Here is a 1044929-nt window from a genome sequence, read left to right as displayed (position 1 = left end):
CCTCCACAATTGGGCCCACACTGAGGCCCTTTGGCCGGCCTTGAGAATGAATATGGTATCTTAGGATGGAGTAGTGGTTACAAAAAACTGAGGCAGAGGGTACAGCAGGGAGGGAATACAAATAAAGCATCTCTCACCTGGGTTAAGTGCTTTGGTACAAAGTGAAGGCTGACTCCCTACATATTCATGGTTGGGTAATAATCACTTTACTCTCTCTCTGGAAAGAAACTGTACCTGCACACCCCTCCAGATTCTACAGGCGCAAATAATGGGGGAAAGGTAAGAATAATGTTTTAGAATTATAAGCAATAGGGAAAGAATTCCTGTTTGTTTCCCTGGTTAATGAACGAGATGCTACTACGTTGAGTCTATCATCACAACGAGGAAACAGGACTGAGTCTGAGAGGTGGTGCTGTGTAATAAAGCATCTGACTCCAGTTTTGATGCTGACCACTGACAATTTTCAAGCCTCATCTCCACTTTCCGCTTCTGGCCCACATGTGGGTGAGCTGATAGGAAAGTCCAAGTGGCACCGGGGTGGGGGTGGGGAGTTCAAATTACACAAAGTCTTGGGCTGTGTGTGGGGCTGAACACTCACCCCGTTTCACCCCCTAAACACAATAAAACCCAGGGCCAGTCACCTTACTTTTGCTGAAGTCATTTTTGGACTAGCTTAGGTGTCTGAACTGCTCTTCCAGAAAGTATCAATATGTGAATAACAAATTTCTTCCTACTTTCTTGATGCATTTGTGGCATCATCAGTCTTGACAGTGAACCAGTTTTGGGTGGATGGGGGTCCATCAGGCCTTTGTGAAGTGACTGCAACACCCTGCATATCACACTGGGTTAATGACCACGAAAATTCTGTCTGGTGTCAAAATACACAAAGAACCCAGACTCGCATTGAGAGAAGGATCAAAAGATTTTCACTGCTTTATAAGTTCTAACATGTTAATCATCAAACAGAGATGCCTAGAATGCAGACTAGGAGGTGGTATTGGGAGAGGCTGTCAGATTACCGAACTGTACATCTGCTATTTTTCCCTGTCCAGAATCCCTTTCCACTCCGTCTCTCTCTGTCTCTCTCTCTCTCTCTCTCTCTCTCTCTCTCTCTCTCTCTGTCTCTCTCTCCCTTGTTAACAGAACCTTGATTTCACTTTGAGGAACTGTCCTTCCCAGTCTGTTAATCCTGCCCCTGTGAATTAAGGTGGGTGTATGATACTGGTTTGGCCAGAGTACTACATCTCCTTGATCACAGTGACCGTTTCCATGACAACTACATAATCCTTACCAAGCCAATGAGTATAATACACGGATGTCTTATTGGAACTGAGAAAGTTTCTTTCATCTGGGGCTGCTAAGTTAGTGGTCATCTTTGCCCCCACAGCGAGAGAAACAACATGAAATTGAAGCAATACAAAAGAAAAGTGAAGAGAGAGAAGCTGTTAATGATATTTCAGCCCTTACATGCAGCCATTCCTGAAGTTCAACCCCATGACATTTGACATATATGACTCAATAAATTCCTTCATTTTTTTTCCCCTGAAACAGTTTGATTTGGATTTTGATCTGTTGGTATTTTCCAAAGAGTCTTGATTGATACTTGCTAAAGTGGCACACTATCAACCCCTGGATCTTCTTGTATCCATCTCCCCTAGTACCACCTTACAGGGAGAGATCAAATCATTGGGTTAAGCAAATATTTGAATCGGTCGTGATTCCTTCGATTGCAAGTGACAGAAACCCAACCCAATTGGTTTCTGCCTAGAAGTATATCCCAAGGTATTCAGATTATTTGCTGGATTGCTATAAGATCACCGGTTATGTTTGGAGAACATTTGATGTCTTTTATTTTTATCTTTTCCTTCTTCCTTCTTCTTCCTTTTTTTTTTTTTTTTTTTTTTTTTTTTTTTTTTTGTTTAATTTAGGAGCATAGCTTGGCCATCAACAAGGCTTCTTGAGGAGGGGAGGAACAATTCTGCTTCAGCTTTGTTGGTGTGAGACGCTTGGATTTACTCTGCTATGTACCATGGACTCATCTGACTAGGGTTTCAGGGTGGTTAGGCCACTGGGATGTGGCCTAGCATTCCTCTGTTTATTGAGTCTCAAGATCACTTCATGTGATCTCTCCTCTTGAGTTAACTTGGGCTTCAGCACAGTATGGTGGCTTCAGGGCAGTTGAACAGCTTACATTTCTTAAGGCTTTAGGAGCACGTATTCAACGAGAACCAAGTGGAAACAATCGGATCTTTTCTGACCTAATCTTTACAATGATGAGGCATCACTTCCACTACTTTCTACTGGTTACAATCAAATCACTAAGGTTGGTCTAGATTCAAGGAAAGGGGCATAGACCCCACCTCTCCATGGGAAGAGTATCAAGGTCATTTGTAGAAAACAAGTGACATGGGAGAGATTATTGTAGGTGACTTGAATAATACCATTTGCCACAATAACTATAGTCATAAGATATTAAATTACAAATTGCAATGTCAAGTTATTGATCTACAGTAGGAGAACTACCTTTCTACTCACCCCAGTACTCAAATCTGACAAAAACACCTTTCTCCTCATATTAGGATCTGGTATAATATACTGTCAGGATGTTGTTGGGTGGGAATGGAATCAGAGCAGAGGAGCTTAGCTAGTCTTGAAAGGTATTTGCCTAAGATAGGGCCAACTTTTGCAGCATTATTTACAACAACCAAGATATGGAAACACCTGTGTCTATCCATAGATGAATGGATAAAGAAGATGTGTTACATACATACAGTGAAATCACTCAACCATAGAAAGGAATGAAATCTTGCCATTTTCGACAACATGGATGGACTTAGAGGTATTATGCTAAGTGAAATAAGTGAGAGAGAAAAAGACAATACCATGATTTCTCAAACATGTGGAATCTAGAACACAAAAACCTAACAAACAAACAGTGTAATAGGGAACAGATTGGCAGTTGCTCGAGGGGAGTGATGGGGGGATGGGTGAGATAGGTGAAGGGGATTAAAAGGCACAAACTTCCAGCTATAAGATAAGTCACAGGGATGAAAAGTGCAGCACACGGAATATTGTCAATAATATTGCCATAACTTTGCATGGTGACAGATGGTAACAACAAGTATCAAGATACACATTTTTTTTTAAATTTTTTAGTGTTTATTTTTGACAGAGAGAGAGAGAGACAGAGCATGAGCGGGGGAGGGAGAGAGAGAGACACACACACAGAATCTGAAGCAGGCTCCAGGCTCCCAGCTGTCAGCCCAGAGCCCAACGAGGGGCTTGAACTCACCAACTGTGAGATCATGACCTGAGCCAAGGTCAGACGCTCAACCGACTGAGCCACCCAGGTGCCCCTAAACATTTCTTTTTTTTTTTTCTACATTTATTTATTTTTGACAGAGACAGAGCACAAGTCGGGGAGGGGCAGAGTGAGAAGGAGGCACAGAATCCAAAGCAGGCTCCAGGCTGTGTCAGCACAGAGCCTGACACGGGGCTCGAACTCCCAACTGCGAGATCATGACCTGAGGTGAAGTCGGACACCCAACCGACTGAGCCACCCAGGTGCCCCTAAACACTTCTTAATGTACATAAATGTTGAGTCAATATGTTGTACTCCTGAAACTAATATAATATTGTATGTCGACTACACTTCAACTAAAAAAAGAGATGAGGCCACGTTTGGTCAATTTCATGCCTTATTCCACATGGTGGGTATTTCTCCAGTTATCAGAACATTCATGTGTGTTTATATAATTTGTGTCTTTAGTGGACAATACTGGATAAACACTACCTGATTATTTTACCTTGGTTCTCTTTTCCTAGGTTCTAGAGACCATCTTTCTTCTGTAACACGATTAAGTTACACTTTCTTTGTTTCTCAGTCACATCTCTTCCTTAGACAATATTCTTGACTAGATGAAGATGTCTTGCAAGGTATTTACAGGGTACTTATTGGGCCAGGTAGCTTACATCAACAGCTGGACTGGTATATGTACCAGTTTTTCCCTCTCAAGGGAAACCTGATTTCCAAGTTATGGGACAAATGGACAAATCAGTGTAACATGTGTTTGTGTTCATAGCCTTTGTTTATTTGGATTTTCTCTAATAAATATGGAGGCACTCTTCATATATTTTCAGTATTAACTATATTGAACACCACATTTGAGGGATATATCCCCTATGCTGTTACTTTTACTTCCGTTGTGGTTTCTTCCATTATGTTAAAGCTAAAACAATTACCGTAACTTCACGTATCAGACACATTTTCAAAATGCAACCTAGTTAAGCACTTAACACTTTGCATCCTGGCTCCACGACTTATTGCCTGTGCATGTTATTTAACCCCCTGGGCTCCTTCCTATCTACAAGGGTAATAACAGCAATTGGTTTTTAAAGATTAAATCACCCGTTTTTAAGGGTTTAGCTCAATGACCAACACATAAAAAGCGCTCAGTATATACAGCTTTTCGCCCAGCACCCAAACGTCTAAACACACTGTACGCTATGTTTCAACCATGCTCCGGAAAATTCGAGAATTTCTATGGAGAGTCTTGCTTTCTTCAAAGCTGTCTGAATCCCAGCACCACGTAGCAGCAGCGCTCATAGTCTAATCCCACCCGGGACTGCAAAGTCACTTCGCACCCGCACCCAGGGTCCCAGGGGCGGGGCTTTCCGGCTGCCCCGCCGGCCTCCTCCGCTCGCCTGGCCGCCACCGCCAGGGGTCGCGCGCCGAACTCCGGCATCGGCCGGCCAGGCAGGGGGCTCACGGAGCTCCGAGCGCCGACTTGGGGCCGCGGCCCGGGGAGGTGGCCGGCGGGCTGGCGGGAGGCGGGGACCGGGAGGCCTCGGCGGAGACGGAGGGCGCTGCCCGGGCGGACGGCGGGAGGGGGCGCTGCGGGGCCGGCCCGGGCGCGGCGCGGCGCGGCGCGGAGGAAGTGCCGTCTTCGCTGCCTCGGCCGCCTCAGGCGCCTCAGGCGCGCCGCGGGTCGCCTCAGCCGCGCGGGCCGCGATGTCTTCCCGGCCCGGGCGTGACGACGCGCGAGTCGGAGGCGCGCGGCGGCCGCGGGAGTCGGCCGAGCAGGAGCTGCAGCGGCGCCGAGAGCAGAAGCGGCGGCGGCACGACGCGCAGCAGCTGCAGCAGCTCAAGCACCTGGAGTCCTTGTGAGTGCGCGCCGCCCGCGCTCCTCCGCGAGGCGTGCGGTCGGGGTGGCGCGGGGGCGCGTGAGGCTGGGTCCCCGGGGGACCCCGGCGCGGGCAGCGGGACCCCGGCCAAGCCGGCCGCCAGTTCCGGCCCCGCGCGGCGCGGCCACCCGACTTCCAGTGGCGCCTCCGCGGGGAAGGAAGGGCCGTTCCCCCCGCGCGCCGAGCGGCCGGGACCGGCAGGGGAAGCGCGGGCTCTAATCCCCCGCGCGAGGTCGGCGTGCGGCCGGGGCTCTGCGGGGCGGGTGCGGCGGATCCGGCGGCACTTAGTAAGCGCTCGGGCGCGATTTGGGGACTGAACGCGCGGCCAAGTGCAGTGAGCGCTGCGGTCGTGCCCTTTCACGGTGTCGGTTCAGAGGGCCCCCGGTGGACCGGGTCAAATCCGCATTCTCTTCATCTGCTGCGAAGGAGGGACGAGAACCAGCCGTCCTGTACCGTTCGTGCGGCCCGGAGGGGAGGGCCGGAGAATGGGGTGACGGACTGTCCCTGAAGATTCCGAAGGTGGCTGTCAGGTGGAAGGAAGAGCGTGGAGACTTGTTCTCTTTAGTCCTGAGGATTTTGAGCAGCATGAAGGGTGGGGGCTACGAAGAGGCCCGTTCCAGCTGAGCAGAAAGAATGAGGACCCGGGTCTCCCGTTCCTGCTGGTCAGCGTGGCCTGACTTCAAGAGGCCCCGTGCAAGGCCAGCTCCAGCGGGTTCGAGGAGAGTGCCCATGGCTGTGGGAGAGCGGCAGGTTGTAGAGGAGATGGAAACATCAGGCGGGAGGTGCATTTATGGCCTCTCGGTGCTTTTCTGTGATTGTCACTCTGTAATGAGCTCCAGAAGGCAAACGCAAGTTTGCTGTTCCCTGAGTTATTCAATAAATGACACGTTTTTCTTTCAGGCACTTCTGTTACCTGCACTAAGATGATCATGTAAAGAAAAGTCTTCAAAGGAGTCAAATCCTTTGTAATTAATCCTTTGACGCAAAATGCATTGCGTTGTTGGAGGCTGGCCTGCTCTTTTCAATGGGACCCTTCAGCCATCAACTACCTTCCTTTGAATTTGTGAAAACAGTTGTAAATTGACTTTTTTTAGGGAATGTCATTGCTAATAATAGATTTCACAATGTGTAGTTCCATCACACTCCTTTTCATCTTGGCAATAACAATTACATATTTTTCAGGAATTTGGATTTGCGTTTGGCCATCTGTTGTTTTTGTACAATTCTTGTGGCTCAAAGGAGGTGTTACTGGATTATTGGGTTCATAGACTGTACCACCAAACTCCCTTTGGTCTCTTTTTTTTTTTTTTTTAACGTTTATTTATTTTTGGGGCAGAGAGAGACAGAGCATGAATGGGGAAGGGTCAGAGAGAGAGGGAGGCACAGAATCTGAAACAGGCTCCAGGCTCTGAGCGGCCAGCACAGAGCCAGACGCGGGGTTCGAACTCACAGACTGCGAGATCACGACCTGAGCCAAAGTCGGACGCTCAACCACTGAGCCACCCAGGCGCCCCTGGTCTCTTTGCATCAATATTTCTAATGAATGACTGCAGATGAACTGTATCATTTCCCCAGTTTGTGCAGATTTACATTGTTCTTGCTAGGTTATGCCACCACTTTATGTTTGAAAATATATATATTTTTTAAATTTTTTTTTCAACGTTTATTTATTTTTGGGACAGAGAGAGACAGAGCATGAACGGGGGAGGGGCAGAGAGAGAGGGAGACACAGAATTGGAAATAGGCTCCAGGCTCTGAGCCATCAGCCCAGAGCCCGACGCGGGGCTCAAACTCACGGACCGCGAGATCGTGACCTGGCTGAAGTCGGACGCTTAACCGACTGTGCCACCCAGGCGCCCCTGTGTTTGAAAATATTTTAAGCATTTGCTTCGGAAAATAACTGTAGCACACCTAAAAAGCTAAGTCTATTCATGCCTACTTGTTTACTATGTAATCTTCATGGGCAGATCCTCCTCTGTCTGCTCAGAAAAGCTCTAGAAAAGTTTTCTGGCATTTGTCATTTACCACCTGGCACATTGTTTTCTTCTACCTCTGCTGGTCGAGATCTCGGCCTCTGTGATGCTAATGCTCCCTCCAGTCTTGAGGTGCCTCATGAAGCTCTTGAGAGCATGGACTTGTCTTCAACAGAAGGGACAAAAGCCAGCATTGTGAAGTGTATGGTGTGATATGTTCACCCATGTGGAAGTTGAGGCTCCGGGGGTTAAGTAACGTGCCCCAAGTACACAGTGAGAATGAATCATAATTCAAAGGTTTTTACCTCCAAAGCCCGTGAAGTTTCTGCTCTGCCTTGCTTCACTTCTACAGGATTCTCATTCAACTGATTTGGAACTGAAAAATACTTCTACTAGAATTTGGGGTCTTACACTCCAAAAAGATAGACCATCTCCTTTTATCAGGGCAGTTATAAAGAGCTATTGATACTTATGAGAGGACTTTTCATTTTATATGTTTTTTTGGATGTAACTAGTTATATCGTTATGCTTTTAGTTCTCCCTTCTAGTACCTAGCAACATGCCTGGGACAATAATTGATTGGTTACTTCGACAGGGAGCAAGTTTTTATGTTGAACACTTAATATTACCTGAATATCAAATTTAGTTTTGCCTATTGTACCTGCTCCCTTTTTGTGGGAGGAAACTATCAAGTTGGTTAGGGCTAGGGTGGGGATTATGTTCCTGAAACAATTACAGAAACAGCATTGTTAAAAGAGAAATGCAGCCTATATAACTCTATAGCTGATATGAACTCCTAATAGCATATTTTTGGCGCCATTTTTCTTTCTTAGTCCCAACTTATCTTTGGTTTTTCTCTCAGAGATACGTTAACCTGGGCTAATACCAACATTGCTGTAGATACCACTGATACCACTTTTCTTTTGCAGTTAAAAAGCATTTTGTAGGTTGGTACATGTAGGTGTGAATACAGTGAAACACAGGTCTCTGCCATTAATGAACGTTAGTTCCTTTCCCTGGTTACAGGCAGGCATGTAACCAATTTCTTAGATATCCTTGTAGAGGTAACTTGGTGTGTGTGCGTGTGTGCGCAGGCACATCGCATGCACGTGGCCACATATAGTCTCCTTTTTCCCATACACACAAATAGAAGCTTACCAAATACACTGTTTTGTTCCCTCTGCCCTCCCCCTACCTTTTTTTTTTACTTAAAACTATAATGGAAATTGTTCCATATCAGTATCTAATTCACTCTTCTAAGATTTATCAGTGTTTATCGGTTGATAAAAGTAATACATATTCATTATAGAAAATTTAATTAGTCACCCTTGCTTCACCATTTGGGTGCAGCAATGTTAAAGCATTCACATTTACAACTTTTTGGAGTCTTCACAGTTTTAAACTAGCTAGCTGCTATGGCCAGATATCTTCAGTAAAATGTGCTTTGCAGGCGTTGAATAGACCCAGGATATTTGGTTATAATGTTTCGTTTCTTCATTCTTATTTTTGCTTTTGGTCCTATCAACATTCACAGCTAAAAGCCAAATAAATACCCACGCAGTGTGTGTTATAGCTAGTAGTGTGTCAGTACTTAAAAATGAACATGAGCATTTGGTGTTGATTTTCCAGATTTGGAATCCAGAACCCTTTTAGGGCACTTCAGCAGAGTGATAGGAAGTGAAAATGAGTTGGGAGCATAGACATGATGCGTATGTACCTTAAGACCCTTGGGAGTCTGTGAGCTCCAAGGGAACGTACATTCCCACACATCATACATCTGCTTGCTCTAGCAGCATTGAGTAAAGAATGTCGTCCAGGCACCATGCAGGGGTCCTACACCCCGAGTCCAGTGAGGTCAGTACGGGCACAGAGGGCTGTCAGAACTGAGGAATGGATGGCTCACTCTGCGGGCAGGGTGAGTGGGCAGGATTTGAACTGAGAGCTGCAGGGATATGGGAAAGGAAGCCTCTAGGACAGATCACCATCGCCTCCATCCCCTGCAACAGGCCCTTCCCTCCAGTTTTGTTCCTGCCCCCCTGCACTGCCTCCATCCAGGTTAGAACAGATTCCTCAGCCTTCCCCACATGAGCCTCCATGCTGAGTAAGTGGAAGTTATGGTAGGTAAATAACCTGACAACCGTGACAGTCTGGAAGCATGATTAGCTCTTGGGTCTTCCCACACATTTCGCCTGCAATCTCTTGCTTTCTCTTCTTCGAAAATAAATTCATTGTGCTCAGACACCAAGTTACCATTTCAGTGAATTTTAGTTCTAGATCTCTGCAGGATGTGGTGTAGCATCAGTTTACTTATAAGATCTCTGACTGTTGGGCATATTTTACTAACTGCTTTAGATCTAATGCAGTTTTAAGGTTTTACTAAAGATATTCTTTTCATTTTGACCTCTAGTTGCTTTTTGCTCATTAAAACGTATTGTGTTCCTGTTAACATGATTGACGGCAGTTTTTCTTTTCCTTTCTAGTTATGAAAAACCTCCTCCTGGGCTTATCAAGGTCAGTGTGAAGTTTGTACCTTTGGTTATTCTCTCAGACATATTTGACTCAGTGCTCAGACTCAGTAACTTGTTATGAAAAACTGTTATATAAGGTTTGGAACATCTTTTTTCATAACCCTGCTTCTCCCTGCCAGTCAGTCCATACACTTTGTGTCTCCAGCCTGTGTCTTTGTAGAAATGTAATCAACCGTGTGACTGTTCCCTAAGAAACGGTGGCAGGCCCATGTGTTCCTCAGCGATCGGTCCCCTTCTCTGTCTCCTGCTGTGGCTGCATCTTCTCACCGCTCTGCTCCATCTCTGACTCACTCAGTGCTGGTTTCCTGAGTGTCAGCTCAGAGAACAATAGTCTGTGTGGAGACTGGAAGCTCCTCTAGTCCAGCCCCTGGTGCAGGACACCCCCTACCACCTCCTGCTAACCTGGCCATGTTGTCCAGTGTCTGTGAGAGTGAGACTTACAGGGCTCTTTAGAGGCCAGAGCAACCTTATGCATGCTCACTTTCAAATAAAAGAAAAGATTTTTAGGGGCACCTGGCTGGCTCAGTCAGTAGAGCATGAGACTCTTGATCTCAGGGTCATGAGTTGAAGCCCCACGTTAGGGGTGGGGCCTACCTAAAATAAAAAATATATATTAAAAAATTTTAAATTAAAAGAGTTTTAGAAAATGTTCTTCTGTTATAGATTAAATATTCATGGAAACTGAAAAAAACCCCTCTTTAATTGTAAATGCATATATTCAGTGGTGAATATGCAACTCACAGATATAGATAGCATGTGTGTGACTAGAAAACATGACAATGGTCTTCAAGTTATAATCTATTTTAACATAACATTTTTATTCTAGATAATCCTGTTTTAATTCTTGAAATATATATGTGTATACACATATACATATATATACGTATATGTGTATATACATATGTTAAGTTTATTTATTTTCAGAGAGAGAGAGAGAGAGAGCACGCACACAAGAACAGGGGAGGGACAAGGAGAGGGAGGATCCGAAGCAGGCTCCATGCTGTCAGCCCAGATCCCGATGCAGGGCTTGAACCCACAAACCATTAGATCATGACCTGAGCCAAAACAAAGAGTCACATGCTTAAGCAAGTGAAACAGCCAGGCAAATTTATATTTTTTAATTTAATTTTTTTCTTTTTAACATTTATTTATTTTTGAGAGGCGGCGGGGGGCAGAGAGAGGGGAGACAGAGGATCCGAGGCAGGCCCTGTGCTGACAGCAGAGAGCTGAAACAGGGCTCAAACTCACAAACCGTGAGATCATGACCTGAACTGAAGTCGGATGCTTAAGTGACTGACTGAGCCACCTAGATGCCCCTTAAATTTTGTTTTTAAGTAATCTCTACACTCAATGTGGGGCTCAAACCTCAACCCCAAGATCAAGAGTTGCATGTTCCATCTCCTGAGCCAGCCAGGTGCCCCTACTTTAATTGTTACACCTTGCCTCATTCCACTAAGATTTTGTGGTCATGGAACCTTTTTTTGATCTTTAAATCTGATTTACGTTAGAATTTGGAGCTCACAGATCATTCCCAAATGAAGGGCAGATTTCTGCTTTACTAGTAACCTTTCTCTAAGAACAACTACTTTGTTTTCATGATATAGTCCTTCTGGTATGTTTATTTCTGGTTTTTCTGTCAGGTATAATTTGTCTTTCTAGTACTGGAGAGGGTAACAGGATGACGTGGGCATGTCCAGCCCATGTGAAAGCCAGGCAGTGCTGTGTTCTGAAGCAGGTAGGAGAGAATTCCAGTGCTCTTTTGCCACGTCGTGTACATGTTGTTTCCTTTTTTAGGAAGATGAGACTAAGCCGGAAGACTGTATACCAGATGTACCAGGCAACGAACATGCCAGGGAATTTCTGGCTCACGCACCAACTAAAGGACTTTGGATGCCACTCGGGAAAGAAGTCAAAGTTATGCAGTGTGAGTATGGGAGAGTTTCAGGTAACACTCCTCAGTACACACAAGTTATATATTACGACTCACAGAGCGTGTTTACCTCTTTTTTTTTCCCTCACCAAGACCTGTTAAGCCAAGGCGTGATGTCTGTTTCATAGTTAAGGAAGCTGAGCTGTGTATGTTAGTGAGTGTCTAAGAGGCAGAGCAGGGCTTTGACTTCAGGGCTTCTGACTCCCAAGGGCAGTGGTTGCCCACAGGACCGTAGCTGCCTTTGGAGTACACTCCTTGGTAATATTCAAGTAACAGAAAGGATACTCTGTTGTAGAAATGCTAGGAGGGACAAGGAGGTACATTGGGATACATTGGAGGGGGCAGATCCCTTTGTGTCTTGCCTCAGTCCTTTGCACCTCCCCCCCCCCCATCCGTGGTGTTAAGGTTTCATCCATGTGACCTGAGGGGGGGGGGGTCCAGAGCAGGAGTGCTGTGTGTGCACGCCCCCACCCCACCAGAGCTGCAACACCTTCATCCAGCTTAAGTGGTATTTGGTATTTGAAGAAAGGGTACTGCTGCCATTTAAAGACGTTTGTTTGTACAAAGATTCTTCATGCACATAATTAAAATAGTTCCCAGTCTCTTTTTCTCCATTCCCACTTTTAGCTCTTTTAGTTGGTTATTTTGATATTTATCTTCATATGCCTAAGATCACATTTACATTGCATTGATTTTTCAGGTTTAGGTGGTATCTGTTAACATCATACAATGGAAGATGAGAATTTAGCTCTTACTACACATATGTACCCTTACTATATCACATCTTCCCCAAAATAGTTTTTTCATAATTTTGGTTAGATAATCCTGGGTACTTACTTTATTATAATTATGTTCAGAGCTGAGTCATGTAGTAAAGTGATTACTTTTCCTTTATGCATCCTGAATAATTCCCTCTCCCTCCCGCCCCAGATTAACAGTTATCTTGTTTTTGGTGTGTGTTATGTGCATGTGTTTTATTATTATTGTTTTTGGTTTCCATGTACTGATTTCTTTTTACTCAGTCTCAAATTGTTCTAAAGATTGAATCTTAAGACCTCTAAATGCCTGAGACATTGTATTAATTACATTCTTCTGAAAATGGTTGCTCCCATGCTTATCATCCAGGAATCTCCCTTCACTTTGTGTTGTTTGTTTGAGAGAGAGCGAACAGGGGAGAGGGAGAGAGAGAATCTTAAGCAGGGTCCACGCCCAGTATGGAAGCTGACAAGGGCTCAATCTTAGGACCACGAGATCATGACCTGAGCTGAAATCAAGAGTCGTACACTTAACCAACTGAGGCACTTAGGCACGCCTCACTTTGTGTTATGAATTGAATGTTTGTGTCCCTCCATAAATTCTTACGTTGAAGCCCTAATCCCCAATAGGATGGTATTTGGAGATAGGACCTTTGGGTGGTAATTAGGATTGGATAAAGTATTGAGGGTGCCTCCGATGATATGATTAGTTCCTTTTTTTTTTTTTTTGATGTTTATTTATCTTTGAAGGTGAGAGGGACACAGCGTGAGGGGGAAGGGGCAGAGAGAGAGGGAGACACAGAATCCAATGCAGGCTCCAGGCTCTGAGCTGTCAGCACAGAGCCCGACGCGGGGCTCAAACCCACAAACCACAAGATCATGACCTGAGTTGAAGTCGGAGGCTTAACTGATTGAGTCACCCAGGCGCCCCTGATGAGTTCCTTTTAAGAAGAGACCAAAGAGCTTGCTCTCTTTCTACTGTGTAAGGACACACCATGAGAGGATACAGCTGTCTGCAAGCCAGGAGGACAGTAATCATCAGAAACCAACTCTTTTGGCACCCAGATTTTAGATCTCCAGTCCCTAGCCTATGAGAAAACAAATTCCTATTGTGTAAGTGACCCACTCTATATTATGGGAGCCGGAACTAAGACACTCATTCTGCAGTTTCCCTTAGCTGCTTTCTTGTCTTGAATTTCCTGTTTTCCTATATGTTGATTCGTCTTTGTTGTTTTAATTTCTTGTTTTGGTGGAGCCAAGACCATTAAATGGGGAAAGAGCAGTCTTTTAAAAAAAACTGGACATCCTCTTGCAAAAGAATGAAGTTGGGTCCTTATCTAATATCATACATAAAATTTAACTCTAAGTGGATCAAAGACTTAAATATAATACCTAAAACTATAAAATCTCTTAGAAGAAAACAGGGCAAAGCTGCACAAAATTGGATTTGGTAATGATTTTTTGGATGAAACACCAAAGGTACAGCCAACAAAAGAAAAAACAGACAAATTTGACTTCATGAAAACCACAAAATTTTGTGAATAAAAGACATTAACAAAAGAGTAAAAAGCCAACTAACAGAATGGGAGAAAATATTTGTAAATCATATATCTAATAAGGGATTATATCTGTAATATATAGAGAACTCCTAAAAACAACAAAGAAACAACCTGATTAAAATTTGGCAAAGGACTTGAATAGACATTTCTCCAAAGAAGATATACAGGTATCCAGTAAGCCCATGAAAAGATTCTCAGCATCAGTAATTAGTGAAATACAACCTCATACCTGTTAGGATGGCTACTATCAAAAAAACGGGCACCTGGGTGGTTCAGTCAGCTAAGCATCCAGGTTTGGCTCAGGTCATGATCTCCCGGTTTGTGCATTCAAGCCCTGCATCAGGCTCTGTGCTGACAGCTCAAAGCGTGGAGCCTGCTTACGATTCTGTGTCTCTTTCGCTCTCTGCCCCTCCCCCATTCATGCACTGTCTCTCTTTCTCTCTCTCAAGAATAAATAAAACATTTAAAAAACTTGAAAAAAAACAAAATAAATGTTGGCACATGTGCACAGCCTTCTAGCTTCCCAAGATTGTGTCAGAATTTTTAAAAGCCCTCTGTGGACATCTCATTACCTGGATCATTAAAATTTTTAGCTCGGCTCTTATTTATCCATATCACAGCTGTTGGGAGCTGTGATATTAAACAATTGCAGGTAATTGTTTTCAACAAATATCCTAAGGGATTGGGCTTTTACTGTAGAGTAAACTACATGACTGGTTAAATAGCAACAACACCCTGCCAGTGTGGCTCTGTGCTTTGGGGTTAGGGATTTTTGAGAGACTCAAAACCTGGCCTTACCCCATTGAGAGTGCAGGATTGCTGCTTTTCATAGTTGTCATGGTTGCAAGGCTGCTAGTTTTCAAGATTATTCTGGCAATCAGGAGAGAGGGTTGGGAGTAGGCCTGGTTAAAATGCCAGAAACCCTTCTGTTCTTACCAAACTTCATTAGCGTTTCTTGAATTAATGGTCCTCAGATTGTGGCAAACCTTTGATTAATTTACAGGGTTTCAAGTAAATTGATGTGGGCAAATTTGCAACTATTTTCAGTGCTTTTATGGAGGCTGTCACTTGGCCATTCTTGAAGTGCTTCTTGGCTTATTCCCCTTGGAAAGAATTCTCTTCATTTTCATTTTTATGACTTGTCAGGAAGGGAGTGAAAACAGGTAAATGTATTTAGTCTGTCATCTTTACCCAGAAGTCTACAGCTGTTTTTTTTTTTTTTTTTTAAGTTTGAAAACCACTGCTCTCTTTTATGAGGTAGTTACTTACATTTCAATTACCATTTTATGGCTATGTACATTGACTTGGAAAATAAGTGTCAGAGTTGGGACCAGAGCCAGTTTTACTCACTTGTGATTTTCAAGGACCTGCAGAAGTTCCAGTGATGTGTTGATACGGTCATATGATTTTGCAAAATTTGCCAAGGCAAGGTATTTTTCTTTCTAAAGAGCCCCCTTCCACAAACCCATAATTTAAGCTCAGGCCCCACAAAATTTGGACTCCTCCCAGACAGGATGAAAGACACATGTACATGTACATATTTTCATTGATTTTGTTGATTGTAGTGTTATCTAGAACAGTGGTTTTCAAACTTTAACATGTCTATAAATCACCAGTTAATCCTTTAAAATTCTAATATGTGTCAGTATTTCTGGGGTGGAGCTAACAGTATACATTTCTAACAATCTCCCACGTGTTGCTGATTTGGCTTGTCCATGACCGCATTTTGAATAGCAAGAATCACCTTTCGTTTAATGATACGACAATTTTGAACACAAAAAAAGACTTTGGTTTGAAGGAGTATAGTCCTTTTTTCCTGAATTTTAAATTAATTAGGAGAGTTAATGAAAGACAGGGACAGCTTGGAGGCAATCAATAAAGAATCTTCAAACTTCACTTTTTTTCAATGGTTTCCTGCCTCCAGCCCTCAAAATTAAAAAGGAAAAACTTCCCTTCTCATTCACTTCACGCTTTTAGTAGCTGTCAGCATGAAGAAAACCTGGCTGATCTTAGCTGTAATCCCTTTACCTGCTTCCTGACTTCCTTGGTTGGAGTTGCTTAATGTCCAAACATTTAACTCACTGTTCTCATATGACTTCCTGATCTACCTCAAATCTAGATGGTTCTAAGAGGACCAGGTGAGAGAAATAATAAGCATCTCACCCATTCCTGCTTTGTTCACCACTTCATTTTCCCTATATCTCAATGCCTGATGCCATGTCCATAGTCACTAAAATTCCACAAAGTTGTGTACTTCCCTCTGTTGTCCTGGAACATGTGTATGTATTTTCTTACTGTGTTTCTTCCCCATTCCTCATCACAGCTGTCTGCTTCTAAATAATATACTTTTTTTTTTTTAATTTTTTTTTCAACGTTTATTTATTTTTGGGACAGAGAGAGACAGAGCATGAACGGGGGAGGGGCAGAGAGAGAGGGAGACACAGAATCGGAAACAGGCTCCAGGCTCTGAGCCATCAGCCCAGAGCCTGACGCGGGGCTCGAACTCATGGACCACGAGATCGTGACCTGGCTGAAGTCGGACGCTTAACCAACTGCGCCACCCAGGCGCCCCTAAATAATATACTTTTTACAAAGGACAATTTCCCTGTTCAGCAGGTGAAGCCATATTAGAGTGCTAATGAAATTAACATTTTAAGATAATTTGTGATTTGGTTTAATTAAAGGGGAGGGATTGTGCAGTTTTTGATTCAGTCAGAGAAAGAAGCTAGTTGCTCTAGTGTCTGAAATTGTAAATGAGGATCAGAGTCACTTGATGAATAGAAAAGACCTTCTCTTTGAAAAATACAGTAAGCTACAGACAAAAAAAAATTCACTCTTCACAATACTTTTACACTGGATTGCTTAATACTTATCTGGTGAAGTAATATTTACTCCCAAAGCTACACGATTAAAGGATGCTTGGGAAGTAATCAGTTTCCCTTTATTTTCTAGGATTGTACATGGTTCATCCAGTCATTGCATTTGCTTTTAGAATTGGAGTTTAATGAATAAAAACTTTAATATGATGTACTGATTCTTCATCTTCATTAAATGAAACTGTTACTTACAGAAATACTTCCTTTTTTCTTTGTTTTTAGGCTGGCGTTGTAAGCGGTATGGTCACCGAACAGGCGACAAAGAATGCCCTTTTTTTATCAAAGGCAACCAAAAATTAGAACAGTTCAGAGTAGTAAGTAGAACCCCACCTTGTCAATTTACATTTTTCAGAAGTAGTGAATATTAACGAACCAGGGAGTAATCGGCGAACTGGAAATTCACATAGAACACATTCTGAGAGATTTTTGGCCAGAATATCCGGTATTGACTACATCTCTTGTTAAATTACATTTGTGTGACAGATTAGTTAACAAAAAACTAACTTTTTATTAAAGTGTTACTTGTTTATACCTTGGGAATAGTGATTCTTTTTCTAAAGCAGACATTTTTATTTATTCAATCACTTGTTTTCAGTTATATAAAACATAACTATAATTAGGGTTTTAGTTTCCCATTTTTTTTTAATGTTTATTTATTTTTGAGACAGACAGAGTGTGAGCAGGGGAGGGGCAGAGAGAGAGGGAGACACAGAATCCAAAGCAGGTTCCAGGCTCTGAGCTGTCAGCACAGAGCCCAATGCGGGGCTCAAACTCATGAACCTTGAGATCATGACCTGAGCTGAAGTCAGATGCTTAACCAACTGAGCCACCCAGGCACCCCTCCCAGTTTTTAAAGAGTAGATGTCTTTATAAGCTATAAGTGTGTATATAAATTATATATGCTCTTTAGACAGTAAAATAGACTTATCATTTCCTCACTTTATTTTAATAGAGTCATCTTCTAAAGGTGTTAATTTACCATTCAGTAACTGCTTCTGCCAAGTGAAATATGCTACTGTCTGGATGTACTGAGGTTATCAGTATATGTCAAACTGGGGTCAACATTATTTAAGGTTTTAAGGAGTTTAAGATGTTGTGTTTTAATTTTAATAATCTGAAATAATTTCTTTTTGATCAATCATTCCACTTAAGTGGAATGTCGGTTTTTACAGATAGTATAGAACATAGTTTGATGATAAATCTCAAAAACTTTGAACATATTCTTTTTCCTTTTTTTTGACCAGAAACCCCATTTCCAAGAATTTATTTTAAGGATATAAGAGAACATCAACATATACACACTGTTTATGACTAAGGATATGTATGCATAATGATAACTCTCATATCATTGAAACGATGGAAACTGAAGAAAAATTGGAAACTTAATAGTCTAATATATCAACATAAATTTCTGTAACATACAAATGATTCAGTCATTAGGAATTATTATTTTAAGACTTTATTTTTAGAAAAAAAAAAAAGGTTTTATTTTTAGGGGCACCTGGGTGGCTCAGTTGGTTAAGTATCTGACTCTTGATTTTGGCTCAGGTCATGATCTCACAGTCCGTGGGTTTGAGCCTTGTGATGGGCTGTGTTCTGACAGCAGGAGCCTGCTTGGGATTCTCCATCTCCTTCTCTCTCTGCCCCTCCCCACTCATATGTGCATGCTTGCTCACTTGCTCTCTCTCTCAAAAATGAATAAAACATTAAAAAAAAAGATTTCATTTTTAAGTCATTTCTGCACCCAGTGTGGGCTTGAACTCACAACCTCCCCAGATCGTGAGTCACATGTTCTACCCACTGAGCTAGCCAGGTACTCCAGAAATTATGTTTTAGAAGACATGAAAAATGTTCATGAAGACACAAGTAAAAAACAATAGAGTTGTACATGTAATATGATTAATAATTTTTCATAATGATATTGATTGAAAGAAAGAGACAAATATTAATAGTAATTATCCCCAGGTAAGAAGGTAATAGGTTTTTTTAACATAATTTTTTTTTAATATGAAATTTACTGTCAAATTGGTTTCCATACAACACCCAGTGCTCATCCCAACAGGTGCCCTCCTCAGTGCCCATCACCCACCCCCCCCATCAACCCTCAGTTTATTCTGTTTTTTTTTTTTTTTAATTTTTTTTTTTTTAACGTTTATTTATTTTTGAGACAGAGAGAGACAGAGCATGAACGGGGAAGGGGCAGAGAGAGAGGGAGACACAGAATCGGAAGCAGGCTCCAGGCTCTGAGCCATCAGCCCAGGGCCTGACGCGGGGCTCGAACTCACGGACCGCGAGATCGTGACCTGGCTGAAGTCGGACGCTTAACTGACTGAGCCACCCAGGCGCCCCTATTCTCAGTTTTTAAGAGTCTTTTATGGTTTGGCTCTCTCCCTCTCTTTTTTTTTTCCTTCCCCTCCCCCAACATCTTCTGTTAAGTTTCTCAGGATCCACATAAGAGTGAAAACATATGGTATCTGTCTTTCTCTTTATGACTTATTTCACTTAGCATCACACTCTCCAGTTCCATCCACATTGCTACAAAAGGCCAGATTTCATTCTTTCTCACTGCCAAGTAGTCTTCCATTGTGTTTATAAACCACAATTTCTTTATCCATTCATCAGTTGAAGGACATTTAGGCTCTTTCCATAATTTGGCTATTGTTGAAAGTGCTGCTATAAACATTGGGGTACAAGTGCCCCTATGCATCAGCACTCCTGTATCCTTTGGGTAAATTCCTAGCAGTGCTATTGCTGGGTCATAGGGTAGATCTATTTTTAATTTTTTGAGGAACCTCCACACTGTTTTCCAGAGGGGCTGCACCAGTTTGCATTCCCACCGACAGTCCAAGAGGGTTGCTGTTTCTCCACATCCTCTCCAGCATCTATAGTCTCCTAATTTGTTCATTTTAGCCACTCTGACTGGCGAGAGGTGGTATCTCAGTGTGGTTTTGATTTGTATTTCCCTGATGAGGAGTGATGTTGAGCATCTTTTCATGTGCCTGTTGGCCATCTGGATGTCTTCTTTAGAGAAGTTTCTATTTGTGTTTTCTGCCCATTTCTTCACTGGATTATTTGTTTTTCAGGTGTGGAGTTTGGTGAGTTCCTTATAGATTTTGGATACTAGCCTTTTGTCTGATATGTCATTTGCAAGTATCTTCTCCCATTCCGTCGGTTGCCTTTTAGTTTTGTTGACTGTTTCCTTTGCGGTGCAGAAGCTTTTTATCTTCATGAGGGCCCAATAGTTCATTTTTGCTTTTAATTCCCTTGCCTTTGGAGATGTGGCAAGTCGGAAATTGCTGCGGCTGAGGTCAGAGAGGTTTTTTCCTGCTTTCTACTCTAGGGTTTTGATGGTTTCTTTTCTCACATTCAGGTCCTTTATCCATTTTGAGTTTATTTTTGTGAATGGTGTAAGAAAGTGGTCTAGCTTCATTCTTCTGCATGTTGCTGTCCAGTTCTCCCAGCACCATTTGTTAAAGAGACGGTCTTTTTTCCATTGGATATTCTTTCCTGCTTTGTCAAAGATTAGTTGGCCATACTTTTGTGGGTCCAGTTCTGGAGTTTCTATTCTATTCCATTGGTCTGTGTGTCTGTTTTTGTGCCAATGCCATGCTGTCTTGATGATTACAGCTTTGTAGTAGAGGCTAAAGTCTGGGATTGTGATGCCTCCCGCTTTGGTCTTCTTCTTCAATATTACTTTGGCTATTCGGGGTCTTTTGTGGTGCCATACAAATTTTAGGATTGCTTGTTCTTGCTTCAAGAAGAATGCTGGTGCAATTTTGATTGAGATTGCATTGAATGTGTAGATAGCTTTGGATAGTATTGACATTTTAACAATATTTATTCTTCCAATCCATGAGCATGGAATGTTTTTCCATTTCTTCATATCTTCTTCAATTTCCTTCATAAGTTTTCTATAGTTTTCAGTATATAGGTCTTTTACATTTTTGGTTAGGTTTATTCCTAGGTATTTTATGACTCTTGGTGCAATTGTGAATGGGATCAGTTTATTTTGTCTTTCTATTGCTTCATTATTAGTGTATAAGAATGCAACTGATTTCTGTACATTAATTTTGTATCCTGCGACTTTGCTGAATTCATGTATCAGTTCTAGCAGACTTTTGGTGGAGTCTGTCGGGTTTTCCTTGTATAATATGTTATCTGCAAAAAGTGGTAGCTTGACTTCATCTTTGCCAATTTTGATGCCTTTGATTTCCTTTTGTTGTCTGATTGCTGATGCTAGCACCTCTAACACTATGTTAAATAACAGCGGTGAGAGTGAACATGGCTGTTGTGTTCCTGATCTCAGGGGGAAAGCTCTCAGTTTTTCCCCATTGAGGATGATATTAGCTGTGGGCTTTTCATAAATGGCTTTTATGATGTTTAAGTATGTTCCTTCTATCCTGACTTTCTCAAGGGTTTTTATTAAGAAAGCATGCTGAATTTTGTCAAATGCTTTTTCTCCATCGATTGGCAGGATCATATGATTCTTTTCTTTTTTTTTCTTAATGTGATGTATCACATTGATTGATTTGCAAATGTTGAACCAGCCCTGCAGCCCAGGAATGAATCCCACTTGATCATGGTGAATAATTCTTTTTATATGCTGTTGAATTCGATTTGCTAGTATCTTATTGAGAATTTTTGCATCCATATTCATCAGGGATATGGGCCTGTAGTTTTCTTTTTTTGCTGGGTCTCTGTCTGGTTTAGGAATCAAAGTAACACTGGCTTCATAGAATGAGTCTGGAAGTTTTCCTTCCCTTTCTGTTTTTTGGAACAGCTTGAGAAGGATAGGTATTATCTCTGCTTTAAATGTCTGGTAGAATTCCCCAGGGAAGCCATCTGGTCCTGGACTCTTATTTGTTGGGAGATTTTTGATAACTGATTCAATTTCTTCACTGGTTATGGGTCTGTTCAAGTTTTCTATTTCTTCCTGTTTGAGTTTTGGAAGTGTGTGGGTGCTTAGGAATTTGTCCATTTCTTCCAGGTTGTCCACTTGGTTGGTATATAATTTTTCATAGTATTCCCTGATAATTGCTTGTATTTCTGAGGGATTGGTTGTAATAATTCCATTTTCATTCATGATTTTATCTATTTGGGTCATCTCCCTTTTCTTTTTGAGAAGCCTGGCTAGAGGTTTATCAATTTTGTTTATGTTTTCAAAAAACCAACTCTTGGTTTCATTGATCTGCTCTACAGTTTTTTTAGATTCTGTATTGTTTATTTCTGCTCTGATATTTATTATTTCTCTTCTTCTTCTGGGTTTGGGGTGTCTTTGCTGTTCTGCTTCTATTTCCTTTAGGTGTGCTGTTAGATTTTGTATTTGGGATTTTTCTTGTTTCTTGAGATAGTCCTGGATTGCAATGTGTTTTCCTCTCAGGACTGCCTTCGTTGCATCCCAAAGCGTTTGAATTGTTGTATTTTCATTTTCATTTATTTCCATATATTTTTAAATTTCTTCTCTAATTGCCTGGTTGACCCATTCATTCTTTAGTAGGGTGTTCTTTAACCTTCATGCTTTTGGAGGTTTTCCAGACTAACCCAGAAAACTGCCAGAAGACTAGCAGAATGGACTCTCCAGAGCCAAGCTTAACATAATTTTTTGGTAACATTTAAAATTTCTACAAATTAGATTTATTCTTTTTAAAAATTGAGATAGTTTACCTACTGTAACATTCCTCCTACATGTATTCTTATTTTTAAGTAATTCAAGTCACTTTAAATTATCTGGACTTCTGGGGCACCTGGGTGGCTCAGTCGGTTAAGTGTCTAAGTCAGGTCATGATTTCATGGTTCGTGGGTTTGAGTCCTACGCCGGGTTCTGTGCTGACAGCTCAGAGCCTGCTTCAGATTCTGTCTCCGGCTCTCTCTGCCCTTCCCCCACTTGTGCTCTGTCTCTCTGTCTCTAAAATAAATAAACATTAAAAAAAATTATCTGTACTTCTGGTATACTTGCAGACTTTGTTTGAGGTACTTAACATATATTTTTGTGTACCTATAAATGTTCCATTCTTATGTATCATTTTGTAATTCACTTGCTTTTCTTAATACCATCTTAATCACCTTTCCAAACAGAACAAAGCAAATTACCTCAATATTTCTACCTTGAGTAGTAGTATTACATGATTCTGCCGTGGTTTATATTCTTGTAAAGGATATTTAAATTACAATCCGTATTTTCTAATTAGAAAATTCTTTGTTAAAGCCTCAATAGGGGGGCGCCTGGGTGGCTCAGTCAATTAAGCATCAGACTTTGGCTCAGGTCATGATCTCGCGATTTGTGAGTTTGAGCCCTGCGTCAGGCTGTGTGCTGACAGCCCAGAGCCTGGAACCTGCTTCAGATTCTGTGTCTCCCTCTCCCTCTGCCCTTCCTCTGTTTGCTCTGTCTCTCTCTGTTTGTCAATAATAAATAAACGTTTAAAAAAAATTTTTTTTTTAAAAAGCCTCAATAGGTTTTCAGTGATGGTAACCCTTAAGGATTAGAACTTTTTTTTTCATTTTTATTTTAGAGAGAGAGAATGTGCAAGCAGGGAGAGGGGCAAAGGGTGAGAGAGAGAACCCCAAGTAGCCTCCATGCTCAGTGCTCAGCACAGAGCCCAGCTTGAGGCTCGATCCCATGATCTCTGGACCATGACCTGAGCCGAAATCGAGTTGGATGCTCAACTGACTGAGCCACCCAGGTGCCCCTAGAACATATTAAATGTTACACCAAACAGGAAAAAAACCTGGTTTCAGTGAAATAGAGATTTAATTTTAATTTAACTAAACACTCCATGAAGCCCTAATCCAACCTTACCCTTCTCTAACCCTCAAGGCACATGAAGATCCCATGTATGACATCATACGAGAGAATAAAAGACATGAAAAGGATGTAAGGTGAGGTGGTCCTGGTGATAACAATACCCTCTTATATAAAGTTGGAAACATCCATTCCAGTATTAGATGAGTGGTTTGGTAAATATGGTACTTTAATTTACTTGTGAAATGTGTGGAAGGCAGGAGTAATCACTGGAAAGGCCAGTATGTGGGGAATGAGCAGGCCAGCCTTGTTCTATCTGGGTTGGCTTAAAGCAGTGGGTTTGGCCCAGCCTGCTCATACCACTGATAGTTGATGTTGGCAACCAACCATAGCTTAGTTTATCTTCTCCAGTGTCTTTAAGGGTCTGAGCTATTGTGAAAAATGATCCTTAGACATGAACAAAGATAGAGTGAAGAAACGGGAGAGTTTGTTTTTCCCAAAACTGGTGACGCCGAGTAATAATTGTTTTGAGGAGGTAGATTACTTGAGCAGCTGGGGGCGGTGAGTAGGGAAAGTAGGCATCTGTTAGAAGTTCTGTGGTAAGGACTCGAGAAACATGCAGAAATATTTAGGACAATGGAAAGAACACAGAATGGCTCATATACTGGTTACAGTCCTGTCAAACAGGCACGGACGTGGACAAGAACGGGGAAGACCTGCACAAATAAAAATAAGTACCATCTTTCTCAAGGTGGTTATTCATGACATTTTTTACCCTCACTGCTGCTCTCACATCATTTTTATCTACAATTTTTTTAAAATATGGTTCTTTGGTCAAACTTCTGTTTAGGATACAGCAGTTAAAACAGTTACTGGAGGATTCCACCTCCGATGAAGATGGGAGCAGCTCCAGCTCCTCAGAATGTAAAGAGAAACACAAGAAAAAGAAGAAGAAAGAAAAGCATAAGAAAAGGAAAAAAGAAAAGAAGAAGAAGAAAAAACAAAAGCATAAGTCTTCCAAGTTGAATGAGAGTTCAGACTCGGACTGACAAGGACTTGACCTATTCCATGTTCTCCTCTCAAAAATCAGACACTGTGGCCCCAGACCAGAGGGTGTGGAATCGGGGAGGACTTGGAGACCCCAAGAGAGCAGGGCATTCGGTGTCACGCGTGTGAATTCTCACCTGCCTTCCAGCAAAGACGTGACCCCCGGAGGGTGAGTTGTGTCTTCCCTGATGCTGGCTCTGGACAGCGGCTGATTTCAGGCAGGAAAGCGTTGTTCATTGTCTTCCTCCCACTGATCCTTGCAGTTTGTGATTCCTTCCAGCTGCCTCTGCCAGTAGGGTGAGACTGAGGGAATGAGTCTCTGAGGAAGCTCCAGGTGCTACTTGCAGCCTTCCCCTCCCCCTGGGAGCGTTCCCAGAATTCCCAGAGACTCCAGGCATGGCTTTTCTCTGTTGTCGAGGATAATAAAAGCTCATTATTTATTAAGTGTGGTAATTTTTTATTTCTTAATAATGCATGCATGTGCTCCAAATTTAAAAGGTACATAAGGTTTTTAATCATGACAATTCTTCCTTTTCTCCCCCAGCCACTCAGTTCCCTTCCCCAGTGTCTAATGTTACCAATTTATTGTGAAGTCATCAGGAAATATTTATGTATCATAGAAAAAGTTTTTTCTCTTTTTAGCATGGTATGAACATTTGTCGACACTGATTTTTCATTTTTGAAAAAATGTTTGAGAGAGAACAGGAGCAGGGGAGGGGCACAGAGAGGAGGAGACAGAGAATCCTAAGCAGCCTCTGCACTGTCAGTGAAGCGCCCCACTCGGGCCTCTAACTCATGAATCATGAGATCATGACCAGAGCCAAAAACCAAGAGTCAGATTCTTAACCGACTGAGCCCACCAGGTGCTCCCATTTTTTCATTTTTTAACTCAACAGTATAAAGCATGTTGGGCTTTGCTGCACTCAAAAGACCTATGCTCATAAACCCTGGCATGATTGCTTGAGGGTTTTTTGGAGGGGTGGGATACCCTGTAATAACATTGAAAAATTATGTATTTAACTTGCTTAGTTCTTACTGCTATTTTCCCACAACTATTATTATTTCTAGAGTAGTAGATTCAGAAAAATTATAAGGTGATCCAGATTACTGTACTGGGTCAGCTACCCACATCCTCAAATACATCCTCATCCTGTTGGCTAAGCACAGCCCACCTATGAACAGCTGCAGCTGAGGCAGCTCAGCTGGTTGGGGTGGTGCCTGCAGCTAGGGGAGAGTGTCTGTTCTTTGCTGAGCCAAAGTGGAGCCAGATCTTGGTCATAAGCAGGTGTCCCTCCCTCTCCACTAGCATCTGTTGCTGCTATCATCATTCAGGGTCCCTGGAACACATTATTCCTACTTTTTGCCACTTTCTCTGAGGTTTCTCCTCTCTAAAGAGTGGCTGATGCAGTCCAGTCTGGCTCCTTCTCTAGCTCCCTTCAGTAACTGTTCCTAGCCTTGGTCTTAGAAAGTTTATCTCAGTAACACAATTGGCCCAGATTAGAATGACCAGGATTTGTTATTTCTGAAAACTGTAAGGCCAGTTCATTCAGCCGTGTCTTACATTTACCCTAGGGATCCTAGCTGAGCATGCAATGAAAAAATTCTCCTTCCAGGAATTTTCTTTCTCCTGCTGGAAACCCATTCCTGATAAACATATTCTGTTACAATATGGGAGAATAATATCGATGATTCTTAAACTACGGAGCAGCAAAATCACCTGGAGTGGCTGTTGAAATAGATTCCTCTGTCCTGTTCCTAGAGTTTTAGAATTTCTGATTTACTAGGTCTGGAGTGGACTGGAGAGTTTGCAATTCTGACAAATGCCCGAAGGATGCTGACGCTATTGGTTTGGGGGCCAGACTTGGAGAAACACTGCTCCAAATGTTAAACCTCTTCTTGAAGCCTTCTTCCACTTCCTGCTTTAACTGGAATCTTGCCATCCGCTGCAGACTTTGCAAGTTAATTCCTTCTCTCTCACTCCAGGTTTCTCTGTCTTCTGTTTCTGGCCTAGATTCTGTGGTTCTTTCCTTCAGTCTGTCATATCCCTTGACCTGTCTTTTTGTCCGGTTTACCCAGAAGAACCTCAAACTAACCTCTTCCTCCTCTGTTCCAATTCCCAGACCGCTGAGCCCATAAAGCTCATCAATCAAAAGTTCTTCATCCTGAAATCTCTCCCTTCAGACTCAGTACTCTCCAGTCCTATTTAGAAAATTAAGAGAAGTCACCAGAACTCCTTCTACCAAGGTATATATCAACCTGTCATCATGGTTGTGGTAGGCATGTAGTAGTATTATAGTAGTAGGCAGTAGAATTATAAAGTAACCTCCAAGATTTTTTGCCCAAATCTGTAGAACTTGTTACTATAATGGATTTTATTCCCATGATTAGATTATAATACACAATTGATCTTTTCGTAACTATGTGGATGGTCAGAACCAAATCACATGGTGTTTTTAAAACCAGAAGTTTTTAAATTTTCTGACAGGTAGCAAAGAGGAAGTCACATTCTGAGTTTGAGAAAGACATGATGTGCTGTTGGTGGATTTATTTTAAAATGAAGGGGTCCAGGCATCTGGCTGGCTCAGTCAGTAAAGCATGCAACTCTTGATCTTGGGGTTGTAAACTGAAACCCCACATTGGGTGTAGAGATTATTTAAAATCTTAAAAAAAAAAAAAGTTAAAAGAAAGGAAGGGGCCATATAGCAAGGAAATGGGGCAGCTTCCAAGAGGTAAAAGCAATCGTAGTCAACAGCCAGCAAGGAAATGGTCACCTCAGTCCTACAGTACTTGCAGGGAACTCACTTCTGCTAATAGTCAAAATGACCTTGGGCACTATTCTTCTCCACAGCCTTCAGGTAATAGCCTAGCCCTGCCCACACCTCATTTTGGCATTACAAAGTGCTAAGCTGAGAATCTATTCTACCCAGATTTCTGACCTACAGACCTATGAGATGATAAATGGGTGATGCTTTTATTTTTCATTTTTTAAAAAATTCAGACTTACTGTTTTCAGAGCCATTTTAGGTTCACAATGGAAGTGAGCAGAAACTACAGAGATTACCCATATATTCTGTGTCCTCACATACCCACAACCCCACCTCTCACTTCAACACCAGAATGGTCCACTTGTTACATTCGATATCCTACCCTAGTGCACCTATCTCCCACAGAGGCTTCTGCCATGGGAAGTTGTGATTTTCCGTGTCTGCCTCTCTCTCCAATTTTTGGATCAGTAGTTTTGTCATGACCTCCATTCTTTGATGAATTTAGGGAGATTTGGTAATTTTTTAGTTCTTTTTACTTCTCAGGACAGAGTGAAGACTCCCTTCTACTCCTGAAACCAATACTATCCTATATATTAACTAACTTGAATCTAAATAAAAAGACTTCTTATCTCCTCATATGCTAGTCCAGAAACCGGAAGTCAGCGGTTATTGTTTTAAGCCACTACGTTTGTTGAAATTAGTGACGTGTCTGGAAGCTTCTTTTGGGCAGAGACCATCTTGTTTCATGTTCTAGTCTCAACTTTGTTTATTTTGAGAGAGAGTTGCATGTGCACATTCGTGTGCAAGCAGGGCAGGGGCAGAGAGGGAGGGAGGGAGAGAGAGAGAGAGAGAGAGAGAGAGAGAGAGAGGGAGAGAGAATCTCAAGAAGGCTCCATGCTGAGCATGGAACCCAACATGGGGCTCAATCTCATGACCATGGGATCATAACCTAAGCCAAAATCAAGAGTCAGACACTAAACTGACTGAGCCACCCAGGTGCACCTCTAGATTCAACTTCTTTTATTTCTTTTGAGAGAGAGAAAGCACAAGTTGGGGAGGGTCAGAGAGAGAGGAGAGAGAGAGAATTCCCAGCAGTCTCCACACTGCCAGCACAGAGCCCAATGTTCAAACTTCTGAGCCATGAGATCATGACCCGAGCTGGTCAGATTCTCAACCGACTGAGCCACCCAGGTGCCCCTAGACTTCTAACAGAATGTGAATTTATTAGAAGTACGGTTACATGCTCCAGTTGGAACCTGATTTGGAAGTTGTAGTGGATGCTTTGTTGTGCTACTGGTATCTGCCTAGTTCCCACTGCTGACTTTCGGACTAAAATATTTACCCTCCCACTTGCTGGGATGGCTAACAACTGACAACTTACAACTGACTTCCCCTATCCAGGGATTTGATCTTTCTTGAAGAAAGCCACAGTACCCAAGGTCATGCTTCCTTTCTAAGGGTCATCCTGTATCAGTGACTGGTCAGTGCACGGGTATAGGGGTGTCCTCTTACCCCAGTTGAGAAAATTCTGCAGGATTATTGCAGCTCAGGAGCTCCCAATTGGATTGGCTGAGGTCTTTGTTGTTGCTGCATCATATCCAAACTTCTTCCCTATGCTTAATCATCCTTTCTTTGCCCCTTCAGAGATTTTACTCCCCAAAGCACTCTCCATTAAAGCACTCCCTGCACACAAATCTTCATGTCAGAGTCTGACCCTAAGGAACTCAATGTGCCATGGGGTATAATAACTGCTTGGGAAAATGAAACGGAAGGTGGCATCAGGATATACCCTTCATTTTGGACTCCAGTTTCCAAACCTATGCTTGACTTCTCATCTGGCCTCTAGAATAAAGACTTTGGGAAGGATTACAAAGCAGGGAAGTGTTCATTGGAGTTGTCCTCTTTTTCTGTTTCCTCTTCCATATACCGGCATTACCATCTTTCCTAACTTCTAGGGTCCAATATCTTCCTACTAGCCAGAGAGCCCCAGTTATGGTCCATTTAAATGCCTTGAATTAGTTTACCCACACTTCAAACTCCTATTTCACAGGTGTCAAAAAAGCAATCAGATTCAACTCCTATTAACACATTAATGAAAAACCATACTCTTTAATCTTCTCATGGGGATTTATAGGTGAATGAATCAGACTGTTGGAATTTGAATGAATCAGAACTGTTGGTAGGGAGTTAGAGTAGTGGAATGCCTTCCTGTAGTTCCCAAATAAGCTCAGAAGTTGGATTATCTGGACTCAAGTATTCCTTATTGTTCAGTTATTCCAGCCTTCCCATTTCAGTTATGTTCTGGGCTTGAAATGTTGGTGGGAACAGTGCCAAGGACAAAACTGTTCATTTAAATTGACACTAAGCCATTCATTCACAAATACTTGAGTGCATATGATGTTCCAGGCTCTATACTAACTATTCCATGGAGATAATTTACTGGAGACAATAATCTACAGCCCTAAGGAATACATGGTCTCAAGGTTGAAAACGTTGTAACTCTCCTGTGATATGTCACATAATGGGCTATGAAAGTGAAAATGCAGGTGTTACTAGAAGACACATAGGAGAGTCACATAATCCAGCCATGGTGGGGATAGGGGTCACAGATATTCTCCTAGAATATCTACTCCATCTTTTAAATAGGAGTTAGGCAGGAAATAAGTCAGATCTTCTCATAAGACCAGCTTTAGAAACCGTATCATCTTTTGCTTGCCTTTTTGCATCTCATCTGAAAACATGCAGTGCCATCACTTTTTACCATCTCCTTAGTCCATCTTGAGAGATACTTTGTTACCATATGGAGTTAAAAATATAAAAATATAGTAAAAAAAAAATATATATATATATAGTTAAAATTACTGGACAACTTAGAGGCAATATTGAGTGGATCCATCCATATGTATCAAAATATTGTTGATACGATCACTCAGAGAGCCCTTCCAAGAGGTTACCCTAGCCTCTCCATATCTGCCAAATACCTATATCTTATAATTACTCGTAGGACAGCCTTCATCCACATATAAACATTTTGGCACCTAGCCACAGACTTAACCTGTATCTTTTATTGGGAGAAGACTGGTGCCACAAATTTACCATCTAGGTCATAGGTTCCGAGTATAAGGAACTCTTGTTTGCCTAAAGTTTCCCTTGTTTCTACAAGTGTATACTGGAAGTAAGTAACATACTACAAACCACCATGGGACACACCCATCAGTGGACCTACTATATGCCTGGTTTCCATTTATAAAAAATGAAAAAGGTACTGTCTCTCTCTTCAGGGTAGTTCCTGTTCATGCGGAATCCATCTATTTAGTCTGTCCTCAACTCTGCCATCCTTTTCCCCATATTTAAAGGTCCCTGAGATTATAAGACAGTAATAGACATGGCAGAAGTATTCAGGAATGACCCAACTCTGTTGGTGTTACCAGTGATGTGGCCATTTTGAGACGGGAACAAAATGCTTGAGAATCACACATACACAATTCAATTTATTTGCTGTTTTATATCTTTTAATTGCAAAGGCTTTACAATGTCATATTTTCTTGTTTGTTGGTGTAACAGCTTTATTAGATTAAATCAATGGATGATCACATGTTCTAAACCACCATAATGATGCAATATTTCTTTTATGTAGCTGGAACTCAGTATTTGTTTCCTGTAAAATAATAGAATAATACAGTTCCTTAAATCAGCTGTAAAACTCAAGATATCTTATACAAAGAATCATTACTAATATCTTTAATTTTCATCTTTAGGATAAAGTTAAAGGTCTCAACATTTTGCTGGAGCATGATTATCAATCTTTACTTTATGACCGCTGCAAGGCAGGAATGGCCCATTTAAAAAGCCAATAAGCACTTTCTCCCTGACACCCCAGGCCTAGGGGTTGAAGGTGTGGCAGGGATACTCAATGCCAAGACCCAGTGTGAAGAGAAGCCTGTCAAACTACTAGACCTTTAAGGGAGATCCTGAACTTTTAAGGGAGATCCTGAACTTCCAGTGCCCAGCTCTACTAGCTCTAACCTGGGACACTTTGAACCAGCAGGATAACTTACAAAATCCCATATAACATACAACACACTACCATAACAGCACTGGTGAATTAAATGTGGAAAACTGACATAAAAATGACACTCCACAGAATGAAAAGGCTTAGGCTCCAATCTGCTCGTGAGCAAGGATCTATATAGATACAGGTCTACTACCCAGTTAGAATGCTGCCATTTTTCATTGCCCACAAGCAGTGTTAGTTTTAGAGGACAGAACATGCACTGAGTAGGAAACCCCAAACAAAGCCCTAAAAGCTAATCATGACATTGAAAACTGGACACAGGATAGATACCAACTCTATACCTGCTGGCTGTTTCCTAAACTTTACAGCATCTGCCTCGAATCTGTTTGAAACTTTGTAAGGTACCTTGCTTTTCCATCTCTCACAGTTACCTGAGGGAAGAAGTGATTCATACAGCAAATAACCCAAATTGCTTTAAAAAAATGGCAAAATAAATAAATAAATAAATAATACATCTTTCAAGAAAACCTATTTTTCAAGATCCTATTCTATATCATTCTACAGTCCTTAGCAATAAAAAAATGTAATAGACATAATCTAGAGGTTCACCCTGAAAATTACCATCTTCACTGCATAACCAAGAGTAAATTGAGGTTATCTTCTTCACAGGGCTGTGATAGGATGGAAAAAATGGATTCCTACACACTGATGAGGAATGACAGCAGAGGCAAATGAGACTTTAAGAAGACTAAAGGTAAGATGGCCAGTGTTCTGGTTTAGAAGCTAAGACTGAGCTTAATTAAATTTCCTGCGGGTCCTTATGCATCCCATTCATCCCTTACCTGCTTCATTTCACTTTTGCACCCCAGATATAATCATCCCCCAGGCTCTACTTTGGACCCTTCCCACTCGTTTGAGCCCCTCCCTAAAAATACGGTGATCCAAACTCCAGCTTCAACCAGGTGTGCATGACCTGCTGGTCCAGTCCTCCCACTGACAGCCACACATAAAGCAAAACAAATTCCCTTCACAAGTTTACTTTACCACAGATGTTACCATTTTTTCTAGGTACTCAAGTTCAAAACCCAGCCTTCTATTCTTAAGGAGTCAATTTCGTTAATGAATTCTCTGAGATGTAAAACTTTTACTCCCATGAGAGTTAAGACCCTCATCATTTTATATCCAAAGTTCACTTAAACTGACTTTATACAGGGGTTTCAGCCACATAGGCAGAGTTTAAATTCCTCCTACACTGTACTGCCAGCTGAAGATTCCTAGAGCATACTTCTTCCTGTCCTTTATTCAATTTGCTTTGGCACCTCCTTATTGCCTAGAGGAAAAACATCTAGAAAGGAAAATATCTACTACTTTAGCCCATTCTGCTTACACCTACCTTCTCAACTCAACATAGGTCTCCCCTCTGGCCAGCTGGTCTCAAGCTCAATCCCTGAAACACACTTGACCTGCCCTGGCTGCCCATTTGATAAGCTCATGCTGCTGTCTCCATTCCCTCTTCAAACCACAGTCCCCAAATTTGTATCACAATTCACTGCCTCCACATGGCCTGCCCATTCTCAGCAACCACCTACCTCAATGTCCATCTCTCCTTTGCTCTCTCAACCCCACTGTCCTTTAAGACCAACCAGCTCTCCATCATCTGCTACAGCTCTTTATTTCAAATTACATTACAATTTCCTGGAATGCAGGACCTCAGACTTGGGATCTCTGCCAATCCTGCACACATGGGCATCTATAATTGTTTAAGAACATACTTTCAAAATGGAGAAATACTATTGATGTACGGCTGCCTTTGCCTCCAGGATGCAGTATGGAACCACCACAGACAACCAAATAGGATCAGCCCATTAGTCACTTACATTCCCATGACTTGTGAGAGGCTGTCTTAGACTCCAGTCCCTTCTGCATGGCCATCATACGTTCCCTTTGGATCCTGCCATCCTGTCCTGTCACTTCATACACCATAGGGATGCTCTCATATTCAACATGCTTTAAACCTGTCCTTATTTCTGGTGGGCCAGACGATAAGTTGAGGAGAGAGAGACCACTCAGGTGGCATCCTGATTATCCTGCTGGCCTTGCAAAAAATCCTTCTTTTTGAGGAATTCACAGGGTCTGGTGGACTAACTTCTTCAAAGAGGCATTCTACCTCATACATTTCACCTTCAACTTCCTCTTCCAACTCACAGTCTTCTGAATCCTCGGGAAGAACAGTGTTCAAGGCAGCATTTTCTTCAACAAATACACTATGTTACCACTTGAGAAGTTGCTCAGGGTTTTCTGCTTTCTGCCTTTCACAGTCTTTTTAATTTTGGCACACTTTTTGAAGTTCTCATGATACTCTTCCTCAATCTCATCATTTATGGTCATTTTTTCTTCATTTGTGTTCAATTTCCTATTCCTGATTGACTTTCTCTGTGATCCCTTAGTTTTGTAGTCTAGTCATGACTCATCTTTGGAAAGCATTTGCTCAGGGGATTGCTCCAGCTCTGCATCCTGCCACTGGCTCATATCACACTGAATGCCTCCATTAGCCTGGTTGAACTTGGCCAGCGAGATAGGAGGAGGGACATAATTCTCAGGGTAGCTGTTGCTCTGTATCACTTCAACTTCATTCATGTTCACAGGGAAGCCATGGCCCCCACTACCATTGTCTAGCACGCTTTCCTCAATGCGAAGGGGACTCTGGGATTGGACTGTAGGCTCAGGTCCTCAATGGCTTTATTGCTGGAGCAGACCGGCCTTTCCTGCTGGAGCTTATTGCCATCTCCAGAAGACAGGCACAGATTTGAGTTCAGGGTATTCTGGATTCTATCTCTGTCTTTTGCTTCATCTGGAGAAGATAGGAATTGGGGAGCAGCTGCATAGCTTTTTTCTTTACCCAAGTTCATATTCATGATGAAGCCCAACTTTACCACATCATCATGTCTTACATCATGACACTGCTCCAACCAGACAGTGCTTTCTTCATCTTTGCATGTAATGCCCTCTGTACCCTCATGAGGGAAAGTTCTATTTTCCCAAGAACTCTGTGAAATCCTATTGTGCTGCACCATCTTCTCTGGCATGGCTTTACCATAAGCTAGGTCATACAAACACATAGTTTCCTTCAAAGTCTTCCAGAACTGCGTTACAAGGGATCCTTTGCTCTGTTCTAGCCTCATTTTCTCTTTCTCACATGCACAGCTTCCATGAGGTGATGTCCTATGCAGGCTGTTATTAGAAGGGCTCTTACCGTGTAGCTCCCTCTTTTGGGCAACAGAAGACAAAACGCCATCTGTTTCTTCAGGAATGTCGTCCATTTCTATGTCAATATTAGAAGTAGGGATACTGGTCACCATATCACCTTCTGAGTGGGTGTCTTGTTTCTGAGTCATGTTCTCAGCCTGCTGAGGTTCAGTCTGAGTCTCTCTCGTTTTCTTTTTCTTTCTATAGCCACTACAGTGCTGGAAATGTGCTGTGTTATAAAACATAGGTCGTCGGTTAAGTGTAGTGGGCAGTGGTGACTGAGGAACAAGGAAGCCAGGATACTCACTGAGTACCACTGAATATGGAAAATACAGACTTCCATTTCTGAAACCTGGAAAGAGAATACAGTAGTCACTCTGTCTCCTGCAGCTGGTCCCAACATTCAGCCAGTACACAGCCAAGTGGCCACACCAAGTGTTAAAATATGGCATTTCTTCCATGCTAGTTGGTAGCTAATGGCCCCCCACTTTCTCCCCTCAGGATTCAACAAGTGAACAGGCAATGACCAGAACAGTGGGCCTCCAGCACCCTCCTTCACTACAAGAGCAGGCATCTGTTCTGACTGGTTGCCAGACCATCAGATAACATATCATGAATCACCCCTACTTAGTAGTGGCGGTTTTTCAAAGAGACCAAGCACCCACTAAGCATAATTCTGGATTGTTGTGGCTGAAGAAAGAATAATTATGTCAGCTCTTATAGAGCAAAGGAGAACAAAAGTCCTTTGTATGTACAAGCCTTTCTAAACCTGTTCATTCAGCACTATTCATTCACACATACACACATCTTCCCCCATTTTCCACTCTTTAGGGGTAAACAGTGCAGTGGTGCCAGGAATGACAGACACATTTCTCTCATACAAATTCATTTAAGGAAAGGCATTTGCTTTTGCAAAACAGATGTATACGATTAACAAAGTTAAGATAAAACCTCTACTTAGTATATAAAAGCAGTAATTATACTCAGATCAGTGTTTATGAGGGCAGTTTACTCAATATAGTGAGGTTGATCTTATGAACTCAATTTCACTGTTTAAGACTGCATCAAAATGCCTGTCGGACCTGGCCTGATGTATTTATACATACAAGCTCATGGGTTTCTTCCTGTATTGAAAGTAAACAGATAAGTCTCACATTGGGAGTTCAACACTGTCTATAGAGGTTAGAAGCCAACAGAATGAAGTTCATGACTCAGATAACTTCCTACCATATGTTGTACCATATCATACAGTGGAACAAAATACCATAATAGCAGATCTCTGCCAGTAGAATCTACCACAGGACCCTATTCAGCCACTTACTGCAAAAACATAGGTGTTAAAGTTTTGTCACTCACTAATCAAAATCCATGGCTACTCTTTGTAATACCTTCCCTCTTCTACCATGCGAAGGACTTTGAAGTCCTCTCCTATGTTTTTATCTCAGTAACTACTAGTAACTTCCTTTACCCATCCCCCTGACATTCACAAGTCTGTAGTCCATACTACCTCCAGAATTATCTTTTTCTTTTCTTAAGTAATCTCTACACCCAACTGTAGAGATTACCCAACTGTGGGGCATGGGGCTCAAACTCATGACCCTGAGCATCAAGAGTCAGATGCTCCACCAACTGAGCCAGCCAGGTGCCCCCAGAATTTTATTTCTGACTCAACTGTGACCCCTCCTCACTCCAGACACAGTATTTGAAGGGCTTATCACTGCCATTCAGGAAATGAGGAACAATGACCCCATTCTTTAGGGTACCATAAAGGCCCTTATTATCTGATTTGTATCTGTATCATCTCACTGTCCCACTAAGCCTGTAGGCTCTAGCCATATGTGGATTCCCCACAGGCCAACTTCTCTTCACTTTTCTGGAAATCCCTCCTTCCCTACTTCTTCCAACTGCTACCAAAATCTTGTGTGTGTGTGTGTGTGTGTGTGTGTGTGTGTGTGTGTGTACAGATACATCTGTATCTGTATACAGCTGTATGTGTGTGTATAATATATATGTGTGTATATATATATTATACACACATATGTATCTGTATACATATATATACACACACACATTTTAAGTAGGCTTCACACCCAGTACAAAGCCCAGTGCAGGACCTGAACTCACATCCTTGAGATTAAGACCTGAACTGAAATCAAGAGTCGATGTTTAACTGACTGAGCCACCCAGGTGCCCTAAAACATTTTTTTTTTAACTTTTTAAATGTTTATTTATTTTTGAGAGAGAGAGATGAGTGGGAGAGGGGGCAGAGAGAGAGAGATAGAGAGAGAGAGAGGGAGACACAGAATCCTTAGCAGGCTCCAGGCTCTGAGATGTCAGCACAGAGCCCGATGCAGGGCTCGAACCCACAAACCGTGAGATCATGACCTGAGCCAAAGTCAGACACTTAACCGACTGAGCCACCCATGCCCCCTTGCTTTTTTTTTCTTAAAACTTTTTTAATGTTTATTTATTTTTGAGAGAGAGAGACAGAAAGAGAGGGCGCACGCGTGAGCTGGGGAGGGGCAGAGAAAGATACACACACACACAGAATCCAAAGCAGGATCCAGGCTCTGAGCTGTCAGCACAGAGCCTGATGTGGGACTTGAACTCATGAACCATGAGATCATGACCTGAGCCAAAGTCAGATGCTTAACCTGCTGAGCCACCCAGGTGCCCCAACCTTTTGTTTTTTAAATGGAAATCTTGCCACTTGTGATAACAGATGGACCTTGAGGGCTTTTCCTAATAGAAGTCAGTTCAATAAAGGAAGTCAGATGCCATATCATCTCACCTATATGTAAAATCTAGAAAAGATGAACTCAGAAACAGTAGAATGGTGGTTGCCAGGGGCTGGGTGGTGGGAGAAATGGGGAGATGTTGGCCAATGTCAAAAGAAAACTAATTCATCTTGTTATACAAAGGAGGGAATGGATGCAAAGAGAACTTAATATTGAATCAAAATCAGCCTATTTATAAAAGCATGAATTTGTCCCTCTATTTCAATTGCACACCTATGAGTACTGCATGTCTAATTAATATTAAAAGCTGGTAGAGTTTGATTCTGGATATGTAAGAAGTTTGGAAGTCATTTACTCCAAACGAAGTAAAAAGGTGAACTGAAAAAATCAAGAATTCTTCCCAGACCCTTCATAGCAGTAGGTTACAGGCAAAGTGCTACCCCAGTGTTGGAGAGATATGTGAATGCAGATAAGTGCAACTTAGAGGGGTATAAACCTAAGAGATAAAAATTCCATGGGAATTAGTAGTGGGACAGGGAAGCCTGAACTATTGTTACTGACAAATTGCAGGCTCAAGGAGAACTAATCTGATTGTTAAAAACTTCAAGGGGATCCATTCATAGGGAATCCTCCCCCATCCCCTGCTGCCCTTTGCTTTTTTTCGAATTTTATCTACAGTAGCTCAACCAGTTTCTTACATTAAATCTAGGAGAAAGATCCCACAGGAAGAGGAGAGAAGAGGAACCACTGTGACATATACAAGGAGAACTCCAGCCAACACTAACACCAGACCTCAGGACAAGCTAGTTGACCAGAGCCTAACTGATCAGGGTGTAAGCAAATACTTATCTCAAACCACCCTAACCACCCTTCCCTGCCCAATGGGAGAAGGCATAGTTCATAGTCCAAAGGCACAATCTCACTAAAAGACTGAGACCTAAAATCACAGTCCTTCTATAACCATGGCACTATGGTCCCTGTCCTACCTCCACAACTTACCATGTCACTAAAAGCCTATTTAGAGCACTTCCTTTTATGCAATACAGAATGTCTGGCAATTAATAAAACATTACAAGACACCCTAAAAGGCAAAAACTGTATTGTCTACAAAAAAAAATTTCACTTTAAATATGAAGACAGGAATGGAAAAAGATGTACCATGTTAATACTAATCAAAAGAAAGGGGACAAGCTGTATTTCTTTCAGACAGAGCAGACTTCAGACCAAGGAAAGTGATCAGGGATAAAGAGTGGCATTACATGAAACATCAGTTCTTCACTGAAACGTAACAATCCCTCCCTAAAGTGCATGCCCTTAACAGAGGGTGAAACTATGTGAGGCCAAAAGTGATAGAAATACATGGAGAAATACATGGAGAAATAGAATGACCCACTATTACCACTGAGATTTTAATACTCCTGTATCAGAATAGGACAGATGTGGCAGGTGTACAAAATCAGTAAGGACAGCTGAACTCAACAGTACCCTTAACCAACTGGAAATAATGGACATCCACAGACTTCTTTATTCAACAGAATATACATCTCACACCCACATGGAGCACTCACCAAGACAGTACATACTGTGGGCCATAAAAAAACACTTTTACAAATTAAAAAGTATATTAATCATACAGTGTCTGCTCTTAGCCTACAACTGAATATAGAATACAAGGATAGCTGTAAAATCACCTAATACTTTGAGATTAAATACTAAGTAACACTGAGTGAATGAAGAAATCTCAGGAGAAATTTAAAGATTTTGAGCTAGGGGTGCCGGGTGAGTCAGTCAGTTAAGCGTCCAACTCTTGGTCTCACCTCAGGGTCTTGATCTCAGGGTCATGAGTGGCACTGGCACTGGGCTCTGTGATAAGCACAAAGCCTACTCAAAAAAAAAAAAAGAAAAGAAAAGATTTTTGAACTAAATGAAATAGAACTTGTCGAAATTTGTTGGATGACATGGAAGTAATGATTAGAGGGAAATTTACAAAATTGAAAAGATTTGAAAATCAATTATATAGTCTCTATCTCGGAAACTAGAAAATAAAGAGCAAATTAAATTCAAAGAATAAGAAAATAAAAAGTTAAAGCAGAATTAATGAAATTGACAACAGAATCAATAAAAAAATAAAATAAAAAAGCTGGTTCATTGAAAAGATCAATAAAGTTGATAAACCACCAGCCAGCTTACTGAGTGAAAAAGGGGAAGACACAAATGACTAGTATCAGAAATGAAAGAGGGTGCCACTTCAGATCCCATGGACATTAAAAAGATGGAAGGAATACTATGAACTCTATTACCACAGCTTTCATAACCTACACAAAATGGACCAATTCCTTGAAAGACAGAGTTTGCTAGACTCATACAAGTAGAAATGGACATCTGCATAGACCTATATCTATTAAAGAAAAAAATCAACTGATAACCTTCTAGAACAAAAAGTACAGGCCCAGAAGGGCCCATTGAAGACTACCAAACACTTAAGAAGTTACCAACAGATCAATAGGATAGACTGGAGAGCCCACACCCAGGCCTGTGTAATTAACCGATGTTTGACAAAGGAGCAAAGACAAAACAATGGAGCAAAGATGGTCTTTTCAACGAACCATCCTGGAACAACTGAACATACACGTGCAAAAAGTGATTCTAGAAAAAGACCTTAAACACCCTTCACAAAAATTAACTCAAAATGGACCACAAACCTCAATGCAAAATGCAGAAACTATAAGACCTAGAAGATAACAGAAAACCTGTATGTCCTTAAGTATAGTGATGACTTCTTATACAAAATACTAGTGGCATATATGATGCATGCAAGAAAGAACTGAAAGCTGACTTCATTAAAATTTAAAACTGCAAAAGATACTGATACTGTCAACTGAGTGAAAAGTCACAGACTGGGAGAAAATACTGATAAAGAACAGTTACCCAAAATATACAAAGAACCCTTAAAACATTAAGAAAATAACCCAATTAGGGGGTGCCTGGGTGGCTCAGCCAGTTAAATATCCATCTGACTCTTGCTTTTGACTCAGCTCATGATCTCGTGGTTCATGAATTCAAGCCCCACATCAGGCTCTGTGCTGACAGTGTGGAGCCTGCTTGGGATTCTCTCTCCCACCCTGTCTGCCCCTCCCCTGCTCATGCTGCCTCTGTCTCTCTCAAAATAAATAAACTTAAAAAAAAAAAAAAAAAGAAAGAAAGAAAAAAGAAAAGAACCTGATTAAAAAAGAGGCTTCAGACCTTAACAGACACCTCACCAAAGAAAATACACAGACAAAACTTGCTAAATATACATATGAAAACATGCTTCACATCATCTGTCATCAAGGAAATGCAAATGTGTTTAATACACAATTTTATCCAGCTATTTGACAAGTTCTAATACATTCCTCTCATTTCCTACTTAACTAACTTTATCCAAAAATGATGTAAATTATCTTCAGTGAATCTATAGTCAACATTTATCTTTCCATACTGGCATCCATTCGTCTCTTGGCAATAGGCCCTTCAAGCTCCTTTGAAAATGGAGAGACCTTCTATGTCCAAATGGAATATGACTGGCTTATACACCTTCAACATGGGGCATATAACCTAGACTGATTAAGGAGACTGGTCCATATTCCTGGCTTGGTAAGTAGAACAAGGAGGGCATGTGACAAAGCCAGACCACTGACAGTGAGCTTTGGAACTCGTTGAATCTACTGGAAGAGCGGGCTTTTCTCTGAGACCCCTAGCCATAAAATCATTACAGGCCTAGGAATGCTGTAGCCATCTTTGCCACTTTGAAATGGCTAAGTATGAGATTAATACAGAGAAAGTCAAAACCTAGAAATAAAGGGAAATAAGTACTAATATGGATTATGTCTTTTTAAATTTTTTTTTTCAACGTTTATTTATTTTTGGGACAGAGAGAGACAGAGCATGAACGGGGGAGGGGCAGAGAGAGAGGGAGACACAGAATCGGAAACAGGCTCCAGGCTCTGAGCCATCAGCCCAGAGCCTGACTCGGGGCTCGAACTCACGGACCGCGAGATCGTGACCTGGCTGAAGTTGGACGCTTAACTGACTGCGCCACCCAGGCGCCCCTGGATTATGTCTTTTGATTCCCTATTTAGCCAACCTGAAGTGGCTTCTTTCTTGCAGTTCTAGGTTACACAAGACAGTAATTCCTAAAATCTCTCAGTTTGATTGCAATTAAAACAAACAAATAAGCAATACAAAGCTGAGTCCTACTTCCAGTACTCACCACTTTAATTCTAAATCACAACTCTTAGGACAAATATTTTAAACCTGAAGGTGCAGGGCGCCTGGGTGACTCAGTTGGTTAGGTGTCTGACTCTTGATTTTGGCTCAGGTCATGATGTCACAGTTTGCCAGATCAAGCCTGCCTCTGGCTCTGCACTGACAGCATGGAGTCTGCTTGGGATTCTCTCTCTGCCGCTCTCCTGCTTGTATAGGCACTCTCTCTCAAACTTTAAATAAATAAACAAACCTGAAAGTGAATCACATGAACAAACTGCACAAGTATGGAATCTCAGCCTTTTAATTCAAAGAAAGTTTAAGGTACAATATGCATTTCTTTTAGGAATTTCCCACCCTCTGACCTCAAAAGTTTTCCTCATATAATTCCTTCATCTACCATTCCAAAATCACATTTCAACATCTGTATTAATTAGGGGATCACCAGAGAAATAGAGCTAACGGAATGCTTATATATAAAAATTTCTTTAAGCTCATGTGGAGGTACAAGTCCAAAATATGTCAAGTAAGCCATCTTGCTGGAGACAGTGAGGAGCTGAAGTCCGTAGACCATATGCTGGCAGAATTCCTTATTGCTCAGACTACAGCTATAAAATGGCTGCCACCAGGAGCTCCTTGGACTAAAAATTCTACTCAGTTGGGATCAGTGACTGATGAACTCAGAAGAAATCCTTATCACACCTAGTTTTCTCCTTGGAAAACAGTTGCATAAGATACACAACATGCTTTATCTACAACAGGGTACACAGAAGAATAGGTTTAACATTATATCTTTGCTACTGGAGGTGTGAGAAGGGAGAATCACCCCATGGATTCTCCTGCACTGCCTAAAGCCCTCTCCCACCCCGTAAAATGCATGAAATCCTAGATGTCCACCTCCCAAACATTTAAGTTTTGCCATACTTCTCCCAGAGTACTTTTTTTTTTTTTTACCTTACCATAATAGCTTTTAGAATCTTTAGGCCTTGTTAAAAAAAAAATTATAGGGACTAGGAGCTCTAGGTCCCTCTACTAGACTAGTTTAATAAAATTTTGGTTTGACTCCTGTGTAACTCTGGGCAAGTCCCAGACTCCGAGCCTCAGTTCCCCCATTTGTGAAACAAAGACAGCAATAATACCTAGTCCATCAGGTTGTTGAGGTCAAATGAGAGAACCTACGTCCAATATTTAGCAGAATAACCGGCATATAGCTAGAAGTCAAATGTTACCTATTAAAATGGTGAACTTCAAACACTGCCCCTATGTGCTGCCATAATCTCTTCTGTGTCAGGACAGAGTGAGGAAAGGGAGACCATGGATTCAAGTATTAGAAAATCTCAGGCGTTGCTTTAGGGGGTAGGGTCTCTAACCGCACTGAACTTCTTGGACTTCTTACCTGCCCCAGGAACAGAGAATGGATTATAGGGGGGACTCTGGCACCACGGACTCAGGTAAGGCTGCTGGCCCATGGCGTGCACATAAAAAAAGGGTCTGGCATTACTGCCCTCGAAATGTGCGTTTTCTGAAGAGGCGTTCATGTCCTAGGCTGAAAGACAGGTGTTCATATTTAGGAAAGGGCAGTCGCACTCAAGTGCCATACACTACAGTTAACGGAGAAGTTCTCCTGTTTCCCTTTCAGAATTCCAAGTCTGGGTGGAAGGGTCCTCACCTCTTCTGGCTGGCCTGGGATCGCGGACACAGGGCTGCGCGGCGTTGGGGACCCGGGCAGTGTTGCCCACAAGCCCGGGCCGCATCTCGCACAAACAAGTCTCGGCTCCCCCACGCAGCAGCAGCAGCACGGAGTGAAGACTGAGGCCAGGAGAGAACTTGCCGCAGCGCCTCGAACGTGACGGGCTGTGCCCAGGAGCTCCACTCCAGGGCCATCACTTAGGCCTGGCCTGCAGCGCCCTCGTCCTCAGCCTCTCGGGCGTGCCCACCGCGCCCCTTCCCCGGTCCAGAGGAGCCCATCCCGGGGGAGCCAGCCTCTCTTTACCCACGACTCACACCCCACTCCCTGTCCTGCAAGTCAGTCGCCTCCACTCCCTCTGCACCCAACCCCACCACTCACCGTGTTCGGTACGCCCACCTGCTCTAAGCCAACCTCCACAACCCGGAACGTCCCTGACACCTGGGCCTTGGCTCCCACTTTTATGGGCTCCGCGCGCTGCGCGGGCCTCCCACAGATGGCTCACGCATGCGCCCTGGGCGAGGATCGGAGCCTGACTGCTCCTCCCAAGGACACCTGGAGAAGCCTTGGAGCAGTTTTCGGCACCATGCTCGCTCCGGCGCCTGGACGCCCTGGTGTTGGCGCTTCCAGAGGACGGGTCGGTTCCCTGTCCCACTCGCTCTCCCGGACTGTCCCTTCCATTTGAGTGTGTTCGGTGAAGACAGCTTGTCTCCCCTGCTCTGAGCCCCTGGTCTCCTTCCTTCTTGGGCCTAACACCGCTGACACGAAGGAAGAGGAGCTGACGGAGGAGAAGGAGAGAGGAAGGAGGAGGCTAGCCTGGACCGTGTGGACCTGAAAGTAGGCGATTCATAAGGGAGGGGCGCTCCAGCCCCTACCGCTGCGGAGAGTAAAAGCAGGGGTGCAGAGGCTCTGGCAGTTAGGGCGCCCTGGGTTGGGAGAGTGAGGAGCAGAGGGCCTGGGGAAGTCGTCTGTGGGCTGGTACATGGGCAGCTGGAGAGAGAAGCTGGCACACACGGACTCCGCTTTTTTTTGCATGGGAAAGAAAGGAAAGGCCTAGGATCGTAGTTAATGGGAGTCGTGGGGTTGCAAGGATTATTGTGAGTTTTTTGTTTTGTTTTTAAAGCGAGAGATTTAGGTATCTGTAAGGCCAGAATGGAGAGACAGGGAGATGTTACCTATAGTGGAGAGAGAAGGGATGTTAGGAGGATGTTCTGAGGAAGCACAAGGTGAGGTTAGCTAAGCCTGGTTACAATGCTTTGCCTCGGACAGAAGAAAGTTACTGAGATAGGTGGGAAATGAAGTCTTTGAAAGCAGGAGTGTCAGTGCTTTAGCATGTGATGAACTTGATGTTTTTCTTTTTCTAAAGTTTTTTATTTTGAGAGAGAGAGAGAGTGTGTGTGTATGAGGGAGCAAGAGAGGAGAGAGGGAAAGAGAGAATCCCAAGCAGGCTCCTTGCTGTCAGCACAGAGCCTGACCTGGGGCTCAGTCTCACAAAACTGTGAGATCATGACCTGAGCTGAAACCAAGAGTCTGGCATTTAACTGACTGAGCTACCCATGCGCCCTACTCTTGATATTTTTCAATGGAGGGCAGAATAAAGACTTTAAGGGAACATTGAAAATTTGGGATGACTGTGCATTACCAGGTAAAGTTGTGTTTGAGCAGAAATACTGGTGCCTGAAACTGGATAAAGTTTTTTTTTCACATAGAGATGGAGATATTCCAGGGCAGGTCTGGAAGCGCCTTGCTGTCACAAAGAACCCAGTCTCCTTTCGTTTTGTTCTGCCATCCTTACAATGGCTTCCATCTTCAAAATGCCACATGTTCCAAGATGCTTGTTCCAGGCAGAAAGCAGGGGGTTGAGAAGGGAAAGGGTAAAAAAGAGCACAACAGGACACAGCAGCTTCTCTTCTGTCATCAGTATTGCTTTTACGGAGCTTTACTAGAAGACCTACCCAATTTCAGCTTATACCACAATTGCTTCCCATGGCTGAAATGAAGTTGTCTTTTAGCTAGGCGTATTGCCACTTGCAATAAATTGAGATGCTATGACTAAGGAAGAGAATGGGTATTAATTGAGCTGACAACTAACAATGTCTGCCATACTGCTGCAGGGAAGGGAAAAAAACAGTCTTCTACAAACATGCAAAAGGATTGCTGGTAGAGTTGAGGGCTGACCTGGAATGAGGATCAGTACTTTGTATTTTCCCTCATCTGTAGTGGTTTATCACTTGCTCAGTCATATTCAGCTGCTTGGGAGAGACCTTGAATGATTGCATGAATCCAAACCAAGGACTGTGGTTTTACAGAGCTTGTGGACAGAAGAGCAAGGGTTCAAGAAAGTTCAGTGTCATGGTGAGAAATTAATACATCATGACACATAATGTATACCCTGTACTTACATGACCATGAACATGAGTGCCTCCTTAAAGTTTTACCCTAGGTGCCTCACCCCACCCTACTTAGTGGCCTAGTATATAGTCAGGAAGAGTAAAGAAGTAATGTCAGAGGGGAGCTGATCAAATGGAGAAAAAATTAATGGAAATCTTTTACATGACAGGGAGTTGTAGTCAGAGAATGGACAGTTTAAATTTAGGATTTCAGAGTTGGAACTGTTGCTAATTATAACAAGGTCCATCGGGTGATCAAGTAGTGCTTTCCTCAGATGCTGTGTGGTGAGAGTCATTGGCACTGAGGAAGGAAAAGATCTTGGAAGCTGCAGTTTTGGATGACTCACCCCCTCCTTCATATCGTGGTCATGTAGATAGAGGTTTCCTATGTCCTCAATGAATGTGGCACAGTGACCCACAAGGTGAAAGACAGAAGTATCAGAAGATGTTTGTATTTATAATTTTATAATATTTTTCTTGAAGACAACCCCCCAAAACTTATAATAGTCAGTCCCCAGAAAACTGGGATTTTCCACAAGCTAGTGGCCATATCTCAGTGCATGAACAGTGAAAGAAAGAAGAACCTCCTTATGAGGGCAGCTCAGAACAGGAGTGTCCTTGGGAGGAAACAAAGTTCAGCAACTATTCAGAAATAGGTTGAGGGATATAGTGGGTTGTGTTCAGCCAAACAGGGCTTCCAAGTTACATAATCGAGAGGGTTCGTAGGTAGATCAGCAGGGAGCAGGATTGAAATGAGAGTGTTCCAGAAATGCCAGCTAATTGGAAGCTTTGGATTTGAGGCTGTGCTGGAAGATGTCACAGATGAAACTACCCAGTTTTGTACTACTTGGTCTGTAGTGGTACTATCTGGCTCATAGATTCCACTAGACCTCTAATATAAAAATGTTTTTGTGCCAACTGAGGCATTTTGTGTGGGGTGGGGTGTCTGAAGTTAGGTGGTGGTTGCTATTTTTATGTTAAGGTCCAGTTAGTGAACTCTGTGTTCTCTGCTCAGGATTCCAAATGGGTATTATTATCATTGTCTCTATTTTAAGATGACGACACCTGAGATTCAGGGAGGTTAAGTAATCTAACCATATATATGAAGTTTCAATCCTAAATTGGAAGGAGATTGGGCTAAGGTCTTTGGATTCCCAGGCCCAGTGCCTTTTCTGTTGCTTGGGCGGTCCCTGTTACTCTCCTTTTGACAGTCTGACAGTCTCTGTCTCATTAAAGCAGCCTGATTTATACTTTCCCCTCAGTTGACACACTGGATTTTATATTGAAAATTTAAACACCAAGTATAATAATAATAATAGTCTTGTTTTCCATAACTTGAGCTTCCTCTTTAACATATTGGTGAGCTATAAACACATCATGGATGCTCAGCCTTACTAGTGAACCTTCATTCACTCATTTCCTCCACAAATATTTGAGTACGTACAAAGGGACCAGCACAACTGTAACCCTAAGGAAACAGCAGGGAAGAAAAAATTATAATTCCTAGGAAGTCTACATTCTTTTGGGATTTGCAGTGAGATGCCATTTATAACTATCAGATTGGGGGGGGGGGGGAAATGTAACCAGTTTGACAACACGAGAGTTAAGGAGGAAGAAGTGAAGTGGTAGGAACATGTATAGACTGCTGCTGGTGATACTTCAAATCACTTTGGAGAGCAAGTTGACAATATCAAAAAGTTGAAAAATGGTTGGGGTGTCTGGGTGGCTCAGTTGGTTAAGTGTCCACCTTCAGCTTGGGTCATGATCTCATGGTTTGTGGGTTCAAGCCCTGCATCGGGCTCTGTGCTGACAGCTTGGAGCTTGGAGCCTGGAACCTGCTTCGGATTCTGTGTCTCCCACTCTCTCTCTGCCCCTACCCCACTTGTGTTCTGTCTGTCTCTCTCTCAAAAATAAATAAAATGTAAAAAAACCCAACTTTTTCTTAAGTTGAAAAAGGGTCATACTCCATAAACTAGCAATTGTACATCTAGAAATATTCTAGAAAAAAATTCTGCATATGATCCCAAGGAGCCATCTATTAAAACTGTTTGTTGCAAGGGTGCCTGGGTTCTCAGTCAGTTAAGTGTTGGACTGAGGTCATGATCTCACAGTTTATGAGTTCAAGCCCTGCAGTTGGGCTCTGTGCTGACAGTTCAGAGCCTGGACCTACTTCAGATTCTGGGTCTCCCTCTCTCTCTGCCCCTCCTCCCACTCATGCTCGCTCTCTCTCTCTCTCTCTCTCTCTCTCTCTCAAAATAAATAAATATTAAAAAAAAATCTTGTTGCAGTAGCATTGCTTGTAACATAAAAGAATTGAAAACCACCCAAATGTCCATGAAACAAGAGAATACATAAATTATGGTGTAGTACACGGGAGTTAAATAAATGAACTAGGATCACATCTGTCTCCATGGATAAATCTCCTTTTTTTTTTTTGTTTTAAGTTTATTTATTTTGAGAGAGACAGAGACAGCATGAGCAGGGAAGGGGGGGGGAGAGAGAGAGAGAGAGAGGGAGAGAGAGAGAATCCCAAGCAGGCTCCGCACTGTCAGCACAAAGCCTGACTCTGGGCTTGAACTCATGAGACCATGACCTGAGCCCAAACCAAGAGTCAGACGCTTAACTGACTGAACCACCCAGGCACTCATCCATGGCTAAACCTTAAGTACAAGTTTCTAATTTATAATTTCCTTTATAAATATCTTTTAGAGTTATAAATTTCTTTTCTATTGAAAGTTAGTTCTTTCATTTAAATTACATTTTTTAACTGTATTGGTGGTATATAGGAATACTATTGACTTTTTTTTTTTAATTGAGTATAGTTGACACACAGTGTTAGTTTCAGGTGTAAAACCTAGTGATTTGACAAATTGGTATTTTTTTTTAATGTTTATTTTTGAGAGAGAAAGAGAGTGTGGGAGGGGCAGAGAGAAAGAGTGAGAGAAAGAATCCCAAGTAGGCTCTGCACTGACAGCAACAAGCCCGACATGGGGCTCAATCTGAGCTGAAATCAAGAGTCAGATGCTTAACTGACTGATACACCCAGGTGTCCCTTGACAAGCTTATACGTTCACCACAAGTTCACCACAAGTGTAACTACCATCTGTCCCATTATATTGCTGTACACTACCATTGTATTCCTTATGCTCTGTTTTTATTCCCGTGATTTACTCATTCCATAACTGAAGGGCTGTATTTCCCTCTCCCCTTCACCCATTTTGCCCAACCTCCTGCCCCTTCCTCTCTGGCAACCATCAGTTTGTGTTTATAGTTCTGATTCTGCTCTTTGTTTATTCTTTTTTTCCCTTAACATTCCATTTATTAGTGGAATCAATAGTATTTCTTTCTCAGTCTGACTTAGTCACTTAACATAATACCCGCTAAGCCCATCTACTGATATTTTTATTCCAGCAACTTTGCTGAACTCTCATTAGTTTCAGAGTAATGGTAGATTACTCTGAATCTACCATTCAGATAGATTTTTGGTAGATTTGACCAGATTTTTTATGTGGACACTTGAATCATCTACAAATAATGGCAGTTTTACTTCTTCCTTTTCAATGAATGTATTCTCACATTTGTCTTAATCTTCTAAGAACTTCAGCACAATATTCAATTTTAAAAACTGATAACAGGGGCACTTAGGTAGCTTAGTAAGTTAAGCGTCTGACTCTTGATCTTGGCTCAAGCCATGATCTTACAGTTCATGAGTTCAATCCCCCAGTCAGGCTCTATGCTGACAGTGAGGAGCCTACTTGGGATACTCTATCTCTGTCTCTGTCTCTGTCTCTCTCTCTCTCTCTCTCTCTCTCTGTCTCTCTGCCCTTCTCTCTCTCTCTTTCTCTATCTCAAAGAAAAAATAAATAATTAAATTTAAAAATATTCAAAGGCAAAAAAAAAGACTGATAGCAGACACTTCTTCATTTCTAATTTTTTTTATGTTTATTTATTTCTGAGACAGAGAGAGACAGAGCATGAGAGGGGGAGGGGCAGAGAGAGAGGGAGACCCAGAATCGGAAGCAGCCTCCAGGTTCCAAGCTGTCAGCACAGAGCCTGACACGTGGCTCGAACCCACAAACTATGAGATCATGACCTGAGCCAAAGTTGGTCACTCAACCAACTGAGCCACGCAGGTGCCCCAACACTTCTTCATTTCTAATGATTTGCCATAAAGAATTATTGTAGGTTATTTTCTAGATACCCTTTATTAAGTTAGGAGAGTCTCTTTTATTCCAAATTGGCTGAAAATTTTTAAGTTTTAAAATTTTGAATGAATGTTGAGTTTTAGCAAATGGGTTTTCCTGAATCTATTGAAATAATCATATTTTTTTCTCCTTCCCCTTTCTAACACAGTAGATTCCTTAATAGGTTTTTCTTTCATTAAACAATCTTTGTATTGCTGGGATACACCCAACTTAGGCTTGATATTTAAATATACATTGTAGGATTCCATTTGCTGGTATTTTACTTAGAATTTTTAATCTAAGATTGTAAATGGAATTGTTTTACAATTTTCAATTCTTACATTGTCTTTTATTGGTTTCAAGATATCCCAGCCTCACAAAATAAGTTCGATAACTTATCTTTTTTTGTTGTTTTCTAGAACAGTTCGTGTAAGAGTATTATTTACCTATTCCTTAAAAGTTAGGTAGAACTTCTCTGAAAGAGTGTGTTGTGTATTTTGTTTTGTAGGTACACTTGACTACTGATGCAGTTTATCCAGTGTTCATAAGTTTTTTTGTTTTTTTTTCCATTTCTTGATTTAGTTTTGATAGCTTGATTTTTTCAAGGAAATTGTCCTTTTTGTTTATGTTACCCAATTCTTAGGTATAAAATTTTTCATAATTTTTGATTTTTAATAATGCTTGTGATATCTGTAAATATGTCCTCATTTTGATTTTTTTTTTTTTAAGTATCTTCTACTCACAATGTGGAACTCAAACTCACAACCCCAAGACTGAGAGTGGCATGTTCTACCAAATGAGCCAGCCAGGTGGCTCATCATTTTGATTCTTTTTTTTTTTTAAGTTTTTATCTATCTATCTATCTATCTATCTATCTATCTAAGTAATCTTTATACCCAACATGGGGCTTAAACCCACAACCCTAGATCAAGAGCCATATGCTCCATCAACTGAGCCAGCCAGGCACCCCTCATTTTGATACTTAATATTTCTCCTCTTCTGTATTTTTTCTTGATCATTGTGCTCAAAAATATATCTGTTTAATTAGTCTTTCAAAGAATCAGTCTTTTGTTGTTCCTCTCATATTTTCTGTGTAATAAATTACTATTCTTTTATTCCCGTCCTTAAATATTTTTGTACTTCTCTGTTGTTTGCTTTTCTAACTTCTTGAGTTGTACATTTAACTAATTAATTTTCCATATCCATATCCACATATATGTTTATTTTTATTTTATTTTTATTTGAGAGAGAGAACACACACATGAGTGGGGAGGGGCAGAGAGAAAGGGAGGCAGAGAGAAAGAGAGAGAGAGAATCTCAAGCACCTCTCGCCTGTCATCGCGGAGCCTGATGGGGGGTTCAAATCCACAAATGGCAAGATCATGACCTGAGCCAAAATCAAGAGTTAGAGTTTAGGGGCGCCTGGGTGGCTCAGTCGGTTGAGCCTCCGACTTCGGCTCAGGTCATGATCTCATGGTTCGTGAGTTCGAGCCCCGCGTTGGGCTCTGTGCTGACAGCTCAGAGCCTGGGGCCTGCTTCCGATTCTGTGTCTCCCTCTCTCTCTGACCCTCCCCCATTCATGGTCTGTCTGTCTCTGTCTCAAAGATAAATAAACATTAAAAAAAAAATTAAAAAAAAAGAGTTGGATGTTTAACTGACTGAGACCCCGAGGAGCCCCCCATATATATGTTAAAGCTATAAATGTCCTTTTAAATACTATAGTTGTATTTCACAAGTTTTTCCTTTTTTTTTTTTTTTTTTTTTTTAAGAGAGAAAGCATGAACTGTAGAGAGAGAAAGAATCTTAAGCAGGCTACATGCTCAGCCCAGAGCCAGATGGTGGCCTTGATCTCACGACCCTGAGATCATGACCTGAGCCAAAATCAAGGGTTGGACACTTAACTGACTGAGCCACCCAGGTGCTCCACATTTGACAAATTTATTTGCTAATTACTTTAGATGTTCTTTATTTATAAATACCCTTTAGATCAAATTTTGTTCTGTTCAAATTCTCTATACCCTTATTAATTTTTGGTCTACTTAATTAACTGAGTGACATGTGTTTGAAATCTCCCATTATGAGACAGACTTCTCACTAGCAGGGGAGCGAGTTACAAATATGGAAAGGGAGATTGAACCCAGTGGTGTTAGATTTGAGTTAGAGAGTCTACGGTCATACCACCCTGAACGCACCTGATCTTGTCTGATCTTGGAAGCTAAGCAGGGTCGGGCCTTGTTAGTACTTGGATGGGAGATTTGAGTTAGAGATATTAGTGTGAACTCATGTTTTTCACATATATGTACATGGACAGCTATAGATATAATGTATGTTCATGTATACGTGTGTGTGTGTGGATATAATTACACATGTTTTCTGAGAGAGACTAAAGCAACAATACCTCAGGACCAAAGAGCACAGCCCTCAGATCTTCTTTCCAAATATCATTCTCCACTAAAAGGAATCAGAACTTGGAGAAATGGTTGATTCTAGGACAGGCTAATCCAGAGAATTATAATTTACAGGAGTAGAAACTCAAGAGTAGCAACCTTTGTGGAAACCAGGACCAAGTAAGGAAATCTGAATTGTAACTGACAAATTGCTGGAGGCTCAGGGTTGACACATCTGAGAACGAAGAACTCCAGGGAGACCCAGTCATTGGCAGGGCCCCCAACCTTTAGGCAGTTTTACCTTCTGCAGGTCTACCAGCTTCCAGTAAGTATATATTAGAGAATAATTCCTAGATGCTTTCTGCAAGGGAAAAGGAACGATTTTTATTTTATTTTTTATTTTTTTATTTTTAAAAATGTTATTTAAATTCTAGTTAGTTAACATATAGTGTAATATTGGTTTCAGGAGTAGAATTTAGTGATTCATCACTTACATATGATACTGAGTCCTCAACACAACAAGTGCCTGCCTTAATACCCAGCATCCATTTAGCCCGTCTCCCTCCTACTTCCCCTCCATCAACCCTCAGTTTGTTCTCTACAGTTAAGAGTCTCTTATGGTTTGTTTCCCTCTCTTTTATTTTCCCTTCCCCTATGTTCATCTGTTTTGTTTCTTAAATTCCACGTATGAGTGAAACCATATGGTATTTGTCTTTCTCTGACTGACTTACTTTGCTTAGCATAATAAACTCTAGCTTCATCCATGTCATTGCAAATAACAAGCTTTTATTCTTTTTGATGGTTGAGTAATATTTCATCACACACACTCACCACATCTTAACATTAAAAAATGAAGAATGCCTTTGATGAACTCATTGGTAGACTGGATGGAGCTGAGGAAAGAATCTCTGAGCTTGAGGATGTAACAATAGAGATTTCAAAAAGTGAGAAGCAAAGAGAAGAAAGAATGAAGGGGCGCCTGGGTGGCTCAGTTGGTTAAGCATCCAACTTCGGCTCAGGTCATGATCTCATGGTCCATGAGTTCGAGCCCCATATTGGGCTCTGTGCTGACAGCTCAGAGCCTGGAGCTGCTTCAGATTCTGTGTCTTCCTCTCTCTCTGCCCCTCCCCTGCTTGTGTTCTGTCTTTCTCTCTCTAAAATAGATAAACATTAAAAAAATTAAAAAAAAAAAAGTAAATGGATGGAGAAAGATGTACTGTGCTAACATGAATCAAAAGAAAGCAGGAGTAGCCATATTTATTTCAGATAGAGCAGACTTCAGAGCAAGAAAAAATGATCAGGGATAAAGAGGGGCATTACATAACAATAGAAAACAAACAATCCTTAACATATATGTGTGTAACAGCAAAGTGTCAAACTGTGTAAGGCAAAAACTAATAGAACTGTGAGGAGAAATAGATGAATCCGCTATTATAATTGAAAACTTCAATACCCCTCTAAATATAGCAGGGAGAAAATCATAAGGACATAGATAACAACATTCTCAATCCCTGAATAAAATGTTTAACTATATACTACTTTATTCAACAACAGCAGAATACACAGCCTTTCCAAGCTCACATGGAACATTATATAGATAGTGGTGAGAAACATGAAGCTTTCCCACTAATATCTGCTACAAAGCAAGGATATCCCCTCTCACCACCACTTTTCAATGTCATATTGGAAGTCCTCGCTAAGCAATAAAATGAATAAAGGAAATTAAAAGTATACTAAATTAGAAAGAAGAAACACAACTGTCTTTGCAGATGACGTGATCTGCCATGTAGAAAATATGAAAGAATGGACAAGAGAACTCCTGGAATTAGTAAGTGATTATAGCAAGGTTACAGGATACAAGGTTATTCTGTAAGAGTCAATCACTTTCACATTTACCGGCAATTTAAAAGTTCATTTTGGGGCACCTGGGTGGCTCAGTCAGTTGGATGTCTGACTTTGGTTTAGGTCATGATCTTGCAGTCTATGAATTCAAGCCCCGTGTCGGGCTCTGTGATGACAGCTCGGAGCCTGGAGCCTGCATCAGATTCTGTGTGTGTGTCTCTCTCTGCCCCTCCCCTGCTCTCTCTCTGTCTCAAAAACAAATAAAACATTTAAAATAAAATAAAAGTTCACTTTGAAATTAAACACACATTACTATTTATATGAACATCTTCCCAAAATGAAATACTTAGGTATAAATCTGACAAATTATGTACAAAACTATAAAACTCTAATGAAAAGCATCAAAGAACTAAATTAATGGAGAGATGTTCTATGTTTATGGGTAAGAAGACTCGGGGTGCCTGGGTGGCGCAGTCGGTTAAGCGTCCGACTTCAGCCAGGTCACGATCTCGCGGTCCGTGAGTTCGAGCCCCGCGTCAGGCTCTGGGCTGATGGCTCAGAGCCTGGAGCCTGCTTCCGATTCTGTGTCTCCCTCTCTCTCTGCCCCTCCCCCGTTCATGCTCTGTCTCTCTCTGTCCCCAAAATAAATAAACGTTGAAAAAAAAATTATAAAAAAAAAAGAAGACTCAATACTGTCAAGATGTCAATTTTTTCTCTCAAACTTTATGTATAGAACCAGTGCAAGGCCAGTCAAAATCCCAGCAAATTATTGTATCTACAAACTGGTTCTTAAGTTTATATGGAGAGGCAAAGACCCAGAATAGTCAACCAATGTTGAAGGAGAACAACAAATTTAGAGAAGTGACATTGACTTACTCCAAGATTTACTATAAAGCTACAGCAACCAAGACACTGTGGTATTGACAAATGAATAAACAAAAAGAACAATGGAACAGAGATTCCACAAATATACCTACACAAATATAGTTAACTGATGTTTGACAAAGGAGCAAAGACAATAAAGTGAAGCAAAGATATGGTCCTGGAACAACTGGACATCTATATGCAAAAAAAAAAAAAAAAAAAAAATGAATCTAGACACAGACTTCAGACCCTTCACAAACATTTAGTTAAAATCAATCTCGGGGAGCCTGGGTGGCGCAGTTGGTTAAGCGTCCGACTTCAGCCAGGTCACGATCTCGCGGTCCGTGAGTTCGAGCCCCGCGTCAGGCTCTGGGCTGATGGCTCGGAGCCTGGAGCCTGCTTCCAATTCTGTGTCTCCCTCTCTCTCTGCCCCTCCCCCGTTCATGCTCTGTCTCTCTCTGTCCCAAAAATAAATAAAAAATAAAATAAAATAAATTTTATTGAAATTTGAAAAAAAATAAAATAAAATCAATCTCAGACCTGAATGTAAAATGCAAACACTACAAAACTCCTAGAAGATCAGGGCTCCTGGGAAGCTCAGTTGGTTTAAGTGTCTGACTCTTGATTTGTGGCTCATGTCATGATCTCACAGTTCTTGGTTTCGAGCCCTGAGTCAGCCTCTGTGCTGACATGGAAGAGCCTGCTTGGGATTCTCTTTCCCTCTCTCTGCCCCTCCCACACAGGCTTACTCTCTCTCTCTCTCAAAATAAATAAACAAGAAAAAAAAACCTCCTAGAAGATAACACAAGACGGTATGGTGATGACTTTTTAGATGCCACACCAATGACACAATCCATGTAAGAAAGAATTGATAAGCTTGACTTCATTACAATTAAAAACTCTGTGAAAGACACAATCAAATGAATGAAAAGACAACCACAGACTGGGGGAAACATTTGCAAAAGATATATCTGGTAACAGACTGTTACCAAAAGATACAAAGAACTCTTAATACTAAGAAAACAAACACCCCAATTAAAAAATAGTTTACAGGGGTGCCTGGGTGGCTCAGTTGGTTAAGTGTCTGACTCTTGGTTTAGACTCAGGTCATGATCTCAAAGTTTGCCAGCTCAAGCCCCGCATCAGGCTCCTCGCCGACAGTGCAGATCCTACTTGGGATTCTCTCTCTCCTCTCTCACTACTTCTCCCCTGCTTGTGCTGTCTCTCTCTCTCAATAAATAAAGTCAAAAAAAATAGTCTATAGACCTTAACAAATACCCCACCAAAGAAGATATACAGAAGGCAATTAAATGTAAAAATATGCTATACATCATTATGTCATTAGGGAATTGCAAATTAAAAGAACGAGATACCACTATATACTTATTAGAATGGCTAAAAGCCTGAACACTGATAACACCAAAGCTTGGAGAGGATGTGGAGTAACAGAAACTCTCACTCATTCCTGCTGGGAATGCAAAATGGTATGCCTGCTTTGGAAGAAACTGTGGCAATTTCTTATAAAACTAAACATACTCCTAGCATACGATCCAGTCAAATTAAAAATGCACATTTTTGGGGCGCCTGGGTGGCTCAGTTGATTAAGCATCCGACTTTAGCTCAGGTCATGATCTCACAGTCCGTGAGTTCAAGCCCCACGTTGGGCTCTGCTGACAGCTCAGAGCCTGGAGCCTGCTTCGGATTCTGTGTCTACTTCTCTCTCTGCCCCTCATCTGCTCATGCTCTCTCTCTCTCTCTCTCTCTCTCACACACAAAATAAATAAATATTAAAAAAAATTTTAAATGCACATTTTCTCTCTGCCATAGTTAGTAACAATTTTGCTAAGTAAAGTACTAAGGACTTCCACAAGTTTTAGAATTAGAATATTCTAGAATTAGAATTAGAATAGAATATTAGAATATTCCTTTGAAGCTAGGAAGAATTAAACTTAAGACAAAGTAGTACTTTACCAAGTCATCTCATTTTAATTGCGTGATAAACCTAGGAAGTAGGTACTATTATTTTTCCCATTCTATAGATGAGGAAACTGAGGCTTGAGTAGGTTATATAATTTGCCTCAGGTCACAGATCTAGTAAGTGACAAAGGCCTTTTTTCAATGTTTTCTTTTTGTTTTGTTTTTAACTTTTTTGGGGTAAAAATACATAACATGAAATTTGTCATTTGAACCACGTGAAGCATACAATCCAGTAGCATGAGGTACATTCACAATGTGGCACATCCACTGCCACTCTCCATATCCAGAACTTTTATTAATCAGATCAGAATCTCTGTGTCCATTAAATAAGAACCTCACTCTTTCCTCCCCCCAGCGCTTGACAACCACCATTCTGCTTTTGTGTCTCTAAGAATTTGACTGCTCCATGTAGCTCATGTAAGTGGGGTTATATAATGTTTGCCCTTTTGTGTCTATTATTTCACTGAGCATGATGTCTTCAAGCTTCTCCCATATTGTAGCATGTGTCAGAGTTTCTTTTTCCAGGCTGAATAATATTCTATTCTATTGCAATAATATTCCAGTGGTATATGTATGAATAATATTCTAATGTACACGTGACATTTCATTCATCCATCGATGGACATTTGTTTCTACCTCTTGGCTCTTGTGAATAATTCTGTTATGTATGTACATGAGTGTACAAATATCTGCTTGAGTCCCTGCTTTCAGTTCTTTTGGGTATATACCTGGGAATGGAATTGATGTAATCATATGGTAATTTTATATTTAACATGTGGAAAGTAACATAACTTTAACAACTGTAACTTATTAAATGACAGTGTGCTAGGCACTTTGTATTGTCTTAAATTCTTATACAATCTTAAGGTATAGTATGCACAAGTTTTATATGAAGAAATAGGTTCAGAGAGGCTAAATAAGTTGCCAAGATCATGTAGCTACTGAACAGCAGATTGAGACTAGAATCCAGTCCAGTGCTCTTCCTGAAGTACACTCTCATTGACTGCCTTGGTCTCATGGTTTGATTATGTTTGTGGCAGACATTGTTGGTGGTCTTACCAATGGGCTCATCCACTTATTCCTTGCTAAGAGAACCATCATTTGGTCCAGATAAAGAAAAGCAATGTACTCAGAGAAGGTGGAATTTTGCCCCTTCTGCTTCAACCCATGACTGGAAACCAATTATGGCAATCTGATTTTCCTGCCAAGAAGATGTAAGAGGAACTTTGCTGAACATTTTGGGAAATATTTTTATTGATAACCCAAGAGAAGGGAAAAGAAATATCACCTTTTATTTCCTGTTCATACTACTTAAACCATGCTGCTGACATACTGGTAGTTCCTAATATTTGAAGTGATCAAGGAAGCGATTGGCTAGGAGGAAAGAAAACAGAGTGGTTAATAGCATAGACTCTGGAGCCAGACAGCCTAGATTTTAATCCTAACTCTGTCAATTTATTACTAGTATAATCTAGAGTGAGTTAATTAATCTCTTTGCACCTCAGTCACTTCAACTGTAGAGACAATAACAGCAAATTCATATAGTTGTTGTGACGACTAAATGAGTTAATATATATACAGTGTCTGGCACAAAGTAAGTACTCACCCACCAAGTGTTAGCTATTGTTTTGTCGTTGTTGTCGTTGCTGCTGTTGTTGTTGTTGTTATTGGGGCAAAACAAAATCCTTGGACACCCAGAGGCTGGTAGACATATAATCCCTAGAGTGGGATCTGCAATTATTAACAGCCTATCTTGTTTTCCTCTGGTAACATACAAACTACTCACATTGCATTTTGCCTCTTTGGAACATTGCTACATTTTGTATTGGTTATACTATCCTTTGTATTATCTTTCTATAACCCAAAAGAAATCATCTTCTGCTGATAGTTTTCCATTACCTTTAGGATAGAGTCCAAACGTAATACATAAGACCCTTCATGATCTGTGTCTATCTCTTGATTTCCTCTCTAGATATCCTGTCATTCCCCCACATTTTCTCCCATGGCCAATGATCTCATTCATTCAACAAATAGTTATGAGTGCCTAGACAGGAACTATGTAAAGCACTGAAGAGTCAACAAGATATAAAAGTAGGGACGCCTGAGTGGCTCAGTTGGTTACGCATCCGACTTTTGATTTCGGCTCAGGTCATGATCTCATGGTTTGTGGGTTTGAGCCCTGCATCAGTCTCTGTGCTGACAGTGCGATGCCTGCTTAGGATTCTCTTCCCCGGCCCCCCACTCCCCACCCCTGCTCACACTAGCACCTCTCTCTCTCTCTCTCAAAATAAATACATAAAATTTAAAAAAAGATAGAGAAGTAGTTTCTGCCTTCACAGAGCTTTCATTACAAAACATTTAATTATAATCATTATAAGGGCTATGAGATTAAAAGTGCTCTGTGAAATGAAAACGTATAATAGTGAAACCTACCAGAGCTCATTTAAACCTCTATGCCTTGACCCATGCTGTGTTCCTTTGCTGGATCCCTTCTTTTTCCACCTACCCTGCTCTACTTTTTCTGAGAAGCCTTTCTTGACCTGCTTGTTCTTCTGATAGACTTTCCTAACACATATTGCTCTCAGATACTGAAAGCATATTGCTTTCACAGAATTTATTCCACTCTTGGTTTGCTTGGGTCTTTTCATACAACATTCCTCTTCCTCCATGAATCTTTTATCTCTGTACCCCAGGATACTAAAATAAATCTTTGTTGAACAAATGGTATCCACTTTTAAAGACTTTTTACCTTGAAATAATTATAGACTCAGAAGAAGTTGTAGAAATAATAGAATTCCTTGTGTACTAATCACCCAGCTTCCCCCAGTGGTAACATCTTAGATAACTATAGGACATTATAAAAAATAGGAGATTGACATTGGCACAATGAAATTAACTAGACTACAGACTTTACTCAGATTTTATCACCTTAATAGCTGTTTTATATATAGTTCTAATAAATGTTATCATATAGATTCGTGATTATACCACAATCAAGATACAGAACTGTTCTGTTACCACAAAGAACTCCTTTGTACTCCCCTGTAATAATGATGTCCATTTTAACTAGATTTTCTATTATTACAGGGAAGCAAGATGGAGAGGATATATTGTATATTAGCTCTGGAATGCACTGTCCCCTTCAGAGATGGCCCTGGTAACTTCCTCTCCAAATCCAAGATTTTTAAATAGGTTAAAATGTTAAAATTAACATTAATAATATTTTAGATTACCTTACCATCTTAACTTATTATGATTTATAACATCCAGAAATGGTTGTTATAATAATGGTTTTCCATTATTTGTTTTCTAGAATCATAATGTTTCACATGCAGTCTTAAAAGGATACTGTTTCATGGTTTTTAGCATTTAGTTAGAAGAAAATGCCTTCTTAACTAAAAAGGAGAGCTTAAAACAATGTCATGTGCCTACTTTTGGATATAGATCACATGGGACCTGCTATACATTCCAAAAAAGTTAGTGTAATTGCTAGAAATGCTGATTTATTATCTCCTTAAACTAGACACTGTAACTACCTGTGATTGTTCAGTTTCCAAGCTGAGGGGCAGGATGTGTAAAAAAATGAAGGTGGTGTTGATACTAATAATGTCAAGTATCCTACAGTTGTATAATAGCAGCTGTAGACGGAAAGCTAAACAAGAAGTCAGCCTTCTCTGACTGCAGCAAGTCTCTTCTTGTTCTAATCCCCTCTGAGACTTAAAGGGATGGGCAGCCTTGAGGGAAAAAAAGTGGCAAACAAGTAGAAATAATTTGAGGATAAATGTTCAACCTGTTCTTTTCCTAGCTAAAACACCAAAAAGATTGGACTTTTTTGAAACTCTAGAAACATCAATCCAGCCTGCTATCTCTGGTTAAATGTTAAAACTGATGCTTTAAGTAGTAGCAAACTAGCAGACTGCTATTTGACCCAACATCCATTCCCAATGCTTGTCTGCCTTGTAGCCTCGTATTAGAGCCTGGAAAAACTAAGTCTTCACAGCTGCCGTTGGCCAAATTACAGTTCTGGAAAATGCGATGCATGTGAAGTCTGCTGAGTTGGGGGTATGAGGTATTTATCTTGAGAAGGCCTCTACTTAGAAAAGAAAAGACAAGAAATAAACATAGATGGTTGAGGCCACTCCTTTCCCCATCTTCCTGCCTTCAACAAAGGTGTGAAGCTTACAACTGCTACAGCCAATCCTGCAACCAGAAATGTCAAGAGAATCACAGAAATTATGGCTCTGCTGTTTCTGAGCTGTTGAAATCAGGGTAACTGACGACCTACAGACTTAGGTGACCAAATAGACCCTTACTTAAGCCATTGCAATGGAATACTTTTTTTACTTGCAGCCAAATGTATTCCTAACTGTACAGTTATTAAAACGACAAATTCTTAGTCCTCTTTTTCATCCTCACAATTAGCTACTCTTCCTATAGTTACTGATATTGCTCTCTAATCACCCAGACTAGAAAACTCCGCCCTCTCTCACTTCTTATTTTCCCTCATCCTCTTAGTAAACAAGTGTTATTGACTCTATCTAGCTGGTCTCAAATCTATCTCTGCTCCACTATTCTCACTGCCACTAAATTAGTTTGGACACTCCCCATCTCCTACCTGGATTATTTTAACAGCCTTCTAACCAGTTTCCCCACTTTCCAGCCTGATTATCCACCATCCTTCAGAATTATTTTTCTAAAATCTTATCAAGATATTCTTCTTAAATATCTTAGATGACTCTGTTGTCTGCAGGATGAAACACAAACTCTAACCATAAGTATTGTTTGTGCTTTCTTGTCTGGCACTGAGTAGGTGCTCAAGCCTGCAAAGTGACTGAATCTTTGTTATAGCTTTTTTTTGTTGTTGTTAATATCAAAACAGCATACGTGACACTCAATAAAGATTTGTTGAATGAATCTATTTTCTAAATTCTACTGTAAAATCCTTTACCAGTATTCCCAAATACACACATCTTGGCGTGCATTCAGTTGATCTAACCTAGCCTACAGGAAGAAGCTCTTTGGTAACTTACATGCTTTTAGTTTATAATTAGTCATGTATTTTCCAGATTGGGCTTGTGCCGAGAGTGTAAATTACGAAGGTAGGTGAAGTCTGTGTGGGCATTCCTGACAATTTTGCATCCATGAATAACTTCTATCAAATGAGAGAGCAAATCTACAACTTTCTGCTTGCTAGCAAGCTGTATGTACCAAGTTAACCAAACCAGCGTGGGCCACAGCCATCTGCTGCTACAAAAGCTTCGCTTGTGAGGCTAGAAGGCGCTCCTTTGGAACTTGCGGGGGGCGGGGTAGCAGGTAGCCGCCGCATTGCAGCACAAACCTATCTGAAGTCTTCGTATGCGGCTGCCTCCCCAACCCCGCACCCTGTAAACTGCTTCCTCCCCAGAACTGTGGGCCCTTTCAGGTGTTGCTTTTAGGTTTTCCTTGGCCTTGAAAGACGGACACGAAGCCTCTCTTGATGAGATCGGGAAAACCGAACAAGCTCTGAAAGTGGAAGGCGCGTTTGGAGAGCAGGGTCTGAGACAAAGCCCACTCAGCCAGTCACCCAACGTCGCCCCTTCTCCTATGGTCTGATGTCTAGCCCTCCTCATTCCCAATTCCCGATCCAGCCTACAAATTTCTGTGTTTCAAGGGGGGAAAAACAGCCTCCGGCATAAAACTTGGTGCTTTGGGGTCTGGATTTCCTAGCACTGAATTTCTCGGGCCTCTCCTTTCGAGAGGCTAAGCCTGAGCCCCAAGCTCGCGCTTCTAGGAAGCGACCACCGCCTGGTCGCGCACGCGCCCTCCGCGGGCTATCCGCTGACCTTCTCCGGGAAACCCCTCCAAAAGCACCTCCCCGTCACCTCGCACCGCCCCCTCCCTTCCTCCTCTTTCCGCTTCCTTTTTTGCGCCTGCGCGGACCCAATTGTTTTGGCTTTCCGGTGGGATCCAGCAAAGGAAAAGGGCGGGGGAAGCTAGGGGAAGGGCGCGGGAAAGGGGTGGGGGTCTCAAGAACCCGGGAAACTGCAAAACTGCCGCTTGTGCCGCTAGGCGGGCGCAAGCGGCGGGAGTTAAAACCTGGCGAAGGCTGGCCCGCCGTCCGCTGCCCGCGCGTTCCCGGGCCGCGGAAGGGGCCCGCGAAGGGGGCGAGCGCGCGCCGCAGGGGCGGGGCGGGAGCGGCGAGCCGGGCGTCTCGCGGCCCGGCGGCGCGGCTCCCGGGGGAGGAGTCTGGCGGTGGTCGGGCCCTAAGGAGCGTGCGGCGGCGCCCGCAGAGGACGCTGCTTTCCGCGCAGGACGGACCGACCGAGGGAGGGCGCGAGGGAAAGCCGGAAGGAAGACGAGGCGACGGCGCCAGCCTTCCTCGGGGGAGGCGGAGGCGAGACCCCGGCCCTGGCCGCGGCGGGAGGGCCACGCCCCCGCCGCCGCGCCCGAGGGGCCCAGTGTTTTCGGGGCCGCCGGCCGCACCGGATCCCGATCCCTGGGACCTGGGGACACGGGTGAGCAGGCGTCTTCAACGCCGGGCGGGAGATAGGGGCGGGCGGGGGGAGCCCGCCAAGACCTGTGGAGGAATTGGGGAAGGAGGGCAGCAGTGGGAGGGGGCTCGGCCCTTTGTGGCTCTGCCGGCGGGGGGGGGTGCGGGGGGCGGCGGCGGCGGCATCTTTCAAACCCGAGACGCTTCCGCCGCGGTAGGGGGAGGGGCGCGGGCAGCCGGCGCCGCCCTCCGCACCCCGCGGCGGCCCCTCCGCAGCCGGGCCGGTGTGTGGGGCTGGGGTGTCCGGGTGCGCCGCTCGCGGGGCCGTTTCCGGCCCCGGCCTCGGGGCGCCTCGGGGCCGCGGGGCTCCCAGGCGGCTCCCTGGCCCCGGCTGGCGCCCGCCTTTGCCAAAATAAAACCGTTTCCCTTAATGCCTCGCGACGTGTTCGCGAGGTGGTGGGCCAGAGAAGGGCAAGCCCTTCCTTGCATTTTTTTTCTTCCCAGTATATCTGAAGTAAGCAGGAGATGTGTAAATTAGCAGAGGTCCCATTATGATCTAACGATTTTAAAAAGAAAGCAGAAGCTGCCCTTTGAAACAAAATCGTGTACGTGTTTACTTTAGACTGTGAAATCGTTAACTTACTTGAACTCGACCACCTCCCTCTCCCTATGAATTGACAAACCGTGAAGTAGAAGAATATCCTTTGATTTGATTGGGAGCAGTTATTCCGGAGTTAACGTCTTTTGTATTCTAGTTTAGCAATCTAAGATCTCCTTTTACAGCGACCTTAAAGGGAGAGGAGTACATACTCCATGGGCTACAGATCCCTAGAATTGTCCGCTACCACTATGGTCCTTTCAAGTGAAAATAGAAAAAGAACCCAAATGTAAAATTAACTTTAAAAGGGCACGTTTGTATGCAGTATTTATCTTCTAGATCACTTAGCCTTATAAAAATGTAGGGTACAGGACTGGTCACGTGTTGTTTATACATGAATCTGTACGTCTGGCTCACTGAACATTCAGGCATTCAGAAACAAAACCCTATCAGTAATGTGGTCTGACCAAAATTATATTTTCTTTTATTGAAGCAACTAATTACCGGGGTGGTTTGTTTCTTCTCTTTTTGTTTTTTCCTTCCCTCTGAGTTGTGAATTTTTGCCTGAATTTGAGTATTCAAATCTCTTGCGGTTGTGAGTGACTTAGTTAACCTTTGGTAACGTTTTTTCAGGAGAACTTTTTTTTTCTGACCTGAAATAAATTTAAGAATCAAACTAGGCCGTTATTTTCTAGTTTTGGCCGTGTGATATTTGGTATTCTTCTCATCTGGTTGGTAACTAACGTTAAGCCTATTCTTCACACTTTGATCTTTTGTTGTTCTGCTGCTTGTTGAAAACCCTTTACATTGGGCCCTGAAATTCTCAAGAAGTTGTCTGTTGATCAGCTATACAGGACTGTAGCATTTCTGTTGTGCATGCTTTATCTTCACACTCTGACACCTAGTGCTAATTTCTCTACACGGAGTTTTGTAGGAAGGAGTTTTAAGTACAGTATAACTTCTCCCCTTTTTGTTTGCTCTCATAGGAAGCGTTACCATAAATAAGATCTGTTAGCTTTAGTTATTCATGGGGCCTCTAAGGAGGTGGGTTGGAATAGCAGGTCATAGTGCTTAAGTCCACACAATTCTATAGATTCTCTTTCTCCTGGTTAATGGAAATGATGAACTATTTCGTAAATTTTAAACATTGAACATTGAATTCCTAGAAATTTGAATGCAGTCTGAAAAGCCAAGAGATTTTACACATTTATTTAGACAAGAGTTGTTTTTTTCATTGCCCACTTTCCTAAGGCCAGGAAAAAGGATTTGTCTTACTGTCATAAAATATATGAATGAAAATATCAGAGTTCTTCATTATATATCAGCTTTATCGTTTTCACTTTTGTGCAGTTTGAATACAGCAAGTAACATTTAACTCGGTATAAAAAATGACAGGTTGATTGCAAATAATTTTTTAAATATTTGAAGATTACTCCTGGTTCCTTTGCCCGGACTTTGCAGGACCTAGATTTTCTCAGTGTGGGAGGAGAAGGGATTGTTGTAGAAGATTTGGAGAAAATATAATTTAATGAGAGAAGCTTTTAAAATTCTTCACTTTCTTTGCTCTACTTCCACACCTCTGACAAGTGGTGACATGGCGGTGGCTTCCATGGTAGGCAGAGGATTCTAAGTATCCCTCAGTTTATTTTTTGGGATATAAACTGAGAAACTTCAGTAGTCATAATCATAAACTGGCTGTGCCCTTAATGACCTTATGAGTATGTTTGAATGTCTGGGAAATATTTTCTTCTGTTGTGATTGAAAAGATTTTTGACTTGATGGAAAGTGAAATCCTAGTGAAAAAGTTAAGGTCAGTTTTTCTTTAGCCTGTATTTCTCCAGCTTTCTTAAGTCACTATGTAGAGCTGAGAGGAAAAATCGAAAAATGATATCCAAAATACAAGGACATACTATACTCCTATGATTATTCTATCACAGATAGCATCTCCTTTATGTTCTCATTTAATACTTTGTTGTACTTGTTTAATTTTTAAAAAGTGAAGTAACTTACTAATCGTAATGTAGTATATAGGAGCTTATACTTGTGATCTGAATTTACTTAGGGTGCTGAGCATAATTGACTTGGTGGAGTCCTGTAGTCTTTTCATTGTGGTTGGAAAGGAATAGACCTGAGCTCTTAATTTGGTTAGAATAGGGGAAGCTATACTGAAATTTATCAAACTTTATAAAGTCTTTAAAAGGCAAGGTATTTTTTTTTTAATTGATGTTTGTCACGCCTCCAAAAAATACTGTTTGTGTAGTGGTTGACAGTCAGTCTAAAGACCAAGCGGTCTTCCACATATTCTCAACTGTCAGGATGGTTTTGTTAACTTGAAAGCAAGCTTCTTGGCACCAATCTTTTTTGTCCTCCCTGAGGAGAAATCTGTTGCCTCATTGATACGAACAAAGTTTTGTTTTGTGACTGGTGCTTCCTGGTTCTTCTTTAGTTTTTTTGCACTGGCATCGGCCCTTTCAAGATTAGTCTTTGTTGAGCCAGTTTGTTCTGTGATTTGTACCATCAAAACACTCCCTAAATCTTTGAATGAATGTTTTTTAAGATCCCTTTCACCCCTGGTAAAAAGAGAACCGTGTTTGAGTACTGAGACTTTGTAATTGGGACGCCTGGACCTGTATAGGTGTGGAGATTCAGGAGTTGGGAAAGTGCCACAAAAAGCCTGGCCAGTGACTGCATCAGTAATATAACTGCAGGTTTATGTGGTAGGGTTCTGTGTCAAGCATCATCCGAAGATCTTTATGAAATTAATTTATTCAGCTCACTGAGAAGAGATTTGTTTTTATCTTCCATTTTACCAATTAGCATATTGTGGCACAGAAAGTAAATAACTTACAAAAGGTCACACAACTAGTTGAAGAATTGGGCTTTCACAGCTCTACAGTTCGTGCTCTTAATTTTTTGGCAATACTTGACGTTCAGAATGCCTTGGATCCTTTCCAAGAAGTCTTCAATCTTTTGTATTGGCATTTGTGGCGTTGGAAGATGCAGCACCATCTAAGTTAAAAATATAAAACTGGAAAGTGCTTCATACATGATCTAGAGTTCACTGCCCTTCCTCTTTCATCCTTTATGTATTTTCTGTGTAGTCCTTGTTGGCAACCTCCTTCCATCTTTTAATTTCATTTAACATACACAACTCACTTAATTGCTAATCAATCTCATTTTCACCTGCAGCAGGTATTTAATCCTTTATTCTTTCCTTTATCTTCTCGGTTTTGCCTGGTTAGCGTTGGAAAATGTTCTATTTGTGTTTCTTAGCTACTCAGTGGAAGGGTACTGCAAATGACACACCTGTGGGGTTGAAACCTAGGTTTCAGAGTGAAATTTGAAAGCTCCTCTCCCCCTAATAGAACCCTTTGCCATCAACCTCTGAAATCTTTTGAGTGTTTGGAGTTAACTTTTAAAATTTCAATATTTCAAGCCTTTCTCCAATTAATCTTGGTTTCTGTTCCTTTAAAGTCAATGTTCAGGATCTATACAATATAAATTGCTACTATTTCTTTCCAGTTTATTTATTTTGAGAGCGTGAGCAGGGGAGGAGCAGACAAGCAGGGGAGGGGCAGACGGCGGGGTGGGGGGGCACAGAGGATCCAAAGTGGGCTCTGTGCTGACAGCACATATTGGAGGATGTGTGGCTCAAACTCACTCACTGTGAGATCATGACTTGAGCAGAAGTACTGAGCCACCCAGGAGCCCCTATTGTTACTGTTATCTCTTTAATTGTCATTATTACAGCGTGTACTTTGTGTAGATTTTCTTTATAGATACATGTTGGGGCATATGTTGGCTTTTGGAGCCTCATGACTTAACCATCTTTTTTGTAGTACTGTTATTTTTTTAGGAAAATGAAGTGAGGATTTCAGACAACTAGATTAAACTTCTGGAGTACGAGTAATTTTAAAGTTGGATTTTCTATATTTCTGATATAATGATGAAAGTATAAAACAGGTTGGCTTATGAAGGTTTATTTTATAGTCATGTTGATTATTTGAGGAAAATCTGTTGAAATAATTTCTCATGAGGTGTTTCACATTTTTAAATAGAATTGTGCATATTAATATGGATTGCTGACTGATTTAATCCTGATGATCATGTAATAGCAGTGCTTGTTCCTTTTGAAACTATTTTGTGTGGTGGAATCCACTCAAAGTACCTTGGAAGCTTGGGTAGCCTAGAGAAAAAATGTATTAGAACCAAAACTTTTGCTTTCCTTTTTCTCTCTCAGTCATATAATATAAATTTCCTACTTTTATAGGAAGTCCTTAGATTTAAGAATAAGTTGGACTTTGTCCACTGATTTTTTGCAGAAAGTCCATGGGTAGAGAGTAGAAGAAAAGATCTCCTGTACGTGGCATTCTAACATTATTCATTGTTGTTCTCTGCTGTCAGGTAGATCACTGAAAAACGTTGAAATGAACCCATAAGTTAGGAAAAGAATTTAGAGGGGTGCCTGGGTGGTTCATTCGGTTAAGCGTCTGACTTTGGCTCAGGTCATGATCTTGCAGTTCGTGAGTTCGAGCCCTGCATCGGGTTCTGTGCTGACAGCTTGGAGCCTGGAGCCTCTTCAGATTCTGTGTGTGTGTGTGTGTGTGTGTGTGTGTGTGTGTGTGTGTGTGTGTGTGTGTGTGTGCGTGCGCGCCCTTTCCCTGATTGCACTCTGTGTGTGTCTCTCACAAAAATAGACATTTAGGGGCATCTGGGTGGCTCAGTCGGTTAAGCATCCGACTTCAGCTCAGGTCACGATCTCGCAGTCCTTGAGTTCGAGCCCCGCGTCGGGCTCTGGGCTGATGGCTCAGAGCCTGGAGCCTGCTTCCGGTTCTGTGTCTCCCTCTCTCTCTGCCCCTCCCCCGTTCATGCTCTGCCTCTCTGTCTCAAAAATAAACGTTAAAAAAAAAAATTAAAAAAAAATTGACATTTAAAGAAAATGTTAGAATATCCATAGTTTTTATGTCAAACTACAGTGCACTTTAGTACATTCTGAATTTTTTTATATCGTGTTTGTACAACTCCCATTTCTTACTCTCGTCATTTTTCGCTGTGGAATATTTCTTATGACCAGCTTTCAAATATAGGACTTTAAATTTTTTTTTTTTTTTACATTTATTTATTTTTGAGAGACAGAGGGAGACAGAGCACAAGTGGGGGAGGGGCAGAGAGAAGGAGACACAGAATCCGAAGCAGGCTCCAGGCTCTGAGCTGTCAGCACAGAGCCTGATGCGGGGCTCGAACTCACGGACCGCGAGATCATGACCTGAGCCAAAGTCAGGTGCTCAACCCACTGAGCCACCCAGGTGCCCCTCAAATATAGGACTTTAAAATATGTCTCTTTACACAAAAATTATCTTGTATACATATTCTATTTCTCAACTGCGTGTAGTTATTGTAGTTGATAAAATAGAAAATAAGTGATTTTGACTGTATAGTTCTGTTTTTTTCTTAGCAGATTATCTTGTAGACGAATGTACTTTATTTTTATTTTTTTATTTTTTAAAGTATTTATTTTTGAGAGAGAGCAAGGGAATGAGCAGGAGAGAGAGGGGTACAGAGTACCCAAAGAGGGCTCTATGCTGACAGGAGCACGCCTTATGCAGGGCTGGAACTCTGGAACCATGAGATCGTGACCTGAGCTGAAGTCTCTTGCTTAACCAACTGAGCCACTCAGGTGCCCCTTGTTTGTTTTTAACCTTAATAAAGAGTACTCACACTGCATAAAAGAGAAAGTGTTTCAGAAATCCACTGAACCTGGGGAAAAGCAGGTGGGGAAAGTAGGTGTGTGTTAGGGAACAGATGTTAAAATATTTTTATTGAAGAGAAAGTGGAACATATACAGGTTAGATTAAGAATTACATTTAATTCAACTTTTAAGCATTTAAGGTGTATGTTTTTCCCCTGTTATTGTGATCTAAAGGGAAGACCTTCTAGGAGATAACAACCTGAGTTTTGTATTTTAATCACTGATTCTTAATATTTGATCAAGAAGCAGTCTGAAGCAGCGATTGGTACATGTGGTCTGCAGCCTGTTTTTGGAAATGAGTTTTATTGGAATAAAGTATGCCCATTTGTTTACATGCTGCCTTTTGCCACTTTGCCACTACAAAAACAGAGTTAAGCATTTGGGACAGAGGCTTTATAACTTACAAAGCCTCTGAAATATTTTGTCTTCGTGATAAGAGAAAGTAGTATACCCTTTAAAAGTTTTTTTTTCAAATTAGATAATCATTGCATATGTTAATAAACAGAAGGATTGAAAAAAGTCTTCACTAAGTTTTTTCCTCTTTCTGCAACATGAACCACTGTTAGTAGTGGAATCAAATGCCAACTACCTCCTTTGCTCATTTTACTTGTATTACAGTTTTTCTTATGGTAAAGAATAAAATTTCTTGTATTATCAGAAGTTTTGAAATGAAAGATCAAGACAGGTGGATTTTAAGAAAAGCGTTTCTTATATGCGGCTTACTTTACCCATTTGCACCTTTTTAGCTTTTGTCTACAATAACTCGTCTTTAAAACACCATTTTTTTAAATGATAATCATGGTTTTGGCTGTAATCTATAGTAAGAATAAACGCATATGGTATTTTGGAGCTCTAGTGGTTGGCAACCCTCAGTCTGAGTACTTCTAGTACAATGACCAGCACTTAATAAATACTCAGTAAACATTTGTTGAGTTAAATTTAAGTAGCCATTGATTTGTGATAGAAAAATAATTCCCTGATACCTGGGAATTAGTCTATGGGTAACTAACTGCTAACTTCTGCAGATAACAAGATGTGTGACTTACTTTGAAGCTAATTTTAGGTATGACATAGAATGATACATGACACAATATATTTATTAAAAAGAAAATTCATAAAATATGTTAAATCACTGGTGAAGTTAAGTAATACAATACAGGCTTTGTGAAATATTTTTAGGATATTGATTTCAAGTATTGTTTCTAGGAGAAAAGGATTCTGTAAATATTCATGTTACGGGCGTTTGAAGGTTGTTGGTTGGTCATCTTAAACTTTGCAACTTTTCATGTTTTTACATATTTTCACATATTTAAAGTCTCTGGTCTCAGAGAAGTTTTATTTTGAATTGTACTAGATACAGGTGTTCAAATTATTACACTTATTTAATATGATATCTGAATAACTTTTCCTGCCTACTTTATTTTTTAAAACATTTATTTATTTATTTATTTATTTATTTATTTATTTATTTATTTAGAGCACAAGCGAGCAGGTGAGGGGCAGAGAGTGGGAGGGAGAAAATCCCAAGCAGGCTCCGTGCTGCCAGTGCAGAGCCCAGCTTAGGACCCAAACTCACAAAACCGTGAGATCATGATCTGCGCTACATCAAGAGTTGGGTACTTAACTGATTGAGTCACCTAGGTACCTCTTTTTTCTGCCTATTTTAATATTAAGATATCTTAAATAAAAAATGCCCTATCAGGAAGAAAATGTACTCCAGATTACAAAGTAAGGTGTGGGGACTAGGGGTGTATAATGCAGCCATACTGAGGATTACATAAAGCTGGCTCATGGTGTAATTTTCTAAAAGCATCTTCAGTTGTTTTACTGTGGCATCATGTGTATGATTAAAAAAAAATTAAATCTAGTAAGAGACTTAACAAATCAGGCCTAAAAAAGTCCTTTCAAAAAATCAAGTCACTACAAAAAAATCAAGTCATAATATGAAGTTAAAGAAATGACCAGAGTGAGCCTAGTCTGTACAGCTAGCCTGCAAGGAATTCTGGGGTCTAGCAGTGGGATCCAAATCCATCCTGGCCCAGACTGCCAGTTCTTGTCACCTGATTTAAATATGGATGAGGATGATTTTGGATCTTGCAGCTATGGTTAGGACTTTGTTTATCAATGCATGCATTTCTGTAAGATAAATTTCTAGAGGTAGAATTAATAGATTGGGATAGTCAGCATTTACAATGCCAAATACTATGCTTTCTGTAATAGTTCACTTGCAGTTCTGAAATTCAGAAAGCTCTTAAAATCAAGTTTTAAGAAAAACTAGCAGAACTCAACCTGAAGTAACACGAGGCTATTTATAGTATTATTTTCACACTGTTCATATTTCCCACAGTAAAGATAGTAGTATGTTCAATTATGGAGTGTTGTGCCAGACTCCTTGAGAGAGTCTTGTAATACATGATACATGTACCACGTTATCTCTATAAAACCTGAAAAATTCTAAATTCCAGAACATAACTAGCCCTAAGAGTTTTTTTTTTTTAATTTTTTTTAATGTTTATTTATTTTTGAGAGCAAGAGAATGCATGCAGGAGAGGGGCAAAGAGGGAGACACAGAATCCACAGCAGGCTCCAGGCTCTGAGCTGTCAGCGTAGAGCCCAGTGCAGGGCTTGAACCCAAGAACCCAAGATCATGACCTGAGCTGAAGACAGATGCTTAACCGACTGAGCCACCCAGGTGCCTCTCTAGCCCTAAGAGTTTTGAATAAGAGCTTGTAGGTATGACTTGACCTACACTTCTGTGTAAGAATGCTCATTTTCTCCATACCCTCACTGGGCCTTGCATTATTGATATGTGAAAATAGCCAGTGATTTTAGGTATTACTAGCTTTAGAGGTTATAGTAGTAGAACTTAGATTTATAGTGTAACTTTCAAATCTGGAAGAGCAAAGTCATTACCTTAAATGACCCAAAGTCTCTCTCTGCCTTTGCACCTGTTTTAGTTACGTTCAGAGTTAAGTTGGCTGGAAATTTGACAGTGTATATCAAGTTAGCAGTTCGTGTAATAGTATAGTTTGGCAGGAAGTACAATGTGATCTTCTCTTTGACATATGGGAGATACTTTGTGAGAAAAAGTGTTAGTGGTTCCAATCACGGTATTATTTATAGGTTTCATGTCAATAGTACTTGATTTTTCTCATTATGGGAACTAAGAGTCATCTAATTAGAAAAGAAGTGATAGTTTTAGCTATTTAGTAATTCTGTGTGGGTTTTATCTCTTCTTTTCCTGATTTGTAATTCCTTTGCCAAAGTTAAATTTTAATTCAGTTGGAATTTCTTTTGATGAATGGTATGCAATAGGACTAAAATGTAGAGGTTTTTTTTCCCCCTCTTTCAAGTGGTTAGCCAGTTGTTCCAACATTATTTGTTGAAATAAGCCAGTTTTCCTATTTTAAAATGCCAGTGTTTAGCATATCTAATTTCTTATATTTACTTGGGTTTATTGTAGATTTTTAATACATTTTACTATTGACAAGAGTCACAAAGAAAAACTTGCCTTCCGTTCCCCTCAAATATCTTGGCAACTGCTGTGCATTCTTCAGATGAATTTTCTGCAAATAGGATTTAGGTTGGATTTGTATTAAATTTATACATTTTGGAGAACATTCATATTCGTATAATATAGAGTCTTCCATGTAGGAACATATGTCTCTTTATCATGTTTGGTTTCAAAAAGGGTTTTTTGTACCCCCCCCCCCCCCCCGGAAAATTGTATACTCTTAAAAAGATTTCTAGGAAGGAACCACCACTGGACAAAGAGATATACTCCCTATGCTACCCTTACTGAACTGAACTTCAGATTTAAAAAGTATATAGTTTTGGGGTGCCTGGGTGGCTCAGTCAAGTGTCAGACTCTTGGTTTTGGCTCAGATTATGATCTCACACTTTTGTGAGGTTGAGTCCCATAACGGGCAGCTTGGAGCCCGTTATGGGACTTCTCTTTCTCTCTCTCTCTCTCTGCCTCTCCCCTGCTCATGCTGTCTCTCTCAAAATAAATAAATAAACTTAAAATACACACACACACGTATATATATATATGTATATATATATATAGTTTGGAAATTAACAAATGGAATGTTTACCATATAGTTAATTTATATTAAATATAAAGCGTTTGTAAGTATATTTAGAATATATTTCCCAAAATGAGATTCTCCACGCAAGAGAAAGGGTTTTGTTTTGTTTTCTTTTCTTTTTCTCTTAAATTATGGTCATGTATTGCCACTAAACAAATAACTAGTGTATTTGGCTTTTTTGGTAATTATTTTTAAGTAACTTTAAAATATATGCTTACTGATATGCTGCTTACTTTCTAGGATGTTTGTGTTTTGTAGAGAAGACAAAAAGTTAATTTAAGACTATAAATATTATTTTTTCCCAGTCTTTTTAATTTTAAATGTAATAGACTTTAAATATCCCTTTTCTCAAGGGGGCCCTGGGTGGCTCAGTTGGTTGAGCATCCAACTCTTGATTTTAGCTCAGGTCATAATCCCAGGGTCATGGGATCAAGCCTTGTGTTGGGTGTCGCACTGAGGATGGAACCTGCTTGAAATTCATTCTCTCCCTCTCTCCCTCCCCCTCCCTCTTTCTCACTCTTTCTCTCTCTTTCGCTCTCCCTCTTTCTCTTTTTTGCTTTCTCTCTGCCCCCTCCCTGCTTGTGCTCCTGTGTGCAGTCTCTCGGAAAAAAAAAAAAAAATCAACAAGAAATGTACCTTTTGTCATGTTTCGTTTTTATGGTAATGTTTGAAGTTGAACTTTGAATAAATATGATTTATATTTAAATCTGCTATTTTAAGCATTGTATTCTAAAAATGTACTGGCCTACATACTCTAACTGAACTTTTTTTTTTTTTTTTTTTAGTTTCTCCAGAGGATCCACAAAACATAGGATGTCACCACAAAATCTACCTCGTGTGTTACTCTCTTTAACTCATGAGCTGCACAACAATTGTAAATTTGAGCAAGACGTCTGCAGACTGTTGGGAAACTGAAGAACCTAATTAACACAGGATGACCTAGGAGTGATTCTAAGCCTATAACAAGAAACTATTCATTAGTGAATGTGTCAGTCTTGATTCTGAATGCTACAGATAACAGCAAGCAGAGTTTCTCCTTTCTTTATTTCTGAAGCATTCACTTGACCTTCCATCAGTAAGACTGACTTTTCCAATCTGTTCCGGGAGATATTAATGGAATACAGTCATGTCCACTCAAGACGAGAGGCAGATCAATACTGAATATGCTGTGTCCTTGTTGGAACAGTTAAAACTGTTTTATGAACAGCAGTTGTTTACTGACATAGTGTTAATTGTTGAGGGCACTGAATTCCCTTGTCATAAGATGGTTCTTGCAACATGTAGCTCTTATTTTAGGTAAGTACTTAAATCTTGCTTGGCTTGTAATTTCAAATGTAGAATGTTAGCTTATTTTAATGTTTTAATGGGAATTCTTTTAAACGTTTCAGTTAAAAAAAAAAAATGACATCTTAATGTTTTGCTTAAACTTTTATTCCAATGGCATGGTGCTTGCCAAATCACTTCCTTGCATGTTTAAGTAAAGGACAGGAAAAAGAAGTTTTTGCAAAGGTTTAAATACAAGAAATTTGTTGAAATTAACTCCGGTAAAGTTTTCATTGTGGGGAGGCAAAAAGATTCAGAATGCTGTTTTGCCATTAAAAGACAAAGAAAAATGAGGGGCGCCTGGGTGGCTCAGTCAGTTAAGCGTCCTACTTTAGCTCAGGTCATGATCTCAACAGTCCGTGAGTTCGAGCCCCGGATCGGGCTCTGTGCTGTCAGTTTGGGGCCTGGAGCTTGCTTCAGATTCTGTGTCTCTCTCTGGCCCTCCCCCACTCACGCTCTGTCTCTATCAAAAAATGAATAAACGTTAAAAAAATTTTTTTTAAAGAAATGAATAATTTTTATTTGCTGTTGAGATTTTAAAATATTACATTCAGAAAAGAGTAGTCAGGGGCACCTGGGTGGCTCAGTCAGTTAAGGGTCTGACTTCAGCTCAGGTCACGATCTCACACTCTGGGTTCAAGCCCCACGTCGGGCTCTGTGCTACAGCTCAGAGCCTGGAGACTGCTTCGGATTCTGTGTCTCCCTCTCTGTCCTCTGCTCATGCTCTGTCTCTCTCTCAAAAATGAATAAATGTTAAAAAAAAAAATTAAAAAAAAAAAAAAGAATAGTCATTGATGTAAGAGTTGTAGTAGGCTGAACGATAACTTTTCGAGGATAATTGTTGCTGTTTAGGCGTGTTAAGGACTTTATTTCCTTTGCAAAAATGTGTTTCTTTTTCTCACTCTTAGTTTACTATTATCATTTATGTTATCCTTTTAGCCTTACCAGACTCCTTGCCAGGTTTAAATATTTAGTAATTAATACTATTGTTCTCTATGCATCAAAATTTAGAAGCTGATTTATTTGTAATAGCAAGTAAATCTTAACTTTTCATTTTTATGATCTTCTGCAACTTTTAACCTTTTTAGTAGGTTTCTCTTTATTGTGTGTTTTGTGAGAAGAATGGAAGCAAAGTCATAGAAATTCTTTTATTTGTGTTTTGTCCTTAGGTTGAATTTTTACTTAATATTTGAAAGGGACAGGGTCAATAAAGATGAGTTAAATGTGGACCAGTATAATACCTACCACAAATATTAGTAGTCATAAGTGGGGATCAGCTGTGAAAGTTAATTTCTGCTGTTCTTTAGTGTCAGCTATAGACAGGACAGGTTTAATGTTGACTTTGTAAGGTTAACATACTTGAAGGTGTAGAGACTTCACTTTTTTTTAATGTTTATTTATTTTGAGAGAGAGGGAAAATACCAAGCAGGCTCCACACTGCCAGTGCAAAGCCCAATGCAAGGTTTGATCTCACGAATTGTGAGATCATGACCTGAGCTGAAATCAAGAGTTGGACTTCACTGATAGCCACCCAGGCGCCTCAGAACTTTACATTTCTTAATGTGGCACATCTCCTGATATTCCCGAAGTTAAGGCCCAATGCTATTTATCTTTCCTGTGCCTGCGATTGTTTCACGTTAAGCTGTGGATTTTTCATGCAATTTCAGACATTGATTTTCTTAGAAAGCTTAGCATATTTGCAAACAGTGATTCTAAAACTTGGTTGATCATCAGAATCCTCAAGTGCTTCTACAAATAGGGGTTCTTGGATTTCAAACCTAGAAATTCTGATTCAGTGAGTCAGGGTTAGAGTTCAGGAATTTTTATATATTTAAAAACTTACCAAATGATTGTGATGGTCAGTGTTTTTTTTCAGATCTGTTGGCTTAGTAGATGGTGTTAGAAATTTGAAGTTACAGATTCAGTCAATACCGAGAGTTATTAGCTGTCCCTTTTTAATGGCCATTAATTATAAATTGATTACCCATTATTAGAAAGAGTTTTATGCCTTAGTTGCGGATTTTCAGATTGATATTTTTAATCATAGAACAGAATCTTTTGTAAAGGTAATGACCTTAGGAGTCATCTAGTCTGATTTTTAAATCTGTGCAGAAATTCCATCTCTAATATTCTCTGTATGGTCATCATCTTGATCAGGAAGTAAACTTGCGTTTTTGTAGATGTCTTCCCTTTTTTTTTTTTCCTTTCTCATTAAGTTTATTTGTGATTGTATAGGTAACACACTGTTCTTTAAATTCTCTAGTCATGAGGCTGTTTATCTTTAACTAAGTGGGTTAGAATTGATTTTCCTGAAGACCAGGAGACTTAAATCTTTCAATAATGTTAGTCTTTAATTTTTTTTATATGTTTTTATTTATTTTTGAGATGGGGGGGAGGGGCAGAGAGAGAGGGAGACCCAGAATCCGAAGCAGGCTCCAGGTTCTGAGCTGTCAGCACAGAACCCGACGAGGGGCTCGAATTCACAGACCATGAGATAATGACCTGAGCTGAGGTCGGACACTCAACCGACTGAGCCACCCAGGTGCCCCTCAATAACGTTACAGTCTTAAAGACAACACAGTCTTCTTAAGACTACTGTTATTTCCTTTTCAATGGCTAGTTCCCTTTTTTAGCATCCTTGGTCTTGTGAGAAAATATATTCTCTCTAAAGCAAATCAGATAATAAGAAGTAGAATTAAGTAGAAGTAATTATAAGTAGGAGGAATAGTCTGATACATATTTGTGATTAAAGCCACACATCTTTAAAATCCTGTGTCTGGGCTGCCTTTATAATCCCCAAGATGAAAACAGTCCTTTATATTTCTTCCTCCCATATATACCTTTCCTCTGGAGTGGGTAGATTATCCTGTATTTCCACAATAATAATTTGATCTTTTCCCAAGTGTTCTTCAGTTGGATTCTTTCAGGTTCGTTGATTTTAGTATGTCTTTATGTATAATACTAGTCCGTAGAAATTTACTATTGGAAATTCTTCCTTTTGGGTTACATACATCTTTCCTTGTAGTTTAAGTTACCAGTTACATCCCACCAAGAATCAGTAGAACCTCTGAAACAGTACGTCTTAGTAACATTTACAGTTCATTTTAGACCCCAAATGAGAGATTAACTTGAGAGTTACTCAGCACCTCTTCCACTGTTACTTTTCCATATTTCATATATAATATGTAATTCAGTATTTACTCTTTGTTAAAAACGTTTAAAATTTTCATGTGGCGCCTGGGTAACTCAGTTGGTTAAGCTTACTCTTGGTTTCAGTTCTGGTCATGATCTCACTGTTTGTGAGATTGAGCCCCATGTCCGGCTCTGCAGTGATAGCCTGAGACTGCTTGAGATTCTCCCTGCTTCACGCCTGCTTGAGTGCTGTCTCTCAATCAATCAATAAACAAACTTTAAAAAAGAAAATTTTTATAATCAGTTGGCTAGGCTTCTATCTTTGGTCTTCAGCAAGCTCAGCTCCTTCACAGATGTCCATATTTCTGGTGTTATAAAACCATGATGTAGAAATAGCCAGTCTCAATGTTGTCTGTATAGTCAGCTGTTCTCTTGCCCTTTCTCTTTTCCAAAATTACTGCCTTCTGCTGGAATAGACATATAAACCACCTGATCCCTAGTCTTCCATTTTTACTCAGCTCTTACAGTTCTTTTTCAGGTTTCTTTTGGTTATCTCCCATTCTCATGTCAAACAGGTGAAGCCAGTTATAGGTGTTTTTAGGGGCGCCTGGGTGGCTGAGTCAATTGAACATCCCACTCTTGACTGTGGCTCAGGCTGTGATCTCATGGATCATGGGATTGAGCCACATGTTGGGCTCTGCACCAGCAGTGTAGAGCCTGCTTGTAATTCTCTCCCTCTCTCTGCCTTTCTCTCTCTCTCTCTCAAAATAAGTAAACATTATATATGTGTGTGTGTGTGTGTGTGTGTTTAAAGAGTTTGTTGTCATGTCTTGGATATTTTCTAAGAACACTTCCTCTTCTCCAGTACTCAGGCTTATTTATGGTCATCCTGTATTTTTGAGGAGGATGTCATTAGCTACCATGATTGATTTTGTTTGTGCCACTCTTCCTCTCCTTCACTGCCTGAAGTTTAGCTGCTGTCATTCCTCCTCATTCTGAGCTATACCATGAAAGCAATTAGGTAGTCACCAGTGACTTTGTGGTCCTTGATTCTAGTTTTTGACACCCCACCTCTCTTGTCCTAAGTAGCATGGTACCAGACTGCTTATTTCTCTGATGAATCTTTTCTTGACCTTCTGTCATTCTTTTTTCTTTTTTTATCCTAATTGAACTTTACCTCAGGGTGGTCATTGGGATTCTGGATGCATTTTTCTTTTGAGTTTTTTAGTCACCCTCAGATACCTTATTCATCTTTAACACATGTCACTTTGTAGAGAATTCACAGCCCACCAATTTTTTTGTGTGCATTTTTAGAGAGAGAGCTTGCACAAGCAGGGGAGAGGGGCAGAGAGAGAGAGAGAGAGAGAGAGAGAGAGAGTCTTAAGCAGGCTCCATGCTCCGTGTAGAGCCCAACGTGGGGCTCAGTCTCACGACTTTGAGATCATGACCTGAGCTGAAATCAAGAGTTGGACGCTTAACCGACTGAACCACCATGCACCCCCACTGCTTACTGTATTAATTCCTAATCTTCCCCAGAGTTTCATTAATATTAAATACTTAACCGATTATTGTATTATTTCCATTTGACTCAGTTGCCCTTACCTTAAATCCAAAATTTAACTCCCCCTTTTCCCAGGATTAACTTGACTTACGGTTCTGTGATCTTAAAATTTTTCTCTCAGTGGCTAGCAGTTATTTTTTTAGGCAATGATTTAAAAATAAGTAGCTTTATTTCCCTATCTACTTCCTACTCTATTCCTTTCCCTATGTTCAGAAAATCACCAGATCTTGATTCATTGTGATAGCTTTTGTATCCTTTTCTGCCACCCTGGGTCAGGTTGTTCTTACTCCTCATCTAGATTATTGCAGTAGACTCATAGCCCATTTGCCTGTCTCTACCCTTTGGCCACTTGAGGTCTGTCACTAGAGTATTCATTCTACAATACATTTTATTATGCTGATAAATTCATGCACAAAACCCTTCAGTGTTCTCACTATAAGAAAAATCTCAGACTCCTATGTCTCCATTTTTTATTTTGGAGAAAGAGTGTGAGCCAGGGAGAGGGGTAGGAGAGAGAGAATCTTAAGCAGGTTTCACGCTCAGCACAGAGTCTGATGCAGTCCTAGATCCCACGACCCTAGGATCATGTCTGAGCTGAAATCAAGAGTCAGGAATCTCAACCTACTGAGCCACCCAGGCACGCCCCTCCTAGGCCTCTAAAAGCCCTCTGTGATCTGCCACTCATTTTTCCAGTTTGCTTTCCAGTCTCCTGCATGAACCCTTATGTTCAGCCATGCCCCTGGAAAAAAACAGTTATGTTCTGCCCTCACTGTTTTATCCATTGGTGAAGGCCTTCCTCATCTTGTCCTTCAGGGGCCCAAGCTAGTGCTGTTGTCATACCCACTTTTGATCACCACAGACTTTTCTCTTTTATGCATACGGTAATACTCTTTGCATTATTTTTTCATCTCTCACCTACGTTTGGGTGTTATGTTTTGTATTCTCTACAACACTAATTGCCTTTTGGCATTGTTTCCTGTATATAATAGATTTTTTTTCTTTTTTCTTTTTCTATAATTTATTTATTGTTTATAATTTACATCCAAGTTAGTTAGCACATGGTGCAACAATGATTTCAGGAGTAGATTCCTTAAGCCCCTTACCCATTTAGCCCATCCCCCCTCCCACAACCCCTCTAGCAACCCTCTGTTTGCTCTCTTAAATATAAAGTGTCTCTTATGTTTTGTCTCCCTCCCTGTTTTTATATTATTTTTGCTTTCTTTCCCTTATCTTCATCTGTTTTGTATCTTAAAGTCCTCATATGAGTGAAGTCATATGATACTTGTCTTTCCCTGATTTCACTTAGCATAATACTCTCTAGTTCTATCCATGTAGTTGCAAATGGCAAGATTTCATTCTTTTTGATTGCCGAGTTATACTTCATTGTATATATTGTATATAATAGGTTTTTAGGAAATTGTCCCATATAGTTTTAGGAAATCAATTTGAGTAAATCACATTTTTAACAGCTTTATTGAGATATAATTTACATACCATAAAATCCACCTATTTTAAGGGTATAATTAAATGCATTTTAGTGTATTTATAGAGATGCACAACCATTTCTACAATCTAACTTGAAACATTGCACTCATCTTGTGCCCATTTACAATGACTCACCATTCTTACCCATAGCCCTAGGTAACTACTAATTCCCTTTTGTCTCTGCATTTATTTGGGGGAGGGATATTTCATATAAATGGAATCATACAATATATGGTCTTTTGTATCTGGCTTCTTTCATTGAGCACGTATTTGAGGTTCATCTGTGTTCTAATACATATCAATACTCCCTTTTTATTGCTGAGTAGTATTCCATTGTATGAATATAAAGAATGAGTTTTGATGTTTCCACTCAGATGGTGGAATAGTTACATCTTTGGCACTGAATTATTACGCTTTTTTCTTGTGTCTCTCAAAAGCTTTCCTTATAATGTGTCCATAGGCAAATACCCTAAATAAACATCCCATGTTATCTAGTTGTCCTTCTTAGGTCTACGCTGGTTTTACACTAAACCCATCAGCTTTGTTTCTCATTCTGATGTAGGGCCATGTTCATGAGTGGACTCAGTGAAAGCAAACAGACACACGTGCACCTGAGGAATGTGGATGCAGCCACCTTACAGATAATAATAGCATACGCATACACGGGTAACTTGGCAATAAATGACAGCACTGTCGAACAGCTTTATGAAACCGCTTGCTTCCTGCAGGTAAGCGGTTTTTCCTCTGTTATATACATAAACTGGTTTATTTTGTCAAGAAACATTGTTTCATCAGTGATGTCTTCCATTGATGTAATTTTCTTATTGCAGATTTTAGAAGGTAAGTTTTCTCTTTTTATTTTTATTTAAAAAAAATTTTTTTTTAATGTTTGTTTATTTTTGAGACAGAGTCAGAGCATGAATGGGGGAGGGTCAGAGAAAGAGGGAGACACAGAATCGGAAGCAGGCTCCAGGCTCTGAGCTGTCAGCACAGAGCCCGACGCGGGGCTCGAACTCACGGACCGTGAGATCATGACCCGAGCCGAAGTCAGATGTTCAACCGACCGAGCCACCCAGGCGCCCCAAATTTTCTCTTTTTAAAGCATATAAGGGAGCTCCACCTGGCTGGCTCAGTAGGAAGTGCAGATGGCTCTTGATCCTGGGATTCTGGATTTGGGCCCCATGTTGGGTGTAGAGATTACTTAAATAAAACTTTTAAAAAATGTGTAAGGGGAAAAAAATGCATATGGGAAAAATAATAGGATTTGATTAGCCAATAAACTTCTTTAGTTTTATGATGGGAACTTAAAAAGATGGGTGAAAATTTCATACTGGTTTCATATTTTGCCTGGTTTACCTGAGAATTTAGATTTTAAGTAGAAGTAATTTTTAAAAGTGTTTATTAAATTTAAGTGCCCTTTTTTTATTTTTGTAAAGCCTTAGAAAAGTAGGTACTTCATACGTATGTGCTGAATGAGTATGCGTGACACTGAACATCAACATGGGTGAAATTCTGGGAACCAGAGTATAGTCCATGTCTTATGTAGCTTTCTTCCTTTTTTTATTCTGTACTCTTTTTTTTCCTTAGAAAATTGTGCATTGTCCCACTGTACCTACATCTCTGGGGAAACTGAAGCCATAGTAGCTTCGTGGTGCCTTTTTTTTTTTTTTTTTTTCAAGTTTATTTCTTTTGAAAGAGGGAGAAAGTGTGAGCAAGGGAGGGTCAGAGAGAGAGAGAGAGAGAGGAAAGAGCAAGAATCCCAAGTGGGCTCTGCACCAACAGTGTGGAGCCTGATGTGGGGCTTGAACCCATGAACCGTGAGATCATGACCTGAGCCAAAGTCGGACACTCAACTGACTAAGCCACCCAGGGCGCCCACTGGTGCTTTAGAATCAAGGGCATTCATAACCTAGATCCAAACATGAAAGGGGGAAATGCTACAATATGTGCACTTTCTGTAGTTTGTAAGTTTTCAGTACCTTTTTTAAAGCCAGGAATTTAAAAAATACGAATTTCAGAATACTTTATTACTGGAGGTAGGAACACTGTTCCTAACTTTTTCCCTAACATGTTAGTGAACTCATATGCATACGCTCACGAAATGAAAAACAGGACTCTTGTCTCTTTTACTGGGTTGCCCTGACAGGCCTGGGATGGGGCATTTTGTGACACCAACATGATCTTCATTATTAGGCGCAGGGAGTGGTAGTGTTTTTATATGCCACATACTGTTTTATCTAGGTTATGTATAATGTTTTAGATATATATCCTGCTTTATCTATATAGATGACATATAGATGTCATCTAATCCTTACTGTGATTGTTGGTAAGGATCTCCCCATTGTATACAAGAGAAAGCTGAAGCTTGGAGAAGTAAAGCTCCCTAATACAATACAAGTACTGACCATCCAATCTTAGCAACCTGACTTCTCAGTCTAAGCTGCTTCTAGTTAATGTGCTGTGTGAATAAGTATAGTAGGTAGCAGTTCTGATTCAGGCAAGATCTACTTCTCCTCAAGAAAAAACAAATCTGGGAAACAGAATGGCTATGGTGGGTCATTTAAATGTAGGTAATTTACAACGGCACATGAATGTGTTTATTGTACCTTTGGTTAGGTTACCTCTCTAGATAAGAAAGGCAAATAGGTACGTAGTCATTGTGCATGATTTTCTTGTTTTATAAATGACTATCTTGTCCATGTTGAGAAAACCAGATTCTGGTTCCTCAATAATAACCATTTATGATAAATGATAATCATTTATGTACTATGATATATTTACATTGTTTTCCCTTTGGTTTTCTCAGTCGTATATTTTTTAAAGCCTAAAAAATTATGCAGAAATTTTCTTTTCCTGTAAGGCTATTTTTAAGAGCCTTTTAAATGTTACATTATTAGCTCTTAAATAGGGCACTTAAGTAGGCCACTGGACAAGAAGAAATACGAAACTATGCATAATCTTATAATTTTATTATTACTGGAAGGCATTATCTCTTAGCCCAAACATACATATCTAAAAACAAACCGTAGTATAGGGATCTGATTAATATACTTGTGTTTTACAGTAAAAGTAAAATTTGTCCTGTCTTTATCAACCTTTTGTTTCCTCCCATTTTAGGTAGAAGATGTATTACAGCGTTGTCGAGAATACTTAATTAAGAAAATCAATGCAGAGAATTGTGTGCGATTGTTGAGTTTTGCTGATCTGTTCAGTTGTGAAGAATTAAAGCAAAGTGCTAAAAGAATGGTAGAACACAAGTTCACTGCTGTGTATCACCAGGAAGCATTCATGCAGCTGTCACATGACCTACTGATAGACATCCTCAGTAGTGACAATTTAAATGTTGAAAAGGAGGAGACAGTTCGCGAAGCTGCTATGCTGTGGCTAGAGTACAACACAGAATCACGATCCCAGTATTTGTCTTCAGTTCTTAGCCAAATCAGAATTGATGCACTTTCAGAAGTAACGCAGAGAGCTTGGTTCCAAGGCCTCCCACCCAATGACAAGTCTGTAGTGGTTCAAGGTCTGTATAAGTCTATGCCCAAGTTTTTCAAACCAAGACTTGGAATGACTAAAGAGGAGATGATGATTTTCATTGAGGCATCTTCAGAAAATCCTTGTAGTCTTTACTCTTCTGTCTGTTACAGCCCCCAAGCAGAAAAAGTTTACAAGCTGTGCAGCCCACCAGCTGATTTGCAGAAGGTTGGGACTGTTGTAACTCCTGATAATGACATCTATATAGCAGGTGGTCAAGTTCCTCTGAAAAACACAAAAACAAATCACAGTAAAACAAGCAAACTTCAGACTGCCTTCAGAACTGTGAATTGCTTTTATTGGTTTGATGCACAGCAAAATACCTGGTTTCCAAAGACCCCAATGCTTTTTGTCCGCATAAAGCCATCTTTGGTTTGCTGTGAAGGCTATATCTATGCAATTGGAGGAGACAGTGTAGGTGGAGAACTTAATCGGAGGACCGTGGAACGATATGATACTGAGAAGGATGAGTGGACAATGGTAAGCCCTTTGCCTTGTGCTTGGCAGTGGAGCGCAGCAGTTGTGGTTCATGACTGCATTTATGTGATGACACTGAACCTCATGTACTGTTATTTTCCAAGGTCTGATTCATGGGTGGAAATGGCCATGAGACAGACTACCAGGTCTTTTGCTTCAGCTGCAGCTTTTGGTGATAAAATTTTCTATATTGGAGGGTTGCACATTGCTACCAATTCTGGCATAAGACTCCCCTCTGGCACTGTCGATGGGTCTTCAGTAACTGTGGAAATTTACGATGTGAATAAAAACGAGTGGAAAATGGCAGCCAACATCCCTGCTAAGAGGTACTCAGACCCCTGCGTTAGAGCTGTTGTGATCTCAAATTCTCTTTGTGTGTTCATGCGAGAAACCCACTTAAATGAGAGAGCTAAATACGTCACCTACCAGTATGATCTGGAACTTGACCGGTGGTCTCTGCGGCAGCATATATCTGAACGTGTACTGTGGGACTTAGGGAGAGATTTCCGGTGCACTGTGGGGAAACTTTATCCATCCTGCCTTGAAGAATCTCCATGGAAACCACCAACTTACCTTTTTTCACCGGATGGGACAGAGGAGTTTGAACTGGATGGAGAAATGGTTGCACTACCACCTGTATAGTTGGGGAGTTTAGGGAGTGCACGCCTGATTTATGTGCTTTGTCATTTTCTTTGCTAAACAAGAGAGGCTATGAAAGGACTAAATATGAGTACATAAAAATCTATCTTTGATAAATTTTATTTTTATGCCCTACTTAATATTTGCATCAGTATAATATATATCAGTGAGTCTTACAGAAAGATATGCTTCCATAATATGAAATAGATTATCCAATAATTGAGAAACTTTTACATGTATCATGAGAGCATAAGAATCTGGATTATCTAACATCGTTAGCCCTGTGTTATGTACAGTTCAAAAAGTTCACTTATTAAAGTAGTTTCCTGTTCCTAGTGTGGTATATCACAGATTGTGCTGAGGTTATTTTTAGTATATGTATTTCATTCCCGTGCTTCTGTTCTGAAGTCCTGAAATACAGCTGTTTTTTCAGTGTAATTAATTCAGCTGCACTTAACACTAGTGTCCATGTTGGTATAGAAGTGTTGTCTAAATCCTATACTATAGTTGAGGAAGATCTTCCATTTCATGGTATTGCACAGGGAGAGCTATGACTGCAGGATCAGTCTAACTATACTATTAGGTGCATGTACTCTCTTTTCACTAACTTATACTTGTCTATCTAGAATACAGGTCTTCCAATCAGCTGGTCATTTACCAGGTGTGGACTTAAGTTGCTGGGCTTGCAATAAGAATTGCTAGTCCCTTGTTGTGCGGGTCTGTGTGGAGCTTTAATCAATAAATGCCTCCACTCTCTGTATTACATTAACATTGGCTCATGCGTATAACTACCTGCTGCTGTTGTATTTCTCCATCTTAAAGATTTAGAGTGGGTTAACCAGGTCATTACATCTTAATTTAATAACAAGCATTACTGTAGAGTGATTGTGTATAGATATCCATTAGCTGTCAGGGTGTGTTTTTTTTTAACCTGTCATGTGTGTGGGGGGGGTGGGGTAGGATTAGAAAGGTGAACTGTTCAGGAATTCTCTGCACTAGCTGTGCAGAAGAGCAGATAACTAGTGCTGCTCTGGCATTAATCCCAGGAACCACTAGCAGTAGCGGGGGCGCCGCCAACCTAACATGAGCACAGGTGCTTCATGACGACATCACTAGCATGTTCAACTGCATCATGTTCTGGCACTGTATTTTGAATGACATTAATTTATTAAATAAATTGTATATATACGATATCTCTTGTGATGGCAACGGTGTGCTTTTAATTTTACCGGGGCAGTTTTAACTTGTTACAAGTGGTTTTTTGTTTTTTTCCAGCATTCTGACATACATACACACACACACACACACACACACACACACACTTGGCTTTCCTTTATTGTCTGATTTGAACCTTACTGTATCAACATCAACTTTAGAGACACAGAGACAAGGCTTTAACCCTGGTTCCAGATTAGGATCATCTGGAGTACGTTTAAATTGCTGAGCCTCATCCCAAACAAAACAAACCACAATTTCTGGTGGGTGGACTCAAGGACCCAAGCAACAGTGTCTTTCAAAGCACTACAGGTGATTCTTTTGGGCAGTCACATTGAGAAAGAACCCTTGGTTTAGGCCTTAAATAAGGATCTCATTCTGGATTGCCAGTCTTCCTACAGCACATTGCCAATCATGTTTACGAACTTTAACTGCCTCTCACTGCCTACTGAATAAAGTCCCAAATTCTTTAGCACTTTTAAGGCTCTCTGTAATTTGACTTTAAATTACTTTTACAGCTAACATTGTTTTCCCCTATACTTTAACTCCTAATCGGGCTTTTGCTATTCTTTCCTGCCTTTGCTTATGCTACTTGCTCTACTCACAGTGGTCTTTTTGTCTCTATTCTGCCTGTAGCTGTCTTTCTGTATTTAAGATCTACTTGGGGCAGCGTATTTTTTTTTTTTTTTTTAATTCAAGTTAGTTAACATGTAGTGTAGTATTGGTTTGAGAATTCAGTGATTCATCATTTATGACACCCAATGCTCATCTCAAGTGTCCTCCTTAGTGCCCATCACTCATTTTAGCCCATCCCCCCACCCAACACCCCTCCAGCAACCCTGTTTGTTCTCTGTATTCAAGAGTCTCTTATGGTTTGCCCCCTCTCCGTTTTTATCTTATTTGGCTTGGGGGCAGTTTTTAAATGAATGCTTCCCTGCTAACCACTCTCTTCCCCTGTGCTGGAAAGAGTCCCTTCTCACACGTCCTCAGTACCTTGTACCTTGACCTGTTAATTGTACCACTCTATTGAGTGCTCTTACTGGCACTCTTCTACAAAACGATGTTTTTGAGGGGAGGGGTTTTCTTATGTACAGCTGCGTCCCGTTGCAGTGTAGCATAGTTGGTGATAAAAATGTTGAACAAAAGCTGATACATGTAAAGGGCCTTGAGTTTGAAATAGTCAAACCCAAATTATTCTCATTAGGAGTTCCACTAGTAGTCATCTCTTTTCTTCACTTAGCTCTCCATCCAGTTTAGGTCTGTCATCTTAATGCTCCGGCCACTCTGTTGGCAATATCCTAAACTCCTTTGTTTTCCTGTCATTATTTTGTCACTGGGGCAAAACCTGAATCGTCGATGAGTTCAGCTCTCTGCCTGATTACTGTTGGGCTGCTGAGCACTGCCACAGGAAACCACATGATGGCACAGATTGGTGCCACTGTATCATCTGCGGTCACCATCCACAACCACTAGATCCACCATTTACCACTGAACCATGTGAGCCTGGTTTCTGCCACTATCACTCTACTGAAACTTGAACTTTGTTTTGTTTATTTTCAGAGAGCATGAGCATGCAAGTAAGCGGGAGAGAGGCAGAAGGAAAGGGAGAGAGCATCCCAAGCAGGCTCCATGCTGTCAGAACCCAACACGGGGCTTGAACTCAGGAACTGTGAGATCATGACCTGAGCTGAAATCGAGGGTTGGATACTTAACTGCCTGAGCCACCTAGGTGCCCCTCTTTTTCTTTTTTCTTTAGTTTTCTTTAGTTTTCTTTTCTTTTCTTTTTTTTCTTTTTTTAAGTCCAGACTGGACTCTGCTGGTTTGCTTTGACACATAATAGCACTTTACACTGTTGAACACTTTATTTGAAAGACTCTAAACTGGACTTGTGACGTTACACTCGCCTGGTTTTCTTCCTACCTCTGGGGCCTTTCCTCAGAAGCTGACTTCACCTCTTTTACATCTTGATTTTGTATATTCACACATGCCTTAACCAGTACTGTTTACTTCAGTGACTTCTGTTGATTTCCTTCGGCCTAGACCTTCCTCTGAGAGCCTGACTTGGATATTGTCTTAGCTTGGGCTGCTATAACCAAGTGCCATAGACTAGGTGGCTTAGGAATTTGTTTCTCGCGGTTCTGGAGTCTGGAAGTCTGAGGTCAGAGTCAGATCATGGTCAGATTCTGATGAGGACCCTTTCCTGGGCTAATATAGACTGCTGACTTCTTGTATCCTCACGTGGCAAAAAAAAAAGATGGAGCAAGACCTCTGGCCTCTTATAAGGGTACTAATGAGAGTCACGAAGGCTCCACACTCATAACTTAATTACTTCCCAATGCCATCACACTGAGATTAGGGTTTCAGCAAATGAATTTTGGAGGGACACAAACAGTCCAAAACAAATCTCTAGCTTATCTCAGTTATCTCACACCCAACATGTCTTAACATCTACCCCCACTCACACCTCACACATGCATCTGGTTCAGGTTCTTTCACTAAACAGCACCATCATCCATCCTGCTGTTCAGGCCAGAATCTTGGGAGTTAATTTGACTTTCCTCTCTCCCTCATCTCCATATCCTGTGAGTCACAGGGCCTTCTAGTTTCTCTTAAATATCTCTTGAACTCGTCTTCATTTCTAACACATCAATCTAAAGCCCCTATCATTTCACCTTGAGACCTTAATTTCCTAAATCTTAAAAAACAAAACCGCTTTCTTGAGCTGTAATTCAAATAGCAAACAACACAATTACAAAACATTTCATGACTCCAAAAGCCCATACATACTCTCCATTTCTCCCCAAATGATTGCTGCTGATCCCCTTCTTTGTTCACACTTTTTCCACACCACAATCAACTTATCTTTTTCCAACAATTATGTCATGCCTTTGCTTTGAACTTTTACTGTCTTTGGAATACAGTGCTGCAGGTTCCTTTCTGATTACAAGGACCTTAGAATCTGATCTCTCCTTGCTTTCCTAGCCTAATTTTCTTCCTTACAGTTTATAAACTCACTAAATTGAGATTTGTTAGTTACTTTAATAGGCCTTGTCCTCTTTCACATACAATTTTTTCTCCCTCAAACACTCTTCCCCTTTGGTTAGATCTAAGATAACCATACATCCTGGTTTATACTTGTTCTCCCTTTGACTTTTAAAAATTCCTGTTTGGATGGTAAATGCTATGGTGATCCTGGTTAAATTCAATTCACATGTCAAGTAATTTCCTTTAGGTGGCTTAAAAAAATTCTATCTTGGGTTCCTTTTAAATCTCAATTGTACCCAATATTGTACAGCATTCATCAAGCTATCTTATAACTTGTTTTGACTGTCTTCACCACTGCTGTGAGGGCAAGGGCTTGCATCTGTCTACTCTCTATTTCTGTATCCTCAACATCTAAATGCCTAGCACGTAGTAGACACAAAATAAAAATCTATACAAAGGAGTGCAGAGGTCACAAAGGGAATTTGAATTCAGACCACTAGTTTGGAATTGTAGTAATTAGTCGTGGAGTATCTGACACTATGGAGAAAGGATTTATCAAATAAATTAACATCAAATGATTTGGCATTTAAAAAAGAAAAAAAATAACTCACCAACATATAAAAAGGATTTGGCCAAGGAGGTTTTATCCCAGGAATGAAAGGTTGGTATAACATCTGAAAATCACATAATACACCATATTAGCAGAATAATGGAGAAAAATCATATGATCTCAGTAGGCATAGAAAAAATATTTGACAAAATCTGACATCCTTTTATGACAAAAACAGCAAATTAGGGAAGGAAATTTGCTCAATCTGATACTGAACATCTATGAAAAACATACAGCTAATGTCATGCTTAATAGTGAAAGACTGAAAACTTTCCCCCTAAGATCAGGAACTAGACAAGGATGTCTGCTTTCATCACTTCTATGTGGAATTGTACTAGCCACGGCAATAAGGCAAGAAAAGGAAAAGTCATACAGCTTAGAATTAAAGGGGGAAAAACAGGCAACTAGAATGAATAAACTTAGCAAGTATCCTTAGGCAAGGATACAAGAACAATACATATAAACAAAAATCAGTTGTATTTTATATATTATCAATCATAAAAAATCATTAACAATGACGTAACAAAATTAGGAATAAATTTAGCAAAAGATGTATAAGGCCTGTACACTGATAACTATACAACATTGCTGAGATAGATTAAAGACCTAAAGAAGTGCAGATAGAGCATGTTCATGGATTGAAAGAATATTGTTATGATAGCGATTCTGAGTTGTTCTACACATTTAATGCAATCCCTATCAAAATGCCAGTACACTTTTTTTCTCAGAATTGAGCTGATTTTAACATTTTTACAGAAAAGCAAAGGATCTGCAATAGCCAAAACCATTTTTACAAAAAGAACAAATTTAGAGCCCTTACACAAAAAATTTCAGGGGTGCCTGGCTGGCTTCAGTCGGTAGGGCACGTGACTCTTTGTCTCAGGGTTGTAGGTTTGAGCCCCATGTTGGGTGTAGAGATTAGTTAAAATCTTTTGGGGCACCTGTGTGGCTCAGTTGGTTAAGTGTCTGATTTGGGATCAGGTCATGATCTCCCAGCCTTTGAGTTCGAGCCCCATGTGGGGCTCTATGCTGACAGCTCAGAGCCTAGATCCTACTTTGGATTCTGTGTCTCCCTCACTCTACCCCTCCCCCACTCACGATCTTTCTCTCTCAAAAATAAACATTAAAAAATTTTTTTAATCTCAAAATTATACTATAATGAAGACAGTGTGGTACTGCATGATGATGTAGATAGGCACAATACAGTAGAATCCAGAGACATATTTTCATGTGTTTATGATCAATTTTTTGACCAAAGTGCCAAGGTAATTCAATAGGGAAAGACAGTTTTTTCAACAAATGCTGCTTGAAAAATGTGTTCATGTTTTTATACATATGAATATTCATAGAATTACTAAAAGAAACATGGATGAGTTCCTCTATGTGATATTGTGACACCTGCTGGTATCTGAGAATATTTAAAATTGTAACTATTTCTGATATCTTTAAAGAGCTTTTAAAAATAAAAAGACCAAGGACTCTACAGGAAATCGATTCTGTGAGATAAACAATGAACAGGAAAAGAAATGGCTAACCGAAACATGCTCACCTCATTCATATTAAGTGAAACACACACACAAATAAAACCAACACTGAGATACTATTTCTTATATATTAAATTGGCAAAAAACTAAAAGATTGACATACTGTCAGTGGAGAAACAGGCACATTCGTACATTGTTAATGGTCCTGCAAATTATTATCATAGTTGTTGGGCATTTGGCCATACCGATAAAATTACCAGTCCTTTCAACCAGCCATCTTATATCTAGTGATCTCTCCCCAAAACAAAATGACAAAATGTATTTTTCCACCTGGCAAAAAAAATATTTTTAACTGTAAATATGCACAAGGCTGTTACCCTTAGAACATTAATTGCAATGGCAAAAAAAAAAAAAAAAAAAAAAAAAAAAGGAAGAAAGAAAAAAAAGAAACAACAACAACAACAACAACAACAACAAAAAACCCAACCCAGAAACAACCCAAATGTCCATCAGGAGAGGATTGGTTAAATAATGTCAAACCCACAGAGATCTCCAAATTAATGAGCAAGGTAGAAAGTGTGTGTGTGTGTGTGTGTGTGTGTGTGTGTGTGTGTGGTAAAATATATATTATTTTATCTATAATATTTTCTTATGTGTTTAAAGTAGAAAAAGAAATTATAAACATTTTTAAATGGTTAGAGGGAGAGGGAAGGAACAGAATGAGGGCCAAAAATAAAAGTCTTCTTCGGCTTTGAATATATCTTGTTTGGTAAATCTGACTAGAACTAGGTAAACTTTTACATAATTATAAGGCAAAATTAAATTTTAAAAATTTAGGATGAAGCTAATGAATCTAAATTAAGTATCCAGTGGGTGGCATAACCACACAAAAATTACACACAGTAAATTGTGCATCCCTAATGGAACAAACCGTAATGTCAGTCACATTGTTAGTGGTAGTGTTGGTATCTGTACCCCGAGACATACTGTGTGTTCAAGCAAATGAATAATAATCTAATCTGTTATTACGAGAATCTCTTTAGAACTGGGATTCTCTGCGTGGGGGGAAAGGAGAACCAGACGTAAAACAGAGGAGGGCAAGTAAAATCCCCGTGGTCCTGAGTTTGCAGTGCAAGTATCTGTAGATACTCACCATACATCTTGAACAAAACATATTTTCCTCCTTTCTACTGAAAAGGCCTGGAAACAATTACCAATCATGGCAGGGAGCATCCTAGCCCCTGGACTGTAGTTTTGGAGATAATATTTCCTAATAAAAGGAACCAAAGATTCTTGAAGAAAAGGCTGATTCTAGATATGAGGCAAGAAATGTACAAAGGAAGCTAGAAACACCTTACACCAGCTACCAAGGAAACTATCGAAGGCTGTTACAGTCACGTCAAAAGACTTAGGAACCAACTAGCCAACATGAACCATTGGCCAGGCCTGACCAGGGCTCCGTCGGATGGGAAACATCTAAGATTCAAGATTGCTGGAAAGGCCCGAGGGCCCATAAGGGAAGCAGAGGCATATGGGGTGTGACAGTAATCACCATGCAAACCTTTTCCTCAATGGCTTAGTGCTATGGAACTGCTGGCCACAGGAATATGACCTGGTGGGTGAGGGTAGGCCCCATCCAACAGGCCAGGATGGCCCAATGCTTGAGGGAAGGTGCGGGGAGCAAACTGCACTTGTGAGAGACGGCATGACTCAGCATCCAGGCTCCCTGGGATCAGTCCCCAGTCTGGCTTTGTAGGGACTGACAGCATGCACAGAATTCTCTTAAAAAGAGAAAAAGGGGGGGCGCCTGGGTAGCGCAGTCGGTTAAGCGTCCGACTTCAGCCAGGTCACGATCTCGCGGTCTGTGAGTTCGAGCCCCGCGTCAGGCTCTGGGCTGATGGCTCGGAGCCTGGAGCCTGTTTCCGATTCTGTGTCTCCCTCTCTCTCTGCCCCTCCCCCGTTCATGCTCTGCCTCTCTCTGTCCCAAAAATAAATAAACGTTGAAAAAAAAAAATTTAAAAAAAAAAAGAGAAAAAGGGCACCTGGGTGGTTCAGTCAGTTGAGCTTCTGACTCTTGCTTCTGGCTCAGGTCACAATCCCAGGGTTGTGGGATTGAGCTCTGCTCAGCGCAGAGCCTGCTTGGAATTCTCTCTAAAAAAATAAATAAATAGAATAAAATAAAAAAAGAAAAGAACCATTGCAAAGAGAGGACAATGTGAGCAACAGTAAGAACAACTCCAAGAAGAAGATACACACGTTAATAATTTTTCGCGAATTAAAGCTTCTGAATCATAACACATCTCCCCTTCACTTATTGTGGTTACTTTTTGCTGCCTTTCATCACTGTGCCAGAAGCAGTATTTTGGGCGGGGGACGGGGGTGGGGCAGTAAAATGCAAATATTAATATATGTATTTGAAAGTAGATCTTTTTCCAATACCAACCACATGTTGTGTCACATATCTTCTATGCTGAAAATATTCCTCTCTATGAGGGTGCCAGCTGTTTAATGGTACATAAAGGGACCTTAATTTTACCCTTAATCTACTGAACCTCCTAGTGGATACCACATAAAACAGGTCAATGCCTTTTTTTTCCCCTGGAAATGGTCTATTAAATATTTAACCTTTTTATCTTCTTCAAAAGTAAAAACATTAGCATGAAAAATTTCAAAAACTCTCTTACTTTTATGTGGGAAAAGTGTACCCATTAGAATATTTGATTTATTAAACCCTAAATAAGAGGACTTTATGTCAAAAGAAATGTCATTAATCATCTAACATAATGAATGTCAAAAAATCTACTCATGTGTTCCTGCCAAAATATGGAAACTTACTATTTTTTTAAAAATTTTTAAATGTTTGTTTATTTTTAAGAGAGAGAGTGAGACAGAGCATGAGCGGGGGGAGGGCCAGAGAGAGGCAGACACAGAATCGGAAGCAGGCTCCAGGCTCTGAGCTGTCAGCACAGAGCCCAACGCGGGGCTCAAACCAGGAACCTTGAGAACATGACCTGAGCCGAAGTCAGATACCCAACCGACTAAGCCACCCAGGTGCCCCTGGAAACTTATTTTGAGGGAAAAAAAGAACTATTACAGAAAAACAAAATAACTCCAGTGGGTTAGAATGTATTAAATACATTTAATCCACAAGTTCATTTTTTTTTTTAATTTTTTAAATGTTTGTTTATTTTTGAGACAGACAGAGCATGAACAGGGGAGGGGCAGAGAGAGAGGGAGACACAGAATCCGAAGAAGGCTCCAGGCTCTGAGTTGTCAGCACAGAGCCCGACGCGGGGCTCAAACCCACGAACCCCGTGAGATCATGACCTGAGCCGAAGTCGGATGCTTAACTGACTGAGCCACCCAGGTGCCCCCACAAGTTCATTTTTAAAACCTACAAATAGTTGATCATTATTAGAGGATGAAATAAAGGGAAAGAATCAAGCATTTTATCCTTCCTTTTATATGCAAACTGAATCATGTGATAATAAAAGAGGGGCAAATTTTTTCTTTATACATATTCTAGCTAACAGATAAAGAAGGAATGACAGAATGAGATATCACTACTTTTTTTTTTAATTTTTTTTTTTAACATTTATTTCTTTTTGAGAGACAGAGAGAGGCAGAGCATGAGCAGGGGAGGGGCAGAGAGAGAGGGAGACACAGAATCCGAAGCAGGCTCCAGGCTCCGAGCTGTCAGCACGAGCCCGACACGGGGCCCAAACTCACAAATCGCGAGATCATGACCTGAGCCGAAGTCAGACACTCAACCGACTGAGCCACCCAGGCGCCCCGAGATACCACTACTTCTTATTCCAAAATGGACCTAGGCAATAATCATTAATATCAAAATATCAGGAAAACAACAACAAAAAGAGAGAGAGAATTAGGTTGGTAGGATGACAGCCTACCTATAATCATCTTGCCTCTTCTCTCCATCAAGGAAACCTGATCAAGTCTCTATACCCAAGTACCAATTTATGAAACTATAGAAGTTAGAAGAACGCATTAAATTATGCAATCAACAAAATCCAGATTTTGGAAAACCGCACAGGACAAATGACTCCATTTCTTTAACAAATTGAAAAAATAAAGTTGTAGAAGGAGAAACCTATAATAGAGACTTAAAAGATTTATCCACTCATAGCATTATGTAGACTTTACTTTGGTCCTGATTCAACCAAAAATTAACATGGCTTCACACAGAAACTTGTACACAAATGTTCATAGCAACATTATTTATAATAGCCAAAAAGTGGATAAATAAAAATGTGGTATACCCGTACAATGGAATTCAGCAGTAAAAAAAGATCCATGCTGCACTATAGATCAATCTTGAAAACTTTATGCTACGTGAAAGAAGTCAGACAGAAAACACCACATATGCTATTATTCCATTTATATGAAATGTACAAAATAGGCAAATCCATAGCATGTGTATTAGTGGTTGCCAAGGGATGAGTGGGAAATGGTAAGTGACTGCTATTGGATACAGGGTTTTCTATTTGGGATGATGGAATTAAGATAGTGATCATGACTGTACATCTTTGTGAAAACGCTACAAACCACTGAATTATACACTTTAAATGGATAAATTTTATGGGATGTGAATTGTATGTCAAAAAATATGGCATTCATGAGACAAATGGAAATTTAAATACTGATTTGTTACTTGATAGTATTAAGTTATCAGCTTATAACATTACAACATCTTTGTTTTAGAGATACATCTTAAATATTTACAGATGAAATATACTGCTGGGGTTTGCTTCAAAAACAGTATAGGATATAGTTGGAAAACTGTTATTTTCCAGGTATCAGAGAAAGAACTGTATCAGGCAAGAATTATCAGTGGATGCTGTGATGATCCTAAAATATGTCCACAAATTCTTTGATAGTCTCCCTTCAAGAATTGGAGCTTGGGGAAAAAAAAAGTTTAGAGCTTATTGTTTCTTGTAACGTGGGTTGGACTTAGTCACTTAAAAAAAAAATGTTTATTTATTTAGAGAAAGGGGGGGAGAGAGGGAGACAGAGAATCCCAAGCAGGCTCCATGCTGTCAACACAGAATGTGATGTAGGGCTCGAACCCACAAACTGCGAGATTATGATGTGAGCTGAAACCAAGTCTGACGCTTAACGGGCTGAGCCACCCAGGCGCCCCTGGACTTAGTAACTCCTAATGAGTCCACTGTAGTGGAAGTGACAGTGTATGAGTCCCAAGAGTAGGTCACAAAAGGCATTGCTCTCTCAGGGATCACTTGCTCTAGAGGAAACCAGTCCATGCCACGAGGACACAGAAGCAACTCTAGAGAGAAGTTTGTGAAGCAAGGAACTGACAGTTTCAGCACAACTTGCCAGGTATATGAATGAACTGTCTTGGCAATGGATTCTCCAGCCCCAGGCAAGCCTTCAGATGATGGCAACTTCTGGCCAACACTGAAATGTAATCTCACCAGAGATCCTGAGGCAGAAACATCAAGCTAACCACTACCAATTTCCTGACCCACAGAAACTGAGATCATAAATACTGTTTTAAACAACTAAGTTTTGACATATGTATTATGCAGCAACAGGTAAATACAGACGCTGAATCTAAAGGAAATGTTGATGATAAGCAAGATTATTTGCATGATCCTAAAGCATCTCCGCACAGACTGTTTCTTATTTGCAAGGGGGGAGGCAGTAACTGTAGAGTGATGCAATTGGGCAACAACCTTGACCAGTGATCAAGATCAACATCACCAATAAGGGGCAGATAGACATACGCCTCCACATGTGATATCCTGAGAGGAACACAACATAAACTAGGCAGTATTCTGGGCAAGAATGTGTATTTGGAATCTAATCATAAGAAAATGGTAGACAAATCCCCAGTGAGGACCATCTTATTAAAAAAAAAGGAAGAGGTATTTATTTTGCCAAAATGTCAATGCTATAAAAGAGAAAGTCTCTGGAAATGGAGGCTGAACTGAATACAACACCTAGCCCTGAACTGGAAGGGAAAAAATGCTATAAAGAACATAATCAACAAAATTGGAATACGAAAGGTGGAACAGAGATATAATTGAGTCAGTGTTAAATTTACTGAATTTGGTGACTGTACTATATGTAAGAGAATACCCTCATTTTAAAGAAATACATAATGAAATATTTAAGGGTAAAGGGCTATGATATATGTAACTTGCCCTCAATAGGTGGAAAAAAAGTGTTTGGGGGGGGGGGGTTGTGTGTGTGCGTGACAGCGAGAGAGATGAAGGGATGAATCTGGGTAAAGGGTGATAGGTATTTGATTTTGTCTTACTATTTTCATTTTTTGTTCCTTACATGTATGCTTGAAATTATTTCCAAATAAAAATTTAAAAGATAAAAATTCTGTGGGATTGAGGGGAAAAAGTAACGGTAAAAATGAAATAAAATTGGCTGTAAGCTGACAATTATTGAAGCTGAATGGTATATTGTAAAAGGAGGTTTACTAAACTCTTGTACTTTCGTACATATTTGAAATATTCCATAATAAACGGCGGTGAAGTGTAAGAGAACTGAAGTTAAAGATCCCAAGTATCTCTTCCAGTGCCTAGTTCTATGGTCTTTTTAAATGCATTAAAAAAATTATTTTTAAGGGGGCGCCTGGGTGGCCCAGGTGGTTAAGCGGCCAACTCTTGATTTTGGCTCAGGTCACGATCTCATGGTTCATGAGTACGAGCCCCACGTGAGGCTCTGTGCTGACAGCGTGGAGCCTGCTTCGGATCCTTGGTCTCCCTCGCTCTGCCCCTCCCCTACTTATGCTCTCTCTCTTAAAAATAAGTGTTAAAAAATTAAAAAAAAAATTTTTTTTTAGTGCATTCCCAATGTTACATAACCATCACCACCATCCATCTCCAGAAACTTTTTATCTTGCAAAACTGAAACTCTGTGCCCAGTAAACACTATCTCCCCTCCCCACTCGCCCTCCTTCCAGCCTCTGGCAACCACCCCTCTACTTTCTGTCTCTATGACTAGGACTACTCCAGGTCCCTTATACAAGTGGAGTCACACAGTATTTGTCCTTTTGGGCCTGGCTCATTTCACTTAACAGTGACTTCATGGTTCATCCGTGCTGCAGCAGGTGCCAGAATTTCCTTCCTTTTAAAGGCTGAAAGATACTCCATTGTCTGTACACGGCACATTCTGTTTGTCTGTGCCTCTGTTTGTGGACACTTTGGTTGTTTCCACCCCGACTACTGTGAAAAATGCTGCTGTGACCATGGTGTACATGAGCTTGTTGAATCCCTGCTTTTAATTTCAAGCCTGGATTTTTACAATTTGTTAGGGAAAGAGAGTTATATTTTAAATTCCTCTTACCATCTGGGATCTAGTTTGTTTGATGTTTTTAAGTGATCTTCAAAGGGGCGATGATCATGCTTTTCCAGAGAAAGCACAGACGTGACTGGTCTTGACCGTTGCAGCTGAGCTCCAGTCTCATTTCAAACGAGTTCCTTCACGTGCAGTGCTATTCACGTGCCTATTTGACAGTTATTGCTGTTGGACGGATTGGATAATAGGAACCTTGTTTTAGGTTTTGGACACCGGGTAGGCACAGGGAAAAATGACCAAAGTTGGTCAAGTTCATGAGAAAGGGCTTGTGAGCCTGGTTTCTCTAATAGCACAATCCCCTTCTCTGAGGCCCGAGTACTATTATTTTCTCACGGTTGCTTTTCCCCACGTACCCCAGGATGGTGGCACTTCCTTCCCCTTTCCTAAAGGGTTACATAATTATGCAGACCAGCATCGTGGGCCTTTTTCCACTTGGACAGTACTTTCTGGAACTGCTAGATTTCCAGATGAGAACTGTTTATTCTGGATCAGACTTAATTTGGTCAGCTGAATCCTCCTGGGTATGGAGAGTTTTTCTTACCCTTGGCCTACTTTTTGTGGTACTAAATATCCTTTTACAGTTTCACCAAGCACTTTGTAAAATAGAAATAGTTGAAAGTGCTGCTTTATTTTGCTGCCTTAGCTCCTTTTGCTGTTTCAGTACGTACATCAGTTACCCTGGGTAACTGTAACCAGAGGGCCTTGCGCTGGAAGGGATGTCACAATATTCATCAAGTGCCTACTATGCGCCAGCCCCTCCCCCGCACCATCCATTATAATACTAGATAGTTATTACCCCCAGAACATTAAGAGTGGTGATGGAGATGTGTTCAGGGCCTAATGGGAAAAAAAGAAAGACGCAGGCAAAGTGAGAGGCTTTTACTTACGTGTAATGTCTTCTCTACCCTGATCACTGCTTGGATTGTCCCCTCCAACACATTACCGTTCATTAGCAGAAGAAAATCACCAAAGTGTCATTGATCTCCAAAATCAACTCATTTTTCCATGTTCTCAAACCAGCATGGGAAAAACTGGGAAAAGACAAAGGAAGAAGAAGTGCAGAGGGAAACAAGTTGGGATTTCTGCCCTCCCATGAACCACCTGTATTCGTATAATCTTTTTTCTGTATTTTCCTCTTCTCTACATTACCTCACTTTTCAGTGATTAATAGCTAACATTACAAGTGAGCATCATACTTATTAGTATTAGTTTTTCTAAATGTTTATTTTGTGTATTTTGAGGGGGAGAGGAGCAGAGAGAGGGAGAGAGAGAGAATCCCAAACAATTTCCATGCTACAAGCGCAGAGCCCATTGCAGGTCTTGATCTCACAAACCGTGAGAATGTGACCTGAGCTGAAACCAAGAGTCAGACACTTTACCAAGCCACCCAGGTGCGCATCGTTAGTATTACTCTTAAGTGTCATAGCAATCCTTCTGTCGTTCCCAATTTTTCATTATCCTTTACAGTGACATAGAACTCTATACACGTACCTTTTTCCCCCTTTTGGATGACTTCCTTGATGTAAACCCTTAGGAATGGAATGTTGGCCAGGCTTAGGATGAGATTAAGTCCATTTAAAATGACTTCGATGCTCTCCCCTAATTAAGGTACAGGTCCATAAAATGTTCATTCCTGTGTTAGTGACTGGGATCCTGCTTTTTAAAAGGGCACCTTTTAAAGCAATGAAACAAGTATTAGCTTAACGTTCAAACACACTCGAAAAAACTGTTGGAATGCGTGAGCTTGCTAGACCACGGGAAGCATGGATACCCAACTAAGGAAGGAATAAATGGTCAAGTGCTGGAGGAGGGTGTCCACTTCCATCAGAGTGGCCTTACTCATCATTCATCTGAGACTTTGAGCAGTTTCCCACCTCAGAGAGGAAGTTGGCCCCTGTCAGGTCCACTTATATGTGGGGTTTTTTGATACAGAACTGTAATATATATTTTCTCTTCCTTATGATTTTCTTAATAACATCATCTTCTTCTCCCTAGCTTACTTTATTGTAAGAATATCATACTGAATCCATATAACACACAAAATATACATCAATCGACTGTTTATGTTATTATCAGTAAGGCCAGTGGTCAACAGTAGGCTATTCGTAAAGTTCTGGGGGAGTCCAAAGTTACACACACATTTTTGACTGCAAGGGTGCCCTTAATCCCGTTGTCCAAGGGTCAACTGCACTTCTTTTCCTTCCTGTGTCTGCCGCTCGGGGTTCTCCCTCTCTTCACTCTCTTTTCCTTAAGCCTTGTATTCTCACCAAGAGTAACTCGAGGTGGTTGCTATGCATCTCAGGCTCCTTCTGGCTTTAGCATCTCCAGAGGTTCTTAGTTCTCTTCCATCATCACTCATCCCTTCCTAGAGCTTTACTCACTCTGAGCTTCTCCTTTTCTGCATCACAGGCGATGGGACCCCCTGAGGGTGGGCTAAAAATCTGCTCTCACCTTTACTGTCTCTATTCAGAATCTTACCTTCTTCACTCAAGAAACAGAGCAAATGCCACTTCCTCCGTTGGAGAAGTCAAGGACACCAAAGATGGCCGACGGGGCTAAAACAAACTCTGGTCTCCAGCTTAGAGACCCCTCCTCTGGGTTCTTCTTCCTTTGTTTGCTGTGTGGGCAAAACCCCCCACAGATATGGAAGTTGTCGGCTATAAATTACCCTCCCGACTTGCATTCCAGGCTCAGACCTTTTGAGAAAGTCTCCTCTGAGCCCGCCGGTGTAAAATAAATCTCCAATCCACCAAGATCTCTGAGTGCCGCTTGCTTCTTCCGCCATCGTTCCAGCCTGGTTCCATAACACCTCCAGGAAGCCTTCTCTGATTGTCCCAGCAGAAAGGACTGCCATGGCACTTTAGTGGCCCTCTCAAGACACTCATCACTTTATATCAAATTTTAGAGGTCTCCTCTTGTCTTCTGGACTCCAGACAGGACCCTAGTAAGTCGGTTTGTGACTGAGTGCATCTTTACTTGCTGCTGCTGGGGCTGCAGCCGAGGGGAGCTGTTTTTAGCCGTCAGGTTTGGGGGTCTGCTACCCAGAGCATTTCGGTTCTCTAGCACCTTTATCCTATGTTTTCATATATACGCTGTCTCTCTGACATGCAGGTTTCTATGAATGGAGACAGAGACCCCATAAACAACACTGTCCACAAGGAAACCCATTCCACATTCCCGAGGAATTGTGTTAGAAATTTTGGAAACACTGCCTGCTTTTCAAGGGAGAAAGGTCACAGGATTTAGCCTGATAACTTAGAAGGGAATAAAACACATATCTTCCAACCAGAGAAGTAGTGGAGAGTATCCTTCATTTCCAACAAAGCCCCAGAAGAAAAATGCTAAGGATTCATTAAGCCCAGATGTTCAAAGGAGTGGAATTCATGGCACACAGAATAAACATGTTTTAAACCTTGAGTCTCAAAACGAGGGAGCTATCACTAATACTTCAAAGGTGGGAAAATATGTAAGATGAAAAAATTCCAGTCCTGCTGGCCCTGTGATTTTGAACAACCACACAATGGGTGACACACACACAATATTCATCTTTACCTGTGAAACTTAACCTGGGAATTTCCACTGTAAAAGCATTTAGTGGGAGTGTAAAAGCATTTATTGAGGGCACGGAGGCACTGGTGTCTCATGGATGACCTTGCACAAAGGGCCAGTTCAGGGTCACTTGCAGCTGAGGATGGTGTAGTTTAACTTCAGTCTCAGTGGTTTCTAGGAAGCACTGCTGAGGGACCATCATCTAGGGCACAGCCAGGAGGGGCACGTGGAGAGGCTACTTTTCAAATCCTCTGCTATCTGACTCTGACCTAACCATTCCCCAGAGCAAAGCACTGCCTTCTGGGAAAGTTGATCGGGGGGGGGTAAAAAAAAAAAAAAAAAAAAATCCATGGACTGGATCAAATAGAAACGAAAATCCAGATGACGACTGCAAATGGACTTTCTGAGCATACAAAGTACTCCCTGCCTGTCAAGTGTGTGAAGAAAAAGTGAGTTTTCTACACCACGCTGGTGGGGCAGGTCTCCTGGGTCTTCACTTGGCCAGAAGAGTAACTGAGATGCTGGAGTGGCCCCCATGCTCTCCCCAATCTCTCAGACTTGCTTTTCACTGACACGCGCCGCTAAACTCTGGCAAAATCCACGGAACACACGTTCTCACAGTGACCGCTTTTTGACGGAGAGCGGCAGTCACAGCAGTTTTGTTCTTGGGCCTATTGTTTGGGGCGAATGTGATTTAAAGTCGGCGGAAAGCTGGGAGATTGGACTGCTGAGGAAAGGGCAGGGTGGCTGCTGGGTTCCGATAAACATCACTGAATGTGTGGCCAAGGGCAGGGCGAAAGAGGGTGTGTGTCCCTCTCAACCAACTTTCTAATCCGCAGCACCCGACCCGCCTCGTGCCTGCAGCCAAGCCCTTCCAGGTTTTCCCCTGCCTTTTCCGAGTCTATCCCCCTTCTGCCGGCTGACAGGGCTCTCATCCCGACCTAGCCGTGGAGGGCCCAGCCACACCGAAGAACATTCACTGCTTCCAAGTCTGCCTGTGCTGATCTCCCAGCCCCGGAGTCCTCTACAGCCTCTCCCATCACTGCACCGGACTCCCACCCCACCCCCAACGACTCTCACTTAGCCTTCAGGTCTCATCTTAGGCTCCCAGGGGAAGAGACTTTGAGTCGTCCCTGTTCAGAAAGCAGCTGGCCACCTTGATGGGCTTAAACGCATCCTGGCCTTTGACCTGGCCCTTTTTGCCCTCTGTGATAACTGCTCACCTGTCCCTGCTGAACAGCGGGCTCCAAAGGGCCAGGCACCACGTGGGTACATAGTAGGCCCTTAAATATTTGATGGGGAGCAGCTGGCGTTTAAAATGCAGTATGAGGGACTTGGGTTAATCTTAAGAGGGGCTTCCCAGTGCGAGTAGCTAAAGAGGCACAAATCTTGGGTCCCTGGAGGCCAGTGTGTCCTGAGAGTTTGTGGCTGCCTGGGACAGTTCTGGAAAACACTGGACACTTATGTGATTTTTAGACTTGGGGAATGTCAGCCCTTCAGATTCAAAAAAATAAGGTTCCTTCATCCATCTCCATAAACCAGTGCACAGAACCTGTAACAAAATGAGAAAAATACAGACAAATTAATCAGTACAACTCAATTATTTGGTTTAAAGGATTCTCCTTTACTCTGACCCTATGCTCTTCTCATGTTTGCATATTAAGATGTCTTTGTATGAAGTGAGAGTGAGAAGATGAAGTAGTTTATAGTAGTCCTTACATGGCAAAAGAAGAAATGTTAAAACTTTCTAGCCATGTCCGGGGGCTGGGGTAGTGGGAGGAATTTGACCTCTCTACTCTAGATCACCCTAAAAAGAAGTTCCAGGTGTCCAGGTGAATAAATATGAAAGGCAAAGCTTTAGAAACTCCTAGAAGATCATAGAGAATCTCATGACCTTGAGGTAGAGTAGTCTTATTTACAAATAAGACACAGAAAGATAGGATTTCCTCTAAGCCTAAGAGGAAAGACATATTTAACTACATCAAGAATTCTAATCATAAAACAGATCATAAAGAAGATAAGTCACAAAATGAGGTATTTGCAACACACATAAATGACAAATAGTATCTAGAATACAAACATATACATGCATATAAAAACTCATAAAACGCTCAAGCAAATAAGAAACAGACAACCTAATAGACAAATGAGTGAAAGACTTGGAACAGGCATTTTACAAAAGTAGAAATCTAGGGGCGCCTGGGTGGCTCAGTCAGTTAAGTGTCTGACTTCAGCTCAGGTCATGATCTCGCGGTTCACAGGGGTTCGAGCCCTGCCACCGGGCTCTGTGCTGACACCTCACAGCCTGGAGCCTGATTCAGATTCTGTGTCTCTGCCTCTCCTTCCTGTGCTCTCCCTCAATGGCTAATAAATAAATGAAAAGGCACTCAACCTTATTAGTATTCAGGGAAATACAAATCAAAAGGCACAATCAGATACCATTTCACACCCACCAGATTGGCAAAAATTAAATTCCTTGTGATACCAAAGCATTGGAGACAATGCGGAAAAACATCCAGCAGTTTCACTCTGGCATCTACACCCTGGAGAAACACATGCAGGTGCACTAGAATGGTCAGAGCAGCACCGCCATTCATGTCAGCCCTGAACGGGAACCGGCTAAGTCCACCTTTGGCAGACTGGATAAACTGTGGGATAGCTGTAGAACGGCATTGTATTAATAAAACAATGAAGGAGAATAATCTTCTAAAAACAAGAATTAAGCAGAAAAATACAAATGGTGATTCCACTTATTCAAGTTCAAAAATAGACACAAAATAAACTATGCAATTTGGGATACAAATGTAGGAAGAAGGAGGTAAAATTATAAAGAAATAATTATCTCAAAAATGAGTATAAAATTCTTCTGGAGGAGGAAGAATTAGGACCATGGAGAGATACATGGAGTAGGGTTTTTAGGTGCTGGCTAATATGCTACTTCTTACCTGGGTCGTGGTTACATGAATGGTTGTTTTAGATTTATTTTAACATATATTCCTTGCTCTTTTCTGTAGGTATATTTCACTTAAGTTGCCCATCTTTTTTTATTTTAGAGAGCAAGAGAGAGCATAAGCAAGGCAGGGGGAGGGAGAGAGAGAGGGAGGGAGGGAGGGAGGGAGGGGGGGAGAGAGAGAGAGAGAGAGAGAGAGAGAGAGAGAGAGAGAGAGAGAGAGAGAGAGAGAGAGAGAGAATCTCAAGCAGGTTCCAAGCTCAGGGTGGAGCCTGACTCAGGGCTGGATCCCAAGAACTGTGAGATCATGACCTGAGCCAAAACCACTGACTGAGACACCCAAGTGCTGCCCCACCCATCTTCTTAAAAAAATGTTTTACAAACTGCAAATCTCCAAGCCTAGGAAGCTCCTATTTACGTGGTTCTCACTAAACCCTGAGTCCAATTGTTTTAGAAAGGACTCAAAGTAGCTCCAAGGCGGGGGGCACTTTAAGAAAGGAGAGAGGCTGGCGCTGGGTCTTCGATTGTGGGTTCTCTCAGGAATGCTTCTCTGAACAACCAGGGGGTGGGAAAGTGAGGCACAGCAAAGGCTGCAGTCGGCCCCGGGGCTTGTGGAGGCTAGGGCAGCAGAGGAGAAGCTAATGGGGCATGAGCTCCCGTGTGGTGGACCTTGGGTGCCTGACTTAGGAAACTGGACTTAATTCTATAGACAGTAAGTAGATATGGAGGGTTACCACGTAACAAAAATGCCATAATGTTTTGGGAAGATGTATCTGGGTGTCGGGGGTAGGGCTAGAAACGGAAACCAGTTAAGGGTCAGACGCACTGGGAATGTGGAAGCAGAGCTAGAAAGAGATGGAATGGAGACACATTACTGAGGAACAACAGTGAGAACTTCGTGACAGAGGAACACATTTTCCAAAAACTGATGAGCTGTCTTTTCCAGCCCTTCCACTGTAAAGCTAGCTCTAGGGGCATAAAGAAGAACTAAGAGAAATTGTTTTACAAGGACAGGTGGCTGGAACCACACATGGTCAGAACAGGACTGGCAGACACACTGACTTGATGCTGAGGGCCTGATCTGAATCTTTAAAATTCCCTACAACTTTTGAGAAGAAATTGCCTGGGTGGGAACAAGCGGGAAAAGTAAAGGATGGTGGTCATAAGGCCAAACCAGAACGAGGAGTCTAATGAACCCCAACATCCTCATCACCTGGCTTCAACAACGATCCATATTTCATCATGTGGCTTTCGTCATTTTCCCACAGCTCTAGTCCACATTCATTGTTACCAGATTCAATAATTGCAACTCCCATCTTATCGGAGTAAAAAACAGGCAGTTCTGACCTTGGAGAGGAGGGGTAACCATCACCCCACCACAGCAGAGCCTGACGCCCAGTTGGCAGAGGTCCTTGGAAAAGGGGAGAGGCCGGTGGCGCCGAGCTCTACTGTGGCCAAGTACCTCATCAGCTCCGGGGTGTTAACGGTGCACGTCAGAGAACACTGGTACCTTAAATTAACCCTGCACTCAAGTCAGCGCACGTTCCCATGGGGCAAAGAAATCTGTCTGCTTCTATGAAGCACATCACAAAGCTCATCTTTTGTAGAACAGCTGTAAGAAAATCACCGTACATGGAAATATATATGAAAATACGCCAGGAGCCCTCAGTGGAAATGCCAAGGGCTAGTCCGAAGCTTACCGGTCCAGATGGGAAAATGGGCTGCTTGCGACAATGTTCTATTCCCCTGGGGGTTTCTGTCAGTGAGCGTGTGATATGACTGCACGACCAATCTCTGCTTGGTTATACTTTGTGCACTTAGCCTTCCACAGAAGCTAAGAGGCTCTTCCTGCAGAAGCCACCACCTTAAAAATAGAGGCACCACCATAAACAACATCAACACGAGAGTTTAAAGGAGTAACGAGTCCTTTAGTTGGGTCTGTGTGCTGGTTTCTTACACGAAGTTGGCACTGCTGTCCAACTGTGGAGCGGGCCAGAGACCACACCGACAACATGAAGGGTATTTCTAGAAAGACAGGCCAAGTACAACTGTGTGCAGGACAAACAGGATAATTTTATTCTTATGTTTCCTTAAAATAAAAATACAGAACTTTTACAATTCACTATGATTAGACATGATTTATAATTTTAACATTTTTTTTTTTTAACAAATGACAACGGAAAGAAAGAACTAGTACAAATTATAAACCTACTGGAGCAAAGAGAAACTATCTTTCTGATCAAAACATGTGTCACAGCCAAACCTCCTCAGAAAACTTTCTAAGATTTCTTAGCTAAACTTTCTCAGAGGGTTTGTGGGAAGCCTTTAATCTCAAATATTTAAACTATTTTTGTGACCACTAAATGCCTTCACCAACTTGTTAATCAAACGCTTCCTACATTTAGGAAGCAATGACCAAGTGGTCTGAAACACGTTAAGTCTTGATCCTATTTTTCCAGCTATAAATTATTAATATTTCAAGAAAACAAAGTATTTTCTAAGCACAGAAGCTTTCTAAAAAACTTCAATTACCATTTCTGGCTCAGTACCTGACTGAAATGTTCAAATGTTTATATTGCACACAAAAAAATCTGAGCAGCATACTGTGTGTGTGTGAGAAGCTGATGAAAAAGAAGACTGGGGAAAAAACCCTAAATTGTGTCCCATTTACATGATTTAAATATATAGTTTCTATATCTTTAATTAATAGAAGTAAAAAGGTAAACTTTAGAACAGCACAGAAATACAAATCATTAGAGTTTTACAAAATATACTCAACCCCTATACGTGCACAATCTTTTTAATTCTGGAGTTACCATACAAGGGAGGAGCTAATTTCTTCCCCTTCATACGAAAGCAGGAAGTCACACGTACAAAGTTATTTATATGAAAACAATAAAGATCCACATTCCTCTTCTTTGTCCTTGACAAATATTTATGGAATGTTGGAAATTATGAAAAAACAATTCCAATGTCACGAAGTCCAAAGACCTGGAATGAAATACTCCCAGTGGCACACTGCGTTGCACAGAATGACAATCCTCTTCTAGAAACCAGGGCTGCACTCCCTGTCAGCTTTAATGGCTGCCCACCGACCTGGGTGGAAAGGCCACGAATGCTGGGCCACCTCTGGTGGCATGCAAATGTTGATGCCATCTCGAGTCCCAACCAGCTCCCTGATAAAATAATGGACAATATGTAGCAGCTACCGTCCCAACAGGCTACTCGCCCCAACCGCTGACAAGGATAAAAGTTCATGCGGTTCAAGATCAGTCCACTGCCCCTCCCAGAGCTGAACACTGCCCAACTCGTCACCAGGCCCAGAGGGAAACACGGGCTGTAACTTCCACAAAACAAAGAACAAAACCTGCCTGCCGGGGAGATAAGATTATAGCTTCATTTTCAAACTTGTAACTAGTAGATTAAAATCCTAACTTCTCTGTAAAAGAATTCTTATAACTTTCAGCACATTAACTACTGTGTCCTCAGAATGCCTTCATTCAGATTGTAAGTACCTTGTTCCTAAATTTTGTGACTTCTAACTTCTCTCCCTTCCAAATTTGCCTTCTTCTTACGTTTCTAAAGTAAATTATCATAAAAAAAAAATCCAATGCTTAATATAGAACTGAGAAAGCAAGAGGAGATTGAGGAAATCACGTCATATGCTCTGGTTTGCTGCCTGAGGATATTTCTGCTGTTTCTTAAAGCAAAAAGTAGATAAGGATTGTTTTAGACCTTGGGCACTAACTAGTAAATCACTAGGGGATCTGGAGATAGACTATTCATCCTGGTTATGTGAGTCAAATGCATACGCGAGATAACTCTGAGCCTCACTCTTGACATGCAACTTTTTCTCTTAACGCAGGTCGGTGGTTGGTAGCCTTAACTCTTTTCCTTCCCTATGTCAATTGTCATTACAATGCCTTAGTAGGAACTAAATGCCAGGGACTTTTCCCCAGCAATACTTTTAAGTTACCTAGATAGCAGTGAGGCCACCGCCAAGCTATAGATGCAGTCTGTGTGGCTGGCACACCCTGGAAAGGCCTGGCTGACCCTAGCTCCCTCAGGCCTACTTACCAATACTCAGTTCTTAGACACAAAGGGACTGGAGCAAGTGTGGCCAAAGCAGAACATCTACCTTTACCAGTGCTATGTCTAAAGATGGCCCCATGTTGGCTCCCGTGGCTCACAGAACCAGGAAGGCTACAGCTTCTGGGGCTGACCACTCAGCTGAAGCCTGGAATCTAAGTCACAAGCACGCGGGCTCCCAGGACAAGGGGCCAAGCTTCCTGCCTTCGACTGTGCTGGCCGCCCTGGGGCCCCTGCCAACAACATATTAGCTTACGCTCCCTGAAAACTCCAATGCCTCCCAGAACCTGAAGGAAATATAGTTACAGTCTTTTGACTACTTCTCTGACAAAAGTTCTATCTTTTGAGATACTCACTTTATGCTGAAAGTCAGTTAAATGACCAGCTTAAGAGCTGAACTCTGAACTAGAAAAATAGCAAGTTCATGTAAAGGTATATGTTAAAATGGGGAAAAAGTGATCTTAAAGCAAAGTTAAATTTCACGTAACCATTTTTATTTCAGTGGGATAGCAACGTGTAGATTGGCCTGCTTCTGAACAGTGAGAGATGAGAGTTTACTCCAAGCCCGCAACCCAAACAAACTGGAGGATGGACCAGCGGCGTGCCGGCCGGCCTCGCAGCTGCTCTTGGCGCTGTGAAGCTTGGGCAGCAGAGAGCTAACAACTGCACACTAACACTAGACACCCCGACTAATGATGCGGCCTCATGAAACAGGATGTTAGAATGAATTCTTTACAGTCTCAGTGCGACACTAATTAAAGTTACCTTTTAAGGTGTTGTTTGGTTATTACTTTCTTCTCTTCAAATAGTATTTCCTGAGAAGGCTAACTTCCCCAGCAGAAGTGGAGTTAATAGAGTTCTCACAATAAGCCCTTTCATTGATCATCACCAAATTCTTGAGTTATTGTGCTCAAAAGGAAGTACGCTTTTACGTTTGTCAGACTTGTGTTAAAACACAAATAGGAGATTTTAGAGACATTTAGATTATATCCCTATGTCCACTTCACATGCCCTAGAAGAATTTACTTCTTACATCAACATTTTGTAAGAGATAAATCAAATATAATCACGTGTTCTCCTTAATTAGATCCCTTATTTTCCCAACACCCTATCATATGTAGATCATACTCACAACATATTTGCCAAGTGTCCTTTGTTACTGAAAAAAGTCTGTCCCCTGTAAGTACTCCCTGAGAACACCCATCCAGAGTCCCCTTGAAAAGCAAATGAGAGCTGTGCATGGCAGATACGTGAGGTCCAGTTGTATAAAAATCTTCAGTACGTAGCACACATGTGCATGCGTCTAAGGTGAAACCAGAGGTCCTTTGTGAAACAAGACTGATGTCACAGCTGTAGTTTTCTCCTCTTGCCTCTTGCTTTTCTAAACGTGAGTGAAGATGAGATTTCTATTTAATATTTATGGATCATCTCGTTTTTCTTTTATAAATACTTTTATAATGGGGTAGGGATTGATTACCGAAGGATTTTCCATCAGGGAAGTAGAAAGGCCAAGTGCCTTGAAAAGCTGTATGAAGAATAAGACTAAGAAAAAACCTGTTATGTCTGTAAACAGCCAATGGGAAACGGTTTAAAAGAAGAAATAGAAGGCACAAACTGCGAGTTAAAAAATGCTTGTAGAAGACTGCAAGATAACTAGAGTTGACAGAACTCACACCTAGGGCTTCTAAAGCCTTGCCCTAAATACACATTCTGGTTATACCACTCCAACACCACTGTGACATTCTTGATGCCTCAGAGCAAGTGCTTAGGACTGGGAAAGAATAAACTATAAACATAAAACAAAACACTTCATCCTCAGAACTACTGCCTCTGGCTTTCACGTTTCTGGGAGTCAGTAAATTGATAAGTGTGTTTTGTGGGTAGAGAACCAACAAACAAAAAACCTTCACATAATCAGCAAAATAACAACAAAGGGCTGGACTGTATGGCCCCTTAACTTTATAAGCACATTTTAGGGCCAACTTGAAATTAAAATAGTAAGATAACTTAATTTTACCACATATAAATTACAATGGCCACCTGGATATTCAAACAGCAAGAGAGAACAAAATTTACATAAGTAAAAACTTTTCTAAAGTAAACAAATGTAGAATATCAGGACTGAAAATTCATTAGAAGGTTCACTGTCTGTTTTAATCAGGCTCAGACTGAAATAAAAGTAGTCAATTTAAACCCCAACCTGGAAAGCCATCCCCTCTATGGCTGCGATTTCATCTCTCCAGCATCCTGTGAATTCATTTAGACAGAGGGCAACCATCCATGTAAACAGTTCGACGTACTGGTCCCCTGCCGTGGACCTGTGGCTGATGAAGAGGAACAGTCTGGGAGCAGCAGACAGACAGGGAACACTTAAACTTAAGGAAGCGACCACGGCCTCTGGACACCTTGTCAGGGCTTCCCGTCGGGCGGCTCAGTGAGACTCTGGGGGGCGGGACTGGCGAAAGTGGAAAGCCAGGAAGACATAGCTGTCTTTGCACTGGAAAAAGCTCCTCCAACTGATTGGCCTGGAGGGAGAGGAGAGGAAAAACAAAAGGAAACATGTCTTCACTTTTGTTAGGAGATACCGAAAGACCAACGCTAATAAATGTTTATTTACTGTTACACATCAGTATGTTAATAGTTACTAAAACAGCATTAAAAAATTTTTTTTAACGCTTATTTTTGAAAGAGACAGAGAGAGACACAGAGTGTGAGCAGGGGAGGGGAAGAGAGAGGGAGACACAGAATCCGAAGTAGGGTCCAGGCTCTGAGTGGTCAGCAAAGAGCCTGATGCAGGGCTCTAACTCACGAACTGTGAGACCATGACCTGAGCTGAAGTCGGACGCTTAACTGACTGAGCCACCCAGGCGCCCCACTAAAATACCGTTTAAGTTTCTAGGTTCAAAACAATCCCTTTCCATGGGCATATTTAGTAGGAAACTGGGTAACTTCTGGGTTAAGAGCCTACTCTCCCAAGCGTTCGTTCTGAAGGTGGTCAGCCAGTTCTTTCCTTTATACCCAGCATGCTAGGCCAGCGGTTCTCAGCACTGGCTGTGCATCAGAATCACCTGGGAGAGCTGAAAAAAAACCAAAACAAAAAACAAACTATGTGCTCTCTCGGTGGCTCACATCCAAGTTGATAACTGATAACCACCTCCCCAGGCAAGAGTGGTTAGGCTGCTCTCGGGAAATGTGCTTTTGTCATCTGAGACACTGCTGCCAGGGGCGCCTGGGTGGCTCAGTTGGTTGGGTGTCCGACTTCGGCTCAGGTCATGATCTCACAGTTTGTGAGTTCGAGCCCTGTGTCGGGCTCTGTGCTGACAGCTCAGAGCCTGGAGCCTGCTTTGGATTCTGTGTCTCCATCTCTCTCTGTCCCTAACCCACTCACATTCTGTCTCTGTCTCTCTCAAAAATAAACAAACACTTAAAAAAAAAAAATTGAAACGCTGCTGCCATAAATGAAGATGCCGACTGCTCCATCTGCCTCAGGTCTGTCTGTTTTGTTTTAAAGAAACTTATCTCCAAAGCTGATGTACAAGTGAAATTACTACAGTTAAATCATATACTCCCACTATTCTTAGACAGGGGAGTGGGGAAGAGAGCTGGCCTTAGCAGCAGCATCACTAATAATGAAGTAACAATCGACATCATATACCTATATGAAGTAGAATTTTTCTGTTAAAAAGAATTCAAAATAAGTTAAACGTGTAATATTGTATGGAAATAAATGCTCACATCTTAAATTCCATTCCCTGCCATGAGACAGACCCACTGATGGGCTTTGTGCTCTATGTCTGTCTTTTAAAGGGTCCACACAGTACGTATGTAGCTCACTCACCCTGACTCTAGGTACACAGAATGTTAGAGCTCAGGCCTGCACAGAAATCACCTAATTCCAAGGCTTTTGAACTGTGTACAGGAAGGGTTAGTCAACCTCTCAAGGAAGCTAAGGAAGGAGATGGCACCTATTTTTACATATTGATGTGACAAAGCAAATATGGCAAAATGTAAATAACTGGTGAACCTGAGATAATTGGGAGCATGTACACTGTTGCACCATTCAAGTCTGAAATTATATAAAAAAAGGTTAAAAATATAAAAAAGGAACGAGACTTTTTTTTAGAATGGATATGGAACAAACTGCAAAGTATTTTAAGTGAAGAACATTCTGCACAAGAATGTAAACGACACCATGCTACCATTTGACAGGCTTCAGTTCTCAGGGTAACACTGGCCTCATTAGATGAATTGGAGAGGATCATATCCCATCCACTACATGCTGAAAGAGTTTGTATAAAATTACTATTATTCCTGGGGTGTCTGGCTGGCTCAGTCAGTAGAGCGTCCAACTCTTGGTTTTGACTCAGGTCATGATCTCATGGTTTCATGAGTTTGAGTCCCGCATAGGGCTCTGTGCTTGGAATTCTCTCTCTCAAGCTCTCTCTCTCTGCCCCTCCCCTACTCACGCTGTCTCTCTGTCAAAAATAGATAAAACTTAAAAAAAAAAATTCAGTATTATTTCTTAAACATTTGATAAAATTCACAAGTGAAGCCATCTTTACCTGGATTAAATAAAAAGCCTTATGGCATGGTTTTTATTTTTAATTCAATTTATTTACTAGATACAGGGCTATTCAAATTCCCGACTACTTACTGCATCAATTTTGGAAATTTGAGGGTTTTTTTTTTACTGTTTATTTTTGAGGTGGAGGGGCAGAGAGAGGGGAATAGAAGATCTGAAGCAGGCTCTGAGCTGACAGCAGAGAGCCTGATGCGGGGCCTGAACTCATGAACCACGAGATCATGACCTGAACTGAAGTCAGACATTTAAGTGACTGAGCCACCCAGGCACCGTGGCAATTTGAGTCTTTCAAATAATCTGCATATTTCATCCAAATTGTCAAAAAACTGGCATAAAGTTATTCACAATATTCCCTTATACTTTTTCATTTCTGTAAGATCTATAGTGATGTCCCCTCTTTCATTCCCAATACTGGTAACTTGTATTTTTTCTCTTATTAGCCTATGAAGGTTTTATTGATATTGTTGATCTTTTAAAAATCGCCTGTTCATTTCAGTGATTTTTTTTACTGTATGTTAATACCTTAGAAGACAGCACTCTTAATGTCTGCTTTATTATGGTGTTCTACTACTTATACAAAAATGCAGGCAGCACAGGAAATGGGGACAAAACTCCAGTGAAATTTGAATCCTTGTAAGAGAACAGTGAATTCATCAGAAAATTGGTTTCTTTCCATCAGGTGTGGCAAAATTTGCTGAACTTTGACATTACCTGATGTCACAAGAATTTTAACATTTTGTGAATATTTTCACAAAAACAACTTTTGTATTCAACAATCTTGTATTATAGGATACACAGATTTCTACAACTTTATGATTTTATCAATGACACACTGAGTACAGAGAAGAGATGTGTTATGATTCTAATCTGTTTCTGGCTAAGGGCATGTCTTACCAACAGCTTTTCCTGTTTGTACAACATTTCGGCTGGTTGTGACCATGACGTTTCCAATTTTTTTGCCACGTTCACTGTTTTGAACAGAACTGAGGAAAGCAAAGAAGTTTTAAGTACATTACAAAAATTCACACACAGCACCTTCTATAACCATCCCCCAAATTAGAATTGAGAAAAGAAGCTAAATTATTTGTTGTGCATCAATTAATTTAGTAAACTTTTGAGCATGTACATTTTCAGAAAATACTAAAATAACATGCAGATGAACCAAAAAAAAAGGACATAAGGATGCATGGTTAATTCTCCCTACAGTTATGATTGGCTAAAGTTACTCCACCAGAATAAAAATGGCAACTCTGTTATTAGTTCACACCATTCTCTATGAGACAGCAGTGTTTTCACTCTGAAACATACACACTGCTGAGCTGAAGAATGTTATGCACATATTTGGTTACTATTTGAAGCACAAGTCTATCAAGTGGAGAAAAACAATTCCTAATTAGCAATGAAACACATGGCATAAACTCAGACATAAAAATTTTCCTAGTTTTTTTCTCTAAATACTCACTGTGAGAATCTTAACTTCATGTCTGACACTGAGTACTGGCCTTGAAAAGGATGACTGTAAAACAAAGTTTGAGTCTATTAGATTCTAAGTATTTGACCAATAAAGCTGCAAAACAAAGCTGTCACAAGAAAGTATCAGTAAACCTTGCAGGGATGACTCAGCTGGGTGGTGGTGCTCTGCATGTGACAACAGGTCTTTGATCACAGCTCTCTACTTACAGTCTCGGGAGCCTCTCTGAGCTTAATTCGTCACTTGTAAAAAGGTGTTTTGTTTTGTTTTTTCCTTGGAGTGCGGTGGGAGGTTTGTGTTCATGTTACACTAATGTTCTGATTTATTTGGTCTGGGGTTGGGCTAAGTAACAATGTTTATTTTATTTTTTTAAGTTTAGTTTTGAGAGAGACAGAGACAGCATGATTGGGGGAGAGGCAGAGAGAGGGAAAGAACAATCCCAAGCAGGCTCCACGCAGTCAGCGCAGAGCGTGATGTGGGACTCGAACTCACAAACTGTGAGATCACGCCCTGAGCTGAAACCAAGAGTCAGACACTTAACCAACTGAGCCACCCAGGTGCCCGCCCCTATTTGCACATTTTTAAAACCACTGTCTTAGAATCTTTTAAAGCCCATTCCAGCTAAGCCTCTTATGAACCTGCATTAAAATCTGTAGAGTTGGTTCAGGGCACCTGGGTGGCTCAGTGGTTAAACATCTGACTTCGGCTCAGGTCATGATCTCACAGTATGTGAGTTCGAGCCCCATGTGGGGCTCTGTGCTGACAGCTCGGAGCCTGGAGCCTGCTTCAGAATCTGTGTCTCCTTCTCTCTTTGCCCCTCCCCAACTTGTGCCCTGTCTCTCTATGTCTCTGAAAAAATAAATAAACGTTAAAAAAAAAAAAAAAATCTGTAGAGTTGGTTCAAATTTGAGGCACCACAGCAAATGCAGAGACTGGATAGAGATCTGACCAGCAGGGGAGGAGACCAGATGGCCCTGCATGACACACTGCGGATGGTCGCAGTGGACCCCCCAACCCCCCCACCCCAGCACCACCACAGTGAGGGCCACCAGGCAAATAAACTCACATCTGTTTCCCTTCATCACTCTTTAAAATACAGGCCTTGTGGTTAGTGAGGGAGAATACTTTGAACTCTCAGCTCTTTCATTTAATACTATTAAGCTGTTTTTGCCTTTTAATTCTGTTTTTACCACATTCAAATGGCAACATAGGTTTCTGCTACAGCCCAGCGTGATGATTAAATCCACCAAAATCATTACTGAACCTAGTCATTTTTCTTGATAGATGATATAAAGGCTAACAGACATGTTCTTTACAACCCTGCTATACTTCATCCTTGCAGATGCTTCCCCAAGTTACTACGACATAAATATCTGGATTTTGGGGGGAGGGAGAGGGAATATTCTTCATAGCACCACTTATATCACATTCCCAGTCTAGTTAACTCTGGCTCCCAAATAATACAGTAGTCAGTACAAAGCTGATTTTTGTCAGACTCTTACTGAGAAGTTTAAAATACAAATAAAAACAAATGTTCAGTGTACACCTGATAAACATTCTGTTCATCATTACAAAAACATTTTAATAGTTTAATTTAGAAAAGAAGTTCTCAGGATGTACAGTAGTTCCCCCTTATCTGCGGAGGGTACACTCCAAGATCCCCAGTGGATGCCTGAAACCAGACAGTACTGAATCCTATTTACATTATGTTTTTTCCTGTACATACATACCTGCGATAAAGTTTAATTTATAAATTAGGCACAGCGAGATTAACAAAAATTAATGATAAAACAATTATAACACTACACTGCAATCAAAGTTATGTGAATGTGGTCTTTCTCTTTTCCTCTGAAAATCTCTTCTGGCACTACACTCACCCTTCCTCCTCTGGTGATGGGAGAGGATAAAATGCCTACGCGATGAGAAGAAGTGAGGTGAAGGATGTTAAGTACTGTGATGTAGCGTTAGACTGCTACTGACCTGACGATACATCACAAAAAAGATCATTTGCTTCCAGACTGCAGGTGACCCGGAGTAACTGAAACTGGAAAGTGAAGCCACGGATAAGGGGGTACTACCGCACATGTTCTATCAATGGGTCTCCTCACACTCCTCTGTTCCATTCAAAGATAACCTCATGTCATAATGACCCCACGCCACAGTATATTTAAATGTCTTTTATGCCTACGTGGATAAAGTCTGTCAACATTCAATACTGCGACAGGTATTAAATTTTGTAGGATTTTAGAACCTGTGGTGGAAGCCAGGCTTGACCACACACCTAGGAGTTCAAATATCAGCTTTAGCTTTTTCACACTTCATGTTTTAAAATAACCTCTCAGTGGTATTTCCTTCGAGGTTTCTACCTGGTTTGACCATTCAGCTAAAGTACAGATCCAGGGAAAGGGAGAGAAGAACTATCATGTATCGAGTATCCCCATGTGCCAAGATTTCCTCTTCTGAATTATGCCAAGATCTGGGAGAAATGCAAATCCTTCCAAAAATGTCTGGAGCATTTTGTGTAAGAAGAATAGGGAAGCAGTTTTCAGCTGCTTCTCTGTATCTGGGATTTTATAATTTACTTCAGGAGATTTTTGGAGATATTCACAATGTCATCAAAGTTAAAATACAATCCTTCTTTACATTAGGGCATACTTAGTAAATCCACCATGTTACATACTATCAACCTTCAGAGGACGTGCTTACTTTGGATTTATTTCTGCAAGTGCCGGATGCTTGTTGCTGTTCCACACCCTGTAGTTGTGAGTATTCTTCCATGCTGTAACAAAGGTTGTCCCATAGTCCGATAGTATCTTTTCATTATCTGTCAAGCAAATATTTGAAAGTTGAGCTGGACTGTAGCCAGTCAGGGATGTGAAAATTAACAACCAAAAAGGGTGAAGGAATGGCTTTGTCCCCTCCACCCCCCTGCTTTATAGGGGAGATAGCCTACCAGATATCAGGAAACTTGGGTCTAGTTCCAGAAATCCTGTTAAGAAGCTATGTGGCCTTTGGCAAGTCACTTAATCACTCAGAACTTCATTCTCCTAACCGGAAAATAAGAGGGTTGAGCCAGATATATTCTAAGGTTCCTTATAATTCCAAAATATTTCCACGTTCTCCTTACCAAGGTTTGGAGGCATAGTATTATTTAACAAAAACTGTAGGCTGGACAGTAACTGTATTGATGTATACATATGGAGTAGGCAATCAGAGCATCTTTCTGTCTTTTCAAATTGTTATTTTTCTATTAAAAAATTAGAATGAATACATGAATTGGTTTTTTAGTCACTTTTTTCTTCTTTGGACTTTATCACACTATTTGGTGAAACTCATTCTTTAATTTCCAAGCATTTCACTGTTATTTTACTTAAAATAACAAAGGAATTTTCATATTTAATGTTGAAAACTTTTCAGTTCAAAAAAACATTTTTTTTAATGTTTATTTTTGAGAGAGAGAAAGAGAGACAGACAGACAGACAGACAGACCCTGACCCAGAATCTGAAGCAGGCTCCAGGCTCTAAACTGTCAGCACAGAGCCCAACGCGGGGCTCGAACTCAGTCTGTGAAACCATGACCTGAGCCAAAGTTGGACACTTAATCTTAACTGATGGAGCCACCCCAGGAGCCCCACGGCTTTTTCATTATCATGAGGAAGCTTTAAGAGAGAATTTTTCTGCTTGGAAGAACAGAAAACGTTTGGAGAATGGATTCAAATGGCTTTTTCTTCACATACTAATTATAAGTTGCTTGCTTTGAAGGTGAAACATGACTTTTGTGGCTGGGAAAAAGGAAGAGGATACACATGGCTCTAAATGCAAAATATACGGAACTTTTTTTAAGAACGTATTCCTCAAACAGTTCACTAGGCTGAATCTCCCTTAACAGCAGCATGGGCCTGAGTCAGATTATTTGAGTTTAAATCACAGCTCAGTCTCTACCAGATGGATGAGCAACCTATTTAACCTTTCTGTGTCTCACTGCCTCCCTGTAAAAAGACGACAGGGTATGTACCTCCAGGACTGTTGTGAGGTTGAAATTAGTTAGTAGACACAAGGTGCTCAAAATAAAAACAGGTCCCTGCACGTATGAAATGTTCCAAAAGAAAAAGAAAAAGAAAAAAAAGGCCAGTTACTACTATTATTCAGCACTTACAGCTATCGGGGCAAATATGTTTAAAAAGTAAACTACTCATGAAGCTAACATGACTGGTGGAGACTGGGGTTTTCTTACTAGATTATTGAATGATTCTGAACTTGAGCATTTAGTCTTGGGTGTCTCAGCCGCTAAATCCGTAGAAGAGGCAGATATCTAAAAATATCTCAAATAAGGACAGAGTGTTCCTTTATAAATGAAGCACACACCTGGAGCCTGGGTTCCAAATGTCACACACACTTCATGAACAACTAACCTGAGAGGTGACAGTGGTGGGTTGATTACAACATCTACTGACAGGATGATGTGAATGTACTTAATGTTACCATGGAACTACGTACTTATACATGGCAAAGATGGTAAATTTTAGGTTATGTGTGTTGCACCACATTTTTAAAAACTTCCCCCAGAGGTAGAGGTAATTGGAAAAAAAGGAAAAACAAAAGCTCAACACTCTTTTAACAACAACAAAAATCTACCAAATCTTTGCTACATATCCATGGTGGTAGGTGACCATGTTGCAAAAGCTCGCTGCGGAGCTTCATTTGTTTTTTATAGATTTTCTTCTCTATGGGGAATGAGATGGTTTTAACACAGGAGTGAGTCTTTTACCTGCTCCACCCTAACCATTTAGTAGGAATAGTTCTGAGAATGTGAAATTGGAAGGCTTAATCATTGGGAATGTGATTTCCAGTGATTTCTACCTTTTATATTTCTCTTTTCTTCCTTCACAGATCTTAAAAACATGTAAGCAGTGTTTATAAATAGCCCCCAGATTCTGACATGTCCTTCCTTCCATATGGCAGAGCACAAAGCAGCCACGTAAAAGTGATGAAGACCTGGATTTACCGTCTTGGAAAGCTTTGTTTTTTTTTTTAAATAAAGAAAAGCTAAGTTTCAAAAACTATTTGAAACGTGATCCACTTTTGTAAAAGGATCACCACAAATACCACAAAGCTAAAACCCAAAACATATAAACAGAAAAAGGTCTGGGAGGATATAAAGTACTCAAAATGCTAAGAGAAGTTATCTCTGTATGAGGGAGTAACAGATAAGGTTTCAAAATGAAAATGTATTTCTTATGCAATTCAAAACCTCACAAAGATTACAAAAGGAAAAACTGGCTATGTGCTCCTTACCTAACTGCAGCGTGGCAGCCAGCAGCGCGTGGATGTAGACTGCAAACTGGGCTCGGATCCATTCATCACCTCCCTCCCAGCCTGTGCCATCCAGGAAGACATCATCTCGGTTCTCCGTCACGTGCCTCACTAGGTAATCTGCGAACCTGAGGTCTGCGGTGGTTGGGTTAAGCAGCTTCCTGAGTTCCGGATCGTGGATCTGGATCAGAGCTTCTTCCACCTAGAGGGTACCCGGGTACAAGTCAGAGTCTGGCCATTCACACAGATATCCATGTAACACTTTAAAGAGTCACTACTGGGAAGCTGAAGCTGGAAATAAGAAAATACGAATAACAGCATTCTCAAAAAGTGAGGCTAAGAGGTTTTTACACTGAAGTTTTTTTCTTTACTTCGAAAATCCTCATTTTATGGTTTTAGAAAACAGATACATTAATATTTGATTCTGAGTTACAAAAGTAACACATGTTGATTCTAAATATATTAGAAAATGGAAATGTGTAGTAAAAATCACCTTTGTCACACAACCAGAAATAATTACAATTTGTAAGTACAGTTGCTAAAAATCCTTCGTTGAGTATACAGATACTTTGGAATATTCTTATAATGTAATATTTGAGATACAAAGAGATATATATAACTTACAGGCTAATTTTGAAATATAACAATAAATCACGTAACTATGAACCCACCAACCAACTTCAGAACCAGAACGTAACCAGTAATAATTGAAGCAACTCTGTCCTTCCATCTTTACCCTCTGCCTGGGGAGGTATGGACCTATTTTTTTTTCCCCTCAAAACTGGGACCCCCAAATTTTCATTTATCATACTATAAACATTTTCCCATGAAGCACGTTTTGGTACTTTGTATTAGATATTATATGGGGCACCTGGGTGGCTCAGTCAGTTAAGTGTCTGACTTGATTTCAGCTCAAGTCATAATCTCACAGTCGTGAGATCCAGCCCTGGGTCGGGCTCTGTACTGGGCATAAAGCCTGCTCTCCCACTCTCTGCCCCACCCCACTCCTACTTTCTCTCAGACACAAAATAAACAAATATTTAAAAAAAGTTTTATTTTTGGGATGCCTAGGTGGCTCAGTCGGTTGAACATCTGGCTTTGGCTCATGTCATGATATCGCGGTTCGGTTCGTAAGTTCGAGCCCCATGTCGGGCTCTGTGCTGACAGCTCAGAGCCTGGAGCCTGCTTTGAGTCTGTGTTCCCCTCGCTCATGCTCTGTCTCTCCCTCTCTCAAAAATAAACATTAAAAAAATTTTTTTAAGTTTTATTTTTAAAACAATTTTTAAAGATTTTATGTTTACTTTTGAGAGAGAGAAAGGGAGGGAGGGAGGATGGGGGAGGGGCAGAGGAAGAGAATCCCAAGCAGGCTCTGTACTGCCAGCATAGAGCCCAATGTGGGGGCGCAAACTCACGAACCATGAGATCACGACCTGAGATGAGATCAGGAGTTGGACATCCAACCAACTGAGTCACCCAGGTGTCCCCCCCCCCAAAAAAAAAGTTTTATTAAAAACCAAAACAAACAAAGTATAAAAATCCAGGCTGGGTGAAATTTTAAAAAATTACTTCAATTTCAAAAGTGAACACGTGATTTAAATTTCTCATATGTTGATGTCAAATATTTATCTGTAGCTACTTCCTCTTCATATCAGGAGCCAATTAAACAGGTTAGAAGTATTTAAATTATTTAAACAATAAACACATTTTAATTTTGATATTGTAGTGGGACCAGACTGCCTGGCTTGCAATCCTGGGTCACTCCCACTTACCAGCCATTTAATTTCCCTGCTCCTTATTTCCCAAACGTGTTAAGATCTGGACAGCATCTTATATATCTCACAGATTGTTACGAGACTTAGATCACTTAATACACCCTAAGGTGTGTAGAATGCATGGGACAGCAATTTTTACCTTTATTAGTGTTATTCCCGTGCTGTTAGAATTCCAGTTAACAAAGAAACAGGACCAGCAGCGTCAGGGACATGTACCCATATGCAACCCACCTCCACAATGGCATCACTGAGGTGCTTCTGTTGTCGGAAGAGGATGTTAGTAGCCCCGGCAACAAATCCGCGAACGGTGACGTCAGAAAGAAGGTGGTGCTGCTGCAATGCCATATATGGCAGACACAGATATCCCTACGGGTTACAAGAATAATAGACCACATCAGAAAATAATGCGGCAGCCACCTGTTTTCAAGCTGAGACAGCCAACAGCAGGAAAGGAAACTCCCAAACTTGTCCTTCTGCCATACCATCCCTAGCACAGTTGATCTCCTACTCACTACAGTACTTATTCCAGGGAACCCTCGGGTCTTGACTGCACGGAGCCCAGTTAGTCACTAACCTCTTCCATGTGTGCTGGTCTAACATGAAAATTGTCTTACTTGATCACTTTGTTCTCGGTTCAACTTAAAAGATTTCACGGTAACTAACGAACTGGACTTTTTCAGTTAGGAAATGAAATATTAAACCCATTAAAAAAGTATGTTGTTTAGTAGAAAGCTGTTAGTTCTTCCAGGAAAATTTGAAAACACATAACCAGTGACATACTGTTATGAGAACAGCAAAGCACTGCATATGGCATTTGTTTACTTGCCCTATTGTTAAAAATCATGCAAAAATATTTCAAGATATTTGCTACATGTTTAAAGCAAAGAAAAAAAAGACACTCGCAGTAGTTATATATTTAACTTCTGTTTGAACTGGTATTTGAAAATACTGCCCCGAAAATTATAGTCGAATTGCAAACCACAGCAGGCAGTTAAGTGTACAAAAGGCAGCATATTTCCTGAGAAATAAAGCTGTTAACACTGCAATGATGCAATGAAGGAGGATATGGCATTTCTGTTGGAAGACTATCAATCAAAATAGATATCCAACAAGTGGCACAATTTGTGTAATGAAGCCAGGAGGGCAGAATTGTTGAACCCCTGACCTTGTTTTGAATCTCAAGTCCTGTGACAGTTTTACTTTTTTTTTTTAAACAAACACGGAACTAGAGAGCATTCTCTAGATGATGTCTTATTTTTGAGGGCAAGAGACATCTCTTTTGCTACTTCATGTTCTTCACTGTGTCCTGCGATGTGCTTTGTACCTAACAGGTTGTTGTTAAATATCTTAATGTGGGAGAGAAGACTTCCAAAAGCTGGAATATAGGTCACTAACCTACTTTTATTCTTTTTCTTCACAGTATCTTCCTCCATTTAATAAAATGCTGACCAATAGAAACAGCAGAAATAACCCATTTATGCATTAGAGATACTCAGTACAGCACTTCTCAACCCATGCCCCTCTTGGGACTAAAGGCCAGAAAGACCCCTGTTCCTCATTCAGAATCACTCAGCTGGTAAGGCTCAGGGTTCATGCTTTACTTTGTGAGCTCTGTATTTAAAAACAGACTCCCCCTGATCCCAAGTACCTGTTTCTAAACATAAACATTACAATATTGAACGCTCCCTATGTATTACACCAGCATGAAAACAAAGAAGTAGGTTTTAAAAAATCAATAGTTCAGGGGCGCCTGGGTGGCTCAGTTGGTTGAGTATCCAACTTCGGCTCAGGTCACGATCTCGCAGTTGACGAGTTCGAGCCCCGCATTGGGCTCTGTGCTGACAGCTCAGAGCCTGGAGCCTGCTTTGATTCTGTTTTTCCCTCTCTCTGCCCTCCCCCACTCATGCTGTGTCTCTGTCTTAAAAATAAAATAAACATTAAAAAAATATTTTTAAAAATCAAGAGTTCAAAGCTTTTAGAAATATTAAAAAATTACATTCCTTAAAAAACTACATGTATGCTTCTTTGACCAGCATTCTACTTCTTATATTATCCTACAGATACACCTGCTCATATGTGAGATTTGTAAAGAGTTATTTATTGCAGCCTTGTTTTTTATAGCAGCAAAAGATTCGAATCCTAACCATTCATGGGCAGGGAACTGAATAAACCATTTGTCTATACAATGGAACATCCTGCATTGATAAAGGATGCAAGTCACTTCCAAGGAATAGTTGGTGAAAAAATATAAAAATGGGGTATAGGGGCACGTGGGTGGCTCAGGTGGTTGAGCATCCGACTCAGGTAATGATCCCAGGGTTGTGAGATTAAGCCCTGTGTCAGGGCTCTGAGCTGAATGTGTGGCCTGAGATTCTCTCTCTCTCTCAAATTAAAAAAAAAGGGGGGTACCGTCTGGTACCATTTGTGTAAAAAAGGAAGGGAAAATATCTACACACTTATGTATATATAATATACCCCAAGAGAAAACAGAAGACTAATAATGCTGGTTACCACTGTAACCATGCTTTGGAATCTTCTGAATGCTGAACCATGTGAAAGTATTACATATTTATAAAATTAATTAAAATAGTTCAAAATAGTCTTAAAATTGTGTCACAGTTACTTTTAATAAATGATCTATTTTTCCCTAAATCTTTTAGAGCTCCTTATTGTACGGTGATAACAAGAGCACAAATCCTTTCACATAAAGCAGCCTCCATACCCAAGCCCCCTCCTGGCTTTTCACTTTTCTAGGGTACTTTAATTTCCGTATTTGGAGCTATAGAATAGTAAAAACAAAAATCCAGGGGCACCTGGGTGGCTCAGCCGGTTAAGTGCTGGACTTCAGCTCAGGTCATGATCCCAACAGTTCAGAGCCTGAAACCTGCTTCATATTCTGTCTCCCTCTCTCTCTGCCCCTCCCCCACTCATGCTCTCTCTCAAAAATAAACATTAAAAAAAAATTCAAACAGTATTTGCACACCCATGTTCATAGCAGCATTATTCACAATAGCCAAAGCATGGGAGCAACTCAAATGTCCATTGACAGATGAACAGATAAAGTATGATATATGCATACAAGGGAGTATTATTCAGCCTGAAAGGACAGAAATTGTGACGTATGTTACAGCATGGATGAACCTTGAGAATATTAAGTCAAACAGGCCAGTCACAAAAAGATAAATAATGTATGATTCATTTAGAGTAGTTAAAATCAGGGGCGCCTGGGTGGTTCATTCGGTTGAGCCGCCGACTTCGGCTCAGGTCATGATCTCGCAGTCCATGAGTTTGAGCCCCGCGTCGGGCTCTGTGCTGACAGCTCAGAGCCTGGAGCCTGTTTCAGATTCTGTGTCTCCCTCTCTCTGACCCTCCCCCGTTCATGCTCTGTCTCTGTCTCAAAAATAAATAAACGTTAAAAAAAAAAAATTTAGAGTAGTTAAAATCATAGGAACAGAAAGGGTGGTTGCCCAGGGCCAGGGGTAGGGGTAGGGGTAGGGGTAATGGGAGGTTATGGTTTAATGGGTATACAGTTTCAGTTCAAGATGAGAAAGTTCTGGAGATCAATAGCACAAGGATGTGAATGTAACTTAACATTACTAAACTGTATGCTTAAAAATGCTTAAAAAAACAGATAAATACATATACGTATATACATATACACACATATATATGTATATGTATGTATTATATATTTTAACACAATTAAGAACCAGACAAAACCCCTACATCTCTGCTTGGTAAATCTAGCAGAACTGTCATGAGCTAATAATCCATGAGCTAATAATCTGAGCTGAAAAAGCAGTGTGTCTTCTCTCTTGTGACTTAGAAAGTGCTACAGTATGATCAGGACTGTATGCCATCTTCTCACCTCTCCTTTGGTCAGGGATGATAAACATGTTCATGAATTGGAAGCCTCCCTGGTATAGGGGATGTCCATTCTCTCCACAATTTATCTAGAGTTTGAAGATAATCCTAAAATTGATGTGGAAATACAAAGGACTAAGAAACGCTTGAAAAACAATAAGAGGGGGAGAGCCTTTTCTCTGCCTGATAGGATATACGTACAGTGTGGGACCACCCCGGGGATAAATATACCAATGGAAGAATAAGAGTCCAGAAAGACTCCTTCCTCAAACATACACAAACTAATTCCAGTTAATAATAACCAAATTGTGCAAGGCAAAACTATACAGCCTAAAATTTTTTTTATTATGTTTATTTATTTTGAGAGAGAGAGAGAGCGAGCGAGCGCGAGTTGGGGAGGGACAGAGAGAGAGAGGGAGACACAGAATCTGAAGTAGGCTCCAGGCTCTGACCTATCAGTGCTGAACCCGACACCGGGCTCAAACTCACGAGTGTGAGATCATGACCTGAGCCGAAGTCAGACGCTCAATTCGCTGAGCCACCCAGGTGCCCCAAAACTACACAGCTTTGAAAGATAACCCGGAAACTGTCTTCATGACCTCGAGGTGGGGGTGGGGGGGATGCTTAAATAAGATTCCCAAGGCACTAACCACAAAGTAAAAAAAATGATGAACAGAAAAAGTATTTAGAATACAGTGACAAGGAAAAGTTTTTAGTTTTTTAAAAATGTTTTTATTTATTTTTGAGAGAGAGCGTGAGCATGAAGGTGGGAGGAGCAAAGAGAAAGGGGGACACAGATCTGAAGCAGGCTGCAGGCTCTGAGCTGTCAGCACAGAGCCTGATGCGGGACTTGAACCCATGAACCTCGAGATCACGACCTAAGCCAAAGTTGGACGCTTAACTAACTGAGCCACTCAGGTGCCCCAAGGACAAGTTTTGAACACATACCACAAAGGATATGGAAAGATGCTCAGCCTCAAAAGTAATTACTGAAAAAAAATGCAAACCAAGAGACACAAGATACTATCAGGTTGGCTAAGTGTTAGACTAAATATTAAAAAGGCTGGCAATACCAAGTGTTGGTGAGAATGCAGAGCAATGGGAACTCACACCCTGCCTTGGGAATGGAGGACATTGCCACAACCACTTTAGCAAACAATTTGGAATTCTTCTAGTAAAGCTGAGGGCACCCATTCCACATAATCCAATATTCTTGCTTTTAAGTACTGAATGCTACAGAAACTCTGGCATGTGTCTAGCAAGACTCCTGAGTAAGATTTTCATAGCAGCATTACTTATAGTAACCAGAAACTGGCAACAATGCAGATGTCCATCCACACATCTGATTAGTTGCAGAATAGCTGAAAATGGAAAACTACATAGAAATAACAACATGCAATGTCAGGCAAAAACACGGATGAAACTAAAAACAAGGTCAAGAGGAAAAAAAAGTATGGTTCCACTTACTTAAATAAAAATTCATAAACATGCATCCAGGACTTTTTGGCCAGCCAATCAAGGTATTTGTAGATTCCCTAAATTTGAAAATGACAAGCAGGGTGCCTGGGTGGCTCAGTCGGTTGAGTGTCTGACTCTTAACTTCAGCTCAGGTCAAGATCCCAGAGTCGTGGGATTGAGCCCCATGTTGGGCTCTGCAGCAAGCATGGAGCCTGCTTAAGAGTCTTTCTCTTTCTCCCTCTCCTTCCCTCTGCCCCTCTGCTCTGCTCACACATGCTCTCTAAAATGAATGAATGGGGGCGCCTGGGTGGCGCAGTCGGTTAAGCGTCCGACTTCAGCCAGGTCACGATCTCGCGGTCCGTGAGTTCGAGCCCCGCGTCAGGCTCAGGGCTGATGGCTCAGAGCCTGGAGCCTGTTTCTGATTCTATGTCTCCCTCTCTCTCTGCCCCTCCCCCGTTCATGCTCTGTCTCTCTCTGTCCCAAAAATAAATAAACGTTGAAAAAAAAAATTTTTAAATGAATGAATGAATATATGGATGAATCATGAAAGAAGAAAAGAAAGAAAGAGAAAGAAAAGAAAATGACAAGCTGCAAGCAAGCAAACCAAATATAAGCTCAGAAGCAATAATTAAAGGAGGTTAATACATGTAGCAAAAAAAAAAAATCTAGTTTCCAACTACGTATGTTTTTAACTTTTTCATAAGTTTATCGTTTTACTAAAAAAGTTAAAATAAATTAGGAATTCAAAATCAAGTGATCTTCTGATGGAGGCAATATTTTAAAAACCAAGGGTACCAAATAGATATAATTTAAAAACCTAAGTAACTGATCTTTTAAAAAAGGCACAAAAGTCTCAAAAAGAATTTAGTGGCTGCCTAAAATTATCTTCCCTATCTCTTAGATACTAAAAATAAAAATCCCTTTTATTCAATTAGAGTTGCCTCAATTGAGGGGACTTTTCATCAGAGTTCCATTTATGGAAAGACCTAATTTTTACCAAATAATAAATATTATCTCATACCTGGAAAAGAGGAGGCAGAAGTGGACTCATGACACTAAAACAAGTGGGAACCCTAACTCCCAGGGCCCCAGGCCTTCGGGCTGCCCCTAACCCTAACTGCTTTGTTCCAGTATGTAGACAATTCTAGTACTCTTTGAATAGTAAGGTAGGAAGATTTAAAATCAGGGAACGACATAAAAACCCTTAGGATGGTCTTCCACATCTGAAAATACTACCCCAACTTCTTTAGCTTTTTTCCATTTCTCTCATTCTCCTTCAACTTTTCTCTGGTTCTAAAGTGGTCTAGTCCAGCAGAGTGTATATATGATATAGAGAATGCTCTAATTTTCCTCCTCCTTCTTTGGTTCCCCTCATTCTTTCCCTTCACCTTATGGGTACTGTACCCAAACACTGCCTCTAATCCCATCTTCTCTCCCTCAGCACCCAGGTTTCTTCTCTACACTTCAGAAATCAACTCTCCGGACAGGTTCAAGCATATTTTAGCATCTGGGATAGATGGCAGTGATTCAGTAAGCGTCATTTCTGAGAGTGACATGAAAGACATCATTCTCCAGCAATTTCAAGTACCAGAGAGAAGACTAGAAAGCTGGAGAGCTGAGGAATCTCTTCCAGACATAAATGTTTTATTATGTAGAAATTTGTTTCTATTTATTCATATGCTAACTGAGTCAGGGGACTAGTCAGCTTATTATTCTCTTCAAGGCTCAATATCCTGGGGTGCCTAGGTGGCTCAGTCGGTTAAACTGCCGACTTCGGCTCAGGTCATGATCTCGCGGTCCGTGAGTTCGAGCCCCACGTCGGGCTCTGTGCTGACAGCTCAGAGCCTGAAGCCTGTTTCAGATTCTGTGTCTCCCGCTCTCTGACCCTCCCCCGTTCACGCTCTGTCTCTCTCTGTCTCAAAAATAAATAAACATTAAAAAAAAAAAAAAAAAAAAAGCTCAATATCCTACCTTCAGGAATATTCTGCAAGCTTCTCTCTGGCTATTTTTAAAATCACTTTTAAGAACTTTGGCTAACCTAATTCCTTCTGTAAAATAAATCTTTCATAATCTTCAAGAGAAAAAAAAAGCCTAAACACAATTCACTTTTAAGAATATTTTGTGTCAACTATACTTCAACTAAAAAAAAGAATATTTCACACTCCAAAGTTACTGACATGAAAGAAATCAGCATTTGCATTTACAATTGTGATTAAATGACAAATTAATCAATGCATAATAAAACATAAAACCAAAAAGAAAAATGATTTACCAGCATGATAGCAGTAAGCCCATCATACATTCAGTATTGGTATAATGTACACCAACAGAATATTCTGCCAAACATGGTTTCTTGACAGCCCACAAAATATATGTTTATTTTGCTTTAATTCAGCAACCTCATGGACAAAAACAAAATCCCTCCCCAGTTAATCACCCTCTTGACATCTCCACAATGACAAAAATTGGAGGGTCAGTGGGTAACGCAGCCACGTGAAGGCTTCAAAAATATAGGCAGTTCTCACACCCACATGTGAGTTCAGAAAACCCACAACTGGTGGCTACTGACCTATACCTAGTAGAGTGAGAACCCTGAGTTTTCTCCCCAGGTTCCTAAATCCCAGCTTTAAGAAACTGTGCATTAGTTTGATCATAAAATCAATTAAGGTAACTTCAGAATCCCCTAGCAGGCCACAAAATGAACAAAGCATTTCCCATTATCTATGCAGCAATACCGACACAGGGCAAATACTTATTTGTAAAGTTGGAGAAACCCAGGAAGAATTCATCCTAGAGGAAGAAATACATGTTCAAATCAATGCTACCCATCTTCCTTTTCCACATAAAGTTTTACTTCATGCATAAAGGATGCTATTTGGAGAAAATCATAAAATTTGCTGTAGTTACTAGAAAGGGGTATCTTGCAAGACACATGGATAGAAGAACTTAGAACCTAGTATGGTACCTGGCATATGTGACACTATGGTCAGAGACAACCACAGCACTATACATATGTATCTTACGGTTTTCAAGGAAAGTTTTCAGACCTGAAAATATGTTCAATACTGTAAGTTAAATTCCAAAAGGTTGTCAGTTTCTTTAAGGGCCTCAATAAGGAACACAAGCTTTACCTTTGTGAAGATGGCCAGGGGCATGCCATACTGGTCCTCTTCCAAACCAGAAATTAGCCCTGGTATCAGGACCACCTGGCCTGTATTAGCTTGAGGTTGTACAGTAATGGGAGGACTGTCTGAGGGCACAGACTCCTTTGGAAATGAGTTTGTCTGTTCTGACCCCGCCTGTTCCTTTTCTTTCAAGGTGGGGTCCTCCAAGACACTAGGATCCAAGGTCTCCCAGTCACTTTCTGAAGATTCTGGAGATGGGCGAGAAGGAGGTTTCAAATATTGACTGGTATCATTGGGTTCCTGTCCTTTGCTGCTGTCCTCTTCCGCTTGGAGCAAAGGTTCTTCAGTCTTGATGCCAGCATCTCCTCCATGGTTCCCTGTCATGATTTTCTTAACAGTTCCTGAGTTGGTATTTAAAATTTCAGGAGCGGACATAGAAACCAAATCATCTGCAGGTGGATTACTTTCATGAAGCCCAGCATCTTCAGACATACTCTTTCGGGGTCTGTACTGAGAACAGTCACTGAGACCATGTTCAATCATGCCTACAACACACAATATCGGAGAACATCTAGGCTTACAATAAGGTGGGAGAAAATAAGAGTTGCATATTCCATTTTAATTAGAACTAGAACTCTCCTATAAAAATTTTAATAAGTTATGCTTGCACATATTTTAATTAAAGGAAAAAAAAAAAAGACAAGAAAAATCTCGTACAAAAGAGAGAAACTCAGGGGTGCCCGGGTGGCTCAGTTGGTTGGATGGCCGACTTTTTATTTTAGCTCAGGTAATGATCTCGTAGTTCGTGAGTCTGAGCCCCACACTGGGTTCTGTGCTGACAGGACTGTAGATCCTGCATGGGATGTGTCTCCTCTCTCTGCCCCTCCCCTGCTTGTGCTCCCTCTCTCTTTTAAAAATAAACTTAAAAAACAAAAAAACAAAAGAGAGAAACCCACTGCCAAAAGAAAATCATGTTAAAATAGAAATATTTTCCCTAACAAGTTTATCCTTGAAAAATTTTTATCATTGAAAGTTCCAGTACAAGTTAAATAAAGAGTAGATACTGTATCCTCTTACCTGGAAAAAGGGATAACACAGTCATCAGGGCACCCACCAATTTATTCACTGGAGAAATATAAAAGAGAACCTGAAATGGATTCAATCAAAATTAAATTAGAAAATCCTGGGTCTACAATATCAAAACAAAAAAGGTAGAGGGGAGTACAGAAGGGAAGATTCTTTACAGAAGAGTAACACCTAATAAATAAAACATTAATGAAAGAATCAAAAAAAATCACCAAGCATCCATCATGATTCAGTTAAAAATTACCAGTGGGAGTTAAAACTATTGTGAAAGGTTGTTGGGCAAGGGGCTCTTCACACAACTTCAAATTTATCATCCCACAGATTAGCTATTAGCTGTAAATAGAAACACATGTACCTCACTATGAAGAAATCTGGCAACTACCACCTTAATCAAATGATTAAATTTCACATCACCAGCGATAGTACCAACAATTATGAGCCTCCTGGTGTGATAACTCTGTGGAGGACACACCACCACTTGTATAGTATTCTCGCCCAAAAAAGTTTAAGCTGCAACTAGCCACAAGAAAATAATCAGGCAAATATAATCTTAAACTTTAGCCTGGATTTAAGTGTTTGTTTATTTTTGAGAGAGAGAGAGTGCAAGCAGGGGAGGGGAAAACAGAGAGGGAGAGAATCCCAAGCATACTATGTGCTGTCAGTGCAGAGCCTGACGCAGGGTTTGACCTCATGAACCGTGAGATCAATGACCTGAGCCTAAATCAAGAGTCTGATACTTAACCAACTGAGCCACCCAGGTGCCCCTAGTCTGGATTCTTTGGGGAAAAAAAAAAGCCAATGACACGAAAAACAAAAACAACAGCAAGGTGGTACAGCTGTTTGAGATTAAAGAGGACTACCATGCAGTACATGATTCTTAGTCCCCAAAGTGGAAACAGCAACTAGTTTATAGGACATTATTACAACAACTCAAGAATTTGAAAATGGACTGATTAGATGTCATTTATTGCATCAATGATACAATTTCTTGAACCTGAAAATGGTATCTTATATGGGAATACACTTAGTCTTAAGAAAGAAATATATCCTAACGTATTTAGGGGTAAAGTACCATGATCTTAAAATTAGGATTCAGGGGGAAAAAAATGAACATATATAAAGCAATATAATGCAAAAGTGGCAAAATGTTAACAAATGGTAAATGCAGATCAAGGGTATAAAAGTTCATTATAGGATTCTATCAACTTTTCTGCAGGTTTGACATTTTTCAGAATAAAAACAGAAAAAAAATCACGAACAGGATTAGATATTGCATGAAATGTAACAATGGTCATCATTAAATTGGTTGGGAAAAAAACAAGCAAAGATTTGCTTAGGTGAGTTTTTTTTCCCATTATAAACAAATTATTTAGTGACACTCAAGTGCTATCTGACAGAGCACAGTACCCACAATTATCTATGTTTTCCTTACAGAGTAATCTTGAGTGCTTTGCAAGTATGGAGAAACCAAATGTTGCATTAAAGGGCAGCCTTATTTCATCAAATCAATATGAAAAGAGTGTACCTGTGATTTGCCACATTACATAAAGATATATGATCATAAATGCCACTGCATGTAACTAGTTTAAGTTCTATTTTGCAAGACTGTTGTTTCAGATACGTATGTCTATATGTGCTCTGGGTTGCAACGTAAAGCATTTTTTATTATGAATACCAAAGTTTGAAATCTACAACTTAACAAAAAACCCACAACCTGATCAAAAAATGGGCAAAGGACTTAAACAGACTTCAAGGAAGTCATACAAATGACCAATAAGCACATGAAAAGGTGCTCAACATTACTAACCATTAGGGAATGAAAATTAAACCCAGGAGATACTACCTCATACCTATTAGAATGGCAACTATCAAAAAGTAAAAAATAGCAAATGTTGGTAAAGATGTAGAGACACTGGAACCCCTGTGCATTACTGGCAGGAATGTAAAATGGTGCAGCCACTATGGAAAACAGTATGGTGGTTCATCAAAAGAATTAAAAGTAGAATACCGTCTGGTCCAGCAATACCACTTCTGGGTATATACACAAAAGAACTGGAAGCAAGGTGTTGAAGAGATATACACATACCATTCATGAGAGTCAGAAGGTGGAAGCAACCCAAATGTCCATCAAAGGACGAAGGGACAAACAAAATGTGGTATGTACAACAGATATTATTCAGCCTTAAAAAGGAAGGAAATTCTGACACATGGATCAGCCTTGAGGACATTAGGCTTAGTAAAATAAGCCAGTCGCAAAAAGACATACTGAATGATTTCACTTATATAAGAACTTAGTGTAGCCAAATTCATAGAAACCGTAAGTAGAAGGGTCAGGGTCAGTGGGAATAAGAAAATGGGAAGTTATTTAAGGGATACAGTTCTAGTTTTGCACAATAAAGAGTTTGTGAGTGGATGATGATGATAGCACAACAATGTGAAGGTATGTAACGCCACTCAACTATACACTTAAAAATGGTTAAGATGGTAAATTATATGTTACATGTATTTTTTACAACAATTAAAAATTTGGTTAAGAAGTTAAAAACATTGTTGGGGTACCAAATGAGCCACCCAGGCTCTCCAGGAATAAATACTTCTAAGGTAACAAACCATACTAGACTAAACCATACCAGCCACAAATGGCTGACTTTCAACAACTGTTCCACCCCTACTCCGCTTAGCACAGTAATATGGTGTATAAAACTGGCCCCAGAGGTCCTGAGTGGCTTAGCTGGTTAAGCATCCAACTATTGATTTCGGCTCAGGTAGTGATCTCCCCGTTTTTGAGATCTAGCCCCATGTGGGGCTCTGCACTGACAGCGAGGAGTCTGCTTGGGATTCTCTCTCCTCTCTCTCTCTGCCCCACCCACACTCAGGGTTGTGTGTGCTTGCCTCTCTCAAAATAAATAAGTAAACTTAACACAATAACAAAAAACTGGCCCCAGATCCAAGGGTGGCTCCTGATTAGTCTCAACCAGAGGTGAAGCCAACGCTTTTTTTTTTTTAAATGTTTATTTTTGACACAAAGAGACAGAGCATGAGTGGGGGAGGGGCAGAGAGCGAGGGAGACACAGAATCTGAAGCAGGTTCCAGGCTCCGCGCTGCCAGCACAGAGCCCAACTCGGGGCTGGAACTCACAGACCGTGAGATCTTGACCTGAGCCAAAGTCGGAAGCTCAACCTACTGAGCCACCCAGGCGCCCCGAAGCCAACGTTTTCTATAAAGGGTTATAAATAGTAAGAATTCTTCCTTTGTAGGCAATATATATAGTCTCTGTCACAACAATTCAACTCTGCCACTGTAGTGCAAAAATACCCTTAGTGATAAGTAGATGAATGAGTATAACTGTGTTCCAATAAAACTTTATTTATAAAAACAGGGGTGGGCCAGATTTGGTAGAACCTTGGTTTGTAGAACCTTGGTCTAAAATCATAGCAATCCCATCTCTTTGTACTAGAGAGTGGTGTGGACCCCAAGTTAAAACCAATCAGTATATGTACTTCTTTGGCAACAGTTTTTTATTCATTCTAGGCACATGGCCTCATGGGTCTAAACAAACTGAAAGGAAGATTCTTTTTAATGGTTTGGGAATAGGTATAGACCAGTTTTCTGGCAATTAACTGGCAGTTAACCTACACTACAAGGGAAACCAGGCTCAGGATAAAGCTAGCACTGCAGACTGTAAAGCAAAGAGATGGAAAAAAATCTAGGTACTTAATTATACCGTACAACCATTTAATCAACCAGTCCTGAAGTCTGCCGTAAGCCAATACATATCCGTATTATTTAAGTCAGTTTAAAAAAATTTTTTTTAATGTTTATTTATTTTTGACAGAGAGACATAGCATTAGTGGGGGAGGGGCAGAGAGAGAGGGAGACACAGAATCCAAAGCAGGCTCCAGGCTCTGACCTGTCAGCAGAGCCCGACGCAGGGCTCGATCTCACAAACCTCAAGATCATGACCTGAGCTGAAGTCAAGATGCTTAACTGATTGAGCCACCCAGGTGCCCCTAAGTCAGTTTAAATTGTTTTTTATTTATTTTTTTACATTTATTTATTTTTGAGAGACAGAGTGAGACAAAGTTGACAGTTGGGGAGAGGCAGAGAGGGAGGGAGACACAGGATTGGAAGCAGGCTCCAGGCTCCAAGCTGTCAGCACAGAGCCCGACGTGGGGCTCAAACTCACAAACGGTGAGATCATAACCTGAGCCGAAGTCGGACACTCAACCGACTGAGCCACCCAGGAACCCCTAAATTGGACTTTTATGTTCCCTGTAGTCAAAACTATTCTGATAACTGGATACTGTCAAATTGTCCCCAGAAAAGACTACACAAATTTATACTTCTATGGTAGTGAACAACAACAGGTGCTTCAGTATACCACAATTTGATAGACAAAAAAAGTCTTAATTTATAATTTACAATTAGGTTTTAAGTTTATATAGTATTTAAGAAATGTCAATAATGTCAATGTTAAATATTTCATTCCTTCAAATCTCACCTTTTTTTCAAGAAGAATTAGTTTAAACAGGATTAAGACCTAAAGAAAAAAAAATACTATATTAAAATAAACTCATGCTTTTTATTTCCCTTTTCCCTTCCTCAAACATAACCATAGATCATTTAATCAATAATATTAACTATAATGCTTAAAAATACACTGGAAATTATTAACTTATGCTGAAAAATAAAAAATTATGTGTCTTCTAAAAAATGTGAGAACCCCTTAAATCTCTAACAAATTGTGCTTTTTAGAAAGTTATGCATTTCTGCTTGAAATATTTGCAAGCTCCTTAAAGGGCAGGGACTATTCATTTATTTCTGGATGTCCAGGGCATTCACATAGCAGATACTCAATAAGTGTTTGTTAAATGAATAATCAATGTGTATATGTCCCAGTCAGCATATACTTTAATAATAAAGATAAGTATAGATATTTTAAGGGAAAATGTTTCACTATGAGCAACATATGAAGTGTTCTGTAAGATTCGGTGCGCCTGGGTGGCTCAGTCGGTTAAGTGGCCGACTTCAGCTCAGGTCATGATCTCGCGGTCCGTGAGTTTGAGCCCCACGTCGGGCTCTGTGCTGACCGCTCAGAGCCTGGAGCCTGTTTCAGATTCTGTGTCTCCCTCTCTCTCTGACCCTCCCCCGTTCATGCTCTGTCTCTCCCTGTCTCAAAAATAAATAAACGTTGAAAAAAAAAATTTAAAGTGTTCTGCAAGATTAAAACAGGTTTCTTTCTGCTCTAACTTCATGATATCTGAAATTACAAAGGCAACAGAAAGAAGTATCCTCTCCTGCACAGAAATAGACAGTATTCCTATACAGTACTTTAAAAACTTTCTATCAGATAAGCACTAACACTACCAACACTTTCAACTTTTATCCTTATGAGTACTGTCTTAGAAGAACTAAAACCTAGTATGCCACAATCTCCATTTGACCTTGTAGCACATGGAATTTACTAAGTTAAATGAATACAACTTTAACACATCATAAGTTAAATAAGGTATCATACCTTATGTCGAAAATGAAGCACAAGATCTCGAGGAGACAGACCTACAATGTTAACAAGAAAGCTAATCTGTGATGACAACATATGGGTTTTGTTAAAGAAAGATTTTTCCCCATCAAAAGAAAGGCGGGTAAAAAACAGGAATGGTACGAATATGTAAATATTACAATACTTATGTAATATTTCATTATGTACACATATACTCAGGATTTAATCAAACAACTGGGGCACCTGGGTGGCTCAGTCAGTTAAATGTTGGACTCTTGATTTCAGCTCAGGTTATGATCTCATGGTTCATGAGGCTGAGCCCTGTGTCAGGTTCTGCACTGGAATTCTCACTCTCCCTCTCTGTCCTTCCCCAACACACATGCTCATGTGTGTGCGCTCTCCCCCACCTCAAAATAAAAAACCTCAAAACCAAAAAACAAAGAATTTCTCAAATAACTATTAACAGTCAAACACAGCATGGTCGAATGGAACTTTTTACAATGATGGAAATGTTCTACATCTGTGCTGTCCAATACAGTAGCCACATGTGGCCAATGAACATTTGAAATGTAGCCAAGTTGGGGTGTCTGGGTGGCTCCATCAGTTAAGTGTCCAACTTTTGGTTTCGGCTCAGGTCATGATCTTCAGGTTCATGAGTGCGAGCCTGGCACTGTCATTGCAGAGCTTGCCTGGGATTCTCTCTCCCTCTCTCTGCCCCTCCCCTACTTGCACACAGGTGCGCTCTCTAAAAATAAATTAAAAAAAAAAAGAAATGTATCAAGTGTACTGACAGACTGACTTTTTAACTTTAACTTTTACTAATTCTAATCTAAATGTAAATAGTCACATGAGGCTAATGGCTACTGCTCTGGGCAATGCAGCTCTACAAGCATCTCCCCATTCTACAAGTATCTTACAAATCATACAAGTTTAGATATTACAAAGCTTATACTATAGTGGCAATCATTTAAATATGGTTTTTGTTCGCCACACTCCATGGCTATTATTTCTGCATCACAGTCTTCTCTGAACATCTGTCATAGGACTAGAGAAAATAATTCAGAGAAACATATATTCTTAGGAGTTTTGTGACCAGCTTACATTATACACAGGATTATAAAAGGGAACTACTACAGTTTAGCTACTTCATGCTAAAATAGGAACTGAGTCAGTGAGCATAAATCACTGTGATGCAAATTTTTTTTCTAATCATAAAAAGGATATTTATTGAGTGCCTATTGAGCAACGTGGACACCAATGAATATCCTGGACTGTCAGAACAGTATAAATTAAACAAAACCCCCTACTTGAAAAATCTTAGGATAAAAAACTACTGAGCAGATCTCTCTCTCTCTCTTGCTCTCCCTGTCATGAAAGGGAATTGACTTGGCCAGCGTTACCATAAGGAAAGAAAACACTTCTACTACTACTCTGAAAAGCAGAAATGTGATTTATACAGTAATAGTTCCAAATATCGCTACAATTACATTGTAACTCTTTTCAATACAAATACTAGTGAAGAAGATATTTAAGGAAACATCAAACACTGAAGAATTTAAGTTTAGATCACTTATAGAAAATTAATTTTGATTATGCAGTTTTACATGCAACTTGGTTTACCAAACAAAAAGAAATGAGGGCATTTCTTCTGATCTGTAGAAAAGCTACTTACCAAGATATACTTGGGATCCTTCTAATGAAGTTCCTCCCAAGGAACTATTCATATGTTCATAAAGCTCCTATAAAATATAGACTCAATTGAGAACATTTTACAATCATTTCAGACACTAAATTAGAGGTATGATGACCAGGAAAAACTTGGTTCTTTAACCTAGACAGTTTGTTTGGCCATACCCTAAATTTAGAAATAATCAAGGTCTCTCTGAAACCTTACCAGTTTCCAGCACTCCCTCCTTCTCTTCCTCTTCATTTAAGAGCTTAGTTCATTCACATGGTGGTATGGATTGTAGGCTAAGTTCCCTCTACTTCTTTGGTAAACACCTAATTGTCCTACACTCACTAGGATCCAGGAGAGATCCATGTTCTACACATTCATGGCAGCCCTGAGAAAAACATGTTATCCATCTTTAGTAAAATAGTCACGTAGTCTTTATTTATTTATTTATTTATTTATTTATTTATTTATTTATTTATTTATTGCTTTGGGAGATAGAAACCAGAAGACTAATATATAAACACACTGTGCAGTAAATAAGTAAAATAAGCAAATTTAGAAAAGCAATGCCATAGCAAATGAGCTACTATCCATTAACAGAGGCACTTAATTGCACTTCTTTGTAGTCATTATTTAATAAAAGGCAGCATGATTAAATTTAATAAATATGATCTGTACATTTTGGGCAAATCCCTTGCCATTCTTAAGAAGAATGTCTTTCTTAAGCTAACAAAAGATTATCTTTACAATATTGTTGACAAGATTTACTTGATTCATGAAACAGTCTTCAGCCAAATACAGCTATAAAGGGATATAGTTACCTTTAGAATGGAAATTTGGGAAAAATCCTTCTCTTCAAAATATGCATGTGTAATGAGCTGAAGTTTTGCTTGAAGCAAGCCATAGAGAGGCTTAAAGAAGAAAAAATTGCTATTAGTTTGGTAATAGGAAAAAATCAAACACCTTACAAACTTGTAATTGAAAGAGAACAGGGAGAAAAAGTAACTTCAACTTTAGTATCTTACTATTCACAGCTGAGAGCTGTTAAATAATCTGTTCTAGCTCTATGGCTGCTGTAGAAAAGCACCTGACCCTTGGAGTACAGTGGTTGAGCGTGTGTGGGCAGACATCTTGGGTCTATTGCATCACTCAGCTACATGACCCTGGGCACCAAATTTCCCCACACCTGCTTGCTGATATGAACACCAGCATATGAAAAGACAGTACATCTTATGAGGTTGTTTCCAGAATTAATATAACACAGGGTAAAAGCATTTAAGCGGGGGCACCTGGGTGGCTCAGTTAAGCATCCGACTTGGGCCCAGGTCATGATCTTGTGGTTCGTGGATTCAAGCCCAGCATCAGGCTCTGTGTTGACAGCTCAGAGCCTGGAGCCTGCTTCGGATGCTGTGTCTCCCTCTCTCTCTCTGCCCCTCCCCCGCTCATGTGCTCACATGGGCGCACGCTTTCTCTCTCAAAAATAAACATTGGAGAGATCCAACATGGTGGAGAAGTAGGGGAACCCAAAGTTCCCTTGTCCCTCAAACACAGCAGTGTTGAGGCCAAAGGACTTTGAATTCCAAGAGTCCAGGCTGCAGAGTGACAGAGCCTTCTCCAAGGGCCCACAGGGATAACCTGGAGGGCCATAGGTGCGTGACTGTGAACTGGGAGAGATAAAATGGACAGTGTAGGCAGGGATGGGTGGGATCCCCTTCTGCGGAGAGACAAAGGGAAGAGAAAGGCTGGGGAAGCATATCTGGACAAGAGAAAAACCACGGACTGAGATGGACATAGATACAACCTCTAACTGCTGAGCTTTCCCCGGACTGGGGCCGGCTGCCCTGTTCGGGCACCTGGGGATGAGGGGAGCCAGCCCCAGGCTCAGTAAGTAGTTCAGAGGTGCAGTCCGCAGTGGGAGAAAGCAATCCCTCCCTGGAGTGCAGTGGGAAGAAGGTACATAACCGTTCAAAGGACAAAGACTGCCTGTGCCCGCTAGTCAGAGGCCATATATCAGTGGTGCGGAGAGGCACTTCCCCAGAACTGGGGCATATTTAAGACATCAGGGTTTAAATCCAAGTCCAGCCTCAGGGAGGCGCAGGAGTTGGCAGAGCGGGACAAACTGCCGTAGTCATGCCTGTGCCACTGTGAGGATGGCCTGAATAGACTGGTCTGGGACACCCAGTGCAGGGAAGAGAGACTGGGTTGTCACCATTTTTCTCCCCATCACCAATAAAGTAGGGCCTCAGGGAACAGACAGTGGGCCCACAGTGGAGGCGGGACCCACCTACACCAAACCACGCCCCTCCACACCTGGTAACTGTATCTACAGGAGCGGGGATTGATGCTGATGAACTAGGCAGCCCCTCCTCCAGACCAATGCTGCCACGGGTTCCAAGGCACCCAGTGGTTTTGCATTTTCTGATTTAATTCTTGGACAATTCTTAGTATATATGTGTATATATATATATTTTTTCTTCCTTTTCTGCTTTTTATTTCTTCCCTCCTCTAGTCTGATTATTTTGGTTGTTGGTTTGTTTAAGCAGACATATCTAATCTATTCTCTTTATACCTGTTCTGTATCTCCTTTATTTTCCTCTTTCTCTCTCTGGATTAAGCTGTATAGTTTCTCTGGCCGGTCTATTTTATTTTTCCCCCGCCCCTGTCATTTCTTTCTTTCTTTGTATGGGATAAGGCCTCTCACATCAACACTGCCCCCACCCCGATGTTTTGCTGTTGCTGGTGTTTATTTTTGTTTTGTTTTTTTGGTCTTTGTTTTTTGTTTGTTTTCTCTTCCAGGGCTACTTCAATGAAAAAAATCAAAGCACACCTGGTGGAGGGTCCAAAACATCATTATGAACAGGGAGATGAAGCAACCAGTCACAACAGAGAGCAAGTAATACACTCCAAAAAACACCTCCTGAAGGCCAGGCCCTGGGCAGTGTATGACCCCTCTTTAATACAGTAGTGCTCACAGGTACAGGACACACAACAAGCTTTTTAAAACACATAAGGGACAGAAAACTAGCCAAAATGATGAAACAGAAGAATGCTCAAAAGAAATTCCAGGAAGAAATGATAGCTAAAGAATTGATCAAAACATATATAAAATAATACAACTGAACAAGAATTAAATTTTTTAAAGTGTTTATTTTTGAGAGAGAGAGAGAGAGAGAGAGAGAGAGAGAGAGAGAGAGAGAGAGAGAGAGAGAGAGAGAGAATGCAAGTGGGTTAGGGGCAGAGAGAGAGAGAGAGGGAGACACAGAATCTGAAGCAGGCTTCAGGCTCCGAGCAGAGTCTGATGCAGGGCTCAAACTCACGAGCTGTGAGATCATGACCTGAGCCTAAGTCGGACGCTTAACCAACTGAGCCACCCAGGTGCCCCCGAACAAGAATTTAGAATAATAGTCATAATATTAATCGCTAGGCTTGAAAAAAGCATAGAAGACAGCAGAGAATCTATTGCTGCAGAGATCAAGGAACTAAAAAATAGTCATGATGAATTAAAAAATACTGTAAATGAGGTACAAAATAAACGAGGGGCTGTGATAGCGAGGACTGAAGAGGCAGAGGGGAGAATAAGTGAAATAGAAGATAAAATCATGGAAAAAGATGAAGCTGAGAAAAAGAGAGAGAAAAAAAATTCTAGACCACGAGGGGAGAATTAGAGAACTAAGTGATTCAATGAAACGTATTAATATCTGTATCACAGGAGTTGATAGAAAAGAGAAAGAAGAGAGAGAAAGGGGTGAAAAGTGTCCTTGAACAAATCATAGCTAAGAACTTCCCCAATCTGGAGAAGGAAACAGACACTGAAATCCAGAGAATTCCCTTCAGACGTAATAGGAATTGATCTTCTGCATTGACATAACAGTGAAACTGGCAAAATACAAAGATGAAGAGAGAATTCTGAAAGCAGCTAGGGACAGATGAGCCTCTACAAGGGCAGACACATAAGGGTAATAGCAGACCTATCTACTGAAGCTTCGCAGGCCAGAAGGGAGTGGCAGGAAAAACTCCAATGTACTGAATAGGAAAAATATGCAGCCAAGAATCCTTTATCCAGCAAGCCTGTCATTCAGAATAGGAGGGATAAAGGTTTTCCAAGACAGACAAAAACTGAAGGAGTTCATCGCCACTAAACCAGCCCTACAAGAGCTCCTAAGGGGGACTCTGAATGGAATGTTGCAAAGACCACAAAGGACCAGAGACATCGCTACAAGCATGAAACCTACAGATAACACAATGACTCTAAATCCATATCTTTCAATAACACTGAATGTAAATGGACTAAATGCTCCAATCAAAAGACATAGGGTATCAGAATGGATTAAAAAAAAAAAAACCACAAAAAAACAAAACAAACCCAAGACCCATCTATTTGCTGTCTACAAGAGACCCATTTTAGACCTGAGGACACCTTCAGACTGAAAGTGAGGGGATGGAGAACCACTTATGCTATCAGACAAACTGGAGTTTAAAGGCTGTAACAAGAGATGAAAAAGGGCATTATACCATAATTATGGGGTCTATCCATCAAGTGCTAACAATTATAAATGTTTATGCACCCAATTCAGTAGCATCCAAATATATAAAACAATCACAAATATAAACAATCTTATTGGGAAGAATGTGGTAATTGCAGGGGACTTTAATATACCACTTACAACAATGGACACATCATCTATGCAGAACATCAATAAAGAAACAATGGCCCTGAATCATACACTGGACCAGATGGACTTGACAGATATATTCAGAACTTTTCATCCTAAAGCAGAATACACCTTATATTGAGTGCACATGGAACATTCTCCAAGACAGATCACACAGTGGATCACGCAACAGCCCTCAATAAATATAAAAGAACTGAGATTATATCATGCACATTTTCAGATCACCATGCTATGAAACTTGAAATCAACCACAGGAAAAAGGTTGGAAAATCTCCAAATGCATGGAGGTTAAAGAACATCCTACTAAAGAAAGAATGGGTCAACCAGGCAATTAAAGAAGAAATTTAAAAAAATATGCAAAGAAATGAAAATGAAAACACAACAGTCCAAACCCTTTTGGGATGCAGCAAAGGCAGTCCTAAGAGGAGAGGACATTGCAATCCAGGCCTATCTCAAGAAACAAATCCCAAATGCAAAATCTAAGAGCACTCCTAAAGGAACTAGAAGCAGAACAGCAAAGAAACCCCAAGGCCAGCAGAAGAAGAGAAATAATAAAGATCAGAGCAGAAATCAACAATACAGAATAAAAAAAAACAAAACAAAACCCAGAACAGATCAATGAAACTAAGCTGGTTTTTTGAAAAAATAAATAAAATTAATAAACCCCTAGTCAGACTTCTCAAAAAAAGAGAGGACCCAAACTGATAAGATCACGAATGAAAATGGACTTATCACAACCAATCCCTCAGAAACACAATTATCAGAGAATATTATGAAAAATCACATGCCAACAAATCGGACAACCTGGAAGAAATGGACAAATTCCTAGGTACCCACACAATACCAAAACTCAAACGGGAAGAAATAAAAAATTTAAACAGATCCTTAACTAGTGAAGAAACTGAATCAGTTATCAAAAATCTCCCAAGAAGAGTCCTGTGCCAGATGGCTTCCCAGGGGAATTCTACCAGACATTTAAAGAAGAGTTAATATCTATCCTTCTCAAGCTGTTCCAAAAAACAGAAATGGAAGGAAAGTTTCTGGACTCATTCTATGAAGCCAGCATTACCTTGATTCTAAAACCAGAGACCCCACAAAGAAGGAGAATTACAGGCCAATATCCCTGATGAACATGGATGCAAAAATTCTCAACAAGATACTAGCAAATCGAATTCAACAGCATATAAAAAGAATTATTCACCATGATCAAGTGGGATTCATTCCTGGGCTGCAGGGCTGGTTCAATATTCTCAAATCAATGTATTCGCAAATGCATCACATTAATAGAAGAAAGGATAAGAACCATATGATCCTGTCAATAGATGCAGAAAAAGCACTTGACAAAATACAGCATCCTCTGTTAATAAAAACCCTCAAGAAAGTCAGAACAGAAGGAACATACCTAAACATCATAAAAACCATATACGAAAAGCCCAAAGCTAATATCCTCAGTGGGGAAAAAACTGAGAGCCTTCCCCATGAGATAAGGAACACGACAGGGATGTCCACTTTCACCACTATTGTTTAACATAGTGTTGGAAGTCCTAGTATGAGCAGACAACAAAATGAAATAAAAGGTATCAAAATTGGCAAAGAAGAAGTCAAACTTTCACTTTTTGCAGATGACATGATACTCTACGTGGGAAACCCAAAAGACGCCACCAAAAGGCTGCTAGAACTGATACATAAATTCAGCAAAGTTGCAGGGTATAAAATCAATGTACAGAAATCAGTTGCATTTCTAAACACCAATAATGAAGCAACAGAAAGAGAATTCAAGAAATTGATCCCATTCACAATTGCACCAAGACCCATAAAATACCTAGGAATAAACCTAACCAAAGATGTAAAAGATCTATATGCTGAAAACTACAGAAAACTTATGAAGAAAATTGAAGAAGACACAAACAAATGGAAAAACATTCCATGCTCATGGACTGGAAGAATATTGTGAAAATGTCAATACTACCCAAAGCAATCTCAATCAAAATTGCACCAGCATTCTTCTCAAAGCTAGAACAAATAATCCTAAAATTTGTATGGAACCAGAGAAGACCCCAAATAGCCAAAGTAATATTGAAAAAGAAAACCAAAGAGGGAAGCATCAAAATCCCAGACTTCAGCTTCTGCTACAAAGGTGTAATCATCAAGACAGTATGGTATTGGCACAAAAACAGACACACAGACCAATGGAATAGAGAACCCAGAATTGGACCCACAGAAGTATGGACAACTAATGTTTAACAAAGCAGGAAAGACTATCCAATGGAAAAAAGACAGTCTCTTTAGCAAATGGTGCTGGGACAACTAGATAGCAACATGCAGAAGAATGAAACTAGACCACTTTCTTATACCATTCACAAAAATAAACTCAAAATGGATGAAAGACCTAAATGTGAGACAGCCATCGAAACCCTAGAGGAGAAAGCAGGAAAAAACCTCTCTGACCTCAGCCGCAGCAATTTCTTGCTTGACACATCTCTAAAGGCAAGGGAATTAAAAGCAAAAATGAACCATTGGGACCTCATCAAGATAAAAAGCTTCTGGACTGCAAAGGAAACAATCAACAAAACTAAAAGGCAACCGACGGAATGGGAAAAGATATTTGCAAATGACATATCGGATAAAGGATTAGTATCCAAAATCTATAAAGAACTTACCAAACTCAACACACAAAAAACAAATAATCCAGTGAAGAAATGGGCAAAAGACATGATTCAGACACTTTTCCAAAGAAGACATCCAGTTGGCTAACAGACACATGAAACAATGCTCAACATCACTCATCATCAGGAAAATACAAATCAAAACTACAGTGAGATACCACCTCACATGGGTCACAGTGGCTAAAATTAACAACTTAGGAAACAACAGATGCTGGTGAGGATGTGGAGAAATGGGAACCCTCTTGCACTGTTTGTGGGAATACAAACTGGTACAGCTGCTCTGGAAAACAGAGTGGAGGTTCCTCAAAAATTAAAAATAGAACTACCCCATGACTCAGAAATAGCAATACTAGGAATTTACCCAAAGGATACTGGAGTGCTGATTCATAGGGGCACACGTACTCCAATGTTTATACCAGCACTTTTGACAAAAGCCAAATTATGGAAAGAGCCTAAATGTGCATCAACTGACGAATGGATAAAGATGTGGTTTATATATACAATGAAATACTACTTGGCAATGATAAAGAATGAAATCATGCCATTTGCAGCAATATGGATGGACTGGAAGGTATTATGCTAAATGAAATAAGTCAGAGAAAGACAGCATGTTTTCACTCATATGTGGATCTTGGAAAAACTTAACAGAAGACCATGAGGGAAGGGAAGGGGAAAAAAATAGTTACAGAGAAGGAGGGAGGCAAACCATAAGAGACTCTTAAACACAGAGAACAAACTGAGGGCTGATGGGGGGAGTGGGGGAGAGGAGAAAATGGGTGATGGGCATTGAGGAGGGCACTTGTTGGGATGAGCACTGGGTGTTGTATGTAAGCGATGAACCACAGGAACCTACCCTCAAAACTAAGAGCACACTTTATACACTGTATGTTAACCAATTTGACAATAAATTATATTAAAAAAATCAATAAACATTAAAAAAAAATCTTAAAAAGGCACTTAAACATTAGTCATTATAAAAATTTCCCTTTTATTTTATTTTATACCCAAGTTAGCATATAGTGCAATAATAATTTCAAGGGCAGTGACTCATCCCCCACATATAACCAGTCTTCATCCCAACAAGTGTCTTCCTTAATGCCCCTTGCCCATTTAGCCTATCCCCCAACACTCCACCAGCAACCCTCAGTTTGTTCTCTGTATTTAAGTCTCTTATGGTTTGTCTCCCTCTCTCTTTTTACATTATTTTTGCTTCCCTTCCCTTATGTTCATCTGTTTTGCATCTTAAATTCTGCATGAGTGAAGTCACATATTTGTCTTTCTCTAATTTAGCTTAGCATAATATACTCTATAGAGTTCCATCCATGTTGTTGCAAATAGTCATTATAAAATTTATGACATTTTAATTCTACAGTTACACTGGTTTGTGGTGACATTTAATCATCCTTATAATAGCCGGTTCTTATATCTAATTGAACATTCATGATTAAATTTAAGTTCATTTCCCTTTTTTGTCTTCTTTGGAGGCTTAGAACAACTGGTCTGTGTCCTTTATCAAAATATTCCTTTGTATGCTTCAACAAAACTATTCCTTAATTCTTACTTCTATTTAAGACCCTCTTATACCATTTCCATCCTTTTTATTTTCAATGTTATTTTCTAGATGTTTTCTGATTTCTATGTCCTTCTTAGAATGCAGAGACCAATGCTGTATATAATTATTATACAATTAGTTAATACAAGTAACACTGGAAGAGTCGCCTCCCACCACCAATATCCCTGTTACTATATCATTATTACCATCCAGAATATCTAAGTATAGAGTCACTATATTTTTATATAGAGACTACAATGCACTATGAACCATCAAACCTTTCTGCATAAGCTAGCTCTCCCTATTCCCTATGCTTATTTAAAAACAGATAAAACCCGGATCTTCACCCCAATTTTATCACTTAGTAGTTACATGGTCTATGAGAGTTAGACATTTTTTCTCTATTCTACATGTTTCTTTGTAAAATGAAAGCAACAAATACTTAGATCTGTTTTTACATGAGGATTCAAATCACAATTATATCTAAAAAGTGTCTGGTATTGAATTAATACCTGACATATAGTCATCTGATAAATGACATTTATTGTTATTATAATTGTTCTTTGAAGAAAGATTACTCAGGAAGCCTTTCAACATGTGTTTGCTTTAACATCTGGTACTCCTATGCTTTGGTTATCTGGCCCAGTATAAGAGTAATTCATCGATTAAAAAAAAAAAAAGTAATTCATTGAAGTCTATTTTTCAGGCTACCATTTTAGAAACTGTGTACAATCTATTAATTTTCTGATATCAGGGTCTTTTACATCCATTCCTTTTTTTTTTTTTTTTAAGGAGTCTATTCTTGCCCTCTATTTAAAACTAAGATCTTGGAAGAAATATCTGATCCTCAAAATCTTATTAAGGCTCACAGTATATTATTATTATTATCCAGGATTTTTTTTTAAAGCTTAGTACTAAAAAGTAAAAATAAATCCTATTTTACAAATCTCAACTTATATTAAGCAAACTACATTCAAATTGTCGGTGGATGTAAGAAACTGGACAATGTAGAAGACATAATGAAACAAAACCTACATACATTTGGTGACTAGGCAAATGAAATATTCTCCATTTTGACTGAGGTTAAATGCAGAAATGATTGTATTCAATAATCATATAGCTGTAAGATAATTAACATAATAGAGATCTGGATTTCTCCCCAAAAAAGGGACTTGGGGGATAATATTTTATATGTAGAATTAGTCATTTGATGTTACCAGTAAAGGTGTTAATATCCTATTAGTAATAAAAATGGAATATTACAAACGATTTAATAGGGAACTATGGAAAATAGGAAGTGTTACATATTTCCTACTAAAAATAAAAAGTTAAAATAATTATACATCTGCATCTGATCAACTTGTACATGGATGAAACAACTGTAAAGCATTGCTATTGTACAATTATGTCATTTCCATTCCTCAAAAATCTTAAGTTTTAAAGAGCAAGTTAAGGGGCGCCTGGGTGGCTCAGTCGGTTGAGCATCTGACTTCGGCTCAGGTCATAATCTCACAGTCCGTGAGTTCGAGCCCCATGTCGGGCTCTGTGCTGACAGCTCAGAGCCTGGAGTCTGTTTCAGATTCTATGTCTCCCCCTACCTCTGCCCCTCCCCTGTTCATGCTCTGTCTCTCAAAAATAAATAAACGTTAAAAAAAAAAATTTTAAAAAGCAAGTTAAGGCTACAATTTTTCATAGCAAGAGTCATATACTTTTATATCAATACAATCTGAATGATTATGATATTCTGAGTTTTAGTAAAATATTATCCAAAGTCTTAAAATAAAAAAGGATAAATGAAATATATCAGCTACTTCATTTTGGGCAAGTGTCAACCTCTTTCCCAAAAACCTATCTAGAAGATTTCCTTCCACTTATCTAGTTGTGGGTAATGGTGCAAATGAGAGTAAAACTGCTGAAAGGCAAAGAGAAAAAGCTGATGCACAAGAATAAAAAATGGGCCCCTGATGAATTTTAATCTATTACTGTCCATAAATCTCTCCTTATTCTAATAATGCCTTATTCTCAACTAAAAATCTGCCATGGTTAACGAACACATTAACGAGTTATTTGGTCTCTTACCAACTTGCTTAGAACACAGACACTTTTCTGAACCGTCTCTCTGGTGATATCTGCTTGCCGCACTTTCAATGCCTATTATAAACAAAGAGTCATTATTAATAATATTTCATAGGAATATTTAAAAATCATTCTCTTTCAATGTAAAAATAGCAGTGAGATAGAAAAAAAATTCTAACATTTAGTTAAATTCCAAATGTATTGAGAATCTCTGAAAATATCTATTGAATGAGTCAGCCAGGAAACTATGTGCCAGAATCTGGTAGGCACTGAGAATGTAACAGTGAGAGACAATCCCTACCTACCCTCAAGGAACTTACCGTCTGAGAATACTTTTTGTATAAGTTGCCACACCCATAATTCAAATCAAATGTCCTTGGTTCTGGTTTGAAAATGGGCACTCTGAGACTACTGTTTCTGGTGAGAAGGGCCTAGATTATACTAGAAAACTGGTATTATAGCCCAGCCCTGAGCCATAACTCATGCCTTGATGACTGTGAGAACAACCACGTAAGAGGTCTACATTCTCTGCTAGTAAAGAACAAGCCTTGATTTAATCATCAGGTAACTCTAGGTAACTCTGTGAGCGAACTAAGAACTACTCTTCCCCTTTGTGGTATACAGCCTAACATCTCCTGGCACCTGTCCTGAGGACCAATGGGCCTCAGTGTCTTCAAGTGACTTATGACTGACGACTAGTCATTAAGTCAAGAATACAGCCTTCCCTCAATCTGTTTTCTACCTCTCTGCCTTGACTGGATTCATCTGTCAGGTCTCACCCTCAGTCAAAGGGAATCAGTTTTTCTCCTAGGCTCTAGGTCCTTCTGATATCTGTTATCAGGTGAGGATAGAAATACTTAGAGAAATGGGCAATGCCAATATACTGTGGAGTGGATCAGACCCAATGGCTAAGGGAGACAGATGGTATGAAATGCCATTTAAAGGCTATGTGAAGCATGAGAACTGTTGTTAATGTCGACAGTTTGAGGAAATAATCTTACTTGTGTCTGCACAATCTATAGGTGACTAGAGTAAAAGGAACAGTCTCCAAGAAAGGGGAGCAATTCAGTTCATCTCATGTAAACATAGATTAAGGGTAATAGTATATGAGGCAATCAAATGCACAAAACTACCAAGCTAACTCTTACCCTCAGGTCTACCTTTAAATTCAGTTATTCATTCCATAGGTATTTACTGGGTGTGTCCTATATTTCAGGCCCTGTACATGAAGGACTGTTTCACGTAGTTAACAACTTTGGGTATGGTGGAATTTACACCTGCAATTTATTTCTAAATGGTTCAGGGAAAAAAGCAGACATACACTAAGCAAATGTGGTAGAATGCTGACTACTGTTGACTCTAGATGGTGGGTATACAGGTGATCATTGTACAATTCTTTTCATTTATCTGCATGTTTGAAATGGTCATTATAAAAAGCTAAAGAAAATTTTAGAAGATTTACTAACTTAATTATTCCCTGAGGAAGCCTTTTAAAACTTAGAGTTACCTAGGCTTACTCTCAGAGATTCTAATTTAGTAGAAGGAAAGGCCAGCTGTGTATTTAAAAAAAAAAAAGGGTCTCCAGGTAACTCCAGTTAAAAAACACTGCGATGGTTTGCAATCACCTGATAACCATAACATTAAACTAGAATCTCTGGGGTTGGGACCCAGTCATCTCTAGTATTTAGAGGTCCCCGGTGACTCCAATGTGCAGCCAAAGTTGAGAAACACTAGAGTATTAATGATCTAATGAAAGGCAAGAGATTTTTACTCACAGAGTGTCCTCACCACAAAAAACTGGTGAGACACAAAAAAGTGCTGCTCAGAATCAAACCATGAAAGGGGAAGCTACCCATCTTGGCTTATTTGTATTAATTAGAGCTATTATAGTAATTCAGACATTAAGCTGGCAGGTAATTTAAGAATTAACAAAATCTGAGTTGTACATAATTAAGATAACATGCAAGTATTTCAAAGCTACTACAAGTACTTTCCACTAATTCTAAACAGCTGCTTAAAATACAACACACATTATCACTTAATTTTTCTAAATTACATACCAAACATTAGAAAAAGAAAATTCAAGGACACTGTAAAATTTAAATACAGCATTCTGAAGACATGGGTAATTTAGGTACAAGTATCTAGAGACAATGGATGCCTGGGTGGCTCAGTTGGTTAAGCGCCTGACTTGGGCTCAGATCATGATCTCATGGTTTGTGAGTTCCAGCCCTGCATTGGGCTCTCCACTGTGAGCACAGAGCCCACTATGGATCCTCTGTCCCTCTCTCTCTCTCTCTCTCTCTCTGCCCCTCCTCTGCTCATGCGCTCTCTCTCAAAAATAAACATTAAAAAAAAAAATGGACAAACTATTTTATGGCAATTATACTTACCATGTCAACTTACAAAAACATTCATGTGAATAAACTGGTACTACTGGGAAAACAACTTCAAATTGTTTATAAAAATTTTAAAAACACTCTCAGTGTTTTTGTTGTTGTTCACTGTACTACCATACCTTGGCTTCAATTTGCCGATAGCAGGAGATACCATATACTGTAGCTCCATTTCCATTTCTGGGTGGCAAGTGAAAAAATACAGTATCTAAGAGACACACAGAAAAATGTAAATACCAAAGTGAATTACCCTTATTAATAAATAATGTAAATTGAAGTTATTGTATGCAGTTAATTAAAACAAAAATGATGATGTAACAAGGAACCCATGTCATACTTAACACCTAGCATTGCAACCACTGGTTTCTTAGCATCCCTCTCACTGCCTTATTGTGTACATTCATTCAGGCATTCTCAAAGGACCAGGAGGCTGAATAATAGATTAAGTTGAAACTACAGTCACTTATCCCAGAAAATACTTTATTCCAGATTAAAAGAAAGTAGAGAATCATAAAAATGAAAGGCCACTCATGAATCTTGGATGGATCCAAGAAATTCTTGGAATAACTGGAGAAATTTGAACATGGATTAGATCTTAGATGATATTCTCGAATTACTGTTAAATCTCTTAGCTGTGATAATGGTACTGGAAGTTATCCTGAGGAATGATCTTCACATAAAGAAAACTTGTGGAATATTTGCTATACTATTTTTTCAAACTTTTTTTCTATTTAAAAACTTTCATGATAAAAAGTACACCAAAATATTTGTAACATTAAAAATAATGTATTTTGATTTTATGTTAAACTGCATAGTAACATTTTGTTTCATTTCATATGAAAATTATTAAATATTAGCAAAATAAGTAATTAAACCAAGTTTAATCTGGTGTTTTGGTAGAGCCCCTAATGACAAGATAAAACTTAGTCCTTTGTTAAGCCCGTCAACACATGCATTTATAGGTAGGAGACTCAGTACTAACCTCACAGTGTTGCTTTCTCTGAGGATGTTAACATGCTTCTCTGACACATAAACTTTTATATTTTATTTTTTTTAAGATTTTACTTTTAGGTAATCTCTACACCCGACATGGGGCTCAGATTTACAACCCCAAGATTGAGTCGCAAGCTCTACCAAATGAGCCAGCCAAATGAGCTTAAAGTTACACGCAACTTTAAGCAGAGCACTGCAATAGCAGTGGCTCTAGGGGTGGAGAAGCAATCCCAGGTGGGCACAGGTGTACTAAGCTAGTTAAGTTTGCGGCTAGAGCCCCAAACAGTAGCTAGTATAGGTAAGCCCTGTAGCTTCCCTCTAAGAGGAGTCTCAAGAATAAATGCAGAAAAGTGCTACCAGTAACAGATGTCCTAATCTGGCCAAATACTTAATTTAGCCAGTGCTCCTGGCAAAAGAGTGGCCAATGTTCAACAAGATTACCAACATAAAGCCCAGCACTCCTCTGGAAATCTTCCAGTGCCTAACTAGTCATCTCCAAACAAACACTTACGTGTTTTATAAATAGTTACAAGAAGCCAAAGGCCTTTCATTTACCAAAATATTTAGAATCTAAGATGTCTTAGTAAATTAAAAAGAAAAAAAGGGGGGGCACCTAGTAATTGCTCCATTGTTTACATACCTTCCTGGTAGTTGTGTGCGCCATCTGGTAAGGCAAGGAAGGGCAAATACTTCCATTCTTCAGGTAAAGTGTGGCTGTCATGTCCATCTCCTGGAATCAGGGGTGGGTAAGAGAATTCAACCTAAAATAGTAAGCAATGGTAGCCAAAAGGTTGTTAATCAAAGGGAGCATTTTATCCTGATAGCCAAAAATAGTTTTAAACTCTACATACTTGTTGATGCCATTTGGCATTATCAGCAAACTTATGGTACACAAGAGGAAAAAGAAAAAAGGAGTAAAAGGAGGAAAGATTTTTAAGACCTTTCCCCTTTCTGACTTAAAGGTTTTTGGATTTTAATGTGCATAGGAGGATAGGAGATAGTAGTGGTGGTAACTGGATGTACATTTGGAAACTGTCATCAAGAGATGGTAACTAAAGCCATGAAGCCCTGAGAAAAACCAACATCCTACTGAATTGAGCAGAAGAGGTCCAACAAAGAAGCCGAGAAGTATAAGCCAAGATCTAGGCTTGCTTCCATTCAACTGACTCCCTTGCTCACAATATGTGTAGCTTTGAGCTTTGTTTTTGCTGCGGGGTTGGTAGGAGGAGGAGTGGGCATTAATCAACATTTCAGGTTATTTTCTTTTAAGACTGAGAATTGGTCAGTGAAAAGTTCAATGAAATCTCTCCAACACCATGTCTTGTAGAAGTAACAAAGTTTCTAGTAAACTTTGGTGTTTACTCCAAGTTTATCAGCATTTTCTCTATTTCTTTTTGTTATTTCAACGAGACTTGTGGAGAAGGAAGAATTAAATGCATGAGACCTAGGGGGCACTTGGGTGGCTCAGTTGGTTAAATATTGGACTTTGGTTCAGGTCATGATCTCACAGTTTGTGAGTTCAAGTCCCACATCAGGTGAGCTGGAGCCCCACTTCAGGTAAAACACGAGCCATGCTATGGGTGAGTCCCGCTTCTCTCTCTCTCTCTCTCTCTCTCTTGCTCACTCACTCTGTCCCTCCCCTCATTCATTTGCACCCTCTCTCTCCCTCAAAAAAAAAAAAAAAAAAAAAAAAAAAAAGAGAGAGAGAGTCAAAGATATCTGAAGATGCTAAGGTTCAACATGCTTTGAAGGTTGAGGAACAGGCCAACAGGCAAGGACTGCAGGTGACCTCTAAAAGCTGCAGAATGCCAGAAAATCGATTTTCCCTAAGTGTCCTGAAGAAACACAGCACTCCTTGATTTTAGCCCAGTGAAACCCATTTCTGACCTCCGGGACTTTCTATGTATTAAGTCATTAAGTTTGTGGTAATTTATGATGCAGTAGAAAAGTAATACATCCTGTTAAATATAAGAAACAAGCAGAATATCAGTAAATGTAGTATAATTCTACTTATACTATGATTACATTTATGCAAAAAATTGTACTTCTATACCTTTGTAAATTAATTTTTTAATTCATCGCTTGAAAAGATACAAGCTAACAGTTTACCTCTGTAGAGGTGAATAGGGTTGGGGACTGGAGATAAAGGAATATTCCTGTTAAGTTTTTTTATCCCCATCTTCTTTTGGGAAAAAATTAAACTTACAGAAAAGTTGAAAGAACATAACCTTATAACCATCTATATTCACAAACTACTAATATTTTGGTCCCATGTGCTTTATCTGTATTGCATGTATATTAGCACACACTTTTTCTGCATTACTTGACAATAAACTGAGATTATCGTTGACTTTTAAGTAAATGGGTATTTCTAAATGGATATGCATTACTTTTAGAGTAAAAAATGGAGGGGGGCAAAAGATAACCACGAATAGTGACTGGCTTTCGAAGGAAATCTTATTTCCATTCTATCCTCTTGGACACAAAGAGAGATGTAGAAATCTATCTCCTTCTCTGAAGATTTAGTTAACAAATTACCAATAGTCAGACTTTAATATCTGATGCTTTGCTATGTTCAATCTATTCTCCCAACTCCTCATTCTACTGAATGAAGATCTGTTTTGGACTCTAGTTGGAACTTAAAATGAAGTCAATTCATAAAATTGTTTTAAGTGTAGATGCTGCATATAATCCAAGAATTCCAAGGATAAAATTAAGTTGGCTTTAGGCTGAGCAGGGCCCAGAGTACTTACAATATTGTTTCTTTGAGGTGTTATAAGGAAACCCACAGGTCCAAAATGGAGCCACTTAAGCTAAGTCACCAAACAGGGCTTAATACCTAACCTAAGCAGAGTTCCAACCCCCCTAGGAAATAACTCTTAACTGGTCAGTCAGGAACTTTCTGATTGGCACCAGATGAGGTAATCTGTCATATGGCCCTCTCCATCCCGCAAAGGAAGATGAGGTAACCCATGAACCCCCTTGCCCTTCTCATCACGGAAGAAAAACGAGAAAAAGGGACAGTGCCTTGAACAATCCTTCCTTTTCTTTTGCTAATAACTTCCTCGCCCCACCCTCTTCCTATAAAACCCTTCCAAATTTTTGTACAACTCCTCGGAGCTCCCCACTACTTGCTAGATGGGATGCCACCTGATTCAACAAATCACTTAATAAAGCCAATTAGACCTTCACATTTATTCAGTTGAATTTTTGTTCCTTAACAGGGAGAATATATTCAAAATTTCAAGCAGCTAACTTTTGGAACACAACTTTTTCATAAATTATACACTGCCTGTGCTGTGTTGGCAGCTCTCTAGAATTCTTTTTTATGTTGGTGTTATTTGCTACCAACAAATTCTTGCATTTGGAAACTGAAGATGTTAACCAAGTTCAAAACAGTTTACACAAATTCCTTTCTGTGTCTACATACACACAACAGTTTTAACAGTGATTTGGTATTGTTTCATTATTTAATCAATCTTCTATTGTTGAGCGCTTTTTTTTTCTAACATCTTTACAAACTATTCAGTACTATTCAAGTATGGTATAATAAAAAATATATTTGGTCTTTGTTCTTGGTCCTGGCCTAGAGCTCCTAAAGCCCTGGAAATTCCTGAGTGAAGGGAGTACCTTTTGTTATTTATAAGACAATTTCAACTGTACCTGAGTTTATTTAACAAGGGGACTTGGTAGTGGTGGGGCTACTAAATAGCGTTTGGATGGGGCCTGGTCACCAGAAAGGTGGACCTCCCAGGAAGGGAGAGGGACTGGAGATTGAGTGCAATCACCAATAACTAATGACTTAATCCATCATGCCCATGTAATGAAAGTTCCATGAAATCCCCTAAATGATAGGGTTCAGGGTAATTCTAGGTTACTGAAGACAATGAGGTGCCAGGAGGGCAGCATGTCCACTGAGGACATGGAAGCTCTGTGCCCCTTCACCACATCTGGTCCTACGCATCTCTTTCATTTTCCAGAGTTCTAGTTGTTCTAGCAAATTACAGAACCTGAGACAGGGGTGTGAGAACCCCCAAATTTGTGGCTAAATTGGACAGAACTGCAGGTAGCCTGGGGACCCAGTACTGGCATCTACAGTGAAGGTGTCTTGTGGGACCGAGCCCTTAAACGTGTGGAGTTTGACACTAACTTTGGGTAGTTAGTGCAGAATAGGATTGACATACAGGATACCCAGGTTGGTGTCTGGGGACAAAAAACAAACAAACAAACAAACAAAACTAACAAGACTGTGTTATTTCCCAATCAATGGGATTTTAAAACCTTAAGTCGTATATTCTTCAAATTTTGAATACGGACTACTCTATATACTCCCCTTAGGATAAGTCCAAAACAATCCAGACAGACACAATTCCATGGTACAGAGGCTTAAAAGGAATTCTCATGGAAGTTACCACAGTTTCTCAAATACTACTCAATTGAATCAAAAGGCAATTTGGACAGGAATGCCAATTAAACTAAGCAGTACCACAGAAAGTAAAGGTAGGGACAGCTGGCTGCCCCACTGCACAACTCCAGCAGAACCACCATCACTGCAGTTTACATGAAGGGCTCTTCCTGCAGCTGCGCTGTGCAAAGTCTGTAGAGCTGTACATGGCAACCCTAAGTATATGTGAAAAATCATAAGCAAAAACCAAAGTCAATCTCCAAAGACTAAAAAGAAAAGAAACACTTAGAATGATTATCATCCAGTAGGGTTACTACTAAATAATGAAAGTCCCTACGGGCGCCTGGGTGGCTCAGTCGGTTAAGCGACCAACTTCAGCTCAGGTCATGATCTCACAGTTTGTGGGTTCGAGCCCTGCGTTAGGTTCTGTGCTGACAGCTCAGCCTGCTTTGGATTCTGGGTCTCCCTCTCTCTCTGTCCCTCCCCAGCTCGTACTCTGTCTCTCTCTCAAAAATAAATAAACGTTAAAAAATAAATAAATAAAAACAAAAAAAGAAAGAAAAAAAAAAAGAAATAAAATAATGGAAGTTCACAGCCCAAACTCTAACTTAAATTTGGGGATCAAATAAAGTGTGTGATAGGACATCAGTACATACAATGTACAACAGATATACCAAATGTCTCCCCAAAGGGTAATATTATTAAATCCTGCAGATTTCAAATTTTTTTGTCAACTCATATTCATGTGACTGAATCTATCTTGATCCCAATTAGTAGTAATTCACATACTTATTTTTTAATTTTTATTTGAGAGAGAGAGAGAACATGCAAGCAGGGGAAAGGGGCAGAGGGAAGGAGAGAGAGCGCATCCCAAGCAGGCTCCACACTCAGCGCAGAGTCTCATGTGGGGGCTCGATTCACGACCCTGGGATTGAGACCTGAGCCTAAATCAAGTGTCAAGTGCTCAACCAAATGAGCCACCTAGGCGCCCCATACATACTTACATGATTACAACAGACGCAGAGGGAAAAACAATGGCTGATTTCTAAAATGTGAAAGCAGAATAAAGATGGTCTAATTACAAGGAAATAAAAGGCAACTTTTCTAAAGGCTAAGTGAACTATGTATGAAATGGTGACATGTTTGTTCACCATGAATGGTAAAAATTACCACTCATTTTCAGAGTTTATAAATCAAATTGCAAAGGTGTGCTCTATAGGCGCCCTCTAGAGGTGCCTGGCTGGTTCAGTCCCCAGAGCATGTGACTCTTAATTTCTATGTCATTAGTTCGAGCCCCACATTAAGCCTGGAGCCTACTTTCTAAAACAAAACAAAACAAAAACAAAAGTGTCCCCCCAGTCAGACTGCATTTACGTGGTCCTCAGAAACAAAAAGTTGAAAAAACACAAAATAATAACACAGTACCCTGGTGTAAACTCTGAGTGCTGTTCAAAAGTAGCCTTTGTTCACTTTCTAACAATGAAACATCCATTCCACTGTCAGAGAACAATAAAAGCCACCATGCCAAGCAGCACATAAATTAAACACTAACACAGTGCTCACAGACACTGATGGCATAAGAGGTATGCCTCCTAGAGAAGCTGAGTCAGCTACTCTCTCTGCTCCTTTTCTAGGCCCCTCAGGGATTCCCCTGACCCTTCACTCAGAAGCATGGGTGCCTGTTTTCTTAACAGTCAAAGCATTTTAGGGACCAAAGTCAAGGCTCTGTCATGATGTTTTTCTCTTTGAAGAAAACCCTGGATATAGAAGACAGGTCTTCTCAAAGTTATGTTTACTCGGCCAAATCTCTAGTCAACACTACAAGAGTACTGACACTCTATCTCTTTAGTCTCTTAAAAAGTTGGCAACAAATGACTATATTCATCAGCTGTTTATTTCTGTAATAGATTGTGCTTAATTCTCCTCTATCTCAGCACCATACATTATTTTATAGTTTCACGAGTGCACTGGATGCCCAGAAAAATAAAGTGTGTACTGTAAAGGTGCAATGGTACTATTGAGACTTACCAGTTAAAACCAAGTTTTACTGTTTTTAATAAATGCAAATAAAACAAAAATTAAACAAAAGAAGTATCTTAGTTTAAAACATGTGCTTTTATATATTTAATTGAATAAAAGACCGCCAGTTCTTTTTTTTTCTAGAATTAAATAACCATTTTACTATTCCACATTCCTTTTATTTAAGATGAGGTACTTGGGCCTTTTGGCTGGAACCACCATCTTCCAGTAATTCATCAAAATGATCAACACAAAGGAAAAGAGAAGAGGCACCCCCTATATTCTCTAGACCTCTTAGAAAACATGGAGTTTGTCCTTTGGCCACATACATGCAAATCTACAAGAAAGGTGATATTGCAGGCATCAAAGGAATGGGCATTGTTCAGAACAGAATGCCCAAATGTGGTCCCATGGCAAAACTGGAAGAGTCTACAGTGTTACCCAGGATGCTGTTGGCATTGTTGTAAACAAGTAAGTTAAGGGCAAGATTCTTGCAAGACAGTTCATTTAAGTATTGAGCATATTAAGCACTCCAAGAGTCAAAACAGCTTGCTAAAGTGTGTGAAGGAAAATGATCAGAAAAAGAAGAAAGCCAACGAGAAAGGTAGTTTCTGAAGTGTCAGCCTGTTCCACTCGGGCACATTTTGTGAGAACCAATGGAAAGGAACCTGAAACTGCTGGAACCCGTTCTCTATGAATTCATAGCATGGTAAGTGTAAAAAAAAAAAAAAAAAGACCTCAAGACTGTAAACAAAACAAAAAACAGATGAGGTACTCACATTATGAACAACAAAACAGATGATGTGTATTTTAATTTAAATACAGAATTTTTAGGGATTCCTGGCTGGCTCAGTCAGAAAAAATATGCAACTCTTGATCTCAGGGTGGTGAGTTTGAAACCCATGCTGGGTTGAATTTTAAAAAATTAAATCAGCTCAGGTCATGCATCATCTCATGGTTTGTGTTTGAGTCCCTTGGTCAGGCTTGCGCTGACAGCACAGAGCCTGCTTGGCATTCTCTCCTTCCCCCCCTTCTCTGCCCTTCCTCCACGCTAGCTCTCTCTCTCTCAAAATAAATAAACTTTAAAAAATTAAAAAAAAAAAACTTCATTATCCTGTTTTTCTACTTTAATTTTTTTGTTTTTAATCTTATTTTTGAGAGAGAGGGAGAGAGAGACAGAGTGCAAGCAAGGGAGAGACACAGAGAGAGGAAAACAGAGAATCCAAAGCAGGCTCCAGGGTCTGAGCTGTCAGCACAGAGCCCAACACGGGGCTCAAACTCACAAGCTGTAAGATCATGACCTGAGCCAAAGTCGGACACTTAACTGACTTAGCCATCCAGGTGCCCCATGTTTTTCTACTTTAAAACCACTGAAATTCTCCATAAACATACATGTTCATTAACACACAACTGTATACACACAGCTAACTAAAAGTCTGTAAGAGATTTTATAGAGCCATGCTCTTTTTAAAATTGTTTCTTCCAGGAAGGATAAATCTTTATTACTACATACGAATAGTGAAATTGAGAAACTCTACAAGTATTCATCTCTATACATCTCAAAGATATCTGAGAATAGTCCTATAAGGATTTGGCATTCATTAAGACAGTATTTGCAGATCTACAGCTCACAAATCAGAAATGCCATCAGCTATGGAGTCAATGCAGTTTGATTTGTGTTTCATATAAGAAAATGCCATTTATTTCCAGTAATATCAGATTTGTTTTGTAGCACTACTTTATGTAAAGCTGGGTAAAGATAATTTCAAATGCATTTATTAATTACGAGCGCTTACTTAAAAGCAAAAAATAGTTTTGAAGGATCTTAAATGTATTGGACTTTCTAGGATCTTTAATATTAAAAAAACTAAAACTATTATTTTAGGTCCCAAGTAAAATGAACACTTTGGTCACATAGCACAAATATGTATAAGTACATGGGGGGAAAATCCAACTTTCATAAACTTAATTTTAAAAAACCACTTAAATTTCAAAGTAAAATGCTTTTTGTTATATTTGTAATAACCCAAAACTAGGAACAACTACTCATATGTCTCTTACCAGAAGAATGGGTTAATGATGGCATACAATTATAATACAGAAACTATAATATAATCAACAACATGGATCAATCTCAGACATAACACTGAGTGAAACAAGTCAGACACAAGAGACACAAATATATGGTGGCGTAGGTCAGAACAGTGGTAACCTGGGGCGCCTGGGTGGCGCAGTCGGTTAAAGCGTCCGACTTCAGCCAGGTCACGATCTCGCGGTCTGTGAGTTCGAGCCCCGCGTCGGGCTCTGGGCTGATGGCTCAGAGCCTGGAGCCTGTTTCCGATTCTGTGTCTCCCTCCCTCTCTGCCTCTCGCCCGTTCATGCTCTGTCTCTCTCTGTCCCAAAAATAAATAAACATTGAAAAAAAAAAATTAAAAAAAAAAAAAAAAAAAAAAGAACAGTGGTAACCTTCAGGCAAGTAATGACTAGGAGGGGGCGCCTGCATGGATCTTCTGAAGTGCTGGAATTAATTCTGTATCAGGATGGTGGTTACAGGGATGTACGTGTACGTAAAAATTAAGTCTCTCTCTTAAGTTGTGTGTACTTTATTGGTGATAAATTATACCTTAACTTAATAAAATACTTCTACACCTCAATTTCCTTATCTATAAAAGAGGGCTAATAAAACCTCAGTATGTTCATAGGAATGAGATAAACACACATCTAACAGTGCTCAGTATATAGAAAACATTTAATAAAGGGCAACTACTATTAATGCTAATAGTATCTTCATAGAATAGCAATGATAAATTGCATGGTAACTAAACCTTATATTAGTACCACATAAATATAAATTATATAAATATAAATATTTAGGGCATACTTCATGGAGTTTAGAATATTTGCTGTAACTTGTTTACAAAGTATACAGACAAATCACTGTATTTAATGGAAATTTATGCTTTCAGCACGTAAGTTATATTAGCATCCAAGAGATGCCTGGGTTCTTGTATTAAACTATAGCTTCTATGTCTCCAAAGATACCATGCTTATTTAATACAACACATAAAGACAAAACATAAAAAATGAGCCATTGTTTCTTTGAGTTATTTTTGTCAATTAAATCCTTCTAAGGCTCGAAATTTAAATACAGATGGAGAACTGTTGCTAAGCCCTAGCTATGCACAAGTAGGAGTTTAAACAAAGAAAATCACATGAATAATAGTTTTTGAAACAGCTCTTTCAAAAGTATTGAAGGATAAAGAATTTTGTGATTTGTTACAAGGAGAAAGGTTTAAAAAAAAAAACAACCTAGGATTTTATTTATTTATTTATTTATTTATTTATTTATTTATTTATTTATTTATTTATTTATTTATTTATTTATTTATTTATTTATTTATTTATTTATTTATTTATTTAGTTCGTTAGTTTGAAAATGAGAGAGAGGGAGAGAGAGAATCCCAAGCAGGCTCCGTACCATCAGCAGGAAGCCTGATGTGGGCTTGAAGTCACAAACCATGAGATCATGACCTGAGCTGAAACTGGGCACTTAACCAACTTAGCCACCCAGGTGCCCTGATATTTTTTTATTTTTGAGTAATCTCTATACCCAACAAGGGATTCCAACGCAAATCCTCGAGATCAAGAGTTGCATGCTCTACAGACTGGAGCCAGCCAGGTGCCCCTAAAAAAGCACTTTTAAATTATTTAGACTTGGGGTGTTATTACAAGGTATGAAATGCAAAGATCTTAAATGTACAGAGTTCATAGGTTTTAATGATTTATATACAGCTGTGGGCAACCATTCTATTAAGACAGGATTATCATCATCCTAGAAAGTTTCTCCGTTCAGACTGCTACAACAAACACTATGTTCTGCCTGTTGAATTGAAGGGTATGTATCTGAACGTTGGCTCTGAGGATGGGTATTTAGCAAATGTGTGTTGATTTCATCTTATAATCATGCAAGTGAAGGGTGATCTTAGTAATCACCTATTTTAAAACCCTCATTTTACAGATGAAGAAACCAAAGTTCATGAACATTAGGCAATTTGCCCCAGGTTACACATCTAATAACCATTAGGGTCAAGCTAAAACTCAGATATCTTGATTACCAGATATCCTTTGCTATTATTCAAGCAGACAGTGGTAAAAGAGAATCTATCAGAACTCCAAGTACAAAGGAATATTAGGAATACTGTATACAAAGTTCCTCTACAATGGAAGAGATAGGACAAGAATTTGTATAAAACATGGTAGAATGACGGAGACTGGTCTTTTGGATGAAATGGTACAATTAGAACACTGTTTATCTCTAGGTTATTGAAAATATATACAAAGATGATATCAAAATTTCAAAAACTATTTTCTTGCAGGAAAAAAATTATTTCCTAACAAAAGATTGAAATCTATTTTAATGAACTCTACCTTAGCAATCTTTTATATTTAAATTTGTTTTTAACATTTTTATTTTTTGATTTTTAACATTTTTTTTTTAACGTTTATTTATTTTTGAGACAGAGACAGAGCATGAACGGGGGAGGGGCAGAGAGAGAGAGGGAGACACAGAATCGGAAGCAGGCTCCAGGCTCTGAGCCATCAGCCCAGAGCCTGACGCGGGGCTCGAACTCACGGACCGTGAGATCATGACCTGAGCTGAAGTCGGAGGCTTAACCGACTGAGCCACCCAGGCGCCCCTGATTTTTAACATTTTAAAAAAGATTCCAATTTCTGGTAATGCACTATCTCCATCAGAGTCTAACAAGTTGCTAACATCACCAGCGAAACCCATGGGGGCAGGAACAGATTTCATTAACAGCCCTGTTTGTCATTTCTTCATATACTCAATACACACTGTGACAATGAGCATCAGTTGGGTGAAGAAAAGTAAGTGCAGAGGCCATATATGAAATCGAACCCAAACATGGTTTATTCAGAGATCAGACTTCTGACAATTACCTAGACCACTGCCAAAAACCAGAAATAAGCAAGAAAAGCATCTTTCAGCCTAGCCACCTGTCATAAAGCCCCTGATAATATTCCAAGGAGAAGGCTTTAGGTTTTCTTTTAAAACCTCTAAGTCATTTTATTTCAAACACAGTTCTAATATATTTATAAGATGTGGTCTCCCAGTCTATGGAAGAAAAAGAAAGTAAGAAAGCAGGGAGGAGAAGCCAAAAACTACAACGCTGTGTTTGGGTCAACACCAAGAAGTACCTGCTAATTGCTCTGTCGTCTCTCTTTCTGACTATCAAAAGCCCAACAACTGTCAGAAAGGTATGTGAGAAATAATCTATGTTAAAATAAATTGAGAATGCCACTGTACAAGTGACAGTTCCTATGAAGGCAGAATCATCCAGGCTAACTTGTGTTCAGCATGTTCTGCTTCAAAATCCATTTTAACAAGACCTATGTGAAGAAAAAAGATGGCTTAAATGAAGTCTCCATACATAGGCAAAGAGGTGCAAAGATTTCACTGCAAGGATGTTATTTGTATCACTATTCAAAATAGCAAAAAATTGGGAGTACCAAAATTTTTAAAAAGCAGAGTTAAATATTTCCACAAAGTACTGTTCAGCCATTTTAAAATGTTATAATTCAATATTTATTAATGTGGAAAGATATTAATGGCATAGACAAAAAGGTAGGCCATAAAACTTGATTACAGTATAATATGTTTTTGGGAAAAGGTATCCATATTTGTTAAAAAAAAAAAAAAGTAACTGGAGAACTGGAGAGATATTCATCAAGGTCTTAAGAGCAGATTTCTTTAGGATACAGGATTTTAAGTGATACTTTTTTTCTGTATTTTCTGCTCTTTACTAGTGAATACATATTATCCTGATCATTAAGAAATGTTATTTTTTAAAACAACTAGGGAGTGTCTGGGTGGCTCAGTCCATTGAGCATCTGGCTCTTGATTTTGGCTCAGGTCATGATCTCACGGTTTGTGAGATCCAGCCCTGTGTCAGGCTCTGGGAAAGAGCCTGCTTCGGACTCTCTCTCTCTGCCCCTCTCCCACTCTCCTTCTTTCTCAAAAAATAAACTTAATAAAAATAAAAAATAAAACAACTGGAATGATTTAAAAATTGCCCGAAGTACCAATTTAAATAACATCCTCTAAAAATATCCTAGACACAAACTAAGGTTTTAATCTGATGGCATCTCAACCAAAGAATATAACAGGGCCAGGGGTGCTGGGCTCAGACACTTAAACATGCGACTCTTGATTTTGGCTCAGGTCATGATCTCACAGTTCTGACAGCACAGAGCCTCCTTGGGATTCATTCTCTCTCTCTCTCTCTCTCTCTCTCTCTCTCTCTCAAAAAAAAAAAAAAAAAAGGAATATAATAGGGTCAGTCTTTCTCAAAAGTATTAAGTAGGTAAAAAGTCCTCTCCCTCTATGTTTATCTTCTTCTTGTAGTGCCCATCCCCAGTAGACCAGAGTTCTTCTGCAGTTTTCCCTTATCTAGAAAAATCCATGATCTGCAAAGGATCTGAATTATATTATATCATGAAGGAGAAGGTTAAGAAACATAAGCATTTTACTAGGGAATCAAAGACTTAAGCCAAAGAAATAGGCACAATTAGGTACCTGGGGGGAATTATAGGAGAACAAAAGAATCTTCTAGTTATTTTTAAACTTCCCTTATACAGGTTGACACCCATCTTGCTTGGCTGTGATGCCAAGGCCTAAAAGAAAACTATCCCACTGCTCTGTGAAGGTTCCAGCCTTACAAAGCCAGAGATTTTCATCATTTCAGTATATAAAAAGCATGGCTAACATTAGGAAAAAACCTCCACCAAATAAAAGTGCCAGTAGAGGGCTAGAAAATATAATCTTGTTTCAGGACAGTTTCTCTGAGTAGCTAAAAAGAATCTTTAGACATTATTCTTCCCTAACCTCTAACTCCCCAAAACATTGTTCCTTCTGTTCCAAAAGACTTCTATTCCGACAAGAATCACAAACAATACTCCATAGTCACCACATGATCGCATCAATAGCAGGTGCCAAAACTACATGCTTGCCAGGCAGCCATGTGTCACCAAAACCTGAATGGGTCAGGGCTTAACACTACTACCCTAATATAAACCAACCTCACCTATTTCCTCAGCCCAGCCCTGATTTTGCAATGCAACATTCTGCTACTACTGGAGATTTCCCCATGATCAGCCCACATGGACCAAGAGGAAAATATCCTTTTTCTCTTCAGTGCTTCATTTACTTACCTTGGAACTAGTGTAAACATGAGTTCTAGTTCTTTCATAATTCTACTTTTTAAAGTAGTATAACCTGGTAAAACCAGTTTATTCAAGAACTTAAAACTGTTAGCTATGTACACAAAACTATAAATTCTATTAAAGCAGTAGTAAAAAATCAAGTAATAATTGCAGCTTTTTATGAGGTCACCTTGGAAAATAATGATTCTTTATTACTTTCAGTGTTAAAAAAAAAAAGTCCAGTCTATTTATGAAAGAACCAAAAAGTGTGATATTCACTTGTTTCACTAAAAACCATGCTTATCTGACAGTTTATGTATTTACAGCCACAAATAAGGACAAAAGTCTAGAGAACACATAATCTATAATAAGTAAACCAGGCGTCCATAAATTACATCACAAAGAGTTTTTGTCCTCTTATAATTTCCCCCAGGTATTGTACGTGAGGTTTTAAGGAAGAAGAGTCTTTTGCTAAATGCGAAATTTAAAAAAATTTCAGGGTGCACCTGGCTGGCTCAGTCAGTTAGGTGTCCAACTCTTGATTTCGGCTCAGGTCATGATCTCATGGTTGGTGAATTCAGGCCTCGAGCTGACAGTGCTGCAGAGCCTGCTTGGGATTTTCTCTCTTTCTCTCCCTCTCTCTGCCCCTCTGGCAGGGTGCTCACACTCTCACTCTCTGCCTCAAAATAAATAAATAAACTTTAAAAAATGTTTCAGGAAAAGAGTTGACATGGATAAATATTTCAAAACTACTTTAAATGTCATGGTAGTACTTTCACTTAAAGTGACCTAAATGTTAACTATATCAATAAACTAGAATAATCCATCACTAGAAACTAACCTGTTAACCTACAGAATTCATTACACAAATCAAAGTGAAAAAAATGATCAAGTGATAAAATTAAACTTTCATTTTAATTTAAATGAAGGAGTTTTTCATTTAAGATACATCTGAAGGCTTCAAAGGTGCAAAAATGTAGGAAACAAGATGAATGACCATCTTCTATGTCTAGTTTGGGGATCCTCAACACAGCTGTGTTAGAAGATGGCTTTATGGCACAAAAACAGACACTCAGATCAATGGAACAGAATAGAGAACCCAGAAATGGACCCACAAACATATGGCCAACTCATCTTTGACAAAGCAGGAAAGAATATTCAATGGAATAAAAAGTCTCTTCAGCAAGTGGTGCTGGGAAAACTGGGCAGCGACGTGCAGAAGAATGAATCTGGACTACTTTCTTACACCATATGCAAAAATAAACTCAAAATGGATGAAAGACATAAATGTAAGACAGGAAGCCATCAAAACCCTCGAGAAGAAAGCAGGCAAAAACCTCTTTGATCTCGGCCTCAGTAACTTCTTACTCAACACGTCTCCAGAGGCAAGGGAAACAAAAGCAAAAATGAACTATTGAGACCTCATCAAAATAAAAAGCTTCTGCACAGCGAAGGAAACAATCGGCAAAACTAAAAGGCAACCGACAGGATGGGAGAAGATGTTTGCAAATGACATAACAGATAAAGTGTTAGTATCCAAAATCTATAAAGAACTTATTAAACTCAATACCCCAAAAACAAATAATCCAATGAAGAAATGCGCAAGAGACATGAATAGGCACTTCTCCAAAGATGACATCCAGAGGGCCGACACATGAAAAAATGCTCAACATTACCAGGGAAATACAAATCAAAACCACAATGAGATACCACCTCACCCCTGTCAGAATGGCTAACATTAACAACTCAGGCAACAACAGATGTCGGCGAGTTTGCAGAGAAAGAGGATCTCTTTTGCACTGCTGGCGGGCATGCAAGCTGGTGCAGCCACTCTGGAGAACCGTATGGAGGTTCCTCAAAAAATTAAAAATAGAACTACCCTATGATCCAGCAACTGCACTACTAGGTATTTATCCAAGGGATACAGGTATGCTGTTTCAAAGGGACACATGCACCCCAATGTTTATAGTAGCCCTATCAACAATAGCCAAAGTATGGAAAAAGCCCAAATGTGCATCGATGGATGAATAAAGATGTGGTATGCATAGACACATAGACATAGACACACACACACACACACACACACACACACACACACAGGGGTACTACTCGGCAGTCATAAAGAATGAAACCTTGCCATTTGCAACTACGTGGATGGAACTAGAGGGTATTATGCTAAGCGTAGTCAGAGAAAGACTAAATATCATATGACTGCATTCATATGAGGACTTTAAGACAGAACAGATGAACACAAGGAAGGGAAGCAAAAATGATATAAAAACAGGGAGGGAGGCAAAACCTAAGAGACTCTTAAATATGGAGAACTAACAGAGGGCTACTGGAGGGGTTGTAGGAGGGGGGATGGGCTAAATGGGTAAGGGGCATTAAGGAATCTACTCCTGAAATCATTGTGGCACTATATGCTAACTAACTTGGATGTAAATTAAAAAAAATAAAAGAAATTAAAAAAAAAAAAAGATGGCTTTAACCTGGTGATTCATGTGAAACTACCTGATTCCTCTATCATAGCACTACAGAACACCTTTGTAACAGAAGAGTTTACAAAGATTTAGTATATCCTCCCACATAAAGTCATCATGCTAATTAACCCAGATGACTGCTGAAAGGCGTTACTTTTACACAAAGTTTTACTTTAACTCACTGCAATCTAAAAATTACAAACTACATGGGGCGCCTGGGTGGATCAGTTGATTAAGTCCTCAGGTTATAACCTCGAGGTTCCTGAGTTCAAGACCGGAGTTGGACTCCGTGCTGGAGGTGCAGAGCCTGCTCTCTCTTGCGCTCTCTCTCTCTCTTCAAAATAAATAAACTTAAAAAATAAATAAGTAAAATATAAATTACAAACGACAACCAAACATGGGAATTTTCACTATGCATAACAGAAAGAAGTAATCAACAAGACCAGCAGAATTTTGAATACTTGGAAGAGCAGTTTAACAAAATACCCTCACACAGCCTAAAATAATCTGAAGTCAGAATCACAATTCAATGAGCCATGCACTTTTAATCCTTTACACCTGGAATACAGTGGCTGATTAATCCATCCTGGGGGAAATCTTACATAATTACAGTCTCTGAAACACTCAATATGCTGATTAAAGAAACAGTCTCTAAAACATTCTTAAGAATTAATGCATGTAACAAATTCACTTTCCAAAACAATTGGATTTTTAAACTCTGCTTAAGAAAGCAGAGTTGTAAGACATCTAAAAAGACACTGAGAAGCACCTGGCTGACTTAGTCAGAAGAGCATGCAACTCTTGATCCCAGGTTTGTGAGTTTGAGCCCCACGTTGGGTGTAGAGATTACCAAAAAAAATAAACTTAAAAAACAAAATAAAAAAAGAATTGGACATGTAAAAAAGAAAAAAAATAAAAAGACACTGATTTGTGGAAGTGAGGAACACCCTTAAGAACGAATATAACATTGGAAATTTTAGTACACTTTTTTATAATATTCCTCTCAAGAATTTGGCAAAACCAACATTCTTCTTGAAATTTTATAAAAACTAAGACAAAAAAAAAATAGGGCAGCCAAAAATGAAAAAAATATAGAGTTGAACAAACTATTTTCCTATCTTTTCCAATACTATTACACATCCATTGGGCAAATTACATCTCTGACAAGTTTCATTGTTTTTGACAGAATTAACCTGTCAATTTTATCAGCCAACTTAGTGGGAGAAAATTTTTCATTCATTTGTGCTGTTGTGTGAGTGCACTGGCTGTGTTAGCGTGCCCTACATCCAACCTGGCTAACACCACAGAGGGTTTCCAATGAAGGTTTTTGGGATTATCCACTTATCCAACCATAACTCTCTCAAGTCCAGAAATCATAGTGTCATCTATCCAACCAACCTTCATCAGAGAAATAACAGAAAATTAACAAAAGATTAACAGTAAGCCAAAATTTTTGAGAAATAGAAAAGTTCTACTAAAATGTTTGACTCTTGCAAGAATTAGAAAATACTCTACATAAATCTAAAAATCATTTTGCTCACTGTGCATTTTGATTTTGACTAAATATAGCAGTCTTTTTTTAAAAAAAAAAAAGTTTATTTTGAGAGAGAGAAAGCATCCCTCTGCACTCACAGTGGAGAGCCCAATGTAGGGCTCAAACTCACCAACAGTGAGATCATGACCTGAGCTGAAATCAAGAGTCAACACTTAAGCGACGGAGGCACCTTTAAAAATAGCAAATTCTTGTTTGATTTGCAAAACCAAACAAGGTCTTCATTTTCTGCTATGAGAGGTAAGTGTAATTTTTAAAAGCTGCTTTTAGTCAGCAGTAAGAAAAGAATCCATTGGGAATGCAAACTGGTTCAGCCACTGTGGAAAACACTATGGAGAAAACAGTATGAAACTTCCTCAAAAAATTAAAAATAGAACTACCACACAATCCAGTAATCACATTACTGGGTATTTACTCCAAAAATACAAAAACACTAATTTGAAAGGATATATGCACACCTATGTTTACTGCAACATTATTTACAATAGTCAAATTATGTAAGCAGCATGGATAGATGAATGAAGAATATGTGGTATGTATATAGTTGATATTATTCAGCCATAAAAACGAACGAAATCTTGCCATTTGCAAACATGGAGCTAGAGAGTATAATGCTAGGAGAAATAAGTCAGATTGAGAAAGACAAATACCATATGATTTCACTCATACGGAATTTAAGAACCAAAACAAAGGGGAAAAAAGAGACAAACCAAGAAACAGACTCTTAACTATAGGGAACTGATGCTTACTAGAGCAGAGGTGGATGGGGGGGTGAAATAGGTGATGGGATTTCACTATATCGTGCTATATTTGACTGTATTGAATATTGTATGTTAATTACATTGGAATTAAAATAAAAAAATTAAGAAAAAATAGAAAAGAACCTATACTAGGTTTCTCATCTTTGAATGCACTGTGGCAGAATCCCTTGCATTTTCTTCCATTCTATCAGTAACCCAGACAACAGACACTACTAAACAAGTACATTTATTTGAAAATAATTGCCCTAGTCTGGGGCACCTGGGTGGCTCAGTTGGTTAAGTGTGGGACTTCAGCTCAGGTCATGATCTAGTAATTTGTGGGTCGAGCCCCAAATTGTGCTCTGCACTGACAGTGCGGAGCTTGCCTGCTTGGGATTCTCGCTCTCCCCTCTCTTCCCCTCCCCAGCTCGAACTTTTTCTCTCAAAAAAAAAAAAAAAAGAAAAGAAAAGAAAAAAAAATTGCCCTGGTCTCTGTGAAACATCATGTAGATTAAAAAATAAATAAAAAACAAGGTGTGTAGTTTCCCTTGTGACTAAGAGCCGACAACCTAAAAGTGCTCTTAAAAAAGAGATATGACTGGGGCTCCTGGGTGGCTGAGTTGGTTAAGCTTGGGTCATGATTTTACCATTCTTTGGTTGGGGCCCCAAGTTGGGCTCCACGCCAACAGCTCAGAGCCTGCTCTGGACTCTCTCTCCCTCTCTCTCTCTGCCCCTCCCCAGCTTGCACACACTCTCTCTCAAAAATAAACATTAAAATGGGGCGCCTGGGTGGCTCAGTCGGTTAAGCGTCCGACTTCGGCTCAGGTCATGATCTCATGGTTCGTGGGTTCGAGCCCCGTGCCCCGCGTCAGGCTCTGTGCTGACAGCTCAGAGCCTGGAGCCTGCTTCAAATTCTGTGTCTCGCGCGCTCTCTCTCTCTGCTCCTCCCCTGATCATGCTCGGTCTCCTCTCTCTCCTTCAAAAATAAATAAAAAGATTAAAAAAAAATTAAAAAATAAAATAAACATTAAAAAAAATATATGGTTGATAACAAAGACTAGGGACATATGGGTTTCAATGTTAGTGCTAACAGTCTCTCAATCAAAATTTCATTAGTCTCCTCAGAACTCTCTTTTCAACTAGGGCCTGACTTTTGCGCTTCCTTGTTCTTCTCTGCATTGTCTAATTTTAGCAAGAATCCTGTCAGCTGGGTTAAGCCAGAAACCCCCTTTACTCTTGATGTAGTAATTTTCCATCCATTGACTCCCCTGCCCCCACTCTGCTCCCTGGCTATAAACGTCTGCTTTTCCTTGATGTATTCAGAGTTGAGTCCAGTTCTATACCGAGGTCTGTTTTCCTCTATTGCAATAGTTTTTCTGAATGTTTTTATTGCATTAACTATTGTCCAGCTCTGGGTTTTCTGATATCATACTAAATTTTTTTTAAATGTTTATTTTTGAGAGAGAGAGAGAGAGAGAGAGAGAGAGAGAGAACACGCCAGCACATGAGTGGGGAGGGGCAGAGAGAGAGAGGGGGACAGAGGATCCCAAGCAGGCTCTGTGCTAACGAGAGAGAGCCAGACTAACGAGGGGCTCAAACTCATAAACCGTGAAATCATGACCGGAGCTGAAGCCAGATGCTTAACAAACTGAACCACCCAGGTGCCCTGCTAAGTATTCTTAAGTTGCTTAGCCTTTCCGGGTTTCAGTAAACTTAAGGGAGACGGGAGTAGAATGATCTCCAGGGACCCTTGCCAGGTCTAAAATTCTCATGAAGAAATCTGGTAGAGGAAAAATGTTACAGAAAAATTAAGTGATTTGGAATTGCTGGAGGTCATGAAGCTGTGAGGCCAGGGTGTCATCCAGGTCTCCTGATTTCCAGCACAGTGTTCATTTAACAAAACCAGCTGCCACTACCCTAATACTACAACCAAAAGCCTAACGAATCCAGTGAAATGCCAAGGCACCTAGTGTGCCACTTCAGCCCAAAGTGCCTCCTTCATGTCATAATCTGTTGTCCAGTTTCCTTCAATTTCTAAACAGCATTACATTTGTTTCCTAAAATAAATCATTTTTCCTTTCTGGGAGTACAACTGATATTACTTTTGACAATAAAACTGGTATAAAACATAATCTTGAATTTATAGGACAGCAAAAAATTAAAAGATTCTATTCTTTCTCCTACCAATATTTCCTTTTTATTTTTAAAAGTCCCATTCAGTCTGGCTTGGGGTGCCTGGGTGCCTCAGTCGGTTAAGCATCCAACTTGAGCTCAGGTCATGATCTCACAGTTTGTGAGTTTGAGCCCCGCATCCGGCTCTGTGCTGACAGCTCAGAGCCTGGAACCTGCTTTGGATTCTGTGTCTCCACCTCTCTCTGCCCCTCCCATGCTCATGCCCTGTCTCTCAATAATAAACGTTAAAAAAAATTTTTTTAAATAAATAAAAATAAAATCTTTAAGAAACAAATGAGCAAGGTATAAAAGACACAAACCTTTTAAAAAAAACCACTCTCTTAACTATAGGGAACTGGTGGTTACCAGAGGTAGGTGGGAGGGGACAGGTGAAACAGGTGAAGGGGATTAGGATTATACCTATAGTGATGAGCACTGAGTAGAGAATTGTTGAATCATTGTATTGTACATCTGAAACTAATATAACACTATGTCAAACTGGAATTAAAATTTGAAAAAGCATTAAAAGTCCAATGAACAGTTTGCATGCCATGGTACAATCTCAAAAATCCATCCTTTTACTTGTAAATGCACAGCCACGTTAAAAAAAAAACAAAAACACAAAACTTATGCTGCTGCCTGGAATTTTTTTAACACCACACTAAATAAGGCCACATCCTCGTTGGTATCTTTCTATGCTTTTCCCTGAGAGATAAAGAATACCTTAAAGTCAAGCAGTCGTTAGAACACATACAAACACAACCATCTTTTCACTCCACTTTCATCATCCTCTAACAAATTTAAATTTTGCCAGTAAGTCTTTCAAAATGTTACATTTTCTGTGAAACCCAAGAAACGAAATGCTACATTACCTAGGCGTAGCAGTCAGTAGTTTTAATACTTCAAGCATTTCAATTTCCTGTTCACTAGCACATTATGACATCATTGCCTTCCAGTACTTGGGCTCATTAAATAATTCTGCTTCTATTTTGTTCCCTTGACTCCAAAACATATACTGCAAACGTTCCATTGTTCCTATTCACTATTTCAGTGAAGAAGCTAAAAATAATTTTATATTTGCACATTTCTTTGCTAGATAAATACACTTTCTCTTACTGCAACTGAACTGGAAAGGTCAATCTCTCACCAAAAGGCAAGATTTGGACAAGATCAAATAGCAAAAGCAAGGCCCAATGGGAAGCGGGGGAGGAGTCAATACACCACCCAAACACGACGGATTCTAGGGCTTCCACAGATAAACAAAGAAGTGGATTTTCCCACGCCGCCGCCTGCTTCAAACAACCCGAGGCATTTGCGTGGAAGCCCACCGAGTTCATTACCTTGAAGACGCAGTCCAAGTGCTGAATTTTTCTAAAGCCTCCCATAATGGGTGTACATCCAGAAAGTCAATGGAGGCAGAAATGAATGAGGAACTGAGTGGGGTTGACCTTCGATTCCTTCCTCCCACCAAAGAACCTAAACCAAAGAACCTAAACACCTACCACCCCAACATACCAACACGTAGCTCCTCGACTGCTCAAAACACAATTTTCAGGGCAGGAGAAATAGGCAGTGTGGGGGATGGGCTTCACGTGGGACAAGTGCTAGAGCAGGAATGGTATCAAGATCAGATGGGCCGAGGGCGCTTAAGGCAGCACGGAGGCGGGCTGAGGGAAGTGGGCGCCGGCTGAGCGCGACCGCACGAACCGCGGGGGGGGAGCGGATTCAGGCCCCTTCCTCACCTGGCAGCCCTTCTTGTGATGAAAGCCAACCACCACGATGTGCAGTACAGGCCCCCGGGGGGCGCCATCGCCTCCCCGCCCGGACTTCTCCATGGGCGGCCGCCGCGGGCCCGCAAGACGACGACTTCAACCGCCAAGGGCGGCGGGCCAGGCGACCCTGCGGTCCCGAGGAGGACGGCGAGCGGCGGACTTCAGGTGTCAGCAGGGGCGCCGCATGAGGGCCGCGCAGTGGCCCGGAGGAGGCCGAAGCTCCTGCAGCTGCGCGCCGCCCCCAGGGCCGGGGCCGCGCTTCCCTCATCCGCTTCCGCTGCTTCCGGGCTGTCACCTGACGCGGCCGCCGCCGCCGGCGAGGCAGGGCGGGGCAGGACCCTGAGGGAACCTGACGGGGCGGGGCCTGGTGCGGGGTTGGGGGGGGGGGGGGCCCGAGGTTGGGGGCGGGGCTTGCGGGGTTATCCGGCTCTTCTATCCCCTACTGCTTGCGTTTGATCTTAACCCACTTTCTCCTCCTTTGCCCTCTCTTCTTCTTAAAGTCTCCGCCCTTTCCCTCTTTCCTTGGCTTTCCTCCTTTTTTACTATCTTTTTTTGTTTTCTCTCCATTATCCAATTCCTTCGTTCATTTCCTTCCCCTCTCTGGGATAACAGGGAGGCATATTAGTGGGACTCTATACCTGTGCATTTTACCTTTAAATTACTTGCTCACCCAGGGTTTTTCTTTTGTTTCGTTATATATTTTTTTCCTCTTTATTATGCATGGGAGTTTGGAAGCCTTTTAAAGCCTGAAGAGATCCTCGACAATAAAGGAAGTTTATAGGGAGACCTGTAAATGATTATTCCAGTACCGATATTTTAAAAAATACATATTATTTTCATTCTTTTTCTGGGTTTAGTACTCTGGTCAGTACAAAATATATATCATCTATTGTCACCAGGATTCTTAATTTCCTTACTGACTGTATTGTACTACTTCAATTTTATTTTTAAAAACTAAAGGATAGGTAGGGGCCTACTTCAAATAGAATTTGAGATTACTGCAATAATTGGCTGTGAAGTTTGTCATTATTCGTGCATATCCCTTAGTTTAGACAACGTTGGCAGTTGATATTTTACACTCCTGACCTTGTAATTTAAGAACTTGCATTCTAATTGAAGTAAAGCTGAGAAAAACAGTAGGCTTCCTGTAATTAAGTTATTTTTCTATGATTCAGTACAAGTGTTTTAATGCTAATAAAAATACTATAGAGGGGCGCCTGGGTGGCTCAGTCGGTTGAGCGTCCGGCTTTGGCTCAGGTCATGATCTCACGGTCTGTGGGTTCGGGCCCGCATCGGGCTCTGTGCTGACAGCTCGGAGCCTGGAGCCTGTTTCGGATTCTGTGTCTTCCTCTCTCTCTGCTCCTCCCCTGTTGGTGCTCAGTCTCTGTCTCTCAGAAATAAATAAATAAACATTTAAAAAAAATACTATAGAAAGTTTTCATTTCTTTATTATATTGCAATATTCTTGGTGTTGGTTCAGAACTCTGTGTAAAACTATATTATTCCTTGTATGCAGAATATATTACTGTTTTCTTTCATCTGTCTCAATACTTTCCACAATTGGCATAGCCAAAATTAAACTAGAACAATCTTTTTTATTTTTTTAAAACATTTATTTATTTTTGAGAGAGACAGAGCATGAGTAGGGGAGGGGCAGGGTGAGAGAGAGAGAGAGAGAGAGAGAGAGAGAGAGAGAGAGAGAGAGAGAGAGAGAAACTAAAGCAGGCCCCAGGCTCTGAGCTGTAGCCAACTTTGAGATCATGACGTTAGCCCAAGTCAGACACTTAACCGACTGAACCACCCAGGTGTCCCCAATTGAACAAACTTTTTAAAAAGATTTAAGGGTAGGGCATCTTAAAACTTTACACCTGGGGCGCCTTGGTGGCTCAGTTAAGCATCCGACTTCAGCTCGGTCATGATCTCACTGTCTGTGAGTTTGAGCCCTGGGCTGGGCTCTGTGCTGACAGCTCAGAGCCTGGAGCCTGCTTCAGATTCTGTGTGTCTCTCTCTCTGCCCCTCCCCTGTTCATGCTCTGTCTCTCTCTGTCTCAAAAATAAATAAAAAATATTAAAAAAAAAAAAACAAAAAACTTTACACCTGCAGTGAACACCAATTGTTTAATTCATTGTGCAGGAGACCCAGTAACAGCTTTATAAATATCACTTTGCATCCTAGACAATCCAACTAAGACTACATCATTTATTCATAACTATTTGGTTGCTTAAATGTTTAAAAAGTATGTTACTGGGAAATTCGGGAGAGAAAATGAGCAAGGGAATGTGCAGAATTTTTTTCCAACTCTAAATATACACACTGGTCCATCTGGAATAATAATTTTTAGGGGTGCCTAGGTGCTCAGTTAGTTGAGCGTCAACTTCAGATCAGGTCATGATTTCACAGTTCCAGAGTTTGAGCCCCACATCAGGTTCTGTGTTGATAGCTCCGAGCCTGGAGCCTGCTTCGGATTCTGTATCTCCCTCTCTCTTTGCCCCTCCCCTGCTTGCACTGTCTCTCTCCCCAACAAAACAAAACAAAAACATTAAAAAATTTTAGAATAACTTTTACATTGTGTGTGGGTTTTTTTTTTTTTTTTTTTTTTTTTTTTTTTTTTTTTAAGAATGAGAGAGCAGTAGCTCACACAAACAGGGGAGGGGCAGAAGGAGAGGGAGTGAGAGAATCTTAAGCAGGTTCCACTTCCATCACAGAGCCAGATGTGGGGCTTGGTCTCACAACCATGAGATCATGACCTTAAGATCATGTCCTGAGCTGAAATCAAGAGTCGAATGCTTAACCAACTGAGCCACCCAGGGGCCCCTTATATTGGTTTTTGAATAAGTTGTATTAATATAGAATGAATTCACTAACAAGATACTGTTTTTAAGGACAAATATCTATTGAGAAAAAAAACCCAGAAATTTCTCTTATTTTAAAATTTTGGAAGAATATTATCAAGATTGTGAGTAATTTGAGATAACAATACTTTCTGAACATTATTCTGAAAGGAAACTTTTGTTTGTATTTTTATGATAACATTTATCTAGAGGAGAAAAATTAGAAAAGTTTTTCTGAACACATATTAAGTTGAAGAGCCTCTTTTGGTTATATATATTTTATGATGAATTATAGATTCTATTTTATGTTAGCTCTGTAAGTAAGGGCTAAGGGGGGAAAAACCCTGGAGACACAGAGCTATGACATGTTTTTAAGTTAATTAAAAATGAACTCTCCATCTGGAATTGGACTGTTGTTTCTTTTTGCCTCTTGCCTCAAGAGAGAACATGATAAAATAAAACCACTCTAAAGCAATCCCCATTAACTCTACTGTGTAAATGAACCATATTTCCTTTTTCAGAGTATAAAGAGACTTTCTTTATTCTTTATCAATAGTATTGAAAATTGCTAATGGAAAACTTAAAGTATTGACTTTCTCAAAGCAAATTTTTCCTGAATTGTAAACTTTATCACATAGGGACAATGTCTTGAATTTGGTCCCTATTCTCATTATGGTATCGTGAAAACAAAACAAGGACAGAAATAGAAAAGAAAACCAGGGAAGGAAAAGGGTGTCACAAACAAATTTGGCATTACTTTGTCTTTAGAATCCTATGAAGGTTAAGGAGGATATTGATGGGGATGAATAAATGGAATCAGTTTAAAGAACATTCATTAGACCCTACAGTGTACCTGGAACTGTGGTAGGCACAGTGCATCAAAAGAAATTTAAAAAGAAATTTAAGGGGCACCTGGGTGGTTTGTCCGTTAAGTGTTGAACTCTAGATTTCAGCTCAGGTCATGATCTCATGGTTTGTGGGATCGAGCCCCAAGTGCAGCTGTGCTGACAGCATAGAGCCTGCTTGAGATTCTCTATCCCTCTTCCTCTGCCCACCCCCCCCCCCCATTGTCTATGTCTGGTTATAAAAACAAGATATATGTGAAGCCAGCCAGCAATGCTAGCGTTTGTAGCACTCACTCGAAGCCACCCATCATGTTAATAAGTATTAGGAAATAAAGATAAGCAATAATAGCTCACATTTAATGAATAAGCACTGTGTCCTCAGCTGGTCACTTTTCATGGATCATTTCATTTAATCTTCACAACAATCCTAAAGTAGATACTATCATCCTCATTTTTTTCCAGTGGGTAAATTGACACTTCTGTTAAATAACTTGCTGAAGGTCAAATTAACTAGAAGGAATTGTGGTAGGGAAAGGATTTGAACCAAAGTCATGTAATTTCAGAACCAATGAATTAAAAATATATATACATTTTTTGCATTTTATTTATTTGAGAGACAGAGAGAGAGCAGGGGAGTGAGGCAGAGGGAAAGAGAGAAAGAGAGAGAGAGAGAATCCCAAGCAGGCTCCACAAGGAGCCCGACTTGGGTCTACATCCCAAGACTCTGAAATTATAACCTGAGCCAAAATCAAGAGTCAGACACTCAATGAACCTTGCCACCCAGGCACCCCTCAGAACCAATGAATTTAATTACTGTACTCTATAGCTTCCCAAAATTCTTGACATAGAGGAACTCCAGAGTCTTTGGGGAGGGAGGTAACCCTCTGCAAAGATAATTATAGGAGAATACGTTGAGAGCCTTCTGAGAACTATTGAAGTTGTCATGGGACAATGAAAGAGCCTATCAAGTCTGCAAGTCAGAAAAGCTTCACAGAGGCGGTCACATTTGAGCAAGGTCTTTTTTTTTTTTTTTTAAATGTTTATTTATTTTGAGAGAGAGAGAGCATGAGCTGGGGAAGGGCAGAGAAGGGGGGGTGGGGAGAGAATCCCAAGCAAGCTCCATGCTGTCAGCACAGAGCCCAACACGGGGCTCAAAATCATGAACCATGAGATCATGACCTGAACTGAAATGAAGAGTCAGATGCTTAACCGACTGAACCACCCAGGTAGCTTTGAGCAGGGTTTTGAAGGATGAGCAGCATTTTACCATAATTGGGTAGCAGAACACTGTTAAGTCCAATAAAATAAAATGAAGTAATAGGGAAAACATTTGGGAAGGTAAGAGTTTTACGCCAAACTTAGAGGAAGTATGTTAAGATTTACATAAAAGTGAAGTGAGAGTTTTGGTGGTGGACATATGCCAATTGCACACAGTGTTCCCTCTGTTTGGAATGCTGCTTCTACCCCTTTTCTGCCTACCCAATTCTTATTTATCTCCTAAGACTAGCCTTCCGTCAATTCCTTTGTGAAACTTCCCAAACTATGTGACCAGTGGGCACGTTATTTAACCTCTCTGAGTAGGAGGAACTCCATTCGAACACTTGTCTCACAGGACAGTCATAAAAATTAGGATTAAGTGTATTTGAAAGTTTTCTGGCACATAGTAAGTGCTCAGTATTTATGAAATGCAAAAAAGCCAGAATTGGCTTGGTATTTAGAAGGCTGAACCCAAGGAAGCTTTGAACTGAAGGACCCATCTGCTTCTGAACCCTTCTTGTTGATATTTGCCTTAAACCATACCAAGGATCTCTAGTTCTCTAGGATTTGCTTTATATATTTTTTATATTATATTGCTATAATTTAATTTGTATTAAATTTCTTGTTTCTTGCACACAATGTTTGTTAGTAGTCTTCCTCCCCCATTCATCCTTAAGCTCCTACAAGGGAAGACCTTGTAATTCTGTTTTGTAAATTTTATACTCAGCGAAATGCCAACTAGTGTGTAACTAATGCACACTATTAATGATGGCTGCATCACAACTATCTGTTGTATGAATGAGTGATGTTCTTTCTGCTCTCTCCTGTTTAGACTCCTCGGCTTTAAGTTCCTGGGACACAAACAAAACAGACTTAAGGCAGAGAATTTGTCTGCTTTCTATTCTTTTCAAAACAAGTGCAGGGGTGCCTGGGTGACTTAGGGGGTTAAGTGTCTGACTTAGGTTCAGGTCATGATCTCACCATTAGTGGGTTCGAGACCCGCATCCCGCTCTGTGCTGAATGCTTGCTCAGAGCCTGGAGCCTGCTTTAGACTCTTTTGTCTCCTTCTCTCTCTGCCCCTCCTCCGCTTGCGCTCTCTCTCAAAAATAAATAAATGTAAAAAAATTTTTTTTTCAAAACAAGTTAAAAAGCATTAAGGTTTTCTAGGTGTGATGGCCTTAACAAAGAGTGACATCTGGTGGTTGCTTGTTAGACAAAACAGTAAGTATCTGTTGAAAGTGAATACAAAGTCTAAAATAAATTAGACTCCTATAAATTAAATAAAGTAGCAGAAAGAAAAAGAAAACGTATTTTAAATTTCCACCCTAGAAAAGTTAAAAATAAATGCTGGTTGTGGGTTTTCAATTCACTGGACTTTTAAAAGCGGTTGATTCTTTAGAAAACAGTTTTTACAAAAATTGTAACAGTGAATTGGTGGCGGGAAAAACGAATTGATTTGGTCCGACAAAAGATCCTGACTTGAGATGAGATGCAACTTTATAGGATAAAATAAGACGACTCAAAGGTTTTCCTAATTTGCAAAACCTTTCAGGTTCAGGAAGAATTTATTCACAAGGCAGTACCTTTAAAGTCTGTCGGAAACTGCCTGGGGAATGCAGATATCTGCTGAGGCCGCACCACGTCCCTTGGACAGAAATACTTCCCGAGATCTCAGGACCGCGGAAAGAACTGACTGGGCTCGACTCGCGTGGACTGGCTGGATCGCATGTTCGGCCTCAGATTGGTAGAGCCTGCCCGGACTGCGCGGGTTGGGGGTGAGAGCGGAAGCGCGCTCTTTCAAACTCGCCGTCCTAACGTCGATGCACGCAGGCCACTTCCGGCGTAGCCATGGCGGCGAACGCTACTACTAACCCGTCGCAGCTGCTTCCTCTAGGTAATCGTTGTCCTGTACGGAGGGGGACCCGGAGAGCTCAAGCTAAGCATTGGGGGCCGAGGGTCTGCAGCCGAAGTAGCCCTTAGCCGAGTGTTAGGGAATTGTGTCGGAACAACTGCTTTACTTTTCCCGGGCTGGTTTCTAAGCTCCCAAGTCTCTGCTTTCCCCAACCGCTCATGCCTTTTAAGCGTGGTAGGAGTTCTTGAGGCGGGAACTTGTGACTCCCCAACCAAACCGTCACCCAAAAAGGTCCACGGTTAGTGAATGTGTCCTCGGCCTTCTTTGTTGTGGGCTCGCCTCTACAGTCATGGGTAGCCTACCCACTCCTCAACTTGGTATTTAGGCTCCGGATTAGACCCTGCAGTTAGTCTGGCTAGTTCTTGAGAGAAGCACTGGCGTCTGGAATGAGCCTAAAAGGGAGATCTGGAAACTAGTTTTGTCACTGAGGCTGTGTGCACTAGACGCAACGGCTGGGCACTATTCGGCAAATTTAAATCACATCCATTGGTTTCAGATAGCACATAGCATTGGAAGAGATAGAACACGGGACAAGTAAATAAATATCATGCCAAGTAATGCTAAGTCAGCTAAACGCAACTGCGTTCAGAGCACAGAAATAATGACAGGAAGAAATCTCTGGTAAAGACGGTTGTGCCTCTCTCTTCCAGTATTTTGTAGCTAAAGGGTTCATTTGAGTTATCGGAGGTGGCCATGATTTACAAGTTTTCATTTCTTCCTTCGACAGACTCTTTTTGAATACTTAGTATATGTCAGGCATTGCCCATTGGGGAAATAGACATGCGAAAACGGGGTTTAGGCTCTGAGGGGGAGGAGGTTCATAGGTTAATCAAACAACCTACAATAACATAAAACCACGACTGTGATAAATTTCAACAAAGGAGAGGTAAGTAGTGAATACAGAAAATTTTTCTGTTGATTATGCAACAGAGCTATGTAGTATAAAATGTACAATTTTGAATGAATACTTTTCCCGGTTTATCTTTCACCGCATGCAAGGACCAAGTGCCAGTAGACAGTTAAATATTTGTTGAAGTAATGGTAAAATAATCTTTTTTTCTCTACCCCCTCTTTTTTTCTTTTTTCTTTTTTTCTTTTTTAAATATAGAACTTGTGGACAAATGTATAGGATCAAGAATTCACATTGTGATGAAGAGTGATAAAGAGATTGTTGGCACACTTTTGGGATTTGATGACTTTGTCAGTATCCTTTTAAAAGGTGGTGGTGGTGTGGGTTTTTCTTCAGTATTTAAGAACAGAAGTAAGAGTATCAACAGTCAATTCTTACTGATTATTATAATAAAAATTTATTCTCAGGGAACTTGTGATGGTGTTTTAAGAGGTGCATATACTGAAAGAAGGTAAAGTTCCTACCACTGACATGTATTTTGCATTTGAGCTATTGTGTTAAACATTGTAACTAAAACTGAATAAAGGCAGAAGCCAGAGTAAATTCAACCTGGTATATTTATTTTCTTAACACCAAATTTCAGATATGGTACTGGAGGATGTCACTGAGTTGTGAGTAGTAGTGTTAAAAAATTAAAGAATTGGGGGAAATCTTTCTTTAAAGTAATTTTAGTATTAATGAGTTTAAAATGATTTGTGGGAAAACATTACCTGTTAGAAATACCTTGAAGGTAGAAATTTTATCTACTGATAAAATTGGATGCTAGTAAAATTGGAACACAGTTATAACCATGATGTAATTATTAATGAATTGTTAGGAAGTTAATGGAGACAGAGCTTTAAAGTAAAAAATATTCAAAACTGCCAGGAATCTTTGGGCTCAAGCAAATCAAGGTACTGATAATAAGAGCATTTAACTATGTATAGCATAAAATGTAAATGCTTGTGGGGCGCCTGGGTGGCTCAGTCAGTTAAGTGGCCGACTTCGGCTCAGGTCATGATCTCGTGGTCCGTGAGTTCGAGCCCCGCGTCGGGCTCTGGGCTGATGGCTCAGAGCCTGGAGCCTGCTTCCGATTCTGTGTCTCCCTCTCTCTCTGCCCCTCCCCCGTTCATGCTGTGTCTCTCTCTGTCTCAAAAATAAATAAACGTTAAAAAAAAAATGTAAATGCTTGTTCCATTATATTAGTTACAAAGATCATGACTAGTAACTGCTTTCAAAATTGAATTGATTAAAGATTTGTTTAACAGATAGGGATTAGTGGTAAGTAATAGTAAAAAAGGGAGGCTAGTAAATATTTCATTTCATATTTGATCTCTTTGGCAAGTTTCAGCTTTTATGAAGGTCAGTCCCAGTGAGTGGATCTTAAGCCAGTCAGTTCACTCTGTTGCCTTTGGGGAAGAATGTACATCATTCAGTCAATAACCATTGCCTCTTAAAACTACTGATGTAATTGCTTGACCTCACATTCATTTATATACAGGAAAAACCTTTTTAGGGGTCAAAATGTTGGCTTTGATTATCATTGTTTATCCTGACTCTATTTTATCTCTTCATTTAGTGAAATCACACCAGAAGGAAGAAGGATCACTAAATTAGATCAGATTTTGTTAAATGGAAATAATATAACAATGGTAAGACACAGTAAAGCTGTTTTGTTTAGATGTTAGCGCATTTTTGTGGGGCAAGGATTACAGATTACCTTGCTTGATGAGATGTTCATGTCTCAGTGGCGCTTAAGTTGGGAAGGAGATGCTCTCGTGATCAAGGCTCTAAAGCTGAGCTGCTGGAGATGACTTTAGGCTTAAAAGTTAGTTTGCTTGGGCTATTTAATCTTTTAGTTTGTCGAGAATCATTGTTTAGACTCTGAGTATTAATTGATGATGTTGGGAACTGTAAACAGAAGTGATGACCCGGAGAAAATGGGAATGTGAGGGAGGTGCAGAGAGGCGCAAGTGGCTTGGATTGATGAGGAAGGGTTTTTAGATGGTGCGGGTGGTGGTGTTATTAATAAACTCTTTTTCCTTCTACGCAGCTGGTTCCTGGAGGAGAAGGACCTGAAGTATGAATGGATTTCCTTGACTTAACTCTGTTTAGTTTTATAATGACAACAAAATAGAATTTTTTTTTTAACCTTTTAATGTTTGGATTCTGTAAATCTAAGTTTCCCGTTGAAGGGAAATGTTTTGAAGATGTATTGTAAATGCCCATTTTTGTAAGTTAATCATTATTATCTTGGAAAAAGAAGAACAGTTTGTTCTTTGAAGACGAAAATAAAAATGTTTTTGGTTAATTGTCATTTTATTTTTTGTACTGCAATAGCCAGTGTAACAAGTATTGTAGTTATTTTGTCACTTGCTTTCCTGTCATTTTATGTCCCTTTTCTTAGGTACGTGACCATTTGATTCTCAAAAATTGTTCCGAACAAAATGACACACTTTGATTTTGAACAGTTGTGTTTGAAAAACCTGAAATGATTACTTACAGAATTCCATTTAAACTCTTGATGCTTTGAAATGATTTTTCTATCAAACTTAAGTTCCATTAACTCCTATTAAAAACAAGGAAACTGGGGCAGGCACCTGGGTGGCTCAGTCGGTTAAGGGTCTGACTCTTGATTTCAGCTCAAGTCATGATCTCATAGTTCCTGAGTTTGAGCCCTGCGTCGGGCTCTGCTCTGATAGGGTGGAGCCTGTTTGGGATTCTCTCTCTTGCTCCCTCTCTCTGTCCCTCATGCATGCGCTCACTCTCAAAAAAACAAAAAACAACCCCCCACACCCCCCAAAAACAAGCAAACTTCTAGTTATAAAATAAATAAGTTACAGAGGTGGAAAGTAACAGCATAGGGAATATTGTCAATAATATTATAATAACATGGTGACAGATGGTGTAGTCACTTATAGTGGTGAGCATAGTGTAATGTTTAGAATTGTTGAACCATTATGTTGTACACCTGAAACTAGTATAACTATTGTATATCAACTATACTTCAATAATAAAAAACAAAATATACAGGTAACATATGCACATTGTAGAAATGGAGATAAGTAAAAAGGAAAATATTCATTACACTTTGCTGTATACCTTCTTAGACTTTCTCAGTACACTCTCATACACATTATTTTTACAAAAACGTGCTCATCCTGAATACACCATTCTGTAGCCCCATTTAAGACTTTTTAAAAAAATTTTAAGTGGTGCACATCTTTCCATGTCATTTCAGTAACATTAATGTTTGCATTGTATTTCATTAAATGATTTACTATAATTTAGCTGATTTTTATTATTGGCCATAGTAGTCTATATATATTTTTCTTTTCTATTTTTTTTTTTTTAAATTTAAGTGTTTGTTTTTGAGAGAGAGACAGAGTGAGTGGGGGAGGGGCTGAGAGAGAGGGAGACACAGCAGGCTCCAGGCTCCAAGCCGTCAGCACAGAGCCCGAAGCAGGGCTCAAAATCATGAGCTGTGAGACCATGACCCGAGCCGAAGTCGGAGGCTCAACTGACTGAGCCACCCAGGTGCCCCTACATTTTTATTTTTCTTAGAAATTCATAATGTGAGGTCAAAGGTTATAGTGTTGCCAACAAAAAGTTTGTACCATCCTACACTTTGCCAGCAGTTTTTCATGGTATTTTTTTCCATAGTACTCTACATACTTACCAATGTTGGCTATGCTCTACCATCTCGCTTTGCCACTGTGATAGGCAAAACCTAGTATGTTTAAAGTTTTCATTATTAATTTTGAACTCCTTTGTATTTTGTGAATTACTTCTGAGGCTTTTGCCATTGGGATGCTTGTCTTTTTCTTACTAATTTGTAAGAATTGTTAAAGAGTTTACTCTTAGTCATGTATTTTGCAGGTAATTTCCCCGGTTTATAATTTGTCTATTTTTGGTACTTTTTTTTTTTTTTTTGGTGTAAATGTGTTTTTATGTAGTCATGTGTTGATCTCATCCTTTATGATTTTTATCATTGGTACACATGGATTAGAAAGACCCTCTTTGCTATGATTAGATATAGTTTTGTTGTTTTTGTTTCATTTAAATCTTGCATCCATCTTCAATTTTAGTGTTTCCACAACAAAAAAGGATCCACCTCTCTTTTTTTTCTTAAATTTCTTAACATTTTATTTTTAAGTAATCCTTACACCCAAAGTGGGGCTCGAACTCACAACCCTGAGGTCAAGAGTTGCATGCTCCACTGACTGAACCAGGCAGGTGCCCCTCTTTATTTTTCAATCCAAATTTATTTTCCAAAACAAAGCACTGCTTTGTGCTTCCCCCACCCTCACCCGGTATAAGTACTCCTACTGTGGCTGATTTCAAGCTGCCAAGGGTTTAACCACAAGCTTGCAAACTTGATTTAGCAGTTGGTTCTCAAGAGCTACTAGGAGTCTGTTGCCCCACCTCGCCACTTCTGACCCTTGTTGGGGAATGCTTTTCTCCTGTTATTTTTTCTCTTTGGAGGGGGGTCAAATGTAATAGTGCCCCCTTTTCACCCTTTTATTCACTATCCTATGGGAAATGGGTGGTCATACTCCACTCTTCATTCCCCCCCCCCCCCTAAGAATTAGCCTTCAAGGAGCACATGTTCTTAGTTCCAACATGCTAGGAGTTTTAGAGAAGCCTGACCTCACTTAGAGAGGCATACAATTACTTAGTCGCCAAGGTAGATGAGTCTGTTTCTGGGGTTCAGTAACAGGAAGTTCACTAGCCTACGGGTAAGTGATACCTCTTAATCTAGTCTTAACAGTAATAAAGATGATGATAGGCCTCCGATCTGCTGCTGTTTTTGTCTTAATGCTGCAATTCGTTTAGAATGGGTACTACCCTAAATAAGGGTCTCGACATTTTTGGGTAACTCTTAGTTGTAGGGGCTGTCCTGTGTATTGTAGGATCTTTAGCAGCATCCCTGGCTCTATTCACTAGATCCCAGTAGCATCCTTCCTCTTCTTCCCTTTCCCCAGTTGTGACAAAAATGGCTCCAGATGGTGCCAATTGTCATCTGAGAGCAAAAACCCATAGTTAAGAACCACTGTTCTACAATAGAGATACTATTTATTGGGCCCTTTAAAATTCCCTCATGTTTGATGCATGGGTGAGGAGCACTGTGTCTAGACAATAAAATTGGGGAAGAAAATACTGTGAGTATTCCAGTAGAGTAGAATGGTTGGTTTGAAGCTGAAATGTTCTCGTGTTAGGTGTTGGCCATATAGGATTTTCACTTTGGCAGGTTGCTGGTGAGTGGCTGTTTTTACACAGGTTTTGTTTCCTCTCTGGAGGCAGGGCTTCATGTGCTGGGCCCGAAAGTGATGGTGAGGCCTCAGCAAAAATGAGGGCAGCAAAGGCAGAAGCTATGCTGGCATTGGTGACTTGTGTAAGTTTTTCTCAAATTTTGGTTTGAAAACTGCCATCAGAATCACTTGGAGAGCCAGTAAAGAACACAGAGGTCCAGGCTTATTGAAGTGGGATAGGGCCTTGGGCCTGTGTATTTTTATGGAGTTCCCCAATTCCCCAGCTAATTCTAATCCTCATCAAAGCTTGAGACCCACAGCCTTAGTGTCGTAGACTCTAAAGTTCTCTCTTGTCTAGCAAGAGAGCAAAATGCAAGATGAAAAGCGAGAGATGGCTAATGTCTGGGAACAGACAAGAGCCCCGAATAAGGGTCCTTCCCCCATTTTTATTAGGATCAGAAGGCTTACAAACATGGCGATGGACATGCACAAAGAGACAATGAATCTGTGAACATTAACTTGTGAACGTGAGGGAAAGGGGGTCTTGAAGATATTTGGGGTTAGGGGTTTGGGTTAATACAAAACAAAATCCAGGCACCGGGCAGTTGGGTTGAAGGTTGTTTACAGCAGATATGAGGCAGCACCTCTGTTTATCTTAGCTAGCCTAGTGAATGAGACAGATAGGGGAAATAACCTCAGGGTGAATAAGGCACCTTTTCTTTGGTTAACCATCTCTGCTCTGGGCTGCTTTGCCTGCAGCACAGCGGTACATAGTCCAATTCACCAATTTACCTAACCTGGCCCTATCCTGTGAAAACAGCTTTTCTGTTACAGTACTAACTTGGGGTGCTTCCACCCTGAACATCTAATCTTGTTTATTTCATACACCTATGTATTGGGCACCTTTGCACCTGTTCCTATTTTAGGTCTTTGCCTCTCTCTATTCTGGGGGCTCTGTACCCCCTCACTATTTTGGGGTGCCTTTGCACCGCCTATCCTTGGGGTGCCAATCTGGTTTACCCAAACTCAGGTGTGAGCGTTTCATGAATTTGTATTTCTTTATGCCTTGTCAACCCATTGGTGTAAACCTGGGAGGTTCCTAAGCTTATCCCCACACCTTAGAGTGTAGATTGGTGCAGATACAGCTTTTAAAGCAGGTGTGACTAAAGCAAGGATCTGATGATAGAGAATCTGTATATGTTAGTGGTTGTGTTAGTGGAGAGAACAGTTTTGGCTGCATTTAAACTGCAAGGCAGCTAAGTTCCCTGTGTGCTATGGAGTACTGGTGGAGTTCTAGTTTACATTGTTAGTGCCAAGCCTTGGTAGGCAATGATTCATCTGCTGCCTCAAATGTTGGACTTTGGACCAAGGAAGAATTTGTCTATAGGTTTGGGGGGTCACTTCCCATCCAGGTGGTCTCAATTTCTTTCTTGAGCGTTGATTTGTTGATTACACAAGTTCTAATCATATCTTTAGATTTCAGGGTACAAAACTGCAGCTTCACCCACAGAGGTGTGGTAGATTTCTATCAGTTAAAAAAAAGGGGGGCCCTTATTGTAAAGGAAGTATGAGATCTTCTAGGATTGAACATGAGAAGAATGTTAGTGAAATTATTATAAGTCAAAAGAGGGATGCCTATGCAGGGGGCTTTTTATTTTTCAAATTGTATTTTGTAAAATATACATTGTAAATATACACTTTACAAAACTGTATTCTGTAAAATAAAATCGTATTTTATAAAATATATATATTCAGACTCACTGAAGAAAAGTTGCAGGAATCAGAAACACTCAGACCCGACTCAACTTTCATCAGTTGCCGTAACAGTGTTCATGGCAAAAGGATCTAGGCCTGGATCATGTGCTGTATTCAGTTGCCAGGTTTCTCCAATCTCCTTCAATTTAACAGTTCTTCAGTCTTTCCTTAACTTTTATGAGTCTGACATTTCTGAAGGTTGCAGACTAGCCATTGTAAAAGATTCCTCAAATTGGATTTGTTTGTTGTCTCCTCATGAGTAAGCTCCGAGTGTGCATTTCTGACGTGTGTCACAGGAGGAATGCTATCCTTCCGAGTGCATCTCATTGCACATTACGTCGACTAGTTCCATTTCTAATGTTGTTAATCTTGAGCTTTGATATTTGCCAGCTTTTTCCATTGTAAAGTTACATTTTCCTCCGTTTTTACTAAATATTTTATGTGGTGACTATCCAAGACCTGTTGCAAATATCCTGTTCATCCTTCCACTTTAACCCACAAGTTTTTGTATTCCTCAATGTTTCTTACTGAAATTAATTAAGTAGTAATTGATTACTACTTAATAAGTAAGTCCTGTGTTAGACTAGCAGTCAGACTAATGGGAATAAGACAGAGGAAACTATTTGAAGGTGGTTGTTTCCAAGTATCAAAAACAGAATAAGGGCTAAATATTGAAACATTTTGACAGATTTAATCTACTTTTTTTTTTTTTAATCTTTATTTATTTTTGAGAGAGAGACAGAGTGCGAGTGGAGGAGGAACAGAGAGAGGGAGACACAGAATCTGAAGCAGGCTCCAGGCTCTGAGCTGTCAGCACAGAGCCCGACGCGGGGCTCAAACTCACAGACCATGAGATCATGACCTGAGCCAAAGTCAGATGTTTAACCTACTGAGACACCCAGGCGCCCCAGATTTAATCTACTTTATCCAGGGTTGACCCTGACTGAATCTTTGGTTGTTGACAATCTCATTCTTAAATTTAAAAATAACCATGAATGACACCAACTGGCCACCAGAGTGCATTGTGGAACAGGCAGTTTGTTGCTAAAGTCCAGGCTTTTGTGTTTTTCCCAAATCCAGCTTCAAAGTGAGGTTTCTGGGCTTCCACTCTGCTCTACTTACTGTTGAATCACACCACAAGGGTAGGTAAAGGGTTAAATTGTTATTATTTTACACTGATTTTTGACAAAGAGGAATCTATTTTCATTCACATTTTCTACTTGAGGTGCCCTTTTTTTACTGTAAAAAACTTAAGTACAATGTAGATAAAAACAAGGGCTCCAGAATCAGATTTACCTGGGCTCTAATCCCAATCAATTCTTTATTAGTTGTGTGAATTTAGGTGGCTACTTACTGTCTTTGGCCTCAATTCGCTCATTTGTAATTTGGGAAGAATAACCACCTCTTAGAATTGTAAAAATTAACGAAGATAATATATGTAAAGCATCCAGTATAGTTTCAATCATATAGTAAGTGCTCAATAAATGGCAGTAGTTATCACTACTATTTAAAGAGACTCTGGATCAACTTATTTTTTTTTATCATTTTTCCATCACAGCAATTACATTTCAACAATTTAAGCTACCTGCCACTTAGTCCATAACATTTCCTCTGAGAATTGAGCTCTTATTATCTTTGAACTTTCTATCACAAAGCACAGTGCTTGGGCAAAGGGACTCGAAAGATATTTGTTGAATTAAGTGGTGACAACAGAGTAGGAAGCTTTTTTATTTTTATGATGAGACTGAGAAAGAGGCCTTTATTAATCAGAAAATGGCTGAACTTACAAAGCAATTCGTTTTAAGTTTGGAATGAAAGAAGCAGGGAGATTTCAAATTTTGTTCATAGTTATCATTAATTCATTAATAAAGCTAACATTTGTCGAGCACTTACTTTGTGTCTGCCTTTCAGAATCTCCCTGCTTGGCCAGAAAGATAGGAGGGATCTCCTAAGTGTGATACAGTGTGATGAATACATTAGCTTTTGGAACATGTGGACGGGGGAGGGGGTGGGAGTGGGAAGCAAGGAAGGCATTTTGTCTCCTAATTGCTGCTCCTTGAGCCATGGGCCACATTAATACTTCCTCATGGCAACCCTATTATTTGTCATTAGTTATAGTCAGCCTCACCATCAACATCTCAAGAGGGTAGTAAGAAATGGGAAGGACCTTATTTTTGCCTCTACTGAATTGCCTGGAGAGCATCTCTTGGTGATTGCTGCTGGAAGTGTGACATTTAATTAGTGGAGAAAATTAAGTCAGGCAAGAGGCAACCTGTGCCAGCAAAGGGGTGAGAAAAGGACAGGAAAGAAGTGATATGCTCAGTGGGACGGTTTGGCCCAGGTTTTCTTCTAGATCCAGATTGGGTGCTCACATTACTACAGGTGGAGATTGCAGAATCTTAAGGGATTTTCCATAGCGATGGGGACCACAAATGAGCCCCTATGGACAGCTAGAGGTGGAATGGAAAGAAGGGACTGTAGGTGCACAAAGGGAAGGGGAGAGTGATCACCTCCATTAGGAGGGGGTCAGGAAAGGCTTTCCAGGAAAGGTAATCATTGAGCTGAGTTTCAGTGGTTGTTTGCCCAGGAAGGGCAAAGCATTCCAGGTAGTGGGGACAGACTATGCCAAGGCACTGAAGCTTTCTAAAATGCCACCAAGGTGTTGGGCATAGTGTTTTAAAAGTTGCATGATGGACCCGTGAAAATACTGCCACACACACGTCACCCAGATTCTTTCCACTTAATAGGTGCTGAATTTCTGGGAAATGTCCCCCTAGAGGAAGGTCATGTAGCTTTCTGTCCTGTGGCCTGTTCCACAGCAGTTCCTCCTCATATAAACTCAAAGCAGCAAAAATAGCCTGATATGTAAAGGGCTTTGTGTTGAGTGGATGTGTATTAAGGAGTGGTTTATGTAGTTCAGGGGTCAGGTACAATTTCAGTATTAGTAAAAGATGTTTTGCTGGGCAGTCAGGTTTATTTCACGCTAAGCTCTGGGAGAACTGGAGCTTTCTGAAGTGCTCAGGAATTATTTAAGCGTGGGTCTCTTGATCTAGGGGAAATGTTTTTCCTGAGAGGTGAAGAGACTCTGGTTTCTCTTTATGTGTTAAGAGGAAAAGGCAGGAGGTTTTGGAGTTAAGCACACTTGGTTTGCTTGTTGGCATTGTCACTTTCTAGCCATTCGAGATGGAGTAAGTTACTTGTCTCTCCAGGTCTCAGTTTTCATATGTATATGTGTATGTGTATGGATATGTATACATATATAGAATTGGGAGGATATTATGTATGTCATAGGGCTGTTTTGAGCATCACCCTGGGTCTTTGTATGTATAGAATCTGGCCTATAGTGGGTATTTAACACATGTTAGGTCTTGTCCTTTCCTGAACTACTGCTGGGGGCTAGCCCAATGCACACTATGGGGAAACCACTCCCCACCCCATCACTGTTTCAATCTAGATAAAATCTAGTTAAAATAGACAACAAGAACATCTGAGAGAGGAGATTGTGGTTGAGTTGTGGAAGTTGAGGGGTTGGCCTGTAGAGTGGGTTCTGGGAACTGTAAAAGATGCTGTCAGTGCCCCCTGCAATAGCCCCTTGGACCACCATGGAGGTCACTTTTAACTTGGGTGGTCAGCTTCTGCGTCACATCAATTACCTACTCAAGCACATGATTCTGTTTGAAGGTTTTCTCTGGCCTCATGCACATGCTATGCCTGGAAGTTACTGCCCCCAAGAGTGACTCTTGACTAACAGGGACAGGAGCTGATGGATAAAAATTCCAGCTCTCTTGCTTCTAGGTAGGGGTAATTCTCAGGTGTGTTCTACTCAGTCTCCTGGAGGGATCTCAATGGGGTGGAGCCCTAGCTGTCATGGCAGCATTAACACATCCCGTCACATACTTCTCTGCTCCCCCACTTGCTTCCTGGGATGACCTCCAGAAGTACTATGTTCCCAAATAATTCTGTGCTTCCAGTAGCTGGGGCAGATCACATCACTACCGTGGGCCTACATGCTGCTCATCCGGGACTTCTTTGCCATCCCTGTGAGTGACTCACATGGAGAAACAAGAGAATATTGCCGACCAGAGGATGTGTGTTGTCATTTCTCCCAAAGCAGGAGGCTGCATCATTCATGGACAGACTGAATGTGGTGTTGGCCTTGGCACACGGAGAAAGAAGGAGAGCCATGGAGGTGGGTAGCATGATTCGGACTGGTGCTTAATTAAAGATCAGGTAGCCATCCTTGTGGACAACAAATGCTATATACTGCAGTCAAGCCACGCTACACCAAAGCCACTAAAGTTTATGCCATCTTTACTCATGGGATCTTCTCTGGGCCAGGTATTTCCAGAGTTAATAATGCTGCCTCTGTAGCTATCAACATCACAGAGACCATTCTACAAGAGGACAAAACAGAACATTGCTCTAAGATGCAAGTTACGGGTGTTTCAATGATTTTGGCTGAGGCAATCAGAAGGGCAGACAATGGTGCGTGTCTCCTACTTGTTTAGCCACGGCCCTTCATATCTCCACGATATTATGATTTCATGCGTGATATCTTGAATTAAATTTTTTTTCACTTCAGAATTCAGTAAAATATAGAATGATGACTATTAAAGCATCAGATCTCTGTTTTAAGCCTTGGAACGTATCTTTGTGGTTTTAGGAAACAGTGGCTAGGGATACAGGAATGCTCGTTTGGTTTTTAATTGAACTTGAATGAGAAATGTCAGTGTCGGAGCGCCTGTGTGGCTCAGTTGGTTAAACATCCAACTCTTGATTTCAGCTCAGGTCATGATCTCACAGTGGTGAGATTGAGCCCCACATTGGGCTAAGCACTGATAGAGCGGAGCCTGCTTGGGACTCTTTCTCTCTCTCTCTCGGCCCGTCCCTTACGTGCATGCTCTCTCTCACAAAATAAAAAATAAACATTAAAACAACAACAAAAAGAAGTGTTGGTGCCATTTTGTCTTGTTGTGATGGGGAAATTTTACCTTTGTTCTTATGATAGTCTTAGGCCACAATCATATAATTGGACAATTTTCTTATACAATATAATCCCCTTGAGGAAATTCATATTTTACATACTTCTGAGGTTGTCAAAGATAGTTTCCTATGAAAGCACTTTGTGTACTAGTTTACATGTAATAATAATATTATGAACATTCAAGTAAAGCCCAAATTAGCTCTCTCCTTTCAAGTGTACATTAGAAAATCATGAAATACCCCGAATGTTAACTTTCAGGGTTCAAATAAGCCAGTTAGCTATTTTGCTTAATTTAAACCGAATTTCATTTAGCTAAAAATGCCAGTGAATCATTTATTTTCTCATAGGAGTTAAATAAATCAGGCAATGTAATCATAAATAAATGCAGTTTTATGAATTACCTCTAATCCAACCGGGACATCACCGCAATTTTTAAAACTACCACTTCTAAAAACACGTGGTAAGTACCCACACTTACTTCAACTTCTAAGTCTTAAAATCCCAAAGTTCTGTCCAGCAATAGAGCTACTCTCTTCAAACTTATCATCAAATTGATGAGCAATTTCTGACTGCCTTAGTGGGTTGCAAATTGAAGCTGGAAGCTGTCCAGTATTTCTTAGTTTTTTGAGGTGTGCTCTAATATATGCATCATTTTTTCCTCAATCGTTTTATGTTGTGGATTTTCCTCAAAATAAAGACTACCTTAAACCCATCAACACTTATTCAGTCTGATCTTTTATTTTGGTTTTTGATATAAGAAGTAGATAAATTTGTTATGAGTGCTTCTAAAGGCATATTTAAACACTATCCCCTTTCTGTATTTATTTCATTCATATTAAATACCTATTTGCTTTTTGTATTCTGAAGCAGCAAGTCTGTTAAGCAAATGATTATTTTAACTGCAGATTTTGTCTGAAAGATATAGGTAAGAGAAAGTGAAGAAAAAGTATTAATAAGTAAACCTTAATTGTTCCATTGGGATAATGTTCAAAAATTGCCAAAAGAGAGGACGGAGAAAATCTCACTGAGGATTATGTGACCCACAGGCTGATAATATACAACAGTTCCCTAAGTGAGATGCTCTACTGCCACAGAGAAAAGTTGAACTTTAGATAAATATTGGCTGGAATATGCAACCTGAATAATTCAGATCAAAAAGAAAGGTGGGGATTTGCCTGGCTAGACAAAGCCTGGGAACCTCCCTTCTGCTCTAATTTCATAAGGGAGACAGTATATCCTCTGATCTAAGTTCTGAATTGAAAATCCAAGCTAGTTAGCAAGGAGATTTGAATACCATTTGCAGTTTTATTTATTTATTTATTTATTTATTTATTTATTTATTTATTTATTTATTTTCAATGTTTATTTATTTTTGAGAGACAGAGAAACAGAGTGCAAGTGGAGGGAGGGGCGGAGAGAGAAGGAGACACAGAATCCGAAGCAGGCTCCAGGCTCTGAGCTTTCATCACAGAGCCCGACACGGGGCTCGAAATCATGAACCGTGAGATCATGACCCGAGCTGAAGTTGAATGCTCAACGAACTGAGCCACCCAGGCGCCCCACCATTTGCAGTTTTAAACTCTGATATAGTAAGAGGTCAAAATTAAAGCTAGCAAGTAGCGTTTAGTTGTTATTGAAGACAAGGTGTGGAGCTTTCAAGTGAGAACTTTATTTAAATCTGACAAGCATTACAATGTAACAATGTATATCTGGAAAGAATTGGTTTAGCATGATGAAAGGGCCATGTTTTGAAGCCGTGTAGTATGTATTATTTTTGAGAAATACATGAATTCTGCATTTGAATATCTTTCCTTGGAGAAATGGAAATGTAGTTTTTGACCTGTTTATGAAGACATCTGACATGCCAATACAGACATGTTTTTTTTTAAATATAATTTATTGTCAAGGAGGAGTCAAGATGGCAGAACAGCATGGAAGTTTTTTGTGTGTCTCGTGTCCATGAAATATAGCCAGACCAACACTAAACCATCCTGCACACCTAGAAAACTGATCTGAGGATTCACAGAACAATCTACACAACCTGAACCACAGAATTCAGCATGTACAAGGCGCAGAGAGGTAAACTGAGGGAGAGAGAAGCCGCGGAGGGCAGGGAGCTAATTTTGTGTGCGGAGAGAGGCCGGAGATGGGGGTGGGGGGGGGATACAGGAAAAGCACGCCCCCAAAAAGCAGCTGGAGAGAAAGTGGAAAAGTGGAAACAGCTGCAGGGACTGAACTAAAAAGGGAGAAAGGAGAAAGGAGAGGGTTTAACTTCCATTAAGACTGTAAACAAGGGAGGGCAGAGTCTGAAATGCTGCAGCTCCATACCTGGTGGTGCTCTGGTGGGAAGGGCAAATCCCCAGGAGCAGAGTGGGGACCGGGGTTCTTCAGGCCACATGGGGAGAGGCAGTTCCCCTGCTGGGAGGACACCTGGTAGCGACTGTGTGGGTCCCCCAAAGGCAAGGCCCCAGTGGACCCAGGAGAACAACCACATTCGCTGGTGCTGGAACAAGGTCGTTGTGGGTGAAGCCTGATGCCAGATGTGCGTTGTGGTTTTCCATAATCCCCGAAACGCTGCTGCTACACTGTCTCGCGAACTTTTTCTGGGGCAGGCTGGCACCTGGCCACAGTCTCTGGACATCGGCAACAGCACGGACCTGCAAACGTTCCTGGGTGCGGCTGGCACACAGCCATTGCTTGGTGAGACCCTCTGCAGAAGGGCGGAAAGGGTCAAAACCATAGTCCCTCAGAAGTAAGGGGTCGGGAAAAACAGCCACATCGGAGACAAAACTCAGGAGGGAGGTGCTGCCTGGGGCTTTGTCACGGACTGTGTAAAAGCGGGGAGCAGATGAAGCCAGAGACAAAGCACGGGTGCGTGATTGCGGATCGGTGAAAACAGAGTTCCGATACTAGAGACTGGGTTGCTGGGTGACGCCATTTTCACCACTCACGCGCATGCGTATACGCACCTACAAGCATCACAACAAGCCGCCCCAGTAAGCTAAGCAGCGCCATCTAGTGGAGAACAGAGCTGTTACACTAAGCCCCACCCAAGTGGGCCAACCTCACTTTTCAGCACCCTAAGTCTCTTCTGCCTCCTTTGTTTATGGACTATATAATGCTTCATAGTCTGACTTCTAGGGGAAAATGAAGTAATTTCAGTCATATTTCAGTCTGTTTGCTGGTCCATCTTTTCAATTTTCTTTCTTTCTTTTTTCTTTTTTCCTTTTCATTTATTTTCTTTTTTCTTGAATATGGAAAGAGAAAAAATTCATTTTTATTTTCAATTTTTATTAAAAATATTTTTCTTTAATTTTTTTCTACTATATTTTTTACTTTTGTGTAAATTTTTTCAAATTCTATTTTACTTCCATCATTTCATTTTAGTCTACTTCAGTATATTCATTTTTTCAAATTTTCAAATGATTTATTTCTCATTATTTCTTTTTTCTTTCCTCTTTTTTTTTTCTAATCTATCAAGCCCCTTTCAACACCCAGACCAAAACACACCTAGGATCTAGCATCATTTATTCGATTTTGTGTGTGTGTGTTTGTTTTTAATTTTTTAATTTTAATATTTTTTAAATTTTAATATTTTTAAATTTTAATTTTTTTAATTTTAATTTTTTACCTCATTAATTCCGTTTCTCCCTTCAAAATGGTGAAATGAAGGAATTCACCCCAAAAGAAAGAGCAGGAAGAAACAACAGCCAGGGACTTAACCAACACAGATACAAGCAAGATGTCTGAACCAGAATTTAGAATCATGATGATAAGAATACTAGATGGAGTTGGAAATAGATTAGAATCCCTTTCTGTAGGGATAAAAGAAGTAAAAGCTAGTCAGGATGAAATAAAAAATGCTATAACTGAGCTGCAATCTCAAATGGAGGCCATGGCGGCAAGGATGGATGAGGCAGAACAGAGAATCAGTGATATAGAGGACAAACTTATGGAGAATACTGAAGCAGGAAAAAAAGAGGGAGATTAAGACAAAAGAGCACGATTTAAGAATTAGAGAAATCAGTGACTCATTAAAAAGGAACATCAGAATCATAGAGGTCCCAGAAGAGGAAGAGAGAGAAATAGGGGTAGAAGGTTTATGTGAGCAAATCATAGCAGAAAGCTTTCCTAACCTGGGGAAAGACACAGACATCAAAATCCAGGAAGCAGAGAGGACTCCCATTAGAGTCAACAAAAACCGACCATCAACAAGGCATATCATAGTCAAATTCACAAAATACTCAGGCAAGGAGAGAATCATGAAAGCAGCAAGGGAAAAAAAGTCCTTAACCCACAAGGGAAGACAGATCAGGGTTGCAGCAGACCTATCCACAGAAACCTGGCAGACCAGAAAGGAGTGGCAGGATACATTCAATGTGCTGAATCAGAAAAATATGCAGCCAAGATTTCTTTACATAGCAAGGCTGTCATTCAAAATAGAAGGAGAGATAAAAAGTTTTCCAGACAAACAAAAATGAAAGGAGTTTGTGACCACTAGACCAGCCCTGCAAGAAATTTTAAGGGGAACTCTCTGAGGGGAGAAAAGATGAAAACAACAACAACAACAACAACAACAAATAAATAAAGACCCAAAGCAACAACAAAGGCTAGAAATGACCAGAGAACACCAGCAGAAACTCCAACTCTGCAAGCAACATAATGGCAATAAATATATATCTTTCAGTACTCATTCTATACATCAATGGACTAAATGCTCCAATCAAAAGACATAGGGTAACCAAATAGATAAGAAAACAAGATCCATCTATATGCTGTTTACAAGAGACCCACTTTAGACCTAAAGTCACCTTCAGATTGAAAGTAAGAGGATGGAGAACCATCTATCATGCTAATGGTCAACAAAAGAAAGCTGGAGTAACCATACTTATATCAGACGATCTAGACTCTAAAATAAAGACTGTATCCAGAGATGAAGAAGGACATTATATCATAATTAAGGGGTCTATCCACCAAGAAGACCTAACAATTGTAAACATTTATGCACTAAATGTGAAAGCACCCAAATATATAAATCAATCACAAACATAAAGAATCTCATTGATAGTAATACCATAATAGTAGGAGATTTCAACACCCCAGTCACAGCAATGGACAGATCATCTAATTAAAAAATCAACAAGGAAACAATGGCTTCGAATGACACACTGGACCAGATGGACTTAACAGATATATTCAGAACATTTCATCCTAAAGCAGCAGAATATACATTCTTCTTCAGTGCACATGGAATGTTCTCAAGAATAGACCACATGCTAGAACACAAATCAGCCCTCAACAAGTACAAAAAGATCGAGATCATATCGTGCATATTTTCAGACCACAACACTATGAAACTCGAAATCAACCACAAGAAAAAATTTGGAAAGGTAAAAAATACTTGGAGACTAAAGAACATCCTACTAAAGAATGAATGGGCTAACCAACAAGTTAAAGAGGAAATTAAAAAGTTCATGGAAGCCAATGAAAATGATAACACCACAACCTAAAACCTCTGGGATGCAGGAAAGGTGGTCATAAGAGGAAAGTATATAGCAATCCAGGCCTTCCTAAAGAAGGAAGAAAGATCTCAGATGCACAACCTAACCTTACACCTTAAAGAGCTGGAAAAAGAACGGCAAATTAAACCCAAAACCAGCAGAAGACAGGACATAATAAAGATTAGAGCAGAAATTAATGCTATTGAAACCAAAAAACAGTAGAACAGATCAATGAAACCAGAAGCTGGTTCTTTGAAAGAATTAACAAAATTGATAAACCACTAGCCAGTTTGATCAAAAAGGAAAGGATCCAAATAAATAAAATCAAGAATGAAAGAGGAGAGATCACAACCAACACAGCAGAAATAAAAACAATAAGAAGAGAACATTATGAGCAATTATATGCCAATAAAATGGGCAATCTGGAAGAAATGGACAAATTCCTAGACACATATACATGACCAAAACTGAAACAGGAAGAAATAGAAAATTTGAACAGACCCATAACTAGTAAAGAAATCAAATTAGCAATCAAAAATCTCCCCCCATGGGGCGCCTGGGTGGCGCAGTCGGTTAAGCGTCTGACTTCAGCCAGGTCACGATCTCGCGGTCCGTGAGTTCGAGCCCCGCGTCAGGCTCTGGGCTGATGGCTCGGAGCCTGGAGCCTGTTTCCGATTCTGTGTCTCCCTCTCTCTCTGCCCCTCCCCCGTTCATGCTCTGTCTCTCTCTGTCCCACGTTGAAAAAAAAATTTTTTTTTTAAATAAATAAATAAATAAATATAAAATCTCCCCCCAAACAAGAGTCCAGGGCCAGATGGTTTTCCAGGGGAATTCTACCAAACATTTAAGGAAGTGGTAACACCTATTCTCTTGAAGCTGTTCCAAAAAATAGAAATGGAAGGAAAACTTCCAAACTCTTTCTATGAAGCCAGCATTACCTTGATTCCAAAACCAGACAGAGACCCCACTAAAAAGGAGAACTACAGACCAATTTCCCTGATGAACATGGATGCAAAAATCCTCCACAAGATATTAGTCAACAGGATCCAACAACATATTAAAAAAATTATTCACCACGACCAAGTGGGATTTATACCTGGGACTCAGGGCTGGTTCAATATCCATAAAACAATCAATGTGATTCATCACATCAATAAAAGAAAGGACAAGAACCATATGATCCTCTCAGTAGATGCAGAGAAAGCATTTGACAAAATACAACATCCTTTCTTGGTAAAAACCCTCAAGAAAGTAGGGGTAGAAGGATCATACCTCAAGATCATAAAAGCCATATATGAAAGACCCAATGCTAATATCATCCTCAATGGGGAAAAACTGAGAGCTTTCCCCCTAAGGTCAGGAACAAGACAGGGATGTCCACTCTCACCACTGTTATTCAACACATTATTGGAAGTCTTTGCCTCTGCAATCAGACAACACAAAGAAATAAAATGCATCCAAATCGGCCAGGAAGAGGTCAAACTTTCACTCTTCGCAGCTGACATGATACTCTATATGGAAAACCCAAAAGATTCCACCAAAAAACCTGCTAGAACTGATTCATGAATTCAGCAAAGTTGCAGGATATAAAATCAATGCACAGAAATCGGTTGCATTCCTATGCACCAACAATGAAGCGACAGAAAGAGAAATCAAGGAATCGATCCCATTTACAGTTGCACCAAAGCCCATAAAATACCTAGGAATAAATCTAACCAAAGAGGTGAAAAATCTATACACTGAAAACTGTAGAAAGCTGATGAAAGAAATTGAAAAAGACACAAAGAAATGGAAAAAGATTCCATGTTCCTGCATAGGAAGAACAAATATTGTTAAAATGTCATTACTACCCAAAGCAATCTACGTATTCAATGCGATCCCTATCATAGGAACACCAGCATTCTTTACAGAGCTAGAACAAATAATCCTACAATTTGTATGGAACCAGGAAAGACCCCAAATAGCCAAAGTAATCTTGAAAAAGAAAACCAAAGCAGGAGACATCACAATCCCAGACTTCAAGCTATACTACAAAGCTGTAATCATGAAGACAGTATGGTACTGGCACAAGAACAGACACTCAGATCAGTGGAATAGAATAGAGAACCCAGAATTGGACCCACAAACATATGGCCAACTCACTTTGACAAAGAAGGAAAGAATATCCAATGGAATAAAGACAGTCTCTTCAGCAAGTGGTGCTGGGAAAACTGGACAGCAACATGCAGAAGAATGAACCTGGACCACTTTCTTACACCATACACAAAAATAAACTCAAAATGAATGAAGACCTCAATGTAAGACAGGAAGCCATCAAATCCTCGAGAAGAAAGCAGGCAAAAACCTCTTTGATCTTGGCCGCAGTAACTTCTTACTCAACACGTCTCCAGAGGCAAGGGAAACAAAAGGAAAAATGAACTATTGGGTCCTCATCAAAATAAAAACTTCTGTACAGTGAAGGAAACAATCAGCAAAATAAAAGGCAACCGGCAGAATGGGAGAAGATGTTTGCAAATGACATATCAGATAAAGTGTTAGTATCCAAAATCTATAAAGAACTTATCCAACTCAACACCCAAAAAACAAATAATCCAGTGAAGAAATGGGCAAAAGACATGAATAGACACTTCTCCAAAGAAGACATCCAGATGGCCAAGCGACATGAAAAAATGCTCAACATCACTCATCATCAGGGAAATACAAATCAAAACCACAATGAGATACCATCTCACCCTGTCAGAATGGCTAACATTAACAACTCAGGAAACAACAGATGTTGGCGAGGATGTGGAGAAAGAGGATCTTTTTTGCATTGCTGGTGGGAATGCAAGCTGGTGCAGGCACTCTGGAAAACAGTATGGAGGTTCCTCAAAAAATTGAAAATAGAACTACCCTACGACCCAGCAATTGCACTACTAGGTATTGATCCAAGGGATACAGGGATGCTGTTTCGAAAGGGCACATGCACCCCAATGTTTATAGCAGCACTATCAACAATAGCCAAAGCATGGAAAGAGCCCAAATGTCCATCGATGGATGAATGGATAAAGAAGTGGTATATACATACAATGAAGTATTACTCAGCAATCAAAAAGAATGAAATCTTGTCATTTGCAACTACGTGGATAGAACTGGAGGGTATTATGCTAAGCGAAATTAGTCAGAGAAAGACAAATATCATATGACTTCACTCATATGAGGACTTTAAGACACAGAAAAGATGAACATAAGGGAAGGGGAGCAAAAATAATATAAAAGCAGGGAGGGGGACAAAACATAAGAGACTCTTAAATATGGAGATCAAACAGAGGGCTACTGGAGGGGTTGTGAGAGGGGGGATGGGCTAAATCGGTGAGGGGAATTAAGGAATCTACTCCTGAAATCATTGTTGCACTATATGCGAAGTAACTTGGATGTAAATTTTAAAAAAAAATTAAAAAAAATTGTCAAATTGACTTACATACAACACCCAGTGCTCATCCCAACAAGTGCCCTCTCAATGCCCATCACTCATTTTCCCCTCTCCCCCACGCCCCTATCCACCCTCATTTTGTTCTCAATACAGACATGTTGACATGGCTAAAACCAGTTGATTTAGAGATAAACATTTGACTTTGAGATATTTGGAGTCTAAGAATATACTGAACTAGTTTTACAATAATGATCCTCAGAAAGAAAACATGAGTTAGAAGTTTGCACTGTCTATCCCTGGCTTGAGAATGTATTGTTCTACCATTACTTAACATCACTTCTGTATTTTCAAGTATTTTATATACATTTGTGACTTAATTGGTATGAATTTGGCCATATTCAGGGGCCAAATTTTAAGATTTTCAGATTGCTACCCAACCAAGTTGATAAAGATCCTCTGTAATCAGTTGATCCCAGGCCTTCCCCAGCTCTTGCTCCCCATTGGTCCTAAAGACCAACCACATTTTCTGATCATGTCTAACTCTGTTGAATCTGGAGAGGCTCAGCCTCTATGTCGGCAATTAAAGGAGTCAGGGAAATAAGAACATGCAAAAGTCATTGAATCCCAAACTTAAATTATATAAAAACACTTACAGACATTCATATTAGACCATACTGTATGATGGCAATATCCAGGGATAGTGACGCTCTGGCGTCTGTATGAAACACGATGTTTCTCAATACTATGCTAAACATTTTCAATAAAATCATGCAGTGAACTAAAAATGACAAAAAAGAACATCCCTTTGTCCTTAAGAATATCTTGTTCCTTCTTGCTGAAGGTTTCATGGAAGTTGTTCCAGTCAAGCATTCTTCATGAACTGAAGGAGTGAAGAGGCATATCAAACACATTCTGGGATCCACATAGAAATCTGTACAAGAATGTTCATAGCAGCATTACTCATCATAATCCAAAGGTGAAAACAACCCAGGTGTCCACCAACAGATGAGTGGATAGACAAATCATGGTATATACACACAATGGAATACTATTCAGCCATAAAAAGGAATGAAGTGCTGATACATGCTACAACATGGATAAACCTTGAAAACATCACACTAGGTGAAAGAAGCTAGGCACAAAAGGTCACGTATGATTCCTTTCATATGATGTATCCAGAATGTGCAAATCCACTGAGACAGAAAGCAAATCAGTGGTACCAGGGGATGTGGGTAAGGGCGAGTGAAGAATGCTTCTTAAATGGGTGCAAGGTGTTTTAATGGGGTGATGAGAGAGTTTTGAAACCATAGAGAGCTCATGGTTGTGCAAAACTGTGTGGAAATACTGAATACAACTGATTGTCCACTTTAAAATAGCTAAATCTGGGTGTCTCCGTCAGTAAGCATCTAGCTGCTGAAAGCGCAGAGCCTCCTTGGGATTCTCTCTCTCTCCCTCTCTCTCTCTGCTCCTCCCCTGATCTCTTCTCTCTTTCAAAATAAATAAATTTTAAAAAATAGATAAAAAAATAAAATAGCTAATTGTATGTTATGTGATTTACCTCAATAAAAAAAAAATTTAAAAAAACACGAACAAACACAGCTGAGAAGGCTTTCGAAAAACCTGAGCCTTGACCTTTCCCAGCCCACATTTGCCTCCTAGGGAGCATATTGACATGAAAGCTCACATTGTAAGGGATGTGAAGTGACTACCTAGCTAAGGGTGACTCATCATCATTTATTAAGCAACCTGGAGGCTTGAGAGCAGTGCATTTTGGGCAATTTGATGATTTCTTTAGGCAGTCTTAATGTTGGGCTCCGTGGGTAGCAAGAAATAGCATGTGATTAGAGCAGAAGCAGTTGCTCTTAGAAAAGCATCATTAATTTTAAAAGCTCTTGTCCTGAGCTATGTGGCTAAGTGGAAACAAATTAGGATGCTGTCTAGAGAAAAGAAAGTGAAGTTTTCCCCTCTTGAAGACAGAAGGGAAAACTAAAGTCATCTGTTCAAGTAGTTAATTCTTCCTCGGGGGTGGGAGTGGAAGGTTTGGGGGCTTGAGGGTGATTGGTGGTAGATTAGTCATAGGAGGCCTAGGGTTTGCATCAGTTCTACTTTGAGCTGCTTCAGTCTCCTCAGCGATAAAAAGGAGCTGTTCACATTTCCCACTTGTTCCATCTTAGAGTCTTTCTGGGGTCTAATTAGTAAGGAGGAAAAGGCAGGGTACCATTCTCAAGAGACCTGGTTTCTCGGGTCTGTTCTGCGATCACCTTTGGGGGCCTTACCCTTCAGTAAAGCAAAGCAAAGCAAGATCATCTCCCAGGTTCTTATTTAGGAACGGATCCTGAAATGCAAATTCTTACTACCAAGAATTCAAAGCCCTTGGACAGTGGGTACTTTTACTCTTTACTTCTGGAACCCCAGCCAGATGGGATGTAAAAAACCAAACCTCAGTGAATGGCTCTCTGAGGCTTAAAATAATACATATTGAACAAATGATGTGTCCTAGACTTTATATTATGTTCTTTTATAAAGATTACGTCATTGAATGATATTTTGAGGCATTACCATACCCACCGTACAGATAAGAAAACTAAAGCCCAAAGAGATTGTGTAGCAAACCCCAAATCTCGTAAGGAGGATCTGAATGCAAGGTTTGTGTGTTTTTTGTTTGTTTTGTTTTGCTTGTAGTCCAAATCCAGTGCTCTTTCTACATGATAATATAGCTGGCTTTGCTTTGGGAAATGACTTAGCAGATATACTTACACTTTCTCTTTCCATCCTTCTCCCCTTTCTAGTTCTAAATTGGATTTTTACTCTTTGAAAAGGAAAAAAACCACATCCAGTCTCTACAATTCTCTACCCCTTATTTCATTTTATAGCCCAGAGTAAAATGACTTCTGCCTCTGTCTTTCCATGGAAACACTGCAAAATGTGGTTTCCAAAACATACGGGCATATTTAATTCATATTCTTGCTGGACCTCTCCATGGTGGTTGCATTGTCGGCCAGTCCTTTCTCCTGCTCTGATTGTCTTGTCTTGGTCTCTTCTGGTCCTTTTGCCTCTGACGAATGTTCCTTCTCAGTCTCCTTTGAGGGCTCCTCTTTCATTCAGAATGATCACCAGTGGAAATGTCCTGGCACTCCAAGGGAAGTCCCACTGACACTCATAGTTACACAATGGCTGGACATCTGTGCATTTTCTAAAGTCTCGATGATTCAAGGTAGATAGCACACGTATAGTATAATTCCCAGGCTAGGCTGAGACCTTATCTTTCTTCTTCACCTCTGAATCATTACTTCTTGGCTTATTATTGATGTAGAAGGAAGTATATGCTGAATAAATAGAAAGATGGGTATATTTCCAAATAGAGAGTGGGTCCATTCCATGCAGAGGGTACAGAGAGTGCACCAGAAATGTGAACAGAAGCACATGGGGCTTTCCTAGGCAGCTATGAGGAGCATAGTGTGGCAATAACATAGGGTGAAGGGCTGAGAAAACAGTTGATGATGAGGCTGGAAGGTATAAAAAAATGATCAGACTTTGAAATGGAAAGAAAGGAAAAAGAAAAGATTACTGGGTATCTTACAGAATGCTGGGCATTGTCCAGTGCACTCTTCCATATTATGTGGTTCTATAGTGATCTGTGCCTCTCACTGTCTGAGTTATTTACAACCCTGTAAGTTATACAATTCTAAGAGTAAGGCAAGTGATTCTTGTCTAGAGAAATGAAAATGAATTTTGTCAGGTGGAGGTATAGTTGATTCCCCACCTCCACCAACCCCAAGCCATACAGGTGGAAGGAAGCATTCGGTTTTGCTTCTGTTAAGAAATTAATTTCAGGGGCACATGGGTGGCTCAGTTGGTTAAGCATCCGACTGTTAGTCTCAGCTCAGTACATGATCCAGCAGTTTGTGAGATTGAGCCCTGAGTCAGGCTTCATGCTGACAGCACAGAGCCTGCTTGGGATCCTTTCTCCCTCTCTTTCTCTGCCCCCCTCTCAAAAGAAATAAATAAACATTAAAAAAAATAAATTCATTTCAGTATTCCTGAGTGTCTGTATATGTGTCTGCTCTGCAGATACTCCTTTGAACTTGATCTTAATAACACTTTACCAGGTCCTTACTAATCAGTGGGCTAAATAAAATGTTCACTTCATATCTGTATGAGACAGGTGTTCACTTCATATCTGTATGAGAGTCATGATTTTACTCTTCATAAAAAAGTACTTTTTAGCAGAAAGTAGATGGGAGTTAGGTTCTGAGGGGTCTTGAAAGCCACTCTGGAAGGTTTAGATTTTATACACTGCCAGAAGCTTTTGAAGCTGAAACAAAATGGGTTTAGTTTTGTGTTTTTGGACTTGGGAGCACATGGAGTTGGGATGGAGAGACCAGGTATTGGGCCATTGCTAGAATCCAGGTAGAGACAGTGAGAGATGGACTAGGGCTGAGCACAAATTCCTAGTGTGTAGAGTCATGCCTGATACTTCATGAACACTTACTGAAGGAATAATGAAATGGATGAATTAAGTACTAACTTTAGAAAAGAGGCAGATCAGGGAAGCATATCTGAAGACAAATTTCAATTAGGCACACTCATTACCTTCCAGACTCAATAATTTAAACCATCTGATTAAATTTGGGGGGTTTATGTTTTCACTGACCCTTTCTAATATGATTTTTTTAAGGTAACACCAAATAACAAATCTTCCTAAGACATATTCTGAAATCCTCTTTAACTCAATTCTATATTCACTGTTATTGAATTGTTTCTGGTGACTTAGAGTCTTCAGCCCATAGGGTCTCATAGTTGTCCTCCCTAAAGAGTATTATGTTCCCCAGAGGGGTAAATAAAGAAACTGGCACTTTGAGGTTGTGGTAGACAGTGAACCCAGTGAGCCACTTGTGGAGTCTCCTCCCACATTGGCCCTGTGGGCTTTTTTTTTTTTTGCCAATGTGACATTAGTGAGCTTAAGATAGGCAGAGGCTAGATACACAGTTGTACACTGGGGCTTGTCTTCTGGACCACCCTTGCAACCCAAATACCATGCTGTGATAAAGTCAGGACTACCCTGTTAGAGGCAAGCCACAAGGGGAGATGCTAGAGTTGGAGATGTCACATAGAAAGAAAGACCTTACGAAGGAGAAACAGGATCCCTAACTGAGCTTCCCGCTAAAAGCTGCATGAGTGACCCCAACTAGTCTCCCACAGACTTAGGAGAAATGATACATTGTTATAGTTTTAACCCACTGTGTTTTGGTGTGTGTGTGTGTGTGTGTGTGTGTGTGTGTGTGTGTGTGTGTTTCATCCAGCAATAGAAAACTGAAACAGGGTGAGAGAAGTTTGCCTGGAGTGCAACCAGAAAGAGTACTTCTGAGTGAAGTTTACTGTTTGAAAAAGTCTCAATCAGTGGTCTCAGTGATTCTTTTTAACCACTGTTCCTATCTCCAGTAAGGTAACAAGTGTACCCCCTTTGTGAGCTATTTCAGCTTCAGTTCTCAGCTGGTTAAGGTCAGTGGGTCTTTGAACACCTCACTTACTTGATCCCCAGTCTGTTTGGCCTACATCTCACTGGAGGGAAAGGTAACATGGCAAGCCCTTAGGTCCAGCGGATTCTAGAGGGATCCCAATAATTGGCTGTCTATGTCAGACAGACGCCTGTAAAATTGGTTTCACCACAGCAAGCTCTCAAGGGGCTTGGGGAATTGAGTCCATTTGGCTAATTATTCTTGATCTCTCTCTCTCTCTCTCTCTCTCTCTCTCTCTCTCTCTCATGCACACACAGTTTGAACATAAAATTAGAACTAATGAGAATGAGGTATGGCAGCTTAAAGTCATTTGTCTTGTTCTTGCTTTGGGTATGTATTTCATCTCACAGAGACAGGAATTTGAATTGTAAGCTAGCTACTCTTGGGTGACCTAAAGTGTGAATACCTGTCCCAAGATAAAACAATCAACACCCTGCTTCCAACATTCCCTATTAGAAATTACTCACTTTAATTCCTATGCTTTATTCCTTGCTCTCCTACTCACTCTACTTATCAACATCTATAATAGTGAATGATAATTTTAGTCGCTTTGCTTGAAGAATAATATTTGGTTGCAGATCCAAGAACGGCCGTTGAGCCTTTGGCCGAGTGGAAAAAGCAGGCTGAGGCAAGAGCAGACTACTTAGGGCAGTTTTTGTAGAGGATGTGTGAAGTAAGGGCAAAGAGGGAAAGTGAGGAGCTTCCAAAGTAGGTCTGAAAGTGTTATTCAAGGGAGACTTGTTGGGGTGATGACTCTGTGCTGAGCCTCTCCACTCCTCTGTTTCCATTTCCATGGAATCTTCACTAAAATACCCATGACTAGCAAATTTGTCATGAAATCAGCCTGTTTTGGAGTGTTCCAAAGTGCTGAGGCCCTGAGTGTAGGGTATAGCAGAAACTGCCCTGGGAGATCCACATTATCTGGGTGCCACGGGTAATGTTTGTGGTAAGAACTCCAGCGGTATAATTAGTAGAAATTGGTGCTCACACAATGTGCCTCCACACTCTTTGAGAAGAGCTCTCCTCTTTTCTTCTGTGAGCAGGCCAAAGGGATTGGATTCATCAAGGACCAGGTTCTTGGAGAGTGGAGAATAATGGGAGAGGGAGGGATAATGGGTAGGTTGGGAATAGGAGATGGAGCCACTGTTGCTTGTGTAATCTTTATTTAAAAAAATTTTTTTTTAATTTTTTTTAACGTTTATTTATTTTTGAGACAGAGAGAGACACAGCATGAACGGGGGAGGGGCAGAGAGAGAGGGAGACGCAGAATCGGAAGCAGGCTCCAGGCTCTGAGCCATCAGCCCAGAGCCTGACGCGGGGCTCGAACTCCCGGACCGCGAGATCGTGACCTGAGCTGAAGTCGGACGCCTAACCTACTGAGCCACCCAGGCGCCCCCCAAAATTTTTTTTAACATTTATTTTTGAGAGACAAAGCACGAGCAGAGGAGGGGCAGAGAGAGGGAGACACAGAACCCGAAGCAGGCTCCAGGCTCTGAGCTATCAGCACATAGCCTGATGCAGGGTTCGAACCCATGAACTGGGGAGATCATGACCTGAGCCAAAGTCAGACACTCAACTGACTGAGCCACCCAGGCGCCCCATGTTGCTTGTGTAATCTTTAAAAGAAAGCTGATTTTTTGGGAGGCAACCAGAAGCCCCAAGTTTGGCTTAAGCTAATCATGGAATCTCTCTCTCTCTCTCTCTTTTTTGCTAGTGATGCAGTTTAGGGAACTGGGCATAGGCCCTGGTTCTGGCCAGTGAGATGTAAAGGGGGCTGAGTTCTAGGGTACAGTTTTCCTCCCTAATAAAAGAGAGATCTGTACAGAGAGGGCCCTTTCCCACTGGTTCTCTTCCTTTCTGCTTGGATTGCTATCGTGTGAGGTTGCAATACTTGGAGTTTTGGCAGCCATCTTGTGACCCCAAGAAGAAGGTCAATACAATGGCAGAGAGGCTGAGAAACCTTGGAACCACCAATCTCCAGACATTTTGTTAGGTGAGATGCATAAATATGCTTGTGGTTAAGCTACTGTTGATCAAGTTTTCCATTATGTGCATTGGATACAGAACCCAAGTATTCCCCCCGACTTTTGTCATGGGCTAGATGAAATTGGATGCTTTGGTGTCCTCATCTTGAATGCAGAGTTGGAGCTTCCAAGTTGCAACCAGAGGCAGCTGCGGAATTGAGGTAGTGCCCTGGGGTTGGGAAGGGTTTGCTCTCCTTGCTAGGCAGCATACTGGGGTCAGGTCTCTACAGAGCTGGTGCCAATGTTCACTTTGGCACTTGCTTGCTTCTCTCTCTCTCTGGGCTTCCTTTACCTTCATCTACACCCTTCCTTTCTTTCTGTAAGAACTGCATCTGCCTGTGGGGGCAGCAGCTCCTAGCCTAGAGAGAGAACCCTGAAGCAGCTCATGCTCCGGTGAGACTTGGGTGTGTCCCACTTTGTGTCTGGAATCCTTTCAACCTAGACAAGGCCCCACAATGTCCCCGTAGCTCATGGGCATAGATGCGGTGCACCACAGGCAACTGCCTTGGGTCACTTCAGAGGAATGTTCCATTGTTGTGTCATCTGGCCCCTTCTTCCACTCCATGATGGTACTTAAGCTCCAGTACAAGTTCTAGCTACAGCCTTACTTAAAGGGGAAGTCATTTAACCTATTTATGTTGCAGTTTCCACATTGCCAGATAATTATACCTATATTTAATTGTTATTGTGGAGACCAGGGGAGGTGGAAATGTCCTGATCTCAGCCGGGCATTGCTGCTTCTCCTATTTTGACCCCCTGTACAGGTTAGGTTGCCACTGGACTCCCTGCTGGGACCCAGCCCCCCCTCCTCATACCCTTGACCTGTGACTCATCCCCTGTTTTTCAGGCCATGGCTGGATAGTTTGTTGAGATCCTAGTTCTATTCTGAATGAATGGCTCTTTAGATAAACTGGCAAAAAAGTTCTCTAAAAGTTAAAAAATAGAATAAATGCACACAGATCCAAAACAATTCTGTCATTTTCAAAATGCTGCAGATTTGATAAATGGTGGGAGTTTGGCATAGCACAGTGGTTAAGAACATGCGTGGGTCTGAGTCAGAAAGACCTAGATTTGAACTTGCATAAACTTGGACAGGTAGCTGAGCCTCGCTGAACTTGTTCCTTGACCATAAAATGGGATTAATACTATGCTGACCTTGCTGTGTCGTAGTGATGACGTGAGATGACGTGTGCTAATGTGTTAATATTTGCTGTGGGCACGCACTTTATGCACAGCCAGCATCGTACAAATGAAGAACTTAAAGCATAGTATAGGTGAGATAATCCCCCAGCATTGTGCAGCCGGTGAATCACGGCACTGGGCTTTGAACCTAGGATCTCTGTCACCAGAGGTTCTGCTGTAAACCGTAAGTGAAGTGCCTCATCAACATCACCCAGCATATAGGAAGAGCTGAAGAAAGAATACCTTTGATTATTATTGTTTATAAATGCATGTTAAGTCTGAAGTATCATTAGATGAATTTGTTTAAAATTCCTTAAAATGCTCCAAAGTTGGTAAAAGAAAGAATAATGCAAGCTGCAAGAACACTGAAAAGTGTTAAACATTAGTTTTAGTTTAAAATGTAATTTGTGGGGCACCTGGGTGGCTCAGACAGTTAAGCATCTGGATGACTTCGGCTCAGGTCATGATCTCACGGCGGCTGTGAGTTCAAGCCGTGCCTCGGGCTCTGTGTTGACAGCTCAGAGACTGGAGCCTGCCTTGGGTTCTGCATCCCCTTCTCTCTCTGCCCCTTCCCTGCTTGTGCTCTCTCTCTCTCTTTCGCTCAAAAATAAATAAACATAAAAAAATAAAAAAGTGTAATTTGTAATCATCTGTAAATTATTTTAGACATATTGGGGAGAGTCCCACCTCCTATGGTCAGATGTGGCCTGCCTGCTTGTTGTTGTGTATACCACTTTTTCATAGTCTCCCTATTACCGTGTCACCGTGTCACTGTTTTTGCCTTCCTGCTGGGCCCCACTCATGCCCATGATGGAGGCTTCTAGACAGGCCCTAGGTGATGGGCTCCTCTCCCTGGCTGCTCTCTCCCAGGGCTGGTCACAGGGCCGGGCTCCTACGGGCTGCATGTAACACCCCACCAGGTTTCGTTTGTCCCACTTTTGAGTTTCTGTTCTAATGCACATGTGCATGAATCTTAGTTTGCAGTTTTGAGAGCCAGTCTCTAATAAGCGAGTTTATTACGTGTAATTGTTAACTACTTCCCAGGCAGTGGCCCATTTAATTTGCACAATGAGATAGATACTATTATTAATTCTAATCTTAATATAGACCTTCAAACTCTTTGTTTAAAATAAAAAAAATCTAGCTAGAGTCATAGGTTTTAAATAGCTTATGCATGTGGAAGAAAATGAAAGTGCCATTAACTTTTTCTCCTGGCTTAAAGAAAATTTACAAATATTTATACTTCCCAGAAAACAAAGCTATCAATTTAGGTATCATCACCAAGGCAATACATTATTAGGAAAGACCAAGTAAAATTATAGACTTCAAGAAGTGAAAGCTTACTTTCACAGTCTAGCTGTCTTAGAAGACTCCTTTGTTAGAAAAGCCATTTGCAAGGGCAGTTTTGTGACATAGGCTCTTCGTTGCTTTTCTGAAGCTGGAGGGGTGGCCTATCTTGTGGAGATTTCTTTCATCAGCTGCTGGGAGGGCATTTGGTTTTCACAGCCGCGCCTGGTATTTTTCATTAGTTGGTACTGAGAGACATAAGGGCTGGCCTGAGAAGCCCAGAACCTACACTGAGGACAGGAAAAGGGTACAATAGGATTATTGACACCTTTATAGATGAGACCTTTTATTTAACTCTTGTTACGTTGTCCAGTTTGAGAGTGCCATCTGCTTCCTGCTTTACCCCAACTGATGAAAGACATGTAATGTTATTATCTCTATTTTGCCGATGAAAATAATGAACGTCAGAGAAAGGTTATGTAACTTGCTCAGGGTTTCATCGGTGTACACGATGAGAACTAGGGAACAAACCAACATCTGTCTATTCCAAAGCTCAGCTTACTACTATGCTGTGCTTTATTAATGAGCTTGAGGAGACTCAAAAGCTGGAGCTGTGGGACAAGTTACATGAACTTTATTGTTTATGCTTTTACACGAGTATGCAGAGGCAGAGACAGGTGCTGAGAGGTACGCTATATCATTGGCCCTGATTCTTTCTCCTCCCTGTGCTGGGGGCCTACTTCCCTGCCTTCTTGATTTGGATTTGGCCATCTGACTTGCTCTGGCCAATAGAATGAGTCAGAAGCGATGGATACCGTTGATAAAACTCTGTGAGCACAGCAGGACTTGTAAGATCCAAGAAAGACAGATGAGTGGAGGAACCTGAAGTACAACAGGGAGGGAGAACCAGGCTACAGGTGGAAAATTGGGAGTTCTGCCTAATCGGATTGGGAAAGAGGGATATAATAATTGGGGTATAATAATTGCTACTTGACTGGTGCCATTTAATATTCAAGAATATGTTTCTAAAAAAATCAACAAACTGGTTGTGGGAAGATGTTGCATCCTAGTTTAATCTATTTTTTTATAGAGTTTTCACTCTTCTGGTTTGTAAGAGTATAAGTAACCGTGAATCAAAGAAATCCTATTGTGAGGATTTAAATTTAAAAACACATTAACAGGGGGGCCTGGGTGGCTCAGTTGGTTAGGCGTCCGACTTTGGCTCAGGTCATGATTTTTTTTTTTTAATTTTTTTAATGTTTATTTATTTTTGAGACAGAGAGAGACAGAGCATGAACGGGGGAGGGGCAGAGAGAGAGGGAGACACAGAATCGGAAGCAGGCTCCAGGCTCTAAGCCATCAGCCCAGAGCCCGACGCGGGGCTCAAACTCACGGACTGCGAGATCGTGACCTGAGCTGAAGTCAGACGCCTAACCGACTGAGCCACCCAGGTGCCCCGCTCAGGTCATGATCTATGGTTTGTGAGTTTGAGCCCCGCATTGGGCTCTGTGCTGACAGCTCCGAGCCTGGAGCCTGCTTTGGATTCTGTGTCTCCTTCTCGCTCTGCCCCTCCTCCACCTGTACTCTGTCTCTCGAAAATAAATAAATGTAAAAAAAATTTTTAAAACACATTAAGAAATTCCATGAATTTATCTTTTTGCTGGGTAGGCTTTGAGAACATTGTCTTAAATGTCAGCAGGACATATCTAAAACAATTTCCTAAATCTAAGAGCCTGGCACTGCCTTTGAAGGTGGTGGAGTCTCTTTGGGAAGGTTATGTGTCAACAGCTCTTTGTAGACAAGTTTTAATTCCATCTCTACAAGAGATAAGGGATAGACTGCCTTCCTTATAGATTTTGTATGTGCCTCCTTTCCCACAATGTAAGGCAGTGACGATGTCATCTTTATCTTTTATTCCTGGCATCTGATGTGGTTCCTGGCATATAGCTAGTGGTTGTGCAACGTTTGTGGCATTGAAGAGAACTTTAGCCTTTTGCATTTGAGAGACTAATACACAAACAACGATGAGACCATATATAAAAATACAACTTGGACCAGTTGTCTACAGCAACCAGTCCAGGAAGCCAAACGATAACTCTTGTAGCAATTGGCCCCAAAGTACCCGGACTTGATTAATAGCTGACAGCTTCCTTACTTTTTGTCCCCACTTCTAACTTGGGACCAACTGGAGAAAGCCAAATATGCTGCCCTAGCCAATCACGTGGGATACCCCGTTTCTTGTTAGCCTGCTTACAGCTTGTGCATGCCAACAGCCTCCAGTCAAGGCATGGCCACAACCTTCCCCTTTTTCTACTAGAAAGCTTTACCATTCCTCTGCCTGCCTTTCGTCTCTCCAAGTGGAAGTCATGGTAGAGATGCCTTTGCTATAGCAAAAGCCCTGAATTAATTGCCTTTGTTTTTTCTCATTTGGGTGCTCTCCGTTTATTTTCACACATTTGGAGCAACTGCTTCATTTAATGAATTGAAATAGGAAGAGTTAAATTATTTTAGCTAAATGCAACAAAAACTTATTGCATGACTAGTATATGCCAGGTGCTAGGTGTTTCCTATGTAAAAAGAAAATGGTTATTATAATAATTTTTATTTAATAATTTCTAAAATTTAGAAAATTAAAAATCATAATTAAAAGTTAAGAAATAGTTAACAATTTTAGTACAATAATCAATGTTTTTTGTGACTTTGTGAAAAATTAGACTGATTTATCATTTATTAAGTTATTTTATATTAAGATCTACTATAATAGAAGTACATGGGTAGGAACAAACCCCAAATCACTTGAAATCTTACTTGCTTTTGGGTCCAAAATACAAGTTGCAATGCTAAATCTGTGAAAGAAACTATATCCTGGACATGATGACCACTACCCTTTAGTAAACTTTTTCCAAAAATGGCTAGATAGTGAATATTTTTGGCTTTGTGGGCCATATAGTCTCTGTCAAAAGACTCAACTCTGCTGTTGAATGCAAAAGCAAATATAGATAATATGTAAATGAGTATTGTTCTATTCTGATAAAACTTTATTTGTGGACCCTGAAATTTGAATTTCATGTACTTTTTATATTTTTCAATTTTATTTTTTTCAATATTTATTTATTTTTGAGGAAGAGAGAGAGAGAGAGAGACAGAGTGTGAGGGGAAGAGGGGCAGAGAGAGAGAGGGAGACACAGAATCTGAAGCAGACTCCAGGCTCTGAGCTGTGAGCACAGGGCCCAATGCGGGGCTCGAACTCAACGAACTGCGAGATTGTGATCTGAGCCGAAGTTGGATATCTAATGGACTGAGCCACTCAGGTGCCCCTCATATTTTTATTTTTAAAATTCATTTATTTATTTTGAGAGACAGAGCGAGCAGGGGAGGGGCAGAGAGAGAAGGAGAGAGAGAATCCCTAGCAGGCTCTGCGTTGTCAGCACAGAGGCCAATGTGGGTCTTGATCTCACAAAGTGAGATCATGACCTTAGCTGAAGTTGGACACTTAACTGACTGAAATATCCTTCTTCTTTTAATTTTTTCCCAACCATTTAAAAAATATAAAAAACATTCTTAGCTCACAGGCCACATAAAAACAGATGACAGGCCAGATTTGGGTCTGGGCCATCATTTGCCTTATATCATAAAGATGCACTGAATTTCTTTTAACTTAATAGGATACAGAAGATATTAAGATTAATCATTCCTTTCCCCATGTATTACTACTATGATTTTATATGTCTTTTTTATGGTATATGTTATAAGGTATCTGTCTCTCTTAGTACGGACTGATTTATATGCATACACACATTTCATATAAAATTAAAAAATATTTTCACATACATATGTTTCATGTAATATTAAGTATAATTAAAAATATCATCATAATGTTTTCCTCTATCCTTTGGTTTCCTTTAGAATTGTGTTTCCTGTTTCTGATTTAGACTCTGGCTCAAAGTTGGGTGGGTGGGGATAAAACAGAATTATCAGCCCAGCACATGCAGATGTCCTTTGAAGTCTGAGGGAATTACAGACATTAGGTTTCCTTTTCTAGCTTTATTTCCTACTATAGGGTAGTGACAAATAAGAGCAATTGAAACACTCTTGCTAATAGCCTTTAGATTTTGGTTATATGGCCTTTGGCAAAAATGCAACCACAGAAAAACCCATGTTTTTTTTTTTTTTTTTTTTTTTTTTTTGCAAATTGGTGGCATACTTGCCTCTCTCTCTCTCTCTTTTAATGTTTTTTAAGAGCTCATTTTCTTAATTTTTAAAAAATTTTTTTTCTTTTTTTAAATTTACATCCAAATTAGCATATAGCGCCACAATGATTTCAGGAGTAGATTCCCTAGTGCCCCTGACCCATTTAGCCCATCCCCCCTCCCACAACCCCTCCAGTAACCCTCAGTTTGTTCTCCATATTTATGAGTCTCTTCTATTTTGTCCCCCTCCTTGTTTTTATATTGTTTTTGTTTCCCTTCTCTTATGTTCGTCTGTCTTGTCTCTTAAAGTCCTCATATGAGTGAAGTCATATGATTTTTGTCTTCTCTGACTGACTAATTTCACTTAGCATAATACCCTATAGTTCCATCCACGTCGTTGCAAATGACAAAATTTCATTCTTTTTGATTGCCGAGTAATACTCCATTGTGTGTGTGTGTGTGTGTGTGTGTGTGTGTGTGTGTGTGTACCACATCTTTTTTATCCATTCATCCATGGATGGACATTTGGGCTTTTTCCATACTTTGGCTATTGTTGTTAGTGTTGCTATAAACATTGGGGTGCACGTGCCCCTTAGAAACAGCCTCCCTGTATCCTTTGGATGAATACCTAGGAGTGCAATTGCTGGGTTGTAGGGTAGTTCTATTTTTAGTTTTTTGAAGAACCTCCATACTGTTTTCCAGAGTGGCTGCACCAGCTTCATTCCTAGCCTCTCTCTCTTTACCTCTGTCTTTGAGACACCTTTAATCTTTTACTGCACTCTTGCTCCGCATGGATATGGCTCCATATTCCTGCTAAACACAATGCTGCAGGCAGCCACCATCAGTCAAATGCAGGCATACTAAATGAAACTGTTTTGCCGTGTCTGCTTCATTTTTGTCTCAATCTTAAATTTTTTTTTTTTTAATGATTACTTATTTTTGAGAGAGAGAGAAAGATAGAGCTTGAGCAGGGGAGGGGCAAAGAGAGAGACACACATAGAATCCGAAGCAGGCTCCAGGCTCTGAGCTGTCAGCACAGAGCCCCACACAGGGCTAGGACCCGTGAACCACAAGAGCATGACCTGATCTGAAGTCGGACACTTAGCGGACTGAGGCACCCAGGCGCCCCTATTTTTGTCTCAATCTTGATCTAACAAAAGCTCAGTTGTTACAGTTTATCGTGTGAAGAATAGGGGAAGACTCTGGGAAGGAAGAAGCTGGGAAGGAAGACTCTTGTCACTTTACAGATTTGGTCTTTTACATTCAGATCATGAAATCTAGTGTGTTCTTTTGTTTGTGTTTTGTAGGTTTTTTTTTTTTAATGTTTTATTATTTACTTTTGAGAGAGAGACACACATACACACAGCGCAAGCAGGGAAGGGGCAGAGGGAGAGGGAGACACAGAGTCAGAAGCAGGCTCCAGGCTCTGAGCTGTCAGCACAGATCCTGATGCGGGGCTCAAACTCACAAACCATGAGATCATGACCTGAGCCCAAGTTGGACACTTAATTGACTAAACCACCCAGGTGCCCCTGTAGGGTTTTTTTTTTTTTTTTTTTTAATTCTTGGAAGTAGTTCCTTTCAATTTAATTTAACACAATGGGGGCAAAACATGAAATTAAATAGGAGTAGATTAAAAAGTCTGCATTTAGGTTCAAAGGCCAATGTACCAAATGGGGGAAGCAGATTCTACAAAACGGGCCTGAGGTACGAGATATAACATTCTCAGAGCACGTTGTGGAAGGTCCAGGGTCTGCCATATCATAGGAAGGGACAATTCCAAAGTGTTCTATCCCGAGTAGACCACACCTGGATCACGGTCTTCAGCCTGGGAATTCAATTTTAAGAAAAACATTAAACAAAATAAACCCCAGAACAGCTAGAAGGTATTAGAAGGAGCACAGTGGAGGAAAGCAAAGGGCCTGAACAGCCTGTCATATGGGGAAGAGCTGGTGAAGTGGAAAACGGTTGGCTTGAGTAAGAGAAGCCTGATGGAGCACAACGGCTGTCTTCTATATTTACAATTTTATCACCTAGAAGAAGGCACAGATTTGGTATTGCTCTGAAAGTCTTTGTTTCTTTCTTCTCAATAACTGAATTTAATAAAAACTGTGGTAAAACATGCATCAAATTTACCATCTTAGTCCATTGGAAGTATACAATTCAATGGTATTAAATACATTCACGTGGTTGTGCACCCAATCTCCAGAACTTTTTTATCTGGCCAAACTGAAACACCTCCCCACGTCTCCTTCCTCCCGGGCCTTGGCAACTACCAGTCTACTTTCTGTTCTATGAGTCTGACTATTCTAGGTTCCTCATACAAGTGAAATTATACGGTATTTGTCTTTTTGTAACTGACTTGTTTCCTTTAGCATAGTGTCCTCAAGGTTCACCCATGTTATAGCAAATGTAAGAATTCCCTTCTTTTTCAAGGCTAAGTAATATTCCATTGCCTGCACATACCACATATGTTTTAATCTATTCATCTGTTGATGGACAGTTAGGTTGCTTCCACCTTTTGGCTCTTGTGATTAATGCTATGAACACGGGTGTACAAATATCTCTTTGAGTCCCTGCTTTCAATTTTTTTTGCGCATATACTCAGAAGTGGGATTGCCGGATCAAATGTAATCCTATGTTTAACTGTCTGAGGAGCTGCCATACTGTTTTTTAGAGCAGCTATACCATTTTACTTCCTACCAACAGCGTACAGGGTTCCAATTTTTTCACATCTTTATCAGTACTTATTATTTTCTGTTAGTTTTATTTGTTTTTGTTTTTAATATTTATTTATTTATTTATTTAGAGAGAGAGAGAGAGAGAGAGAGAGAGAGAGAGAGAGAACGGGGGGAGAGGCAGAGAAAGAGGGAGAGAGAGAATCCCAAGCAGACTCAATGCTCAGCCCAGAGCCCAACAAGGGGCTCAGTCTCACTACCGGCTATGGGATCACGACCTGAACTGAAATGCTATTCAAAATAAATTGAATATCTAGTCCCCAAACAAATCTAAGCAATGGTAAATTTTAATGTGCTTTTACCGATCACACAGACTCCTAAAACCTCAGCAGGGTGACCTTCCTCCTTCCCACAATAAACCTTTCCATTAGAAAATCTAGAGCAAAGGACAGGCCAAATCTAGCCTGCCCCCTGCTTTTGTATAGTCCTAGAGCTAAGAATGATTTTTACATTTTTCAATGGTTAGGGGAAAAAAATCAGAAGAAGAATATTTTGTGACAAGTGAAAATTATATGAAACTCAAATTCTAGTATCCATAAATAAGGTTTTGTTGGGACATAGTTGTGCATATACACTTCTGTCTTGTGTATGGTTGCTTTTATGATCCAACTGCAGAGCTGAATAGTGTGACAGCAACTCTATGGCTTACAAAGCCAAAAATATTTACTATTTGGCTCCTTATAGAAAAGTTTGCAGACCTCTGCTCTAGAGAAATGTTTTCCAAAAAATTTGCACTATAATCTGGAGTATGAAATATAACTTATGTCGTGATCTGGGAAATGGACAAATACCACTCATACACACAGAATGAATGAAAAGATTCATGAAACAGTTCTTGACTTTACTTATTGTGATGCCCTCTAATTCTATTCTATTCTATTCTATTCTATTCTATTCTATTCTATTCTATTCTATTCTATTCCATTCCATTCCATATGAAACAAAGGTAGTGGAGACCCACTGAATTCATTTCATGACCCAGTGGAGGATTACAACCACAGCTTGAACAGTTCTGCTCTAGACAACAGAACTAAAGCACAAAATGAAGTGAGACTGATTTCAGCAAAGTGTTAAGACCAGCTTAAAAAAAACCTTTTTGTTATAGAAAATTTAAAACATAAAAAATAGAGAGAATGGGATAAATAACTCCCATGGACCTATTACCATGCTTCAATAATTACCCACTCATGGCCAGTTTTGTTTCACCTCTATTCCCTCCATGCCTTCACCTGGGTTGTTCTGAAGCAAATCCCAGACCTATCGTTTCATCTGTGAATATTTCAGAAGGTGTCCTTAAAAGATAAGGACTGCTCATAAAAACTTAAGCATAAAATTTATTTAATCTAAAAAACTAATAGGGGCATCTGGGTGGGTCAGTTGGTTAAGCGTCTGACTTTGGCTCAGGTCATGATCTCACGGTTTGTGAATTTGAGCCCCGCATCAGGATCTGTGCTGAGAGCTCTGTCTCATTCACTCTCTGCCCCTCCCCTACTTGTGCTCTTTCTGTCTCTCAAAAATAAATAAACATAAAACAAAAAATTTTTTAAACTAATAGTAATTCCTAAACACCATCAAATATCCAGATAGTTTTCATATTTTCCCGGTTGTCACATGAAGTTTTTTGGTAACAGTTTGCTTGAATCAAGATCCAAATAAAGTTCATATATTACAATTGTTTGATATGCTTTTTAAATAGCTTTTATGTATAAGATTCTCCTCCACCTCTACTTCCAATGTACTTGTTGAAGAAATTAGTTGTTTGTCCTGTAAAATTTCAGAGTCTGGACTTTGCTGATTGTAACTGTATGTTGTCATTTACCATGATCCTCTATCCCTTGTATTTCCAATAAATTGGTAGTAGATCTAGAGATCTGGTCAGATTCAGGTTTGATTTTTTGGCAAGACAACTTCTAGGTGGTGCTGTGAACTTACACCAGGAGGCAGTGACTATTTGTTGGTCTTGTCTTTCTTGTGATATTAGGGGCCATAAAGATTATTGCCTAGAAATATTGATAAGAACAACTTTTTTTTTTTAAGGTTTATTTATTTATTTTGAGAGAGACAGAGACAGTGTGAGTGGAGGAGGGGCAGAGAGAGGGAGACAGAGAATCCCAAGCAAGCTCTATACTTTCAGTGAGGAGCCCAGTGCGGGGATTGAACTCATGAAACCGTGAGATCAGGACCTGAGCCGAAACCGAGAGTCGGAGGCTTAACTGACTGAGCCGCCCAGACACCCCAGGAAGAACAGCTTTTTAAAACATTTGTGCTGCTTAATTGGTAAGTAGACTGTCTCAGAAAGCAATAATAAGAGCAAATTTATCAATTCTCCTTTGGCTAATCTGTAACATTGACTGTATTTCAAACAACATCTCATCTTTATAGGAGATGCTGAAAAGGTAAATCTAGAAAAAAATTTGTATAAGAAAATCCAAGAAGATTTTAGAAAGTGTTGTTAAAACTTACTACAAAGTTGCAGTGAATAAACTATTTACATGAGCAGGCTAGTAGATTAATACTTATTCCATGTTATTTTTATGAAAGTGAAAAACGGAAACAATGTAAATGACCAACATTAGAGTAGAGGCCAAATAAGTTATAGTGATGTCAAGGAATGAACAAATATATCGCAGACATTTCAAGTCACATTTTATGACAAATGTAAATTAAATAAGACGATGATGTATTAAGGGAGAAAATCTGGTCCCAGGGTAGTATATAATATATGATCCTAATTTTGTAAAACATGGATATAATGGACTGGGTATTTATGATTAGATGGGTTTTTATGATTGGGAGACACTATTCCAAAAATAATATAGATTATGTCTTAGGTATCATCCTATGTAATACCACTAAAATAATCAACATAAACTTCACTTGTGTTTTAATAGCAAAAGGAAGATAAAGTGTGGTGGGGTTATGAGTGGTTTAAATTTTATTCTTTATGCTTTTTTGTAGTTTCCAAATTTTATCCCATGAAAATGTATCATTTTAATAATCACTGAAAGAATATATTATAAAAAGAAATGAACTCTCTATTACTGAGATATTAATTAGATGCCATAAGTTTTAATTTTACTTTTTTTTTTTTTTTTTTGGCAGAGCCCTATAGAAGGAACTCCTACACTGGGTGGTAAGTTGGAAAAGATAGATGGCCCAAAGATGCAACTTAAATTTTCTTTTTGATTTTTACAGTAGACAGAACATTTGTTGGAGTCAGAAGACATGAAAGCCAGAACTAGACTTGTATCTATTCTTACCCCCACTTAGGTTTGGGCCATCCATTTCAGCTTTTAAATTTTTACTTTGTTTGGATATAGAATAGGGTGGATAATATATTTAACCTTTCTAATTTCCCAGGATACGACAAAGGCAAATGAAACAGTGGAATTAGTGGGAAAACATCCTGTGTGTCATTGTTTTTAAGAACAATACTTGCCATGTTTATTCCTGTATTGTACCCAGAGGCTTAGCAATGCCGTCACAGCGCCAGGGCTCCACATCCCAACCCTTCTCTGGCTCTCAGATTTCCCTGGAGCAGGTCATCCTCTGTGTTTTCAAGGTTGAGTTATAGGAGTTTTTCCTTTTACTTGCCAATGCCTGTGGTACAGCTCAGGTTTCCAGCATTGTATTATATTCCCATAGTCCCCAGCCCTGGGCAGAAGCCATGTTTAATCCTGTGTTTGGCTGACCACAACAAGCTGTTGGTACCCAATCGATGTTAAAGGAGCCTGACTGAATCGCTTCTTTGCTCCTGTGTGTTCTGACTTGACCTGAAATCATTCAGTCTCATGAGTTTGGGGTCTTTTCTGGAGCCCTCTGAAGTTCCTTGGGAATTGTTTAGACCTCCTCAGCAGAGAGCAGTTAAAATAAGGTAGACGACAAGACTTCTGTGAAGCTGGTGAAAATGTTAACTGCGTTGTGTTGGGATGAGACAGTGGTTGGGGTGGAAGATTTGGGCTCTGCTGCCACTAACAAGCCGCCAGCTCTAGTTTCCCCAACATGACCAAGAAGGAGGCTAGACTCGGGGATCTTTAAGGTTCCTTGGGGGCTGTTGTCTGTGTAGAGCTGCTAATTCCAATTTAATGATCTAGGTTCCAGTCTGGCCTCTGCAGGGTATTCAGGAAATCATTTTACATTTCTGAGCCTCAGTGTTCTCATCTGTAAGATGAGGATAATAATACTTGTAAGATTGTGGTAAAGATTAAATGAGACAGGCGCCTGGGTAGCTCAGTTGGTTAAGCGTCTGACTTCAGCTCAGGTCATGGTCTCACAGTTCGTGAGTTCAAGCCCCACGTCAGGCTCTGTGCTGACAGCTCGGAGCCTGGAGCCTGCTTCGGATTCTGTGTCTCCCTCTCTCTGACCCTCCCCTGCTCATGCTCTCTCTGTCCCTCAAAAATAAATAAAACATTTAAAAAAATTTAAAAAAAAGATTAAATGAGACAAACCATATATATTATCTAGGGCTGTGTCTAGTGTCCTGTGGGTTCTCAAAATATTCTTGCCTGTCCTCTTCCTTTACTCAAACAAGGGTAAATGAATCTCAAAAAAAAACCCTTTAGCTAACTAAGGCTTGGAGTATTCTCTAATAGGGATACTTCTATTCTACAAGGGATTCTTAAAGATGGTGTCAACGAAAACAAATCTGAACTTAGTAAGGAGAGGCTTTATTTGAAGGATTGTTGCAAGGGGGGAGAGACTATTTTAATTGGGAGAATGCCCTGACCATGAGATCTGCAAGTGTCTAAAGAGTTAGGCAAAAAGGGGTCTCCTTTCATAGAAAGGAGTAAACAAAGCCAAAAAGAACTGCATGTGATGCAGTGGGATGAAGGGGTTACAGGATCAGATAGCAGATCAGGGAATATTTTACCCTGAGGCCATCCTGTTCTCAGGGGGGGCTTTGTGCTGGCTCAGGCTGAGGTTGGCCAAAGTTCAGGGGCCTGGAGGAAGGAGATAAGCTTAACTAAAGTTTGGTTAACAATCATTATATCCAGTTGATCAATGGGGATGAAATAGTTCAGCTAATCATTTATGAGGCAAAGAATGGAAGTTTGGAGGGAGGGTCAGTGTCCTAGCTTTGTCATAGATAAACAAAGGAGCATCCTTGAGTCTTACCTAAGTCATTTGATGAAGGGTGGTTTTTGTAGTAAGCTGTTTTCCAGAACACCATAGGACAGGGGACTTCTCAACCTTCAAGACTTTCCAGGAGTACAGGGCTCAGGTAAAATTCAACATTGTCAGTGGTAAAACCTTCAGGATCCAAAGGCACCCAGTTGGTGACATCTTTGCAGGATGTTGACGGGTAAGTCAGAAGGTCTTTCCAATGCCCCTCAGTGAACACTTTGCTGAGCACCCACTGGTGGAAATCTGGAGGGAGCTCTCCTGTCCTTGATGGATGAGGTCAGAGGCCTGGAAGAAGAAAGGCAAGGGCCATGAGAATGTCACCAATAGCTAGCACATTCTCTAACATTTTGCTCTAAACTCTAGCTGACCGTACACAGCCGCATTTTTTGAAATGCAAGTGGAAAAGTGAGAGGATTATTTCAGTTTTCCAAGCTCATTTCTTCCCACTGACAAGAGAACTGGGAGATTCTGGCTATCAGCAGAAATGTCAACAACCAAGCCCAGTTGATCTCAACACGTTCCAAGAAAAGGGTGTGCATGTGCATGTGTGTGTGTGTGTGTGTGTGTGTGTGTGTGTGTGTCCTGGGGCAAGGCCTGGATCAGCTAGTATGGAACAGGGGACTCTGGGGGCTTAGGGTAGCAGCTCTTTATCATCCCATTCAGAAATATTATGTTTATGTACTTTCACAATAGGTAGAGCCAAGTGGAATATGTCACACAGTCTAAGTCCAGAACATCTTACCTCTTTCTGTGCCCATCTTTATATTATTCCTAATGATGACTATGTCAGGTTTGCAAAGAAATCAAGTCAAGGTGCAAGAATAGGAAATGTCTACCCGGGGAGCTCCCTTTCTAAAAAGTCCTTTGCCCAGAGTGAGCATTTATACCAGGCCCTATTAATTCATCAGGTGAGCAAGGAAATAATGAAAAGTGATTAAAATTATTTATTTATTAAAAAAATTTTTTTAATGTTTATTTATTTTTGAGAGAGACAGAGACAGAATGAGAGTGGGTTAGGGGCAGAGAGAGAGGGAGACACAGAATCCGAAGCAGGCTCCAGGCTCTGAGCTGGCAGCACAGAGTCCGACGCAGGGCTCGAACTCATGGACCGTGAGATCATGACCTGGGCCGAAGTTGGATGCTCAACCCACTGAGCCACCCAGGCGCCCCAAACTGATTAAAATTATTAAGAAATTAATATAGCCATACAGATACCTGGATAGGTGGACCCTGTTGCTTTCCTTTTGCCTGCTCTGAGAGGATGGGCTCATGATGTTGGCTGAGGTGAGAGGACACGGCATCATCCTTATATGGTAAGTGGATCACAAGTGTGTGTGGTGTGTGTTCCCTTAAATGGTAGAGGGCGGTGTAATGTTAGCTCAGGACCTATGATTTCTGCTTCTGCCCGCCTCACAGGAAACAATGCCAAGGACAGAGGGATGTGTTGGACCTGCAGCTGTCCTACCCAAGTTAATTCTGACTTGTCTTCTCTAAATACCCTTTGAGGATTTTAAGAACTTTTTTTTTTCTCTTTTCATCTTGGGGCTTGTTGATCTGGAAGCCACTTCCATGATAATAGTACTTTACATATACTTATTTGTATGCCCCTTTACAGATGACAATGTCCAGTGTCATGCTGTCATAGAAAGGGCACTGAATGAGGAGGAAGGTAGGTTGGGTCCCAGGACAGCTGAGGAATCACTGATAAAGTCACTCTTTCTTCACAAACTCCAACCTTAGATATGCTGTGTATCACACAGTTGTTTTGCTTCACAATTCAATGCCTGAAAACCTTTGGAATGGGGAGCAGTGTGGTAGGAGGCTGCATCTAGAAAAAAGAGCCCCCCACACAAGACCCAAACCGACCAGTTAACTGACTGTGTAACTTTGGGCAAGGCCTAAAACCTATCTGGGCAACAGGATTTTAGCTGAAGCATAATACCAGGCTGCCCTTCCTGCTTCTAGCTACGTATTAGGCCTCACCACCCTCGCTTTGCAGTCAGAGAAAGGATGGGGCCGGCAGGGTAAGCGTATTAATAGGGCCCCTGGCTGCTCTGGCTTCCCGTCAGGAGAGCCTCCAGAGCTCGCTGGCGCCTGCCTCCCCGCATCCCTGCAGGGAATTAGCAGAGTGGTCTCCCCTTGCACCTCCACCGCCACCTAAGGCCTAACCCTCCCCCCCCCCCCGCCCCCACAGGAAGGGTGGGCGGTAGTGGCTCCCATAGCGGGAGGCGCCCTGGGTGCGGGGCAAGGGCGGAGGCACGCTGGGGAGGAGGATTTACAAGTCTTCTTCAGGGACAGCTTCGAGCCCTACTCCTAGGGAAAACACAACCTAAAAGCGTAGTGATATTGGCTCTAAGAAGAGTAATTGAGAAGGAAACAAATGTAGGCTTCTCTTCCGCTCTTGCTAAATCCTCCATTCTCTCGCGGGACAAAGGAGAACTAGGAGTGTGGAGAGGAGAAGGAAGTACCAGACGCTTGGCCCCAGGCGAACCAAGGGCAGAAAGTAGAGAAAAAAAGTATCCCTCACTTAATGCCACACGTCTTCCTTCCCCCAACTCTCCAGTAGTCGCCAAACAACCTCTGTACGTTGCCCTCCCTCCAAGTGTCTCCATCCACCCAGGACTGTCGGACAGGCGCAGAGACGGCCCGGGTTGTCGTTGGTCCACTTGAGGTGGGCGCGCAGCCCTCTCTTCAGCTTCCTCCTCTTCCTCCACCAGGAGGGGCTGCAACCCGCGGGGTCAGAGGCGGAGCAGAGGCTGGGGGCGCTCCGGTGAGAAGAGGGAGTTAAGTGTTTGGCAGGCAAGGAGTGTGGGTCTCCCGGGGAGACGTGGCCGCTCACCTGAGCCCAGCTCGGCCCGCTGAGATGGGCTCCTTCTCCTCCGCGCTGGCGCGGTCCCGCAGCGCTGTGGTGCAGTTGGGCTCGTCTTCACCGCAGCTCGAGGAGCCACCGGCTGCTCCCGCTGCTCGAAGAGACCCGTTCGCCTTCCCCAAGACCCGGAGGCTAGGACCCGAGCGGGAGGAGACGCCAGACCCGTCGGCAGCCTGGGAGGCTCAGTCCGCCGCAGCGAGCCCGGAAGAGCGCGGGAAGTTAGAGAGTCTGGAGCTGTCCGCGGTGCTGAAGCGTGCAGAGAGTACGTCCCAGCCCTACTTGCCCCGGAGCGGTAGCGCCACGGGTGAGTCTTATCTCGCACAGGGATGTAGGAATCGCAGGGAGCTGCTGCCTGGAGACCTGTGGGGGGCTTCTTACCAGCAGGGGAAGAAATGAAGGCTCTGTTTCTCAACAGGATTTCAATTTCCTTGTTTTCTTGCCCATAACTTTTACAAGTTAAGATTCATTTCTGTCAATAGAGAGTTATTTCAGAAGGACCGTCTTTCACAGGGGTTTAAACAGTAGCAAGCAACGCAGTTTCCGCCATACGGATCCTTTCCCCCAGCTTTGTACTGGCGCTGGCACCAGGCAGCGAGGTCTCCCTTGTTGTCTTGGAAAGATAAGGATAAATGAGGTGCATCTTCCTATCTCCTCCCACGGGAAATGGGAAAAGGGCAGGAGATTCCTGCTTGTCTAAGACCTTAGTTCCATGTGTGAAGAAGGAAACCAGTATTTGAACTAGTCTCTTCTGAAGGGGCTTGGGGTGTGTGTTTGGGAGAAGACATTGTTAAGGGAGGCAGAAAGGGAGAAGTGAAAAGTGCACACAGGATTCAGGACTTAGGTGGACCTAAGTCTCCACCTGCTGTTTTCATTGTGATTTTGGGCAGGATGCTGTCTTTGTGCCTCAATTTTATCATCTGTGACATAGGGATGATAATAACTTGAATCTCACTAGGTAGCTGGAAAATCTAACCAGACACAGTGCATATGGAGCTTTGAGCATATGGAGCATAGAGCTTTGAAACTATAAAGTGCTGTGCAGATATTCAGTATTATGCCTGAACCTGATCTCTGAACCTCTTCAGCTAAAACTGAAGGGAATAGTGAAACTTTTCAATTTTTAGTTTGAAATATTCAAAGGCTCCATTTCATAGGGCAGGTCCTACTTTGTGTAAATGGGAAGAAAAGTCCTTCAGTTGGTACATGTAATTAAAAGAAAAATCTCTCACACTAGAAGTTACTAAATACATCAGCTGGCCTTTTGGTTTCACATGAATCCCCACCTTATCCCAGGCAAGGTTGTGATGGTCACTGCTATTGTCTGTTGAGTTTTCAGAAAGGACTCAATGGATCCAGTGCACAATGTTGGTTCCCCTAAACAGAAAAAGACGAGGTTAGTGGAGAGGGAGATTGGCTTACACTTTGACTCATGAGAGGTAATTATACATGTATTCCTATCCCCTGGAGAATTTTTTTCTAAAAAATATTGTGAGTTTATCCATTAGCTTTTATTTGTTCTTGTGTTATTCAAACAACCTTCCTAAACAAAAATTAAAAGAAGATACATATACATTGCTCTTACAAGAGGGGATTTATCACTGTAAAATATACTAGTTTTTTTCCATTCATAGGACCTGTCTTTGGGGTATTAATGGAAAGAGAATGAGATTTGGAGTCAGGGAACCTGGCTGGGTTCTGCTAAGCTCTACATCCTAGGGCAGAAGACCTATATTTTCTAAGCCTGTACTATTTGCTCTTTAAAAATGAGTCCAAATAGAGTTGTAACATCTCCTATGCCATGAAACTCAAAGGAAGTTATGGTGATAAAAGTGATTTGTAAACTGTAAGTACTCTACAAGGGTAAGGTATTGTCAAAGTATCTGGAAGCTTAATATTTTCTAATGTATAGGATACAAATTTAGTTTTTATATAATCTTATTATGATCTGTCATAGTTACAGTGGATGGAATGTGGACTTCCTTTGTGAAACTCTTTAATATTAATTTGTGTGTGTGTATGTATGTGTGTGATATTAGTTGAAATACAAATCTGTATATCTACCTATGTATGTATGTAGGTATCTATCTCCATGAAAGAATATTACCATATTTTTTTTTCTCACACTTTTGATGATGTGGGCAGAAGATTTGGATGTTGTGATTAATTCACACATTTACAATGCCTGGAGACCAATTCCTAGGAATTTGCATTCAGTTAATTTCTGTTCTGGATTTTATGGACACACTTTTAAATACTATTAACTTTAACTTTTTTAATGTATAAGAATTCATTTTTTCCATTCCTTCCATTTTATTTCATAAAGAAAATCATCAATTGAAAACGACATTCTGAGTTTTATATCACCTAGGATACATATGCAAAGTTATTTGATTTCTATATTTTGCTCTCTAAAAAAGTGGTATTTGAGCTTAAACCTTTGAAGTCTGATGAGTTTAGATACGTGGAATTGCAGATCGGTCTCAGTTTTATCATCTTTAAAAATGAGGTTAGTTTCCTTTATCTGTGAAGCTGGGTGGCTCTTTGTTGGATTCAATTGGATTTCTCCAAATATTGGGTAGAACAGAACAGAACTGGTGAATCTGCGAGCAAAGTAACTGTGATGCACACTAAAACTTGAACTTTACAAGCCAAACTGATTGTGTGTGTGTGTGTGTGTGTGTGTATAAATAAGTGCTATGTGCCAGATGCTATTTTATAAGATGGTAGATGGATACTTTTATTATTGTTTTACAGATGAAGATATTAAGACACAGATGGATTAAGAAACTAGTCACACAGCTAGTAAATGACAGCCAGAATTTAAAGCCAGGTAGTTTAGCTCTAGAACTATGTTCTTATCCACTTCTCTATGCTACTTGTTCTAAGTGCTGTATGTTTATTTCTCATTTGTTAGTCCTTAGTTTATTATTTAGTAATGTCCTTTGAAAGTTTTATTTTGTCCCAACTATGGTCAGTGGAACCAAGAGAAATTGCACTAGTCTTGGGGTGAAATGTGTCAGAGTATTAAGGAAGAAATAGTCATCTTGGATATTGTAGTTAAAGTCAGAGAACTTTATGGGGAAAAGGAGATTCAGGGTGTAGAGTTAGAGCAGTAAGGCCAGCTGTTTCTCCTCATCCAATATTAAATGCTTTAGGCCTCTGAGATTTGTTTTATTATAGATGTTGATGGTTCCCTACTACTCTCATCATACCGTTGTGAAGATTAAATGAGATATGGTGTCAAAACCCAAGTGGAGACCTGGCATGTTATGCATGGGTATTTTTAAAAATTTTTAAAAAATGTTTATTTATTGTTGAGAGAGAGAGAGAGAGAGAGAGAGAGAGAGAGAGAGCAAGCAGGGGAGGGGCAGAGAGATAGGGAGACACAGGATCCAAAGCAGGCTCCAGGCTCTGGGCTGTCAGCACGGAGCCCAACGTGGGGCTCAAAGTCACAAACCATGAGATCAAGACCTGGACCAAAGTCAGACGCTTAACCCACCGAGCCACCCAGATGCCCCTATGAATGGGTATTTTGTATGTTTGTTTCTTTTCAAAGTTTTGGGAACCCACTCATTGTTAGAAAGGAAGGAACAGCTTGGTCCATTTTCAGTAAAAGGGTACCTCAGAATAAATGAATAGTCAAATAAACAAAAAACCTTCCACAGCAATCTGTCTATTGTGTAATAATCTGCAGTAGATTATCTGAGGCTTCTAGCTTTTGTTAGAAATTCCTCTTGGGTGACTGAGTGGCTCTGTTGGTTAAGCATGTGACTCTTGGTTTCAGTTCAGGTCATGATCTCCTGTTCCTAAGATTGAGCCACGCATCAGCCTCTGACCTGCCTAGGATTCTTTCTCTCCCTTTCTCTCTGCCCCTCCCCCCGCCACACTCTCTAAATAAATAAATAAATAAATAAACAAACAAACAAATAGAAATTCCTCCGGATGGGGAGAAACTTTGATATCATTGAGTAAAGTGATTTTTTGGTTAATGATCTGTGTATTAAAATTACTGGGGCTCTTTCAATTTTCAGATACAGTCCTTTTTTTCTTTTGTCTTGCTGTTTTAACATTTGGAAAATGTGTGTCCTGCAAGAGCTAGTTTCAAAGTGCAACCAATATTTTTCAGATGGTGGTCTTGGAACATTGTCTTCCTGAATTTCATTGTTCTTGGTTTCCATCTAAGTCCTCTGTGATTCTTTTTTTTTTTTTTTAACGTTTATTTGTTTTTTGAGACAGAGAGAGCATGAACAGGGAGGGGCAGAGAGAGAGGGAGACACAGAATCTGAAACAGGCTCCAGGCTCTGAGCTGTCAGCACAGAGCCTGACGCGGGGCTCGAACTCACGGACCGTGAGATCATGACCTGGGCTGAAGTCAGACGCATAACCCACCAAGCCACCCAGGCGCCTCGAGTCCTCTGTGATTCTTGATAAGGATATCACTTTTGGGAGGAAAATTTTTCCTCTACCCACTTAGATTCAAGATAAGGTTCCTGCAAATTAACTGACAATAGATTAAGGAGAAAAGAAAAGGTTTATTTACATTTGCATAAGGGAATATTTAGTAATGAGTAACTTGTTGAATAGCCAGAGGTAAAGGTTTATGCACCAACTTAACAACAACAACAACAACAACAACAACAAAGAGGGGTTGTTCAGGGCTGCAGTGGGCAAGTATAGAAGGTTCTATTGTGCTTTCTGGGTGCTAATAGGCAGCTGAATTTTCACAATTCCCAGTGCTAGGATCAGTCTTTTCTCTGGAAACTCCCTCAAAGGAGGAGGGTCGTCTGCAGCTGAACTTTTGGGAGGCTTTGCTTAAGTTTAGGTAATGTTTCTTTCTATTGCTGCCAATCAGATGTTTTTAGTTTAAAGCAAATTTTGTGTAACTTTGGTGGGCTAATAATCTCTTCAGTATTATTGGCCTATGACTCAGTCCTCTCATATGTTAGCACCAGTGATTTTCAAATTTTGGTGTTTATCATAATCACCTGGAGAGCAAATTCCAGAAGCCCAGGCTCGTGGGTATGGGATAAGGCCAGGGGTCTTAGTACTTTCTTTAACCAAATTTCCCAGGTGATTCTGTTACCACCAAAATGTGTATCACACTCACCTGGAGGCTTGTAAAACACAGACTCCTGGGCCGGAGGTTCCTGGGTGGATCAGGGTAAGTGTCTGACTTTGACTCAGGTCATGATCTCATGGTTCATGAATTTGAGCCCCGCGTCAGCAGCACAGAGCCTGCTTCAGATCCTCCTTTTCCTTCTTTCTCTGCCCTTCCCCCACTTGCACATACACTCTCTCTCTTTCTCTCTCTCTCTCTCAAAAATAAGTTAAAAAAAAAAAAAAAGAATCCTGGGTTCCATCTCCAGAGTTTCTGATTAGTGAATCAGTCTAGCAAACAGTATGAGAATTTCCGTTTCTAGCAAGTTCCCAGATGCTGCTAATGCTGGTCAAGGGATCACACTTTGAAAACCACTGGTCAATGCATAGAAGCCACCTAGAAGGGACACTATTCTTAGGTGTATTTTATTAGCCATTATTGAGTTCTTGATTTTAGATCTTGGCAGATGCTACAGAGGAGAGAGACTCTGGATACAAGGTAGCTTTTATTTACTCAATCTTTCTGCTTCATCTGCTTAACTCCGTAGGGCCACTTTCTTACAGTCAATTTCTAAAGTATCAAGATAATTATAATTCTTTAACAGTGATGCTTTTTCCCCCCCAAATTTTTAATGTTTGTTTATTTTTGAGAGAGGAAGACAGAGTGCAAGTTGGGGAGGGACAAAAAAGAGAGGGAGACACAGAATCCAAAGCAGGCTCCAGGCTCTGAGCTGTCAGCATAGAGCTGGATGAGGGGCTTGAACCCACAAACCATGAGATCATGACCTAAGCCGAAGTTGGACACTTAACCTACTGAGCCACCCAGGCACCCCAACAGTGATGCTTCTAATTTGGGATTTTTTTTTTTTGAAAATTTTAGCTGAATTAAAGGGACTGAATTAAATTTTTTCCTTTACCTTCAAGATTCTTCTGGCTAGTCTGAAAATTAGATTGACATGAGACAGATTAACAGGAGAAAATCAAATTTAATTATGTATGTACAGGGAAGCCACATCAACATGAAAGTTTCCAAAGACAGTGGGGCAAAATGTGGTATATATATATGTATATATATTTATGTATATGTATATGTATATGTATATGTATATGTATATGTATATGTATATGTATATGTATATGTTAAGGATTTGGGGCTACAAAGCAAAGGAAGGCAATTCACAGGAAAAATGAAAAGACTAAATGTTTGGTATAAACAAATGTTTACTGGGCCATCTAGAAACAATGGGACATAGAGAGGAATGGTGATGGCTCCATTCCTGGAGCAGGTCCTCTGTGTAAATTCTTTTAGAAAGTAGCAGGGAGGCAAAAAATAAAAACGTCTTGAGTCCTCTGTTTCTAAAAACTAATAGGCCTAAATTAATCCTTATGCCAAAAACGCACATTTTGGGGGTGTCAAATTTTGCTCCCCTACAGACTGATTAATGCAAAAACAAAACAAAACTCTCATCATCTTAAAGATCAGAGGGTGAATGGATGAAGTGGTGATGCCATTAGTGTCTTAATCTTCAACACTCACAGCATCTCTTAGGATATGTCCCTGTTCCAAATTAATTTAAACAGACACAAGCAGCCTTTTAAAAGCTTAGATTAAAGACAGGGAATTGGCGGTGCGCTGGGCAAGTACTGGGCCACTGTGGATTTGGCATTACCTCCAGGAACTGTCCTTTTCTGCCAAACTGTCTTTCTCTTAGAGAGGCAAACTGGAGTCCCAGTATTGTATCAAGGCTGAGAAGTCTCCAAACCACTTTCCTTTCATTTTCTTTACTGATAGTTACAAGAGGCATTGCTTCCAAAGACGGTCTCACCTTAGGGCAGAATTGAGACCTCTTTATCCCTGAGCCACCAGTATTTGCTCTTGCTGGGTGGAAGACTTGGGGAAGGATGCCTTATGTCCGTACAGCACTTTACAACTTAGAAAACCCTGAGAGAGTGTCTTTATCATTTGGTCTTCAGGACAGTTTTTTGAGATAGATGGAACAGATGGCCTTATTGTTCCCCTTTAATAAAGAAAGGGAATTGAAATGAATCAACTTTTTAATTTATTATTGATGACATGCTTTATCCTAGATCACTTGCAGTTAGTTAGATTTTTAGGTAGTCCATTATTTCGTCCAGGAAGCATGGTGCCAGGGAAAGAGCCTCTGGAATCTTAATCCTTGACTCTCATACTTTCTGGCTACCTGAGCTGAACATTCTCAGAGCCCACTTCCTTATGTAGAAATGGAAATAGAAATGGTATTAACCACATCTCTGTAAGGTAATTTATGTAAGGCACTTAGCACATGCCTTGGGACATGATAATCATTTAGTAAATATTGGTTATCTTTATAAACAGATCAGAGATGTAGGTATCTTTCCTGGAGTCCCAAAGTCAATGGACTGGCAGAGCTAGTGTAGAGACCTTTTAATTTCGAGTCCAGTTCTCTTTCCACAGTGCCATGTTGATTCTTCTGTGGAAATAAAACAATTAAGTGTAGTGAGGAAGGTAGGGAAGAGAAGGGTGTAGAACCAGAGAAGGATTGAAGGCAGAGGGGAAGCAAGCAAGAAAACACAAAGCAATTCATTCGATGTTAGGGGATTGGAGCCCTAGCTCACTCATTTCTGGGATAAGGACATAGATCACATATATTTATGTTATCCTTGGTGTTATATTGTCTGTAATTTACTCACCATTCAACCTAGATAGTGGGGTGTGTGTGTGTGTGTGTGTGTGTGTGTGTGTGTGTAAGAGAGAGAGAGAAAGAGAGAGAGAGAGTGTTTTAATCTGCCTTCTAGGGGTGAGCAGTTAACATTAGCACCCTGATCAGAAATACTCAATAAGAAGTATATTCCTACATTCTTCAATGATTCCTCTAACTGCTCCAACTATGTTGTATCTAGTTGCATTAAGGATTTTAAACAACATAAAGGTAATTAGAAATAATTTCTCACTGGTCAAAAAATATTCATTGGTAAGAAATATTGTCAGGCACTTCTGCCCTCTCATGAAGGAGGCATATGAACCTGGAGAGTCCAGAGATGTATACCAGCTCAAGTAGCACCCTACTCCTAGATTTCTGATTTGGTTCTGTACTTCACCTCTTAGCGGAAGATTTGGGGTTTGTTCCTGCTTGGATTGCTATCTGGTCCTCCTGATAGATGGCTCCATCTATGTGCAAGGGGCTGGATATGTAGTTTTCTGCATGTCTAGGAAGAAGAGCAGAACTGGAAATATTGTGAGCACTAGCAACATTAGCACATTTAGAGGTGATCTTCCTTGTTTTACAGCTGAGGAAACTGGCTCATGAAGGTCAAATGACTTGCCAAAGATCTCAGAGCTAGTCAATAGCAAAGCTAGGATTTAAACTTGAAATTGAGTTGGAGAGATGATAAATCTAGTTTAAACAAAGGTGAACAGGGGCGCCTGGGTGGCTCAATCGGTTGCGCATCTGACTTCAGCTCAGGTCATGGTCTCACAGTTCGTGAGTTTGAGCCCCGCTTCCGGCTCTGTGCTAACAAACAGCTCAGAGCCTGGAGCCTGCTTCAGATTCTGTATCTCTCTCTCTCTCTCTCTCTCACCCTCCCCTGCTCATGCTCTGCCTCTCTCTGTCTCTCAAAAATAAATAAATGTTAAAAAAAATTAAAAAAAAATAAAAGGTGAACAGTGCAAAATCGGTTCTAGTTGATTAAATTACATGGTATGCAACATAGCAGTATTTCTCAAAGTACATTTGGAAAACTCCTGACTCAGAATTACTTGGGGTTCTTGTTAAAATGCATTGTCCTGGGCCCCTTCCTAGGCCTACTGAATCAGAATCTGACAGTGGGGCCCAGAAGTCTGCATTTTTACACACATACCTGGAGGATCTTACTTATACTAACTTTGAAAATTGCCTCCCTGCGGTGTTCTTGGCATTCTTTTGGGAGTCTAGGTGACTTGCTTATAGATAGAGGGGGGCCTAACTGGGACCCAATGAGATCTTGGATGTTTAAGGGCTTATGACAGAATATGCATATGTCAGACTTTGATTTGATTTTCATGGAATGGCTGAGACCGGGAAAATGGATGTGCATTTTGGGCCACAATTGGCAGCAATTGGATCTAATGAGCAAATATCACAGGAAACTGATGTGTGCTTTGTTCAGACTTGCCCTTCTCTGATGTCACGTCCACTTTAAAATCCCTGAACCTAAATAAAAGAAATAAAATCATCCTTAACCAGTTAGTGGTTTTAGTTTATAAAGGTTTTTTTTTTTTTTTTTTTTAAGTTTATTTGTTTCTTTTGAGAGAGAGAGAGAAAGCACAAGTTAAGGAGGGGCAGAGAGAGAGGGAGAGAGCGAATCCCAAGCAGGCTCCACACTGTCAGTGCCTGGCCAAATGCAGGGCTCAAACCTCAAACCCACTAACGATGAGATCATGACCTGAGCCAAAGTCAGATGCTCAGCTAACTGAACCATCCAAACACCCTGTTTTGTTTTGTTTTTAATCAAGATTGTACCTCTGAAGGAATGGAAGCTAACCTCCAGAAGATCGTTCCTGAGTAGGAAGGGAACTCTTAAAGGGGCTGGTCTTTTGCTCACTTGCTCTCTGTCATGTTTTCTCTCCATATCTACTATTTTTTGAGTATCCTTTTAACAAGATATATCTTACTAAACATTTGGAGGATACTAGAAAATTGTTGATTTGAACTATATATGAATTAAATTAGAAATCCAAATTCAGTGACAGACTCTTTCCTCCAAGTTCTGCTCCCCAGTACTCTCCACTCCCTAGCTTACAGATTTCAGGAGGATTCCATCATGTTGCCATTTTTCCCTGCCAGTTAGAGTGCTGGGCTCGTTACTGATACCACATCTTCCTAACAGACCTCAATAAAACTAAGACACGATGGGAAGAAAGGAACCATTAAATCAGTATGTGCCCAACGTATTCACTTAACCTTCTTTGTATAACGGTGAGATTTGCCAGTAGCTCAAATGCTCCAAGAGTTGGGTGGACCTCATTTCCATGCTGTTTGAAGATTACGTGGCAGGGCTGTTTGGAAAAGGTTTTTTTTTTTTTTTTTTTTTTTTTTTGTTTTTTTTTTTTTTTACTTCTCAAGCCCTGTCTGGCTATTTATGTTGAATTAGTTTCTGGACTTTGACACGGTAACAATGAGCATTTTCTTTCAGTCCCGGAGGGAAGAAATGTTACTAATCTGAGAGCGCCCCTTCCAGAATAAAGCCTCTATTCTGAAGGAAAAACTGAAGCATAGTCTTTAATTAAATTTTTTTTAAATGTTTACTTACTTTTGAGAGAAAGAGAGAGACACAGTGTGAGCAGGGGAGGGGCAGAGAGAGGGAGACACAGAATCCCAAGCAGGCTCCAGGCTCTGAGCTGTCAGCACACAGCCCAATTTGTGGCTTGAACCCAGTAACCACGAGATCATGACCTGAGCCAAAGTCAGACGCTCAATCGACTGAGCCACCCAGAAACTCCCTGAAGCACAGTCTTAAAATGTAGATGTTGCTGTATCTTCCCATGTCTGAATCTTGTTATGTAATGGTGCTGCTCGGAAAGTAGGCAGTGAGCTGGTTGTTGTTGTTGTTGTTGTTGTTGTTGTTGTTGTTGTTAGTGATCATAAAAGTGTGGAGAAAAAATTAAATCATTATATTATACAGGAACAATAGAACTAACATTTATTGATCATTTACTGTGTGCTAAGTTATGAATGAATTCCATGCATTCTTTGTGTACCAGCATTACACCACGAGGTAAGTACTGTGTTATCTCCTTTTTTACAGATGAGGCACTGAGGCTAGGAGAATTATCCAAGGTCACGTATTTAATGAGTTCATACATCTGGTGAGCTCATACATGTAGTCAGTGCTGGGGATGGGATGTGAACCAAGGTCTTAAGCACTGTGCTAAACTGCCCATGGCACCAGCAGTTTGAGGCTGATGAAAAAATTTGGGCAATTTGTTGCTGCCCAACAACAGCAACTATTTGTGGGGACAAATAGTATGTGAGGAAGGCAATAATGCTGTAAAAGTTTTCAGAAGAACATTTATCATTATCTTTCATTATTGTCAAGTTGTGGTCGAAATATAATGGTAAATATATTGAGAAGTTGACTATAGAATTATTATTTCTGAATCAGATTATCTCTGGTTAAAGTTGAAATAGGAATATATATCTATATATCTTATAGATATATATTTTTGGTTGCAGTATAATAAAATTACAATATCTAGAAAAAGTTGAGATAAAACAACAAGACTCCTAAAATATCATCTCCTTAATGAAACAGCTGTTTTGGCATCTGTGTATACCTTCCCATTTTTTTTTGTTTATGTGCATAATATAATTTTTACCCAGTTGGGATTATAGTATTTTAAAAATTTTCCTCTGAGAGTCAATGTTATTTAGTAGCTAAAAGCCCAGGCCCTGGGGTGAGACAGATGGAGTTAAAATCCTGGTCCCGCCCATTATTAACTGTGTAGTCTTGGGCAAGTTACTTAAACTCTTTGAAACTCAGACTCCTCATCTGTAAAATGGGGATGGAAACAACTGGCTTTACTGGGTTGTTTTGTGGGTGTAAGGACTTAAAGCAAAGCTCCTAGCACGGTGTCAGGCAGAGAGTCTGTGCTCAGTGGGCATTAGCTATTATTTTTATTATTACATGTTGTTAAAAAATTATTCTGATACTTTACTCAGGACTACTGCAATAGGAATATTACAATCGGGGGTGGGCGCCTGGGTGGCTTAGTTGGTTGAGTCCGACTTCGGCTCGGTTCATGATCTCACAGGTAGTGGGTTTGAGCCCCGCATTGAGCTCTGTGCTGACAGCTCGGAGCCTGCTTCAGATTCTGTGTCTCCCCCTCTCTCTGCCCCTCCCCAGCTTGTGCTCTGTCTTTCCAAAAATAAACAAACAAACATAAAAAAAAAAAAAAGGAATATCACAATAGGGGAGAGAGTTCAGGCTCAGTTCTGAATACAGCAAAGATAAATGGGGATTTATAACTAACTAGCAGAGTCAGGGGATCAATGGCTAGAAATGAGTAAATTTTACTAAATTACTAAAAGGGTAAGAGGAGTTTTGTTAAAGTGACCTGACAGGATTCTTGCTGAAGGCAGGAGAAGGACCTAGACATCAAGAAGAACTTGATCAGATATCAAGAGAGATCAGATATTCAGGGTGGGAGGATTCTTGCTACAACTGGGCTGTGTCTGGCAAGGACAAGAGGAACGGGCAAGGCCAAAGTTGAGGCCTAGTTGAGAGACTGAGAGGAGCCTAACCAAAGTTTGGTGAAGGAGAGGGTCTTCGTCAGGGTGTGATTTTATTGGACTACTAATAAAATTACTACTAAGTAATGCATTTTTAGTATAACTTCCTTTTTTTTAAGCCTTCTTTTTTTTTAGTGTTTATTTATTAAAAAAATTTTTTTAAACGTTTTATTTATTTGAGAGACACAGACAGACAGAGCATGAGCAGGGGAGGGGCAGAGAGAGAGGGAGACACAGAATCCGAAGCAGTTCCAGGCTCTGAGCTGTCAGCACAGAGCCCAACGCAGGACTTGAACCCACGGACTGTGAGATCTTAACCTGAGCTGAAGTTGATCGACCGAGCCACCCAGGCACCCCTAGTATAACTTCCTTACAACCAGTACTAAGCAGTTGTCAGTGCTTAAAAAAGTATCATTTTCTAAAGGAAACCAGTCAGAAGTAGGATTAACTCCTGCTCTGTACCAGCTTTGCTGGGTGCCTCCGAGCTTCTCTTCTTGCTGTTGGTGCCTGTGCCACAGAAGTGGTTATTCCGGTTGGGAGCCACTCAGCTCACCCAGAAAGCTTTGAGACTGAGTGGAGCAATAAAAGGCCCTGATGGGCGGGTGTCAGGCTTTACTCCTAATGTGCTTGCTGCTCTTTAGAGGCTGGGTCTTTTGCAGCTTTCAGGCCAGGTCTGCCCTGAGGCGGGGGCAGCAACATCTTCAAACGTTCTTGTCCTCCTGACCTGGGGCAAAGTCTGTCAGCTGGGAGTGGGAGCGGAAGGCATGGATGGGGTGGGTGTTTCAGGCTAGCTCCCCTCTGTGGTTCTTCTCTGGGTCTCTGTAGACTCACACAAAGCCAGTGGTTTCCCCTCCCCCTCCCCGGGTCACTCTCCGCACAGCTCCTCATTGTTGGCAGTTCTTTCTCACTTACCCCCCACTAAACCTGTTATGATTTAGAGGAGTTCTGAGCCTGTCACCCAAAACCAGTTTTACCAAAGAATGCGCGCAGACCCCCACCCCAAGCCTGAGCCTCACCCCATCTCTCACCTTGATCCTGATGCTTGCTCATCCCTGGCAGCCTCCCTGAGCTTCAGCCTGTCATCCCATGCCCACTTTCCCTTACACTTGGAAGAAAATACAGGCTGAGTGAGGGTCAGGAATGGGGTGGGGCGTGGGCAAGGGATGAGGCTAGCTGATTAAATTGTTCATATTTCTTAGTAACCCCAAGTTTCCAAAAACACCAGGCCACATCAATATAGCCGCATCAAAATGTCCAGCAAAGTGTCAGCTGGTTTCTTAGCAGGCAGTAACCACTTGGCCATATCCCTTTCTGGTTACATTTTGAGTTTCCTGGAGGAGCAGGGCAGGGATGTCTCCATATCTCTCTCCACTTCCAGGGAGTGCTCAGAGGCTCTTCTCACCGCTACCCCTGAATATAAATGTCCAAGTCACTCCCAAGCAAACCCTGAGCCTCTGCATTGGAGAAGGAGGGAGAAAGGACAGGAGGAAGGGAGGAGGGTTCTGGGAGGATCTTCTGATCTCAGACCAAAGATGCTCCGTGTGTCTTGCCATCACTGCCCAGGGCTCCTTGTACGTATCATCGACCGTCAGTGTGAGTATCTGTACGCGCCCTGAAGGACTCCAGGCCTCAATCACTGGCAAGGCAGGTCGCCTCACAAGGCTCCTGGAGTGGAGTGGGCGGGCAGACGCCGCATCCGGGCCCTGGGCGCTGCTGTGGGTGGGGCGGGGATGGGTGGGGCCCAGCTCCGCTCTCTGGCCCCCCCCCCCCCGCCCCCTTCTCCCCACCACCATTAAGTCTCGGGTCACTTCCTTAAGGGCGGCCCCTGCCCAACTCAGGGGAAAGCTGCTCAGCGGTGGGTTTTCACCCACCACGTGGCCTTGGAGCTGACTAGCCTGTAAATCAGCCACCAAGACTTTTTGCTTTTCCGCTCTGTCACTTTTTCCACAGCCACACTAATTGTGGGTTCCCCTGGGGGGAAAAGGAAAGGAGGCGCGTCCTCGGTTGCCCTGCCCTGCCCCGGCCTCCAGCCTTTCGCTTTGTTATCATCAGTCCTTGGATTCGGGCTTCACTGGGCCCGGAAAAAGAAGGTAGGAGTACCAGTTAAGTAGGGGCTCTAGACCTCTGCCTGCAGACCCCATACTGCTTCTCAAGCTGTCCTGTAATGAAATGACAAGAGGAGTACTCTTTTTCCTTTTGGAGAAAATGTGAAAAACAATCTTTTTTTAAGTGGCCTCCTTTGAACACACACACTTTGAAGGGAGTAGAAAAAAAGCCACATGTCTACTTTTAATGCATATTTTTTGTTACTTTTGTTACACCTATTAAGAAATATCAAGTTGGGGCACCTGGGTAGCTCGGTCCCTTAAGCATCTGACTCAGGTCATGATCTCATGGTTCCTGAGTTCCAGCTGTGTGGGGCTCTGCTCTGATAGTGCAGAGCCTGCTTGGGATTCTCTCTTTCTCTGCTCCTCCCCTGCTTGTGTGTTTTTTTTTTCTCTCTCTCTCAACAAACAAACAAACAAACCAAACCAAAACAAAAAACCAAACCCACAACCAAAAAAAAAAGCCTTAAAAAATCTCAAGTAGCAGAAAATCATTAACTTAGAATATTACATTTTACACTCTTACATTTCCTAAAGCAAATTTTTAATGTTCATTTATTTATTTTGAGAGGGGAGGAGGGACAGAGAAAGAGGGAGAGGGAGAGAGAATCCCAGGCAGGCTCCCTGCTGTCAGCACAGAGCCCAACCAGGGGTTTGATCTCACCAACCCTGAACTCATGACCTGAGTGGAAATCAAGAGTTGGAGGCTTAACTACTGAGCTATCCAGGCACCCCTCATAAAACAATTTTATTTAATCTTTTTACATGCATTTTTATGACTAGTATCATTGTCTTCACTAAAGCCATTTTGGGGTCATCTGACATTTTCCGCAGCACAGTATCTTCCCCATGTCTAAGTTTGTACAACAGAACTCTTTGAAACTGTGAATAGTGCGGCCACTGGAAATTTTACAAGGAAGGCATTGACTGAGGTATAGGTTTTAGCCATTCAGATTTGTCTCTCCTCTTCTTCTTGTGAAGTCTGAGTTCTAATCCACTGGAAAGGAGAGATTGGAGAATTCAAGTGTAAGTAAGTCTGTCTTTTTTGAGGGCTAATTTTGTACATACACGAACACCCAAACAAAACCCTTGTGTGATATAAAGGCATACACAGCATTAATGAATCTCTGTAGCTGCAAGGGACCAAAAACATCGTCTGATAGTGGCTATTAATTTCTTCTAACGTCTCAGTATGATTTGAAAATGGCTTTATTATTTTTATAAAAATAATGCAATCTTTTGGCAAAAATGTCAAATAATGTAGAACAATACAAAGAATAAATCACCAACAAACTACCAGCCAAAGATAACTACTGTTTACATTTTGGTACACATCCTTCCAAATATCTCTTTAGGCATACACACACACAAAAACACACACATGCAAACATATATACATATTATATAAATGGGACTATATTACACATACTATTTTATAATGTAATGTTTTCCACTCAATATTTTGTGAGCATTTTTTATATCAATATAGTTATGCATCATTATTTTTAATGGGTGTTCTTCTGTGTACATAGTATAATTTACCTCTCACTCTCCAACTGATGGATTTTGGGGCTCCTTCCAGTTTTCTTTGTTATCAATCATGTGTCTTACTGAATTTTCCTGTTGCTTATAGCAGTTTTTTTTTTTTTTTGTCAATTCTCTTATGGTTTCCAGATATATCACATCACAGTAATAGTTTTATGTTGCTATTTCCAGTTTTTATACTTCTCGTTTCTTTCTCTTGTGTAGTTAGGTTTATAATTATATTCATATTACTCCTGGGACCAGGTTAAGTTGTTATAGAGTGAGCCTCTTGTTTCTGACTTTATTAGATTGCTGTCTTCAGAATAAGTGTATGTATGTCTACATATCATATATATGCATATAATATATACATACATATGAAAAATAACATATTAAGGAATATATATCAAGGATATATGTGTATGTGTATATGTATGTATATATGTTACCTATATACATATATGTACACATACCCACAGAATTATTCAAAGCTAGCTATGTTATTTGGCTGTCATCTATTTATGTTTTTTTCTCCAAATTTTAATTTAAATCCAACCTAGTTAACATGCAGTGTAATATTGGTTTCTGGCATAGAATTCAGTGATTCATCACTTACATACAATACCCAGTGTTCATCACAAGTGCCCTCCTTAATACCCATCACCCATTTAAGCCATCCCTCTGCCCACCTCCCCTCTAGTAACCATCAGTTCACTCTCGTTAAGAATCTCTTTTGCTGCTTTTTTCTCCCTATGTTCATTTGTTTTGTTTCTTAAATTCCACATATGAGTGAAATCATATGGTATTTTTCTTTCTCTAACTTATTTCACTTGGCATAGTACTCTATAGCTTCATCCGTGTCATTGCAAATGGCAAGATTTCATTCATTTTGATGGTTGAATAATATTCCATTGTATGTGTGTTTGTATATATTTATATATAACCACATCTTCTTTATCCATTTATCAGTCAGTGGACATTTGGGCTCTTTCCATAATTTGGCTATTGTTGATGCTGCTGCTGTAAACATTAGGGTGTGTCTCTTTGAATCAGTATTTTTGTTTTCTTTGAGTAAATACCTAGTAATGCAACTGCTGGCTCGTAGGGTATTTGGCTTTTTTTTTTTTTTTTTTTTAATCAAGACTAGGGGTAGAAGCTTATCAGATGCCATTTCATCCCCTAAGGAGTCATTATGACTTTTCTCCTTAGATCAATAAATATGAATAATCAATAGATTTCCTAATATGAAACCATCTCTGCCTTCCTAGAATCAACTTTACTTAGATAAGACATATTATTGTTTTGATGTGCTGTTGCTTTCTGTTGGTTAATATTTTATTTAGGATTTTTGCATAGATAGGAAGTGAAATTTGTCTTTAGTTTTTACCATGTGTGAAACATTTACCAGGTTTTGATACCAATGTAATACTTTCTTTACAAAAAGAAGATTTTCTTTCTGTACTCTAGACCAGTTTAAATACCATTGAAATTACCTGCCCTTTGAAACCTTGGGCGTGCTGTTTTTGAGGTGTGTAGGGGGGCAAATTTTTGACAACTTGTTCTCTTTCTTCTCTAGAAACTGGATACCGCTCAAGATTTTTGGTTTCTTCTGAGGAATCTTTAGGCAAATTATATCTTCCTAGTAAATTCTCTCTTTCATTCAGATTTTATAATGTATTTATTTAGGCTTGAGTGTTCTCTTATGTCTCTCTGAATTTTACTGAACGCTTAAGCAGGATGGGCTCGAGTCCCCCTACCAGGTTAACTAGTGGGCCATGCACAGTCCTCCCCACCACCCCAAGTTTCCAGTGTCCAGATTCTGTGGTGCTGTCTCTCCGTTTCTTCCCTCTGCCTGCTGTTGCCTGCACATCACCCCACGGCCTCCCCACTGAACACAGCTCTGATTCCATGGTTGCCCAGAGTACCACTGACCCAAGATTGTGGGTGAAGCAGTTTATGGGCAGAGGAGGTGGGCAACATTGAGCTCAGCACAGCAAACAACTGAAAATCGTACATTAAACTCCTCGGTTGTTTTCTTCACATTGTCTCTTGGCCTACCTCTTGTTGCTTTGCTCTTTTCTCTTTCTGACCTAGTATCACCTTCCCTGCCCCTCAAAAGTTTTCTTACCTTTTATGGAAAGTTTCTAGTTCCCTCAGTCCCACTTCCCCTCCCGCTGACGTGCTGCAGCTTACCTTTTCACAGTTAAATACAATAGAACCTGGTGATAATGGTGCCCTGGGATGATGAAATTCAGATGCAGCACAAAGTGACCATTTTTCCCTCCCTCTGCCCAGCTGGATTTTATTTAAAAAAAAAAAATTTTTTTTTTTAAATGTTTATTTATCTTTGAGAGAGAGCGAGCGAGCATGAGAGGAGCAGAGAGAGGGAGACACAGAATCTAAAGCAGGTTCCAGGCTCTGAGCTGTCAGCACAGAGCCCGACACGGGGCTTGAACTCACAAAGCATGAGATTGTGATCTAAGCCAAGCTGGGACACTTAACTGACTAAGCCACCCTGGCACCTGGTTTTTAAATCCCATCACTTGTGGGGGTGGGGGGAATGTGGTGGAGGAATGTGATGGAGTCAGGGAGTGACTCCTTTGTGATCAGTTTAAAGCATTCCCGACTCCCATCAGGACACTGCCTGTCTTCCAGAGGAAGGAGGCCACGCCACGACCCTGGCTTCACTAGTTGGTCAGTTAGAGTCTGGCCCTTCCGTCTCTTCCCAATCAGCTCACAGGCGTCCTACACAGAGCTTTGACTGGAGGGTGTGTTTCCAGGCCTCCCTGTCTCAGTCAAGAAAACCAAACAGCTCTGAAGAGTGCTTCCACAGTCCCGCATGCATGCGCCTGGTACAGTAACTGGAAATTCTTCTGAAAAGTATTGCTTTTCATTAACCTTGCAATAATGCAACTTCAGCATTCCATGCAATTGGATTTTCTGGATTTCATTTTTTGCATTATGGAGGGGTTTTACTGCAAACATCAATATGTTTTGCTGAACAAGAGGAAGTCTGCACCAGCTTCGAATAGCATTTTTTTTTTCGCCTTCGTATACTAGAAATAGAAGTCATCGATGGCATCTGGGCAAATTTGTGCTCTCCTCATTATTGTTCTCTCTACAGTTTGTACCTGAGTGTGTTGTACTTGAGGGTTTTACTTTATTTTCCCCTGCCAACCTAGGAGCCCCTAGGAAGGGCTTTCTTCAGTTTTTCAATCCCAGTGCCTGACTCTGGATCTGGCTCACAGTAGGAGCTCAAGATGTGGGGTGGAAGAATTCATGAGAGGCCAGGGGATCCGTCTGTGGCTGTGATAGCAGGCTGGTGGTGCAGGGGAAAGGCAGTGGGTGAAGCCAGGATTCTACTCCCAGTTTGCCTCCACTTTGCTTTTTGGCCCCTGTGAGGTAAGACACTTAGCTTCTCTCAACATCTATTCCTTTTCTATAAAATGAAAATAATGATATTGTAGTATCTACCTTATGGACTTGTTGAGTTTACTGAAGAATATAATGGACCTGAAAGGCACTTTGGAAAGTATCCCGAGCTGCATAAGCATGATGACTTAATCATCCAATGCATGGAAGATGGATGTGCATCTAATGGACACAACTATGCTAATAGGCTTCTGACTTCTGTCTGATCTCCAGGGGTAGAGTAGGTATCCTGAAAAACTCATAAATTCCTAGAATAATTGATAAAGCACAGCAAACAGCTCTTTAAATGCAGAGCTGTTATTGCAGGAAATTAAGAGAACCTCTTAGGGGGCCGAAGAAGTGCAGTGGGGCTGCTGATCTCAGTAACCAGGTTTTACTTATTTATTTATTTTTATATATTTTTTTAATGTTTCATTTATTTTTGAGAGAGAGAGAGAGAGAGACAGAGGCAGAGACAGAGTACGAGTTGGGGAGGGACAGAGAGGGAGACACAGAATCCAAAGCAGGCTCCAGGCTCTGAGCTGTCAGCACAGAGCCCGACATGGGGCTTGAACTCGTGAACGGAGAGATCATGAACTGAGCCGAAGTAGGATGCTCAACCAACTGAGCCACCCAGGCGCCCCTCAGTAACTGGGTTTTAAACACTGTGGCGGGGGGAGGTGGCAGGAGACAAGGCCTCAGACTTGGGTTAACTAGGGAATTGGAACTGAAACCCCTGCACAAAGCCAGGACCTTTGTGAATGAATGTGCCAAAGGAAATTTTGTCTACCAGCAAGGAGAAAAAACAAAACAAAATGTTACTGGTTTTATCCTGGGTTCGGGCAGGGAAAAACAGAAATGTGTTTTAAGCTTTCATTTCTGAAGGTCTGCTATTGCTTGTGTTTGAGTTCCCAGTTCACATTACCATCTGCTATGGGACACTATAAAGTGAGCTTATAATAGTCAACATAATATATAAATAGGTACATTTTGCTAATATACAATAGTGTACAAAATAAAGTTGACTTAGGTTGGTAGTTGCCCTGGGTTCCAGGCAAAGGAAATGTAAACGCTTACTGGAGAGAGCTATCCTCAACCCAGGCCCCACAGGGCTCCCATAGATAAAGTCTTGCTGAAGTAAATGCTCCATTTAAAATTGTAAGTCCATCTTATGAAGAAACCCACCTTCAGCTGAGATACTTCAAGTGAGAAAAGCAAGATGGATAGAAATATATTATCATATGATCCCATTTTTAAGAAAGCAAACACTCTTTTGTCACATGTGCACTCACACCCACCCCCTGTTAGTTTACATATGGTTAGATGGACATTAGCAAAGTAAAGAATACATATCAGTTGTTAGCAAGGGTGATCTGGAGGGGGTATATAACGGGAAGAAGGGCAAGCGGCAAGCAAAGATGGAAAAGAGGTCTGCCCAATCCTGGCTCTTTGCTTCTTTCTTTTGCTCAAGTCATACCGCACTACGCAGGGTTTTGACTGGAGGGTGTATCTCCCTACTTCCTTGTCACAGCCAAGAAAAATGAGACAACTCCAAGGAGCACCCCTAGCCCCTCGCATATGGAGCAAATGGGCACGATGAATATGTAGAGTCATCAATGCCAGCGAACAAATAAATAACAGCTATTGGAAATGAAGTTAAACACTAGTGTGGATGCCGTAATTAACAGCACCCGTTTATTGGCCGCTTGCTATGTGGTAGGCACTTTCTAAATCCTTTACATGTATAATTCCTTCAGCCCTCATAACATAAGGACCACCCTTGTTCCCATTTGATCCACAAGAAAAGAGAAGTGCACAGAGTCCAAAGAACTTGTCTGAGGTCTCTGGCCCACCTCCCTGACTGGCGGGGGGTGGGGTCAAGATTCAGCCCCCCACAGTTCACTCCTCAGTGCAGGTGCTTGGTCACTGGGCTAATAATTATGGATGCACACGGAGGGATGGATGCAATAGTGACAATTTTTGTGTTGAGGGTGGTAATGGTAACGTGGGTAGGTTTTGAATTATTGTTGTAATTTAATTTTTCTTAACCTTGCTACTCTTAAAAATAAAAAATAAAAAAAAAAAGAAATGGAAAAAGGGCATCTGTCATCTTTTACAGCCCTCTCCCCATCCCCAGTCCCCAACACTGTGACTGGTACTGAGTAAGAGTACTGGGAGCATTGTTGAACCTGTCGATGTAAAATGTGATTTAGGGAGCTCCCTGCCAAAGCGGAGGAGTAGAAGAAGTGTTTACTGAATGGAATCAAACTGAATCATGGAGTGGTTTCCTGTTGACTGCAAATCAAATCAACAGCAAACAGTGAAGGGCAAACCAACCCAATAATCCTACAAATTTAGAGAGGACAGGGGTTTGGGGGCACCTGGGTGGCTCAGTTGGTTAAGAACCAGCCTGTTGATTTCGGCTCAGCTCATGATCTCATGGTTCTTGAGATCAAGCCCCAAGTGGGGCTCTGTGCTGACAGTGTGGAGCCTGCCTGGGATTCTCTCTCCCTCCCTCTCTTTCTGCCCCTCCCCCCCCCCACTCTCTCTAAATAAATAAACTTAAAAATAAAGAGTGTGATTGTTGCAACCTTTATGTTTCCATACCTCAGGATGCTTTTAATGATTAAAGTAATGAGTGATTTTAGTGCTAGTTTATATTTATGATACGGCTTCTTCCTCCTGAGTATCTTCAAGCCTTAAAATAAACCCTGCTGGCTCTCACTGCTGGGGAGCAACGTTGATTGTTTCATAAGAGGGAAAGCTGTGGAACAGGGGATTTAAGTGCCTCAGCTTTAGAACTTAGAAGAGGAAAAAGGGACCTTAGCAATTTGGGGAAGTGGAAGTCTATGGTAGAGAAATAGGGAAATAGATGATGCCTTGAAATCACACAGCTGTCCAGGCAGCATGGGACCCAGGTCTTTAGGCTTGTGATCTTTCTTCCACGTCTTGGAGTTTCAAAAGTGTCAATTTATTAATTTAGTTGCCCTGTTATAGAACATTAATGGTCAGTGAATTCTCTCCTCCATGGAGAGCTGAAATGCTTTCAGAAATTTGCATATGACCATGGAGTCAGAGAAGAAGTAGCTGATGATGTTAATCTGGAATCAGGTAGCTGGGAAGGTCCTAGGCTCCCACCTGCACTTCAGGTGGGTCTGGCAGACAGCTCTGAAACCCCTGCCTTCAAGGCCACAGGAATAGGCAGGGCAGGGCACATACCCACACATTCTGGCCCTCTACTGGGCTACCTGTGGCTCCCTTCTCCTAGCACCTTCTTTTGTCAGGGCTCAAAGTGATTAACTTTCTACGTATTCTTATTCTGATGACTTACCTTTGGCACCTTTTTGGGGACTTACCTGGGGGGGGGTGGGAGTCTAACAATTACTGCTAACGTTTGTTGAGCCTAGGTGCTGTGCTCACATTATATAAATACTATTTATCTCCTCTTGTAGATAAAACACCAGAGGCTCAGAGAGGGTGAGCATGGGAGGCAGTAGGGTGTGGTGCTCAGGAGTCAGGAATTTGGAGTGAGACAGATAGAGGTTTCATTTTAGGCAAATTCCATAGCATTTTAGGGTCTTATTTTCCCCAAGTTATTAAATGGGGATAATAATATCTTCATTGCATGACAGATATAAGGATAAATAGGTTCTGTGTATCAAAATACTTAGCAGACTGCCTGACACCTAGTAAGTCCCTAAAAAAAAAGAGAGATACTATTAGTACTAAATAGTATGTGCTCAAAGTCACATACCAGCAAGCTGATAAAACCAGAATTTGAAACGAGGTCCACTTCAAGTTAAAGTCCACTCTGTTGAAATGCTTAACTGCTACAGGTTCTCCAACGAAGGCTAGTCACCCCTCTTGGAAGCAGGAATGGTCATGTTAGTAGAGCTCGTCCGCTCAGCTTGGGAGCCTGATGTAACCTCTACTTTTCCTTGTAACCTAAGGGCTGGTCTCCAAAGCAAGGGACATGCACACCGGGGGAGCCCAAGTTAACCTGCTGGGGGTTGTACGAAAACATTAGAACTTCTACTTCTGTTTATTTTGTTTCCTCACTTGATTTATGTTTATATTCTTCTGAGTTTAATAAAAGTCATATTAGAGGGGCGCCTGGGTGGCTCAGTCGGTTAAGCATCCGGCTTTGGCTCAGGTCATGATCTCACAGTTCGTGGGTTTGAGCCCCACGTCGGGCTCTGTGCTGACAGCTCAGGGCCTGAAGCCTGCTTCAGATTCTGTGTCTCCCTCTCTCTCTGCACTTCCCCCACTCATGCTCTGCCTCTCTTTCCTTCAAAAATAAATAAACATAAAAAAATTAATAAAAGCCATATTACATCAGGACAACAGAGCATGCCCATAATTTACAAATAAATGAATACGATAAATTGGGAGTGCACACCAAAATATTTTCCCAGGTTGATATGTACAATCAAAACACTTTGGAGGCCACTAGTTTAGATAATGGTGCAAGCAAGGTTATGACCATCAATTAGGTCAAGTCTATGGCAATTTACAAAAGGTGAGAAAATGGGAAGTGTGTGTATACTGGGACCTCAGATGGAAAAAGTGATACATTTTACCCAGGAACCACTCAGGCAAAGTGAAGGTGGGTTCTGAATCACAGTGGAGAGCACAGGACATCTAGGTGACTCTGGCTTGCAAGGTACATGTTAGGGTGGGAACTTGCTCAGGAGTGACCCTATCAGGGATGTGTAAGGGGGAAGGGGACCTTCTGTATTATGACACTACAAATACAAATGCCAACTAATAGCACATTCATGACCTCACTCTCTTAACATTTGTGATTTAATTTTCTTTCTTTTATTTTTTTTTTAAAGAATTTTTTTTAACGTTTATTTATTTTTGAGACAGAGAGAGACAGAGCATGAATGGGGGAGGGTCAGAGAGAGAGGGAGACACAGAATCTGAAACAGGCTCCGGGCTCTGAGCTGTCAGCACAGAGCCTGTCGCGGGGCTCGAACTCACAGACCACGAAATCGTGACCTGAGCCGAAGTCAGACGCTTAACTGACTGAGCCACCCAGGTGCCGCTGTGATTTAATTTTCAACGTCTAGCTTGAGTTTCAAATTCAGTTGGAGCTATTCTGTGACAAAATCATAAAACATCAGAGCACGAAAGAGCCTTGAACACCTTTCTAGTTCAGTATCCAATACTGAGAGCAGGAAGGTTTCCATGGACAAATGCATGTGGTAAGACAAAGTTAAACTGCTTTACTCTCTGCTGGGCTTCTCAGATGCTTTGTTCTAGAAATGTGGTCTGTGACTCTAAGAGCAGGGTCCAACCTGATTTTTTCAATATTTTCCAACTGTCTTAATCATGCCCCCCCCCCCCCCGCCCCCCAGCCTTTTCTGTATAGAGCATGTCTGTGGGACATACTGGGGAAAAATGAAGGAGGACATTCAGATTTAGAGAAGGAGACTGCTTTGGCAAAGGTCAAGCCTTGAGTGAGAGGCAGATTTGGGGTTAGAACTCAGGTTTCTTCATTTGTTCATTCACGCAATCCAAAAACCATTCTCTGTGATAGATACTTCCGTGTCAGTTACCGTGGTATGAATGCGAGTAAGGCAGAGTCCTTTTCTCTTGAGGGCTCATACTCTTGTTGGAAAGACAATTATAAAACGGTGTCAGTTTAGAGACATACACAGCATGCTGTGTTCCTCAGAGATGGGAACAGCGAACTCTCCAGGTTTAGAGCTCTGTGTATGATATCAGACTTTTCCAGGACTTTATTTTTTTATTTTTTTATTTAAAAAAAAATTTTTTTTTTCAACGTTTATTTATTTTTGGGACAGAGAGAGACAGAGCATGAACGGGGGAGGGGCAGAGAGAGAGGGAGACACAGAATCGGAAACAGACTCCAGGCTCCGAGCCATCAGCCCAGAGCCCGACACAGGGCTCGAACTCACGGACCACGAGATCGTGACCTGGCTGAAGTCAGACGCTTAACCGACTGCGCCACCCAGGTGCCCCTTTTCCAGGACTTTATTTTTTTATTTTTTTTTTTAATTTTTTTTTTCAACGTTTTTATTTATTTTTGGGACAGAGAGAGACAGAGCATGAACGGGGGAGGGGCAGAGAGAGAGGGAGACACAGAATCGGAAACAGGCTCCAGGCTCTGAGCCATCAGCCCAGAGCCTGACGCGGGGCTCGAACTCCCGGACCGCGAGATGGTGACCTGGCTGAAGTCGGACGCTTAACCGACTGCGCCACCCAGGCGCCCCACCAGGACTTTAAAAAAGAGTATCTTGTTCAGTATGTATAAGGATTCCACCAAAGTACTTGTGTTTAGTATTCCAATCATTCCACACCAATGAATTTAAGAATATAATGCAATATGGAGACAAGGCTTTAAGGAGAAGCAGCGGTGTGTTGGGGACGGCTTGTTGGCTTGTGGAAACTAAAATCCCAGTCCCCCATTCGGTGGCTTTATGAAAGTAGCTTGAAAGCACCCATGCCAGAGTATTTATACCAGGGAAAACACTAGAAATCAAGGCCTCTCCCCAGTTGTTAAACATTTGCCAGCATGCCACTGAACAAAGGTGTTCACTGTTTATAATAGTCAAGAATTGGATACAAACTAAATGTCTGGGGAGAGGGCACTGTTAAATGATGTTGTGTTGTTTTATCCGAGGACAAAGGGTGCTTTTCCAGTTGTTCAAGTTAGGAGTGTTTTAAAGTTTTCCTCATATAGATTTTCCTGGGAATCCTTTTTATTATCTCTCTAACAAATTTTATTGTCTCTGTAACACATATCTCTGGCTGCTACTGGTGTTGATCAGTATTCTGCAAAACAACTTCCTGGTTTTGCAGTTCTAGCTAATTAAAATGTTGTTTCTTATATTGACCCAATATTTTTTCCCTATAATTTGTAACTTCACCCCAGGTTTTACTTTAGCTCCACTGAAATAGCATATAAGAACTATAATTTCCCTTCTCTGCTTGCCAATAAGAGTTTAAGCCCATCCTAATTGGCCTCTGTGCACCTGTTCACCTCCTGTTTGACTGCCTCCTACCCTTACTCTGTACCCTCAATATGGAATCACTTATTTCCTCATACATCCCATCCCTTTTCATGCCTTTGTACCTCTTGCTCATGCCTCTTTCTGTAGTCCTTTTCCTCTTCATCTTTCTGGTAAACTTTGATTTCTTTCTCAGCTGAACAGCCACCTCCTCTAAGAAGGCTACCCTGATTTCCCATAGTGTATTTACTCGTACAGCACACTCTTCCCTGTACCTGTTTTGATTGCTGCACTTATTACATTGTGAGGTGATATGCTGTACATGTCTTTTCCTCCTTGATGCTGGTTTCTCCCCGTTCTTGTATTACTAGCATCTAATACAATTCCTGGCACAAATTATATACTCAAATGTTTGTTGAATAACTGAGTAGTTATAGGCCAGGTTTATCACCTTTTCCATATAGCAGCCCTTCATATAGTTGGAAACCTCTATCCTGCCTCTCCTTCAGCCTCTTTTTCGTAGCTTTTTTTTTTTTTTCCAAACAGTTTCTCCTCTGATGTACTTTCTGGATAATCTCTTACTGTTTGAAAAAAGCATTAACCAGAGAGACATTTCATAGTTTTCCACAACCTTTGCATCACTAGCAGACAATACACCTTAATTACCAAAACCCAGGGGTTCCAACGAAGCTTTTTGTGTACTTATTTCTCAACAATTAAAATTTCCACAAATAGCCTTGTATAACGACAGCTCTACACCGCGTCATTTCTGAGTCATTAGTAACCTGCATTTTTCCTTTTATTATTATTAAGCAAATCATAAGTTATACATTTCCCATAAATATTGAATTGTTTGTGGCATTGAGAAAATATCTCATAAAACATTGGTTAAGGGAAGACATAAAATGGGGTGAGTGTTCATGATCTCCTGGCAACAGTAAGACAAAATAAATGATTCGAGTGTTGGCACAGATTCAGGCAAAATTGGCAGGGAATCTGAAGAGGTCTTCAAATAATTCAAGTAGCATAAGGTTATGTTTTTAGATTTTATGTCTAGATGTTCTAACCATTGTTGAGAGTGGTATTGAATTCTCCTTCTACTATTGTTGAATTGTTGGTTTCCTCCTTCAGTTCTGTCAATTTTTGCTTCATGTATTTTAGGGCTTTGTTCTTAGGTGTGTATGGTGTGTATATGTTTATAATGAATATATCTTCTTGATGAATTGATCTTTTTATCATTATAAAATATTCTTTTTTGGCTACGTTAATATATATATTTAAATGTTTATTTTATATTATTTATATATTTATATTATTTATAAATTATATATATTATATATTTATATATATTTATATTTTGTATTTATATAGAAATAACATATATAAATATATATATATTTATATTTATATATTATACTATATATTTATTTTATATTATTTATATATTTATATTATTTATATATATATGCTTATTTATTTATTTTTTATTTTTTATTCTTTTTAACGTGTTATTTATTTTTGAGACAGGGAGAGACAGAGCATGAACAGAGGAGGGTTAGAGAGAGGGAGACACAGAATCTGAAACAGGCTCCAGGCTCTGAGCTGTCAGCACAGAGCCCAACATGGGGCTCAAACTCACGGACCGCAAGATCATGACCTGAGCCGAAGTCGGCTGCTTAACCGACTGAGCCACCCAGGCGCCCCTATAAATGTTTATTTTTGAGAGAGAGGGAGACAGAGAGCATGAGCATGGAAGGGCAGAGAGAGAGGGAGAGAGAGAATCCTAAGCAGCCACATGTTGTCCGGGCAGAGCCTGATGTGGGGCTCAGTCCCACAAACTGTGAGATCAAGACTGAGCTGAAATCAAGAGTTGGAGGCTTAGCCAACTGAGCCACCCAGGAGCCCTCAGCTTTTTTTATGACTACTGTTTGCAAGGTAATTCCTTTTCCTTTTTTATTTTTTTTTCTTACCTTCAACTTATTTGTGTTGAAGGGGAGGAAGAAATTTTATTCCATCCGAGGTTCTTCTAGCTGTACTAAGAATTAAATTTACTTTTCAAGATTTTTTTCTCTTTTAGTGTTTTACAGTTTGAATACAATGCATTTGGTATGATTTTCCTTTTGTTCACTCTGCATAGGATTTACTGGTCAACCTGGAACCACTTTAAACTAGATTTTTGACTTTGGGTTTTTCTGTCCCTACATGTAGTATAGATTCCAGTTCTGAATCCACGTGAGTGAAGTCTTGTGATTAAGAATTCTCTAGGGGGGCTCAGTCAGTAAAGCATCTGACTTCCACTCAGGTCATGATCTCATGGTTGGTTTGTGAGTTCGAACCCTGCATCGGGCTCTGTGCTGACAGCTCAGAGCCTGGAGCATGCTTTGGATTCTGTGTTTCCCCCTCTCTCTGCCCATCCCATGCTCATGCTCTATCTGTCTCTGCCTCTCAATAATAAATAAATGTAAAAAAAAAAAAAAAAAAAGAATTCTCTAGGGAGATTCCCTCCCCCCCCCCCCCATTTTTTTCATACTCTACTCAGAGTCAAGGTCAAAACATTTAATATCTCTGCTGTTTGCCCATGCCATGGGGAAAGTTTTTTTAATTTTTTTATTAAAAAAAATTTTTTTTAACGTTTATTTACTTTTGAGAGACAGAGAGACAGAGTGTGAACTAGGGAGGGGCAGAGAGAGAGGGAGATACAGAATCCAAAGCAGGCTCCAGACTTTGAGCTGTCAGCACAGAGCCTGATGTGGGGCTTGAACTCACAAACTGTGAGATCATGACCTGAGCCAAAGTGAGATGCTCAACCGACTGAGCCACCCAGGTGCCCCATAGGGAAGGTTTTTTTTAAAGATCTAGTTCATATAGTTGAGGATGGCACTTTTTTTTTGGAGATCCTAGTTTTTGGTGAGATCTCTATTTCAGCCTTCTACCTCATTCTGATTCCATGCTTTATTTCCTGTCCTCTTATGCTCATGAGGCCCATTAAAATCAGTCCCTAACCACTGGGGATGGGCAGATGCCTCCAGAGAGAATGTCAGTTTTAGCACTTGCTTATCTCTCTGGATTTATGGTTTCTCATTGTTTCTAACTTCTGAGCATGTCTTTTACTTTTCTGCCAGTTCAGCCATGTAGGTGGATTTAAAAATGTTTTACCAGCATTTAGGTGTCCTGTGCCAGGAGTGTTTTTTCCTTGAGAACCAAGTCAGTCATAGTGATGAAAATGAAAGTCAGTCTATTCATTCAGCAGACTCTGGCCATTACATTTAGATGTGACCTTGCTATCATTCCAGTGCAGTAGCCATCTGGAGCTCACAATCTATTGAAGGAGGCACAGTATATATACACAATAAATTGATGTCGAGGATATGATGGTCTTCTATATCGAGTAAATGGGGACACCAAGGCAGGAGTGGAGGGTCCAGGGGCATCTTCTGGCAAAAGCTGACCTGAGCTAGATTTTGTAAGGAAAGGGTAGAGAGACAAAGGAAAGAATGGAGGGAGCTGTGTCAGTAAAGGTATGGATGTGTGAAATAGCATCTTTACAATTCCAGAACCAGAGCTACTGGGCCATTCTAGTCTCTGGAACAGGTCTCAGGCCTGATTTTGGGGTGTTAAGGGGCTCCAGGCCAGTAGCTTGGTGTGTCAACAAAGCAGCAACCTCATGCCTGGTTCCACAACTTTGTGCTATGATTTCCATAATTAGTCTGATGCACAAGGCCAGTTATCTCCTGGGAACTGGGAATATTTTTTATATTATTTTATTTAAAAAAATTGGCTATAATTGACATATAACGTTGTGTAAGTTTAAGGTATGTAAGGTATTGATTTGATTATATTGCAAATGATTACCATTGTAGCATTAGCTAACGCCTCCAGTATGCCATATAATTTTGTGTATGTGTGTGTGATGAGAACAGTTAAGATCTAGCCTCCTAACTACTTTGAAGTTCATTATACAGTATTGTTTACTATAATCACTAGATATTCTTGACTTATTTATCTGCTAGTTCTCTGTCTGCACCCTTAAGCAACCTCTCCCCAATTTCCTTATTACCCAGCCCCTGGTAACCACCGTTCTACTCCCTGTTTTTACAACTTTAGTTTTATAAGATTCCACATATAGGTGATATCATACAGTACTTATCTGTCTGACTTACCTTTCTTAGCATAATACCCTCAAAGTCCATCCATGTTGTGCAAATGGCAGGATTTCCTTCTTTGTCGTGGCTGAATGATATTACATTGTATAACCACATCTTCTTTATCCATTCATCCTTTGATGGACACTTGGCTATTGTGAATAATGCTGCAATAAACATGGGAGTGTTGATATCTTTTTGATAACCTGTTTTCATTTCCTTTGGCTATATAGCCAGAAGTGGGATTGCTGAATCATATGGTAGTTCTATTTTTAAGTTTTTCAGAAAACTCCATACTGTTTTCCATAGTGGTTGAACCAATTTACATTGCTACCAGTAGTGTACAAGGGTTCCCTTTTCTCCACATCCTTGCCAACACTTGTTATCTCTTGTCTCCTTGATGATAGCATTCTAACTGGTGTAAGGTGATGTGTTGTTGTGCTTTTGATTTGTATTTTGCTAGTGATTAGTAATGTTGAGCATCTTTTCATGCACCTGTTGGCCATTTGGATGTCTTCTTTGGAAAAATGTCTATTTAATTCCCCTACCCATTTTTTTTTAACGTTTATTTATTTTTGAGACAGAGAGAGACAGAGCATGAATGGGGGAGGGTCAGAGAGAGGGAGACACAGAATCTGAAACAGGCTCCAGGCTCTGAGCTGTCAGCACAGAGCCCGACGCGGGGCTCGAACTCACGGACCGTGAAATCATGACCTGAGCCAAAGTTGACCGCTTAACTGACTGAACCATCCAGGCGCCCCCCCCCCCCCATTTTTTAAACAGATTGAGTTTTTCTGCTTACTGTTGTTTTGAGTTGTAGAAGTTCTTTATATATATTGATATTAACTCCTTATCTGATATATGGTTTACAAGAATTTTCCCCCATTCGGTAGGCTGCCTTTTCATTTTGTTGATCGTTTTTTTTTTGCTGTGCAGAAGCTTTTTAGTTTGATATAGTCCTATTTGTTGATTTTTGCTTTTGTTGCTGTGCTTTAGGTGTTTTATTAAAAAAATCATTGCCAAGACCAATGTCAAGGAGCTTCTTCCCTATGTTTTCTTTTAGGAATTTTATGATCAGATCTAATGTTTAAGTCTTTAATCCATTTCACATTAATTTTTGTGAGTCATGTAAGATAAGGGTCCAACTTCATTTTTCTGCATGTGGTTATCCAGTATTTGAAACACCGTTTGTTGAAGAGACTATTCTTTCCTTATTGAATATTTTTGGCTCTTTTGCCAAATGTTATTTAACCATAGATGCAGGAGTTCCTCCTGTATTTCTTGTTTCCCATGCTTGCTCCTCTCTGGAGCTTATCAGACCTCCTGGGATTTAAGTCCTGCCAAGTTCGTGCTGGCCCCTGGGCATGATACTGCATGTGACTATAACCTAGTTCCCTCTTTCCACTCTCTGCCAGGCATTGTGCCAGATATCCTTTGTAATCTTTCATTTCATTTTCTCAAATACTCTGTGAGGGAGATTGAGTTTGGATTTCAGTGGGGAGAAGCAGAGTCCCAAGATGAGCTTCCCACCAGGACTCTGTGAGGGAGCACTCTTCTTCCTGCACACCCATTCATGTTTGCTTGTGGGGGACTGTGGGAGAGCAATGGATAGGCTCAAGAAGGGGAGTGCCATGGAGCTGCCTGCTTCCTGCTCCCTGCCCCTTGCATTGGAAGTACCTCAAAGGCTGTCAGAAGAAAGGAAATTGTATGGGGCGCCTGGGTGGCTCAGTCAGTTGAGTGTCTGACTTCAGCTCAGGTCATGATCTCATGGTGCATGAATTCAAGCCCTGCATCGGGTACTGTGCTGACAGCTCGGAGCCTGGAGTCTGCTTCAGATTCTGGGTCTCCCTCTCTCTCTGCCCCTCCCCTGCTTGTGCTCTGTCTCTCTCTGTCTCTCAACAATAAATAAATGTTAAAAAATTAAAAAAGAAAAAGAAGAAAGGAAATTGTAGCCCTAGCTTCTTTGGCATTATAGAGAAGCAAAACTAAAAATCTACCTACTGATGGCTCCCAGATATATGTCTTCAGTCTAGAATTGTCTTCTGAACTACAGGTCTGTATAGAACTACTCACTTGGTCTTTGTATTTTGCTGACAACTCAAAGCCTGCTTGGGATTCTCTCTCTCCCCCTCTCTCTGCCCCTTCCCTGCTTGTGCTCTCTCTCTCTCTCTCTCTCTCTCTCTCTCTCTCTCTCTCATAAATAAACAAACAAACAAACTTAAAAAAAAAAGATGAATTCATCTTCTTACCCAAATTTGGTTTCTCCTTCTGGGTTCCAGTGTTGGTGAATGCCACCTTGATTCACTCAGATGCCTAAGCCATGGACCAGAGCACCAACCTTGCCTTCTCCCCCAACAAATCCTGTAATATTCCATCTCTGCTCACCTATTTCTGTTCCCTTTGCCACTTCCTCAGCCCACTTCCTCACTATCGCTCATTCAGTTGGTGTATCTGCCTCCTTGGTCCTGCTATCTCCTCATCTGTTTTCCAAAACTGGTTAGAGTGACCACTCTAACATCTTGGTGCTCAAATCGTGGTCCATGGACATCATGTCCAATGACATCATCTGGGAGTTCATTAGAAATGCATGATTCTAGACTCCTAGACTCCTAGGTCCCACCCCAGATCTACTGAATCAGAATCTGCATTTAACAAAACCCTGAGGTAATACCTAAGTACATTAAGATTTAAGAACCATAGCTCTAAAATAAATATCTAATGATGTGTCTGCATTTTAAAAGCCCTTGAAGGCTCCTTACTGCTCTCTGGAAAATCATGCCTCCTTACATGATCTTACAATGCCCTTTAAGAGTTACTCCACGTGTACCTGTTCAGATTTGTCTCTCACTGCTTATGACCTCTGAGCAATAGTCACTGAACTGCTCTCAGTTCTCTGATAGACTGAAATCTGTGCTTTCCCTCTAGATTTGCATGTGATTTTTCCTTTGGAATATTCCTTCTCTGAAATATTTCTTCCTCAAGGAAGCTCTTGCAACCTTCCATGTCTAATTTGGTTTCCCTATTATGTGGTCCCGTGGTACTCTGGATTTCCCTTATCTTGCTATTAATTTTTTTTTCTTTTCAGATAATATTTATACAGCGCCTGTCTGCATTGTGCTGGGATGCAAACTGCTGAGAATACCTTGAATTGTAGATGCTGTTTGTATGTACTTCTTCCCCTCTAGACTTTAGGTTTGGTATGGATGGAAACCATGTTTATTCGCTTGTGAATACTTAGACCTAACACAACAGGATGCTCCATAGAAGCTTGTTAAATGAATGGGGAGCTCCAACTATACTGATGATGAGTATGGGATATAAAACACCTATTTTTTGAGTTAAGAAGCTAATTTTGACTTTCGAGCAGTCCTGTGTGTGTACAAGCTTCTCAGATGTGTACAAGCTTCCTTTGATCTGAGTGTGGTCAAGTGGGTGTGTTCTTAGTCTTTGGCAAATGGGGGAAATAGAGGTAGTAAGAACTATTATCTCATTTTAAAGATGCAGAAACTGAGGTTTGGGAGGTTAAAAAACCTGCCAATGGTTGTAAGAGTTGGAGCTGGGACTCCAACCCAAGAGTGGCTGACTCCAAAGCTTGTGACTCTTTACAGAGTCAGGACTTGAGTAAAGGTTGGGTTGGCCATTTCTGTCCTGAATGAATGAATGAATGAATAAATGCATGCACGCAGGCATTCATCATTCTGATAATTATTTTCACTAAATCAGGTATTTTACATTCAAAGACCAACCATTTCTAACATAGAAGAGTCCTTCCTGGTCTTTCCCATGGACAGCCGACTCCCCAAAGAGACTTTCTTTTGGCCCCTACTGTGTGGGATCTGAAGCCTCTTTGTCTCTCCGTAGAATGCCAAATCTAGAGGAGACCTCTAGAAAGTCCAGTTGGTTCCATTCTCTCTTTTCACCAAGGCTCAGAGACACAGAGTAACTTACCCAAGATCACACAGCAGATAGGTAGCAGAACTGGGGTTCAAACCCCGACCTTTGAGTAGTCAATTCAGAGCTCTAGCCACTGGACTTTGCTACTTGGTGTGCAGTAGGCATCAAAAAAATGTTTGTGTCACAATGCTTGATAGTCTTGTGATTGTTGCTCACTGCTGGCAGTTCTTGCAGTGTATGTAATGACTCAGGCCTCAGTCATAGGCAAGTCCCCTATGATTTTTAGTAAGCAAAAGAGAAGTTCATGTCTTGAGCTGTAATTATCTGTTCAAATTCCTGCCATTAATGTCAAAGATAATAACTTGATAGTTATTATTAAATATAAATGTGGTTAGTCCTGAGATGCCCCAATGCAGCTGTCTATTAATTTTGAGTGGAGACATCAGCTGGCTGAGGCCTTGCCTCATGACTCCGTGCATGTGTATGTGTGTGTGTGTGTGTGTGTGTGTGTGTGTGTGTGTGTGTTTGAACGTAACAATTAGACAGCCAGGGGAATGTGTTTCAGAATTCTCTACCCCCTGTTGTCTTTGAGATGTATGAGGAACGAGCAGACATGTCTGCAGACTGGGAAAGGTCCGCCTGGTAATAACGAGGAAGAGTAGGGAGAACACAGGTGCTGGTGTCAGATGGGCTGGATCATGATCCTACCCTGACCTTGGGCAAATCTCTAAACTTTTAAAATTTGTAAAGTGGGTCTTAGAATACCTATCTCACAGGATTATATAAGGTAATGTGTGGGAAGTGCTATACACAGGGTCTGGCAAATTCTAAGTGACTTAGGAATGGTTAATGAATGGTGTACTAGTAACTAGTAAGGTTACCTGGTAGGGGCTTGCAGACAGGCTTCTTCCCAAAGCAGTTTTAGAGGCAGTTATTGGACTGCCAGCCATGTTCCTGACACGCCTGTGCTGGGCTCTGTCCAGATAGTCTAGAGAGCTCCTGAAGGCTTCTCCATCTGTGACACACCTATAAGCCTACTTGTCTCTGGGGAGGGGTCTGGCAGGACCCACTTCTGGGGACAAGGATTGTGGACAGGCAGGCCAAGTCAGAGACTTAAGACCCTTATCAAAGAGTAAAACAGAGATGAAGCAGAGATGAACCAGGATTAAGGCCCAGCTCTCAGCAGAGCAGAGCTCTGTAAGCAGAACTGGGGCCAAGGTCAGAGGTAAGGTGCTGAATGGTAAGTCCAGGCAGGATGAAGCCTTAAAAATTCCTCCAGATTAGGGGTGTCTGGATAGCTCAGTCAGTTAAACATCCAGCTTCAGCTCAGGTCATGATCCCATGGTTCTTGGGTTCGAGCCCCACATTGGGCTCTGTGCTGACAGCTCAGAGCCTAGAGGCTGCTTCGGATTCTGTGTCTCCCTCTCTCTGCCTTTCCCCTATTCGTGCTCTGTCTCTCTCTCTCAAAAATAAATAAATGTTAAAAAAAAAAAGTTCCTCCAGATTGGACTCTGAGCTCTTTAAGGGAGGTGCATTGTGGTGTTAGAAAGCAGATGCTGGGGCCAGACTGCCTTCATTCAAATCCTGGTTCTGCCTTCTACTAGCTGTGTGATTTTGGGCAAGATATGCCACTTCTCTGTACTTCACTTTCTTCTGTGAAATGGGAGTGATAGTCATATTACTTATCTTGTAGTCTCTTTGGAGGATTAAATGAGTTCATTTATGTAAAGCACTCAAATCAGTGCTTGGCATATGGCAGTGCTCAGTAAAGATTTAGAGGGTCTCCTGTGTGCTAGGCACTGTTCCAGCCTCCAGGAACCAAACCAAGTCTCTTCTTCCAGTGGTGGTGGTGGTGGTAGGAGGGGTCAGACAGATAATAAATACACAAGTAAATTTATGCTGTTAAGGGATAATCTGCAGGGTGGGTAGGCAAGGCGAAAGGGTTGAAGAGGGGAGATATTTTGGATGAAGTGGTCAGGAAAAGCCTCTCTGGCTAGAAGACTTGAAAAGAGGCATTGATGATGGAGAGAATCACATGAATATTAGTGTTATAACACTAATATTCTGAAGAAAGAGTAACCAGGCTGAAGAAAGAGTAACCAGGGCAGCCCTGAGTTGGGAGCATGCTTAGGCATCCAGATAACTGTAAGAAGGCTAGTGTAGCAGGAGTGGAAGGAGCCAGCAAGATGGTGGGGAGTGGGGTTGGAGAAGTAGTTGGGGCGAGTGTGCATAGACTCAGGGTGAGCCCCATTGAGGACATTGGACTTATTATAAGGGAGATGGAATGCCATGGGAGGGCAGGCAGTTGAGCAGAGCAGTGCAAATTTCATGCGGGGTGCATTGATAAGCCATCTCTCTGGTGCTGAGTGGACAGGAGACTGGTGGGGTGGGGAAGTGGGGCAGCCTTTGATGCTATTGCAACAGAACAGGCAGAGAGTGGTGGCTTGGATGAGAAAAGAGTGGTTGGTGGTGAGCAGTAATCATATTCTACGTGTATTTTGAAGGTAGAGTGGATGTGGAGAAAGAGAACGGAGTCAAGGATGACTCCAACACCTATGGTCTGAGCGAAAAGAAAAATGGAGTTGCCATATCCCCTTGGATTTGAAGAAGATGGAGCAGGGGCAACAGAAGGTGTTGAGGGGAAAGCAGTCCTTCTGCTTCGAATGTGCTATGTTTGAGATGCCTATGAGACATCTAATTGAGTTTTCCCAGGAAGCTCATTTAGGGAAGAGTCTGGAACTGGAGATGTAAAACAGGGGATGTCGACATGTATGTGGGCAAGGTCACCTGGGCAGAGAGAATAGAGAGAGAAGAGATTTCCAGGGACTCAGCCCAGGGGCACCCAAAAGTGGGAGGTCAGAAAGATGAGGACAATCCTCAAAGGAGGCTGGGAAGGAATGGACAGAGAGGAAAAGCAGGGGCATGGTGTCTGGAAGGCAGTGGAGTGCATGTTTCCAGAAGGGGGTAGTGATCGAATGTGTCACAGGCTGCCGGAGGCTCAGTGAAATGAGGACTGAGGTTGGCCATTGATTTGGGAATAGAGTCATTGTTGAACTTGATAAGGGCAGTGCCAGTGGAGCAGGGGGGATGAGAGCCCAATCGGGGTAGGTTCAAGGGAGGATGGGAGGAGAGGAGAGGAGGCAATAATTATAGATTCATCTTTCAAGGGGTTTTATTATGAAAGGGAGCAGATAATTGCAGTAATATCAGGAAGAGTATGCAATCAATCAAGAGAATGTTTTCTTTTATGATGGAACAAATAACAAATTTGTGTGCTGATGAGAATGATCCAGGAAAGGGGATGCTGATAATGCAGGAGAGAGAGGGCAATTGGCAGGGGCCAAGTCCTTGAGTAGGCAACAGGGGTGGGCCTGCGTGCCCTGGGGAGGCGCTGGGGGTGGACACCAGCTCATGCCCCCAGCGGAGTCCCTGGCGCTGGCTGGGTGTTTCCTGGGCCAGGAGAGACAGCCGTGGCACAGTGAGTCCTGCAGAGAACGTTGAAAGACTCATTCCAACGCTAAATTCTTTTTATAGCTTCAGATTTCTGGTTTTAGACATACAGTGAATTTGATGAACTTATTACCAGAAACCAGACAAGGCAGCCACTAATAGCAGCTGCAGAAAATTCTTGGCTCTCAAATTATGCAGTTGTCCACCAACAGCTCAATTAATGCTCACAGGAAGCAGTGGTTTGTCAACCGTGTTAGCATTAAAAAGAGGGAGAAACCCTCAGGAAAATGAATGAGATGAAAGTCCACCATGGGGCTGAGTTTTAGTTATTCTGGGTAACTCTTGTAGGGGTGGAATCTCAGGCTGCTTTATTTCATCGTTCCTGGGAACTGACCGTCTGAGAGGGTGGCCCTTCAAATAACAGACAACTTCCTGAAGCTCATGGACAAAGATCCTACTTTTTATATGAAGGCAGTTTATTTATTTATTTTTTTTCAGGAATCTTGAGTTGTAGGAAGTCTCTGTTTGCCAGCCCTAATTATGGTTTGTAACCTCTCAGTCCAGCTGAGATTGCTTGTGGTATTGCCTTCAAACAGGATGTTTGGAGATTTTGCTGTGGGTGAGAGTTTCTCTATGTTTCTGACATTGTTTTTTCTTTCTCATTGAAAGCCCAATCTTCCCTCTTTGTCCTTTTGGCTCGCAGCCCAAGGAATTGCCTTGGTTGGTGCCTCTGATCCTTGGGTCCTTGACTCAAGGGATCTCTACCTGTCATGTTCTCAGCTGTGTCCTATCCTCTGGACTTGGGCTTCTGTCTGTCCTTGGCTCACTGTTTCTCAGTATGGCTGCTGAGTTTCTGGCTGCAAGTCCTATGATCTGATTGGCAACGGGATGGTGCTCCAAGCCCTACCTGCACCCTGAGGAGATCCACCTGACTGTCTGGACCAGCCTCACACCTGTATTGAGACTCTACACTGCTTGACAGAGGGACCCAAAGGTGACTGGGACATTCCCTCAGGGGGCTCACAGGACAGCAGGGAGACCAGCCACAGGGAGGAGTCAGAGGGCAAGATCCTTTTCAGGAATCTGCAAGTCCTGTGGTGGGGCTGGGGCTGAAGAGTGATGGAGCTGAAGCTGGGGAGGTAGTCAGGTAGTCGCTGAGGGCAGTAGAGAGCCCTCAGTTTTAAGTTTTAAGAAGGCGAGTGACATGTCAGATTTGTATTTGAGATTTGCATGCAAGAATCTCTCTGGCTTTTGCTGCCTCCAGGGCTATGGACTGGATGGAGCAGGAAGACTGGTGAGCAGCCTTTGTTCATCCTTGCCTCTGCCTGAGCCAGGGAAGTAGCAGAGGGGATGTGGGGGCTGACATCAAAGAATGTAATTACACTCAACTGGCAGGATCCCCACCTCGGCTTTAGAACACGATGCCCCTGAGGTAACTTGCACAAATCTGATTCATTTCAGCCCCCATACAAACCCCTTACTCTCCCAAACATATGGGCTGAGTAGCGGTATGACTAAATACTGCTTCTTCCTCCCAGAAATATTCTCTTTGTAGAGATTGGGGGAAGGGATTATCTGGTGGACTCTTGTGCACCGGAAATCACAGCCCCTTTTGTGGGCCGTTGAGACGGATCGGAAGATGAAACCCACATGCTGTTTTCCTTGGTAAGTGGCAGTAGATTATAGCGTTGGAGAGCATAAATTTTGTACCTAGACTACCTGGGTAGTGATTAGTGATTCTGGGTCAGTTACTTAACCTCCCTATGCCTCAGTTTCCCCATCTCTAAAAAAAAAGATAATAATAGCAACCTATTTTATGATGCTACTGTGAAGAGTAAATGAAATAGTACCTGTAAAATAGAATAGAGCTTGGCAAGGTAGGGTTTAATATCTCTTAGCTATTGTTAGTGGTGACTTGGAACATTTGAGGATGGGAGGGCAAGCATGAAATGCTCCTCAATGTCAAAACTACTATAAAGAGACCCTCTAAAATTGTCCTTCCCAACTGGGGTACCAAAGAGGTAATGGCAGGGCCCAAAGACTATTTTATTATTTATTATTTATTTTCTATTTTTTTAATATTTATTTTTGAGAGAGAGAGAGAGACAGAGTGCAAGCAGGGGAGGGACAGAGAGAGAGGGAGGGACAGAGAGAGAGAGAGAGAGAGAGAGAGAGAGAGATACAGAATCTGTAGCAGGCTCCAGGTTCTGAGCTGTTAGCACGAACTATGAGATCATGACCTTAGCTGAAGTCCGACACTTAGCCGACTGAGCCACCCAGGTGAACCGCCCCCTGCCCACCCACAGACTATTTTAAAATAGCTAATAGAAAGTGCACATTAGTCTAAGGCAAGTATCACCAGCTAACCGTGATATTGCAGTGCACTGTGCTTATAATGGTGGTAGGAACAATGTGCTTTGGTGGGAGGGATGGGAGCAGGGAAGGAGGTTAATCAGGCTCCCACACTCCTTTCTGGTGATCTGCCTTGCACACTTGTGACTAGATGGGCCACCTCTGGGCAGCTCCTATTTTACTCAGCTATTGAATGTCCTGGGGTCATTATCTAATCCTTTCCATTTCACTCTCTAGATTGACTGGGAAGTGGAAAGGTAGGGGGAGAGATGGCTGCATCAAAGAGCCCAGTAATTTGTATCTGGGCCCATGAAGGGGTGCCCAAACTAGACAAATGCTTATAGGATCTTTGGAAAGGGGAAGTCATCATATTTTTATGTTCATACAAAGAGGCATGGGCTCAGGAAGCTCAAGCAAATGCTGATTTAGTTCATTAGATTAATTGCCATGGGGGATGCCCCATGGAAAGAGATGGCTTGAAAATTAGGGAGAGAGAAAGGACAGAGAAGTCCCTGGCGTGGTGGTTCTACCGAGAGCAGCAACCCTTCTAGGGGTATGGGGCTCGCCTGACCCTCCCAACAGCCCCAGCGGGCAGGGGAGAGTAGATGCAGAGGCATTGCATTTGATGAGAATGTGAAAAGCATGATATAAAATATTAACAAAATCTTACTGTATTCATGAAATTAATGTGATTCTCTCAAGTGTAAAAATCTATCAGGAGTCACGTAATTTCGAAGCCGGCTGGCAGATGAAATTACCAGTGGTGTTTATGCTAATGCCCCATGGCTGCATGGGTTCAGCTGGTAAACAGAACTGTCTGCCACTGTTTGTAAGGATTGGTTTTGAATTATTCAAGGTTTAAATTATATCAAGTCTTCAAGAACACGTCCTTTGCACAAACAAGCAAGGTCCTATGTTATCAAGATCCTAATCTGACAGATGTGAAAGAGGCTCAGGCAGGTTGTGTCACTGGTCCAAGACACAAAACTTCTGACAGCACAGCAGGGGCTGGAAGTCAAGTTGCATGACCCAAATGCCAGGGCTTTTCTGAGGACACTCTATAGCAAGGGTCCTCAGCCTGGGCACTCTTGATGTTTTGGGCTGGATTCTTTGATGTGGGATCTGTCCTGGGCATTACAGGACGTTTAGCAGCATTTCTGGCTTGTATCCACTAGATGCTTGTAGAACACAGACTCTCTCCCCACCTTCCACCGCCCCCTCCATTCCCTTTGAGCCCTCCTTAAATTATCCTTTTTATTATCTATTTCCTGACAAGACTCAGGAGACACAAGGAATCTGATAACCTAGTTCCTGGGAACTCAGTGATGCTTGTCTAGTATCAAGGATGATGTGCGACTCACAGTTTTGCCTTGGCCTGAGTGGCACCACGGACGTGAAATCAGCTGAGAGGTAGGGTAAAACTGAGTTGATGTGAAGATGTGTGTGTGTGTGTGTATGTGTGTGTGTGTGTGTGTGTCTGTGTCTATACATACATACATATATACACACACACATACACACACACACACACACACACACACACTGCGATATTAGCCATAAAAAAGAATAAAATCAGGCTATTTGCAACAACATGGATGGATCTAGGAGGGCATAATGCTGAGGTAAATCAGTCAGAGAAAGACAAATACCATCTGATTTCAGTCATCTGTGAAATTTAAGAAGCAAAACAAATGAACAAAGAAAAAAGACAAACCAAAAAACAGACTCTAAACTGTACAGAACAAGTTTAGATGGTTACCAGAGAGGAAGTGGGTGGGGAGATGGGTGAAATGGGTGAAGGGGATTAAGAGCATAGTTATCATGATGAGCACTGAGTAACGTATAGAATTGTTGAATCACTATATTGTATACCTGAAACTAATATAACTGTACATTAACTATACTGGAATTAAAATGAAAATAAGATAAAAAACAAAGACTTGGTTTACAAAAAAAAATTGAATTCACGGGATGTCAGGGATTCAGGATGTTTTCTATTTTGCTCAAAACCTTAGATCAATAAAGTTTACCTTTTGGCATCTGTTCTGGGGACTAATTGCTGCATAACAAAGCACTCCCAAACTTAGTAGTTTATTATTTAAAAAAAAATTTTTTTTTTAATGCTTATTTATTTTTGAGACAGAGAGAGACAGAGCATGAACGGGGGAGGGTCAGAGAGAGAGGGAGACACAGAATCCGAAGCAGGCTCCAGGCTCTGAGCTGTCAGCACAGAGCCCGACGCAGGGCTTGAACCCACAGACCGTGAGATCATGACCTGAGCTGAAGTCGGACGCTTAACTGACTGAGCCACCCAGGCGCCCCGAAAACTTAGTAGTTTAAAATGACAGCCATTTTATGATTCAGTGGATCAGGAATTAGGGCAGACACAGTGGGTATAGTCTGTCTCTGTCCCATGGTGTCCAAGGGCTGCCTCAGCAGGGAACACATGAAGGCAGGGTGACTCTTGGCCGGGGCTGGAGTCTTCTTGAGGCTCATTCACTCACACGTCTGATGCCTGGAATGACTGGAAGACAGACGACCTCTCCACATGGTTTGGGCTCCAGCATGGTAGCCTCAATGCGGCTGAGCTCTTACACAGTGACTCAGGACACCAAGTGTGCTCCCGCAAACTATCTTGTGCCGGAAGTCACATAATGTCACCCCGGTCACACCCTATTAGCCAAAGGAATCACAAGTCCACCCAAATTCAAAAGGACAGAACATTCTTCTTTTCCACACAAGGAGTGTCAAAGAGTTTTGTGGCCATTATCTGAGATACAATTCACACACTGAATAATTCACTCGCTTAAAATGTTCAATTCAGGGGGTTTTAGTGTATTCAGGAGTTGTGCAGTCACCACCACAGTCAATGTTAGACTGTTTTCATTACCTCAAAAAGAAATCCCTTATCCATTAGCAGTCACTCCCCATTTCATCCCAGTCCTCTCTCTCCTTGACCTAAAGAGCCACTAATTTACTTTCTGTCTTTATAGAGTTGTCTGGTTTGGGCATCTCATATAAATGGAATCATATATGTGGCCCTTTTGTGACTGACTTCTTTCATAGCACAATGTTTTCAGGGCTCTTCTATGCTATAGCATGTATCAGTACTTCATTCCTTTTTATGGCTGAATAACATTCCATTGTATGGATAGACTTCATTTTATTTATCCATTTGGTGCCGGTGAGGGTCTGCTTTCTGGTTCATAGACGGCCAGTTTCTTGCTGTGTCCTCATAGGACAAAAGGAACAAGGGAACGCTCTGGGGTCTCTTTCATAAAAGCATTAATCCCATTCATGGGGGTTCTGCCTTTATGACTTGATCGCTTCCCAAAGGCCCCATCTCCTGCTACTATCACATGGAGAGTTAGGCTTTCAACATACAAATTTTGGGGGGACACAGAGCTTCATCCATAGCAGCATCCATCCATGCCATTCGTTCAGTGAGTGTTGGCTGTGTGTGTGCCATAGTCAGGTACTCCACCAAGTACTGGGAATACAGAGGGCAGCAGAAACAGGCACAGTACCTGACTTCCTGGATATACAAAGCAGGGGGGAGAACAGACATTAGTCAACTAGTGACTTAAATCGTGGTTATTCACCAACTGAGAAGTGCTATGAAGGAAACTCTTGGTTTCTTTCAGGGTGTATAAGAGGGAGGTTCAAGCTGGCTTGGGGGTATCTGGGAAGACTTCCCAGAGGAAGTGATATTTGGAGTTTGGAGGGAGGCACAGGATTTGGGTAGGCAAAAGCAAGGGATATTTTTGGGAGGAGGGAGATAGGGTAGAGGTTAGCGTTCAAGATAGAGGAAGCAGTGTAAATAAAGAATGAGCGACTTCAAGGAGCAGAGTGAGTGTGATGTGACGTAAAGTCCACGTGGGTGGAATGTAGAAATTGTGGGCAGCGTGTGTGATGTGAGACGAGTGGCGGGCAGTGCCTCACGATGCCTCGGGAGCCAAGTTAAAGCGAGCATAGGTTTAAGAGTTCGGACGCCAAGTCCCAGATGTCACTTACGAGCTGTACAAGCTTGAGCAAGTTGCTAACCTTGTCCATGCCTCAGTTTCCTTATTTATAAAAATGAGAATGATACTAGCATGGAGCCAGTAGGGTTGTTATGAGGAATAACTGGGTTAGTACATGTAAAACACATAGAGCAAATCCTGGGACACAGTAAGGATTCAGTACGTGGTGTCTGTTATTGCAGGGACTGTTAATTTTAAGAGAAATAGGTTTTTAGTAGGGAAATGCTGATCTTGTTATTAGCAACTTTTAGGCAGCAGCTAGGTGTGAACAGCATTAGCCAACAGTGAACATACAAGTGTGTGTTCCTTAATGAAAACATGTTTTAGTTCCTTAATGAAACATTTTTAAGCACTTTAGTTTTTATTTTTATTTTTTGCCCTGCCCCAACATTTTAAGCACTGTAGAAGTGTTCACTTAAATAAAATTGATAGGCCACTTATGCATCATGTTGATCCATTTGTTGGAAGAAAAGCCTCAAATACACTTATTTGAGTTAATACTCATAAAGCTCTGATAGTGTTTGTTGCTGCTGCTGTTATTATAGATCACTCTGTGGGTTTCCTATTGCCTTCTGTCTTCACATTTTCCACTCCTGAGCTCTGAGTTCAGAAACACGATTAAAAATTTGTTAAGTGTTACCTATTTTTGAACAAGAGATAGAACACAAGCAGGGGAGGGGCAGAGAGGGAAGGAGACACTGAATCTGAAGCAGGCTCCAGGCTCTGAGCTGTCAGCACAGAGCCCGACGTGGGGCTTGAACCCACGAACTGTGAGATCATGATCTGAGCTGAAGTCGGGTGCTTAGCTGATTGAACCACCCAGGCGCCCCTCAGAAATGGGATTTTATACCTTCAGAGAACAGAAGCCAATGTGCCTTTCTGTCTATGTCCCCAGGGGTTTCCTCAGGACCGGCTTCATAAGCTACAGAACCCAATGCAAAATGAAAATGCAGGGTCCTTTGTTTGAAAATTAGTAAGCATATCAAGAGGAGGACAGTACAGCATTAATTGAAGTGCGGCCCCTTCTGAGGGCAGAGCCCTGTGTGATTGCACATGCTGCACACCCAGGAAGCTGGCCCTGGGTTTCTCCTTCTACAAAGCTCTTAACTTCACAGCATTTGAGTGCACAAGAGTCAGAATAGTGCTGAATTTTCTCCCGCTGCTTCCTGTTGAAGTCAAGTCAGATTACGCTGGTTTTTAAAATGAGAACTGCATGTTTGAGGAAGAGGGGGGGGAAACTGCTATTGAGTTCAGTGTTGTGTTTCGTCCTCTCAGAATCCATTGGATATGTGTTGTTACTGCCTTTGGTAACACCATAGCAACAGATAGGGGTGGGCAGTTTGTTTTGGGCCTCTCATCTTACTGATCATATTCTGTGCCCAGACACCTTATAGATCACAAATAAAATTCACATTTAGTGGAAAACATAGAGGGCCCATTAATTGCTTCTCTTCATTCCAGATAGGTCAGCCCCCACGTTCTAGCACTGCCAGGCCAGGAAGGTGAGCTGAGCAGTCGGTCTTTTCCCTGTAAGTGATGGTCACCGAACACCTAGCGTGTGCCTGGTCCTTGCTACGCTCTGTGTGGGGGTTCAGAGTCAGGAAAGACACCGTCCTTGTCCCCACCAAGAATCTGCCATCAAGTAAGGAGACTCTACTTGATTAAAGAAATTAAATACCTAATTAGGGGCACCTGGGTGGCTCAGTTGGTTGAGTGTTCAATTTTGGCTCAGGTCATGATCTCGCAGTTTGTGAATTCGAGCCCCACATAGGGCTTGCTGCTGTCAGTGCGGAATCCTCTGTGGATCCTCTGTCCCTCTCTCTCTATGCCCCTACCCTGCTCATGCTCTCTCCTTCTCAAAAAAAAAAAATATGTATATATATAATATACATATATATATATATATACATACATATACATATATATATATATAATATACATATATATATATACATACATATACATACATAAATATATATATAATACCAAATTAAGTTCATCTGTAATTATAGGACAATTCAGAGGAGAGATGGACATGTGTGGGCTGGAGGATTGGAGAAGACTTACTGGTGCACATGGGGTTTGAATTGACTTTGAAGTCTGGGTGGGTAGGATTTGGCTGGGTACCAGGGAGGAAAGAAGGCATTGGCCATGAGCAAAGGCTCTGCAATGGGAAAGACACGGTTTTACTGGGGACAGTGAGGAAATGGAGCTGAGTGGAGCAGAATGGAACACAATGGTTTGGGTCAAAAAACATTTAATAACAATCCCTTACATTCGCAGAGTTTACATTTAGATAGCATAGAAAGAACAGCTATTCATAGAGAGGTAGTATAACAGTGGTTAAGAGTGTAAGCTTCGGGCTAGATTCTTTCATTAATTCATTAACTATTACCTGAGCACTTATTTATTACATGCTTCCTGTTATAGGCATTGGAAATAAAAATGCAACACAACAGGCGAAAGTTCCTGTCTTTATGGAATTTAAATCCTAGTGAGAGAGATAGATGGTAAATAAATAGGTATGTAATATATATAATATACATACATGTATGCATACACTTGTGCACAAACCTATGTGTAATATTGGATGATGACATATGCTATGGAGAAAAGTAAAACAAGAGAGAGGGATCTAGTGTGCTCCCTCCTTTGCTACTTACCAACTGCATGATCTTGAGCAAATTACTTAACTTTCCAATACCCAGTTTCATCACCTGTAAAATGGGAGTAGTAATAGCTCTTGCTCCTACTGTGGTGAAGATTACATGAGTTAATGTGTTAGCACAGAGCCCTGCACCTGCTAATGCTCTATGAATGTTGGCTGTGCTATGTGTCTAGCTCTCTTCTTAGGCTCTGAGGGTGCAGAGGTCGTCTACAAGGACCCAAGCCAGTCTCTGTCCCCATGGAATCCTCAGGTCTAGTCTTTTTACAGAGCCTAGCACTTCCTGATTTGATCCTCCCCACCCCCCTGTGAAGGAAGAGTAGTCTGTACTATTAGCTCCCCTAGCTAACGAAGGCACTGCAACCTGAAGAGTAAGCTCGCGCTAGAGCACTAGCTGGTCCGCGATAGGGGCTACGATTTGCAGCCAGTTTTATCATGTGATGACATTGGGCTGCTACTCAGCACGCCAGAATTGTTCCTTTCCAATGTCCACTTTCTCTGGCCTTGGAAGTCAACATTAAATTTCAAAAGACAGAAATGCCTGCTGGGAACGTAGAAGAAAAGATGCTGCTGTATTTGGTTAGCTTGTTCTGGAGGGTGTTGGCAGTCCCTTGATTTGGTTTGGGGACATCTGAAAGACACGTACTTTGGTGGTGGACAGACACTGAGTGGGATGTGAAGGAGGAAGAAAGAAAACAGAACATAGTATGACATAAAATAAGACGGGAGTTGTGTCAGGCAGCTTCTCCTAGGGATGCAGGAGGGCTCTGGTCAAGGGCATAAAGCCAGCTGACTCCTCCTGGGGCCACCGCCTGTTCCATATAAGTGCTTTGGCACAAATTTGAAAACTTTAGAATTGCTAATTAGAGGTAGAGAACCAACCCATAATCACTGGAGGTCCCAGAGGGAGCTGGACACCTCTGACAGCTTGGGCTCTAGATGCGTATCTTCTCCCACGAGCAGAATGAAGAGCCTCTGCAGACAAATGCCAACATCACATCAATCGCACATTGCATGGAGAGGAGCAGTGGAAGTCCAGACTCCCGTGATCTATATTATGACAGCGAAGGCATGTAATCCCCAGATGGCACTATAGATAAAGAAATGCTGGTGTTAGAGCCTTGACGTTCCGTCCGGGCAAGCAAAGGGAAGTAGGAGCTGGTTAAAGTGAATTTGAAGCAAGTAGCTGCGGATCTCAGAACTTCCCCCCCCCAAGCTGGGCACCCAGGATGGTCCACCTAATTCTGTTAGAACACGCCCTTTCTGTTCAAGCGTTTCCCCACACTTTAATTCCCCAGAGTCCACTATGTTGTTTCCTCTTGAAATGTTTCTATACTGAAGCCAGTCTGCAGAGTCAACAACAGAAAGATGATAATGCATATTTTAAAAGATGGCTCAAATTTAAATTCAAGCATATGTTTTATTTTACATTTTCTCTGGATCATATACTGTTAAACTACATCACAGTCTCCTAAGGTTTTTCTACACAAATGATAGGCTCAAAAGTGGAGACAGGCCTTTTTCAGATTAAGGTGTGTGTGTAGATTTTCAGATTAAGGTGTGTGTAGAAAGGAGAGCATGTCCCCTCTAGGACTCTCCATTCTGTGAGTCCTGTACTCTGCCTTGTCTAATCCAGGGAGGATTAGGTATGAAAAGGAGCCTAGATATTTGGTCAAACAAGTTCTCAGGGCTTTTGCCAGTATTCTCCCCATAGAACAGGAGACAGCTGATTGGCACAGCTATACTGAGACTATAGACATTCAGGGCTTACAGCACATCTAGTGTCTTGGCTAATATTCGTCAAAGGTCAGACAGGTAGAAGGCGAAGCTGTGTTAATGATTCTGATCCCAACCTATCTGATGGTTTATCGAGCAGTTTATTAAAGTCTCTCAAAATTCTCTTTCTCTGCCTCAGTCTCCTCATCTATAACATAGGGATAATAACTGTACCTACCTTGTATGCTTGTTGAGACTATTAACAAGGTTATATAAGGTAACCTATATAAACACACAATAAGTGCTCCTCAAGATTTGCTCTTACTATTTTCATTGTCAAAATCAATAAAGCACCATTTTAATCTGCACGTGTGAGTTAAAAAAATTAAGGAAAAATCCTCATCATAAAAAAATGAGCCTAGAATACACTTATTCATCATTTGTTTGTAAAGTCAATAAGTTTTATATGTGAAGTAGCAGGTGTAATGAATTCAATATAAATCTGGAAAAGCAAGGCTAGAATAGCAGAAGTAGATGATTAGGGAACCATGGCACATTAAATAAAGTAATTAACAAGCCATCAGCTAATTCACAGGGTGAGGATTCTCAACAAAGTGTACATGGTACTTCCGTTGTGGATTTCTTTTACATTTTTACAATTTCCATGATGCTTTGTGAGTATACTCCTAGATTGTGCTCATCCAAACAAGATTCTGGATAATTTAAAACACTTAAGCACAAATGACTTCATTTCCCCCAGGGCCTATGTCCTCTGGCTTGTGTCCACTTTTAACAGCTCCCTAGTTAGCAAGGTTTTATTTCATTAAGCACCACTTATCTCTTAATGTCATCAAGGCAAGATCGTTGTCATTAACAAGGGACAGAACATTTTTATTCTTTGCTCTCCCAGTGCATGGGAAACACAAAGTTTCCCAGGGAGACATTCTGGGGTCTTTGGCAGCTCACCAGTGTCTTGGATGAGAATACTCCTGATTTCCTGGAGTTCTAAAGTCTGATGGTTGGGTGAAGCCTTGGTGATCATCTGCTCCAGTGTCCCATCCCTGTCCTCCACAATGTCCCTGACAGACCATCCATCCACTCTGTGATGGAACACATCATTTTTTCCCCATCTGATCTTGGTTCCCCCCTTTGTCCATTCCGTGCATTGGTTACAGATCTTGTCATACAATCATCTTTCAAGATATTATTGATGAAATTCCTCTCAATGAGGAACACATCCCTGTGAAATAAAAAACGGCCATATAAAGTAGATTATACTTAACACTCAAGAGTATCATGGGGGGACTTCGGAAATAAATTTGCATCTTAGCTTAGATTGGACCTTTGAGGAAAACCAGCTCTACTATTTGTAAAACCTTGAAGCTCCTTTAGGAAGTATTTATTTCATAAATTTGCAGTGATGAGAATGGGTGTAATTAAGTTTCGTTTTCATTCAGGTGATGTTTGTTTTTGCCAGACCCTGGGATCAACCAGGAGGCTGCTAAGATAGATAAATCACGGTCCCTCCCCTTGCATCTACTTGGAACGTAGATGAATAAACAAATAACTGTAATACAGCACATTAGGAGATGTCTTAGAGGAACAAAGAGGGAAGGAAATTCTGATGAGGGAGCATTCATTCATCCAGGTGTGGAGAGTCTGGGAAGGCTAAGAGAAGTAGTGCTATTTATGCTGGAACTTGCTGGATCTTGACATGTGGGGAGGCGCTGACCAGATCTGGTGAAGAAGCAGGAACAGAGGAAGAGAATTGGGACAGGGGTTGGGAAGGCAGAGTAGGAAAGAGAACAGTATTTTGATGCTGAATGCTGAGATGCCTTGTCTTTGTTTTCAGCAGAAATCTTTTCGCCTTTTGAGGTGCTGCAGTTACCTGTGGTGAGTAAGAGAGGCTTAGCTTGCTGCAAGACTGAGAAGACCCCAGCCATCTTGCCTTCCCTAGACTCTATTTAGTCAAAAGTTCAGAGCTTGCCTTATTAACTGCAAGTGTAGTTTTTTTTGGTTCAGTCCCTGAACTTTCTGCCGTATCTAGAGATTCCCCCAGGAGGCTACAGGTCACCTTAAGGGCTACCTTTGTTGAGGGTCTTGGGAAAGGTCCTTGACACTTGAAAATAAATTTCAAGTAATCCCCTCTGAGGAGAGGGTTTACTGGTTGTTTCTTTGATCTCATGACGCCCCCTGGTGGTTCTGTTAGAATAGCTTCTACAAGGAGATGTCTTACAAGCTTTGGTTGTGTGGGAGAAAAGGATTTAGAATTCTTTGTCATAAGTTTGAGCTGCAACTGGTAGCTCTTGGTCACTTATTGCCGTTTAATGTAGGAGTGGACAGTACAAATGAGCCCACCTGCATATGACAGGGCCCATTTGGTGGTGTAATAAGAGCTTCAGGGCGTCACGGGCTTATGGTACCTGGCCTCCTAGAGAGCCCTCCTACCCCAGATATGAAAATGAAAATGGATCTATTGTCTGTGGAATGCCAGTGCTAAAATGCATACTCACATTTTGGATTAGGCAGAGGAGGAGTCTTCATATGGGTAAAGAATAAAGTAACATTTATTGAGCACCTATTGTGTGCCAGATACTGTTCAAGGCCCTTTCACAGATCTCATCTTTAGCCACCACCATCTCCCCCTCCCCTCCTCCTCTTCCTTTTTCTTTGCTGTATTTGTGTCCCTTTATTAATGCCTATCCTTTTTTTAAAAAAAATATAATTTATTGTCAAGTTGGCTAACATATAGTGTATACAGTATGCTCTTGGTTTTGGGGGTAGATTCCCATGATTCATTACTACATATAACACTCAGTGCTCATCCCAACAAGTGCCCTCCTCAATGCCCATCACCCATTTCCCCCTCTCCCTGCCACTCCAACCCTCAGTTTGTTCTCTGCATTTAAGAGTCTCTTATGGTTTGCCTCCCTCTCTGTTTGCAACTATTTTTCCCCCTTCCCTTCCCCCATGGTCTTCTGTTAAATTTCTCAAGGTCCACATTTGAGTGAAAACATATGATATCTGTCTTTCTCTGACTGACTTATTTCGCTTAGCATAATACCCTCCAGTTCCATCTGTGTTGTTGCAAAGGCAGGATTTCATTCTTTCTCATTGCCAAGTAATATTCCATTGTATATATAAACCACATCTTCCTTATCTGTTCATCAGTTGATAGACCTTTGGGCTTTTCCATAATTTGGCTATTGTTCAAAGTGCTACTATAAACATTGGAGTACATGTGCCCCTGTGAATCAGCACTCCTGTATCCTTTGGATAAATTCTTAGTATTGCTATTCCTGGGTTGTAGGTTAGTTCTATTTTTAACGTTTTGAGGAACCTCCATACTGTTTTCCAGAGAGGTCGCACCAGTTTGCATCCCCACCAACAGTGCAAGAGGGTTCCCCGTTCTCCACGTCCTCGCCAGCATGTTGTTTCCTGAGTTGTTAATCTTAGCCACTCTGTTTAACCACCAATTCTGTTCTTCATGTGATAAAACTGAGCTCAGACGCAGTCCCATTTTCCTGTAAAGTCATGTGCAGTCATCAGACTATGGATGCTGATTTTTAGCTCAGTAAACACAGTTGCCACACTTACAGTCTACACCAGGAGCACAGCAGCTCAGGTGGTTTTATTAGATGTAATAATCTATCTTAGCTCTGGACAAAATTAGGGATGCCTCTGTTGTGTGGCATCACACAAAGTGTATAGTGTTCAAGTGTATAGTCCAGAGTATAGTTTTCTCTTGTGTAATGAATCACCATAAACAGCACACATTTAGTATTTCCCAGTTTCAGTGAGTCTGGAGGTTGGCACAGCTTAGCTGCATCCTCTGCTGAGGATCTCACGAGGCTGCGGTCAAGATGTTGGCTGGACTGCATTCTCACCTGGAGAAGTGTCTGCTTCTAAGCTCATCTATGTTACTGGCAAAATTAATTTCCTTCCAGCTTTCTGAGGACTCTAGCATTTTGCTGCCTTTCAGCCAAAGGCTGCCCTCAGATCTTAGAGGCCACTCACAGTTCTTTGATATGTAGATTTCCTCAACATGGCAGCGTACTTAATCAAGCCAGCGAGGAGGATCCTTGACCTCAGGGGAGGGTATCACCTGATTAAGTCAGACCCACCCCTAATAACCTCCCTTTTGATTAATTAGCTCAAAACCAATTGATATGGAATGTTAATTACATCTGTAAAATATCTTCATCCTTGTCATATTCTGTTGGCTAGAAGAAAGTCACGGATCCTACTTACACTCAAGGGAAGGAGATTATATAGGGCATGACCATGAAGGAGCAGGGATTCCTGAGGGCCATCTTAGAATTCTGCCTACCACAATGAAATTGTTCTTGATTCTTTCTTATTCCAATATCACAAAAACTGCCAGATCCATTAAGACAGAGACTGGCCTATAGAGTTCCACTCTTCTTCAATTGCTCAAAAAAATTTAATACCATGTGCTACCCGGGTATTAGCTTGGCAGGAGGCTATATTCTCATGAAGCTGGCCCTGATTCCACTCTGTGATGTATCATTTTGCTTATCCATTTGCTAGCTGATGGACATTTAAGTTTCTAGTTTTTGGTTTTATCAACATTTGCTTATGAGAGTCTTTGTGTAGACATATGTTTTCCTTTCTTTTGGGTGGATACCTGGGAGTGTAATTGCTGGGTCATTTGCTAAGTATGTGTTTAACTTTTTAAGAAACTGTCAAATTGTTTTCCAAAGTGGCTGTACCGTTTTACATTTCCATTTCTTCACATCCTCACCAACATATACTCTCTACCTTTTTTAAATTATAGCCTTTATGCTAGGGGATGTGGTGGTATCTCGTTATGGTTTTGATTTGCATTTTCTTTTTTTTTTTTTCCAATATATGAAATTTATTGTCAAATTGGTTTCCATACAACACCCAGTGCTCATCCCAAAAGGTGCCCTCCTCAATACCCATCATCTACCCTCCCCTCCCTCCCACCCCCCCCATCAACCCTTAGTTTGTTCTCAGTTTTTAAGAGTCTCTTATGCTTTGGCTCTCTCCCATTCTAACCTCTTTTTTTTTTTTTTTTTCCTTCCCCTCCCCCATGGGTTTCTGTTAAGTTTCTCAGGATCCACATAAGAGTGAAAACATATGGTATCTGTTTCTCTGTATGGCTTATTTCACTTAGCATCACACTCTCCAGTTCCATCCACGTTGCTACAAAGGGCCATATTTCGTTCTTTCTCATTGCCATGTAGTACTCCATTGTGTATATAAACCACAATTTCTTTATCCATTCATCAGTCGATGGACATTTAGGCTCTTTCCACAATTTGGCTATTGTTGAGAGGGCTATTTGATTTGCATTTTCTTAATGACCAGTGACACTGAATATCTTTTCATGTGTTTATTTGCTATCCATATATTTTCTTTGGTGAAATATCTATTTACATCTTTGTCCACTTGTTTAAAATTTTTTTTTTTCAACGTTTATTTATTTTTGGGACAGAGAGAGACAGAGCATGAACGGGGGAGTGGCAGAGAGAGAGGGAGACACAGAATCGGAAACAGGCTCCAGGCTCTGAGCCATCAGCCCAGAGCCTGATGCGGGGCTCGAACTCAGGGACCGCGAGATCGTGACCTGGCTGAAGTCGGACGCTTAACCGACTGCGCCACCCAGGCGCCCCCACTTGTTTTAATTTTTTAATTTTATTATTTTTTAAAATGTTTATTTTTGAGAGAGAGAGAGAAAGTGAGAGCATGACCGGGGGAGGTGCAGAGAGAGGGGGACAGAGGATCAGAAGTGGGCTCCCTGCTGACAGCAGTGAGCCTGATGTGAGGCTTGAACTCACCAACTGTGAGATCATACAACCTGAGCTGTATGCTCAGCCATTAGCCACCCAGGTGCCCTGCCCATTTGTTTTTAAATGGGGTTGTTTGTCATCTCACTGAGTTGTAAGACTTTAAAAAATATATACTCTGGATACAAATCATTTCAGTTTTATGATTTGCAAATATTTTCTCCTGGTCTGTGACTTGTCTTTATTTACTTAATGGTATCTTTTGAAGAGCAAAAGTTTTTAATTTTAGTGAAGTCTAAGTTGTCAGCTTTTTCATTTATGGTTGGTATTTTCGATGTCATCTGGTTATTTTTTATTACTCTCCTCGGGGAAGAAATTGGGGGCCATGGTGACAGACAGTCACAACTCTTTTACTTCATTTGGGGCATTGAGAGATTTCTCTTGATTGTATTATAGAAACACATAGAGAAAAATGAAAGTGGTTTTTAGATTCATAGGGGCTTTGTGGCCTCTCCACTCCTCCTTTTCATTGTGGACATGCATGTTATCTTGGGAGAGGCTCAGTGGCAGGCTTAGGGACGATGGAGAAAAGTCACAGATCCACTCTATACATGAGAAGGGAAAACATTATGTGGGAATTTCAGGGATCAGGGGATCCTCAGGCTCTGGGTGAGGGATTTTTTCCAGAAGATATGGCTGTATGATCATGTTAGAAGGGGAATGATATGAGGCTGAAGCTCTAGTTATTCTCTGTTTCAAAATCTAAGCACCATTTGGGAAACCTGGGTGGCTCAGTGGATTCAACTCTTGGTTTTCTGCTCCAGGTCATGATTTCATGGCGTTCGTCAGATTGAGGCCCATGGACAGTGCAGATCCTGCTTGGGATTCTCTCTGTGCCCCTCCCCAGTTTGTGTGTGTTCTCTCTCCCTCTCAAAATGAATAAATAAACGAAACTAAGCACCATTTAAGGCTGATGACTAAGCGCAACCTCTGTTGTAGCTAAAAATGCAAATGGGCAATAGATGCAATCCTCACAATTTTATTTATTTTTAAAATTTTCTTTTTAATGTTTATTTATTTTTGAGAGAGAGACAGTGAGAGCCAGGGAGAGGCAGAGAGGGGGGCGGGCGGAGACACAGAATCCAAAACAGGCTCCTGGCTCCGAGCTGTCAGCACACAGCCTGATGCAGGGCTCGAACTCATGAACCATGAGATGATGACCTAAGTTGGACGCTTAAACGACTGAGCCACCCAGGCACCTGCAATCCTCACAATTTTAAATGATGGAGAGATGTGATTCAGGACATTTTAATATTTTGAATACCTTTCTGTTAGTTTAAAAAACACTTATTGAACGTCATACAGACCAGGCACTGTTCTAGGTCCCATGGGTGCCTAATAGGACAAAGCAGACAAAAGTCTTTGCTGTTGTAGAGCTTATATTCCAGGAGGGGGAGACAGACAATACATAAAAAGTAAAGAAAATGACACAATGTGGTCAAGGTGATAAATGTTGTGGGAAAAGATACCAGGGGATGGAGAATCAAGGATGCTGAGGTATTTGATTTCATACAGGGTGGTCGGGGAAGAACACACTGAAGGGGTAGTATTTGAGGTGGGAAGTGATGTCTGGGGGAAAGAGCAAAAAAGGAAGAGACCAGGCACTGTAGAAGCCTCAAGACGGTGGTGTGCCTGGCATGTTCAAGGGCTGGTGCGGAGGTCAGAATAGAATGAGCCAAGAAGACAGGGGACAGTGAAGCAGGAGACAAGCCAGAGAGGAAACGAAGCCATATATGTAGGTCTCATACACTGTTAAGACTTGAGCTCTTACAGAGAGTGAACTAGAACAAATTTTGTGCAACTATAGTGTCTAAATTTCTATTCCATCCAGGTGTATAATAGTTACATTTTCTTCAAATGATTTCCCGAACAATACAAAAAAATTCAATATCATTGAGGAATAGTTGACTTTTTAAAAGGCCAAATGATACTGTGTGGATAATGACATACAACGTGGATCTAAAATGTTATTACAGGGGCGCCTGGGTGGCTCAATCAGCTAAGCGTCTGACTTCGGCTCAGGTCATGATCTCGTGGTTTGAGAGTTCGAGCCCCGCGTTGGGCTCTGTGCTGACAGCTCGGAGCCTGGAGCCTGTTTCAGATTCTGTGTCTCCCTCTCTCCCTCTGACCCTCCCCCGTTCATGCTCTGTCTCTCTCTGTCTCAAAAGTAAATAAACGTTAAAAAAATTAAAAAAAAAATAAAATGTTATTACAGAGTTGCCAAAAAGATAAAAATACTGGCCTATGTACAAATGAATGAAATTTAAAGACAAAAATGCATCGATTTTCTTTGAAATGGGTTTTAAGTGGATTAATTAAAACCAGAGACTTTGGGGGCACCTGGGTGGCTCAGTCCCTTGTGTCCCATCTTCAGCTCAGGTCATGATCTCACGGTTCGTGAGTTGAAGCCCCACATCAGGCTCACTGTTGTCAGCTCAGAGCCCACTTAGGATCCTCTGTCCCCCTCTATCTCTGCCCCTCCCCTGCTCACTCTCTCTCCCCAAAATAAATAAAACATTAAAAAAAAACCCAGAGACTTTGGGAAATTACAAAAGATAATTTATTGCAAAGCAGGCTGTAAATGGGGAACCACAGTGTTACAGTGGAGACAGATTTAAAGAGCAACTCAGCAGAGTATGAAATTATTAGGTACAAGTAAAATGTACACTTGAAGATATTTTTACATATACCTGAGTAATATGGAGTGATGTGGATGGTAATTCAAACACAATATCCTCTCGTGCACTGGGGGAAAAGAGGTACAGCATGAATGCACTAACTTTCCTTACAGAGTTGGTAGGGCCCACTCTTGGTGGCTTGTGAACCCAGCTCACCGTCTATGAGGAAGGAAAAGAGAGTTGGAACAAGCTTGGTGTGGGGTATGTGGCTTAAAACTCAAATATTACCAATCATTTAAATCAGAACGTTCTTTAAACCAGGGGTTCCTAAATTGCCAAAATTGGATCTTTAAATGTAAAGAAAAAAAACATGGGGCACCTGAGCGGCTCAATTGGTTAAGGATCCCACTTCTGCTCAGGTCATGATCTCATGGTTCGTGGGTTCGAGCCCCTCCCCCTGGGTGGGGCTTTGTGCTGATAGCTCAGAACCTGCCCCCTGCTTCAAATTCTGTCTCCCTCTCTGCCCCTTCCCTGCTTGCACTCTGTCTGTCTGTCTCTCTCTCAAAAATGAATGAATGAATGAATGAATGATTAAATGTAAAGAAAATCTTGTTTTAGCCCGGCTGGAGTAGACCCAGAAGTAATTCTGGTGGATATTGATCTGTTTCTGTATTGCCTGACGGTCACTTTTGCACAGCTTTGTCAGAAACGCATTGTTGGCGCCCTCTGGTGGCAGGTTCAAGCTTCAGACTAGTGACCGAATTAACAATTCCTAACAGCCCTTATTTAATGAGAAAGGCCCGTACCAACTTATCTCATGTAAAATCTAGATTGTCCTTTGCTGAGGGTGCATATTACAGAGTTTGTAAAATCACTTGAATGCCAAATTGGGCTTAAAAATAAATAAGCGCAAAATAAGTAAGTACAAAAATTTTGGTGGAACATTTCTCTATGATAATAATAGCTAACACTACAGGTTCTAACTATTCCAAGTGCTTCATGTTTATTAACTCATTTAAGCCACACAACTCTATAAGGTGCTATTATATTCCCATTTTACAAAAGAGAAGCTGAGGCACAAAGAGGACTCATTTGCATAAGGTCCCACAACTAGTGAATAGGAGAGCTGGGATTTAAACTCAGGAAGTCTGTTCCAGACTCTGTGCTCCGAACCACCACACCTCCCCACACCATTGCTTTTGTGGCCGAGCATACAACTGGTTTTATGTGATGCCTGGTTCTCTAGAATTGACCATTGTTCTTCAAATACTTTTGCTTTTTATTTTTATTTTAAAAAATGTTTATTACTTATTTTTGAGAGACAGAGAGTGGGGAGGGGCAGAGAGCGAGGGAGACAGAGGATCTGAAGCGGGCTCTGTGCTGACAGCAGAGAGCCCGATGCGGGGCTTGAATTCATGAACCATGAGATCATGACCTGAGCTAAAATCAAGAGTCAGGTGCTTAACTGACTGAGCCACTCAGGCACCTGGGTGTTTTGCTTTTCAAAAGCAAAACAAGATGATGTATTTGTGTATATACATATATATGTATGTACACTCATATATAAAACATTGAAGTAAAATATATCACCTAAAGATAGACATATAAAAGGAAGAATTATATATATGAAGCAAGATAAACACATGACTTTGACTTTAGAAGAAAAGTATTTGAATGTTTTTTTTTCTGGTGATGCATATATTCCAGTAATATTTGTTATCAGTTAATTGAAGTTGCTCTTCAGATTGGGGTTGAAAATGTAAAATTCTGCATGTCTTAATCTGTGTTAGTTTAAGCTTCTTGAGAGCAGAATTAGGGTATGATTTATCTCTGACTGCTAGTACTGGAGAATCTCAACATTTATTGAATGAATGAACAACGGAGTGGATGAATAAATATATCTGCTAAATTTTCTTCAAGGTCGTGAGTTATTCATAATATTGATAGCAAGTGGTCCTATAGTGTTTATGATTTATTACTTTCCTAACTACCTTATACATAGTGACTTGCCTTATCTATAGCAACCTGTGAGGTAGGTACTGTTGTACTCATCATTTTACAGATAAAGAAAGTGAGGCAGAAAGGTTAAATAACTTGTTCCAGCTGATAAGTAGCAGAGCTAAGACTCAAACTAGAAAGTTTGACTCTGGAGTCCGTGAACTCAACCATCATACTACATGGCTCATGCAAACAGGCTTGTGCTGGCCTTGGCCATGATGAGTGTGTTTACAGAGCTATAGGGGTTCACACTGAGGGGGCTTTTTCTGTGCTTAGTCCTTTATGGAAAAAGTATTGGGCATGGACTCCCTTCAGCTCAGGAAACTCAGACTTCGCATCCTCCCCCCCTCTCCCGACCTCCCACCCCCAAACTGAACTCGCTGTGCACTTCCCCAAATCCCCAGATTCCCTCCTGTTCTGTGCTCTGTGTCTCAGCAAGTGGCAACAGCGGGCTCTTGACTGGACTTTCTTTCTCCAGGGTTGCCCCTGTCCCATTCATGCTCCACACAGCATTTCAGAGTGATTAAAAAAAAAAAAAAAAAAGACTTTAGTTTTTCAAGTAGTTTTATGTTCTAGCAAAATGGCCTAGAAAAACCCCACAACCTGGTTAAAGCTAGGTTAAAGTCACTAACTCTGCACCTGCCCCCCAAGCGGCTGTATTGCTGCTGCAGTAAGGGCCACCACCATGCCAGTGGGGCTCATTTCACCTAAAAGACGGCAGATCCCAAATGGCTACCCTACACCCCTAGACAGTCCCATGATTCCCTGCGAACATTCTTTAACATTGCTCATCTTAACCCTGCCAACCTTGACCCCACATCCTCCCCCACCTGTGGCCTCATCTCTATGCTCTTGTTCAAAGCTAAAAAGTTTGAAAGCGTTATGTATCTTCACTGGTGCTATTTCCTCACCCCCAGTCTCTCTCCTACCTTCATTTCCATCAGGCTTGTATAGCTCATTCTACTGAAATGGCTTTAACAAGTCTCCAGTGCCATATCTTATTGCACACAGTTTTTAGCCTGTCAGCAAAATGTACTACTTAAAAAAAAATTAAAGGGGCGCCTGGGTGGCTCAGTCGGTTGGGCGGCCGACTTCGGCTCAGGTCATGATCTCGTGGTCCGTGAGTTCGAGCCCCGTGTCGGGCTCTGTGCTGACAGCTCAGAGCCTGGAGCCTGTTTCAGATTCTGTGTCTCCCTCTCTCTGACCCTCCCCCGTTAATGCTCTCTCTCTGTCTCAAAAATAAATAAATGTTTAAAAAAAAATTAAAATTAAAAAAATATTTTTAACTTTTTTATTTCTCAAAAGTGTTTAAGATTTTGTTGAAATACACATAATACACAGTTTATCATCTTTTTTTTATTTTAGAGAGAGAGTCCACATGCGGGGGGAGGGGGAATGGGGAGAGAGAGAGAGAGAGAGAGAGAGAGAGAGAGAGAGAGAATGAATCTCAAGCAGTTTCCATGCTTAGCGCCGAGCCCGACATGGGGCCCAGTCCCCAGAATCAAGAGTTGGGCACTTAATCGAATGAGCCACCCAGGCATCCCTTAACCATTTAAAAATGCACAGCTCAGTAGTGTTAAGTACATTCACATTGTGCAACCCATCTCCAGAAACCTTTTAATTTTGCAAAACTGAAACTCTGTACCCGTTGTTGTTGAGTTGTATGACTTCTTTATATATTCTGGATTTATTTTGCCCCTTCTATATATTATGGACATTAACTTCTTATCAGATGTATGATTTGCAAATATTTTTTTACATTCTTTAGGTTGCCTTTTCACTCAATTCATTGTGTCCTTTGATGCACAGAAGTTTAACATGTTGATATAGTGCAGGGGCTCCTGGTGGCTCAGTCGGTTAAGCGTCTGACTCTTGGTTTCAGCTCAGGTCATGATCTCACAGTTCATGGGTTCAAGCCTGGTTCAGGCTCTGCGCTGACAGCATAGAGCCTGCTTGGGATTCTTTCTCCTCCTCTCTCTCTCTCTCTCTCTCTCTGCCCTTCCCTGGCTTGCTCTCTCTCTCTCTCTCTCTCCAAAAATAAATAAACATAAAATAATGAAAAAATAAATAAAACTAGAGGAAATCTGGCAACAAAAAAGAAAACATTAAAAAATGTTGATATAGTCCAATTTTTCTATTTTTGCTTTTGTTGCCTGTGCTTTTGGTGTCGTATCCAAGACATCATTGCCAAGTCCAATGTCATGAAGCTTTTCCCCTATGTTTTCTTCTGAGGGTTTTTGTAGTTTTAGCTGTTATGTCTTTGATGCACTTTGACTTAATTGTTTTTTGTGTGTGGATATTGAGTTCATGTTTTTTGTGCATGGATATTCAGTTTTCCCAGCACCGTTTGTTGAAAAGACTTCATTCACTCCCTCATTTTTGAAGTCTCCTCTTTTCCACTGCTCTGTGATTTCTCCTACGCTTGCTCTGTTTCTTAACTCATTGACTGTTTCTTCTTCATCGATTTTGCTGTTCTTCTTCTTTGTGACCTCTAAAAAATTGATATACATAGGCTTAGTACTTGTCTTTTCCCTCTGCTCACCTCTCCCCTCCTTAGGTGATCTCATCTGATACCATGACTTTAAATAGTGAACCCCCCCCCCCCCACCATATTCTTTATCTCCATCCTAGATCCTGGACTCTGGACTAACACATCCACATGCTTTTTTTGATATCTTTATTCAGATGTCTAATAGACATCTTAGCCTCACATCTATTCATTACCTCATAGAATCTGCTCATTCCTATGTTTTACTCCCTTCTTCTTCACTGGTCCTCCCCCAAGAAAGAATATGTATGCAGTAAATGTTTTTTAATACCATTTTTTCCCATTTTCCTTGCACTAGTTTGGGTCACCCAGCTGCCTGCTCTTATAGCACATGTTCTTTACTATCAAGCACTCATAGTGCTAGTTTATTGTAGTTATTTGTTTCTAGCAATTGGCTATCTGTGCAACTAAACTATTACCTCCGGGGTGTGTGCCTGCTTTGTTTGAGGTTGAATCTCGAGTGCAATAGGGACTCAAAAAATACATATTAATTGAACAAATGAATTATTTGATGGTGGAGAATGGGGGTATAAAGGTTAGAAGACTAGAGTCAGGGAGCCCATTCAGGAGCTCTCTAAGGAAGAGCTAGGAAAGTAGGGGTGGAAAGGAAGAAATATATTTAAGAAACATGAAAACTGAATCTATGGAATATGAATGTCTGGGGATGGGGTTAGGAGGGACTATGACTCAGGACTTGTACAGAAAGTAGGCTTCCATGGTGTGGCTAGGGACTTTTATTTATTTATTTATTTATTTATTTATTTATTTATTCATTCATTTATTTAATGAAGTCTATTGTCAAATTGGTTTCCATGTGGCTAGGGACTTTTATTTATTTATTTATTTATTTATTTATTTATTTATTTATTCATTCATTTATTTATTTAATGAAGTCTATTGTCAAATTGGTTTCCATGCAACACCCAGTGCTCATCCCAAAAGGTGCCCTCCTCAATACCCATCACCCACCCTCCCCTCCCTCCCACCCCCCGTCAACCCTCAGTTTGTTCTCAGTTTTTAAGAGTCTCTTATGCTTTGGCTCTCTTAGGGACTTTTAAATCATGCTCACTGAATTGTTTGTTCCTGAGTTCCACTACAGAATTGTCTTCGTTTCTGTGGAAAGTTTCGTATAGGAAGTTCCTGGAAAAGGGTACAAATGTCAAATGTATGAAGGTTGCACAAGATATTTAGATGTTGCAAGGGCAGCTCCATTCTCTGAGAGCTAAAATGCACTTTCCAATCCCAAGTTACATCTCATCTTTTAGGTCCAGTCTTTGATCATTTGGTTTTGGAACTTAGTCTATGTTCTTTAGCTTTTCTTCTTTTTCCTTCACAGATGTATATGTAGCAGCTTAAGCTCAGTGAACTCCCAGTTGAGAGAGTCCCTGATTCAAGCCCACACTATAATTCCCATTTTTGCGTCAACTGTAGTAAGTGATGAGACTTCTGTTTCTAATCACTAGTTCCAGCCTGTCATTTTCCCACTTTCTACACATTTATTTGACATAATAAGGGCAAAATGCAGTAAAATATTCAAATAAGTGCATAAACAATCTCTCTTTAATGGATACAAGTGGGGGTGCTGCTAAAATTGAACTATGAGCTGGCAGCTGGCATGACAGCTTGAACGGGTTGCTTGTTGGATAATATACAAAAGATTCCTCACTTGGAGGGCAACTTTGCTAAGCAGTGCCCTGCTGCAAAAGGGTGTGAAGAAACTAGAACTCTACCTATCTTTTGGGAAATCTGTAGGTAGTTCCATACTGTATCTTTAATTGGACTCTTGCCTCTACCAGACCCATTCCTTGTTGGGAACTTAACTGTGTCCCCACCCCCCGCAAATTCATGTGTTGAAATCCTAACCCCTACTGCCTCAGAATGTGACTGTATTTGGAGATATGGCCTTTAAAGAAGTAATTAAGGGAAAATATGGTCATATGGATGGACCCCAATCCAATATGACTTATAAGAACAGGAGATGAGGACACAGACTTGCACAAAGGAAGTCTGCATGGAGACACAGAGAGGAGACTGCCATCTACAAGCCAAGGAGAGGGGCCCCAGAAGAAACCATCCCTGCCAACACCTTGACCTAGGACTTCTAGCCTCCGGAATGGTTTGAAAATAAATTTCTGTTGTTTAAGCCACCCAGTCTGTGGTACGTTGTTATGGTGGCCCTCACAAATGAACACAGAACTCTTTGACCAAATGCCACCAGCCTTGCTGGGGCTTCTTGTCCACTCTCTGAGTGTTACAGGGTTTCCTGCAAGGAGAACAGGGGAAGTGGAAAGGCAGTCCCTGGAGGGCTCAAGTGAGGGACAGAGGTTGTGAGCAGCTGGATGACTTGTCCAGGGTCACACACCCAAGTATAGGCCAGACTGTAGACTTGAGTTCACTGTTCAACACATAGTCTCCATAAGAGATTTGGACATATCAATTTTTTGGCATATTTGAAGATAGACTATTCAAGGCTTAAAATCTTGAATATGTCTGTGCAACCACTTATGAACAGGTGCTTATTATTATTTTTTTAGATTACACGATAATGTTCATAAATGTTTCCCCAAAATGGTCAAAATGAAAGAAGGTATAAGGGAGAAGCAGTGATAGGGGAAGGAAGCATTTATAAATCTACCCTTGGATTTCTGCCAAGATGTAAAAAACATCAAAAAAGTAACAGTCAGTTACAGATCATTTTTAAAGAGAAGATTATTTTCTTGTCTCATTTTAAAAGTAATAGATATTTATGGTGTAAAATTTGAAAGGCAAAGTTTAAAGAAATAAACATATATCACCTGCAATCCTGCCATTCAAAGATACCTCTTCTGAACATCTGAGTAGCTGTCTTTTCAAAATCAAGTTCTAAGGCTGTGTAAACATATGTATATATCAAAAAAGTGATGTTATACACTGTACTTAATACTATTTCATAGCCCCTCTTTTTGCCATTTGGAAATATTTCATGAACATTTTCCCAAATCATCAAATATTCTTTGAAAATACTGCTTTTATGCTTACATTTTAATGTCCATTATATAAAAGTGCCATGCTTTATTTAATCTATGAATATTCAGATAAAATGAGTTCATTTTCTTCTCTTTTTTTAAATGTTTATTTATTTTTGAGAGAGAAAGAGAGCACAAGTGGGGAAGGGATAGAGAAAGAGGGAGACCCAGCATTCGAAGCAGGCTCCAGGACCTGAGCTGTCAGCTCAGAGCCTGACATGGGGCTCGAACCCACAAGCCATGAGATCATGACCTGAGCCAAAGTTGGATGCTTAGCCGACTGAACCACCTAGGCATCTCTAGGTTCATTTTCTAATATGAACTGTGGACAAAATGTTAGTGGGATTATGTTGAAAAAACATTTTTTAAAAAGACATATTACATGTTCAGTTACCCAGAAATTAAGGATCTTTATTTAGACGATTGCAACTGAAGTTATTCTTTCTCAGTAATTATGTGTTGTCACTGGAGGTCATTTAGTTTTACTGAAAGAAATTTGATTAAAATATGAAGTGAAATGAAATGCATTTTATGACTTTTAATGTTTTTACATTTTTTTTCATTGATTCATTTATTGGTGGTTCATTTTATTTTTACTTTTAATGTGTGTACCTGAAAAGGTATCTGTTCCATGAATTCAAATGTAAGGTTCCAATGCCCTCCCTTCCTTATCTTTGCTTTTCTTTCTGAAATGACAGCGCCTGTCATATTTTTAAACATTTTTTTTTGAAAATGTCCAGTCTATGAAGCAAGTTCAAAAGGCCTGACCTTTTGTTCTCATTAAATTATGGAGGAAATAGAGAAAGTTAATGTGTTTACTTTAAAATGAATAGAATCGCAAGATAAAAAAGTCTGCTGCATTGCTACAACTGTCTAGTATCTGTTAAGCGCTGACTTCGTACATGACAGGCATTTTCCTGTCAATGATTTTGTTCACTGCTCCCCGTGGTCTGACAATTTAGGCCGTATATCCTCCATTTTCTCTGGGCAGAAAACTGAGTCAAAGAGGTTGAATCACTCGTCCGGGGACACATAGATGCTAAGTGGTGGGCTCCAAAGCATGTATTTTTTTCCATTATACAGCACAAATTGTTTTGGTGACCAGAACAGCTCCTCAAATAGTTTTTGGACTTCTTTAATGAGCATTCGGTGGCAAGAAGCATGCACACCCAGACCAGTTGTGATGATAATATACTCAGGCTCATTTTGTGGGTGGTTATGGGAATTGTTCTCATTGTTTTGTAGTCACGCATGTCTATTGTGTGCATACATATCCTTGTGAGTAGATGGGTATGTGCATGTATAGCATTTATGCACGTACAAAAGACTACCCTGAAAGGGATACAGTAATGCCTTTGCAAACCTTTAAAACACAGCCAAATCCTATAGCCAGAACAAAAGTTGGCAGCCAAATGCTATAATAATAATATATCAAGGCCTTAAAAATGCTCAGAAAATTAATATTTGAAGCTACAGTGATTTTGTTATTTATTATTTTTTTTATCCATTCTCTTTGGACTTGATGCATGGCACTGACTGGCTGTGACCTTGGTTTACCTTGACTATGCGTTTGGTTATTTGTTGTAGCCGTATCACCTTTGACTGCCAGATGTTTTTAAAGTACATTTTTGTTGACGTATAAAACAAATATATTTAAATGTAGACAAATCACAAGGTACAGGCTGAGGGATTTTCAAGAAATGGGGACCTGCCTGTGTAGCTGGCACCCAGATTAAGAAACAGGAGGGGCACCTGGGTGGCTCCGTTGGTTAAGTGTCTGACTTTGGCTCGGGTCATGATCTCACAGCTTGTGGGTTGGAGTCCCACATTGGGCTCTGTGCTGACAGCTCAGAGCCTGGACACTGCTTAGGATTCTGTGTGTGTGTCTCTCTCTGCCCTTCCCCTGCTCTCTCTCTCTCTCTCTCTCTCTCTCTCTTTCAACAATAAATAAACATTAAAAAAACAAAACAGGATGTCACTAACATCAGAGAAACCTTACACCCAGTTTTAGTCTCGATTGCCCTGCCCCCGATGGTTTCCACTGTCCTGACTTTTTATCACCAGAGATTAGTTTTGCCTGTTTTTGAAAGTCACATAAACTGAGTCATAGAGAATACTGTTTTGCATTTGGTTTCATTTTTCAACATGACGTTCGTGAAATCCAGTTTCCTCACTTTCATTTCTAGATAGCATTCATTCATATGAATATGTCACAAGTTATTTTATCCATTCTCTTATGGATAGACATTTGAGTTTTCCCTGTTGTTTGATTGTGATGAATAGTGCCCCTGAAAATATCCTCATACATATTTTCTGGCACAAATATGTCCATATTTCTGCTGGATTGGTGCCTAGGGGTGGTTTGCCCCCAAAGTCATACCAATTTAAATTCCTACAAATAATATGTGAGTAGTTTAGTTGCTCTGAATCTGCCACCACTTGGTATTGTTACTCTTTTTCATTTTAGCCATTGGGTGGGCATGCCGTGGCGTCTCAATATGGCTTCCTTTTGTGTTTCTCTAATGACTAATGAGGTCGTGCACCTTTTCATGTGTTTATTGGCAATTTGGATATCCTTTTTTGTGAAATGTCTTTTCAGATCTTTTGCTCATCTTCTATTGCGTTATTTATGTTTTGTTATTTATCTATTTATTGAATCATAATTGATATACAATATTGTGTGTTAACCAACTGAACCACCCAGGTGCCCCTCCTGTTTCTTAATCTGGGTGCCGGCTACACAAGCAGGTCCCCACTTCATGAAAATCCAAACTAATATTATATTAGTTTCAGGTGTACAACATAGTGATTTGATATTTCTATAACATTACAAAATCAGCACCATGATAGGTCTAGTTACCATCTGTCACCATACAAAATTATTACAATATTATCTACTATATCACCTATGTGTATAGTACTGTCTATGCTTTTCTTATGATTATAGGAATTCTTTATTAATACATGCCCCAGATAATGTAGTGGCTGGATGCAGCATGGGAGTCCTGGGTTTCCAAAAGGTGTGGTATGGGGGCCGGAGGGGAAGAACAGAGAGGGAGGTTTTGGCACCAGAATAAAACCTCACTTTCTTCTCCTTTCAGCCCCGACAGGAGAAAGGTATTTTAGGTAGCAATCCTTTAGTGCCTCTGGTGGCCCTGTGCTTAACTGAGAGGTAGGCTGGCTTACCTCTTGGCCTATGAATCTGGGTTTTGAAGTCTCATATTCTGGAATCTATTTGGTATTATAAACTCACAATTTCAGGTGATCTTGTCCAGTCCCAAACTTGGGAGTCATCTCCTTTTCCTCACCTCTCCTCCAAGCCCTCATCTCTCCAGTCCCACCATGTCCTGTTGATTGTATGTCCAAAATATGCATCCAACTGGATCACTTCACTCTACTTCTACCCCTGGCTCAAGGCACCTGGCTCAAGGCACATCATTTCTCTCCTAGGCCAACGAGATGGCTTCCAAATGGACTTCCAACTGCTACAGCGAGTTGTTTGAAAACATAGTTTGTCCCTCTACTTACTAGTTCTTATTCTCCCTGTTATTATTCCTCACAATGCCTCTCTTTCCTTCATATACTTACCATGATTGGCAATTACATGTTTCCTTCTGCCTTTGTTTTCATGTCTTTTCCACTGACCTGCCAATTCCATTAAGGGATGAGGCCTACTTTGTATATCAGTAAATAGTTGTTGAATTTGAACATGAGTGGTTGAATTAATGTCTCATGTCAAATTTGAATCAGGCCCCCCGTGTTCCCTTCAAGTGGTCATCTAGCCTCTTCTGGCTCCTTCAAGGGATAGAGCTCTCACTACTCCTGAGGCCACCTATCCTATACCTGAAAGGAAAGCAATACACCCAACTTCAGCATTCAGAGAGGAGGCAACGTGTGTAAGTTGAAGGAAGGCCCAGGTCTCAGCAAGATTGAAAACAGGATAAATCTTCCCAAGGCACCAATGTCCATGCTTAATTGTTTTAGTTGGAAAATTCCCCTCTGTTAGCAGATGCAATTCCTGGCTCTTTGGCCCTAACTTCCCTCCCACCCATAGCGTTTCTAGGGAACTTGGTGCACTTCTGCTCTGGGGACAAAATAAGCTTGGGGGTCGATCCTGTTCCCATGCCCTGCCTCTGACCTCTTGCTGTGGGACTGAAGTCTAGAGTGGAATACATCGTGGTCTGGGGCTCTGGAATGGGCTTCACCCATCTCCCAGTGGCTCAGCTCCTTACCCAAGTATGTATTTAACACACTCTCATCAAAGGTGCTGGCAGGGAGCTAGATATCCAAATGCATCACTGGAAACAGACAAGACTGCAGTTAGAAATTCTGACTGTATTGAGGCCGCGTCCCCAGTGTTTAGCTAGTCTATTAAGTAGTAATCTAACTCTGTGATGATCTCAATTAATTTGATGTTTTCCCCAGTCCCCTTTAGGTAGTCTGCACTCAGCACTGTGGGTTCATGAGCAATTTGAAATCCAGCACAGGAAAAGTCCTCTTCTGTTCTTCCTCCTTGTATTCCCACAGTTTAAGTCCAAGGTGCAAGCTCTCAGTGTCATTGAATAAGGTCTTGGAGCCAGAGAGATCTGGGTTCAAGCTAAATCCAGCCACTTATTAAGTGGGGCCCTGGACAAGTCACTTATTTCATGGTGCCTCAACATCCTCATCCAAAATGGAGATAATGCTTATCTCTAGGGCCATTGTGAAGATTAAGTAAGTTACAGAAGGTGTCCAACATTGTAGATAGCAAGAATAGGTGTCCTGTAACAGGGTGGTTCTTTTCCCAATCTTCCATCTTCTAGGAATGATGGCCAAATATGGCTTCTGAATCTATTAGGTTCATATATCTATATAGGAGATACTATATTTACTCTTGATTCCAGAAAAGTATTTGCTGAATTGCTGTTGGGACTATGAGGCTCTCCAGCATCCCTGATGGGGAGACAAAGGCAAGGTTTGGAAGGTGATTTCAGCAAGTGAGCTGGAAACAGGTCCACACTGGCTTTTAATAATCTATCTCCAGTTTATTCCCAATTCATTTCTGCCAGTGTGGGCATAGAGGTCTTTAATTCCCTCCTACCCATAATGCAAGCCTGAATAATTAGAATCCCTCAAATGCCCTACTTTATACAGTAGTTCCAGACATATTCTTACCTGAGCCTTTTGAACAACACTGACAGTAAAGGAAAAAAGAAAGAGCAAAGACTTGGAGGAGATTCGTTAATTTTTTTCCTGGGTAGTAGGAGGATAGATGGTTATTATTTTTCTCTTATCAATTGCCCACATTTTGTAGGTGATAATTTATTAGCATTACTATTTGAACCCCTCCCTCCTTACACATAAATTTTCTGAATTAAAACACTGGGTAAAGTAATTTAAATTTAAGTTTAAATGTTACTGCACCTCTGAAGTATGGGTAAATCTACATAAAGTGGTCAGAAGTAGGAAGCAGGTGCTCAGGGCACCTTAGGGTCATCCATACTGGATTAAAAGTTTGTTGACAATTGAGAGGGAGTGCTGATGTGGTTTTTGTTGCAAAATACATGGGGCTTATCATATTCATAGTAGGTGCTCAGTAAATAAGGACTAGGCTGATGAATGATGCTTCTCTTCTGAACATCTCAGAACATTTTGCTTCATCTATTTTCCTCAGCAAGGAAGGGCTTAGATCCTCCCAAGCAGGATACATTTATTAAATCCATCAGCTGATAAAAATTTATTGAGCTCCTATTATGTGCCAGATGGTGGGTGTGCTGTAGTGACCAAAAGAGTCATGTTTTTGCCCTCATGGACCTCATACACTAGTGGAGAAAATAGGATGTGAACAGGTAAACAAAGAAATAAGATGTGGAGGTGTGCAGGTGCTGCAGAGGAAATGAACCGTTGATAGGGAAGTCTGACAAGAGTTCTCATCTAAGGAGGTGATTTGTAAGTTGAGACCTGAAGAATTAATCTCAGTTGGGCATGTAGGCAGTTGGAGTGGAGGATAGGGACAAGGGCTGCGTTCCAGCAGAGAGAACGACACAGAGATCCTCAAGTGGGAGAGGGCTTGGCTGGTTCACGGGAGAGAAAGGAGGCTGGAGTGCCGGGAGCCCCATGGAAGACAGGGAGTGTGGTTGGCATGAGATGAAGCTGGACAGGTGGACAGAAGCCAGATCACGCAGGGACTTGCAGGCAGTGCTTATGAGTTTGGGTTCATTCTGAGTGCAGAGGGAGCCACTGGGATGTTTTAGGAAGGGGAATGGTGCGTTCCGATTTGTGTTTGGAAAGGATTTCTCTGGGTTTTATTTGGAGAGTGGATCAGAGGGAGGCAAAAGAGGAAGCAGGGAGATTAAAAGGCTATTTAACAGGAACCTCAATGAGGTGGCACCACACGCCACTAGAATGGCTAAAATGGCAAAAAGAGCACAATATCAAGAGTCGGCAAGGATGTGAGCAAGGGAACTCTTCTTTACTGTGATGAGAGTGTAGAGTGATAGCACCATTTTGGAAAGCTCTTTGGCAGTGTCTACCGAAGCTGAACGTGCACATCACTTATGACCCCACAATTCCACTTCCTGAGGATGTGCTGAATGTAAATGCCTGCATATGTGCACCAAGAGATGTGAAAGAATGTTCATGGCACACTATTTCTAATAGCCTCAAGTTGGAAACAATCCAAATATTCATTAGCAGTAGAATGGGTAAATAATTTGTGGCGTATTCTTCCAAAGGTATACAATTCAGCAAAGAGAAAGAATGAACTATCTCTACATGCAAACAACATGAATGAGTCTCACGAATAGAATTTTGAGTGGAAGAAACCGGATGCCAAAGAAGCTACACTGTACGATTCCATTTACATACATTTTAAAATAGATAAAATGAATCTGTAATTGCTGAAAGAAGTCCAGATTTTGGGATGCGGTTCCTGACAAACTCCTACTAGCCTCTCCTAGTCCTTTGGTCACCCTCCCTCAGTGTGCTCAGTCATATCACACTTTTGTGTCCTCTTCTGATTCCATATCTGTCTTTTATTCATTTATTTTATTTTATGAGCTTCTGGAATGTGGGCTTGGAGAAGCAGCTATAGTGTAGTGACTAATTGCCAGGGTCCTAGAGCCAGGCTGTCTGGGTCCAAATTCTGGTTCCATCATTGATGATCTGAGTAATGCTAAGCAAGTTACTAAGTAACTCAGTTGACTTTGTCTGTAGAATTGGGGTAACAGTAGGACATTCTTCATAGACAGCAAGGACTCAATAATTTAATATACACAAAAGCACCTAGAATAACATCTGCTCTTAGTAAAGATTCAGTGAAATCAGCTGTTGTTAGTAATCAGCTTGTCTTCAAATCCCATCAGATGTCTGGCACATGTCATATACGGTACATCGTTGATACATTTAATATGTATGTGAAGTGCTAATTATATGAGCAAAAGTGCAAATGGAGGTAGAGAAGAGAATAATCCCTGTGAGCTGGGGTAAAGGGATTTGAACAACCGATGGAGTTTGAAATGGGGCCTGAAGTGTCGGTAATGTGCATAGATAGGGAAGGTTAATTAATTCAGCAGGCATTCATAGAAAGAACCCTGTTCTCCCACAGTTAGGCCATTTGGTAAATATAGAAACTGAATGTGAAAAATAATTAGCATTAAGTTGATTTCATCTCAAGTTAGCAGACCTGCTATCAAAATTCCATTTCTCTCCTCCCCAGTGTCTGCTGAGGTGTTACTAAGTGTTTTGCTCTAGGAATATAATAGATTTTAATTATTGAATGATGCACTTGAGAAAGCAGAAAGAAGTCAGGAACATTCTGTAACTCTGGGGCATTTACTTTACGCATGCTGGAGAAATTAACATAATATGGTAAAGTTTCCACAGCCACCCAAAAGTAATTTTACGGTGATTTAGAGATTGCTTTCCTTCTCCCACATCCATTGTCACTTTGCCTTTTGTGAATTGTTTTTCCTTCTGGAACTCACCTATGCTGTCTCCTGGCGAATCAAAGCCAAGCTAACAATGTGTGGTTCTGCTCTGTGATTGTGTTAAAAGAAAGGCTGCTACACAAAAGAAGAGATATTAACTTGTCTTTTTTAGGATGTGGGTACCGATTGTGGTTGACATAATTCTCTTTGAGGTTCTTATCCTTTTGTCATTGAGCAATTGTTTCTTCAGCTAAGAGTAGATGAGGACCGCCTATAAGAGGGATCAGGACTGTTGTAAAATTTACCCTTCGTGCTCCCCACTCTGGGGCAAGATGGAATTGAGTTTGAATCAGGAGTCTGTCACTTGGTAGTGGTGCACCTTTGACTTTGAGCCTCACTTTTCTCTTCTGTAGACCGGGATTATGACACCTACCTAGTAGCGGGTGTGGGTTTCAGTGAGACTGGGCACTGTGGTGACAGTATGAGGCAGAGCCCAGGAGGCACATGGTAGGTGCTTAAATGCTTCCTTCCTTGCTCTCACTTTTCTTTCTTTCTTCTTCTTCTTTTTTTTTAAATTTTATTTTTTAAAAATTTACTTCCAAATTAGTTAGCATATAGTGGAACAATGATTTCAGGAGTAGATTCCTTAATGCCCCTTACCCATTTAGCCCATCACCCCTCCCACAACCCCTCCAGTAACCTTCAGTTTGTTCTCCATATTTATGAGTCTCTTCTGTTTTGTCCCCCTCCCTTTTTTTATATTATTTTTGTTTCCCTTCCCTTATGTGCATCTGTTTTGCCTCTTAAAGTCCTCATGTGTGTGGAGTCATATGATATTTGTCTTTCTCTGACTGACTAATTTCACTTAGCATAATACCCCCCAGTTCCATCCATGTAGTTGCAAATGCAAGATTTCATTCTTTTTGATTGCTGAGTAATACTTTATTGTATATAGAGACCACATCTTCTTTTTTTTTTTAATTTTTAACATTTATTTATTTTTGAGACAGAGAGAGACCATGAACAGGGGAGGGTCAGAGAAAGAGGGAGACACAGGCTCCAGGCTCTGAGCTGTCAGCACAGAGCCCGACGTGGGCCTCGAATCCACGGACCGTGAGATCATGACCTGAGCCGAAGTCGGACGCTTAACCGACTGAGCCACCCAGGAGCCCCCACATCTTCTTTATCCATTCATCCATCGATGGACATTTGGGCTCTTTCCATACTTTGGCTACTGTAGATAGTGCTGCTATAAACATGGGGGTGCATGTGTCCCTTCGAAACAGCACCCCTGTATCCCATGGGTAAATGCCTAGTAGTGCAATTGCTGTGTCGTAGGGTAGTTCTATTTTTACTTTTTTGAGGAACCTCCATACTGTTTTCCAGAGTGGAGCTTGCATTCCCATCTTTCTTATTTTTTTTTTAAAGTTAATTTACTACTTTATTTATTTTTTTAATAATCTCTTTCTCCCAGAAAGTGTGTTATGTGAACATATTTAAATTGACACAGAGGGGCGGTGCCTCAGTTGGTTAAGCATCCAACTCTTGATTTTGGCCCAGGTTATGATCTCACGATTCAAGCGATGGAGCCCCGTGTGTCAGGTTCTGCCCTGGCAACGTGGAGCCTGCTTGAGATTCTCTCGCACTCCCTCTCTCTCTGCCCTTTGCCAGTCACATGGGAGTGCTCTCTCTCTCTCTCTCTTTCAGAATAAATAAACATAAAAAAAGTGTTACTACAAACAAGGTGTAGTGAGTCAATAATCCATCAGTTAGTAGGTTGAAGGTTCTGTTTGGCAAATTGGCATTCACTGAATTGACCTTAAATCACCTTGCCTGCTCCCCTCCACCCCGACTTGGCTGGGTTGTATGCAGAGAAGCTTTGCTCTGTGTCTCAGGCTATGGCATTCTGGGGGGTCTTTTATGTACCCTGTTCATTTTGGATTTGGGGCTAATAAGATGTATAATTGTGTTTTATTTATCTATGCTCAGGAGGTATAAAAACTATACAAAACTGAGAGAAAACACTTTTAGTCATTGCAAAATATGTGCGATTATGAGACTGACGCCCTACCTACTGCACTAACGAGGCACCTTAAAATATGTGCAATGAAACACCACCTCAAGAAACATTTCTGTAGGAATATTTTCACTTTAGAATTGACTTCTTGCCTTTTCAGACTTTGAACCCACAGGGATGGCTGTGGGGGAGGAAGAAAGTACACCAGACCTGTTGAAGACTTGTGTTCAAATCCTGACCTTGTCACTTATGAGCTCTGCGACCTTGGGCCTTTTATTTAACCACTCTGGGTTTGTTTTTCCATTTGAAAAATGGGAGTCATTAGAACTACTCACAAGGTTGTGGCAAATGACATTCTACGGCAGAGTTTGGCCTACTTTTCTGTTTCTGCCTCCTCTGGACCAGTGCTCTCAGGATGCAGGAATATTTCCCACTCCAGGGGTCTGGAGGAAGCTCCCATCTCTTTCCCAGCTGGTCTTTTTTTCAGTGATGGCTTGCCCACTGTCCAGATGGCTCAGTCCTTTCATGTGCTGGATGAAGAGATAGAAGTCAACAGCACCCAAGGGGACGGAGAGTGAGAATAAAAAGGAAGCCTGTAAGAGAACCCTTGGGAGCACCAATGTTTGAGGGGCAGAGAGAGGTTAGAGGGCCAGCTAGGAGGGAACAGGGATGGCAGTGCAGGAAAAACCAAAGTCAAAGGCCAGGCAGAGAAACTAGTCAACAGCATCAGGCATCCCGGACAGAGCGCCCAGGATGTGGTCCTCTGGTTCAGGTGCCTGACAGGGCCTGTTTCTTTTCTGTGCTGACAGAAGCCAGGAGGGCAGGGGCTGCAGGGGAGTGCCATGACCCGAAGGAAACCGTGGACAAACTCAAGGACGCAGGAGAGCAAGGTAAGCCCCACTGCGCGCAGCTTTGTCCCAAATCCTCCAGACCCTCTTCTGCTCTAGAAACAGCTTGAGGGAGCACGAAAAGTACTATCATTTCCATTGAAATGATGGATAAACCGAGACTCAGATGCGAATGCCTTTTTCAGCCATGGTGGAGCTGGGATTTGAATCTAGGTGTCCTGTACCTTAGTCCTGAGCATTTTGACCGCACAGGCATGTCCTTCTGGAGCCTCCTAAGCGTTCCCAAGGAGCAAGGCAGCACTTCTGGCAGGTATCTCGGCCACACTGAAGGCCTGCCTGCAGGACCCTGTGCTCTTTTTGTGGGAAAATATCCAGGCAAATGTGGTCTGTTTTAACGTTCTCATAGTCAGTCGTTTATTGGTTTCTCACCTTTACTTCTGCCCTTCAACGTGGTCATCTCTGCCAGGTAAGTGGGGGAGGGGGGGTCCTTCTGTCCAGGTGAGAAGAGACCCCTGGGCAGCCTAAGAAGTTACGTTCACCTTGGAGAAAAGGGAAGACCAATGCTTTCACATCGTTTCACTTGTTCTGGGTCCTTGGCTTTCCCCCACTTTCTGTTCCTGCTGCCTTTCTGTTAAGTGACGAGGGTCCTGAGTCGTGCGGGGTGGAGTCTTGCCAACACTCAGACGCCCCCCAAGCGGTGCTAGCGGCAAACACGCTTGTGTGGCTAGTGCCCTGGGGGTGGGGGTGGGGGTGGGGGTGGGGGTGGGTGGGGGGAGGGTGCGGGGGGTGTGTGGGCATGGGAAGGAAGAACCTGTGTTTTCTTTTTTTTTTTTTTTTTCCGTTAAGTCCATCTGGTCCAGTGTGTCATTCAAAGCCATTGTTCACTTGTTGATTTTCTGTTCAGATAATCTGTCCACTCCTATAAGTGGGGTGTTGAAGACCCCTACTATTATGGTACTATTATCAATGAGTTTCTTTATATTTGTGATTAATTGATTTATATATTTGGGTGCTCTCACGTTTGGGGCATAAATGTTTACAATTGTGAGATCTTCTTGGTGGATAGCCCCTTAATTATGATATAATACTGTTCTTTATCTCTTGTTACAGTCTTAATTTTAAAATGTATATTGTCTGATATAAGTATGGCTACCCCAGCTTTCTTTTGGTGACCATTAGCATGATAGATGGATCTCCATCCCCTTATTTTCAATCTGAACGTGTCTTTAGGTCTAAAATGGGTCTCTTGTAAAGAGCATATCGATGGATTTTGTTTTCTTATCCATTACCCTAAGTCTTTTGATGGGAGCATCTAGTCCTTTGAAATTTAGAGTGAGTACTGAAAGATATGAATTTATTGCCATTATGCTGCTTGTAGAGTTGGAGTTTCTTTTTTTTTTAATTTTATTTTTAATTTTTTAAAATTTATATCCAAATTAGTTAGCATATAGTGCAACAATGATTTCAGTAGTAGATTCCTTAGTGCCCCTTACCCATTTAGCACATCCCCCCTCCCACAACCCCTCCAGTAACCCTCAGTTTGTCCTCCATATTTATGAGTCTCTTCTGTTTTGTTCCCCTCCCTTTTTTATATTATTTTTGTTTCCCTTACCTTATGTTCGTCTGTCTTGTCTTTTAAAGTCCTCATATGAGTGAAGTCATATGATATTTGTCTTTCTCTAATTTCACTTAGCATAATACCCTCCAGTTCCATCCACGTAGTTGCAAATGCAAGATTTCATTCTTTTTGATTGCCGAGTAATACTCCATTGTATATATATACCACATCTTCTTTATCCATTCATCCGTCGAGAGACATTTGGGCTCTTTCCATACTTTGGCTATTGTTGATAGTGCTGCTATAAACATTGGGGTGCATGTGTTCCTTTGAAACAGCACCCCTGTATTCCATGGGTAAATGCCTAGTAGTGCAATTGCTGTGTCGTAGGGTAGTTCTATTTTTAGTTTTATGAGGAACCTCCATACCGTTTTCCAGAGTGGCTGCACCAGCTTGCATTCCTAAGAACCTGTGTTTTCTAAAGCGAGGAACCTGTGTTTCCTGATGCTGCGGGTGGTGGTAGTTTGGGGAGTGTTGGACACAGGAACCCTGTGAAACCTTGGAGTGTGTGGAGGGATCTCATCAGAATTAGGAGACTCAGCTCAGATTCCAAAAATCCCCAAGTAAACCGCAGGTGCGAGGTCCTCCGAGGTGGGAATGTTGCCAGTCACATGGTCTCCTAGTGCCATTTCCCTCTTTGTTTATGTGAAAGAGGCGCTGGAGTCGTTAAAGCTTTTAAAGGAAATTTCTTCAAGAGTTCAGGGTTTGTGAACAACTTATGAAGCGTGAAGTGTTGGGAATAACGTGGGCAATCGCAAGTCCTGGTGCGAGAACCACACTAATTAGTTGTTTGGGCAGTCTATGCCCCTCTCTGACCCTGTCCCTTTACCTTTGACTTCCCACTCTTCACAGCTTCCTGTGTCAAAGAGACGTTGGGCAAAAGTGCAGTGAAATGCATAAGGCTTGAAAACAAAGACACAATGACAGCAGTAGCAGCAGCTCCTATTTATTGAGTGTTACTACATGCCAGACAGTGCTCTGAGCCCTGCTCGTGTATTAAGTCATGTAACTCTCACCACAGCCACAGGAGGTGCTGTGATCAGCCATGAGGAAACTGAGGCAGAACCCAGGGTCATATAGCCAATGAGAGCAGCTCCAGGGTTTCACTCTGGCTGTAAAGCTTGTGCTGTTCTCTGTGATGGTTTACTGAATTGCTGTGCGTGCGGGTAGGACGCATGTGAAAATGGTTAGGGTGAAAGTGACACTAAAAATCTAAAAAAAACCCTATCACTTTTGCTCCTGCCTTTTAATCACTCTTATTTCAAAAAAAAGAGACTGGTGTTAATGTTATCTCCTTCAGGAATTCCTGGGCTGGGCTAATAGTCTGTATGCTGCACCCCCTCCCCCATATTCCCTGTCTTAGCATCTTCAATTCACTCAAGGGTCAGCCCAACTAAACTGTGAGCTGCCTGAAGGCAGGGACCAAGGCAGGTGGACACTGGGCCTCTGGGCACTCTTGTAAATTTTCTCCACTTTCCCTCTTCCTTCCCACTCCTTGAGATAGCTGGATGTCCTTCCCATCTCCCCAAAAGAGTCTCTGTTGAGAGGTTTCAAGGGTCCATCTGGGTATCAGGAAAGCAGGTCTGTAGTCCTTTGAGGGGGGTTTCTGGTTTCAAGGCAAGTCATCTTCACTGCATCTGGAGTTTTCTCCTTTCTTTTGGTGTAGCAGGAAGCTGCAGGTACTCAGTGCTGGGTGTCCGTGCCAGTGTTGTGGATGGGAACCAAGCCCACCTAAGATACTTGGAATTGGGGGTGGGGGGTGGGGAGAGGCTTGAGAGGTGGCTAAAGTCTCCCTCCCCCAGGAACAGAAACCTCAAGGGCAGTTCAAGGACAGTGAATCTTGGGGGCACAGTTCTATATTCCAGGCATGGGGATGGGAAAGGAATAAGGTTCTAACTGGCACCAGTCTCTTCCCTGCTTAGTTATTTCTTTAGACTTTCTTTGAAAAGGAGGAGGTTGAAAAAGTAACAGTGAGTACAGGGGCCATCAGATGGGAGTGTCTAGCACCTTACACTTTTCAGAACATGAAGAGAGGTGACCCAGCATGATGGATGGAGGCTTGGAGAGGAGTCACATTGGTCCCGATTTAGATCTCTCATCCACCTTGCTGTCACTGGCCTCAGTTTCTTCATGTATGAAATAGGAAATATTGTAAGGGCTAAATGCAATTCTGTCTGTGAAAGGGTCTAGTGCAGTGGCTTCCATAAACATGAGTTGAAATGAAGACAAGTTCTAGAAGGACCCATTGACTTTTCTCTTACTCCTTTCAGTTCAATCACTGAATTTTAACATGTTATTTTTACCTTTCCCACTGCTTAGTGTTTCCAACACGTGGTCTTGAATTTCTAGCACTCTCTGTTTTTCCTTGTGATGTTCTTCAGTCGCCACCCATTTTTAGTGGACCCCACAGCCATGTGCTGAGTGTAGGCTACATGTCAATGGCGATGCTTTGTGGTTTGCAGGATATCTTCAAAATCAGAGAAAGAATTAATGAAGCCAAGAGGCAAGTCATGTGAAACCAAATCACCTCCATTCTTTCAAATGCCCTTGGCTGTCTAGAGAGGCATTTTGTTAAAAATCTGATTGCCAAATATATGTGCAAGAATTTATCACAATGAAAAAAATACCTTTTGGTAACTTAAATAGCTGACAAAAGCATCTCAGCATTAAATCATTAATACTCCCACCTGCTGCCAACTATAACTGTTCTCTTTTATCATGATAATATAGACTGACTCTCTGGTAGAGTTTTGGGGGCAGCAATGTAATCAACAGCTGGAAAAATTTGCTTGTGATTCTGAGATTTCAGTCATCTTGTCAATGTTGAGACTTTGTGCTTTCCCTACCCATGAAGATTTATTTTAACTTCATGATCATGATTTAGAATTTCATCCACCCAAGTGTGTAATCTATTTCTTTTGGCATCAGCTTGCCTTCTGTAGTGAACATGCCTAATATTTTATAAAGTACCACTATATAAGGTGTTGTATTCCTGATGATGTGGTAGCAGGATTTTTCCATTAGGTCCTGCAATGATGGAAGAATGAAATCCCTTCTAAGAAGAGGAGCCAGGAATTTTGGGGCAATGAGCAGGAATTCTTGTTTATTCAATCTGTGGTAAATGTGGGCCATCTTATCCTGATTCATGGAGGATGGGGAGAGCACATCTCTGACTTAAAAGGCTGACATGTCAATTTCCATATTTCTTCTTGAAGCTATTGTCAGAACCTGAATATTCATGTGTTCATTCAGCAAGTCTTAACTGCTTGCTAGGTGCTAAGTGTTGTTCTGGGTGTTTAGATTAGTGAACGAAACAGACATTGCCCACGTGAAGCTTACAGTCTAGGGATGGGTCATTGATCTGGCCCAGGATAATTTAGTTTAATAGACATTTTAAATTATAAAATGTTTGAAACATGAAAATATAGGAGTTAACATAGGTATCCATGTCTGTATTGACATGACTTCTAAAATGTTTATTTTTCTTTCTTTTGTAATTATGGGCATAGTAAAAAATTTGGAGGGTGCACAAAATAAGAAACTAAATTTCACTCACATTCCTGGGTAGGAGGCCACCAGAGATGCAGCTAGCCTATGTCCATATGAACCAGGACAAGCCTGAACTCGCTGGCTGTGGGAAACCAAGTTACTTATAACCCCAGCACCGGAATATAATCACCATTACCATTTTGGTGTGTTTCCTTGCTGTCTGTCTGTCTTTCTTTCTTAATGTTTTATTTAGTTTTTGAGAGAGCAAGAGCGAGCGAGCATGAGTGGGAGAGGGGCAGAGAAAGAGGAGGACACAGGCTTGGAAGTGGGCTCCATCCTGATGCAGGACTCGAACTCATGAACTGTCAGATCACAACCTGAGCTGAAGTCAGCTGCTCAACCAGCTGAGCCACCCAGGTGCCCCTCCTTCCTGTCTTTCTAAGGTGTGTTTTCACATGATTGCCATTGTACCCAATCCTACTTTGTAGTTTGCTCTTTTTTCTTAAATGTAGTTTATCTTTACTCTCACTGTGTTATTTTGTCATATGTTCTCCAAAACCTCAGCATTGTTACCATTATCATCACCAGCGGAGGCCACATCCAGGACAGAAAAGTGGAGTGTGTGTGTATGCATTGTGTGTGTGTGTGTGTGTGTGTGTGTGTGTGTAGCTAGCTATGTGTATCTGTGTGGGTGTGTGTTTGCTGGTGACAAGGAACATGTTTGCTATCTGACTTGAGGTGAATCACTAAGCTGGAAGAAAGTATGAGATGAATTTAGCTGCCAGTGAACAACAGATGGAGGAGAATGCATTACAAGTCATTTTGGATTTGAATAGGTGGATCCACTTTGGTGTCAGAAATCCTTTTTTGGGCTGCCTGTCTGTTTTCTTTGGTTCCAGCATTCTTGGTGCTCTTGATAATTCTGTTGTCAAGGTTGCCCCTGAGAGGAGTTACCTTCTCCAGGGACTTTAGAACCGCAGTGAGAAACTCTAGCTCCATAATGTATTCTTGTTATTGGAAGGCTTGAAATGAAATGTATGTGTGATATACTTAGAACAGAACCTGCCATACGGTGGCCTGACCCATGTTAGACCCCTAAGAAACAATGCTCCCTTACCTACATCCACATGCAGGTGTGAGCTAATTCTCCCTCTAAAGGGTTGTCCATTTGGGACCTATTGCTATGCAAGTTGTTACCTTGGATGCTTTGTATTTATTCTAATCCCCTATTCCCCAGAGCCTCATCAAGCATCTATGATGTGGCAAATTTTCTGGCCTACTAAAGATCATTCACCAAACTTCTCTCTGCTATTCCTTTTGCCTCTTAACATACTGGCATTTTTGTATTTCTATATATTTATGTTTTCTAGTTACAGAAAGAAAAAAAAAGTCATCTGTCAGAAGAATGATGCAATTTTCAACTCCTAAATGAATTATACTTTTGGCTTACTTTCTAAAGTCAGAGCTATAATGTAATATTAAAATTATTTATACTCTTAAATCTTCTGTAAGAGATAACACCAACAACAGACCACATGAAAAAGAGGTGTTATTTGTGGGGCAAAGCTTTAATTTATACCATGGTGGTGGGCTTGGTGCTTTGATCAAGTGAGCCTGGATTTAAGACCGAAAGGTTATAAGTCTGATTTGAGGGCAGATTTTTTCCTCAGCCCTAGCACACAGGTGTAAGCTATGTCTACACCTGGTGAATTAGATGTCAGATTTGGTCAAAACAGTGCTAAGGATAGGGTTTCAAAGGATTTATGTTTACCAGACCTCTTTCTTTCTTAATTTCATTTCCCAGGCGCCCTCTTACAGTTTGGTGGGGCCATATGACTAATTTCTGGCTAATGGAATGTGGGAAGAAGGGATATGTGTTTCTTCCAGGCCTAGTCCCTAAAATTTTTCTTCATGGTTCTTTAACCTTTTTTTTTTTTCTTCCTTCATCTTCCAGCTAGATGTAGAGTATCCAGTGGAGGACTCTAGGCAACTAGGGGTCAGTGGAGTGACCAGGTGCAAGGGTCTGGGTCCCTGAATAACTCCCCAGTCACTCATTTCCCCACCCCCTACTGGGCTTTGTAATGAGCAAGAAATTAATCTTTGTTGTGATGTCAGGGCACCAAGACTTTAGATATTTGTTACAGATGTTACCTATGCAAACTAATTCAGGATTTAGCACATCATAGCTACACACACACACACACACACACACACACACACACACACACACACACTTTCTGTTGGCTCCGAGGAAGCACAGAATGTCAGAACCCTCTCAAGGAAGTCTGAAATGAGAAGAGTTGATAGGGTGTATCTAAGTGAAGCCTTTGAGAGAAAGTCAGGAATCAAGAGGGAAGTCAAATACATTGCCATTGGCACATGGTGGGGTTTGGGACAGAAGACATGGCTTCAATCAGGAGCCAGATGGAAACATCATGATGGAAACAGGTTGGAAATAGACCAGGAGTGTTTGGAATGAATACTGCAAACCATTAGTGGTTCTCATTCCTGGTGTCTCACTAGAATCATTTGGTGACCTTTAAAAAAAAAATAGCCGTGCTTAGACCCCCCATTCCCAGTCAAGCCCAGTGAATCTGAACAGAATCAGAATCTGTTTTGGTGAGCCCTAGTGTCCATATGATTTACTAGTTCTGTAGGTGATTTCAGTGTGCTGTTGGTGTTGATAACCACTGTGGTTAAGTGGTGAAGCATCTGTGCCTTGCCTTTACCGCGTAGTGGGTACCCAAACATACTTGGGTGGCCCACAGCACAAAAGGGACCTAGTGTTCTAGTGATTATGGTGTTAAAAAAGTTTTATTGAAAGTTTACCATGGGTCAGGTTCAGGGTAAGTCTTTAATGCTTTCTGGAAGACCTGGGACATCAGTGGAGACTTGAAGGTTGAGGAGGAGGTCTCTAGGCAAACCAGGTGGTCTAAGGGGGAAGAATATGCGAGGCTGAGTAGTCTTGTGGCACACTAAATGAAGGTCAGAAATAGTTGCAGCCAGAAGAAACTATGGCTCAAACACACTGTTGCCCAAGACATCTGTGACTGTTTTTCCTGCAGAGATATAGAAAGTCAGCCCATGGGATTACCATGGTGCCTTTGAGTCCTGTTGGATCTGGGTGCTGTGGTCAGGGGACCTGACTTTTATTGCCCTTCCATAGCTGTCATGAGCCATGTTCATGCTCTCTTGGGAAAGGATGGAGCTTCATGTCTATGAGGCTGGCTTTGTGCAGAGACAAAACAGCAGGGAGTTAGTAGCCACTGTGGACAATGGGGCATAATTATAGTGACTGCTAATAAATATTATGCTTTTAAGGGTGTGGGCAAGTTGGATGGAATTCAGATTTAAACTGAACTTAGATACCTGCTATAATTTTGGGAAACCTTACTGAATTTAGTGCCACCTTATTAAAATTGTCAAGAGTATTAGTCTAGTGAGGAAGGTTGAAAGGCTGTGCTATAGGCAGAGGAGTCGCCAACTCTCATTTGACTTTTCTTCTTTGGAAAACACTTTGTACTGTTGAAAGTCCACTTGGTACTGTGAACGTTGTATACTAGTCATTCATTTCATTCATTCAACAACTCCTAATGGGGATTTACATGCCAGGCATCATGTAAGTTGCCAAACAAGTGTGTAAGACATGGTCTCTACCTTCAAAGATCTTTTTGAATGCATTTTTGCTTGTAACACCGCAAGGCAACTCTGGGGGCAAAACAGGAAGATGAGGAGTTCAGATGTGGACGAGTTGAGGTTGTAGGGTATCTCCTTTTTCTTCTTTTTCTTCAGAAGGTTGGCCTGTCAGAGAGATACCCTATTGCTCAAGAAAGTGATCTGAACTGGAAATAGATACTGGAGAGTCATTAATGGAGTTATCAAGAATGAAGAGGATTGGTCTTTGGAGAGGGGATGGAGTGAGAAGATAAGAACTTCCAGGATGAGAGATTCCCTGGTTACACGACAGTAAAGGAATTAGCAAGAAAGCTAGGAGGCAAACCAGGAGCAAGCTGTGTCCTGGATGCCCAGGAGCAAAAAGGCATCCTAAGTGATGCAGCCATAGTCCTCAGAGTTAAATCTAGAAGATGGGAGCCACGACATGTCTGCCTAATGTGGTGATGCCCAGATGACAGAAATATCATGGAATGGGGAGGGCATTGGATGCTGGTGGAGGGAGGAGAGTAACTGAGCATTTCCTGAGGGTGCTGTCTGAGCCACAGCCTGTCCAAAGTCTGGACTCTAGCTCTGTGGAAGCCTGTGAGTGTCCACAGCTCACCTGAGTGATGGAAGCCTAGAATCTCTGGCTCCATTGCTCATGGGGTGATTGATACTCTGGGGTTTGGACCCATGGGTGAGTGAGCCCTAAGCCTTGCTCCTCTTACCCCTGAGTATGGATTATCTCAAGCACTCTATGTAGAAAACAAGCACAAAAGGGACCTAGTGTTCTAGTGATTATGGTGTTAAAAAAGTTTTATTGAAAGTTTACCATGGGTCAGGTTCAGGGTAAGTCTTTAACATGAATTATCGCATTGTAACTCACCTAGTCCCTAGGAGATAGATATTACATCTCCATTTTACAGAAGAAAACACAGACTCAGAGAGGCCACACAGCTTGCTCAAGGTCACATAGCTAGCAAGTAGAGGGGCTTTTTGTTTTATTTTATTAATTTTAAATGCGGTTAACCTGTTTACTATGGAGCTGTGCTTTGAACTGGGTACACAGCTCATCATAGGGGAAGATGGAGGATGAACGGAGGGAGGGATGCCTGAGAATGACTGTCTTGCTCCCATCACATCACCTCTTGGCACGCAGCATTGCATGTTACATCTGTGTTCACTCTTCAATTCATTAGATGTTGCAGTGAGGGCCTGCTCTGTGCCAGGCACCGTGCTGGGGCTGGGATGGAAGACCCATCCCTGCTGCCAGCTGCTCATATCATCATGGGGTGACCAGTGTGCAAACAAGCAGAATGAGTGCACATGATGGTTCTAGGATGGAGATGCAGAAGGGGCTTAGTGGAGTGGCTTCCTCCCTCTAGGAAGGTCAGGCAGGAAATGCTTTCTGGAAGACCTGGGACATCAGTGGAGACTTGAAGGTTGAGAAGGAGGTCTCTAGGCAAACCAGGTGGTCTAAGGGGGAAGAATATGCGAGGCTTGTATTCTGGATTATGTAAATAAATTCAAGATAGTCATCTTGTCTCTACTGCAGAGTGTGTCCAGTTCTCAAAATCTCCTCACTCCAAAGGCTATTGGGAAAGTTTCCCCAAATTCTCAGTGCAAAAAAAAAGAAATTTAATTTACTCTAATTTGCTACTTCATGTTATGGGGAAAGCATTGGTCTGGGAATCGCTCAGGTAATATTTTTTGAGACCCTGAAGAATTATTTCTTAATGATTTATTATCAAGGTAGCTAACATACACTGTATGCAGTGTAGAGTCTTGGCTTCAGGAGTAGATTCCTGTGATTCGTCACTTATATACAACACCCAGTGCTCATCCCAACAAGTGCCCTCCTCAATGCCTATCACCCATTTTCCCTGCCCCCTGACCCCCCACCCCCATCAACCCTCAGTTTGTTCTTTGTATTTAAGAGGCTCTTATGGTTTGCCTCCCTCTCTGTTTGTAACTTATTTTTCCTTGCCTTCCCCTGTGGCCTTCTGTTAAGTTTCTCAAATTCGACATATGAGTGAAAACATATGATACTGTCTTTATCTGACTGACTTATTTCACTTAGCATAATACCCTCCAGTTCTATCCACGTTGTTGCAAATGGCAAGATTTCATTCTTTTTCATCGTTGGGTAGTATTCCATTGTGTGTCTGTCTATCTATCTATCTATCTATCTATCTATCTATCTATCTATCTATCTATCATGTATCACATCTTCTTTTTTTTTAAATTAATATTTTATTGAATTAAAAATTTACAGAAGAAAGGATTAACCCTTAAAATTTTTGCTTTTCTTTTTTTTTTAATATGAAATTTATTGACAAATTGGTTTCCATACAACACCCAGTGCTCATCCCAAAAGGTGCCCTCCTCAATACCCATCACCCACCCTCTCCTCCCTCCCACCCCCCATCAACCCTCAGTTTGTTCTCAGTTTTTAACAGTCTCTTATGCTTTGGCTCTCTCCCACTCTAACCTGTTTTTTTTTTTTTTCCTTCCCCTCCCCCATGGGTTCCTGTTAAGTTTCTCAGGGTCCACATAAGAGTGAAACCATATGGTATCTGTCTTTCTCTGTATGGCTTATTTCACTTAGCATCACACTCTCCAGTTCCATCCACGTTGCTACAAAAGGCCATATTTCATTTTTTCTCATTGCCACGTAATATTCCATTGTGTATATAAACCACAATTTCTTTATCCATTCATCAGTTGATGGACATTTAGGCTCTTTCCATAATTTGGCTATTGTTGAGAGTGCTGCTATGAACATTGGGGTACAAGTGGCCCTATGCATCAGTACTCCTGTATCCCTTGGATAAATTCCTAGCAGTGCTATTGCTGGGTCATAGGATAGGTCTATTTTTAATTTTCTGAGGAACCTCCACACTGCTTTCCAGAGCGGCTGCACCAATTTGCATTCCCACCAACAGTGCAAGAGGGTTCCCATTTCTCCACATCCTCTCCAGCATCTATAGTCTCCTGATTTGTTCATTTTGGCCACTCTGACTGGTGTGAGGTGATACCTGAGTGTGGTTTTGATTTGTATTTCCCTGATAAGGAGCGACGCTGAACATCTTTTCATGTGCCTGTTGGCCATCCGGATGTCTTCTTTAGAGAAGTGTCTATTCATGTTTTCTGCCCATTTCTTCACTGGGTTATTTGTTTTTCGGGTGTGGAGTTTGGTGAGCTCTTGATAGATTTTGGATACTAGCCCTTTGTCCGATATGCCATTTGCGAATATCTTTTCCCATTCCGTTGGTTGCCTTTTAGTTTTGTTGGTTGTTTCCTTTGCTGTGCAGAAGCTTTTTATCTTCATAAGGTCCCAGTAATTCACTTTTGCTTTTAATTCCCTTGCCTTTGGGGATGTGTCGAGTAAGAGATTGCTACGGCTGAGGTCAGAGATGTCTTTTCCTGCTTTCTCCTCTAAGGTTTTGATGGTTTCCTGTCTCACATTTAGGTCCTTTATCCATTTTGAGTTTATTTTTGTGAATGGTGTGAGAAAGTGGTCTAGTTTCAACCTTCTGCATGTTGCTGTCCAGTTCTCCCAGCACCATTTGTTAAAGAGGCTGTCTTTTTTTCCATTGGATGTTCTTTCCTGCTTTGTCAAAGATGAGTTGGCCATACGTTTGTGGGTCTAGTTCTGGGGTTTCTATTCTGTTCCATTGGTCTATGTGTCTGTTTTTGTGCCAGTATCACATCTTTATCCTTTCATCAGTTGATGGACATTTGGGCTCTTTCCATAATTTGGCTATTGTTGAAAGCGCTGCTATAAACATTGGGGTGCATGTGCCCTTTTTTTTACATTTTTTTTTAATTAAAAAAATTTTTTTTAACGTTTATTTATTTTTGAGACAGAGAGAGACAGAGCATGAACAGGGGAGGGGCAGAGAGAGAGAGGGAGAAACAGAATCTGAAACAGGCTCCAGGCTCCGAGCGGTCAGCACAGAGCCCGACGCGGGGCTCGAACTCACAGACCGTGAGATCATGACCTGAGCCGAAGTCGGATGCTTAACCGACCAAGCCACCCAGGCGCCCCTGCATGTGCCCTTTTGAATCAGCACTCCTATATCCTTTGGATAAATTCCTAGTAATGCTATTATTGCTGGGTCGTAGGGTAGTTCTATTTTTAATTTTTTGAGGAACCTTCACACTGTTTTCCAGAGTAGCTGCACCAGATTGCATTCCCACCAACAGTGCAAGAGGGTTGTCCTTTCTCCACATCCTCACCAACATCTGTTGTTTCCTGAGCTGTTAATTTTAGCCACTCCGAGCGGTGTGAGGTAGTCTCTCAATATGGTTTAGATTTGTGTTTCCCTGATGATGAGTGATGTTGAGCATCTTTTCATGTGTCTGTTAGCCATCTGGATGTCTTCTTTGGAAAAGGAGACACTGAAGAAGAATTTTTTGAGATATTGAAGGTAGGTACTGAAAAATAGTCACTTTCACAAATGCACTATTAACATGTCAACTTAGAAAAAAGTTGAGTAGATGGGAGGCCATCCCTATCACAAAGAAAAATTGCCTCACTGTGCAAATAGAATTCTGTAATCTCCATCAGGGCCTTGCAGGCATCTTTCTGGTATCTCTCTTGGACCCTCAAGGGTGTAGGCACTTTGGTTTTATTCTCTCTGTTTATTTACATGGTGTGTATCATCCCTGGGCCTAATTAATATGAGAAGTAAAGAATGGGCTCTAGGGAAGCAATAACATAGAAGCAAAATGAAACAGAGAGGGGTGTTAGTGACAGCTGAAGAGGAGTCGCCTCCTGAAGTGCAGACTCTCTAAGACTGCTCTCTCATCTGAATGCTCTATTCCAGAGATTGTCTGGGACTGACTCTTCATGTAAAGTCTTCAATAGCAGGGACTGTTTCATGGTTAACACAATGCCTAACACTTAGTTGGCATTCAGTAATGTTAGTTTGATTCCTCTCTTTCTCTGTTCATTTTTTCTTCCTGTGTCCCCCCTTGAAGGGAGTATCTTTGGTGGACTAGTTAGGACTCCTGGTTGTGAAGCAAGAGAAGCTCCCTTATGCTGGGTCATTCACAAAGAGTGAATATTGTATAAGGCACAAGGGCATCTTATGGAATTTAGGAGGAGCCGATTTTCAGATACTGGCTGGAACGGGTCTGGAACATACTGGAATTTTCTTTTCACCTCTCATAATACCTGTTCTCAGCAAAGATACTCATTGGCCCCATCTAGACCTTACCAATTGTAGCCAGAGGAGCAGGGTTGCAGTTCAGAAACTTCATTGCCTGCAGTCATTTCTCTGATCATGTGACTGTGAGGGGGCCCTTCCCAGAATTTGAAGTGGTTGTCAGAGCCCAGAGGGTGTCCATGAGGGGTATGAACAATGCTCTCATTGGGGCAACTTGGGTTTACAATTCTTAAATTGTTGGCTATCGGGGGAATTCCAAAATGGTAGACAGCTTCCTACCTGAGAATGGTTGAAATGCATTAATGAAATGCTGAAGAGCTATTTTTCTTTGGTATGTCAAATAAAAAGTTATTTTCTTAGCTGACTTTTTGATAACATATACTACATATAGTGTCTCATCTTTTTCTAGAAGTTTAAAAACCAGTGAGAAATAGATAGATGCCATTGACACTCTTTCTCTTATATAGAAATGGGTATCACCCCCTTCACAGGGAATATCAAAGGATATGGCAGTAGCATCTGAGTCAGGGGAATATCTTGCCAGATTTTTACTTTTTCACATGTGGTTGTTATATTTTGAAGGGCATTATTTCATCCATGAGCTATGAACTGATTTAGGTACCGAGTTCAGTTCCTACTCTACTTTCTTAGAATGAAGTAGGGTCATGTATTAACTCTTGGAAGAAATTAATCTTTTTTTAAAAAAAAATTTTACGTGTTTATTTTTGAGACAGAGAGAGAGAGAGAGAGAGAGAGAGAGAGAGAGCGAGCATGAGTAAGGGAGGGGCAGAGAGAGAGGGAGACACAGAATCTGAAGCAGGCTCCAGGCTCCGAGCTGTCAGCACAGAGCCTGATGCGGGGCTCGAACTCACAGACTGCGAGATCATGACCTGAGCCAAAGTTGGACACTTAGCCGACTGAGCCACCCAGGCGCCCCTGATCCTTAATTAATATTGGCTAATGACTGGATCAAACTATTAATATGTATATTGTTTCTTCCTTCCTTTATCAAACATTTGTTGCTGTATATTCCTTGTTAGAAACTACTCTAACAGTGAAAAGAAGAATGATTCCTTTCCAAACTTATTTTAAAATATAATAAAACTAAAAGCTATCCAAGTCCAGACAGGTGTAAGGTATTTACTATAATCGAGGAGCAAATATTTTCTGTAAAGATCAGATAGTAAATATTTTTGGTTTTGCAGGTCATACGGTCTTGGGCATAAGCGCTCAACTCTGCCTTCTGATTTAAAAGTAGCCATAGATGGTATGTACATAAATGAGTGTGTCTATGTTCCAATATTTGTAGATACTAAAATTTGAATTCCGTATATTTTTAACATGTCATAAGACATGGTCTTCTTTTGAATTTTTTTCAATCACTTAAAAAGTGAAAGCCATTCTAGGTGTGAAAACTACAAAAACAGGTGACAGGCTGGATTTGGCCTGCAGGCATTGGTTTGTTGACCCTTGCTCTGACACCAAGATCTGCTTAGCCGTTTTGCTTTAGTTTTCTTACTTCACAGGCATTCTTGACCGGGCATTTCTGAAAGAGCAAGCAAAAGCAATGCTTCTTTTGATCTTAGTCTCCAGCTCATTCCTTCTTGGCTTATGTAATGTTAGCATTCAGCCTCACTTGGTTTGGTGTGAGAGCTCCACACTGAGAAGGCTGCTTTAAGACTCTGCACTTGAAGCAATGCAGTTAGTGGTTCTGTAGGTGTGCAAACTCTAAAACCAGGGAGAGAGGTAATGATTCTGGGGAGAGGCAGTTTAAAAACAGTTCTAATTGTTCAGCCAAGTTATTTTTACCAGTCTTTAGGGGACAGATAAATGATCACATTGTTATTATTTTTATAGATTGTATTTCAGAAAGCTTTTCTGCTAAGAGTGATTAAGTACCAAGTTTTAATTTCACTCGCTCAAGGAAAAATTTCCATTGCATCAGGATACTTATTTCTTGATAATTTACTATAGGAGACTATCACTCAGGGCTTTCAGGCTCCTCATTCCAGGATTTACTGTGACACAAAAGAAGGTATGTGTGTCTGCTAAAGGTTTAGGAAAGTGGGAGACATACAGGGGAATGGGAATTATTGGAAACTTTTGTTTGTTACTATATTTAAAAATATATACATAAAAATTTTACATATAACATTTTCTTTTTAAAAAATGTTTATTTATTTTGAGAGGGAGAGAGAGCATATACGAGTAGGGGAGGGGCAGAGAGACAGAGGGAGAGAGAGAATCCCAAGCAGGCTCTGCGCTAGAGCCTGATGTGGGTCTCGATCTCACAAACTGTGAGATCATGACCTGAGCTGAAATCAAGAGTCAGACGCTTAGCTGACTGAGCCACCAGGTGCCCCTAAAATTTTCATTATTTATAGAATTAGTGGCGATAACAATAACTAAAATATATTGTTGTCATGGAGAAGAATTTTCCAGTGTCTACATAATGAAAATTGGGAACCACCTGGTGATTGCAATCAGTGAGTGCCCACTGTATGCCTAGGTTTCCTCCATTTTGTCTCACTTGACCCTCATTGTAAGATGAGGAAAGCAAGACTCAGGGAATTCTAGCATCTTGCTCACGGTCACATAGCTGGTAAGTTGTGGAACCAGATTTCAGACCCACGTCTGTCGACAGAGCCCTTTTTACGCTTTCCCGTTGTAACCATTTTCAGTCTCAAGGAGTACCTCAGGGTCTGAAGCATCCCCAGGCTTCCAAGCTGAGACATACCATTCTGTGTGACGTGAGGCCCTTGTCACCTATTGCCTTGTGGATCAATTAATCTTGCTATTGACCTAAGCATGCTATCAACGTGAGTGTGATTCTAGGTCTTTCCTGAGGGAATTTATAACTGAAGTTCCAACTACATCTGACATAAAAAAAAAAAATACCCATGTCTCTAAAAATATATGGTGATTTGAAAGAGACTCAATCCTGAGACATCCATTAACCTGCATCCCAGGGAGCTTGAGGGTGTTACGGGTCCTCTGAGTTGTATGTAGAATACTGTACGTGTGTGTATGTGCCTTTTTTTGGAGAGGGTCTCTAATTTTAATTAGGTTCTGAAGACCTGTCACTCTCCTTAAACCCCCTAAACTCAACTGGAACCAATTAGGAATATACCTGATTAACTCTCTAAATAAACTTGATTGACTCTCTGACAAGTGTATATTAATTGTTTCAAATGAGGTTAAGTTAACGGCAGCCCACTAATAGCCTGAGCATAGCACTGTCATTCCACATGTGGCACTGGGTAGACTCCACCAAGGGACTCAGCTTTGGTCTATTCACATTCTCCGGAGTCCCTGACACAGAACAATGCAACTGTAAATCCTCAGCAACTGCTAGCTGGTCGGAGGGAATGATTTCTCCCGGTGTAAATTTTGCCCACCAGTCATTTTAGGTAATGGAAGAACCAATGATTGAGTTGGTGTCATGAAGTAAAATTACTATGTCTAAACGCTGCTGCTTTCCATCTATCTCTTATTTAAGCCTCTGTCGGCCTCAGTTTCCTCATCTATAACAAGAGGGTTGGCTGTCGGATTGGTAAGATCTCTCTTACCTCCCCAAACTCCAGGAGTCTAATGTTTGGCAAAACCATGTTGGAGAGAGCTGAGACCAGCCGTTGGGAATGGGCTAGAACGTGGTTGGGAGTTGCACACCTTCCAACCTCTGTGTGAAATCACACGCGTGGGTTGCTTTGATAATTATCTCTGGCGAGGGACTGTTGAGAAGTAACCTTCTCAGGGATCCAGGCTAGTCGAGGGGACAGCTGCTGGGAGGAAGTGGGCGTGGCGATTTCCCCCGACTTCCTTGTTTGGAGTAAACTTTGGCAGCATCTGACCGGCTTACATGTTTGCTTCCATCTGTTGATGTGCTTTTTGGGAGCTCTCCTGCCTGCCAGAGAAAACATCTAGAAGAAGCACGACGCCAGATCTTAGCCGTTCCCTTGAGTCCCCAAACCCCACCAGCCCCCAGAGGGGGGAAGGCGAAGTTGAGATAGAAACCAGGCGTGCGCGCTGGCTTCAGCGCTCGAGGAGAGTAGGGTGGAAGGGATAGGGATTTCGGCATCCCCCTGAGCCCCGGTATACACGGGTATACACGCCCGGGCGGGCGCGCGTCGCCTTCGTGTCGCAGCGCTCCTCGAGTCCTACCTGGAACTTGGCACCGGGGATGGGGCAGTGGCGCCGCGCACTGACCGCGCCGCGCGCCTAGCGCCTCGGCTGCCTGGCGGCCCCCCGAACCCGCAGCCGGCGCACGGGGCGCACCGGGCTCGCGGCGGGCGGGCGGGCGGCGGGGCTGCGGGGCTGCGGGGCTGCGGGAGAGCGCGCCGCGCGGCTGGGGGAGGGGACGGGGCCGAGCGCGGGGCTGCGCGCTCCGCCGCGGGGAACCCCGGGACGCCGCCGGCCGAGCCATGACGGACGCCAGCAACAGGAAAGAGGGCTTCAAAAAATGCCGGAGTGCCACTTTCAGCATCGATGGCTACAGCTTCACCATCGGTGAGAACTTTCTGTCCTCCGTCCGACCCCTGGCTCGGGCAGACACCCTGGCCGGTGGCGGGGAGGGTCCTTTCTAACCGGGGGTGGGAGGCGGTCAGGGGTCAGGGCTGGGCCGCTGGGCGCTCGCGAGGGGAGCCCGGGGGAGGGGGGAGCGGTGACAGTGGCCCGACGCGGGGCTGTCCCCGCGGCGCCCCTCCCGCCGCTCTGACCGGGCAGCCCGCTGAAAGCGGCTTTCAGGGTTACACCTTTCTGAACTGCTGTTTCCTCGCTGAGATTTTAGTAACGCAAACTGGAGAGGAGGGATAGAGACGGGGATGGAGGCAAAGAGATGGAGAGGTGGAGCTGGAAATGCTGAGAGAGGGAAGTCGGAAAGAGACATGGGAGAACTGAGAGAGATACACAGAGACATTCATTGAAACACCTAGACATCAGGTCAGAAACACAGAGACAGAGACTAACCGAGAGAATGACAGAGTGGTGGAGTTAGTGACAGAAACGAGATGCCGAAGTTGAGAGAGACAGACACAGAGATAGAGTCAGAGGCAGATTGAACGATAGTTTTTACAAAAGTCGAAACAAGGAGAAAGAGACACAGAGAGAAAGGCAGGTGAGGGAGATGGAGAGAGAGAGAGCGAGCGAGAGAGCGAGAGTGTCAATCCAAGAAACCTAGAGACCGCCAGGCATGGAATGCAGACAGGGAGAAATGTATCATGTTACTGAAATGTTTGAAAAAAAGCTGTCCCCCGTCCTCCGGACCTCCTGTTTCCTTTCCCCCTCAAACCTTTTACCAAGTGGGGTACCAGAGGGATTATTAGAGGTAGCAGGACCACAGGGCTAACCCTTTGGAAGCTGCATTTGAAGAGATCAGTTCTTGATGCTCTCACTACTGGTTCCGTGCTGTGCACTGTTTTGAAACAATTGGTCAGAGATTGCCTCTTAATCTTCCCAGGAGGTGGGCAAAACCAGGGAGGCTTCCTTTCTGGAACGTCAGAGTTTGGAAAACAACAGGGCAAAGCCAGGTGCCAAGGTGCTCTATTTCTGTGTATGCTCAGGTCACTGTGGCTTTAAATCTGAACTTAACGCCCAAACCTTTGAATACGAGGGATGTGTTAATTTGCTTTTTGTTGGGCTGCACGGGCTTGCCCCAGGAGCAGGAAGTTGCCTGGGGCAAGAAACCAGTGGAGAGGAATTCATCTTTAGACCACTTTTGTTCCTTCTAATGAAGTAGCCCAAGATTTCTGGGGCATGGACTGAACACGTTGCTTCCAGAATTAAGTCTCAACTCCTTAGCCTGCTTCCCAAGGCTCTCCTTTACTGTCCAACTGTCACTTCAAATCTGTATCTCCTACATGCTTATTGTTTGCCCTTGCCCATGCCCCAGCCCTCTGAGCCTTTGCTCTGGCTATTTCCTCAGGCAGGAATGCTGTTTCCCTAACTCTGCATTGAGAAATCTTGTCTCTCCTGCCTCTCACCTGCCACCTCCTGTGCTCTCCTTCCCCATCAGAACGAAGTTCTCCCTCTGCACTCCCTTAGCCTCCTAGTCCTTTGTGAGAGTTCACACCCTGCCCTGAATCACTTATTTTGGACCTATGAAACTATGTCTAATTGATGTATCTTTCACCCTCTGATGGTGATGGTGGCTGTTTGGGAGTTTTTGTAGAAATGAATTAAATGTTGCCGAGGTCAAAAGTGATTCATTAAAAGGCCATTGTCATGTTAATATTAGTTTTCTTGAATCTGGTAAGAATACGTCTAAAAGTGATTTTTAAAGTTTTACCTGGTAGTTCTCTGTGAGATCTTCTAAAAAGTGTGGCTTCTAAAACCCAGGTTTATAGTGTCGTCCTGCCCCACCTAACTCCTTCTGTCCTTTTTTTGCTCCTGTCCTCACAGGAAGAAATGATTTGGCACTATGGTCTGCTAGTTAGGAGGGACCTCAAAAGTGAGCTGGTGAGAGAGCTGCTAGCTTATTTCAGATCTCTGGACATTTATTCAGTCATTCCTTTCCATCTGTCCTTCTTCCCTCCTTCCTTCAACAACTGCTTATTGAATTTTACTACATTAAAAGAGACAATTTAACACAATGCCTGCCATATGGTGCACATTCAATAAATGACAATTGTTGTAATTATTCAAGGCCCTAAGCTAATATCACAGGGTAGTGTATGAAGATAAATCAGACTTAGAATCTGGTATTCAAGGAATTTGTATTCTTGAGGTGATGTCATATGTCCATATATGTGACATATATGTACTAAGTGGAAACTAGTTAGTACCTTAAGAGACATTTTAGGCATTTTAGGCCAATATAGACATTTTAGAAAATACAGATAATCAAAAAGGAAGAGAATCACTTGTAATTGTTGGCTATTTAGTGTCTTTTAATTTTTGCCACAATAATGAAGAAAGACAATCTTTGAGAATATCCATAAAGACTTAAAATTTTTTAAATATAATTTTTAAAGTTTATTTATTTTGAGAGAGATAGACACAGCATGAGTGAGGGAGGGGCAGGGATGGGGAGAGAGAGAGAATCCCAAGCAGTCTCTGCACGGTCAGTGCAGAGCCCATGTGAGGCTCAGGCTAATGAGATCATGATCTGAGCTGAAACCAAGAGTTGGATGCTTAACGGACTGAGCCACCCAGGAGCCCCTGAGGACATCCATAAATACTTGTGAAGAAGATACGTTTCTAGAAGTATAGCTGCTTGGTCCAATTCTATGTATATTTATAAAGATTTTAAAACACACTGTTCAACTCACCTCTGGAAATACCAGCTTATGTTCCCACCAGCAGTTGGTCAAGCTGCTCGTATTCTCCCATGAATCCAGACACTGTAATTTTAAAAAAAGTTGTTGGTTTGAGAAGTGGACAGAAGTATCTCAATTCCACGTGTTATTTTACTTCTTTTGTAAAATTGTCTTTTTATGTCCTTGGCCTATATGTTTTTTCTCTGGGTGATTTTATTATTTATTTTAATTTGCAGTTACTCTTAAGGTACAGTATATAATACATGTTAATTATACATATAACTAATATATTAATTATATTATTATTAATTACATAATATTATTATACATAATATTATTAATATACATAAATTAATATATTAATTATAAATAATATATAATTGTAACACAGTATGTTAATTATGTAACTTACAACTACTTGATATTAATCACAGAATTATATAATTAATATATATCGGTAATATATATTATATATGCACATGAACATATATGTCCTGTGTGTGTTTATATATACAGCTATATACATATCCAGGTGACCTTGAACAATGCAGGTTTGAACTGCATTGGTCCACTTATATGCAGATTTTTTCCAGTAAATACAGTACAATACTGTTAAATGCATTTTTCCTTTTTTTATGGTTTTCCTAATAACATTTCTTTTCTCTAGCTTACTTTATTGTAAGAATATAGTATATTGCACATATAACATACAAAATATGTGTTAATCAACATTTATATTATCAATATAGCTTCCAGTCAACAGCAGGCTATTAGTAGTTAAGTTTTTAGGGAATCTAAGTTATATGTGGATTTTCAGTTGTGTGAGGCATTGGTGTCCCTAACCCCCATATATTCAAGGGCACCTCTCTCTTGCTGTCTTTCTGTCTCTCTCCCTCTGTCCCTCTGTCTCTCTGTCTCTCTCTCTCTCTCTATATATATGTAGTTTGCAAGTGCTGACTGTCATGTATATTAACAATATTTCTTCCAAGTAGGAGGACTCATATTCCTACAACATCAGTATGTGGCGGTTAAGACTTACTTTGAAACATAGAGACATCTTGCAGTCCTCACCCATTGTTACCAATGTTAGGGAGAAAAAATTTTCTCTATCTTTGAAGGCTCTTCTAATTGAACTAAGAATCAAACTGACATGAGACAGATGAGGAGAAGAAAATTAAACTTAATTATGTACATACTGGGAATCCACACAGACATGAGATTCCAAAGACAGACAGACAAAACGAGGTATATATGCCATCCTGAACTAAGGAGAAGGACATAGGGGTCCTTTCCTTCAAAGGGAAGGAAAGCAATTGACAGGAAGATGAAAAAGAGTAAATGTTTAGTAAACAAATGTTTGCTGGGCCATTCAGAATCAATGAAGCATAGAGAGCAATTTTAACAAACAGACTTCGTTAGGCTCCTCTCTGTCTACCACCCCTAGTTCATATCATACTGTAGTTATCTCTGTTGATGGCTCTCTTCCTGGAGCAGGTCCTCTAACTTTTAGGCAGTTAGGGGGAAGGTCAAAGTTTCTAAGTCTTTGGGCCTTGATTGTTTTCAGCTCAAAATAATCTGCATGCCAAAGTAACACATTTTGGGGCAATGTGCCCTTGGCCCCTACACCAGCTACTTACATGGTTTCTGCAGGGCAGAGTAGGTAGACAGTCCCTCTCTTACCATGTGAGACAAGAATCCTCATGAGATCCTGGTCCCTCCCAGATTGCTCCTTTTCTCAAGCGACTGACATTGTCAATAGGAAATACCTCCTGTTGTAGTCTAGATTAACAAATGCAAAATTTCTAGGTCAAAGGACTTTACTAAAGGAATTCATGTTATGGTACTGGTGATTCAAGAGATTTTTTTTTAATATTTATTTTTGAGAGAGAGAGAGAGAGAGCGAGCGAGCGAGCATGTGTGAGCAGGGGTGGGGCAGAGAGAGAGGGAGATTGAGAGAATCCCAAGCAGGCTCCATGCTCAGTATGGAGCCCGATGCTCATACTCATGGCCTTGAGATCATGACCTGAGCCAAAATCAAGAGTCAGACGCTTAACTGACTGACCCACCCAGGCACCCGCAGACATTCTTAATAGCGGTAGCGGATGAGGTCATGGAGGTCTTGGGAGTTCTGCAGGAGGGGATATGTGACCCACCCTGCGTCAAGGTCAAGAATAAAGTTTGTTTGGAGGGCTCCTGAAAAAACTCTCTGTTGAATGGACATTTCTGAACTAAGGAGAGACATCCACTTCTGGTTCAGATAGGCAGGGAGAAGGCTTCAGCTATGCTTTTCCACAGGGGTGATACACCATAGAGGCTGTTTGGACACACATGGTGTACTTTTGGTAGTTGCATGGTAGAGGGCTATGGACAGACTCTAAGACAGTGAGCAAAGCCCAGAGGAATTAAATTTTCTGCAGAGTAAGTAAGGTACAGTCCTGCACAATGAGGAATTTTCCTAAACACCAGTAACATCCCTATGGAGAAAAACTGTGAGGGTTCCCTCTTCCATGGAAGCTTGAGGCTCCTAAAGGAGCCTATGCCCTGGCTTCAGGGACTTTGGGATATTGATGGTCAAGGCTGACTGAGAACCAGTGCCGCCACATGTCACGTGTAGCTGTGCGGTTTGGACCGGGCTCTGAACTAGGTGCTTTACTCAGCTCATTTGATCACCTTTCCAATTCTGAAAGTTATCTGTTATGACCCCGACTTTAGGAGAAGAAACTCCTAAGACTCTGAAAGGGAATGATTTGCTGGAAGTCACAAGCCAGGAAATAGTAGAGTGGGGTTCAGACCACATCTGCTCTGACCTGTAAGCCCAGGGTTTGCCTCACACCATGCTGCCTCCCACTGTGTACTTTATTTCTGCCTGAGACTGAGAACCCATCGTCATCCCGATGAAGAGAGGCCCGGGAGTTTGCCAGGTCTGTTGGGCCAGCACAGGCTGGGGCAGAACCACAAAGCGTTGGAGCATTGTCACAGGTGAGACTGGACTGCTCCTGGGAGGAGTATCAGGTTTGAAGAAACAAGGTCCGTTATTCTGCTTCCCACCAGGGCTGCCTCATCAGTCTGATCATTCTCCATATCCCAAGGCAAATGATTTTGTGTCCTCTTTACATAATTTTCTCAGGTCATGAAGTCAGGTATGTGGTCAAGAGGTCTTGGAAATAAGACGATGGAGGTGAACATGTGCCCTATCAGAAAGCACTGACTGTCATCCAGCATTTGTGATTTGAGTGTTCCATCCCTAGGAAACCATTGAATTTTCAGTTGTAGCAGGTCATTATAATGATTAGTATTAACTGAAGGCCATATGTTGAAGTTCAAGTGTAATTGGACTCTGGTCAGGTACTTGTGAACTAGCATTTGAATATGGAACAAATGGATTTGGAGGGAGTTGCAGTATTCTTGTTTTCCAGAACTTTCCTTGTCTTCTGGGGCTTGGATATCTATTTGGGTTTGTATTAAGTGCATTCACAGATTTTTACTTTCTCCACAAGGCTGCCTGAAATATAAATACACAACCTTACCCCCAAAATGAAATATGTTTGCAGAAAAGAAAAACACCTTTTTTTTTCAAACCACCTGAGTGGGCCTCACTTGATCTCTTTTGGTACTCCTCACTACTCATTCTACAGATGAGAAAATGAGGCTCCAGGAGGGCTCTCACTTCCCTTCTCCCTTCAGTGATGACCTCTAGGGTGTCAGAAGGAAATGGGTGAAGCCATGGACTGGGAGGATGTGAAATGGTGGGGTGCATGGCAAAGAAGCTGCTTCCTTCAAAAATGAAAGTGGTAGTGTGGAAAATTCTAGGCCTGTACAGAAGCGGTGTTGCTAATAGAGGGATGCGTTTCCTGTAGCAACTGCCACTATCTCCTTCACCCTATGTTTCTCTCTGCGGGGTTGTCCCAGAGGAGGAAACACAAGGGGCCCCTAGACAGTAGAGGCCCAGGGGGCTGGGAGTGAGGGTTCCCTGCCACACCCTTGGATTGCAGGAGCTGGGAACCCAAGCTGAGTAGAGGAGGTCTGCTGGTGGATGCTCCTGTCACAGAGCAGGGCTCAGTGGTAAACTAGGCCAGGATGACTTGGCTGCAGGCACCGGAGGTGGGGTCCACTCTCCAGCCCAGGTATAGAAGCCCCTGGTCTCCCTTGGTGCATATGGCTCAGAACTTTCTCAGTCCAGTCTGGTCTCAGTGCTCTCTTGGCTAAGTGTCCTGTCTGCCTTCTGTCAGCCTGCTTGTCTGTCTGGGTGGAGGTAAGACCTTTGGACATTGCCTACTTGGTTGGGAGTGATGTTAGGGAGCAAAGAACTGAATAAGGACCCAAGCCAAAATATTCTGCAGCCACCTCCCAGTACCCATGGACCTAATTCCCTCCTCCTCCCATCTCTGAGAAGACTGGAAAGAGTGAGGTGAAGCAGTGCATGGAACGAGGGGGTCACGCCACCCAGGGCTTGCTATCTCTGCTCCGGTACCCATCTCCCCGACCCCATTCTGCATTTTGGGAAAATCATTTTCTGAGCCTCAGTTTCCTCATATGTGAAATGGGGAGTATGAGTCTTATTTATGCAGCTGTGGTGAGGATCAGGTGAAGTTATGCATGAAAAAATTGCTTTAACTCTAAAATGCCGTTAAAATGCTTCTTATTATTAGGGAAGACTTCATACTGGTTAAAACTTGTGCCCCCTCTTCACAGCACTTGCACTTCAACAAAGGGAAGCTGTATCTTTAGCTTGAGGAATGAGGCTCTCCCAGTGGGGTTCTGATTGTCAGCCAGCTACTGGAGCACAGTTTTAGGGATATGTGTCAGCAGAGAGATTGCGTTTGTGGTAAGAAACCCTGGGCTTTGGAGTCACGCAAGGGCTTATTGTGCTGGCCAGGCAAGTCAGCTAGCCTCTCTGAGCTTTGATTTCCTTCTCAGGACAAAGGGGGTAATACCACCTTCCTTGTGGGTAAGCCACAGCCTGAGGAGTGAAGTGCCACGCATAGCACCTGGCTGTCACACTGTGCCTCTTTTGCTCGGAGTGCCTTCCCTTCACCTGAAATCATGCCGTGACTAGAGCTGGCTCTGGCTGGGAGTGGGTGAGGGTTGGTGGCGTGATCCTGAGGGTTTGTGGGTATGCTCTGGAGCAGGCTCAGAGGTGGATCACTGTTGGCCTGTGCCGGTGTGGGGTGGTGGCCCCCAGGAAGCCCTGTACAACTGTGCTGGCCCCTGACACCAGATAGGAACAAGAGCAAAGTGTGCACTGGGCACTCTTCTGCCATCTATGGACTGATGTCCCTCCCTGGGCCACACAGTGTACCTGGAATGTCTACCCAGCCTCCACTGACCTGGCAGAATCCACGTGGGGCTATGGAGAAGTTGGAGTAGTTCCAGAATTACAGAAATGACCTTCTGAGCCAGGCTTACGAGTCCGTCCTGGGACATAGGGAGAAAAAGGGGATCAGGATGGTTAAATTGGACTCAGTAGAGTTTAGAATATAACAAGCTCTGGAGTGAGACACTTGGGGTTCATTTTCCAAACCCCATCTTCCTTTTGTTGTAATTTTGGAGAGGTGACATCACATGGCTAAGCTGTAAGTGGACATAATAAGTAGTATCTACCTTGCTGAGTTGGGAAGTTAAATGAGATAAAATGCAAGTGGAGTTCCTAGGCATTGCCTCAGTCCATTTGGGGTGTTGTAACAGAATACCACAGACCAGGGGGCTTAAACAAGAGGAACTTATTTTTCACGGTTCTGAAGGCTGGGAAGGCTCTAGCAGATTTGGTGTCTGGTGAGGGCCTGCTTCCTGCTTCATAGATGGCCATTTTCTCACTGTTTCTTCGTTTGGCAGAAATATTGAGGGACCTCTCTAGGGTCTCTTTTAAAACGGTGCTAATCCTATTTATGAGGGCTCCATCCTCATGGCCTAGTTACCTCCCAAAGGCCTCACCTCCTAATATCATCACATTGGGGATTAGGGCTCAACGTATGAATTTTGGGGAGACATTTAGTCTATAGCACCACAATCATTGGAAGTTAATAAACATTTGCTGACTATAGCACTGAACTAGGCACTGTGCAAAGGCAGAGGAACCATGGTGGGCAGGGGGAGAAATGCACAGTATGTTGGAAAACACATAGTGGACTCAGAATTGAGGGTTGGGGTTCATTTCCTACTAACTTGCTCTTTAATGCTCATCAAGTCACTTAACATGGACATCACAGTTTCTCCATTTGCAAATGAACTGGTTGGTTAAGGATATCTCTGTAGTTCCTGCCTCTTGGGAAGGAGGTGAGCTTTGAGTCCTAAAGGCCACCATAGCTTTCGCAGAGTGGGAAGGCACAGGGGAATGGCTAAATGAGATGCGCTGGGATTTCTGGTGAAAGATGCCTTGCAGAGTTGAGAGCAAAGCAGAGGTAAATTGGATGTAGGACTAGTGAAGAGTTGAAACTATTCTTGGAATAAGTAGCCTAGATTGTGTGTATATAATTGTATATGATAATTCTCACTCACAGTGAGTTTGATAACCACTGAGCTAGACTCAAGGAAGGAACCAAAGGCAAGTGGCTGTGTAGCTGACTGGACCTTCCAGCCATTTCTCCTTTATGAGATCAAATCCTAGTGGGACATGGGTGGAGATTTCCAGGTTTTTGTTAGCAGGGTTGGGTCCATTCTGGTGGTATAGGAAGTCTTTACAGTTTCAATTCATGTTCCTAGATTTGCTTGTTATGAACAATAAATGTGTAATAGATAATATTTATGGGGGCACCTCGCATGGGTTCTGCCTAATAAATGCTTGCTGAATTTGAGAGGCAGTCTGTATAGAGGTTAAGAACATAGATTCTGGAACTTGACTACCTTGGTTTGAATTTTGACTTCACAGTTTATTAGCTGTGTGATCTTGGACAAGTTACTTATCCTTTCTGTATCTCAATGGGCTCATCTGTTAAATGGAGATAATCATATTACCTGTCTCTCGGGTTGTTGGAGGATTAAAAGAGTTAATGTATATCAAGCACTCTGAACAGCATGTGGTACATAGTAAGTTCTGTGTGAATGTTTGTTATAATAGTATTTTTGTGTTATTATATGTACCCATATATATATATATATATATATCCATATATATATGTGTTATTATATGTACCCATATATATATATATATATATATCCATATATATGTGTTATTATATGTACCCATATATATATATATATCCATATATATATATATATATATATATATCCATAATATATCCATAATGATGACATATTTCTAAAATAACATTGTTATCATGAAGATAATAGTAATAAGCAACTCTGAGTCCTGCTTGATCAAATACTTGTATATACTGTTCTTTGAAAAGCTGTAATTATGACCTTAGTCTTCCACTTTCTGTTGTTCAAAATTGGCATTTCCTGCAAAAGACATTCACTTTTGTGTCCTTGGGCATTGGTGTCCTGATGCTGTACGGTTATTTGCGATGAATCCATGGAGGACCTACAAATGTTCCCATCTTTTCAACTAGTTTATCATCTTTAGGGTTTAATGTGTCACTTATGATGGCTTTGCAAAGTGAGTCCCTAATGTCCAGGCCCTTTTTAGGTGGTTAGCTCTCCCAGGCCAGGATGGTAGGTGGAAAGGAAAGTGATGCAGGAGACGTGGGCACTAGGCCCAGTGCCAGCCTGTCCTGTCCCTGTGACTGTGGAAAAGAATCTGTTTGAACCTCATGTTCCTTATTTGTACATGGGATAACAATTTCTTCTTTGTTGTGTTGGGAGAGTTCAATAGGATGAGGAATGTAAGAAACTAGCTCACTCTAGGTGCCCAATAATTGGTAGCTGTTGGTTGTGATGATGGAGAGGCGCTGAAATCAGGGAGTGGGCAAGTCTCCCAGGCCCACAGCTGCTTCCCTGGATGGGGCTCACCAGCCTGCCTCCTGGCTGCCTCCCACAGACCCCCACCAGCCACTTATGTTGAGTGCTGGCAGGGCTGCAAGGCTGTCTTTGTTTTAGTATAGGATTTCCAACCAGGCCGGTATCTGGAGTGCCTGCCTTACCCCAGCCGAGTTCTTCCAGCAGGGTCTGGGTAATTGGTGCCAGCTGCTCTGGGGAGAGCTGGTTGGCACTTCCTGTGCTGTTTGGCAGGCAGGCTCTGGAGTGTGGTGGGAGCTTGGCCTGAGAACCAGGCCTTCCCCAAGGAGCCCTGGGAAAGGGGGGCTTGGAAGCAGAGTTACTGGAAGTTGGTTTATATTTATGGGAGCGCAGTATCTGCTGGACAAAGGTCCAAACCACTCAAAATTCCATCTAGGAGTATCAATCCTTACTGGCTCCTACGGAGGTTTGTTTCTCTGGGAGGAAGTCATATTAATTGATTTGCTTTATCTTTCTGCTTCTTCAGACAGCGTGCTTTCTCTCTTCTTGGTGATGGCATAGAGTATCTCAGGTGTGATTCCATGAGCTTCGAGAAGAAAACAAGAGAAGGATCAGCTATCCTAGACTTGTGTCACTAGTAACTACCAGCATCTGTCTAGCATTTAGTAAAGGACCTTTAAGGTGGTTTCATCTGGCTTTTATAAGTGGGGTTGCAAATGGAGTAGTTCCTGATGAGTGAGGGTTTCAGTGCAGGTCTTCAGAGTCCAGGTCCAGTGCTTTTTTCCTGTTTTGTTATTTTTTGGGTTGGAATGCTATGTTGGACCTGCTGAATTATATATTTTATTCATCAGATATTTTGACTATTGGAGATGATCATCTCAAAGACTCATTGTAGTGTATAAGGTAGGAAGAATATCCCTTCTTTTGGACAAATCAGAAGTTGAAGTGATGAGCTCTGATGTTCATTCACTATTTATGAGGTGTCTGACTACTCTCTTTACCTTTCTGAACCTTGTAAAGTAAGAATAATAATATCTGTCTATAAATATGACATTTATAAAATGTTGGCCCAGTAATGATACCATCCCAAGTGTTTATAAATTTTAGTTACTTTGCCTTCCCTTTTCTTCTTCCTTGTTCATGCCAAACCTGAAGGTATTTTGGCTGACTTAAATGCTGACCCTGTAGTCATAAAGTATGGCTCATTGTGTCTAGGGACTCATCTTTCTTAAACAGTTGGAAGTTACTTTACGTTTTCAAATTTTGATAAGTTAGTAAGCATTGAAGAAATATCCAACATCTCTTAAAGAGGGAGTCAGCAGGACTTTGGGCTGAAGCAGGTCCCCAACATTTGCTGGGCCCTAGGGAAACCCAACCTTCCAAGATGCCTTTTCTTCCTTTCTCATCTGGGTCATTCATGAGGCCAACTATTTAAGACAGTGAAAAAAAGTTTAAAAGATGTAGAATTTAGGCCACTTTTGTAAGACTCTCAGCCTAGTCTTAGTGATGATTTCAAGGAGGCTGTTTTTTGGGGGGTGATTATACAGTTATTGTGCAAGTTATTGCCCCTGTGTTGATGATGATAAAAACAAGGTTTTACTATTTGTGAAATACTTTCCCAAGTATCAACTCATTTGATTTACCAGTAACCCTGCAGGAAAACTATGAGCAGCTCCATTTTGCAGGTGGAGAAACTGGGGCTTCAAGAAGTCAGAATGACTTGTTTCAGAACAAGTGATTCAAATCCAGTTTCTTCATTTCAGAAAGCTCAGGCACCTGAAGCAGTAATTTGAGAACCATTTTTCCTGTGTCCCCATTCTCCATCTCATCTAAGTAGCCATCAACTCCTGTTGATTTTCTTCTCTAAACTTTTTCCTATTCATTTTCCCCACCCCCACCTCCCCTGCAGTAGTTCATACCCTTTTATTCTCTCACTGAGTCATTGCAATATTTCCAAGTGGTCTCCCTACCTCCCAGCTGGCCTCCCTCCACACTCTTCTCAATACAGCAAATAGAATATTCTTTTGGAACATACAACTGATCTCTCTGCCCTCTAGTTTAAAACTGTCCAGTAGCAGACTTCTGGGGAAGATGGCAGGACTTCTGGGGAGGATGACAGAGTAGGAAGATCCTAACCTCACTTGTCCCATGGATACAATTAGAAAACACCCACATCAATGTAAATAGCCCAGAAAATGACCCAAAGACTGACAGAGAAGACTCTCCACAGCTAAATGTAGAGAAAAGCCACATCAAAGCGTACCCAGTTAGGAGGTGAATGGACCCATGGAGAGCATCCATAGGAGGGAGAGGTGCTGTAGATGCAAAGAGAGGAGGGAAACAGACCCTCACATCAGGCACCCCAGACATGGGGAACTAGCATGGGGAAGATGAATCTCTTCATCACATTTAACTTTGAAAACCAGAAGGGCCAAATTTTGTGAATTCCTATAATCAGCTGGGCTTAAAACCTAGAACTTTAAAAATCAGTGGGCTTGGCTCTTGGAGAGCTGGGAGGGGGGTGGACAACTGAGTCCCTGCCCTTAAAGAGACAGCACAACAGTCCTGTGGAGGTACATCATAGAAGCCCCAGGTTGAAAAGCACCTGGGGTATATGGGGGGGCGATTTGTTTCCTAATCTCAGAGCATGTGTTGGAGGGACAGGGATCATTTGGAGACTCCTCCAGGAACAAAGCACCTGGTGGGCACCGTTTTGCTTTTTTGCCCTCCAGCATAGACACATAGACACCTGTGGGAACCAGCATGATGCCAAAACTCACTACCTAACTTGCTAATACTGCTTGCTGTGCCCCTGTATGCTTCTGTGGATCTACCTCCTCCAACTCCCTACCTTCTGGGCCTTTCTGGCACGTGCACCTTGCCTCCATGCTCTCCTGAGGACTGATTCCCTTCAGCCCTGTGGCAGGAGTTTTCTGAAACAGCTCCAGGTCTCCTCCAACAATAGACCTGTGCAGACCTAACTAACACTGTGTGCCCTGCCCCTGTGTTCTCCTGCTGTCCTTCCCCCTCCAATGTGCTCTTGACTGGAGCCCATCCAAAGTGGTGCCACAAGCCTAGCAGTGTGTAAGCAGTTCTGACAGGGCCTGGTACCACTCCAAAGTGACTCCTGCCCTGAGGAGGTAACCACACACACCAGCTCAATTTCAGCCTTATCAGTGGGCTGGAGGCAGACATCTGATCTGATTGCAGGCACCACCCCAAAATGAAGACTTCTCAAGAGATAACATGGAAAGCCTACATGGAAAACTACATGTCTCGTAGTTCAGTGCTACTGACAAATGCCTGGTCTGCCTCAAGTCAAGCCCAAGGCAGCCCCAGACTGGCCCATTAGCAACACAGGGACCAAACCCTGTCCACAATAGGCAGAAGGCCATTGCAATCAACTGGACTAAAAGCAAATGCAACTCAGCGACAACAGTAGGGAGCACACAATACACATAAGAGACATCCCTGAAGCACCAGGTTCTGGTGAACAGGGGATGTTACACTGCAAGGCACTACAAAACCTCTTTTTCATAAGGCCACTACTTTAAGAGCAGGAGAGGTAGCTAACTTTCCTAACAGAAACAGACACAGAGAGTTAAACAAAATGAAGAGACAGAGGAATGTGTCCCAAAGGAAAGAACAGGACACAATCACAGCAAGAGAGCTAAACGGAATGGAGATGAGTAACATGCCTGGTAGTGAATTTAAAGTAATGGTCATAAAGATACTCATTGGACTTGAGAAGAGTAGGGGGCTTCAGTGAGACCCTTGACAAAGTGATAGAAAACATAAAAAAGAACCCGAGATGAAGAACTCAATAACTGAAATTAAAAATACACTACATGGAATAAGTAGAGTAGAGGAAGCAGAAGAATGGAACAGGGACCTGGAGGACAGAGTAATGGAAAAACAATCAAGCTGAACAGGAGAGAGAAAAAATAATAATAAAAACTTAAAATAGACTTAAGGAACTTAGTGACACCATCAAGTGTAATAAGATTCACATTATGGGTATCCTAGAAGGAGAAGAAAGAGAAAAGGGGGCAGAAAATATATTTGAATAAATAATAGCTGAAAACTTCCTGAGTCTGGGGAAAAACCAGAAATCCAGATCCAGGAGGCACAGAGAGCCCCCAGCAAAATCAACCCAAGGAGGTTCACACCAAGACAAAAAGTAGTGATAGAAAAATTTAAAAGCAGAAAGAGAAAAGACAACAGTTACTTACAAGGGAAACCTCATAAGGCTATCAGGGGATTTTTCAGTAGAAACACTGCACACCATAAGGGAGCAGCATGATATATTTAAAATGCTGAAAGAAAAGACCTGCAGCCAAGAATACTCTATCCAGCAACGCTATCATTCAGAATAGAATGAGAGATAAAGACTTTCCTAGACAAACAAGAGTTAAAGGGACTCATGACCACTAAACCAACCCTATAAGAAATGTTAAAAAGGACTTTTTGAGTGTAAAGACCATAAATAGGAGTAAGAAAAGTAGGAAGCTCAAAAGCAGTAAAATCAAGTATATCTATAAATATCAGTCCAGGGATTCACAAAATACAAGGATATAAAGTATGACACCATATATCAAAAACTGGGCAGGGGGAGAAGAAGAGAAAGAATGGGTTCAGAGGGATACCTGGGTGGCTCAGTTGGTTAAGGATCCAGCTCTTGGTTTCAGCTCAGGTCATGATCTCACGGCTTTGTGGGTTTGAATCCTGCTTTGGTCTCTGAGCTGGCAGTGTGGAGACTGCTTGGGATTCTCTGTCTCTCCCTCTCTCTCTCTGCCTGTCCCCTACTCATGTTGTCTCTGTCTCTCTCAAAATAAGTAAATCAACTTTTTTTTTTTTAAAATAAAAGAATGGGTTCAGGGGTGCTTGGGTAGGTCAGTTGGTTAAGTGTCTGACTCTTGATTTTGACTCAGGCTATGATCTCACAGTTTGTGAGTTCAAGCCCCATATCAGGCTCTTTGCTGTCAGAACCTGCTTGGGATTCTCTGTCTCCCTCTCTCTGTGTCCCTCCCCTGCTCTCTCTCTCTCAAAAATTAATAAATGAACATTAAAACGAAGAATGTGTTCAAATTTAAGCAGGCCATCAACTTAATATAGACTGTTAAAATCATAAGATGTTATAAATAAACTGAATGGTAATTGCAAATCAAAAACCAGTAATAGGCAAAAATAAAAAAAGAAAGGAAGCTAAGTGTATCACTGAAGAAAGCCAACAAACCATGAGAGAAAGAGCAAGAGAAGGAAGTAACAGAGAACTACAAAATCCACCATAAAACAGGTAACAAAATGGCAATAGAAACATACCTATCAATAATTACTTTGAATGTAAATGGACTAAATGGTCCAATCAAAAGACATCGATTTGTGGACTGTTTCCTTTGCTGTACAGAAGCTTTTTATCTTGATGAAGTCCCAATAGTTCATGTTTGCTTTTGTTTCCCTTGCCTTTGGCAATGTGTTTAGTAAGAAGTTGCTCCAGCTGAGATCAACTAACTAAAATTTAAATTAAAAAAAGTTCATTAAAAAAAAGAAACAGACATAGAGTGAGGGGATGGAGAAAAAAACCCAAAAAAACAAGACCCAATTATATGCTGCCTACTAGAGAGTCATTTCAGACCTAAAGGCACATGCAGATTGAGAGTGAAGGGGCAGTAAAACATTTATTCATGCAAATGGAAGTGAAAAAAAAGCCAGGATAACAATATTTATATCAGGCAAAATAGAATTCAAGATAAAAACTGAAACAAGAGATTAAGAAGGGCCCTATATATTCATAAAAGGAACAATCTGACAAGGAGTTGTAATAATTGTAGATATTTATGCACTGAACTATGGGAGCACCCAAATACATAATGCAGCTATTAACAAACATCAAGGAAGTAACAGATAGCAATACAATAATAATAGGAGACTTTACAGCTCCATCTATCAATGGATAGGTGATCCAAACAGAAAACCAACAAGAAAACAGTGGCTTTGAATGACACATTGGACCAAATGGATCTAACAGATATATTCAGAACATTTGATCCTGAAACTGCAGAATACACAGTCTTTTCAAGTGCACATGGAACATTCTCCAGATTAGATTACATGTTAGGCCACAAAACAAGTCTCAACAAATTTAAAAAGATTGAATTCATACCATGCATCTTTTCTGATGACACTATGAAACTAGAAATCAATCACAAGAAGAAATATGGAAAGAACACAAATATGTGGACGTTAAATAACACGCTGCTAAACAATGAATGTGTCAGTCAAGAAATCAAAGAGGAAATAAAAAAATACATGGAGACAAATGAAAATGAAAATACAACAGTAAAAAAATCTTTGGGATGCAGCAAAAGCTGTTCTAAGAGGGAAATTTATAGTGATACAGGTCTACCTCAAGAAGCAAAAAACAAAACAAAACAAACAAAAAAACCCCTCAAATAAGCAATCTAACCTTACACTTAAAGGAGCTAGAAAAAGAAGAACTAGCAAAACTCCAAACCAGCAGAAGGAAGGAAATAATAAAGTTAGAGCAGAAATAGATGAACTAGAAACTAAGACAAAACTAATAGAATAGATCAATGAAACCAGGAGCTGGTTCTTTGAAAAGATAAACAAAATTGATAAACCTTTAGCTTGACTCATACAGAGAGAGACAGAGAGAGAGATAACTCAAACAAAATCAGAAATGAATGACACCACAGAAATACAAAAGATTATAAGAGAATGTTATGAAAAATTACATGCCAACAAATTGGACAACCTAGAAGAAATAGATAAACTCCTAGAAACATAACCCTCCAAAGCTGAATCAGAAAGAAATAAAAAAAAAATTAAACAGACTGATTATCATCAATGAAATGGATCAGTAATCAAAAATTCCCAACAAACAAAAGCCCAGGACCAGATAGCTTCACAGGTGAATTCTACCAAACATTTAAAGAAGAGTTAGTACCTATTCTTTTCAAACTATTTCAAAAAATAGAAGAGGAAGGAGAGCTTCCAAATTTATTCTATGAAGCCATAATTGCCCTCATACCAAAATGAGATAAAGACACTACCAAAAAAGAGAGAGAGAGAGAGAGAGAGAGAGAGAGAGAGAGAGAGAGAGAGAGAGACCCACAGGCCAATATGTCTGATGTACATAGATGCAAAAAAAATTCCCAACAAAATATTTGTAAACTGAATCCAACAATACATTAAAAAAATCATTCACCATGATCACTTGAGATTTATTCCTGACATGCAAGGGTGGTTCAGTATTTGCAAATCCATCAAGGTGCTACATCACAGCAATAAGAGAAAGGTTAAAAACATAGGATCATTTCAATAGGTGTGGAAAAAGCATTTGGCTAAGTACAACATCCATTCATGATGAAAGCCCTCAACAAAGTAAGTTTAGAGGGGTCGGTCATACCTCAACATTATAAAGGCCATATGTGAAAAACCCATAGTTAGCATCATACTGAATGGTGAAAAACTGAGAGCTTTTCCTATAAGATCAGGAACAAGATAAGGATGTCCACTCTCATGACCATTAGTTAACATAGTATTGGAGGTCCTAGCCACAGCAATCAGATAAGAAAAAATATATAAAAGGCATCCACATTGGTAAGGAAGAAGTAAAACTGTCACTATTTGCAGGTGACATGACATTATATGTAAAAGACCCTAAAGACTCCACCAAAACCTCCCAGAACTGATAAATGAATTCAGTAAGGTCACAGGATACACAGTCCATATGCAGGAATCCATTGCATTTCTATACACTAATAGTGAAGAAGCAGAACAAGAAATTAAGAAAACAATCCCATTTACAATTGTACCTAAATTAATAAAATACCTAGGAATAAATTTAACCAAAGAGGTGAAAGACCCATACTCTGAAAACTATAAAACACTGATGAAAGAAATTGAAGGTGACACAAACAAATGGAAAGATATTCCATGCTTATGGATGGAAAGAACAAATATTATTAAAATGTTCATACTACCCAAAGCAATCTGCAGATTTAATGTAATCCTATCAAAATACCAATAACATTTTTCACAAAAGTAGAACAAACAATCCTAAAATTTATATGGAACTACAAAAGACTCTGGATATCCAAAACACTCCTGAAAAAGAAGAACAAAACTGGAGACATCACAATCACAGATTTCAAGATATGCTACAAAGCTGTGGTAATCAAAACATATGGTACTGGCACAAAAATAGACACATAGATCAATAGAACAGAATAGAGAACCCAGAAATAAACCCATGGTTATATGATCAATTAATCTTCCACAAAGGAGACAAGAATATGCAATGGGAAAAAGACAGTCTCTTCAATAAAAAACTGAACAGCTACATGCAAAAGAATGATATTGGACCCCTTTCTTACACCATACACAAAAATAGACTAAGAATGGATTAAAGACCTAAATGTGCAATTTGAAATCGTAAAAATCCTAGAAGAGAGCACAGGAAATAATTTCTCTGAGATAAGCTGTAGCAAATTTTTCTAGATATGTCTCTTGAGGCTGGGAAACAAAAGCAAAAATAAATTGTAGGGACTACATCAAAATAAAAAGCTTCTGCACAGCAAAGGAAATATCAAGAAAACTAAAAGACAACCTATTGAAAGGGAGAAGATATTTGCAAATGACATATACAACAAAGGGTTAATATTCATGCTATATAAAGAACCTATACAAGTCAACACCATCCCCCACCCCCCAAATAATCCAATTAAAAACAGGTAGAAGACATGAACAGATATTTCTCCACAGAAGACAAATAGCTGGCCAACAAATACATGAAAAGATGCTCAACATCACTAATCATCAGGGTAATACAAATCAAGACCACAATGAGATATTATCTCACATCTGTCAGAATGGCTAAAATCAAACACATAGGAAATAACAAATGTTGGCGAGGATGTGGAGAGAAAGAAATCCTTGTGCACTGTTGGTGGGAATGCAAACTTGTGCAGTGTAGAGGTTCTTCAAAAAATTAAAAATAGAATTACCATATGATTCAGTAATTCTTCCACTACTGGGTGCTTACCCAAAGAATACAAAAACACTAATTCAAAAAGATATATACACCTCTATGTTTATTTCAGCATTATTTATAATAGTCAAATTATGGAAGCAGGCCAAGTGTCCATTGATTGATGAATGGATAAAGAGGATGTGGGATATATATATACATGTATATATATCTCACATATATAATGTAATATTACTTAGCCATAAAAAAGAATGGACTCTTGCCATTTTAACAACATGGATGGATCTAGAGAGTATAATGCTAAGTGAAATAAGTCAGTCAGCGAAAGACAAACACCATGTGATTTCACTCATATGTGAAATTTAAGAAACAAAACAAATGAACAAGGAAAAAAATAAACAAACAAGCAAAAACAGACCCTTAACTATAGAGAACAAACTGATGGTTACCAGAGGGGAGGTGGGTGGGGGGGATGGGTGAAACAGGTAAAGGCGATTAAGAGTACAGTTATCGTGATGTGATGAGCACTGAGTAATGTATAGAATTGTTGAATCACTGTATTGTACACATGAAACTAATATGACACTGTGTGTTAACTATACTGGAATTTAAATAAAAACAAACAAATAAATAAAATGAGTATAGGAGTTAAAAAAAAAAGAACTGTCCAGTAGCTTCTCATTGCTTGCAGGATCAAGCCCACATTCCCAAGAGGACTCATAGACCTTCCATGATCTAATCTTTGCTTTTGTTTAGGCTCATATTTTGCAGTGTCCCCACCTGGCCATGGATTGTAATCATTCACTTAGGCTTTCTTTATGGAGTGCCCACCACACAACAGCTATTGTGTTAGGCACTAGGGGTATAATGTGAGTAAAACCAACAGCCTGGTAGGGCCCATAGATGTTGGTGGTATAACTGGGCTCCATCTTCTGACGAAATGGCCAGGGTGCTGTGACTGCCCATAGTGGGATAGAACCTAGTCTGGGATATTGGTGTGGGCTTCCCTGATGAAGGTCAGGCGGCGGTGGGAGAGCATCCAAGTGGAGCGGATGGCCAGTGCAGAGGCCCTGTGGCTGGGGGGTGGGTAGAGGAGGAACATGGCTGAGAAGAGGCTGGAGAGGTGGGGAGAGGTTCTTGGATTTTGGTCTTTTTCCTCAAGAGCAGTAGGGGGCAACTGGTGGCTTTAAGCAGAAATGACATGATCAGATTTGTGTTCTCAAAAGCACACTGCCTCTACTGTGGTGAATCTGTTTGTTGAGTGTTGACTGGTCCTGCTATTTTGTTGTTCCTAGTTAATACCGTGTGTGGGCATTCTTCCTCCTCTGTATCTGGGCCTTCCTGTCTCCTTCTGAGTATTCATTCTCTCTTCAGAACAAAGCAGGTAAACTTTTAGGCTGCCAGAGAGGCAGGTGGTCCATGGGGGCTGGAGGCTGTCTTTATTTTCCTAATTACTTAATTTAGCTTTTAACAAAATGAAGATAGGATTATTAATTTTATTTCCCTGTAAAAATAGTTAAGATTCATTTTAGGAACTCAGGAAAGAAAGCCTTATTTTTTTTTTAAAGTTTATTTTTGAGAGAGAGTTATTAATTTTATTTCCCTGTAAAAATAGTTAAGATTCATTTTAGGAACTCAGGAAAGAAAGCCTTATTTTTTTTTTAAAGTTTATTTTTGAGAGAGAGAGAGAGGGAGAGAGAGAGCGAGCAAGAGAGCGCAGGAGAGGAGGAGAGAGAGAGAGGGAGACAGAATCCGAAGCAGGCTCAGCTCAGAGCCTGACTGGGGCTTAAACTGTGAGATCATGACCTGAGCCAAAATCAGATGCTTAACTGATTTAGCTGCCCAGGCACCCCAGAAAGAAAATCTTATTATCCAGAGATGACCTTTGATAATATTTAGGTGAATCTGCTTCCATATTTCTCTCTTTTTTTAAAAAGTTTATTTATTTATTTTGAGAGAGAAAGAGTGCAAGTGGGGGAGGGTAGAGAGAGATAGAGATAGAGAGAATCCAAACAAGCTCCACACTGTCAGCATGGACTTTGATGAGGGGCTCAAATCTGTGAACTGCAAGAGATCATGACCTGAGCTGAAGTCAGACACTTAACCCATAGAGCCACCCAGGTGCCTCTCCATATTTTTCTTTACCCTATGTTCACTTAATACTCTATTGTAGTTCTATATTTAAATGGGATCATACATGTTGTTCTATTACTTGTTTTTTAAGACCTAATTGTATGTAAGGACATTTAAAATTACTCAACTTACTCTCTCTTAGTACCTACGCCCTGTTTTGTGCTTATCTCAGTTTCCCTAATCCCCCACTTTGTGGTACCCCACAAGCCAGGTGAGACTTACCTGAGCATTTCACAGCATGACCTGTTTGGGTAGTAATGTTTCACTATTTACACACACACACACACACACACACACACACACACACACACACATTCCATGTATATTTATTCTCTCTGTATATAATTGAGCATTTGCTGTTTGCTAGGCATGATTCTAAGGGCTTTGAAAGTATCAGCTCATTTCATTCCCCATTTTCTGATGAGGAAAGGAAGCCAAGGCATTTGCCTGGGGAAGTGGAGAGACCAGGACTTGAGTCCAGGGTATTTGAAGCTACAGTGGTTGTGTGGGAGCCTGACTATGTGTGGGGGATGTCAGAGGAAGGGGCTCTTCCTACTCTTGGGGGACATACCTTTGGTAAAACTTCAAAGCAATTTTGGGACATCCAACATTTCCTCTTATCCCAATGAGAGTGTTTATGACCTTGTATGAGGAAGGTAAACTGGGTATTAAGCTTAGGACCAGAATGTTTCTTAATAGTTTATTTCAACGGAAAGCTCATTGGGTCACTCATTCCTTCATTGATTCTTTTACAAACATTTGCTAGGTGTCCATTGACTGCAACACATAAGGAGACATTAGACAGTTTTCTCATTCTTGAAAAGTACGTGGGCTTATAGACTGATATTAAAAAATAACATTTCTGGACCAAGTATTATTTGAGGGATTTAGAAAGAATTGAGGTAACACAGGGGTAGGAAGGTCTCGTTGCTTGCAGGAGTCAGCAAAGGCTTCAACTCAGTTTTTCCTTATCTTGTCTTATCTTTTTTTTAATGTTTATTTTTGAGAGAGAGAGAGAAAGAGCATGTGTGCATGCACATGAGCTGGGGAGGGGCAGAGATAGAGAGTGAGAGAGAGAATCCCAACCAGGCCCCACTAATGTGGGGCTTGAACCCACAAACTGAGATCAGGACCTGAGCCAAAATCAAGAGTTAGATGTTAAACTGACTGAGCCACCCAGTCACCCGTCTTGTCTTATCTTTTCTTCCCGTCCTTCATTCAGTTTTATTGAGGTGTAATTTACATACCATAAAATTTACCCAATTTAAAAGTACAATTCACGAGTTTTAGTAAATTTACAGAGTTGTGCAGTCATTCCCTTGTATAACTACTCCATTGTTTTATTTTGAATAGTGCTCATTATATTGATATATACATTTGTGTATCTATTCTTCAGTTGATGGACACAGGTTATTTCTGTTTTTTGGCCATTATGAATAATGTTGCTATAAACATTCATATACAGATCTTTGTGTGGACATATGTTTTCATTCTCTTGGGTAGATTCCTAGAAGTGGAATTGCTGGGTTGTATGGTAAATTAATGTTTAACTTTTAAAGACTGTTTTCCAAAGTGGCTGTACCATTTTACAATCCTACCAGCAATGTTCGAGTCCTTAAACTGAGTTTTAAAGGGGTAGGAATTAGCCAGATCAGTGTTTTTCAAATACTGCAGGGTAAGGGCTGGCTGCATAAGAACCAAATGGGGAGCTTGTTAAAGATTTCTGGTACCCAGGATTTGGAGATTCTGATTCTATAGTTATGTAGAGGGGCCCAGGCACGTGCATTTTAGAAAGCTTTCTGAGTAACTCTGATGTGTAATTTTGTTTGGGAATCACTGAATTGGATGGAGTTGAGGATGGGATGGGCAAGGGAGAGATTTAGGGAACTTTCTAGGCAGAAAAAATGGCATGCAAAAAACCATCATAATAAGTCATTTAATGGTTAGCAGTAGGAGTGGCCAGAGAGAGAGAGAGGTCAGTTAGGAGACTGTTGCATTGGTCCAGTCAAGACCTAAGGGGAGGGACCAATTAATTCATTGACCTATCCATCTAGTTTGATGTGAAAAAAAAAAATTAGGGGAGGTCTGTCCATCCTCCCTCGCTTCTTTCTTTCTTTCTTTCTTTCTTTCTTTCTTTCTTTCTTTCTTTCTTTCTTTCTTTCTTTCTTTCTTTCTTTCTTTCTTTCTTTCTTTCACAGGTATAGGTACTAGGCTCAGAGCTTTATGTTTAATTTTCAACAACCCTTTTTTACTCATTGTCATTCTCAGTTTACAGGTGAAGAAACTCAGGCCCAGGAGATTAAGTAGGGAATAGAGCTGGGACTTGAAACCAGGTTGGTCTGGCTCTTTCCATGATAGCACTTTGCCCCTACTCTTTGCAGAGCACTGTGCGAACAGAGTCTTGGGATTTCATACTCATTGTAGGAGAATTCATTTTGTATTCTGATATTGCAATTGATTCTCTGGCTTGCTGTGCAACCACAGCTATTTGCTCTTCTTTTCTGTAGGTTGGAGGTGTATTAGGTTTTCTCTGAGGGGAATGGCAATAAACATTTTAGGGAGATGCAATTGATCTCTTAGTAAAATGCCTTGAAGCTTCAGTTTATATCTGCTTTGCTGCAAGTCCTCTGGCTGCTTCTTCCCTCCTGGTCCCTGTTGTTGGAAGTTACATTTACTGACTGGGCTGACACTTGACCCTGGATCTCTGGTGGCTGTCGGTCTGAGCTCTGCAGAAGTGGGAGATTAGGGCCCTCTGTGAATCAGGAGTTGGAGTTCTGTGGTAGGGCTGTTTGCAGAGTTGGAGGCATGACGAGGGGAAACTTGTAGTAATTACTGAACAGATGCCCTTAATGAGGTCTCTGCTGGATTTCCAGCTGGCAGTGAGAGCGCCGCATTGGGACAGGAACATCACAGTCACTGGATCATTATGTGACATCACATCCTCTCCTTGTTGTCATAGCAGCTGTAATCATCCCACTGAAAGTGTCCCTCAGGGTGAGGGCAAACCACATCTTTTCCCATTAATGGGAATTCATGGTGCTTTCTTCCATGCTCAGGAGAAAAAGAACTAGTATGTTCATGCTTTTCGAAAGGAGAAAAAGCTTAACAATTTTCAGCATGATTTACCTGCTATTGTTGTTATTATTTTAACAATTATTATTCAAGTTGTACATGTTGATTGTAGAGAGATTTATAAAATAAAGATTGGCCAAGAGAACACAAAATCCTACTTATAATAGCAATGTTTGCAGACAATCACTGTTTACATTTTGGTAAATATTTTTTTTTCCGTTTGAGCTTTTTAAAGTTTTTTTTTAAAGTTTATTTATTTTGAGAGAGAGAGAGAGAGCACAAGCGGGGGAGGGTCAGAGAGAAGTAGAGACAGAATCCCAAGCAGACTCTCCAACGTCAATGCAGAGCCCAATGCGGGGCTTGAACTCACAAACGGTGAGATCATGACCTGAGCTGAGATCAAGACGCTTAACCGACTATGCCCCCCAGGTGCCCCTGTTTGAGTTTTATAAAAATTTTATTTATTTATTTTGAGGGAGGGAGGAAGGGAGGGAGGGAGGGAGAGAGAGAGAGAGAGAGAGAGAGAGGGAGAGAGAGAGAGAGGGAGAGAGAGAGAATGAGCGGGAGAGAGGCAGAGAGAGAGGGAGTGAGAGAATCCCAAGCACAGCACAGAGCGTGACGGAGGCTCCCATGCCATAAACTGTAAGATCATGACCTGAGCCAACATCAAGAGTCATATACTTAACCACCTGAGCCGCCCAGGTGCCCCTCTGCTTGAGTTTTAACACAGACAGACATTTATTGTTATTTTTAAAATATGAGACCATTACTGTATTGTTGTTTACTTCCCCCCCACCTGACAGTGTATAATTAATATCATTTTGTATCAAAGTCTTGTTCGACAGAATTTCTAAGGTACCATGGTTTATTTAGCTGGTCTCTGCTGTTGGATATTATGTGCTTTCTGCTTTCTTGCTGCCACAAATACCATTCAGTGACTATCATCATTTTTGCATCTTTGTAAATCTATTCTGCCTTAGGATACATTCTTCAGAGTAAAGCTGTTGAGTGGAACTATGTTTGAAGCTTTTGAAATATATAGTCTAACTCCCTCCCCCAATGTTGAACCAGTTTACAAATCCACACATAAAGTATGAGTTTGCCTGTTGACCTTTACTTATATTGGATCTCAACCTTTAAAAAAAGGTATACTCTGATACGTCAAAGAATGGCATATAACTCTTCTGTTAATTTATTTGATTATTTGTGGGTTTGAGCCTTTCTTTCTCATGTTAGTTCTTTTATAAATAGCATCTATATTTCATTTATAAATAGCATATTCATTTTTCTTTTGACATGTGTTCTAAAATAAAGTTTTTTTTTATATTAAGGCTATTAAACTTTGGTAATATTTGCTACAAGTAATTTTCACCACTTGTACATATGCCTTTTAACTTTGATGTGCAGACATTACATTTTAAAATGAAACAATTTCTTCATTTATAGTTTATGTTTAGAAAAACCTTCTACAATAAAGAGATTATGAAAATTTGCATTCCTTATTTCTTCTAAGACTATATAGTTTTATTTTTATAAAATCTTTAATTGAAATCTCTGAATTCATCTAAAACTTATTTTGTAATTAGGCAGACATTTAATTTTGTTTCCCCTCCATAAAAAATTATCAATTTTTTCTGCACTGATTTAAAACATTAAATTCATAATATAATTATGTAACACATACATAGTTACACACATTTGAGTCTCCTTTTGGAATTTCTGTTCCATTCTCCTTTCAGTCTTTTCCTGTACTAGTGTGATGTTTTTTAATTATTGTAGTTCTGTGATGTATCTTAATATTCAATATGACAAAGCTACACTCATTCATCTTTTTCAAAATGTTCTTTGCTATTCTTGCTCATTTTTCTTCTTGATGAATGTTAAATGTTTAGTTTATAAGTCCATTTAAAAGTCCTTAAGATTTTAGGGGCGCCTGGGTGGCGCAGTCGGTTAAGCGTCCGTCTTCAGCCAGGTCACGATCTCGCGGTCCGTGAGTTCGAGCCCCACGTCAGGCTCTGGGCTGATGGCTCAGAGCCTAGAGCCTGTTTCCGATTCTGTGTCTCCCTCTCTCTCTGCCCCTCCCCCGTTCATGCTCTGTCTCTCTCTGTCCCAAAAAAATAAATAAACGTTGAAAAAAAAATTAAAAAAAATAAAAAGTCCTTAAGATTTTTAATAGGTAGGTAAGAGCTTGACTTAACAACTTTCTAGGTGGTCTAATTCTTTTTAATTTTTTTTTGTAATGTTTATTTTTGAGAGAGAGAGACAGAGAGAGAGAGAGAGACAGAGCTCGAGAGGGGAAGGGCCAGAGAAAGAGGGAGACACAGAATCTGAAGCAGGCTCCAGACTCTGAGCTGTCAGCACAGAGCCCGATGCAGGGCTTGAACCCATGGATTGCGAGATCATGACCTGAGCTGAAGTCAGACGCTTAACCAACTGAACCACCCAGGTGCCCCCCTAAGTGGTCTAATTCTGAATAAACTTTAAAAAATATTCCATGGACACTGAGAAACAGAAGATATTTTCTGTTTTCATGTATATCACTAAATATATTTAATACATTAATTTAATTATAATTGTATAATCCTGACTAATTATCCAGGTTAGTATTTATATTAGGACCATTATTCAGATCTTTATCTATTTTTTTGGCAGCTTGACCTGATGAAGACTACTTGTTTAGTAAAGCCTTCTCATTATTATATCTTGTTCTTAGAAATTTCTCTTTGTTTTTAGCTTTGTATATATTTAGGTACACTGTAATTTGTTTTGTAGATTAATGAGAATTACATATTCACTGTCAGTTTTTCTCTTTTTCAGTATAATGATTCTCTGGATATATACCACTAAGTGGTTTTACCATTTTCTTTCTTCAAATTTACAATATCTTTTGTATGTATGTGTGTATGTGTGTATGTGACTATTATATTCTCACCATTAAAAACTCAAGTTATCCAGGCCTCTCCCATTTGCTTTCCAAAAGCATTAAATTCTCCCTAAACCTACATCTAACATCTTGGTGAACACCCTTTACTCTATTGGTGCACATGAACACACATATTCATAATGTGCCATGTGATCATTCTGTACTTGCTGGTTGTAAACTACATTTTTTTCCCACTAAAAAATACGTTTTCCTTGGTTGCAATAAACATAAAAAATAACCATTAAACATTTTTAAAAAATGTTTATTTCATTTTTGAGAGAGAGAGAGAGAGAGAGAGAGAGAGAGAGGCAGAGAGTGGAAGCAGGCTCCAGGCTCTGAGCGCTCAGCACAGAGCCCAGCGTGGGGCTTGAACTCATGAACCTGAGATCATGACCTGAGCCGAAGTCAGCGTTTAACCAACTGAGCCACCCAGGAACCCCAAAATAACCATTTTTAAGTGAAGTTCTTCTTGGTTTGAAATGTCTGTATTTTTCATCAATCAAGAAATTAGGCTTCTCATTTTTTTGTCCTTATCCTGTTTGTTTTACTGTGCACAATATTTTGGGTTTTTTTTCCAATTAGTTTTAACTTTTTAGATTGGGGAGATTAATATAATTATCATTATAATTGTTATATTTGCTCTTTCTGACATATTAACAATGTTTTCTACTGAAAAAAATGCCATGTTTCTTTTTTGGCATATGGACTGTATTTTCTTTACCTTTTGTTATTTCTGGTGTTTGGAAGACATATGTTGAGTTAGTCTTCTTTTCAGAAGACTTCTTTAATAATTTTTCAGAAGCTTTTTTAATCAACTCAGATTGTTGGAGTTTTCATTTTTCAGAAGCTTCTTTAATCAATTTTTTCAGGTTGTTGGAGTTAGGTGTGGCATGGCGCCTTTGGTGATAAGGTATTTATCACACTTTTACTCATTTTGCCCACTTCTTAGGCTATGTTGATATAACCTTGGGCTTAAAAATCCAGATAGTTTTTACATGATTAAAAAAAAATTAGTTTTTTACATTTGTTTATTTTTGAGAGACAGAGAGAGAGAGAGAGAGAGAGAGAGAGAGAGAGAGAGAGAGAGACGGAGCACAAGTGGGGGAGGGGCAGAGAGAGAAGGAGACAGAGAATCCAAAACAGGATCCAAGCTATGAGCTGTCAGCACAAAGCCCGACACGGGGCTCGAACTCACAAACTGTGAGATCATGACCTGAGCCGAAGTTGGACGCCTAACCAACTGAGCCACCCAGGCGCCCCCTACATGATTCTTTTTAGCATTATAGATTTTTCTCTTTGGGTAAGTTTTATATTTGAGTTTATTTTTTTAAAGAATGTGATGGTTAATTTTATATGTGAACTTGACTAGGCTAAAGATGCTCAGCTGGTAAACATTATTTCTGGGTGTGTCTGTGAGGGTGTTTATAAGAGATTAGCATTTGAATTCAGGCGGAGCATAGATCACCCTCCCTAGGGCTGGTGGGCATCATCTAATTTGTTGCAGATAAGAGAAATTCTCACCTCCTTTGTTGTGCTGGCCTATTCCTATAAGAAATCTCCTCTTACATGTGTCTCTCTATAATCTGGTTGGTTCTGAATCTCTGGAGAACTCTAATACAAACAGTTTTACTGAGATGTAATATACCATACAATAACCTGCTTAAGTAAACAATAAAATCATTTTTACAGAATTGTGCCACTGTCATCACCATGCAATTTTTGAACATTTCCATTACCCCAGAAAGAACCCTTGTATCCTTTGACAGTCCCTGAATCCAGTTTATAGCCAGTTTTCGGCCACTTGTTTTTCTCTTTTAACTTTTTCTTTTTTTTTTTATAACGTTTATTTATTTTTGAGACAGAGAGAGACAGAGCATGAACGGGGGAAGGTCAGAGAGAGGGAGACACAGAATCTGAAACAGGCTCCAGGCTCTGAGCTGTCAGCACAGAGCCCGACGCGGGGCTCGAACTCACGGACCACGAGATCATGACCTGAGCCGAAGTCGGCCGCTCAACCGACTGAGCCACCCAGGCGCCCCAAACTTTGCCTTTTTTAAAAAAAAGTGTTTATTTATTTCTGAGAGAGAGAGAGAGGAGAGAGAGAGAAAGCAGAGGAGGGGCAGAGAGAGAGGGAGACAAAATCCCAAGCAGGCTTGGATTCCCAAACCTTGAGATCATGCCCTGAGCCAAGCGTGAGTCAGATGCTTAACCAACTGAGCCACTCAGGCAGGCACCCCAACTAATTTTATTTCTCCCTGCAAGCCACTTGTGTGCTTATCTGAAAGTCTTGTCTTAATCTTCAGATTATTACTGCAAATTCAGGAAACTTTCTAGAAGCTCCTGTGTACCTTAAGAGCTCATGTATCTCAAAATACCTTTCTAACATGTCAGATAAATTGGTGGCATAAAATTGCTGGTGGTAACTATTTTCTTCTTCAAAATTCTGTAGGCATTGATTCAGTATCTCTTTGGATTTAGGCTAGCATTGGAGAAATCTGAAGCCTGACTGGGTTTTCATATCTTATAGGCAACCTGGTTAATCTTCTTGTAGTTCTGTTTGTTTGTTTGCTTGTTTGTTTTTAAATTTATCCTTGTAGTTAAATAGTTTTGTAAGCAGAGGGATAGATGTGGGTCTCTCTTAATTGACTTTAGAGTCAAAGGGCCATTTGATATGCTTGTGCAGTTTTTCTTCAGGTTAGGAATGATTTATTCTGTCTTTGATTATTCTTTTCCATTTGTTTTGAAGTTTCTTTCAGGAACACCCATTATCCCTGTACTGACTTCCATTCTCTGTTTTCCACAACAAGAATCACATTTTTATTTTCTCAGAATCCTTCTTTCTCTTCTGCATTTGTTTTCTTTGCAACTTTAATCGCATTTTAATTTCCATCTGCCCATGTATATACTTTTTTTTTTTTTTTTTTTGCCACGTAGTCCAAACTCCTTATCATGTTAGTGTCATCACTCCCAGCCCAGTTTATTTCCGTTAGACTTGATGAGTCCTGCTCCAGTGAAGTGGCATTTTTCCGTCTCCTCCCATTGCCTGATTCTCTGGCACTCTGAATGCCAACAGCCACAGCTATCGGTGTGCATTGTCATCAGGGCTCATCCTGATGGTGTATTGCCTTTATCTAAGAGGAAAATACTGTGCCGCTACCAGGTTGCTTCCCACCTGCATCAATGTTGTATTTTCTAGAATTTGTGGTTTCTGGTTAGATTTAAGAGGTAAGGAACGGGTGGAGGTGGGGATGATGATGAGGGAACAGAACCTAAGGCTGAGAGATGAAAGGGGAAGTTTGAAGCATCTGTATTTCTGTCAATCTCTCTCTCTCTTTGGTCTTGTGGTCTGTTTCATTCATCCAAGCCAGGCTGTGTCAAGAGCCTCGGCAGCTGTTGTTTTAATCCAGTGCCATCTATTTTATAATCCTCTTCCGTTGCTCCCAGGTTCTGGTATTGGGCTGTGGTCAGTTTTAGTTTTGTTATGACTTTTTAAATCTTTTTCTGTGTCTTCTTTGCTATTAATTTTTTTTTTAATTTTTAAAAATTTTTATTTATTTTTGAAAGAGAGAGAGAGAGAGAGAGAGAGAGAGAGAGACAGAGTGCAAGCTGGGGAGAGGGCAGAGAGAGAGGGAAACGCAGAATCTGAAGCAGGCTCCAGGCTCCAGCCTGTCAGCCCAGAGCCTGATGCTGGGCTCCAACCCATGAACTAGGAGTTCATGACCTGAACTGCAGTTGGACGCTTAACTGACTGAGTCACCCAGGTGCCCCTAAAATTTTTTTTTCTAAGTTTATTTATTTATTTATTTTTTAAAATTTTTTTTTTCAACATTTTTTATTTATTTTTGGGACAGAGAGAGACAGAGCATGAACGGGGGAGGGGCAGAGAGAGAGGGAGACACAGAATCGGAAACAGGCTCCAGGCTCTGAGCCATCAGCCCAGAGCCCGACGCGGCGCTCGAACTCACGGACCGCGAGATCGTGACCTGGCTGAAGTCGGACGCTTAACCGACTGCGCCACCCAGGCGCCCCAGAGTTTATTTATTTTTTGAGAGAGAGAGAGAGAGAGAAAGAGAGCTGGGGAGGGGCAGAGAGAGAATTCCAAGCAGGCTCCACACTGTGAGCACGGCGCCCGATTGGGGGCTCAATCTCATGAACCGTGAGATCATGACCTGAGCTGAAACCAAGACGCTTAACTGACTGAGCCACCCAGGTGCCCCTCTTCTTTGCTATTAATGAGAACTCAGGAGTATTTGCATTGTGACTTTCTACCATTTGGGCCAGAAGCATTAGCATTAGCATAGCTAATTTTCTAAGACTCTGCAAAACATTTTAAATGCCTATTGGCAATTTGTGAAGATTTTATAAAAGTGAGGTTTACAGAGGATTAAAAAGATAACTATTCATTTTTTTTTGAAATATTGAGGGCAACTATTCATTTTTGAGTAGACTCATATGTTGCTATTTGTGGGAAAACTGGGCATGTATGCAGTTTGTAAGCAATGTGGGGTCTAGGGACTTTTTATTTCCTTTAAGAATGAGTTCCAGGAGCAGAATAGTGAACAAACTGTTTTATAAAAGCCAGGATTTTGTTCTTTCTATGCTAATCAAAGTTTCACTTCCCAGTTTTTACTGTCTCCAGTGGTGGTAGCAGTGGTTACAATAACAGTAACTGATGTTTGTTAAGTGGTTCTTGTGGACCAGGTTCTATCTTAAGGCCTCATGTGTAGTAGCTCATTTAATCTTCACAACAACACTGTGAGATATTATTATTTCCCCAGAAAGGTTAAATGATTTGCTTAAGATCCTAGAACTAACAAGGGGCGGAGCTAGAGTTGGACTGTAGCCTGTCTTGCTGTGGAGCACCAATTCGTAACTGTCACATCAAAATACTATCTCTCAAAATAATATCTCTCAAAATAGCTGTGTTTCATGTAGTTACCCACCTCCTCCTAGATCCCAAGGTTCCATTTAACCCGTAAGTCTGGGATTTAATGTCTGCTTGCTCTTGTGTTAAAATGCCTCTCATCTGTGTTAACAGAAGACCTGAAGATGATGTTTGGGATGTCTAAGCTTTTTCTCTTACTTGTTTTATGAGTCATGTTTAGATACCAATTAATATCTAGATAGGAAAAGACAAATGCTTATTTAAGTCCTGTTTGTTCTTGTTCTGTCCATTCTGATAACTTCTTTCTTGTCTCTGCCTCAGTTTACTTTCTATAAAGCGGGGCTGATAATAGTACCTATTTCTTAGGGTTACAGTGAAAATGAAAGAGTTCATGAATGTAGAGTACTTATACAAGTGCTTGGTACATGATAAGTGACAAACAAATTTAGCTATTGTTGACATTATTAGTCTTACTGCAATAAAATTTTCTGTTTTCATCATGGCCGTTTATATTCCAAGTAAATGAAAATATGTTTGCATTTTCACAAATTGGCCATCTTGCCATTTATGAATAAGGTTTTGCTAACTCAGTGAGCAGTCATCGATGGTGATAGGGACTTATTAAATGACCATGGTTAGGAATCATGTCATTATGTCAGTGAATTTGCTGGATGCTTTCACTCATGGCAAATGACTTCTTGTCTTAGACTTTCAGCAACACTCATGAACAAATGATTTACTAGCTCTCTGTGGTCGTGAGGTTTGAGAATGGGTGTGTAAGTGAACCACAAGGGGAGCTCTGCATTTAATTGCATTGCCCATTCCAGGAGCTGTTTTCAGGGGCAATCCAGGAAGGCTTGTGGCTTTTGTTTTATTTTCCCTGAAATTCCTGCCAACTTGCAGTGGGGATGTCTTAGCCTAGAGGCCAGGATACAGAGAGGGGGTTTGGAGAATTCTCATATGAGAGATGGCTATTGTCACATCCAGCTGTTTGCCTGCTGCTGGTATTTGTTTGATGCTAAACTCTTACCCTGAAACATATTTTCAAGTTTACTGGCTTTCTCACCTTTGGTTCAGCGAGATTCATGGAGGAAGCACAAAGTCTGAGCCATGGAGAAAGAGGCTCAGTATGAGTGTGCAGATTATGTGCCTATAAGAGGAACTTGCGTGAACCCCACTGACGTCACTGGAAGCTGGGTGTGGGCATCCTGTAGAGAAGTTTTTATTTACAAGTGTTTTTTTTTTCCTTCTCATTTTAAACTCTGAAATACATGTCAAGGTGTTCAAGGTCCTATCTGATGAAATATGTGAGCTTGCTTTCTTTGCTAGAAGTAAAAAGTGTATCTAATGTGGAAGAGGAACAGCTTTTCTTAGAACTATAGCATGCTTAGTGGAAGCGTGTTGGAACTTGGGGTAGAACATTCTGGATTTTAGTCCTAGAGATGCTTTTCTAACTATATGACTTTGAGCAACAATCTTCCCAACCTGGCCTTAAATTCTTCATCTATGAAATCAAGGAATTTAATTTGATCAGTAGTTTTCAAGCAGTTTGGTAGAATCCTGGGGCCTAGGAAAGGTGCTGTAGGAATCAAGCAAATGTTTGATTTAAGTATCAGTTGTAAAATACATTTTTAACTTAAAAAAAATTTACATATGTTCACTTTACATACGTTCTATCAAATATACCAATTTTCTTGAACACATCAGCAATTGTAAACATGTTCATTTATGTTGTAAGATTAGCTACTTTTCTAGTGGAACTTGAAATAAAGCTTCTTCTGTTATTTCAATTTATTTGAAAATTATCCTGAGATTACAGGGTGAGGAGAAAAGAAGTTTGTCCCTGCTTATAAGTACCAGTCTGATTTTTTTTGATCTTGTGTAACTAAAACAGTATACGACAGAGAAATATACTAGATGCTGAAGGTGATAATAATCTACAATCATTCTTAATCCCCAATTTGAAATTTTCACATCCAGCAAAACAGTGTCTAATTGATCTTGACCCACTTTATAATAAATACAAGAGTTTTCCCTTTTAAATAAAATTATGATAATTAAATACCTTTATATCCATATTGGGGTTCTGCGTGAAATTCCATTCGAATAAAAGGTTTACTGCTAAAAATGTTTGAGACATTGTACTAGATGTTTCTAAGTGTCCTATTCCAAAACCCTCTTAAGATTTAACTTTACTATAAGCCTTGCTGTTGTCCTTTGGTGTGTGTTCCTTAAGTACACAATCCTCCATAACCCTCTTCTGTAATGAGAATAGTACTCAGACCATGTTTTGAGATATCTAGAAAAGAAAACAGTAGCATGAGTTGATATTCTAAGTATATTATTCTCCTCAAGAACTCAACAAAGCAGTGATACTAGGAATCAGTGTCTTTAGATTTGGGACACTTGCACATATGACTTCTGTGGTCTAGGCTACCACCACAATTACAGTGTTGAAGCAGCTGATTTTGTTAATGAGTTGATTGGCTTCATGCTGACTAGAGACATGGCTATAGCTTCAGTGCCCCCACAAATTGGTTGTACTTGTCTTCGAAGGCAACGTTTGAATCCCCTGGCTCTCAAGGATATCCTTCTCTATCAATCACCATGCCCATCTGTTCTGCTGACTGAGCCTTGAGGTGAATTCCATCTTACTTATAAACAAACACAATGACCTGCAAAAGAGCTTTACTGGGTTCTGAAATCAAGTTCCAGTTCTCACTCTGATAACTCTGTGTCCACTGTGGCTAAGGAAATTGTTGTAGGATGACCTCTGGTATCACCCCAACATACTTTCAGAAGTACTGTAATTACAGGAAGTTCTTGGTTTATGTTTATACATTGGCTAAAAGCACGGGACCAAGACTTTATCAATTAATTTTTATGGGCAGTTTTACTTGCCTTTAATATGTTTTGCAAAATGCTGATTGCTGACTTCCCTGGTTTATGGGACTCTCTGTGACAGGCTGTGCACCATCAACCTCGGAGTGGGCACCCTTTGCCCCATGTCTATTATTGCTGCTACTGCAGCTATTGTTCTTTTTTGCAGCTAATGTTATTTGAGTGCTGTGCTGGAAGAGTCACTTCCTGGGTATGCTCCAAGCTAAGGTAGATTTCGTCATTGCCAGGTGTTAGGGCAGTTCCTGTTTAATAACCTAAAATACCCCAACCAAACCTCCATCTTGAAGCAGATGCTACAGAGGTTACTGATGAAGTATTCCATACCTAATAATATAGGGTTAGCTAAGCATATGGTAGATGCTTAATAAATACTTGTTGAAATTATATCATGGAGCTGCCCACTTTTGCCCAGTGTATTCTTTTATGCTGTCACATTTGACATGGATGCCCAATGAAAATAGCTTTGCATTTCTGTTTTTGTTCTCCAGCTCATTACTTAATGTGGCCGTATGGGTGCATCAGCAGTTAGTTACTTCCTAAAATATCATTGGCTAGAACTGGGTCACATGCATATTCATAGACCAATCATTGGCTTCTTAGAAGGGCATTGTCATTATTGACTTAGACCAGTCATGAGTCAGTCCTTGGACTGAGTCCAAAGGACCCAAACATAATCAGGATTCTCTTTGCTAGGCTTTGAAGGAGAATGGCTGTTGGTTAGAGAGTCAAAAGTGTCCCACACAGGCAACCTAACTGAATATTTTGCTAATTGAAAGTTAAGATTTTTTCCTGTGTAATAAATCTTACTGAAGGCCATGAACTTTGGGTTTAGAGACTCTTAATTTGTGCAAATAAGTGTTTAGAATTTTCAGAATTTACTTAAATGGGAGAATTTCATCTTCATTAGTTAAATGTGAAGTAACTTATGAACTTCCCTTGTGAAACAGGTAGCTGTCTATGTATATGATCTGGTCTGGTGGAATGTTTGGAATGTTTGTCCTGAATGTGTGAGAATGTAATCATTTCCTGATCCAGCCGCATCCCCAGCGCAGGTCAGTTAAGCTGGGTTATGAGGTCTCCCAAAGATTCTGGGGCTTAGATGTGCCTCTTATTCAGGGCTGGTCCTGCTGTTCTTTCTAACCTGTCTGGCTCGCCTCCATTCTCCTGGCTAATCACAAGGGGCAAAGAGAGCTATCCAAGTGTCAGTGTGCATTGCTCCATTCCCCAATCTGCTTACCCAAGCCAGTGAGCGTCTTCATTTCTCAGGCAAGGTCCCTCCCAGGCTGAGATGCAGCCAGGGTGAATAGGTAAGGCAGTTTATTGGCCCTTGTTGCAGCTAAACCAGTGGAAGAAACGACTGGTCCTCAGCATCCAGACATTCTCCAGCAAGAAGGCCTGGTTTACCCTGTCAAATTCTTCCCTTCATTGCGCTGTCCTTTATTTGCAACAGAAAGTCACCCTAGGTGCTTTCCCCGTTGTTCTTCAAGGTGGAGCTAGGAAGACTACAAGAGGCTGTACCTCTGGTGTTCATTTCATTTGTAAGCATTATTCCATTTACTGTTATCCTACAGGTGGAGGCCTATTGCCAAGTCAGGGAAGGATGGTGTAAAACCTACGACAGGTGTGCCAACTTCTTTCTGTTTTGCCTGTTTGTCAACAAGGTTCTGTGGGATTGTTCATTTTTAAAAATCATCACAAGTAATTTATTTAAGTTCAACTAATCTGATACTATAACTTCCTCCACTATAATGGGTTTCCTTCTGATGGGAATTACCTATTTTGCAGCATCATTCCTATTTGAGAAATGATTCTGTTCCTAGATAAAATATTTTTCAACTTTTTCTTTCATAAATGTTTCTTCAAAAACTGGTACCTCTTATTATTGATCTCTTCTGGAATATCATAGCATTCTATCCTCATCCAAACTCACTCAGAGGAAGGAATGTGTACCCAGTTTAGCACCACAATATGTACTGAGGTTAAAAACAAAAAAATTCCTTCCCTAGGCACTAGCCCTGACAAGTTGATTAGATTGTCCATCGGGCTTACCACTTGGTAGACCGGCACCGTGGAAGGGACTTCTCAGAGTTCATCTCCTTTACCAATTCATCCAAGTCCTGTTTGCACCTCTATGTTGCATGGGAGGAAACTGATACAGAGAATGTAAGGGCCTCCTGCTAAATGGAAAAGCTGGAATTTAAATCTCGATTTCATCCACTCCAAAGCCTGTGCCCTCTGCACTGTGTATCCATCCCCAAGTACCATAAGATTGTTGAACAGGATTTCTAGGATCGTGGCATCCAGCCTGGGGGCACCTCAGGTCTTAAAGCCAGATGGCATCTTGGTCACTATTCCTAACCAGCTCCTTGTTTGTGGAATTTCAGCTTGTCATTTCATAACATTTTTTCCTTAGGTCAAGCCATCGGAAACCAATCTCCTTTTCTAAAGGTCTTTGGGGCACCTTGATGGGTAGCATTGTCACATTTGAAATTAGCATGACTTTATATATATTCTTGCTTATTATTCTTGTGAGAAAGCATTTTCCTGGGCCTCATAACCTCTTGCAGATTTTTCCTTTCTTTTTTTTTTATTGCTCAAATGCTACTTGATTATTGTAAAAAGAAAAAAAATTAGAAAATACAGTTGCACAAAAAGAAAAATTAATTAAAATCACTCTAAATTTCACCACCTGGAGATAAGTACTTTTAGATTTTGTAGTGTATTATTTTAGACTTTTTTACATGCAAAATTTGCATCTAAAATAGAATTGTTATATATATAGTTTTGTGCTCTGATTTTTAATCTTTTTAATTGGATAGCCTGCTTTTATTGCTTAACAGTATATCCTAAACTCCCTTCCGTATGAGTGTGTATAGATCCACATCATTTTTAACAAGTGCACATTATTCTAATATGCATTTATTATAGCTTAACCAAGGTCTAGCTACCCAAAGTGTGGTTTGTGGGCCACATCAGGAGGCTTGTTAGTAATGCAGGATTTTGCCCCTAGCCAAACCTACTGGCTCAGAATCTGCAGTTTAACACCCCCCCCCCCCCCCCCGCCCCGGATTTGAGTCACATTAAAGCTCACATTAAACCATGTGAAGTGCTGGTTTAACAAAGTCATCACTGTTAAGCATTTAGGTTGCTTTCAACATTTTAACTATAAACAACAACATGATGAACATTTAACAGGCACTTTTAAGGAGGTCTTTATATATTGCTACTGTCACAGCTGTGGTGACAACCTGAGTCCAGCCAGGTTGGGTTATTACTGTTTTACAGTTTATTGCCTCTTTCAGAGTTCATGGGGAAGAATTCACAAGACATGAGAGGTTCTCTTCAAGTCAGAATTACTAACAGTTTGTTATCAGGGGTGCTAGCTGGTACTGCTGCCTCTCTTGCTCCTTCCCTGACCATCACTTAGGGATCCCTTCATATGCATGTGTTGAGGATACGGAGGAGGAGGGGAGGGGGAGGGGAAGGAGGAGAAGGAGGGGGGAGAGGTCTAGTTCAATGCTATTAATTAGTGAAAGGCTGCGTTATTTGAAATATTACCTATTATCCTAAGCGCATTTAAATACTAGATTCATTTTTCTCCCTTGCAGTGAAAGGCTGGAATTCAAATCGTGAATATTAAAAACAACCTAATAAATTGCACCGTAGGCAAGTTTTCCTCAGTTTTTTTCTCCAGCCTCTCTGTGGGAGATCAAGCTCATTAGTATTTATTTTACATGTACCCAGTCAACAAATATTTATTGTGTACCAGCTGCCTTAACTGTCTTTTGGAACAAGGCAAGGTAGAAAGAAATAAAGAAATGTAAAGCCCCTACCTTTAAAAAAAATTTCACGGTAGTATATTTTTGTACCTTTTATATGCTGTGCTTTATATATGTTATTCAATCCTTTTATCACTCCAGAAAGAGAGGTATCATTAGTCTCATTTTCCAGTAGAGGAACTGAGATGGAGAGGTAGGTGATTTGCCCATAGCCATGGGGTCAGCATGTGGTGGGGCCAGGGCTTAAACCCAGGTCTATCCAAATTCCACTTCTTACTCCATCACCAGGCCATACTGAGCAAGGTACCCTCCTAAGCCTTTGGGAAAAATGTAGGGATGAACCATTTGGAGACATAAAGACTGGGCTGAACTTAAAATTCTCTGCATCAGGTCTTACCTTAAGTACCTCAGTGCTGGGTCTAGGAGTGGGTCTGCACAGCTTGGGCTCCTGACCTGGGGAGGCCTGCACACCCAGGCTGGCAGCCCTGGGAGAGTGTGCTCCTTTTCCAATCTCCCTGGGCCACCATGTCTGGTGTGCTTGTCCTGAGAGCGTGCTAGCTTGACTTCTTTTACCGACAGGCACACTGGCTTGCCTTTAGGACAGTTGTCCTCACTAAGCCTTTCTGAGCCTCTGCTTCCATTTCTGTAAAATGGGGAGAATAATCTTTAATTCCTAGGGATGAATGTAAAGTGCCTGAGAATTCCATAAATTGGAGGCATCATAATTGCTGTTTGTGGACAGCCCCTGTAGGGTAGAGAAATGAAGCTGTGATCAGGAGAAAAAGAAGCAATGTTGGAAGGAATTTCCTCCCACTGTGACATTATATCCCTCTTTAGGGGTGTGAGATGAGACCCCACTTCAGGTGGTTGGGGGTCATTGGCAGGAATGTTAGAGAGTGAGAGAGAAATAGAGAGGGAGAGCAGGGGTATTTTTCTGCAGTTTGAGGGGAAAAGGCCCTTTGGTTTCCCCCCACTTCTCCCCCAAGCCATCCCTGCCTCCAGTGCTTGATGGATCCTTCCCACCCCCCTTCTACCTGACTCTTTTCTCCACCTATTCTTACGTGGAAATGCCCCCAGGTTTGGATGTCAGCCAGCCCTCTCTTTTCACTGTACTTGCTCTGAGTGTTCTGTCCACTCCAAAGTGTTTGCTGCTACCTGTGTGCCAGACATTCCCAGAGTTTTCTCCTGAGCCCTGAGATCACTCTTGAGAGCCCTCCAAAGCAGTGCTCTCCACTGCCCACTTGACATCTCCATCCTAGTGTCCCCTAGACGTTTCCAGCTGAGTTTGCCCCAAACTGAACGGACCCTCAATTCCCCCCTTTGCCCTTAGATGAAAGAACAGCAGCCTGTGATCTGGCCTATGCATCCCTTTCTGACCTCATCTCCGCACTGGGCCTTGCTCACAGGATTTTGGTGGGAAAGCCCTTGGATCTGTAACTACAGAGTGTAATTGACCAGGACTGCTCAGCTGCGCCTCCCAGGGCAGGGCTGGAGACCTGGGGCTCCTCTGGCTGCTGTCTTAGGCTCAGTACTGCCCTGCCACATCTCCTTTAGATTCCTTGGTGCTCCAGGGTGCTTTCACCCCGCCTTCTCTTCCTCCCTCCTCCACTAGGGTTGTGGTCAGATGGCTCTTTCAGTTTTTCCAGCACTCTACCCCATTTACTCACAAGCATCCCAACTTGTGACACTCTTGTCCATTTAATTTCTTGCACTGAGGACCCAGGCTAACACACTATTTTTCGAGCTCATTCTCTCCTCAGGGTCTTTGCCCTTGTAGTACCCTCTGCCTTGAATGTTCATCCTCAAGGCCAGCCCCATGTCGTCATTCCAGACTCTGCTCAAATGCCGTATCCCCAGAGGAGCCTGCCCTGACCATTCTGTCCAAAGAAGTCCGCTGATCATCCATGGCCCCGGAACTTATCTGTCACTTCACAGATTTTAATTCCTCCATAGCCGTCAGAATTCCTTGTATTTGTTATACTTGTATTTTGTTGCTTACCGCTTTCTCTCAGCGGTACATTCTTACATTCTCAATTAGAATGTAAGCTGTAAAAAGGACAGGGGTTTTGTCTCTCTTGTTCCAGTGCAGGGAACAGTGCCTTGGCATATGGCAGGTTCTCAAAAATGATTTCTTGATTTGTTCTCCATGTCTTTTCTGCTTCTGCTGATGGTGTCACTTGCTCATCCTACTCTTCACCTTATCAGAAACTTGATTCCTCTTCTGGAGATTTTCTGTCTTTCATATTTTCCAATCCATCCATCTCCATTTCTACAGCCCTTTTCAGTCTGTGTTTCTCACCAGGATCATGGCTGTAGCCTCCTTTACTTGTCTGCATTGACAGATCTGTCTCTTGCACACTGATCTGTCTCTTGCACACTTTTGAGAGTGATCCTTTAAAAATGTAAATACCGCCTTCAAACCCTCTGGTGGCTGGATTGGATATTGATTTGAACAAAAACAAACGTAAAAAGACACGTTGGCGTTGTTTCTAAGTTTTGTTGAAAAATATAGTACATTCTCCTTAATAAATTATCTCTCTTAATGCCTTATTTTATGTCAAGTTCATAAAACGCACTTATCAGCTATAGCAATGTTTTGATTGCCACAGTGTGCATGGTATTGTCTTAGACATTTGGGGCCACGTATATAAAAGTATATAAACTTTTTACCTACACGCAACATTTGAATATCAAAAAAATGATAGTGCACTCAATGGTTGAGCTGTTTTCATTTATAACCCTTCATTTTGTATTTATTTAGTTTTTTTTGTTTGGGTATAGTTGACATACAGTGTTGTATTGGTGTCAGGTGTGCAACATAGCGACTTGAGAGTTTTGCGTGTTGTGCAATGCTTGCTGTAACGGGTGTGCTTGCCGTCTGTCGTCATGCAAACTTACTGCAACGTTATCAGCTGTATTCCTGATGCTGTGCTTTTCGTACCCGTGACTTATTTTACAACTGGAACTTTGTACTTCTTAATATATTTATTTAGTTTTTATACAATAAATGCTGATTCTTTCCAGGTTAAAAAAAAAAAGACACGTTGTAACTGAGAAATTGAGCACACAGTCCGGGTGTTAGATATTATTAAGGAATTGTTAATTTTGTTGTGTGTAACAATGCTGTGGTAGTCATGTTTAAAAAAAAGTTCTTTTCTGTTACAGATAGGTTTTGAAGATTTTATTGGTGAAAGGATGTCTGCAATTTTCTTCAAAATAATGCATGCCTTTGTTTCTCTTTCTTCTTCTGGCTGGGTAATGTTTCCCTTCTCTCTTGCCGTTTCCCTCCTCCCTTTGGAGGGGAGGTTCTCCAGGTGTTCCTACGTATCCATTAGGAGCTTGCTCAAATACCACCTCTTCCATGCAGCCTCTCCTGATTGTTCCACGAGAAGCGATGCCTTTTTTCTGTGAACACATATAATACCGTTCTTAATTTCTGTTCTTTATTTCTGACAGTACCATTCTGACCTATTTTTCAGTTATTTGGATATATCTATCTCTATTAGTCAGGATTTCTTGGGTTGTAAAGTGTCAACGTTAAACTGACTTGAGTGAAACACTTTACATATTGACTCACAAAACAGAAAATACCAAAGAGTAACCTAGATTTAGGCATAGTTGGATTCAGTGGCTCAAATTATGTCCTCAGGCTTGGTCTCTGTCTCTGTCTCTTTTCATGTCTTGACTTTACTTTTCTGTGTGTTGGCTTTACCCTCAGACTAACTCTGCCCTGATGGTGGCTTTCAGGTGTGTTATTCTTAAAACAAGAGAGAAAGAACATTCTTCTCTTTCCCTCTTATTCCAGCATAAGTCTTTTTGGCCTGGATTGGGTCATGTTCCCATCTCTGAATGAATCACTATGTCTGGAGACACTTGGATGCCCTGGTTGGCCAGCCTTAAATCATGTCTCCACTGCTCAAGCTGAAGTATGAGGCCAACTTCATTCAAACCTCCGCAACAGAGAGGAGTTTGATGACTTGTTCATTAACCATTAGCAGCAATGTAATTATCTGGGCTAATGGACAGTGAGACAGAACAAAGGTGCTCATGAAATGAATTCCCTTCTCACTTGTTTCTTCCTTGCTAATCTTGCCTTCTCTGGAATGTTCATCTATTCTATTTTGTTAACTGCTTAAATCCATTATTACTCTTAAAATTTTTTTAAATTAGTTTTTTTATTGAGATATAATTGACATAACATTATATTAGTTTTGGGTGTACAACATCCATACTACTCTTAATTTTGTATATCTGAATGAATTCATCACGGATTGGACTATTGCCCTTGCTTCTTGGCAAAATCAACCCAGATTCCAAAGGAAAATGTAATGTGGATTAAAAAACAATAGGGGATATTGTAGTATGAACTGACAGAACAAGAAAGCATCTGTTTGGGCATTTTGGAAAAGCCTACTTGAAAAGGAAGGGAGAAGTGCAAAAGGCCTCTAGGCAGAACTTTTGTTAGTGCTGTATGGTGGTGGTTTTTTTTTTTTTTTTTTTTTCTAGTTCCATGATAGGCCCAGAGAATGGGAGCTTGTGCAACTCTGCTTTATCAACCTCAGGACAGCTGGAAGAAGGATAGGATCAATATAGGCACTGAATCCAGTGGATGTATTTGAATAATTACTGGTGGCCTTCATCAGCCATTCCTTGAACACTACAGTGGACTACACCCAACCAAAGTCCTGGATGGCGTGGGGTATTTTCTGAATGAGATGTCCCTCCCCAGTGGGTCAGTGTGATGAGAGACGTAAAGGCTTGGATCCATTTTGGAGGGAATCAGAAACTAGCTATGAAAGTGGCAGGGTATAAAAGGCATGGGCTTTTGAGTCAGATGGACCTACATTCAACTCAGTGTAGTCATTTAGTAACTGTTTGACTCTGGGTGTGTTAGCTAAATCCTTGGAGCCTTAGTGTATTAATCTGTGAAAGAATAAAAATACCTAATTCAAAGGGTGGTCATGAAGGCTCATTGAGATCATGTATATAAAGTGCTTGAAGATAGAGCTTGATAAATGTTGGCTTCTTTTCCTTCCTTGATAAACATGAACAACATCTTTTATGACCCTTGTTCTTTGTACATTAGATCTTCAACACCTGCCAGTGTTTTGGGGGTTCTCTATCTAGTGGTTCTCAACTGTTTGGAGTACAGAGGTACGCTAACAATCTGTGGAACATTTGCAATCATCACTTTGCAAACATAGTAAAGTTTGGATCAGGCAAGAATTATCGGTGGATACTAAATCAAGAGAGTGGGTTGAATTTTGAGGAAGAGCAAGGTATTTTCATGGTCCTAAAGCATCTTGCAAGGGAAGAAATAAAACAGTAGGGATATTGAGGAAAATATGACATAACCTTTGATCAGGTGACCAAAAATAAAATGACTTGTGAGAGGCAGACGGACATTGTGTGCCTGCACATGTGAGACTGTGAGAAAGAAACATCATGTTGGGATGAGCACTAGGTGTTGTGTGGAAACCAATTTGACAATAAATTTCATATATTACAAAAAAAAAAGAAACATCATCTATGCAGTGGTCTGGCTGAGAATACAAACCCTCAGTCTAATCACAGGAAACATCAGACATACACAAAAAATGAGAAACATTCCCTCATACATTAAGAACAAGTGTGGGAAGCACAGGGCTGTATTCTTCAAAAATGCCAACGTCATAAAAGATAAGGAAAGGCTATTGGGAATGTACCAGATTAAAGAAGGTTAACAAGACATTACAATTAAATGCAATGCCTGACCCCCAAATGGATCCTGTTCTGTCCTGTTCTGGAAGGGCAAAATGACATAAAGGGTGTTATGAGATCAACTGACAAAATTGGAATATGGGCGGTGGAATACATAAAAGTGCTGCCAGTGTAAATTTATGAAGTTGATAACTATATTGTGATTATCCCTATTAGGAAATACACCCTTAGGTATTTAGGGTAAGATGCCATAATCTATGTAACTTACTCCAAATGGTTCAGAAAAACAAGTTTATACATACATTCACAGCTATACCCCTACCAAACTGATAGTATGTATACGTGAACACACACACATGGAGTGGGGAGGGAGGAGGAGGAGAGAGAGGAGAGAATAAAGCCAATGGGGTAAAGTGTTAATAATAGATGAATCTGGGTAAAGTATTTATGGGTGTTTTTGTACCATTTTTGCAACTTTTTATAAACTTGAAATTGTTCATAAAATGTTAAAAACAGTACGTCATACCCTTCTCACCTTCCCTGCCCCCGAAGATCTGGGTTACTAGGGATGTTGTAGTGGTAGTAATGAATAGATGTGTAGTGAAAAAATTTTCAAGGTGATTCTGATACTTTCCCAACCATGCCTTATTGAAAGGAGGTAGCTGGATTCTGTGGTAGGAATCATATTTGACATCTTAATTCTTTAATTACAACTCAAAGCGGGTAAAACCAAGAATCATCATTTTGCAGAGTCTTGAATGAAATGATATTTGTGACTAAGGACTAAAGGATCCAGGAGGGCAAGAGAGACCTAAGACATAATGGGTCAAGGAAAGCCTTTACGTGGAAATTCTCTCTCTCTCTCTCTCTCTCTCTCTCTCTCTCTCTCTGTCTCACACACACACACACACACACACACACACACACACACACACCTAGTTGTGCAAGACATATTATCTTTCTTAAAATCTATTTAAACTTTATTTCAAGCTTCCATTCCAACTGATAGGCAGGAAGTTCAGAGTCATTACTGGGGCTCTCCCTCTCCAGATTTTAGGAGTAAGAGCATCACCAGTCACCACTGGGGACCACAGAGCTGCCTAGTCCCAGCCTGGTTCACTGCAGGTCTGGTTGGTGGCTTTGCTGATTCTCCACCCTGTTCAGTACACAGGAGGTCTTTGGTCAGTTTGGAAACCTGTGTGCCAGGGGAGCTGCCATGCTGGGGGCCTCTTATAATCACTACCACCCTGGTGCAGTGCCACATAGTGGGGTGTGAACCACTGCCACTCGTGGGATCCCATCCGCAGTCTGATCTCCTATCTGGGGGACTGTCTCTCCTTTGCCTTCTTTAGAACGTTCAAAGTCACTTAGCCTATGTGCCATCCTCCCAGACCATCTACCTCCCCCCCTCCCGCCGCCCCGCCCCACCAGCATAACTTTTTTCTAGTGAATTTAGGGTTTTGCAAAGATAAGAGGGGGCCACAGACTTAGTTTCCTGGTTGCTTATTTGGAATTGGATGTGAGGTGGAGGTGGGGACCATAGAAAATACAAATTAACATACAAATTTATAAATGAATGTCAAAAATTATCCTGACATAACTTTTTATCTCCTATGTATAGTCCAATTTAGAACTTAAAAAATTAAAAAATATCCTCATCAATATAGGCAAACCAGGGGAAGTTCTAGCTGGTCTTTGGCAGCTGTTTTCTCACACCCAAAATCATTAGATGTCACATCTAAAACTCCCAGAGTGGCCCCAGGTGTGAGCCGCCTATCTCAGACTCAGCACACAATCAGAAAAATATATTTTGGTGTTCAGAATGGAAGGCTCAGGATAATTTTGTCCACCTGTGTTTTTTTCTGCTTGTGAACATTACTTTAAAACTGGTGGCATGCTAAAAGAAAAGTCTGCAAGGTGGAGATGTTGATCTGATGCTGAGGGAATACATGATTTCAAAATAGTGACTGACTTACACCCACTAAAATGTCTGTTGAGCTTTTCTGATTCTGATGGTTTAGCTGTCACATTAGTAGACACTTATGGGCAGGTTCACTGTGAAAATCAATCAATTAATTGACGAATTCTTGGCTGTTGAGTCAGGAAGCCAACAGTGAATTCTTACAGCACGGAGGGAACTCTCTCTGCCTTCTCTCAGTCTCTCAGGGGTGAAGAAGATGAGATCTCTTGACAGAGAAGACCCACAGTAGGCTGCCCTCTGTGGACTGACCACTCTGTTCACAAAACAAAGAACTGAGGAAAAAGTGACTTGTTTCATTGGGACCTTTTCCGCACCAGTTGTTTTGTCCGTATATCATCCCATAATGCTTGCGGTGGTCTTGAAAAGCATAGTTAGGGGCGCCTGGGTGGCTCAGTCGGTTGAGCGTCCGACTTCGGCTCAGGTCATGATCTCGCGGTCTGTGGGTTCAAGCTCTGGGCTGACAGCTCAGAGCCTGGAGCCTGTTTCGGATTCTGTGTCTCCCTCTCTCTCTGACCCTCCCCTGCTCATGCTCTGTCTCTCTCTGTCTCAAAAATAAATAAATGTTAAAAAAAAAAAAAAGAAAAGCATAGTTAATCATCCATCTTCATTTTGCAAATGGGAAAACTGAGGTCCAGAAAAACTACATAACTTTCCCAAGATTATGTAGCCAGTGAGGGGTGGAGCCAGGCCTTCTGTCCTTCCTACTGCTGATTGCTTTGTTCGGTCACTCTTCTCTTCATTGCCTCCCTCCCTGACCTTGACTCTGATTTTCCCAGGCTTCCGGCTTTGAGTCAGACTTGAAACCAAAGTCCTAACCACTGAAGTGTTTTCTGGTGAGACAGCCCTCCTCAGTGGGCCTGGAAACAGAAAGAGCCACATAGTAGCTCTCTGAAGACTGGTTAGGCCCAGTCCTCAGGGTCTGATGACACTTTTTTGGGGAATAGCCCAGTGTTTAGGTGGAACAAAGAATTTCTGGCTGGGTGAAAGATAGGCTGTGCTGTGGGTCTGTGTTGTGTGTTTATGCAGTGACACTGATAGATGTGTGTAATGAAAGTTGTTGAAAAGTGAGCATGCAGAATAAACCGACTCATCCTCTTCATGGAGGCTGGAGGAGCCTGTTGGGGTGACAAGTGCCCTCTGTTAACAGTGTTCTCTTTCTCTAGATTGATTTGGTCCACTTCGGCTACTGTAGCAAGATCATAGGGTGGAAATGTGGTGATGTTTGCTTAAGGAATTTCCCTTGGGGTGGATGAGAGAACAAATAAAATTCTTCCTTAAGAGCAGTGTTTTGCTTGTTTGTTTGTTTTGCTTTTTAGAATTTCATCCCAGTGTAGTAGAAAACCATGAGACTTTAAGTCAGATCCAGATTTGAGTCCAGGAATGCCTCATCATCCCTATGAGGACACATAGAGGTTTGGGAGCTTGCCCAAGGTTCCCCAGCTGTTGAGAGGCAGAGTTCAAGTTGAATCCATTTGTCCTGACTCCAAGGCAGTGTCCTGTCTAGAGCAGAGACTTGTCCTAGGCCCCAAGCACATGAGACATTGGTCCTGTGCCTTCTGGACAGTTGTCTAGCCATGCCCACGTATGCTAGCACTCAGGTGGAATTTGATGAAACACTGATGAAAGAAGTGAGTCAGGGTCTCAGTGCTGCTCCTTGCCAGCCTTGGCCCTCCCTTTCTCCCCACTTAGAGTAGGGGAAAGCAGTTTATCAAAACTTCTGTTTGGTAGAAAAATGCTGATAGCATCTCTGGGTCTGGGCAGTTGGGAAACACACACCATATGAAATATTAAAAAATCAGACTTTAGAAGTATTTTCCTTTTGATAAACTCTTACCGACTGCCTACCATGGGCAGTGATCCACTGAGGTCCAAACTGTGGAGTGAGATGGGGAACCTGCAGAGAACCTGCCCTGTGCTGGCGGTGTGGCAGGTGTTACCTCTAGTCCTCAGAGTGGTGCCAAGAGGTAGATCCTGTGGTTTCCAATTCACAGATGAGTAGACTGGGGCTCAGAGCAGGGAACTGACTTGAACCTAGTAGGCTTTTCAAAAAGTAAGAGCAAGAGCTGCTTTTTGGAAGGAGCTGAACCTTTTGAAGGATTCTTGAGAGTATGAGGACAGCTGTTCTTTGGCTTGAGTAAAAAAAAAAACAACACAGAGGGTTGTGAACTTGTCCAAAAGAAAGTTTCAGGAAGTTGACTGCCTTGCCCACTGGGTTTCCTGGAGCTTTATGAGCCAGTCCCAAGATTGAGGCACTTACACTTGTTGGCCTGGCTACTTTTTTTTCCTTTCCTTTCCTTTCCTTTCCTTTCCTTTCCTTTCCTTTCCTTTCCTTTCCTTTCCTTTCCTTCCCTTCCCTTCCCTTCCCTTCCCTTCCCTTCCCTTCCCTTCCCTTCCCTTCCCTTCCCTTCCCTTCCCTTCCCTTCCCTTCCCTTCCCTTCCCTTCCCTTCCCTTCCCTTCCCTTTCCTCTTCCCTTCCCTTCCCTTCCCTTCCCTTCCCTTCCCTTCCCTTCCCTTCCCTTCCCTTCCCTTCCCTTCCCTTCCCTTTTCCCTTTCCTTTCCTTTCCTTTCCTTTCCTTTCCTTTCCTTTCCTTTCCTTTCCTTTCTTTTTGTTTTTTAACATGATGGTTCCTCAGGAACCCCAGAGTCTTGGATTACCTTGACTGGGCATGTGTACAGCTTGTTAATTGAGAATGCACCAGGGACGTGCCCTTGCCCGTGTCTGTCTGCACACCAGTCATCTCCAGGTCAGGCCATATGCAGGGGCCCAGCTCTCATGGGTGAGAAGGGAAGCACATGGAAAATGTATTGCTAAGAGAGACATTGTCAGGCTTTGTGTTTGGAAGGGGCAGGTTACCAGACAAGGGCTGATATTGATACCAGATTCAATAGAGGCTCCATTTCCCTTCACGGTTTGGAACACCTATGGTGGGCTGGCCTTTGTGCTGGCATATGAGTTAATTCTGAGAAGTAGGTTTTATTATTCCCTTTATAGATGAGGACACATAGATTTAAGTGGTTCAGGAACTTTCCTGAGGTTCCCCAGCTGGTGGGAGGCAGAGAGCAAATTTGAATTGAAAGGCATTTGTCCTGTACCTTTGGTGCACTTGTCAGTTCATCTGCTCTGTCTGGAAACTCTGCTCAGGGGCCTGAAGTCTTTGAATTTGCCCGTATGGCTCCTTGGAGATTGTCCACCTGCCCGAGCAGGTAGATGGAATGGGCAGCCTGTAACCTTCTGTATCCATCCTCACGGCTGCGGAACAGCCCCCTGTGAGAACTGGCGTCTGCCTGCCTCTCACAGAGGCATTGCCAGGATGCAGTGAGGATATTTTGTTCTGCTCCCAGACACAGAATGTGGCCATGCCAAGCTTTGCTGGTGTCTGGTTGCTTGAGAGCAGCCGCTGCGCTGGGGCTCCAGCCTCATCAGGAGCCTGTCCTGGGCTTGGGCAATTGAGTGGCATGTGAACTTGTGTAGTGTTATCTGTCCTGGTGCCCAGGAGAGAGCCACCACCTCTTCTGTTTCATGAGTATTTACGAATTGATAATAACAGTAGTAATAATAATAATCAGCAATGATAATAATAATAGTAATAGCACTCATAGAATGATTACAGGGTGCCAGCACTGTTCTAAGCATTTTACAAATATTAACTCATTTTAATCTTTACAACAACACTCTAAAGTAGGTGCAATCAGGATTTTTTTTTTTTTTTTTATAGATGAGAGTACCAAGGCACAGAGAAGTTGCATAATTTGCCTGTGATCACACAGTAAATGAGAGAGCTGGGATTTGAGTTTAGGGAGTTGGTTTCTGGCACCTGACTCAGGTGTGCATAAGTCTTCATTGAGCCCCTACTCTCTCTCAGGCACCTGTCCAGGCCTGGAATAGAGGTGAAGCGGAAACAGACAGCCAAAACAGGTGGTGATAGTGCTGACGCCCAAAAAAGTTGCCGTTCCCCTTCCTCATTTGTTTTCCTCCTTGGCCTGTCTTTTCTCTAACTTCTCTAAATTCTTACATGTACTTTTTCTTCATCCTCACTCTTTCCTCACTTCTGCAGTGGCACATGGTAGCTGGCTGTCAAACTTTGGTTGGGTAGCTTATCTGTGAGCTCCTGGAAGTCAGGAACTGTGTGCCCGATAATCCCAGCAGCTGCACAAAGCCTGATGCATAAAATATGGTCGACTTGTGGGGCACCTGGGTGGCTCCATCGGTTGAGTGTCCGACTTCAGCTCAGGTCATGATCTCACAGTTTGTGAGTTCAAGCCCCACATCGGGTTCGCTCCTGTCAGCACAGAGCCTACTTCGGATCCTCTATCCCCTTCTCTCTGCCCCTCCCTCCCTTGCGCTCTCTCAAAAATAAATAAATATGTATAAAAAATATGCTCAATATGTGTTTGTAGAATGGAAAGATGGATGGATGGACAGGTGGACTGTTAAATTTCAGCCCTGCTACCCAGTGATAAACTTCAAAATGACCTTCCCTGGGTGAGCAAGGGGATGGGGACTGCCTACAAGAATGTAGAGAAAAGCAAGAAACTGAAGCTAGAGACTGGGTTGGAAGTAGAAAGAGTGGCAGCACTTACTGACTTGCAGTTCATAACTCATTTTTATACACATTTATATATTTAATCCTCCCAATAGCACATATTAGAGGTAGAGCAGATGCTATTACTTCCATTTTACAGATGAGGAAACTGAGGCCGGGAGGAGAAGTGACTTGCCCATGGTAACATCACTGTGTGTTCAGTGGTCCTTCCAGTACTCCATGGGACTGACCCAGAGGAGGGCAGGGGAGCCTGGTGAGTGGCTAAGCAGCCCCTGGGGCCAGGTGAGCCTGAGTGGGTGACAGGAATTCCTTGGTTAGGCTGGAAGAGATATTAGCAGAGGGAACTGGCTGCTTGTGGGAGAAATACAGCCCCTGATGACTTGGATGCCATTAGGCCCTGGTGCTCACGCACTGGAGAAAGGGAAGCTAGGAGGTGGAGGCCCAGAGTTTTGCCTCCAGAAAACTGGCTCTGCAGTCCCTCCTGGGATCTTCCACTCCATCACCTGGCATGACAGTCATTCAACCAAGCCTACAGTGGGAGCCCCTTCTCTGTAACTCCAAACAGGATGTCTACACCAAGCTTTTGGAAAACTCTGTTAAACAAGCTGCTTATACCTTATAACCACTTGACTGAAAACTGAGACATGTCTGTTCAAGTTCAGATACTCAGGTCTCTGAGCTGGATTCTTGATGTGAACCCTACCTTACATGCAGTGGCAAAACACATTGGAACTCACCTGGGCAATTCTTGTGAAAAGTCTTTTGATTTCTTTCCCTCATCTTCTTCCCTGTGAATCACTCTGGGTGAGACTTTTGCCACCTTTTGCCTCCTGAATGGCTTTTCTCCTTCTCCTTCTCCTCCTTCTCCTTCCTTCTGCCTCCTCCCCCTCCTCCTTCCTGCTCCTTCTTTTTTCTTTTCTTTTCTTTTCTTTTCTTTTCTTTTCTTTTCTTTTCTTTTCTTTTCTTTTCTTTTGAGAGAGAGAGATTGAATAGTGGAGAGGCAGAGAGAGAGGGAGAGAGAGAATCCTAAGTAGGCTCCATGCTCAGCACGGAGTTCCTGGGATCCTGACCTGAGCCAAAATAAAGAATCAGAAGCTCAACTGACCGAGCCACCCAGGCGCCCCTGGTTTCCCTTCTTCTAAGCTTGATCCTCCAGTCCTCCTCCACAACTGCCACAGTGCTCTATCCAAAGCACAGGGATGGTTGTGTCGTGTCTCTGCCTCAACATTTTATGTGTCCTTATTTCCCTCATGGGGGACTGCTCAGCATAGTCTGCTGGGCGCCTCGTGCATGTGATCTGGACTCTGCCTCTCCTGTCCATGCATACTTAACTCCAAGCCCACAGCAGTGCAGGCTGCTTCTCTCCCCAGCTTGCCGTCCATTGTGCTGTGTCCGTGCTCTTGTTTCTGCTGGGGTGTTCTTTGCCCTCTTCTACTGTATCCTTCAGGGCTCACTGCAAATGCACCATTGTTGAAGCTTTTCAAACCCTTCCTTACAGGCAGGGCAAATATCCTTTCCTCTTAGGTTCCCATAGCATTCACAGTATCTCCAAAGTTATATGTAAAACAATGCATTTTAGCCATTTGTTTGTGTCTGGCTCCCCCGAGTTTTTCAGGGGCAGGAGAGGGGGCCCGTTCAGTTCAGTCTCCAGCCAGCACAAACTGTGGCTCCATCTGCTGAACGTTCATGACTGATGGTAGTGAAGCCAGCTGTGACGGTGCATTCCCCTGTAGCCACATTCTCTTTCCTTCTTCTCAAGAGCAACTGAACCTCCAGGAACCCAGAGAACTGATAATATTTTGAGTAGGAAATGGTGTGGGTATGTGTGTGTGCATGTGCAAATGTTTCTGAAATTTGGGTTTTGGGCCCCCAAGATTCTACTTGTATTACTGTCTTGGGAGCTTGTGGCTCTTTTAGTGCAAAACTCCAGATGCCATTTATCAAATGCTTCTTATGCCGGGCTGTAAAACAGGTTCTCTCCAGCACACTGCCTAGGGTGACTCTAGGTGACTCTAGGAGACAGGTGTTGCTATACTCATTGAAAAGATGAGGCAACTGAGGCCCAGGGAAGTTAGGTAACTTAGCAAAGGTCACGGAGGTAGTATGGGGTAGCCCCGGGCTGCCCAAAATATAGTTACAGGCTGGCTTCATTGGCCTCCCCTGGTAGCTTAGGCAAAATGCAGATTATCAGGTCTGCATCAGCCTCACTGAATCAGAAACTCTGGACGTGTTTTAATAAGCTCTCCAGGTGGTTATGATGCACGCTCAAATTTAAGAACTTTGAGTATGGTGTTCTCAAACTGAGCTCCATGCATCTCCAAAGCTCACGCTCATTCTCCTCCTTCCTTAGTGAGAAGAGGGAAGGATGTGGGGCAAGATACCTGGGCACAGAAATAAATCTGGGCAGTTATTTTGGTGTCTTCCATCTGAGTGGCCTTGAGTCCCATGAACTCATTAATGCTCTTAACAGCTTTGCAAGGTGATGTCAGCCACCTTGGGGTCATGCTCTGGGCTCTTGCCAACCTTTGGGACCTCTTGTTATCAATGTGGATGATTTCCAAAGCAGAGAGTCTTGGGATTCATAGCTCTTCTGGGAATCAGTTGGCAATGGGGAAGATTCAGTGTATCAGCCACTTTAGACTGGCTGCTTTCAATTGACTCCTAAAAAGAAATGGAAGTTGTTTTTTTTTTTGGTATTTCTTCCTAGTCAGATTTCGGGCTGTGTCTTTGACTTTCTAGGGAAGCCATTATCTCCTGAGAGAATTTCCTTAACAGAAAAGGCCTTGTTGGAAGCATAGAGTTGCTTGTAGGGTCCTAAGGCCCTCTCTAGGGCAGCCCTTCTTGGAAGTAGACAGCTCCTTCTAGCAGAGATCTCTGAGGTCTCTTCTGCCTTCTTCTCGCCTACCTGTGCATATGCATACACACATGTGCATGTACATGCATGTTCACATGTGCACACACGCAGACATGCACGCAACATACTCACACACCACATTCTGTGAGTTCTGGATGGATTGCCCTAAGTTGGTGCTGTCTCTGATGAATAGTAGAGCAAAAGTCAGGATTTTTCTCTCTTTGTCATCTGCCTAGAAAATAGCATTTATTTATTGCTTTTAGAATATGGAGACACTAGTGAAGGAAGCCATTGGCTTTCTGGTTTTATTTTAAAGTTGGCAGGAAGGGAGTGGAGTTTTTCCCTGGTCTCTCAAGAGGTCTGGTAGAGAACAGTTATTTTGCGTCTTGGACCAACACCCAAAGGTTTGTGTCTTCTTGTGAACATGCAGAGGACTCGTTTCCTGAACCTGTCAGTACAAGTGAGGTCACAGTAGCAAATGTGACTGACTTTTGTCCCCACCTGCATAGCATAGGACTTCTAGCCTCCTCAGTGTCTTACTGTTGTTTCTGGAGGTATCCTCAAAAAGAAGGTCAGATGCACACAACCACTTTTTAATTTTCTTTCCACAGTGGTAATGACAATAGTGACCCACACTGAAGTGCATCCTTGGAGTCTAGTCCAGCCCAGAACCTCAGATATGCTCTCTATGATCTCATTTCCTTGTTTCACTGGTGCACAAGGCCCTCTGTGGTTCTCTGTCCTGCCTTATACCCTTTCCCTTATTCCCATGTATTTTCTAAGCAGTGAGCTACCTGTGGTTTCCGAATGCATCGTGCTGATCCCTCTCCCTTGGATGGTGTTCTTAGGCTTATATGCTTGGGGAAATTTTTTTGTCTGCTTTAAAAGATCAGCCACCACCTCATCCAGGAGTCCTTCCCTGACCCACTGACCCCCTTCCCTGAGAGTGGACACTGCCTCTTCTGGGTGCTCCTGTGTATGTGTCTGTGCAGCATTGTGTTTACTATGCAACATTGCCTTTAATTCCTTACACTTCATCTCCCAGGTCTGTGACCTCAGTGTCCAGTTCAATGCCTGGCACATTGCTTATGCCAGAAATGTTTGAATGACACTGAAACCACCTTTACCTCAGTCCTGCAAGTGAGCCAGAGCAGAAATTATTGGCTCCATTTTGTAGATGTGGAAACTAAGGTTTAGAGAGACTGCACAATAAACACTGGGTCTTAGAGCCCAATGCGTGTGTGATAGAGCGGTGTCACAGGCACTTTCTGCCTGCCAGCAAAGGGCTCTGCTCTTGCTGCTGAGCTGAGCTGCCTCCTGGCCTTCCCTGAACCCTTTCCTCCCCCAGCTGCATAAACTCAGTTGTCTTTTAAAAGTCATCAGGACTCATCGGAAATCCATCAGTTTAAGAGAGATGAGAAAATAGTAAAAAGAACATCCATGGGAAAATAGTAACAAGAACAGCCCATTATGAGCAGATTCTCATTCTACATCTGGGGTTTCATTCTTTGCAGGGCATTTGCATGAAGAATGGCGGCTGTGTTCTCTGGAGGGCTGGGTAATGCTGATGGGTCATCATGGGGTTTCTGTAAAGCCCACTTTGGCTGTGGATGGCATAGAAAGGCTATTTACAGAAAGAGTAAAAGGTTAAAAGGTCACCAGTAAGATGGCCCTAAGGATTGTATTTAAATAAGATTTTATAGAGTCTGGATTTACTAGGTTTTTGGAAATGTGAGTTCTACTTCCGGAGATGACCTTAAATCTCACTCAACAACCTGTTCGTAGGTTGTTGCAAATGTTAAATATCATTCCCTTTAAGGTATATCGTTTCTCACAAAGATGCCTGCAGTGGCCCCAGTTGCCCTTCCCACCCCAAATCTGTTCCCCATACAATAGCCAGAGTGATCTTTGAAAAACTCTATTTTGAATTTACCTTACCCATTCTTTTTTTTTAAGTTAATTTTTTCTAAAATTGAGAGAGAGAGAGAGAGAGAGAGAGAGAGAGAGAGAGAGAGAGAGGCAGACACACACACACACACACACACACACACACACACACACACACACATAATCTGAAGCAGGCTCCAGGCTCTGAGCTGTCAGCATAGCCCGACAAACCGTGAGATCATGACCTGAGCCAAAGTCGGATGCTTAACTGAGCCCCACAGGCGCCCCTGCTTTACCCATTCTTAAAGTCCTTTGATGGCTTCATCACTAGAAATGTAGTCTGTGGATAGGTGCCTGTTTGTTACCAATAAGCCATGACAAAGGACACAAATTGAGAGCAAGCACTTAAAAATTTTATACTAACTGGCAGGATAATTTTATGTTTGTATAGTAGTGAAAAAAATGGGGTTCGTGTTTTAATTTTAATTTTCTGGCAATACATTTTTATTGTATTTTGCAAAAGTGTCCGTCCATGACATGTTGGAAATAAATAGTTCGAGCAGCACTGGCCTCTAAGACCTGAAGCCTCTGGCCCTGCCTGTCTCTCTAGATTTGGTTTTTGGTCATCTCACATCCTGCTTTGGCCTTCCCACATTCATTTTCCTTCCAGTGCAGCTTTGCGAATGCTGTTCCTGCTGCCTGAAATGCCTCTTCCCTGCCTGTCCTCACTATGGATTTAATTTCTGCTTGTCCTTCAGATCTCAGCTCACACATCCATTTCCCAAAGAAGTCTTTTTTCTTTTTCCCTCCAGACTAACTGGGTATATGCGTTCTTTTTCCTGGTTCTTCTTAGTACTTTATAAGACCATCATCAAATAATTGATGGTGTAATTTGTTGTCTAAAGTCTATTTTTCCACTGGAATATGCTCTATGAGGGAAGGGGCTGTGCCTGCTTTGTGATTTGTGCCCTTTAAGTGTGAGACATTGCACGGTGCTAGGCATAGAGTAGACACTCAGTAAACAGTTACTGAATGAATGAAGAATCAATTGGAAAATGTGCTTGGTACATTGTTTATGTGTTTGTATTAGCTATAATTTTAAAACAAGAGAGCGGTTGCCTAAGAGTAGGCAAGTCAGAGAGGAGGGGACCTCCTGTATAACACATTATTAGATGCCCTGTATAATTGGCATTTGCCTAAAAGATTCATGATCCCTAAGTATTCACTTTATAGGGAAATACAAAATGGAATCCTCCCTGTAGATATTAGCCATCAGTTGGGTTATCTCTTCAACCCTGGGGCTGAGATCCGATTGATACAGTCAATCAGATGAGTTCGCAACTAAAAGAACGTCATCTTGACCTGAGTGCAGAGAAGGATGAGGGAAGTAGCAGATGACATACCTGGAGAGATGACTATGGCCAACCTTTGTAAACAGTCACAAGGAGTTTGGACTTTATTTTAATAGCAAGGGGGAACTGCAAAATTTTAAGGGGTGTGCGGTAGAGAATGGAGCATGGAGAAAGGGCAAGAGGTTATAAATATTTTAATTATGCCTTTATTATTCATGAGTTGATGGTTTAGTGTGTATACTACCCTCCTCTGAGCCAGGCAACTCCTCTGTGCAGGTGCTGAGAAGAGAGCAATCCATTGAGTGTAAGAGTCTTGAGGCTAGAGAGCAGTTAGGAACCTGCTACAGTGATCCCAAGAGGAAGCATGGTGCTAGAACAGGAAACCAGGAGCATCCTGGCAGTGGTGGGCTGGAAAGAGGCAGGCAGATGAGAGGTAGAACTGACAGCAGTTGGCGATGGATTTGATGTGGAAGGCGAGGGAAAAGGAAGGAAGGATGATGAATGCCCAGGTGCCCTGTCTGGAAAACTGGCTAGATGAGTCCACCTTTCCCTGAGCTGAAGCTTCAGGCTGCTTTTGTTATGTTTAGATGGGGCCAACCCAGATTCAAATGTGAAGGCAGAGGTGGGCTGGAAGAGGGCCTAAGGAGCTTAGTCCTGTGCTGCCTGACTTAGCCCTAGGTCTGCCTGGACTGTGACATGCCAGCTGTAGGTGGGTGAATGCCAAGTATATCTAGCTGTTTGAGGCTAGGAACTGCAGAGGCCAGGGAACAGAAGTGGGCTGGTGGGGAATCTGCTACCACAATTTAAAGAATTTAGCATTAGCCGTGTGTGTTTGTGTGCGTGTGTGTGTGCTGATAATCCGTCATTTTCTTTATCTGCATCATGCTTCACTAAAGCACTTGACTTAATCCAGCTTGACTTGTACAAATGTCACCATCTGGCACTAGATCATGTGCCTTTTCAATCAAAAGGAGCGGAACGATTCTATTCAGAAGTGCAAGTCCGTGACTGGATGCCTCCATGGTGCATTATAGCCAAGAACTTGTAATCAGCCTTTGAGGTATTTTTTAAGTAAAAAGCTTATTTGGATTAACCACAAAAGAGATTTCATCAGGAAAAGGTCCCACAGTTTCAGGGGCTTTAGTCTGCGCGAATCATTAAAACAAACCCCAGGCAGCCAGGTGTGCTTATGGAGGGACTTGGGGCATGTTGCTTCAGAGATGAATGGTAAGCAGATGTGGCTATAGCATTATCAGTCATATTCATCCTCGTCGAGCATTTTGTTAATAGCCCTTACGGCACTGGACAGGGAGCACTCACATGGTTTAGTGGAAAGTGCATGAAGCAGGGGAGTTAGAGCCTATAGCAGGGTTTCTCCAACTGTGGTCTGTGGACCATCTGCATCAGGATCCACTGGGAAGGGAGCTGGGACTCAGAGTCAGTTGGTCTGAGATGGACCTAGGAAACTCTACTTAAGAAAAAAATTTTTTTAATGTTTATTTTTGAGAGAGACAGAGAGAGACAGTAGAGGAGGGGCAGAGAGAGAGCGAGACACAGAATCTGAAGCAGGCTCCAGGCTCTGAGCCATCAGCACAGAGCCCGATGCAGGGTTCAAGCTTGCGAGCTGTGAGATCATGACTTGAGCTGAAGTTGGACACTTAACCAACTGAGCCACTGAGGCATCCCAAGAAACTCTACTTTTAACAGGCTTTCTCCCCAGGTGATTGTGACACACGGATAATTGGAGAATCACTCCAAAAAGCCCATGTTTTTGAGTCAGAGAAACCCTGGCTTCCGCTCTGCTACATAGTGGCTGTGTATGTGACCCAGGGTTACCACTTTTATAGCCTTCCTCTATAAAATGGGGATAGGAGCAGTGTCTATCCCATAGATAGGCAGTTGAAAGGATTCAAAGAAGTGCTGAACACAGAGCTTGGCAGGTAAGTGCCAGTAAATGGGAGCTCTTGTGTCATTATTCATTTTCTGCCAGGCTAGCAGTTCATCTGTCCTGATTCAGTGCTACAGAGTCGAATAAGCTGTGTGTATGGTGGAGTGGTAGCAAATGTTCATTTGACCCTCAAAAACTTACCTGTGCACCCTCACTTTTCTCTCTTTTATAGAATTTAAAACTCTCCAAGTTTATATTTTGCATATGTGTTCTTTATTCAACACTCTGTCTTACTGCATGCACTTATCTCGTGCACTGTTTAGGATTGTATACAGGCGACCAAAGAGACTGACTATACTTTACAGCTGACATAAGGGATTTTCAAAGGTAATCCTTGAGCACATGTAAATTTTGCTTTCTGAGCTAACGTTAGAACCTCACTCCACTATACTTAAGACACAGTGATTGACTTATTTTTGTGCCTTTGAATCTTTTTATATGCAAAATGGAAATCATCTCACGGATTGTTGAGTGGATACAGGAGAGAGCAGTTGTGAAAGGCACTTAGTTCTTAAAAAGAAAAAGCTTTAAATTAGTCCAAAGTAGAATTGATAAAAATAGTCACCAATGTGGTGGCATGGCCCTTTAAGAGCAACTCTAAGAAACTAGGATTTTCTATACCGTATTTGATTCTGTTCCATAGCATCCCTGTGAAGAGTTTGTCTAGACCCCGCTTTGACAATTCCAGGGTTGAAGGGGAACTTGTTATCCCCCATGGCAACCACTTCCTTCTGGATTTCTTTGAATATTGGACACCTTTTGTTTTTTATAGTGTTTTACAAAATATTTGACTCCCAAGACCTTTCATCCATTAGCACCTTAGAACATATATACAATCCCTCTTCTGTATGACAGCTGCATATATTTGAAGACTATGGATGCCCTTCTTCCTTACCAGAAACAACTTTGCTGATACTCTCACCTAACATGTCTCATGTCTGTTCTTCACATATGCAGTAGCATTTATGTACAATGCACAAAAAACAAAGGGAAGCTGTTCACAAAGACTTTTCTCTCCAAACATTCTGTTTTCCAAATGTTGGTGCCGTTCTGCCCATCAGTGTCATTAGAAGTTAATTATGGTGCAACATCTGGGTCAGAGAGTGTTTCCTGCAGCAGAGGGTCCTGGTACATCTGTTTGATGAGAGGCTAGTACAGGCTGTTTGCAAGGGTTGTATTTTTCCTCTTGTAAATCTTACCTGTCCTTCTAGGTCTCAGTAGAGCTTACCTTCTCAGGAGGTCTTCTGTCAGTCTATTGTGTCCTTTGGCTTTTTATCTATGTAATTCACTGGATACACTTTCTTCCAGGTTCTGAAAAATCCATTCTGGGGCTTAAATTTAAACCTTAAAATTGAGGTGATATTCATGATATCTTCTAAAATTCTCAGTGTAGCAATATTGCCAAGCTTCCTCTCTTCTGAAGTCCTACAGCATCTTGTTTGTACCTCTTTCATGATGCCAACATCTTTAAACAATTATTACATTCTCCATGTGTATTTGTGGAATGAAAGGATGCAACTCTTCACTTTTGAAGCGTCCAGGTCTTTAACTTAGGTCTGTTTAGTGGGTGACTGGGCAATGAAACCATGTGAGCCCCATCTTTGAGGACCCCCAGGAGGACACAACTTCTGGGTGTGTGTTTCATGTATAGATGGGAAAAGAGTTTTCTAGTCATATACATCTTAAAATCGGGTTTCTTTACAGCAGAATATCGTGAGCCTTTAATATGCCAATGTGCCCTGCATGTCTGTAGGATGGGGAGGTTGTTTGGAGGCTTAGGCCAGCATTTTCTGACAAAGCACTTTCCTGTGTGGGATATCTTGCTGGTATTTCATAGAACACTCTTTGGAAAACAATGCCTCAGCCTGAGGGAGCTGGTGATTAGGTGAAAATACCAAATACCCACAAAGGAAAAAGGAACTAAAGTGGATTCCATTTTCCACATTCAATATCAGGACTCACAAACATCTGTTCTCCAAATGCTGCTTCAGTGCAAGACCAGCCAGGTCAGGACAGTTGGTTCTGGAATACTGAGAGCGCTCTGGAGGCCAGTTTTCATGTGTGAGTTTGGCTGCATGGCCTTTGGGTTTAAGAAGCAGCCTGGCCTCCTGCCTTGTTTCTTGTTATCTAGCTCTCCTACTTGTCCCAGGCCCAGTGGTTGGGTCCCCAACTGTCTCTGTGCCCCCTCCTGGGTCCCCATGTGGCCACTTTTTATGTCATTGTCCTTTCTCTTTCCTCATCTCTGCATGAAGGAAAAACACAACATTCATTCATTCCACAAATTGAGTGTGGGGGTTCTGCCTTCCTATCCTGCTTTTAGGCCCTTCCTCCTACCTTGCCATCATTTGTCAGAAGGCAGAAGGAACTCGCTGAGAGTAGGAGCGTGATGTTATCTTGTTTTTGTAAAGGGAGTGTGTATCATAGTAGCTTTTGTGAAATCAGTCTCCTTGGAAACACACTGACACATAAATCCTCATCTTGAAAGGCTTTTGAGACATGCTTCATTCTATAGCCACTTCAGAAAGAAACTCTTGTATCTTTAAGTATTCTTCCAGACCAGGAATACCGGTACTTTCTTGTCTTCTTATTCAAATCTGTATATCCCAGAATTCATGGCTTCTTTCTGCGAAAGAGGTGAGAAAGAAAACTAGCACTGATTTAGTACTAAAAGCTCCATAGACTTTGTTCTTTACAACTGCTCTCAGATGCTGGCATCATTATCCCCTACATTTACATGCAGAAGAACTAAAATTGGATAGATGACTACCCCCCAGGAAAGAGTCAGGATTCAAACCTGCCGCCTCTCACCTCCAACTGTTTGATGCATTAGAAGGACTCTTCCAGGCTCCACTATTACCTACCCCAACCACGATGTTCTGAAAGACCTAACTTCCCTTCAGATCTGTGTGATGGGTGGAGGACTCTATTTTGGTATTTCTGGTGTGCAGTTTAAACCATTTTAAGTCCACCAGAGCCATTTCTCATGATATGTGGGACCGTGAAGGTGTAGATCATTAACAACCACAGATAATTTCCATATCCCATTTTAAACTAGTGTCACCGGCTGCCCCCTGCTCAAAAACATCACCCCAAACTGCTGAACTAGGAGAGCTCAAAGGACTAATCTGGGTATTCCCCATGCTTCCTGCCGTGTAAACAGTGTGTGCATATCAGCCTAGGAAGGCAGGCACTGCCAGTGTGTGGAGCCACCTCTTAACAGTGTTCGTTTGTAGAAATCTCTTTGTCTCAGAGCCATTTCCCTAAGAAATACATCACGAAGGGGTACTTGGGTGGCTCAGCCGGTTAAGTGTGTCCAACTCGTGGTTTCAGCTCAGGTCACGATCTTGTGGTTTGCGAGTTTGACCCTCACATCTGGCTCTGTGCTGCCAAATGCGGAGCCTGCTTGGGATTCTCTCTCTCTCACTCTCTCTGCCCCTCCCCTGCTCGCTCTCTGTCTCTCTCTCAAAAATAAATAAACTTAAATAAATAAAAAAAAGAAATACATCATGCATATGTTCATTGTGCAAGTGTGTAATGCTTGTGTGATCCAGGTAAACCTCGTTCTTCCTCCTCCTAACATTCCTCCTTCCTACCTCAATTGCCTAAAAGGTGGTCTCTCCACAGTGATCCACCAGGCGTAACTCATTTGTGTCAGGTATTCTGGGAAGCCAAGACCCTGAGTCATCCATCACCGTCTTCTAGATACTCATCTCCATATAGCTCTTTTATCCTTAAATTGTACTCAGGGCCTCTCTTCTGCCCGGTTCCTTAAACCATCCACAGGGCCCAATGGAACCCTCATTCTCCTATTTGTAAAATCCCCTGTGTCCTCATTTTTTTCTCCTAGTGGCCACTTTTCCCTTTTGCTCCATCTAGAACTGGGCTATCTTTGGTGAACACTACTTCCACTGGATGTTTTCTTCTCCCTTGTCCCACCAGGCCCAGAGGTGCGTATATCAACTTTTTCTTTCTCATCCCTGCTTCAGGCCACTGTTCTTGCCTCCTTCTGAGAAGTCCCTTGGTCTTTGGAAGCTCTGGCCTCCATCTGTACTACCTGCGACTCCTTGTTATCACCATGTGGAAACCATCTCCAGTCTTTCTTTGAAGACTTTTTTTTTTTAAGGGAATAGTTGAATATTCATTTATTTTGCATTTCATAGCTAATAAAACCTTCACAGCATGTCTCAATCATCATCAGAGCCATGTAGGTGGGGACACCCCTACTTTACTGATTTAAAAACAAAGATACTGAGAGAAAATGTATCAGGTTACAGAAATGGTAAGTCAAATAATGGAACTTTGAATTCACGTCTTCTATTTGAAGAGCGAGTAGGCCTTATGAGAACCAGGGGGATCTTCCTATGGGTTGAATGCCTGATCTTTCTATTTATCCATGTTCCCTCACTACTAAATGTAAGTGAAACCCAGAGTCCTTGAAATAAGTACTTGCTTCTCTTCCTTCTGCACTTCTGTTGGGTTCATTGTGGATGAAAGCTGGGATAGAGGGGGAGTGGGGACAGGTAGATGAACTAATTTAGAAAATCTTATCAAGGAAGAGATTTTTAAACATCAAAGGTTATATCTGCCTTAATTGCCATGTCATTACTTCAGTTACTGTTTATTCACATGGCATCATGTTATTTCTGATAATCTGACAAGCTATTTGTTAACCCCAATTCCAACACAATCCCAAAATGTCTTTTTTTTTTTTTTTTTTTTTTTTACAAATATAACACAAGACTATTCTTCTGTGAGGGGCGCCTGGGTGGCTCAGTCAGTTGAGCATCTGACTTCAGCTCAGGTCATGATCTTGCTCATGTTCATGGGTTCGAGCTCTGCATCAGGCTCTGTGCTGACAGCTCAGAGCCTGGAGCCTGCTTTGGATTCTGTATCCCCCTCTCTCTCTGCCTGCTCCTCTCCTGCTTGTGCTCTGTCTCTCTCTGTCTCTCAAAAAATAAAATAAAATGTTAAAAAAATTAAAGAATAATCTTCTATGAATGTTGGATCTATACATTCTCTATTACTATTTTTTTAAATATAAATTTATTTTTTAAATTTTCTTGAAGACTTTTGTATCTGGTCTACTACTCTTGTCACAATTTTTGGTGGCTTTGACGTACAAGTGGTTGATCCTCCTAATATCTTGCTTTTTTTATTAATTTATTTCCTCATCTTCAATGACCTTGTCCTCTCTTGGCCACTCACACTCATGAGGATACCCAAGGCTTTGTCATTGCTAATCACTGTATATCACCCCTCCCACCAAATCCCCGTTAATAATATTCTACTTCCTGACTAATCCTTTCTTTCCTTCCAGACCACTCCTAGGAGCAAGCTTACCTTCAACAATTATTCAACCCCTTGGGAACTCCAACCTGTTGACCCTACCTTCTTTTCACTGGCAAGCACCCCCTCAGGTCCTCTGTTCCCTCCTTACTCATCTTGTTTCCATGGGCCACCATTATAATCACTCCTTTGAATACTTTTTGTACTCACCCTCCATTCTACTTGTTTGGCAACAACACATAGCCTGGAAAACCACCAACTCTGTCTACTCCCTGGCAGCTGAATGTGGCTGAGAAAAATGTATAGACATGCTGACTATCTTGTTTAAAAATTCATGACCATGAATTTCATACTAGACCCTTGTACTACCTGGCAAATCTTAATCAGTACCTTCCTTCCCTTTGAGAGACAACTATTTTATATCCTCTCTTGTCTCTTCAGAATTTTCACAAATCTTACACCTCCTCATTCTCTGCGGATGACCTTGTTTCTTATTTCCCTGAGAAAATAGAGGCAATCAGAGGAGAACGTCCATGTGGTCCCATTGCCACATCTTCTACCTTTCCTGCATCTGTACTCACATACCCTGCATTCATACTTTACACTTGCTGTTTCTCCCTACATCTTCTGTCCTGGTACAGTAGATAGACTGTGTCTAAGGCCAACATCTCTACAGTGCAATGGACCCTATATTCTCTCACCTTCTTAAGAACTTTGCTTGCAATTATCCCTCCTCTACTACACCGTCAATTTTTCTTTTTCTTTTGGATTATTTACACTAGCATGCAACCATGCTCTAATAGCTTCTATCTCTAAAAAAACAATTCTGTATGGACACAACATTCTCCTCCAGTGATTGCCCCATTTCTTGGATTTCCTTGGTAGGAAAATTTCTCAACATAATTTTTACACATGAGGGCTTAGTTTTTTCTCTTCAATCTGTGTCAAACCCACACGCTGCCACAACTACGGTGGCATTGCTTTTGTCAAGATCAACACTTCCACATTGACCTCCACGTTGGCCAAATCCAGCAGCCATTATATTTAATCCTTAGCAGCATTTGACACAGTTGCCCACTCCCTCTTTCTTAAAACTTTCTTTCACTTGGCTTTGAGATACGAACCTCTGTTCTTCAGTGGAGTCTTCTTCTGTGTTTGCTGTGCTGCCTCAGGATTTAGTCTTTAGGTCTCTTCTCTATCTACATTTACTTTGTGGATGAGCATATCAGTCCATGGCTTTAAATACCAGTGATGTATTGCTTACTGTAGTCTGAGCTTCTCCCCCTGAATTCCAGACTCATATGTCTAATTGCCTGTTTGATACAACCACTTGGATTTTTAACAGGCAGAACATGGCCCAAACCAAACTTCTGATCTGGTCTTCACCCCTTAGTCTGATCTTCCTCTAGTCTTTTCTACTCAGTTTATGGCATCTCCATTCTTGCAGTTGCTTGGGCCAAATGCTTTCTAGTCATCCTTTACCTGCCTCCCTTATATTACATATCCATCCCATCAGCAAATGCTGTCGTATCTACCTCTAATCCTGAATTTATTTCTCCCTACCTCCGTCTCTTCCCTTTGACCAGGTTACCATTTCTTCTTTTTAAAAAAAATTTTTTTTTTAATGTTTATTTACTTTTGAGACAGAGAGAGACACAGCATGAACAGGGAAGGGGCAGAGAGAGAGAGGAAGACACAGAATGTGAAGCATGCTCCAGGCTCTGAGCTGTCAGCACAGAGCCCGACGCGGGGCTTGAACTCACGAACTGTGAGATCATGACCTGAGCCAAACTCAGATGCTTAACCGACTGAGCCACCCAGGTGCCCCATGTTACCATTTCTTCTTGACTGAACCATTGCAGTAGCTCCCTAACTGGTCTCCCTGCTTCCACCTAACAAACTCTTAAAGGTTCTTCACACAGCAGCCAGATGATCCTTTTGAGGTATATCTCAGATCATAACCTTCTTTTACTCAAGGCTGTCTGATGGCCATCCATGGTCTAGAGGGCCCAATGTAGTCTTGTTCCCAGATCTCTCATTCGGCTCCAGACACAGGACTTTCTTGCTGTTTTCCCCCCCTCTCCTTTCCCCTCTCTTCCATCCCTGTACCCACCTTCTGCAAGTCTCTGTATTCTGGTCTCTGCTGAGAGATCTCTTTATTAGAGACTTTCCTGATCATGCTATTTAAAATAGTACTGTATTACTCTCTATCTCTTTAACTCTGCTTTTTTTCATTATAGTAAATAATGACATTTGATTTATTAAATATGTATTAGTTTGTTTTCTGCTTCCCCTCTCTTAAGCTCCACAAAAACTTTGACTTTTTTTGTACACTATTGAATCCTGAGCACCTGGAATAGTATCTGGTATATAGTAAGCCCTCAATTAATATTTATAGAATGAATGCATACATATTCTATACTTAACCTAGATAATGATTCATTACCATAAAGTATGCTGTAAAAATTATGAAATATTTTAGGTCCATAAGATATAGTGTATAATATAATGAGCATCCACATACCTACCACCCAGTTAAAGGAATAAGATGCTACTGTCTCAGGATGGGCTAGTTTATGCTTCTGTAACAAACACATCTCAAATCTAAGTGGTGTAAAAACAAAGAAACAAACAAAGAAACAAACGGTTTTACCTCTCAACTCATGCTTTATGTCCATACATGGGTGGCAGAGGCCCACTCCAGGATCCAGGCTGCAGGCAAAGGGAAAGAAAGATGATGAATTGCATATTTATTCAAAGGTTTCCACCCACAAGTGACACTTCTACATGCATTTGCTTGACAAAAGCAAATCACACATACTTGCCTAGCTTAAAGCGAGGTGGAGGCAAGGAGGCTGGAGGTGCAGGGAATGCATTAGGAGAGGGGAGCTGAAATATTTGTGAGTAGGTCTAGTGACCTTCACAGTTACATATTTGGTTAAAGCTCTTTGTGAACCACTTCCTGGTCCCATTTCTTTCCCTGTCTCTAGAAAACATCACTATACTTAATTTGGTGAGATTTCATTGTGGTGTTAATTTTGATTTCTCTGATTCTTATGAAATTGAGCATCTTTTTGTGTTTATTAACCATTTTGGTTTCCTCTTTTGTGAGTTACCTGTTTACATGATTTTTTTAATTTAAAAAATTATTACATTACTTGTTGCTTTTGTATTGATTTATTGGAGTTCTTTGTCTAGGTTGGATACTAGCTCTTTGTTGGTTATATGAATTATATTCTTTTGCTTGATGGTTTGTATTGCACTTTGTTTATAGAATCTTTAACATGCAGAAGTTAAAAATTGTTTTTTAAAAATCTTTTTTTTTTTTTATGGTTTGTACTTTTTGCTTTTTGGTTGAGAAATCCTTTCTTGCCCTGAGGAACAAACATTTTCTTTTGAAAGTTTTGCTTTTCATGTTTAGGGCCTTATTTTACTTGGAGTTGAGAGTTGTAGATGGTGTGAATTAAGACTTTATTTTTCTCCAGTGTGGATCATAAACAGTTCCAGCATCCACTGATTGATAATACCTTTTCTGTCATGTATCAAGTGTCCATACAGCGAATATTTCAGGACTGTTTTTTCTGTTCTATCCTTTGTGTCTCATTCTGGGCCAATAAAACATTCTTAATGGTTTCATAATTAAGTGCTAATATCTGGTGGAATGAAAATGATCTTTCCTCCCACTTCTGTTCTTCAAGATTGCTTTGGCTATTTTTGGACCTTTGTTCTGTTTTAAAAATTTTAGAACAAGCTTGTCAAGTTTTATGAAAAACCTTGTTGGAATTTTGATTTATGTGTTCAACAACAATTATGTATCACCTATGTGCCAGGCACTGTTCTAAATGCTTTGCAAATACTCAGTTAAAATGCATGCTTTTATTTGGAGAGAGTTTATGCTGTTGAGTTTTCCCATTTATGAACATATCAAATCTGGCCTTCTTAAATATCTTTTAATACAGTTTTATAATTTTCTTTATAATGGTCTTGATGTTTCAGCTAGATTTAGTCCTTGGCACCTTGCAGATTTTCAGTGCTGTTGTAGAAGAGATCATTTGAAAAACTGCACTTCTTTTTTTTTTTTTTATTTTTTTTTAACGTTTATTTATTTTTGAGACAGAAAGAGACAGAGCATGAATGGGGGAGGGGCAGAGAGAGAGGGAGACACAGAATCGGAAGCAGGCTCCAGGCTCTGAGCCATCAGCCCAGAGCCTGATGCGGAGCTTGAACTTATGGACCGCAAGATCGTGACCTGAGCTGAAGTCAGACGCTTAACCGACTGAGCCACCCAGGCGCCCCTGAAAAATTACATTTCTTAATTGTACAATATTGGTGTAAAGGGATCCAGTATAGATTTTTATTGTTAACTTTAAATCCGGAAAGTTGCTTATCTCTCTTACTAGTTCTAATTATGTGCGTGTGAATTCTCTTGGACTTCCACTGGCACCACTGATCTCTTCTCTGTCACATAATTTAAGCCTTTCTGAGAATGCTACATGAATGGAATCATATAGTATATAGCCTCTTGAGCCTGGCTTTTTTCACTCCCCATAATGTCTGTGAGATGCATCCAAGTTGCATGTATCAGAAGCTTGCTGCTTTGGATGGCTGAGCAGTTCTGTGGTACAGTCATTACAGTCTGCTTATCCCTTTACTCACTGAGGGGCATTTGGGTGGTTTCTGGTTCTGGGTGATTATGAATAGAGTTGCCATAAGCATTTGTGTACAGGTTTTTGTGTGATGTAAATTTTTATTCCTTTAGGATAAATTCCTGTAGTAAGCATATGCGTAACTTTGTAAGAAACTGCCAAAATGTTCTCCAGAGTAGCTGTCCCGTTTTGCATTCTCACCAGCAATGTTTGAGAGTTTCAGTGTTCCGCGTCCTCACTAGCATTTGGTATTGTCAAAATTTTTTATTTTAGTCATCCCACTCATCCTAAGAGGTGTGTGGTGGTATTTCATAGTAGTTTTAATTCGCATTTGCCTAATGCCTAATGATGTCGACCGTCTTTTTTTTTTCTTTTTAAAAAAAAATTTTTTTTTCAACGTTTATTTATTTTTGGGACAGAGAGAGACAGAGCATGAACGGGGGAGGGGCAGAGAGAGAGGGAAACACAGAATCGGAAACAGGCTCCAGGCTCTGAGCCATCAGCCCAGAGCCTGACGCGGGGCTCGAACTCACGGACCGCGAGATCATGACATGGCTGAAGTCGGACGCTTAACCGACTGCCCACCCAGGCGCCCCTCGACTGTCTTTTTTTGTGCGTGCTTTGTAAACTTGCTATGTATCTTTTTTTTGTGAAATGTCTAAGTCTTTTGCCCAGTTTTTTATTGTGTTGTTCCTTTTCTTAATATCGAGTTTTTAAAATTGTGGTAAAATTTATATGCCATAAGATTTATTGTTTTAATAATTTTTTTCTTCAATTTTTTATTTAAATTCTGGTTATTTAACATATAGTGTAATATTGGTTTCAAGAGTAGAATTTAGTGATTCATCACTTACATGTAACACCCGGTGCTCATCATAACAAGTGCCCTCCTGAATACCCATCTCCCATCTAGCCCATCCCCCCACCTCCACTCCAGCAACCCTCAGTTTGTTGTCTATAGTTAAGTGTCACTTACAGTTTGCCTTCCTCTCTCTCCCTTTTTTTTCCCCTCCCCCCGGGGTTCATCTGTTTTGTTTCTTAAATTCCACATGTGAGTGAAATGATACGGTATTTGTCTTTCTGTGACTGACTTATTTTGCTTAGCATAATATACTCTAGCTCTATCCATGTATGTTGTAAATGGCAATATTTCACTTTTTTTCATGGCTGAGTAATAATATCTGTTTGTCTATCTATCTATCTATCTATCTGTCCTACATCATATGCATATATATGCCACATCTTCCTTATCTATTCGTTAGTCAATGGACATTTGGGTTCTCTCCGTAGTTTGGCTATTGTTGATAATATTGCTATAAACATCAGGGTGCATGTACCCCTCTGAATCTGTATTTTTATATCCTTTGGGTAAAGAGTAGTGCAATTGCTGGGTGGTAGGGTAGTCTGTTTTTAGCTTTTTGAGGAACCCCATACTAATTTACTTTTTAGTTCAGCTTTTAAGGTCTATGCTATTCTGTTTAGAGTCAAAGTCACACATGTACTGCTCAGAAGTGAGCCTAGAAGATCATATACCTTTTAGAGGTTTGTTTTCCTGAACCTTTCTTCTCCACAATCCCCCTCATACTTTATGGTTCTCTAATGCTCCCCTTTTAGGTCTCTGGCTAGAAAGCTGGGACTTTATTTACGTTTCTCTCGTATTTACTTCCCATGATTGTACCTGAATCCCAGGCCAAGGGGCAGGAAGATGGAGAGAGAAAAAGAATGCAGTGGAGGTTCACTCCACTCTCTTTGGGACCATAGAGAAGAAGATACCCCTCCTTTAGTCACAAGGGCTTGTGGGTGTCTAGGGGCTGACACACAAGAGAATACACAAAATGAGGGAAAAAAAATACATGGATATCCCCTACTCAAACTATTAGAAGACTCCTTTCCCACTCTTGTTCCAGACCTGGACGTATTCACCTGGAGCTCTCTTTTTTCGTGGTGATGTCTACTCTTTATTCATGCTGCTATCCTCGACTGCCTTGAGGCAAAGACAGAGGACAGTTGAAGAAAAACCAGAAAAGTTAGTACTGGTTTGGTGGTACTTTGAATTCCTGTCTTTTCTTTTAATCTACCTGCTACTGTTTACTTTCAGCAACCTCAAGTAGGTGCTCCACGCATTCTATCCAGGTTTTATAGCTGCGTTCAGTGGGAGACATAAGGTGGAGTGTGCTGATTCTATCTCATCTGGAAAGAGATCTCATCCTTTTTGTTTTGTTTTCATTTAATCACAAATAAGCCTTGAGTTTTTTTCAAAGGCATTTCCTACCTCTATTGAAATGATATTTTTATTTTCTTATATAATCTCTTAGTATTCTAAATTATATTATGAGATTAATAGATTCTCTGATATTATTCTTACACTTCTGTTATAAGCATAATTTGTTTAAGCTTTATAATAAAAAAATACCTTTTTACTTTCAGTTTGCTACCTGGTGTTGGGTCTGGTGTTTAATTTACTATTATTTCACCTGTGTTCATGTTCATGTTAGTGACATTATATAAGTATGTAATTTTCCCATACTCTCTTTCTCTTTTAAATAGTTATTCCCACATAATTATTCCCACTCCTACATGTGGAGTAAGTAAGTAAGATTTACTTAGCTCCAGGGGCGCCTGGATGGCTCAGTCTGTTAAACGTCCAACTTTGGCTCAGGTCATGATCTCATGGTTCGTGGGTTTGAGCCCTGCGTTGGGCTCTGTGCTGACAGCTTAGAGCCTGGAGCCTGCTTCGGATTTTGTGTGTCTCCCTCTCTCTCTGATCTTTTCCTGCTGTTTCTACTTCTCTCTCTCGTTCTCAAAAATAAATAAAAGATTAAAAAAAAAGATTTACTTAGCTCCTGTGAAGTGGTAAGTTATAAAAATTGGGCTCTAAGTATGATGGGAGAGGCTAAACCAGAAGATAGCTGTGCGCAGAGATCTGATAGTGGTCGCCAGATCCCTTTTCCAGATGTTGTGTGACAGCTTCTTCCAGCACCGGTTTGCAGGTAATTCTGTGGTGTGTTTTTTCCTGGGCCATGCAGTGTTTGGAACCTGGGAGTCTGGAGTCCTGGATCTTCTTCCTGCATGGGTCCGTTATAACCAGCTGTGTGCATTGGCAGTGGCAATGACTCATGCAGAAAAAAAGGGTGGGCCAGGTGATATTTTCATTGATTCTCAGTGATATTTAAAATGTCATCTCATGAATGCTTTTGGGCCAGGATGGACCAGCCGAGTGATTTTGGGCAGTCACCCTGTCTCCCTGCACTTCAGTGTCAAGGTGGGGGTCTCTGTGGCTCTAGAGGTCCTTAAAGGCCATCATAGCTTTGAGTCTGTTGTGCTCTATTGCCTGGAAAGGAAGCTGGGTGGGCCTTGGAGTGTGGGGCGGTCAGGAAGGGCTGTTGATGAGGCAGCCCAACAGGAACAAGGCTGAACAGCAGCCTCAGAAGGGTGAAACATTTTAATTGGCATCTTCCACAGAACAGCAAATTGAGTGCTCGGATTTCCTCCCTGTGTTCTTTCTCCCTGGGCTCTTGTCACCCTGGCTGGAGCCCAGGCAGAACTGAACGGCTGCCTGGGGGCCATCACCATGGTGTTCAGGGACTCCCAGGGAGGCCTGTACAGAATCTGAGTTCTCCCTTCAAGGTGGATGCCAACTGCCAGGAAGGCCACCCGGGACGGCCTAGAAGCTTCACTTAGCAACAGTTTCCCTCCCAGGACCTGACAGGCCTGCAGAGGAATGCACTTCTTGCCTATTCTGGAGAAACTTCTGAGCTATGGCCCTTTTAGCTCCTCCTTCCTTCCAACCTTCTTTGAAGCTTAGACTTCAGAAAGTTGTCTGGTGAGGGACACTTCCTTGAGACCCTTCCCTCACTGCCTCCACTTATAACTGATTTTGATGCAAAAAAGAGTTGAGACTACTAGCTTAGATAATATAGCTCTGACCGTCTCAGAGCCAGACCTACCTTCATCTGCACAGGATGCAAGTCCTAGCTGTGCCCTACCCAGCTGTGTATCTTGGGCAGCTCACTTCCCCTCTCTGGGCCTTGTATTCTTCTAATACAGAGGGAAGGTTTTGAGGTAGGTTATTGATTGCCAACATCTTTTCCAGCTGGAATGGTCTAGAGGTCTGTGGCTCCATCTTTGCCAGTTGAACTGTGAAGAACTTGATATGGAAATGCTTGAAGCTATCCCAGGGAAGGTGTAGAGGTCTGGTGGAAAGAGCAAGGGCTTGGGAGTCAGACCTCATCTTTTTTTGATCAAACTGCTACTGACCAGCAGGTTGGTGGTTATCCAGTAGAACCATATGTGACTTTGTACAAATTAGAAAACCATACCCCTTCTGAAATCACTTTTTTCTGCTCCCTAGAATTGTGCAGGGCACAACCTGCCCAGCTATACACAACTGTTGTCTGTATCCTTGGGTAATTGATTCAACCTGTTTGGCCTCTGTTTACTTATCTAGAAAAAGAGGATAGTGATGCCTATCTCACAGGGTAACAGTGAGGACAGAGATGTGTGTAAAAAACCCAGAACTTGTACAGAGTAGTTTCCCTGGAAATATAAATTTCCCTTTAATTTTCCAGTCTTCTTGAGATGTGGTCTTCAGGGCCTAAGGCACCTCCCCCTTCCAAAGAGCAGCATCGTGGTGACCTAGTGTTTCCAAGGTGGGTTTTGAGCTTGGAATCACATTGTTAGTTTGCCTCAGATTCTGCTGCTGTCTTGGGAAATCATTCCAAGATGCCTTGGGATGCTGCCTCTGTTTGCCCTGCAGGAGGGAAGGGGGAGCCCCCAGTGGCAGGGTGATCACCTGGGGCACAGAGTAGCGTCACGGTTGCAAGGCAGTGGGGAGGCTCAAGGGAGCCAAGGCCAGAACGGAAGAGTGGCATAGAATGTGAGGAATTTTTCCTGGCAGAAGGTGGTCCTGGAGAGAGAGGGACACAGACTGTTTGTGCCTAGCCCTATTCTACCTGGCAGGCAGAGCAGAAGCGCTGGGTCACCCACTGAGTCAGGGGAGCTGGGACGGAGGCTGCTGCGATCCCTGGTTGAGGAGTCATGGAGCTCTTCTAACAGCTCTGGTGTTAATTCCTCCTGCACTTGAACTTTGGGACTGCCGCTTTTGTTCCCCCCAAATTCCTACGCACAAGCCCTAATGTGATGGTATTTGGAGGTGGGAGGTAATCAGGTCATGGGGGTGTAGCCCTCATGATTGGGTTAGTGTCCCTATAAGAAGAGGAAGAGAGCAGCTTAGCTAGGTGGGTTTTGGGCCACCGTCTCTTATGAGGTCACATTCAAGACGCCAGCCGGGCCTATAGTCATCTGAAGCCTTGACTGTGGCTGGGGGACCAGCTTCAGTGTGGCTTACATGACTGACTGGCCAGTTGATGTTCGCTTTTGGCAGAAGGCCCCAGTTCTTCACCATCTGAACCTCTCCATAGGGCCACTTGAGAATCTGCACAGCTTGACTTCCTGGTTCCCCCAGAGCAAGGGATCCACAAGAAAGCAAGGTGTGAGTAGCAATGCTTTATGAGCAGTACCAGCCATTTACAGTGATCTGTTCATCGTGTAGTCAGACCTGACTTATTGTGGGAAGGGAGCACACAAGGGTGTGAGCCCTAGGAGGCAAGGCTCATGGGAGCCGTCTTGGAGGCTGATATCACGTTTCCACAACAGAATTAAGTGTTCTGGTGTTAAGCAGCATTTATTTATTTACGGCATCTTTCTGTACCCCTGCCACATGCCAGCCGTGTGTTAGGTGCTGGGAATGTGGGTGTGAACAAGACAGACAGAGTCCCTGCCTCGTGAGGCCCACAGTCTAGCAGAAGAGATAGATATTAATCCCCAAATCATTATTCCATTACAGTTTTCATAAATGGAAAACTTCATGAAGGGAGGAGGTTCAATGTGAACTTACGATGAGGGACTTCATGTGGTCTGGGTTGGGGATGGAAGGTGGGTTTCCCTGAGAATGTTCTCTCCGCTCTGCCTCCAGGGCACTTGTCACTGAGGTCCACCCTGCTGCTTCTTCGTCTGGGCTATCGTTATTTTGACCAGTTTTTTCTCCACTCCTAACTCCTCACCCAATAGTGAGCTCCTCAGGAGCAAAGATCTCACCTTGATGCAGCTCCGTGTCCCCAGTGCCTGGCCCAGAGCTGAGCACACACGAGGGGCCCAGCACATGTGAGCTGAGTGACTGCATGATGTGCCTGCAGAGACCTCTTCCCCTCAGAGGCTGGGTTTGGGGGAGACGAGGTGGGCAAATGTGGAAGACGCAGGATAAAACAGAGTGAATTTGCCACCCTCCTGTGTAAGTACTACTTCTTAGCGGCCTCTGCCCCCATGTGGCTGTTTTCTGTAGCGGCATGAAAAGAGCCCCCAGAGCTGAATTCTGACAGGGCCCTAACTGTTGCAGTGCGTTGGCTTCGGCCCAGCCACCAGTAGAAACTAGCTGTTTTGGCAGCAGTGAGAATGACGGTCATTATCACATAGCTCCTGCTTATTGTGTGCTTACTATGTGCTGGACACGGTAATGTGCATTCTCACCATCATGTTCCACCTCAGGGCCTTTGCATTTGCTGCCCCCCTCCCCCCCCCCCCCCCCCAGCCTGCCTCTCTGGACATCTCCACTTCCTGTGGGGGCCTGCTCAGATCTCATCAGAAGTCCTACCTGACCATCCTGTCTCAAGGTGCACCCCAGGCCCTTTTCGTCTTCTCACTTGGTTGCCCTTCTAATTCTAATCTTTATTGTACTGATCGTATCTACTCTTATGTTGTTTTAAATATGAGCTCTGGTATCTTAGCTCCAGTTTCTATAACAAAAATACCATAGACCGGGGTGTTTAAACAACAAATCCTTATTTCTCACAGTTCTGGAGGCTGGGAAGTCCAAGAGCAAGGCACCACCCTCTTGGTGAGGGCCCAGTTCCTGGCTACTAGGCTGTTGCCTTCTTGTATCCTCACGTGGCCGAGAAAGAGAGGGGGCTGTGTGTCTTCCTCTTCTTATAAGGGCTCTAATCCTATCATGGGGGCTCCACTCCCATGACCCAGTCACCTCCCGAAAGCCCCACCTCCAAGTACCACCACATTAGGGCTTCAATGTATGAATTTTGGGGAGACACAAACATTCAGTTCATGGCTCCAAGAGATGAATAAAGGGATCGCCGTGTTTGTCCAGAGGAGTAAAACATAAAAATTCTCTGTATTCGTTGAGATATAAAATTGCACCGTGTGAACAGAAGTGCTGTTGGTAACCCTTATCTCCTTATAATTTACAGAGTACTTATAAGGTAGCTCATTTAGCCCTTCCTTAGAACAACACTGTGAGGAAGACAGGACAGGTATTCTGCCTTTAATGCTGTTTTCTAGAAGCAGCTCAGGCCCGGAGAGGCTGAATGAGGGAGTCAGGGCCAGGCAGAGAGGCTGTCATTCACATCAAGCCCTGGAATCCTAAACCCTGTGTGTGTGTGTGTGTGTGTGTGTGTGTGTGTGTGTGTTTTAAGTTAATTTATTTATTTTTGAGAGAGAGAAACAGAGAGAGAGGGAGACATAGAATTCTAAGCAGGCTCCGTGCTATCAGTGCAGAGCCCAATATGGGGTTCGAACCCACAAACTGTGAGATCATGACCTGAGCTGAAATCGAGAGTCAGAGGCTTAACTGACTGAGCCACCCAGGTGCCCCTGTGTTGCATTATAAGTGACAGACTTCAGCGGACATCAAGGTCTGAAATCACGTGAAAATACCTCTCCTAACCCAGCTTTGTTAACACCCTGCCCAAAGTGAGTAGAAACAACTGTTCCCATCAGATGTTTGTCTTTTGCCTTTCTTTCAAGTTCCCTTTTGCAGGGCTGCGCAGAGGTGTCCTGAGGGAATGGTGGAGACGCAAAGGCAGTGTAGGTTTTCAAATCTCACCATGAGCCTAAGTTTAATTTCCTCAGAGGGGCCTACTTTGCTCCCCGATCTAAAATATGCACCCCCCCTTACCACCTTCCTCTTTCTGAGAGCACCCTGGACTTGTTCTGTTGTAGCACTCATTGCAATCCTTAGCTGTTAGACCCTAAGCTCATTAGCAGAAAAACCTTCAGAGAGAGAAAACGAAAACTGCCATCGTCCTGCAGGCAGTGGGGGGATGTGAGGTCGTGTGTGGGCTTGGGAGAAAGAGAAGGGCTTGTGTAGAAACTGCAAAGGGAAATACAGAGGAACACGTGGCAGGCGTGTCCCATGAAGGTTTAGGATGCACATTCCAGAAGCATGGAGGCTGCCTTTCCTCCCCTTAACACGACTGAGCTGCACGGTGTCCTCTTTGTGGGGCTGCTGTGGGGGTGTAACTCATCCAGCCAGGTGGCTGGGATGTGATGAGCGATCACCCTCTCTGAGAATGGATAACGATCACTTTGTCCCTACTGCTTCCTTTCTTGCTGGTTCCCCAGTAGACTCTGGTATATTTTACTGGTTTTTAAAACAATTAAAAAAATTTTTTTTAATGTTTTTATTTATTTTTGAGACACAGATAGAGCATGAGCAGGGGAGGGGCAGAGAGAGGGGGAGACACAGAATCTGAAGCAGGCTCCAGGCTCCAGGCTGTCAGCACAGAGCCCGATGTGGGGCTCGAACTCACGGAGTGTGAGATCATGACCTGAGCTGAAATTGGATGCTTAACTGACTGAGCCACCCAGGTGCCCCTAAAACAATTTTTAAACGTTTAGTTTTGAGAGAGAGAAAGAGAGTGCGAGCAGAGGAGGGCAGAGAGACAGGGAGACACAGAATTGGAAGCAGGCTCCAGGCTCTGAGCGATCAGCACAGAGCCTGACGTGGGGCTTGAACTCATGAACTGCGAGGTCATGACCTGAGCCAAAGTCAGACGCTTAACCGACTGAGCCACCCAGGCACCCCTAGTTTTTTTCCTAATTAACAAAGCTGGCCACCCATGGCCAGCCCTCTGGGAGTGTTCTTTTTCTCCACCTTGTCCTCTACCGCCTCCTCCCCGAAACCACAGCTGGGTCTTCCTTGCCCCCTTTTCTAAGTCAGCTTTTCTAACTTAAGATCAAAAGTCCTGAATGCACAGTTTTTGTCTGTCTCTCAGTTTCCCCCTTATTAGTAGTAAGATGAAAAGGACCAGAGCAAGAGCAAGGCTTTGACCTCCTGTGATCCCAGGGTTTTCTGGAAGCAGAATCCAAAGATGCCATTCATGCATTCCTGCAGTAGATGGTTACTGACATTCGTGTGTCATGCATGCACGGAGCAGTTAAGACAAAAAGGGGGTTAAGAGGGTCTCCCTACTCTCATGGAACACACATATTGATGGGAAAGTAGACCCTAAAGAAATAACACTAACACCATCATCTACCTTTTGTCGAGCATCTCATCATGGCTGTGTGCTAAGATGGTGCTGAGTATTTCCCACATTTCATCACCTGCCCTGACACCCTTGAGAGGTAAGTATTGTGACTTAAATGTGCACGTGAGGAAATGACTTGGAAAGGTTTGGTAACACAGCAGAGGAGCCAGGACTCCAGATGAGGTCTGTCTGACTCGAAAGCCTGTGCTCTTTCCGCCTGCCATGACAGAAAACTGGTGTCAAGAGGACAGGAGTAGGATCACAGAGGGACTTGTTCTTTGGGGGTAGGTACGTTTGGTCCCTGATGTGTGAATGAGCATTCATTGGTTGGGAAAAGTGGAGAAGGCCATGAAGGTCAAAGGAGGGCGTGAATAAAGGCTTGGGGTGGGAAAGTGTCCAGAGTGGGACCCACAGGTAGAGAGTTCAGGATGCTTGGTATGCAGGGCTGTGGGGGGATGGGTGGGAGTCCAAGGCCAGAAGGGTGGCTGGGGCCACATTGTGCAGGGCCCTGGCATCTGGGCATAGACTCTGTGCTGTGGAGCAGGCCATGGGGAGACTACAGATAAGACTACAAGATAGGACAAGATGGAAGACTGAAAACTCAGGCCCCTTCAGAGGCCAGACAGTAACATAAACCAGGCCGTAGGCTGGTTCGTACTTGCTGACGGTGCTTTGTGCCAGGCACTATTCTGAGTTCTCTAGCCTTCTGAGAATAAGGCTGGTGGAAGCTGCCTTCAGGGAGCTTATACCCTCTTGTGTCTGTGTTTGTGATGGAGAAGTGTGTCAACTCCAGATACTGACAGGTGCTTGAGAGAGGATGATGGTCAGGGTAGACTCTGGGGCCGTGCCATTTGGGTTGAGACCTGACAGGTGAGGGGGCTGCTGTGCCAGGGATGAGATCTGTAAGAGGCAGGGTATGTGGCAGTTCAGGGCAAGACGCTGGAACTAGACTGCCCAGTGAGGACTCTGGGTCTGCCATTTGCCAGCTGTGTGGCCTTGGGAATGTCACCTAACCTCTCTGTGCCTCAGATACCTTATCTATGAAGTGGGGATAACAATAGCACTGCCCCTTAGGGTCGTTAAGAGGACTGCATGAGTTATCACATGTAAAATGTTTAGACTGGTACCCGGACATGGAAGGGCCTGGAAGGGGAGCCACTGCTGTTGGAATCCTTGTTACCAGTTGTAGCACAGCATTCCAAGCAGGAGAAGCAAGTGACATGGGAATATCCTTTGGGAGGGAGAACGGAGGCTGGTGTAGCTAGATCTTAGCCAATTAGCAGATGCGAAGAGAAGGTGAGGTCAGATCAGGGAGGGATGTGTCGGCAGCGATTTGAACTTTGAACGCAGCAAGAAGTGCTGGAGGGTTTTAAGTGGGGACGTCATGCAGTCTGATGGGCTGGTGGTGCACGGAGAAGGGGCACGAGTGGAGTGGGAGACTCTGGGATGATGTTGGGGTCATCTAAACCGAGGGCCCTGGATGCTTGGGGCAGAGTTTTAGGTGAGAGGAGCTAGAAGGAGTGGTGGGAGTTAGGGTATGTTTTAGAGGTAAGGCCTATAGGGTTTATACATTACTATTGTGTCCTGATCCACTGTGGTGCGGAAGGGAGGGTAGGGAAGGGTGGTAGCATTTGCTGAGATGGGCAAGCCTGGGGGAGAGCAGATTTCTGGCAGAAACACAATTCTGCTTGTACGGCTTGAGAGTCCTAATGCACGTGTCTCAGGTAGGCAGCTGGGACCAGGGCCGTCTGGTGTGAGCAGCAGGGATCTGTGCAACTGTGAACTGTTCCCAAGGGGATTCGGATCATTTAAACACTGTGCTTGCCAAGCTCAATACACCTGCCTCCAATTTGTGACCCCCCAAATGGTTCCCAAACTTCCATCCAGCTGAGAAGATCAATTGCCAAGCTAAGAGCACGCCTTTAACTGGTTGGTGGCAGGATCTTTGGCTCCTGCAGGGGACGGCTCCTAGCGGCAGGGGGGTCTCTGTCCCAGGCCCTCTGTGGCTTCACGACTGTACCTGGCTGCCTCCACTCCTTCTCCAGTCCTTCACTCAGCAGCCGAGTATGCAGGCCGGAGGGAAATCCCACGGGAAGATGTCGGCTCTGCTGTGGGGAGCTGAGTCCAGTGGGCATGCGAGTTCCTTGACCAAGGGTACAGTTTTTTCTGTGTCTAGTTTTATTTGTTTGATGCATTTGATCTGCTCAGCCTGCAGCCGGTCAGTAAAGACGTGATGATCTACGTTGCTGGACAGCATAGTGCCGGCGGCGCACACCTGAGCCACGCTTGGGAGGAGCCAGGCATGCGCACTAGCTGTCTTGAGCTCAAGGTCCTGCAAGGAGCGTGCATGAAGACGGGGGGGGGGGGGGGGGGGGGGGGGGGGGGGGGGGGCTCGGGCTCTAGTTCGTCCTGGCTGGGAGGTTCACTTCTTACCTCGGATCTGAGCAGCTCTTTGCTCATTTTGGTCTTTGCACCCTGCTGGTGGCACGCTCCGGGTGGGGAGTGATTTTCTAGTTCAGCTCTGTTCTTTTTCACGCCCACGGAGGCAGATGAGTTTCCCTCTCCCTCTGCTTGGACCCTCCTTCTCACATGCACACACTCTCAGAATCTGTCCTTAAGTACGTTTCAAGGTCCTGCTGTGAACAGTTCTTTCTCACAAAATTGCTGGGGGGGAAAAAAAAACAAACAGGGAATTGGACGTTAAATTCCATCGTGTGCATTTTCAAAACCACCCTGGGGCTTTCCAAGGGGCTCTCAGAAAGTGTGCTTGGCTATTTCTTTTCAAAGTGGGTTATGTCCTTTAACACTTCTTTATTCAGAGTGGGGTTTGTGGGCCAGCACCAACGACATCACCTGGGAGCTTGTCTGAGATGCAAAGTTTCAGGCCCCACTCCTGCACTGGAACAAGATCCTCAAGTGATTTTTATGCACAGAAAAGTCTGAGGTGTGGTACTTCAGACAGCAGTCTTCTGGAAAACGCTCAGTCCGTTTGGATGATTCCTGATTATACAGTACAGAAAATGGTTCCCAGGTGCCCTTTGTCTCCTGGGAAGGTGGGGATTTGGCTTAGCCTGGAGATCATCGTGGAGGTGAATGTTGTTAAGCAGTGGGTTGCTGAGGCTTATTTAAAATGACACATGTATTCTCTTCTTGTGGCAGTGATTTAAATGACTTGACTTTTGTGAGTGAAGACCTCTGGTTATTTTTGTCAAAGGAGGAGGGAACAGGGAGTGTCAGTCGGGGTCGAGGGGGCTCAAGGGTATGACAGTTGTCATCAAATGTTGAATGAGCCCTCAGATTTCATCATCATGAAGAAGAACCTTCTAAGGTTGTAGAACAGGTTAAAGGTGAAGGGGCCCGTCTCCAGAGGGGCAGTTGGGGTGTTGCAGGGGATCCAAGCAGGGCATGTGGGGTTGGATCAGACCTCTTTTTTAAAAAAATTATTATTTTTTAAAAAATTTTTAAAATTTTATTTTTGAGAGAGAAAGAGCACGAACAGGGGAGGGGGAGGGAGAGAGACAGGGACAGAGGGTCCGAAATGGGCTCTGCACTGACAGCAGAGAGCCCGACATGGGGCAAGACCTCATGAACCGTGAGATCATAACCTGAGCTCAATTCGAATGCTTAGCCAATGGAGCCACCCAGGTGCTCCAAGGATCAGACATCTTTTAATGCGTGTTCCAGCCGTGTGAACCGCAGAAGAGAGAAGGACTCATATAACTGAGTTTCGAGCCCAGCTTTCCCATTTACTGGCCCTGATTTGGGCAAGTTACTTCACTTTTCTAAAGCCTCAGTTCCCTCATCTGAAGATAGGGATGATAATACTTGCCTTGTGGGATGGTGTGAAAATTAAATGACAATTATGGATGTAAAGTTCCCATCAGGGCCTAACATGACATACGGGTGTAATGCATTTTTGTGTCCCTCCTCTTCTTCTGTATACTTTTCTTTGCCCTGTCTGGGGTGGACTGTAATTAGTTAACAGTTTGAGCAGCCAGCTTGATATTGGATTTTCATCACATAAAGTTCTGATTCTTGTTCTTCTGTGAACAAGGACTTTCATTTAGCATTCAACAGAGTTTGGATCATGTCACATATTAATATTATGTTTCTCCAACTTGGCCTCAGGCTTTGTGAGGTCAGGGCCTGGTACCCTGGCCAGGTGGTTTCTGCAGAAATACCACGCACCATGATACATCCTTATTGCGACAACTCCAATAATCTGTGTCAGAAAGCTCAGTGCCTGACCACTGGGTCTCAGCTGGACTCCTAGCCACCCAAGGGCCAGTAATGTCCATCGCTGCATCCACAGCAATGGGGAAGAGGGCGCTCAAGGGGGACTCAATAGAGGTTAATAAATTGTTTGATCTATGTCACAGGAAGCTATGGAAAGTCAGTTTGAAACCTGACAACTTGGAAAGAGGGATCAGGGAAAGGGAGCAAGGAAGTGATTGAAATAAGTAAATTTCACTTTTTTATTAATATCCCACTTTTTTCCATAAAGGATTGGTGTATATAGCAAAATAGAAAGCAATAAATAATTTGTGGGATGAGGGAGGATATAGATAAATAAACAAATGTATAAAATCAGGACCAGAGAAGAAAGAAATACATTTCATGAGTCTTCCCATATGACCCAAATTCCTTCAAATTAAAAAAAAAAATAATAAAGACAATATGTTTTCCAAGCAATCTTCTCAGGTTGGCAAAGGTTTCTTTGATTTTTCTCTCTGTGTTTTTTTGCGCCCTGGTCTGAGTGAGCGGGTGAGCCATTCTGCCCTCTGGCAGGCAAGCCTTGCCCTCTGTAAGGGTTTGCCCATTACCCTAGGAAAGGAGGGTCTGGAAGGTGTGCTATCCCTGCCACTTTCAAGTTATCAGCCCTGATGAGTCATCACTACAAATTGGTTTTATTTTCTTTTGTGCAAGAGCTTGATTCAGAGTTGATTTGACAGCCAAATTGGCCTGGAAGGTATAATGAGGCAATGCTGAGCATCTCTGAATACAGAAGGGGAGACAGGAACAGGCTGCGGTGTGGTGATATCTTTTATGTCATTGGGGCACAAATTCCACCTGGATTACAGAGCTCTGTTCCACCTAAGGAACAGGAGAGCAGGGTGCCTTCCTTTGTGAGCTTTTAACTTGAGGCTACGTAGGGGGGAGACAAGGGGCTCTCCCGCTGGGTCTGGGTTTCTTGGTAGTAGGGTTCAGGAAATAGTATTAACATTTGGGGAAGTGTGATGGGTAGCACAGGGGTTAAAAGCGCTGGCTCTGGAGTAAGGCAGCACTGGATTCAATTTCCAGACCTGCCGCTCGCTAGTCGTTTCATCTCAGGCAATTTACTTAAGTTCTCAAACACTCAATTTCCACATCTGGAAAATGGGGAAATGATAGCACTATCCTAAGAGAGTTGCTGTGAAGATAAAATTCGGTATTTATGCGGAATTATACGGTATTATATAGCTAGCATTTCTCATTTTTAGCAACCCTAATTATGTACTTTATGTAAGTAATTAACTCTATTTGTGAATTATACATTTTGTGGCCCTATTCTTTTATGTGTCATCTAATCTGGTAGGGATTTTCCCATTTACGCATCTACCCATCCCCACCCCTCCTCCCCCAGCCTCCTCCGCCCCCACCCCCGTGACAGGCTTTGAGGATACGTCAGACACCAGAAGCCTTCTCAACACAGCACTTGAGTCAGCCATCCTCAATTAGAGTTCAACGTTTTTATGCTTAAAATGGATCCTGGAGTTGTCAGGCATTGATATTTATCAAACCCAGTGGGGGAAAAAGAAGCCAGACCCTTTACTTCACTCATGACCCATCACTGTGTGAGAGTTGAAGAGATTGACTTCATCCCTTTTTCTGAGAATGCTGGGCTTGGAGCTGGAGAAACAGATGATGTTTCTGACTCTGTTACTTGGCTTTGGACTGACTTTGGACAAGTTGCTTGATCTCTCGGAGTATCAGTTTCCTTACCTGTTGAAGAGAATAGGTCGTGTCTCCTGAGGCTGTTTTTCTAAGTTGTAGTGCTTCTCATGCTAACATGAATTCGATTGTTTCTATTCCCTTGTTACTACTTTCTACCTAGAGAGGGTTTAAGAGGGCTAGGGAGTGGGCTGGTAGCTGGGGCTCTGGCGGGAACATGGCATGAAGCTCCTTCCTTTGTACCTAGTGTCTCCCCCTTCTGGAGGCCATTGCTGTGAGTCCTCACTCCCGCACCCACTCACAAAAGGATTCCTCTCTACTGAGAATCTCCTGGGCTTGTGTCAGGTTTGAGGTCCCAGGCAGGTGACTTCTTCCACTCTCTGCAGGCCAGTGTGTGGCTCTCACCAGGGCTAGAGGCATGAGGGAGAGGGGCAGGCCTTAGTAAGACTTTTTTTCTAGGTGTAGCCTTCTCTGGAGCATGGCTTCTATCTTCCTACCCTTCTTGGAAGGCAAAGAGGAAATGGGAAAGATGGAATGAACATGGGCTTCAGAGCCAGGTACACCTGGATTTGGATGGGACTTCTGCCACACAACGGTGTGGTCTTAGAAAAGTTACCTGACAGTTCTGAATTCCAGTGGCCTGAATATTTATCAAATGGGAATGTCAGTCTTACTCAGTATGAAGGGCAGGGGCCATGTCTGGTTGTTCACAGCTTTACTACCTGATATCTACAGTTTAGTCAGTGCTTGATAAATATTTCTAAGTGCTGAATTGATACTTACAGGGCTTACTGTGTGCTAATGTCCTTGTGCCTTCCCCCTCCACTTCTTCTTCCAATTCTTGGCCCCATTGCCCTCTGCGTGGTAGGTTGTTAGAAGGTTAGTCATTGATTCATACGATAAAAATTGTGTGCCAGGTGTTTAGACACTGGGGATGTAGTAGTTCTTTCACCGGCAGAGAATCATGCTCTGAGTTTGGGTCATGTCACCACGATCATGTGATCATGATCATGACTTTCTTTCCTGGTGCTTGTTCAGAGAATCCCTTGAAGTGGAAGGAGAAAGGCAATAAGCCCAGTGAGTAAAGTACAGAGCATATGAGAAGGTGACAGTGCTGTGGGGAGGACCAGAGCAGGGAAGGGGAATGGGGGCAGAGGAAGAGCGGGGAGTCAGGAGGTGTGGCCTTGGTAATGTAGTCATGGAGGGTCTTACTTAGAAGGTGATAATGGTGATCTTGGACCAAGTCTTTCTCCCCTGCATTCTATCCAGTTTCCTTTGCTGTTGCTTGGGTCTTTGCAAGTTGACGGCAATGTGAGGTGAGCAAACATCTGTGAGCAGTTCTGAGCTTCACCTTTTACAGTAACTTGGGAACCTCATTCCAAGCCTCTCTTTTCTGGGAGTTCCTTGTGCCTGGTTTTCTAGCCCCTAGGCTTCCCAAAGGAATTCACCTTGAGAGGGTCCATGGGCTGGCCTCAGAGATTGTGGCAAAGCAGCAGATAGCCGATGTATCGGGCAGGTTTCCTTTCAGGAAGCCAGGCTCTGTTCCTGGCTTGCTTGCTCACTGTGTTTTGACCCGGGCACCCAGCACCCCAGCTGCGTTTATACACCCCCAGGTGCCAGAGCTTTCAAAACAAGGGTGGTAGTATTTTTGGTGCTAGTTTTGGTTACAAAGCAGTGTGCACCTGCCCAGGCCACCACCACAACTGCTTGGACCACCCTCCCTTCCTGTTCTCATGGGCTGAATTGTTTGTAGCTTAGCTGGGACATCAGTGCCACCTTCACTGCCTGGGGTTGGGGTACTCATTGTTCTGAGTTAACTTCCTGTCTCACTTGCCTCCCTCTCTCTGGTCTCCGTGGCAAACCCTTCCTTTAAGATTTGCTTCTGGCCGTTTTTTGCGGGGAGGCAGGGGGATATACAACAGACACACAACAGACATACCACAGACATAGCTTTTGAGGCAACTGATTAAAATCCATACTCCTGTCCCCACTTGCAGGGGTTCTGATTCAGTGTTTCTGGGATGGGACTAAGGAATCTGGATCATCGTCATCCTCATTATCATCATGATTTTAAAGTCCATTTCTTAGCTCATCAGGCTGGGATAAACCCAGATTGAAAGGCATAGTTTGCTTCCCTAATTTATTTGTATGTGAAGGCTGAGAGTGAAATCTCTTGTTGCAGTCCACTCAGACTCTAGCCCAGTGCCAAGCTCACGGTTGGTGCACAGTATGCATGTGTTGAAGGTTGGAGGCAATCCTTCTATAAGAAACCTTCGCAATGTGAAGAGTTGCTCACTAATTGATCCCCATAGTTATGTTTGCAATCTTAACGGTTGCTTTTTTTCTTAAAGCAGAGGTATGTCTCTGTTGAGGATTTTAATGACAAAACAAAAGCATCCTGAAAAGAAGAACTGAAAAGCAGTAATTACTTTTTGAAGGAATTTGAGCCACACCTTCCTCCCTAAAGGTTGCTTTGGTAAAGGTGTATGAAGTTACACCATTTATTAGTACTTCTCAGTTGCTCAGTGGAATCATCTGGGAGCTTAACAGGTATCCATGCTTGGGTCCCATCCCCAAGGCTCTGTTTAATTGGTCTGGGGTATGGCCTAGACATCAGGATTTTTAAAAGTTCCCTAGGTAGTTCTTTTTTTTTAAATTTCATTTTTTAGCTTATTTATTTTGACAGAGACAGAGACAGCATGGCGGGGTGGTATAGAGAGAGAGAGAAGGAGAGAGAGAATCCCAAGCAGGCTCTGTGCTGCCAGTGTGGAGCTCAAAGTGGGACTCGAACCCTGAAACTGTGAAATCAGGATCTGAGCCAAAACCAAGAGCCAGATGCCTAACTGACTGAGCCACTCAGGTGCCCTCCCCCCACCCCCAAATTCCCTGGGCAATTCTAATGTGCAACAAGGGTTGCAAATCCCTGAGTTAGAAAGTGTGGAACTCCTTGGAGAGCAGATGGGAGATTCGTTTCTGGACTCTTTATAGGGAATCGTCTGGGACTAGAGATGGAAAGTCCCCTGGATTCTGTGATCCCAAACTCCTCTGGAATCTGAATCTAAAATGTAATTTATATAAATAGATAAATAGACATACACACACAATATCTAAAATTTTAATGTGTATCAAATAATAGACACCTTTTTCCTACCCCTTTAATAAGAACAGTTTTCCTGATTATAAACATGGTCCATGATTATCATAAACTGTTAGGTTTATGCAGAAAAGTATAAAATAGGTTAAAAGTCATCCCAAATGCTAGGATGCAGAAGAAATAACTGTTAATATATCTAGTGCACGTCTTTCCACTCCTCTCTCTGTACCCATATAGACACGTGGCCTAGATATACAAGTCAGCATCATATGTACTGGTCTGTATGTTTTGCCCAACAGTATGATATGGATAAGTTTCCTTAAATCTACATAATTATTTTTACGAGATTTTGCCAAATTCAAGCTCTAATTGCATCTGATAAATGGAACATCTAGTCTGTTGTTAAAGCTTGCTGTATATTTTTAAAAAAATAAAAGGCAAACAGCAGAGGACTCTTCCACTGGCCAAGAAGCCCAGGTGTGTCCCAACAGTCTGTGGAGGCTGCCTGGGCAGTTTGTGGGCTGGGGACAAAGGGCTCAGTGAGCTTGGCCACAGCCACTTTTTGTAGTGCTGGTCTCTGTTGAGTTTTAGTTTCATTCAAAACAACTTTTATTTTCATTTGCCTTGTGGACCATGCAGAGAATATAGAAAGCCCAATGCAGATCAGCAAGGAGCTGCCTCCTGAGCATGCAGGAGACAGAACCACCCATAGCGGGCATCCCAGTGGTGAGCCATTACTGGCCGGTGGACTGGACAGCCGCTCAGTTATTCAGAGAAGCCTACAATCTAAATTTTATATTTGAAATCTCTTGATTTTTTTTTTTTTAAATTTTTTTTTTCAACGTTTATTTATTTTTGGGACAGAGAGAGACAGAGCATGAACGGGGGAGGGGCAGAGAGAGGGAGACACAGAATCAGAAACAGGCTCCAGGCTCCGAGCCATCAGCCCAGAGCCCGACGCGGGGCTCGAACTCACGGACCGCGAGATCGTGACCTGGCTGAAGTCGGACGCCCAACCGACTGCGCCACCCAGGCGCCCCTGAAATCTCTTGATTTTTAAGTGTAGATGATTGTTTAAAAATTTAAAACATTGTGGGGCCAAACAACACACCTGGGCCTTTTTATTATCCTCTGGAAGCCAGTCTTAGGTTTCTGGTCTACTAAAGCCATCTGTGGCAGTGGTATGGATTCAGTCTACTTGATTCAGTTTTTTTTTTTTTTTAATGTTTATTTATTTTTGAGAGAGAGAGACAGAGAGAGAGAGTGTGTGTGAGCAGGGGAGGGCCAGAGAGAGAAGGACACAACAGAATCTGAAGCAGGCTCCAGGCTCTGAGCTGTCAGCGCAGAGCCTGACGTGGGGCTCGAATTCACAAATGATGAGATCATGACCTGAGCTGAAGTCTGACACTTAACTGACTGAGCCACCCAGGTGCCCCTACTTGATTTAGTTCTGAAAACACTGACCCTATGTGTTATTCTGTGTGGCGCTCACTCTGTGTTCAGAAGACTGAAAATACAAAGGTGCAAAGTTATGATCCTTGTCTTGGGTAGGGTAGGTTGTAGTTGAGAGGAGCTTTTCTCAAAATATGGTCCCCAGGCCAGCTCCTCAGTATCACCTGGGAACTTGTTAGAAATGCAGATTCTCACTGAGTCAGAATTTTTACTTTAACAAACCCTGCGGTCTATTCTTAACCAACCTTCCTACTTGTTCTGATGCCTGCTAAAGTTTGCTAACTACTGTCTGGGAAGGGAGTTGGGTGTATGCAGAGATCAATGGGATGGAGAAGCTGTGATGAGCATCAGGGAAGCTTTTCAGAAATGAATGTCTCCACCTGAATCTTGCAGGATGAGTGTGACTTGGCAGGTGAGGCAGTGGGGAGGGGTGTCCTGGGGAGGGAGGGTGTGTGTAGGGCGTGTTTAGGAATTTTTAGAGTATGTGACTGAAGGATGCTCTGGCAAATAGAGTGAGCTGAGAAGAATAGGTGAGGCCAGGTGTTCGATGACCAGGTCAGGTTAGCTGGATTGTGTCTTGTAAGTGATGGGACATCGCTGGAGACCTTTAAGTAAGGGAGTGTGGCACTGGGTCTATGTTTAGGAAAATAATCCTGCTGGCATGGTTCAGATTCCTTCTGGGTAGAAACAAGTCTCTTGGTACTCCACTGGCCTAGATCTCGATTCCTGCCTCCCCTGGTCTGACTTGGATCTGGGTCAGCAATTCCCATCCTTGGAAAGGGTGGTTGGGAGAGGAGGTAAAAGCCCTGGAGTGAGGAAACAGCCATCGCTGCAGTGTAAAATGGTGACAGTATTGTCACTGCTCCTCTTCCTTCCCACAGGGAAGATGCTCACTCTCCAAGCTGAACAATTTCGTGGCTGCTGGTGTTCACAGCAATGGAAGTGGTTTTGTTTTTCTACTTTAAAAGTAGCCCATCAGTTTCTGCAGCAAAAATTTTTGGGGGAAGAAACCCTTGCTCTGTTTCTTTAAAGAAGGATCTCTGGAGAGGAAACAGTTTGAACTCAAGGCCAGGGAAACTCATGTCAGTACCTAAGGAGGGCTTGCTCCTCTCTGCCTCTCTTAGGCTCTTCCTTTTGGAAATGCTGGGGCGTGGGAGGTAACGGAGGCAGGTAATGTCACACCCCCCTTCCCCCGTTGTTTTTTTAATAACATCTTGTTTGTCATCCACAAAGAGAGTGAAGACAATGGGCCATGCAAATGACAGGAAAGTAGACTGAGTTTGGATCCATGAACTTTAAAAATCTGTCCACATGTAGTGAATTGTGAAATCTTTACCTTTGTGAGAGGGTGAAAAGAATTTTTTCACTCCTTCCATGCTTTGCAAAATTGATGTAATGTTTATGAAGTAGTTATTTCTTTTGTCCCGCTGCTGCAACTTTGCATACATTAATGATTACTTTAGCACCCCTTTTATTCTGCCTGTCTAGTGAGTGTTTTTTTCTAAGCTGAAATGAACAGGTTTTTCCAGTTGATTGCTTTGGGTGTTCTGTTCAAGTTGACCACAACTATCGTGCCTGTTTACTATGAATATATAAAACAAGCAAGCTATAATCCTTATGGGCATTAAAAGTGATATTTAAAGTGAAGGAAACTTGTGTTTCCACTTAATGATTGATCTCATTTTTCTTCACAAAGGTGGTGTTCATAAATATAGGGGATATTAATTATGACTCTGTCCACATGACAAATTATTTAGACGCTTATCAGAGGAGGGTAAAGTGCCCTGCTGAGAAGCTTTAAGGGTAAGGTTTTCTAGAGCAGTTCTCTGAAGAATTTTCTTGATCCCCTCTTTTGAACTCCCTTGTTTGTTAGTGTCTAAAGTTAGATATCTTTCTTCATAAAAACTAACCCTGTTGTTACCTTCTGAAATCCTGTCTTGGCTTTGGCCCTATCCATCTGAGCATAGTGGTTTTATGTTAAGTGGTTGGGGTGCATTTATGTGTTTTAAGACAGCCTGATAAGTGGAAGCTTGAACCAGGACATACACAGGTTTGGAAGTCAGACATTCATGCCTCTTAATGTGTGGGTGCAAGCCACTTTCCACCTGGAGGCATAGGAAATTACAAATTGCTTAGGTCCTCTCCAGCTTTATTCAAATGCACTTAATCAAAATGATGAAGACATCTGTCCTCATTTAGACATTGAGAGCAGCAATGGAAATATAGACAGAGAATACAGGCAGAGTGAATATAGACAGAGTGAAGTTGCTTTTATTTTCTTACAAAGATCCTCAAACATAGTTTAATGTGAAATCCCCCAGAGGATTAGCTGTAGGTTGGGCATATTCTGTGGACATATGTGCCTTGCTTTTATTGCATTGTCTGCTTTTCTTTTTCAGTCGCAAATGAAGCTGGAGACAAGCCTGCCAGACCACTTGCCCGCTTCTCTCGTGAGTAGATCTTGTTTCACTCCTTTCCTGGGCTCCTTCAGGGGCTTTCTTGCCTGCGCAGTCCACACTTGTAATCCTGCCAGCTGTCAGTAAAACACTGTCGATAATAGAGTAATATAGGAAATGTCTTTAATGGGTTAATATTTCATTTGAGCCCCATCGTGGGTGAGCTATTCATTGCTATTGCCCTTTCAACTCTTAGAGCTGTAGTTTATCAAACTGTGCTTTAGGGTTTTGCTCTTCAAAGTGGGGTCCTGGGAGCAGGAGGATTGGCATTGCCTGGGGACTTTTAGAAATGCAGAGCCCCAGACCCACTGAATCAGTATCTGAATTTAACAAATCCCTAGGTGATTTCTGTGCACATTTGAATTTGAGAACTGTTGCCCTGGGAGTCCTCTCAGAGAGTTCTGCACTCAGGGGCGGGCTTTTTATGACGACAGCATGAGGAAGAGTATGTAAAATGCTTGTAGTTGCCAAGGTCCACACATGTGTGAAAGCATCGTCACCACCCACAGTGGATTTCTGGGCTAGCTCCACTGGCTTTACCTTATTTAGGTGACATTTCGAAGCTTGTGTGAAATTTACCTCACTTAGGTGACATTTTGAAGCTTGTGTGAAATTTACCTCACTTAGGTGACATTTTGAAGCTTGTGTGAACATTGTGAAGATAGGCTGAATGCTTTTCCTTGGGCACAGGGATCCCTGTAAGGACCTTGGAGCTCCCCATCAATTTCACTTGACTCTTTTGTCTGTAGGTCTTGATCATTAGTGGGAGAACGGGAGTCAAAAGCCTCTCAGTGTTTTCTGTGCCAGGGTGATCAGCAAACTATGAGGCAAGTGAATGCTCTCTCTGGAATGAAAACCCAGATTGCAACAAGGGAGCAGAAATACCAGAGGTTGAGCGGGGCTGGGTGGAGATGCTCCCCGAACCAGACAGGCATGGAGTGGAGAAATGGTGGAACAGGAAATCAAAACAGGAGGATTTTTCTTTCCAGCACCAGCACGACTTGCTCGCTTTCACTTAGAGTAATTTCACTGAAACTTTCCGGGCCTCAGTTTTCTCCCTCTGAAAAACAGGGAATCCGTACCCATCTTCTCTCCTTTATAAAAAAGTTACCTTCTTTGGAAGTCATGGCACACAAATTCCCTGCCATGGCCTTATTTCCTAAGGTGGATTGAGTTTTGGGTGTGGATACCGCCATAGTAAGCCTTAATGTGTAGAATCAAAAGTATAATTTTTCTATTTAGAGGGCCTTCTTCTAAATTCTGCCTTCCAGTTCTTTTGGGAAGGCTTCAAAACTTTGGGATTGGTTCCTAGAAATGGCTTTTATAGAACTGTAATAATAGATGATAATGTGAGAGCATTAAGTGCTCACATTTTAGAAGGTGTGTAATAAAACACTCCTTTCTCACTTCCCTCCTACCTGGAACCATTACTTCCCAAAATAAGCATTTCATCCCACGGCTCAATGAGGATGATGAATATGCCTTTAGTCCCTTTGTTTCTTGATCTCCCAAGCAGTAGTCAGGCAAGTTAATAAGCTGAAATGGTAACCCAACCACGCTGGGCACACTGTGCTGCGTGCATCTCCTCGGGAGTCCCCGAAGTTTTGATGCTCATCAGGAGATGTAGGAAGGGGACGGGATGGGGGCCTTTCACCGTGAAGCCAGAATGAAACCTGGAGCAGCCGGTCCCTTCCCAGATAGAAGAGGGTGACTTCGCTTTTAAATGGCTTCCACAACTTCTGAGTTGTGTGTCTGGGTTGAAAAGAGGATATGTCACTTGAAAGCTTATTCGTAGGAGATAAGTGAAGAGATGAAAGAAAAAATATCCTTTTAGGAAAAAAAGTAATTAGTGACAAACCAATTAAGTTGGGCTGATTCTGTGATTCTGGACCAAAAAAAAAAAGGAAAAAAATTTCCTGCCAGTGCATTGTCCTGGAAAAAAAAAATTAGATGGCACATTAGCTACTAAATTTTTTTGTAGCAAATACTAGATGGAAAATATGAGGTGGATTTTAGGAAGAAAAAAATATTTTTAAAGTTTATTTCTTTATTTTTGAGAGAGAGAGAGAGAGAGAGAGAGACAGACAGACAGACAGCATGAGTGGGGGAAGGGCAGAGAGAGAGAGAGAGAGAGAGAGGGAGAGAGAGAATCCCAAGCAGGCTCCAAGTTGTCAGCACAGAGCGTGACATGGGGCTTGATCCCAAAACCTGCGAAATCATGAGCTGAAATCAAGGGTTGGGTGCTTAACTGCCTGAGCCACCCAGGCACCCCATATATATAGTTTTTGGCGGAGGCTCTGGAGATTGAACAGGACATAATGAAGGAAAAAATTCTTAAAAAAAATTTTTTTTAAACGTTTATTTATTATTGAGAGACAGAGAGACACAGAGCATGAGCAGGGGAGGGGCACAGAGAGGGAGACACAGAATCCGAAGCAGGCTCCAGGCTCTGAGCTGTCAGCACAGAGCCTGACATGGGGCTTGAACTCACGAACCGCGAGATCATGACCTGAGCCGAAGTTGGACACTTAACTGACTGAGCCACCCAGGTGCCCCAAGAAAAAGATAATTCTTAATGTAGCATTGTCTAATTGAGACTTTACTTACCAAATTGAAAATGACCTTGAAGGTGTGATATGGTGTGAATGGAATGTTCACTTTGGGAAGAGTGGAAGGATTTGGTTGACAGACTTTTCTTTGGAGGCCAGAAGATGAAATACTGTGACACTCTAATTTTTGCCCCCACTGAGACACACAGAAAGGCCTGACAGTGTGCACTACCCAGCATGGATTTAGGCTAGATGGGAGTAGGCAATGAGAACATAGGTTGGAGATGCTCTGAAAGCTGGACTCAAGAGGTGGGGTGGTCAGCAGAAAGAGCTCAGGGTGGGAAGGAGGGGAGCTGGTCCACTGGCCTCCCAAGTCATCCCAGGGGTTTCATTCCCTTTGTGGGGTCTCACATTCTGATTCCTTATTCTTCTGGAATATGCTGCTCATTTCTCCAGAGATTTTGCCCATGCTTGAATCAATATACTTTTCTTGGCTTCCCCATATTGCAACAGAGGTGAACTGTGTTGATTATATTAAGAGATCCCAAAAGAGAAGCAGAGGGAAGTAGAGTGTAGAACTCATGAAAACATCTAGCTTTTCCAAGGGCTGGTTTCTGATCATGCTTGACCAGTTGGTTTGCCAGCCTTGCAGGCCTTATTCTGGTCACTTCTGCAATACAACCCATCCCCGGCTTTCTTCTTGGAACCTCTGTCTCTCAGAGGCTGACACCACCACCCAGAACCACTGAACCTTCCTCAAAGAAGTTGATGCCAAAGCCCATGGGTCAAGCTCAGTTCCTGTCACCTTTAGACTGGAGACACTTAATATGCCATGAAATAGCAGTGCTGTGGTTGTGGACTCTGTGGAGTGACTTCTGTGAGTCTCTGGATCCTATCATGGCCCCTTCATCACCCCGTCCCCATCATTTTATGCTTAACAGTGGCTTTTGACCTTAATCAGAGCATTTGACTAACAGCCACAGGCATGGAGAGTAACCAGAAAGTCATTCTTCTAGGAATGGAGGTGAGGAAGGAGAAGGAAGGAGACAGGGAGGGGGATGAGATTCCAAAGCAGTGGAGAATATTATCTTTCCCTCCAAAACCTACAGAAAAATGACAGTGTCCAAGAGAATGAGGAACTGAGAGTGACCCTGACTGTAAGGTACTGTATGAGTCCAAGGCATGTTGGCTTTGGACCAACAGATGGTTTAGAATGGCACCCATTATGAGGCTAGCTGTCCTGGGGCTGGAGGTCCTGTGTGTGGGGACTTCCTTCCCATGCATCAGAGCCAGAGTGGGGGTGGGGGCATGAGCCTGTAGAGCACCTCACCTTGGTCCTGCATGCAAAACTCTCTGACAACCAGTGTCTCCATTTTACAAATGAGGACAACAAAGTTGGGAGAAAACACTGAGAATTTCTCACTGATGGAATTCCAGGTCTCCTAACTCCAAATCCTGGCTGTTCCCAGTGCACATTACTTCTTGGTCTAAGGGCTGGGTTTGCCAGCTCTGTAGCTCAGAGACTAGGGGGTCTGCCATCTTGGTAGTGGAGATGCTCAAACTTTAGCTCAGGGCAGGCATCCTAGACCCACACTATAGTGGCCGTCACTACAGTTGGTTCCATCTGGGTTGGGAAGACCTTTTCCTCAAACATCCCTTCCACCAGCTCACTGATACCAGGAATTCCCTCAAATAAGGGAATCACTTGAAGACTTGAAATGCAAATTCTCTCCAGAGTGAGGACACAGGGTTCATTCTTATTATGGTGAAAATGATTGATATCAGACCTTTTAACTTTTTCCCCCAGACACCTGAAAAAATATTCTCTGTGTAAACAGAGGGAACAAAAGAGAGGCAATCTGGGGTCAAGCCAAGAGGGGTCTTTGTACTAGCCTAAAGAGTGGACCCTGATTATGGGGAAGCCTTTGAAAGGTTTTCACACTTGGCTGGCAACTCAGCCTTCTGTTGGAGATGGAGGTGACCTCTGGGGACCATGGCTGTGCTGTGAAGAGCTGGACCTTCGGGTGAGGAGCTCCTGGGCCTCCCCTTAGGCTGGGGCTCCTGGACTTCTGGGATGAAGTCAGCTGGTTGTGGGGCTGGGTTCCCTGCTGGCCCAGACATCTGAGATGCTGGCATAGCTACCCTCCAGTGCCATCCTGGAGAGCTTTTCCCTGGAGATGTCTGTTTTATGTGTATGTCAGTCTTTCCAGTAGACAGTAGGCTCCTGGAGGCCAAGGGCCCCACCTGGTTGAGCTGTGTACTAACCTTGCCTGGTGTAGGAATAACTGCTTGTTGAGTGAAGACAAAGTAAACTAAGACCCTCCAGCTCTGTTCCCCACTTCTCTTCCTCATCCTCACCTCATAAGCAGGGGAATGTTATCCCACTGCCAGTACACACACTCCTGAAACCACTCCAGAGCGTGTCCTCAAGGGTCTCCCACACACGAATGTCAAGGTGTTCAGAAGCTATTAAGGGCTCAGGCTCTGGTGTTAGGCCTGGGCTTGGGTTCTCTGTCCTGGAATTCTGAATTGTGTGAATTTGGGCAGGAAACTTACCCCTCTAAGTCACACTTTATGCATTTGGATTCCAGGACGATATTATAACTTACTTCCAGAGTGGTTGTGGTTGATCACATGCCAGGGTGAGTGATAAAATACTTAAAAACATGTGACATGGTCCCCAATCTGTTAGAACAAATATTGGTCATTTGCTCTCTCTCCTCACCCCCCTTCATTCTCTCCTTCCTTCCTTCCTTCCTTCCTTCCTTCCTTCCTTCCTTCCTTCCTTCCTTCCTTTCACATATGTTTATTGAAGACTTCTGTGCCTGGCCCTAGAGGCACACATGAGAGTAAGTTTGTTTTCAGAGAGCTCACAATCTGATCAGACAATGTAGAAGTCAGTGGCTCCAGTGTAGTGTGTAGAAGGAAATGCTAGAGATTGTACAAGGAACTTCATGAACCAGATGGAGAGAACTCATCTGACCTGGGATGGGAGTAGATTCAAGGGAGTCCTCCTGGAGGAGATAAGCATTAGCTGAGGTTTGGGAAGTGAGTGGAGGTTAACAGGTAGACAAGGTAACTTCTAATCTTAAAAAAAAAAAGGCTTCAAGGTCCATCCATGGTCATTATACTAAGTGAAACAAGTCATACAGAGAAAGACAAATACGTACGGTCTCACTTACATGTAAAATAATACCCACGTCTGCCCCACCACCAAAAAAGCTGAACTTGGAGACAGAGAACAGATTGGTGGTTGCCAGAGGTAGATAGGGGAGGGGATGTGGGGATGGGTGAAATGGGAGAAGGTGGTCAAAAGGTACAAATTTCCAGTTATAAATAAGTCCTGGGGATGTAATGTATAGCGTGGTGATGATAGTTAATAGTACTGTATAGTGTATTTGAAAGTTGTTAAGAGAATAGATCTTAAAAGTTCTTATCACAAGAAAAAAAATTTGTAACTATGTATGGTGACAGATATTAATTAGACTTTTTGTGGTGATAAGTTCACAATGTATACAAATAAATCATGTTGTTCACCTGAAACTAAGATGTTATATGTCAATTATATCTTAAAACAACAACAACAACAACAAAAAAAACCCCAGTACTTTTCAGGGCTGCATGCAGTGTTCAGATATGGCCACAATGTGGCAGCAGAAGCCCAGAATTTGGTGTGCATCTCTACTCTAGGAGACTTAAAAGAGGCAGGCATTCAGTGCAGTGGACTTTTGTGGACTATCCAGGACATTGGAAGAGTCTGTGCAGAGGGAGGTGTTGGCCCCAAAACTTGTGTAGCTGGGAAACTCCATTCTAGAGTTTTTATTACTTCTCTAATTGAGGAGAGAATAATTTCTTCCCTGAGATGAGAAATGGTTGGAAAGAAAATAGTCGGATAAAAGCAGTAAGGAAATGGAGTCTTATTTGACCTCTTTTGCTTTTGGAGGTAAAAATCCAGATAGTGTTGAAAACAGATTATCCTATTGAAGAGCTGGAGTAATTTGGGTGGATGGATGTTAAAGTAAAGGGAGGGTCACTTGCTATATTTGTATGGGGTATATAATGTGGGTGGGTGAATGATCCCCTTCCTTGGGCAGAGAATGGGCAGGGGCAGATAAGGGTGTACAGTGAGGGTGAGTTCTGTCTGGGGTTGGGATAGAGGGTGAGCCTGCACCTATTACATGGTGGTGCCCATTGTGGAACCCCAGGGCACACTGAAAATCCTGTCTGACAGAGTGCTAGAGTCCAGCCAGAGAACTTTTTGAAATTGCTGGCCACAGCTAGGGAGGCCTGTTGCAAGCATTAGGAGCTTGAGTTGGAGTTGGATGGGTTATGGAACCATAGTGATGAGAAGAAGGAGGAGATACAATGAGTGGGAAGAAGGGCCAAGAGATGCCGTGAGCAGTGGGCTGTGGCTGATGGCTGGGTGTTCAGTGTTTTCAGGAGCATGTACTCTGGATGAGCTAGAGCCATATAAAGGGCCCAGGACAGGGCAGGACCTGGATCTGGAGATTTTGATTTGTCTTAAACAAGTCTATTTCTAAAAAGTTCAGATCTTCTATAGAGCTCTAGGTCTCCCCTTAACAGTATTTAAGGACTGAATCTCTTCATTTCCCACTTGTTTCAGCAGAAACTGGAATTATAGCTTCAACAATGCCAGTTCTAAAATTTCTATACATGAAGGGTAGTGATCTAGCTCAGTGGTCCTCAAAGTGGGGTCCCTGAAACTTGTTAGAAGTGCAAATACTTGGACCCCTTACCAGATTTGCTGAATTGGAAACTCTTGGGGTGGGTCCCAGCAGATGCTAGTGGTGATTCTGATGTATGCCACTTTCAGAACCACTGCTTTAGTTGTGATGGTGGTGGTGAAGGTAGAGGTGGAATCATACAATTAGTATTATTAGTATTATTATTAGTATTTCTCTATAGCCACTTGTAATTAGATATACATACGACAGAGCAAATGTTAACTGCCCTTCTCAAAGAATAGTCTTTTGTTATTTTAAAATAAAAATACTTTTATTTTTATTAAAATAAAATTTTAATAAAATTTTATTAAATTTTAATAAATTAAAATTTAATGGCTGAAGGTGAGTACGGGGAAGAGAGTCTAAAGGTACCCCTACTCAACCCTTGGAACTGGCACTGCTCTGCATCATCTCTTGAATCAAATTCTCTTTCTCTTTCTAAAGCCATCTCCTGCCAACTCCTGGCCTTTCCCCCTTCACAATAAGGTCATTATAAGCCCTTTATTTGCTGGTCCACTGGCCTCTTGCTTGCACCTCCCAGTCACGTGTACCGTCATTCTGAAACTGCAGTTTTTGTCATGATATATTTGTGTTTCAGAACCATAGACAGTTACTCCCCAACGTTTGTTCACCCAAGATCCGTCTGCCTGACCACAAGGGGTTCCAGATTGTATCTTACTCCTTTTCTCCATCTCTTTCATCAGATATAGTTATTATCAGCCAAGCAAACCTGTTTGGTTCAGTAAACAGATATATCAACCCATTATCTTACATTTGAACAATTTCAAGTTAGACTAGAACTTAAAAATGATCTAGTCCACCTCACCACCTCATGTAAAATCCAAATCCTCTTTATGGCATCCCCGTCGGGGTGTCATGAGCTCTCTGCAAGAACTGGTCTAATGGGGAAAACTCAGCTTGTCCTGGAAAGGGTTGATGGTGGTTATGGTCATAGTGAAGGCTTGGAGTATAATTGTGTTTGGGGAACTGAGACTCACTTTGATTTTCTCTTTTTGAATGTGTATGATTAGGTCTTTGAATATATCCACTGTATCACTTGGTCCCCAATATGTTGGCCATTGGTTCACCAGTGTACTCTCTGATGATGCTATAAGTAGCTTCCAGGAGCTTGTGGATGGTATGTAGCCCACATGTCAGCTGGAGGCTCCTGGCCCATTGAGATCTAGGTAAATAGGCCCAAATTGCTATTGTGTGCCCTTTGGAAGTTCAGAGTGCTCCTTCATGTTTCTGTGAATACCTAGGATGACCTACTATTCTCCTTGACCTGATTTCCTACCTCTGTTGATTGTTTCCTTCTATATGCTCTGGCTGTCTTATCTGCTCTGACATAGACTCAGAAGTGGAACAAAGCCCCTTCTCTTCTTTTGGAGTAACCAAAGGCTGTTGGTCAAAGCAGAACTTGACCGAAGATGAGAGATCCACGAGAGAGATTACAATATGCCATTGCATGCAGACAATTATAATTCACAGTCCTGTTCTCAACAGCCCTTTCATCCATCCCACCACCGATGATTTTTTTAAAGACCACTTTGCCCATGTAGTTCCTGGCCTTCCACCCCTTAGTCCTTCTCCCTACCCTCCTCCTTTCTTTGCCCGTATTTCCACTTCTCTCTTAGGAATTGAAAGGCCCTCCTCCCAGTTTCTCACACAGAGTAGCTTGATCATCACATTAATTGCATTGGTATTTGCTGACACTTTTGCCTTCAGCATTTCATCTCTACTCCTTTTGACTTTTTTTTTTCCCTTCATGCAGACTAATTTCTTTTTCCCTAGGGAGAATTGTCATCCAGCTTGTTGAAATAATAGCAAATATTTACTTCTTACTACATGTGTACAGGTTTACACAATTTAAAAATCTTATTAGAAATTTTTTGTGTGCAATGCAACCTCAGGGAGGGCAAGGAAGACATGGGTTGGCTATTGCATGTCAAGCACCTCCTCCTTTCCGCTCTCAATGTATGCTCCTTTGAATAAAGTTAAGGTGAAGTTTCTGGTTTCAGCAAAAGGTGGACTAGGGTAGCCTGAAACCCCTCCATTTTTATAAGCATGTAGAGATGCTGAGTAAAATATTTTAAAAAATACTTTAAAGTGCATAGTTAAACTTGTAATAAAGAAAGGGAACTCTGCAGGTGTAAATGAAGGAGGAATTTAATATTAGTACAGCAAGCTGTACACATGCCTGCTGATTCTGCAGCTATGCTGTGTGGCGGTGATGTTGCCAAGCCCATGGGATCTAGTAGTGTATATGTTGACATCCACACGGGGTAAGGATTTCAGGCCTTGGGCAGAGTGGGGAGTTGGATCTGAGACTTTTGCCTGACCTTGGGCTCTTAAAACTTAGATGAAATGGATCATTTCCTTGAGAAACACAAGCCACTACAATTCGCCAGTTGTGAAATAGCCAACAGCTTTATAACTATTAAGAAAATTGAATTAGTAATTAAAAATTCCCCCAAAGAAATCTCCACACCCAGTTAGTTTAACTGGAAAGTTCTACCACATTTTTAAAGAAAAATTAACAGCAATTCTACATATTCCCTTCCAGAAAATAGGGAGGAGGAAATATTTCCCAATTCATTTTATGAAGTTAGTATTACTCTGATACCAAAACCAGAGAAAGACTATAGACCAATATCCTTATGAATGTAGATATAAAAGTTTAAACAAAATATTAACAAAATGATTCAACAATATAAAAAGAATTGTACATCATGCCTAGTGGGGTTGATTCTCTTTCATCATTGAAAATTAATGTAATTCACCATACTAACAGGCTAAAGAGGAAAAAATCACATGATCATATCAATTGATGTCAAAAAAGCATTTGATGACGTTAAACAGTCATGATAAAAGCTCTTAGGGAAAGAGGAATATACGGGAATGTCCTCAATTTGATAAAGAGCATCTACTACAAACCTACAGCTAACATTATTCTAAGACTGATACTTTCCCCCTAAAACTGGGAACAAGATGAGGATATCTACTCACATCCTTTTATCAACATTGTGTTGAAAGTTGTAGCCAGTGCAATAAGGGAAGAAAATGAAATAAAATGCATACAGTTCAGAAAAGAAGAAATCAAATTGTCTCTGTTTGCAGAAGGCATGATTGTTTATCCAGAAAATTGTCAAGAATCTATTAAAAGCCTTCTAGAACTAATAAGTGAATTCAGCAAGCTTATAAGATATGAGATAAACATAAAATAATCAAAATTAAAAATAAAGTAGTATTTTCAATCGCTCAAAAAAAGTGAAATGTATAGGTATAAATCTAACAAAACATGTATATGAGACTTACATGTGGAAAACTACAATGGTGATGAAGTGTCAAAGAAAATCTAAATAAATGGAAAGATAGACTGTATTCATGGATTGGAAGAGTCAACATAGTGAAGATGTCAATCCTCCCTAAATTGATATACAAATTTAACACGATTCCTATGAAAATCCCAAGGAGAGTTTCTGTAGATATAGACAAGATCGTTTTACAATTTATATGGAAATCTCAAAGGAACTAGAGTAGCTAAAACAATTTTGGAAAAGAAGAATGATGTGCAAGGAATCAGTCTATTCAATTTCAAGCTTAAAGTATACCTACAGTAATAAAGACTAGGTGGTACTGGTAAAAGGATAGATTCATAGGTCAATGGAACAGAATAGAGAAGCCAGAAATAGATTCACACAAATATGCCCAACTGATTTTTGACAAAGGCATAAAAGCAATTTAATAGAGCTAAGATAGCCTTTTCAACAAATGGTGCCAGTATATTTGGACATTCATAGGCAAAAATACAAACCTCAAACTAAGTCTCAAACTTTATACAAAAATTCACTCAAAGTGGGTTATGGACTTAAAGATAAAACCTTATGCTATGAAACTTTTAGAAAAAAAAAAAAAGAAACAAAAAAGTCACGGGATTATAAGGGTTGGCAAGAAAGACTTGGAACTAAGAGTATGATCCATAAAAGGAAAACATTGATAAATTGGACTTCACTAACACTAGAAACCTTTGTTCTGCAAAAGACCCTGTTAAGATGTTGAAAAGACAGGCTAGAAAGTGGGAGAAAATATTTGTAAATAATTATGCTATCTAACATTCTAATATTATATAAAGAATTCTCAAAACTCAAAAGTAAAAAAGAAAACAAGCCATTCAGAGTATGGCCAAAAGACAGAGACATTTTACCAAAGCAGATACATAGATGATAAGTAAGTACTTGAAAAGATGTGCAACTTGATTGGCCATTAGGGGAATGCAAATTAAAACCACAGTGAGACCCAACTACCAGAATAAAAAAATAGTGACCACATCAAATCCTGCAAGGATGCAGAGAACCAGCATCGTTCATACATTGCTGGTGGCAAGCCACTTTTAAAAAGTTTGGCTGGGGGTGCCTGGGTGGCGCAGTCGGTTAAGCGTCCGACTTCAGCCAGGTCACGATCTCGCGGTCCGTGAGTTCCAGCCCCGCGTCAGGCTCTGGGCTGATGGCTCAGAGCCTGGAGCCTGTTTCCGATTCTGTGTCTCCCTCTCTCTCTGCCCCTCGCCCGTTCATGCTCTGTCTCTCTCTGTCCCAAAAATAAATAAACGTTGAAAAAAAAATTAAAAAAAAAAAGTTTGGCTGTTTTTTCTTAAAAAGTAAACAATGCAACTACCACATGACCCAGGAATTGCACTTCTGGGCATTTATTCCAAAGACACAAAGACACAAAAACCTGTACATGTGACACCTCACACCTGTTAGGATGGCTAGTGTAAAAGAAAAAAAATAAAAGAAAACCCAAAAATATTGGCAAGGATATGGAGAGATTGGAACCCGGTGGGAATGTGAAGTCGTGTAGCCGCTATGGAAAACAGTTTGGTAGTTCCTCAAAAACTCAAAAATAGAATTACCGTTTGATCCAGCAATTCTGCTTCTGGGTGTGTACCCCGAAGAACTGGGTAAAGAACTGGGGTGTTATTCACAGTGCCGCAGAGGTGGAATCAGCCCAGGTGGATGAATGGATGAACCAAATATCTACAGAAGAAAATGTACATACAGTAGAATGTTATTCAGCCTTAAAAAGGAAGGAAATTCTGGCACAAGCTACAACATGGATGCATCTTGAGCCATTATGCTAAGTGCAATAAGCCAGTCACAGAAAGATAAGTACTGTATGATTCTACTTACTTGAGGTACTTAAGAGTAGCCAAATTTACAGAGACAGAAAGTAGCATCATGCTTACCAGGGGCTGAGAGGAGGGGACAGTTAGTTTCATGGGGACACAGCTCAGTTATGCAAGATGAGAAGAGTTTTGGGGGTGAAGGGGGATGGCAGTTGCACAACAACTTGAATGTATTTAGTGCCACTGAACTTAGTTACACATAAAAATGGTTAAGATGGTAAATTTCATATTATGTATATCTCACTACAATTAAAAAAAACACCTGATGCGAATAGTTATAGAAGTTTAATTCATAATAGCCACAGATTGGAAACAACCTAGATTTATTTATCCAGTGTGTGGTTAAACAAACTATAGGGTGTTCGTACCATGGAATACTGCTCAGCAATAGAAAGAACAAGCTACTGATGCAACAACACACATGAATCTCCAGAGAATTATGCTGCATGAAAAAACCAATCCCCAAAGGTTATACATATACTGTATGATTCCATGTACACAACATTATCGAAATGAAAAAATTCTAGAAATGGAGAACAGATCAGTGGTTGTCAGGAGTTAGGAGGGAGTGGGCTGGGAGGAAAGTGGTGTGGCTATAGATGGATAACCTGAAGGACCTTTGCCATGGCAATGTTCTGCCTCAGTGTCCACATCCTGGTTATGATGTTGTACTATAGTGATACAAAATGTTACTATTGGGGGAAACTGGGTACCTGGGATCTTTGTATTATCTCTTACGAGTGCATGTGAATTTATAATTTTCTCAGAGTAAAATGTTAAAAAAAACCCACACACCAGAAGATGATTTTCCATAGCCTATAAGTCAGAATCCTTGGCATATGACATAAGGCCCTTCAAATTCTGGCCCAAGATGACCTCTCCTCTAATGACCTAATTCATTATTTCAGCCTCAGAAAAATGAAATTAGTTGCCCTCCCATGCTGTTTTACTCTTCCATGCCTTTGTACATGTGGTTCTGCCTGAAATGTTCTATCCCTCTTATCACCAAGCCAACCCATTCATCTCTCAAAACTCTGGTCATAGGCCACCTTTTCTGTAAAGCCTAGCCTGACCCCTGGGACAAAATTATCACTCCCTTTGTTTGGTATCAGTATATTTCTACATAGTTGTATTATTACTTGCATCATACTGTATTATAAATATCTCTTTCACGACTATCTCCTTACTAGATTTTTGAGTTCCTTGAAAACAGAAACTGTGCCTTGCTCGTCAGTACATAGTAAATGTTCAGTAAATGTTTGTTCAATTGGGCTGAAAGCAGAGTGAATAGAAATGTTCCAGATCTGTAACAATTCCAAACAAGGTGATAAAGTCACTTACCACTTGGACAATTCTTAGAGATTCATACTCAATTAACTTGCTTGAAAGAATTCAGATGTATTTTATCTTAGGAGACTCCCCTGACTTACCAGTCACAACTTCCCATGATACCTTCTTTTCAACAAATATTTACGGAGTGCCTATTGTGTGCCACACACTATGTTCCATCCCTCTGCCTTCCCCCCACTGACAGGCAGGTAGACTAAGGAGGTGTAGTGGTTCCTGCCATGGTGTGCATTAGGTCTTGGCTAAGCCTTGGGTTGAAACCCAGGCTGGACACATCCGGTTTTGTAGGCTGTAATATGTGCACCTTCAGTGTTCATCAGCCTGCAGATTAAACTATGAACAACTCCCCTGTAGTTATGAAATCATGGGAGAAATTATCATGTTCAGAGCTGCACTTCTGGGAACCTATGAAAGAATTGCCTAGTTTCCAGGTCAGTAAACTTTATGAAGCCAGGTTCCCTAGTCCAATAGGGCAAGATAGGAAGAGAGGTCAAGGTGTGAAGCCATTTGCTAAGAAACTGAAGAAAACCCATGCATGATACAATTGAAGCACATGGAAGGAAGAAAAGACTGAGAAGTTTATTGAAGTTCCTTAGTGTGATTTCTACAGCCTCAGAAGCAGGTATCTTCGACACATGTGAATAACTTTGAAAGGACATTTTGGGTGCAGGAGTATAAAAATGAGTAAGCCACAGTTCTTTTCCTAAAGGAGCTTACTACCAACAAACAGTCCATCGTTTTTATTCTATTACCAGCAACGGCTAGTTTGGGCCAGAATTTGAAAGAGCTCTTCTCTGTGACTAATACGTTACCTCAAAGTCTCTGTTTTTCTGGAACTCTTGATTAAAACACCAAATCTCCAAGCAATTCATTTCAAACACTTTTATTTTTGATCACAGTACACATACCATTTCAACATGTCTAGGATGAATGTGGCACATTCTTCCAAGTGCTCAGAGCACTTTCATACATACTGAATTCATTCCTACCAAGTTTTTATAATGAGGTTAAAAATCCGTGCTGGAACTTCCCAAAGGAATACTAGGCAGATTTACAAATGAATCATCCAGCAGATGGTAAAACTTGGATTTTTGCATGCTTCGCAGACATTAGCATATTTCAAGGTAGTTATGCATTGAAAAATTTTCACTTAATTATGGGGGTGGTGGTGTCTGAATTAGTGAAAAGTCTAAATTATGAAAAACTTAAAAGAATGCTATCTTTTTACTCTCAAGTTCCCAACTTACACTGACCATTAACAAAGTGTTTGTCAAGTAGATTTCATTCTCAACAGATAAACTTCTCTTTTAATTAGTATACTAAATGAATGCTGTCAAAGTTCTTGAAAACAGCCTCCCTTTAATCTTGTCTACATCATTACTCTGCTGAACAGACTCATTCTTCTGATGTATGACAAAGAGTAATCGAGACCTTTCCTCTTGGGATTGATGGTCTCACTATATAGTGATCTACTGTACCATATGAATTTCTAAATAGACTTTGAAAATTATGTGGGAGCTGTGCCCATCAATCGGGTAAAGACAGATGCAAGGCTTTATCTGAAGCAGGTTGGACACCATGTTTTTGTGCTTACTCTTTAGGCTTGGGTTATGCATTGCTTATTATGGTAACTGTTTGGATATAAATGTCAATCTTACTCTTGGTTCTTTCTGCTGAATTTATCTGGCAGCCCAAGTAGACAATGAGTGAAACCTACAGTGACCTACATACCTTGCCTTTTGGAAAACAATAATCTCTGTATGAATCTTTTTGCATTCCAGAATGACTTACCTATGGTTATGTCCAAAATAAAACTCTAAACAACATAGGAAAAACTAAGGAAGTGAAATGCCATAATAAAAACATAGGGAAGCGGTAGCCTTCTGAAAACTGATTTAATGTAGAAGCCAAAAGAACACATGTAAATACTCTTTTGCATTCTGTATATGAAGGAGGAAGATACAGCGCTTCTAAGATAGGACCAGGAAGCCATAAGAAAAGAAGCAGGTTGATTTTGATCTAAGATGCATAGAGAAACAATGAAAAGAAAGTAAATATGGGACATAGGAATGAAAATTCATGTTGAGATATAGAATTGACCCTGAAAAATATAATCAATGATTGGAAGACAAACTGAAAATGATGAGAAAAGATAATAGGAGGTCAGAGAAAGAACCAACGCATGTAAGTGAATCATAGATGTTCTGAGACTAAAGCCAAACAAAATAATTGGCGCAGAAGCAATAATAAAAGATAAAGTTGAAGGCAGTTTGCCTGAATGGAAGAAAGTAGGGCTTGAGTTTCCTTCCACATTGAAAGGGCTCATGGTGTTCCAGAAAAATAAATTTAAGAATCAGTAAAAATAACTCACAATTACATATATGCTAGCAAAATGTTTGAAATACAAAGATAAAGAAAAATGTTTGCCTACAAAAGAAAGAAAACCTATCAGACTTGGCTCCTAATTCTCTTCTATAGCATGTAAATAACAGAAGAGAATTAAGAAATATGTTGAGTTTAATGTAAATGTAAAAAATCTCTACTGAAGTTGTTGTTCATGTGTAACTCATTAACCTTGTCATTCCTGGAAAGAATTATTCAAGGGTATATATACTTCAGCCAATTGAAACATGAATCAAAATAAATTTTGTAGAACTGTACTGTCCCATAAAACGTGACTCCTGAGCACTTGACATGTGACCAGTGCTGAGATGTGTTGTAAGTGTAAATTATTTGCTGGATTTTCAAAAATGAGAATACAAAATCTCATTAACGTTTTTATATTGATTACATGTTAAAATGATAATATTTTGGATTTATTGATTTAAAAAACATGGGATGCATGTATCTTTTCAAATTATTGTTTTCATTTTCTTTTTTCTTAAGTTTATTTACTTATTTTGAGAGAGAGAGAATATGCATACAAGAGGGACAGAGAGAGAGAGGATAGAATTTTGGTAATTCAAAGTAATTTTAGTAATTTGGAGGTGGGGAATGCCTCGGTGGCTCAGTCAGTTAAGCATCTGACTTGGTTTTGGCTCAGGTCATGCTCTTGCGGTTTGTGGGATTGAGCCTTGTGTTGGGCTTTGTGCTGACACTGAGGAGCCTGCTTGGGATTCTCTCTCTCCCTCTTTCTCTCTCTGCCCCTACCCTGCTTCTCTCTCTCTCTCTCTCTCTCTCTCTCTCTCTCAAAATAAATAAATAAATAAATAAATAAATAAATAAATAAATAAATAACCAACCTTAAAAAAAATAGTGTGGGATGGAGCTTTGAGACAGTCTCATGCAGGCCTTAAAAGGCATGTGCATATGACATCTGGAGTATACATTAAAACACTTCATAATAGTGAAGTCACCTTGAATTACTGAAATAAATTCTACCTGGTCATGTTGTATTGTTATTGTTGTATATTTATACATTTGCTTTGCTAGAATTCTATTTAAAGCTTTTGCAATTATATTCATAAAGATTAGCCTTTACTTTCTTCTTCTATATAGTTGTCATCATAAGAATAACCTATTCCCTGATATTTTAATATAATTGCCTATAAAACTCTTGAGATCCAAAGTATTTTTAGCAAAGTAATTATTTCACAATTGTTTCAATGTCATCATATGCTATTGCTGAATTACAGGTATCTCTTTCTTTTGTTGTATTTTCCTTTAAAAATTGCCATTTTATTATTATTATTTTTAAATTTTATTTATTTATTTTTGGGAGAGAGAGAGAGCATGAGGAAGGCAGGGTCAGAGAGGGAGACACAGGATCCGAAGCAGGCTCCAGGCTCTGAGCTGTCAGCACAGAACCCGACATGGGGCTCAAACCCATGAACTGTGAGATCATGACCTGAGCTGAAGTCAGTCGCTTAACTGACTGAGCCACCCAGACTCCCCTAAAAATTGCCTTTTTATAGAGATATTCAAATTCATTACCATTCTATGCATTGTCTATTCTAATCTTCATCTATATATTAATAGTTTTGAATGTTTATTTTCTTTTCTGATTACTTCCTAGAGCTAGGCTATCCAATATAGTAGCCATTCGTCTATTTAACAATTTAAAATTAATCAAAAAGAAGACATGTAAGGGGTGCCTAGGTGGCTCAGTTGGTTGAGTATCCAACTTTTGATCTTAGCTCAGGTCTTGATCTCAGGGTTGTGAGTTCAAGCCCCAAGTTGGGCTCTGCACTCAGTGTGGAGCCTACTTAAAAAAAAAAAAAAGACATGCAAATGGTCAACAGGTACATGTAAAGATGGTCAACATCACTAATTATCTGAGAAATGCAAATGAAAACCACAATGAGATACCACATCACACCTGTCACTATCAAAAAGACAAGAAATAACAAGTGTTGGCAAAGATATGGAGAAAAGAGAACCCTTGTACACTGTGGAAATGTAAATTGGTGCAGCCTCTTTGAAAACATCATGGAAGTTCCTCCAAAAATTAAAAATAGAACTACCACAGGGGCGCCTGGATGGTTTTTCAGTTAAGCCTCTGACTTTGGCTCGGGTCATGATTTCATAGTTCGTGAGTTCAAGCCCCACATCAGGCTCTCTGCTGCCAGCACAGAGCCTGCTTTGGATCCTCTGTCCCCTCTCTCTCTGCCCCTCCTCTGCTCTCTCTCTCTCTCTCTCTCTCCCTCTCAAAAATAAACATAAAAAAAAAAAATAGAACTACCATACTGTTCTGGAGAGGTGATTACATTGCAGTTCTACCTGGCATGTGACAAACATGGATATCAGGTTTATATGTTTTTGGAAAGTTCTTCAGTTACTGCTGTCAATTATGGTTGCATCTGGCAGCTGTCCTGAAGACTCTCTCTCCCCCACTTCTTTCCCCTCTTTTCTGTTCTTGCCCACCTCTAAATTATTTTCATTTTATGTGCAGAATAGCATAACTTTTTTTAAAAAATATTTTAATGTTTATTTTTGAGAGAGAGAGAGGCAGAGTGTGAATGGGGGAGGGACAGAGAGAGAGGGAGACACAGATCTGAAGCAGACTCCAGGCTCTGAGCCATCACACAGAGCCTGATGCGGTGCTCGAACCCACGAATCACGAGATCATGACCTGAGCTGAAGTCAGATGCTTAATCGACTGAGCCACCCAGGTACCCCTGTAACTCTTTCTTTGTTGTCTTTTTTCAATCTATGCCTTTAGAGCTTTTACCTCCCCCCCATCCCTTGTTTTATGAAAGTATTTTTCCAACAAAGTTCCTCTGAGGAAATTTGATTCTATCTGGAAAGTAAGTTTTTTTTCTTTTCCATTTTGCTATTAATATAACATGTCAATAGGTCAAAAGGAGAGGGAGAGAGAGAGAAAGGGGGGGGGAACAATACATGATCATCTCAATATATGGTAAAGCCATTATTACTGAATTGTGTGTTTTTTGGGATAATCACAAACTCAGTTATAAGAGGGAAATTTATATTAAGGCTACAACAGAAAATGTTATAGACATTTCATAAATAGAAAATTAAGTGAAGCTAGCAAAATGATAAAATTGCTTGCTATTGCCAGCATGGTTTAAAATTCTTCTGAAAGTTTTAGCTGATGCAGTAAGACCAAACAGAAATAGGAGGCATAACAATTAGAAATGAGAAGGGAAAATTATTGTAGATGGCATATGTGCTTAGAAAGACTAAAACAAAGAAACAAGGAAATCCTTTAAAAGAGTTAAGAGTTTAGTAAGGAGACAGACCGTTAAGCAAATACACTAAATATCTATTTTATATCCCAGTAAAAATGATTTAGAAAATACAATCTAAAAATGTACTCTGTGAACAAGAGTGGACCAACATACACACTGCCCAGAAAAAAACCTACGAAGAATTGCCAGGACCAAAGAAAACTAAACTTTACTAAAGGAAATAAAAGTCTTGAATACATGGGAGGACATTTTTGTTGGCAGGTGACAGAAACTCAGTACAAGTTATTTTAAGCTCAGAATGGGATTTGCTGCAAGGATACCATAGTAGTTCACAGACCTATGGAAGAGCCGTAGGTCTGGGGATATGAGGGATTAACGACCAGGGACATGCCACTCTCAGGATTCGTTTTGTGTGATTTCCTTAGGGTACTAGCTTCATTTTCTTAGGCTTATTCAGGTATTGGGATGTGGCAGCTTGCACTAGCAACCTACTAAGAAAGAAAAGGCTCTTCCTTTTAAGTTTCGGTATGGAAAATACCAGGGAAGATCTGTGATTATCCAAGTTCGGGTCGTATACCCACTACCTTGACTTATCGCTGAAGCCAGAGCAGTAGAGAACATAGCTGAGAGCCTATAAGATTCACATGGAATGGGTAACATGAGAGGAGATGTTCTCAAAATCAAGTGAGAGGTGCTGTTATAACTAGGGAGGAAGAGGTGCTTGAGAAAGTCAATACAACAAGTGTTCCATACAGAAAGGACCAGTCATCTACCTGGATGAGAGCATGATATACTGTTAAGATGATAATTCTTCTTAAGTAATTAGTTATAGTTTTCTCAAGTACCATCTCAATATACATTCAAAAAGAAGAGTTCTCTTTAGAAATTGACAGTGATTTAAAAACATTTTTTTTATTTGAGAGAGACAGAGAGCAGGGGAGAGGGACAGAGAATCCTAAGCAGGCTCCGTGATCAGCATGGAGCCTGATGTAGCGCTTGATCCCACGACCCTGGGATCACAGCCTGAGCCAAAATCAAGAGTCGGCTGCTGAACCACCCAGGCGCCCTGACAAACAGATTTAACTGAAGTTTTCCTAGAGACTGAAGCAAGTAAGAATAGCCGAAAAGAGAAAAGAGGCGGTCTTGCCCTGTCAGATAATTAATAGATACTATGAAGTTATACTAAGTAAAATAATGTGATACAATCATTAAAAAAGCCAAGTTAAACTAAAGGGATAACTCAGAAATAAGCCCTAACATTTTTGAGAATTTAGAATATGTTATTACAAATCAAGTTGTATTCTTACATTTTGATAGAGGAGACCCTTTTACCTTCATGTGTATGATATTAGAAATAGAGCTCAATTTTAAAATCTTAAAAAAATTTTTTTTTAATGTTTATTCATTTTTGAGAGAGACAGAGACAGGATGCGAGTGGGTTAGGGGCAGAGAGAGAGGGAGACACAGAATCCGAAGCAGGCTCCAGGTTCTGAGCTGTCAGCATAGAGCCCGATGCGGGGCTCAAACTCACAAGCTGTGAGATCATGACCTGAGCTGAAGTCGGATGCCCAACTGACTGAGCCACCCAGGCGCCTCAATTTTAAAATCTTTTTGAAATTGCCAGGAGACAAAATTTCTGAAAAGTTTCCAAAATCAAGGGTTAGTATATTCAAAGTAAAAGAATAGTGCCTATGTGACTGATTTAAAGATATTCAAAGCATTATTGATAGTTATTTTTCCATTATCATTGTTACCATTATTGTTTTTAGTGAGCACAAAACTTTCATCTGGGTTTTATTAGGTTCATTCCTGACCTCTGTGCTGCAGCCCCATTTTTCCTACCCTATAGGAACTTCAGGACCCTTATCTTCCCCAGAAGGGGGAGATACCTACAAACCCATGTCACAGATATTTTGAGAATCATTGATGTTTTCTAAGAATTTTTTTTTTTACTTTTTTGGCAATTTAAATTTCCTCTTTCCTCTGTGCTTTTGCAAGACTCTAATTTCTCAGCCTTTTGCCAGTGTAATCTTTGTGAAATTTTTTTTTTTTTATCAGGAACCCAGTTGATAAGTCACTTGTCAGATTTAAATAGGATCACCACATCACCTTGGATTCCTCCTGCTAGCAGTTTATCAGACTGGCACCATTAGACACACTTCAGAATGAATCTGTAGCTATTTCTGATTTAGAACCTTCTCATCTCATTTTCTTTCTTAAGAAGTCTTTTCTCAACCCATTACACTTACCTTGCATTATTCATCTCCCCATGCAGCCCGAACTTTCTTCTTCTTTTTTTTAATTAAAAAATTTTTTTTACATTTATTTATTTTTGAGAGACAGAGAGAGACAGAGCATGAGCAGGGGAGGGGCAGAGAGAGAGGGAGACACAGAATCCGAAGCAGGCTCCAGGCCCCGAGCTGTCAGCACAGAGCCCAACCCATGAACCGCGAGATCATGACCTGTGCCGAACTCAGACGCTGAACTGACTGAGCCACCCAGGCACCCCCTGAACTTCCTTCTTTAAAGGAAGCTGCAAACTGCTTCCTGCAAGAGACTTAACAAGATCAAGGCTCTCCCCAGTTGCAGATAGGGTGTATCTTATTTCTTATGTAAAAGAATGTTTGTTTCATAATAACAAGTGTGGAGCCTTCTGCTTGAGCTACATTATGTGTATGTTTATTTACTCATAAATAAAATATAAACAGTGTGATATATCACTTGGAGGCCTGGATTAGGGGAATGAGAATTTTGGGTCAAAGCAGTCTGTTGTTTTCTAACTCTGTGATCTAGGTTATTTGATCTCTTGGAGTCTTAATGCCCTAGCATTCGATAGTATTTTAATAGTATTTAGTTTGAAGGGTTGATTTGACGGTTAATAACATCTTAATAACATCCAGCACATAGCAACCACTGAACAAATGTTTGTTACATCTGAATCTGAGGACTTGTTGTCTTGATAAACTCAGTGGTACAGATGCTGCTACCAGAGTTTATGAGTCTGGAAGATTTATAATCAATCTGGAGGGTTCATGGGGTATGTGAGAAGTTGTCTTTGTGAGGAGAAGGGAGAGGATTTATCACAGGGACAGAGGGGAAATAACAGAAAAGGAGAATGTAATAAGCTTCAAATGAGAGTCAGAAACAAGTCAAAGGAGACAGGAAAGCAGGGGTGGGGAGGGGAGGGGAGTGGGCAGAAGCAGATGACACTGAGTGGGCTGAGTGGAGTTGCTCATCTCCTGCACCTGAGCCACGTTATTTTTGGTATCCTGAAGGCTTAGTTTATCTCTGATTTCCCTCATGGGGTTTTTGATATTATTGAGAGAGACCTGTGTGACTCTATCTGTTTCCATATTTTTGCCTGTATTTAGTCAGAAACATTTCATGCTTTCAAAATCAGCTTAAAATAAATCAGAGCAGGGGAATTTTTATTTTTCATTTTGCCAGAGCAGACCCTTCCAGTATCCCTGGAGAGTGCTCTGCCCGCATTTGTGGAGAATCAGAGGAAGTGTTCTTTCCTGCTCTCAGAGTTCAACTCCAAAAGGCCCATATCACATTGCCTTGGGAAGAGCCATGGTAAAGGGCCGTTGTGATCCTTCTAAGGCAGGAATGAGTAGCAGATGGGGATTCAGGCTGTATTTTCTAGGATACTAAAACTGTGTGGGAACTCTGTGTATTAAGTACCTCTTGAGCCCAGCTTCACATCCTCTTGGCCCACTTTCTAAGCTCTAGCCTAATTGATTCTCTGGATTTATGTCGGGATTCTCTGATGATGTCCCACAGTCATGCATAGTGGACCCAGAAAGCCTAGAGAATTAATACCCTATGGGGTTATAATTATAATACCCTGTGGGGTTCTCGTCCCCGGGATGAGAACTTGCATATAAATATTCCCTTCTTCCATTCCTCAGGAGGATAATTCTGAGTATCACGCACAGCTCCTCTGAAGATCTCTGACAGCAATTATACAAGGGACAGGAGGGAGGAATTAGGATTATTTTGTTATTATAAGGTACTCACCCTGGACTTGAAGTGGTATGGTAGTATATGAAAGTGGACTTGAATTAGCTGTAAATGTATGTTGTGAACTCTAGGGTGACTTTATTAAAAAATTAAAAAAAAGAACTAAAACCAATATGCTAAGAAATAGAGAAAATAGAATTCTGTAAGATACCCAGTTCAAATGACACAAGGCAGAAAAACAAGGGAAGACAGATATAGGAACAAAAAACAAAAGCAAAAATAGAAAACAGTGATGGATGTGGTAGATATTAATCCAGTTGTGTCAATAATCATTTGAATATCAAGGGTCTAAATGCACCAATTAAAGGAGAGATTGTCAGAGTGGATCAGAAAACAAGACCCAACTATAATTGCCTACAAGAAACCCATTTTAAATATAAAAACTCATATAGATTAAAAGTAAATTGATGGAGAAGAATACACCATACTAGTACTAATCCATAGAAGGTAGGAATAGTTACAGTAACATCAAACAGAGCAGACTTCTAACAAGGAAAATTATCAAGGATAAGAGGGAATTGCATAATGAAATAGGGGTCAATTCTCCAAGAAGACCTAACAATCCTTAATGTGTATGTGCCTAACAGGACAGAGTGTCAAACTATGTGAGGCAAAAACTAATAGAACTTCAAAAAGAAATAGAATGATTTCACTATCACAGGTGGAGACTCTAACACCCTTCTCATAAATGGATGGATTTAGCAGGCAGAAAATCAGCAAGAACATAGTTGAATTCACTACAGCATCAATCTAGTGGAATGGAAAATCTGTCTCTGAATCAGAGGTATATATCTTTTTGTTTAAAAAATTTTTTTTTTAAAACATTTATTTATTTTTGAGACAGATAGAGACAGACCATGAACAGGGGGAGGGTCAGAGAGAGAGGGAGACACAGTATCTGAAACAGGCTCCAGGCTCTGAGCTGTTAGCACAGAGCCTGACGTGGGGCTCGAACTCACAGACCGCGAGATCATGACCTGAGCTGAAGTCGGCCGCTTAACCGACTGAGCCACCCAGGTGCCCTGGTATATATCTTTTTGTATTGCATTATGGACCCGGTGAAGATCTAATAAAAATCTGAAACCTCCCCTCAGAAATAAACACAAAGTTTTTTTAATCAAAAAGTTGCTATAAGTTTTTTTTTTACTCTCTGAAGTTTTTATCACAAATCAATTTTAATAGTAATGATCCTTATGAATGGATAGTTGTTTAGGTGCTAATGTGGAAAAATATCTGGAAATATTTTTTCCAAAGTATCATCATAAATCTTTAGAAGGATTTCCTCATCTCTGGGATTGGGTAGTGAGAGGGAATGTACCATAAAGTTATTGCAAGGGGCCTGGGAATGATCTGTATCCTGAACATATACTAACTCTTGTATGCATATAATACTCTTTATGTATATAGATGTTGTTTTAATGAATGAAATAAAATTTATTTGAAAAGGAAAAAAGACTTTACCATCAATCAACTAGATGTAATCAGCATCTGTAGATTGCTTCATCCAACAATATCAGAATACACATTTTTCTCAAACTCACATGGAGCATTCACCAAATTAGACTGCATTCTGGACCATAAAACACATCTTAACAAAAATTAAAAAGACTAGAAATCATGCAATGTCTGTTCTCAGACCACAGTGGAATTAAAGCGGAGATCAATAACAGTCTCCCCAAATGGAGAGAGAGCTTAGGTCACCTGACCCTTCTGATTCACTCACTGAGAAAATGGTGAAAACCCTATTATGAATTCATTAGTGCTTTCCATGAGTTTGTAATTTATTAATCTCATCTCTATATACTTAAGAATTAGTCATAAGTCCATGTAAGACTTTATTTCATCTACAGATGATATGGATTCACCGACCTTTTCACGTGGCCATGCTATTCTTCACAAGTTCACCACTCCATAGTGTGCCGGTCTCCTTTCTCAAACAAAGATATGGCCTTAGTTTTTTTGTTGTTTGTTTTTGTTTTTGTTTTTGTTTTTTTGTTTGTGTTTTGGTCTAAAGAAGACATTCTATTAAATGTCATCTGTGATTTTCTTTGGCTAATAAAATTATAGGCAATTAAAAAAAAAGACATTCTAAATGACTAGCATTTTATTCAAGGCATTTTACAACTTGTCCAACCAGCCTTTGACCTTATCTCCTCTCACTTTGCTCCAGCGTTCACAAGCTACCTTGTTATCTTCTGAACCTCTGCACATACTGCTTGCCCTGAATGTTCTTTTCTCTGTTTCTCATCTGCTGAAGGTCTGTTCCTGCTTTAGAACCATATCAGATGTGATGTTCTCTGTGTAGATTTCCCCAGGGCCCTGAAGCTGAGTGGGTGAGCCCTTCTCTGCCTCCTAGAGTACTCATCTGCCCTTAGTTATGGTGCATTGCCCATTTATTGTGATTGCTTCTGGGTTCATCTTTCTATTTCTAGGGCCCAGAATGGAACCTGACATAGTGAGGGAATTAAACATGTGTATACTGAATGAATAAATAAAAGATTGAAGGGAAATGGGCTAGGAGTTTATTGTAAAGCCTTCATTTAGATCAAATTTAAGAAAACAGGCTATTGCTGTTGTTCTTCCTCTTAGAACCAGACCTTAGTTAACATAGAACAGACCTTTATTAACATAGAACCAGACCTTCATTAATAGGACTGGATCTTGTTAAGATATTTGGTTAGGACTTCAGAAAAGCTGTCCTGCATTTCGAGAGTTGGAGGCATATGTTTCTTGGCACTAGTGTGCTTTAGTTTTCTCTTGATTCATACAAAAGAAATTTGGATGTGGGACATCCTAAGGGGGTCAGTCATAGCTGTGGTTGTTGGAAGAGTTCTGTGCTGACCCATTTGTGTCCTTGGTAAAGGTTCAGGGATCTTTGTTGAGATGCTCTCCTTTGTGTGAAGTTCTTTTGGTCTTAGTGGCAAAGCTGTCCTTCAGGTGATTTCTTCTGTTGTGGGCTTCAGGTAGCTGGTTAGAGTCTTGGGGAGACATCCCCATGTGCATACAGACTTACTCTCTGTCCACCTATCATATGAATGTGCATTAGCTGGCAGTGCTTTTTACCTCTCCACGCACACCCCCTTAGGCCCCATAAAGAGTCTTTGTGTGAATTAGATAAAGATACTCCATCTGCATGGATTGGGTAGAAAAAGCCAACCCCTTCTGGATGGACACAGCTCTATGGGTGCATGACTTGGAAACCCAGTAGTATCTTTGTGCAAAGATAAAAACTTTCTTTCCTTTGGGAAGAGCATAACTGGCATAAACCAGTGGTAATTGGGTAATAGTAATGGTAATACCATCAGGCTCCGCTTAAAAAATTATTTTTGCTCATAGACTTCTTCTATAATAGCTATTTATTTATAGTATTTTATTTATTTGTATTTTTATAATAACTTTATTTTAGAACAGCTTTAGATTTATAGAAAATTTGCAAAGATAGTACTAGGAGTTCCTGTATACCCCATGCCAGTTTTCCCCTATTATTAATCTCACATTAATATTGTACATTTGTCACAATTAATGAAATAATAGTGATGAATTATTATTGACTAAAGTACATACTTCATTCAGATTTCCTTAGTTTTTACTTAATGTCCTTTTAAGTTTCATGATCCCATCAGGTCACCACATTGTGTTTAGTCATCATGTCTTCTTAGTCTCCTCCTGACCATGATGGTTTCTCAGACTTTCATTGTTCTTTGATAACCTTGATAGTTTAGAGGAGTATTGGTCAGGTGTTTGCAGAATGTCCTTCACTTGGGATTTGTCTGATGTTTTCCCCATGACTAGACTGGGTACTTGGATAGGTTTTTATTGTTATTTAGGCATGGTAGGGCCAGCAAATCTGATGATGACTGCCATTGAAAAGACAGTTTTTTAATACCTGCAGGTCTCCGAAGAGGGGGTCCATGTTGCACCATGGAGGCCATGCTGAGAAGCATTGGGGCCAGTTATAAGGCAGAGCTAGGGTGGAGGAAAATGTGAGCAAGAGTCTTTATTGTGGTTTCTGTAGGGAGTCATGGGCAAGGCAGGGTAAGCAGGCCTAGGATTGGCTAGTATGAATAGTTTCAGTGGGCTCTGGGGCATAGGGGCTGTCCCTAGTTTTCTGGTACCGGGGCTGGGGTGAGTTGGGCAAGTGAATAGTGGTCTAGAGTGCAAAAGCTCAGTGGGGGAGGTGTTGGGGGTATGGGCTCTGATTTGTTTGGTTTGTATTTGAAAAGCATGCCCCTGGAAGAAGGACTCCTTCTGAAGAGTTGAGGGGAGGGAGGAGGTGGGAGCTGAGGAGGCAGGAAGCCAAGATAAGGTGACTCAGATACATTACTGAGTTGTCCTGAACAAAGAATGTATGGATGTAGGGCAGATGTTAAAGCATCAAGTTTATAGAAGCTAGAAACATGCTTAATACACTGGGGCTATGTGTTTTGGGAAAGAAGACCACAGAGTTAAAGTGCCATTTTCATCACATCACATCAATTGTATGTAATATCAATGTAATTTATCCCTGTTGATACTGACCTTGGTTGCCCTATTTTGTGACACTTCTTTCCACTTCATGTTTGCCTTTAACATTCATCTCATATGACTGAAGTGTTTGTCGGGTAGAGTATCAGTAAACATGCAGTATAGTTTTTCTTGGGTCTTGATCTTCTAGAAGATCAACCTGCCTAGAGTTCTGGTTTCTAAAGGTGGGGTCCTATGTGGGGTGGATGTCTCCACAGAATGGAGTCTTGAAACTTGGGCTTTAGGCAAGCTGAGTTCATAAGGGAGACTTGTGTCTTAACATCCTACTCTTCTCTAGAATGGTAGTCCTTTGTATACTTCCAATTGCTGAATAAATATATAAGTAAATACCTACAGCTCTATTAGGAGTTGGAGTTGATCACCACTGAAATGAGACAAGATATATATCCTTAATATTTAGCTGTGGGTCAAAATATTCAGGGTATTAGCCTATTTTCTGCATATAAATTTAAAAAGTCCTGGTTACTCCCTAAGTTGCCTGACCAATATCTCTTGGAACCCTCTGAATGTAGGAGATCATGAGAAATAGGGAAGTTTCCCTGCTTTGCTTCTGAAAATCCTGAGTTGGGTAAGGCAGGGCATGCTGTTGGTTTGTAATTGACTGCACACTTTTTCCCCCTCCCACCTCAGGGTCTAAGTCGCAGAACTGTCTGTGGAACTCCCTCATTGACGGGCTCACGGGGAATGCCAAGGAAAAGCCACGGCCAACCATCGTCCATGACCCCCGACCACCAGAAGAAATCTTAGCTGATGAATTGCCTCAGCTCGACAGCCCAGAAGCCTTGGTGAAGACATCCTTCAGGTTTGGTGGATTGCAATCAATCTGTTCCTTCTTATTTGCTGCCGAGTTATTTCAATCCAGTTGGATGCATCGTCGGCGTGGCCAGAAAATTACCTCATTTTTTTGCACTGAGTAAATTAGAATTGATGAAGGAGTGTTGGAATTAATGCTAGCTGGACTTCTGGCTGGATTTCCTGAATGTAGCGCAGATCCCATCAGTAGTTAAGTTGCTGTTGGTATTTAATTGGTATTGGCATTTAAATGCTGAGGCAAAGGATTTACTGATGTTGGCAATTTGAATTGGATTAATGAGTCTTTTGCTTCAAAAGAGGATGACGCATGGAGATAAGTGCACAGAGAAAAAGCATGTGGTGGGAATGAATTCAGCCCCGTGTCTTTAGAGTCTCTGGCTGGGGGAGGGTTTCTAAGTGATAAGAGATGTGAGAGCTGCTGCCTCCTGAAAGGAAGCAAAGATCTTCCTTGTGTGTTTTCCCAGGTGGCTGCTGACTCGTTCTTGTTCATCATTTGGTCTCGAGTCTTCTGCAGAGGCCTCTCGTGTTTTCTTCTTGTCTTGGGCTCCACTTCGTCACGACTCTAGCACTTACCTTTCCTCTGTATCACATAAAAATCAATCTGAGTACGGGACATGGTGTATAAAAGTGATTTCCTCTCCCCGAATGGGTCTTTCAAACTCACTTTTGAAATATACAGCAGTGCTGGTTTCAGAAATTAAGGTTTAATTTTTTTTTTTGCCATCCTGCCTTCCTCCCCTCCTTTCTCCCTGTTACCCTAATTTTACTTCTTTCACTTTTCTTCCCGTTATATAAGGCTTTCCTGCTCTCCACATGGCCAGTAGGACATACAAACCTTGCTTTTCTTCTCCCATAAACCACTTAGACAACTCTTGGCATCCATGAAAAACGTACTCTTTTTTGCATCCAGGTGATGTGTGTAATTGCTCAGTAAAAGCCGTTTCATTGTGTGAAGGTTCTTAGTGTCGACTGAATTATAGATGAGCTCTGAAAAGCAGTGATGAATAGGGGTTTGGATTTCTTTATGTAGTGTGACTGATGCAGTGGCGGGACAAGAATTGCAAAGCAAATGCTTTTCTTATTCCTACTAAGGGTTTGGTGACTGCATTGTGAGGTTTTACATAAAATAAAACCCACTCAGGTAGAGAGAAATAACTTCCATGAACCTGCAATTCTCTGCACATGACTGCTGGGGGAGGGAGGGCAAATGGCTTTCTTGGGCTGTGTGTTCTCATTTTGGAGCGTCTCTGGTGGAGTCACTCCTCACATGCAGTCTTCTTGTAGCTACTCCTTCTAGCCCAGACCAGGTTCATTGTCCTCTTCAGGGAACAGCTAAAGAGGCACTCTCATGAAAAGAACATCTCATTTGCTTGCCAACTCTATTACCGTCATCTCTTCTCTTTGCATTCAATGCTCCTCAATAGAGAAAATGTATTGATGACCATGAACTTCATTTGATCTGCTAGTTGTATTATGCATCAATGTCTGGGTTTCAGAAAAAAAATTCAATTATGTTTGTTAAGGTCGGGCTTTATTTTTAGTTCCTTGTAACACTTGGTGCAGTAAGAAAAACACAGCAGGTGTAAATATGCCAACCCTTCAGCAATTGAAGCTAGAAATCTATTGGCATTGGTTATTCATTTATTTGTCTCCTTAATACAACCGTGTGTTACTCTGGCACCATCCTTTCTTCTGAAGAAGATAAGTGATTTCAATGGGAATGCTAGAGGGTAAATATTCTCTAATGCAATTGTTCTTAGCTGTGGTAGTCACATCATTGTGAGATTCTTTGTACACAAGTGATCACAAGCCAAGTATTAACATGTGGAAACAGTTTATTTATCAAGATATAAATTAGAGCAGAATCAAGGTTACCCTTGTAATAATGCCACTTGTTTTCTATATGCTTTTTGGATTGCAAAGAAAGAGATGAGTTGTAGCTGGATTTTAAATAATGCCAATAGGAATATATCACTTATGTGTTCTCCCCCTCACCGGCCATTTCACTAGAGTGAAAAACGCTGAGAATTGCTGACTTCCCAGTATTAGTAACTCTGGGAAATCTGGGAAGATTTGGCAATTTTGGTTACTCCCTTCTCTTTCTCCTTGTTCACAGTTGGAGGGCATTAGGAATCCTGGGCCATGAAATATGGTCATCAGCTTTTATTATCAAATAAGATCCAAACTGCAATGACAGTAAACCCAATGTGCCTAATTATTAGGAAGTCTAGTCTTGGGGCTCAGTTCCCTGACTGTCCCCAGGGACTCCAGGCTTAGTGACAGGCTTAAAGACTTAGCCCTTTGCCTGCTCTACCTCCTGCCACCTGCCAGGGCAATGGGGTCTCACACTGAGTGTGGACTCTCTGATCTCAGTGAAGTTCTAAGTTGGTGTCCAGTCCAGATCTCCTCTTTCTTGTGATGCCTCCTGTGGCTGGCTTCTTTCGTTCTTTCCTGACACCCGGCTTCAGCACTACCACAATGTCTCAGACATATTCTAATGATGTGGATCCTCAAAAGGGAGGGATCAGATAGATGCTTCATATCACTTTCCCTAGAAATCGTTTCTAGTTCTTTGCAAGTATGTGGAGATGATTGCATACAAGCCACTCCCAGGACAAAGAGTGTATGCTTGTTTTGTATTTGCATAATATTTCCATTCACGTAATTCCTTTTAGATTAAAGGGACAGTCTGCCCTAAAGGTAAATTCCAGTCTCTATTTCCAAAGAAATAAGGTAGGAAGTGTTCATACGTTTATGAATGGTAGGTGTTTTTCAAAAAAGTTGCAGAAATTTGTATGTTTAAAACTCCCCCTAGGCTCCCTGTTACAACAACAATAACAATAGGATTCTTATGTTGCCAGGCATGGGCCTAACCACCCAAAGATGATGCCCATTTTAGAAATAGAGAAACTGGCCCAGAGAGGTAGCGCCCATAGTTCTGATTAAATTCAAACACAAACTCATAAGGACAATTGCTTGTCAATTGGTGGTCACCAATGGCAGAAACAAGGGGTAGCTTGGGTAGACTTTAGGTCCTACCTAGTCTTTATCAGCCCCTGGAATCCCACCCCAAGTAAATATATCACGTATAAATGCCCATAAAAAAGCATGCCTGTGGGGCACCTGGGTGGCGCAGTCGGTTAAGCGTCCGACTTCAGCCAGGTCACGATCTCGCAGTCCGTGAGTTCGAGCCCCGTGTCAGGCTCTGGGCTGATGGCTCGGAGCCTGGAGCCTGTTTCCGATTCTGTGTCTCCCTCTCTCTCTGCCCCTCCCCCGTTCATGCTCTGTCTCTCTCTGTCCCAAAAATAAATAAACGTTGAAAAAAAAAGCATGCCTGTGATGCAAATGGGGCTTCAGAATAGCTCCCCTTCCAAATGACTTCCACTGGTGGTCAACACTCTCTGTTTATGTCAGTTAGCAATAATGTGAGAGGGTGTAGCAGAAAGTGAGAATTTGCACACAGATTTAGAAATAAGGATTCTAGAAAATGAGAGGCATGGCCTCTTTCCTCCAAGGCTTATAAGTTGATGGCTGAGGTGTGTGTAAATGCCGTCTCCATCCTGAATACGTTCCATGACACTCTCCCCTCTAGTCCTCCTGTTGGCTGGGCAGCGGTGATGACGTGGATGTTCCACGTCTCAGAGCATGTGGTTCAGCAGAGTCTTGAGGGAAAGATAGCAGTGCATGGAAGGAAGGGTCTCCTCATTTTTGTGCACTTTCAAATTCCAGCCAATATCGCTGGAAGATAGCATAGTTTTGTGCTGTTTTACTATGGACTTTAGTCTTTACTCCTCATGAAAGGGACATTGTAAGGTACCCAGTTAGGAAAATTCAACTTCTGAAAGTGACTGTCCTGGGCTTTAGTCTGGATTCTGTTACCAAGGCAAATTGCATCATCTCTTTGAGTGTCTGTTCTCTTAACTGTCACATCTGAGGGTAGACAAGAACAGTGGATCTCAAACATGGGTATGCATTACAGTTACTTAGAGGGTTATGGAAACAGATTGTTGGGCTCATCCCCAGGTCTGGGTGGGGTCCTAGGATATACCTTTCTAACAAGGTGGTGCCAATGCTGCTGGTCCAGGGACCACAGTTAGAGAGTCACTGGACCATATGATATTGAATAATCCCTGGAGCTCAGAAATATTTTGCTGTGTTAATTTGAGCAGGTCATTTATCTAATCTGGTCTCAGTTTCTTCATCTTTGAAATAAGGATAAAGATGCCTACTTCCTGGGGTTGGAGGGAGGGTTTAAAGGAGCTAATATAAATGAGAGAGACAAGCCCAGTATCTGGCACCCAGAATGTGCTCTGGAAGTGCTAATCTCCTATTCCTACTCAGCTCTCACTGGAAACCTTACGTGCATTTGAGCATAAACACACAGAGTAAATAGGATCAGGTTGGGTGTTGTGGCTCCAGGTGCAGACCCCGTGGGTTCTGAAAATTTGCTAAGCCTCTGGCATGAAAATTCTGCTTTCAAGACCAGAGACTTTTGAAAAGAAAAATGTGGGAACATAACTAAGAAAAGAAAGCTTCAGTGTCTGGAAAATAGATACTCCTGGGAATTATTCAGAGATGCCTGATTTCCTTCTTCTTCATGACCTCTTTGAGCCTGTTCTGCTCAGGTTTTTCTTAAAAGAGGTGAGAGAGAAAGCTGAATCTGGAGCTTGAGGAAGACGGACAAGCCCAGCTAGTCTGATTAGTGATAGGACTCAGTACCTGCCACCTGAGGACCCAGAGAACAGGAAAGAACTGGCTGCTGGGAGCCTTTTCTGTCCCCAGCCTCTAGTGTGTACATTTGCAAAGGTGAGGCCCAGTCCAGATTGCACTGGGAGGCAAAGAAACTGATGTTTATTGAGCATCTGCTATGGCCAGGAACTGTACATTCATTTGCTCATTTAATCTCCCAAGGTTACAAGTGAGTATTGTAATCCCAGTGGTACAGGTCAGGAAACAGGTTCAGAGAGATCAAACAGCTTACCCAAAGTCACTCAGCAGGTGGCAGAGCTAGAAATTTCAGCTCAGTCCACCTGACTCCAAAGCTATGACCTCTCCACCACGTTCTACTACTGCCACATCACCTTGGCTTCTGGGTTTGTTGTTGGTGAATAAGATAGCATCATTGGCTCTGCTAATTTGGATGTGGCAATTTGGATATATAGTTTGATGCTTCTCCTGTGAGACCTACCCTGTTCTTTTGTACTAAATCCTTTTTCTCGTTCAAATTTATGTTTTTAATCCACCCATGCTTTTGGATAGGACCGCTTTAAAGGCAGTGTTTCTCATACTTTATGAATGAATTCCTTTGGGGATCCTATTAAATTCAGATCCAGATTCAGTAAGTCTGTGTTGCAACCTGGGAATCTGCATTTCAAACAAACTCTCAAGAGATGTCATGGTCTGAGGACCACCCTCTGAGTAGAAAGCCATAGGTTTTGGAATACTACAGGTATGAGTTTGCAAATGCTCTTCTAACCTATGTGGTTTGAGTCATGGTTTTGAATCTCAATTTCCTCATTTTACAAATGGAAACCAAAATAACAACATAGGACTGTTGCTAGGATTAAGAGAGCTAATGAATGTGACAGCCCTTAATTCCTTCTCTTCCAGTTTCCAAAAACCTGTTTAGGAGTGGATTGATCCTCCACACCTTGGCCCCTTCTTATGTGACTGGGTTGTGCAATGAACCCCAGGGTGGGAATAGGAGCCCCATGGGTGCTTTATGAGTAAGGCTGTCCTGACCTGACCTCCTTAGACACTAGCAGAGATTCTGAAGCCATCCAGTGCATTGGCCATTTTTGTTACTTACCTTGAACTGTGTGACTTTCAACATGGGTTGAGTTACCAAGCTTTGATAATTTTGCATTTGGAAGAATAGCATGCTAAATCCCCAGAGAATCATTGGGGGCTTGATACGCCTCTCTTCCCACTTAGAATGGACTTATTTGGGCTTTGGCAAAAGTGTTCCTGATTCTATACATAGCTTACTAAGAATATGTTGCAGAGAGCAGAACTGCATTGAGCCAACGCCCTCAGCTATGGATGAGATTAAGGCCTTGTCAGATCCCATTTAACGGATTGTGTTTTCCATGCAGAATTAAATCGTTGAACTCATCCTCATTTTTGTTTTTGGCAGTCATTTTTCCACCAGGGGCTACTGCCAAGAAGCCAGTTTCTGACTTGATTACTTTCAGGAAATGTGCAATCTGGCTGATGATAGGGCATGGTGTGGGGTGGCGGCCCCTGCCGCTTCGGACCCCACCCCGGGATGAGTCATGGGTTAAAATTCCCAATTAGCTTGTGAGAAGTCTGGTCACACATCTTTCTCTATCACCGTATGTTGGTCACCCACTGGGACTTTTGGGGACACCTACTTCCCTGACTTAGTGCTGCCTCCCTGGAGTTGACATTTTCCTCTTCTGGTCTTTGCTAATCCAAATTGTAGAGTCTTCCTCAAGTTTGCTAAGGGGAAAATGAAAGAATTAATTCTGAGGTTTTTTTTTTTTTTTTTTTTTATAACTCAGAGGAGTTTGTATTGCAAAGTTGGCTTCCCATAAGGGAAATATTTAGGCTTCTTTTTGTAAGTAAGTTTTTATGGACAGAGTTTTTAGTGTTAGAAATTGACAAAGCATGTATCATACAGACACTATTTTTCTTGCATTATTCTTGGTCCTTCCCTGGTATTTTGGAGAAGAGGAGATTTATCCTTATGGCAGCCATGCACCTTTCACATCTCCAACCACAGGAAGTATACTTGACCCAAGGCTCTATGTTCTGTGTGAGAAATTTGTTTTGGTGATGGCTGATGCTGTGTTTACCATGTGTTCTCTCAGCCAGTGACTGAGAGCATCAGAGATGCTAAGACTGGCCATTCCTGGAAGACATGGGACTTCTCTAATGCTGACATTGGCTTGAAGACTCCATGATGGCCTTGCTGAACTTTCTTTGGAACTGCACTGTGGTCTAAGATACTTCCACTCAATATTCCTTCCTTCTCTCCTTCACTGGTTGTCAGACCTGTATCCCTACTCTCCCAGCCTCTCTGGTTTCTTCCCCATTTTCTCTTACAGATGTTCCCGCTGATAGATTTCTTGCATGTCTCGGTAACTGCCTCTCAGAGAAGACCTGGGCTAACACAGTCTCCCATCTCACTGTGATCCTCTGCGGGCTGATCACTGCTGGCTCTGTGCTGTGGGCACAGCTCTAAGGCTACTGGCCTAGAAAGCCTGGGCCAGTCTCTCTCTATTTGATTTTACATTTTGTAGTTGATGTTGTACCTTCCCCGTGGGTGCTAGCGCTGGGGTAAATATGGGACAGGCCACAATTTCCTTTAGTATCTTGTACTTTCATTGCCTATAAGAGACTTTGCTGAAACATTTGGATCCACTACAGAAACTACAATGTAAGAGGGGAGAATTTTAAGTCATATCCAAAATACAGCTGTTCAAAAATGTTGAACATTGTACAGATGATTTGCTTATGGACACACTCCAGTTTCCAGCCAGTGGACTTGTCCCTAGGGCTGAGTTTCCCTAGAGAGTGCATCCTTCTTCAGACCTGACATGTTCTTACTGGGCTTTTGGAGAATCCATCTTTCCAGCCACAGGAATGGACCTTATCTGAGGTATCCTCAGCACCTCAGTGTATATCCCTCAGAATAACTCCCAGAAGAACATTGTACGCAAAGTGTAAGTGATTCATCCTAGAATAACCCTACAGGGAGGGTCAAGTAGCTTCAGTACTGTCATGTGGGGGAGGAGGGCTGGGACACTCTTGGAACCTCTATCTAAATTTCCCTGCCAGTGTGATGTGTGGATCAACCTTTTGTGCCTCCTGACTAGCAACAGGAACTTCTGCTAGTCTTAAGTCTTAAGTGAAGGAAGGCCTCCCTACCCCCACCTCTCCCCTGGCAGAGCTTTGGATCTATAGAGGTCTGGTTGTGATTCTGTTATGGTTCTGGGGGTGCTTGGGTGCCTCAACTGGTTAAGTGTCTGACTTTGGCTCAGGTCATGATCTCATGGTTTGTGAGTTTGAGCCCCGTGTTGGGCTCTGTGCTAACAGCTCAGAGCCTGGAGCCTGCTTCAGATTCTGTGTCTCCCTCTTTCTCTGCCCCTCCCCTGCTTGTGGTCTGTCTGTCTCTCTCTCTCTCTTAAAATTAAATAAACATTAAAAAATATTTAAAAAATTTAATATGGTTCTGAATCAGTTGGTCTAGCCTTCCGCCCTTGGCTACTTTGTCCCCATGTTGGCCTCACTGGCCAACTCTTCATCACAGTCTCAGGTCATTTCTGAGGTCTGGCCTCAGGAACTCGTGGGAGCATCTGGGGCCTGGTCAAACCTCTCAGAACCTGAGAGACAACTTGGGAAAGATAAAACCTAGCCTCCCACTACCTAGCATTACTGTCCACTGTGTGTACTTGGATGTGGACCCTCTGGTTTGTGGGTAGATGTCCTTCTAGAGAGAGAAAAAGACAACAGATCTCACTCCTGTGCCTCTTCTGCCCCAGTTTCCCTTCTCCCTATAATTCTCTGAGCCAGAAAAGCTGGACCCTGGCTTTCCACTTCTCCTGCATTATATCCTTCATCTCCCCAGTTCCAGGCTTTGGGCTAAGTCTTAATAGTAGGTGAGGTAATGAGATAGATTGGCTAACTGATATGGGACCCTGCACTGGGAAATTTCTCAAAAGCACCATATGTTATTCCTTATAAACTTTCAGTGATGAATGACTTTACTGCATTTGTTTTTTTACAGTCAAATTAAAGTACTTGAAGAAAAATAAAGAAAAGCCCTTTAAAACTGTGTCCAGTGATGATGCAAACTGTGATATCCTTTGATTGGTTATTGGTCCCTGCCCTTTGCAGTGCGGGGTTCCTGGTTACGTTATCAACCTCATGATAATTGTGACTCTGTGTTTTACTCTATAGAAAATTCTGTTCCCATTTTGTTCCCAGCATTAGGGCAGGGTTTTTGACTTTGCTAATTAGGGCAGTTTCTTTCTTATTAGAATCTCTCTAATGCCGGATGCTGTCTTTTCCCATTCAAGTGCCCACCCTTCAGTCACATCCTGTGCCATGCACTGGAGTCACATGGAGTGAACTAGACCAGTGCATGCTCCGCCCTCCTGGACTCCACATGGATTGATGAATATGATGAATAGCGCTTGGTGTAACCATGATATGGGCCACCCTGGACCACCCATTTATGGTGGACATAAAAGGGAAGCAAAAAGAACAGTGCGAGCCAAGGTCGGGAGGCAGAAAGACATGGCTAGTGTTGGAGGAGCTGCTGGATTTGTGTCTGAGGCTTGTGAAAGGGAGGCAGTGTTGGAAAGGTAAAGCTGGGACCAAATATGGTAGGGCCTTGTTACTGAGGGAGTAAGGTTCAGTTTTATTCCATAGGCAAAGATCTTTGGAGCTCTTGTAAAATCTCTGGAGATGCAGAAAGAGACTACATTTTTCATTAAGTTACAAAACTAGGAATTATATTTCCATGCCTCAGTCCCCTATACACAGAGCATCAAAACAAAGGTTTCCGGCCTTCGGCAGAGGTGGAATAATGGAGATAGAGAGTAGCATGGGGTCTGAGCACCTATGGTGCCTGGAGGAAGTACATGGGCAATTTGGGGAAGAAACCTGTGAAAATATGTTTTTCCACATGCTTTGGAACAGAGACCTTTTTTTTTTTTAATTTATTACTTCTAAATGCAGTAGTAGCTAATGGTTATTGAATAGACAGCCCCATATCTATAATCTAGCTGCTCCCCATTTATTGATTAGTGTTAAGTGCAGCCAGAAGTGAATTTGCTACAATAAATTACCTCCAGACCCTGGGGGTTAGCTTAGCTGGGGGGAAGGATTGTTATTTGAACATGAGCTGCAGACACGCTTGTCCTCATTTGGAAGAGGTGATAATTCTGGCTATGGTGATGGGGCTCAAGTACTTGGAGGCAGGCACATTGCAAACTGCCCAAGAGCATGACTTGAACCCTGTCTGCAAAGTCAAAAGCAGGAAGATGTGAATCAAATAACAGTCTTGGATTATGGATCCCAAACTTTGATCTGTTCATCATTTTCATTCTTGGAAAATGGTCCAGATTTAGAATTAGAGAAAGATGTATGAAGGGTGGTTGGATTATACTTGTTAAATTATGTGTTTCTTCAATGTTGGGCCACTTATTCTATCCTTGACTGACTGGCTATGTCAGGGTTGAGTTTCCATGGTTAAGTTTCCAAGGGTAGCACTGACCAAGTTTATCTTGTCTAACTCTAAGTCAACTTACAGGTCCCTGTATTTAAGAAATGTCTTTGCATTTGTTTTAAAAAAGGTGATTTTGACAAATTTTATACCTCCAAGAAATTTGTAAGACTAGTAAAATGAACAACTGTCAAACCTCTACCTGGAGTCACATTGGCTTACTTGCTATCAAATGTTTATCTCATCTCATCTCATCTCATCTCATCTCATCTCATCTCATCTCATCCCACCCCATTCCACGCCATCCCATGCCATCCCATGCCATCCCATGCCATCCCATTTCATATCAGAATCTATCTTTTTTTCTGAATTTCTTGACCCTAAGTTGTGGACATCATGACCTTTCAGTTTCAGTTTGAGTTTCTTTGGAAGAAACCTTTTTCTTACATGGCCACAGTAGAATTCTCAAACTCAGGAAGCTTAATATTAATATAATATGATTACTATATACTACTATATACAGCCGATATTCTAATTTCGCCAAATGTTCCCATAATGTCTTTTATGACAATCTTTCCTTCTGGCCCAGGACCCATTCCTGAAGCGCACGTTACATTGAATTGTAATGTCTCATTTATCTCCTTTAATTTGAAGCAGTTTCTCAGCCTTTCTTTGTCTTTCATGACATTAACATTTTGAAGCAAACAGGTCATGTGTTTTGTTTTGCAGAATGTTCCTCAGTTAGGGATTGCCTGATCATTGCCTTGTGGTTTGCTTCAGGTTATTCGCGTTGACAAGAATACTACATAAGTGATAGATACTGTGTCCTTCTCAGGGCAGCAGTAGGGGAAAAGATTGCCTATTGCTTCCGTTACTGGTGATGTTAATCTTGAGCATTTGGTTGAGGTTGTTCCCCCATTTCTCCACTGTAAAGTTACCTTTCCCTTTGTGTAAGTAATAGGTTATCTGTGGGAAGATACTTTGAGACTATGTAGTGTAGCCTTTTCGCTAACAAACATTTATGCAGTGGTTTTAGCTCCACTTTGTGATTCTTGCCTGAGTTAATGGTGATTTCTAACTCTGTCATCCCTGCTCCACCGACGGAATGACCTTTGACTATGGACAAGAGCTTTCCCTTCCCTTCCCTTCCCTTTCTCCATCTCTGTCTAGATTTTAGTATCAATACAGACTCTGGATTCTTCTTTCACTCAATGTTTTATAAGCCATTGTGTCTTCATCACACCTGGAGCCCCGGGATTTAACTATGAGAGGAAAATCACAAAGGCCAAGCAGAGAGGTGGTATGAGTGGTCTTGCAGTCTCAAATGCGTTGACTCTAATGGGCAGAAATTAGCGTCACCTGGAATATGAAGATGTGTATCAGAAAATCCAGAGTCTAAACCCCTACCCCATTAGTAGAGCCTCTTTGGGGTCCTATGATATGGTGGCAGGCAATGTCTTTCTTTACCTGAACCTGTTGGTGCCACAAGAATTATGGGGAATTGCAGAGTGGAGAGAGTCATGTGGAGTAGGTTGGAAAGGTATTACTTAGCCAGAGAAAGGAGTTCCATATTATCTGGACTTTAAGCAGGGTCTCCAATTCTTTTCTCCTTATCTCTTCCTGCCATAACACACTACTCTCTGCTTCCTGCTCCTGCTGGCCGGTGTCTGATGACCGTGACAACCACCAGTCCAAAGAGTTGCCTGTATCTTATCAGTGAGGTATAGTGAGAATGTTTGAGCTCTGGTTTTAACTCAGCTTCACTCCTTGCCTGCTGTGTGACCTTGAACATGCAGTCTAAATTGAGGCTCAGTTTTTTCATCTCTTTAATGGGATTATATATACTTTTCCCCATGGGATACCCATGGGGAGTCAAGGAAGATTATACATGTTGAGCAATGAGCACAGTGTCTGGCATCAGCAGGTGCTTGATAATTAGTGGGTAATATGATTCAGCATTAACATCCTGTTTAATGCTCTTGGAATATGTATACTTTGCTCTAGGCCCTGTGTTGTATAAAGGAATTAACTTTATCTGACTTTAGTAGCCATGTTCACGTGTCCTTTAGCACTGAGTTGCTGTTCTGACATCTAGGATCTTTGAGGTACCCCCGCCTCTCTTTTGTTTCTAACATTTTCATTTTAATCCCTGCGTAGTCAAATTGTGCATAATAATACTAATAGCTACAGATGGAGAAATGGAGGCATAAAGCAGTTAACTGATCCCAGCTCATACCACTAGTCAGTAGGTCTGGGGTTTAAAGCCAGACAGTCTGGCTTTAGAACCTACATTTTAGTCACTAGGCCACATTGCTTTCTTAGTCTAGCACTGAGGAATGGGTCTGTGTCTTCCGGTTTTGTTGCTAGTGTGGACCTATTTTCTAGTTAGGCTCCTGCTGCCTGCCTCCCTGTCACCCTGATCCAATGCTAGGTGCCAACATCAGTCTGCTTACTTCATTTCCTGCCATTTCTTGGTGCTGAGTGTGGACTCTCACGTCACCAACTGGCCTGCTGCCGTGGGTGCCTGCCTGCCCCTTCCTCCTGCCTTACTTTATTCAAAAGCTGCCTGTGAATGCAGCTTTAGTTGCTCATCTGGAGACCTAGAAAGCTCTTCTTAAGACTTCCTGCTCTCCTGGCCCGAGCCTACATACTTGCGAGGCCCGTGGGCTATCACCAGCATCTCCCTGGGGTCTTGCTAGAGCCCTTTCTCTCTAGGGGCTGTGAACCACGGTGGTGTGCTCTGTGTAGTTCACAGACCTGGTAGAGGAAGGTAACGTAGAACTGGGGCTTGGAATCAGACAAAGCCTTATTTCTGTCCCAACGATGTCACTCACCACCTCGGGAAAGTTACTCTTGGCCTCAGTTTTCTTTTCTGCAAAATGGAAGTAGTAATGATGGAAGGGTGGAATGAGAAAGTATATGTAAAAACAGCACAAAAACACACTCCTGAAATCTGAGTGTGGTTGGAGTCCAGGGAATTGTACTGTGTCAATGTCAACCTCCTGGTTTTGATCATGTGTTGTTGTTGTGTGTGATGTTGTCATTTGTGGAAACTAGATGATTGGTACGTAGGAATTCTCTGTACCATTTTTGCAACTTGTTTTGTAGCTGCAATCATTTTTTAAACAGGTTAAATAGACTTAGTGTAGTCCCTAATATCTATTAATTGTAGTTAAAAAATTTTTTTTTAATGTTTTTTTATTTTTGAGAGAGAGAAGAGTGAGCGCACATGGGGTAGGGGCAGAGAGAGAGCGGGAGATACAGAATCCGAAGCAGGCTCTAGGCTCTGAGCTGTTAGCACAGAGCCCAAGGTGGGGCTCGAACTCACGGACTGTGAGATCATGACCTGAGCCAAAGTCAGATGCTTAACCAACTAAGCCACCCAGGCGCCCTATTAATTGTAGTTTTAAAGCTTACAAAATGTCACCAGGAATTCTGATATTTGGCACTAACTCAACTTATTGAGGTGTGTGTGTGTGTGTGTGTGTGTGTGTGTGTGTGTGTGAGAGAGAGAGAGAGAGAGAGAGAGAGAGAGAGAGAGAGAGAGAGTCTACCTAAGAGAAAGTAGAGCAAATGAATTTTAAAATTCTATCTCTTTTCTAACTTAATGAACAAAATCAATGGCGTCACCAGGAACCACAAGTGAATTCCCTCTGTGATGTAATTTCATCTTCTCCCAGTTGAAAACCTTGCCTTTTACCACCCTCAGCGGTCTCTATTCTCTTCAGATTTATTATCTACCTTCTATTTCAGTGGGTCTTAATCCAGGCTGCACAGTATACTCACAAGTGATTAAACCGGCATCCCTGGCGTGGGGCCCTGGCAGCTGTAGGTTTTAAAAGCCTCTCTGGTTAAGCTGAGTTCAGCAGGCCTGAGAACCACTGCTCTGCCTACACCACAGGCTCCCTGGTCTTCCCTTCCTCCTCTATGTCCTCCCACAGTCACAGTACCTTGGTATTTAAAAATATTCCACAGGGCACCATTTTTCCAATGACCATGAAGGCCTTTCCTGACCACAGCTACCAGATAGACTTTGCTCCTTTCTTACAGTATGTATCTGGAACGGGCGTCTTGAGTTTTGGAATGATCACAGAATGAGCTCTCCCACCCTTCGAGATGCCATATGTCCATGCCATTTTCGATAACTGAAGTGTCACCAAATGTTCCTTGTGTTGTCTTTCTCCAAAAGCCAATTCAACAGAATGCAGGCGAAGTGCATGTTTTCTTTTGGGAATGTGATACGTGGAAGTTTTCAGAAGCCTGCTAGGCACTGACTATTTTTACTTACTATTTCAGTGGCTGACATGTTTTCACCACCTTCGGGATAAACTGACTTTGAGACGTTGCCTCAGTTTCTTAGTCACCAGCCCTCCTTTCTTCATCTTTCCAAAAGGAAATTGTGTCATAAAAATAATGTACTTACCTTGTAGAACATTTGATAAATGGTAAAAGAAGAAAAAAAACCCTCCTGAATATAATTTGTGCTATCATTTTGGCATCCTTCCTGAAGTCTATCTGTGCCTTATTCTTATAGTTGCAGTTATGGTGTGGATACAATTTTGTATCCTGATATTTTTTTCCACTGAACATTTTATCTTAAGCATTTTTCTGTGTTGCCACATAATGTGTGTATGTGAATGTGTGTTGGACATTTAGGTTGTTCCCAGTTTTTCACTTTTTTTTAAATGTTTATTTTTGAGAGAGGGAGGGAGGGAGGGAGGGAGGGAGAGAGAGGGAGAAAGAAAGAGACAGAGAATGAGTGGAGGAGGGGCAGAGAGAGAGGGGGACAGAGGATCCGAAGTGGGCTCCATGCTGACAGCAGAGAACTTGATGCAGTGCTTGAACCCTCGAACCTTGAGGTCATGACCTGTGCTGAAGTTGGATGCTTAACCAACTGAGTGGTCCAGGTTCCACCCTCCCCCCCTCCCCCTCGCAATTTTTCACTCATGAAAGGAATGTTATGATAAAAATCTTTGTGCATCTAGATATTGCTGTATATTAAGCTGTATCCTAAGGGTAGATAACTAGCAGTGGAAACACTGATTCCAAGGGCATCTTGATTCAAAAAACCACATCACAGAAGAGCCCTAAGTAATCTCTTCCGCTGGGGCTTCTTCCAGCAATTCCAATCAGCACTGAACCCCTTAGATTGACTGTGACAGTGCTCATTTCTCCCAACTTGGAATTGAGTATTATTATTATTTTCAAGCTAATCTGCCCTTTCATTAAAGCCGTATGGTGCCTATGCTGACGGTTTCTGTGTCTTTTGCTAGCATACTGCTCAGGGGAGTAATATAGTCATTTTTTGTTTTGCTCCTAGTAGGTATCATCCCTCTTTTGCATATTAGCAAAGGAATGTGCAGAAAAAGTGAATGATTTGCCTATGGGCACACAGCTGAGAAAGAGAATAGCCAAGAGTTAAACCTGTAACGTTTTGGCCCCAGAGCCTTTGTGCCTTCCAGTCACTTGACTCCCAAGCTAGAAGCAGGAGCACAGAGAACGGAGTCATAAATTGTTCTTGGGCAAGGAGTTGGGGGCAAAGGAGAAGAGGTAACATATGCCCAGGAAAGACCTCATGAAGGTTCCTGTCTTCAAGGACCTTAGAGTTTAGTGGAAGAAATATAAAGGTAAATCAATGGTTACTGTATTTTTACCAACAGCTTTATTAAGATATAATTGGTATAGAAAAAAACTGCACATGTTTAAATATTCAAATGGATGAGTTTGACATTTGTATACATCTGTGAAGCCAGTTGTTTTTTTTTTTTAATATAATTTATTGTCAAAATGGCTTACATACAACACCCAGTGCTCATTCCAACAAGTGCCCTCCTTAGTGCCCATCACTCATTTTTCCCTCTCCCACAACTCCCCATCAACCCTCAGTTTGTTCTCTGTATTTAAGAGTCTCTTATGGTTTGCCTCCCTCACTCTCTGTAACTCTTTTTTTCCCCTTCCCTTCCCCCATGGTCTTCTGTTCTGTTTTTCAAGATCCACATATGAGTGAAAACATAGGATATCTGTCTTCCTCTGACTGACTTATTTCACTTAGCGTAATACCTTTCAGTTCCAACCATGTTGCCGCAAATGGCGTGATTTCATTCTTTCTCACTGCCCAGTAGTATTCCATTATATATATAGACCACATCTTCTTTATCCATTCATCAGTTGATGGACATTTAGACTCTCTCCATAATTTGGCTATTGTTGAAAGCACTGCTATAAACATTGTGGTACATGTGCCCCTATGCATCAGCACTCCTGTATCCCTTGGGTGAATTCCTAGCAGTGCTATTGCTGGGTTGTAGGGTAGATCTATTTTTAATTTTGTGAGGAACCTCCACACTGTTTTCCAGAGTGGTTGCACCAATTTGCATTCCCACCTACAGTGCAAGACAGTTCCCGTTTCTCCACATCCTCTCCAGCATCTCTAGTTTCTTGATTTGTTCATTTTAGCCACTCTGACTGCTGTGAGATGGCATCTCAGTGTGGAAGCCAGTTGAGTTTGAATGGTTCCACCTGCCCCTCTGGATGCCCATCAGTAAGGTATGAGATTTTGTTAGGAAAGGATTTTTGAAGGTAAGCATCCTTCTGTATTTTAGCCTTTGCTTATCCTTGGGAAATCCTACTGACTTTAGAACAAAGGTGGTCGATTTCGTGGGCAAGGCAGGAGGGGAGCCTGGGAGAGTTCAGAAGCTATATTTGCCAGGCCCTGGCTTGCTGCAAGGACATTTCCTATTCCAGGCTCTTTATCACTGAGGACTTAATGTGGCTGACTCTTAGAATAGTGTGAACAACATCTCCCAGAACTGGGTGGCAATTATCCAAATGTGTAAGGTGACCCCATGCTGATGGGGCCCAGTGTGAAGTGGGTCTACTGGAAGGCAGCCAGGGCACTTTAGAGAATATGAGCAGCTTTACTGTGACAGTTGAGTTGACTATGTTGCCCGGACTCAGTTCTACAAAGCTGTGTGACCTTGGGCATTGAGCTAGACTGTCGTTGAACAGTTGCTATATCCTTCCAAAGGGTGATGATAGTTCTTGACCCACCCAGTAGCTTAGATCAACAACTCAGAGAGAAGGATTATCTCCTTGATTCTGAGTGGAGGCTCATTTTCTAGACAGGAAGTAAGAGAAGCTTTTCCCTTACTTGGGCTTCATTACCCATGGTGGGGGGTGGGTAGGGGAGACATGAGCTGTGTTTGCCTGTTACTTGTTTCAAGGAAGTTTTAAATGCATATATTTCTATTTAAAAGTGATGCGTGCTCATAGAAAAGGGAAGAGGAAAAATATCACCCATTGTTCTTTCTTTTCCTATTGTTAAAACTTGATCGATTTCCTCTATGGATATGCTTGGCTTCTCTTTAATCACACAGTATCATATTCTAAAATTTAATATTATAAACCCACCCAACATTTCCTCACATTTAAACTTTCATGAGCATCAAAAAACTTTAAATGTCACTTAGTGGATACACCATAATTCACTCAACCTTTGTTCATATTTGGGTGCTGAAGTTTTCCCAGTGTTTTTGCAAATGTAGTATAAGAAACTCTGTGGCAGACATCTTTGTGCAAATAGATTTTTATAGATCTAAGATAATTTACTTGGGTTAGATTCTTGTATCCCAGGCAGAATTTGTGGAACTCTCCAGATAAGCAGTGTGTCTATGATCAGAGATGCTCTGGCTAATAGTGACTTTGTTGTCCTTCTTTGGACACTGTTCCAACCCTCCCTCAGTTGGTATTTTCTTACCAAACAGGTATTAATTGTAATCTCTTTAGTCTTAGAATGTTTTGCCTGGACTCTTCCTTTGACTGGTGCATAGGGTCTATGTAATTTTGATATTCATGTTGTATGTTGATATAGGACATTTCAGAGAATCCTTTCTCAGTTGTGCTCAGCATATTTTGTGTTGTACTCTGCAGTGTTTAATTCAATTCCACATACATTTGTTGATCACTGAAGAGCAGCTGTGAGTCAGTTGAAGGAACTTTAACTGGGATTCAGAAAATCTAGCTTCAAAGTCTGGCTCTGTCCTTTACTAATGACCTTCCACACAGCTTTCTGAATCTTGTCATTTTGTTTTCCACCTGGAAAGTGGAAATAATATCTTTCTCAGTGGGTATTTGTGAAGATGAATAGATGATGAGCTTAGTAAACTATTTAGTGTTATGTAAATGAGAGGCACAATTATTGCCATATATACAAACTGTTCTGTTGGATACTTACGGTAACACTAAGATGAGCCACTTATTCATTTATTTGTTCAACAAACATTTATTGAGTAGCTACTGTACACAAGGTAATGACCTGGGTGCTGGGCGTACAGTGGCTGAATAAGGCCCTGTAAGCCCTTGAAGAGTTTTAAATCTAGTAGTGTAGACTGTTGGGCTGTCCAATATGGTAGCTGTTTGCTACGTGTGACTAGTGCCACCAAGCAACAGATTTTCAAATTTTATTCACTTTTAATGAATTTAAATATAAGCTTTAACACTGAGACCAATTCAGTTATTGGAAAACTCCTACTGTTAAGAGTTATGTCTGGGGGCGCCTGAGTGGCTCAGTCAGTTAAGCATCCAACTTCGGCTCAGGTCATGATCTCGCGGTTCGTGGGTTCAAGCCCTGTGTTGGGCTCCGTGCTGATGGCTCAGAGCCTGGAGCCTGCTTTGGATTCTGTGTCTCCCTCTCTGTCTCTGCCCTCCCCTGCTCGTGTTCTGTCTCCCTCTCTCTCTCAAAAAGAAACATTAAAAAAAAAAAAAGAGTTATGTCTTAAGAGTTTCCATTGAGAGTTATGTCTGGAACAACTTGAGTGTGTGAATCTATACTCTCAACTGTACACTTAATGAAATCTAAACACTAGCAAATATTTCTAATGAAAATTTAGCTTCCATATTAAGATGTGCTATAAGAGTAAATTACACCTGGTTTCTAGATACAAAAAATAAAATATTAACAATTTTAATATTGATTACATGTTAAAATAATATTTTGGATATTTTAGGTTAAGATGTATTATTAATTTGCTATATTTACCTTCTTAAATGTGGCTACTAGAAAAATTAGATATGTAGCTTGCACCATATTTCTACTGACAGTGCTGAAGTCAGTATAGAGATACGTGATCACAATGTGAAATTTAGTGCAGACTGAACTGAGGGACAAATGCTCTGGGAATTCTGGTGTTGGGAGAGAATGAATCATTCCACCAGCGTGGGGTTTAGCAGCGCTTCTTGGAAGCATCTCGTTTGACTGAGCATTGAATATGTTGAAAATGATGGATAAGTTTTTAAAATTAATTAATTAGTTAATTAATTAAGAGAAAGAGAGCCCAAGCAGGGGAGGGGCAGAGAAGAGGGAGAGAGAGAGAATCTCAAGTAGGTTCTATACTGTCAGTGCAGAGCCCGACGTGGGGCTCGAACTCTTGAACCGTGAGATCATGACCTGAGCTGAAACCAAGAGCCAGACACTTAGCTCACTGAGCCACCCAGGTGCCTGGAGAGATAAGGTTTCTGGTTAGTTTCTGTGAGGGGATAGTAAGTGCCAGTGAGAGGAAGTAGCTTTCACAAAAGCATTGTGGGCAGAGAGTTTAGGGACGGTATTAGGAAATAAATGGTTTAATTTTTTTTACTTTTTATTATTATTTTTTTAACGACCATTAGTTTTAGCTCTGCCTTACCTGAAGCCTCAGAGGAGGTTCAAAGTCTTTTCATGCCCAGGCTAGGCCCAGGTATCCTGCAGTATCATCCTGATCCCCCAGAGGGCAATAGAAAACACATGTGGGAATTTTGGTTGTCATAATGCCTGGAGGTGGGGGTAAGGGAAGATTTTAAGATCCTAAAATACAAAAGGCAGTCCAACACAAAGAGGAATTGTTTCGCCCCAAAAGCCCATAACAACGCCATTCAGAACCTCCTGAGATAACCGATGGAATTGCTTTTGGGAATTGCTTTGTTTCTACTACCTCCAAACTACTTATACCCTTTCATTTCTCTCTACTTAAATTTTCTCCTTAAGAACAGCTGAGTAACTAAAAATCTAAAAGCTAGATGATAATCCAGTCTCAGATTGGGAATACAGTTTTTATTCATTCATTTTTACTGAAAATAATGAGTACTAAAATGAAGTGGAAAAATCATGGTCCTAGGTCAGAAACCTGGAGTTTTTAACCTTTCCTCTGCCATTTGTTTGTTGTACGATTTGGGGTATGTCACTCAGTCTGATAGCATTGTGAAAGGGGATCAACACCTGTTTCAGAACTATTGTGAAAATAAAATAAATGGAGTAAATGAATCTGTAAAGTGGTATAGCACTATAAAATGTTCACTATTTTGAACAGTTATTAGTAACAATATTTTTATGGTAATTAACAATTGTGGGGTGCCTGGGTGGCTCAGTCAGTTGAGTGCCTGACTTGGTTTTGGCTCAGGTTATGATCCCAGGGTTGTGGGATCAAGCCCCATGTCAGGCTCCATGCTGAACAAAGAGCCTGCATGAGATTATCTCCCTGCTGCTCTCCTGCTCGTACAAGCTCTCTTTCTAAAAACAGACAAACGAACAAACAAACAAAAAACCAATTGCAGTTATGGGTATAATTAATGCCCACACAATCATTCATAACCACCTAAAAATTACCAACAATTTTTATTATGAATTATTTTATTATATTTTAAATTACAATCAATAAGAAGTTATGAAAAAAACACTCTTTATTGAAAATGTTTTTTATGGGGTGCCTGGGTGGCTCAGTCGGTTAAGTGTCCGACTTCGGCTCAGGTCATAATCTCATGGTCCGTGAGTTCGAGCCCTGCGTCAGGCTTTGTGCTGACAGTGCAGAGCCTGGAGCCTGTTTCAGATTCTGTGTCTCCCTCTCTCTCTCTGACCTCCCCCCACTCATGCTCTGTCTCTCTCTGTCTCAAAAATAAATAAATGTTAAAAAAATTTTAAAAGAAATGTTTTTTATTTATTTCTTGAGAGAGATAGAGATAGGGAGCATGAGCGGGGGGGGGGGGCGGGGGGGTGCAGAGAAAGAGGGGGACAGAGGATCCAAAGCGGGCTCTGTGCTGACAGCAGGAGCCAGTATGGGGCTTGACTCATAAACCGCGAGATCATGACCTGAGCTGAAGTTGGATGCTCAACTGACTGAGCCACCGAGGTGCCTGAAAAAAACGCTCCTTTAAACCCGAGAGTAAGAACTTTGCTTAGACGGGAGTTCTGACATCTGCGACCCCCACCAGTCATGTACTTTCTTCAGTGTGTAAATGTTAGCAGGCCCAGGAATAAAAGAGTTAATGGGAGGAGGGGGTGAAAATGCATGATTTGGGAGCTGTCAGTCAAACATGAAGCATCATGCTGTTCTCTGTTCAGTAAGCAGTGACATCCTGTCCAACACCTCTGCCATTAGTTTCTCCTTTTTCATTCTCTTCAGCTATCAGTTTGGCTCAAGTCCTTGGCACCTCTCACCTTTCTATCATAATAGCCTCCCAACTGGCCTCTCTGCCTTTAGAATCTCCTCATCTAATCCATCCTATACTTACAAACCTTCAGTGGCTCCTCATTGCTTACAACATCTGTGCTCAACTGAGGCACTGGGAGTCATTGTTGAATCAAAGTAATTTGTTACTACTAATAATTAGAGAGCAGAAGTCTGTGAATAATTTATTCTCTTTTTGTTTTACTCTTTAAAAACCAATTAGAGCAAGGTTCACTGTATCATTGCTGTCTAGTGTGAGAGAATGAGGGTAGAATTAGAGCTAATGCATGGAAAAAATCACAAATAACCCCCGGATATGCCTGCAGATGGTGTCATTCATCATTTATGTTGTGGGAGAAAATAGTTGAGAACCAGTAGTCTGAAGAATAAAATCCACATTCCTTTGCATATCATAAAAGGAATCCATGATGTGGTCCTTATTTTGTTTTGATTCTCCCCTCCCATCACCTAACCCACTTCTGCCTTCCCTACCCTCTGTGCTGTTCCGCAGCCACTTCAGTTGTAGTGACATTTGTTTCCTACCCAGCATGTATTCTTTTCCTCTTGCAGAGCGGGGAAACTGTTTTTCTACTTAGAGCCCACATGGCTGGGGTGGGGCTGACCCCGCCTTCAACGTCCCAGGTTGGGTCTTGTATCCCAGGTCTGGTTGGTGGAAGTACAGGGTTGGAGATGGGGAGGTGCCTCTAGCCGTGTCAATCAGAATGAACCTTTGGTTTTGCAGGGATTATTGGGAAGCTGGTGCCAGGCTGGTCGGATGTGTGCTGGTCTTCCCAGGGGCCATGTAGTCTCCATGGGAAAAGCCTACCCCAGGGTATGAAGCTGATACAGAAGAGAGGAGCACTGAGAGATAGGTAGACACAAAGTCTCAGTAGTATCATTTGAGCCCCTGGATTCACTTGAAGCTAGATAAAGCTTACTTTTATGAGCCACTACAGTGTCTGTCGGTCTGTCTTGATTAAATCAGTTTGAGTTCAGTTTCTGTCACCTTAAACCACGAGTCCTGACCAATATCCTGGACTCCTTAACGATTCCAAACTTGGCAAGCCCTTTACCATGGTGTGTTTTTGCTCATGGTCTGAAGTGCCCCCCCGCCCCCCAGCCCCATCTCTCAACCCAGCAGTATTCTTTGTATATGTCTAGTCCCCAGTCAGATATCCTCTCTGCCTTTCCATCCTACCTGGGCAGGATGAGTCTCCTCCTTGCGTTCCTGTAGTTCAAGGTCATTGCACTTTGTCTTACACTTAGCCACATGTGCTTTGGAATTTCTGACCCCTTACTGTAAGATACTTATTTTCAGACATTTTCTTATCTAAATTTATATTCCTGACACTTTGTTCAGCTTTTTTTCAGTAGACTACAAATATTTGTTGACTTGAATTTAGCATTAAAAGAGAAATACTGAAAGGAAGAAATAAAGAAAGAGAGAGAGAGGAAAAAAAAAGCGCATTTTCCCCTTTACAATGTAAGTCTTGGACTTGGACTGTGGGTAAAGGAAGATGGGAACGAGTTGTTGAATAACAAGTTAAAGCTATTTAATCTCTCTTTCTGGGAACTGTTTATAGTTGACAGCTGCAAAATATATGGTAGCCCTCGATGGGAGGGATTTAGCATAGCACAAGAGGATGGCAAGGCGAGATGAAGTGATGATTCTTTCTAAGTTACATAAAATCGTGGTCAGTGATACTGTGTCCTGCACAGCTGCAAAGTCCTACCAGCTGATGGGATGCTAGCTCCTGGAAGGTCTCTAAGGACTCTTCCCTTCTCACTGTTCCCTAGTTCAGGCTGTCCTCACCAGCTACTCCAGTAGCATTCTCCAAGGGCTCCCTGTTTTCACACATAGTTCATTCTGTATTTTAGGTCAGAGTGACCCTGTAGATCTGCTCCTGTCACAGCCTCACTTAAAAACCTTAAGTACCTAAGACAGCTCTTTAAAACATCACTTAGAGGGGGCGCCTGGGTGGCTCCGTCAGTTAGGCGTCCGACTCCGGCTCAGGTCATGATCTCGTGGTTTGTGGGTTCGAGCCCCGCGCTGGGCTCTGTGCTGACAGCTGGAGCCTGGAGCCTGCTCTGGATTCTGTGTCTCCCTCTCTCACTGCCTCTCCCCTACTTGTATTCTGTCTCTCTCTGTCTCTCAAAAAAAAGGTAAAAAATAATAAAAAAAATTTAAAACATCACTTAGAGCCTTGCTATGGAATGGCCTGAACTTTGTTTCACAGGCTCATTCCCTAGCTCTTCCATCCTTCCCTGTAGTGTTTCAGCTAAAGTGAAGTGTATGCCAGTCTGCTGTTGACCATACCCTGTTGTTTTGTTTTTTTTTTAATTAAAAAAAATTTTTTTTAAATATCGATTTATTTTTGACAGAGAGAGAGAGACAGAGCATGAGCAGGGGAGGGGCAGAGAGAGAGGGAGACACAGAATCCCAAGCAGGCTCCAGGCTGTCAGCACAGAGCCCGACGCAGGGCTCGAACTCACAGACTGCGCGATCATGACCTGAGCTGAAGTCGGACACTCAACCAACTGAGCCACCCAGGTGCCCCATGTCATTTTCTGATTTGATAGTTCTCTTAGGGAGATCTCTCCACCTGGAATATTCAGTTCCCAACTCTGCAACCCCAAAAGCTGCCATCCTTTGAGGCCACAGACTAATGCCAGCTCTTCCCCTTTCTACATTCTGAACTGCTCTATAATGTTTTGGTCTGTGTGTGTGTGTGTGTGTGTGTGTGTGTGTGTGTGTATTTTTCCTGTATTAGGATAGTCTAGCTGCTGTATAACAAACAGACCTCAAATTTCAGCAACTTAACACAATAAAACTCTGTTTCTCACTTGCCACCTCCTATGAGTTTAAGCATCTTTTGTCTGGCCACCTCCGGTCAGAGACTCAGGAATCTGGGCATCTTCCATTATGTAGCTTTACCACCTCAGAGGCTTTAGTTTCCACCTGTCTTTCTAGAGAGCAAGAGAGAAAGAGAGAGTATGGTGACTAGTGTGAATTGTTCTAGAGGCTAGACTGGGAAGTGGTGCATGTTGTTCTACGTATGAGTCACTGACCAGGTCTGAGTCATGTGGCACCTGTCTAAAAGCAGGGATGGCTGGGAAATGTAGTTTTTCTCTGTGGGCCCTGGAAGAAGAAATGAGATTGGTGAGCCTCTGGCCGGTCACTGCCACCTCCCTACTGGAGAAGTTTGTCTCATCATGTTAACACTCTGGCATTTCCGAACAAAGTATCCTAAACACATCAGGCATCAGTGAAATTGACATCCTGAGGACCTGTGTGTTTGGCACTATCTTTTGCTGTTGTAATTTACTTCCTTGCTCCTGAGCAGGGACAAAACCTTGAGTGCCTTCCCCTTTTTCACCTTCTCTTCTACTTATCTTCCTTATTAAAGAAAAAAAGGAAGTATAGTTGATACATTTTTCTTCTCTCTAATTTTTCCCTGCTTATCTAAATCTTTCCTGTTTTCTTTGCCTTCTCTTAACTTTTCATTCTCATTCAAAAGCCATGTGCAGAAGGCTGATGTGCACACAGAGTCAGGGATGGATCATGTATTTTCTGGGACAGTGGACAAAGAAGGAGCCCATTCCAGTTCCTTTTACTCTTTTTGGGGGGTGGGTGGGAGAGGTGTTAAATAAACTTTTTATGTGGGAATAATTTTGAATTTACAGAAAAGTTACAGATATGATATGGAGTATCTCCATATACCACTCACTTGGTTTCCCCTAATCTTACATTTTTGTGGTACTCTTGTCAAAACTAAGAAACTAACATAAGTATATTTCTTTGAACTCCAAACTTTATTTGTATTTTGCCAATTTTTCTACCAATGTCCTTTTTCTGTTCCAGAATCTCATCCAGGGCACCACATTGCATTGTTTTTCATGGTTCCTTAAGTTTTTTTCTGGTCTGTAGCAATTTTTGTCTTTCTTTGTTTTGGATGATTTGACAGTTTTGAAGAATATTGGTCAGATATTATGTAGAATGTCTCTCAGTTTGGGTTTGTTTGATGCTTTTCTTATGATTACTCTGGATTGTGGGTTTTTGGTGGAAAACCACAGAGGTGAACTTCTCTCTTCACATCATATCGGGGGATATGTGGTATCACTTATTATGATAAATCCGATACTTGTTTAAGGTAGTAGTTGCCAGATTTCCTCACTGGCAAGATACTATTTTCTCCTTTCCATACTGTTATTCATTGGATAGCAGTCACTAAGTCCATCCCATACTCAAGGGGGATGGGATTAAGCTCCACTTCCTGAAAGGGAGAGTATCTACTTAATATTATTTGGAGCATCCTATTCTTATGCTTCCTCACTTAAATGCTTTCAAAGTCCCTAAATAGATTTGAGTCTCAATGGCAAACATAAATCATGGCCCCAAAAGCTGTCTCCTTGAAAACTAAATGAAGAGCCTTGCAAATTTTTATTCCACAGGTAAGAGTGAGGTCCGTCCTGAGGAATCAAAACAAAGCAAGCAAATGAACCTATTAGCATATAATCATTCTGTGAAGTAGCACACCTTACAGTTGGCTAATAACTGAATAATGCTGCTTGACTCACTCACTGCCTTCATTATTCATGAATGCACATCCTTACTCTTGGGTAAAATGGTGAGGCACCTTGGCAGCGTTTCAGAATTAATCCCAACCTTTGTGACAGGCCAAGGTGTTGAGATACTCTGTTAGTTGGTCAGGGAAGAGGGCAAGAGGGTACATTTTGCTGTTGTTACAGCCACAGTCATGCCCCACCTAAGCAGCTAACAGCATCAAGAATGTTAGAGAGGAACCTGCAGAATGTCTGATGGGAGGTTGAGTTTCTCGCTTCAAAGCCTGCTTTCTCAGCTGTCAGGAAAAGTACGAAGGGAATGCTTTTGAAATTAAAATTGAAATGAATCATTGCTCTAATTGTTTTCCATTTATAAGCATAGTTGGGTGAGATCATTTAGGTGGATCACTTTATTCTACATGTGAGAATCTACAGATGATGTGAAAAGTAATACATCTCAGTTGCAAGAGCAAGGCCTCGTTAAGACTTAGCTGCTAACTCACATCCTCACTGAGACATACAGTTTTGAGAGATAGGAGCTGGTAGGGAAGAATGTGGGTTTTGGCCTCAGGCACCCCTGAGCTTTGATCTGGACACTGCCATTTATTAGTCAAGTGACCTTTTCAATGTCATCTCATTTGAATCTCACAGCTGCAAAATGGACTTAGTGAAATTTTCTTTGGATGGTTGTTGCAGGGATTAAATGAGATAATTAATGGCTGTTAAATACCTACCTGGTACTTAACAGATGGAGGTTGCTTCAGAATGGTGCAAGTAACAGAAAATCCAACCCAAAGTGGTCAAAGAATCAAAAAATATTTCACATAAATAGAAGAGTAGTAGTAGGATTACTTCAGGATTTGTTGGTTCAGATGCTCAGGATTGTCATTAAAAGTCCAGGTTCTTTCCATCTTTCTGCTCTGTCATGCTCAGCAGGATGTGTTAGTAGTCAGAGTAGCTCCCCTCACAGTCATGATATTGCTGCTGAAGTTCCAGGCATCACGTTAATAGATGACAAGCTTCAGGGGAACATGAGGTACCTCTTCCAGTATCTTTCTTAAGAGTGAGGAAAACATTTTTTCTTTTCTTTTCTTTTTTCTTTTCTTTTCTTTTCTTTTCTTTTCTTTTCTTTTCTTTTCTTTTCTTTTCTTTTCTTTTCTTTTCTTTTCTTTTCTCTTTTCTTTCTTTCTTTCTTTCTTTCTTTCTTTCTTTCTTTCTTTCTTCAAATCTACACCTTTATTTATTTACTTTTCAGTTAGTTTAAATCCTTGAGGGGTACAGCATCACACGGATCCTGTGGCCAGTGGCTTTAGCAGGAAGGTGGCTTCGGAATTTGGCACGAACCATGCCGCTGTTTCCATGAGCATGAGTTACTTTTCCCCAGTTACTCTGATTTTATTTGGTTTGCCACCAGGAATCACTGTGTTGTTCTTTGCTTTGTACTAAGCACATCTCTTGCCTAAATAGAATTCAGTTTCATCTCGAGTATAAACACCTTCAATTTTAAGAAGAACTGTGTGTTCCTTCTGCTTCTGGAGACCCCTGCTTATAGCCAGCAGAAATGACTTTGGACCACAACCTTTCAGACATATTTGTTGTTTCATGAGTCCTGTTCCCAGCAGGCCTCCACAGGTTCCAAGATGGTGGAAAGAGAAAGGCAAGGCCAAGGAAACCATTTCTTTTCCTTTCCTTTCCTTTCCTTTCCTTTCCTTTCCTTTCCTTTCCTTTCCTTTCCTTTCCTTTCCTTTCCTCTCCTCTCCTCTCCTCTCCTCTCCTCTCCTCTCCTCTCCTCTCCTCTTCTCTTCTCTTCTCTTCTCTTTCTCTCTTCTCTTTCTTTTTTAAAGTTTATTTATTTTGAGAGAGAAAGAGAAAGTGCAAGTAGGGGAGGGCCACAGAGAGAGGGAGAGAGAGAATCCCAAGCAGGTTCTGCACTGTTAGTGCAGAGCCTGACACAGGACTTGGACTCACAAACTGCGAGGTCATGATCTGAGCCAAAATCAAGAGTCAACTGCTTAAGTAACTAAGCCACCCAGATGCCCCAAGGAAACCATTTTCAAAAGCAACCCCATCCCTTTCCACCCTTCTTTTCCCAGTTGACTATTCATCCTGTCAACTGGGTTAATTAGAATTATATCACAGATTTGTGTCTAAATTGTGGGTTGCCATAATTCACTTTGGGGCCAGTGTAATTGGTTTAGGCCAGTTAAGATCCACTCTTGAGGCAAAGGCTGGTTCAGCCTGCCTAAATCAATAGCCACACTTTTATTACCTGAAAAAAAAAAGAAAAAAAAAAAGGTCTGGATTCTGTTGAGAAGGAGGAACATATGAATCTGTCAAAACTTTTGCAGATTCAGCAAACAAGGTTACTGAGATAATTCATGAGGCTGGTCTTTGGCCTGATTGATTAAAATGTAGATATCTCTTCCTTCTCTTTAAATTGGTCATTTTGTTCATTTTTTATGAACAAATGAAATATAACTCAGCCATCAAAAAGGATGAAATCTTGCCATTTGCAATGATGTGGATACAGCTAGAGTGTATTCTGCTAAGTGAAGTAAGTCAGTCAGAGAAAGACAAATACCATATGATTTCACTCATGTGTGTAATTTAAGAAACAAAACAGATGAACATATGGGAAGGGGGAAAGAAAAAAAGAGAGAGGGAAATAAACTATGAGAGAGTCTTAATGATAGAGAACAAACTGAGGGTTGATGGAGGGAGGTGGGTGGGGGATGGGCTAGATGGGTGATGGGTACTAAGGAGGGCACTTGTGATGAGCAATGGGTGTTGTATGTAAGTGATGAATTGCCGAATTCTACTCCTGAAACCAATATTGCATTGTATGTTAAATAACCATAATTTAAATAAAAATAAAAATAAAGAAAAAATAAAGAAATCTCTCTAAAATATACCTAAAGAATTGTTATTCCCTCTTCTTGAAGTCTTGAGTCTCTCCCTGAAGCATGGCTGAATGGCTTCTGGAGGACCAATCCTGAGGTTATATATATTAAAGTGGTTATTTATACCAAAATTAATTGAAATTAAGTAAAATTACAAATTTAGCTCCTTAGTTGCACTAGGCACATTATAAATGTTTAATAGCCACATGTGGCTACTAGGTATTATATTGGACAGCACAAATTATATAACATTGCCGTCACTGTAGAAAGTCCTAGTGGATACCAGTGCCTTTGATTATTCTCCACATTTTTCCAATTTTTTTTTATGGTTCTTTAAAGATTTTCATTTTCTTTTTTTTTTTCAATATATGAAGTTTATTGTCAAAATGGTTTCCATGCAACACCCAGTGCTCATCCCAAAAGGTGCCCTCCTCAATACCCATCACCCCACATTTTTCCAGTTTTAAATTCTGAGTTAGAGACTCAGGACTACTAATGTCTATGTATAGATTTCATAATTTGATGGGTAAATTGATTGGTTGAAGAATAGAACACATCAAAATGATTTATGGGTCAACATTTAGAAATTCTTACCATAAGTTGTCAGTTGATCTATATAAACTGGAATTAATGATTCTCAATGTGCCTACATTTTCAATATGAGTTTTAATTAATTAGTACTTAACATATCTTTTATCTATTCATTTATGCTCACAAACCTCAACTCTTGGATATTCTGGAATGATAATCTCCGACCTTAGTATTTTTTTCTTGGCTTGGTCTGCCTAGGACTCTGCATTTCCTAGCAATTAACACCTTCATCAATCAGAAGTTTGGAAAAGGAGAGTGCATTAAATTCAAATATTGGAAGATTATAGCTTGTGTCTTGGGTAAAGGTTTGGTGGGAGAACATTGGTCCAAATGAGTTTGGACCATCTGTTGATTTAATTATATACTGGTATTGGGGTACCTGGGTGGCTCAGTTGGTTAAGCATCTGACTTCGGCTCAGGTCATGATCTCATGGTTTGTGGGTTCGAGCCCCACGTCAGGCTCTATGTGGACAGCTCAGAGCCTGGAGCCTGCTTCGGATTCTATATCTCCCTGTTTTGCTGCCCTCCTCCGCTCATGCTTTGTCTCTCCTTCTCTCTCTCTCAAAACTAAATAAACATTCAAAAATTTTTCTAAAAATACTGATATTAATAATAGTACCTTATATTGGAATATCCCTTTCATATTTGTTATTCCATTTAATTTTCATGACAAATCTAGAAGTTACTGTAATATCCTCATATTTAGACAATAGATTACTACTGTGTAGTAATGGTACATTACTTGTACCATTGTAGTACATTGTAGTACATTGTAGTGCATTGTAGTACATTGTAGTACATTGTAGTACATTGTACTACATTGTAGTACATTGTAGTAGTGGTACATTAGTTGAAGGTTAACACTTTCTAATAAAATAAGTATTTGGCTCAATAAAACTGTCACTTGAACATCCACAATGTGTGTTTCAAAAGATTTTAAAACTAGGGTTTGAACCCAGAACTCCTGATTCAAAATTCATTGCTATTTGTATTATCCTCAGTTACCTTTTTGTTGTTGTTGTTCTCTATTATATCCTAGTATCTTTTCCCTTTGTCAGAGATATTTAACAAATGACCATGCTAAACTCTCATAGGAAGTTGTGATATACAAAATAAATGGACTCAATTCTTCAGTATTCACTGAAGAGCTTGGGGATCTTGACATGAAAGATGTGCTAAATTATAATTATATAGAGTTATATAAATTATAATGGAATTTCCTTGATCAATCAGAGATATAAACACTTATGGATTGATATATGCCTCTTATTTACTGTAAGTAACCATTGCCATGTAAGTGTTGGGATGATGTCAAAGAGAGTGGAGAGTCGGAGTAGGAGATTGTGAGTTGAATGGACAGACACTTTGCCCTAATGTATTCCCTATTAATGTTGTTTCCAGAGAGGAAACACTCTTTCAACTGATGTAGACAAAACTTGAATAATAGGTTGAGTGAATTGAGTAACAAATATTGAAGTAGAAATGATTATTGGCTCTTTTCATCATTTAATCTGATGATGAACAGCCTTGGTCGCCTCTTCATCTGCTTCTTCTCCAGGGGACAGAGGAGATACAACAGCTGGCAATGAATCCACCCTTCACCTAGTTGATTATTCAATTTTAGAGCCTTTATTTAACTGTGGCTGCTAATCAGCTTTTTTCCAGGCAGTCTTCACATTGCTTTTTAATAATGGTGACACCCAAGCAAAGCATATGACAGGAATTAATTTGATTGTGTTGTCCAGAAAGTGGAGCATGGGCTCAAAGGGTGCTGCAATTGCACAGCCCTTAAAGAACCAGGTGATGCTGACTTTTTTTTGATGGAGAGTGAAGATGGAAAGTGCTGGGGCTGGAGGTGGACCCTGGTCTATTTTTAGATTGCTTTGGATTGCTTGCTATGCATCTTTGCTTGCAGCATGAAAGCTGGTTTCTGGAAGCACAGTTCCCTTCACAATACATACTATGTTTAGTGTTTTGTAGGGTCTTTATTGAACCAGACCCCTTAATTTATAAAAACAGTATGATATTCTTATGCCCATCCTGGATTACTATATACAGGAATAAAATAAATGAATGAATCAATCAATTAATGAATGAATACACGACACTGTAAAGGTGAACTACATTAAGAAAATACAGTGCTTTATAAATGCGGGGTTTAAAAGGAAAGTGTTCTTGGTGTAATTGCTTCCTTCTTTTCTATTAAGGACTGCTAAATAAACAACACCAAACTACTTTCAATTAAACAAGTGAAATCTTCTTGTCTTTTTCATATAAAGGCAACTTTTTGGAAAAAGAGGCACAGACTAGATTCTGTTAGGCCCAGACACTTCTGTTTAAATATGATTCAGTAGAGACTTTTTTAATTGAGGTATAATTGGCATATAACATTACATTAGTTTCAGGTGTACAAAATAATGACTAAATATTTGTATATGCATATTGTGAGTGACACAGTATAGATTTATCCTGGGTGCAAGGAACTGAGAGCTAAGGCTATCTCAACTTGGGTCGACATTTCAGCAACTTTGACCTTGCTGTTATTGCTATGTGCTTGTTTTGGCCCCTCTCTCTTTGTAACCAAATATGCATTTTTATCAGAAAGAGCCTTCTGATGAGATATAAAATCCAAGGGAGAAGTAAAATTGAGTTATTTTGAACCAATTCACTCTTTCAACAAATATTTTTGGGCATTTACTATATGCTGGACACTTCTGGGAACAGAGGAAGCAAAAATGGATGCATGAATTAAAGTTATTGGTGTTGACCATAGAGGGTTGTACTTTCTTCAAAACTTCCCATGAGATATCTCACTTCTCACCACCACGACTCCAGAAAGTTTTTCAAAGTTTTCTTTCCAACAATCTATAGGACTGGCTATGAGAGGAGTTTGGAGAACACATTTTTCTGCATTGCATTACATTTTCCTTGATGTTTTCATGTTCCTTCTAGACTGGCAGGTTGGGAAGCAACATTCAATCCCCTTAATCTGCTGTGAACTCCTTCTCCTTCTCTTCCTCCTTCTCCCCTTTCTCCTTCTCCAACCCACCCCCCTTCCTCCTCTTCCTTCTTCTCCTTTTTCTTCTTCTTCTTTTCAGGACTTTAGGTTTCTCTATTAGAATGGTTTTTCTTAGGAGTAAGGCATAATGAATTTGGCAATTTAGAAGTTCTCTCTCATCAGAGTGAAGAATGAAGTCCTTGCCTTTCTTCTTTGCCTTCCTTTCTTTCCTTAACCTCTTTAGGCTCCTGAACTTTTTTCTCTAACCTCTTCATTGGAACTGCTCTTGTCTAGGTTTTCACTGATTCTTGTGTTGCCAAATGTAATTGCTACTTCTTTACCTTCATCTCACTCAGTCCATGCTACTGCATGCTGCACAGTTAACCATTTCCTTCTCAAAACACCTTTTCTCCTGGGTCATGTGACACCACATTCCCGTGTGTGTGTGTGTGTGTGTGTGTGTGTGTGTGTATACACACACACACACACACACACACACACACACACACACCTCATTGGCTATTTTTTTCTCAGTCGCATCTACTGGCTCTTCACCCTCTACTTGACATCTCCGTTTTAGAGAATCCTGTGGCTTAGTCTTCATCTTCTTCTTTGTTCTTACCTTAAGTGTTTCTATCTGTCCCAGGTCTTTATCTTTTGTTTTAACACCTAGACTATGATGTACCTAGATCTAGTTTTCTTGAATGTGTTCTTCCCGAATCTATAAATTTTTCTGCTTGCGCTATTGTGTAAGTACTGCGTGCTAACTGATTATGCCATGGCAGCCCCTTAATCTGTAATTTTTTGTCTTTTACTAAATTTGGGGAATTTTGGCCACTTTTTCTATTATTTTCTTCTGGTCAAATTTCTTTCTCTTTTCTTTCTGGGACCCAACTATCTTTATGGGAGACCTTTTGAAATTTCCTACAAGTCTTAAGGCTCTTTTAGTTTTTTTCAATATTTTTTTTTTCTCTGTTCTTTACATTACATTGATTTCTATGATATCTATCTTCAGATTCCCTGAATTTTCTTTGTCTAACCCTACTCTAAACTCTATGAAGTTAGGGTCCATGTCTGTCTTGTTCACTGCTGTCTCCACTGTCTATAATAGTACCTGAAAGTGCTAAATAAAGAATTATTGAATAAATAAAAGAAAGAGTATGCAGTCATTTGGAAAGTAATGTCTGTGGTTTAGAGACTAGGAGAAGCTGAACTTGGGCAATGGCAATTAGGAGGAAGAGAAGACATACCCAGGAAGGTACGTTATTATGAATCATATTATCAGATCATTTTGAAATTAAAAATAAGTAAATTATCTTGAGGCAGAGAGTGAATGAGTTAGAACTCTAATAGGACTCATTGACTCTAGTAGATAGCTTTACCAGGGCTACCTAAATTTAGGTCACTAATACATTAATGGGAGCTCAAGGGTCATCTCTGATGTACAAGTGACCAAGCATTTACTTCCTTCTAAACATTAAGGATTTAAAATTTTCATTTCAGGGGCGCCTGGGTGGCGCAGTCGGTTAAGCGTCCGACTTCAGCCAGGTCACGATCTCACGGTCCGTGAGTTCGAGCCCCGCGTCAGGCTCTGGGCTGATGGCTCAGAGCCTGGAGCCTGTTTCCGATTCTGTGTCTCCCTCTCTCTCTGCCCCACCCCCGTTCATGCTCTGTCTCTCTCTGTCCCAAAAATAAATAAACGTTGAAAAAAAAAATAAAATTTTCATTTCATCCATCCAATGAATCAATCAATCAAGGAACAAATTATTATCCTTACTGAGAATTGAGTTGGGGGCCAGACCCTAGAGATACAGAGGTGATTACATATATACCTTATGTTGTGAGACTAGTGGAGTCAGACATTCGAACAGTCAGTGGCATTCAGCACAATAAAACTCTAATAAGGGATGTGCTGGGGCTCTCACTTTGAGAATGAGTGTAAAAGATTCAGGGAACGTTTTGAAAGGAGATGCTTGAGTTGTGATGGTTGAAGGACTGGTGACAGCCTTTCAGACACCAAGGGGAAGGCTTATGTGCAGATCCATGTGGGGAAATTAGTAAGAGGTTCATAAACTGTGGGAAAGTTCCAGCACCCTATGATGTAATGTAGCAACCTTGATCCGCATAGATTTATCTTGACCTCCTCAACTTCAAGAGACTAAACCTGAAACAGGACTTAGAACACAAAATGCCCAATAAAAGTTAGCAATAGTAATGTACTTAATCATCATTGCCCATTGCTGGCAACTGGGCAGAGCATGAACTCAGGAGAAGCTTTTGTACTTCTTGTTATCACTCGCTCATTTGGAAGGTAGTAAGGCTAGAGAGGCTATAATTTTTCAAGGTCTTTGCTCCTCTCATTTTCCTTGATATAATGAACATGGTGATGCTCCTTAAGTACTTCATAATTTCCTGTACCTGCATGGTATTCGTATCTTGACCAAATTTGTAATGAATTTTTGTAATGTCTTCTTTACTTACTTTCTATATTTTGTAATGGAGAAATATTACTTCCCATTTCTTCCAGGAAAAAATCTATAATGTTTTTCCCTATAAAGGTGGATAGATAGCTTCTGCAGTGAAAGAAAGACAGTTGTTTCAAATGTGAAAGAGACATCATTCTTGTTGGCTTTGCCTTTCCTATTTGCACATTTGGCACTATTTTCTGTAACAACAACAACCAGAAAATCTATACTATTAAAAAAATTAGTATAAGCAGTTAGATTGATTTTTGGGCTTTTGTATTGGAACCATGCTTCCATTATTATTGCGTGAGGTATGTTGTTTCTAGGTAACAGAGGAGGAAAATCTTGGAAGTTCGGAATCACAATTTTATAATTCTCTAACTTTGTAAGGTACCATATAAAAGAACTTCAGGCCTAATTATACCGGAACAACATGTGCTCTATTTTAATCCTGAACTGAGATAACAGTCATTGGGAGGATTATTTCTGTCTTAACTCAGAAGAAGAAGAAATCTATAAGCCCATTAAAACAATTCATAGTCCTTGAATGAAAGCAGTAAAGAAGTTATACTATTACAAGATTATTTTTGTGTTATTTCACATTAATGTAGAGTGGCTTAAAGAGAGTAAATGCAAAAAGTTTTGAATCTGAGGAAAATTAATTAACTGCAAGGCAATTGAAAAAGCAAGAGTGATTCGTTAGTGTCATTTTTTTTTCCTTTTGATCAATCACTACCAATGTAACATCTTGATAAAGAGAAATTTGAGAGCAATTTTCAATTGTATTTTAACAAAGTAAAAATAATTTTTTTCCTGTTATAAAAGTGTTATTAATGTTTGTTTATTAATATACTGAATATATATACTTAATATAATATACTGTTTTATTAACGTTTATTAATATACTGAATTTGGGGGCTCCTGACTGGCTCAGTTGAAAGAGCATATGACTCGATCTTGAGGTCATGAGTTCAAGCCCCATGTTGGATGTAGAGATTATTAAAAAAAAAGAAATAAACTTAAAAATAATATACTGAATTTGGTAAGCAAATAAGTATATATTAATATATTGAAATTAATGTAAAAATAATCAAAAAGAAGAAAAATTTAAAAATGTAATTCCAATACCCAGATATAACCATTGCAATATCTTTTATATCTTTTTACTGTTGGTGTATGTGTTTCTCAAAAACAATTTTATAATTTTAAATTGTAATTTAAACTATAATTAAATTAATTATAATTATAAATTTATTTAATTGAAGTGACAATTATAAAAAAAATTATAATTTGCTTCCTGCATGAACACTGTTATCAGGAACATCTTTCCATGTCAGTAAATGTGTATCTTCAGTACATTGGTCTCAACCATTTTTGTTTTTTTAACTCCAGCACAATTGAGTGATTAAGCACAGTCTTGACAGTGATATTCAGTGTTGACCTTTTTTTTTTTTTTTTTAATTTTTTTTTTCAACATTTATTTATTTTTGGGACAGAGAGAGACAGAGCAGGAACGGGGTAGGGGCAGAGAGAGAGGGAGACACAGAATTGGAAACAGGCTCCAGGCTCTGAGCCATCAGCCCAGAGCCTGACGCCGGGCTTGAACTCCCGGACCGCGAGATCGTGACCTGGCTGAAGTCGGACGCTTAACCGACTGCGCCACCCAGGCGTCCCGACCTTTTTTTTTTTTTAAGGAGTGAGAAAATAGGATGCACAAGAGGGAGCAAAGATGGTCAGTTATAGATAAAAAAAAATTCATGTGCCAAATACTAATCTACAACATCACTTTTAATGATTTTGTAAATTCTAATGTTTTAAAAACAAATCCCCAGTTGTTGGACATTTAGCGTGTTGCTCATTTTTAACCACAATGTTTAATATTGTGAAAAACAGTTTTTAAATGTTTATCTGATTATTTCCTAACAATAAATTTCTAAATGTAGAGTTGCTTTACTAAAGAGCTTTTCCTGTACTAGTTATACATTGACTTTAAGCCATTGCCGTATTTTCCCCTGAAGTGTCATACACGTTGGTATTACTGTTATAACAGTTGAAGAGATTGTCCATGTTCTACAATTTAGGCCAAGATCATTTTAAGAAATTAATGTCAGTTTGATGGTAGAGAAACATTATCATTGTTTCATTTACATTTAAAAAAAATAACGAAGTTGAAGATTTTTGTAATCTTCTACAGACCATTTGAATTCCTTCTCTTTGTGTCTGTCTCTTGATATCTATATATCTTATTGAATTAATAAGAATTATGACATTACTCTATTTTTATCTCATGCATGTTATAGTTTCTCCTTCATATGTTGTGTAGGTTTAATTTAATGTCATGTGTTGACACATAGGGATTCTTATAAAGTCAGATTTCTCCAATCTTTTCTTTATTTTTCATGCTTATAAAAATAAATTTTCTAAATAAAATTTCCATTTTCATATTTTATAAGTAGTTCTTTAGGCTGTAATTTAGCATTCATGTGGCTCCATTTTTAAAATTTGTATCTTTAATACACTCATGTTTATTTTGGTGTCTTGCATAAGATAGGCACTAAATTAATTTTTTTTTTTTTACCTAAATTGCTATATAGCTAACAGAATACAAACTCTTAAAATTCTATCTTCTCAAAAAGAAAGAAAGAAAGAGCCCTGCTCACGCTCTCACATGCTATGAGATGGACGATTGATGCAGGATGCTACAGCCTCTGGCCAGGGTGAACCTAGCCGTCCACTCAGTGCAGGGGGGCATGGCCTTGTCACCTTCCCCAACATGGCCATAAAGGGGCGGATGGCAATGGCAGGAAGCAGGACATGGGTGACATCCTCTATCACATGATGACCATCACCAACCAGAGCTTGGATGTGGCACAAGCAAAGAAACATGCCCTGACAAGTCACAGAATGGAACCTGCACTCTTCAGCGTCCTGTGTGAGATCAAGGAGAAAACAGGTCTTAGTGTCAGAGGGGCGCAGAAGGAGGATCCTCCTGATGCCCAGCTAATGAGACTGGACAATATGCTTTTGGCAGAAGGGGTTTCAGGTCCTGAGAAAGGTTGGGGATCTGCGGCAGCAGCAGGGCGGCCTCTGGAGGTATTGAACACTCAGGTTATGGAGCCCGATTGACCCAGATCAGACAAATCTATCACACAGAACTGCAGAAATAGGAACAGATCAGCAGCCTCTACTCTCATAGTCCTGCACAAACCCTCTATTGCTCTTGTGTTACACTGAACTAACCAATTCTGAGGGCTGTGAGGGGTAGGTGTCAACAAAAAGAGCAAAATGAATGAGGTCAATGCAAAACTCCCCCGCCCCCGCCAATAAAATTTTATTTCTACCAGTGTTAAATGCCATCTGAAGTCTACTTCAGTTTTTTTTTTTAACTTTCCAATTCGAATCCAATAATCTACCTCTTTTTTTTTTTTTTCTTTTTGCTTTAGCATTAACATTGTTCTATTTACTGTAGCTTTATAAAATATCTGTTAGGATCTGGTTGGGTAAGTTTCCTGTTAGTACCAGTTCTTTTTCCCAGAAATATCTTAATCAATGTGTACATTTAATCTTTCAGGAAAAATTTAGAGTCTCTGACATGCATCCCCCAATCTTATTGAAATGGCATTAAATGTATAGATTACTTTAGGGATCATTTACATCTTTACAATATTGAATCTTTTAGTTCAGGAAGTACTCTCTACTTATTCTAGTCCTCTTTTGTATTCTTCAAGAACATTTTATCAAAAATTTTTAAAACGTTTATTTGTTTTTGAGAGAGAGAAGAGAGCGTGAGTAGGGGAGGGGCAGAGAGAGAAGGAGAGAATCTGAAGCAGGCTCCAAGCTCTGAGCTGTCAGCACAGAGACCGACATGGGGCTCAAACCCACAAACCGGAGATCATGACCTGAGATGAAGACAGGCATTTAACTGACTGAGCCACCCAGACACCCTATCAATTTTTATATGGTTCTTTGTTATGCTTATTTCTAGGTATTTTATATTTATTGTTGTTGTTAGAAACCCCCTACCTTCCTTCCGCATTGTATTATCTTAACTGTTCTTGATGTATAGGAAAATTACTAGTTTTTGTAATGTATTTTGTTACTTTTCTTTCTGAGTTCTTATTTGTTCTCTTTTGAGCTTTTCTGGTAGACAGTCATAGCATTTGCAGATCAAGCCAGAAAAGTTTTCTTCTATTATGCCTTTGATTATTACTCTTGTTTCATTGGTTCTGCTCTTTCTTTAGGAGCTCCTGTTATATTAAAGCACTTTCCTCAGTGTTTTTCTTTGCATGCTGAGGAGCTCTTAAGTTGATTTTCCACATTAATCCCTCTATCAGGGTTATCCAGACATACAGAACAAATAGAATGTATGTATAGATAGAGATTTTTTTAAGGTTGAAGGTCTTCTTTTATTATATATATGTTATATATATAATAAATATATAGTTTGATAGTTTGTGATCAGAATGTTTTTTTTTTAATTTTTAAAAAATGCACATCCAAGTTAGTTAGCATATAGTGCAATAATGATTTCAGGAGTAGAATCCAGTGATTCATCCCCTACATATAATACCTAGTGCTCATCCCAACAGCAAGTGTCTTCCTTAATGCAACCCTTTGCCCATTTAGCCTATCCCCCCTGCCCCCCACAACCCTCCAGCCACCCTCAGTTTGTTCTTTGTATTTAAGAGTTAGAGATTTTTTATGAGGAATTGGCTCATGTGATTATGGAGGCTGATAAGTCCTAAGATCCGTAGTTGGCAAGTTGGTGACCCCAGAGAGTTGATGGTGTAGTTCCAGTTGAAATGCCAGCAGGCTTGAGACCCAGAAAGAACAGTTTGAGTATGAAGGCAGAGAAGAACTGATGTCCCAGCTGAAGCCAGTCAGGCGGAAGGAATTCCCTCTTACTCATGGGACAGTCAATTTTAGGCTGTTATGGAAACTGGAGCATTTCCCATTAACACTGTTGCTGTTCTGAGACCCCCTCTAGCAGCTCCCAGTAGGAACCTTAATCTGGAGGTATGTTTAAGACTTTGGCTTAACCTGGGGTTTTTCACTGTCATTCTGTATGTTTCTAGATGACAGTTTTGGCTTAGTAGCTTGAGTGTTTGCAGTCTCCCTTTATTTCTTCCAGTTCCCTGAGAACCTCTTGAGCTTTTCATAGACTTGGAATTTTGGTATAAACAGAGTATGTCCAAGTATATCCATGAATCAGTGTGGAAAGCAGGGATTCAGTGAGAGAGGGACAGAGGAGAAAATAAAAACTCGTTTTCAGCTTGCCATTAAATCTGGCACCTTTTAGCTCCCTGGTCTCCATGCCCTGGATACCCTCTCATATATTATCTGACTTGGCATTTGGTACTACTCTCCATCATGGAGGAGTCCTTCTAGAAGCAGTTCTGGGTAGGATCCAAAGTCAGTCGTATCATCCTAGTATCACAAATAGCATACAGCAACCACAAAATGATACAAGATATGTCATGTTTTTTTTTTTTTATTTTTCTAAATGAAATCAAACCTGGCTTTAAACTATACTAGCTATAGTTGGTAAAGAATTCTAATGTTCATTTTTATGGGGGTTCTCTTCTCTATGGAATCTTGCAAAGATATCAGTAATTGTGTGCGTCTTGGGAAATGAAGAAAGGACCTGACCTTAATTCTGTTGTGGTACCATCATTGGTATCTTTCCTTTTGTTCCTAGATGCTCCAGTTCAGACCTGGTTCTTTATGTCTGTCAGACTTTGCTTTTATGCTTGTCTGTGATGATGCCGCTAAGATCCCTCCTTGCAGGCTTGACCATGGTGATGACCCAAACATACTCACATGACTTCCCAGGTTCTAGAACTCTAACCCTTAGGGAAAGGGCAGGTCTCTCTTCCTGTTGTTGCATCTGTCTTCTCCTTGGAAATTTATCCTAAAGTATTGTCCTTTTCACTCTTCCCTGAGAGTGACAGAAACCAGCCTTCAAAGACATAGAGACCAGCTCCCTCTTGGGAGGGGAAGGGGATTCTCCCCTTAAGACTTAATTCTTTTGGCTATTGAGTTCCCAACGTCCTGCCCCCAAATTAAAAGCATGGTACCAATTTAATTTCTCAGTAATTTATTCTATTCCAGAATTTCTATCGTCATTTAGGAGAAAAAGGTAAGCAACGGATTTTGAACACTTGACTACAACCTACCATAAGAAATATACCTCTTGCCACACTGATCAAGAAAATAAGAGAGAAGACAAATGAGCAATATAAAGGAATGGAGGAGGGGACATCACTATGGATCTGGGAACATACATATGTATATGTGCCCATGTATGTACCCACATATGTGGTAAACTGACCAGTTGTTATAAGTTTGAAACACTTGAAGACACTAAGAGGTGAAGGACTATTATACTGGAGTCGAAGGCTTAGGTTCTACTTACAGCTCTGGTAATAATTTTGAGCACATCTCTCAACTGCAGTGGGTCTCAGCTTTATTGTTTATAAAAGAGGAAATCAACCTGTACCTTAGACCCTGAGGCCCAAAGGGATCATGTACACAGAATCCCATACAAGTTATAAAGTCCCATTTACACATGAGATAGTTTTCCTATAATTATTATTATTAGTGAAGTTGGGTCAAATAGCTCTTGGTCAAATAGTTTGGAAAGCCTAGCCAGCCAAACTGCTTGAGATTAATATTTTTTTCTTGACCTTTAGAACAAAATCTGTCTGAAGGGTTGGACAGGAAGAAGAATGATCATGTCAAGAGAGGTAGAAATTTCAAGGATGATTTCCCTCTGAGGGGCTTCCAGATGCATACCGAGCAAGGGTTTTGATTTCTATATCCTGCATCTGCGTGATCCCAGGAGCAGAGAAGCAGAGCTTTTCACTTGCATAGTTGAGTAATAACTTGCAAATAAAAATGCTTTTTGCCATATGGTTGAAGAAGTCACAGTGAGATGAGGAGTGTTAAGCACTCCCTTCAAATGCTTATCTTATTGCCATGGAATGGGTGATAGGGTGCTGTTGATGAACTTGTCCAGAGATGTGACTGAAGCTCTGGGAAGAAGTAACTATAGGGTTGTAAGGAGCATGAGTTTTGTAATTCTATAGTTCTGTAGTCCAAAGCAATAGCAAAAGAGGACACAAATCACCTCATGGGGACTGTGGACTGAAAGGGCTTTCAGACCAACCTCTCTTGTTCTGGTTTCCTCTCATTCTCTAGCTCGCTGCTCCCTCAGCTCCCAGCTTTCCAAGGTTACTGCACCTTCTGTGTTTCCCACAGCTCATCATCACTCTCACCCCAGGTGGTGGAATCTGGAGAGGAAAGTACAGGTGGCAGAAAAACTCTGGCACCTTCTCTTTTGCTGTTTTACATATGTATGTGTCTATTATGAGCAGCCCCCCTGCCATTTGGGGAGGTCATTAAGGTGTTTACTTGGAATAAATCTGACAAACTCTGCCTGTGTCTTGGTTATTATGATGCATCAGCTTTAATCAGAAGCAGCAAGGACACTCTACTCCCATCCCTTGAGAATAGCAGGTGTATTATCTTATGGGGTTTGCTGAGCACATTAGGAGTGTCCTTTGGCAATGTGGTAGGTATAGCTGTGTACTAGGAGAAAGAGAAGTACATCAAATCATCTACAAACTGAGTAGTGTATGAGCACCCCATAGTAAACCTAGGTACAGCAATAAAAGGGGGAATGGATTGACTACAGTAATGCTATCAAAACATCGCCTCAAGTTTCTTTTTTTTTTTTTTTAATTTTTTTTTCAATGTTTTTATTTATTTTTTTGGGACAGAGAGAGACAGAGCATGAACGGGGAGGGGCAGAGAGAGAGGGAGACACTCGCCTCAAGTTTCAAAAGACCCTTCAGTTACTCCCCAGAGAAATGTCACATTTAAGGACAAAACTTTCTTGACTCACACCTCTGATATTTTAGGAACTTTAAGGGCTTGGGCTAAGAATCTTCTTTTAAAAAATCCCTCCTTCTTTCATTTTAATGCTCCAAATCTCTTGGAATTTTCTTGCACTTTTACTTGAGCAGACCTATCTCATCCATGCCATTTTGTCCCTGCAATTTGGTTCCATAGTTATGTGCAGCTTTGCAAGATGAGCTTCTCACAAGTCACATCTTTCCACTGTGCAAAACCTTCTGGGAGGTATAGTTCTTTCCTCTGCTGGCTATTCTCTTCAGAAGTTGCCAATGCAACTTTCATCTTTTCACCTCAGAGAGCTGGGGACAAGGAAGAATCTGAGGGGGCAAAGGAATTGGAGAAATTCCATTTTATCCTTCATTCATTCATTCATTCATTCATTCATTCATTCATTCATTCTACATTTATAAGTGTATCCTGTAATGATTAAATTATCACACTGTTGTTGACTGACCATTTGGCACATTGCCTAGACTAGTTTTTTTTTTTTTTTTGGATTATCTTTCCTTATTAGGAATATTTAGCTCCACAGAGTTTAGAAATTAGAAGATATAGTGAGCTCAACCTTGCAAATTTTGGTTATGATTTTTGGTAGAAATTACACTTCAAAGACAGCTAGTGGCCAGTCTGTTTTCTGAATATAGACATAAAAGTCTACAAACGTTATCAAATTGCATCTTACAGTATCATGATCAAGTAAAGTCTAAGCCAGATAAACTGATTTCAAAAGGCAACATCTATTTCTTTTTCTCCCAAGTTATTTTATTTTATTGTGTAAGAACACTTAACATGAGAGCTACCTTCTTAGTGGATTTTTAAGTGTAATGTTAGCAATGTCCGTTTCTGAGTAAATCTCTTACAAAAGTAGAAATAGAAGAACAAATTATTTTTAGAAGGGAGGGTGTTCACTATTGGAACAATGGATTTACGAAGCTATAATGATTAAAACACTGTGTACAGATTCAACCATAGGTAAACATAAATGAAGAAAATAGAGTAAAAAGTCCATAAATGGACCCAAGTATATAAAAAAGTTTTATATGTAATAAAGAAGGCTTTTTAATTGGTGGGTAAAGGATGGCTGATTCAACAAAATGAGTTGGGACCCCTGGTGAAACATTTGTTAAGAATGAAGCTGGATCACTTCTGTCATTCATTCAATAAGCTTTAGAAGGAAGAGAATATGTGAAAAGAAGAGGAAGAGGAAAGAAGTTGAAGAAGCATGAGAAGGAGGAAGAGGAGGAAAATAATATAAGAAAGTAGGAGAAAACATCATTTTGGAGGTGGAACGCTGAGTAGGGGGCTCTAGTGTCTAGAATTGGGGGAAAACCTATGAGAGGACACATAACCACCTTGAGGGAGACACAATATTCAATACAGAGATTCCTTTATGATTCCCAAGGTGTTTAGAAAGTTTAGGTTCTGATGAGTCATCTTTTGGCAACAGAGAATTATGGGGTTTTTTTTGGTTGAAAGATATATTGTAACCATGAATGAGTGCAAGCAGTACTGGGTGAAGATACCAAAATGAGGTTGGGAGAACATCAAGGAAAACTAATTTTATTCATTTTCTTGTGGAGTTTTCCTGTTAAGTGGGCAGGCAAGTAACTTATAGGGGTCTATTGCTGAATCTTGTTTTGTCTACCTTTCTTCTGACATTGTGCCATTCTATGCTGACCAGCCCCCACAGAGTGGGGGTGCACCTCCCCCATTCCCAAGCTGTTCTTATTCTTTTCTTGTCTTCTTAGCTCTGCACTCCTTTTCTTGCAGTTCTGGCTACTGCCTGAATATAGTCCAGAGGTCTCCTGGTCTGAACATAAGTTTCCCCAACAGACTTTGACTTCATGAGCTCATGGCTCCCAGCACTTCTATGGTTCCAGAAATACCCAATTGCCAACCATGGTTCCATAATCTCAGGCTAATTGGTTGTGAACAAGCCATCCTTTCTTGCCACCTCACTCCATCTCTGCTCCCTGCACTGTTTTGTACAATGGGGGTGAGGTTCTGACAAATTTAATATAATCAGTACCTTACACTCACAACTTTGTGTCTTTAAAATGCTATGAAGGTGCTGATAGTTTTTAGAAGATTTCAAGATCTATAATCAAACCTATTATCTTTGGTGTCTCCGAAACATCCTTATTGTCACTTCACACCTGCCCCTCTGCTCCAAGCTTAAAAATCTAAGGACTTTGATATGATATGTAATTTTAGTACTTTCTGGTTTCATTTGCTTACATTTTTGAGACTTTTAAAATATTTCATCCTTTTGAGTCTGATTCAGAGTGCTCTTGAGTTTGCTGTGGGACAGAGAAGGGATGAGAAGAACGCCTTACTCTCAGAAGTCTTGTTCTACCATCTGGTTACAAACCCTGTTTCCCGCTGTGGTGTGTGTGCAAGGCCTCACTACGAGTGTAATTTGTGTCAGTCCACTGCCTCCCAACAGCACCCTCCAGCTTTGTTTGCTTAATGAGAGTACGTTCGACGTGAGATGTTTTATTTCTAGCAAATGTGTAGTTGTGCTTCAAGCCGCTCTGGAGTTTTTGAAATTTCTCTGGGGAGTTTGAAGAGATTTTTAGTTTCCTCTCAGGCAGTTAAAGTCATCTTCTAATAAGCTCAGTTGTTGTTTTCCACACCTGTTTCTGAGATCTTAAATGCAGTAGTTTGGAAAATACCACCCATCTATGGGGTTTAATCAGATGGCAGTCTCTGAAAGGCTGCTGGGTTGGTGGAAGCAGCACCATCTTGAGGGATGATGATTCATCAGCATCGTCGTTCCAGTGGTGTAGAGACTGAGGTTCATCTCTCACTTTAAATTGGGCAGAGAGAGAGGGAAAGGGTGGGAAGGGTAAGAGGTGATGACCAAAAGGGCCAGCAGAGTGGGGCTTGTGGGCCAAATGTGTAGCTGTAGTCTTCTTTTGGTTAGTCAAGGGAAAGACCCACTCTTGCTCAGGTGTCATGGTTTCTTCATGCAAGGCAGTAGGATTTGGTAATGAAAACAGTGCTGATATGAATATCTTTCTGTGTGCTAGGCATTGTCCTAAGCTCTTGATAATAGATATCATTTAGTAGAAAGTTCATGGGCTTTGAAGACACGCACCTGTATTTATACTTGTGTGTTGTAGTCCTGGGTGAGTGACTTCTCTAAACCTCAGTTTCTTCACATATAATCTGACCCTGAAGGGCAGTAAAAGAACCTGCTATAATAATGGCCCATGACATGCCCCTCATGACCATTTTCTTTCATGATCCTTCATTGATTTCTCTTGACATGGGTTTGGTATACCTCATCTCAACCCCGGACATGGCCTTTTCATGCCCCTGTAAATTATACTTCCCCTTCTTTACACATGATCTAAACATATTACTCTCCTTGGTTTAATGGCTCTGTTTGGCTGCCCCTAATCCTGTGCACATCTACATGTCTATCTTGAAATGCAAACCCTTGTAGAGGGCAATGCCACTTCTTCTCTGCAGGGTCAGCCTATGGCCAGGAGAGTTAAGACAGCTTTGACAACTATCTCAATTTCCTAATGGAGATAGTGAGAATGCATGCATACTTTCCCAGTCAGAACTGGCTCTCTGTCAGTTGCCTCAAGAATTGTGGTGAGCATTGCAAAACTTACAGAATTGTCAAATCACTGTGTTGTACACCAGAAACTACTATAACATTGCATGTCAACTATACTTCAAAAAAATTTCAGTACAATAAAAAAAATCAATTCATATATATGCGTATATTGGGAGGAACATGTGTACCCATGGTGGTGAATTTGCATGCTGGATATTCAGGTATTTATTTAGAATGTTACATGTGCCAGGCATTGTTTTAGGTAGGCAAATAGCGAACAAAACAGACAAAAGTCCCTTGCTCATATTTAGCTCATGTGCTATATATAGCAAGGAGTAAATAAGTTACACATACAGCGTGTCACTAGGAGATGAGCTATAGAAGAGTCACATAGGGAAAAGGAATGCGTAGAGTGCTGGAGTGAGTTGAGGGGTTATAATTTCAATTAAGGCCTCCCTGAGAGGGCGACTCTGGGCAGAGTACCAAAAAGGTGAGGAAGTGAGACCTGCAGACATGTGAGAGGGAATTTCAGGCCAAGGGAAGGTCAAGTGCAAAGGCCTGGAGGAGTAACTTGGTTAAGAAATGTCAAAAAGGATGGTGGGCTGGAGCAGAGTGGGAAAGGTGGGATGGGGGAGGGGCAGGGGGCTAGACTATGGAGTTAGGTCATGTGGGGTCTTTGTAGGCCCTTGTAAGATTTCGCTTTTTACTCAGTGAGAGATGGGGGCCACTTTATGATTTTGAGCAGGGGAGGGACATGATTCAACTTGTATTTTGAAAGGATCACTTTGACACTTGAGGAGGGGTGAAAGCAGAAGCAGGGAGACTAGTTAGGAACTATAGCTAGAGTCAGGGTAAGAGATGGTGTAATAGAAGCAGTGCACGTGGGAGATGTGGTCAAGTTCTCGATGTATTTTCAAGGTAGAGATCTGTGGATGTGCAGTGAGAGAAAGCGAGGACGTCAAAGTGGGGAAGGGTAGGTAGAAATGTTGCCTGTTGCTCTAGAAGGCAGAAGTAGGGACAAAGAATGTCATAGAGGAGTTGGTTTCGGTCAAGAGTTAAAGAAACAACAACTCAAAACTGTCATTCAAAGCTGTCCAGTGAAGAAATGGGTTGCCCTTGCTTTGGTGAAGCCTTGGTGCCTAGGTGAGTTCCAGCTGGGGCTGGTTGTCCTAGAGGAGATGCCCATGCATGGGAGGAGGGGTTAGTAAACTCCTTCTGTAAAGGGTCAGATGTTTTAGGCTTTGTGGGCCATATGGTCTCCGTGGCAACTACTCAGTTCTGCCAATGTAGCGTGAAAGCCGTCATAAATAGTACCAGTGGTTGGGTTCCCCAAAAACTTTAATTCTAAAAACAGGTAATGGGCTGGTTTTAGCCAATGGCTGTAGTTTGGTTATCCCTGGACTAAAGGGTCACCAGAGGTCCCTTTCATCTCTAGAATTGTTAATGCCTAAATTTAAAAAATCATCTGTATAATGTGTGTATCTAAGTATAGACATTCAAGATCTGAGCACAGAAATTGTACATTTCATTTTGGGGTTGTTAACAAACTCCATTGACCTGGGAGAGCTCTTTGTTTCAACTTGACTATGCAGTATTTTTAAAATATTAATAATTTCTTATGAAATACATGTTAATGTTATAAAAATTGGAAGATACCTCAGAAGTCTCCTTCCTTCTAAGAAGAAAAAAGAAATCACTTGTTATGTCACCAAGCGGAGACAGCCATGGTTAAGATTTATTGAATAGTAAATACCAAAATCTATACTGTGTACCCTTCCAGACTTCTTCATTAGGGCAGTGGTTCTTAACTGGGAACAGTTTTGATCACCCCCACCCCCTAGAACATCGGCAATGTCTGGAGACATTTTGAGTAGTTATAAGTTGAGGGTAGCTATTGGCACCTAGTGGGTAGAAGCCAGAGATGCCGCTGAACATTCTACAATGCACAGACCAGCCCCACAACAGTGATCTGGTCCTAAATGTCAATAGTACTGAGGTTGAGAAAGCCTTATTTAGATCCATTAGACATGCTGTTTTAAAAAAAGTTTCCATGTAGTTGACATATAACATTAGTTTTAGCTGTACAACACAGTGATTCAACATCTCTGTACATTATGCTATGCTCACAAGTATAGCTACCATCTGTCAGCATACAACACTATTACAATACCATTGACTATATTCCCTATGCTGTGCCTTTTATTCCCATGACTATGCATTCCATAACTGGAAGCCTGTATCTCTCACTCCCCTTCACTGATTTGGCCCATCCCCCACCCCCCGTCCCTCTGGCAACCATCCATTTGTTCTCTGTATTTATAGGTACAATTTTGCTTTCTGTTTGTTTATTCATTTGTTTTATAACTTACTTTTATTAAAAAACAAAAATGGAACCACAGGTATATACTATTTTGTAATATTTTCCCTGGCAGAGCAACAAACATCTATCCATCTATCCATGTATTTAAACTTCTGTTGTTATTGAAGCCTGTGTGATCCCTTCCTTCATGGATGTATTAGGATTTTTTAAAACCTCTTCCTTATTTTCAGATATTTAGGTTATTTGCTATTTTTTTGTTTTTGCTTTTGTGATTGTAAACAACGGTATGAAGAGAATTCTTGTACATCAGTATTTGTGCATTTGGTAATTTTTATACCCCAGTGACACATTGTGCCCAGGATAGGGAGGGCACTTGATAAATGTACCCCAAGCCTGAACTTCCATGTCTCTCTCACTCCTGTGCTCCTACAGTATTTGTGGCCAGTTCCCTGCGTGCTCCCTTGGCCAAGGAGCCTTATTTTACCTCGAGTCCTGGAATGTGGACCAGACAGAATATATGTGTGCCAGAGGTAAGGCTGAACTGAAGAGAAGGCACAAACATTGGAACAGAAGCATATGGTAGCCAGTGTACTGAATGAGTGACTCATTCCATTTAAAAATGTCCATGCTCTGGCCCAACCCACCAGCCTGGTTCTGTGGGCATGGCCCAGGCCAGAAGAGACCTGGGTTGATATCTGACATTGTGGGATACAGGAAGAAACCATGGCCAGATTTTCTAACTTATGAACATTTATGCTATGCATCCTATATGCTTATTAGAACAAGGAGGGAGCCATTTGATACAGTTGTAGAGCCAAATGTTGATGTTTGTCATGGTACTAGAACATCGTCAGTGCACAATAAATGCTTAGGGAAGGATTGAGTCTGAGGATCTTGCCTCTCTATAATTTTATTCTGAAATCATGACCTGAGCAAACCCTTTGAGCCTTCACTATCTCCTGGATTGATCCTCTAATTTTCTTATCTTTTCTATTTTTATGTGTTTTTATTTTCCTTTTTATTCTGTGGAAGAGTCCTTTAGAACCTATATTATGACACATTGAGTTTTTAATTGCTTTTTATCATATCTTTAATTTCTAAGAGTTATTTCTTATTTCCTATCTCACTGGAGGTAAATATAAGAGTTTAGTTTTGTGTAGACAGTGTATAGCTGGGTTTTTTTTTTTTTTTTTAGTCATTATGATAGTCTTTGTCTTTGAATTGGTATACTTACCCATTCACATTTAAAGTAATTACTGGATTACTAATTACTAATACTAATTAGTATTAGTTGGATTAATATCTATTATACTTACTACTGTTTTCTCTTCATTGTCCTTATTTTTAGTTTCTTTTTATTGTCTCCTAATTTTTCTACCTTCTCCAGTTTCAACTGGGCATTTTATATGATTGCATTTTCTCTTGTCTTTGTATATCAACTATATTTCTTTCAAAAATTTTCTTAGTGGCTGCTCTAGAGTTTGCAATATACGTTTACAATTAATTCAAGTCCACTTTTAAGTAACTGTATACTAGATCACAGGTAGTGCAGGCACCTTGTAACAAAGAATTCCCAATTCTTTATGACATCACTGTCATTTATTTTACTTACCCGTAAGCTATAATTATCAAGTACATGATTACTATTATTATTTTGTACAAATTGTTAGATCAATTAAAAACAAGAAAAAAGACTTTAGGGACACCTGAGTGGCTCAGTCAGTTGAGCATCTGACTCTTGATTCTGGCTCAGGTCATGGTCCTGGGGTCACGGGATTGGACCCCACATTGGGCTCCACATGGAGCTTGCTTGGAATTCTGTCTCCATCTGCCCCTTTCCCCCCACCACCCCTCCAAAATAAAGTTAAAAAGAAAAGAAAAAAGGAAAAATGATTTTATTTTATTTCTATTTATTTCTCCTTGTGTGTATGTGTGTGTGTTTTTGTGTGTGTGTGTGTGTGTTTGATTTTATGTATATCCAGGTTTCTGACCTGTGTCATTTTTCTTCTCTCTAAAGAATGTCTTTTAACATTTCTTGCAAGGCAGGTCTAGGTGACAAATTCTTTCAGTTATTGTTTGTCTCACAAAGTCTGTTTCTCCTTCACTTTTGAAGGATAATGTTGTTGGACCCAGAATTCTAGGTTGGTATTTTAGTTTTTGTTTGTCCATTTAGCCCCTTAGGTATTTCACTCTACTTTCTACTTGTTGCATGGTTTCTGAAGAGAAGTCCAGTGTAATTCTTATAGTTGTTTCTGTGTAGGTAGGTGGGATACCCCCTGATTTGTTTCTTTCAAAATTTCTCCTTTGTCTTTGATTTTATGCAGTTTGAATATGGTAAGTGTAAATGTGGATTTGGGGTATTTAGACTACTTGGTGTTCTTTGAGCATCCTGGATCTGTGGTTTGCTGTTTGTCATTATTTCTGGAAAATTCTCAGGCATTATTACTTAAAACATTTTTGCCCTTCTCTTTTTCTTCTTTCTGATATTTCTATTATGTATATATTAGACTTTCTGTACTTGTCCCACAGCTCTTGGATATTCTGTTGTCTTTCTTTTTTCTACGTGCATTTAAGTTTTGGAAGTATCTCTTGACAGACATATATTCAAGATCATTGATTTTCCTCCTAGCCATGTCCAATTTACTGATAAGCTCATTAAAGGCATTCTTTATTCATGTTACAGTGATTTTAGTTTGGGGCATTTTCTTTTCATCTTTGCTAGAGTTTCTATCTCTAAGGTTACATTATCCATCTGTTCTTGCATGTTGTCCACTTTTTCCATTAGAGCCCTTAGTATATTTATTACAGTTATTTTAACTTTTGTCATTTTAAGTAAACACTATACCACACATGGGGCTTGAACTCACCATCCCAAGAGCAAGAGTCACAGGCCCTACTGACTGAGCCAACCGGCACCTTATTATAGTTTCTTTAAATTCCCTGAGAATTCCAAAATGTGAATTTGGTTCTAATGCTTATTTTGTCTCTTCAGACTATGTTTTTTGCTTTTAGCATGACTTACAAGTTTTGTTAAAAGCCACATATTATGTATCAGGTAAAGGGCATGGAGGTAGATAAGTCTAATTCCTTTTTTTAAAAAAAAAATCTATTTATTTATTTTGAGAGAGAGAGAGAGAGAGAGAGAGCAAGTGCGTGCATGGGGGAGGGGGAGGGGAAGAGAGACAGGGAGAGAGAGTTCCCAGCAGGCTCCCCAATGTCAGCGCAAAGCCCAGTAGAGCGGTGGGGGGGTTCCATCTCACGAACCCCTAAGAATTGTAAGATCATAACCTGAGCCGAGGATGCTCAACTGACTGAGCCACCCATGCACCCCAAGGCTAATTCTTTAGGAATTAGATCATGTTTACCATAGCTGTCATGTCAAAGGTGAACATTTCTTCTAGTGTCTTTGTTTTTGTCTCTTGTCTTTGGGTTCTTCTGATGGTTCCTTAAATGGAATCTGAGGCTTGCAGTTCTTTTAGCTGTAATCCCCTTTCATTATATAGGAACCCTATTGATGTGGTGGCAAGGTATGTGTGAAGGGTGATAGTTTTTTTTATTTTTATTTTAAATTTTAATCTCCTTACAAATTCTCTTTTTCCTCTCAGTCTCTCTGCTGTTATTCCCAATCTTTTATGTTAGAGATGTCCTTCAGATGTCTGATATCCCTGTATTGGTTGTTCATATTTAAGAAAAGGGCACTAAATGCCACGTTGATATTTGGGTGTGGACTGAGTGGTGAGGTGGTGCTTCTAGACTGTAGACTTTACCATGATTGGTTGAATTGTTTGGGGGCGGGATCTCTGATATCAATATCTTGTTCTTTTCCTCTTCTCTTCTCTTCTTTTTTCTTCTCTTTCCTTTTCTTTTCTTTTCTTTTCTTTTCTTTTCTTTTCTTTTCTTTTCTTTTCTTTTCTTTTCTTTTCTTTTCTTTTCTTTTCTTTTCTTTTCTTTTCTTCTTTGGCTGGTTCAGATTGCTCAGAAGAGAATCTTCCAATGTCTTGTCTAGAAGTTAAATGCTCATCTGCCAAAATGCCATGAGCTAAAGAGGAAGAGGGCTGGGTATCCTCTCTCTCTCCAGAAATGTTCTGGTTTACCCTCCCCAAAGACTAAATCTTTCAGACTTTTGGGGATGAAGGAATTGTATTATATATGGGGCATAGCAGGAAATCTTGAGATGTGATTCTTAACCAGCTTTTCAACCAATTAGCTTACTTTATTCCTTTTTTGTACCAGAGGAATACTGCCAATTACTAAGCCTTTCTTGGGTCTCCTGAGGTGGTTACTACTCATCTTATTGCTCTCCAGTTTTCAAAATATTTTTGCTCTTCTATTTTCTCTCATTTGCTTTATCTTTGTATCCTCATACCTTAAAAAACCCTCATGTCTCTTTTAGTAGAAATTTGGGAGAGAGAGGGAATAAGTGTGTATGTTTTGTCTATCACCTTAAGCTAGAAGCATACCTTCCTTCTCTATTTCCTGTCATCTCATTGGTCATGGCAATCATGGGGACTTTTGAACAGTCATGCTTAGATCTTCCTTTGCAGTGTAACTCTTATTTGCACCAGCTTGGGAACAGTGGGGCTTTCAATAGCAATCTGAATGGGAGGACTTTGGCAGGTTCTTAGAGTATAAATTGGTACAGCCACTATAGAAAACAGTATGGAGGATCTGAAGAAAATTAAAAGATAAATGCACCACCCCCAACCCCATATTCATTGTAGCATTATTTACAACGTTCAAGATATGGAAACAACCGAAGTGTCCATTGATGGATGAATGAATAAAGAAATTGTGATAGATACATACAATTGAGTATTATTCAGCCATAAAAAAGGAATGAAATCTTATCATTTGTGACAACACAGATGGACCTCAATGGCATTATGTTAAGTGAAATAAGTAAGGCAGATAAAGACAAATACTATATGTTCTCTCTTATATCCTAAAAAAAAAACCCCAAACCCCCCCCCCCCCCCAAAACCAAACAAGCTCATAGATACAGAAAACAGGTTGGTGGTTGCCAGAGGCAGGAGATGGAGGTGGGAGAAATGGGTGAAGAGGCTTAAAAGGTAAAAAGAAAAAAAGATAGTTGTGTGTTACTGAGCAGCAATAATAAATATTGGAAATAATTCAACTCCTAATGTTTAAAAATGGTTATGTAAATTCTGTCATATTCACTGAATATAATGTGCAATAAATAAAATTATTGTTAAAATTTCTCAGTTTTCTTAGACCACATTCCCATTTTTCCTTCCTCCCTCCTGTCAGTGTACTGTTTCTTTTGCCTCCATCACTAGTATTAAGCGTCTTTATTTTATCTTGACATGGGACCCAAGAAAAGGAAATCCAACTTAGGAAAGAAGTCAAGTTGAGCCGTGGGGGTATCATATCCTGTATAGCTGCCTGAGAAAAAGAATACATTTTTTAAAACCTCGCATGTCTGAAAATGTCTTTATTCTATTCTTATACTTGTTTGAAATTTTAGCTATGCTTAGTTTTAGGTTGAGGAAGATATTTTTTTCCAAAACAGTTGTCATTGTTTTATTGCCTTTAGGTTCTTGGGTTATAATTGAAAACTATGATGCTCCTTGATTCCAGTTCTTTTTATGTGAACTGTGAGCTTATCCTCCTCCCTGAAGTTTTTAATATATGTTCTTTAGCCCTGCTGTTCTGAAATTTTATGATGATATACCTTGATATATGTCCTATTTCTCATTATGCTGGGCACTTTGAGCACCCTTTGAATCTATCTGGGAACTTGTGTCCAGTTCTGGGAAATGTTACTCTGTTAATTCCTCTGGTAATGTCGTCTTTCCATTTTCCTCTTTCCTCTATCTGGAAGTCTGCTCAGTCAGATGTTGGATATTCTAGATTGTGCTCTTATTTTTAAGGATCTTGTCTATGCTTTTCCATTTCTTTCTCTTTTTTACTTTATATTAGATTTTTCCAATCTTCTAATCCTTTGGGTTGATTCTTTTTATTTTTTCAAATATATATATATATATATATATATATATATATATATTATATTTAATATTTATTTTTTGACTCTTACCATGTTAAAAGATTTTATTAAATACATGGCAACCATTGTCCATTCATATTTAAGACCACTGAAAGCTAATAGCAAGCCCTTTCTTTCTTTCTTTCTTTCTTTCTTTCTTTCTTTTTAATGTTTTTAATTACTTTTAAGACAGAGAGAGACAGAGCATGAGTGGGGATGGGGCAGAGAAAGAGGGAGACACAGAATCCGAAGCAGGCTCCAGGCTCCAAGCTGTGAGCACAGAGCCCAAAGCGGGGCTCGAACCCAGGAACTGTGAGATCATGACCTGAGCCAAAGTTGGACGCTCAGCCAATTGAGCCACCCAGGCACCCCTAATAGCAAGCCCTTTCTATGTGATTGGGCTTTTTAACCTATTGGGCTTTACTGCAGGGTAATTGGGCAGCTTTTTGGCTGGTCTCTTTGGGGAATCCCATGTTGGTATCTAGTGATATTTTCTCTGGAGCTCTCCAGTTTCTCAAGAATCTTCTAACCTCCTGCTGGGCAGGAGTGGGTGGGAGATATCTGTCTGGTGTCCAGCACTATGGGGATAAGAGGCAGGCTAAGACCCCTGTCCTCAGCTCCATATTCATCTGTACCTTCCATTGACCTTGACTCCTCAGGTTTTGGGTTTTGAGATTCTGCAGGATGAATCGACTCATTCCTCTTGTAGAGTAGTGATTGTAGTATTCTCTCCTTTGGTAGCACAGTCAGACTGTACTCTTTGCTCTTTCTTGCTTTTAGATATCTGTTGGAATCTTTTACCATGTCTCCCTCACATTCTTTTTGTCCATTTTTACGCTTATGGGTGGAGTATTACATGGGAGAGGTAGGATGATACAACCCTGAACATAATTGACTATATTTAACCAGCATCCCCTGGACCTGTACTTTTAGCCTAAGTAATTCTCTATACTTGTAAGTGGCAACTGAGTTTCTTTTTTTTTTTTTTTTTTAAATTTTTTTTTTCAACGTTTATTTATTTTTGGGACAGAGAGAGACAGAGCATGAACGGGGGAGGGGCAGAGAGAGAGGGAGACACAGAATCGGAAACAGGCTCCAGGCTCTGAGCCATCAGCCCAGAGCCCGATGCGGGGCTCGAACTCACGGACCGCGAGATCGTGACCTGGCTGAAGTCGGACGCTTAACTGACTGCGCCACCCAGGCGCCCTGGCAACTGAGTTTCAACAGGCCTAGGCAGGAACTTCTCTCCTTATTGAATAGGATATGGTTTTATGTGGGTTGTCACATGCTCCTCAGTCACCTGAGGAAACCCTTCAATTCTGATTTCTCTATGTGAAGCAATCCCACCATACCCAAGGGAGGGCTGAAAGGTCTCCATGGATGCATGTGCAAAGTGAAAAATGTCCATAATGAACCAGCTTTTCCATGGCCTGCCTTTGGCAGCAGTCTCCAGGAGACCACACCAGAAACATAATGGCTAAATAGCAGTCACCTCAAAAGTCACTCTTTGCCACTCTGTCTCCCTTTTGGTAGCATGCCATGCTGTGGGAGCAGTTGTCACTATAGACCTCTCAGGCCTGAGTACAGTTTTTCCTGAATTTTTGACTCCTGCCAGATAGAAAAGGAAGGAGGGAAAGGAGTTGACATTGAGGTAGGCAACATGCCAGGTGCTTTATATAGGCTTGCTAACCTCATTCTTGTAACAACCCTTTGAGAATAGTATTATTACCCTCATTTTGTAGAGGAGGAAGCTGAGATTCAGGGAGGTTAAATAGCTTGCCCAAGGCCATGTTGGCTAAGTGGCAGAATGGGTATCCAAACCCAAGTTTGTCAGGCTCAAAAACTAGTAGAGCATCAGTAGACTACTGTGGAAAAGGATGACAAAGGGGGCCTCTGTTTCCAGGAAACCCCAAAGGAATCATGCTCTGTGTTAGGTACACACCCAGGATGTGCTCAGTAAATGTAGTCTGAGTGAACAAATGCAGTGGAAGAGTTCTCCTTTTCTAATTATTTAATAACTTTAAGAATATCTGGTATTATAGATCATCGTTTAGAAGAATCCAGAAATTTAGATACCCAACCAACTTTCAGTTGTCTTTGACCAGGAAATATATCTTGGGTATCTGAGAATACCCAAACCAAAGTTTTATCATTACTTTCCAGTAATTCCCTCTGTGGGGAATCCATTGTAAGAATAACTTTGTTGGTTGATATCACATCCATATGCTTAAGAAGCTGGTTGATCTCCTTTTGTGACAGTTTTTGAAAAGACATTTTAAAAAGTAACAAGGAACAAACAACTTATGTTGAGGGGCAAGAGAATTTGGATCTGGATCTTCTTAGTTTCTAGCACTATGGTTTTATGTTTAGCCAGGGATCCCAGTGTGAGGAGTAACATCAAGTGTGACATCAAGATATTCAGTTGATCCTGGGGCGCCTGGGTGGCCTAGTCGGTTAAGCATCCGACTTCAGCCAGGTCACGATCTCGCGGTCCGTGAGTTCGAGCCCCGCGTCAGGCTCTGGGCTGACGGCTCAGAGCCTGGAGCCTGCTTCCGATTCTGTGTCTCCCTCTCTCTGCCCCTCCCCTGTTCATGCTCTGTCTCTCTCTGTCCCAAAAATAAATAAAAAAATAAAACGTTGAAAAAAGATATTCAGTTGATCCTATATATTGTGCCATGTGGGCGTTATATTACTTAGAGCAAGGTGATGTTGAATCATATCAACCAGTTCTGAAGGGTTTGAATCAGTTTGTCCTATTTTTTCCTTTTCTCCAGAACATTTATTCAAGTATTGGAGAGAACATAGGAACACCTGAGGTCTGTCCTCAGGAAGGTTGTGGGTTGGGACTAAGTTGTTCAGCAAAGAGGTCAGGATCAGGATAATGTGTGTGTGTGTGTGTGTGTGTGTGTGTGTGTGTGTGTGCGTGTGCGTGCACGTGTGCATGCACATATTTGTGCATGCATGTGTGATCATGTTGGGCATTACCTTAGATACTCTGGTGTTTTGGGCTCACCTTTCTTATTCTGGCAAGTAGGTGGGTCATGGATGGATCCATCTAGATTAAAAGGGAAGGTCAATGTCTGACTCTGTAAGGCATTATGTACTGCCTTAGCCAGGACTGAAGTATTTACATGGCTTTCTGAAAAATTAAAATAAAACATCATCTTTACTTCTTCCTTAATTTAGTAGATATTGGCATTTGTGCATGAGTGTGTAATTTAGGGCATAGTAGATTAATATGCCACCAGGCAGGAATTTAATTTATGGCATTGGATGACTAATGGGAGCAGCCAGAACTATGTATTTATTTTCCTACCAAAGCACAACAGAATTTATACCACCTATTTCCTCAAACAAGAATTTCTTCTTTAGGCATGCCATATTAAACCAGCCTAAAGTTTGATGGGACATACAGAAATGTTGCTTTCCTCCCTTCCTCCCTCCTTCCCCTTCTTCCTTCCTTTTGTTCTGTCCACATTAGCTGAGAAATGGCCATGTACCACCTGCTGTGCTAGGTGCCTGGGAGTGGAATGGAGTCTGAGGGGTTGCTGGCACAGACTCATTCACCAAGGAGACAGGCATATTCAAAAAGGTGCATTGTGAGTACAACTGGTAGTAGGAGGTGGAGAGTGGGGATGCATGCCGTTAACCAAACTTACAGCGGTCCTCTCTCATACCACCTACAAATGTCAAATCACTGTGTTGTATACCTAAAATGAATATAATGTTATATGTCAATTCTATCTCAATTATAAAACAAAGCAAAATGAAGAAAGAAAGGAACAACAACAACAAAAAACCCCAGACAAACAAACAAAATGAAAGATGCAGGAAGTAGCATAACTGCTTTGATGTTGGCGGTGATGATGATGAAGGGTGTGGGAATGAGAAGGTGAAGTGCCAAGAGGGGCTCACTGGGGGGTGGGATTCTAGTGAGCTGGATCAAAGGAAGGCTCAGAGTGAACCAGGGGAGAGTGTCCCCAGGTCGAAGATAGGTGCGAGGGGAGGGGAGGCAGAGCAGGGACCTCTGGCCAGGGGAGAGAACGTACTCAGAGGCACGGTGGATGCTACAGTTGAGAAAGGGGGAATGACTGTAGCCCGTCAAAGGTGGGAGAAACGGAAGAGGTGGTGGCTGGAGCAGTAGGCTCGCAGGGCCTTGTATGTGTGTTCAGGACTTAGACGGGATTTTGCCGACAAGAGGGATCCAGAAGAGGTTTTGTGGGTTTTGTCTTTTTAATTAGTCAATGTAGTATCTATCTATCTAATAATAATGTACAAGGACTCCTATAAAACATGCAGAAGAATCCACAATTTATAAAATGTTAGAGTTGAAAAGGACCCAAGGTATCACTTTTCCACATTTTTCTTCCAGATGACAACATTAATACAGTGGAGGTGAAACACGTATGAACAGCACACAGTGATTTAGGGGAAATTTTTAGAAGAAAAGTCAGATGTAGTCCAGGGTTCTTTATAAAGCCACAGATGACATGTCCTCCCTTCAGGTTCTTTTCTTCTACTGAAACCAAGGAATCTGTGTATAACTTTTTTTAAGACTTAAATCTTTTTTTTTTTTTTTTTGGTCTGGTGCATATAATATATTTTACTTCACTTTTTTCGTATATATGTAAAAATATTTGAGAATCTGTTTTTCTGTTCTGTTCCTTCTGTGTATTTTCAAGAGCAATTATTGCTGCTATAGCAATATATAGCAGAATAATTCAATCTTCCTCCCTTCCTTCTCCCCTTCCTTCCTTCCCTCCTTCCTTCCTTCCTTCCTTCCTTCCTTCCTTCCTTCCTTCCTTCCTTCCTTCCTTCCTCTCTCTCTCTCTCCTCTCTCTCTAATTCTATGTATAAAACATACATAAGTTTTATCATTTTAAGTCTTTCAGAGTGTCAAATTTGGTGGTATTAACTACATTCACATCGTTGTTGAACTGTCACTACTACCCTCTCCATATAGATTTTAATTTGGATCTCATTTTTTTATCATCTTTTTTAAAGGGCATTTTATTTTATTTTACTTTTTAGAGAGAGAGTGTGTGAGCTGGGGAGAGGGGCAGAGGGAGAGAGAGAGAGAATCCTAAGCAGGCTTCACGTTTAGCGTGACATGGGGCTTGATCCCATGATCCTCGGATCATGACCCGAGCTGAAATCAAGAGTCGGTGCTCAACCATCTGAGCCAGCCAGGCACCCCTGAAACTGTCCCCCTCTCCCAGCCCCTGGCATTACACTGTCTCTATGAATCCCCAATATTTTTTAATGAAAAATTTTGAATAGATAGTTAAGGTGATAGAATTGTACAGAGAACATCATATATGCACCATTTTGATGCTGTAACTAACAATTGCTGTATTTGCATTTCCACAGATCTGTCCATCTATTTTTCTATCATCCATCAATCCATATTATTCTTCCCCTATGCTTTTTTGATGCATTTCAAAGTACGTTGCAGACATTCGTATATTTCCCCCTAAATACTGCGGCATGCATCTCTTACAGAGAGTTCAATATTCATTTATGGCCATAAGTAGATGTTTTAAATTTCAGTACCAGGAACCAACTTCTTCAGATAGTTTAGTGATTTAGAAAAAGAACTGTGGGCCCATGCAATAGGGGAGATAAAATGGGAATGATCCTATAGGAAATTACTCAAAGGTTTATAACAGGCCCAAGGTATATAGATCTAGACTCGTCCTAGAAAATCCTGAAGGATGCTTAAACAGAGCAAAACAGCAGAACAAAAACCTAATTCAACCAAATATTCCCAACTTAATGAAGTAAAAGGAGTAAAAGCTTTGGAATCAGAGAAATCTGGATCATCCTTCCAGATGTCCTGTGTGTCCATCTTTCTACCCATCCTTCTTCTTCTTTGATTCATAAAGGATTTGGTGTGGCTTACAAGGGTGCAAGAAAAAAACCAGACATTAAATAAAATCTGTAAGCAAGGATTATGTTAAGATCATTTGAACTTGAGTTTCCTGGCATCTTTAACAAAGGGGCAAATACAATCATCTATATAATTCTCATTGTCCATGAGAAGAAAGACTCTCCAAGGTCAAGTCAGTTGGCTTGTGTGAACTCCAGTTCTCTCATCTATGAAATGGGAAAGTAAATGCATATCTGTATCAGGATTGTGGGTCATTGTCTTTAAAGGGCTTGGCACACTGCGTGGCACAACAATGCTCAGCAGTTGTTAGTCTCTCTCCCCTTTCATGCCTTGTTACTTTGCGACTTATGTTCCTGTTAAACATGGAGTGTGAAGAGTCCAGTAGAATGGAGGTTTTAGTTGCATTTAGTGCCTGTGGCAACTGTTTTTCTATTTATCCACATATTTCCCAGTGTAAGTCTCAGTGTATTCTTTAATTATTCATTTTTTCAGTGTGGGCAGAAGTTTGCTGGGATGCTTCATTGTTTTTTCTTTTTTCTTTTTAATATACACCAATAGGGTAGAGTTATATGATTAAAAAACAAACCAACCAAACATTGCTGTTGGCATGGGATGCTTTGTTTGATGGCTAAGAGCATTTTCTCTTTTATTTACATGACCCCAAATGTTGGTATTGAAGTTGGAGGCACGATCAGCTAATCTTTGGGAGTCAGTCAGTGGATAGCAGACAAGATTGTTGAATAGTTCATTGTAGCTAGATTATTAAATAATTCCTTCAGTTATTTAGGTATCTTGGCACTAGAGTTTGATTGTCATTTGGCATTTCAGTTTGCTTCTTGGCATATTGGTCTCTGACAGCCCCAAATCCCAGATTTACTCAATTCAGTAGCTGTATTTAGATGTTGTGATAGTTAATTTTATGTTTCAACTTGATTGGACTGTGAGGTGGCCAGACATTTGGCCCAATATTATTCAGAGTTTGCATGTGAAGATGTTTCTGGATGAGATTAGTATTTGAATCAGTAGACTGAGTAAAGTTGATTGCCCTCCATAATGTGGTGGTCTTCCATCCAATCAGTTCAAGACCTGAACAGAGCAAAAAGGCTGAGTAAGAGGGAACTTCTCATGCCTCCTGTGCCTGGGAGCTGGGACATGGTCTTTTCTGGCCTTTGGACTTGGGTTGAAATATCTGTTTTTGGTTCTCAAGCCTGCTGGCTTTCAGATTTATTCACCTGGGTCTCCAACTTAACAACTACATATCTAGGGATTTCTCAGTCTCCATAATCTTGTGAGCTAATGCCTTATAATACACACAGGGGTGCCTGGGTGGCTCAGTTGGTTAAGTGTCCAACTCTTGATTTCAGCTGAAGTCATGATCTCATGGTTCATGAGATCAAGCCCTGTGTTGGCTCTGTGCTGACAGAGTGGAGCCTGATTAGGATTCTCATTCTCTCTCTCTCTCTCTCTCTCTCTCTCTCTCTCTCCCCCATTCCCCAGCATTCCCTCTCTGTCTCTCTCTCAAAATAAATAAGTAAACATTAAAAAAATAAGTACACACATACATAGTGTATATATATATATATATATATATATACACATACACAATCATATCTGTACATATATACATATACAGTTGATCCTTGAACAATGACTGTGAGGTTTGGGGCACTGACCCCTTGCATCATAGAAAATCTACATATAACTTTAGACTCCCCAAACTTAGCTACTAATAGCTAATTGACTGGAAGACTTATTAATAACATAATCAACACACATTTTATATGTTGTATGTATTGTATGCTGTATTGTTACAATAAAGCAAACTAGATAAAATGTTAAGAAAATCATAAGGAAGAGAAAAATACATTTACAGTACCGTACTGTATTGAAAAGATCATGCATAAGTGGACCCATGCAGTTCAAACCTGTGTTGTTCAGGGCCAACTCTATATGCATAGATATATGATCCTTTATATATCCTATTGGTTCTGTTTCTCTGGAGAGTCTTTATTAATACAGATTCATCCTGTGCCAGGCCATAAAGCAGAGCTTGGAATAGAACCATCGCTTCTATAAAGAAAGAGCATAGGCTATTTGCACAGGACATATTGGAATCTTTTCCATATCATAGAAAAATAATAATGTTAAGGTGTGAATTAATTGCTTTTTGTTATGTGTGGGTATTCATTGTCTTCTGCAATTCTCACCACAGCTCTACAAGGCAGTCTAGAGCCAGTGAATAGGAGCAGAGCCAAGATTTGCATGCAGGTGGATCTAATTCCCAAGTCTGTGCTCTTTCTACCATGAAGAGAATCCTAAGATGTCAAGGGGAATAAATAGTTTATTCTCTTGGCAGGATTTGATGCTCTGTATGGCATTATGGCTTGGGATTAAAAATTTTTGTTTTGGAGATATTTTAACATTTTCTGTTTAACATTCTGTTGTCTGACTTCACCCTGTATTTCCCTCTGATGAGGGCTTGAAAAAAAATCTTCCAAAACCGTTAATGCTTCTTTCCTTGGCTTTGATTGAAATGCCTCACCTGCTCAGTGATTGAATGAATTCATGAGGCTAGAACTGGATTCTCAAAGTTACATTGGGAGAGTATCAGTGACTAAAGGTGATCCACCAAAGAAGGGAGTGAGAGTTTCCATGGTCCATTAAGTCTGGGGATCTCTACATACTATACCTCAGTTTGGAGGTTCATGATACACCTTAGCATAGTAAAGTTCTCAGATGCCCTCCAGTAAAGATACCCTCTTCATATTTGGTAACCTAGCATTTCTTTAACTTATTTAACCAAAGGCTGGTTTTGTGATGTCGGTTTAGAATTCCACGCAACATAATATTATGGGAAATATTGACCTCAAGCATGGGATAGATGTTTGCATTTGGTACCTGTTGAGGCTGGAGAGGGGCCAGGTGTGAAGGATCTTGTGTTGTGCTATTCTGTAGGCACTTTACTTATAGCCTCGTTTGTAGCTGTAGAACTATGATAATAAATGCTTGTGTCTTGTTTGGTATTCCCCCACCCAGTGTGATTCTGGCCAAGCCACATAACCTCTGCAGGTGCACACTGTGACACAGCCGCAAAGGGCACACCTGTCCTGCTGGGAGTGACACAGCTCCGATGCCACTGACTAGAAGGAAGAAACTGTCAGTGAAGGTGGGACTTGATGTACGCCCACACAGGATGCCAGATCTGTGTGTCCTGGGAACACAGTTTTTGATTGTTGTCTGACTTCAGCCTCATCAGAAATGCCACCACTGTCGGCTTTCTTTCCCAAGGAGATTGTCAGTCTTCAGGCAATCTGAGCATGCAGAAGTCTTTTTGAGCAGCAGGACTAGTTTTCTTAATGAAAGAACAAGATGATTTCAGCAGGCATTTATTAAAAATTGCCTATATGTTCTGGAGGATGAACTAGCCCAGTCCTTGCTCTCAAAGAGTTTTAGTTTAGAGGGAGCATAGTGTCTTTCAAATAAATAAGGACAATAAGTTAGTAGAAAGATATGCAGATGTTAGCTGGAGATGGTGGATGGCCGGAAAGGAGGTGTGTCCCCAGTAGTGGACAGGTGGAAGGTATGACTTGAGGCCAGAGTTGGGAAAGAGCCGGTCATTTTACGGAAATCTCGAGTATTATGGCTGGAGTTTAGACAAGGTTGCAGGGCTAGTGAGGAGAGGTGGGATCAGAGCCAGATGGCCTCTATGCCATGCTACACACATATCTGGGACTTCATCCTGTGATTGACAGGGAGACACTGAAAGAATTAAAACGGGGGACCCCCATCATCATACTACACTGTAGACAGAACCCTTGGACTCCTCTATGGGGAGATACAAACAGAAGAATAAATAATAAATAGGGCTTGGGACTCAGATGTAGTTGTTTGGTTGACGGTCTTACCCACTTGGAGGTGGTCTCCTTATCTGTTTAATGAGAACTACTTTCTCTCTTTGATGGCAGCTTTTTAAGTTGCACTGAAATAAAGCATGTGAAGTTGTTTAGCACTCGGGAAAGAAATTGCTTGAAGCCGTAAAAATCCACACACCTTCCACTGTAGTCAAGCAAAGTGTCATGCACTTCCCCCGTCCGCCTCTGTTTTTGGCCCTTGTTACAACAGCACGGTTGCTTTCACCCATCATTCAAGAATTGGAAGAGTGGAACCGAAGGAAGATAAGGCGTTGAGTTCTTGGTGTGAGGATTTGAGTGGTGGTGTGCTGGAGGCGGCTGTGAGCATTTCTTCCCAGCTCTGTGTTCAGTGACATCATGTTGGTAGCTTCAAATTGGCATGGTGGGAGTATTTACACCACAGACATCAGCCATGGTGGGAGTATTTACACTGCAGAAATCAGCAAATGCTACAAAGAAGGGCTCCCCCTGTACCAGGTTAAACGTATATGGGCACACCATTGCAATGGGGGAGACCTGCATAAGCAAGAGCAGAGATAAGCAGGGAGAAGAGACCCCTGCTAGAGAAGGAGGAGTCCCTCTCCATCTATTTCTGGGTCAGAGTGACACATTCAGCCTTCTTTGCCTTTTGGGCATTAGCCCTGAGATTCAGAGGTGAGCCAGAGATTGTGCCTTGCTGTGCTCCCAGCCTGTGGAGAAAGGTGTAAGGAAGGGCTCTTCTGCCCCTTGGGTCCCCCCTGCTAGTGGTGTCCGAAACATACAAGCTCGTGTCGAGGGCTTCTGGCACCTCCGGGCTGGCTGCTCAAAGCTCATGGGGCCAAGTGTGACAGTTCAACTATTCTGGCTTATTTTGATGCCTCAGTTTCTTTGATCAAGTCACTGGATGATAAAAAAGAGGATAGTGTCTTCTGTGTCATCTGTCCAGGACACCATGCCAATGAGACTCCTTGAAAAGGGAATCCTTTGCCAATTGATGAGTTGCTGGAAGATGACAGCACTAAGCCTGGCACAAAATTAGCATAAATGTCTGTGAAATGAGTGAGGGAGCAGTACTAGCAAATGCGGTAACCTGGGCTCTGGAGAAATAACACCACCTTTCTTTTAAAATTTTTTTTTCAACGTTTATTTATTTTTGGGACAGAGAGAGACAGAGCATGAACAGGGGAGGGGCAGAGAGAGAGGGAGACACAGAATCGGAAACAGGCTCCAGGCTCTGAGCCATCAGCCCAGAGCCCGACGCGGGGCTCGAACTCACGGACCGCGAGATCGTGACCTGGCTGAAGTCGGACGCTTAACCGACTGCGCCACCCAGGCGCCCCATCACCACCTTTCTAAGCAGCTGAATCTTATCTCAGGTAGCTGAGTTCACTGATGTCCCCTTAGCAAGACATCGGGCCAGAGTCCTTGGGTAAATTGGTCAGGGGTATACATCATAATGACCCGAGCAAGAGATGCGGTTGACATTTTGCAGCAAGCAGATGCAAAAGGCAACTGGATTTGGGAACACTCACAACTGGCAAGTGTGCTTTGGGAGTCAGCTGGAGGACCGATTCTAGTGTGGAGTTGAATGTGTGGGAAATTGGGGATTAATGTTCTGTAGCAAATTCTCACCAAGGACTCACTCTTGTGATCACAGAAGATTGGCTAAAAAGAAAAGAAAAGAAAAGAAAAGAAGAGAAGAGAAGAGAAGAGAAGAGAAGAGAAGAGAAGAGAAGAGAAGAGAAAAGAGAAAAGAAAAAAGAAAAGAAAAAAGAAAAGAAAAGAAAAGAAAAAGAAAAGAAAAAAGAAAAGAAAAAAGAAAAGAAGAAAAGAAAAAAGAAAAGAAAAAAGAAAAGAAAAGAAAAGAAAAGAAAAAAGAAAAGAAAAGAAACCTGCCTTTCTTAAAGGTGAGCCCCTTTGGAGCCCATATTTACCTCAAATAAGAGTGTGCACTTTTAATTTTCTCAATGACGTTTTTTAAAGACTTAAATTATTCTACTGAATTTTCTAGATATTCATGAAATGGTTGCATTTTTTATGGGCATATTTTCATTTCAAGAGGCAGCTAGAGTGACTCTCTTGTCCTGGTTTGCCTGAGAGCTTTCCTGCACTTCAAACTGAAAATCCTGCATCCTGAGAGCCCTCTCGGTCCCAGGCACACGGAGGACAGTCAGTCAGCCTACAGGCAGCTATGGTGGAAGCTGTTATTTGTAGTCAGACATCTGTACTGACTCGCTGGATCCCTTTGGGCCAGTTGCTTAACCTCTTTAACCTTTCCTTCTCTGAACAATGGAGAAAATAATGCTGGCTTCCCAGGATGTTGTGTGGAATTCAGCAAGATGGTAGTGCCATGCACATAGTAGATGTGTAATACATTTTTCCTTACAAAAATGTAGTTTTCTTATCATCCTGGCTTTTCCACCATAGCATTTTTTCAAAAGCAAACCCTCGATGGAAGTAAGTGGGAGACTTACCCTCTGCAAACCCTTCAGCACTTTTGCTTTAACCTCCCGTGGACTGTCTTCTTGGCTGCGCAGTGGGATCCGGAAGCGAGCTCCACATTCACTTTTGATTGTGTCCAGAGCTGATGGCTCAACATTTGCCTGGCAGCCTAGGCTAGCCAGGAATGTCTGTGTTTTTCATGGGAGCAGAGGGGACAGCCCTGGCTTCTCACTCCTGGTGTCAGATTCGGGTCACCTGGAAGTCAGCATCTGCCTAGAGCTCCCCATTTCAGAAAGCTCTTTGGAAGCACTGGTGTTTAGTGGACAGCGGGAGCACATTCCAGTACCGACCTGGTGTGCAGCAGAGCAGGAGGGAAGGCCATGCAGCCTTAGATATGAAGGTATGGAGTAAGACAAAGGAAACACTTTTCCAAAGCTTGCTTTCAAAAACTCAGAAGTGAAAAACATGCACTTTTTAAGGAAGTCCTTCCTTCCTCTTTTCTCACAAGGCTATAACGCAAGAGTATCTCTTTCATGGAAAAAAAAGAAACGTATTTGAAGACTGTAAACATATTATTTCTCTCAGGTTGGTTTTGAGACCTTGAAAATAAGAGCAGGCTTTCAAAGCTTGCCTACCTAGAAGGCAGGGATGAGCCTGAACAGATGTCAGTTTTGTTTCTTGGGTCATCTTAACTCCTCCTCTCTTCTCTCACATGTCCAGAATATACTTCTCTCTATTTCACTGCTGCCATCCTGGCCAAGCCACCATCATCTTTTGCCTGAAAACTGGATGTGGCCTCATACCTGGTCTCCCCACCCCTACCTTTTCCCCACCACCCTCCGTCTTCACGTCAACAGCCAAAGTGGTCTTTGTAAGATGAGGTCAGATCATGCCTCTGCCCCACTCCAGATCTTGCAGTGAGTTCCCATTCACCTTGAGTAAAAGCCAGAGTCCTTGCAATGACTGACACATGGTCTTTCCACAGCACCCCCATCGCCTCTCCAACCCCACCTTCTATGAGTCTCCCCCTGGTCTCCTGACTTGTTCCTTGAGCTACCAGGCATACTACCGGCCCAGGCCGTTCCCCTCCCTGGCATACTCCTCCACTTGGCGCATCCTTTCATTTCCTCCCAGGCTCTGCTCAAATGTCGTCTTTCACAGAGGCCACCACTGAGCACCCTGATCCATATTGCGACCTGCCCCAGCCCCTCCACATACTCCCAGCCCACCTACTCTGCTCTTCCTCTTTCCCACAAGTCTTGCCACCAACAGAGCATATCATTTGTATACTATGTCTGGGTCTTTGCTTTAGTCCCTTATACCAAATGCTCATCAAGGCACAAGAGAAAGGGGACGGGCAGATATGAGTTCAGCCCTGCCTCTATTAGTATTTATTCCCTGTCTGATTTAAGTTACTTAACCTCTCAGGGGCTCAGTTTCCTCATCTGCAAAAGAGTAATAATTAATTCATCCAGCAAGTAATTGAGGAGGACCAGAAGTGGGAAAGGCATTAGGGATGGAGAGGTGAATATGAAAGACACAGCCCTTGTTGCATGATTGTAAAGAGGATTAAATGCACATACGCGTATCATATACCTGGTAGAGAATTTGGCATGTATTTCGTGCTCATTAAACACAGTTCCCTTTTTGAAGAACTTGAATTATATTTTTTATTAGTTATCTTCTCCTTTTAGTTCATAGCATTTTCTTTTAGTGCTAAGAAGAACAAACTAGATTCACACACACACACACACACACACACACACACATGCACACACATCTTTGAACCACAGTAGGATTTTTGGGAAAGGAGGCTGGATGAGCTCCAGGAGAGTCCAAGAGTCTCCTTGTATATGCAAATCGTAGTGTACACATTTTATTTAAATAGAGTGAAAATCTGTAGCTTTTATCAGATTCTCAAAGAGTGTCCTTGATCCATAAAAGTTTAAAACCACTCTAAAACCCCATGATTGGTCTGCTATTCTGGGCTCTCTAAACAGAGATTTGTAATGGAAACTCTGAAATGATGATTAATTCCAGGGTGGAAGGTGGCTTTTGTCTGGTATTGGTGCTGAGCCCCCAGCTTCCTGGGTGGTGAGAGGAAAGCCTGTGTGTGTGTGTGTGTGTGTGTGTGTGTGTGTGTGTGTGTCAAGGTCATTGCCTTTTGAATCCCTGGTGCTGCTGGAATTTAAAGGCTTGCTCAGACGCAGATGAAACCAGCCCCGAGATGGCTGAGATGACAGTGTGAGAAGTGTAAGCACAGGTGTTATGAATGCTTCATTAATCTGAGTACAGATCACAGAGGGCAGAGTCCCTCCCTTCAGGCCCTCCGCCTAATTCCGTGTTCGGATTTGGGAAACCTGAGAAAAGGCAAGAAAAGGACTGTCCCAAAGGGAGATAAATGCAGAAGCGTTGCTGCTGTTATTATTAATACATTGCTGTTATTATTATGATTACCACCATTATTATTTGTGTTATCAACGAGGAGCCCGCTGGCTTGCTTAGCTCGGTGCATTATTTTCAGCTCTGTAGCATTTCATCTCAGCTCCCACCAGTGCCTCTTCATTTGCATGTATCATTCCAGGAAGACGTTTTCTTTTCATTTTTGCAACAGAAAAATTAGATGAAAGGAATGAGAGAGGCTTAAAAGGCAAGAAAATAGTACCAAGGAAGTATTTTGTCCTGCCTTAATGAAGCAAGCAAGCAAAATTTTTACTGGGGTCTCTCCTCTGGAGAGAAGGAAAAATGCTCCCGAGGCAAAAACGAGACAATGGAGTGGGTGATAAGAGGGTTTCCTGGGTATGTGATATGTGGGGTTTCTTTCTGGAGTCCCAAACTGTGTGTTCCCTTTTGGTCATTGGAAACCCTTGGGAAGAGAGCATGCTTTCCCAGAAACCTGTGTGCCACATGGCACGGCTGTGCTGTGGCTTTCTAAAGGTAAGGGTCTATTTGTAGATCCTCAAATGAATGAGTGAAACAGCTCCCATGATGACAATTGTAGACTCTCCCCGCCCCCCCCCCCCCCAGCTTTACTGCAGTATAATTGACAAATAAAAATTGTATATATTTAAAGTGCACAATGTAATGGTTTTACATACACATACACACACACACACATATGTACATATTGTGAGATTATTACTACAATAAAGCTAATTCACATACCTATCACTTCACATAGTTACCTTTTTTTTTGGTGGTCGTGGTGAGAACGCTTAAGATTTACCCCCTTAGCAGTTGAACTCATAAAAGTGGAGAGTAGAATTGTGACTGCCAGGGATGGTGTGGGGGGCAGGGAAATGGGGAGATGTTGGTCAAAGGGTACACAGTTTTGGGTACACAGGATGAATGCTTTCTGGGGATCTAATGTGCAGCACGGTGGCTCTAGTTAATAATACTGTCTTGTATACTTGACATTTGCTAAGAGACTAGCTGCTAAGTTTCTCACTGCAGGGTCCTTTTCATTTCAGCATATTACCACTGTTTGCAAGTGCGGTCTTGGGTTAGTGGTCACTTCCCCACTCTCCTCATTCTTGACTATAAAGCTGCTTAAAGTTGGCTTGCAGTGTTCTGCAATTGCAAAGCCATAGTACCATCATCAGAGGGTTCTGGGTCAGAGAACTATTTGTTGATCAGACACATGAATCAGCCTTCCACTTTACGAAAAAACACCTACTTCTGAGAGACACCATAGTGGTGGGGTAGGCCAGTGACAGGCTTCAGCTCAAATCCAGTTCTGCCACTTACGATATGATGTCGGGCAAGTTAAGTTTCTCTGTGGGGGTTTCAGGGGTTATCATGCTTGCAAAGAGGGTAGTACATACTATATACAATAAACAGTAGCTGTTGTTATTACTATACTGCTACTAGTACTGTTACTAACTCACATTGGCAGCAAATATTTATTTTGGGGTGGAGGAGAGATTGGATATGTCCTCTGGACACTATGCAGGGTTAAGTCTGCCCTTTCAGCAACGGTGCTGGCTCTGTCCACACATGGCCTTTTAGAGCTATATTTTGACAACTGCTCAATTACCCAGATAGCCGAAAACTATGTCAGCCATGGTCCCGATGCATTATTGATGTTGGCCCTTTTCTTCCAGCTGCATTGCACGGTCCTTGTCAGCGGAGAACAGGAAGGGTATTCTCTCTCTTGTGTCCCTTGGAAGCAGGCCAGAGTGGAATCCTGCTCCAAAATGTGACTTCCCTTCAAAGGTGAAAAGCATGAGTCACATCTGGTCGTCCCCTGGGTTATTTCCGCGCCGCCCCTCCTCCGCACCGTTTCCCCCACCCCTGCACCATTTCACGGGTGATTAAGGACAGGCAGGCGCGCTCCGCTGGGAGTGAGGTCAGAGCCCAGGGTGCAAAGAGGGATTTTCCTTCGCTTAGCAAACACCGGGCGACGTCACGGAGCCTCGGGGGCGCTATCAATTGCTGCGGTGAAAGCGCCTTCTGACGGGATATTGATTTGGCGCGATGGTTAGCAGCAGCTGGGACAAATGGAGCCTCCTCGCCGCTGCGGGGTTCTGGCCGCCTTGGCGGACCTGGCCGACGAGAAAAACGTGTCCCCAATGTTTGCAAATGCCAGGGAGATGGGCTCAGCCATAGCACGAAATGACGCGGCGCCAGGCTGCTGCCAAAATGCCCAGAATAATGCGTTCACATGTACTTTTGGAGAGCAAACTCTGATAAGCTCTCAAATGTAAGCCCCTGCTTAATTGGGTTTAAAAAAGAGAGAGAAACAGAAAGAAAAGCCCCATCACTACATTTTCAGATTTTTTTTTTTTTTTTACCGTTGAATTCCGTAGCTTTTTTAAGGAGTGGTTTTCTTTCCTTCCTCCCTCCCCCCTACCTCCTTTCGTTTATGTTTTAAGTGGTTTATGATGATGCATTTATTAGTCGTGGTTTCCGGGGCTGGATAGTAACCGTGGGAGGTAGGCTATCATTGCAATTTTAATCAAATTTATAATCAGATTGAATGAGTAAGTCTCCCTGCCAATATTCTGACACAAGCACATTTTCATTTGATGAGAATGTTGTTTCTAAGAGCCATAGTTATCAAATAAAGCTAACGAGGTGACCAGTAGTAAATGGCCAGCCCTCTGTCAATAAACCCTTAACCAAGTTTGACTTTGCTATGAGAGATGGAGGGGTTTTGAAAAGGTCATGCATTAAAATTTCCTCTCTGACCGGCTGGTTCTAGCACATAGTTAGAGACAGATCAATCCTGCAATAAATGAATATGAAATGTGGTCCCAAGTCCCAGGCTATAGTAGCATGTTTAGGCATTGCTTGGAATTCGATCTGGCAGAATGGTTTCTGATAGATTGAGTCATATATAGAATAGGAGTATATGGGAAATTATTACTCTGATCATTAAAATTGGAACCTTCACGGCAAATGAGACTGATTTCTGCACAGGATGCAGAGGGTACTTCTGCTGTGTTGTATGGACAGGTGAGGTGGGGACTGATTTTCACAAATGCTCTTTGTGCTCGAGATGGAGACAGGAAGTATGAAATGAAATCTTTGTTACCTAGAGACTGATGTGGAAGGCTGTGCTTGGTTTGCCCACAGTGAAAGCAGAATGGCTGCTAACAGCATCTTCACTGACTACATTGGAGCTATTTTCAAGGACTCAGCACCCTTTCTTTTCAATGCTTTGGTTTTAAATTCTCAAGTGCTTCTGAAATCCCACTGAGGAGAATAATTGTCATTTCTTCATTGACATTTAGCCCAAGCAGTGGAGAATCCATAGAACTATCTATACCTGTGGGAGTCCACCCAGTTCCGCGGGGATACTGGTGGCACACAGCTTTTAGAGTCTCTGGCTAAGATTTGCCTTGCATGCTAATTAATTTTAATTTGTGCCCGTAAGTTTCCATTCCTCTCCATAAATCAGGTCCTACTCCCTGCTTATAGGAGTCTGTAACTCTCTCAGAAGTAGCAAGGTAAGTGTATGCCAATTTCTGATGAGTCTGTCAGTTTGTACATATGAAGGACTATGGGCCAAATCAAGGTGCCTTCGGGGTCTTTTTTATTAGCACAAATCTGTCAAAAGCATATGGGTGGAAGGCATTCATGGAGACATTATTCTTTTATTCTCCTGGGTCTTAAAAATCCTTTTACTTCTGGGAATCAGAAGTACTAGAATGGGCCATTTAGATATCCCAGAGAACAATTTTGAAGATACTGTCAGGAGTATTTCCCCTCATTCCGCTTGTATCCTTAATCACACAAAAGGTAACATTTCATTTATTTGGAAGTACAGCTGCTGGATAACTGAAAGTTAACCCTTTATGAACCAAAATGCAAGCTGGGCAGTGCCTTATTGGCCTTTCCCCAAACAACCCCAAATTAGCTTCTGGTCTAGTTGTTTGCATGTCTCAGATGTGCTCATTGACTATAGTTCATATGGCAGTAATCATCTTGGACCATAAATGAAATAAATTTCACAGTCCTTCTCTGAGAAGCTCAAGTTGGTCATGGGCCAGTTGGCCTGTTATGCCCTTGGGGACAGTGATGGACAGGATACTTGTGATCTCTGTCTTCCGGGATGCTAGTCTAGTAAATCCTGTAGTAATGCTACCAACAGGGAAGTTAGTTCATCATCACTGATTGAATTAGTTCAGTGTTGTCACTGTGGGTTTTGGATGTCGGAGCTCATTACAGTCTCCCCTCAGTTCAGGTCACTTTTTCAAAAAGAATTTTTTTTAACGTTTATTTATTTTTGAGGGACAGAGAGAGACAGATCATGAACAGGGGAGGAGCAGAGAGAGGGAGACACAGAATCCGAAGCAGGCTCCAGGCTCTGAGCTGTCAGCACAGAGCCCGATGCAGGGCTTGAACCCACGAACAGCGAGATCATGACCTGAGCCGAAGTCGGACACCCAACCAACTGAGCCACCCAGTTCAGGTCACTTTTTGAGATTAGTTAGTATCTCTGATTAAGCCAGGGGACATTCTTATTCCTTTCCAGCCATTCTTCATGTAGCAACCAGAGTGACCCTTGACAAACATGTATCTCTTGGTATCCCTGAGTGATTTCTCCTTGTACTTCAAGTGAAAGCCAGCCTTTCAGTCTGCCCTCAGGACTCTGCTGTGGCCCCACCTGGCTGCCTCTGCCTCTCACTCCAGGCTACTCTGCCCTTTGTCACATCGCTTCAGCCACAACTTAACTGCCTTCAGTTCCTTAACCACATCAAGCTTCTTCCTGCCTCAGAATCCTTGAATATGTTGTTCTCTCTTGTCAGAAATGTTTTCCTCCTTTCTGTTAGCTGGATGATTTCTTTTCTTCCTTCAGGTCTTGGCTCAGATGTTACCTGCTTACAGAGGCCATCCTTGACCACCTAGGTAGATTAAAGATGGCTCTAAAATCTGTGTCACTTTCTTCCCTCTCCCTCCACCTTGGAAGGTAGAGTTTATTTCTCCTCCTGCCCTTGAATCAGAGCTAGCACTATGATTGCTTTAGGCAACCAAATGCAGCGGAAGTGATGCTGTGCCAGTTCTGGGCCCAGCTTTGCGAGGGCTGGCAGCTTCTTCACCTCCTCCCTCTCAGAACGCTTGCTCTGACAAGCAAGTGAGTGAAACCATATTGGATATTATAGCTCCAATTGCATGAGAGACCCCAAACAAGACTCGTGGAAGAACTGCCTGGTCAACCCCCAAAATCACGAGGGGGCAAAAAATGGTTGCTGTTGTTCTAAACCACTAAATCCTAGAGGGTGGTATATTATATAGCAGTAGTTGGCTGATACCAACCTATTTATAAATAGGCCCCACCCCTATTGTTTTCTGTACTGGACTCTGTTTATTTTCTTTTTAGCACTTTTCACAACTTATGATGATGTTGTGTTATCTGTTTCCCTATTTGCGGGGACTGGATTTTTTATTGAGCACTGCATACTTACTATCACATAGTGCCTACCACATAGTAAGCACTCAGTGAGTGAATGAACTTTGAAAGTCCTAGCGTTTGTTTGTGAAATTGTGTCTGTGTTATCACCCCTCCCCTGCCCTGCTACAGAGACGAGAATCTGCAAATCTTTTTCTCTGGTGACAGTTCAAGAACAATTTTTGAGAAAAAGTTTTTTTTTTTTAAGTTTATTTATTTGTTTTTGAAAGAGACAGAGAGAGAGAGGTATGGGCAGAGAGAGAGAGGGAGGGAGAGAGAGGCCCAAGCAGGCTCTGTGCTGACAGTGCAGAGCCCCATGCAGGGTTTGATCTCACAAAAATGCGACTATGATCTGAGCCAAAATCAAGAGTCTGACACTCAGTGACTGAGCCAACGCAACGCCCCAGGAAAAAAATTTATTCTTTATAAATTGTCCTTGTTAAATCACAATTCTGCTTTGCATCTACCATACACCTTCTCAACAGATTTTAATGATTCCCTACTGGCAAGAGCATACAAGGACTAAGCTTTCATATGGGAGCCCTGGCCCACCTCAATCTGCATATCCAGCCTTTGCCTGTTGTCCCTTTCTTGCCCCCCCCCCCCATACTGGTCACACCAGATTCCTTGTGTTATCAGGGCCACTGCATGCAATTTCATGTTCCTGGAGTCTCTCTTCTCTAGCTTTTTCCTTCAGGAAGCCTTTGCCAATGGCTTATGATTTTAGTGGTCATTCCTTCTTCTTATCTGTGAACAAACTGTTGAACCAAGTCCTCAGATAGGAGTAGGAGCCATTCTTGAGATTCAGGAAGGAAACTCAGGGCTAGTGGAGCACCGGGACATGGCTTCTGGTCTCAGCTGTGCCACTGCCAAGCACCGGGTCTGGTGGACAGTTATCTAACCTGCTTGGGCTGCTTGTTCCTGTCAATGTAATTAGCAACTTGGCTAAGAGGATTGCTAAGATCCTTTTCAGTGCTGAGGTTTTCCACATTCAAATTTGCTTTACAGTGATAGGAAGAACAACCCGCTGATTTATGTGCATTTGGGTCGGAATTTGGCTGACTGTAGCATCAGCAGTTTTACATGAGCAAAATTTTCAATTTCATTAGAACAGCCAAGTTAATTCTGCTGGGTTGGCAGTGTGTTCTGAGAGGCAGAGTGGCCACCAGGGCCAGGAGTCAGGAAGCTGTGTATTGTCATGCTACCTGGCCACTAGCTGGACGGTAGACCAGGGGAGGGAAGCCAACAGATCTTTTGGACCTCATCCGCCTCATGTCAAAACTTGAGATAAAAATAATGTGTTTCACTAACTTCAGGATTGTTTTGAAGAACTAATGTACATAATAATGGCAGTGCTTTGATAGGTTGTTACCAAACTGTTATTGAAATGAAATTATTGAGGTATCTATTTGTTGAGATGATAAGTCTCCTTGTATTTACCTTGGGTGCCCTGCCCACTCCAAGGTACTGTACCATTTCCAGTTTCCTTCCCTTCATGTCCTGTTGGATGGATGAGATGGTGGAGGAGCTCTACTATGTATGAGAGCTTTCAGTGTTTAAGGTACTGGCCATGCTTTTTTTTTTTTTTTTTTTTAAGCTCCTTACAAAAATCCTCTATGGGAGTTCTGTTAGGATTTTTATGGTTGCCAGTGACAGAACTCTGATTCAAGTTAGCTCAAGTGAGAAAATATGGGGGGAGGGGACATTTATTTGGTTCATATAACTTAAAAGTCCATGGGTAGCTCTGGCTTCAGCCATAGCAGGATCAAGGGGCTCAAAAAGATCCTGTAACATTTGTTTCTTGTTGTCGTTAGCTTTTCTCTCTGTTTTCCTCTGTGTTGGTGTCATTTTTCTGGTATATTTTCTCTACATGGTAACGATGTACCCGGGCCAAGATAACCTCAAGCTTTATAATGCTATCTCAAAGAAAAGACAGACCCTCTCTCTCTCTCTTTCCCAGTGGCCACATCAAATCTCTCATAAGGAACCAATATTAGATCTGCTTTAGTTATGTGGCTCCCGTAGACTGGTCACTTTGTTCAGAGATACAGGGTGGATGGCCTTGATTGGCCAACCTAAGTGATGTTTATTATAGTCAAATCTAGCCAGTGGTAGCGCTCCAGTTTTCCTGTAGCTTTTTTTGGAGGGCCAAAAAAGCATGGTTGTCCCAGGCCAGGCTTGGGTTTCAGACTGGGGTATGTGAGAGCTAAGAAGGGATCCAGAGGTCACTGAGTCCAACCCAGCCATGGCCAGAGAAGAGAAGTTTCGTGTCCTAGGTCACATGTGATTCAGTGCTACACTTAGCCCTTCAGTTTGCCTGTACCACCTCCGGTGGAAGCATCACATGAGCTTGTCCTGTCAGAGCAACTGAAGGATCCTGCCACAGAAAGGGGCAGACACTGGGCCACATGCAGTTTACATGAGACCACTCCTGGCCTGGGACTCCATCCTCTTTCTTCTCCTGTCTCCTCTCCTCCCCTCTCTGGGCCAAACTCTGGATGGTTGAGATTTGGCTACTCAGAGCCCCATTTCAGATGGGCCTGAGAACGGGGGTCCTCTGCGCTTAGCAGTTCACTGCCTCTTCTTGCACTTTCTTTTTTCAGGTGGAGGTGGTTCCTGGGACAGAGTCTGACCCAAATTATAAAACCACAATGAGAGGACTTCAAAGGGAAAAGACAGTGTAACTGTCACCAAAGAGGCCCCTTGCCAGAAAGGGAAGCCAATGGGAGAGAAGACAATGTGTCTCCATTGACGATACGTCAATGTCTCTGTTGACATTGTGTTATGTTCTGGCTTGAGTGGGAAGGAGGGGCTGATGTGCCTGGTGGTGCTACTTCCGATATCCTCAATGCTTCTCTAGAATTCTCCCCCATCTCCCTACTGAGAGACTCTCTGGATGATGCCACTCCTGAGTCATGAAAACTGTAACAAGGGCTCTGGTTTGCTTCATGAAGGTCAAAGCAAGCGGTCCTAATCTTGTAGCTGGAAGACGGGTGTTCATGGGAGACAGTGCTGTGCTTTTTCTGATTTTATCTTTTTTCTTTGTGCAGCTCTTCGTTCTCCGTAGGCTGAGGAGCTTGTTTGTATTTGATAGCAGATTCTTCTTACGGAGCCCTGGTGATCATTTGCCCCATGGTTGTTGCACACGCCCGTGGTAGGTTCCCGGAGAGCTGACCTCCGTGTGTGCTGCATATTCAGGGCAGCGAGTACCCTTGACATGTGACCGTGCCTTCCTCTGCCTTGAGCCACCCCCAGCTCTCCATCATCTGGAGAGAGACTGAGTTACTTCTGTGACCACAGAGTCTGGCAGACCCTTTCAGCATTTTCTCCTGCCTGTCTTAGTCATGCCCTTATAGTCAAGCCACATAAAAGTGTTTGCGAAGAACTATACACTCTACACCTTCTCATGCTTCTGTGTTTCTTTTCAAGCAGTGTGCTCTTTCCAGAGTCATCTGCCTCCACCCATCTTCCACGTAAACAACTTCTTCAGATCCATTTTCCTGATCCAGTTTGAATGTCACCTCTGCTATGTAGCCTTCCTAATTCCCCCACAGTATCAGTGACCCTTCACCTGTGATCTTGAAGCCCTACCCTTTTTACTATATCCCCTTTTACTTGTCTTTTTATGTGTCTGCAAGGAGGTGGTTTAACAAAGGGAAAAGAACAGGAGCTTTGCACTTGGTCTGGGGTTAAAGCCTGGCTCTGACACTTATTGACTGCATGTCTTTGCAAAAGTGAGCGGAGCCTTTTCTGTCTTTGCTTGTAAATGGGCATGATGAACTCTTTTGAAGTGTTTTCTTGAGGAGGAAACAACCTGTGATGTGCTTAGCATGGCACTTGGCATTTAGTCGTGCTCAATAACTGGTAAGGGTAGTGGTTGTGGTTATTGTGATTATTGTTGGGTTATGAAATCTTAGAGATGAAAGGGACCTGAGGGGTAATTCTTATGCCTACAAAGCTTGATGCCTCCTCCCTTGTCTGATAGTCATCCGGCTTCTCCTTGAACTCTGCCACAGACAGGGAGCTCACTTTCTCTCTGATCTTATGATGCAGAGGGGCTTGCTAGTACTTAGGCTAAGTTACTCTATGTCTATTTGGGGAAATATTTTATTTTATTTTATTATTTTTTAAAATAATTTTTTCAGTTTATTTTGAGAGAGAGAGAGAGTGCAAACGAGGTAGGGGCAGAGAGAGAGGGGAGTGACAGAATCTCAAGCAGACTCTGAACCATCAGCACAGACCCTGATGCGGGGCTGGAACTCATGAACCATGAGATTATGACCTGAGCCGAAACCAAGAGCCGGACACTTTACCGACTGAGCCACCCAGGTGCCCCTATTTGGGGAAATACTCTAATTTGGCAGTTATATTTATGTATATAAGTATGTGTGTTTATGTACATTACATATTTACACATGTATGCATGTCTCTGTGTGTATATGTGTGTGGTGTGTGTGTGTGTGTGTGTGTGTGTGTGTGTGTGTGTATTTAGTGATGTTTCACCATATAAGATTTCCTAAAACGTCTTACTGAAAAAGTCGGGTTAGGAAGTTACAATGGAAATGAACCTCCAAAGCAAAGTTTTGAGTGGCTTTGCATTTTCTTAGATTTTTTGTTTTTGGGTGAGTTTGCATCTATTTATTGCTTGTCTCTGGGTGGAATGCCAGTGGAAATTGTGGCTTGTAATGCTATTGCAACTATCAAGCATATCCTGCCTGTGATACATAAAGAGAATAAAGTCTGAGTGACATAATAACATGGTGCATCTAAAAGTAGTAATACTTTGTTGGCAGAGAGAAGACAACCTTTCATAATGTGCTTTAGAAACAACCCTGGATTAGGAGCAAGAAATCCTAAGATAGTCTATGGTACTTTAGCCTCAGTTTTCTCATCTGTGAAGTGGGAGTATTTGCCACACAGGGATGGGATATAGAGAAGGAAGAGGTGGACTCTGTCTCTGAGAACTAAGCACTCCCCACTCCCCTTCCCCATTCAACCAGAGCACCACTTTCTATAATCTTTAAATATGAGGTGTGCACTGGAGTCCCTTATAAAATGTTATTCTACATAAAATGTTCTGTTGCTTAAAAAATCTGTAAACTTCTACTAAACCAGATTATCTTTAAGGTCCCTCCCACTCCAAAAACTATATGGCTCTAAAATAAAAAAAAAAAGTGATAGATCTTTACTAATTTTCTAATGTACAATTTTAAAAAGTTTTTAAAAATGAAACAAAATTCCTTTTTAGAAACTTTTTAAAGGATATTTTTTTTTGTCTTCCCTTTCTGATGGGCTTAATTGTAGTGAACAATTATTCCTTTCTTTTTTCTTCTAAAATTCACTTTTCTCTGACTTAACCCAAATCCTACTCAGACAAGGAAAAGGTCATACATATGGTGGAGGGCAGGAAGATGAATATGCTTTATTATTCTCTTGTATCCTTTCATCCCAGGCCAGTCCTTGGAGAAACCGTGCCATAATTAAAATATGTTTTCAGCCATATGCATGTCCCTTTTCAGCAATTCCTTTCCCCAGTTCTCTCCAGATGACCTCATAGAATCATGAAGGTGGAACAGATGTAAAAAATCTTTATGCCTAAATTCTTTACATTAGCCAGGTGGAAAATGGGACCCTGTGAGGGGAACAGATTTGTACTGGATAGGGTAATGAGCCATAACTCAAGCGCTTTTCCAGGTCAGTTCATTTTCCAGTGGGTTTGGATAACCTCTTTGTGCTTTAGCTCTCTTGTTGTAAAATGGGGATGATCATAATAGTATTTGCGTCCTAGAGTTGTTGCCAGTGTTATGTGAGCATAGAAGCTTAGAGCAGTGCTCAGACTGGAGACAGTTTGAGATACCTGTTTGCTGCTGTGATCATTGCTACACTTCCATATTCTGACAGCAGGCTGCCCAGAGTTCACAGAGATGGAAACCTCTCTGGGGACCATGCTGCCTCCCATCTTGCATCCCCAAAACAAGTGGTTAAAACAATGTCTTTTTTTTTTTTTTTTTTAAGCATCCAGTTCTAGTAGGTCACTGCTCCCTGCTGGGTGACATTGGGTAGGTAATTGGTTCTTTTCAGATATATCAATTTCATGTTCACATGGTAGCTGCTTAATACTACCTTTGCCTGGTAGTAATGTGTTAACTCAGTGATAATGTATGTGGTTCCAGAAAATCCGTAAGGACTGACTTTAATGAGGTGACTTCAGATTGTGTGGCAGGTGAGTGTGTAAGTCCTTTTGAATCAAATAGGTCTGTCATCTCACCTTGTGGAAGATACCTTCTTCCACTGGAATGACTGGGGCTAGCCATGCCATCCCCACCACTGGATGGATGGAAACCTCTAATTTCTGGAAAGTAAATGCCAACCATCAAATGGGCGAACGTTTAGGATTTTGACACTATCATTTTATTTCTTTGTCAAGGTCACAATGAATGTAACTTTACTTGAGCAATGAAGAAACATGAGTTCTTACCTTTAAGTCTCTCATTTTTGGGAAGCAGGTATGTAACTGATGGGTAGCCAAAGGACGCTGGGAGTGTGACTGAAAGAATCTAACTGCTTGTGAGGGAACTATGGTTACAGGGCAGGCTGCACCCAGAATCTCAGGAGCCCTGAGTCCCAGCTTTGAAATGGCCCAGGGAAGTGTTGGTGGCTTCTTCTAGATGGGAGTTTGACCACCAGTTCTGTGAGGTCAGTCAGGGCTGCAATCACCCGGAGCCAGGATCTTCTAGTGTTCTGTCTGTGGTCTCTCTCTTAATCCCACCGCGCTTCCCAACTCCATAGCTGGTCCCATTCTTCCAGAGCACACAGGGTGTTATTGACACTGTGAATGACCTAGGGGGAAACAGACGGTGCGTTGCCACTCTGTGGAGCTGAAACTCTTTGCCAGTCCCAACGTCTGCTCAGCCGTCGCCCCGCGGGGACCTCTTGAGTATGTGGAATCGGTGGAAACTCCTACCTCCTTACTGTTGGTTTCTATTTTCCTTTTCTCCGCACCATGGGTGGGGGGCGGGGGGAGAAACGAAGACTCTCAAGAGCAGGAACGTAGCAGGACCTTCTAAGTGTGATGTGTGGTTACTTTAGTCCTTACCAATTGCTTTAATATTTCAAAATGGAAGCGGCTCAAGGGAGGAAGAGTAGGTGAGCCATACCTGAGGGCTCCCCCCATAAACTCCGAGGAAGCTCGCCGCGCTGTTTGCTCCGCAGCCCCCCGGGGGGCCCGCAAGCCCGGGGTCCCTGGGCTCGCGCGTGGCGCCGCGGGCCTGGTCTTGTGTGCGCCGGGGCGGTGCGTGGCGCGCGGGGCCCCGGGTCCGAGGCCAGAGCCTGGCGAGCCTGTGCCCCGCGGACCGTGCTGCCCGGCGCGCCCCTCCCTGCGCGCCCGCGGGTGTCACACCAGACGCCAGCCCCGGCGCGCTGACAGACGACTTTTCTCAGTTGTCACTTTTCTCGCTTGTCAGCGGAGCTGCTGGTAAGTGAAAGAAAACAGAGACGGGGCGCGAAGGCTGCGAGGCGGTGGGGGGGGGGAGAGGGGGCGGGACGGGAGGGGGGAGGCCGCGGGGCGCCCCGGGCTGGGGGCACGGGCGGAGCCCCGTGCGCAGCCTCGGGGTCGGAGCACCCCGCCCGCCCCAGCTCCCCCTCGGCGCATCTCCTCCCCTCTCTCCCCTTCTCACTGTCTCCCCTCCACACTCGGTGCTCCCTCGCTCCCCCCCAGTCCTTCAGCTGCCTCACGGTTCGCTTCTGTGGCTTTGTTAAAAAAAAAAGAAAAAAAAAAAGAAAAAAAAATCCCACTAGGTCCAGGTGCTTTCTCCTTGAGCAGCTCGGGACCATGGCTGGTTCCCGCAGCCGCCTCCAGGAGGCACCTGGGCCGGGGGTCGCCGGCGCTGCGAGCCCCCTGTAAGTCCGGGTTTGGGGGGCCCAGAAGGAGGAGCGCGCACAGAAAGTGACAGGCAAAGGCGCGCGGCGCACGGCTGGGGCTCGAGGGCCGGGCCGGCGAGGAGGCGGGGAGGGCCAGCCCAAACTCTCCCAGCCTCACTCCCACTGATAACCTGCAGCTATGGAGTCGCCGACCAAGGAGATTGAAGAATTTGAGAGCAACTCTCTGAAATACCTGCAACCCGAACAGATCGAGAAAATCTGGCTTCGGCTCCGAGGGCTGTAAGTAAATCCATTTACTTCTCTTGCCCCGTTTCTCTCTGCAGTCAGTATTTTACTACACAGCTACAGCCATGACTGCTCACCCTGTTCCCGCGTGGCCCTTTAAGTACAGCCCTAGAAGTTCCACAACTGCTTCTCTGTTAATTACAGTCACTGCTACCTCCCCCCGCCCCTCTTTTTTTCAAAAGAGACTTTTCTGAGTGTTTTAGAATGCCTTGCTATTTCCAAAGCATACTTTCTTTGGGGGAAAGAGGAAATGTCCTTAGATTTCAGTTGTAGTAGCTCAGTACCCATGGAGATGTTTCTGGTCCTTTTGCCCAGGGAGAAAAGTCTGGGGACTGTTAATAGAAGGAAGACTTATTCTCTGCAAAGTGCTTGCAAACATCTTGGCAGGTGGTCCAAGAACTTACCTTCCGTTCAAATTCTACATGCATTCTGGCTGCTAAATTTTCCTCTCCTTCTCCCCAGCCTAGTTCAACTTCTGATATTTTCTTAGGGTTCTTTCTATCTTAAAATAGTCACCAGAAGGAAGGGGCTATTTTTGGAGAAAGTGGGGGGTCAGAACCAACAGTGGAGTTTCCTAGCAGTATTTGAATAGTGAAATCGTGCATTTGCTTTCAATATAGTGGCCAGAATTCTAGTTGGACTGATGGACAGAGATCTCTGAATTTCATTCACTTCATTGGGTTCTGTCTGGTTTTGGGTACTGAGGAGAGGTGACCTGAAAATACATGGTATTTTCTGTGAAAAGATTTTATAGATAATGAAGAGCTTGTTACCCCATTCAGGAAGCTCTAGTGATACCTGTATATTTACAACTTGCTCCTCAGTTGACCAGGCAGATCCCAAAGACATCTTTCATAACTACCCGATACTCATTTCATTAGACATTTGGCATCAAATATCTAGTGCAGTTAAAAAAAACAATTTTTTCTCCAAATATATAATCCAGACATTCTGTTCCTTATGAAGGACAAAGATGGGAATACCAGCTCCTTCCTTGGCAGTTTGTTTGTTTTGCTGTAGTTATTGTTTTTGAAAGCATGTGTGTGTGTGCGTGCGTGTACACACACACACACACACACACACACACACACACACACATATCACATCCCAAAACAAAATCAAAAAGGCACTGATCTAAGTTCGCTTCATCTTAGAGGAGACCACATCCTGACCAGGGTATTCAAAGTTTCTAAAGGGAAGCAATAACGAAAGTGTATGTTTCTTTAAGGGGTCCCCTAAAGTGTAATTTATAAAAGCCCTTCCATTAATAATCTAAGTGAGTTTCATTGCCATTGATCTAAAGGGGAAACCATGCCAAATACTATGATTTTTGAGTTGTCTGGCTGCTGTAAGCAAGCAGAGGTGGTAAACTTGTGTGGAAATTTGTCGTTTTGGTTGGCAGACTGTCCTGACAGTTGAGACGCGTGCAAGGCAGCGCCTCTTTCAGAGCAGTGTTTACAATAAACTCATGTCATAGGTAATGAGCATTCAGTCTGATCATATTGTGGTGCACACAGAGAGTTGTTGGCCTCTACAGTCTGGGTCCAAGGTATGCAATGTAAAAGTGCAGTCAGGCTGGTCTCCTTGCCATCTCGGCTGGAGGGACTCATCTGCACACACTCAGGACTGCTCTCTGGCTGCTTTACAATTACAGCCCACTCCATGGAGCTACTCAGGCTAGAGAGGAGTGTTTGGGCAAATCAGCCAGGCTGAGAATGTGTGTAAAAAAGCGTTTAGTGCTTACAACACGCTGTCTTGTAGCTTTCTGCTTCATATCTTGTAGGCTTCTCTCCCCAAGGTGTTGGGGTGTGATATAACCACATTTTTGTTCTCTAGTCTCTCATATCTATTCAGCATCCGGTGCCTTTGAACATGAAAGGTGTGGGTTGATTCTTTTCCAAGTGTGTGTTTTTGAATTCCTCTCTTTACCCTTCTACTGAAACGCTCTGCCTAACAGCAATCCTAGGAGATCTGTTGCTTCATTTTCTGTTTCGAAAAGGACATGTTCCTACCGTAATTATGGCATAGTTTTTTACTACTGTTAATGGTTCTTACTGCCACTTAAAAAACCAAAACAGTAGTGCTGTGATAAGTTGCTAAAGACTCTGGAAACCAAAGGCATGCTTATTTATACCACTTGGAATAACACTTTCGCAGTTCACAAACTAGAAACCGTTAGGAGGTGGAAGGGTATGTTTCTATTTGTCCACACAACAGACTGTCAGTAAGAGAAAGGAAGCAGCCCTTTCATCATTTTATAAATACCCAATAGTCCTATTGGATTTTCAAGTAAATTTGTTACCATGACTCCCTTATAGAAAGGGCTTTATAGGTGATCACAGATAGTCAGGAATTTAGTTCAGCTTGTTTGGAAACCATCTAAGTTCAGGACTTGATCATCTCATGCCTGGACTGTTCAGTGGCGTCTTCTTCTTGTCAGTATCTTTTCTATTCAATTTACTATTGAATTTTTCATCTCCTGTATTAGAGCATCAGTTCCTTGAGGACGGACACTTTGTGTGTCTTGCTTACTGCTGTACCTCCAGTGTACAGAGCAGGGTCTGGCATGTAGTAGGTGTTCAGTAAGTAGGTGATTAAAGAAACATAAAGACCCAAATAGGAACTTTATAATATTCAACATGAGTGTATATATCCAAATATATTTGGATCAGCTTATAGGCCATATGACGTATCAACACAGTATTCCATGAACGAGGTGGGAGGCAGGTTTTGTTAATATCATTACCCAGATCGGGCACAGAGATCTAAACTGAGGTAGGAACAGATGTGGCAAAGCCACAACCCAGGGCTGAATCCCACTCTTGTTTATCTAAGTTCTCTTTTTCCCTCCCCATATCCTCTTCCCTTCTGTGCACTGGCCTGGAGTGGTCTTTACCAGCAGTAAGAGGATTGTTGCTCCTGCTATTATTATCTGCCAAGAATCTACAGCATAGGAGAATATAGGGAATGATCCTGTATACATTACAACCTCTACCCATCCCCCTTCCATGCTTTATTTTTTTCTCTTACACATCTCACCACCTGAATGCTAGGCATTTTTTTTTATTATTACGTTTATTGTCTGTCTTCTCTAACTAAAATATAAACTTCATGAGGACATAGTTTTTCTAGTCTGTTTTGATCACCGGTGTGTCCCCAGCACCTACGGTACCACCTGGTGTATAGTAAATTATCAATACGTATTTGAAACCTAGAGCTCATTCACATATTTCTCTGGGGAAAAAAATTGGGAAAAACTCTTAATCTAGCCTTGTAGCATCATCGCCATGCTCATAGCACATCGAATACTGGAAATGTGAATTTTAAACACTATGTACCCCAGCTGAGATGGCAAAACCCTGCAAGCGTTGATATTTACCATAATGACGACTCTTTTTCCTTGCGTGAGGTGCTGAATACCAATGTATAGAGACCAACTGTGATTTGAAGGTTGTGGTGTTCCTCATCCTCACTCTGCAGCTCTCAGACCCATGTTCATGTTCCTCTGTGCTGGAAGGGAACAATACTGCACACCTGAGCTTTTTAATTATGTCTGTCAAAGGGATGCTATCTGCTTACATTTCTGGGATGAGCCTCTTTTTTTTTAAACCCATTTTCGTTTCTGTAAACCTCGGTTTCCCCTCAGTGCTGTTGTCATACTTCTTTCCTCTGCAAAGAGGGTGGAATTTTTAAGAACCCCTCCCGATGGCTGTTTTGTTAGGGAATCTTCCAATCCACCAGGGAAAATACGACAACGGCTGTACTTTATTCCTCTGGTGATGTGGGGGAGCCTCATGGCTGCATAGGTTTGAGTCATGACTTGTACCTTGGGTCCTGACCAAGGGTTTTTCTATTGCCAGACTGTTCTATGATGACAAAAAAGTGTTTCTATACCTTTTTTTTTTTTTTTTTTTAGTTGAGAGCAAGTGAACAGGTTTCACTTATTCTGTTGTCAAAATTGTAATTAAGCTATAATGTGTTTATTTTTCCTTACTATGAGGTAGTCAGTATAATAAATTTTATGCTTATATAACACTTTCTATGAAGATGATGTGTTCTTTTGCATTATCTAAAATGATATCATGATATAAAGGGAGGTAAGTAGCCATTAAGGTAACAGACTGGGACTATTGTCTATTCAGTGGGCTTTCCCATTCCCCAATGTGGTAATAGACCCTGCCTCCCTCCTGATTAGGGATGAGCTCAAGACCCAGGACTGGCAAATCTTAGAATTTGACCTTCGTGGCAAGAGTGGTAGGTAGGTCTCAGGTGTGGCACGGAACCGAGTGGTAAAGTCCTTTGTTGGCATTGCTCTCTTGGCCGCTGGAGAGTGCCGCTTTCCCTTCTTCTGGGTTTTCCTGGTGGCTGCCACTGGCTCAACTTCCCACTTCATGGGGAAGACCTTTCTGTGATAGGAGACAGTGAAGCCACCACTTAGGGAAAAGCAGAGGGGAGAATATGGAGTGGAAATCCCCGATCTGCTCCCAGAAGCCCCAGTTTCTGTACTCTGCCAGCTCTACCACCAGCCAGGCTGTTTCTGCTAAGGTTGCTTTGAGTTTGACTTCTCTCAAAGGGTCTTCACTAATATCCCACTGAAGTACCGAGACCTTAAGTGACTCTTCCAAACTACACAGCAAAGATGTGAGGGAAAGCCATAGACAGAGAAGCTTGGATATCTGGTTTCATATTTCTTATTTAATGAAGCCCTCTGCTGCTGTATTTTCTCTGTACTCATCTGAAAGTTTTAATAGCGCCACCAATGTTCAGGCAACATTAGTTTACTCAGTTAACATTTACTGAGTGTCTATTATATGCCAGGCACTTTCATAAGCTCTGGGTGTGCGAGAGTAGATAAAATACCTGCCCTTCAGCACTTCCAAAGCTGGCAGGAGAGACTGAAAGGAAAAGCCGGAAGTGTTGACTATAGTTACAGAGGGATACACAGAGAGCCACCTCTATCTGGGTTGGCCAGAGAAGGTGTTGCGGACTGGCAGTCAGCTGCAGATTTATTCTAGCGGAGTCCTTAGAGTTACAAGGAAGAGACTCGCGCGGATCCTTTTCATTCATGTCAGCCTTGTGCAAAGATGCAAAGAAGTGTTTTGCAAAGATTTGAGGAAGCAAAGAGTCCTCTAGTCAGCCCAGAATAAATCAGCCCAGAATTATGAGCTGGTTTTACGGGCAACTGGGAAAGCTCTTCTATTTACTAGGGATAAAGCCTGAATCCTAGTGCCCTTCTCTATGCTCACTTCTCATTGATAATCTCCAAAAGGAGAGGGTGTGGTTGGGTCAATTTGCTATCATCCAGTGTTGAACTACTGGACAGAAATCTCCCAGGTCACCTCAAAAGCACTTGGCCCCTGGGCGCCTGGGTAACCCAGTTGGTTAAGCGTCCGACTTTGGCTCAGGTCATGATCTCGCAGTTCGTGAGTTTGAGCCTCCTGTGGGGCTCTGTGCTGACAGCTTGGAGCCTGGAGCCTGCTTCAGATTCTGTGTCTCCTGTCTCTCTGCCCCTCTCCTGCTCGCACTCTGTCTCTCTCTTTCTCTGTCAAAAATAAACTAACATTAAAAACAAAAGCACTTGGCCCCTAAATTGGTCCCTGGTCCCTTAGGGACCTCACAGGGTTACCTTTCCCTATAAATCAATTAATTCCCAAGAGCCTCAGTTACTTTCCTTGAAAGGTAGCTGTGTGATATCCTCTTGCAGCTTATCAAGTGCAATTTTGAGGGATAGATGAAAGCTGATGAATGGAGGTAACAGAGTGTGCAGAGGTACAGAGGCATGGGAGATGTTGGCCCGTTGAGGAGGAGTGAGAGAGAATGTTGGAAAGGAAGGCATGCGCCAGGTAGTAATACATGGAGTTTTAGGAGATTTGCTTTTTGTTTTATTCAAAACTGTACATGCTCATAGTTTAAGGAGGCAAATATTTGAACACATTTTGCTGTATTACACACACACACACACACACACACACACACACACACACACACACAAATGTGTTCCACTCTCCATTCATCCTACAGAGAATATTTTTTATTTTGTACAGGTAATTTTAAGGAGTTTTCATTTTATCTCTTACTTATAAGGAAGTGTTAAAAGGCTTTAAGCTGGAGAGTAACAAATCGAGATTTGAATTTTAGGATGGCTACTCTGGAAGAAGTGTAGAGGACAGACTGGTGATGGAATTTGAGGCCTGGCGACTGTTTGGAGAAGATTCTTGAATTTAGTGTAGTGCCAGTTAGTTTTGGAGCAGAGAGAGAAAGGGAAGTTGTCTTCCAACTTTGTTTTGGCTTGGGTGTCTTAGTTTGGTGCCATTTGCCTTATTAGGGGCCATGGAGAGGAGAGCAGGCTGGGATAAAGCAGAGTGATAAACTTGGGTTTAGATATGTTGAAATGGAGTAGCCTCTGGAAGATCCATGTAGGTGTTGGTGATAGTCTGGAACTATGGAGAGACCTTTGGCTTGGAGCAGTGGGTCTGAGAGTCATGGTTCTGAGGAAAAGCCTCGCAAACAGATGACCTAAGAAAGAGGAGCTTCACGTGAATCTCACTAATAAAGCAATGCCAAAAGAATAATCTAAAAAATTACTTATTTCCTCCAGATTACGTATTTTAGGGTATTAATTGGCCCTTCCAATCTGTCACGTAATTGGAATGGCTTGGCATATTTTTGTTGGTCTCCTATTCTATACCAGATACCAGGAGCTTCAGAGGAGATATAGAAAAACCCTGTTCTCAGGAAATTTAGAGTCTAGTTAGGGAGACAGTATAAATCTTTATACATGTGAAAAGTTAAAAAACAACAATAAAAGTATGTGCAATAATTAATTGCTAAATAAGTGATGTTGACACAATGTCCTAGGATTCAGAGAAGGAAGACATTTGTATATGAGGGATTATTTTTGAGTCTTTCTTTTCCTAATAAAGATCAATAAAGTCTCACCTGAATAGGTTCTTAATGTATATTAAGAGGGAGAAAGAGGTAAATATATAAAGGGTAAATGGGTTTTTAAATTTAGAATGAAATTTTCTTTACTTGAATACTAATGCAGTATATTAATACATCATCACTTGCTTAACATAATTTGGTTGTGCTGACTTATTAGCTAATTACAACTCACTATTTATCAAACTAAGTGTTTATTATTTTGACCAAGCTTTACAGCCTCTATTGGTTGGGATGCAGCCCTGAGTAGAGGGTATTTCTACATTTCTAGCTTGATTTTCTGTCTTTAGTTTTCTTTGGCTCATAGAAACTGCTTGGTTCCAGTTTTTCCATATGGAGGGAAAGCACTTACATGACCTGAGTCATGGCTTTTTGATTAGAGACTAAGAAAAATAATTGTTGAGTCTGAGGCCCATAAAGTAGTCTTTAACAGCTTGGAGAATGAGCATCACAACTTCTCATCAGCAATAAAAAGTGGATTCCCCAACAAATGGAACACTCTGTTTCTGGAGAAAGTATACTGAATCCATGTCAACTTGGTATTCTTCAGACTTATTGAACTGTACTCTTTATTAAAGACCTTTTGACAGCTCTTATTAAATAAAATAAATGAGTCTTCATGAGTGTAAGAAAAGCCTAGATGTTTCTAGGTTGTGAAATAATGAAAAGCTTTAGAGAATAATTCAATTGAGAAGACATAATTTATGATTATAGGTAATGAATTTTATTGATATATCCGAACGACTACACGTACAACTATATGTAGGAAAGTAATCCATCACTCATTCACTAGGCAAACATTTCTCCAGCACTTACCATGCACCAGCACCAGGCAGTGAGAAGCAAGATAAAGGCTCCCTCCTTTAGGGAACATTCAGTCTACTGGTAGAAGCAAATATTAAATATGTAATTCCACAAGTAATTATTTATATTGACGAGTGCTGTGGAAAAATATAATAGAGGGCCCAAACCTGGTGCAAAAAATCAGGGAAGGCTTCTTCGAGGAAGTGAGATTTAAAATGAGCTATGAAGAACAAGTAGGTATTCGTTAAGTAAAGAGTTGAAGAAGAGTGTTCTAAGGTATTCAGGGGCTGGGAAAACAGCATGTGCAAAAAAGCCAAAAGATCATGGCACCTCTGAAAAAACAGGAAGGCCACGTAGCTAGAGTCAAGATTGTATAGAGACAGGAGTCTCAAGACGTGGCTAGAGAGGGATTGGATCTTGCTTCTTATTTATTTTATTTTATTTTATTTTATTTTATTTTATTTTATTTTATTTTATTTTATTTATTTCTTCAGCTAAGACAGCAGAAGAGATGATTTATTGTACATGTGCCACATTCAGCTACAAATGAAAACAGAATTAGTCCTGAAAGTCACAGGTCCAGGGCAAAGGACCAAAAGGGACTGTTTTGATATGAGCAAGGTGGGTCTCAAAGGTGGTCATTGTGATGAGATGGTGACGGATTTCTAGATCCATTGAATCAAGCTTTAGAAAGTAGACATGTACCAACAAATTGGTACTAGCATCCCTGACCTCTGGCTTTCCTGTTTCTGCTCCTGTGGTTTCCATGGGTGCAGAAGTTAGCAGTTTACTTGGACCTCTGCCTCAGCTTTCTTGTTTTACACTTTAGCCTGCACTTTCACTGCTTCCCTTGCTTGGCTCTCATGGCATGGAGGTCTCCCAGATGGTGGCACTAAGGCTGAGAGGCTTCTTCTTTAGACCAGGGGTTTTACCAATGGGAAGCCATTGTAGGTCTATAGGGATGGATTTGAGAGATTTTCAGGAGGCAGACTCAACAGGATTTGGATGTGGGAAATGGGAAAGAGTGTGGCATCTAGGAAAACTCCTAGGTTTTTAGCTTCATTCCTAGATGCTATTTACTTAGATCAGGCCCACTGAGGTGGGGTGGGGGTTAATGTTGTAGGTTTGGTTGTACATGGGAGCACAATGAATGGGGAGTAGAGATAATGAGTTCAGTTTTGGACATATTGAATATGAGGGGCCTATAAGATGTCCTTGAATAGATGTGGTGAAGCCATGAGCAGTTGGATAAATGAGTCTGGAGATAAATGGAAAAGCCTGGTTTGGAGGTATAATGTATAGTCCAACAAAGTAAGAAGAAAAATAAATTATATGTATGTATATACACAGACACACACAGAGAATGCAGTTTAGTGTGACACCCTAAATAGTCTGACAGAAGGTGCCAGAAGACTGTAAGTTTATATATATTTTCTCATTGACATTTTCTTATCCAACATATGGGAAAGGCCAGCTCATAATGTGTACATAGCTTTGCTTGGAACCTTTATATTGACTACTTGGTGCCATGCTCACCATAACATGGATTTGGAACAGAGACAAAAACCTGAGGGGGTGGGGAAGGCAGGATCATTCCCAGTATTCCAAGGGAAGAAAGAGACTATGACCCAAGAAGCCAAATGAAGTTGGGCCCTCACCATGGACCTTCTGGGAACTACAGAGCATGAGCCAGGCAGTGAGACCCAAAGCGTGGAGCCCAAGCACCACAGCAGGGCCTCTTGAAGGTTGGCTGGGTAGACTCTCTGGATTCTGCAGGAGGTTGTCCTTTGTCTAGGCTTGCCCAGTGGTGCTCCGTGGGGTCACTGCTGCTCCTGAGGTGCCCTATGATGGACACACCAGGCCTCTGTCTCTTGGGGCACTGCACAGGTCCTGGTGTAGTTCTCACCTTCCACACCATGTTTCCTCATTCATGGCCCTTTTCCTACTCTTTAAGGCCTTCCCCAAAGTGCTCTCCCTCCTTCCACTTTCATTCTCTTCCAGAGGTCTATTGCAGCGATGCACTATTCAATATTCTGCTGAAACAGCTTTCCTTTCCCTTAAGGCCACCAGAAGAGTGAAACCTTAAATAATCAACATAAGAATACGTTGAATATTTTGGCCGAAAGTCACTATTGGACATCCAAAGAACATTAAGTTTTGTTTATCCAGATTCCAAACAACCAAAATGCTGAAATAACCAAGACTTTTCCTGCACTCTAGAGATGCTCTGAGTAAATCTAGTAGTGAAAGATTAGTTTTCTTTTCAGTTAATTTATCATTTATTTTGAGAGCGAGAACATGAGCTGGGGAGAGCAGAGAGAGAGAGAAAGAGAATCTAAAGCAGGCACTGCCAGTGCTTAACTGACTGAGCCACCCAGGTGCCCCCTGAAGGATTAGTTTTTGAAATCTACTTCCATGTGTGTTTTAGGAATAGTTCAAATTCAGACTAATATCTGACCCATTTTTTTCTCTATCTCTCTGACTCTTGTCTAAGGATGACTGTGATGGGTCTTATAATGTCTTTAAATTACCTATTTTATATCTAGTATACTATTCCAGGAGGTTGTATTTGGAAATCGAGTCTGCTAACTATGAGGGACCACAAATACTTTCACGAATAGAGTTCTGTGTTGCTCATTTGTGACACAAAAGGATTAATTACCGTAAATCGAAGCTCCATAGATATTGTTTAGAATTGTCATTCTTTCTACAAAACTATGGACTAAAATTAGTCATTGTTAAAAAAAATAAAGGAATTGTTCAAAGCACCCATTTCTGGGAGTCTTTGGATAGTTTCAGTGAAGGTAACTATAGGTAAACAGACTTTGGTTCAAATGTTCAACTGATTTCCATCGATAGTAGAGCTCAGAATGGTCCCTATGAGTGTATCTGCTAGTTAATTTTTTCCCTCTTTTTTTTTCCTGTTTTTTGGATATTCCCATTATTTTTGCCATATTTAAATTGTTAAAATTTACAGAGCCTGTGTCCAGAGAAGAGTCTTCTGTGGATGATGTTACTGTTAGAGAAGTTTTGGAGGAAATAGGAAGGATCTCTACTCCCCAGGAACTGTGTGTTGACTTAAAGTCACCTGGAGTTGTAAATGGCCAGTAGCTGCTTTCTGCCATGAGTAGGTTTGGATAAGAGTTGGGAGGAGGGTGGAAGAGAGGAGCGAGGGAAGGAATACTCCTAGAGTAGATAGGAAAGGCTTAGAAAGATTAGACTGGTCGCCGAAGTTAAACTTGGCAGAAGATACAGTTTTTGTTCCGGCTAAATACACATGGGGAAGAGCAAAGTAGAGACCTGGAGCAACTCTTTGGATAATTCAATTTAAAAAATTCTACTCCTCCCCTAATTACAGGGATACATCTGTGGAGAGTAAGATTTTGTCTTAATCCTTTGGATTTATCTCCACTTTGGCAGTGTTGCATGGATATTAAGAAATATTTTTGTTTTCAGCCTTTCTCATTGATGTTTATCTAAACAGGAGCCAGGCTCCTAAGAAGGAGGTCACAGAAATCTCTTCCATTCTCACCCACACAGTTTTGCTGTGCTTATAACACAGCAAGTGGTTGTAAATATGTGAATAGAGGGATAAATAATTTATGCAAAAAAGTACTACCTGAACTTCTACAAGCATGACATTTACTTTCTATTTTCTTTCTCTAAAAACCTTTCCGTATTTTGTCGTTGGTGCCAGTGATTAGCTCACTGCCTAGCTTTAAGCAGGAGGGAAATAGTGCTTGGTCTGTTCAAAAAGCCTTGCTTTCCAGAAGAAGATTTCAGCTTTCTCTGGGGGGGGAGTCCCATTTGGGGGCCTGTTGGACAGTAATTCGAGTGCTGGAATTTTTAACTCAGGCCCAGGAGAGAAGCAGGCATGAACAAGAGATTTGGATTTCTATGTCTGGCCAGCTGTCTGCAGGCAGACAGGGGGGCTGGGGAGGGAGAACAATGAAGAAACAGGCCTTCGGGAATATGGGAGCGTGGGGCACCGTGTGGATTGGCTGAGTGAATTGGTGCTGTTCCATGTGGGGCTTCCTGTGGGGTTGTTTAGTTTGGATTAATTCTTAAAGATTTCTCCTCTTTCCAGTGCCCAGCCAGCACTAGATACAAACATATTTGCTTCTAGGAGTGAGTTAAAAATCGATGGTCTTATTTACAGCTCTGCTTCAGATTAGCGTTCTCTTATTCTTCGGGTTCACCATCCTCGTCCCCAAACCTCACTTCTTCATTTGAATTTGATCTCATCACTTTGGGTGATGAGTACATATTGCAGGTTTGTGCCTTGGGAGTCGCTGACTCTGAATATGATCTTCCTTTTCTAACAAGGCTAAATGGAAGAGTGTGAGTCTGTGGGACAATCCTCACTCCCCCCCCCAAAGAAAGAACTAGCAGAAAAATTCTCTAGAAAATTTAAAGAAAAACAACCCTTTAGTAATTATTGGGTTATTCCAGGTGAAAGTGAGCTTATATCATTTTACTATTTTTCATTTTTTATATTGCTTTGGATCTTTGGCCATGAAAGAAAATAGAATCATTGCCCATATGGATTTTCATTCTGTAGCTCATCAGTTAAGAAATATTTGAGCTAGTAACGGAAGAGAATCTCTCACATTCTCTAATATCTTCTCCCGCTCCCCAATACTCTGCCAGAAGGTGCCAGGAGACTGCAATTTATATACATTTTCTTAATGGCATTTACTTGTTCCAAATATGAGAAGTGCCATCAAGCAGTCAATATACACAAAGCTTTGCAAATCTAGGTTTTAATGTATGCATCATGGAAATGAAATCACTGGTAGATTAAGAAGAAATGTACAAGGACCTTCCATTCTCAGCAACATGTAGAGTAGTTCATACAAATGATTTAAGACGTATTCAGAAGTTTCCAGAGATATCTGGTTCTCTTCAGCCTGTAACCCATATGCCAATGAAAAACAAAACTGGAGGATCAGATGATCATTCAGGTCCTTGCTCATTTCATGGGTATTTGGGACATTTTATTGTAGTCCACTTTCCCACAAGGGAGCTGAACTCCTCAGAACATGTAGTTAACTCCACTCAGTTAACTCTGTGCACTTTTTCTGAGTTTGCCCCCCAATCTCCTCTCCCTTGAGGAAACTGAGGGCCGAGAACCAAGATTTCCAAAGCTGTCTGTGCATCAGCAGCAGTAGTGACCTTGGTAGGGAAGGATGGAGACGGGATCTGGAGCAGAATGAGTCACCATTGCCTGGAAGTGCAGGCAAACACTGAAGGCCGAGAGCTAGAGTTCTCACTGTGCATGCGTAGTTGTTGCACATTCAACTTCCCACACCGGAAAACCCTCTTGTGCCCCACTGGGAGGTATCTTGCTGTCAACTTTGAAACTGAACACAAGTTTTGTTTTGTTTTGTTTTTAAGCCAGCTTGTTTGAATATTAAGCCTATTTATAAACCTCATTGTAGCACCCATATGGCTCTTACTCAAAGATACTCACTTAAAAAAAAAACGAAAGACTGTCAGCCGCTTTGTAATTTAACATCAGTGCTTATTCAACCCTCACTTATCCGGGCTATCAGGAATGATTCCCAAGTCATCTGTTTGACTTTGGAGTATGTGAAACTTACATTTATTTGATTGTGGGCATGCCTGGTACTTTGGGAACTCCAAGCCACCCAAAAAGCAAATAAAGCCCCTCAGAAGCATCCTTGCTCCTACCTTGTTGTTTCTTGCTGTTCCCTGGCTGTTTGGGCTCTGTCCCCAAGTAGGTCCAGGTTTACTATGGACAGAATCACCCCTTTTATGCTTGCTTAATTTCATCCTTTTTCTCCCTGGCTGGGGCCAGGAGAGGTAAAATGAAGTTCAGTGTCTAGAAGCCTCTGCTAGATGACACAGCTATGGAGAGCTTTCGGTAACTTTTTAAAATATTGGGGGTCGGTGCCCTTTACTCTTTGGTAATGTTCTCATCTCAGTATTCACTTTTCAGAATGTGATCAGCTGGGTATAAACGGACAGAAGCCTTTGAGGGGAAATTTTCCAGCTCTTCACTTCCTGTTCTATACACGTGCATGTACACATATACATACACATACATACACCGATGATAGTTCTTGGTCAATCCACAATTCCATAGAAACATTCCAGATGAAACAGACATTGATTTTCAGTGAAGACCAGGAGGCTTTTAATTTGCCTAAGAGGTAAGTGGATACAGGTCAGTCAATGCTGGTTATAGTACATCATGTCTCTGCATTGAGTTACAACTTCTGGTGGGTGCTTAGGGATTCTGTGTTAGCAACTCAATGGGCTTCAGTTTTTAGGGAGTGCTGGATAAAAAGAATCTTTATCAAAAGACAACTTTAAAGGGGCGCCTGGGTGGCTCAGTCAGTTAAGCAGCTGACTCTTGATTTTCGCTCAGGTCATGATCTCAGGGTCATAAAGATCGGGCCCTGTGTTAGGCTCCCTGTGTTAGGCTTAAGCAGGCTGTAGAGCCTGCTTAAGATTCTGTCTCCTTCTCTCTCTGCCCATCCCCTACACTCTCTCTTTTTCTCTCTGCCTCTCAAAACAAAGTAACTTGAGATATTTCTAAGGATTATTATGGCGTCTAGTTCATAAATACTCACTTTTACTTTTTTTCTCCTGCCTTCTCAACAGTGGTCCTACTTCAACATTAGAAGGACGTGTGTACTTCTGCTAGGTTTACTGGGACCACAGCCAGAGTGTGTGGCACGGTATATAGCTGCAGGGTCCTTCGGGCTTGGGGGTAAGCTGGACACGGTTTCGGCTCCTTCTCCTCTTAGCAACACTGAGGTTAGCACCTGCTTTCTTCGTGGTTCAAATGTTATAAGATAAGGAGAATTGCAAGTATTCAATTTTTTTTTTAACTTTTAGAAAACAATCTGCAGCCTTTTTTCTTTGCTTCTTTAATCAATGAAAACCTTTTTTTTTCAAACAAAATTTGGAAACCTATTGAATTAAAATACCATTATTATTTATTCAGTACTGTTATTAATATAGTAGCTGATTCTCAAACCCTTACTGAATACCCAGCACTGTGCTAAAGGCTTTACATTATTCTTACACTTGACTCTCACATCATCTTGTGCAGTGGGTGTTATTGTTAACCGGCTTTTACAGATGAGGAGACTGGTGGTTGGGAACGTGATAGAAGTTGCTTAAGGTCACGTAGCTTATTGGACACTCCAAGCTGGAGGAAGCTTTGAGTCCAGGCAAGCGATCAGCGTAATGCTGTATTGTCTGTCCACAGAGTGAGGAGGGCAGAGCCCATTCTGGGGCACAGTTTGCAAAGCGCCGTTCTAGACCTTCGTGGATACAGTTCCCTTGGCCTGGCCTTGTGGAGATGACCGGCCTTCTGTCTGAGCATGAAGCCATGCCATCTCCATCTCCCATGCTGCCAGGGTTGCCACATTTCAGAGCACAGCAGCTCCTGGTCATTCTCTACTTTTTGTATCGACTCAGTCCAGCTATGTGAATTTTGAGATTTGCAGCGTATTGTTTCAGGTTTCAAAAAATTGTAAATTGGAAGTAAGTTTGAAAAAACAAAACAGAACATTTAAAAATATTCCTTTTGTCTTTCAGGTTATGAATCAGGGATAAATTCTGATGAAGTTCTTAAAAACAAAAGGCCAAAAATAAACTGGGTTCTTTTCCAGTTCATTTCCTGCGTTTGGAAGGAAAGGACCCAGTTTGTTTTATCGTTGTTGGTTTTGTTTATTTTTGTCTAGTGTCTAAGTTCCCTCTTGGCACCCTTTGATTTATTTGCATAATTTTCTTTGAAGCCTTCAGAGTTTGCTTTCTTTCTCAACCAGTTGAAGGTTTTGTATCCTTAGCTAAGTTACTTAACCTCTCTGAACCTCCCTTCCATCAAGTGAAAAGTGAGGTAGCCCTCCCAGGGTCTGTAGATGTCAAAGTGAGTTACTTTGTGTAATGGACATGGGACAGAGGAGATGCTCCACAACTGTGAGGCCCCCAGCCTTCTCTTACTACATTCCTCGTGTGTGTAGAAAACGATGGCTGTTGTAGGTGTCCTCACTGCTCATAGTAAGTCATTGCTGAACAGAAGGAAATGAGTAGAAAGAAAGAAGTTTTTGATCAGTTTCTTGATAAATTCACTTCTTCATTCCCCGGCAATATATTGAGTAGCTGCCATTTGACAGTCACTGTGTTAAGAAAGAGAGAAACACCAGCAGGTAGCAGACAAGGTATTATTGCCTCCAGATCCTAACTATCTGGAGTGACAAGTGCAATGATGTGGGTGAACTCTGGACACCGTGGGACATACAAAAGGAGCACTGTCCAGTTTGGGAGACCCTAGAAGGTTTTCAGGAGGAAGTGATGTCTCAGCTGAGAGCTGAAGGATAAGTAGGGCTCATTCAGGCCTCACTGATCTTGCCCAGTCCAAATGATCTGTGAGTGGCTCTTGAGTGGGGTAATTTCCATGGAAGTACATTTTCTCCAGTGTTTTAAGTGCCGACCTTTCAACTCCAGTATAAGATGACACTATTTGGATTGGATCTGTCTTGGTTCTGAAACTATCTGGGACAAGATGGGAAGAGAGAACTTCAGGTCTATGAAACCAAGGATGCATCTATGAGGGTGAGGAGTGAGTGTCAGGAGTGGATTATACTGAAAATCAGATTTTTGGTCTCTGTTTCTTTGGGTCTACCAAAAGCACAACCAGTATTTTGGTAAGTGTGAGTGGCAGCTGCAAATGATTCATTTATTTTGCCAACAAGCATGTTGTGTGCCACCCATGTGCTAGTCGATGTGCAAGCCCTTGGAGTAGATACACAGATCTACATAATAGGATCCTTGACCTCAAGAAGCTCAAAATAGTGGCAAGGAGATGCAAAATTTTTAGAATGTCTATATGGCATACATGTACCTGGCTATGCCCTCTGAGATCATTCTTTCTATTTTACAGATGTGGACACTAAAGCTTGATTTAGCATAGAGCATACCTGAGGTTTCACGGCTGGGAGTGGGGGTAGTGGTTGGGTTTTGAGTCTGTCACATTCCAGAGCCCTATTGTCTTTCCACATACTTGGAGATGAGACAAGGCAATGCAAAAGGTGACCCTTTCTCCCAGGTATCATCTTTTAAAACAGGGTATAAATTATAATACTTTTCTTAACTTTGTCCTCAGCACTTTTTTAGCCTATCTCCTCCCATGTCTGGCTAGGCTGGGCTGGGCTGGTTTGAGGTCGCTAGACATGCTGTCCTTACCTGTTTGTGTCATACTTTCGTATTTGTCCTTTCTGAAATCCCAGCCATCAGTCAAAACTACCTCCTTCACGAAGCTTTCTGAGCCACCCCCCTTGTATTGGTTGTTATCATAAAATAACACTTAAGGTACATGACTTCATTTCTGTTTTTAGAATCCAGATTTCTTTCAGAGAGTGGATTTTAACAGTGGTATTGTGAGGATTAGCCATGTGTTTTGAGTGCTTGTTACTGGTGCTGGAAATGGAAGCTCTTCTAATTTTTATTCATCTTTGTTTGTCTCAGCGCTCCCAGCATTTGCTTTGCATGTTTCTTGGCAAATGCTAGGAGAATTCTGTGGAAGCCAATAACAAAGGTTGTCTTCTTCTGACCTTTGAAGATACCCTCTGCTGATAGAATTAGTTGGGCTTCTGGGTAGAAGCCAGGAGCATCCATCTGGCCTGCCTGCCCAATTGTCTTTGGTTCTTGCACACCCTCAATGGATTATTATTATTATTATTATCTTGCCAGAGATTTCTTAACACAGTTTAGTAGACAACAGTCCTAACAAGGGCCAAGGGCATGGGCCACACCACAACTCATTGTGCTCTGTGCCTGTAGATGGAACCTCTGCCCTTGGCTACTGCCTGAAGAGTGATCTGTCACTGCTGATGGGGTCCAGGAACAGCTTTTAGAGGGGTGCAAGGCACTGTTTTAGGCACTAGGTTACTGTGGGGAACCACACAAAGAATCTGCGTTTGTGAAACTGACATTCATGTGGGCGATCTCATTTATTTCTTATCACAAGGTCTTGGGAGAGGTTCTCTGATTATTCCCACATTATAAATGAAGAAACTGAGGCTCAGAGGAGTTGAAGAACTGGTCACATATTGTAGAGCTAAGTGCCAGAGCCAAGATCAGAACAGTTTGTTCTAAAGTTCAAGCCTTAACCCACTCTGTTAGTCGACCTCCTCTCTTTATATATGATAAAATTCAAACATGTAAATATCTTTATATATTCATATAGTCCTATATATCTGTATATCTGTATATGTGACTATATACAGGTATAGAATAATCGTAAAAATAGTAAATATAAAGGCAGTGATCGATTAATCCACTACCCTGTGGTCATGCTTTTCATTCTGGTGTTTCCTTTCAGATAGATATTTGGTACATGAGGCAAGATCATCCTGTAGATTCTGCATTACATGCTGCTTTCTTCACTTAACACCTAACACCGTCATTCATTTTTTCATCTGAACAGAGATGTAACAGGTCATAGTGATTCTGAATTTGAAACATCTGTGCCCTTTTAAAAAAAATGTGTGACGTACAGCTCTATGAGCAAATCAGTGGCTTGGTTTCCTGGATGCAGTGACTGTAATGGGAGCGTAGGTGTGGAACTCCTTAGTTCCTTACAACTGGGAAGCATTGCACTTCTTGGAGATGCAGCAAGGAAGACACATTTTCCTCTCCCACCACTTTCTTTCCTTGAATCCCCTCCAGTTAAGATCCTATTCAGACTCTTTTGAGAGACTTTAGAATCTGCAAAAACTGACATGAACATAAAAACCATTGAGATATTGGGATAGTAAACTTGATGGCCACTTTCCCCTTGGATGCCACCATGACCTGGGTGAGATAGCCAGGGCAGATATTATCTCCATTTGATAGATTAAGAAGCTCTATGCCCAGTAGATTTGCCCAAGGCTAAATAGCAGAGGTGCACTAGAACTCCAGCCATTTCTGCTCCTGCGGAAGTGTTCTTCTAGAAGACTAGCCCACAGCTGAGCCATTAGCAAGTTCCTACTGCTGCTCTTACCCCTTTGCTTCTAGACTTTCTCATTGTCCCTTTCCTCCCTTCTTCCTTCTGGGAAGAGCTTATGTCTGATCTTATGGTTTAGCGGAAAGACTCATTTTCATTGTAAAAGGCACGTTCTTAAAGGGACTCCAGTGCTATATGGTGTAGGCAATAGTAATAATAGTTACAATACAAATAGCTAATAGTTATTGGGTGTTTAAAATGTGCCAGACAAAAGAAATGCTTTACAAGACCCTGCCCATTTACTCCTCACCAACCCCATGAACCTAACAAATAGAAAGGCTGATATTTGAATCTGGGTCTTGTGGTCTTTAAAGCCTGACCTCACCCCAGATACTACACTGCCTTCAAAGGGGAAGGGGAAGAACATAGGAGGGCAGAGCCACTGAGCTCCTGGGAGCCTATTTGTAACTGTTAAGACTGCTTGTATGCATCTGACCACAATATGACACAATAATCTGAAACTTTTAGCTGGTATTGGAAACTCACAAGCCTCACAGAAAGAACCTTCCATGCCTATCCCTGCTGAAGTTCCCCTTCATACCCATCCCTGCTGAAGTTACCTTTTCTAATTCACTGCCTGCCACAAACCCTTTTCTGATGTGTGTTTATGCTTCTTTTCCTACAGGAGGAAATATAAGAAAACATCCCAGAGGTAAGAGTGTCTTTCTGAGAAAGGGGAGCTGGTTGATTGAGTCATTAATGGTGCAACTCATCGCAAGTCTGGCTCATGGTGGACGTTCAGTGTAATGAACAGTCTCTTGGTTCCTTCTCAGTGAGGTCCCCGCTTAATCTTTGGATCACTACTGCTGCTGGAATTAAAAATTGATTGCAGACATTTAGGGTGGCACTGTGAGTATATACCTTCCTGTGAGAATGGATCTGATGGATGAAAAGGCCTGTTAACTGCTGATCCACCTAGTGACTTTACTAAAACTTTGACCGGAGAGGGGCTGGCCTGGGAGGTGCTGAAGGTTTGTGGATGGGAGTATAAAAGCATCTTTAAGTATACTTTTAGCGTTTGAATTTTCCTTTGCCTGCAATTCCTATTTGCCTGATTCTCTGACAAAATGCTGTTGAGCTCAAAATAGGTACAAATTCCTTCAAGGGCATTATTGGTCTTTTTTGGTTTAACCATGGAAAAGATAATTTAAAGTAGAAGATCATCTTTTATCATCCTCCCTTACTTTGTTTTATTGAGAAGAGTTTGGAAAGCACATTCCAAAGAAATAGCGTTGCTCAGACCTTTTGTTTGCCAAGCATTAGAAGCCCGCAGTTCAGTCGAAAAGACTGGTGTCTACTTTTCATCGATTAGATTTGATTTTGGTGTTATAACATTAAACAGATTACATTCAGATAAAAAAAAATCACCAATGCAGTAGGTTTTAACAATGGTACTTTCGGATGACTACTTTACTCTTACCTTTTCTAATGAGCATCATCTCATGGTAGAGAGTCCTGTCCTATGGTTTCCAAATAAAGTCGATAATCTAAAGTAGTGGTGTTACAATTTGATATGTGATTTAGAGGTGCACACATCGTTGAGAGAAGATGAACAAAACCTTAGGGCTTCTTGGAGGTTGCTATACTTTTCTAAATATAGTGAGCTTATACAGATGGCAAAATAATTCTGTCTTGTTCAAGTTCATCGGGTTCATGGTAGTAATTGCATGTGAACCACTGAGCAGGATATAAATTAATCACTCAGATTAGAGGGCATAATAGTCTTCAGTAGTAAAAGGTAATTTATCATTTTTACTTGTGGTTAACCTGGGGCATGAGATATTTCAAAGTTACTTCGATTTTATTTTAAGAAAGGATAAATAGGTTGGAGGGAGTTTTACAAGAGAGTGGCTCAAACCTGTCAAGTTTCAAATTACTATGTAGATTATTTTTGAAAGCATATTTTTGCATATCTTACATGAATGCTGTTGCATTTCTTATTATGTCGATGTAATAAAAAAATAGACTGTCTTGTGCCAGCTTCATTGAAGTCATGTAAAGTGCAAATTAATAGAGGGTTGGTTTGAGCTCTTCTATTTTTAATCATATACATATTTTCATGTGAAATAGATCCATGTCTACTAACCTGTCATTGATAACAAACCATCCCTAAACTTATGGCTTAAAACAACCATTTTATTCTGCTCACAGTGTTATGAATCAGGAATTCAGGAAGGACTTGGCTGAGTGGTTTGCACCTGGCCCAGCTGGAGTGAGCTGGGGCTACTGGAGATGGAGGGTTTACTTTCAAGATTGTTTCTTTACTCACATGTGGGAAGACTTGGTGCTCCTTGTTTCTTTCTCTCTTTGCACATGGCTTTCACCTTCCAGCATAGAACTTGGGCTTCTCACTGCATGGTGGTCTCATGGTAGTTGCACTCTTTGCTGGCTTCCTAGGTCATGTGTTTCAACAGATAAGAAGCAGAGGATGCTGGTCTTAATTATACAGCCTGGTCCAGAAACTGGTACAGTGTCACTTCTGTATTTTATTGGTCAAGATATCACAGAACCCACCCAGATTCAAGAGAAGGGCACATAGATTACATCTCTTGATGGAAAGCTATTAAAGAATTTGAGACCTTCTTCATACACCAAACCTATAACTTTTTTCAGAATGATCTTGTTTGAGGACTTTTCCAGGGATCTGTAAATTTGGATTAAGTGAATACCTCATTTGATAAATGAGAGACACTTTTAAATATGTCTTGATACCTCTTTCAGATGCTGGTCTGTTTGAATGTATGCTTGTCTATTTGATGATTCATTTGTAGCTGTGATTCCTTTTTCATGTTAGCGACAAGCATCCTAGTGCGGACTCACCTGGTTAGTTGCATGCTAAGTGTAGTTGTTTGGCCTCAACTAATAATTAGTCAGATAAAGCTGATGGCTTCACGTAGGAAAACTAAATGACATAAATGTTATATTAAAAAGCTTTAGATCTCATAGGTTTGTTTTGGACATTAGGAGCCCAGGATACAAAAATAATCTACCTGTGTTTAAACTAGGACGAGAGTCCTAGGCTTCATTTCATTTCACTTATGTATTTATTTATCTTTCAAAGCCATGTTAAAGAAAAAGAAATCATGGGGCACCTGGGTGGCTCAGTCCTTTAAGCATCGACTTTGGCTTAGGTCATGATCTCATGGTTGGTGGGTTGGAGCCCCGTGTCGGGCTCTGGGCTGACAGCTCAGAGCCTGGAGCCTGCTTCCGATTCTGTGTCTCTCTCTCTCCCTGCCCCTCCCCCGCTCATGCCCTGTCTCTTTGTCTCTCATAAATAAATACACATTAAAAAGAATTAAAAAAAATCCTCTGGCTTTCAAAGTCATCATCACCCTACTACAACTTAACTGAAGTAGGTATCTTTTTAAAAATATTTTATCAAGGACCAGGCAGATCTTAGTAGCCCCAAAGAATGTTATGATAGTGGTTTTACTGAATTTCACTTTTGATATTAAGGAAAATATACTCGTCTCTTCCAAGACCAGAATTTCAACCGAAGGAATGATGTTATAGGAACTCTTTACTGGGTTAACAAGTACACCAGTAACTAGTAGGTAAGCTTCTCCCTGCACAGAAACCCTTATTGGATTAGGCCTTAAATCAACACAATTAAGGGGAACCATCCTTTCGCCTTGTGAATGAATGAGTCTTGTGCACGAGGGCCAATTGTTCCAAGGGATTCGTTGAAGTGGTGACATGGTAATTTGACAGCTAGAGGGATTACTCAAGAGACCTGCTTACCCTGAAAATTCTCATCAGGTTGTTTTTAATACAGCTGCAGATTCAAGTTATCAGGTCTGGCTCTGAGAAGTTTATATCTTTGAGAAAGTATGCCAGATCATGTATACAATCATTACAAATACCTAGAAATAATCTAATATTTCTCGGTTGCTACTAAAGAAAGGAATTGCTAGCAGAGATGGTGTTATAAGCCGAATTCATGTTAGAAGTCCTTCTAACGCACACATGCACCCACATGTGTGCACGTACTCACACCCCTATTTTAGTGTGCCTGGAAATGCTGTGATTGGTCCGCAGAATCAGAGGCAAAGGTACAAATGAGGACTTATCCACAGACCTCAGGACCTCTGCAGACACATGTCCAGTTTTCATGTCTGGACTGTGGAAATAATTTGGTCAGACTGGTGAGGAGTTAGAATTTCAAGCCACATCAGATAGGGAAAACTTCATTAGCAAAAAGGTTTTTGTTGATTTGTTATTAATTGTAGCTTGGTTGCCTGGTTGGTTGGTTGGTTGCTTATCAAATCTTAGCTCTGTTTAGATAATGTAGGAAGTTCTGGTTCTGACTATATCTGATTTACTCACTTTATAAATCTAGACATTTCTATGACCAAATAACTTTAGCCAAAGGTGGTCGCTCTCATCTTTTTGGTCATCAAATTAGATTGATAGTCACATGCAAAGTACTTTACAAAAACCTTTCAATTTAACACATTTACTTAATACGATTGCCATACACTTAAATAAGTACTGGAAATAAAAACATATACAGTTGACCCTTGAACAGCATGGGGGGTAGGGACACCAATCTCTGTGCAGTTGAAAATCTGTGTATAAGTTTTGGCTCCCCCCAAATTTAATCACTAATATGGTTTACTGTTGACTGTAAGCCTTACCAATAACATAAACAGTTATGTGTATGTATAATATACTGTATTCTTACAACAAACTTAGAGAGAAGAAAATGTTATTAAGAAAATCGTAAGGAAGGGAAAATACATTTAAAGTGCTGTACTGTATATGTGTGTGTATATATATAAAATCTTGTGTGTATGGACATGCACAGTTCAAACCTGTGTTTTTCTAGGTCAACAGTGTAAGAAATCGCCTCTATTAAGAGGTACGCAGACTTGTAGTTAAGGCACATGTGAACAAAATAATTAGAATATGGTAAGTGCTATTAGTATTGAAGGTCATTGGGAAAAGTCGGTCATTTGGGAAGATATTTCCATTATACATTACACTCGTCTCTCACTAGATCACAAATAATATTGCTTCTTATTCACGGTGCTTGGAAGTATGGGCATATTAAAGTCCAACAGGATAATTGAGAATTTTTTCTCTGTTTTCTTCATGTGTTCAGTTATCTTAAAAGTGGATGTTTTACTGATCCTCTAGGCTTTCTCTCAAAAAAGCAATTGTCTCACAAATATTCTGGACATTAGAAGGAAGACAGCCCAGGATAAAAACGTGTGGAGATAATCAGTACAGTGGGTATCTCACATGTAGATAATAGAGTCTATCTGTTGCAAGGCAAAACAAGGAACTATTTTTTTTTTCCTCCAACTGTCTTATGCCTTCTTTCACTTGGAGTTTTATGTGGCTTAGTAATCACATTTGATGAGCCCAATAATTGATTAAATCCAGCAAATGATTCCCATAGTCAGGTCTGCCTATGCTGTCACGAATCAGCATGCTTAATGAGTCATCAGCAGAACTGCCACCTTTGCTGTTAATAACAGATTGTCATGTGGGAAGATGAGTGGATATCACCCTTTGGGAAGGCTACTTTCTAAGCACTTGTATCCTTGTGTGAGCAAGTGCATCTTCTGCTGAGCTGTGCCCCCTTTCTCATTCTGGGACATATAAAGGCTCATTGGTGAATTCTGAAGCTCTTTCAGTATCACAGACAGAGAATTAGTGGACTGTTGTTCTTACTTTTGCTGTGAAAAATGACAATCAAGTAACTTTTGGAGAAAGTTGAAGGGGATATTTGATAAATCAATGTGCATAGTTTCACATACTTACGGATAATTTTGGATACCACTACTTAGTAGTATTGATATTTAGAGTCTAAATATTGGTGACATCAGGGACATGAGGATCTTCTAAGAGATACAGTCCTTTGAAAAATATTTTCCAACATTTGTGATGACTAATACATTCTCAGAGTAGTAAGGACATGTGTATCAGCTGTGAGAATATGTCTAATTTACATTCCAAGATTGCCAACTGAATCAAGTGACTTTACAGTGAATGGTAGCAGGTTAAGGTACACCAGAAAGAACAGCAAAATGGTTTGGTTAGAGCACAGATCACAGATGGACACGGAGATGCACAAAGGATAATGCCCAAGGCAGTTAATTTCAGGTGAAGAAAGGAAGGTGATGGAGGGTCTACATAGATAGTTTGGTCAGAGGTCAGAGTATCAGGCAACTACCACTCATTCATTCCTTTCTCATTCAGTTGCCCTCCTAATATAGCAGCAGGAGTCTGAGGAGCACAGGTGCAGGGATCTAGAGCCAGAGAGGTGGTGTAGCAGGAGTTAGGAACTGAGTGTGGTAAGAGAGGGTGCTGAGATACTGTAAGTAGCTCAGGCACTGAATCTGAGTAGTATATGTAGATACTAGTAGCAGTAATGACCTTGTCAGTGGGTTGCCATTTTCTGAGTCAAGAAGATCATCTAGGCACAATTCAGTCTTCATTTCTCTTCCATCTTTGTATATGATAATTATAATTATTACCATTTTCCTACTCACCCAGGATCAACAGCACTTTTGAGTCACTTCATATGATCGTCTGTTGTGTGTGTTTCTTCAACTTTAACTTTTTGTTCCCCCCCTTTGCCCATGGTAGACAGGTTTCTAATAGGTTGTGGGCTTTTACTTCTCACTATTTTCATTCTCATGATCTTGGTCCAGTCTCATTACCCATTTCTTAGAGTATCCAATGAGTTTTCTTAACCCCTCTCTTTACTCTGGTTTCTTCATCTCATTCTGCATACATATGTCTGATTACTTTTCCCACAGTGTCTCTGATTGTGCCATGTCAACAACAACAACAAACCTCCTTTGGCTTCCTTTTGGCTAATAAAGGCTGTCTTCTTGTGTAGGATTTTAAGGGTTTCTCATCTGCATCCGTCTCACTTTCCTGCTTTGTCTCTGTTACCCCCTTCCATTCATCCTAAGTTCCAGTCAAGCTCTCCTCCTCACTGATTGCCATATTTACCTTGTGTTTTCTGTTATCCATTCCTCATTCATAATCTTTCAGTATTTTGAGTGTTTTCATTTTTACCTGTTGAAAGCCCATGTTTTCTTGAAGATCCAATTCAAATATTGCTTCTTTCCGTGAAGCCTTCTTAGATCTTTCCACATAAAAGAGATCTTGCTTATCCAGTTATGCTGCTCTAATTCCATGTGCAAGAAATAATTGGGTGCATGTCATTCTTCTATGCATCAATGTGATTTTGTTGAGTAGGAAATATGCTCCTCAAAAGCATGGTGCATTGGATGTGATTGGTATTTGTTAAATGTGGGTTGAATGTATGAGTGAATCAGATTGGGATCCTCCATATATTTTTTTACCCTGGGTCAGAACCAAAGTCAGAATTACCAAGTGGAACTGTGGGTAAACAAGCTTAGATTGATAAATGACTCATACTTACAAATGGCTTTGCCGATCACCACATACTCCCACATCTCATTTGGTCCTCCCACTGGTCAGGGTAGAGTCCTACGAGGTCAGCAAGCCAGATGGTCAAGAACCAGAAAGTGTGTAATTGTTTGGATCATTGACTCTGCTTTTCTCTTCTATTTAAGTTCTTTCAATGTGGAACTTTAGCTTTGGGTAGAAACTCTGAGAGTATTTTTGCTCTATTACCAGGGCTTCAATCTTTTATGTTTTCTTGATTCAAACCATTAATTCTAGAGATGTTTAGGGCAATGTCAAATGTATTTGTTTGCAGTTCATTATTCTAAATATTTGATAACTGTATGGTGTACATCATTTGGCTGTTCTGTGGTGTTTGCCAAAGTGGTTTTGAGCATCATTTTCTTAGATTGCCCAGTAAGACTTAAGTGTGTCTTTAAGACTTCAGTAGCACTCATGCTGGATGTATCACTATGCTTCACAAGTTAAGCCCAGACTTTAAATTGCCTGGGTAGACAAGTCTCTACTCCCTCCTAATCCTACTGGCCCTCAATACTAAAGAGTCATAATTGACTTGATTGATTCCAAATTGAGGCCAAGTCCAATGCCCAACAACAGCAGCTTAAGAGGCAGCTCTTGGAGTCTCTGGAGACGCTGGATCCAACAGTGTAGATCAGACTTTCTTAGCTTTGGCACTATTGCTGTTTCCATTGTGAGGATATCCTGTGCATCGTAGGATGTTTAGTAATATCTCTGGGCTCTACTCACTAAATGCCAGTAGCAATCCCCATCCCTTGGTCGTGATGACCAAAAATGTCTCCTGGGTGGGGGGTGAGGTGGCCAAAATCACCTCTAGTTGAGAACCACTGGTGTAGATGAAAAATTAAGAATCAGATTTGGATCCTGTCGCTAGCTTAGCTTTGCCAAATTACTCCTCTGTGGTCCTAGTGTCCTCATCTGTAAAGAGATTGAGGTTGAATATACGGCTTTCTCTGGTTCCATTTGGCTCAAAAATGACTATTCTCATATTCTATTTACTGAGGTCCTTCCACTAGAAAGCCCAGGCCACCACAATCTTTGCAGTGATGGCAAGCACTTGAGGACTTATAACTGCATCATGGGAGAGGAGCAGCATTGAGGCTGAGAATGGAGGTCACTAAGCTGGTAGCATAGACTGGCCCTATACCGATGGCTCTTTGGCCACCAGCCAGATCACCCTAGGTTTAGATATTTCTGATTTCACCTAAATAATGTGAACTGACCATGATAAAGGCATGGAAAGACAATTGCCAAAGCAGAATTTGGCAAAAATACAGGTATGTCTAAAAGACACCCTGTTGGTTAAATTTATTGTGTATCTACTCTGTACTAGGTGTTTCACACTCATTATCTAGTTTAATCTTCATGGTGATCCTGTTTGACAGATGAGTAACTCAGAGAAAATGAGTAACTTGACTGAGGTCACAAAGCAGAAAAGTGGTTGGGCTAGGGTTTAAAGGCAAGACTTTGAGATGCCAAAACCTTCTTGGGTTCTTTCTATTCAAGTGGTTTCATAATTTTTTACAGCTCGGGAACTCCCACACCCCGACCTCCAACCTCCCAAAGGAAGCAGCTTAAAGCTGAATATAATCAGAGTCAGAAAGAAATGTCTTTTGGAGTTCATTTCCCCTCTCCACCAATTGTTCTTTTTTTCATTGGGACATTTTACATTTGAAAAATTTCATATTTGGCTTCAACCCACAGTTGAAGCTCTCAAGAAAGTTTAATGAAGCCTTAAAAAAAGAAACCTAACAAGCTATATTTAAATAATGTGATTGAAGGGGGAAAAATTCACCTCTACCACCAGGTTCTTTTTTTCAAAATCATTTATTTTAGTACAACAGCTTAAAGTACTTTGAAGTGATATAATCACTCATACATGAATACGTAACTTTTTATGCATAAAAAGTAAATAACAAAAAGAGAATCAGATAAAAGAAAACTTGTTCTGTATTTTTCTATCCTCTGATTTAATAAGATAATTCCTTTTCAGAGTTCATGAGGTCACTGACTGAATTTTTCCCTTTGTCTCTGCATGAGTGGACTCACCCTCCGCTCTGTTTTGTTTATTCCCATGACTTTGGGATATCGGGAGATGGGACCTGAAGGAACATTTTAAGCAAGTTCGAGGCAATAGACTAAGCAGAGAACATTCTTTGGAAGACATGTGTCTGTAGTCTTCGCTTATCCATGAAGTCTGAGTCCTGGCAGGAATCCTGTGTAATGTTTGGGTAGGTTCCCCTACTTACCCAAACCTCAGTTTCCTCTTGGAAATAATAATACTTGCTTCCTAGGATTCTTGTGAGCTGAGAATGAAATAGTATATATAAAACACATAGGAAGTCTTTGGCACATGATGTGCTCAGTCACTGAGTGCTTGGGAGATCTCTCAGAGAGAAATCAGAATTCTGTGGCCACTTTGCCAAGGGCTTGCACTTTGAGTGCAGGCTCACCTGAGGAAGTGGGATGTAGGAAGAAGATAGGCCCTGCTTTTTAGGGGCTCTGCGAAGGGTAGAGACTGTGTCTTATTTACTGAAGGATGGAATTAGCATTAACAAGTGATGGGGCACATGAAACAGAACAGAAAGAAGGTTGGGGTAGATGGGGCAGACGTGCAAGCTATGCCAAGTCAATAGCCATTGGAATATGGTCCTTAATTAGGAAATATAAGTATGAAGTGGCTCAGTCTGGTGTGGTCAGGGAAGATCTTTCTATAGGAAGGCACCCATAGTTCATCCTCATATTTAGTTTTCAATTTTGAGGGGAAAGTTATGTTCTTTAAACTATGACAGAGTAAATAGCACTGTATTTTATTGGTTGGTAGCATGCTTTCTAGAATCAGCCTCCCTGGCTTCCCTGCTTTACCATTTCCTATGTATGACAGTTAGTAAATTGCTTAATTTCTCTAAGCTAGTGATTCTCAAGTGGTAGTGACTCCACACCCCCCTCCCCACCACCGAGGACATTTGGCAATGTCTGGAGATATTTTCGGCTGTCACATCTGAGAGGGGGGTATACTACTGGCATCTAGTAGATAGAGGCCAAGGATGCTGTTAAACTTCCTATAGTGCCCAGAACATCTCCACCTTAACAAAGAATTATCTGATTCATTACGTGAGTAGTGTTGATGTTGAGAAACCTTGCTCTGAGCCTCACTTTCTTTGTCTGTACAAAGGGAATAATAATAGTTCTTACCTATAGGGTTGTTGTAAGGATTAAATAAGATAAAGATTGAAAACATTAAGTGTACTTTCTAGCTTTTTGTAAGTGTAAAGAGTATTTTAGCTATTATTATTAATGTTACTATTTTGACCTATGATTCACTCTTTATGTAGCAGATTTATGAATTCTGTTTCATAGTTTATTCAGTTGACATGGAAAATTTTATAGTGTATTAGATGCATTTAAATTTTATAAGAAAAAAATTTTAAAGTACTTTAAATCAGGCATTGAAAGAGATTTTGAAATTGTTTTGAAAAGATAATATTGTTTGGTTTATGTAAATATAGTATAGGCTGAAACAAATCAGAAATCATAAGTTCTTACATGCTATTATATTCTATTAACCCTGAGAAACATAAAATCACAGATTTTAAAAGAAGCACTCTGATACTGTTGCGTATTGTTACACAGGAGGCAATAAAGCAAAACAAATTTACTGAGAAATGAAGTCCCATCTGTTTCATGAATTATCAGTAATTTCAGTGAAAACTAGTAGCTACAAAGTAAGCCCCAGTATAAATTGGAATGGATTCCTACTTATCCGCCAGACAACAAAAATGTCCCTTGAGGCTGATACAAGTCTTCCGCCAGTCGCGCAGGTCTGAAAACATGGCTCTGTGTAGAGTCACAGGGCTAGCCTCTCTCAGCAGCTGCATTTGTGCTTTACAGGGCTTTGCCAGCAGAGCTGGGGTGTCCCGGTGGTCCTGATGCCTCCTGGGGTAAATACAAATGGAGAATTTATGGGATGACTTTCCTACAATCAGTTCCTTAATCTTTAAGTTGCGTTTTATCATTTAGATCATAATCAGGAGTCTCTTAGAGCTGGTGCAACAATTAAATAGCTTAAGAAATGAGTCTGATGTGTGCAATATGGACTGTGAGTTACACGATCATTCTCTACTGGTATGCCAAATTGATAAGTCCAAGCAATTTTGCCATGATTTTGCAGTAATTTTTACTAATTTGAATGTACTGTGTTGTAATAGTAACAATTGTAATATATTTACTAGTTGCCACTGTTCACTCATGACCCATTATCAAGAGAAAAAGGTTAGAAAATTAACCCTTTTGGTAATGCAAACAGTGCCTGTTTGATAGGTAAACAGAAGCCTCATTTCTTCAGGGATCATAATGCTGGGCGGGGAGGGGGGAGGGTAGTGGGTGGATGAAGGTACTGAATAATAACAATACTGATGATGGTGATGGTGGTGACTGTGATGGTGACAGTGATGGTGTTCCTGGTGGCCCATGCAGATAGCTATTGATCAAGACTGTGGTTTATGCTGATTAGATCACACTGACTTCATACTTCCACCTGTTTGCTTTACATCTGTTTTTTTTCCCCTGCTGACTTCCCTGTATTCAGAAATGTGTTCCGTTGGCATGATTTAACAGATGAGGTTCTGATGAAGCCATCACATGGCTTAAATATTAGTTTCCCATTTAACATCATTATTTTGAATAGAAAGAAAAAAATTTTAATTAGTTGCTTATTAATGAATCATGTTTAAAGGGTACTTTAGATCTTTAGATTGGTGGGGTGGATGATTCCCCTTCCTTGATTATCAGTGACTTCTGCCTTTGGTTTGTGCGGGATATTGTAGGCGCATAATTATACCAGAAGTCTATTAACAAGACAATGTAATATTGAGACTCAGGGCATAGATTTTGGGGTCTGAGGGGCCTAAATGTAAATCTCATCTCCACCCCTTCTTAATTTTGTGATATTTTAGCCTGTTAAGCGTGCATATTTTCAGGGTATGGGCTACTAAAAGTTCCTAATTCTTAAGGTTGTTGATAAGGTTTAAATGAGACAATGTATGTATGTATATGTATATGTATATGTACATGTATATGTATATGTATATATGACAATATGACATATGTGTATGTATATATGACAATATATTTATGAGACAATGTATGTATGTATATGTATATGAATGTATATGACTCTGTTCTAGGTATGTGGTAAGCGATTAATAAATATTAGCTGTTAATATAATGCTCTCCTTCCCAGTAAAAATTAATGGCTATAGAGTGCCATTTTCATCATAATAAAGAATGAGACCTTGCAAACTCTCTGTGATACTTGGCCTCCCACAAGGGCTTACTCTGCTTGTGTAGGAGATTAATTCTTCAGGATCTCATTTGTCAGAGGAGTAGTTGGACCAGTGCCAACAAATTATGGGCAGAGGTGGGAGAATCTGCCTTGTGCTTCAGGCTGATTCATAAAGTTGTGGAGATAAAGTACAAGTCTCTAGAAAGAACCTAAAAGAAGGAATCTGACTGTTTTAGCCAAAGATTTTAGGTATTATCTGTTCACTGCTATTCTCTTGGTCCCTATATTTATCTTTCAAGATGTCCTGCAATGCACAGGTCAGTGGCAGGGACCTACTGTACCCACCCAGGATTTAAAAGGGGAGATCAGGCTGCAAAGTGAAAGCCAGTCCACATAGTTTGCACTAACAATAACACTACTGAGAGATTGAACAAAGAGCAAATTAAAAGTATTTAGTTTTTTTTTTTTTAATTTTTTTTTCAACGTTTTTTATTTATTTTTGGGACAGAGAGAGACAGAACATGAACGGGGGAGGGGCAGAGAGAGAGGGAGACACAGAATCCGAAACAGGCTCCAGGCTCCGAGCCATCAGCCCAGAGCCTGACGCGGGGCTCGAACTCACGGAGCGCGAGATCGTGACCTGGCTGAAGTCGGACGCTTAACCAACTGCGCCACCCAGGCGCCCCAAAAGTATTTCGTTTTAAAAATGAGTTGTGCCAAAAGTATTGAGTAAAATGAAGTTAGCATGTTTTATTTATAGGTGTAGATTTAAGCTTGTCTGACTTCATTCCCAGACTCTTCACTTCACTGCATATTTACTGGGAATCAGCTATGTGATGGTCATGCACTGTGAGATATTAAAAAATGAAAAGAAAGAGTAAGGTGTGGTTTCTCAAAGAGTTAATGACACAATGGGAGACAGATAGGGACCCAGACAGCTTATTTGAATATAAGATTTTTGATAGAGGTGCAGAGGCATAGCAGAGGGAGTGCTCTGCTTAGTCTAGGGGCTCTGAAAATCTTGCTGGAGGTGACTCTTGAGCTGAGACTTAAATAAGAGAAAATAGCCAGATGTGGAAAGTTTTTATGGGCATTTATTTAGAAGGAGCAACATGAGTGGATACTTGATTTTAATCACTTTTGTTATCTGAGTCCCAGTCTCTCTGGCTTGAGTAGGTTTTGGTATGTAAGGGGAGGGCAGGATCACTGTGCTGTGGGTCTCCTAGTGGGTGCGCCATGAGCAGAGAGCTGCTGCGTAGAGAAGTAGGTAATCACTTCTCTAAGGGCTGCAAGCAAAGGAAAGGAGACAATTAATAAAGACTTTTCTTAATTTGAAGGCGTGTATTGTGGCCACCCAGACCCTGTGGACCACTTGTCTATCAGAGTGGCTCATCCCAAAGAAACCAAAAACCACTTCAAAATAAAAAATAAAAGGGCAGGTAAAAAGAATCTGCTACATTTTCCATAAGACAATAGAGATGAAAAGTAATGATGAAGAAGTGTTCTGTCCTCTATTTTCTCAGTTTTTATAAGGCTGGTCTTTTTTTTTCCTGTTTTGAATATTTTAATTTGTTTTGTTTGTTTTATTTGTATTTATTATACAAATGTTTATTTTTATTTGTTTTATTTGTTTTATTGTTTTATTTGTATTTGTTTGTATTTATTTGTATTTGTATTTTGTATTTGTATTTGTTTTATTTGTTTTATTTTATTTGTTTTATTTGTATTTACTATACAAATAATTTGTGAATACATTCTCATTGTAAAAAAAAAAAAAAAGATTGTGTATAAAGCCAAAGTCTCTTTTAATCATTGGTTAATCCCATTCAGTACCCAAAAGGTAACCACAGTTATCAATGTTCTTATATTTCTTTCTTATATGTTTGATAGAATTCATCAGTGAAACTGTCTGGGTCTGGGTTTCTTGTGGGAAGATCGTATTAAAACAGTTCTCCAATGATATCAGAAACCCTAGGAAGGTCTGTTAAAACACAGCTTGCTGAGACTCATCCCCAGAATTCAGATTCCATAAATCTGGAGTAGAGCCTGAGGATTTACATTTCAGAAAGTTCCCAGGTGTTGCTGATGCTATTAGACTGCGGAACCACACTTGGATAACCATTGCCTTGCTAGGTATAGGACTATTCTGATTTTCTGTTTCTTCTTGTGTCATTCTTGGTAATTTGTGTTTGTCACAAAATTTGTTCATTTCATCTGTTATATTCACTGACATGATGTTGCTTACCATCTTTAAAATGTCTGTGAAATCTGCAGTGATATCCCTTCTTTCATTCCTGATATTGATAATTTGTGCTTTCTCTCATCATTTTTGATCAGTCTTGCTACTTGCTTATTACTTTTATTAATGTTTTTTAAAACCTACCTGTTTTTCTGTAACTTTTTCTGTTAACACTTCATTTCTTTCTGCTCTTATTTTTATCATTTCCTTTTTTTTACTTAATTTGGGTTTAATTTTCTAACTTCTTAAGATGAAATTTAGAGTATTGATTTTAAACCTTTTGTCTTTTTAATATAAACATTTAACCTATACAGTTCCCTGTAAGCTATACAATCCCTCCTCTGTAACTCTGTGGTGTCTCGTTGGTACCTACAGTGTTTTAGTTGTTACACTGGATTCTTGTTTGTTTGTCTCCCTAACCATCCCATAAGCTCCTTCTTAGGGAAGACCCCCTTACTCATTTTTGTTTCCCTAATAAACCCAGGATGACTGTGTCGGAGCAGGTGGATGAGTGAATATGGTTGACCTGGTGGCTTAGATGCCTCCTCCTTTGTCCTTGTTTCTTACATATGTGGTTCTCAGACAGAGGAACATCATTTATGGAAGGAGAAGTTATTTTTGAAGCAAACTATGTGAGAATGGAGAAGTCCTTGATTTGAAAAACTGTTGTAATAGGTGGCAGTAAGGCCAGCTTGGCACTCACAGAACATTATTCCACTGCCTAAGTTGGTTGAATTTTCTCTGAGTTGCCCCTTCTCTGGCATTTTCTTTGATGGCCAGGCTGCCTTTTGTGCTCATTACCAAATGGGGTCAAGATGAGATTTCTCTCCCCTCAAGTTGATTTCACAATTGACCAGGTACATTATAGCTGAAACGTGGGGTGGCTTTTCCCATTTCCACAGCAGCAGCTGATGTATGTGGCTGTCAGAGGCGAGAACTGCCCCCTGCTAACATACTCATATACTAGAACATGTAGGGACTGATCCCGTTGGAGTTTTGAGCTGCTGGGTCTTCAGAAATATAAACTCTCACATGCATAGATTTTCTGGCTTTTGACAACTTGTTTAAAGGGGGAAGCATTATGGTGTTTGTTTCCCCAGGGCAAATGGGAAAGTCCCTGGAGGATTGAGTTTGGAGGCCCATCATTATGCAAGCCATTTACAATAACAATTATAACAAAATATCATTACTTTATGCTCATACTTTTAAGTCCATACCAGAGGTATAGATCTCAAAACAAACAAATAAGCTAGTAATAATGTGATGGTAAAAATGTGATGGTAATAATAATAATAGCTATGATAATAGATGATAATACATGATAGTCATTGTGTTCCTGGTGCCAGGCTAAGTGCTTTCCACATTTATCTTATTTAATTTTTACCATAACCTCTGATGTAGGTACTTTTGTTGTTCCTATTTTATGGGTGAGGAAAACAGTGTTAGAGAACATGAACGACTTTCCCAGGTCAGAAAATAGTAGGGCTTTGTTTCACTTGAGCTGGTTTGGCTCTTAAGTCTTCTGCTATCCTGCCTCTCTCTTTGACTCTGGGGATATTGGGCTATGGTGACAAAGTGGGGTAATAACTGTGTTTGCATTAAAATTCATCATCAGTGTTGATTACAGTCATTCTGATGCAGGTGATTTGGGCATTTGCGTAATCCCTCTATTTTGTTTTCCTGTGTGTTAGAGACTGAGCGTGACTGGGGGCTACTGTGAACATACCTAAGGGAGAAAAGGAAGATAATCTTTGTAGAGAATGAAGACCTCAAGGAAAACTGCCAAAGGAAAGGATCTCCAGATTGCTCAGCCTTTTCTTGTGCTGCTAAGGGGAGTCCACATGCCAGACTGGCATCTCTGTCCCAGGCACAAATCTGTGTTGGCACAAATCAGTTCTTCCTTTTTGTGAGATCCCTGATGAGATGTGGCTTGCGATGGAGCCATAATTGGGGTGTGGGGGGAGTGAGCAAGGAAAGGGAGTGTCTCGAAGTTCCAGTCCCATTGGTGGGTCCACAAGAAGACTTGATTTTTCCCTCTGTCTGCTTTAGAAGCTCATTTAGAAACTGGTTTTTCCGTTCTCTTTTCATGATTCCTCCCTTCTCTTTGTAGCAAAAGGCTGATTTCCAGGTGCTCTAAATCAGCAAGTGGTTTCCCGCTTACTGTGACCCACAATAAGAAACGATTGTACATGGTGACTCTGTGTGTGTGTGAACACACACACTGAACACACACACACACACGCACAACTGAAATAAGCGTTTATCTTACTACGAGTAATTAAATCTGATATTTCATAGTCTATGCTATTTTATTAACATAGTAAACTGATTTTATTATCCACTGATGGATAGCAGACCATAATTTGAAAATTACTGGTGGTGATCAATGGGTGCTGAAAATAAGGGCATAAACTATATCCTCTTGTGGATATATTTGAGTGTCCAGGTCCACCCTAAATGCATTAATAAATCCAGGTGCTGTATTTTTTCTCCCCTAGGGATAATTTAACACCCCTCCAGGAGTCTTTGGGTTTTCCTCTAACCTAAACTAGAAGCAAGTTGTTTGAACCTCTCTCAAGTCTGTGGATCCAATCAAAGGAAGTGACCCATAGAGAAAGAATGTGGTAGAGTTTCACCGTGAAGGCCCAGGGCCCTTGGCCTTTGCCTGCCTACGTGGTGCGGGGTAAAAGCACAAAGTAGTGGGAGCTGACTGGGTCTTGGGAATCGCTTCTTGCTCTAATAAGCCCTTGAGAATCTGCATTCTTTGGGAATTGATAGTAGATACAGGAATAATGGAAAGCAGGTTTTTGGTTTTTTCCCTTCCAAAGTACTGACTGGAGGAAGGATATTTATCCCTTTAATAACAAAGGGAATTGGGCTTCTCTGATGCACAGGGCAGCATGAAATCCTTTCTGCTAATGTATTCCGTATTCTGTATGCGTTCTTCACCCTGCCTTCCAGACTGTAAGTTCATTAAAACTATTGAATGAATTCCAGGGTGAGGAAGATTAAGCTGTAATTTACTATATTTCATGGTTTGCTTCTCCCTTTTCTTTAAGCTCATTCATCTGTGGTTGAGTCACAGAGAGACAGCAAATTCACCACAGAGCAACCTGCATCCGAGGACAGCTTTGGGAACTGATATTCGATTCTGTAGGAATGCAGTCAAGTGACCGTTCACCCCTCCTCTCGTGCCTCTCCCTGCCTGTGGATTCACTCCTCATTTCACCATGGGAAGATGTTAGCGTTGTCAGTTGATCTCGGTTGAAGATGAGTTTTGAGAAGTCACCTTCTGAATTAATTGTGTTGGTGATAGAGCTTGTATTTTCCAGTTCAAGGACTGGTCTCTTCCCATCTGCATCTCTCTGCTGACTTGTTAGTTCTTTGTATACACATGCATTGCTGCTGTGTTTCTCCTGGGAAATCTGCGAACAGCATTTGGGAACTTTACTGTGATCACCTTAAACATGTTGCTGTTAAAATGCAAATTCTGATCCAGTAGGTCTGGAGTGGGGCCCGAGACTCTGTGTTTCTGTTGGGTGATTCTGATGCCTTTAGTCCCTGGCCCTTTGAATAGTGGGGCTCCATAGAGTGATGTGTATGTAGGTGGTTGAGAGGACACTGTGTGTGTGGATGTTTATTGTGTTCTTTTTTTTTTTTTTAATTTTTTTTTTCAACGTTTATTCATTTTTGGGACAGAGAGAGACAGAGCATGAACGGGGGAGGGGCAGAGAGAGAGGGAGACACAGAATCGGAAACAGGCTCCAGGCTCTGAGCCATCGGCCCAGAGCCCGACGCGGGGCTCGAACTCACGGACCGCGAGATCGTGACCTGGCTGAAGTCGGACGCTTAACCGACTGCGCCACCCAGGCGCCCCTGTTTATTGTGTTCTTAATACCCAGTGTGTGACTATGGGGTGGTGGACGTTACCTATAATAAGAGAATCAGGAATCATTCGTTCCTTCTAGGTAGAGTTGGTCTGTACCATCCAGTCTGACCTCTCTTCTCTGTGCATTCATCTTCTATTTTACATGTGCCTTTTGGGAGTAAAGGTCCTGTTTCCTGTAAGGGGCTGTCTCCACACACCCTCAGCAGTGAATGGAGAATGGAGACCTTGATTGTTGCTTTGGAGTTGTGAGGACCAGGGTATGCCCAGGTGGCAAAGAAATGGGAAGACTTTAGAGTGTGAGAGATTCTTGATAGTGACACATTTAACTAGAAAAAAAGCAGCTGGGGCTTGTTGTGAAGTTCCCGCTGATCTGGGACACAGCCTGACAGTGGACTGACAATAAATGTAGCTTTGTTTTCCTCTTTGGGAAAACTCCTAACTAGTTGTGGCATTGTGGATTTCTGTTACACATGTGATTAGAACTCAGTATACTACCACGATCAGTTTAAGAGGGAGAATATCTGCTCTTTTGACATTGCTGTAGCTTTGGCCCTAGAAGGAATCTTAGATATCACCTTGTTCAGCCTCAGGCGAAGCTGCAAGCTCATATAGTAAAGGGTTGTGCCCAAGGTCGGACAGCCTCCATCTAATCTTGACTTCTAGCAAAGTAGAAAACTTATTTCAAAACCTCTTGATATTTTTCTACCAACCAGTGATGCTCCTGGATTACCAACCTATGATTTCTCCTCTCCAGTGCCCTGTGGCAATGTCTGGATATAGAGTCTCCTCGCCCTGCTTCCTCCTGCTCTCACCCCTACCTCCTATGGGCATGCCCATGTACCCTTGTGGTCAGAATACAACCCTTCTCCTGTTCTTCACGCCAAATATCCACACTGTGTCCTTGCCTCTGTTCCCTGTGTCCTGCCAACTCTGTTGATTCTACTTATCCATCAAGGCTTTGGTCGTATTCAACTTCTTTCTTGAACCCAAGATCACTACCCTGGATGTCAGGAGCCCTGGGTTCTAGTCCTTGCCCAAAATAAGCTATGCAACATGGGGAAAATCTTTATGCCTTTGTGCCTCAGTTCCCTCATATGACAAAGGAACTGGACCTTAATATTCTGTCATTTTTTGACATTCCAATTCCACACCAATTACTCCTTTCTCAGAATGTTGCACTTAAGACACTGTAGAGAGGGTATTAGCTAGACCTGAGTTAGATTTTCAGCTCTGCTATTAATCAGTGTGTGACTTTAAGTACATTATTTAATCTCTCTCGGGCTCCATTTTCTCATTAGTAAAGGTGGGGTTGTTGGGAGGATTAAATGTATAGTAAAATTATCTAGCACATATTAAGCACTGTCAGGATACTTTTTTTTTTTTAAAAGGTAAAATTATAATTCATTCACATGTAAAATTAATATGTGTTAAGGATTTTATTTAATTCATTATTAATGAGGGAACTGGTAAGATGTTACAAATAGTTCAAATGGCCATCAAAAGAACAGGCACATGTATAGATTAGAAATGTGCCAATGGGGAGGGCAGAACTTTTTCCACAGTGGAGGAGGGAAGTTGACTGCCTCACACCAGGCAGAATGTATTTGCATGTCTATAGACAAGAATTATTTTATATGATTATCGGTTAGTTACAATTTACAGAGTTGTGAAATGGCTCAAAGGAAGGGTTGTGGGTTTCATGGTGAGGAGAGAAGCAAGAGAGAGAAACCACTCGGTCACCTTTAAAGCTTTTACTTCATTGTAGTGTAAATCATGACTTTGGCCAGAACAGTCTCATGGCCAAGTCCAACATCAGTGGGATGGAGAAGTTTAGTCCTCCTGTAGGGGGAGAAGAGGTCCATATTAGCAAGTGACAGTAGTATCCACTGCAGTTTGTTTGTTTTATAAATTCTTTTTTTAATTTTTTTTTTCAACGTTTATTTATTTTTGGGACAGAGAGAGACAGAGCATGAACGGGGGAGGGGCAGAGAGAGAGGGAGACACAGAATCGGAAACAGGCTCCAGGCTCCGAGCCATCAGCCCAGAGCCTGACGCGGGGCTCGAACTCACGGACCGCGAGATCGTGACCTGGCTGAAGTCGGACGCTTAACCGACTGCGCCACCCAGGCGCCCCAGTTTTATAAATTCTTAATCAGGTTTATGATAAAGTCAGTCAAAGACAAAGAAGAACTGTGAATCACAGCTATAGTTTTGCATCAAGCTCAGCATCCAGTTTATTTCTCCATTTTATTTTATTTCATTATTTTTTAAAATGTTTATTTTATTTATTTTGAGAGAGAGAGAGAGAGAGAGAGAGAGAGAGAGCGCAAATACACTAGCAGGGGAGGGGTAGAGAGGGAGAGAGAGAATCCCAAGCAATTTCTACACTGTCAGCACAGCCCTGACTTGGGGCTCAATCTCATGAACGGTGAGATCATGACCTGAGCTAAAATTAACTGTTGGATGCTTAAAATGACTGAGCCACCCAGACGCCCCATTCATTTTATTTTTATTTCACAGTATCTCCAAGACCTCAGTTCATACACAAGTAAGTAGTAACATACTGAAGTATTCAGTTTTACATGAGAAGATTTGCAGAGATGTGAATTTGTAAAAATAAGCAATTCCAAGGAACTACTTTTTTGTATTCAGGGACACATCCCCACATTCAAATATCTACATAAATATGATGGGAGAAGCTTTATTTTTAGGTGAGCACAAACACCTAAGTGTGAGTGTGATGGCTTCCAATACATTAAGATTGTATTTGGGATAAACACATTTGGGGGTGTGTCTTGTTTTAAAATTCTTTTTTTTAATATAAGTAAAATATGAATATATTTGCCCTATAAAAAATTGAAATATTACTGAGAAGACTGAAGTGTCCAGTCTTCTTTGGCTCTCCCTCTGTCCCTTCAACCATCCTGATCCCAGGTTCCTCTTGAGATATTGTAACTATTATCAGTGTGGGGTATGTGTATTTTGCATAATATGTGTTTTTCTGCAACTTACTTTTTCATGCGAGCATAAATTGGCAATTTTTACGTCAGCTCCTAAAAATGTATCTGTTTAAAAAATTAATAATATGACTTAAGTCATAATTAATTGAACTGCTTGCCTAATGATAGGCACTTGGTTGTTTCCAGTTTTTTGCTGTGATGAGTTTGCTGCAATGAAATAAGAAGGCCCATTATAGTGTTTATTAAGTGACAGTCTTTAAAATGCACAGTTGCAGTGGCTAAATTCTGTGTTTCTTGGTCTTTTAGAGGTATTGGTGCATGTAATTAACGTTCATAGCTTTGAAAATCCCTATTAAAAACATTTACACAATTTTTTAAACCTAGGTCCCATTACCTGTTTGGGTGAAAGTCATTAAATGTGAAAATCTTGCTCTTAAACTCTTGATTCCTTGAGTTTATTTTTATGAAATGCTGTGATATCCCCCTCACCACCTTCTCTTCTCCATTCCTTCTTTCCTCTCCTTCCATTCCTCACCACACCTTCCTCCGCTTTTTTTTTTCAGGCCCCAAATAGCATTGCACATATTATTTCTTGATATATTCTACTTCTATAAAATCTGTAGATTATTGTTAAAACAGAACTATGTGCAACATTACTTTGAATCATGAAGATAACCTTGGGATGAGAAATTCTTTGCCCAAACAGGAAGGGAAGGATATGAACTGGAAATAAAATTAGCAGCAAGAACAACAAAACTGAGATTGGTTGGTTTTCAGGTTATCATAGATCTTAACCTTTTATTGATTTGCTTGGATTGAAGGGGTGACCTGAGTGCTCTTCCTGCTTATTCAGCTGAACTTCTAATGGCAAGAATAATGAAATATTTTATTAGAGATAATAAATATTTAATAATAATTATTAATAATTTTAGTAGAGATTTAATAAGTGCATTTGAATGAATAAATAAATATTTGAAAAGAGGGGAGGATGGGACCTTTTAATTTACACAGAGTCAAAAATCTATGCTGTTTGGTACGGTAACCACTAGTCACAAGCCTCAGGCGGCTGTTGAGCCCTTGAAATGTGGCTACTACTGCCTCATGTTGAAATGGTAAACATTTAGATACCTTAAATAAATAGGTAAATAAAATACACTGTTAATATTAATTTGACCTGTTTATTTTTTAAAAATGTAGCTACTAGGAAGTTTTAAATGCCCATGTGATTTGCAGTACATTTCTGTTGGACAGCACTGCTCTAGCTAGGAACCAGAGGAAGGCTCTCCCTAGCCAGCTTTGCTTTTGCATTCCCCTCTTTGGTAAGAACATACTTAAGTTCTGATCCTACTTTTAGTCTCCAAAGGTGATTAAATCAAAATCCCAAGAGGACTTGCTTGTGCTTTTTTTTCTGATTGGTTTTTGAAGATTGAATACGGTTTCAGTGTAAGACTTATTATATCAGAATTTTGCTGCCCTGAAAAAATGAAGTGAAGAATTTGAGGAAATGGTAATCACCACATTAGCCTAGCAGATAAAAATAATTTCTTTTTGAAGTTCTTATGCAGTAGATTGTAATGGAGTTCTTAGCAGTGAGACTCATCTTGATAGCGATTCGCGTTGTGATTTTTGATTGATAAAAGTTCCTTACTTTAGCCTCTTTACCATTTTTGATAGGCTTCTTTGTCTTGCAAAGAAAATTGAGGCAGTTACCATCATTTGTGGCATCTTTGGAGTCTTATCTTTTCCCATATTGGTAAAGACAGCATTTTTTGGGAATGTTCTGAGTTGGTATCTATTCAACACACACACGCACACATACACACACACACAGGCACACTACCACTCATTTTGCATGTCAGTATATTTGGTTTGTCTTTTGTCATGTTCTGAAGATTTTTTTTTCTAATCAGTAACTCATTTTTTTGCTTTACCTTCACTGGAAAACTGAATGGAAAGTGCAGAGAATTCCCATGTACTCCTGCCCCTATATACCTACAGCCTTCCCCACTGTCAACTTGATGAACCTACACTGACATATAAGTAGCTGATATTTATATTCGGGTGCAGAGTTCATAGCTTACGGTAAGTTTCACATTTGGCATTGTACTTTCTATGGGTTGGACAAATGCATAATGACAGGTATCCGTCATTATGGTATTGTATGGAGTGGTTTCGTTTCCCTAAAAACCCTCTGTGCTCCATCTTTTCATCCTTCTCTCCCCCCAACCTCTGGCAGCCACTGATCTTTTTACTGTTTCCATAGTATTGTCTTTGCCATAGTGTCATATGGTTGGAATCATAAAGTATGTAGCCTTCTCAAATTGACTTCTTCCACTTAGTAAGATGCGCTTAAGATCCCTGCATGTCTTTACATGGCTTGACAGCTCACTTCTTTTAACACTGAGTAATATTCCATCCTTTGGATGTACCACAGTTTATCCATTTACCTACTGAAAGACCTCTTGTTGCTTCCAAATTTTGGTCATTATGCATAAAGCTTCTATAAACATCTGTGTGCAGGTTTTTCTGTGGACATAAGTTTCAGTTCATTTGGATAAATACCCAGGAGCATGGTTGTTGAATTATAAGGTAAGGAGTATGTTTAGTTTTGTAAGAAACTTCTAAACTGTCTTCCAAAGTGGCTGCACCATCTTGCATTATCATTAGCAATGCATGAGAGTTCCTGTTGCTCCTCATCCTTGCCAGCATTTGGTATTGTCAGTATTCTGGATTTTGCCTGTTCCGATAGATGTGTCATGATGGTGATTGCTTTAACATGCCCAGATCAGTGAGTAGTTGGAATTCTCTTATCCCAGCAGAATGCTGTTCTTAGAGGACTGAGGTAGGTTCTTGATGTTCTGAGATGGTCAGCGAGTCTCTTCTGTGGTGGCTATTGAAGGATAAGAGGAGATGGCAGACCAGATGGGGCACCAACATTTCATCTAACACTGCAAGCTGTGGTCAGCTCTGCTCTGTGGGTGAACAGAAGTATAGCACAGGCTATGCACTTGGCAAGGAAAAAAGTGGCAACGCTCAATCTGAGCTGGAGGCAGCCTTTGTTCCATTTGGTGACGGATTCATTCTAACCATAGTTTCTGAATTATATTGGGGGGAGCGTGTGTGTGTGTGTGTGTGTGTGTGTGCGCACGCGTGCATGCATGTGCACTTGTGTGCATGTGGGGGAATATTGGTTACCTCAACATGTAGCTTTTGTTTTCTGAGAGCAGCTTGTGTAACCAGCTGTCAGATGGAGGGGCCTCATTAGCAGAGCAAATTCCTGGGAAGGTATTACAAGGAAACAGAAGCTGCCAGATCTTGGTTGGCCTGAAAAGCCACAGCTAGGTAGGTGTTCTGATCTTCCTTAAGATCAAAAAGAGAATGTGCTCCCTCACGAACAGGGCAGTGGAGTGGGGTCCTGTATCCTGACTATGTGACCTTTAGCTGTAAGTACAGATTGGGAACTGCACCTACAACATGGATGCCGAATACGTAATTGTGGACCAGCCAATCTGCGTCAGCCCATAATTGACCTTAACTGTCCTCTGCCTGTTGGAGTGAAATCCCACCCATGCAGATCTGTCTCATGGCTCTGCCTTATTTCTGACGCTGTTAGAATTGGCTCACCTAGAGCTGCTATTCCCACTCTTCCTGGCACTGCCCTTCTGCCTTCTGGTTGTCTGTCCTGTCTTGGAAGCCTCAGCCAGCCCTGCTGGGATCAGCTCCTCATGTTCTGAGTGGTAGCAGGCAGCTGTTTCAGTGATGTCTTCAAGCCGTGAATACATACATGCTTCTAATTACCATCTTCATGCCCCATTGCCCATTGGTTTCTGCTGACTCTCATTCCCCCACCCCATTGTTTCCTACCTCCACCTCCTATCCACCCCCACCTGGACCCTGGCCTTGGCTTTCAGGCTGTCCTTGTGCCTGACCTCTCTGATATACTATCTTTTTGGCGTCTGGCATACAAATTAATGTAAATATAGGTACATTTAGAGATGAGAAAAAGCTTTCTGAAAAAATGGTAACTTTATATGAAGATGACTTTTAGCATGCTGTCCATTTTTTGCCTTGTCTGCTTTGACCCTTCGGGTCAGTGAAGACCCATTGCATTCTGGGATACTTGCCTCTTCTAATAGCTGATTTTGGGACAGTTTCCTGCTTTATTGGTTTTTGGCCCGCTCATCTGTTCCATTTAAACCTCCTGGATGGATTCCCTCATTGGGCTGGTACTTGAAGACATCACTTTTCTAGTGGCCTGTTTGCCATCTGTCTAGGTCATTACATTTCACTAACGGGAACGAAAGGGGGGGATTATATTCACTGAGAGAAGTAGACTTGCAATTACCTTGGGATGGAGACCACAGTAGAAGGGTTGAGTGTTAAGTGTTCAGAGCAGGGATCTTGTTAAAGTGCTACATTTCAGCCCTGTGGCTGAACTGCGTATGGGATTCTGTGCTTCTGAGGGCTTACAGAGCTGTGCCTCAGTGCTGAAGTGATTAAACTTAGGCCTACTTAAAACAGACGCGCCTAGATGAAATAAGCTCTGATTTTATGCTTAATCTTTGCTGCATCTGACGGTTGTTGTTGCAGGAGGAAAAAATAATTTTTTCAAGAAGTAAGGTCATGCAATAAGTAAGGTCTCCAATAAGGAGAGAAGAATAAAATGATAGAGATTTTTTTCTTTTTCTTTTTTTGCTCGTTGAAAAAAAATATAGTTGACCCTTGAGCAATATGGACATTAGGGACACTGACCCATCCCGTGCAGACGAAAATCTGCATATAACTTTTGACTCCCCCCAAAACTTAACTACTGATAGCCTACTGTTGACCAGAAGCTTTACTGATAACATAAGCAGTCAATTAATACATATTTTATATATTATATGTATTATATACTGTATTCTTACAATAAAGTAAGCTAGAGAAAGGAAAATGCTATTAAAATCATAAAAGAGAGGAAATGCATTTACAGAATTGTACTGCATCTATAAAAAGAAATCTGTGTATAAGTGAACCTGAGCAATTCAAACCCGTGTTGTTCAAGGGTTGAGTGTACTTCTTGAGTCCCGGGCTTTTACTAAATACCATATATGTTTCTTTATTTTGTACAACTACTTTATTAAGTTGTATAAATGTCCCATTGTATGAAAGTGTATTGAAAGCTTAAGACAACTTTGTGACTTGTTCCCAGCATCAAGTTTTTATCAATTTTAGATACAACTAGAGATGGTTGCACATCTTCCTCCCTTTTCTTTCTCACCAGTATTTTCTTCAAAAAAGCATGTATTTTATAGCTCATTCTGCACTCAGTATTGATATCTCAGTAGAGATAAATCTCATGACACATCCTGAGATGCATTGAGCATATATTTTAAGAACTTTTAATGTTTAAGTAATGGCAGATTCATAGGAGGTTATGGAGAAATGTACAAGGAAGTCCTGTGTATCCATCATCCAGTCTCTCCTAGTGGTAACATCTTACATGAGTTCAGTATGATCTCAAGACCAAGAAGTTAACATTAGTACAATCCATAGAATTTATTCAGATTTCATCAGTTATGCATATACTCACTTACATGTGGGTGACGCTCTGTGCAATTTTCACATGTGTAGCTTTGTCTAATGAGCCCCACAATCAAAAGACTCTGCCATTACCATGGGACACTTTCAAGTTTTTCTTTTATAGTCATACCCATCCCCTCTGCTCCATCCCTAATCCCTAGCAAACTCCTGATCTGTTCTTCATCTTTGTAATTTTGTTATTTCGTGGGTGTTATGTAGGGGGAATCATACAGTTTATATCCTTTTAAGACTGGCTGTTTCTTCACTCAGCATAATTTCCTCAAGGTTCATCAAAGTTGTGCTTATCAATACTTCATTCATTTTTATTGCTGAGTAGTAACCCATGGTATGGATATACCACAGTTTGACCATTAACTTATTGAAAGGTATTTGGGTAGTTTCTAATTTGGGGCTCTTAAACATCAAGCTGCTTTGAACATGTATTTACAAGTTCCTCCATGAAAAAGAGGTTAAGTTCTTCTGATATATATTTAAAAATTCATTGGAGCTTAAGCATGAAAAAAACTCATCATATTGTATAGGAAGTTTGACAGCTATAGAGAGAAAACTCAATTAGAACTTACTAATAGGGGTTGAGGTTGTTTTTCAGCAAATCTAATCTTTAACAAACATCATGGGTCAGAAGAGATTTCAGCCATTGCAAGCCGTATGTTGAAGCTTTCACTAATCCCACTGGCTTTTATACTGATTTTGCTTTATCCATCTTATTCTAGAGTTAACATTTCTGCTAGGACTAGTTGTGTGGCAGTATGTCCTATTTTTTCTTTAGTTTTTTTTTTTAATAGAAATAATTCAGCCATAAAAGCCAGCAGGAGAGTACTTTATTGACAAATTGGTTGGCCCGTCTTTAAGGTGTATCTGTATTAAATGATGAGGAATAAATAGGCAAGAGGAAGAGTAGGAACACTTTTTGGTTCACTTTTAAATGTTAAAAAAAATATCAGAAGTAAAAAGAAAGGCAAGAAATGCAAACTCACACTAGATTATAGTATTGGTAATAGGAAAATTAGAATCTATTTCATATTGATTTCCCATATCCTTGGGATTAAAATAAAATTATATGCAAGCGCTATGAAACACTTAAAATTCTGTCCTTCGTTTTTTTTGTTCAAGTAGAATCAATTTAATGGAAGAAGACTTTCCCACAGATCCTTTATAAAGAGATAAAGGTGTAACTTGCAATTGACATCAGCAGATTGATAGTAGAAGCCGTATTCATGTTCTTTTATCTTTAAAGTGCCAGGCCTAAGCTAATTCATTTGTTCATTTATTCATTTATGTATTTACTTAAATGATCTCCTAAGTCATTACTAGTACTTCTGCTGTATAATGATATGCCTGGCTACTGAAGGGGCCCCATCCCATTTGCATGCCCTCCTTAAACCACTTCATTTGCCATCACCCCGTGATTTCTCACATTCATGATTTCTTGGAATTACATTTGCCCCTTATGATCACTTGACTAAATTCTACCAGTTCTTCAAGGCCCACTTCAAATATCTCCTCTGTGACTTGCTCCTGGCTTTTCCTAGCTAGAAATTGTATAACTCTCTTCTGACTTTCCTCAACATTTTATCTGTGGCCCTTTAATATTTTCTACTTTGTATTATGGTTGTTATGTACATGTTTCATCTTTGTTACTCTGTTGTTAATTTCTTGAGTGCTGAGTTAATATTTGATCCTTCTTGGTATTTATTTGGTTTTTCCTCCTCCCGTTTTCCTTTCTTCCTTCCTTCCTCCCTCCCTCTGGCTCTTTCTTTTACCTTCTTTTCCCTCTCTCCTGCTGTTCTTTTTCTTTTCTTTTCTTTTCTTTTCTTTTCTTTTCTTTTCTTTTCTTTTCTTTTCTTTTCTTTTCTTTTCTTTTCTTTTCTTTTCTTTTCTTTTCTTTTCTTTTCTTTTCTTTTCTTTTCTTTTCTTTTCTTTTCTTTTCTTTTCTTTCTCTCCTGTAGGTATTTATTAAATATTTGCTGACCACCTGCTATGTGTCAGACACTGTATTAGGGGCTTTGGATAGAGAGTATAAAAACACAGGTCTCTGGGGTAGCTTGATTATATATTTAAGTTAAACATTAGGAATTAAAAAAATATATCTGATTATTAGATTGAGATACCAGAGACATCCTAAGAGAGAACGTATTTAATATTCCTCTTCAGAAATTTTAAAAGAAGGTGAGCTATTTTTTTCCCAAGAGTTGTGTATATACAATCTTCCTTAATGGCAGTAGATTGAATAGGACCCATTTCACTCCTAAATCCGGGATTCTGTGAATTCAAGAAAAATTATTATGTTCCTGAGTTTTGTTGATAGGCATCAAGTGAATGTCAGCTGATGATATAAACTGAAAATGTCAAATAAGGCATGACTAGAATTCAAATTAGGTGTTAAAATAACTTTTATTGGTGCACAAAATACTTCAGCCAAGCCTCTGGAAGCTTTGAAAATATAAAAAAGACATGCGGAAGTGGAGAAAAAGTATTTGGTTTGCTTATCACTTACCTATGCAGGATCTCATTTTGTATCTTGTCCCATGGCTGAGGTGCTTAATGAATAAATTGTGTCTATACAGGGTAGGATGTGTCTTCCTTATGCCATCCTCTAACTCTTGTCTACCTTTCTCCCTTCTCAAAAATAATTATTGTGGAAAGAACACACTAAAAGCTGTGAACTTCTACTGAGCCTAATTTGTTTAGAGAGTAGTCAGCGCAGTAGGGATTTGTAGGGCAAAGTCTATGAAGCTGTCAGAAGGTCAGCGCCTTGGATTTTAAGTGAAAAATGTAAGGAGCTTGAAAAAAAACGTCCATTTCCAAGCAACAGAATCTCTGAGAAGCATTCCTTTCAATGCAGTGTGAGGAAGGCCCACAGAAGTATGAATGTGGGAACATCAAGGTCACAGGCTGAGAAAGTATAGAGTCAGGACAAACTTTAATAATGGGCTTCATTTGGGATAAAATCAATAGTGATGGCACCCAGTAAATTGATCCAAGTGCAAATTTGGAAAGCATATGGAAGGATGTATTGAGGACTCATTTCTAAAATTCACCTATATATCCTCCTTGGATGTTAGTTTTGCATTTTTCTCCTGTGCATAGTGCATTTCTATCCAGAGCAGAGCATTTGACAGCAGAGAAATATGGCTGCCCCACCTGCGTCATGGCCGTAACGGTTTAACCAGACTGAGGGTATAGAAATTACTGCAATACAAAACATGGCTTTGAAGTTTATGTTACTGGCGTTCTTGATGAAAACAAACACTATATGATCTGTACTTTGTCAGGAAGATTTTGATTTGCTCCCCAGAGCAAAATTTTAGGTTTGTGTGAAATTTGTCTGATACAGACTGAACTCTTTTGGGCCGTGTTTGAATACAGTTTATCCTTGTACAAATTGCCAGGATTTGAGGCTCTAGTGTGCTTTTCAGAAAATATAACTGCAATTTCACACTAAATGTCTTTACTCTGTAAAACCAAGAATCTGTGGGTTTTTTTTTTTTTTTCTGTCTTGATTTTAAAGTATCTCTAAATTTCTCTGCTTCAGATCTATGGGATTTGACTTAAGTGCCCAATTTTGGGCAAGGGACCTATTAAAATTTTGGTATTTTGGAAGCCCTTGTATCACTTTATGTGTTTGCTGTTTCAGAAAAACAAATTTAGAATTTATAAGATTAAACTACCCTCTGTCAACAAAATTTGGGAACACGGTTTTTCTTACATTCATAGAATCAGGGATCTGGGAGTGAAATGGGTCCAAATCAATTTGCTGCCATTAAGGAAGTCTCCATCTACATACCCTTTTCTCAGGGGGAAAAAAAAATTACCTTCCTTTAAAATTTCAGATGTAATGAAGAAATTCCAAGATTGTAAGTGTGTTGATAGGCAAACTACCTGGGAGCTTAGTCCCATTGGCGGGCTCTTCCCATTACCAGTATTTGCTATGAGCATATAAGCAGGTAGCAAAGTGATTACAAACTAACACTTGTATTGCACTTGTGAAAAGCACCCTGGTAAGTGGGACCTGGGATCTGACTCATGGATTAGAATTTTCTTTTTACTGCCTGCTTTTAAAAAACACAGACCTTATCAAACCACCTGCAACTGCATATACTTCAGGGATGTCCCCTGTCTTGGGGTAAAAGGATTTCTTCATCTGCACATTGAGCCACAGCCATTCTGAAGTACTTGCATCCCCAGATGTCCCTGGGCCTGTTTCACTTCTGTGTTTTTGATTTCTCCTCTTTTTTTTTAACACTCCCATTCTGGAAGCGCTCTCTGCTGGGGCCTGCCAATACTTCCTGAGTAGATTTGTGCTCTTCCCCGTGGGCGTGGCCTTACTAGAGTCATTTGCCACAGGGTCCTGATGTCACCTGCATTCTTTTTGAACCCCCGCCCAACTAGGCTTTGCTAGGGCAGGGGATTTGTTGGCATTTTTATACCTCAGCACCCACGACAGTGCTTGGCACATAGACTTCCCTTGACATTTTTGGGATAAAAGCTCATTGAAGGTGCACAAAGGGCCTAGGATGCCTAGGGGCTAAGGAAAGAAGACCAAGTTCTTCAGTGATCAGACCTTAAGTACCTGTGCTGACTGGGCTAACCACTGAGGGCAGAAGAGAGGCCCTTGGAGGCTGAAGGAGCATGGACTGGAGCTCCCATGGCCCTGGAATCAGTGTTCTCTGGGTTCTGCCCCAGGCCTTCTTCATGCTCTTCCCTGACAACTCAGCTTCTTCCAGAACTTCATCTAGTCTCTTCACACTTAAGATTCCTAATCCAACTCCCCCAGCCAGCTCTCTTTCCTGACCTTCAGACCTATATATCTAACCTTTGTCTTCACTAAGAAGTCTTATAGGCACCTTAATTTAGGAAGTCCAAATGAAATATGTTTAATATCTTCCATTCCAAATTTGCTGCTCTTGAATGTTCCTTATTTTGGCAAATGGCATCATTCATCCAGTTGCCAAAGCCACAGCTGGGGGTTGTCCTTCCTCTTTTCTGTCCCACATACAAAGTTGTGTCCCATCAATTTGTGAAATACCTCTTGGATCCAGCTGTCTTTCTTCTCCCACACCATCAATAGCACAGTGTGGGCTGCCATTTCTTACCTGGTAGTTTCCAAATTCAGGTATTTGCTTCTTGTCTTATTCCCTTTGGATCATGTAAAGCCAGAGTAATCTTTCTAAACCTCCAACCACTAGTATTCTTGTGTATGTTTCCTATTTAATGGTTTTGCATTGTTTTCAAATTCATATCTGAACTCCTTAACATGGTACACCTGGCCTTTCATGAAGAACCCTACTTGCTTTTTACCCCCATGGTTCACACTGTCTTCTCTGACCATATTGTATGTACCTCACTTTCCCCAGACAACGCGGGAGCCTCCAGTCCCTTGCACAAGTTCCTTCTGCCCTGATTGATTCCTTCTTTCTCCAGCACTTTTGCTTGCCAACTCTAATTCATCCGCCAGTTTTCAATGTTGACATCACTGCTTCCATGATGCTTCCTTTTGCCAGCCTGCCACATGCTGCCAAGTACCCTATACTTTGACCATCTTGCGTTAATGTCACTTGTGGTGCCCCTCCACTCAATTGTAAATTTGATTAGGGTTTGATCACCTTTGTTTCCCATTACCTAGTGCTATGCCTGGCTTAGCACAGGTGCTCAAAAAGGAGTTAAGGAGTGAGTCACGGGGGAGGAGTTGGTCATGGGTGAATATGAAAAGGAAGTGCCTGAAGCCCTAACAGTTCAGTAGGAGATCTGGTTTTTTTTTTTTAAGGTTTATTTTTATTTATTTTTGAGAGAGAGATGGAAGCAAGCCAGGGAGGGGCAGAGAGAGAGGGAGAAAGAATCCCAAGCAGACTCTGCAGTGTCAGAGCAGAGCCTGATGCGGGGCTCGAACTCACGATCTGTGAGATCATGACCTGAGCCGAAATCAAAAGTTGGATGCTCAACTGACTGAGCCACTCAGGTGCCCCGGTAGGAGATCTTTTTGAACTGTGTTCTTTTGCTTCCCTTATAAACTGCCAGAGGAGCACCTGGGGGGCTCATTTGGTTAAGCATCCAACTTTCGCTTAGGTTATGATCTCATGGTTTGTGAGTTCAAGCCCCATGTCAGGCTCTGTGTTGACAGCTCAGAGACTGGAGACTGCTTTGGATTCTGTGTCTCCCTCTCTCTCTGCCCATTCCCTGCTTGCATTCTCTCTCTCTCTCTCTTAAAACAAAACAAAAAAACCCCCAAAACAAAAAACATTAGGAAGTATATATATGTAAACTTTTGGTTCTTCCAAGGACATTCTTAGGAAGTCAAGCTCAGAGTTGTCAGAGAATTAGAAAAAAAAATTAAACTTATATTGAGATGTAATTCAATACCAAAATATTCACCCATTTAAAGTGTACAATCAAGGATGCTTGGGTGGCTCAATCTGACTCTTGATTTTGGCTCAGATCATGATCTCACAGTTCATGGGATCAAGCCCTGTGTTGGGCTCTGCACTATCAGTGCTTGGGATTCTCTCCTCTCTTTTGGTGCCTCCCCTGCCTGCTCTCTCTCTCTCAAAATAAAGAAACATTAAAAAATAAAGTGTACAATCAGTGTATTTCATGTATTCAGAATTGTGTGACAATTACCAAAATTTGTTTACAGCATTTTTATCAGTTGAAAGGGAAACATATCCATTTGTATTCATCCCTCATTCTTACCTGCCATTCTCTCTCAGCTCTAGGCAATCACTAATCTACTTTCTGCCTCTATATGTTTGCCTATTCCATACATTTTATATAAATGGAATCATATAATATGTGGTCTTTTGTGTTTGACTTCTTTCACTTAGCATGATTTTTTTGAGATTCATCCATGTTGTAGCATGTATCAGTGTTTATACCTTTTAATTGTGAAATAGTATTTCATTGTATGAATATACTAGACTCTATCCATTCCTCAGTTTATTGACCTTTGGGTTATTTCCACATTTTTGCTATTATGAATTATGCTGCTAATGAACATTCTTATGTAAGTTTTTGTATGGACATATGTTTAATGTTTTCATTTCTGTTGAGTATATACCTAAGTGTGGAATTGCTGAGCCATGTGGTAACTGTTTAACATTTTGAGGATTGCCAAATAATTTTCCAAAGCAGCTGTACCGTATTAAATTTTCACCAGGACTGAATGAAGGTTTCCATTTCTCAACATTGTCAGCAACACTTGTTATTAACTGTCTTTTGGATTATTGCCATCTTAGTGGATGTGAAATAATATCTCATTTGTGGTTTTGGTTTCCTTAATGGATAATAATACTGAGCATCTTTTCATGTGCTTATGGCCATTGTATATTTGGAGAAATGTCTATTCAGATCTTTTGGTCATTTTTAATTGGGTTATTTGTCTTTTTGATTATTAAGTTTTAGGAGTTCTTGATATGTTTTAGATACTAGTCTGTTATCAAATATATGATTTGGAAATATTTTCTCCCATCTGTATGTTTGCTTTTTTTTTTTTTTTTTTTTTGCTTCTTTGATGGTATTCTCTGAAGCAGAAAGGCTTTTCATTTTCATGTAGTCGTGTTTATCATTGTTTTCTTTTGTCATTTATATTTTTGGTGTCATATTTAAGAAAATATTGTCCAATACAACTTTACAAGATTTACCTTTATATTTTTTTCTAAGAGTTTTATAGTTTTAGCTCGTACAGTTAGGTCTATGATTCCTTTTGAGTTAATTTTTGTGTATGATGTAAGGAAGTATTCCTACTTCATTCTTTTGTGTACAGATATCTAGTTGCCTCAGAACCATTTGTTGAAAAGACTATTACTTTTTCATTGAATTTTCTTGGCACCTTTCTCAGTGTCAAGGTGTTTTTGTCCTAATTGTTTTCAGTATTATTATTATTATTATTATTATTATTATTATTATTTTAGAGAGAGAGAGAGAGAAAGCATGTGAGTGGGCAGAGGGAGAGAGAGTATCTTAAGCACACTGTGGAACCTGATGCAGGGCTTGACCCCACAACCCTGAGATCATGACCTGAGCCCAAATCAAGAGTTGGATGCTCAGCCAACTGAGCCACCTGGGTGCCCAGTTTTCAATATTATTATTTTTATTTATCATATAAGTAGCACAAGTCGAAAAGGATGATAATAATAATAATAATAATAATAATAATAATAATTAGCATTATTGGGTCTTTACTAGGAGTTGTGCACTGTTTTAGGAGATCTACCTTTTAGTACTCACAGTAACTCCCTATCTTATAGATAGGGCACTGTTATCATCCTCATTTTATAGAAGGGAAGCAGAAGCCTGGAAAGGCTAAATAATTTGAAAAAGGACACAACTGATAAGTGTTGGAGCTGGGCTTCAAATTCAGACTGACTCTACAGCCTATTCTTAACAGTTATTTATGTCTGACTGTGTCTTGTTCACAGGAAACACAAAAATTTAAAAACAGCCAAAATTCTACTTTCCAGAGAACTGTCAACATTTTCATATACACAGTCTTCCAAACTTTGTTCAGTGCAAAAGAATGTTATAACAATGGGATTAGACTATACATTCTTGAAATGGCTTTATCCACTTTATTGATATATTAATGACTTTTCTTGTCCATAAATCTGCATCTAAAGAATTATTCTTTTTTTTAATTTTTTTTTTCAACGTTTATTTATTTTTGGGACAGAGAGAGACAGAGCATGAACGGGGGAGGGGCAGAGAGAGAGGGAGACACAGAATCGGAAACAGGCTCCAGACTCTGAGCCATCAGCCCAGAGCCCGACGCGGGGCTCGAACTCGCGGACCGCGAGATCGTGACCTGGCTGAAGTCGGACGCTTAACCGACTGCGCCACCCAGGCGCCCCTAAAGAATTATTCTTAATGCCTGCATAATATTCTACCATATGTCTGCACCGCTATTGATTTAACCAACCCATTATTGTTGGACATTTAAGTTGTTTTGATTTTTCATTTTATAAACATTGTTCGTTTTTTTTTTGTTTTTTGTTTTTTGGGGTTTTTTTTTAGTGTTTATTCGTTATTGAGAGAGAGAGAGAGAGTGTAAGTTGGGGAAGGACACAGAGAGCGAGGGAGACACAAACTGCGAGATCATGACCTGAGCCGAAGTCAGACACTTAACTGACTATGCAATCCAGGCGCCCCTATAAACACTGTTCTGATGCATGTATTCTTTTATGTACTTCTCCACTTCTTTCCCTAGGTAAGGAAAAATCTATAAAGCTTTTAATACATATTGAAAAATTATTCTCTAAGAAATTCCTATATGCTCACCATTGATATTTTATATTTTATATCTGATAGATGACTCTATGCATCTTGATTATCAGATTGAACATGTATCAACAATGATTATAATTTTTCTTTTGTGAATTACCTATTCACATTTTGTCTATATTTCCATCTAAGAACTGTTTATAAACTAAAAAGTATAAATCCTGTGTCTTTTTTTGCTTTCCCTCTAGTTTATCATTGCTTTTAAATTTTTTTCTCATGACTTCTTTTGATGCATAGAACACTACATTTTTCAGTAGCAAAATATATTAGCAAAACATATGTTAGCCTTTTCCTTTATGGCATCTTTGTATTTAAAAATAAAAGGTCAAAATATTGTTGCCAGTACCTGGCTTCCATAAGTTGAGGGAGGATATAAAAAATAACAGTAATTTTGCTGTATGTTTCCCTGGCTTGTTTTATCTTAAACATCAGTTATCTGTATTTCTTTAGCTTACAGAGAAATAAAGCATCAATTTAACCATTTGGCATTAAAAATGTTAGTGGTGAGACAGGCTGGGTTGGAGAACTGGGTTGTCCTGTGAATGGTATGGTTTTTAGCAATACTTTCCTCTCCATGGTTTGTTCTGATTTAAAATTTTTTATATGAAATTTATTGTCAAATTGGTTTCCATACAACACCCAGTGCTCATTCCAACAGGTGCCCTCCTCAATGCCCATCACCCACTTTCCCCTCCCTCCCACCCCCCCATCAACCCTCAGTGTTCTTATTTAAATTTGCTCCTCGCATTTAGACACAATATCTTAAATCTCAAACAACTAATTTATATGAAATAGTATGGACTTTTATAGAAACATTGGTTAGAAAAATAACATACTATCCAATCATGAACTTCGTTCAAGTGCCTCTCAATACAACATGGAGATTTGGGATTTTCTTCCTGAGCAAAGTGGTTATTCCTGAAGCCGTGGAACAATTTCTGGCCTTCTAGTCTGATTTGTTGAGATGACGATGGCAACAGACTGATTTCACACAATTGATTTAGAAAATGGATTTTTTTTCTCATTTTTAATGTGGTTTTTCCATATGTATGAAATACATTTCTAATTTTGACTCCAGCTCCATTTCAGATTTATTCTGTTTCAAAGGGTTTAGACAGAGGACTAGAAATGTGTTTGCCTTAATTAGAAGCTAATACTAAATACTTTCTTTTGCAAAACACTGTGCTGAACACTTTATAAGCTTTAACTCATTTAATCCTCACAATAAAATATGCTATTTTTGTGCATATTTTACATAAGAGGAAACTGAGACTGAGTGAGATTAAGTAAGCTATCCAAGATCAAAGAAAGAGCTAGGAAATAATTCTGCAGATTCAAACCCAGGTCTCAGACTATAGGGTTGTGCTAGAACACATTGCTCAGGAGAGAAAAGGAGTTAGAGAACTTTATTGACTTTTAGTTGAAACCTTACATATATAGAGATAAACCACAGCACCTGTACATATTGGAAACCATATTATTTATAAGTGTTACTACATTTGTAAACATCTACAAACTAGAGGGTCACCATTTATACTGTCAGTTAAGAATTTGATTCCTCATTTTTGGTCATTTGTTCAGTGACGTCTGTTTTGTCTTTTGCACATTCTAAATATACACACCTTGAAAGCCGGGGCTTCAGTAGCATACATGGAATTGAGATTTCTCTGCCTGACTGTAGACCCTGTCTCTTTCTGTGAACTTGGAAAATATGTGCTAGGAAATAAATGAGTACTTTCTAATTGTTTAAAAAAACTTTAATATATTTCTTAAAGATACAGTAAAGTAAAAGCTCTTGAAGGTGTTTGCTCCTAAATAAACCAGATCTGTAGGCATTAAAACAATGTCACTTTTTCACAAACCATTGCTGTGAGGGTGTGATCTTTTTTGAGTCAGATTATACCAGAAGTTTTTTGTGTCATTGACTATATAGGTTTTAAATGTTTTCAAACTGTCTTCTTACTGACTTGACGTTTAATGCCTTTTGCGTGTGAATTTTCCTTATTTCGTTTTCCAAAGTCTCAGCAAAGTACTTGTGTATCTTGCCTTTTACTAATTTTTGCAGTGCTTAAGGATATCTTTCCAGGCTTGGTCTTCCACTCACACATTATAAGGATGCTACCCAGACCTGTCTCCTCTCTTTGCATAATCCTATAGGCCACCCATGTGGTCTCTGCAAAGAGACAAGAATTATTCATGCTTTCTTTCTTGAGGGTCTAAACTGCACACATATAAAAAGACTTTTAAGTTGAAAATTTTGAGGTGTGTGTGTGTGTGTGTGTGTGTGTGTGTGTGTGTGTAAAACTTGAAATGTAGTTTTGACAACACTGCAGTTAAGGAAGGATTATATATGTATAAAAAAGCATTATTTTGCTCAGGCTGTATAACTAAACCCATTGTGTTAATTGCAGGCTAGGTCACAACTCATATTTGAAAATGATTTTAAAGGATCAGAAAAACACATTTTGACTTTCTGCCAATTCCCTTTTTGATTTAGCAAAACTCATTTATGTTAGCACTGTCTGAAACACTAAATAAGAAAATGGAGAACACTTGGCTTTCTAGGTTCTGAAAGTATGGATTGTATGTCTTGTCTTTTAAAAAAGTAGAAATGAGTAACTTCATTATTGTTATTAATAATAGCTACAATATTGAGTTCATTTCTTATTTTCAGACACTGAGTTATCAGTTGGTATTTACAATATAATCCTGGGAAATAAGTGTTATGAATTACCATTTTGCACTCAGAGAATGTGAGCCTCAGAGATAACGTGCCTAAGATAACAAAGCTAAAAAGAGATAGAGCCAGAACTTGAAATAGAGGCCATCTGTATATGAAATGAGTATTTTAACATCAGCTTTATTCAGTATAATTCACATACAATAAATTGCCCTTATTTAAAGTGTATAAGTTTTAACATATGCGTATAACCCGTGAACCCATTACCACATTCAAGATAAAGAGCATATCCATCACCTCCAAAACTCTGCATATCACCCTTTTTAATGCCTCCCCCAGCTCTGCCTTAGCCTTCTCTATCCAAATTTCCAGTTATCTGCTTTCTAGCACTGTAGATTATTTTGGATTTTCTAGATTTTACATGTGGATCCATACAGTGTGTACTGTTTTTGAACTTGGCTTCTTTCATTTAGTGTAGCTGATTTTGGAGTCATCCATGTTGCTGCATGTGTCAGGAGTTCATTCCCTATACTGTGGAATATTATTCTACTCTACGGATTAAGTGCCATAATATTTTTCTTCATTCACTGTTGATGGGCACTTGAGTTGTTTTCAGCTGGGGCTATTACAAATAAAGTTGCTAAGAATATTCATAGGCAAGTTTTTGTGTGAACATCGACTTTCACTTTTGTAGACTAAGTACCTAAAAGTGGAATGGCTAGATCACATAGTTACATGCTTAAAGTTTTAAGAAACTACCTGTTTTTCAAATGTGTGCCATTTTATGTTCCCACCAGAAGAATATGAGAATTCCAGTTGCTCCATATCCTTGAAGCACTTGGTGTAGTCAGTCTTTTTAATTTAGCCGTTCTAATAGATGAGCATTGCGGTTTTGTCTCATTGGATTTCAGTTTGTATTTCTGTATCATCTAATGATGTTGAACATTTTTTTTATATACTTATTTGCCACCTGTGTATCTTCCTTGGTAAAATATCTGTTTGAATCTGTTTCACATTTTAAACTGTTAATTTGAGGCACCTGGATGGCTCAGTTGGTTAAGTGTCTGGCTGTTGATTTTGGCTCAGGTCATGATCTCATGGTTTGTGAGATACAGCCCCACGTTGGACTCTGTGCTGAGCGTGGGGCTTGGCTGGGGTTCTCTCTATCCCTCTCTCTCTGCTCCCCTTGCCCCCTCAAAATAAATAAACATTAAAAAAATAAAGTAAAATTGTCAATTTATTATTGTATTTTGAAGATCTTTGTATATTTTAGACACAAATTCTTTATCAGACATGTGATTTGAAAATATTTTCTTGCAGTCTGTGGCTTGCTCTTGATTTTCTTAACATTGTCTTTTGAAGAGTAGATGGTCTTAATTTTGATGGAGTTCAATTTATCATTTGTTGTTTTTATGGATTGTGATTTTGGTGTCTGTTATAGGTTGAATTATATTCTCCCCCAAAAGATATGTCAGAGTACTAACTCTTTGTACCTCAGAATTGCACCTTATTTATTCCTGTAGGTTCTTAACAGAGGTAATCAAATTAAGATGAAGTCATTAGGGTGGACCGTAATCCAATATGACTGGCAGTATCCTTATAAAATGGGGACATTTGGATACAGAGACAGGTATACATATAGGGAAGATGATATATAGAGATACAGGGTAAGCATGGCCATCTACCAGCCAGAGAGAGAGGACTTGGACAGATCTCAGCCCTCAGAAGAAACCAACCTGCTAACACCTTGATCTTGGACTTCTAGTCTCCAAAATTGTGATACAGTAAATTTCTATTAAGCTACCCAATTCATGGCATTTGATTTTGCCATAGCAAACTAATACAGTGTCACAAGGATTTTCTTTTAGAAGTTTTAGGACTTGTATTTAGGCCTATGGTCTATTGTGAGTTGATTTTTATATGTGGTGATAAGGATGGGCTGAAGCTTAGATTTTTGTGTATGAACATCCAGTAGTTGCAGCCCCATTTGTTGAAAAGACCAGCCTTTCTCTAGTGAATTGCTATTACATCTTTGTTGAGAATCAGTTTTCTATATATTTGTATGTCTATTTGAAGACTCTTATTCTGTTCTATTGCTCTATCTTGATACTAATGCCAAACTGTCTTTATAATAAGATGAGAAATCAGGTTGCACTTTCAAAGTTTTGAAAATCTTTTTCAAAGATTTGCTTTGCTACTTTAGGACTTTCACATTTCCATTTGAATTTTAGGATCAGTTTGTCAGTTTCTACAAAAAAATGCCTCTGTAACTTTGATTTGGATTGTGTTGAATCTATAGATAAATTTGGGGGAGATTTGACATCTTAACAATATCGAGTTTTCTGACCCATAAACACAGTATATCTCACTATTATTTTATGTTTCCTTTAATTTCTTTCCACAACATTTTGTAGTTTTTAGTATTCAGGATCTTAACAATCTCTTACCATATTTATTATTGTTTTATATTTTGTATTATAATTGATATTATTTTTATTAAAATTTTTTTCCTAAGTGTGCAAACACTCATGTATTGATGTAAGAAATTATTTTGATGATGGTTTATACACAGTGTAGTTTCAATGAGTGAAGCACAAGGCTAAACACTTCTATCTTAATGAAAGAAGGTGGTACTTGAAGTTTTCTTTTTTTAAATTTTTTTTATTTTTTATTAAAAAAATTTTTTTAACATTTATTTATTTTTGAGACAGAGAGAGACAGAGCATGAACGGGGGAGGGGCAGAGAGAGAGGGAGACACAGAATAGGAAGCAGGCTCCAGGCTCTGAGCCATCAGCCCAGAGCCCGACGCGGGGCTTGAACTCACAGACTGTGAGATCGTGACCTGAGCTGAAGTCGGACGCTTAACCTACTGAGCCACCCAGGCGCCCCGAAGTTCTTTCATATTAAATGGCATTATTTTTAAATTTCAACTTCTCATTGTTCATTTATAGTATATAGAGGTACAATTGGTTGTTGTATAATGATCTTGTATCCTGCAAGTTTGCTAGACTAATTTTTTTCTAGTAGCTTTTAGGTAGATTCCATCTGGTTTTCAACATAAAAGATCATGGTGCCTATAAATAAGGGCAGTTTTACTTCTCCCCTTCCTATCTGTATATCTTTTTCTTCTCTTCCTTTAATATATTGGATACAATCTCCAGAATAGTGTGGAATAGAAGTAGTGTCTTTTTCTTGATCTTAGAAGGAAAGCATTCTGTCTTTTACCACTGAGTATGATGTTAGTAAGGAGTTGGCAGTTATTTTCTGTAAAGAGCCAAATAGTAAATTTTTGGCTTTGAGGGCCATATGGATGCTGTTGTAACTGCTCGACTATGCTGTTGCAGTACAAAAGCAGCCATATCTTCCCCACACATATGCACTAACATTACTTACGTGTATACTCAGGTAGGATTCTCTGCAGAACTCTGATGTTTTCTCTTTGTGCAGTTCTTCTTTCTCAGGTAGTCTGTCCTGCAAATTCTAGCTGCCTTTGTCTCTTTGGAATTTCAGCTTTCTCTTCTACCTCAGGGAGTCTGCCAGACTCCACCTGGGTTCCCATTCCCTGCACTGAATCCCGGAAACTTTCTTAAGACTGTAAGCTGTGATCCTAGAGCTCCCCTTGTTTGTTTTCCATGTCTCAGATACCACTCTTCATTGTCTAGTCTAGTGTTGAAAACCACTAAATTATATATTTTGCCCATTTTTAGGTTGTTTTTCGCAGGAGGGTAAATCTGATCACTGACACTCCAGCTTGGTTGGAAGCATAATTCCTCATACATTTTTCTCATAGCCTTACCTTGTACTGCATCTTTGTGAAGAGTCTGTTTATCATTATCCAACTTGTAGGAATCTACAGCCATGGAGTAAAAGAGCAGCTGGTTGGGAGCTAAGCCAGTAGAGCAGGGGCCTGGGCTATGGATCCAAATGGCACTAGACTATTCATAGTTGCCATTTTTTATGTCTGACAGGTTGTACATGGATAGGTCAGGCCTAAATAGCCCTAGAGTTTTGACAGACATTTGGAAAGGAGCTATTTTTACTAAGTATCTATTGAAAGCATTCTGAGAAGCAATATTAAGCCATACTGGAATTGCTATCAGAAGATTTAGTTTGTAAAGAACATGTTTCTACCATTTACCTTGGAAGTTTCTCTGAAACCTATTATTTAGTATTGTCATATTATATTAGCTTTTACTTCTCATGAACTTCTTTATAGGGAGAGAGAGTCTGAAAGAAATATTAGATCCACAATAGCCAAATTGTGGAAAGAGCCTAAATGTCCATCAACTGATGAATGGATAAAGAAACTGTGGTTTATATACACAATGGAGTACTATGTGGCAATGAGAAAGAATGAAATCTGGCCTTTTGTAGCAACGTGGATGGAACTGTGGAGAGTGTGATGCTAAGTGAAATAAGCCATACAGAGAAAGACAGATACCACGTGTTTTCACTCTTATGTAGATCCTGAGAAACTTAACAGAAACCCATGGGGGAGGGGCAGGAAAAAAAAAAGAGGTTAGAGTGGGAGAGAGCCAAAGCATAAGAGACTCTTAAAAACTGAGAACAAACTGAGGGTTGTTGGGGGGTGGGAGGGAGGGTAGGGTGGGTGATGGGTATAGAAGAGGGCATCTTTTGGGATGAGCACTGGGTGTTGTATGGAAACCAATTTGACAATAAATTTCACATATTAAAAAAAAGAAATTAAAAAAAAGAAATATTAGATCCAAACTGAATGTTAGATATTCAAATAATTTTGACTTTCTGCCCTGTGCCAGGTAGTGTTTTAGATATTGAGGGTATAGAAATGAAAACAAAGTGATGATTTCTTTGAGCCTCCATTCTAGTGAAGCATAAAATAAAGTACATAAGTAACGTACTATGGAACCAGCAGTGCTATGGAGAAAAATAAGGCTAGTTGAGACTGGTAATGGTGGTGTTGGTGAGCAAGTAAAAATAGTGAGGACAGGAGAGGCAAAACCTGAAGAAGGTGATCATTATTTATAATAATAGCTATTTTTATTATTTATCTTAGGATAAATCTTCATGATACATGAAAAATAATAATTACAGACATTTTATAGTGGCCTCTTTTCCCCATATTCCTGGTGCCGGCCAAGAGAATTAGTAATACGGCCGATCTGATTTACAATATTGTAAAACCCAGTGGACTGAAGCTTATGTTAGAAACAAAGTACATTTAGGAAGCCAATATGGTAGGTGTGCTGAGGTGGCTCTTTGGGGGAAAAGAGTTAATTGGGGCATATGTGAGGGTAAAGTTGTTTCTTAGGACACAAGTCCTATGTACAGACGGAAGTATTGAACAGACAACAGCATGCAATTAACTCTGAGGTAGGTAAGTTCTATTTTTAAAACCTCTCTGGATCCTAATAGAGTTAATTAGGCAAATTTAATGGAAAGTAGGGTTGTTAAGGGATTCCAAATTCTATACTCACTATTTTAGTCATGATGCATGTAAAAATAAGGTAAACTTTGGAAGCTATAAGACTTTAATTGCCCCAAGGATTATCATAGATAGTGAGTGGGGACGAGAGAAAGGAAGACCACTACCACTGAAATGTTGATGTGCCAAACACTGGACTCCTCCTATTCTTGTCCTGCCATATGGCAATAAAGCAGGAGAGTAGCAGAGCTGGGATTTAGGCCTGTCCAGGCTGACGCCATGGATAGAACACTTTGTATCATGATGGCCCTTCCCCCCAACACCCCACCCTGGACTGCATATGGTCACCCCAAGGGCTACAGTGTCTTTCTTTTTCTCATGTGTGTTGGCCATATGTGCACTTTATTGCCAGTATCAACCATATTTCTCTTTCCTACCCAACTTACCCATTTATGGAATTTCATCATATTTTTGTTTCCTGCTATGTATGTGAAAGAAAGAAAGAGAACATTCCAATATTGAGCTCTTATCCTTCTATGGAAAATGGCATTAATCTATCTTGTACTGCCAGCCCCGGCTGTAGGTGACAGGACTAGCCATGAAGCCCTCCTTGAACACCAGGCTTGTGATCCAGGACACCCATCTACTGGTGATGTCTGAAAGATCTGGGACCCAAGCCATGGTTTATTTCCCCTATAAATATCCACTACTATGGAAACATTTCTTTTACTCTTACATCCTTTACCCCCTTGAATTGTGTAGCATGGGAGAGGATTTTTTTTTTTTTTTGAGAGAGAGGGAGAGAAAGGGAGAGAGAGGGAGAGCACAAGCGGGGGAGTGGCAGAGAGGAGGAGAGACAGAATCCCAAGCAGGCTGCATACACCATCAGTGCAGAAACCAATGCGGGGCTTGAACTCACAAACTGTGGGATCATGACTTGAGCTGAGATCAAGAGTCAGATGCTTAATCGACTGTGCCCCCTAAGCACCCGCATGGGAGATGATTTTTTTCTAAGTTAATTAATGTAGAGAATGTTAATTCTTCTGAGATCATTGTACCCCAAAAGTGAAACTGCTTCATCAATTTAATGCGCCAGAAGAATAGGGGTGAGTCACTTCAGGCACAGAGTAGAAATCAATTGTCTGTAAACATTTTTTAATTCTTTTTTTAGGTGATTTAATTTCTAGATTAAATAAATGAAACCCCTGTGCCTTTTTTTTTTTTTTTTTTTTTTACCTGATTGGCTTCAGTCAGAACCAGTGGAACCAAAAAAGGGACAATAGACCTATCATTGATCTGCCGAAAGAAAATGCCACTAAAGAAAGCCAGTAACAACATTTTAAAGAAGTGACTTTTGAAGAAAAGTTCTCACAAATACTTTAAGCTACCGCTTATTGTTATCCTGAAAAATTCTGATTTGAGTCTGGCTTGACTACTTCAGTGCGTCTGTGGGTACCGACTGAATTGGTGCAAAATTTCTTTAAAATGACTGCACTCAGAGATGCCAAATCAGCAGTTGACTGAAAGCAATCCCAGAAATTCTGACTCTGTGCTTAGTGGCAAATGTAAAGCGCTGTTCTGAACTACACCTTTCACATACACCAGCCAGTATGGTGCAGCTTCTTGCTAGTGTGATTGGAGGACCTCCTTCTTTTATACTTTTATGAACAGGCCAGTGAGGGGGAGAGGCAGTCACTAATTAGGAGGTTTGGATGATTTCTCAGAATCTCAGCCTCCTTGTTCCGTTGTGAAGATGCAGTGAAATGACGTAAGGTTGGTTGGGCACTCAATAAAAAAAGACCACGTATGGGGCAGTGATGAGAGTTCATAAACTAAGGATTTGGATGAATCTAGTCTTTCTCTTTGCACCTGAAGTTCAGTGTTTTAAAAATGGTCTATATCCTAGAAAGCTCTATGGATTAGTAAAGCATTAATAACAGTGATAGATTATGGGATACATACTTTGAGGCCAGGGAAGCAACGTTTTATACATTTTCATCCTCTATGGAAGCTGGCACCAATGTGAAAACATAATATGTGCCAAATGAAGAATTATTGATTAATGGAAATCATAAGAGACCTCATTTTTCTCTTTTAGCAATCTAGAATTCTTTACAAATGGCTCTTTGGCTATATTGGGAAGTGTGTTAAGTTCTCAATAATTTAGTATTAAGGAAAACTTACCTGTGGTATGTATTTGTACTTTTTCTGTAGGATGTGATTGAAAACCTATCTTAAACTAATACAAGAAAAAAAGAAATAATTTATGAACCAATGAATTTAAGAACCTGAGAGTATGTTGGCTCTAGGTGTGGCTTGATCCAGGTGTTCAAATGAATGCATCTAGCCACAGTGTCTTACTTCACCTTCCCACATTCCTGCTCCACAGAGGCTCTGTTCTCTACCAGGATTAGCTGTTGCAGCTGTGCCTCACATACCTCTGGGTTCATTCTGGCAGAAAATAACCATTATATTTGCTAATTTTTGCACAGATCTCAGGGCTTACTTGGACTAGAGAAGCTAGGGCCACATACCCATTCTATAGCAAGTCCTATGGAGAAGGAGTGGATCAGTGTGCACGCTGGCCAGGTCTGGGTAAGACATTCCTTCCTGGAGCAGGCAGTGGGGTCCTCTCAACGCAGGAGAACTGAACGTAGGGATGAGAAAGAAAGGGGGCATGGACATCAGGTGATCAATTTATAGTAAGTATTCATTCCATCTGTAGACCTCTTGGTTGCCCTCTCCAGGTCTTTGTAACTCACTCCTCCTCAATTAAGTTTAGAGAAGGGATATTACCGTTAATGACCTAATGACAATTCAAAATAAACTATTTTGTTATTTGAGTCCTATTTGTTTGAAGGTGTGTTGGGGGCCATTTGAACAACAGAGGCTTGCCCCAAGTGTCTAGATTATACTCAGAGGTCTGACAAGATCTCTCTAGGGATCTAGGGAATCTAGAGATTTTGGTGCATGAAGATGAGTTCAAGTTTTCATGATCCATCTTAGCTGTGACTTTCTGGAAAACTGCACGTGTGGTCCTTCCACAGAGCTCCACAGAAGTTGAACAGAATAGCCAGATTAAGTTCTGTGCAAAGGGAAATGTTTGCATGGATGTCCCTTCCCATCATCCATATTTCACCTCATCGAAAAGGCCTTCCTGATTCTTCCTAACAATACATCATTACCTGAAATGAGCTTTTGTTTAATTTTTTTGTCTGTCTCTTCTCACTAACTTTTTATTTTTTATTTATTTTTTATTTTTAAAAAAAATTTTTTTTTCAACGTTTTTTATTTATTTTTGGGACAGAGAGAGACAGAGCATGAACGGGGGAGGGGCAGAGAGAGAGGGAGACACAGCATCGGAAACAGGCTCCAGGCTCCGAGCCATCAGCCCAGAGCCTGACGCGGGGCTCAAACTCACGGACCGCGAGATCGTGACCTGGCTGAAGTCGGGCGCTTAACCGACTGCGCCACCCAGGCGCCCCTCTCACTAACTTTTTAAAAAATATTTATTTATTTGTTTTGAGAGAAAGAGAGAGCCTGTGCGAGTGGGAGGGGCAGAGAGTGAGGGAGGGCAGAGAGAATCCCAAGCAAGCTCTGTGCTGTCAGCTCAGAGCCTGACATGGCAATCAGTCCCATGAACCATAAGATCATGACCTGAGCTGAAATCAAGAGTCAGATGCTTACCAGCTGAGCCACCAGGCACCCCTTTTCTCAACATTTAACTCACTAACATTAGTCCATAAGAGCAAAAAATTGTGTCTGTTTTATTTTTTTTCGGTAGCCATAGTACCTGGAACAGCGTGTGGCTCAACGTAGGCACTCAACAAACAAGTTACTAGGGAATAAATGAACGGCTCCAAGAACCAGTCTTCTGCCTCTCTAGAAACAAACTGTCCTTTGTAAACATAAGGTTGGCTTGAGTAACTATAGTAGCTGAGTCCAGCCATAGCTATGTTGTTATAATGCATGGGTCATGTAATGCAATGAAGTTATTGAACTCCTCAAATTTGTGCTTTATCCCAAAGACATATTACTGGCTTTAGTCAGGGAATGAATCTGGCCTCCATGATAGATGGGACTTAACAGTTAATGACGGTAAACATTATAGCATGGAGTGTTTTATCTTGAACCGCACAATTGCATCTGAGGACAAATGTGATTTCACTATATAGGAAAGGAATAAGGTTTTTTTTTTTTTATTGGGGCATTCTTGGAGCTCACAGTCCTACAATCTGCTTGGCAGAGATATCTAAGTAGTTACCCAACTTACAGAAATCTGCCATAGTGCCTGGAAAAGAGTTAGAGTTTCCTTTGCCAGTACCTCCACACATGCCTCCCCTCTCCATCAAGCTGTGAGAAAGAGAACTGATTCAAGAGATGGCACACGTTAAAGGGGATCTGCCTGTCCCCATTGCATAGACAACCTGTTGTTTGGATCTCTGTGTAGGTCTGTGGCAGCCTGAACTCTTTGATGAATTGTGTTCATTTGGTCAAATGTGTTGGCTTAAACTTCGCAGAATGAAGTTGAATGAACATGAAGAGAAGCTGGAGGGCTGATGGTTTAGCACATTAATGGACCTCAGAGTGCAAGTTAGCTTTATTTATAGATACTGCTTTTATGGTGAACTATCTGAAAAGACATCCACAAAATGAAAAGAAACTGAGTTTCAATTTTCAGAATATTGCTTGCAGTTATCACTCTGTGAATCTAAATGATTCGAAATTTTTCATTCCACTTTGACATTTTTAACAAACACGTGTGAGCACTTTCCAAGTATTAAGCATTGAGGGTATAAAGTTGAGTAAGATACAAACTGTTTTGATTTCAGAAAACACTCAGTCTAGAAGGAGACAGATCTGCACACAACTAATTTTAGTATCTGTGATAAGTAGTGTGATAGAAGTCTGTGCAAAATACCATAGTGTGCAGTAAGTAATTATTGGGATGGAGAAGAGTGTGTGTGGGGGGGGTGGTGTTTATGCTCTGGCTATTCTAATAATAGTAGAAACACAACCAATGTCCATTGAGTACTTTTTAAGTCAGAAACTGTTCTAATTACTTAATACCTTTTATGTCATTTAATCTCTATGTGGTAGGTCCCCAGATCATTCTCATTTTGCAGATGGGGAAACTGAGGCTCACAGTAACTTGTCCAAGGTCATGTGGCAGAACCTATATTTACCTAGGTGACTATCGTCAGCTGCAGCTGCCCAGGACCGCTGGGCTCCTGCTTCCATGCTGGTTGGCAGGACTCTCCTGAAAGTGCTCTCTGTGGATCATACCGGGGTATTTTCTTCCCCTACAGGTTACTCTCTTCCTGTTTGGAATCCATGCACATGTGCCTCTCAGGCAACTTTACTAGTGTGATGATTAATTTAATATGATAACTTCACCTGCCATGGGGTGCGAGATTAAACATTGTTTCTGGGTTTGTCTGTGAGGGTGTTTCTAGGTGAGGTGAGTGTTTGAATTGGTAGACTCAGTAGATTGCCCTCCCTCAGTAATTTATTAGTGTCACCTGGGAAGTGGCTGCAGGGTCCCAGAGCTTTGGAACTGCACAGATTCCTGGTGCTTCTTCCAGGCTCTGCTGTGCTCAGCTGAGTATGGTTTATGCAGATCCCCTGGCCAGACCTGTGCGGGGCTGTGTGGTCCCTGAATGGGCATTTGGATGGAGTTGTGGCAGGGTGTGTCTGTTACTCCGGTTCATTACCCAAGTGCATGTCGAATAGATGATACACCCTTATTGAAGAGCATATTTGCATATTAATATTCCTGCATTTTGATTCCGAGCCTTTTATTTCCTTAAGAGTAGCCTCTGAAGTTTGTGCTTAGGTCTGAGAATGTAAGTTCTTGCCATGCCTGTGTCTGATGTAACTGTCCCCTGGCACAGTACCAGGCACACAGTGAACAACCATAAATATTGAGTGAATGAATGGATTTGCCTTTAGGGAGTAAGAAGGTTCTGGGTAGGAAAGAGTTTCTGAAAACCCTCCAAGTGTATTGGTTCCTCTGTTACTGGACTGCAACATTTCCTTCATGTTTCAGTAGTTGGAAATGATTCGTGGTGTTTCTGACAGCACAGCCGTTAGGAAGTGGCATAGTAACCTTGGCTGTGACCTTCTTGGTTGCAGTAGCTTTTGCACAGAGAGTTGCTAAAATTAAACTGTTGCTTTGGCTTAGTGCTGTTGACCTGCTTTCATCATTTGAGAAAATGTGCAGATATTAGAGAACTTGCCAGGGGCTGGAATTTGGCCGTGGAAATGAATTTTGGATGATCCTTCCTTTAGCTAAAAGAACTTCTAGTATTACAATTTGCATATGTTGGCCAAATTGTTAATTATGCACAAAGCAATGTATATGGCGACTAAATTACCATAATTTTGCTACTAATGGTCATTTTCTGCTTTAGTCTCTTTAATTGTATTGTGGGCCACATACATGATCCTTTAGCATTCTTCAGTTTAACAGTTCTTTTATGGATCATTAATACAAGCTTATACTTGTACCTAGATGTGTATAAGCATAATTGATGATAATAATCCGATGTATTACCTTTGTTCTCCTGCTGCTGGAATTAATTGAAATAATATACATGCAAAGGACTAGCACAGAGTCAGACATATGGTAAAGTATTGCTAAGTATTTAGTCATCCATCTAATACGTGTACATCCACATTCCATCTGGTGATAATTCTATTAAAAATGTTTTTTAGCAGCCATATAAAAGTATTTTATCTTTTGTTTTTTTTTTAAAGTAGGTGACATTTATTCTTATATATGTCAAGTTTAAATTATTGTGCCAGAGCTCTATGATACAGAATTCTGGAATCCTAATTCATTTTGTCTAAGCATTTGACAGGTTCACAATGTGTGTTTTCTTTGAGACAAAGAATTGGCTTTGTCTATAATCATGCCTATAGCCAGTCCTCAATATGGAGGTGGGATGGCCCACTATCTGGGTGAGATGGTCAAAAAGTTGTTAATCCCACTGTTTGGCAATGAGTCCTACGGCAACTCCCTAATTGTGGTTGAGACCACTGTCAATCTAAGAGGCCAGCCACCATTCCTTCAGTTTCTTCAAGTTTTATTGTTGCATGTGGCTAGTGGTTTGACCATCATAGTATCCACACTGTCAGTAGAATGCCTTCAAGAGCATTAGGTCTCTGACTTTTGTTCCACCCACATGAAGACCTGAATCCAAGTACTGTGAGTGGGGATGAGAAATGGTAAATGGAACCAACATGTCTTGTGCACCTACTGGTCAGGTACTGTGTAAGATCCTTTACCTGTGTTATCTCATTTAACCCTCGTGACGACCTTACAAGGTAGGTACCCTCACCTCCATTATAGGGATGAGGAATCAGAAGCTTTGTGTGCTTAAGTAACTTGACCAATGTCCTCATTATTAATCTGAACTCAGATTTGTCTGTTGAAAAATCCACACTCCAAACTTCTATGCTGATTTGCTTCATGAAGCACTATTTGTTATTTTGTGTTTTATTAATATTTGTCAATCCATCCATCTTTACATTTTCATGCAGTGAATTACTCCTAAATTCAGTACCAGGAAGACCTATCTTTCTAAAAGCTCCCTTTTATTACATCATGTGCCTTATTTTACTTCTCATGATTTTCTTTTTGCTTAACTAGAGAGCCAGAGCGGGTGCTCAATTGCAATAATCCTCCTCTCTGATTTCTGGTACTATTATCTCCCCGTTTCTATCTAGAATTTTACTGCTTTCTGTTCTCTTATTTTAACTGCCTTGTAAACTTCCAAAATATTTCTTAAAGTCACGTGTAGTTTATAAAATCATCAAAACATTTAAACCGTTTACTCGTCTTGGACGTTCGCCTGATAATGTTCAGCAGTTGGGAGATACTAGGTCCATTTAAGCAGTACAGTTTGTGTCTTGTCCTTCCACACACATGTGCATAGAAGTGTATGCAAGCACAGGCACACACAAATATCAGGAGGGCATGGCCTGCGAGTCTCCTGCCCATGACCTGCATGTGTCTGTCTTGTGTGACATTAGGCTCACTGACTCTATTCTTTAATCACCTGATCTGACCAACCACACAGTGTAATGAAAGATCAACCATCCAAGCGACATTTCCCCTCTTACTCCCTCCAACTCCCCCATGTGAAAGTTGTTGTTAAAAAGGCATTCTCTGAGTGTTTGAAGACCTTACAGTGGATCTGTGACCTTGAAATTTAGTTTTGGACATCGTTGTAGATGATCTTTATTAAGTCTTTCAGTCTGTAAATGACTATTCTAGCATGAGGGCTGGGGCTGGTGGGGGCATGGACAGGGCGGGGAACTCTTTTTCTGTCATGCAGAGGCACATCCAGATAGTGATCATGACGGTTCTTCACTATATGCTCCTTTAGCCTCTGCCGTGAGGTAGACATTTTATGTTGCCAGCTTCACTCTCCAACTAGGGTTTCATACCCAGTCAGTGCATGGACGAGTGTGTGTGTGTGTCCTGAGGCATAAGGAGGCAGATGGTTCTGAAGGCTGGCACAGAGTGGGAGCTTCCTGCTGAACAGATGTCCCTCTTGGGGTAATGCTGGCTGTCCAATAAACCTATGATTTTTGGCACCGACACCCATTGCCAAGGGTTCTTTCACCCTTTGAATAGGCAACCTGTACCTCAAGTAGATGGGTGGGGAGGAGGGGCGGGGCATGGGCCAACCAGAAACTATGAACAGATACAAAAGTATTTGCTTCGCCTAGACGCTGGTGACAATTAAGTATTGATGCTTTTTGTTTGTTTGTTTTGGTCCTAAGATTTGGTGCTTTTTGTTAGGAAACCAGTTGGCCTATCAGTTGTAAGCAGCACCCTGTATAGATATAAAACTCCAGAAAGTTCTTTGGGGAATTACAAAGTTGGGTAAAAAAAAATCTATTCTTGTTTGTAAGAAACTGGTGATCCAGTCAGTTTTTTTTCAATGCCAAAACCCAGATGATATGAAAAACAAACAAACAAAAACCCCAAAACAGATCTTTGGTGCATAATTAGGAACGTAACATAATTTTGTTACAATTTTAAACACAATTTTATTTTAGTATTTATTTTAAACGTTTATTTATTTTTGAGAGAGAAAGCACATGGGGCAGAGAGGGGGAGTCAGGGGATCTGAAGCAGAACACGGGGCTTGAACTCATGAACCACGAGATCATGACCTGAACCAAAGTCAGGTGCTTAACCAACTGAGCCACCCAGGCTCCAGTAGACAGAATTTTAAAATGGCTTATTCTTAAATGGATTTAAATGCAGAGTTGGAAAAGTGTAAAACTGTTGGGGAAATATTCTCTACTGTAGAACAAGGCTTCTGGGCATTGAAGTTGTGGTGGAGAATGAGTCACTAGAAGGTAGATACGGAAGTTAGTATTTTGGCTCCTTAAAAATTGCAAAATGGATTTACTTGTCTGTTAAGCATTCTACAAAATAGACTTCCAACCCAAAGGGGCCTCACTGGCTCTCTTTCTTCTCCTTACCTTCCTGCTATAATTTTAGGAAACCCTTGGGCAGTAGTTATACCTGTAACTTAAAGGGGATACTCAGGGGAATTTTTTTAGGATACAGGATGGAAAAACATTTCTAGATGCTTTATCATGGTCCAGGGAGTCCTGCCAATGCGGGTTTTTGTTTCAGGGTTGAAAACCCAAATCATTACATACTGGCTTTTGCTACATTTTGATGGGACCAAGGATTTTGCTGGAATACGGAGCCCTTTGTAAACAAGTACTTGCTAAAGCTATTGCTTTTAAATGTTTTTTTTTTTTTTTAATGTTCACTTTTGAGAGACAGAAACAGAGTGTGAGCGGGGGAGGGGCAGAGAGACGGAGACACAGAATCTGAAGCAGAATCTGAGCTATCAGCACAGAGCCAATGCGGGGCTCCAACCCATGAGCCAGGAGATTGTGACCTAAGCCAAAGTTGACCACCTTACAGACTGAGTCAGTCAGGCGCCCCCAACACCATGGCTTTTACACGGTTGTTTTCCTGTTGTTTTACAAACCAGTTAAGAATGGTATTTAAGCAAGCTCTCACAACTGTCAGTTACTATTCCCAGATTTGCATAAAGCTTAGGTTGAATTCATTTCTTTTGTAGATGTTCTTTTACCTTCCCGGATCCTGAAGTTTCTTGATCCCTAATTGTTGGACCTGTAAAACTTAATGGCTGAAAGAGAGTGGAAAAATGGTTGGTTATTAGGTTCCTTCTGATTGTAATGAGGCTATCAAGATCAGTTTTTAATTTCCAAGTTCAGTGCACATTAAGCACCTTAGCTCTCAAAGCTAGTATGTTCTGTTCAGAAATGCTTTGATTATTAATAGGTCTAAAGTATTCCTTTTTTAAAAAAAATAATAAGGCAGTTTAGATAATATTAACACATAACTAGGTGAGAAAACTAAGGCATAAAGAAATTTGAGGGCTTGCTCTAGGCCATAAAGTGAAATCAGAGGTAGAACATCAAGAGATGGGGCACCTGAGTAGCTTAGTCTGTTAAGTGGGTGACATCTGTCTCTGTGTTGACAGCCTAGAGCCTGCTTGGTATTCTCTCTCTGCCCCTCTCCTGCTCTCTGTCTCAAAGTAAATAAATAAACCTAAAAAAAAGAGAATTGTGGCCCTTCTACCACACAAAGTAATTATTGTTTGCCTTGTATGCTGCTTCCTCTGAATTGGAGCTCTTGCTACTGCTTGTGATATTGAAGATATGCAGTAAAGGGGACTTGGGTATCAGACACCAACAGTGATTCAGCAACATCAAGGACTTTCCACTTTCTGGTTTCTCTTCCTTGGGGGGGTTAATGATTTATTCTGTCTTCTACACAGAGCCATTGGGAAAACATACTGATAAATTGGTTGTATGCTTTTCAGCATAAATACTGTCCAAAAAGGGAAAACTCAGGACTATTATGTTTGGCCGGTTGTAAGAGGGTTTTTGTTTGTTTTTAAGAGATCAGGTTTGTCTATGATTTTCTTTTTACTGATGAGGAAAGAGATGGAGATGAAAAGACTTGTCATGGTCACAAATAAGTAAGTGTAAACTTTAGGGTCAAAACTTAGGCCTTCTAATTCTCTGTTCTATTCACTTTTTACTCTCTTACATCTTTTGCATATATTGGCATTCCAATTATTTATTATTTTAATGTTTCCTACTGTTCTGTAAGATTTTATGAGACTCCTCATTTCAAAATTTCTTCCTTTAATTTCCCATACCCAAAGCTTTTATATCTATAAACTATTATGTTGTATAATAGAGAAAAAAAATTAGACTTATAGAGGGTAACCACCCACTGATCACTTAGGACATATGAACGTCTATGCCTGAGGCCCTATGTCTCCCTTTCTTGGTTTTCCTAAATCACTGTTACCAATACCTGCCAACTCGGCCCTCCAGACACTGTGTGCTCTCTTCCCCCAAGGCTAGCTCAGACTATGATCCTTTGCATATCCCGGAATGACTTTATATCAGCCAACTTGAGTGTTAGCCTGGAAAGCAGCGATTATCTGTTGGGTTAAACATTCATACTGGATGATCAGTAATGATTATGTTAGAGTTCCAACAGATAGTAAGGCCACAGCCATTCTCTATCTCAGACATAGCTGAGACATAGTCACAACATTGTTTTTAGCATCTCAGTGTGAGGCCACTTAAATATTAACAAGTATATATTAACTTGTATTGAAAGACAACCAAAGCATAATTATTGGATAAGAAAAGCTCCTCGGGGCGCCTGGGTGGCTCAGTCGGTTGGGCGTCTGACTTCAGCTCAGGTCATGATCTCACAGTTTGTGAGTTCAAACCCCACATCGGGCTCTGTGCTGACAGCTCAGAGCCTGGAGCCTGCTTCAGATTCTGTCTCTCCCTCTCTCTCTCTGCTCCTCCCCAACTCACACTCTGTCTCTCTCTCAAAAATAAATAAACATTAAAAAAAAAAAAAGAATAAAAAAAAAAAAAGCTCCTCTCAGAGATGCTCCCAGAGCAACTGGCATAAACTAATTACAGTTGAACTATTGTAGGCAGTACACTAAGTAGGCGCTGATTTTATGGTCTGACGATTAGCGATCAGAACTTGCGTGAGTTGTAGAATGGAACACAATAAAACCTCCACCGATAATAATTGATATTTATACAGCGTCTTCCTCCCAAGATCCTGACAAGTGCTAGCAAGACATCTTTATCTGTTATCTCTGTGTGGCAACAAGCCATAACGGTTTAGCACATTTGCTTAAAAGAGGCAGAGTTATTAATATTGGTGCCATATTATCTATTTATTTATTAAGTTTATTTTCGAGAGAGAGAGAGTGCACATGAGCACCCACATGTGGGGGAGGGTCAGAGAGAGAGGGAGAGAGAATACAAGCAAGTTCCCTGTTGTGAACATAGAGCCCAGTGCGCGGCTCGATCTCATGAACTGTGAGATCGTGACCTGAGCCACAATCAAGAGTCGGATGCTTAACTGACTGAGCAACCCAGTCACCCCAGTGTGCCATAATATTTAGAAACGGTATTATTTACACAGGTAATAATGTAACCATTTATTCTGTTCTGCTGTTAAGCCCTCCAGTCCCCCCAATGACTGTGAGGACTGCTGCAGACACGCCTCACTTCAGGGTGCTGGACGTCCTCCTCAGATGCACCCTTCTCTCTGTGCCCTCTTCAGACCTTCCCAGCCTGTGGATGCAGAATGAATTCCATTAAGGGAATTCACATGTTTCTGGCTTACATTGCCACTGAAGTCTCAGGACTACCTCCCTGCCCCCCAGCAAAGTCTTTCCTCTGTTGACTGGGAGCTCCTAGGGGTTTCTCATATGTGACGAAGCAGTTCTCTCATGGTTTGTCTCTCTGAAGACCTTCCTTCCCTGATGTCTTCAGTGCTTGAAGACACTGGGTACTAGTCCTTCATTCATCTTTGCCCTGTGACTGGGATCCTTTTTAGGAAAATGGCTTCCCTGAACTGGTGTAGATTCCCGATTCTCCTAAAAGTGCAAACCCTCTGATAGTCCCAGTGGGTGTTGTGGTTCCTTGGACGTCACTGAGCTGAAGCCACATGTGTTCTGTGCATACATGAGAAGGGTTTCTCTTCTCCACTTGCTCACAAGTGACAGAAGTATCCCTGTGAAAATACTCTTGTAGCCTGTGAACACAGCCCTCTGGGACCCCTCGGGGGTTGGGGGAAAGGTATTCTTTCTGTCTTTGTACTCACCCCTGACCTCAGGGACTTTCTCAGCCCATGCAGATCAATTCATGGAAATAGATGTTTCTAGTCTTCACCCCTATGGCTTTTCCAGATAAACCCAGAGGTCTGGAACCAACTGGAAACCCTATAATATATTACCAGTCACAAAGACGATGACTTTGTGACTGGTAGAAGAAACACTGTGATTCACACTGCAGTGGCCCAGGGACAGAATGGTGAGCAAGAATTTATAGGCTGTGTCAGTGGGAAAGGAAGCAGGCTGTTCAGTATATTGCCTAGAGCTGGTGGAAAAATGAACCATTATTTACAGAGTTTTTACTATTCGCTGGGCCATGTACTTAGTATTTACTGATTTTATGCACACATATATGTATACACATAACACACACACACACACACACACACACATTCATGCATTTCATTTAGTTCTTTTTTTTTTCAACCCTACAGTGGAAGTCAATTTCTTCATAGTTCAGTACAGGTAACAGGTTCAGAAAGCAGAGGGAAGAATGGAAAGGAACCGGTATTCGCTGAGTGCCTGCTTTGTGCCAGGCATCGGGAGGTACACTGCATGTGCTACCTTAGTTAATTCTCACAACCATTCCCATTTCGTAGATAAGGACATGAAGACACAGAGAATGTAATTTGTTGATGGCCACAAAGTTAGTAACTGATACACCTGAGATCTTAACTTTGGTCTGTTTGAGTTCAAAGCCTTAGCTCTCTCCTTTGTACAGCACAAGGGCCTCAGAGACCCCACTTAACTCTGTACCCACCATACCTGTTTCTAATCTTTGCCTCAGAGGTCCTAACCTTATTTACTTAATCAGAATCAGAACTATAGGCCTCTGAATTTGACTCTTATCCATACTTTCTCCATGGAGACGTTGTTTGATGTAGTGACCAGATGCTGTAGTGTAATAGACTTTTGAGGGCTAGCCTGGGAAGCTAGGCACTATTAGATAGCATTTCTATAGAGAAATGCATGTCACATTCCAATTAAATAGCTCACAAATAAACTTTGACTATGTAATACATATTTAAATACATATATGTAGATGTAATAAAAACTTTGGAAATGTATAAGTTGGGTATTCATAGCATAAACAGAGTTAAATCTATTATAATATAAAAATGTTTTCATCAGTGTCCACAACCATCTTTCTTGGTCAAGTGAGAGGCCTACGGGACCTGGGAGCCTCATTTACTATCTGGAGGCAGCTCAGAGTTGCTGGTAAAAAACATGTAAGAGGCTCCTTGGTTGAAGGAGAAAACTATAGTGGTTTCAACATGAAATAAATATCCTAGTGAGATCACGATAATGCACTGAATTTTTAAGTATGATTTTAATTTAAATTACTTTTCCCCCTGCATCTTGCTGCTCTAAGTGACTCTCCAGCAGAACGGTAATGTAATTTTGAAGCTGAATTAAGTTCAATAGTCAGACTCACAAAAGAGATAGTTTCTCTTTAAACCCAGTAAAATTCAAGTAAATCTATATTAATTTCAGTTGTGAAAAGGATCTCTCTGCTGTTGCAACTGTGACTGTTACTATTTCCATAATTCTAAAATCACCCAAATTATCGAGGGTGTTTCTTTATCCAACTCCAGCTTAGAGTTAGGGGCTTGGTTTAGTGATCCTTCTTCTGGGAAGTCTTCCTTCATGCACCATATTTGCCTTGCTGTTCCTCTGCACCCCCACACCCGACCGCAAACTCCTTGTGGGAGGGGCTGCTTCAGATTCACCTGCCTCCCTGTGCCCAGTCCTCAGTAAGTTGTTACTGAAGGATCCAATCACTGAATGACCAAATTTTTCCCATTTTTTTCTAGTTGAGGAATTGAATATTATTATGTAAGTAATAAGTGATGGAGACAGCACGAGAAGTGCTGAAGACAAAGACAGAGCTGGTCTCTGGTTACCATAGTTGGAGAGAGCAAAGGACAGTTCACCAGTCAGGGGCTAACAACGGCTGCAATGGGCAGCATCATTAAAGGGAAAAGGAACAAGGGAGAAAGTAAATTTTCTCTGGGTTAGCAGAGACACTGAAGTATAAGAATGTGTAAAGTGTTTCAAAAACTACTTGACAAAGGTGAAGACTTGTTTTATATCTATACCTATGGCTATGGCTATGCCTATGCCTGTGCCTATACCTATACCCTATACTCCCATACCCTATACGCTATACGTATACCTACACCCTATACCTGTACCTGTGCCTATACCTATGTCTGTCTGTGTCTGTGTCTATATATCTATCAAAGTAAAAGAGGAAGAGTTGGCTTATCAGGAAAATTTCATTGTAGGGTATGCATGTAGATATATTTAAAATTTTTTTTAAGTTTATTTATTTTGAGAGAGAGAGAGCGAGAAAGCATGTACATGAGTGGAGGAGGGGGAGAGAGAGAGAGAGAGAGAGAGAGAGAGAGAGAGAGAGAGAGAGAGATTGAGAATCTCAAGCAGGCTCCTGGAGCCTGACACAGGGCTTGACCCCACAAACTGTGAAATCATGACCTGAGCTGAAAATCAGATATATCTGGTATGCATATTTATGAAAATTTTCTTGGTTTTATGCTAGGGAAATAATTGTAAATACCTGCCTGGTTAGAGTTTACAGGAGCAGCACACAGTGACTGTATGTACTGTCAGTGAACTAGTTACTGGGTTGGGAGGAGACGTAAGAATTAGTACCATTCTGGGGCGCCTGGGTGGCGCAGTCGGTTAAGCGTCCGACTTCAGCCAGGTCACCATCTCGCGGTCTGTGAGTTCGAGCCCCGCGTCAGGCTCTGGGCTGATGGCTCGGAGCCTGGAGCCTGTTTCCGATTCTGTGTCTCCCTCTCTCTCTGCCCCTCCCCCATTCATGCTCTGTCTCTCTCTGTCCCAAAAGATAAATAAACGTTGAAAAAAAAAATTAAAAAAAAAAAAGAATTAGTACCATTCTGTCATTGATCTTAAGGAGTTATTAGCCAGAGAAGGAGGATATGACCTGAACACAAATGAAAATGAAGAAGAATGAGAAAAATCCCGTACGTAAAGTCCAAAATAGTAAAACTAAAAAAAAAAAAAAAAAAAAAAAAAGGCCTAAATATGGAATAAACTGGATGAAGTTAGAAATATGTTCCAGATAATTCTTGAAGGGTGGGAAGAATTTCAACAGGTAAAGGTGGAATGGAGAAAAGGCAGGTAAGGCGAAGTCATCTTTTTGAGTTGCTGTCATTACTTATATGGATTACATGGCCATATTTTAAATTGACTTACAGATGTTGGCATTATTATCAGTCATGGCTCTGGTTGGAACCAAGAGTTCAACTCAGGGCCACTTAATGAAGGTTCTTTTTATAGACAAATGGGCACAGTTAACAGAACCAGAAGGAATGATGAGACAGTCAGGGACTGGCAATGGCAGGAAGCTGTCACTACCTGGGGCTGATGGGGCAGGGGAGGGGTGAAATGACTGGGGGCTGGAGATAGCTCAGAAGAGTCTGAAAGGAATTGCCTTACCTGTCAAGGTCAAACAATAGTGACCTCAGGGTGGGTCATGTCCTAAGTACCCCATCCACCCCAACTTCCTTCTCTTTCTACTCTCTGATCTTCTGCTGGTGCCTCCAACAGAAACCCAGTGGGGAGCAGAAGGCCACGGTGACTCTCCCAGGGGAGGCACACAGAGAAGGGTGGAGAATGGATCTAAGCTGGCAGATAACCAATATATCTGCTCATTCCAGTTTTGTAGTGAAAGTTCATTATAGAACTGTTCACATGAGAGGAAAATTCAGCAAAAGATAGCTCCATATTCAATGTCATTCAAAGGGATTTTATTACTGAAGTTACCAGAAATAAGCTCTTTTCAGTCCAGTTGTATACTAATGAAGCTATAACTAGGTTCTCTAGAAAAAAAATATAATGATGCTTCAATAAGTTTTTATTAAAGAAGGGGATATTTTGTTATCGAGGACCCTGTCCCTTCATCCGAGTATTTGCAGAGAGAGAACAAAGACCTTCTAGGAGATCCTAGCCAGAGATATTTTCTTAGTTTCAAAGCTGATTCTTTTCCCTTTAGGCCTGGGTGTGGTTTTCTCTTTAGGCAATTTAAAAAGTTTCAGAGCTCTGTAATATCTTCCTTCCACTGCTCCCGAAAAGGGACTGAGGGGGAGGTAAGATGAGCTCAGCTGGATGGGCCCACCCTATTCTGGTTCCTAAATGCCACTGGGAATAAATGCTTTGAATCGCACACTCTATTTGCATCGCCCTGTATACTTTTTATTATCCCCTCAAGAAATATCAAGGACAGGCTGTTTTTTTAGCAGGGATTTCCAGAAAAATAATTTAAACGTCTCTCTTTTTTAAAAAACTGTACTAAATAAACAAGAATGAATGAATGGGTGGATGAATAAATAAATAAACAAACAAACATCTAGTAGCGTCATCTCAGTCCATCTGAGAATGTTTTCTTCCACATACCTGTTTAAGTCACAGATTCAATAAAATTTAAACTGTTGTGACTCATATTCCTTTGATTTAATCAGCATTAACATTAAATTACATAGGTTTGAAGTTTGTCTTGAAACACATGCATTTCTCCTTAGTTTCTTTTTAACATTTTTTTTTGGGGGGGGGGATGGGGAATAGAAGCTCGTAGAAGTGTCGCAATCATTCATCTTCATCAATGCTTCACCATCCCTCTCCCCCATTAGTTCCTGGGCTTCTCCAGCAAATTACCACAAGCTGCTTGTTTAAAACAATAGGAATGTTTTCTCTCACAGTTATGTTGCCCAGAAATCCGGAATCAAGATGTTGGTGGGCCATGCTCCCTCGGGTGGCTTTAGGGAAGAATCTTTCCTGGACTCTTCCAGCTTCTAGTGGCTCCACATGTTCCTTGGTTTGGGACTGCAGGGCACCAATTCAGTATCAGCCTTCACTCTGTGTCTTCCCCACTTGTTATAAGGATACTAGTCATTGGATTAAGGGCACACCCAAATCTGGTATGATCTCACCTAGATCCCTAGCTAATTATATGTGCAAAGACCATATTTCCAAGTAGGTCACTGTAGTGGGTTAAATCAGTCCGCCCCCCCCCCCCCAAATTCATGTCTACCTAGAAACTCAGGATTTGACCTTATTTGGAAATAAGAGTCTTTGCAGATGTGATTAGTTAAATTAACATGGGGTCATACTAGATTAATGTGGGCCCTAAATCCATTGACTGGTGTCTTTATAAGAAGGGGATGGTACCCTGAGAGAAGAAGTCGTGTGAAGTAGGAGAGAGAGAGTGGAGTAGTGCAGCCCCAAACCAAGGAGCACGGGGATTGTTGGGAGCCACTAGAATCTAGGAGAAGACAAGGAAGGATTCTTCTCAAGAATCTGCAGAGAGAGGATGGTCCTGCCAACATCTTGATTTAGGATTTCTGGGCTACAGAACTGTGATAGAATAAATGTCTGGTCTTTAAAACCACTGAGTTTGTGGTAATTTGTTATGATGGTCTTAGAAAATGAATAGTCTCATTCTGGGTTTCCAGTTAGACATGAATTTTGAGGAGCATTGTTCAGTCCACTATCTCCCACCCTTCCCCCTACCCCTCTTCTTTGCCATTTTTAAAACATTTTTTAAACATTTACTGAATGTTTACTCTTGCCAGGCACTGTGCCAAGTGAAGTGCCTGAAAAAGTAAAATAAACACAGTCCCTGCCTTCGAGGGGATCACAATCTAGTGAGGAGAAGAAAGTCATCTGAAGGAAAGGAAACTATTACAGTGTCCTGGACCAAGTGCTATAATAAGGTAGAATGCAAGGAGGCATGGAAGAATGCAGGAATGCTATCACAAAAGGAGTGTTGGTTTGTATGTGTGTGCATGTACACACACACGTTAGGGAAGACTCTTGGAAGAAGTTGCACTGTAATCAATATCTAAACAGATCTGAAGAATGAATCCTGCTCAAAGAAACCAGGAAGCCAGAGCAGTGTATGAAGTGTAGGGATTGAGAGAGAGCCACTGGTAGAGGACAGGTGGGGACTTGGCTGGGGTCACACCCTTTGGGCTTTAGTGCAGGTACCCTAATTCAAAAGCCATCTTGCCGGTGAAGAGGGAGATCCTGGGGAGCATCTATAGCTGGACAAGGCAAGAACGGACAGGGACTGACAGACTTAGTCTGAGTGAGAAAAAGGAGGTCTTAGAACGTCTTGAATTAAAGTGAAGAATGTCCAATGTAATAATAGCAACATTTATTAGTGATTAGTTCACCTAGCTTAGAAAGAATTTCTATATAAAAGAGCTTCTTGTTTGGCCCTTAAGACAACCTCATGGTGAGGGGTGCTGGCCAGTGTCATTCTACCTGTTATATAAATGGGGAGCAGCGTACTAAGGGAGGGTGGAGAGTAGGGACTAGATTTGACTTTATGTTGTAAATTGAAGTTCAAAATTCTTTTCTCTTGAGGATAAGAATTACCAAGGTTTCTGAGAAACCATTCCTTTGGGGTCAGTCCTAAATTTAATTTACCCAGTTGTATAAACAGCCCTACTATTTAAAAAATGTGACCTAGGACCCTTTGTGTTTCAGTGGAGCGAAAGAGAATCATGAGAAAACTCATCCCTTCCTTGTGAAGATGTGGCATTTTATGATCGCTGTAGTACTGATAGACCAGTCTGCTTCCTCTTGGCACTTGTCCCCGGCTGATAAATCTTTCCTCAGAAGAGAAATTATGCACTCATGGCTTGTGGGTATCTCAACAGCAGTCTCCCAGGATTTTTTCTTTAAGCATTGATTTTTGGTCATTTCCTTACCTTTCTGCTCTACTATTTTGTACTGAGGGCCATATTTCTTTCAGAGGAACCAAGGAATGGACTGGAGGGAGAGTGTTGAATGAACAACTGCTCTGAAGGACTATGTCTTGTTAACTTTCTGGATTTCTTGTCTGAGGCTTCCATATTGTAATTTGTTGATTTACTGGAATTTCTCAGAGAGAAAGTTTGTATTCCTCCATGACAAGATCCACTTATGTCAACATTTGATTTAGCACTCAGTGTTTTTATAAACCAAGGTTGTAGACAATCCACAAACTGAACCAATTTTTAAAAGATCATTGCACCAGAGGTGACCCTCTTTAGAAATTATTTTCCAGAACTCTCTGTCTAGACTGGTGAATCCCTACATCTTGTAGGCAGGACCAGCTACATTAATAGGCAGGATCCGGTGCAAAATAAAAACACAGGGGCCCAATGTTAAAAAATTATTAAGAATTTCAAGACAGTGACATCAGAGCAGTAAATCAAGTGCAGGGGCCCTTCTGAGTACAGGCTAATGAATCTTGCCCTGCTTCCAGGACGATCACCCGGGATAAAGTGGACAAGGTAGAGTGGAAGGTACAGTTGAGATAGGGGAGGTCAAAGATGCTGAAAGCTGCCTAGAAGGAACAAGCAAAGTATAAGGCCAAAAAAAGAGGGGGTAATTAAAGGGTGGGGTAAGACAGTCAAAAGACAAGAAGGAAGAGTAACTGTCAGATGGCATGGGAGAGAAGGAGAGGGAATAGGCTAGATTGTCTGGGTGCAGTTTGCCCCCGACGTTGCCTCAAAGTTGTTGCCCTTGCTTTCTCTTTCTTGAGGATCCTCACACCATCTCCCAACCTGAGTATCTCTTTCTCTTCTTTGAAGAATAGGTGCAGAGTTCCTCAACTCATGGAGACCTTTCCTGAGTTCCTGGGTTGAGTGTGAGAGAGCAAGCTGCTTTCAAGGCATTGCATGCAGATCATTCAGTGTTTGCACTTTGACTTTCAGTTATGCCTCTGCTTAGCTAGACTTCCCTTCGCCACCCTCTCACCCTCATACTGTATTGCATTCTAACTGCTTGTCTATTATAAGGCTTACTGCCTCTCCAGGCTGGAAGGATGATTCCGGAAAACAGAATCTTTCTTCCATAGCAACCAGAACTTACCTTGGTTATAGTCCTTATCGATTGATGGGAAACTTCATCAGATAAGGCTATGTGTCCATGTGTTTTTTTGCTCTATTTCCAGTGCCTAGCAACATTGTGCTGGGTACATAGTAGGCACTCAATTAAATATCTGAGTGTGCATGATAGAACACTTCAGATTATTATTGTTGGCTTACTCATATATTTACACTCTAGACTTTGAGTTTTTTCCTATAATGGTGACTATATCTTGTTTCTCCCCAAATTTATAGTGCATGCATGTATGAATGAGTGATTGATGAATTCATTGATAAGGGACTCCAGAATGTGAAAAAGAAAAGCAAGGCAGAAGATGTAGAGGGGAAAGGTGTTTCTAGAACAGTGATTCTCAACCTTGGCTGCACACTGGGAAAACTTAGGGAGCTTTTAGGAATCCCAGCACTCAGGTTATACCCCAAAACTCTTAGATAGGAATCTCATGTATCACAATTTTTAGGGGTGCCTGGGTGGCTCAGTAGGTGAAACGTCTGACTTTGGGTCAGGTCATAATCTCATAATCTGTTAGTTCAAGCCTCACATCAGGCTCTGCCCTGACAGTGGGGAGCCTGCTTGGGATTTTCTCTCTCTCCCTCTCATTCTCTGCCCCTCCCCCACGCGTGTGTGCATGAGCTCTCTCTCTCCCTCTCATAAAAATGAATGAATGAATGAATGAATGAATGAACTTTAAAAAAAATCTCATGCATCACAATTTTTAAAAACCTTCCAGGTAATTCAGGGGTGCCTGGATGACTCAGTTGGTTAGGCATCTGACTTCGGCTCAGGTCATGATCTCGTGGTTTGTGGGTTTGAGCCCCACATCAGGCTCCGTACTGACAGTTGAGAGACTGGAACCTTCTTCAGATTCTGTGTCTCTTTCTCTCTCTCTGCCCTTCCCCGCTCATTCTCTGTTTTTCTCTCTCTCAAAAATAAATAAACATTAAAAAAAATTAAAACAAACAAAAAACCTTCCAGGTGATTCAAATATGAAGTCAAATTTGGGAACTGATGGTATTGACAATGACTCTGATCTCTTCAGGGAGGAAGGGGCTAAAACTTCATCTGATCACATTATTGTAAAGATTTAATGAGTCATCATGTACAAATCACTTCACAATGTCTGCTATTCAATAATTCACTTGCATGTTATTCTTTTACTGAATGCACACTTTCTTATGTATACTCGCACATTTCTTCTTGCCCTGGTAGATAGGTGTTATCTCACTATAGGCAAAACAACAAAGCTCAGAAAGGTTTAATAACTTGCCCAAGGTTTCCTGGCTGGGTGGTGGCCCAGATCAGTCTATTCCCAAGTTGCTGGTCTTTCTGTGACAGATACTGTTATTAACAAGTTGATAATCTCCAATTAATGTTTTTAAAATTTTTTAAAAATGTTTATTTTTGAGAGAGAGAGCAAGTGGGGCAGGGGCAGAGAGAGGGGGAGAGACAGAATCTGAAGCAGGCTCCAGGCTCTGAGCTGTCAGCATAGAGCCTGACACAGGGCTCGAACCCACAAACCGTGAGATCATGACCTGAGCTGAAGTCGGACGCTCCACCGACTGAGCCACACAGGCGCCTCCCCCAACCAATTAATGTTTTTATAGAGGGTTTCAGTTAATTTAGTTTTTAAAGCCTTGTATATGCACTGAATGCCTTCTTCAACTAAGCTTTGTTGGGTTAACTACTCACTGAAGATACATCTGCTTGTTGAAGATTTGTTTGCCAAGAGTAAGCAGGCCTCTTATTCTTTCTTTACAACTCTCTGTGTAGTTTCGTTACTAATTCTATGTAGTCTGGTCACTAATTTCTAAAACAACTTTCTGTATGATTTGGTCATGAATTCCTGCCAGTATTATTTCTTTAGAACCAACTATATAGCCAGCTGGGATGGCCATGTACTGGGGTCTGAAGGTTGCCAGAAAGGAGCAGGCAAAATAGAAAGATGAAAATGGAAAAAAATATCCCGGAATAGGGGATTGTTGAAGCAGCCACAAGAGAAGGCAGTGTTTCTGAGAGGTGGGATGAGAGAGAAAGAAAAGGAAGAGGGAGATGTGTGGAGAAGGAAGTTTGGCACGCATAGTAATTCAGAGAAGTTCTTTGCACCTCTGCCCAGAGTTGCTTTTTTTTTTTCTTAGTTGGTTTTACAAACAAAATAAATAAGGTGTTGGAATTATAGATCAGAGGGCTTTCTAATGTTTAAATTAACTCTCATGTGTAGTGGAAAAACTAGGAGGCATTTGTACTATGTTGTGGGACATTAGTTCTGTGATCATGACCACTTTTGATTCTCATTTCATTTTTTTTTCAGGAGCGTTAGTTTCACTTTCTAGTAACAACAAAATATTTGGGTTGTCAAATGTGATGGTAAATGGAATTCATGTTTCAGTGTGTTTGCTTTTGTACTATCTTCTGTGGTGTGTTAGGGAGTCATCCATAAATTGGTTTCTATCTCTCTCCTCTTGGACACTCTCCACCCCGATCTCATTTCCTTTTTCTTGTGTAGAAGCTTCCATAAGACTCTTTTTGACTATTCATAATTTTGGGAAATTTAAATTCACCAAAGAGTGTGTAGGCATTAGAATGTTCATTGTACCCCAGTCTTTGAGTCTGTGTAACTAGGAGCACTTGGGAGATTTTTCTGTCATTGCTTAGCTCTGGGGAAGTTTGTACTTTGACTTAAAGACAGTGTGACAAGGACAGTTAAACCAAGAGGGGGATGGGTTTAGAATATTTAGTTGCTATTTTAGTATGGGTCAATATGACATGATCTGCAAAAGGAAATTTCTCCAAAGAATTGAACTCTACACCAGCCACATTTTGTTCATTCTGAAGAGGTATGAAACAATGTGGATTTCCATTTTCTCAGGTGGTAGATTTTATATAAATGTTTTTTTGGGTAGGGCTGTATATATATGAAACTGATTTGTGTGAATATGCCCCAAATGTATACAAATTTGTCAAATTCTAAATATTTTAAAAGTATCTTATGGATTACTGTTTTATTTCACTTTTTTGTTTCCAATTATTGATTTTGAAATTTTCTTTAAACATAAAGTTAAACGACCAGTGTAATGAACACCCTTATACCTACCACCTAGATTCAACAATTGTCCAGAGCCTGGAGTTGGTTCTTGACTTCAATTAGGCAATTTTTGTATGTGTGTTATTCTCAGGCCCATTTCAAAGTCTGTTGGTTCTGGCTTGTGTTCAGAATTATCCAAACTAAGAAGGACCCATTGATTTCTGCCTATATGTATGGGAGGGAAAAAAACAAACAAACATGGAGCCATCTATATGTAGTATCTTCAAAGTCAGGAATTTGTTACAGCTCTTGGTCCCACTGAAGTATTACTATTTTCTGTGAATTTTATTTATCATTATCCTTTCATCTTCCTTTGTATAGGCTACTGGGAGTTGACTATTATGCCTCACTGAACACAGGGTTTTGACATTAAAATCCTGGTTTGTAACTTACCCTAACCTCTCCCAGGACAAAGCAGTTAGATGAATGTTGTACTGAACTGTTTTTCATTCTTTTGAATTCATACTGATGCACCCATTGGCAAAGAGAGAGACCTCTGAAAAGCAGGAACCTCGGCGTGACCTCTGTTGGAAGTGCCACTTTTCCAGGGCACCGTGCCTGAATGGCTGCCATGTCAGGGGTCAAGTTGAGAGCCATTTCCAGGGCTGCTTTACTTCCTTGGAGGAGACACTTGACTTCCACATAAATCTGATTGGATATTTTCAAATAGAAAGAATAATATTCTTCTCTGTTCTTCAGGTGGAAAATTAGGCAAAACAGTGAATGAATTGTGTTGTACAGCTTAGAAGGGGGTTACGTAAGGCAATATAATAGGCTGTTTTTAAGACACTGACAAAAAATATGATGTATTTGAGAATGGTTGTTTGAGTAGAGCACCTAGAACAAGTCTCCAATGTGAAATGTGCTCAAAAAATATTCTATTCTCATCTTCCAAGACATGAATTTCATCTGTAAGATTTAAAACTTTCTTTTTTTTCTGTTTCATTTTTAATTCTCAGATATAAAACTTTCTAAATTGCTTTGACATCACCAAAAGATAAAATATATGCAGCTAACACTTTCTCTGTTATCTCTTTTTTTTATATATGTGTATTGACACATACAACTATATATAGTAATGTGTGTGTGTCATCTACTCAAGCTAAGAAAGTAGGCATGACTATCTAGAAAAAGTGCTTGTAGGCAGATATAGTTTTAAAACTGAAGCAGCAATAAAATGTCATCACTTGAGGTAGTGGGGTAAACTGTAGATCATAGTTTGTAAAAATCTTTATTCTTGAGTAGAAGTATTACTGATCAAAATCCAGAGGGAAGACTTGCTTTATACTCATCATTATTGAAACATTTGAATATGAAGCAAATTAATTTGAATTTTTGTCAGCAAAGGGTTTTATAGTTAAAGGATATATGAAATGGACCAATTAAAGACAAGTGACATTATATTGTTAAAATTTACTTATAACCTTATCTATCAAATCTCAATTATCCATAAATCCATAGGCATATAAATGCAGAAAAGCAGAACTTAAGACTTAACATTTTTTGCTATAATTTTTGTCCCCCTGTTTATATAGATGATATTATAATGGCATCATTCTTGGCTATAGTTTGACATAACTTCTTATAACATTGAATTATTAGATATGTACAAGGTGGTGCATAGCTGCAAAAATGACTTAAAACTCGGTTACTTTTGACATTTAATGGCCTCATAGAGTAGGAGAAAAGACTTTATGACAGTATTAAGGATCAGTATGGTAGGTAGAATAATGCCCTTCTCCCAATCGTCCACATCCTAATCCTGAGATCTGTGAATGTATTACCCAACATGGTAAAGTTAAGGATCTAGGGATGGGACGATTATCTTGGATTACCCGGTGGGCTAAATGTAGTCACAAGTGTACTCATAAGAGGGAGACAGTGTCAGAGAGCAAGCGAGATTGGAAGATGCCACATGGCTGGCTGGCTTTAGAATGGAGGAAGGGGCCATAGGTCATGGAATGCAGGCAGTCTCTAGAAGATGGAAGAGATGAGGAAATGGATTCTCCACTAGAGCCACCAGAAGAAGTATAACCCTGCTGATGTCTTGAGTTTAGGTCAGTGAAACCTGTGTTAGACTTCTGAACTCCAGAATTGCAAGATAAGCAATTTGTGTTATTTCAGGCCACTAAGTTTGTGGTAATTTGTTATAGCAGCAATAAGAAACTCATATAGTCAGGAAACAAGCTGGTCATAGGTATAAATATTTTTTGGCCAGTAAGGTGAAAACCTGCTCATGGCTCATTTCATAGAGTATCAATCCAAAGGTCTTATGAAATACAGAAAAAACTAATAATCTTGTTACCCAGGACTTGCTGAAGGCTTGGAATTCATCACCTAGGAGGTGTTAGGCAAATTCAAAGTACTTTTATCAAGACTAATCATCATAATTATATTAGTAGGTGGAAATTAAGCCAGAATTTAAATCATTCTGTACAGGATAAAGCTTTAATTTCCATACTTTTAAAAATCAAATATTATTTCTAAAAAATAATTACTTCCTGAAATCTTAATCCCTGATAATTAAGGACTCACTTTTTATCTGTGACTCACCTGAAACTTTGTGATGAAGTAGATCTGCCTAGCTTTGTGCTGGGGTACCAGGAGGATGCTAGATTGCATTTCTAGAAGCCAGCATCTGGCTGGCTGGAAAGCTCATCATCTGCAGAGGAGAGGAGAGCTGACAACTATGGGCTACTTCCTTCGTGAAATCTGAGCACGCGTGAAAAAGGCTACTTTTTGTTAAAGGAACTCTTTCCTGGAACATTTACTTAGGTCTCCATATCCCCATGGTGATTTATATGTTATTTCTCCACTACCATCTGGATGAGTACTTTGAGGTCTTATTATTTAAAGAGGGTTGGTACTACCTGTCACCTGTCAGGAAGATGGAGACCAACATCTGCTATAGTTGCTGACCTGTGGCAAAATAATTATATGGTACTTGGGTGTAGTCAGTTCTGTTGCTCGTATTTCTTCTTGGCTGATGTTTGGAGTGGTAAACTAATTCTTTGTATTTTTCTAGTAGCTTTCATATGGAGATTTCAAAGCAAAGCAGCACATATTTTGTACTCACTTTCACAAAACCTTAGCAGGAAGCTAATAAGCATGGAATTATCTTCTTAGTATGTGTGGCGTATACGTGTATACTCTGGAGCCAGACTGCCTAGGTTTGAATTATGGCTCTGCCACTTACTGGCTGTGTGACCTTGAGCAAGTTACTTTACTTCTCTGTGTGCCTATTTGCCAAGAGGGGGATAAGGATAGTTTCTTTCTCAGATGATTATTTGAGGATTACATAAATTAATATGTGAAAAGCACTTAGAGTAGTATCTAGCACTTCAAAAAAATAAAAAAATAATGACTATCTGCTTACTTGAATTGTTTAATCCCTACAACCTTCATATAATGAGTTAGGGACTATTTTTATTCCATTTTAGTGGTGGAAACCTGCGCACAGTAAGTGAAAGGAGCCAAGATATGAAACTTTGTTGAACTTCAGAGTGGTGCTCTTAACTGCCCATCTATGCTGCCTCTTCTACTTTATTTCCATAAATTACTCATGATAGGGAAGGCCCATCATTTCTTGAGTACTATTGTGATTGATGGATTAAGGATTCTAAGGCTGTGATTTATTAACGATATCCGCCATGACTCCTCAAGTCACGAAGGCGAATGATCAGCATATTCTCCTCTACAATATTAAATATCTTTAGCTGAAGATTTATTATTCCCACCCAATCATATAAGCACATATGACTGGGTGTGTAGCATCATTTAGAGACCAGCACATATACTCCAAAAGCAATTTGGGGAATGAGATTTCACAATATGGAAATATGCCTAATCTTTCTGAATGCAGTGGAACCACTAAATGAAAATAAAGGAAAGTTTTGTTTAAGAAACCTCAGAGACATTGCCTCCTCTAGAAACCCATAGATGGATGATATTAGCGTGTCCCTTCAGGAGTAGGATCTCATTCATTTCTCCCAGTGCTTTCTGTTGAAAAAATGGAGTTTTAAGACTCAGTCTCAGTATCCCCAGCATCAGATTGTTGGTTAAGAAAACATTCCAGATTTCCTTCCTTTTTTAAGGCAGAACAATATTCCATTTTATGTACATACTACATTTTTTTAAATTGAAGTATAATTAACATGCAGTGTTATATTAGTTTCAGGTGTACAATATTATGAGTTAACAGTTCTATAAAGGGAACTCAGTGTTCCTCAAGATAAGTGTACTCTTAATCCCCTTTATTCTGTCCCTCTTTTACTCACCTTCCCTCTGGCAACCACCAGTTTGTTCTCTGTATTTGGTCTTTTGCTTATTTGTTTGTCTCTTTTCCTTCCTTGTTCATTTGTTTTGCTTTGTAAATTCCACATATGAGTGAAAAAGTGGTATTTATCTTTCTCTGACTTACTTATTTCACTTATCATTATACCCTGTAGATCCATCCATGTTATTACAAATGGCAAGATCTCATTCTTTATTATGGCTGAGTATTATTCCATTATATGCACGCACACACACACACACACACACACACACACACACACACTTTATCCATTATTCTTTATCACATCTTCTTTATCCATTCCTTTATGGATGGATACTTGAGTCACCTCCATATCATGGCCGTTGTAAATAATGCTGTAATAAACAGAAGCATACATATCTTTTTAATTAGTGTTTTCATTTTCTTTGGGTAAATTCTCAGTAATGGAGCTACAGGATCATAAGATTTTATTTTCAATTTTTTGAGGAATCTCCATACTCTCTTTTACTGTGGCTGCACCAATTTGCATTCCCACCAACCATACACAAGAATGCTTTTTTTCTCCACATCCTTGCTAACACTTGTTGTTTCTTGTGTTTTTTAATTTAGGTATTCTGATAGGTAGGAAGTGATATCTCATTGTGGTTTTGATTTACATTTCTCTGATGATGGGTGATGTTGAGCATCTTTTCATGTATCTGTGGGCCATCTGTATGTCTTCTTTTGTTTTTTTAAACAATAGTTTTAATGTTTTTTGTTTGTTTTGTTTTTGATTTCTTTTTTTTTTTTTGAGAAAGAGAGAGACAGAACACAAGTGGGGGAGGGGCAGAGAGAGAGAGAGAGGGACACAGAATCCAAAGCAGGCTCCAGGCTCTGAGCTGTCAGCACAGAGCCTGACGTGGGGCTCAAACCCACAAATGGTGAGATCATGACCTGAGCCGAAGTCGGACACTTAACCTGCTGAGTCACTCAGGCGCCCTGTATGTCTTCTTTAGAAAAATGTCTATTCAGGTATTCTGTCCATTTTTAAATTGGATTATTTGTGTTTTTTTGGTTTTGAGTTGTAGAAGTTCTTTATATCTTTTAGATATTAACCCCTTATTGGATATGCCATTTGCATATATCTTCTCCCAGTCAGTAGATTGCCTTTTTGTTTTGTTGATGTTGTCCTTCACTGTGCAAAAACTTTTTCATTTGGTGTCTTCCCAGTAGCTTAGTTTTGCTTTTGTTTTTCTTGCTTAAGGAGACATGTCTAGAAAAATGTTGCTATGGCCAGTGTCAACAAAATTACTGTCTATGTTTTTGTCTAGGAGTTTTATGGTTTCAGGTCTCACATTTAAGTCTTTAGACTATTTTGAGTTTATTTTTATGTGTGGTGTAAGAAAGTGGTCTAGTTTCATTCTGTTGTATGTAGCTGTGCAGTTTTCCCAACACCTTTTGTTGAAGAGACTGTCTTTTCTACGTTGTATATTTTTGCCTCCTTTGTGGTAGATTAATTGACCATATATGCATGGGTTTATTTTTGGGCTCTGTATTCTGTTCCATTTATCTATGTCTGTTTGTGTGCCAATACTGTACTATTTGGATTACTACAGCTTTGTAGTATATCTTGAAATCTGGGATTGTGATATGTCCAGCTTTATTCATCTTTCTCAAGATCACTATGGCTATTTGTATACCATATTTTATTTATCTATTGATGGACACTTGGGTTGCTTCTACATCTTGGGTATTGTGAGTAGTGATGCCTTCAACATGGGAGTGCTTGTATCTCTTCAAGATCTAGATTTCAGTTCTTTTTGATATATACCTATCAAGTGGGATTGCTAGAATACATGGTAGTCTAATTTTAAGTTTTTGAGGAACTGGCGTCCTGTTTTCCCAAGTGGCTACACCTTTCTACATTTCCACCAACAATGTACAAGGTTTCCAATTTCAGCCATGCAAGATAAAAAATTCTAGAGACGGGCCATGCAACATTGTGGTTATGGTTAATGATAATATATTGCACACTTGAAAGTTTGTTAAAAGCATAAATCTCATGTTTACATATAATATATACATATTAACAATGTAATGTAATACATAATTTAACCACAATAAAAACAAAGGAAAGAAAACACTCTGTTGTCCTGCATTCCAGTGCTGCATCTATAAGCTACTGAAAAGTCTTGGCAGGAGAATCCATTCTCTTTCTACCTCATCTGAAAGCTTTTAGCTCAGTCCTTCAGCCCCAGAGTCCAGGCCTCCTACTTTGTCTTGTTCTCTGGCAAAGCTGGGCTTCTTGCATTGATTTCTTAGTAAACACACGTTTACTTAGTAAACACACGTTTCTTCCATCCTGACCCACCTTCTGAAAAAGACCAGTTTGGTCTGCCTTAATGTCTGCTTAATGCTTTCTAATTTGACACTAATCTTCTAAACATCTGTACTCAATTTGAGTCTTCTGAAATGTACATTCTCTAAGTATCCATCACTTAACATTATAAATTCTTGAGGCTCAGATGACAGAATTGACTACCTCTCTGCCCAGCTTCCATATGTAGGAGATTTGACTTAGGAAGACTGTTTTTTCACTGAGGTGTCCCTGCAGGGAGACTGCTGAAATCCATGTTGAAAATCTGTCCAGATACCTTTTTCAGCAGAGGCAGGATAGAGCCCTCACACACCTGAGCCTTGCGGCCGTGAGGAAGCCAGCCAGGAAGAGAGGTGGAGTCGCGCATCCCTGAGGCAGGTTCTGCAAAGGTAGAGTGTTAACTTTAGGGTTAGCCTGGGTTTGAGCCCTGGTTCAGCAAATACTGGCTCTATAGTCTCAGGCAGTTTATGTAAGTTCTCTACATCTCAGTGTCTTTATCTCTAAAGTGGGGATAATGATATTTGTACCTCATTGAGCTCTAGGGAGAATTAAGGAAGAAGATGCCAAAAAAGATTTAACCCGGGGACTGGCTCATAATAAGCAGGCAATTTGGATACTTGTTATTAATCAGTATTGAGTCTTTATCACTATTATTATTCTAAGCTTATGTTAAATGCAGGGTTTATTCATTAATTTATTTTGTAGCTAGTGAGTAACTATTGTCTGCAATGCATTGGGCCCCAGTGGTTAATAAGACAGACAAGATCCTTTCTCTTAAGCATCTCTTAGGGAGCTCATATTTTAGTGTACAGACACAAAATCAACACACACATCAAGTAAACAAAGTAAAATCAGTTTGGGCTAAGTGTTAAAATGGGAACAGTGACATATGATAAGAGAGTAGCTGGGGTCAGATGTGGTTTTTACATAGTTGATGGAGAAAGAAAGAATAGGAAACGGAGACCCAGTTTATATTTTCAAACAGGAAGCATCATATTCTTTATCTTTTCCTTTTAACAAAGCCACAAGTTGCTATCTCTTCAGAGGATGTTTTAATTCGGATTAATTTTAAATGCCTGTAAAATTTGCTAAGGAAACGACGTTCCCTGCTACCTTTTATCCTTTTCTTTTTTCTTTTCTTTTCTTTTCTTTTCTTTTCTTTTCTTTTCTTTCTTTCTTTTTTTTTTTATAGGTAATTTCACTTTTGAGCAGTCTGATTTGGCTCCCCTAGCAGTGCCTATGAGGGTGATATGTGCTGCTTCAAAATACATAGCTTTAAATAGTACACTCTGTAGATTACCCCTGTATATGCTGTATTGAAACAAAGCCCCATCAGTAAATTGCAATATAAGGTGATTGTTACACGGAGATGACTACTGCACTTGGGGTCCATTTGCACCAGATTATTCTTTTTATTGTTATTATTACTTCCTATCTTCTCTGCTGTCTTGCTGCTGGACTTGCTGTTGGCCACTGGTGCAACACAGCGGGGATCTTTTGTTTTTTTTTTTTTAATTTTTTAATGTTTATTTATTTTTTATTTTTGAGAGAGAGACAGAGCACAAGCAGGGGAGGGGCAGAGAGAGGGGGAGACACAGAATCCGAAGCAGGCTCCAAGCTCTGAGCTGTCAGCACAGATCCTGATGCAGGGCTTGAACTCACAAACCATGAGGTCATGACCTGAGGTGAAGTCGGCTGCTTAACCAACTGAGCCACCCAGGAACACAGCGGGGATCTTAAGGAAGATTGCAGCCTTCACTTTTTTTCTAGGGTAGGTGCCAATCACCATTCAGTTCCATACTCAGATATCCTGGGTGGCGTTCTGGGTCTTTTGGGCCCATTCTGGACCCATTTCTTTTCAAACATTTGACGTAGATGTTATAAATTTACAGTTAGGATAATCAGCTAATTGGTCCCTTCCCCCAAAGAGGTTTAATAATTTAATTTGATAGATGTTTTCAAAGATTTACTCTGACTGCTGAAGTGATGCCAGTTAGGAGGCTACCAGAATTGTCCATATTTAGGACTGCAGTGGCATGGGCCAGATTGGTGGCAGTGAAGCACACAGATTTAACATGCATTTCGCAGATGTATTTCCATGCTTGCTGGTAGTCTGGTTAAGGCTACAGGGAAAAAGTACTGGTTAAGATGACTTAACTAATATTGAATACTTAATGGAAATTCTGTATCTGCTAAGAGATGTTTACTTAGAACATTTCCTATACTTATGAACTTAATTATCACTGACCTTGAATCTTTTGTTAACTTTCTGAAATTAAAGGCCCAATAGCATTTCACATGTGCTCCTTTGTAGCATACATTCCATCCACAGAGCACAGGTTACCATCTTCTAGACTGCTTCTTTCATTATTTCATACATCATTTGTTCAGCAAATGCTTGAATGGTTGTTGAATGGTTAAGTTTCTCTTCCTACACTGGATTGCAAACACAGATCCCCATAATAATTCTTCCATTGAGGGAGGATGCAGTTATGTATTACTTAATTTCCCAGGTTTTATGCTAATCCTTTGTGTGCTAAAATGTTAATATTCCTTTGTAGGAAACTTGACTGTAGTCCATAGATACTTCCCTGCTTTCTTATGCAATGTTCTAAGCAGAAGTTAGCATTTTCTTGATATCTCATGGCCTGAAACAAACATCATTTATTGGAATAATCTCTACAGACATGCTTTAAAAGCAGATGGAGATGCTATGGGACATGAGACTGAATGTTCATCAGTCTCAGTTGTGATGCTTTTTTGGTTGAACTTAGGTCTTTGGCTCCAAAGCTTATGTTCTTTCTTTTTATATATGGCTGTTTTATATGTGAGTAAGTGTGTGTGTGTGTGTATGTGTGTGTGTGTGTGTGTGTGTGTGTGTGTGTGTGTGTGTTAATACATTCTTTTCATTGCTGCTAACATAGTTCTTTGGCTTGTGTACAGCAATCTTTATTCTTTTGGCTCCTTTCCACAGTGGATCACTGTCTTGTTAGCCTCAATGTATCTGCCCATTATCTTTATAGGTCTGAGAAGGAAAGGATTGGTGCTAACCAACATTTTGATAGAATTGCAGATGTCTTTGTCACCTGAAAGGAAAAAAAAATATTTATAGACATTGAACTACTGGGTGTCTTGGGATTACACAAGAAGAAATGGCCAATTCTACCAAAAGGGTCAAGAAAGCTTCCTAGAATAGGAATTTGGTTGAGTTGTGTCTTTGACACCATTTGGTGTTTTTTAGGCAGCTGCAGTGAAGAAGACTGGAAGGCAGAAGGCAGAAGGCAAATGAGCAAAGTGAGCAGATACATGGGGGTGTAAAACCACCTCGGATTTGCTGGAAACTGCCGGTTGTGCAGTAGACAGAAGTGAGGTTGTGGGTCACAGGGCTAGGGAACTTGGGGTGAAAAAAATAAGAGGTGAGATAAGCAGGAGCCTTATCAAGGAATGCTTTCAGGAAATTGGGCTTTATTCCAAGGGCAGTGAGAAGATTTTTTGCAAAACAGATTTATTGAGGTGTAATTTACATATCATAAAATTCATCTAAGTGTACAATTTGGTCATTTTTAGTTAATTTATAGAGCTGTGCTTACCATCACCACAACAATTTTAGAAATCACCCCCTTTCATGCCCATATACAGTCAGTTCTCACACTGCAGATTTATGAAGGCATTAGTTTGGCATTTAATTCAAGAATTCCAGGAGCAAGGTGGGAATTTGAGGGGAATAAGCCCAGAATCTGGATCTCTCTCCTTCCCTTTCTTTCTCCCTTTTATCCATCAAGCTTGCATTTATTGAACACTTAGTATGTTCCAGTATATCCTAATGGCCCCCTCCAGTTCCAAGGTAAATGTCACTTATAAACAGTGCTATTGCCTACAGAGAGCATTAGTGTAGTTAAGTGTAACAAAAACACTTTAGTTTCCTTTTGGTTTACAGGAAACCACATTTCTGAAAATGGTTACATATTAGAACAAAAAGATAATGTTAGCCTGGAACTCCTATAAAGGACAGGTTTATCCTGAGACCTATACTATTTTCAAATTTGCAAAAGATTTTCATTGCTTGGTGTGCCTGTATTTGTTTAGCTGTCTAATTTCTTTGTGTATGTGTTTTCTGTTTTAATTAATAGAATTGTGAAGATATCTGCTCTCCATATTTTAGAGTGTATATGTCTTAATAAAAATCATTGAGCACACTGGTATGATTTAAAATATAAACAGGTCTTTTACTGTATGATTCTGGCTGAAAAAATACTGTTTTCACCAACTACAGCTTCAGGTTAGACTCAGTTCTGAACAATGAAAGTTATTAATATTTGGGCCTATGTAATCCATGATGTCCAGCCCTAATATATAATTATTATTATATTTGTATATATTTTAAACATTTAAAGAAAATGTTTAAAACAAATACCTGGAATAAAGTTCTGCATTATTTCTTGTCTCATTGTCTAGTTTTTAAAGACCTTGTACTTTTTGGTTATTGATTATACTACTAATTCTGTGCACATTGATAAAGAATACAAACTCTCAAACTGCCTGACTTTGAATCCTCAGCTGTGCTATTCCCTAGCTTTGTGACCCTGGGCAAGTTGATGAGGATAATAATACTTACCTAATAGGATTGTTTTGATAATTGAATGAGTTAGTACTTGTCAAAGGGCTCATGAGTACATGATACATTGTAAATGCTACGTTGTATTACATTTATGTCAATATCTGTCTATATCTATATACCCCTTTGGCAGAAATTTATTTGCATTTTCAGTATGCAAAGACTTCTTGGTGTGTATACTGTCAACAAACTTTGACTTTCTAGATGTTAATCCTATTATGTCTTTTTGTCATTAGTTTTCAGAAGTTTAATTATGCTGTGTCTTAGTGTGGATTTCTTTGAATTTTTCCTGTTTGGTATTCTCTTGGTTTCTTGAATCTGTAGGTTTGTCTTTCATCAGATTTGGGGAGTGTTCAGTAATTATTTGTTTGAATATGCTTTCAGGCCCTATCTCTTCTTCTTCTGGAACTCTAATGATATGACTATTAGATGTTTTGCTGTTGTCTCACCAATGTCTCTTTCTATTGTTCTGTCTTCAAGGTCACCTGTTTTTTCTCTGTCTTATTAATTATGCTATTGAGCACATCCAGTGAGTTTTTAAACTTCAGTTATTTCAGGGGCGCCTGGGTGGCTCGGTCGGTTAAGCGTTCCACTTCGGCTCAGGTCATGATCTCGCGGTCCGTGAGTTTGAGCCTCGCATTGGGCTCTGTGCTGACAGCTCAGAGCCTGGAGCCTGTTTCAGATTCTGTGTCTCCCTCTCTCTCTGCCCCTCCCTGTTCATGCTCTGTCTCTCTCTGTCTCAAAAATAAATAAACGTTAAAAAAAATTAAAAAAAAAACTTCAGTTATTTCATTTTAAGTTCTGTAATTTCCACTGGGTTCTTTAATATCTTTTATTTTTGTGTGTGTCAGATTTTCTATTTTTTTACTTGTTTCAAAAGCATTTGTAATCTCTTTATTAAATTAAAAACTGAAGCATTTCTATGATGACTGCTTTAAAATCCTTATCAGAATTCAAACATCAGATTCATCTCACTGTTGTCCTGGATTGATTGTCTTTTCTCATTCAAGTTGTGATTTTCCTGACTCTTGGTATGGTCTGTGGTTTTTAAAATTGTATCCTGGACATGTGGATATTATGTTAGGAGATTTTGGATTCTATTGTAGCAGGCAGTTGCTTTGTATAGACTTAGGATTGAATTGGTCTTCTTTTGCACATGACACTAAGAATAAGAATTATTCAAATACCTTACATGTTTGTAGCACTTTCCTGATACTGTCATTTCATTTGGTCCCCAAAACAGGTTTGTGAAGTAGCAAAACCTGGAACTGTGTACCATGTCTCTCCTCCACCCCATCATAGAGGATGACTCAAGACCCAGAAAGGGGAAGGGACTTTTGTTTAATCACACAGCCTGCAGAAGCAGGCAGCAGGGCTGGGGACTGAGCTAGGATTTTGACTGTAATCTGGTTCTGGCCCAGTGGGTTCATTTAGAGTGCCCCCTTCTTCATTTCCATAGTTCTGTAGTATAGGAGCTTTTTGAATTGGAAGATCTGAGGGTGTGTTAGTCTGCTCAGGCTGCCATAAAAAAATACCACATAGACTGGGTGGCTCATATACAGAAAGTTATTTTCTCACAGATATGGAGTCTAGAAGTTCAAGATCAAGGTGCCAGCAATGCTGGTTTCCTGAGGCCTCTCTCCTTGGCTTGTGGATGGCTACCCTCTTGTTGTTTCTTTTCCTTGTCTTCCCTCTGTGCTCATGGCCCTGGTGTTTCTCTGTATGTTCTAATCTCCTTATAAGGACACAAGTAAGTTTGGATTAGGGCCCATGTTCACTGCCTTGTTTTAACTTAATCACCTCTTTAAAGAGCTTATCTCCCCCAAACAGTCACATTCTGAGGTACTGGAGGTTTAGATTTCAACATAGGAATTTTGAAGGGACACAATCCAGCCCATGATGGGGGCGGGGGCAAGGAGGCACATCTTGACAAATTTGAATCTACCGGACACCATTGTGCTCATCAGTGAACAGGTGCTGTGCAGAAAGAACTGGTAGGAGGGAATATTGGTTTTAAAAGTTTTGTTACTTTCTAATTCCTCCTTTTGCCATGAAATGATTCAACCTAACTTCACTTTGGTCTTGCTCGTCCTCTGTTCTTTCTTCCCTACCCCTTTTCCAGTCTAGGGAGCTAGAAGCTCATTGTATGGTTGATTAGCTCTGTACCTTTTTCTAGTGAACAAAAAGGTCAGTGACCTCTGTGGGCCTGGATATCTCTTAGCTTTGGAAAGGTAGGGGCTGAATGAACTCCATTCCCTATACTTTTATTCCAAATGGAAACAATTCCATGATTTTATTAACATCTCTATGCTAAATTTTCGGTTTTTCTCCTTGTGTTTTGGCTTGGTACTATTGCTTAACTTTATTTGCTGTTCTTTCTAAAATGTAAATGACTTCTGTGGAAAAAGTTGACAAATACATTTTTTAAAAAATTTTTTTTTCTAACGTTTATTTATTTTTGGGACAGAGAGAGACAGAGCATGAACGGGGGAGGGGAAGAGAGAGAGGGAGACACAGAATCGGAAACAGGCTCCAGGCTCTGAGCCATCAGCCCAGAGCCCGACGTGGGGCTCAAACTCCCGGACCGCGAGATCGTGACCTGGCTGAAGTCGGACGCTTAACTGACTGTGCCACCCAGACGCCCCGACAAATACATTTTAAATCACTAACACAGCACTCAGATAAAGATATAGCATTTGTTAAATTGCTCCTACTGACAATAGTGAACATTTATTGAGCAATGACTCTATATGCCAGGTATAGTTCCTCTGTGGTGGCTGATTGCAATGGGTCAGACATGGATAATGCAAAGGTAGGCAGGAAGGGGAACTCCGTGAAGACAGGGTGGAGTCTCATGGTGTGCCTTTTTGAATAAGTCAATAGAAAACTGATGTTGCAGCTGGGTAAGAGCAAAGCAGGACCCAAGCTTGTTGCTGTGGTTGAGGCAACAGGGATACCAAGTGTAGCCATAGGCTGGTTTCTCCAAGTGTATGCAAAATCAGGTAGGGTCTGATGGGCACAAGATGCTCATGACATTTGGTGTGGAACAATGAGGGAGGGTTACTAATTAGATGGCAAAATGAACTATTTTGGGGCATCCAGGTGGACTAATTCATTCATTCATCCATTCATTTACTCACTTACCCATTTATCAAGTATTTATTTTTTGCCCATGTTCTAGGCAATAACCTAAGAGCTAAGTAGGGGTTGGCAACAGGAAAGCTAAGTCTAAATATAGAGCCTTGTGACAAGAGGGATAACTAGGCCTGGATGTATACAGTGTCATGCAAAGTGGAACAGATGCCAAGGAAGCATACCTGAGGCTGCCTCCTTTTTCCTGGATTCACTGGACTCCAAAATATTCTTATTGCACTTCTCTCTAATAGGAAGAACTTTCATAAGCTGTCACTTAATCCTCAGTGAAATGGCCTAGCATCTGGGGCAAGACCCAGCAGTAGTGTGGTGGTGTGGTGCAGTGTACAGGACAGGAAATGGGTAAAAATTCTGTATCCAGCTGACATTGCAGCTGGGAGGTGAGATTGGCAGAATATAATTATTGAAAGTGGCGGGTCGCCAGGTTCTGAGAGCTTATACTCTGTGCTTGCCTTGCCCGTTTGGAGCTTGTTGATAACCAGCAATTGTCAAGACTACTGTTTTATCGCTCCATTCCAAAATGGGAAATTCGCAATGATTGACTAATAATGTGGGGTCACTTATAAAATTGCTTCAAATCATCAAAACCGATTACAGTCATGTGAAACACTGTGGTGCATTACTTTAAACATTTCATCTAAAGCGCCGAAGCTTCACACAGCAAATTGTGCACCAAAACAAAAGCTATAAAAAGATCCGCAGAAACAGCAAAAAGGAAACACTGAAGCAAACACAAATTTGAATCTTTGAAAACATACAGTACGCCTCTTTTGGGTATTGCATCCAATATCCCTTGAGCTTGGAGGGTACAAATAAATGCCCATATAATTACTCTTTAACTGAGTAATTACATGCTTATTCATGCCCCGTGGATTGATTAGCAATTACACTTGGAATTGCTAGGGAAAAAATGAGACCTGCTAAAGTGGCTTCTGTCAAGTCCTAAATGAACATGGTTGAAATGATGGTTTGTAAAATGGCTCTGGTGGTATTTTGATAATGGTGGTTTCCAGAGTTTGAGGTTTGTAATAAACATTTTCAGAAGGACTGAGAAAAACGGTGCTGGCAACAGTTTGGGCATATTTCTCTAAGTTTCTGTGAAGAGTGTTGGTCTTCTTTTTCTCAGAATAAAGCTAGACTGACATTTCTCAGAAGCAAGTTGAATTGTAGTTGGTATTATGTTCAGGATTGGGTTTGGACCAACCTGTGTAATTAGGGTGGAGCTTTTGATGAGATAGAGAACGTTTTTAATTACTGTCAAAATAAGCACCAAATGTATTTTTTGGTAATTGCCAGATATACATTAACAATGCTCCTCTTCCTTCTAAGAATGGCTACTTAATAATATTTGCTGGTAAACTTCTGCTTTAGTTTAAATCACCATTGACAAGTGAGTGCTGTGTAAAGCACTGGCAATGGATCATAGTGGTGGCTGCTCCCTCATTTACTAATATATGGTTTCTGAGTTTGGATATCAGTTAGGGTTTGGCAGGGAGCAGACTCCAACTCAGATGGTTCAAAAGATTTTAATGGAGGAACTACCAATTGGGCCCAGGAGTTCCAATATGGGCCCAGGAGTAAGGGGATCACCTATGGGTGTTTGGGTACCCAGAGACTAGTAACAGTGGGAAGTTATTATTCCCTTTAGTTCTGAAGGCACAAGGGGAGGAATCAGCATTGCAGGAAGCCAGTAAGAACAGGAACTATGGAAGAAGGGTCTCCTCACAGGAGCTGGAGTCGTGGAGGGACACCATCATTACCAGAAAATGTAACTCAGAGGAAGAAGAGAGTGGAAATACCTGAACTTCTCTCCTGACCTCTGACCTCTTGTTAGTGCTCCCATTGACCTTATCCAACCAGAAGCCTACCAGTGAGGGAACTCTGGTAATGCATCTTTGGAAGGCAGTCTTGGGTCATAAATCAGGGCAGAGAAGGCAGGAGCATAGTCCAGAATTAATGGGGACATAAACAGAAGAATGAGTCTTCAGAACCAATCTTAATAATCATGGCTGCTATTTATTACTAATAATAGCTTCCACCTATTGGGTTCTTGCTATATGACAAGCACTGTGTTAAGTGCTCTAAGAACCTAATCCTCATAGTGCTCTATATACATAATTCTCACAGGGACTTTGAGGTTTAGAATAGTTATAACTGAGGCACATATACACAGGCTTGGGAATGCAAAGTGGGGTTCAAACACCAGCTCTGTGCTTGCAAAAGAAGAGTTTTCTCCCCATTTATTGATGAGGAAACCGAGTCTCAGAGTGATCAAATAGCTCACTCAAGATCATACAGCTGGTTGCTGGTGGGAATGCAAACTAGTGCAGCTGCTCTGGAAAACAGTATGGAGGTTCCTCAAAAAATTAAAAATAGAACTACCCTGTGGCCCAGCAATTGCACTACTAGGTATTTATCCAAGGGACACAGGTGTGCTGTTTCGAAGGGACACATACACCCCAATGTTTATAGCAGCACTATTGACAATAGGCGAAGTATGGAAAGAGCCCAAATGTCCATCGATGGATGAATGGATAAAGAAGATGTGGTATATATATATATACAATGGAGTATTAGTTGGCAGTCAAAAAGAATGAAATCTTGCCATTCGCATCTACATGGAGGGAACTGGAGGGTATTATATTAAGTGAAATTAGTCAGTCAAAGACAAATATATGACTTCACCCATATGAGGACTTTAGGATACAAAACAGATGAACATAAGGGAAGGGAAGCAAAAATAATAAAAAACAGGGAGGGGGACAAAAACATCAGAGACTTCTAAATATGGAGAACAAACAGAGGGTTACTGAAGGGGGTGTGCGCGGGGGATGGGCTAAATGGGTAAGGGGCATTAAGGAATCTACTCCTGAAATCATTGTTGCACTAAATGCTAACTAACTTGGATGTAAATTTAAAAATAAATTAAATAAGAATTAAAAAAAAAAAGATCATACAGCTGGTAAGCAGTGGAGCTGGTATTTGAACCCTTCCCTTAAGTATCCAAGCCTGTGTGTATAAACCCCAGTTATGCTGTAACTACACTAAGCCTCAGTTTTCAAGTGTAAAATAGAGGTGATATACCTACCTGCAAAGGTCATTTTGAGGAGGGGGACCCTGTAACGTTGTGAGCACAGTCCCAGGCATATAGGAAATGCTGAATACTGACTCATTCCCTTCCCATCCCCCCCCCCCCCTTTTAGGCATCTTCTTTCTAGATAAAAATGGGCAAAAAGAAAGTGTGATCTGCAGCACCATGTGTCTAGGATGCCTATTTTCCCAGTGGAAGTAGAGTGCTTTAAACAGTCTTTCCCCCTTCTTCCTTCAAGGATTCTAATCAAGACATCGGTTGAGATCTAGTGATGTGACTAAATAGAAATGACTAAATAGAAATCCAATGCAGGGAGCAAAGTACTTAATAAATGTCACTGAAAATAGATAGCTTTACAAGTTGTTTATTCAACAATGCAATTTTCATTTCTTAGGAAGGATGAAACTACAATAAATTCTTAGCCAAAGAAAAGAGATTTGTGTCTAAAACAATTGAATAAATTAAGACTCAAGGAAGAAGGCAGCCCTATGCTTTTTGACTAACCCACATTTTAGCAACGTGATTCAGCAATGAGAAGCAATTTCATGGATTTGTTGTCCCCTTCTTCCTTATCCCCAAGATTTTTCAGCAGGATTATTATTGATTTCACTGTTTGAGGAGCTACAGTGAAAGAATTTAGTGGCTATTTGGAGCTCACCATAAAGATGTTATTCTCTATATTTATACTGACTTTTTATTTGCCAACTGCCCACTGACTCAATGATAATATAAGCTTTTTTATTTTGGTGGGATTTCTTTTACCATCTCAGCTTTCTAGACACTTTCTTAACACCTAGCACAGGTGAAGTCATGATACACAATTTAGTATTTACTATCTGTATAGGTGCTAACAGATTTTCATACATGAACTTTCAATCTTCCACCCATTTTGTTAACTCTTATGTCAAGGTCAGTGGTTATAGAATTATTTTATAACCCTCCTACTGTGTAATTCACCACCAGAACAAGTCAATAAATAGGTGCTCATTGATTACCCTATCAGCACTTAAGTTCTGTCTTTTGCAAGGTAAACAATTCAAATTAACTTCTAGTTACCACCCCCTTCCATTTCCCTATGTTAAAAAAATTTTTTTTTTTAATGTTTGTTTGTTTTTGAGAGGGAGACACAGAATCTGAAGCAGACTCCAGGCTCTGAGCTGTCAGTACAGAGCCTGGTGCAGAGCTTGAATCTACTAGTGGTGAGATCATGACCTGAGCTAAAGTCAGACCCTTAACTGACTGAGCCACCCGGGCATCCCTATTTCCCCATGGTTTTTAATCCTTATTAGAAAATATATTTTGGTTTTTTTCTCAAATATGACAGATTACTCTCAAAATTACAGGGAATCCTGAATAAATATGCAAACAATAATATAATTGGGAGAAAAGAATCCCAGTTATAACTGCATCGAAACGAAACAATAAACTCAACAGGGTATGGGCAGAGCCTATATGAAGAACACTTTAGTTCTTTACTGTCTGAAACTCTTAATAATTTGGGAAATATTCATGTTTCTGAATGGGAAGACTGCAGATTTTAATATGGAAATTATTTAATTGCTAAGTAAATGCATCTATGCACAACAAACAAACACATATATGCTGAACAATATAACAGCATGGCATTTGGTCTTAAATATCAATAAAATTTGTTTAACACTTTTTTCTTACCTTTTTTTAAAAACAAGTTTTAATGGTGAGATTAAGTAATATGTATAAAGTGCTTATTTGGGTGTCTAGCATGTAGTAATTGATCAATAAATATAGGCAGTTATTCTTATTACTCAGTTTTCATTCCTAAATGGTTAATAATGTTTATCTCTATGGTGAGCATCTGGCTTGTTTTTTTCTTATTCGTATTTTCTAATTTTTCTAATGCATTGCTTTTGTAGTAAGAAGTTAACAGAAGTTGCTTTTAATAAGAAGGAAAAAGGAGAACCCAAAGACACCAAAAGCAATATATTCTTTAAAGGGGGCAAACTTAGGGGCGCCTGGGTGGCGCAGTCGGTTAAGCGTCCGACTTCAGCCAGGTCACGATCTCGCGGTCCGTGAGTTCGAGCCCTGCGTCAGGCTCCGGGCTGATGGCTCGGAGCCTGGAGCCTGTTTCCGATTCTGTGTCTCCCTCTCTCTCTGCCCCTCCCCCGTTCATGCTTTGTCTCTCTCTGTCCCAAAAATAAATAAAAACGTTGAAAAAAAAATTTAAAAAAATAATAAAAAAAAAAATAAAGGGGGCAAACTTAATGTTGGAATTGACCTGGCTAAGGGCGCTGGTCACAGGGCAAGTGGACCTGTCTTTTTAGAAGACCTTGGATGAGCTCATGCTCAACTTGTGGCCTGTCTTCATTCTCATGTTATTCCTGCTGACCTTGTATGTACCCAGCTCCTGACTTTATGTGTGGGTCTTAACTGGAGTGAAGATGGAGAGGTGTTAGATGGTACACTGATGTGTCAGTGCTGAATCATTTAGCTAAGACCAATCCTAGGGTGACACTTTGCAGTTCTGGAACCCTCATGTTGGTTTGCTGGCCTCCCATTTGTAGCCACCTTCTCCTATAGGGCCATCAAAATTAACCGTGTTATCTCTTCTTTCTTTTGTCTCCTGCTGAAGCCTTTTCTCTACTCTCTGACCAGAGGATTTTAAGGCCTCATTATTTTAGTTCTAATTTTGTGCCTCCTCCATCCTTCTCTGACCCCTTCCAGCCTAGCCCCACTCCCTCTGTAGCCCGTATGGAATACAGTTGAAGCAGAAGTGAGTCATTTCTCTCTGAGTGGAAAATGTGGCCCATAAGCCTATCCATCGCAGGATTTATTTTCTGTCTCCACAAAACTGCCACAAACTGGAAATCTTGGGTTTTCAACTATTAAAAATAGCACCAAAGGACTCAGATTTTTTGTGTAGCCTCTTGGGGGTTGTTGGCACTTACCAGCTAAGGTGCACTGGCTTTGAAAGATGGTTGCACTTAGGTGTTTACAAGGTAAGGAGATTGTAGGAGTATGACACTTTTGAAATATTATCTAGGCTCCTCTAGTTAGAATTGGTTTGCTTTCAGTAAAAGGCCCAAGAGGTCGGTAGGAACAAAGTGCCTCTTTATTTTGTGTTGTTTTGTTCAAAAAGTGTTGGAAAGCTTTTGAACATTTAGAAGGCAGCATTTGATTTCTAATTATGAAACTCCAGGCATGATAGAAAGATAGTATATCAAGAATTTTCTTTTGACATTTACGTTAGATTTTTACAGGGATTGCTGGCTATAAGTTTTGTCTCTGAGTCTTGAAATTTGAACTGTCTCTGGATTAAGGATCATCTCAGCAACCTGAGGCAGGATTTGTTTTTGCAAATATCCACTTTCTTTTATGCCCATATTCATTAACTCCTTTTGTTGAGAAGAGCAAGAGGAAATACACTGATTTCTGGAGAGATTTTTATTGGTGTTGGTTTATGCTTGAGTTTGGGTGAAATGATATATGTATGTTAAGGTTATATATTGAGAGATCCTATTGAGAGAAAGAAAGAAGCAATCCAGAATTTGCAGCATTTGCAATATTTTGATCAATAGTACCTGGTAAGATTCTGGAAAATGATGTAGGCACTCCCATATTAAAAAAATTTTTTTGATGTTTATTTATTTTTGAGAAAGAGAGACAGAGTGTGAGCTGGGGAGGGGCAGAGAGAGAGAGGGAGACACAGAATCTGAAGTGGGCTCCAGGCTCTGAGCTGTCAGCACAGAGCCCGATGTGGGGCTTGAACTCACAAACCACGAGATCATGACCTGGCCGAAGTTGGATACTTAAGTGACTGAGCCATCCAGGCACCCCAGGCACTCCCATATTTTAATTTGACATGTAGATTTTATTTCATTTACTTTTTATTTTGAAATAATTACAGACTCATGGAGAATTTAAAGAGTAGTACAAAGAACACTTAGATACCTTTCACCAAATTCATTGTTAATATTGTCGACATTTTGCCAGTTTTGCTTCTTTATTCATTATCTATCTATCTATTGCCTGTCTATCTATCTATCTATCTATCTAGTTTTTCCTTTGATCCATTTGAGGTTAAGTACTCACTTATTCTTACATACTTCAGTGGATATTTCCAAAGAACAATGACATTTCCAACATAATCATGGTACAGTTACCCAAGTCAAGAAGTTTAATTGATAAAATACTATGATCTCACTTACAGTTTTGTATTCAAATTTTACTGCTTGTCTTTATGCATAGCATTTACACCGAGTCCAGGATCACCTATTGTGAGAATCTAAAACAGTTCCTCCATCTTTCTTTGCTTTCATGACCTTGACATTTTGAAGAGTCAAGACTAGTTATTTCGTAGAATATCCCTTAGTTTGGGTTTGTCAGGAATTTCCCCATGATTAGATTCAGGTAATCCATCTATTGCAGGAATTTGCCAGAAGTGGTATTGTGTCCTTATCACTGTGACACATTAGGAGTCAGAGGACACCTGTTGTCCCATTGTTGGTCTGTTAACTTTGGTCACTTGGTTAAGATACTGTCCTTCAGATTCCTCCATTGTAGTTATCATTTAATTTAGTAAGTTGAAAACTATGTTATTTCTTGTGTATTGTAAATATTGATAGTTTAAAGTGAAACTTGAGGTACCTGGGTGGCTCAGTTGGTTAAGTGACTGACTCTCAGGTTATGATTAAGCCCTGCATTGGGCTCTGTGCTGACATTGCAGAGCCTGCTTGGGATTCTCTCTCTCTCTCTCTCTCTCTCTCTCTCTCTCTGCTCCCCCCCCCCCAAATAAATAAATAGACATTTTAAAAAAAAAAGTGAAACTCTAACATCACTTCTTAAAGTATATAGAACAGAATGATTTAATTTGATACCTAATATCATCTTTAAAAAAAATGGGAAGGGGCGCCTGGGTGGCGCAGTCGGTTAAGCGTCCGACTTCAGCCAGGTCACGATCTCGTGGTCCGTGAGTTCGAGCCCCGCGTCAGGCTCTGGGCTGATGGCTCAAAGCCTGGAGCCTGTTTCCGATGCTGTGTCTCCCTCTCTCTCTGCCCCTCGCCCGTTCATGCTCTGTCTCTCTCTGTCCCAAAAATAAATAAACGTTGAAAAAAAAATTTAAAAAAAAATGGGAAAAAGGTTTTTACCTCTTAAAAACTCTATTTTCATTCCCCATCTCCTAGAGAATATTATCCTGTGTTAGAACATTTCTTATTGATCACCCTATCATGGTGTCTTGAAAAAACATGAATATTAATAAAACTGCATTTATTTTTAATGTCTTGTGACCATAAGTCTTTAAGTGTTAATTTTTCCCACTCTGGATTGGGTTATGTTTATTTTTTTTTAAGTTTATTTCTTTTGAGAGAGAGAAAGAATGAGAGAATGAGAGAATGAGAGAAATGTTTATTTTTTTTTAAGTTTATTTCTTTTGAGAGAGAGAAAGAATGAACACAAGTGGGGGAGGAACAGAGAGAGAGGAAGAGAGAGAATTCCAAGCAGGCTCTGTGCTGTCAGTGCAGAGCCTGACCCCTGGTTCGATCCCATGAACTGTGAGATCATGACCTGAACCGAAATCAAGAGTCGGTTGCTTATCTGACCGAGCCACTCAGGTACCCCTGGATTGGCTTCTCTTTAGAATTATTCTTGGTATAAAATGGTGAAAACTATGTGACAGAATTATAATTTTTAAAATAAATAATTGCTACATGTAAATAGCAAAGCTAGCAATATATCTCAATAATTTAGATGAAGGTGGTCATGGTGACTTGATTAAACAAGGCGTTGAGGACTCCTATTTTGTCTTGTCTTTTTGTTTGTTGCTCCTTGGGTTTTTACAAGGGGAAAGGAGTGGTATGAAAGAGAACTGGCAGGAAGCCTCAGCTGCAGGAAGATTAGTTCTGGGAAAAACTACACGTAGAAGATCTGGAAATTGATTTCCCAAGTGACTAGTTCTCTGCTAGTTGATCCAATCCAAAGATTTCTCTAAAACTCAAAAATTCCATGGAGTCATCTAATATCTAAAAGGGAATGACTCTGTCCAAATTATTCCAAGGTCAGAAACTTGTACATAGTTTTAGAAAATGTGTCTGGGTGCACTATGATTTATAGTAGATCATTTTGTGGATTTTCTGAAGCTGCGTTAAGCCAGAACATTTATTGAATGACCACTGTTTGCCATGCGCTGTCCTAGGCACTTTTTGGATATCCTTGATATATGAAGATTGGGAGTTACAAAACAGATAAATCAGGGCTGGATGTTAACATTGCAAAAGGGAACTCTGCAAAAGAATTAGTCATAGACTTTCTGTAAATAATGAGTATTCTCTATTGTGTGAATTAAATTTCTGAATTAGGGGTGCATGGGTGGCTCAGCTGGTTAAGCTTCCGACTTTGGCTAAGGTCATGATCTCATGGTTTGTGAGTTTGAGCCCTGTGTTGGGCTCTGTGCTGACAGCTCAGAGCTTGGAGCCTGGAGCCTGCCTCGAATTCTGTGTCTCTCTCTCTCTCTCTGCTCCTCTTCCACTTGCACTCTCTCTCTCTCTCTCTCTCTCTCTCTCTCTCTCAAAAATAAAACATTCAAAAAAAAGTTTATTTTAAATAAATAAATAAATAAATTTCTCAGTAAAAAAATCGGTTTATAGATAGTTCTTTCAGAATATTTTTAAAAAATTTTTTGAATGTTTATTTACTTTTCAGAGAGCGCGAGAGAGAGAGAGAAAGAGAGAGAGAGAGAGACAGAGCATGAGTGGAGGAGGGGCAGAGGCAGAGGGCGACAGAATCTGAAGCAGGCTCCAGGCTCTGAGCTGTATGTCAGATTCACCTGAAGCAGCAAGTGTTTACAAAAGATAAAACATGTCAAAATATCGCTGTAATTTTTAAGAGAAGCAATTACTAATGTTGATTGGAGGCTTATTACGATAAGTTGATGAGATGCAGAAAAATGCATGAGCCTGAATGGGGAAACTGAGATCAAGCCCTCTTGTCTGTGTAACATAGCTTGGCTCTAGCATGAATGCAAGGTAATTTGCCCTGCAGATACTTGGATAAGCAAACATTGTTTGTATAACATCAGCTTTAAAACAATTTGTAAACCAAAAAAGACATTTCGTTTAATTCAAGGTTTAGAACACCTCAGTGAATGAAAAGGCAACTCACTGGCATATCCAGCATTGCAAGTGGGCCAAACTGTGGCACCATGGCGGGAAACAGTGCTTTTCAAAACACCTAGTTGGCTTTCAGAGTTATCTATCATTTGGAGAGCAACTCTTTAAAAAAATACAAAGCACATCAGGTCCTGGTGGCTGTTCAGTGGCTTGATGGGGATGATGTTTTTACCTGTTCTGCCATCACCCCCACCACTGCCAGCAGTAACCAAAGCCACAGCTGGGAGGTGAACTGCTGAGAAAATGCATCTTGGTTGAGCTACTCAGGAAGGGAACACCAGTATGTAATACTGCATGAAAACTGTGCTTATGTGGCCAGTGTTCCCCATATTTTCAAAATGACAGTGCTAATGAAGAATTCTCTTGTTAGATCTTACAGAAAACCAAACTAAATTTGCCAGTGATGTTGCAGTTCCCAAATGCTGAGTCACTTTCCTTTTATCCTCTTGCCCTGCATCTTGACTGTGTGAACCCAGTGCATCAGTTCAGTGGGGGTTAGGTGGTTTGTTCTGTCCATACAGGGGAGCTGTGTTTCTACAGCTGTTTTCAAGGATCACATAGAAAGACATTTTTGAATGACAGAATCGGGTGATGCCAGGTTTATAGGAAAAGGTTGATATTTGTGCCTGATTGCCACAAGTTAGCTAATGTCTCCAGTAGAAGAACAAATGGAAAACTGACATGTTACCCTTTTGCTTGAAATGCCAGACATTGAGTTGCATATTTACATAGACATATCTTTGTGTCTATATCAGGGCAGTTAACCGTATTGCCTGTCTAGTGTGAAATGTATGACTGGCAAAAATCATATGTGTTTAAAACTTCTGTTAACACTATGTTAATAGCACTATGGTTTTAGTATGTGGCAATTTTTTTTGTCTCTGTAAAAAGATCATTAATGAATTTTCCCATTTTTATTCCTTAGTGTGCATATTGGCCAATTTTACCTTGGGTGCTGGCATATGTTTAGATTATGATCTCTCTGCAGAGAAATTAGGTAGGCTTATTAGGAAGGATATTTTACTCCAGGAGAAAAATATCTTCTAATAGTTGGACATGCCAGTTTATAGGGGGGAAGCAGAGACCTGTGCAAACATAAATTGGTTTCATTGTTAATCTTCCCATGATTTTGACTTATTGCTGTTTGTGTGTGTGTGTGTGTTTGTGTGTGTGTGTGTGTGTGTGTGTGTGTGTGTATTTTTGAAAGACTCTTACAGTTGTGATAGAAGTTAGAAATTTTGGTTTGGTTGTTGAGTCTTTGTTACAAAACAAAGTGAGTTAGATTTTAGTTTGAAATTTTGCTTGACTAACGCATTCTGACTTTTGTTGTTCCTTGGTGGTTGTGGGTGATGGTAGGTTACACAGAAACAAATTTCAGAACAGGGATCCCCAAAGGGTGAGCTGAGGTGATTTATCAGGTGACTCTGTGTTAAGAGCGAGAAAAACTTATTAATTACAAATCACTTCAATTCAAACCCCAGTCAACAAATTTCCACTTCACTTGTTTCAACCTACTGAGAGATTTAGATAGCCTATTCTCCTGGAAAAGAGAGTTCCTGTACACCTGTGGAAGTTTATTTTATTTGTAAATCTGTTAATGGGTACATTCTGAGCATACATTAAATTCTCTGTTTTATGTATGAAAACGTTAAAAGTATAAATATTAGAAAGTGTAAAAATCTTTCATCTTTTATGACTTGCCCTTGAAGTCAAATTGGTCATCTTCACTGTTGATGTGGCAAAACAAGCAAAGACAGGCAATATCAAACTCATTCACTTGGGAACGGTTCCTTAAGCAATCAAATTCATATCTAAAAGTAGGAAGAAGAGTTTTCTCCTTCCTTTCTCTCTTCTGCTTATTTGCACATGGGCACTTATATTTATCTGAGCTGCAGCATGTTTTTTGTGTTTGTTTGTTTTTACACCGGAATCCTCTTAATAGTGATCATATACAGTCAAAAAAAAAAGTTGAGGCCACATTCAGTGTCAGGACTGAAGGCTCTGTGGGTCTCCATCACCACCCTTGATGTGGGTGCTGTTATTAATTCCATGTTACTAGAGAGGAAATTGAACTTCAGAGAGGTTAAGTGACTGGGTCAAGGTTACTTAGTTCATATCAGGCTGTGTGTGTGTGTGTGTGTCCCTAAAGCTCTTGGCTTAGACTGTATTGTCTCCAGAGAGGCAGTGCACACAGAAGGATTCTGCAGTGAGCCTCTGACATCAGTGTGACATGGAGGCAGGCAAGCAGACATCTCCTGGGCGTCCCATGGTAAATTAACATATTCCTTCACTGACCGTGGACAATTCACTGAATCTCCTGGGGCCTGAGTTTCCTTACTTTTGAAATAAGACAGCTGGACAGGGTGCTATCTGGACCTGATAACATTCTTAGAGTACCCCAGTATGTACTTCCATAGGTTAAAGGCCAATCTAGAGTACTGCAGTTACATATCGGGGGTGGGGAGTTTTTCAATTTTCAGGCAATTACCTAGTATACTTCATACTGTCCTGCCTGATTTGGGGCACAAGAAAATTAATCGTTGAATGTACTCTATGGAAATTGCCTCCTGAAGGCCAAACTTCTTGACTTTGTTGTTAAACTAGCTAATATTTAACTGATGTTTTAGCATTTGTTTTGATTTGAGGGTGAATAGCTTTACCAGTGAGAGTAAAACTTCAGTCCTATTTCCTTAATGCCAGAATAAGGAGGAGGAAAACACAGTGGTATCCATGGGTGTTCTGTTGTAGTGAGAAGGATTTAATGAAATGGACAGAGTGGATTCAGTTTGATAAATCATATGTGACAAATGAACAGCCACATAAAATTATATGTAACATAATTCAAATTGGGGGCAGGGAAGATCGTCCAGATAGACTGTCCTGTATCATTTCACATTGTGGCTGCTTCCAGATGTGCTTCTTATCTCTTACATAAAATAAGATTCCTTAGTACCAGAACTATTGCCAAGCCTATTGGGGCAGTGATTTAAAATGTGCAGAAAGAGATGTATGAAGCTGTTTGAGACTGAATGAAAATTTATCTCTTTACATTTTGAGATGAGAGAATGAAATGTCAAATCAGAGGTAAAATGTGTTATTGTCCTTTTATAAAGGAAGAAACTGAGGCTTGGTGAAAATAAATAATGTGTCCAGGGTTACACATAATCAACATTCAACCTTACATCTATGCCCCACGCTACAACTCTGTTCTGTTCTAATCACTTCCATCAAATAGTAGTATTTAAATATGATAAGCCAAGCGGCTACAGATAAATGGAGAAAAGTCTAGGTAACTATTTCAGTAAATCAGAGAGACAGATTCTTTATAGTACCCAAAAGCCAGGAATAGTTCAGAGAGTCAAATTTTTAGTTAGAAAGGAATAGACCTATTAAGAGAAAAACTGTATAATAGAAAGAAAACTGAAGCAGCAAATTGGACTAGTTAGGGTAATGCTAGCTGCTGTAACAAGCACCAAACTCTCAGTGACTTAGCATTACTGAAATTTACTTCTTTACATGTTCCTAGTCAACCTGCCAACCTGCCAAGTGGTGACTTGGGCACCCATACTCTTTCTGTTTTGTGGCACAGCCTCTGAAACCTTTCCATTCAGTCAGAGAATGGAGAAAAGGAGTGAAGAAGGGATAATTGCTCCTTAAGATTCTTGGTCCTCAAGTGGCACACATGCCTCCCACTCAAGAACTAGTCCCATGGCCTTACCTCAGTGAAGGGTGAGGAGATTGGGACAGGTAGCCCCTGATGGTGCAACTCTTCCCAGAAACAACCCTATACCTGGATGAGGGAGCATGAGTCTTTGGGAGATCTTCAGCCACTGGCTACACAAATAGGACCTTCTTTAGTCCTCTAGGCCTCACATTAATCAGTTTTGCTTATGTATCACAGAGGATTGAAGTGGAGAATATATTTGGGAAAAGAACAAGAAAAGGTGCTTAACTTCAAATGGTAAAGTTTCAAATCATCACAGTTTAAAATGTTACCATAAAAATATTGTGCACCAAGGTACTAAGATACCCTATTTCTGTAGTTTTACTTCTCCTATTTTGTTGTTGCTGTGTGTGTGTGTATTTTTTTTTGCATAATATTTTACAAACTCATAAGAACAGTATTTATTGAGTTATTTTTTCCTTTCTTTTTCATGCAAGATACCATGAAATGGTTTCTGAGTTGTAGCCCTCAAAAAGTGCGAAGAGTCTTTTCAATGGTGTCATCTGAAATAGTTTCTACTGCTATTCTGATGTGTCAAATACATTGTCTTAGCATGGAACTCCGATGTGAAAGTACCTGATAGGATGAATCAATATTTTCTCTGGAGACACTGGTTTGAAACAAAAACAAAATCTGAGCTTAGAAAAGAAATCCAGAGGCACCTGGGTGGCTTAGTCCATTAAATGTCTGACTCTGGGGGGCGCCTGGGTGGCTCAGTCGGTTGGACGTCCGACTTCGGCTCAGGTCATGATCTCGCGGTCTGTGAGTTCGAGCCCCGCGTCGGGCTCTGTGCTGACAGCTCAGAGCCTGCAGCCTGTTTCAGATTCTGTGTCTCCCTCTCTCTCTGACCCTCCCCCACTCATGCTCTGTCTCAAAAATAAATAAACATTAAAAAAAAAAACTTAAAAGAATTAAAAAAAAAAAAGAAAATGTCTGACTCTTGATTTCAGCTCAGGTCATTATGTCATGATTTGTGGGATTGAGCCCTGTGTTGGGCTCTGAACTACAGTGAAGAGCCTACTTGGGATTCTCTCTCTCTCCCTCTCTCTCTCTCTATCCCCCCTCCCTCTCTCCCTCTCTCTCTCTCTCAAAATAAATAAATAAGCTAAAAAAAAAAAAAAAGAAAGAAAGAAAAGAAATCCAGCCAGTTAAGTCTCCCTAGTGAAGGTGTTCTTGTATGGAGCCTATGTTTTGGGTTTCTAGTTTTGACTCCTAAACTTCCAGTAATTTTGCTGAGGATCTGTCCATATCAAACATACACAGCAGGACAAATTGTTTTGCATTTACTTGAGGACTAAAGCATCAAAACCTCTCTCTTCTCTCTCAAGGTTTCCCTTCTGCCTTTAGAATGGAGTATGGAAATAAGATGTTAAATGGTGGAGTCCATTATGCTGAGTTATGGATGGAACCTGCCGTGGCGACTAATTAAATCAGCATACCTGCAAACTTGTGTTCTTGTTGGCCCAAACAGATTCAGGCAGATTGGTCAAAGATAGAATTAGCAAACATTTAGTTAATTTTGAAATAAATTTAATTTCTTGTTTTAAATGGCTGCCAGTTAATACCAGCTTTCTGGCTGTGATGGTTGATATACATATTTATTATCATTCCAACAACATGATAGTTTTTGAATATCTACCATATAGAAAAGCATGTAGGGCACACTATTGGAAATATTAACAATAATGAACATAATCTCCAAAACTGAGTACTTGTGACTCATCCCCATTTCTAGGTAGATGCATGTAAATATTTTAATAATACCAGTTGTAGTGCCTGTTTAATTTTTGTCAAAACTCATTCACATACAGCCTCTCATGTTTTAATTGTTCAGCTCCGCAGTCTGAGGGGCAGGCATTACCAGGTCCATTTTCCTGGTGTGGAACTGGAAGCCCAGAGAAGCATAGCCCTGCCAGAGATTCACAGTGTGTGAGATCCAGGACTAAAAGTAGTGCTTTTTCCATGACACCTCTCTACCTCCTTGTATGATAACCTTCTGTGAAAAAGAAATAGCTCCCTCATAGAGGCGCTTTCTTATACCTAAGTTGGGTAGGGAATTTACGCTTGAGTAAGGAGGAAAAGATCGTAGATAAAACCTGAGTGTTGGAGATAGATTAGAATATTAACCCTGACATTTACTAATTGTGTGATCCCATGGGAGTTACTTAACTTCTCTGAGTCTCAGTTCTCCCTTAAATACATGGATTTGTTGAGATTTATAAAACAATATAAGGGAAACAATTAGCACAGTGCCTAGTACACAGTAAGCACTCACTGACTAGTTCTTATTATTTTATTGAGATATAACTGATATGCATCACTGTATAAGTTTAAGGTGTACAACATAATGGTTTGACTTACATAGTTTGTGAAATTATTACCTCAATAACTTTAGTTAGCATCCATCGTTTCATATAGATACAATGAAAGCAAAAGAAAAAAACCTCTTTTTTACTTGTGATGAGAACTCTTCTGATTTGTTCTCTTAACGACTTTCTTATATATCACACAGCAGTTTTACTGTAGTTTTCACGGTGTACATTATATCTATAGTACTTATTTATCTTATATCTGAAGTTTGTGCATTTTGACCACCTTCCTCCAATTCCTCTCCCTCCTACACCCTGCTTTGTATAACCATAAATCTTTTCTCTAGGAGTTGGATTGTATTGTTTTGTTTTGTTCTGTTTGGTTTTGTTGAGTTCCATGCATAAGTGAGATCATACAGTATTTGTCTTCCTCTGACTTATTTCACTTAGCATAATTCCCTCAAGTTCCATCCGTGTGGTTGCAAATGGCAGGTTTCCTTTTTTCATGGATGAATAATATTGCATTCTATATGTATACCACAACTTCTTTATCCATTTATCCATTGATGGACACTTAGATCACTGCTATGTCATTGCTATTGTAAATAATGCTGCTATGAATATGGGGGTACAAGTACCTTTTTGAGTTAGTGTTTTTGTTTCCTTTGGCTATATTCCTAGAAGTGGAATTGCTGGATCTCGTGGCAGTTCTATATTTAATTGTTGGAGGACCCTCCATACTGTATTCCATATTGGCTACACCAGTTTAAGTTCCCATCAACAGTGCAGAAGTGTTTTCTTTTCTCCATAACTCTGCCAGCATTTGTTATATGACTTGTCTTTTTGATGGCAGTCATTTTAACAGGTGTGAGGTGATATCTTTTTGTGGTTTTGATATGCATCTCCCTAATTACTAGTGATGTTAACATCTTTTCAGGTACCTGTTGGCCATTCATAAATCATTTTTGAAAAAATGTTCAAGTCTTTTGCCTATTTTATCTTTTTTATTAAAAATTTTTTAATGTTTACTTATATTTGAGAGAGAGAGAGAGAGAGACAGAGCATGAGTGGGGCAGTGGCAGAGAGAGAGGGAGACACAGAATCCACACCAGGCTCCAGGCTCTGAGCTGTCAGTGTAAAGCCCAACGCAGGGCCCGAACCCACGAACTGTGAGATCATGACATGAGCTGAAGTCAGACGCCCCAGTGACTGAGCCACCCAGGCATCCCTCTTTTGCCTATTTTCTAATTGGATTGTTTTGTTATTGAGCTGCTGTATGAGTTCTTTATATATTTTGGATATTAGCCCCTTATCAGATATATGGTTTGCAAGAGTTTTTTTTCATTCCATAGGTTGTTTTTTCACTTTGTGGATTTTTTTTTTCTGTGTAGAAGCTTTTTGGTTTGATGCTTTTACACTTGTTTATTTTCAATGCTGTTGCTTGTGCTTTGGGTGTCCTATCCAAAAATCATTGCCAAGACCTGTGTCAAGGAGCTTTCTTCCTGTTTTCTTCTAGGAGTTTTTTATTTCAGATCTTTAATGCATTTTGAGTTCACATTAGTGAGTGGTGTAAGATAGGGATCTAGTTTCATTCTTTTGCATATGAATTTCCAGTTCTCTCATCACTGTTTATTGAAGAGACTGGCTTTTCTCCATTGAGCATTCTTGGCTCCCTTGTTAAATATTAATTTACTGTATATACTTAGGTTTATTTCTGGGCTCTTCATTCTGTTCCATTGATCAATTTGTCTGTTTTTATGACAGTACCCAACTGTTTTGATTTCTATAGCTTTATAGTGTAGCTTGAAATTAGGAAAGTGTGTTATTTTAATTTTAATATACGAAATTGTTTATGTATTTCATAGCAGTGGTGAGGCAAGGAGAATTGTAAATTGGTATCTCTTGTGGGAGAATAAAGGGAGGGTAAGAGGTGAAACCTGTATCAGCCTTTCCATGGAAGGCACAGAGACAGAGAGGCCAAGATTCTGTGTCCAGTGGCTGGGGACAGTCCAGCTCTCCCGCACACAGGGTTTAGGCTTAGCTGCCTTGGGATCAGGTGTTGGTTCAAGTAAAACAAAAACTATTCACCACAGAGAAGACCCATGAGGGAGTGTTGGATAAAGGAAGGCCCTGCCAAATTGTGGTTAGTTATGAGGGGCCAATCTCAGCCTGCTGAGTGATGCCCACAGTTGGGAAGAAAACCTGAGAATTGTACGGTAGCAACTGAAGTAACTGTTGGTTTCACCATTTCTTCTTTGCTCAGACCTATTGGCTACCAGTACCTGCATGGCAAATAGTAGTGAGAAATACAGGAAACTTGGGGAAGGGAAGACGGCTTCCCTGAAAGGCTGAAAGAAGGGCCAGTGGCTGAACTGGCACACATGGTTTGATAGGTTTGGGATCTGTTCTTCTTTTCATGTATTCATGGATAATTTCTGGGTCAGATGCATCTAATTTTTGTAGGAACAATAGCTACACTCGTGGAGATTACCATGCAGTCAGGGTACCCTGTACCTTGGTGAAAATTTTAACTTCTCTAACTCTTTTTCAAGTTTAAATCTTATCATTCTGATTTCATATGTAGAATTATACTAGGTTGGAGTCTCTGGCAGTGCCTACTGTGGATGGATCTTGTGAGGTGTCACAAGTAATTTGTTATTAATAATAAAACCATAAATTTTTTTGAATGATTCACTTAATGAGTGGACTCAAGGCTATTCCTATAACTCTTACTTTCTTTCAAATATACTTTTCAGGAGTAAGAGAGAAAGAGAGTGGAATGATAGCAAGAACACACACATGGGTGTGATTGCTTAAATTACACTTAGGTGCACTGAAAATCTCTGCCAAAGTGAGTCCTTTTCTGATATGCAGTTAGCAGTTATGACAATAGCTATTTATTAGTTCTCTGCTACTCTGCATATTTTTAAGCTGTGGAAATTGGAGTGAGCTTTGAGAGTGTACTTGAGTTTATTGAAATTGGGGTGACCTATAGAAGTGTCTTTTGGTTTGTCAAAATTGGGATGGGCTATGGGAGTATATTGCACATGAAATTTATTGATTAATGGTCAGCTCTTAATAAGACCTCAGTTTTTATGTCAACACCGTCTTGAGCCCCTTGGGAGCAGAATTTGCATTTCCTTTACCTTTGTGTGCATTGATTGATCACAGTTCCAGTCAGATAGAAAGATTTATAAATATTCAAATGGCAGTTTAGTTTTTTAGTGTGTTGAGGGATAGCTTGAGGACTAGGTTAGTTAACTGTTACCCAAATAAAGCAAGACAAATAGCCAAGAAACACTGTCTGCTCAAGCATATAGCTTTTCTTTATTGAGTGAGAATGAAAAGATATGTACATTTTTTTAATGTGGAAGCTGACAAATTATACTTTGAATCATGTGAAGCCTCTAAACTTCACTCAAGTGGGTCTTTATTTACTTTTTAAAAGTTTTATTTATTTAGGTAATCTTTGCACCCAACATGGGGCTCAAACTCACAACCCTGAGTTGAGAGTTGCATGCTCTTCCGACTTACTGAGCCAGACATCCCTGGGGTAGGTCTTTAAAAAGGCAGGAAAGTCAAACAGCATTAATCAGGAAAAAACAAAACTTACTAAGAAGTAAACTAGCAATGGTTTGTGATAGCCCTTGGCTGCATTTTTGGGGAGCTCCATATGCTTAGGTTGTATCACTTATTTATCAGGCATCTATGGAGAATGTAGTGTTCTACATAACTTAATTTTCTGGATTACCCCTTTAAGTCAAATTAAGAGATAAAAATGCCAGATTTGGGATGAAAATCTCTATAAAATGTTGAAAGATCTCAATCCAGAGGACAGTGAACCCAATTCAACTTTTTAATGCATATTCATCACCTCGTTTTTTAAATTCTACATTGTAGGATTACTGAGTTTCACTAAAGAAAAGAAACACTACTATGTTAAAGGAACACATCACTTCTAATATTGATTTCAATTTCTGAAACATTAAAAAGTGAAAACATATATCTAAAAATTGAGGGCAAATGGTAGTAATGTGCTTTTTTAGACCAAATTGTGTAGGGTTATTGAATATATATATAGTTCATCAGTTTAAAAGATCCCAGACTTTACTGTTTGAGCAATTTGTTTGCTCATTGTAGGTTTTCTTGTTTCCAGTACAACCTCCGCTGGAAACAGCATGTCAGTCTGTTGCCCTTGCCCACCCCTTAATATTTGCAATTTCTAATATGCTCCTGAGTGGTAAGCCAGTTTGTTACATAAAGTTAGGACTATTTGTAAAATTAGGGGCTTTCCAGCAAACTGTACAAATTTGAATGTATTGACTGTGTGGGGCTCCTTCTTTGCTGCGCCCCAGTTTGGAGCTTGTCTTGGATCTTGGTAGCCAGATTTGCTATCAAATTGCAGTGTATAGGTTTTAAAAAACACCTTCCTCACCCAGGTGACCAAGAAAGAGTACTAGGTGTTAGGATGATAATTAAAACAAACACATACACACACACACACACACACACACACACGCAACAGAAACAAAACCCCTCAAAACGCAAAAACAAAAACTACCCCTCCCATCTCCACCAGACAACTATCCTCCTTCTCCAAAAAAGGATAAGTAATACTGAAACATCAAGGACAGGGACAAGTAAGGAAGGAAAGTTGGGAGCAAGAAAAGGTCTAGAGAAGATGTCAAGAACTGGTAATTTTGAATACCACTTTATTTTGTTTTATGCTTAAAATGACAAGAGTGGTGATTGATTCACAACTTTTATGGAGCTAAGTGAATGTAAAGGAATGAATCATTTCCAAATGATATTAATAAAATAGAATTTAACCATCACTTTAAATAATTAACTGTTTTTAAACTTTAGATATTTTCTTCAGCCAATACCTAAACTACTGTATTAAAAGGAAACTGAACTATGCCTGTGTATAGTTTATCATTTACAACACCTTTTCCTGGTTGCCAATCAGCTAAGATATCTATGTTTACTGAATAAGAGTGTTCCTATTAGTCAGGTCCAAAGTACACATAACTGTATTGATAAGGGAAGACCTCTCAAATGAGTTACTGACACTGATATCTCTAGAGAAATTGGAATGTATCCTTATGTGGGTGTTTGAAAAGATGACAGATTGTTTTCTGGTGAGCTGGGTTGTTAAAAAGACCCAGAGAGAAGTTGTGGATGAGGACTGGTAATGTTTTAGGTGCTGTACAAGTGGACAGGCATGACCTCATGGCTGAGCTAGTTAGTGTTGGATTTAGCCTCTCAATCTTTAACCTGATCCTGAAAATAGAGATAACATTGTCCGTCACATTTTTTTTTTTAATTTATTTTTGGGACAGAGAGAGACAGAGCATGAATGGGGGAGGGGCAGAGAGAGAGGGAGACACAGAATCGGAAACAGGCTCCAGGCTCTGAGCCATCAGCCCAGAGCCTGACGCGGGGCTCGAACTCACGGAACGCGAGATGGTGACCTGGCTGAAGTCGGATGCTTAACCGACTGCGCCACCCAGGCACCCCTTGTCCGTCACATTTTAACAGCATCATCTGTGCATCTTGTTGCATTTTCTTTAGAATAGTAGCATAGCTAGAGTGGACCTTCTCAGGTGAACATACCTAGTGTCTGAACTTGACCTCTTCTTAAGAATGTATGTTGAACAGATGTGTTGTATATTGTCTCAACTGTATTTTAAGCTCCTTGAGGTATTTGCTTCTTTATATATTCTACAATGACATGATTGCAGTAAATGTTCAATCAGTATTTTGAGTGAATGCTGACTTAATTTTTAAAAGCTATTTCAGTACAGGTACTATGAGAATATTTATCATAGGTGACCCTACATATATGAAGATCACTGACACGACTCACTAAAATGATACTTGGAGTTCTTTGCTTTGCAGCGGTAAATGATTGGGGGCTTCCCCATGGTAATGGGTACTATGAAGACCTGGCTGACTTTGGAGGGGTGCAGTGATGCTTTTGGAAGTGAAAGAGACCCAGCATAACTTGGCCTCAAAGGCCTGCCAGTCGTTAAAGATTATTATTATTTTTTTTAATAGAGGTAAATCTTGGCTTTCATTCAAATATAATGTTGACCCATGTTGTAATGGCTGAATTTATGTGTCAACTTGGTTAAATCACAGGACCCAGATATTTGATCAAACATTATCCTACATGTTTCCTTTAAAGTATTTTCTTAGATGAGATTAACATTTAAATCAGTAGACTTTGAGGGCAGCATATTACTCTTCATACAGTGGGTAGGTTTCATCCATTGGGTTGATCCGATCAGTTGAAGACCTTAATAGAAAAAAGACTGACTTCTTTGGAGGAAGAGGGAGTTCTGCCAGCAGATTGCCTTTGACCTTTAGCTACAGCATTAACTCTTCCCTGGGTCTTCCACCTGCTGGCCCACCCTGCAGATTTTGGATTTGTTAGAGTCCACAGTCACATGAGCCAGTGCCTCTCTATGTCCATCTTTATCTACTATCTCTATCTCAATCTCTCTTCTTTTCTCTATCCCCACCTCTATCTCTATGTCCACCTCTCTCTATTTCTATCTCTATATAGACATAGATTTATTATATGTATATATAAAATATTTACAAGTGTTCTTCATATATATATATGATATTCTATCATACATATAGTATATATAGAGATATATATCTAATCAAAATTAAAAAAAAACAAATATATTCTATCATCTGTCTATCCATCTGTCTATCTACCTATCCATCCACTATTGGTTCTGTTTCTCTGGAGCCCTAACTAATACACATGTCAAATATATTGTTTAACTCATTTGTTAATAAGAGAACTAGTAAGATATTACAACTGGTTCAAAAGAGAAATCAAAGTAGCAAAACTTTGATAAACAAAGAATGTTTCAAGAAAAATTACATTATTATTTATGGATAATCTGGGCCTTGGAAAATGGTAAGATTAGTCATCCAATTTGAGAGATTTTATTTTGAAGCAAATTCCATTTGTGAGAGTGAGTGTGAATGTATGTTGTTGACACAGATTTAGCGACTGAATGAAACTCTTTATCATATTTCCTTAGCACTAAGTCTCTCTAGACATTGCTGATATGGCCCCTAGGGCTATCCTACTGGAAAGAATTTAAAACTTCCATATCCTGAAATTTGATTCTTCCTTATTTAAGCAACCAAATCTTTTTGGCCTTCCTAGAACTTAGCATTATATTTATACAGCTGAAGAATGTACCTATTTAAATAATTCGGGGCTGTAGGGCTACAATTTTAGAACTTCTTCTCCTGATCGGTTGATAAGACAGATTTCTAAACCCAGTTATAGAAGACATTATAAATCTTAATTTAAAAATATCAAATAATAGTGAAACATGAAAAGCAATAAAATGGTAAAATAATAAGCTAGTCAAATTCTAGTGTTTATGAAAACAACTCACAAAGAGCCAGGCAAAAGCCTGTAGTAAATATTAAAGAAAAGCAATTTATTACAGCTGTTATAAACAAATGCCACCGTATTAATTTTGTATTGTTAAATTACCACAAATTTAACAGCTTAAAACAACACAGTCATTTTCTTGCTGGCTGCTGGCCAGGGGTGGTGATTCTCAGCTTCTAGAAGCTGCCCATGTTCCTTAGTTTGCCATCCCCTTCCTCTGTCCTCAGAGCCAGCAGTGGTGGGCTGAATCCCTCTCATGCTTCAGATTTCTCCTGCCTTGTCTGCCACCTCATCTTCTGAGTGCAACAGGGAAGGGTTCTCAGCTTCCAAAGACTCCTTTGAATAGATTTGATCCACCTGGAAAATCCAGGCTACTCCATTCTAAAGTTCCTAATCTTAATGTCTTTGCAAATTCTCTTTGTTATAGTTAAGGATTTTGGGGATTAGCAAGTGGACATCTTTGGGAGGGAGAGTTACTCTGCCAACTCCTAGCCATGTTGTTAATCATGTGCCACATACTTGTTGACCTTAATGTAGGTGAATGCTTGAGCCTAACAGTGATGGCAAGAGAAAACTGGCAAGGGCAGAGTAAGATGAGGAAGTTTTAAAAAACCTTGAAAGTGGAAAAGGATGCCTTTTAAGGGGTCTTGTTCTGGTGATTTGAAAAGCATGGTTTCACCTAAGTGACATTTAAATACAAACAAAGCAAGGAGTTTGTTTAAATACAAAGTAAGGAATTGAGTGGAAGCCATTGGGACAGGAAACAGTGAGCTGTTGGGGGAGGGGGCTGGCAGGCAACGTGGGCAGCTTCTGCCAGAGACTTCTGCTTGACCACAGGATATTGTGGTTGGGGTCACTGGTGAAGACTAGAAGAGACTTAACAGATATGAATTTTGTCCTACTTGATGTTTCTTGGTGAGATTCTTTGTTTTTTATCTAGCAATCTGTATCTTTAAGAAATAGTATTTTAGAGATTCCACTATAGTTTTTCTGAACGTACTGTTTTTCACTGGTAGGGAGTCAACAAAGTCTTCTAATCAGTTTTGATCCCAATATTTGAAAGTGTGATCCTATTCTTTTCTTTTTTAAAAATGTTTATTTATTTGCTTTTGAGACTGAGAGAGAGAGAGCACGAGCAGGGGAGGGCAGAGAGACAGAGACGGAGAATCCTAAGCAGGCTCCACACTGTCAGTACAGAGGCCAACGTGGGGCTCAGAGTTGTGAACCGTGAGATCATGACCTGAGCCGAAATCAAGAGTCGGACACTTTACCCACTGAGCCATCCTCATGCCCCAAGTGTGATCCTGTTCTAAACAAATGTACAGTTTATCTTTCCTTGAGAGAAAGCCCTCATGCATATGCCTTTGGAGAGAAGATCACCTGTGTATACAGAAATTCTGGAGAGAATGAATGAAGTATGTTAGAAGAATTAGTTATTTATTTAGGGGCTTATATTCCTGGTCCTTGATGTTTATGTACTATTATTGGTAGACTTGCTTTCACCTTAAGATGTGAGTACCGATTTTAGGTTGGCAGAAAATGAGGAGCCTCATATCCCCATGTGTATTACTCTGGGAAACACAAATCAGTACTTATCTGTTACTTAAAACAATACAATATGGCTGAAAAATCAATATAGCTTTTTGTTGAACAAGACTTCCTTTGGAACCAATTCCCTGAAGTGGCTCCCACAGCCTTTCTGACCTCTAGATGTTTAGTGAGCAAATTCTGCAGGGCAGAGGTCAAATATGTGTTCTGAGCCGCTCCAGGCTAGACTTTAGATTTCCTTTTGACGTCGGGAGCTAGATCATAGACATATGGCTCTTAACTGTTACCTTACATGGAACTAATCGGCAACATTTGTTCTGCATTTAGAGCTCTTCCACATGGATCCTGTACCCCAAACCTCAAACTTTTCCAAACTGCTGAAGGACAGGGTCTTTTTTAAAATAGCCTAACCAAGGGGCACACAGAACATAGGGATTTTTCATGCTTTCGGGGGCCTGGATTTTTCCTTTATACGGGGGGCCTGGTCTTGGCCCGTCTCAGTGGCTACAGCTATATATTCTCCACCAGTCATGGCCAATTTTTTTTTTTTTTTTTTTTTTTAGCATTATTAACATCTTGCTCCTGTAATAGCCCACATGGTACTTAAAAAAATACATGTGATTTTATTTTATTTTTTATTTTTTGTAACAGCTTTATTGAGATAATGGTTTCATGGGTTGATGCACATGTCCTAACTCACCAAATTATATACATTAAAAATGTGCAGTTTTTGTATATCAATAAGAACAGTAACAATAACTGTGAATGGTTGTTTTAAAAAACCATCTTAGCGACAAGAACAAGATTGTGAGACTTATAAGCAGAAAAAAATTTCCTAGGCAATTGAAGAAATCTTTTGTTATCACATGCGAGATCAGCTCTACTGGCTGAAATGTAAATGAGGACAATACAGATTGTGTTTACTCTTCACATTTGTGCACGTCCTGAGGATGGCAATCGACCATACGATAGATGTAATCCAGGCAATACCATGCTTTCTTATTACTGCCTCTAGACAATAACTATCACTTGCCTCTCAAAATGAGTGCCTTCCAAGAAGAATGATCTCAAGTTACTATCTCAGATCCTTCTAATATTTTGCATTACCGCTTGCTTCAACAGCATCGTTTATTACCTATGAGACAAGCGGCAGCACACATCCATTTTAATAACCCCTTGGATCAATTTCAATTCACGTCATTTGTAGTGTGTATTTCTTCTGGGAATTCAAATGGCTTTGACGTCATTCTGCCAGGTTCATAAATTACTGAGGGACATAACTTTAAAAATGCACCCTTTTCTTGGGCAACTATGGGCGGCATGAGGGAATTGGGTTATGATAAATAGCTATTCGAAGGGCATAAATTGGGAGCTAGCAACCCTGAAACTAATACTGTTCCTGGAGAAGTTTGGAGAGGTTCATGATGCAGGTTGACACAAAACACGATGCTTGATACAGCTTATGATTTCCCTTCTGAACTTTGAAATGAGGTATTCACACTCTTTAGCTGGAGTCAATGTGAGGCATCCAGCTCTTATTACTGTGGTTTCCTCAGACTGCTTGGGAAGGGAAAAATGGGCTGTTCTTTTCTCCATTCTTAGAAAGATGTTTAGCTATTTTTTTACATTTACCTCTAAAATGTAAAAGGAAAACCCAAAAAGTTTAACTACCTGCCCATGTATTAGCATGAGTAGAGATATCTGTTTCACAGATAGATATCTGACTCTCAGTGTTACTGGAAATATTATTTCTTGTTTTGTGCATCTTTCCTTTTTTATTTCAAGTATCAACTGTATTTACTGCATGGTTTTATCAAACAATCATTCAAAATACCACTATACTGTGATTAATAGTTTTTAAAGCACTTTCATATAATAGTCTTATTTGAGCTACTTAGGAACCCTGAGAGGCTCACATTATCATCATAAAATCACAGATGACCAACTCTTGATGTAAAAAGGTAAGGGATGTGCCCAGGTTACTGGTTAAAAGAGTGGTAGAGACAAAATTAGAAGCCAGATCCCCTGACTACTTTAGTCCAGTGTTCTTTTCCCAAAATGTCGAAAAGTCTTCCATTAGGAATGACTAAGAGGAGGGGGATGTTGGAAAGGTAACAGAATTCTTGTTATTTACATATTAATTTAGAGGACAGACATTGTCTTATACCTCCTCCCTGGATATGTCAAGATCTGGTTCAATTCTAGGAGCAAGGAGTGTGGTAGGGCTGATAAGGGGAAATGCAGAAGGTTCCAAGGGAAAGAGAGGTTCCCTTTCTGGGCTCTCCATAGAAACTTCTATGCCTTTGGCAAAAGATTTTCTGTCATCATCTAGCACAGCACAATGGGTTTTGGATCATTGGAATTTGTACTAATATCTTCTGCAGGATGATTAGCTTATTCTAGAGGTAATGAACTTGACTCTAGAGTGGAGATAAGGTGGTAAGCAGGTCTTCTCTGTCCTTCAGCTCAGAGTCAGTGGGTTTCTTGTCCCCCACTAGAGGAGGCTCCCTCTTTGCTTGCCCATTACCTCTACTTTTTAGGGTTCTACTAAGTGAATTTAGAGTACCATCTTAGGACTCAGTTTCTTTCCAAAGGCTCAGGATAGCCAGAGTTCAGATCACCTTTGCTCTGCTATGGAATGTCCTGATAACCTTGTGTCTTGGGAGGCTACTCTGTGCTTGGGTGGACAGTTTAGGTAAATGGCTGCTTAGTGTTTTTGAAATATCTGTGTTTCCATTCAGAAGATTGGGTATTTTGCTTATTCTTTGTCATATTGTAGAAATGGGGCTTTAGCTGGAATTAATTTTATATTTGCAATTGACCCAGAATTTGTGTGTGGATGTGTAATATGGAAGGTGTATGCATGCTCTGTTCTTGTAAGGGATGATAATAGTCAGAGCAATTTTACCTGGAAAGGAGGGAAGGATGGAAATGACCTGGTGGCCCACAGACAGTGACTGGTTTTCATTCAACTTGCATCCCCAATTCCATACCAGAATTAGTGCTTAGTAAATGAGGATCAGCAAGGGACCAAATAAGCGTTGTGGAGCAGGTTCCTGCTCAGGTTACTGGACACAGTCCTTGTCGTCCTCCAGAGAAGTTCTGACTCATAATTCCTATTCAGTGCCTCAAGTCATCTGTCTCCAATGGGTTCTGTGAGGTCCCTAGACTTCTCTGCCCCTGCTATTTCTCCTAGCCCCTCATCTCCTTCCCTCTCCTCAGGCTTTCCAGGCCAGCAATGCTGTACTATTTGAATGTTCTCTAGGGTTCCATTCTTTGTCTCAAGCAGAAGCCCTTGCAAACGTTTTTTCCTAGTCTGGAAGAGGATGAGTCAACAACTCTGTGCACAGAAGAACTAGAAAGTCATCAGTGGGAAAGCCTGATGCAGGCCTCTTCCATCTCTTCTCCCAATTACTGCTTTCATCTTAGACAAGTCTGCATCTGCCTGAGAGTATGTCAGAGGAGAAAATATAGCGTAGACAACTCCATCTCCAACCCACAGCATGGTTGGTCAGGGATAGAAGGAGGCAGCTTGGCACAATAGAAAGGTCATGGTATTTGAAGTAAGATAGATGTGGCTTCAAATCCTGTCTGTTATTTACTAGCAGGAGCCTTGGGCAAATAACCCCACCTCCTTGATTGCCATCCTGCTCCTTGTGAAGTGCATGTGGTAATTCTTCCCTGGAAGGTGGTTGTGACAGTGTGTAAAATCCCTGACACGGTATTTGATAAGTATCTAGGATGATCATGATTAGTATTAACCTCTCACCCTCCTGTAAGCCTGAGTTCTTTCAAACCCTTGGATCTATTTGATCCCATTTATGCTTTGAAACTGAGAATCAGAACCACATCCCAGTCTCTGATCAGATATAGAGGGGTTATGAGACCACAGGCCAAGTCACCCAGAATGCTCAGTGCCCTGAGTGATCCACCAAAGAGCATGGGATGTGGGCCTTACAGAAACAGTGCATAACACAACTACTTGCTTCTGGGGCTTAAAAATGCAGACTAGGGATTTCCCCAGCCAACAGCTGGAGATATCCCAGACAGTATTGGAAACCTAGACTGAGACTGCAGTGAAATTGGAGGAATAGGAAATGGTTGCTAGCCACCATTGTAGGAGCCCTTCATGGACTGGATCTTGTTTCAGTCCTCTGTACTTCTCTAGGTCTGAGCAAAGAAGTTGGAGAGATCAGGAACTCAATAAATATTTGTTGACATTGGAGCTACCAGTGAATAGCCAAGAGATGAAATGTAATACTCATCTTTAAAGGCCTGTCATTAGAGAGAGAGTGTTGGTTTACAAAACATATGCTTGAAGTGGCGAGGGATCAGTGTTTTAAGAAAGGGTAAGCACACTTTTCACCACTTGACAAATAAGGAACTCAAGACCCAGAAAGAACAAATACAGACCTGGGAGAGGGACAGTGGTTTGCTGACTCTTACTTCTAAGCTCTCTTCCTAGAACCCAGTATCCAGTTTCCCAGGCAGAGGTGCCCCTCAGAGCAGCTATATCTTGCCCTTTCACAGTGGGTCTTCCTGTTGCATTCTGGGATGAGCGTTTCCCAAGAGAAAAGACATTGGTTTGAAAAATTGGGCTTCCCATCCACGGGGCCACCATTATGTGTCAGGGGTCTGACCTTCTTTCCTACTTGAAAGAGGTGGTATCCCTTGTCCAAGGTTTTACCTTCCTCTGCTCTGCTTGTTGTAATTTCCTCTTTCTCAGATTAATTTCTTTTACTAACCTGGGAATTATTTCATTGATGGTCTGTTCTCTAAAAGCTAGAAGGTTTGAAAAATGTGTATATATTTTTGCTAGTCTGATGGGAACCAATTCAAAATAATATCCTGTCCATACTCTAAGAGTGTGGTCCTTTCTCTCCTAGCACTCCAGGGTTGCCAATGAGAAATAGGATATCAATATGTACCGTTGTAGGTAATCTGTTATTTCTCTTTTCAAGCTTGTACTATTTTACTCCTCACTAACTTTGATGTTCTAAAATTTCACCACAGTATAGCAAATATAATTTAATTCATCTTGCTTGGCACTTGGGCCCTTTTCAATTTGAGACTTGTGTTTTTAGCTCTGGGATTTTTTTCCCCTAAGATTTCTTTACTTACTTTTGTCTCTCTGTGCTTTTTTTGTTTTTCTCCTTCGAAACACCTGTTAGACATATATTGAAATATCTTGATCCATCCTCCTTGTCTCTTAACTTTTTTTTCATATTTTGGAAGTCTGTTTTTTTATATTTAACATTGAAGTACATTTGACATACAGTGCTGTATTAGTTTCAGCTGTACAACATAGTGATTCAACAATTCTATACAATACTCAGTGCTCACCACAAGTGTAGCCACCATTTGTCTTTATACAATGTTATGATATTATTGACTATATTTCCTATGCTGTACTTTTTGTCTCCGAACTTATTTATTTTATAACTAGAAGACTGTACCTTTTAATCCCCTTCACCTATTTGCCCCTTCTCTCATCCTTCTTCTGTTTGGCAACCCTCAGTTTGTTCTTTGTATTTATGAGTCTGTTTCTGGTTTTTGTTGTTGTTGTTGTTGTTTGCTTTGTTTTTTTAGATTATACATATAAGTGAAATCATCTAATATTTGTCTTTCTCTGCCTGACATATTTCACTTAGCATAATGGGTCCTAGGTCCATCCATGTCGTTGCAAATGACAAGATCTCACTCTTTTTTTTATGGCTGAGTAATAGTGCGCACACGTGCCCACGCACCCTCCCCCCCCCCCCAGTATATTTTTGTCATGCGTTCTGTGAGAGTTCCTTGACTTGTTATTTCAGTTTCCCAAGTTCATATTCAGTTGAATACAATTTACTATTTAGCCCCTCTATTCCGTTTTTTTGTCCAATGATCAAAATTAATTTAAAAGATATCTAATATATTTGTGGATCCCATAAATACCAAATCCCATGTCTTGAAAATATCAATGTATTTATTCTAAATTTATCTTCTCTTTGCTCCATTTCCTTGGGTGTTATTTCCATTGAGTTTGGTGTTGGGTTTTCTAAATCATTTGGTGATTCTTGTTTATCTTTTTATCTTTGTATTTGAAAATCCCTGTTTTCCTCCCTGTTTTGCCTACCATACTATATTTCCAGTTAATATGGAGAGGACCAGGACATTCTCCCGAAAATGCTAGTAACTTGTCTTCTGGGTGTCAGGGATCCCCTCTGTGTCTCCTACTCTAGCCCCACACTCACTGTTTTAGCCAGTGGACACTGTCCCTGATGCCTGTTTCTTAGCACAAGGTTAACAGTGGTGAAGGCTTAAATGGCTAGGAATGCCAAACCTAGTCTCTGATGAATACTTCAGGGGCTTCTCCTGGTATCCTGCCTCAGTTTCCCTTGAGTTGACTTTCCCCAAGTGTTTCTACTTTGTAAGCAATTCTTGTCTCTGTGAGTTTTGGGATGTGGTTTTGTTCTGGTTTTGCTTCTGAATTGAATTGATCTAGTCTGTGGTATTTCCTTAAACTTTCTGTTTCACCATGGAACCTTTTCTTAGTTTACAAAGGATGTTTTACACATTTCAAAATACATTTTTAGTTATTTCATGGGATTTTAGGTGGGAGATAGGGAATATTTATGTGGTCAGTCAGTCATCACTTTCCTTTCCTCCCCACCCGTGCCATTTTTCTGTTTTAATGCATGAAAAAATAGACTTAAAAAAATTTTTTTTGATTGGTTACATCATCTAGTGTAACATCTGTGAGAAATCTCCTTGGAGCCAGAGGCTTATCAGAGTATAACAGTACAAACTTTTTTTGTGGTAGGCTGTGGTAGGGGCTGGGTCCTCTGAGGTAGCAGGATAAGTGTCTGAGGACAACCTTCCCCAGTCTCACCCTCTAGTGCAGGGGTCAGCAAACTTCTCTGTAAAGGGCCAACTAGTAAATATCTTAGGATTTAAGAGCCATATAATCTCTGTCACAGCTACTCATCTCTGCTGTTGTAGTGTGAAAGGAGCCATAGACAGTATACAAATAAGTCAGTTTTACTGTGTTCAAATAAAACTTCATTTACAAAAATAATCCAGTGGACAGATCTGACTGATCCATAATTTGCTGACCCCCTGCTCTAGTTCAACCTTGCTGGTTCAATTTGGGGTCTAGAGTATTATTTAGAATATAAAATATTTCTACAGATCAGAATTTTATGAGAAAGTTGATATATCAGGTAGACTCCATGTATAGAATTTCAATATCAACGTCATATTAAAAATGTGACTTATCTTTTTGTTTGTCTTGAATTGTTTTCTAAGTCAAACATTACTGGAGAGCTTAAACAAGATAGGGCCCTGTGTCATATCTGAAAATACTATCTTCTGATGGAGAATTGATAGATGTTAGAGGAAGCCCTCTCATAACTACTTGGTTATACGTTTCTGAAATGGAGGACAGGCATCCTTCATATCCCATAAATAGACTCTTTTCAGGGAGAAGGGTGGGTAGGAGTTGATGATGGGGCAGAAATGACAGTAGTGTGAATCTGTTGGTAAATAAAAAGACTTTGATAGCAACAGTGAAGAAGATGAGAAGCCACTTTGGAGGAAGCTCCTTTGGCAAGAAAATGGCCTCTCTTCACTCAGAGGAGTTTGTGTAACTGTCTGGTCCTTCGCTTTACATTTATGGAATGAAAAGCCGTGCTTGAGGTGATGCAGATGAATCAAGACTCAGACTGAGGGCTCTGGTTTTCCAGTTTGTTGCCTGTTCCATGACAGACAATGTCATGCCAAGGATATCATTAAGAGAAAAAAGTCAAAAAGTCAGTGGAGAAGATGAATTACAATTCCCCTTCGGCTATAGTTTCTTCTCTGTTAAATGGTTAATGGAAATCATGGTTCTCAGCTCTGACTATGGATTAGAATCACCTGGACAGCTTTTGAATACTTTCTACACACAGATTCAATATGAATCAAATGAATCAGTCTTTCTAAGAGGGGCCTGGGCATCAGGATTTTTTTAAAACTTTTTTTTAATGTTTATTTTTTATTTTTGAGAGAGAGAGAGAGAGAGAGAGAGAGAGAGAGAGAGAGAGAGAGAATATGAGTGGGGGAGGGGCAGAGAGAGAGGGAGACACAGAATCTGAAGCAGGCTCCAGGCTCTGAGCCGTCAGCACAGAGCCTGACGCAGAGCTCGAACTCACGAACCGTGAGATCATGACCTGAGCTGAAGTCGGACGCTCAACCGACTGAGCCACCTAGGCGCCCCTGGGCATCAGGATTTTTAAAGTTCCCCATGTGATGCTAATATGCAGTCAGAGCTGGACACTGTTGGTCTGACATTCATAGCCTTTAGTTTGGGGGGAATCTCCCAGACTCAGTTTCTATATCGCACATCTTTGTGATGATGGTTGTGGACAGTCGAGCCTGTTTCTTCTCTATGATTTCCACTTGGTCCTGAGTGGACTGGTTGGGAGTTGCCAATACCTTTTTTCCCTCTGTGTCATTTCATTCTGCCTTGACCTTTGTCACATAGTGTCTTGTGTCTTCCCTCTTCCTTCTTTTCTATGACTTTGATCAGTTCCTATCATAGTTCACTAGTCCATTTGGTAAAGAAGAGGTAATTACTATTTTCTGTCCTAAACACGGCCTAATGAGTCAAGCTTAGTGAGAACTGTTACTGCATGTTCTGAGGCTGCTCTCTGAAATCTTTATTCACATTCCTTATCACCTCCCTCCAATCAGTTCTTTCCCATTAAAAATCCTTTGTTTTTCTCAACTGTCAGATTTATTTTCTTATTTGTCTCAAAGCAAACGCTTGTCAGTGTCTCTTCTATTCTCTGGCATTATGGTAATAGCGCTAAGTATTAAAGATCATACCACTAAATATTAAAAACAGAGCAAGGGTTCACTGTTAACAGTTGTTTTCCTTTTAACTCTTGTTAAACATTGTCAGCTTTATGGATATTGACCTTGAAACTTCAGTGAAATTGTCTATTCATTGTCCACCCAAGTCAGTTACAGAAAACTTAATAACCATGTACATGAGTTGGCTACTTTCTTTACAAAGAAAGTGACTGTGTGTGACTTGAAAAAATAAAAAGTAGTTTAGCTACCTCAGTAGTTTAGTCACCACATTGTTAATGATTTTAACATTTATTTATTTTTGAGACAGAGAGAGACAGAGCATGAACAGGGGAGAGTAAGAGAGAGAGGGAGACACAGAATCTGAAACAGGCTCCAGGCTCTGAGCTGTCAGCACAGAGCCCGACATGGGGCTCGAACTCACAGACCCCAAGATCATGACCTGAGCCGAAATCGGACGCTCAACCGACTGAGCCACTCAGGCATCCCAGGAGTAATAATTTTAAATTAAAAGTTTTGCTGGTGCTTGGGCTTGTTTAATTTGGACTCTCTGAAAGGATTTGGATTATGTGCCCAAATTTTTCGTTGCAACACCTGAACATGCTCTAGGAGCTAAAAGTGCTTTGATGCTGGTGGTAGTGGTGTTACTGGGGCCTTGATGATGCTGTAACCATAATTAAGGTTAGAAATATGACATAAACCACTTATTCAGTTACTCATTCAGCAAAAAAATGAAATTACTGAGTACTTGTATGCACTAGGAGTTAATTATGATGTATGAAGATAATTCAAAGTAGATCTTTATAAGGTTTTACATTAAATTTTTGTCAATGTTTTTCACATTCGTGAGGTAGAGATAGATAATTATAGCACTGAACACATGATTAAAATGAAAGTATTCTAAAAGTAACTATTGCATTGAATATAAAAGGATTTCCACCAGTGAAATTAATTCTGGCTTTAAGCTGTTTGGTTGTTGACCTTCAATTTATCCAGCTGGCTTGCTCCTTTTTGAGATATCTTACAAGATAAAAGTTACACAGAAATTATTTAGGATTACCAAAATTTGTGAGTAGTTTGGAAACTGCAAATTCTAGACCTCCATGAACCACTTTTATTTTGTTTTATTTTATTTTATTATTTTGTTGTTTATTTATTTTGAGAGAGAGAGAGAGACAGAGAGAGAGAGAAAGAGAGAGAGAGCACAGTTGCATGCGTGTGTAGTGGGGAGGGGCAGAGGGAGAGGGAGAGAAAGAATCTCAAGCTGGCTCCATGCCCAGTGCAGAGCCCTTCACAGGGGTCGATCCCACGACCATGAGATTAGGATCTGAGTCAAAATGAAGAGTCGAATGCTTAATCTACTCAGCCACCCAAGGCACCCCTACAAACCACTTTTAAATGTGTTGGATGCCTACTGATTTTTTTCAGGATACTAGATTAATAACCATTGTTGAATCAAAAATAGATCCATCTTCCAAAATGACATTCCTGCAAGAATTCCAAAATTGCTTGTAAGTCATGTAATAGGTGTTAGACTATATCTACACAGTAAGAAATGTGTGGTGACTAATTAGCCAGGGAGCTCAATCAATATAGATCTCTAGTCTGCATGATTCAGGATGATAAAAAAGGGCTTTTTCTTCATCACAAAGGAGTTTATTTTAAATGAATACAAAATACCTTTATTAATCAGGGTGGGGTTTTTTTGAGGCAAAATAGAGAAATTCTTAATCTTACACTGTCTGGGAATGGAGTGCCACATATTAATGAATTTTATAACAGCTGCAATTTGCTACTGCAAATGCCACTTTTAAAAACTATTTTGTATTGGACAATCTTGAAAGTATGTAATTGTGTCTACTGTTGTGTCCAGTTGTGTCCATTCTTTTTTAATGGTCAATATCATTAGCATTGATAATTGGTAGTGAGCATAACTGATGTGTATAAATATTTATTAATGCAATAAATGGTTCTGGATGTCTTATTAAAGAGTTTTCATTATAAAAACATAACAAATTTTACCACCTTAACCATTATTGTGTGTATAGTTTAGTCATGTTAAGTATACTGACATTGTTGTGCACCCAGTCTCTGGGCCTTTTAATCTTGCAAAACTGAAACTATACCCATTAAACAATGACTTCTCATTTTTCCTTCTCCCTAGCCCCTGGCAACCACCATTCTACTTTCTGTTTCTATGAAATTTGACTACGTTAGTCAGATACCTCATTTGAGTGGAATCAGAGAGTATGTGTCTTTTTGTGACTGGCTTATTTCACTTAGCATGATGTCCTCAGTGTTCATCTATGTCATAACCTGGGACAGAATTTCCCTCTTTTTTTCCAGTTTCATTGAGAAATACTTGACATACATCACTGTATGAGTTTAAGTCATACAGCATGATGGTTTGATTTATATATATTGTGAAATGATTACTACAATAGGCTTAACTAACATCCATCATCTCGCATAGATACAACTTTTTCTTTTTTCTTTTTGTTAAAAGAAAGAAGAAAAAAAATTGTCCTTTTGATGAGACTTTTAGGATTTATTCACTTAACCATTTTCCCATATACCACATAGCAGTGTTAGCTATGGTCATCTCATTATGTCCCTATTACTTATTTGTCTTGTAACTGGAAGTTTGTGCCTTTTGACCACCTTCCTCCTCCCCCAAACCTCTACCTCTGGTGAGTACAGGGCTGATTTCTCTTTCTAGGAGTTTGGTGTTTTCTTTCTTTTAATTTTATTTTTTTAAGGTTCCGCATATTAGTGAGAACAAACAGTATTTGTCTTCCTCTGTCTTATTTCACTGAGCTTAATGCGCTCAGGGTCCATCTATGTAGTCACAAATGGTAGGATTTTTTTTTTAATTTACATCCAAGTTAGTTAGCATATAATGCAATAATGATTTTGGGGAGTAGATTCCTTAATTCCCCTTACCCATTTAGCCCATTCCCCCTCCCACAACCCCTCCAGTAACTGTTTGTTCTCCATATTTAAGAGTCTCTTATGTTTTGTCCCCCTCCCTGTTTTTATATTCTTTCTGCTTCCCTTTCCTTGTGTTCATCTGTTCTGTGTCTTAACGTCCCCACACGAGTGAAGTCATAGATATTTGTCTTTCTCTGACTAATTTTACTTAGCATAATACCCTCTAGTTCCATCCACGTAGTTGCAAATGGCAAGATTTCGTTCTTTTTAATTGCTGAGTAATACTCCAGTGTGTGTGTGTGTGTGTGTGTGTGTGTGTGTGCGCGCGCGCACATACCACATCTTCTTTATCCATTCATCCATTGATGGACATTTGGGCTTTTTCCATACTTTGGCTATTGTTGATAGTGCCGCTGTAAACATTGGGGTGCATGTGTCCCTTCGAAACAGCATACGTATATCCCTTGGATAAATACCTAGTAGTGCAATTGCCGGGTCATAGGGTACTTCTATTTTTAATTTTTCGAGGAACCTCCATACTGTTTTCCAGAGTGGCTGCACCAGTTTGCATTCCCACCAGCAGTGCAAAAGAGATCCTCTTTCTCCGTATCCTCGCCAACATCTGTTGTTGCCTGAGTTGTTAATGTTAGCCATTCTGACAGGTGGGAGGTGGTATCTCATTGTGGTTTTGATTTGTATTTCCCTGATGATGAGTGACGTGGAGCACTTTTTCATGTGCCGTTTGGCCATCTGAATGTCTTCTTTGGAGAAGTGTCTATTCATGTCTTTTGCCCATTTCTTCACTGGGTTATTTGTTTCTTGGGTGTTGACTTTGTCAAGTTCTTTAGAGATTTTGGATACTAACCCTTTATCTGACATGTCATTTGCAAATATCTTCTCCCATTCTGTCAGTTGCCTTTTAGTTTTGCTGATTCCTTCGCTGTGCAGAAGCTTTTTATTTTGATGAGGTCCCAATAGTTCGTTTTTGCTTTTGTTTCCCTTGCCTCCAGAGACGTGTTGAGTAAGAAGTTGCTGTGGCCAAGGTCAGAAAGATTTTTGCCTCCTTTCTCCTTGAGGATTTTGATGGCTTCCTGTCTTACATTTAGGTCTTTCATCCATTTTCGGTTTATTTTTGTGTATGGTGTAAGAAAGTGGTCCAGGTTCATTCTTCTGCATGTCACTGTCCAGTTTTCCCAGCACCACTTGCTGAAGAGACTGTCTTTATTCCATTGGATATTCTTTCCTGCTTTGCCAAAGATTAGTTGGCCATATGTTTGTGGGTCCATATCTGGGTTCTCTATGCTGTTCCATTGATCTGAGTGTCTGTTCTTGTGCCAGTACCATACTGTCTTGATGATGACAGCTTTGTAGTATAGCTTGAAGTCTGGGATTGTGATGCCTCCAGCTTTGGTTTTCTTTTTCAAGATTGCTTTGGCTATTTGGGGTCTTTTCTGGTTCCATACAAATTGTAGGATTATTTGTTCTAGCTCTGTGAAGAATGCTGGTGTTATTTTGATAGGGATTGCATTGAATATGCAGATTGCTTTGGTAATGGCAATTCTAATGAGCATGAGATGATATCTTACTGTGGTGTTAATTTTTATTTCCGTAATGATTAGTGATGTTGAGCATCTTTTCATGTTGGTCTTTTAGAGGCTGAGTAATAATTCTATGGTATATAAATACCATGCCTTGTTTATCATTTTCAATCGTCCTCTGGGTTGCTTCTACCTCTTGGCTATTGTAAATAATGCTGTATGAACATAAGTGTGCAAATTCCCAACAACAGTGCACAAAGGTAGAGTTTCACCATATCCTTACCAGCACTTATTTTTAGTTTCTGTTTTTGTTTTAGATAGCCATCCTAATAGATGGGATATCTCATTGTGGTTTTGGTTTGCATTTCTTTAATAATTAGTGATGTTGAACATCTTTTAATATGCTTGTTGACCATTTCTATATTTTCTTTAGAGAAATGCAAAGTCCATATATATATGTTATTAATCCCTTATCAGATATATGATTTATAAATATCTCTTATTATGGGTCTTGGATGTTTTTTGATCAGCTTTTAATACATTGCCTATTGCAAGGCTACTAGATGTGACTTGTTTAGTCATTCATTTATTCATTCATTCACAGAACAAATATTTATAGTACCAGCACTGTTAATATGCCTAACTTAAGTAGTTTTTCTACCATCTTTCTATATTCTTTTCTCTAACCTGCTATGAGCTGTTAAACCAGAGAAGCAAAGTTTTTATACTTGTATGCAAAATATGAGTTCATGGGGCCTGTGAAGCTCTAAATGTCTTGCTTGTTATCATCACCTTCATGAAGTTTAGTACCCGAACCTACTGGGGAGTTTTCTTGGCCTTTCCTATTTGTGTACTTGCTCATGTGTTTCTGATGCCTGTTAAGTTTGGGATGAATGAGGTGTAACTTTTCTCTCTTGGAAGGAATGGAACTAGAGTGCCATTGGTATAGTTTTTTTAGAGCATATTGTTGAGTTCCCTTCCTGTAGACTTTTATTTAAAATCTTCAGGAAAGAGAATTTAAATTTTTGTCAGCAACTGGCAAAACAAAAGAACAAAAAACAACCTTCTACTTGTTTTTTGTTTGTTTGTTTGTTTGTAGCATCAGCATCCATGTAACTTGGGTATGCTGAAACTTGGTGAAACTTGTAACTCTCTATACCAGCACAGGCAATGAGCTTTATGGACCATTCCCTACTTCATCAAGGCTGTTTGTCAAGCATATGTGGTTCAGTCTTTGGCCTTTAAAAGTGTTTATATAAATATATCTAGTTTGAATTTGAAAAAAAAACTTATGCTTTGACAGACCACATGTCTCATATTTTTGGTTTGCAGAATGTGATCACTGTAGAAGTATATAATGAGAAGTGATTGAAACCTGGACAGAGGTTGCTGCCTATATCCCATGGAAGCTACTCTCTCCTCAGTTCCCCTCTGCCAAGTGGAGTGAAGTCCCCTCCCCTCTAATCAAGTGTGAGAAGTGGGGTTAATAGACCTTGTTGTCTTCGCCTCTCCACAACCCATGCTCAGTGTACTGGGCATTGCAGAAGCTGCTATCACTGTTAGAATTGTCTTTCTTCCCTACCAATTGCCCCTTGGTGGTGCTTTGACTTGGTAAATAAGAGGCCCTAGAGCCAGTGAAACTTTGGTGCAAAGGAGCCCAGAACACTGTTCTTGGGATTACCATCTCATTTTATTTATACTGTTCTTATTAGCACATGTGCTTGAACTTTAATTCATTTTATTCACCCTGACCAGATATTAAGCACCTTGAGCCAAGAAACTGAATAATATTTGTCATTACATCTATCTCCAAAGGCCTAGAACTAGGCCTGACACAGAGTGGTTGCTTGTGAATAAATAAATAAAAGAATGAATGTGCCCTCATATCATTGGTACCTTTCTCTCATCCTTGGCATTGCTGACTTTTCATTTGTACTGAGAACTGATTTATAGGTTTTCCTTTCAGAGATAGAAACTTCAGTGTGAAAAGCAAAAGCCAGAGGAGAATGAACTTGTGCCCTTAAATCAGTAAGAGGGAACTTCTGTAAGAGAGAGAAGTATGGGCCTGGGGCGAGGGGCAGAGCTGAAATACCTAACTTGATTTGTTAAGGAAATAGAGAATGCCCAGGGCCCAGGGCTGACAGCCATTTTTTTTTTAAAGTATTGATTTCAATTAAACAAAGGAGTTTCGTGTCAGTATATGGACTTTTTATTCCTTTCCATCTACCCAGGATGCCTTTTCTTCACTATTTCAACAACTTGACATTTTAAAATTTATAGACCCACATAAAAATGATATCTTTATCCATTGGCTCTTATTAAAGAAGGCATTTGAGCTTTTGTTGCCTTTGTCATAAAGGAAGGTTATATGGTAAAATGAACCCATTCATGTGACATTTTTATCTTCACATGTGTGCTCCAGAAATGAGATTTTTAGTTTAAAAATGCAGTATTATCTTTGCATTTTGAATATGAAATTGTACACAACCACTTACTTTCTTCCTTTTTTGTCCCCCACCCCTGAAATCAAGTATTTGTATTATCGAAAAGGGAATTTAGTGTTTGAGGACTTTATTTCTTTTTTTTTAAATTTTTTTTAATGTTTATTTATTTTTGAGAGAGAGACAGAGCACGAGCGGGGGGGGGGGGGAGCAGAGAGAGAGGGAGACACAGAATCCAAAACAGGCTCTGAGCTTTCAGCACAGAGCCCAACGCGGGGCTCGAACTCACAAACCGTGAGATCATGACCTGAGCCGAAGCCAGACGCTCAACTGACTGAGCCACCCAGGTGGCTTTATTTCTTACAGAGCTAGACCTTCGTAGTTTTCTGGCCCATGGTAATCCTGTTGAAGGAGCATAAGGCAAGCTGACAGGCCACAACCTGCCCCCACACCTGCCCAGGTGGGGTGTGTGTGATATTCCTCTGGCACTCCTGGCTGCCCAGGAACAAAGGAAAGGGGAAAAACAAATGGTTAACTGATAGAGACCATTGTCCTGCAGGACCCAAGTCTCCATCACCCTCCACAGTGTTGTGGGGAAACAAAGGCAGAAGGAAATGGCAGATAGAACTAAATTTCCTCATACCCTGCAGCCCATTGACAAATACTTGAGGCTGGCAGAGTAGAATGTTTCTCTAGGAGCTCCCTACTGTCTTAATGCTAATGCTTTGTAGAGGGAAAACAACCTTAGCTTGACAATAGCTACACTTCCACTATCCTGGAATGAAAATCTCACTAGAAATTTCCCCTGGACTTTACCTCCCCTGACTCTAGTATATAACCTCATGGTCCGGGGGCAGCTCTTTGTGCCCACGGGTCCTGTCCCTGTGCGTCAATAAAATCACCTTTTTGCACCAAAGACGTCTTCAAGAATTCTTTCTTGGGTGTCGACTCTGGACCCCACTAACCCTACTATCACCCCAAAACCTCATCAATCCTACAAACAGTGAAAGGCGACCCTGACCACCAGTCACCATGAGAGTGACAAGTGCCACAGTGACTTTTGGTAAAAGTTCTCATCACAAACAGGCTTTAAAGAGAATGGTGGCATAAGAAAAAAATTACTCTTCCTTGTCAGTACTACAAATTAGATAAATTTTCAGTACTTTTACTGTTAACTTGTTAGATTGTGAGGCAAAAGAGTTTTACCATATAAACCTGACATCAACTCACATAAACTAGCATTTTTTTTTTTTTTTTTTTTTTTTACTGGCTGTGCTGAGTTTGCCGGATATTTTTACATCATAAATTTTCTACCACAAAGAAGTTATGCTGTGAACATAAACTAGTGTCAGTGTGAAACATGTTACACACAGAAGGGCACCAGTGGAATAAATGACAGGAATTATGTTCATTATGTTATTTTCTGATTTATACTTACCAATAAAAATGTTATTAATGAGCTAAGACTAATAGTCTCAGAGATGTATACCATAACTATTTGATTCTAGCGGATGCATTTAAAAACTGGAATCATTTTTGAAATCGGTGTGATTCTCACAGCAGAGATGTACATCAAATATAGCATCCTTTTTCATGCTGTGGAAAGCTCCTCTTATGTCAGGGGTGTCCTGCGATTTCATGGCGTGGTAGCATGTGGTAACCAGGAGATATGGAGTCTCCTGGTGGTAGAGACCTGGGAGGTAGCACTTAGGGCCCCCCCCCCTTTTTTTTTCAGAGAGAGAGAGAGAGAGAGAGAGAGAGAGCACACAGGTAAACAGGGGAGAAGCAGAGAGAGAGGGAGACAGAGGATCCTTAGCAGACTCTTCTCAGCAGACAGCTGAGAACCTGATGCAGGGCTTGAACTCAGATGCCTAACCCACTGAGCCACCCAGGAGCCCCAGCACTTAAACTTTTTGAGACAACTCCGTATTTCTTTCTATACCATACTGTGGAAAAGCATAAATGGAACAGTGCATGTTCAAGTGCCTTGAGAAAGTAAAATTCATTCTTTGGGTATGGTTTTTTAAAGTGCCATCCTAAAATTGTTATACTCTTATTTAATGTAATGAGCCTACTGGCTGTGCTTGGCATAAAAACCTGTTATTTAAGCAGAAAGTTTCTTTTGAAATGCTAACTGGTGTGGAAAAGGAAAAGGCTCTTCAATGCTGGAAAATGAAGTAGAAACTATCTTTAGGGGCGCCTGGGTGGCTCAGTTGGTTAAGTGCCCAGCACTTGATTTTAGCTTAGGTCATGGTCTCCTAGTTCCAGAGTTCAAGCCCTGCGAGGGGCTCTGCACTGACAGCACAGAGCCTGCTTGGGATTCTGTCTCTCTCCCCCTCTCCCCCACACACACGCACACATGTGCCATGTGCATGCGCTCACTCTCTCTCAAAAATAAATAAATTAACACTAAAAAAAAAAAAAGAAGCTGTTCTTTAATGTCAACATTTACCATAGCATCACTTCCAGAAATAAGTACTGGGATGTTTACCCTTGTTCATGTTTTGTTTTAATACATTGGAAATACCATCTTGATATATTGATTTGTTTACTATTTTGTCTGATGAAAGAGCAAAGCATCTAGTAACCTATCATATTTTTAGTTTTCTGTCATAGCTCTTTTAGAGGCTATGTTCTAAAACACCCATAGGTTTGCATTCACTTTCAACATAGGTATTCAACATACAGTCCACGAACATTTGCTGAGTTGCTGATTTGTTCTAAGATTCTCAGTTAGGGACTCTCCTATGTTTCATTTAGCTAATTCTCATGACAATACCATATGTAGGCTTGAACATGAGCATTATAAATCTCTGAGTTGGAAAACATTTTATATCCTAGGCCATTGAATGATGCACTGCAAAAGAAGAAGCATGTGAGGAGCTCCACTTGCCAAATACACAAATGTCAGGCTGTGTATGTGTGTATGATGCCCCCCCCCCCGCAGGCCTGTGTGTAGGGAAAATATGATGTATTCTATTCACCCATCGTGAGTATACAACATAGAATTCTGTTTATAAACTGCCATGTGTGGTAACAGGTATCCTGTGTCTTACATTATAGCTATTTGAGACGAATGGCAGCCTTACACCAGGGTGGGCAGGAAGAGACAGATTTAAGACATAAGGCACAGTATGTACATATATGCACGCATGGAAATTAGGGTTGGGGTGCAGGTGTATGGTTATGTATGATTTTCCATGTTTGCCAAATCTCTAAGCATTTATTGAATACTAATTTTACTTGAAAATTGAGTCCTAGGGTTTCAAATACATTTGAACACTAGGTAAAATTATGAAAATTTGTGTTTCTTTGAAATCACTTTTTTCATCTTTCATTTCAAATCATTTCTCACTTAGTGACAGTGAGGTCTACTCTAGAAAATAGTTCTTGTAACTTAAACATTTTTATATTATGAAATGTGAAATATAGATGTACATGGTGAAAACCATGCAAACGCTGTGATGAAAACTGAATTTCCCTTCTACCTCAAAGGTGCCCCAGTCCCCAGAGACTGTCAGTAGTTCCTGGTGCATTGTATCAAAAGTTTTCCATGTAATTATGTGCATATAAAAATACAAATATAAATCATTTTTAAAAGTGCAAATGAAGAATACTTTAAAATACTTTCGTATTTCTTTTTTTTTTTTCACTTGGGTTTTCCCCTAGCATCCTGTATAGATTTTCCTCATTCTTTTTGGACTGTGTGGAATTTTATTGTATGGATGACCTTAGGTCTTAACTAGTACCTCACACATGACAGACACTTGATAAACATTTATTGACTTAATAACTTAAATAATTTATTTAATTATTCCTCCCACTGATGAAGAGGGGCAGCTGAATGATAACAGACATATTCAAGGGGGGAAAAAACTAATAATGGGGGCGCCAGGGTGGCTCAGTCGGTTAAGCGTTCCACTTCGGCTCAGGTCATGATCTCACGGTTTGTGGGTTTGAACCCCGCGTCGGGCTCTGTGCTGACAGCTCAGAGCCTGGAGCCTGTTTCAGACTCTGTGTCTCCCTCTCTCTCTGCTCCTACCCCACTCGTGCTCTGTCTCTCTCTCTCTCTCTCAAAAATAAATAAACATTTAAAAAAAACTAATAATGAAGTTCATCTCAGCATTACAGACCCTTATCTCTTGGAGTCCACTTAGTGGTGGGACTCTGTCTAAAGAAATTCTTCAGCTCTGAAATCTCTCTCTCTCTCTCTCTCTCTCTCTCTCTCTCTCTCTCTTTTCTTATAGTAGCAATAGTTTCTTTTTTTATCTTAATATACTTTAGAAAACAATATAGAAAGCTGAGTTTTCCTACCATTTCCAGATAACAAAAGGAAGCTCCAATGACACAAATTTAGGGTTTTGTGATGGTTAAGAAATGCAGTCAGCATTTGACTTGAACAGTTAGCTACAACACAAACATCTTTCAAAATGATGTTCACACACACCGAGGTGGGGGGGAGAGAGAGAGAGAGGGAGAGAGAGAGAGAGGGAGAGAGGGAGAGAAATGTCTATTCTTATATAGTGGCTTCAGGCATATAGAACACATTTTCGACCAGATATTTTCTATAAATCTGACTGAGCCATATATTTGGAAATTTTACATTGTTGTCTGAATTAAGGACTGTTTTTTCTGCTCGGAAGTAAAAGCTCTTTGATTACTATAGTTTGGCTGGGGTTAATTGGACACTGAGGTCCCATCTTCTTTTTGCATCTCATGAGGTGTGGTTTATACTTAGATCTGTGATTGATCACCTTCACTCATTCGTCTCCCATCTTTAATATGTTTGGCACTTGGGGTAGTGTGTATCAACTGACTTGGCAAATGTAATTGAATAAATTATACTTCAAAATGAGTACTACTGACAAAGAAAATAGTTACAAGAACGTAAGACTCTTCTCATTCTTTGCGGATGGCCCTGTGCTTGAACTTCACTCTTTTGGGTCCTAAAATTATTTTGATAACAATACTACCTGGTCTCCAAGGCACCAGCATTTCCCCCTGGGGAAAGCACAGTGCTTTGGACTTTCCAGTTGCTTCCAGTAACAGAACCGCTGCCCATCTCCTTGAATAAGGAAGGCATTAGAGCAACCAATGTCACAGTGTCCTCCTTCTGAACCCTGCCTATATATAAACGCGGGGGTCCCCAAAAGGAAGGAGCAGCTGCTGGATCAGTGGAGGAAATGAAGAGGCTCTTTACAGAGACCAGGTGTCTGTGGCTCCCGTTGACGTTGATCAAAGCTGTCTGAAGTGCTGCAAGGCAGGGATTTATCAGTGCCAGTCATGTGCCTGCAGGCAACAAGCCAGTCCCTTCTGTTTCCTAGGTTGGAATCCAAAGGTGATCACATGGGAAGAATGAGAAATGCTTGTCAGCTCAGAGCATGTCTTCTATTGAGCTTTGCTGCACATTGAAGGGGGTCTCTTTACTTGTTTTGGAGAGACCCTATATTACCCTCCTACTGAAAGTACCTAAAACAAATAGTGCTACCCAAGATGAAAGGAACCTTCACATTTGGGTTTTAAAACTCAGGTTTCTGTTGTGGACTTACTGTGGACTTACAGTAAGAGCTACATACCAATGGGATTCTACGTAATAGAAAAAGTTCACTTTAGGAATTTGGGACCATCGCATTACACTGGCTACTGAGAGAATACTTTGAAAGCACTGGACTTGGGTGACCTCGCCTTGGCTTTCTTGAGACCAAGTCCACTTCTGATCTGCAAGGCACTAACTTTTCCGTGTCGAAGCTTCTTGGTAGTATACTGTGCAGCACAAACATATATAGTTGACATAAAATATTTTCAGTTATTTATAAGCAAAATATTTTAATTTTACATACTACTAGCTGGTCTCTTCCATGTTACTTAGGAGAGAGAGAATTATCAACCATCATTTAATAAATTCTGACAGCTACTCACCCTGAACTAGGGGTTCTCAACTCTGGCTGCTCCTTAGAATTACTGGAGGAGCTTTTGAAAATGCTGGTGCCTTGGGGCTACGCATCTACCCCCTACTCCCACCCCTTCCATAGATTCCAAATTAACTGGTCTGGCTGGGAACTGGGTACCCATAGTCTTTAAAAGTCCTCCAAATGATAATGTGCAGCCACTGTGCATGAATCAAACTGTGTGGCTCAAGTGAGAAGCAGCTCAAGCCAAAACCAGAAGGGCAATTCAGAGCATTTGCCACTGCAATTATTGATTTGGGGACTTATGTTTAAAATCTCTGTAGGCTTTCTCTGTTTAGAGAGCCACAGTGCGTATTGCAGGGGACCTCCCTGCTGTGTCTTCAGCGTCAGCTGCTCTGAGTACCCCTCCCACATCTCTCTGCCCAAGTCGATTCAGCATATGTCATTGGTCTATGTTTAGTCATGGCTTCCCAAATGTACACTCCAAATCTGATGAAAATGCACCCAAGCTAACAGAAACGTCTTTAGAGAGAGACACACACACAGAAAGAAAGAAGGACAGAAGCTTCCAATTCTGGATCGGTGGACCCACTTTCGAATAGTCATTATAAATTGTATTGTCTTTTACATTCTTTCAAGGACCTTTGTAATGATTTTTTTTTACATAAAACTCATTCTTGACTCCACACTTTTATCTTGAAGATTAACATCCTTTTTTTCTCTTTTGCTTATAAACCATTGAGTGAATGATTTTATTTTCTTCAACTGTTTCTCTAAGCATAGCTGTCAGCCTATACAATTGTAAAAATGTCCCATAAACAGGATGCAGTTCATACATTTTGTCCACCCACATCGCTTTGTTATATCCTCATTTGCTTCAAATACCCAATGTAATTTGGTTAACTGTAAGAGAAAGATATTCCAGGGAAGTTTTATGACAGCCTCTGCTTAGATTAAAGCCTTTGGAATACATTTTACCTCCAAAATATGCTGCTTAAAGAAAATAAACATTTATACGTATTCAGTAAAATAGGCATACAGCAAAGTTATTAGGATTCCAGCCTCCAGACTGACATTTTTGGAATGTAAATTCAGAATTAAAACTCTATAAAAGCTGTATCGCTATGCAAATGATGGAGAAAAAAAGACTATTAAATTATAAGCAAAATCTGTCTCTAATTTCATAGAGCATTCTTGCCTAGGGCAATGAGATTTTATATTTTAAAAAGCTCAATGTTTTTGGTGTTTCCAGAGCACCAGAACTAGTTTGCCTAAGATTGTTATATAGTGTATACCCAAAATAATCTGAAGTATTTGTAAGACAGGTCATGGACATCGCACAAAGTATTTAAAGAAAAGTTAAATAGAGGTGCCCGGGTGGCTCAGTCGGGTAAGCATCCACCTTTGACTCAGGTCATGATCTCCTGGTCCGTGAGTTCCAGCCCCATGTAGGGCTCTGTGGTGACAGCTCAGAGCCTGGAGCCTGCTTTGGATTCCGTGTCTCCCTCTCTCTGCCCCTCCCCTGCTCGCCCTCTAGCTCTCTCAAAAGTGAATAAGCATTTAAAAAAAAATTAAAAGATTGCAGTTTAAAAAAAAGAAAAGTTAAGTGTTATTAATGTAGACTGTCTTTTCATTCTTCATGCCATGGAATTTCGTAGGCATATTAAGGTAATATAATAAAGAAGTAAATAGGTGAACTTTGGAGGCTGACCAGATTCAGACTGTAGCTCTGTCACTTGTCAGCTGTGTGACTTTGGCAAATTATTTTAACCTCTCTTACTGCCAGTTTTTTCACTTCCTCATTGGGTATTGATAATAATCTCATATAGTTGTGAAGATTAAATGAGTTAATGCGTGTCATACATTTGGCATACTGCCTGATAGAAAATAAATGCTCAAAAAATAGTATTATTTAAATAGCTAAATAATAAAATTATTCGTAATAGAAGCAGATTGGTTCTCCTGATTCCACCGAGGAATGAAGAATAACCTTTCATCAAGAACAAATAAAACTCAGACTCTGGACCAAGATGGAGACAGAAGAGGCTTCTGAAGTTCCCTCCTCCCACGCATGCACCAAATATGTAGCTAAACATGGAGCAGTTGCCTCTGAAAGAAGTCTAGAAACTGGTTGAGTGACTTCTATACACTAGGCACCCGAAAAAATCCTTACATCAAATTGGGTAGTAAAAGGTGAAACACACTCTTGTCATAAATCCTACTACTGACAGAGAATATACAGTAACAGAGAGGAAACATCCAGCCCCCAGCCCCTCCCTGAGGCGCGAAGGGTTGGGACCACACATCTAGCACTTCAACTTTTAAGGTCACTACTGGAAAGGGACAGGCTCCCAAATCAGAAAGCTTTGAAAGCTAACAGGACTTGCACTGATGAATCCCATAGGACCTATGGCAAACAAAGAAGCTGCAGTTAACAGGGAGCAAGCATTCACAGTGGGCTATCCCCCCAGGGCTTATCACAGAGGGAACAGATAAAAATGCCCGTGTCCTAGTCTTTCTCTGGAAGGGGTTTGATTGCACACTTTACAAGCTGCTGCCTGAGTGTCTGGCTTATAATTAGCATGGTACTGACTGAGATCCTTCCTCAAGCGCAAAAGAGCTGGTGGGCACTTCCCTTCACACTTGGTGCAACAATAAAACAAAGTTGCCAGCATCTTTCTGGAAGGAGCTTGTCCACACATCTGGATTCCCCCAACTTTTATGGCTGCCACTCAAGGAATGGGCCCCCACTCACCCACCTCTGATAACCAATGGCACTTGCATTTATAAATCCCACAGGACCATAGCAAACAAAGAAGCAGCTTTTAATTGGGTGCAGGAGCACCCGCTGTGGCTATGCACCTAGGCTCAGTGCAGAGGGAGAAGGCAAAAATGTTCTTCTCCCAGTTTCTTCCTGGAAGAGGTTTCACTGTATAGTTTCAGCTGCTGCCTGAGGGTCTGGCTTCTGGTCAGTCAGTATCTAGGTGCTCACTTTGATTCTTCCCTTTGGGACACTGACAAATCTTGGCATATACTCAAGTACTGGGAGCCACTGGGGAAAAAAGATGGTGGCTTGAGCAATCACAAAAGTTTGAGAGCCAAATAGGAACTCAGGCTGGGCTGAGTGACAAGATTCATTTCCTACAGGAGATCACAATCTGTCAAGACTGCGAGAGATGACTGTTTTATCTAATTTACAACACAGAGAGTCAAGGAAAAGGAAGAAACGGGAATATGTTCCAAACAAAAGAGCAAGATAAATCTCCAGAAACCCTAATGAAGCAGACCTAAGTGATTTACAGAATAGAGAATTCAAAATAATGGTAACAAACGTGCTTACCAAAGTCAGGAACACAATGCATGAACAAAGATAAGAATGTGACAGAGATAGAAAATATAAAAGAGTGCTAAAAAAAAAAAAAAAAAAAAAAAAAAAAACCAAAAGCACCGGAAATCAAAAAGATGAAAAGTACAATAATTGAACTGAAAATCTGAGTAAAGAGGTTCAATAGCAGGCTAGAGCAAGTGGTGGGAAGGACGTGATATTCTTTTCTCCGTGTAGTCTTTACTCCATCAACTATACTCTTTTTACTCCACATATGACTGTCTTGTCTATTCAGGATTGTATGGGTTGTGCCCTGACACTATGACTCAATTATTTCTGTTTTCCTAAGTGTTACTCCCTATTTTTAATATGTTAACAAGAGTAAATCATTGGCTAGGTATTCAGGGTTGAACTTTGAGATTTATCTGTAAACCCCACCATAATATGTGCCTTACTTGCAGTAGTACTGCCGATGATTATTAGTTGTGTATAACCGATTCCTTGGAGCCAGAGGAGCAAGAAATAAGAGAAGGAATGCCATTTACTGTTTTTAATGTTAGTCCCACCTTAGAAATCAGCCATTTTGGGTCAAAAAGATTTAGATTATAGTGGTATGCCAGGGTATAGAGGAGACTTCTGGCCAAATAGGGCAGACTAAACACACGTGTTTACCTCTGCTCCTTCATAAAACTCTTCCTTATGACAGTGAAGCAATGGAGAAGGCATAAATGTACAAGAACAGAAGGGGAGAGGAAATGACCAAAGAAAAGAGATGTCAACAGAAAAGCTGGAAATTGCATTAACTGCCATTTCTGAAAACTGAAAAGCTTTCAGAGAGGGAAGGCACAGAGAGGCAAGTTCGTATTAGCTGCAGAACAACAAAAACACTGTATGCAGGAACTGGGGGCCAGAAGAAGCTCTGAACGACTAGTTCACATTCTTCACAGGAACAGTCAGACCCCCAGGTCCCCTCTGCAACATTCACAACTAAGCATCTCCCTCTCCTTCTTCCCCTCTCCCTTTCTCCCTCTCCCTCATCTTCTCCTCCCCCTCCCCTCTTCCTCTCCCTTTCCCTCCCTCTCTCCCCCCTTTCCCTTCCCCTCCTTCCCCTTCTCTCCCCATCTCCCTCTTTCCCTCTGTCCCCCTTTTCCTCTCTCCCTTCCCCTCCTTTTCCTTCTCTCCCTCTTTACTCTGGGATGAAGAAGTCATTTTGGTTTTCATGGGTCTGCAGAGCTGGCCTGGGCATACATGCATGATACATATGCATACACAAATGAATAATATGTTGCCTCAGAGTTGGCAGTTTCACACAAGTTTTGTTTAGTGTCGGGTATTCTATTTCCAAAACTCTGAAGCTAGAATGGCATGGAATTATGACACAAAATGCCCCATCTTGCTTGAGTCCAGGACACTAAAACTACAGGTGAGGTGGGGGATTCTGATTAATATTTAATTGATGGCTGTCATTGACATAGAAAATGACCATGTAAAAAAATCAGTAGCCACTTATGGATCTGTTTGATATAATAAATCAATAAATGTATTTATATTCTAATTAAGGAGGTCCAATCATCTTGACCTCTTATAAATCTCCTGGGGCTTAGTATTGGGAAGGGCTTCAACATTAAATATTTTTGATGGTCTTTGATATATGGTGTTGTGGGTAGCACTCAATTATTTATATTACTTATAGTATTATTTCCACCTGGTTTAAATCAGGGCAGTGATTTGAATCTAAACTATTCGATATATCATTTCTACCAGAGGCTTTCCCAGAGCAGAGGTATAGATATTTTTAACAGGCCCTTTGGCAAGGCTTCGATGTTTAATTATCAAACATGATTGAAGAGCATAGCTATTTGGGAGAAACAGAGAATTATGAAGAGTAGATCAATAGCTTGACAGGTCCTGAATGCAGGGTTTAATGTAGTAATTTGGGAAAAAAGAACTTTATTGATTGATTTCTATGTTTTTTTATGTGTTTGTTACGGTTTTTTCCCCATTCAGTTGCTATATGAAAAAGCAACTTATCCAAACCCAATATCAAGACAATTAATGTCATTAAGTAAAATATTTCTTCAGCAGGCTTATTCAGAAAGCCAGTGAATTAAAACTACTCTACAAAGGCTTGGTTTTGGCAGTATAATTAACCATAATGCTTAGAAACTCATAGGTCTGACTCACTTATACTTAGGTTGACATTAATTTGCTTCAAAGAGCAATACCCATCTGTGGATTGTTGCATTGGTAAAAGGTCATAAAATCTTGAAGGTGCCTCAAAACTCTTAAAATGAAATTGATGACTATAAAACTTTTCTTTTTTTTTTTTTTTTAAATAATCCCTGGGGTTTTAGAGCACATAGTGTGATATAGCATATCTTCTATTTGTAAAAAGGGAATTGTTCCTACCAAACGAATTCTCTGTTTATCTTGTGGTTGTGTTTGAGGTGGAAACCAGATCAGGATTGCGGCCATTTGCTTCTTTTCATGTGGCTGAATAGAAGTGATGCCTTTCCCATCCCAGAGAGCTTCCTCACTGTGAGCTGCTGGACTTCCCTAGGGCTGTTTAAGTTTCTGCCCGTAACTGGTAATGGGGTTCTTCCTCAGGTCAGCTGTGAAGTATAGACTTTTGGCATGAGGATTGGCAGCAAAATAACAATGTTACACCCCTCTCAGCATCAAATCAATACATTTCCCTTCACTGACCAGGTGTTGGAGAAAGCTGGTCCAGTGGCTCTGGAAAAGGATAAGAATAAATGGAACAGGAGCTGATCGTGTCACTGTAGGTGATTTAAGGGAACAGTCCCTCAATATTATGCTTCATACTTATCACAATTTAATATAAAATAATGTTTTTATTTTCTAAACCCTCTTCACTTCCCCCCTGCCAAATGTAAGCTCCATGAGGCAATGCTTTATGTCCAATGTACAGTAGTCTCCTTACACTCGAAACAGTCTGGCATGAGGTGGCTTAATAAATATATGAATGAATGAATGAATGAGCATGCCCAAGGTACTCTATGCCATGCCCTTTCCCAAGGAGAAGTAAATCTAAATCATAAGGTCTGAGTAAATACATTGGTTCTTATATCAGGAAAACAGTATGGTATGAAGACCGTGCATGGAACCAGCAGTATGGGCTTTTGACTGTCTTGCATTTCTGGCTCTTTTAGTGACTTTATGTCTTTAAGTAGGCAGTTTGATTTCTATGGTCTTACTTTCTACAGCTATATGATTGACCTAATATTTCTAGATATCTTTGGTAAGTACTTGGTAATTCAATTTTATTGGACAACCACTTATTGCCTAAGATATGCAAATCACCCTTTAGGTCTGACGGGTTTTAAGAATAGAATAGACACAGTCTCCATCTTCAGGGATCCTGCAGCTTACTGGAAGAAGTCAACAATAATAGTAACAGCAATACTAATAATAATTTACAGAGTATGTTTTATCTGCCAGACACTTGTAAATTTCTGAGTTTTATATACTTATAAAATATAAATGTTTCATATACTTATAAGATATATATATAATTTAATCTTTATAGTATCCTTTGTGGTAGATGCTAACATTATTCCCCTTTTACCAAGAAGGAAATCAGAACACAGAGAAGTTAGTGTAGACATTTAAAGCTAAGCATGCCCAGGCAAAAATCCTGTAGATTCAATGAGATGTGAAGGATACATGGTTATCATTAATCCCCAAATCCATAAGTAGCATCAGTCTAGGCCAATTTTGTCAATATCAAAACTGGAGGCAGATTTTCATGATGAAGTAACTTGGCAGCAGACAACAGGCCTAGTGAGCAAGCAGGAGGTTTTAGGAAGATGTAACAATATCCAGCCAAGACCTAGGTGGAAGGGCTGTAACGTGGCAGCTGAACCTTGAATACTGATAATGCTGGAGTGCAAGGCCAAGCCTGGGTCACAGGCTCCTGGGGAGCATCTAGGTTGGGCTGTTATGACAGAGATTGGCACCTGAAAGGACAATTCTCTTTGGGAAAGGCAGGGTCTTAATAAAGGACACAGGTTCCAAACCCACAGATCAGTCTACACAGCAAGAGGACTGACTTTTGATTAGATTCTTGGGGGACCTTAAATCTCACCTTGGGTTGCAAATGGATTGGATTTTTCAAACAGTGAGTATTTGAATGAATGAATGAATGAATGAACGAACATCATATTGGTGAGACTAAGCAAATAGAGCTAAATGAATTGGAGATACTTAGTGGCAGACAGACATATCATTGTTACATAAGTGGTTTTTTTCTGCCATAATGGATTTATTCTTGAGCAAATCCTCTCATAGCTTCAGAGGAATAGTGACTATCTTTAATGATTAAAATGGGGTGTTGTCTTCTGAACTCCTTTCAACTGGACCACAGTTTTTGTTATTACAGATGCTAAAAGGCAACATTTAAAATAGAAGAAAAACCTTGACATAACCATGTTTATGTGGCATGAGCATCTTTTACCCAAGTTGTTCTTGAGGCAATTCTTTTTATGTATTTTGTAGCTTGGTATTCAACCTTGGTAATGATGGAAGAAGACAGCTTGATAATGGGGAGAAAGGAATTAATTTGTTAATCCACATGTCCTTGCCTTGAAAACATGTATTTAGAGTTAGTTGACTGTAGTTTAAGAGGCATTATGTTAGGTCTACTCTTTGCCTTCCCTAGATTCCTCTTATCATCAGGGCCAGTGTAAGCATCCCTATTTAACATAACAATAGAAAAAGCAAGTTATATGTTGACATTTGGGTGTAGATGGATCAGGTTGGATGTAGAATTGTTAAATTCTTCCCTGAACTCCTTGTCATCAAGCTTTTCTGTCCCACCTATGCTTATTTTTACACATATAATCCAAACTATTATATTTATCTTGATGTGGTAAGGTTTTCCAGTGATATCTCTATATTCTCTAAACGATATTTTAACTAAGGTCTTAGCCTTTTAGCCTTCTTAGCCAAAGCCTTGGACTTTTTTTTTATAGTTGTTTTGGTAATATTTGTGTAATTAATTCATACTTGGTATAGAACCAACTTTGAATCTGACTTGTAAATCAGATTGGAGCTGCTTAAAAATTATGTGAGTGATTTTGAGCCAGTTTGAGGTATGTTTATATGAATTTATTTTAGCCAGTATATAATTTTCTTTTTGTTTTTTCCTTGGACCTAAACCAGACTAACTGTATGGGGTGTCGGTGAGAGGAATGAGGATAATTGCTGGTTTAAAAATACAACTGCTGTGGATTTAACTGACATACAACCCTGAGATGTAGGCAAAAGGTAGCAAGCTGAAGGGTGATTAATGAAGTGGACTGTGCAGGTTCTTTTTGAAAAACTTTGCTCTTTGTGCTCATGAACAGAAATGGCAAACCAGCCCACAAATGCTGCTCAGTAGCTGCAGCCAAACTGGATTTATGAGGCGAGGATTGGAGAACTGTGTGTGAGGGCGACTACTAGTTTGTGCTTGGTTCTTCAAAAGAGGTACCAGTGCCATCTCCTAAAATTATCTTAGACTGTTCTTGTCTTGGTCCCAGGTCACAAACCCCAGACTTGGTTTGATCACTTGGATTACCGTTATACCTCAAATCAGCTCATTCGTTGCCCTGTTCAGATTCCGGCATCATGTCTGCTATTCCCGTGTTCATCCATAGTCACATCTCTGAGTTGACACCTGCTGGGTAACTTCTGCTCTTCTGATTCCAGGTTTTGGCTTTGTCATTCTGGCCCAGGGTTGATTGTTTCCATTAGCCTCCCTCCTCCTACGTGACCCAAATTGACCACAACTTATTATTTATGGTGTTTTATTTGCCCAGTTCACTCCCTAATAAAATGGAGCTGGACACAACTGTTGTATAGCATTGGCTTGTACCCTGGGGATTCCTTTTCTTTTAAGCAGTTTCAAAATTTCATTGAAAATTTTTATTGAAAATTCACGTGAATGGCTGTATACCATGTAGAAAGCTAATGTGAAAGTTGAAAATAGGACTTCTGAATTGTAGATAGTGTCAGACATTGGATAGCCTCAAAGGTGTGCATGCCCTGTGATGACAATGAACCCTTACCACCTCCCCTCTTCAGGGGAGGAAGCTGAGGTCCATATGTTTGCATCCTTATTGTTATATGGTAAATCAACAGGGCTGGGAAGACATCTCAGTTGCTCACCGCTAATGTCTCTTGATCACCAAAACTACAGGTTGAAATATGAAACGCTTGGTCTAGCCAACCACTTGGCGTCAAGAAGATAGAAATCAAGTCTAACTATGAAGGCAAACATTTGAGTACTAATCTGTGAAGCACAAGGATCCTCAGTGATTACCTGTTAAACATGTTTGTGTGAAATGAATTTTTTCCATGTAATTTCTAGCCAGCTATCTCTGTTGTCTTTTTAAAAAACAACTTTATTGAACATATCCTGCTGTTTTGCAGGGAACACCCTGTCTCAAAGGCCAAAATAATTTTATTATCTATGTTTTAATACACCATGATATAAAAATAGTGGTTCCTCCCCCAAAGTAAATTTCATTTAGAAATACATGTTTACCCAAATGGAAAGACATCTGTATGTGAAGTCAAAATATTCTGAATATTTATGGTAGTAACTGTCTGGCTATAGGACTATAAGATTAACTAGATTTGAGATAGGTTTCTTTCTTCTCATTTGCTGTTTCAGAATAAATAGGTTTTATTGATTTTTCTCCTTCTGATCATAGTGACAAATATATAAGCAAATTGCTTACTTATATTCAGAGCAGGAAGATGGACTTAGACTATCATTTTAGATTTGATGTATGTATATATATATATATATATATATATATATATATATATATATGTATATATATACACATATATATATACACACACACATATACATGTGTATATGTGTGTGCGTGTATGTGTATACACATGTATGTGTATGTATATATATGTGTGTGTGTGTATGTGTATACACATGTATGTGTGTGTATATATATGTACATATATATATACACACACACATATATATGTATATATGTATATATATGTACATATACATATACATATATATACACACATATATATATATATATATATATATACCAAATCTAAAATGATAGTCTAAGTCCATCATCCTGCTCTGAATATAAGTAAGCAATTTGCTTATATATTTTTTCTGGTTTTACATTTAGTATTTGGATGTGAGTATTCTGTTTAAAAACTAGGCTGGAAACCAACCTATCAAGCTAAGCTGAAAACATACTTCAGCTGTTTTTAGTATTGGGTTACTAATGATCGCAAACACTTATCTGTTGTTTGCATAGACCAGGTGTTGTACTCTTCCAAGTGTTTTACAACAATTGTATGAGGTAGGGGCTCTATTTTCCCTCTGAACAGAGGAAGACACTGAAGTAGGGGAAGATGGAGTAGCCCAAACTCACACAGTTTTTGAGCAGCAGAGCTGGGATTGAAACCTAGGCCATTAAGCTATATAGAAGCCATGCACTCACCCACCACATGTATGGTCTCTCAACTTACAGGATTTTGAGAATAGAATGGTCTTCTCATCAGAACGTATTATAATCAAATTGTGTTCTTTAATTGCCTGGATTGCACGATGCTACCAGCCTTTGGAAAGCCTCTGCTAGATTTCCTCATTTGGCCAAGGCTGGAGCAAGCAAGTGGTTCCCATTACCTATCCCTAGGGTATGAGGTGGAGCCAGTAAAAGGCAGCAGGGAACTCTCCACCTGCAAAAGGCTGGTGAAGGGATGGGTGCCTTCAGCACCTCCAGAGGTGCTTCCAAACTGCAGTTCACCATCTAAACTGAAAGTCAGAACTTAAGCGAACAGAAATAAGACGTGGCAAGAAGATGGAAAGAATACTGCTTGAAGGATTGTGCAGAATTAAAATGGGGGAGGGCAGTAAGAGCAGAGCAAAAATAAAAGAAATCAGGAGAAAGGACCATTGTATGGGAGAGAAGTTAAGCTAAGTAGTGTTTTTGATTTTTGGAGAGGACTCAACCTTTTTCTGGTTGTAGTGGAAGTCACCCTAGATATGTCTTCATTTTTAGGAAAGAATATATATTGCACAGTGATTAAACATACTCTAGAGCAATGATTTTCAGTCAGGAGTGATTTTGCCCACTGGGCAACATTGACAATGTCAGGAGACATTTTTGGTTGTCACAGCTTGGTGCTGGGTGCTACTGTCATCGAGTGGGTAGAGGCCAGGGATACTATTAAGTATCCTACAGTGAGCAAGGCAACCCTTAACAACAAAGAACTAGCCCAAAATGTTAATAGTGCCGATTTTGAGAAACTCGATTCTAGAGCCAGACTGCCAGGGTTCAAGTCCTGGCTCCGCCCCTTCCTATTTCTGTGACCTTGGGAAAGGTACTTAGCCTCTGTGCATCAGTTTCTTCATCAGCAAAATTAACTGAAGACCCTATTTCATTTAAAATAAGATGCTGTCAGAGGTGCCTGGGTGGTTCAGTCAGTTAAGCATCTGGCTCTTGGTTTCGACTCAGGTCATGATCTCATAGCTCGTGAGTTCAAGCCCTGCGTGACAGTGTGGAGCCTGCTTGGAATTCTCTTTCTCTCCTGCTCTCTCTGCCCCTCCCCAACTCACGCTCACTCTTGCTCTCTCTCTAAAATAAATAAACTTAAAAAAAAATAAGATGCTGTCAATGTAAGGTACACCTTCATTTTATGGAAGATAAATCAATGCCAAATAAGTCATTCTATAGATTATACAATGTATGTCTGTTTAAGATATATTAAAATGTGGAAATAAATGTGTCTTAGAATTGATAATATATGGGATGTTCTGTTTAATAGGGTTTTAGGACTGCCCTTCCCCCCATTGCCTCCCAGAACCATTTTGTTTCCTCGGGTCTCTTGCATGGGCACATGTTATTAAACTTCTGTTTGATTTTCTTCTGCTAAAAATAAAAATATAGAGTTTTAGAAAGATTAAATGGATGGTGTTATTTCTTAACTCATAGACGGTAGATACTCTATGAGCTTTAGGAACAATGGAGAACGAATAAGGGAGGTTTCCTTTTCCTTCCCTCTCTTTCCCTCATTGGTGTTAATGAACCTGAAAGAGGCAGTACCCCTGAGGCCTTATCTGTAACAGAACACATTCTGGATTTTGGTTATCAGCTCCAAGTGGAGCAAAATGAGGGAGCCAAATGCGAAGCCCAAAGAGTCCAGGCAGTTTATGGTCAGGGGAGTGATAGGAAAGGTGGCCAGACTCATTCCTCACATGATAGAGCATGTGAGGCCTTATTTAGAGAGTTCCAGTGGCATGTTTTGATACTAGATATTCAAAGATCTGTGCATTCTCTGGTGATGATTTAATTAAATCGCTGATCACCAGTGCGTAGAAATAGCTATAATGGCCAAAACCATATACTTACTTAGTTATGATTAGAAACTGACATCTGAGTAACCAACTAAGAGGACTCAGGGCCCAGTTTTTAGAAGTTTTTATCTTTGGCTTATTTTCCTATTTCTCGGTGATGATAAGCATGTTTCCATATTTCAGTGGTTAAGTCAGCAGAATTATTGGTGAGAGACTTTACAGTTTGTGGGTGCAAAGTACTGCCTTAAAAATGGGAAATTCATGTGGGACTTCTGAAGAATGAAAGCAATTATTTATCTGGATCTATAGTTTTTGTGCTAGGGTCTTACGTCCTTTATAGCCCACCCATTGCAAGTAAAGACTGAGAGAGCACAGGAAAACTGTCAGCTAAATCAATTCATTCATTCACTCACTCACTCATTTATTCACTTACAAGACGTGTAGAGCACCCACTATGTAATAGCCACTGGAGTTATGAATAAAAATTCAGGGTGTTTATTAAAAATTCATATGCCTCTGTTTTGCTCTTCTTTAAAATTTATTTTTTATTAAAATGGTGATAAGAACTTCCAGCTATTGCTGAGTTTTATGTTGCTTCCAAACCCTGTGTGTTTTTTGAGTAGAGGCTGATAAACTGACTAGAATCACTCCAACTATTTGCCAAGAATGCAAGAGTAATTCTGTCAGTCAGGCTTCAACTGGAAAAGTGGACCCCATGGAAAAGATACATGAAGAGAGTGATTGCTAGGAATGGGCTTACTTAGTTCTCAGCACTGCCAGGTAAAGCCCACACCTGCAGGGATGGCCATCAGGCAGGGCAGCTTGGAACTCTTAGGCATGAGTACAGCTGCTGTCCACAGGCAGGATTTCTTCTTCTGAGAAGCCTCAGTTCTGCTTCTAAGGGCTTTTGACGGGTCATTCAAATTGTCTAGTATACTCTCCTTGATTTGAAGTCTACTAATTATGAACTTGAATCACATCTACCTTCATAGTAACACCTAGATCAGTGTTCGTTGAATAACTGGGGACTAGCTTAGCTAAATTGACACATCAAAAAGACCATCCCAGGAATGTTTGAAAGAAATTTGTTTTAAACTGCATATTTTATTTTTATTAAAATATTTTGAAATGCTTATCTATTTTTGACAGAGAGAGAGAGAGAGAGAGAGAGAGAGAGAGAACTCTAGTCAGGTAGGGGCAGAGAGAGAGGGAGACACAGAATCCTAAGCAGACTCCAGGCTCTGAGCTGTCAGCACAGAGCCAGATGCAAGGCTCGAACTCATGAACTGTGAGATCATGATTTGATCCAAAGTCAGATGCTTAACTGACTGAGCCACCCAGGTACTAAACTGTATATTTTAATGGATAAGTAACGGCCAGGTTAATTCAGTCCACTATTAATTTTCTAATAGTACTTTGACATTATTACAGTATGTGGGCTGTATTTATAAAACATCACAATTAGTTGATAGAATCAATGAAATGGGAAAAAATCGAGGCATTTTGCATCAATTTGGTTAATTTATAAACTAAGATTTAGAATGTGTAATTAGTTGTGTTAGTCCTTTGAGGACACAATCTCTGACTACTAATATTTCTTTTCATTGCTTTAGCTTATTCATCAAATGCCAGTGTCCATAGTACTGGGCATGGTCTTTGTGATCTAATTTTAACTTGGGAAATACACAATCCCAAATTTAAGAATATTCTATCCAAGTCAGGGTGCCTGGGTGCCTCAGTTAGTTGAGTGTTGGACTCTTGATTTCAGCTCAGGTCATGATCCCAGAGTCCTGGGATTAAGCCCCATGTTGGACTCCACACTGGGCCATGGAACCTGCTTAGGATTCCCTTTCTGTCTGTCTGTCTGTCTGTCTGTCTCTTCTTCTGCCCCTCCCTTGATTGCGCATGTGTTCTCTATCTCAAAAAATAAATAAATTAAAAAAAGAATGTTCTAAGAAAGTTGACAGACTGAATAGGAATATGATCACATATTTAAATTGTTTTAATATGTCTTTTTTAAAAAATGCTTATTTATTTATTTTGAAAGAGAGAAAGAGAAGGAGGAGGGACAGAGTGAGAGTGGAGAGAGAATCCAAAGCAGGCTCAGCACTGTCAGTGTGGAGCCTAATGTGGAGCTTCAACTTATGGGTATCATGACCTGAGCCAAAATCAAGAGTTGGTTGCTTAACTGACTGAGCCACCCAGGTGCCACTGTTTTAATATGTCTTATTCATTTGTTTAGTCATCCAATAAACATCCAATCGATGTTACTTGTTGAATTACATAGTAGTTAAAAAGAGAGGCTCTGGGGGCGCCTGGGTGGCTCAGTCAGTTGAGCATCCAACTTCGGCCTAGGTCATGATATCGCGATTCATGAGTTCGAGCCCTGCATCAGGCTCTGTGCTGACAGCTCGGAGCCTGGAGTCTGCCTCAGATTCTGTGTCTCCCTCTCTCTCTGCCCCTCCCCTGCTCATGCTCTGTCTCTCTCTGTCTCTCAAAAATAAATAATGTTTAAAAAAAGAGAGAGAGAGAGAGAGGCTCTGGGGTCAAATGCCATCACTTTCTAGGTGTGTGACCCTAGAAAAGTTACATACACTGAGCCATTTTTTTTTTCATTGTGAAATAGGAATAATAATATTGACTACCTCATAGATTTGTTTTGAGGACTAAATGAGATTGTCCTGCAAAGTCAGAGTGTTTACTTCTTGAAGTTGTAGACCTGATTTTGAGTCTCTGTGTGTCTGGGCACAGCACAGGGACTGACTGACAGAGGCCTACGCACTGACCATTAACAACACACAGTGTTGTAATGATGTGCCCATTAATGGTAGATGTCCAGAGCATGACGGAAGCACACTGGAGTGAGAATACCTGCATATTCTCACTGTAGAGGGGTGTTTTGGCCATCCACTCCTCACACAGTGAACCTAAGCACCACCATCAAAACTGAGCATTGAGATTAATGACACCATGAAAGAGGAACTGTTCCATCAAGAAGCAGAAATTAAAGAGAGAAAATTATGTTGAAATTTTTCATGGAAAGTCAGGTCCATGACCCCAAGAAGTAAATTTAAAGATCCTAAAGATAATTTCTAGGTTCTAGAGCAATACTACAAATGATTTAATATGAATTTCTTAGAGATTTACTTACTGAGAGTTGTCAAATGAAATCAAGATTACCAGCATCCTATAATTAAATCATTGTGTGGTTAGTGGGCCCATTTTAACTTTGTCTTTAAATTAGATGTAAATTAAATTTTAGGTCTTTCTCTTTTACCCGCCCTCCTTTTTTTCAGTACACTCATCTATTTCTCCCATAAGGTTTTATTTTGCTCCAGTTATTTGGCTGTGTATAACTACTTCCTGACTTGTAGGAGTAATTTTTACCTGTTCCCAGGTGATTGCTGACATTGAAAGTAAATGACTCTGCCAAATATATTTCCGAAGAACTTCTGCACAGAGAACTTAACTCACTTTATGAATGCCTTCATATAAGAGATATATTTTCCATCTTTGTATAATAAATCTGCTTATATCTTTGGGATATTTTTTCATATTCACAGATTTTATTGTTCTTTATTAGATTACTTTTCACCCTAAAATAAATTGCCTGCCAATGAGTTGCAATACATTAACTTTCAATGAAGAATGAAATGAAAGGGAGGAATATAAAGTTATAAATAGATGTATAAATGGCATTATCCTAACAACGGGAGACTTATCATAGTCTAGTTTGTGGGGCATGTGATTACATTTCCCATCATTGTTCACAGGCAGAACAACCTCACAATACTTCATATAATCCTTTTGTTAGGCTCCTGTTCCAGAAAATGAGACTCAAACACCTGCTTCCCATAAAGTTTTACAGGTTCTAATTTATTAAATACCTTTTATGCTTGCTGATTTTTCTTGGTGATAGTCTCTGTATAGAATGAGTTACGAGTCACAGTCGATCTCATCTATGGAGGCCTGTATGCTTTGGGAGGGAAGGAATGGTGCACAGGAATGCAGGTGAGGCTGAATACACATCTAATAGGACTTGGATGCCATTCTTCTTACTCTTTGCTTCCCTTGGACAAGGATATTTATCTTGCTGCTACCTGTAGGCTCAGAACTTCCTACCCTGAGGTTAGTTCTGACTCTCGATGTATACACACATGCACACACAGGCATGCACATTCTCAAGACATATTAGGAGGTTGCTGGCTCATTCTCAAGATCTATTCTTGCTTGTCAGTTTAACTCTTTTTTATTTTTTATTGTTTAAGTTTATTTATTTATTTTTGAGAGAGAGAGAGAGCAGGGGAGGGGCAGAGAGAGAAGAAGAGGGAGAATCCCAAGCAGGCTCCACACTGTCAGTGCAGAGCCCCACATAGGGCTCAAACTCAGATCGTGACCTGAGCCAAAATCAAGAGTCAGACACTTAATCAACTGAGCTACCCCAGTGCCCCTAACTCTCTTTTAAATATTGTTTTGCATCATTGTTATTTATATACCTAGCCGAATACCTGGCACAAAGTACACACATATGTGCATACATACACATGGCAGCTGCTGAGGGTTTAAAAGCACTGTGTTAATTTCTCTACATCCATTATTTTATTTAATTTTTTATTTTTAAAACTTTTTTGGTTAATTTCTGGCATTTTAAAAAAATCATTCTACATATATTATTATATAATTGTCACCAAACCTGTGAAATAAATACTCTTATCATCACCATCTTACCAAAGGAGAAATGGAAAAACTTGTACAAGGTCATACAACTAGTAAACGAAAAAGCTAGGCTTTGGAACAGAAGGCTTTATACTCCAATGGCCACATGCTAGACTGCTGGGAGATCCCTTGTCTGTTCACTTATTTTTGCACAAATGAATGCCTGTGCCCCACCTGAACTGGAAGTTTCTTGCAACTTTTCTCTCAATAGCCCAAACAGCATCTGTACTCCACAACAACAAATGCTATTGACTCCACAGTGGATTTGGCCAAAGGCGTGGGGATTTCTGATCTACACCTCTTCCTATATCAAGACCAAACCAAGGAAAGTGTATTTCACTGTACAGCTAATTTATTTAAAACAAAGCAAAGATGGATTCAAAGAACTTACACTGTACTATGAAAAGTTAACACATGCTTGGGAATTATTAAGAAAAGTTGACATTTAAGAGATAATAACTAATTAGAATCTCATGATACTGACACTTTAAAGAGAACCTGAAAAACTGAGAAAGAGTTGTGTAAGGATGAGTGAGATGATTAAAGGCATTAAATGTGTTTGTGAGGCAATGACTTGGGAATATTTAACATAAAGAGGAGAAGTTATGATAAGATGATGACTTCAAACATATGAAGATTTGGGGAGATGCATAATCATGATCCATTCAATTTACACATAAGAGACAATGTACTTAAGTAAAAATATTTGGCTTGCCATTCATTTTCCATCCAACACCTTTACTTAATGTCCATTATGATCCTAGCACTACGAATGAAACTTCAACCATAAGGACTTTAAAAGAAGACCAAAGTTTGCACACATTGAATTATATATAGTCCCCACAGTCCAAGTGAAGTGACAGATTATTTCCTGGTTCTAAAATGTAGAAGGAATTTATTTCAAGATGATTTTGCAATAAAAGACATATTTTTTTTCAAATAGACATTTTCATCTCTAAAAATTTTATAAAACCAGATGGCATAGCATTTTATCTTAATTCAGTTGTTTTTTTCAGGAAGTGAAGGTAACAAAAGTCCAGGTCTACTGATATCTGATTATATAATATAGTGATAACATTTAGTTAATCTATTAGAGATGTTCTTTATTTGTATGTCTGAAACCAAATAAAATACTGTCAATTTGTGACCTATTTGCTTTCATTTCCTTGGGTCTAGAATAACGTGTAGCACATTGGCAGTCTTCAGATGTTTACTAAATTAAGTGCAAGCAATCATTTGGTATCTTGTAGTGAACTCGCACTGTTAGGCTATGAGCAATATGGGACCAAGGTCCATGTCAGATTCCTCTGTTGTTCTCCACAGCGTCTAACATAGTATCTAGTCTAGAGGAAGTGTGTTCATCCAGTATATAAAAGAAGGAGGGGCGCCTGAGTGGCTCAGTCGGTTAAGCGTCCAACTCTTGGTTTCAGCTCAGGTTATGATCTCACGGTTTGTGACACTGAGCCCCAAGTCAGGCTCTGTGCTGACAGCATGGAGCCTGCTTTGGATTCTCCCTCTCCCTCTCTCTCTGCCCCTCCTCTGCTCACTCTCTGTCAAAATAAGTTAAACTTAAAAAAAAAAAGAATGAAATTAAAAAAAAGTCTTAGCATAGTTTTTACCAGGTTTTTCTTTTTTCTTTTTCTTTAAAATGTTATTTTTGAGAGGGAGAGACAGAGCACGAACGGGGCAGAGGCAGAGAGAGAGGGAGACACAGAATCCGAAGCAGGCTCCAGGCTCTGAGCTGCCAGCACAGAGTCTGACGCGGGGCTGGAACTCATGAACCGTGAGATCATGACCTGAGCTGAAGTCGGACACTTAACCCACTGAGCCACCCAGACACCCCAGCAGGTTTTTCAGCTGAATAACAATTAAGGTAACACATTCCAATTCTGGTTAAGATGCTCCTAGTTTATGATGGTAAAAATCATCTCATCAACAAATATGTTCAGTTAACAGAGTATCCAAACCATTTCCATAAGTTCTTTAAAGTGAATTGTAGACATGAACCATATAGGATGGGATGCATAATTTACTGTAAAAAGATTAATTTTACTCACTCCAGTTGAGATGAGAGGTCTTTATTGAGTTGGTTCTTTCTCAAAAGAATGATGGAAATTCAGTGAATGTTGGAAAAAATTTTCATTCTTATCCATTCCTATAATAAGTTGAAGCAGTACTTAGCAGTTTTCAGTAGGAGAATAATTATACATAAAACCTGCTTTTTTCATATTTATGTGTTTGGACAAACTGAATTTAGATATTTTTAGAAAGTGAGTGGAGATGTGATAGCTTCATTTAGGAGAATCTGAAGAATCTGAAAAATTAGCAACTGTGGTAGGAGCCTAAATTTAAGACCCTTAAATTCAGGAGAAATTTCTTTAATTGTATACAGATGTTTTTACTTTCAGTGATTTTGCTTGCAAATTTCATATTGTAAAAACAATGTCTCTGAATCCAGATGCATTGTTACCCCTAATGAGAAAAATGCTAAATAATCTCCCACTGAGATCTATTTGAATCCATTTTTGCTCTTAAATGTCTTTTAAATAATTTGAACTGGAAACCATCTATGCATGATTTCATCAAGGTTTCCTTGGAGTTATAAGTTCATTAAAATTTAAAGTTGTTTCTCTTTGCTTTTTCATTTTGTCCTGTGCTTCTCTTTGGTGCTTACAAAACCAAGAAATGAGACGGTTTATTTGCTTTGCCCAGTCCTGCATCACTAAAGGCTGAATTCTGCTTCCCTCCTGGGTTGTTGTGGAGCTGAAAGGACAAGTTTTCCTCAAAAGACTACACATAGAGCCCTCTGTGTTCCTGTACACTGAGAAGGTTGCCATGAAATTCAGAACCTTCTCACTGTCTGAATTTTCTTTTGAGTGTAAGTTCACTGCTCTACTTACATGTTTAAGTATTAATAGGGAAACCAAGGCTGAGGGTCAGAATAAGTTTAAGAGGGAAATGACCACTTGCTATCTTGTCTTAATCTTGTTATTCTAAATTATAGAGATAAGCAAAGAAGAACTGATTATTACATAAGCATTAATGCTGGCCCTTTGATTAAAGTTGTAAATGTAATTTCCTAGATGTCCCATGGGCAGCTGTAAAACATGATTAGATTGTAATAATAAATGAGTTTGACCAATTGTTTTCCTGTTTGACTCACGCTGCTATTTTTGGAGAAATCTCCCCTAAGGAAACAGTCTTCCCATTCCATGCTCTCATTTTGAAAACTTTGGCAAAAGAATGGACTCTCTTGATATTTGAATTCTTACTATTATTACATAATGTATAGACTCACTAGAGTATTTAGAGCTCAAAGATTGACAGGTTTTACAATGAATATTAATGCAGGAATTGATAAGAATCTGGCCTTGTGGTATTTGAGTGCCATTTACAATTCACTGGAGTACCGATGTATGAAAAATTGGTTTGCTCAAATTCCTTACCGACTAAATTAATTTATCAGTGTTGTACATAAGATTTAAATTTTTTCTTTGTATTTTATGGCATATTTATAAAAAGAGGACACCTCTGATGCCTATAGAAAATAAAATACAATTTATTAAGTTTCAGTTCATCACATATATCTTCAGATATTTTTCTGTGCTCTATGGAGAGATTTATTTTAGTATTTTAAAACAATTTCTTTGTGGCATCCCATGATGCCAATATTTGCACAAATTTTATTTTCCTGTCAAAAAGTTATTTTTTTCTTGAAAAAATTTAAACGTTCTTGTTAGATATGGAATGGTTTCATAAAAAGCACTGTTCCTTATTAGTCCTTTAATTCCTTGCTAATGGTTACTTCCTTAAGGTTAGTTGTATAGCTTTGGCCTTATTACACTTTAGTTCATGAAGTTTATGTGTTCAAATGAAATATGGAATATTCCGATATGTAACAAATCAAAATGTAGCACTTTGATTTTACAATTAAGACATACTTGTTTGGTATTTTTTGGTATTTAGTCTGGGAAGACGAAGAAAGGTCTCTTCTTATGTAGATTCTATAAGGAAACTGATAACTATGTATACTTACCCATTTCACTTAATATATGATGAACATTATAAATATATGAATAAATTTATTATAAATTTATAAATAATTATAAACATTATAAGTAATTATAAATAGTATAAGTAATTATGCTGTATATGATATAATTTAAAATTTTGTTTTATAACTATAATACATAATAATAAAAATTGAAGATATCCCAATTAATGGCACTATATTAATGTAATTAATCAATTCCCTATTAGTCAAAACTTTGTATTTCTTTGCCGTTATAAAGGAGCACACTGATGAGCATCTTTGTAAATGAATATTTCAGAATATCCTTATTTATTTTACTATGATGAATAAATGGAAGATAAATTGTTAAATCAAAGGATACCCACATTTTTCAAATTTCTGACAAACATTGCCCAATTGCCCACTGAGAAGATCATATAATATATAGACCTATCAGTGACCTATGAGAGCAACCATTTCCCCTATGCTTCTCTGCACTTTTATTATTGTTTATGATTCTGCCCAATTTAATAAATAAATGGAATCTCAGTAAAATTTTAATTGCATTTCTGAGGCTCATCAATTTTTCCAAGCTTATTGAACATGTATATTTCATCTTTTGTAAATTATTTTTGCTCATTTCCTTTGCATATTCTCCCTAAAATGCATGTTTGTGTTTTTTTATTGATTTCAAAAAATCTTTTAGAAACAATTCTTTGTTATAATATGTTATAAATAGACTTTCTCATTTCATAATACTTTAACATTTTTGTAGTTGTTTGGTCCATTGGTTTGTTACTTTTATGCTTGCAAACATCGATATGGTTAGAAAAGACTATTCCCACTCCCAAATTATACTAATATATATCTTACATAGTTTTTGAGTGTACGCATGGGTTCATTTTCTGCATTTAAATCTTCAGTCAATTTAGGAAACATTTTGGTATAAGGTACCATCTATCTTAATTTTTACAAAATTTGACAAATTTGTTATATACTATTTGTTCAATAATCCTAACTTTTACTGTTATAAAATAAATTTGTTATATATTGTTATTATAGGACTTATTATTTTTTCCTGGAAATTTTATTCTAAACTAAGATAAAAATCAAATTGTTTTTTCTACATTAACAAGAGTGCCATATTGTTTTTATTTTCAAACTTTATATTTTGATATCTGGTAGGGCAAAATATAAAATTGGTTTTCTTTTGAATTCCATTTTGTTTGAAGATTTCTGGCTATTTAAAAAAAATTAACCCTCTAGATTAATTGTGGAATAAACTCTTAAACCATATAACAAATTAATAGTTTATATTGTAATTTGAGAAGAAATTTATATCTTTAAAATATATGCTTTCCCATCAACATGGGATTAACATGATACAGATTTCAATTTAATATTTATTTGATATGCCTCAGTTGAATTTTTGTAGTTTTCTTCACATGGAGCCAGGATATTTCTTCTTATATTTATTTCTAGATATTACAGATTTTTAGTTGCTGTATTGAATTTCCTTTTAGCATTTATCAAAAGATCATATAGATTTTCTCTCCTGACTTATTAATTTGGTACATTATATTAACAGGTTTTAAAATATTGAGCCATCTTTGGTAATGGAAATTTTAAGAACTTACTAAACAATGGAGTCCGTGAAAAAGTTTCACTTTTAGATTTTTAAAACTGCAAGTCAGACTCTGAGATAGGAAATTCTAAAACACTCAGGGTGTCAATAGAGTGCTATAGACAACATTTGTATTTTGTTGTGATATATCTGCAATATATTAATACATATATGATATATATATGATACTATATATATTGACATACATTTAGGTATATATTATGTTACTGTGCTTTTGTCTTTTTCACATAAAACATAGAATGTTGGACAGACAATAGTACTTTCCTTACAGATGTTTTATTTGCATATTTATTAATTTATAGTTGTCATGTTTATATAGTAAATTTTACCCTAGTATGAATAAAAAAAAGATGAACTATCTCTATAACTTAAACTTTGTTGGCACTTTCACAACTTCCATTAAAATATTGTATATTATAGTAAAAAAGAAAACAGGAAGAGAAAGCTAATGAATACTACCTAATCCTTTTTCTTGATTTCCAGAAGGTGTAACTTTAAGAACAATATACTTCAGATAAGAAAGAAAAAACATTTGATTAGAGAATTTGCTGAATATATGTGATTAATTCAACAGATGTTTAATAAAAGTGTTATGAGAAAGAAAATGAAATTAAATTAGAAGTATATGTATTTTTATTGTTATATATAGTTTATGTAATAAAACAATTATTCAGTGGGTGGAAATTTTCAGCTATGCTGAAAGAATAAATTCTAGAGATCTGCTCTACAATACAGTGCCTATTGTTAATATGGTATTGTGTATTTTAGAATCTGTTAAGAGGATAGATTTCATGTTAAATTCTCTACCACTTACAACAAATCAAAAAGAAACAAAGCAAAGGGACACAATGAAACTGTGAGATATTGGATCTGTTACCTTGGTGTGGTGAGAGTATCATAGGTGTTTGCATTTGTCCGAACTCATCAGATTATACACATTAAATATGTGTAGTTCTTTGCAAATCAGTTATACATTAATAAAGCTGTTACAAATAAAATAAACAAGAAAACCAATTAATTAAGTAGACATTTTCTAGGATCTGCTAGAGATTTTTTGTTATTTTTTGTAGCATTTTTTTTTTAACTGAAGAAACAGACAATGGAATCCCTTTTCTCCATAAGAACAGATAACTAAACTTTTGTTTTCTTTGGAGCAAGGTTTCTCAACATTATTGACATTTCCAGTCAGATTACCGTTTGTTGCGGGGGCTGTCCTGTGCATTATATGGTTAGCAGCATCCCTGACCTCTAATACATGAGATGCCAGTAACACTCTCTTGTTATAAGCAACACGTCGCCAGACATTGCTAAATTTCCTGTGGGGGACAAAATCGCCCCTGCTTGCGAATCACTGCCTGAGGATGAGACAGTTATGATGAACACATTCAAGACTCAGTTTAATCTAATGGAAGCCTTCAGGCAAAATGAAATATATTAACCTGCTTCCTTTCACACTTGTTGAGGGAAATACAAGAATGCTCATTTCTAAGGGTTGACACATTTTTGTCATCACTCCTTCCTCCCCTGCATCCGTCTTTCTTTGCCCACCCACCTACCCACCCCCCTCTTTCTTTCCTCACTTTCCCCTTTCAGCCTCTTTTTCTTCTCTTTGTCCCAACACCTTTCTCACATAAGACATAACATCTGTAATGCTTTTTTTTTTAAATACTTCTGGTAATAACTGGGCATTTAGAGATCTTCTGGGACTTGCAATGTTGGTTGCCACTTCTTGATGCTTTATTATCTACAGTCAGGACTGATTGATATAAATGGGACACCTGTGCTCTTGGTAAAGACAAGAGCCACAAACAATGCTATGCTAAGGGCACTCTAGCAGGAGGCTAGACTGCTTGAATGATGGAAAGCTTCAGAGTTGCTAGGCAGAGAAGCGGTCTTCTTTACTGTTTTATATTGGAAACATAAATAACTTCCTTCAGTTAAAATCTGGTTGGGATGGAGGGGAGCCATTCCAGTTAAAGGTGATCATCTTATATCAAGCCCTTTATTTTCCCCTTTTCTAAAATTTCCATTGAAATCCAAGGAATAAAAAAAAAGAGATAAAACATGTAGCTATGCAAATGTATTTCCATTGCCTTTCAAACAGTCTTGCCAGTATTTATGAAGATCTGGAGAAGTGGGCATTCTCATGTTCTGTGGGTGAAAAAGCAAAACAGTTTTTAGTAGGGAATTTAGCAACAGGCATCAAAAAGTTTAGAAATACTCATTTCCTTTAATCCTGATATTGGACTTCTAAATTTTATCCTAATAAAAATAAGTGCACAAAAATATAGCTATAAAAATTTTGTTTAAATATATATCATAATAGCAAAAACTAGAAACAACCTGAATATCCAACATTAATGGACTGATTGTATAAGATATGGTGTATATTTAGTGGCAAACTGTGTTGTTAAAATTAGGTTGGAGAAAAACATTTTATAACATGGGAAGAAATTTATAGTGTATTAGGCTATAAAAAGCATTCTACCAAATAATTTGTGTAGGGAAGGCCAATAAATCATCACTTGAAAAATCTATTTATGGATATATGATGAAATATTGTTCTCTAAAACAATTTGGTGTGATCTTTATTTTCTCTTATTTTCTAATAGATATTTTATAAATTTTCTGCAATGACCGTGTATTCTTTCTGAAATACAAATAAACAAAGATTTGTAAAATTTAGGAAAATCTAGTGGGGTACTCTACACAGAAATGCCAATGACAAGTGTGTTTATCATTTGTGAAATACTTCATTTGGAATCTCCTATGATACCTTTTAAAGAATACAAACTAAAGAAATTATGTTCACTGATTATTATGTTCACTGATTACTGTAAATTATGTTCACTGATTATTTTTATCCCATATGTGCATGTGTGTTATAGTATGTCCAAAACAAAACAAAACAAACCCTGAGTTAGTTAGAAGAATGTTAAGAAAAATTTAAATACGACCTGAAAAAAAATTACTCACAAAAAAATTTCATTGTGTTGAAAATAGTCTGTGGTGGGTAGGCAACTAATTATTGGTTTTCTGACTACTGGAAAAGAAAGAAGCAAAAAATTAATACATATCAGATTATTTGTAGTTTTGATCAGAAGTTCTTCTAACCAGAAGCTTCTGAATGTGGGAGAATAGATAGGTTGTGGTGGTTCTGTTTATTTAGGGACAGTATTCCAAATGTGGAACTGTACAGTCCACTTGAGAACTGGTAATCATAACGATATGTCCATTTGTCCTTGTAAATTATGTTCACTGATTGTCAGAGAATGTCCAGAGAGAGAAAGAAAAAATACTAGAGAAAAGTCCTAAGAGACAAAGGGAAAGAATTTTTAAAAATATTCTTCCATCGCAGAGGTAAACATGAACTTCATCAAAATATCTGAGACCACCCCTCGTTTAACTTAAGAAATCATTGATGAATCATGTAAAAATATCATAATACTGAAAAACAATGAAAGAAATATCCTTAAAATAGAAAATTGGTTGCAGGGACAGTCACATGTTGTGGTTTACTACTTTGCTTCTGTGAATGTATAGTCTTGCATGTGTTTTGTTCCGTATCTTTTTAGCTCAATATATAATCGAAAATTGTTAAGTGCATGAAAAGGAGGGAAACTGTCTTGTTTTATAATTATTTCATCTCAAGTGTGCCGGATCCCTTGCCTAGAATGACTGTACCTGCCCATCTAAGGAGGCAGAGCTGGGGGGCTGCGGAGAAGTGTTCCCCAAATCCCATACACTATCACCTTTGAACATTGAGGGATTTAAAAGAAACACACTAATCTTTTTTGTCAAGTCTAGTGGGGAAATGCTGTGTACAACAGCCTTACCTCAGAGAGTCTGAGTGAGTGTCACATCAACAGGAAGAGATCTGAGAAGACAAATATCTAAGTTTGCTTAACTTTGTTTAATCTGGATTTCCACAACATTTCCGTCCAGAAAGGCTTTTCATTGGTAATGCCTCTTAACATCCTGTGGGCCAAGTGTTCTGTGGAATACAGCTCAGAAAGCACTGGTCAAGATTATTCAGACTTCACAAGATTTAATTATTCAGATTATTTGTCTGAAAGTGTTACCACCACTCTGCAAGGTCAGAATCATCAGCATGATTTTGTCATTTCATACTTTGGCCTAAATTCTGGGCTGGATTCCTATATTTTTAAAAGCCCACAGGAAATTAGAATTCAGTGTTGGCTTTGGAAATCATTGCACTAGAATCAATTTAGAATAATGCCAATACAATTACCAATATTACTATTACTGTGATAATGCTATTGCTATTACCTCTTCAAAACTCTTTTTCCCCTGCTTATCTCTTTGTCACTGCCTGTTGACTAGCTGCCATGGAAGCAAATATACCACAAAAACATGAAGGAAAACATTCTGGACAGTATGTTCAACTGTCCAGTTCAAGGTCCAGTTAGCTGCTTTCATTTCTAGACAACAGTGATAGCAACAAATTCTTACCAAGTGGATCACAAGAGCTAGTAAGAAGCCTCTAAGAATAAGGAAACTTTCTGGTAGTCAATTAAATTGAGTAGGTGGGCGATCAATCCATCTTATCCTGCCTTCCCCATTTGTGTCCGTTCTCTGCTCTTGGCAGGTCCTGCTTGCACCCCACCCACCATCCTCCCTGTGGTCCAGGAGCAGACATCTCCTGCCTCCCTGCAGAAACCTCAGTATAGCAGTGATGCCCAGACGCCTGCTCATCTAGCGTCTGGACATCTCGGCTGGACCCAAACAGCCCTTTGGAAGGAATCCCTAAGAGACATTTAATGTCTTTCTGCCTTTGTGCTCATCCCTGTGAAATGACCCCCAGCTTTGCCCCAGGGATATGTAGATTCATACCCTGTTTGAAATGACCAACAGAGAGTCGCTTTCCAAAGCAGGGATAGTCCTTCTGTCCCACCTCTGCCTCTACTCTTGAGATTCAGGTGGGACAGAAAAATGAAAATCACAAGAGCTGGCATATTTACTTGTGTTCTGTCCTTTTGGAATCCCTTCCCCTCTTACAGTCCACATTTTGGAGAAGAAACTTAAGGGGAAAAAAAACTTCCTAACTTTTTCTTCCCCTGTGTTTTTATCTGTTTGAGACAGCGTCCACTGCCGCCCATAGGACGTCATCCTAAGTGGGCAGCACACTCCTTGCAGGCCTCCTCCCTTCCTCTCAGTCTATGTGTATTGTTCTTCAGCCTTCTCTGGAAGGGGAACAGGGCTGTTGGCTGGCAGATACACTGTTTACGCCCTAGGGAGACACAAGCAGTATACTGGACTCATAGTTCCTGCCTTTTCAAGTGGGACCAAAGGTATTATATTCCCAAATATGAAGGGAAGAAATTCAGGAAATGACTTGAAAATCATCTCATATGTCTCCCCTCCCCTTTTCCTCCCCCACCTCTTCTCATAATGCCTTATTTTATTTTATTTTATTTTATTTTATTTTATTTTATTTTATTTTATTTATTTTTAGAGAGAGAGCACAAGCCAGGAAGAGGGGCAGAGGGAGAGAGAGAGAGTCAGTCCCAAGGAGACTCCATGCAGAGCACGGAGCCCGAAGTGGAGCTCTATTCCATGACCCTGGGATCATGACCTGAGTCGAAATCAAGAGTCGGACTCAACTGACTGAGCCACCCAGGCACCCCAATATCTATTTTAAAGTACTATTTTGGGGCATCTGGGTGGCTCAGCCAATTGAGCGGACAACTTTGGCTCAAGTCACAATCTCACAGTCCGTGAGTTCGGGTCCCGCATCAGGCTCTATGCTGGCGACTCGGAGCCTGGAGGCTGCTTCTGATTCTGTGTCTCCCTCTTACTCTGTTCCTCCCCACTCACTCTCTGTCTCTCTCTCTCAAAAAAAAAAAAAAAAAAAAAAGTAAAACATTAAAAAAAAATTAAAAATAAATAAAGTACTCTTTTATCCTAAACAGGAGATAGAGGGTTCAGTGAACTTTGCCACTGATTGCTTTCAACTTTGGGTTTCTTGGTGTTTCTTTGGAAATTGAAGTTGACACATTCAAACTTTATCCTTTTTCCATAATGCCCAAGGCAGTCTATTTTAAGACTTAATGTCTTTTGTGGAGTTTGTCTCTTTGCGTCTGCCTCCCCTACCAGACTGTACCCTCAAGATGCATGGGCCCAGCACAGTAGCAAGCATATTATAAGGATGCATGAAATGTTTGTTAAATGGAACTGTTGAACCTCACTTGCATATCTACACCTGTGAGCCTTGTCCTACCTCTATCAGGAGTAATTTCCCTTTTCTGTGTACTCGAACAATATTTGGTTATAGCTGTCACAGGATTTGCCATAGAAAATAATGGTTGTTTTGCATTTACCTCCTCTGCCAGGTGTGAGTGCCATGGGAACAGGCTTGGCACCAAATCCATCTATTTCTCTTGTGTGCTGCCTGCCTCTGAGGAGTTGCTCAGTGCTTTGAATGTAGAAAGGCAATCGTTTCTTCACAGCATACTGAAGATGTGCAAAGGAACTGTGGCTTCTTTACTTCCTGTGCATGATCTGATCTTCTTAAGCCTTACTCTGCTGGGTCTGTGTCTGTAATGGGGTATTTTGTGTGTGTGTGTGTATGTGTGTGTGTGTGTGTGTGTGTGTGTGTGTGTGTGTGTGTGAGAGAGAGAGAGAGAGAGAGAGAGAGAGAGAGAGAGAGAGATTCGTGAAAGTGGAAAGTAACTAATTATAATCCAATTTTTGAAACTCCGCCTAATCTAATAATTTAAATATTTATTTTTTTAATGTTTATTTATTTTTGAGAGAGAAAGAGAGTGAGAGCATGCATGAGTGGAGGAGGGCAGAGAGAGAGAGGGAGATGGAGAATCCAAAGCAGGCTTCCACACTGTCAGTGCAAAGCCCGACACGGGCTTGAACCCACAAATTGTGAGATCATGACCTGGGCCAAAGTCAGATACTCAACCGAATGAGCCACCCAGGCACCCCCACCTGATATAATAATTTAAATGGTCTTCTTAGGTAATTCATGTTTAAATATATTTAAGTGGGGCACCTGGGTGGCTCAGTTAAGCATCCAACTCTTGATTTCAGCTCAGGTCATGATCTCACAGTTCATGAATTGGAGTGCTGACAGTGCAGAACCTGCTTCTCTCTCTCTTTCTCTCTCTCTCTCTCTTTTCTTCTGTTCCTCCCCCACTTGTTCTCTAAGTGAATAAATAAATTAAAAATAATTAAAAATAAATAAACAAAAATATTTAAGTACGTAGACTTTCAGATTTCTGTATTTCTCTCCCTGTTACTCTCCAAGACAGCATGGGGCCTTGCATTATTGTTCTCTGACACCTCTTATCCCTCTTGTCCCCTTGGTCGCTGAAAGTCTTAGTGACAGCTTTAGCTAAGGTCTGTATTTCTCCCCATTGTTTTGGCCCTGCTCAGCTCCCGTCGCACTGTCCCCTCGTTGAGGTCTGTCTGTAACTCCCACTTGGCTCCTGGGTTGGGAATATGTCCCTGTAGCCCTCAGTCTTGGCAGCATTCATGGTAATCCTGCCAGTCAGCTCTATCAGCTATCCCATGTCCTTCTGCAGGGCACAGGGCACCTGTGACACCTTCCTCCTTCCCACCCGGGAGCCAAGGGAGACTTGAGTGATGGGAACTGTCCCTCCCTCTGTCTAACTATCATACAGTAGCAGCTTGTATTGTGATGTCGCTGTGCTGGGTTGGTGTGAAAATGGTCTGGGAGTCCTCCTTGCTGAGTTCACGAAAGGCTGAGTTACTCAATTCTCTGTGTTCCCCTGACCCATTCAACAACCTCCCACCTCAGGACTTTGGACTAGGACACTACCCATGTCCAGACTCTTCTTTCTGCCACTTCCTGGAGATTTGTCATGGTCAGAAAGGCTGTTGGCAGCAGTGGAGTTTATTGGCCGGGGGGTTGGGGGGGGGGGGATGAAAACACAGCATAGTCTCTTTTGTTCCATACGAGCGAATTCAGGTAGTGGAATTCGCTGCATGAGGACAAACTAAGGTTTTAGGTGAGGGAAGTCTAAAGCAGTAGGTAACCTGGGCCACAGGTTTTAGCTTTTCACTTTTGATTTGATGGCATCTTTGTGGAGACAAATGTGAGAGTGCAAGGGCTGTGAGAAAAAGTGAAGCAGGAATCCACACCTGGTCCTCAGCAAGCGATAGTAAATAGCCCAGAGCCAAAGCACACTCAGAAGTGGCTGTTCACTGAGCCATATGTGTGATTATCAATTTTAAAGACCAGTCGGTCTCCAACTCTAGTAGAGATGCTCATGATGTTCTTAGTTCACACTGGCACTGGACCGAGCTCAGCCACTTCTCAGGTTCTGCAGGGAGACCTATAATCAGGTCTGGTTGGCCTTTGGTCCTGTGGACAGAGCAGGTGTCCCCTCTCCTGCTTGACCAGGTCATGGCATCAATCACTGAGCCCCAGTTTTGCGGGTTTGCAGTCCCTTTGGGAGAAAGGAAAATTCCTCTCCAGAAACCCTCAATAGCGTAGGTGTGAAGGCACCACTGTTTCTCAAGATTTGACAGATCTCATGTACTCTTCCGAAGTCAGTATCCAAGTGTGGGACGTTTTGTGATTCCGTTGGGGGTCTCTGTTTTCTTTGACAGAGAATCATTGAATGGAATTGTTCCCTCCTCTTTCTAGTCCTGAGCCAGAGTCTGAAGCTCAATAAGCCTCTTCAGAAAAAAATTCTTCTTTTCACATTCAATAACAGAACATATTACAACACCACAGAGGTTCAAATGTCGTTAAAAAAAACTTACAGATTGTGTACTGAGTTTTAGGAGGTTTTCAAAATGCTAAATGAGGAAGTCCTGGTGCCATGGAGGCTCACGCTGCTCGTGAGGGGAGAACTCCAAAGCACCAGACAGTATTTTTTAAATCGTAAAAATTACCATCCTGAACACTGAGGAATAATTTACTTGGCATAAGCAGAGGGCTTTATCCATATTGATTCATCAATATGTGCTACGATTACTGCTAATTCCTTTGTAAATCAACTCTCCTTATAAATTCTGGTAGAAAATAGCTAACAGGGGATGGGTTGTGTTCCTAAATAGTTATGAGAGTTGGGTCCTGTATTAGCATTTACCTTGTTTAGTGACCTGAGCTACAGCAAGCTTGTGTTTCTAACCGTAGAGAGGGTGGGGCACTATTTTAATAGAAGAGAAAGTAGAATAAATCCCAACCCTCAAGTACAAAGAGAAGTGGTGAGTGAGGTGATAATGCCTGAATAAAAAGTCCCCTTGACTCTTTTTTTTTCCTATTAATATAGCAGAAGAATGGAGGATCTTTTGGCTTTTGACACATTCTGCTATTAGATCGTGCTAGAGCAGTCAGACAATGAGTGGTAATGCACCATGGGTCCAGATCTCTACCTGCCCCCCACCCCAGAGCTCTAACAGAATGATTTACGGTTGGCAGGAAATTGAAAGGTAATTAGGTTGAAAACAAACTTCAAATGTTAATAATATGCAAATTGGTTTCCTGTTTCATTGGTAAGGACTGTACAATACAACACAATCACCGTGACAGGTTCTTTCACACTCTTGCCTCCCTATCGTCACCCCATCAGCCTCATGCCTAGCTCTGGATTTCCTTCTTCACAGACCCTTCGTGGCCAGCCTGCCTCAGGGAAATTACCCGTGAAATGAAACGGACTTCTGAGGATGAACTGGAAAGGGAGAGCACAAATGCAAGGAGGGAAGGTGCCTCATACCTTAGAGCTCCGCAGGTGTCGTGGCCAGGAAAGGTGGGATCAGGGACCCCTTAGGAAAGTCACTGAGCAAGCCAAAGGAAAGTCACTTAGCAAGTCAACCATTTGCTAGCATCTCAGTTTCTTCAGCTGATCCTGAGACTCTCCAGCCTGAAATAGCCTTGAGTCTTTGGTTCTTACCATGCTCCAAACATCACTGATTGTAAGCCCTTGTTGGATCCTCTCCAAGGCCATCGTACAGTTAACAGCTCACCCATAAACATTTCTCCCTTCCCCTGCTGAAACCAAGCAGAAGGATCTGGGAGGTAGATACTAAACAGGCCACGTGAACAGAGAGGCCCCTGTAAAACCAGTCAGGGTGAGGACAACGTAAGTCCAACCTGTTATCAATATTCCATTGAGCTGTAGGGCTATGTCGTTTTTTCTAAATTAAAATTTTTCTTTCGAGATGGATTCAGATTATTGTTAGAAGTAATATGGAGAGAGTCCCACGTACTCTTTACCCAGTTCCCACAAAGGAAGCATCTTGTAAAACTCTAGTGCAACCAGGATATTGACATGAGCACAATCCATTTATCTTTCTCAGATTCCCCCAGTTTTATTGTACTCATGTGTGCATGTGTGTGCACATATGTTTAGTCCTGTGCAACTTTATTAGGCATGTTGGTTTGTGCATTGTTCCCACGGTCAGGATCCAGGATAGTGCCACCATCCCAAGCTCCCTTTTGTGCTCCCATCTTTGTCCCACTCTCCTCCCCCTTCCTCTCCTGGCAGCCAATAATCTGTCCTTCGTGTCACAATCCTGTCGTTGTAAGAATGTGATATAAATGGAATCATATAATACGTAACTTTGGGATTGCCTTTTTTCACTCAGGATAGTCTCCTCGAGAACGATGTCATATTTGTCAGAAAGTTTGGGAAGTTATCCCGTAATCAGCATGATTATGATTCTCAGTTTAAAAAGATTATCAAGTTAACAAGCCCCCTTAATATACAGTTAGTATCCCATTTGATCTTCTCAACAGGGTAGAAACAAAAGGGTTAAAAGGAAAAACAAGTATAGATGACAGGATTCCATTTCCTAGCTGTGGCAGAGGTTGGCTGGCTCTCCAGCAAACCAGCTCCCTTGTCCTCCAGGGCATACAGCCAGACTACATCCTCCAGCTTCGCTCTTGGAAAGGTGTGGCCATGAACTGGGTTCTGAACAATGGGGAGTGACCAGAAGTGATGAGTTCCAATTGAAGCCTGGTTCATAAAACCCTCCCACATGTGTCCTTCCACATTCTCTTTCCTTCTGTGGCTGTCTTGGAACCTATGTCAAACTTAGTGGAGCCACAAGGTGAGATGAACAACCCTGATCAAACTTTCCCGAATCTCTTGACCTTTAGAGTTCTGAGTCACCAGAGGTGTGGGGGCGGCCACTGTGGATTTGGAGGCAGTGGAAGAAGGGAGGGAACAGTTACTGACTGTAACACTTCCTCTCCTATCATTTCCTCCCGGGACCTGGTGGGTCTGCTGCCTGTTCTGGTCCACGCACTGCTCTGTCCTCACACATGCAAAGCACCCTTGAGTCATGTTGGGAGTCTCTTACAGTTTTCTTTGAGTTTTTTTTTTTGGTTTTTATTTCTACAATTCTTCTGGAATTAATCTTAAGGAAGGGAACGATGCTAATTCAGCATCTTGTTAGCCATTCTTTGCAGGTTTTTATCCACGAATTAATTTTATTTGTATCTGTTATAAAAGAAAAAAAACCCAAAAGTGGATTTATCTTATTAAAATATACTATGTTGTGGGGCACCTGGGTGGCTCAGTCGGTTAAGCGTCCGACTTCGGCTCAGGTCACGATCTTGTGGTCCGTGAGTTCGAGCCCCGCGTCGGGCTCTGGGCTGATGGCTCAGAGCCTGGAGCCTGCTTACGATTCTGTGTCTCCCTCTCTCTCTGCCCCTCCCCCGTTCATGCTCTGTCTCTTTCTGTCTCAAAAATAAATAAACGTTAAAAAAAATTAAAAAAAAATAAAATAAAATATACTATGTTTCTAGTATGGTAGAATTTCTGTGATTTTTCTGGGCGAGTGAACTTTACTTAGCTTCTCTGGATAATCATTCCAACACAGTGCAATTCAGGTTGAATAAGGAACTGAATTCAGGAAGGAAAGTGAGGGAGCCATGGGGCTGGGCTGATTCTTAAGATGTAGAGAAATTTGTCCATGTGTTGTTTCAACCTGCCTAAATCTTCCTGCAGATTTCCCTCCTATTTCCGCTCATCTTCCTTTTCTCATTACCACCATTCAAAGACATTTTTAGTCCTTCTCATTTCTTTGGTCTGTCCCAACAGATGTTTTTGAAGTGGCATGTTTATTGGCAGAGAAAAGTGATGGTGATTCTTTGCACAAGAATAGCTGCAAATGAAAAATGGCTTCTGGAACTTACCTCTTCGTAGGCTGGCAGGATTTCGTCTCCATCTCCCTCCACAGCCCCCAGCATGGCCTGTGGTAGATTCTGAATGATGCTCTGAGTTTTCCTTTTCATTCTTTTTATTTCTTTTTCCTGAAGAAAGCTGGCCAATAAAGTGGGTTCTCACATTAGCATTCTATTCTAATAAGCTCTGCCCACCTAATGTCATACTTTAGAGAGACAATGTCTTCCTTCAGGAGTAAAGATTTTCCTAGCATAATTGTGTGTCTTGCACTTATTTTTTAATTTTTTTTGCATTATCTCTTTTTAACAGAATATGTGAGGGGTGTTTGGGTAGCTCAGTGGGTTAGGCATCCGACTCTTGGATCTTGGCTCATGTTCTCGTGGTTCGTGACACTGAGCCCCAGGTCGGGCTCCGTCCTGGGATTCTCTCTCTCCCTTTCTCTCTGCCCCTTCCCCCACTCAAAGTAAATGAATAAACTTAAAAAACAAAACAAAACCTAGAATGTGTGAGTTGAGTGACAGTGAAAACAAGTAAGGGATAAACTAGTATTAAAGAATTATTTCTCTAGAAGACCAAGAATGACTAGAGGGAACCCCCTTTCTAAATCAATACATTATATGATCATAAGAACTCCATAGGAGCAAAGTCAATATTATCAACTCGAAATGAATTGATACTTTAACCCTAGGTCATAATACCTCCTGGAATACCATAAAAATACAAGGCTTCTCCTGGTCTAAACAGTGCTTTCTGCCTGGTGTTGATAGTGAGTTTGCATGCATGTGCACTCACATCCTCTCACTCTCTCACCCACAAACATGCATCCTGAAAGGAGATTTACTCTGTAGAACAGAAAGTAAGAGAAGACTGAATATTCAGGTATGTTCATGGTGTAGCTTCATGAAAACAAGAGGCATCAGAGAATCCACAGCAACCTAGAGAGTATGTAGTGATACCCTCAAGTGGGCATCCAAAGAATGGGCCCATGCTGATGGAATAGAACAATCGCACGTAGACCAGGATCATTTAAAAGCAATTTATATTTAGCTGTTTTAGTTATGCTTGTAGCAGATTCCCTTGCCTACTTATGTTGTGTTTAAATTAATATAAAAGTACAGGTGCACATCCTTACACATGCCAGCTGGATATTGAGAGGAGAAGGCTAAAATAGCGACGTGGTTAAGGGACACAGGGCCAGAATTAAATGCTTTGTAATAAGTCTTGGTATTTAGGAGTATAATTTCTTCAGCTCTGTTCTTTTTTGTTCAAAAACCATATTTGGTATATTTGGTCGCATTTCCAAATAAATTTTAGCACCAGCCTGTCAATTTCCACCAAATGACCTGTGGACAGTTTGTTTGGGATTACATGGAATCTATAGATGAATTTAGGCAGAATTCATATTTCTTAAATACTGAGTTTTAAATTTATGTACATGGATTATTCTTTAGGCCATTTAGACTTCTCTTAATAATATCTTACAGTTTTTTATAGAGTTCTTTTTTGTCTTTTATAAAGTTTATTTCTGGATACTTTCCTTTTTGATGCTTTTGTAATTATTTATTGCTGTTTATCCAGTGACCTTGCTAAATTCACCTTTTAATTATAATACTTGCAAATTCTTTTCGATATCCTGTCTATGTAGGATTTCATCTGTAGTACAGTTTTATTTTTCCTTTCCAGTATTTATGCCTTCTATTTCTTCTCCTTTCTTTCTTGAGCTGGTGAGAACATCCCATATAGGCTTGAAGGGAATTAGTGGTAATACATGTCCCCATATTAGCTAATTCAACAGGAAAACTCACCATATTTCAGTATTATGTATGATGATGTTTGCTGTAGTATTTTGTTTTAAAGACCCAGTGTCAGATTTAGGAAATTCACTTCGACTCCTTCTTTGTGAAGATATTTATCATGAATAGATGTTTTCTCAAATGCTTTTTCTAAACCTATTATGAAGAGTGTATGATTTTTTCTTTCATCTCTGTTAAAATAATACCATTTATTCATTGCTTTAAAATATTAAAGCAACCTTGCATTTTGCAAGTTTGCTTGGTGTTTGCTTTCCATTTTATTTATCTCTGGATTTAGTTTGCTAAAATTCTGTTTAGGATTTTTGCATCTATGTTTATGAGAGGCTGATCTGTAATTCTGTTATTATAATTGTCTTGTTTAGTTTTGGATGCAAGAGTATGCTGTCTTCACAAAATGAATTGGAAAATGTTTCTTCTTTTGCTTTTCTCTGGAAGATTGTGTTATGTCCTCTTTGGATGAATTCATTGATAAAATGATTTAGCACTGTCATTTTCTTTGTGGTAAAATATTAAACTATGGATTCAGTTTCTTCAGTGGATACAGAAGTATTTATATTTTATCTTTTTTCTTATAAAATTTTTTGATAAATTAAGTTGTCTGAAATTTAAAAATTTTATCTCAATTTTTAAATGTATCTGCAGAAAAGTATTTATGTTATTTTTTAGTATTTTTTAAAATGTCTCTGGGATCTGTAGTAATATTCACTCTTTTATTCTTGATATTTGGTTACTTGTGCCTTTTTTTTTTGGTCTTGATCAGTCTTGTTTGGCTTAACCATTTCATTAAGCTTTTCAATTATTTGAATTATTAAATTCAATTATTAAGCTTTATTGATTTACCTAGCTTTTGGTTTTGGTGATTATTTTTTTTATTATTTTGGCTTTATTTTTCCTAAGTAAACATTTGTTTTCTACTTAATTAAGTTTTATTTATTGTGTTTATTTATTTTTTTGCTATCTTTAACTTCTTCTGGATTAACTTGTTCTTTTTCTGTTTTCTTGAGATGGGTTAACTTACTTTTTCTAATTTCTTGAGATAGATAATGAGATCACTTATTTTCAGATGTTCTCCCTTTCTGATCTAGTTAGTTAAGACTATATATTTCCAGGGGCACCTGGGTGACCCAGTGGGTTAGGCATCTGACTTCGGCTTAGGTCATGGTCTCTCGGTCCATTAGTTCAAGCCCCACATCAGGCTCTGTGCTGACAGCTCAGAGCCTGGAGCCTGCCTCAAATTCTATGTGTCCCTCTCTCTCTGCCCTTCCCCCACTCATGTTCTCTGTCTGTCTCTCAAAAATGAATAAATGTTAAAAAATTAAAAAATAAAAGACTATATATTTCCCTCTCAGCACTGCTTTACCTGAATGCCACACGTTTGGTGTATCATATTTTTATTGACATTAGAATGATTTTCTCATTTAATCTTTGACCCACGGTTATTTAGAAGTATATTCCTAAATTTTCAAACATTTAGAATATTTCTATTCATTTTTTTTGTTATTGACTTCAACCTGAGTTCCACTGTTATTAGAGAACATTATCTGATTTCAGTTATTTGAAATTTGTTGATATTTTTGCTATGACCTAGCATATAGTCAATTTTGATAACTGTTACATGTGCATTTGAAGAGAACGTACTCTGCAACTGACTATAGTGTTCATTCAGTACATGTTCAATTAGGTCAATTTTGTTAATAATGATATTTAAAGTCTTGTATAACATTATGTTTTTACTAGTCAATAGTGTATATAGAGAGGTGTGTAAAAATACAGAAATGCACCTAGGCACCCAGTTGTTTTTTTTTTAAGTGAAAGAATAATTCGAGCCCAATAATCTATTTAAATCTATTTGAACCTCTGCCTAAGCATGTTGGGAGCCATAGAAGCAAAATTCTCTTTTATTTAGGGCATTAACAAAAGGTAAAAGTTACATAACTAGGCTATTCTTGCCAGTCATCATTTTTGTTGGTGTTCGTGCTTTTGGGGGTCACTATATCAGGATATCACATGCTCCAAACAAGTCCTTTCCCAGAAATTATTAAAAACAACACTCCATACTACCACCAAACTCATGCAACACCTTATTTATCACTGTGCTCTCACATGAGAGATTATATTCCTACTGCACTGTTCAGGCTATTAGACAAGCCTAATTACAACAAAAATGTATAGAATTTTCCCACTTACTAAGTAACTGCACTCCTTTGCTCTGCTGCTAGATCTTTTAAAACGCTACTCTTTAGGACGCCTGGGTGTCTCAGTTGTTTAAGTGTCGGTTAGGGTCATGGTCTCACGGGTTCATGAGTTTGAGCCCTGCATCTGACTTCACACTGACAGTGTGGAGCCCGCTTGGGATCTCTCTCTCCCTCTCTTTCTGCACGTCCCCTGCTCACGCTCTCTCTCTCTCTCTCTCTCTCTCTCTCTCTCTCTCTCTCTCTCAATAATAAATAAACTTAAATTAAAAAAAAAATGAAAATCTTATAATGCCGCTCCCTACCCCATTTAAAAATTGTCCAGGGGAACCCACATTATCTCCAGGAGAAAATTAAATTTCTTTAGCTTGGCACAATAGTCCCGCCAGGGTCTGGCTTCTTTCTGCCTTCTTCTAAAGTTTTATCTCTTCATATACCCCTAAGTTCCAGCTACCTATGGGAATTTCCTGAATGGGTCACAGTCTTCTGGCTGTTCCCTTAGTCTAAAGTTTGCCAGTTTTTTGTTTTGTTTTGTTTTGTTTTATCTCGCTTGCCTGGCTGATGCCTATCTGGCCTCCAGTGGCTCTGATGTCATCTCCTCAAGTGAGTGCCTTGTTATTTGTACATTCCCCTCCTTTTTGCTTTCTTAGCACCTTTGTCACCTCAGGGATCATGCTTGCCATGCTTCATGGCAGGTGCCTATTAGCTATCCATCTTCCCTAATTAAGGAAAAGTTGTGCATTTTCTCCTTTGGATTGTTAGAGCCTGTCACAGTGCCTGCATACAGAAAGCACCCAGCAAATGCTGAATGAGTGTTACAAGTGCAGGCACCCTAATTAATTATAAAAACAAACCAGAAAAATACTCAGATGGCATTGGCAGATGACATTAAACATAAATCTGAGGGTCACCTAGAGTATCCCACTTTAGGGCTGTTTTAGGAAGAATTGTTCTAATTTACTTTCTGTGGCATTTAGGTAAGTGGCAGGGGATGGGAGTGACATGGAGGAAACAGGTGTGTGAAAAGTACACAGAGATGTTTTTGCCTTACAAATACACGGATGTGATGAACTGAAACACTGAGTGTTTTATTCAAAAGAGTTTTTAGGACTCATGATTCCCTGGAACCTGCACGGGAAGTGTTTTAAAAGATCCAGTTCCCTTTTACATTCTTTCAAATTAAACAAAGCCTGTCTGAGATAACAGCCATCCTTGGCCCCGGTGGCATTTTTGTTGCTGCTTATCCATTCTCAAAGGGAATAACCTGGGACAGAAAGGACCAATAATAAGAAACCGTATTTCCTGGCTTTTTATTCCAGTTTATTTTTGCTTGGTAGGCTTTTCTGATGATTTCATTGTAGTAGTGTCTAAATCTCAACGAATATATGTGCTTTCAAAGCATAGTATAGGAGGGTTTTTAGGACGTCACTTGGGTGGGGAGTAGCGCTTAGTCCATTGTAGGGCAATTTTCTGGGTTATGAAGTTGAGTCAAAAAGTTGTTTCCTAATAAAATCAACCCCATTGGTTCTAGAAAATTATCCATTCCAACAGCGTTTCAAATTCAAAAATATGGTGTTCGGCCTTTCCTCACTTAGTTCCTCTCTTCTGATGCTGATATGCGTTTCAAATAATGGCATGGTCTCAAGGTAACTCAGCATCCAGGACTTGCTCTGGGCTTGAGGGCACGGGAAACTAAGTAACACAGCATTTCATCATATGCCTTGTAGCTGGGAAGCCTGTGGAAAGCAGCTTCTGTAGAGAAGTGGAGGACTCGGGTAAAGATGCCGTGGTTCATCCACAATAAAATTATACCCTTCATAACAGAAAGGCATATTGCCAAAGTTTGAAAGCATAAGCTAGTCCTAAAATGGTGTTGCACTTCTATATTGGAACCATTATCTGGCAGCCATGGTGACAGAAATAAATGTAGTGCTGGAAACTATGAACATTCACGCAGAAGAGAAACTTTATCATTGGTATTGTTGTATATTTCCCTTTTCCCTCCCTCAGCTTTCTCCCTCTCTCTCTTCCTTTAGGTGCCTGGACCAAAATTTCTTATGAATAGTATTAAATAGCTAGTTATATAGAGTAGAGCTCACCTGGGATTGGTCCTTTGGGACCTTGGCTTTTAGGTGAAATGAATCCACATGGAAAAATACCCAGACAAACTTCACTAGGAAAACAAAGGAGGGCATCCGAGCCTTCCTCCTTTAGCTAGTCTTCTCCAAAGTTAACAAAAATACTTTGTAAGTGGGTATGAGAGATCTTGGCTATTTTTAGACAACTCTTCTTAAGATGGATTCAAATCTAGGGATTTGGTGGCAGTGGTGAAAGAGCTAATTTGAAACTCTTCCATTCACGAAGCTACAGACTCATGTGGTAGGTAGGGAAGGACAGGGCATCATATTCCAAGAAGGATAAGGAGGAGAGGGTGTAGAGGGGGCCAGTGGAGAAACACCCACCTGAATGCTGTCTTAGAGCTCAACAATATTTGAAAATAAGGACGTTTGGAATTTTCTAGGGTTTGTGTGGTGGCTGCATAAAGCATAAAGCTGGCAGCTATGTGGACAGGGACAGCTATGGCTTGTGTTTGATGGGTGCCAGTCCAAATAGGAGCTGGGCGTCTAAAAAGTTGGTCACCATTTACTTCTTTTTTTCTAAAAAAAAAGTTTATATAGTCTTTCTATTGTCGTGTTTTGTTTCTTTTAAATTTCTTTTCCTGTCTCAATATGTTTGCTTTTTATTACATTATGATTTCCGCTCTCACCTTTGTTTCACAGATCCATGTTTTCTTGAATTTTATTGAACACAAAGCAGATGTTCCCTGAAACTTACTTCTGTTGCCATTAGTGAATTTTATTTTTGAAAGTGAGTCCTTGCTCTTCATTTTGAGTGGTGTATTCTCTTTCTTTAATGCTGAATCTTTTCATTGGTATGTTTTATATATATTATATATATAATATTATATATTATATAAGTATATATTATAAGTATATACATAAGTATATATATGATATATAATATATAATATATAATAATGTGTATATATATATGTGTGTATATATATATATATATATTTCTGTTTGGTTGTTCTTGAACAAAGAGAGGTGACTGTCAACTAGGTGCTCTCCATAAACACACTGAGTGTGTCCTAGGTTTCCTTTGTGTCCACCAGGGTGTAGGTAGAATCTTTTGCTCATCTCGTAAGCCAGGGAAATGGGAACAGATAAGAATTTTTAGTACTTCTTACGCATCCTAAAGGTACTTTATTCTGTATTATTTCTTCTCTGGGTTTGTTGAAGTCACTCAGTTATGGGTTTGCTTCTGTTTACAACTTTCTGTCGTGTCAGACCTTCACAGCGGATACATAAATGTGGCTGTGCCCAATGTCTGACTGGCACAACTGGTGACTACATCAGGATGGAGCCCCACACTGTTAATTTTCTGCTACTTGTGGTACCAAGCCTGGGACTTTCCAGGGGAGATGATTTTCAGCACTCTAATCTGAACTGTGGAGTGGGATTCCGGGTGATGCTTTCCCTGGGAGCCCCACTCCTGTTCTGGCCTGTGGTCCTGGTGCGAGATCACAAGATGATACCCAACTCTTCTAGACTTGTATTGCCCCGATATTGTGCTTTCCTGGGAGTAGGGATCTTTAAGAATAGTGGATTCAAAGCAGTATTCCATATAATGTTCTTAATAATTTCAGTTGTTTTTGACGATTATAATTGCTTTTTGGTTCATAAAAGTGACATAGGAAGCCCTTCTACTAGGAACAGGAGCTTGTCTTGGGAGAAGACCTATCAGTCATTTTTATATTTCCTTGGCCTTATATAATTAGGATTGTGTTTCATCTGCCATTTGTTAAAATCTTTGAAACTACTTGTCTATTTTGTAAAGACTGGCTTAGTTAAATCTAGGTCATGAATTCACAATCCATTTAATGGGAGAACCATGAATGTACTCCCACCCTTGAAAGATCACTGTCCTAGAGTATGCCTTCAAGTTTATTGTTTTTTTGTTTTGTTTTGTTTTTTTGGAAAATCATATTAATGATGGATTTTTGAACTTATCCACACCTGAGACTATATTTGTAGGCAATTCTACTGTATAGATATAGACATAGATCTCTTGAATTATACCACATTATTCTTTAAGAAATGGTATTACTTTTAAATTGCTCTCTGGTATTTGGCAAATTCTATGGCCAGCTACATTTCTATTTACCTTGTAAGTCATATATTTTATTTTCTCAAATGTTTTCAAGTTCTTTTCTCTATTCCTTGAAATGAAAAATTACAACAGCAAATGTTGGATGTTTTTATTTATTTTTTCCTGGTTTTATCTGATCCCTTTTCATCCTCTTACAAAAGGCTTTCTTCAGTCTAGGAAAACTTATTTGACTAAAGCTGCTTCTGTTTGTTTATTTCTTATGGAAGCTCTATTGCAGGTAGACAGAATCATCTGGTCCTTACTTCTATTAGTCTTACGTTTTGCCTAGCCATTTTTTTTTTTTTTTTTACTTTTGGTTCATTCCTCTTAGGTTTTGAGATTTGACATGGGTCCTATTAGAGATTCATGGTGGAATCTTCAAACCCCAAATGAAGGGAAAAAATTAAAAAAAATTTTTTTTAAATTTACCCTCATTTGACTTTGCTGGTTGAGATTCCAGACATCTTGGGGGTAGTTGGGCCCCTGGAGGTGAGAGTCAAAATTAGTGGCAGACTTAGCCAGGAATGTGTTTTGCTAAAGAACTTCCATTCCTTATTTGGAATAGCTCTCAGGGCTCACAGCTACAACAATCTCCCCATTCTTTGGCAGGCTGGCTGTCCACTGTGTGTGAGTGACTGGTAAGCCCTTCCATGCCAACTCCCTGTCCTGCTGCCTCTGAAATCCAGAACACTTCCTAGTGCTGCTAATGGGAGCCACAGGGCTGATCCTTACCTCTAAGCCCACAGAGGCCTCTGCTGGTTTCCTTTGCCTATTTTCCCATTACGTGCTGGAGATTCACAAGTCCAGTAGTGACCATCCTCAATCTAATTTCTTCTGTATTTTACATCACTGAAATTCCTGGGAATTTCTTTTGTGTGGCTGACCTACTGTTTAAGGTTAATCCAGAACTTTTCCTCAGTATTTACAGGTGATCATTTTCATGTAGATCTGGAGGGGAGTAGTCTACACCTGGCCAAGAAGTGACCTATTATCTCTTATGATGGCAAATCTGAGGATATTTTGAAGTCAGGAACGTGGGCATAGCCTTGGGAAATGGAGACGTCATAATACTCTTAGGTATATTGCTAGAATGTTTCCTGTCTGGCTGCCTCTGATGATCAAGGTCACTGAATAACAGCAACAATAATAGTAACAATTGCCTTCAGAAAAACAAAGAGGAAATGAGGAGATGTTGGTCAAAGAATAGAGACTTTTAGTTATAAGATGAATAAGTTTTGGGGATCTAATGTGTTTTGGTGATTATAGCACCGTGATTATAGTTAGCAAGTATTAGTTTCAAGTATTGTATACTTGAAAGTTGCCAACAGAGTAAATCTTAAATGTCTTTGCCACAAACACAAACACACACACACACACACACACACACACACACAGGTTGTAAATATTTGAGATGATGAATGTGTTAACTAATCCTATTCTGGTAATCATTTTTGCAGTATATACATGTGTCAAATCACTGTGTTGCACACCTTAAATTTATACAATGTGATGTGTTAATTATATTAAAGCTAGAAAAAATCCACATGATTGATGTGAACATATTAATATCAATTTGATTTAATCTTTATATCAACTTAGAACATTTGGTGGTTGAATCTCCCATTTTTTTTTTTTTTAGCTGACACTCAGAGAAGTTAAATAACTGGCCTGGTATAGCATAGCTAATATGTTGGGATATGGGGCTCAGACCCAAGGTTGTCCTCAAAGTTTCTGCTCTTTTCTTTACCTAGTGTCAAACAGCCCAAGGAGTTTGTTCAACCTCCATATCTCTGGTATTTACAGTGTTCTCAGTTACTGGACTTTGATCTTCTGCTGTCATTTTATTGCTCTCATATATGCTAACTCCTTCTCTGTGGGGATAATGTTGATATAAATAAGAGAGCATATTTTATCATTTCTTTTACATTGTCTGGAATACTTGACCAGCAGTGGGGAAGGTCTTGTCTTCATTACCTTGGTTTATCATCCAGCCTCTTCCCCCCACCCCCATCCCCCGCTTAGAGCTGGGGTATTAATCTGCAAGGAATTCCTCCTGTCCAGGAAAATAGTTTCTCTTCATGTATTCCTTATGTAGCCCTCTATGGGTATTTTGGTGGTCTGACTCTCTTTACCTATCCTGGAACACCCGTTGGCCATGAGGTTACCCATGCAGGCTCATGAAGCTGGTCACTGCTGAACAAACATAACATAGTCTTCAACACAGTGGAATCTCCAGTGGCATTTGGTGAATATTGGTGCTGCTCATGCTTTAATACGTCGAATGAGAACCAAAAAAATTGAAATCAGAGAAGCAGCAAAATCATTGGTAGTTTAGGGAACTCTTAGATAAAAGATAGCTAGAAGTCTCGGGGGTGGTCAGTGCCTGGTGGATGAGAACATTTTTTGTTTTTGCTTCACATTGGCAAAAACGTATGTGTTTGTTTTATAACTTGCTCTTTTGAGAAATACTGGTCTACTCCATCACTAGATTTGTGTTTTCCTTTCAGGTATATTGGGATAAATAAAAATATTCAATGGCTGTAAAATGTGTCACTATAATTGTAAGATTGTTCTTTGTTTCCTCTATTCTAGTTTAGTCATGTCTTTTTTTCCCCCTAGGCTACGGTCTTTGGTCAAACAATTAGAGAGAGGAGAGGCTTCAGTGGTAGATCTTAAGAAGAATTTGGAATATGCAGCCACGGTACTTGAATCCGTGTACATTGATGAAACCAGGTAAGCTAGAAATGACAGAAGTTAGTGCACTGATGGGAAGTTTTCTGTCATGTGGTTTTCTGAAATGTCCCCCATGGCCTGTATGGGGTAGCAGTCAAATGACTGGTCATGGCACTTTAGTTTCCACAAAGGAATCAAGTAGACTTTCACCCTCACACATCCTCTGTACCTCCTCATCTAGAAAAGAAGCTACTTGAACTTCTCTCACATGGCCTTTATGACAATGAAGTGAGATAATGTAAGAGGAGAAGAAATGATTTTTAAAAATATGGTAAGATTTCTTATCAAGTGTAGAGTTCCACTGTAATTATTGCACATTGTCAGCCTCAGCCTAAAAATTATGTTCGTGTTTTAATTCACATCTGTCTCTAAGCGGAAACTCCTGAAGTGGTAGTGAAGCATTTATCCCCTTAAGCACCGAGAATTCCTCCTTCAATCTTACACGTTACTGATTTTCTTAATAGACTCATCCCACTTGAATTACCCAAAAGTATGAAAGCACTTCCAGTCACCAAATGCATTTGAAAATAGCAAAACGGATTTTCTTTTGAAAAATGTTGACATGGTAAATATGAAAATCTTATCTTCTTTTTCCTAATTCAGACAGGCTCCTCTGTCAGTCTTACTTTCCTGTACCAGATTCCAATCTGAAAGGATTTCCCCCTGATCTAAGAATTATGTATGTGGCTTAGTGTTTGGTGACATGCTTGGTTCCTAATTTAAGGAAATTTGATATCTTAGTTTTTTCCCAAATGTTTCATTTTCTCCCCTGCCCCCCAATTGATGTGTCTAAAGGGGGGGAAAAAAGAACCTTTTTTTAAAAAACCCTTTTTATGAACACCTGTTTATACTGCTTATTTTTAGCAGGGCTTAATATAAATATAAAATATAATTTTATTATAACTCATTACTATTTATGTTCTCTTCTGGTGGTCTGACCTATGAACAAGTTTGAAAAGTCAGGTAAGCACATCTGACTTACGTAACTGAGCTCAAATAAAGAACTGAATTATTTTGGAAATTTTTCTTGAATTTAGAATTTAAATTTCTATAATGTGCTATCAAACTAGAAAGAATATCAGTTGACATCATTTCAGATGTTTATTATTTCAGAGGACTGGGTTGATGTGATTTGGATAATATTTTACAAAGTAGTTCTTTTTCTCTTTTAAATTAAATTTTTTAAAAAATATTTATTTTATTTTATTTTAAACTTATTTTTATTAAAAATTTATTTATAATTGATGTATAACATTGGGTAACTTTCAGTTGTACAGTGGGTTGATTTATTATGTGTTATATATTATAATGTTACCACCATAGCGTTAGCTAACACCTCTATCAGGTCACATAATCATCATTATTTTTTTGTGGTGGGAACAATTAAGATCTAGTCTCTCAGCAACTTCGGAGTTTGTGATACAGTATTATTGTCTATAGCAAAGTCTTTAAATATTCTTTAAAAAAAATTTTTTTTTTAACATTTATTTATTTTTGAGACAGAGAGAGACAGAGCATGAACGGGGGAGGGGCAGAGAGAGAGGGAGACACAGAATCGGAAACAGGCTCCAGGCTCCGAGCCATCAGCCCAGAGCCCGACTCGGGGCTCGAACTCCCGGACCGCGAGATCGTGACCTGGCTGAAGTCGGACGCTCAACCGGCTGCGCCACCCAGGCGCCCCTAAATATTCTTTTTTTTAAACCCAAAATAATGCCACATGGTCCATCTCTAAAATAAACCTCCCTGTGAATGCATGTTTAAGTGGAGGATTTATATCCCATTCAAATTCCACAAACCGAGGAATACAGATACTGGGTGCTCCTTAGTGCATTGGGTCTGAGACCCTACAGCCTGAGATGGAGTATATTTGACTTCCTCTGAGTTCTGTGTTTCTTTGTCCAGTCTGGTAGACAGAACCATCCTGAAACATAAATGGTGAGGTTTTACAAGCCTTACTAAAAACATGCTGTATTTTTTGTGGCCATTTTTACCTGGTTTCGTTGCACCTATGTATGCAGGTGGGGTAGAAAGAAGGAGCAGCTGTTTTGAGCAGAGAGCTCTGACTTCAGATTTAATCTCAGTGTCCTGGTTGTATTTCCTCCGTTCAGGCGACTCCTGGATACAGAGGATGAACTCAGTGACATTCAGTCAGATGCAGTGCCTTCTGAGGTCCGAGACTGGCTGGCCTCCACCTTCACGAGGCAGATGGGGATGATGCTCAGAAGGAGCGAGGAGAAGCCACGGTTCAAGAGCATTGTCCATGCAGTGCAGGCCGGGATATTTGTGGAGAGGTAAAGATAGCTGTCATTCAATGACCAAAGCAGCAAAAGGAACACCAGTTTCCAACAACTGAAAGCTTTTCTTTGATTTAATTTTGGTGTCTTTATAAACTAGAAAATTCTGGTGGAAACAGATAGTCTTGAATGAGAGATTGCCAAAACATATCTATTTAATCTCTGTAGCATCATTAGGACAAGCGTTTGCCTTTGCTCAGAATGCTTTCTGTTAACTAGAAAAGATCTGGTTTGAGTTTTAAAAAAGGCCGTCATCTAATCCATCATCCTTTGACATATGTGGATAGTGCCTGCATTTGGAACAGGGCAAAGATGCCTTGAGGTTGTTGACCCAGAGGGACCAGTTTGTTGAAAGGCTTTGAGTTCCCCATGACACTTTCCAATTTTGTTGGCCATTTTGCTCTTTAAGTTAAATTGCCCCCTTCCCCAGAAATAGATTGCAGTAATTGATTTCTTCTTCCTATAATCCTTACTGCACAAATCAATTTATTCTTCCTATGACCCTCATTACACAGTTACAGGTTTTAGAAATGCCACATTCAGTTCAGAGTTCACCTGGGACATTTTTCTTTTTGTTTCTGACAGTTCTAAAGAACAAGCTCTTCCAAATGGGTTGCCCATAGGAGTTCCTCATTCAGGTTAAAGTGCTACTTTGCATACTGTCTATGCTGTACTATAATTCACTTCTGGCAGAAGAAGTGACCCATTTTAATAATTGACTTTCCAATTTGGGGCACAGAGATTAATTTTTTTTTGTTTCTTTCCAATGGTTCACGTATTTGGGATTGCTTTAATTTCTCTTGAATTTAACTCTTTCTTAGGCGACTTGAATGACTATGAAAAAGGTTGTAAAACACCATTACGTTTCTTGGTTCACCCAACGACATGACTTCTCATTATTTGTCAGCACTTAGTATAAGTGTGTGTCCTGCTAATTCCTGTTTGTAAGATATGACATTGCATTTTTCCCTTCTGACTTTGCCAGAATGTATAGACGGACATCAAACATGGTTGGACTGAGCTACCCACCAGCTGTTATTGAAGCATTAAAGGTAATACCAATGAAAAGATCTTACAGTGTACACGGTATCCTATAAAAAGTATAGTTACATTTGTTGTTAGAAAATGAGAGGCTTTCATGTACAGGTTTCCCAGTCATTCTTGACTTCTTATTTTTCACTTATCTGTTCTTACAGTATCACAATCTTTTTGCCTTTGTCTTGCTAATTTTTTTCTTTCTTTCTGTTGTTTGTTTGTTTATTTATAAATGCTTATTTATTTATTTTGAGAGAGAGAGAGAGACAGGGGGAGAGAGAGAATGAGTAGGGAAGGGCCAGAGAGGGAAGGGGAGAGAAGAAAGAGAGAATCCCAAGTAGGCTCCATGCTCAGCAAGAGCCTGACACGGGGTTCAATCTCATGGTGGCGAGATCATGACCGTGAAATCATGACCTGAACTGAAATCAAGAGTCAGATATTTAACCAACTGAGCCACCCAGGCGCCCTGATAATTTTTTAAATCACACAGTGTGGGTTTCATATTTTTCTACATCACCATCAGAAGGATCTTTGCTGATCAAAGTGGTATCATTATCTGATTATCTACTCTACGCCCATTTTGTAGATGAAGAAACTGAGACTTAGTGAAATTTTTAAAAAGATACAGTTAATTAGAGCCAGAGATAAAGTTTGATACCAGAGTTCCAATCACATTGTAAGCTCTCAGTAACGTTTTACTGCATGAATGTGTGTCCCCAGAACCCATGTATCCTACTGTTTACCCAAGACTCCCACTGAGCCCAAAAGTTCCATGAGAAGTTACATAGACATTTGAGTCTAAGTGTGCTAAGTCCTGGAGAATTATTTTGTCAGGCAAGCTCTTGGAATTGTATAGAATATCTCTAAAAGCCTCAAAGTGGATGTATTCCTCTAGATATGCATCCATTCAGGTCCACTGGTTTGAGGTTATCCTGACTGTACTAAAGCAGATCTGGCTTCTGGATTTGAGGGTGGGGATGTGCTAAGGGCCAGATCACTTGGCTCCTTGACATTGCATGATGTCTGTACATGGAATCATCCATTTGCTCAGGGACATCCTAGCATCATTACTATTGTTAAATGTATTGTTGTCTTTCTCTGAAACCTGAAACACGTATTACCTGATGATATTTTTGGAAGATAACTTAAATTACCTATTTATGGAATCAGGGATGGGAGTGCTTAATTCAATGTCAAGAGTGAGCCTTTGGGGGCCATTTTGATTATATATTTCATAGTCTCTTTCTCTTGCTGCAAGAACATTCACTAATTGAATTTGTGAGACCCTGTATTCAGATTCTCAGTTCTCCATTTTCTGTCTCTTAGCTCATCCTAAGAACAGGAAAGATACTCAAGAAGGTTACAGCAAGAAGACACGTTTCCTGTCACTCCTTTTCAATCCCCCCACCAGTGCCCAATACATTGATGAAATTCGTAGTGACATTTCTCATTTAATCAGTGAAATCGCTTCACGAGATCTGATGTTTCATAACACCCATTATGAAGCTGCATTGATTTTCTTAACTGAACCTGAAACATTCAATGAAAGCTTAGGGACATTAAAAGAAGCCTTTATCTTATAATTTCTTCTTTTATTGTGAACATCAATACAGGTGGTTATACCTGTGCTAAGAAATTTATGAAAATATTTCTTCTAAATTGGAGTGTCTTTTCTATGCAAAATAACTGAAGAAAATGTGGAGCAACCTGGGATATCCATGAATTGTTATTTTTTAGCTTAGGGAAAAGTAATTCTCAGATGAGCACATGTTGTCTTTCTGAGGGGAAAGGAACCTAGATGATACAGCCCAAGAACAAGTACTAACTCTCCAAATTACTACCCTTCTCCACAAGTATTGCTGATAATGTGCATAAGGCTAAAGCTTCCCTTTGTCTTGATCCTGTCCGCTGTTTACTGGGGAAGTTCAAGATCTTTTTACAATGTAATATTTCTACCCCACCCCCCACCCCACAAGACTTTGGTTTTATCTGCAGTGGATTGAAGGGGAGTTGGCAAGATCACACAGATATTCTTTTTTTTTTTTCTTTCCTTTTTTTTTTTTTTTTTTTTTGTTTTAGGTGGTGCTTGTTAGGAAAGGTTATTTCTACTTCATTGCCAGCAGTTTATATGGAACCACTATTGTTTCCTTCTATTATAGAAAATTTCCTGAAAGACTTAGAAAATACAATTCAGTAAAATAACCATCATGCCACTGACGTGTTAACCTTTGTGATTAATGTAAGAACATGGCATAAAATCACACTTAAATAAGAGAATAATTAACCACCACCAATCTCTAAATTTGAAATTTTTGTTCTTTTAATTTTTCCCATCCAATATATGCTAGCTTCTCATTTGGGGAGTTTTCTCTCTAATCTTTTGAGGTGGGGTTATTGAAATTATAGAAGTGTTGTTATTGTTTAGAAGGCAGCTGTTGTGTAACTTAGAAAGAGACACCCTGGGCAGACTCCAGGTTTAAAGTGGGAGGAAATGAGGAGTTTCAGGCTATGTTAGACTGATAGGAAGTTCATGAAATTTTTCTTCGGGAATGGGCCTTGGGCCAAGTTTGGTAAGACAGGAAGAATGGCTTAAGACAGTTAAAGTAGGTGCTTGTTAAAAATGGAGACTCCACGTCCTGCAGCAGGATTCTGCAAGTCCCTCACCCAAGAATCAGCATTTTTTCCTGAGCACGTTGGGTGGTTCTGAAGAACATTAAAATTGGAGAATCACAACTACGGCCCTTTTAAAAATGAGTGGCAGACTCTGGAAAACAGTGTGGAGGTTCCTCAAAAAATTAAAAATAGATCTACCCTATGACCCAGCAATAGCACTGCTAGGAATTTACCCAAGGGAAACAGGAGTGCTGATGCATAGGGGCACTTGTACCCCAATGTTTATAGCAGTACTTTCAACAATAGCCAAATTATGGAAAGAGCCTAAATCTCCATCAACTGACAAATGGATAAAGAAGTTGTGGTTTATATATACAATGGAATACTACTTGGCAATGAGAAAGAATGAAATAATGGCCTTTTGTAGCAATGTGGATGGAACTGGAGAGTGTTATGCTAAGTGAAATAAGTCATACAGAGAAAGACAAATACCATATGTTTTCACTCTTATGTGGATCCTGAGAAACTTAACAGAAGACCATGGGGGAGGGGAAGGGGGAAAAAAGGAGAGGGAGGGAGGCAAATCATAAGAGACTCTTAAAAACTGAGAATAAACTGAGGGTTGATGAGGAGTGTGAGGGAGGGGAAAGTGGGTGATGGGCATTGAGGAGGTCACCTGTTGGGAGGCACACTGGGTGTTGTATGGAACAATTTGACAATAAATTTCATATTAAAAAAATAATAAACATATTCTTTATTTAAAAAAAAATAAAAATGAGTGGCAGGAGAGAACATCCATCTCACTATTCACACTCTTCCTCCTGTTTCCCTAACTCCTAATATTCAGAATAAATAATGACTTCTTACTGTGATGATTTCTCAATTTTCAGTGACAGCCTATCTCTTTTCTATTCATTTGAGAGAATAGGATTAAAAAATCACAAAATGTTTTCCCACCTACTGAGTTGTCTGTGGACTTTTCCTTAGGACTAATAGTCAGACGATGGATGGCATGACAATGGCAATTATGGTAGCTAAGGTGAAGCTTTAGGTCTTGGGTTATCTTAAATGGCCCCGCTGTCTATGGCCTGGGCCCTGTTGGGCGTTTAGGGCATGAGACCTCAGTCACAGCATATATTCACTGAGTTTACAATGCCATCTGTTGGCAGTGATATCAGTGGGACTGTTACCTGGATCTGCTACCAAATGGCATTAGCCAATTCCTCTCGTCTTTCAGAGGTTGCCATCTGTAAAAGTGGGGAAAGTAACACCTATTTCTAGAGTTGTGAGGGCTAGCAAATGTACATTAACACTTCTCTCACTGAGCCTGGCACAGAAAATATGCTCAGTACTTAGAGCTATTTCTTTAGTTGTTATAATGGAGGAGAAATTATAGAAGGCTGAGGTGAGGTTACCAGTAAGTGTCAGTTGAAGCAATCCACTGAAACCCTTTTGGAAAAGTTTTGTTTTCCCTATATATGATTCAGTTTTCCTGTGCCCTGGCATCCAAGACAGAGACTCTAGTGGCCTTAGGATGATCTTTGGTGGTTGGGATGTTTGAGATGGGACAGGATTGGAATAGCTGGCTGATGTTGGAATGCACTGAGGGCTGAGGTGAGAGCCACTTAGGTTAACAGTTCCAGACCACCAGAGTCTCTCCCAGGGAAGCATCTGACACTTTACCTTGACTCAACATGGTCTCACATGGGTCCTTATTGTCATGTCTATGGCAGGACACTGTCTTTACTGAAAGTTAACCTCCCCCTTTTTAAGTTTATTTATTTATTTATTTATTTATTTATTTATTTATTTATTTATTTATTTATGAGAGAGAGAGAGAGAGAGAGAGAGAGAGAGAGAGAGAGAGAGAATGCACAAGTGGGGAAGGGGCAGAGAGAAAAAGGGAAGGAGAGAGAATCCCAAGCAGGCTCTGTACCACCAGTGCCGAGCCTGATGTGGAGCTCAAACTCACAAACCACGAGATCATGACCTGAGCCAAGGTTGGAAACTTTAACTAACTGAGCCACCCAGACACCCCTGAAAGTGAAACTCTTGACACAAGAAACCAAATAACTGTTGCTTTAACTATTGCTTAAACACACTTTTGTTTACTACATCCACAAGTGGCTGACTATAAGTCAAAGACACATCAGACAAGTTTACATATATCTTGGAGTCTATATCTTTATAGACATATAAGCCTTTGAACTTCAAGAATGGTGTGTGAGGAGCGCCTTCAGCTTAGGTCTTAGTTTTACTTTTTTTAGCAAAGTGACTTACAGATTTGAGGGCTAGGTTCTCAGATCAGTGACTCCAAAAGCGGTAGCATTTTTCTGTTTTGTGAAATGAAATCTTTCTCCACGGTTTTAGCTCAGCGGTTTGAACTGAAGTGACATATTACTTGTATTCTGTATCAGGCATTTTTCTGAAGATTTTAAGTGGGTTGATGTTCTCAACTGTGGACTAAGAGGAAGTCCATAGGTAATAGTAAGGGACTGGGGAGAAGTTTGGAGGAGGGAAGCACCCTAGGTTGTTGTGAAGTGAATAAAGATGGGAAATTCAGCGGTGTAGTGGACAGGCTTAATGGAAAGAGCCTGAGCTGAGGCACCTGTTGACTGTGTTTGTGTCCTCGCCCCCACTTGTGTCTATAACACTTCATTTGTGGTGCGTCTGAGGGAAATGCACTTCTCAGTTTTCTCATCTGTAAGATGTGACCAATACTGCCTACCACTGAGGGCTGTTTTCAGGACAAATCATGTGTTTATCGCACATCACAATGCCTAGCATGTGGTAGGCACTCCATAAATTAGAGCTGTTGTTACAAATAGTAAGACTACTTAAAATTATTTTATCAGTACATGCTACTTATGTGTGCCAAATTGGAAAAAGTTTGAGGGCGGAAAGGGTGTTAGAGTTTTGGGCTGTGAAAATCCTGGGTGAGGGTTATGGGGTAACTCCCAAGTGGGGAGACTCGTAGCTGTGCAAGTGGCTATGGACTAAGGCATTCTTTCTCCTGCCCTGCCATACAGGATGTGGACAAGTGGTCCTTTGATGTCTTTTCCCTCAATGAAGCCAGCGGGGATCATGCACTGAAATTCATTTTCTATGAATTACTCACACGCTATGATCTGATCAGCCGTTTCAAGGTCAGTGCCTACTTTTATTTATTTATTTAATTTATTTTAAATTTTTTTAATGTTTATTTATTCTTGAGAGAGAGAGAGACAGAGCTTGAGCAGAGGAAGGGCAGAGAGAGAGGGAGACGCAGACTCTGAAGCAGGCTCCAGGCTCTGAGGTGTCAGCACAGAGCCCAGCGTGGGGCTCGAACTCACAGGCTGTGAGATCATGACCTCAGCCGAAGTCGGACGCCCAACCAACTGAGGGGCCACTCAGGAGCCCCACTGCCTAGTTTTAAAATATGCATGCTTTGGGGCGCCTGGGTGGCGAAGTCGGTTAAGCGTCCGACTTCAGCCAGGTCACGATCTCGCGGTCCGTGAGTTCGAGCCCCGCGTCAGGCTCTGGGCTGATGGCTCAGAGCCTGGAGCCTGTTTCTGATTCTGTGTCTCCCTCTCTCTCTGCCCCTCCCCCATTCATGCTCTGTCTCTCTCTGTCCCAAAAATGAATAAACGTTGAAAAAAAAAATATGCATGCTTTGTCCACCCTTGCATGACTTTTGGGCTAAGACCAAGAGAATCCTTTTAATATGGACTGAAAACTGCTGTGGGTGACTTGGGAAGCATCATCCAGACAGCCGCTTCCCTGAATTCTGCAGTGGGAACTTTTCCTTAAGCCCTTGTCCAGTGGGGCTCATGGCAGGCAAGAGGCTGGAGCCACACAGTTTGATCCTAGTTTTCCTAGAAGTACAACCGGAAGTGTGAACTAGCAGAACTCCCCTACAACTCGGCCTGCGGATCTCATTTCAGCCTGATTTCATGTATTGTCAAGCACTCCTGGCATGGAGACAGTAATGGAGACAGAGTGTGCATCTGCTGTCTCTGCAAACTTCTTTCCCCACCACTTGGCTCAGATTCAGACAAATGCTCTCACTTATCATCTGTGACAGATCATCGGTATTTCCCAGCCATTCATGCTTCAAATTAATTCTTCAACTTTAAGTAAAGAGCATGAATTGTTTTCAGTGTTCAAACCCCTCTGCTTTCTAATACCACGGACTCTAGAGGTGGGGCCAGGTTCCTCAGGGAATCTGTGCATTTGTCCAGTGACCTTTATCGTACCATGTTCCTTGCACTTCTCTCATCGTATGGATGAACCTCTGGAAATCGCAGGGTTTTTGTTTTTTGTTTTTTTAATATAATGCCTTGATTTCTCTAGACAGCACAGTTCTTTATCACTTTCCTAACACAGGTGGAGGTGTATTTCTTACATAGCCATAAATGCAGTGGTCCTCAATTACTTTTGTATCAAAAATCTGCTCGAAAACCTGGTGGATACTCAGTTCTTGTGCACATATGCACATCTTGTAACCTAACACTTCAGTGACTCATGGATCTCTCATGAACAGTCCAAAGAACCTAGGTTTATTGACTCTTCATCTTAAAAATGATAATGACTTAGCCTCTGACATATGAGAGGCAACATTTACATTTTTAAAAACCCACAAATGGTAAATATTGAAGGATGTGCCCAAGGAAGAACATGTAATGGATGCTCACAAAGCGTAATAGTAAAACATTTTCCTTTTTTTTTTTTTTTTTTCCTTTCTAACGTGATGGTTAGTCTCCTAGAATACTGGAATACACACTCTCTTTTTTCCCCAGTTTTATATTTGATAATTTACTCTAAACCAAGGAATTTATCCAGAAAAGAAATACAGTGAATGTTTTCAGGGGCCCCTTTTTTTTATAGAAGTATTTTGCACTAGTCTTTATTTTCTGCCACACACAAAAAAAGCAGGTATGTATTTATACATATTTGAGACAGAAAAGGAATTAGGCTAATTGGAAATATTAATCCAAATTGCAATGCAACAATAATAAATTGCCAAGTAATAGAACATATTTTGTTGTGTTTTTTCCATGTGTCCAGGGCATACAATCACTCCTTCTAAAGGGCACAGTTTTCAGGAGGTGGCAGGCTGAGTTTATTTTACAATGATTTTACAACTTGAGATCTCTATGTACTTTATGTTTGCCCCCCAAATAAATGATATATGCTACACAGCTTGTATTCATTTATTTCTCAAGAAATAAAAGACTTGACCCTTTGCTTGAGATATAAATGAACACCTACCTTTTTGCCCTAAATGTCTTTGAGATGATCCTGTTTCGTTCCCCCTGGAGCTTGAAACTGAGCACAAAAAGCAATTTGCAGGGCAGACTGTTCTTAAACCAGGGACTTCCTGGGAGATTTTTCAAATCAGCTCGTAATTTGTTCAGAGATTTTTACTAATTTTGAAAAGTTCACATTTCTTCACGTGGTATGTTATGCCTCCAGAAAGAGGCAGCTAGAGTGCCTTAGATTTCTGCTCCCTCACTTCAGGCTACCAAATCACTAGCTAAACCACCTTCCTGCTCTCTTTCAGATCCCCATTTCTGCTCTTGTCTCATTTGTGGAGGCCCTGGAAGTAGGATACAGCAAGCATAAAAATCCTTACCACAATTTAATGCATGCTGCTGACGTTACACAGACTGTGCATTACCTCCTTTATAAGACAGGAGTAGCGGTAAGTACGGACAGGAATTCTTAGATGACACGAAAAAATGTGATGATGATTTTTTTTTATTGGAGGCACAAGAAGTGCACTGGTGCATGGACTTCCTGCTCCCCCAAACTGGCCTAACCAGTCACTGAAGATCTTGGGGTTCTTCATTGCCTCTGATATTTTCTCCATCCTGGACTTGATGAAATGAATATGAGATGGTGACTTGCATCTTTATTAGGCTATGGCCAAATTAAATATAATTTCTAGAACGAAATCTGTATTTCCAGATATGGAGAGTAGTACTATTAACCTCTTGCTGTGGCCAATGACAGTGCTATCCATGTATACTGGAATTGTACCAATGTGCCTGGCACCCACATAACACACGGTTAGCTTTTGGTTTAAACCACTAGACCTTTTTCACAAGGACTATGGTTATTCTCATCCTATTTATGTGTGTTTGATTTGTTTGACCTAAGGGTCAATGTTACTTCTAACCATGTGAAACTTTTCTTGCTCATTTTGGCCCAACATTTCAACTCTTTAGATGTTTTTGATTTTTTTTTTTCAACGTTTATTTATTTTTGGGACAGAGAGAGACAGAGCATGAACGGGGGAGGGGCAGAGAGAGAGGGAGACACAGAATCGGAAACAGGCTCCAGGCTCTGAGCCATCAGCCCAGAGCCCGACGCGGGGCTCAAACTCACGGACCGCGAGATCGTGACCTGGCTGAAGTCGGACGCTTAACCGACTGCGCCACCCAGGCGCCCCTCTTTAGATGTTTTTGAATCTCTGTTCTATAATCCATTGTATGAACTGACCTGTTTAACTTGCTTATCTATGCCTTTTCCCATTTTGCTTTGATGGGAGCCATTAATTTGACAAGATATAGCTATTAGTAACAAACAGCTAGTTCTCTATGTTGTTCTCTTGTGACTTTTTCCTTTGAAATCTTCTTCAGAGTTGACATCAAGGTAGACATTCTCCAGCTATGGTTATTAATTAGCCCATAAACTCAACACATTTGTTATTTTTTCCTCTAGGGCATGTTGAAAGACTTGGTCTAATGTCTCACTGAATTAAAAATGGAACACAGTGGGAAGAATGTGGGCTTTGAAGCAAGATATAGTGGGACATAAATCCTTGAGTAATTACTTATTAGATTTTTGTGACCTATGATAAATTGCATAAATCTCTGAGTCAAGATTTCCTCATTCTTAAAATGGTGAAAAAATATTCCATCTTGTAGAAATACTGTGATGGTTAGGAATAAACTATGAAAAAGATGAAGTGCTCTATCTGCGTCATAAAGGAAGCTCAGCAGTTAGGAATTGTTAGTAAAACTTTGCTGGACTGCCCCCAAAAACCTCGTATCAATGTTCAGTTCTTTTTTGTTGTAAAACTGATTTTTTAAAAAACTTTAATATTTATTTATTTATTTATTTATTTATTTATTTATTTATTGAAATAAAAAAAATGTTTATTTATTTTTGAGACACAGAGCATGAATGGGAGAGGGGCAGAGAGAGAGTGAGACATAGAATCTGAAGCAGGCTCCAGGCTCTGAGCCATCAGTACAGAGCCTGATGCAGGGCTCAAACCCACAAACCATGAGATCATGACCTGAGCCATAGTCGGATGCTCAACCAACTGAGCCACCCAGTTGCCCCACGTTTATTTATTTTTTGAGAGAGACAGAGCATGAGTTGGGGAGGAGCAGAGAGAGGGGGAGACACAGAGTCTGAAGCAGGCTCTGAGCTGTAAGCACAGAGCCCAATGTGGGGCTCGAACCCATGGACCTGACTGCGAGATCATGACCTGAGCTGAAGTTGGATACTTAACTGACTGAGCCACCCATGCATAAAGGGGACCTGTTTAATGTGATAAAAGATTTTTGCCGGAAACGTAGATCAGGCTTAGTTAATGGTGGTTCCATGAAGGTATGGAACAAAACAGGGATGCCCTCATTAATGTTGCTATTGAGCATTTTTCTGGAGGTCTCAGCCAATGCAGTATCATACCTAAAAAAGTTGAAGAAGTATCGTGTGAAAATAATTTTACCATCTCGTTTAAAAAATCAAGAAAATCAACCAAAAATTATTACATCAAATAAAAGTCCTCAATAAGATCTAGATAAAGTAGCTATCCTCTTGACTGGAAATTAACAAGTGTAACAGAAAAACACACATTCCTGAGAATTATTTTTAAAAAATCAATAAATTGCTAATGAATAACTTTAAAAGTGATAAAAAGGAAACTGTAAAACTAAAGGGCAGAGAAACAACGTTTAAATAAAAAAAGAAATACATTATATTTTTTAATGTAAATCTTCAGTGTTATATAGATGTCAGTTTTCCTCAAACTAATCTATAAATTCAAAGCAATACCAATGAAAAGTAATGAAACATGATAAACTGAGTATGAAATATATGTAAAACAGATATTTCACAACTGTGGAAAAAACAGTTTTGAAAAAAATGTATGTGATGCCGTAGTCCTTATTCTACTAGGTATTAAAATAGATGCTGAAACTATAGTAATAAAGACAGGGTGGTCATGGCACCTGGGTGACTGAGTTAAGTGTCCAACTCTTGATTTTGGCTCAGGTCATGATCTCACTGTTTGTGAGATGGAGCTCCATGCTGACAGCATGGAGCCTGTTTGAGATTCTCTCTCTCTCTCTCTCTCTCTCTCTCTCTCTCTCTCTCTCTCTCCCTCTCTCTGCCCCTCTCCTCCTCTCTCTCTCTCAAAAATAAATAAAATAAAGTAAAGTAAAATAAAATAAAATAAAATAAAATAAAATAAAATAAAATAAAAAAGACAGGATGGTATTTGTGTAAAAATAGACAAATAGATGAATGAGATTGAGTAAAGTTTCAAAAACAAAACCCAAATTTATTTATTGAGCACTTATTATGTACTGGGTACATTTTTACAAGATGAGGATACATTGCTGCTCTTACAGAACTTATGTTCTAGTGGGAGGTTATAAATAGAAGACCAATGAAAAAATAAACAAAGAATATATCGTAGTGTTCTGTAAAGAATTAAAATAGGGCACCCACGCAGACAAAACTGGGAATTTCATTAGACAGTTAGGAAAGGCCTCTCTCTGGAGGTAATATTTAATCTGAGATGGCCATGAGTTTTGGCTTGAGCCATGCCAAGGGCTGAAGAAGAGTATGCCGGTAGAGTTAAGGTGGAACTAGCACATATCCCTTCACGAGAGAACAGCTTTGCAGCATTCAAGGAGCAGAATATAAAAGTACATGAGGGGAACAGTGGTACAAGACAAGTTTGGAGAAGGTAGGAATCAAACCAAGTTTGGCTTTATAGGCCTGAGTAACGAGTTTAAGTATAGTTTCTAGGTGTAGAGTGAGGCCTCTAAAGGATTTCAGACCGGGGAGTGATGTGCTCTGATAAAGATTAGAAAAGTGTTACTGTGGAGGATAGATTTTGAGGCAGCCTGGTGGAAGAGGTACTGTAGAAGTCTACCAGAGAGATAATGGTAGTTTGAACACGGAAGGACAATCCCGGGATACAGAGACAAAAACATCTGTCTTTGAGGTAGAGTTAAAAGGACTGGGTGGTAAGTAGAATTTAGAAATTTAAAAGAGTACATCTTACACCTTTGGTTTGATAAATGGGGTTGATGAGAGAGCCTGGTGGCAAAACAGGCTTTGGGAGAGGGGGAGTCAACAGTTTTGATTTAGATATGTTGAGTTTCAGATCATTATTAGACATCAGTGTGGAAATGTCCAGTGGGAAGAGAATGAATGGAGTCTAGACCTCTGGAAAGAGGTCAGGGATTCTCATGTAGGTTAGGAAATCTACAGCATATCAATGTTATGCAAAAGACATGGAATTAGATGAGATTACCTAAGGAGGGGGTGTGAATAGAGAAGTAGAAGGGGCTCTACAGTGAGTCCTGGAGGAGTCTAGAGTTTAAAATGAAGGTAAAGAATTAGAGCCACTAATGGTAACTAAAAAGGAGTGGTCAGTGACATGGAATAAAAACCAAGAGAGTGCAGTGTCATGGAATCCAAGGAAGGAAAGTACTTCAAAAGAGAATAGTGAACTGTGTGACACATCCCAAAATGTCCAGTAGGATGAGATAGACAAGTAACCACTTCCTTTGGCACATGGAAGTCATTTGTGTCCTTGGCTTGAGTGGTCTCAGTGCTTTGGTGAGGATGGAACACTGAGTAGAGGATAATGAAGAAAGATTGCAAGTGAGAAGGTAAGGATGTGTGTATAGATGACAACATTACAGGGAAAATGATTCAGTTCAACAAGTGTTTTGAGGACTGTTGTTCATTTGGGGGGAAAAAGAATGTTATTGTTCTACTTTAAATCATTTGCCAATTATCAGACAAATGAATTAAAGATGTGAATACAAAAATAAAAATCTGATCATATTAGAAGAAACTATGAGAATATGTTTATGTACTTGAAAAAGGAAATTCTTTCTTAAACACAAAAGTTATATAAAAATATTGATTAAGCTGAGTATATTAAAATTAAAACCTGTAGGGTAAAAAGAATCATCATAATGATGTAAGGAAAATATAGAGAGAGCAAGGATTAAGATCCAGGTTATAGAAAGGAATCAACAAGAAAAGACACAAATTCAGTAGAAAGTAGGAGGAAACCTATTCACAGAGTTACGATTGCCCTGTTATAAAGTCTCTGTCATAGGCAGACTTTGGTCTCCCCCCACCCTCCACTCCCCAGTTTATATTGTTGAAAGTCCTAATCTCCAGTGCTTCAGAATGTGACTATATTTGGAGATAAGATCTTTAAAGACATAATTTAGGTCACATAGGTGGGCCAATATGACTTTTGTCCTTATACAAAGAGGAGATTAAGATTGTAGACATGCATGTGTGCATAGGAAAGGCCATGTGAGATCACAACACAAAAGTGGCCATCTGCAACCTGAGAAGAGGGCTCTCACCACAAACCAACCCTGCCAATGCCTTGATCTTGGACTTCTAGCCTCTAGAACTGAAAAAATACATTTCTCTTGTTTAAGCTGCCTAGTCGGTGGCCATTTTGTTATGGCAGCCCAAGCAAACAAATAGAGTAGCAGAGTCATGATTTGGTCCCAGGATTGACTTCTAACACCATGCATTTATGTATTTAGCTATACTTCTATAATACCTGTGGCCAAAATAGAAACATAAAAAAATAAGCCCCTGATATTCTTACACTTCAGTGTCCTCATGTGATCCCTGAAAATATTGTGGTGAGGATCAAAATGGATGTAAAAACGTACTTTGGACACATCTATTCAACATATATTTAGCCAGTACTTTCTGTGTACTGTGTACAATGGAGATATAAAGGTGAATCATACATAGCTTTTTTAGCCCTCGAGAAAAACTCCAAGTATTTATGCTAATGCAAGTTATCATTAACATGAATGTTATATCCTAGCAGCCAATGATCATGATGTGCTGCATACTGTTCTTAAATGAGCTCATTTGCCATTGAATTTTCATTATCAATTCAGGCCATATTCAGAATCATTCTTAAATATAGAAACTACTTCCCGCCCACACTCTCTTGGAAATGCAGCTCAAAACAAATTTCTTTCATTGCAAGCTTACAAAAACAGTGGGGAGCATTCTGATGAATGGAGAGCATATTGTTACTCTAACCTTTCATTACAAACCAAGAGGGGGAAAACGCTTTAAATCATTTCAGTTTTATAAACTGTAAGACACGTAGGGAATCAAAACATCCTATTGATAAAGTGATGTCTGGGCTTCAACATCAACAGTATTACTCACTGTAATCTGTTTATATTACTCATTATTGCTTAACTTAGATTCTGAGGAGATACTTGAATCCTTTCAGAACTATTTTGCCTACTTTTAAGAGAAAAATCCTTGAACAGAAGTAGACTGAAGAGTTGTTGATTGAATAAATATGAATTAGACTCCGAGCTCCAAAGTTTGATTTAGGTTTGATTTAAGAAAAGATTCCAAACTGCAAAGCCATCCCTTGTCCCCTTTCATTGCTTTTGTCAGACAAGTGCCATTAATTTTCCTTTTGCTTATTTTTTTTTAGAAGGGAGAAGCTGTAAATCTTGTACTTTTGATCATATATTTTGTCATCATATAAAGGAAACACTAAGCACATATAAATGGTTAAAGAGTGCTAAATAATTTTATTAGTCTTTGTGGTCAACAGAATTTTTGCCCCCATGATTTGCCCTCTGCTGCAACACTAATGGTACCTTGGATGCCAAAACACGAATACAATGAAGGTTCCATCAGGGTTCCATGAAGTAGGGAGATGAGCCCGGATCCTCCAGGAGGGCCCAATGTACATGTGGGTCCTTGAAAGTTAAGAGGTAGCAGAGGAAGTGTGAGGACTCCACAAGCCGTTGCTAGCTTGAAGATGGAGGGGGCCGAGTGGAAAGCACAAGAAGGAAACGAATTCTGCCAATGCCCTGAATGTACCTGGAAACAGAGTTTTCCACAGAGCTTCCAGAAAAGTACACAGCCCTGCCAACACCTTGATTTCAGCCATTTGAGATTCTCACTGGAAAATCCAGCCACACTATGCTGCTTCTGACCTACAGAAGAACTGTTGAGCAATAACTGGGAGGTGTTCTTTGAGCCTTAAGTTTGTGGTAATTTAAGGTAGCAATAAAAAACTAATATAGGGGTGGAAACATTACAGAGAAACTGTCATTCCCATATCAAAGCCATAACTTGCTAATAATGTCCCCTCTAGCAGTTTTGCCCATGTCGTTTTCCTTGAGGTGTCCACTGCCCTCCACCTGCCCGCATGCCCACACATACGGCGCTTGCTTCCTGAGTCACGCACTACAGAATTCGAAGTCCACTGCTACCAGTTGTCACGGCATCCCTGTTATTGAATTAGTTGTAACACTCATATTTTATAGATAGGGAGATGCTGATAGGATCTGTGGCTTGTCCCTTGTCACAGTTTGATAACTCTGGAATACAATTCATGTGGGACTTAAATTTCTTACTTTTGCGTTGTCATAAAAACTTCTGGGTTCACACTAATTAACTTGGAAAAGGCAAGAAGATCTGGACCATATTAAAATACGGAGGCCAGGGGCTCCTTGGCTTAGTCAGCCAAGCATCTGACTCTTGATTTTGGCTCAGGTTATGATCTCATGGTTCGTTGGATCGAGCCCTGCATTGGGCTCGGCACTGACACCATGGAGCCAGCTTGGAATTCTCTCTCCCTCTCTCTCTATCCCTTCCCCACTTGTGTGCTCGTACTCTCTTCTGTCTCTCAAAATAAATAAGTGAACTTAAAAAAATATGAAGCCTAATTTCCCTCAAAATAACTTCTTCCACCTTCTTTGTCTCTATTAATGATGCTATCTAATACTACCCATTATTTTGTTTTGTTTCGTTTTGTATTTTTGTCACTTAGGCTAGTAATATTAGGACCATCTTTAATTCACTCTTATCCTTGACTACAACCTCTTCTGCCCACTTGCAGTCAGTTGACTGCTATGAGTTAGCAATGAATTCTACCTTCATACTATCTCTGCATCCTGTAAGGACTTTGCCATGCAGAAGTACTGTTCTTATTTCTCCCCCTCACTGGCATGCTGACCGCGTTACCCTCTTGCATGTAAACTTCATTGCCTGTTGAATCTGGTTTGTGTTCCTCACTCTGGCTTCTAGTGCCAGGGCTCTAAGTAGCCCGAACTCCCACGCCTCTAAAGGGAATCATTTCCTTACTCATGATGAATCAGCTTTTGATGCTGGGACTGGCTCATTTCTTCATTCTTCTGAAAATGCCCTCTTCCATTTCTTGTTCTGTCCAATCTTCAAGGTCCGTCTGTGAAGCTGTTTCTCACTCTTTTCTTTTCTTTTTTTTTCTTTTCTTTTCTTTTCTTTTCTTTTCTTTTCTTTTCTTTTCTTTTCTTTTCTTCTCTTCTCTTCTCTTCTCTTTTCTTTTTTCTTTTCCTTTCTTTTCTTTTTTTCTCTTCTCTCTTTCCTTCCCTCCCCTTCCCTTTCTCTTTTCCTTTTTTTCTCTTTTCCCTCCCTTCCTCTGTTCCTTTCTTCCTGTATCCTTCCTTCCTTCCTTTTGTGACAGATACCATCTGTCCTTCTTAGCCTCAAGAAACAGAACTGATTTCTAAGCATCCACAGGGTGTTTTGAAAAGCAAGGGTGTTAAAATGACTTTTAAAGGGTATGGTCTTTTTTGTTGTTGTTGTTGTTTGCTTATTTAAATCATTTGCTGGTTTTGGCTTATTAGAAGTAAGTTAAGATCTTGTTAGTGTATTTGGGCAAAGGGGAGAAGTTACACTGATATTTGTAATAGAACCATAATTATGTAGTTATTTAGATGCCTGCTGTCTGGGCTGATGCTCTGTGATTCAGATTTGTTTAGATGGTGTACTGTCTCCCAGTCATAATCTTTTTATTGATTGACTTATTGATTTATTTATTTAAAAATAGGAAAAAAACCCTACACTTATATTTATTTGTTTTCCCATGAGTTTAAATCCTTGAAGGGTAAAACATCACATGGGTTTGTGTCCAATGGCCCTACCAGGAAGGTTGCTTTGGAATTTGGCATGAATCATGCTACTGTTTCCATGAGCATGAATTACCTTTCCTCAGATACTCTGGTTTTGTTGGGTGTGCCACCAGGGGTCACCTTTTCTTTGTACACACGAACACTCTCCTGCCTAGAGAGAATTCAGTTTCACCTCTAGTGTAAATATTTTTTGTTTTAAGAAGAGCTGTGTGCTTCCAGGGACCCTGCTTATAGACAATAGGAATAGCCTTGGACTACAGTGTTCCAGACATACTTGTCATTTTAGAAGCTCTGTTCCAAGCAGGGCTTGACAGGCTCCAAGATAGCCTCATAATCTTATTTTAAAATGTTAACTTTTGGGGGGCACCTGGCTGGCTCAGTTGGTTAAGTATGCAACCCTTGGCATTGGCTCAGGTCATGATTAGGATCAAACCCCATGTTGGGCTTTGCACCGACAGCATGGAGCCTGCTTGGAATTCTCTCTCTCCCTCTCTCTATGCTCCTATGCTGCTCACATGCTCTCTTTCTCTCTCAAAATAAATAAACAAACTTAATTAAAATAAAATGTTAACTTTGTATGAGTTTGGAGAAAGAGATACACTGGGGAATGAGATGGGTAGAGACAGTGAAGGCCATCGAGTGGGGACAGGGTGTTGGTGAAGAAAAGAAAGACATTGCCAAAATAAAAAAAATATATATGTATGGAAAGTAGCAAGAGCATGTGTAATATAAAATTATACCTATATAATTTTATGTAAAACTGAGTAAACACAAGAACAATGACCCAAAGGAAATGTGACAGAGATTCAGTGGGCATTCTGGAGACCTAGTATGTGGGTCTTCACATGGCTAGCTGTGTGACCTTGGGTAAGTCATCGAACCTCTCCCAGCTTCAGTTTTCTCATCTAGAAAATGGAGGCAACAACAGTACCTACCTTACGGAGTTGTGTGTATGGCATGAGTTTCTGTATGTGAGGCACCTAGAATGCTGCCTGATGTAAAGTGAGCCCCTGTAGGCACTAGGCCCGATGAAAACGCCCCTCACTGCTTTCAGGGAGGGCACTGCAACTTCAGTTCACTTGAAGTTCTTACTTATCTTAAATGTTAATTTCATTTTCTTGGTTTTTCGTCTTAGTCTGTGTTTATGTCTTTCTGTTCCCTGTAGATCAGTTTGTATTTTTTTTTTAATTTTTTTTTCAACGTTTATTTTTATTTTTGGGACAGAGAGAGACAGAGCATGAACGGGGGAGGGGCAGAGAGAGAGGGAGACACAGAATCGGAAACAGGCTCCAGGCTCCGAGCCATCAGCCCAGAGCCTGACACGGGGCTCGAACTCACGGACCGCGAGATCGTGACCTGGCTGAAGTTGGACGCTTAACCGACTGCGCCACCCAGGCGCCCCTATTTTTTTTTTATTTATTTTGAGAGAGAAAGTACAAGAGCATAAATGGGGGAGGGGCAGGGCAGAGAGACAGGGAGGGAGAGAGAACCCCAAGAAGGCTCAACTCTGGTAGTGTGGGGCTCAAACTCATGAACCATGAGATCATGACCTGAGCCTAAATCAAGAGTCAGATGGACTCAATGGACTGAGCCACCCAGGTACTCTAGCTTGTATTTTTGAAGTGTAATCTATCAAAGATGCCAGAAAGTTTCCTGACATTTCATGCTGAATTCTGCTAGAAATCATTTGCAAAAGTGTAGTGTTTTTTTTTTCCCCCTGAGTATCTCTATACTTATTCTTTTACAAACTGTAAGGTCTTTTTTCCCCCATAGGTTGTCTGTAGTTTATTTATTTTACCCTCAGTTATCCACAAAGAAGGTAATAATTCTCAAGAAGTTTTCAAGATGAATATCAAAATTAGTAGTTAATTGGGAAGAAAAAGTTGAGGTGGGAATTATGAAAATGTATGTGTTAATTTTTAATCACTTTGTACTAACTTAAATCAAGTAAATATATTGTGTTCACTAATCTTTAATTCTGACTCCTGGCTCTTTTCTGAATTCTGCTGATGTGGGTACTCATATTTGTCTTGCTTTAACCCTGCTCCTATCTAAAATTTCTAGTTTCATTTCTTCAAAGGGAAATGGGAACTTAAAGATACTCATGGAACAAACTCAGGGCAGAATCCCTCTAAATTTTTATAGTTGTTTCCTTCTGTCTCACACTTGCCACACTGTCTAAATCATTGAATTTAGGTACAATAGGTAAACAGTTACATTTTTGTGTTCCTATTTTATTGGTTTTATATCATATTTAATTATGTAATCATAATAACAAGTGCAACTTGTCAAAACAGGGCTTGGAATAAACCACACTGAAACTTGTATTGATTCAACTAGTAACAAAAGTGAGCTGAGGGTCCCAAAGGTTGGGCTAGCAGTCATGGATGTTCTGTCATATGGGCATTGGGCAGTATGGTTTACAGAAGGGATGGGAAGCATCAGTGAATCTCAAGTTATTGAAATGGAAATCAGTTAAGAGAGCTTCAAATATGCAGTGGCTATCAAATTCTAGTATACATCAGAATTGTCCGGATTGCATGGTAAAACACAGATTGGTGGTAAAATCCAGAGTTTCTGGTTTGGGGTGATGGGGGTAGGATTTGTATTTGTAACAAGCTGACAGGTGATGCTACCTCTGATGGTCCAGGGAACACGCTCTGAGAACCTTGGATTACAGCCAGTTTTGGTGGCATGGATGGGGAGAGGTCTTCTCAAAGATCGGCATGCATAAGGTAGAAGGCCAGGTGTTACCTTTCCATCTGTCTACTACCCACTTTCTAGTGGAGAGACATCAGGTTTTCTGTGTGTTCTCTGTGTGTTCTTGGTATTGCATTGAAAATTTTAATACATTTTTTTCTGTGTCTACCCAGAAACTTTATGTGGAATCTGGGGAAGAATACAATGAGGGCTTTTAAAGTCTTCATGTTTGTTGTTTTTTGCTTCCTGGAAAAAAAATAATAAAACTACTTGTTGGCTTTTTTTTTAACCTTGCTGGGCATGCTGCTCTCAAATCACATGTCCCCCAGTCTCCTCGCAGGAAAAAAAAAAAATTCTGTCTGTCAGGAAACATGTGTTTGGCAACAGCTTGCCAGCTGCAGGGCGGAAAGACAGCGATGTGGGTGTGTTGTCAGCAAGCTGAAGACTCTGTCTGAGAAAGAGACAGATTATCTGATTGCCCTGTAATCTCCCTTTCAGAACTGGCTGACGGAGCTGGAGATCTTTGCTATAATCTTCTCAGCTGCCATCCATGACTATGAGCACACCGGAACCACCAACAATTTCCACATTCAGACCCGGTGAGGATGTTGAATATTTGGAGAAGAGGCAGGAGGGGGCAGGGACCGAGATTGAGAAGTCAGAAAGGTGTTAGTCACCTTTCTTTTGCATGGTTGCTCTACCTTGCGTTTCTGAAAAAATCAACTTTTCAACCAGATATCAGCCTGGTCAACTTTGACCAAGATTTAGAATTTGAGAAGCCATCTGCTCCCAATTCTCATATTGTATTCACATCAAATATGGATATCCTTTTCTTCTCTATTCTGATGCTAGCTATTTGTTTACTTATACAGGGACTATGCATACTATTTCTACTAGGCGGTAGAACAGTTCACATAAAGGTGAAGATGCCAAGTAGACTAAATCAGTGAGCGTGGGCCAGGCTTGGGGTGTTTCTGTTGACATGAACAATACCTGAGCCTTCTTGCCCTATGATCTCCGGGATTCTGGGGAGGCTCTTCTCATCCTTCTTGATTTTATCCCTGCTCTGTTGAGTGCTTGCATTGCTCCCTCACATAAGGCCTGGGGAGCTAGGTTGTCTCACGTAGACCTCCTTACTATAGACAACCTATGTACCCACTGTAATGAACCTCTGTGGGGAGTATTAAATATGGGTCCAAGTGCTCCACTCTGAACCTCTTTACTATAACAGATATTGCTAACTTTTTTTTTTAAACGAAGCTTCACATTTTTCCTTAATATTGCTCTCAGCACAGAATTCCAGGCAAGCAGTCCCAGTCAATTGTCTTTTCCATTTAGGATGAAACCTTATCTGTCCTGTCCTGGCCCAAGAGCTTACCTTCTCTTAAGACAATTATATGGAACTCTGACAGTAGGGTTAATAGGGCCTTGGCATAGTAATCAAAAGAAGCTAGAATTTGGGGAAAGATGGCATGGCTAAGAGGAAGAATGTAACAGGGAGAGATGAGAATTTAAACCAACTAAATACTTGCTGTCTCACTTGAAAAAGCAGGTGCACACTCTAGATAGGATTGTGTTCATTAAATCAATTGACATGTATTTAATGAACCCAACACTTAATTATGGGGTACACAACAGAAGACAATACTGTCTGATCTCTGTTCAGAAGGGGAATTACAATAGATAGCAACAGACAAAGGGACTTAAGCCATTAGCTTCATTGTCTACCTCCTGCTTCTTCACATAGAGGAGCCTCAGCTACTGGGAAGCAGCCTTTTGTGGTTCACTTGCAAGGTCTTTAAATATAGGGAATTCCTCAGAGCAGCTCTGCTTAGTGGATGTCTATGAGTGGAGCCTTTGCTCTGAGGACAGAGGCTGTGGTGAATAGCACTTGCTGAAGGAAGAGAGGTGGGTGGACTGTACATGGGTCTTTGCTGGAGGCCAATGTCAAAACCAATCCCAACTCAGAGGAAATGGCTTAATTACAGCAGCTGGACATGAGCTTAATGTCACAAAATATACGTCAGTTAGAGCCTGACTTAAAAGATATAAGACCAGACCTTTCACCATGACATTTGTATGTTTTGTGTTATCTCCATAGGAGTGGGGATATTCCAGTGGGTTCAGGTATGCTTCGTTTAGAATAGAATTTAAACATTGGCTTCTTTAATAGAACTTTGTTCAAAGCATCTCAGCCCGTGTGATCCCTGCACAGAAAACTAAATCTGTGACCTGGTTCTTTGTCCTTTGATGGTATGTTAAGCCTAACACTTTAAAGGTATGCTAGATATATCCCAAAGTGTGGCCAACGACAGTCAGCAGTTATTGTGGGGAGCAGTGGCTGAATTTTCAGAAGACCTTGCCTTTATCCCAACCCTGACACTTAGGTACTATGGGGTTCTGTGAAGTCACTTTAGATCACTGAGACTTGGCTTCCTTGATGAGCAACAAATAACTTGTAATAATCTAAGATTTCATTAAACTGAAGATATTGAAATAGTAAACACATAGTCTGTGTTTGGTGCAATGGTCTGTAAGAAAGTGACTAAAAACTGTCATATAATTCTTATCATCTTTACTCTCAATTTTACACGTATGACTTTGACACGGCAAATTTTAAGATCAAGGCACTACCAGAGGAACTTGGCACACTATACCTATCAAGTGGTATGTGTTAAGAGAATTATAATGATAATAAACAAATTCTTTCATTGAATAAAATTTTTAAAAATTAACGTTATTCCAGAAGATACAAGGAAGTTTGAGTTGACCCATGTTTTATGAAATCACCTTTGCTACTAGTAGAGATAATTGAGATCTGGTTATAGAATAGTTTTCAGAGAATTCTCAGGTTGGATATCACATATTTCACATTCACATATTGACATTAAAATACCCTACATATATCTATTGATAATTTGTAGTGTTTGGTTTTAGCTTTTTGGTTGATATAAATGGCATGGGGCAAAGATAATTATTACATTTGGAAAAAAGACGATGCATTCTAGCTTGAGAGAGTTACCTGAAAAATCTCAACCGTTTAACATCCTAAATTATTTTCTTGGCTTTCTGTTCAGGTCTGACCCTGCTATTCTGTACAACGATAGGTCCGTATTAGAAAATCACCATTTAAGTGCAGCTTACCGCCTTCTGCAAGAGGATGAGGAAATGAATATTTTGATCAATCTCTCAAAGGACGACTGGAGGTAAGGATGAGGCAGGAGAGAGATTTGGAGGCCAAGAAAGGAACCGTGAGGAGAGATGAAATATGCTGCTTTTGGAGAAATAATACCATTTGAAATGTTTATGGCACCCTTTCTTCTGCTTCCCCCCACCGCTCACCTCCCTCCCTTTGCTCTCTCTCTTCTCTTTCTCTCTCTTCCCCCCCCTCCCCCATCTGTCTTTTGCTTAACACAAATATTCAATATATTATAGGCACTTTGGAAATACTTGCTATTTGTTACCTTAGGAAACTTGTGTTGCCTTTATCTTCTGCCCCTGCCCCCCCCTTCCCACCCCGGGAGTAGAATTCAGTGATTCATCACTTGCATATAACACCCAGTGCTCAACACAAGTACCCTCCTTAATACCCATCACCCATTTAGCCCATCCCCCACCCACTTCCCTCCATCAACCCTCAGTTTGTTCTCTGTTGTAAAGAGTCTCTTATGGTTTGTTTCTCTCTCTTTTTCCCCCTTCCTATATGTTTCTTAAATTCCACATATGAGTGAAATCATGTGGTATTTGTCTTTTTCTGACTTATTTCACTTAGCATAATACACTCTAGCTCTATCCACGTCACTGCAGATGGTAAGACTTCATTCCTTTTGATGGCTGAGTAATATCTATATCTATCTATCTACATTGATATCAGTACACACACACACCCACACACACACACACACACACACACCCACACACACACACCACATCTTTATCCATTCATCAATCAGTGGACATTTGGACTCTTTCCATAGTTTGGCTATTATTAATAATGAGGCTATAAACATTGGGGTACCTGTACCCCTACAAATCTATATTTTTGTACCCTTTGGGTAAATACCTAGCAGTGCAATTCAGCAAATTCAGTAAAGTCACAGGATATAAAATCAATATATAGAAATCAGTTGCATTTCTGTATATCAGTAATGAAGCAGCAGAACAAAAAATCAAGGAATTGATCCCATTTACAATTGCACCAAAACTAATTAAGATATCTAGGAATAAATCTTAGCTTCTTAAAATCTGAGTTTTTTATTTAAAATATGTTTTTCACCTTCTATTTGATTTGAACTTTTCTTTAAAACTTTCAAAACTTCCTAAGAAAATTATTTTGACGCTCAAAAAAAATCGCGGATAACTAATTCTAGTGCCTAAATGACATTATGTGTCTTTGAATGAATTTAGGCACACCTGAGTTTGAATATGGACATGGCTACTAGCTATATGACATTTAGGAAGTTACTTAACCCCTTCACACTGTTGTAAAATTTATTTTCTAGAAAATAGATAATAAAAATTATCTCTTGCTTTGGTTAATGTTATGACAAAGGATATAACCCATTTAAAATGCTTAGCACACTTTGTGATGTATATGGCAACCCTGCAAGTCATGTAAATGTAGGTCAGGTGTTTCAAAGATTAGAGGCCAAACCATTTATTTTATTTAAAGTTTATTTATTTTGAGAGAGAGAGCAAATGGGGAGGAGCAGAGAGAGAGAGAGAGAGAGAGAGAGAATCCCAAGCAGGCTCTGCACTGTCAGCACAGAGCTGGACACAGAGCTCAAACTCACGAACTGTGAGATCATGACCTGAGCCGAAATCAAAAGTCCTATGTTTAACCAACTGAGCCACCCAGGTGCCACCAGAGGCAAAACTATTTGAATCCTTACAGAGTTCTGAATCTACGATGATGCAAATAGTACTTATATTTTAATTAAACAGTCAGCTGTTTATCGAATATTTTTGTGCTAGCCATTATGCAAAGGTTCAGTGAAATAAGCCATGCTGAATGATATGTATATTCCATGTGTCATATCCCTAATAAATGATTTCCTTAATCCTTACCCTTCACTTATTCCCCATTAAAAAAAGAAAAAAAGCCCACCTAAAAGGCTCAAGTGGATTAGAAATGTCACAACTAATTAACTGGTTTTGCCTAGAAGTGGCAGAAAGTATAAACAAATTTTTGCTTTCCATTTTTTTACTTCTATGCTTCTCTCTCCACGGGGTGTCCCTGAAAGGGAGTTTCGGACCTTGGTAATTGAGATGGTGATGGCCACGGATATGTCCTGTCACTTCCAACAAATCAAAGCAATGAAGACTGCTCTACAGCAGCCAGAAGCGTGAGTGCCCCTGTGACCTCGTGTGTTTTTATGGGTGTCCGAAGAGGTGCTTGTCCACGTTGTAGCATCTTTGAAGAGCACCTTCTTCAGAGAACGTTACTGAATAGTCTCATAAAGTGGGGATGTTTGGAGGAAAGAGCATGAGAATTGTACATATCACAGATAGATCTTCATCAGGTTTGAAATAATAGAACCAGTAACAATTTGCTCCAATTAGAATTTAAAATAATTCTTTGTGGGAAACTAAATCATCAAAGATTCACTCAGCGGAGAGGCCACAAAAGGCAGTGAGTGACTCTTGGGTTCTTGTCTTTTTGAACGATGCGGTCATTCCAGAGATACTTTTGAGTCTATATGTGAGGTGTGCAGCTCAATAAACATGGAGACTCAGCTGATGACCAGCTCAGTTGCAGGATGAAATGATGCTTTCCCCCAGTTCAGCTGAAGTGGGGTTTGAGATGGGAGAATAGAAGAGATAAAACAAAGCAATGATTTTTAAAAACTCTGAAAGTTTGATCCTCACGTGTTTGGGTCCTTTGGGTTGACAGAATTGAAAAGCCAAAAGCATTATCCCTGATGTTGCACACAGCAGACATTAGCCATCCAGCAAAAGCATGGGAGCTCCATCATCGCTGGACAATGTCACTCCTGGAGGAGTTCTTCAGACAGGTACCTTGTTGTGCTACTCCTCAGGGCTGTCATTAGTAGATATTTCTGAATTTTCTATTTCAGCAATGCTATAATAAGACTATGGGAACTGCAGTAATTTTCTTTGGGGAGTAAGGTTTCATAGCTTTTTGTTTGTTTGTTTTTTTGTTTTGTTTTTTTTTTGTTTCTTGGTCATGTGATGTCTGACTCTTACCTAAATTTTGATTCTCAGAACATTATGGTGTTTCTGTCCTATACATTTCTGTTTGGAAAAAAAAAAAAACAAGCACTTGTTTTTGGCAGTCTTTTGTCAAAATGTCAACTGGTTACTTTCCTTTTTACTGTTTATTTTAATGGGTTGACCAAGTGGTAGTTACTTTTGCATTGTCCTGTAGGATTAACATATTAATCTTTAACTCATAATAATTTAGCTGTTATAATTGGTTGGGTTGTTTCTTTTGAGCAGATAAGCCATGTTGTCAAATTCCAAAGTGAGGTGTGGCAATTTGTGGTCAGGAAATCACTAGATGCTGCTGCTTCAATTATATTTAAACTTACTACATTCTAAGACACAGGGTTGTGTTTTCTACAAGGGTAGCCAGAGTCTTTAGTGAGTAGACAGTACTTTAAAATTAAATTTAAAAAGGGGTGCCTGGGTGGCTCAGTCAGTTAAGCGTCCGACTTCAGCTCAGGTCATGATCTCACAGCTTGTGAGTTCGAGCCCTGCATCGGGCTCTGTGCTGACAGCTCAGAGCCTGGAGCCTGCTTCAATTCTGTGTATCCTTCTTTCTCTGCCCCTACTCTGCTTGTGCTCATTCTCATTCTCTCTCTCTCTCATAAATGAATAAATGTTAAAAAATTTTTTTAAATAATATTAAATTTAAAAAAGGTACACAGAAGTAGAGAAATAGGGGAATAAGTGCATAGTACCAAAAACTGATGTCTTCTCTAGAAGAGCTGCCATTAAAACATCTGCTTTGAGATACGAGGTCCTGAGGTTGAAGGCAAGATGACATATGCAGACTGTGGGGCCTGAATTACAGCCAATTCACATCAGTACAGTTAATTCAGTTCTTGTTACTTCATGAAGGGTGGTTCATGTCATGGACTCAGAGACTTCTGACACTGCACAGAACATTTATGAAGGCCAGTCTCAACTTTGTCCCATGAACCGACAAGAGATAGGGTCTTTCACTGGTTACTTAATTTTTGGAAGCAAATTACTCCTATGATTACTCTTCTTCTGGGATTCTGGTTTGAATGGGAAAATTGTAGAAGGCATCTATATGTGTGTGTGTTTTCTTCTGAAACTGTACACAGTATCCAGTGATGAGGTGGGACTAGAGTTAACAGCATATTCAACGAAGTCCAGATGACTCTTCATTGTTTTTTTCTATTCCACCTGGTTCGTGGGACTAATCAAATCACTCTTCTAGTTCCTAATGGACTTATCTGAGATTTGTGTTTTAGGACGTGGTAGTGGGGAGTGGATTTAGGGGAAGGTTGTACCAGATGTTTTCTTAGGGTCCTTCTGGCATTACATGTTCTACACTTCCTTCATACTGTCTAGGAGTTCACATCAGGGTATGCATATACACATGCACCCCTCAGCTGTTATGTGAATACACCAGCAGGTACCCTGTTCTGCATTTGGCTGTTTCCCTTTGCAAAGGCATTGGTTGGTCTCTCAGACTAGTTCTCACGGAGAACCTAGTGGTATGTGAGGAACTAGAGCTGTATAGGTGTGGCCTTATGTATATAAGAATGACTCTGCAAATTCATCTTTAATCAAGGGCTAATTTTGAACCATTTTTCCAGAAGCTCTTTTCCTAATATTAGTGAGAGGATTTTCTGTAAATACCCCCTCTCCATTATCATATGCTTTCTTTAATATTGCTTGTGTAATAACACCCCTAATGGCTAGGAGTATTTAATTTGTAGCCAAAGGTCGGTGATAGTAACTCATGTAAGTTTGAGGTAATGAAATGATTCCTTCTTTTAATTGTGAGTGGATATGAGAAATTACTTAAACATGTGCACATTTTCCCCATAAAAGAAACCTTGTTTGCATACACATATGTTTGAATTGAATGAAAACGTGCTAGAGGCAATGTGAAAATAACCTTATTGAATTTCTTGCCCATTGGGAATGGAATGTTAGCTCACTGGACTGGAACTACTTTTTAGTAATTATGATTCAGTAAATTATTTTTATTGACTTAATATTTTAACCCAGATGCCATAAGCCATTGTAAGTAACCCATGTAGGAGAAATGTTGCCTCAGTTCTTAACTATAGATTTTAAATCAGACAGTTCAAATGGGAAATCTCAATGGGACTGTAGAGTCTTTGAAAGTATTACATTTAGAAGTTGGGTTATAATTCAAAATAAGGGCATAGCCTCAGTACTGAAAAACCAGACCTTCCGTGCTTTGCTAAAAGAGTAAGTTATATCTTAAGTATTATAACCATATTTTACAAAATCTAAGCTACTGCTTCAGGGTGCTTCTCAATGAAATATTGACTTTAAAGAAGTATAAGTTTGCCTTTTTGGTAAATACATGCTATAAAAGTCTTGAGGTTCATTTCATTTATATTGTTGTTTATTTTTATATTTTGCAAATGTTCTCTACAATTCTTTTAATATCTTCTGTGTCTGTGGTTATTTCCCTGTTGTTATTATTATTATTATTTTAAATGCTTATTTATTTATTTTGAGAGAGAGAGGGAAAAAGTGTGAGTGGGAGAGGGGCAGAGATGGAGAGAGAGAATCTCAAGCAGGCTCTGCACTGATAGCGAGGCTCCATCAATGTGGGGCTCAATCCTATGAAGTATGAGATCATGACCTGAGCCAAAGTCAAGAGTTGGATGCTTAGCTGACTGAGCCACCATATTTCCCCATTTTAATTTTTTTAATTTTTAATTTTTAAAGTTTATTTTACTGAGAGAGAGAGAGAGAGGGAGAGGGGAAGAGAGAGAGAGAGAGTGCACATGTGTGAGTGGAGGAGGAGCAGAGAGAGAGGGAGACAGAGAATTCCAAGCATCCTCTGCATTGTCAGTGCAGAGCCCTATGTAGGGCTCGAACTCGAACTTGCAAACTGTGAGATAGTGACCTGAGCCACAATCAAGAATGGGATCCATAACTGGCTGAGCCACCTAAGTGCCCCTATGTCCTCATTTTTAATTTTCATTTCATATATTAGTGTTTGTGCCCTTTCTTCTCTATGAAATTAGCTAATCATTTGATTATTTTATTGTTTCTTTTTTATTTTATAATACCTTAATTGAGGTTTTCATTTGTACTAATTCATTTCTTCTGCTTGAGTTTACTTTGTTCTTTTGTTAACTTCCTGGGATGGATGCTTAATTCACTTATTTACATTCTGCCTGTTTAACATTACTAAGACTAGGAGTTTGTCTTTTTCTTATGAATCTTACGGATTCATATATGCAGTATGTTTACAATCACTCCTTTCTAAATATTCTGGAATTTTGGTGTAGATTTTTCTTTTACCCAAGAGTTGCTTCTGATAGAAGTGTTTGTTTATATAATTTCCAGTGGTAGGGTCTTTTGCTTTCTAGTTTTGTAATTATTTGTGGGTTATTGAAATTAATTCACAGAAATTTTTCATTGTTTGGATTTTATTGTGAATCATTTGTCACCTACTGTATAATCAGTGTTGTGAGTATTCACTGCTCTTGAAAAATATATTTATTTTCTTCTTGCAGGATATAAAATTCAAAGAATACTGTACACACCTACCTTATCAATTATGTCATTTAGGTATTTTATATATCATTAAAATTTTTTTGATCTTTTGTAGGATGACAAGTGTTTCTATTTTTTTTCTATGTAGTATGAAGGTTGATTCTATGTTACTTGGTTCTTGGATATTAATAACTATTAGACCATCATAATTTACTGTACCGCTTATCATTATAAAGCCTGCCTCTGTATCTCATCTAATGCTTTTACCTAGAATTCAAATTTGACTCATTTTAAGAATATGACCCCTGTCTTTGCATAGATTTTTATGTTCCACCTTTCAGAAGCACTTTGGTTGGGATGTGCCTTTTAAACACTGTATATAGGGGCTTCTGGGTTGGCTCAGTTGGTTAAGTGTCTGAGTTCGGCTCAGGTCATGATCTCGCAGTTTGTGGGTTCGACAGCTTAGAGCCTGGAGCCTGCTTCGAATTTTGTGTCTCTCTCCCTCTGCTTCTCTCCTGCTCACACTCCATCTCTCTCTCTGTCTCTCTGAAAAATAAACATTAAAAATAAATAAACACTGTACATAGTTGAGGTTTTTTTATGAGGCAACCTAAGATTCTTTTCTTTTATTATTTGAAATCAGCTATATTAACATCCATTGAGATGACAGAAATACTTGATCTTAGGTGCCATGACATTTTACATTATGCTTTCTGTTTTTATGGTTTCTTCTTAAATAGTTCACTGTATTGGCTATGCTGTCTGCTTTGTTATGTATTTACTTCTTCTGATGACTTGGAAGTTTTATATTTTCAGTTTTTCCAGTGGCTAACTTGATAGTAAAAAATTTCACATTCTCTATTTATTTCGATAGTATCTATTGCTTCCTTGTTATAAAAATTAGTAAACTTCTTTTCCTCTCACCTCTTCCCCAGCACCTGTTTTTAGCTGGCTTTATTAACTGGTTTAATGATTGTAGTCTGTCTTTTATTATTTAAATTTAGTTATGTTTTTTTATGTATCAAGTTTAAATGATATATTCTTACCCCCATCTACAACAGATAAGAAAGCCAGCATTTATTCATTACCTTCTAATACCATTCCCCATTTTTTTCATAACATAATTAACTCCTTATTGCTATTTGTTGGCTATCAAATTTCTAAATTGTCCTGAGTTTTTAAATGAGCATTCTCTGGCATGTACGACCTGCTGTTTACAAAAGATAAACCTTAGGGGCGCCTGGATGGCGCAGTCGGTTAAGCGTCCGACTTCAGCCAGGTCGCGATCTCGCGGTCCATGGGTTCGAGCCCCGCGTCAGGCTCTGGGCTGATGGCTCAGAGCCTGGAGCCTGTTTCTGATTCTGTGTCTCCCCCTCTCTCTGCCCCTCCCCCGTTCATGCTCTGTCTCTCTCTGTCCCAAAAATAAATAAACGTTAAAAAAAAAAATAAAAAAAAATAAAAAAATAAAAAAAAACAAAAGATAAACCTTAAACAATACCACTTGGAAAGGTGGAAAACATATCTGGCAAAAGCATAATTTTCTAGTTTGTTTTTGCCTTGGTTCTACTCACTGCTGGTACTTTAGCTCTGGTTGATCTTCCATCGGTTGGCCAAAGTTGTTCTTCAAGTGGTTTCTTTTAGAAGAACGAATGCAACACATTTTTGTATACTTGCCAGTTTTTCTACTGCTATTATATTTGGGCCATAGTTTGCTTGTTTTTTTTTTTGTTTTTTTTTTTTTTTTGGTGGGTGGTGGGCCAGGGGTGGAATCAAGCTTTCTTTCCCTGAAGACTTTTTTAGATTTCACTCAAATACGTTCTACCTGTGCATATTGCTATGGAGGGGTTGGAGGCCCTGCTGTAATTATTTTCATGTCTAGGTGATGTATCTTTTTGCTTATGTGCCCTAAAGGATCATTTCTTTACCTCTGAAGCCCACTGACAGAACTGGGATATATTTCAATAATGATTGTTCTGTAATAGCTTTTCTCGGGACCTGGTCTGTTCTTTTCCTCTATAGATTCAGGTTACATTGATTAAATCTTTGAATGCTTTCCTTTTCCATTTATTTATTTCTCTTTTTTAGGGAAAGCAGTTATTCATATGTTGTCTCCCTTTTGTTTCTCTTCCATGTCTATCACTTTTCTTTTAAACCTTCATTAACTCTTTGATCAGGGGTATTTGTGTGGCCTGCTTTTTACACTCCTGACCTCTATGCCCCTTACTGTGTTTCCATCGAGAAAAACTCTTGTTTGTGCAGCTTTGTATGCAATCTTCCTTTACGCAATGGTCTGTTTTTCTTTTCCGTTAGTTACAAAACTATCCTTTGTACTGAGGCTTTTGCCCTTCTTAAAAAATATTGATGTCTTCAGTAAAAAGGAAAGTGTTTGAATAATTCCACATGGGCCAGTAGTTATAGAACCATATAATATTGTTTCAATCAAGTTGAATTCACCAGAAGTACACCTTTCCACATTACTTTCTGCAAATTACTTTTTTTCCAATTCATAAATGTACCTGTCATCCAAAAGGAATTCAATGACCACTATTTTAAAATAGGGTTTTAATAGTTGAGCCTGCTCAGCTCAATTAAATCCAAAAGATGTATGTAATGTATAGATGTGGGTACAGACAAGTCCATGGGATAAGAAGTTGTTTTATAGCTTGTACTTTTTCAGTAATAAAATCCAAACTAATGCTTACGTCTTAATAGTCAAGTGGTTAGTGTTTCCCACCTCTTCTTCTAAACCACCCCCATTAAAATGTACCAGAAAACCAACTTGTATCCCTGCTTCATAGGGAATAAGAGTGGGTTTTACTTGTTTAAGCTGAGATATCCCACAGAACCATCTACACCACAACAGTTTATGTCATAAATCCTCTTCCTTCTTTTTATACTGCCCAAGAAGAAATAGCTCAGGGGTAAATCATTTTTATCATGCCAAGGAATACTCAGAAACAGAGGAGCCATTGTGTCCCATGGGGTGTCTACCCAGGAAAGGGTGCAGAAGGAACTGAGCCACTTCAGGACTGTTCCTGAGACCCTTGGATGTCCCCAGCACCTATTGTGACCCCACCATTCAGCTTCCTCAGACGCCCATTCCTTTTCCTTCCTTTCCTTTTGTGTGTGTGAACCAGCATCCTTTCTCTTCGATAACATGCCTTAGAAAGAAAACGTATTTAGTTTTTGAACTTGGCCTAGTTTTTGAATGACGTTGTTACTTTTCACTTACTATTAATTTATTGGTAGTATTTATTATAATCAGAGTGTATTTGAGATAATAAATTCACTAAATGTTCCTCAAATCTTGACTTAAATATTAGAGATATCTATTAGAAAACAATAATAGTTTTTTATTTATTTACATATATTTTCTCATTATTTAATGCTCATCATAACCTGATGAGATAAGTATTATTATCCATACTTTATAGAACATAAGACTGAAATGTAGAGAAGGAAAGTCAACTTCCTGTGATCACACAGCTAGAGGGAGAAAGGCCAGATTCAAGCCCAAATCAGTAGCCATTAACCTGAGCAAATTCTAGCCTTGTAAAATGAATCAGCACACCTTCACTACTATAAGAAAGCTGTCATATTTTTCCTTTCCTCTAGGTGTGTGACTAAAGTCACACGGGTTTTCATTTTTTTTTATTATTGTTTATTTGCTTTTGAGAGAGAGAGAGAGAGCGTGAGCAGGGGAGGGGCAGAGAGAGATAGAGACAGGGAATTCGAAGCAGGCTCCGGGCTCTGAACTATCAGCACAGAGCCCGATGCAGGGCCAGAACCCACAAGCTGTGAGATCATGACCTGAGCCAAAATTGGACGCTTAACCAACTGAGCCACCCAGGCGCCCCTGGTTCAGGTTTTAAAAAATCATCTCCCTCATTATTTAGACTTCCCATAGTACTCGCTTATTATAGTGATGGTTTTTTAGTGAGATTGAGAATATATTGGTCAGAAAATTATTATTGTCTAACTTGGTAAACACAAGCAAGTATTTACTCTGTTTCATTTTTTGGTCCACTGTTCATTATGGACTGAGCCCTGTGCTTAAGACCCCAGAGCACTTACCTCAGGTGTGTGGCTTTAGGTAGCAACACTAGCAGAATAAATCCGATCAGTCTGGTTTGAATTTGTGTCTTGGCAGGGGTGGGAGGAAGAGGTTCACTGGCTCAAGAAAGGCCACACAGATCGACGAAAACTTGAGAACACACAGGAATTCTGGCTGCAGTTTTAGCTCTAGGCCACAGAACTCGTTGGCTTTTTTTTCCTCGGGCACCAATTGCTGCCCGATGAGGCTTTCTGTACAACAGCATGTGCCTTTGCAGTTGGATGGAATGATTGGACCCCAGAGGGTTTCAGCCTCTTGGTGTCTTTTATGCACAGGATCAGGCCCCAGAAGGACTTATTACATAATGTAATTGTAATAATTATAATAAAGACCAGTGGCCTTTGTGGCAGTTGAAGTTGCTAAATAAAATCTGGGCAACTCCACCTACTGATCTTAATTTACTGTGACCTCCTATTTTTCCAGGGTGACAGAGAAGCAGAGCTGGGGCTGCCTTTTTCTCCTCTGTGCGACAGAAAGTCAACGATGGTTGCTCAGTCGCAAGTGGGTACGTGTTGACAGCCCTTTGGATGGAAAGAAAAAACGGACTGGGGTTGCCTAGAAGTAAGCGCAGATGCTCCCAGTGATACTTTGGCTGGGAACCTGGCTCCATGCTGCTGTGCCATGCTTATGGCTTTGGCTGATTGGGTTGTTAGAGCCCCTGTCCCCATCCTTGTCCCTGGAATGTGGCTGGTTCGTAGGAAGATTAGACAGTGGTGCTCTGCTGTGTCTGTCATTCCCCACTAAGAGCAGAAAGGGCCTCAACTTTCCAACATGGTAAGAATCAGTGACAGGAAGCCCATTGTATTTCAACCTCTCCATTCTGCATGCAACACTGGAAGTCTCCCTGTTATTTCTCCCCATTGATGCTTCCTTTGGCCCTGTTTCCAGGACAGTCCTATTTCCTGGATGACCTTAATTCCAGGAATGGCTCATTTTAAATGTTTCCTTCTTTTTAAAAACTTTTCAGCACTTTTTTTTAAATAAAGATAATTTTGTACTGCTAATAACCATAATATATGTGAATTACAAAAATCCTTAGATATGAGGGTACCATTATCACACATTAATCAAATATCATCAGTGATCTCCACCTTGGAAGAGTCTGAAATTATTCAAAAAATAAATTCAACAAGGATTTACTGATTTTTTTCTACTTGTGTTTTGAATACTATTTTTCATAATTGTTTTCATACTATTGTATTGAGTTTCTATTAGGCATGGGGCACTGCTGGGCACTGTACTAGATGGTATAAAAAACAAATACAAATTATAAATGCTATCTGCTCCCAAAGACATTGAGCCAGTATTGGGTGGTAGGCAAGACTTTAGGAAAACAGTGTCTGTTTGAGTGTTACAGTGCTCAGATTGAGTTTTCTATGTGGTACATTCAGGCACAGAATAGTGTCTGTGGACCGTTAAACCCAGAAAGATTTGTTGAAGGGTAATGTTTGAGTTGGGGATTAAGAAAGAAGTAGGCGGTGTAGGCAAATGGTGCTGTAGGTGAGAGGCGTGTAACAGGCACATGGAAGGGCATTCCAAACAAGGGATTAGCATATACAAAGTAGGGAAATTTAAAACAGCCTAGTACGGTCAGGGAATTACAAATAATTCCATATGGTTGGAGTAGTGGGCAGAGTGTATGATGAAGTGAGGGCCATGTATGGAGAGAAAATCAGGGCATATCCAAAGAGTTTTAAGTAAGATTTAAAAACATATAAATGGATGCTTTAGAATGAGAATCAGCAAACTGTTGCCTGTGGGCCATATATGGCCTACCACTTGGTCCTGTAAATAATTCCATTATAAGACAGCTAAGTGCGATATTTGAGTGTTGTCTATGGCTACCTTCGCACTACAGTGTGAGAGTTACGTAGCTGTCCTAGATTTGGCCCGTAGAACCTAAAATATTTACTATTTGGCCCTTTGCAGAAAAAGCTTGTCAACCACTGTTATAGCAAGATTTCTCTATCGGTAGCTTGGAGGGTTTTGAGTAAGACTAGAGGCGAGGAAATCAGCTGGGTGCCTTCTGCAGGCTTACAGGCAAGAGATGATGAGTGTGAGAGTTGAGGAAGCACATAGACTCTCCAGGAGAAAGGTGGCATATAACATATTAAGGATTCAGCTGGATGCAAACCTAAGGTAAAGGCAGTGATCCAGATTAAGTGGTTGGACCATGGTCCCATTTATGAGGGTTGGAGGGAAAGCTGATGAGTTAGTTCTGGTTTGGACACACTGAGTTTAACTTGTAAGAAAGCCAAAAGGTGAAATAGTATCATGAAACACTTAAGTTTCAGCTTAAGCTAAAATTGTAAAAGTATACCTCAATTAACTATAACACAGATTTGGCCATCAGTGTTTCCTTATCAGGATACTGTGGGCATTTGGGGCAATCCTTGTTTGGTCAATTACATTATACGGTTTTCAGCATCCTTCATTGCTGGACATTAAATGCCAAGATCACCTGCACTTCAGTCATTAGGAAAACCAAATAAGCATTTGTACCAAACACTGTATTTCCTTGGATTGGTATTTCATTTCCTTCTAACTTTCACGTGGCTGCGTTAAGGAACGACGACCAATAGTTTCAGGTCATATAGTTTCTCCTAACGTGTCACAGAACACTCGGGTATTTTTGAGCCATTGACACAGTGACTCCAGCCTAACGTCAACTGTCTCTCCAACATGGCCTTATCTCTAAGGTACAGTTCCAGATCTGACCCCTCTCCCAGTTTCCAGCCCTGTTTCTCCCAATTCTGTTTGCCCTCTGCCATCTGGATGTGTCCCCTGCACCTATTAGTCAGCACATCTAAGTCCGAGCCCATCATTTTTTTCCCCAGCCACGTTTTGTCCCCCCGCCATCATCCCTGTGTTCTCTGCTCTGCTGTGGGAGATCTCCTTGGAGACAGCACCACTACTGCAGCACGTGGACCTGTGCCTCCATCACACATCTGCCTTATGATGAATGACACTGGGTCTCCCCTCCCTTACCTTCCTTTGGGCTATCTCGACAGCTTCTAAAATGATTTTCTCAGCCTCAGCCCCTCCTGCTCTCTCCCTTCCCATCCCTCTTGCCAAATTAACTTTCCCAAAGAACATTTAAAAAAATCTTAACTGTGATGGTGCCCAAACACGTCAAGGAGCGTAGAGTACCCATCTAAGTCTCAGCTCCTTAGCTCCACCCTCAGGAGCCTCCTGCCCTAAACAGGTGACTACCTGCCTTCCCAAGATTCCCCTTTCCAACTCCAAAAAAGTCTTTAAGCCTCAGTCATTCCTCAGACACATCCTACCTTTTTCCTATCCTTGTCACTTTGCTTATTCCACTCCTTCCACCTAAAGTGAAGAGCCTTAGGTCTCAGCTCAAACACACAACTCCCCTAAAGCTATTCACAGACCTCTCGTGAGAGGGAAAATATCCTTCCTTCCTCACCTTCCCAGAGGCCTTATTTGGGCTTCCCCTTGGGCCCTTTCCATATCCCCTCAGGGTCATTTTTGTGCTCAGGTCATCTCTCCTGTAAACTCCTTGAGGGTAGACAGGTTGTGTTCTACATCTTCATCTTTTATGCAGCACCAACCACAGATCTATGACACAGTGGAGGTTGGATATGAGTTTCTTAAGCACTTTATTGCACCATCTACTAAAAAGTCCTATGAAGTTACATAGGAGAGATGGAACTCACTCATGATATTCAACTCCAGGAATATGTTAAATGAATAAGACCAACCTTCTCTCTCCTGATCTGATCTGGAGCTCCTCTGCAGATGAAGTTTAAAAAAAAGAGAAGGTTCATCAGTTTCCATAGGGAAATATGGAAGGGACCAGTTTATGTGTAGTTCCTCTGAAGCGTTGCTGTCTCTCTTCAGGTTTTATTGATTTCATCGTGGAACCCACCTTTACTGTGCTCACGGACATGACCGAAAAGATCGTGAGTCCTTTAATTGATGAAACCTCCCAAACTGGTGGGACAGGACAGAGGCGTTCAAGGTCAGTGCAGAAGCTTGAAGGGTGAGGGTCAGGTTGGCCTCTCCACAAGGACAGAGTCACTCCTTTGGGAGAGATGGGGGTTTTTCATAATGATGTTTGCCCTCCCTCTCTTGTAAGAGAGATGTCTGCCTCTTTCTTTTTCTCAGAGGAGTTGAAGCTGTACTGTCTGTACTCTCCCGGCTGGCCGGGAAGGGAATGACCAAGGTCCACACCGTGACCGGAGCATTCCCAGTACAGGTTTCCTACCACATTCTCTCTTTCGGTGCTTTTGCTCGTGACAACATCCACCCTGGCACTTTGATTGCCTGAGCCCAGACAGTCCTTGCTTCCCATACTCCAAAAAGACAGTCCCGCTGATCGGAGTCATCCCAAGAAATGAAACTCACTTTCATTTCTAGGTTCAGGAAGGGAATGAAGCGGAGGAAGGAAAAAAACCTGCAAGTTTTAAGTCACCCTCTGACACGGTTTCATTATATTGAGCATAGATTAGTGGCAGGTTCTGGAGTCAGATTCCAGGTTAAACATCCCAATCCCATTACGTTGTAGCTGTGTCATCTCAGGCGAGTTTTCTTGATTTCCCATGGAGGTTGTAATACTCCTAGGTTGGAGGAAAGACGAAGTGAGTTATTCAGTCTACATAAAGCCCTTATAACAGGATCAAGCACAGAGGAAATGCTTGCACCATGGCTAGTATTCCTGCCCCTCCCCCGCTTGTCCATGTAAAACCTGGGGCTTTGTCATAAATGAGAAAGGGGGGAAATGGAATTAATGGGAAAAATAAGAAAAGAGCAAGAAGGAGAGAAGGTAAGAGGAATATTAGGACAGTGGGATCCCGAACACTCAAGGTGAATGAACCCAGTGACGGCTGCTAACAAGGAGGACCGAAGCCTTCTCCCTGGTCCCCTGCCCCACGGGACTGGGCTGAAACGTATCCTGCTGGTCTAGTCAGCCAAGGTTGTCAACGGGTGCGCATTTGTGTCAGTCACTGCGCAAGCCACCTGGAAGTGTATAATACCTTAAAGTTTCCCAGGAGGCTACACTTTCTATGTTTGCAAAAATGCCCATGTTTCGAGCTTGAAGTAATATTCATTTTAAAAAATGTCTTTTGCATGTCTCATTTCCCACAATCTCTAAGGTGTCTGTGCCTTTTCAGCTTCCCCAGAGGATACAAGGAAATCATCTTACTCTGGCCTTGGGGATCCTGGGGTCAGAGGCACTCAAGTACAGGGGGAGGTGGACCGGGAGAGAAAGAGGAACAAGTGACTGGGTAACTTGGAAAAGTGGTCAGTGTAGAAGCAGGTGGGTGCACTGTGGAACTAAGTAGGAGCCTGATTTCAAATTAGTAAACTTCGGAGAGTTGAAGCCAGAAGATTCATATGAGGGAATTCTAGTCATATTGAATAAGAAGATACCAATCAACAGAGAAGAAATACAGGGGATATGGATACTCATGAGGCTGAAATCTTGATCTTTTTCTCCTGCTGAGAATACAGAATTTCCCATCTCTCACATATGGAAAGAGGAATTGCACCCCAATAACTTGAGGAGCGCTGCTCACTCCTTTCTTGGGCTTGCTCACTGGGATATGTTTTTCAAACACTAACAGGTCCTCTTGGGTATGACTTTTTGATCTCCAGTTTGAACAGCATCAGTTCGGCAGATGCGAAGCGATCGGGTGTCAAGAGCACTGGCTCAGAAGGAAGTGCGCCCGTCAACAGTTCTGTCATCCCTGTTGACTATAAGAGTTTTAAAGCCACGTGGACTGAGGTGGTGCACATCAATCGGGAGAGATGGAGGGCCAAGGTGCCCAAAGGTAACATGCTACTGGGGAACCTTCCTGGAGATCTGTCCAAATCCACTTAAAAAAACAAGGCATTGCCAACCCTGATTTCTATGTATTGCAAATGAAGCACAATCTCAGGCTGTTTATCCAAATGGCGGAATGTTAGGCTCTCCCATCTTTTGCTGTTCATTGTACGTAATGCTCAGTACGTGACAGAATGAGGCAGCCCACCGAGTCCCCATTTCAGCATGACCTTTGTGCTGTATGACTAAATTCCTCTTTTTGGTATAAAGATTCTACAGAGGATGGGTGTTGTTATTTCTTGGTGTTTGCTAGACTACTTTCATTCTCATTTCGTGTCATGTGACACACTTGTGAGGCCTTAATTTCTTCCTTCCTCTAAGTAAAGCCTGGCCAATAGCCACCCCTGCCATTACGTTAGGACAGAGAGAGCTTTAATATCCTTGCATACATTTTTATCTTCCTTTCATGTTCTCAACTTCCTTTCAGTCATAACTCAGACTGATCTTCTGAGATGAAGGTAACTTGTAGGTAAAATTCATTGAGGCCAACGTCAAAATTCATATCAGAAACATCATGACTCTTGGTACTGTAAATAAAAAAGACTGAAATCTGTGCGCTTCTTGAAAGCTGAAACCCATTTGCTCATACATGTATTTGTGTTTATTGAACACATACTACATGGTCCATACATACTACATGCTCATCTTGTAGTCTAGGGAGGAACACATACCTGAGATAAGGGCATGATGCTGTGGTGCCTGATTCCAGGGAGGCACGAAAACATAGTTGGCTCTTGGGAGCTCAGCGAGGAGCTCGGTGAGGGGGCTGATCCCAGTAGGATTTGTGGAGGTGAGCCTTCAATAATAGTCAGTGCTTGTTAACATCTACTGAATGAATCCCTACTATGTGCCAGGGTCTGTGTTCTGTGCCAGGAGTGCAGAGGTGAGTAACAGACATCCTCATCCTCAAAGCTCACAGTCTCTTGAGGGCAGGAGGCATTACCACAGAGTTTCTTTCAAAGAAAGAATGGAAGTTCACTCAAGGATTTGCACTTGTCACCAGCACTCACTGGCCCCTGTCCCCAGATCCTCATAACAAGGAAAGAGAGTTCTATCCTCAAACACAACACTGACACTTTCATCCACCAGTGCCCGCACAACACGCTGGAAGAAGTGCGGGAGTGGCTGGGCGCAACATGTTCCGGCCCTGTTGGCCCCTCATACTTCAGGGGGTGCTTCCGGTGTGGGAGAGAAGAGACCTCACTGCTGGAGTTAATCAGATGCCAGCCACTGTGGCTTGTCCACAGAATCCTGTCCAAGTGGCTGCTCATTTCATGTGGGGCAGAGGGCTTATGTTTATATTTATGTTTATGGTGCTGTTAAGGCATAATTGGGCCCTTATCATTTCAGGACAGATGTTGCACCCTGAGCTACGGAGCCAGCTCCTCTTCCGTACTTTAAGTGTAGCCTCTCACAGTGTATTCAGATGCTTTAAACATTTAAATTCTCCCTGTTGGCAGGCATTGCAAACAGCAGTGGCAGCTACTACCTCATCTCAAAAGAAGCACTCTCTTGTAATCAATTACACTCATTACGTTTGAAAATCCAATTCCTGACAGCACACAGTCTAAAGAGGTACTTCAGAATAATTTGTTTGCAGTTATCTGGCTTCCTTAAGTTACCTTCTGAAACTAATGACCTGGGGGAGCGTTAGTTTCTTTTCCAGGAGAAAACTGGCCCTTTAAGAATGACAGATAAATAAAAGCGGATAATTACAAAATATTAGGTACGCTGATGGAGATATGGTTAAGCTATTTTGGAAGCATAAAGGGACGTTTCCCTAAACCTGCTTATTTGGGTATTTGGGAAGGCATCCTGTAGCCAGGACTTCAAGGATGCTTGAGGTTGAGTCCTGAAGGAGGTGCTATATTTAAAAATGGGGAACAAGGAGGGAGTGGACACAGTCACAAAGCCTGGATTATGTATGTTTTGTGGGAGAATAGTTTGAATATCAAAGCAAATTTCAGTTAGTGGGGAAATGGAGAATTGAATCCCTATTTGCACTGTGCTCTTTGGCAGATTCATGTAGATTTCTTGAGAAAATTACCTTCTGGGGATGATAATACACATCACAGAGCTGATGCAAAGAACAGAAATAATATATGAAAAGCACTGAGAACAGAGCCTGTGTGTGGTTAGTGCCTGATAACTCATAGCTGTTACTTTAAAAAATTGGAAAAGAAAGCTAGGGGTTTGAATGCAGAGTTATGAAGATGGTGGTAAAAATACTAACCTATATCTAATACTTTATTACATTTTCAGCCTCCTGGTAATGCTGTTGACTAGTTCACTGGTGTTAAGAAATTCAGTTTGCATTTCTTTTCCCTCTGGTGATCAGTTTGTACCAGATTATCCCAGGCTGTTTTGCCTATTTTTTTCTATCAGAAAACCGTGATTTCAAGAAAGCCTGACCTGTATGGAGCACTTGAACCTATGTTGTTATTAAATGGATTAGAACGGGATCTAAAGTTTTACTTGGTTTACTTTACTTGGTTTTACTGACCAACCTGGTTTACAAAGCGAGCTAGACCAGAACCCATAGTTGTTAGAAAAGATTAAACCAATATTTATTAACAGCTCTCAGGGCTGAAAATTATTGTTCCCAAACAAAGATGTGTAGCTATAACAATTTGCAAGTCTGATCGATGTTGATCAATTAAAAAAATTTTTTTAATGTTTGTTTTTGAGAGAGAGAGAGACAGAGAAAGACAGAGGGCAAGTGGGGGAGGGCAGAGAGAGAGGGAGACACAGAATCTGAAGTAGACTCCAGGCTCTGAGCTGTCAGCACAGAGCCTGATGCAGGGCTTGAACTCACAAACCATGAGATCCTGACCTCAGCTGAAGTCAATGCTTAACCGACTGAGCCACCCAGGCTCAATATTGATCAATTTTTGTTATTTAATACTTTTTAAACATTTTTTCTGGTGTAAGAATAATTTGTGTTTAGGTTACAGTGCTGACATATAAGTAAGATATATAAAGAAGAAAATAAAAATCACTCCAAACCTCTCCAACCAGACATAGCTATTAGTGAAATTCTGATGTATTCTTTTTTCTTTTCTTTTTCTTCTCTTTTCTTTTTTTTAATATGAAATTTATTGTCAAATTGGTTTCCATACAACACCCAGTGTTCATCCCAACAGGTGCCCTCCTCAGTGCCCATCACCCCCCCCCCATCAACCCTCAGTTTATTCTCAGTTTTAAGAGTCTCTTATTGCTTGGCTCTCTCCCTCTCTAACTTTTTTTTTTCCTTCCCCTCCCCCATGGCCTTCTTTTAAGTTTCTCAGGATCCGCATAAGAGTGAAAACATATGGTATCTGTCTTTCTCTGTAGGACTTATTTCACTTAGCATAACACTCTCCAGTTCCATCCACGTTGCTACAAAAGGCCAGATTTCATTCTTTCTCATTGCCAAGTAGTATTCCATTGTATGTATAAACCACAACTTCTTTATCCATTCATCAGTTGATGGACATTTAGGTTCTTTCCATAATTTGGCTATTGTTGAAAGTGCTACTATAAACATTGGGGTACACGTGCCCCTATGCATCAGCATTCCTGTATCCCTTGGGTAAATTCCTAGCCGTGCTATTGCTGGTTTATTTTTATTTTTTAATGCTTATTCTTATTTTTGAGAGAGAGAGAGAGAGGGAGAGCGAGTGAGTGCAAGCAGGGCAGGGGCAGAGAGAGCAAGACACAGAATCAGAAGCAGGCTCCAGGTTCTGAGCTGTCAGCACAGAGCCCTCTACGTGGCGCTTGATCTCATGAACCGTGAGATCATGACCTGGGCTGAAGTCAGACCCTCAACCAACTGAACCATCCAGGTGCCCCCGATGTAATTCTTTTTAATTTTATTTATCATGCATATATATAAGTAAAAATTTTCCCCATACATTGCGATCATAGTATAATATTGTCCTGTATTTCATTTAACTATTTCATTTTTAAACATTTTTTTAAGTTTATTTATTTATTTTGGGAGAGACAGAGATAGTGTGAGTGGGGGAGGGGGAGAAAGAGAGGGAGAGAGAAAATCCCAAGCAGGCTCCGTGCTACCAGTGCAGAGCCTGACGGGGGCTCAAATTCATGGAACTGCGAGATCATGGCCTAAGCCAACACCAAGAGCCGGATGCTTACCTCGCTGAGCTACCCAGGTGCCCCTCATTTTACTATTTCTATTTTGAGCACTTTATCTTCATACTAGTATTCTTGGAAAGTATGATTTAAATGTCTGTTGGGGCGCCTGGGTGGCGCAGTCGGTTAAGCGTCCGACTTCAGCCAGGTCACGATCTCGCGGTCCGTGAGTTCGAGCCCTGCGTCAGGCTCTGGGCTGATGGCTCGGAGCCTGGAGCCTGTTTCCGATTCTGTGTCTCCCTCTCTCTCTGCCCCTCCCCTGTTCATGCTCTGTCTCTCTCTGTACCAAAAATAAATAAAAAACGTTGAAAAAAAATTAAAAAATAAATAAATAAATGTCTGCATTGTATGTGATACCATAATTTAATCATTCCTCCATTTCTGCACATTTTGGTTTCCAATTCTTCATTATTGCATATCACAGTGTTAAAAACATGCAAGTTCAAAAGTCTTTGAGCCTATGTATGATTATTTATCTAAGATAAATTTCTAGGTGTGAAATTTCCTCTGTCAAAGTAGATGAAAAACTGTAAGGCTCTTGATATATATTATCAAATTTCTCTCTGGCAATTTTTTTCAACTAATATTATCTCCCAATAGAAGTGGGAAATATTTCTCTATATCCCCCCTTCATTTTTCCATTAAAATGTTTATATTTTTACTGCTGATTCATATTAACTCTTTATATGTTAAAGATGGTAATTCATCAGTTGGCAAAATATCTTGCAACTTCTGCCCTGCACTAGTTTGTCCTATGCCTTTTAATTTTGTGTTCTTTTTTTCCCTGATAAGTATAGTCACAATCTCTCAACATATAACATTACTACAATATTTTCAGTAGGACTATATTTCCTGTGCTCTAGCTTTTATCTCCATGACTTATTTATATGTAACTGGAAGTTTGTATCTTTTAATCCCCTTTATCTATTTAATCCATCTCCCTACCCCACAGCTAACTTTATAAATGGTCTTTTAAAATATATCCTATTTTTATTTTACCAGAGATTTCCTTTACATTTTTATTGACCTATGTGTATCAATGTAAATATGAAATGGTATGGCTGAGCTTGGGTGGCTCACTCTGTTAAAGCGTCCAACTTCGGCTCAGGTCATGATCTCACGGTTCGTGGGTTCGAGCTCCTCATCGGAATCTGTGCTGACAGCTCAGAGCCTGGAGCCTGCTTCAGATTCTGGGTCTCCCTCTTTCTCTGCCCCTCCCCTGCTTGCACTCTTGTCTCTCTCTCTCTCTCTCAGAAATTAATAAAATGTTTTAAAAAATTAAATTAAGAAATTGTATATAATGACACTCCTTTGCAAATGCTGATTTATGGAATTTTTATTTATTTCCTACATAATCACTGTTTTTGTTGAAATACTATGAGATTTTTAATCTAGGTGATTATAAGTAGATTATTATTTTATAATTAACTTAACCTTTAATATTATTTGTAATATTTGCATCAAGTTTTATATGTATGAAACAATTATTTCCATTGAACACTAAGATTTACTAGTTTTATTGCACATCATTAATATATTTCCTTATTCTTAAGTTTCTAATATTAGTTGAATTTTTCTATCAGTTGGAGCACTTTTTGGCTTCAGTTTTTAAAAGGTGAAAGATTTATGTGATCTGAAGAGAAACCAGAGCATTTGGCTTCAGGTTTTAGAAAGATCCTGTGTGAACACCTTCTGGTCCTTAGATAGCTGGAGATATTTTTCTGTTGTTTTTGTGTACAACTAAGAGTTAACTATTCAAAATTCATATAGTATTTTGGTTGTTTTTCAGTTTCCTTTTCTCTCTCTCTCTCTGTAGGCAGTTTAAGAAGGCAATTCAGAAAATTTTACCAAGGGATAACTAGTGCAATACCATTTTTAACCAAGAGACTACAAACCATTATTCAGAAAGGGAGATGAAATGAAATCAATGTAGTTCTCCCAGAATGCATAGCATGCAGCGTGGGATAGGACCAGCTCTAAGGAGAAGCAAGATTTGTGGATCATGAGGGCCCTGCTCTGCTTTGCTCTACCTTTACTCATTAGCTGCTGGTTTGGGCCATTTTCATAATGAGTCAAATCACCACAGATATCCTGAAATGGGAAGCAAAAGGAAATGCAATTGAACTATGGCATTTGCTTCCTACTAGTCTAGAAGCCTACGAGTGCCATGGATGCTAAATCTAAGACCTGACAAGTTAAATCTATATATATTATCATTGGAACCTGATAGCACAAATTAATTGTGCGCTAGTCTACTTTTTCTCTTTGTAGGAAAGGTTTATGTATCTTGTATATCTGAAAATATATGAGAATCTGTTTACAGTGGCACAAACATACCTTCTGCTGATTTTTTTTCTTAGTTATATGTTTGCTTGTTTTTGTCTACTTATTTTGAGTAGTATCACTGGGTGCTGATAGCTGATCACACTCATTTCAGTTACTTCGCAGAATCATGGAGAGATGGGAGTAGAGTAGTGAAGTGGAAGAACATGGCAAAGCCACGTGCTGGAACACAGTTGCCACAGGGACAGGAGTCATATACTAGGGCAGGCTGCCTGGGATCTGATTGTAATGTCATAAGAGCTGCCATTCATTAATTCAAACATTAATTGACCGCTGTCAGCTGTAGTTGAGCAAAAATGGATTTGTTTCTGAAATGTACCTTCTCCCAGTTTTTATTTTTCCTTGCTAGATTTCCATAGAAAATTGTTCTGACTCAGTTGTCAAATAAATTTTTCTTGCTCACATATTTTATGCTCTTCTGTAGCAAACCAGAATTTAACACCTTCAGTTTTTATCAGTTGCTTTTGACTTGTGGATATTTTGAATGTTGAAAGTTTGCCACAGATTCAGTGGGGATTCTGTGAGGGGACCATAAATTATTTAACCTGCTACCTGAATGTGAGTGAATTCCCCTCCCCTTCACTTTTCCTCTCTATATAGTAAGTACAGTCATCTTTTTTACTCACCTGTATTTAGTGGTTAAGGAAACCAACATTTGTCAAATGGCTAACTCTTTCAAGATAGGACTTTAGAGATTGTATGCTTTCTGTATTTTACACAGGTCTAGATTACAGATGGAATATGTACAAGTCATGTTTATTGGCAGATTGGGCAAATCATACCCATTGTGTGCATTTTTACTTAGTTAACGAATACTCCATGAGCGTCTTCTATGTGCCAGGCACTGGGAATTCATTGATGGAGATGACATTCTCGGGCACTATGCGAGGGTGAGAGGAAGTCTGGGCGAACATTCCAAGGGGCCTCCTGTGACCCTGTAGTCCACTGAGAATGCCATTTCACTATTTTCTGCAGGGGCATCTTCTTACTCCTTAGTTGTACTTTTCTGTAGAAATCAGAAGAGATATCATACTCTATATGTGCATAATTAAGTTATTTTGTAAAGAAATCTTTCCTCGCCTTTTCATTGTAAAGTATAAATGCATCCTCTTGGGAAGTAGAATGTCAGGAAATAGTGAATGGCAAACATTTAAAATTTAAATGAGTGCTCATCAATCCTGATTGCATGTTAGAATCATCTGGAGAGCATTTAAAATATCCTATTCTTGCCCCTCTCCCTCCAGAATACGATTTAATTTGTCTGAGGTGACACTAAGGCATTGAGTTGGATAGGTGGATAGATGAATCAATGAAAAGAGTAATAAAAACTTCATAATATATTAAGGAGGACATTGAAGCCAGGCAAATCTAGGGGCGGGAGAAGCCAAATGAAGCCAGAGATCATCGACATCCACAAAATACAATACAGTTCAATGACATGTGAACCTGGATCAGATTTGGGCTTTGTGCTCTTAACCAGGTAAAACAGGGGAAACAACCACTCTGGTGACCATTAGATTAAAAACAAACCTGTCGTCTGAAAGCTAGCTTTTTCAGGACCAACACTAACCAAGGGAAATCAAGAGGACCCCTGATAATAATGAGGTGTAGGATATTTTTAACACATCTAGATTTAAAAAATGAAAGAATGTTTTCTATAATGGATGGCACAATCTGGAGAGCCTTTTGAGTCAGTGGAATGCTAAACGGCGTGAGCCTCTACCCTCAGGGATGATTGGTCTCTGTTAGGTGTGTGTCACTTTCTGCAACCAAGGGCCACTTTATTGCCTCCAAGGCCCCCGCATGATCTCAATTCTGCATGTCCTTGGCCATTTGACCACATCATCTGTCACTAACCTCTTCTAAACTTGTGTTAGCCATACTGACTAACTCAATATCCCTTGAACATTCTACGCTCATTCCTACCTCATGGCCTTGACATTTTTAAATTCCTCTGTCTTATATGCCATTCCCCCTAATTATTGCACAGCCAGCAATTCATGACAAAGAATCTGGTCAAATAGCACTTTCTTTACCTCCTGATGCAATGCCACCTCCCTCCTTTATGTTTATTGTGTTCCATCATATTATTTTGCTTAACCATTTTTGTAAAACCCTTTCACCACCTGAAATTATCTTAGTGACTTGTTTACTTAATTATGATCTTTTCTATTTCATAATTCTTACGTGCTGCTACATTCCCAGCACCTAAAATGGTGCTTGACACTGTAGCTATTCAATAAACTATCAGTTGAATGAGCCAATCTATCTTTTCATGAATACTTGACCGTATGTAATTATGCCATGTTTTTGATGAAACACAGAGCCAGATCCTTTCATAGTAAGCAGAATTGGAAATACAGCTGACATCCTGTCACTAAAGGGGAAGATACAGACCAAGATACCTGGCCAAACTAAAGGCCACCTCTAATCTTGTGGACAGTTTGAAGACCTGTGTTTTGTAAGCCCTAATTATCCTCTTCCTACTTTAAAAAATTTTTTTAAATGTTTATTTATTTTTGAGAGAGACAGAGACAGAATGCGAGTAGGTTAGGGGCAGAGATAGAGGGAGACACATAATCCGAAGCAGGCTCCAGGCTCTGAGCTGTCAGCACAGAGCCTGGTGTGGGGCTTGAACTCACGAGCTGTGAGATCATAACCTGAGCCTAAGTCGGACGCTCAACTGACTGAGCCACCGAGGCGCCCCATCCTCATCCTACTTTTAAATTCACAGTGACCTGAAACTGTACTGTTCTAGTGGCAATTATTTTTCCTGTCTTTCTGTTTGTAATCAGTTGTTTATGTTTAAACTCCAGATCCTAAACAGATCTACATGAAACTCCAATTTTTACAGTGGCACAGGAGAGTTTTGTAATGTACCTGAGCCTTGACTTCACTTCCATAAAATATGGTTTTAGTAATAATAGCTACTGCTTAAAGGTATTTTGAGAATGTAAGGAAGTATTCCTTGAAAAGCACTTAGCATAATACCTGGCATAGAGGACACACTCAAGAGAAGTCACTGATGATAATATTGAAAATGCCAATTATAATCTTGATTTATTATCATTATCCTTATTATTATTATTTTCTCCCTGCCCTCCCTTATAATCCACTGATTTCACAAATGACATCACCATGAACCAATTTTATTGGTTTCCTGAATATACACACTAATCTGATGTGAATTAACAAAAAATATACCCCAAACACTCAGTGCAAAGGCTTGGTTTTGTTCAAAGAGGCAATTTCCCTAATAGTGTGACCTCTTTTTATCTTTTCTGTGCCTTTCCTAACTTGCCCTGGGTACAGAGGAAAAGGCCAAGAAGGAAGCAGAGGAAAAAGCTCGCCTGGCCGCGGAGGAGAAGCAAAAGGAAATGGAAGCCAAAAGCCAGGCTGAAGAAGGCGCGGCTGGCAAAGCTGAGAAAAAGACATCTGGAGAAGCTAAGAATCAAGTCAATGGAACTCGCACAAACAAAAGCGACAACCCTCGTGGGAAAAATTCCAAAGCTGAGAAGTCCTCAGGAGAAAAACAACAGAATGGTGAGTACAGTTTCACTGGTGAAAGGCTCTTTTTGGGGTGCTGATGACGTGATGAATGGAAACTGGCCAACGACCACACCCGTGAGGACGGCTCTCAGGACAGGGCTTCTGTGGTCTTCCAGCTGCTGCTGATCACACCTCACTGGGCTGTGGACCCCATTAGGATCCCATCAAAAGCAGCCAGAGGCTTGCTTGAGCCATTCTCTCTGGGGAGATTTATACCTTCCAGGCCTTTCCCAGCTGTTCTGGAGACTCTGGCCAGTGCCTGCCTATCCACTGGGGAAATACCTGTTAACAATCCCAGCACGTTCCTGAGGGCTTATTGCCCAGATGGGTGGACTGGAAAATCAGTCTTCCATATGTACTATCCCTTTAGTAGGCAGGGCTGGGGCCCTGGTCTATCTAGGGTTTGTTCCTATAGTATGTGTCTGGCCATCTGTAGGTGAATAATTATATACATTAGGGTGACCACCTTGCCCGGGACTGAGGGGCTTCCTGCATGCAGAGCTTTAGGTTTAAAATTTTTTTTAATGTTTATTTTTGAGAGAGAGAGAGAGAGAGAGAGAGAGAGAGAGAGAGAGAGAGCATGAATCAGGGAGGGGCAGAGAGAGGGAGACACAGAATCCAAAGCAGGCTCCAGGCTCTGAGCTGTCAGCACAGAGCCTGACGTGGGGCTCGAACTCATGAACCACAAGATCATGACCTGAGCCGAAGTCAGATGCTCAACAGACTGGGCCACCCAGGTGCCCCAGAACTTTAGGTTTTAAGACCAGAAAAGTACCAGGATGATCTGGATGATTGTACTTACTGTTGATGATTTCTTAATATTTAAGGCAACAGATATTTATTGGTTAATAACTATGTGCGAAGCACTGTGCTTGGCACTGAGAATTTAGAAATGGAAAAGCCATAGGAAGTCCCCAATCTCATAGGGGTATGAACATCCTCAGAAGTGATTCCGAGCTAGTAACAGTAGTAGCATGGCTGATAAAATGCCCAAGGATCATGTCAAAAAAGAGACATTAGCTTTGTTGCATCTGGGGATTGTGGAATGGAGAAATGTCACAGAAAACTTCAGGAGGTAGTGATGCCTGAGCTTTGCTTTAAATGCTGAAGTTTGCTGGTCAGATGGGAGACTGGGACTTCTTAGACAGAGGGAGCAAGATGAGCTAAGGCACAAGGGCATGGAGTTGGTTACCTTCTTCAGGGAAGAGCAGGAAGTTCAGAGTCTCTGGAGCTGTCAAATGCCAGGTTGTGGCAAGGTAGTTTTGCAGTCAGACAGACCCGGATTCAAGTTACAGCTGTGCCTCTCACTTCTAAGTGGCCATGGCCAGGTTACTTAACCTTCTCCTGTCTCTGTGAAATGTGTGTAATAATATCTGCTCACAGCAAGTACCACTTGTGAGCTTCCAGTAATGATAATGATAGCAAAAAACAATTACAGCAATAGAACAAACTAGGATTTATTGACTATACACCAGATGCTGGTTTTTTTTTTTTTAATGTTTATTTATTTTTGAGAGAGAGAAAGAGAGAGACAGAGAGTGTACATGTGCACGAGCAGGGGAGGTGCAGAGAAAGAGAGACATAGAATCTGAAGCAGGCTCCAGGCTCTGAGCTGTCAGCACAGAACCCAACACAGGGCTCGAACCCACAAACCACGGAATTATGACCTGAGCCAAAGTCAGACACTTAACCGACTAAGCCACCCAGGTGCGCCTACATCAGATGCTGTGTTAAGTCCTCTCTTTATGTATGTATTCTCTTACCTGCTTCGTAGGGCCATACTATAGCTATTATGTATGCTACATAGCCTGAGTAAATGAGAAATATATAGAAGGTGCTTAGCACGACACTCTCCAGTTATTTTTATAATGAACATATATAACATGTAGAATCAGAAAACAGTATTTTAATACATATGATAATGATGATAGCTCATATCATGTTTCAAGAATTTTACATAAATTCCCTCAGGTAACCTCATGACCACCATAGGAGGTAGAGAAGGCCTTTATCCACTTGTCCAGACCCTCAGCAGCCTGGTTCTAGAGACTGCTCATAGCTCATTTGTTTTGTATTCAGGTGCATCATGGTCCAGAAAATATGTTCAGCTTTATAAGAATTTATGATATATCTGTTGGAGTTTTAGAGGGCAGTGCGAAAGACCCCATCTCATCCACTCCTGAGGTCAGAACCAACTAAGAGAGAGATACCAGAATCAAAAAGTCCATGATCAAAGTATTAGCTCTACTGCAACTAGAATTGAATTGGAAAATGTGACCTTGGTCTGCTGAGCACATGGGCTACTTCACGCATCTGCCCTGAGCTGAGCTTAGCCAACCAGACACTGGCAGAACAGGCGGGACTAGGACCACCACCCCTGCCTCCCGCCACCACCCCAGCATCCTAGCACCCCAGCAGGCTGCTTCTGGAGTGGCTGAAAAGGTGTATGTTTTGTGGAAAACACATCTCAAAGGGAGTTGGGAACCAGAGAAATGGGTGGCTGGGCTGAGCTTTGCATTCTCAAACTCCTCCTTCTAGATGAGTCTCTCCTTCCCAAAGGAGGAATATGTAAGGGCTCCTGAGAGAGGCAAGATGTATTTCTTCCCTATTTGTTTGTCTTTTAGGAAAGTGGGTAAAAAAATGGCTTTCCCTTAATAAACATAGTCATTGTAATATCTCTAACATTTAATGAATGCTTAACATCTGCCAGACATTGTACATGAGATTTTAATCTACATTTAAAAATGCTAACAACTCTGGAGGTACATACCGCATTCCCATTTTACAGATGAGGAAACTGAAACTCAGAGAGGTTAAATCACTTTCTTAAGGTCAAGAAACCACTAAGTAGAGATTTCAAGTCAAATTCAGGTCCGAGTCCAAATTTTATATTTCATAATCAGCTACAGATGAGGAAACTGAAACTCAGAGAGGTTAAATCACTTTCCTAAGGTCAAGAAACCACTAAGTAGAGATTTCAAGTCAAATTCAGGTCCGAGTCCAAATTTTATATTTCATAATCAGCATGTCCCTACTATTTGCAAGTTTGGGCACTACTGGGGAGAACAGGAAATCAGAAAAATACTGAGGCTCAGTGGAGGTCCACAAGAAGCTTATGATCTGTTTATTCCCGGGATTGGCACACTTTTTCTGTAAAAGACCAGATAGTGAATAGTGTAGGCTTTGGGAGCTATGCAGTCCCTGTTATAACTGCTTAACACTCCTGTTTTAGTGCAAGCAGCTACCGCTAACATATAAACAAGTTGGCATGGCCATATTCCAATAAAACTTTATTTATGAAAATTCTAGTTTCAATCCTATACAATTTTCAAACATCATTAAATATTCTTCCCTTTTTTCAACCATTTAATAATGTAAAAACTATTCTTAGTTTGTGAGCCATGTAAGACCAGGTACTGGGGCCATGTTTGGCCCATGGGCCATAGTTTACCAATCCCGGGTCTGGTCAGGGAGAGAAACCAATGAACATAAACATGCCAGTCATAGAAATGGTTATGAATTTTATGAAATGGGTACAAACAAACACCCAGAGAGGGCAAAGGTGGCAGTAAGTTATTTTGAAGACTGTAAGAGGGAGAGCCTGAAAGGAACAAACAGGAGCCCAAGTTTTCAGCTAGGCTGGGTTGGTTTCACAACTGTGTTTATTTCCCAAAGTAATCAACAGTCTACCATTTCCCTTAAAAATTAAGTATTAAATAAGAGATGGGAAAATAAGTCAATTTTGAGCAATAATAAGAAAGGCTAATGGTGGTTTGAGACTGTGCTACAGGAGCCTAATTAAAATGATTTATAACTGCGCAGAAAGGCTCTTTTGTTTCCCCTGTTTATTGAATAACAGCTCACATCAGCCATTACTCCATATACAACCCATGGGAAATTACCTAATGGGTTATGTTCAAGGAACATCATCAAACAAACATGTGTCACTTTCCCAGCACCCTTCTTTGTGGTCGCCCAAGATACTTCCAGGATAGAACTGAAGGATTTTGGTTAAGTGGGGTTCTGGAGGTGTGGTCCTTTTCAGCAACTATGAGATCCCCTAAGCTCTGGTCTCCATCAAGGTACTTTCTCTATCAGCCTCCCCAACCCTGACTGAGGAGAAGGCAGGCTGCCACAAGCTGCTGGCTAGAATCCAGCAAATTGAACCCCTCCTGCTGACTTCTGGAAGACATCCTGGTCTTTTGCTGCAGCTGTACCTAAATCTCCAGTCCAGGGAAACCCTGAAGGCATAAAGCATTGTGCATTAGGGGTGTGAAGGCTCATTTGGGAAAGGAAGATCATTTTTCTGCAGGGAATTCATTTGACCACAGGGCTTAAGATCCTTGAATCTATCTCTGGCATCCTTAAAACAGGAAGAAGCCAGTATTTGAACTGTTTCATGGAACCTCCGAAGGAATCCTCTCTTTGGCCATTAATGGTGGTAAAGGGTGGTGACCGTTTCCTTCACTTGAACTCCTCCTGCTTACACTGTGGCTAGAGTTGACCTTTTTCCTCAATCCCTTCAGCCAATTCATCCCATTCAGAATTAAGAGGAAACTTGGAGAATTTACTGACTCCCAACTTAACTTAGGGTTTGTCGAATTTCATTGAAAATACACTGTTAATGTATCACAACCCAAAATGGTCTTGCGTTTTCCTTATATAATCATTTCTTTATAAATCTGTAGACCAAAGGCATTTAGAAATGGCAACAGTGAACAGAAGCCCGAAATCAGAAAGTTAAGCTTCATAGGGAAATTGTAAGATACAGTAGTTGAGAGCTTAGCCTCTAGAATCAGACCCATCTATGTATACTGTAGTAAATTACTTTATCCGTGCCTTAGGTTCCAGAGCCATAAAATGGAGATGACAATATGAGTTTCATGTCAATTCTTCACAAGTTGGTTTAAACAAAATCACTTTGTAGAAAGATCAATTGGCCATTTATGCAAAAACTATTAGTCGAATGGCTTAAACCAGATCCACGGTAGCCAACAGGAGCAGTCGTGCTGCCAGAAGGAGACACGTATGCAAGGTTATGGGCATACACAGTGCACTGTGTTCAACAAAGCTGGACCAACCAGTATATGACAGAGTGGCTGCAGGGAAGTTAGAAGAAAACTCAGACTTGGAAAACCTCTTCAATCATTTGATGAGTTTGTTATTCTGCAGATTGATCCTTTAGTGAATTAATCTTTGATGAATTTATCTACTTTCAATAGTAGTACCTTCATAATGGGGTTGTTACAAGAATTTAATGAAATGATGCATGCAAAGCATGTAGCACACTGCCTGGCACAAAGAAAGCAAAAAGAGATAGGACCCTGCTCACTTCTTCCTGGTTGTAATTATTCTTAGGGTCTTTTCCCTTCGATAGTACCAGTGTTTTAGTTGTAATCTATTCTGGGTTTTATGCAGGCTACAACAGAAAGATGCCATCAGTAAGACTGTAAGAAAAAATTCAAAACTTGAGAATAAGGCTGGGGGAAAGGGTGCCATGTCCTTTCAATGTCACACTGGCATACTGTTGAACACACATGCCCAGGGATTAATTATCTTAGGGGTCAGCAGACTTTTTTTGCATAGACCCAGCCAGTAACTATTCCTGGTTTTGCGTGTCTCTCTTGTAAGCATACAGCTCCTACCACTATAGCATGAATGCAGCCACAGACAATATATAAATGACTGTTTCCAAAAAAACCTTTCTTTCCAGATTGGCCCATGAGCTATCGTTTGATGACCCTGGCTGTGGGAGAACATGACTATGTCTAACTTTGTCATTTACTATTTGACTCAAGCCTAGGTGCTATGAAGTTATATGCTAACTTACAGATTTTTGACTGTTAAAGGAGATAACCCCCCAAGGTTTTGATTTTATTGTACGACATGACCAGTTTTGTTTCCAACACAACCGTCTTATTTTAACGGTTTTATAAAATGCCTATAAATACCCATTTCCTTAAATGCCCTTGAATACCATCCTCGCTGTCTCTCTGGTTCCTTCATAAATGAATTAATTAAGTTTTTGACACGTGTTTATTGTACATTTGTTTGCGTAGTGTTTTTTAACATTTACGAATCATGCTTCAACAAGCTCATTACTTAGAATACTATTTATAGCTCTGTTTTACAGTAACAATTGTCATTGAGTGATGGGCTAGATGATTTATTCAATACCTTAAATACATTTGTCCTTATATTATGTCTATAAAGTAGTTGTTATTATCCCCATTTTGCAGATGAGGAAACTGAAGCATATAGAAGTTAAATAGCTATTACCTGGTATAACTTACATTTGACTTAAGTTTTTCTTCACTCCATAGCCTAATAATAAAGCTGAACTGCCTTTCTTGGAAAATAAACATTCTTGGATTAAGCAAACATTGTTTAACAGGAGCTTTGTCTTAGTTTCTGTATTGTAATCTAATTTTTGAGGCCTGATATGTGGCTATAAAAGATATTTACATTCAGACATGTACCCCCTCGTGACTAAACTTATGCACTTCTTTTTCCTCTACTTACCTTGACAAGTTTAAGGATATTTATAACTTCCCTTTTAGCTATATACTGTTTGTCATGTTTATTACTTTCAGGTGACTTGAAAGATGGTAAAAATAAGACCGACAGGAAGGATCAATCCAATGTCGGAAATGATTCAAAGAAAACAGATGGTAAGAACATAATTTCCATTATACTTTTCCATAAAGTGTGCAATTTAATGCAATTTGTTAGAATTACACCTAAAATTGAAATCATGGTTGTTAATATATTCTTATATTATACCCTAAAAAAACCACTTCACTACATTTAACGAGTAGTCTATCCCTTTTTCGATAATTTACAGATGATTGTTTTATCTCTTCCTCCCCACCATTCTCTCTTCATCATAAATACATTCTCTACTCTCGCTTTATCACTTGCCATTTTTTTCATTTTAACTTTAAAGTTGACTGTGGACTTGATGATTAGAATGGAATACAAGTCTTTGAGAATTGTGCAGCATAAATGGGAAATGTTCCATGTTTTCAGTTTTCATATTTTTTCTTTTAATGGGGAATTACTAGTTTCAGTAAAAACAGATACCTGTTCAGTGTTATCACTATGTTGGGAAACCCACCTATTGGAGAACATACAGAGTGTAGAAAGTAGTTTGGTCAGCGAGAATAAGTCTTAAAGGCAAGCTTTGGATGGCAATCTCAACCAAACAGATTAGAATGAAGCTATCTTGTGATAGGCTTCTTGGATGCTGCTTTTACTTTTCACAAAAAGCATTCTACTCTTTCCAAAACCTGAAAGTTCAGATTATATTATCCTTCAGACTTTGTATTGTCCTCCTGAGAAAACTGTTCTTGCCTTATATAGAAATCTACTATTTCAGTTGTGACATGGGCTTATTCCTCGTGGCTCCTTCACACATGTACATGTTTTTGTTAGAGTCCCAGACTCTCTTTGATTCACACTTGCCTGCACCGAATGCTAACCTTGGTTCTAATGTCATTGAAGAACAAATACGGGTATTCAGACTGAGAAATAAGAAGAAATTTGAACACAACTCCTCACATATCTATTAAAAAGGAAGCAACCTCTAGCTTTTGTCTCTAAGTCACTGTGACAGGCTTTCTTTACTCGTATGTGTGAAATCAGTTCTCAAGTCTTTTCTTTTAAGTTCATTCAAATAATTCACTCCAGGTGTCTTATCACATAATACCTAGGGAGCACCCATGTGCAGTTTTTCACCAGATTGTTTATGCAAATGGAAACCATGTACCTAATAAAAATACCCTCCTTGAAGATTGTGACTAAGACATGAATTACACGGAGACAAAACAGAATTCAAAATGACTGTCTCTTAGTCAGACTCTGTTATGGGTAAAGTTTGTTGCCACATATCGTTAAACCCAAGTCAAGGTAACACAAGCCAGAAAGTGTGCAGTGGAGAATGGTGTTAGATATTAACCCAGCACCTGGACACCAGGCCCATCCTGCATCCAGTGACTAGCCCATATGAACTCCTATAGCGTAAAACTGAAGAATAAACTAAGTCTCAAATCTTTCACATCAGGTCTTGTTGCATTTTTATATTGTGCTAAAATATCTGCTATGACGTTGTCATGCGGGCATTGTGAATTAAATTTTATTACCTCCAATAAGCCCTTCTATTTTACCTGTGTCCTTTATAACTGAATTGTCCCCAAGTATTTAAAATAATTAAACAGCTTTTTTTAAAAAAATTTTTTTTCAACGTTTTTTTATTTATTTTTGGGACAGAGAGAGACAGAGCATGAACAGGGGAGGGGCAGAGAGAGAGGGAGACACAGAATCGGAAACAGGCTCCAGGCTCTGAGCCATCAGCCCAGAGCCCGACGCGGGGCTCGAACTCACGGACTGCGAGATCGTGACCTGGCTGAAGTCGGACGCTTAACCGACTGCGCCACCCAGGCGCCCCTAAACAGCTTTTTTAAAAGGAGGGTATGGGGGGAGGCACCTGGGTGGCTCAGTCAGTTGAGCATCCGACCTCAGCTCAGGTCATGATCTCGTGGTCTGTGAGTTCAAGCCCTGCGTCGGGCTCTGTGCTGACAGCTCAGAGCCTGGAGCCTGCTTCGGATTCTGGGTCTCCCTCTCTGTCTCTCCCCCACTCATGCTCTGTCTCTCCCTCTGTCAAAAATAAATAAACATTAAAAAATTTTTTTGAAAAAGGAGGGTATGGGAAGGAGTGAATAGACACTATGTTCTATTGAACAAGTAAATGTAAAACTTGATTTTTTAATGGATGGAATTCTTGAGCCCATAGCCCTAATTCAGTGAATAGGGTGAAGTAAGTAAAGAAGAGACATTTTCTGATATCTACCCCTTTTTCCCTCTATAACTCTTAACTTTCCACTGCTTCACATGGAGTCAGGTGTGTCCCTACACTAGCAAGTTTGTATACAAACTTGGACGTGAACAACTTTGTATTTTAATTTCATTGATGTGCTAGCATGACATCAGTCATTATCACTGCTTTGGTATCATAAGAACATAGATCATTGGGTTTCAGTTACTTGTGCTATCTTAGCCAAAAATCTTTACCAGGACTAAAGCTCTTCTTGGTGGCATGAGTGGAAAAGAAATTGATTGGTCTCATTTATCTCTTCCTCTTTGCTCATCAAAACTCTCTACTTTAGATTTTTTTTAAATGATAGGTAGATCAGTGGGTACATTGGCTTTTAAAAACTAGCGTACATTTTGAACATTTCTTTTTAATAGATCCTATTACATATGATGACCAGAGGGAGTCAATTTAACTATTTTTAATGCCCCTACCCCTCATGTAACCCCTGGGAACCGGTGGTGACAGCTCTAATTGTTGAGAAGAAGTATCCAAGCACAATTCAGTGCCCAGTATGATCAAACCCACTGTGGTTTGAAGTTTCAACATTGTACGCATTCAGAAAGAAACCTGATGAAAACTGGACCACAGTTGGTTAATCCCAAACGCTTTGAGCTGAGGCACACACAGAAGGAAGGGGTGTGTGCTGAAAGAGTAAATTACATCCTGGCACAGTGAACACATTGCAGTTGTACATTATCTCTGTCAGGCTGCTGAGGTACTATTTAGAATCCTGCAGCACTAATTTTCAAACTGACTTCAAAGAATGAATGTTCTTTGAAAATACCTTGTTTACCCTAAGGGAGAAATGTGCTAACATAAAAAGATCTGGGCCTCTGAGCCAAGATTCTCTCAGGGCCTAAACTTTACAGGGTCACTAGAAGAGTAGGATGCAAATGAATGAATGATTTTCAGTGTGTTTTTAGTCATGTTTGAAACAGCATAGCCTCTTGGGCCTGCCATGATTTTTTATAGTTGCCCAGAAATATGAACTTGCCCTTAACTCTGTCTGATTACATTAACAGAGATATAAGAGATAGCCACCATTTGTGTCTCTCAAAAGATTGATTATAATTGGGCCCTACAGGGTTATTTGCCAAATTCCAGAAAAGGAGTTCAGCAGGAATTTCTCCTTCATTAAATGTTCTAGAAATTGGAATGTTTAAAGGTGTTCATGAAATTTAAAAATCAGTTGTGTAGAGTGAGAAGTGTGGACAAAGACTATCTATGGACCTCTGCTTCTGCCAAAGAGGACTAATAAGAATTAGATTTGCCTTTCACCTGAAATAATAATAATAATAATAATAATAATAATAATAATAATAATAAAAGACAACTTCTATGGAAGAATATGTTTTCAAGACACTGGACATCAAGAAATGAAGAACAGTGATCTCCAAGAAATAGGAAACAAATGAAATAAACCCTATGATTGTTCCAACTTTCTCCTGAGAGGGTTTCCAGGCAGAATAAGGAGGGGGAACCCTGGCAGATGTGATGGATTCCTTGAGTTGAAGAGTTGAATAAAGGATCCAGGGAGAGCCATGGTGGCTAAAGTTAACAAGATAAAGTACCAGAGAGGAGAGAGCTGTAGAGATATAGAGCTCCAGAGATCTAAACAGTATACATCAAGGTACTGATTGACCAATAAAGATACCTGAGATCAAGAAAGAACCATTCAACTTAAGGATTAGAGGGAATGGTCCTGATGTTCATACTTCATACAATGCAGGAAAAGTGCCCATTCCCACTAGCCAGCCTTGAATATCTCATAATTTAAAGGGATTTGAGTAGAATACTCCTAATTGTCTTGTTTTATTAGTAGGGGAGTAATTAGCTGTAGGCTAAATGATGATTTGGTCTCACCTAACAAGCCTTGAAAATAAGACATAAAAGAATCAAAGTGTTTTCAAATTACTGCATCCCAGAGTAAAGTTTATGGATATATATAGGAATATAAAAATATATAGTACCCAAAAGGTAAAATCCACAATGTCCAATATCCAATAAAAAATTATTAGACATGCAAAGAAGCAAGAAAATATGAGAGAGACAGAAACAATTGGAACCAACCCAGAACTGAAACAAGTTACAATAGCAGACAAGAACATTAAAGCTGTTCTTATAACTATAGCCCATATGTATGGAAGTTGACTAGAGACATGGGAGATATAAAGAAGGCAAAATCAAACTTCTAGAGATGAACACTACAATGTATGATGTGGAAAACACACTGGATGGTATTGGCCAAATAACATTGGATGAGATTAGTAATAAATACAATGCATGAGATTAGACATTGCAGAAGAAAAGACTAGTGAAAAACTATACAAAATGAGACAGTAAAAAAATTGTAAAGAGCATCAGTGAATTGTAGGACATCTTCAACAGCCTAATATATGTGTAACTGGAGTCCCTAACATAAAGAATAGAGAAAGGAGGGAAGAAAAATATTTGGTGAAGTAATGGCCAAAATTTTGCCAAATGATGAAAACTATAAATCCACAGACTCAAGAAGCTTGGTAAAGCCCAAGCACAAAAAAAAAAATGAAGAAAATTACACCAAAACATGTCATAATCAAATTATTCAAAAGCAGTAATGAAGAGAAAATAAAAAAAAAAAAACAGGTAGCGGAATAAAAAACTCATGTACAATTGAACAATGGTAAGAATAACTATAAATTTCTTATCAGAAACAATGCAAGTGAGAAGATAGTGGAGCAATGTCTTTAACATGCTGACAGAAAAAAAGAATTCAACTAAGAATTCTAAAACCAGCAAAAATACCTTTCATGTATAAAAGCTGAAAGAATTCACCAGTAGACCCACACTATAAGAAATGTTAATGAGAGGCAGTAGAATAACTATGTCAGTTACAAATATGAGCTTGAACAAAAGAATGAGGCACACAAAAAATGGTAACTAGACGGATAAATATACAAGATTTTTTCATATCATTTCAAGCTCTTAAAGATCGTTGACTATTTGAACAAAATAATCAAAATAATAATAACACCTTTGATATATAACATATACAAATGAAATGTATGACAACAATAGCATAAAAAGCTGGGAAGGGAGAAATGGAAGTATACTATTGTGAAGTTCTAATATACATAAAGTGATGTAATATCATTTGAAGGTAGATTGAGATAAATTAAAAGATATACTATAAACTGTAAAGCAGTTAAAATAACAAAACAAAGACATATAGATAGTAAGCCAACAAAAGAGATAAAATGGAATCATAAAAATATTTAATCCAGGAGAAGGTAAAAAAAAAACTGTAAGAAGGGAACAAAGAACATATGAAATGAATAGAAAACAAATAGCAAGATCATAGACTTAAAACTAAGCTGATATCAGGTATGACATTAAATGTGAATGGCCTATGCACCCCAGTAAAAAGGCAGAGATTTTTAGATTCTAAGACCCAATTATATTCTGTCTTTATATAAAAAAGACAAAATATCCCAAAGGTAAAAGGATGGAAATTGGTATACCAAGCTAACACTAAAAAAAAAAAAAAAAAAAAAAAGGGGCGCCTGGGTGGCGCAGCCGGTTAAGCGTCCGACTTCAGCCAGGTCACAATCTCGCGGTCCGTGAGTTCGAGCCCCGCGTCAGGCTCTGGGCTGATGGCTCAGAGCCTGGAGCCTGTTTCTGATTCTGTGTCTCCCTCTCTCTCTGCCCCTCCCCCGTTCATTCTCTGTCCCAAAAATAAATAAACGTTGAAAAAAAAATTTAAAAAAAAATTGAATGGCTGCATTAATATCTTACAAAACAGATTTTTAAAAAAAATTTATTTAAAAAAATTTTAATGTTTATTTATTTTTGAGAGAGACAGGGCATGAGTGCGGAAGGAGCAGAGAGACAGGGAGGCACAGAATCTGAAGCAGGCTCCGGGCTCTGAGCTGTCAGCACAGAGCCCAATGCGGGGCTTGAACTCCTGAACCATAAGATCATGACCTGAGCTGAAGTCGGATGCTTAACTGACTGAGCCACCCAGGCACCCCCTAAAAAATTTATTTTTAAGAGAGTGCAAGCAGGAGAGGGGCAGAGAGAGGGGAGCAGAAGATCTGAAGCAGGCTCTGCACTGATATGTTGACAGAAGCAAGCCCGATGTGGGTTGTCCATTTATCAAGAGGATATTATAATCCTTTATACTTATGCACTAAAATACATAAAATGAACTGCAAAAAAATTTTAATCTATAATTTTATTTAGAGACATTACTATTCCTCTCTCAATTATTGATAGAATAAATAGATATAGAATCAGCAAGGAAAGGGAGATTTGAGCAACACTACCAACAAACTTTACCTAATTGGCATCCATAGAACACCAAACAATAGAGAATACACATTCTTTTCAAGTGAACACAGAATATTTATCAATATAGACCAGATTGTGAGTTATAAAACAAGTCCGAATAAATTGAAAAGGATCCAAGTCATGCAAAGTATGTTTACAGGTCATAGTGAAATTAAATAGGTGTATTTATGTTATTTTATTATCTTTTTTAATATTTGTGGAATATGTAATGACATAATCTATTTTTTTTTATATTGGTAATTTGTTTATTTTTCTCTTTTTTCCCAGACCAGTCTGGCTAGAGGATAAGTTTTACTAATTATTGTCATTAAAATTCCCCATTGTTATTCTGTTTTTATTTCATTGATTTCTTATCTTTATTATTTTTTTCTTCTGCTTACTTTTGGGTTGAGTTTGCCTTATTTTCTAGTTTCTTAAGTTGGAAATTAATGTCACTGATTTGAGATCTTTTTTTGTTCTGTAATGTAGGCAATTAAGTGCTATAAATTTCTCTTCAAGTACCACTTTAGTATTATGCCAAAAAATTTTACATGTTGCATTTGTATTCACATTTATTTCTAAATACTTTATAATTTCCATTCTGATTTCTACATTTATTTAAGAGCTATTTAGATGTGTACTCTTTAGTTCCAAATACTGGGGGGTTTTCTAGAGATAGTGGAAATGTAAGTCCTCTCCAAATTGTTTACAGATTAATGTAATCCCAATTAAAGTCCTAGCAGGTTTTTGTTTGTTTGTTTGTTTGTTTGTTTGGTAGAAATTGACAAGCCAATTCTAAAATTTACATGGAAAATGCAAAACAGCCAAAGTAGACAAAGCAACTTGGAAAAAGAAGGGAAACGTTGAAGGACTAAAAAGGTAGACCTTGTTTCAAGACTTACAATAAAGCTATAGTAATTAAGGTAGCATAGTATTAGCATCAAGATAGACAAATGCGTGAATAGAATAGACTAGAGAGTCCAGAAATAGATACACATGTATATGGACAACTTATTATTTCTCCATGGAGAAAGGTAGTCATTAACAAATGGTGATGGAACAATTATATATTCATATGCAAAGTAATTATCTCCTATATTTCACATCATATGCAAACATTAATTTAAAATAGATCATAAACCCAAATTTAAAATATAAAACTGTAAAACTTATGGTTAAAAAAACAGGAGAAACTCTTTGTGATCTCAGGTTAGGCGAAGATTTCCTGGTTTGACAACAAAAGTACAAACCATAAAAGAACAAATTGATAAATTATACTTTATCAAAATTAAAAACTTCTGCTCTTCAGAAGCCTTTATTAAGAGAATGAAAAGATGGCCCACAGATGGAGGGAGAATATTTGCAAAGCCTATATTTGTTAAAGGGAGTTGTACCAAAATATATAAAGAAACTTCAAAGTTCAATAATAAGAAAATAAATAACTTAATGAAAAACATGCAAAAGATCTAAACATTTCACAAGAAGAGATGTACATCTAACAAATAAGTACATTAGTAGATCATAGACACCAGTAGGAAATGTAAATTAAAAACCAAATTAAAAACCATATTGATAGGAAACAAACAAAACTTGTATGTCGGGAGATGGTTTTACACTTGTATATTATATTCACCTAATAATTTCTTAGCTCTCTACTTCACTTTGCCGGTCAGGACACAACTTTGTCAGCTCATTGCCTTATAGCCATATTCTTTGCATATTTCTTAGGTTGTTCATATTCTCTTTATGATCTCAGTGCAGAAAATATAGAAGGCAATAGAGCCAATATTCCTGTTTGTTTTTGTAGAACTACTACTTGTGATTAAAAAGTTTGTTGTGTACATTAAAGCAATTTGCCTGTGATTTGATTCTTCACAAGTCTGGTGTCTCATGACCTTGACTTGCTGCTGGGCTTACAAGAGTCAACTGAAGAAATGCATGTGTTTTTCCTGTTTTCTATCTAGCTGATCCTATCAAAGTAGTTCGGAAGTGGGTAAATAAATGGAACGCATGACTTTGACTTTGTTAGTTGTGTTTTGTTCTATTATAATAGAGGCACCAAATTATTAATAAATCAGAGGAAGGCTAGAGTCTGAACCTGTACACTTGAGTTGTACTTGATGTTCTTATCTTTTAGCTAAAATTGGAATGTTTTTGTTAGTTGCCTTAAGGATGGGATGTGCTTTGCAGTGGAGTTGGTAGTGAGAGATAGATGGGGCCTGTACAGGCCTGGAGGTGTGCCCTTCTCTGTAAATCTAGGGAGGAAACAGACAAACAGCAGGGTGCATGGAGAACTGAGACACATGTCTGTCTTTACAACAGGGATAGTTTTTGACTTAAGTTCATATTAAGAAATCTGAGAAACAAAAACACATTGGCACATATATCATTATTCAGGAGGCATGCATTTGTTGAGGCCAGTTTTAGAATCTGCATAGATACCTGGACCTCAGTATTCTCATCTCAGGGAATCATGCTCACTTCATTCTTTGTTCAAATATTTTTTCCCACACTACTCAGGACAGTGGTTGTTAGGTTGTCTTTATAACCCAGAATAAAGAAACTGGAGCTTGTGGTCAGTGCCTCATTTTATTGCCTCATTGTTCCCATCTATGCTTTTCTTCTCACAGGGCATCTTATTATCACTTGTTGCTGATGCTGGCTGTGCCTTGGCCCATGCAGAGCTTTAGAAACAATTGAACACATTTACTTATCTTCAGTACACTCATATTTGAATCAATCCCATATATGCTAGCCATGGGGGACTTTACAGGCATTTGTATTCATTTAATATTTCCCTCAATTTTTGACAGATTGGTTTGTTTCTAAGCAGCTTGTTAATATAATTTTATTCAGAATTCTAATGGGTTCACAACTCTTGGAGGGCAGTGGTCTTAATGGCCATCTTAATTCAACTTCTATCCCAATTTGTATTGCAGAAGCTACAAATAAGACAATTGAGTAATAGAAGAGACTATGGAATCTTGAAAATTCTTGACATAGAATTCTTGAAGTGAAATCTGCTTTCTGGATTTTCATTAATTTTGTTCTCTATGTAAGAGCTATCTTTTTTTTTTTTTGAAGTTCTTATTTAACTCTGACAGAGAAAGAGAAGAGTCAGCTGCAGTGGGGCAGAGAGAGAGTAAGGGAGAATCCCAAGCAGGCTCCACACTGCTAGTGTGGAGCCCATTGTGGGGCTTGAACTTACGAACTGCATGATCATGACCTGAGTTGAAATTTAGAGTCAGACGCTTAACACAAGAAGCACAGGAGTACTTCATGATCTGAGCATACGTCTTGATATGTGTAAAAAAAAAAAAAAAAAAAAAAATATATATATATATATATATATATATATATATATGCCACATTTTCTTTCTCCATTCATCTAATATTGAGGAAACTTCTTTGTTTTTAAGGCAGATGTCTCTTTTTCTTTCTCATGGTTTTTTATTCCCCACAATAGCCTACCACATTTTCATAAACTTTATACATCCAGAGTTATGCTCAGATCATGAACTGTGGTGGATACAAAAAGGCCAAGATGGTGAACAGTTCCAGTAACATTAGCTATTACCTTACCCTGTCCTTTTCTCTCACGTTCAAGATAGTGCTACCAAAACCATAAACTTGAATCCTTTCTAATTTGCTTTAAAAACAAAACCTGTAGAACTACAGTATTTAACTGCTTTTAGGAATGAATGATTTGCAGTACACCTTGCTGTTGATCATGCCACTGAGGTCAACCGCTGCTGCCTTAAGGTAGTTTCTACAAATAGTTAATCCCATCCTTTGGGTTTTTTTTTTTTTTTTTACTTTTTTCCTTCTCAGAGGATAACATTTTTTTTTTCTTAGTTCTGGGAAGAGACTGCACTGTAGCCTTTTATGTATTGACAAAAAGTAGGCCTGTTTCTTTAATAAAGAAATTTCCTTCAATGTGAAAATACAGCATCCTTGTGAGTTATTTTCCATAAGTGTACAGGGACCAAACATCTGGAGTGCCCTGGGTCCCAGTCAAGATAAGTCATCATAACAACACATGTTCTGATTAATATCCCATTTCCCTTAGCCATTTGTCCATGAAAACTCCTGTGACCCATTTATGTAACAAATTTACGTGTATGTATTAACATGTGGAGCATGAATAATAAGTAAATGGTATGGTTTAGCAAGAAGGGCCGTGAAATATTTGTTTTTCAAAACATTTTACATTCTTATTTTCTCAAGTAGTGTGATAACCCAAGTGTCTAGATGCTGCACTCCAATGACCCTGTCAAAGGAAAACTACAGAAAGTTGGTAAATGGAGGAGAGAATTGCAATATTATTTTTTAGATGCCTGTTATTCTCACACATCTGGATAAAATCTCACTAGTTAGATTTAAAGGGTTTTGTTGATTAAACATTTTTTTTTTGAGAGAGAGGGCACAAGTGAGTGATGGGCAAAGAGGAAGAGTGAGAGAATCATATGAGGGGCAGAGAAAAGAGAGAGGAGAGAGAGAGGTGGGGCTCACTCGATATAGGGCTTGAACTCACGAACCGAACCGTGAGATGATGACCCAAGCTGAAGTCCAGTGCTTAACCCACTGAGCCACCCAGGCACCCCTTGTTGTTTAAACATTTTGGTTGATATGCTTAAAGTGTTATTTTCATGTTAATTTTAGAAGCTGTGCTGTCGGTTGACCCAACAAGAGTTACTGTGAGTTAAGCAATGCTGAAACCCAAAATAATTGTTTTTTGGATGGATTTTGGTGAAAATTATTAACCAATCCAGGATATGTGCGTAGGAATGGCCAAATGGGGTGGGCTTCAAAAATGTATCTGCTCCTTTTCGCTATAGACTTACACTCTTGAGAACATGGAAATACAAAGCCTTTTACTTACACATGGTCCTAGGATCAATGAATCACGGTGAATCAGAGCAGTTACCTCTTTTGGTTACACACATCTATTTCAAACCAATGTATTTTTATATACTTTTGGGTTTAGTGAATATCTTTATGCTTTTTAAGGAGCAGTGTATAATAGATATCCTCATGGTAGATTATAAAAGAACAGGTGACATGCTACTACTCCTATACATTTTTGTGTTTTTAAAATTCACATTTGTAGTATCAAAACAGCAAGTGAAATATATATATGTATATTACATATAAGATACATAAACTTTTGTAAATATATGTATATACAGTATATGTATGTTGTGTATATATGCGATATTATCTAAATATTGTGATGTAAAATTGGTGGGTTTAAAATAATTAAGTTGTGTTATACTAAAGAAAACTGAAGTCAATTCATGCTTTTTTTTTTTACATAGCCATTTAGATTCCAGTTTCTTACCAAATAGCCACATACTAGAAATGTCAAATGAAAGTATATTATGTACTCTTTGGTAATGACAAAATTAATCTTTTTAAACAACTTTCCCCTTGGAACTACTGGTATATAAGCTTTCATCGTTTCACTCTATCTTCTAGACATTTCGTTACACTCTTAATGTACCATTGTATTTTTAAAGGAATCCATTTTGACAGAAAGGATTATAATTTTGGAACTGTGGAAAATGTAATCTTTTCCCTTAATACTGATGTTTAGGATTTAAAAATAACTTCATAGTACTCATGAAATAAATATTTATCTGTTTTCCCCCTAGAAAAATTAGATTCTGTCAGATTCTACACAGATTAGACAAACACAAGTAACAATGCATTTGTCTAAAGAAACTCTATTAACATTATAAAAATTCTTTAAAATAACAGCTTCCTTTGAAATAATGCCAGGAGCTAGCAAGTGTCTACATTGTTAATGCCACTTCTTTTCTAGACACACACATTCTAGGAGAACCATTAAAAAAGCAATATCAACCAAGTATCGAAGCTTCCTCTTTGTATTTATTCTTAACATTCTCCACAGAAGGGCACCAATCTTCAAGTGATGACATCTGTATCTTCGTCAGAATTAGCCCTCTATAATACATGCTATCTTTATCTTATATTCTGGAACCATAGTGAAAGCTTGAGAAAAAATACTTTTCTTTCACTTATTTTGAAACTTATATTCCTTTTCCTAAACTAATAAAATTGACAAAAACATAAAACAGTCATAATGTTTCAGGTATAAAATTCCAGCCTCATTTAACTTTCTGTGAAGGACTTTCTTGGTCTCTGTGGTCAGTCTCTGGTCTCTTTTGGCTTCAAAAATAGCAGATTCAAAGATAGACAGAAACAAAACTCTTGTGTACAGGCAACTCTACCCTCACCTGCACCAAAGAGTGGTCGGGGCTGCTGGTGCCTGACGTTTACTTACCTCTTCAGAGTGGGCCAGGCTCTGTAGCGGTTGGAGAATTGAATGTTTTCATTGTTTCCTTAGATGTTAAACTACTAAGTTCTTAATACAGAGAGTAACTGCAGTAAAATACCTTGGGCAGTGTGGTACAGAAGAGAGCGAGTTATTCACAAATTTTAAGTTTGGAAAGAAAGACCATGCATGCTGTATGAAGTGGGAAAGAAGGCAGAAAAGTTACAGAATAAAAGTTTAATACCATCATTGTTCTCAGTTTATAGCACAGATGCCATGGATCAAAAAGAAAGAAAAAAAAATGGGCAAGTGTTAGAGCTAAGAACCACCATCTTTTGTATGTATTCTGTGTATTTAGATCAAATGAGTGAATTTTGACAGATCATCATGTAGGTATAGGCAGGGTTTCAGGAAGTTATAGTCCTATAAATTACTTACACACTTACTCTTGTCTGTTTATCTCTCCATCCATCCATCCATCCATCCACCCGTCGTCCATCCATCTACCCATCTGTCTTAGCAGAGCTATCGCATTAGTATTATATGCAGTGAAAGTAACTTAGAACAATCATACTATAATCCTATCACTTATCATTTGGGGCAAGGAGAAAGCAGGTAATATATACTTTTGGATATTTAGTGATAACCATTTAAAATAACACTTATGACCTAAAACAGTGAAATCTGTACCTGGATAAATTCTAACAGCTGTATTTAAAATAATGTTTGTTTGTTTGTTTGTTTGTTTGGTTGGTTTTTAGCATTTCTTCATTATTAAAAAACAAAACAAAACCAGGACCCACTTATAAGCCCCACAGAAATTCTACTAGACATTTAAAATTGGGTTACGTTTTACCACACTTGTTCTTTCCGTTGCTTACTGTATCATTTTGTCATTTTTGTAGAAAGTCGACTCCATAGGGAGGCAGCTATGGTAGAGTTTCTGGAACCTGAAAATGTGGTTTGAATCCCAACTCTCTTCTCAGCCAACTCAGCTTATTTCATTAAGCTTGGATGATAGTTGAATCAGGCTGTAAAAAATCAAACCCAAGAAAAATGAAAAAGAAAAGTGTTTACAGTTGTTTTTCAAGCCTGGTGCCAGATTCCTGTGAGGGCTGCCTCATAGATGATCTAGGAATAAACATTATGACAGATAAACGTATTTTTAGAGTCGAACCATGTTACATCGAAATTTAAGCCTCTTCTGAAAACAATTATCTTTACAACAAGTGGCTTCATACAGCATCTCCACTTACCTGTAGGAGGAGTAGCGTGGGAAGGGTGGAATAAACAGGACCACACTGTTTTACATTTCCAGCTCCTTTTTCTCCAAATGAAGTTGCTGAAACATTCTTTGTTATTAATTTCTGTAGAGTAAGTATGTTTTTATGAGTTCATACAGCATGTCTTCAGGATTCAGAGTCTCTGTGGCTACTCTTTTGTGAGACATAAGAAAAGTCTTTGGTTAAGGGGTGGGTGGACGGATGGCACTTACTTAGATATTTTCTTGAATCATCCCAAGTTAGGTGAAGATATTTTCCATTTCAGTTTATCAATCATTAAAAGGTGGGTGGGTTTAACTGCTCTTCATGGCCTCCAAAAAGCCAACATAGATTTGTAATCAATGGAATTCAGAGACCCTGTAACAAAAAATAATCCTTTATCTCAGTTAAATACAGAGTGGTCACTTACATCTTGTCTCCAGGACCTTATTTTCATAATACTCTGTAGTCTTACCCAATTTTAGCTTAAAATGCTTATCCAATTTTAGTTTAAATTGAAAACAAAGACACAAAACCAAACCACAACAAAGCAAATATAAGGCACTCAAATTTCAGGGGAGGAAGTGTGGAGTGAGTGAGGAGCAAGCCTGATTTCCAGACCATGTCAAAGCTGCCCACACAGCAGGTGTCCCTTCTCTGGGAGATGAGTCTACATAATGGGGCAATTTCTTCAAAGGAAATATTTTTTAAAATATTTTTAAAATATTTAAAAAATGTTTATTATTTTGAGAGAGAGAGAGAGCAGGGAAGGAGTAGAGAGAAAGGGAAACAGAGAATCCCAAGCAGGCTGCACACTGTCAGCGCAGAGCCCAAAGTGGAGCTCAATCTCATGAACCGTGAGATCGTGACTTGAGCCAAAATCAAGAGTCAGATGCTTAACTGACAGAGCCACTCAGGCACCCCAGGAAATATACATTTTTGACATATCACACCTTGCTATTGAATAAAATATAAAATAACCGGATTTATGATTTTCTTTTTAGTTTTTACTTCATGCTATGAAAGTCCAGATTTCCAAAAAGGTGGAAAATCTTACTCATCACTATGCTTCTGCATCTATTCCATCCACCTGATGCTTATTTAATTCACTTTCAATTAAAAAATGATAATTTGTTGGGGTTCCTGGGTGGCTCAGTCGTTTAAGTGTCCAACTCTTGATTTCAGCTCAGGTCGTGATCTCACAGTTCGTGAGTTCGAGCTTCACATTGGGCTCTGCACTGATAGTGCAGGCCTGCTTGGGATTCTTTTTCTGTCTCTCCTCCCCCCTCCCCTGATCATGCTCTCTCTCAAAATAAAAAAACTTAAAAAAAAAAAAAACCACAATAATTGGTTGAGCATGTGCTATATGTCAGGCATTGTACTATATGCAAAAAGAGTTACAAAGATAAATGATGTATTCTCTGCCATCAAGGAGTCTATCATCTGGGTAGAACATCTTCTTGCAGATAGCTATGATATGAAGGACCTTACAGTAAGTGCCCTAAAAGATTCATAAATAGAAACTACTTTAGAGAGAGCATGTGTTCAGGAAGGCTATGACAGTCATTCAGGTCACAGACCCAGCTACAGAGCATATGTCTCTTTTTCTTTTACTGTTGGCTGTACTTAATGAACACAGGTGCAGCTTAAACCCACATTTCCTTTATTTACCCCTCTCCTCCATCCCTGTGGAGGGGAGGGGTAAATAAAGACTGTGGAGGGGAGGATGCAGATTTACAGCCAGCCACTTCTCATCTCATTCATAAGCAATGAATAGAAAAGGAGAAAGGTCTTCTGTCAAAGGCCTGTGGGTTCCACTTAGACCCTAGATGGACTTCTTTCCATCTCTGGAACCCAGCAGACTGGACATCTGGCCACTGCTAACCCAGGCTGCATGAAATAAGATGTGCATCACTTCCCTGTTGGTTAATTGAGGCTCACTGGGTATAACAGGTGTCCTAGTCCCCAGCTGTCTGTCCCTAGCATTCTTCCAACCAATTGATCATTCATTAAAAACTCAAACTTATATCATCATTATAAAATTTGGTTTTGTATTTAAGGACCTGGGGACATCTCCTAAGATGGTTAGTGCTATGATGACTGTCTAAAAGGAGGCTCATTACATATGACCCCCAAACTGATAATGGCAGGGCCAGAGCCCTAAGGAGGGGTCCTGTCTTGCAACTTACACACAGAACAAATTGTGCATAGATAATTAGAATCAAGGGGGAAATTTTCAGTCCTTTTTTCCACCCCTTTCCTCTGGCAGGTTGCAGGGAGGCAACTGGCAACTTCCCTCACTGACAGTGCTAGCTAGTATCAGAGTAAACTGATTGGCCAGAAGTATTTCTCCCAAATAAGTGAAGGTGCTAATGGAAGGTAAACATACAATGGACCAGAATGAAGAAAGAGGAATAACAGCAGTGCTAGATCAACGGCCCCTGGAAAATGGAGAGTTGATAGTAATTACAATAGATCAGATAGGGCTCTCCTATTTCTTGACTAGTTTGCTGTCTAATTTCAACTAAGTCTTATTTAGGAGAGTATCTCAGTCTTTAAAGTTGAATAGGAAATGTTCCTTACCCACTGTTGACTCCTGACATTTCTGTAGGTGGTGGTGTTATCCATAAAGCCTAAGCCACTGTACTCCTCTCCCACCTGGAGTCCTGCACAGGAGAGAACCCTGTCTAACTACAAGGCATAGTGGCTGGCAGACCATGCACCACTTAGGGGAAGCAATAACATAATGGTTTTGGTTTGTCTGCTTGCTTTTTAGAGTTTCCTTTCAAGCCCAGTGAGGTTGCATAGGGGTAGGGTATGCCAAATGAAAAAAAAAAGTCCAGCATTGTCTGTTTCCATTAATTTAGTCCTGTTTCCATCTTTGTCTTCTTCCTCCACCACCTCACTCTCGGCCCAGTAGAGAAGTCAGTTGATTTGCCCATCTGCACAATGATTTCAGCTGGGACCCGTCTTGTTTTGAATCTTTTCTGGGAAGGTTCTAAGGGTAGGGCAAAAATTCTGAGAGGGGAACATTGCTTTTGGTATGGAAATGGCTGGGATTCAGTGAATCTGATTCCTTTCAGTCCCACTGACCCCTGAAGCATATTAGCCAAACAAGGCAGTCCCTGTCATCTTGGTCAAAAATAAAGTATCTTAGATCCATATTGAGGGAACCAAATGTTTGATAGTCAAGTTTAAAGTAACTGGTAAGATTTTGAATGTAACCAGTGTTTAAAATTCTCCACTGAGAGTTTCCCTTTATGAACAGAACAAACTGTACTACAAAGGAGACAGCAATGACTAGTATGGAAATGTTTAATTGATACTTCTCTCTCTCTCTCTCTCTCTCTTTTTTTTTTTTTTTTTTGTTGTTGTTGTTGTTGTTGTTGTTGTTCCTTAGATTTTTCTTCTCCTCAGACATGGAGGGTGGAGAAGGTGGGGGAGGGGGGAAAGGCAGCATTGACACTTTTCTTTTTCTTTTTCTTTTTTTCAGATTCAGAAGAGTAAAACACACCTCACATACAATTAAAGAGGCTGCCATGTCTTGCATCATTTTAGCTGAGCTTCTTCATTCTCCTTCTCCTTCACAAAGACCCATATCTGGGGAAGGTGTACAACTTTCAGAAACAAGTCCCCCACACTTGGCCTTGCCTCATGCCATCTTCCAAGAGATGGCTCTCTGGGAGCTGGTGTGAGGTCTAAGAACTCTGGGGAAATCCTCCCCCAGGCAAATAAAACAACTCGAGATTTTTGCACAAACAGAAACAAAACATGAAGGGACTTCCTCAGAATTCTTTGCCAATGCCCTGGCTGGCTTTCAAGGCACCTGTCTGGCCTGGATGGACATCCTGGATATGCTGAGGGAGGTCTGAAAAAGTCACATGCACAGTAATCGCCATTTTATTACTGTCGATGCTGTTACTTTAAATTGTTATTTTTGTACTGGCTGCTGATGGTGGAGACAGCCGTGCTGGCCCTCCATCACAGCTAAGATGATGATTCCAGTCTCTGGTTGTTCCTTTCCTGAGTCAGGAACATTCTTTTTCTCCAACTTTCTTTCATACTTAAAAATTGTTCTTATGCTCGTCTTTCCATTTATATATGAGATTCTTTTTTTAAAAGAGATTATACTATAGGACTCTTTATTTGTAAGTACTTTATTTATCTTTGCATTCATTAATATAAACCTGAATGTTTCAGCTAATGACCATACTGTTTAGGTTGGAAACATATTGCTTTCATTGGTTATCATCCATAACTAAGTGCTTACTGAAATTTTTACCACTGGCTGGCCCTCTTCTTTTGCATATTTATGGTTTCACTTGATCACTCTTCTTTCTATTCAGGGAAGTGCTAAGGGAATTAGTATCAGGGAAATATGTCAGATAATTCTTCTCATTTTAGTGAGTCTTTAAAAATATCACACAAGAGACAATTTAGCACAAATCAAAAGTAAGAATCATGGACATAGATAGCATGGAAAAAGGATAAAGATACACTTCCTGAATCCAGGTCGAAATGGAATCCAGTGGAGTATAAGTGAAGTGTAATGTTGTGGGTCTAAATGCTTTGATTTGGATAAAACTGATGCTTAAAAATGGTTATGGTTCACAAAGGAATCTTTGAGTCCTTCCCAAGGGGAAACTCCATGAACATACTGGTGATAGAGTGGGATTAGTAATAGGAAGAGAAAGAGCTAGATGGTAGGCTTAGGCGTATTCCCCATTGCAGATTTAATTTCTACATTAAAAACACCAAAACATTTTAAAAATCTATTCCTAAGGCAAAATGTTGCGATTTCTTCAGACAGAAAGGAGACCCTGTATGTAGTCTACAGAGCCTCTTGCCTCTCTGAAATATTACCCAACAGAACGATCTGAATAGAATGACAGTTGTGTACTGACATTTAAACAGAGTTCTTTGGTCAGCTTTACATTTTGCATTGTAATAACACATATTTTTCTGTAGTTCCCTCTGCTTTCCTAACAGTGACCACAGTAAATAATGTGGTCACAAATCCAAAGCAGAGGCCTGACAGGTCAAGTAATTGAGTAAATCAAGCCATATAATATGTTCTTGCGATCAATGGCAGTTGGCAGTAAGTGAGGCAGTAAGGACAGGAGGGACTGTGAGGAATTGGAGTCATTTGTATGTTGAGGTGTGTGCTGTTGAAAGGGGGCAATTATTAGTCAGCTACAGGATTAGTGTTGCGTAGGAATGGGGATCCTAGATACTTTGGATTTTGTGTAAACTTTCTCCAAATTTTCAAATATTGGCAATGAGTTCAGAAATTTCCAAAGACTATGTGGGTCCAAAAAAGCATGCCTGTGACCTGCATTCAGTCCATGGGACATCAGTTTGCAAACTATGCTCTTTGAGGTGATATGGTTTTGTATAGGACTGAAATACAACCAACCAGTGCATGTCCAATCTTTCATCTTGGAGCCTTTTACCTCATTTCTATTCTGTATTTTTGTATGTAGAGCTTTGCAGCCAGTCAAAATAGAAAGCTTACAATTTCCTTTTTATACTCTTAACAAGTAAGAATAAACAATATCTGAGAAAGAAACAGGAATATAGCCATTTTTTCTAGCACCTATAGAGATGGAAATGTTTTTCATTTGCCTTGAGTCATTAATTAGCTAAAAAAGAATGGGAAGAGAATTGCTTTCAGTAGAGAATTCTGCTTGGAATTTGCTGTGTGGAAAAACAAAGCTCCATGTAACTCATTTTTAAATCCAGAAAAAGTATTTTGAAGGGACATTGAGTAAAAATGCAAAATTATTCTACTTTTTAAAAATAAAAATATATGTATTATTGTGGTATAAATTGATACTGGAGTAGATAAAACATTGATAAAACAAGTCAGTATTTCCAAAGCTCTAGCTCATTCTCTGTGGTGTTTTTGTTCTCTTGAAACAACTTCCAAAAGAACAGTGATAAGGGACACACATTCTTCCATTGCATGGAGTACGGCATCTTAGTGTTAGGCTGTCACGTAGAAAGCAAGGGCTTACACACCTGAATTGACCAGTGTGTGGAGAAAGCAGTAGGGACATTTCCACCATGGACAAAACACAATTTCTACATATCCCTGGGCGGAACACTTTCCAGTGCAGGTGGCCCTAACGTTTGGGTCCCTGTGTCACCAAATTGTCTACATCCAGGTTTTGATGATGTGGTATGTTTTGATGGCATAATGATCCATCCATAGGGAGATCTTTGTTCCATCCTTTATTCACTCCAACCTTTCTTAGGTTATGAGCCCTAATAACTTATGGCAGCAGGCAAGAGACTCATTTCTAACCCATTAAATTCAAATGGATTTTCTTCCATTATCCATTTCATTCTTGGAGCTTTTAAAAACTATTGAAAACATCTGACAGGATCCCATTGAGGACCTGATATACATAAACAGTAAAATAGTATCTAAACACCTAAGAGCCAAAGAACAATGGAGTGTACCTGTTTATTTCATTTGCTGAATTAAAGCCATTGTATTATATTTTCCACTTGGAACCACGCCTTTAGTAAATTTGAAAAGCGAAAAGTAAAGAGCAACATTATTACAGGACGTGAGACAGAATGTAGACAAAAAGATGGAGACCAATTTTATAATCCATAGTTTGGGAGTAAGAATACTGGTCTTTTAGTATCACTTCTGTTATGGATCACTTTTGTTTAGATAGATAGATAGATAGATAGATAGATAGATAGATAGATAGATAGAATATATATTTTCTTCTATTCTTAACCATTGGGCAGAGACTTATATGTTAAAAATGATTTCATAATGTCCCCCATGGAGTATGGGGGAAAACAAGAAAAAAAAAAGCACTAAATCTTTTTCTCATAATGAGATAGAGAAGATTCTGAGATTAAAGCCTATGTGTGCAGTATTATGTCCCAAATAAAGGGGATTTAAAGAATCCAGGCAACGTTGTTTTTTTCCAGTTGGAAACTTTGTTCTGATTCTGAGATTCCCACATATCCCATCAGGAGTTGCAGCAGCAGGGGGGGTCCCCCACAGGGCCCGGCACACAGTCAGCTTTCAAGAAGTGCATACACAACTGTCCCGCTGCATTCCACCCTCCACCTGTGAGTGCAAACAAAGCTCAGATTTACCTGAACATTTATTCAGCAGCTCCTATATACCAAGCATATCACTAAAGGCTTAATTTCTAAGTATATGCAAACATAACCTAGAGACACAAATAGCTTATCATAAGGGATAGGAAATTGCAAGTAGTTTGGGGGAAATTGTCAGAGCCAAATTTGTGAAAAAATAAAAAATGAAAACTTCTCTATGGCTCTAGGATTTAAGAAAAATAAAACAAAACAGGATTTCTCTGAAATTGTTCTTTTAAAAGGGATGATGACACCAATCTATATGAAATACCAGTGGATTTATATTTATAATCCAAGTTGAAATATTTAAAACCCAAAATAGACTCTCTGGGAGCAAACAGGAGATCCTGTATGTGCAGGGTGGGGAATCTTTGCCCAGTTTTGCTCTGCCGATATTACGGTTGGTACAGCATTGAACCACATAAAGTTGGACATTAAGGAACATAATGGTGCGATAACGATGTTATATTGGATCTTATGTATGAATAAATGGAAAGTAATACTTGTGATTCATCAGCAGTGCTCCATCGTTAAAGGCCTCATTATCACTTAGAAAATGAACTTAATGAAAAAAATGTAATGAACAACACAATATTTCTACGAAACATCCCTCTGAGAACCAGGGACACATTACCTGCCAAGACCAGATTTCAGTTGTTTAAGATTTCCTCTTGTCAAGACACTGAGCATTGAGGTGACACTAGAATTAGAATGGTAACAGAGCCACCTAGGACATTTGACAGAGTTAAGTTAATTTGGCTTCAGAGAGGTTAGAAAAATGGGAAGTAGTCCTCTGGGTATTCTCATTAGACATTTGTAAAAGACTAGGTCCTTTCCCAGGAAAGGCTGCATAATCAAGAATTGTTCATTGAAAGAACACCTTGTTTTTACACTAAACAAGAGTGGGTACACGGTGGAAGGTCTGGACTGGAAAATTCATGAACGTCAGTTTAAACCTTCTTAGTTCCTGGTTATTTTAACTAATCCCCACCACCATCTCACCCATTTTCCATTGAAATATTTCAGATGTATTTGAGATGAATTTACCTTTATTCTGGTTTCTGTTCCCAAGTGGAAGTGACTCAACGCTGGCGAAGGCTGGCTTCACTAAACGAACTTGGTGCCAGCCCACATTGCTTTCCACTGAGCCAGAAGAAGCAGGGGGTGGTGTGTGGGCCCTTTCAGCTCACTCAAGGCACACTTACTCACCCTCCCTTGGGAGGTAAATGCTGTCTGGAGCAGGCCATTCAGTACCATCATGGAGGCCCTCAGCGTTGGTCAGCTTCAGCCATGATCCCTGAACTTCACCCATGTATCTTCATAGGAGCTGGCTTCTGAACCTGCAGAAACATTTCTCTGTCAGGTTATGGTGCAGGATAATTCATTTAAAATAAAACCCATTAAAACCCAGTAGCTATGGATTGGCTTTTAAAAAGATTGCCCTGGAGGCACATTGTTGTATAGTCTTCGCTTCTCTGTCATGATCTATCTTGGGGTAGGTATCTGTATACTAATGTCCTTGTCTTTGAATGGCTATATGTGCGATAGTACCGAGATATAGTCACACACTGATATACTTAGATATATAGTAAAAATATACAGCCATAAGTATTGTCTAGTAACTGATTCTAGAGATAGAACTGTAGAATATACATTTTTCTTTTTTCTTGCTTTGATGATATTTTTATACAATTTTATATGCTGTACAAAATTTTTAAAAATATTTGCTATTTTCATTTGTAGAGCTCAGTTAGGTTTTTATCAGCTCCGGTGCCCACTGTACAGCCAGATTCCTCCCCCCTACCTAATTTAAGTGTCTTCTCCCTTTTTCATACCTTTCTGTTACCTTTCCCTTCTTTTCTTCCCTCATTTTTCTACCTTTCATAAATTCCTTATTTTGCCTCTGTCCAGGCAAGCCATTCTGCTTGTAGTATCTTTAAGCACAAGGAAACACAAAATAATGGTGTGTGTGTTGGGGGGGGGGGGGGGGGGGGGAAGGGGATAAACCCATCTTGTTCCAATGTAATTAACATGAGGAAATGTTGGGAGCCAAGGGTGGGGTAGGTAGGTGGGGAGTAGGGAATAGACTGGGGAAAGGAAGCAGGAAAAAGGAAATTCTCATGGGAAACCAGTTACCCAAAGCAAGGTGAACCACTTTGAGACTGATGTAATGCTGTTATCTTCCCTCAGTGTAGAGCACACTTTGCTCTCACAGGGTTTTTCTCCTTATGATGCCATGCCCTCACTGTGGGTCTGTAGATCTTCTCCTGATATGGGCACTGGCCATATGTGAATGCATAACTCAGCTCATCTCCTTAGCCTTAGATTTTGCTGCTGTTCAGCTGGATTTGTGGGAGATGTCTAGATTAATATCAAGAATGTCTAAAAAGACTCAAAAGAGGGAGGCACACAGAACCAAAACCCCAAACCTCCATCCAAATCATGCCAAATAAGTAGTTCTTTGGAGGGTTGAGGAAGAGATTTCTGGATATGTCCTGAGAATGCTCTTTCAGAAGGGAAGATGGTAACATGGACTTGTCTTTATTTTATGGCAGTGATAGAATGTACTTCCATAATGCAAAATATGTTTCTAGCAGATAAAATGCTGGTTGTGATTTGCATTTGTATATCGTAGGGCAAGAGAATGGTCATCCATTCTAAAGAAGAGTGTTTTGTTCCCTATGATGCTGGTTTGTACTAAAACAAACTATTCAAATGCCATAGCATCACATCTCCAAATGCAAAAATAATTCGTAAAGATTCATGTAAAACAGAAATGCTAAATTGCTCTCAATAAATTAAAGATGTGTTTATTGTAAATCTTTATTTCATGGATGAGGCCAACAGTCTGTCAATGTATAATTTCCCCCATCATCTAGTAATGAATAAGTACTTGTATGTTCTTCCGATTACCAAATAAAAACAATGAGTTCATCTCTCAGTTGGAATTTGAAAACTGAAATGCTGTTTTTTCTTTCTTTTAATGTTTTCTTGCTGTTGTCTGTGTTCTGTCCCAGATATGGGGTTGTCCAAACTCACTCAACCATCTGTCTCTTTTGTATCCTTCCGAACACCACATAACACCTAGGTACCAAGTGCCTTTGCCTGCCCATTGGAAGATATACACAGTGCATCACATCTCATAATCTTTTTTGAGAGGTGAGGTGGATGGTTATCAGAAGCTCCTCAGGGCATAAGAAATGTCAGCATTCATGGAATTAAGCTGGCTTCCATATGTTCAGCTTTCTTCTGGATATGATGGCATGGTTTTCCAATCCTGTGACGCCAGTTTTCAAATTCCAGACTTTTTTTCCCTTTTCTTTTCTCTTGAAAGGCCTACCTGGCAATATTTTCTTTTTCTGCAGCAGTGAACATCAGGAGCCTAAGGAATAGTCATTACCCCTGTTTGTGGGCATACTAGTGGTTTACATACAGGATGGCACTGAGCCTGCCTCCTTCAAACCAGCCACTAAGAGGGACTTTCCTGATGGCGAGGATATTACACAGACCCCCACCCTCTTATCTGGGCCACCTCTGTGTATTGTTCCTGCATAGTAACTCCACTGGATTATTACTTTAACAAAGGAGGCTGTGATGTTCATCCAAAGTGGCTGTGTTTGCTGTGCATTGAAACGTATTTTTCGATTTTTTTTTTCTGAAAGCAAACACAGACTTTACTCATTTTAAAAAATATAGAAAAGTATAATGAAATGAAATTCACTTGTAATGCCCTATCCAAAAATTATTCACTGTCACTTCCTTCCTCAATGCCTTCTGGTTTTTGCTATTGTGTTTTACCCAATCGAGGCCATGGAGTGCAGTATGTTTACTTTTGTATTATGGCTTGTTCACATAACATTGGATTATCAGCATTGTCCCATTTAAAAAACGCTCTTTGTTAATGTGATTTCAATGGCAACAGAATATTTCATTTCATGGCTTAGTCCAGTTTACTTAACCAACTCTCTGCTGTGGGACAATTAAGTTACCTGTTTTTATTTTATTTTATTTTATTTTATTTTATTTTATTTTATTTTATTTTATTTTATTTTATTTTATTTTTTTGGCAATTGTAAACAACGTGGCAATGGAGTTCTTTGTTCCTAGGCTTTATAGCATTTTTGAATATCTCCATTGGATGAATTCCTAGATGTATAGTTACTGGGTCAAGGGTTATGAACGTTTGTTTGACTAGTCATTTGCCTGCCCAATTCCAAGGCACATTCAAATATTAAAACAGCCGTATTTAAATAGCATACAGTGTTGCATATCTGAGTAGCTCTTGTGTTTGGGGGCATTGTTCTTTGTGATAAACAGAGATCAAGTTACAAAGAAGGCATTGTACTGATGGTGGTTGTAGGGGGGAGGAAGAGGGTTATTTAACTGTGACTGTGCAGCCCTAATTTATACGCTGTTGGAAGACAACTCTTTGGGAGGTATGGGTGGGTTGGAAGCAATGCAGCCTCCTTCAGTGATGCCACAGCCCTGAGCAGAACGTGGGCTTCTCTTGATGCTTTTGTCAAGGATGGGAAGAGGCAAAAATGGTGATCTATTCTGAGGCATCAGGCAACGGCTTGCTGCCCTCTGCCACACCCCGGGTGAAACACAGAGAAGGTGTTAGTGGATGTGCTTAGCAATAGAGATCAGAGGTTGTGCGTATCACAAAGGCAGATATTGTAAAATGCTAAAAGAAAGGGATTGAAAATGCCCTGTAGGTTGATAGACACTTTTCCTACTTCCGTTTTCAGCACCCACCTCTGCCTGTGGGATCCATCTGCTTGTGTTGTAACAACATTGCTGTTGTTGCACCATTACTAATGATGACACTTGATCTCAAGGGCTCTTAAAACACCCCTTCCCAGCGGGCTTGGCAGTGCTCACCCTATTTTGCAGAAGGGGAATTGTTTGTTCAACATCAAGCTGCCTATCACTGGGGTTTACTGCTAACCTCTTGTCCTGAGTCTTAGGTGTGTGTATCTGCCCCAAGGTTGGGTGTCACTTCCATCAGTGTCTTCTTCTCCAGACTCTTGATGAATTGGATTCGTTGCCCGTTAGCTGAACCAACGAAGGACATTAATTTGAAATATCTGAAAGCTATTCGTTTGTCAAAAGATCCTTCCAGTCACACAAGCTGCAGTGATGACATTTCTGCCCCGAGCTGACTGATTGGGTTGTTTACTCTTTGAACATTCACATGCCGTGGGTCAAGGACAGTGTAATCTGTGACCTTAAAATGCTTATCTTCCAAAGATGACATATTAGCTACTTTACACACACTCAAGCACACACCCCTTTCTTTCGAGCATAAACTAATAATAAACACTATATCACACTGCACAGTTTGCTAAGTACTTCCACGTGTGCACCGTTACTCCATCCCCACAATTATATCTTGAAATCGATGGTTTTAAGTTTTTAGCGATGAGGAACATAAAGCTTGGCGATGTCAGCCCTGATGTGGTTGATTATTCATGTTTTCATTTTACCTACTTCATTTATAAAATATTTTGGAATTCTAAAATCATTAATCAATTTGTTTTTAAGACATTAAGAAAGCAAACTAAAACCAGAGGCAAAAAGTAGCTAGTGTAGTTGGAGCAAACCAGGACAAATGTTAGTAAGCAGTCATGCAGGCTGAAGAGGCCTCCCCAGTTCCCAGCGTTATTTCATAAATTGGATCTGAGTTTCCTGGAAACCTAAATAAAAATGAAAAGAAGCCATTTACAAGATTCCCATCATCCTTGAGGAGAAAGCACACCAGTTGTTCAGAAGAAAGAACGCTTCGCCTGATGGCCGAAAGAAATATCTTCTATAGGTATTCACTGAGTGTGTGCTTCTCATTCCCGGCTGTAGAGTGGGCTCAGCTGGGAACTTGAAAATTGCCCAGGCCTGGGCTCCACCCCAGGCCGATTGAACAGTATTTCTGGGGGAAGTGCCTGGGTTTTAGCATATTTTCTTTATAACTCCCCAGGTGATCCTAATGTGTAGCCAGGATGGAAAAGCTCTGATAGAGTGAATTCTGAATCACTCACAGAGCGTCATTCCCAAGTAGATTTCTACGATAAATCCTAGAGTTATATGTGTCCCAAGGTGTTCTGCTGGCATGGAACAGTAGGGCACAATTTGGAAGCTGATCCGGACCTAGATCTTCCAGCTCAGTTTCTGGTGTTTTCTCTGGCAACTGGAGCAAAGGAGGGGTGGGGTTTTAGAAAATGAAACTTACATGAGTTGAGTATTATTCCCACAAATGGCACTGTGAGTAAAGTGATTGGTAAGTTTGGTGGCTGTGGGATGGAAAATGATTTCAGGAATACAACCCCAGTTTACGGGGAGCCAGTAGGGGGTTGACTCAGAACTTAACCACCCACAATAGTCCATGATGCCATCTAAAGGGTGGGAGAAATCACAAACAGGTTTATTTTATGTCTCCACATGCTACCTGTTTGTGACTTATGATTAGGAGAGATGTGGATGATTGCTCCCTTTTCCTGGTACATTGGGCATTTCATCCAGCAAACAGAAAAAATAACTCCATGTCTAGAGGGCTTGTGGTTCCACTTTTCCACTGACCCAAGGCTCCCAGAGGTCCCCATGTCACTCAGTGTCTGCAAAGACCATACCAAGGGGATGAAAAGCTGTCCCAAGGAAAAGCCACCAAACTGCAGGGTTTCAAAAAAATCACAGTGAGTCATTTTTCTTTTAATTGCACCAAGCATTTGTATGAAATCACCTAGTACTAGCGAATGTTTCTACAGGTAATAACACTGAAGGCTTGTCATTCAGTGCCTTGCAGGTTTTCAAGGGCTCGCATAGGCAACGTTATGTTTGATCTCGCAAGTTCACAAGAGTAGCCATGGAAAGCAGAGTGCCGTATTTTCCAGTAGTGAGACAACAACAAGGAAATTTCTATTGCAGAAAGTTTTCCAAGGCTGCGTGATGATCAGAATCACCTGGGGCAGTTGTGAAACTTCCAAGCCCTTCTGGAAATGCTGGCTCACCAGTGCTTGGTTGGGCCTGAAAATCTCGTTTTGTTTTTCCTTTTTGTTAAAATAATTGTTTAGGTTTTTCTTATCCTGAGTCAAATTTAGTATGACTGCACTTGAAGGGAGCCTGGATATTGAGTTAGTCAAAAAACAGCAAGAGTCACAGGGAAAAGTGTCTCTAGGTTTGAACTCTGAAGGATCTTGGCTTAAATATTGCCCCACTCAGTAGCTTTGTGCAAAAGCTTTTGTCTCCAAATTCCATAATTCCATAAAACAGGAATTATTTTATCATCAGAGAGTTACTATCAGAAAAGATAACTAATGTACATTTAATTATTTATAGCTAATATGGTACCTAGAACGTAGTAACCACTTGATGTGCAACAGCGACTATTATTAATGACCAAGCGGTCAAATTGTGAATTACCACTCTGAATAAAAAACCCGAACCCAGTCTCCATCCTAAAGCAATGGTTCTCACCTGAGGGCAGTTTTGCTCCTAGGGAACATTTGTCATTGTCAGGAGGCCATTTTTGAAGATCTCGATAGGGAGGTGCTACTGACACCTAGTGGTAGAGGCCAGGGATGCTGCTAAACCTCCTTCTAGGCACAGGACAGCCCACTCCTACAGCCTGGGTGTTGTGCCGCTGTTGTAAGCCCTACGGTAGAGGGGACGAGACAAGTAAGGTGTTTTGTGAGTGGAGGGATAAATGCTTTGAGTCATTGGTGCACCGGTGTAGATGCAGATCAGTGGGACACAGAGGCATTTCTGGTGGACCAGAAGTGGCTCTGGACAAGGTTAGAGGCATGGATTTGCATCCTGGTAGTACCCCTGATCAGAGCTGACTTGCTACGCACAGGCCCACCATTCTTTGCGTAGGATGCATTGTGAAGGGCACCCCCTGGAGTTGTGCAATGAGGCAGCCCTGGTCCTGACCCAGAGTTTCACTTTGGGCTTTTCACCTCGGGGTGTCTGCGACACCTCATGCTACCAGTGGTCATTAGACCCACCTGGGCAACTTGTTGATTTGCAGACATCTAGCTCCATTCCTTGGGTATTTCACTTTAGTAGGCTCGGGAAAGGGCCCTGGATGCCACATTTATAGAAATCACCTCAGGGAATTCTGAATCACCCTCAGAGCCAGGATTGGGCCCTCTGCATTCCCTGCCAACTCTGATATTCAGGGCACATATGAGACCTGAACCACAGGGACGTAAAGTTCTGCCCGATGTAGCTTCTCTCACCTCCTGCAAATTAACCGTTTCTGTGGCCCTGAGGTATTTGGATTCGTTTGTGTTTTCTGTTTTTCCTGTTGCTTCTTCTCCTCCTGTTAACACTACTGCCCCTACCACGGCCAGTAATAATAATAACAATAACACAGAATATCAGGGTGGTACCCTAGCCTGTAAGACTAAAATGAAACTTCTCAGACACCATCCCAAGTGTATTTCTCCACATCTCACCTGCGATTCGGGGGGGGGGGAGTTTCCCCGCTCACTTCCGGCCCCAAGTTCCCACTTCCTCTGAGGAGAAGTCAACTGTGTTGACTCAGACAGCGATTTCTCAATGAACACAACCTCCGTACACATCAGGCCTCTGCGTGTAACGTAGATGTTACAGAAAGTTGGAGTAGGTTCAGGGGACTTGTAACAGAAATGACAGTGGATCATGTATATCTTCTGTTTAAGGATTCTCTCCGCACATATGCCAGCTCAGACTCCAGGCGTCTGCCGTGTTGCTGGATTCTGATGTCCAGGCCTCTTTTGCCCCACTCTGGATGACAAAATAAAGAAAGAGATGAATGAGTGGATAAATGACATTTGTATACACAATATATGTGAATGTGTATACCCATGCATGTCTGTGTGCATATGCATAAATATAATAAAAAATATATATACTTGTGTGTGTATACACTCACACACACACATACTTATTTGTATGTTTATGTGAATGTTCTTTTGCACAACCACTCAGCCCTCCCTTTGTTTTCTCTCTCCTTCCTGATCCTCACTCTGGGGTCTGCCTTGTCCTTCCCTCGTGGCCCACGAAACTGTTCATATGAACGAAGATAGATAATCCCTTTCCCAGTGGGATGTTTTTGTTGTTGTTGTTGTTATTTATTTATTTTGAGAGAGAGAGAGCATAGGAGCAGGGGAGGGACAGAGAGAGAGGGAGAGAGATTCCCAAGCAAGCTCTGCACTATCAACTCGGGGCCGATGCAGGGCCCAAACCCACAGTCCATGAGATCATGACCTGAGTTGAAATCAAGAGTCTCATGCTTAACTGAGCCACCCAGGTGCCCCATCCTGGTGGGAGTTTTGATGCCAGCTGCAGGGAGCCCATGGACCCCACTAACCGAGCATTAGTATGGTCTCCTGCACATGCACACACACCGTGGTCCCTTTCATACTCGCCAGAACACTTTGATGTCATTGTTATTTCCCTTATTTTTCAGAAGACCTGAGCTTCAGAAAAATCAAGTTAATTGTTTGAGGTTCAATAGCCTGTCAAGTCTCTGGGGACAAACCCCAGAGAACTTTCCCTTCCACAGCAGCAGTCTTCCACCCTGGATGCACATAAAATCATCTGGGGGACTTAAACATACTGATGCCAGAGTTCCACCCTAGTACAGTGAGAACAGAATCTCTGGGGGTGGCGCTCAGGCAACTGTGTATTTAGAAAACTTCCTTGGTGGTTCTAAAGTGTGGTCCTGCTCTGTGATGTGTTGGGGACAGGAAACTGAGAGCCATCACACGCACAGAGGTAAAGGCTATGCTCCTGGTTCTTTTGCACCATGGAATACGTGCTGCTCCCACAACCTCACCCAACCTTCTCCCAAACGTTGTTTTAAGACCCAAATGTTTGGATTATTTGATAATGTTTCAGATGAACATTTACCTCTCCTACAAGTCTGTCCACAATCCTGCTTTTCCTTACCCCTTTCTTCCTCTTTCTAGGCACCAAGAAGCGCTCCCACAGCTCGCCAGCCCCAAGCACTAGCTCTGTGAGTCGCCTTACCTTGCCAGGTGGGTAGATGGCACAGCACCATGACCTTAGCAATCACAGGGGACAGAAAGGGCTGGTTTCTCAGGAGTTGATTTTGACGGTTGATAAAATGGGAATCTGGTCCCTTATCTATCTAGTCCACCCACATTATCAGAGAGCTTTGCCTCTGTCATCAACATTTGTAACGTTCCTTTTGGAATGCACATTATGTACACATATTTGGTTCACAATCTTTCCTGCTCACAATGGAAAGAGTAGAATTGTGTTCTTCCTTGATGTCCATTGGGGCAGGCTATGGAAGAACTTCTTTGAGAGCCAAATGGTACAGGGAAGGGAGTGTGAGTCTTTGTGAGAGGCTAGGGTTCAAATCCCAGCCTTGCCTTGTTCAAATTATGCAAGCTCACTACACTTATTCAGCGTCTTGGAACTCTGTTTCTCATCTGTCTGCATGATGGTAAGGATTAGAAATAATGCTTGAGAATTTAGCATAGAACTGACTCATAGCTAATCTCCACTATTGAGAGATATGAAAGTCCTGTACGGTCTGTATTGGATACCATCTAACGTTTGCCAGAAAATTTTAAGCACTCACGATGATCCTGTGTAATTGCTAGGTAATATGAGGAACACCTATTGGTCATTCTGTCTCCATGCATAGGCTTACATTCTCTACCACACTTTAAGTTTTATAAGTAAAATCTGGCAAAACTTGTTTGGGAGGAAGGAGAGGTCATAAAAGGTAAATATGGACATTGGAAAATTTGAAAAATAATAAAACGTTTAAGAAGGAAAAATGTTAATAATGCTAGCACTTAGAGTTGACCAAGATTGCCGTTCCTTCCAGTCTATATTAGATGCTTTTTTCCCCCTAGATTTGAATTATATTCTACAGAGAATTTTGTTTCTTCCCTTTTAAAATTTACTGTTATATTTCCCCCATTATTAAATATTAAATAATATTTCAGTGACTGACTTATATTTCATATTATACCACAATTTATGTATCTATTCATGGATAACTTTCGCTTTTATGTTATTTTTGTTATTATAAATAATCTCACAGTCTTGTATCCAAGTCTTCTGAGTCTGTAAGTGTGGATTTAGAATAGATTCTTTAGTAGGATTACTAGCTCAAAGAATATGTACATATTTAGGTTCTTGATATATTATTGTCAAAATGATTTCCATAAAGGTAATATTATTTTATACTTTTAGTGGTGAGTTTGCCTTTTACCATGCCGTTGCTAATGCTAACATTAATGCTTTACCAATTTGATTAGACAAAATTATTTTCACATTTACTTTGTATTTGTTTTATTTATTTTTTTAAATCTGTTTTCCAATGTTAATTTATCTTTTATATTTCTTCTTTTGGGAATTGCCAAATTTCATCCACTCTGAGCAGGACATTGCCTTCCATTTTAGCCCCTCTACAATAGGAATGTTTTGCAATCAATGCTGTGTTATAATTTAGTGAGCAGCATTTTTTCTTGATTGTACATGAAATAATAGTTCACTTTACAACTAGTGGCACCTTAGAGTAGATGAAATATAATCCATACATATGTGCTTTTCAACCTCAACTTCTGTAGCTTCCCTACCCCAGTCCAAAAACAGGACCAGCGTCCACTGAATAGCCCTGAAACCTTCCTGCCACCATCAGTCTGCCTAGAACACTCTTTACCCTTTTCTCCTCCTGGATGATTTCTCTTGGTGGTCCTTCCAAATCATCTAGGTAGAATTAATACTGACTTACAATGATTTGCTTGTAAACGCCTTCACTCATTGATAGCGGCCTTTCCAAGAGCGGGGACTGTCTTTTTTTCTATCCCGGTGCCTTTCAAGGTGACAAGCACACACTGGGTGCTCATTAATGTCTGTAAGACTGGGTGTGTGAGTGAGAACTGTCCAGTTTCATTTATGACTGCAGAGAAAGAAACTGCCTTCAGAAAAAGACTCATTTTCAAATTTGGATTTGCACTAACTCTACTAACTTTCTTTCTCTGTTGTCTCTGGAAGCCTCTTTCATCTCGTTCCTGCTTGTAGTTTTGGTGGTGTTAGGACTATAGGCATTAGGAGGGAAACGACTCCAAATCAAGCAACTCCAGTGTGCTGTGATAGTGTTTGCTTTTCTCTGTAAGGTTATATCATTCCTGGGTCACATGGCACCTCTGACCTCATCCTAGACATCCACAATAATATGCAGAGCTGACCTGGTTCCCACCTGCTGTGCTGGGGGCCTATTGCTGGCCTGCTAGTTTTCCAAGTCTTATGACTCACCTTGTCTTTGCAGACACCTTGTCTTTGGCCTCAGTTTGGCAGTTTGAACTGTCCTAAATTGTGCATTGGGGGCTCTGAGTTCTGGCAATTCCAAGTGGTCAGAACTGGAGTTCTCAAAACATTTGACATAATTAACCATGCAACGTTCAGCAGACACCCTTCACCTCACTCATTACGATGGCCAGCCCACGACTGTCCTACCTCAGGAATACCACGTTGCCTCCCTTGACTCAAATGCCTCTACCATAAACTCTTGGTGTCAAGCAATTTAAGATATCATGTTTAAGGGTGCTTGGGTGGCTGAGTTGGTTGAGCATCTGACTCTTGCTTTTGGCTCAGGTCATGATCCCAGGGTCCTGGGATTGAGCCCCGTGTGTTAGGCTGTGCACTGAGCATGGAGCCTGCTTAAGATTCTCTCTCTCTCTCTCTCTCTCTCTCTCTCTCTCTCTCACCCTCTGCCCCTCCTCCAATTTTCTCTAATAAAGTAAAGTAAAATAAAATAAAATACCATGTTTAAGGATACTCAAAAAGCCAGAGGATAATAATCAAGGATAATAATCCTTGAAAACAATAAAATAAAATTGTGCAGGAAAAAAAAATAAGAACAGAGATATGCAAAAGAAGCAATTCAGAATCTGAAATTTTAAAAAGCCAACAAATTTATAGCCACTGGAATTTAAAAAGAGAAAGAAAAATTCAATGTGCAACACAGATGAAAAGAGAATTAATGTTGGAAGTCAGTCCTTAGGACCGGATACCAAACACAGTTTAGAGGGGGAACCATATCAAAAGTGAAAGAACATGAACTGTAAGACTTTTAGAAGGAGATATAGGGATAACCCTTATGACCTTGGATTAGGCAGTGGTTTCTTACATATGACACCTAAAACCCAAAGAAAAAAATAGATAATATAGCTTCATTCCAACCAAAGACTTTTGTGCTTCAAGGGACACTATTAAGAAAGTGGAAAGGAAAATCCATAGAATGGAAGAACATATTTGAAAATCATATATCTGATAAGGGTCCAGTATCCAGAATATATGAAGAATTTTTACAACTCAACAATAAGAAGATAAATAACCCAATTAATCAGAGGACAGAGGATTTAAAGAAGCATTTTTTCAAAAAAGATATACAGATGAACATGAAAAGATGCTCACCAGCATGAGTCATTAGAGAAATGCAGATCAAAACCACAGTCAGATCCGACTCAACATGGACGAAAATTGCGACAATAATAGCAAGCGTTGATGACGATGTGGAGAAATTACCAGCCTTCTACATCGCTGGTGGGAATGTAAAATGGTGCAGCCACTTTGGAAAACGGCTTGGTAGTTTCTCAAAAAGTTCAATATACTGTGACCGTATGACACAGCAATTCCACGCCTAGGTGTATTCCCAAGAGAACTGAAAAGCTATGTGTACACAAAAACTTGTTCACAAATATTCATAGCATTATTATTTATAATAGCTAAAAGTGGAGAGAAACTAACTGTTCATCAAGTGATGAGTACATAAAACAAATGTTGGGCCGCCTGGGTGGCTCAGTTGATTAAGTGTCCAACTTTGGCTCAGGTCATGATCTCACAGTTCGTGGGTTTGAGCCCCGTGTCAGGCTCTGTGCTGACATCTCAGAGCCTGGAGCCTGCTTCGGATCCTGTGTCTCCCTCTCTCTCTGCCCCTCCCCTGCTTGCCCTCAAAAATAAATTTAGGGGCGCCTGGGTGGCGCAGTCGGTTAAGCGTCCGACTTCAGCCAGGTCACGATCTCGCGGTCCGTGAGTTCGAGCCCCGCGTCGGGCTCTGGGCTGATGGCTCAGAGCCTGGAGCCTGTTTCCGATTCTGTGTCTCCCTCTCTCTCTGCCCCTCCCCCGTTCATGCTCTGTCTCTCTCTGTCCCAAAAATAAATAAACATTGAAAAAAAATTAAAATAAATAAATAAATAAATAAATAAACATTAAAAAAATTTAAAAAACAAATGTGCTATATCCATATAATAGATGATTATTGGGCCATACTAAAGTATTGAAGTATTGATACATTCTACAACATGGATGAACCTTAGAAACATTTTGCTAAGTGAAAGAAAGAAGTGAAATTGCTAGTAGATGCCAGAAGACAAAAGGCTACACATTATATGATTCTGTTTGTGTGAAGTATCCAGAATAGGCTTATCTGTAGAAAGAGAAAGGAGATTAGGGATTGCTAGAAACTTGGGGAGAGAGAAAAATGGGGAGTGAATTCTCATGAATATGGGATTTCTTTTAGTAGTGATGGAAATGTTTTGGAATTAGATGCTGATGATGACTGCACAGCCTTGTGAATATGCTAACTGAACTATACACTTTGAATGATGAATTTTATGGTATATGAATTATATCTCAATAAAAAATGAAAGAGCATGGAAGATAGTTAAATGGTTTGAGAGATTCAACGTAGGTGGAAAATGCACCTCAGTTGCCATACCTAAGTAAAACCAAATGCATATCTAAAAATATTGTGTGAGATTGCCCAAAATTGCCTCAAGAATAGAAAATCTTAAATGCCATGAAAAGCTGGTTATATTCAAGGAGGCTGCAAGCATTTTGCCTATAATAAAATGACAACCAACTAGCAGCAAAATTTGCATTCATAATAGTAGATGCCAGAGGACAATGAAAATGTATCTACCGTGTGTTGTGGGAAAATAAACCAATATACTATAGCTAAAATAGCTCAACTATTAATTATGAGTGAAGGCAAAGTAAAAAAAATTTCAGATATACAGTGACATGACTTATCAGTCACAGTCTTTATTAAAAGAATGATTAAGGGATATACTTCAATAAGAAGAAAAACAAACCCAAAGCAGGTGTGAGATACAAGAATAAATGGTGTATGCACAGGTAAATAAAACATATTGGTAAATTTGAGTAGTGACCCTAAAAATAATGTCCAATTTTTGTATTAAAATGAGAAACAGAATCTATGGATGAAAGGAGGTTTGTTCAGTGGAAAGCTAAGGACTGCTAATACCTATTTTGTCTTTGGGCAGAACTTTGTAATTTTGTAGCTTTTCAACACAAAGTATCATTAGTAAAATAGTGGAGATATAGCCTGTAACATCTAAATTGGGAACTGAACAATAACAAAAAAGGGGAATATAAAAATGTATCAACTTAATAGGAGGCAGAAGAAAAGGAAGCAAGGAATAAAGAATGATTGCAAAATGGATAGTAGAATCAAATTCAAAACAAAACCAAAATTAGGTAGTAGAATCAAGTCCAAAAATATCAGTAATAACAATAATTGCAAATGGTTTAAGAGATTGTCTGATTAGATTAGGAAAACAAAATCCAGCTCTATCCTGCTTTTAAGTGCACACCTTTAAAAAGACCCACAGAAAGTTTGATAACATATGACAAAAGAAAGCTATCCATTTTAATATTCATATAGTAGTCCATTATATAAATGAGCCACAAGATATTTAATTATTCTCCTATTGATGGGTTTTTTTTCCATTTTTTGCTGTTACAAGCAATGCTTAACATAATATTGAACAAGAAAAGCAAGTTGCAACAAGATATATACCATCTAATACAATTTATATTATCTTTTAAAACAAGCTAAAATATTAGATATTTAATAGATGCACACAAATTCAATAATTGAGTAAACATATGCAGAGGGCTAATGAATACCCAATTCTATATGATGCTTTTTGCATGTGGCGGGGGGTTGGGGGAGAGAAGTATCATGGAACAGTGTACTAGGTACTTCAACCCTATTTGTGATATTTAATCTCTTTAAATAAATTTTTGAACCGAGGCTCCTGGGTGGCTCAGTCTGTTAAGTGTCTGACTCTTGATTTCGGCACAGGTCATGATCTCATCGTTCGGTAGATCAAGCCCCACATTGGGCTCTGTGTTGGCAGAACAGAGCCTGCTTGGGATTCTATCTCTCCCCCTCTTTCTGCCCATCACCCTCTCTCTCTCTCTCTCTCTCTCTCTCTCTCTCTCTCTCTCTCAAAATAAATAAATAAACTTTAAAAAGTAAATACATTTTTGAACTGATATGCAAAATGTTAACATTTGATTAAATTGTATTGAGAATACATAGGAATTTGATACCTTTATCTATACTTTTCTGTCTGCTCAAAGTTATTACATATTAAAGAATTTAAGTGAAAAATCTGTGGTTGTCTTCCAAGACTGTTTTGTTTGGTTACATCCATGTAAAACTTGATTTTAGATATATTGCAGAGAAATTTGATGTTTTCTCTTTCTAACATACTGGGGGACATACGAGGATTCAGATATGAAGAAAGTTCTGCTGGTACCATGCTTCAATCCAGAAGCCACCAGAGAACAACTCATTAAGGAACTGCTTGTGTGGTTTCCAAAGTTATCAAAGGAGTCCTCCTAAAACTCCAGCACCGGGAAACTCTTCTGGGCACATCACCTTGATTCTTGGCACATCTATCGCAAAGTGACTCCTGTGTCATAAAGTAATAGCACCTGCAGCCGATTTTTTTCTAGAGCCAACTTCCACTGTGCCCCATGGGGTTTGTGAACCCAGTCAAGCTCCATGGTGGGCTGTAAATGATGGAGAGCTGAGGAGATGTTGGCTCTCACTGGAGGAGTGGCCCGGAGCTTCACCACTACTTACAGTCATGACTGCTGATGATGGAGATTAGTCAGAGACTTACTTCTGAGCAGATTCCCCAGGGCGCCTCAGTCCCATCACTCTCCTGAAGTGGTCCCTAGATGGAAAGGTACAGTCCTGTCACCATTTGCTGATGCAGACAGCTGATTGCTTCTTTGTGTGTGCAGCTGCTGGTATGCACAGTAGTGTTGGCAATAGACGCAGCTCAGCTTCTAATCTCTGTGTCTGACGTAGAAAGAGTGTGTGTGTTGAGATGCCAGCTGGCTTGCAGTGACATTGTCTGTGTCCTATTCTAGGGGACTACGGATAAAACGTCCATCCGGAGGATTCCTCAGAAGAGACCTGACCAGCTCTGAGGTCTGAAGACATTTTAGGAAGTTTATGCTTTTTTTTTTTTTAACCAGGACGAAACATTATGTGTATTATAAGTTCTTGAGTGATGAACTTCAAAAAATAACTTCTGATCTCCCTAACACAGGTTTTTAACAATAAATACTTTGGTATGTGTTGCACATCTATTAAATATCAGGGACAATGTTAGATTCTTAACATGTATTACCTCACTTGATCCTGGAAATGTTATCTCCATTTCACAAATCAGGAAACAGGCATAATTGGATAAGTAGCTTGCTCAAAGTTAGCGAGGCAAGACAAGCCTATGCTTTTTGCTTGAGTTTCATTGCTAGTGGGTAAAGACAGACGTCAAATAGTCCACACTGTAACCGCCTTTCTTGCACACTTGTGCTCTGTCTGGGGATTAGGTCAATTACCCAGCTATGAGTGTGGAGGGACCCTGCCCTGTGTTTTGAGTGAAGATTCCAGTGAGTGCTCTTTTGTAATTCTTTTATGTTGAGTTCAGTTTGAGGGATGGAAGTTGTCATTCTTACAATGGTGTAGATCAAAGCTCACGTGTTATATTTTGATTTAGTACTTCAGAGCTCCAGACCCCTGGTGAAATTTAGCTTTGTAGTCTTCTCCAGGCATAGGTCCTTGTTGGTATGAACAAAGGGCAGAGTTACTGAATGAGCCTTACACTTCCCATTTCACATGTGCATGTGGAAAACCATACACACTGATGGGAAAAAAAAAAAAAAAAACTCAGGAAAAATACTTGGCTTTTCTCCAAAATATTTTTCTCCTTTAAAACAGCATGGCTCACATACATTGGGCCTGCTGGGGCCAACAAAATGAAAACAAATAACTAAATTGAAGGTGATCCCTCCTTGAGGGAGGACTTCCTTATTTTTTTTTTTATTAATTGAAATAATAATTTTATTAAATGAAACCATTGATCATTAAATCCTCAGGTTGCAGTGCATTTAATAACCAGCCATTGTTTGACTAAGAAGAGAGCTTGTCTTCGGGCCTTACTTAACTGCTCCTCCTCTTTTAGCTCTTTGTTAGAGGGAGAGGGGTTTGAAAACCATGCCTCAGTGCCTCTCCATACTCTAGTGTAGAAATGAGCTGAGGTTGTAGCATTTGTGTAAAGCAAACGTGTTCGGGCTTCAGACTTGAGACTTCAGGACGAAGGAACTTGCTGACACCCTTCTTGGAACAAATATGGGCAGCAAATCTAGACATCAAGACGTTGCTGAAGCAAGGGGGACCTATCAGGGTCTGTAGATTCCCATCACCTTTGCCAGCTGATGTGTTTTCTAAATGATTCATTTATTCTTTAGTAAATGCGAGATTTATGAAAGTTACTGAGTGTGATGCAGAGTAGCTTGCTCATTTGTTAAATATTTCTTAGCACCAACTGTTACCAGTTCTGTGATTAGGTTCTGGGGACACAAGAGTGCATAACACCTTGTCCCTGTCCCCATGAGGTTCGTAGCCAGGATTAATGATCTGCAGGATAAAGCATAAAGAAGCATCTAAAAGACCAGGGCATCAGTGGTTTAAGAATGGCTTCCAATGAAGGTGACTTGAAGAATTATTATGCCTCAGCATAATAAATGCAGAGTCTTAAGAATCAAAAGTGCCCTTGTGATTTTCCTAATTACATCAAGATTAGAAATCAGTGACTGAAGCTTCTTCCATCATGGTTGGTTGTCTAAACCACACTTCCCATCCCAGCCAGGATTTCCAACACCCCTTCACACTCATGGTTAGGTGTTGCCCAAAGTGATTGCACAAACATCCGTATCTGTACATTGTATAAGTAGTTTAGAATGTGGGCTAGATGCTTTTGCTTTGGTTAGAATGGCACTTAGTTTCAGCAAAGTGGTTCCCTCAGGTAGCTGATATAGATTTCCATATATATGTGTGTATATATATATATATATATATGCACTTTTTAGATAGTCTTTTTTGAATCAGAATGGTGTGTTCTCTGCCAAATGTTCATAAATAAATTAATCTCTTCATTGTTTGGTAAGGTCTTTGATGTAGTAGCATCTAGTTGTGTGGGGAATTATATGACTTTTCTGCACTATCATAAGAAATCCATCAGGGAGGGCGCCGTGAAAAGGCCCTCAGTGATGACCATTCATCCCCTATGCTCTGTAATAATAATGGTAGCCACATATCAAATATATACAACATACTGGGAGTCTTCAAGCTTACAAAGTACTGTATATACGTTCTCATTTACATCCCCGTTAAAATCCTTATGGCACCATGCAAGGTAGTTACTATTCTTCCCATTTTACAGAAAAGCAGAAAACAAAACAAAACAAAAAAAATACCTGAGTCCCAGAATAGTTCATCTCCTTAGAATCTTACAGCTAGTAATAGCTTAACCCAGTTAGGTGCTGTCCCAAACCCATGCTTCTCTTGTAATACCACACCACCTCCCTCCAAAGTAGGTTTTCAAGGGTTCAATTCTTGTCACAGATTTTAGCAGATGGCCAAGGGTTGGAAACCCCTGCATGCAATGACCAGATCCTGCCAGCTGCCCCAGATATTCCTTAATACCTAAGTATAAACTGACTTATTCTGAAAACAAACTTGGCACCTAAGCCAGTGTTTCTCCACCTGGCTACACGTTAGAATCACTGGACGTGACAAACATCCTGATGTTTGGGCTCCAACTTAAAATAATAGATCGTTTCAGAGACTTTTGAGAGTAGAGCTTGGGCATCAGTAAATTTCAGAGCTCTCCAGGCAATCTGATGTGCAGCCAAGGTGGAGAACCGCAGGTGGAAGCAAACAACTTCAAGTTGGATGAAGGGCAACAAAACCAGGCGGGTTATCTTTTCTCTATGGACATACGTTCCTCTGGGGACCTGAAAATGCTGGTTGGGTCATCATTCGATGCTAGGTAGTGGTTTGGCTCATGCAGTGTCACCTCAGCTCCTTCTGGATAGCTTCTCAGAGGCAGGCTTCCTGTTTCTGGGATCTTTACTCTGTGAGGTGAAAACAGGGAACCAGTGGATTATTTAGCATTCTCAGTTTCTTGAAGTAAAGTCCTTGGAGAGCCAGTCTTAAAATGTAGGTAATGGGTTTCATTATCTTAGTTTTAGTATAAAACACACCTTGAGGAGTTTTAGAGTAGATCATCACCTTAGACAACACTACATCTAATGTGGGGCACTGAAGCCATGTGCCCGAGTCATACGCGGTAGAGACAGAACTGAACCTGGCCCCTTCCAAGGATGAGGGCAGCTGCGATAATGGGTGTGCAAACACTGAATAGTACAGAAGACGGAGACCATGCTACTGGGTCTCCTTAAGCAGCCAAGCCTTGAGTTCGTAAAAGGTTGTTTTATTTCGCTTTCACTTTTTAAAACGTCTCATGGGAAGCCTAGATAATGAACAAGAACCAAGCCTGTTTTACTGCTGAAGCCAGTTAATATCATCCACTTGCCCTTTAAGACCACCTTTGAAAGCCAGTCCAGCCGAACTGCTAGAGTTTTAAAGGGTGTGTTTCTGCCTTGGGAATAGGAAGAATCCTGCTTGATTCAGCCCTTCGTGGAGCTGATGCTAACATAGAGAAGAGTCTTTTGGCTGATTTTATGTTTTCTCCTGAGCTCACCTTCAAAATGCAACCGAGTCATGCCAAAGTAGCTGATATGGCTGACTTGATCAGAATCAGACATAAACCAGGTTTGGAATTCCAGATAATCTGAAAAGATGCCCCGAAAAGAAGATAGAAAGTGTCCAGAGAGAATACAAATCCAGAGGCATAAACTAACGTCAGGCAGATTATCTCAAAAAGGCAGATCATCTCAAACTGAGCAACACTATAACTATCAGCCCAAGATCAGTCCTACAGGGAATGGCAGTGCCCACCCTGGAAGTCTTCTTGGCATTCTGTCTGTTCAGGGTTTTAGTCCCACTTTATCCACCAGGAGTTACCCTTGGACTTGATCACTATCACTACAATGATAACAATAAAGAACCGAAGGCATTTTTTATTGCAGACGCCATAGTAAGTCCTTTATATGCCCCGTCTGGCTGAGTCCTCCCAGAAGCCCTGTGAAGTAGGCAACTGTTACGCTTGGGCTGGAGAGGAGAAATGTGGAACTTACTTGGAGTTTACAGGAAAAGTGACTTGCCCAAGAAAAAAACAGGAGTGGTAGAGGCAGGCTTTAAAATTAATCTCTGCCTGGCAAGCTCTCACTCTCATCTTATCCTTCAGTCAGACATCAGGAATGTCCTCTTTGTCTGCTCTTATTCTTTGCTTTTCCAAGTGTTAGATTTATTTAGAAAATAATGGCTAATCTCAGGGTTGGTTCTTCTTGGTGTGGGTCTTCTTAGAGTTCTCAAATGATAGCATCACAAAGTTGCTTTCTCCGACAACAACAAAAATACCTTTTCATTTCTCAGAGCTTTTGTCTTCATGGTAGACCCAACAGAAGAACAAAACGTAGTGGACAGGAGAGAGAGACAGAGAGACAGAGAGAGAGAGAGAGAGAGAGAGAGAGAGAGAGAGAGACAAAGCATAATTCTGAAGGCCACAAGCAACCTTAATAGATGCACAAAAGACTCCTCCCTAGCAAGGCAGGATGTTATGATCAAAATATAGCAGCAACATTGGCTAGCTCTCTACAGTTTACAGAACACTTCCAGTGTGCAAAATATTATTACTATTGTTTCTTTTGTGAAGATAAGGAAGGAGACATTTGGAGAGACCAAAACAGTAGTTCTCAAACTCTGGCACAGTGGAATTATCTGAAGAGCTTTAAAAACTCTTGAAGTCTCAGACTAACCCCCCATAGATTCTACTTTAATTGATCTGGGGTATGAGCTGAGCATTTGGGTGTTTTATTTATTTTATTTTTTTTTTAATTTTTTTTTCGACATTTATTTATTTTTGGGACAGAGAGAGACAGAGCATGAACGGGGGAGGGGCAGAAAGAGAGGGAGACACAGAATCGGAAACAGGCTCCAGGCTCTGAGCCATCAGCCCAGAGCCCGACGTGGGGCTCGAACTCCCGGACCGCGAGATCGTGACCTGGCTGAAGTCGGACGCTTCACCGACTGCGCCACCCAGGTGCCCCTGCATTTGGGTGTTTTAAATCTCCCATGGTGGTTCTCATATGCAGCCAGGGAGAGAACCACCTGGAGCTCAACCTAGCTTGATTGCTCATCGATAGGGGCTGAGACTTTTGGAATTCCTGTTAACGTTCCAACCTGGCATAAGTGAAGGAAGAGACAAAAGCAGTTATTTAAGAGATCTGTTAGCTAAGACCTTTATATAATTCCTTCCCAAGTTATCACCACAAATTATATTAAGGGGGGGGATGATTGGCTTTTGCTTTTGGGGAAGTGTAACTATAGCTGCTAACAAGGTATCCAAGAATCCCATATATTATACAGATGATATACTCAAATATTGATAGTGTAAATGAGATACAATTTTGACTCTTTCAACTTATTATGGTAGTTACTAAAACTTACTCTGAACTTTGGCCCAAGGTTATCTTAAATATTGGACTAAGGCTCTGAAGCTGAGCTGCTTGAAGGTGAATCCAGAATCCAGGCTCCCTGCATGCCATGTTGTGTAGGCTTTGGCAAGTTGCTTAAGTTCTCTAAGCTCCAGTTTTCTCACCCAGAAAGAGGGTGGTAACAGTGCTTGCTTCATAGGGTTGTAGAGTAGATGAAAGGCTAATTCTCTTTAAATTCTTAGCATCGTGCCTAGTACACGATATATGTCAGATATTATAACTATTTTACCGTGGTGAAGGCTGAAATGAAAATCACAAGCTCAGGTTCTTTTATCATGCCGTCTTCAGTGGAGCTGATGTTAGCATTCTAATCCCTTGCAATTCAAAACTTGTGAAGGATTTTTGTAATTTCCATAAGGACTTTCCATCAGCTTTCAGGCAGATACCACAAGTAGACACTGATTTTAGAAATGGAATGTATGGGAGTGGGATTTTTATTCTTCACGTAAACCAATATTCCAGAGGCAGCAAGTGATTTTTTTATCTTGTTAGTTTAGTGTATGTGGGATGTGTGTGTGTGTGTGTGTGTGTGTGTGTGTGAATGCAGATAGAAGAGGTGTATAATGGAAATATTTTTTTCCAAAGGTCTTATCGTGGCATTCTCTTTGAAAGAGCAGAAAATACATGTATAACACTTCTTATTTTTAAAAGGTGCTAATATTAGGGTGCCTGGGTGGCTCAGTTGGTTGGGCGTCCAACTCTTGGTCTTGGCTCAGATCATGATCTCGTGGTTCCTGGGATTGAGCTCCGAGTCAGGCTCTGTGCTGGCGGCATGGAGCCTGCTTGGGATTCTCTCTCTCTCCCTCTCTCTCTGCCGCTCCCTGACTCATGCTCTCTCTCTCTCTCTCTCTTTCAAATAAACATCAAAAAATAAAATAAAAAGGTGCTAATAATTAGAATTCATTCAGAAGCTAAGAATAGACCAAGTTGCTGCCATCACAGGTAGTGCTCTGCAACAGAGATTCAGTGTTAGTGGTTCCAGAAGATCACAGTCAAGTCATAGTGGATCAGAAGAACAGAGACGGATTCTCACACAAATTGTTATTTAGCTTGAGATTAGGCAGGACCAACATCAGGTGAGGACTAGTGACAGTTCTCTCTGACCTGCTCTCAGTGCAGAACAACAAGGTGTCCTGAGGTAGGGATTCATCATAGCATATGATATGATGCCCTAAGGTAATGAATTAGCCCAGTTTTTCTGAAAGTGTTTTCTGCTGAACACTCTGTGAGAGGACCCTATAAAGGGAGTTCCTTAGCCTAAAAAGAAACAGAGGAAAACTACATGCTATTGGCTGCTTTTAAGGATTCATTAATACATAGCCCTATTATTTAGGTGTCTGAGAAGATGGGGTACCATGAAGATGGTGGTTTACCTTTAACCCAGTTAAATTTGACAAGGAACTTCCGCATCCCCTAACAATACCTATTACATTTGCAACTTTCTTGAAGGATACTTTGAGAAACAGTAGTCTAATATGACCTTAAAGAGCTTTAAAATTTTTTTTTAATATTTATTTATTTTTGAGAGACAGAGAGAGACAGACCATGAGCAGGGGAGGGGCGGAGAGAGAGGGAGACAGACTCTGAAGCAGGCTCCAGGCTTTGTGATCTTAAAGAGCTTTAAAAGCCCTCTTTCACATTGCAATGCCTGAATCCAACTAACAACCGCATGATTTTGACGTAGGACTAAGTCTGAATCTATTTTCTGAAAACTAGTTCTATAGACTCTTCTCCCACACCACAAGAAAAGTAGCCACCAAGCAAAATGGTCTTGATAGAGACAGGGACAGAGACAGAGAGGGTGTAATGGAGAGGTTCGTGGTGGCTGAGGAAGGGGAGAAGATCATAGACAACGGGAGAACCCTGGTGTTGATGAGAAAGATAAGATGTTAACGGATGAGGCTTAAAACCCCTCAAAGAGCATTGCTTTCATGAAAAACAAATATTGTGCATAATTGTGAAATAAAGGAGGTGATGGATCAACTTTTGTCATGCACTTTTCTTTTCCTAAGCACCTTTGAAAGTAATATAGATAATGACTTTCCCAAGTTCAGGCTCAGTGCAGAAATGTGACTTTGTCAAATCTTCATTAGCTAATTAGATCATTTCCTCCAAGTAAATTGCTCTAAGAGATGAGAGCCGACTTTGTAAATATGTCCCCAAGAGAAAAAAGGTCCAACTTGCTGATAATCAAGCATATGGAGGGGAGGGGATTCTGTTCCTAGTTTGGTTCTTCTCTACCCTGGTGGAAGGAGAGGTGGATTTTAACACTACGGATTGGGTTCAGCTGTGGGATGTGTGCAGTCATTGAAAGTGGAAGGATCAGATCCTCTTCCAGTATCTCCAGAATAGCCAGGAGACCAATGAAAGAGCCCTGGAGGCCAGGCAAGCATCCCAGAACAAAAGTCTCCATTAAATTCAAGATGGTGCCCTTATCCCTAGCTCTGCTGTTTTGCTCTGTCATCAAATCATGTTTCCCTGCAGAGTGGAGAGGCAATCAATGCATACAAAACAGCACTATATGAATTTTTCTTTTTTCCAACATTTTGAGTAAAGGTGACAGCAGGCATATAAGTATTTCCACAGTCTTGGTGGGGAGCCGATCTCTATCAGCAGGTTCAACTCTATTTGCAGCGACTCCAGTGGCAAGGGGAGTTTTTGTTCAGACAAAAAGAATTCCAGCAAACGGTAAATGTTTCTTCCTGCTGAGAAGTGGGAAATTCAATAATACTTTGGCTGGGCTCATGCTGAGTAGCGAAAATAGAATGAATATGGAGAGGGATTGTGACTTGAAGAGCAGTAAATCAGCTAGGCCAGACGCTTGCAACAATCAGCTTTTAATCTGAAACCTCTCTTGTTTCTACACCATTCTCCAGGGTAACAGGGTCGTTTTTACACTTGTTCCTAGAGTGTTTTGTGCTGCAATCCCTTGTTTACCCTAAGAAACAGAATTAAGCACTGTGAAGTCTGAAAAAATTCTCGATTCTTCTGCACATGTATTATTCTGTCACTACAGGACCATTTGCTAAACATCTTAGGAAAAGTTGGTGTGGGTGTTATGGTAGTAATAGCATCCCTTATTATGCCTGAATATGTTTTTCTTCTGTAAGTGAAGTCACAAATTTCAGCAGAAATCACTAGAATGGAAGTCCCATGAGGGCAGGGATTTCTGTTTTGTTCACCGTTTTATCAGCAACACATAAGTGCTCTAAGACATCAGTGAATGAATATTAGTCTATAGACTGTGAAAAGTATACTCAGCTATGAGCTCTCTGAGATGTCTATAATATTAAAGCCCAGAGTCACCCCCGTTTTTCTGGCTTTTTATTACATATGATTTTGTAGAATAACTCTGATGTATGATTCTATGGAAGGAATTTTTAATAGCATGTTTATTTTTCAAAAGTTACGTCACTAAAACCTGGTCATCATAGAAAAATTAGAAAATGTACACATCCAAAAAACAACAGCCATGTTTGTACTACTCGGGGGTAATCACTGCTATGATTTAAATGTATGTTCTTTGGGATTTTCCTATGCGCATATTGATGTGTTTTTATAGTGATGAGATTAGATTCTGTTTACTGCTTTTTTGATTTAACAGTATTACATGAACCTCTATTTTTATTAATAGACATCTATATCCCTTTTCCATAGTATCACAGTAGTATATTTTAAGAATGTACCAGAACTTCACTAACCCCTATGATTGTATATTTAAGTTGTATGTTTAAGTTCTGATCTTCTGCTTGATCATATTGGAAGAGATATGTGAAACTGGTTTTCACAAAGGTAACCTCTTGTTTGATAGATCTGTCTCCTAATCTTAGCCCTCCACGCTGACACAACTGTGTATTACCTTTCTTTGCTGACCTTTTACATGTTAGTACAATCGCCTCACTGAGAACTAGTGTTTGAGGAAATGGCTCAGCACCTGCTCTGTCCTTCAAACCTTTTACCTGAGTGTTCTATCTCATCTGTTTGTGATTATCATTTAACCTGGTTTTACCTTTATTCACTTTTACATGGTATCACAGAGTGCTCTCCAGTGGGACCGAGACAGGGAAGAGGTGGGGTGGGTGGTGGGGGGCAGAGCACAGGGGAGCAGAGGAGGAGGAATCACTTTAGTACTTTGTGTCTTTGTGTCTTGACTGCTCATTTCTTTTCATCGCTGAATAATATCCCGTCGTGTAGGTGGTCTACAACATGGACAGCCAGTTGAAGGAGTTCTTGGCTTACAGTCTGTGGCAATGATGAATAAACTTCTATAAAATTCATATGCAGGTTTTTATGTGGACACCGGTTTTCAAATCAGTGGGGTAAATACCCGGGAGCAGAATGTCTGGATCGTGCGGTAAAAACTATGTCTAGCTTCGTAAGAAACTGTCAAACTGTCTTCCGAAGTGGCTCTGACACTTTGCATCCTCGCCAGCAGTGTCATCGGTTTTGTTTTGGATTTTGCCCATCCTAATAGGTGTGTGGTGTATATCATTGCTCTTGTAATGTGCAATTCCCTAATGGCATAAATTGTTGAGCCTCTTTTCCTGTGCCTTCTTTGCTATATGCATATTTTCCTCGGTGAGGAGTCAGTTCAGATCTTTTGCTCCGAGGTAAAGTGGGTTGTTTATTTCCTTTTGCTGGATTTTAAGAGTTTTCAAAAAACATTTTGGACACTAGACCTTTCTGTGTGTGTTTGGCACATATTTTCCCCGTGATGTACTTTTTATTAGCGCTTCGAGATTGTTTGCCACTTTGCAAGCCTGGAAGCTTACACACAGTGCTAAATGCTGAATCATGGTATGACTCTGCTCACCTGTGTTTACTTCGCTGTTCCCCAAAGTGATAACACTGCTCCCACTCACTTCCTGAACTCCATTCGTTCGCTGTCAGAGAAGCTTTGTATTCTGGGAACCTCATTGTCTGTCTCTAGGTTGTGTACATTGTCTATCTCTGGCCTCCTTGCTCCCATTGTCTATCTCTTTATTTATTTTAAGTAAATGACGAGGGTGATAATGTTATTTATTCATCTACCTGCAGTAAGATTCCCAGTGAGGATCCAACTTGTTTGTTTCCTGGTTTTAAAGAGAACAGACAGGTCTAGGGGAGAGCAAGTTGCCCACAGTAGTTAGGTTGTGCCGTGTCATTGGCGAGGCTAATGGTTGTCTGTCTTCCTTTGCATGGCCTCCAGTCATCAAGCCTCCTCTACGTCATTTTAAACGCCCTGCTTATGCGTCTAGCTCCTACGCACCTTCGGTCCCAAAGAAAACTGATGAGCATCCTGCGAGGTACAAGATGCTGGATCAGAGGATCAAAATGAAAAAGATTCAGAATATCTCACACAACTGGAACAGGAAATAGGTCAAGGGGAAGAGAGGGAGTGAAGGAGAGACCCACTCCCCTGCCTCTCAGCACTCACCGGCCACAGTGGGATGTGCTTCCAAGACCGTTGGAAGCCTTGGGGGCTGGTGCTTTCGTGGTTGACTCCACCAAGGTAAAGTGAAGGCTGTATGTGATTTTCCCCTTTGTTCTGTTATGGACCCAGCCGTTACTGGATTTGGGAGTCAGTGGAGACTCCAGGAGTAAGAGGTTATGTTAGTCTCATGTGACTTATATTTGTATAGATCTTTCAAAGTCTAAATAGAACCCAAATTAAAACAATGCCACCTCTTTAGAAAACATGGAATCCCTCCCACTGACACTTCTTTCATCCCTAGAAGTTGACTTGCCCCAGTAAGAATATTGGTTTAATAATCATTGTATTTAAGAAATGTAAGACTTAAAACATCTTTTCCAATTTTAAATACAGTAGAAAAAGGTGTTTTTGCATATGCATTTCTTAAATATGGTGATTATTATAATATTTAAAATGTAGGTAAATATGTAACTTCCAAAGGAAATGCATTAAAGATAAAAGTTGTGTTTCTGAATGTAACAATCACAGGTGGAAAAGAAGACCGATGAATAGAGTTCATAGGTAATTCTGAACAGAGGTTTCACAGAGAAGATACAATTTAAAAATAAAGACGCATGCTTTGGTTTTCGTTGCATGCTCACACAATCACCTCATTTCATACCTTTTGAAATTTGAGAGTTTGCAGGAGATACATTTTGGCTGTACTTCTAATTTGTTACTTTCACTTACAGTTGACAATTCTAGAAATCAATGAGATGCCCATGCCTCAGAGACTCCAGGTTTGAGATCTACCTCAGGAGAAGTCTTGTGGTCCTGGGGCAGGAGGATGTAAATTGCTGAACCTAATTTAAATCCCTAATTTGCAGATTTTTCTCCATAAAGTTGGAGATACCTTTAAGTTCAATTTCGGATAATCTTCCCAGCAGACCATATAGCTGAGCCCTTTGGGATCTCAGTTGCTCTTACAGCTCTTGGAGGAATGGAAGTCAATAACTCACCTCTCTCCATTGCGGCATTTTTAGCTCTTCTGAATCTCTCCTAGAGTTTTTACTTTGGGACTAAAATCACACAAAGTGGGAAGGAATCTTTCAAGGCCAGAAATAGCTTTTGATCCCTTTAGAAATGGTCTGGTGCAGTGGAAAACTTTAGGTTTGTTGTCAGGCGGTTCTGATCTCCAGTCCTGTCCCGTCTATAACTAGTTGCATGCCCTTGGTCTAATGGCATAACCTTTAAAAGCCTCAGTTTACTTAACTAGAAAGTGGGACTCATAATACCCACTTTGCCTTTTGTGGTGAACATTGAGGGTAATGTAGGTGTGGATTATTATTGCTGAATTCACTGAGTAATAGGAACAGAACAGATGTAATTAGGAGCATTCCACATCCAAAAAAAAAAAAAAAAAAGAAAGAAAGAAAAGAAAAGAAAAGGAAAACAAACAAACTCCCAGGCACCCCTGCAAAGAAGAAGCTGTGTACTGATGGCCATAGCCTCTGGAGTCTGACTGCAAATGGTTTAGTGTTCTCTTCTCTCTTTCACCACAGTTCACTTCTAGTAAACCACAGTTATGCAAGTTGAGCCAGCTCCAGAGTTTAGTGCCCATCACGCTAGTGAGTAATTTATTTATAACATGGTTTACGATGGTGTTTCAGGGAAATTTAATTACTCTACAAAAAGAAAAATCACTGTGACTTTTTGTTAGGAAAGCAATTGTAATTCTTAACTCCCTGCTTGGTCCCTGAGCGAAGGGATCCTTTTGCAGGCTCACAGCGTCTATTCTGCCTGAAGAAGGTTAGCTCAACAGGTACTTCCTCCCTGTTTGTATACAGGTGCCTTAGTGCCTGCTTCACAGAGCCATTAAGCAAACAGTGAAACTGCCCATGGGGTACTGGCCTCCTTGCTCCCAGTGGATCATCAGTGATGTTTCTCATCTGTCCTTCAATACTTTCAGTCTTAGGCATTGAGATAGCAACCTGGCTGTGCTTTCTTGACTGCTTCTTGACGTTAGAAGCCATGATCCTAGGGCAGAATTGTCTGTATTGTTTTATCCCAAGATGCTATTTTTCAGCTTTGGCTAATATTTTGATTGAATTCAGATACTGAGATTCCTCATTGCTTGTAAGATACCTACCATGTGTTTTGTTTTTGCGTGATGGATTGTATACAAATGCCAGATTATATTCTTACAGCAAATAAAAAGATGCTTTTCAAGGACTTTCTTGTACGAGTCACCTTTTTCATCTTCAGAATTCTGGGATTCATTTGAAAAGCATTAGATTTTCTCTATCCTTGACACTATTTAGTCCTGAATATCTTGTCAAGATGAATAGCATAATTTAAACTTTTCAATTGGCTTCCTGATTGTATAGGTGGTAGGGTTTTTTTTAAACCCCCTTCTTCCCATCCACAAACCCAATCGATTAATTTGTTAATACGAGTAACCCGTAATACCAGCTAGTCTGTAGGTAAACACCTGTGTTATCAACTTGGTTTATATTATTCCAGTTAGCAGTTCAGAACAGGCACTTTGGGGGTAGAAACACCTATCACAGTACCAGGGCTAAGCATATGGTAACGATATCAATAAATATTCTCTATTATTCCTTGGAGAAAGAGTGGAGTATAGTAAAAAGAAGTTAGGCTTTTGAGTTTGAGAGCAATGTCCCTTACTAGTTTTATGACACTAGATAGGTTGTTCATATTCTCCACCTTCAGTAAAAAGATGTTAATGATTTAATTAGTGATGTTTACCCACCTGCCTGTTCTCCCAGGTACCAGTTTCTGCCTCACCCTGCATCTCAATCTTTAATATGCTTTCAACATTCAGTTGGAAACCCGACAGCCCACCCTCATCCCATGCTCCCTTCACCTGTGTCTCCTGCACCCTTGGAGTTCTCGGGCTTCCGTCTTTTATCTGTCGTGGCTGCCTCTTGCTCTCATCTTGCACTTTGCTGAACCCTTGTTCACCCCTGGCCTCTTAACTCCTACAGTTCTGTCTTTCGTCTCTTCCTGTTCACCCCATCTCTTTTCCCACACCCCATCCCTTTGTTTTTTCCAAGTTCCACCGATACAAGCCTACTGTGTAGAACGGACTTTACCAGAAAGTTTAGGATGATGGCACAGCAGAAGGAAATATTTAAATTAAAAATCCAATAGCAGTATCAGCTAGTCTCCCTTTGCGGATGATTCTTCATGGCTGTTTCTTCCTTAGACACAGATTTGCCTGCATCTTCTTGGATTTCTCCTACCAAGACCTTCCCCCCGCTCTTGAACTTTAAATTCCTATGAGTGTACAGAGCAATCCATCTCTCACTCCCTACACCACACAAGTTCAAGGCACTTTTAAAGCTTATGAACTGACTCTGCCAAACAAAGCGCATTTATTCTGGGTCCTGCTTCTATAAGCACAAAGAACTGACAGAAGCTTCAGAATGGTATTTTTTCTCTTTGTAATATAATCTAATTCTTAGGCAGAACCAGTCCCTGTAAGAAAAGAGCAGTATAAATCTGCCTGTCCCTCTTCCCACCCCACTTCTGGCCAGAATAAGTCCCTAGGTATTGTTTTGTTTTTGTTTTTCCATCTAGTTGTAATACTAACCTCAGATGGGTAGGGGGCAGTGACTGTCACTAATAGGGTTGAGAGAATGCTAATTTCCTTCTCTTCCTACCTCTTTTTACCACAAGCCACTTAAGCCTTACCATGATCTTATCCGTTGAGCTTTTGAAATAGGGAAGGCACTCCAGCACTCTTACTGTTATGATTTCTAATCCCTGTGAGGTAGAGAGGAAAAGTGGAGATGGTTGATAACAACTATTTTTCAAGTATGGGATTTCCATAAAGATCCATGTCCTAAGACAGATGGAAGGCCACCTATTTATCTGCAAAGTTTAAATTCATTTTCCCATTGACTGCCAACTTCACTTCATCAATTACACCCTCTTTGATCCATTTTTAATTAAAAAAAACTGTTGGGTCGACATCTTGATTCATTGGGAGTCTGTCAAATTAAGTTAAATGTGAGGATGTGTTAGGACTGGGAGTTGGGGGTGGGTGAAAGATTGGTTACTTGGCCCCAGGCTCGACCCTGGCATAGCCTCGGGTGCCACAGCGAGGCCAGTTGGGGCCAGGGAAGATTCTGCTGTATCATAGATGTAGATAGTAGGCCTTTCCTGGTGGAATTGTTTAAAGACTAATTTAGGAGATTTATGAGCATTCATTATACTTTTGTTATATTTAAAGAAAATGAAAAACTGCTTTTGGGGAATGACAAGTGATAATAGCTACAGAATACTGTATTCAAGTGTGTATTTTAATGTTCTCTGGATTCTCTGCGAACGTTCTGTGGCATACTTTGTTTTGTGCACCTGAGTAAGAGGTTCAGCTGACCAGCGCTTATAGAAGCACCTTGCCTAGAAACCAGCCATTATAGAAACAATTCATCTTTTATGACTCACTGGGTATAAGAAGATTCCAAACTTTAAGACCCAATGGTAAAAGGATATTAAGTAAATGTAACAACAGAGACAAATATGTCCAATTATGGCTGCTAAAACCCGAAATTACATTATACTGCTCTAGTACAGTAGATTGTAAAATTTGGTTAGTATTTTTCAAGTACCCACTAGGTCTAAAGCACTTTAACATGTACTAATAATATATTTAACTCTTAATAAACCTGTGTGGAAAGACTTATTGTCCTTATTGCTAATCAATAAATTGAGATTCAAAGGGTTAAATTGTTACAGAACGTTTGCAGAGCTAGTGGAAAAGTGTAGAGAGGAGATTTAGTTGTGGTCCTTTGATTACAGGACTATGTATTGTTTCCACATGCCATGCTGCTTGCAGACTTGCTGTACCTCTTTGTTGAGCCCGCTCGCCCGCATTATGCATCCTCTGTCCTTCAACGATGCTCTCATGTGGTTCCGATACAGAATCCAGGACCAACAACGATAGCATGATTGTGCCCGACACAGACTGGTTGTGTCCCTCTCCATCTTGGGCCAGTGTTGTGTCCTTTATTGAAACTATGTCATGAAGCCTTGGTAAGAGAAGCCCTACAACTGAGCTAACGTGACCACTCACACACCTGCAGATCAGTCTTTCAAGGACCGTTGCTCATTGAATGCTGACCTCTCATCAGTTAATCCAAATGGATGGCTCTTTCCTCAACTTCCTGCTTCCTTTTCCCCGTCCTCTCTACTGCAGCATTAAGAAAATACAGTCCATGGAGGAAGAGCATTCCTTAATTATTTTGCTTCTGATCTTTGTGGGTATCTGACTCTATGCCATCCTCTTATCCGTCCCTGATATCTCAAAGGAAGATATAATTTCTCTTCCTCTTTAAAACCAGCGGAACTGTATCCTTTTTCTACTGCCAAAACGTGCTTACATTTGATTTTCATAGACAATCAGCGATGAAATTCAACAATCAAATGAATAGATAGATATCCAAACTGCCTAAGCACAACGACATTTCCACAGGCTTGTTCCCTTTGAATTTTTTGAAGGCTTTCACATTGTTGCCCACACCATTTCATCTAGAAACTCTCCTCCATTTGCCTGTGAGCCCTGCATTCTCCTGATTTGTCTTTTATCTCTTACTTAACTGCCTGACTAGTTGGCTACTCCTCCTCCTCACGGGACTTTTCCCCAAATCAAGCCATCAGCCTTCTTCTCAGATTTCTTCCAATAAACTGTATCTTTTCTTAGGATTTTAAGCACCAACTCCATCAGCTTGATTTCTAACTCCACAAATCTGTCCCTATCACTTTCTCAAGCCTACACAAGCATTCCCAACTCTGAGATGGACTTCTCCATCCGAATGTCTTGAAGGTACCCTAAGCCTCACTCCCGGATTCTTTTGCAACTGTGATCTTCCTGATGTCTATATTTCTGTTATTGCTACTACCCCCATTTTTTTTTAGTCACCCATTCTCAAAGTCATTTGTCTTTTTTATTTCTCCAAATCAGTTTTCACACTCTTCTCACTGACACTTCTCTGGAATTCTGCTAGCCAGTTCCAGATTTCTTCCTTAATAATTATGGCTTTTGGTAGCAGGAAATGATATTCCCTCGCATGTCAGACACCTCCTAGCTCCAGAAAAACTGACTTCTAATGGCCAGTGGTAGAGCCTTTATCAAGACAAACATGAAGAGCAAGTCTGCCATGAGCATACTCCCCTGTTGGAGTTTAATTGACTGTTGTCTCATCCAGTGGGCTCCTTACGGGCTGAGATTCAGCGCCTGTCCGTGACGGCTGGCAAGTTTACAGAGACGTTTGGGTGTGCTAGGAGCCTGTACAAGCTCTCCCTTTCCCTCCTTCTCCCCGGCCATAATCAGAGGTCAGATGAATGCCAAAGCATTTGAATTCAAGCATTCTAAGCCATAAAGGCATAAAGATATGACTGGGTGGTGATTCTGTTCAATGAATGAATATGTGGAGAATATATTAATTGTGCCTTTTCCAGAAGACAAGCTCCTCATGAAGTGACATCTGTCACCTACACTCACCTTCACAGGGAACTGTTTCCTGACTGAACCAGGCCTATTCTCCTGTATGTTCACATCATTCTTTTTATGTAACTCCTTCTACACCTATTGTCCTTATGAAAATCTTCGTTATTCAAGACCCAACAGAAAATGTCATCTTCTCTGGGTCATGTGCTGTGATCTCTTTGACTAGAATTGGTCTTTTGCCCTGGTTAACCCTCAGAATGATCTATTTTTGCTTCCTCGTGACACTTCAGTGATTCTGCCTCAAATTACATAGATCTTAATTATTTCTTACCATATGATCATTTTGGGGAGAGTAAAGACCACCCCCCCACACACACACACTTTTTCATATTTGTGTTTGCTATGGCAACCAACACAGTGGTTCATATAAAATAGACCCTCAAAAATGTAATGGCTAAAGATGCCACCGAACCAGAGTAATATAGAGATAGAAAACGTGTCAGTATGTGACAAATATGTTACCACATCTCCTCTTTTCACTTACGACAGACATTACTAGTCAGTCAGCGCACCTCTTCCCACCAAGTCCAGACCCAGCCTGAAAAGCCTTCCCAACACAGAGCTCCACGCAATTGGTTGAAAACCGTCGGCATTTCTATTCTTTTAAAATCAGTGTATCATCCCTGGATGAAGAAATAACCTAGTTTTGCCTTTACTCTAATTCTCTGCTGATTCAATATCTTCTCAGATGTCAAAATCTCAGTTGATGCAGAAAAAGAAATGTACGTTTAAAGATTGAAGTATCATTGTACTTTTCTAAAAAAAGAAAAAAACCCTACTTGGCTGTTCATATGTGTCTCTGTTTCATCTGCAGACTCAAAATTCCTAGAGAATAATGGAATATAGCTCTAGGCCTTAGAGTCTCACCCTCAAAAGTAGGTAGTTCACGTAGGCCATCTGTTCCACAAACATCTCTGCCCGTGGAGGTCCCACGTGATCCAGAATTTTGGAAACAAATGTCAGAGTGTGATCTCATCATTTCCCAAAATAGGCTAAGAATGCCAGGGGTGATGTGGTATCAGACAACACAGTTGTATTTTCAGTCAACAGTCTTCCAGCTGTAAAAGAATTTGCATGTTAATAACCAGATGAAACCCGTATCACTAAAAGCGCATCCTGCCTCACTCATTTCTGGAAAGGAAGTTGAAGCCACGATGAACTGGTAGTCCAAGCAGCCAGGTAAGGCACACATTCAAAAATGATACCGATTAGTTTTGTGGAATCAGGTTACCAGACTAGATTCTACTCACTTCTTATGCTGCACTGCCACCTGGTGTCTTTTAGAGGCATGAGCTGTTTGCTGAGTTCCAGGGCATCTTTAATGGGGATGGTTTTTAGCTGGATGAATTCTTAGATTCAAAAGGTCAAACTGCAGCAAATACCATTCTTGTTCTGATCGTGCTGACACATTTCTGTATATGTTTATACTATTATCAAACACAAGGCTTAGGTTCCTGAATAGCTTTATTGTTAGAACTATATATATTATATATAATTTATATATATAAAGCCTTAAATATGAAGAAAATGTAGTTGGAGGAAATATTGGCAGACAAATTGTAGAAATCCTGATAAATATAATAGAGACAGAGCTTGGGGAACGTGGGTGGCTTGGTCGGTTGAGCGTCTGACTTGAGCTCACGTCATGAGCTCAAGGTTTGTGAGTTCGAGCCCTGCGTTGGGCTCGCTGCGGTCAGCCTGTCAGCGCAGAGCCTGTTATGGATCCTCTGCCCCTCCCCTGCTTGCTGTCTTCCCAAAATAAATAAATATTAAAATAATAAAGATAGAACTCTAAGTTGACAATATCCATGACATTTATATATGAAAATAAATAACAATTTATTATTTATAGCGCCATTTCATTGCATTGCCATTTAATGACAGCACTATTAATTTCTGTTTATTATCCCTAGTATGCTAGCATGCTGGCACAACCTTCGTTTCCAAGCCCTTTCCCCTCTATCTTTGCTACAGAAGCTGTGAAAGTTAACATTCAGTTGCCCAGTTTTCTTTAACTTAAGGGCAGTCAGGTGACACGGTTTTTGCTGATGAAATATAAAGCTGCTTCTTCCAGTTCTTCTTTCCTGGAATACTGACTTTAGCTGGGAGGTACAGCAGCCATTTTGGGTCCGCGAGGCAATGGTGAGCATGGAAATAAAATCCGACATGCTGACCCTAAGGAATCAGAAAGATAGAAAGGGTCCTTGTTCCTGATGATATCATTGAACCACTACACCATCCTTGGCCTGATTTCTTGAAACTTAACTGTTTTGTGAGAAAAATAAACTATTTCTCTGAATTACTGTGTAGTTACTATTTCTCTTGCTATTTCTGAAGCCTATTCCTAGCTAAATTAAAGACCCTGCTTCCCCGAAAGTTTCACCAAGGTGCTTAAATATTCGTTTTACTTTTTTGCAGGACAGAATGGTGTGTGTGCGTGTGTGTGTGTGTGCGCGCGCGCACTGCATTCTCTAGGCAGTTGTCCAGGGCCAATATGATCTTTTCACTTCAGTTGTTGTCGCCATTAAAAACACAAGAAGACATTTCTGCTTACACTCTTGTTGCCCCTTCGTCTTACTTGCTGTAGGAGGGCAGTTGCAGGCACCTGACAGATAGGAATTAAGAAACTGAAGCAGGGTTGGGGGGCACCTGGGTGGCTCAGTCAGCTGAGCGTCTGACTTTGGCTCAGGTCATGATCTCACGGCTCCGTGAGTTCGAGTCCCACATCTGGCTCTCTGCTGCCAGCATGGAGCCTGCTTCGGCTCCTGTCTCCCTCTCTCTCGCTCCCTCTCCCCTGCTCATGCTTTCTCTGTGTCTCAAAAATAAATAAAAACATCAAAAATTTTGAAGAACATAAGAGACTTAAGAGTGGGTAGAAGAATGAAAAGTGCATAAACAGAAAGCATGCACTTGGTGAAATGCAAAAAGGCCCATATTATAGGAGCACTGTGACCAGTCGAGAGGCTGGCAGGAGATGAACCTCTCTGAATAGGAAAGGGCTGAATCATGTAGTGGTCACAGAGGCAGATTGAGGATGTGGAGGAAGGAGGGAAGGTTTAAATTTTTTTTTACCAAGTTTCCAGCAGGATAAAGTTGCCATTTGATAAAGATTGCTGTGGCTGGAGGATGGAGAATGAGTTGGGGTAAAGAGAAAAAACCAGAAAGCTAATAAGGAGACCGTAGAGATGGGAACTGAGGCCAGACTAGGAATGACATTGGAGACAGCAAGGTAGGTAGGGTTAATTCTGACTTGAAAAGTAGAATCAACAGAACAGGGATGGGGTGTTGAGGGAGGGCTATCTGCACGAGTGAGGGCAATGAAAGCAATGGTTGCTGAGGTGGAGAGTTCAAGGGCAGGATGGACGGGAGAGGTGAAGAGGAAGCATCTGGGGACGGAATGGAAACTGGTTGTTCCATTTTGCACATGTGGTTTATAAGACACACAATTAACAGTTTGATTTGCTAGTCAGGAGCTCAGAAGAAAGTTTGCCTTAGAGCTAGACATTCCCGGAGGATCACATTACATAATTTTGAAATGTTCATGATCTACTTGCCCTTACCCCCAATGGTGCTTAGCATTACTTTTGGTGGTATAGGTGAGTTCTGTGAAATTAAGCTTCGAGAATGTGGAAAGCAAAGAATGTGGGAAAAAGTGCAGTGTTTCAGTGAAGGAAGACTGGGAAGCATGTCTTGAATTCAGTTGAAATATAATCTCTAAAGTCCCGATTCATAAGACATTTGTAGTTATTAAAAGAACAGAAACTGTAGAGTCTAGAGAGCCAACATCAAGTAAGACCTTAGGAAGATGTTGGCTTCTTAGTTGATGTTAACAACCGATTGATAGCCGCAGAGCAGGGGGACTTAGGGTTTTCCTGTGTAAACAGAAGTCCTGTGCCATGTTTGTTCTTTATTGATTTCTTAGTGGAATGTATGGGGGACATGCTGTCATTGTCCTGGAATGTACATACACACGCCATGCCACTTCCATTTTTATTCATGCCTCTTGTTCCTGGCTTTGAGTACCATTCTTTCATTGTTTTATTGGACGATATTGATTGAATACCTTCACTGTGCTGTGTTCTGGGAATTTGCAACTCTGGCGGAGTCATAGTCCTTGGTCCCCAAGGAGCTCTCGTCCGGTGGGGAACATAGCTTTATGACCAAGTAACTACCAAACAATGGTAGTTGTTGGTGAAAATAACTGGAGATAAACCTGAAGCTGAAGATTAAAAATAAGATACGAAGTAGTTAAAAATAGAGTAGAATAAAATTGAAGGGAAAACAAAACAAGAGCTTAACAGACCTTATTAATTTAAAAAATGAGAAAAATAATAATAGTGAGAAAATTGGATGAATTTAGGTTTAGAGCAGGAAAGGCTAAAACTTAAAAAAAAATAGAGGGTGAAAATATGGTAAGGGACTGAAAAATGATCAGGTAAGAGATATTATGGAACCCATAAGAGATGTAAAATTAAGACAAAACCATTTAATATAGTCACCACCACTTCATGTAAACTCTCCAAACTTCTCATAAATAATATCTAGGAAAGACAAAATACAAAGAAAGAAAAACCCAAAAGGCAAAAAGTCACAGCACCACAAAATCTGAGATTAAAAGGTATTTAATCACAAATTCTCATAGGGACTATGCTTAATGATGAGGATTATGTGAACTTATGATTACCAGCAAAATAGATCAAAACAACATAATTATATTATAAATTTTGGTAAACACATTATTAGCCATCAAATGTATAATTTTGATGGAAATGTGTTTCCTGATGAGACAGTGAGGTCTTTTTCCTCATTAGATTCTGGATCCATTGATGGATGTTATTTATTGCTGGAATGATATACTCTCATTTTGGGCATTGAAACAAGTGTTTGAGGAAAACTGGTTCACAGAAATAAGGATATGGAAATAGAAGTTTTATTATAGTTATGTTCCTTAAATCTTTGAACCTCGTGTGGGTAATGTGCCAAAAATATACACTGGTAATCTAGCCCCAAAATAGTTATTCTGACAGTTTAAATAGGACCTATTTCAACTTTGTTGTCAGTGAAAAAGTGGAAATGATGTGGGTTGAAAAGGATCTCTAAGCCAGGCATTAGAGTCACTGGCTCAATTTTTTCAGGTACAACAAGAAGTTTCACCTAGACTCATCAATGATGAGTCTACATGTTGGCCATTCACCACTTGGAAAAATAGAAACAACAATTACAGCATGGCTTTGTCGATATCATCCTTTTCTTGGGACACATTAGAGAGAGGGGTGGTGGGTGACTTCGTTGCCTGCATCCCCTAAAGAAAGGGAGTTAACATGCTTCGTTCTGACCTGTCACAGCAAAATGTTCAAGACAGAAGGCCTTGATGCACACTTAAATGAAGCTTCCACGGTTGACTCGTGTTTTATGGCGTGCCTTCCCTCTGCAGAGTAAGGTGGAAAATGGAAATTCATGTAAACACGCAGACCAGTTCTCAGGCAGCTCAGTTTTAGGGGGGAGAGTAAAGTTGGGAAGATGAGTCATTTAAAGTGTCCTGCGTCCATGTGCCTCTTGGAAAGTCTTTGCGATACACGTGGTTGGCATGTCTCATCTTGAGGACTGCTATTTGAAATTCTTAGCTGGAGCCTGCTTGGTCCTGTTTGAATGAGAATATCAATTCTAGGATTTTACATATTTAGTGGGGGGAGCTGAGGAGGGCCAGAGCAGACAGTTTGCCAAACCGGTTTCCTTTTCTGCTGGCCAGATGCTTAGACTTCCTTTCTCAGAATCCTTTGCAATCAAGTCGGTCACATGACCAATTTCTGGCCAATAGAATGCAGGGAAAGTGATGTATGTTTCTCCAACTCTTTCCCCAAACCTTTTGTACAATTCTCAACAATTTCTCTGTGGCCTCACCAGCTGCTGGATGCAGTGGGTGCAGTGGAGGGGCCTGAAGCCCTAGGGTTTGGTGGAAGGTGCCTGAATGACTGAGTAGAGGTAGGAATCTCCTCCCCCAGCAACCCACACGGCACTGTGGTGTCACAGGAAACAATCCTTTCCTGTAATAACCTCCTGAGACTTGGGGCTGTCTATTTCAGAAGCTAGCACCTCCCTCAACAAACAATGTTTACTGTCAAATTTCTGCCAACTGTGGGATCAAAAATGTGCAAAGTTTTACTTCCTTTTATATCTTGTGGATTCTGGTTGGTGATAAATTGACCCAAATGTATTATCAGAGTCTTTACGCCTTAGGGTTTGTATTTTGGGGTGAAGGGAAGGGGCAAGTCTGCTGGTCTTTAGATGACTGACACTGCTTCTTTCTAAAATACCTCTAGAGTTATTTTATGCTTTTTAATATTTTATTTTACTCCCTATCATTAACTGGATAAAACTTGATTTATATACAAAGACTTTACAAGAGGAAGGCATATCACTCACATATACACACATATCTATACTCACATGAAGATACACATTTCTTCTTAATCTTTGTGGGTGGTATTGCAAATAGTAAAATATGCCTTTAATATCGTAGAATTCATGGTGACTTTTTGTTATGAACTTTTTTCAAAGAATGCTTTCCAAAAGTCTAAGTTTTCTTATACGAAAGTGGAACTTTTTAAATAATAATGCAGAGAACCATGGACTTAAAATATCTCTACTGTTTGCTCCCATTTATAAAATTCCCTAATTTCAGATAACTTTGTTCTTTTATTTATAGGTAAACTTATTGCTTTCCATTCTATGACAACCCAGATGGAGAACCCACAACTCTCAACAAAGAGGAGAATGTTGTATTTTTAAATCAACTCACAAATTGAGTTCCAGTTCCCAAGATGAATGTTATTTGTATTTTATTACAGATTGTGTTAGACACCTAGCAACAGTCTACCGGGTTAAGGAATAAGTATGTGGATTGATGGATAAAATTCAAAGTCATAGCCACTAAAACTACCAGAGAGATACTTTTCGTTACCAAGGTGATCAAGTCACTTCTCCTAAGAACTCCAGCTTCTCCTTGCTTTCAGAACACTGAGTGCCTAAGAAGACCTTAGGTGCCTTCTGAGATCTGTGCCTGCCTGCCTCGTGCCTTGCCTTCATTCTTTGCCCCTCCCACACATGCTCCATGAGCAGCTGGAAATAACAACAGTCCTGGGGTTCGTGGCATTTGCATGCCTTGTTCCCTCTGCTTGGTTTGGGTCAGCTAGTAGCCAAGACCGGGGATACGGTGGGGCAGGAACCCAGCAGGTAGGGGCAGCTTCTGGGTCATGGTCCTGGATGGGCGGAGCTAGTTGGGATCTCACAACATCAGCAGAGGCTTGTGGTCACTGTAAGTCAAGATCACAACCCAAGAGCAACGCCGCACACTGAGACGAGGGAGATGAGGCGGGGTGGTCAGAGGGCTCAGAAGCCGCGCTGCACCGTGAGTGGGCTTTTAGGTTTACTTCTGGAGGACTCCTGTGAGTGCCTGGGCACCCTAGCACACCCCCATCATCAGACTTACTTCACAGCCCCATGGTTTATTAGCTATATGACCTTTCAAACAACCCTTTCCTTATTGATTAAGTGAACATAATAGTGGCTGGAATGACATTATAAAATGCATGTAAAGCTCATGGCATAGTGCCTGGAACATGGTCAGTACTCAATAAATAGTTATTTATATTCCCATCAAGACTATGAGTGCTTCCAGGAGCCTTCTTAAAATAAGACCATTACCTCTCACCCATTACATAGATTTCTAGGTGCTCTGGGAAGGGCTTTTTGCTCCCTATCCTCTAATTTTCCCCTGAGCTGGCTGATGCCTGAGTGAGGCTTCATGCTATTCATTTAAAGGTGCTATCACTATTAAAATTCCTTCTAGAAAGCCTGGTTTGTGTATGTGTGTGGTGTGTGTCTAAATTATTGCTCACATCAGTCAATAGTGTCTTAGTGAACAGGAAATCTTTGAGAATCCCAAGAGATCTCAGTAGATGATTGTACATCATGCACACAAGGTTGTCACTGAGTTTGGAGGCCAAAGGTTTGAGGATGGGGGCTGGCAGGGGGGCATGTATAGGGGTGTGGAGGAGGAGTTAGGGGGGTGAGATGAGGAAGGGCGGCTAGTGTTCTCCAAAGGGGGCAAGCACATTTTGAGCATGTCCTATGAGAAGGTCTCTCTGGGACAGGCTTTCATATGTTAGTTCTTTATATCCTTACCACATCACAAGAATTATCGTTCCCGTTCTAACAAAAGAAAATGGAGGCTAAGAGCATTCAGTGTCCTGCATGGGGCCACACAGCAGGTGACTGGGGAAGCTTGGGTTTGAACCCCAGTCTGCCTGAGTCCAAAGCCCTGCCCTCTTTAGCAGCTAACTACCTCCCCAAGGGATCAATGGGTCCGCTGCCCTCCTGACACCTCTGAAGGCCCCTTTTAAAGTGCTCGGTACTATAGAAACTAGGCCCCTTAGGGTGGCCTCTCCGAAACCCCTCCTCCCCTAGCTGTTTCTTTTTAGGCAACACCTGTTTTGAAATGAGATTGCGTTCATCCCTGCTTCTCCTGACCTCTTCTCAACTCACATAATCCCTCTTCCTGGCTCACCTGGCTGAACGCTAAGAGGTGTGAACTGATAACCCCCTAGGACCCATCCCATCACTCAGGGCATCTGTAGGACCTCAGTGATACAGACGGGGGGAGGTGGGGCTCAGAGGGGACCTTGGGAGGGAAACTTGAGCCCAATGGGAAAACAAACAAATGTTAGTTGAGCACCTACTATGTTTTCAGGCTTTATATTCTCTTATTCAACCTATGTAATAGTCCACTCAGGCAAGCGAGGCTTAAAAGCTCCTGTTCATTTCTCTTCTTATTAATGATGACCAAAGTCACAGTGTTTGGGGATGGTTATTGTGGAAGAAACAGATACAAATTCAGGCTTTAGCTTCTCTGTACTATGACATCTTTGGAGTGGCAATATTTCATATGTGAGAGAATGAATTGTGAATATTATTTGGGGAAGGTCAGTTTGAACTATTGAAAAGCTGTAATTCTTGATTCTAGGTTTCAAAAGTTACAGTGTTATTGTATATGAATACAAAGAGACCAAACTTGGTTAATGGCGGGTGTGTTCATTAATTTTCCTGCAGCTAAGGACAGAATCAGAGGAGTTGCTACAATGAGCTGTTACAATGAGTTGTAATTGGAACATCAACTTCATTAAGTGGCCACTTCTTTTTTTTCTTAAGTAAACTCTACACCCAACATGGGGCTTGAACTCACAACCCTGTAATCAAGCATCTCATTACCGACTGAGCCAGCCAGCCAGGTGCCCCTAAATGGCCACTTTTAAAGTGCCTCAAGGCTGGCCCTCTCCTGTTCCTCTTGTGTCTTTTCATACCATTAACACACTTTGCCATGTTCCATTTCTTTACAGAGCTTCCCTCCATACAAGTTATTCTCAGTCATCCTGTTTCTCTCTCTCTCTCTCTCTCTCTCTCACACACACACACTCATTTTTTGTGCACCCATTATTTTAACTCTATGACATTTTTATTTCTGATAAAAGAAATTACAAAGCAAAACTAAGCCTCAACCTGTCTAAAGGATCACAAAAACCTGAATATGCAGGTTCTAAATGAATGTTTGCAGGGTATTAAAGGCACTACCTTAGCGCTGCAATGTGAATTTTCTCCAGCAGGTGGCGGTGGTGTGTAGGAAGAAAAGCTGCACTCTGAGACCAGGGTCTCCAGGATAGACCAGAATAGACGCTGACTGGGAACATTGCATTTGAGTCTGCAATCCTGTATTGAGCCGCTCTAGTCTCCGGGCACCGCCCTAAATGTGCAGCGGATCCAGTAGGAGTGAGGCAGTGTCACCCAGCTTGGGGACCTCACAGTCATAGGGGACAATGTGTCCTTGTCTATCAGGCAGGGTCATTCCTTCTGCTTTTAGAGAAAAACCTTCAAAACAAATCCCACACCTTGTGGACTGCTGGTAGGAATGTAAAATGGTACAGCGGATGTGGAACACAGTACAGCAACTCTTCAATTAAAGATAACTATCTGATCCAGTTCCACTTCTGGGTATATCCTTAGAACAACCAAAAGCAGGAAGCAACCAAGCGTCCTTAGACAGATGAGCAAATAAGCAAAATGTCTGTATCCGCAAAAAGGATGATTATTCAGCCTTGAGAAGAAAGGAAGTTCTGCCACGTGCTACAGGGAATAAACCTTGAAGACATTATGCTGAGTGACATAAGCCAGTCACAAACAGGCGAATACTGTAAGATTGCATTTATATGAAGTACTTCAGAGTGGTCAAATTCATAGAGACAGAAAGTAGAAGGGTTGTTGCCAGAGGCTGGGGGAAGGGGGAGTGGGGAGATCTCGCTTCATGGGTACAGAGTTCTAGTTTTAGAAGACGAAAAGAGTTCTGGACCCCAGTGATGATTGCACAACGTAATGCCACTGAACTGCACGTTTAAAAATGGTTAAGATGGTACTTATGTGTATTTTACCACACACACACACACACACACCCCTCCATAACAAGTGCTCTGCCCTTGGGCCCCCTTGTAGTGTTTGCCCTCATTATAGAGACACAATAAAATTCCTAAGCAAACCTATACACATGTCCAGGCAGGGAGCCTGCAAACAAGACCTGGGAAGAGAGTGTGTGTTTAATTGCTTGCCAATTGTAGCAGTTGTGACCTTTCAAAGATACCCCCCCCCCCAAAAAAAAAAAAGTCAAATCCCCCGCCTGTGGCTCTAGCCACAGAGCCAGGAAGCAAAAAGAAACAATTGTTTATTGACTACTCTGGGCCAGGCGGTCTACTTTATATTCTCTCATTTAACTTTTATTACCACCTCAAAGAGCCAGGATAGGCCATTATTCTCACTTGACAGGTAAAGAAACAGAGGCTCAAAGTTCACAATATTCCCCAAGATCCAGAGGTAGTAAGCGTCAGGGGTGGGGTCTGAATTCTGACTCCAGGGGATACTCTGTCTGATAAGGAGCCCGCAGGCCTAGGCTTTGCTTCTATTAAGGCAGAGCTTAAGTGTGAGGGGAGGGTATGAGGATCACCTGAGGCCCTTTCACCTGGTGAGAAATCAACTTCCCATCTGGATTTGGTAGAGGATTCTGCAATTCTAATGAGCTCCCAGGTGTTGGGGAAGGTGCTGGGCCACACTTGGAGTAGCAAGGCTTTAATCTGCAGACATTCCAGAACTTTCTGCATCTCAGCAGCTTTGTCTCAGGACTCTAAGCCAAAAGAACTTCCTTTTCCAATTTTTACGTTGTTAGCTTCACACAACTTATTAGGCACTATGTTCTAACAACTTAGCAGCCATTTGAAAAGAATTATATACATAAATTGAAAGAAAACTATGATACTTTAATTTTATTCTTAAACAACCACAATTACTTACCAATGAGATATATGCACACCCGAGGCCTGCACAGTTTCTCAAACCTTGGAATCACTGTGGACAGCAACACCCTCATTCACTGTTCTTTTTTTTTTTTTTAATTTTTTTTTAAATGTTTTATTTATTCTTGAGGGAGAGACAGAGCATGAGTGGGGACGGGGCACAGAGAGAGGGAGACCCAGAATCTGAAGCAGGCTCCAGGCTCTGAGCTGTCAGCACAGAGCCAGACGCAGGGCTAGAATTCATGAGCCGCAAGATCATGACCTGAGCTGAAGTCGGATGCTCAACCGACTGAGCCACCCAGGCGCCCCCCTCATTCACTGTTCTTTATTGGGGTGTGTGTGTGTGTGTGTGTGAGAAACACTTGCTCTTTAGCACAGCAGCAGTCGAAAACTCAGCTTTGAAAAGATAGGACATGTTGAAATATGAACTACCTGGAATCAGTAGTGAACACAGAATCTGACAGATATCAAGTATTGATGTATTTCCCTCGAAATTTAAAGTATCCATAACGCTCCAGGGTTCCTCGGTGCACGGTTTGGGAAGCATGGCTTTAAGACACCGATTTGTGTTAGAGAACAGCAGTAAGGAGCCTGGCCAGGGCTTTGGACCAGGAGCCAAGGGACTCTTTAAGTTACTTTGTGACCTCAGCAAGTTGCCAAGGTCTTGGGGTCATTTTCTGACCAGAGCGGGGACCACATGAACTAACTTTTAAGATCCTTCAGATAAAGTATCTATGATTTTAATGGTCGGTGCACACGTCTCTGGGGCCGTGGCTTATCATCAAATCTCACAGCACCGTCTTCATAGGAGTTGCTCAATAAAGAGCTGTGCAATGAGCACTTTCTAAAAAAACATCTTAATTTCTGGTGGAATGGGGTGGGTGGAGATTTTATTACTTTTGAAATATCCAGAGCATTTTTAGGTGTGAAAGAAACTTTTCAGGGGCCAGTGTTTTACAAGTAATTTTAAAAGGATGCATAGTGAAGCCATTTGTGTCATGGAATCCTGGAAGGGCAGGGATATTAATAAACAATGAACAAGGACTCAAAACTAAAATCTGGGAGTGGCTGGGTGGCTCAGTCGGTTAAGCATCCGACTTCAGCTCAGGTGATGATCTCGCGGCTCATGAATTCTAGCCCCGCGTCCAGCTCTGTGCGGACAGCTCAGAGCCTGGAGCCTGCTTCAGATTCTGTGTCTCCCTCTCTCTCTGCCCTGCTTATGCTCTTTCTCTCAAAAATAAATAAACATTAAAAAAATTAAAAAAAAAAAACTAAAGTCTGGATTCCAATTCTAGAAGTGCTTACCACCTGTGCAGATTTGAGCAGGTCACTAGCTTCTCTTAAGTCAGTGTCTTTGTTTCATAGGAATAGTAATAGCTACTCTCTGCCTGTGGGATATTTAAAAGCTACCTCATAGGAGTACACTTTGTGGGTTGCGAATCTTAGGCATCCATGGTCCCCTCACCAACCCCTGTGCAGAGGGGTGACATGACTGTGTGCTACGTTCAGCAAACGACATAGCTCCCAAAAGCCATAACTGGGAGGGAGTTCCCTGCCCTATTTTAATCCTGGGGCTCAGGTATAATCCAGGTAATTGAAAGAAACCATTGGGAGTGGACAAGGAGACGCTCAATCTCTATCTGTTTGAGAGGTAGAAAATTAGGCATTGTAAGCCAATTTATTTAATGAATAACAAACACAGATCAGCAGAATGCCAGCCATTCTTATTCTTTTTTTGTGTGGAAACCCTATAAAATTGACTTTCCATTTCAAATGGAAGTTCCAAGCTCAGAGCCTGACACACATTCCTAAAACGACCTCACGTCAATATCAGGATGAATCACTGTTACCCCCCACCTAACTCAGCAATCCTCTCCCCTAATCATAAGGAGGCATCAGGGCTCTACCAAACCTATCTTTTGAGGATCAGATTAAAGAACATCCACCAATGAATCCTCCAGGTCTTCCTTGGTTTGCAGTTTACCGTTATCAATTTTAGTCATATTGTTAACACAAATTGCGGGAATGAAGAGCTCTAAGTATGTGGGTGTGTAAGTCGGAGTTCTTTAGAGAAACAGAACCAATAACACAGAGAGAGAAAAATCTGAGGCATTGGCTCATGTGATTGGGGGTTTGCAAGTTTGAAATCTGCAGGGCAGTCCAGCAAGCTGGAAACACAGGCAGGGTTTCTATGTTGCAGTCTTTTTTTTTTTTTAATGTTTATTTAATTTTTTGAGGCAGACCGAGAAAGAGAGGGAATGAGTTGGGGAAGGGCAGAGAGGAGAGAGAGGGGGAGATACAGAATCTGAAGGAGGTTCCAGGCTCTGAGCTATCAGCACAGAGCCTGACGTGGGGCTCGAACCCACGGACCGCGAGATCAGCCAAAGTCAGTCGCTTAACCGACTGAGCCACCCAGGTGCCCCAACCTGCAGCCTTGAGGTCAAATTTCTTCTTTGGGAAACTTCAGTTTTTGTTCTTAAGGCCTTCAAATGATTGCATGAGGCCCGCCTACATTGTGCTCTACCGACTTAAATGGGAATCACATCGTAATCATGCTTTCTCAGCAACATCTATCCTGGTATTTGACCACACAGTTGGCCACCAGAGGCTACCCAGGTGGACAAAATTCAGCATCACTGTTGGTGTCCAAAAATGACTGAGTCCCTCAAAAACAGCCTAAAATTAGCTATGTATCATAATTCAGTTGCTACCACTTTGAGATGAACAAAACCTAGAGGGAGAAAACATTCAGGGTGGAGGAACTTTTCCAGGTAAATGTCTTAAGAAAATGAAATACTGAAGTTCCTCCTCCAACGCCCCATGTCTGGGCTTCCTGGCCCCACACAGTGAATGGGAACATCTGAGTGGGTGTGGGAACATCTGCATGTGCGTGATCACCACAAGGCAATCAATCTCTGGGTTGATGTACCCTTTACATCGACATTTCCTCCTCCCCAGGGCAAGTCCCCTCGGAATAACACCCTGCTTTTTCAGATTCAGAATTGAATGGAGCTCTGGGAAAATAAACAAAGCGAAGGAATGCCCTCCATGCCCACCTCTCTCCTCTCTGGGCCGGAATAGGGGCCAGATCAACCCTGGTAAGAGGTAAACTTTGTGGAAGTTCGGCATCGTGCCTGGAGCATTGCGAAAAAAAGGTGCCCGGAACTATTTTGCCTTAGCGTTTACTGGGAAAATGCCATTTCCCCCCAAACATGTGGTCCTTAGTTGTATGAAGAGGTGATTTGTAGCCACTGATTGGTGGGAGCTTCTGGGAAGAGCTAAGCTAGTCCCACCCATTGATCTTCAGGCTCCCTTTTCATCCTTAGGGTCTTGTAGGTTCCTGTGAGCTTGCGGGAGCTGTGGTGCCTGATGCTCCTGCCGCCTCCCTCAGGCACTCCCCACCATGCAGCGACACAGACCCTTCAGTGTCATTCCTCCCTGTAAGGTCACCTAGAGGCTTCCCAGCAACGGGATGGGACGATGAAGGTCTGATTTCCTCCGCTGCCCTGCAAGGCCCTCCCTGATCTGCCTACCTGTACCTTTCCAGTTCATTACCCCGAAACTCCTTGCATTTTCTGATCTAGTCGTTAGGTGTTCAGACCCACCAGGCTAGTTTAGGTCTGTCTTATTTGTCGCTTCTTTCCCCCCCCCGCTGTGTCATTTCCTCTTTTGTCCACCCTTCCTATCCGCTTTCATGGGTCCTCTCACCCTTAAGCTTCTTCTGGGCCACTCATTTCCTTCCAAGCAAAGTAAACCCACTATTAGGTGTGACCTCTGCCCCCGGAATGGGTATCTGCATGTATTGCAGTGAATTGTATCTATTTATTCATATGTGTGTTTTCCCTTCCTCACTGAGGACAGAAATGATTCAACCTCTCTGCCTGCGGCAACTAATAAAGTGCTTGCCACAGAGGATGCACACACGCTTCAGTCGAAAAACTGAAAATGAGGTCCTTAGCAAATGCTTATTTAACTGGGTTGACCTGGAAGCCCAGGTTTTCTTTCCCACACTGCAGGGGGGTAATTCCAGTTTGGAAGGGCTCACAGACTGAGATGAACCGTGTGTAGACAGTTGACAGCTCAGAGGTCAGAGAGGCGGAGGGGTGGTTGGGTGGTGGTAAGAGGGGAAAGGGGCTGACGTGGCCCTGGGGAGGACTGGGGGATGCTGGGGTGGGGGGAGCTGGAAGCCTGGTAAAGGGGGTGAGGAGGAAGTCTAGTGGAGGGAGCAGAAATTGAATGCAAGAAGTGAGACTGGAGGTCAGTGATCCTGAAATATTTTCTGCAGAGATGAAAGCATCTGTGTGTGTGTGTGTGTGTGTGTGTGTGTGTGTGTTGAGTATGTATTCTTGTGCATGCACAGGCACGTGTGAGTTTGTGCAGCACAGTATCTGTCGGTGAGGTCACAAACAGGAGAAAGCAGGGAAGAGAGCTGAACTAAGATTGAGTTAACCAGAGGAACCAGAGGCTTTAAGTGCAGGATCTCAATTACTTGTCCCATCAACATGGTAAGGAAGGTATAATAAGCAAACTGTTTTTACACATGAGGACACTGAAGCGAAGGGAGGCTAAGGAACCCACCACCGAAGGCATAGCTGGTAAATGACCGAGCCGCCAGTCATACTGGGTCAAACCCCACAGGTGTAGTTCCAAAGCTCCCCATGTAGTACATGTCCTCCCTGAATGAATATTTGTGCTCTCAAATTAGGTTTGCATGTTTTTTATACAGCATGGTCCTGACAGAAGTTTAAATTGTTTCATTTCCTCTCCTGGAATCAGTCAGAAAAACTTGTTTTGTAGCAATTATGATCCTGGATTAAAGGGAGAAATCTCCTGGTATTTTTTCCCCACACCCAAGCATCTCTCACTTAGCTGATACTGTTCTTTTTACTGGACTGAGCTTGCGATCTGGAGCTGGCCTTCAGTCCATCTCCTTGACAGGAATCCTTCGGGGTATAGCCCTGCCCTTCTCCAAGATCCCTTGTGTGAGAAGCTTTTCCCTGATGTAAAACGGAGAGTCAACTACAGGGTACAATGGATTCAGATTCGGAGGGTTTTACTGAGGTTAAATTTACTGCTACTATTAAACTTTAAAAGGGCCATGCAAGGGGCACCTGGGTGGCTCCGTTGGTTAAGCGTCTGTCTTCACTCAGGTCACACACAGGATCATGCTCAGGATAATGATCCCGCGGTCCGTGAGTTCGAGCCCCGCGTCGGGCTCTGTACTGACAGCTCAGAGCCTGGAGCCTGCTTTGGATTCTGTGTCTCCTTTTCTGCCCCTCCCCTGCTCATGCTCTCTCTCTCAAAAATAAATAGGCATCAAAAAAAAAAAAAATTAAAAGGGTCGTGCAAGAGGTAAAAATGTTAAAGAATGCAAAACCTCTTTTTTGTCTTACTGCCTCCTCACCAAATGGCTGCTCTGTGGTGTATTAGGAGTTGAGGTTTTATGAAATTTGTCATTCATGCCAGAGCAAAGCCTTTGGTAAAGAGCAAATGAAATTCATTCATCCTGGGTTAATCCCAGACCAAGCCCATCAACCACGGTCTCTGGGCAGGGGCAGCCATATCTGAGGAAGGCCCAAGTGGAAGATTACCCTTATTCAGTGGAATGAACGAAGAAAATCGACGTTTACCAAAAAGCTTCTATCGTTTGTTTTATGCCTCCTTTATGACACACCAGGTGCTAGAAATTTTCACATTTTTTTTCATTTAATCTTTACAAAAGCATAGCAAAGTCCGATTTATTTATTTGTTTGTTTGTTTATTTATTTATGATGAGGAAGCATGACTCCAAAGAGGTCAAGACATAGGCCTAGAGTCAAATCCCAGGCAGGTGGTTTGGAGTCTGAAACTGAGCCAGGTCTACCTGATTACAACGTACAAAACCCAGGCTCCAGACGGGAAAGATTTATCACCAGAGAAGGTGGACTATGTTCTTCGGCTTCCACCCCTCTTTGCTTTCACTTCAGTCCTTAGAACTGAAATTCTCACGTTTCATTCTCTCTTTCTCTAAGCAAGCTCAGATTTCACCCCCTCTGTTAATTCTTCTACGACCTCCCTGGCGGTACTTAGCCTCTCCTCTGACCCCAACTCTTCCAGGTTCCAGAACTGACATTTATCTAGCACTGCACGTAGTAAGTCATCAGCATTTGCTGATGGCTTCTTCTACGGTGGTGTGAACTCAGAAAAGGCTGGGATGATGTCTTATTTTTTTTTAAGTTTATTTATTTATATTTTGAGAGAGAGAGAGAAAGAGAGAGAGCAGGGGAAAAGCAGAGAGAGAGAGAGAGACAGAGACAGAGACAGAGAATCCCAAGCAGGCTCCACATTGTCAGCATGGAGCCTGATGCAGGGCTTGAACTCACGAACCGTGAGATCATGACCTGCACTGAAACCAAGAGTTGGATGCTTAACCGACTCAGCCACCCAGGTGCCCCGCTATCTCTGAACTATCAGTATTCAGAAAACAGTGGATGATCCATAAATACCCAAGGAATGGGGGGATAAATTAATATAACTTCCAGAACTTCCAAATAGAAAACTGACCACAAGAACTCTAACATAACTTCCAAAATGACACCATCAGACCCAGAGCCAGGTTCTCCCAGATTTCTGGGGAGACCTGCACCTGGTAAACACACATATATCCTCCAGATCTCAGTGCAAACAAATGCTGTTCCTCCAGGGAAGACTTTTCTGACTGCCCCTCCGCCTCCAATACGAGGCCAGGCTCCTTTGTTATAAGTTCCCATAACCCTGATTTAGTCAATATAAATACTTAATTGAATTATTTCTGTTTGAAACTATCCTGCTGGTGGACTGTAGACTTCCAGTGAGCAAGGTCCTTGTTTACCTTCCCATCACCGTGTCTGGTGTATGTCCAGTCCTGTGTTCAATAAGCGTTTATTGAGTGAATGTGGCTATTAAATTTCACACCAAAAGAAGAACACAGAACGTTGCGTCAAAGCCCAGAAGAGCAGTCAGGTTGACAGACCTTGGGCTCAGGACAGACAGGTTGGAGTGAAGCAAGAGCGGCGTGCCTGCAGAGCAGTTGAGGGTGTGGGATCTGGCGTTTGCAGGAGGGCTGGTGGGGAACCCAGGGTAGCTCGGCTCCTGGAGGGCGCGGCCAAAGCACGCTGGGAGGGGATGGGAAATCCAACGGTGGGGGGCAGGTGCAAAAGGAGTCCGCTAGACGAAGTCTTTATCAGCAAAGAGACACAGCACCTTCTGAGGGGTTCTGGTGCAAATATGACAGGGTTCCAATCCCAAGGGTTATACTTACCATGTGAGCCTTGGGCTCTTACTTTTCTGGGACTCTTTCCCCTTCCTAGTGCCCGTGAATGGGATTGTTGTGAGGTTGAAATGAGAATCCACTGGGGATAGCATCCTGCTCAGGGCAGTTATGTGACCGTCTCATCTCTCTCCACACTCTTTCAACCGAGCCTTCTTTGTGCAACCATGGCTGTGGTTGGACATCTAGCCTGGCTCTCTCAAGAGCAAAAGCATCTGAGTGTGTGTCTGTGGATTGGAGCTTCCTGTCTAGAGTTTTCCCAAGCATTCCTGGAAATCTAACAAATTCCATTATTGGGGTTATTTAACATTGAACATTTAACTTGGAGTTTCCAAACCCTACTGTCTCTGCCACACGAGGATGTTAACATCTCTTTCAACTTAAAGTCACTTGCTTCTCTACACCCAACCCAACTGCTTGGATGGTTGATTCTATTTCCAACCACAGCATCCCAAATCAGATATGTTTACATTCCAAACGTTTGCTGCCCAATACAATAGGCACTACCCACATGTGACTATTAATATTTAAAGGAATGAAAATTAGATAAAATTAAATATTGAGGTCCCAAGTCTCCCCGGTCACATTTCAAGTGCTCAGGAGGCATAAGGTGGCAAGTGCCCACCATACTGGACATCACACACCTACAGCATTTCCATCATTGCAGGGAGTTCTGCCGGTCAGCGTTGTTCCGAATAAATGGATGTTCATCTCCTCATTTAAGCTCCGTGATAAAGGAGCCCTGATTGTTGAGAGCCAATCATCTCTGAATGGCAAACATAAACTCTGCTCTAGAATTCTCCTTCTGTTGACCTCTTGTCTTACTACTGCAGATTAAGGTTGAGCTTGCAATGAAATGGGCCACAGGATGTTCTGTCTTTTGCCAAGCATTGTGTGCTTGACATTGGTTTGAGAGAAGATTTGGGGTGAGATTTATATGCGTATGTTCACACACACACACACACACACACACACACATACAAGCATGCAGTTGAGGGTTTTGTCGTGGAGCCTGTCTTTAAACCTCTCGTGACAAATCCAGAATACTCTCTTCTTCTCTAAAATTAATATCTGCGGCTGATAGGAATTTTGTTGCAGAGGCAGGGCTTGGTAAAACCAGGCCTTGATTTTCTGTAACTCCACTACATCGGAAGTAACGCTTTAAAGTACTAAAAAGTATAAATATTTGTACTGTTGGCAAATGTACATCGCTCCTTCACCAAATACCCAAATGGAGAAAAAAAATAAAAGCTTCCTCTCTGTTTTGGGTCGTTAGAGCAAAGCTCTAGGAGGGGATTTATAACTACACAGTTACAAATTATGAATGTGCATTTGTTCAAGAACTACACCCTGTTGATTTGCTATTTAGTTTTTTTATTGCTGGCTTTTGCTTTGCTCTATAGGAGACCGGCTGCAGATTTGGCGGCTGCTCAGACTGAGGAATCACCAGGGACATTGTTCCTATTCAGAAATGCGCGGGGTATATCAAAGACGGAGCTTGCAAACATGTATATTAAAACCCATACATTACCCACACGATGAAAACCTGCATCCCACTCAACATGGGAGGCTTGGGGCTGAGTGTGAATCGAGGACTCTCACATTGGAAGCGGCTGAAGGAATGCTTGGCCTCCCTAATTACCTAGTTACTGTGCTTCCTAACTCTGCTCAGCAAAGTCCTCAGGGTTTCCGTAAAGGCCAGAGGAGGATGAGGGGAGGAGGGACGGCAGGGGAGACAGGGCGCTTCCCACCATGCTCTCTCTTAACACCTCTGCTTCTACGTGTTCTACATATCAGCCTTCCCAGTATCATTTCCTTTCAAAAGGATCCCTCAAACACTTGACAGTGGAAGCAAGAAGCTTTTCTGTGGGATTAAGGGGTTTAAGGAAGAGCAGGATTGGCCATAGTGCTTGTTTTCTTTCTGAACAGAAGCCTTAGAGCAATGGGTGTGGACCAGGATGCCTCAAGCCCTTCACATAGATGTTGGCTCATTTCAGCAAATGTTTGGAATTTATTTTTGTCGCAACTACTGTCAGAAGGAACATAGAGCCACGTGGTTATGCAACGGGATGGTGGGGGGCAACGTGTGACTGCGGAAGAACGAAGAGATCACGTCAAGGAAAGAGCTGTTTCCAAGAACACATGAGAACTTGACATCAGGAAATTGTGCTAGCATTGACCAGAGCAGTAAAGAGTTGAATCAGTCGTGGGGCACCTGGGTGGCTCAGTTAATTGAGCATCCAGCTCTTGAACTCGCCTCAGGTCGTGATTTCACGGTCCGTGACTCGGAGCCCTGCATCGTGCTCTGTGCTGACAGCGTGGAGTCTACTTGGGATTCTCTGTGTCCCCCTCTCTCTGCTCTTCCCTGGCTTGTGCATGCATGCTCTCTTTCTCTCTATATCAAAAATAAATACATAAACATTTAGAAAAGGAGCTGTATCAGTCACTTAGCATTAAAGGACAACCTGGTCGGCACTGCAAGAACTGGGGAAGATGCCTTATCAAAATTTCCTGAAGCAGGTAGTCTTGTCTTAATAATCTTCCCTTTTAATTTCATCAATTGTGCTGCTACAAGATCTGGTCAGCGAAAGTGTGGAGAACATATGATATTTGAGTACCACTGCAAAAAAGGGTGAAAGAAACAGGTGCCCGCACTTGCCTAGGCTCATAGCAGCTCCCCTGTCCTTAGCACAGCCAGCGTCTGTCTCTTGGGTCCACTGAGGGCAGACTGATTAAGTAGCGAATGAAGTTTAAGCTTTGCGGCCCTTGACTTGCAGGGCCTTCTTGAATGCTGGGGGTAGCTGGGAGCCATAGAGTGTTCAGGGAGGAGGGAAAGCCAGGCTGCCATCTGGAAGCATTTCTGGTAAATTGCGAAAGAAGCCACAGAAGACACTGATATTCAAGATTCCAGAACTTGGATTTACCCCAGGGATCCACTCTCCCCACATCGACACCCTCCTAGTTTCACACATTTCTTTCAAACTCCTGTCTCTCAACCTGCCTTTGCCTGCATCACTGCTGCTATTCGTGGCCCCCTGCTGGTAACCAAGGGTCAGTTTGGTATTCAGGCTGGTTCTAGAACTACAGGAGGGCCCTGAACTTGACTATCCTACCCTTAGAGGGTGTTTCACACATTTTCCCCTAGGGTGATCCCAGGACCCATGACAAGCCCGTAGGAGCTACCCTGGGTGCCTGGCAGCAGCTTATAGCTGCAGAAGGTTGTATGCAGCAGTCATTCCTCTACACCCAGCTGCCAGGATCATAGCACAAGGTGGCAGTTGGTCCTTAGCTGTACAAAACTGTCAAAAGAGGGGTGCCTGGGTGGCTCAGTCGGCTAAGCATCCAACTTCAGCTCAGGTCATGATCTCATGGTTTGTGGGTTTGGGCCCCACATTGGGCTCTATGCTGGCAGCTTGAGGCTGGAGGCAGCTTTGGATTCTGTGTCTCCCTCTCTCTTCCCCCCCTCCCCCCCGCTCATGCTCAGTCTCTCTCTCTCTCTCTCTCTCTCTGTCTCAAAAATAAATGAACATTAAAAAAAATAAAAAAAATAAACAAACATTAAAAAAAGTCAAAAGATTAGGACTTTTTTTGTAACAGTAGGTCCTGGAAAAGTTCATGGCAAATGTGATTTCTTCCAAGACTCAGGCACAGGCGGGCATGGGGTCTCAGGGTCTTTGAATCCACACGACTTGCTGACTCACCTAGAAGTCACCTGGAACAGCAGGGATGATTTGGGCCTCGATGGGTCTCAGAACTCCTCCTGTTTACCTCAGCCTGCGGAGGCATTGGGCGCACTAGAATTCTCACGTTCTCAGGAGTATGACGCACAGGACCTTGGGCTATAGACAATGGGATGGACCAAAACTCTGCAGGCCGGAGGTCAAGGCTGATGGAAGGTGTGTCTAACACTTCAGAGCTCCTAGCCCAAACTGTGCTGGGAAGCCAACAGACTGGAAAATGGACTGGAGGTACAGAGAATGCCTTCTGTGATTAGAAAAAAGAACAAAGATGCCTTCCACACGCAATTAATGAGAAGCTCAATTGCTCTTGCGATAATAATACATCTGAAAAAAAAACTGTTTCCGCAAATTATATGGTCAAACCAACATCTTAGATTTTCCCTTGTCATTTGTCTCAAATGTCAATAGATTGGTATTTTCTCCACGTACTACGTAATCACTAGGGTGAACACATACGGGGATAATACAGCAGCTTAAAAGGCAGAAGCGTTAGGTGCCAGAGCACAGCGACTCTGTTGTGCTGGAAACCCCCCAACTCCAGCGTCTGTGAGGTCTTCACCTTGGCCGGCCATGGCACCCTTAAGCCATGACACTCACACCCTCAGGTTACTGGGCAACTGCCCCTCCCTCTGACTCCACCATTGATTCTGAGGGGAGAGGACTTGCTAACAGAAAACCCTCCTCACCGGAAGGTGGGCTGCTAATTGAGAGAACTCTCTGGTACCAACGGGAGGACCTGGGGTCCAGAACACAGACCAGCTTGCTGTGGCTATCGTGACTCTCCAGTCTACTGCAAGAGTTAGTAACCTTGTGTTCCTCCAGTTTGGCAGATGGCATGGCAGCCTTGCACTATCAGGTTTGGTGTCTCACAAAGTTCATTCCTTCGCCCACTCACTCGCTGGCATTTCTAGACCGTTTATGTCATGCTAAATTCTATGCCAGGCGTAGGGTGTTGGTCCAGAACCAGATGCAACCTCTGTATTCATGGCGAGGAGACAAAGGTAACCAGTTTTGCAAATGGACGATCATGAAAGACAAGGACCATGAAGGAAAAGAACTTGGTGGTTGGAGAACATGTGAGTAATGGAGAATCCCGACCTGGTCAAAGAGGTGAGGAAGGGGCACCTGGGTGGCTCAGTTGTTTAAGTGTGTGACTCTTGATTTCGGCTCAGGTCGTGATCTCACAGTTCGTGAGTTCGAGCCCTTTATTGGGCTCCACACACTCTGCGGTGAGGAGCCTTCTTAGGATTCTTTCTCTCTCCCTCTCTCTCTGCCCCTCTTCTGCTCCCCGCCCCCCAAAATGAATAAATAAGTTTAAAACAAAAAGTGGCTAGGAAGAGGTTCCTTGGGGAGATGTCATTTTGCTGCGCTCTAAAGGCTGAGTGGACTTTGCTGAGTGTCCTGTGGCCCCGGGTGGGGGGGAGTGGGTGGGAGGGAGGGGAGAGGAGCATCCCTGGAAGCGGCAGGATGCTGTGGTAGAGGGAATGTTGCACACGTTAGGAGTTGTCAGGAGGCCAACACCCCTGGAGCACAGAGGAGGGTGAAGGGAGTAGTCCCAGGCTCTAGATGTTTGCCTTTATTCTAAGCCAGGAGAAGACACTAAGGCGAGGTCAGACATGGTCAGATTTGGGTTTTGGAAAAGATCAGTCTGGCCGTGAAGTACAACAGAATGGATAATATGGGGGCTGGGGTGGAATGAGAAGATGAAGATAATCCGCTCACCTCCTTCAAGCATAGAGTCTGCTACTCACCATCAGATTCTGGGTGTCAGAAGGGTGAAAATGTTTCTGTACTTAGGCAAACATGAGTCTCCTTAGAGAGGGCGGGGAAAAGTCACGAAAGGGAACCGTTTACATATTGCACTCCTTTCTGGATCACTGAAAAACCTCCCTCTTTAAGCTTCTCTGTCCTCCAGAACTGGCTTTTAGGGGGATTTTCAGGACAGTTTTGTAAAATACAAAGAGTGCTGGGCTAGGAGTTCAGAGACCTGAATTCCAGTCTTGGCCACTCCTTCAAGTCAATATCCCTGGCTAGTACGCGTTCCTACAATGGCTTCTGAGGATCCAGTGAGATGATATAGGAAAAAGATTGAACAAACACAAGGGCTCAGAGCACGCTGTTCCTTTCGTGAAGAGCATTATTTAAGTAGCATTTAATAAATTTTAAATATAGTTTATAAATGATTTAGTTGATAAATATTGAAGTATATACTGCTCTTTTTTGTAAAAAATTTTTTAATGTTTTTATTTATTTTTGAGAGGCAGAGAGAGACAGAGCATGAGTCAGGGAGGGGCAGAGAGAGAGAGGGAGACACAGAATCTGAAGCAGGCTCCAGGCTTTGAGCTGTCAGCCCAGAGCCCGATGCGGGGCTTGAACCCACAGACCGTGAGATCATGACCTGAGCCAAAGTTGGATGCTTCACCAACTGAGCCACCCAGCACCCCTATATATTGTTCTTCTGAATCTCTCACATAATTATAAGGACAAGAGGATCTGTAGTTTGCTAACTTAGTCAACCTTGACGTTCACATTTGTCATCAGGAGGCAGAGTGACATTGGTTAGGATGAGCACAGTGGTATTCCATTTTCTATTTCTTCTCTGGGAGTCCCCTGAAAAACGAGGACTCTTATTTTGCTGGAAGGACCTGCTACCGTAGGTTAGGAAATTCCTACCCTTTTCTTCTTGCAAAAGGTAAGCTGATATCAGGGGCTCTTGAGGCAAGAGCTCCTTTCGAATAGTGCATTATTTTCCCTGCACATTTATCTATGAGCAGTCTCCTGCCCTGATTTTGTGGGTCAGGAATTATGGCCATCCTAAGGTTCTGAACCCTCTGTACAGATGATACTTCAAAGCCAGTTCAAAGCAATCTTGTGTCCAGGAGAACGGGAGGGGGATATTCTCAGCTCATGGGTTTCCTGTACAGTCATTCCCTGCCTTGGGGAGTTTTTGCGTAACCTTTTCACACTTACAAATTGCACATGGAAAGGGAGCTTTAGTTCCACAAGATGACAGAGGCTCTACAAAATCCATTATGGAACTAGCCTCTTATTCTCAGCTAGGAAAAATAATTGCCTGACTTGTTTTCACAACCGCATGCTATCTCAATCTATCCTTGTTTTAAGAAACAACCTGGACAACACAGGCTTGGGAAGGAAAGTTCACTTAATTGAATTGAAAAGGAAACACGGCTTGAGTCCTTTATGATTCTATCCCTATCCTTTAGCACCTGCTTGGTTCTGCCTCCCCAAGTGATAATTAAACATGAGAAATTGGCTGTGTGATCTCAGGCAACAGCTTTTAAAGAGGGTCTGGATCTAAAGAAAGGCAGCAGTCCTGTGTGGGGGTGTCTCACGTCTGGTGCCTCCTCATCCAGGTAGCTTGGGGTTGGTAGATGCCTTCAGAAGGGACAAATGGCCAACTGGTTTGCCGGTTCTGTTGGGATGCCTTTACTTTGGGCCTTCTTTCTGAATAGGCTACCATATAATGCTTTTATTTTCTTAATTCTATTATGCGGCTGGAGGGAAGTTGTTCACAACGTACTAAGAGCTGTTTATGTTCATCAGAATGTATCCTCATTATGAAGCCTCTACTTAAGCTGCCCAGAAAAGGGCCACATGGGTCAAGGGAAGTAAGGGAGATTAGATTTCAGTCCAAATCACCCCAGCGGTGTCCAGCATTGGTTGGATGTTTGGCTTTGCCCCTCTGCATTCTGTGAACGCTCCTTTTCAGTGGAGACGGTGACGAAGGCCATTCCCAGAAGGAGGAGGGCTACTCTTTCAGTTAAGGCTGCGCAAGTGATGGGATCTCCTTATTGGAAGTCCTTTGTCAGGTGCTGTCATTGAATTCCGTATGATCGCTACCCATTTAATATCCAGGCAATGGAGATTTGGCAATAGAAGAGGTAGAGTCCTTGCTCCGAAAATGTCTTTAAAATTATCCTGTGTTACATATCGATGTGGTTTTTTTCATTCACAAAGCTCTTTGTCATACATGATCTCATTTCATTCTCAAACTATTAAGCAAGCCAAATAGGGATTCTTATTTTCATTTTTAAGAGAAAGAAACAGAGAGTTTCAGGGACTTGCTCAGTGTCGCACAGTTGGGATTGGAACCCAAGGCCTTTGTCTCTACAATAGCCCGTCTACTCTCCACACCATCTAGAAGTCAGAAATGGGTTGGGCTTTCCCTGAGCAGCCTGTGAGTTTATTGAGTAGACCCTGAAAGCATGGCTGCAGGAACAGACCATGCTTATCAGCAAATCTGATAGCAGAAGACGGCATCTGTGTTTTTGTAGGGAGAACCCCTTGGTAAAAATTGCTGCTGGAAGTGATATAATCCTATTATGTACAGTAGTTGCCTTCAGTTTCTTAAAGAATTTATGGTGGCCCTGTTGCACCACTTATGCCTAAACCAGCAGCCTGGCCACATCTTATTCCCCTCCTCCCTGACCCCTGGGATTGAGGCCATCAGAAGTGAAAAGGGAGTCCTGGGATCAAGTTGGCAAGAGATCATTAGGAACACGAAGTGTGGGTCTTCACCAGCGACTCCAAACCCAAATGTGAAGGCTGGAGGGTAAAGTCAGCAGACGACATACTCCATGCGGGGCGGAGGGCGAGCTGGACAATGCGTGTTTGTAAAAGGGCATCCGGTGCCCAGCATCAGCTGACAGTTGCCATGCTTCTAATCAGGCCTGAGGTTGTCAGATCTTGAGGTGTTTTTCTAAGAGACTCTGCACATCTAGAATTTTAGGCTAATTCTCCTGATTCGATTGTGAAATATTAATGGCCAATTCAAGTATTTTTAAACTTACGTGGGTCAAAAAACAAACAGAATCAGTCCTGTAATTCTCTCCTGCAACCTCTTCTCTTGGTATTTGTAAGTAAATAATTTTTTAGAAGAAATGCACCGGGCCATAAACATGTGGTTAGAAGCGTTTTTATTACCAGCAGTGTCCTATATCTTGTCCACGTTTGTGAGAAAGACAGCCTTTTGGAAGCAGGGTGTATACAGAGCCTCCACATTAGCCCTTTCAGGCGGGATCTGTTTGAATATCCACCTTTCTACTTTTGCACAACAGTTTTTGCATCTCCTCACATCCATCACCTGGTGGATGAGGCCTTCACGCAAAGGTTTCCCACGGCACCCATAGCCAGCAGGCTGGGGCTGGGGTTATGTGTAGATCCCTGCTCAGTAGCTAACACCACATTTTTCCTTCCCATTCAAGAAAGCATATTGGGGTCTAAATAAGTCAGAATGCTAAAAATATACAAACGCCTTCCATCGACCTTAATTAATTTTTTAAAGAGAAAATTCATCACGAACAATATTCTACCTATCATGGTTCACTTGGGACACAGCTCACAAATTTCAGGATAACATGGTTAAGAGATGTTTTAAAAAATAAAAATAAATAAGAAATATTGCTAAGCTTCTCAGTAGACCACATGGTCAATTGGGTTGACTTGCCCAACTCATTCGCCTTTAGGGTATCAGTTACAAGGATCATAGAAAGGTCACCAGAGACACTTGGACTCTTGAGGAAAGATAAAGGACACAAAAGACCATGTTCTCCAAAGTAATCAGTGAGTCTGAACCAAGCCTTCCCGCCTCCTTAACTGGCAACAGGGAGTCAGTCCCCCCTTGAGCTGCTATTTGGATAATGTCAAGTCAAGTCCTGGTCACCAGTGTAGACCAAGAAATAAAGCACTTCCATGCTATTCATATTCTTTGCTCCATGAATTGATCCAGAAGATGCAGAAGCTAACACTAGAGTTTTCCCTGTTACCTCCCACTTTGGAGTGATCTGTTTCCTTTCCACTGCATTAGAAAACGAAAAGTCAAGAGGCGGGAATAGAAACCGGATTCAAGAAAGAAGAGAGAGTCAAAGAGGTGACTGGCAATCTGATATAGTATGCCTCCTGGGGGAAAGGTGTCTGGATCTTAAAGGCAGATTATGACAAAATGAGAGCAGAAGCAAGTCTATTTTTTTTCTAGGTCGCCACAGGGAACCAATCTAACCTATTTACAAGGGTCTCAGGGGAACTCTGTTTAGATAGCTATTTTGTCACCATCCTTTTCGTCATCTTCCATGATCACTTTGGGTCTCTCGTCCCTGAGCAGTGTCATACCTGCAAAACAAAGCACCAATCTGCAATTAAGTGCCTCTGATTAAAATATTAGACAACCTTACAGCGTAGACACAGCACACAGGAGCATGACAACCCAAAAGCCCTTTAGCATCTGCAGAGCTAAGTGCTGAAGGTGCCAACAGAAAGAGGGAGCCGGGTGACCTTATTTGGCCTTCCCAGAGGAGCTGTGACTCAGGCAGGACACCGCTCTGGTTACCAGGAGACACTAACCTGGGAGTCAGAGGCAACTTTTACCCCCGTGTCTGTGTTCTGCATTTAAGTTCACAGCACAGTTGGATGAAAAGCAAACAGGTTTTGGAGTCCAACTGCTTCGGACCTCTCATTCTGTCACTCACTCGATCTGTGTTGGGCCCGTGAACACTTTCACACCTGAATTTTCTTGGGTGTCAAATGAGCACACTTGTTACTGATGTGAAGGGCTATTGTGCCCATTGAACAAGAAGCTCGTCCAGTGCTGAGCACAGCACCATGCCTGTGAGCAGCTGAGTCCGCTTCTCCCTTCCTTTTATTTTATACCTTTTTGTTTCATTTGTAAACTTTATTTATTTCGAGAGGGAGAAAGAGCATGAGCAGGGGAGGGGCAGAGAGAATAGGAGAGAGAGAATCCCAAGCGGGCTCCGCACTGTCAGCACACAGCCCGATGCGGGGCTTGAACTCACAAACAGTGAGATCATGGCTTGGGCCGGAACCAGCAGTCAGATACGTAACCGGCTGAGCCACCCGGGCGCCCCATCCCTTCCTTTTACACTTGCTAGTTCACTTCTTTGCAAAGAACTGGTCAGCAGCATAAAGTCAAAGTCAACTACATTTTAACATCTAGGGGAAATATTGAGCAGAGGCTCTGAACATGCCATTTCTGTGTGTCAGTGCTGGTAGGCGCTAAACTTTATGTGGTTCAGAGCAAAATGAGAAACTCAAGAACGGGCAGTGAGTTTTTGTAAAGTTCTGTGACTACCATTTAAAAAAATTGTTCTTTATTTTGAGGTGACTCTTTTTCTCCTTTTGGGTATTAAAATATCCTTTCTTTTATGAAATTTTAGGCATGTCAGGTGGTTAGTTTTTTAGCATCTTACTAGGCAGAATCCAAAGTTGGTATCCCTATGTTGGGCTCCAATATATTTTCTTTTTCAAGAGTTTACTGATCGTTGAAATTCAGAAGCCTAAGCATGATTTTCTGGACTGATCAGACCAGTTAAGACCATCCAAGGAGATCTGGGTGGGTCTGCTCATCCTGTGAATTGTGAAGTAGGGTCATTTTAATAAAAACATAAAGGAGGGTATGATTCAAGGCCAGTCCTCCGTGATTTCTGTCATCTCATCCCAGCCAACCACAGTGCCTTGCCCCACTCCCACCTTCTCATAATTAGAATCCTTTCGGTTCATTAAGCATTTCATAAAGATCTAAACATGAGGGTAGAAAGCTGTGCACCACAAGAGGCCTTTCTACAACACTGGACTCCATTCAACAGCGGCAAATTAATGAAAACTATGTGTTGATCTTAATGACTATTCATTTGATTCAGTTCCTAGTTTGTTCATATGGGTTCTTTACCAATTAGCTGATATTTATTGGAGGAGAAAAACAATTTCAGAAGTCTGGTTGAAAATGAGGATTTTGCATAAATCACTTAGGAAACACAGTGGGAGATATTTTCTCTTATACCCGCTGCAAAGAGGTTTGGATTTTTACTTGGAATTAAGGCTATCATGGTAGGAGAACATACAGTTAACTATGCTAATCCCCCAAACTTTCCATCTTAATTTCCTTGATATCTTTTCACATCAAGCCAAATTTGAGTTGATTCAAAATGGACAAGAGCGTTTAAATTCCCAGATCCCAGTCAACTTTCTGATTATTTGGGGTATCCTTGAAACCTAGTTGTACAAGCATCTGGGCAGGAAAAAAAAAGTCTTGGGATTCCAGGGAAAGGAGGAGCCTGTGTAACCATCAAGGTCAGCCCTTCCCAAACTAGGCTAGGCTTTCCACAGGGACACAGGAGATAATTTCAAGTGGAAAGTGAACTAGCATTTATATTAATATAGTTAAGCCTTAAAATAATGTCTTACAATGAAAAATACATATTGTGGCTCATCGAAATCTTGATTTCATGGCTATCATTGTTTAGGATGAGCCTTAAATCAGTAACATCTATGTCATCACTGCATTCTGCTTGATGTTTCATATTGTCAGCTTTGTTCATTTGATGATGAATGAGGTTTGATAAACACTGGTCTGTGATTTAACCCAGTCCTGAGCCTACGTTCTCCCATGGGAAACAGAGGTATGTTATTGAAGAAATGTACTCTAGAGCCAGAAAGCTTTGTCCTGGTGGTCACTGAACTTTGAGCAAATCATTTAACCTGTCTGAGCCTCAGTTTATTCATTTGCAAAACTGGAGAAAAAAATCATATCTCCCTCAGGGGGTGACATTGCCAGGTAGATTTAGACCAACATTCTTTTATGCTTCAAGCACACTTTTACGTGAACCTCCATTAAAGCACTTTTCACATTGTAGGAATCATTGGACAATACATCCATCACCCCTACCCCCTACTGAACTCTCGGGTTCTTTTTTTTTCTTTAAATTTAATTTATTTATTTTGAGAGGGTGGAGAGGGGCGGAGATAGAGGGAAACGAACCATGAGATTGTGACCTGAGCTGAAATCGAGTCAGACGCTTAACCAACTAAGCCTGCCTGGCCAAGAACTGTGAGGTTCTTAAAGGATATCCTAGCATCTAGCAGGGGACTTGGGATACAGTAGGGACTTAGAAAATATCAGTTCCTACCTTTCCATTCTCTGTGTAGGAGAGTTTAAGGAACTTGCCTGTTAGAAACTCGTATGTTTTTAAGGCCAAAGCTGTCAGTCCAAGGTCTCTAAAGGCCAACCAATTAGCCTTGCAACAAGCTGTTTTAGGCCATGATTCCACTCAGAGCTGGTCACCTGCATTATAGATGTATGCCTCTAATTCAAGGAAGCCAGGGCTGAGATGCCACCTGTCCTGGCAAACCACACCAGAGAGAATACTATTCCCAGAAAAACAGAAGAGGTGTCACTTTCAAAGGACATATCAGTCTCCTTTCTACAAGCACATTAGTGAGCTTTGATCTCCAAATATTTACAGCTCGTGGGCCAATTTTCCAAGCGACTTCTCTTCAATGCTTCCAGCCTCGTTATTCTTTACTTTCCTGGTTCCTTTTGCCACAAACCTTAGCTAAAGACTTCTTTTTCTTTTAAGCAGGTCTCGGCTATTAAGATCTTACTAATCACAGTCCTATGCACCCTGCCATGCAGTCACCAAGATGGGGGGCTCTGGCAAATGTGGGCCAAGTTGGGAACAGACCTGGGTTGGCAAGGAAGTCAGAGATGACTCCTCACTAAGGAGTTGTCTGGCAGTTGGAACCCATCAAATAAGCTCATTAACCTAGGGGAATGAAGGCAGTTAGCAAGAGATTTAGAAGAGAGAGATAATCCTTGTCCGGTCTTCACTTGCCAAGGGCTAATGAGAGGAGATGTCTCCAGAGTGCATTTGTCTGTGAGTTCCTCTCAACACCCTTATTAGAACCAATATGAGTCTCTCTGAACATCTGCCGAAGGCTGTATCCTTATCAGCTTAACTAGCATTTCGATTACTGCCAAATCTTTAGATACTAAAAGGCTCTTCAAAAATAAAGTGCTTCAGCTAATATGCTAATAAAAGCTAGAATCATAGAACACTATCTATAATTGCAAATACAACACAGAGATTTGCTGATCCTAGGAATTCCATAATGTGTGTAGAGTCCGTGGATATACAGCCTCTCTTTCCAGCTCTGTGTACTTTGCCCTGTTTGATAAACACTTTTTAAAAATTCAGCTTGGAAGCTCTCTCCTAAGATGTAGATATTGGGATGTAGGCAGCATCCATTGCTTAAATAAACAGGGCTTAACATTTTAGGAAGTCCTTTGAATCAGTAGATTTATATGGAGAGGTAAAAACACTTGCAGCTAGGAAAATTCTCACTTGTAGAAATGGTTTGAATAATCTCAAGGAATATAAGATTGAAGAGAATGGAGGGGAACTCACATTTATTGAGGACTTTGAACAATCCAGGATCTGTGCTAAGTGCTTTATATACTTTATTTAATTTTGTTAACAATCCTGGGAAACAGATTTTTATGGTCCTCCATTCAGAAATGCATGAAATGAAGGAGGCTTTTTTGTTTGTGCTGGTTGCCCAGGCTCACAAAGCTAGGATGAGCAGAACCAGAGATCAAACTTAGTCCTTTCTGATCACAAAGCCCATGTTCAATGCCTCTGCTAAGGTGACTCTATGCCCATAAATATTTTGTTCCTCGATCAAGTCTTCCCCTAGAAGAACTTCAATAAAAACAAATACAGGAATGGGTAAAGAAATAAAATCTCCTAATAGAGAACTTGGAACTGCCAAGAATTGTAATTGGCAAATAGAATATCAAATCAACAGATCCTCATTGAGCACTGCTGTATAGAAGGGACTTGGCTAGACAGCAAGGTCAATACCAGCAACATAGAGCAATCACAGGCCAGTTCTCATGAATTCATCAAATTTAAGTCAATTTAAAGAAGAGCTACAAAAATAGCAGCAAGAACGATGAAAACTATACTGAAAGATGACAGTCTCAGTTTGCATGCCCATCTACTACAGAGTTAGTTACGGATAGAAAAGATTCATTTTGGACTTGGAGGGGTCTGTTAGCAGAGACTTTGGTTGAGTCTTGAAAGGTGACTAGAACTGGGATAGAGGCAGAGCTTGGGGGAAATGTGTGATGGATTGGAGGTTCATTGCAGGCATATGAGAACACGTTTGAGGCAGTTCAGAACCTGTCACTTGGTCCTTGGTCCATTTCTTCAGAGAAATGCCTCCTCAATGCTCCATGCGTCCTTGCCTGGCTCTGCTCCACAGAGATCAGTGGCCTTGTCTGTATCCCTGACTGCCTATTTATGATGTCTTCTTCTGAGGTGTCTTTCAATTTTTTATTACATAAAATAATGGGGAAACATAGTTCTATAGCAACAAAATCTCATCTCCTCCCTAAGGGTCCCTTCTGGATTGCCACAGAGCTGAAAGTCCCAACTATCCACCCCAGTACGACATAAGGCAGACCTGGATTAGAGCCCCAGCTCTGCTGCGTCACTGCATTGGATCTTGAGCATAATTTGATCCATTTATCTGTCCTCCTAATCATCCCATCTCAATCCAACCAATCAACCAAGCAGCTACCTCTCCGTCAATGTCATCCACAGAAGACTTGAAGTTACATACATTCTCTTTCAGCTCTTTTATGTGAAGGGACCTAATAGCTCCTTTCTTGTGTTAGCTGATTTAAACAAAATCCACAAACATACCGAACTCAGTACCTAACATTTAGTAGAGTCTCAATGAACATTAGTACATTTTCTTCTCTGCCACCCCCTCCAAATATCTATGTAAAACACACACTCACACATGTGACTCACTCAGTCACATGTATAAGACTCGCTCAGTCTTATAACCTAATCGTGAATGTATACGTCTTTTTCCCCAACCTGCACTTAACATTCTCAGGGACAAGACTACACTTCATACATTAGCTGCCTTATATAGCCTGGGGTGGTGTACATAGTTCAGCAAGACTTTTTGGTTTGATTTGACACATATGAAGGTGACTATCATTATTTCTGAATCTCCCTTTCTCTCCCTCTCCCTCTCTCTTTCTCTTGTTTTAAAGATTTGGTCAGTATATCCAGGCGTCTTGGGAGAATCCGCTATCAGTCATAGGATGCATGGTTCATGGAAGACTAGGGAGGGGGATATTTCTACTCTTTTCAAGGACCCACTGACATTTCTATTTCATTGGCTCAGTGAACTTGACCAGCCCTGCTGAAGCACGAGTAATGCTCTGAACCTCCCCCGGCTCCAACTCAGCCCTGGGGGAGCTGCCGGGGAAGGAAAACGTGAAAGGCAGCCATACACGCTCCTCTTCCCCAGAGCACTGCTGTGTGACACAGACTGCTGGGCCAGGACAAAGGCCATGCCCGTGGCAGTTCCAGATGGTAAGGCTCTTGACCTGTTCCCATCACCCCCTGCAAATGCCTTGCACCAGCTCTTTTACCTGCTGCAAAGGGGGACACGTGCAGGGCAGGTGTGTCTTTTCTCCTTGGTTTTTTCTGTTCCAGGTCAGTGTTATGAACAGCTGGACTCATTTTGCCCTTTGGATGTCTCTCTTGAACATCGTATCTTTGAATGAAATGTTCTGAAAGCACACCTGCATGGTTTGGGGAACAAATGGGGAAACAGGGTCAAACACATATATCCTACTACGTAAGGACTATGCCTTCATATTTGCACATATACCTAGTGATGGTAGTCAATATATCTTTTCAAACTTATTTTAAACAATCGTTTCAATATTAAGAATTAGTCTCTATTGAGGCAACACTAGCGAACATCCTCTAAGTAAAGGGTTTTACGTGCCTGATTTTATGTTAGCCTCAGAAAGCACTGAGGAATTTAGTATTACCACCACCGTCACACGTCTGAGGAAAACGAGGCACCGAAATGTACCCACGGCAGCCCAGCTCCCAGGGGTCAGGGCCAGGAATTGAGCCCAGGTTTGCCTGCCTCCCAGGGCCATCCTGGCTAGAGCAATGCATCATTTGTTGTTCTGCAGGCCACATGCTTCACTCTTCAGTGTCTTGCCTGCCTTCTCACCTCTCCCACATGTGAAATTTCTCTCCATCATTTAAAGGCTCTCTGAAAGCGGCCTCTTCTAGGGAACTTTCCACAACCCCTTGCCCAGGCTGAGCTCCTGGAGTCTTTATGTAAGGACCTCATCACTTACATAAAGCAATTATTTTACTTTTACATAAGTAAACAACTTTTACATAAAGTTGTTATTTCTTCCTGCATATTTCAGCTATTTAGGTGCTTCTGTTTTGTCTTGTAAAACCGAAAGTTCCTTCCCAGGAAGCTCTGGCTTCTATTTGTTTTGTAGCCCTCCAAGTGGGTCATGAGTGGAAAGAACACTAAATACATGACCCAGAGGGAAGGAGAAAAGGAAAGAAGACCAAACAAAACTGTTGGGAAACAGTATCACACCTCACACACAAGGTTGTTAGAGAGACACGTTAGCAACGTGTTCGTCAAACCATTTTGCTTTTTCCTGGGCACACAGAGAGTCTACACTTCTCAGCCTCCCTTGCATTCGGGTGAAGTTTGGGACTGAAGGACGCGAGGTGTGCCCCTTTTGGGCCTGCCAGTCTCGCCCTCTGTTCTGCACCCCTCCCCACTTCATCCCTGGGCCTGCTGGATGCTGAGGCTCACGGTGACTTTGAAAGCCATGTGCTGGTGACGTGCAAACTGCCACCGGCCAGAATCCTGGAATTACTGTTTGGAGCAGAACCTGCTTTTGCAACTTGCACTATTGATGAGTGAGAAAAAAAAAAAAATCCCAAAACTTGTGCCATTAACATTTTGTAATTCATTTGTTATAGCAGCTGGCCATATTGTCATGAAGACAGATGTAGGGATAGTACCAGTGATTTAAAAACACCCAAGTATTTAAGGAAACGTCGTAAGACCAATGTGATCTACGGCAGCGGTTCCCTTTTACAGATGTGCGAACTGAACTCGTTGTCCCTTACCTGGTATGAAAGGTGGGATGTGCAATGCCGGTGTATCTTTTCTTCTTGGTTTCTTTTGGTCTGACTCAACATTCAGGGCAACCTGCACATTTTTTCCCTTTCTGGGCTTCTTTTTGAGATCACAGTCCTTAATGAACTGGTCTGAAAGGTCATCTGATATTGAGGGGATGCAAAATAAAGAAGAATGCGATGTGAATAAGGGTTGCTCACAAACTGGTTGATTTCCAATCACTTGCAGGAGCCATTTGGTCTGAAAAGGAAAATTATTTATATATTTTGGCCCAGTCTACATCAAACTTTGGGAGCCTTGCACAAATACACAGTAAAACAGAAAACTGGAATATTCTACAAAACGCCAAAGGGGATGGATAATCAAAGCAAAAGAGAACTTTAAAATATAATTAGGCAAGCCACAGAGTGGGTGTGAGTTAAATTTCTGATGGGAGGACAGGTTCTCTGTGCGAAATGCTCTTTCTTAACTTCTTTTCCTCAAGGCTTGCTCTCTTGAAGACTCCACGGGCCAGGATGGAGCCAGGCATGCTCTTCAGTTTTGTAGTAAAGTTCTCTGCAAATTCCTCACCCACCTCCATTTCTGTGGCCAGGTGGTCACCCGGATGATTCACACTTGCCTTCAGCATTGGTGTCTTGGTTCACCGCACACTGGCATTGCAATTCTCCCATTTGCCCATCTCAACCCCAGGTCCTCCTGCCCTCTTACTCAGCTTTTTACCTTTCTCAGTGCCCGGAGCTTGTGAGGCTCTGCATCACATCCATCAGATGCCAGGGTACACAATTAATCTAGTCTGATCACTCCTTGCCCATTATTTTCTTTGCTCCATCTGACTCCTCAATGTTTTTGTTGATGGTGCACTCCTCTGAGCTTCTCTGTCATTGTTCTAGCACCTGTTTATTCTATAATGGTTTCTCTCCTGCTCTAGAAAGAGGCTTCATGGAAATTAAGGATTATGTCCTTTTAATAATTTTATTCTTAGTTGCCTCTCCCTCCAATAAATGCATGTTGAATGGATAAGTGATGTTGGACTGATCCCAGTTCAATTGCTGACTCTGTCCCCTGTTAGTTCTGAGAATTTGGCCCTCAATTTCTAGGAACTTTGATATCGTCTCAAATTTTTAAATGGGGATAATATTAAATCGGTGTGTGTGTGTGTGTGTGTGACAAACAGAGAGAGAAGACTACATTTGTTAATGTTGGTAAAGCAGTTGTTACATTTGATATATCTCAAATCCTCAAAAAAAATTGACTCTGGCCATTGCTCACTCCCTGACACCTTCTATAAGATCCAAAGAAAGCCCACCTCCCCACCCCATCTCTGTAAGTCTTTCCCAGTCTTGGGTATCCTTTCTCGGCTTCTGGGTAGCTGCAGGAGTTTTGCTCATGTAACACCTTTTCTGCATATATCTTCTCTGCCGTCTTTGATGACAGGTATCTTGTGTTTTTATCTCCTTACAGCAATTAATAAATATTTGTCAGATGTATGCTTGAATGAATGAACTCAAACATGTTATATATAAGGAGATAGTCTGTTAGGGTTCAAAGAAGCCATAGACAGTGAAGAAATTCACTATGACCTGGATACAGTCCGGTTACCTCTACGGCTGTGAATGAATTTGGGGAAATTCAGGTATTAATTGGATATGTTCAGCCCCTTCCTCTTTTCCCTCTTCCTTTTATTCTCCTTCCTTCCTTCCTTTTTTCTTTCCTCCCTTCTTTTTCTCTCTGTTTCTCTTTTATGAAAATATTCAGGTCAATGTCTTCAAAACACTGGGGGTTAAATGTGTCAAACCTGTTCACTTCAGTTTTGTGGGTCTAGATATAACCTGTGTCATTCATTCATGCATTTATTCAACAAACGTTGATCAAGTTCCTACTCTATGTCAGGTCTTGAGCAAGATTCTAGGGCTAAAAAGACAAGTAAGAAATGGTCCTTGTTTTCAAGTTGCTGTGATCTATTGGGCTTTATGTCTGGATGGGGTCCTTTGTTTTAGAAAATTCAATATGCACGAGAAACCTACCAGGAGAAATACTTAGTAACCATACATTATTATGCCTGCATCATCCAAAGATCACAGTATATAACCAAAAAATCAAATAGCGTCATTCCCTTCAGCCATATTTAATAGTAATACATGTTTCCTTTCACCTAAAGGATTTGAAAAATTCCATCCAATCATTTCAATTTAGTAAATATTTATTGAGATCATATTATATGTAAGGCATTGCACTATTTGCTTTTAGGTTTACATATACAAAAAAAAAGAGGCGAGTGGGGAACTTTCCCGAGTACTGCTTATGTACGAGATAATTCCACATCCTTCTAGTGTGTGGGAATGACCAACACCTTCTCTGACTAATCAATGCCTGTGTCTTACCGGTTGTTAAATATTCATATCGTATCCCAAACACATTCTTTCATGTAGTCCTTACACCAAGCCCACAAGGAAGGCGTGCTATTATCTCCAATTTGCAGACGAGGAAACTGAAGTTGGGAAGGCCAGATGAAAAACTAAAGGTTACATTCCTGGCATGTTATGGCACCAAGCGTAAGCCGAGGTTCTTGGGACTATGTTTCATAAGGACTGAAATTACCGTTTTAAAAATTTGCTGCCACATAGCACAGTTAACTCCCCCCCCCCCCCATATCATACATACCATAGGCATTTGTTGAATGAATGAATGTTGGTCGGAATGGGTGCTGCCCAGCGGTAGGGCCTCTGGAAGTACAGGCTGGATGTCGACCAGTCATGGGTCACCATTCAACCCCAGGATACAACTCAGTGCACAGTACAGAGAGCAAGACATTTGCTTCAATTTGGACTTTTACTTCCATTGCACTTTTTCCTACTTTTGGAGAAATCCTGAACATAAACTATCTTGATGGCAAATGGGGAGAGGGGAGAGGAGGGGGGACTCATAACCAGGCGAGACATAAACAAAGGCTATGAATATGCAAAAGGCCCATCCATCAAAAGTCTGAGTGTCTCATTTTTAGAAATGGGTAGAGGCAGAAATGTTTCTGGTATTTTCATTACAAAGGTTATGCAAAAAGTCAGTTCTGGAAAGGAAACAGATTGACAATAAAGCCGAAAAAGGCTATTTAAAATTCTGTCTTGATAGGCAAAGAGAGATATTTGAAATATTTTATTGCACTGCACATGGGGTGTAAGTGTGCCGGCAAATACTGGAAAGCGGGTCTCCTGCCACATTCCATTTATTGCCTCAGAAATGCTCTGTCTGGGACTCTGTCAGACCCAGAAAAGAGGACAATGCCTTTTCTCTCTTTCTGTAACTCTAATGAACTTCTCTCCAGTGCTTCAGCTAATATTTACATGGCAGACCCCACAGAGCCATGGCTATTTGCCTTTCCAGCTGGTGTTGGCTGTCACCAGAAGGTACGAAGGATCAGGTTTCAGGGGGCCTCCCGCTGACTTGCCGAATGGCGAGAGGATGGCAGAGACACCTCCTTTCTGACTCTCACTACTGACATGCACGCTGCAGCATTTACCTAAGTGCTCACGATGAGGGTCTAGCTTGTCCAGCCTGTCTTCTGAGAGCTCCAGTGGCTGCATTTGCTCAGTGGACATCATCGAAGGAGGTATATCTTCTCCAGCACTGCAGAAGTATAAGAAACAAGACCATAAGTGTGTCTTCTGTTCATTTGTTCACTTATTAAATAAGTGTATTTATTGAGCACTTACTACGTTCTCAATTCAATCCTATTTTTTCAAGTCTGTTTCTTATGCTTAACTACTAGAAGCTCTAACTTAAGATTTAAGGCAAAATAGGGGCTCCTGGGTGCCTCAGTCAGTTATGCCTCCAACTCTGCATTTTGGCTCAGGTCATGATCTCTCGATCAGATATCGAGCCTTGTATCAGGCTCCATGCTGACAGCGCAGAGCCTGCTTGGGACTCTCTCTCTGCCCCTTCCCTGCTTGTATGCATGTGCGTGAATGTACGTTCTTTCTCTCTTTCTCTCAAAATAAATAAACATGAAAAAAGATTTAAGTCAAAATAAATGAAACACACACATACATGGATATAACTGCCATTCATCAAACGTTCAATATTTATTCCTCTTTCAGAAGCACTGTGGGAGTTTCTGAGTGAACACTTGTCAATTCTGAATTAGAAATGAGTTAGCTGAGACTTACAGAAATCTTGATTAAATCTTGTCTATATATTCTGTTGAGTTCTGCAAAGTAGGATTATGTCTACTTCATAGATGAAGAAAGCAAGAATCAGAAACCATAATTTCTTGAGTTATGCAATTATTAAGTAGCCAAGATCCAATTATTAAATAGCCTGGGTCCAAACCCAGTCCTGAAGATTTCCATTAGATACCCAAGACTCTTAAAACAGTGATTCCTTTGAACCCAAATTGAATCAGCCTTCTGGTTTTCTATCATGACATACTACAAAGTATAGCATGTAATGTATAAATGTATAGTATAAAGTAATTATAAGGTAATAAGGTTTTTTCCCTGCCCGTATTATAAGGTGGTAAGAAAAAAAATCTAGGTCTTGAAACGGATCTTTATTATTTTCTCCCTAGAGATTTCTGACATTAAAGCAAGTCTGTTTCCCCCTCCCCCTCCCCCATTTTCTTAGACCACAAACCCACTGAACTTTCAGAGCTATTAGTTGTAGTCATTCTCCAGGAGTGGAAATCCAGAATGGACATATGTCAAGTCTGAATGAGAAATGCATTACTTGAGATTTATAGAATCTGCCTTGATTCCATTTCTTTCTGAAAATTTATTTCTCACGTTCTATCATAACAAGAATACTTACAGACAAAAAAGATTAAAATGGCCCAAACCGATCCTCTGTTCTTGAGATTCCTGGATCACTGGCATGCAGACGAACACAGAGACCAGTTGTGTTAACATTTCAAGCTCATAGAATTAGTTCAACTCAGTTGTCTTCTGAGGAATAAGCCAGTTTTCTCCGGGAAGGCTGGAGGGCCTCTCCCCCTACAAGCTGAGATCATTGCATGGCAGATGGAGCTATTAACGGATTACTTGAACCCGGCTTTTAGTGTCATTCTGAGCAGACTGACTGTACTGAGTGACTTTAGCAGAAATCAATTCAGACCATTGTTTTAATGTTTGTATAAAGACTGCCAACTCCCTGGGACCATAAGGAAGTATGCTGTTAACTTGGGTGGTTACCGCCCACCTGCTCAAGTAGAGAGGAAAGCTATTGGACCATCAGTCGGGATGAGTGGGCTCAGTGCTGAGGTCTCGAGGGAAAGTTACAGCCTCAGATACGGCCTGTGCGCCTTAACCAATCCAATCTTACTTCACTCTGGGCAGAAAGTCACAGGCCCCGTCATTGACTTGATGCTGACAATCACCCCATTGAGGATCTAGTCCAGTGTTCATTTAGAAGGAGAACTGAGGCTTGAAGAGGTTGAAGGGACCTATCATTCGTTACACACTTAGCGTCAGAGCCGTCATTTGACCCTAGGCTCCTACTCTCTGTTCTAGGTCTTATCTGGCAATGGTCCCCCTCTCCTTCTCTCCAGCCAGAGTAAGCTTTCTTTTCTTTGTACTTGAATCATGTGACTGCTCCTGTGTGCTCAATAGCTGGTTATTTAACTCGAATCTGAGCTTTCAAGTTCAAATGGATCTAGGTTGAATCTCAGCTCTTCCAAAAGAGGTATGACTTTGATTCAGTGGCTAAATCTTAATGAAGTAGTGGGGTAAATGGAGCCCAAGTAACCATGTCATCATTTTTTCCCCTTTTTTCTACAAGCTACGGCTGCTATGATAGAATTAGCAAAGGCTAGCCTCTTTGTGGTGCACTGAGGGATGGGCCCCCGGGGTCACAGGTCCCTCTCTGTCCCCCTATCCCATTCTTACCCTCACTTTTCTTACCTGTAAAATAGAGGAAATAGTATCTACTTCATAGAGTTACTATAAAGGTTAAATGGAATAGCTCCCTGCTTTGCACATCGCAGGTACTGAGTGAATGGTAGTCACTTTTATGTACTATCTGTACCATACCGGATGACTAGCTAATGAAGTCCAGCTTATTTAGCTAAAAAATTATCAAACCTTTCATTTTCATCTAGATGCTGAACCATGGGCGGGCTAGCCTTCATCTATCTGAACAAAACGGCTTTCACGGTACTGGATGTGTGAGAGAGAAGCCTTCCCTTAGCAGGTGAATTGTCCAAGTGTTGGAAGTCCCTGGACAAGGTGAGGGCACCTGCTTCTTCCCCAAGATAGTACCTCGTGTCTGTAGGGGAAGCAACACTATTTTATTCATTCATTTATTTATTTACTTACTTTAAACTTTAAACTTTTTTTTTTTTTAAGAGAGAGAGAGAGAGAGTGCTAGCAGGGAGGGGCAGAAAGAAAAAGAGAGGGAGAGAGAAAGAGAGAGAGAGAATCCCAAGCAGGCTCCATGCCCAGCATGAGCGACTGAGTCACCCAGGCACCCCAGAAACACTGTTTTAAACCAGTGTGATTGCAAGCATGCAGTGCTGGGCCGGGCCGGCAAGCTTCTGTTTGCTATGGGGCTGAAAGATGGTTTTCAGATTTGGGGTTTTATGTCACATCAATAGCCTCTGCTGGGCAGGGTTGAGTTTTGCCCAGGGGATTAGAGGATACTGCTATCACGGATGATGTCATTAAGATCTTTTTGGCAGAAAACCTTCACACAAAGAAAGGAACAAGTACTCGAGGAGAGAAAAGTTTGGTTTAGCATCACCTTCTTGGTAACTGTCATTTTACCTGTCTGTTGAATGTTAGTATAAGATGACCCCCTCTCCCTACTCACTCGTCATTTCCCTCCCGGTGAGTAAGGAGTGCTCTGTGTGACTGAGCCACTGTAAGACACGAGCCAGTCTGATGAATGAACTAAGAAATGATTTCTGCCCCTGCTCATGCTTTCTGTTCTTAAATTCAGCCTCCCCATCCCAAGCACCAGCGAAGGGACCCTGCGCTTGTCATGCTGCCCTGGAAGGTTGTATCATCTCCCTCAGCAGCTCACTGTAATTTGGGAATGTTCTAAGTGCTGGCTCTTTCTTTCATACCTAAATACCTGGCCCCTTGGGTGTTCAGATTCTAACCAAGGGACTAGGGCCTCATGAGATGCCTTGGGGGTATTACATAAACTGTTCTCTAGTACAAAGATTTGTCACCCTCTCACATTCTTCTTGCTGTTGATTGCACGTTCAGTGTCTCTGAATTTTAACACTCACACACGGTGTTGATTTGGATAATATCAAGCTGCCCACCCTCACCTGAAAAGCCTTTTTTTTCTCCCCCACAGAGAGACACTTGTAAATGCAAACACCACCTAGAGAAGAGATATATTAACTGACATCACATAATGCACAAGGGCACCAGTGCATTTAATGATAAAAGTCACCTTCTCTTTTGAGAACAGGAACCGGAAGATCAGGGACCTGGGAAGGAAGCCCACCAAATTGCAGGAGGACAGCCAAGCCGGAGTGGGCTGCTGAAGCTGAGGACACTGTGGGGGTGGGGGGGCTCCACCAGCCCAGAGCCGGTTCCTACTTTGGGGACAGTAGTGCTGTTTCCTCATGTTAAAAAGATTGGTCAGTTCAGTTTGAGGTCAGAAGCAGGTCTGGGCGTTTTGCCTTTTCTCTCAACACCGAGTAAGTAAGTTTCTTGGTTGGATGTTAGAATATGTGGTTTAACTCAAGGTCACTGACGTCAAGCATTTGGCCCTGTGAGGCAATACGGGGTAGAAGCAAATGTTTGGTTACTTGTGCTGGTCTCTAGCTGGGTCCACTTGGGGAAATTGTAGGTCCTCCTGGAAACTTAGTTTCCGCATCTGTAAAATGGGTTGACGGTGGCTCTTTCTCCAGGGTTGAGGGTATTCACACAGCGTGTCTAAAGCTTCTAGCCCAGATCTCAGTGGACGCTGACACTTTAAAAAGGGGGCGTTGCCTTGTTTGTTCTTTTCATCCTTATTAAATTGAACCGTTGGAAACGTCTCCTTGTCCCATCTTTGGCCTTCTTTGAAGCTAATCATGAGATTAGAACAATCCAAGGTACAAACCAACACAGACACCCCTTTCCAAGTCTTGGGAATATGGTACTACTGATTCTCAGAAGCGAGCGGACGCAGCTTAACTGAGGAAATTCTAAAGAATTCTGAAGAATTTCCCCCAAAGTAATCATCCCTGGATTGATTTGATGGAATAAAAAGTTAGAAGGTTATGTCCACAGCCCAATGTGGTGTCTAATTATATAAAATCCGTATCCTTTGTCAAATCTCTTTTTAGCCTGAGGATTTAATTCAGGTCAAAAAGTACTACGTTTTAAAATCAGGTTTGTTCATTAAAAGACTAAATTTGCAGTATTCCTCAAGGAGTGAGTCTTACTTGAAGTAGGGCATGGAAAGGTGTTTTTGGCAAGCACAGCCTCCCCAGCCTTAGAAGATGAGCCTTCCCACAATGTGCGAATATGTGGACATAATCAGTGTTCATCTCGAAACTTAGCAATTTAGTTTGCGAGAATTCTGACTCTACAGAGTTCAGAACTCCACCTCCTTTAGAAAAAATGTCTTGAAAATGGTGACTTTTCCAGCTTCCCATCTAGCCCCAGCTTAGTCTTGCTCCAGAGCGCATACCCCCGCCCCCGCCCCCTTCCCTGCCCCTTCACCACCAGCTGCCGCCTCCTTTGTCCCAGCGACCATAAAGAAGCAGTAACTTATTGAAAATTTGCTTTCCTTGCTGCAAAAGTTCTTGGAGTAAAAATCTGAAGCACTTACCAATCAGTGCAGGCTCTGGGATGAGAAGGCGAGAGAAGGGGAGGGCAAGCCTGCTCCCCAAGCTGGGCCGGCTTCTCTGCAGCAGTGGCTGCTGCTGGGCTCCAGCTCCTCTTATCAAGGGACCAGCCGCCGCTGTTGCCATGGGGATGCTCCGTTTCACAGGCGCCAGGGCAAGGGGGATGGAGAGGGGAAGACGATAATCTCGCTGCCACTGCTCCGACTGCAATAATTGTCCATTACAAAACACAATACAGAGTGGTACTTTGAGTTCCCAGTGTGCAAGGCTGGAGAAATCCAGACAAGCCAGCTAGACCCTCTAATCCCTGAAACAACCCGATGCAGTAGGGTTTTTTGGCCTGACTTTGCAAATACCGGTAGCTGAGGCACAGTCAGGTTAGGTGACTTGCCCGAAAGGTGCTACAGCTTTTGATTCTCAAATCTACTTGAGTTCAAATACCACGAGGCACTTTCACTCACCACCGGGGCCCCGGGTGAGAATAGTAGCAATGGCTGACATTTCCATAAGGCTTCCCAGGTGACAGGCACTCTTCTTTACCCATATTGACTCATTTTATCTTCAGTACAGTCTTGCCAGATAAACTGCTGTCATCATCCCCCTCTCGCTGCTGGGGCACTGAGCTGATAAATCATCTGCCCAAGATCTCACTGCTCGTAAGTGGTAAGGCTAGAGCTTGAACTGGGCAATCAAATGTGGAATCCATGCTCTTAACCGGTTTGCAATACTGCTCATCATTCCGAGAGGACAGCACGTAGCGAAGAAAGCAGCCCTCCTTAGCTAGGTTGGGGTGTGGGGGCCAGGAAAAATTTGCTCCTCCAAAGGAACTAAACCAAATGTTCTAATACTAGGAATTCACATGCACTACAGGAAAGGGCAGGGGGAGCAAATGGTGTTGAAGCGAGGCTGGGTGTGATGTGCTGTCATATGGAGAGGAAGGGTCTGTGTTGGGGGTAAGCTCACTGGAGGAAGTCCTGTGTTGACCAGAGGAGCAGTATCTAGTCGCTGGTCTGGGCATGAAGAGCAGGGAGGTTAGTCTGAGGGTTTGGTCAGAGATCAGCTTGAGACCTCTGGAGGGCAGCCAAGAGGCCACCCACCAATGACACCCAAGAGGTATGAATACAATCCACCCATGTTGCTTCCTCTCCTTCCAGAGGCTGCAAGCGGTGTGCATCCCTCGAAGCCCCTCATTGGCCTCAACTACCTGTTAGTCTTCAGTATTGAGTTGACTGATTCCCCCTTCCCATTTGCCAGTATCCCAAATAGGGCTGGAACCATAATAAACTCATCCCGACTCCTAGGGTTAGTTTATTCAGAGGCCATGGTAACAAATCAGCAGGGAGCAGCCTTCCTTGTTAGATCCGGTTTGTCTTAGTCCTTATTGGAATCTACTGGAAAGAAATGGAGGCTGCCACAAGGTAATGCTCCTGGCTAGGAAGGGAGGCTCTGGATATTAAGAGAAAGTCCCTAGAAGCATCTCTCTGTTCCAAACTGCCTGCTTTATCTTCTTATCAACAGCCTTTTTGGCCAATGGGTTAGCAGTATCTTCATTTCCAAACTTGAGGGGAAAAAATATGCTTTCTTCCTAAATTCTTCAATTCTTTTAAAAAATTAAACATTTTCTGAGATAATTTGGATTCACATATAGTTATAAGAAATAATGTGGGGTGCCTGGGTGGCTCAGTCGGTTGAGCATCCGACTTCAGCTCAGGTCATGATCTCACAGTCCGAGAGTTCGAGCCCCGTGTCGGGCTCTGTGCTGACAGCTAGGAGCCTGGAGCCTGTTTCAGATTCTGTGTCTGCCTCTCTCTCTGACCCTCCCCCGTTCATGCTCTGTCTCTGTCTGTATCAAAAATAAATAAACCTTAAAAAAATTAAAAAAAAAAGAAATAATGCAGACAAGTCTCCTGTACCATTTAAGCAATTTCTTCCAGTGGTGCCATCTTGCGAAACTACATAGGACAGTATCTCAGCTGGTATATTGGTGTTGATACAGTCAAGATACAGAACAGCTCTATCACAAGAATCTCTCATGTTGTCCTTAGTTACACCCATCCCCCTCCCTTTTCTTTCCTCATTCTCCCTGCTCCTACTCACTGCTTAGCAGTCCCTCCAACCACTAATCTGTTCTCCATTTCTATAATGTTGCTATTTTTAAAATGCTATATAGGGGAGCCAGGCTGGCTTAGTCAGTGGAGCATACGACTCTTGATCTTGGGGTTGTAAATTCAAGCTCCACAGTGGGTGTAGGGATTACTTAAAAAAATAATAAAATCTTTAAAAAATGCTATATGGGGTGCCTGGGTGGCTCAGTCGGTTAAGCGTCCCACTTTGACTCAGGTCATGATCTCGCTGTCCATGAGTTCAAGCCCCACATCAGGCTCTGTGCTGACAGCTCAGAGCCTGGAGCCTGCTTCAAATTCTGTGTCTCCTTCTCTTTCTCTCTCACCTCTTCTCTCTCTCTCTCTCTCTCTCTTTCAAAAATAAACATTAAAATTTTTTTTTAAAATGCTATATAAATGGAATCATACAGTATGAAACTTTATGGATTTGGCTTTTTGCTTTTTTAACTCAGCATTATTCCCAATGATTCATCCAAGTTGTTCCATGCATCAATAATCTGTTCCTTTTTAATCACTGCCTAGTATTCCATGGTATATGCCAACATTTAACCTTACACGTGTTGTAGGGCATTTGAATTGTTCCTAGTGTTTGGCTATTACAAACAAAGCTGTTCTAAAAATTCATGTACAGGATTTTGTGTGAACACAAGTATTCATTTCTCTGGGATAAATGCCCGGGAGTGCAATTGCTGGCTTGTATGGCAGTTGCATATTTAATTTTATAAGTAACGGCCAAACTGTTTTCCAAAATGGCTCTACCATTTTATATTTCCACCAGCCGTTATGAGTGATCCAGTTTCTCTTCATAGTTGCCAGCATTCAGTGTTGTTGCAGTCAAAAAAAATTTTTTTAATGTTTATTTATTTTTGGGAAAAAGAGCGCGAGCAGGGGAATAGCAGAGAGAGAGAGGGAGACACAGAATCCGAAGCAGGCTCCAGGCTCTGAGCTGTCAGCACAGAGCCCAATGCGGGGCTCGAACTCACAAACTTCAAGATAATGACCTGAGCCAAAGTCAGATGCTTAACCGACTGAGACACCCAGGCACCCCTTTGTTGCAATTTTTTAAAAGTCATTCTTATAGGTGTGCAGCGGTATCTCATTGTGATTTTATTTTTTTTTTTTTAATTTTTTTTTCAACGTTTATTTATTTTTGGGACAGAGAGAGACAGAGCATGAATGGGCGAGGGGCAGAGAGAGAGGGAGACACAGAATCGGAAACAGGCTCCAGGCTCCGAGCCATCAGCCCAGAGCCCGACGCGGGGCTCGAACTCACGGACCGCGAGATCGTGACCTGGCTGAAGTCGGACGCTTAACCGACTGCGCCACCCAGGCGCCCCTCATTGTGATTTTAATATGTTTCTCTGTGGACCAATGATGTTAAATATCTTTTCATGCACTTACTTGCCATTTGTATGTTTCTTCGGTGAAATGTCTCTTCACATCTTTTGCCCATTTCTTAATTGGATTTTTTTTTTAACTGTTGAGTGTTGTTGAAAACTCCTTTTTATTTTAGATACTAGTCCTCTATAAGAAATACGGTTTTGCAAATGTTTTCTCCCAGTTTATGGCTTGTCTTTGTCTTTTCTAACTCCTACCAGAGTCTTTCATGGAGCAAAAGTTTTAAATTTATATCAGGTCTCATTTATCAATAAATTAACTTTAAAACATATATAGTTGAGAATATTTCTGAAGCTCTTCAGGGAAGCTAAACGGTGTTAGGAATTTTAAAACACTCTTCTGTCACTGAATTTCCCCAATTCAAAGGGAATATTTCAAAGAAAGAAGAGAGTATGAATTCCTCATTTCCCCTTTGGATGGACATGTGTACTTATGCCAAGCTCAGGTTGTTGTTGTGGTGGTGTTGTTTTGTTTTGTTTTTCCAGGGCTTTCTCTGCACACTTTAATTGATTATGCCCAACCCCCCTTTTTAAGGCAGATGTAAACAGCAACTGAGATGGCAGATGGTAATGTAAATCTATACCTCAGAGAGCTCTAAATAACAGCCACATATGTGCAGTGTTGAAGTCATAGACCCTTGGCCTACAGCGCTCCCAGCGTAAGTGCAAGGAGCCATTGTGCCCATGACATGATTTGTTGGTCCAAGAGCCTTCTGACGTGTGGCTCAATTGGCTTCTGGCTTCATTCCTGATGGATGCCTAATGGTAACTAGCTTTAAATGAATATATTTTCATTTTAATCACAAATATTCAATCCTTATGAATGAGAATGATCACAGTGATGAGCATTTCTAGACAATTTATTTTAGTCAATAGCCTATCGAGTGTGTACTTGAAATATTTGCTTTCCAGAATCAATCTAAGGCAGTTTCTGTGTTGAGGGGTGATGGGGCTTTCACAATCAAGGGAGAGAGAAAGAGAAAGAGCATAAGCAAATGCACTGAATATCTGTAGGCTGCTTTTATCCCAGACATCTTGCTGGGTCTCTTCGGTTGTCTCTTTCAGCCCTTAAAGAGGAGAAATAACTGTTTCAGATCAATATTTTCTGGTAAATAAGTGTCTATGTTTTGCTTTGGGAAGCTCTGAACACCTTTTAGTTCTTCATAACAGAGGACTATTTGAATTAACCACTAATAAATTCTGATGTCATTTATTCTCATTTAATTAAAATTAAGATATAAAACAATTTAACATTTCAGAAATGAACTGTCAAATACTCAATAAGTGCTTATTGAAATAGAAGGTGGTGTCATTTGAGATAATTGTAGATACACACGAAATAATACAAAGAGGTAGATCCCTTCTATATTGTCTTTTGTGCTGTCCTTTGTTGGTTTTACTATCTAATTAGTGCTGACCTTGTATAATTATTTGGGAATTATTCCTTTTTCTTTCATTTGCTGGAAGAAGCTATGATAAACTAGTGTTGTTCTATTCAGATGTTGAAACCATTGGGTCGAGACATTTCTTTTGGGAGCCTTCAAGCCTTCAAGCCTTTCAAGCCTTCAAAAATTCAACTTCTTTACTGATTCTAGGGCTATCTCATCTTCGTTAAATTTTGGTAGTTAGTGGTTTTCTAGGACTGATCCATTTCTTCTAAGTTTGTAATGTATGAGCATAAAGTTGTTCCCTTGTTATCTTTTCAATGGCTGCAGGATATGTAGACATAACCCCCATTTCTTTCTTGATATTGGTGATTCGTGTCTTCTGTATTTGTCAGTCTTGCTAAAGGCTTATCAATTTTATTGATTCATTGATTTTCTCTATCGTATTCTTTTTTTCAATTTCATTGATTTCTGCTCTTATGTGTATTACTTCCCCTTTTCTGCTTGCTTTGGATTTATCTTGTTCTTCTTTTACTAGTTTCATGAGGTAGGAACTTAGGTTACTGATTTGAGACCTTTCTTCTATTTGAATGTAAGCACTAATGATATAAATTTCCCTTTAGTGCTGTTTTAACTGCATTCCACATGTTTTGATGTGTGGTAGTTTTATTATACACACACACACACACACACACACACACACACATATATGAGAAAGAGTGCACACAGAGATGCACACACACAAGTGTGAGCAGTGGAGGGGGCAGAGGGAGAGAGAGAGAGAGAGAGGGAGAAACTCAGCGTGGAGCTGGATGTGGGGCTCCAATCTCATGACTGTAAGATCATCACCTGTGCTATAAAGTCAAGAGTCAGACACTTAACTGACTGAGGCAGCCAGGTTTTATTTTTATTTAATTGTAGGTACTTAAAATTTTTTGAAGCTTCCTTTTTGACTCATAGGTTGTTTAAATGTGTGTTATTTAATTTCCACATGTTTACAGATTTTTCTATTGTCTTTCTTTTATTGATTTCTAGTTTGATCCTATTATGGTTTGACAGTATACTTTGCATAATTTCAATTCTTTTAAATTTGTCGAGGGTTGTTTTATGGCCCACAATATAGTTTATCTTGGTGTCTGTTCTATGATTTCTGGAAAAAAATGTGTATGGAGTGTTCTATATTTTTCAATTAGATATTGATCGAATTGTTCAGATCGTCAATTTCTTTGATAAGTTCTTGTCTATTTGCAGAGATTGGGGTGTTGAAGTCCCCAACTTTAATTATAGATTTGTCTATTTCTCCTTTCAATTCTATTAGTTTTTTTATTTTTTATTTATTTTTAATTTTATTTTTTTATTTTTTTAAATTTACTTCCAAATTAGTTAGCATATAGTGCAACAATGATTTCAGGAGTAGATTCCTTAGTGCTCCTTACCCATTTAGCCCATCCCCCCTCCCACACTCCCTTGAGTAACCCTCAGTTTGTTTTCCATATTTATGAGTCTCATGTTTTGTCCCCTTCCCTGTTTTTTTATTAGTTTTGTTTCCCTTGCCTTATGTTCATCTGTTTTGTCTCTTAAAGTCCTCATATGAGTGAAGTCATATGATTTTTGTCTTTCTCTGACTGACTAATTTCACTTAGCATTATACCTTCCAGTTCCATCAACGTAGTTGTAAATGGCAAGATGTCATTCTTTTTGATTGTCGAGTAATACTCCATTGTGTATATATATATATATATATATATATGTATATATATTTTCTTTATTCATTCATCCATTGATGGACATTTGGGCTCTTTCCATAATTTGGCTATTGTTGAGAGTGCTGCTATAAACATGGGGGTGCATGTGTCCCTTCGAAACAGCACACCTTTATCCCATGGATAAATGCCTAGTAGTGCAATTGCTGGGTCATAGGGTATTCTATTTTTAGTTTTTTGAGGAGCCTCCATACTGTTTTCCAGAGTGGCTGCACCAGCTTGCATTCCCACCAAAAAGAGGGATCCTCTTTCTCCGCATCCTCGCCAACATCTGTTGTTGCCTGAGTTGTTCATGTTAGCCATTCTGACAGGTGTCAGGTGGTATCTCATTGTAGTTTTTATTTGTATTTCCCTGATGATGAGTGATGTGGAGCACTTTTTCATGTGTCGGCTGGCCATCTGGATGTCTTCTTTGGAGAAGTGTCTATGCATGTCTTTTGCCCATTTCTTCACTGGATTATTTGTTTTTTGGATGCTGACTTTGATAAGTTCTTTATAGATTTTGAATACTAACTCTTTATCTGATAGGTCATTTGCAAATATCTTCTCCCCTTCTGTTGGTTGCCTTTTAGTTTTGCTGATTGTTTCCTTTGCTGTGCAGAAGGTTTTTATTTTGATGAGGTCCCAGTAGTTCATTTTTGTTTTTGTTTCCCTTCCCTCCGGAGACGTGTTGAGTAAGAATTTGCTGTGGCCTAGATCAAAGAGGTTTTTTTTTGCCTGCTTTCTCCTCGAGGATTTTGATGGCTTCCTGTCTTATATTTAGGTCTTTCATCCATTTTGAGTTTATTTTTGTGTATGGTGTAAGGCAGTAGTCCAGGTTCATTCTTCTGCATGTCGCTGTCCAGTTTTCCCAGCACAACTTGCTGAAGAGACTGTCTTTATTCCATTGGATATTCTTTCCTGCTTTGTCAAAGATTAGTTGGCCATACATTTGTGGGTCCATTTCTGGGTTCTCTATTCTGTTCCATTGATCTGAGTGTCTGTTCTTGTGCCAGTGCCATACTGTCTTGATGATTACAGCTTTGTAATACAGCTTGAAGTCTGGGATTGTGATGCCTCCTGCTTTGGTTTTCTTTTTCAAAATTGCTTTGGCTATTTGGGGTCTTTTATGATTCCATACAAATTTTAGAATTATTTGTTCTAGCTCTGTGAAGAATGCTGGTGTTATTTTGATAGGGATTGCATTGAATATGTAGTTTGCTTTCTGTAGTATCGACATTTTAGCAATATTTGTTCTTCCTATCCAAGAGCATGGGATCTTTTTTCCATTTTTTTGTGTCTTCTTCAATGTCTTTCATAAGCTTTCTATAGTTTTCAGTTGTAGATTTTTCACCTCTTTGGTTAGATTTATTCCTAGGTATTTTATGGCTTTTTTGTGCAACTGTAAATGGATCGATTCCTTGATTTCTCTTTCTGTCGCTTCATTGTTGGTGTATAGGAATGCAACCGATTTCTGTGCATTGATTTTATTTTTTTTATTTTTTTTTTTATTTTTTATTTTTTATTTTTTTTATATGAAATTTATTGACAAATTGGTTTCCATACAACACCCAGTGCTCATCCCAAAAGGTGCCCTCCTCAGTACCCGTCACCCACCCTCTCCTCCCTCCCACCCCCCATCAACCCTCAGTTTGTTCTCAGTTTTTAACAGTCTCTTATGCTTTGGCTCTCTCCCACTCTAACCTGTTTTTTTTTTCTTCCCCTCCCCCATGGGTTCCTGTTAAGTTTCTCAGGGTCCACATAAGAGCGAAACCATATGGTATCTGTCTTTCTCTGTATGGCTTATTTCACTTAGCATCACACTCTCCAGTTCCATCCACGTTGCTACAAAAGGCCATATTTCATTTTTTCTCATTGCCACGTAATATTCCATTGTGTATATAAACCACAATTTCTTTATCCATTCATCAGTTGATGGACATTTAGGCTCTTTCCATAATTTGGCTATTGTTGAGAGTGCTGCTATGAACATTGGGGTACAAGTGGCCCTATGCATCAGTACTCCTGTATCCCTTGGATAAATTCCTAGCAGTGCTATTGCTGGGTCATAGGGTAGGTTATTTTTAATTTTCTGAGGAACCTCCACACTGCTTTCCAGAGCGGCTGCACCAATTTGCATTCCCACCAACAGTGCAAGAGGGTTCCCGTTTCTCCACATCCTCTCCAGCATCTATAGTCTCCTGATTTGTTCATTTTGGCCACTCTGACTGGCGTGAGGTGATACCTGAGTGTGGTTTTGATTTGTATTTCCCTGATAAGGAGCGACGCTGAACATCTTTTCATGTGCCTGTTGGCCATCCGGATGTCTTCTTTAGAGAAGTGTCTATTCATGTTTTCTGCCCATTTCTTCACTGGGTTATTTGTTTTTCGGGTGTGGAGTTTGGTGAGCTCTTTATAGATTTTGGATACTAGCCCTTTGTCCGATATGTCATTTGCGAATATCTTTTCCCATTCCGTTGGTTGCCTTTTAGTTTTGTTGGTTGTTTCCTTTGCTGTGCAGAAGCTTTTTGTCTTCATAAGGTCCCAGTAATTCACTTTTGCTTTTAATTCCCTTGCCTTTGGGGATGTGTCGAGTAAGAGATTGCTCCGGCTGAGGTCAGAGAGGTCTTTTCCTGCTTTCTCCTCTAAGGTTTTGATGGTTTCCTGTCTCACATTTAGGTCCTTTATCCATTTTGAGTTTATTTTTGTGAATGGTGTGAGAAAGTGGTCTAGTTTCAACCTTCTGCATGTTGCTGTCCAGTTCTCCCAGCACCGTTTGTTAAAGAGGCTGTCTTTTTTCCATTGGATGTTCTTTCCTGCTTTGTCAAAGATGAGTTGGCCATACGTTTGTGGGTCTAGTTCTGGGGTTTCTATTCTATTCCATTGGTCTATGTGTCTCTTTTTGTGCCATGTGCATTGATTTTATATCCTGCAACTTTGTTGAATTCGTGAATCAATCCTAGCAGTTTTTTTGTGGAATCTTTTGGGTTTTCCATATAGAGTATCATGTCTTCTGCGAAGAGTGAAAGTTTGACCTCCTCCTGGCCGATTTGGATGCCTTTTATTTATTTGTGTTGTCTGATTGCTGAGGCTAAGACTTCCAATACTGTGTTAAATAACAGTGGCGAGAGTGGACATTCCTGTCTTGTTCCTGACCTTAGGGGGAGAGCTCTCAGTTTTCCCCCAATGAGGATGATATTAGTGTTTGGTCTTTCATATATGGCTTTTATGATCTTGAGGTATGTTTCTTCTATCTCTACTTTCTTGAGGGTTTTTATCAAGAAACGATGCTGTATTTTGTCAAATGCTTTCTCTGCATCTGTTGAGAAGATCATATGGTTCTTGTCCTTTCTTTTATTGATGTGATGAATCACGTTGTTTTGCAGATATTGAACCAAACTTGCATCCTCAATTCTATTAGTTTTTGCTTTTTGTGTCTGAGATTGTCACTTGGTGCTTAGGCAGTTTTGACCATTATGTCTTCCTGGTATATTAATCCTGTTATTATTTGTAATGTTCTTCTTTGTTACTAGTAAGTTTGTTGTTGTGAATTCTATGTTGCCTTATATTAATATGGACACTCCTGCTTCTTAAAAATTGTTTGCAATGCATATCTTCTTTCATCCTTTTTCTTTCAACTTATCTGTATTGTTGAATTGGAAGTGAGTTTCTTGTAAGCAGCATATAGTTGAGTAGTGGTTTTTGTCCATTCTTCAGATCTCTGATATTTGATATATTTAGACCATTTACATTTAAGACAATTATTGATGTATTAGCATTTAACTCTGATATTTTATTATTTGTTTCCTTTTTGTTTCTTCTGATTCTTTTTTCTCTCTTTCTTTTTTCTTGCCTTCCTTCAAGTAAATTGAGCATTTTTTAGGATTCTACCTTCATTCATTTAGAGACTGTTTGAGTGTATCGCTGTAGTAGTCAGGGTTCTCCAGAGAAACAGAACCAATAGGAAGTGCATACATATAGAAAGAGATTTATTTTAAGGAGTTGGCTCATGTGGTTATGAAGATTGGCATGTCCAAAATCTTCAGGGTGGGCTGTCAGGCTAGAAACTCAGGCAGTTCAAGTCTGAAGACGATCTGCCAGCATAATCTCCTTTCACTTGGGGAGGTTAATTTTTGTTCTATTTGGGCCATCAACTGATTGGATATGGCCCATCCACATTACAGAAGGTAGTCTGGGTTAGTCAAAGTCCACCGCCTTAAATGTTAATCTCATCCATAAACACTCATAAAAACATCCAAAAGCATTCAGAATATAACAGTCTATTGGTATCAACACTTTAGTGTTTCACATGCAGTGTGGAAACCTGAATTCCATTTAGGTCCCTTACCTTTCCTACTTTTATTTATTTTTTTTTTTAAATTTTTTTTTCAACGTTTTTTATTTTTTGGGGACAGAGAGAGACAGAGCATGAATGGGGGAGGGGCAGAGAGAGAGGGAGACACAGAATCGGAAACAGGCTCCAGGCTCCGAGCCATCAGCCCAGAGCCTGATGCGGGGCTCGAACTCACAGACCGTGAGATCGTGACCTGGCTGAAGTCGGACGCTTAACCGACTGCGCCACCCAGGCGCCCCAACCTTTCCTACTTTTAAACATTGTCTTGAATATCAAGTGGTATTCTAATTTTTGTTTTCATCATGAAATATTATTTTAAAAACCCATAAGCAAAAAGCTAGGCTCTTATAAGTGCATATATTTCTAGTCTTTCAACTGTTCTTTTTCTTTCCTGATGCTCTGAGATTCTTTCTTATATCATTTCTTTTCTGTTAGAAGAAATTCCTTTGGTTAAATTTTAAAGAGTATATTTTCTAGCAACATATTCTTTTAGTTTTCCATTTACTGAGAATGTGTTTATTTCCCTTTAATTCCTGAAGGATAATATCACTAGATACAGATTTTGATGTTGATAGTTTTTTTGTTTTTTGTTTTCTGTTTTTACTTTCAGCACTTGAAGAATATTATGCTACTTCTTCTGGCATCTTTGGTTTCAGATGAGGAATTCACTGCCATTTAAATTGGTGTTCCCCCATGTGTGATTTGTCATTTGTCTCTGGCTGCTGTCAATATTTTTCCTATGCCTTTAGTTTTCAAATTATAACTTGGTGTCATGACTGGTATGAAGTTAACCCCTGGTGAGGGAATTCAACGCGTATAAGATATGGACCCTACCATTTAGGAGCTCATAATGTGGTAGAAATGAAAGGAGGTAGCCACAGAAAGAATGATGGATACACTGTGTGATCTAGCAGATATGAGCCAAGAGCTGTGGGATCGTCAGAAAAGAAGCAAGGATCTGTTTCTTGGAAGAGGATTTGAGGTCTTTGAAGAAATGGAGGATTGATTTTGAATGAAAGGCAGATAAAGTCAATCCAGACAGAGAAACAATCCATCCATCCATCCATGCATCCAACTACCCATCCATCCATCCACCCATCCAACTGAACTTTGAGGAATTATGTGCAGGCAGTGTGTTAGGTACTGCAGATACAGTGGTAAATAAAATACAGACTCATCACAATCTCAAAGTTCTTTGCATGAAATATGGCAGAGGATGATGGTCAAGGATAGCCAAATTTTGAAAGCTGACGGAATGTAGCAGTTATTTACCTATCCTTCTGAGAAAGAATAAAAAGTTCCAATCTTTCTGTAGGGACAGTGTTATATGGTTTCAAGAACCATCAAATTTTAACTAAAACTTTGGATTTTCTGATATTTTGGCTATGATGATAATACTTTCCCACGAATATGGGTGAATTGTCTTTAAATGGGGTGGGTTGGTCGCTACTTTCTGATGTCATTTGGCTGCCTGAATGTCTCTGATGATGTGCCGCTCATCTATCAGGACATGACACTGAAGTCTTCTGATGCTTGACTGGGTATTTGATCTAAGCTGCATCCCCATTTTCCACACATACACCATCTTTGATCTCTTTTTTATCTTTGCTTTAATTTTCTCTCATTTCCTGAAGCTGATTCAGTTCCAAGACTTGCCCCACTTAGTTGCATTTCTATCTAGTCTCCAGGTCCTGGCTTATATTGATTTGTCATATCCAATAGAGATTTAGAGTTATGAGGTCCTTGAGCCTTATTCTGACCCAAAGGGCCATAGTCTCATTGACCTTGAGCAGCATTTTGACCCAATGGGACATAATCACACTGACTGATCTTGACCATTATTCTGATCTAAACAGCATAGTCACTCGGACCTAGCTAGCTTTTTATTAAGTTCTTACTTCAATCTCCTAACTATATTCTGGTTAATTGTCATCACATCTGTATCAGGTATATGTTATTTTACGTTACAGATTTAAAAGCTGATTTTCAGGACCTAGATCACTTGTCAATGCTGAATAGCTACTCAAGGGCAAAGCAGTGATTTGAACCCAGTCTTTTTGTCTACAGGGTCAATGTTCTTCCCTCTACCTTTAATGAGTGTGACACTCATTAAATGAGTGTGACACTTCCCCTAGCTGCATTGGTGGTCTTCCCATGTTTCGTACTCTTCTATTCTCTTGCATCAATGAAACAGACAAATCAGACCCATCATTTGTTCCCTCCTGAAAATCAAGCTGATTTTATTCCTTTTGAGTAACATGTTCTCAAAACTGGACATCTGGCTACTGTATAAAATGGTGATCACCACTCAGCAGAACAGCAAGGGAGCCATGTGGCGTTTATTCGGTGACTAATCCAAAGCTTTGCTTGAATATTAATTCTATCATGGCTTCTCTGATGCTCGATTAAATAAGTGTACTAAAGATGAAAAACATGCTGCAAATATGCTGACTAATGCAGCTCTAAGTCATTAAGGGAACCCGAGTGCTCTCTGGTCACTGGTTACCTCTCATAGCACGTGAGAATGGATAGGCCTGCAGAGAATGAATTTGTCGCCATTTCCATGCTCGCTTCTTTCAAGCTAAGCTGTTACGAGTTCCCCAAATCTGAGACTTGCCCGAATTCTGAGAAATCTCCACCAAGAGAGGCAGCACAATAAAGGAACTGAGCCTAATCCCCACTGCATCACCAACGCCTGTCAAATGTTACTGCAAGTGTTCATATAAGGCTGCCCTGTTGGAGGAAACCAGCGAGGGAATTGATGTCAGCTACCAGATGGTAATAGTGGCAGATACGACACACTGCTTATGGGGGCTTCTTAACACAGAGGGAGCAAGCACATGTATTTTCCCAAAGGGCACGTAGAGTTTTAAGGTACGTGCAATGTAGTTTAAAGCTTCTGTTGCTCAGGGAGAAGTAGTTAAATGAAGGGTTATCATGTTTGAATTGTGCTACAAAAATATTAATAAGTAAGTTCATTAACTCTGTGAGCATGAAGAAGCATTGACTAAGGTTTTTACAATGTACATTTTTTTTTTTTTTAAGTTTCAGGACTTTGCTTCTTTAGTTTCAACTGCATGAAAAATGACACACCATTTAGGAAAATGTGAAAGCAAATTTTAAGCCCAGCATGTATTTCAAATCACAGCTATAACTTCTGCACTTAATTTCAAGGAAATTATATGCCTCATATTACTATCCACATAAAGCCCAGTGGGAAACTCTCCAGCCTTTTTACCAGTGAGAAGGTCAGTGACCTGCTTTCTGGCAAGGACTCTGGCCCCTCCTCTTGTCTGTCCAGTCTGCCTGGCTCTGTAGTGGCAGCTCAAGAATGCTTGCAGAGCAGAGGCCCCAGGGTGCACCCTGGTGGGAGGGAAGGTTGGAGGCTTGGCTCCTAAGCCACTTTTGCAAACAAGCATGTGGTTATCACTAGACTGTGTGTTCATTTGGGTTTGGATTGGTACTGTACACAGTATGGAAACTAAGTCAACCAGCTCTTGTCTCTGCCAGTGTTTCCAGAAAACCTTTTCTTACCTTACCACCACAATCCAGGAAATTGAAATGATACCAATGGCCTTTGAGGTCAACTTCAAACATCTTCAACTAGAATCGAGGTTCATTGATCGATCTTACTTCTCCAACCTGGTCAGCCCCTACTGCCAACGTGATTTCCTCTTCATTCCCTGCCCCCTACATTCTTGTGTCGAGCATTTAATATACTGGGAAAGAAAGCACAGGATGTGAAATCTAGAAAACTGGGCTTAGATTCTATCCTGTCTAGTCACACTTGGGTGAACACGGGTAGTTTAGTTTCTGAGACCTCAGTCTCCCACCTGTAAAATGGAGGCAGTAATATCTGCCTTACAGGGTTGTGATCAGTAGTAAGAGAGAACCACAAACGTATCTGATACAGTGTGCGGCTTATAGCAGACACCTAATAAATACTCATCCTCTTCCCTTTGCTTCATTTGTTATTCTCACATTGCCATTAATAATAAAATCCAGTTTAATTTGTCAAATAGGAATCTCCTGGATCAACTTAGACAAAAGCTATATTTGGAGGCTCAGTAGAACTTTGAAAATCATATGTGAGAACATGTTATAAGAGGTTATATTTCCATGACTATTCAAAGTCCATTCATTAAAATTAAAGGTGGGGAGAGACTTTTGCTGTCAGTCAGCATATATGAAATTGCGAGGTCTTAACAATGAGAGCAAACACGATAAACCACAAATATTAGAGTTTTTTTAAACCTATCAGATTGTCGAAGATGCAAAGAAAGCTAAATGAGCTAAAAATTAGAGAAAGTGATGAACTTTTCCTAGGAGAAAATAGAGGAATGATTGCCTTTATCACTGGGGAAGGGAGAGGCAAAAGAAGAATTCATTGTAGATGAAGAGAAATCTTAATGGCTGGGTATGAGCTGCAGGGCTCATTAAAACCCTGAAAAGCCCTGGCCAGAGAGAACTATATTTACTTGCTCTCACTTTCCCAAGGGTTTGCCTTAAGTGCAAGGGAGTAGGTAGTGTGCTGAGGGCTGGGGCAAGGCAGGAGGGCTGGAGGAAAACAAAGATATTCTCCTTGAGGCTCACAGCACCTTCTCCAAGTTAAATGTAGTGGTCCACTCCACTGAAAGCTGTGTGCAGGGCAAGAGAGCAAAGAACATTTCCTTGAGGCACCCTGGCCATCACTTAGTGCAAGGCAGGAAGCCATAGAATGTAAGGAGCAGAGCAGGAAAATCGGGGGAAATCATGCCAGTGCACTTCAGGCCATCGCCAAGTACACTTTAGAGACTGTGAACCGGTAGAATCGGGGCAGCAGGATGGAGAGAAATCTTACAGAAATGCACAAAACAAGAAGGACCGAAGGGCAAAGAGAAGCCCCCAATGACTCAAAAAGCTGAAAGCTGACTGATGAGTAGAGAGAGCTATCCTAGGGTGCTGAAGGGGAGCAGCTGGACAGTGAATCTTTTTTTTTAAATATATTTTTTAATATTTTTATTTATTTTTGAGACAGAGAGAGACAGAGCATGAGCAGGGGAAGGGCAGAGAGAGAAGGAGACACAGAATGCGAAGCAGGCTCCAGGCTCTGAGCTGTCAGCACAGAGCTTGTGCACGGGGCTCGAACTCACAGAGTGTGAGATCATGACCTGAGCTGAAGTCAGACGCTTAACCGACTGAGCCACCCAGGCGCCCCATGGACAGTGAATCTTAAAGAAATCTTGAAATCATTAATGCATTGAGCCCAAGTCCTAGTGAAGAGAAGGTCCTTATACCACCCTGAAAATACCTGGAGTCAGTGGTGAATTGAAGCTAATGAAAGCTGTAACAAAGCCCCAACCCAGCTTAATCTCAGATTCAATTTATTCAGGCCCCCATGCTAGTGTATGATGGAAGAATAAGTGTGCCTTTTGCTCAGGGCAAATATTATTTGCCTCAGTCTCTACTGGGCTTTTTTTTTGTTTTGTTTTTTGCCCATGATGTCTGTCATACAATAAAAAATTTGAGACATGTAAAGAAGCAAGAAAATACAACCCGTGGAAATAGTAAACATGTGAATAAAGATAAAATACCTTTATTTTTTTCATCTCTTAATCTTTAAAGTGATAGTTGGATACTGAAAGCACAAAGAATAGCAATTTCTTATTGAGATTATATCACGTAGAAGTAAAATGTATGATTGTATGACAACAAAGGTTGGAAGGGAGGTAAAGGGAAGAATACTCTTGTAAGGTTTTTACATTATGTGTAAAATGACACAATATCACTTGAAGGTAGAGTGTAATACATTAAAGTTGTATATTATAAACCATGGAGCAACAGCTTAAAAAAAACCAAACTGGTGTGTCTGATAAATCAAGAACACTGATAAAATGGAATCTCAAGAAATAATTAATTCAAAAGAAAGCAGGAATTGAGGGAAAGTGAAACAAAGAACAGAGGGGCTACTTAGCAAATATACAGATTGTAGACTTAAAATGGACAATATTTGTGATTAGAATGAAATGAACACTCAATTTAAAAAGCAGGGATTGTCCAATTGTATAAAAAAGAAACGCCAAACTATTTATGGTTTATAAGACCCAGACTTTAAACATAAAGACACAAAAATAATAAAAGCAAAAAAAAATGGGGAAAATGTGTCAGAGAGCAAGCTTAAGAAAGCGCAAGTTAGAATATTAATATCAGACAAAGTGGACTTGAGGACAAGAAACATTACCAGAGATAAAGAGGGACATTTCATAAGGACAAAGGGTCAATTAATCAAGAATACATATAAACGATAAGTGTGTAGGTACCTAGTAGCAGGATTTAATGAAACAATAACTGTCAGAAGTAAAGGAAGAAATAGAGAAATCCACAATAATAGCAATTTTAACAACATAATTAGAGATTTAAATCTCTCTCAGTAATTGATAGTGCATGTGGAAAAACAATCAATAGTAATACAAAAGATTTAAAGAACAGTATCAACCAAATTAAGTTATTTGACATTTTAAAACATTCCACTCAACAACACATTCTTTTCGAGGGCATATAGAACATTACCAGTATAGAATATATGCTGGGCCATAAACACACACACACACACACACACACCCTTGATTTCTAAGGATTGAAATAAAACAGTACATTTTCTGGCCACAGTGGAATGAAATTAGAAATAAAGAACCCAAAGTGTTTGGAAAATGCTCAAATATTTGATGATTAAGACACAAGCTTCAAAATTATCCATTAGTCAAGAAATAAAAATCAAAGACAACTACTTTCAACTGACTGATAAAAATATAACATATCAAAAATTTGTAGAGTGTCATTAAAGCAATGTTTAGGGAACACAAATTACCAAAACGGATGCAAGAAAAAAAAAAAAAGAAAATCTGAATAGCCCTTCATTATAAGGAAATTTAATTCATAATTAAACTCTTGCACAAAGAAAACTTCCAGTCCAGATGCTTCACTACTAAATTTACCAACATTTAAGATGGAAATAATACACGGGGCACCTGGGTGGCGCAGTCGGTTAAGCGTCCGACTTCAGCCAGGTCACGATCTCGCGGTCCGTGAGTTCGAGCCCCGCGTCGGGCTCTGGGCTGATGGCTCAGAGCCTGGAGCCTGTTTCCGATTCTGTGTCTCCCTCTCTCTCTGCCCCTCCCCCGTTCATGCTCTGTCTCTCTCTGTCCCAAAAATAAATAAAAAACGTTGAAAAAAAATTAAAAAAAAAAGATGGAAATAATACTGAGTTTACATAAAATCTTTCAGAAAATAGAAAGAAGGGAACACTTCCCCAAACATTCTATAGGGCCAGCATAATTTTCATACAAAAACTGGGCAAGCACATGATAAGAAAAAAAACCAAAAACCTATCAACCAATATTGCAGCCAAGAGCATGTTCATGGATTGGATGACTTAGTATCATTAAGAAGCTCGTTTTCCCTTGTTTATCTAAAGATTCAATGCAATTCTCATTCAAAATTCTAGAGTTTGAATAACCAAAACAATTTTGAAATAGAAGAACAAAGTTGGAAGACTTACACTACTAGATTTTAAGACTTACTATAAAGCTATCATGATCAAGACAGTGTTATATTCATGTAGACTGGTGTTTCTCAACCTTGGCACTATTTTATGTTTTGGGCTAGATAATTCTTTGTTGTGGGTATTGTCCCATGTACTGTAGGATGCTAAACACCATCTCTGGCCACTATTCACTAGATGCCAGTAGCAGCCCCCTCTCTGAATTGCTACAAATAAACTTATTCACACATTGTCAAATGACTCCCTCCCTCTGTCCCTCCAGGGGTGGGGCAAAATCACTGGGGTTGAGAACCACTGACATAGAGATAGTGGAAAGAGATAAATTGATCAATGAAACCGACCAGAAAGACCCACGTTTATATCACCAGTTGATTTTTGACAAGGCTGCCAAAGTAGTTCAATAAGACAAGGATTTTCAACAAATTTTCAATGACATCATTCATAAAAAACTCAAAGTAGAAACAACCCAAACAAGGAGCACCTGGGTGGCTCCATTGGTTAAACATCCAGACTCTTGATATCAGCTCAGGTCTTGATCTCAAGGTCATGAGTTTAAGCCCCACAATGGGCTCTGCACTGGGCACGAAGCCTACTTAAACAAACAAATAAACAAACAAAACCCAAATTCTATCAATAGGAAAATGGATAGATAAATTATGGCGTCCTTACACAGTGGAATGCTATGTTACAGTGAAAAGGAGTAAACAACTACACCCAAAATTATAAATTATCTCAAAACATTTTGTTGAGCAGAGAATTCAGATACATAGTGTATGATTATATTTTACATGAAATTCAAAAACAGGCAAACCTAATTTATGCTGAAAAAAAAGTCAGGAAATTCCTTATGGTAGGAAGGCTGGTAACTGAACATAGGACACATTCTGGGAGTGATGTAAATATTCTATCTCTCATTTTGGAAAAGATTCATAGAAGTGACATGATTGGATCAAAGGGAAAATACATATGACATTGTGTTCTATATTACACTTTCTCCCCCCATGTTTTAATTTAAACTCCAGTTAGTTAACATAAGTGTAATATTAATTCTAGGTGCAGAATTTAAGGATTCATCACTTAGATACAACACCCAGTACTCATCACAAAATGTGCACTCCTTAATCCCCATCACCTAATTCACTCACCCCTCTGCCCACCTCTTCTCCAGTAATCATCAGTTTGTTCTCTATAGTTAACAGTCTGTTTCTTGGTTTGCCTCTTTTCCCCTATTATGTTCATTTGTTTTGTTTCTTAAATTCTACATTATGAGAGAAATCGTATGGTATTTGTCTTTCTCTGACTGACTTATTTCATAAAATATTTTTTCTGCACCTATGAATATAAAAATATAATTTTTCTCCTTAGCTTTATTGGTATGCTGAATTATTTTAAAAGGCATTCTAATATTTAACAAGCTTTCCATTTGTGGGAGGGGAGATCACTTAGGATATATATTTTTATTTTACTGGCTAATGTGGCTAATAGTTTAAGGTGTTTTCATTGCCATTCATAACTGAGAGCGATTTAGTTTCGTTTTGGTATAATCTTTTTCAACTTTTGGTGTCAATCTGCTTTCTTCACAACTGTGTTTGGAAGTTTTTCTTCTTTTACTGTGTTCTGGAATAGTTTAAGTCACATTACTATTATTTGACCTTTAAAAAGTTTGGTAAAATTTCCTTGTAAAACTTTCTGGTCCTGGTGCTTATTTGGGGGGAATCCATATAATTATTTTCTCTTTGTCTTCCATGGTAATTATCATATTTATACTTTCTGTCTCTGCTGTTAGTTTTGCTGCTGCATCTTTTACAAAATTATTCATTTCAATTTGGGTTTCCAAATTTATAGAGAGAGTTGTGCAGAATTGAGGTGACCATAAAAATCATTTTCCAATTGAGATCTAAAGTGTGTGATCACTGGAAGCAATGCTAGGACCACAGACATAATCTGTCCTAGGGAAGGTGGGACCAATGGTCACCCTCTGCAGTCATTTCTTATGCTTCGTTAAGAAAATTCCTGATTGACGTTATGTCTTCATCATTTCCCCATCTTGCCTTTTTTTCTTTAATTAGTTGACTAGTGGTTTGTCTATTTCATTTATTTTATTCAAAGAAAAACTTTGTATTTACCTAATAATTCTAGTATTTTCCTGTTTTTTAACTCATGAAGTTTTGTTTTTGTCTTATTTGTTCCTTCCTGTGGCTTTATTTTGATTTACTATTTTTTTTTCTTCTAGATTTTGGAATTGGTAGTTAATTCATATATATTGTACTTATATATGTATGTGCATTTGCATATATATACTTACTTATATACAATATATGTATGTAATTTTCTCTCTCATTAGTGCTTTGACTGTATGTCATAGCTTCTGATGTGTAATGTTTTCATTTTTGTTATTTTAAAGAACTTCTGCAATTTTGTTTTGTATCTCCCCCATGACTTAGAAGTTAATAGTGTGTATGTACATGTGTGTGTGTGTTTATATTTCTTAAAATTACTATCATTTGCAATTAATTTCTAGTTTTATTTCATTGGAGTCAAAGAATGCTCTTTGTACCATATCCATACTTGGGAGTTTATTGAGGTTTTCTTTGTGACCTAAACTATGACCAATTTTCCTGAATGTTATATATGCATTTGAAAAGCAAATGTATTCTTTTATTGTGAGGTTTCAGAGTTTGCTTTGGATGTGGCTTTGACTCCGGCTCGCCCACCATTTTGCTCTGACCGTTGTTAACAGCTCTTGGCTCAGCTGCACTGGCGTATCTCTTGCTTTTTGCCCTGGGCTTTTCTACCATCTGAGCATCTGCAGAAGCCTGCTCAGCCATTCTGGCACATGTGCAAACCTGAAAGCATTGTGGTATTAACAAGGCACTAATATTTCCTGGGGCAACTCTGGAAGATGGGAGACAGTGGTGAAATATTCTCTTCCATGTCTCAGGCAGTAGATTCTGAGATACATTCATTATATGTAGTTCCTCAGATGGATACCTGGTCACTTGCTTTCTGGTAGATGTCAGTGGATTTTGGCTTTGCTATTCTGTTGCCTTGTCTTGTCTTTTTTTTTTTAATATTTATTTATTTTTGAGGGAGAGAGAGAGAACAAGCAGGCGAGGGCAGAGAGAGGGAGACACACAATCTGAAGCAGGCTCCAGGCTCTGAGCTGTCAGTGCAGAGTCCAACGTGGGGCTCAAACTCATGAACCATGAAATCTTGACCTGATCCAAAGTCAGACGCTTAACCAACTGAGCCACCCAGGTGCCCCTGGTTTTATCTTTTTTTAATGGGTAATTTATAAGATTCAGAAACTACACCTCCCCTGCTGAAATTTCCCCATAGTTTGTCTTATAGATTTAGCATATGTTTATATCTGTAACCAATATATTACTTTTGCATACTTATGAAACCTATGTAATTATAATTATATTGTCGGTATTCTTCTGCAATTTGTTTTTTTTTTTAAAGCTTTTTCAGATCCACTTGTGATATATGCAGTTGTGTGTATCAGTTAAGGATCAGAAAAAAAAAAAATACCACTCTAGGTATGAAACAAAAGAAATGCAATACAGGCATTGTTTCCATGGAGGTTCAAAGACCTGAGAAGTAGAGAATGGTGAGGGAAGCCAGCTATTAGCATCAGCACAAAGACCCTGCCACCACTGGGGCTGGAAGAACTTAAGAGGTCCTGACCTTAGAACCAGGCCATCTGGTGAGACCTAGAACCATAGCAAGAGCTGGATCCATAGAGAAAAGAGTTGTCTGGTGGGAAATGGAAGAGATGTGGCCTATGCTGGAGGCAATCCATTATAACAGAGGAAAAAAGAGAGAGAAATATCCTAGATTTCTGCTCCCTCCAACTCCCCAGCCTCCATCTTGTACATCTGATTGGCCAGGATACCCACCTAACCAGAAGTCAGTTGGCAAAGGACCCCAGAAAGTGTAGTTTGCAGTAGGGTGAGGAATAGATCTGAGAGTAAACAGGCAACAAGTAGCTATAATTCATTGTTGCATAGTAACTGAACGAATATTCTATGGCTCATTCATCTATGCTACTACTGATGAACATTTGGATTATTTCAGATTTTTTTCCATAGAAGCAAAGCTCCCAGAATAATTCTTACTCATACCTCCTGATTCATATGTGTAAGAGTTTCTCAAACATATACTCCCGGCAATGAAATATCTGTGTGGTAGGACTCTTGTTGGACTCTTCCAAGTTAATTATAGACTCTTTTCCAAAGTGGCTGTAGCAGAACACATTCTTATTAGTGGTGTTTTAGAATTATGGTTTTTCCATATCCAAGTATCACTGGATGATCCACTGTTTAAATGTTTACGAATTGGATGAGTTCGAATTTTTGTATTGTGGATTTATTTTGCATTTTGTTGCTTCCCAGTGAAGCTAAGTATAATTTCACATGCTGGTAAGATATTTGCACTTTGTCTTGTTCATGTATTTTGCCAAGTTTTAAACTTTCTCTCCATTTTTTATTATTGATTCGTATTAGTTTTTTTTTTTTTTAATCTAGTTAGGATTCTAATCTATACCAAGGATATATGTAGCAAGTATCGCCAACTATTTTGTGAGGTTTTATCTATTTATATTGTCTTTTTTTGAACAGAAGTCAAATGTGAATTACTTTGATTTATGACTTTTTTGATGTGTCCTGTTTGAGAAATACTTTCCTAAAGGCCATAAGGGTATTTTCTAATCTTGCATGCTCTGTCAGTCAGGATTGAATGCAGGAAATATAACCAAGGTATTTCAACCTGAGCGGTTTAAAAGAGGGAGTTAATGCTGATGAAATCTGGATCTCGCATCTAAATAAAATCTATGATCCAGAAGAAAAAATCCATACTCACAAAGCTGTCACAACCACCGTGTCAGCCATGTCTTGACAGCTCTGAAGCCGGTAACTGAAGCCTGGAACAGAATCCAGCCACTGTGGCCATCACAACTGTCCTTTGCCAGTGAGGCTGCCTGCTGGATTCTCCTTGGACTTGCTGAAAGCCAAAAGCAACCTAAAGCAGCAGGTAGGTGGCCTTGGCCTCATTGCCACTTTCTAAATCTCATGTGAGTGTGCCTAATTGATTAGACCTAATTGTATCCTGTTCCTTAGTGGGAAGTGGAGAATTTTTTTTTTTTTTTGGTAAGATTTCTGTAGTACAAGGATACACATCAGAGGAAAGTGGAAATAGATTCTGAACATCAGTAAACTACATTTTCAAAAACTTACACAATCTTGCCTTCCCATTTAAGTCCATTTAATTCATCTGATATTACATTGTCAGAAAGGAATCTTATTTTATTTTTCCATGTGGATAAGCAATTGTCCAAGTACTGTTTCTTGAAAAAGTTATTCTTCGTCTATAGATCTGCAATGCTACTTCCATCGTAAATGAAGTTTCTGCATACATGTGGCTTATTTCTGGTTTCTCTATTCTATTCTATTGGTCAGTTTTTCTATCTCTGTACCAGCACCACACTATATTGATTAATATATCTTTATATATTTTTTGATATGTAGCATTATTTCCCTAATCTTGGTCTTTTTCAGAACTGTTTTAGCTCTTCTTTGATTTTTTTTCTTTTCTTTTCTCTTTTTTTTAGCATTTTATTATGTGCATTTCCAAACAAAAACAAAGTTGAAAGCATTTTATAGGGAATATAGATATACCTATTTTCCAGATTTTATCATTAACATTTTATTATACTTGCTTTATCATATAAATATCCATCTGTTTATTCCTCTCTCCTTCGATCAACACATAGTATTTTTTTAAATGTTTTATTTAGTTTTGAGAGACAGAGAGAGAGCAGGACAGAGGATCTGAAATGAGTTCCACACTGACAGGAGTGAGCCTGATTGTGGGGCTTGAACTCACGAACAATGAGATCATGACCTGAGCTGAAGTCATATGCTCAATTGACTGAGCCACCCAGGTGCCCCAATACATACTATTTTTTTGCATTTCAAAGTATGTTATAGACAATAACAGGCAAAACTAATGTATGATGGGAAAAAAATTAAGAGTAATGATTGTCTCTGTAGGAGGGGGAAGGGCTCACTGGGAAAGAACAGGAGGAAACTTCTGAGATTATTATGGTGTTCATTTTCTTTTTTTTTTTTATTTTTATTTTTTTAACGTTTATTTATTTTTGAGACAGAGAGAGACAAAGCATGAACAGGGGAGGGTCAGAGAGAGAGGGAGACACAGAATCTGAAACAGGCTAAAGGCTCTGAGCTGTCAGCACAGAGCCCGATGCGGGGCTCAAACTCACGGACCGTGAGATCATGACCTGAGCCGAAGTCGGACGCTTAACTGACTGAGCCACCCAGGGGCCCCACATTTTCTTGGTAATAGTTTGAGTTGCACTTTTTGTCAAAAGTCATTGAATGATGTATTTAAGATTTGTACATTTCAGATATGTTTAAAGGACACAAACTGTAAACACATAGTAAACTCTTACCAATGGAATACACACTCCTACCTCAGCAATTAGTTCCGGGTTTTCTTTGAAGTTTACGTCTTGCCGCACATTGGACTCTTAAAAGCTCTGTGAGATACTTCATAAGCTTAGACTTCAATTACAAATTCACATGCAGATATTATAATCTCGTCAGACCAAAACTATTGTGGGAATCCATTGATGGGCAATGGATGGATTTGTTAACAAATGTTGTTGAGGCAAAAGCCTATCAGTCTGGATAAAAGGAAAACTAGTCTTTACCACCCATCTTACACTAACATAAATTCTAAATATATTAAAACAAGAGTATAAGTATTAAAGGAAATACAGGTAAATACTCTATAATACTTGAACGTGAAAAATCTTTCCAAGCGAACTAAAGCAGAGGCTATGAAAATTAATAGTTTATATAATATTTAAAAACTGATATAAACACTCTTCAACAAGTTCAGAATTCAAAATCAATTTGCAACACATGTGTCCAGGAATGAGTCTCCTTATCTATAAAGAGTTCTTACATATCAAAGAGAAAAAGACATCTTTCCCCTCTTGAAAATCTGGGTATACAAATGGACAATGGCTAGGTCACCTAAGAAAAAAGAACTCTGACCCATAACCTTTGCAGTAATCAGCCCCAAATGGCTGTGACTTGGTAATTACTGTCACTTTCCCTAATTTTTGCCCAGCTCCAACTCAGGGTCAAATATGTTCCCCAAACCAATCATATGGATGGCTCACTTGCACTCAATTCATTTCCAGCTTCACCATGCCAACAACTCCCACCCAGAGCATAGTTGAAGACTTCCCTTTATTTCACAATAAAGCTTTCCTTCTTCCCCGTCTGCCCTTGAATCACTGCCGAACACAAGTGATGGTGGCCGACTGCCTTGTTATAGGAGGCTCTGAAATGAATAGTCTTTGCTTGCTCTCATTTGAAAGCTCTTCATTTATTTCCACACTCCCAAACATGTACAAAGAATATGAATAGGCTATTAAAAACCAAAAAAGAAAAAAACAGAGAAAAGAAGAAAAGGAAAAAAAGAGTCAAAAGTATATGCAAATCTCTTTGATTTCCATAATATTCAGATAAATGCAAACTGAACTCACATACCCGGTTGACAGAGTTGAATAAATGATAGTGACTTATTATGAAAAGAGTATGGAGGAAGAGTAATTGTTGGGGGGTCTATGTGGAGAAAGGGATACTTTGGCCACATGTATCTAAAGCTTTAAAAATGTTAATATTTTGGCCCTGAAATTCCACTCTTATTAATTTAACCTACCAAAACTGTCGGTTCTGTGTAAAAAGATATCTATTTCATTGTTAATAAGAAGGAAATATGAGAAGCTAGCTGTATATCAATGGAAGGCATTAGCAGTGTCATGAGCACCCTATGAAGGCAAACACATGAGTTGTGTCTTTCTACAATGTCAGCTTTACTCAGCCATAAAGCAAGGTTAACATAATTATAAAGCAGGTTCAGGATCCCAAACTCAATGACATTTCACCATGTGATTAACTTGGCTTCTTACACAGCGCACAAAACAGAACACAAGACAAGTCACATAACAAACAAGATTAACACAGAAGGTAGGAAGTTAACGAACCAAACTTGAAGTCAGTCTGTGGGCACACAGTTGAGATAAAGCCTCAGTGTGGTCGGGGTCAGCTCTCAGCACTTGCTGTTTATTAAGTTCAAGCAGGCAAGGACCTCAGTTCTGTTCAGAGATCCATCAGGCAGAGTCTTCGGTGGCAGCTGCCTTTTTGAAGTGGTCAGACATAGAGGGGACTATGTCTGAAGAGTCTGACAGTTTGCTGCAAAAATGCTTCCTTTTTAAAAAAGGGATTTGGCCCTTTGGGCTCCTGCAGACCTCCCCTGCTTTTGCTTGTTATCAGTTCTGGGGTGTCGTCAACTAGTGCTAGGCTCAGTGATATCTGGTAGCCATAGTACCCTTAACTGCTCGCATCATTGCTTGACACGGGCCCCTTCTTGACATGAGTGACTCCATCTTGTTCTCTATAAGCGGTATTGGAAAATGATTTGTAATTGCAATGTTCATGTTTGCAATTGTGTTTTGAAAGATCACACAATGTACTTTCTCATCTTGTTAAAATATATCTCCCTCCTCCTTTCCACCCAGCATTTTTTTACATTAATCTTTGGCCATGAATCAGAATTTTTGCCCCAGTAGAGGGAACTGATAATGCCTAGAACAAAAAGTAATAGCTCAGCTTTGAACATTTTAAAGTCCCCATCAAGATAAAAATTATAAAAACAGGGCTTTAGGAAAGAAGAGAAAAATATTAATTTTCTAGAAAATTCCCAGACTAGATTTTCACAAATTGAATCAATCCTTGGAGCATGAAATAGTGGGAGTTATGATACAAAGAACTCTCCTATCACACATGTACAAAATTCCTCATGGGGTTTGGGGTGGAAGAAGCTAGGAAAGAAATAAGAGGGGAAAAATAATTTAGTTTTAGTGTGGTTTTGTGCCCCACTTCTGGTTAGATCCCTGTTAGATCTCTGGGATTCCCTGATAGAGGTTTTGGAATCTCAGAGCTCAGGGGACTTACAGCTTGCTTCCCATTTGAGCTTCTGGTTGACTCACGACCATAGTTTTATATATCCTATGACTATATTGAGTGGGCACCACAGAAATGTCAGCATGGTAGTCTCAGATGGACAGAGGGTCTAAGACAGGGTCCCATGATTTCCCTCCATCTAGGCATGATGCTGAAGACAGTCAGACATTCCTCTGTGCCCCAGTTTGGTGATGAGGTGGTGATGGTGTAGAGTAGGGAAGTGGTGTAGAGCAGGTCCAGAGCCAGTGGACCTGTGAGGCTATCATCATGGCACAAGGCATCGAGTGACCAGTGAAACACAATTGGGCTTGTGGCCGAGGTGCTAAGATAGTCTCACAGCAGTTGATACACAGGGCCTGAGCTCAAACTTCTAAAGTTTCTCACGAGTCTACTTTGAGCAAAGTACTTTGAGCAAAGTCTACTTTGCTTCATCTCTCTAGAGTCCAAGTAATAATAAGACCAAAGTTATCAGAGAGATTAGGGCAAAACAAAGTTCACAGGGAAATGTGCAGGATCATAAAGGAGAGAAACTGGAGGAAAATTGCACTGAAAGCAGGGGCAGGTTTAGAACTCATAAACAGGCTCTAAAATGGTTATAATCACCAGTGTATGGGTGTAGCTTAATTTTATGGAGAAGTGGGCATGTGGTATATGGATGTGTGGAGCTGGCTGAAACACAAGGTGTCAAATCACTCATAATTTCAAGGTTGATTGGCTCTTGACATAGAAATATCTGGGTCAACTGGAGAGATGCCTTGGGACCTGTCACGGGATGGGAGGAGGGCTGGAGGAGTCCCAGGTGAGAGTCAGACATTCCAAGGTTGAACATAGTATCCTGCTAAGCAAACCTCCTTTAGGAGATAAATGGAAAAACTTGAAAGGCGGAGGTGGGGCTGGAGAAAAGAAGGGGTATTTTGTGTTCTTTCATTTTTAAATTACATTTGATAATCAAAATGTCTGTAGGCAGCCATTTAACCATGGGGAGAGTGCCCACTGAAAATTGTGTTGAATAGCGGACCTCAACTCTCATTATATGAGTAATGGTCTCACAAAGCCTGCCTAGTCTTTGCCACCCACTTGAGCTTGTACACTGCAAATAACCCCTTAGGCAAGAAGAGGAATCTCATGCCAATGTTGTTTTCTACAGATGCCTTATTGTTCCTTTTCCAAACATAACCCCGAAGACTGTAGTTTGTTTGTGATGTAGGGAAATCATTTGGCTGCGGTGAGGTAGGAAATCGGTGTGGGAAGAGTTGTCATAGCCACATGAAGTGGCCTATGTTTTACCGTGACAGTGCTGTTTGGAGTGAAAAGCAGGTTTTGATACTAAATTGGAATGTTACCTTTTTTTTTTTATAAGGACTAATTATATAAAAGGAGTCTAAATTTTTTCATTATTAATAGATTGTTCTCTTGTGACCGGTGACGTACAACCTGTTTGAGGTACTAAAGGTTAACAGAGGGTCAAATATTTTGGCTAGTGTCTTTTTCTGGGATCACTCATGAGAACTGTCCTGCTAAATATAAAGTGACCTTGTTTTTTTGTTTATGATGAAAAGAAGAGAAGCACAGGAAAGAAAAGATAAGGAAAAGAAAGGGAAAGGAAAGAAAAAAAGAAATCTATTACATTTCTGGGTGTTGCGCAAACTGCCATAATAGGTCTTGGCTGGCCTCCCTGCTTTCTTTTATATTCCTTGAGTCACTTACCCACAAAGTAGCCTGACTAATCTTAATATGCATCCCCTCCTGTCACTATCCTGCTTCAAACCCTCTGATGGCTTCTTATCATACTCAGAATAAAATCCGAGCTTCCCATTATGGCTTAATAGACTCTATCTGACCTGGTCTCTATTTGCTTCTCATTCCCCAACTAGCTCCAGCCTTACTTTCTCTCTGTTCCTTAAATAGACCAAATTTATTCCCAGCTTTCATGGCCATGCTCGCTGTTCCCTCCCTGGAAACACTCTGCCTCAGGTGTTTGCATAATTGCCTTATTATTTTTTAACACTTCATTGAGACATAGTTTACACTCAAGTGAACAATATAATGGCTCTTATTATATTTACAGAATTGTGCAACCATCACCCATGATCTAATTTCAGAATACTTTCATGGCCTCCAAAAGAAACCTTGTACCCATTGACAGTCACTTCCATTACCTGCCTCATTCTCCAGCCCTAGAGAACTAATAATCTAAGTTCTGCCTCTGCAGATTTGATTATTCTGGACATTTTACATAAATGGATTCATAAAGTATATGGTCTCTTGTGGCTGGCTTCTCTCACTTAGTATGTTTTCGAGGTTCACCTATGTTGCAGCATGCATTATTAGTACTTCATTCTTTTCTGTTGCTGAAGAGTTATCCCCTTGTATGGACGTACCACATTTTGTCTATCCGTTCATCAGTCGATAGAAGTTTGTGCTGTTTTTACTTTTTTGGCTCTTATGAACAGTGCTTCTATGAACATTCATGCCCAAGCCTTTGTGTGGACATACAGTTTCATTTCCTTGGGTACACAGAAGTAGAATTGCTGGGTCAAGTGGTAATTCTTTGTTTAGCATTTTGAGCAATCGTTCTCCATTGTGGCTGTGCCATTTTACATTTCCACAAGCAATGTAAGAGAGCTCCAGTTTCTGTGCAACCTTGCCAACATTTGTTATCTGATTTGTTTTATTCCATTATTCTGGTCTGTACCCCAATGACAGAGCTGGTCCATCTTGGTGACCAGTACAATGTAACCTCTACAGTCACCATCATGTTGTTGTATTTATGGATTACATAAAAGCACTTACCATTATTGGAAATTTTATTGTTTTTGTTGACTTGACTCTTGTTTATTTATCTCTGCCTTTACCCATTAGAATGTAAGCCACAGAAAAGAAAAGATCTTGTCTGTCTTGTTTTGTATGTTTGAGACTCTACTGTGGTGCCTGGTATATAATATGCACCAAATAGCTATTTATTGAATAAACCAACCATCTAAATTAGTAAAGCAACATATAATTATCAAAGCAAGTTTGGAAGAATTTCCTTCTATATTCCTTCAATATACATTGAGACAGGACAGAGTCCGCCTTTGACATAATCTGTGGAATTTCACAAGGGTTGTTTCATAAATGTATGTTTAATGTTATAAAAAACTGCTACACTGTTTTCAAAGCAGCTGTAGCAGTTTGCATTCCCACCAGGAATGTAGGAGACTTCCAGTTGCTCCACATCCTTGTTAGCATTGGGTCTTGGCAACTTATAATCAGTATCATTTTTATGGTTATTAGCATGATTCTTTTTTTTTTTTTTTTAAAGCTTATTTACTTATTTTGAGAGAGAGACTGTGTGCATGTGAGCAGGGGAGGGGCAGAGAGAGAGAAGGAGAGAGAGACTCCCAAGCAGGCTCTGTGCTGTTCCTGCAGAGTCTGACATGGTGTTCGATCCCATGAACCATGAGATCATGACCTGGGCCAGAATCAGGAGTTGGACACTGGGGAGCCTGGGTGGCTCAGTCGGGTTAAGCTTCTGACTCTTGATTTTGGCTCACGTCATGATCTCACGATTCTTGGGATGAAGCCTTGCATTTCTTGGGATTCTCTCTCTGCCTCCCTCTCTGCCCCTCCCCTGCTTGCTTGCTCTCTCCCTCTCACAAAGTAAATAAAATAAACTTTAAAAAAAAAAAGAGTCAGATGCTTAACTAACTGAGCCACCCAGGTGCCCCTAATATCATTCTAACAGATGTGTTCTGATATGTTGTTGTGTTTTTTGTTATTTTTTTAATTGTGGTTTTAATTTGCCTTTTTAAGTGGCTAATAATTTGTGTCTCTTGTCATGTGCTTATTTGCCATCTATATGTTATTTACTTGAAGTATTTGTCTGAATCTTATGTGGGTTTTTTTTTTCCCATTTGGGCTCTTTTCTTATTATTGAGTCATGGCAGTGCTTTATATATTCTGAATGCCAGTTCTTTATTTGATATGTATTTTCTAAGTATTTTCTCCCCATCTACAGCTTATCTTTTCATTTTCTTCCTTCTTTTTAAAATTTATTTATTTATATTTTTTTCAATTTGGTTTAGTTGTACATTGGTATTATTCTCTCTCTCTTTTTAAAAATCAACTTTCAGGGGCGCCTGGGTGGCTCAGTCGGTTGAGCTGCCGACTTCGGCTCAGGTCACGATCTCGCGGTCTGTGAGTTTGAGCCCCGCGTCGGGCTCTGGGCTGATGGCTCAGAGCCTGGAGCCTGCTTCCAATTCTGTGTCTCCCTCTCTCTCCCCCCTGCCCCCCCCCGTTCATGCTCTGTCTCTGTCTCAAAAATAAATAAAAACGTTAAAAAAATTAAATAAAAATCAACTTTCATTTCTAGGAACATTTCGATTTACAGAAAAATTGTGAAGATGGTACAGAAGGTTCCTTCCTATGCGTTTGAACCCAGTTTCCTCTATTATTAACAGCTTACATTATTAGCACGGTGCATTTCTTACAATGAAAAAACCAATGTTGATACATTATTACCAACTGAAATCTATACTTTATTCCAGACTTTATTCAGAAGTCTGTATTTTAGGGGCACCTGGGTGGCTCAGTCAGTTAAGCTCCTGACTTTGACTCAGGTCATGATCTTGTCGTCTGTGAGTTCGAGTCCCGCATTGGACTCTGTGCTGACTGCCCTCTCTCTCTTTCTCTCTCTCTCTCTCTCTCAGGATTAAATAAACATTAACAAAAAAAGAAGTCTCTATATTTTTTTGCTTAGTGTTCACCTGTTGTTCCCTTGTCCTTTCCAGCATCCCCTTCAGTATACCACATTATAGTCTTTCCATAAGCTCTGTCTTTCCGCAAGCTCCGTCTTACGGTAGTCTCCATCTTTCCATAAGCTCCTCTTGGCTGTGACAGTTTCTCAGACTTTCTTTGTTTTGATGTCCTTGACAGTTTTGAGAAACACTGGTCAGATATTTTGTAGAATTTCTCTAAATGCATTTTTCTGATGTTTTCCTCGTGACTGGGCTGGGGTTATGTGTTCTTGGAAGGAATTGCCTGGGTCCCGTACTAGATTTTTATTATATGAAAATTTCTGGGTGTTTTCTTCTAGGCAACAGTAGCTTTTGTAATGGGCAGTCATATTCAAGAATCACCAGCTAGATGTTTTACAATAATCTGAAAAACCGACATAGACATGAGGTCCTAAAGATAAAGGAAACCTGTCCCTACTATAGTCTGCTTCAAAGCAGGCCCTTGGAAGAAAGTGCTTTTACAGTAATGGAGATTCAAAAACATTTTTTAAAATATTTACTCATTTTTGAGAGAGAGAGTGCATGTGAGCAGGGGAAGGGCAGAGAGAGATAGGGAGACACAGAATCCAAAGCAGGCTCCAAGCTCTGAGCTGTCAGCACAGAGCTCCATGCAGGGAGGGCTTGAACCCACAGACCACGAGATCATGACCTGAGCTGAAGTCTGACGCTTAACTGACTTAGCCACCCAGGTGCCCCTACAATGATGGGAACTCAGCAAGTTCCATGTGCTGGAGAAGTAAGGGAGCAGAGGAGAAATCTCTGAGATAAAGCCTATAATATGCAGTTAGGTTTGTTACATTGCAACCAAGAGGAAAGTCCTCCAACTTACAAGAAGATGTAACCCTGAAGCAAAAGTTAGAACACTGTAATTTGGGTTGCATTCACTTTATTAAAGACTTAACGTGTGTCCTAATATTTTTTTCTAAACTTCTCCACTATCTGGTGAAAATGATGATCCCAGGCTCAGAAACCTCACTGTTGATGGGGAATTTTTGAAAGGTATAAACAAAGAAGTGACATAGACAGATGATTAGCTGTATGTGTTTTCTTCCCCAAACGAAAAATTCCTTGATGGATTAGACTGTGCCTTATTTGTGTATATCCAATATTTATTAGTTAATTAATCTTCTTGTCCATGTACTCATCAAATTCTTTTACGAACGTATTATGTGTCAGGCAGTGTTTTAGGCCTGCAGATAAAATACGGAAAGGCAACAGACAAGTCTCTTCCCCAGGAAGCTTACATTCTAGTAAGGGAGACAGCCACTGAGCAAATAAATGAAGCAATAAAAATCCAGATAATAAATGCATGAAGAAAACAAAGTAGGCTAAATGTATAGAGAATATATGGAGGTATGTGCAGGAATAAGCCTTATTTTGGGTAGGGCTGTGAAGGGAAGCCTTTGTGAAAAAGTGGTATTTGAATGGAGAACCGAATGAGAAAGTACCACCTGTGTGAATGTCTGGGGAAAGTGGAATAGCAAATACAAAAAAGAAACAGCAAAGGAAATCCCTCCAAAGTGAGAATGGCCTCAATTTGTTCAGCAATTGGCAAGAAGGTCCATGAAGTTGGATCATAGAGAGAAAGGGAGAGAGTGGCATGAAATGAAGGCATAGGAGTATGCAGGGCTGGGTCGTGCAGAGCCTTGTAGATCTGGGTGAGGAGTTGGGATTTAATTATACATGTACTGAAAAGCCACTGGGGACTCCTGTGCAGAGGAGCAACGTACCCGATTTGTTTTTAAAAGACTACTCTGGCTGTTGGGTGGCAAGTGGATAGCTTCAAGAAAGAATTGAATATCATTATGACACTGTTATGGGCATAAACGTCATGGTTGCGTGAGGTAGATTGAGTGTTCCAAGAGCACAGAATGGGAAAACATTCCATTCAGCCATATCTCTGGGATGCCATCATGATCCGAAAGGACTCAGTTAATCTCTTTGAAGGGAAAAGTTCCTTTGAGATGCAATTCCTGTTGGATGACGTCCCATGCTGTTGGCAAGAGTCTGTAAAACACCTTTCCTTCAAACCATCCCAGACATGGTAGTCCAGGAGGACTCAGCTACTGCATCTTAATTGCTGTCATCATAAACAGTTGCATCTGGTTGCTGGAGTGACAGACACTAGAGTCCGTGTTCCATACCTGTGGTAACTGGAACATCATTTTCTATTATGTTCTATTTTGTTCTGACAGACAAATGATTAATTAGCACAATCAGCATCTCTCCTTGAAAATGGCCATGGATCAGTGTGTTCCTCTCCATCATGTAATTGAATCAGAGCCCACACACCTGTTTCCACTTCTTTTAAACAAACACCTGCCCAGTAACCAACACAAAGCAATAGTAAATCTCAACCTGCCTTGTGCATAAGTACATCTTTCAGCTTGACCTAATCAATGCTGAAAGCTATGAAAACACGGGTCCCAGAGAAGACTGCTGCCTGATCCTCACATGTAATCAGAGTGTCGGCAGCTCTGGCCCCATTCAGGCTACGTGACAGGGCTGGCCATGGCTATACTGCAGACTGACTCAGAGTTTGGCTCTGGGGTCAGACCGGCCAGGAATTGCACTTGGTTTTCCAGTTGTGTGACATTGAGCGATTCACCTAACCCCGTAAGTCTCCATTTCCTCCTCTATAAACTCGGGATAATGATGCTTGCGACAAACGTTTGTTGTTTTCCTGCATGTAAAAGGTTCAAGACAGTACTCACCAACCACATAGTAAGCAAGTGTTAGCATTGTTTACCATGACAAAAGGATATTAGAAACAATTAGATTGGCAAATTTCGGTTCTGGTTAAGATGAAGGAACTGCACGCCACCCTATCGTTTCCCCTGATTACAACCCAAAGTCCTGAACAGAATACATGAAACAACTATCTGAAGACTCTGAAAAATACAGAATGGCAAGCCAACAGGGGAGGAGAATAAAAAACTCAAAGGACACACCTTTTGAGAAGAGTCTCTGCTTCTTCTTTCCTCCCATATTTGCTGGCATAGATTCCACGGCAGCCTGAATCTTGAAGCTGTGCAGTCAGTGCTAGCAGAAGATGCTGCAAGAAAAATTCTCTCTTGGGCCAGAAGGCTGGGAAAGGAGTCCCTGGGAAAGAGAGAGGTTTACCTCCTCAATCCCTACTTCGGGTGTGCCTGAGTAATGTAGTGGCATATCTGTGGCAGTGGCAATAGCAGCAACAGTGGAGACGGCATAGGGGTAGCAGCCACAGCAACAGGTGGTTCGAAGGCTCTTTCCTCTTGCTACTTTGCTCTGAGGTAGACCTAGTTTCAGGAAGTTCATTGTAGTGCATGGATGCTAAAACCATGGCTCTCCGTGAAAAAGGGCTCCTAGGAGTCAGAGAATGTGGGGGATTCACAGAAAAGAGGTAGCTGGAGAAAGGGATCCTTTAAGTCTGCAAAGTCTTGGGCTCATCACGAGCCATGCACGCATAGAACTTGACCGTAAGCAACACAGCAAACACTCCGAGAACTGACCTACAGTGTAGACCGCCATCCAGGTTTCAGACTGAGCCCTGGATGGTGCATGCACAGGGGAGGCCAGATAATACAGAAAGTCTGTCAATACTAAATTGATATTGGAGCCACAGCATGCGGGTGGGTCAGGACTGTGGTCTGAACTTAACTAGGTTGCAAACAAACAAACAAACAAACAAAAAACAACACTCCCCAGAAAAATTTTAACCCAGAGTTAAGCCTAGAACCCAGAGTTTCATAGACATAATATGAAAATGCCTGGGATACATTCCGGAATTACTTGACATACAAAGAATCAGGGAAATGTTAGCAACCTTCAAGAGAAAACATATTCAACAAACACAAAGTCCAAGATGACCCAGATGTAGTAATAATCGGACACAGACTTTAAGAACCTCTTACGATGATGTGCATGAAGTAAGGGTGAACACTCCTGGAAAGACAGAAATTCTCAGCCAAAACATAGAAGGTGTATCAGGAACCAAATGGGAATTTTGAACTGAAAGATACTATAACAGAAGTAGAAAGTCCACTGTAGCACCACAAAAGCAGGATGGAGATGAGTAAGAAAAGAATCAATAATGGGACACCCGAGTGGCTCAGTTGGTTAACCATCTGACTCTTGATTTTTGTCTCAGGTCATGATCTCATGGGTCATAAGTTTGAGCCCTGCGTTGGGCTCTGCTCTGACAGTGCAGAGCCTGCTTGGGATTCTGTCTCTCTCTTTCTCCCTGTCCCTTTCCTGCTCTCTCTCTCTCAAAATAAATAAATAAGCTTAAAAAATACTTAAAAAAAAGAATCCATAAACTTTATGGTAGATCAATAAAAATTATCCAATCTGAAAAACACAGAAGAAAAAAAAAGTTTGATAAAATATGCACAGAGCCTCAAAGAGCTGTGGGACAGTATCAAAGGTTCTTTTTTTTTAATATGAAATTTATTGTCAAATTGGTTTCCATATAACACCCAGTGCTCATCCCAACAGGTGCCCTCCTCAATGCCCATCACCCACCCTCCCCCTCCCTCCCAATCCCCATCAAACCTCAGTTTATTCTCAGTTTTTAAGAGTCTTTTATAGTTTGGCTCCCTCCCTCTCTAACTTTTTTTTTTTCCCTTCCCCTCCCGCATGGTCTTCTGTTAAGTTTCTCAGGATCCACATAAGAGTGAAAACATATGGTATCTGTCTTTCTCTGTATGACTTATTTCACTTAGCATAACACTCTCCAGTTCCATCCATGTTGCTACAAAAGGCCAGATTTCATTCTTTCTCATTGCCACGTAGTATTCTATTGTGCACATAAACCACAGTTTCAAAGCTTCTTATTTTGATGTTGTTGCAATCCTGGAAGGTGAGGAGAAAGAAATGGTGCAGAAATATATTTGATGGCATAATGGCTGAAAAACTTCCAGATTTGAAAAAGGACATGTATTTGCAGATGAAAGAAGTTCAGCAAACCTCACATAGGAAAAATTTGAAGAAAGCCGTTCTCTGACTCATCATAATCAAAGAACAGAGAAAACAAAGCCAAAAATCTTAAAAAGGCCAGATAAAAACAACACATTACACATAAGGAATCAGTGATTCAAATGAGGGAAACTCTCTTATCAGAAACCATGGAGGCAAAGCAAAAGCAAAAAAAGAAAACAGTGGAATAACATTTTAAAGTGTCATAAGAAAAATACCGTCAGTGCTGATTTCCAAGTCCTCTGAAAATATCACTCAGGATTTTTTTCACCAAATGCCCTTATCATGTTCCAGGTATAGTGCTCTGTACAAACAATTTCACAAAATAAGGACTCAATCCCCCTCTTCAAGAAACTTACTCTGGGCGGGGGGGTGGGGGGGTGGGGAGGGTGGGGGTGGCGGCCTGGGTGGCTCAGTCAGTTAAGCGTCTGACTTCGGCTCAGGTCATGATCATTGTGGTTTGTGAGTCTGTCATTGGACTCTGTGATGACAGCTTGGAGCCTGGAGCCTACTTCAGATTCTGTGTTTCCCTCTCTCTCTGTCCCTCCCCTGCTTGCACTCTGTCTCTCTTAAAAATAAATAAACATTAAAAAAATTTTTTTTTAAGAAACTTACTCTGAAGTCCAGGGGAAGGTGGGAATGTGAACAATTAAGTGCCATGTAGACTTTGGATAAGGATGGAGTCCATGTGGGGTACTATTATGTGGATACCTATTATGTTTCTTAATTCTTCTAAACTACACACTTGTAAAATAGCCCCCAATACTTTACATTTTAAAAAAGAAAAATGCAGATGTCCTGTGACTCATGTACATTGTCATCAACAAATAAGCAATTATTGAAAGATAATGGGAATAAAGAAAATGTAGGTGTAATTTAGGAATTGTTGTCTTTCCCTTCCATTTTCTTTTCCATTTTCCTGAGCTCTTAAAGTACCCCCAAAGGGAAAAGTCCTCAATAGGATTCAAATAGGAAACCACCTTCGATGCATTTGGCTCTTCCTTTACTTAACTGAGGGCAGATTCAGAGAGGGCACATCCCATACTAAGCCTCTGGCCAACTAATGTTTTAAAATTAGACTATTAGAGACTGAGTTTGGTTAGAGAAAGATGCCATCTGTATTTTGGCTTCTGTTCATATTCTCTCAATTTTTAAAAAAGGTAATTTGACATCATTTTTAATAACTCACAATCCCTGCAAAGTATGGCTGTTGTTATTTTAATTATAATTTGAAATTAGATATGCAACCCACCAACCCACAATAAAACACTTTGAAGCTTTTCTTCTCAAAGGGAAGCTACTTTTAATCTTTAACCTCTGCACAAATGTCCCATTTTATTTGACTAGTGTTATGCCACAGAAACTGATTACTTTCTCAACAAAGAAAAAACCCAAAGAAAATAGACCAGGTTTTCACATAATGAGAAAGTCTTCTATCTTCTTTTTTTCTCAACAGAATTATTCCTTTTGAAGACAAAATAACTCTGGTCCTGTGGACAAAAATCCACATATAAGGGAAAATCTGTTAAATGAAATCTAATGGGATACTTTTGTGGGAAGTGTTTATCTGTGGACCAAAAAAAAAGTACTTTCCTAGACAAAACTACATAGCCTATGCATATGCTGTGGTTTGAAGCAATGTTCAAGGTTTTATCTTTTTTGTCTCCACCTTGCAACCTGGGTCTTCACTCATGCATAACAAAACCGAGGAAAATATGTGACTTGAGTTACCAATATTGTTTCTCAAACCAGTCTTCTCTATTCAAAGCTTTGGCCTTGAATACAGAAATAGAATCTGGATAGAATGAAGTTAATACAGGGAAGCAACTCCTGTCCTTTGATATAGAAGAGGTTAAATTGTTTTCTTGCCAATTTCTAAATTTGAAAATAATCTGGTAGTATGGTTTTACCTTTTCCTTTTTTGCCAATGAAATGAAATGAAATGACTCCAACCCTGACTGGGGTTTCAAAATTAAAAAGCGTGCTATGTTTCTTAAAAATTTTTTTCTTAATGTTTATTTCTGAGAAAGAGAGAGAGAGCGAGCAGGGGAGGGGCAGAGAGAGAGGGAGACACAGAATCCGAAGCAGAGTCCAGGCTCTGAGCTGTCAGCACAGAGCCTGACATGGGGCTTGAACCCACGAACCTTGAGATCATGACCTGAGCCTAAGTCAGACACTTAGCCAACTGAGTCACCCAGGTGCTGCAAGAATTTGCTATGTTTTTAACTTCCTATAAATATTTTTGCAATGATCTCCTCTGTTTTTTAAATATGTGATCTGGGTTTTCCTGAATATAGTCAACTTGAATACAGTCAACATTCAAAGAAAGAGAATTCAGGATCTCGGGACTTGATGATAGAACAAAAAGACTCCCCAGAAAATCATTCAGAGACTGCAAAGGACCTCTTGCCCTTATTCCTGGCAGTCGGGCAAGTGGCAGTAAGCTAAGAGTTTTTGGATGGTAGGTTCTTGAGGGTTCCTGTGTGGTGGCAGCCATTCCCTTGTATGAAAGCAACTCAGAACCTGTATCTGACCGTATGAGTCATGTGTGATTAGCATAGTACAGTACTTTTCAAACTTTTCTGTAGTAACGAGATTTTTTTTTTAAACGAAAATCTCTAATAAAGCCCAATATGAAATGTAGTCAAAAGCAGGGCTACTCTCTGGCTGATTTGGATCCATCAGTGAGCTCCACATAAGCCCCAAGCCTTGGCAAAGCCACAAAGGGGAATCACTGGCAAAGCAGGGAATCAGAGAGTCAACTCAATCTCTTACCAGTTGCCAGAACTTAGACAATTTACAACCTTCTTGAGTATATGTGTGTGTGTGTGTGTGTGTGTGTGTGTGTGTGAGCTTGTGTTCATTCTCCTCTTTCAGGATTGTTGTAAAGATGAGTGAAAATACACACACAATATCTAGCCCAGTACCTTGCATGGAGTAGATATTAAAAAGTTGCTTCTATTCTCATTATTATCAACAGGATCCTAATCATACCGAGCCAGACTCAGTATGGAATCATACTGAACCATGTTCCAGGCTTGTTCTAAAGGGCATTAATGTATGCATTAATTCTGGTAATTTATAGATGGTGACACTGCGGCTTAGGGGGTTACAGTAGTTTACCCAACACAGAGATAAGTAGTCGAGTTGGATTTAAGCTTCAAACCCTGGATGTAACTCCAGAGCTTGAGTCCCTAACTCCAGCATGCCATTGTCTACTAATGATAAAGCAGAAGACTCAGTGTGTAGGTCCATCTCTCCATAGCTTCACTCCCTCACTGTTCAAATGGGGAATACTCCCCTCAGCACTGTGAGACTCAAACGAGATAAAGTTTGTCACACGCAAAAGACTCCTAGTTTTGTATAAACAAATGGCGTCCTGCATGGTCAGTCCATTTTATCCGCTTTGATCACATCAGCTAATAACCACCAAATCTTAATTTCCATCTGTTTTCTGTGGAATCAACTCAAGACAAAAGCATGTCTGAAATTTGTCAAAATACATCTGGACTCCAAAGTGGAATCTTATTTAGCTTTAAGCTAGGTTCTCAGGAAAAAAAAAAATGTTTTCCAAGCCTAATGAGCAGTTTTGCTGTGAACCCACTTTTGAGAACAAGAGATTGTAATGTAAGGGCTTGGCATGGGACATCGTGTATCACACTGAAATAAAGACATAGGCCAGCAAGGTATGCCCGAAGATACTAGGTGGAAGGCATTTTCTTTGCCGGGTAACTCCAGAAAACACTTTGACATCCTGTCCATACCCACAATGTTTTATGATGTATTAAGTCGAGCAAATTGATACCAGAGTGAAGCACTGTAGCAGCTATAAATACCATGATATGCACATGAATATGTTTGTTGTTTTTAACGTTTATTTATTTTTTTAAATATGAAATTTATTGTCAAATTGGTTTCCATACAACAGCCAGCGCTCCAGTGGTGCATTCAGTTAACGCACGGTACTTATACACATGAATTTTCGAAGTTTATTTATGGAGAAGGTGGAAGAACGAAAGACAGGTGACATCATAAGGTCAGGGTTTTTGAGTTACCTGAGCGCTTGTTGTGGATTCTATCCTTGAGAGACTTGCTTCGTATCTTCGGGTGCTATAAATAATATTCAAACACCCAGCCTTGCATTTACTTTTAATGTTTACATTGTAAAGGAAAATTGCCTAATTGCTCACCTTCCTAGAATGTTTGCGTTGTATCCTCTGGGTGGAACAACTGTATACATTGAAAAGAAATTTCCATAATTTTTGTAATTGGCTACTTTATACAGACGTTTCCTGCAAGAGAATGAAGGTGTTCGATGGAGGAAACAATCCTTACCCTGACCTACCTAATCAAATATGTATATTTAATCTGTTTCATCACATTTGGAATAGGACTTTTGGGAAAGGAAGGAAAACAGAACAAAGTCATCTGTTTACTGCTTCTCTATAAATAAAGATGAAACTGATGAGCAAGGTAGAAGTCAATGCTGTAAAAACAGAAATAAAGTCCACATGTCATTTTTTCTTTCTTTTCTCTCCCAATTTTGTTATTTAGTGACTGTCGCAACCAAATGGATTGTGAAAGACTTCTTCAGCTGAGAGGGGTGGCATAGAAAGGAAAAGGGGAAATCAAAGAGTCCTTAGAAAACAGCAGGAAAAGACTGAATTGTAAGGTAGCCTCTCTGTCTAGAACAATTCTCAGTTTTAACTGCAAATCAGAATCATCTGAAGAACCTTAAAAATTTGTAGATACCTGGATCCCATCCCTGGGAATTCTTATTTAATTGATCTGGGTTGGGGCTTCAATGTCAGTATTTTTTAAAGCTCCCCAGTGAGTTTAAAGGGTATTCAAGATAGAGAACCACTGTGGACACCAGCAGTAATCCACAGATCCCCAGGTGGCCTGGGTTTCCAGAGGTCTCATGTCTATGAGAGGAAGGGCATGAGCTATGGAAGATATAGCATTGGCAATCAGGTCATCGGGGGCTGAAGACAGTCATGGTTCTGGAGAGATGGGCAGCCTCTCCACATCCTGGTTCCCTGTTTGTGCTCTTTGTTGGAAAGTTAGGAGACTAAGTAAGGAAATGCCATGAGATGTTTAGCGATCCTTGGGGTTTCCATATGCTACCCTTCATCTGAAGGCAACAGGTCTCCTTTTCCTCCTCTATCGTGTCGGAAGTCATCTGGCTGATTATCCAGGCAGAAACCACAGCAAACTTTCCAAAGTCTACATTGGAGAAATAAAGATAAACCAGGGAGCCTGGAGTCTGACCCAGACAAAGAGGAAAAAGCTTAACAATTTTAGAAAAAGACAATTTAGGGGGATATATATGCAATATAACAGGAGCCAAGTTGGGGCTGGAAGCTGAACCATCATGTAGGAGCCAAAACAGGGATGTACTAAAGGGAAATGAGGCAACGGGAGATACGGAGAGGGGCATAATAGTGGCAAGACACAGAGTTTTTTTGGTGCAAGACTGCTCTGGGAAGTATGATCTTGTGACTTCTCTCTAAGTCTCTAGGACATCCTAAAAGTTCTTGCTGGGCCAGTGTAATTTGACCCAAGTGATGCATGAGGGAGACCAATTTGGCAGAGGCCAGTATAGCTCCGAGGGAAGGAAGCTAGAGGCGGTTAGGAGGCCCCTCTGTTGGGTCTTCACCGGGTAACAGGTTCTGAAGGGGCTTGTGGGAATGGCATTATGGCAGTAAACTCAGCAGTGATGTGTTCATTGATTCTGGGGGAAGAGAGTGAAGGAGGATGAGGCGACAGCGTGAATTTGTGGTTCTGAGTCTGCATGTCAAGGAGAACGGTGATGCCATCAACAGAGAGTATCAGGAAGATGAACTGATTCGGGAAATAACAGGATAAGTGTTAGATGCTGAGTGAGACATACAGGCAGGTCTTCCGGGTGAAACTCTCTGACAGAGAGTAGAAAGTGCTGGATAGGAATTCCAGAGAGGGCGGGAACTGGAGCTAAAGATGTTTGCGGACTGAGTGTGTATATTGGGGAAGTGGGTGTGGAGAGAGAGAAAGAAGAGACTGTGGGATGGTCCAGAGGGTAGGAGAGGTCTACTGAAGCCAAAGGTTTCTGAAAAGCAAGGAGGATGAAGCATGAGAAGGGCTAGGCGACCCATTCTGGTAGTGGGTAGTCTCAAAAGAATCAGCCTCCTAATTTCTGTGCTAGGAAGTGACCTCCACTTGCCCGTCTTGTACAAATTATAACTTCTCTCAAGGGGTTACTTCTTCCATGAGGTTTTTCTGACGATTCCATTCCTCGATTATTCCCTGTTCCTTAGCATTCCTTCAGTACTTCAAGCCTGCCAATGCATCCTGCATTTCCCTGGGATGGTGGCCTCACACACCTCTCCAGCTGCACGGAAGCAGCTTGACACTTTCTCACCTCAGGGATTATACCAATGGTGTCATGACCGGAAGTGCTGCCTGGCTGCAAGTCCCCGGCGCTGTGTTCTCCACAGGCAGTCCGCGTGATTTTTAGATGTAACCCTGACTATATGACAATCCTGTTTAAAGCCTGTAATGGCTTCCACATGGAAGAAGGATCTGCTCTCAGACTCTGGTGCACAATGGGTCCCGTGGACTTTGTCTCCCTCCGTGCTCCCATCACTCATGTGCTCAGCGGCTCCGGCCGTTTTTGTCTCAGGGCCGTTAAGGTTCCCATTCCTTCTGCTTTAAAGGTTCTTTCCCCAGAATTTCACATGGCTTCCTCTTCCTCACTCTTTGGGTCTTAGTCAAACAGCCTCCTGTCAGCAAGGTCTTCCTTGTCACCCTCAGGAATGCCATATGCTTTTCTTCCACACCACCCCCTACGTTGTTCCCACACTATCCTCTCTGATGGCATTTGCCAATATTGAAATTATCTTACTCATTTGTTGTTATTTTCTCTCTTTGTCTAACATCTTGGCTACCAAGATACATATATCTTGGCTACCATGTATTCCCTGTGCCAGGAACACAGTAGGTGCTCATTTATTCTGTATTGAATGAATATTGAAATATTGAGTTTCTCCTGGGTTCAACAACAGTAGAATATATGTATATTTAAGTAGGCTTCATGCCCCAATACGGGGCTTGAACTCATGACCCTGAGATCAAGACCTGAGCTGAGATCAAGAGTCAGAGGCCTAACTGACTGAGCTACCCAGTCATCCCCAGAGTAGAATATTTAAAAAAAAAATTTTTTTTAATGTTCATTCATTTTTGAGAGAAAGACAGAGAATGAGCGGGGGGGGGGGGGGGGCAGAGAGAGAGAGAGAGACACACAGACAGACAGAATCCAAAGGAGGCTCCAGGCTCTGAGCTGTCGGCACAGAGACCGACGCTGGGCTGAAACTCATGAACCCCAAGATCATGACCTGAGCCAAAGTCAGACACTTAACCGACTGAGCCCCCCAGCTGCCCCCCAGAGTAGAATGTTTTCAAAAATAGATGAAGAAGAATTGATAGACACCTTTTGGGGGGAAATTTAGATTTCCTTGTCTGGTGAGAATGTGCTCTTATGTTTTGCAGGAAGGTCATCAAAACGGCTCTGATCTAGAGGAAGTCATTTGTATCCTTTTCTCCAATAGGACAATTTGACAAAGGGACAGGACCTGACTCAGCCTGAGCTGGAGGAGACATCCTGGTGTTGCTCTTCCAGGTGGGTCGAGAACAGGCAGCCGTATGGGTCACGCTTGAGCCGGGAACTTGCTGGTATTCGTCCAGAAGAAAGGCAACCCGGGAGGCCATGGCTGAGTGGATTTTAGCACACGAAGTCTGGCCATTCTTTTCTTCTGTCCAGTTACAGTGATGCAGATGTGTATAGTGTTTCCATTGTTCCTCTGTGAGAAGCTCAAACTGTTACAAGGAAAATAAGGAAAGAAAGAGAGGACAACTTACCATATTTGTGCCAAATAACTAAGCCAGACTTGTGGGAAAGGTACTCATGGGCAGGGAATTCTCTAGAGTGGGCTCTGTGAGCTAGCAGGAGCTTCTGGAAGTGACTAAGTCATACTAGCTCAAAAGTTGTGTTTCTTATTCTCTTTGGGGAAATGGCTAATAATATTTATCTCTTATTTACAAGGCAGGAGGAAAGATTGGCATAGGAATTAGATGACCTGAGTTCTAATCCTGCACTGCCATCAGCTAGGCAGCCACGTGGCCTTGAACCAAGTGATGCACTTTTCTGGGCTTCAGTTTCTTTATATTTAAAATAGAGGCATTGGCACATAACCCTAGCATCTGAAATGAATGTGCAATCAGGTTTTGATTTAACGCATCCCTCCTACGGTGGGCAGGATGTGATCAATCTTCACACCCCACTGCCTCGTACCAATAGAATCTCGTCTTTGATTTGCCGAGCCCGGTCTTCTAACTGAAACTCCAGCTCCTCCACCTGCTGCCGCAGGGCCTGGCGTAGAGTCTGCAGTTGCTCTGCCTCTTCCCTGCACGGAAAGAATAGAAAATCACCAAATTTCACATCACCTCCAAGCGCAGTCCTCCATCGTCCCTCTCAAGATGGAGGTCACTCCTCTGACATTTCTTTTCTCTTCTCTTCTTTTTTCATCTCTTCTTTTCTCTTTTCTTTTCTTTTTTCTTTTCTTTTCTTTTCAGTTTATTTATTTTGAGAGAGAGAGAGAGAGAGAAAGAGAGAGAGAGAGAGGAGAATGCCAAGCAGGCTCCGCAAGGTCGGCGTGGAGCCCAATGCAGGTCTCAAACCCACAAACCATGAGATCATGGCCTGAGTTGAAACCGAGAGTCTGAAGCTTAACTGACTAGTCACCCAGGTGCCTCACTCCTCTGGCATTTCTTAAAAGGGAAAGTCACCTTCTTTATTTGTATTAGTTGCAGACATAGGTATATTACCAGGGCAGGTTTTCTTTCTTTTAAAATGCTTTTTTTTTAATTTATTTATTTTTGAGAGACAGAGCTTGAGCAGGGGAGGGGCAGAGAAAGAGAGAGACACAGAATCAGAAGCAGGCTCCAGGCTCTGAGCTGTCAGCACAGAGCCCAACGCGGGGCTCGAACCCGCAAACCATGGGATCATGACCTGAGCTGAAGTCGGATGCTCAACCGACTGAGCCACCCAGGCGTCCCAGGTTTCCTTTCTTTTTTAAACAATTCTATTGCAGAATAATTTGCATCCCACAAAATTTACCTATTTTAACAGTATACTACAATGATTTTTAGTAAAGTTGCCAAGTGGTATCTCTCACCACCAGGCAGTTTACGAATGCTTCCATCTGCCCCATAAAAGCTGTGCCCCTTAACAGGTGAACCCTATTCCCCCCCTTCAGGACCAGGCAATAGCTAATCTACTTTTGGGATATATGCTTTTAATCTATGTGAAAATAATGCAGATTTTCAACATTTACATTTGCATAAGTCCCATTGACATCAATTGAAGATATCCTGCTGGCCACCCCCCACTTCCCATCTGACTGCCCATCCTCTGACCTCAAATAGCCTTGGCCTTAAAGAGTAAGTGTTGCTATCTAGCAAATAGCTCTCACTGACTCCCACTGAGAAAGCAAAGACAAGAACAGGAAAGCAAAGGAAAAGGACTCATTTCTCATTAATCCTGCTCCCTGGTGCTCATCTGTCCTGCCCTGATTACCTTTCCTTGCTCCAGGTGTGTGAGCTGCTACTTACTTTTATGAGTCTCTTCAATAATTACCTTTCCTCCTCTGACATGTCCCTGTAAAAGAGTGCCTGCTGTCCTGTAAGGTGCCGTTCAATTTCCTCTAAATGCTCCCGGAAACACTGGCACACCGTCTTCATGGCTTCCATCTCCTTGACTGTGCACTGAGAACAATCAGAAAAGAGCTGAGAAGGGAGTCCTTCCTGATTCACTGCAAGAGCTCACCATGGCGGAGCCTGCCTTCCCACTTGGGCTCCCTGGTCTGCAGTGGAGCCCTATTGCTACTGTGTGGGGGAGAAAAGAGGGAAAGGCCAGCCTTTGGCTTCTCCAGGCTGGTGGAGGCAATACTGGTCTGGGACAGAAGAGCAGCTGTTATAGGACGGCCCTTGGTGGCATCATGTCCCAGAGACAGAAAGGCTGTCTGGAGGACTAGGTGATGTGGGGGTGCGAGGGTGTAGATAAGGGAGAGCAGTAGACAAACGCCCAGAGCGAGGGCTTGTGCTTAGAAAAGTTGAGTCTTGTTAAATCTTGTTTAATTTGGGTGCTGAATACTGCCTCACTCTGAATCTCAACAACATTGAACACATCTGTCTGGATGGTATGTGTTTGATTAGAGAAAGTCTGCTTAGAATATTTTTTTATTAGTCTTAGCCCTGCTTAACCACAATCCCTGGTGGTGAAGTCTGCAGGATCAGCTCCATGTAGCTAACAAGCTCATCTGGAGTAAGGCAGACATAGATGAGGCATCCTACTCTCTTCATGAAGTGAATCTAGAATTGAACTCTGTCTATTCTCCCTATCCTTCTCCTTATTGCTCCTGATGTGAACCGTTCTTTAAATCGTACTTTCTCTGCATGACTGTGCTTCTGCCTTGGTTTCCTAATTTATGTATCTTCCTGCAGCCCCTAAACCCAGTCCATTTGTCAGGAACCTCACGATTTGCTGAATTTTTACTAGTTACCCGCCTAGTTTTCCAGCCCAGGTTGGATCATGCTTTGAATAGGTGCATGATCCAGAACCCCGGCATCTCCATCCGTCTGACTTTAAGTGACATTAATGCTTTTTAGACTGTAATGCTCTCTTTCTCAGGCCTGGTAGAGCTTCTGGAAAGCTCTTTAATTTTTTTTTTTAATGTTTATTTATTTTTGAGATACCAAGAGAGACAGAGCATGAGGATGGGGGGCAGGCAGAGAGAGGAGATACAGAATCTGAAGCAGGCTTCAGGCTCTGAGCTGTCAGTACAGAGCCCATATGGGGCTTGAACTCCCGAATGGTGAGATCATGACCTGAGCCGAAGTCGGATGCTGAACTGACTCAGCCACCCAGGCACCCCTGGAAAGCTCTTTAAAAGAAACTGATTTTATGGCAGCCCTCTTTCAACTTCCTCTTATTCCTTCCACAGAGACTGGTCTTACAACTGTGTTAATTCCTCTTAGCCCTGTTTTTAGGAAGTCCCAGATCTCTTACTCTTGTCCCCAAAACGCCATGGTCAAATCCTGGCAGCCTCATGGTTATTTTTACTAAAATTGTCACAATGGATATACTTTCCTCCAAGTGATGTTTTTCTACTGAAAACTCCTCATCATTTTGCTTTGAGAGTTCAGTTTTGATTCCGTCCTCTAATATTTTTATATGAAAAACATACTTTACATGGCAAAACTCTCAAATTACTTTGGCTTCAGTGTGAGTACATTCGAACCAGGTAGAGGAGTCTTTGAACTGTTATTGATGTTGACAAGCATGCTTGAAAGGTGACCTCAGTAGGGCTCTTGAAACCAGAAAACTCTTAGAGGCCATGGAGGGCTCTTATTATAGAGAAGTGTTCTGAAATGGAATGGCAAACTGACTTGTCCAAGGTCAAAAAAGGGCAGATTTCAAGCCCAGGTATCCTGATTCATTTATTCTCTTCTCAAGATCTGAGTTATAGCAGGGATTATTAACTACAGTGTAGCTGGACACAGGGAAAAGTTATTCATTTCTTAAGAGTGAGTTGTTTGAATGGTCCTAATTGACAAGTTCTAGGGATGGTGAGGCCAGGGGCATGGAAATATGGCGCTCAAGTAGGCTGAGCATTAGAGACATTAAATATTATGCTTCATCTAGTTATTTTAGGGTAACCCTTTGTGATTGGAAGGCATGCAGGGCTGGGATGTAGGAATAACTGATGGCCATTTGGTCCCTGAGAAGGGAGTGATGTGGAAGATTCTGAAACACTGCCATCTTCTGGTCATTTGGAAATACTAAAGCTACATTTCAGCTCCAGAACAGGTATAGAAGTAGTTTCAGAAAAAAGGAAAAATTTTGGGGCGCCTGGGTGGCGCAGTCAGTTGGGCGTCCGACTTCAGCCAGGTCACGATCTCGCGGTCCGGGAGTTCGAGCCCCGCGTCGGGCTCTGGGCTGATGGCTCAGAGCCTGGAGCCTGTTTCCGATTCTGTGTCTCCCTCTCTCTCTGCCCCTCCCCCGTTCATGCTCTGTCTCTCTCTGTCCCAAAAATAAATAAAATAAAAACATTGAAAAAAAAAATTAAAAAAAAAAAAAAAGAAAAAAGGAAAAATTTCGACAAGGAAAACAAAAAAGAAGTTGTTTTGAACTCTTTTTTCCAATATAAGTGTTGGGTTGTAACCCGAGGTTAATTGAAGGTCTACTTTGCTGACCCAAGCCCATTAAAACAGACTTTAACTTCAACAGTAAGAGCAACAGCACCAGAAAACATTGAAACTTCACTTTTGAGTTGGCTCCGATTACTTTCTATGTTCTGTGTATGCTTCCTTTTTATTTAAATCTAAATAATAAACATTATAGAAGCATTTTCTAATATCTAAAAATCTTTTTCAGGTAATATAATTTTCTTTCCTGGAGAGTTTTTTTAAATTAATAAATTATTATGAAGAATTCACACACATATATATAAGAATTAATCATACCCACAAACCATTATTCTAGATGACCCACCAGACAACAAAAATGGAATCTGCCAATTAGTCAAATGAGTCTCTGCACAGTTACATATTTCTCTGTAAGGGGATGAGATGGGGATTTTTTGAGTCTTTTATCTAAAATTGCACTTACTTTCAATGCGCAGTTGGAACTTCCATTGACAGGTAAGAGATAGTACCTATCCCTGCCTATAATCTTCATGTGGTTCAAGATCCATTTTCCAGATAATTTTTTTTATAAATAATTTTTGTAGTCCTAGTTAGCACTTAGCATCTGATTTAGAGACATTTTTCTCCAGAATATTTTTCAGGCCTTACAAACCCAGACTCACTCACCATAGATGGCTTTTCTCTTCATTCTTGAGTTTGTTCTTCAGTTTAAGTAGCCTCTTCTCATGGGTGAATGCATTCCCCCATTTTTACTTGCTTTTCTGCAAGTGTGTGTGTGTGCATGTGTGTATACCCGCACATAAGTATAATAATGCACGTGTGTATGTTGATTATTTTCTTTGAATGTATGTTTGTGGTTCCTTGAATCTAAATATGGAGAAATGCACTGTCATCTAATAGAACCTGACATGCTATGCATTTCAGGATGTATAATGTCAGATCAAGTTGTTGTAAAAATAGCATCAAAAAAATTTTTTTAATGTTTATTTTTGAAGGAGAAAGAGACAGAGTGTGAGCGGGAGAGGGACAGAGAGAGTGGGAGACACTGAATCTGAAGCAGGCTCCAGGCTCCCAGCTGTCAGCACAGAGCCCGACATGGGGCTTGAACCCGTGAGATCATCACCTGAGCTGAAGTTGGACTCTTAACTGACTGAGGCACCCAGGCGCCCCCTCATGTTTTTTGGATAATTGTGAATTCTAGGAGGAGAGCAGGCTAAGGTAATGTGAGACAAGGTTTTAGAAGACATGAGCTGGTTGTATGGACACTCTCATTTAAACGCCTACTCATTTGAAAGCCACACACAAGTCTAAAGATGGTCATTGTGCATAACGAGATGCAAAACCCCTGTATTTTCTGCAGAAGTGCTGATGTCTCATAGTGTCAAGTGAAGAGAAAGGTCTATTTCCAGTTGCCAGATCTCTCCACACACTTGGGGCTACGTGAGCCCAAGGTCATCTGTTAACACCAGCTAGAGAAATGAGGAGGGCTCTGTCTGCATGAAGGGTCACTCACCCCTGGAGGTGGCCCAGGCTTAATCGGTGGTCCTCGTTCTAATCAGTGTCTTCCTGCCTGGCTTCCAGAGCCAGTCCTTATCCTGTACCTGGCTCTGAGCTTCCCCCCATGCTATGTTTCAGAAGCAGCCATATAATTAGCATTTTCTAGGGCTTTCTGTGTGCTGGGCACTGTTTTGAGTGCCTGAGTGTGCTGAGTGCTTCACAAGCAATCTCTCACTTAACCTAAAACAAGCCTGTGTTGGTGGCATGAATAGTCTCCCTATTTTACAAAACAGGCTCAGAGAGCGTTCATACCTTGTGCTAGATTATTCAGCTAAGTGAATTTAGGAGAGAGAACTGTTCAGTCAGACTGAATTGGAGATGAGGTACAGATATGTTACTGTTTATAACCTTACACATGACTTTATTGTTCTAGATCCCTCTGTAAATGGGGATTAATAATGAAATTTGCCTCCTTACTTCAGAAGGTGATTGATTGGACGCATCAGATAAGAAGAAATTTGAGGGCATATATGGTAAGCTATAAAACACTTTACAGATACTACTCATGATCTGAGATAGAAAGGCATGCCCTCAGTGCCCGCATTCAGGAGGCCTGAACATTATCCCCAACGTGGTATCGCTCCATCTGTCTTCCCGTCTTTGCAGAGATGAATACTTACAGAACACAACTCCCTCACTGTAGTGTCCTGAAGGACGTTCAAAGTCTTCATGAACTGGGCCTCCAGATGATTATGGAAGCATGGGCAGTGCCTACAGGCTGAGGGCGCAGGGTTGGGGCTCCGCCTCTCTGAGTGGCAGTGCGAACAGTGATGACAGCAGACACAGCAGTGAGCGGGTACGGCATGGCTGATGCCCGCTGGGTAGATACGAGGGAAGCCTGTGTCTAGAGAGGCAGATTTGGTGAGACTTGGGGCCGAACAGCAATGCCAGGGCCTAGGCTCACGTATATAGGTCTGAATGGAAACATCACTGCACTGTCTTGATTCTGTCTCCAGTCCTGGTTCTGTTGTGGGGACAGGGTCACACAGAGTGCATTCTAAAGTTGTTCCTTCAGAATCAGTCCCCAGAGCCACAGCATTCTGAGCAGCCGATGCCAGATTGGAGGACATCTGGACCGTCACAGCCTTGGAGCTAACAGTGTTTGAGTCAGCATTTGGAGGCAGGTTTTCCATCTCAGATTCTGCTCTAGGTGGTATTTGACCCAAAGCACTAAATGTTGGCTTTGCTTGGGGAGTATCTCCAGCCAGTTTGCCTAGGTGGGGAATGGACTTTTCGGATATTTGAATGAGGTCAACTGTATAGGGCATGACGTTACTGGGCTTGGGGACATGCTGTGGTGGACTTTCTCCCATCGGTAAGATACTGTTGGTGTCAGAATAAGTTTTACTGCCTTCTTCTTTGGTTGGGGCCTCAGAGTCAACAAGGAGGAACTTGTTGTGAGCAGGTTCCATTCCAGGTGATCGTTGGAACTCGCAGCAGTGGCTTTGCACATGTGTTTCCTCAGGCCCCTCAGGCTTCAGCAACCCGTCCTTCATTTTTGCGATATGGGTCGCCATAAACCCCAGAGGACAATCACGTGTGGAGGTGACTGTGCCCACCACAGTCTCACATGCAGTTGGGGACATGGGTGGGGGCTGCCTCACGTGGCTCCCTTTCCCCGAGCGCTCTCCCCCTCTGGTGGTCCTGTGAAGGGCACTGTCCGGAGTCAGTGGCCGTGGTGGCTCCGCCATATCCTCAAACTGAGACTCTTTCTCCGCCATTTGTATCGAGGCCTTTTCTTCCAAGAGACTCCAGCCTTGATATGGAAAGGATGTCCTCACCATACCCTTGTAATCAGACTCATCTGACTCTGGTTGGCAGCCCTGGGGTGAGACTGCATGCTGGCTCTGATCCCTCGGCTGTCTACATCCATCCTCAGCAGGACTCTGGCTGCTTGGCAAGGAAGGCATCTGTGTGAGAAACCAGGGTAAAGGCAAATGGGTCAGGAGGGTGGTGGAGGCACTCGGTTTAAGAAGTGGGTGCGTCTGGGGCACCTGGGTGGCTCAGTCTGTTAAGCGTCTGACTCTTCATCTTGGCTCAGGTCATGATCTCACGGTTCATGGGTTTGAGCCCCACCTCTGACTCTGCGCTGCAGACCCTGCTTTAGATTCTCTCTCTCTCTCTCTCTCTGCCCCTCCTCAGCTCACACACGCGCGCTCTCTCTCTGTCTCTTGGAAAAAAAAAATGTGTGTGTCGTTTCTTTATCATTACCATTGACTTAGGAGTCTGGAGATCAGGGTTACAAATTCAGGTTTATGTTAGTTTACTACTTTAACTGGGACCTTCTCTCTAGGAGGCTCACCTTCCTTATTTAGCAAAGTCAAAAGAAAAAAAAAAGGAAAGGAATGCTAAGCTTTATGGCACCTTGCTTTTTTTTTATTTGTTTAATGTTTATTTATTTATTTATTTTTTTAATTATTTTTTTCAACGTTTTATTTTATTTTTGGGACAGAGAGAGACAGAGCATGAACGGGGGAGGGGCAGAGAGAGAGGGAGACACAGAATCCGAAACAGGCTCCAGGCTCTGAGCCATCAGCCCAGAGCCCGACGCGGGGCTCGAACTCACGGGCCGCGAGATCGTGACCTGGCTGAAGTCGGACGCTTAACCGACTGCGCCACCCAGGCGCCCCTAATGTTTATTTATTTTTGAGAGAGACAGAGTGTTGAGTGGGGAGGGGTAGAGAGAGAGGGAGACACAGAATCCGAAGCAGGCTTGGAGCTGTCAGCAAGGAGCCCGAGGCAGGGCTCGAACTCAAGGACTGCTAGATCATGACCTGAGCTCAACTGGCTGAGCCCCCTAGGTGTCCCTATGGCACCTTGTTTATTGTGACTTCATCGTCCCCTGTCCCTTGGGTGCCTAGGGTGCATATCTTCTAAGGGCTGGTTGCTCTTTTCCAAATGTGGCAGCGTGTTATCTACTTATCTTTCTTTTTACTCCTATTCCAGCCCTCCAGGGACTTTCTACCTGCAGGGGCAGTGGTTCTGGTGGTTCATCCAGGAACCCGCTGCTGTCAGACTGGCAGCTGTTTTCTCTGTTCACTGTGGCACCTGTGGGAAGAAATAAAGAGGCCTGGAGTAAGTGAAGGGAAATAGGCTGTCAACAGGACTGAGATCAAACCCCCTCTGTGCCCGACATGCCGTAGATCCTCATACATGCCCAATGCAGAAATGTAGATGAAGGAGGGAATTACAAGGATTTACTTTCAGAGGGCCCATGGAAAATCGTGCCACTGGTTTCCTGATACAAGGAGTAAAAACATGAAATAAAGTAAAAAGAACTACCATCTCTTAAAACTAAATAACAAATGATTGTGATGCGTCTTGACTAAGGGGAAGGAAAATCCAGCAGGAAATGCGTGTATCTTAAATGCCACATTGATAAAACAAAACACAAAATGTATATATCTGTGTGTATATATTTTGCAATGAACTGAATATTATGGCCCCCAAAAGTCATACGTTGAAATCCTAACCCCCACGGTGATGGTATTAAGAGGTGGGGCCTTCAGGAAGTGATCAGGAAATGAGAACCGAGGTCTCATTAATAGAGTTAGTACCTTATAAAAAAGACCCCAAAGAGGAGAGCCCCCTTGTCCCTTCCACCTTGCAGGAACACAGTGAGAAGGTGACCATCTGTGGACCAGGAAGTGGCTCTTCACCAGGCACTGAAATGGCCCAGCACCCTGATCTTGAACTTCTAGCCTCCAGAACTGGGAGAAATACATTTCTGTTGTTTATAAGCCACTCAATGTGTGGTATTCTGTTATAGCAGCCCTAACGGACTAAGACATGTATATCTTCTTTATTTTTTTTTTTAACGAAATGTTAGATAAGAACCTAGCTAGCTTCATCTGGACTCTATATGAGTACAAGTCTGTGCTCAGGTTTTAGACTGCTTCTCTTGTCATTGCAATAGGCTGGAAGGGGCAGAGAAAGAACAGTGTTAAGTGAGGGCAGATAACAACTTTGTAAACATAAGCGTCTGGAAATTCTCAATCTATTTGAACTTTTTGCATAGATATGTTACATTAGCAGGGGTGGGGGATATGGGTGGCTACTGGAGGATCAACTTGCTAAAGATTAAATTGTAGGATTTTTTTGCTGCTCTTTAATAAGAAATGCTTTATGGGGTTAGAAGAGGAAGTCACCTGGGCAGAGGGCACTTGGAGAATAGCCCTTCTTCTACAAAAAGCAGAAGGAGGAGCCTCATTTGTCCTAGGAGAAAGGTTGGGTGTGGGTCTGGGGAGTGGGGTTGTTGATGGATGTCATGCTTGGCTATTTGGTATCTAAGTGAGAAACAGGGAATTTACCTTTGCTTGAAGAACTAGCTGCTGCAGAGGAGTTAAAAGCAAAGAGCACACAAATAAGCAGTCCAACCTCTGCTTAAGCGTTCTGGATCCAGCCCTCAAGGGAAGCCCTGCTAATAAGGGTAGCAGCACCTCATCTCCTTGTAGGACTCTCTCCCACCAGTCTTAACTGCCCATCTGTCTGAACAGAGATAATTGGTGGAGATGTGGTTCCAGAGGTGGTCGCCCCAACCCAAATTCCAACTATCCCATCCTGGGGTCAGAGTAAAGAGAAAGAAGCTTAGCTTTGTAGAATCTAAGTTTATAAACTCCATATTCTTTAATTCAGCCTCCATTAAAGTGAAGATCTAAAAATCAGAGACTGTAAGTTTTTTTTTTAATATGAAATTTATTGTCAAGTTGGTTTCCATACAACACCCAGTGCTCATCCTAACAGGTGCCCTCCTCAATGCCCATTACCCACCCTCCCCTCCCTCCCACCCCCCATCAACCCTTAGTTTATTCTCAGTTTTTAAGAGTCTCTTATGGCTTGCCTCCCTCCCTCTCTAACATTTTTTTTTCTTCCCCTCCCCCAAGGTCTTCTGTTAAGTTTCTCAGGATCCACATAAGAGTGAAAACATATGGTATCTTTCTTTCTCTGTATGACTTATTTCACTTAGCATAACACTCTCCAGTTCCATCCACGTTGCTACAAAAGGCCAGATTTCATTCTTTCTCATTGCCAAGTAGTATTCCATTGTGCATATAAACCATAATTTCTTTATCCATTCATCAGTTGATGGACATTTAGGCTCTTTCCATAATTTGGCTATTGTTGAAAGTGCTGCTATAAACATTGGGGTACAGGTGCATCAGCACTCCTGTATCCCTTGGGTAAATTCCTAGCAGTGCTATTGCTGGGTCATAGGGTAGATCTATTTTTAATTTTTTGAGGAACCTCCACACTGTTTTCCAGAGGGGCTGCACCAGTTTGCATTCCCACCAATAGTGCAAGAGGGTTCCCATTTCTCCACATCCTCTCCAGCGTCTATAGTCTCCTGATTTGTTCATTTTAGCCACTCTGACCAGCGTGAGGTGGTATCTCAGTGTGGTTTTGATTTGTATTTCCCTGCTGAGGAGTGATGTTGAGCATCTTTTCATGTGCTTATTGGCCATCTGGATGTCTTCTTTAGAGAAGTGTCTATTCATGTTTTCTGCCCATTTCTTCACTGGATTATTTGTTTTTTTTGGGTGTGGAGTTTGGGGAGTTCTTTATAGATTTTGGATACTAGCCCTTTAACATGAGACTGTAAGTTTTTAATAGCTGAAACCTGGAGCGATGGGAGAAAATTTGAGAAAACAATGTCTTTGACCTTGCTGTTACCTCTTATTCTATAGTTAAGGGTAAAACATGGAAAATGGTTTCTGGCTATAGACTTAAAGAAGACTTCTGCTTCTGGCAAGCTGGAGTAATAAGAACTATATTTCCCTCCCCTGAAACAACTAAAAAACTGGACAAGGTATGTGAAAAAATGGTTTCAAGAGTACAGGCATCAGATAATTAAAAGTGGCTGTAGCTGTCCCTGAAAATCAGGAACAAATAATGTGGGCCCTATGATCACTCAGCTTCCTGCCTTGAGATGGTTTGCAGGCTGTGGTGTAGGGAGGGAGGGCAGACCCAGGCAGAACCTGGCAGACTCCCTAAGTTGAAAAGATAAAACTAAGAGTCTGGAATGACTGAGCCAGCTGGAGTTTGCAGGGAAGAGTGGAAGAGAGGAGAGATCTTCACAAAGAGGTAACTCACAGAAACCCCCCTTAGTATTTACCGGAAGGCTGATCAGCTCCTGAGGAAACACCAAAGACTAGGGAAAGAATCACTGGAAAGGATTAGAAGACACAGTGCCTACCACTCATGCAGGCCTGGAATAGTGCAATGCTTCCATCAGCCAGATTCCCAAGCCTCACAATTCTCAGAGCACTGGTGAGGCAGAGTACTCAGAAGGTCTTACTTCAGGAGTGAGGACTAATTAAGCCTAGAATGAGCATTTCCCCCCACATCACAAATCCTAAAAGTGAGAGTTGAAAGGATCAAACTGTTTCCCAGTAACTCAGCTGTGTCCCAGACCTAAGCTCAAGCATATTTATGGAAATGGAGTAATATCTAGCACCCACAAAGTAAAATCTACAATATCTGGCATCTAACAAAAAATATCAGCATGTAAAGAAGCAGAAAAGTATGACCCATAGTGAGGAAAACAACCCAATAAACTGAAACTGACACAGATGTTAGAATTACCTACCAGGATAATGGTCTGACTATGGTCCATATGTTTAAGAAGCTAGAAGAAAGATTAAATATGATAAGGAGGAGACTGCTATATATTAAAAAATACCCAAATAGAAATTCCAAAAATGAAAACTACAGTGTCTCAGGTAAAATACATATTGGGTGGAATTAACAGCATTTTAGAAATTGCAGGAGAAAAAATTCATGAAATTGAAGACATAGCAGTAGAAAGTATCCCTAATACAAAACAGACATTATAGCTTTCAGCCTTTTGGCTAAGGTCAAGTGTAAAAAACAGAGATTAAAGAAAAATTTCTTTAAATCAAAAGAGCATCTGTGAGCCATGGGACAAGCCAAGTAATGGAACATGTAGGTCATTGGAATATCCCAAAGAGGAGGGGGTGCACTGGAAGAAATGTTTCAAAAAAAAAGTTTCTTTCAAGATGTTCAACAAACCCCAAGCACAAGAAATATATACCAAGAAGAAAACTGTACCAAGGTACATCAAAGTGAAAATTTCCAACACAAATGATGAAGAGAAAAGTCTTAAAATCAGCCAGAAACAAAAAGACACATTATACACAAAGGAAACAAAGTTAAGGAAGGCAGAGAGTTTCTCCCTGGAAATGATCTAAGTGAGAAGACAGTGGAGCGACATCATTACAGTGGTGCAAGAAAAAAAGGTGCAGGTAAGTTTTAAAGATTTTTTTTTTTTTAATTCTCTAAATCTTTTAAAATAACAACTAACTCTTTAAACAAAAAACACTAACAGTGTAGTGTGAGGTTTATAACAAAGACCTAGGAGAGTAAAACAAATGAACCAACAATCACCTGTTATAAAACTGAGTAGTTTATATGGAACTCCCTGTGAAGTTTCCCTTTAACTATGAGGTACAATCTTTACAGAGACCTCAGCCTGGGTAACAGAATACTTGTTTACTTGTTGACAAAGGAAATAGTGTATACCTGCTGTATATTTATTATAGGAAAGTTACTTCTGTAATATTTACAGAATATGGTATAATATTTAAGACTTCACTGCTCTTGTTATAATTAACCAATATTAAAACTCTTCTAGAGTTTTAGTTTTTTAGTCTTCTAGGCTCTTAGTTTTGTCTTTCAAATCACCTATTTTTCTCCTTATATCAACTATGGGTATGAAATAAATGATGATTAGGGCAGAAACCTTCCAAACTCTCCATGCAGAATGTCAAATACTTTTTTGGTACCACCCAAGGGCCCTGATCACTTTGGCTGGGGCCTCTCCACTGACTAGCCCTCCAGAGTGGATGGCTGATCGTCAAGAGTTTTCTACACAAGACTCCTGTTCCAGTTTACGTGCTTTGGGACCCACATTCTACTTAGCCCCCAGAACCACTTTGCAGTAGACAGAGCATGGGACAGGAGAAAGCAAGAAGGGACTGATTTTTACCGCTCACTCTCCGTCCTCATACCATGTAAACGTTAAAGGGCCCAGAGATATTCGACAGCTGGGTTGCACCTTGCTGAAGGACGGACAAAACAGCTTTGGAACCTCTTCCTCTTTCTATATGTTTTGGTGCAAGATTTGCACCGCAAGCTGTGAAGGACTCCAGGTACCTCATTAGTCTTTGAACTTACCAGATAATCCCTAACCAATTACTATTATTGAGTATAAGCTTCATATAAAATGGTTGCTATTCCTCTTCTTACAAGTCTAAGATGAAATTGTGCATTCAAGTACTAGAACAAAATTCTATGTTGGAGTTCATTCCTCCATATGCTGGTTGGTCCATATCAATCTGGTCCAAATGGAAATAAACAACCACTAACATAAAGGGCCTCTAAAAGGTAAAAAGAGTAATTTCCTCTAAGGTGGATGTTTAAAAATTATAACCGTTACCTTCAGTTAATTACACTAGTGCAAAGCACAACAAACAAAAACGACAAAAATAACCTCTGAAACTCATTTAAGTGTATTTGTGAAACAACCAGATTTTGAGAGTTTTTCTTTGATGGTGACATCAAATGGTGGAATTGGGCATAGTTCTCCCAGGAATGGAGGCTTGTTTATCTTGTATTTTAGGAGTCAAATACATGCATCTGAATCATTTAGAAAGAGTCACCAAGCAAAATGTGGGCCAGTTTACAGATGGTTTAGTTTCTTCAGAAAACTAAAAATCTTTCTTGCCTATAAACCACCTTTTCAGCAACTAGACAATAAACATCTTGAAATTGGGTTTGCAAAATTCTAAACATTCCCTTAAGGTTGTAGCAATTAAATGATACAAAGGGTGAGAAACTTCCCCACCCAGGGTGGCTACAATAGATCAATAGATGATGAAACAAACAGACAAATTCAAATGTGTTTGTTTGTTACTCCTATGTCCTCACACCTGATAAGTGATATGGAGAGCAAGACTTATGGGAAGACAGTATGGTGGGAGTGATGGAAGTACTACCAGCACCCCCAGGCCAACCCAGCTCAGTTGCTGAAGCCATCTAGGCCAGGTTTGGGAGAACTTTAGAAGCCTCATCACCTACAATGGAATTTTCCACAGACTCTTAATATGCCCAAGAACTACAGCTCCTCCTTAATTCACTAGGTTGGGGCCTTGACTTCCCACCTTACCTCTACCTACCAGTCTTTTTCTCCTAGCTAGATCTTATTATTCAAACCCTCCACTACGGGAGGGATCCTGTTCCAAACCACCATCAGCCATCTTATGGGTTTGTCATGCCCCTTTTAGACTGCTGGGTCCCCCACTCTGCCAATCCCGTAGCTCAAGGGGGCTAACTTCTCTACATCATATGTTACTGAGATCCATACAGAAAATCTGAACCAGATTTTCTAGAAAATCTAGAAAATCTGGAACCAGGTCTACTAGATTCAGATTCTGACTCTCTCATTTATTAGCTGTGTGATCTAGGGCACGCCATTTATGCTCTCTGAATGTTTCATCATGGGAAAAAGAATAAGTGTGGTAATGATAGATTACTTGTGGGTTGTGATGAGGGTAATATTTAATAATATATGTTGGATACACGAATACTTGAAGACTTTCTGTACATGTAAAAGATTATATATATATATATACATATATATACACATATAAATTTTTGTGACAGAGTAACATTACCAATTAGAATTCTGTCACTGTTAATATCATTAATAAATTATATTAATAAATCAATAATATTAATAAATATCATTAATATGTACCATTATTAATATTAATATTTGTTAGAAATGACTTTTTTCAGCACAGGACTGTCTTCACAGAGTTAGATTTTACCGTCCCAGGTGGGTGGACCCTGCCTGGGTAAGACTGCTTCACTGCCTAATAAGTTTGAAACATTTCTGCCCGCCAGGAGACAGATGCCTCAGGCACTTTGCCTGAATAATCAGCAGGTGGCAGCATTACACCAACCACAGAACAGAGGAGCCAGGGCCCCGCCCCGAGTCTCTGGAATGGCTAAAAGTAGTCAGAAAAGTCAACTCAAAGGGTTGCTTTTCTGAGCTGAGCTGATAATAACTTCTGAATCCTAAGTAGAGAGTTTTACTCTCAATGTAGTCTGAGTTCCTAGAGGCTCAGGAGAAAGGAAGTCTATGGAATTGAAACATAAATGAGGGAGCGAGGAAAAGAAAAGGAGTCTTTAGGGGGTGTACCATGTGCTGGAGTTGTATAAAGCAGAATAGTTCAGCCTTAAATTGGGGCTCACTGTCTACTGCCTCCTAGTGGGAGAAAATTCTGTGACAGCTCTGTGGTGAGGTTGAGTCACAGAGGCCAATTATCTTGGAACTGGACTGGACATTACAGACTACGCAAACTTAGATGCCTCAGGAGCTGGGCATGGCATAAGCTTGTGAAGCAGCTAGAATGCAAGACAATAGGGACAGTGTGAAGTGTCTGGACTCCAGAGGCTGTGTTCCCCCAAAGGCATTTTAAAAATGAATTTTACATGTTTTATAGAGCAAACAAAAGTCAGTTCTCCAGGTTGGAAGATAGAATGGTGTCACCTATCATCCAATGCAGGAATCCCTTCCAGAACATTCCTTACAGGTGGCCATCTAGCTAGTGCTTACACGTTTGTGGTGACAGGGACCTACTTCTATCAAGTCAGAGCATATCATACCTTTTATAAAATGCTTCTTATATTGAGCTGAATCTGCCTTAGCATTTTCCATTTCTTGGTCATAGTTTGCTCCAGGGAGTAATACCGAACATGTTTAACCCCTTTTCCTCAAGACAGCTCTCTTGTACTCTCCAGGCCTTTCCTCCTCAGCTTAAATATCCCCAGATCCTTTAAATCAGCCCTCACAGGGCAGAGTTTTCAAGCCATTGTCTTGTACTTTTGAATAAGCATTACCCAGTAATGTTTGCTATACGATCCAGGACTCAGAACTAGATTCAGTAGGTGCGATGTGGTCTGACCAACATGGAGTACAGGAGGATTCCCCTTTGCCTACTTCTGAATATTTCACTCCTATCCACACAGCCCAAGGGTTAGTCTAGTCAGATGGGTTCCCAGTTGAATTATACTGAGATCAGTCTCTATTTTGTTTTCTTGTGAAATTTGGTCTGGCTAATCCTGTCAAGATGATTTTGATCTTCATTCTAAAATCTGTTGGTGTTACCTTTGGCTTTGAAACCCATTCTTGCTGTGGGCCAAGCCACTGAGAATACTCTGAAGAAAAGAGGCCACGACACAGAGCCGGGGGGTGCTCTACTGAAAACCCTCGTTCTTTCATTTCACAAACGTTCACTGGGCCCCTGCGGGATCCTACACTGTTCTAGAAACTCCTGCACAACATCAACAAAGGTACCCGCCTTCACAGAGCTTATATTTATCTTGACTGTGATCCTAGAACTGAAGAATGGCTGAGAACATTCGTGATTGTGGCAAATATTCCTGAAGCAATTTGATTCTTCCTTCTATGCCAGCAGGCTTGGATGGAGGAGTTTCTATCCTATCAAGATTTCTACATAAGGTTTTTATAACTTCCACGAGTGCCTTCTCGACATTTTTGTTTCAACCTCTTGTTACCTGGGAATTCTTCCTTCCTTTTTCTTTTTTTTTCTTTTCTCTCTTTCTTTCCCTTTCTTCCTTCTCTCTGTCTCTGTTCGTTTATTGCTCTAGGCTTAGCAGTCTTTCCTCTGTTCTTTAGTGAGAATGAACTTTCTTTATCATTACCAAAAAAAAAAAAAAAAAGAGAGAGAGAGAGAGACAGAGACAGAGACAGAGACACAGAGAGAGAGAAAGCTGCTTCTCTAAGCTGCTACTTTTGGCTTAATACCATTAGTTGTTTTTTAGCATTGCAGAAGTAGTACATGCTGGTGAAGAAAATTATGAAAATGAAAAAATGTCAATAAGAAAATAAAAATCACCTATACTCTAACCATGCAGGAAAATTATTATAATATGTCTATAGGTCTTTAAATCCATCACAGCTTCTTTGTGCACCTGTCTTTGTGTGTATTTTGTGAAATTAAAATCATAACAGACACAATTTATAATCTGCTTCTTTTCACATAATAGATGTGAGCTTTTTTTCTTTCCAAAAATTCCTTATAATGTGTGTGTGCACATGTGTGTGGTTGTGAACACATGCATTTCTTTTTCAGACTGTGGTATAAGAATTGTGCCACTTGTGTGGCAAATAACTGGGTAGGTTTCTGTCTGTTTCTATGCCCTCAAGCAGCTTGGAGAGCCAATATTGTATTATTTCCTTAAACTTTTAAAAGAGCTCAGCCATAAAACCACTGACTGTGGCACATTTTAAAAGATACAATTTTTTGATAATTTTTAATTTTGGCAATAGTTACTAATATTTCAGGATTTCTACCTCTTGGATTGATAGTAATTCTTACTTTTCTATTTTTATTTTTTATTAAAATTTTTTTTAACATTTATTCATTTTTGAGAGACACAGAGAGACAGAGCACAAGTAGGGGTTGGGCAGAGAGACAGAGAGGGAGGGAGACACAGAATCCGAAGCAGGCTCCAGGCTCTGAGCTGTCAGCACGGAGCCCAATGCGGGCCTTGAACTCATGAACTGTGAGATCATGAACCTGAGCTGAAGTCAGACATCTAACCGACTGAGCCACTCAGGAGCCCCAATTCTTATTTTTTAAAATTTATTTTCTAATGTCATTAGTCAGATAATTTATTTTCATTCTAATGTCTCTAAAAAGAGAAAAGACTATGTCTATGCCTCTTAAGATAGCTTTGGACTTATTTCATAAGTTTTTATATGGTCCCTCTTTTTTTTTTTTTTTAATTCCATAGTATCTAATAGTAATGCTGTCATTCCTGTTTTCTTTTTCTTTTTTGCATTGGCACACTTTGTGGTATATTTTTGTCCATTCATTTTTCTTTTAGGTTTTCTGTGATTCCTTATTTTAAATGTGGATAAATTTTTAAATGACTTTTGAGTCTTTTCCTTTGTTAGATGCACTATTCCATCTATAACTACTTTCATAAGATATGCATTTGGTCTCAATGTTTGTAATTTTATGTTTTCTATTTTTATAACTGGAATTCATTCAGCAAATATGTGATAAACTTGATGAAAATCTGAAAATAGGCATCACTTATAGTTCACGACAATCTCTTCTGCTGAGCTGGAATTCAGCCTTAGAATATTTAACAGTTCGACATTACCAATGGCTGATACAAATCAGTGAAAACTGGGATACAAGTTATAATGTGGATTTGCTATTCTACTGTTATATTAATAACCCCCAAACATCACATTTAAGTAGACCTGATTTTGAACTGCACCATAAATAGCTATCTCAGAGACTTCAGTGAGGATTAAAGGCAATAATATAAAACACTTATCCTGGTTCCTGGCCTTAATATTTGGTAGTATTATTAATATAATTAAATTTTAATGTTTATTCTTTTGCCAAGTATACTGTATTTTCATGATTGCTGTTTCCCCTCTGGTAATTCACAAAGCATGTAGAGTGTTTTTAAATTAAATTGGTGAAAACTTAAAATATGCAAACATTTCAAACTCCAATTAGCAACATTAAGAATTAGCAGTATGTATTGACTCCCTAATTAATCTGTATTTGCTGAAAATTATATTTTCTTCTACATTCAGCTTTCTATGATATGATTTGGGTTTTAGATCCAGGATATTGTTGTTGAATTATTTTGTCATGTTTCTTCTAAGAATTTTCATGGCATTTGCATTATGCCTATGTAATTTATAATTCCTGAGACTTTGTTTATCTGAAATGATGCTTTACTAAATATACGACAATTTGAAAGGGTATAGAATTCTTCAGCAACAAATTCCAATTTAAAATGCGCCTCCACTATCTTCTGGCATCTATTAAGAGGATGTTTGTTGAGAGGTTAAGTGAGCACGAAAACCCCTCTCTGTTGGTCCCATGGTCTGACCATTGTATTTAAAAAAATTTTTTTTAACGTTTATTTATTTTTGAGACAGAGAGAGAGCATGAACAGGGGAGGGACAGAGAGAGAGGGAGACACAGAATTGGAAGCAGGCTTCAGGCTCTGAGCCATCAGCCCAGAGCCCGACGCGGGGCTCGAACTCACGGACCGGCGAGATCGTGACCTGAGCTGAATTCGGACGCTTAACCGACTGAGCCACCCAGGCACCCCTGACCATTGTATTTTTAAATGCATTATTCGCACTGCTTCCTCTGGCATCTCTTCAATACCATTTTCTTAAGAATCATCATATCAACAAATTACCTTGACAATTGTTGAAAAGGACACTGCGGAGTAATATATTCACAGGGAGTGACTTGTGATGTTTCTCTCTGCTCCCTCCCCCCTCACAAGCTATGTTTCCACCCACAGGAGAAAAGAAGCCAGTGTGCCTGGAGCTAAGTGGAATAAAGTAATTAGGGGTTTGGTCATGCAGAATTTTGGAATGAAACAGGTTAGAATTCTAATTCAATTACATATTTCTAAAACAGAACATTTTTAAGAATCTATAAAGATTGTATTGTTTCAATTACATATCCTCTTTGTCTACATAGATTCTTATTTATTAGATATTCCTGAGACAAAAAAGAAGGGGCACAGATCCAATTTTTAATAGCAAACCTGCATTCGTTATCCTGGAAGAATGTAATGACACATTTAAATTTAGATCCAGTGCCTATCCTATATTTGAAAATAGAAAATTAGAAGCTCCCAGGGTAAAATGAACAATGTCCCCATCACCATCTTAGGCAATGGGTGGATTGCAGATTTTGTAATGCTGATTTTTTTTGTAGCGTTTAATTTCTGTACTGATTCGACTGCCACAGTTGTAGAGACAACCAGTCCAAATGTTTTTCGTTTTTTGTTTGCTCCAGTCTGGGAGCAAACGTTATTCCTGCTTGAGTTAACCAGTTGATTGGCAGATGATTATGTCAAATCCTCAGATAGGAGGAAGTATCCCTTTTATGTGGCAGTCTACTTCATCAAAAGTAATAATCCAGGGTTCAAAAAGGAAAAAAGAAAAAACCAAACATTTAGACTCACCAAGCTAGAGAACTAAGAGATTCTTCAAGAATCAGGCTTATGATTTTCATCTAGCTGCATTCTAGGGGACAGATGTGAGACTCGTGGCTGCATCCGAGACAAAGGGGGCTCTCAGGGAAGCCAGCTGTGTGCTGGTGCTTTCCATTCACCCTTCCTTACCTTCACTGCCTCGCTCAGGTCATTCTCTGCCCCGTCTGTGCTCCAAGCTTGCATTTGTGTTCCACTGATGGAAGGTGCTAAATAGAAGTAGGAGGTTGAAGGGCAGGGGAAATAATATGGAGTATTTATTCACCCACTTCCTTCAAGGTGCTTTTTGAAAATGGCTGCATTCCCTTTTTAGTAAGAGTCTTGGGGAGGTGTTCTCTTCTAAGGCTTCCACTTGGATCTGGCTCCAGTTGCATGATTCTGTCTGTCTTTTCAGACATGGCCTTGTACTCCTGCTAGTCTTGGGGGTACTTCCCAATCTCTTACTGGTTCCTTCAATCCAGCCCACCATAGTAAATAATTTCTTTTCAAACTCTTTTTAGTCAAACACTTTGATATACTTTCTCTTTCCTGTTTGAGTGATATACCCTATACAATCAACCTGACAACTAAAAATGCCTTGCCATGATTAATTTTCTCATTGCATTATATTCTTTCATGTTAATTCTGATTAATCTGCTTTTTAATAAAAAAGAGGTTTGGGTTTTTAGGGACCTCAACTCACTCAAGCTTGGAGAAAAGATGAACAGAGGATTGGGCATTGTCCTCCATATCTGTAATATTTACTCACTTCTCTTTGTCCTGTTTATGCTGATGATTCTCTAGAGAATATCTTCCATGTCAGCTTTTTCTTTTCTTTTCTTCTTTGCATTACTAATGTTCTGCTACCAAGCCTTTTTAAGTTTTGGTAAAATTATTTTATATATATTCCCATTCATATAACAACAACCATTTACTGATTGGCTACTCTGTGCCAGGCACTGGATGGACAATGAGGAGAATTGAAAGATGCAGCCCGGGCTTTGAAGAGCTTGTCTACTGGACAAGCCACACATTAAGGATAGCAGAGATGCTAAAGAAAAATACTAAGAATGCTTTTCTATTTATTTTGATAGCAATGAAAAATATCCTGGGACATCTTTCCCAACATATGTTTTCTTTGAAACACACAGTTCACAAGGTATGCCTCCTAAACAATAAAATAATCTTAAAACTGATGAGTAGCTACCTTCTAGAAGAAGTTTGCTATATTTATTCATTCATTCCACAAACATTTATCTATTGAGTGCTTACTGTGTGCTAGACAATGTACTAGATTCAGGGGATACATGGTGAATAGGATCATCCCTCTCCTTTCCAGAAGTTCACAGTCTAATGTTCTGAGAATGAACTTTGAGGATGCCAGTGGCCCTTACAAAGAATAAATGGTCTTATAACAAGAGTTTGGGGGCACATTCAAAACTAAGTCCCTTTAACCTGAGGCCCCAACAGCACTGGCTTCTCTGATAGAGCATGGTTTCATGGACATGTGAAAACTGTTGGATTTAAATGCTAAAAGCTGTTCAGAACAGAAATTTTGAATAACTACTACAGGGGGGACCTCAAATTAAGCTGTTGTATCCACCTTTGGGATGTTCATGATAGCAAAGGGAAACATGATAACAAAGGAAAAGGACAACTGCAGATCTGTAAATAGTGAAATACAAGCAAAAACATATTAGAAAAACTTATTTCTACCTAGTAGCATCAGATTAGGTGCTATTTAGGCAATTAGGCTAATTACGGTGATTTAAAATGTTATTCATGACAGGGGCATCTGGGTGGTTCAGTCGGTTAAGCGTCCAACTCTTGGTTTTGGCTCAGGTCATGATCTCACAGTTGGTGGGTTTGAGCCACACATTGGGCTCTGTGCTGACAGTGTGGAGCCTACTTGGGATTCTCTCTCTTCCCCTCTCTCAGCCCCTCCCTGGCTCGCGCTGTCCTTCTCTCTCTCAAAATACATAAACTTACAATACGATACAATACAATACAATACAATACAATACAATACAATACAATACAATACAATGTTATTCATTGGCCGTTCTGGGAACATAAGGTTATATACCCAAACTTGAAGTATAATTGTGGTGATAGGGTGGCCAACTACAAAGTGACTTTTCAAAAGGAGTTATAAAGTTGGTCTAATTTCAAACGAGCAATTTTTATGTTTTTAGTCACACAAAATATACTCCATTGCTTTATGTGTTGCTATGATTCTCTTTCCTGGTCTTTGCTCATACAAAAGGAAAACCAGAAGATGCATGCACAGTAACAGATTTGGAGGCTGAATTCTTTTTTTTTTTTTTTCTTGGCAGAACATGTTTTTGCCAAGATTACAACCCACTTGAACTTCTGTCTGTTCTTTGATTTTAGAATCAACTTGGGTTCCTTTTAACACTGGAAAAATCACAGATTGAGCCATACGTAGATAAAGAAGTCTTAGCAAAGTTTGCTGAAGGTTTTTTTTTTAATCATCATTAAATACCTGTAAATAAAGAACCTTCTTATTAACATTTAACGTAGCTGAATCTGAAATACAGTGTTGCAGTTTTGGGTGAGATCATTTTATTTTGATGAAGCATTTATAACATAACTTTATAAAGGAAAAGATTTTTAAAAAGATATCATATGATTTCACTCTTATTTGGAATTTGAGAAACTCAACCCATGAACAGAGGGGAAGGGAAGGAAAAATAAGATTAAAACAGAGAGGGAGGCAAACCATAAGAGACTCTTAAATACAAAGAACAAACTGAGGGTTGCTGGCGGTGGCGGTGGGGGGGGATGAGTGGACCGATGGGTTAAATGGGTGATGGGCATGAAGGAGGGCACTTTTGGGATGACACTGGGGGTCACATGTAACAGATGAATCACTGGGTTCTACTCCTGAAGCCAAGACAACACTGTATGCTAACTAGCTTGAATTTCAATTAAAAATAAATAAATAGATAAATTAAAAATCAATAAAATACGCTGGGTTTCGTCAAGAAAAAAAGACATCACAAGAAAAGCTTACTCTAATTTTTTAGCTGTTTTTAAGAACATGCTTTACTTAAAAACCTATTTGGTCATCTGTTTCTTCAACATACATATTTTTGAGTGTTTCCCATGTGCCAGTCACTAAGGGAAGTTCTAGGGATTGAAGAGAAATCGGACATTATTCCTGACATCAGAATGCTGTGGTGTAGTGGATTTACCTGCTTGAACTCAGCTTTACACATATGGTGTAAACAAAGAGTAAATTAGGAACATGTTACACAGAGAATTGGTTAATCAAAAAATCATCAGAATTGAAGATTAAAAATGGAATCTTGGGTCTGGATTTGGCACTAATTATCACTGGCACTTGGAGCAAATTACCTCAGGGGACTTTCTTTCCTCATATGTAAAGTATGAGGGTTGGCCTAGAGATGTGGTCATTAGCCTTTATTTTATAATGACAAAAATGTGATTGCCTGAAAATAACCATAACCCCAATCCCACCCCTAAATATCTAACATGAGTATACATATTGGCTCAACATGGTGCACTAAAGCCTCTGGAGATGGAGAAAGAATACCTCACGTGTATTTACAGGTGAAGAAAAGGAGAGGGGGCTAAATCTATTTTTAACAACTAATAGAATATCATGGTTACTATATACAAATTAAAGACAGCATGAGTGTACTTTAGAAATTGGAAGGAGAAAAAGGTAAAGACGGAGACAGGGAGTGGAGGGATTTCCTCTCTCAGACATGCTATATATAAGGCGATGGGCCGTCAGGTTGTACAGAGTGAATCCTGAAATGCTGTGTGTCGCCCACCCCCTGTGATATGTGGGACAAACCATCTTATCCATCTGGCTTCTGATAGAAAGCAGTCTGCATCAGCAAAGCGCATTTTATAATAAAGTTATTTAGAGCACGGGATCTGGGCAGAGTATGCCATTTGGAGTCAGAGAGTTCTGGGCTTTGTCCTGACGCCAACATTTGCCAGCTGGGTGAACTTGAGCAAATTACTTAACCTTTACGAGTATTGATTTCCTCATTCACAAAATAGGAATAATTGTAGGTGAGTCTTAATCCTCAACTATAATTATGATGTTCTACATTGTAACCCAATTAAGGAAGCAAGTTTCTGAAAGTCTGCTTCTGGCCTTCTTTGGCTCCCTTTGGCTCTCTCTCTCTTTCTCTTCACTCGTTTTTAATGTTTATTTATTTTGACAAAGAGAGAGAGAGAGTGTGAGTTGGGGAGGGGCAAAGAGAGAAGGACACACAGAATCCAGAGCAGGCTCCAGGCTCTGAGCTGTCAGCACAGAGCCTGATGCGGGGCTCAAACTCATTAACCTAGAGATCACGACCTGAGCTGAAGTTGGATGCTCAGCCGACTGAGCCACCCAGGCACCCCTCCCTTTGGCTATCTTGACTCAAAGCCTTTTTATTTTTCTTTTAAAGTTTATTTATTTTTTGAGAGATAGATTGAGAGAGAGAGAAAGAGAGAGCACATGTGTGGGGGATGGGGGCAAAGAGAGAACCCTCGAGCTCACCAACCGTGAGATCATGACCTGAGCTGAAATCAAGAGGTGGTGGCTTAACCGGCTGAGCCACCCAGGTGCCCCTTGACTCAAAACCTTCTTTAATGTCTTCTCTACCTTCTCTAAGGAGAAGAGCCTACTGGAGGCATTTTGTCTTAGGAGTGAGCTATGGATCAGCAAAGAAACATTTTGTGCCTTCCCGTTCTTGACCAAAAGTTTTGTGAAGCTTGGGTACCCAGAGGTGGCAGTACCCAGATGCCTCCAGCAGTGTTGTATATCAGAAGAAAAGGACATGAGATGAACTCCCAAAGAATTTGTCAACTTGCCCTCTTTGCATTTTCCCATGAGCAGCCTTAATTATTGGTTATGGGCTATTGGTCATGTTGTGGGGAAGGAGGGACAAATTGGGTAGTGACAAGAAAGGTATACATAAAGCAGAAAAGTTCTTAAGTTTGGAGAAATATTTATACTTTTGATCTGGATATGGACATCATAGCCCTTGCTTCTGTAACACTAATAGAATCAAGAAGGAAGGCAATTCCTAAAAGTCTATCAGGAAGATGGGCTTCTGCCTTCTCCAAGCTTCCTTAGGATTGTGGGGAGGCCACAACTATCAGGAAATGTCTGAAGAGCGTGTGGAATTTCTTTGACAGCAATACATATAAGTGTGCTTCTGAAATTCTTTTCCCACCATTTCCCTTGCTAAAATAGAAAAGGGACTATATTTTCTTTTCCTGAAGTGATTTGTAGGGTTAGAAGTAAATGTAAGCACATTTCTTCTGAAGAACTCAAATTTTTGTTTTCTGAAATTCAAATATTTTGTCTCTGTTCCCTAAACCAAATTAACTGATTATTTTAGGTAAAGTAGTGTCCCTCCCCAAGAGCTGGAGGGAGGGACACAACCATGAACCAGAAAAATGACAAGAGAGTATGGTGACTTGTTTTCTTTAGAAAATGAGACATTGGCTTATTTAGAAGATAAGGAACTTGTCTGGAGAATAACTGTTAATGGAGGTGACCAATTGAATGTGTTTTCTCTGAAATAATGTTGTCTGAACTCTGTTATCTCTAGTCACAATGAAATTTTCTTCACATAAAGCGTGATGGTTTTGATGTTATGCTGATAACACATCTTCTTTTAAGTAAATTGTTGGGTATATTTGGTTGCTATTTAAAATTTTTTTTAATGTTTATTTTATTTTTGAGAAAGAGAGACAGATAGACAGAATGCAAGCGGGGGAAGGGCAGAGAGAGAGGGAGACACAGAATCAGAAGTAGGCTCCAGGCTCTGAGCTGTCAGCATGGAGCCCGATGCGGGGCTCGAATCCATGAACCACGAGATCACAACCTGAGCTGAAGTCAGATGCTCACCCAACTGAGCTACCCAGGTACCCCTTGGGTGCTATTTTAATGCCCCTCTTGCTTAACTTAGAAATGCCTAATACTGCACGGAGGTATGATACCTGTGGGTAACCTGAACAGAAGGCTAATTTTATGATAGGTTATCAATGAATACTTCATATTGAGAAACCCCTTTACATTAATCACCCTCTCTGTAAAGGTCTATCACTTTTTAATTGTTGGTGTTATCTCCATCCTCAGGAGAGCAATGCTTCAAATCTGCTAAGGGTTTAGGAATGATCGTAAGATCTGGGCTTTTTCTCTAGGCTTTTCTTCCTGAAAGATGCCACAAGTTTTGAATATTGAACAAAGTTGATAGACAAATTGTACCAGGACGGCACACCTACCACTGATGTGCAACCATCTCTGGGGCAGCTCCCTCCAACTGTTTACCACCTCACAGTGATGCCCTGGAGCAGTTGGTTAAAAAGGAAAGAAGAATGCCACTCAGAATATCAGCAACAGGAGGCTTGAGGAAGAGGAGATATAATTATCTAGATTGGAATACGACCAGGGCAACCACACCATATATGCCAGCCGTCAAGATTAAAATCACTCCATTGATCAATGGAGTGCTCAGGTTTGGAGAGGCAAAAGGAAGGCAGGAGAGGTTTGGGAGTCTGATGATTGTTTGAAAGACAAGCTAATGCTTTCATGCTGCCAGCATATGCATTTTAGAAACCTTTTTGGTCTTGCGTGTTTTGTCTCATTCACTTGTGCATAATCCTCATGCTGTTTCTTGCTTTGGGCACAGAGGAAATCAGAAAAAAGCCATTGAAAACTATTCTTCCAGTTACCTGGGGAATGTACTGTGTGATTTAAGTTACTAGCTCTTTTCAAGGCTAAAATAACAGATAGTGCCTGTGGAACCAATGAAATGATGAAAAAATTAGACCTTTGTTGCTCTGTGGAAGGGTGCATTAAAAAGTATATTACCTCCTTCTCTTCACGGTCTCACTCCTCAGTCCCCCTATGTTAGTTAGTTTGTTTGTTTTTCTAGGAATACTTCCTAATAAATCACTCTAACACAAACCTTTCCCCAAGGTCAGTGTCAAAGACAAATGGTAGCGATGATTCATAACTGAACTCTAGAACCTGCATGTTAAAAAATCTAACTATTGAAAGCAAAAAGCCCAGATATGTAAACAGTCATCTCTAGGCCCTGAAGGGCTAACCATGAACTTGATAAATAAAGAAATATAAATGAACATTGATGCACCTTTTAAAAAATCAAGAAAAGCCACAATAGAAAGCCATGATCAATTAAAGATGATGTTACTAATATATTGATAACAAACCACAATTCTTGAAAATGGCAAGAATTCCAATAATTTACATGTTCGTGTGGATAGTAGGCATCCTGTCATGCTTTCAAAGCATTGTCTAGCAGCCAGGCCCCTTAACAGAAGACTGAATTAGAAATCCCAGTAACCTCTACCATACTACTTGCATTGGTCCTTACTTCGATTCCTAGTATGTTACTAGTAACAGTCTTGATCATACCTGAAAATTAAAGTGTATGTAGTTACACATACTTTACTCCTAGGAATCAGAGAAAGGATGTCCATTTTTTAAAAGTTAATGTTTCATTTTCCTTAAAAGAGTACTAAGGACAATACACTGATAATCACTCATGTCTTTATATCTTTGTCCGTAGAAACAACAGAAGAGGATTTGCAAAGGATCTGTGAGATGAGTCCTTCTTGGTAACAATAGGGCTAACAGCTACCACTTACTGCTTGCCATTATTGCTTGTGATGTTCTGTACATGTCCCTCATGCTTACAACTCCAAGTTGGGTGATTTTTTTTTTTTTAAATATAATTTATTGTCAAATTGATTTCCATATAACACCCAGTGCTCATCCCAACAGTGCCCTTCTCAATGCCCATCACCCAAGTTGGGTAAATGTTATCATGCCCACTGTGAAAATGGAAACATTGAGGTTTGTGGGCCTCAAATAACTTACTGCAGTTCACACGAATACTACATGTGATCGGACCTTTTTCCATTAACCTACATGTAGCAAATCTTTGGCTTTTCTCCAGTTAGTCCTGTATCCATGCCTGAAGAACAAATGAGAATATATTGGCAGTATGTGTTTAATGAACCTTTGTCACTTTGTTTTCTAAGGGTGAATTCTGGATTATGGTAACTTCTACCATTTTGTTAATCAATATATATGTCCTGAAGCCATCTTATCCTCCTTTAAAAAATTAGTATAAAGTTAACCTGAACTAAGTTACACTCTCAAGCCTACAGCTTATAGCTAAAAGGAAATATACATTGAGTCCCTTGGCCGATGGAAAATATTAGCAATGGACCCCAGTGTGGTCTGGCATCCACCCCTGCCATTCTACTCTAGGGAACAAGAAAGGACATTTCAGGAGTCCTTGTGATCTGAAAGCATAAACATAGCTGCTAAGTCAGGAGTTTTCTCTTTGGTTGCTTCTGAAGTAGGTTTCAAAATATAAGCCATAACTTACTCTCAAGTCAGATGACAAGAGTGTCTGATACTCTCTCCTCAGAAAACCTTCCTTAATTATGCGGTATAATATAGCTCCCTGTGCCCAGACACTGTATACTACATTACCCCATTTTCTCTTTTTATAACCTTTAAAAATATCTGAAATTTCTTGAGTTAATTAATGCCATAAATATTTATTGAACACCAATTATGTACCAGGATATGCATATGTCCTAAGGATATGGGCATACAGTATTGAATGAAACAGAAAATCACGATAGTCAAGAGGCATATATACCTTTTACTTTGTATGTCACCTCTTCTTTTTGTAGAGGATTTGTCAGTATTATTTATAGCTCTGGACACATAATGGATGCTTAGTAAATATTTGTTAAGTTACTAGAAAAAGTACAAATCTGCAGACCTGCATGCAGAATTATTTTTCAGATAAGCTGATGAGCTCAAGTTAAGCCTCATAGTCCCGTCTACATTCTCCGCCCCTCCAAAAGCAAAGGTATTTAGCTCCAGCCTTCCCTTGTAAAGCATAATTTATTGGAAACATCCATGGACTCACCTCCCCAGCCCCCTTATTTTAGATGCTTGAGAAAATCCTGGATGTTGTATAGGTATTTTAAGCATCAGATGGTCAGGCCACTGGATGGTATAGTGAAGAGGTCTCTAACCTTTAATGTAGGTGACCTGGATTCAACTCCTAACCTTGGTGCATATTAACTGGTTGTTCTCTGGCAAGTTACTTAACTCCTCCGAGCCAACGTCCAGCATCTAAAAAAGGTAATAAGCTGACGGCTTGAGCTGTTGCACAGGTGACTGTGAGGAAAAAAACACATGAGCTAGAAAATATTGAAGCTCTTATTAATGACAAGAACGCCACAAATGTAACCTAATGTCCTTATGCTGTACAGAGAACAATAAAGCGTTCAAAATGATATCTGCATTTCTGAGGAGCCATTTCTCAAATTCAGAAATGTCCAGAGTGTTATTGGGTATACAACATAAATATAAACATAACCACTGGATCTGGCTTCAGACCGAAATAAAACAGACTGCTGATCATATGGGAATTTAAAAGAAAGGTGGCCTTAACCAAGAATATCTTTCCTTCTGGTGTGTCTTACTACCTGATATTCTGCTAGCGGAAAATTTAAAATCCATTGTTCCTGAATAATAACATAAATGTAGGGTCTGGACCAAAATGCTAGAAGGAACACACATTTTTTTCTTGCAAATATCCTACTACAGCTCCAGGAAAGAAATGTGTTTTATTACAAAGACATAAAGGGAGAGAGGTACTTCTAGAATAGTGGAAAAATAACCTCCAAACCCTCCTACTCCATAAAAACAACAGGAACACTGGCAAGAACTGTCAAAATTAACTCTTTCATAACTCTAGAACTAACCAAAGTCCTGTAACAATCTAAGGAACATATATTCAAGAAAAAAGTAGCTGGGGGCACCTGGGCGGCTCAGTCAGTTGAGCGTCCGACTTTGGCTCAGGTCATGATCTCGTGGTTATTGAGTTCAAGCCCTGCATTGGGCTCTGTGGTGACAGCTCAGAGCCTGGGGCCTGCTTTGGATTCTGTGTCTCCCTCTCTCTCTTTCCTTCCCCCACTCATACTTTGTCTCTCAAAAATAAATAAATGTTAAAAAAATTAAAAGGAAAAAAGTAGCTGGGTATAAACAAGAACAGTGAACCTTTCCTGAATCCCGTATCGTCGCCCCAGCACCTTGGAACAATGGTAGCTGTGAAAGCCAACAGCTCTGGCAGTTATTGGAGGAAGCAGAAAGGATGCGGAAGTCCCAGAAAAGCCCCATTCCTGGGGAATTGTCACTCTGTGACCTGTGTGACAGCTCTCTGGTAGGAGTGTAAAATGGCATAGCTGCTTTGGAAAACAATTCGACAATTGTTCAAAATGTTAAACAGAGAGCTACCATACGACCCAGCAATCACACTCCTAAGTGTATACCCAAGTGGAATAAAAACGTATGTCTACACAAAAACTTACACATAAATGTTCAAAGAAGCATTATTCATAATAGCCAAAATGTGGAAACTACCCAAACGTCTATCAACTCATGAATGGATAAATGAATTTGTCATATCCGTAAAATAGCATATTATTCATCAATAGAAAAAGGAATAAAGTATGGATACAGGCCACAATATAGATGAATCTCAAAAATGTCATGCTAAGTGAAAGAAGCCAGTCACAAGAGACCACAAATTGTACAATTCCATTGACCTGAAATGGCCAGAATAGACACTGAAACAAAAAGTAGATTATCAATTTTCATAGGGAGAGAGAGGGCATCAGACATGAAGAAGTGAGTGATAACGGCACGGGGCTTATTTTTAGGGTGATGGAAATCTTCTAAAATTAGCGATAATAGTTACACAACTGTAAATACACTAAAAATCCCTGAATTGGTACACATTATAAAAGTGAATTTTTTGGTATATAAATTGTATCTCAATAAAGTTATTTTTAAAAAGAAATGGAAGAATAAATAAAAATGAACTAGAAGCAGATGAAATCACCTGGTTTTAAGAACAGCATACTTCTTGGGAAGCTACTAGAGATATTCCTCCATCAAAGTGAAGGCATCCATGAGACAGAGGAGAGAAGTACTCCAAAAATAGGGACTCCAACAAAGATTCAATCCAATTATACTCCAATTATTATATGTATATATATACTGAGAATGTATTGGGAAATGTAGAAAGAGTTGGCAGTATGCACAAAGGAAAATAAACAGAAAGAAAAAAATGCTTTTCTAAAATACCTTGGTCCATATCTTTTATTCAGCATCCCATATAAACCTTCAGTTTCTTCAATTTCCCTGATGAACATATCAGTAAATACAGTATTTGATATAAATATTTGAAAATGCTAGTCTGAAGGACACAAAAAAATCTTTTTTTTCCTCTTTAAATTCAAAGCTCTTTTTCCATATCAAGTCAGTTCAACAGAAATCTAGGATACTGGATTATATTATCTTTGCAAGGTTTTATCGATGTGACCTTGATTTCACTTAAGCCTCAGGGGATTGGCCATCTTGACTTTCTGTCTGTGTTGCAGACTTTTAGGGAGGAGCTTGATTGTCTGTGAATCATAGGCGGAACTACAGCTCCTGAGAAATCTTTGTTGATCTCATTCACCCATTGAACAGTTTTGAGCTTCTAATAGATGTCAGGTCCTACACTAGACACTGGGTAACCAGGGTGTGCTTGTCAGGGGCTTCGGACTGTGAGCACGTAATAATTTGTTCACTTTCCAGTTTTAACAAAGAGCAAATACTGGTGTCTGAAATAGTCTTATTTCTAAGAATTTATACTATCAGTATTATCTATCAATATAATAGGAACAATAACGATAAAAAACAAACTTTGAAAGTCTCCATAGACCAACTCGACCCATTTTTCAAAGAAAGTCACTTCATGAAAATAGAGTATCTGTAAGTTCGTACCATGTTGTTATTTTATAAAATACATTTTAAAGCCTATTGGTTAATGCGTCAGACCCTGATCAAGGTTAAACCTGTGTGATTGCCATGCAGGTGGGCAAATTGCACATGCTGCAGGAAATAGACCATGTCAGATATGATCGTTGACGTCTGTGTGGGCACCAGAAGCCGACGAGAGCTGGCAGCGGGAGAAACCAATCAAAATCTCAGCTGCTCTGGCTCTGTGCCTCTCTCTAACCTCTCTTCCCAGGAAGAAGAATGAGCCTTACCTCTGGCTTAAACCTGCCCAGGGAAGGCTGAGGCTGGGAGGGGGAAATACCGACTCTCTTCCCAAGGTGAGGAGGGCAACTAGAATGAGATCCAGTTAGGAAAGGAAAAACCCTAATATTCAAAGCCTCTTACTAGCACCCGTTTTCCTCCCATTGGGATACCTTGTTTGCCCAACCTTTTCTAGAGCCTCGTGCTTCTCATAACAGGATGATGTTCGCTACACCAGACAAGAACCGGGAACTTCCTTCCGACAGATACTGAAAAAGGAGCTGGGAAGCGAAGATTTCCCCCTTGTGCTTTCTCAAGCCACTGATCTTCATACTGCTTCACATTATGTGGGATTTTTGGCAAAAAAAACCCTTTTAAATTAATGGCCTAGTTTCTTGATTAATGGCCTTGTTAATTAATGGTCTTGTTTCACCTTGAAAGGTTTTATACTAGCATTTGGCTAGTTATTAAAGGGTCATAGAAACCGGTGGGGTGGGGGGAGTGGGAGGGCTGAGCGGGGGCAAGAATAGGGGATAAAACACAAGATAAAGAGCATCTGAAATGTGTTGACTTTACTGCCCTTCCTTCCTCTTTGGTGGCTTCCATCGACGACCTTGGCCACATCCTCCCTTCCTTTCATACTCTCCAATCCAGGATCAAAAACATCAGTGAGAGATTGACTTTCTACTCCCCTACCCACAATCTCTCAGGCTAAAATGAAATAAAGCATTCTTGGTTTCATATCTGACACGAACTATCTTCTGAAAAAACTCTGAAACATATCTCTTTCTTATTAAACAAAAAGATTTTATAAGGACATGGCAGGGTAGGTCCTATTTATTTTCATGTCTAGCATAGTTCTGTGGGGATTTGAATAATAATATAATATTAATATCATAATAAAATAATTATTATGTATTAAGTCTCAATTTAAATAAATTCAACTCCTGGTTAAGTCATAAACTTCAGTTTGGTCCCTGGTTTTTTTTTTGGTGTGGATGACTTCAGCTATATTAATATACTTTGATTTAATTAATATACTTTGATTTCCTTAGAAATATAGCAGTGTTTTCTCTGTTGAACGATGACTGTAGTTTTACCTACATTTTTATATTATGGTAGTAACTTGGCTATTCTAACATAACAACATTCAAATTTTACTAGGAAAATAGGGGAGTGCTTCAGCAAGAATAAAAGCTTGGGGTCAGAATTCTAGAATTCTAGAATCCTGTGAATTCTAGCTCAGCCCCTCACTAGCTGAATTAGTTTGATACAAATTACTATCCTCTCTGAGCCTCAGTTTTCTCATCTAGGAAATGGGAGTAAAATCCACTTTTGGATTGTTTGGATCATTGTTTTGAGGATAAATGAAGAATGTAAAGTGCTTTGTATAGTCCCTGGCACACAGAATGCTCAATGAAGATTGATTCTGGTTCCTTAAACCCATTCCCCACGCTAACCCCTCTGTAGATGTGACGCCAACCTTTAGCTAAGAAGATGCATGGAACAAATCCTTAAAAGAAGTAACAATCTAGTTAGGGACATATGTCTTACACCAGCTAATGATAATTCAAGGCAAACTGTGTTAAGGCCTATAGTAAAGGCATATGTCAAAATTTATGGGAGCACTGAAGGTGTATCCCCAGGGAACAGGGTTCTTGGAAAAAGTGATAGAAGAGTAGTAACTGAACTGAGACACTGAAGGATGGGTGACATTTGGCATGTGGAAAAGGAGATCAGAAGTGGATTCCATGAAAAAGCAGCAAGGTACTACAGAGACGGAAAAGTGGGGGATGATGGAGGAGACTGAGCACCCCAATATATGCAGGGTAGGCTATGGGAGATGAAGCGAGACGGCCAGGATGGACTGGGGCCAGAATCAGACCGTCCTCGAGTTCAATCCTAGGGAGATTCACATTCACATGTATAGACAATGAAGAGAAATAATTTTTAAAAATTATGAATAAACACTACAGCATGCTTATGGAGGTAAAAGCTACCAAACACGTGCCGGGCGTTGTAACTACAGAACTCAGCATCAACCAACTGCCCCTTTCATTCCATAGTGGATAATACCAGGCTTCACGTTATTGGAACACACTCAGTCAATTAAGAAAAGTACTGATTGCCGGCTGCAAAATATCCCCATGGTGCCAAAATGTCTGTGGAGTGGGTGGGGAGGGGGAGGGAAGGTGTGATAATTAAAAGAATTGTTACTTGCGATGTCACGGGAGCCAATGTGCGAACTCTGCATGCTGGGAAGCTAGAGTGCTCCCAGCTGCCACGGGGAGGGAGGATGTGGTTTGATCCCTGGCACCGCTCCTTGGGACAAGATGAATCACAAATGTGTTAATAGTGAGGTTCCATGTCATAATGTGCCAGATGGAGGTGGTTACATCTCTGATTGATTGCCTCCTGGCCAAGACAGGGGTTTTCCAGAAGGCAAAATTTGGCATTGGAGCTCTAGGGATCAGCGGGTCTTTATTTTGGTCAACGTGGACCTGACATTCTCGACTTTATGAAGTGTGGCTACCCACAAGACACGGGCAGCCAGAACAGTATGCGGACGAGGCAAGATGTGACGAGGGGGTGATATGTGGAAGAAACAGCTTTGCCCCGGACAGCGTTCCTCTGGCTAAACGTGGCTGTTAAGGAATCCACGGGTGCCCTGGAAGGAAGGGGCTGGGGCTGGGTGGGGAGGTGCAGTAGGCACCCTGCTTGTGACCGAATCAAATAACTAGAAAGAGAAAAAGAAAGTCAAGGAAGAGAATGAGCAAGAAGGAAAGGCTTCCCAGCTTTGGACACCAGAACCCCACAGCAGCAGAGTCCGGATGCCAGGCCGAGGCCACCGGGCAGAAACACAGAGCAGAGCACTGCAGGGTGACCTTCCTGCCTGTTCCCTCCCACTCCCCCCAACTGTCACCACCCAGCTCTTTGTTGTGGTGGTTTTCTCCCCCAGCGCAAGCTTCCAACTCTAAACAGCCAACTACAAGGGCAATAACCGTGGCGTCCTACTGGGAACTAACGCAGTCTCTCGTGCAGGCGCTGGGTCCTAATACAGGACAGCGAATAAAGCTTCATTACAGAACAATGGAGTTAGCTGCCAGAGCCTACAGATTTGAATAAACAACAAATAAGCAACATCTGCTCCAGCATATGTGTATGGTAAAAAAAAAAAGTCACAAAATAAAAGAATTTGTAAATGCCAAAAGCAACACTAAACTGCCAGAGCTACTGTAGAGTGAATTTTTAATTGCACATGCAAAGAGGCAGGCTGTGGGTATTAGTCTCACATATGTCTTCTCGCTGCCAACCTGGGAGTATAGATGAATTTAATTAAATAAGGATTATCCCTTCTCCCCAGTACAATTACTTATTTATAACAATGATAAAATTGCCTAATAAAAAAATTGCAATATTTCAAAAACAAGCCTAGAAAACACCCTGCTTTCTGTGTAAGTCGTTCAGGGCTGTTTGAGTCTGAGTGTGTCTTTTAAAATTAAGTCTTTGCCTACTGCCAAGGAAGAAAAAACAAACAACAACTCTTATCATAAAGCCTGCTGCAGTTAAACAGCCAGAGACGGCATTACGGGGAAATATAAAGAAGATACAGAGCAGCCTGGGAATTGCCTTTCGTGGGGTGTGTAGAAAATTAAACAATTGGACTCAAATTGAGGCCAGGGGACGGAGCCAAGGGACAGGGCCACTGAGGCTTGGGCTTCGCCAGTGTCCTGCTCCTAGTCTGTTTTGTGAACAGGCAGTCGCCGGAGATCAGTTCCCTTTACTTCGCCTATCTCTTTTCCCTGTGTGCTAATTCCCTGAAAACAAATAACACTACCCAAACCAAACCAACAACAAAAGAGATGGGCACTCCAGCCCCTCTGCTCAGTGCCAGTGGGGTTCATTTCTTACCTCCAAGTTAGCAATCCCCATCATCAGGGAGGCCAGCGGTGATAATTCAAGTATGAAACTGTAGATGGCAAAGTAGATTCATGTGTAAATAACCACAGAAATCAGTATCTTCTGGCTCTCGTGATCTAAGTTTATCTTTGAGCAATTTTGTTGTTTTAATTAATAGCTGTTCTGCACTAGAAGTTAAGGCAAGTGCTAAGAGCTTGTGACCAGGTGCATTCTCTCAAAATCAGTTCAGAAGCCAACCAGAAACAAAAGGCAGTCAGGGGCTCCGAGGTGTGTGGCTGGGGGCAGTTGCACAATTTCTCTACCTCAGTTTCCTCATCTGTGCAATGGGAATAGTAATGGTAGAATCCACCCCCCCCCCCCCCCGGAAGGATTCAATGAATTAATACATGTAAAGTGCCTGGAACGGCACCTGTCATGGAGTTAGCACTTAATAAATGTTGCCAAGAATTTAAAGGGATGCTTTAGCAAGGCACTCAAGTGTGTACTTGGCTCTTTCCTGGATGTTAGTAGCTTTCCATTTATCTTTTGCTTTTCCTTCATAACATTTACCACAGTCGTAATTCAGTAATTAGTTGGTTTCCCTGGTTATTCACGAGCTCTACGAGACTAAGTTCTGTTTTGCTTTCGTTTGTGTCTCCAGCACCTAGACCAGGGTCTTATTTGTGTAAGCGCTCATTAAATATTCACTGAATGAATGAATTCAGTATGGGAGGAGGACTAGATTTAAATTCAAAAGATCCTGACTTGAATTTGGTCCTTCTTTTGCCAGCTATGTAAACTCAGGCAAGTTGCTTAATTTGTTGATGTCTTGTCTCTAAAGAGGAAAGAATAGTATGGTGATTACATTAAATAATGTAATTGAAACTGCTCAGGACACTGCGAGTCTGGGTGTCAAATGTTAACTGTTAATTTAACAATGAATTGCTTCCTGGGGCACCTGGGTGGCTCAGGTGGTTAAGCATCTGATTCTTGATTTTGGCTCAGGTCATGATCTCACAGTTCCTAAGCTCGAGCCCCACATCAGGCTTTGTGCTGACAGTGCAGAGCCTGCTTGGGATTCTCTCTTTCTCTCTCTCTCTCTCTCTCTCTCTCTCTCTCTCTGCCCCTCCCCTGCTCTCTCTTTCTCTCTCTCTCTCAAAATAAATAAATAAACTTTAAAAGCAACCAATAACCATCCCTCCCAAACCCAATGGATTGCTTTCTAATAATGATTATAATTGACTGGAATATAGAGTTAAGCAACAGATTCCATGTATATTCAGGTAAAACAACTTTCTGAGAGATGTTGCTGGAATGTGTGCAAACCTAAAATAAATTAAGTCTACATTACTTAGGACTAAATGCAACATGCAAAAAGAAAGCACCAATCCGCTGATCTGAAAGGAATACACCTATTGGATGCAGTCCTAATTTACAAATACTGAAGTCCATGCCAATAAAATCATTAAAAATACCATGCGTTATATTTTAAGACAGTCATTATACTCTGCCCACAGAACACTGTTGCAACATTAAATACCACTGTTGAATGAGAATGTAAACTCTTCTGGCGAAGGTAAGAGAAGCTTAGATGTTGCCATATACGGGGTTCCCTATGGGTCAGGCACTGTGCTAGGTCTGGGGATGGTGGGTAGATTAGACAAGATTCCTAATCTCAAGCAGAACATAATTTAGCATAAGGGAGAGAGACATAAGCAAATGGTTAGTGTTTTTCCAGATGAGTCCTGTAGAGGTGTCATTGATCAAGGCTACCAATAGCATAAAGGGAGAGTTTACGGGTAGAGAAAAGAAAGGAGGAAGAATACATGGACTGTGGAATTTGTCTGCCTAAGAAGAGAATGGGGTGGGAGGATGGGCTAAATGGGGGGTGGGCACTTGTTGGGACGAGCACTGGGGGTTCTTTGTAAGTGATGAGCCCCTGGGTTCTACTCCTGAAACCAATACTACACTGTATGTTAACTAACTTGAATTTAAATAGATAAAGTTTTAAAAAGAGAGAGAATGGGCTGTCTTTGGTGTTCTTAATCAGTACACGAGCCCCTTTGAAATAACAGAGAGATGAGAAGAGAGAGACATTGTGAAATCGAAAGAGACTAAACAGAATCTAGTTTAGTTTAGTGGTAACTGATCAGGAAGAAGACCAAAAGACCAACCAGAGACAGGGTATAAAAGGTATCTCTTCAAAGTTACCTTTTCCAATCTGCTTTGGAGCAAAAATCCTATCAGTAAAACCTTAATAATTTAGCTCTCACTAAATCCCCAAATATACTCAATTTGTAACTAGGTACATTTAGCATTATCTTGGATGAATGATTATTTATTCTGTTGTGGACAAATGAGCAAACACAGAGAAGCGCAAGAAGGAAAAACCAGACGTCATTTATTATCTACCTTGCCATTGTCTACACCATATACACTCACGCTTTCTCTATTTTGGTTTTTTGTGAGAGGGTTGAGGGTTAGAAACTTGTATTAAAATTTTTAACTTGAATTGTATAAAATACAAAGAAAGGAAAAATATTACCTGAAACTCATCACCCTGAGATGATCACCAAACTATTAAGTGTAGCTTAACTTATTTTTTAAGTGTATTATATAGATTATATATGTAATTTTATATAAGTGAATTGAGAAACACATTTTATTTTATGACTTGCTTTTATCTTTTAATTGTAAGTCTTTAACCACTGTGGCAAGAAATACCAGTTGTCATTTTTGATGACCAAATGATACTCCATTTAATTTTATTCCATTCCAAATAATCCTCTATATTGGACATTTAAGCTAGTTTTTCACACCTCTTTTATAGTTGCCTTAGGATAACTTCCTAGAGGGCATATCCAGGTAGGAAGATAAACACAGTTGCAAAGTTTCTGATACATATTGTTATATATTGCCTTCCAGAAAGCAATATGTATTCTGGTCAACATTAGATTCTATGATTTCTTAAACCTCCATTGATTTAATAACTCATTTGCCTGTTTTAGTGTAATTTAATTCATATTTCTCAGATTACTACTGAGGTTGAAAATCGCTTCGTTTGCATTAGCTTGGTTAATAAAATTCCTACTGACACCTTTATTTTTTGTTCAATTTTCTTGCATTGGGAAATTTCAAACATGTACAAAGTATAGAAAGTAGCATAATGTATATCTATTCCTTGTAACCACCTACAGTGGTATTAAAATTTAACATTTTTTCGGAGCACCTGGGTGGCTCAGTCGGTTAAGCATCTGACTTCAGCTCAGGTCACGATCTCATGGTCGTGAGTTCGAGCCCCGCATCAGGCTCTGGGCTGATGGCTCGGAGCCTGGACCTTGCTTCTGATTCTGTGTCTCCCTGTCTCTCTGCCCTTCCCCCGTTCATGCTCTGTCTCTCCCTGTTCCAAAAATAAATAAATGTTAAAAAAAAATTTTTTTTTAAAAATTTAACATTTTTTCATAGTTACTTCAGATTTGTTTTATTTTTTTATTTTTTTTTTTTCAACGTTTATTTATTTTGGGGACAGAGAGAGACAGAGCATGAACGGGGGAGGGGCAGAGAGAGAGGGAGACACAGAATCGGAAACAGGCTCCAGGCTCCGAGCCATCAGCCCAGAGCCTGACGCAGGGCTCGAACTCACGGACCGCGAGATCGTGACCTGGCTGAAGTCGGACGCTTAACCGACTGCGCCACCCAGGCGCCCCACTTCAGATTTGTTTTAAAAAGGAACCATTACAGACACAGCAGTCTCATTTACCTGGGTTTATCCCTTCCTGAACTCATTTCCTCCCTCCTAACCTCCCAGAGTTAACCAGGATCCCGAATTTGGTGTTTATATTTCCCTTGTATATTTTTGTGCTTTTACTTTGTATATGCATTATTAATACATACCAACTATTGCTAAAGTAAATTTATTTTATATATTGTATGCATCTAACTGATTTACTTACTTCCACCTTGTACTCATGGTATTTTTCCATGTGAATAAGTTAACTTGTTTGTTTATTATCGTTGTGGTATATTATTCTATTCTATGACTATGTTATGATAGCATTAACCTTATTCTTATTGATTTGATTGCCCTTAGGTTGTTTTAAGTTTTTCACTATTTCAGTGTTGCAAAAAATGTTTTTATACGTTCATTCACATCTGCATATATGTAATGATTTCTCCGGGCCATATCCTATGAATGGAATGGCTGAGTCAAAGGGTCTGTGCTTCTTAAACTTTACTGGATTTTGCCAAACTGCTTTGCAAAATGGTTGTACCAATTTATAATCTCATCAGCTGTGTAAGATTTCTTCTTTGTCACCAATACTTGGTAGAATTAAATTTAAACATTTTTGTCAGTCTAAAATGGTATCTAATAATTTAAATTTATCTGTTCCTGATTATAATAGGGTAAAGCATATTTTCTTCTTTTAAAAAAAATTTAATGTTCATTTATTTTTGAGTGAGAGAGAGAGAGAGAGAGAGAGAGAGAGAGAGAAAGAGAGAGAGACAGCAGGGGAGGGGCAGAGAGAGAGGGAGACACAGAATTGGAAGCAGGCTCCAAGCTCTGTTAACTGACTGAGCCACCCAGGAGCCCCTCTTCTTCATTGGTTAATTTTTCTGTGAATTGTATACTAATTTACTGTGCATTTTTGGTTTAGTCATTTGCCTTTTTTTTTTTTTTGCTCACTTTTAGAATTTATATATTAATTCTGGAAACAAACATTTTGCTGTGCATAGGTTGTAGATATCTATTACTTTGTGACTTTGTTTATTTTTCAATTGTAATATAGTTGACCTGTGACTGGTCTTTGAACTTTGTTTATGCTGTCTTTGTTGAACCAATATTACCAATTATAATGAAGTCATGTTATCCATATTTCTTTTTATAATGTGCTTTTGGGTGTCCTGTTTAAGAAATTGTGTCTTACTCTGAGGTCGTAAGTATACCCTTCTTTATTTTCTTCTGTAAGTAGCAATGGTTTGCTTTTCACAGTTAGACCTTAGCTGTACTTGGATTTATCTTTGTTAATGGGACAAGCTAAGGGTGTAATTTTCTATCTTTTTCATATGGATAACCAATTCATTGTATCAATTGTGTTAATCCTTTCTCCACTGGTTTTGAAATGCTTTCTCTGACTTAGCATTTCTATACATGCAAGGGTCTGTTTCTGACCCCTATTTCACTGATCCATTATCTTTTTAAAGAAAAAAAAAATTTAACAGTGGTATAACACCTTAATTACAATTATGATATAAGTGTTGATTTCTAGGAACATAAACTTCTCCTCCATGATCTTCATTATTATCTTAGCTCTCCTTGGTCCTTTACTAGGACATAGGAATTTCAGGACCATCTTGCAGGTTCCACACAAAAACAAAACAAAACAAAGCAAATAACAGCCCTATCAGGATTTTATTGAAATTGTACTGTACATTTTATTATTGGTGGATATTTGGTTTCTTCATAATATTGAGCTTTCCCATTCTTGAGCATGACATAGTCTTGCTTTTATTTAGGTCTCATTAAGAGACATGGTAATATTTTATAGTTTTCCCAATAAATATCCTGAGTCTTCATTTAGGTATATTCAAAGGTACTCTTATAGGTTTATTGTTGTTGGAATTGTGAGAGAAATCTTTTTTTTTTCTTTAATGTCTTCCTAATTGGTTATTGCTGATGCCTGGAGATAATACTGATTTTTGCATTTTGCTGTTACATTCAACAAAGTTGCTAAACCTTATTATTCTATTAATATGCCTATTAGTTCTCTTGGGATTTCTATGCAGACAGTTATTTTGCCTGCGAATGTGAATAGCTTTTAAGTTTATATACATCTTACTTCATGGTGTTGTCATTCTGCTTTGACCTTGAGTTCAATGTTGAATAAAAGGAGTGTAGCAAGTTCTGTTCCTTGTTGAATGTGATTTCCTTGAAGGTTTCCTTGTTAGGATTGACATTTGGCATGAAGATTTGATAGATGCCTCTCAGATTAAGAAAATTTCCTTCTGTTTCTACTTGCAAATAATTTTTCTCTGTTTTGATTTTTAATCATGAATCATGTTTACATTTTGCTGTCTTTTTTTTTCTGCATCTTTTGAGATTCCTAAATTTTTTGAACTGTTGATAGAGTATGTTTGAAGTGACTCTACCAATGTTGATCCACCCTCAAATTTATGGAAAAGTACCACTGTTAAGTTGTTAAATGTTTGTAATGGAAGAAATCTTTGTATAGCAAAAATCATAATCATTTATTGTTTATGATGACAATATATACTCTCAGCTTGTCATTTACATTTCAATTTTTTATGATTGTTTTTCATACATACATAGGTATATTCAATGTTTAGTGAAAAACTGGGGGCACCTGCGTGGCTCAGTTAAGTGTCTGTCTCTTGGTTTTGGCTCAGGTCATGATCTCACGGTTTTGTGAGTTCAAACTGTCCATTGGGCTCTGTGCTGACAGCACAGAGACTGATTGGGATTCTCTCTCTCCCTCTCTCTCTGCCCCTCCCCCATTTGTGCTGTCTTTGTTTCTCTCAAAATAAATCAACTTGAAAAAAGTCATGAAAAATTGATTAATTCAATTAGCTATTGCACTTTAATCAAGCTTTAAAAATAGGTTTCTGTTCCAAATTTATATAAAATTCATCTACATTTATACTATTAGCCCTTTTATAATTTAGGTGCCATTTTTTTATATTTAATTATCCATCTGAAATTTCATTCATCTGAAAGTTCTGTTGGTGAAGAGTGAAATATTTTATAAGCATACACATCTTTTTCATAGTCCATCAAGTTGATCATATCATTTATTTCCTTTCATAATTTATCATAGTAGTTGATAAATTATTTTAGTTTTTCAATTGTTGAAACATTGAAATCTTGGAATAAAAGTTAGTTTTCAAGGATTAGAATATTTCTGGTGCTTTACTACATTTATTTTTTTTTTTTTTTTTTTTTTTTTTTTAAATTTTTTTTTTTTTTTTTCAACGTTTATTTATTTTGGGGACAGAGAGAGACAGAGCATGAACGGGGGAGGGGCAGAGAGAGAGGGAGACACAGAATTGGAAACAGGCTCCAGGCTCTGAGCCATCAGCCCAGAGCCCGACGCGGGGCTCGAACTCCCGGACCGCGAGATCGTGACCTGGCTGAAGTCGGACGCTTAACCGACTGCGCCACCCAGGCGCCCCGTCTGGTGCTTTACTACATTTAAATCATCATTACTTTATTGAAAATGTTTAGGAGTGCCTGGGGGGCTCAGTTGGTTAAGCATCTGACTTTGGCTCAGGTCATGATCTCACAGTTGGTGAGTTTAAGCCCTGTGTCAGGGTCTGTTCTGACAGCTCAGAGCCTGAAGCCTGCTTCGGATTCTTTGTCTCCCTCTTCCTCTGCCCCTCCCCCACTCTCACTCTGTCTCTCTCAAAAATAAATGAAACATTAAAAAAAAAAAGAAAATTGTTACATCTGTATTCCTAAGTAAAATTCATCAATTTTATGAGCCAATTTAGTCAATTTTGAAACCAAGTGTTGTATTTTTTTTAATCTAAGAGGAATTGGAAAGATTTACAAATGTTTACATTACCTGGAAAATTTACAGAGAAGAGCAATTATCTCTTGAAAAACTAGAAGAGTCTACTCATGTAACACTTTTGGTTTGGTTTTGCTGTTGTGCATTGCTGTTCTTACAGGTTGCTTTTGATAAACTTAATTTTTGTTTGTTTATCCCTCTCTGGTATTAGTTTACTTAGGAGTTCTGCTATGTTATTTTGTTAATATTTTAGGTTAACAATAGATATGTATATATAAATATGGCAACATAAATATAAAATTATATAAAATGTGGAAATATAAATACAGTAAAACCTTGGATTACAAGTAACTTGTTCTGCAAGTGTTCTGCAAGACAAGCAAACATTTCAAATAAATTTTACCTTGATAAATGAGCAACGTCTTGCAATAGGAGTAGTACATGACATTGAATGTCACATGATCACAACTGAGCCAATGGTTCTCGAAGTCTGCTTTGATATACAAGTGTTTTGAATAGCAAGCATGTTTCTGGAATGAATTATGCTGGCAAACCAAGGTTTTACTATACATATATTTTCTGAAGTATCCATGTTAATTATCCCTATTTTTAATTATACCACTTGTATTTGTGTTCCTTTATAATTTTAGCATCAGTTTTTCAGATGGTATAACTTCTATATCAGTGGTTCTGTCTTTTCTCTAATTTTATTTTGATTATCTGGTTTTGTTTGTATGCATTTCTCTCTTTTTATTGCTTGACAGCTTTTCCCACAAAAAAGCTAATGCTTTGATTTTACTTATCAAATAACTTGTTTCTGCTTTCTCCACTATTAATTTCTAGTTCAATAATCTCTAACTTCCAAATATGTTTTTTTATGATGGCTTCTTGAGGCAAATAATTCATTTTAGTTGTTACTTATTTGATAATGAAAGCAATTAAAGCTATGAATTTGCCTCAGATTACTGCTTCTGTTCCAATTCTTCAATTTTATATGAAATATTCTTCATTATTACTTAAATGATCTGAAATTATAGTTTTACATGAGCATTTTCTGTACTTTTTTAAAGATGGAGAACTCAGTCCACAAGTCCTAGATTTAGTATTTTGTTTTGTTTGTTGGGAGGAGGAAGTATTGCTTATATTTTTATTTTTGAATTCACATATTACTGCATTTATCCATGGCAAGGTAGCTCTTACATAATGTGTGCACGTGTAGCAAATCAATGAAATAATCTTTGCATTTACAAATTATTAGCCCTTCTAACAAAGTATATCAAGAACACTGATAAAGAATACTTATTTCAATATTTTTCTATTATGCTATTATCAATTATAATATTAATGTATTTTCTACCATCTTCTATTATGTCATGCTTGATCAGTAAAAGACTGAGAGGAATATTAAAATGTTTCCCAATTTTGGAAGAGATGTTGTTCAAAGGGTACAAAGCTACAGTTAAGTAACGATAAGTCTAGAGATCTAAGAACCATGGTGACTATAGTCAATCATATTATATTGAATATTGAAAATTTGCTAAGAGAGTAGATTTCAGGTGCACTTATCACACTTATAAAATGGAGACTGTGAAGAGATGATATGCTAAGTCGTTTGACTACTGTAATCATTTCAGTATGTATGTGCATATACATCATGTTTCATACTTCAAACATATAATTTTGATTTAAAAATTAAAAGATACAAAATACAAAGTGTACAAAAGTTTTGGAGTGGTTGTCATGGGGAGCAGAGAATTAACAACAAAATTCCCCATTTTATTGTGTCAATTGCCTATGGTATTGCCAGAATTTTTTGCTAAGTAGTGTTATGAAAATAACATATGCACATGGTAACAAAAGAAAATTAAAAGATGCCAATTAATTTAAAACATGTTAGTTTCCCTTCTGTTAAGGTACTTCCATTAGCAGTTCCTGAGATATTCTTCCAGAAGCATTCTGTGCATACTTTCTCCCCTTCATAGAAATAGATAACTCTTTTAATAAAAAGAGATGTCTATATAAAACCTTTGTACATATTTTTTTTCTCATTTAACAACTGTATATCTCAGAGACCTTTTCATATCAACACAAAAATATCTGCTTCATTTTCCAAAATACTGTCTGAATAGATTTTAATGTAAAAATGTACCATAATTATTTAAAGCTAATTTATACTTTGGGGCACTTAGGCTGCCTCTAGCTGTTTATTATTATAAATATATTTTTGCAATCAAAAACCTTGTGTGTACAATGGAGTCTACTGATGGGTCAAATCCCAGAACTGGAATATTTGCATACATTTAAAATTGTGTGACATTGACAGATTATACTTCAGGTAATTATTATGATTTTAACTTACAACCAACAGTGGGTAAGTGTTTGTTTCACATTTTTACTGTCACTTGGTATTACTAAACCTTTAAATATTTGTGACTTAGAACCACAGTTGATTATTATCCGTCATGGTTCTGGGGGGTGACTCAGCTCGGCTATGTGGTTGTCGTTTGGATTCTTTCATGTGGTGGCAGTCAGATGACATCTGAGCTGAAGTCATCTGAAAGTTTGACTGGATTGGACATCTTGGATGCCTTATTCACATGGAGGCTCATTCAAGTCTGTCCACCAGAGTGGACACTCCCATGTGGCTTGGGATTTTCACAACATGAGGGCTGGGTTCTCATAGGGAATGTTCCAAGAACAAGTATCTCAAGAGCCAGGAAGCAGCCAGGTGGGTTAAAGGCAACACTCTACAAGCAGTAAAGCATCATTTCTGCCATATCCTATTGGTCAAAATAGTCCACACACCTTCATTTTTGAATGAAGTCATCTTTTTAACTTTGAGTCAAAATTCATTCATTTATATTCATATATATAGAAATATAAATTCATCCATATATATAATTCATACATAAATGAATTCATTCATTCATATATAAATGAAAGTAATAATGTTCCCCTTTGCCTATTAATAGAAATAGAACTAGTTTTACTTATTTTTTTCTCAGTTCTATTTTTTCCTGGGTTTACGACAATGTTTTTGAAAGTAATAAATTACATTTGCTTTACTTTAATTCAGATTTTCTTCATTAGGCTAACCTTCACCCATCTTACTTTGCTTTCTGAATTTGAAATGAAATGGAGATTGGTACTTTTGCCTAACGTCCTAAATCATTTTTTGGAATGATTGGGGTGACTTACATGATATCAGTAGACCTCTTAATTGAATGTCAAGGAAGGCAGTTCCTATTGGCACGGGGACCTCCAGCTTCACTGAGAAGCATTCAATTAGATGAAAAACAGATGCTTATTTTTGTCTTATAAACCTCAATGCAGGTTATGTGGTAATTACTTCGAAGAGCAGGATAACAATTTATGTAATCAGCAGGACCCTATAATTACTAATGCATAATTTCTAAACAGCATTTAGCAAAATGAGGCCCATACATACACTTTGTAATGAAAAAGATGTGTTTGACACCAAACTAAATTAAATTAAAAATTTGCATATTTTCTTCCAGGAAATGCACTAGCTTCATCTGCTTTATTTTGCTTCACTAATCCCTGTCTACTTTTAGCTCTGTTATAGGATCATGGAAATGCTGAATCACAATGATGGCTGAATGGGAGCAGAAGGATGAGGTGTAGAGAAAGCCCTCCTTCTCTGCTGTCTAGGATTATGTAACATGATTCTGGAAGATTATTTGGAACGTTACATCTAGGCAACTTGTTTCCATGGAGAGTTTAATATGAAGGTCCTACAATCACTTAATTTAGAATGTAAGTGCTCGCAGAGAACTTAAAAATTACCTCCACTTGTCCGAGGCCCAGTAAAATGATGTGACTTTTAACATCAAGCAGTTGTCAGTAGGAGTAAGAAATGACTCATTCAGTTAGTCCCAGTCCTTTGTGGAATCCATTCCACTCCTGATTAAATCACTGAGTTAATGTTGGACAAACCACATGTTGCATTAGCCCCAGGGACGTTGAACGTTTCTGCAGTAAGTCTTTTGAAATTTGCATGCACATTGGCATCGCTAGTATGCCTTTAATAGTAGTAGGTGGAAATAGTGGTGGAAGTAAATGGCAGTGCAGGTGGGTACATATTGAGAAAGTTGAATGCTAGTTATTTACAGTTTCTCTCTGAAAGACCATCGATGAAATTGGACACCTGGAGAAATTCTTACCTGCAATTCCTGAAGTCATGTCAAGAGGATTACCCGTCTCTTCCTCAAAGCTCTGGACCTGAGACAGCAAAATGCATCAGTCTCATTAGAAATGTTTTCGTAACGAATTCACTTTATTTATTTAATCAACATATAATGAGTGCCTACTGGCTACCGCTAAGAGGATTAACCATGATTTCTAAACTCAAAGAGCTTACACTGGGGGGCAGGCAGGTGGCATGGTACAAGCACTCGAGATAAAGACTCAAAGAACTAAAGATCAGGAGAGGGAAATGGGGGAATCACTTCTAGGTGGGAGGAATAGAGACCCTGTCTGGAAGATGCGGCATTTGAGCGAGATTGAAATAATAATAATATTATTCTAGATTTTTTTTTTTTTGCTCCTAAAGAGCTTTAAATATACTTGGAGAATGAGAGTTATTTCCTACATTTAATTTTATTTCTCTGAGGGATTTATTTATGACTTGGTAAATTTATGGAAAGCAATTCAGAAAATTCACAACTCAGTTGCTATACAGAGCTTAGATAGCTCAAAGAAAATTTGTTTTCCAAATTGATAGAGCAGAATTTATCGTTAAAGTTATTTTCAGAAATTAATAAATACTACTCTACTGAGAATAAAATTATGGGTAAAACAAAATAATAAATATTTCTTTTAAGGGTGCCTGGGTGACTCAGTCCATTAAACATCTGGCTCTTGATTTCAGCTCAGGTCATGATCTCAGGGTTTTATGAGATGACACCTGAACTGGGCTCCATGCCTGGCATGGAGGCTGCTTGAAATTCTCTCTCTCCCTCTGCCTCTGCTCCTCCCTGCTCCTGTGCGCTTTCTCTCTCTCAAAAAAAAAAAAAAAAAATTTCTTGAAAAGTAATAAGATAGAGTACTACAGAAACTTGATGAATAAAAAAAGTTAAAGAAGGTAAGAAAACAGTTCCTGTTGATATTTTAGAGTTCATTTTTGCAGGTTTCCATTTTAATATGATGTTTTTGGACATCGTTATGTAATCAAAAATTTTCACTCAAAACTTAGAAGGAGAGCTTCTTTCCCCACGTTGTGAAATTCCTTTGAAAACACCATTTTTCATGACTACAATAGGCCATATTTTGAAGGTACATTAATTTACTTAATGGTTCTCCTAATGTTGGAATGTTTTCTAAATTTTGCAAATAAAAGTAATGGTGAGATGAATATCCTTATATATAAATCTTCTTCTACATGTCATATTATCCATTTAGGTTCATATCTGAATAGTGAAAACTGAATCAAAGGGCATTTAAACATTGCAGCACAAGTGGCCAGAAAGGGCCATAAACTCAGGAATAAAGAGAAGACCATGAGGTTACAGCTTAGCAATGTAAGAAGAACTATTTATTCCCTCTTTTTAATCCTTCATCTGTTTTCTTTAAAGTTGTTTTATACTTATGGTTCATTAGACATATTTCTTAACATTACTTTTATTGGTTTTGTAACTCAAACCAGCGTGCACTTTGTCTGTATACTGTATACATGTACCGTGGACATTTTCAAGTATAATAAGAAAACTCTTCTGCTGAGATTATTATCATGGAGGAAAGTCCACTTTGTGTGATGTAAAGTACATGGTCATCTAGGGAAAAACAACCCCGGACAACAAAATCTCAACAATTTAGAACGGAAACCAGGTGTATTCCTGGGTTGTTTCCCCTGAGCCAAACTTATTAACAATTTTTTTTAATTAAAAATAAAGGAACAGTTATAAACTTTGGAAACATTTTCCACCTACTCAGGATGCCAATTGGCATTGTTTAATAGTAGGGTCAATGTTTCTTACATTTAGTTCTAGGAGCAGGATCCCTGTATGGAAGCGAGAGGAAGATTAAACATATTTTATAGTGGCTATAAAGAAGCATCCTACCTTGACTTTACAATTGCAGATGCTTCATTAGGATTAAATTCTCTTAATATGTTTGGGAATTTAAAAAGAAAGGAACAGACTCAGTTTTACTAGGTAAACTTAAACAAAAAATATGTTGATTTCTGCACTAAAAAAATCGATGCACAATTTTCTTGGAATCATAGTTTTGAAAAGTGAGCCAAATATTGTCAAATTCAGCCTATAAGTAGGACTTTAGGGGAGCATCATAGATTGATCAGGAGGTAATTTTGGCCAATCACAGTTGAAATTATGATAGCTAGATATTTAAGTATATTGGCTCATGTTTTAAATGCCATGAAAATCTGCCAATTTCACACATATTTTTCATTTCTTATAATTGGATTTCTTAAATTTGCCATTAAAAAATGACTATTAAATCTGGCATTAGTTCCTGTTTAAGATGCAACATACCCAAGCTTCATTTACTCATCCATTGGTGTTGAGTGAAACAAATATTTTTCTCCCAGACTGTGATGAGGACATAATATTTTAGGTATACATTTTAGAAAAACAAAATTCAAGTAGTGAATTTTCTTTATATCATTTTGGGGGCTCTGTGCCTTGGATACACATATAGCCTGTCACACACACAAACCTGGGCAAATATTAAAGAAAGACCAGGGACAAAGTTGGTTATAAAGTTCAAGAGAGTATTCTGTTTTTCTATGGATGCCACCCAGACTAAATTAATAATGTCAAATATTTTTGATGTTAATTTGATCATTCACAAATATTTATTGAGTCCCTAGTATGTGCCTAAAAACATATGAGCTTGGGGTATCTGGGTGGCTCAGTTAGTTGAGTGTCTGACTCTTGCTTTCAGCTCAGATTATGATCTCACGGTTCATGGGATTGGCCTTTCACACTCACAGTGAGGCGCCTGATTGGGATTCTGTCTTACTTCTCTCTCTGCCCCTCTCCCACTTACACTTGTTCTCTGTCTCTCTCAAAATAAATAAACATCCTTAAAAAAATAAAATAAAAATAAATTTATTTAAAAAAACAAAGAAACAGGGGCGCCGGGGTGGCCCAGTTGGTTAAGGGAACGACGTCAGCTCAAGTCATGATCTCGTGGTTCATGAGTTCAAGCCCCACCTCAGGCTCTTTGCTGACAGCTCAGAGCCTGGAGCCTGCTTCGGATCCTGTGTCTGTCTCTCTCTGCCCCTCCCCACTCATGCTCTGTCTCTCTCTCTGTCTCTGTCTCTCTCTCAAAGATAAATAAACATTAAAAAAATAAAAACAAACAAACACACAAAACATATGAACTTGTATTATTTTATTTTGGGGCCTGAGTGTTTCCCACCTCCACACATACCACCAGAGAGCTTTGCCTTGAATAATTGCTATTTAAGAATATTTGAAAGTGTACCATGCAAGAGCTGACCTTCTGTTCTGAATCTTTTTTATCCTGAATGTAATATTATCTCTCCCTGTCCTCTCACATATAGATGGTGTCCAATGGACCTTATTTTCCTCTAAGTCAATCAAGCTTGAAGCATAAAAAAATTTTGTAAAGGGACAGTAGAGTCTGTGAGGCATCCCAACAGGCTGGGGATGGTGAAATTTCTTGTTTGGATCCTAAGTAATATAGCAGACAGACAAATGGACTGCAGATTTTCTTGATATTCTTTATATCACTGTAAGTAGTAGTCTGGTGATTAAGTAATCTTTGCAAGATTGAAATAAAAGAAAATTTTTCTTAGTGCTACCTCAGTTTGTCTTCAAATCAGGGCACTAGATCCAAGGTCTCCTTTTTTCCTCCATTTATAATTAAAAAAAATTTTTTTTAACATTTATTTATTATTGAGAAACAGAGAGACAGAGCATGAGCAGGGGAGGGGCAGAGAGAGAGGGAGACACAGAATCCGAAGCAGGCTCCAGGCTCTGAGCTGTCAGCACAGAGCCTGATGTGGAGCTTGAACTCACAAACCGTGAGATCATGACCTGAGCCGAAGTTGGACGTTTAAGCGACTGAGCCACCCAGGCGCCACTCTCCATTTATAATTTTTATATATTTGCAGGCTATTGGTTTATATTCAGACTAATATTTTAAGGTTCTTATTTTTTAATATTTTAAGTTTCTTGAAATAATTTTTGACATAAGACATGTATACACATAAACATATATACATAGATATTAGGATCATCAACAGCTACGTATTTTGAGGCAATTTTTATATCTTTGTGGGATAGGGAAGGCTACCAATAGGCATATTCACCTAATTCCTCTTCTTCTTTTAAGGTTATGGGTAAGTCTTACCTCCTGCAAGTTTCTTGATCCTCTCAGCCCCTTGGCTGTTTAAGAACCTATCTTCTTGGGGCGCCTGGATGGCTTAGTCATTTAAGCATCCGACTTCAGCTCAGGTCATGATCTCACAGTTTGTGAGTTTGAGCCCTGCGTCGGGCTCTGTGCTGAGAGCTCGGAGCCTGGAGCCTGCTTTGGATTCTGTGTCTCCCTCTCTCTCTGCCCCTCCCCCGCTCGCACTCTGTCTCTGTCTCTGTCTCTCAAAAATAAATGAACACTAAAAAAAAAAAAAAAAAAAAGAACCTATCTTTCTGCTCCCTAGATGTCCCAAACATGTCTAGAGTGATATGAAAGTTTACCGGTAGAGCTGTCACTCTCCCTGCGTGTTACTGTGCCCACCCCTGCCATTGCACTGAGGTTCCCTTGCTGGCAGGTTCTGCACCCCAGAGACTATCAGAGCACCTGGCTTGTAGAGGGCTTCTAAGAAAGGTGGTCCCACCTTGGGATTTGCATATAAATATTCTGCCCCACTTCTGGATGATTTACATGATGAAAGGGAAAAAAAATTTGCTCTTCCTTTGTCATAATATTAAAGAATAGAGAAATGTGTGAAAACGTGTATATATTTTTTTAAAAGACTGAGAAGTGCATGTAAGGGTGTCATCTAAATGAGGGTGAAAATTAGCATGAGTGAGTGAAGGGGAAGATGAAGGAGCAGACTGTGAAATATGTGAAGATATACATACATGCACACATAGGACAAAAAATCTTTTGTTTACCGACATTCCTTAGCCCTTCTCCCAGTTAAGAAAGAGAAGTTTGAGGAGTTACAGGGCTCTGACCCTGGATAGATGGGAAATAAATGATGTGGGGAGGAAACCAAATAGGCAGTGTGAAGAAGCAACAAGTGAGGAAAGAGTCTGTAAAAGTATAATCCTTTCCCCATCACATGTTTCACTCCTGTGTTTTAAGAACAAAATATAGGGTGATCAGCCTGCATAAGATGTGGTGAAAAGGATGAAAGCAAGCAGGCACTGATGTGTGAACTTCAGCCAAGCTACAGGACCCATGCCAAGAGGCTCTGTGCTGCGGTGCAGTCCCGGGAGAATCCAACAGTGAGATAACTATCAAATGCATTCATACTTTTCCCGAGTTGACTCACGGTGGCATAGACTGAGACTGATGCTGACAGCTGCGTGGTCACCAGAAGAAGGGGGGCCAGCCCCAGAAAGGTGTAGTGGCATAGGAATGAGGTTGGTGCTAAAAGTTCTTGGTAGACAGAGTTGTGAATAAATATGTATGAAATGGAGGTCAAGTTATGTGAATATCGATAAACTCCAAAGCAAACAAACAAATAAAATACTAGTCCTGCAAAATCAAAACCAAACCTGGGTCCCTACTTCTTTGTCCAAGGCCTTGCATTAAGGCGTCACGGGGACATATTTCCAAGATTCATCTCCTTGTGGACAAAACCTGGTGGTCAAGGAGCTGACAGACTAGCAGGGGAGATGTCATTGAAACACATGTACAGTCTCTGCCATACAAGCTCTCCCTGCCAAGGCTGTGAGAATACAGAGTGGACGTGTGGGCAAGTTTCACTGAGTGGGAAGTAGCTGAACTGGCTCTCAAAGACCATTGGTGAAACAAGGAAAGTTAGAGTGGATGGAAGCATGCTAGAATGACCTTAAATGTTTTAGACTAAAAACAGGAATTTGGAACAATAAGATATAAAGCTGAGGGGTTGAAAGGTGAAGGGGTTAACTGAAGGTAGAAAGCAGAAAATGCCTTGGGAATGGTTACTTCCCTTAGAAGTTGAATGTGTAGGTACAACACTGACCTCTTCCATTTCAAAGGAGTCTGGTACTTTGCCTGCAAGACGAGAGAAGCTCTTGAGCTTGTTAGCTTGGATCGAGTTCACCTTCTGAGTTCTGTCCTTGACTGACCGCTCAGACATATAGGAAGGAGGAGCCCTCTTGGCCAGCGTGGATGGGTGAGGCCATTGCTTGCCCAGAAGAGCCTGGGGAGAATGACAAGGTACCAAGTCATCACAGGCTTGGAGAGAGGAGTGTTCTGCTGAAGGACACAAATGACCTTGGTCATGGTTGTTTGTCACAGCTGCTAATTCTGCTCCATATTCTCCTGATTTTGCAGAGGCAATGGAAAATTTGCCCCTTATCTTCAATGACGCTGACACTTCTGAGCTGCAGTCCTTCGCAATACTCTGCTTTGAAGCTCTCCTAAAAAGTCCACCCGTTCTTCTTCGATGTTCTTGGGCCTCACTCACTGAGGTTCCTTGCACATTTCCCCCTCCATATTTCTCTTCAGCTTTATTCTGCAGGATGTTAACATCATTCAGCAAAGATGAGAAGGCATTGGCTACATGGTCCAGGATCTCTAGTTGTCGGAAACGACCTGAACGATACAAGAAACACACAATTTTTAGACTGGGTCTTTTCAATGAAGCTGCATGAATGTAGTAAAAACTGAACAGGTTGGTAAACATGTGATTTTCAAGATGGGAAGGACTTAAACTCTTGAAACTTAAGTTTTTCTCACTATGTGCCACTGGTTATTATGGTGGTGATTCCTCAACATAAGAAGATGCCACTGTGTCTTGGGGAAAGCTAATAGCTTTTATATTTAGTTAAATATGCATAGCTATATACACTCATATATGCCTGTAGTTTTTATGTGTAAATCCATAAAAACTATAGGCAAGGATCAATCTTAATATTGTATATTAAACTAAAGGTTAAAGAGTGAAGCTAGCTCTTTCATGTGAGGTGAACTTGAGAATTCTTCCGTAGCTTTAGGTGGCAGATACCATAATCATCACCTCCATCATCTCCACCTGTCCTGTCACCTACAGAGTGCAAAGATCATGGAATATGGACTCAGAAGGCCTGGATCCAAATCCCAGTTCAACCAATCATTGGGTGTGCGATGTTAGAGTAGATGAATTAATAGAAATATGGTGCTTAGTCCGTGCCAAGCACATAGTAAACAGTTTCTTCATCAGGAGAATGAGCATAATAATACCTATCTTATGCATCTCCCACATCTGTTGTGAAAGCACAATGCTATACGGTAGTTAGAGTTATAAATATGTAAGACTCTGGAAGGCAATATATCGTCCTCAGTTGTCCGAGGGAAGATAGTCATTAATGTGAAAATCCATTTGTCTTTTCAAATGAAACAGCTCCTCAACTTGTAAGTCCTTTTGGGTGGTGCATGTAGGCAATGTGCAATTATTGACTTAATTAGCATGTGGAAGAGACCTAGTGCGGATAGGGCAATTTGGGGACACATTGTCACTTTGAAAGAAAACGGTGAAGAATAGTTTTGGTATCTCCAGATCATAAAACCAAAAAGATGGAAACAGAACATTTTGTTTTTATTACACAACCTTTTCTCAACCCCAGTGATAACATGCAGGGTTGCATAGCTCAGCAAAGGTCAAAGGCCATGTTGGTGAGTAAGGATACTCTCCTCTGTTCTGTTGCTTGCACCCTCAGGACTACCGACTCTTCCGTGAGCACATCCTTGCATCTACCTGCTCCCTCTACTTGAAAGGCAAAGACATTGACTACTGATCCTTCTACTTTAAAAAATGTGATGGGCTTTTCGTAGAGGATTATGATATTCTTTCAAGATCTAAAGGAATCTTGGGTTCTGGATATTTTCAGAAGCATTCTGATTACATTTTTCCTCTAAATTCAGCTTTAACTGAAACAAAATCTTTCTTTGTGAGCCCAAGGGTATGACTGAATCATAATTCTATTTTTATGATTGTCATCCATCCATCCTACAGCAGATTTTTATACTTAGACTAGGAATCTATCCATTTAACTGGGTAAGTCGATTCAGAGAACGGTGTTGGATGAGTGGGTGTTTTGTGGTTTGTTTGTTTGTTTGTTTTGCCTTTGGTAGATTGAACAATGAACCCATTGATTCTCATCCCTTCACGTTTGAGCCTTTTTTTATTGATGTTGAATAAGACATACTTTTCCCTTCTGTTTTTGGACCAACCAACTAATTTTATTATTGCTTATTTTACATTCAACCTTCTCGGCTTTCTTGAATCAAAAGTGGTAAGTGTTGAGTGAGAATGGCTACAGTGTGTTATTAGCACAGTTTTGAGTGGTGGAAATAAGAGTGGGCACAGTCACAGGAGCAGGGGCCAGCTCCCGGGTCTTTTATAATCTGTGTGTCAATTTCATCTATAAAATGTTTACTTTACAGCTCAAGTCAAACACTCCTCAAATACTGATAAGAGTTATTGTCTCCAAATAAAGAATTGATCAAAGAACTTGCATCTCCCTGCGGCTTGGAGAAGGAGACAGCAAAGAATGATACTAATTTCTTCCAAAATGTAAAGAAACATCTCCTAACAACATCTTCGGGGATACATCCTCTTTTTAAAAAACTGCATTGCTGAAATTTTGAGACCCATTTTACCCACATGAAAATGGGGGAAACAGAGACTAAAATGAAAAATCTAAGATATTTGTTTGAGAAAACCACTTTATCTCACTTGACTTTCATGAATTTATTTAAAGAACTTATTTCAGAAACAGCATTTTGGCATTTTCTCCAGTCTAGAATTCTGCAAACTCTATCCCATGGAGGAGATGTTCTTCAACGCTCCTCCAAGAGGGGTTTGATACTTAAATGATTTTGAAAAATCTGCACTGCATCCTCTCTGGGAGACTGAGAGTGCACTTCACCATACTAAACAAATCCTGAAGTAAATAAACCTGTTTAACTGCAAGGCATCTTTCCCCCAAATTATTTGAGCACACATTCCAAGAGCGTCCTAGTAACATCCTAGAGAAAATTCCATTGACCACCAGCTGGGGAAAAATAGAAGCATGTATGATAACTAAGAGGTTTAGGTACAGTTAATCCTCAAATCTGGAGATCTGACAGCTTAATACCTACCGCTCACGGCTCATGGTAGAATAAGTAACATTCTAAGCCTTATAGATGAGGAAATTAAGGTTTCACCTTGCAACTTGTGATAAGCTTCGTGGTTTCTCTGCCTCTCCGGTAAGTGGCTATGGCATATATTAGGGCTTTCCACTGGTATTGCATTTTTTCTTCTGGACATATGGTAGGACTGCACATTCTCACCCCTTTGGAGTTAAGTGTGGCCACGTAACTGATTTTGGACAATGAAATCAATGAGTAAATTCCGAGCAGAAAGAGGTAAGAGTCAAGTATGATTCTCCATTTCCACCTTTTCTCTGTCATTGCAACCAGTGACTTCCAGGTGATGGGGCCAAGACTACATATGAAGACGATATGCAACAGATCTTCCCCCCAAACATGAACATGAAGCCACAGCAGACGCGTAGCATAGAGTGATCAACATGTAAACGTTTCTGCTCTAAGCCACTGCAACACAGGGGTGACTGTCACTACACATATATCCCACATGGTCTCTGCTAATACTGTGGCTCACCTGGCCACCACCCCCATTGCTGAGATTCAGAAACCACGCAGTCCCCACTTACCATACAAGTCCGGGTTCTCAATGTCCATTCGCTGCTTCTGAGCTTCAAGAAAAACCTGGTTGTTGATTCCTCTGGCTGCTGAGCCACAATCCAGAAATCTGGCTGGGATTTGAGTGCAGATGTCTGGCTCATCTGCACCAAACCCCAGATCCAAGAGAATCTCCACTGGATCTTTTTCCCAAAATTCCAGCCATTCAGGAATGCTGTGGTAAAAATATGAATATCTTTATCCAGTAACAGTTCATTTAACAAGACCCATTTTTTTTTTCTAGTCACCTCACCCACCCAATCTTCTAGAAATTGAATGGAAGAGGAATCTAAATAGGCAAATAGATGGTGCATTTACGAGAACTCACATATACTTACTTAAAGGATAGTCCATCAACCCCAATCAGGGACTGCTTGGCTGTACTTTCTATACAAGACCAATGAGTTTATTTATCTGTCTACTTCATAGTAAGCAAATGCTAAGTTAGAGACAGCAGGAAGACTGTGGGACAGAAACCAGAAGCGATGCACTGATAACCACAAAGAAATGGTAGTTCGTGGCGATGTGAAACAGAAAAAACAAAAACAAAACTGTGAACAGCAGAACTCAAAAAAGAATGTTTTTAACGAGAATCAGTCTGAGGGCATCCTCAGCTACACAAATCTGCTGAGGGTGTCATTAAATGCAGACTCCAAGGACTGATCTTTACAAATAATAATTTGTAGTCCCTAAGGCGGATTAAAATATATTCTGTATTTGTGTGTGTGGGGGGGGGGGAGGGGGACTTGGGTGAGAAATAAGAAGTGCTTTCTTCAAATCATTTTACTCAGCTTTGGCACTTAAAATTATAAACTTCAGTTCTCTGGAAATTATATTTATGTATACTAACCGCTTCCCAATCACTGACCTTCTCCTTGGTAACTGCGCTATTGGTCTTTTTTTAAAAACTCATGGATTACATGAGAAGCAGAACTTTTGAGGAGGTTTTCCTAGGTTTGCCTGGTTCTTTTGTTTCAGGTTTCTGTTTGCTTCTGCTTTACATGCAACACCAAGGAGCTTATTTGAGATAGTTTGGATGATTTACTTTCATGACTTCATCATTTAAATTGGGTTAATTACAATTCATGTATTTAGCCATTCACACATTTAACAACAGCCACCTGTAGTCTCGCTGGGCAGGCCCACTTACCACACATTACTCAACATCACGTTTACACTTTCTTATGTGACATAGAGATCTGGGGCTTTGCCTCCTGATTCGATCAAGGAAGAAAAGATAAGGCAAAAACTCTTACTGTGGGGCTTAAATGCTTCAGCTCAGATATCTTAATCATTGGAAAGAACTGAAGAACTCGGGATACCAATCACTTGATACCCCCAAATAAAAATGTTTTGAGGGAGAAAAAAAAATTCTTGGGAGAAATCTAACTCGTGTATGAAAGATTTAGTCTGTTATCATATTGTCCTCATAGTACAAATATTTATCCTGCCCATTTACACAAATATTTATTGAACATTTGTCATGTTCTAGGCCCTCTGCTAGGCACCCAAGGTGCAAAAAGGAACAAAGACATAGTTCTGCCTTCTAAAGGCTCACAATCTCATGTCTCAGAATGTATTGATTGCTTGATTTGTCACTAAACATTTTTAATATCATTAAATCTTCTTGTTTACATTTAATTATGTAAGAAATACATAAAATATATTCACATTGTCAAAACATTATATTACACATAAAGGTTTCTTTCCCCTTGGCCATTATCCCCACCAATCCTGACTCCCCTCCTACTAAATTTATCTGTACACTTCCATATATTTTTCTATATTACATACATGCTTTATAGTTTTCACTTGTTTGATCTATAAATAGTAGCATACCCTACTGCATATCTTTCTGCATCTTACTTTTTCCCCTCAAAAATATGACTTGAAGATCGTTCTAAGTTAGTATATATAGTTCTTTCTGCCTATTCCTTTTATCACTGTATAGAATTCTATAAAATGGGTGGGCCGTTAGTTTGTTGGACCATTTCCCCATTGGCAGATACTTAGCTTGATCTCCCTGCCTCTTTTACACCGTTCTTGTGAATCAGAGTTTTGAAATCCTTTATTCATTCTCTCATCCATTCATTCAACAGGTTATTTCTCAAATGCCTATTTATAATTTCATGAAATCCACAGTTGTACAGAATGATTTCTCTGGATGAAAAGTGCCTGGAAATCACATACCTTTGTGGTAAACTTGCAGTAGAATGGCAAGAGTTGAAACTGGTCCCTCTAGAAAGGGTGGGAGTTTCTGAAAACGGATGCAGAGATCTACAGTGGGGGAAAATACCAATGATGAGATGTGTTGATTTAGATAGTCCCCTGGGAGATCATCGTGAATCTTTCCCTTCCAGAGCAAACATTTGCATTTCCTCCTCATTTCTAATAATCCCTAATGGCTGCACCTTTGGAGAAGAGAGAGCATGCAGTGGAGAAGATGCTCCTGTTTCCAAGAGCATTGTGTTACAGAAGGTGTGAGAATTTAAGTGTTAGGTGCCCGCTAGTGCTCATTATAAAGGTGACAGAATGTCTCACTTTTGACAGATGGCAAATCATTGGGGAACCTATCAGGAACACAGCTCGGCTAGGCACCAACTTTCCAAAGAAGTTAAAATTATGTGATGAAAGAGGTACGGTGAGCGGTTACTGAAGTGACTCCCTATTAATTCCCATAACGGTGACGGATTCCATAGTGCATGGTTAACAATCTCTAAATGCTGTCTCCTGTGGCCACCCATATGCAACAGTAACTGGCTCCTCCCCCACCACAAAAACCAATGACACTCTAGCTAAATGGGCCTGCGTTGCAAGTCATTTGAAAGCACTTCCAAACAGAATGAGCCCCTGTTATAATATAGTTCAGTTTTATATTGTTCTGATGTACCACTGATTCACTGAGCCTCAGTTGTAACAGCCAATTGGCACAAAATGGGAATTTATCAAAGAATACAATGTAGATCTCACTTTCCCTAGAAGACCAAGTTATCCTGAATTTTCCTTAGTCCTTGCCCAGATTTTGTCCTTTGCCTCTTTGTTCAATTGCTTCTCTGAGAAGAGAGCAAGAGAAGCAATTAAGGCTGAGAACGTGTATGTTTCTGAATAATAAAGACCCTGATTTTAACAGATGGCTGAACTTGCTGGGAGCCCTGGAGAGAGGCAAAAGATATCCTTTCATTTATTGCCTCACCTCAGTTTGTATTAAGCCTGCCATATTTCTGTTTCATTCGGGGTCTGTAAGCATTACTTTCCTTTATAATGCTCAGCAAAGCCACCCAGAAACTGCCCTGGCCTTGGATCCAGGAGAATCCATGTATAGTCACAGTTCTGATCAAGCCACGAGAGCAGGAGTGAGTCACTGACCTTGGCTTTCATTTTCCTCTTCAACAAAATGAGAAAGTTGTCTGAGAGATTTCTGGGGTCCTTTGTGGCTCTATGACTCTATAAGCAGCAAAAATAATCTGCTAAGAAGGAAAAACTACGACCAAATAGAAAAATTGTGAATTGGTAGGAGTCAGAGGGATACAGTATTGAGTATTTGGTTTTTAACTAGTTGGAATTATCTTGAAACACGCAAGGGTGGCTGAGGCAAGGAAGCAAAGTTCTCAAAGTCAAAAAGCTCACTTTCTATACCACTGGCATAGGATACCTACACGAGGGTATTTCTCAGAATCCCCTGAAGGGCTTGCAAAAACACAGATTTCTGAACCCCACCTTGAGATTTTCTGATTCAGAGTGTCTGGGATTGGGCTTGAAAATTTGCAATTCTATTAAGTTCTGAGGTCATGCTGCTGCCACTGTTGAGCACTGCTTTGAGACCTAGTCTCTATTCTCATATTAAGAGAATCTTACTGCTTTCTACTTAACATTGGAAATTTTATGTACAGTTAACCCCTGAACAACGTGAGGGTTAAGGGTGCTGACCCCCCACACAATCAAAACTCCACAAATAACTTTTGGTGTTTTTTTAACGTTTATTTCTCTGTTGTGTTTTTGTGTTTGTTTTTTGTTTGTTTTGCTTTGTTTTTTGAGAGAGAGAGAGAGAGAGAGAGAGAGAATAGGGGAGGGGCAGAGAGAGGTGGAGAAAAAGAATCCAGAACAGGCTTCATGCTCAGCACACTCAGGTTTGATCTCATGTCAGTAAGATCACGACCTGAGCCGATATCAAGAGTCAGACACTTAACTGACCCAGCCACCCAGGTGCCTCTCCACATATAACTTTTAACTCCCTTAAAACAGAATTACTTATAGCCTACTGTTCACCGAAAGCCTTACTGATAATAGTCAATTACATATTTTATATGTTATATATAATATATTGTGTTCTTACAATAAAGTAGCCTACAGAAAAAAAATGTTATTAAGAAAATCAAAAGCAAAACACATTTACAGTACTGTATAGTACTTTAAAAAAAATCTGCATAGTGAAATCAGCCAAAGAAAGACAAATACCACATGATTTCATTCATGTGTGTAATTTAAGAAACAAAACAAATAAAGAAAAATTTTAAAAATTAAAAGAAATTTAATTTAATGAAGACAAATTAAAAAAAAAAAACCCAACACACTCTTTAATACAGGGAACGAGTTGGTGGTTGCCAAAGTGGAGGTGGGTGCTGGGATGGGAGAAATAGAATTAACAGTACACTTACCATGACAAGCACTGAGAAATGTATGGAATTGTTGAATCCTTATGTTGTACACCTGAAACCAGCACTGTATGCTAATTATACTTGAATTAAAAAAAAAGTCTGCATATAGGTGGACCCACACAGTTCAAAGCCGTGTTGTTCAAAGGTCAACTGTATTATTGCCCAGCAAATAGCATGGTGATGACTAACATTGACAGTGTGAGAATACGGAGGCAACTATTTCATGAACAGGTCCTTCTGAACACTCGTATTACAGTCAAATGTGTTTTATGCATATATTTTAATTAAATCCTCCCTCCAAGCCAGCATTTGTTCGTTTATTGTGCTCACTGCCTCATGACATTTAAAGAACCTCTATTTCTCTCAAGGCTAGTGAAAGTGTTCCAGGTGCTGTGGCTAAACCAGTGACAAAATCCCAAGATCCATGGCATTGTTAAGAAAGCTCCTCACTTCCCTTTCATTTATGAAAACTGTGGCTGTCAGATACTGGAGCAGAGTGACACTGACACCTACCTCATGTAGCCCGTCACGGTCATGCACACCATCCCTTGTTCACGCACAGAAACTGCAACAAACAAAAGGGGACATGAGCTTAATCTCCTTTTGTCCCATAGGAGATTTTCTAGTCCTCAGACGAATTAACATGGGATCGATTTCCATATCCGAGATTGTATGTGCATGAGGTACAAGGCATCTCTGTAGTGAACAAGACAGAATGTAATGAATGGCTAAATTGTCTGATGTCCACTTGAAGAAATGTACTTGCTTGGTCGAGAGGGAAGTCAGTGGCAAATGGAGTAGTTGGCCAAGGTTTCATGGAGATACTATCTTGGATTTTTAAGAATGGGTAAAATTTGATGGATGGAAAGAGGTGTTGCCATGCACCAAGAGGGTCTGTAGCAAATGCAAAGCACAGCGATAGGGCTATTCAGAAGGGATCATAGGCCATTTTGGAATACTCTCTCATGGCCCACAAGGTGGAGGAGCAAGGGTGGGGACAGGCAAAAAAAATACATGAAGGACCCAGCATTTGTTGACCATCTTCCATGCATTTGTATCTCTTAATCCTCACAACGCTCTTAAAATTTAGGACCTATCCTTATTTTTCAGATAAGGAAACAGACTCACAGAAGTTGAGTAATGAGCCCGTGATCGCACGTTCAAAAGTAGCAGATCCAGGAATTTATCATTACCTTTATTATTGATTATAGCAATAACAGTTACTATTTAACATTAAATAATCAATTAATGAGGCAGTGTGCTAAGCATGTGGCATGCAGCACCTCTTTTAATTCCTACAACATATCAAGGAAATAGGTATTATGAATCTCTCCTTAATAGAGAGCCAAATTGAGGCTCAGAGAGATTAAATAAATTTTCCGTGGCCAGCAGGATATCACAGCTTATTTTTATTTGTTGCTATTGTTGCTTTTCAAAACACCACACTGCCAGCAGAATGTCCTGTAACTTATTTGAAAAGCAGAAAGAGGAGTTTACCTGGAAAACCAGGGAAGATTTTTGAGCAAACAAATTAATGGGAGAGAGAGGATGCGGAAGGTCCATTTGCCTTGTTAGTGGTGCTGAGGGCAGAATAGAAGAGCTGATATTGGGAGGCGGAGGCCCGTTTAGGATGCGTTGTGGTTATGGTAAGCAGGAGTGATGATGTAATGCTGTGGCTGCTGGCTGCCCAGGCAACATTCAGAACTCGGGCTGGTGCTTCCAGAAGTTTACCAACCTTCTCATTTCCTCTCAGGGTGGTTCTCCCGGGTGCTTTCCCGAGTACGAACGTGTGGCACGTATCACACTGGAAATGTTGCCACTCAGCACTTCCATAAGAAAGTGAAGTTTTTCACCATAAGAAATATAATGCATGTGGGAGAAATTAAAAAAACAACAACAACAAACCTATATGATTGAAACATATGAAAAAAGAGCCTGAAAATAATAAAGGGCTCTTCAGTGTGGAGCCAGAGTTCTTGTCTGGGGAGGAGACTAGAAACAGTTCTCAAGGTATCCACGAACTTGCCTCTGAATGCCAAATTTGATATATGGAAATAACGCTTACAGTTTTCATCTGTTGTTACAAGGGCTCAGTGACCCTGCTGGATGGAAAAGGAACATATAGTCTTGGAAGGATAAGGACTCAAGGCATATCACTGAGGTGTGAGTAAACAGTGAGTTCTTAACTAAGCTCAGAATACACAACTACAATTTTGAAAGTTAGTGAGAGTATGGCTGCAATGAATGTCTGCCCTACAAAACAAATGTAACTCAGCCACACAAGTCATATGGGGTGAACCATATAAATCTACTCCATACCTCTCAAGCATTTGGAACCAGGCAGTTGAGAGACTAATGGGACAGTAAGAAACTATTATTCCTTGCCTCTTGGAGGGTCTTTTTGGTTTTAGTTCAAGTATAGTTGTTGCTGTTGTTTTCCAGTTTGCTAATTTGCAAGATAAACTTCCTGGGCTTGTCAGGGTTCTTGTTCCCTTTGCCTATATTCAGTAAGGAACCTGAACCGAGCTGGTTCAGCACAAGCTGGTAGCCCAGTTCTCCCCAGCACCGAGATTCCAAGAATTTCCTTAAAACTCAGAAGACACAGCAGTATCAATCCCAGATCTCTTCAGGGAGCGATCTGTTGGAGCCCACGTGTTCTGCGATTCTCCGCAGTCTCTCTCTGCCCTTTTGCTTGGTTCATTAGCAGTTACCTGCCCAGCTCCCGGAAGCACTGGAGTCAGCTACCTGGGACCACATCAAGAATTTGACACCTAGGGAATGCCATAATGGGACAAATTCCTGTTACCCTGCATTTCCTCAAGCTTCTGTAGGCACCACGCTTGAGGCTGCCCCAGCAGAAAACGAAACACTTATAGATGTGTCTGTATCTACCACGTAAATCCCTACTGGCTATGATCTCTTTAAGTCCTTCTTTCTTCTCCAGTTGCTTGGTCTTGATATTTTCTCCAATTTATTTTTCTTTCTAGGATACCCTTATTAGGTTTTTTTTAAAAACCAGACTCTACTCTTTAAAAGCAATGGTGGATGAAGAAAGAAAGAAAAAGTAAGGTCCTACTCTCCCTAGGTTTTATAAGGGTTGATTTGGAAGAGAATTAAAGCAAGAAAAAGAGTTCTCTGCTCTACTCAATACATCCCATTGCATGGGTTAAACGCCGGTTCTGATTCCCTTTTAGATACTTGAGTCTCCAGCCACCCTCCCTACTGTTAGGTGGACTTCTGCCATCTGAAGCAGCAGACATGCACTTAACCCTGAAAAATGTATTACTGGAGAAGATGTAGTGAGATATGCAGAAGGCACTAATTAGCACCTTTATTGGCTTAGAAAGCATTTTTTATTTTGGTTTTCCTAAGCATTTCTGACTGATTCATGGAAGACATTTGGTTCTTTGGAATATCGTCCAATAGACTAATCAAATTACATTTTCACAGGGCTCTAAAATAATAGCATTCTGCAGCTTTCTGTGTATTTAACTCCTGCATGCCCAAGACACTTGGTAGAGGCAGTCAGCGGGGTTGAGTTGTCTCAGTTTGCAAATAATCGCAGTCTATATGCTTACAAAATAAAAGGTTCTTCTTTCTCCCTGACATTCATGCTCAAAAACCTTAAAGCCAACTGTAATGCTTTGCTCTTCCTCACCCACATATCTGCTTCTTCTCTGGATGCAGTTGACTCCCCCTCTCCATTCCACTGCTGACACACAGCCCACACCCTCATGACATCACCCCGAGTTCATGAGTTCACAACAGCATCTTCCCAAAGTGGGCAGGATAAACACTGGAATTTGTCATTTCTCTTCTCAGAAATCATGCATAACTCACTAGTGTAGAGATAGCACGTTTGTAACACGTGGACTTCAATTCCCCAGCACTGCACCTGTGGCAGCCATCACTAACTATTCATGACCAAAGATACGGTCCCCAAATCCTACTCAATACAGACCCCAATTACAATTACCTCTCCTTTGGAACCTGAGATGATCTTAACACATCAAGTGTGATTCCTTCTTTCTGGATTTTAAGGCATTTATAACCTGACCACACCTTTTTTACCAGAAAAAATTTCCGCCTTTGCTCCCCAGCATGAAACCATTTCTCTAATCTGACCACCTTTTCTATGTTTTCCTGCACACATTTGGTTTTCTTTTCATTCTGTGCCTTTGTTCAAGCTCCTTGAACCAAGTGGCATTGTCTTCCTTTGCCTCTTTGTTTTCTTCTAAAACGTATTGCTCTTTGACTAGCCCAAGTCTCTCTTCCTTGAAAATTTCCCAATATGACTCACATCGGCTTCATTATGGACCAGTTTTACTAAGATCTTTTGTTGACTAGCTTTGGGGAAATCAGATGTGTTAGAGATAATTCCTACCTCAGTGGGATTTGCAATTTTGTCAGTGAGTCCTCTCCCTAATAATTTGAGGCAGCACCAAGTGCCATATGGGCAGAACCCTTCGTGGATGTGACCGGTGTTCAGACAAAAAATTGAGTCTTTGAGTGCAGATGTCAGGAAGGGCCTTATAGAGAATATGGGACCTGAATCAGGCCTCAAAAGAAGGGCAAGAGGAGAACAGAACAGGAAGATTTTAGGACAGGAGGAATTAGATGAAGAAAGATCAAGAACTAGGTTGGCAACGAGAGGGGCTGAGACGAGAGGGTCTTGTGAAAAGCTGGCCCAGGTTGTATTCAGATTGCAATGGTCCTGGGAAGTCAGAGTGATACAAGTAAGAGCAGGAGCCATGCATTCTACATCTTTGCATTCTCCCCTAGCTCAGTTCTTTGCTCTAAGTGCTTTTGTTTGGTAAGCATTAGGGAGTATCTATTATGTTTAACTGGATTTACATTGACCTCATCTTATAGACCACAGGCTTTAGAATTTGATTCTGTAAGTTCTTATTTAATGAGTTCCTTCCAGAAAGGTGTAAGTTTATGCTTCAAAGATTTCTCTGGGGATTGGAGAAGTATCTAAGTATTAAAAGGACAAATGAATTAACCACCCATCAAGTAATCGATGGTTCCAAGCAGATCTTTGACAAAAACTGTTTCTTTGCTGTAGGAGTTGGTTCTGGTTTTTTTTCTTTTTTTTTTTTTCCCTCGCAGTTATTCTTGGCTGTGTTGGTAAACAAGTGTACATTATATAATGTGGCACACGCATCGGTGTAGGTGTCTGTCCCCACAGGATAACGCCAATGCACTCTAACAGGGCGACGGTGCTGATGTCTAATTTGTTCTTCAGTGGTGGGAATGGGTTTACCAGAAACTAGCTCCTCTCCCCAGGCTTTCTTATACACAGTTTTAATATGGAATCTGGGATTAAGAATGAGTCAGAAACCTGAGAAGAGAGACCTTAACACTCATAACCGTGTTTCTTTAGCACCCCAACTGACCCCAAAGAGGTTCTGAATGTCCTATCGGGTTTGTGGCTATAAGAAGGCAGGCCCATGGATCCTCACTGAGGGCAAACTGAGAATCAAACTTGTGTTTGGGTGTGCAGTTGGTGACCACGAAGAGGGGTTGATCTTCACCATCGGTGGAGGTTCTCAGACAGAAAAAAGACAAAAAAAAAATTGAGGGATTTCCATAAGGGTGTTCCCTGTAAGTTATCCATGTGCCTTGAGCAGACAATGCTCTGGAGATACTTAAAAAGAAGACTGCCAGACCCCTTAGCTAAAATGCCCAAATATTTGTCAGAAGACAGGGCAGACAGTGAGAGAGCATTCTTCGTGAAGTACTTTAATGAGACCTGGGAGGCAAGCAGCCAGCCTATCTTCATGTGGCTTTCCAGAGGAATTATTTGATGTGTCTTTTTTACTTTAAGATCCAGATATGGTTATTTTACATTTCCGTAGATATTCGCTTGACTTCAAAAATTAGTTCTACTCTAAGACTTTTAAATTCTGGAGGACTGTGTTGTGGCTCTGAAGGCTGATGCACAAGAGCCAGAAGACCTGGAGAGAGAAGTAAATGTCGGTGACATTAGCCATGATGCTCACACTTTGATTTTTCTGGCAATGACATTGATGCAGGGCTTTCTTCCCAGGGGTTTCCATGCATAGCACATATAGTAACAGTAAATCGAACCAGTCCTCTGGAGAGGCAACATGGCTACAGAGTCAGACAGATCCAAATTCAAATCTTGACCCTCCTGTCTACTGACTGGGCTACCTTGGGCAAGTTACTTAACCTTTCTGAGTCTCATTTTCTTTCTTGCAAAAGTTAGTAATGGTAATATTTACCTCGGAAGATGGTTGGGGAAAATGAGATAGTTTATGTAAAGTACCTAGCTGTGTGGCCTTCACATGTTTTCATTTCTTTCCCCTCCTGGTTCTACTGACAAAGAGACGGAAGTGCCAAGGGCTCATGGCTTTACCTGGTGTAATGGTGTTCAACACGATGTGAAATGGGCCAGTCAGATTCCAGTTTAATAAAAATGAGACTTTGGGTAGACACAGAGCAGCAGGAAAGCCCAAGAGTCACCATAAGAGGACAACACCCCACCTTGGTCATCTCAAAATTCAGAAGGAATTCAGCAATAGGTCCACTGAAGCCTTATGCCATCCCCTGTCCCATTTATTTGGGGCTCAGTTTGAGACCTAGAGGCCCACCTGACTTCTCTGGGAGTCACTGGGTCACCTATAAGATGAGCAGGCACTTGAATCTTATTCCTACTTCAAAGTATAAAAGCCTCAGGGGTGACCAATGAAGGAAACAGCCTTAAAATAAACTCTACTTGTAGTGAGTTGAATTTAATTTCCGTATCTGATCTCTCATTTTAGAATGTGTTCTTTATTTGGAAATAGGGTTTTTGTAGATACAATTAGTAAAGATGAGGTCATACTGGATTAGGGTGGGTCCTAAGTGCAATGACTAATGTCCTTAAAAAAAGAGAAAAGAAGACCCACAGGGAAAAGTGGCCATGTGGATATGGAGGCAGAGAATGGAAAGGATGTCACCACAAGCCAAGAAATGTCAAGGATTTCTGGGAGTCACCTAAAGTTAGGAAGGGGCAAGGGAGGATTCCTCTCTTGAACCTTTAGAGAGAGAATGACCTTGGCTGACACACCTTGATTTCAGACTTCAGCCTTTAGAACTTTGAGACAATAAATTTCTGTTTGAGGCTGCCAGGTGTGTGGTAATTTGTTAGAGCTGCCCCAGGAACTAATGCACCACTCTGCATCATACTAGGATTGCATGAGGGCTTCTTATCTATCTATCTATCTATCTATCTATCTATCTATCTATCTATCATCTACCTATCTATCATCTATCTATCTACCTATTTATTTTTTATTTATTTATTTTTAATGGTTTATCTATTTTTGAGAGAGAGAGAGAGAGCGCGCAGGGGAGAGGCAGAGAGAGAGGGAGACAGAAGATCCAAGGCAGGCTCTGCACTGACAGCAGAGAGTTCAATGCGAGACTTGTACTCACGAACCAGGAGACCATGACCTGAGCAGAAGTCAGACACTTAACCCACCGAGTCGCCCAGGTGCCATAGGATTGCATGAGTTTTTATGGGATTTTGCCTCTAGTAGGGATTACTCTTCTCCCCTTTCAGTTTCTTTTCACCTTGCCACAGATTTTCTCCCTGCCACCCTCACCACGACCTTCACATGACCAGATTCTGATACCGTTCAAGTTTCCACATTTTTCAGTATGACTCTTGGCTTCCCTAAACTCCACGTTTATTGGTCTCATCATGGCTAAACCAGCCCACGGAGGGCTGATAGAATGCTGGACTTAATGCTCCTTGGCCCTCTTGTAACCAACTGTGATCACCTTGTGGCCCAAATTCTTCACCTGCAAAGCTCAGATGAACACCAGCCTTGTTTCCACACAGGTGACTGAGTTTAAAATATGATAGATCATAAAGGGCTTTGTAAAAATGAAGGCTCGATCAAACTTGTAATAAGCCCTTCCACTATTATTAAAAACCTCACTGAAGATAAAGGACTTGGCAAATGGGAACTGTGTGTTTCTGATTGCTATCCCTTCTTTCCTCCAGCTCTGCACCTCCTGTATGTGCCTTTACAGTTCATTGACTTGATTCAGAGGTGGAAGGGCCATGGTTGTCTTTAATTTCTAGGAAGTGAAGCTTTTTTTTTTTAATTTTTTTTCTTAATGTTTTTATTTATTTTTGAGACAGAGAGAGACAGAGCATGAGCAGGGAAGGGGCAGAGAGAGAGGGAGACACAGAATCGGAAGCAGGCTCCAGACTCTGAGCCATCAGCACAGAGCCCGATGCGGGGCTCAGACTCACAGACTGTGAGATCATGACCTGAGCCGAAGCTGGACGCTCAACTGACTGAGCCACCCAGGCGCCCCAGTGAAGCTTTTAATAAAACAGTTACTGGCAGCTCCAGAGTGGGTTCCAGGCCTCCCACCATGACCCGGGCAAGATGAAACATCAGTGATATCTGACATCTCATGCTGGCTATAGTTCTTAAGTTCTTGCCTTTTCTTGATTCTGCACTATTGTAAACAGATACTTAAATTCGGTTTATTGGCAAACATCTTCAGAGATTTTGGGATCATGGAACTTTTATATTAAAAAAAAATAAAGCAGCTTGGAAAAGGAGGAAATTTCAATGATATACCTAGCTGTTGTTACTGTATTATTTTGTTTTTATTAAGTAAAAAAGTCCCAAATTTAAACTGGTTTGTAACCAATGGTCAATCTTAACTGAAGATGTCAGTGGAGGAAGTGAAATAATGAAAACCAGCCAAGTAAGTAACCATTAAACTAATAGTTTTCCCCTCTAATCATTAAACTCCTAATTTATGTCATTTTTTACATACATTATTTATGGCATTTTGCCAATTTTAAAACACCTTTTTTCACATTTTAACATCTATGAAATCAGAAAGTATCTTGTAGTCAGTGTTGCCTTTCATTTATAATTGCCAGGGCTTGTTTTATATTCCTATCTGAGCAGCACTTAAAATGTGAGTGCCTTTTATTTATTTTTTTTAAGATTTTATTTTTCAGTAATCTCCACACCCAACATGGAGTTCAAACTCCCAACCCTGAGATCAAGCATCGCATGCTCCACAGACTAACAGTCAGTCGGTGAGCGCATTTTATGATTGTATATCTATGAAATACATTATTTCATTTAGAGAATACGGAAACTGTGAGATCTGCAATTAATTTTGTTTTCTTTTTATAATGTTCTTATCACATGTCAATGTAACAGGTGTGATATATGTTCTGCATCAGAAATACATACTTGCACTGTTTGCTGTAGAATTCAATATTGTTCTTTTTGAGAACAAGTGCATCATTAGAAAGAGAGGATATAACTTTGAGACTGAAGAAGAGAAAGAAACTAGATTTAAACATAGAAGTACAATACAGCATGAGGGAAAGTTAAAGCAATTGCATTTCCATAATTATATCCTTACAAAATGTCTTCATAGGACCCAGTGAGTATTCTGGTAGAGTCTGAGCTAATGATGTGGCAAGAGTCCTGGTTTGCAGCCCCCAACCTGCTGCTGCTGGGTAACCCCCTATCCTCTCTGAGCCTCAGATTTATACATCAAACAAAGCAATTGAGCTGGGTGGTTTTTGAGATCTGTTCCATTTCTAGTAAGCTCCAATAATCTCATTTTAAGAAGATTTATTCACACAGACATTTTAATGAATCTACTCAGGTCCACAAAGCTTAACTGCTTCTGGTTCTCTTGTCTTACCAGTGTGGTCGATGTCTTGCTGAAAGTTTTCATTTACAGAGACCCTATAAAGAAACAAAAATATTGCGAGTCAAACTATGTGCACAACTCAATTATACTGAATTGCAATTTAATTAAACAGATGAGAGTAAATGCAGAGCTAGGCTTTATTATGGGAGGGCTTTTTAAAACCAATCAACAGCCAGGAACTGGAACAGTATTCTATTGTGTACTTTGAAATTGATATATAACTTTTGTAACAATGGAGCCATCCTTCATGCGCCCAGTTAAAATGAAAATCCCTACCTGTCACACCTTGCCCCAGCAGAGCTACCCACATTGTTTGCAAGGATCTTTGGAAGAGAAATGTGTAAGGGCACGAAGAAACACTTACAAGAATCCAGAGTCCAGCCACTGCTGAATACTTGCTTGTTTGGTATCTTCTACAGAAGAGAAAGGAACAGGGCAATCAAAGCACACCAGGTAAAATAATGCTACCTGTTACCCAGCCACCACCCATCGCTCTATTTCCTACATATTCAATCACAAGTTTCTATAAGCATATTCATTCATTTTCCCAAGGCAAAACTTCCTGCTTTCCATAATCAGCCTTTCCTGAGAACAAAGTATATAAACTTGCCAAATGACTGATTTGAAGAAATAAGAAAGAAGGAAAGTAAAGGAAAGGAAAGGAAAGGAAAGGAAAGGAAAGGAAAGGAAAGGAAAGAAAGGAAAGGAAAGGAAAGAAAGAAGGAAGGAAAGGAAAGAAGGAAGGAAAGAAGGAAGGAAGGAAGGAAGGAAGGAACGAAGGAAGGAAGGCAGGCAAAGGAAAAGGAAAAGGAAAAGTGAAAAGGAAGAAAAATCACCAAAGTGCAAGAGATGTTAGAATAATTTTTAAATTACCTGGTGTGAACATGAAGGGTGATTACGCACACCAGACTTTTGTCTTTCTCCTGTCAGATATAGATCACCATGGACCCTCTCCTTATTGAATCACATTTACCTGAGGAGGCTAGCCACTGATGTTGATTTGCAAGGAGTTCTCTGCCAGGTTCTAAACCAAATTTGCATTCATTCCAGGGATATAGTGCACTACAGTCTCAGGATTGCCAAAGGCACCCTGTGTTAAAAAGCCACAGGCCTTTTAAGGTGGATCTTTGTCACTGGCTTAACAAATAGTTAACAGGCAAAAAGGAGAAGGTAGAAAAGCAGCATTTCTCGGTAAATATTTCTTTCCTTTCTGGGCGGCTACAGGCTACTCTGGGCTGATTTTCTTTGACTTTGTCCCACCAAACTGTGAAGTACCTGACTTACCCACTCACAAGGTGTCAGGTGGGCATGGAAGATGCTTATTTTTAAATTTAGGGATTCCAGAGAGGTAGAATGAGTGAAGTGGTGGGCAAGGAAGAAAAGCCATCAAACAGCAACATCACTGTGGAGGGAGAAGTGTTTTCCTACTTATTACTCTTTAAACTATTAAAATTATCAGGGATGCTTCGTGCAAGACCCGGCATATAAGAGCCTTTCAATAAAATGTTTGGTGTTCTGAAGGAAGCCTCATGTCTCTGGCGTGGACTCCAAGTCCATGGGGGACTTGGGATGAGAAGACCTCAGAGTAGAAAGGGAAAAGTTGGCCTATTTCCATCAAGAAGGTGTGTGTTTTGAATGTCTGTGGGGAAAGTCAGAAGTGCCCGTTTCATAGATGCTTCTGGCGTCCCACCAGGAACACCGGTATCTTCAAAGCCAAGCATTTGTTCCAAATCATTTGCCCCCAGCCAAGTCCCCACATCCCTTACCACCCACAGCAGGATGTTTTCATATAGCCCTGAGGGCCTGTTCTCACCCAGCAGGGGGATGGTGAGACCCTGGCTTTCCTCCTCAGAGCCAGGTGGCAGCTGCTGATCTAGGCGAGCCCATGCCCTCTTGGTGGACCTCAGGATCTCTCTCCTGCTCTTTTCTTGGCCTCCTGGGGAGTTGCTGGATCCATGTGACCTCTCTGCCATTGTAAGGGAGTAATTCGGCAAACTAAAACATGCAGACAAACAAATCAGATGCAATGAGTCAGCTTTCAGGCTTGGTTCAGTGAGAGGGAGAAGTCAGAGTGCTCATACCACCAACACTTACAATCTTCCAGAGCCTGGCTCACCCACCAGAGCTAAGTTCCCTGTCCCAGTGCAGAGAAGTGGTTGCCTCTTAAGTGGAGAGGCCACAGGAGGCTGGGACTAATGTGACTTCACCTGTCACCAGGCCACATCCACCCTCTGGTGGATCCAATCAGATGGACTGCGATGTGGATGCAAAGAAACTGTGGACTGGAGGGTACATCAGCCAGGAAGGAAGTTTAAAAGTATTGATTACATAATAAATACCCTTCCAAGTTATCCAACAGTTACATCTATAACAATATTTTTAGAGACTCAAAATGTAAAAAATAAGGGCTTTGGCAACAGATCAACCTGGATGAGTCTCATGTCTGCAACTTATTGGGTGGACTTGGGTAAATTATGTAATCTTTCTACATTCTCTTATTTTTTAATTGGGTGTAAATTCTACTGAGTTATAATAACTGTTGACTTCAGTGGAGTACTTATCGTGGGCTAGATTCTATGCTGCATTCCATACATCTATTATTTAATTAAATTGCCAACCAAAGAGGCAATCTAATTGTCACAATTTTATAGCAGATTGAAGAGCAGAGAAAGGTGTTGTGTATCTAAAGTTGCACACCTAAAGCCACACAACAACCAACACTCAAACCCGGGCACCAGACTCCAAGCATATTCCCATAATTATTAAACCATACCATCTACCCTCTAGGATGATTGGGACAATTAGAATATTAGTAAGTATATTATGTATATGGCACAAGAAATACTGATCGTCTTTGTTATCTCACTTAACCTTTATTAACATCATTATGAGAGTTGCAGAGTAAGAGGTGGACACAGAAGCTTATAGCAGCTGAGTGAGTTGTTAAAACCCCCAGATTATCAGCACATTAAGAACAAGGGCCTGCCTCCTACTTGTTGATATGTCTACAGTATTTGACTATATTCCCAGCACATAGTAGGTGCTAAATAAATACATATAAAACTAAAGTGGCAAAGCTAGAATTCCAAAGCACTTTCTGACTAACTTCTTTCCATGACATCTACTTGAATTTGCACAGTGTATTAGCCAAGTTTAGAGAAATGACCAAATAGTCAAATTTCTCTTTCAGCAGCACCCCTTGCATCCTTAAACTCATGCATAATCACCAACCATATGCTATAAACCATTGTTTCTAATCAGTGTTTTATCAAGGCAAAGTCATTCAAATTTCCTGAAAACATTTGAATATTTTCATTTTAGTACATAGGTGAACATTGTTCGTGCAACTGGCAAGTAAGTAACTTGCATGCTTTGTACATTAAAATTCTAGAATCCAGTTGAAGTATAAATATACATTTATTGTTGCAATAGTAAATTACTGCAAAAATTAATGACAATTGTGACGACTATTAATTTTATGCATAAAAAAACAATTACTAAGAAATTTCAATTATTTAAAAATTATAGCAAGGAGTGGACAGTTAAAATTTATATTTACGGGGAGCCTTTTAGTCAGCCAACCTCAGAAAGTTAACCTTTAGAATATCCTCTGGGAGCAAATAAATGTTAATAAAACTTTTGATGCTAACACAAGTCAAAAAAAATACAGATAAGATTATATTTCTTTTGAAAAATGCTTTTAAATGTTTTATTTTATTTTTTGAGAGATGGAGAGAGACAGAGCGTGAGCAGGGGAGGGGCAGAGAGAGAGAGGGAGACACAGAATCCAAAGCAGGCTCCAGGCTCTGAGCTGTCAGCACACAGCGTGATGTAGGGCTCCAATTCACGGACAGCGAGATCATGACCTGAGCTGAAGTTGGACACTCAACTGATTGAGCCACCCAGGCGCCCTGATAAATATTTCTAAACTTTATAGGGTTATCTGGTATACTAGAATTTATAACACAAGACAAACTGTAGGAATTGAATTTAATTTCTAGTTATTAATTTTACACAAGCTTTGGTACTTCTGAATAAAAAAAGTTCTCTTTGGCAATGCAGTGCATCTTGGGCATGTGAATTATTATCAGAGCATCAACTCTGACAATTCAGAATTTCACAAGGAGGGAAAATCTCCCAAATCATGCTCAACAAGATTCGTGAAATATCAGACTCAGTACGTGCTCAGGGTTTGAAGAAAAGAATAGTGTATTATGGGAAAATAAGATACCCCAAAATAGTCTTGCTCGTCCACCCACCTCAGCTGACAGGGAGGTCCTATTTAGCACAAAGGACTCTTGTCTGTAGTAGGAGCAGGGCCTGTCAAGCAGCTCACAGTCCTCAAATTGTGGCTCCTGTGCTCCAGTGTCAAATTTTAACCTAGCTACCACTTTCCCAAATACAACCCTGTAAAAATCATCAAAATTTTCAATAGAAGTGCTGCTTTATCGGTATGTCTCAGACTTCCTCTCTAAAACGGCATGTTTGACCTCAGCCACCAGGCTTGCACAACCAGTGAGGGTATGCTGCCTTCCAGCTCAGCTGTCGTTGGCTTGAGAGCAGTAAAACGCTTGCCAAGGAAAGTGGGAACCCTTGCTAAAGGCTGGGGTCAGGGACTGGTCTGTAAAGAACAACTCTTTTGTGCAGCCGTTTTTCGTGGATGCCTTTCTGATCAGTAAACAAATCTGCTTTGCATTCTCTGATGTTTGCATGACCCTCCTTTGGCATCCACGGATTTGACCCTGAGAGCAGTCCTTTGCAAAGGGACACAGATCGGGTGGTAGCCCTGAATTGCCCAGGGGACTGACAGAGCAGAAGTTGTAGGATGTGGTCTCTGCTGATTCCTCTGGTTAACTCTTTATCCCAAGGACCATTTGGATCCAAATTCTTGCTGATGCTGGCTTGGCCCAAAATGAATCTTCATCCTAGATTATGTTGTTTCCTGTGCCCGAGGGTCCCTTTCCTGTCTTCAGATCCTTTCTATTCCAATTACTATGTTATTAATCCTTATGTGTATAAAGAACTTCCATTAATGTGGGAAATTTCTCATATTATGTTTAATTTTAAAAAGATGATGCAAAATAATATATCCACCGGAAACTCGATTTTGTAAAAACAAAACAAAACAACAACAAAGTATATTGAAAAGACAAAGAGTAATGTACTAAAATATTATCAAGCTTTCAAAATTTTTAAAAAGGCCAAAATGAAAAAAAAAATGGTGTTGTTACATTAATTTTCCATGACATTTTCTTCCTTGAGCAAATGCAACCATACCTGCTCCTTTTCACTGTGAGGCCTTCAGCCCACAGTGAAATCATAGAATTTGATACTCATACTTAAAGCAGTGACAATGGTTACGTTCTTGCCCTCTGGGGTTATTTAACTTTTTGCACCTCTGTGCAAACAGGTTATCTTGCCAAACAGGTTATTCATACTGGAGAATAGGGACTGTGCTTTATTTATCTCTGTGTTCCCTACAGATCCCAGCACAGAACTCTGCCCAGGGTAAAGAATCTGTGACTGCAAGTTGATTGCTTGGTTATTTGGGAAAGGAACACCAGCTGGCTTAGCCAGTATATCTTGGTTCTTATGTGGTTAAAAGAATAAGTCCTTTCAGGTCAGATAACTCCAGATTTTAATCTCAGCTCTGTTGCTTTTCTGACATCTCCTTGGGGAAATTTTCAAACATCTCTGATAATCTATTTCTTCATCTCTGTAATGAGTATGAAATAACCACTTCATACGGCTGTTGGAAAAAATTAATGAAAAATGTGTATAAAACAATCAACACCCACATTGGTCAGGTTTTTTGTTTTGTTTTGCTTTTGTTTTTTTGTTTTGTTTCATTTTCCTTCTCTATGTTGCCTCTCTAGGTCATTTTCATGTCGAGAACTGTCCAGTGAAAAAGAATCACCAATCAGTGTAACAGTTCAGTTGTTTTTCCATAGGAGATAAATTTGACACTCATGGTTTGCCTATAACCTGTGTCATTTTGAGATTACTTAGTTTGAATAATTGAGAAGATACATTTGGAGAGTACGAGAATAAAATATTTCTGTGACCATGAGAATGCATGTTTATTTGAGAACAGAGACACATATCAGAACTTGGAAATTCCTTCAACTATGATCTTAATTTCAAGGTTATAATTGCAGGCTATAGTTCTAGCCTTGGTTCCACTTCTGAAGGAGCCCTGTGGTCAAGAAGAAAACGTCACACAGGAAAAAAATTCCACAGGAATTCGGAGTCTACAGGAATCTTACCATCTCTATGTCTCTACTATGGATCCTCATCACCACAGCCTCTGTTCAAGCCTTTCGTGAGATCTCAATGATATCCAGGCTTGTCTGGCTCCCCTCCACCTTCCATATACAATGACTTCCCCAGTAGAAAAATTTAGGAGAAGTCTACATAGAACCGTATGCTCCAGGAAGACCTGCCCCTTTCTCAACTATGACTTCATACACAGAAGTTTAAAAAAGAAGCCTTCACAGCCCCTCATGCTCTCAAAAAAATAATTATCATGAGCCTTGATACAACTCCCTTCCCTCTACAGACTAAGAAACCAGTCCTGGGAGGCTGCCACTTTAAGAGAACTGATTCAAACATCATACTCTAAGAGATCATAGGACTAATTTTATCATGCCTTAGGGCCTTGCTCATGTGACAGTGGACATTGCCTCATCTGGCCCAATCTCTCACCCTTCTCAGGTGCTCCCAACACCTTTGCCCTCTGGTATTCACAGACTGTCAACCACCAGATCCCCTTTATCCTAAGCTCTTCATCGAATGTCCCTTCATGTCCTTTTTCTAATTGAAACCTGAACACAGCTTACTTTGTCACTCTCTGAGCTGAGTTTTTTCTTTTTCACCCATTGAATCAGGACCCTAACCTTAGAGGTGATATCAATTTCCTCCATGTTCCTCATTGCTACTTTCAGATCTTATTTCCTCTGTCCTTTCAAGGCTACCAAACTAAGTTGTCATTAACACCCAGGACATATGGCCTCACTTACTGAAAATGGGATGGTATTTGTGTCATCCTCCTGAAAGATTTCATTGTCCATCTAGATGACCCATCAACATCTGACTATTCAGTTCAGTTTTCTGCTGACTTTCAACACTCCTTTCTCTATTCAATTCCCAGGGTCATACTTCATCACTGTAAGTGAATATCCTCTAAACTCCCAATGTCAAACATCCGTTGTCACCTCTATTCTACTCATAGACATTGCTTGGACACTGTTTTCCCTCCATACTGAATTGTTCCCTTTAGTTTACAACATGCTAAAATGTCTCTTATCTTAAAATGATCCTCCACTCATTGGTCATTGAATGACCCTTCAATCTCTCTCCAACTCCTACTCTAGTTTTCTAGATGATGATTCCCAAATTCACATTTCCAAATCTAGTCCAGATCCTTAGAATAGGGCCCCTGAGTTTCCAAATGGGCTACTCCCAATTACTTGATATCTTCACTTGGATACTGACATTTCTAAGTTACTATGTGCCACACTGAATTCTTTATTCTTTCCTTGACTTCTACTTGACCCCCTATATCCCTGGCTTTATTCCAGTGTCCCCAATATTAATAAATGGTGCCACTATTTAGGCAGTTGCTCTGGCCAAGAACTTAATGAGTCTTCCTTAATTCCTTTATTCCTTTTACACCTCACAACAGGTTACTTAAAAGAGAGTGAGAGAGGGGCCCTTAAAAGATATCTCACACTGACCTCCTCTGCTTTTGTCAACCTTATTATGTGAATCAGAACTTGTAGTCTCATTTGGATCATAGCAAAAAGCTCCCATGTACAGCACCATCCACACCTCTCACTCTCTTTATAACCCACCCAAATCAGTATGCTAATGCTCAACTGTCAGTTCTTATCATTTTAGAATTTTCAGTACTTGGGCACTTCCTCTTAATGGAAACAATCTGTTGGAAACAATGCTTTTTAATAATATGCTCTCTCAGATTTCTTCCTATCTCACTCAAGGCTTTTTTCTCAAGATCTTTTGCTGGTTTTTCTAAGTTTTTATTGTTCTATACCTCAGTTCTTAACTCCCTCTTATCTTTTTTTATCTACATGCTTTCCCTATGTAAGTGTGGCTTTAATTGTTCCCTGTAATCCAATAATTTAATGTAAATCACTACTAAAGTATTTTCACATTTTATAAGTGTGTGTTGATTGAAAGTGGGACTTTTTTTTGTCATCCTCCCAGAAGATTTCATTGTCAATCTAGATGACCCATCAACACCTGACCATTCAGTTCAATAATCTGCCAACTTTCAACACTCCTTCTGTTTATCCCACTGTGGGATTTTCTTCAGGACAGAGCTCTTAGTTCTCATATCATAATTGTATGAAAAAGGTACTCGATATATGTTTGCTGAATAAATTACTGTTTAAATGAATGCCAAAAAGGAATTGAGAAATATCGGTGCAAATTTGGTTATTAAACCATGAAGAAAAGTGTGGTATTCAACAATTAAACAATTTATGAGAAGGTGCAACTTGCCAGGAACAGGTATACGATGTCAGGGAACAATGCAATTTGAATTAGAAAAGTGATCAGATTATATATGTTAATATATATTCAACTATATAAATATATATTCTACCTTCATTTTGAAGCGGAATTTTCTGGCTAGTCACTTGATGTCTGTCCACTCCCACTATTTCAACCAAAGCTATCTGAGTAAATACCTTCTGTTACCTTCTCCTATGTGCCTTCCAACAGCATTAGCAGAGGAAAGATCTTAACTCATCACCAGGGAAACAAAAAGTAATTTATTTTAATTAATCAACAAATAGTTCATTGGTTGTATGACATTGGGCATGTGGTTTCAAGTTGTCTTGGAATGTAATTTCCTCTTGCATAATATGAGAGAATTGGATGTGATGAGATGATTCCATAAGATGGTTATTCTATTTCTGGCCTCCACATAGCCTATTGGTTGATGAGTGGAGCTCACATTTAAAACATATTTTAAAGTTATGTCCATCAAGACTATAAAAGGGCTGAGAATAAAACACCATTGCTATTACTTGGAAGACCACTCAAAAACTCAAACAACAAAGCCAAGCTAGGAATGCCCTTCTGCTCTTCCTCACTGTCCAAGTATCAAAGTCCCACAAATACATGTAAAGATTTCCAAGTGATTCAGTGAAGTAAAGGCAGATCTTAGAGAATAGAGTGTTCTGTCAATACTCTGCTAGGAGGAACAAGCAGTCTGTGATGACTTATTCTGTGGGTGGCTTCCTCCCACCATGAAATATGTGAAGGGTGCTCTCTCCTGATATTTAGGAGCAAGCTGGATTTAAAGACAAGGCAGTAGTGCCCAAGTTGGAACCCAAAGTCAGTTCTCTTAGACTTGGGGTTTTCATCTTTTGCTGGTGAAATAAGCAAAAGAGTACTAAGATTATGCTCAATAACTACATATACAGCTTCTTAGAAACTTGAAGTGCTGGTAAATTGAATCAACTGACTCATCTACTCCTAGCCCTGTTCCAATCCTCCTCCAACTTTAAAGAGATTTTTCTTTCTCAATGATTCTCTCTTTCCTCATTATTTCTACTCTTGTCTTCTCAACATTTGCCTTGCCTCGTCCTGGGAAGGGAGAATGAGAGGATGTGTGGGTGTCTCCCATTCCCACGCATCCCAATCCAGGTGCCTGCATGTACATTGTATTCCAGATACACAGAACTACTTGTGTTCAACATGCCTTCCTCTCTGATGCTACTGGCTACAGATCCCTCTGCTAGTGCTGCCCTTCTCTTTCCTGGATACCATTTTACTGAGCTCAAAGAGAACTCACTTTATAGCACTTTCTCCCCTTATCGCCCTCCACTCCCGTCCTAGCCTGCTCCTGGCATTCACAGAAACCTTTGCAACTCCTTATAGTGGCACTTTTCATGCTCAAGTAGTTTATTTGCACTTCTGCCTTTCCCACTCAACTAAGTGGACTCCTTGGCAATTCCTTGGCAAGGACCATGACTTATTTATTTTTATATCCATGGCCATGGATGATAATAGGTGATCAGCCATGACTGTTAACTGAATGAATGACTACTCTCATGCTGGACTCTGTCTTTGCTCTCAGGAGGTGGGAAGTGTGACTTACTCATCTTTATAGTTTCTGTCACATCAGGGATAGTACTGTGCACTAGTCATTCCTCATAAAAGCATGTCGTACGCATGAACTATTAAGTAAATAAATGCAATAATATCATCTACTAATTCAATTCAGTGAAATATTTTACTGTCTATTGTGTACAAAGAAACTTTGAGGAGCTTACAGTTGATTACAAAATATAGTACTTATTAACTATATACTGTGAAGTAGAACATAAAACACATTTTAAGAGAAGTATAAAACAACTGTTCTCAAATATTGAAGGAGGAAAATGATCATTTGGGGGCATAACAAAGGTTTCTTGGAAAGGGAGGTATTGGCTCTGGCTCTTGAAGAAGGTTAATGAATAGGCAAACATTCCAGACAGGGGGATTAAAATGCATGTGAGCAATAATGGCATAAATTTCACCAAAGGGCTATTCAGCAGTGGATTTGTGACAATTAAACACATGCTCTTCAATGTTAGCTTACTGAAATCACAACTCATCTTACCTGATGGTGTGATGATTAATTTTATGTGTCTACATGACTCAGCCATGGGGTGCCCAGATATCTGGCTAATCCTAATTTCTGGGGATGTCTATGAGGGTGTTTCCAGAATAGATTAACACTTGAATTGGTAGCCTGAAGTAAAGCAGACTGTTTTTCCCAGTGTGGACGGGAATTATTTAATCTGCTGAGGGCCTAAATAGAACAAAAGTGTGTAAATAAAATTCCCCTTTTCTCTGGCTGATTGTTGAGCTGGAACATCAGTCTCCTCGTGCTCTAGAACTCGGATTTACACAAGTGAATGCTCCCAGCTCTCAAGCTTCAGACTCAGCCTGTATCTACACCATCAGCTTTCCTGGGTCTCCAGCTTGCAGATGGCAGATCATGGAACCTCTAAGATTCCATAATTGTGTGAGAGAGAGATAGGTAGATAGATATAGATTTCTCCATCTATAATTAAATGTATGTAATTATATTATGTATTATATAATTATATACACACACATATGTATATATACATATACACACATATATACATATACACATATATGTATATATACATATACACACATATACGTATACATACATATACACATATATGTATACATATACACATACGTATGTATGTATGTGTATGTATATATACGTATACACACACACACACACACACACACACACACATAATCTCATGTCTCTGGAGAACCTTGACCAATGCAGATGACTGTTTTTCTTAACAATACTTTTCGTTGGGCTCTATCACACCTTCCTTCTATATACCTTTCCTAATACCTTTAAAAAGTGACTGGTCAAGCCATTTTCTTTAAGATTTTCAGATGCACACACCTCAAGTTTAAAAACATACTGTTACACAATACAAATTGCATCATATTTCAGTCCAATAGGAAACCATCATAATGGTTAAGTTCTTAACCACAATAAGAAAGTGTTGCATCTAAAAACACACAGAAATAGCTGGTAGTGAGGAGAAGAGATCAAATTTTAAGCCAGCTCCTGGGTCTAAATCTCCTTTCCTACCTGGATTATTCACAAAGGCAAATTCTAGCATGTACTTTACTCCTCTGACATCAAAGATATCATCATCCTTCCTTTCTCACTATGATCATAACCATAAAATCTCAGGGAATGTGGAGAAAGAAACAGATAGTATTCCTTATAAGTGATTGTAAGAAACTATCCTGATGTCACAACTTTACACCTGTTGATGGCTGTCCCAGATAAAAATCTACATAGGCAGAAATAGGTTATCCATGTACTGTTGAAAAGATTTTTGCATTAAGGCAGGTAGACTTTGTATTATTTCTTAGAACTGTATGTGCGTTTCTAAATTTAAATTTTCTAAATTTAAAATTTAATGAAAAAAACCACAAAGCAAAACAAAAAAGAGAGCCCTAAATAATTCATCAAAATAAATTTCAATAGTGTTAAGGATTTAATATGAGAAAAATGAAACAAAAATAGTCCTAGAGGTGCCTGGGTGGCTTAGTTGGTTAAGCGTCAGATTCTTGATTTCAGCTCAGGTCATGATCTAATGGTTCATGAGATCAAGCTCTGCACTGGGCTCAGCGCTGATGGCACAGAGCCTGCTTGGGATTCTCTCTCCCTCTCTCTCTTTCTCTCTCTCAAAATAAATAAATAAACTTAAAAAAATAGTCCTAGAATAAAATATTGGTAAACATTTTTCTAATTTTGAGGTGGTAAACACCTGTGGAGAAATGACACCAAAGGCGAAGAAGGAAAATCATGATGGATTTAACCAGTTAAGAATTTAAAATTTCCTATTGCAAAGATAATAAAAATGTCAAAATGTTAAAAAAACTAAAAATTTTGGTGGAATATGTGAAATTAAAGGTTTTTATGTACTTACTATATGACATGCAATTATAAATCAATAAAAAAAGATACATAGAAGTAGCAGCAATGTAATAGGGCAATTAAAAAATAGGAAATCTAGAAATGGCTAAAAAATGTAAATGTAACGTACAAGGAAGTGAAGGCTAAAAAGACAATAGGTTACCCATGTTAGATTCTCAGAAATTCATTAGTGTGAGAACATCTAGAAGGTGGGAAATTGACACTCATCACTGTGGAAATATTAAATAGTCAAACCTCCTGGAGAGAAGTCAGGTAATATGTACCAATGTCTAAAATCTGCAGACATGTGGGAGATGGAGAAGCTATTCTTTAGAGTAGAATGCCAACAAATAATGATGGAAGGAATGGCAGAGTTAGAAAATCATCTACTGAGCCATACTGCAGCAATAAACAATCAGTGAAAATGACACACAAGTCCCAATAGCTACAAAAGGAAGGAAAATATAATCTCTGCACCTCATCTCAGGAACATTACTTGAAATGGTATTCAAACTTTAGGGGAAATAAACCAAGAATCTTGAGTCTAGAGCATTCCCATCCCTTGTGTTTTTGACCTTTCCATGTTAATGGAGGCCACCCAGGCAGTCATGGGAGTGCTGAAATCATCTAGGCCAGGATCCATGACAATTAGATTGCTTACCTTACTGCTAATAGTCTTTCTTCCTGGGAAGCACCCGGTCACATAGCTGCAGGTAAAGAAGATTCAGAACATGCCACAGCTGCCCTTCCATTCCAACGGAGAGAAAATGAGAACAGAGGACTAATACCCTTCCCCCACAGACGAGAAACAAACTAACAAATTATAAGAATTACTATACCAGAGGAAAGGAATTTCGGCAGAGAAGTGGCCCTTGTAGCTTGCTGTAGTTGTTCTCAGAAAGTGGTTTTATTTGGACACCTTCCTGTCTCCTTGAGCATCACAGCTGCTAACACTAAAAAAGTCCTTGTGACCACGGAACTGTGACCAGGTTTCTATCTGCTCCTATTTCGAAGTTAGACACAGAAAGCCAGGATAGTCTGCTTGCCAAAATCTATAGTCAAATTGGGGATAAAGATACATGGTGATTCTCTCTACCCTTGCCTCCAAGAAAGCAGTTAGAAAGTAGTTAGAAATGGCAGAAGTTTTTAGTAACAAATTCTGGACGAAGGGGAGGAGTGTGGGAAATGAATACAATGGGTCCAGTTGTGTTTTTATTTCTATGAACCCTCTGGCTGTTCCTTTAATGCCCTTGACTGTTGGCAGTAGCATCAGGTCTGAATGCAGGGCTGGAAAGTACTTTGCTGAGGAAGTAAAGCAAACTTGTCTTCATTTGGTTACCATGGTTATGGTGCTATGTGTTACCAACCCAACAATTTGCATTGCAAACCATCACTGGAAATGAGGACAGCAGAACTTGATATTCCAGGTGGAGAGACTCAATTCCCAGGAAGTTCTATTAGAAAGTTCAGAGGAAACAAAACATATACACACATATTCCCAAACCCATAAAGAAGGGGCCCAAATTGTCAGGGCTAATAGTTCTACTTTCCAAGGGATTTCAGTACCTATAAAGTACTTTCATTGAAAGATCAGACAGTTCCATTTCAGAAAGGTAAATAAGCACATTATCATCCTCATTAAAAAAAATTAAATTTCATGGTCACATTTACTACGGATCCTTACAAAGGATACAATGCTAAAACACAACCTAATAATTATTCTATTCTTGAGTCATGCATGCCAACAATTGTCTTCATTTTGATAAACTGCATTATCAGAGTTTAGAATTATAGAAAAGACCATGTGCATTTCAAATGATATTTAACTTCAAAAAAACAGGAACCCCAGTATACAAAAGGGAAGGACTAAGGTTGTTTTAGCCTTAGTCTCTCTCTCTCTCTCTGTCTCTCTCTCTCTCTGTCTCTCTCTCTCTCTGTCTCTCTCTGTCTCTCTCTGTCTCTCTCTCTCTCTCACACACACACACACACACACACACACACAAACGCACACACACACACCCCTAGGGAGTTCCTCTGCAAACCCCCTAGTGTCTGTGAGCAAGATTTCAATAGCCCTATATAAACTGGCCCTGAACCTATCCCTGGAGATGTCTCTTGTTTCTTAGGATTTCTCTCACTTCTTCACCACCAATTTCTGAAATCTCTACTCTCAGGAGTCCAAGTGTGTCTCAAGGCTAGGGGTAACACCACATCCTTCTCCTCCTGTGGCATCCGTTGCCCACTTACCCTTGAGAAGACCAGAATCTCTGCACCACCCATTAGGATATGATGGTCTTGGACAAAGGTTAATTGATAAAATAAACTTTACTCAAAATATCATGTCCAGAACTAGACTTAGAAAATGAAGTCCTTTAACAGTTTTTATCTCAGATGATTTTTTAAAGTGATTTTTTTAAAATAAAAATGACCATACAATCACATCTACAAAGAAACCCTCAAATACTCACATTTTGACTATTAATTACATATCTATTTATGAATGTAGCTCATTTAGTGAGAGATTGCAGTGCACATGCATTGAAATATGCATTAGGAATTGGGAGAACACGAACGTATCTAAACATAGCTCCTACTAGAATGGTCTTGGGAAAATCAATTCCTCTTCAGAGGCATAGTTAATTCAGAAAAAGTAATGTGTACATCGCTGAATACAAAAAAAAAAAAAGCTTTCTGCATGAAAATTAAAGAAGATACAATATATATCAAAGCCTGGTAAACAATGTGCAGTTGATAGCCAGTGCACTGATATTCCAAGAACAGTCTCCCAAATAGAACACTTCCTTGTATGTCTGCCCCTCAGCCTACAGAAGAACACACCTTAGCCACAAATCGGTACTTAAAGTAAAGTGACTTAGTTCACCGTCCAAGGGAGGAGGTAATAAAGTAGATCCAAATGACAAGTAGAGTTGCTAAGTTTTTTCTGGGGAAAAAGAAAGTTTTATGGGATCTCATAAGTCGAGTTCTCAGCCCAGCTTTGAGGGTTTGGAAAAAACATCCTGGAAAATATCAAATTTAAACTTGATATTTTAGTTAGTTGAGGAGGTGAAGGAGAAGAGAAATAAACTAAAAGGTAGGGGTTGTCCAACTGGAAGGAAGGTGAGGGTAGAGCAAAAGTGAGACTAGAAAAGTGATGCCATGAATATTTGCAATAAGTATGCCATTCTCATAGTCTTGATCTCTTTGGGTTAACACAGAAATCTTGTAATAGAATGTTAAGGATAAGAAAAGTGAGACCCAGAAAAGCTAAGTGATTTCACAGTGTCACAAAATGAAATTTTGGTATATTCAGCACTAGAACTAAAGTCTCAGGAATCCCCTATGTAATGCTTCAACCATTAATGGGTTATCCTGGGAAACAGGCTAAAAGAAGCACAGTTTTAATGTCTTCCTGATCAAGTGATTTCACTTGTAATCTCCTTTGTCTGGGATAGCCCTCTTAAGGTGTCAGTAAGTAAAGGTAACCCCCCTATGCTCTACGTGGGTGGGAGAAAGGAGGGTGATCTAGGCAGAGGGAACAGCATGTGTAAAGGTCTTCAGGCAAGAGAAAGAATGGTCCACTTGAAGAATTGCAAGAATCTAGGTACGGCTACTGCATGACTTATGAAGAGTCAGTGTCAAATGATATAGCCAGAGAGAGAAGGAGTAACCAGATCACGAAAGATGTCATATGCTATTAAGAGGTTAACATTTTATTCTGAGGGTAGCAGGAAGTGACATGATCAAATTTATATTCTAAAAAGTTCCTCTTGCTTCAATATGGAGAGTGGAATGAGTGGAAAGAACAAAAACTGAAGGCAGGATGCTGAAAACCAGTTGAGATATAATGGTGGCTACAACCAGGGCCCCAAGATTAGAGAGAAAAATGTGAGTAATTTAGGACTACGTGGGAGAAAAAAATCAGTAGGTTTTACTGACTGTCCTCAATGTGGAGGGAGACAGTGGTCAAAGATTTTTCTCAGGTTACCAACTTGGGCAAGTGGACGATACCATTTCCTTTATTGGGCAGGGATTATAGAAGGAGGAGTAAGTTTATGGAGGGATCCAGTGTGTTTTGCTTTGCAAATGTAGTTTGAAGTTCCCCTGGAAACACTGAGGGGAAGTATCACAATGCAATTTGGATAGTGAGTCTAGAGTTCAGTAGTGAAGTCTGGACTAACATACATGTGCAGCCACAAAATAACTCCTAATTGAAGCCAGAGTGACAGATGAATTCACTCCAGGAGGGAGTCTGGAGTGAGAGGAGAATCTAGACCCAGAAGGAGGGCAAGATGAGGAAAAGGGTTAAGAATGCCAAAAGCTAAAAGCACACTTGTGAGCTCTAAAGAACTGAAACCTTTGACCTGCATGAGAAGCCAAATTTTAATCATCAGGTTGCTTGGATTCTGGAACAGAGTTCGATGCATTGTTGAAATATCTACTGGGAGTAAGTTATCATAGGGAGAGACAACAGACAGTTGAGACTTTTGGTTAAAGGGTTCTCAAACCTGAATGAGCATGTTTTTAGTCAGTCAATAGGTCTGGGGTGGGATGAGAAAATCTACATTTTTTCCCCTCAGATTTTCCAAGACAACTCTGATGGAGTAAATCCCAACAAGTCTCAGTATTTCAGAAACATTGTTTCTGGTTAGTGCATCCTCTCTCCTGATTGAACTCTGGTCAATTCTGCTTCTTGTCATTGTTCTTCTATACACACACTCACCTCCTATTATCAAATATTTAAAAAGACATATTGATTAGGATGGAAGAGTGCTACAATTCCCACTCAGACCCTCAGAAAACCTATCTTACAAAGAAGATGTGAATGATGATGGTAGTGATGGCTTAATGATCAGATACTGAGCCTGCAGTAGGGAGAGGAAGCTTCAGCCTCCCTAGAATCTTCTTCAGACCCTCATTGTTTACTAAGACCCATTGAAGTGTTTCCTATTTTAGGGAAAAGATTATGTCAACATACCTTTAAAGGTAAACCCACTCTCATTTCAAGAGAGTCCTCCCATATAGGAATTCTGTATTTAGTAATTGTGACAAAAATTAGATGATAAGATGATGGTAATGATGGCCACCACTTATTATTGGCTTGTGCCAAATCCCACATGAAAAGTGTGACAACACTTTATTAATTGATCCCCCCAAGAAACTTAGGTGGAAGTCATTCTTTAAAAAAAATTTTTTTTAACATTTATTTATTTTTGAGAGACAGAGCATGACTGGGGGAGGGAGGGGCGGATAGAGAGAAGACACAGAATCCGAAGCAGGCTGCAGGCTCTGAGCTGTCAGCACAGAGTCTCATGCGGGGCTTGAACCCACAAACCATGAGATCATGACCTGAGCCAAAGTTGGATGCTCAACCGACTGAGCCACTCAGGTGCCCTAGGTGGAAATCATTCTTATCCTCATCTTGTGGATGAGGAAACGGAGATTCACAGATATTAAAACAACTTGTTCTCAGTCATATAGTTCATATGGATAGAGGTAGGAGGTAGGCAAGTCTAGGTCTATCTGTCCCCCAAATCCATACTCTTAATAATTATATATATTTCTAGAGATCAACACAAAGAGTATGCAAACAGCTCCTATACATATTCCAAATGATTAATTCAGGGAAAGAAAGCATATATTTTCAGAGATGTCAGAGTCTTTTTCAGTTTTCCAGTGGTTCTGAATAGATGGGAAGTAGATTTAGGCCCAGGCTCATCAATCTGTCATGTTTGTTGAGAGAGTTTCTTCGCAGTTCCAAGAACCCTGGCTTAAGAGGGACAAGAGCTAAAGGTAGGCTTTCTTTCCTTCCGCATTTTGCAAAGACACTTTAATTCAATAGTTTTGAACATTCCCAATAAGCCAGAAACTTACTGGAAAATACAATCTCCATGTACAGTACAATTAAATGATGATTGGGACTGATTTATGTTAGTAAGCTACAAAAATAAATTGGAGGCAATTCTTTCCTAAGTAATCTTTAGCAGATAATATGATAAATCTAGATGTTAAATGCATATCATGAGATTAAGTGACCCCAAATAGCTCTATGTTCCACTAGATGGATGTTAAGATAGTGTTTCATTTTAAGAAGACATTTAACAATGCTTATTATATTTTAGCCCTTAGAGTTAAATTTGGCACATCATGAATGCTCAACAAATATTTGTTATTCATTCTCATCACCATAAATCCTGCTAGGTCAATTCAATCTTTCTACAGTAAAAATTCAAATTAAATGCTGTTTCCACTGTGAAGGAGACCCTCCCTCCCCAATACCATTTTACCCTCATTTTATTTATGCTGGTCCCAGAGTACTTTGTGCCACATTGTGCCTACTGTTAGACCATTGGCTCTCAACTGGAACTGATTTGGCCAATGGGACCTTTGGCCATACCTGGAGACATTTTTGTTGTCACAGTGGGGTGGGGGTCGCTCCTAGAATCTAATGAATAGGGGCCAAGGATAATGTTAAACAAGCTATAATGCACAGAGCAGGCACCGTCTCCCAGCAGCAAAGAACTTTTCCGTTCCAAATACCAAAAGAGTGTTGAGACAGAAAAACCCTATTTTACACAAAAGAAAAGCATACATTGCTTAGAACTTAGGACCCAGAGCTGGCTCCAGTGTGTACTACATGTGAGACATTGGGCAGGTCTCAATTCTTGAATCTCAGTATTCTCACCAGTAAAATGCAAACATTTATTTTACAGATGCTCCCTTCACAGAATTATCGTAGGGATCACTGCAATAATGTATGAAGAATGGTCTTTAAACTTACTACAGTCATCTTAGATGCATTGTGATTTGTATGTATGATGACAATAATAATAATTGTGCAGGCAGCTTGGATACATAGGTCAGGTTTAGAGCTCAGTAATGAAAGAGGCTAGGTTCAAATCTCAATAGAATCTTATTAATTTCATCTCAACAAGTATTTATTGAACAATAGCTCTGGGCTAACTCTCTTCTAGGTACTACAGATGTAAAAATAAGATAGTCTTGCTGAATTAAGGAGCCCTCTTTTTAGGATGGAAATAGAGTAATAAACAAAAAGTTGTAACACTATGTGAAATAATCTAAGATAACAGAGGATAGGTGAATGAAGTTTTTTTTTAGAAGCAGAGCAATTCAAGATATATTTTAAAAGTTTATGGGCTGCATTATTACTGGCAACAACAACAACAAAACCCTTTCTTTAATGTCTCACTTAACTGATCCCCATGGGGGAAAATGTACATTCTTATGACTTAGATTACCCACTCTGCAGAATAATGAAAGTCGGTAAGAAGACCGAAATTGCTTTTTAACAATGAATGTGTTAAATCTGACCATATAGAAAAGTAACACAATGGAGGCAGCTCTCTAATCTTTACTCCTGAAATGGGACCACTAGCCAGGACTCAAAACAGCTGCATATGCTGCAAATTGCTTATCACTGTAATTGAGGTATAAAATGCTTTCAGGATGCAAATGGATGGTATTTGGGGAAAGTTTTCTAGGACACTCCAGGCAGCTGGATCATATTCCCATTTACTGTGCTCATAGGAAATAAATAACCGTTCGGTAAATGTCTGATAAACTGAACCAATGGCACTGATTTTGTTCCTTTCTCTACAAAAGCCACTGCATGTTTAGTTGGAAGGGAGTGTGTCAATTATTCAGAGACATTTCATAAAAAATGGTACATGGACTCATCTGGCCTACACATTGTCTTGAGTACGGAAAAGTATCAGGATCATCGGAAAGTTGTTATACTAGTGATATATTATGCTTCCTACAATGTGCCTTGTCACATTCCTTTCCATGAGTGTTTTCAGTATTGTTCAATATAGTGGTTCTAAGCCATTTTAGTCTAGCTGGTTCTTCAGTGGTTCAAGAAGAACCATCACCCTTACAAATATCATTTTTGTCAACAAACTTCACATAGTAAGAAAAAAGCCCAGGTTTCTTTTCTTTTCTTTTTCTTAATGTTTCTTTAAATTTATCTTTGAGACAGAGAGAGAGAGAGAGACGGAGCATGAGCAAGGGAGGGGCAGAGAGAGAGGGAGACACAGAATCCGAACCAGGCTCCAGGCTCCGGGCTGTCAGCACAGAGCCCAACACGGGGCTTGAACTTGCCAACCGCGAGATCATGACCTGAGCTGAAGTCAGACACTCAACCGACTGAGCCACCCAGGCGCCCCTCTTTTTTTTTTTTTCATTTAAGCATTTTATTTTATGACACAATGAAAACTCATTAAGTTTCAAGGAAACAGATTAAAAATTTACATGTCATTTTCCTTGTGATATTGAAAATATGAATTCAAATACACATTCACAAGTAAGATGTACAAAAAAATTTTCATGGCACTGAGGGATTCACAGATTGGTTTTTGTTAGAAATAACATGGAAATCAGCTTCCTTAAAGTTTAGGTTCTTTTCCATATGAAAATTTGACTCATTGCTCTCCAATAATTTAGAAACTAGAAAAAATCCTTCAAGACTTAAAGGAGACAGGTAGGGCAATAACGTCAACTACAACTGAAAAATAAAGTGTCAGTTTGAGGGGTGCCTGGGTGGCTCAGTCAGTTAAATGCCCGACCTTGGCTCAGGTCATGATCTCACAGTTTGTGGGTTTGAGCCCTGTGTCGGGTTCTGTGTTGACAGCTCAGAGCCTGGAGCCTGCTTCAAATTCTGTGTCTCCTCTCTCTGTCCCTTTCCTGCTCACACTCTGTCTCTTAAAAATAAACAACTGTCTGTCTCTTAAAAATAAGTAAATGTTAACAAAATTTAAAAGTGTCAGTTTGAGAACAGACTATAATAAAAAATGTAGTATTATTTGTAATGTAGAATAGCATTTTCTAAATCTAGATTGAAACCTGATACAATTCTAATGAGAGGTGGTATGTGAGTTACTATTTCACAACACAAACACATTGAATTTGACACAGTTTGAGAGCATCTACGATCCCTCATGGATACAATCCAGGACAATCTCTTACATTTTTGTGGAGTTTACCTCCAGGAAACCTACCAGGTCCTCACAGAGAAGATGAAGGAAAGATCCCTTCATGGCTCTGGGAAAGGGAGAGGAAAAGCATTGAAAGTATTATGAAATATGCTCAGATCCTTCTCCATAGTCTTTGGAGCTTTCCAAAGGAAAAAGACTTTGACAGACCCTTACTCCAATTGTAGAAGAGCTTTTCTCCTATACTAGACCATTTTAGCCTATGTCACCTATGGAGAAAACAAAACAAAATGTAGTCAACGGGGGTCGGGCTTTAAGGATATAGAGGGGAATGGTGCTACCAGGTGGGGCAATGTGGGCAGGAAGGAGAAGGCTATCCCACTAACCAAACAGTCTTTTCACAACAGAACTGTGAAAGTCACAACCCTAACATATAGGCCATTAAAGACTGAGATCTAATCGGAAGATTGTAGAATGCTTCCTCTCCCCAGCATTCAACTAACATGCCAATGGGGTTTCAATATCATAAAAGGGGATTATAGCTGAAAGAGCTATAAGTCTCTGTCTCTGTCACTTTTTCTCGGAGGAGTTACTTAAAGAAAACCAAAGTCAAGATAGGAGCTATCAACAGGGACACTAGAGGAATTTGAAACTCTGGTACCTAGAGCTATAGCAAACATTAAACATAGCCCCATACCTAGTCGGATTAACATAAATTCTCACACTAAAGGCTATTTACCTCAGTTCCTATTACCTGATACAACACGTATGACTTTCAACAAAAATTTACAATACATATCAAAGGCAAGAAAAACATAGTCTGAAGAGACAAAACAATTGTTAGAACCAAACTCAGATATGACACAGATGTTGGAATGATCAGATAAGGGATGTAAAATAACTGTGATTAATGTGTTAAGGGAATAATGGAAAAAGTAGACGGCATGTAAGAAAAAAAGAAGGGTAATGTAAGCAGAGAGAGGGAAACCTTAAGAAAAAATTGAAAGGAAAGTCTAGAAAGGAAAAAATACTGCAACAAAACGAAGAACACTTTTGATGAAATCATTAGGAGACTCACACAGCCATGGGAAGAATCGATGAACTTAAAGATAGGCCAGTAGAAACTTCCCAAACTAAAAGTCAATGAGGAAAAAGAATGAAGTCTAAAACAGAACACCCAAGAACTGTGGGACAATTTTAAGATGTGGCATGTATAATTTTAATATCAGAAACACAAGAAAGAGAGCAGAGCAGAAAAGCATATTTAAATAATAGCCAGAAACTTTCCAAAATTAACGGCAGACTCCAAACCACAGATTTAGGAAATTTGAAAGCACCAGATAGTATACATATGAGAAAACCATACCTAGTTATACTTTTTTCAAACCATAGAAAACTAAAAACAAAGAGAAAATTCTGAAAGGAACCAGAGGAGGGGAAATGTACCTCCAAAGGAACAAATATAAGAATTACAGCAGACTTCTCACCAGAAGCCAAGCAAGCAAAATGAGAGTGAAGTGAAATATTTCGAGCATTGAAGGAAAAAATTCCACCAAATTAGAATTTTCGATCCAGTGAAATTATTTTTCAAATGTGAAGAAAACTAAAGCCATTTCAGAAACACAAAAATTGAGAAAATTCATCATCAGTGGAATTGTCTGCCAACAAATGTTAAGAGAATTTCTTTATGCAGAAGGAAAATGATGCAGGTAAAAAATTTGGATCGATAAAAGAAAAGAGTATCATGGAAGAATAAATAAATACAGGTGAAGGAAAACATTTTGTTTTTCTTATTCCTAATTGATCTCAAATATAACTGTTTGAAGTAACAATAACAACAGTGTATTGAGTGATTATAGCATATGGATCAGTGAAATGGGTAACAGTAATATCACAAGGGATGGGAAGGAGAAATTGGGTATCTATTTTAAGGTATCTGTACTACACCTGAAGTGGTATAGCGTTATTTAAAAGTGAATTTAGAATAGTTTAAAATATGCGTTGTAGACTCTAGGGTGATCACTAAAAATGTTTTTAAATTAATATAATTGACAAACTAAGCCAGGAAGTACAGAATCATATAAGATGCTCATTAAAAGCAGAAAGGGAGGGGAAAAAGTCAACAAAGAACAAGTGCAACCAAGAGAAAACAGTTACGAACATAGTAGATACTAATCCAGTTACATCAATAATCACTTAAAATGTGAATGGTCTAAACACAGCAGTCAAAAACCAAATACTGTAGGAGGGTATAAAAAAAAAAAAAAAAAACCAGCCCTAATTTTATGCTATCTATAAGAAATGCACTTAAATATAAGAACTCAGATAAATTAAAGATAAAAGGGATGGACAGAGATATACCACACTGATCAAAAGAAAGCTGAATTAGCTATATACACTTTAAACAAAGCTGACCTCAGAGCAAGGTAGATTATCAGGGATAGAGATGGGCATAATATAATTACATAAGAAGACATACCAGTCTTGCATATGCACCCAACAAAAAAACATCCCAAAAATGACGTAAAAACGGGTAGACCTTAAGAGAGAAATAGACAAATTTACTATTATAGTTGGAGACTTCAACACCCCTCTTTTAGTAACTGATACACAAAGTAGGCAGAAAATCAGTAAGCCTGAACAACACTATTAACTGGCTTGATCCAAATTACATATATAGAAAACTGCATCGACCTGCTGAAGAATGTGCATTCTTCTCAAGCTAACATGGGACATTCAACAAGACTGACCACATTCTGGGCTAAAAAATACATTTACAAGACTGGACAAATGTGAAGATTTAATATGTTCTCGTGCACAGTGGAATCAAAATAGAAATAAGTAATGGAAAGAAACATGGGAAATTTCCAAATGGCATTAAACAACACAATTCTATACAACACAATGTGAGCTAAGAAATCTCAAGATAATTTTTAAATATTTTGAACTCAATGAAAATGAAAACACAAAATTACAAAAGCAGTGCTCAGAAAGGAATTTATAGCACATATTTTAGAAAGAAAAATAAAGTCTAAAATTGATCAACTAAGCTTCTACCTTAGGAAACTAGAGAAAGAAGAGCAACATAAGCCTAAAGCAAGTAGAAGAAAAGAAAAATAATAAAAATGAGAGCGAAAATCAATGACGTTGAAACAGGAAAGCACTAGAGAAAAATGAATGCAACTAAAGCCAGTTTTTCTAAAAGATTAATAGAAGGGATAAATCTCTGGCCAGGCTAACTGGGCAGAGACACAAACGTAATGTGGGAGCCAGATTTCTCACAGTTGGAGTGGAAATTTATAAATAAGCAAAGGGAAGAGGCTACAGCGATCCAGGTGGTACTGGATTAGACTTGGGGACATCAGTACTAACTCATGATTAACTTAGTGTAGGTACAGATGGTTATATATGGACATATTTATAGGTATGTCTGTATACATGGGTCAGCATTATATATATATATATATATATGTATGTATATGCTTCTAGGCTCTCTCAGCTGACAGAAGAAATATATATGTATATATGTACATATGCATGAATAAAATATGTATATATTTATATGTATATATATTTATATGTATATATATATATACATATATATATTTCTTCTGTATATGTATATATTTATATGTATATATATGTATATATATGTATATATATGTATATATATGTATATATTATATGTATATAAATATGTATATATTTATATGTATATATATTTATATGTATATATATATATATATATATATATATATATATATACATATATATATTTCTTCTGTCAGCTGAGAGGGCCTAGAAGCAAAACACCCCACCATTAATAAGCATGCCTTGGTTTCTAATACCTTTCTCCAATATAAGGAACCAATGCTCCTTGAGAGATGGCTGATTATAGGTCTAGGGCAGGAAATATAAAACAGGAACTCATAGGTCCTGACAGCACCAAAAAGTAAGGAAGTGCTAAGCACACACACATACACATACACTGATGTGGTAGGTCAGAGATACAAAATCCTGCTGAAAAATTTCCTAATGGCCAAAGCTGGTACAATATGAGCATATAATAAATAAAACAGTATGAGATCATAACTAAAAGTTTAAAATCAATATCCATGAGTCCTCAAGGATCGTGGGAAAACAGACAAATCTCCCATGCAGAAAAATTCCAAATAATGTAGGTAGATACACCACCTTCTAACTTCCCACTCTGTGGATGTGGACGATGCGTAGTTACTTTCCTTCCAGAGAGTGCAGTATAAGGAGGGGGGTGGGGAGTAACTTTACAGTAGAGAAACCTGACAGTCCCTGAACCAAGTGATCAAGGTGAGCATCAACGGCGATGTCATGTTGATAGTCATGTACCCTTCATCCAGTATGATGAGAAAGGTGCTTTACTTCTGTGATCTTCCTCCTACACACTCAGAACTTCGCTCTAATCATGAAGACAAACACCAGACAAATTCCGACTGAGGGGCAGTCTACACAATACCTGATCAGTGTTTTTCCTTTTTGTTTTTTTAAATGTCAAAGCCATCAAAAACAAGGAAAATCTAAGAAACTGTGTCAGTCAAGAGGGGCTTAAGAAGAAGTGACAACAAAATGTAATGTGGTGTCCTGCATGGGATTGTAGAACAGAAAAAAAGAACAATTGGTAAAAACTAAGGAAATTTAAATGAAGTGTGGACTTTGGTTAATAATGATGTATCAGTATTGGTTCATTAATTACAACAAATGTACCACACTAATGTAAGATGTTAATAATAGGGACAGATGGACATGAGAAACTCTCTGTACTATCTTTGCAATTTTTCTATAAATCTAACACTATTAAAAAATAAAAAGTTTTATTCATGTAGAAATTGGCCTAGATGGCATTTAGTACATCCTCTCCAACTCTGAGATTCAGTGACTTTAAAATTAAGATTTTTTTGTGATAGTGTGCTAAGTGACAGATAGGAATATATGTATTAAATTATATATATATTCAGAGAGACAGTATTTTAAAAACAATTTACCAAGGGCATAATTATTTTTATAAACTAAAAAGAAGTGAATAGAAGTTTTATTTTTAAAATCAATAGATATCCATGGTTGATGCTTTTTTGGGCTGTGTGCCCCTCCTCTAAGCTCAACCAGCGCCCTGTGCTTACCTCTGTCATTGTATTTACAAGAAACCATTTAAAAATTAATTTTAATGTTTATTTATGTGGAGAGAGGGAGAGATAGTGTGAGTGGGGGAGGGTAAAAGAGAGAGGAGAGAGAGAATCCCAGACAGGCTCCACACTGTTAGCATGGAGCCCAATGTGGGGCTTGAACTCACAAAAACATGAGATCATGACCTGAGCCAACATCAAGAGTCAGATGTTTAATTGACTGAGCCATCCAGGCACCCCATACAAGAAACCATTTTATACATTTATGCTGTTTGTTTTGTCTGTCTTCTTCTCAAATTACAAAATTCTCAAGGAAAAAAAAATATTCTGCATTCCTACTACCTCATACAGATCCTGGAATATTGTGCCTTTGGGGACACAGGCAGAGGGCAATGCAGTGTGAAATCTTGGACAAGTAACCGCTCTAGTTTCCTCACATGCAAAATGAAAAATTTGGGCCATTGCCACCTCTGGGGCTACTTCCAGATCTAAGATTCAAGATTCTTTTCCCATCTAAATGAATTGGGTATAATTTCACAAAATAAGAACTCTAGGGAGATTATATGGCTTGCCCAAATTCTTCTTTTGGATCTTCTGGAAGGTGATGGAAGGTTGAGATTCAGGAAATGTATGCTCTGTGGGAATTGGTTCAGAAAGTCTTTTTCTGTAAGTTTTAAATAATTTATTAATTATTTAACAAATGGTTAAAATATGAAAGGGTTGAATACAAGGATAATTATTTTGTAAGATCTTAGTTAATTTTTTTTTTATTTTCTACAATCTGCAGAAAATATCCTGTGTGATAAAGTGAACATATTGCTATATGTATGTCACTCTAATTATGCTGCTTTCTCCTTGGGCCTGAGATTAAGGAAGAATGATGGAGAAGCACCCTTCACTGTCTACACATCTACAAGTCACACTCTGAGGCTCTTCCAACATCAAAGATTCTGCTCTGTCTTAATCAGCAATATTCTCCACAATCTCACTCCTGCCCCTCAGTGACACTGATTGCTTGAAGCAACAAGTTCACCTAGAAAAACCTATCACAGTGGTATTAGTTTCCGAATGAGCTGTAACCAATTACTACAAACTTAGCTTCAAGACAACACACGTTTATTATCCTATAGTTCTGGAGGTCAGAGGTCAAAAATGGGTGTCACTGGGCTCAGATCAAGGTGTTAGGAAGGCTGCATTCCATTCTGGGAACTCTGGGGGAGAATCCATTTCCTTCACTTTCCCAGTTTCTAGAGGCCGCCTGCATTGCTTGGCTCATGGCTGCTTCCTCCAGCTTCAAAGCCAGCAGGGTGGCATCTTCAGATCTCTCTGATGGACCCTCTACCTGTGTTAACACATCTCTCTCAGTCACTCCCCTGCCTCTCTCCAACAAAGACCCCTGTGCTCACCCTGGGTGCACCCAGATAATTCAAGATAATCTTCCTATCACAAGACTCTTAACTTAATAATCTCTATGAAGTCCTTAAAAAATGTCTATTTATTTTTGAAAGACAGAGAGAGTGCGAGCAGGGGAGGGGCAGAGAGAGAAGGAGACAGAGGGCCCGAAGCAGGCTGTGTGCTCATAGCAGATAGGCCAATGCAAGACTCGAACTCAAGAACTGTGACATCATGACCTGAGCAGAAGTTGGAAGCTTAACCGACTGAGCCACCCAGGTGCCCTGAAGTCCTTTTTGATATGCAAGGAAATATATTGACATCTTTGCTATGGGAGCCATTATTCCATGTAGCATATATCCATCTTTCTTTTACTATCCAATGCAGTGGATACCTCTTGGGTGGATCACTATTTTCACAGCAACCTCTGAGTCAGGAACATTTGGTGCCAGTCACATCTTCTCCCAGAGAAGTCACTGCTTTAACAATTCTATAAAGATTGCCCTTTTAGAAAGTGTAAAAGGGTATGTGAGGCTCTAATTATAGCTATGTGAGCATATAATACTTTTGAATTAGGCAAAATGTATCTTTTTCTTAAGAGTATAGCTTTGGACTTAGATGTAAATCTGGGCTCCACCCTCCACTATCTCTGTCGCTCAGAATGGGTGACTTACTTTTTCCTGAGCTTTGCTATCTCTGACTCAACCACAATTCCTGCCATCTTTATATACTATATCCCCACTATCCCCAAGTTTTCTCTATTGAGATTTGAAGGATAGCCAGGGTGTCTAAAATTATAGGGTAAAAGGCATAATTGGACTTCATAGACTTAATAGAAATAAATAAGAAAACAAACAAGATCGTATAATTTGGGTGGGCTTTTTACATGAAGTCTAAAGTTTGATTTATTGAATCTCTTCTTTGAAAATATTTAAAAAATTTTTTTCTTTAACATTTATTTATGATTGAGAGACAGAGAGACATAGAGCATGAGCAGGGGAGGGGCAGAGAGAGAGGGAGACACAGAATCTCAAGTAGGCTCCAGGCTCTGAGCTGTCAGCACAGAGCCCAACGTGCGGCTCAAACTCACAAAGTGTGAGATCATGACCTGAGCTGAATTGAAGTTGGTCGCTTAACCAACTGAGCCACCCAGGTGCCCCTGAAAATATTTTCAATACTTATTTTCTAGAACCTATAAATATGTACCAAAAAACCTTTGCAAAATGACCTAAAGTTCCAATAAGACACTAAGGTGATGAAATATTGTGCATATTATAAAATATGATGTTTATAAAATGGGGTTTACTATTAATCTTTGACCCCTCCTGTGTCTCTGGGATTCTCTACAACTTGTTCAAGTTGTTTTGTGCACCAGCCCTGTGTTCCAACCCTGTGTCTCTGGGATTCTCTACAACTTGTTCAAGTTGTTTTGTGCACCCCATGGTTTAAAAGACAATTAAACTAAGCTTCCAAAGTACTCCCCTTCCTTCCTGAGTGCCCCCATTTATTAATATTATATTAAATTGATTAAAAGTTCAATGTTTAACTAGGAGCCCAGTATATTATTAGCAACATAACTTATTAAGGATTATTTAATACATATTTAGACTATGTCTTTTCCTAACACAATGTCTTTGGCCCCTTATAACATGAAATAAAAAATCATTAGTCCCTTCTGCAAAAGAGTACACCTTAATCACATTCTTGGGATTTGTGCCCTGATTTCTTCATTGTCTTTTCTCATTCTCTCATTCACACTCCCCTCCTTCAATTACTTGTTCTTTACATAAGAAAGGTATCACTTTGACTCATCACAAACATTTTAAACAAGACAATGTATGCAAAATTAGTGGCCATATTGTTGTCCATTGTATGAACATATCATGATTGGTTTCTCTCTAGACTTCCCTTTACTGTTGTTGCAGAAAGCAGATTGTTTGTCTCATTGCATTTATCCCTCTACGTATTTTTCAACAGAGAAGTACAAAAAGGAATTAAAAAGCAGCCCTACAGCTATTTTCTAAAAAAGAAAAATCCTTTCCCTCAAACTCCCTCACTTCTTGATCTCCTGTTTTGGAGGAGTTGGGGGAGTGGCGAAGGAAAGTTATTATTTAGCAACATATCATCAAATATGAATAAACAATTACTAGAGACCATCCTGCTCTCCAGACGGTACCCCCCTGATGGTGATTTTGGAACCAGGAGAAGTGAGAGGGACCCCTGCAGTGACTTTAGAAAAGTATCTACTGATAGTACAGTTACTTTTATTATATAATGAGACAGACACACATATATCAAATAAAAGCAATTATATTTCTATATGTTGATATGGAAATATATATGTATAAATCTGCTCTATTATCCCATTGGAACAGTCAATTTCATCAGTTTTAGCATGTTTCATTAATCAGCAACTTATATCTGTTAAAGCCATACTTTGTATGGCTACAAAGTACCAAAACATCATTCTGATTAGGGCATTCTGAACATTGTTCTGAATGACATCCTCACACAAAAATATCACCATCTGGAAACCAGAAATGGAGCATCATGCTTATAAGTAGTTCTTACCTCCTGGACTTTCCTTTCCTCTCTCTTTCTCTCTCCACCCGCCCCCCCCCCCCCCCCCCCCCCGCCTTTCTCCCCTCCTCTGCATTCAGCTAGGTCTCATGACCACACCATGTATTTGTCCTTTCTTAGCTACAGCTCTAGATTATTATCACCTGTGATCTGCCCCCACCCACAGAGACTCAGACTTAATCCCCTTCCTCTGTCTCCTCCTCACTCCTCAGCCTCTGCATGATCGACAACATTTCACATTATTCTACTGGTTTCTAACAGCTGCAGTCTCATCAACATCCCCTGCATTCAACCCAAGTGTGTTAGCTTGGTCACAGTCAAAAGATACTTGGAAATACTTATAAATAAAAAGTACTTATAAGTAGGAAGAGGGAAAGAGGGTACAGACTTTCTATGCCCCTTCTTTTAGTGATCAAGAAGAACATTCAGGTTGCTAAGGCAAAACTGATGAACAGTCTTACCTTGGCCCGTTGGAGTAGAAGTCAGGGGACAAGCAAAGCCCACCTCCTCAAGAAGCTGGTCATCACAATAGCCTCCACCGGCCCTCATCCACCTGCAACACAAACTCCACTCCTGAACTTTCTGGCAGTTGTGTACCTGGACAGTTCCTGAAGGAAACAGTGTAGCATTTGACTAATCTTGCATAACATTTTCATAATCCACGCCCATTTGTCCCAGGGAAAAACCTGTTTTCCTGATCTTTTTCTATCAGGAAACATTCAAAACAGGGATCTGAGATAGTGGGGCTCCTTCAGACAAATGAGCCAAATTAGAGGAGACTTCCTGTATGCATGGGCACCACAAGATTTTTGGAGGTCTACCTTGTGCCAGACCCAGGGCTGGGGAAAGGAGATGTGAAGAACAAATCACTTTCCTCTCCCCAAGGATCTCACAGCCTTTTGGTGGCCACAACTAGTAACTTCCATGGAGAAATGTTGAGGACCCAGAGTGATAGAGGACATATTATCAACCAGGAATTTGGGAAGGCTTCACCAAGGAGTAGTGTCTGAAAGGAGTTTTGAAGCATGAGTAGGAGTTTTCCTGATGGATGAGGTTTGAGCTAGACTTGGGGTAGTGGGAAAGATGTTGAAAGTAGAACATCAAACAAAGGTAGAAAATTATTGAACAGGATGATACATTTGGGGAACTGCAAAATTATATGTATGGCTATAAAGTCATCTGTATGTCTATGTGGAGCCTCACCTTGGGGTATGATTTATGACTTAGAAAATAACAATTGTGAATTTGGGTACTATAATGATCCTACAAGTTACTGTATGAATTTAGCATACCATTTGTAATTGTAAGAAAACATTGAAGGGAGGAGTTGATGCATATTTAGTTACTCTGAGTGCTCAGAAAGTGGGTGGTTTGGTTGGTCAAATGACCTACCTTGAATTAGGTCACTGAATACCAACTTCCAAATAATTAGAATAATTAAATTTTATTAAATATTAAAGCTGTCTTTAGTACACGTGAATATTCCTTTGGCACTTCAGAAGGATCTTCAAATCTTTAGAAAGGGTCGGGACTGTAATCAGCATGAGTACCACTCTCTGTGAGGTCCAAGGTGATTGCCAACAAGGTCTGCTAGGGGGGAGGTGAGCTTAGGGTTCTCCTATTTTAAAAATCACTTGCATTTTGAATATTTTTACACTTTATGTGCTGTGAAGCCTCCTGACAGATTGAATTTGGGCCAACATAATAAATGAAGCACTGCACTAATGTTAATGCAAACAAATAATCAGAACAAACCACATTTCCCCACGTGATCTAGTAAACATATGGTCTTGTGGTTGAAACTTGGCAAGTTAATTGTCATAAGAACCCTGAAAGGAAGGTGGAATGCATTGGTAATTCTATCCCTAGGTCAGATCTCTGTCCTTGATATTTCCTTGTTCCCACGACTGGCAAACCCTTGAAACAGCAAGTACGTTCTGTTGTTAGCATTTCTTCCCCCGGTGAAATCACATTAGTGATTATAATTTGCTCCATTTAGTATTGGCTTTACAGCTTCATTAAATGCATCCATTATTTTACTTTGTTTCTAAAGACCTGTTGGATACCCAGGCCAGGAAAGATATTTTTTGTTTCGTTTCGTTTTTTTTGTTTGTTTGTTTGTTTGTTTTACTTTTTCCCCTTCTATATGTAACATGTGAGAAGCTAAGAGTCCGAAAGATGGCTTGCTTTGTCCAAGGTCACATGACCTGAACAACAATGTATGCTTCTACCTCCACGTCTGAATCCCTTTTTCACATTATCATACTGCTTCAAGGACATGCCTAACTCACCAGTTAAAGCACTATGTTCCCAGCACTGTCCTAATGCAAACCTCACACCAGACCTGCAGGATAGGTGCTACTGTCATTCCCGTTTTGCAGATGAGGATCCTAAGACATGGAAAGGTTAGGAACACAACCTCTCAGAGGAAGAATTTGGATTCAAACACCAATGGTTGGCTCCAGAGTCTGTACTCTTATCTACTGCTGATATGCCCCCCAAGGCAGCTAATCTCCCTTCCCCAATGCCATTACTGTTCCTTGCAATTTTGCTACAATATCACTTGTCTATGTGGTTTTCTTACCCACTGAACTCAAAGATTCCAGACAGCAGAGCCAACCACTTAATTGTTTTTGTTCATAGACTTATATTTGTTAAGCCCAGAAAATATTCCCCCGTGTTTCTGATCTCAGTTAATGACAAAAACATTCACTCAAATTTCAAGTCAGAAATGTGGGGATTATTTTAGATTGATCCTTTCTTCCTCATTCCCTTCACAACCAAGCCCTGTCAATTCTTCTTCCTTAACTCCTCTCAAATTTATCCTTTCCATTCTGTCTCCACCACCACCACCTGTTTAAGACTAGACAATTCTGGGTTATATCGGCTACCTTGCTGGTCTTCCAGCCTCCTGACTTCCTGTCATTCCAATCTATCCTCATAGCTAGTAGTGATCTGATCATGTCACTTACTTACTCACCATTGTACTTGTTTGAAGAACCTAAAAGATAATTTTGTTTTTCATTTTTTGTTTTTGTTTTTGTCACACATCATACCCATACAGATGTTGCTTCTTTCCTCTATCAGGAAAAACCTCCTCTTACTTCTTTGCTTGTAGAGTTCCTAATTGTCAAATAAGATTCAAACTCAGTCCATTTATTTTACTTATCCATTCCACCATTGATAGAGCCTCAACTGGGCTCCAGTGCTACTCAATCACCAACAATGACATTATAAGCATTCTTGTTCATGTCTCTCATAACCAGACTTTCATGACCTTGTGTATGAGTTTGTCTGGGATATATAACTTGTAGTCAGATTTCAGGATCAGAGTCAGTTAGGCAAAGTCATAAAGGCTGGTCTAGAGTCAAGGATCAGGAAGAATGATGACTCAGATATATTTAAGCTTACATTTTCACTTTGTTTTTGTGTAAATGATGTACTTAATATCAAGGATCCATGGTGTTTTGAATAACTACAGCTACCTGGGGTCTCTTTTTAACTCAGGATGTCACCTCCGAAGTTTAGAGGTCTCAGCTACCCTTGAAGAGTGAAGGACATACCATAGCTGAGAGGCCTAGCATCTTGGGCTATTCTCTTTGTTGTTTTGAGTAGGAATGTATGGTGGGTGTGGGTAACATCAACATCCATGGTCCATCTTATTACCACAAAGGGAACTTTATGCTATAGAATAATGGAATGATCTGGTTGCTCTTCTGTCTGGTTTTTCCTTATGGACTCATTACTCCTATTCATCTCTATAGGTCAGGCCATCGCCTGTTCTAGAGGGTTCATGCATTCCTTACCTCACCCAGTTGTGCCACACTGATCTCCAGAAGGGTGTTGTATTGTCCATACTCTCACCAGTGGTTCAGGAGAGATCCCATTTCACAGGCATTTGTTAACTCTGGGTGGTATCTGATTTTCATTAAGATGGGCATAAAGTAGTATGTCTGTATGACTTTAATTTTCATTTCTCTCATTACACTTTCACTAACAAGGTTGAGAATTTCATCGTATGCTTTTATCCTTCCATGCTCGCATTTCTTTGAATTGTAGAGTCATAACCTTTGCCTATTTTTCTACTGTGTTCATTTTTGTTTCTGGTTGATTCATAAGAGTCCTTTGTATTTTCTAGATTAATCCCTCGTCGGTTTTTGAAGTTGCAAATATGTTCTCCTAATCTGCCACCCATATGTTAACATAATCTATACAGCGGTTCATTGAACAGAGGTCTTTAATTTTGATGTTGTCAAATCCAATTTTTGCCTTCTGGTTTGTGCTTTGGGGTTCTTATTTAAGAAGTACTTCGCCACCTAATGATTAAATAAATTATCATGTCCCTCCCCCCCATTCATTTTATAGCTTTACCTCTAATATATAGGTCTTTTATACCTCTGGAGTCCACTCAAATATACAGTATAAAGTGTGGATCCAAACTTTTTTTTTTTTGCATATGGTGAGCCAATTTTCTGAATATCATCTACTGAACAATCTTTAGTCAATCCACTTCCTCTTACTCCTGTTTGTGGAGATGTTTCTTTATCAAATCTCTCTCTGTGTCTTTATCTTTCTGCCTCTCTTTGTCTCTGTCTCCGTCTCTCTGTCTATATAGATAGATACCATTTATCTCCATACATATATCGAGATATATGTACATATCTCATATCTCTGTCTCAATAAATTTTTTTTTAATTTTTTTAACGTTTATTTATCTTTGAGAGACGGAGAGAGACAGAGCATGAGTGGGGAAGGGGTAGAGAGAGGGAGACACAGAATTGGAAGCAGGCTCCGAGCTGTCAGCACAGACACAGGGCTCGAACTCACAAACTGCAAGATCATGACCTGAGCGGAAGTCGGACGCTCAACCAACTGAGCCACCCAGGCCCCGCTCTATAAATTTCTATCCAGTGAGAGAGAGAGACAGAGAGAAAGATGTATATTTTCATACACACACACACACACACAAACACACACACACACACACACACACACACACACACACACCCTATTGGTTCTGTTTCTCTAAAGAACCCTGACCAATACACTAATATAGAACAATGATATTGTTACATAGTCTGTGTCTGATATTGATATTGATATTTATACAGCAAAGTCTGTATCTGACAACCTTATGGAACTCTATTGTTACCATATTTTGAAAATTCTATTACTCTTTCTGTGTAGATGATCATGTAATTCCTTTTTATCTTCATAACTTTCTTTCTTCTTCCTCCTTAATTATTTATTTTTGTCTCATTGCATTGGCCAACACTTCTAACACCATTTTAAACAACACAGTAGAGTGACAGTGGGTATATCCTTGTGTAATTTCCTACAATAAAAGGATCAAGTCTATATGCATATGTTTCCTGGGTATCTTTAATATGTAGACTTTATTAACCTAAAGAGACTATCTTCTAATTCTACTTTTCTAATATTTTTTCTGAGTTAAATTTTCCTTTTAGGCACTACTTTCCTAAGATAAACTCTCACTGATTATCATGTATTACCTTAAAATACATTAAGTATTCCATTAGCTAATATCTAATTTGAACTTTTTATCTATGTTTTTAGGCAAAATGTCCATATAATTTCCATTTCTTGTTCTTATCTGGCTTTGAAATTGCAAATATACTAGCCTTATGAAATAAGTTAATTACCTTTCTTTCTTTTAATTTTTTTTTTGATTTAAAAATGGATATAATTCTTTTTAAAAGTCATCTGGGCCTGGGGTTTTCTGCTGGTAAAAGCAGGGTGGAAATGGAAGTGTTTAACTGTTTCTTTGATAATAGGATTTATTCATATTTTCTATTTATTTTTGTGCCAATTTTGGTATTTAATGTTTCTTGAAATTTATGCATTTGGCTCAAGCTTTCCAAATTGTTGCCTGTAGTTGTCCGTGATATTCTTTTAAGCTGTAAACACTTTCCATTTTTCCCATAGTTATTTCTCAACTTTGAAATATTTTGCAGATAATTTTTTAATTACATTATATATTTAAAATTCAGATATAATTAATATGCTGGTAAACATTTTTAATTGTCTTCATTAGTCTTGCCAAATGCCTAAAGTTTGTAAATTTTTGAAAAGACCAAAATTTCAGTTTTGTTCATCTTCTGTATTTCTTTTTTATTCTATACTGCTTTAGTTTCTGCTCTAATTCTTATTATTTCTTCTTCCCTCATTCTAAGGGTTTACTTTCTTGCTTTATATCTATCTTCTTGAATTATATATTAGATTACTTGTTTTGAGCCTATCTTGTTTATTGATCATACATTTAGAATGATAAACTTTCTTTTAAGTAGTTATAAATTTTTTAGTTTCTATGATGCTGATGATCTGAAATTAACTGATGGATGGTACTTGAATTTTTGTGAATTTTCCATGTATTATTATAAATAACATGAATTTCTATTTTGCAAGGTCTTTGTATATCTGCTAGTCCTGACATTCCTTACATTCCTGAGAATAGCTTTTTTAATGTTCAAGTTTAAGTGAGAATTTAGCTGGATATAAAATTTTAGATTCAATGTGCTTTTCCTTAAATCTTTTGAAATTTCATTCCATTGTGTACTTGCATCTATTGTTGCTCTTGAGAAATCTGCTCTCTCTCTTAGATTATTATTTTTCTGTAGGTGATCGTTTTTTGTTCAGAAGCTTTCAGAACTTGCACTTTTCTTTCATGTTTTTAAGTTTCACTACATTATAACTAACATATTTTATACCCATTATCTCCTAAAATTCTTCTTTACGAATTCTTGTTCTAGCCTCGTTTTTCCAATATCCTTCTATATCCTCCTTTGAGAATATTCATTTAATAGCTACTACACATTTATTTACACATTTATTTGTTATATTGACACTTATTACATGCCAGGTACTATTTTCCATGCTGGAAATATGGTTAGGACAAAACATATCTCATTAAAATTATATTATACTGGAGGGAGACAGATAAACAAATAGCCAAATGAATACATGTCAGGTGTTAAAAGCACAGAAAAGATATATAAAGCAAGGAAAGGGATAGGAAATGTGTGTGGGAGTCATATTTTTAAACTTTATATTTTAACATAATTTAATTCGTGGAGAAACTTATACAAATAACACAAAGAATGTATATATGCCATTCACCCCAATTTCATGTTAATATTTTACCACATTTTCTGTCCTCTCTCTCTCTCTCTTTGATTTTATATATAGTTATCTATTTACTTGTAAATCTACAGATAGATTTATAAATATATAGGTCTAAATCATTGGAGAGTAAATTATGGACATGGTACCTCTTTATCCCTAGACTTCAGTGTCAAATGTCTAAAAACAAGAACAATCACTTATACCATATAGTGATCAAAATCAGGTAATTAATCTTGATAAAGTACTGTAAAACACTGTTATATAATCTACAGACATTATTCAGAATTCACCAGTTGTTCCCAAAATGCCCTTTGTAACAAAAGAACATTTTAGATAATGAGTTGCATTCTGTTGTTATGTCTCTTTATCCTCCTTTAATCTGGAACATCCCTAAGTCTTTTAAATATAATGGGAGCAACATTTTGAAGCATAAACTTGCAGAATGTCCCTCAGTTTGGGTTATCCAATGTTTCCCCATGATTAGATTCAGGTTATGCATTTTTGCAGAAATACCACTAAAGTGATTCTGTGTTCTGTGTTCCTCTCAGTGCACCATATCAAGAGTCATATGAAGTCAATTTGTTCCATTACTGGTGATGTCAACTTTCATGATTTTAAGGTAGTGTCTTTCCACATAGGGAGTCATTTATTTTTTTTCCTCTGGTCTATTAATATTCCTTTATTCAGTATAAGCTGTTCAAGTTGCCATCTTCCTTTTAATGTTGATTGCTCTTTAGCTATCTTGCTATTTTTCCCTCTGAGCTCATATTCCTCTGGATATAGTGGACATCTCAGCTGGCGATATGAACTTATGGGAAAGAGTAAAAGCCTGGATTGTTCGTTATGTCCATAGGAGTTTAAATGGTGGGGATGAAGGAATGCCCCTTCGTCAGAGGAGTCACCTGAGCTACCTTTGTACCTGTGTGCTGACTCAGCTCCTTTACAGTGGCTCTCTCATTCACTTGTCACCATTTAACCAACACCTTGGGCTCAGGGAGGATGGTGATTAAAGAGGAAAAGCTCAATTGCTGATTGGTCCAGTTGTCATGTATCTGTTGCCATTGGACCTGTGGCCTGCCTCTAGCCCTACCCTGACCAGGTGTCCCCTAGCTTCTCTGGGCTGCCTGCTGATTTCGCCTTTCAGAGTTGGTGGAGTGGGAAGTAAGTAGTCTGGAGAAAAAAAAAAAAGAGCACGTGTGAAACCCCCTTCCCACTGAGTCACTCATCCGTGGTGCTGGTCCTTCTGTTGTCCATGAATGTCTCGTGTTTCATGTAGGTTGGATGGGGCTGTCCTTGTCTTTCTTTATCATTGGGGGTAGGTCCAGGGCTCAGTCTCAGAAAGGAGGCCCCAGGCCATGTTAGTTTTCCATCTTGTGTAGTGATTTTATGAGGATTAAGTGAACTCATTGTATAAAAGCATCTGGAAAACAGTGTGATACCAGTAAATGGTATCCACTACTAGCATTATTAGATGATGATGATGATTATCATCATTAATAATAACCTTTTAATTTTACCTAATAATAAATAGTCTCATCAACACCTAATAAGCCTCTTCTACACTTGAGACTCCATTCTGGATGAGAAAATACAAGATGTGTTCCACATAGGCCTTGCTCTGTGGTCCATGACACAAACTACTGAATATTCCAATGTGCACAGCTGAGGAACACTTACCCACTTGGAACAGAGAGGGTCCATGAAGCCTCAGAAAGGAAAGGGTTTCCAAGATCTTTGTGAATTTGCCAACATCTCTTACTAGATTTGGCAGAGATGCAACTGACAGTCATGAGCATCTGTCTTGAGGAAATGCAGGGCCAAGACTGTGACCAGAGAGCCCAATGGGCACCCAGAGTGACACTGATGTTGGACCTGAGGATATGACTTTGTGGTTGCTAGGAAGAGCAAGAAGACAGAGGCAAGAAGAGACAAAAAGTTGGAACATAGTAGGGATTCCATAAATTTGGATTGTATCAAATTGTTCTGGATTTAAGAACTGAACCAATCACTTACTAGCTCTGTGACATTGGCAGGTGGTCTATCTTTTTTGATCCTCAGTTTCTTTATCTGCCAAATCGGGATAATAATGTCATGCCTGCCTGACTCGGAGGGTGGTTTTGAGGTACAAAAGAATCAGTAGATAATTCACTTGCTTTGAAAACAGTCCAAATGCATTGTACTGATAGCTTGGCACCTGCATTAGGGGATTTTACTGTGGAACAGAGACCCATGGTGCACTATGGACCAGTGGAGGGTATCTCTAAATACTGAACGTGGTCAGACTGCATCATTGAATCTGGTACTTTTTAATTCCTGATGAATCCCTGATCACTAGGCTCAAGTTCATTTGCTAATTTCTTCTTCAGGGCTGAAAACACATGCTATAACTATTACAACCCCTTCTCCTTCCCCCCTGCCAAAGGGAGTTTCATTTACCCTAAGTTTAGAGGTGAGTTAATCACACCAGTTACTCACACTCTAATTTCCCTCATCTGCAGCCAAGTATTTTAGGCCACTGGCCAAACATTGTGGTGAGAGAATGGTACAGGTGGAATTCAGCTATGATGCTGTTGTTCCATCTTGGTGAGGCAGGGAGCAGCCCTGATGACAGAATGCATTATATTTCCACCAGAAAAAGAAGAAAAAAAATGTTGGTTTATTTAAATACAGAGGCTATCCCTGGGCTTTCATTATCATAGAATTTACCTATGAAAGCTTTTCCCATGTGCAACAACTGTTCCTTCTCTCCTTTCCTGCTCTGTTCAAACTGGAATGAACCTACAGCCTTGACACAGAGTCATGATGCTGAGTGAAATATTTCTTTACAACTTCAGAATCATACACTGCTCTGCAAATATCCTCCTGGGTTTGTTGAAAGAGCAGGAGTAGCAGTAAATATTTTCCAGGAAAAGGCACTGAGACATTACCGATGTCCATTCTCTCTTCCAGTTGTTTTAGGAAGCCCACTGTAGGCATCCTGGCTTTTCTCATGGAGGTACAGCTGGAGGCACAGAGCTGACCATGAAGACAATGTGTGCAGTATTAGGGGAACAAGGGCTTTTGGACTTTCAGTCCCAGGAAATATGACTCTATAATATTTCTCCCTTCCCCCTCCCCAGATGTCTTCCATGATCATGGCCATCGGAACATCAGTTCTGCCCACTACAATTATAAAGATTTTGCCCACAGTCATGCAAGTAATACCTAGTGCAGTTGGGGTGTAAACCCAGGAATTTCTGATTCCAAAGATGAGAGGCTTTCCATGATGTCACTGTGCTAGTGTTTTATGTGTGCTGCTCACACAGGTCGATAGCATGTCCAAAGCATCTCTTCCTTTAGCTATCTGAAACCCACACCAAAGAAACCATATTTCTTCACTTGATAATCAAGACAAAATTATGCCTCTCTGCATAATGAGGCAGAATGTTTAAAATGAAGAAGGTTCTGGAAAAATTTAATAAGTATGGTCACCACACACCTTCCTCTTAGGCTCCATTGTTTTCAGTAAATATCTATCAAATGTCTACTGTATTCCTTAGTCTCTGTTAGGAGATGATTTCAAAACATGAGCAATTAGAGCCAGTCATAGGCAAAAATTGTGGTTTTCACTTCCTGCTTCAGGAGTTCCAACACCCAAATCCTAGCAAAGGGGACCAGCAAACAGGAACTGCACTGCAATTCAAGCCCAACTTAAAATACTCTTTTTCACTCTACGAATCTCTACACATTATGATTCAACAGAGCAATATCTCTAGAAGTTTCAGTGGCCGGGACGTTTCAACACTGTACTCAAGAGCTGCCTAACAATCAAACCACTTTTCTGCTTTGAAAAACTGTGAATTACTCCCTTTAAGCTTGTAAGCTATGGAGGAGCACATCAAGACCACCAAGGAAAGCTGATGGACACCTGAACTGACAAGAAGCAAAGTTACCCCAAACCATCTGGCACAGCCAAGGGGCCCTCAGTGGTATGTCAGGTCCCACAGGCCTGGAACCCACACTGTGGGTATCTCCACCATGTAAGACTTGGAAAAGAGCCACAGTTATGGCATGAACCTCTGGGAAGATCTTACAGTCTTCAGGGGACTGGGTTTTCAACTTAAACAAAGAACAATACCTACTTCAGATAAGTTTGCTAAAGGCAGGCCAAGGGGAGGTGACACATATTTCCCTTATTACTCAAGGCTTACCCTTTGGGGGCAGGAAATGAATGTTTATAAGATAGCTGGCAATTTGGCAAGTGTTTCCTGTTACTTTCATTCTCCATAGGACACTTCTGGCTTATCTGAAGTCGAATTGGTCTCAGGTTTATACAATATTATACATCTCTTCCAAAAGCAATTTGAGCTCGGGCACCTGGGTGGCTCAGTCGGTTAAGACTCTGACTCTTGATTTCCAGCCCAGGTCATGATCTCAGGGTTCATGGGATCGAGCCCTGGGTCAGGCTCTGTGTGCTGACAGTGCAGAGCCTGGCTGGGATTCTCTCTTCCCTTCTCTCTCTGCCCCTCCCTGACTCAGCTACTCACTCTCTCACTCTCTCTCTCTCTCTCTCTCTCTCTCTCTCAAAATAGATAAATGAATAAACCTAAAAGAAAGCAATTTTAGCTGAAGGGTGAGGCGCTGCTTGGTAATCAGAGCTGTTAGGTGAAAACCCACAGTCTTCTCTAAGTTTCACAACTGACCTTGCCTTCAGCTGGCAGTGTGACATGCTTTCCAACACCAATCCATCTCTGAGACAAGAGGCGTCGTCTTCCAAAGACTTGAAGCTGAAAAACAAAATTGAAAAACTCAGCCTGGTTTGTTTGGAAATTTGCTTTTCATTTACTGGTGCTTTCATAAATTAACTTTTTGTTATTAAATGCTAGAAGCATGGCATGGCCAGAGGTCAGGACACTGAGCCTTATACTATTGATTCTTTGAAAGTTTTGATACTGTCTATATGACTTTATGTGTCATTGATTTGTGTTCGTGTTTTACGGGCATAGGATCTTAGATTCTCAGTTTGTAAGGATGTAAATGTGGTATATATTTTTAACATTATCTTTATTAGTCATATTGTTCATATCACCTATAATCTTGCTTATAACTTTACACATATACCCGATATTGTGCATTTATGCTGACAAAGAATTGTTAAATAGGCCAGACTATATGCAGACTCACTCTTTTTATGCTGTGACTTCTTCATTCTTGAGCTCTTGAGCTAATTTTTCTTGCCTTCTTGTTTAATTGGAATAGGTCTGCAAATAATTTTATCAAGTAGGGTAGATATGTCATTAGCATATTTTATGAGCTTCTTTTTTATCAGAAGATATATTTCTATTGCCCTCTCAAAATTGAGTCTAAAATTCTTGGGTCTAAAAACTGTTCGTTGACAGAGAAAAAACACTGCTTTATGTTCTACTGGCATTTAAGGTTACAAATGAGAAACTGAGCTAAATTAATGTTTGTTTCTTTGCAGAAAACCTGTTTTTCTTATTTGGATCATAATTGATTTTTATCTTTATCCTAGTTGTTTGTCTTTTTCCAAATGTCTAGATGTATGTTATTTCTTTGACTTCACATGGAATATGCAGAAAATGCTTTTTTATTATAACTGTATGTCCTCTCTACTTTTTCCAGAGTTTCATTCAGAAAAAAATAATAATTTGAAATTGGCCATCTATATTTGTCTTTAGTGTTTATAGTCTTCCCACTGCCCCCCACTGCCTTTTTTGTATGTTGCCTCTGCATTCTGGAAAAAATTTACAAATTTGTCATTCATATCACTGAAACATTTTGTTA

At 40.4% G+C, this 1044929-nt stretch overlaps 8 protein-coding genes, 3 long non-coding RNA genes and 1 pseudogene across 34 annotated transcripts; 5 read left to right on the top strand and 7 right to left on the bottom strand.

The window, feature by feature from the left end:
• The first annotated feature begins 4923 nt into the window (after positions 1-4923).
• LOC101095968 (retinitis pigmentosa 9 protein) lies at positions 4924-47247 on the top strand. Of its 7 annotated transcripts, none has more exons than XR_006594372.1 (9): positions 4924-5163; positions 9638-9668; positions 11480-11609; positions 17028-17119; positions 23620-23681; positions 24395-24760; positions 32041-32125; positions 40861-40988; positions 43237-47247. XR_006594372.1 is itself a non-coding variant. In XM_045052582.1 (6 exons), exons 1-6 carry the CDS (start codon positions 5012-5014, stop codon positions 24591-24593), a joined length of 666 nt encoding a protein of 221 aa, XP_044908517.1. In that variant the 5' UTR covers positions 4924-5011; the 3' UTR covers positions 24594-25035. The 7 variants fall into 7 exon arrangements, 1 of the variants encoding a protein (XP_044908517.1); XR_006594369.1 differs by lacking the exon at positions 40861-40988 and adding an exon at positions 38065-38188; XR_006594373.1 differs by lacking the exon at positions 40861-40988 and adding an exon at positions 26712-26835.
• Positions 30856-43776, bottom strand: LOC109497530. 4 transcript variants are annotated; one of them, XR_006594367.1, is made up of 4 exons: positions 43666-43776; positions 42994-43143; positions 33249-34969; positions 30856-31014 (listed from the first exon to the last, which is right to left on the bottom strand). XR_006594367.1 is itself a non-coding variant. In XM_019825666.3 (3 exons), the coding sequence occupies exons 2-3, from the start codon at positions 43133-43135 to the stop codon at positions 34044-34046; spliced, it is 1068 nt and encodes a 355-aa protein (XP_019681225.2). In that variant the 5' UTR covers positions 43136-43143; positions 43267-43409; the 3' UTR covers positions 31904-34043. The 4 variants fall into 4 exon arrangements, 1 of the variants encoding a protein (XP_019681225.2); XR_006594366.1 differs by lacking the exon at positions 43666-43776 and adding an exon at positions 43267-43409; XR_002153802.3 differs by lacking the exons at positions 33249-34969; positions 43666-43776 and adding an exon at positions 43267-43409.
• A 16035-nt stretch (positions 47248-63282) lies between the features above and the next one.
• KBTBD2 (kelch repeat and BTB domain containing 2) lies at positions 63283-87179 on the top strand. 3 transcript variants are annotated; one of them, XM_023250478.2, is made up of 4 exons: positions 63283-63422; positions 74621-75131; positions 81899-82064; positions 84454-87179. In XM_023250478.2, exons 2-4 carry the CDS (start codon positions 74962-74964, stop codon positions 85987-85989), a joined length of 1872 nt encoding a protein of 623 aa, XP_023106246.2. In that variant the 5' UTR covers positions 63283-63422; positions 74621-74961; the 3' UTR covers positions 85990-87179. The 3 variants fall into 3 exon arrangements, with proteins under 3 accessions (XP_023106246.2, XP_044908506.1, XP_044908507.1); XM_045052571.1 differs by lacking the exon at positions 63283-63422 and adding an exon at positions 63982-64002; XM_045052572.1 differs by lacking the exon at positions 63283-63422 and adding an exon at positions 72418-72436.
• Positions 84285-105491, bottom strand: LOC109497529. Of its 4 annotated transcripts, none has more exons than XR_006594364.1 (5): positions 101125-105491; positions 100521-100664; positions 99622-99798; positions 90798-90860; positions 84285-85095 (listed from the first exon to the last, which is right to left on the bottom strand). It is a non-coding gene; the product is annotated as an uncharacterized LOC109497529 (long non-coding RNA). The 4 variants fall into 4 exon arrangements; XR_002153798.3 differs by having other exon boundaries at positions 99622-100664; positions 101125-101305; positions 101773-105491; XR_002153800.3 differs by having other exon boundaries at positions 99622-100664; positions 101125-101305; positions 101901-105491.
• A 2694-nt stretch (positions 105492-108185) lies between these two features.
• AVL9 (AVL9 cell migration associated) lies at positions 108186-177000 on the bottom strand. 2 transcript variants are annotated; one of them, XM_003982920.5, is made up of 16 exons: positions 176758-177000; positions 155067-155187; positions 153556-153641; positions 151041-151112; positions 140892-140981; positions 140068-140134; positions 138411-138451; positions 137394-137432; positions 132884-132953; positions 131813-132351; positions 123591-123725; positions 121570-121789; positions 118981-119098; positions 116266-116319; positions 115698-115786; positions 108186-112746 (listed from the first exon to the last, which is right to left on the bottom strand). In XM_003982920.5, the coding sequence occupies exons 1-16, from the start codon at positions 176848-176850 to the stop codon at positions 112631-112633; spliced, it is 1950 nt and encodes a 649-aa protein (XP_003982969.1). In that variant the 5' UTR covers positions 176851-177000; the 3' UTR covers positions 108186-112630. The 2 variants fall into 2 exon arrangements, with proteins under 2 accessions (XP_003982969.1, XP_044908505.1); XM_045052570.1 differs by lacking the exon at positions 176758-177000 and adding an exon at positions 176356-176499.
• A 6458-nt stretch (positions 177001-183458) lies between these two features.
• LSM5 (LSM5 homolog, U6 small nuclear RNA and mRNA degradation associated) lies at positions 183459-186832 on the top strand. Its single transcript, XM_003982919.5, has 5 exons — positions 183459-183614; positions 184741-184836; positions 185126-185153; positions 186101-186173; positions 186575-186832. The coding sequence occupies exons 1-5, from the start codon at positions 183569-183571 to the stop codon at positions 186605-186607; spliced, it is 276 nt and encodes a 91-aa protein (XP_003982968.1). The 5' UTR covers positions 183459-183568; the 3' UTR covers positions 186608-186832.
• A 5509-nt stretch (positions 186833-192341) lies between these two features.
• LOC123383935 lies at positions 192342-197318 on the top strand (annotated as a pseudogene).
• Positions 197319-245565: 48247 nt separating this feature from the next.
• On the bottom strand, positions 245566-264902 carry LOC123383934. The gene is made up of 3 exons (XR_006594363.1): positions 264834-264902; positions 260904-261052; positions 245566-245825 (listed from the first exon to the last, which is right to left on the bottom strand). It is a non-coding gene; the product is annotated as an uncharacterized LOC123383934 (long non-coding RNA).
• A 59144-nt stretch (positions 264903-324046) lies between these two features.
• PDE1C (phosphodiesterase 1C) lies at positions 324047-834088 on the top strand. 7 transcript variants are annotated; one of them, XM_019825662.3, is made up of 20 exons: positions 324049-324200; positions 415899-415949; positions 444610-444781; positions 723138-723251; positions 725360-725542; positions 726531-726597; positions 732223-732339; positions 734736-734876; positions 746599-746699; positions 749178-749306; positions 751344-751445; positions 751994-752114; positions 760340-760421; positions 763778-763898; positions 765536-765711; positions 775554-775784; positions 782384-782461; positions 813603-813671; positions 820870-820930; positions 831653-831788. In XM_019825662.3, the coding sequence occupies exons 1-19, from the start codon at positions 324116-324118 to the stop codon at positions 820881-820883; spliced, it is 2154 nt and encodes a 717-aa protein (XP_019681221.1). In that variant the 5' UTR covers positions 324049-324115; the 3' UTR covers positions 820884-820930; positions 831653-831788. The 7 variants fall into 7 exon arrangements, with proteins under 7 accessions (XP_019681219.1, XP_019681220.1, XP_019681222.1 ...); XM_019825660.2 differs by lacking the exon at positions 820870-820930 and having other exon boundaries at positions 324047-324200; positions 831653-834088; XM_019825663.3 differs by lacking the exons at positions 820870-820930; positions 831653-831788 and adding an exon at positions 816417-817537 and having other exon boundaries at positions 324048-324200.
• Positions 701831-721551, bottom strand: LOC102899807. The gene is made up of 4 exons (XR_002740547.2): positions 721251-721551; positions 712312-712438; positions 704003-704043; positions 701831-702317 (listed from the first exon to the last, which is right to left on the bottom strand). It is a non-coding gene; the product is annotated as an uncharacterized LOC102899807 (long non-coding RNA).
• A 31641-nt stretch (positions 834089-865729) lies between the features above and the next one.
• PPP1R17 (protein phosphatase 1 regulatory subunit 17) lies at positions 865730-883689 on the bottom strand. Of its 2 annotated transcripts, XM_019825659.3 has the most exons (6): positions 883376-883689; positions 879416-879473; positions 878130-878236; positions 874606-874758; positions 873075-873227; positions 865730-866938 (listed from the first exon to the last, which is right to left on the bottom strand). In XM_019825659.3, exons 1-6 carry the CDS (start codon positions 883515-883517, stop codon positions 866859-866861), a joined length of 693 nt encoding a protein of 230 aa, XP_019681218.1. In that variant the 5' UTR covers positions 883518-883689; the 3' UTR covers positions 865730-866858. The 2 variants fall into 2 exon arrangements, with proteins under 2 accessions (XP_019681218.1, XP_006929354.1); XM_006929292.4 differs by lacking the exon at positions 879416-879473 and having other exon boundaries at positions 883376-883497.
• Positions 883690-928120: 44431 nt separating this feature from the next.
• ITPRID1 (ITPR interacting domain containing 1) lies at positions 928121-1043908 on the bottom strand. Of its 2 annotated transcripts, none has more exons than XM_045052563.1 (14): positions 1043828-1043908; positions 1003238-1003419; positions 1001789-1001837; positions 1001416-1001459; positions 992224-992275; positions 989246-989332; positions 987028-987230; positions 983349-983923; positions 977350-977407; positions 937491-937573; positions 935146-936435; positions 930399-930526; positions 929055-929166; positions 928121-928579 (listed from the first exon to the last, which is right to left on the bottom strand). In XM_045052563.1, exons 1-14 carry the CDS (start codon positions 1043851-1043853, stop codon positions 928277-928279), a joined length of 3192 nt encoding a protein of 1063 aa, XP_044908498.1. In that variant the 5' UTR covers positions 1043854-1043908; the 3' UTR covers positions 928121-928276. The 2 variants fall into 2 exon arrangements, with proteins under 2 accessions (XP_044908498.1, XP_044908499.1); XM_045052564.1 differs by lacking the exon at positions 1043828-1043908 and adding an exon at positions 1014588-1015041.
• Between the last annotated feature and the right edge of the window lie 1021 nt (positions 1043909-1044929).

The sequence above is a fragment of the Felis catus genome, chromosome A2, assembly GCF_018350175.1.
Source record: "Felis catus isolate Fca126 chromosome A2, F.catus_Fca126_mat1.0, whole genome shotgun sequence".
In the NCBI taxonomy this organism is placed as follows: domain Eukaryota; kingdom Metazoa; phylum Chordata; class Mammalia; order Carnivora; family Felidae; genus Felis; species Felis catus.
Note: the sequence above shows the minus strand (reverse complement) of the source record. Positions and strands in the feature narration are given on the sequence as shown.

Excerpts from the sequence above, each read along its gene's own strand:
- LSM5 (XM_003982919.5), top strand. The coding sequence starts at position 183,569 with ATGGCGGCGAACGCTACTACTAACCCGTCGCAGCTGCTTCCTCTAG. Across the intron at positions 184,837-185,125 it reads GGGATTTGATGACTTTGTCA|ATATGGTACTGGAGGATGTC; the intron begins GTATCCTTTTAA and ends ACCAAATTTCAG. Across the intron at positions 185,154-186,100 it reads CTGGAGGATGTCACTGAGTT|TGAAATCACACCAGAAGGAA; the intron begins GTGAGTAGTAGT and ends CTCTTCATTTAG.
- ITPRID1 (XM_045052563.1), bottom strand. The coding sequence starts at position 1,043,853 with ATGTCACACTGCCAGCTGAAGGCAAG. Across the intron at positions 987,231-989,245 it reads ACTGCAAGTTTACCACAAAG|CATTCCTGAATGGCTGGAAT; the intron begins GTATGTGATTTC and ends TTTTTACCACAG. Across the intron at positions 983,924-987,027 it reads TGAGAACCCGGACTTGTATG|GTCGTTTCCGACAACTAGAG; the intron begins GTAAGTGGGGAC and ends TGTATCGTTCAG.
- LOC109497530 (XM_019825666.3), bottom strand. The coding sequence starts at position 43,135 with ATGAACGCCTCTTCAGAAAACGCACATTTCGAGGGCAGTAATGCCAGA. Across the intron at positions 34,970-42,993 it reads ATTCTCTGTTCCTGGGGCAG|GTTTCAGAAATGGAAGTCTG; the intron begins GTAAGAAGTCCA and ends TTCTCTTTCCAG.
- LOC101095968 (XM_045052582.1), top strand. The coding sequence starts at position 5,012 with ATGTCTTCCCGGCCCGGGCGTGACGACGCGCGAGTCGGAGGCGCGCGG. Across the intron at positions 9,669-11,479 it reads CTCCTCCTGGGCTTATCAAG|GAAGATGAGACTAAGCCGGA; the intron begins GTCAGTGTGAAG and ends TTCCTTTTTTAG. Across the intron at positions 17,120-23,619 it reads AATTAGAACAGTTCAGAGTA|GCACATGAAGATCCCATGTA; the intron begins GTAAGTAGAACC and ends CTAACCCTCAAG.
- AVL9 (XM_003982920.5), bottom strand. The coding sequence starts at position 176,850 with ATGGAGAAGTCCGGGCGGGGAGGCGATGGCGCCCCCCGGGGGCCTGTA. Across the intron at positions 116,320-118,980 it reads CTTGCAGAAATAAATCCAAA|TCATCCTTTTCAAGGCCAGT; the intron begins GTAAGCACGTCC and ends TTTGTTTTACAG. Across the intron at positions 112,747-115,697 it reads ACAAACAGGAAAAGCTGTTG|GCCAATCAGTTGGAGGAGCT; the intron begins GTAAGACATGCC and ends CTCTCCCTCCAG.
- PPP1R17 (XM_019825659.3), bottom strand. The coding sequence starts at position 883,517 with ATGGCAACAGCGGCGGCTGGTCCCTTGATAAGAGGAGCTGGAGCCCAG. Across the intron at positions 878,237-879,415 it reads CATTTTAATCTTTTTTGTCT|TGCTGGAGAAGATATACCTC; the intron begins GTAAGTATTCTT and ends ATACTTCTGCAG. Across the intron at positions 874,759-878,129 it reads CCCTCATCGTGAGCACTTAG|ATGACCTTTCAGACCAGTTC; the intron begins GTAAATGCTGCA and ends CCTCAATATCAG.
- KBTBD2 (XM_023250478.2), top strand. The coding sequence starts at position 74,962 with ATGTCCACTCAAGACGAGAGGCAGATCAATACTGAATATGCTGTGTCC. Across the intron at positions 75,132-81,898 it reads ACATGTAGCTCTTATTTTAG|GGCCATGTTCATGAGTGGAC; the intron begins GTAAGTACTTAA and ends ATTCTGATGTAG. Across the intron at positions 82,065-84,453 it reads AAACCGCTTGCTTCCTGCAG|GTAGAAGATGTATTACAGCG; the intron begins GTAAGCGGTTTT and ends CTCCCATTTTAG.
- PDE1C (XM_019825660.2), top strand. The coding sequence starts at position 324,116 with ATGACGGACGCCAGCAACAGGAAAGAGGGCTTCAAAAAATGCCGGAGT. Across the intron at positions 746,700-749,177 it reads AATTTCCACATTCAGACCCG|GTCTGACCCTGCTATTCTGT; the intron begins GTGAGGATGTTG and ends CTTTCTGTTCAG. Across the intron at positions 751,446-751,993 it reads GCTCTACAGCAGCCAGAAGC|AATTGAAAAGCCAAAAGCAT; the intron begins GTGAGTGCCCCT and ends TTGGGTTGACAG.